The sequence below is a fragment of the Rhinopithecus roxellana genome, chromosome 16, assembly GCF_007565055.1.
Source record: "Rhinopithecus roxellana isolate Shanxi Qingling chromosome 16, ASM756505v1, whole genome shotgun sequence".
NCBI classification, from domain to species: Eukaryota; Metazoa; Chordata; class Mammalia; order Primates; family Cercopithecidae; genus Rhinopithecus; species Rhinopithecus roxellana.
The window spans coordinates 110,692,012-111,700,536 of NC_044564.1; the positions used below are offsets into that span (position 1 = coordinate 110,692,012).

The 1,008,525-nt window shown below is 42.5% G+C and overlaps 5 protein-coding genes, 1 non-coding gene and 1 pseudogene across 22 annotated transcripts; 2 read left to right on the forward strand and 5 right to left on the reverse strand.

Moving 5' to 3' along the window:
• Nucleotides 1–2,261: 2,261 nt before the first annotated feature.
• PTPN3 (protein tyrosine phosphatase non-receptor type 3) lies at nucleotides 2,262–123,487 on the reverse strand. Of its 5 annotated transcripts, none has more exons than XM_030919134.1 (26): nucleotides 123,393–123,484; nucleotides 88,714–88,868; nucleotides 82,402–82,509; nucleotides 82,283–82,325; nucleotides 79,613–79,691; nucleotides 73,733–73,777; nucleotides 69,823–69,875; nucleotides 62,909–63,029; nucleotides 61,672–61,759; nucleotides 58,051–58,139; nucleotides 53,263–53,326; nucleotides 51,614–51,786; nucleotides 47,424–47,558; nucleotides 45,134–45,310; nucleotides 34,592–34,778; nucleotides 34,363–34,440; nucleotides 32,801–32,857; nucleotides 30,947–31,103; nucleotides 28,928–29,088; nucleotides 15,300–15,390; nucleotides 14,967–15,028; nucleotides 13,204–13,350; nucleotides 7,419–7,547; nucleotides 6,334–6,479; nucleotides 5,682–5,817; nucleotides 2,262–3,662 (listed from the first exon to the last, which is right to left on the reverse strand). In XM_030919134.1, the coding sequence occupies exons 2-26, from the start codon at nucleotides 88,849–88,851 to the stop codon at nucleotides 3,585–3,587; spliced, it is 2,742 nt and encodes a 913-aa protein (XP_030774994.1). In that variant the 5' UTR covers nucleotides 88,852–88,868; nucleotides 123,393–123,484; the 3' UTR covers nucleotides 2,262–3,584. The 5 variants fall into 5 exon arrangements, with proteins under 5 accessions (XP_030774994.1, XP_030774997.1, XP_030774996.1 ...); XM_030919137.1 differs by having other exon boundaries at nucleotides 73,733–73,813; nucleotides 123,393–123,458; XM_030919136.1 differs by lacking the exon at nucleotides 79,613–79,691 and having other exon boundaries at nucleotides 123,393–123,487.
• Nucleotides 123,488–157,794: 34,307 nt separating this feature from the next.
• On the reverse strand, nucleotides 157,795–159,747 carry LOC104664154 (annotated as a pseudogene).
• A 103,803-nt stretch (nucleotides 159,748–263,550) lies between these two features.
• PALM2AKAP2 (PALM2 and AKAP2 fusion) lies at nucleotides 263,551–818,479 on the forward strand. 8 transcript variants are annotated; one of them, XM_010365577.2, is made up of 11 exons: nucleotides 422,495–422,770; nucleotides 517,413–517,493; nucleotides 530,580–530,710; nucleotides 575,379–575,493; nucleotides 576,388–576,409; nucleotides 583,787–583,888; nucleotides 594,571–595,266; nucleotides 662,726–662,811; nucleotides 781,896–784,305; nucleotides 801,759–801,937; nucleotides 814,384–818,479. In XM_010365577.2, the coding sequence occupies exons 1-11, from the start codon at nucleotides 422,726–422,728 to the stop codon at nucleotides 814,480–814,482; spliced, it is 3,966 nt and encodes a 1,321-aa protein (XP_010363879.2). In that variant the 5' UTR covers nucleotides 422,495–422,725; the 3' UTR covers nucleotides 814,483–818,479. The 8 variants fall into 8 exon arrangements, with proteins under 8 accessions (XP_010363885.1, XP_010363881.2, XP_010363880.2 ...); XM_010365579.2 differs by lacking the exon at nucleotides 594,571–595,266 and having other exon boundaries at nucleotides 422,435–422,770; nucleotides 814,384–818,453; XM_010365578.2 differs by lacking the exon at nucleotides 801,759–801,937 and having other exon boundaries at nucleotides 422,488–422,770.
• A 23,510-nt stretch (nucleotides 818,480–841,989) lies between these two features.
• Nucleotides 841,990–842,063, forward strand: TRNAQ-UUG. Its single transcript has one exon. It is a non-coding gene; the product is annotated as a tRNA-Gln (tRNA).
• A 613-nt stretch (nucleotides 842,064–842,676) lies between these two features.
• On the reverse strand, nucleotides 842,677–851,239 carry C16H9orf152 (chromosome 16 C9orf152 homolog). The gene is made up of 2 exons (XM_010365576.2): nucleotides 850,519–851,239; nucleotides 842,677–844,585 (listed from the first exon to the last, which is right to left on the reverse strand). Exons 1-2 carry the CDS (start codon nucleotides 850,709–850,711, stop codon nucleotides 844,059–844,061), a joined length of 720 nt encoding a protein of 239 aa, XP_010363878.1. The 5' UTR covers nucleotides 850,712–851,239; the 3' UTR covers nucleotides 842,677–844,058.
• A 31,578-nt stretch (nucleotides 851,240–882,817) lies between these two features.
• TXN (thioredoxin) lies at nucleotides 882,818–895,740 on the reverse strand. The gene is made up of 5 exons (XM_010365575.2): nucleotides 895,520–895,740; nucleotides 890,541–890,645; nucleotides 890,004–890,063; nucleotides 883,575–883,640; nucleotides 882,818–883,067 (listed from the first exon to the last, which is right to left on the reverse strand). Exons 1-5 carry the CDS (start codon nucleotides 895,541–895,543, stop codon nucleotides 883,005–883,007), a joined length of 318 nt encoding a protein of 105 aa, XP_010363877.1. The 5' UTR covers nucleotides 895,544–895,740; the 3' UTR covers nucleotides 882,818–883,004.
• A 56,913-nt stretch (nucleotides 895,741–952,653) lies between these two features.
• TXNDC8 (thioredoxin domain containing 8) lies at nucleotides 952,654–987,234 on the reverse strand. Of its 6 annotated transcripts, none has more exons than XM_010365571.2 (6): nucleotides 987,124–987,208; nucleotides 983,550–983,654; nucleotides 977,940–977,999; nucleotides 974,902–974,967; nucleotides 953,662–953,727; nucleotides 952,654–952,885 (listed from the first exon to the last, which is right to left on the reverse strand). In XM_010365571.2, the coding sequence occupies exons 1-6, from the start codon at nucleotides 987,145–987,147 to the stop codon at nucleotides 952,859–952,861; spliced, it is 348 nt and encodes a 115-aa protein (XP_010363873.1). In that variant the 5' UTR covers nucleotides 987,148–987,208; the 3' UTR covers nucleotides 952,654–952,858. The 6 variants fall into 6 exon arrangements, with proteins under 6 accessions (XP_010363873.1, XP_030775964.1, XP_010363872.1 ...); XM_010365570.2 differs by having other exon boundaries at nucleotides 952,656–952,761; nucleotides 987,124–987,147; XM_030920104.1 differs by lacking the exon at nucleotides 977,940–977,999.
• Nucleotides 987,235–1,008,525: the final 21,291 nt, after the last annotated feature.

A 1,008,525-nucleotide genomic window follows, 5' to 3' on the forward strand; every position in this document is an offset into this window, starting at 1 on the left:
ATCTTTGCCATCTTTCCCGAGACTGCTCTCAGCTGAGGACAACAAGCAAGAACCAGGGGGCGGCCATCCTTGTCTTTGCATTCAACAGCGCCAAAGTCTGAGGGACAACCTCTTGGTGACAAGTCACAGAAATGTGACATGTCTCTGTAGCAGCCATAAAGCTTTGGTTTAGTATTAATTTTGATTCTCTGGAATATCAGGCTCCCAGAATGGCAAATCTTGACCTCACTAGCCCAGCCTAACCTTCCCTTTTTACATCTAAGAAAACTCAGAGTTGAGGGCAACATATCTTGACTAAGTCCAGATCTAGACCCAAGCCCTGCCTCTCAACAGTCTTCCCCCATTTCTGCTGCCTCTCTATTGCCTCTGAAGGATGAAGAGGTCTTTTTCACTTGCCCTCAAATGCTCATTTCTGAGAGACCAAGGGGGGGGGAGGGAAAGTCAAGTAGCAACACAGCAGCAAGTGTCCAAACTAATCTAAAAGCGTATTTAAATATGAATTACTGTGGTCGAAAACGAAAGACTAGTACTAGTGTGTGATCCAACCACTGCCCCCTAACCAAACTGAGTTGCAATTTTTCTTCTGGAAAGTCAGAACACCAAGTGTGGGTTCTAGAGGGTGACACCGGCAGGGATCTCTCATCTTGATTAAATTGGCACATCAACGTGGAGTTTAATTAGATCTTTCAGAAAGTGCCAGAACGTAGGATGTAAATGTCTTCTCCATTCATATCCAGCCAAATTTCCCAGGCAAAATATTTATCCTGATTCTGATGAAGTTCTTCACTTAGGACTAAAAAAAGGCTTAAGTATAATTGCTTAAGTGTATAAGGTAGTGAAACAGGAATCTTGAGCTATGGATTTTAATTGTAAGTAATAGCTACAGGATTTACTTACATTGTTTGCTCTTTTAGAAAATTCTCGTCTTGTTCTTCCCAATATTTCCTGGATTTTGTTCCTGGCAACCTCTGCTGGGTCTGAACTGCTGGCCTGCCCAGTGGCAGAAAAGACTGCTTGCAACCTTTGGTAGGCTTTTTAGAAATTTTTGTGACCATAATGGCCACATTTCTGAAACCATAATAAACAATTTGGTTTTGAAAAAAACAGTGAAACATCCATCTCCAAAGACATTTAGACTACTTTGCAAGTATTTTGCACACAGGGTGAAGATGCATTTTTACCAAACAGCAATGATTTGCTAAATATCCTAATGGCATTTAAATTTATGCCAGTGTTCCCTCCACCCTCCCCTTTCTTGGAGCTTTGCTAAGAGAATTTTTGGGAGTCCAGATTATTTTGTGCTCTTGTTTTCTCTCTTCTAGAAGAGCATTTTCCATTTTCCTCTCATAAAAACCCAGTTACGCTGGGCGCAGTGGCTCACGCCTATAATCCCAACAGTTTTGGAGGCTGAGGTGGGAAGATCACTTGAGGCCAGGAGTTTGAGACCAGCCTAGGCAACACATCAAGTTCCCGTCTCTACAAAAAAACAAAAAGAACTGGGTGAGGTGGCAAGTGCCTATAGTCCCAGCTACTCAGGAGGTTGAGGTGCGAGGGTTGCTTGAGCCCAGGAATTTGAGGCTACAGTGAACAATGATCATGCCACTGTACTCCAGCTTGGGCGACAGTGAGACCCTGTCTCTAAGAAGAGAAACAAAAACCCAGTGGATTCTCCTTTTGACTGATGTGTTTTTGGGCTAATCACGGTAAGTAAATTTTTCTAAGTAACTCACCCACAGCAGTGTCTGTTGCTGTTCCAGCTGATAAAAAGTCACATGACTAGTGTGATCTTATTCAATCCTCACGTTCAAACTAAAGTCCTAAGTATTGTTTTTATTTTACAGATAATGAAAGAGAGGTAGAGCTTCTAAGTGACCAGGTCTGCAAGTAGTGCTGAGTGGGCACAGGAACGAATCCCCTGCCCCTTAGCTGCAAACTTTCTGGTGGTTTCTTGTTTTCAGTATGGGGTTGTGGTACTGTGTGACATCTCCCTTCCACCTCTGCCACTTAGCAGTAAAATATCCATGTGGAAAAGACAGAAAGTATGCAAGTAAATATGCTAGCTCTGGAGATAAAGAACCCCCCTATATAGGTCTTTATCTGTCTTGCCACCAGCAAACTATTCAACTGGCACCGAATTTGCTGAATATCAAAATGGCTTCATTTATGTGCATTATAATATGAAAACATCTTTTCTATAAATACCATTAAGAACCTGGCTTAACTTCCTCTTCTGAGTACATAAAAACCGCTGTTTAAAAATACCACATTAAATGTTTATGCAATTTATTTTCCTTAAATAATAATTTGCTACAATCCTGTCACAAATTTTAAGAAATTTAACACAGTATTCACAAAGGCAGAATTCTTTAGGACAATCAAAATGATGGTGTTCTTAGAATAAATTAACATCAGATTGTGTTTATATTCAGATAGTCTGATCCTCTCCTTTGAAATGCAATGGAGACCATTGTGACTGGGGGTGAATGCACACATTTGTTCTTCTATACAGAGACTCATTCTTTATATATACTCAACGGTAATTGAATCGTTAGGAATCCTGAGAAACACTCACCCCTGGGCACACACACGTACACACCCGCGTGGCCAACCCTCCAGAAGCTGCGTTTCCCATGGTTCAATACTAGAAGCTCTTTTCTCAGAAGGCCAAACATTTGGAATATTTAGATGACACTGTCCCATCTCCCCTTGGGAAAATCATAAGGTTTCAAGTGGAGGAGCTTGAAGTAGCAGCAATACATGTAGGAGATTCAGTAGTCGGTGATTCCAGTCGTGGGTGCTGAGTGTGCAGTAGGAGGCAAGCAGAGGCAAGAGACACACCTGCTTCTACAACTAAGCCACAAGATGACCAGAACACACTGAGAGTCCCAGTTCTCAGAGCCTCAGCTGAAAATTCACCTGAATGCACATTACTAATCCAGGTCAGACACCAAGAGGGAACCTGAAGAGGGACACGATTCTCAGAAACATGAATATTGGAAGTCGCTGGGAGATGGGACAAAGGGAGGGAGGGCAGAGAGGTGTTGCTCAGCCTTCAGCCTGACCCCCAGCACCCTGCCATCTAATACATTCGTCAGGGTTTCCTTAGCATCGGGGCAGGTGAATCTGAACTGTTCCAGCTCCACCTAGAAGCACAGAAAGCTCAGCCCTTACAGTCTGACACATAGAAACAAACAAAACATCCAAACAACCCGAGATAACCACACCATCTTGTTGCTGGGAGGTCAACAGCTCTGTGGGTGTCCCATCTCAATTGCTCCAGGATGCCGACAGGGGTGTGTGTGGTGACGTTAGGGAAGAAGGCATTAGGACAGGCCCCAAACTGAGATCCCTTTTGTATCTTTCCATAGAAATACAGGTCTACATGATGCCATAATTGCATGCTTATCTACACCAGTTCCTATGTACACGATAGCTTTTCTATAGAAGTTTAAAGTGCCTGGGTTCAGAGGTGCCCATTCCCTTCCCACAGCTACTGGTTCCTCTTGCTGCTTCCGGAGAGGTCTGTCCTCCTCTCTCAAGGAGGATGCCCTTGGGAAAGAGGAATGAACGTTTTCACAGTTGTCTTAACTAGGATCCAGCATTTGGACTAAACCTTCTTCATACACACGAAGAATCGCTTCACACACAAACTTGTACTGGCTCTGGAAAAGAAAAAGAAGCTGTCAAGTCCTGTAGCTCCAGGAAATGCTGCCTCCCACCCTGTACCGGTGGGTCTTCTGCAGCATTTGTAAATATTCCCTGAGCGCCAACTCTGGGCCACAGGCCAGGTACACCTGTGAAGCCCTAGTTCCATTATGATGCGGGGAGGGGGCACTCCCAGAAAGAGATGGACAAAGTGTCATGGAAACATGACAGAGGGAGGAATTGGTGGTCTGGGGGAGTCGGGAAGGAGCAAAGGTCCCTGCAGGGCGGCCATTCTTGTAAGTGGAAGTATGGAAGCCCCAGTAAGAGCCCATTTTGAGAAATGGGGTCAGGGAGCCTGCTCTTGGACTCAACACCTGGGGATGTGGAGGAGGAGGGGTTGCCCAGGTGGGCTGGGACCTAGTTGTGGGCACCTTGTGCTGGGGTAAGGAATCTGGATTGTTTTACAAAGCAGAGCCCCTGAAAGAGGCTCTGCAGGATACAGTTATTTATATTAGCAAATACCTACGAAACACATTGTAGCAAAGTATACAGGGGGTAAAAAAGCATTTAGACTGAGCTTCTCCAGCTAGGAAAATCAATCATTATCTATCTATCTATCTATCTATCTATCTATCTATCTATCTATCTATCTATCTATCTATCTATCTAGTTTTTGAGACCGAGTCTTGTTCTGTCACTCAGGCTGGAGTGCAGTGGTGTAATCTTGGCTCGCTGCAACCTCCACCTCCCAGGTTCAAGCAATTCTCCTGCCTCAGCCTCCCAAGTGGCTGGGACTATAGGCACATGCCACCATGCCTGGCTTATTTTTTTATTTTCAGTAGAGATGGGGTTAGCCAGGTTGGTCTCGAACTCCTGATCTCAAGTGATCCATCTCCCTCAGCCTGCCAAAGTGCTGGGATTACAGGCATGAGTCACCATGCCTGGCTTCCAGCTGGGAAAATCTTCCAGGATGATGAACTTTTTTCTTTTTAACCAGTCACGAGGTCTTCCATAGCAAAAAACAAGGCAGAGAATGGCCCTAATAACATAAGCCGATTTTTTTTCTCTTAAGATTTTCTGGGTACAAACTAATATAACACTACCAAAGCTTAAAATCTATTAGGGAAATCTTATAAACTTTGTCCACAGCCTGTGAAGAGACACAGCTGGTTGGAACATATAGTTCCTGCTCCTTTCTTTGCTAACTCCTCATGTATCCTGGGGGTTTTGCCAGAGAGGCCACTTCTCTAGGAAGCCTATTCTTAGACTTTCCAAATCCTGCTTTAGGTAACTCTTCCACCATGTTCTCAGACAGCCCTGAACTTCCCTCATTGCTGCTGACACTTAGCATAGACTAATCCAGTTCTCCTACTAGATACAAGCTTCAGTCTCTGCATCATTCTTTGTCAAATGAATGAATGAATGAATGAATGAATGAATGAATGGATGTGGGATGGTCCCCATTTTGCACAGGGAAGCTGAAGCTTGGAGAAAGGTTCAGGACTTATGCAAAGGTTGCTCCATTTGTGGTGCGGCCTTAATCATGCTCTTTCCACACCGCTTCACTGCCCCGCTTGCAATTCCAGGGGAAATCCCCAAGAGTTCCTCTTGAGGACAAGAGGATGTTGCACATGACCCTACTTTGAGCTCTGTCCTGCTCGTGGAGGACACTGCAGGTACTCAGGCACCACAGTGGGACAGAGCTCAAAGTAGGGTCATATGCAACATCCACTGAGCCAAAAGGGGTACCCAGGTCTAGGTGGGGGGGGTGATGGACAAATGATTGTTCAATGATACAGAATGCAACCAGGGCTGTTCCCTGGCAGACGGGCTGGCAGGAAATAAACCACAGAGGCAGCAGAGCTCAGAGGTGAGATGGGTGTGGGCTGTAGCCGCTGATAAGATCTGTGACCTTGGGCAAGTGATTCAGTCCCCCTGGGCTGCAGTCTGTTGACTCACAAAGCCCTTCTCTCAGGCCTGCCTGGTGTAAGTGCTCAGAAAGTGCCAGCCACTGTTATTACTGGATTTCTACTCACTGATGTCTGCACCATCATGGCGCGCTGGTCTCGCATTTTTCGGACAATATCCAGTGGGTAAACGGGCAGGTTCCTCTCAGTTAGGCACATGGCTGTTTCCATAGTGACCAACACACCGGTTCGACCTATTCCAGCACTGGAGAGGGGAGAGAAGAGAGACTTGGGATTTGACTGAGAAGCCTTTTCTTTGCATGGCCCAGCGAGCAGTTCCCCACTGACTCCAAAGGGGCTTTCCTCCCCTAGCCTTTGAGAAGACAAAATGCACACTCAGGGTGTGCTCTCAAACAGGCTGGGACAGCCTATCCTCACACATCCGAGGCTGGGGCCTAGCAGGCAGTGGAAAGAGGGCCACTGTGAAGTGCCAAACCCACTCCCTTTCTCACACACGCCTATGATGAAGGTCAGCTGACAGAAGGACAGGAGAAAGGTGTGTGAGGGGACTTTCTCCTTCAGTTCTGTGCTACATTCACAAAGTTAGGATTTCATAAAATTCCAAATCACTTTTGAAATGGTGAAGAACCGTAGTCAACAGACGTTTGTAAGGGCACACTACTTTGTGGGATGTAGGGTGGGTCTGGCGCCTGTCAATTCTCTTCAGGCCTTTTCCAACGGGGAAAGGATTCCAAACCTAACAAAACAGCAAGCGCCATACCTGCAGTGAACTAGGACGGGCTCGCTGTCCACTCTCAGAGACCTCACATAGTTTACAAATTCCAGAAAGTCGGAGGAGTCATCAGGCACACCGTGGTCAGGCCACGCGACGTACTGGAGATGTGTCACTGTGTGTTCTTCCCCGGTCTGTGGGAGATGCAATGGCCTTGGTGAGCCCATCCTGGTGGTCAGCATGAGGACCCAGCCCCAACTCAGACACAAGGGTGGCCCTGTCTCCTGATGCTTTCTCCCTCTGTGCACAGCCCTGCTGTGGCCACTAGCAATTCCTTCCCTTCTTCCCCAAAGATCCCCATCCCCTCTCAGGCTCCGCTGTGGGCCTGTCCTGCAGGGCTGCCTTCCTTGATCACTTCTGCCCAGTGATCTCCTCCATTTGCTCCTATGGTACTTGCCATTAGGGGCCACACATGCTGTTTTTTGTTTTCCAACTGTGGCAAAAAATACTAACATGAGGCTTACCACTGTAACCACATTTAAATGTACAGTTCAGCGGCACTGAGAATACTTGCAATGCTGTACAGCCATCACCATTACCTATTTCCAGAACTTTAAAATTTCCCACAAACATAAACCCCGCACTCATTATGCCATACGGCATAATGTCCATAGATCTCCTTTCTCCTCCCCCCAAGCCCTTGGCAACTGCCGTTCTACTTTCTGTCTCTATGGACTACTCTAGGCACTTCACAGAAGTCGAATCCTACAGTATGTGTCTTTTTCTATGTCTGGCTTATTTCACTTAGCATAATACACTCAAAGCTCCCCCATGTTGTAGCAGGGGTCAGAATCTCCTTCCGTTTAAAGGCTGAATCATATTCCATTGTATGGACAGACCACGTGCGGTTTATCCATTCCTCCATCGATGGACGCTGGGCTGTTTGCACCTCCTGCCTGTTGTGACTAGGGCCACTATGAACTCTGGGCCCCGGCTGTTTGATGGGCAGTCTTGCACACTTACTGACACCAGGTGGAAACAGAGGACACACCTAGAAGCGTGACCACCTGAGATGACAGCGGCCGCTGATTCAGCACCTGCCCCTCCACTGTGCCCCTCAGGCTGCGACTCACCTGGGTGTTTGTGACCAGCATTTCTCGGGACACATAGGCAATGGTGCAGTCCTCTGACTGACACTGGATGTGAAAGTTGCCGTGGTCCATGACGTCGGGGGGATCCGGCCAGTACTGGTGACATTTGGTCTGTAAGAAACCACCGAGAGTCCATGTGAGCTACCTCTGTGGGGTGTCCATGGAAGCAGTTACCCCTGGACAGGCGGACAGGTTAGGCATCCTCTCATGCACACCCGAGAGAGCTGATGGGAGAAAACAAACTCAGCCAAGTCCATCAGCTGTTTCTCAGGGCGGGGTGGGGGCAGCCTGCCAGGGACCAGGCCATAGGTCTCCACTCAGCCCCAGGCTGCAGCCTGGAGGAGGATGACAGACGCAGCATCTTCAGCACCAGTGGCCTCAGATGCAGGACCTTGGCCTGTGAGCAGCCTCTCTACCCTCCCCGACCCCAGCCCCTCATGCCCCTCCCCGCCTCCAGCGGCCCCTCATCCTGCACCCTTCCTCCACCATCCTCCCCACCCTTTTGAGGGGGAGGCCTCCAGGCACAGCAGTTAAGGGCACACATCTGGTGCCACACACAACTCCGCCGGGACCCTTTCCTCCTCCATTTGTCAGCCAGATGATGTCGAAACAGTTGCTTAACCTCTCTGATTTTCCTGTTTTCCACCAGAAAGATGGAGATGGCTCCTGCCTCAACGCTGGTGAGGCGGCCGGCGTGGGTGTGCAGAGCTTAGCTGCTGTTGGGGGGCAGGCCAGGGGTGGCCATTACTTCTACTGCTGTCATGGGTTATATACCAGCTTGAGTAAGAGTGATGAGGTTCCACAAAAAACCAGATTAAGGGACTCCCAAATCGAGATGAATACCTTTCTCACGGGAGAAGTGTCTCCGAAGCCCTTGAAGGCTTTCTTAGGTGATGCCCTAAAGAGGTGATATCCCACACAGCAGACAAGGAACCCAAGGCTACTCGGAATTGAGTGACTTGCCCAAGGCCATGGGGCTGTAGTGATGCAGTCCAGCACTCTTCCTATGGCACCCCAGTGTCTTTCAATATGGCTGTGCTGTCCCCACAGATGGGCTGATCCCACCACCCTCCCCAATTTCTATCCCCGCTTCTAAAACCTGCAGCTTGTCCTATAAGCCATCTTAGCACCTGCCTCTGGCTTCTAAGCAAACTTCAGGGCTAGGCTGTCCATTCCATCATAGATCCTTCTGTCAGTTAGATCCTACCTTATTAAACAAGCATTTTCCCCCAAGCCTGTATGTGGTTATAGCAACTTAAGAATTACATTTGTTCATGGTGGAAAAGTGGTATAACCAAAAGACATGTATGATTTGTTGGGAAACAGCCTCTCTATTCTTACTTTCAAATGTCACAGTGAATACTTGAAATTAAAGTATGCCGTCGGAAAGCTGGAGTTAAGAATTTTCTTGGAAACCTTAAACATGGGTAATTTCGGTTAGTAGCCATTTTGTGACTTTGCTTAGACATGAGGGGTTAAGGGCTATGGGGCCCAAGGCAGAGTTGACAGACACAAGCCCTCTCTCTCATCCTCATCTGCACAGGAAGGATAAATTCCTGCCCTGTAGGCGCTCAATGGTCCTGCCCACAGGATAACTGCAGGGAAGATATTCTCTGATGAGATCAACCTATGCAAGGCAGAACTACGAATATCTGTACTGCCAGAGAGGTTCCCCTTATTCCACAGTGAATCTGACCAGTACTAGACTCTCTTTACCTCTGACCAAATACAGAAATGCAGTTCAATTTGGATCTGAAAAAATTGGGGGTGCAGTGGAAAGAACAAGTCTATGGAGATCCTGAGTTCCAACCTTGGTTAATAAACTCTACTGAACATATTTGGTTAGTGATCTCGGGCAAATTACTTAACTTCTTTGGGCCTCAGCCTCCACATTAATGCTGCTGCAATGAGGGGTGATGATGCTGAAGCCTCATATCTTCAGAACTGTAGATGCTAAGCACTGAATGGTGCCTTTCATGAACATGGCTTTACCTTGGCTTCAAAACAACCCTATGAGGTAGGTACTATGATTGTCTCTGTTTTGCAGATGAGTAGACTGAGGCTCAGAGAATGAATCAATGTGTGCCAGATCACACAGAGAGAACTGGGGCAGAGCTGGAATGACACAACAGGCCTGTGAGCCCTTAGCCAGGCTGATAATACTCTGGAATGACAGAAAATGCACCTTCCTAGGGCTGTGGTTAAATTAAACAGTAACATATGCAAAGCTGAGTGTATGTAGGGAGGGAAGAAGCACTTCTGGAGAAGCGTCAATGGACAACGAAGGTCACTGAAGCTGGGAGGCTGGCAACATGCTGCTGGGGACGAGACCCTGGGCAGATGCTGCCAGAAGAACTCAGAATGCTCCGTCCTCAGGGATTCGCAGGCCTGAGTGGGGCCTGTTTCTCATTTTCCAGGCCCCAAGTGTGGTTTCCAGAAGAGGCTTCCAGAAGGGAAAGCTGACCAGGGAGATGGCTTCTGAAAGGATGTGTCTTTCTAGACCAGAGGGAACAAGCTGCAAGCTGGGTGGAAGACAAGCCATACGCCTGCTGTGTGAGTCCTGCTCTACTAAACGCGTGATATGGGTGAGCACAAATGGGACATCCTGAAAATTTCAGCTCTCAGAGAAAGGGACAAACCTGCTCACTTGGAGTGACCGACTCCTAATCCAGAAGAACTGCTGGGTGGTGATGAGGATGAGATAGGAACTTAGGGATAAAGGGCTCGGGTCATCTGGTCATCCAAGGGAATGTAACAGGAGAGGAAGGAAATATGCATTCTGGATTTCAGAAGAACAGGTTTCTAACAATGGATAACATGCCAAAGGAGAAGAAAGAGCACTATCTCAGGAAGATGGACCAGACAGGGTTTAGAGGGAGTCATGGGTCAAATTTAGAAGGCCTCATGGTGAAAAGCTTGCTTTCTTGCTCACTTAGTCAATAAACATCCCTGGAGATGCAGAGATGAATTAGACACGATGTGGCACCGTCCTCAAGGTGCTCTCGAATCAGTGTGGGGGAATGTGGTGAAAAGGAAAGAAAGAGGGAAGTCAGAGACACAGGTGGCTCACAGAGGAGGAGGCAATGTCCCGGAGAGAGGGGATGGAGATCTCAGTATTTAAGCACGAGGGTCTTCATCAGGTTGGCAAGGCAAGGATGTATCATTTAGGCAGAGGGAATGGGACACGTATGGTCAAAAGGTAAAGAGGCACGTGGTGCACCCCAGGGAACGACAGACAGTACAATACACCTGCACAGAAGGTACAAGTCAGTCTCAAGGTGAGACTTTACTTGGTGCACCTGAGGAGCCACCAGAGGGTTTGAGCAGGGAAATGGAAGGACCAGGCAACCCTCTGGAAAGGTATCGCTGAAAGCCGTGCCAATGGATGGACCAGACAGGGGCTGGGGGAGCCTCTAGGCCAGGAAGCCACTAAGGAGGCTGCTGCTGCTGCTGCTGCTCCTGGAAGAAAAATGCAAAAGCTCTGAGAGAAGGTGGAGGTTTGGGGGACAGAGGGGAGACTGGCAGTGGCAGACCATGGTGAGTGGATGTGGGAAGTGAAGAGAAGGGAGGGGTAAGACCGATTCCAGTTCCTGGCTCGGGTGACTGGGTAGATGGGTGCCTCTGGCCAGAATGGTGAGCTCAGGGCGTGGACCACCTGGGTGCAGGTGCATGGCTGACAGCTTCAGCTTCAGGCACCTTGTATGTGAGGACACTTAGGTAGATGTGTCCTATCTATGAATGAGCAGATGGGTCTGGGTTCAGGAGGTGGAAGGAATCAGTGCCTAGATCCATTTGCTGAACGAACCATGGGGTCTGATGAAACCTGACTCAGAGATCAGTCCTCTGCCGAAGAGCCTCGTTGCCTAAGTGCGCATTTTATCAAACAGTGTGTTTAACAGATAACAAGAGCAAGGAGGTTTATAGAGCTTTGTGCTGCCTCAAACCTCTTCCTATCACCTCACATGATCCTCATGACAACCCAGGGTTCCCTAATATTGCCCAGAGCAGCAAACCTACCTGCCTCTGGCCCTGTGAGACAAGGGGGCCAGGATCTAGACTCACTATGCCATGTGGAGCACCCACTATGGGAGGGGCAGCCATCCCAGGGTAGCTCATTCTTAATGCTCAAAACAATCCCAGGAGACAGGCATTACCACCTCCTTTCTAGTGATGAGGAAACTGAGGCTTAGAGCCCTGTGCAAGGTTAAACAGTGGAAAGCGGTGGTGCCAGAACTCAAACGCCTCCTCTGACCTCAATGCCCCTGCCCCTGACGGCCAGTGGGCCAGGAAGAGTACCTGTATTATTCACATATAGTTGTACAATATGATATTTCTCTCCAAAAGAAACATCTCTGATGGAAAGTGAGGGAGAATAACTTATTCAAATGCAATGTTTCTAAGAAGAAACCCATAAGCCTTAAGGGAGAGCACAAAGAAAAACATTTTGGGTAGGAATTTTAAAAGGGAGAAATCAAGTATCTCGTGAGGGAGTGCCCCACTGACCGCTGGGGATATGAGGCTTCAAAGGACCCTCTCTCTGCACTTGCAGACCTGAGAGCAGCACAGCGAGGCTGGTGAGTGGGGGTGGACTCCAGCCAGCTGCACACCTGCTGGGAGTCCCACTCTACTAAATGCACGGTATGGGAGAAAACAAATGGGAGATGCTGAAAGTTTCATCTCTCAGAGAAAGGTGCAAAGCTGCTGCCTGGAGTGATGGATTCCTAATCTGGAAGAACTGGTGGGTGGAGATGCGGGCGGGTTAGGGTCTTCAGGATAAAGGGCTGAGGTCATCCTGTCATCCAAGAGTTTGCAACAGGAGAGAGAGGAAACATGCACCCTGGATTTCAGAAGAACAGGTTTCTACCAATGGATAAACAGGGGAGGTTAAGTTCCAGGGCCAGAGATAGTGAAGGGAATGCTAGACCTCAGAGGAGATGGGAATCTCTAATGCAGGAAACTGACAAAAGCAGCTGGAATGGCTTCAGTGAGAAAGAAAGGGCTGGGAAACAAACCCTCCAGGTCACAAGCGAGACCTCAGATGAGCTCAGGTGTAGCGTGGACATCAACAAAAGAGAAGGGCTGCCAGCAGCACAGAGCTGGCAGGCAGGAGCCATAGGAGTGGCTGGAGGAAGCTGAGGCCTGCTGGATCACAGAAAGGGCCTTTTCTCCCAAGCTGGAAGAAGCAGAACGAGGGAAAGAAGGGGGCTGCTATCCAGTGCAACCAACCTTTAGTGTTGTCATCAGCCCTAAGACAACAGACCATTCCTGGGGGCACTCCCTTTTCTCTGAGGAGAAGAATGACTTCCCGCTGAAAAGGCAGAGTCAACTTTACAGGGAAAAGAAGCGCAGACAGACAATACAGGGACAGTGCCAAGCTGCCCGAACGGATTCTATGGAAAATGGCACAGTGATGCAATTTCCCCTTTTTACAAAGGCCACTGTTAACCTGGCACACACATTGCTCTTTCAGGACCAGCACTTGTCCTGACTGGGCAAGGCCTGTCACGGCAGGGGATCTGGGGCACATGAAGTAAGGCTAGGAGAAGTCCTTCTGGCCTGTTGTAATGGATCCAAGCTGGGACTGGGGAAGAGGAGGGCTGAGCTTCCCGTCACTAGGGGTGTCTATTGGTTGCTCTGTAGAGGAGACTTAGGGTCACATACGGGCTGGACCAGGAGACAGTGAAGACCCTTCCCAGTGCTGAGATTCATGTTCCACAGAGCAGGGTGTGACACTGCACACATCTGAATTGGAAATCAAGCTACTTACCCGCCCTCGCTCTGTGAGAGTCGTCAACATGACGATGAGTGACAACTTCTGATCCCAGACGACCTGCCAAAACTGTGCACAGGTATGCGGCAGGGGACCCTGAGCGGCGATGTACTTGTTCACAAGGTTAGCAGCAGGAATTTCCATCTGGCAAGAAATTGGTAAAGTATTAGAATCTGTTGCTGCCCCAGGGTGCACAGGGAACTGGATTTTAAACTCTTCTACTTGCTGACATCGCACCAGAAAAATATCTCTTTATCAATTCACAGCAAATAAGGAAAATCAAACAAGTTATTTCTCATGCTTCTTGAAAAATATCTGACAAACACCAGCATCAGATCTTTAAGATAAAAGTGTGTGGTATTCAGTAGGCAAAAATCAGAAATCTATCTGTGACATGGCAGAAGAGTTTAAGTGACTTTCATTGCTCTATCCTAAATATAATCAATACTGGCTATCTGCATTTTCAGTTGTATGTACCAATCCTACCCCTAAGTCTTTCCCTATGCAGGGTTTTCTATCAAAATCTATTTACATTTATTTAAAGCATACACCATACAGGTTTATACCACCAATTCTTGTTGCACTTTGCTTTCTGTATGCCTTCAAATGCTTGGAAGTTGGTCAATCTTGACATTCAATGTTGAAATGTTTTGAAATGAATGTTTCAGGTGGAAATATTCCTGCTCCATTTTCCTTTCTGCCCTCTGGACTGAGTCCTTCTGACGAAAGAACACTCAGAACCTGCTGAGCTCTGGGCTGGCACTGGGATTCACTCACTCTCAGGTGAGCAAGGTAAAGGCAGGCTTCTAATTCACAGTTTGGCTGGTGCTTGGGTAAATGGCTTCCTCAGTCCTGGGATTACATGAAAAGACTGGGCTTTGTGGTGTTGCTGCCCCTAACGTTTCTCATGCTCTGCTTTTAAGAATGAATCCCATAGATGAATCCCACAGATGCTTTGGAACAGGAGGAATCACTGATGAGACCAATTTTTATTAGGGCATTTCTTGACACTTTGCTATAACTTGAGAACTTAATCTGAGAAATCATCTGTCTATTTAGGAGTTGGCAGACCACGTATTGCCTGAAGGCCAAATCTGTCTGCCACCTTGCAAGCTAAGAGCGGCTTTTAATCTTTTTAAGTGGTTACATTTCAAATGCAAAGATCACATATTACTATCTGGTTGGCTACAGAAAGTCTGACCCCAGGTTCAGATAGAAGAAATGGAAGTCTAGAGAGGCCAAGTAAGTTGCCCAAGATGCATTTTTAGAGAGAAAATAAGTGCTTTTCCCATAACACGTGAAACGTTCCACTTTTTCTTTTTGGCTTATATGTACAGAGGAGGTTTTCTTTTTCTTTTTCTTTTTTAAGGCAGGATGACACTCATTACATGAAGAGAAACAGACAGTCACAAACATACCACAGACAGTCACAAACACACCACTAGCAAAAACAAACAAACACCTGAATGGAAGCAGCTCAGTACAGGGGCATGTGGACGACTGAATTAGAAACACACAACAAGTCTGGTCCCATCTTCTGTTAGCTTTGTGACTTTTCAAATTATTTTAACTCTCCAAACCTTAGTTTTCTCCTCTGTAAAATGAGACTATTCTGCCTTCCCTCCCGTGGCTGTTGTGGTACTGAAATGCAGTGGTGAACGGGAAAGCACTGTGTCAACTGCAAAGCCCCACACAGGCCCTCATCATCGTTGTGACAGTGGTGAGTGTGCTCTTTAGCATCATTCAGATTCCTAACTTACGTTCACGTAACTTGCATTAATATAATCTTCATTTCCCTGCAATAATACCCGGGTGGTGTCATCTGCGGGGAAGAGAAAAATTGACCGATTATTCCGAGCATTATTTTTATCATACCAAGTAAACCAGAGTTCAGTTCCCAGCCCCATCTGCAGCTCTGCCTCATTAGCATAAACACTATTCCCCAACTGTTCAGAGTCTGAAATGGCTGCAATAAAGACGGTGGTGTTTACAGACACACTGAAAATCGTTCCAGAATACCAGACAATCTGTTTTAAAAAGGGAAACATTATCTCAGTGTAGGGGGGAAGGAGGCATTCATGCCGGATACTCACAAGGCAGCACATCTTTATATCGGTTTTTGTCCAAATTTTGAGGCAGCTTTGCAAACGTGATGGCCAAACCTGGCTTTTTTCTATAGAGTTGCTATGTGAGAAATAGAGAAAAAAGAAAGCATTGCAAAAATCAGACGAAGAAAGTGTGAAAACATACTTTATCATTCACAGTACCAAAATCTTAACGTTTTAAAGTGATTATGTGTTATATACTAAAACAAAATCTTCCCAATAAGAAATTCTACAGTTTCATGAGAAACTGACTAAACTCTTTAATAATTTTTGTTTTTAATTTGAAAAAAATGCCATAGGAAGGGTCTGGGTCTCAGGTAATGGAGAATGGTAAGTGAAACTTTGTATTTATGACAACTATTTGACCAGAGCTAAAAGCAACTAGATGGGGGGAAAAGAATTCTGACTCAAAATTAAATGGAAATCATCTAAGTTAGTCTAGAATCATTTCCCTCCAGTTCAGTGTAGTGAACCACACCCTTCCTTTAAGAACGAAAGCATTTCATTCATCATTTCAGAAGTCTATTTCCACAGGAAAAACATTTATCCCAATATATAGTAAACTTCCTTTACAGAGGTACTTCTCTACACATGTAATCACAACCAAAAATCTCAAACAACACAATCTTTGCATATCTAAACTCACGTATTAGACATGTTCGTATGGTACCTGATGTGATTTTCACAACAGCCCTGTAAGAAGTATTAACTATATTCTTATTTTGCAAGTTCAATGCTTTGTTCGAGATCACAGGAGAACAGGAAGAACTCAGATGTGACTCCAAGGCTTATCTTTTCTTTTCTATATGACTGTTTTTCCTTTTAATCCCTTTTCACCAGTGGTTTTTATTAACTCTATGGGAATTTAAAAACACAGGTTTTTCAGTGTTGGAAGTGATTTTTTTTTTTTTTTTGCGGAAAATTTGGGAAATTCACACTAATATAAAGAAAAAATTATCAGCAAGTTCACAACTCTGAGATGAGCTTTTCCTATATTTTCTCCGGCTTATTTTCTCTGTGCCTACATGCACACAAATGAACAGAAGCATATATATGTAAACACATAATACATTTATATACTATGTTTTTAAAAGCAAAAAATGAGGCTGAACAACACATTGGCACGTTTTTTTTTTTCTCTTCCTGAGGCAGAGTCTCTCTGTTGCCCAGGCTGGAGTGCAGTGACGTGATCTCGACTCACTGTAACGTCCACCTCCCAGGTTCAAGCGATTCTCGTGCCTCAGCCTTCCAAGTAGCCGGGACTACAGGTGTGCATCACCACGCCTGGCTAATTTTTGTATTTTTAGTAGAGACAGGGTTTCCTCATGTTGGCCAGGCTGGTCTCAAACTCCTGACCTCAAGTGATCCACCCACCTGGGCCTCCCAAAGTGCTCGGATTACAGGCGTGAGTCACCGCGCCTGGCTATATTGGCACTTCTTATGCTGTGTTCTAGTCAACCTAAGTGTCCTAAAAGAAGATAGTAAGTATTCCTCAGAAAAAGTTTCAAAGTCAAGACATTTGGAAAATATTTTATTTTCTATGAATCTCTAACAAGACAAGTTCTGCAATGCATAATGCATACATTTGTTAAATTCTGATCAGCTAAACATATCTCAAGCTAATTTGGCCACGGAAAATCTCAGCATCTAATGGAGTATTCTGGGAAATAACTATCCTATTTTTCAAGCTGCTTTCTCATACTTATTATATAGTATCTATTTCCCCATGTCATTAAATATTTTTTACACATATGATCTTTAATGGCTCGATAATTTAGTTTATCTATCTATCTATCTATCTATCTATCTATCTATCTATCTATCTTATTTTTTTGAGACAGAGTCTCGCTCTGTCGCCCAGGCTGCAGTGCAGTGGTGTGATCTTGGCTCACTGCAAGCTCCACTTCCCAGGTTCACGCCATTCTCCTGCCTCAGCCTCCCGAGAAGCTGGGACTACAGGTGCCCGCCACCACGCCCGGCTAATTTTTTGTATTTTTTAGTAGAGACGGGGTTTCACCGTGTTAGCCAGGATGGTCTTGCTCTCCTGACCTCGTAATCTGCCCGCCTCGGCCTCCCAAAGTGCTGGGATTATAGGCATGAGCCACCGTGCCTGGCCATTCACTATAATTTATTTTAATTTTTATCCTACTTTTTCACTAGGCTGTTTTGAAATTTTTTTTACTCAAACTTCTAAGAAGAGAATTACTATACCAAATAATATTTTTAAGGGTTGTTTTGGTTTTTGTTGTTTTGAGATGGAGCTTCACTCTTCCACCCAGGCTGCAGTGAAGTGGCGGGATCTTGGCTCACTGCAACTTCCACCCCCTGGGGTTCAAGTGATTCTCCTGCCTCAGCCTCCCGAGTAGCTGGGATTATAGGCATCCACCACCACACTCGGTTAATTTTTGTATTTTTAGTAGAGACAGGGTTTCGTCATGTTGGCCAGGCTGGTCTCGAACTCCTGATCTCAGATGATCCACCCACCTCAGCCTCTGAAAGTGCTAGGACTTTTGAGTTTTGATACATATAACCAAGTTGCCCTACAGGGATGTATGACAAATTCACCAAATTGTGGCCAACATCCTTAATAAAGATGTGTTTGCAGTCTGAATAGGGAGGGTAAAAAGAATTTCTCCCTCTACATTTTTGCAAATTGTATTGTTTTGTAAACTGGCTTCTGTTAGTGTTTTTTCTCTTACTAAATAAACAAATGAAACAGAACTCCCCAGAAGATAATTAACATGAAGAGTCTGGGTCATAATAACGGTGCCATATCTTATACATTTGCCAAATGTCTAGAATTTCCAAACACTCCAAGAGCTCAGTTACTCACCATCTTTACAGTTTTAGTTCATAACCATCAGGCAGCTGAACAACTTCTTAAATAACTGCAGTCTCTAATAAACTTTGTGAGTTCATTTTAGGAATAAACTAATGATTTATTAGAGATTTTGGGTTGACTGGCAGAAGGCGGGCAGCTAAGTTAAATTTACCTACACAGCATTTTAGTTCTAACTGATTAAGTGAATATAATCAACAATTAAGTGAATATACAATTAAGTGAACATAGTAAAGCTAACCTGGTGGGAAAAAGAGATTTTTTTTTTCAAACAACAAAAGTGTAAATAAAATCAACTTGAGGTGGTCTAGCAGAAAAGCACAGCTACAGAAAAAGGCTTTAATTACTATAAGGACTTTAAATGTATCTCAGCGGTAATGATCTGCTGATAAATTTGTAAAGTATTAAGATAAATCGTACTAAGATAAATCATATATTAAAAAGTGTTAGGGCAGTGTTTACATTTTTTCTTTTTTTCTTTTTTTTTGAGACATGTTGCCCAGGCTGGGCTGCGGTGGTGCGATCTCAGCTCACTGCAACCTTTCCCTCCAAGGCTCAAGTGGTTTTCATGCCTCAGTCTCCTGAGTAGTTGGGACTACAGGCACATGATACCACCTCCGGCTAATTTTTGTATTTTTAGTAGAGACAGGTCTCGCCATGTTGGGCAGGCTGGTCTCAAACTCCTGACCTCAAGTGATCCGAGTGCCTCGGCTTCCCTAAGCAATGGGATTACAGGCGTGAGCCACCACGCCCGACCAGACAGTGCTTAAAAATTTTTAAATGTGCACACTCTGGGCTTTATCCAACAGAAATACATAAAGATACATGTCACAGAAGTTTATCTGCAGCAAAATATTTATTCTCAGAAAACCAGACGCAGCCTGGATATTCCCCAAAGGTAAAGAAATGTTGACTTAAATGATAGTACATTCTTACCAGAAAATTCTGTGCAAGTAAAAAGAATACGACAGACCAAAAGTACAGATTTAGAAGGATATCTACTCATACACTTTAAAGTGAAAAATACAAGGTATTGAATAATTTATACAATGAATGATGATCATATAATAGCAACACACAGAGTGTATATTAATGTGTAAAGACACAATCTTGTGTGTGTATGTATGTGTATACGATTTATCTGCATGAGCCCTGGAACAAGTATGGAAGGATACAAACAAAATTGTCGTTTGTAAATTACAACAAAGAGGAAGAAACTGAAGGGGATAGAAGTCAGGAGACTATTTTACTTTGGTTATTTCTGAATTATCGCAGTAAGAATTGTTATTTTTAAATGCAAATGACTAAAGTGAGAAAAAGAAATACAACAAAAGAAATCTATTTAAAAAATTAAAAAGCACAAAACTTTTACAAAATTTTGGACAAATCAAAATTAAGGTTGTTTTGGCCTTTGGAAAGTTTGATGGCACACTCATATTTATGTTTGCAAAGGGCAACACTGAATAGGACTGAAGCAACTTAGTAGAAACAGGATTTAAACACTCGGTTTCTTAAGAGCTGGTTTTCGGCTGGGCACAGTGGCTCATGCCTGTAATCCCAGTACTTTGGGAGGCTGAGGTGGGCAGATAGTTTAAGCTCAGGAGTTCGAGACTAGCCTGTGTAACATGGTGAAACCCCATCTCTACTAAAAATATAAAAATTATCCAGGTGTGGTGGCACGTACCTGTAGTCACAGCTACTTGGGAGGCTGAGGTGGGAGGATTGCTTGAGCCCAGGAGGTGAGCCAAGATTCTGCCACTGCACTCCATCCTGGGCGACAGAGGAAGACCCTGTCTGTGTGTCTGTCTCTGTCTCTCTCAACATATATACATATATATACACACACATATATACACATACACACACACATATATTTATATATTTTTAATTTTTATTTTTTTCACGTTCCTACTTTTTAATTTTTTAATTTTTATTTTTTGAGACAGAATCTCACTCTGTTACCCAGGCTAGAGTGCAGTCAGTGGTGCGATCTCGGCTCGCTGCAACCTCCACCTCCTGGGTTCAAGCAATTCTCCTGCCTCAGCCTCCCGAGTAGCTGGGATCTGTATACAGGTGTGCGCCACCATGCCCAGGTAATTTTAGTATTTTTAGTAGAGACAGGTTTTTACCATGTTGCCCAGGCTGGTCTTGAACTTCTGCGCTCAAGCAAGCCACCGGTCTCGGCCTCCCAAAGTGCTGGGATTACAGCTGTGAGCCACCACGCCTGGCCTCAAGTTCCTAAAATTTATCGATTCTTCTCCAGGCCCTGTGGGCTGCTTGGCAGCCTGGTTATGAAATACCGCTCTGAGAAGGCAGAGGGACAGAGTGGAAAGTGATAGTAAACACATATGTCTTTCTGGAAGGGTCAGGGATGAAACGGAATGAGTTAAGGCTTTGTGATATTGGCCAGAGTATGAGACGTGGCTTTTAAGAGAATCTTCATTCTTCTTTCATTTTCCAATTCATTGGAAAAACAACAATTTGCTTTGGTTATTCCTGGGCTGAAGGAGTGTGAGGCAGATAACAGCTCCTGGCTGCAGATTCCTTAGATTCTGTCCTAGGATGGGAGCCACCAGGAGGCTGAGAGGCAGAGTCACAGGGATATAGAATGACAAAACCATGGAATTTTATGAAAAATTATTAATTTTTATGTCCTAAAATGCTTTGTTCTCATTCTATCAGAGTCTAGTTATAAGAAGCTCTGAAATTAAAGGTAAATTATAAAAAGATCGGCTAAGAGGGGTTGCTAAGGAACAACCGTATTGAAATTACAGTATCAATATCACCAGCTCTGGCCTCCAAAAGACAAAAAATTTGAATGGTGGGAGCAGATGCTCTCCAGTGTGGTAGGGGTGCGATGGATGGTTTTTTTTGGCTTAAATATTTCTTCTTAGAACAAGTCATCTACTATAACATTAGAGAAGGCATCAAGTGACTCTAATCTCGCTCAACCAAAGGCGTGCAGCCTAGTCACATCCCTCAGATGAGAGCTTCACACACCCAACTGGCTCTAACCAGAGGATGTCGGCAAGGCCCTGCACAGTGGAAGCAAGCACTCCGTCAACTCTATGAACAGAAAAAGGGGAATTCCTGAAGGCTGAGAACCCAAGAAGGGGGAAGAAAAATGGAAAAGGACAGGAAAAAAAAGGGCGCTGGAAATCAAGGAAACCATGGGCAAGGAGACAGCAAAGGGCAGAAGCAGATTGCCTTTCATGCCCTTCACAAAAACCCAGAGCCGACTCCTAGGAACCAAGTTTCAAAACGGCTGTTTGTTGTATCAGCCACTATGGCATTATCTTTACGGAGGCAGGAATCTCATTTGTTCACTGCCATAAACCCCAAGCCAGCATTGTGCCTGGCACATAGTAGGTGCTCAATCAAAATTTGTAGCGTGAAGGAATAATGGGATCTGCTGCTTTCAAAAATGAGTGCCAACCATGTGAATAAAGCATGCCAAGAAAATTTCAAAGCAATTTCAGCTTTCTTAGACACAGTGCCCTATAACTAAGCTGAGGGTAACTCGTTTTTTACTAAAGGCCCACCCCAAGGGGTTGTTTTCCTAGTACCACTTGGTTGACAAATTAACAGTTCACTACTCACGGGTAGCTCATCCACACTGGGACATCCCTTTTCCTTTGTATCTGACCCAGCCAGAGGGCAAAAGAAACCATCCAGCGGGGTCTTGAGGCCTCTACCTACCTTCCCAGAAAGGTTTGCTGAATTGAAATTGTTGCTAGTAATTTTGGGACCTTCCATAGTCCCCCTTTCCACGCACAGTCCCAGCTGCAGATTCTACTGCTGGCAAAACTAGCAAGTATTCTTGCAGGGCCCCTTTCAGATAGATACACAACAGTAAGTTATGGCAGCACTTCCTTTAGGTGGGTCACTGGCACTTGAAATGTAAAAGCTGCCCACATGGTCATTCCAAAGCCCCCAGTTTGCTCTATGTATCCCAGACACATTATACTGATGATGTTTTCTTTCCTTAAAAAAAACAAAAAAAAAAACAAAAAAACAGAAACTATTTGGAAAACTGTTTTTAAAAATGCAAATGCAATCTTTTGGGTCGGGCATGGTGGATCATGCCTGTAATCCGAACACTTTGGGGGGCCAAGATGGGCAGATCCCTTGAGACCAGGGATCTAGACTAACTTGGCCAACATGGTGAAACCCCATCTCTACTTAAAATACAAAAATTAGCTGGGCATGGTGGCACAGGCCTGAATTCCTAGCTACTCAGGAAGCTGAGGCACGAGAATCACTTGAATGTGGGAGGCAGAGGCTGCAGTGAGCCAAGATCACACACCGCTGCCCTCCTGCCTGGGCCACAGAATGAGACTCGGTCTGAAGGGTTCTAATCTTGAAGATCTAATTGCTCTCATTAATTTCTACAGGTGTCAATTTAAACCTCTCATAAAGTTTTCAACTACCTCTGCCCTTCCAAATGGACCTTTTATAATTATCACAGGAGCCAGTGAGTCACTTGTTTTGACATTAATGGCTATCTTCTATAATGGGCAATGTAGGAGTGAGTAAAGTAAAAATAGGGGTCAGAAGAAAAAAGATGGTTTCTGGTTTTGGTGAAGATGGTAGATGCTGAAGTGGAGGGGCCGGGTATCTGAGTTTGAATATGACCTTTGGTGGTCTCTTGTAGCCACTGCTGTAATCCATCAACTGGGGAATGCAGGCATTCTCTTGTGGTGTTCCTCATTTTCGAGGTCTTAACTAACCGTGGGCCAGGAGGCAGGGAAGCTGTGAGTCACCTGGTCACCAGATAAAAATGGACGATGGGATCCTTTGTTGCTGGGAAGCTGGTTCTCAAATAAAGGACAGGTTAGCATCATCACTTAGCTTTTATCCAGGAAAGTCTGTACCAAATGCAGATCCTGTCCTTTGCTTAAATGAGCACTTCAACTCAGGGAACATGCAGATTAAGCTGCAAGTTTTTCTTGGGAACAAACAAAAACAAGAGCTTCCTGGAAGTGGTAATTCTGGGGTCAGTGGGTACCTCAATTCTGCTCCTTTACATAAGAGAAAGAGGAACACCCTACCTTGGCTACACAAAGAGTATTTACACAGTTTGGGGCCAAACAAAAATTCCACCAAACTGCTCCCATTGATGAAGCTCATACAGTGTGGCTACCAAAGGGAATGGCTAAAGTTGGAGGACACGGTGAGGGCTGGGTACACTCAGCAATGGTGAGTTGCTACCAGTAAGTTCAATTTTTATTTTCTGAGACAGGGTCTTGCTCCGTTGCAGCCCAGGCTGGAGTGCGGTGGGATGACCATGGCTCACTGTAGCCTCAACCTCCCAGGCTCCAGCAATCCTCCCGCCTCAGCCTCCCAAAGTGTTGGTATTACAGGCATGAGCAACTATGCCTAGCCTAGATATTTAACACGTATTCTAATCGTGGCTCTGACTAGTTGTGTGCCACTGGGTAAATCCCTCAGCCTCTCTGATTCTCACTTTCTCCATCTATAAAAGGGTGATCCTAATCATGCTGGCCATGTTGACTTCACAGAACTGTTGTGAGAGTCAACAGAGACAACATATGTGCACCACACTTGGTAGGCTCCAAAGTGCTATAGAAATGCTAATTATTAAGTGTGATTTTATGACAGCTGGGACCAAATGCTTTCTGGAACACACTTGTGATTGTTTACTGAAAACCACAGGAAGGACTGGGGAATTCCCTTCATGAAAAAAAAAAAAAGAAAATGCTCCAAAGTAAGCGCTGATAGAAACCAGCTCTCGCAGGAGGGATTTAAGGCTACCCCAGGGCAGGTCTTCGGTGTCGTGGAGTGTGTGGTGTGGACACCTGCGGTGGGCCCTGTTGGGGAACAGCCCCTTCCTCTTCCTACTCCTGCCCAGTGTACGCCCCCATTGGCCAGGATGCCCACCTGCCAACCACGCTGGAGGAGGCAGAGAATCAGAACACCAGGACTAGATGACCCAGACCTCCAAACCCAGCGCAACACAGTTAATTTTTTTTTTTTTGAGCTCTGTTACCCCGGCCGGAGTGCATTGGTGCCAACACATCTCACTGCACCCTCAACTTCCCAGGCTCAAGTGATCCTCTCACCTCAGCCACCCGAGTAGCTGGGACCACAGGTGTGTTCCACCACGGCTGGCTAATTTTTTTATATTTAGTAGAGATGAGGTCTTGTTATGTTGCCCAGGTTGGTCTCAAACTCCTGGCCTCAAGTGATCCCCCTGTTTTGGCCTCCCAAAGTGCTGGGACTAGAGGCATGAGCCCCCATGGCCGGCCAGTGACCACCTCTTATGCAGACTTTGGGCATGTTCTACAGACTCTTGGAGCCTCCCTTTATTTATAAATAATAATAGTTGTTACTTTTTATGGCACTTTGACCACATACCAGATAACACATTAAGTATTTATCTCATCTAATTATTAAATGAACTCACAAGATACCCAATTTATAGATGGAGAAACAGAGGCCACAGAGGTTAGGGGACATGCCTAAGGCCACATAGGAAGTGAGGGTAGAGTCAGGATTTAAAATCTGTCTGGTTCCATGTAGGGAGACAGTCTCTTAGAGATATATACATATATATATATGTGTATATATGTGTATATATATACTTTTTCGAGACAGAGTCTTGCTCTGTCGCCCAGGCTGGAGCGCAGTGACACAATCTCGGCTCACTGTAAGCTCCGCCTCCTGGGATCACGCCATTCTCCTGCCTCAACCTCCTGAGTAGCTGGGACTACAGGCGCCCGCCACCATGCCTGGCTAATTTTTTTTGTATTTTTAGTAGAGACGGGGTTTCACCGTGTTAGCCAGGATGGTCTCGATCTCCTGACCTCGTGATCTGCCCGCCTCGGCCGCCTAGAGTGCTGGGATTACAGGCGTGAGCCACCGCGCCTGGCCAGCAGCCTCTCAGATATTTTCTAGGTCAGATGTTCTATTATTCTAAAAAACAACTCACATATCAATAGTATGTAGTCGTTTTCAAAGGTTATTGTAGAGTGGCTAAGAACCAGCTCTTGAGTTGGCCTGCCTGGGTTCCAATCAGCCTTTGACATTTACTGTGAGACTTTGAAGAGGTCGCTTAACCTGTCCAAGACTGTGTTCCCTCATGCCCACAACTGGGATAATGACAGTATCTATACAGGGCTCTTGTGAGAACTACATAAGGTGATATCCTTTAAAGTCCGTGGCACATGGTAAGTGCTCATGAAAGCTTTCCTTTCCTATTAGTTTCCCATTTTATCTAGTTTCCTTTTCTATGCCTCTCCTTGGCTGCTCTGTAAGAAACCTGTCTCGCACCTGTAACAGTGGTTTTCACATGACGGTCTGTCTAGTCTAGGGTGCTCTGGGGGCCAGTGAGGGAAGACTGAAGAGGCTGGGCTTTGAGGACCCTACTGGCTCCATCGCAGGTCACAGAGCAGACCTGCTTTCATCTGTTCTGTATTTTGGAATTCTGCAAATGATTTGATTAAAAAGAAGGGTTTCCTACTTGAATTTCCTACTTGAGGAAGTGTATAGACAAAAATGAAGGAAACGTGTACACACTAAAACGCAACCCTAAAATGCGTACATTCTCTGTTTCTTATGCTGCCATCCAACCCTACCCTCCAAAGACAAGGCCTTGGATGCACAGCGGGGGGCCAGTGGTTCCGGTTGGGTCTCTCCTCTGGAACAGCGTGTGCATCAAAACAGGTGCTGATCTTGTCAAAAGTACCAGTATCTGGGTCCCATCCTGGTGCGGCCGATCCACTAGCTTTGGGTGGGGACTTGATTTAATAAACTCCCCAGGTGATCTCCCTACGAGTGGTCGGACGGTCACCCTTTCAGAAACACAGGTAGGGGACAGAGTGGGTATTTATCTCTAATGCCTTTGAAAACTTCAAAAAGTTGAACACTTTTCAAGGGAAATCACTGCGGGATTCCCATACGTAAAACACACCTCGAACTGGAGCCACCTGCGTGAAGGAGGCTTCGCGAACACCGGAAACACCAGCCTTTGGGTTTTCCTCAGTGAGAGCCCACAACGCCTCCTTGTGGACTATCTGATAAACTGGAACCAGTTCTCCTGGGGCTGAAAGACGGTCATCACCTGGATGCATCGCCCAGGACCTGCACTTGTCAACCCGGGTGGGCTTGTCTCTTTATGCTACCTGATACCCCCATGAGCTTTGTCTGCGTTTGGGCTGAGATTTTCCTGCAATACGCTCCCTCCCCGCAACACTTAATCCTATCCACCCCTTTATTAATCCCACATCTCACTCCAGGGATCTCCTATAGTCCTCTGACCTCCAGTTGCTGCAGAACATACATTATGTATAATAACATCTTACCCTGTCTTGGTCTTCAGCTGTTTCTGGGACACATATCTCCTCAAATACACTAAAATTAGACTGTCAACTCCTTGGGGCCAGAAATCCCCCTCTCCTTCCCTCATCAGGTTCCTGATCCAGGGGAAATACCCAAGACACATTCGCTAAATCAATAAACAAATGACTTCGCACCACCTTTCTTGTACTCTCTAATACCAAAAAATCGATATGCACTGTGTGACTGGCTTTTAAGTTCTTACTTGTTTCAATTTTGGAGTGTGTAAAAATATGAATGAGCTTTACTGCTCAAAATGTGAACTACTTTGAAAGGGAAAGCAGAGAAGATAACCTCTATACTTCCTCCTCCTTCTTCTTTTTTTTTTTTTGAGATGGAGTCTTGCTCTGTCGCCCAGGCTGATCTTGGCTCACTGCAACCTCCATCTCCCAGGTTCAAGCGATTCCCCTGCCTCAGCCTCCTAAGTAGCTAGGATTACAGGTGCCCACCACCAAGCCTAGCTAATTTTTGTATTTTTAGTAGAGACCGGGTTTCACCATGCTGGCCAGGCTAGTCTTGAACTCCTGACCTTCTTTTTATACCAAAAGCGTGAACAGCCTCCTGTAGGCCACTGAAAAAAAGGGCTATTTCCCTTTGTAGAATACTCAGTAATATATCTATTAGTTTTACCCAAGTAATTATATTGTTACTACCCTTTTATCCAGACTTCATTTCCATAAGGTACATAATTTTTGTTTTATATTGTGTCAAGATGATTAATGAAAAATTTTAAATGGCTGGTTGTGGTGGCTCATGCCTGTAATCCTAGCACTCTGGGGGGCCAAGGCAGGTGGCTTGCTTCAGCCCAGGAGTTTGAGACCAGTCTGGGCAACATGGCAAAACTGCATCTCTACAAAAGAATAATACAAAACAAATTAGCGAGGAGTGGTGGTGCATGCCTGTAGTCCCAGCTGCTCAGGAGGCTGAGGTAGGAGGATCACTTGAGCCTGGGAGGTGGAGGCAACAGTGAGCCAAGATGGCAGAACTGCACTCCAACCTGGGTGACAGAGACCCTGTCTCTAAATAAAGAAATACATTAATTAATTAATTCCCTGCTGATTGTTTTTTGGGGGGGAAGTCAGTCACTTTTACCTTCTGGCTTGTGGATTTTTGCTTTCTACACTGTTCAATACACATTGCTTTAATGTATTTTCACATGCATCATAAAATCAACCTTTCACTCACAGCTCTCTGCTTTGTATTCCTTCGTTTTCAACATTCCTATCACTCAAGCCTTCCCCAATTACTCTGCAGTCACACACATTTCACAAATGTCCGGGTTTTGCTTCTTTTTCCTTTATGTGGTTTTCTAATAAATAATGCATTGTTGATTTCTGTTCTTGAGTCCCATGTGAGACTCTCTTCCTGAATTTATGAACCCAGACTGTTATTTCTAATGATGATCTATTTTCTTTTGTTGACCTATTTTATGCTTTTTGGTGTTCTTTTATTACAGGAATTACTCTGTTTTCTTCTACTTTTAAATAAATTTGGGAGATGGGCTGGGTGTGGTGGCTCACGCCTGTAACTTCAGCATTTTGGAAGGCCGAGGCAGGAGGACTGCTTGGGTCCAGGAGTTCACGACCGGCCTGGGCAACATAGTGAGACCCTGTCCCTATTTTAAACAACAACAACAACAACATATTTAAAAAATAAAAATAAGAAAATAAATTTGGAAGATGAACACATTCTATTTTAATTCTGTTTTTATCAGTAAAACTGGCTTAAAAGCTGAGTCTCCTTTGGTTTTCTTTGGTTTTATAAAAAATGTCTGTGTGTACCTTTGTCAACAGCCTGAATCCTATGGATCACAGGTTCCCCTGGGGAAGACGGGCGTTTGAGTTTGGTTTCTTGTGTTTACAGGGTTCTGGGCAAATTGGGAGGGCAAGACACTATGCCCTCATGGGATGACACTAATTGCTCCAAATTCCAGTGCACGGCTGGGGGTGGTCAGAGAGCTGGCTCCTTCACCCACCCTGGGCTGCTCACCCACAACTGCCTCTCCACTGCCTTCTACTGCTGGGAGTTTTGAGCTTTTGTGTTGGCAGCTAAATACGCTCAGAGTCCCTCCTCCTCAGTTTCTGGCATGTTTCTCCATGACTACCAAATGTTACTAGAATAAGAGGGTGAGACAGAGTTCAGCGAGGGTGGCCATCCTGATCCCTGCTTGCTGCTCTGAGCCTGAGGTGGGGCTGCCTGCTGTGCTCTGTTATCCATGACAAGCACAGGCCTCACCCTGTCCGTCCTCACAGAGACTCAGTTGACTGTTTTTGGTTTGCAAAACACACAATCATGTTGGCCGAGGAAAGGAGGGCTTATGTCTCTGCCTCATTTCCTCTGCTGCTCAGAGGCAGGGGCGGCCTCACAGGCGACACGGCAGTGGCCCAGGCCTTGGGATTCAGCCTCCAGAGGGTCTTACCTCAAACTGGATCAGCACCGTCCCGCTTTCGAGGCCCTTCTTTAGTTGTGCCATGGACCCCTCCAAAGTGTCCCCACCCTCTGGACACATGGGGAAAACGGCCTCGGGGAAAAGCTGGTTCAGTTCATCTTCAGACTTGAAGTCAGCAAATGAGCGGACAGCTGTAACGTATAAGACAGTGCATCTGACTTGTGCAGCAACACCCGGGTTTACCAGTTTTCCTCAAACAAATCACACCTATGACACCTGAATGCAGATGGTTTAAAACATCTTATTAAATGATTAAGCTACACGGTAATCATTTTCACCAAAGATACTACTTCTAGGCGAACGATTCAATACGTATTAATTACACAAAATGACATACTAATCTTCCTGGTTAGTTTTAAATAATGATGTTTAGTACCCAGAGGTTTTTGTCAAAGGTAAAGGAAAGGGAAAAAATGTTTTTTAAAAAGCATATTGTCTCTGCTTGCTCTTTCTGACCTGGTTATTCTTCTACCCATCCCAACTCCCCTTTCTTTCTCAGGTTTTTTCATTTACTTCCCAAAACTGGGCATTTCCCCAGGCATGGGGGTGAGGTCAAAGGCTTTCCCTGTGACACCATCATTCCTCAGAGCTCAATCCCTAACTCAGGGCCATTTCTATGTGGGAGGCTCCCACATAAATACTGTAGTCCTAGCATCTCTTCTGTGCTTCAGCCCTACCTCTTTAGTGTACATTCTCCCTTCATGTTAAATTCAATACAGGTGAAAGCAAAGCTAGGACCCCCCCACCAACCTCCCACCTTGCACAGGATCTGGAGAGATCCAATAAGGCCTCACGGAGGAGGTAGGGTCAGAGCTGGTCCTGGTGGCTCTGAACTGAGAGTTGTAGTGGGAGCAGAGCCGAGGCAGGAGCGCAGCAGTGTGGGGTGTGAGCCACATGTGCGAGGAAGGCAGAGACACAGGGCCAGGGCTTTGCAGACACAACCTTCATTTACTTTCAGTATTTTACAGTTGCGCAGGGTGTTCAAGGAACTTGACGTATTATTTTATAGCAACAACTATAAAGACAATAGTGTGATGCTCAGTAGAGGCTGTCCTTCAAACCTCTGCTCCCATCAGGCAGCAATGCAGGTACTTTCCAGTCTAAGTGCCATTGAATGATTGCTTGATTGCTTGATTGAGATGGAGTCTTGCTCTGTCACCCAGGCTGGAGTGCATTGGCACGCTCTTAGCCCACTGTAACCTCCACTTCCTGGATTCAAGTGATTCTCCTGCCTCAGCCTCCTGAGTAGCTGGGACTATACTCACATGGCACCACACCCGGCTATTGTATTTTTGGTAGAGATGGGGGTTTCACCATGTTGGTCAAGCTGGTCTCGAACTCCTGACCTTGGGTGATACAACTGCTTCGGCCTTCCAAAGTGCTGGGATTACAGGTGCGAGCCACTGTGCCCGGCCCCAAGTGCCATTTAATCTTCACAACAACCCTGTGAAGTCAGGACCACTGCTGTCCTCCTCCACACCTAAGCCAGCTGAACCACAGACTGGTTATGTAACTCCTGCAAGGTCCCCAGCCAGCAGAGGCAGAGTGAGGAATCACCTGAGACAGTCAGGCCCTGCTCTCCTCACTGCCTCCCGGACAAAATCAAACATGCATGAATAAAATATCACCCGATCATTTGGGAAGGGGCTGAAAATGCAAATGTCTGCAGGGTCATGCCGCTTAGAGAGTGCATGACGTGGGCTGCGCTGGGCCTGGGAGGAATTGGGAGCCAGGAGCTCATGTCCTGTATAAAGAGGGTGGGTGGGCGCTGCCTCCCTCCAGAAGACTGGCCACATGGGGACAGGCTCATGTGGGCAGATCTTCACACTTTTCAAGTGAGAAGCCAAACATTGGGTTATTACCTGAAGATTCTTGATTTTCAAATGTTGGCTACAAACTCAACATTTTCAAGAGCAGATAAAGGGCTGGAGTAGGCGTGGCTTTGCTAGGGCAGTGTCCCTATGGCTCCGCCCCCCAGGTGGCCATTACCTCTTCTCCTGATCACCAGGGCCAGCTCCCGTGAGTGGGACTCCCGGCTGGCTTTGATGAACATCACCACTTGGTCATGCGTGTGTTCTGAGATGTCCCGGCCATTGATTAACACGATTTGATCCCCTTCGTTCAGCTTAGGAATGCAGGTGTCCGCCTGGGTGGAAGGGAAAAGCGAATTTCTCCCGTTACCATAACACAGTCCTCGGGGGAAGAACGCTGACTCGCTCTGCTCCCAGACACCTGAGACCACGATCAAGTTTGCCTTCTCTCCCTCCGGTAGTACTGTCATTATTTTTATAATACATCTACTGCTATATGGACATGGTAGTTGGTTGCATGATATAAAGAAGTACTGCTCAGAATATAAGTTATAAAACATTTCAGAATAAGGCTATAAAAACTGCTGATGCCATTTCTCTGTGGTAGTCAACCTTCACTTATTATAATATAACTATACCATTTCCAGCCTTTTGTTTCCTAGATGTACTGTTAGGAAATGATTTGCCAGCTAGAGGTGAGTATTTATCTGTCTTGCAAAGGTGAAAGCTTTTGTAAGCTTCACAGCAGAGGCAAAAACCATTATGGAGAGAAGCAAGGTACTGAACAGCACAGGAAAGAAAGCCTTCTGAATTTACAGAAACCATAAACAGTAACAAAAGTTAAATGACAAGAGCTTAAGGACTACCTCAGAGTAATCCCAACATGGTTCACTGTAAGGAGGCACAGTGACTCCTACTGCTTTAAAAAAGCAGATGATTAAAGGTAACTGTGGGGCCAGGTGAGGTGGCACACACCTGTGGTCCCAGCTACTTGGGAGGCTGAGGCAGGAGGATCGCCTGAGCCTAGTTTGAGGCTGCAGTGATCGCACCATTGCATTCCAGCCTGGGCAACAGAGTGAGACCCTGTCTCTTAAAAAAGAAAAGAAGGGTTAACTATGGAAAGTGATGAACATGTTAATTTGTTTGACTGCAGTACTATAACAAGACATCATGTTGTACACCTTGAGTATGCACAACAAAAAAACTGAAGGAAAAAATTACTTATTATTATTTTTAAAACAATCAAATTTATTTTATTTTATTTTATTTTTGAGACAGAGTCTCACTCTGTTGCCCAGACTGGACTGCAGCAGCGTGATCTCAGCTCACTGCAACCTCTGCCTCCTGGGTTCAAGGAATTCTCCTGCCTCAGCCTCCCGAGTAGCTGGGATCACACCTGTGCGCCACCACGCCCAGATACTTTTCGTATTTTTTGTAGAGACGGGGTTTCACCCTGTTGGCCAGGCAGGCTGGTCTCAAACCCCTGGCCTCAAGTGATTCACCCGCCTCGGCCTCCCAAAGTGCTGGGATTACAGGTGTGAGCCACTATGTCTGGCCTAAAAACAATAAAATAAATTTGAAAGAAAAACAAAGCAAATGCTCTTCTTAGGAGGCCTAAACAGAGGATGAGAGGGGCACTGGTGGAAAGACAGTGAGAAGAGCCACAGGGTCCACATGCCCACTTAGAGTGAGCAGAACAGCAGACTGCCTACGTTTCCTTCTCTTGAAAAAGACTTCCGAAAATGTAATGTGCACACCAACCACTCAAGGCTCTTGTTAAAAATGCAGATTACGGTTCAGCAGGCCTAAGCTGGGGCCAGAGAGTCTGCATTTCTAATGAGGTCCCAGGTAACATGGGTGCTATGGCTTCAAAGAGCACAGTGAGCAGCAAGGTTCTAGAAAACATGGTGATGTGTATCTAAGCACGTTCTTTACTCTGGCAAAAAAAGAAATGGGACACAGAAACAGAAACCTGTTAGAATTAGGGGAGAACAAACAAACACGGGGAATAACATGGAATGTATTTACTTACAGGTGACTCTGGGTTTATCCTTGATACTACAAGAGGCATCTTTTGATCCACTCCTCCCTGTAAACATTTTAAAGTAAAAAAAAAAAAAAAAAAAACAAAGTTTTTTAAGTTAAAAAAAAAACAAACACTGGAGTGGCTCACAGCATCAACAACATGGAGGTACCAATAAATGTGAGTCTTTGGTACAGCAAGGCTTCAAACTTCACTATGACTGATTAGAATCACACGTCATTTCAGAAATATGGAACAAATTCCTGACCCCTCTGGATCCAGTGGGCTGACCAGGACTGTTCAGAAGCCTTCCTCTGCCATCCCCACAGTTCATGAACGAAAAGATGCACTCAGAGAGAGCAAGCTCCTCCTTAAAAACACAGACGCCCCCAGGAGAGGGACTCCACAGCATATCTTCCGAGTGCTGCTAGAAAAGGGGGCTTTCAGCAGAGGTGAGCAAGGCCTGGGAAAGGGGTGCACCTGTGAGCGCATCTGGCTGTGAGCGCTGGTCCTCAACACAGCTGCTGGGGCAGATGAGGGTGTGCACGATGGCAGCTGGGGGGTAGGGGACCACCTGCCTTCCCTTCGTCCTAGAGCAGGGGTGAGTACACGTTTTCTATAAAGAGCCAGAGAGGCTTTGTGGGAGTGAGGGCTCTGATGCAACTGCTCAACTCTGCAGTCATTAACCCACCAGTAAACAAACAGGTGTGGCTGTTACCAAAAAAACTAGTTCCAGAAACAGATGGGATTTGGCCTATGGGATTAGTTTGCAGATCCTGCTTAAATGTACCTGGAGGAGAGTGGTGACCCTGCAGGTTGAACTTGAATTGTTTTCTCTTATCAGCTTCAGCAATGCTGAGGGGTTCTCTTAATAGCATTCCTGAAGTGGGTAGATCTGTTTGCCAAGTGTGTGCCCTCATCTCTTGGAACCTCAGTATTCATTTGCAAAATGGGTTTAAAAATACTGACCTTACCACTTATTATCAGAACTTAAGAAGGTGCTATGAATCTAGTGCATAGCCAATGCCAGGCACAGAGCCGCACTTGGCCTTTGACAGCTGTTAAGGCCACATTAAAAAAAACCTCTCAATTCTAGGCTGGGCACGGTGGTTCACGCCTGTAATCCCAGCACTTTGGAAGGCCAAACTGAGTAGACTGCTTGAGGCCAGGAGTTTGAGATCAGCTTGGACAACATGGTGAAACCCCATCTCTACAAAAAATATGAAAAATATTAGCTGGGTATGGTGGTGCATTCCTATAGCCCTAGCTGAGGTGGGAGGATCACCCGAGCCTGGGGAGGTCGGCGCTGCAGTGAGCTGAGATCGTGCCACTGCACTCTAGGTTTGGGCGATAGAGTGAGTTTTTTCTCAAAAAAAAAAAAAAAAAAAAAAAAGAAAAGGCAAAAAAACTCAAACCAAACAAAAACAAAAAAACTCCCCAACTCTCAATTCTGAGGGTTGAACCAATTTCCTTACGCAGCTCAGGAATGCAGCATATTTCTAATGCAAATTAAAAACTCACCGAAAGACTGCTTCACAGCACAAAACTTCCTTTATAAATACACAACGTACCTTAAGATTAAATCCAAATTTTCCATCTTCATCTGGTGTGATACGGATCAAGACTAAGTAGCCGTCACCATTATCATTCTGGAAAATGTTTGAAAGTGGTCATTTACATCACATTTCTCTCCAGCAGTTGGTGATAAGATATTTTCATTTAGTCAGAGCTACTCAGCTGCCCACAAAGGGTCTGGAAGCCCTGGCCGGGTGGGTCACCCGGCTGCCTGTGCTCGCTCACCTTGTCACAGTAGTACTGGCTGGTATCCTCGGTGGAGCCCCCTTTGGTCACCCTGTGGAAGTCATCTAAGAACTGCTGATCAACGCCGTCAGGTGAGCAGGAGCCTGGAGCATTTGAAGATGGAGACACAGAACTGGATGACTTCTGGGTCCGGTAGCTTTGTGCTGGATTGTTCTCAGATAGACTCCTTCATCATGGGGAATGAGGAGACATTAATAACTGGGTTACTATTTTATTAGAGCAAACACTACTGACTGTAGGGGCCTGGCACCTGGGGGCTATATGTTTCCCTGGAGCCTCAGCTGCATGGGTTGTCAGCAGGATTTGAGTACACTCAGGGCGCACTGACCACCCCTACCCACATCTGGCCTAGACATTGTCACGTGGTTTTGGAGAAAAGGGATAGGAGGCAGGGTGGATCTGGAAACTGCTGAAAACTCTGCTCCCTTCCCTGCTGCTTTAGAAGGGTGAAGGGAAATGTGTCCAGCTACTCTGGTGGTTTCATTACTGAACCAGGCTCTGCCAGGGAAGCTCATGCAGATGCACGGCTCATCCCTTCTGAAAGCTTTTTTCCTTCTGTCTAATTTCTGCGGATGGTTCTGCTTCATAGGACTCTTGCCTCCTCAAAGGAAACGGGACTGTTGTTGATGTGCATTCAGGAGAATTTATATTATTCCTAGTTGGCATGATTTGCCTGTGACATCCATGAACTGCCACGCTGAGATGTTTCATTTTCCTCTATCTAATATAGTTTCTTCTGTATTGTGGAGCTGCAATGTTCAGTATGGTAGCCAATAGTCACATGTGGCTACTCAAATTTAAATAAATTTAAGACAAGAAACCAGCCACACCTCACAGGCTCACTAGCCACATGCGGCCAGTGGCTCCTGTATGAGACAGTGCAGTTAGAGAACATTCCACCACGGCAGGAAGTCCTGCTGGACAGCGCTGTCTTAGAGAGTTACAGATGATGAGAACTGAACAGACCTTTGTGGTCATTTGTTCTAACTCCCAGTTCACAGATGAAGAAACTGAGGTCAGGAGGGGCTGAGTAACTCGCCCAGGGTCATGGGGCTTTCTCCTCACTTAGCAGACAGAAGCCTGACCGATGTGCGTCCTGAGCCTTTCTTCCCTCTCCAGGCCATGCAGAGCCCACTCCCAAGACCCCCATTTCTAACCCCTCAGGGTCACAGGGATTAACCAACCCTGCTGTCACTGTACAGGACAGGACCCTTGAGTCTCTGCATCACCCACACCAGCCCCTTCCGGAGTCACAGGCCCAGCACAGACACCTTACAGGGCTGATGAATGTGGGGCTCTCCTACATTCTTAAGACTCTGCCCCACCCTAACCTCATCCAAAGTGAAGTGAGGGGAGAAGTGCAGAGACCAAGTCATTCAGTGAAACCCCGACAAAAGACAGCTGCTACCACCTCTTTCTTGACCTTTATTTCAATCCCTTATCCATGGATTTTTCATAGAATTGGTGATTCTCTTTCTCCTAGTGAGTTTATATGAGCTTAATTTAAATATAAAATCTGTATCATATTCACACAGAATGATTCATAATCACAATCTATTTGAATAAAATATTCAGTGACAGACCAATGGAGAAACACAGCTATACGCAGGACAAGAGTCTGGCCTTATGGTGTCCAAGTGGCTGGTTGGGGGTAGGGTGTTATGGACGGGAAGACATTTCAGAGAGAGAATATTTTGGAATTGAAGTTGTACACAAGTTTTCAGATTGAAAAAGAATGACTTTCACTGATGTAAAAGCAAGTTTTAAAAAATTCCCCCCAAATACGGCATTTTTGCTAGGTTTCACTGTTTACAAGAGCATCACCTAGTGGCAGAAAGGGCAACTGCTTGGCAGTTACAAAACAAGTTAAAAAGAGTATTTCCAGTTCTCATTCTGTCTGTCTCTGTCTCTGCCTCTGTCTCTCTCTCTCTCTCTCTCCCTCCCCACACCCCAGATCCATTTTTTTTTTTTTTTTTTTTTTTTTTTTTTTTGGAGACGGAGTCTCGCTCTTTCGCCCGGGCTGGAGTGCAGTGGCTGGATCTCAGCTCACTGCAAGCTCCGCCTCCCGGGTTTTACGCCATTCTCCTGCCTCAGCCTCCGGAGTAGCTGGGACTACAGGCGCCCGCCACCTCGCCCGGCTAGTTTTTTGTATTTTTAGTAGAGACGGGATTTCACCGTGTTAGCCAGGATGGTCTCGATCTCCTGACCTCATGATCCGCCCGTCTCGGCCTCCCAAAGTGCTGGGATTACAGGCTTGAGCCACCGCGCCCGGCCATTTTTTTTTCTTTTGAGACAGGGTAATGCTCTGTTGCCCAGGCTGGAGTGCCGTTTCGTGACCACAGCTCACTGCAGCCTTGATCTCCTGACTCAAGAGATCTTCCTATCTTGGTCTCTTGAGTAGCTGGGACCACAGGCATTCGCCATGTCCAAATAATTTTGATTTCTTTTTTTTTTGAGATGGAGTCTCACTCTGTCACCAGGCTGGAGTGCAGTGGTGCAATCTCGGCTCACTGCAACCTCCGCCTCCTGGGTTCAGGTGATTCTCCAGCCTCAGCCTCCTGAGTAACTGGGACTACAGGTGCCTGCCACTACGCTTGGCTAATTTTTTATATTTTTAGTAGAGATGGGGTTTTACCATGTTGGCCAGGATGGTCTTGATCTCTTGACCTCATGATCCACCCGCCTTGGCCCCAAAGTGCTGGGACTGCAGGCGTGAGCCACGGAGCCTGGCCTTTTAAAAATTGTTTGTAGACATAGGGTCTCACTATGTTGCCTAGGCTGGTCTAGAACTCCTGGTCTCAAGCAATCCTCCTGCACTGGCCTCCCTAAGTGCTGGGATTACAGGTGTGAGCCACCATCCCCAGCCCTATTTTTCTTTCTTGATTTAAAACTCAATGGTCTGTCTAAAGCAGCCCATGGTATTAAATGACAACAGTACTACTACTATTACTACTGCTGCTAGTACTAATACTATATTCCAAGTCATTTTATGCCCCAACCTATTTTTCTTTTTCTTTTTTGAGACAAGAGTCTCGCTCTGTCACTCAAGCTGGAGTGCAGTGGCGCGGTCTCGGCTCACTGCAAACTCCACTCCTGGGTTCACGCCATTCTCCTGCCTCAGCCTCCTGTGTACCTGGGACTACAGGCGCCCACTACCATGCCTGGTTTTTTTTTTTTTTTTTGTACTTTTTGTATTTTTAGTAGACACAGGGTTTCACCATGTTAGTCAGAATGGTCTCGGTCTCCTGACCTCGTGATCTGCCTGCCTCGGCCTCCCAAAGTGCTGGGATTACAGGCATGAGTCACCGCGCCTGGCCTGCCCTAACCTATTTTCTAAGCAGGGTTGGAGGGGTTACTCTAAGTCATTTATTTCAACAAATGGCTGATTTTTGGCCTGCTTAACTGTGTACACAGGTGCTCTGTAGAGCGTGGTGATGTTTTGTTCAGTGTGCAAGATGGACAGACAGACGAGGAAGAGGACATCAAATCAGGAGATGCAATGAGTATGTGGCAGCTGGCCACAGCACAGGGTGGCCAGGGGTGAAGGCACCAAAACCCTAGCGTCTCCTCCGTCGCTGGGCAGAATGCAGTGTGGCTGAGGAGCGCAGGGGAGCCGCCCCATGAATTCCACAAGTGGAGGGAAGAAAGGGACAGGATGAGGGATGCAAGAAGACGGTGAGGGTGGGATGGAGCCAATGACTAGCGGGAGGAAGGAGCAGGAGAGGTTTGCCCCTGAGGCAGGATGGGGAGACACCGTGGAGGAGCCAGTGTGGTACTGACCACACCCTGGTTCTTGGGGAGAAAGGGGCAGAGACAGAGAAATGTGAGACACAGACTCACCATCAGGCAGACAAACAAGTATTCCCCCTCCAGAAAACACATGCTTCCGAACTGTAAAGGCAGCAGGCATCAGAAAGAAACACACCCATGAAAGAAACACTCCCCAAGAAGCTCTCCCGAAACCCTGGAGAATTACAAAGACCTCCCCACCCCCCCGCCTGTGAAAGGGGGCAAAGTCCTGCTCTCAGATTGTAGTGTGAAGGAACAGGGGCCCTGTTTTGGGAGCTTCTCAAGGTCAGGAGACCCTCGTGCTCTTTCTGTTCCTCTCCTAGTGCTCGGAACACAGGACCAGGCACACAGGGAGTGCTCAACTGAAATGCTGAGTGAATGAAGAATAAAACTTCTTGGCAAGGTACCAAGAGGATCGCCTGAGGTGACTGGGTGAGTTACGCTAAAAGAGCAAGGAATTTACTCAGAAATCTGGAAGCTCAGGTGCAAAGAGAAGGCGGGTTAAATGGTTCTCAGCATCTGCAAGATCAGAGCTTCTGAGAATGTGCTGTGCACACAAATCAGCTGGGGTCCTGCTGAATGCAGAGTATGATTCGGCCGGCCTGTGTGGGTCTGAGATTCTGCATTCCGACCAGCTCTCAGGTGCTGCAGCTGCTGGCCTGTGGCCACAGCTGGAATAGCATGGCGCTAGAGGAACGCATACCAGTTCCCCCAGAGGGCAGTTTTTTCTGAATAAAATTCCTGGAGAAATGTCCCACATGGCTCCTTACATAAGAGTCCTTGAGTGACAGAAAGAAGACTGTCTTCCCATACACATTGTTATGACATGGAGACAGTCTCCACAGGAAACAGCTCATCTGGGGCTGTAATAAATGCCAAGGGCACAAGATCAAAGTGGCAGAAGGGATATGGTTCAGGTACGGTGCTTTCTGAGCTCACAGTCTCTTTCCTGCTGGAACAACAGATCATGAATCTGACTAGGCTTCCCCTACAGATATCAGACACCTCATCGGCAAGAAAGCACTTGCTAAACCTCAGTCAATTCATCCCTGAATCCTCTGAGGGGAATTTCTCATTGACAGATGTCCTGCAGGGGCACCTACCACATAGTCCTGTTCACAGGTGACAGTTACGAAACTTGTCAAAGTAAATATGTTTGAGTTCTTGGGGTACAGATAAATATGGTGTGATGTTGCTCATGTGATACGGACACATGGTGTGGAAGTGGCAGAGGGGGCATCCCATTGTGAAAACTTAGGAGTTTGTATCCCGGGTTCCCATCCAGTTTCATCTAACCATTTGTCCGCCCATCCGTCCATCCGTCCATCCATCCATCCATCCATCCATCCATCCATCCACCCACCCACCCACCCACCCATCCATCCACCCACCCATCCACCATCCATCCATCCATCCATCCATCCATCCATCCATCCATCCATCCAGTCATTGAATGTCTATTAAATGCCAAATACCCATGTCAGGTTTTAAGGAAGGAGAGGTGAATAGGGCACTATCCCTGCCCTCAAAGAATTCATTGTCCACAGGAGAAGAAATACAATTAACCAAGTAATAATATTATCATGCTACAGTGGAGATGCTCAGATGTCTAGGGTACCATGTGAGGCCAGGAGAGGCTTCCTGGAGCAGGTGCACTTGAGCTTGAGTTTGAAAGATGAATTAATAGGAGATTGAACAGGTAGTTAAGTGGGAAAAAGAGGGCATTCTGGCAAAACATTGATTATAACAAACAAACAAAAGCAGCAGCACAGGTAAAGGCAGGAAATGTTGAAAAAGCAGATAAAAGGTATTTAAGCAGGGAGTGACATTCTTGGATGTGTATTTCAGAATGATAAATTTGCTATTCTTGTGAAGCATGGTGTGGAAGGAGGTGATACCAAAGATAGGGGGACGGTTTGGACACGACTGAGCTAGACTGTGCAAAGAGACGATGGTGGCTGCATGGGGGCAGTGCAGTGGGGATGGCGGAGGAATCAAACACAAGAGATGTCTGGGAGGTAGAATCAACAAGATGAGAAATGGCGTAAGGACAGTGAAAGAAAAGAAGGAGTGAGGGATGACTGATGTTTCCAATGGGTGCAAACCAGGTAGTATTGAAACAATGGCCTCCCCTTACCAAAACACAGGAACAGCCATGAGCTGGACACCAACATGAGTAGCTGAGACTGGATCATGCTGGGTTTCAGGTATTTTAGACGTCCACATGCAAGTGGGCCCAAACAAGAAGGCAAGGTTCACGGAAAAGGGACATAAACACTCTGAACAAAACCCTGTCTCTGCCTGGTGTCCTCTGAGAGGGACATGTAGAATGGTATGCAGATCCTTCCTCCACATTCAGATCTGGTGCCACCCTCTAGAAGGGCTCACCTGCACTTGGAGAATGGTGGTTACGAGGGTGATGGGTGGAAAGTGACTACATTGGAATTGTCTAGCTGAAGGAACAGTAACCAAGGCTGGCAGGTGGAACTGGGAACAGACACCATCTGTGTTATCCTGAGAGTTCAAGACAGGAAGCTTGATGCTGGGTCAGTGTCAAGAAGGCTTCCAGCACAGCTTGGGAAGAACGGTGGGCACCTGGGTTACCTAATGACAGAGCACACTGCTGCACTATAAGGGACTCTTCATTGCTGGCAGGGAGCTCAGGCCTGGGGGGACCCACAGTAGGGTTGGGGGAATTCCTACACTGCCGCCAAAGCTGAAGAAGGGGAATCCCCTAGGTTCCTTCCAATGAACAGAAGTTTTTATTTTTATTTTTGAGACAAGGTCTCACTCCAATGCCAAGCTTGGAGTGCAGTGGTGTGACCACAGCTCACTGCAGCCTCGACCTCCTGGGCTCAAGTGTTTCTCTCACCTTTGCCTCCTGAGTAGCTAGGACAACAGGCAGACAACATTGTGCCCAGCTAATTTTTGTATGTTTTGTAGAAATGGGGTTTTGCCATGTTGCCCAGGCCGGTTTTGAACTCTTGGGATCAAGCAATCTGCCCAGCATGACCTCCTGAAGTATTAGGATTACTGGCGTAAGCCACTACGCCTGGCTGGCACAGAATTTTTGAAATAAAAAGCCATGGCTGCCCCACATCCCATGGAAGAAGGCAGGCTCTAAGGAAAGAGGCAAATAGCAAAAAGTTATGCAGGCATGAAGCCCCATCCACTCGGAGGGTGTCATGTTGGTGACCCATCGAGACAACTGTGATAAAATAGCAACCGGAAAGTTTCTCTAGTACAGCTCTGAACTGCTCTACAACGTGTTTCCCCCAGTTTCTGTTCTGCATGTCTCTTTCTTTAGGGAACATCCTCTCCCTTTTATTTCGGTGGAGAGTGGTAGGTTTTTCATTTCTGCCATGAAGGAAACTTACTTCTCTGCAGAATTTGGTCTTCACTCGGAAGCAGGGAAAGGAACACACAATGGTTGATAGAACCTTGGGAGCAACAAAAGAGTGCAGCCTACTTGGGCACAAAGCAAACTGCCAAGGATTCGTAACTATAATCATCAACTTTGCTGTGCTGCTATAAATATGGAACAAACCAGCTAGTGACTCATCCGCTAAGATGGCACTCAGGCAGCCTGAGCTGCGCCATTCTGGGTTTACAGCCAAATCTAACCGCTCTTTTTCGTTCTTTCTCTTTCTTCTCTTTTAAAGGAGTACGGAACATCACACTTAATTCTTCTTCTTAAAAGGAACCCTCCTCACTGTCTGTGATATTATTCATCTGATTTCTCTAACAGAATGCTTCTTTTTGCCTCTTAACACAAATCTGCTGTATAAAACATGTCAAACATTTCTTAAACATTTTGCAAATACTCACAGAAACGAACGAACAGGTTTTTTCCTCTCACCAAGTACAGACCAGTCTGTACTTCTTACTTGGGGCAATGGCGGTCCCCAGACCCTCAGGAGGGCCAGCCTCCTCTGAAGACCCAGCACGAAGTGGCTTCCCAGCAGCAGGAAGAGGTCTCCTACCTAATAGCGGTGGTAGGGGCTGCTTTTCTAGCTGCTCACCCCACTTGCAGAGGACAGTCACTAACTTGACCGCCTGACACATCTATTGTCAGTACACCTGGCAAAACCCTGCAAGGAAGCCTGCCTTTGAACCACCGTTATTTGCTGTTCTTAACATTTAGGTGCAAGGTAAGAAGTGCCCCAAGATGACACATTTTACGAGGTCTCAAAAAGGGGTTTCAAGAAGAATCACTGTGCAATGTGTAGGAACGAGCAGGGCCAGAAATCACTTACATCAAACAGTGCTTAAGGGAGCGAATTTTAAATCTTATTTAATTTTAATGAACTGAACTGTAAATAGTCCTATGGAGCTGGTGGCTCCTGTACTGGACTACAAAGGTCTAGATGCTCCGTGATGGGACTGCAGACCACAGGAGGAAAATCTGATGTAGGACACATACTGTTCCCTAAGCCCCCCTTCTCCTTTCACCAAAGCGACAGAGCCCTGGAGTGTGGCAGCGCAGGCTGATAATGTGCTATTTGCCCAGCTGGCCTGGAGGCTCCTGAAATAACTTCTCTAATTTGCTCTGGTGTTCCCCTCAACGACCAGCCAAGGATGTAGAAAGGGTACCCCTGGACTCGGGAATGAATGCAAGCCCTCTAAAGCGTCCACATGTCATTGGACAGAATGCATCCCTCCCCACCTGGCACTGATTGCATAAAGACACAGAGGGTGCTGGGCTATGAGGGCGCTCAGAGGCTACCCACCCGCCTCATGCCACAGATGAGCAGCTGGGTGAGTGGTGTGGAGCGCCCAGACTGCAAGCAAGGTGATGATTCCAAACCTATTCCCACATGAATTCTGTTTGAAAAACGCACTTTTCACTTGTAGATATTCTAGGGGTTCACTCCCCTTTAAATGAATGATGTAATAAACCTGTTAGTCTAGATGCGTGCTGCTGGCAACACTTTCTGCAATGATGGGAATGGGCTGTATCTGTGCTGTCCAAGATGGAGGCCACCACTCCTGTGTGGCTGTCAAGCACTTCAAAGGAGGCTTGTGTGACTGAGGAACTGAATGCTTACATTTCTATTATTTTAATTAATTTAAATCTGAATAGACACCTGCGGCTGGTGCCTGCTGTACTGGACAGCAAAGGTCTAGATGCTGTAAAATTCTGTGATGGGACTGCAAACCACCGCAGGAAGCTCTGACGCAGCAGGCTTGAGTGGGCTTCCCAGAACCCTCGAACAGTTCCCTAAACCGTTTTCTCCTTTTGCCAAGGCACAGAGCCCCACTGCAAACTCAATACGGCTCTAGTCACACATGCCTGCACTCCTGCCTTGTATTTATAGATGTGCTTGTGATTTGAAAAGCTACAAAGTCACACAAAGGAACTCACAATCATCCACTGTAGCCCTGACAAAGGGGCAGCAGGCTGCAAGTTGGAACAAGAGATAGTAACCATTTAGCAAAAGCATCATCCAGGCTCAGGTCACAAGGAAAGAATGAACACAGGGATTATTTAACCAGAGGTGTTAAGAACACAGATAAACTGGAAACCATGTTTGCTCTGGGCAAGGATAGAGGAGAGGTAGCAGCCTCACACATAAATGGGAAGGAGATTTGCAATTCACCTGCGAATGCCTGGAGTACAATCAGAATGCATTTGATGCTTTCAGCCTACTAGCTACAGTGGTAAAAAATGTATAGATTGACTAAAGTGCCTGCTTGCTAATCCTCGGCTGTTAGGGGGGCATTATCTTTCTGTATTTTAGACTTAGTATGAGGCTTAACAGAATAGATGCCCGATGACTATGGTTGACTTCCTAACAGTTGATACTTTACTATCATGCTTTAACCTAGTCTATAATCTATGCCTTCCCTACTTAAAAAAATGATTTGCGAGTTTACCCCAAAATGTACAGATATGTAACTATGAATCCATTAAAATAAGAAAAAAAAAAAAAAAGACCTATATAACCAAGGCAAAGGAGGAAGAGAAAGTACTACATAAGAAATCTGGGCTGAGGAAAGTGAATACAATGAGCCTAATGTGCAGCTCTGAACTCCCTGGTAACCAAGGCAAAAAGGGAAACAAATGGGTTAAATGTATCCTATTGAAAAACAAAAGCACTCAACCAGTCTTTCAGGACAGACATTTTTTCTGGCCTTGAGCTATGAGGGAACTCTGTCACATGGCGGGGGGAGGCGAGAGGGGAAGTAGGACATAAAAATCCAACAAAAATTTGTCAAAGAAAATTAGAGATATTCTAACATGTTTGTTTCTTTATACTACCTATTAATTGAAAACAAAACCCCTCAGAACCCTGTTGTTCAGAGAAGGCTTTTAGAAGCAAGCATATTTCCAATGATTTGAAATCATGTGATGGTAAAGCTTTATTAATCTAGAAAAATCAGAGTTAACACGTCCCTAGAGTCTGTACCTGTAGAATACGGAATGATTTAAAAGAGCTTTGCTCGTGAGCTGGAGAGGAGACTAATTCAAGAAACTAACATGTACTTAGCGAGTAGAAAGTCTTTGTTGTGGACAAAAAGAAGTACAAGCTGTAGACCCCAGGCACACAGACTGTCTTCCGGGTGAAAAGGTAGAGTCTGATTTATGTTCTTATCCTGGCAGAGGGCACCCTTGGGAGCTGGCTGCAGGCACCAGCTCTTGGTTCCTCTCAAATGGCAATCTGGACCTGAGCAAATTCTGCAACAGCCAAAAAGCAGATACCCAGCAATAAAACAACACAAGTTCCTTACTCTTGGTGCGGGCTTCGGTTCTGAGAAACTTCAGAATCGCTGTCTTGGGGGGCCAGAGAGCCCTTGTACGTGTAAAACACATCTTCCGTTTCCGTGATGTAGGTCATTTCATTTGCAAGGTTATCTGCAGAAGAGTGGCGTGGCTTTCGAACTTCGTGCCGGAGCCGAGGACTTCGCCTGGGTGGGAAAAACGTTGAGTGCAAAGTGTTCAAAGCAAATTCCACTTAAAAATTTAATTAGACACCAGTGGACCTCTGCCCTGACCTTTCTAAGGATGCCTTCCTTGGCGGAGGCTGACATTCAGAGCCGGTTAACCCATTACTACCCCAGCAGAAGGCACCAAGGGTGACACCGATCCCTAACGCTCTCAGTCAAGTGGTGGCTCCCAGAACAGTAGCCTCAGCTGTATAAACAGGCAGAATTAGATGGGTTTATGCCCTTTGGGAAGTGACAGGTATTGACTTAAGGGTAAGTTATTCTTCCAGGAGGACTCAAGCTCTCAAGACATAAATAGGCCGTAAGGACTGCTATTCAGAGATTTTTTCTGATTAATTTGAACAATGCAAACTAAAGGTTTAGAAGCCAAACTACATTTCTCAGCAAAACTCCAACCATATTGCAGCGACATCCCTTCACGTGAATTTCACTTGATCCAAGAGAAAATGTTTGCTTTTTAAGATATATCCCTTATTAAACCCGTTTATGTGCATTAGATGGGCACATAAACACTGGCCTGTCCTCCAACAGCAGCAGTAGGCATGTGACCTCGGGCAAGGCACATCACCTCTCTGGGCCTTGGCTGTACTTACCTGCTCCTGAGAATGAATCCAATGAGGCCGTGTTCTCAGGGCATCCAGTGTGGCACCTGGGCGTCAGCTCCTGCAGCCGGGGATCCCAGGCTGCCGAGCTTTCTAAGTTCTATTTTCCCTCACAGTTTTTCCATCTTCCCTTTCTTTGTTAGCCATTTCTCCTTAGGACTGTCAGGGTCTCCATGATTTGCAATCCCCCTGGGCCTGGATAATCAATAATGCTGTGTCCAAAGCAGAAGTAAAAAGGCTCTTGTGACTCCTCAGGAGAGGACCTATAAATAACTACAAGAGCTCCAGGCCACGAGTGTGGCAACATCTAACCCCGCTGTTCCCCTGGATCCCGTCCTGGGCTCTCTGGGCCCCTGGCATTGCTGCCAATGAGATTTTCAGATAAATTAAGCTGCTGTATGATAGCATAGATTTACCTCTTTAGAATGAGGTATCTAAATGCTGGAAACCAAGAAGCAAATCTATTCAGTCATGTCCTGATTTCTAACACTAAGTACTGTCATTGTCCCTTCCTTCCCAGAGCATTAGGCTCCCAGTGAAGAGTCCTTCCCTAGCAGGCCCAGCACAGCATCTCCTCTGTCTGCCTGTCTCCCAGTTTCTCTTAGGCTTAGCAGATCCTGGCTCAGGTATTTACAGCCACGCACTCTTACTCCAGTGTGGAGCTGGGGGCAATGTTTCCTTGCTAGGTTTCCCCTTCTGGCCCCTAGCCTTTTTGGAGGCATTCACAAAAATGGTGTGATGTCTTTGGGGACCATTATACTAAGATAATGATAATTCCACCTGACTCTTCTAAAAGCTTACTACGTATTTGTACATTGTTATTTCATTTGCGGTAGTTTTTATAATCTTTTTAAGAGATGGGGAAACTGAGGCTACAGAGGTAAAGAGATTTGTTAATTAACAGAAGGGCCAAAACCTGAGTTTAGGTCTTTCGGCTACAAACCCAGTGCCCTGACCACCTATTTCCTTTTAAGCTGAGCTCATTCTTTTTAAGTTGGCTGGCTACTTCCTGATGTGCATTTGCTTCTGCTGCTGAAGGTCATACATCCTTACATCACTGACATCACGTACCTGCATTAGTTTTCCCCAATGTTTATTTTGTGGGATATTAATGGACAACATGAATTAAGTAAAGTCAACCATACTTCTTTATCACAGGATGTCCCAGAGTGTTTAATATGCTAATATGTGCTGTGATTCCAAAGGAGGCCTTTCAGCAGGCTAGAGTTTCCCAAATTATTTAGATCTAATACGTTTTTTTAAAAAGAGCATCTCAGCATTATACACGATGGAAAACATTTAGCTACATTTGTGTACTTCATGAAAACAGTTACTTCTGCCAAGAGCCTAAAATGCAAATGTAAACTCTGATTGTAGGTCATCTATCTTTAGGACTTTATAAGTTGAGTTTTTATTTTTAAAAGAGATAAAGTGTCTACTGTTGGGTAGTACAAAAAAAAAGGAGGACATACCAGTTGGGAGTAATGGGAGGGGAACGAGAAGGCAGACTCTTGGTTTCTAAGTGCTCCACTGATAAGGATCTCCGCATGGCTGGGTTCCACACCATCCCGCCAATCACCTTTTTGCAATATTGGTTATTTACCGACCTGAAAAACCAGATGCAGGTTCACTTTCTACACTGACATGTTCAACAGGAAAGAAATTACTGCATGTGTGAAACAGTCTACACATGCTTCTTGTCTGACGGATGGCAGGTTAACGCCAAGGTTATGGGGAGTAGAGGGAGACAGCTCAAAAGTGATTCCTGTCTGTCCTGGAATTTCCTTATGTGATTTCTTTTCTTCTGGTGAAAATCCTTTCTTGTCCTCACTACTCAAGCAACAAAGCTGTTTCCAGAATATAACCAAACCTAACCAGATTAGAAGGAATTCCAGGATCACACAGAAATACAGCTCAAGTGATTTCAAGGAATTCTTATTTTATTCACACTGGCCTAAGTAAAAATATTAACCACCTTTTCAGGTGCTCTTCATCATCCTAGCTGGCAGGAGCTGTCACCATAAATTACTGGTAACTCTTCAAGAGAGAAACTGAAAATGTGCTTAGAAAGTAGCTTCAAGCTGGGCACAGTGGTTCATGCCTATAATCCCAGCATTTTGGGAGGCTGAGGTGGGTGGATCACTTGAGGTCAGGAGTTCAAGACCAGCCTGGCCAACATGGCAAAACCCTATCTCTACTAAAAATATAAAAATTAGTCAGGTGTAGAGGTGCATGCCTGTAATTCCAGCTACTTCGGAGGCTGAGGCACGAGAACCCCTTGAATCCCTGAGACAGAGGTTGCAGTGAGCAAAGATCGCACTACTGCACTCCAGTCTGGGAAACAGAGTAAGACTCTGTCTCAAAAAAAAAAAAAAACAAAAAAGGAAATACAGTTTCAAGCTATGTTCTTTGAAATGTGCTACCCTGAAGGTTACTTTTGAATTTTATTTATACCTAGAGAATTTAAATCTTAGCTATCTAGACCCCTCAGAGAATGAATTATTTGAGAGAATAAAGCATTCTGGCATCTCTAAATTTTAAACTAGGTTTTAATGTCTTATAAAAACATTCTACGTATTTCCTTGTGGCGTGACATCAACCAACCAACAAAACAAAACAGAACAAAGAACAAACAAAAGAACATAAACAATATGAAACGCCCTGTAGCACATCATGTACTAATTCACATTAAGAAATGCTGTTGTCACCCTGACCAAATGCTCACAACAGCACCACTGGGAGACTCTTTCCTCTGAGGCAGGCCTACATCAGAAACCACACTGCCCGTGATGAAGAGCACAGGATCCAAACACGGGGAGCAAGCTGCCCGACTCCAAGGTTTAATGTGTCATGGGTTATTAATAGGGACTCTGAAAAAAAAGTGTTCCATTGTCCTATAAGCTTGGAAAATAACCCAACAAATTTCTTTTTATGTGGAACCTTTCAGAAGGCCCAATAAGCAGATGTGTAGCTGTATCTCTAGGGGCTGGGCAAGTCATGTGACCCTTCTAAGCCTCAGTTTCCTCATCTGTAAAATGGAGGTAATGAGACTTGAAATTCACCAGTATGCTGAAGCTGGTACAGGTAATTAAAGAACTGCTGACTTGTCCTCCCAAGCCATCCTCCCAACCCAAATGATCCCCTGTGGCAGATTAAAGATGACTGAAGTTCTTTGAGTCTTGCATCTGGGTTGGCTTGTGACTGCTTTCAGCAACAGAGTCGCTGTGCCAGTGCCAGGTCTCACCCTTAAGAAGGCTGAATGGTTCTGCCTTTGGCTCCTGGAACCCTGAGTGTCCATGTAAGAAATTCAACTACCCTCCTGGAGCATCCAGATGGGGATGCTAAGGAGTCCAGGTGAGTCTAGCCTTCCAACCATTCCATCCAGACACCAGGTATGCAAGAAAAGTTGTCTTGGATCCTCTGGCCACATTCACTGAGAAATCCCGATCTATACCACACAGAGCAGAAGAGGCATCTGGCCAACCCCTTCTGGGATTCCTGACTCACAAAATCATGAGATATAATAGAATGGGTGTTGCCTTCAGTCACCAAAATAGGGGTATTTTCTTGTGCCACAATACAAGACCAGAACCCAGCCCTGCTGGCATTGGATGCATGCAGATGACAAAGCTTTACAGATGAAGAAATAGAAGCAACAAATTAAAGCTCAAGTGACAGAGGCAGGATTTGAACCCAGGCAGCTCACAACAGAGGGCATGCTTTCAATTGCCTCCCCATTCCTTCTCTCATCTGGCCTGAGGATCAGGTCCAATCTAAGTCAATGATATAATCCAATAAGTTATTTTCATGGCTTGTTCAACAGTAGAGCTTCTGAATGTATAAAAATACTAAACAGTATTATAAGAGCTAAAAACTTAATACATTCGCTCTTGGTTCATCAGAAGCTGAGAGAGAGCATTTAGCACCATAAATAGTATCACTGATAGTAACAAAAATTAGCTATTTATTCAGTCTACAAGTTCCCTAATGATTATCAATGTATCAGGAAAGTAACTGGAACAGTCTGATGCAGTTCCACATATCAGATAGATAATGGCTCAGACATGGGTCTCATTTTTAGTAATAGCCACATCAACAACAAATCACGAAAACAATTTTGAAAAACCAACAAATGATTTAGAAATTATGGCTGGGCACGGTGGCTCACGCTTGTTATCCCAGCACTTTGGGAGGCCGAGGCAGGCGAACCACCTGAGGTCAGGAGTTCGAGACCAGCCTGCCCAGTGTGGTGAAACCCCATCTCTACTAAACATGCAAAAATCAGCTGGGCTTGGTGGTGGGCACCTGTAATTCCAGCTACTTGGGAGGCTGAGGTAGGAGAATTCCTTGAACCCAAGAGACAGAGGTTGCAGTGAGCTGAGATCATGCCACTGCACTGCAGCCTGGGCGACAGAGTGAGACAGTCTCAAAAAAAAAAAAAAAAAAAAAGTAAGAATAGGCTGGGCACAGTGGCTCATGCCTGTAATCCCAGAACTTTGGGAGGCCAAGGTGGGTGGATCACCTGAGGTCAGGAGTTCGAGACCAGGCTGGCCAACATGGTGAAACCCTGTCTCTACTAAAAGTACAAAAATCAGCCAGGCGTGGTGGTGTGCTCCTGTAATCCTAGCTACTTGGGAGGCTGAGGCAAAAGAATCGCTTGAACCCGGGAGGTGGAGGTTGCAGGGAGCCAAGATGGCACCACTGCACTCCAGCCTGGGTGACAGAGTAAGACTCCATTTCAAAAAAAAAAGAAAAAAGAAATTATAAGAACAAATTGATAATTTATGCTACCTCTTATACTTAGAGGGTAGTCTTAGAGCAAAGCAAACAAAAATACAAACTGCATGGTTATTTCATTTAGAGAATAAATTTATCGTAATCAAAATTTTTAAATGTATATATGAATTATATATATAAATTTATATCCATTTCTTTTACTGTACTAGTCATTTTATTTAGAGACTAGATTTTAATCTAAATTAGAATTTAAAAATGTATGTATTATATATATTTATACATAAATATCTATAAATTTACATCCATTTCTTTTTCTGTACTAGTCATTCCATATTCTGAATATCATTCCTGTGGATAATAGTACCTATCTCATAGGAGAGTTGTAAGAGTCAAATATAATTATGTGCTCAGCACAAACTAAATGCCCACTAATTATCAACTGTGATTACTACTGTTATTTTGTAATTATTATAGGCAATATATCCCAAAGTCACCTGACTCTGGAAATGTTTTTCTATTCCTTCATTCATTTTTATAGAGCATCTTATAGAATTAATGTTCTGTGGGAGAGGCTGGTGTGGTGGCATCAGGTTGGGATAGCCCAATACGCTGGCACCAGGAGACACACAGAGCCACTGCTCCATTTCCTTTATTATGTCATATTGCAGGGTACAGCTGCCATCAGACTGCTTGGAAGCGCTGAGTTCAGCAGAGTTGAGGGGAGAGAAACAAACGCTGGGAACACGAGATGTCCCTCAGACACTGCTGACCCCAGGAGACTTTTAGTCATGGTTCAGAGATCCAATGCCTGGGGCCCCTGGGCTATAGGTTTCCTCCTCTGCCCAATAATGTCCTCTATTCACTGGTGAACAGGATGCATTTACATCTCAGCCTAGTGTGGATACAGTCTTTATAGCACACTCACTTTTTGGTGTTCCGAGAGCCCATAGTCCAGTACTGAGACAGAACATTCTTTTCCTGAGGTAGTAGCTTCTTTGCCTGAAAGAACGTATGGTGCTCAACACAGGATTTCCACAAGTTTTTGCAAGATCGGTAATTCAGCATGTTGAAGGCCACAATATGTTCCCTGGATTCAGCCTGGGAGGAAAAACAGTCAAGATTTCACCCACATAGACACAGGAGCAGGGACTTGCAAGCATTTAACCCACATTGGTGAAATGAGGTAAGATGCAACAGACAGCAGAAAACTGGTTTCAAAATGCCTTGGCCACAAACCAGTGTTATTGGAATATTCAAGAGCATGATTTGTTAACCGTCTTTATGAACATGGTAATAGAGATGACCAGGATCTATTCTTTATCATCATCTGTGCTCCTCCACGAATGCTTTTATTTCAAATCTGTTTACATTTCTAGGCTGGATGTATTTGGAGCAACCAGATAAAAATCATCTGATACACTCCTTTTAAATTATAGCTCTGGGAACATCTCTCTCCTGAAGGAATACTCTTTCATCTATCAGACAACAGCAAGTTTATAACATTTTGGGTTCTTCTCTATTTGCTTTCCACAAAGCACAGAGTTGAATCCAGTGCTCATATATAATAATCATTTTAATCATTTGCTTTGCCTGCATTCTGCATGAGTTTAGGTTTTCTGTTTTCATGTTCAATTGCCATCTTATGCATTTTTGTGCCACCCTGAATCTTGCACTGGGGGGGCCAGGAGACCCAGATTCCAGTCCTAGTTGCTCTGAGCTTTTGTGTCCTCGTTCCTAAGAGTTCACTGCTCTGTGAGGCCATTTTAAGCACATATTACCTTTGAAAAATTGGGAAATGGACACAGTGACAGTAAGTGAAAATCATGCAGCATAAAAAGATGGAGTGTAGTGTTGTGGAAAGAGCAGATGTCTCGGATTCGTAATGATCTGGTTCAAATTCCAGCTCCCCCGACTCACTAGCTGTGGGAGCCTCAGTTTCCTCACCTCTAAGTTCTACATCTCTGTATGGATGAGCAAATGGACAGTGCCATGGACTTTGCTTATGAGATATGCACACCTACCAAGCCATTGTGCAGTTTTAACACATCATGGGAGGCAACTGACCTTGCTGACCTTCACTGCTACTTTGCGGTGGACTCTCTGCCAGGTGCTTTGACCTATGCTCTTTTATTAAATCTTCACAATTCCCTAAGAAGTGGGCATTATAGCATTTCTGGAAACAAGGTAACTTGGACTAGGGAACGTTAAGTAACCTGTCTGGCTGGTAAGTGGAAGAGCCAGAATCTGAAACCACTGTCCCTGACTCCAAAACAAGCTAAGCAGAATTATACAGACAATCACTGGGTCCTGTAGACTCTGGCCCCACAATGGCATGCTCTTTCTTCCCTGTTATATACATGGCAAACTGCCTTCAACCCTTAAAGAACTAAAAGCAGAAGTAATTTAAAAACACAAGAAATGGGGCAAAGTGGTTTATGTTTCTAGTCCCAGCTACTTGGGAGGCCGAGGCAGAAGGGTCCTCTGAGCCCAGTTTGGGCAACATAGCGAGACCCTGCCTCTAACCACACACATACATACGCACGAAACCAAGCAAGCATGGACATAACTACTCACCTGTTTCTGTCGCTGATGTATAAAGAACTTTTTCCTTTTGAAAGAAATTTTGAGAATGTTCACCCTTCAAAAAATAAAACAAAACACAAACAAAGCACATCAGGGATCGGCCAGGTTGAAGCTGATGCCTCTCAATGCATGTCCTTTATTTCATGATCCCAATGAGTGGGGGCTCTTGGCTGCCTAGAGTTTACTTCTCTGTAGAAATGATGGCAGCCCCATTGCCGCAGGCTAACACCAAGTAGCTGACTGAAGCTGAGCACTGCATAAGGGCCACTGGATTATGATGTAGCTTTTAAATAACAAGAAACATGGACCATGCGCTCTCTTTGCTATAAGCTGCTTTTGTGGCATTGCAGCTCTGCGTGAGCTGGTATATACATGGGGAAGACAGCTGAGAGCAGCATGGAGCAGCTGAAAGAGGACAGACCTGGTCCGAACCCCAGCTCTATTACTTAACAGCCACGTGTCAAGTAGCCTACTTAACATTTGCAAGATAACAGAATTTAGTCACCATTAACTGAACATTTTTTATATCCTAGGCTGCTACTAAGAGCTTTATAAACATCCCCTCACTGAAGCCCTGCAACAATCCTGAAAAGTACATATTGTTATACCCAGTTTTCAGATGAGGAAACTGAGGCTCAGAGACATCACCAAAGCGCTCAAGATCACTCAACCAGAAATTCCTGGAGCCAGGACCTGCACCCAGGTCTCAGCTGACTCTGAAGCCTGTGCTCCTAAGCTCTCCACTGTGAAGTCTTCCTAGCAGTGGTGAAAACTCTGCCCTTCTCAGAGAGTGGCCTTGTGAGGATTCAAGCAGAGTAGGAATGTCAAGTCCCTACCTTGACACACAGTAGGCCTGCAATGCTTGTTCCTTTAATTAAAAACATAACTTTTAAAATAAATTTACAGTTGACCCTTGATCAACAAAGGTTTGAACTACGTGGGGTCCACTATCTGGGGGACTCTTTTTAACCAAACATGGACAGAAAATGCAGTATTTGCAGGATGCGAAACCCACATATACAAAGGGCTGCCTTTTCATATACACGAGTTCTGCGGAGCCAAGTGTGTGACAAGTCTGTGCAGATTTTGGTAACTACAAGTGGTCTTGGAACCCCAAGTACACCAAGGGTTGACTATCATTCATTTATGCAAAACGTCTGCAATCCATACAAAGGGTGCATATTTCCCTGCTGGAATCTTCACTTCTGAAATACTTTTAGGGAAATGAAGGAATTTTACTATTTTCTAGGATCATATAAAGACCTTGGTAGAGCATTCTAGAATGGAGAGGCTGTGTAGGTAAAAAGAAAGTTGAACTATTCATGGGACATTCCCCCAGAAGGATCAGCAATATACCTCTATTACATATGAAATATTACCTAATACACATATATTTTCAATAATCTGTTGGTAGATGTAACTGTGAAGTAAATTTTTTTGGGTGACTGCAGGTTAATAGTCTAAGGATGAGAAGGGTATTTGGGCTCACCCCTTTTAGAGATACTCTTTCTAGTGTGTTACTGCTCTGCCATCTCCCTGAAGTCTGGGGAGTCTCCTCACGATTCTTCTGTGCCAATTGGCAGATGCAAAAATTCCTGTTCTGCAGAACGAGTCGGAAGAACCAACTCCCTTTTGAGTTCTCACATTGCTTTTTTGGCCCATGGGAATCTGTGGACCTCTTACTCCCCCCAACCCTGGCTTCATATACAGGGGTAGGAGGGCCTGGCAGGCCTCCTATGGTTCCTAGGGCTCCAGTTCAGCATCCCTTTCCCATGCTGACCCCAATTTCCCAACCTGACAGCTCTCTCCCTGAGCTGTCAAATCTGATTATGTACAGACATGAACTCTGTCGTTTCCAGGCTTGGGGCCTCAGGGGGGCTCCCTACTGCCCTTCACTCATTCATAAGAAAACACACATACACACACACACACTGAGAGCCTAGGATGTACAAAGTCCTATGGCAGGCCCTGGGGACAGAGGGAAGAAGACATGGAGCCACTGCCATCCAGAGGCTTATAATCCAGTGAGGGAGACAGGTACCACATAAAGAATGATGCATAGAAGTAAATCACTGTAACTATGAACACTGCAAGCACTGCATGCAGGAATGCCTAGTCTCATAAGAGCACTAAGAACTGAGCCTATAGACTCCTATGGCCTGTGAAGCCCTCCATGACCTGGCCCCTCTCCTGCCATGGCCAGCTCCATGGCCAGCTCCAGCCTGGCCTGCCCCAGCTACTCCTGACTCACTAGCTGGGTTCTCTCTCGTCTCTGGACGTATATACCCTGCCCCTTCTTCTCTAGAATTTTCCTTGGGCCAAAGCTCAGCTGGTATTCAGATCCTGGTGAGTGCCCTTCCCTGCATGCTCAGGGCCCTTCTTATGTCCTGCCCCTCTTGGGCATTTGCCCATGCACCTCCCTAGTCACCCTGGGGTCACCATCTGGTGCTGGCCTCCCCGCTGGTCTCTGAGGTTTGCACTGGAGGCAGGGGCCAGGCCTTGACAGGAGATGGCTTGATGTTGAAGGGTTAGGGAGGCTTCAGCAGATCTGTGGGTGAGCCCAGGGGTTGGAGAGTCCCTGCAGGCTCTGCCGAAAAGGTTTCTGTTCACAAACCTGCTTCTCCTGACCAAGTCTCCCACTTCTCTCTCCTGCAGTGACCCTGTGGGACCCACATCTTCTCCACAATGTGAGGGTCCAGCCCTTGTCTGTGGGCCCTTAGGAGGTTTGGCCACAGTTAAGCTGGATCCAGGGGTCTTTAGGCCCGTGGCACCTGGAGGAAGCCCCCAGCATTGGAGGGGCTGGGTGCAGAAAAATGAGCCCTGTGCCCACTGTGCCCTCTACTTAGCCTGATCTTAGTCCTGAGCGGGCCAGAGAGCTGCCTGGGCACACCCCAGCCCACCAAGCAGGCTGGAGTTTCTTGCTTCCTCTGAGGGGCTTCTAACAGACAGGAGGTGAATGACAGATGGAGAGAAGACCCTGCTATCTGTTACACTGATTTTTGTGTCAAATTGAACAGGGCTGTCCTATTTTTTGGTTTTGGAAAATAGATATATTGAAACTTAACTGAACACTGTCTACAAGTATGTATCCTACTTAAGCATTTTCCTACAAATACCATTTTTAGCGTTGAAACAAAAGTCCAGGCTCTGGAGCTGGACTCTGATGTGAGTTTCAATTACTCTGATTATTAGCTGTGTGACTCTGGACAGGTTCTTACTTAATTTCTTTGTATCTCTGTTTCCTCCTCTGTGAAAATGGGGATAATAACCTATATAGGCCTATTTCCAGTTTAAAGGAGATAAATCAAAGAAAATACACAGTAACAGGATTTGGACACAGTAACCATGCAATAAGAATTACTGCTATTGGCCGGGCGCGGTGGCTCAAGCCTGTAATCCCAGCACTTTGGGAGGCCGAGACGGGTGGATCACGAGTTCAGGAGATCGAGACCATCCTGGCTAACACGGTGAAACCCCGTCTCTACTAAAAATACAAAAACTAGCCGGGCGAGGTGGCGGGCGCCTGTAGTCCCAGCTACTCGGGAGGCTGAGGCAGGAGAATGGCGTAAACCCGGGAGGCGGAGCTTGCAGTGAGCTGAGATCTGGCCACTGCACTCCAGTCCGGGCAACAGAGCGAGACTCCGCCTCAAAAAAAAAAAAAAAAAAAAAAAAAAATTACTGCTATTAATAATTTTATTATATATTATATAATTATATATTTATGTGTAATATATATTATTCTGTTATATATAATAGATTATATAACAACAGAGTATTATATTATTAACTCATTAATATTATATATATTATTATATAATACTCCATAATTTTACTTAAGTTACTTACAGGTTTTTTTTCCTGTTATAAATAGTGCTGTGATGAATACCTTTGTGTTTCAGGTAATGAAATTCTATGTTCCCAAGCTGGGGAGCAGATTTAGACGTCAAAGGTCAAACTCTGTGTGGCACATACCTGGCACCAAATCTTCTCTTATCCCCATTTCCTAACTTCCTTCCTTGCTGCCACTGTTTTGCCAAAACTCCATGTTTCTTCCTCGTTTGTCCTTTTCCATCTGCATCTCCTGCCATCTGCGATACTCACTCTCCTCTACCTTCCTGGCGATGCGTGCTATGCCCATTCCTTGCACCATCATGCTATCATTATGTAGATGGTATTATTTTGGTGGTGTTTCCCCTAAGAAAGCTCCCTGTTGCCTGGCACATTAAACTCAAACTTCTCTCCAAAATTCAGTTCCACTCACGAGTAATGTGGGACAGGCTGGCCTACAGGTCTCTTCCTACCAGGCCTGTGAGCTCAGAGGACAAGCACTCAGTTGTACATGTCTTTGGGTTCCTTTAGAGTTTAGAACAGAGCTGGACACTTGGTAAAGGTCCAATTAATAACCGAGAAACAGAACTGAAACTATGGTTCCTGCCCAGAGAAAGCTCTTCTCTGAATTCTGACCAATGCACTACCCGGGAAAAATTCCTTAATGCCAAGGCCGTCCTGTGCCATTTTATCCACCAGGTTTCCAGAGTATCCCAAACCACAGGGTGAGTTGGGGGAGGGGAATGCTAATGAAAACCAAACTCAAATTTTCCTAAGTACTAAATCTGGATCAAATTTAGAGGTGAGAGGTTAAAACTCGGGGTGGGGGGGGGGCGGGGAATCGCTATCCTTTCTTTAGAAATAAACGTTTAGAATGGGAGGTAACATTACTTTTGTTCGGCATATTTTTAAAGCATGATTCAGAAAATAATGAGAACTGTTTGCACTTACCAAGGATAGAAACTTGTGCAAATGTATTTTCGGTACACAGCAATGCCCGCAGAAGCAATTCCAATCATTAGGTCTAAATTGTGCAGATCCTGTAAAAAGGAAGATCTCAGATCCACAGAGTGTTACAGTCATGCTTCTGCCCTCTGGTGACTTTAAAGCACCCACGCTGTTATAAATAGTAATATGTTTAGGCTCCAAACGGGAAAATGCTCTGAAAACAGGCAAAAAGCCCCACTTAACAGATACTTAAGATCCAAGTACTAAGTACCAAATTCTTCTAAAATGAACACAGCCTGTCAAGCAACATGTGGGTGCCACTGGTCTAGAAAGTTACCAAATAAGCCCACTCATTCCATGGAATCATTTAAATGAACACTCAAGCTTTAAATTTTCAACAATCAGCACTAAATCAGAAAGGCCTCACCCCTTTGCAAAGCTTTTTACAAATCTCAATTTCCATTACTGTAAAGGCTTTAGCTGTTACGAAATGATGATGAAAATGTATAAGTTTAGAACTGCTGATTCTAAATCTACTTAAGAAATAAATGCTGGCTCCGTGAGGTGGCTCACGCCTATAATCCCAGTACTTTATGAGGCCAAGGAGGGTGGATCCCTTGAGCCCAGGAGTTTGAGGCCAACCTGGGCAACACAGCAAAACCCTGTCTCTACAAAACAACACAAAAAATTAGCTGGGTGTGGTAGCACATGCCTGTAGTCCCAGCTACTCAGGAGGCTGAGGTGGGAGGACTGCTTGAGCCTGCAAAGCTGAGGCTGCAGTGAGCCATGATTGTGCCACCATGCTCCAGCCTAGGCAGCAGAGGGAGACCCTGTTTAAGAAAAAAAAAAAAAAAGTTGCTTCTAAATCCAATGTATCCAACATTTATACAAGCCTAAGTGCTGGGCATTGCTGTGGACAGTGAGGATACAGAAGACACAGCCACTACAAGCTGTTTTAAATCTGTTTGAGGACAAGGTGATCACAAATAAAATTTAAAAACAAAATAGTTCCTCTTCTTGAGTCATTTACTTTCTTGTTTTCCCAATCAGATATTTGGTTTTTGTTTGTTTGGCTTTTCTCTGAGAGACAGTGTCTCGCTTTGACGCCCAGGCTGGAGTGCAGTGGTGCAAACATGGCTCACTGCAGCCTCAACCTCCTGGGCTCAAGTGATCCTCCAGCCTCAGCTTCCCAAGTAGCTGGGACTACAGGCATGTGCCACCACGGCCAGCTAATTTTTAATTTTTTGTGGAGATGGGGTCACACTATGCTGCCTAGGCTGGTCTTGAACTCCTGGGCTTAAGGATCCTCCTGCCTCAGCCTCCCAAAATGCTGGGATTAAAGGCATGAGCCACTGTGCCTGGCCCAGATACTAGTAATTATAAAGAAAGGGCACAGTTTGAGTCAGTTACAACTGAGCGTGAACCTTCAGTCTGGCACCTACTAGCTGTATTATTTTGGGCTCCTGAGACTCAGTTTTTCTTCTTGTACAACAAAGATGATAGAATCCACCTCGAAGGGTTTTTATCTGGCCGAAATGAGAGAAGATAAAAACCTAGAAGGGGGCTTGGCATGTGGAGCTTCTAGAAGAAAGTTCGGCATGTGGAAGGCATAAGAAACGTCCATTCCCCTTTGCCGTGGGACAGATCATTTGCGAACCGCAGTGTGAACATGGAGTTAGAGAAACTGGACAAACGAAACAGTGCTGATATGGTGGAAAGTCCAGAGAGTACTCACTTTCAGTACCCAACCGAAATCACACGCTTACAACAAAACCAAATTTGACTGATGAAGGATAGAATTGCATTTAAATGTGATACTTGAGATCACAACAGAGAGAGTATGAAGCAGGTGTGACAGAACAAATTAGCAAAGGAAATCAAAACTGAGTGAACAAGAAAATAAATGAATGGTTTGGGTGGGCCAAAGACCAGGTCTCAAATCTCCTAATCCTGTGGTCTTTCAGCATGCATTTCAACCCCTGCAGCACAGTTACTGTCCACTCAAGTCCCAGGCCCAACCCCACATTTCCCAGCTCCCCTTGCAGAGGGCAGAGCCCGGTGACTAGTTCTGGCCACTGTGCTCTGAGCAGGAGGAATGTATGTCTCTTTCGGGCTGAAGCATTTAAGAGCTGGTATGTAACCCTGCAGCTTCCTGTTCCCTTGTGACAAACATGGAGGCCACATGGGAAGACAGCCATGACATGGAAGCAGCCTCGACTGCTGAGTTATTGCAATGGATGGGGTCGGGGGCTGCCCTGGAAGACTCCTGGACTCAATGCAAGCTTTGAATTACTGAAAGATAAACCTTGTGATACGAAGCTATGGAGATTTAGGGGTTTTTAGTTCATGTAGAATAGCCTAGCATGACCAAACCCCCTCTGATACCTTGGGGGTCTTAGCCACACAGGTATCATCTGGCTTCACAGCCCTTGAGGGTCATTTCACTGACAGTTCTTGGGGTGGGAGAGCACAGCTCAACTCAGGCAGATATAAAGTCCTACTTCACCAACGACTGAAGTTCTCTGAAACAGTCTATCTAAGATAAAATATTATTTGCAAATGGAATAAAAATGAATGGTCAAGTCCCAAAGCTGATATTTTGTAAGATCATTTTCCTTCCTTATTTCCTATATCACAACTTGACTTGCCTACCTCACAGGACTATAAAGGGACCGAAGTGAAACAAAAATAAAGTGTTTCTATAAATTATGAAAATACATAGATTTAAAATTTGATCATTTACTCAATCTCTATGAGCCTGTTTTCTCATCTATAAAATGGGGATAACTAGAATGTCAATTTCACAAGGCTTCTATGATCCCGTATGAGAGACCTTATGGTCTCATATGAAAGCATCTAGATAAAGGTTAGTATTTAGTAGGTGCTCAATTAATATTTGCTTCCTTTTGGATATGATATGGGCCAATCAGGTAGAAAACGTATGTCACTGCTGAAAGGTCAGATGCTAATTAGACAGTGAGGGGTCATGTGCTGAAGCTACAACTTGTGTGCTGTGTGACCTTGGTTAAGTCCCTGAGTATCAGTTTCTCCATCTGTAAAATGGGGTTAATGATAATACACGGAACTCATGGTATTACTGCAGGAAATAATCCACTGGTGCATAGAAATTGCTTGGCAGATGACAAATGTTAGTAAATCCTGTTAAAATGGCCACAACTAATTTCAAATATTTATTGATTTTCACAATCAAACCACCATAGTCTTTTTAAAAAAAACTATCATATTTGAGTACCTAGCTCCAATTTGGGCAGCACTTGAGATTAAGTAGAAATCTTGGCCCCTTAAACTGTCACTTGAAAAATGAATTCATACCTATTTTTTGCCTTTTAAAACCGTAATATAAAATGGTCTTACAAAATTACCAGTTTCTAAGCCCCTAACCTCTCAAAAGGAAAGTCTTCAAGTACAAAAGCAAACATTAAAAAAAAGCAATTGGACAAATGACCAACAAAAAATTCAGTATTACTTAATAAACCTTCCAAATATCTTTTTAAAAGTCCTGTTACAATGAAAAAGAAATGGTTTCATCAAAGAAGTTTTCAAACTCTCAGAGATTAAAATAAAAACATAATGTTTGATCCAAGACATAACAAGAATACATACCCTACCACTGTGCAGTTCTACTCCATAGAAGTCGAGGGTCCGTGCTATGTTGATATAGCAGGATTCTGCTTCTGATTGTTTTAGCCCACTACAGAAGAAAAGACAAAAAGCAGAGTTCATCCAATAAATAGAGGGCATTATCTCCAATTTAAAAAAAATCTAGAACATTTGATCATTTGATACCATTTCTGTAAGGTTATTTAAATGCCTTACGTTATCAATCTTAAGCAATCTAATACTAAATTCTACTAAAGCAAGTTTTTCTTCTTATCCATTGAATTTGACTCCCTCTAACCCTCTCGTTTTTAAATTAAATAATACTTCCTTTAGTGGGCTCTCAATATTCAGACGTAGAAGACTGTTACCTTTCAGAATCCCTGCCCTAATTATTCCAAGTTGCTAATTCGTAGGGAATCTTTAGGTCTCTCTGCCTTTATCTCTTCTTTTGGCAGTCGCCTCAAACTTTCAAACGCCACTGGCCCCGTACTATTTTAGGACATTGACTTCTGCCCTGGGAGTAATTCTGGGAGAGAGGTTTGGCAGTGCTTTCTTAAAAGGACGCTTGGTTGCCTGGCCTTTGTTTTTATGGCTTTCCCAAGAAGAAAGCAGCCCCTTGAGAGCTGGCCTTCTTGGTCAGGGTGGCCTTTATTTGACCCGGACTGAACAGCTGCTGCTGTAGCTTTAAGTGAAATGAGGAAGGGGAAGAGCAGCCAGAATTGGGCATATGTGTTGGAGCTAAGGCTCGCAACAAATATGCAGGGGCAACTGCAGAAGACTCATGCTCCTCACTTGGACATAGAGCACTTTTCACGAACTGAACACAGGAGACTGGTCAGCGCTGCACGTCTATCTGTCTGTCTGTTTAACAAGACCTGAAGGAACAGCTTGTTTTATCAAATGTGGTAAACTGCTAAGAGATTTACCTTGGTACAGTCCATTGGTGGGGCAATCAGATTTCAAAATGGGCATTTCCTTCAGGAATTTACTGATTTCAATGACATCCTGAAAAGGATGCAGCAGCCATCACCCTAAACTCTTACTGGAATTTACACTTTACAGAAATGCTAGTTATGCCAAATATATCTGCCACCATACCAGCTCAAAGGTTCAAAAACCCCCGACATCTTGAAAGAGGATTCATGCACAAAAGAAAGAGGTTGCATCAAACACAAAGGGATATGATGTCTGAAAATACCCGACCCAAGTTCCCAAAGTAGGCCACCCCAGCCCCCCTCACCTGTGCTGCTCATGCAGAGATTCGACTTTTGTTAAAAAGTCATCATTTTGATCGGGTATAAACTGACTATCGGAAAGATAGCCTGGATGATGTACGGAAGAATTATAGTCTCCAAAATGAGCTATCAAGACAGAATAAGGGGAAAATCATAATTAGTTTTGCCTTTTTAATATGGTCTGTATTTATAAGCATCTATAGCATCACCAGAATAACATTAATTGGAAATACTCTTCCGGTAAGTTCTGCACCACACGAACTGAAGCTTCTCACTAGCTCCAGACTCCACACTTATCTGAGCCTTCACTATGGGCTAAGATACTATTACACATGATCCAACCAAATTCTCATTCTTCCCAAGGACACAGAGGGAGAAAATCAGGAGATGGTGTTTGAACCTAGGCCCTGTTCTAATCCCATACCTCTTCCATATACTGTGGTCAGCACAGCAGTTTGCACTCATGCCACTGGATAGAGAACACATAAAGAAAATGCCACAATTTGTATGCCACGCCCGGTGCAGGCTTTCTCTGCCATACTCCAAGGTTACCATGACACTGGACCAATCTGCTCTAAAAACTGGTTGTAGGCAGAAGGGAGGCCATGCAGACCTGACCACTCTCTGCATCCCGACCCATCACCTGGGATTCAGGGAGATGTGGAAGAAAGGGGACCAGGGTATGTTCAGAGGCCACAGGGACAAGGGGTGGGAGTGAGTGGGGACGAATGGTCAGGGCTCAGGCAACAGCAAAGTTCCTAGGGAGAAAGACACATTCTAAGGGGAGTCAGAAGATATGAAGAGAGATTCTGGGGCTATCAGGGGAATCACATTAGGGACCTGCAGGTGCAGGGGGAAAAGGAAGAGTGACTTCAAGACTAGCCCCTTGGCCAAATGGTACTGCTCGCTTGAGACCCTTGACTGTTGTCTGCCAACGTGAAATGAATTGTTGATGCCTATGATGTGATGGGCATTCTTGAGAGTTGTGCAGTGTTCAACCTGTACAAGTGTCCATGGCTACCCCAAGGACTCAAACCATTTGGGTGTCTAGAACATTGAGGAAACTGGAAAAAAGGCTGGCACCAGGTGAAGAGCCAAGGACCAGGCTTATGGGACCTGAGGACATCCATTTCCTTTCTCCACAAAGTTTTCCCATTTGTCTAAAAACAGAAGAAGATAATCTCTAGCTCTAATGGGGCAACTGATCTCGTATTCCATTTTCTTGACAAACAAACAAAAAAAAGCTTCTACTTCATCTTAAAAAAAAAAAAAAAAAAACTAGCCCTGATCGTTCCAAATATTTTAATGAATTCCTTCCTGCAGCTGGCCGCAATGCCAGGAGGCTCCTGAGGATTCTCAATTCAACACCAAAGATTTCCAAATCAAATAACTCCTCTACCTGCAGTCAGGGGTTTGAGACCAGCCTAGCAAACATGGTGAAACCCCGTCTCTAATATGAATACAAAAATTAGCCAGGCATGGTGGCGCATGCCTGTAATCCCAGCTACTTGGGAGGCTGAGGCATGAGAATCGCTTGAACCCGGAAGGCGGAGGTTGCAGTGAACCGAGACTGCGCCACTGTATTCCAGCCTGGGTGACAGAGCCAGACTCTGTTTCAAAAAAGAAAAAAAAAAAAAGGGCAGATGCAAAGGTTATGTCTCACTCAGCATTGCTCACCTAACTGCCCTCATCCCACAGGGCTGCTCTTTGAGATTCACACCATAATGAAGGGATCTGTTTCCTTCCTACACTGTGCCTCAAATGCTGGGAGTGGGTCAGACTCACCTTTAGGGCCCAGCACCAGGCATGGCACACAGTAGGTGCTCAGAAATTTGGGTGCTCAGAACTGATCTGTACAGAGGCTGATGCAAAGTTCAATTCTGGAAGGGGAAAAGGGCAGAGAGCCAAGTGACCAATGCATGCAGACTTGGTCAAGGTTAGACCAGAGGCTGTTAAGGTCAGTCAAATGTGGCCAAGTTGTGGAAAGAAACATCAAGGCTATGTGGCTGGTAAGTTTGTGCTGGGTTAAGCGTACATAATGTGTTCACATGAAATCATTTAAATGCCGTGACACAGCATGCCCAGTGAGGAAAAGTGCTAGAAAGCATTAGAATCACTTCCTTCAAAGTCCTCATGTTAAGAGTGAAGAAATTGAGGTCTGGAAAGGAAAAGAGACCTTTAGGACAGGGTCAAGATCAGAACCCAGGTGATCTGAACCCCAGTTAGAGATCCTACCACCCCACCAGCCTGCCTGCCAGGCCTGTGAGCCGCTGCTGGTCATTTGATGACAGCAGTCATGTCCCCAAAGGCCAACCAAATGCTGTAAATGACTTTCCTGAGTCTCAAGGTGGAGTCCTATGAACCTTTACTCCGTTGGTTTCATTGGCTGATGGAGAGCCTCCTGGATCCCAATAAGGTTATCCATCATACCAGTTAACAGTCCCATCCCTGGTATCATTCTGCAAACATGAACAGCAAGGTTCTCTCTTTAGGCAAGTTGCTGACAAATGTTCTAAACTTCGAACACAACCAATGAGCCTCCCTGTGGGGTGGTTTTCCCTTTAAATCCTAAAAGGCTACTCTGTGCAAAGCTCTATGCTAACCACTAGGGGGAAACAAAGTTAAACAGTGATAAACAAACATTTGCAAAACACAGGGCGGTTTCACATCGATTTCAATGACATCATCCCACTTGATACTCATGATAACCCTGTCATATAGGCAATGCTTTTTATCCTCACTGAACAGATAAGGAAACAGACCCAAAGGGGCCTGCCACAGTTGCTCAGCTGCTAATTTGGAGGCTAGACTCTGACCACCGTCCCTACTCTTACCTACTTACTATACTATATGCTCCAAACTCCTAAGTAATCCATTTTCCTATCTGTAAGAAAGCAACACATACAAAAGTTAATTATAGCAAACAAAAAAGGAAGTGCTTATGTGGGAAATACCTTGTCTTTTTAAGTTCCATGCTTTCTTCTGGTTGACAGTATTTTATGTTTTGCAGCACAGAGAGGGTATATCCCAGGTTCCAACGTACAGCATTTCAAGCTGCCTGGCTGTTGTACTGGGAAAGTCTTTTACCTGCTATTCATCCAACTCCAACCTGATCTTAGAGATGGTTCTCAGGGGTCATTCCTAGGATGTTCCCCCCCATCCCCAAGCAGGATGAAGTGCATCCCTGGTGGCCATCTCCACCACTAGTACCATCCACATCTGCCTCCCTACAGGCTGTAGACTCCTTGGGGAGAGCAGTGTGTTTTATCCATCGGTGCACCCGGAGGCTGGTGCAGACCTCTATGTGGCAGAGGTGCAGGGAACATTCTGGAATAAACATATATTTCCAAAAAATGTACTTTATTCTTTGAGCCTCATAAAGCCTTGACAGGCCATTAACAATTTTTCACCATTGTGTATTTTTGGGTACTTTACCTGCAGATCACTGTTTTTTTTGTTGTTGTTGTTTTTTTTTTAAGAGATGGGGTTGCTCTGTTGCTCAGGCTGACGTGCAGTGGCACGATCGTGGCTCACTGCAGCCTCAAATTCCTGGGCTCAAGACATCCTCCCACCTCAGTATCTTGAGTAGCTGGGATTACAGGTGCAAACCACTGTGCTGGACTTTATATTAGATGCCTCTCTTGGAAGAATTTAGCAGAAGATATCATAAAATATAGGCATACCTTTTGATCCAGTAATTTCATATACAATAATTAATTTTTTTTGAGACAGAGTCTCGCTCTGTTGCCCAGGCTGGAGTGTAGTGGTGCAATTATGGCTCACTGCAGCCTCGACCTCCAGGGCTCAAATAATCCTCTCACCTCTGCCTCCCTAGTAGCTTGAACTACAGGGGTGTACCACCACACCTGGCTAATTTTTGTATATTTTGTAGAGACAGGGTATCACCATGTTGTCCAAGCTGGTCTCAAATTCCTGGGCTCAAGCAATCCACCTGCCTCAGCCTCCCAAAGTGCTGAGATTACAGGCGTGAACCACCATGCCTGGTGCAAGTATTAATCTTAAAGAAATGTATGCTCTGCAATATATATATATATTTATTGAGGGTGGAGGGATAAAAGCTTATACTTAAAACTGCTTGCCTGATAAGCCATGATTCTATTAGCTTGATAGTACTGTTAATATTTCTACTGAAGCCAGTTTGTACTTTTTAGGTGCCTACAACTTTGTTAGCCCCCATTCTATCAGTTCTTTGCAGAAGGGAATCTGACTACTAAAGTCTGGCACAGAATTATTTGGTTCTTAAATTTTACTCTAAATAGAATTTATTGTTTACAATAAGCAATTCCCTGACAGCTTTCTTCTGGGCAGATAATGAAAATACAGTAAGAGCTAACACTTGCCACGTGCCATGCACTATTCTAATAGTTTTACATACAGTAACTCATTTCCTCTTCCCTACAACCATTGAAGGAGACACTTATTATCCTCATGTGTCAGGTCATGAAACTGAGGTCTGGAGAAGCTCAAAGTCAGGCAGGTACAAGTGGAAAAGGCAAGACCTACGTATATGGCTCCAGTCCAGTTCTCAGTGAATCAGCCAGGGATGGTCCAACAATAAAGAATTTTTAGTTACAGATCACCTTCACATTTCTGCTTAATTTGAACCAAGTAGCCATATTGAGAGCTGTCTTAAACCACTTGTTACCTCAGTTTCACAGGTGAGAAAACCAAGATTTGGAGAGGCAATCCCACATAACTGGTTATCAGAGACATCAGAATTTTTTTTTTTTTTTTTGAGACAGGGTCTCACTCTGTCACAAAGGCTGGAGTGCAGTGGCATGATTATGGCTCACTGCAGCCTCAACCTCTGGGGCTCAATAGATACTCCCCCCTCAGTCTCCCTAGTAGCTGGGACTACAGGCACTGCACCACCACACCCAGCTAATTTTTCTATTTTTTGTAGAGATGGGGTTTCACAGTGTTGCCCATGCTGGTCTCGACATCCTGGGATCAAGTGATCCTCCTGCCTCAGCCTTAGAAAGTATGAGGACTACAAGTGCACGCTACCATGCCCAGCTAATTCTTTAGTTTTCACAGAGACAGGGTCCTACTATAATACCCAGGCTGGTCTCAAACTCCGGGGTTTAAGGGATCCTCCTGTCTCAGCCTCCCAAAGTACTGGGATTACATGCGTGAGCCACGACACCTGGCCAGGGATGCCAGGATTTAAACTGAATGTGCCTATATTCTAGTTAGTGCTCCTGCCTCATAAACCTAAAGCTCAGTCTGTGAACACCAAACTCGCTCTGAGATATGGGGAAGCTCAGTCTCCTCAGCTGATTGGCCTGGCAGAGACAGAGTTCACAAGGTCTAGAGATCATAAGAATACAAGCTGACTGGTGACCATGCCACTTCCCATATGGATGTGACATGGCCAGGCCTGTCCCAGGCATATTGTGGGGAGAAGGGAAGGTTCAAATTCACCCAGGCCCATTCACCTGTCTTGAGTTTCCCACTAGGGGAAGAGGAGATGCAGGATCAATGGAGAGACTAACTCTGGGTCTCGTCTTACTCGTGAATAGGATCACAGGTGGTCATCTTTGATGTCCCCTGCCCTCCACTTCCTGGTTCCATGCAGATGGGTGGGTAAGCTGCAGGTCCAGCCACCTTGCTCTTCACTTCCCTCATTTCTGTTCTTTGCTGGTAGGGAAGTAGGCAGACCTAGGGCCACCTCAGCAGTCCCGGTCAGCCTTCTCTTGCTATTTTGCCTGTTCTGAGACCAGAGCAGAGTGTGTAGTTCAGCCAGTGCCTGCTCTCAGACCTGACCATCTTGCTGCCTTAACTGTCTACCACACAGTAGGTCAACAGGGTAATAGGCCAAGATGATTTGGGCTTATGGGAAGGTACAGATTTCTTAGGTCTTGAGCTGCAAATGGCTCTACCTAAGTACTATGCTGATGAACTGTATTGCTACCACAAAGCTAGCCACTATCAAGTGACATTTTGCTCTCATCTGGGTATCTCATCTGGTTCTTTTCATTATGCCTACCCAGCATCTACCCACAGGACATGGAAGGGAATATGCCCTCGATGAAGTTTTGCTGACTGAACAAGCGGATTCCCACTCCAGTTTAAACCAGCCTTGAAGAAAATTCCATTCGGACTTTCTATCCAGTATGGTAGCCACTAGCCACATGCAGTTAGTCCAAATTGAGATGTATTGTCAGTGTAAAATCCAGACTGATTTTCAAAGACTTAGTATAAAAAAAAGAATGCAAAATACCTTGCTAATAACTTTTTACATTAAGGCAAAATGCTAATATTTTGAATATATTGCATTAAATAAAACATAAAAACCTCCTGTTTCGTTTTACCCTTTTTAATGAGGGTACTAGAAAACTTAAGAGTTACATATATGACTCACATATTTCTATTGAATAGCCCTGGTATAGATCAATATACAATCCATTAGCTATATTGAAACTCTAAAAAGAAATTCATAAGATCCCAGCAGTGTTTTAGAGTAGCACCAAACAAGCAGCACGGGTGACTTCTAGCAAATTCCTTAACCTAGCTGGGTCTAGGTTTCCATGTGTATAAGAGATGACTGATACAAGTATTTGTCCCACTGGGATTTGTTCATACAAATGCCTGAGCGAAGGTTCTGGAAAATGTAATGTGCAACAGCTGTCTACTGTCTGATGGGCTCCCTTGGAGAAAACTTCACACCACAGCTCATTCACTCCTTTCCCCTTAAACACCTTCCTTAATCCAACATCCCCATGATACCGGAGAGTACCAGTCTGGGTAAAAGCAGGACTATCTGGACAGCCAGAGATATGCTGTCCAGCAGGATTCCTGAGGAAGAGGGACTTGGTCAAGCAGGAGGAACCAGTGACTTTTTCCATACACTGATCAGAACCATCTCCATCTGTGAAATGCTCCCTTTGTGACTTACATTGTACGGCATAGGACGCTAGAACCACTGCTGAGTTAAGAGGGCAGGTTAACCTGTCAGAAGAAAAACGTATTAGCGAAGTCACAAGAACCAATAACAGCCTGAAACATTCATAGATCATGGGTAGTAAGCAGCATATGTCTTTCTTTGCTTTGATCAACCATTACAGAAGAACATGAATTGTAACAAATGCAACTTTATGAGACAAATCAATCTCGGACAGTAAAGGTAAATGTAACACACTAAAAAATTTTTAAAATAAAACCTTTGCATGTTTAAAATAATAGCCATCGCAAATACCATGAAGCTAAAGGTCTAATGATGGCCAGCGCTTTGGCTGGTCAAGAAGGGTCAGGCTCATATCTCTAAGAGGAAAAAAAAAGTGAAAAAATTATACTCTGAGATCAATGGGCAGCCTTCAAATCTTTCTAGTAAAGACCGGAGACTCATCATAGGGCTCTCTAACTAAATTCCTGAGTTCTAATGACTCTTTGGTTCTTGATTATCCTCTTTCTAAAATAGTAACATCCTCTTAGGAGGGACAAGCAGAAAAGTATTTTGAATTTTAAAACCTGCAATTCCTTAATTAAATTAACTAATTATGATGACTTTGGATTCCTTTACCTATTTACCCTCCTGAAGATCTACAGAGTTCAGTGATCTGGCTGTCTCTCAGTCTTCGTGCCATTCACTAGTAATCATGGACTTGGGTTGGCCTTGTTCTCCTTTCCTCTTAAACTCACTGCTTTTCCAGGTGCTCTGTTTCTGCCATGACTCCACCTCTGTCTTAGGCATATTTTGAATCCTCTGATTGCTCCCTTTTCTTTTCTGCATTCAACTGCAGACTCCACAGCCTGCCCAGGAGCTCACCAGCAGACCTGGAGCAGGGGTCACTGCTGGGCAGAACAGGTTAGGAGAGGGCAGAAAGGAGGGCTTGCAGGGTGGGGAGATCTCCGTTAAACAGAGGAATCTTGAACAGCAACACTGGGAGCCCGCAGGACTTTAAAAACATTCTTCCCAGCAACCCAGTGGGAAGTGGAGAACACAGTTTCTATGGCAGCCCGTGAAGTACCCAAGATGGGAATCACTCCACCTTTCTGATAATGTGGCCCTCCAGGGGTTCCACTTCCTGTCCACTGTGCTATGTGCTGGTTCTGCAGCTGCATACAAAGACGACTTTCCCTATCTGAGGGGCCCCCATCGTTCCTCAAGTGACGCTGTGTTCCTGCTGGGACTTGCAAATAATCTCCCCAAGGTTACAGATGCGGTCCAGGGATCTCACCATCTGTTTGTTCATCTGGAGATCTAGAGAGCCCGTGGGAAAGACAGGCAGAAACAGGATGAGTATCGGCTCTTTGCTCTCCTAACAAGATGGGGTTCGATTAAATCTAAGCCAGTGTCCTTGCTGGAGAAAGAGCAGGTAAATAGGATTTGGGGAACAACTTAGAAAAGAGGCAGAGGAGGTTCCCTCTAGACGGAAGAAGCAATCCTATGAAGAAGTCAGAAAGAAAAACATTTCCAAAGAATGGTGTTCCAAATTCATACTAGGGAACACCAGAAGCTTCTGTTCTGCTCTCAACTCGGCTGCGTGTTCCTAAACACATCCCTTTCCTTCACTCTGGGCTTCGGGGTCTCCACCTGCTGAGTGAAGGGCTTGGACGAGATCAACCATCTTGGAAAGAAGGAGATGACACCTTGAGTGCCAGCTACCATGGACAGCTCAAACAAGTCGGGACAACTTGACACTTAGGAAAAGTGCTCAGTATGTTCCACTGGGCCTGTCAAGAGACCCACAGTTACAAATAGCCTGATCCACATCGGACAAGTGTTCGGTAGCAGAGACCCTCTCCTCAGAGAGGTGGTAAGGACCTGACAAGGGCCAGAGATCTAAGCCAGGATGTGAGGCTCAACAGATTTGCCCTGACTCACATGGAGATAACAAGGGGCATTTTGTTTGGAGAAGAAAAACTGAAGACAACCCATTTCCAGTATTTGGAGAGTTAGACTAAAAGCTCCTGAGGGGGCAAAGCCCTGGCCTTATTTGGCCAGCACAGTTCAGTGCCTGTCTCATAAAAGGGGACTGCAAACTTTCTGTGGAAAAGACTGTGTGTGCAGAAGAGAAGGATAGAATGGGTTTCCACAGCTGCTAAGGACAGCCTGGACCCAGGAGAGGGGTTGGTAATTTCAACCTTGAGTTACCCTAAAATGTAAAAATGCTGCCTCATGAAAGGGTGAGCTCCCACTCACTGCGGGTGATCAAGCAGAAGGCCGAAGACCTGCAGATTGTGCTGGGGAAGTGAATCATTCCTACCTTGAACGGGAGGATGAGCTAAGTGATGAGAATTCTATAATTCTATGAGTGCTCAACAGTCAACAGGCTCTGGAAATCCTTTCCTCAAGGTGTCTCTTGTTTCTATTTTTTTTTTTTTTTTTTTTTTTTTTTGAGACGGAGTCTCGCTCTGTCACCCAAGCTGGAGTGCACTGGCCAGATCTCAGCTCACTGCAAGCTCCGCCTCCCGGGTTCACGCCATTCTCCTGCCTCAGCCTCCCGAGTAGCTGGGACTACAGGCGCCCGCCACCTCGCCCGGCTAGTTTTTTGTATTTTTTAGTAGAGACGGGGTTTCACCGTGTTAGCCAGGATGGTCTCGATCTCCTGACCTTGTGATCCGCCCGCCTCGGCCTCCCAAAGTGCTGGGATTACAGGCTTGAGCCACCGCGCCCGGCTCAAGGTGTCTCTTGTTTCTATCTTTCCACTTCCTCTCCCCACAAACTTCACTGCCATGCCCCCAGGTCTCTGGCCTGGATGCTAAAGCAGCTTCCTTGAAGGCTGTCCATTCCCTTCCATCCAGACTGAACCACCCCTGGCCTCTTCCAGTCTTCCCTTGTGCACGCTGATACTATCTTTGTGGATATGGCCACATCCTTCCTGCTTAAAAACCTTCAACAGTTCTCTTCTGCCTGCTAGATGTAAGATGCCCGCCTACATAGGACACGAACAGCCCTCTCTATTCTCCTGTAAGCTCTCAGCATGTGGTTTCCAAGTGGGACTGTCGGGGGTGGGGTGTCTTCTCACTGCCCAGGGAAATCCACCTCCTCACTTCTCTACCCAACCCAATTCTGGCTCATCCCAGCAATCTACAAAGACTTTTCTAGCTCACACCAGCAGGGGCTCCTGAAATCTTATGACAACTGTGGTCTCCACTGCCCATATTGGTTCTAATTGCTTCATGGGATATGGTGTCATTTCCCCAATGAGACTCCAACTCCCTCACAGTACAGCACACTGGTAGCCTCTGAAGACCCTCCTCCCCAGGGCTAAACTCACAGGGGTTGGGGGCGTGGTAAAGAGATTGGGAATAAGCTGTGCTCTTCCCACCAGTTTACCTGCTGCAGTTTCTTCCCTAAGTCAAGAAAAGGAGGTAGCTCAGGGACCACTGGCTTGGAATTTCCTCTCCCTTCTAGTCACTGAGATGGTCTTGGTAACACAAGAAGCACTGAATGATAGGCAGATGAGCAAAAAGCCTCCCAGAGAGAAAATGAGTCATCCGTGGGTACTAAGGGGCTCAGAAGTAGACCTAAATTAGGCCCGATCTGCCTTCCTGAATGAAACCCATTGTACATTCTGGATCTCCTCCTCCCTTTAAAATTTCTCAGGTCTTTACCAGAAAGATAGCTGCATCCTTTGTAATAAAACCGAAATAACATGAAACAAAGTTATCAATCCTTAGCCTCTCTCAGCCAAGTCTGAGGTATAATAAAAACAGATGTCCAAAGCCTAATGCTGTACAGGATGCTTTCCACATCCACTCTGTTTAGATTTGGTATTGTTACCAGAAATAAACACTCATTAGATTAAAACCAGGAATTTTGCTAGCCTAACAGGAAAAGAAAAATGTAAAATTCTCATTACCTTCCTTCACAAATATCCATCTTCAGTTGTAAGAAATACAAGTGCCTATGAAACAATTGTTTTCATTAATTCATACTCAAACTGAAATAAGCAAAAAAAAAAAAAAAAAAAAAAAGAAAGTTTGATGAGTCAAAGACAAGAGCTGTACATGTGAAAGATACATAAAAATATGGTTTTGGTCCAAGGTATCAGGTGCTACCTTAGGCTCTGTAAAGCTGCCCTGTCATTACTGATGGCTCATGTTGATACCCTATGTCTTGATTGGTGGGGGCAATTTTCTGCCAGCACAGGCTGTCCTATGAAGAGCTGAGCAGGGATGAATGGGGTGGAAAGAGCCCACCAAAGATGGGCTGGTACTGTGGGTTCCGCTGTCAGTAAGCATCCCTGCCCTCGATGACCAGAAACCACAGGTGCTGTGCACAGGCAGCGCCCACACACCGGTAGGGCCACTGTTCTGAACACCGTGCCGGGATCCATCCACCCAAGCTCCATCTGCATGAAGTTGCTAAAAGGAGGGGAGTCTGGGAAGATACTTCCTTGGCTGGGGTACAGACCCCCAGCTGAGCATTCTCCTGTGTCCCAGGAACTGTGGGTGCATCAGCAAAAGCATAAACATCAGTCAACTAGAAGTTTCCAGGACCTCCAAGCTGAATTCTGCACTCATCTCTGGGCAACCAGCAAATGTAACTTCCAAACTCCAGACCTGTTTTGTGCGTAAGTCGTGGCAGGCCCCTTGGCCTGTGACTTTGCTCCTCTGCCTGGGGAGTGGGGAAAGGAGGCCGTCGGCAGCATTGCGCAGGTCAGGAAGCACCCTGGGGAGACTTCTACTTAGGGATGCGGCATACATGTGACACTTGGCCACTAGCTCCCATGCTTTTTTAAACCCTGATTCAAACGGGATAGACATTCCAGTGTCTGGCCAAGATGACAAAAGGGAAATCTCTTGAAATCTAATATAGACAGGGCAGAAGTGCACAGGGGCAGGAGAGAAATAATTTTGACAATTTAAACAAATCAATTTCATTATTCCTTCAAATTTATAAAGGTCAGGGAACTGGCTTGAGATGGGAATGCTTCAAACAGTATTACAGCCTTCTCTGTGCACAGTTCTGGGCTGTGTACATGGTACTACTTTGTAACTTTCCCTCTTATCTCAGCCTCATAACTCTGTAAGGTAGGTACCACTATCTCCATTTTTACAGATGACAAAATCGAAGCTCAGATAGGATATGTGAGGTCAGTGTGTCTTATTTTAACCTGGATGATCATGTTATTTAAAAAACTCACTATGCTACAAATTTCTTATATGTTTAATGGCTAAAAAGCTTAGGATCCATGTTATAACTCTGATATTATTACTCTGATTATAATTAACTACCCACAATGTATTGACCACCTGGCCTTGAGAGACAGTATAACATACATTTGCTGATTCACACCTATTTGATATTGGAATCTCCATCTTTTCCACCTAGGAGAACATCATCAGTTCTTTCTCGTTTGTTTCTATGTCTATCCAAGCTGACATTCAACCAGAATTAAGTGTTCTCCTACAATGCTACTGAGAGAAAAAAGAGAGAGTTATAGATAAACTAATGGTGAATCTGGGCTTTCACTGACAAGCTCAGCTAATCAGTATGTCTTCCTAGGGATATAAATGAGAAGATAAACGTGGAGATCACCACTCACCAAATGCTGCCTCGTCATATATTGAGCAAAGTTTCTGAGTCAACCCCGTGGCATCATACACAAAGAAACCAGAATAGCGGAACCCGACCCAAGTTTGGGAGACTTCCTAGGAATCTTGAAGGGGCCTAGTTTTGAGATTGCCAGAATATAAAATTTTGCAAAGAATGATCTAAATTTATCAGAAATAGCAGCTGTGGAGGCTCACAATGAAGAAGATATTTATTTAACAATTAGAATACAGGATAGTTCTTTAGAAGAGATGCTTGAAGCCGGGCGACGAGGCGGGCGCCTGTAGTCCCAGCTACTCGGGAGGCTGAGGCAGGAGAATGGCATAAACCCGGGAGGCGGAGCTTGCAGTGAGCTGAGATCCGGCCACTGCACTCCAGCCTGGGTGGCAGAGCAAGACTCCATCTCAAAAAAAAAAAAAAAAAAAGAAGAGATGCTTGGGATGTCTAACTTCAGAAATGTGATGACTTCTCTTGTGGGTACCCTACCTGTGACCTCAACTTCAGAAAAATGACCTCTCTGCCTAGATCCTTAACAAAGATCCTTAACAAAAAAAAAAAAAAAAAAAAAAAAAACGAACAGATACCACCTCTATACACCTTCTTTGACTCTTGAGAGCTAAAATTTCCTTCAGAGGGAATTTTCTTCAACAGGAACTACAAAGCTGGGGTAAGATACTATGTGCCAGGAATATAGGTAAAATCTTTTAAGTTTTTTTTTTTTTTTTAAGCATATGAATTAATGGTAGAAGCCTGGTCGAAGATAAGACAATCTGGCAGCTGGGCGTGGTGGTGTATGCCTATAATCCTAGCTACTCAGGAGGCTGAGGGAGGATCCTTTGAGCCCAGGAGTTTGAGGCCAGTCTGGGCAACATAGTAAGACCCTATTTCAAAAAAATATATATATATATATCTGGCAGTCCTGGTGGCCCACCAGCTCTGTAAGAGTTATGGGGGTGGCTCCCACCATGGCTCCTGTTGCATTAAGAGAAATCTGGTGCCGAAATCCCAGGTCATAGTTACATTCTACTCCACAATGGGATACCACCCTTCTTAAGATGGAAGGTGGGGATGGGGGGTGCCAGTTATGAACCAGTGAATTTTAGAAGAGACACACACACACTGTTTATTCCTCACTCTGCGCTAAAATCTGCCTCCCTGTAGCCTCCACCCACTGGCCACAATTCTATGACCCTGCACATCTAGTTCCCCTTCTCCCATAACTACTCTTTGGAGACCTGAAGGCAGCCTTCATTTGTGCCCAAGGCTTCTCTCCATCATGAATGCCCTACATTTCCACAGATGTCCCTCAAAAGACAGGAAGGCTCAGCAGGAAGATTTTGTCAGCTTCCAGAGAAGTGGGCTTCTGTTCCACAGGGTATGGAAGTGGATGGCCAATGGCCGGGATGGGCCCTGTAGACAAACTCCTGGGCTGCGCTGGCCATAGGAATCCTCTCCCTCAAGTTCGGCCACTGGAGGGCTCTAATGTGCCCAGTGGATGCCACAAACCTGGGGTTCTAGTGTTATGAGGAGGCAGGAGACAGGTGGCAATCACTAGTTTAGGCAGTGCCGTCCAGACTTGGGGTTGGAACCTCCCAGTTGGTCGTACAATCAATTTAATGGGTCACAGTTGGCATTTTTTTAAAAAAAGGAAATAAGGCCAGGCATGGTGGCTCACGCTTGTAATCCCAGCACTTTGGGAAGCCGAGGTGGGCAGATCACAAGGTCAAGAGATTGAGACCCTCCTGGCCATCACCGTGAAACACCATCTCTACTAAAAATACAAAAAATAGCTGGGCTTGGTGGCGCACGCCTGTAGTCCTAGCTACTGGGGAGGCTGAGGCAGGAGAATCGCTTGAACCTGGGAGGCAGAGGTTACAGTGAGCTGACGGCACACCACTGCACTCTAGCCTGGTGACAGAGAGAGACTCAGTCTCAAAAAAAAAAAAAAAAAGGAAATAAAACAGAATAGAAAACTTCAGAGTACTTGGTACTTACTATAGTTTTATAAAACGTTTGCTTCAGTAATTTATGTATGTATACTGTATTCTGAAACAAAATGTATTTTTACTATGGAGTTGTGATTTTTAAAAAACCCACCGGTTAGAACCACACACACGTATGCATGTACATATATAATCACATACATTAAATATATATAAAAGATACATATACATGTAAACACACATGTATTATTCATGTTGTTTTTAACACATCCCTTCAATACAGGCTTTTTTTTTTTTTTTTTTTTTTTGCAACAGGGTCTCAGTCGATCACTTAGGCTGGAGTACATGGCTCGATCATGACTCACTGCAGCCTTGAACTTCTGGGCTCAAGCGATCCTCCTAGTTAGCCTCCTGAGACACTGAGACATGCACCACCACACCTGACTACTTTTTCAAATTTTATTTTTTGTAGAGGCAGGGTCTTGCTATGTGGCCCAGGCTGGTTTCAAACTCCTGGCCTCAAGTGATCCTCCCGCCTTGGGTTCCTGAAGTGCTGGGAAGCTCACAGGTGTGAGCCACCATGCCTGACCCAGAGCGTGTTATTTAGCACTGGCCTGAGGAAACCTTGGTAGGGTCATTTCAAACACATTCTTACAGATTCCATCACCAGCTCTGTGTCTGTCAGCTTATGAAGTAACCTGCTGGGCTGAGTGTTTCTATCTCATCCCCAGTTTATCAGCATAAAGAGCTGGTATGGGGAAAACTCAGAGGACAGGACATGCTTCTGTGTGGTCACCTGATGTGTCATACCAGACACCTTGGACACTGGCTTAAAATGTAACATAATAAAAAATACAGTCAAATCCCCAATGTCTGCTATAGTAGAGGGAGGAGGTGCACAAAGAAGGCAAAATACAGTAACAGATTAATATTTGGTCTTTCAACGTATTATAAGTTAAAATGTGATGTAATTACTACTAAACAAAATAAAGAAGACAGCACTCTGTGCCTGAGTTAATGCTGCCTCCTTGATTATGTCTTTTGGCCACGATGAATGTAGAACAGGATTCAGTAAAGCATCTATTGCTTTTTTTTCTGGTGAAATAGCTTTCCTCCCTAAGAAAAATAAATGGATCAATAATAAAAGGGCTTAACATTGCCACAGGGGAGGGAAAGTTTGTTTGTGCAGTCTGTGTTAAAACAGCAACAATTTTCTTGTGCGACACTCTCCTCCTCCATTCCAAATACTCTGTCCCCCACACCCAGAAAAACTCACGTACCAGCCCAGGGTCGGGAGAGACTCCAAGCCCTGAGGGGTAAACAACTCCTATCACAGCCCTCTTTCCCTTATCTGGTTCACATATTTCCTGCACTTGCTGATTCACTGAGAAGACAAGCTGAATCCAGCCTGCTCTCCTTTCTACCTCTTGCAAACTGGGGATCTGATAGAAAATTCTTATAACAAAGCTGGCCTGGTGGCTCATGCCTATAATCCGAGCACTTTGGGAGGCTGAGGCAGGCAGATCACTTGAGGTCAGGAGTTTGAGACCAGCCTGGCCAACATGGTGAAACTCCATCTCCACTAAAAATTAAAAAAAAAAAAAAAATTAGCCAGGCATGGTAGTACCTGCCTATAATCCTGGCTTCTTGGGAGGCTGAGGTGGAAGGATCGCTTGAACCTGGGAGGCAGAGGTTGCAGTGAGCCAAGATCGCACCACTGCACTCCAGCCAGGGCAACAGAGAGAGAGACTTCGTCTCAAAACAAAAAAAAAGAAAGAAAATTCTTGTAACAAGAGATGTCTTGTTATCTTCAAGAGCCTCGATTTTAGCTCTTCAGAGACATCACGCTGTTTGACCTGTGGATGACTATTTTACAAATTTGTCTTCTACATCCTGCCTACATTGGTAGAAAATGACTTTTCGTCCTTTGAGCACAGCGTGTTCAGCAGGCAGGAGAGGCCAGGGAGGTGGAAGGAGGTGAGAGAGGTAGGAGGTGGCAGATGGGAGTATGCTGGGAATGGCACCAAATCAGGAGATAAGAGAAGCAGGCCCAAGACTGAAAACTCATTAGCTGATTAAAATGTCAGTATGTGCACCCCAGATTTTTACTTGGATCATCATTGTTGGTGCAGTTACACCCAAATGAAGTTATCTGGCCATAGTAATAAAATGAAGAGTACATTTTTAGTGGTTACTCATTTTTATACACTAAATAGAAAACTTTAAAAAAATGTTGTTACCTGGTTTGTTCTTGCTGCAGTGTGTTGGGATCAGGTATAAAAAATCTTACTCGAAAATGCAGGGTACAGGGGAAACCTCCTACAACATTTTTCAAAAACAAATTAAATTTTCCCTTTGACAAAGTCAATGTATGTAAGTTGCTTCTCTTCCATAAGTGACGCATTTTTTCACTCAACCATAGCTTTTTCCGTTATAAAAGGGCTAATTTCAAATATGGAGTACATAAGTTAGTTGATTGTTTCAGAAATCTCCACATCTTCAAAAAGCAAAATATTTATGCAACATCAGCACAGACTGAGTTATCATCTACTTCCTATCACACGTTTATCTTAGGGCTGTGTTTAAACACTGCACTCCGTTATCTGTATTTGGAATTTTAAAAATCCTTAAATCAGTATTATTATGCAAAATTTACAAAGAAATAATAGCCTGCACTTGTGTAGCCATTTATACGTTTCAAGCATTTTCATGTACATTTCCTGCATTTTGACACCACCATGACTATGAGTGGGCTAGGTTGCTACTGGTAGCCCCATTTTACAGATAAGCCAAAGACTTAAGAGAGGTGACTTGCCTTAGGTCACACAGCTGGTGACAAAACCAGAATTAGAGTACTGAGATCTTTGATTCTGCTATACCACATTTCAAACTCATTTTTAAACTACAAAATATCTCATGCTTTTAATGCAAAGTATATTAAGTTAGTATACTAGTAAATCAGACAATGAACATATTCAAATACAGCTTTATACATCAACATCCAGATTCAATTCACTTGTGTGGATAAAATTAGTCCATTTCTTCTCATAGATACAGCAACAGGAGATCAGATCGTGCTGCTAAGATCCCGAGATCTTCTTCATGTCAATTTCACCATCATCGCTCAGTAAATATCCGCCAGCCCTATCTAGGCACTGAGCACTTTCTTGTTCTCTGCGACTCAAGTCCTTCTCACTAACCTGCTAGATCTCCTCCTCTACCTTAGTTCATCCTGAACTCTACCCTCCCTGATCTTTAGTGCTTTCTTTCTGCATCTGTAGCATGTGTTCAAAGAATTCTTCATGGGGGTGTGCCCAAGTACACCTGTCCACATGTCTTAAGTACCAGTGGATGGCGCTATAACAATATGCACATCAGGGGAGAACAATGTCCTCCTGCTGCCTTGGGATGCTTGTTCACCTCCCTTTCCCCTCTTCTAAAACTTGTCATCTCTGCGCTGCAGGCCTAGTCTCTTTGCCTTTCTGGCTGTCCTCTATCGTGTGCTTACTACTATCATAGAATGTCAAACTCTCTGGGCTGTCTGCACACTTGGCTGTGGACCTTGAGGGGAGAGTCCATATTTGATCTGGACTGGATTCCCAGGGCTTAGCCCCGCACCTTGCCACAGTCTGAGCTCAGGATATGTTCACTGAAAGCATGAATGAGAGAATGAATGACAGTACCTATTCATGCCTTGTGCGGACTCATTCCTGGGGACTTGAATGGGGCAGGTATTTGTCTGTAAGTTGCCCTGAGGCTCCCTGTACTTCTGAATGAGGAGGACACAGTTCATGGGAGGGAAGAACTTTGAGAATCTGGCTCCCTGTGGGGGCAGCAGTGACATGGGAGTGAAGGCCACTGTGTCTACTCCTTACTTCCTGGGTGCTGAAGCAGGTGTGTGTGTGTGTGTGTTGGGGGGCATCCTGTGATGCATATCTGCGTGCACAAATCCACCTGCCCTTCTCCACTCCGCCATGCACTGGCCACTTTTTTTGAGTTGGGCACCTTGGGGATGCAGAGAGAAATACAACAAGGGTCCTAACCTCAAGGAACTTGCCAGTTCTGAGACAGAAGTAAAGGCAATTAACAGAGATGAGGACAAGAGCGTTCAGAGCCCCAACATGGGAGATGGTAAATCTAGTAGAATGTCGAGGGAGCCACCCACAGTTTCTAGGAGAGGAAATGAGATCTGAGCAGCCTTGAAGAAAGGCAGGATTTCGCGAGGGAAGTGGGAGGGAAAAGCATTCCCAGCAGATGGAACAGACTGAGGGGAGGCACTGGGAGCCTTGCAGATCAGCCAGGTTTGTCGGGGGCATGAATGGCATAAAGAGGAACAATGCTGGCAATGCTGGAACATCAGGCTCAGAGCAGATTAGGGCAGAGAGTGGGCTATGGTGTGGCCTGACTGGCCACCCAACTAGGAGTGAACTGCAGCATTGGGATCCACTCCTAAGAGATAAGTGGTAGTTTGGAAGACTTTTATATTGGTGACATTACCTACCCATGCCTCGGTTTTCCTTGAATGCAACTATGCTGTTGGAAAATATGAGGTGTTTGTGTTTGTCTACCTCTCTGTCTCTCTCTTCCACCCTGACTCTCACAGCGGACTAAGAAAGGTCATCCTCCTTCCTTCTCCTTCCTTGTATACAGAAATGTGGGTTCCCTTGCTCTGAGTTGCCTACTCTCACCTTTCCCCTTCTTTCCCATAGCTGGGGCAGATCCTAGAAGGCTGATCTGGAAGCATCTCTGCTGACTCACAAGTCAGACAGGGAGAAGTCAGCTCACTCATGACTCCTGGACGCCCAGAACTCCAGATACCAGATGTCACAGGAACTGATGATTGGAGGGGAGAAACAGACTGTGATACACTAACACCTAATGTTCAACTGAAATGAAAAGATCACACCAACCTTTTAACTGCTTCCTGATGGGTTTGCTTGCTTCCAGCCATCTCTGTTGGACAAGAAAACATAAAATATAAAAGCAAACCATGCAGGAGTTCAGCACATTTTTAAAAAATGGCACTTACAGGAGAGTCCACGGAGTCGTCATCATGCTGTAAACCAAAATATTCCTTTTCAGTCACACCCAGGTGGTTGTACGCCATATCCAGAAGAACCTGGCCAGTGTCTTGTTTCTAGAACAGAAGAAATTATCAAGTGGGAAAAGTCTTAAATTAATTGGTGGTAAAAACATCTTTACTGTAGGCAAAAAAGAGTTAAAATATTCAGAAATGCTATGCACACACACTTCCCACCACAAGAAAAGCTTTAATAAATTTTAAGAAGCCACACAGCACATATGGGAAGTAGGGCTAAGAAAAACGACATCAACACAATTTAAGACAATACGAGTTTAATTTAATTGTCTAAGATTTCTTCCTTCCCCCTTAGCTGCAATTCCCAAGTGATAATGTCTAAATCGGAAAACTCAGCTCTCATAATCACAGTTAACTCCCTGTGGCCTCCCATGGATTATCCACAATGAAATGCTAACCCCAGGGCAGTTTCTCTTGGCTCCTCAGGACACACCTGTGGCTCCTACTCCTGGAGAAGCCACTGAAGTATATGTCCAGGAAAGGAAAGCTCTCACCTAACAGCCTAAAGGAAGACAGCTAAAAATACTCAAATGCCATTCAAAATGCCCTCAGAGTGATTTGGCCTGTGCCACCCTGTGGGTGGGATTATCTGCCTCTCTGCTTCCCCTTCCCGTTATCTAAAGTGAGAAGCCACACGTCTCCCCAGAGCAGGACTCCACTGCCTTCCCTGCTCCATGTTTACGGGGCAGGCATGATGTGGGAATGGGTACAGGGCTATAAGAAGCTCCCTTTTCCTGCCCCAGCCGTGGAGACAGTGGCTGTAACAGAGTGTCAAAGGCCGTCGAGGACTGTGAAACAGTCGAGGCACGGTGGACACCCAAGGGGACCACACGAATGGTCATCTCGATCGGGGTCCTAGAGGAAGCAACTGCCAATCTGGGTTCGGGAGGAGGACAGGGTCAAGCACCACCCCTGCCCTCCAGCTGCACGAGCTAAAAACAGGCCTTTGGATCAGATAGCCTGGCACAAAGGCCCAGGAATGGCAAACAGCATGGAGTGCTTGGAAAATGGCAAATTCTACTTTAACAGGCAGACTTTGCAGGAATCCTTTGAACCAAACCATTTAACTAAAGGACAATATGAGTCAGAAATAGACCATGTATAGAACAGGCAAAGGTAGCTCCTTTTTTTGAGTGCCTGAGAGCAAATAATGTACTTGAAAATAGGTCACAGTGACCAGCACTGGGAGAATTAAGTAACTATCAAGCCCCTCCTGCAGAGACTTCTTTGGAGCAGGTTCAGATTATTTGGTCTGAAATGTGGGAACATGAGACACGCCCATTTCCTGGACATGCCCCCTTTCCTGCCCAAGAGCGCTTATACCTCCTGCTCCTTCTGTCCAGGGCACCGTCTATCACAAGAGAATCACAACAGGTGGGGAAAGAAGGACCCAGTCCACACATTGCACATTACCAGATACTCCTTCCACATGTCAAAGAGCTAGCTGCTCCCCTTGTTGGAATTATTCATATATGATTTTATATTACATTTAATATATATTATTAACTACAATTTACTGAACATATACAAGGAGCCAGACATTATGCCAACGGGCTTTTTATATATGGTCTCTAATCTTTGCAGCAACTTTGCAAAGTGTACTAGTCATTACCATCTCCCTTGCCAACGAGCAGAGGCACTGAGAGGCTCCATGCCTTGCCCCATCAGCTGAGGGACAGTCTGACTGCCTGACTCAGGTCTGTATGTTCCCACTACACCTCCTCCTCTGGAGTGCATAATTCACATATACAGGTATCTATTCTGCATAATTCACCTGGTTCTCAAGATAAATTGAAATACAATAAAAAACACATTTATAATAAGAAAAGGCCTCCTGGCCTGGCCCCCGCCCGCAAGAGGTCATCTTTGCTGCACTAGGTCACCACCAGGGCTCGCACCCTGGACTGAGATAAGAACGACTAATATTCAAGTCAGCTTCCCTGACACCTGCTCCTGGTCACAAGGTGGGCTGGGCTAAAGAGTCTGAATGAGACTGTGCAAGCAATTCCTACACACAGAAAGGTACAAAGTGAGGGATATTCCAAGTTGCAACCAGGGCCTCCAACTTCTCAAATTCCATGGGATTCAGCTTTGAACCAGGCTGCTGGAAGCTTGGGGTGGCAGCCACGTGATAAGAACAATGATGTTCATAACTAAGAACTTTTGGGTGCTCATTGTTTGCCAGGCTCTAAGACTTTTATTTTTATTTTTTTAGAGACAGGGTCTCGCTCCATTGCCCAGGCTGGAGTGCAGTGGTACAATCATAGCTCACTGTAACCTCAAACTCCTGGACTCAAGGGATCCTCCTGCTTTGGCCTCCCAAAGTGCTGAGATTACAGGCATTAATCACTGCACCCAGCCTGTTCTAAGGCTTGTTATGATGCTCACTCGGGGTAGGTGCTTGCCTTCTCCCCTTTTCACAGAGCTGATCACTCCTCCTTCTGCTGGGATTCTCAGACATTCGCTCTTGGCCTCCTCCCACCTCCCTCGCTGGTCCTTCTCAGTCTCCTTTAGTGCCTGCTCCTCACCTCTCCTAAGCTTAAGCACCATTTGCAGCTTCCATCGACTTGCTTCTCAGGGGATCTCCTCCAGTTTCACGCTTGAAATCCCATCTCTATCCTGGTGACATCCACATCTGTATCCCCAGCCAGGATCCTTCCCCTAACCTCCTGACTCTTCTATCCTGTACCATTCCTACACTGCTACATAGATGAATAACAGGCCTCTCCACTGCAACATGCCCACAGGAGAACTGATTACTTCTACCCTCAGACCTGCTCTTCCCACAGTCTTCCCCATCTCAATAAACTGCAACTCTTATTTTGCTGCATTGCTTAGGCCAAAAACCTGGGAGTCACCTTGAGGCCTCCTGTTCTTTTGCATTTCAAATCCCATCTATCAGCAAACCCTACTGGCTCCACCTTCAAAGTACTTCTGGGCTCGGTTTCCTCTTAGCCAGCTCCACACAGCCACTATGTCCAATGGTCATCATCTCTGCCCTGGACTGCCACACCAGTCTTTCAGCCCCTTCCCTCCTATCATCAACTGTGGACAGAGCCCCAGTGCTGTCCACCTCATGTAGGAAAAAAAGCCAGTGCCCTCAGAATGACCTACAAGGCTACATGCGATCCCCCACCCCTTACCCCTGCTCTCTCTCTGCCCTTATCTTCTGCTATCCCCCCGTCTTGCTCATTCCACTCCAGACTCTACTGTGTTCTGCAACCAAAGGAAGTGGGCTGCAGCCTCAGGGCCTTTGCACCACTGTTCCTTCTCCCTGGGATGTGCTCCCTCCAGATGACCACATGGTTCTTTCACCTCAACAGTGGGGACTTCCCTGGTTACGTCTATACAACGCTAACCTCACCCTGCCCTGGCACTCTCTCCCTCTTGTTCTACTTTATTTTTCTGCAAAGCACTTAATACAGCCTGACTCGGCGCACATTTTTTTATGGCCCATCTCCCCCACTGGGATGTTGGCTTCAAAAAGGCAGGGATTTTGCTCTGTTTTGTGCACTGTTGCCATTTTTTGCACCAGAACAAAGCTTGGCCTATAGTAAGTGTTCAATAAACATGTGCTGAATGAATACATGAGTTACATTACTAACAAACACTCATGTTCTTGTCAGGAATAGGATATATGGTTAAAGAACAGCTCCAAGACAGACAAACACACATTTTAACGAAGAAGCCAGACACATACTAAACTATTAGTGTACAGCATCTGGAAGAGACATTTGTGACCTTCATGAATTTGTGTAATCACAAAATTCTACGAAAGATTATGTTAAAAGGAAATCAGATATAAGACAAGGTTCTGCAGAACCAAAGTAGTTGCTTTTTAAGGGAAATATTTACAACCTTGCCAACAGACTCCTCAATCAGTGGTTCTCCAACTGCATGGCACATCGAGACAACTTGGGGAGAAATTACAATGCAGATTCTCAGGCCCCACCCCACAGAGAGCAAGTTTCAAAATACCCAGGCAGGACAAGGGATTGACATCTTTAACACACGTCATAGGAGCTTCTGACACACTTTAAGAAATGTTCACCAAAGCTGAGCAATCCAAAGTGGGGACTATGAACTACTAAAGACTGCTTCCATTTTAATTAAGATAAAATAAAAAATTGAAGCCAGGCCCGCTAGCTCATGCTTTACAATCCCAGCACTTCAGGAGGCTGAAGTGCGGGGGTCGCCTGAGCTCAGGAACTGGAGACCAGTCTGGACAAGTTAGTGAGACCTACAAAAAACTAAAAAATTAGATGGGTATAGTGGCGTGTGTGTGTAGTCCCAGCTGCTTTGGAGGCTGAAGTGGGAGGATCGCTTGAGCCCAGGAGGTTGACACTGCAGTGAGCCAGGATCACACCACTGCTCTCCAGCCTGGGTGACAGAGAAAGATCTTGTTTCAGGAAAAAAAAAAAAAAATTAGTTCTTCAGGTATATTTCAAATGTTCAATTGCCACATGTGGCTGGGGGGCTTCTCTGTGGGTTAGTGCAGGCACAGAATATTTCCAGAATCGCAGAATATTCTTTTGAACAGTCCTCCTGAGAGGATATTTTCCTCCAAACTGGCTTCTGAAGAAACAGGTCACAGGTATATGTTGTAGCCCCCATAATTAGACTTTGGAGACGCCTAACTAGACAACTCCTTGCTGGAGTCTTCACTTGTTACAACAACATTTCCCACCTACAAAAAAAAATGATGCCCTGACACTGGGGAATAGCTGGAGGCCTGGGTGTTTGCAGAAGTGGGTGGAAGAGTAGGGCAGAAGGCTGGGAAACATCCATCTCTACTGCCCATTTCCACTCTCTGCCAGGCGAAGGGTCCAAACTTCCATGACCTTGGTCATCCACCTGAGTCTTCTGCACTGACAGGGAGACGTCTGCAGCCAAGGCACTGGGCCACCGCCCCATCCCTGCTGAAAACGAGATACAGCACCCACTAAACTCCACACAAACTGCCTTCTCCTCCTGCTTGCATCAAGGTCCATGATCACCTGGGATTGGCTGTGGGCAAACTTATATGGGGTGTGCAGAAGACCCAGGGATCTGTTTTTGTTACTCTTTGCATTCTTGTGGCCTTTTATTGTTCCCTCAATTGTTCTCTCATCCTGTCTTCTCTTCTGATGCCTTTCCTTGCACACTGAACTTTACAGGTGGGGGCAGATCCTAGCAGCCAGTTCAGGGTTGGGACTAACTCCTTTAGGACTGGCCAGAGGATGGAAGAGATGGGCAAAGGTCACGGGCTGGGTGGTGACTGGAGTGGGAGGGCACCATAGGCAGCCACAGTCCCAGGATCTTCCTGTGGCTGGCCTGGGAGACTGGAGACCTCGTTTCTAGTGCTGGCTCTGCCACAGGCTTTAAGTGGGATGAGCCAGGACCTCCCCAAGCCCTGCCATCTGTGAGGCTGATTGTTTCACAGCCCACTCACTCACACATTTAACGAGCACCCGCTGTGTGCCCAGCCTTGTGCCAGGCACAGGGGAAACAACACCCTTTCTATTCTTTCCTGTTTTCAAGGAGCGCAGTTTCATGGGCAACATAAACCCTAATCACTATGTGAAAAAACGCAACCTGACATGGGCTCTAATGAAGCATATATAGGGCGCCATGATGCTTCCAGATGTTGGTGCTTCCGTGGAGTCCTCATCCACTTCCCAAACCAGTCTCCTTCAGAAAGTGGATGAGGACTTCCCAGAAGCACCAACGTACGAGCATCAAATAGTTCACGTCACACAGAAGCGAGGGGAAGACCCTCGGGGCAGAGGTGAAATGGGGGCAACATGTTTTTTTCTGAGACGGAGTCTTACTCTGTTGCCCAGGCTGGAGTGCAGTGGTGTGATCTCGGCTCACTGCAAGCTCCGCCTCGGGGGTTTACGCCATTCTCCTGCCTCAGCCTCCCGAGTAGCTGGGACTACAGGCGTCTGCCACCACGCCCGGCTAATTTTTTAATATTTTTAGTAGAGACAGGGTTTTACCATGTTAGCCAGGATGGTATCGATTTCCTGACCTCGTGATCCGCCCGCCTCGGCCTCCCAAAATGCTGGGATTACAGGTGTGAGCCACCGTGCCCGGCTGGGGGGCAACATTTTTAAGTATTTCCAGTGCAATCTCAACATACAAGATCTGAGATCTCAAGCTTTCATTTTAAAATATTTTTTTCTTCATTTTGTAAGCCAAGAGATGAAAACTATTTGTTAGGAGCATTAATTCAGGAAAAGTAAAAAAAAGTAGAGAACTTACAGTAACTTTAAAGGTCTGTACCACGCCATCTAAAAAGTAGATGCTGCAGATGACTTCTGATCGAGTTTTCTCTTTGGGTAATTCCGAGGTGCGTATATTATTAATTCTTCCACCCAACGCACGTAACCGGGAGGTCATAACTATCGCTGAATAATCTGTAACATAAGATACACCTGTTAGTGCTTTGATATGTGAATCGCCAGTTACTTGTGAGTGCAGATACCTGTCAGATCCCATCCTATCAATACCGTCTGAGGGACTCACAGATAATGAGAACTACATAGCAGATCATGTTTCCAATTGAGTTTTGACTTCTAAGGTGCTCTAAGCAAAATGTATTGCTAAATTATACATTCATAGAATTATGTGGCTTATTTGCATGTCTTATTACCTCCCTGGTCTGAGTCTTCTAATTTATATTTCCCAGGCTTTTAAGTTTTTATTTATGTTTCACAATTTTATATATTTGTGTTCTACCTCTAAGGTTTTACAGAACTAAACACGGTATAAATATGATTTCAAACATGAAAAGACTTATTGATAAACTGATATGCAAACTAAGGATCTCTATTCATTGAAAGACACCATTTAGGGGCAGCAAAAAGGCAACCGATAGAGTGGGAGGAGATACTCGCAATATATATGTCTGCAAAGAATACATGACGTGCTCCCGCTGACCTAGTCAGAAGAAGTAACAGAAAACCCTGTAGAAAATAGGAAGAAAACAAAAACAGGTACTCAACCACATAGCTGTCAAAGAAATGCAAATTAAACCCACAAAGCAATAGTACCACACACCCACCGGAGAACCCCTACAATTCAAGACTGGCAAAACCACAGAGGGTGTGCAGCAACCAGAACTCTCACGTGCTGCTGGTGAAAGCATAACTCAGTGCAACCACTGTACGATGGAAAACTGCTGAATAGTATCTACTAAAGCTTAACATACGCATTTATTGTGATAGAACAATTTCAGTCATGGGCACGTTCCCAGCAGAAAAATGTATATTCACTCACTAAAAGACATGAAAGCATCTTGTGGGAGCTAAACTTTGAGAACATATGGACACAAAGAAGGGAGCAATAGCTACCAGGGCCTATGTGAGGGTGAAATGTGGGAGGAGGGTGAGGATTGCAAAACTACCTATTGGGTACTATGCTTATCATGCAGTTGACAAAATAATCTGTACACCAAATCCCCAAGACACTCAATTTACCTATATAACAAACCTGCACATGTACTCAGAATCTATAAGTTAAAGAAATTTTTTTTTGTAAGTCATGACAATTCAAAGATTTGGACCAAAATATGCATCTAATAAAATAATAATTTATAACAACAACAAAAAAGAATCTTCATAATAGTCCTAAACTGGAAAAGACCCCATCTATCAAATGTAGAATGGATAAACTGTGGTACAGTCATACCATATACTACTATAAAGCAAAATAAATAAACGAACTACCATTACATGCAAAATGTGAATCAATTGCTTTAACGTTGAGCAAAAGACATGAGACACAACAGATTATCTGCTGCATGATTCCATTTATATAAAGTTTATAACAAGGCAAAACTAATCAATGCTGATAGAAGAAAGGATAACGGTTACCTTTGTGTGTAGTGAGGGGAAGGCAGAGATGGGTTTTCTGGGATGCTTTTAATATTCTATTTTGTGATATGGGTGCTAATGACACTGGTATACTCACTTTGTGAAAATTTACCAAGCTCTACATTTATGATTTGTGTACTTTTCCATACGTATGTTTTAATAACAAGTTTACTTTTTTGAAAAAGAGAGTATAATATTTATGAAGAGGGAATTAGAGGGCATTCAAAATCTGACCATGGTATCAGGAAACAGTAAGGAAACTCGTTTAACTGGTGATTTCAATGGTGGAGAGGTAGGTGAAAAGACCGGAAAGGTGTGCAACTGAGGACATGACTATATCACAGAGATCACGTAGGTGGGAGGATCTAGGCCTCTACAAAGAATACATGAAGAAGCTGAGCACAGTGGCTCATGCCTATAATCCCAGCACTTTGGGAGGCCGGAGAGGGTGGATCACCTGAGGTCAGGAGTTCGAGATCAGCCTGGCCAACATGATGAAACCCTGCCTGTACTAAAAATACAAAATTAGCCAGGCGTGGTGGCATGCACCTGTAATCCCAGCACTTTGGGAGGCCGAAGCAGACGGATCACCTGAGGTCAGGAGTTTGAGACCAGCCTGGCCAACATGGTGAAATCTCATCTCTACTAAACATACAAAATTAGCCAGGCATGGCGGCATGCACCAGTAATCCCAGCTACTCTGGAGGCTGAGGCAGGAGAATCACTTGAACCCAGGAGGCGGAGGCTGCAGTGGGCTGAGATCTCGCCATTGCACTCCCTGGGCAAAAAGAGCAAAACTCTGTCTCAAAAAAAAAAAAAAAAAAAAAAAGAATACGTGAAGCAATTCTACAAATCAAATTGGCTCAGGGAATGGTGAAGATATAAATCTGACAGTGTTGGGTGGAAGAGCAAATAAAGATGAAAGAGCAAATAAAGCCTGAGAGTAAGTTAACGCTCTTTTTATTAATTCTCCACAAATTTTCTCTGATGAACTGGGCCTCTGCATATGCTATTCCTTCTGCTTGCAAAGCTCTTCCTGCTCCTCTTCATTTGATTAACTCCAGTTCATTGTCAGTGCTCAGCACAAGCATCACTTCCTCCAGGAAGCCTTCCCTGGTCTCCCTAACCAGTCACAGATTTGTGTGACAGAGTGCACTCACTAATGCTTATCTTCATTTCACACTTATAACTGATGATGTGTATTTAATATCTGCTTCTCCTACTAGATGTCAAGCCCCACAAGGCTAGGTCTGTTTTTGCTCATTGTACCTCCAAACCTAGGTCTGATAGGCAGTTAGTAAACATTCGAACGAATAGAAGGAAGAATGAAATAGAAAATGAAGCCAAAATTTGTAGTCTATTTAACAGACTGTATAGCAGTACTGCAGTACAACAAGGATGTATAGCAGTAGAAGAGGATAGACAAACTTGACAGAGAAGGATGGGGTAGGGTCTAAGTAGAATGTAGAGGGGGAGCCTCGTACGGTAGCACGCACCTGTAGTCCCAGCTACTCTGGAGGCCAAGGTGGGAGGGCTGTTAGAGCCCCGCCTGGGCAACACAGCAAGACTATCTCTTAAAAAAAAAAAAAAAAAAAAAAAAAAAAAGCAAGCAAACAAGAAAAGAAAAGAAAGAAGAAATGCAGAGGAGTGGGGAAACTGATGTCCCATAGACCAGTGCTTCTCACACTGCAGTGTGCGTACAGAGTGCTTGGGGATCTTGTTAAAATGCAGACTCTGATTCAAGTAGGTCTTGATAGGACCCAAGAGTCTGCATCTTGTCTCCCAGGTGATGACCAAGCTGCTGTTGCCAGGGTCCATTCTGGCAGACGCAAGTCACGGGTAATTGGAAAAGTAGCACCCAATGTCAGGGTGGGGCCAGAGAAAAGATTTGGGAGTCGGTAGCAAGGAGTAGTGACTCAGGTCTCAGAAGGATGTGACCAAAGCAGATTGGAGGACCAAGAAACAAGCTTCAGAGAATGACAGGGGGCACCGGTTAGGTGCAGAAAGAGAAACTACAACGATGAAAGCTGTGCAGAAAGCACATCCAGGAAGAGAAGCACTTGGTCTCTTATCATTATATTTAAGGAGCTCCAAGCAAACCTCCCTTCCTTAGATAAGGATAGGGAGTCTCAAATACTAATAAAAAAAAACTTCCTGGGACCAGCAGTGCAAAGGAACTTATTCAGTCACTTATAAAATTCCACCCACCCCACCACCTCCGCCTTGCCCTTTCCAAGGAAAATGTCATCAGAAGCAGGGATGCATTTTCTGAGTAATACAAAAAGTTATCAAAAGACAACAAATGTGTTCCATAATGCTTTAACCACATCGACTTTTAAATGTCAATTTTATTTTTTAGTTCTTGTCTAAGAATCTCAGGTGGGTTACATTTTTTTTTTTTTTCAAAAGACACAATAGAACCATTACAAGTTGGTTTTAGTGGGAGGTGCACATCAGAATCACCTGGGGAGCTTTTAAAAACTGCCTGTCCCCGCACCCCCAGGGGTGATTCAGCATCCTCAGGTGTGGCACAGGATCACATTCCCTTTGGGAAGCCCTCAAAGTAACAGCCAGGGAGACGAGGACTAGAGGAGTGGGTTTCCAGGGAACCTCAAGCTGTGTTTTGAATAGATGGCCTTAGAATACAGGTTCTGCAGAATCTAAGCCATGTACTGTGTGGTTGAATTCACTGTGTATGAAAAGAGGTGGGCAGTTGTTCTGTGGAACAGCTAAAACAGAGATAGCCACACAATGACCCCAGGCAGAAAAAACTAAGACTTGAAACAGGTGCCTCCAAATGAAAGTCACATGGGCTGATGCTCCAATGGTGGACACTGATTTCCAAACTTCACCTGAGCAGCTGCTCATAGCTCGTGCTGGCGTGGGTGCCGCTGGGCTTATTCATTTCACCATGGTTAGCAATGAAGCTGTCCAGCACAGTCACACAGCCGGCTGACAAAATAAAGCCCACCAGCAACCCAGGGGAGACAGACTTCCCTTTCTCACATCCATCTCTGATTGTTACATAAAGGGCTTGAAACCTAATGACAATGTCATAAATAGGTATTTTGTGAAAGCTGCAGAAATCTTCCTACAATGGTTCCTAAAGCAAACCTTGGTAAGAATGAGCCTGATGTTGAATAACCAAATAATTGAGCCATGTGGTATTTTCAGATTGTCTTGAAATTACATCTTAAACAATCTGGTCAGGACAATGGATGCTGACTAACTGCCCTGTTTCCTGTACTACAGCAATTGGGGAACTCAGGGTTTCTATGGCTTCCTTTATAAGCCTCTTAATTCTAAACAAAGCCACAACCCAACCAGGAACAAGCTGGCCTCTCTGACCACAAATGATTACAGCTGCTGCTGATGCATTTTATAATAAGGAAGCCAAGCCTGTTTTTTGCATGAGTTTAAAAATCCATTATAGCTTTAGAATGTTTTAAACAACAGCAATTGAAGCTCTACTGTGAATACAGTTTTTAATCAAAGATTATACTTGGAAAATACAGAAAGAGGCAACACCTCACTTTGCAAACAGTAGGGGCACAATAAAGACCATGAGAGTTAGAGTGGCACATGGAAAGTGCCTAGCACATGTGGGACACACACCAGGCACTCAATGAAAGGCATTTGATTAACGTTAAGCTTCTAATGCCATTGGGTGTTGTCTACAGATTCCAGATTTTATAGGGCAATCCTGATTTCAAACGACTTACAGATATATGAATGTTCTATTTCTTAAAGTTTTATGTATTCACTTTAATAAAGACAGCTTGCTAGATTTAAAAGGTAGTGGTGATAGATACGTAATATACCTTTAAGCTGCTCTACAAACTCAAGGGAACCAGAAGCAAGAGCATGCTGGCACAAATTGCTATGCCCTGGGCACGTGAGACACCAGAGCCCTGTGAGTCAGGGTTGGGTAACAGGCCTGCTACTAGGGCCCCTCCCTGGCTGCCCTGAAGCCCGAGACAACGAAAAGGTAATGCCACCGCTTTATTTCCTAAAAGTCTGTCTACATTCGGATCTGGGAAATTGTTCCTTCATAAGCCAGTGAACCACAGACACAAAGAAGGGAGAGGAACACATGCAAATGACAGAGCAAACCCAACTCCACTATTAGAATTTTAAATAAAGAGGCCGGTGCAGTGGCTTACGCCTGTAATCCCAATACTTTGGGAGGCCCAGGTGGGCAGATCACGTGAGGTCAGGAGTTCGAGATCAGCCTGGCCAAGGTGAAATCCTGTCTCTACTAAAAATACAAAAATTAGCTGGGTGTGGTGGTGCACGCCTGTAATCTCAGCTACTTGGGAGTCTGAGTCAGGAGAATCGCTCGAACCCGGGAAGCAGAGACTGCCGTGAGCCAAGATCGCACCACTGCACTCCAGCCTGAGTGACAGAGTGAGACTCTTGAATAAATAAATGACAAAGTATTCCATATTCTTACTTTTTAAAGTAAGGGACTTAGGTCTCTAATTGAAGAATATGAGTTCAGTTGAAAAAAAGGAGGAGAAGAATAAGAAAACAGTCTTGATTTATAAATACCAATTTGTAAGTAACCTGCATAAATGAATCATGGGTCTATAGGAATCAACCTACATCATCAACCTGGCCTAGCCCAATGCCACCACCTAGTGGCGATCAGAGGAAGACATGCCACCTCCTACGCTGGCATTCTTCAAGGGAAACAGGGACAGCTCTGCTCTTTCTCGCTTACAGTTCGGCTTATTTCAAAAATCCTTTCTGCAGTATAGAAGCCCTTTTCCATAGCTCAATCCCCTTTCCCAAATTCTTCTTCCCTATGAACTCAGGAAAGCGCCTTCTTCCCTCTACCTTTTTTACCCCTTTTTATCTATTTCTGAACCCCAACAGATGACTGATCTGGAGAAGGGCATTTCTAGCACAAAAAAGTACATGTGCTATCAGCCACCCTAGACAATGACTCATCAAATTAAGTGTGCTTCTCGTCAAATGCCAATATTTAACGTATTGCAGACACATGCTTCATTCATTTAGCAGCAAATATAGTGCCAGGGTTGTTCTCTCTTCCTTGTCACTGTAGACACACAGATGCTGGGTTGCATTATGTGGTAACAAGTTCTTTGTGGGGCCAACCACGGCCCCAGCAAGCAACAATCACTCGCATTGCTCATGCCTTTAGGAAAAGAGAAACCACGCTTTCCTATTGCTGTTGGTACCTCAAAGAGGACAGCTTCTCATTCCAGTCTGTTTTAAAGTCAGGCCTAACTGTTCCTTAAACTCCTGTGAAGTAAGTAGGGTATTCCCTTCTAAAGATAAAATTTACTAGTGAGACCATCATATCTACCAAAAAAAAAAAAAAAAAAAAAAACTAGTTGCGTGTGGTGGCACCTGCCTGTAGTCCTAGCTATTTGGGAGGCTGACGTGGGAGAATCGCTTAAGCCCAGGAGGTCAAGGCTTCAGGGAGCTGTGATTGCACCACTGCTCTGCAGCCTGGGCAAGAGAGTGAGACCTCGTCAAAAAAAAAAAAAAAAAAAAAAAAAAGACAAACACTTGGGTGGGGATTTATTTATCACTTATTAAGCACTAAGATGAGCTCAAACTAAGAATGTCTGCTCACTGATCAAGCTACTAAAAAAATAGTGACTGAAATGATGCTTTCTTTTTAACTAGTGACTTAAAACTAGTGTACACAAGAATAATCTGGGGACTTGTTAAAAAATGCAGATTCTTGGTTACCATCCACAGAGATTTTGGTTCAGTAAGGGCCCAGGAAACTGCATTTTAAAACACAAAATAATTTTCTGAACTTACAGAAAAGTTGCAAGAAAAACGTAACTCCTTTATAACCCTTTTGCCCTGGATTCAATTGTTAACATTTTGCTACATATGCTTTTTTTTTTTTTTTTTTTTTTGAGATGGAGTCTCACTCTTGCCCAGGCTGGATGGCGCAGTCTTAGCTCACTACAACCTCCGCCTCCTGGGTTCAAGCAATTCTTGTGCCTCAGCCTCCCAAGTAGCTGGGGCTACAGGCATGTGCCACCACACCCGGCTAATTTTTGTATTTTTAATAGAGACAGGGTTTCTCCAGGTTGGCCTAGGCTGGCCTTGAACTCCTGACCTCAGGTGATTTGCCTGCGTTGGCCTCCCAAAATGCTGGGATTACAGGCATGAGCCATGGTGCCCGGCCCACATACATTTATTTCCCATCTCTCTCATTTGTATACACACACAGACCACCATGCTTTTCTCTGAACGACTTGCTGTAGAGACCATGCCCCTTTATCTCGAAATATTTTAGCATGTATCTCCCCAAAACAAGGGCATGTCATAACCACAGTACAATTATCACACTGAAGAAATTTAACATGATAAGCACTTATCTAATATCCAATCCATACTAAAACCCAAATCAGGATCATGCTTTGTTTTACTTGTCATATGGAAATCACTCTGTTTTTTTTTTTTTTTTTAACAAAAAGAGACAGGGTCTCATTATGTTGCCCAGGCTGGCCTCAAACTCCTGGGCTCAAGCAATCCTCCTTAGGCCTCCTAAGGAGCTGAGACTACAGATGTATACCAACACACCCAGCTTGAAGTTGCATTTTAAATAAATACCCCCTGACCCTCATGACAACAATGCAGCTGGTCTGAGAGCCACACAGTGGAAAATCTTCCACCAGACATCTTCAGAGTTTCTTTTGGTTCTGCCTGTCTATGCTTACAGCCAGGATCTTGGTTAGGTGGGCATCCTTATGTCAGTTTTACTGTCTGTATTACAAGTCACCTCCCAGAGCTAAATAGAGTTTCCATTGCTTGGCAGCTGTCCCATCACTCAGTCTGGGAGAGTGCTTCCTAAATCACTGTTGATGAAGTAACAGATTTTCCAGTCTATATGTCAGTGCTGGGATTAGTACTGTTGTCTAAATAGACAAGAAAGCAACAAGAAAACTGCCATCATTCAAAAAGGACTGTATCACTTGATATTACATAACCAGATGTCTTGGCTTGTTCACTCAGATGAGTTCACATCATTCACCAACACCAATCGTTAACAATTTGTCCAAATTACAAAAGGGCACACAATGCATACACCCTTCCTCAGAAACCCGTGAGAGTCAACCAGCATTTTCTTAAAGTGGCAGCAACGAAAGAAAACAAGATTCATGCATTTTGTGCTGTTTATTAGGCTTTGAAAATGTTCTTTTAAAAAATGTTATTTAATATTTTCTGTTTTCACCATTTTTATTTTTTGCAAGTGTTCTTAATGAAATTTAGCCCAACTAACTAAAAACTAGTGATTTCAGTTTTCATTTGTGAAATGCCCAAATATCTTAGAAAACACTTTCCTATACATTTCCCTTTGTTTTAAAATAAGTACAGTTGATAACAAAATTACTGTACAACTGGTACCTGGAATTTAATCTTTTTCCTCATAACTATAATTTCATAAATTGATCAACACTACCTTCTGCCATTTTTAGACTTTATTGGCTTTTACATTTTCCAAAGTACAATACTACATAATAATACAAAGATAAATACACTAACTTATTTTTTAAATTAGGTTTTAATGTAAACATAATCATGACTGAATACTTGCTAAACTAGAAAAACAAACGTCCTTATTCAGGGAGGTATATTTCATATGGCTAATTCAATGTTAAAGCCAATAAACAAACTTATCCTGAACCTATATACCAAACAATTAATTTTTAAATAACATTTTTAAAGCATAAAGCCTGCTAATGAATAACACAGTTGACAATGCCAGTGCTGGTGAACAAAACTTTTAAAAAATATGGGTATTTATTAAAGTGTTAATACCTATTAAAAATTATTTATGAACATATTTAATACTCAAGTCTTCATATTTTTCTCTAGCACAAGGGAGACACACTCACACAGGTCACTTTAATAATACAGCACAATACTCCGTCAAATCATCTTGCAGTTGTCAATCCTGATACTCCAAAAGTACAATTTGGGGATCAAATCATTTGTTCCACAGATCCTGTAATTTGTTCGGGGAGTGGCTCTCTGACTGAAGCCTCTGGGAAGCCCGGGTGGAGTCATTTGTAGGACCCGTTGTATCCAAACTGAGATCTGTAATTACTGGCCTTCTTTTCATACAACTTCAAAATGTCAAATAGTTTTCTTATTATGGAGTTGGGGTTTATTTATAGGTTTTATTTATAGGTTTGACACCATGACACTTGCAAAACTAACAAAATAAAAAAGTTATACTTGATCCTGGCAGGGTAAGAAGTAGTAGTTTTAAGCTCCCTGAAGGGCAAGATAAAGAATGCAGCGGGAGCCGCAGGCAGTTTCGGGAAAGAGGTAATGTTGCTATAAAGAGAAACCAATCTCTTAAGTGCCATGAGCTGCGTTTGCAGTGTTGTGATGACAAGCTAGTAACTAAAACACAAAGTTTGCCTCAAAGCCGGCAGAAAATTCATGCTGAGTATATTAAATGAAGCCATTCAATTTAAAGAAAAACCTTTTTCTTAAAGTATCACAGAGAGAAAAAGTACAAGTGCTAAATATAGTGCTCCCCAGGAACCCAGCAGGAGTCCCTCACGTCCTCTTCCAAACACTCCCCTCCACAGGTGACCACTCTCTCCTCAATTACAACACCGTCTTCCTGAGTTTTTTTTTTTTTTTTAAGTTAGATTGTGTTAGAAGTTCTTTTTTCCTTTTTTTTAAAGGAGTTTTAAGAAATCTGATTATGGTGCAGTGTCAAACAGCACACCCCCAAATTCCACAGGATTCAACTCTCTCTGGGTTGCTTCTCGGTACCCATATGGATGTCTTGGGTGGGTTGCAAAGAAATGAGATTTGGTTTTGCCCAGGTAGTCACTGAACGGTGACTGGTAACCTTTCCCCACTGCATGCCACCTTGGTGAACCCAGACACCTAAAAGCCAGCAAACCTGCCTCCTGGGAGAAAAACAGGGCAAACACCAGCCAGTGGGGGGTTTTAACCAAGTCATGTCATGCTGAGGAAAATGACATCAGGACTTACCCAGACAAGTTGTCCCCCTGACAGCCTCCAAGCAACCTGCATCTGACTACAATTTCAAGGGCTTGTCAATCTTGTTTACAATTACTTTTAGCCTATTTGGTTGCTACTTTGGCAAAAAGGAGTTCCGCATCACTTACTCTCTCAATATTCATTTACCCTGCGCCGTCTCTGCGCCAGGCCAGGGAGTGGACAATATCAAGTTCTAGGGGAGATGAAGCCCCAGGGTGCTGGAGGAACACGAGGAGGGCTCCGGACTTACCGGGGTGGGATGGGTGTCGGGATCGGTTCACAAAAATTTCATGGGGAGTCTTGCAGGATAAGGGGTAACCGGCCAGGGAGAAGCTGCAGCATTCCAGACGTTGCAAACCCCATGTGCAAAGGTTGGGAGGGGAAAATGCACGCGCAGTATGGGAACTCCACAGAAACTGATTTAGCAGGCGTTCCTGAGGAATAACTGAAACCTTAGAGAAATCTCAGGGAGGATAAGATTAGGTACTTCAAAAATCCAAGGGGCTGTCACACAGAAGTGGAATTAGGGTATAATGTAAGGCTGTGGGAAAGTTACCAGCATCAGAATCAGGCAGCTATGGGGGGACCTCAGCTTAATCACTCACTGAGAGATTAACTTTAGAGAGACTGCTTACCCTGAGACTCAGTTTCCCTATCTATAAAAGAGGAAGGATTTCCCTAAGGTTGTTTTAATCACTCACTGGAGATAATATGTATGCAAATTAACTGGCACCTAGCTACTATCATTAGACTGACTTTTTCAGGTCCCAAAGGTTCATTGGGTAGAAGATGAAAGAAACACATTTCTCTTCAACAGAAGAAGCTTTTCAACAGTTAAACCTGCACAAATATGGAAGGAAGTGCCCTGTAAGAGAGGGAGCTCCTCATCACTAGAGGTAATCAAGCAGAGAAGCTGGATGAGACCCTTGGTGAGAAGGCCTCAGAGGGCAGACTGACAGTGGACAGAATGGGACAGATGAACTCTGGGCTTTCAGGACTTCTGTTTCAACACTTCCAAGGTTAAATTTCTGTACATGTAAGCCTCAGTGTGGTATTGTTCAAAACTGAATTTCCCGACATGTATTTTTTCTCATCAGAAATAATTCTAAATGAATACCTCATTCTTGGAAAAAACAGAAATGGCCCATCAAACCACGATAGAATATGAGGGACTATAACAAGCAAAAATATGAAAAGGTAAAAAAACAGACAATGGAGTATGTTTTACATTTAGTTGTTTCTATCTAAAATTAAGCTACTGATCTCATTTCATTTTCCCTCCGAGTAGTTCCACTAGGCCCCAGACAGACTGGAAATCAGGATGAAATACATTTACTCCACAGGGACATGAATCAAGTTGCATAAACCTTACAAAAATACTGTGCTAATATTTGCCCTCAGGCACAGACACGCCCATTTGGGTGTCAGTCCACTATATTTCTATCTTAGGCTCTGGCCCCCACCCCTTTACAGCCAAAAGCAGCAGAAGCCCTCAGAAAAGAAAACAGCTAAAGTCACTTTGAAAGGTTTGAGATGTGCTAATCACAGTGCATCCCAGCCAAGAAGCTGGAATCTCACAACCGGACCATCCTGCCAGCCTCTGTTCCCGCCAAGGAGTCTGAAGCCAGTGGTAGTCCAGCCAGAGAAACCCAATCCTCACCACCAGTGTCTCTCGCCATAATTTTATCTCAAGGAAACAGAGAAAAATACTTTCCACTCACCCCCATGAAGCATCATATTTGTCTCTGATCAGCCAGGTGACTCGTGAAGTCACTAACTCACTTTTCTCTGGCTCCGTTTCCCAGGTTAGAGCCCTCTAAAGCTTTTTCCAGCTTTAAAATCCTCTGCCTGTTAGGTTTTAATCCAGGGGGCCATCTCAGGTTATATTAGGTTCGGTAACCTTGCTGGTTGCCACTATGCCTCTAAAAACCATAAAATATTTTTATGCAGCCTATTCAGATTTCCAGGGCTTTGTACCCTGATAAAATGGGTCAGCAAATTAATGAAAGGAAACTCTTAAAAAAGACTTCTAAAAGGCATGCCAAAATGCCAGAATAACAGTATTTAGGAACAAATGAATTAAACATATATATTTATCAAAATAAGTTGTATATCTTAAAAATAAACAGTAAAAAGTAAAGGAATAGATAATTGCTACTAAAAAATAAAAGGTAAAGAAAAAAGGAAATAATACATGTCATTGCTGCTGTTGTTGCATTTATCTGTACTGAGGCCTTTCTTTTCATGTGCTGTGAGCTGGGAATAGAGATAAAGACCACTCACTCACTGATTTCAAGAGTGGTCCGTGACTGAACCAGGAACATTTTTCCTTGGGAGTGCTCTGGGACAGGAGGGGTCTCGCCAGGCCAGAGTCCACTGGAGGTTTGAAGGAATAGCCAGACCTGGGTTCTAGTCTCTGCTCTGCCACTCCCAAGTGGACATGAACCTAAACAAATTAATGTTTTGTCGCGGTTTCCTCCTCTGTAAATAACTGTAGGGAGCAGGGATTTCATTCTTAATGCATCACAGGGCCTGGCCCGCCACAGCCACTCAACACCAGCTCTGTGAATGCTGCCTATGCATTCTTGCCCTTTCCACCCGTCTTGTTTCTCAGTCCCTGGGCCATTCCCTTTCCTGTTTCTGGGCTTCCTGTGCTACGGGGCTTCAGTGATTTCCAAGTATTTTTACACCCCTCACTCCTGACTGAGGGGTGTCAGGTTTTGACTGGGCCTGGAAGGTAGCATTGCTGTTAGCCTTTTACAGATTGGGAGACTCGACTCAGAGAACCACGCACAGGTCACACAGGCAGACTCCAAACAGGGTGATGAGCCCAAGCTCAGGTGGGGGCATCACACACCATCCACTCGGAATCCATGGAACCACATGACTGGGAGGGAGGCAAATTACAGGTGATTCACTGGACCTGGTAAAGGGAGCCCCACACTTAATCACCATTGTCTCTATAACTTACTAAATAAGGTATATTCTCTTACCCTTTTGAGATAATCTTGACAAACACTCCCTGAGGCTTGCACGTTGGTAAATTTCCTCTTACAAGGGAAATGGCCCAGAAAACCTTCTTTCCCCCTAATTAACTCTAGAACATTAGAAACTTGAGTAATGATCAGGGTATTTATCACCATATTTCCTCTGCTCTAAGATGACACACCTGATGTAACAGGTGTTTCAGCAAAGTTATTTTTAAAGAAACTACATCTAAAGTACCCTGTGACTGTGAAGGTCATGGTGATTTCAGAAGCATTAAAGTGTGGCCAACGCAGCTTTCAGAATTGAGGAAATGTAGTAAATGACTTCCTCCCACTTTTGCAAAAGGCCTGGACTGGAGTGTGTCACATGATGTCTAAAGGCCCTTCCAGCCTCACAGGCAGCCGTCCCTGGGTTAATTATTAGCAGCAGCAGGAGGGCAGAAACAGGCCACTTCATTTCCTGAGGCCAGGCTCTGGGTTTGGCCTGGGGCCGTTCCTACCTGATGACCAGCTCTCCTTCCGGACCTCAGTGAGGTGGCCAGCCTGGCCCCAGTCAGTCTCTCCTCCCACTGCACCTGCCTCCAGGGATCTGGCAGGACTACTTCCAGCCCGTGGGAAGCTGAGCTTCTCAGCAAACTAGAGTTCCATCAGACTCTGGCTCACTCACCTTTGGGGGCACATGCACTGGCTCTGAGCCAAAGATCTGATGAGGACAGTCATGGGGTGGGAGTAACTGATAAACTAGGGAGCGGCAACCTGGGTGTGGCAGGGGCCTGGGTCTCTGGAGGATCCAGGACAGCCTCACAGTGTCCGAACCCTGAGCTTCTTTCAACCTGCCAGGAGAGAGGCTCAGGCATCAAGAAATCTCCCTGGGTGGCTGTGAAAAAGGTGGATCTGACCACAGGTGGTAGTGAACCCTGGAGGGGAAGGAGAGGGCGGCTCAGACCAGCGGCTAAAAAGGGCGTGGACTCAGATGTGCTCAGGTTGAACAAAACAAGCCAACCAACAATTCTGTTTGTGTTTTTTAAAAAGTTGAACTTGTAATGTCTATGCAATCATATATTCCACTCTCTCATGATCACTATCCAACATTCGTCCAGGTATTTCAAACACTTCCCTGACCCTTTCTGCTATGACTTTACGATATTCCACCACGTGGGTGTATATAACCATGGCTGGGTGTTCAGATGACTTCTCATTAGCAGAGCTCAGATTTCAGAAAGAACCCACAGTAAACCCAGACAAAGAAGAGGAAGCATGTGACCAAGGACAGGCACCAATGCCAAGGAAGTGGGGGTCCCGATAAGCCCTGAGTTAGGGCAAAAACACCAAAGTGGGGGGGAACGAGATGACAGACAGGGGCTGGGCCACCACCTAGAGGAGGATGGCAAAACATGAGCAAGGTAACTGATGATGATTTGGGCAAAATCGCCAAGTTAACTGTGTTCTGTCTTTTCTACCAGCTAGAACAATCTTTTACACTGGAAAAGATGAAATTAAAGGGGATGGGAAGGCATTCCCTGAGCAACCCCCATGACCCAGGAGAGAGCCCACACTCATCATCTTATTGGACTCTCACATCAAAAGAGGGGACCAGGCTTCGCCTATGAGGGTACCCCACATGTTTGAGGTGACCCAGCGGCAGGGCAGAATCCAAACCCAGTGGCTCCTGCCAAAGACGTGCTCCTCCCACTACCTCTTCTGGTCTTTTTTTTTTTTTTTTCTGTTCTTTTAAATCTCTGGTAAACAAGGGGCCTTTTTTTTAATTGTAAAATATATAGGACCTAAAATTTGCAATTTTAACCATTTTTAAGTGTACAATTCAGTGGCATTAATTACATTCACAATGTTGTGCAACCATCACCACTATTTCCAGAAATTTTTCATCATGCCAAACAGAAACTCTGTACCCATTAGGCAATAACTCCCCATTCACCCCTCCTCCAACTCCTGGCCACCTCTAATCTACTTTCTGCCTCTATGAATTTGCCTAGTCTAGATACATCAGCGGAACCACATAGTATTTGTTTATTTGAGTCTGGCTTATTTCACTGAGCATAATGTTTTTAAGGTTCCTCCATATTTTAGCACCTATCAGAACTTTATTTCTTTTTATGACTGAATGATATTCTATTTTATCAATTCATCTGTCATTGGACATTTGGGTTGTTTCTGCCTTCTGGCTATTGTGAATGGTGTTGCAATGTTTAAATTTTATCTTTTCAGTGTACAAGTACCTGTCCGAGTCCATTTTCAATTCTTTCAGGTATATACGTAGGAGTAGGATTGCTGGGTCATATGGTAGTTCTATCTGTAGCTTTATTTTTATTTTTTTGAGACAGAGTCTTGCTCTCTTGCCCAGGCTGGAGTGCAAAGGCATGGTCTCGGCTTACTGCAGCCTCATCCGCCTCCCGGGCTCAATGGATCTTCCCATCTCAGCTTCCCTAGTAGCTGGGACCACAAGTGTGTGCCACCACGCCCAGCTAAGCTTTTGTATTTTTGGTAGACTGGGTTTTGCCCTGTTGCCCAGGCTGGTCTCAAACTCCTGAGCTCAAGCTATCCACCTACTTTAGCCTCCCAAAGTGCTGGGATTATAGGCCTGAGCCTCTGTGCCTGGCCCTATTGTGTATAGCTTTTTGGGGAACAATCAGATTGTCTTCTACAGAGACTGCACCATTTTACATTCCCACCACAATATAAGAAGGTTACTATTCCTCCACATCCTTGCTAATACTTGTTAGTTTCCCGTTTTTGATCATAACCATTCTAGTAGGTGTGCAGTGGTGGTGCCTCATTGCGGCTTTAATTTACATTTTCCATAATGACTAACGATGCTGAGCATCTTTTCATGTGTTTACTGGCCATTTGTGCATCTTTAGAGAAATGACTATTCAAGTCATTTCTAAAATTTCTAAACCATTTTTAAAATTTGGTTTGTGTTAATGTGGGTTGTCAACTTTCAGGGTCTCACTCTGTCACTCAGGCTGGAGGGCAGTGGCACCATCTTGGCTCAGTGTAACCTCCACCTCCCAAGTGATCCTCTAGCCTCAATCTCCCTAGTAGCTGGGACTACAGGCGCACACCACCATACCTGGCTACTTTTTGTACTTTTTGTAGAGACGAGGTTTTGCCATGTTGCCCAGGCTCATCTTGAACTCCTAGACTCAATGATCTGCCTGCCTCAGTCTCCCAAGGTGCTGGGATCATAAGTGGGAGCCACTGCGCCTGGCCTATTCTCTCATTCTATAGGTTGTCTTTTCACTTTCTTGATAATGTCTTTGGATGCAAAAAAGCTTTAATTTTCATGAAGTCCCAATTTAGTTTTTTTTTGTTACTTTCATTTTTAGTGTCATATCCAAGAATTCATTGCCAAATTCATGTTTTCTTCTAGGAGTTTTATGGCTTTAGGTCTTTTATGAAGGTCATTGATCCATTTTGAGTTAATTTCTGTATATGGTATGAGGTAGTAGCTGCTCTGGTCTTGCTGAGTGGAGTCCTTCCCCAGCATGATCTTCTGGCAGAGCTAACATCCCTACACAAAAAGGCTGGATCTGAGTCTTTAAAATCTCACCACTGCCACACAGGCAGCCTGCCCAGTGGCTGGTACCCAGCAGGGTTTATCCATCAACTCATCATCCCTCCACTCACTTATATGACTGCTGCAAGGCTGCTACCCACAGCTGGCTGGGAGACTCTTTCATAACAAAAGAAATCTAATAGGCTAAACATATTAAGAATTAAATGTCAACAATGGCATTTACACACTCCTACTATTAATCTAAAAATGACCCAAGACCAAACTCACGCACCTAACTGGACAAGACAGAGGAAAGCCCAATGTACCCTTGCCAGTCTCCTGGTTCAAGTCCCTCATTGCACAGATGAGGAAACCCAAGGGCAGGGCAGGGCATGGCAGGGACTTCCAAAGCCAGACCCCACGAAACACAGGTCTCAGTGATGGCCCACTCTAGATAAGCATGAGAAATACATGAGGTTAGTTTGAACTGCTTCAGAGGAGGGGTGGCCCTCTGGTTTCTAAAACCTCCAAAGGGGATGAGGGAAATGAACCCTGAGTCCTAGATCTCATTCTGCTCCACCAGGGTCTCATGGTTCTCTGGCTGTTCCCAGATGGTGCCAAGCTTGTTCCAACCTTGGGTGTTTGCACGTGCTGTTCCCTCTCCTTGAACTCCCTTCCCTCAGATATGCACCTGGCTCTCTCCCTCAGTTTCTTCACGTGCCTGCTTAAATTTTACCTCATCAGTGAGGCCTTCCCTGATCACTCCTTCTCCCTCTTGCCCTACTTTACATTTCTCCTTAAATGTAAGTTCCTTAAAGGCAGGGATTTTAGTACTGAACTGCCATCTCCATGGGATCTAGAACAGTGTCCGGTGCATATGAGGCACTAAGTATCTACGGAATGCATGAATACATTGATAAAATTGGGAACCCCATACTCAGTATGTAGCATGTCACTAAGTGTCACAAGAGGGGAAGGCAGATGGGTGGGCACTGCCTGGACCCTGCAGCCACAGAGGCACCCAAGTTTACTTCTGGACCCACAGGCTGTCCAGGGCTCCTGGGCCTGTGACAAGGACAGGGAGGGCTGGACATCACGTACAGTCAGAAACTCCCCCACCTTTCGGTCAGGTCCAAGATGCTGGCAGCTGCTCCCCTGCTGATCAGGCCATAGATGGAGCCTCTACCCATAGGTGCTTAAGAAATGCATGTGAAATGCACAAACAAATGAACGAATGAACAACTAATGCATGTAGGGCTTACACCTGCACTTTTAGAAGGCTTGTGTCAGCACTAACACAGCATACCATTCCAATACGGGGCTGGGAGGCAGTGTGACTGAGTAATTCCATTTCTAGGAACCTGCTGTCAGGATATATTCAGACACGAAAAAAAGTTTTAGTCGCAGAGATTTTCCTCCCAGCAACATTTATAACACTGAAAATTACAAACAAAAAAGCTACTTGCCAACTTCAGAGGGCCAGTTAAGTAAGCCACAAAACAGCCACAGGATGTCTGGGTGATCAGAATATTAAGAGGCTTATTATAAAGTTGTATCTACAAGATAACCGCAACTAATTAAAACAAAGGAATCTGGAAGACAAAACCCCACACGTGTTAGTTTTTCTATTCTTTCGACTTTTCTGTTATTTTTTATATTTTCTATGATAAGCAATGATGAGTTAGAAGAAAGTCAAACTGATCGAATTTTTTTTTGTTTTAAATACTGTCACCTAATGCTTTATTGGTGCCAGGGTGTTAAACTGTTTAAATCTCCGTCCCCAGACTCTCTGCTGCCTCCTGTCCCATTTCTGCATCCCCAACTCTGCTTCCTCTTCCTGGATCCCCTCCCACTACCCACTGTCCGCCCTGCCCTACCACCTCTGCCATGCTCCGGCCTTGTAATCCATACCTGGACCCACTCCTCCCCCAGAAACCAGCTCCAGCGCTGGGCTGCCTCCTGCACTTCCCAGATCTATGGCTTTGGACCAGTTTCTGAACCTCTCTGAGATTCCATTTCCTCCTCAGGAAAATGAAACTGACATTAACCCTCAGGGTCCTCCTCAGCACTCACAGGTGCTAAGGCTGTGGGCTGCTCTAGACACTGCCCTGCATTGGAGCCCTATCTGCTGCTTCTACTCAGCCTTGGGAAGAGCTGCTATCGGTGCCCTAATGCACAGGGAGAAAAGTCTTGATCCCCAGTCTGCATATATCTGGGCACCTGTCCTCTCCTGAAGGCAGCAGAGGAAAAGTAGGTTTTCTCTTGGCTCCCAGATCAACATGATAGTTTCTTGGTTGAAACTGCCATTCCCCCGTGGAGCCCTCCACTCTTTCAGAGAACTCACGGCCCAGCCCTCACTCCTCAGAGCTGATGCCCAATATGCGAGTCCCCTTTAGACTACGTTCCTGGCAATTTCACCAAAGGCCTGGCTAATGCCGTAGTTCGGCCTCCTGTCCACAGCGACAGGCTCCAGTGCCCCGGTTCGGTGCTGGGCTCTCCTGCTCCCTTTTGATCACAGGCTTTACTCATTCTTCCTTCAAAACCTGCATCCACCCCTCTCTCTAACACAGGCTGTGAGGCAGGTGCTGGGGGACGAGGTTAAGAGGCTGTCTCAGGTCCTAGCTCTCTGGGAACTCACAAACCAATCAGAGAGAGGGAGATGCACAAATCACAGCTTTCCATGTGGGGAGTGCTAAGACAGAGGACCTTCTAGGGTGTGACCATGGCTCAGCCTCTGGCAGAAAGCGATGCCTCCTATCCTAAGGAGGATATAACTGTGAAGCCAGACTGTGAGGGATGTGATATCAAGCAACAAAATCAAATCACTCCATATGTCTCCCAAAGCTCTTACTGGACTTTTACAATCAGTCTTCATCATCACCCACAATCTGATTCCAGTGGAACCCAACGGACCCCCGACGCCTGGATACACCTGCCCATTTGAGGTGTCTCCAAGCAGCCAGGCAGAAAGCTGGGTATACTTTAAGCTGTGTATGTTTTTTCTCTACCTTCTCCTCCACGAGGCTCCCCAACATTAATCATGTTCTGGATGAATGCTGCTCAAAGTGCAATCTCTGGACCAGTGGCTTCAGCATCACTGAGTGCCTGTTAGAAACGCAGAGTCTCAGGCCCCACACCTGACCTACAGAATCTGAATCATTTTGCATAAAGTGTGACAGGCTGTGCTCTCCATCCCAATTCCAACTTCCTCCTTTTCACTCTGTCGCCAGCTGCCATCTTTTGATGCCTTCAACATCTACGCAGTGAACTAACGCCAACCTCTGGAGTGTCCACCTCAGGCAAAATTACCTGAGCTCCACCCTGCCCTGGGTGGTACACACCAACCACAGCTCTCTCCACCTCAAGCTGTGGACACAGGTTCAACGGCAGTCCCTCTGTCCAGATAGCTGAGCCAGTACTGCCCGAGTACTTAGCATGCTGCTCTGTCACCACGGGATCATCACACGACCTTGTGAGGTGGAGACACCACTGGCATTCCAGTGTGGAGAGGCGGAGGCCGAGACTCAGGAGGCTCGAGCAGGGCCCTGGAGTGAGCGACTGGGGGCCCGGTGACGGTCCCAGGCTCACCACCTGTGCTGAGAGCTAACACTGAGCAAGGCAGCCTGGCAGAGCCACCTCTGTGGAAGCTTGGAGGTGAGGACGGACATCTGAATCTGAATTGAGGAACAACCCCTTGGGTGGGAGCTAGAACTGAGGGGCAAAAGTCACGGAGGACACATGGGAGAAGAGGCAGAGACCAGATCCTGAAAAACTCTTCAGTGGTGGACTGAGGTGCCTGCACTTCAGAGGCGACAGGAGGGTAGTGAGGTTTCTGGAGCAGGCTGGTCAAAGTCATCAGCACCCTTGTTTGATATCCATCCCATTCCCTCACCCCACATTTACCTGGGACTTGCTTCTCTGACCCTCCTGTTGTGGCAAGATCCTGATTCTCCCAGGTGCACATGGCTCTACCTCCTGCCCACTCATCCTCACGCAATGCTCAGCCCTCTGTGACCCCCCATCCTGCACTAGGACAAAGCCTGGCTCCCAGGCATGCCTACCAGTGGTTTCCCCAGCTGGTTCCTCAATAGCAAAGCCTTATCAAGCATCATATAAGGCCAGGTGCGGCAGCTCACACCTGTAATCCCAGCACTTTGGGAGGCCAAAGTGGATGGATTACTTGAGTCCAGGAGTGCAAGACTAGCCTGGGTAACATGGTGAGACACCATCTCTACTAAAAATACAGAAAGTAGCCAGGCGTGGTGATGTGCATCTGTAATCCCAGCTACTTGGGAGGCTGAGGTGGGCAGATTGCTTGAACCTGGGAGATGGAGGTTGCAGTGAGCCATGATGGCACCACTGCATTCTAGCTTGGGTGATAGAGTGAGACTCTGTCTTTAAAAAACTAAAAAATAAAAATAAAAAGAGTCATATAAGATCCAGCCCCCAGATGCTCACCCTCTTCTATGACTGGCAGCACCTTTCCCAGGAGAGCTCCCCTTCCCCGCCCAGTCTTCCCTGCTGGAATCATCAGTTTCCACACTCATTTCCTCCTATGGAAACCAGACTCTTTTCCTTCCCCTTCCACCACCCATCCTGAGAAGACTGAGTAAGGGAGAGTCTCTGTCCTGGAGCAGCTCACGAGAGGGAACCCCTTTGCAGTGTGTTCCCCTTTAAAGGAAAAACATTCTCAAGACTTATCCCTGACCCCCATACACCCATGTACCTGGACCTATTTAGTAACACTGAAGAAAACTGAAGCCTTTCCCGGTCTTCGAAAATTCTTTCAATAGCAACTAACCACTGCAACAGCAAATCTAAGTTTACGATTGAAAACATTTAAGGTTAATTTTACATACAACAGAAAACATTACAATTACAACACAAAACTCAGAAATTCTTGCACTATGAACAGAGTGAAGACAGGTCTGCAGGACTCTGTGAAACACAGATCTCCCCTAGAGTCCAGTCACTCAACATGTGGTGGCTTACAGACCCCATCCTGGCACCACTTGCGAGAGTGCTGGAAAGGCAGAGTATAGGGCCCAGCCCAGACCTGCTGAGTATGTATTTGCATTTTAACACGAAAGCTTGTGAAGCCCTGGCTTACAGCGTACATTTTGCGGGGTTGGAGAAAAGACGGGGAAAAGCAAGGCCAGATGGAGCCCGCACAGAATGAGGTGATCTTCTGTGCTTTTTAAGGGAACGTTTTTCTGGTAGCTGTGTGAAGGAGGTACAGGCGCAAGAGGCCTATTTGTGACAGTAAGCAAAAGAGGCAAATGGGAGAAGCGAGCGAACTCAGTTCGGGTGGAGTGGAAAAGAGGAGTGGGCTGAAGAAGGGATTTCTGAGGTGTGGGGGACAAGTGAAGAGTGACCTTGGGTTTCTAAGCAGGAAGACTATGTGGAGAGGGCATTTTTAAGAAAGAAGGTGATGAGCTTTGTTCCAGAAACACAGAGGAGGGGCCTTGGGGGCACTCACGAGGAGTTGTGCAGATGTGATATACACAGGATTGGAAATGCCCAGTGATATGGTTTGGCTGTGTCCCCACACAAATCTCACTAAGCTGTAGTTCCCATGATCCTCACGTGTCATGGGAGGGACCAGGTGGGAGGTAATTGAATGACCCGGGCAGTTACCCCCATGCTGTTGTTCTTGTGATAGTTCTCACCAGATCTGATGGTTTTATAAGGGGCTTTTCCCCCTTTTCCTCTGCACTTCTCCTTGCTGCCGCCGTGTGAAGGTCGTCGTGTTTGCTTCCCCTTCCGCCATGATTGTAAGTTTCCCAAGGCCTCCCCAGCCCTGCGGAACTGTGAGTCAATTAAACTCCTTTTCTTTACAAATTACGCAGTCTCGGGTATGTCTTTATTAGCAGCGTGAGAATGGACTAATATACCCAGAGATGATCAGGCTGGAGACACAGACCTCTGAGCCCCTGCTGATAGAACCAGCTGAGTTCACCTGAAAAGGCCTGCAGGACAGTAAGAGCAGAGGATAAAGGGAACAGGCAGCAGAGGAAGAGCCAAGGTGGGCTGGAAGGTAGGAGGGAAGAGGAGCATCACAGAAGCCCTGGAACAGAGAGGAATTTCTCTCTGACCAAATGGGCTGAGATATGAGAACCTGCCTCTGGTCTTAACAAGTGAGCAGTCCCTGGCCATTGTGGCAAGAGCAGGGAGGGCCCATTTGGCCACAAAGCGCAGAGCATATTATCTAAAAGTGTCATGAAACCCTGGGCAGCGGACCTCAAAGGGCAGTCCCTGGCTTCCAAACGAGTGGCATCACCAGAGAGCTTTTTAGAAATGCAAAACTTCCGGCCTCACCAGAGGCTCTGATTCAGACCAAGAGAATCACACGCTCTGGGGGTGGGGCCTAACAGCCTCTTTTAACCAGCCTTCCAGCCTTCCAGGTAATTCTGATGTGCTATAGTTTGAGAAACACCACTACATGATATGGAAATTCAATGGAAGGTATATATCATCTTTTCTATATGAAAACAAAAAGAAAGATAGCCTAGCAACTTCTACATAGAGAAACTCAGTAAGAAATGCCTAACCGCTTCAATGCCAATACAACTTATTTCTATCGCCAGAGAAATGCCAAAAGGTATTAACAAAATAATTAAAAATACATGGCCCATCTGATAAACTTCCTTGGATGAGATGTAGAAAACACACCCAAGATCTGGGGGCTGGAAATTCTGAGACATGGGTACCATTCCTGCTCTGCTATTGACTATGTGCCCTTGAGTATGTTACATCCCGTGCAGAGCCTCGGTTTCTCCATCCACAAAAGAGGGAGCGGAAAAGGCTTTTCTAAGGTCCCTTCCAGTTCTGACACTGTGTGACATGCTCTTCCTGTAAAAAGCGACCCCAAACTAAATGCTTTTAAGCAGCTGTGTGGGGTCGGAGGGAGGAGGGAAGTACTTATTTTTTTTCTTTTTCAGAGATGGAGTCTCGCTCTTTCACCCAGGCTGGAGTGAAGTGGCATGATCTGGCTCACTGCAACCTCCGCCCCCACACCCCGGGTTCAAGTGATTCTCCTGTCAGCCTCCCAAGTAGCTGGGACTACAGGCGCCCACCAGCACTAATTTTTTGTATTTTTAGTAGAGGCGGGGTTTTGCCATGTTGGCCAGTCTGGTCTCGAACTCCTGACCTCAGCTGATCCACCTGCCTCGGCCTCCCAAAGTGCTAGGATTACAGGCATGAGCCACCGCACCCGGCTGAAAGTACATTTTTAAGCAGTAAAATCTAATAACACAGTTAACCAGAAAATCTTTCCAACATTCAGCAGTACTAGTATCTTGCATTCTAAGAACTGGAACATTCCTTTACTAACTGGCTTTTCCATTAAAGCTGCTGATGCCTAGAGTAATAAAAACATGACTGCACTGGGCAGTGTTCTTAAAGTTCACATGACTGGGATGCTTCCCAGAAAACAGCCCCATTATCTTCACATTTTCATCCTATAATAATTTGTAATCCACGAAGGTAAGGTTTGTATTTTCTTCTAGGCAGAAAATAAGTTAAAGAACCAGATTCTATGGATCCCACAGCCTGACTCCTTGACCGAGAGTCTGGGCACTTGGTATTACAAATCTAGGCTTCCTGATAAATGGCCCTGTAGTGACCTTGTTACTGTGATCCCTAGATGCTGGTTTCCTGCCTGGTTTCTCTGCATCCAAGTCCCTGTCTGCACCTACTGTTCATCCAGTGCCCATCCTCTTGTGCCTGGGTCCCCAATGCCACCTGCTTCCTTGCCTTTGCCAAAGGTCAGTGACTTAGTCATGATCTCAGAACTAGGGCTGGAACAGGGATGTGGGCGTTGGTGCAGGAAGAAGAAGTGGAAGTGTGAGCACTAGAGGAAAGAAGATAAAGTCTAGGGTGACTCCTGCCTCCTGCCCTTCTTTGCTTTGCTTACACACCCTGGTTCTTAAATTCTATTAGAAATTGGTCAGTAGGAAGCACAGCTGGCTTCTTCATCTCCCTGTCCATCTATCATAAACTCTGTCCCTGCTCCTCCCTCCAGCCTGGGTATGCGAGTGAGGTCCCAGACTCTGCCAGTCCTAGTGGCAGGAAGGTATCATAGGGAGGTGAGGGCTGACAAAAGGCCGGTGTGGCAGGCACAAAGCTAGGGAGTGGCATCCCACTGGAGGTGGGACCACAGAGGTGTGGAGAGCAAAGCCACAAACATCAGGCCTGCAGGCCACGCAGAGATTAGTTTTGTCTTTATCCAGTTGGAAGATTCCTAGTGCTAGAGGGTTTTCTATGCTGGCCCACCCTGCACTGATCTCAACCTCGAAGTCACTCTTAAATAGGGTGACCACACGTCCGGATTTACCTAGGGCAGTCCCGGCTGAGGCCCATCAGTCAGGTGCAATTATTAACAGCACCCCTTTTCATTCTCAGATTGTTCTGGTTGGGATGATAAATTCTAGCTGCACTATTCTTGGGGTCCTAGGCCTGTGAAGTCAGAGCTGAAGTTAGAGAAGGCTACCCAAGATTAGCAGGGACCCCCAACCTGATGAGTCTCACGCCTCATCAGACGTTCCATTTGCCTCTCCAGTATCCCTGCCAAACCACCATCTGGCTTCTGCTTATATACCTGCAAGGGCAGCAAGCTTACTATCTTCTCAGGAAGCCTCTCTTTTTGGGGGAAAGCTTTGTTATAAAAACAGCAGGATTCAAACCTGTATACAGTATGACTGCAGCTAAATAACAACATCCAGGCCGGGCGCGGTGGCTCAAGCCTGTAATCCCAGCACTTCGGGAGGCCGAGACAGGCGGATCATGAGGTCAGGAGATCGAGATCATCCTGGCTAACATGGTGAAACCCCATCTCTACTAAAAAATATAAAAAACGAGCCGGGTGTGGTGGCGGGCGCCTTTAGTCCCAGCTACTCGGGAGGCTGAGGCAGGAGAACAGCGTAAACCCGGGAGGCGGAGCTTGCAGTGAGCTGAGATCCAGCCACTGCACTCCAGCCTGGGCAACAGAGCGAGACTCCGTCTCAAAAAAAAAAAAAAAAAAAAAAACAAAAAATTAGCCAGGTGTGGTGGTGGACACCTGTAATCTCAGTTACTCGGGAGGCTGAGGCAGGAGAATCACTTGAACCCAGGAGGCAGAGGTTGCAGTGAGCTGAGATCGTGCCACTGCACTGTAGCCTGGGTGACAGAGCGAGACTCCATCTCAAAAAAAAAAAAAAAAAAATCACTTAGCAGTAAAATGTTTGGGGGTGGAAGAAAGCAGAAAACCTGCTGACTTTTCCCCTTGCACCTCCTTCCATCTTTCCTTCTCCTCGTTCAACAAATACTTACTGAGTGCATTTGACGGTCCAGACACTGTGTTTGGCATTGGCACTGGGGACAAAATGGTGAGTTAAAACAGACTCAATGTGAGGGGCATTCTACAAAATAATTGGCTTGTACTTTCCAAAAATGTCAAGGTCCAGCTGGGCACAGTGGCTCACGCCTGCACTCCTAGCACTTTGGGAGGCCGAGGTGGGAGGATTACCTGAGGTCAGGAGTTTGAGACCAGCCTGAACAACATGGAGAAACCCTGTCTTTACTAAAAATACAAAAAAGTAGCCAGGCGTAGTGGTGCATGCCTGTAATCCCAGCTACTCAGGAGGCTGAGGCAGGAGAATCGCTTGAACCTAGGAGTCAGATGCTGCAGTGAGCTGTGATCGCGCCACTGCACTCCAGCCTGGAGACAGCGAGACTCCATCTTGGAAAAATGACGACAAAAAAAGTCAAGGTCCTGAAGGACAAAGAACAGTTGGGGAACTGTCTTAGTTTAAAGGAAACTAACGAGACATGACAACCGTATGCAACCCATTTATAAGAGCTGTTTGTTTGTTTGTTTTTGGCTATAAAAAAAGGACATCACTAAGACAACTGGCAAAACTTAACATCTAGGCCAGGCGTGGTGGCTCAGGCCTGTAATCCCAGCACTTTGGGAGGCTGAGACAGGCGGATCACTTGAGGTCAGGAGTTCGAGACCAGCATCCAACATGGTGAAACCCCCGTCACTACAAAAAATACAAACATTAGCCAGGCATGGTGGCACACACCTGTAATTCCAGCTACTTGGGAGGCTGAGACAGGAGAATTGCTTGAACCCAGGAAGTAGAGGTTGCAGTGAACCGAGATCACACCACCACACTCTAGCCTGGGTGGCAGAGTGAGGATGACTCTCAAAAAAAAAAAAAAAAAAAAAAAAAAAAAAAAAAAAAAAAAAAAAAACACAGTATATAAAGCTTAAGGTTCGTCGGCCGGGCGCGGTGGCTCAAGCCTGTAATCCCAGCACTTTGGGAGGCCGAGGCGGGCGGATCACGAGGTCAGGAGATCGAGACCATCCTGGCTAACACGGTGAAACCCCGTCTCTACTAAAAACTACAAAAAACTAGCCGGGCGAGGTAGCGGCACCTGTAGTCCCAGCTACCCGGGAGGCTGAGGCAGGAGAATGGCGTGAACCCGGGAGGCGGAGCCTGCAGTGAGCTGAGATCCAGCCACAGCACTCCAGCCCGGGTGACAGAGCGAGACTCCGTCTCAAAAAAAAAAAAAAAACTTAAGGTTCATAGATTAGGTAAACGATGTTGTATCAATATTAATTTATTGATTCTAAAATTTGTAGTTATGGAATATCATTGCTTTTAGGAAATAAATGTAGGGGGAAAGGAGGCATCAATAAATAATCCTCAAATGGTTCAGGAAAGATATATATACAAAGGGATAGAATAAAATGGTAATGTTTGGGGAATCTGGGTGAAGAGTTTATGGGACTTCTTTGATTTATTCTTGCAATTTTCCTACGGGTCTGAATTGGATCAAAATAAATCATTAAAAGAAAAAAAAATAAAACTTAGAAAAATTTTTTTAAAAAAAGAGACCTTGCCTTCACACAGCTTATAGTGTAGCTGGGAGACAGGTACTAATACAAATAATTACACTAATTAACTGTAAAATTGCCACTAGGAAAAGTGCTATAATAGAGAGAGATCTGGTGGCATGAACATTTATAGCAACAATTTAACTCAAGTCAGGAAGGTGAGCAAAGGTTCTGCAATCATGGAGCTGAGACACACAGGATGAAGTAATCAGTGGGGAGGGGGAGAAGGTCCCAAGCTCTCGCAGTCCCTGCAGCAGGAAGGAGCACAGTGAGGTGAGGGCTGGAAAGAGCGTGAAGATAGGGCCTGCAGGAGATGCCGAGAGATCAGCTTTGTCTTCATTTTGAGAGAAATAGGTGTGTATGGAAGACTCCTTTGTCCGTGGAGTAGAGAATCCACTGGAAGTGGGAGAGGGCATGTGCAGATCGCAGCAGTGCTGAGAGTGGACCAGCTGCTTTCATGAGAAGCATCGTGCATAATTTTTCTTGTGTTCCCTGACACTTTTATTTTCCACAAGAACTATGTATGCATTTGATTACCAGAACAGGGGAGGGGACTGGGGGGAACCAGTGGGAAAGACTGAGCTCAGGAGGCTAACCTCCCCTCCCCAGGCCCAATAGTGGCTGGTAGTCAAAAGACAGCTGATGGAGCTGGTTGCTGCCTCCCTCACTGAGAACCTCTGGGCTAGCCCTTGAGCTGATGTGGCTGAGGGAGGTGGCACGCATGGGCCAGGTCTCCAACCCTACTCCTACGCCAGGGGCCCCTCATCAGCACAGTGTTCAGACAGCCATGGCCCCTGCACAGTCCTGCATGATTCCTCTTGGAACATCCCTTCAGTCCTGAGAACCAGGACCTGTGGTCCTGGCTGGGGAGGGACCCTCACTCACCCACAATGACTCAGCACTGAATACAGATCAAAGTGCTTGTCTGGAGGGTCAGGGGTCTGACCACAAAGCGAGGAAGCCCTTTTCTATGCCAAGTTTTGCCTTAGTTGGTTTTCCACATTAGCTCATTCACGACAGTCAACTTAAAGGGAATAGGTGCCATTATGATTCTCATTTTACAGGGTGGAAGTTGATTACACAGTTGGGTCATTATTGTCATGTCTAACTAAATCAGAGTTGAGAGGCCAGGGGAAAAATACTCAGGGCACATAACATTGCTCCAAAAATATAATTCTCTGCAAGCCTGGCTGCTAAAACTGCCTGTTATAACCTAAAATCAGTTTTATTTAATAACTACTGAAACAAATTGCTGTGATTCTAAGTCTAGTTTTATCTACAACCGTCATGCAACAATCAGAGCTTGCCAGCTCCCGAAGAGCTTCTCTAGTGCCAATGGACATTTTTTCAAAACAATATGTAACATTTCTCATTCTAATAAAACTCCCAACCTTCTCTTTGTTTTCCAAACCAAAGACCAGGTCTGTATCGATTTCCCAAATTATTATTCTTACTTCACAAGCAAAATGTTTTAAATTTAGAGAAATATCTGTTTTTATATTTTATTTGACTTTGACAACAGATAATTTGTCTAGGCACAGACTTGGGTTCAAATGTTGGCTGCAGCCAGGCACAGTGGTTCATGCCTGTGATTCTAGCACTGTGAGAGGCCGAGGCAGGAAGATCAGCTGAGCCCGGGAATTCAAGACCAGCCTGGCAACATGGCGAGACTCTGTCTCTATATTTAAAAAACAAACAAAAACCACAAAAAGACAAATCTCGGCTGCACTGCTTACAAACACTGTGCCCTCTGTTGGTTACTTCATCTTTCTGAGCCTCACTTTTCTCACCCCATCTGTAAAATGGGGCTGGAAGGAATCAGTAAGATTTTGAGGCTAAAAAGCACTGTTTGTTCCCTATTAGGGCTCAGAACAAAAAATTCACTTCACTCTACACTGCTTAAACATTTACTAAAAGCTTGTGTATCCTAACAGTAAATCATGGGACCTGAATTTTCCAGGACTATCCCAATTTCAAATCCTCTGTCCTAACTTTCCACATAAACCATCAAAATGTTTCAAAAATTCCACTCTCTCAGTATCCAAACACTTCTCAGGCCTCCTCTTGCACAAAGCAGTGGCACACACATTCTTTTTTCACACTACAGATCCCACTCTTTGGTTCAGAAAATGCAGTCAGCAGAGTCCTGCCGGCCCCCTAAAGGAAAAGGGGTCAGTGCTCCATTGCAACTCAGACTGGGCTATTTCCCGGCACATCTATATAAAGGCAGCCAAGACAGCCCATGCCACAATCAGAGCATCACCCACAGAGGAACATACACTGGGCAGAGGAGTTCAGCCCCCACCTACTTGTACCTGAGAGGCAGCCTGGCCACAGGGCTGCTGTGAAGATTAAATGAATTGAGTTAATATTTGGAGAGCACTCACAACAGTGTGTAGCAACCAATAAGTACAGATTAGTGCTGATAACTAAAACCAGAGGCATCCCTACAGAGGTTATTCCTGCCTCAAAGACAACACAGTGACATTGCTCCCATCCAGGTGAAAACAAGGAGAATCAAGGAGAATAGGCACTTAGCCTTGGCTGGGTGAGGCCTGGCCCACCCAGAGATAAGGCAGACCCTAACCACAGCAGGTGGGTTCTGCACTAGTGAACACCAAGAGGCTGGACTTGCCTGGGTGCGGCGGCTCACGCCTGTAATCGCCACACTTTGGGAGGCCAAGGCAGGAGGACTGTTTGAGCTCAGGAGTTCGAGACCAGCTTGGGCAACATAGTAAGACTTTGTCTCCACAAAAAATAAAAAATTAGCTGGATGTGGTGGCACATGCCTGTGGTCCCAGGGGCGAGGTACAAGGAGGACTGCTTGAGCCATGATCAGGCCACTGCACTCCAGCCCGATGACAGAGACCTTGTCTCAAAAAACAAAAAAGACCAGGCTGTACTTGGAGAAGAGTCACCATGCCTACGATCCACAAAGTCTCTTCATGCCTTTGCCCCTGCTGTTTTGCCTGCCCCAAATGCCATCTTGTTCCTAACTTTGAGGCTTAATTCAAATTATGCCTTGAAGTTAGAACTTTTCCCCATGATTAGAACTACTCCCCACAGTGTCTCCTGATGCCCATGGGAATGAATGGCTGCATCCTCTGGTGTCTCCTGCATCTAGTTTATCCTTTTAAAGCACTTACAGGACCATGGACAAATGGATGGAGACACACATACACACACACACAAACGTCACTGTCTTCCCAAACACACCATGAAGGCAGGGGTTCAGTGTTCACCTCTGTAGCCCTATAGCCTAATACATGGTAGAGACTCTATAAATGTCTCAATTTGCTGTTAAATCTGTGCTCACACCTGGTCTTGGAATAATAAGTTAACCTGGGGGCAGTGGGAAGTTTCAGGTGCACACACAAGCAGAAGCTCTGGAGATAGAAGATTTCTGGGTCTTAGAACCCATTACCAAATCAGTTTTCAGCCAGGGGCTTACCAAGTATTTCTCAGGTCCTCGGCCAGAGGAAAGAAGACACCTATAAGATCAGGCTCTGAGGTCACCCGGATCCAGCCAAGAGCAGTGTGGACACTGACCTGGTCACCTCCTGTCTCTATTAGAGTTGGTACAAAGAGGTGATGCTTGGGTAGGCTATCCCTCCCCCACCAGCTCTTCCAGGCCAGGGTATGTGCTGGGTGTCTTCAGCTTTCCAGCTTCTACAACAGATCTTGGGAAAAGATAAAGAGGCATTGTCCCTGCTTTCCAGGACTGCAGTGCTGGAAGGTGAGCTCTCCTGGGGAAAGATGTAGGGACCACAAATTGCTGGTCTCTTCTCAACCACCACAAACCCTGAGGGTTGGGGAAAGGCAGGGTGCCATGCCTTCTCACTCCCTCCCATCTGAGCCCTTCTGGTAGGTTATGCCTATCCTAGAAAATGTTGTCTCTTGCATGCCTGGACCTGTAGTTCAGAAGGTCAAAATTGGTCCCTCTTGCTCCTGGCCCCACTCTATCACCTTTGCCAGCTCAGTTTCCTTATCTGCAAGGTGGGGACCGGGGTGGGGTTTGGCAGCAACAAACTCCACTGTGTATGAAACCTTCTAGTTCACAGCCAACAAAGCGTTGGTCTCCATTCTCTAAAGCCAGTTACCACCTTGGAACCCCAATTTCTTCCAGGGATAAGATTTGTCTCTGACCTTGCCTCCCTAACCAGGTTTCTGAGACTTGAATGAGAATGCTTAAAACTACCAGAGTATCTTCTGTATGATAAAAGATGAATCGAGGGCTCAGAGACATGACTGATGATATGGTATGGGATCCTGAATCTGCTTCCATGGTACCTTGGGCTTTTTCTACTGCCCCAAGCTGTCTGAGGGCCCACCACCTGTCTGGCCTGACCAGGGCCTGCCCTTTCCTGCAGGGAAGTGGATGCAGGCACCCTGGATTCTCTGGGGTCCAACCCACATTCCCACCCAGCACTACATCTGCCATATAGAAGTTCAATAAATGCCTCAGCTACTCTGAAATGCCTTCAGTAACTTGTCCTTTTACATTCCCCAGCTAATGTCTAATTTGCATATGAGTCCTTTTCAGGAGATAGCAAATCACCAGAGACAACGCAGGATCAATACAGAGTATTAGGCACGTTCTATTCTACTCTAATTCTCTGCAAATTGGTATTCCATTAACTGCATGTGGGATTTATGGGAGCTCGCTATAAACTAGAATATTTAACTAGAATGGCCTACTCTGTCAGATAATAGCTTACTGTTGTTAATTTTCAACTAGTCAATCTCAAAAAAGTTTCCAACTTCCAATATACTTCACATCTTGATTTAAACATCCGGAAAGTCATCCATATCAAAGCCTCCATACAACAAAGTGGCAGGCAGCTTGATGCAGAAGAAAAAGACCTGTCCTTGGAACCAGGAGACTTGGGTTACACATCCCAGCTCCCCAGCTCTACCACATACTGTGTAACTGGCTGCTCAGAGCCTCAATGTCCTCATCTGTAAAATGAGAGTGACACCAGCCTCACAAGAGTTGTAAAGATTAAATGAGATAATACAGGTGAATGTACTCTGTAAGTTCTACAAGGCTATGCAAAGGTTAGTTATTACAAAAGCACAAGATGAATTTATCAAACAACTCGGGCTAATGACAGAAAACAAGAATTAAACTGGTGTTTCTAAAGGGGTGAGGGGGTGGCATTTTGCTCCCTAGGGGACATCTGACAATACTGGAGGCATTTTTGGTTGGAACAACTGGGAGACAGAAATTGCTACTGCAATCTACAGACCAGGGATGCTTCTAAATCCTACAATGCCCACGACACAAAGAATTATCAAACCCCAAATGTCAATAGTGCAAGGCTGAGAAACCCTGATCTAAATAATCACTTAAAGTTGGATTTGGGAGCTTTTTAGAACAGAAATCTTCCTAAGCAGGCTTTACTTTCTTCCATCATCTGCTTAAACATTTGCAAGATGGATCATCTTACAAAACAGCTCTTTTGTAAGTGAAGCCAAACTGCCAACTTCTGGAGTTTCTGAATGTATAAAACTGCTTTTAAAGGAGATGCTCTCTGATTACAATTTGGCTAAATTGCTTTTCCGAAGGCCTTGACTTCGGCAGAAGTTCTCCTGGGCACAGAGACAGGGTCTGTCACTCCACCAGTAGGCCCTGAAGATGGTTTCCTAATTCTAATTTCCTGCTGAAATGAGAGCCACGAGGGTCTCTAAACGAATTAAATTCACATCACGCCAACTGCTTGCTAGCTTTGTGCCGGGCACGGTGCCAAACACCTCCACATAATTTATCCCACTTAAGCCACTCAACAACCCAGCGAGGTGGGCATTATTACCAGCTGTTTGCAAGAGAGGAAACTGAGGACCAGCGAGGTTAAACAACTTGCCCAAGGTCACTCGCTGGCCAAAGGGGAATCCAACTTGAACGGAGGTCTCCAGTTTCCAAGTCACAAGCTCTTTCCACCAGCTCGGAAAACCCAGGTGTCAAGTTGTCTCAACTTCCCATGAATTTTTAAGGCAACGGCAACTTCTCAGTAAGTTTAGGTAGCTGAAAATGGGAATTTCCGGGGGGTTGGGCACTCTCACATACACTCCCCCCTCTGCAGCTGTCTCACCGCAGGTACCTGATAAATCATTCCATATCGCCCGCGGAACGGGGAGGATTTATTGGCGCTGGAGTTTCGTGCCAGGCCCAGGAAATGCCATCTTTGAAAGCCGAGAGGCGGATTCACCCTGGGAGCCAAGCGCTGGCCGCCGCGCTTGGCTGGCTCCCCGCGCGCTGTGCGCCCCCTCGGAGCCCCAAGCCGGGGTCGCGGCGGCTTGGGGTCCTCCGGGGGTGCCGGTGGCACGGGCTCTGCGGGTTGCGCCCGCCCCTGCCCAGCCGGAGCGCACGCCCACGCTCCGGCGCCGCGTCCCGGCCGCCAGCCCGCCCGCCAGCCCGGCGGAGCCCCACCCGGCGCCCCGCCCGCGCCCTCCTGCCCTGGCCCCGCCAGGTGAGCGCGGCGGGGCGCCCCCTCCCCGCCCCGACGTGGTGCGGGGACCCGGTGCCGCCGCACCCACCAGCCCGCCCGCGCGTCCGCCGCGCGCCCCAGGACGGGTGGGGGCGGGGTAGCGCCGAGCGCGACCCCGGCCCCCGGCCGCCCCGCGCCCTGCCCCCGGCCCGCTGGGGTCGCACTGGCCAGTACCTGCAGCATCCGGGGGCGCGGAGCGCCCAGGTAGGTCGCGCGTGCGGGCGGCGCGGAAGCTCGCTCGCGGCGCGACCTGGCCGCCGTCTGAGCATGCCCAGTGCCGCCCGCGGGCGGTTCCCGCCGGCCTGGCTGGCCGCGACGGGCCCGCGCGCCGAGCGGGGGGCGGGCGTCCGGGCTGGCCTGCGGTGTTCTCCCGCCCCCGCCCCGGGCTGGCGCGCCCCGACGCATCTCCTAGGGCCACCGGGGCTCTCCGCCGAGCTCCGGGCAGGCCCTGAGTTCCCTCACGCATGCATGCAGCCATTCGTTCCACAACCATGACTGGGCACCTACTGTGTGCCAGGCCCTCAGTGATTTCATGCCTAGGGAAGGCAAGCAGTCGGCGCCCAAAGAAACTTTGAAACGAGGAGTCTTGCAGGACGGGTGCGCGGTTGAGCTGAGGTCCCGCTGACTTCCAGTCCAGTGCTCGTCCCGCAGCACTAGTAAGCTTCCCTGGTTAAACCTCCCCAAGGCTCGTGGGACCCCTACCTGATCCGTGCTCCTGCTTCCCACTTCCACCTCATCTCACACCTGCCTTCCTGCGGATCCTAGAGCACCTTTCTGTCCATCAAACTCTGGAACTTCACCAGCCTCAGGACATTGGCGCGCGCCTTTCCCTCTGTGGGACGTTCTTGCCCAGCTTTTCACGTGGCCGGCGCCTTCTCATTGTACATAGGTCCCCTCCTCAGAGAGGCCTTTCCTGACCACCTTCCTCGATTAGCCCTCTGCTCCTGGCCACTCCATGTACTTTATTTTCTTCATAGTATTTAACACGATTTATCCATTATCAGCAAATATTTATTGAGCACCTATTCTGGTTCTTCTCGCGTGGTGAACAAATAGACAAAAATTCTGTCCCCCAGTGGAGTTTGGGGAAAGAGGGACTGGTAACAGATAAACAGCAAATTAGCCAACTGTGCATTATATTAGAAAGTGATAAGTTCTAAGAGGAAAATGAGCAGGGTCAGGAGGTTTGGGGGTGGAGGTAAGTAGTGAATTTTCAGTGAAGCGGTCGGATAGGGCCCTTGAGCTGATGGGCAGTCTGATCGGGTGACACTGAGAAGGTGATAGTAGTATTTCAGCCACGCAGATACGCGGGGAAGAGCATTCCTGGCAGAGGGAACAGCCAGTGCAAAGACCCAAAAGGGCACCGGACCGCTTAGGGAACAGCAGGGAGGCAGAGGAGCAGATGAGGTCTGTCACTTTGGCTTTTCCTCCGATTCGTTTAATTCTCATGTTGTATTTCACTCCTGAATGTCAGCTTTGGGGCTGTAGCTCTGCTTGTCTTTACTGCAGTGACCCCCCTGCGACACCGTCTGGCACACAGTAGGCGCTCAAACACTACTTGTTGAATATGTGAACGAAGGGATGCAGAGATGGCTGGAACTCTCCAGTGGGGCCTGGGTGCCAGGTCCTGGGGGCGGTCGTTCCAGGGATAGACTGAGGCCCCGGCAAACCCTAGAAGCTCATTTCGGTCCTTGTCTCCGAGCCGCATGTCCCGGGATAACGCCGCTGCAGCGGGTGCCGCCCGGGCGTCGCGTCGGGGGGATTTCCGACGGAGCCCAAGACCAGGGTCAGGACAGCCCGCGCCCCGCCCGGCCTCGAGTCGCCAGCAAAACCTGGAGCCGCTCAGCACCATTCGGACCGGCGGGGAGCGCACTGGGCATGCTCGGAGCCGGGCGGGGCTGGAGCCCCCCCGGAAGGAGGAGCCCCCTGGAGGGGCAGGCGACGCCCCCCGCAGAGCTCCACCCAGCGCCCCGGGGCTCAGCGGGTGGCATTCTCTGTGCTTTCCCCGCTGCCTCATCCTTTCTGTGCTTCAACCATTGTGAATACCTACGCTTCAATCTGGGCCCCAAGTGGAAGTTGAATGAAATAAGGAACGTAAACGTGTTTAGACCACCTTAAAGATCCATTTCTTGAGTGCCTACCTAAATCAACCGTCATCCTCATGCCAGTTTGCCAACTGCTGAGATGAAGAAAACGAGGTCAACGGAGGATGTGTGAATTTTCAAAGTTGTCTTAATTTGCTGACCCCTAGACTGAACGCCCTTTTCTTTTCTCACAGCTGACCAGCCGTTAGCTTAAACGATGCCCTCAAATTTGAGCTAGAAACATGCTTACACCTAAAGGAAAGACGTAAATATTTTTAATATCATGCATTTTAAATCACCATAACAGAAGCAGGAACAAAATGAAAGAATACTCCCCAAATTGGAAACAAAGTACTCAACAATAGAGGGATGATTAATTAGGTTATGGTATATTAGTTGAAATAATAACTATCTTATACTAAGTTAAAAAGACCATGTTGCAACAGGGAAAACTTAGGGTACAATGTTAATTGAGAAAAAAAATGCAGAAAACAGGTCGGGTAAGGTGGTTCATGCCTGTAATCCTAGCACTTTGGGAGATCCAGGTGAGACGGTAGCTTGAGCCCAAGAGTTCAGGACCAGCCTGGGCAACAATAGAAAGACCCTATCTTTACAAAACAAACAAACAAAAAAACTTATCCAGGTGTGGTGGCATGCACCTGTGGCCTCAGCTACATGGGAGGCTGAGGTGGGAGGATCTCTTGAGCCCAGAAGGTCAAGGCTGCAGTGAGTTGTGATGGCACCGTTTGTACTTCAGCCTGTGTGACAGAGCGAGACTCTGTCTCAACAACAACAACAAAGCTAGAAACACAAATAGATTGTGTAAACATGGCGTTGACACATTCACCAACACTAGAAGGAAATATGGGAAAATATAACTAGTCATTTTTTTGAAGTAGTAAGGTTGGTTTTTTTAAAGTTTATTAATGTTGCAATGACTTGTTTGCAATAATAAGCATTTAAAAGATCAAATTAGGCTGGGCGCAGTGGCACACGCCTGTAATCCCAGCACTTTGGGAGGCCGAGGCGGGCGGAGCACGATGTCAGGAGATCGAGACCACGGTGAAACCCCGTCTCCACTAAAAATACAAAAAATTAGCCGGGCGCGGCCGTGGGCCCCTGTAGTCCCAGCTACTTGGGAGGCTAAGGCAGGAGAATGGCGTGAACCCGGGAGGCGGAGCTTGCAGTGAGCCGAGATCGCGCCACTGCACTCCAGCCTGGGCCTGGGCGACAGAGCAAGACTCCCTCTCAAAAAAAAAAAAAAAAAAAAAAAAAAAAAAAAATCAAATTAAAAATTCTTGTTTTGTATATATCTAGTTATAATAACTGCTATTATCAAGCTCAAGTATGATGAATATTTTATATATATTCTCTCTTTAATCCTTACCATCACTCTACAGAGTGAGTGTTTTAGCTCAGTTTTACAGAACAGAAAACAATCTAGGGGCTGTTCACAACTGGTAAGAGGGTGAGGATTTGAACACAAGTCAGTCTGATCTCAAAGCCAGGGTGTTAGGTTTTAGGACACACTACCTCTGTGTAGTAGATTACCATGTATTGACGATAAGAGAAGCCATGTCATTTCATTTTGTGGCTTTTTTGCCTTATTTTCTCTACCCTTTGATGTGTTTGTAGGCTACAGATTACCTTTAGATGTTCTAGTCTCCTGTTACTGTTTTATTCTTGGGGCCAAAATGTTAAAGTCCATCCTTTTAAGCTGTTGCACCTGGAGTGACATAAGGTTATTATTACCAATGACAGTTGATCTTATGTCATAAGCTCCCAAACCTTACGTAAATGGGGCTTTTGAATGGACACATAATCTTCTTCGTCTATCGTTGAACCCAGCCAAGTGTAGAGCGAATTAAGGCCCAGTTGGGAATAGAGCTGTACTCAATCCCAGATCAGCTGGTCCAGAGAGGACCCACATAGATTACCGTCTCTGGGCAATCACGTTGGAGGCAGGATCACAACATGATGGAACTACCTGGTCCATGGACTCCTCAGGGACTTTTCTGTGATGAAATGACAGAGAGTTGACAGTCCTGATGATGTTTGCTGAGAGAAAGCCAGGACCCTAACAGCAGCCCTCCTCCTGCAAAGCTCAATAATATAGTCAGCTCTCTCTATTAGTGCCGGTAGACTGTACCTGGCTCAAAAATCCAGAAACCATGAAAAACAATAACAACAACAAAGAAAACAAAAAACATCATTTTAATGGAGAGTAAGATACACTACAAACTGAATATACATCACAGGTAATGGACTATATTCGTACAAGAGGAACAAGAGATGAACATCTAAACATAGTTATTAGTAGCGTTCCCAGAAGCTGCCACCAGGGCAGAAAATCTGGTGCCAGGCACCATATGCAGGCAATTGGCTAAGGGAATTTATAGGAAGAGTTTCCTGGAAGAATCACTGAGGACTGTCATTTTTATCAAGACTTAGGAAGTCTGCCCTACTTGTACTGCTCCAGTGATTACAAAGCACGGCTCTGAGCTGAGATGCTAATAGTCATCAATTATTTGTGCTGTTAATGCAAGCTTATGAAGAGCCCAATAATCCATAAATACATGGGCAAATGGTGCTGTTAGAATGACATGAAAAGAATATGATGTAAAATACACATGGTGTGGTATGTGGGAATTAAGTAGTTGAACTATAAATTGCCAGGCAGGGTGCAGTGGCTCACACCGGTAATCCCCACACTTTGTGAGGCTGAGGTGGGAGGATTGCTTGAGACAGGAGTTCAAGACCAGTCTGGGCAATGTAGCGAGACCCTGTCTCCACAAATAAGAAAGAAATTAGCTGGGTGTGGTGGCACCCATGTGTGGTCCCAGCTACTTGGGAGGCTTAGGTGGGAGGATCACTTGAGTCAGGGCAGTTGAGGCTGCAGTGAGTCACAATTGTGCCACTGCACTCCAACCTAGACAACAGAGCAAGACTCTGTCTCAAATAAATAAATACAAAATTGCCATTTTATGGGTCAAAATGTTTGAACATTGACAACTTCCTGTATTTCAACTTAATGCATACACATAGAACAAAAACTAGAAAAACTGCACCAAAATATTATTGATAGTGTGTCTGAGTATTGCATTTATGTGCAGAGAGGCAAGCTACAGAAGTTATCTTTTACAAAGTAGGTGAATTTCAAGTCTTTGGGCATCTATTTTTTTGTACGTCTTTATAGTTCTCTAAATCTTATGTATGTTTCTTTCATAATCTGGAAAAATGAAACAAATTCAAAAGTTGGCTAGCTAAAGAAAATGATGTAAAGAGAGGGAAAATGGCTACTTCAGAATTGCACAAAAAAAGTGAGAGGCTCCTTTCATGGAGGGTGAAGCCCACCCTGCCTACCGACAAGGAAGAGTCACCAGGTGTGGCGAATGACAGCAAGATGTTTATTTCTGGCCCAGGAGCGAGAGGGTGGTCAGCCAGGAGCATGCTAGGGAAGTGTTAGTCAAATTCAGGACACCTCATCCCCTGAGCCTGTGATCTGAGCCTCCTGGACTCGATGGAACTCACTTTGAGAAACACAAACATTTCAGTCTAATGTTTTATCCATTGAAAAATGTCTTTCTCCGCTGGGAGAGGTGGCTCATGCTTGTAATCCCAGCACTTTGGGATTCTGAGGCAGGCAGATCACCTGAGGTCAGGAGTTTGAGAACGCCTGGCCAACATGGTGAAACCCGGTCTCTACTGAAAAAAAATACAAAAATTAGCCAGGTGTGGTGGCACATGCCTGTAATCCCAGCTACTCGGGAGGCTGAGGCAGGAGAATCGCTTGAACCTGGGAGGCGGAGGTTACGGTGAGCCAAGATCGCACCACTGACTGCACTCTAGCCTGGGTAACAGAGTGAGACTCCATCTCAAAAAAAAAAAAAGTCTTTCCTCTGCAAATTATCACTGTAAAAGAGGAGTTTTGTCTGTAAAACTGATAAATTTAGTATGAGTACAGGAGCAGTAATGAAGGGATTGTTGTCAATTAGACATTGGAAAATTCATTCATTAAATATTTATTATGTACCTGCGATGTATCAGGCACTACTCTAAGTGCTTGGGAGACATCTGTGAACACAACAAAAATATCCCTGCTCTCATGGAGCATACGGTCTAATAGAGCAAGCTACAAGGAACAATAAACATCATAAATAAATGAATTGTAAAAAGAGCAGGGTAAGTGTAGTAGGGAGAGGGATGGTGGGCAGAGAGTTATAATTTTAAATAGGATTGAGAAACAATCTCTTAAGCAAACACTTAAGCAAAGACCTGAAGGAGATGTGGGTGTTATTCTTGCCAGTATCTGGGGGAAGAATCTTCTGGTCAGAGAGAATAGGCTGGGTGGTAACCAGGCCCTTGAGGGAGCCTCTCTAGATTAAAGAAGCTGGTAGGCAAAGGAGAAAGCTGCAGGAGATGGAGTCAGAGAGGTATCAGGCACCAGAATCCGTAGGGCCCTCCCTTCATCCTCCAGTCCCAAGAAGGACTCAGCCTTTCAGTCTCAGTGGGACAGGAAGCCAAGCCAACCTCATGGCTGCCAAGTGTGCTTGTCAACTCATCAAAAATAAATCCTTTCCCTTGGGGTGGTCAGTTGATGCCAATTTGGTGGTAAACACAGATTCAAATAAGGGAACCAAAATTATCTAGCAGCACTCCGCTATAAGGGAGTCAGCCAGACAGTCCAGATTATGCATATATTTTTAATATTATCATAGAGAGGGAAAGATAACATTAAACAATAAACTCAGATGATTCCCAGACTTTCAAGGACACTTGTGGGAACCCTCAAGGATGGGGGCAGTTTGAAAAACACTCTTTGGGTGTCCACACTGTAAAACTGATAGAGACTCTAATGGACCCGTGGACCACCATGTGGATTTGCTGTCACATGGGAAACAGAAACATAAGTGTAGGGACTTTAAGATCCTGTCTGGAAACTCAGAGCATTGAGGATGCTTCCATTGACAGAAGCTGAGATGATGAGACATGCAGAGTGGAAGCTGGCGTCCTGAACTGCAGCTGACCGAATTTAAACAATGGCCTTCCCTGAAAAGGGTGGTGTCATCTTACAAAACCCAGGGAAAATGGGTTTGTCAGGAGTCTCTCAACCACAGCTTCAAAGTTCATATACTGAAAACAGAGAAAAACACCCAGGTAATGTAGAATAGTCATACAGTGGTCATGGCTTTGAAAAACAGCAATGATGAAGGAAATACTCAGTAAACCCTACCAGAGGATTCTAGGGATAAGAGTCAGTAATAATAGTGAAGGCAGTGTTTCTGGAAGTGTGATCCAGGAGCCATGTAGATCACGGTCACCAGGTCACCGTGGGGAAAGAAGTCCATGTGGAAAACCAGACTCCTGGCCTGACCCATGAACCTTCTGAATCTCTGGGTGTGGCACCCAAGAACCTGCATTTTATAATTTACTATAATAATTTTTTTGATACAAAGTCTTGCTCTGTCACCCAGCCTGGAGTGTAGTGATGTGATCATGGGTCACTGCAGGTTCCACTTCCTGGGCTCAAGTGATCGTCCTGCCTCAGCCTCTGGAGTAGCTGGGACTAGAGACACACACCACCACACCTGGCTAATTTTTTTGTTTGTTTGTTTCTTTGTTTAGATGAGGTCTTGCTATTTTGTCCAGGCTGGTCTCGAACTCCTGGGCTCAAACAATCCTACCACCTTGGCCTCCCAAAGTGTTGGGATTACAGGCGTGAGCCACTGCACCCAGCCTATAAGAATCTTAATATACGCCGAAGTTTTATTAACTTCTGTCCTATGACCTCCAATATACTTACACCAAGAACATAGTCTGAGTAATAAACTAAAGGATGGGAAATTTTGCTAATGGTCTTCCAGGTATCACTGATGCTTGGATGGATTGAACTGAGGATCAGAACATCAACCTTTTTTTTTTTTTTTGAGATGGAGTCTCCTTCTGTCGCCCAGACTGGAGTGCAGTGGCGCAATCTCGGCTCACTGCAAGCTCCACCTCCTGGGTTCACGCCATTCTCCTGCCCCCGCCTCCTGAGTAGCTGGGACTACAGGCACCCGCCACCACGCCTGGCTAATTTTTTGTATTTTTTAGTAGAGGCGGGGTTTCACGGTGTTAACCAGGATGGTCTCGATCTGCTGACCTCGTGATCCACCTGCCTCGGCCTCCCAAAGTGCTGAGATTACAGGCATGAGCCACTGCACCCGGCCCAGAACATCAACTTCTTAAAGAAGGTGCACATAGAAAGAGTTAGAAGGAGAGGGGAAGAGGAGATGGAGAAAGGGCATGCCCCACCCACAAATAGGGACCCTCAGCTCTCAGGCTCTCTGCCCTTAACCTTAGGTCTCTGATGTCATCCACCATGCTCTCCTGGGACCAGAAGCAAGCTGACCATGTGACTGGAAAGGCAGCAGTAATAGGGATAGTAGTGGTGATGTTTGCTAAGAGCATTGGACCTTAAAATAAACACATCGAAGTATGCAGGATATACACAAAACTGAAACTGGAAAGGTCATCACCTCTCGAAGAGGAACTGTATGAGTGGGGCAGGGAGGGATGGAAGTTTACTGTCTGCCATAAACCTTTTCGTACCTTCTGAATTTTCTTCCTTTATTTTTCTCTCCCTCGCTCCCTCCCTCCCTCCCTCCCTCCCTCCCTCCCTCCCTCCCTCCCTTCCTTCCTTGCTTCCGTCTTTCTTTCTTTTCGACAGAGTCTATCTCTGTCACCCAGGCAGGAGTGCAGAGGTGCAATCTCAGCTCACTGCAGCCTCAACCTCCCAGGCTTAAGCAATCCTCCCACCCCAGCCTCCCAAGTAGCTGGGACTACAGGCGCATGCCACCACACTTGGCCGATTTTTGTATTTTTTGTAGAGATGGGGTTTTGCTTTTTTGCCCAGGCTAGTCTTGAACTCCTGAGCTCAGGCATTCCTCCCGTCTTGGCTTCCCAAAGTGCTGGGATTATAGGCATGAGCCACAGTGCCCAGTCTGAATTTTCTACCATGTGATGTATAACCTATTTTAAATAAAAACATTCTCATTTGGAAAAAAGTAATGAAACATGCCTAATATTTTTTCAAAATTATTTTGTTTTCCATCTTGGCTCCCTCCAAATTTTGCTGACCAAGTGCAAAGCCCAGGTTTCTTAACAAGCCAAGGCTCTAACTATGACCAGGGCACAAGAATGCATACCTTGCTTGAAAGAAACAGCTGGAAGTCAAGAACTCTCACTACTACTGGAAATTTGTACGGCTGAGGGATGGAACAGAAGAGACCTTTTGGATGAGGATAAAAGAAAAGGAAAAATGGTTTCAGTGACCCAGGGATCAGGAATGATGCCTCCCTGATACAGGTGGTAACTGAATGGCCAGATAAGTGAGATGGAGAATTCCAACTGCTCAGCCCTTTACTGGAAGTCACATCCTTGAAAAGACGGTCATCTGAAAACCGATTCTTGCTTGGCTTACCATTTCATTGCTGAGAAACTGGAAACCTGTCCTGGGCCCAGGAGAACACTGTGCTCCGAATTCCTGGTGACATTTTAAGAAAGGGGGATGCTATTCAGCCTGCCCAGTGATCTGGTGCTTCTAGTGTTGCACAGATGACACACCACAGGATTTCCTCAACTGCGCCCTGGCGTCCTGCTAGGATGTCTTTCTCATTTTTTCCATGGTACACACAGTCATTGCATCACAGTTCAAACGGACTGTCCAGCGATGCCTTTGTAAACATGAGTCACATGTAAAGTTAAAGGGATCCTTGTTCAGCCAGGGACAGCAAAATTCCTAAGGCACATCATCTTCACATAAGAGGTACAGATCGATAAGGGTCATAGGACTTCCTGCTGAGATGCCCAAGCAGTGCCCAGGGACTCACTTTGTGCAGCAGTCACTAAGGCCTCCATCCATAACACTCTTCTTCATCCCTATGAAGTTCTCCAGCTATCATATCAGAAAACATGACTCTTCCCCATTTTTCACCTTCTTAGGTGTCTCTCAGTTTGGTCCTGAATGTTGCTCCCTGTCCAGCTTTGGTCATCCCAGCCCAAGCACAGGCACAAGCCTCTTTCTTGCTTCCCCTTGAAAAATGAAGATCACCTATATCAGCCTCCCCAAACAACACATTTGACCGTCTCTGCCTGTTGAAATCCTGGTTAAGGTCCATCTCAGAAACTGCCTCTTCCCAGATTATCTCCACTGGCTATGAGCTCTCTAATCCCTGCACCAGAGAGTATTTGGTCTGTTTTTCTTTTATACTTCTCATCACATTTTGACTTGCATTGAGTTATCAATGTGTGTGCCCCTTTTAGAAAGATCTTCCTGAAGCCACATAGTCTGTGACTATTATGTCTAAGCAAGATATGTAAAGAGCTATGTACCCCTTACAAAAAATTGCTTGCTTTTCTGCAGTGAGCAAGAAGGGTGATGTTGTATCTAAAGGTTCTTTGTCAAAAGTCCTTCCAGAATTTTTCTTGCTAGCTTAATAATCAATCAGTAGATAGACAGAAAAGAGATACAGATAGATGTAGAAAAGTGTGTCCAGCAGTGTCCCAAATAAGGTATAACTAATCTGTGATTGGATGTCACTATGCACTCTAAATTTCTTCCCTATGTGAAACAATTAAGTGAGTTAGGATGTCCTCCCCACCCACCAACCTCCACACCCAAGAGTCATCTAGTTGTATTAGAAAGTCTACAGGTGGGCAGTGGCTCATGCCTATAATCCCAGTGCTTTGGGAGGCTGAGGTGGGAGGATCACTTGAGGCCAGGAGTTTGAGACCAGTCTGGGTAACACAGTGAGACCCCATCTCTATTTTTTTAAAGGAAGATTTACAGGTGAAGGGCACATTCCTTTGTTGTCCATCTGCATTGCTGAGTGAGCCAATTCCAAACCAGCTCTGGGGCTTATGACCTCCATATTTGAGCCGAAGAATTAAAAAGTCAGTAAAATCCCTCATCAAAATTATCAGGAAGTAAGGGAAAGCTAAAACCCGCTTGGTGTCTCACGGTTTTGATTTCATTGCCATCTAGAATTGTATGTAGTGCAATATCAATCATGGGAAGCTGCCCTAATGTTGTCAGCCTCTGTGACAATATTTTATTCTCACACTGTAGGGTAAATGCATTGTGACAACCTTCCTATTTCTCTCAGTCTTGCACAATTTGCAGTAACCAGCTTTCTTTGATTACGTACGTAGGCTCAGGGGCCTCTCCCTCTGCATTATCTACTAGATTCTCACTTTAACACATTATATACAGTTGTTTAAGTCTGCTACTCCAACTGTTAACTGTCTAACATCTTTTCTTATGCTGGGCTCCTAGATAGAATCTAGCACTTACTGAGAGTGTGATGAGTGAGTGAATTAGTTGACATTGGACTGCCTTATTGATATGCCCGAGTCGGGCCAAGTTCCTTGACTTACTAAGGCCAGTGTATTATTTTCCATTACATTTAGTTCAGTGATATGTTAAAAATGTGCATAATACTAGCACATATTCAAATGCCAATTCACATGAGGGAATAATTTCCCGATAGTGTTATCTAGCTTCTCAAGTTCCCTGGGTGGAGGTCAGTCTTTGTAGTTCATGTTGGGTTCCTGACCCAAACGCAGCTTGTGCCAGTTATGGAAAGAAAAAAAAAAGGGCAGTTTTCCATGGTTTGGATAAAGAGGTGACCATGGGAACACATACAGCTCTGTCTGTAGTTCTGGTAAAGTCACTGAAAACCCACCCCAGCCTGGCTCTCTTGTGTACCTGCATGGAAATGGGGATAGACAAGGCCTGTCAAACAAGAGGAAATGGAGCAAAAGGAAATAGATCCATTCTGCAAAGCCATATGGCATATACAGCAGAGGAAAGTGTTGGTCCCATTCAGGAGGGAAAATATCTTTTTAGCTATTTATTAGGAAACATTGAAGTAATCTTAAAAACTGTGTTATATAAAGAAAAGATATGAACCCCATCTATTCAATGGAAAAATCCAAATGCAGATAAAGGCTTATGAACAGAAATGAGTCATTATAGCACTGCTGATAATTGCTAAAAATTACAAAACAACCAGGCGTGGTGGCTCACACCTGTAATCCTAGCACTTTGGGAGGCCAAGGTGGGCAGATCACCTGAGGTCAGGAATTTGAGACCAACCTGACCAACATGGAGAAACCCTGTCTCTACTAAAAATACAAAATTAGCCAGATGTGGTGGTGTACGCCTGTAGTCCCAGCTACTTGGAAGGCTGAGGCAGGAGGATCACTTGAACCTTGAACCTGGGAGGCAGAGGTTGCATTGAGCCGAGATCATGCCATTGCACTCCAGCCTGGGCAACAAGAGTGAAACTTTGTCTCAAAAAAAAAAAAAAAAAAAAATAGGAATATATGAAACAAGCAACTGGATGATTATGCAATAGTATGTCTCACTGATTGTTATATAACTCAAAATTATTTTACAAGGAGATTGTAATGACGTGGGAAAATGCTAGCACTAGTGATAATGCTAGTGATTCAACTCCTGTTGAATCACTGCAGTATTTTAAGATAGTGGTTCTCAAACTCCAGCATTCAAAGAGTATAAGACAGAAAGTTGTATTCCTGGCCTAACTCTGTAAAGAAAAACGCACTTATGAACAAAAATTTGAAAGCAAATGTGCTAAAAAATTTTTCTAGATAATGCTATGACTAGTGATTTTAATTTTCGTTTTTGTATTTTTAAAACTTCTACAACATATATGTGTTATTCCAAAAATCAAAAAGAAACATAAAAAAATCCATGTAATCAATATCAAACACAAAACTTTAACTTTGCTCCCAGCAACAAATACATAAAATATTTAGGGGCATATTTTTATGTCAAGGTGATTAAAGCAATGACCATGGGAATTTTATGACTGTCCTATGGGAGGTTTAGCCATGGTGCTTAAGATACACATAGTGTCCTTCTCATCACCTTTACACCAGCTCTGCTTGCAATCCTGCTGAGTCCTAAAATCCCCATGAGTAAGGGTGACTGTGAGCCATGGACATGCTTAGCAAGACCAATTGGATTCCTTCACCTAGGAGTTTAAACTAGAGAACAGTGGGGAAGTGAGAAGATACACAAAGAGATGCCAGGTTCAAGGGGCAGCCACAGTAACTGTGACAGAATGCAGTGACCCCCAAAGAAGTGACTCTCTAGTGTCCACACTGCTGTGAATTCCCCTTTCACGCTGAGGCTGAGCATGGCCATAGGACTTGGTTTTGCCAGTGTGCCAATGCCTATCAAATATCTACCTGTCGTGTTTGTCATAGGACAGGTAGATATTTGATAGGCATTGGCACGTTGGGGTCGGCCCTCTTGGAAACCTGAAACCACCATGCCCTAAGAAGCCTGAAATGAACAACTTCATGGAGAGGGGCCCAGCCATGCCAGGTTTATCTCAGTCGAACCCAGAGCAGACCTGTAGGAGAATCACCCAGCCAACACATTGCATTATGAGGTGGGGGGGGGAAATCATTGTCATTTTCAGCCACTAAGTTTTAGCAGTGGTTTGTTACCAGCAATGGATAACAGAGGCAGTCCCAGTAGGAACTCCAGTTGAATCCCTGTATTATTTTAAGATAGTGGTTCTCAAACTCCAGTATTCAAAGAACTGAGTCAAAAAGGAAATGTCTTTAGGGGAGAGACGTTGTTGGCCTCATTTGCCTTTACATCCTAGTGCCTGGAATGGTGTTTATCACATAGCTAGACCTGAAGAAATATTTGTAAATAAATGAACAAACGGATCTTGGGAGTTTGTTTAAAATATGCCCACCTCTGGAGATTTCTAATTTGGTAGATCTGGGTGAGGTCCAGGAAACTGCATCTGAATGATGCTGAGACAGGTGGCTTACGTCATCAGGGCCTCAAATCATCCTTGCAACCAAAAGAGGCAATTGACCAATCTTCCACGTGGCCGTGCAACAGAATTACCTGAGGAGTTTCTTAGCGATATTCCTTCCAGATTCTCACCCCTGACCTACCAAATCTGAAAACCCCTGGAGGGGGAGACTCACACTCTACATTATTAAGAAGCTCCTGGGTGCAGCTGGTACAGCTGGTCCACAGATTGGAGGGCATTTTTGCTGGCCTAACCAACACAAGTGTCCAAAAGCCATCTGGCAGCCAAACACACTTTTCTCACTCCTGAGAACAAAGAACACACACCTACTCAGTTAAACATTATCACACTAATCTTTAAGGCTTTTTTTGAAAAACAATTTTCATTTTTACGTCGAGAAATGTTTGTTAGGGTCTCCTTCTAAATCTCAGTGTCTCATCTGTCAAACAAAACTTGGTAATGCCTGCTTCCTGAATGCCATGAAGACTACATGAGTTAAGGTGTCTGACCACACATTGAAACCGGAAACACCAAGCACAGGATTTTTAAGACTTAAATCATAAGTGTGTCATACAGGAGATTAAAATAGTTTATCTATTTTTAGGTAATCATTCAGGGTTCTTTAGGAGTTACCTTGTTCCTCCTAAATCAGGGAGAGCCAGGCCTTTGGGACCTCCTACACAAAGTGTTTCAGGGAGGGGAAACTGGACACATTTCTTGTTCCTAAACATGGTGTTTAAAGCACTGTGTGCTCTGAATCCTGCATTACCTTGTTCTTTCCTTCCCCTTGTCCTTTTTCCTCCCTCCTCCTGCCCCTAATGGTCAGCCCTTCCAAAACACTAATGCAGTATGCTGGTTCACATCTTTCACTAGTCCTGGCTCAAGCTGTGTACTATATCTGAAATGTTCTTAATTTATTAATTATTATTGAAACAGGGTCTCACTCTGTTTACTATACTGTGTACTATATCTGAAATGTTCTTAATTTATTAATTATTATTGAAACAGGGTCTCACTCTGTTGCCCAGGCTGGGGTGCAGTGGCACAAACACGGCTCACTGCAGCCTCAACCTCCTGGGTCTAAGTGACTCTCCCACCTCAGACTCCTGAATAGCTGGGACTACACATATGTGTACCACATCTGGCTAATTTATCTTAATTTTTTTTTCTTTTTTTTTTTAGTAGAGACAAAGTCCTGCTGTGTTTCCCAGGCTGGTCTCAAACTCCTGGCCTCAAATGATCCTCCTGCCTTGGCCTCCCAAAGTGCTGGGATCACTGGCATGAGCCACCACATCCGGCCTGGAATGTTCTTTATTGTCCATCCCATCCACTTAGGCCTCTCCAGAGTCTTTAATGTCTGTTGCTATCTCCCACCCTCTGGTCAGATGAAATTGACTAGCCCCTGTTTTGAGCTCCCCTGGACATTTGTCCTGGCCCCCCGGAACACCTGGTTGCACTTACCTGAGTACATAACCTTTCCTTCCTCACTGAGTCCAAGCTCTTTGAGGGCAGGGGCTTTTCCTTACTCATCCCCAGGTCTCTAATCCTTAGCATGCCTAATCCAGAGAATGGACTAGTAAATACTTATTAATTGAGTGTATGAAAGTTAGGGGTTGTCTTTGGTGAGTTTAAACTTCTGAAAAAAGAAAGGTGTTTACTCCTGGACATAGTCATGTGTTTGTCTCTGATCCTGATTTCCTGAAGTTGGCCTTTGTCTTTTTCTGCTTTCTGTGCAGAGACTTATGAAAATCAAACAACATGCAACAAGCTGCTTCCTTGATCTTTAGCTGGTGGGGGTATCTAGCAGATTTGGAAGAGTTTGCATATGATATGCAAATATAATATTTGATATAAATGGCTAATTAAGATATTAATGAGAAATCTCTTTTGAGGGCCAGTTCTGAATTTTTGTTGTTCCAGATGGGTGTCCCACATGTACTTCAGACTCAACAAGCCCCAAGCTAACAGATCAACTCCATCCTACAAGCCTGCTCCTTATCCGTAAGTATCCACCTAGTTGTCTGGACTCCAAGCCACATGTCCCAAGATCTCCCTCTCTCTTGCCAAACAAAGAAATGACAGGTTCTCTCCATTTGCCACCCCCCCCACCTAAGTATTTCTCCCATCCTTCCCAAGCCCCACTTTCTATTTCAGGACCTTCTTATCTCTCACTAGGGCTCTTGCAAATAGCCTCCCAATTGATCTGCAGACTCCTCTCATTTTTCCCCCCAAATACTGGTAACATTTGAATGTTATTAAAGCCTGGATTTGAATAAGCTATTCCTCTGCTTGAAAACTTGCAGTGGCTCTCCGCATGGCCCATGTACTGGTTAAAGTCCAAACTCCTTAGTCTGTGCCATATTTGAGGGTAACAAACCTATCTAATCAGAGGCCTTCTCTTGGGAAGTGAGAATGTGAAGAAGAAGTGGTGAGGGGGTTTTCATTTATTCAAGAAATATTGATTAACACTAACTCTATGCCATGTACTATTCTAGGTAAATACAGTAAAGACCTTGACTTTGTGGAGCTTATCATATGGAGGAAAAGCAAAATAGTGTCATTGATATCTGCTTCTAAGATAACCAGGTAACTAGAGCTCCTTCCTGAAAAATGAGGAGTGTGGTAGATGCATAGACTGTGTTAATGGCTCAAGTTCTCTGCTCCTCTCTGTAACCATGTTCTTTGCCACGTGACTTTGCAGTTTCTTCCACTGGAGGTAGATGGATTTCCCCCTGCTTGACTTTGGGCTTGGCCATGTGACTTGCTTTGGCCAATGGGATGTTAGATGTGAAGTAATTAGAGGCTTGAAATATACTTATGGGGTTAAGCTTAGATTTCTGCTTCTGCCATAAAAGACTGTCCAGTAAGCCACTGGTCCCAGAAGAATGAGAAAAAATGTGAAATAGAACCAAACTCTAAATAATGTTGCTGTTTTAAGACACTGAATTTTTCGGGTGACTTGTAATGCAGCATTATTGGGGCAATAGCTGGCGATAGAAGAGGGTTTTCTTTTTTCTTGTTTTTTGAGACAGAGTCTCACTCTATTGTCCGGGCTGAAGAGCAGTGGTGCCATCACTTCTCACTGCAGCCTCAACCTTCCAGGGCCAAGCCATCTTCCCACCTCAGCCTACCGAGTAGCTGGGACTACAGGCGCATGCCACTACGCCTAGCTAATTTTTGAAATTTTTTTGTAGAGATGGGGTTTCACCATGTTGCCCAGGCTGGTCTTGAACTCCTGGGCTCAAGCAATCTGCCCACCTTGGCCTCACAAAGTGCTGGGATTGTAGGCATGAACCACCATGCCTAGCACAAGAAGCTTTAATTGTATCCTCCATGAGATCTACCTGCCGTCCCTGCATTGGAGTTGCTGCTCCAGACGTACTGGGCTACTGCTGAAGGCGGGGGGGTCTTATAATTCTCCATACAAGAAACATGATCTTAATCTAGCCATTTACATCATCACCTGAGAAACCTGAGTATGTCTTTTCCTTGCAGCCCGAAAGAGCCTAACTGCGTTAATCCATTTTGTGTTGCTATAAAGGAGTACCTGAGAGTGGGTAATTTATAAAGAAAAAAGGTTTATTTGGCTCATGGTTCTGCAGGTTGTACAAGAAACATGAAGCCAGCATCTGCTCAGCTTCTGGTAAGGGCCTCAGGAAGCCTTCACTTACGGCAGAAGGGAAGGGGAGACGATGTGTCACATGGCAAGAGAGGGAGCAAGCAAGAGAAGAGGGGTGCCATGCCCTTTTTAACAACCAGCTCTTAGGTGAACCAATAGAGTGAAAACCAATTCGTTACCTTGGAGAAGGCACCAAGTCATTCATGAGGTATTCACCCACATGACCCAGACATCTCCCACTGGGCCCAACCTCCAACATTGAGGATCAAATTTCAACATGAGATTTCAGGGAACACATATCCAAACTGTATCACTAATGAAGACAATGTCTCCCCTGTCTACCACGAATTCCTTAAGGGATGGGTTTGCTCTTGATTACTATACTGGCACAGAACCTGGTATGGTGTCCAGAGCACTCCACTAGCTGTGAAATCAAATATCGCGCCTGTCAAAATTAGCAAATTTAATGAAGCCATCTGCCCTAGGTTCACTCTTGGAAGACACCTTTCCATGCAAGAGGCTCTTACTCTTTCAATTGATAAACCACATCTTCCCATGATGGGAAGATGCTTTGCCAGACACTAGGATACAAAGGCCAATTGGACATGGCTGATCCATTCCTTATAGAGATCATAGACTAATAGAAGAGACATATCAACTATTACAAGGTGGTGAGATAAAAATTAAAGAAGTGCAAGTGAGATACTGAGGGAGTGGAGACTAATCCCATCTGGTGGGTTAGAGAAGCTTTCAAGGATAAGATGATAGTAGAAATGGGTTTGACAGGCAAGGAGGTGTTGACCAGGTATAGAAAGGGGAGAACATTCTTGGAAGAAGGTGAACAAGCATATACATTTAAGATCCATGGTAAGGGTGTAAGGGTGTGTGCAGGGGGACAGTGGGAAGTGGTAGAAAATGAGGTGGAAACTCAGGCATAGCCAGGTGTACAGAGCTTGTATACTGCAAGCAGGAGTCTGGACTTGGTTCCAAGGGCACTGGGGAGCATTGAAGATTTTAAGAAGGGGAGTAACACATTTGTATTTTGCATATTTAAAAGACCCTCTGGCAATAATGATTGTGGAGAAGGTAAGGACTCTTACTAGGTCATTGCACTAATAAAGGGGAACAATGAAGACCAGCTGGCAGGCTGGTGGAAAACAAGAGAAGTGAAGGGATGGGAGAGGTAGACCTGGCTACTGAAGAATGGGAGAGCTCCCAGGTTTCTACTTAAACTACTGGGCAGATGGTAACATCATTCATTGAGGTTAGGGTACTTGGAGGGGTGAGAAGGGATGGAACAGAGGTCCTCTTAGGCACATGTGGATCGGAGGGAACTGTGGGGCCTCCAAGCATATATTCTGTAGGCAGCTGAATACCCAGAACTCAGGAGACGTAGGTATTCGGGTGTCATAGTCTGTAGACAGTGGTTGAAGCCATGGGTTTGATTTGGCTGTCCATCGCTGGTGCTTGCAGAGGCACTGAAAAGTCATCCTCACATGTTGAGGATGATCTTTGGAGCCCCAGAAGAATCTCTAGATGGCATCTAAGAGTCATCCTAGGAAATCCCAAGCAGGGACCATTTTTATTCAACTTTGTGTGGCCAGAACTCTCCACAGGGCTTGGAAGTCAATACATGCTCAGTAATACTGGATGAATGAATTGAGGTTCCCTGATCCTTTGAGGTCACCCAGGCCTGGGGAACCAACATCATCAGGTTCCAAAACTTGGAGGTGATGCTATAGGTTCATATTATGAATTAACCAAGTTAAGAATTATTGTAATTCTGCACTTGCAGAGATCCTCTATTGGTACCCACTGCTATACCATCCAAAGCACCTATTCAAGATAGTGGTTATCAAAAATGCATGTAAATTAGAATCAGCTGGGGAAATGTCCTACAAATATGGATTCTCAAGCCTCATAGATATTTTGATTTAGTAGGTCTGGGTTGGAGCCCAGGAAGTCTGCTTTTGAAACAAGCTCCTGAAGTAGTTCTGATGCCCATGTGATGGAGGCCATAATTTGGGGAAAGCCTCTGGGGCTGGCTATTCTCCCTTGCCCATCCAGATGTGCTCTCTACTTCTAATCACTCTGCCCTGTGCCTGCACAGCTGCATTCTGTGGCCTGGGACATCTGGGCTTCTTTGGCCTCTGGCTTCCATTGGGTTCCACCGGTGGGAGACCCTAGCAGAAGCTGGGTAGGAGGAGAGACAGGGTGGATATGGAGTCTCCTGGCCCCTCTCTGCAGGCTGTGGTTTGGCAATGGCTGCATCCATGATGCCTGTCAAGCAGGTCCTCTCTCCTGGCTGCAGCTCTTGCCAAATCCTTCACCAGCTCCCCTTCTTCTCCCCTGCAGACCTAGGGGTGGTTATGGCTTCCTGCAATGGCTGGTCTCTGGGTGTTTCGCTATGGTTTTCTTTAACCCTGCTCAGGTCTCTCTAAATAATCCCTTCATTACACACTCTCCAGTTACCTCTTTGTTCCCTCTGCGCCTGCCAAGACAGGAAAACAAAAACATTGACTGGAAAGAGTCAAGAATTCTGGGCTCAGTTCAATTCAATTCAGCAAACATTTACTGAGTGAGGTCCTCTCAGCCAGGCTCTGTGCCAGGAGCTGAGGTTACAGCAAAGAACTCAGACATGGCACCCACCTCCTGCAGAGTTCACAGCTTCATGGGAGGCTAGAGGCCCCCTGGTATGGCTACACTCAAGGCGGTAGAGGCTGGGATTGACATGCCCAGTCCAGTGGGAGGCAGAGAGATGCAGAGAACTTTTAGCCATAGGATGCTCCCCTGGGACAGGTGCCAGGCAGGGTGACCCAGCCTCTAGGTGATCTGTGTGGTCTGGGTGCCTCCTGCCATCTCCCAAACACCATAATTAAGGCTTCCTTCCTTCTAAAGCAGGTTTAATTCACCAGCCTGCCAAGGCTCCCCTGCCTCCATCCAGAGGGGTGTTTGGGAGAAAAGAGGAAGACTTGTTGGATTAATGGGCTTCAGGGCCCCAAGGTTACAACTGAAGAAAAGCTCTAGCTGGTATGTGCCACAGACCTCCCATTCAGGGCTCATAATTCCACAAACCATCTGCATTGACTTTAAAGAAGGACATGATCTTGAGTAAGTTCCTTCTCTGCCCTGGGCCACAGTTTCCTCATTCCTCAAACAGGGATGAAAAGGTCAGTGCAGGGAGGCTGACCAGTGCTGTTCAGCCAGGAGATTGAGAATAAGAGAAAGTACACTTTAAAGGAGTCTGGCAAACTCCTGTTCATCCTTCAAAAGCCAGCTGAGTGTTTTACTTCCTCCAGGAAGACTTCCTGGAGCCCCATAACTTCTCCTTCTCTTGTATTCGTCATAGTCTCTGGTAACATGACCACCAGCATGCCTAGTCTACCTGACCTCTGGATTCCTCAAACATCTGTCTCTTTCTCTCTAGGACCCAGCACTGGGCCTAAGGCATATTAGGGCATCAGAAAATGTGTGTTGAACTGAGTTGAAAGGAATTCGTTCTGCAACGGAAGAAGTAGTGCAGAGGGTTCACGTTACAACTTTCAACTTTACAGTGGTGTGAAAGCAATACACATTCAGCTGAACATCAGTAAGATATACCAATACTTCATTATAAAACAAGCTTTGTGTTAGATGATTTTGCCCAACAGTAGGCTAATGTAAGTGTTTCAAGCACGTTTAAGGGAGACGGGGCTAAGGTATGATGTTCAGTAGGTTAGGTGTATTAAAGGTAGTTTTGACTTAGTATATTTTCAACTTACAATGAGTTCGCTAGGATGTAACTGCCTCATAGGTTGAGGAGCATCAGTAGTAATACTAGTGACCTTATCACCTTTGTTTGAAGAATGAGGAAACTGTGGCCCAGGGCAGAGTAGGAACTTGCTCAAGATCACACAGCCTGTAAGTGACATGGTAGCATTGGGACTTGAAACCAGACAAACTTGCTGACTGCAAGGGCTGGACTCCTCATAGTGCAGGGAGGCTGACCAGTGCAGGTAGGCTGACCAGTGCTGTTCAGCCAGGAGATTGAGAATAAGACAACACTTTGATGAAGCAAGTGCTCCTTGCCAGGAACTGTTAAGAGCAAATTTGCATCAACGCACTTAATTGCATCAATGCACTTAACCCTGATGGCCTTGTGAGGTATATGTGTGAACAATTCCCAGTTTTACAGATTAAGATCCAGAGACTTGAGACGATTAAGAAATGCATCCAAGGGCGCAGTGGCTCACACCTGTAATCCCAGCGCTTTGGGAGGCCGAGGCGGGTGGATCACGAGGTCAGGAGATTGAGACCATCCTGGCTAACACAATGAAACCCCGTCTCTACTAAAAATACAAAAAATTAGCTGGGCGTGATGGCAGGTGCCTGTAGTCCCAGCTACTCGGGAGGCTGAGGCAGGAGAATGGCGTGAACCCAGGAGGCAGAGTTTGCAGTGAGCCAAGATCGCACCACTGCACTCCAGTCTGGGTGACAGAGCAAGACTCTGTCTCAAAAAAAAAAAAAAAAAAAAAAAAAAAGAAAAAAGAAAAAAAGAAGAAATGCATCCTACATCATACCAAGAAGAGGCAAAACTTATGTAGATTTATCCAGAGCCCATGCTCTGCACCATTGTATTTTCCCCAGGGAACTTGACTCCAATTAAGGATTTAGGAAGAAAGACAGCACACAGCTCAGTGTTATACTGTACTGTACTTGCAAGAGATTTATAAACAGAAATATGCCTCTACATCATGGCTCCCCTACCTCCCCAAATAAAAATAAAGAAAGAAATGGAAAGAAGAACTAAAAGGAAAAAGAATAGTGCTTCTAGGATCATTCTGGAGTACATGAATTTAGATTTTTGGAAAATTGACGTGACAGAGTAAACTGCAGGCGCCTGGTGGAACATGCTTGCTGTACTGGGGATCAGCTCTGTGATCCTTCCCCTCTCTGGGCTTCAACTGTTTCCTCATCTTTCTTTCAGAGTCTTCTTGACAGTGTTTCCTTTTGGATTGGCAAGTATGGCACAGTTTGTGTCAAGCACACAGTCTCTTTGTGCCCTCTACTGTTCAGTTATAGCACTGTCCGTGGCCTGGTTTGTTAAATTCACGTACATTAAGGTAAGGGGCTGGTGAGCCACAAAGTGCGTCCACAGAAGGCCACAATGTCACTAAGCAAAAGTCAGTCCTTTTCCATCCTAGCAAAGAGTCTAAAGTCCTGTTGATCCTGCCCACACAATTTCAGTTATTTTCCTAGGTGCTTTTTCCTGAGTGCACTTGCACACACGCCCTCTACACTCACACCCAGTACCACCTGTGTTATTAGAGTTATGACATGGTATGGGAATTGCCAGCTGACATGTCTTTTTAAGCATGAGGTCTGGTGTTACTCACCTTGATAGTCTCTCCCTGCTCCGTAGGAGAGTGTGTGACATGTAGACCCTCTACTTAAGTTCATGGAATGGAGAGAACAATGAATCAACAAAAGAAGAGATGACAATCTGGAGAAAAGTTGGGGTAAAGAGTTGTAGTCAGAGGGGAAAGTTCTGAATTCAAAACTTTTTTTTTTTTTTTTTTAAGGCAGGGTCTCACTCTGTCACCCAAGCTGGAGTGCAGTGGTAGAATCAGGTGGTAGAATCAGGGCTCACTGCAACCTCCACCTCCCAGGCTCAAGCAATCCTCCCACCTCAGCCTCCCAAGTAGCTGGGACCACAGGTGGGCGCCCCTACACCCAGCTAAGTTTTTATATTTTTTGTGGAGATGAGGTATCACCATGTTGCCCAGGCTGGTTTCGAACTCCCTACCTCAGGTGATCCGCCCGCCTCAGACTCCCAAAGTGCTAGGATTACAGGCGTGAGCCACCACGCCTGGTCTTGAGTTTGGAACTATTGCATCCCAGTTTTGGTAAGGTTCTCTCTGCCTGCAACATGTCCCACTTCCTTTGCCCAACTTCGCCTTCATCACACCTCTCCTCCTTGGGGTGTCAGCTTAGGAACGATCCCTTTGGGAAGCCTTCTCTGATTCCTACTGGTCTGAGTGAGATCTGTTTTCATTTGCTTCCTCGCATCCTGAGGTTTTTCTACCAAAATACTTACCAAACTATATTCCAACTCTGATTTAGCTGTCTTTCCCACTAGACTTGAATTTCCACAAAAGCAAGGACTAGGTCCAGCTTGCTCATCCTGGTACTCCCAGTGCTTACAAGGGTGCTTGTGTTCATCCTTTTATTTGTGGAATGAATATTATGTAGAACTAATATGAATGGGCTAACGAATTCCAAGATGGAAATGAAAATCACAGAAGGGACTCAGGGAGCATCTAGCCTTATCTCTTCATTTTACAGATGAGGAAACCGAGACTTAAAGAGGGTATGACTGGACGAAGTTCCTAAAGCCTGTCAGTGGCAGAGCTGGAATTAGTGAGTTATAACGGGGACTTTCTGGACTTTATTCGCTGTCTGATTTTTCTAAGGAATAAAGGTGTCTTAGGTTCTTGTTACTCAAAGTGTGAACGGCAGACCATCAGCGTTAACCACACCTGGGAATATGCTAAACTCTCAGGACCTACCCTAGACCAGGAGGGCAGCTATCTAGGCTTCTAAATCATTATAGTTTCCTGCAGGAAAGCCATCTGGTCAGGTGGAAAAGAAATCCTAGCCAATGTCTTGTGGCATTAAGTGTAGGCTATACACCAAAGGCCAAAAGTGTAGGCCCCTCACCTCTCAAAAGTTTCAGACAGTTTGGAAGTCCAGGGCCTGGCCTGATGGAGGATGATGGCCGAGATTCAGGTGAGGTGATGTGCTGAATAAAGAGGCCTCAAATAAAGAGGACCTCCTGGAAGCACAGCAAAAGCTGACTAGCACTCCTGATGCTGCACATTTCCAACCTTGTAGCTGTTTCACTAAACAAATATTTTTATAAATGTATATTTATTTATACAAATAATTCCACCCACACTGCTCAAGGTGGTGGTGAAAGTAATATACGTTTACCTGCTAGTGGCAGTGTAAACTGCAGCCTATTTGGAAAACACTACAACCACATGTAACAACAACTATTAACTGATTTATCCCCTCAGACAAGGAATGCCACTCACAGGAAACCATCCTAAGGAGATAATTCGACACAAGTGAAAAGCCACATGTGTGAGATGTTTATTAAAGTTAAAAGTGGAAAATACTAAATCAAAAGGGAATGGTTGAGCAAATTATGACATGGTATCTTCATGAAGACCATTCAACATTAATTATAATATAATTAATATGTCCCACTTCATCTGCTTGGGGTGCAATAGTGATTAAGAACATGATCTGTGGGTTTTCAGTTCTGATTCTACCATTTATTGTATCACCTTGGACAAGTTTACTTAGCCTCAGTTTCCTTACGTGTAAAATGGGGATAATAGCAGTACATATTTTATAGGATTGTTATGAGGATTAAATTATTTAATTGTTTTCATTAAAGTGCCTGGAATAGTGCTTCTCTATAAATTTATATATATATATATGTGTGTGTGTGTGTATATATATATATATATATATATTTTTGAGACGGAGTCTCTCTTTGTTGCCCAGGCTGGAGTGCAGTGGTGCGATCTTGGCTCACTGCAACTTCCGCCTCGCAGGTTGAAGTGATTCTCCTGCCTCAGCCTCCCGAGTAGCTGGGACTACAGGCGTGTGCCACCACACCCGGCTTATTTTTTGTATTTTTAGCAAAGACAGGGTTTCACTGTGTTAGCCAGGATGGTCTCCATCTCCTGACCTTGTGATCCGCCTGCCTTGGCCTCCCAAAGTGCTGGGATTACAGGCAGAAGCCACTGCACCCAGCCTATATCATTTTTTTAAACAGTCAGATTAAATGGTCTGATAGTCGCATACCACCTGATACAAGAATGCTTTTCTTTCGTCTTCAGAGTCTGACCTCCTGATAAGTCTTGGCCCTCCAGGCATATTTCCCAAGGACTCCTTTGAAGACTCAAGGAGAGAAAATAAGAGAATATCTTTAACTGGGCTCTGCATTTCATTCTTTATGGCTCTTGTTGCTATATTGTGTGGCCATTGAAACAGGTGATGTGGGGACCCTCTGGAATTCTCCTTTTCCAGAATTATGCTCAAATGTGGTAACTTCACCCCATACATGCCTAGACTCCCAGATCTTTAGAGCTTACACAAATGTGTACACACATGCACAAACACACACATTGTGTATGCGGCCTTCTGCAAGTCTCTTCCTGAGCGTCCCTGAGTCCCAGTTGCTGAGCATGAATGAGATTCTTTCCTTCCTCTTTCAGCCCCTTGGTCTGTTTGCAGTGACCTCCCTGGCTTGATGGTCGCATACCACCTGGTACAAGAACGCTTTTTTCAGTGAACTACTTGGTCCAATGACAATAACAACTGCTGCTGGGCACGGTGGCTCACACCTGTAATCTCAGCACTTTGGGAGGCTGAAGTGGGAGGATTGCTTGAGCCTAGGAGTTCAAGACCAGCTTGGGTAACATAAAGAAAGTCTTGTTTCTACAAAAAATGAAAATGTTAGCTGCGCCTATGGTGTGCACCTGTGGTCCCAGCTACTCAGGAGACAAAGATGGAAGGATCACTGGAGCCCAGGAGGTCAAGGCTACAGTGAGCTATGATCGCACCACTGCACTCCAGCCTGGGAAACAGAGTGGGATCCCGTCTCAAAAAAACCAACAAACAAACCAACCCAGTTGCCATTCATTGAAAGCCCGAAGAGTGCCAGTTGTTTTGCTGCTGTGCCTTTACAAACATCCATCTTCAGAATGAACCTATGAAGGAGGTACTATTATTCCTATCTCACAGCTGGAGTCTCTGAAGTTCAGATACATGAAGGAGCTGGCTCAAGACTCACTAGTCATATGTGAAATATCTGAGATTTTAACCTAGGTTTATCTAACTCCAAAGCCTACACTCAGAATCATGACCCTAAACTGCCTCCCTGTATAGGGATATAAACAAGAAGTTTATAATAAATGGTAACTGAAAAAGTAAAAGCTAAGTTGCATTGCCACATGAATACAATTGTGTAAAAATATGTCTGCATGTGGACAAAGCCTTGAGAATATTTGCTGTGCAAGACTGATAGGATCATTACTGATTCTTTTCCTTTTGAGTAATTTCCTTTTGTGACAGTTATATAGTGTTTTGGTTTTGGTTTGTTTTTGAGATGGAGTCTCGCTCTGTTGCCCAGGCTGGAGTGCAGTGGCACGATCTTGGCTCCCTGCAACCTTTGCCTCCCTGATTCAAGTGATCCTCCTACCTCTGCCTCCCGAGTAGCTGGGACTATAGGCATGCACCACTACAGCTGGCTAATTTTTGTATTTTTAGTAGAGATGGGGTTTTGCTGTGTTGTCCAGGCTGGTCTCGAAATCCTGGCATCCTGGCCTCAAGTGATCCGCCCATCTCGGCCTCCCAACGTGCTGGGATTACAGGTATAAGCCACCTTGCCTGGCCAGTTTATTTTTATTATTTTTTACTGAGTCTTACTTTGTCACCCGGGCTGGGGTGCAGTGGCATGATCATGGCTCACTGCAACCTTGACCCTTCTGGCTCAAGTGATCCTTCTGCTTCAGCTTCCAGTGTAGCTGGGACTACAGACATGTGTACCACCACACCCAGATAATTAAGCAAAAATGTGTTTTTTTTTTTTTTTTTTTTTTTTAGAAATGGGGTTTCACAGTGTTGCCCAGGCTGGTCTTGAATCCCTGAGCTCAAGCGATCCTCCTACCTTAGTCTCCCAAAGTGCTGGGATTACAGGCGTGAGCGACTGCAACTCGCTGTTACAGACTTTTTGCCATTTAAAAAAGCTACCATCCACCTGCAAAAATTAACTTCCTCTAAAGTCGAATAGTTCTCAGCCTTGGTTGCACATGAGGATCATCTTGAGGGGCTTTTAAAAGGTACCCAATGCCTGGGCTCCATCACAGATCAAGTAAATCAGACTCTCTAAGGGCTGGGCCCGGGGAGTGGTATTTTAAGAGAGTCCTCCTATTGGTTTTAGTGTGCAACCAGGATTGGGAAACAACTTCATGGAGAATCTTGGCCTGCCACCCTCCCTCTTCAGGAGAACCTAGCTGACCTATATTCTGCAACCTCGTGCTAATTAACTCAAGCTTTTCCCTCTGCGTTCAGGAAGGGGCTAGCAAGATGACTTTTTCTCTAGTCGTTTTTGCAGAAAGGTACTAGGAGAACTTTTTGGGAGATAGAAATTTTCTATAGCTTGATTGTGGTGGTTACATGACTGTACACCTTTGACAAAACTCCTGTAGCTGTATACTTAAAATTGGTGAAGTTTGTTACTTATACATTATACTTAATTGGGTTTTAAAAAGTTATGACTCTTGAAAAGGAAGAAATAAAGCTTATTTGCAGATTATATGTTTTAATATGAAGAAAATGTGAAATTTATAAAGTATTTGGTAAGTAAATTTAGCAAAGGAAGTGAATGCAAGGTCAATATACAAAATTCATTTGTACACGTATTATACACATTAGCAATAAAAAACTAGAAAATAAAATATTTTAAATACCATTTACAATAACAACAGAAGCCACAAAATATTTAGGAATAAATCTAATGAAAGATTTCAATGACCAGTACACTGACAACCATCAAACATTGCTGAGAGAAAGTAAAGAAGACTAAAATAAACTGAGAGATAAATCATGTTCATGGATTGGAAGACACAATATTGATAAGATATTAATTTACTTTAAATTGATCTGCAGTTTTAATGCAAACTCAATAAAAATTTCAGCAAATTTTTTTTTAAGTGGAATTGACAAGTTTATTTTAAGATATATGTGAAGCTGTGTGCAGTGGCTGATTCCTGTAATCCCAACATTTTGGGAGGCTGAGGTGGGAGGATTCTTGAGCCCAGGAGTTTGAGATCAGCCTGGGCAACAAAGTAGTACCTCATTTCTACAAAAAAAAAGTCAAAAAATTAGCCAACCTTAGTGGCACATACCTGTGGTCCCAGCTACATGGGAGGCTGAGGCAGGAGGATCCCTTGAGCCCAGTAGATTGAGGCTGCAGTGGGCTGTGTTCATGCCACTGCACTTCAGCATAGGTGACAGAGTGAGACCTTGTCTCAATAAATAAATAAATAAATAAATAAATAAATAAATAAATAAATAAAATTTATGTGAAAGCAAAGGACCTAGAAGAGCCAAGGCAATAGAAGAAGATGAACAGAGGACTTCTAACATCTGATAACAACTTATAAAGCTATAGCAATTAAGATAGTTTGGTACATGGATAAATGAGTAGACAAAGGAAATAGAATAGAGAGTCCAGCAATGATACCAGCCATAAATGGTCATTGGATTTATGACAAATATTCTACAGCAAGTCAGTGGAGAAAGTGTCAACTTTTCACTAAATGGTGCTGGGTCAACTGGATATCCATAAAAAAAGAAAGAAGAAAGCTAGATCTTTCATACCATACACAAAAAGTCGTAATGAATCATAGACATAAAAGGGATAAAATAATGAAGATTCTAAAGGGCAACATAACAGGATATCCTCATGATCTTGAGGTAAGCAAAGATTTAAAAATAGGATACAAAAAAGTATAAGTCATGAAAGAAAAGCTTGATAAGTTGGACTTCATTAAAATGAATAACTTCTGGCTGGGTGTGGTGGCACATGCCTGTAATTCCAGCACTTTGGGAGGCCAAGGTGAGTGGATAACTTAAGGCCAGGAGTTCAAGACCAGCCTGGCCAACATTGCAAAACCCTGTCTCTACTAAAAATAGAAAAATGAGCCAGGCATAGTGGTGCAGGCCTGTAATCCCCGCTACTTGGGAGGCTGAAGAATGAGAATTGCTTGAGCCGGGGTCAGAGGTTGCAGTGAGCAGAGATTGTGCCACTGCACTCCAGCTTGGGTAACAGAGCAAGACCCTGTCTCAATAAATAAATAAATAAAAATTATAAAATAAAGTAAAATGAATAACCTCTTATGGTTAAAGAGAAGAAATAGGTTCTAGTATTTGATAGTAAGTAGGGAAATTACAGTTAACAGTAGTTTCTTGTATATTTTTCACAATAGCTAGAAGAATTGTAATGTTCCCAACAGGAAGGAAAGATAAATATTTGACGTGATGGGTATCCTAATTACACTGGTTTGATCATAACACATTGTGTGCAGGTATGAAAATATCATATGTACCCTCAGAACATGTACAACTACTACATATCAATAAAAATAGATAAGTAAAATGAATAACTTCCATTCATCAAAAGGCACAATTAACAGAGTGAAAAGGCAAGCCACAGACTGATAAGGGCTATTAGCAATACACATATATCTGACAGAGGACTCATAATCAGAATATATAAAGAACTCTTACAAATCATTAGGAATACCATCTAATTCAAAAATAGGCCAAAAACTGTAAAGATTACTTCACAGAGGAGAACATCCAAATAGTTAAGAAGCAAATGAAAAGGTGTTCAACATCATTATACATTAGGCTAAGCAATTTAAAAGCACATGATATCTCCCCCATTACTTGTCATTAAAAGCATTATAATATCTAGTGTTGGCAATGATATAGAACAAACGGGGATCCTTATGCCTTAATGGTGGATACAGCCATTTTGGTCAATTATTGGACAGCATTTACTAAAGTTTAGCAAAAATAAATCTTATGTCCAAACAATGTCACATGACAAATACCCAAGACAAATGAGTTCTAACGTTTGGCAAAAGACATGTATTTGAACATTCTTAGCTGCATCATTTATAAGAGCCAAACTGGAAACAATGCAAATATCCATTAACAGTAGAGACAAAAGATAAACTGTGATATGCTCATCAATGAAATACTACATATTAATGAAAAAGGACAAACTCCTGCTATGCACAATAAAGAGGACCGATCTCACAGATGAGCAAAAGAAGCTAGACATGAAAGTGTACGTGATCTCTGATTTCACTTATATGAGGTTCAAAAACAGGCAAAACAGATAAATGGTGAGGAAAGGCAAAATAGTGTTTATCTTTGGCAGTTTTTATTTGGGAAAGAAGCCTTTGGGAGGGCTGGATATATTCTTTTTCTTGATTGGGATGGTCATGTCAAGGGTATATAGAGTGTAAACAAACATTCACTGAGCTGTCTTGTTAACGTTAGTGCATATATATATATATATATATGTTATGTCTAAAAAAATTCAAATCCCTGTGTGTGTATAATAGCCTCTTTTCCTTTTCCTTCTCCTCCTCCTCCTTCTTCTTCCTTGTGTGTGTGTATATGTGTGCCTCTAGAGTCTGAAAGTATTAGTTGTACATATTTAATCATCTTAATTCTACTTCCTTGTGTGTTAATTTTCTGTCTTGATATTGGTGCTTTTCTCTGATGTTGACTTTCCTTAAATATTTGGCTACTCCTGGCTGCCTACTCTTCTTTGACTTTAGAAATCTCTGTTAAGCTTATGATTATTGTAGATATGGTCCAAGTAAATGCCTCCCATCATCGTGGAGGAGGACAGGCTGCGTGCTGGTAGTTTTTCTCTGGTATGAGGATTCCTTGTCTTCTACCCCTTGAATTTTCTAGGAACCTGGGAGCTCTGTATCTATACTCAGCACTTCCACCTGGGAGAGATGCTGCTCTCTGTCTTTCATGGCACATGAAGGAGAAAGAAGGGTTGCAGGTCCAGCAGCTTCTCAAAGTGGTTCTCAAATCTTGGTCTCCGAATCAGCTGCATCAGCACCACCAGGGAACTTATTAGAAATGCAAATTCTCAGGCTCCACCACAGACCAGCTGGATCAGAAACTCTGGGCTGGGGCACAGCAATCTGTTCTTTAACCATCCCTTCAGGTGATACTGATGCCCATTCAAGTCTGAGAACCACTGTCAGAGACTGTGCCCCAGTTAATTTCCCGGAAAATCACTCCTCCTCCTCTTTGATCCTTTTTTGCAGCAGGAATTCTTGTATTTCCAGCAAAGGCTCCTTTATTCCTGTTTCTCCTTCAGTCCATTCCTATTCTCTATCATTCAGAAACTCCTCATCATTTCCGGTGGGTTGGTAGCAATCGTTCTTGCTTTCTAGACTTCTAATGAATTAAAACATTTTTTAATTGGTAAAATACATGTAGTATAAAGTTTACCACCTTAAGCACTTAAGTGTATGGTTTAATAGTGTCAAGTACATTCACATTGTTGTGCAACCATCACCAATAACCATCCGCAGAACTTTCATCTTGCAAAACTGAAACTGTATACCTATTAAACAACAATGTGTCATCTAATAGATTTTTTAAAAGCATATGAAATGAAATGTGTTGGGGGTGGGGATTTACAGTTACTGGATGCATATGCTCTGCATACCATCTTTTCTTATTTATTTATTTTTTGTAGAGATGGTCATCTCACTATGTTGCTCAAGCTGGTCTTGAACTCTGGCCTCAAGCATTTATCTTGCCTCAGCCTCCCAAAGCACTGGGATTATAGGTGCGAGCCACCATGTCTGGCCCGTCTTTCTTTATTTTATTGTGGTAAAATATTCATAACATAACATTTACTAGTGTAACCATTTGTAAGTTATAGTCCAATGGCATTGAGTTCATTCACTTTGTGGTGCCACCATCACCACTAACCACTACCCATCTCCAGAACTTTATCATCCCAAACTAAAATTCTGTACCCATTAAACAACATTTCCTCATTCCCCAACTTCCATCAGCCCTAGGCAACCACCATTCTACTTTCTGTCTCCATGAACTTGACTACTCACACAAGTGGAATCATATAATATTTGCCTTTTGCGACTGCCTTATTTCACTTAGCATGTTTTCAAGGTTCATCCATGTTGAAGCACGTGTCAGAATTTCCTTCTCTTTTAAGGCTGAATACTATTCCATTTATGAATATAGCATGTTTTCTTTATTTATTCATCTGTTGATAGGCACTCCGGTTGCTTCTATTTTTTGGGTATTGTGAATGGTGCTGCTATGAACATGTTGTATCAATATATCTTTCTTCTTTCAATTATTTTGGGAATATAGCCAAAAGTGGAATTGTTGGATCATATGGCAATTCTGTTTTTAATTTCTTGAGGGAGTGCTGTACTATGTTCCATTGCACCTGCATCATTTTGCATTCCCACCAGCAATGCACAGGGATTCTCATTTCTCCACATCCTTTTCCTAACGTGTCATTTTCTGGGTTTAAAACAATATCCATTCTAACGGGTGTGAAATGATATCTCATTGTGATTTTGGTTTGTATTTTCCTAATAATTAGTAATGTTTAGCAGCATTTCATGTCCTTATTGGCTATTGATATATCTTCTTTGGAGAAATGTCTGTTCTAGCACTTTGCCTATTTTTGAATTGGGTTGTTTTGTTATTGTTGTTGAGTTTTATGAGTTCTCTATAAATTCTGGATACTAATGCCTTATCAGATATGTGATTTGCGGATATTTTATCCCATTGTCTGAGTTGCCTTCTTACTCTGTTGAGAGTGTCTTTTAATGCACAAAAGTTTTTTGTTTTGACAAAGCCCAATTTGTCTATTTTGGCTTTTGTTGCCTGTGCCTTTTATGTCTTATCCAAGAAACCATTGCCAAATCCAATGTCATGAAGCTTTTCGCCAATGTTTTCTTCTGTAGATGTCATCTCAATCCAACCCCTAACAGCAGTTTTCAAGTGTCCAATAGTTAAACCTCAATAATATCTAGCTTTTCCCACCCCCTTCCTGCCCCTACCATTGCATGAATGTTGAAAACCTGGCAATTTTGCTGTCAGCTCAGGGTATAGGTAGGGTGCTTTCTGATGAAGGGCTAAGACAAGCTGAGCTAAGGTCAGAAATCTGGATGGCCTTGATCTTATTAACCCTGGTCATGTCAAAAGGGTCATGGGAATAGCAGAAAAGGCAGAGCTGTTAGAATCAGTTGGTTCTTGCTCAAAATCTTGGTTTACACCCACTTGCTGCCACTATTAGCTGGGGGGTCTTGGGCAAGTTCTATAACCTCTTTGGGCTTCAGTTTTGGTTTTATTTTTAATCTTTAAAATGAGGATAATAACACCTACCTTCAGGTGTAGTTTTGAGAATGAGAGATAATGCATGGTCAGGCTCCTAGAAGCTGGGAGCTCTACTTATACTAATTACATCATGTGAGATATGGTTGTTACCCAGTACATCCACTCTGCTTGGCCTCTAGCCTGCGATCATCTCCCCAGGCCAGGCTGGTACATTTTCATCTCTGGATCCCAACACTTGATCCTCAGTCTGGCACATGGTAGGACCTCACTAGACATTTGCCAAGTGATTGATTTGGAGGTTGAAGGGATTTGAAGAAAATACCTTGCATTCTGCCTGAAAGCCACATCACTGTAATAGGACACAGGTTTGGAGTTGTGAGTATGAGAACTCAATTGAAATGTATTCTACCTCTTGGAATGTATTTCGTTCCACATTATGGATACCAAAGAATGCCTGAGTTTCTCTCTTTCCTCTTCATTTCTGCTGTTAATTTTTACTTTCCAAATGAAATGAGTCTTATGTCTAAGAATTTTAGAAGGGATTTTGGTGGGGGTGAAACTGGGTACCCAAATGTTCCGATCTTAGCACTGAAAGTCCAGGAAACCCCTCAGTCCTGGGCTTTCTGTCAGTCTAGTTGGCCATTCTCAAAAGACTAATGGAAGCGAGCTGGCAGGTATGTTAACTACAAGATGGAGATTTTTTGGAATCCCCTATAAAGTTTGATTTGATAGATTCTGTATGGTTCTGGTCAGTTCCATTGAATTTGCTACTTCAGGAAGTATGGAACAGATTAGATTTTCATTCTGGTTTCATTCAGATTTTTATTCTCTGTACAAAGTAATCCCATTGGCTCTTTATTATTATTAGTTAAGACCTTTATTAACAGGTGCTTGTGGTTTGTTGACGTTTTTGAAAACATCAAGTTGTAAACTTTTATTACAAATTAAAAATGAAGTTATTAAAAATCTCAACCTGACCAGAGAGGAAACAATTTAAAAACCTTTAAAGGCGTATTGAGAAAAAAACAGGCTTAAAAAAAAAAAAAAAAACACATTTGTTATGACCAAAAAGAGACGTCTTTAGGTAAAAATAATAAAAACCCCATGCTGCTTAGATAATACAGATAGTTCTATTTATCTGGTCAACGGGCAAAAAGCAAGCACTTAAGGTCTTCAGCTCCAATCTTTTGTTCATTTCTTATTGCTGGAATTTGATATTTCTTCTTGTTGGATGACTAAACTGGGTGATGGTAGAGATGGTAAGTCAGCATTTACTCAGCCCCGCCCTACTCAGCCTCGGGAGCTGACGAATTCTCAGCTGGTGGATCGGTTGCTTTTGTCTCTTTGCCATCTTGTGGTTTAGGGTTTTCTTTTCTTTTCTTTTCTGTTTTTCTTTTTCTTTTTTTTTTTGAGACGGATCCTCACTCTTGTCCCCCAGGCTGGCGTGCGATGGCGCGACCTCTGCTCACTGCAACCTGTGCCTCCGGAGTTCAGGCGATCCTCCTACCTCAGCCTTGCGAGTAGCTGGAACTACATACAGGGGCCTATCACCCTGCCTGGCTAATTTTTGTATTTTTAGTAGAGACAGGGTTTCACCATATTGGCCAGGCTGGTCTCGAATTCCTGACCCCAGGTCATCCACCCACCTCGGCCTCCCAAAGTGCTGGGATTACAGGCATGAGCCACCATGCCCGGTCGGTTTAGGGTTTTCTGGGCATCTGCGTCGGTAATTGAAGTTGCGGCGGTACCGACGTTGAGGTGGCTGCTGACCTTGGGTCTCACCTCTTTGATTTTCTTTATCCTCTTCATTGCCGTCCTCTCTAGGCTGTCTTTGGCAAGGAGGGCCCCTGCGGAATCGTGGTCTATATCCCTGATACATACTCTGCCGCACGGATCTACCTTGTTCTCCCGCACCCTGGTTGTCAGCATTCTCCATCACTTCTCCCTGTACAGGAGGGTTGGAATACCGTGGCCCACGCCCATAGGGTCTCCGCATGTAGGAAGGTGGGAACCATTGCCTGCGGTAGGGCCAGCGTGGTTGAGCCTGGCCTTCAGGAGTGCGCTCCTGTCCCTCGTTCTTTCCCCTACTCTCACTATTCCTGTAATTTTGCTGGTAATTGGGTGGAGGACCCCTATGACATGGATAGCATCTATAAGGGTTACGGTCTGCTGCATATTCACTGCCTTGAACTGGAAGACCACCAGGACCTATAACATGTGCTGCCTGCACCCTTTTCTCCTTCAACAACATCAGACTCCACAGTCTCTTCATTTCCTACACTGCGAAGGTATCTCCTGGGGTTTATTCTTCTTTTTGGCAGTCTGGGGTACAAATATATCTTCCTTGATGTCTTTCCTGTGTGAAACCATATCCGTTCTTATGTTGAACCATTTTTTTTTGTTTTTTTTTTTTTTTGAGACGGAGTCTCGCTCTGTCCCCCAGGCTGGAGTGCAGTGGCCGGTTCTCAGCTCACTGCAAGCTCCGCCTCCCGGGTTTACGCCATTCTCCTGCCTCAGCCTCCCGAGTCCCGGGTAGCTGGGACTACAGGCGCCCGCCACCTCGCCCGGCTAGTTTTTTTTTGTATTTTTTTAGTAGAGACGGGGTTTCACCGTGTTAGCCAGGATGGTCTCGATCTCCTGACCTCGTGATCCGCCCGTTTCGGCCTCCCAAAGTGCTGGGATTACAGGCTTGAGCCACCGCGCGCGGCCTATTGTTGAACCATTTTACTGTTCCCAAAACCTTAGTTGCGATGACCTGCTTGTCCCCGCCGGCAGGTGCCGCTAATGTGAAGCCGCCTGGGCCACCACTTCCTGCGCCGCTGCCCGTAGTGCCTGGCGTTGTGTCACCGGCGCTGAGGGCGGGGGCGGCGGGAGGCTGCTGGGTCTCGGCCTTGCTGTTGAAGGTTGCAGTGATGGTAACTGGGGCCGGCTGCGGCAGCTGCGGCTCCTCCCGGGGTGTGATGGTAACTAGCGCCGGCGGCGGCGGTGGGGGCTGCTCAGGGATCTCTGGGGTCCGCTCTCCGCTCCCGCTACCGATCGAACTCTTGGCTCTCTTAAAAAGTTAGTGTGGCCGGGCGCGGTGGCTCACCCCTGTAATCCCAGCACTTTAGGAGGCCGAGGCGGGTGGATCGCCTGAAGTCAGGAGTTTGAGACCAGCCTGACCAACATGGTGAAACCACGTCTCTCCAAAAAAAAAAAAAAAAAAAAAAAAAAAAAAAAAAATTAGCTGGGCGTAGTAGCTTGCGCCTGTAATCCCAGCTACTCGGGAGGCTGAGGCACTCGGGAGGCTGAGGCAGGAGAATCGCTTGAACCCGGGAGGCCGAGGTTACAGTGAGCCAAGATGGCGCCACTGCACTCCAGCCTGGACGACAAGAACGAGACTCCGTCTCCAAAAGAAAAAAAAGGTTAGTGGGCAGTAGTTTTGGACATGCTGAAGTGACTAAAATTGAGACTGAGAAAAATAAGTGTATTAATCGTGGATCATAGCTCTTTTTCTAAACCTATTTTTGGACTGCATTTTGCTCTAATAAAAAACAGGCTTACTTGGAGAAGTATTTGTTCAAAGACAGGTCTTTATGAGTAATCTTTGGAGGAAGATGAAGTGGGTTAATTTTACTTTAAAAGCTCTGTGGGATGCCAAAGCTGGTAGGATGTGCGAAAAGATGGGCTTATGGTGTTTTAAAAATCAATTTGAAAAGAGTTGTGATTCGTATTTCTCATCCCAGTTAATATTCCTGAGTTTGAATTTTGTGAAAGATCGTTACAACGACTTAACTGAAACATGATCAGGCAGGTATTTCATATTCTGGTACATTCTTTATGATCATTCACTGGCTGGCAGACTCCACATGTCGTTTCGCTGGGTCCAGGAACCTCCCTGCTGTTGTCAGCCTCCACTAAAAAAATTCAGTGTAAAATATAGACCTGATCCAGTCATGTTCCTGCTTAAAAATCCTTACTAGCTCTCCCACTTCTCCCAGAATACATAAAGTCCAAAGACATTCCAGGCTTGCAAGAGCTGATCGTCAGTTGATCTGGTAAGCTTATTTTCTGGTTTTTTACACATCCTTTTTTTTTTCTTTTTTTGAGACAGAATTTCCCTCTGTCGCTCAGGCTGGAGTGTAATCGCGTGATCTCAGCTCATTGCAGCCTCCGCCTCCAGGTTCAAGTGATTCTGGCGCCTTAACCTCCTGATTAGCTGGGACTATAGGCGCATGCCACCAAACCCAGCTAATTTTTGGATTTTTAGTAGAGACGGGGTTTCACCATGTTGGCCAGGCTGTTCTTGAACTCCTGGCCTCAAGTGATCTGCTTGCCTCGGCCTCTCAGACTACTGAGATTACAGGTATGAGCCACCACACCTGGACACATATCCTCTACTTCCTCTTTTTCTTTCTTTCTCTTTTTAAAATTAAGGTGAAATTCAATAAAATAGAATTAACCACTTAAACAAGCAATTTGTGACGTTTAGTACATTTACAATGTTGTGCAACTGATACTACTATCTAGTTGCAGAGCACTTTCACCACCCCAGAAGGAAACCCTGTACCATGAAGCAGTCACTCCACATTCTCTACTCCCTTAGCCCCTGGCAACCACCAATCTGCTTTCTGTCTCTATGGATTTGCCTATTCTGGATATTTCATATACATGGAATAATAATAATATTTGACCTTTTGTCTGGCTTCTTTCACTTGACATAATGTTTTCAAGGTTCATCCACATGGTCACATTTATGAGAACTTCATTCCTTTTTATGGCTGAGTAATATTCTGTTGTATGGATATATCATACAGCTTGTTTATCCATTCATCCATTCATGGACATTGGGTTGTTTCTACCTTTTGGCCATTGTGAATGGTGTATGCATATCCATGTATACCGATCTTCAATCCTTTTGGGTATAAACCTGCAAATGGAGTTACGGGGTTGCACAGTAATTCTGTTTCACATTTTGAAGAACCATCAAACTATTTCCCCTCCTTTCTCTTGTGTTCCAATAATACAGTACATTCAAGACAATTTTTGTCAAAGCACAATGATACGATGTCTTTAATTATAACAGGCTGTATATGTACCTAAGGGCAAGGACTGTGTCATTTGTGAATCTCCAGTACCTGGCACACGGCTGCACAAAGGTGCTCAATAAATGTTTGTGGGATTGGATGGGTTACAGACAGCTTTATCCTTAGGGAAGATATGGTGTATGTAAGGCTTTGAATATGAGAAGAGCTAAGTGTGGGTAGGGGTAGGTAAGGCAGAAAAGACCTTGCCAACTCCTTTGAACAAAGGGAAAGGAAAAAGGTATGATAGAACTAGTTCCCCTTAGACCTGGCTTCTCTTGCTGGCTTGCCTTTGATGAACTTATTGTAAATCTCTGGGAAGTTAAATTCCCCTCTGTCAATGAGAAGATTGAATATTTTAGTGATATTCAATTTTTTTGTTTGCTTTAAGTTGTGGAAATATTCCCTGCTGCTCCCTTCCGCCCAACCTCAATATGAAGTCACAAATGAAAGCCCAGTGTGGTTGGAGTGTGCGTTTGAGGGAAGGGAAGAGTGCAGGGCAGGGCATGGACCTGGCTCAACACCCTTCCTCTTTGTAGCCCCAAGGACCTTGGCAGAACTCCAAGACTCCAAGGTCCTGGCATTTTCTGAGCCCCCATCAATAGCCTACAAAGCTTCTGTTCTAAAAAGATTAAGAAAGCATTAACAAACACAAGTACATATTATTGTGCAAAAAAGTATTTTTCCAAGTAGTAGAGGGGTCCTTGAGGATTTACATAGCAACTTAAACAAGAAAAGAACCGAAAGGTCTCTCTAAAATATTATAGTGAGTAGTACCCTTGGTTAAAAAGGGAGTTTCCAACCCCCTCCTCAACTCATTACACTTAAAAAGAAAAGATGTAGGGCAGATTACTTGAACAGAATTGTCAAACATTTTTATTTTCCTAGCTGAACGGATTCCTGCACCATGAGAGCATTTCCTCTGAAAATGTCCTGCTCTAAACCAAAGTTGAACATGTGAGTGGGCAGGTCGAGTCTTGTCTATATATTCCAGGTTTCCTTTTCTTTCTTTCTGTCTGCCTGGCTCTCTCTCTCCTGGTGAAATGACTTGGAATTATGACATCTACACTCTACTCTCACGTTGTCTTTTCTTTCTAGTTCTTTGCTTCTGAATTAATCTGAAAGATTAGGGCTTAGCCGAGTCCTCCAGATAACTTCCTGACATGCCAATTGTGTTGGCAAGCCTTACTGGTCCCTCAACAATGATCATTGCTGACACTTGACTTCCTTTGGTCCTGTTCAATTCTTTATTTCCACTGAAGCTCATTTGTAGGCAGCACTTCTGCCCGAACTTCAAAATCTTCTATTTGTTCAGGTTGAGAGAGGTTATTCAGGCAATGAGAGAGAGAGATGGTTTACACAGATGTCTGAATGAGCCAAAACCACGTTGTTCTTATCATTAGCATTCCCACTTGCTGTCATAGAAGTGTAGTTTAAGCCATGATAACCACAAACATTATTCATATTCTACCATTAGCCCTCTCATTCACTTTTTATGAGACTTCCTGAAATTCCAGAATTTCTCCTAAAAGGGAGTTCCTATGCAATGGCTGCCTCTTTTTGTATTAGAGCCATGTTATAAACATAGAAAGGAATTTCAATTTTAATATAATATTCCTCCGATTTTCCTTCCTTAATGTTGGCTTTCACTTCAAAATGGGCATAAATGTAAGCACTGTAATATTTTCATCATTTCTTTAAATGCAGTTTTTGAAAGGAACTTACAGTTTTCCGGAGGATGCCCACAGGATAATCCCTCTTGCTCCACCATGATGCTGTTGGACTACTGGAGAATTGAATACTGTAATCCTTTACATAGCACTTTAAAAATGATTTAGAAAAGCTAAAGTCTGCCTTGGAAACCTCAGAACTTGTCTCAGAAATCTTGCCTCAATCGGCTTCCAAAGTGTAATGTAACATGATTATTTTCCTTTGGGGAAACCTGTGAAACAGGTCTTGGAGCTCCATTTAATGTGTCAGAGTTTTAATTGATTCTTTGCCGTGTCTGTTCACCCCATAATAGCAACGCTAAGCACAGGACGTGTTTTACAGGAATAGTCACCCCGAGCTTAGCTTGTTGTCACATAGCAGGCAGACAATTTCACAATGAAAATAAATCTGTTTCATGTCCCGAGAATTTCTTCCTGATGAAGTGTTCTTTGCTGATGTTGAGAGTGTGATCATTGATATCCGCCAGTTAACACTGATGTGATGTGGTTCCAGGGAAAACGTTGCTGTTCCTTGCCAGTTCTAGAAAAACAGTTTGGTTGACAAGAGGGGTACCATGGAACTCTGACCCTTGAGTTCATTCACTTTTCTCTTGCTTCTTGGACCACAAGATAGGAGTGATTCCCATGCCCTTATTATAATCTCATATAAAGTACCTTCATATATGTTATCTTACTTGAACCTCATGATAACATTGTAAGGAGGGCAGATCAGGTATCATTATCCCCACTTTACAAACCAGAAAACTGAAGTTCCAAGAAATTTGTAACCTACTCAAGGAACCACAGATAATAAGTGGCCAAGAAAGGACTAAAAAGTAGATGCTCTTTTTCGTAATTACCATTTTCCTTGGAGAGCAGCCGAGACTGCTCCACCAAGAGCTTGCTGCAACAGAACCTCCCTACCCACATTCATTCATTCATTCATTCATTCATTCATTCATTCATTCATTCAAACAAACACTTGTAGTGAGTATGAATTTTGGGGTTCAGAATTCAGATCTGTAAAACCAAGTTAGTTTTCTCTCTCGCTCTCTCTCTTTCTCTCTCTCTCTGTCTCTTTCTTTCTAGATGGAGTCTCGTTCTATCACCTAGGCTGGAGTGCAGCGGCGCTATCTCAGCTCACTGCAATCTCCGCCTCCTGGGTTCAAGTGATTCTCCTGCCTCAGCCTCCTGAGTAGCTGGGACTACAGGTGCACACCACCACACCTGGCTAATTTTTGTGTTTTTTAGTAGGGACGGGGTTTCACCGTATTGGCCAGGCTGGTCTCGAACTCCCAACCTTGTGATCCACCTGCCTCGGCCTCCCAAAGTGCTGGGATTACAGGCATGAGCCACTGCACCTGGTCATATTTTTCTGTAACTTTAATTAAACCCTTTCTTGGGCATTCATTCCTCCTGATGGCAGAAACTTAGTCAACTCCAGGTTTTCTCATGCAGCTTAGGGATCTACCCCTCTTCCCTTTCCCCCCAGGTTTGTGTATAAGTTCAAGCCATTGAGTATGTGTGTGTTTGTGTGAGAGAGAGAGTAAGAGTGAGACAGAGACAGACACAGAGAACATCTGTTAATGACTCGTAATATCCCAAATTTATTTGCCTAGCATGTTTCAGATTCCTGTTGGGTGGGGGTACACAGAGATGAGCAGCAGCATCCCTTCCTTAAAATGTTCAGTCTAGTGAGAGAAGAAGAGAAAGGAGAGTTTGGCTTTACAGTGGGATGCAGGCTAAGAGAGATCCCATGATCAAAACCAATGCAGTAGGGCTTGGCTGATTAAAAGATGTGTAAGGTGACACTTGTACCTTCCTCAAAGATCTAAGCAAAGACTGTATGATTCTACAATTTCCCTGTTACCCAAGCTATTTGGTGTTTACAACATTGGGTAACTGATCAGAGAGCTCAGATTCAACTGGAAAGCCAAAAGAAACTTAATAATAAAACAATTATAATTTTGTATCTATGATCTCATTGGACCTTCTCTACCTCTGTGAGAGCTAAAAGGGTTATTCCTCTGTGGCCTATACAAAATTAGCATTACTCGGTGGCCTCTTCTAGGCACTATTGCATGCTGAGAAATGGCAATCTGGCATTGCAAAATAATTTGAACTTTTACTTGTGTCTCTTAAAAAAGGACTGAAGAGAGTATATCATTACATAAACTCTCTCCTTTCTTCTTTTATCTTCTCTTTCCTTTCTCCTCCCCTTCCCTTCCTATTTGTTCTGTCTCATCTATCAACCATCCATTCATCCAGTCACCTGTCTCACACCCAGCTTCTCTTTCCCCAGTCCAAACTCACAGTCCAAATCTTTCAAGCTAACTTGGTTTTAAACAAATAAACATTCCTGTTTCAGTTTCCTCTAACATTCTTTTTTTTCTTTTTCTTTTCTTTTTCTTTCTTTTCTTCTTTTTTTCTTTTTTCTTTTCTCTCTTTTTTTTTTTTTTTCTTTTGAGACAGAATCTCACTCTGTCATCCAGCCTGGAGTGCAGTGGCACTATCTCGGCTCACTGCAACCTCCGCATCTCAGGTTCAAGTCATTCTCCTGCCTCAGCCTCCTGAGTAGCTGAGATTACAGGTGCCCACCATCACACCCAGCTAATTTTTGTATTTTTAGTAGAGATGGGATTTCACCATGTTGGCCAGGTTGGTCTCGAACTCCTGACCTCAGGTGATCTGCCTGCTTCAGCCTCCCAAAGTGCTGGGATTATAGGCGTAAGCCACTGCTCCCAGCTCTTCTTTTTCTTCTCCTCTCCTTCCCCTTTCCCTTTCTTTTCCCCAAGGAAAGACAGAACTTTCCTTGGTGGATGGAGAAGGAGAAGATGTATGACTACAGTGTTTGCAAGTGTATCATTTTAGTCTCTCTCCAATCATTTTACAGATGGGAAAACTGAGGCCCAGAGAATGAAATAAACTGCCCAAAGTCACACAGCTGGTAAGTGACAGGACTGTGATTTAAATCTAGATCTCTGACACAAAGTTCTGTTCTTTCTACTCACAAGTGGAGTACATTCCTGGTTTCCACATAATTCAAACAAGAGGAAAATTCACATAACTGATTTTTCCCCAAGCCAAAGCAGTAAAGGAGAAGTCAGTTAATGAAAAAAATACATAAAGCCTAACATGAGAACCATGATTTTGGTTCTTGGTTTGGAGAAGGTGATGGCCACCTGCTGCCAGAAACGAGGCATGAACCAAGAGAGGCAGTGAGATGAAGGGAGCTGAGGGCATTGGATTTCTTGTTTTGATTCGTTTGTGTTTTTTTCTTTTTCTTTTTCTTTTTCTTTTGAGACAGGGTCTGGCTCTGTTGCCCAGGCTGGAGTGCGGTGGTGCGATCTCGGCTCACTGAAACTTCTGCCTCCCAGTTTCAAGCAATTCTCGTGCCTTGGCTGCCCAAGTAGCTGGGATTACAGGCATGCACTACCACACATGGCTAATTTTTGTATTTTTAGTACCCTGTGTTGGCCAGCCTGGCCTTGAACTCCTGACCTCAGGTGATCCACCCGCTTTGGGCTCCCAAAGTGCTGGGATTACAGGTGTGAACTACTGCACCCGGCCTGTTTTTTCCTTTTAGATTCAGGGGGTACATGTGTAGGTTTGTTACCTGGATATATTGTATGATGGTGAGGTTTGGACTTCTAATGATTCAGTTGTGAACATAGTACCCAATAGGTAGGTTTTCAACCCTTCCTCCCCTCCCCTTCCCTTTTTTGGAATCCCCATGTTTATTGTTTCCATCTTTGTGCTTGAGTGTACCCAAAGGGCATTGAGTTTTAACAGTACTGGAATCATGGGTCCCAATAGTCTAGCGAGTTAAGTGTTCCAAGCCAGGGGGAAACTTGAGAGATCTGGGTTACTGATGAAGAAAAACATGTCTATACCTGTCAAGCAGTGAGAATAGAAAGCCCCCAGGACTATTTTCTGATTTCAAAATAATACATAGACCTTATTAACTATTGAAATACAAAAGTGTATGGCAGAAAGTAAACAGCTCCTCTAATACCCCAACCCACGTACCAATGAAGGTCATAAGAAATCTTCCATATTTTTTTTCCTGTACAAATACAGATACTTCTGGACTTACAATGGGGGTATGTCCCAGTAAACCCATCATAAGTTGAAAATGCAGTAAGTTGAAAATGTGTTTAATACACCTAACCTACTGAGCATCATAGCTTAGCCTAGCCTAACTTAAACATGCTCAGGACACTTACATAGCCTATAGTTGGGCAAAATCATTTATGACATGGTTTGGATCTGCTTCCCTGCCCAAATTGCATGTTAAATTGTAATCCCCAATGTTGGAGTTGGGGCCTGATAGGAAGTGATTGGATCACGGAGCTAAGTTCTCATGAACGGTTTAGCACCATCCCACCTTGGTGTTGTATATTGAGAGAGTTCTTGTGAGATCTGGTTGTTTAAAAGTGAGTGGCACTTCCCCCTCTCTCTCTTCCTGCTGCTCCGGCCATGTGACATGCAGGCTCCACTTTTGCCTTCCGCCATGATTGTAAGTTTCCTGATGCTTCCCCTGAAGCTGAGCAGATGCCAGCATCGTGCTTCCTCTACAGCCTGTGGAACCAAGAGCCAATTAAAACTCTTTTCTTTATATATTACTCAATCTCAGGTATTTCTTCATAGCAATGCAAGAATGGCCCAATGCAGTCTGGTAACACAGTTCATGGTTGAGAATCTGTTGTTTACCCTGGTGATTGCATGGCTGATTGGGAGCTGTGGCTTGCTGCTGCTGCCTTGCCTTGTGAGAAAATATTATGCTGCATATTGCTAGCCTGAAAAAAGATCAAAATTGCAAATTTAAAGGATGGGTTCTCCTAAATTGCTTTCACGCTATTGTGAAGTTGAAAATCTTAAGTCAATCATTGGAAGTCAGTAACCATCTGTACTAATATGGTAGTGGAATAGTAGAATATTATTCACAATTTGTCTGAATTCAACTCTTTTAAATTTGTTAACTTTTATTCCATGGCCTAGAATATCAACTATCTTGTTGAATGTTCCATGTGAACTGAAAAACAATGTATATTCTTCTGTTGTTGGGTGGCATGTTCTAAAAATGTCAATCAGATTAAGTTGATTGAGGCCGGGCTTGGTGGCTCACGCTTGTAATCCCAACATTGGGAGGCCAAGGTGGGTGGATCACTTGAGGCCAGGAGTTTGAGACCAGCCTGGCCAACGTGGTGAAACCCCATCTCTACAAAAAATACAAAAATTAGCTGGGCATGGTGGTAGGCACCTGTAATTCTAGCTACTCAGGAGGCTGAGGCAGGAGAATTGCTTGAACCTGGGAGACAGAGGTTACAGTGGGCCGAAGTCTCACCACTGCACTCCAGCCTGGGTGACAGAGTGAGACTTTGTCTCAAAAAAAAAAAAAAAAAAATTAACTGGTTTGAGAGTGTTCAGTCTTACCACATCCTTACCAATTTTCTGTGCTTATTCTATCAATTTCTGAGAGGGAAATGTGGAACCCTCCAAGTAGGATTGTAGATTCATCTATTTCTCCTTTCCATTCTATTATCATTTTTTTGCTTCATGTATTTTCAGGATCTGTTTTAAGTGCATGTGCTTTTAGGATTGTGGTGTCTTCCTTTTCCTGGTTAAAGTGACCAGTTGACACTTTTATTATTATGTAATGTCCCTCCTTTATACCTGGTAATATTCTTTGTTCTGTTGTCTACTCTATCTGATGTTAGCATAGCCATATTAGCTGTTTTTTTTGTTTGTTTGTTTTTGTTTTTTGTTTTTTGAGACAGGGTCTTGCTGCCTTGCTCAGGCTGGAGTGCAGTGGCGTGATCACAGCTCACTATAGCCTTGGCCTCCTGGGCTCAAGTGATTTGCATAACAGACCTCGGGAAAAATCTAGTGAAGACAGAACCATTCTTTGCATGCTGGGCATGCGGGGTAGGGTGATGGGGAGGAAGAGGGGAGGAAGAGGTGTGCCACTATGCCTGGCTCATTTTTAAATCTTTTGTAAAGACAGGGTTTCACTACATTTTCCAGGCTGGTCTCAAACTGCTGGCCTCAAGAGATTCTCCCACCTCAGCCTCCCAAAGTGCTGGGATTATAGGTGTGAACCACTGTGCCCAGCCAGCTTTGTTTTGATTACTGTTCTGGTATATGTTTTCCTATTCTTTTACTTTTGACCTATCTATATCTCTATGTTTAATTTTTTTTTTCTTTTCTGGGTGCTGTGGTGTGTGCCTGTAATCCCACCTACTTGGAAGGCAGAGGCAGGAGGATCCTTTGAGCCCTGGAGCTCAAGGCTAGCCTGAGCAAAAGAGCAAAATTTGGTCTCTAAAAAATAAATAATTTAAGTCGGTTTCTTGTAGACAGTACATAGTAGGGTCTTTTTAAAAAATGCAGTCGGACGACCTCTATTTTTCTTTTTGTTTTTTGGGAGGGAGTCTTGCTCTTGTCTCCCAGGCTGGAGTGCAGTGGTGCAATCTCCTCTCACTGCAAGCTCTGCCTCCTGAGTTCAAGTGATTCTCCTGCTTCAGCCTCCCTAGTAGCTGGGATTACAGGCTCACGCCACCATGCCTGGCTAATTTTTGTATTTTTGGTAGAGACAGGGTTTCACCATGTTGGCCAGGCTGGTCTTGAACTTCTGACCTCAGGTGATCTGCCTGCCTCAGCCTCCCAAAGTGCTGGGATTACAGGTGTGAGCCACCATGCCCCATGACCTCTATTTTTTTTTTGAGACGGCATCTTGCTCTGTCACCCAAACTGGAGTGTAGTGGCCGGATCTCAGCTCACTGCAAGCTCCGCCTCCCGGATTTATGCCATTCTCCTGCCTCAGCCTCCCGAGTAGCTGGGACTACAGGCACCCGCCACCTTGCCCAGCTAGTTTTTTGTATTTTTTAGTAGAGACGGGGTTTCACCATATTAGCCAGGATGGTCTCGATCTCCTGACCTCGTGATCTGCCCCTCTCGGCCTCCCAAAGTGCTGGGATTGCTGTGTTTAGACCATTTACATTTAGTATAATTATTGGTATATTTGGATTTAGGTCTGCTGTTTTATTACTTATTTTCTGTTTGCTCTTCTAGTTTTTTTCACTGGGGTTCCCCTTTTCCTGCCCCCCCTTTTTTGGATTATTTAAGTTGACTTAGTATTTTATTTCAATTTATCAATTGACTTTCTGGCTATATATATTTTTTGTATCTTATTTGTTTCTTTACTTACTTATTTTTTAGCATTTGCTCTAGGGAGTATAGCGTACATACCTAAACTTTTACAGTATATTTAGAATTAGTATTTTACTACTTTAGGTAAAATGTAGAAACCTTACAATCACATAGTTCTCTTTACCCTTCTCCTTTTATTTTATAGGTATCATATTTATTACATCTGCATATGTCAAAAACCCCACCAGACAATCCTATAATTTTTGCTTTCAATGGTCATGCATACTTTAAAAGATTAAGAGGAAAAAATAGTATTTTATATATCTTTATTTTTACCTTGTTTGTTGCTTTTCATTAATTCCTGAAGTTCCAAGTTTCCCACTAGTATTATTTCCCTTTAACCTGAAGAATTTCCTATAGCAAATGTTTTAAAGTCTATATGCTGATGATAACTTATTTTAGATTTCTTTCATCTGAGAATGTCTTTATTTCACTTTAATTCCTTTAAGATATTTTCACTGGAGGCCAGGTACATTGGCTCATACCTGTCATCCCAGCACTTTGGGAGGCCAAGGTGGGAGGATCTCTTAAGCCCAGGAATTAAAGACCAGCCTGGACAACATAGTGAGACCCCAATTCCACAAAAGAGTAAAAAATTAGCCAGGTGTGGTGGTACACACATGTAGTTCAAGCTACTTGGGAGGCTGAGGCAGGAGGATAGGTTGAGCCCAGGAGTTTGAGGCTACCATGAGCTGTGATTGCCGCTGTACTCCAGCCTGGGTGACCGAGTGAGACTCTGTCTCAAAAAAAGAAAAAAAGAGATTTTTCACTGGATATGCAATTTTTGGTTGAAAGTTATTTTCTTTTAGCACTTTAAAGATGTTAATGTAGCCACTGTAGTTTATAATGAGAAATCAATAGTCATTTGAATCATTGTTCTTCTAGAAGTAATTTATTTTTTTCTCTAGACTCTTAAGATTTTACAATATATATATTTTCGTTGGTACAGTAAGTCTTCACAATGTTTTCTTGGAAGTAGTTACTTATAGTGACTTTAAGCAAAATGACATATGACAACATTAATTTTACCATAGGATAATTGAAATAAGTGAGTTAAATTCCTTTGGTATATTTCTGATCACAAAAACATCATCAAACTTCCAAATAAAGGTCAAAACATTTCTAACATTAAACCCTGAAGTAAGTGTGAGCTATACATACATTTAAGAAAGATTAAGTAAAGGGGCTGGGCATGATGACTCGTGCCTGTAACCCCAGCACTTTGGGAGGCCAAAGTGAGAGGATTACTTGAGTTGAGAAGTTTGAGACTGGCCTGGGCAATATAGTGAGACATCTCTATTAAAAACTAAAAAAAATTTTGCTGGGTGTGGTGGCACACGCCTGTAGTCCCAGGTACTCAGGAGGCTGAGGTGAGAAGATTGCTTGAACCCAAGAGGTCGAGGCTACAGTGAGCTGTGGTTGTGCCACTGCATTCCAGCCTGGGTGACAGAACAAGACCCTGTCTCAAAACAAAAAACAAACAAATGAACAAACACACAAGTAAGATACTTATTTACCCAATTATTCCAGCTCAGGGTTGCTTGTGGTTGGAAATTAACCTGGCAGCTCAGGGTGCAAGGTGGGAGCTGACCCCAGATGGGATGCCATTCCACTGGAGGGTATATTCATACACACCCACATTCACTCATACTGAGACTATTTAGATATGCCAGTTAACCTAATATGGACAGCTTTGGGATGTGGGAGGAAACTGGAGTACTGGATCAAAAAACCCTGCAGATATGGGGAAAATGTATAGATTCCACACAGACAGTGGTCCCACCTGGAAATTCATTTTTTTTCTTTTCAACTTCATGACAAAATGACACTAAATGAAACATTATTTGAGGATGAACTGTATTTAGAAGTTTTATTATGATGTGTCTGGGCATAGTTTTCTTTGAATTTCTCTTGTTTGGAATTTACTGAGTTTCTTAAATCCGTAAATTTATGTTTTTCAAGAAATTTGGGAAATTCTGGACATTATTTCTTTAAATGTTTTTTCTTTTCCAATCTCTTTTCTTCTTTTGGGAGTTCAATGACATGAACATTCAATCTTCTGGTATTGGCTTTTTTTGTTTTTTTGAGAGAGGGTCTTGCTCTGTTGCCCAGGCTGGTGTGCAGTGATGTCATCATGGTTCACTGCAGCCTTGAACTCCTAGGCTCAGGTGATCCTCCCACCTCAGTCTCCTGGGTAGCTGGGACTATAGGTGCATGCTACTAAGCCCAGCTAATTTTTTTGTAATTTTTTTGCAGAGATTGGGATCTGCCATGTTGCCCAAGCTGGTCTTGAACTCATGGGCTCAAGAGATCCACTTGTCTTGGCTTCCTAAAGTGCTGGGATTACGAGGCATGAGGCACTATGTCTGTCCACCTTTCGATATTGTTTCACAAGTCTCTATGGCTCTGTCCATTATTTTTCAGTCTTTATTTCCTCTATTATTCAGATTAGATAATTTCTATGCATCTGTCTTCACGTTCACTGACTTATTTTTGTCATCTCCATTCTGCTGTGGAATCTGTCTAGTGAATCATCTGTTTCAGATTACATATTTTTAAATTTCAGCATTTCCATTTGGTTCTTTTTATAGGATTTATTTCTCTGCTGATAATTTTTACCTTGCTATTAATTTCAAGAGTGTTCACCTTTATCTCATGGACTATGGTTATGATAGCTGCTTTAATATCTTTGTTTGATAATACAACATCTGGGTCATCTGAGGATTGGTATCTTTTGTCTTTCCATTGAGAATTAGACATGTTTTTCTTCTTTTTTCTATGCTGAGTAATTTTGGATTGTATTCTGGGACATTTAAAAATATTATTTTATAAGACTCTGGGTCTCATTAAAATCTATAGAAAATGTTGATTTTTATGTTCCAGCAGATCCCATTAGGTTCAAATTGCAAGTTCTTCATCCCCTTCAATGGGTGGTTGTTCTAATGTAAATTTTTTTTCAAACCTTTGCTGCAGTGTTTTGGGTCTGTCTAATTAATCACTCAAGCCTCATATTAACCCCTAATTATTTGTGCCACTTAGGGGTTAATATTAAACTTGGGATATTAAATAATAATTCAGTTCCCTTAGCCTTTTCTGTGTTGCTCTGGGTCTTTCCTGTGTATGCACAGCTCAAGATTAAGCCTGGGACTTGTGCAGTCTCATACACAGAATTAGGGAATTCCTTTCCCCTTTGACCCAGCTCACAGAGGACTTTTTTTTTTTTTTTTTTTTTCCTGATGCTCTGGCCAGTAAAATAGGGTTTTACTTAGGGTTTTAAATCCACTATACCATTGCTGCTATAACACGGCTCCATGACTGGACCCACAGTGTCAAGGCAAAGAAGCAAAAGGAGAAAGAGAGAAAAACAACAACAGGGATTCTTCTCACATGTTTCGACTACAGGGGCCTCTCCCCAGTTACGCTGGCCAGAGAAACATTTTGGGCTGCCTGCACTGCCACCACAACAGTTCTATGACTGGGCATAAGAGAAAAGAGAAAAGGGAGGAAAACTTGGGAAACGTATTTTTGTTTGGTTTCCTGCTCCAAATTTGACTCCCATTCCCTATCTGTATGCTTTTGTTTAGTTTTCAGGTAACTGCTTTTTATATTTAGTTCGTAGTTTTTAGTTGTAACTAGAGATTAGGGAGAGATAGGATATAGTGGGCTTTCTTCATTTTGTCTGGTACCTGAAGTCCTCCTAATACTTTTCATGTTTCATCTTTTTACCTTTAAAACTTTGATCCTTCTGGAATTTATTTTGGTGCAAGTAGTAATGTAGTGTTATTATTATTAATGTGGTTCTTATTATTGTTATAGGAAATATTTGGCAGAATAGTAAATTAGGAGCCTTAGTGGAAGGGCAGTTAGAGCAGTCTGGGTTCAAGTGGCTTTACCACTTGTAAGTTTATGACCTTGACCATAACCTCTCCTAATCTGTTTTTTCACTGAGATAGTGGGGATAATGGTAATATCTGCCTCATGGAATTGCTGTATTAAGTGAGTATTAAGTGAGACAATGCTAGTAAAATATTTTTTACTGAATCTGGCACCCAGTAGGGGCTTAACAAGTGGCAGTTGTTATGGTCATGACATGGTGATAATTATTGTTATGATGTGTAATAAGACCAAGTCACCACACTGTGAGTCATGCCACCACACTGAAGCCTTGGGAAGATGTTTCTTAGCCACAGTACATATTTGAAACAAGCCAGAAGCTGCTCTGTATCTCAAAATGTATGTGAAGTCTGAATCAATGAGATAAGTTTGAGTTTGTAGGATCAGGAAATATCACTGGGAAATGGAGGATGCTGTAGATAACACCATTCACACCTCACTCAGTTGATGTTAGTAGATAAGGAAAATGAAGAGTCCTAAATTTTCTAAGATAGTGTTTTGCAAAGTGGGATCAGAATCAACTGGTATACTTGTTAAGATGCAGATTCTTGGGCCCTACTCCTAACCTAAGAAATCGTAACTGTGGGTACAGCTGGGAGATCTGCATTTAATAGGCTTCCCAGGTAATTCTTTCATGCATCAAAATGCGAGAAATACTTTTCTAGAAAGAAAAGGGAAAAAAGTGGGTGTAGGGTGGGAAGAGGAAAAAGAAAGGAAAGAAAGAGACAAAGCAGGAGGAGAAAAAGAGGGGAGGAGGGCTACTACTGAACTGGAGTAGATGAGCATCCTACCTTTCTAAATCTTCATGGGCCCACTGTTAACTACCATAATAAAATATAACCTGAATCCCAGTTCTCCTGATTCACAGATCACTCAAAGTTCCATTTAGTTAAACAAAAGTTTTTTAGTCTGGCTGTGTATCAGAACACTGGTGAGAGACAGAGGAAAAAGACACATCATCTACTGTTGGAGAAGGACTCACACTCACACTCCACAGCCAACCAGAATTCAATATGGTGGTGCTGTGATAGAGATATGCATTGGGCACAAATAGAAGACTGAACTAGTGGCACCAAACTCGGACTGGGGGAAATCAAGAAATGGCTTCTAGGAGGAGAGGTGCCTGGGCTGAGTCTTGTGGAGATATTAGCAGCAAAAGAGGAGAGTGGGAGGTACTCACAGGGAGAAACAGCAGGATATGTCCAGGGAGATGTTGGCTCAGCGTGAGCGGGGAGGTTATATGGTGAGAATAGTGGTCAGTAGCCAACATGCCCATATTAGGAGCCACATAACAAATACCCTGTGGTACAATAACATGTGGTATTCCATGAGAAACCATGGAAGAGCAGGAGCAAAGGGTGACTTGGTAAGCTTTTCATTGGGATTTAATTTTTTTTTCAAAATGGAAAAATAGCTGTATTGATTGTTTTTTCTGATTATAAGGGTAACGGACGCCAATTGTAGAAATAAAAAGATAATATAGAAATATATAAAGAAGAAATTAAAAGTCACTTGGAATTCCAACAGCCAGAGAAAACCTGCAAACCTAAACAAGTTTGTTTATCCTTCCAGACATTTCTCTAGGTATGTGTATATCCAACCACATGCACATACACATAACACATTAATTTTTTTTTTCTTTGAGACAGTATCACTGTGTTACCCAGGCTGGAGTGCAGTGGCTCAATCTTGGCTCACTGCAACCTCTGCCTCCTGGGTTCAAGTGATTCTCTGCCTCAGCATCCCAAGTAACTGGGACTACAGGTACATGCTACCATACCTGGCTAATTTTTGTATTTTTTGTAGAGAAGGGGTTTCACTATGTTGGCCAGGCTGGTCTTGAACTCCTAGCCTCAAGTGATTGGCCTCTCAATGCGCTGGAATTACAGGCATGATCCACTATGCCTGGCCTTATAACATTTTTAAATGAAGTCGTTTCACATGTGTTGTGAAATACTGCCTTTCAATCCTTTTTCACTTGACAATATTTAGTGGACATCTTTCACTGTCAATAAATGTAGATTTAAACCTTAATCATAATTTCTACTGTCTCTTTTGCTCACTTTTGACTTGCTCCTCATTCCTTCTCCAGGTGTGGGCTTTCCATTTGACCTCACTCCAAGTGTTAGCTTCCTGCTTTGTTCCTTTGTGTCTTCTTGTTCACCACCTCTTCAGTTCCCAAGTCCCTTGCTTTGTCTCCAAAGTCATAGCAATTTCGTTCTGAGTAATGCTCTTCCTGTCCTATTTCTCATCTGCTTAATACTTCCTTTCTGTCCTATGTGTTCAGGATGAAGTCCCAGCTTTCCTAGGCTGGCCCTGGTAGCTCTGTTGTCAACCCCTCCAGCCTTCTCTCCCATCACCTGCAACCACCTCTCCCTGACTGTTGTCCCTGATTTATGGCACAGCAATATCGAACTGCTTCTTTTTCCTATTTCTTGCTTCCCTGCTATTCCTCATGCTATTCCCGCTGCCTGTGATTCCTTCATTCCCCAAAGTATCTGGTTGACCTGACTAACTCTGATTCATCCTCTAAGACTCTGCCAGAGGTATCCCTGACACAGTGTAGCCTGGATGATCTGTACCTCCTGTGTCCTCCAAGGATACTGTTGCTCTTTGTTGTTAGCAGGTTGTATTAGAATTATCTCATGTGTGTCTGTCTTCCTTATTGGCTTGTAAGCTCCTTGACTCATTCAATTTTGTCTTCCTAGAGCCTCAAATGTAATTGGTATGTGTTTGTTGAATGAAGAAAATTGAGCCTTTGCAGAAGGGATTCTTTGGTACCAGCTGTCAAACTCATCCCATGCTACTGGCCCTGGTAGTTCAGATCTCTGTCCTGTGGTTTCTACTTAGACTTCTGCCGATTGCCTCTGTCTCCTGCCTACATGGGCACCTGGATCTTGTACTTAGTTTGGACCTTGGCTTGTAATACTCAGTTCCTGCCTCTTCCTTCGTTCTTGTGCTAATCTAGTAATTTAGTCTCATATGTCTAACCCCTCCCTGTAAACTGATTATCCCCTGTCATCTGGATCTGCCTGAATTTCAAAGCCCAGGACTCTCCATCCAGTCTACTTTGTCACCTCAAAAAAACCCTGTCACCTCCAAATTCCCTGGTTATAATCTGTAGACATTAAACATTGTTGTAAATTTTATATGAGTATAATAACACCTTGACAAAAACGTCCTTCAACACAAAACAACAAATCTGTGCATTTGTGTGGTTATGTGACGTTTACAAGATGCTTTTGTAAAATTTATTTCATTCAATTCTCATAAAAACTTTGATAATAACTTTGTGAATTATTATCCCCATTTTACAGATGAGGAAACTGAGGCTTACTGCAGTTAAATGACTTGCTTGAGGCCTCCTGGTCAGGGAATGACAGAGCATGGACCTTAGTGGAGATCTTTGACTCTAGGGCTTTGAACTCTTTGGAGTTCACTGTGACAGTAAAGCATTTGACATATTTGATGAAAAACAGATATATCTGATTGTGAAGCTTCAAACATGCCCTCTTTAACTTGATTCTCTGTATTACTGTGACACTGTGAGCACAGCTTTTTAAAATTTTTTATTATTTGTTTATTTGTTTGTTTATTTTTGAGACGGAGTCTTGCATTGTTGTCTGGGCTGGAGTGCAATGGCATGATCTCGGCTCACTGCAACCTCTGCCTCCTGGACTCAAGTGATTCTCCTGCCTCAGCCTCCCGAGTAGCTGCAATTACAAGTGTGCACCACCACACCCAGCTAATTTTTTTTTTTTTTAAATTTTTACTAGAGATGGGGTTTCCCTACATTGGCCAGGCTGATCTTGAACTCCTGGCTTCAAGTGATCCACCCACCTCAGCCTCCCAAAGTGCTGGGATTATAGACATGAGCCACCATGGCCTGCCTTGCAAACATATATTTTAATTCACAATCCAAAAGGAAATAGACAAAAATATTAGGGAAGGGCTTTGATTGGTCTCGTTCAGGTCATGTGTCTGTGCCTATAGCTGGAGGTCAGAGTACTGCAGTTGAGAGCCCCACGAGAATCCCAAGGAATGGGAAGGTGCATGTCCTCTACAAAGCAGGAGGGTCAGTTACCAAAATAAGGACACAAAGGACTCTGGTTAGACCCAAATAGGACATCTTCTGTAGCCAGAATTTCCCTTATCTTCATGCTTTAAATTTATTAAAACATGGGATTAGAGTGGGGCACAGACATTTACTATCCTAGTTTCTCCTTGGATGTGCTCAAATTTGTCAATATCCCTCTGATAATGTGACCCTCTACTGTGAATGTAATCTGCTGTTCCTCAAGTGGTCTGATATGCACAGAGCGTAACAGACCCATTGCTGTCCTTGTTCTCAACATGGCTATCATAGTGTTAGGCCCAGAGTAGGTGCCCAATAAATCGTGAACAAAAAAAAGGATAAACGTGATTCTCAGGCCAATCCTGCCTAAACACTTCTCCCAAAGACAGATAAGGAGGCCCTTGTGAGATCAGTAATATGCAGCAGAGGAGATGCGACCAGCTGGACTGAAAATGTGGGAGTGCTGTGGGAGGCTTCAGCTGGCATACCTCACCAGGTGTGCCTGGCATGACTGCTTCCGGGAGTACTCTGCCCTCCTTTAAACTTCTGGTTCATCGGAATAAACTGTTCCTCCCTAAAGACAGCAACATTGGAAGATGAAGATATTTGTGAAACAAAACTAAAAAAATACATATCCTTTTCTTGTCTAGGACTTTGACTGCAAGTGACAAAAAACCTCAAATGACAGTAAACTAAATATGATAGATTATTTATCATTTGAACAAAGTTCAGAGGTAAGAAATCAAGGCTGGAATGGAAGCTCCACAATCACTGGGGAGCCAGGCTTGCTCTTTCTTGTTTCTCCCATCTTGTTGGTCTGTCCAAGGTGATGGCGTAAGTTCTGACCATCATGCTAACATCCTTTTTAGTAGAAAACTCAGTTCACACCAGATAAATAAAAGGGATGAAAGAAGAAAGGGGGTGAAGACATGTTCCAGTGGTCTTTTAATATTTCCAGACAGCTTCACAATGCTCTCATTTACATTTCACAGCTGAAACTTAGCTTTAGGTAAGAGGGAGGCTGAGGAGTGTGGTCTTTATTCCAAGCAGCTTAGTGCTCTGCTAAAGTTGGAATCTCTATTACTATGCAAGAGACAGGAAATGGATATTGACCTAGGCAACTAGGATCTCTGTCAATGATGCCAGAAAGAAAAAGGCAATTTAAAAGTGTAAAGGCAAAGGTGGGAAAACAGACGTGTCCTTCTGTGGTCTGTGTTACATTCCTGGTAGGGGTTTTGTGAAAGAAGGCTTCATTTCATCAGTCATGCTCCTGCCCAAGGCATCTTCTACAAAGTTAACCTGATCAGATCCAGGATATGATCCTGGTTTCCTATAAGCGAGACTCCCCAGCATGGTATGCAAGGCATTCTGTGCGTGTCCCAGTTCTACCTCCCTAGCTTTAGCAATCGCCACTCTCCTGCATGACAGCCACACCCAGCTCCTTGTCATTTCAAAACATGTTCAGGCCAGTTGTTTCTCTCTGTATATACGGGCAGTTCCTGGTGCCTGGAATGTACTTTCCTCCCCTCTTTGAACCAAAATTCCCCAGCATCGAGTTTACAAATTGAAATTTTTCTTACCAACTTGTAGGGGTTCTTTTTATAGTTAATAGAATAGTTGTGAATATAGGCTATCAATGTGTGGCTCTTTGGCAAACGTTTACAAATACCTTTTCTTTCAGTCTGCCTTTCTTCCAAAATATTTTCTTCATCCAGCTGCTCTTCCTAGAGGCTCTTGGTCTGCTTTTCAGGCAGGAAAACGGACCCTAGTGCCTACTCCTTGTGGTTCCAATGGCTTAAAGCATGTACCAACTTCCTAGTTGGTGAGAAAAGGACTAGAGTCACATGGAAAGAATTTCTTCCTTCAGACGATGTGTCCACTGGAAACCTCCTATCTGAGTCTGATATGGAAGAGGCAAACCTAGAGGAAAGGAAAAGAGAAGGTAACCATCAGGATCCCTCAACTGGCTGGTCACTGCAGCCTGCAGCCTGGAATTACCTGCTCAATGCTAGGTTAGGAAGAACTTTGGCATCTGGACTTCTACTTTATCATGGGCCATCTGGCTAGAAAGCAACTGAAAGCAGAGACAGCATCCTTTCTCCATACCTGGGCAGCGTTGGGGATTGTGGCTGTGAAGGTAGAGGCAACCCAGATTAAATGCCTTCTACATGGAAGACCAGCAGGCCATGTGCTGGGCAATTCCTTTCAGCAGTTTATTTGTAGAAAGAAACCACATGATAGCTGATCAGAGAATGAGGGTGCTTTTCCAGACATAAGATATAAATGTAGAGAGGCCTTAGGAAAACTTGACCTTTGTCAGCCTCTGCAACCCCAGAAGCTAGTAGAGGTCTTTTGTCCAGGGACAATTAGCCACAGCACAGCGTGGGGCCCAGGAGGACACTGATTCCTGAGAAACATCAGCCATGTCCAGGCTGAGACTGAGACGACCTGCCTCTTGGCTGGGGACTTCGCTCATGGCAGTTCTCCTGCTAGATAGCCAGTGTGCGCGGGGAGGCCCAAGCCCACACAATCATATTCTTAGCATGCAAATCTCATTTTTTACTTGTGTCATTGGCGAGGGGTCCAGTCACACTCTTGGAGACTGGAGAAAGCTGGAAGCAAGGAAAGAAAGACAAGTCAGGGTAAGCGGCCCCGAAAAGCACGCGGTGCTACTTTAGTGAATGGATTGCGTAGGGGGAGGGCAGTGAGGCGAGGCGGCGGCCCAGTTCCTTGCCCAAGTGTATGAACAACAAGCTTCAGACTACAAGGCTGTTGCAGAAAATTTGCCCTAAGGGTGGAAATGCTTTAAGTCTACGTGCTCTGACATGGGGGCCACTAGCTACTTATGGCTCTTGAGCTCCTGGAACGTGACTATGACAACCAGGAAGTGTATTTTAAATTTAATGTTAATTAATTTAGACTTCAATATAAATAGCTACTGTAGTGGCTAGGGGCTGCCATACTGGACTGCAAAGTACCAGAGAACAGGGGGTAGGAATTTGGGCTTTAGAGGAAGACAGAGAGTCTTAGGCCGGGCGCGGTGGCTCAAGCCTGTAATCCCAGCACTTTGGGAGGCCGAGACGGGTGGATCACGAGGTCAGGAGATCGAGACCATCCTGGCTAACACCGTGAAACCCCGTCTCTACTAAAAAATACAAAAAACTAGCCGGGCAAGGTGGCGGGCGCCTATAGTCCCAGCTACTCGGGAGGCTGAGGCAGGAGAATGGCGTAAACCCGGGAGGCAGAGCTTGCAGTGAGCTGAGATCCGGCCACTGGACTCCAGCCTGGGCGATAGAGCGAGACTCCGTCTCAAAAAAAAAAAAAAAAAAAAAAAGACAGAGAGTCTTGCCTCCCTCCCTAGCTACGCCTGTGAGCTCAGATAAGCCATTAGACCTCTTTGTGCTTTAGTTTTCTCTTATTTAAAACAGAGCTGATGGTACCAGTCTCTTTGCCGTAGTGCCTGCAGGTAGAGGCGCCCAATAGTAGATTGACCCCTATTTACAGATACCTGTTCAAATTCCTATGCACTCAACAACCATTGTTTAGATAACTCTGTTCCAGTACTGAGAATCCCCAACTGTAGGTCAAGGTATAGCTGTTGGGAACTTTCCAGGTTCTATAGGAAGCCCTTGGGGCTGGAGGCAGGAATGAGGAAATGGTTTCTGAGAAATCAGTCTCCTGTTTGGAAGGATCCAGGTTCATGGACTCCTGTATCTCTGATAATGGAAAAAAGAGTCCCAAGGAGCTTTCCCAGGAAGCAACCATCCTAGGATGCTCAGTTCTGGGCAGACTCCTTTCATGAGATTTGTCTCCAAGACCAAGTTGAGCACTATGCAAGAGACTTTGAGAAACTCTAATGAGACCTCAGGGGGCAATTGGACCGGGGGAGGTTGGAGAGGGAGGTGTTGGGATCCATGTCCAGTGACTCTTACTTGAAGGAAAGGGGCCATGATACCATAGGTTGGAGACAGGTTCCTGCTTCCCAGGCCTGTGGCATTGTCCATGAAGCAGGAAGGAAAGATTGATCACAGGCACCCAAGGCATCAGTGACAGTACTAGTCCCTGGCTTACAAAGTGAGCTTCCAGGGCAGAAGGCCTGTGCCCACTGGCTGCCAGGGAGGAGGTGGGTACAGAGGAGCCAAAAGCCTGAGAAGATTTCAAGGTTGAGTCCAATTTCGTGTCTCTCACTGTGAACTGGAAAGCAAATGCCTAGCCTGGCTTATTCAGGAAAGATACAGAGAGAGGACAAGATTTCACAACTCAGTGTTTTCTCAAATTTCTGAACTCTAGCCTCATTGCCTGTAGGTGACCTTCAGTGTGTCCCCAGGGGCTGGGAGCTGGGTCCCATGTTAGGCCCCCATGACTGTGGGAGGCAGTGATGTCACTGGTCTCCTGTTTCCGTGTCTTCTGTATTCAGCATGCCCTGTGAATTTGGTGTTCCCGGGAAGCCACTCCTCTCATGGCACTGCCTGGCAGCCTGCCGTCTCCTCTTGCTCTCATTCCAGGGCACTCTGATGCTTACATTCCCATGGGGTCCCCAGCCACATATCATACCTCTCATCTCTCCCCTTAGGTCCTCATTCAGGATAATCTTTCATCTGCTATGTTCTCTGCTAAGAATGTCCGTCTTACTCAAATGCTGTCCCTTTGCTTAAATACATCTCTCTGCATTTCTGAAAACTTTTCCTACACTCTGGCCTGAATTCCTCTCTCCTTCCTTGGACTTCTTCAACACTTGTATTTTGACCCTATATCACTCAGTAGGACATTTGGTTCTACATAAGGAAGCACCTCATTAGTCCTGCTGTCATAAAATCCTTCCCGTCCCCACTGCCCGTCCACGTCCCCCACCAAATCCAGCCTCACTGAGGGGTGCTGAGAGCCTGCAGATTAGGTGCAGTCTCTTCTCAGGGAAGGGCTTAAAATGTTTCTCCTACATGCTCATGCAGGCTGCCCAGTGAAGCCTCCAGGGTTGATACCAGGGAGCAAGAAAATCAGAGCACCCTCAGGGGATTGAGGCAGGAGACTGAGGACCCCCTATGTCTTACTAGATCCTCAATGTGGCCCTCCAGGGCATTTAATCCAGCCAATGCCATCAGGATAAAAGCCCAGACAGTGACAATACCTGGCGAAACTGGAGTCATTGCCTGCATTAGTATACCAAAGACATGGGTCAAAAATGGCAATTTCAGCTGCAACCAAATGACTAGTTTCTTCTTTTCTCTGGCAGCAGTGTACTACCAGGTTCAGCTGTTTCTTGATCCCAATCCTGGGCCTGAAGGGTAAAGCTACATTGTCAACACAGAGAAGGGGGTCTGTCTGTTTTCATTAATAGGAGAGCATGTGTCTCATTCGTTAAAAAGTTATTCACATGTAAGACATAGTATAGCCTAGATCAGGGAAAAGGTTCCCCTCTGCTTTATAATTGATTATGATGGGGTGAGGGTGGGAATAATAATTAGAATAACATTCAGGCTTGGGTTCAAATTTCTCCCCTATTATTTCCTAGTTGGGTGAGTGATTCCATGTCTCTGAGTCTCAGTGTCCTCATCTGTAAAATGGGAATAATAATGGTAACTACCTCACAGAATGTTGCGAGGATTAAGTGAAATCATGCATTTCAGACACTACTGAGTACAGCTCTTGGGACAGGGTTAAATGCTCAGTAAGTATGAGCTATTATTGATATTATTGGGAGAGCAGTATCAATCATCAGATAAATCTATGGTATTAGAATGTAGACACTTACTAGGTTTCAGCAGTAGGTACATGAAATGTACTTGGTTAGAAGACTGTGCAGTTTTGGCTTTCTTGTGACTACAGAAGTGAAATGAACCAAGGACACCAGTGGAATCTGACCCAAGGGTCTTGGATAAGGACAGATGGCCTGAGTGCCCCTTCTGCTTGCCTGTTTTTGAGTTTCTTCCTCGTGCTAATGACATCATGCAGAATGAAGCCATGCACAGAGAAGTAAACAGCGGTCAGAGGCTGAGCACCAGGCGGCTCACAGGCCCCACCTGGAGGAAGGGGTTGGGTAGAGTTGGAAGTGGATGGAAGGGGCCAGTGACTGAAATCACCTGGGGAAGAAAGTGAGTTCCGGATAAAGGGAAGCCCTGGGCCTGGAGTTTGAAAGCCTCTTAAACAGGTACCTGCCTGTACTTTCTCCTCCAGGCATGGCTGAGACCTGTGAAAATCAGCCTCAGTCCCCGGTCCCTCCTGCTTGCCTGTGCTCTGGCAGAAAGAACACTCTTGAGTTGTGAGACGGTAGCAGTTACTGCTCTAGTGGCTCCTGTGAGAAGGCTTAGGTTGCCAGTGACCAGGGCAGTCTGCTGCCTTGTCATGTTCCCTGCCCTTTGCCAGTTCTAAAGAGGGAGGGATAGGAAGCCAACAGGATTATTAGTGCGGCCATTGTTGTTACTGGCACCGCCACCACTCTCAGTTGTAACCAGGACAAGGGCATTGGCTAGATCATAAAACTACCTTCAAGTATTCATATTCCTCTAATTAGATCAAAGAAGAAAAGAGAAGAAAAAAAAAAAACACTAATGAGCAATGAGAGACCAGAATGAAACACTGAAGTCCATTTATTCAGAAGCAAAGGTCAGAGAAGGCAATGAGATGTGGTCAAGACAGGAAACTGCCCGGTAGGATACAATACTCCTTGTCTTCCTTGTTTCCTGCCTCCTGGCCTAAGACTATTGTCAATGGGCTACTGCATGGTAGAACTGTCTTATGTAATCCTAGGGACAACCCTATGACCTAGGGGTCATTGTACCTATTTTACAGATAAGGCAAAGGAGGTTCAAAAACTGTAGGGGATTTGTCTGTGTTGATTTAGCTAGTAAGTGAGAGAGTGGAAGTTGAACTCAGGTCTGTTTGCATCTGAAGTTCTCTAACTAGTAATTTGGATTTCACCTCCCATGGCTCCACTTTCCTTCTTAGTAAAATGGGAGAGTGAAACTGATTTTAAGGCCATGCTTCTAACCCCCAGTGACTATAAGTGGCCATCAAGTATTGGAAAATGGGAAAGTATGGGAAAGAACCATTGTCATGAAACAGCAGCTCTGTGACTGGGTAGAATAATCCATATGAGAGGTCTGTGCCAGAGGCTTGTACTTAGCACCAGCAGTGTTAGGAGGGAAGAGGGAAGTTCTTAGGATGTAGGGATTGGGACACGTAAGACCATTTGGGTCCTGAAGGAAGGACAAGTCTCCTCTGTGCCTCTCTACCTGTTTCTCCAGCCATGAATCTTGGGTTCTCACTCCTGTTTCCTCCCTAGGAGAGACTCAGTCCTGTCTAGCTAGCTTTGTGCTACCATACCAGACCCTTAGTTTTTAAAGCTATGTCCTCCTTACCCAGGTATTTCTCTTTCCATCCCTCTTTATCACAGCATCAGCATCAGCACCAGGAGGTTCCTAGAAAAGTGGCTGGAGACATGGTCCCCTTGTCCATGTAGCCAGGCAGGTCTGGCTTCTCTAAGAATTGTTAGAAATGACCCAAGTACAAAAGTATAAATCAAAGCTCTTCACATGCCTTGAGATCTTCACATTTTCACTGAACTGGCAATATCAGCAGCACTGCTCCATGACCACTATACTGGCATGACTGTTAGGATTTTAAACTATCATCAAAGTCCCAGCAGGAAGGCTTTTCTGACTTCACTGGTGATGCCAAAATATTCTGTGGTCCAGCTCACACTCATATCCAGCTACTATAAGACCCTCCAAAGACAATTCTTCTCCTTCTCCTCCTCCTCCTCCTCCTCCTCCTCCTCCTCCTCCTTCTTCTTCTTTTTTTTTATAAAAACCCCCATGGTTCACTTTTGGAAAAAAAATTTTATTGAGGTATAATTTGCATATTAAAATGCACCCATTTTATGTGCACATTTGATGACTTTTGACATATTTATATGCCTTAATTTTTCACACAATATAATTGTGAAATAATCAATATTTATGGAATGTTTCTATCATCCTAAAAAGTTCCTTGCACCCTTATTTAATTTTCCATGCACTTCTGGTCCTAAGCATCCACTGATGTGCTCTCTGTCATAATAGATTTTTCTTTTTTATACTTTCATGTCAATGAAGTCGTACATTATGTACTTTTTTGTGTCTGGTTCCTTTCAGAGCAGCATAAGAACACTGAGATTCATTCATGTCATTGCATGTAACATAGGTTGTTTTTATTATTGTTGAGTAGTTTCCAATCTTATGGATAAGCTACAATTTGTTTAGTCATTCCCTATTAATGGTCATTTGGATTATTTCCAGTATCGGGTTAGTATGAATAAAGCCACAATACTATGAATATTTGCATACAAATGTGGACATGTTAGCATTTTCTTGGTAAATACTTAGGAGTGGAAACTGCTGTCTTGCTGGACATGTATGTTTAACTTTATAAGACATTTGGGTCGTGTCAAATAATTCTTCTGCATCTATTGAAAAAATCATATGAATTATCTTGTTAAGTCTGTTAATATGGTGAATACAGTAGTTGAATGTCAAATGTTAAATATTCAACCACTTGGTCTGTGATATATTATCCTTTTTATACATTGCTGGATTTGATTTGTTGAGATTTTACAGATTTTTGCATTTATATCATGAAGGATATTGATGTCTGTTTTTTATTTCTTGTAATGTATTTGGGTTGGGTATCAGGGTAATGTTGGTCTCATAAAATGATTCGAAAGTGTTTCCTTCTCCTCTATATTCTGTGAGAATTTGTGTAGAATAGGTATTATTTCTTCTTTAAATGTTTTATAGAATTTGTCAGTAAAGGTAACTGGGCATGGAGATTTCTTTGTCAGAAGGTTTTAAATTATAAACTTACATTTTTAAAAAGATATTGGGATAGTAAGATTTGCTACTTCTTCCTGAGTCATTTTTGGTCATTTGTTTCTTTTAAGGTATTTGTCTATTTCATCTAAGTTATTACATTTATAGGCAAAAATTTGTTAATAATATTCTCTTATTATCTTTTTAATCACTGTAAGCTTGATAGTAGCATCTCTCTTTCATTTCTAATATTGGAAATTTGTGCTTCCTTTTTTGTTTCTGATATTGGTAATTGTATTTTCTCTTTTTAACTTAATCAGTCTAGTGGTGCATCAATTTTATTGATTTTTTTCTGGGAAGTTAGTTTTTGGTTTAATAGATTTTTTGTTTGACTGTATTCTATTTTATTGATTTCTGCTTTTGTTTTTATTTTCTTCCTTCTACTTACATTGCATTTAATTTGTTTTTTTTTTCCCCTAGGTTAAGGTGAAAGTGTAGACAATTAATTTAGACATTTCTTATTTTATAATATAAGGAGATAATGCTTTAAATTTCCCTGTAATCATGGCCTTATTTGTATGTACAAATTTTTATATGTTGTGTTTTAATTTTCATTCAGTTCAAAATATTTTACAATTTTCCTGGTAATTTATCTTTTGAGCCATGTTTCCATTAGAAATGTGTTATTTAATTTCCAACTATTTGAATTTTTTTCAGATTTTTTTGTTATTGATTTCTAATTTACTTCCGTTGCAATCAGAGAAGGGGCTCTGTAGTATTTAAATCTTCTGATGTCTATTGAGACTTGCCTTATGGTTGAACATGTGATATATTTTGGTGAATGTACCATGTGCACTTGAAAAGAATGTATGTTCTGCTGTTGTTGGGTTGAGTATTCTATAAATATCAACTAAGTCAAATTGATTGATAGTATTATTTAGTCTCCTATGTTCTACCTAATTTTGTGGCTACTTGTTTTAACAATTACTGAGGGAGGAATTTTGACATCTTCAGTTATAACTGCCAATTTATCTTTTCTTTTTTGTCAGTTTTTGCTTCATGCAACTTAAAGTGCTGTTATTGGGTGTATGCACAGTTAGTATTGTTATGTCTTCATTATAATAAGATGTTCCTCTGTATCTCTTTATCCTGAATGTCATCCTTTCTTATGCTCAATATTAACATGATATTGTCTTTCTTATGCTCAATGTTAACATGGCATTTTCTCCATCATTTAAATTTTAACCTACCTGTATCTTTATATTTAAAGTTGCTATTGTCTAGACAATATATAGTTAGGTCTAACATTTTTATCTCATCTGATAATCTGTTTTTTTAGAACAAGAATCTTGTAACAGGATTTTTTTCTTTCTTCCTTCCATCCTTTTTACTACTGGCATTATACATTTTACTTCTACATATGCAATAAATCCCACAGTATATTATATTTGCTTTAGTCAATCATTTTAATTAAAAATGAAGAAAAATCTAATTTTACTCATGTCATTACTATTTTGAGTGTGCTTCATTTTATTGTGTAGATCTAAGTTTTCAGCTGATGTTATTTTCCTTCCCCTGGAAGATGTTCCTTTAAAAATATGTCTTGGGCCGGGCATAGTGGCTCATGCCTGTAATCCTAGCACTTTGGGAGGCTGAGGTGGGCAGATCACCTGAGGTCAGGGGTTCAAGATCAGCCTGGCTCATGTGGCGAAACCCCATCTCTACTAAAAATACAAAAATTAGTCGGGGTGGTGGTGTGTGCCTGTAGTCCTAGCTACTGGGGAGGCTGAGGCAGGAGAATCGCTTGAACCCAGGAGGCAGAGGTTGCAGTGAACTGAGATGGCACCACTGCACTCCAGCCTGGACAACAGAGTGAGACTCTGTCTCAAACAAACAAACAAACAAACAAACAAACAAACAAAAACATGTCTTGTGGAACAATTTAGCTGGTGATGAATTTCCTTATGTTCTGTTTTTTTTCTAAGGAGGTTTTAATTTGGCCACACTTTTGAAAGGTATTTTTACTGGACATAGAATTCTAGGATTATAGCTGATTTTTCTTTCAGCATTTTAAAGATGGATTCCATTGTTTTCTGGCTGCTTTTATATCTTTGTTCCTGTCTGTGAAATGTGCTTTTTCCTCCTCTGGCTGGTTTAAAGAGGGTTTTGTTGTTGTTGTCATTTCTTCTTTATTGCTAGTTTTCAACAATTTGCTTATCTATGCCTTGATGTGATTTTCTTTAAGTTTTCTCTGTTTGGTGTTTGTTGAGCTTCTTGGATCTGTGTGTTTATAGTTTTCATCAAATTTAGAAGCTATTTGACCATTATTTTCTCAAATATTTTTTCTGCTTATCTCTTGCCCTCCTGCCCCCACCCCATGTGTGCTGTTTTTCACCTTTGTAGTTATAACTGGGTGATGTTACGCTTAGTACTCTTAATTTGTTTTTCTTTTTATTGACAAGGGAAGCTGGTCAATTACGAAAGGACCCAAAGCTGGTCCTTTTATTGACAAAAGAACCTTCCTAGGTTTTGGACCTAGGAAGGGTAATACTAAAAATATTTAACAATCATTGCAGTATGGGCAAGGAGGAAAAAGAATGGTCACTAGCCTAAAATAATAGGCAAGACTGCATGGGGGATCACTGTGAAAAACAGTCATGGACCAGGTTCTAGGAGGAGAGAGGGGTGGGATATACCACCTGTGATCATCCCTCCTCCAACAGCCAGCCAAGAGTTGTCTTCATTTCCATCCTCAGGAGTGGAAGTGGTGGGTGATAGGGCAACAAGTTCTTTTGGTAAAGAGGAGCTGGCTGTCATTCTTGATTGGCTGGTGAGCTGGGATTTTTTTTCTTTGGTATGAGATATTTGAGTATGACTTCTATGGTTGCACAGTTATACTTTTAAAAATCATTATCAGTTAATAAATTCCAATGCGTGCATGCTGCATGGACATCCAGAGTTGCTCAGGGGTGTCACAGCTCAGTCACCCATTAATTACTCCCTACCACCTGCCTATAGTTACTTTTCCTTCTCCTCCCTTCCTCCCCTTCACCTCCATGTCATCCCCACTCCCAAATTTGATGAAAATGTATCCAGTGATTTTTGTGGGATGTGATAGCATACAGAGAAAAATCTTATTTTTATTTATATAAATTAACTTTTAAAATAACTTAAAAAATTATAAGTAACTCTTGTTGTTTGCAGCTATGTATAATTTGTGAATATCCTTCCTTCCAGTAACAACTTCATTAAAAATTTGTCTTCTATTTTCTTTAGTTTGAAAAAAAAGTTATCTAAATAACTCCAGATTGTTGTAAGAGAAAACATTAAACTTTACAAGAATATATAACTCAAAACTGCAAATTCCTATAATCATCAGAGATAATTATTCTTATAGTTAGCTTATAATCTTTAATTTTTTAATGCTAATCTTTTTTCTATTGGTTTTTATGAATGGTTAGTATAACAAAATTTATTTATAGTTTTCAGGGTGAAAGTCTTCCAAACTTTCCAGAGCTTTCAATGCCTTCTTTAGAAAAGCCTTTTAATTAACATTTTGCTTTTTTTTTTTTTCAGAAATAAAATGTCATTGTTAACCTTTCAAACTGATAGAAATATATACCTTAGGAAGTGAGAATTTCTCACAATCCAATTCCCCAAAGATAACTGCCTTTTAACCTACACCTTACCCACCAAAGACACACTAAAGAGCTTGACATTCTTCTAACACATCACATGCCTTTGAACCTGGCATTATGCTCATGGCATTCCTCCAGTCTGGAATACTCTGCCCAGTGTTACTCACGTGGTAATTTCCTGCTCATTAAGTTCCATGTCAAATGCTACCTCCCCCTTAAACCCTCCTTCAGTTCTTCTAATCACAATTAGCTGTTTTATTCTTGTGTACATAACTCTCCTCTGTGTACATAACTCTCCTCTGGCGTTCATTGACTTGAAAGGATAGAATTTGAATATGATCCTTCTGTCCCAAAGTCTACACTTTTTAAGTGTGTGTACTCTGCTGCTTCCATGGAGCTTTTCTATTAGGATTTAGAATGGTTATCTGTGATTCTTGATTTGCCATACTCTTCTTTTTAAAAATTGAGAGATAATTTACTTACCATAAAGTTCTCCTTTCAAAAAGTACATAGTTAATTCTAATTATTATAGGTTTTAAATCCCAATTATCTTTATGGAAAGAATTAAACTTATCTTCATATTTCCAGTTCCTAGGACAGAACTTAATATTCACTAGTAAAGCACTCAATAAATGTTTCCTGAATAAAAGTCTACGTGTTTTACTATACACTCTTAGCTAGTACTTTGCAAACTTATAGTACATGCAAATCACCTGGGGAGTGTGATAAAAATGCAGATTCTGACTAGAAGATGGGACCTGAGATCTAAATTTCTAATGGAGAGGAACTAAAGTGGCTGACTAGATAGATCCAGGAAAAGGATCTCTCACCAAGAGACCAAACCATTAATAAGACTGGCACACTCCAAGCAGATCTTCAGAAGGAAGGCAGTAAGAGTGGAGAGAGGGAGGAGGCAGATCTTGGGCTGGATGGGCAGGAAGCTTGGAATCCTGCATAGGGCTGCCGAGCAGCAGGACTCATGCATGACCCTTAGCAGCTCCTGGGAAGGGGTGAGTTAAATAGGTGAGGAGTGGCTCACTCTTGCCATAAAATCCTAGAATCCAGAATCCTAGAATCTTAGCTGCAGAAGACCCCACGGCCCTCATGGACATTTGGGCTGACAGGGAGAGCTACTTGGAGAGGTGGCAGGGACAAGACTCTAGCCTGTGCAGTGCCCAGTGGAGTGGTGTGGGAATAACTGCAGCAAAGCATAGCCAGGGAGGCCTATCCCCCAAGACTTACCATGCTCCATTAGGTGGTGTTGGCCTTTGTTGACTATCTGCTGGAAGTGCAGCCTTGGATGCCCAACCATGGCACTTCCTGCAGGCTGCTGCCATAGCTCCTTCACCAGCAGACCCTGCCTAACCATTGGAGAGCTTCGACAGACAGACCCACTGATGTGCATCCACCTGCAGCCTCCCCACACTGCTTTACTTGCCTGCAGCCCTCGCCTAGTGCATTGCCCATGTACATGTGTGCACTCATAGACCTTACTGCCCTTTTGCCACTGGTGCATGTGCATGAACCCTGCTGCTGCCACCCTGCCCCCCGCTGGTGTGCACACATGCTGTCTGGCAATACACACATTGCCAGGCAGCATGTGTGTATTTGCCACCAGCCCAATGAAGTGCTTTTGCCAGCACCTCCTGCATTGGCATACTGTTGCCAGTGGACTGGGAACACCTCTGCGTGAGGAGCCAGAGGACAAAGTCATAGGCCTGGTACCAGACCTCCAGGTTTAGAACATGCAATCCAGGAGTGCTGAGCTGAGACTTGCCCCGCTGATATTATCCAGAAACAAAGCCAGCAACTGAACCCAAAATATAGCACAGTCAAGCTTTCAAGGGCATCAAGGAATATAAAAGCAAAAAACCCTATCCAAAGGACAGCAACTACAAAGGTTAAAGAAACATTAGCCTACACAGATGAGAAAGAACAACTGCAAAAACTCTGGCAACTCAAGAAGCCAAGTGTCTCTGCTCCAAACAATCACACTAGCTCCCCAGCAATGGTTCTTAACCAGGCTGGGCTGACAGCTGAAATAACAGATATATCAATAGAATTCAGGGCCTGGATAGCAATGAAGATCATCAAGATTCAGAAGAAAGTCAAAACCCAATCCAAGGACTCTAATGAATCCAATAAAACAATACAAGAGGTGAAAGGTAAAATAGACATTTTAAGAAAGACCCAATCTGATCTGACAGAGCTGAAAAACTCACTACAAGAATTTCATAATACAATCAGAAGTATTAATAGCAGAATAGACCAAGTCGAGAAAAGAATCTCAGAGCTTGAATACCAGTTCTTTGAATCAACTCAGATAAAAATAAAGAAAAAAGAATAAAAAAGAATGAGCAAAACCTCTGAGAAATGTGAGATTATATAAAGAGACCAAATCTATGACTCAATGGCATACCTGGAAGAGAGGGAGAGAGAGAGCAAGCAACTTGGAAAACATATTTTAGGATATTGTCCACAAAAATATCCACAACTTCACTAGACAGGTCAACATTAAAATTCAGAAAATTCAGAGGACCCTGTGAGATACTATATAAGACGTCCATCACCAAGACATATAGTCATCAGATTCTCCAAAGTCAACGTGAAAGAAAAAATATAGAAGCAGCTAGAAATGAGGGAAGGTCACCTACAAAGAGAACTCCATCAGGCAACCACCAGACCTTGCAACAGAAACCCTACAAGCCAGAAGAGACTGGGGGCCTATATTTATCATTCTTAAAGAAAAGAAATTCCAACTGAGAATTTCATATTCAGCCAAACTCAGTTTCATAAGTGAAGGAGAAATAAAATCCTTTTCAGACAAGCAAATACTAAGGGCATTTGTTACCACCAGGCCTACCTTACAAGAGGTCCTTAAGGGAGTGCTAAACCTGCAAACAAAAGATTTACTAACCACCACAAAAACCCATATAAGTACATAGACCATTGACACTCTAAAGCAACTACATAATCAAGTCTGCAGAACAACTGGCTAACAACATGATGACAAGATCAAATCTACAGATATCAATATTAACCTTGAACATAAGTGGGCTAAACACCCCACTTAAAAGGCACACACACAGAATGGAAAGTTGGATAAAGAAGGAGGACCCAACTGTATGCTGTCTTCAAGAGACCCATCTCACATGCCATGACACCCACACACTCAACGTAAGGGGATGGAGAAAAATCTACCAAGCAAATGGAAAACAAAAAAGAGCAGAGGTTGCTATTCTAATTTCAGACAAAACAGACTTTAAACCAGTAATGATCAAGAAAGACAATGAAGGGCATTACATAATAATAAAGAGTCCAATTCAACAAGAAGACATAACTATCCTAAATATGTATGCATTCAACACTGGAGCACCCAGATACATAAAACAAGTTGTAGAGACCTATGAAGAGATGTGGATAACCACATAATAATAATAATAATAATAATAATAATAATAATAATGGAGGAAAACTTCAACTCCCCAGTGGCAGTATTAGACAGATCATCAGGGCAGAAAACTAACAAAGATATTTAGGACCCTAACTCAACATTTGACTAAATGGACCTAACAGACATCTACAGAACACTCCACCCAATGACAATAAAATATACATTCTTCTCATCTGCATATGGCTTATACTCTAAAATCGACCACATGTTAGTTTGGCCATAAAACAAATCTCAACAAATTACAAAACACCAAAATCATACCAACTACACTCTCAGACCCTAGCACAATAAAAACAGAAAATACTAAGCAGATCTCTCAAAACCATAGAATTACATGGAAATTAAACAACATACTCCTGAATGACTTTTGGGTAAACAATGAAGTTAAGGCAGAAATCAAGAAGTTATTTCAAATGAATTAAAACAAAGATACAACATATCAGAATCCCTGGGACACAGCTAAAGTGGTGTTAAGAGAAAAGTTTATAGTGCTAAATACCCACATCAAAAAGTTAGAAAGATTCAAATTAATAACTTAACATCACACCTAGAGGAACTAGAAAAACAAAAGCAAACCAACCCCAAAGCTAACAGAACAAAAGAAATAATCACAATTAGAGCTGAAGTAAAAAAAATTGAGACACAAAAAACCGTAAGACATGGAATCAACCGAAATGCCCATCAATGGTGAACTGAACAAAGAAAATGTTGTACATATACACCATGGAATATGGTGCAGCCATAAAAAAGAGTGAGATCATGTCCTTTGCAGCAACATGGATGGAGCTAGAGGCCATTATCCTAAGTGAAGTAACACACATGTTCCCATTATAAATGGGAGCTAAGCACTGAGTACACGTAGAAACAAGGAAGGGAACAATAGACACTGGGGCCTACTTGAGAATGGAAGGTGGGAGGAGGGTGAGGAATGAAAAACTACCTATTAGATACTGTGATTATTAGCTGGGTGATGCAATAATCTCTACACCAAATCCCTGCAACACACAATTTGCCAGTGTAACAAACCTGCACATGAACCCCCTGAACCTAAAATTAAAGAGAGAAAACTAAGTAAATAACTTTCTAACAATCATTTATGTGATGCCCATACTGCTGAACTAAGGACCAAACTTTGAATGGCAAGGCTCAAAACCACCTACTCTCTTGAATAAAGGTAGTTACCTTGAGCTCTCACAAGGGGGTGCAATGGGCAAACAATTCTATTGCTATTCATAATGCATTGAATAAATTCATGGGACATGCTTTTTTCCCCCGCAGCTGCTTTTTTAATTATTATTTGTTCCATGGAGAAAGCACAGTAGATGGCTCAGTGTGCTAAAAATAGATTTTCCTTTAAGCCATATTTTCTAAGAATTCGCCAAGATTATGCTCACAGAAAAGAAACATTTGATATCTCTGTGATTAGAAGTGTCAAATAAAAATATCACTAAAATTATTAGATATGAAAGATCTGAAATATGTGAAAATAATAATAGTAATAATAAAAGCATAATGATAAGAGCAGTCATTTATTCATGCCTATTAAATGTGTGGTAGAGGACTAGCTGTTTTACTTAGGTGGTTTCATTTAATCTTCACAACAACTTTGTAAGATGGGTAATCTTGCCTTCATTTTACAGGTAAGAAAACTGATGCTTAGAGAAGTTAAATAAAATGCTCAAGTTCTGGAGGTAATAGTGTAAGGGAAGAATTTAAATATGCTCCATCTTTTCCCAAGTCTATACTCTTTTGTGTTGCTTCCAGGGAATTTTCTGTTGGGATATAGAGAAGTGATACAGAATTATTGATTTGCCATACCATTTAAAAAAATTGAGATATGATTCACAAACAATAGTGTGCAATTTTGATGTTTTCAGAATAACTATGAGGCTGTGCAACCACCACCACTATCTAATTGCAGAATATTTCATCATCCCTCTTTTTGAGCTGGGACATCCATCTTCTGCTCTTAGATGTTTGAGTTCCTGGTTCTCAGGCCTTCAGAATTAGGACAATTACACAACTGGCTTTCTCAGTTCTCCAGCTTGCAGACAGCATATTATGGGATTTCTCAGACTCCATAATTACATGAGCCAGTTCACATAATAAATTGCTCTATCTATCTATCTGTTTATCTATCTATATCAATCAATCATCTGTCTCCTATTAGCTCTGTTTCTCTAGATAATCCTAATACAATCCCCAAAAGAAATCCCATACTCATTAGCAGCAACTCTCCATTCTCCCTCCTGTAGCCTTTAACAATTACTGATCTACTTTCTATTTCTAAAGATTTTCCCATTCCAGGCATTTCATATAAATGCAGTAATACAATACGTGGCCTTTTTGTGTTTGACTTCTTTCACTGAGTTCAGTGTTTTCAAAGTTTATCCATGTTGTAGTATATATCAGCGCTGCACCCCTTTTTGTGTCTGAATAATATTCCGTTGTATAGATATACCACATTTTGTTTGTTTCTCTATCAATTGATGGACATTTGGGTTGTTTCCATTTTTTAGCTATTATAATGCTGCTATGAATGTTCACATACAAGTTATTGTAAGCATATGTTTTTAGTTCAGAATATATTTAATAGTGGAATTGCTGGGTCCTATGTTTAGCTTTTTGAGGAACTGCTAGACTGTTTTCCACAGAGGCTGCACCATTCTACATTCCCACCAATGTCTGAGGGTTCCAATTACTCTGTATCTTTGCCAACATTTGTTATTGATTAATCATACTCTTTTTGTTTGTTTGAGACAGAGTCTTGCTCCATCACTCAGGCTGGCATTCAGTGGCATGATCATAGCTCACTGCAGCCTCAAACTCCTGGGCTCAAGTGATCCTCCTGCCTCAGTTTTCCGAGTACCTGGGACTACAGGCATGTGCCACTATGCCCAGTTAATTTTTTTATTTGTGTAGAGATTGGGTCTTGCTGTGTTGTCCAGGGTAGCCTCAAACTCTTGGGCTCAAGCAATCCTCCTGCCTTAGCCTTCCAAAGGGCTGGGATTACAGATGTGAGCCACTGTGCCCAGCCTGTCATACCCCGTTGATAATAAATTAATTAAAGAGAAAATCACCAAATTCTTAAAAACATTTCAAAATAAGATGCCCTTTAATTTTTTTTTTTTTGTTTGTTTGAGATAGAGTTTTACTCTGCAGCCCAGGCTGGAGTGCAGTGGTGCGATCTTGGCTCACTGCAACCTCCATCTTCCGGGTTCAAGCGAGTCTCTGGCCTCAGCCTCCCTAGTAGCTGGGATTATAGGCATGCACCACCATGCCCAGCTAATTTTTTGTATTTTTAGTAGAGATGGGGTTTCACCATGTTGGCCAGGCTGGTCTTAAACTCCTGACCTCAGGTGATCCGCCCTCCTTGGCCTTCCAAAGTGCTGCAATTACAGGCATGAGCCACCATGCCCGGCCTAATTTTTTAAAAACAGTGAAGGGACTTCTACATGCTTCTCTGTCTTTGACTGTGTGTGGCTCTTTAGATTCTCAACTGTGTATTTGGGATAATAAAATATGATTTGCCTCCCTGGTGGTCCTGCCATGAAGCGAACACAAAACAGCTAAGGCATGGGAAAGCACTTTCACAAATGAAAGAACTGTGAGTGCTATCATTGCATGGGCCCTTTCCAAGACCCTGGCCTGGATCTGCTCTGTAACCTTTCTCCCTTTGCAGAGTGGCATGGGCGTGGCCAAGGGCATGTTGAATCAGAGCTAAGTTGAGTTGGCTTCTAAATGACTTGTTTCTAATAAGATGAGTCCTAGATATCAAGTACATCAGGGCAGTATTTCCATTTATTCAATAACAAACTGTAATGCACCTAGTACCTGTACTAAGTGCTGGGAATACAATATTGAATAAGATAAGTAGAAATTTTAACAGTTTTCTTGTATACCAATGGACACAGCAGACATAACGTAAGCAAAGAAAGACACAGAAGAATTAAATAACATTACTAATAAGCCTGAGATAATAGACATATATAATACTTTATATTCAACAAATTGAATATATACATTTTGGGCACACATTATATGTTTATTAAAATTGGCCATGTTCTAGGCCACAGAAAAGGCTCCAATTTATTCCAAAGATTCAGTATCATCATGCAGATTATATTCTGTGGTCATAATGCAATAAAATTAAAAATCAATAACAATAAAAGATGGTGTCAGGGAATATTCCAAAAGAGCTAAAATGTTTTCCATTTTCTGGAAACCAACCAACTAACCAACAAGAACCAAATGAAAACTAAAATTTGTAAAAAGTCCCTTAACTCCTTGGGTTAAAGAAATTATCACATGTCACAATGCATGAGGCCCAACCAAAGCAGTATTTACAGGGGAAATTAGAGTTTTCAATACACTGATCAGAAGACAGGAAACTTTGAAGGAAAATAAGCAACACATTCAACGACAACAGCTGGAAGAAGGCAGCAAAAGAAACCTTACCAGAAGAGGATATAGATAATACAGCATAATTAATGCTCTGAATTATACACACACAGGATGCTGAAGGAGCCCACTGCAGGGGCAGTTAACCTGGGAGAGGTGACCTATGAACTGAGTTTGATGAGTTTGATAAATTAGATGAGGATATGGTGGGAAATTTCTGGGAGAAACACAAACCAAATACATGGAGGAGAGGAGCAGCTGGTTGTGCCCAGCTTCAGGGAAGGGTCCCTGTGGATGAGTGGTTGCGGAGAAGGCTGTGGCCATGTCAGAAAGCTTTGTTGTGAAATGGATGGTGAGGAATCAACACATTTTTTAAAAAGAATTAAGAAGATCAGCATAAGAAGTAGTTAAGGTGATGAACTCTAGAATTAGATCATGCTGGGTTCAAATACCATTCTTCCACATATTAGCTGTATGCCCATGGGCAAGCCATTTAACCTCTGTAAACTTCAGTTTCCTCATCTGCAATTAGATAATAATAATAGCTACCAGATAAGTTTATTGGGTATGTAAAGCACTTAGCACAGTCCCTGGTATAAAGTGAGAGTTTGTTTGTTGTTCCAGTGTAATTACTCATAGCACACACCATTTCACTATCAGAGGTGTCTCAGTTTGGCCGATAAATGATATGGCCACATCTGGTTGGCACTGTATGTGATTTTTTTTTGTTTTTTTTAGAAAGGTCATTCTGAATGCATGTTGGAGAATGGAGTTAATAAAGAGACGCTAGACTGGAGACCGAGAGGTCAGTAGGAAGGGCCTGAACCTGGCTAGTGGAAACTAACTGGAGAGTTTCTGAACAGAATTTTTTTTTAAAAGGCCGGGCACAGTGGCTCACACCTGTAATCCCAGCACTTTGGGAGGCCGAAGTGGGTGGATGACCTGAAGTCATGAGTTCGAGACCAGCCTGGCCAACATGGCAAAACCCTGTCTCTACTAAAAATACAAAAATTAGCCAGGAATGGCGGTGTGTGCCTGTAATCCCAGCTATTTGGGAGGCTGAAGCAGGAGAATTGCCTGAACCTGGGAGACGGAGGTTGCAGTGAGCTGAGACTGTGCCTTTGCACTCTAGTCTGGGCAATAAGAGGCAATAAGAGGTTTTTTTTGTTTTTGTTTTTTGTTTTTTTAAAGAAGCAGCATTGATACAATTGGTATCAGCACAATGCTTCTAAATGTATCCCAGTGCTTCTGATTTAGGTGACTGAGGGGATGGTGACAGGGAATTTGCCAAAGTGAAGCCCACAGCACAGATTTGGGATGAAGTCATGTGGGATGGTGAATTTTGGACATGTTGACTTTGATGTCTGAGGGATTGCAATGTGAGGAGTTCACTAGAGAATTGGAAAACAGAATCTGACGTTCAGGGAGAGGCTGGGTCTGGAGATGGAGACATGGCTCTACCTGTGTGTGCAAGTGAATGAGATCACTCAGGGAGAGAATTGAAAAGTGAGAAGAGATAAGGACTCAAGACCAACCCCTGAGGAAACTTGGGGCCAGGTAAGAGTCCATGAAGGATATTGGTACCTGGGAGCTTGCGTAAACCAGGAGAAATGAGGGTCACAGAAACCAAGGAGGGAAATGTCTTAAGAGGCAGCACATTGTCAATGGTGTCAACGCTACCAAGAGGGCATGCTGTTGGACTCAGCCATCTGCATGCCATGGCCTCTTTGAAAAGAAAGCTTGTGTGACTTGGCAGGGCTGGAAGCAGATTGCAGAGTTTAGTTTGAAGGGAAGCCAAGGAGAAATGAAGAGTTGCATAAAGTTTCTCAGAATAGTGTAGGTTCAAGTCAAATCCATAAGTCTGATAATTAAGATAATCCATTAAAACATTTTGATATGATTCACCTGGCTGACATATAAGCATCCCTAAACTGTTATTTATTGTGCCCTGATATTGTACCTGGCACTTTGCACATATTGTCTTACATGATGCTCACAGCGACCGCCTGAGGAATGTGCTCCCTTGTCAAACACAGAAACTGACAAAGACTCTAAGTGATCTGCTTAATATCATACCACTGCTGAGGGATAGAGCAGCAAGTTGCATTTATCGCTGACTCACTTTTAAGTCCATGTCCATTCCTCTGAACCTCAACTCCAACTTGCAAACACCCCTCCTTTTTTAAGTATCTAAAAAAAAGTTCGAAAGCACAAGCTACATGGTGATGATTTAAAAAATAAAAAATGCTGAAACTTCACTTAAGTATCAAAGAAGGCAATCACTTGTTTGTCACAGGACAACTTGGGGACCTCAGAAATACGAAAGACATTTTAAAAAAAGTCATTGTGCTTTCTTGTGCTGAGAGTGGACAGTGGAAAAAGACCTGCCATTTCCACCTGAGCCCCACTTTAGGGAAACAAGGAAACTTTGTGTATCTTTCAGTTCCAGAAAAGGGGAGCCTTGTTCCTGAGTTAAAGAGCAAGTTTCATCTAGCCTTCAAGAATGATGCCTTTTCATGTCTTCATGGGGTGCTGGAAGCCCTGCCAAAACTCATGAGTGGAACACCAGACCCAAATTACCCTGAGCAGTCTGTACTACTAGTCCCTGCCAAATATGAGGCTCCCTCAGGGGTGTTAGTACACCGTTGTCCTTGGGCCTTCATACCTGTGTTATTCTTCATGTTGCTTGCATGTTATATAGAGCCTTTTAGATGTACAGAACATTTCATAATACGTTTCCAAATGCATACTTAAAAATGTAAACAAGAAGGTAGGACCAATATTTTCAAAAGAAAAAGAGATAAATTTCCGTAGTAGAAGAATCGATAAAAAAATGGAGTTTATACATTTCATGCAATGATATAGAGTTAAAAGAATGGACAAGATCTGTTTGAACCTAATTGAGTAGATTTCTTTTTTTTTTTTTGAGATGCAGTCTCTCTCTGTCGCCCAGGCTGGAGTGCAGTAGTGCAATCTTGGCTCACTGCAAGCTCTGCCTCCTGGGTTCACGCCATTCTCCTGCCTCAGCCTCCCGAGTAGCTGGGACTACAGGCACCCGCCACCTCACCCGGCTAATTTTTTGTATATTTAGTACAGATGGTGTTTCACCGTGTTAGTCAGGATGGTCTTGATCTCCTGACCTCGTGATCCGCCCGCCTCCGCCTCCCAAAGTGTTGGGATTACAGGCGTGAGCCACCATGCCCAGCCCTAAAAAATACATTGTTATGTGAAAATGGCACATTGCAAAATAACATGTACACTATGATATTTACCTAAACGCAGAAAAAAAACTGTATTTTCTATAGATATAGTCATATGTAAAAGTATGTATTAAGAATCTATGCCAATCTTGCATTTGTGGTTACCTGATGGCTGGGAGGCAGTAGTGGTGCTGGAGGAACTGGGGTTACTGGAGAATTAAGATAAATTCAGCTCGATCTATGACAGCTTTTTTTTTTTTTTTTTTTTTGAGGTGGAGTTTTGCCCTTGTCACCCAGGCTGGAGTGCAATGGTGTGATCTCGGCTCGTTGCAACCTCCACCTCATGGGTTCAAGCAATTCTGTCTCAGCCTCTCGAGTAGCTGGGATTACAGGTGACTGCCACCATGCCTGGCTAATTTTTTGTATTTTTAGTAGAGACGGGGTTTCTCCGTGTTGGGCAGGCTGGCCTCGAACTCCTGACCTCAGGTGATCTGCCCACCTCAGCCTCCCAAAGTGCTGGGATTACAGGTGTGAGCCACCATGCCTGGCCAACAGCTATTTTAAAAAAGTGTGGTCCCTGGACCTTTAGGAGTTCCTGTGACTCTTTCAGGGGATCTTCAAAGTAGAAACCATCTTAGTCCAGTTGGGCTGCTATAATAAAAGACCATTGATTGAGTAGCTTTGAAACAACAGAAATTTACGTCTCATAGTTCTGGAGGTTGGGAAGTCCAAGATCAAGATGCTGGCGCATTCAGTATGTGATGAGGATTTTCTGGCCCATAGATGGCACCTTCTCACTGTGTCTTCCCATGGTGGAAGTAGGAAGGCAACTCTTTGGGACTTCTTTATTAAGGGCACTCATCTCATTCAGGAGGGCTGCACCCTCATAATATAATCACCCCTCAAAGCCCCACCTCCTAATATCATTACATGGCCTATTAGATTTTTGATATTTGAATTTGGGGGGAACACAACATTCAGTCTATAGCAAACACTAAGATGTCATTTGCCTTGTTCACTGGGTTGACATTTGCACTGAGTATGTGAAACCAGTGGTGTGTAGTACTGCTGGGGGCCTTAGCAGAAATCAGGCAATGGGGTCCAACTGTGCTGGTCATCACTGCCACGGCGCCGCCACGCAGTTGAAGTGAAAAAACAAGCCTGCCAATTTCACTTAAAAAATGTTAAAAAGAATTGCTGGGCATGGTGGCTCATACCTGGTAATCTCAGCACTTTGGGAGGCTAAGGTAGGCAGATCACCTGATGTCAGGAGTTCAAGACCAGCCTGGCTAACATGGCGAAAACCCATCTCTATTAAAAATATCAAAATTAGTTGGGCTTGGTGGTGGGCGCCTGTAGTCCCAGCTACTTGGGAGGCTGAGTTAGGAGAAACGCTTGAACCTGGGAGGCGAAGGTTGCAATGAGCCGAGATTGTGCCATTGCACTCCAGCCTGGGCAACAGAGTGAGACTCTGTCTCAAACAAACAAAAAAAATGGTAAGAAAATTATTACTTTTATTAAATTTGGCCCTTGTGTACACATTTTAAAAGGATATTCTGGGTGATGAAGTATGCACAAAGTACTTTTGCTGCATTCCAAAGTACAATAATTGCCTTAAGAAAAAAGCACTTGTGTGTTGGAGTTGAGATTGTTTTTCCATGAAACACCATTTTTATTTGAAAGAATAACTGTCAGGCAAACTGTGGTTACTCAGACTATGGTATTTGGCAGATATTTTCCTGAAAATGAGCAAAAGGAGCCTGTCACTTCAAGAAAAACAACTGACAGTATTTGTTACCGAGGATAAAATACAAGTTTTCAAGCAAAAACTAGAATCTTGGAAAATTTGTTTCTGCCATCATGATCTTGACAACTCAAATACTTAAAGACTTTTCTGGTAAGATCAGTAGTAATATTGACAAATGGGATTCTTTTAATATTGTCTAATCAAATGAGCCAACATTTGGAAGATTTGAATAGCTGGTGAACCAATATTTTCCAAATGATCTATATGTTTTGTTACAAAACCATTTTTTTCTTTGTTTTACTGCATTTTCAACTTAAAGAAATTATTTGCTGCAAGCTTGCTGTTATGGACTGAATTATATCCTCCCCTCTCCCGGCAAATCATATGTCGAAGCCCTAATCCCTGGAACCTCAAAGTATGACTGCAGTATTTGGAGACAGGGCCTTTAAAGAAGTGATTCAGTTAAAATGAAGCCATTACAGTGGGCCCTAACCAGATATTGCTGGTATCCCTGTAATAAGAGGAAGAGACACCATGGACATTGCACACAGAGAAAAGGCCATGTGGGGACGCAGTGAGAAGGCGGCCATCTGTAAGCCAAGGAGAGAGGCCTCAAAGGAAACCAACCCTGCTGGCACCTTGGTCTTTGACTTCCAGCTTCTGGCACTGTGAGAAATTAAACTTCTGTTGTTTGAGTCATCCAGTGTGTGGTATTTTGTTAGGGCAGCCCTAGCGAACTAACACAGTAGCTTATCTTGTAAGGAACCTAGATTAATAGAAATAAGGTTGTTGAGGAGTGGGGCAACAATTTGCAGCATATAAAGCTCCAAAGAAGTTTCTCTAACATTTCCCCCCAATTATTTTATACTTCATCTGCCTTTTCTGTCATTTCCCTCTTTTCCTATTTCCTTCCTTTATTTTTTTATGCCCCAAAGCCAAAATGACAAATCTAGCCAGGGTTGCTGCTGTTGCTGGTGTGTATATGTGTTGTGTGCACATGCATATGTGTGCAGGGAATGTAGAATTGGAGGCTGTCAAATAATTACTGTTTTTGTTTTCTTTTTCATGTCTTGGCATTAATACAAACCTTTTACTCTGACCTACTATTAAGAGAGCAACTTGGAGATGAGAGAGAAGAAATTTGATTGAAAGCTTTTGCCCCGAATGTCTCAGGCAGAGGTATTTGGGATTAACGTGGAGACCCTTAAGAAAACAAAGTAAAGAGAAAAATATGCCTCTAGAAAAATAAGGCCAGGGCTATTATTTCTCAAGGAGTGAGGGCAACATCAAATTAATGGGAAGAACATATATCCTTCTTGTAGCCTGATTGGGTGTCTTTGGAAGGATAATTAATTTTTTCTGTTTGCAAGTGTTGTTAGCCTTCTGGTATTTTCAGAAGAATAATTGCCACAGCATGGTAAGTGGAGATAATTTTTTTTTTTTTTTTTTTTTGAGACAGAGTCTTACTCTGTCACTCTGTCACCCAGGCTGGAGTACGGTGGCATGATCTTGGCTCATTGCAACCTCTACCTCCTGGCTTCAAGCAATTCTCCAGCCTCAGCTTCCCGAATAGTGGGGACTATAGGCATGTGCCACCATGCCCAACTCATTTTTGGATTTTTAGTACAGATGAGGTTTCACTCTGTTGGCCAGGCTGATCTGGAACTCCAGGCCTCGAATGATCCATCCACCTCGGCCTCCCCAAATGCTGGGATTACATACATGGGCCACCATGCCTGGCTGGTGGAAAGAATTTGAACTGCAATCAAAGCACTTACTATTTCCCTGCCTCTTCCTAACTTGGAACTAAACCCACTCCCTCCCTTGCCCAAGGGAAGTCAGCAGAATTGTGAGCTTGAGTTGGCCACCCAGAATCTTTTATGAGTGTTGTGTGGGTCCAAGCAAGACAGAGCTGCCCTCCCAAGCTTGGGACCCATGTCTGTCCTGGGACCCATATTCGCTCATGGCATCCCCAGCCAGTTCCCAGGGTCCTGTTGAACTGCCCTTGTTGTAATAATATCAGCAGCAATTAGTATCTATTAAATACTCACTGTATACCTGAACTACTACTACTAACTAACTACCTTTGTTAAGTCAACAACAATCCTATAAGGTTATCATCCCTTGAAAGGGACTGGGTAGCTTCTCCCAAACCTGTTTCCCACTGTGGGCACACAGCTAAACTCTATTTCCCAAACTCTTTTACCACTAAGCATGGCAACATGATTAAGTTTTAGCTACAGGCATGTGCGTGAAAGTATTGTGTGTTACTTCCAGGCCTGGGCTAAACAGTGCTCCCATATCTGACTCTACGTTCTTTTCTCCTCCTCCGTCTTGTGCAGACAGGCACCAGAATATTGGAAGCTGCAAGCTGCTTTTATAACCACATCTTGGAAGACAGCTGCCACCCATTTTGGACTCTATGAGAGCAACAAATAAACTCCTATTGTGTTAAGCCACTGAGATTTTTAGGGTTTATTCTAATAGGTTATTAGAGTAGCTCATAGTAATACTTAGTAAAATACATAGTAGTACTTAGCAATACATAGTACAACTTACACTGTAATACATCCCATTTTACAGGTTACAAAGCTGAGCCAGGCTGGGCGTGACTCATGCCTATAATTCCAGCACTTTGGGAGGCCGAGGCAGGAGGATTATTTGAGGACCCCCGTCTCAAAAAAAGATTAAAAAGTTAGCTGATGTGATGGTGTGTGCCTGTAGTCCCAGCTGCTTGGGAGGCTTAGGCGGGAGGATTTTGTTTGAGCCTAGGAGTTCGAGGTTGCAGTAAGCTATGATCATACCATTGCACTCTTGCTTGGGGCACAGGGCGGGACCCTGTCTCAAAAAGAAAAAAAAAAAAAAAAGAAAGAATAAGCTGAGCCTTGGAACATTTGTGTTGTCCAGATTCTTACAACTAATCAACAGCTGTATGTAACCTTGAATTGTTTGTATTTCCTTGAGTGTGTAAGAGTGTGTGTGTGTAGCACTGATCTATTAGTGTTTATGGGCACTACAAGGTCCCTCTCAATCTTTTTTTTTTTTTTTGAGACGGAGTCTCGCTCTGTCACCCAGGCTGGAGTGCAGTGGCCGGATCTCAGCTCACTGCAAGCTCCGCCTCCTGGGTTTACGCCATTCTCCTGCCTCAGCCTCCCGAGTAGCTGGGACTACAGGCACCCGCCACCTCGCCCGGCTAGTTTTTTGTATTTTTTAGTAGAGACGGGGTTTCACCGTGTTAGCCAGGATGGTCTCGATCTCCTGACCTCGTGATCCGCCCGTCTTGGCCTCCCAAAGTGCTGGGATTACAGGCTTGAGCCACCGCGCCCGGCCTAGGTCCCTCTCAATCTTAAACAGGGAATGAGAAATGTCAGTTTTAGGTACCATTCTGTACGCTTGTTAAGCGATGGAGAGCTACACCATGTGCTTCTGCTTCTGGGCACTGCTGAGCAAGAAGCAGTGACCCCAAAGCAACTAAAACTCCCTCCCCAGTGTGTCTGCAGCCATGGTGCTGACAGACAAGATCTCAATTCTTATCTGCAATGTGGAGGGCCTGGCCAAGGATGACGCTGGCTTATGGGAGAATGTAACTCTCTAAGATGCCAGTCTTTCCCAGGGATATCAGTTTCAGGAGCCTGGCAGCATGTGGAAGGAAAACAATCTCAGGTTGTCTTACTGTGCTCAGGGAAGGTCCCCCTCCCGCCTTGCCATGTGGAATCTCTACTGGAGCAGAGCAGAAAACAAACCACCCCCCTACCCCACCATTCCACTTTTTTCTGAGAAATGTATCAGCATAAAATCATGTATTGCAGAAGCCTGGGCAGTGATGTGGCTGGTGTCTGTCTTCCAAGCCTATGCCCAGCTCTCTACTGTTTGTAGATTTAGAAACTGTTAGAATGTTGGTGCTCAAAAGAATATTAGTGACTATTTTGGACTGATAACCTCACTATCAGTCCACTATCAGTTCAGAAAACTGAGACCAGAGAGAAGTGACTCAATGAAGGTCACAGAACTTGTCAGTGGCATATTTGAGCCCTTATTACATGCTTAGCATTATCTCATTGTTTCAGGATCGTGTTTCCAAGAAAAGAGACTCAGAGACTCTAAGACTTGTGTGTAAGAAAAGCATTTATTGGATAGCGCCCTTGGAAACACACCTGAGAAGGAGTGAAAGAGGCAGGACTGGACAGAAGGAGAAGTTGAACTGTAGTAGCAACAGACACCTCAGCTGATGCCATGGGGAGCTCTGAAGCTGGAGTGGCCCTTCAGAGATATCCCAAGTTGAGGCAAGAAGGCTGGAGTTTCTGCCCCACGTGGACCAGTCACTGCATGTGTGCTGCTCCCAGAGAGGGGTGGTAACCTTGGGTGAGGTAGCCTCCTTTGGGAGAGGACAGTTTCCAGGGCTAGTGGAGTGAGTGCCCAGTCCTAGGTCCTGGAGAGGATCTGGATGGAAGACCGCAGCATTGGCTGTGTTCACATTTACACTCAGAGCTTAGGATGATAGAAACTGAAGTTTCGGTCACACAGCCACTAAGAGAAAAATTCAGGTCTCTGGGTCTCAGCTTTCAGCTTGAAGGCTCAAAGTCATCAGGAGGCACAACAGAAAGGACAAAAAAAAAAAAAAAAAAAAAAAAAAAAGAAAAAAGAAAAGAAAGGTTGCTCTTGAGGCTGATGGACTTCCAGTTTAGGGAAGCGGCCTCAGGGGGATGCCTGTTCAGGACTGGACTGATCGCTGAAGTGTATACTGGAGGAGAGAAGTCGTGGGGCTGGGGAGGGGGTGTGTAAGAAAAGGAGCTTGTCAGCTGGGGCAAAGGGTGGGAGAGAAAAGATTGGTGCTGAATTCCAGAAATCCTGGTTTCCCAGGAGGAACCGAGGAATCCCTGTAACTGCACAGGAATTTCTGTTTCCCTGATGTTAGGGTCTTGGGAGCAACATAGGTTGGGTGAGGTAGAGGTATCATCCTAATAGTTCTTGAAACTTGAAAGAGGTTGACCCCTCCCCAACCAACAGACCACTACATTCCCTAGGGACATAAAGGCCTTAAGTAATTGATGTTATCTGCGGTAGTCTTAGCACCTGGGAGGCATATATTCTGCTGGGAAAAATTGTGAAAGACTTTGAAATGGGCAAAAAAAGACGACTGGGTGTCTTATCTAGGGCACCCTTCCTGGTTATCTGCATTACCCTGGAGTTTTATTTTGTAGCTCTGCAATTTGTAGAACACTGAGAGTAATACACATGATTCTTACCCATAGAAATGCAAATGAATTTTGTCCAGTGGAGATGCAGTTGGTTGTTGCACTGTGGGTATTGACTAGTTTTACACTTATTTGTAGACTCATTTCAGCATTCCAGATTACTTAGATATGTGTGTTCTTGGAATGATCCTTTGACCTGGTTATAACATCTTACTGGCTCTCTTAATGAGTTAAATAAATCTTTGACCCATGCTTATTTTAAAAAAAGAAGGATAAATAAATCCAGGTTCTCTCTCTCTCTGTTTAGTTGCTCTAAAACCAAGGAAAGTTGAACCACACTATGCAGAGACCTCAGAGACTGCAGGAGGAAGGTGGTACCTAGAGGATGGACAGGGAGAGGTTTGAGAACATCCACTCTACACCCTCATGTCAACCAGAGAAGCTCTACCCTTGTCTTCACTGTTCTCTTTTTTCCAGCAGGGAGCATCTATGTAAGATTTCATTAGAACCAAGTTATCACGGGTTAAATTATGTCCCCACAAAAGTTGAAGCCCTACTTCTCAGTACCTGTGAATGCGGACTATGTTTGGAAATAAGGTCTTTGCAGATGGTCAAGCTAAAATGAAGTCATTAGGGTGAGCTTTAATCCAACACAACTGTGTCCTTATAAAAAGGGGATATTTGGACATAGAGATAGGCATGCCCACAGGGAGAGCCATGTGAAGATAAAGGCAGAGTTTGTGATAATACATCTGCAAACCAAGGAATGCCACATTGCCAGAAAGCAACCAGGAGCTAGGAGATCGGCACAGAACAGATTCTCCCTCACAGCCTTCAGAAGGAATCAACCATGCTGACACCTTGATCTCAGACTTCTAGCCTCCATAACTTTAAGACAATAAGTTTCTGTGTTCTATTCACCATGTTTGTGCTAGTTTGTTACAGTAGCCCTAGGAAGCTAATACACAAGGTTTCTGCATACACATACAGTGTAAACCACCAGATTTTGGCTTCTACCCTCTCTTTACCATGAGAAGTGGAGTTAGGCCTGTAGAGTGCTAGAGTGCTTCAAGTACCTTAAACATAGCCTCCATTCAAGTGGGGAGGCACTTTATCTTTTTGGTTGTAAAACTCTCCAGGAAAATATGAGATCCAAAATAGCACACCCAGCTGCAGTTTGACATGACATAATTACAGCTCTCATGTTTGTTGTAGGCAAAAGAAGAGACCCTTGCTGTGTTTTAGCAAAAGGAACAGATCATTGCCTAAAAGGCACCCAGTTACTGTGTCCCCAATTTCCCAATCAGAACTGTCAGAGATTACACTTAATTAAGCCATCTTCTCCCAGCCTTGTGGGATCCGGTGGGTTCCAGTGGTAATTACTAAGGCTTCACAGTAGGACTGACTTTCCTGTGCCTCTATGCACACTCTCATGGCAGGCAGGGGTAGTTTGGGCTGAGATGAGATCTTGGCTTTTTTCTCAGCATATTCTGGACCAAGCACTGACTGTTTTTAAACACTATTTTAGTTGAATCTAGGTTGATCTGTCTTTTCAACAAGCACGTAAATGCTGAAGAGAACACACCAGGGCTTGAAGGGGGAGTGACCTGTGGGTAGGGCAGGGCCACTTTCTTTTTGCCTTACAAGGAGTTCTCTCGCTGTTCTTTAAGGTGCTTTGGGCAATGAACCTGGAGAATCAGCTTCATGCTTATCTTGGACTGAAGTGTTTTCAGCTGTTCAGTTATTCTCTCTGTTTACTGATCCATTTGATGCCTGTCAGGTGCCTGTGCATTGCTTGCATTCCCTGGGTTGATTATGCATTTGACTCTGATGGGAGATCCCATTATTTGTTTTTCTGCAGGAGATTAAGTAATGTCTAGAGCTGGAATAATGGAGAGGGCAACAAAGGTGAGGCAGGAATAGAGAGTTGAGATTCTGTTTTGCATCTTCCTTGCTTGCTACAGTACATTTGGCATAAGGGGATTTATTTCTGTCTTCTGTATTCTGTCCCATTGGTTTATGTGTCTTTTTTATGCCAGTACCATTCTGTTTTGATTATTATAGCTTTGTAGTATATTTTGAAGTCAGATAGCATGATACCTCCAGCTTTATTTTTCTTCAGGATTGCTTTGGCTATTTGCGGTCTTTTGTAGTTTCATACAAATTTTAGGACAGTCTTTTTCTATATCTGTGAAGAATGTCATTGGTATTTTGATAGGGATCACATTGAATCTGTAGATTGCTTTGGGTAGTGTGGTCATTTTGACAACATTAATTCTTCTAATCCAGCAATATGGAATGTCTTTCTGTTTTTTGTGTGTGTCTTCTTCAATTTTTTCATCAGTGTTTTGCAGTTTTCATTGTAGAGATCTTTCACCTGCTTGGTTAAGTTTATTCTTAGATATTTGTTTTGTAGCTATTGTAAATGGAATTGCTTTCTTGATTTCTTTTTTAGCTATTTTGTTACTGGTATACAGAATTGCTACTGATTTATGCATGCTGATTTTGTATCCTGCAACTTTGCTGAATTCATTTATGAGTTCTTTTTTTTTTTTTTGAAACAAAGTCTCGCTCTATCACCCAGGCTGGAGTTGGAGTTCAGTGACTCAATCTTGGCTCACTGCAACCTCCACTTTCCAGGTTCAAGCGATTCTTGTGCCTCAGCCTCCCGAGGAGCTGGGACTACAGGCTCACGCCACCATGCCTGGCTATTTTTTTGTATTTTTAGTAGAGACAGGGTTTTGCCATGTTGGCCAGGCTGGTCTGCAACTCCTGACCTCAAGTGATCTGCCCACTTCAGCCTCCCAAAGTGTTGGATTACAGGTGTGAACCACCACTCCTGACCTCATTTATCAGTTGTAAGAGGTATTTAGGTGGAGTCTTTAGGTTTTTCTATATAAATGTGTCTGCACACTGGGACAATTAGACTTTCTCTTTTCCAGTTTGGATGCTCTTTATTCTTTCTCTTGTTTAATTGCTCTGGTTAGGACTTCTAGTACTATATTGATTAAGAGTGGCAAACTGTAGTCTTCTCTTTAAGCTCAGAGTTCCCACTCCATCTTTGAGACTTAGCACATGTTCACCAAATTAAAAAAAACCCGGCCGGGTGCGGTGGCTCACGCCTGTAATCCCAGCACTTTGGGAGGCCGAGAGGGGCGGATCACGAGGTCAGGAGATCGAGACCATCCTGGCTCACACGGTGAAACCCCGTCTCTACTAAAATACAAAAAAAAAATTAGCCGGGCCTGGTGGCGGGCGCCTGTAGTCCCAGCTACTCCGGTGGCTGAGGCAGGAGAATGGCGTGAAACCGGGAGGCGGCGCTTGCAGTGAGCCGAGATCTCGCCACTCCACTCCAGTCTGGGCGACAGAGTGAGACTCCGTCTCAAACAAACAAACAAACAAACACCCAGTCGCATCTTGTGTCCTGTAAGATCTGACACCTTGGCCTTCAGCTAGTGTTTAATTGAACCTCTCCCAAGTCAACTAACCTCCAGGGCACATTTCATGTGAGTTCCTCCATTGAACTGTCAGCACTTTTGGCCACCTCTAATCCTCTGCCGTGAGTTTCTCTCCTGCCTTCAGAGGAGTCTCTGAAGAGACTTTGCCTATGAGGCTTCATAAAGTAGTGCCTCAACTCTGCCACTGCTGTGAGCACTCATGGTGGGAAGCTGATGTTCATAGCAAGGGGTCTGTCTCCTAGGGCTCCTGAAGCTTCCAACTCTTGAAGTGCTCCTGTGTTGTCCCTGCACTGCCTGGCAGTGTTTTGGGCAGGAGTGGGGAAGAGGTTTCCTTCCCACTATGGGCCATACTTTGCCTCTGGTCTGATTTTTAGTTCAGGTTTAATCTACAAAGGAAATATGTGCTGGGCTGGCTCAGGCCCAAGCCAACACCAAAGTCTCGGGCCAATGCCAGCACACAGTCACCAGGCCAGTGGCATGTTCATGTAGGGGCCTGGATCCCTGGCGGTGGAGTCCTATGACCACAGGGATAAAATGGACTGAGATGACAGTGAGTGATGGCTCCACTAAGAGCTGTCTCCATCAGGATGTCTGCTCTTCTCATCACAAAAGAGATAATACACAAGGTATTTGCTTTTCCTGATGCAAAGCAGAAACTATTACTTGAAACTTTCAGACATGCAGACTTAATGGTGCTAGTCACTTCATGGCTGCTTAGTAAATATTTATCCAAAAAATTGCAAGGCCAAAAAATATGTCTGTCTAGTTGCCTGTGTTCTCATAGCAGAAACTTCAATTGCATTTCTGCTTTTGACTGGGAAGAAGGTTCCAGAACAGACAGGCCCATCTCTAAGTAAATCTAGCAGGAGAAGGAGTAACTTAGACAGGGAAAGCTGAAATCACAATAAAAGAATCCATCCAACAGCAACTCATGAATTTTTGGGAGGAGCTAGAGGAGCTACTCTGAGGGAGATTTTCTCTTGTGTTTCAAACAACTTCTGACCCCTGACTGAGCTAATCATTATGTTTCAGATACAAAAAAAGGTTATCCAAGACTGTGGAGGTTATCTAGATCTGTGACTTCTCAGTCTAAGAGGAAATCCATCCTGCATGAAACATGGGACTTAGCGTTCATTCACCTTACCTGGCCCTTTGAACTGCCAATAGAATTTCATCCAAAAAGGAAGTTTGCAGCTCCTTATTATGATAAGTGCCAACATATATCAATCAGGGTCCAGCTGGAGACAGAAACCACACCTGGTATTTAAACAGAAGGAATTATTATACTAACAATTCATATTTGCATAGAGCTTACAGTTTAGAGAGCACTTTTCTTATATTTTGCCCCATTTAAAATCATCACAAAATTGGAGTGACATAGACAGAACATTTTTTTCTTTATGAAACTAAGTAGATATCTAATTATTCGAAAACTTTTTGCATGTGTGTGAAAAGCTATACATATGCATGAAAAATATCAAATAGCACAAAAGGGTAAACAATAAAAAGAAACTCTCCCTGTTACCTGTGATCCCTAGTTCTTTTCTCCAAAATTTTGTTTTCTTCCAGCAATTTTCTTTGCATATATGAGTTTATACACACACACATATCCACACATAAACATATATAATATATACATAGTTATATATAGTCTCCACTAAATAGTTAAAATTAATGTAATTCCTTATAATATACACACATATACTTTTGTATAAATACATCAAAGATTATGTCACATTAGTCTTTTTACCTTTTTATTTATTTTTTTGTATGGCCTCCTCCGTTTCTCATTCATTCATTTATTTGGAAACTATTTACTGAGAAGCTGCTATGTTCCAGGCATTGTATTAGGATGTCGGGATACACCAGAGAGCAAAACAGCTCAACACTATGGTGCTGATGTCTCCCTTCCTTTTTCCTGGTCAGCATGTGGCATTTTCATGCCCCGATGGGGTATCTCAGGCAACCCTTCACAGTTCATGGCATGGCGTGTGTACTCCATTCTATCTTCCTTTTTTGCAAGAATGTGAGGCTTTGCCATGTGTCCCTGAGCCTCCCAGCCACTAGGGTCCAGGTCTAGTTACTATACTTCTATGAGCCATTTGGCTTTCATTTTTGCCCCTCCAGTTGAACTGGGCATCCTTCTTTCATTGTTGGTATCTGTGAATTTCTTTTCTTGCTTTCTAATTCATCTGTGTATTTTAAAACTTTATTTTGAGGAGTCTGTGCATTTTTATTTAGGATTTCTACATGCTGATGGCTGAGGTGGGAGTGAGGAGGTCCTTCAGTGACAGGTCACTTTGTCATGGTGACCCAAAGTGCCCAGGAGTGTTTTGACAGATATTGGGAGAGACCGATAGTGAGAGAAGTATGCGAAGGGAATGGAAAGGTGTTTTGCTGGGCACTAAAAATGTGATCCTCTACCTTCCACAGAGAATGATTTAAATTGTCTTTAAATTTATTTTATTTTTGTCAAGCTATATTTTAATACAGTTCCATGCACAAAATGGAGTCACACAGGGCTCCAGTTATATTTGAAATATGCCTTTAGATTTCCGGTGATGGAGACGGTGAGTTTATTCATCTCGGTGTTTGCCATAGAGTAGATCCTCAATGCATATTGTGAAACAAATGTATGAATTCATGGATGAATGAATGAGTGTTGATTTGTTAGGATAAAAGTCCTGCTATTGAGGTCTTTCATCCTTAATAATTTGACAACTCTAATGATTGGAGGAGGTGCTCTAACATTGACCATCAGCCCCAAATTCAGTTAGTGACAAACAATGGCATTCCTGATAGAGGGAGCACAGGAGAAATATGAACGACAAAACTAGAAAGAGGGAGCTTGAAGAGAAAACATTTACCCAAGTGTCTTAGTCCTTTTGTGTTCCTACAAAAGGATACCTGGGGCTGGATAATTTATAAAGAAAAGAGGTTTATTTGGCCCGTGCTTCTACAGGTTCTACAAGAAGCATGGTACCGGCATCTAAATCTGGTGAGGGCCTCAAACTGCTTCCACTCATGGAGGAAGGCAAAGGGGAGTCTGCCACGTGGTGAGACCAGGAAGCCAAAGGAAAGGAGAGAGGTGTCAGGCCCTTTTTAACAGTCAGTTCCTCCAGGAACAAATAGAGCAGGAGTTCACTCATTACCACAAGGATAGCAATAAGCCATTTATCAGGGATCTGCCCCCATGACCCAAACACTTCCTACCAGGCCCCACCTCCAACACTGGGGATCACATTTCAGTGTGAGACTGGGCGAGTCAAACAAACTATGGAAGTGATAAGCCATAACATCAAGGAAGTGACAAATGGAAGTCAAGTTAAAAAAAGAGAAAGAAATGGCATCGATCACCTTATGGTAGAAATGCTTCATTGTCTTTGCAGAGAAAAATCAAGTAGAATTTTAAGAGTGTGAAGAAAGGAACCGTGGGTTTCTCATTCCACATTGCCTACCAGGTGTAGTGACAGATTTGCCTCAGGAATGTTTTCATGAGGACAAGAAAAGGCACCATTACCAGGGAAGTCACATGTCAGCTGGGCAGCAGTTCTAATAGACTGAATAGCAGGTTCTTCAGAACATGAAACCAACTCAGAAGAAATTTAAACTTAAGTGTTGTGGGGAAATTAAAAAAGAGGCCTTTGATTCCAAAGAGGAGAGAGAGCTTGATAATCACATGAAGTTGGTGAGGATGAATGTCAATGAAGCAGGTGTGAGATTAGAAGCTAAATCAATGACAGTTTTCAGTGCACTGCAATCAGAGAGCAAACCCTGGACAATGGGCGGAGGAGATTAGTGGACCACACTTAGGAGGGGATGGGTGATATGGTTTGGCTGTATCCCCACCCAAATCTCATCTTGAATTGTAGCTCCCATTATTCCCACGTGTCATGGGAGGGACCCGGTGGGAGGTAATTGAATCATGGGGGTGGGTCTTTCCCGTGCTGTTCTCGTGAGAGTGAATAAGTCTCACGCGATCTGATGGTTTCATAAATGGGAGTTCCCCTGCACACATCCTCTTGTCTGCTGCCATGTAAGATGTGTCCTGCTTCCCCTTCACCTTCTGCCATGATTGTGAGGCCTCCCCAGCCATGTGGAACTGTGAGTCAATTAAACCTCTTTTGTTTATAAATTACCCATTCTCGAGTATGACTTTATTATCAGTATGAGAACAGACTAAAACAGTGGGAAGAGGAAACTTGGGAAGAAGGTACCCCAAAGTGTATAAAAGAAGAAGAGAATGACAAGTCCACAGCTGGACCCAGAGGCTACTAACAAAGGAGGCAGAATGATTCCAATCTGTTCTTCTATCCTTTCTCTCAAGGATATGGTCTTCAAACTGAAAAGGGCAGAACAAAGAGTATGTGAAAAGGAAACTGCAGCCAAATAAAGTTCAGAAAATAGTGAGAACCAGGCCCAGATGAATTATCTTCCAGAGATTACAGGAGCTAGAACTATATGAAGCTGTTGTCAATAATCTATGAGAAATTGTAGAAAACTGGTTCTGGCCAGCAGATTGGAGCTGAGTCAACATGATTTTCAGCAGAGTGAAGTCTTTATGTGATTTAGAAAAAGGCGCCCCTTCATCAAGATGCTTTTCTTCCATCTGTTGGGAAATTATCATAATATACAGATTTTAAAGAATAAGATATTTCATGGCCACCTGCCGGAAGAGTCTTATAATAGTCAATGCTCAAATCTATGATATCTGCTATGCATATGGTCCCTCCTAATATGTGGGCACTCTTAAGTATATAGCACCTGCACACCCTGCATGTGCCTCTGAGTTTCAGGACAGGAAAAGGGTGGGTTACAGAAATTATAGAATAAGGCTGGGTGTGTTGGAGGCCGAGGCGAGTGGATCTCCTGAGATCAGGGGTTTGAAACCAGCCTGGCCAACATGGTGAAACACTGTCTGTACTAAAAATACAAAAGTTAGCCAGGCATGGTGGTGCATTCCTGTAATCCCAGCTACTCAGCAGGCTGAGGCAGGAGAATCACTTGAACCTGGGAGGCAGGGGTTGCAGTGAGCCGAGATTGCATCATTGAACTTCAGCCTGGGCAACAGAGCAAGACTCCATCTCAAAAAAAAAAAAAAAAAGAAAGAAAAGAAAAAAAAAAAGAAATTATGGAATAAGAACATGATGTTGATCCTTAGTAATACTGAACACTCCACAATCCTACTTGGGAACATTTAGAAAATAATGTGCCAATATGAGAATTCATCAAGAATGTTGATTAATGGAGAAGAGTTAACTTGGAGAGAGATTTCTAGGGCAGATTATAGTGCTCTTTGCTTAGTTCTGCCATATTTAGCAATTTCTAGACAGCATGGGTCTTCAATTTTCAGATGTGATGCTGGGAGTGGGTAGAGGCTGGGTAATAGAACTGGGTGCATAGAACATTGACAGACTGAAATGATGGACTAATCTGTTAAAATTACATTTAATAGAGAAAACTTGTAGACCTCAGCCATTGTACAATGTCATAAGTATAGAACAGAGGAAGATATAGTTTAGTAGAAACATGAATAAGAGAATTCTGTTGCCAGGAACCTCAATATAAATAACTGGTGAAAAGTGATCCCTATAAAAGTTTTTGGGGTCCTAGACCACAACAATGAAAATAAAATTATTAGAATGATAGAGGTGAGGGCCCTATTCTACTTTTTTCAGCTCAGACCATGATTTTACATTTGATTCTGGGCCCCACACCTGAAGATAAATATAACTACCGGGAGTAAATTGAAATGTTTGTCTAAGAAAGTGAGAGAAACGGAAATTATGTTTATATAGCAGTCTAAGGAATTGGAGATACTAGCTTTTGTGACAGAGAAAATTATAAAAGAAAAAGTTACTCATAATTGATAACTTTCCCATTGAGTCATCATGGTTGAACACTTGTTTGTGGAAAGCAAAGTCATTCTTGGAATAATGGTCTCTGGCTTTCTGGGATTTGGGGAGAAAGCTAGACAACAAATGGAGAGCAGCCAAAGGGAAAGATGTGGAGGAGAAGGGATGGACTGGGTGGGGATTAGTGGGCTGTGAATCTTCCTTCCACCACATCAGTAAAATCTTTGGTCAAGTTTACATCCTTTCTTTTGCTTGGTGGAAGGTATTTGTTGCTGCAGGCTGGGATGAAGTGTTGAGTTCTGCTTCAAGATGGATGAGCTTGGTCAGGTATGGTGGTTCATGCCTATAATCCCAGCACTCTGGGAGGTGAGGGTGGGAGAATTGCTTGAGCACAGGAACTTGGGACCAGCCTAAGCACCATGGCAAGAACTATCTCTACAAGAATTTTAAAAAATTAGCTAGGAGTGGTGGCGTGCACCTGTAGTCCCAGCCACATGGGAGGCTGAGGAAGGAGGATTGTTTGAGTCTAGGAGGTTGAGGCTGCAGTGGAGCATGACGGTGCCACTGCCCTCCAGCCCGTGTGACAGAACAAGACCCTCTCTCAATGAAAAAAAAAAAAAAAAAAAAAAAAAAAAAAAAAAAGATGTTCCCTTCAGAAAGGAGAATTTTCATATGGCAATAACTTCAAAAGACTTTAAGTTCAAAGAGTAAACAATCAATGTAAGCCAGTAGAGCCAAATTAAGATCAGTGAGCAAAAGTTCTAGAATGGCAGGGTTGTTCTGTGGCGAAAAGGATGCTGTCTGAGAGGTAATGAGCTTCCCATCCCTGAGGGGTACAAACAGGCTAGATGATTTTTTTTAGGAGATCATTTTGGGGAAGTATTAAGCTTGAGAAAGGAATTAAATTCTCATTTAAACCCTTAATATCTCTTCCCAACTTAAAATCACTGGAGTTGGTTGTTCTATTTGCAGCAGAGATAGCCTGTGGTTCTAATTTGTTAGACTCCATAGCCATTGTTTTTTCCTTCTTCCATTTAGGCAGGTCAAACAAGCTCCACCCATTATGTTTGACTGATCTATCTTCTCCTCTATATTGAGATGAAATTCATATAACATAAAACCAATCATTTGAAAGTGAACGATTCAGTGGCATTTGATATATTCACAATGTTGTGCACCTCCCATCTCTATCAAGTTCCAAAACACTTGCATCACCCCAAAAGGAAACCCCATACCTGCTAAGCAGTTCCCCTTCTAAGTCTGTGAATCTACAAGTTTTCCTTTCATCTCCTTTGTCATGCCATTTATTTGTGAAAGAAATCTGATCATTTCTACTGCAGAATTTTCTACATTCTGAATTTGGCTAGTTGCTTCCTATGGTGTTAACTTGTTTTACTATTCCTCTCTGTCCTATATTTTCTATAGACTGGTGGTTATGTCTGGAGACCTGGTTGGATCCAGAGTCAACAGTTACTTTGGCAAGGATAATTCACAGATTTTGCTGCATAGCTCCTAGGCCTCACATTGACACACACACAGTGTCCTGATTTTCCAATTCTTTTTTTTTGTTTTTTTGAGACGGAGTCTTGCTCTGTCACCCAGGCTGGAGTGCAGTGGCGCAGTCTTGGCTTAGTGCAACCTCTGCCTCCCGGGTTCAAGCAATTCTCCTGCCTCAGTCTCCTGAGTAGCTGGGATTACAGGTACGTGCCACCCTGCCCGGCTAATTTTTGTATTTTTAGTAGAGACAGGTTGGTATTTTTAGTAGAGACCATGTTGGTCAGGTTGGTCTCAAACTCCTGACCTCGTGATCCACCCGCCTTGGCCTCCCAAAGTGCTAGGATTACAGGCGTGAGCCACCGTGCCTGGCGCCAATTTTTACCTTATACTGAGATGAGCAGTGGGTTCAATAGCTGTCAGCCTGATTCATTTACATAAATTTTCCCACCCGCCACCTGTTTATTCAATGATTTTAGTGTCCACTAATGATTGCTTCAAGTTCTAGAGGGGAAGAAGGGACCCCAAAGTGTGTAAAAGAAGAAGAGAATTAGTCTTAATGGTTATTCCATTAGGGATTGCTAAGTGTCATTTCTATCATTTCTTCTGCCCATATTATCTGGAATTCTATTTTAAAAAATGTACCTTTGGCCGTGCGCGGTGGCTCATGCCTGTAGTTCCAGCACTTTGGGAGGCTGAGGTGGGCAGATCACGAGGTCAGGAGATCGAGACCATCCTGGCTAACAGGGTGAAGCCCCATGTCTACTAAAAATACAAAAAATTAGGCGGGCATGGTGGCGGGTGCCTATAGTCCCAGCTACTGAGCAGGCTGAGGCAGGAGAATCACTTGAACCCGGGAGGCAGAGCTTGTAGTGAGCCGAGATCACGCCACTGCACTCCAGCCTGGGCAACGGAGTGAGACTCCATCCCCAAAACCAAAACCAAAACCAAAACAACAACAACAACAACAAAAATATACCTTTATTGGCCCAGTACGGGGGCTCACGCCTGTAATCCTAACACTTTGGTAGGCTGAGGCAGGTGGGTTGCCTGAGCTCAGGAGTTTGAGACCAGCCTGGGCAACATGGCGAAACCCCATCTCTACTAAAAATACAAAAAATTAGCTGGGCTTGGTGGTGGGCGTCTGTAATCCCAGCTACTGGGGAGGCTGAGGTACGAGAATTGCTTGAACCCGGAAGACGGAGGTTGCAGTGAGCTGAGATCACTCCACTGCACTCTAGCCTGGATGACAGAGCAAGACTTTGTCTCAAAACAAAGAAACAAAGAAACAAACCAAAAAGCATACCTTTATCAACCCTTTGGTTCATACACTTCATACAGGAAAAACAGGCTAAATGCTTAATCCTAGCATGTCATCAGTTTTCTGAATAGTGAGTCAATGGCCTAGAAAGTTCCAAGAAATGAAGTGCATGCTACTATTGTTATTACTAATTTAAAAAATACCGTAGTGTAACCTGGGTAGCACTCTCAGGGGGTTTTACTATTTCTTTAATTATTGACCACATACCCTGTGGTGGTTTAATCTTAATTCACCAGGCTTCCACTGTTCATTCCTTCATAATGCAGTTTGGATTGGGACAGCTGATGGTGGAAGCATCTATTGGGGGTGGTTAAGTGGCCTGGCTTTGAGTTCTGGTCTATCTACATCCAAATTCTGGCTCCAGCACTTAGCAGGTGTGTGGTCTTGACTACACTGCCAAACTTTTCCAAGCTTTAGTTTCTCCTCTGTGAAAAACAGGATAATAGTATTCATGTTGAGTGTTTTGGTGTTAAATGAGATAATGTGTGTATGGTGCTTAACAAAGAGCCTGGCAGGTAGTAAGATTAGAAAAATGGGAACTATTATCATGAGAAGCCTCTTGAAACAGCCTTTCACCCAATAGATCCATCAAGAAACACAAGAATCCCCGCCAAATGTTAACACTTCCTCACCACCAGTCACACGGGGACTTGGCTTGCTCAGTCTTGGATCTGAATTCAGCTGTAGCTTTATTCACCAGATCAGGCAGCTGAGCCCTCTAAACATGTCCCAAAAAGAACTCACTTTCCACCACCCACTGTGCTCACCAATATTATTGAAGTTATTTACTATCTACTTATCTTTCTTTAAACATAAGTTTTGATGAACTCTGCATAAAGATGAAAAATATATCTGATGGTTGTGGCATATTTTCCCCTTCTGCCTCGCTCTCCATCTTTTACCTGCTCTGTGCTGGAAGGCTGACCATATGGGCTTCTGTGTCCTCAGGCTTCTGGCTGGGTTTGGCCGATGGGAGGCACAGGCAGGGGGCCTGGAGTAAGGCTGTGGTTTGATTCCTGCAGCTCCCTCCCTGCCAGGTCATTGTGGCTTGGCTGCATTCCCCTACTGCAGGCTGCAGCTTCTGTCTGGCAGCCCTCTCTCTTGCTCTCTGTAGTTTCCAGACATTTTGGCCTGCAGGAGGTAACAGCTCCCCAGCATTTCCAGCCACAGGATGGTGCATCATCTGAGGCTGCTTTTCCTAACTCCTCCCCTTGACTTTGTAAATAGTACTTTCACTAAACTCTGCTTAAAAGTCCCAATGTAAGTGTGCCACTGTGTCCTCCTGAGTGTTACATACAAAGTGTTTGTGATAGTAGAAGATCAAAACAACCTAAAATAATCAAAAATTATAGGGAACTAGTTTACCAAATTATAAGGAACTAGTTTACCAAGTTATCATATAGTTATTAGATACAGTAATATATAGATATCTGAATTCAAGTTTTATTTGTTTTTTGTTTTTGTTTGGTGACAAGATCTTGCTTTGTTGCCCAGGCTGGAGTGCAGTGGCGAGATCATAGCTTGCCGTAGCCTTGTAAATTCAAGTTTTTGAAAAAATATTTAATGACAAATGTGTATAGCATAATATTCAGGTTCTCCAATTTTGTAAAATGTAGTGTGTGTCTATGTGTGTTAGCCCATAGAAAAAGGTTAGAAGTTGACATTAGTTCTATATAGGATGTAGTTGAATTTAACTTAATTCATGCTTTTTTGTTTCTCGAACTAAAAAATGAAAAGGTAGTTGAGCTTTGTAAGAATAAAATCAATACATTTCATGATTTTTACAGTACTTAAATCAGTTTTTTGGTTAATGTTGTGAATGTCAATTATAGCAACACAGAATAGTTACTTTGGGCAGATGTTTGTTCCTATCTGTATATTGTTATGATATTATTATGATGTCTGTAATTTACTTTAAATTACTTTAGTGTAGATACGTGTATGTATGTGAATGTGAAGGTATGTAGGTGTGTGTGTGAATGTGGATGTGTGCGTGTGTGTGTGAGCGTGTATGTGTTAGTCTGAGCTACTCTCTAGAGGCTGTCACTTTGCCTTAATCAATAGTTCACACTCCAGTGGTGATCTGTGCGTCCATACTCCAGAGGCAGCTGCTACCTCATTTCAGTTGTCTACATCTCAGTCACCATCAGGGACTTCATTACTTAACATATCAGCTGTCAGAAAAGCATTTTCATGGATAAAATTTATGTCTTGTTAATCTGTATAACAGATGTTAGATATAGGCTCATCTTATTGAACTTAAAGATTTTTCAGAGGTGCGGATTGGCCATAATATTTTAGAGACAGTCACCACCCCAGCAAGTCCTATAGCCTGTCCTTTTAGGGATAGTACTCGAGACTTAGTCCTCAAGTGGTTTTGAGTTGAGCCACAGTGTGGGATGATTCTGGTGCTTTCTTTGGACAATAAGGGTGACAGAATTCTGCCTCTGAATATTGCGGTGTCTGCTTCAGGCATGAAAGGTGGGGTCAGAGTACCTAAAAAACAAAAGATGTTGTATGATCGGTTTCATGCCTACTCACTAATAAAAATTTGTTTTATTGATATCTGTGGCAGATAGATACATGTGGTATGAGACTTATTTTATTTTTTTCTAATTAAAAAAATTTTTTTTGAGATAGGGTCTCACTCTGTTGCCCAGGCTGGAGTGCAGTGAAGCGATCACAGCTCACTGAAGCCTCTACCTCCTGAGCTCAATTTATCCTCCCACCCCAGCCTCCTGAGTAGCTTGGACTACAGGCACATGCCACCACACCTGGATAATTTTTTTTTTTTTTTTTTGTAGCAGTGAGGTTTTGCCATGTTGCCCAGGCTGGTCTTGAACTCCTGGGCTTAAGTGACTCTCCTGTCTCGGCCTCTCAAAGTGCTGGGATTACAGGCATGAGCCACTGAGCCCTGGCTGAGACTTGCTTGCATAACAACCAGATAGCAAGGTTATGGGGGTTGCTTACCATCTCCTTGACACCTAAACTTTTTGGCCAAGACAATGATCCTGAAAGTCTTAGATGAACAAAAAAGCTTAAGTCCATTTGCAACATGGAATATTTGGACTCCAAAGCACAGACACTTTCTAGAAGCTATTTGGAAGACTCTAAATTGTAAAAGAGCTATTTGAGGAACAAAACAGGATGGAAAGTCAGTCAAAAATGAAATAATTAAAGAGTATGGAGCAGAAATGAGATGTTCATCATAAGTCAAAAAGTTAATTTATTGTCCTTTGTGTCCTGTGACTTTGTAGAGTTCCTGGCACTTACCTGCTCCTAAGACCGGTATGTTGCGGGTAGAGAATAAAACAGAACAAAGCTTCAGTTGGGTAGGATCTGAAGCTTGAACGTGACCAGAAGAAGACGGCAGACCCTTCCAGGTCAGAGGAGGAGCAGAATACTTAGGAAAATAATTTCAGGGTGGGAAGGAAAAATATGGTCCCTTCTGAGGATCCTTGAGTATCTTCAGGAAACAGTAGATAGAAGTTAAATCCTCTAAGACATCAGTGCCTCCTGAAATTAAGAAATAAAACATCAGTAATGGTGGGCTTTTCAAGTCTGTTTGCAGGCTGAACTTGCTTAGAATTTCTCCGCACTGTCTAAAGTCTCTCAATCCTTGTAATAAGCATGGCATATGAAGTCACATATAAGCAACATTTTTATTTGCTCAAACTCTGCCTTTGTTCTGAGACATTGAGGCAGCTGAATAATATTGCCTATATTTGAGGATACATTTTGTGGGCTATCCTGATACACCTTTCAGATGCATTTCTATTCCAAAGGGTGTCATATGATCAGCTTATTAAACAAGCTCAAATTTTTTCTCACTATTGTCCCTTTGAACTTCTCTGTTGACTCATCTTTTCCTGACCCTGGATGAAACTTTGGAAAGCTCCCTGAGCTTTTTCTGTCATGCTCAGGTTAGTACATTGTCTAATTTTCCAGGCATTAAGTCCAGACTGGTTGAATAGCAAACTTCAGTCTTTCATCCCCTCCTGCAGCTTGGACCCATATCAGGCAGGAGACCAGCAGTGGGGAAGGGGGTTGGGGTTGGGTCGCTCTCTATTTTCTCAGTCTTCCACTCTTTCTCTTCTGCTCTGTTTCTCTGGCTTCTCCAGTATTAGGGCTTGAAAGGCAAAGAGGGTGAGGGGCAGCAAATACCTCCTTTGACTGCTGCGGTTGTTATCTACATTGGTGCATCTGGGGATAGGGCCGTGAACAAATGCCAGTCCCTCCTCTCCAGGGCTCTTTCTTGAGTTCCTCAGGGGTCTCTTTCCTGGGGTCCTCCTACTGCAGTTCCCTAATGTAGCATGTTCCTAGGACAGCCTCTGGCCCTCAGTGGCTCCCCGTCATCCCCTCTGGTGGCTTCACTTTATCCCTCCAGGTAACCTGAGACTTCCTCCCTTCTGATGGATCCATTCTAACACCTGGGAAGAAGATACGCATTTTTGCCCCTCCACACTCTTCAGGTGCAAGCCTTTCAAGGCAGCCTTCTTCCATCTGCCACCAATCGCCCCTCTGGCCAGCCAGCCAGCATCTCACATTTTGACAATATCACATTTGGGGCAGTTCTAGATTCTGTTTTTCAAACTCTGAAGTATACCTATGAAGCTCTCTGAGACCTGAAACCCATGCTCATGTGGCTTAATATGAGAGTGACTTCCTACATCGGCAGCTGAAATAGCTTGGTTGGCGGAGCATTACACTGGAAAATGATTTCCTACTTCTCTCCCACTTCCCAGTGGGAAGGGAGGGAGAAATGCCACAGCACATCAAGTCTTTTTCTAAAAAGATTCCACTTCCCAATCTCTGTAACAAATCCTCAGGCTTGTCCCACTGTGATGAGTAAAGGACTGCAGCACCTGTCTCACAATGCTTAGCCCATCCTACATAGGTGGTCTCATCCTATTGTTCTCAGCTGAAACTCTGTGATGAAAGGAAAGATCACATTTAATATCCTGTAACTCTAACCACACACACCCATTTGGAGGCAGTTCTGTTCCAACTGAAACATTGCAGAGGAGTCATGATGATTAAGAGTCTACTACAATGGAAGTGGTGGGTAATGCCTGTCAAAATCTACCTGGCCAACGTCATCGCACTCACTGTAACTCACTGTGAAGAATTTGGAGACATAAATCAAACACATTAAAGACTCAGGGTTACTTGTCTTTGGGAGCTCCCTAGTGACTTCCATTTTGCATCGACTGCCAAGTAGTTTCTGTCAATGTCCCTAACAAAGTTAGAGCTATGCCAACTGTCTCTCTGTTTGAGACTCGAAGCAGGCCAGAACAGGCAACTCACTGCATGGTCTTTATAGAATACGACCTAACTCCATGGCTTTGCTGGAGGGCCAGTATGATGAACAACCATAAACAATTTCCTTTTAGCTATATGTAAAATGTCAGAAAAAAAAAAAAGCAGGGCTAATGGAGAAATAGCCAGCTACCTTTAGTCTTCCTATAGACATCAAAGTTGTGAGACAAAACTGGCAATCCCAGAGACCAAAAGCAAAATCCGTTACCTTACAACTGTGACGAGAACACATAACAAGGAGACCCAAAACTGAAAATTGGCGCATTGCCAGTGATTGTTCTGCCTCATTTTAAGACAAATCCTATTACAAGTAGATAGCCAGACATTTTTTTTCTGGAATTTGTGAAAATTGTATCTGAGCCAGAATGGAAGAAGAAACAATCAGAAATCTTTATTTTAAATGCCAAGAACAAGAATAGCAATTTAACAGCAGTAGAAAGTAGCCTTTGACTAAATTAGTCTTCCAGTCCCGCAGTCTTCCTCAAATTCTTCACAGCCTAGAGCAGTATTTCTCAACCTTTTATCTACTATAGCTGAATAAAGAGCTTGTTTAGACATTTTTTTCTAATCTCTTCCTGCCTATGAAATCTTAATAACATAGATATAGCTATATCTATGTTATATAGATGTATGAGATTGATGTTTATATACTGTAGGTATATCTGTTCTTTATACATAAAAAGAGTAAGATTTTTTTCACCCCCTAGTAAAATTTCCTAGTTAATTTCCTAGGGCTGCCATAAGAATGTACAGGCACACCTTGTTTTATTGCACTTTATTACACTTTGTAGATATTGTGTTTTTTACAAATTAAAGGTTTCTGTCAACCCTCCATTGAGCAAGACTATCAGTGCATTTTCCCAGCAGTGTGTGCACACTTTGTGTCTCTGTCTCACATTTTGGCAATTCTTGCTATATTTCAAACTTTATTATTATTATAATCTGTGATCAGTGATCTTTGATGTTACTATTACAATTGTTTTTGGGTGCCACAAGCCACATGCATATAAGACAGTGAACTTAATAGACAAATGTTGGTGTGTTCTGACTGCTCCACCAATCGGCCATTCTTCTTTCTCCCTTTTGTTAGTCCTCCCTATTCCCTGAGACACAATATTGAAATCAAGCCAATTAATAACCCTACAATGTTCAAGTGTAAAAAAGGTTTCACATCTCTCACTTTCAATCAAAAGCTAGAAATGATTAAGCTCAGTAAGCAAGACATGTCAAAAGCTGAGATAGGCCAAGAGCTAGGACTCTTGCACCAAAAAGTTAGCCAAGTGGTGAATGCAAAGGAAAAGTTCTCAAAGGAAATTAAAAGTGCTACTCCAGTAAACACACAGATGATAAGAAGGCAAAACAGCCTTATTGCAGATATGGAGAAAGCTTTAGCGGACTGGATAGAAGATCAAAGCAGCCACAACATTCCCTTAAGCCAAAGCCTAATCTATAGCAAGGCATTAACTCTCCTCAATTCTATGAAGGCTGAGAGAGGTGAAGAAGCTGCAGAAGAAAAGTTTGAAACTAACAGAGGTTGATTAATGAGGTTTAAGGAAAGTAGCGGTCTCTATAACAGGAAAGTGTAAGGTGAACCAGCAAGTGCTGATGTAGAAACTGCAGCATCGTCCAGAAGATCTAGCTAAGATCACTGATGGAAGTGGCTACACTAAACTACAGGTTTTCAGTGGAGACAAAACAGCCTTCTATTGGAAGAAGATACCATGTAAGACTTTCATAGCTAGAGAAGAGAAGTCAACCATGTAAGACTTTCATAGCTAGAGAAGAGAAGTCAATATCTGGCTTCAAATCTTCAAAGGGCAGGCTGACTCTTGTTAGGGGCTAATGCAGCTGGCATCTTTAAGTAGAAGCCAATGATCATTTACCATTCTGAAAATCTCAGGGCCCTTAAGAATTATGCTAAATCTGCTCTGCCTGGGCTCTATAAATGGAACAATAAAACCTGATAATAGCACATCAGTTTACAGCATGGTTTACTGAATATTTTAAGCCCACCGTTGAGACTTACTGTTCAAAAAAAGATTCATTTCAAAATATTACAGCCCATTGACAATGTACCTAGTCACCTAAGAGCTCTGATGGAGATGTATGAGATTGATGTTTTTCTGATGCCTGATAACACAACATACATTCTGCAGCCCATAGATCCAAGAGTAATTTTTACTTTCAAGTCTTCTTATTTAAGAAATACACTTTATAAGGCTAGAGCTGCCACAGACAGTGATTCCTCTGATGGATCTGGGCAAAGTAAATTGAGAACCTTCTGGAAAGAACTCACCATCCTAGATGCCATTAAGAACATTTGTAATCCGACCAGGCACGGTGGCTCATGCCTGCAATCCTAGCACTTTGGGAGGCCAAGGCGGGCAGATCACAAGGTCAAGAGATAGAGACCATCCTGGTTAACATGGTGAAACCCCATCTCTACTAAAAATAAAAAATTAGCTGGGCGTGGTGGCACGCACCTGTAATCCCAGCTACTTGGAAGACTGAGGCAGCAGAATCACTTGAACCTGGGAGGTGGAGGTTGCAGTGAGCTGAGATCGCACCACTGCACTTCAGCCTGGCCACAGAGTGAGGCTCCATCTAAAAACAACAACAAAACCCCAAAAAACAAAAAAACAAACAAAAGAACATTTGTAACCCATGGGAGATCAAAATATCAACATCAGCAGGAGTTTGGAAGAAGTTGATTATTCAACTCTCATGGATGACTTTGAGCAGTTCAAGACTTCAGTGGAGGAAGTCACTGTAGATGTGGTGGAAATGGCGAGAACTAAGAATTAGAAGTGGAGCCTAAAGGTGTGACTGAACTGCTGCAATCTCGTGATTAAAACCTGAATGGACAAGAAGTTGCTGCCTATGGATGAGCAAAGAAAGTGGTTTCTTGAGATAAAATATACTCCTGGTGAAGATGCTGTGAACGTTGTTGCAATGACAGCAAAGGATTTAGAATATTACATAAACTTAGTTGATAAAGCAGCATTAGGATTTGAGAGGATTGACTCCAATTTTGAAAAAATTTCTACTGTGTGTAAAATGCTATCAAGGAGCATTGCATGCTACATCTTTCATGAAGGAAGAATCAATCAGTGTGGCAAACTTTATTGTCTCATTTTAAGAAATTAAAAAAGAAATTCCTTCCTTCCTTTCTTCCTTCCTTCCTTCCTTCCTTCCTTCCTTCCTTCCTTCCTTCCTTCCTTCCTTCCTTCCTTCCTTCCTTCCTTCCTTCCTTCCTTTTTTCCTATTATTCAACAAATATTTGTCATATGTCAACTATGTGGCAGAGACTGAATTCGGAGAATTAGGGAGATATAGGAGGCAGGTTTTAGCTGTTTAAGAAAGGACTTTATAATGCTCAGATCTTCCTAGAGACAACAATTACCATCTGTGCTTGCTTGTGTGCACATATGACCTTATTTTGCCTTCACAGCAATGTTCAGTGGTAGGCATTATTATTATCTTCATTAATCAAGAACCTGAGCTTGAACAAGAATTTTAGCCAGGATAACTTAGTCAATTTTGTGCTGCTATAACAGAATACCTGAGACTGGGTAATTTATAAACAACAGAAATTTATTCTCTCACAATTCTAGAGGCTGAGAAATCCAAGATTAAGGCATCAGAAAGTTAGAGCCTGGTTTCTCTGTTTCCAAGATGGTACCTTGAATGCTGTGTCCTTCAGAGAGGAGGAATGCCATGGCCTTAAATGGCAGAAAAGCAAAGAGAAAGAGAGAATGTCTACTCCCATTTGTTTTTATAGCAGCATTAAACCATTAATGAGAGCTCTGCCTAAACACTGCCCAGTAGGCCATACCTCCCAATACTGTTGTTCTGGGGATTAAGTTTTCAACACATAAATTTTGGGGGACGTATTTAAATCATAGCAATAATTCAGCTGCTAAATGAGGATACACGTTGTCTCATGTTTTTCTGGTTTTAAACCTTTTGTATGACCTTTCCATTACCTAATATGCCCCACCACCTATCCCTTCCCCATTCCCTGTGTGATGGGCATACTCTGTCTGTCTGAATATGCTCCATTTCACTCAGACAAACTTTTTATTCAGAATGTGAATAACATTTCACATGGTGTCATTTCTATTTTTATTCTCTGTGACTTAAAAGCCAACAGCAATATGCCAAATATATTCCTGCTTTCATGCTTCAAAGGTTTGTTTCAGGAGACAGCATCTTGCATACAGGGACCATATGAATACTGGTTGGAAAACAGGTGGCTCAGTGTGGCAGTCCCTCAACACTGCATTAGATGCAACACAAAGTTTTTCAGTCACCACACACCACCAGACCTCTACCTGGGAGGTGAGCTCTAGTTTGCTTTTCATGTATGAGCATATTGTGTGTTGTCTTAGAGAAGGTAAAGCCATGTGTCCTGGAACAAAGCTAGTGCTTGTTACAGTGTGCCCCAGTAGCAACTATTCAGGCACTTCTTTCTCCAAAGCCAATATAAACTGGGAGAACTTGATTGATTGATTGATTGATTGGTTGATATGAAGTTCCACCCTTGTTGCCCAGGCTGGAGTGCAATGGTGTGGTCTTGGCTCACCACATCCTCCACCTCCCGGGTTCAAATGATTCTCCTACCTCAGCCTCCCAAATAGCTGGGATTACAGGCAGGCGCCATGACGCCCGGCTAATTTTGTATTTTTAGTTGAAACAGGGTTTCTCCATGTTGGTCAGGCTGGTCTCAAACTCCTGATCTCAGGTGATCCACCTGCCTCAGTCTCCCAAAGTGCTGGGATTACAGACGTGAGTCACCGCGCCTGGCCATTATTATTTTTTGATGGTGGGGTTGGGGAGCTTCCTCACTATGTTCCTATTTAGCATGGAGAAATAAAAATGTCTAGGCATTAATTTATTTGAAGGTAACTTAAATCATCTCTTTTTTCCTTTTCTTAATCTCATCTTATCTTACTGAAATTCCTCAAAACTATGACTTGTGGATGACATTCTTCCTTAGCTTTCAGAGAGATGCAATTTCCTCCTATTTTAATGGTCCTTTTGTCATTACCAAATGTAAGCCCCTGCATATGGTGTATCAGTCATGGAAAATTAGGTTGTACTTGTGGTAATCTACCTCAATAAACAAAAGTTTATTTCTTGCCTGTGGGTCAACTCGTTGATTTGGTCCTCATTGTCTTTACTCTGAAACCCAAGTGGATAGAGCAACTACCATCTAATAGGTGGAGGTTGCCGTGGCAGAGCGAAAAGAAGTGTCACAAACTATGCACTGACCTTAAAACTTCAATTCACTGAAGCAAATCACAGGACCACATCTAACTTCAGAGAGCAGGAAAGTGTAAGTCCACTGTATGCCCATGTGGAAAACTTGTACTGTCTGCTGAAGTGAATTAGATACCTGCGCTATACTCAAAACTTATCTGGAAATTTCAGCATGTATAATTTTGGCAAAAACCATGGAAAGTTCTAGTAGGATTTTGTAATCTGGAGACTTACAACACAGGGAGACTCCATCTCTACGAAAAAAAAAAAAAAAAAATTAGCCAGGCATAGTGGCATGCACCTGTGGTCTCAGCTACTTAGACTGAAGTGGGAAGATCATTTGGGTCCATATCCCCAAGTGGGTAGCATATTTGCCTCTCAAAAACTATCATCTTTCATTCACTAAACACTAATTAAAAGCATCCAGCACTGTGCTAGTGACCAAGCTAGTATGGATGCAAGATTAATAAGACCAGCTTGCCCCTGAGCAGTTCACATCAAATGGAGGAGACCGTGATGCAGGTAACAATGCCATGCACATGTTAGAGATGTCTGAGAAGTGTGTCTGAGTGTCCTGGCACTGTAGACAAGGGGAGCCTACTAGTCTTTGGAGGTCAGGAAGAGTTTCTAGTATGAGATAAAATGCATGTTGAATCTTGAGAATGACCAAATGGCTGTCAATACAGAGAAAGAGAATTAGGGGCAGAGAAATAGAACATATAAAGATCTAGAGCCTGGGAAGACTTTATGTTATGAAATTTGTGTAACTGGGGTCAGGATGCCCTGCAGAGCTAGAAGGGCAGGCAGGATTAGCTGTGTGCCAGGGAGGCCCGAGTCTCACTCAGAACCAATTACCACCATCCTGAGGGGGAGGGTTAAACAAAAGTGTAATATATATACATGACAGCTTAGGTTGCAGCACAGAGAATGCTTCCAAAATTTCCCTCCCTTTTTGCTCTTCTGCTCCTCTGCCTCCTGCCCAGCCTCTAATTCCACTCCCTGGGCTCTGGTTCCATTGAGCTGCTACTCCTTACAGTGAAGCCCAGGATCTCTCTATTCCTTTGGTCTGAGGTTGCAGAATCTTGGGAAGATTAACAGTGGCTCCTTGCATCCTTCAGAACAGGGCACCAACCAGAAAAATTCATCTCTCTCTTGCTAATGCTCATTACCTTGAAAACTTAATTTTGATTCATTATTATGCTAAAGGAATTTCTTCCCATAAGGGAAGAAGACAGGAAGAGACAAAGCACGCAAACAATGCAGAGAGCCACATCTGTTTACTTTCTGAGGAGGAGATGACAATCTCAGACATCTTTGCAGCTACATCTTTGCATTTGCTCTGCTCATGGCCATCTCTGCCGACTTCCTCTTATCATGGTAAGACAGATGAGCCCTGCTCTTGGGACAGGGAGATACAAGTTCAAGAGCTTATTTAGCCAGCTCATTCCCAAGGACAAGATTTCTGTTAGACTCTTCCATGTAGTATAAACCAATGGTGTGGAACTCTGACTTGGGGTAGGCAGAATAAACCAAATAAAAAGTCAGTTATAATGACTTGGCGAGGCATTTGGTCTTAGAACATTGGCAATTGTTCTTTGGAATATTGAGAAAGGCTGCAGGACTAGTTATCCCCTGGGCAAGGGTTCTGTTCTTTTGCTTAGCTCCAGTCCTAACTAACAAGTGTTAAAGGCTGAAATGATCCTAAATGATTCTCTATATTTTTAGCCAGGTCCCAGCTGGTCATTTTCTGTCAGTTGTGCCTGCTGAAAATGAAAAAAAAAAAAAAATTGCAGCTGACCCATATTACAAAGGCTGCTGTATTCTTAGAGATTTGTTGATCTAATTTTAAAGTCCCGGAAGCTAGCACTGCATTTTGAAATGGCACATTGCTTGACATGAGATTTAACTTCATTTTGGAGTGAACTCTTCACCTTCTGCCCAGGTTCTCACTGACATGTCCTTGAAGCAGGTATCAGAGTGAGTGCTGCTCACGTCTTTCCCCCATGATATGGTTTGGCTTTGTGTCCCCACCCAAATCTCATCTTGAAAATTGTAATCCCATAATCCACACATGTTGTGGGAGGTACCTGGTGGGAGGTAATTGAATTATGGGGACGGTTTCCCCCCATACTGTTCTTGTGATAGTGAGTGAATTCTCATAAGAACTGATGGTTTTATAAGGGGCTTCCCCCTTCACTTGGCATTCACTTATTCTCTCTTCTGCTGCCCTGTGGAGAGGTGCCTGCTCCCATGATTGTAAGTTTCCTGAGGCCTCCCAAGCCATGTGGAACTGTGAGTCAATTAAACCTCTTTCCTTTATAAATTACCCAGTCTTGGGTATTTCTTCATAGCGGTGTAAGAATGGACTAATACCCCCCACATACCATTACATTGTCTTTCAGCTTGCCACTTTGCACTGTGATCAAATTATGCAGTGATTATAACCGAATAATATCTGTTTTCAAATTTCTCCCCTCTATGCCATCATTTAGGGCAGCAACTATGACTCCTTTGCTTACCAGTAGGTTTCTAATTCCACCACCATGCCTGGTACATAGTAGATGCTCAATAAACATTTGTTGAATGAATTTTATATAACATCTCTGCTTAAAAATTTTCAATGGTTTCCCGTAGACTTCCTGCTGACTTAGGCATAATTAAGAATCATTTTGTGTGGGGTGGGGCAGAGGGATTCAAAGGATTTCCTTTGACCCCCTTGGGTCATAGACCCAAGCCTTCCTTTATTACTCCTAAATACTTATAGAATCTAATAAAACTAGGAAGGCTACCCCACCTCAGGTCCTCTCTAGCTCTCACTTGAACAATTATTAAGCCTCCTTGCCTCCTGACTCTCCCTCATTTTACTCACTCAGCTTCCATTTCCTGAGTTAAGGAGCAGTCACATAATTTGCAAGGCCCAGTGCAAAATGAAGGGCCCCTTTTTCAAAAGTATTGAAGCTTTCAACACAACAGCAGTGTATTAACCAAGCGCAAGGCCCTTCTGTATGTAGGCTCTCTGTGTCTATGTGACTGCACTGGTTGCATATCCATGAAGCCAGTCCTTTCAGAATTCAATTCTTTTAAAGCACAGTTTTAGTCACAATAAGCCCTTGCTCAAACACTTTCAATAGCTCCACATTGTCTAGGGTTCTAATTTTAGGGTCCTATGAATTCTGATCCCAGTCAACCTTCCCTGCTTCCTCTCCTAGAAGTCCCTTTATATGCCTTATATGCCTTCCAAACAGAACTACTCAACCTTCCCCAGAGGTATCCTTTCCTGTATCTGTGCCTTTATTTGTACTATTCCATTACTTAGAATGTGGAACCTCCCACTTCCCATCAACACAAATCCTTTACGAAGTCTTCCCCGATGCTTTCATTTTTCAGAAATCTTTTCTCCATTTGAATTTCTAATAGAATTTTAGCAGAGTTCTTTTTGTATTCATTCCTTCCCTAGTGAGCTCTCAAGATTGTGCTAGACACCGTGGGAGGTACTGAGACGAGTGCTGTCTATTCTGTTCTGTGACTTTGCTGCTAGACTCCTTTAAGCTCCCACGGGCAGGTTTTGCCTCGGTTTGCCTATGTTTGGCCTTCCAGTCAGTGGGTACGTACTCACTAAATATTTGTCAATTCAATAAAAGAATGAATAAATCAATGGTTGCCAGATGACTTTCAAGAAAAAGGCATACCAAATCAAACCCACAATGAGATATCACCTCACATCTGTTAGAATGGGTATTATCAAAAAGTCAAAAGATAATAAGTATTGATGAGGATGTGGAAAAAAGGGAGCCCAGTCCACTGTTGGTGGGAATGTAAATTAGTACAGCCATTACGGAAAACAGTATGGAGGTTCCTTAAAAAATTAAAAATAGAACTACCACATGAACCAGCAATCCCTTCACTTAGTATATACCTAAAAGAAATGAAATTAGTGTCTCAAAGAGACATCTGCACCCTCATGAACATTGCAGCATTATTCACAATAACTAAGATATGGAAACAACCAAAACATCTATTGATGGATAATGAGAGAAGAAAATGTGATACATGTATATATCACAATACATATACAATGGAATACTGTTCAGCCTTAAAAAAGGAAAATGCTGCAATTTGCAACAACGTTGATGAACCTAAAGAACATTATGCTAAGTGTAATAAGCCAGACACAGAAAGACAAATACTACATGACCTCACTTACATGTGGAATCTCAAAAAAAAGGACACATAGAAACAGAGTAGAACAGTGGTTTCCAGGGATGGGGAGGGGAAGGAAATGGGAAGCTAAAGGTCAAAGGGTACAAACTTGCAATTATGTAGGGTAAGTCTAGAGATCTAATGTACAACACGAGGACTACAGTTAATAATATTGTATTATATATTGAAAGCTTGCTAAGAGAGTAGATTTTATGTGCTTTTACCACACAAACACACACGTACAACCATACACACACACACACACAAAGTTTATTATGGAAGATGATGGATATGTTAAATTGCTTAGTTGTGGTAGTCATTTGAGTATGGACACATATCAAGACACCATATTGTACATCTTAAATTTATACAATAAAAATAAATTTAAAAAGAAAAGGGCATAATTCATTTGTTAAGTATTTATTGAGCACCTACTATGTGTTAGACTCTAAGTGTTGGGAATATAGAAATGAAAAAGGCAGATTGGTCCCTGTTTGCATGAAGCTTATGTTTTTATGGGGGAGGCATAGAATAAACAGACAAACAATCAAAGAAACAAACCAGAAAAATACTAACTGCAAAAATAATCCAAGTGTGTTGGATGTCATTATGAATGGATAGTGTGTTTGAGGGTGTCTGAGAGACTCTTTTGGATTGAATTATCAGGGAGGTTGATACCACCAGGCCACATTTAAGCTGAGCTCTGAGTATCAAGAAGGAGAAGCTTTGGGAAAGTAAAAAGCAGAGGGTTTAATGCAGAGAATCCGGGCATTGAAAAGTCCTCAAAGGCCGGGCGCGGTGGCTCAAGCCTGTAATCCCAGCACTTTGGGAGGCCGAGACGGGCGGATCACGAGGTCAGGAGATCGAGACCCTCCTGGCTAACACGGTGAAACCTCGTCTCTACTAAAAAATAGAAAAAACTAGCCGGGCGAGGTGGCGGGCGCCTGTAGTCCCAGCTACTCCGGACTCGGGAGGCTGAGGCAGGAGAATGGCGTAAACCCAGGAGGCGGGGCTTACAGTGAGCTGAGATCCGTCCACTGCACTCCAGTCTGGGTGACAGATCGAGACTCCGTTTCAAAAAAAAAAAAAGAAAAGAAAAAAGAAAAGTCCTCAAGGTGAAGATTAGCTTAGGGTATCAAGGAGGAGAAAGGCCAGAGTGGTCAGAGCAAAGTGGACACAGCAAGAGAACTGAGATGAGCTGAGAGGCAGTCAGAGTGGGCACTTAGGGCTCTACAAGCCAGAAAAGGAGTTTTGATTTTTATACTAAGTGTGAGGGAATGCCTTTGTGGACTGGGAAGGTTGGGCTTAAGCACAAGATGAATGATTGGAATTCCATACTATGGCTTGTGAAGTGGCAAAAATGGAAACAAGGAGATTTCAGGCTGAAACAGTCCAGGTGAGAATCACTAGTGGCTTGGACTAGGGTAGTAGTGACTTGATTACCCAGGTGTCTGTGCTGTTCTGGGAGATAGAGGAGATTAAGAGGGATGCTACAGAGAAGTTCCACCAAGCAGATGAGGAAAGTCTACATGGGTGTGGCATGCAATAAAGGATTAACCTTGCCCCCAAAGCAGGTCTGGCATGTGTCCTTGGCCGCTGGGAGGTAACCCCTAATGCCTTGGAATGTCCTGCCTGATTTGTTTGCCTGGGAGCCTTGGGCCGTGCTAGATAGTCCATGCTAACCATATGATTTATAGTGAGGGACCTTGGGCCATGCAGTATCAGCTCATCCTCTGGAAGGGCTGGAGACTAAGGTCAGTTAAGGGGGCAGCCAACCATGTCCATGTTACTGAGCCCCAGTAAAAACTTTTGGACACCAAGATTCAGATGAGATTGCCTGGTTGGCAATACTCTGTGTGCATTGTTATACATCACAGCTGTGAAAGTAAGCACTAGCTGCACAACTCCTCTGGGAGAGGACAACTGGAATCTCCATGCTTGGAACTCTTCTGAACCCTGCCCTATGCCCCTCTCCCCATGGCTGCTTTTAATCTGTATCCCTCTGCTGTGATAAATTGTTCTTGAGTGTAATGGCTTTCAGTGGGTTTTACGGGTCTTTCTAGCAGATTATCAAACCTGAGGATGGTCTTGGAGCCCCCTGAACTTGCAGTTGGTATCATAAGTGAGGGTGGTCATGGGGATCCCCAAACTTTGCAATGGGGGTATGAAAACCTGAGAAAGGGAAGCCTTGAGTGACCAATGTCAGCTCATATGTCATTGGTCAGCTGAGTCTTAGGAGGATTGAGGAGTGAGAAGAGAGTAAAGAACCCTGCTGTCCCTTGGCAACTGTCTCAGGGAATTTTTTTCTCCTCTACACCCATGTTACATTGAGAATAATCTGAACTCTTCTGGCCAGAGAGCTGTCTATAGTGTGACCTGGAGAGATAGCAATGAAGGACAATGTCTTTAGTCATTGCCTATGTGGATATCTGTGGGCAGAAATAGCATTTTTGATAAGCCAACCACCAACATGGTCTTCATCTGATTGAATTCATTCACTGCTACATTAAAAAAGAAGCTGACACAACTGAAGAATGAGTTCAATAAATCTATCCTGCCACAGAGACAGTTGTGTGTGTGTGTGTGTGTGTGTGTGTGTTGACATGGATCTCATCCTAAAGAAAAAATAAATCTTGGCTTCAATCAAATGAAGACTCATTTCACATGGCAGCCTCCTCGCATACAGCTGATGGTTGAAGTATGGGGAATTGTTTAAAATTGAAGCCTTTGAAAATGAGGATATGGCACTCAATTTATCATCCTCTTCTCTGAGGTTTAAAGGGTTCTTCAGAACATAAGCCAGGCCAGTTGCTATTTTAATAAAGCTGTAAGTATAATTTCATGGGCTTAATGAGGGTTTCTCCATTTGGCATCTCTCAGCATCCCCACAAACTTGACTGTAGAGGTTGCCATAGATGTGTTGGATAGAGGCTGATTGGGAAAGTGTGTCTTGTTTCACAGGCTGTACCATGGACAAAGGCAGCAATAACAATTGTTCAGAACTTCAAAAACCAGATATTCCCTCCTGGATACTTCAGCTTGGATCAGGATTGTATTAGTTTTCTACTGCTCCTTAGTAAATCACCACAAAATTAGTGGCTTAAGGCTTCTCTGGGTCAATAGTCTGGGCCCGGTGAGCTGAGTCCTCTGCTTTAGGGTTTCTCACAGGCTGCAATCAAGTTGTCAACCAGGGCTGTTGTCTTATCTGAAAGTTCAACTACAGAAGAATCCATGATCCGCTTCTCAGCCCATTCAGGTTGGCAGAATTCAGTTCCTGGAGGACTGTTTGATTGAGAGCCTTAGATCCTTGCTGGCTATTTGCTATAAGCCACCTTCAGATCTTTTCCATGTGGGCCTCTCCGACATGGCCATCTCCTTTATCAAAACACACAAGTGAGGAAGCAAGAAAGAAAGTCTGCTAGCCAATATGGAAATTATAACCTCATCATATCCCTTCACCTCTGCTGTATTCTATTGGCCAGCCCACACTCAAGGGGAGAGGATTGCACAAGGGAGTGATACCAGGACATGGAGATCACTGGGGACTATTTTAGCATCAGCCTGCTATGAGGAGGCTGTCCCTGATTGGTGAAGTCACAGCAATATCCTCTTACAAAAAATATGCTGCATATTCCTGAGTTTCAAAAATATTCGTGCAGCAGGCAAATTGCACCTTTGTAGAAACTGTGATGTCCTGGTGGCAAACTTATGTCTCTATATTTTCATTTATCTTCTCATCTTTCTCATGAAATGCTATTTTCTATTCTATCCAGAATCTATTTCATTTTATTCCTCTGCTTATCACTAACCTAGCTGGGGAAATAGCTGGTCAAATTAGAATCTGGGAAGAGCTCGATTCCTCGAGGTTGAACAGAGTAGACTAGAACTTAACTGGTGGGTGGTATTGTGTCTGGGAAGCTTCCTGACCTTGGATTTCACAGTTTCGCCATTTCTCTTTTATGCTTATGAGGCTCTGAATCAGACACCCACACAGTTTCAGAGCTGTTTCCTAGAGCTGTCTTCATGACAAAGCATTTGCAGGGAATTCCATGCTCTATCTTCTGTAGTTTTAAAACATATTGAATCTGTTCCTGCCAGTTTTCCTGGTAGATGTGACTTAAAGTTACAGATGACATTCAAATAGAAAGACCTACATGTCTTTTTCAAATGGTCAATTATATCAGGGATTAGAAAATTGTTGTTTTTTTTTGTTTGCCGTAACAATCAAGCACTAGACTAATTCATTCAACCTCTCATTCACGCAGTCACCTTCTACTCATTCAAGAACAGCCATTGGCTGCCCACTGCAGCTGCTGAGAGTGACAAAATGTCAAAGTCAAAGTTACTGCCCTTACTGGTCCCTGCTCTCCCCATCCTCATGGTATTTCTTCTTAGTGCCCACAAAGGTGTCTGCACACTGCTCTGCCCTTTCCTAGAGGTAGTGTTTTATCTCTAATGTCTGATATGGAATTAATATTTCCTTTGTCTGAACAGAGGGAGTCAAGGGCAATTCTTCGGCCCAATCAAATCAGCAGCCCCTTCTGCAGGTTCTTCTGGGGACCCAGGTGCTACAGGAGCCTGCCTGCACTGGGTCTGGGTCTGACCCGAGAGTTTGCAAGGTTCCTCCTTTCATAACTGGTTGTGGGTAGAGGATGGAGAGGAGAGGGAAATGGGAGGGATGTTAGGATCTTGTAGGCTAGAGAGGGTATTAGAGCTTTTAGAAGACAAGACAAGATGGTGGATCCCTGAGCCTGTAGGGAGGCCTAGAGGTAGTTCTCAAACACGTTAGTGCATGTTAGAATCCTTTGAGGGAAGGTTTTTTGAAATGAAAATTATCTGTCTCCATTCACAGATATTTTGACTCAGGGGCCCAAATATGGCCTAGGAGTCTGCATTTGCATTTTGCATTTCTCATAATTCAGATGCTGGAGGTCCATGTTTAGAAACAGTGGGACTTTGGCAAAATAGATAGATTACATGTAAACCACAAGAAGAAAGAATCCAAGGAATACATTTACTGCTTGTTTTTCCCTTCATTGATTTCAGATATATAATCCCAAACTCAATACAATCTACTCGTTTTTTGATCAGAGGTAGAGTGTCTGCAGTGCTTATTAGATGAGGGAAATCTGAAAGCTGAAATTAAACCAACTGGCTACTTAATTCAGTTATTCATCTACTCCAGGCAAGGAGCAGTCATTCACTTCCTTTCTTTTCTTTCATTCAAGAACTAGTCACCTATACTTTATGAATGAAAGCCAGCAGCCTTTCACAGCTAGAAAAATAATGCTGGCTTTGGACAACCAGACAATGTCTCCTCTGTATTGATGTCTCTAAATCATTCCCTGAGTACCCACTGCTGTTATTCTCTCTGAAAGAAAGCAAACCAAAGTTTTGGAATTGCAAAGACTGAGAGTGGGAATTCTATGGGCTACTAAAGAGAAAAAGAACAGATTTAAGATGATAAATATAATACAATGTAATATAACACAATATAATCAAATATCCATCCATATATGTGTATTCATGTTTGTAATATTTTACAACGTAAACTTGTGAGTTTTATGAAATATTATGATATAATATTTTTATGAAAAAAAAGGTGGAAGAAAAACTCCATGTTGTTAATATTGTGTGTTTTCTTTTTAACCCTAATTGGGGGATTGGGGATGAAACTGGTTGTAGGAAATTATTGCTACTTTTTATATCTTTGTAGCACTTTTCCTAAGGTAGAATCTATATTTTGTATTAAAATTTTTAACAATAGAATATTATATAATAATAATGAGGAATAGGTCCCAGGAATGTCAAAGTTAAAAGAAGAGCCCAAGTTCAAAGTAGATACACTTCCTAGAGAAGATGTGTTTTTGTTTTGTTTGCAATTTCACTTGAAATCTGGGTTGTCTTGGCTTCCTTTAATTTAAGATTTTATTACCAGTGATTGTGTAGGACCCGGATTTTGTTTAAAAAAAAAGATTTTAATATGAATGAATAATGCGAATAAGGAAATGGTGCAGACCAGGCTTAAGTACATAATGCAGAGGTGCTTGTTTTGATTGTGTCGGAGCTAACCCCTCAAGTCTTCTGGAGAATACACAGACAACTGAAATTTCTTCCCATTTGACTGCCCAAGGGCAGAAGCCCCAGACTGGCCTTTTTGCTAGCTTCCAGCTAAACAATGTTTGACCCAGAGCATGAAAATCTAAGTTTATGTTCCGAAGTGATTTGATTTTCCTTCTTCCTTTTCCTATATGTAAATGCTGTGGTTTTTTTTTTTTTTTTTTGGCCTTGATTAGAGGAAATCAACCTATTATTATTTTCCATTGTATACAAATAAATAGTATGCTAATAATGTTACTGTATGTTCTTGAGTTATTCTTTGACTGTTATTCTGGAGGTTCTGCTGTGATATAGCCCTTCAGAGAAACGGGCAGATTAGAGGGCACCTGGTCTGAATCTGGTCTGTACCTGATCCTCTTGGATCATTGCCTCATCTTCTCTTGGCTCCTGTGATAAGTCTTGGGTGGTGACTGAGCTCCTTGGCTCTCACATGCTAAATCTGATTCTTGGTTACATCTGTTTCTGCTTCTGATTCTTGGTCTGCTTGAATAGAGCTGATTTAATCCATCATGGTGGCAACTATGGTGGAACCTGGGTTTTCATCGTATGACCAGACCATTGAATGACTTCTGTCAAGTGACAGCTGACAGGAAATATGAAATCTGGTGTCTGTTAACTTTTTGTTATTTGGCTGAGAATTCTGATGATTCCTGGTCCTTGATAACATACAGTTGTAAAGTTTTTGGAGTTTTTCTTACTAATGATAGAATTCTCTGTGTTTATATGTTTTGTTTTGTATCAATTTGGCTTCCTCTATCTGATTCTAAACCTCAGAGCCTTTTTCCTTATTCCAAACTTAAGTTTTCATGTGCATTTATTCTAAACCCAATAGTGCCAATATCTGTAAAGCTAAAATTCTTGCACCAAAATTAAAAGGAAGTAGAACCCCTAGTATTCAATGATTCGCTTTTATTTCTCTACACTGCTGAATCATTCCAAAATTCCTCTCTTTAGGACTTATAAAATAAGGCTAATGAAAGGACATTATCACTATTGTACAAATATGGACACTAGAAAAATAGAAAAAATACCATTTTGGTAAATTTAGAAGAAAATTGCGAAAGCATATAGATTTATCAACAATGATGCTTCCCCAAAGGAATAGTGTTGATTAATTGCATATCTTATAGTATTTGAAATTGAGAATATTGTTTACTTGATCAATATCCTTAATACTGGTGCTGTATATTTCTGCCTTAAATTCTGCTGCTTCTAATTTATAGATTCAATGCTGTTTCTAAATTAAATTAAACTACCATTGGGATACTTCAGAGAACTAGAAAAAAACTATCTTAAAATTCATATGGAACCACAAAAGAGCTTGAATAGCCAAGGCAGTCCTAAGTAAAAGAAACAAGATAAAACTGGACCCCTTTCTTACACCATATATAAAAATCAGCTCAAGATGGATTAAAGACTTAATGTAAAACCCAAAAGTATAAAAACCCTGGAAGACAATCTAGGCAATACCATTCTGGACATAGGTATGGGGAAAGATTTCATGATGAAGGTGCCAAAAGCAATTGCAACAAAAGCAAAAATTGACAAATGAGATCTGATTAAACCTAAAGAGCTTCTGCATGGCAAAGGAAACTATCAACAGAATTGAGCAGACAACCTACAGAACAGAGAAAATTTTTGCAAACTATGCATCTACCAAAGATCTAATATGCAGCATCTATAAGGAACTTAAACAAATATACCAGAAAACAAAACAAAACAAAACAAAAACAACCCCATTAAGAAGTGGTCAAAGGACATGAACAGACACTTTTCAAAAGAAGACATACATGCAGCCAACAATCATAAGAAAAAAAGCTCAACATCACCAATTATTCAAGAAATGCAAATCAAAATCACAATACGGTACCATCTCACATCAGTCAGAATGGCTATTATTAAAAGTCAAAAAATAACATGCTGGCGAGCTTGTGGAGAAAAAAGAATGCTTATACATTGTTGATGGGAGTGTAAATTCGTTCAACCATTGTGGAAGACAGTGTAGCGATTCCTCAAAGACCTGAAAACAGAAATACCATTGGACCCAGCAATCCCATTACTGGGTATATACCCAAAGAAATATGAACTGTTCTAAAGATACATGTACACATGTGTTCATTGCAGCACTATTCATAATAGCAAGGACATGGAATCAACCTATATGCCCATCAATGATAGACTGGGTAAAGAAAATGTGGTATATATATACCATGGAATACTATGCAGCCATAAAAAAGAATGAGATCATGTCCTTAGCAGGAACATGGATGGAGCTGGAGGCCATTATCCTTAGTGAACTAATGCAGGAACAGAAAACCAAATACCACATGTTCTCACTTATGAGTGGGAGCTAAATGATGAGAACGCATGGACACATAGAGGAACAACACACAGTGGGGCCTATCAGAAAGTGGAGGATGGAAGGAGACAGATGATCAGGAAAAATAACTAATGGGTGCTGGGCTTAATACCTGGGTGATGAAATAATCCATACAACAAACCCCTGTGATATGAGTATGTAACAAACCTGCACATGTACCCCGAACTTAATATAAAAGTTTTAAAAATTCTGCTGCTTCTCATAATTAGCTTCTCTAACTTATATAAGAGTTGATAAAAATTCCCTGTTTGTAAATATAAAATAGTGTCTGAGCAAATAAATAGATATACTTTGTCTGCCTCTAGAGAGAGTTATTAGTAACAGATTATAAGAGCTTCTAATATCTAATGGAGCAAGTACCTTTTCCAGTTAGTTTTTATTAAAAATATCAAAGTATTAAGTGGTTATATAAATGTAAGGTAAGATAAATTTAAAATTCTAAATAGATTTACATATGTTGACTATAAAAACTTTTTCTTGCTAAAACTGTAACTCTGGGGGGAAGCAAGTTACACTATAAGTTTCATTAATGACCTGGTTACTAGGTTAGAATATAAAATACAAATATTTGTTTTTAAACATGTTAGATGATTTAATATATGATAATTCAAAGGTATAGAAAACAGCTTTAAAAATATTCATAATCAAGATGACTGTGATAATTAGACTGATTTAATTAATTTATTTAAGGACAACTTTACCTCTTCCCTCCATGACAGCTTTGAATATATTTTTTCATGAAAAACTTAATCAATTTGATTTTCCTGAATTCTTTCTATTCATAGATAAACTAGCATCACTCTGTTAGATGCCAGATAAACTAACATCACTTTGTTTCAGATTGTAAAATTACAAAATTATGTGTTCAACTAAATTCAATTATAAAAGGTAATTGCTTTATAAAAAGAAATAATGTTACTGTGAACAAAAATAGCTATATAGTCCTTGGTTTTCTGCTTTCAGACTTTCTGTGGAGAAAATGTTGGTTTCTTTGGTTAAAAATAGCAATTAATAAAAATGCTGACATTATACAGTGTAACACTTTTTTTTTTTTTTTTTTTTTTTTTTTTGAGACGGAGTCTCGCTCTGTCGCCGGGGCTGGAGTGCAGTGGCCGGATCTCAGCTCACTGCAAGCTCCGCCTTCCGGGTTCACGACATTCTCCTGCCTCAGCCTCCCGAGTAGCTGGGACTACAGGCGCCCGCCACCTCGCCCGGCTAGTTTTTTGTATTTTTTAGTGGAGACGGGGTTTCACAGTGTTAGCCAGGATGGTCTTGATCTCCTGACCTCGTGATCCGCCCGTCTCGGCCTCCCAAAGTGCTGGGATTACAGGCTTGAGCCACCGCGCCCGGCCTATACAGTGTAACACTTTAAAAAATAAATATATATATACAAAGATAATATGTTTTTCTTTATCAAGGAAATTGTTACAGTTTATTATGGCAAATATATACAGTCTGATATATTACACAGATTAAACAATTACAAACTTACAGAAAAGTTGGAAATACTACAAAGACCCTTACCTTTTATTTGCTGAGCCATTTGAGAATAATTTATCAACCCAATACCCTATCACTCTGATTACTGTGTACACTATTTTCTACAAACAAAGCTGTTCTTGCATAAAACCACAATACAACCATTAAAATTGGTAAATTAACCTTGATATATTATTACCATACAATCTTTGAATGGCATTCAAATTTCCTAATAATATCCTTGATAGCAAAAGGATCCAGTTCAGAATTACAAGTCACATTTAGCTGTCATTTCTCTCTTACCTCTTTCAGTGTGGAACAGTTCTTCACTCTGCTTGATTTTCATGACTTTGACAATTATAGGTTAGTTATTTTATAGAATGTCCTTCAATTTGACTTTGTCCAATGTTCCCTCTTGACTAACACCGGTTCTGAGCCTTTGGCAGGAATATCATAGAAGTGATGATGTGTTCTTCTCACTGCACTCCTCAGATGGTACATAATGTCAATTTGTCCTGTCGCTGGTGATGTTCACTTTGGTCACGAGGTTAAGGTAGCATCTGCCTGCCTTCTCCACTGGAAAGATCCCTGTATTAGTCTGTTCTTAGGCTGCTAATAAAGACATACCTGAGACTGGGTAATTTATAAAGAAAAAGAGGTTAATGGACTCACAGTTCCACGTGGCTAGGGAGGCCTCACCAGTCATGGTGGAAAGCAAAGGAGGAGCAAAGGCACATCTTACATGATGACAGGCAAGAGGGCATGTGCAGGGGAACTGCCCTTTATAAAACCATCAGATCTCATGAGACTTATTCACTATCATGAGAACAGCATGGGGAAAACCCACCCCCATGATTCAATTACTTCCCACTGGGTCCCTCCCATGACATGAAAGGATTATTACAATTCAAGGTGAGATTTGGGTGGGGATACAGAGCCAAACCATATCAGTACCCTTCTCCATAACCCATTTGTCATAACAACTAAGCCTTATTCCCTCCCTTCCTCCCTCCCTTCCTTCCTTCCTTCCTTCCTTCCTTCCTTCCTTCCTTCCTTCCTTCCTTCCTTCCTTCCTTCCTTCCTTCCTTCCTTCCTTCCTTCCTCCCCCCTCCCTCCCTCCTTCCCTTCTTTCCTTGTATTGACTCATGGATTTGTATTTTATTCAATGGTTCATAATCTGCTTCTGTCATTTTTTTCTATTGCCCCTAATTTGACCCTTCAGAGCAGATCAGTTCAAGTGGGTCCCTATGTTCTTTGGAAATGTTCCACCATCCTTTGAGTACTTCTTTGCTTTCTGGCACAAGCTGTTTCAGGCTCATCTTGCACTTTTCCAGTCCTAGTTCTGGAATGAGTCATTTCTCCAAGGAGCTTTGGTTCCTTTTTGTGGAGAATGATATCTGGAAACCCAGATTTGTGGGCCAAGTATCCTCATTTTTATTGGGATATTATTGCTCCTAGACCCTCTCTTAGTGGACAGAACTAGGGAATGTATGTTTGTATGTATATACTACATGTACATACAGATATGCATACATTTGTTTCTATCTATCTATCTATCTATCTATCTATCTATCTATCTATCTATCATCTATCTATCACCATGTGTTGACAGCAATACCACTAATTCCAATCCAACCCCACAGGTTTCATTCTAGTTTTTCCCTTTCTGTCTATATAACTCCCTTCTCTGACACTGAGAAACACAGCTCCCATATCCATAATGTATTCACTTATTTGCCCAATCTTCCTGTCAGTAACAAATCTCCCATCTGTGCCACCATCTTCATTTTGACTAGACTGATGTTCAACCTTGATGATAATCCTAATGTGATATTGTTGGATAATGCTTCACATATGAAAAATAAGCAAGGTGTACTTTGTTCTGATATACTATAATTTTAAAATACTTTATTATACATACATATATACATAAACATATTTTACTTATAGCTTATTCCATTCAGATAACCACATTACTAGAGGTTCAACAGTTAACATTTATACCAATAGTGAATATGTCTTCAGGATTGGTTATGACTTTGACATGGTGTAAAATTTTTTTATAAAAAGGTAATAACCTATTGAAGATACTTCAACGTCTGAAGAAAATCTCAGTTATTAAGATTAAAGCTTCAATGAAAGAAAATGGTCCAAATGAGTGACATATGAACATCTAACCATTGTTCTTATGGACTCCAGGATTCTGTCAAGGTGGAATGAGCTACAGGTATGTAAAATAAAACTATCTGGATTTCCAGAAAAGCTTATTCATTACATTTAGCTGTAATAATAACAATACAATTGACCCATGAAAACTCCTGTGTTCTCACCCTATAAATGCTTACAGGAGGACCTGTTGGACTTCCTTGACTCTTCCATTAACAAACTCTACCTTATTGGACTTCAATTATGCAACTAATGAGATTCAACATATTTCTTAGGTTTCTTGGGATTCTCACCTTGTACCTCCTCAAGTTTGCTGGTTGTGACTGCAGGCTCTTGCTAATTCTTGTGTCCTCCCTCAGCCCTGCTTAGATGTGGCTGACTGCTTTTGTTTCAGTCTCTGACTTGGCTCTGGAAGTGCTGACTGGGGCAGGGGTCACTCTCTTCTTCACAAGGGAATGGAAGGCACATGGCACAGAGCAAAACATATTCTAGAACGTTTTTGCCTTGTAGCACAGAGAGTCAAAGCCCAGAACTATTCTAAAAAGCATTTAATTTAGATGGGAGAGTCCTGTGATTTATACAGTGTTAAATTTGATCTGGTCAACCTTGCTTCTTTATACTGTAATTTAATATTCATTTTAAAAAGTGGTATTATTTGAGAGCCTTTCCTGGACCAAATTATTTCTCTTGAGACCAGTCACAGTGTTTGACATCTGAACATCAGAGATTCATCTGATGAGAAAAGAGAGCTTTAAAATATTCTTGGTCCTTAATTTCCCTCCATGGAAATATTAATTTCTAAGGGAGTATTGTGAGACTGAGAAAGGTTCTAGAGTTCTTGAGATAAATTTCATGTTCCAGAGCCAGACTGCCTCCTGCCAACTATTTTTGTTTTAACTTCTCAAATACTTTCTAATATTTTGGTTTAGGAGGGCAGTGGAAATGATGCTTACAAATATGAAAAATTAAAAGGGAAGCAGGACAAACACATTTAGTTCAAGTTCATCTGTTAAAGTCATTGGCAGAGAAGCGTTTTATCTTAAGTTAAGGAATGCCCAGGAAAAAAAAAATATCTGTAATATTAAATAGAACCACATGTCAAGGCAGGGTGCCCAGAGAATAGGGGAGCAGTTTGGGGAGGCCTCAAGGATGACTCAGAAAGCAGAATTGCCACACTGAGCAGAGGGTCTAACCATTGGGACAAAGGGGCTTCTGAGCACCACCTCGCACATCACACCTACAATCGACAGAGCAGCCTTCAGGGTGGTCATCTCATGGCAGAGGAGCTTCAAGGACTGCTGCCATCCTGAGTCCTGTGAGAAGCACCTCATTCCCCTCCTCTCCACTGATCGGCTCAGAGCCCAGCAAGTGGCATGTCCTGAAACCCTTGACTCCAACAAGCAAACTTGTGTGTGCCCTGAATGCTTTTACTTCCTAAAAACTGACACCTTTTAAAGAAGCCCAGCACCTACCTCTTCTAATCCATCATTAAGTAGCCATGGAGTGTATGTAAACTGTGTGACTCTGCAGGAAAGCTGTGGAAATTGATGTGGTCTGTGAAATTCAAACCCATCGCAGCTGATCCCTTAAACCAGAGCTGACCCCTTAAACCAAAATGGCCACAGGATCCACCGGATTACTTTAAAATTTTTACTTTCTTGTCATTTTCTAGGGGGAGATTTTATATAAAGATAAAGATTTTTCTTATTTTCCTAGAGAAAATTCAGGGGATCTGGACACACCAGATCTGTCTGTACTCCTGCATGGTGATGGTTGACTGGCCTGAGTAGAGGTACACTGTAGATGGTTTATAGTCTCCTTGTCACCACTGCCATCATTTCCTATGGTCCCTCTACCTGGCCCACTTTACTCTTTTAAAATGCCTGACTTCTGTATGAACTCTCAAAACTCACCCCAAATTATCCTGGCCAGGTTGGGGTAAGCTAAGAGAAAATAATTCAGAGGATGAAAAAGGTGTGGGGAAGACTCCAGAACAAAATTACCCTATTTCAAAATGTTTAAGCAGGATATTCCCCTGCCTGCAGGCCACAGAACCTTAGCCTGATCCTGACTTGGACCTTCTCACCAACTCAGGTTCACTATCCAGATCTGTGTCAGTGTCACTGGGCAAATATTGGAGGTGGGGGTGGCAGCATCCTCTCTCATTCATTGGAAAGAGGCCAGGGTGTAGTTCCTTTTCACAAAACAGCTTAGAGTTCAGGGACCAAGAATATGGGGTCAGGGAAGCAAGGAGAGAAGCTGCCCTTGTTCCATACCTTCCATGTGCTTCTACTCCACAAACCTGTGTCCCCAGGGACAGCTGACACATCAGGGGTGGCTGTGAGGGAGATAGCAAGTAGAGTGTGGGAGTGGTACTGCACTGTCCCTTTCCCAGGATTTGATCCTCAACCCAGGAGTACCCTCGCTATTTTCATGTTGCAGTAAGTTTGTAGGTCATGTTCACGTTTGGCATGCGAACATGAAATCTGATGGGAGTAGTTGGCAGGAGTACAGTTTTTGAGGTTGAAGAGGTCGAGGAACTTTGAAGGAAGGTTTGCATAAGGCATTCACACAGGCGTTTAAGTCAGTGATATGAGGATGATATAGGCAGAAAGAAGAGTTCTTGGAGTGCTGATGAAGGTGGGCAACTGGAAAAGGAGGTGGGAGGGAAAAGTTGATATAATTCACTTGGTTAAAAGGAAGACATTTAAAAGCTTTATCTTAGAATGGAGGTATAACAAAGAAGTTGCAACCGGTAGGTAAAAAATGCCTACCCCAATTGGCTGATCTTTCTAATGATAGAAAGTTTACTACCTGAAAGCCAAGTTATTTCTTATTGGGAGTGACTTACTTAGTTCTCTAGATTAACATATAACAGAAAATACAACTTGGGAATAACCAGTTGCATTACTTATCTTCCCCTGAGTCCTCCGATACTATAAATTCACAGCTCCCCAGGAGAGTGTATTGCAGAAAATCAAGTTCAATCAATTCCTCAAACATTCCAGACTTCTTTGCACAGCTCTAATGCAAAAAGCTTGAGATATGTTGTAGGTCACACGTAGAACACAAGGTGGTCCTAGTCCAGAGGAAAGTGATGATAAGCTGCTGTTCATTTGCTGAGGTCAGGATCCTCTAGTGGCACCTGTGGGCCTCTCTTGATGCTCTGCAGAGCTCAGTTGGTGCTATTGCCTTTCAAACTGAGTCATTCGAGCCGTGAGAATCAGGCTCGATGCCTTTCTCTTATCCACACATTCTGAGTCCTGGCATATTTCTTGATTCTCTTTCCTTTCCATGCCAACTTTCACTGCCCTAATTTAGGATCTCATCGTTGTTTGTCTAAACTATTGCAGCAGGCTTCTCACTAGCTTTCCTGCCTCCAGTCTTGTGTACACTAAAATCTACTACCTACACTGTACGCCAATACCTTGTGGACATGACACAGAAGCCATAGCATAAGACTGAGTGGGAGATATGAGGTCCAACCTCCAGATGATACTTTCCTCTACATCACAATATACCGTTCCAGTTTCCCAGGAGGGAGAAAATCTAAACTACTTGAAATGAGGTAGAACATAAATTATGATTATAGATAAAACCAGCTATGTCAATCATGAAACATGGTTCTATTTGTTCTGTATGTGTCTCAAAAATTTCAAGGAAGTAAAAATTATAAACTAAGAAAGACTGTGAGTGTCTCCAGTTATGATGGTCTGCTTGTGATTTAGAGGTGAGCTTAGTTAAGCTTCTACATTCAAAGCCACTTAGTCTCATTTCCAGCCTTAGCTCCAGCCTCATCTTTAACCATTTCCTTTAGGACCACTGCATTGCACAACCCCAGGGGGCACTGTCACACTATATTTTATGTTTATGGTGCCACTGGAATTGAGCAATGCTGTGGTGCTTCTCTGTGCCTCACATCCAAGCAATTGCCAGAAACATGTAGACTTCATCCTACTGATTCTTGTTCCTTGGTCTTTGATTTTGCTGGTCTCTCTTCCATGAGAAAACATTCTCATGACTTTTTTCTAAATTCTTGGACACACAGGCACACAGAGACACACACGCACACAGAGACACACACACAGACACACACACACACTCTCTCTCTCTCTTTCTCTCTGTCTTTCCTGATCAAGTATTAAAGTACAGTCTAAGTATCAGCCACTCCAGTAAGTTTTACCTATTTCTCTACTCACCCTCATCTCTGTCATCACTAACAACCTTGAATTGCAATTTTAATCATATATGTAATCAGATGATTTTGATTATATAGATTTATTTAAAATATACATTTACATTTATAGATATATAAAAATATATTTATATTTATAGATATATGAATATATGTATTTCCCCCACTCAACCCTGAGTTTCTTAGGGGCATGTCTTATGCATCATTGCAGTCCCGTGTTCTACTATAGGACCTGACACCATTTTTCTTTTAACCCGGTGCTAACATCCCTCTTGGCAGGTTTCCCAACCTGAAACTGACCCTTTCCCAGAATGAGAGCGACACCATCAACTCCCTTCACTGGAAACCCTGTCCTATCTATAGGGATATGATTTGGTCCTCTGGGTTATACATTATACATAATACTTGTTCCCAAACATATTCCCAAAGTCTAGGTTAATTGAGTATTAATACCATAGGTGGAACATTAACAATCTAGACCACGTCATATTGCCTCAAATGTAGTTAAGTTCTTTTTCATAGTTTTCTCCAGCATCAAATGAAGAGAAGACAGATTTGCATGTTTTCCTGCATATTGTGCGTGCGTGCGTGTGTGTGTGTGTGTGTGTATTCACATGGGTCATGTTCTTGATCCCTTAGCTAGCAACATATACACACAAAACAGATAATACTATACAAGCATAAGACAGTCAGTGCATGCTTAGAGAAAAAAACATTACTATGGAAACCATCAACTGTAATGACTTTGATTTGATTAAAGAAGCATCTAAGAAAGTACAACTTCTTAGGGTCTTGCTCGGGGAATTTTTCCATTATTTTATTCAACAAATATTTATTGAGATCCTACTATGTGATAGGTACTATTGTAGGGAACGTGTGAATAAATAAAATTGAAAAATAAATCCTCGCCCCCTCAGGGCTTACATTCGAATGGATCCTTGATTGTATTTGTAGAAGATGTTCCACTCACATTTTTCCAACAGCTAAATAACATTCTGCCTTGGGAAAAAACCCCAATTTTCCACTTTCTGAAGGGAGAAATGAGTTTTAACTTTCATATTATCCTCCTCAAAAGAGTTTCCAAAAAAATGTGAGGTCCATCTCTGCCACAGCTGCTTTTAATATTGACACTTATCCCATGCGTGGTGGCTCATGCCAATAATCACAGCACTTTGGGAGGCCGAGGTGGACGGATCACAAGGTTAGGAGTTCGAGACCAGCCTGACCAACATGGCAAAACCCTGTCTCTACTAAAAATACAAAAATTAGCCAGGCTTGGTGGCAGCGCCTGTAATCCCAGCTACTCAGGAGGCTGAGGCAGGAGAATTGCTAGTACCTGGGAGGCGGAGGTTGAAGTGAGCCGAGATCATGCCACTGCAATCCAGCTGGGGCAACAGAGTGAGACTCCATCTCAAAAAAAAAAATTGACATTTAATATTGTATTAGATGAAAGTATCTAATGATGATATACATAAGCCTCCCTTCAAAGATACCACCAAGTAACCAAATAGCTCCTCCATCTTCATGCGGGATAGCGGAGCTGATAGGATTATCCTGAGTTAAGTATTAATGGCCTTATATCAATTAAACATGACCGATGTCTTCTGGCTCTCAGCTTAACCAATGTGCAGCATATCCGGGTGACACTGCACTTGCCTCTCTCTAATGTGTGGTTAAGGGGCAGCTATTTTCCTCGGCAAAGTCCCCTTGGTGAGTCCATGGTGTCATTGGGTTATCTCTGAGAGGTCATTGTTCATCTTCCATCATAGGTCAGACTTGGCAGTGGTGAAAGAAATGTTCTTGCTACATCTGTACACACATAATCATGAGCTGTTCTGAACACATACGTCATTTTGTGGATGTGTGAGTGGATTCTCAAAACAAAAAACAAATAGGTCTTTTCAGCTTTCTGAGCTAGAAGAAAACAATAAGTATGCTGCAACAAAGAGGATGATCCCAGGTCAAGTGTAGAAATTTGTGTTGGCTGTGGGACTAAGTCACCCCCAAGATCCCTCCATCCTCAATAGACTATGATTCCAAGAATTACCCAGAGTCAGAAGCCAATGCTTTCAGTGTCTGGTCTGAGCATGCCCATAATTATATAGAGAAATCAATAGAAAGACCGTGAAGGGGAGAGATCAATTTTGCCCATGTTTAACCAAAGAAAAGACCAATTTACATTTTCCCAACATCCTGTCACATTCTATAGGCCACTTTTTTTTTTTTTTTTTTTTTTTTTTTTTTTTTTTTTTTTTTTTTTTTTTTATTATACTTTAAGTTCTAGGGTACATGTGCATAACGTGCAGGTTTGTTACATATGTATACTTATGCCATGTTGGTGTGCTGCACCCATCAACTCGTCAGCACCCATCAATTCATCATTTATATCATGTATAACTCCCCAATGCAATCCCTCCCTCCTCCCCCCTCCCCCCTCCCCATGATAGACCCCAGTGTGTGATGTTCCCCTTCCCGAGTCCAAGTGATCTCATTGTTCAGTTCCCACCTATGAGTGAGAACATGCGGTGTTTGGTTTTCTCTTCTTGTGATAGTTTGCTAAGAATGATGGTTTCCAGCTGCATCCATGTCCCTACAAAGGACGCAAACTCATCCTTTTTTATGGCTGCATAGTATTCCATGGTGTATATGTGCCACATTTTCTTAATCCAGTCTGTCACAGATGGACATTTGGGTTGATTCCAAGTCTTTGCTATTGTGAATAGTGCCGCAATAAACATACGTGTACATGTGTCTTTGTAGTAGACTAATTTATAATCCTTTGGGTATATACCCAGTAGTGGGATGGCTGGGTCATATGGTACATCTAGTTCTAGATCCTTGAGGAATTGCCATACTCTTTTCCATAATGGTTGAACTAGTTTACAATCCCACCAACAGTGTAAAAGTGTTCCTATTTCTCCACATCCTCTCCAACACCTGTTGTTTCCTGACTTCTTAATGATTGCCATTCTAACTGGTGTGAGATGGTATCTCATTGTGGTTTTGATTTGCATTTCTCTGATGGCCAGTGATGATGAGCATTTTTTCATGTGTCTGTTGGCTGTATGAATATCTTCTTTTGAGAAATGTCTGTTCATATCCTTTCCCCACTTTTTGATGGGGTTGTTTGTTTTTTTCTCGTATATTTGTTTGAGTTCTTTGTAGATTCTGGATATTAGCCCTTTGTCAGATGAGTAGGTTGCAAAAATTTTCTCCCATTCTGTAGGTTGCCTGTTCACTCTGATGGTAGTTTCTTTTGCTGTGCAAAAGCTCTTTAGTTTAATTAGATCCCATTTGTCAATTATGGCTTTTGCTGCCGTTGCTTTTGGTGTTTTAGACATGAAGTCCTTGCCCATGCCTATGTCCTGAATGGTACTACCTAGATTTTCTTCTAGGGTTTTTATGGTATTAGGTCTAACATTTAAGTCTCTAATCCATCTTGAATTAATCTTCGTATAAGGGGTAAGGAAAGGATCCAGTTTCAGCTTTCTACTTATGGCTAGCCAATTTTCCCAGCACCATTTATTAAATAGGGAATCCTTTCCCCATTTCTTGTTTCTCTCAGGTTTGTCAAAGATCAGATGGCTGTAGATGTGCGGTATTATTTCTGAGGACTCTGTTCTGTTCCATTGGTCTATATCTCTGTTTTGGTACCAGTACCATGCTGTTTTGGTTACTGTAGCCTTGTAGTATAGTTTGAAGTCAGGTAGCGTGACGCCTCCAGCTTTGTCCTTTTGACTTAGGATTGTCTTGGCAATGCGGGCTCTTTTTTGGTTCCATATGAACTTTAAAGCAGTTTTTTCCAATTCTGTGAAGAAACTCATTGGTAGCTCTATAGGCCACTTTTACCTAACATCTGCAGAATTGCAAGAGACCATTTGAGTGACGTATTTCAGAGAGAACTTATTAGTGGTAGAAGAATGAGACATGAAGGCTAACAATGACTCTGTGATATTAACTCCAGCCCTATAACCAAGTGGGAAGTCAACAGATTAACAAAACTCCATCCACTATTTATTTACTTGTTGAGACAGGGTCTTGCTCTGTCTTCCAGGCTGGACCACAGTCACATCAAGTACTCTAGTAATGTCAGGTAGATGAGAAGACTGCTTGTTTTTATATTTTAATTATCAATCTGATGGTTTGCTTTTGGTTTGTTAACATATTTATATTATAAAGTATTATAAATTTATGTATTTATTGTAACAGGGTCTTGCTCTGTCATTCAAGCTGCAGCGTAATGGCTCTATCATAGCTCACTTCAGTCTCAAACTCCTGGACTCAAACAATCCTCCTGCTTCAGCCTCCCGAAGTGCTGGGATTGTAGGCATGAGCCACTGTGCCTGGAACCATACATTATTGAATTACACCTTCTGTTTCCCTCCACCTTACAGAGCTAGATGAACAAATACCTAATTTCAGTTAGAGATGTTTCTTTTCTACACGTCTCTAACAGTAACATTATGTACATGATAATATAAAAAGGCAAAACAGTGCATGGTATAAAATGTAAAAAAGTACAGGAAGTTCCATAGGACATAATACTTCCTACTGTAGGAATACACCTGAAATCCACTAATACCAAGTAGATGAGAAGACTGATTGTTTTTATATTTTGATTATCAATCTAGTGGTTTACTTTTGGTTTGTTAATACATTGGAAGGCTGCTTTGAGCTTGACAGTGGTTGTGCTGGTTTTTATTCCCGTCATCCTCAGATAGACATTTTAAATTATAGTAATATGTCCATTCATCCAACACTGACAAGGAACAAGAATGCCACTTGAACATGGAAATGAATACATTTTCCAAACAACTAAATTTTAGCCTAGTCAAATTGGAAACATTAAGAGCCCAATCTGAATGGAAAATTGCGACAGCCTGTTTGGTTAAACACGGGTGCTGAACATTGTTACTACTTAATGTTCTCCGGAACTACTGAGATATGCAAGGCTGTATATTCCCCTTTTAAACAACCTTCACACATGTTGAAGAATGGTCCCAAACTGACGTTTTGGTGGCTGTTGTTGCCTTGTGTGCATTTTCACAGTTTTCTTCCTTGTAGTGGTTACTGCCTGAAGTATCACTTTTCCTGTTTTTCTCCAACCCCTTCTCATGTGTGTTTCTATTTTTAGTAAACCAGAAAATCATTTAACCAAACGTACTAAGTGTTATATCTAGTCATATATAGAGTTTTGTTTGTTTTGAATCAGGGAACACTGAGATTGTGGTGAGAGGTGTGGACCCTCTTCTCTATCCCCTACCTCCTCCCAAGCCATAATTCTGTCTATAATCCCAGCCAGATCCCTGATGCCCATCCATAGCCCCCAGTTTAAGAATTTCTGTTCTAGTATGAATATTCTTTAAAGAACTAAAAATAGAACTTCCATTCCATCCAGCAATGCCACTACTCGGTAACTATTTGAAGGAAAATAAGTCATTATATGAAAAAGACACATGCACACACATGTTTATAGCAGCACAATTCACAATTGCAAAGATATAGAACTAACCTAGGTGCCCATCAACCAAAGAAAATATGGTGTATATATACACCGTGAAATACTACTCAACCACAAAAAGGGACAAAATAATGTCTTTTGCAGCAACTTGGATGGAGCTGGAGGCCATTATTCTAAGTGATGTAACTCAGGAATGGAAAACCAAATATTGTATGTTCTCGCTTATAAGTGGAAGCTCAGCTATCAGGAGGCAAAGGCATAAGAATGATATAATGTACTTTGGGAACTTGAGGGGGAAGGTTGGGAGGGAGGTGAGGGATAAAAGACTACATATTGGGTGTAGTGTACACTGGGTGATAGGTGCACTAAAATCTCTGAAATCACCACTAAAGAATTTATCCATGTAATCAAAAACCACCTGTACCCCCAAAACTATTAAAACATTTTTAAGAAAGTGTTTCTATTGTAAAGCTCATGCATTTTACTTATGTGAAATCCCATTAGTTTTTGCTGTACAAGGTAACTCGTTCTTTGATAGATCAAGAGGTTGAACACTTCAGTTCTGTTGATGAATTTGACTCTTACTACTATGACTTGAACAAGTTTTTAACTACTCTAAACTTAAGTTTTTTCATCTATAAAATGATGACAATAAATAACTGTCCTGTAGGATCATTGCAGGATGAATATAAAACAACATATAGGCAAGGAAGTTGCAAATTTCAGACAAGTAGAACTTAGCCCAAGGTCGGTGGACAAGGGATGGGCTTCAGAGCATCAGCAAATGCCCTGATATTCCCAGCAAAATGCAGGTTTGTGCCACCTGTGTGTTTTTCATCAGAAGTTTATGACCTCAAGAGAGTAAGAATAAGTGCTTCTAGCATGGACTTTGTGATATCATTGTTGTGCTTATTTACCAATTCTAAACTACATTTCAGATAGGAAGAGCTGTTAATTTACTGACCTCCAGGTAGGAGAGGCATTAATATGTACTTGGTGTGCAAAGGGTCCTCAGTGAACTCAGCTTAATGAATTAACTATGATTTCATTAACCAGTTAATGAATTAACTATTAGAGGATGTGTACCAATGTATCTGCATAGTCATGTACTCTGCTACTTTGTAGCTGATATGGTCTGGATGTGTGTCCCCTCCAAATCTCATGTTAATATGTGATCCCTAGTGTTGGAGGTGGGGCCTAGTGGGAGATATTGGATCATGGAGGTGGATCCCTCATGAACAGCTTAGAGACATTTCCTTGGTGATGAGTGAGTTCTTGCTCCGTTAGTTCACGTAGTATCTGGTTGTTTAAAAGAGTCTGGGACCGCTACTCTCTTGTTCCCTCTCTCTTGCTCCCACTCTCACCATGTGATATACCGGCTCTCCGTTTTCTTTCTACCACAAGTGTCAGCTTCTTGAGACCTCACTAGGAGCAGATGCCAGCATCATGCTTCCTGTACAGTCTGTAGAACTGTGACCCAAAATAAGCCTCTTTCCTTGATAAATTACCCAATCTCAGGTATTCCTTTATAGCAATGCAAATAGACTAACACAGTTAGTGATAACATATAGTTCACAAATGGACTAATGGATATAGATAGCTATGCTATATTTACCAACATAATCTATATTATTTTAAGTAAGTAAATAGATTACCTGGGCTAACATTCTTACTTCATTAATGCAAATAAACAAACTGGTCTTCTCAGTGTCTTTTACCTGTACTGGTTTCCTTTCTTCAAAGGGATATCATGAAGATATATAAAGATATAGCTATTAAAATGCTTGAAACTTCAGGGAAAATTGCAGTGTAATGAGGATGATGATGAGGATTAGCTAATTAGAGTTATTGTTTATTAAGTATCTACTAAGTACCAGACTCTGTTCTAGGCATTTAATACACTTTGTGTTTAATTTTCAAAACAAGCTTTAAAGATAGGTATTATTGCCCTCATTTTATACATAAAGAAACCTGAGACTTAGGTTAAGTAATAGGTCCAAGTTCACAAAACTAGTAAATGTAAAGCTGGAATTTTAATCAAAGTCTGTTTGACTCTACAGTCTGTTATTTTTTTTCCTACAGTTAATATAGCAGAAAATATATTTGTGACTCTTAATAAGGAATAACCCAGCCTTATGAAATGAATTTTTCTTATTTTCCTATTGCATTTGAAGATTGTAATAGTCAGTCTATTAACGTTAAAAAACTTAGGATGTACCTAAAACTCAATTTAACCTTTATATTAAAGTTAAGAAATGCCCTTGAAAAGTTTCAGGCAAGGGGATGATATGATCAGATTAGTGTTTTTGGAAGTTTGCTCTGGCTGTAGGGTTGAGTGGGTTGGCACGGGATGTGACTGGGGGCAAGGAGGCCAAGATGGAGGCTGTTTTAACAATAGCAATGGGGTTGGAGGAAGTGAATGGGCATGATGACTATTTAGAGGATAGCCTGGATAAATCTTGTTCATTGGCTGGATATGGGAGGTTAGGATGGTTAGAAATTAAGACAGACACCCAGATTTTTGAGTGAGGCCTTATATCCTTTCTGGTATTAGGATAGGGGGCAGGCTATTAGGGAGAGATTTACAGGTGAAAATGACAAGTGCTTCTGGGACATACTGGGTTTGAGGTATTTGTGAAGATGTTACAATGACCTTTGGGTATTGGTTTTGAAATTTAAGAGCATGATCTGGGCTACAAACTTAGTTTTGGAAGTCAGCATCATATTGGTGGTTAAGCCATAGAAGTAGATGAAATTGCTCAGGAAGGGTATGTGTAGTGAGAAGTGAAGAGAGTTTAGGTAAGAATCTTACAGAACACCAAGATTTAAGAGACAAGTAGACGGCATAGCTAGAGGTGTGGTACTGTATTGTCACAGAAGACTCTTTCAAGATGGAAGGGATGACCCTAAATACTTACCCAAAGAGAACACATTTATTCACATAAAGACCTGTACATGAATGTTTATAGCAGTTTTATTTCATAATTGCCATAAACTGAAAACAACAAATATCCCTCAAGTGGTGAATGGATAGACAAATTGTGGTGCATCTGTACAACTGAAAGCTATACTTATCAATGAAAAGGACCTACCCACCTATACACACAACATGGATGGATCTCAAAAGCACTTGCAATGTGAAAGAAATTAAACATGAAAGGCTATATACTGTCTGATACCATTTATATGATATTCTAGAAAAAGCAAAATCATGAGAACAGAGATGAGACCAGTGGTTGCCAGAGGCTGGAGGTAGGAGGAGTGGATCGACTATGAAGGGACTTAAAAGAACTGTTTGGGGGTGATGGTCATGTAATATATCGACTATGGTGGCAGTTACATGATTGCATAATGTATCTAAACTCACAGGCCTCTACACCTACAAAGGGTGAATTCCACTGCATATAAATTATACCTGAATAAACCTGACTTCAAGTAAAAAACCAAAAACAAAAGGGAGCTGTTAAAATATTCAACACAGCTTAAAAATGACATAAGAAGAGGACTGAGACATGTCCATTTGGCACTGGGGACTTTACAGGGAGCAGTGGCAATGGCATGGGGGAGGCAGAAGCCAGAATGCTAAGCATTGAGGAGAATGGCAAAGATCACTGGTTGTCTGTCCCCCATACCCATTTTCCCCTTCTTACATGGGAATGGAGGCCTCAACTTTTGGATAGGCTTATGACCATGCAGAGTAAAGACTGCTTTGTCTCGTTTCCCTGGAAACTGCATGTAGCCATATGACTAAATTCTGGCCAAAGAGATGTAAGTGTCCTGAGGCAGCTTCTGGGAGCCTTTCTTAAGGGGCAGTTGGCGTGCTTCCTTTACTTATTTTTCTTTCCTCTTTCCACATTTATGTTGGCTGGAATGCAGACATAAGGGCTAGAGCCAGAGCAGCCAACTTGGACTGTGAAACAATTTTAGGAAAGGAGACCACATATGTTAGAGCAACGTTTCGTAGGAGCCTACATCTCTTTGCTCTTTCAGGAGTCGAGCTCATAAACTGGCCCAGGACAGCCTATCTCTGATCTTTTAAAAGACAGAAAAGCACATCTTTTTCCTGTTTAAGCCTCTTAATTATTCACACATGAACTTAATCCTATATGCAACTGGAAAGGGACATGGATTGGGGGAGGGTTTTATGCTCTCCAAATTCACATCCAATTTCTCTGTGAAGGGATACCTGGAGTTAATCCAGAATCTCCTTCCACAAAACGGCTTTTTGAATCTTCACTGGGTTTGACTTTGCAGCTCACTCTCCAGAGGAAAAGGAGGAGCAGTGAATCCACTGAGAACATTTTGCACGGTTCTCTTTCCAGCCCGTGGAACTGTCTCCCATCTAGAGTCACCATACAGGCTGTTGACTGGCCAGAAAGTCCTAGCCCTGTGGCTTGCGTATCTGGGTCCTCTCACCTTTCAATCCCAGTCCCTCAGGAAAGCTTTCCCTGAACATCTACCTACGCACATCCACTCCTCTTTTATTCTCCATCAAAGCATTTTTTAAAAGCACATCTTCAGTAAGACATAATTCATAGACCACAAAATTCACCCAGAGTGTATAATTCAATAGCTTTCAGTATGTTCAGTTGCACAATCATCACCAGAAATTAATTCTAGAACATTCATCACAGCATCTTATTACTTAATTTTTATAGCAATATTTTCAGCTTGTGACGATATGTTTATTTTTGTCTTTATCTGTGCTTTGCCTTTCTGCTTTAACCCGTGAGCTCCTGCAGGGCAGGGATTGTGATGGCTATGCCTATGCTTGGCGCTGCGTTTTCAGCACCTGGCAAACACCAACTCACAAAGGGACCCAGCTGCAAGATACAAGAAAAGCCTGAAGCTGTCCCATCGACGCTTCATTGTAGCAGGTGCAGGACACCTGGATGAGAACTAGGTTTTTGCTCTGGAAACCGTTAGGAGTAGAGGATTCTCAGAGCGGGTGGAGGCGGGGAATACGTACTCCAGGTGGCTTATTACTGCGGGGCCGGGGCCGTGGTAATTTTGGAAAACATAGTCAATATAGCTATTGTTTTCAAATAACAGACTAGGGAAACTGACCCTGGACAATATCTCCCTGGCAGGCGGGAACACGCAGAATTTGGAGTGAAACGGAAAGGGGCATGGGGTCACCACGGTGGTGAAACGCCGCATTAAGGCGCTGCAAGACAGCTGGAGTTTTGCTTGGGAAACTCACAGGGATCTCGCCGGGCCGGCACAATGGCGTTTCCGAACCCATGCCCAGCCCACGGGGGGCAGTCCTTGCTGCTTGCAGAGGCCAGACGCTTCTTGCAACTTCTAAGCGGCGAGAGCTGCCACCTTGCCAATGACTCACTCGTTTCCCTATGCCCTTTGGGCTGTGCCACCCGCCGCAGCCTCTCTGCTCCCTCACCCACTCTTCTCCCCAGGCTCTGCGCCGCGCCGCCAGTCCCAGGGGAGCCGCTAGCGCACCTGGCGCCTAGGGCGCGCAGCACTGCTCGCTGGTGGCCACCTCACCCGACGCGCAGCTGCTAGCGCGCTCCCTCCCTGAAACCCTGAAGTGGGGTGGCTTGTCTAGCGCCCAGTGAACAACATTATCCAATTGCTTCCCGTTTTATTCGTAGGCTGGGAGCTGAGAGAGCCTGAGCATTCACTTTCAACCCTCCAGGGGAGGAGGGGGTGCGGGCGGGGAGGGGAGACGACTCCCAGCTCCACCTCGCGCTCAGCGCGGCCAGAGCACTCGGCTCCGGGAGAGGCGAGCAGCGCCGGTGAGCCCCGCAGCAGCGCGCCCGGCCGCCGATCCCCGCGATGGAGTGAGTATCCCCGCGCCGCGCCGGCCGCTGCCCTCCTCTCGGCATGTTGCCATGGTGACCGCGGCAGCAGGCAGATCCCGCTCGGGTCCACGTCCAGGATGGGTGTTTAATTTCAGCCCCATGTGTACGCCTGGTGTTTCTATAGCAGCCGCCGCGGCAGCAGGAGGCAAGGGGTAGGAACCCCGGGTGGCGTGGTTTTTGCGGCTGCCCCTTGGCCAGCAGGGCCTGGGGGGCGAGTGAGGGGAGTAGATGATGTTGCTAAGGACGGAGGCACGTTCTAGGCTTTCCCATCCCTGCCCCAAGCTTCCGCTTATCGGGGAGTTGGCCGCAATAGCCATGACTTCCGATTCCTAACCATGTCAGCATTATTGGACTGCAGTTAAAAAAAGAGGGAGGGGGTCACTGCGGATCGGAAGCAAACTCGGTTCGGTGTGAAGCGTGCAATGGAAGGATGATGAGTTAGTGGGTAATATGAGCCAGGGCTGCAGTGTCCTGGCTACTAGAAACCATCAGAAGACCCAAAAGAATTGATTTGTTCCTGGGGTATTGGAGAAATAAGACAGAAACATATTGGCGGCAGCCCAGAGTGGAATTACAACGTTTGGCACCGTGAACACGGCATGGATGGGTGGGGAAGAGAGGGCATGAAGACAAGAGGCGTTAACCAGAAGAGGCATAATAAAGGGCTCCGGCTGTGGGTCTGGTCTCGGATGCCTCTTTTCTCTGTGTTTGCATCCTTGCACTGCTTTTTGGACACACTCTCGAGCTGCTGCCGCAGCAGGGCCGCTCTGACAGGCGAGACAGCCAGCCGCTCCAAGGAAGGGTCATTTTTGGAGCCAGCTATTAGATCCCGCTCACTTGGTCAGCTTCTCCTCTTCCGTTCTCTTCCCACACTACTCCTTGACATTGAGGCCGTCTGAAATCGTATTTCAAGTTAGAGATAAAGTCATGTTTTCAGACATCAGGACCTTCGTGCCAAACCCAAGAAACCCTAGATGCAGCCTTTATCCCTCTGCATATCTGATTGTGTAGATGCAATTTAATCTTCAGGAAGGCTGCTAAAGCAGTAGTGAGAGATGGTGTGGCATTGTAGGAGTCAGGAGTCATGGATTTCAGGCCCCACCTAGCCTGATACTGGTGTTATTGATTTCCTACTCCAGTAATTGAATGTCTCTGAGCCTCAGTTTCCCTGTCTCTGCAATGGAAACAAAGATGTTCCTTACTCACTTTGAAGCATTATTGAGAGGATCATATAATATTTGTATCTCTTCCAAAGGGCTTTGTAAATTGTAAGATATGTACAAATTTAAGGAACTAGTGTCACGATTAAGAGCTGGGCTCTGGAGTCAGATTGGCTGGTCTGAGCCTTCCTACACTTTGCTGAATGACATTAATCTCCCTGGACCTCATTTTTCCCATCTGGAAAATGGGAATAATAATGTACTTTTTGTGAACATTAAAGAAGTTAATGCATGTAAGTTGATACATATACATATAAAGTTCTTAGAGCCTGGCATAAAGTAAGCTCAATAAATGTCATCTATTATCTATGAATATTATCTATTATTATTAGATTGATGCAACAGTAATTGCAATTTTTGCCATTACTTTCGATGGCAAAACCCAAAAATTACTGTTGCACCAGCCTAATACTACAGTCTACAGCATTTCATGGGATTTCGGATTGGCACCAAGCTATTTTTTGTTTTAGACAGGGTCTCACTCTGTCACCCAGCCTGGAGTGCAATGGTGCTGTCATGGCTCACTGCAGTGTTGACTTCCTGGGCTCAAACAATCCTTCCACCTCAGCCTCCTGATGGGACTACAGGCATGTACAACCATGCTCAGCTAATTTTTAATTTTTCATAGAGACAGGATTGCCCTATGTTGCTCAGGCTAGTCTTGAACTCTTGGGCTCAAGCAATCCCCCTGCCCCGGCCTTGCTGGGATTATAGGTGTAAGCCACCACACTCAGTCTTTTTTTTTTTTTTTTAATTTATAAAGAAATACATGGTGTGGTGGTTCATGGCTGCAAGCTCAGTGCTTTCAGAACAGAGGTGGTAGGAGCTCTTGATGAGCCCAGGAGTTCGAGGATGCACTGAGCTATAATTGCATCACTGCACTGGGTGATGCTTCATCTCAAAACTTCATCTCAAAAAAAGAAAGAAAGAGAAGGAAGGAAGGAAGGGAGGGAGGGAGGAAGGAAGGAAGGAAGGAAGGAAGGAAGGAGGGAAAGGAGGGAAGGAAGGGAGGAAGGGAGGGAAGGAAGCAAGGAAGGGAAAGACAATGCCTGAAGGGCAATTGAAAATAACATAATTCCAAAGATACCACTGTAGATATGAGAACCAGCAAGAAGCCACAGCAGGCTTGGGTATACAGAGCAGATTCACCCTGATGCACACGTCATTCTTGTTCTTCACTGTCATTTTCTTAGACATGGAGACTGTCCTTTACAAGAGACTGAACATAGATCTAGTCATCTCACAGGGTAGGGCTAAATGAGAGCCTGGTTGTTTGCCAGGGCAGCAACTTTCATCTTTGTGTTCTCACATGAATAATCTAATGTTTGATGTATTTCTCCCAGACTTAGCACTTGGGTGCTCAATAACTGGAACAGCACACAGGATTGATAAGTTTACAAAGGTCCTCAGCTCTTTCCCACATTCCCTCTGAGTCCTCTGGCTAAGGTTTCCTTCCAGGTGTGCTAAGTTCACACCTGGAACTCCTTGTGAACAAAGACCTTCCTCATCACATTCTTCTGGCTTCACAGGATCCAAATTGCTGCCTCAATTAGCCTCCTTCTCCCTAATCAACTTGGCCTCGGCTTTCCCATTCCCAAGTGACATTCCAAAGTTCTCACTTCTTGGTTAACCTTTCCAATTTCCAACTCTGTTTTCTGCCCTACTTCCTTGGCTTCCTTAATGTATTAGGCCGTTCCTGCATTGTTATAAAGAAATACTTGAGACTGGGTAATTTATAAAGAAAAGAGTTTTAATTGGCTGATGATTCTGCAGGCTGTTTAGAAAGTGTGGTACAGGAGTCAGCTCAGCTTCCAGTGAGTCCTCAGGAAGCTTTCAGTCATGGAGAAAGGTGAAGCAGAAGCCTGGCAAGTTGTATGGTGGGAGCAGGAGCAAGAGCGGGGTGGGGGTTGGGGGGCAGTGTCACAGACTTTAAACAACCAGATCTCAGGAGAACTTATTCACTATTGCAAGTGAGCACCAAGGCCCCATCCCCAGGATTCTCCCCCAGGACTGAAACACCTCCCACCAGGCCCCATGTACAACACTGGGGATTAAATCTCAGTGTGATACCTGGAGGGGGACATCCAATCTACATCACTTGATATAATGAGCTTTTTCATCTCTCTTTTTTCCCTTTTAGAATATCACCGTTTCCTGTCCCTCCTTGGGTCTCACAACATTTCCCTTGTGCCAAATACTGCCCCTTCCCTTCAATCTAAACACTACTCAAATTTCATCCCAGGTAGGAAAGCCTACTTTGAATATGACTGAAACAGGGACTCCATTCCCCTTACTTTCTGTAACCAACTTATAGTTATAAACATTTATTAAAAGAGGGAATAAAATTCACTTCTTTTATGTTTTATTTTAACCAACAAATATTTATTGAGATATTTGTTGGCTCACTGGTCAAAAAAACAGTCATGATTCTCATTGTCTGATGAGAGATAGATGTTAAATCAGTAAATACATGTGTGTGTATACTGATTAAATTTCTTCTCAGAGAGGGGTTTTTCTTTTCTATCACATTGTCAGGCTGCAAATTTTCTGAACTTTTATGCTTTGCTTGCCTTATAAAACTGAATGCCTTTAGCAGCACCCAAGTTACCTCTTGAATGCGTTGCTGCTTAGAAATTTCTTCCACCACATGGCCTAAAATCATCTCTCTCAAGTTCAAAGTTCCATAAATTTTTAGGGCAAGGGAAAATTTCTGCCAGTTTCTTTGCTAAAACATAAAAAGAGTCACCTTTGCTCTAGTTCCCAACAAATTTTTCGTTTCCATCTGAGACCTCCTCAGCCTGGATTTCATTGTCCATATCATTATCAGCATTTTGGTCAAGGACATTCAGCAAGTCTCTAGGGAGTTCCAAACTTTCCCACATTTTCCTATCTTCTTCTGAGCGCTCCGCACTGTTTCAACCTCTGCCTGTTACCCAATTTCAAAGTTGCTTCCACATTTTCAACTATTTTTTTAAGCAGCACCCCACTCTAGTGGCACCAATGTACTGTATTAGTCCATTTTCATGCTGCTGATTAAGACATACCTGAGACTGGGCAGTTTACAAATGAAAGAGGTTTAATGGCAAACTCACAGTTCCAAGTGACTGGAGAAGCCTCACAATCATGGCAGAAGGCATGGAGCAAGTCACATCTTATGTGAATGTCAGCAGGCAGAAAGAGAGTTTGTGCAGAGAAACTTCCATTTTAAAAACCACCAGGTCTCATGAGACCCATTCACTATCATGAGACCAGCACATGAAAGGCCTGCCCCCATGATTCAACATCTCCCACTAGGTGCCTTCCACAACGCATGGGAATTGTGGGAGCTACAAGACAAGATTTGGTTGGGGACACATTTAGCAAGAAAAATGGTTCAACCTCACAAAGTATCCATAATCACACATAGACTAAACCGTAAGCTCCTTGAAGACAGGGTAAGGGATATTTTCACCACCATTTATCCCAAGTACCTATCACAGTGCTTCGTACATAGAAAGTATTCAATAAATATTTGCTAACTAAATGAGTTACTGGATGAATGAATGAAGGCATATGTTAAGAACCTGCATTTCTCACTCATAGGTGGGAACTGAACAATGAGATCACTTGGACTCGGGAAGGGGAACATCACACACTGGGGACTATCATGGGAAGGGGGGAGGGATTGCATTGGGGAGTTATACGTGATATAAATGATGAATTGATGGGTGCTGACGAGTTGATGGGTGCAGCACACCAACATGGCACAAATATACATATGTAACAAACCTGCACATTATGCACATGTACCTTAGAACTTAAAGTATAATAATAAAAAAAAAGAACCTGCATTTATCTGTAACTTTATGTCCCTAATGCACTTATCCTTTCAAACCATATCACCAAAGTTCCCAATTTAAAATGAAACTTAGTGAAAATCAGGTGCATAGTCATTTTTTCACAAGCATTATTGGTTTTAGTAAAATGAGAGCTTCCTAGTTTAAATAAGAAAAAAAAAAAAAAAAAAAAAAAACAGCCGTAAAAGAGAATGAAATAATGTTCTTTGCAGCAGTGTGGATGGAGCTGGATGCCATTATCTTAAGTGAGCTAATTCAGAAACAGAAAGCCAAATATTGCATGTTCTCATTTATAAGTGAGAGCTAAATGGTGTGTACACATGGACCTAACGATGAAAATAATAGACACTGGGGACCTCAAAACGGGGAGGGTGGGAAGGGACAAGGGTTGAAAAATTACCTATTGGGGACAGTGTTCACTGTTTGGGTAATGGGTACATTAGAAGTCCAGTCCCCACCAGTATGCAATATACCCATGTAACAAACTTGCACATGTACTTCCCTGAATCTAAAATAAAATAAAATTTACAAAGGGTCTATCTTGGAAAAGAAGAAAGGTCTAATTTCCACCTTAAGAGACTAGAAGAGCAAACTAAATCCAAAGCAAGCAGAAAAAGAAATGAAAGAAAGAAAAATCTAGGTAATAAACAAGAAAAGAGGGTATTAACGGATTGAAGTTAAAATTTTTCTAGTGAAATGCTCTGTACTGGATGGGTAGAGCAGAGAAGACCTACTGGAAAACCAGAAGGTGGGGTTGGTGTCATGTTCCATACCATGTCAGCGTTCTTGTGTGGTACACAAACACCAGGCAAGGGCAGGTACATGCTGCCCTCCTGGGTGGGTTGGGTATGAGATCCATGTGTTTGCAGGAATGCACTTTAACACCTGCAGTTGTTAATTTGATGCCACACCTATAGATTTTGCCCCACACTTCTCTGGAATGGTCTTCAAAACAGTATGGGATCAAAAAGGCACAAATAGCATAACGCAAGAATCTAAGTTGTTGCCATCCCTGTAAGCCCTGGGGCACTGACAATGGGGGTGACAGCCTCGGATCAGAAGTGGCATTCCCCATCACCAGTCAGATGCCTGTTCTCACATGGAGTTAGGCTTATAACATCCAGGGTTGATCATAAAACATCTAAGTTTGATTTTGCAAATGAACAAATCTGGCTTCATGGAAGAATAAGTGCGGTAGGGACACTGAGTTACAGATAACTTCAGGTTCTTAACATATGCCTTCATTCATTCATCCAGTAACTCATTTAGTTAGCAAATATTTATTGAATACTTTCTATGTACAAAGCACTGTGATAGGTACTTGGGATAAATGGTGATGAAAATACCCCTTACCCTCTGTTCAAGGAGCTTATGGTTTAGTCTATGTGTGATTATGGATACTCTGTGAGGTTGAACTATGTTTCTTGCTAAATCCATCTTCTAATGACACAAAATGTGGCATTTTGTGGGTTCAGCTTATGGAGGGCATCAAATAAATGTGTTTAGAAATGTGTAAGACTTTTAGAAGATAATTTCTATGATGAAAGTAATGTATGCTTTTTTTTTTTTTTTTTTTTTTTTGAGACGGAGTCTCACTCTGTCGCCCAAGCTGGAGTGCAGTGGCCAGATCTCAGCTCACTGCAAGCTCCGCCTCCCAGGTTCACACCATTCTCCTGCCTCAGCCTCCCAAGTAGCTGGGACTACAGGCGCCCGCCACCTCGCCCGGCTAGTTTTTTGTATTTTTTAAGTAGAGACAGGGTTTCACCGTGTTAGCCAGGATGGTCTCGATCTCCTGACCTTGTGATCCACCCGCCTCGGCCTCCCAAAGTGCTGGGATTACAGGCTTGAGCCACCACACCTGGCCGTAATGTATGCTTTTTAAAAATTCAAATATTACAGAAGTTTATGAAGTAAATATCTCCATTTTCCATTCTCTCCCTCATATCTCAATTTCTAGGAGTGATTACCATGAACACTTGGGAAGCCTCTTTCCAGATATTTTCCATGCAAACATCATAGAGTTGGAATCACTTATATATATAGGTTTAAATATTTATTTTACATAAATGAAATCATACCACATATGTTGTTCTGCAGCTTGCTTTTTCCACTTCATATTATATTCTGTGTACTTTTACATATCAATATATGTTAGCATGTATAGCTCAGTGGTAGAGCACATCCTTTGAATATCAATATATATACATCTACTTCATTCAATTTATAAAACTACTTAGTATTTACTTTTGGAATATCATTAACCAGTTCTTTATGATGAAGAGTTAGACTTGTTTCCACTTTTTGCTAATATTTTCAATACTACAATGAACATCCTTGTCCACACTGCAAATGAATCTGCATAATTTTCTTAGAAATGAAATTACTTGGTGAGTGAATATGCACATTGTAAATTTTGCTAGATATTGCCCAGGTGCCCCCAAAAGTGTTGTATCTCTTTACATTGCCATCCATCATGTTTGAGAGCCCCTGTTTCCCCAAATCCTTGACAACCCTAGCCACATTATATATTCATATTTGAATATTTATGTTTGACTAGTCTAACTTGAAGTACATCATCACTGTCATTGGCCGTGATCTGTGCTCTTGCTCTCTCTACTTGTCACTTTCTCAGAGAGCCCTAGTAAGCCACAAGGTGCAAATGTTCAGAAGATAGTGAAAATCACTTACAATGACAAAGCTTAAAATATCTCATTACTTTTAAAAGTGATCAAGTGATTGTTTTACAGTTTGTCAAATGTAGACTTTATTGATAGATTTCTTACTCTTAAAGTTGAGGAAATGAGCACACATCACTTAGCCCGCTTTTACCATTTGTTGCAGTTATAGTGTGATATAGTTTGGCTCTGTGTCCCCACCCAAATCTCATCTTGAACTGTAGTCCCCATGTGTTCAGGAAGGGACCTGGTGGGAGGTGACTGGATTATGGGGATGGTTTCCCCCATGCTGTTCTCATGATAATGAGTGAGTTCTCACAAGATCTGATAGTTTAAAAGTGGCAGTTTCCCCTGCTCTTTCTCTCTCTCCTGCTGCCATGTAAGACATACCTGCTTCCCCTTCCACCATGATTGTAAGTTTCCTAAGGCCTCTCCAGCCATGCAGAACTGTGAGTCAATAAAACCTCTTTGTTTACAAATTACCTCTCAGGTAGTATCTTTATAGTAGTATGAAAATGGACTAATACACAGTGTTAGTTTTATGTTTTCAAAGTTTTTAGCATTTGCAAATTTGAACATAATTCCCTTAGTTCATTCAATCAACAGATAAATCTTTTTGAGTGCCCTTTTCATCCCAGGTACTGCTCCAAGCACTGAGAATACAGCAGTAAATTGTCAAAGAGTAGATGAGCTTATATTGTGTTAGAGGAGACAGACAATACATATATTACATATATACTTTGTCAGGCAGCAATACATGTTAAAAAAATAAAGCACATTAGGAGACTGGAGAGCGATGGGAGGGTTATTTTTGATAGTGTCATCAGGGAACAGGTTTCTGAAGTCACGAGTTTGGACAGAGACTTGAACAAGGTGAGGGGTGAGACATGCAGAAGAAGGAACAGCACTTGCAAAGGTCCTGAGGCAGGGCCATGCTTTGTGGGCTGAGTGTTAGTCTTGGATCTAAATGCAGTCAGAACACCACCAACCCTTTCATCAATGACCTCCTCTTTTTTGAGCATCTTACAGGTTGATTTAGTGTTTAGTTAAAAGGGTTTGTTTTCAAACAGGGCCAAAGTGTTTTAAATTCTAAATGCTTGTTGGTTGTTTCTATGAACAAATGAATGTGTATAAAATTATAGAATCATGGTTTTTTGCCCCTCATAATTCTCTAAGATGTCATTCCATTGTGTTCTGGCATTGACCCTTGCTCTGGAAAAGTCTGAGCTAGACTGACTATTTCTTCTTCGTAGATGGCTTGCCCGCTCCCATCCCTCCCACTCCTGCAATTTTTTTTGTTTTTTGTTTTTGACTTTGATGCTGATCAAGTTATTTTTAAACACTGAAAGTTTGGTAACTTCTCTTTGATATTTCTCACTGTAAGTCATTGTGTTTTTTTTTTTTTTTTCTAGAAAATGGTAGTTCCTTTGATCTGAAGAGTTATATTTTCCTTTTTTTTTTGTAAAGATATTTTCATTGTGGCTTTCAAATGCAGAATGTATTTGTTCTGTTGTCTACTACAGGGACATCTATTACCTATTGCCCTCCATAACCATTAATTCTGAACATTTTTCATTTTTTCCTGATGTTCCTATGAGTTTCCTTACATTTAAAAGTCTGTCATATAGATAGTTGACTCTCTTGTTAAGCAACAGTTTCTAAGTAGGTTTCACTTCTGAAATGGTTTTATGGTTATCTTCAATTTATTTTCTGGCTTGGCTAGCTCATTTTGCACTTATTTTTTAAAAAGAGTTTATGTATTCAATTTTTTGAATGTATGGAGAATAATTTATCAGAAAATTATCTGTATTTCTTGGGCTATTTTTCTGAACTGTATTTATCTGCCATTTGCTGATAAGTCTTTCCTTTATATAAAAATAATAACTGTGCATATAGAATCTATGCATGTTAATGGCTTTGCATTTATTATCCATTTCCAAATAGAGGTAGTTCTATCTAAACCTACTATTTGCTCAAGAATAGGTAGAGGGGATGGAGACAGTGATTTGGGGGAGACATTAGCTTTAGATTGGATTTTTTTTCTCATAAAAAATTCTTACAACTCTGCAGTGTCTTCTGTTCAAAAAAGTTGTGTAGGAAGTGAGCAGATCATTCAGACAGATCACATATCTCAACTTACTAAGTGTGTGTGAGTTGCGGGAGGGTAGACAGATATTTGGTGGTTTACCACTACTTGTTGACTTGGTTTAGCATTTATGAAAAGTGGCAGGGCAAGTCAACTACAAAGGCAATTGCTCTTTTCCTTCTATTTTCCTACATCTCTTGCCTCGAGATTATTTCTCCATGTTAAGGTTTTCAGTTTTGCAGATAATAAACATGAAGGATTCACACAGTACTCCCATTGACTCCCATCAGTGTCACTTTCTCCATCAGTTCACTCTGGTAGGGAAACAGCCCCTTCTCACTACCCAGTGTTGGGCCTTTCTGTACTCTCTCCTTACGTAGAGAGAAATTTGAGAACCAGTTAAGATCTGTGGAGAACTATATCACCTTTTAGGGTTGTCCACTAATTTAATAAAAGTTATACTCTGTTTGACAGATAATTCTTATAGCCTGTGATCTGAGAATTGTAGGTAGCTCTTTGCTAGTTTCATAGATCAATTTTTTCATTTCTTTATTTATTTTTTTAGAGTTGAAGTCTTGCTCTGTCACCTAGGCTGGAGTATAGTGGTACAATCGTAGCTCACTGCAGCCTTGAATTCCTGGGCTCAAGAGATCTTGCTGCAGGGCCCCAAATAGCTGGGACTGTAGGCACACACCATCATGCCTGGCTAATTTTTAAATTATTTTCATTTTTAATAGAGACAGGCTCTCACTATGTTGTCCAAGTTGTTCTCAAATTCCTGGGTCTTAAGCAATCCTCCCACTTCAGCATTCCAAACTGCTGGGATTATAGATGTGAGCCACCATACCTAGCCTCACAGTAGATAAAATTTTCTTTCCAATTTTTCCTTCTTTTAATTCATTTCAGCAGCTTTGAGGGAGATACAGAGAAGACTTTACCATGTCTTTAAGTTAATTAATCAATGAATCTTGTGTTTCTATGAAAATAATATTGTAACTACCAAATGTCATTGTTATTAAAAATCTGTTGTTATTATATATCTTTGTTCTCTCTTAATTCTTAGGAATGTGTATGGCAAAAAAAAAAAAAAAAAAAGTTCATGAATGAGATTTTAAATACTTTGCAGTATTTTGGAAAGGGTGTACCTGGCTATGTTCTCCATCTCATCCTTCAAATCCATTTTCTACCCTTCCCCGCCTGTGTACCTCATGAGGCTGTGCTTTGTGCCCTATGAGGCTGACCTCTATGGACTCCCTCAGCTTGCCTCTCTTACTCTTTGACTTCCTGTTGAGTTGGATCAATGGAAGGAACCAGCAGGAGAACCATGGATGGGAGAAGAGTGAGGTCAGTGAATGGTTTAATCTATGGTTTCTCTTCCTACAGGGCAGTGGGTTGGCCAGGGCATCTTTCCTCTTCCGAAGGCTGCAGCAGTCCCTCCTACAGCTACAGCTATAGCTCTCTCCCACTGCTGGTAGCCACTTCCTTCCTTTGCTCCTCTGAGACTTGATGTGGCGATGGCTCCCTCATCACTTTGTTAGCCCCTGGGTGCTTCACCATTGCTGTGGGTAACTGTCAGCTCTGCCTTTGCCTTTGTGAAGCAGTCTCTTTATTAAGCTTATTTCAGTTATCCAGTTGGAGTATGCCATCTGCTTCCAGCTGGGATCCTAGCTCACACAGCATATGAAGGATAGAAGCACTGAAAGTCTTACGAGAACACGTCTTATTACTGGGATGGAATCTGGTGATTTCTGTTTGTTCATACATTCTGATCATTGGACCTCAAGGCTCCAATATAGGGAACATATATTGAGTGTTGTTATGTGCATACTCAAACATTTAAGAAGGAGACAATCCTATTCCACAGATATCAAAGTGCTCATTTACTTCCCATTGAAAAATGTCATTTTCTTATGCATGACTTACGATAAAAATTCCCCAAATTTGATGCCTCAGAGGGAAGACCAATCTCAGTTATGAGTAGGCTTAATCAAAATTTTATTTCATTTAAAGAAATGAAATCTTATTTCTCTTCATTATAGGAGGGAACTTTCCTGGTCAAAATTCTGTTTTTGTAAATAGGTCTTTATAGTATTTGATGTACTATTTAAAAATGTGATAATTTAACCTATTAATAGTATATAAATGGATGGTACCTAAATTGCTGCCAAGTCAATTAAGTCTATACCATCATGTGTAATCTTCTTCACAGATAGTACAAAAGCATAAAATGATGTAGTGTAATGAAAATGCATGTTTTACAAGTTCTGAATAAATGGGCTATAAATTAAATATATTATAATCCACTGACTTTTATATAGTAATTTGATATACTCTGGATATTTGTCCCCCACCCAAGATCTCATGTTGAAATGTGATTCCCAGTGTTGGTGGTGAGGCCTAGTGAGAAGTGTTTGAGTCATGAGGGTGGATCCCTCATGAATGGCTTGCTGCCTTCCCTAAAGTAATAAATTAGTTCATGCCAGAGCTGACTGTTTAATGGAGCCTGGCACCTCCTCCCCTCTCTCTTGCCATGTGACATTCCTGCTCCCCTTTACCTTCTGCCATGAGTGGAAGCTTCCTGAGGCCTCACCAGAAGCAGATGCTGGTGTTATGCTTCTTGTGCAGTCTGTAGAACTGTGAGTCAAATAAACCTGTTTTCCTTATAAATTACCTAGTCTCCAGTATTTCTTTATAGCAATGCAAAAACAGACTAATACATATTTCATACTTGAAAAGTAAGTTGTTGTTTAGACTGCTTGCCCTACTTTTAATACCTCAATTTCTATCAATTATGTTTATTTATCAATTCGTTCAACTCGTAATTATTAAGTACCTAGTATGTGCCAGACACTTTTATGGGTATCTGTGATACAAATAGAAGTAAGACATTGTCTTTGCCTTCATAGGGGTCACAGTCTAATGAGAGACAAACATAGTTGGTCAGGTAATTATAATAAAACATGGTAAGTGTTATGCAAAGGAAAGGTTTGATGGAATACTATCTGTCAGAGGCACATAGTATTGGGGCAGGAGCCTAAATGAAGTTTAGGAGTCCAGGGATTCTAAGATGAGGTCAAAATCCAAGCCTGTTTCATAGCCCTTGAAATTAATTTAGCATAAAAAATCTTTAATGTTTGGACTAGTCATCTTACAACTAGTTAAGTCATTTTCTCAAAAAATCAGCAACTGAAATCCTATATTAAAGCTAGTTTGAATAACTGACTTAACTTTCAAATCTTTTTGTTTGCACTTACAAGTCTATGACTAATGCTGCCTCCATGATCATGGGTGAGGCAGCATTGTGGAGAATGCCTGCCCCCTTGAGGAATCAGAAACTCAGCTTTCAGATGATGGTGCAAAGTGGGATCACAAAACAAAACAAAAAACAAAGAACAAAAAGGAAACAACACAAAAACCAAAACAGAACAAACAAAACGATATGAAGATTTGGTGGGCCCTACTACACCCTTTGTAGGTACTTGGTTTTAGTTACGTTTGCTGAGATCACATCAAAAGCCTCTGAACCTCTGAAAGGCATTATAAGTTGCCCAACTGCACCTATGAGCCATCCAGAGAAGCATGAAATAAGTTGATCCAGAAACTCTTTTGAAGTCCTCCATCCTTTCAATACTTTTCTTATCTTCTTTGCTTCTGAGCCGGAGGTGGAGCATTTAAAATCAAGAACATCAATAATAAGGTCTCATTTCCTAAGACAGCATCTTTATCACTGTAATGTGCATGCAATCATTTGGGATCACGTTGAAAAGCAGATCCTGAATCTGTAGATAGGGGGTGTATTTGGGGGTTTCCTGTGTTCCCAACAAGCTTCCCAGGAGGTGATGTTGATGCTGCTGGTCTGCAAACCACACTTTGAGTAGCAACATTCTCAGTGCAAAGATAGAGCCCAGGGCTTTATATAACACAAGAAGTGGGTGTGGAGGTTCCTCATTTTTTTGCACTTCCCATCCCAAGACAATCTCATAGTAGGTGAGTCTGATGATGAATTGGAGTTCAACAATCTGTGTGTGGAACAGGGAAATACACAGAACAAAACCTGGCTCTTCATTTTCATTGGCACAACTTAGCAGTTAAATGTGGATAGGCAAAGTCTCTATTTTTTGGGAAATCAGAATGGGCTAGGGGTTAGCCAAAAAGTGTATATGAGATATATAAATGCAATCTTACCTTTTAAAATATGAATTTGAAAATTTTTGTGATCATAAATAATTTAAATTCTAAAAATATTTTTCTTTGGTCAGTTCTTTAATATTTTAAAAATAGTGAATCTAATTGTTTATGGCCTAATGTGGCTGTAAGCCATAATATCTTGGTATAAATCTCCAGTTATGATTATATGAATATGATATGAATATGATGTGTTAGGCCCAAGAAGCTCATGGTATTCCATTTTCTGAACAAGATCAATAAACTCTGGGACCCTTACTATTAAAAGCAAGGAAAGAGTAACTTATTTTGTAAAAGATAATTCAAACATGTTAGTAAGTTGTGTTTTCATTTATGTGAGATGAGAATTATCCCCAAAACTCTTTCATTGTAAGAGGAGCTAAGCGTTATAAAGACAATGCATATTTGTTAATTAGACTGCACAGAACAAGGTTCAGTTATGGATTCTTGATTGCTTGGTAAAATGATGGCTCTTCAAACCTAATTACATTTCTGTGAGTTAAAGCGCGGTTCCGAAGGACTCAATATGTTCACTCCCAGCCTTCGTCAGCTGTACAATTTGCTTTCCTGTTAGTTTTACTCCAGATCTTGAAATTAAAAGCATTTTATTATATCAGGATGGTGTGTCTATGACTTCAATGTGAATAGAGGAGGAGTGTTCTACCATGGAATAACACAAATTAGAGGTGCATGTATGTATGTGTATGGGGTGTGTGTGTGTGTATTAAACTTTATACTTTTTAAAGCCTCCTTCTAAAATGCCGTCTTTCAGATATGCCTATGTCTCGTTTTGGTAGTTTTTCTTTTCTTTCGTAATTTAACCATCTCTTGGGAATTAGAAAAGGATTCCTAAGATCAAAATCCCCAATTTTCTGGAAAAGCTTTGGCATTTATCACTCTCTCCCCACATTTGCCTGCTTCCTAAGATTGGTCAAGGGCAGCCATAGGCCCTCTGGGTGACAAGGAACAGAGATTTATACAGTCCACCTTACAACATATGGATAAAGGATCTCTTTCTTTCTATATATGTATTTTGTGTGTGTGGTAAAAAATACATAGCATAAAATTTACCATTGTAACCATTTATAAGTGTATAATTCAGTGGCATTAACTACATTCATCATATTGTGCAATCATCACCATTTCCAGAACTTTTTCATCATCCCAGACTGAAACTCTCTACCCATAAAACATCAACTCCCTATTCTCCCCACCCCCTATCCCCCATTCTACTTTTGGTTTCTGTGAAACTGCCTACTCAAGGTGCCCCATATACATAGAATCAAACACCATTTGTTCTTTTGTGTCTGGATAATTTCACTTTGTGTAATGCTTTGAAGGTTCATCCATGTTGTAGCCTGTATCAAAATTCCATTACTTTTTAAGGCTGAATATTATCCAATTATATGGCTATACCACATTTTATTATTCATTCATCTATTGATCGACATTTGGGTTGTTTCCACCTTTTGGGTATCATGAATAGTGCTGCCATGAACACTGGGGTACAAATATGTGTTTGAGCTTTATATTCTTTTGGGCATAAGTGTTAATAGATATTTATTGAAAGCCTATTATGAGCCGGTACAGTATTTTCTAGAGGTTGAGGCTATTGAGGAAATGAACAGCATCCCAGCCCTTGTATAAACACAAGAATGATAAATATGCTATTCTAGACACCAATAAAATCCTACCAGAAAAAGAACATTTAAAAATGCATTAGAGTATCTGAAGTTGGGGCAAAAAGTGGGTAGGGGCAACCTCTCATAACATAAAAGGAAGGCGAGATCCAGGCAAAAGGAACGGCCAGTGCGAAGCCTAAGCTAGAAAGGGCACGATGGTGGTGGAAGGGGCTCAAGGGTGGCGACTGGGGTTGATGCTGGGGGAGAAGAGGTCAGCATCTAGGTCAGCCAGACCTTCTAGGCCACTTAGGTCCAGGTGTCACAAGGATCAAGTTTGAAGGCCCTTGCAGAGAAAGAATAAAAACGTATCTTCCTTTTGCAAACTTTACAAAAACATGCCTATCCCATGAAAACACATTACTAGGTCCCTTCCAGAGTTTTCAGGGGCTGTCCAAGTGAGGGCCATGGTTCTTAACCTTCAGAGGGTCTGCAGTGATCTGTCTCTGAGTCCTGTAGTAAGAGTCTGGCTTTTGTTTAGATGATGAAAGAAAACGATTGGGGGATTTTGAGCAGAGAAGTTACACGATCTGATATGTGGATTAGAAATGGTTAGGGTTGCTGTGTGAAGGACAGGCTATAGAGGACAAAGAGGAATCAGGGAATGAGAGAAGGCTGGAGACCTGTTGCAGGTGAGAACTGATGGATGTGGTTGAGGGCTGTGCCAGTCCAGATGGTGAGAAGTGGTCAGATTTGACAACAGTCTCTGAGGAGAGAATTCAAAATTGGTACTGCTAATGATGGCCTGATAGACAAACACACTGTGATATTGATGAGAAAGATCCTTCCTTTTCTTTTGTCTTAGCCTCCTCAAGCCCCTGGTCTCACCATTATATAGAAGCAATATTGTCAGTCATTTGAGTTTAGGAGCTAAGAGGTCCCTCCCAACTCTATTGAAGCTGTATGATGTTCACCTTGGCTACAGTCAACACCTATTTCTCAACTGAAGTTACACTGCCTTGTGGCTAAAAGCTTTGACATTGAAAAATGTCTTCTCTGTAAAAGAGATGTCAGTGTATCACATTAAAGGCCAGAGATGCCCCAGGGTCAGAATCTTTGTGGTCCTAGCCACATTTTGTAAGAAAAAAGTTCTCCACCACTAGGAGATTGTTTCAGATTCAGGAGCAAAACAACCGTTTGTCATTTGCAATTTATGATTGCTTCTTCAGGCACCAGCCTGATGGCCTTTCATCTGGACCGTGAAATATCATGACTGATTGGTTTATTGAGGAGGGAGAATGTTCATACTTTCCAAACCAGCACATCTGGGGGCTAAGAAAGAAGCTTTGCTTGGGAGGAATCAGCCTGTTGTTTAGTGTGGTGGCTTTATGTTTTCTGAGAACAAAAGCATTATGGGGTGTGTGTGTGTGTGTGTGTGTGTGTGTGTGTGTAAAATCAATGGAGGGTCTTGGGAGCAGGGGAGACAGAGGGAGAGAAATACAGAGGAAGAGAGGATGACAGAGAGAGAGAGAGAGAGACAGAGAGAGAGAGAGACAGAGAGACAGAGACAGAGAGAACATACCCATAGTATGTTAACCCCTTTCTAGGAAACAGAAACAAAAAGACAAGTTGGTTGCCCTGGGGGAGAGAGTTGGTATAGTTAAATGATAGGGTTTGGGGGTTTGAATCCTCAGAGAAGCTCAGGTAGAGGCAGTGATAGTTGGGTGTTTGCTGATGAGCAGAAGGCTAGGTAACTGAGTGCTAGAACCTAAGCTCTCCCCGCTCATAGCAGTTTTTCTTTGGGTCTCAGGAAGTCAGGCAAGAAGTGAGGATGGCTGGGAGCCAGGGAGTGGCATGTCATCCCTGGGGAGATGAGAAAGGGTCAGACTTGGCATACGTTTTAGAGATTGAGCTCACAGATGTGTGTGTGTGTGTGTGTGTGTGTGTGTGTGTGTGGCAGGTTGTATGTATACTGTGGCAAAAAGAGAGGACTCACAGATGAGGCCAAGGTATTTTGGGTTAAGCAGTAGGTAAATGATGTGCAATTTGCTGAAATAGGGAACCCTTGTTTGGGAGTGGGAAAGTAAGATTTGGTTTGGGAGCGTGTTAAGTTTGAGATGCTTTTTAGACAATCACATGGAAATGCTGAGAGGGTAGTTGGCTGTATGAGTCTTGTGTTCAGGGAGGTTCAGGAGTTCAACTGGGGAGTCATTAGTCCATGGATGGTGTTTAAGGCCATGGGATGAACGAGATCACTTTGGTATTGAGTGTAGACAGTATAGACAGAGACAAGATTCAAGTTGATAGGCAGAACTTTCTAGTATTCTGTAATCAGGTTTTCATTACCTGTATCAATATAGCCAATTTTATAAGTATCTCTTCTGACTTCTCCAAAAATCTTATAAAGATGCATAAGGCATATGTATAAATAATATGTGCATATCTCAAGGGAATTTAGGAATAATGGGTTTAGTATATGAATGTCCATACGTAATAAAAAACTCTTAGCAAACTAGAAATAGAAGAAAGTTATTTTATTAGTTCACTTTCATACTGCTGATAAAGACATACCTGAGACTGGGTAATTTATAAAGTAAAAGAGGTTTAATGGACTCACAATTCCACATGGCTAGGGAGGCCTCACAGTCATGGTGGAAGGCAAAAGGCACATCTTACATGGCAGCAAGCAAGATGGACAATGAGAACCAAGTGAAAGGAGTTTCCCCTTATAAAACCATCAGATCGCATGAGACTTTAACATGGTTGCTAGATACATGATAAATATTTTAAAAAATTTCATTTCTGCAGTCCCATAATAAGTAGAAAATCTAATTTTTAAGAAAAAATGCAATTTCAACAATAACAAAACCTGAAAAGTATTTGTAAATAAATATAGCACAAACATGCAGGAACTTTATGTGAAAAAATAAAGTTTAGTACATTTACAGATTGTTTAAGTCCGTGTATCTCTACAGAAAGTTGTCCTTTGTAAGTAAGTAAAGCAAAGATCTTCCATGCAAACATGGAATATGAATAAAAAAGATATTAATGCTCAATCTGTCTTCATTATGTCAACCTCCAAATACATATTTCATATCCTAAACATGGTAAAAATACTATGTAATGGGATTTTTTTTGTGTGAGAAGGAGGGATTGCTTCAGAGAATAGGTTAAACTAAAGTAAGCAGAATTTTTAACAGATTTTTTTGAGAGACAATTTAAATACCACACAATTAATCCATTTATAAAGTGTACAATTCAATGGCTTTTAGTAGTGTATCCACAAAGTTGCCCAGAAAGTCCATCCACAAAGCCATGTTGCCCAGGCATCCTTCATCAAAATCAATTTTAGAACACTTTTTAAAGCCCAAGAATCCCCCTACTCCCTTACCTATCACCTCCCAATACCCTATCTTTCCAGTCTTAGGCAGTGACTAATCTACTTTCTATCTATATAGATTTTTAAATTCTGGACATTTCATATAAATGGAATAATACAATACGTGGTCCTTTGTGACTGGCTTCTTTCACTTAGCATAATGTTTTCAAGGTCCTTCTACACCATAGTATATTATCAGTACACCAGGTCTTTTACTGCTGAGTAATATTTCAATGTATAGTAGAATTTTTATAAACATTTAACACTTTGCAAAGATGTGAGTCAGCTCTAAGTAAAATGATGTATCCATAATTATAAATTAGACAGATTGTATTCTAACTAAAATTCATATGGCTCCACTAAAAAACTTTTTATAGAAAATTCAGATAAAATGCTTACACAAAGCATACAACTGTGCATTAATACAATACAATAAGTGCACTTAGAAAAAAACTTTTTAATTTAATTTATTTTTTTGAGACAGAGTCTTGCTCTGTTGCCCAGACTAGAGTGCAGTGGAGGGATCGTGGCTTACTGCATTCTTTACCTCTCAGGTTCAAGTGATCCTCCTGCCTCAGTCTCTCAAGTAGCTGGTACTACAGGCACACAATACTGCACCCAGCTAATTTTTTGTAGAGATGGGGTCTCACCATGTTGCCTAGGCTGGTCTCAAACTCATGGGCTCAAGCAGTCCTCCCACGTTGGCCTCCCAGAGTGCTGGAATTATAGGCATAAGCTACTGCGCCTTACCCAAAAACAACTCTTTTAGAAAAATGTGTGGCTTCTTGAGATACAAACCCCAGCAAATTATCTTTTATTATTATTATTATTATTATTATTATTATACTTTAAGTTCTAGGATGATCTTTAAGTTCAACGTGCAGATTTTATACATAGGTATACATGTGCCATGTTGGTTTGCTGCACCTATCAACTCATCATTTACATTAGGTTTTTCTCCTAATGCTATCCCTCCCCTAGTGCCCCAACAGACCCTGGTGTGTGATGTTCCCCACCCAGTGTCCAAGTGATCTCATTGTTCAGTTCCCACCTATGAGTGAGAACGTGCAGTGTTTGGTTTTCTGTCCTTGTGATAGTTTGCTGAGAGTGATGGTTTCCAGCTGCATCCATGTTTCTGCAAAGGACATGAACTCATCTTTTTATGACTACATAGTATTCCATGGTGTATATGTGCCACATTTTCTTAATTCAGTCTATCATTGATGGACATTTGGGTTACTTCCAAGTCTTTGCTATTGTGAATAGTGCTGCAATAAACATATGTGTGCATGTGTCTTTATAGTAGCAAGATTTATAATCCTTGTCAAATGGTAATTCTAGTTCTAGATCCTTGAGGAAACCCCACACTGTCTTCCACAATGGTTGAACTAATTTACACTCCGAACAGTGTAAAAGCCTTCCTATTTCTCCACATCCTCTCAGCATCAGTTGTTTCCTGACTTTTTAATGATTGCCATTCTAGCTGGCCTGAGATTGTATCTCATTGTGGTTTTGATTTGCATTTCTCTGACGACCAGTGATGATGAGCATTTTTTCATGTGTCTGTTGGCTGTATGCATGTCTTCTTTTGAGAAGTGTTTGTTCATATCCTTTGCCCACTTTTTGATGGGGTTGTTTGCTTTTCTCTTGTAAATTTGTTTGAGTTCTTTGTAGATTCTGGATATTAGCCCTTTGTTAGATGGGTAGATTGCAAAAACTTTCTCCCGTTCTGTAGGTTGCCTGTTCACTCTGATGGTAGTTTCTTTTGCTGTGCAGAAGTTCTTTAATTAGATCCCATTTGTCTATTGTGGCTCTTGTTGCCATTGTTTTTGGTGTTTTAGTCATGAAGTCCTTGCCCATGCCTATGTCCTGAATGGTATTGCCTAGGTTTTCTTCTGGGGTTTTTATGGTTTTAGGTCTAATATTTAAGTCTTTAATCCATCTTGAATTAATTTTTGTATAGGGTGTAAGGAAGGGATCCAGTTTCAGCTTTCTACATATGACTAGCCGGTTTTCGCAGCACCATTTATTTAATTGGGAATCCTTTCCCCATTTCTTGTTTTTGTCAGATTTGTCAAAGATCAGATGGTTGTAGATGTGTGGTGTTATTTCTGAGGACTCTGTTCTGTTCCATTGGTCTATATCTCTGTTTTGGTACCAGTACCACGCTGTTTTGGTTACTGTAGCCTTGTAGTATAGTTTGAAGTCAGGTAGCGTGATGCCTCCAGTTTTGTTCTTTTTGCTTAGGATTATCTTAGCACTGTGGGCTCTTTTGTGGTTCCATATGAACTTTAAAGCAGTTTTTTTTGAATTCTGTGAAGAAAGTCATTGGTAGCTTGAGGGGGATGGCATTGAATCTATAAATTGCCTTGGACAGTATGGACATTTTCATGACATTGACTTTTTCTATCCATGAGCATGGAATAGTCTTCCATTTGGTTGTGTCCTCTCCTATTTTCTTGAGCAGTGGTTTGTAGTGCTTGAAGAGGTCCTTCACATCCCTTGTAAGTTGGATTCCTAGGTATTTTATTCTTTGTAGCAATTGTGAATGGGAGTTCAGTCATGATTTGGCTCTCTGTTTGTCTGTTAATGGTATATAGGAATGCTTGTGATTTTTGCACATTGATTTTGTATCCTGAGACTTTGCTGAAGTTGCTTATCAGCTTAAGGAGATTTTGGGCTGAGATGATGGGGTTTTCTAAATATACAATCATGTAATCCTCCAAAAGGGACAATTTGACTTCCTCATTTCCTAATTGAATATGCTTTATTTCTTTCTCTTGCCTGATTGCCCTGGCCAGAACTTCCAATACTATGTTGGAGTGGTGAGAGAGGGCATCCCTGTCTTGTGCCAGTTTTCAAAGGGAATGTTCCCAGTTTTTGCCCATTCAGTATGATATTGGCTATGGGCTTGTCATAAATAGTTCTTATTACTTTGAAATACATTCCATCAACACCTAGTTTATTGAGAGTTTTTAGCATGAAAGGTATTAGTTGAATTTTGTCGAAGGTCTTTTCTGCATCTATTGAGATAATCGTGTGGTTTTTGTTGTTGGTTCTGTTTATGTGATGGATTACATTTATTTTATTTAATTTATTTATTTATTTTATTTTATTTATTATTATACTTTAAGTTCTAGGGTACATGTGCACAATGTGCAGGTTTGTTACGTATGTATATTTGTGCCATGTTGGTGTGCTGCACCCATCAACTCGTCAGCACCCATCAACTCGTCATTTACATCAGTATAACTCCCAATGCCATCCCTCCCCCCTCCCCCCTCCCCATAATAGGCCCCGGTGTGTGATGTTCCCCTTCCCAAGTCCAAGTGATCTCATTGTTCAATTCCCACCTATGAGTGAGAACATGCAATGTTTGGTTTTCTGTTCTTGTGATAGTTTGCTGAGAATGATGGTTTCCAGCTGCATCCATGTCCCTACAAGGGACACAAACTCATCCCTTTTTATGGCTGCATAGTATTCCATGGTATATATGTGCCACATTTTCTTTCTTTCTTTTTTTTTTTTAAAGAGGAAAATAATTTATATTCATTTAATGCAAAACAAAATACCCTACACTATGGTGTTGTGTACTATGGTCACTTTCTTTTTTTTATTTTTATTTTTATTTTTATTTATTTCTTATTTATTTATTTATTTAACTTTTTTTTATTATTATACTTTAAGTTCTAGGGTACATGTGCATAACGTGCAGGTTTGTTACATATGTATATTTGTGCCATGTTGGTGTGCTGCACCCATCAACTCATCAGCACCCATCAATTCATCATTTATATCATGTATAACTCCCCAATGCAATCCCTCCCCCCTCCCCCCTCCCCATGATAGGCCCCAGTGTGTGATGTTTCCCTTCCCGAGTCCAAGTGATCTCATTGTTCAGTTCCCACCTATGAGTGAGAACATGCGGTGTTTGGTTTTCTGTTCTTGTGATAGTTTGCTAAGAATGATGGTTTCCAGCTGCATCCATGTCCCTACAAGGGACGCAAACTCATCCTTTTTTATGGCTGCATAGTATTCCATGGTGTATATGTGCCACATTTTCTTAATCCAGTCTGTCACAGATGGACATTTGGGTTGATTCCAAGTCTTTGCTATTGTGAATAGTGCTGCAATAAACATACGTGTGCATGTGTCTTTGTAGTAGAATAATTTATAATCCTTTGGGTATATACCCAGTATTGGGATGCCTGGGTCATATGGTACATCTAGTTCTAGATCCTTGAGGAATTGCCATACTGTTTTCCATAATGGTTGAACTAGTTTACAATCCCACCAACAGTGTAAAAGTGTTCCTATTTCTCCACATCCTCTCCAACAACTGTTGTTTCCTGATTTTTTAATGATTGCCATTCTAACTGGTGTGAGATGGTATCTCATTGTGGTTTTGATTTGCATTTCTCTGATGGTGAGTGATGATGAGCATTTTTTCATGTGTCTGTTGGCTGTATGAATGTCTTCTTTTGAGAAATGGCTGTTCATATCCTTTGCCCACTTTTTGATGGGGTTGTTTGTTTTTTTCTTCTATATTTGTTTGAGTTCTTTGTAGATTCTGGATATTAGCCCTTTGTCAGATGAGTAGATTGCAAAAATTTTCTCCCATTCTGTAGGTTGCCTGTTCACTCTGATGGTAGTTTCTTTTGCTGTGCAAAAGCTCTTTAGTTTAATTAGATCCCATTTGTCAATTTTTGCTTTTGCTACCATTGCTTTTGGTGTTTTAGACATGAAGTCTTTGCCCATGCCTATGTCCTGAATGGTACTACCTAGATTTTCTTCTAGGGTTTTTATGGTATTAGGTCTAACATTTAAGTCTCTAATCCATCTTGAATTAATCTTCGTATAAGGAGTAAGGAAAGGATCCAGTTTCAGCTTTCTACTTATGGCTAGCCAATTTTCCCAGCACCATTTATTAAATAGGGAATCCTTTCCCCATTTCTTGTTCCTCTCAGCTTTGTCAAAGATCAGATGGCTGTAGATGTGTGGTATTATTTCTGAGGACTCTGTTCCATTGGTCTATATCTCTGTTTTGGTACCAGTACCATGCTGTTTTGGTTACTGTAGCCTTGTAGTATAGTTTGAAGTCAGGTAGCGTGACGCCTCCAGCTTTGACTTAGGATTGTCTTGGCAATGCGGGCTCTTTTTTGGTTCCATATGAACTTTAAAGCCATTTTTTCCAATTCTGTGAAGAAACTCATTGGTAGCTTGATGGGGATGGCATTGAATCTATAAATAACCTTGGGCAGTATGGGCATTTTCACGATATTGATTCTTCCTATCCATGAGCATGGTATGTTCTTCCATTTGTTTGTGTCCTCTTTTATTTCACTGAGCAGTGGTTTGTAGTTCTTCTTGAAGAGGTCCTTTACATCCCTTGTAAGTTGGATTCCTAGGTATTTTATTCTCTTTGAAGCAATTGTGAATGGAAGTTCATTCATGATTTGGCTCTCTGTTTGTCTGTTACTGGTGTATAAGAATGCTTGTGATTTTTGCACATTAATTTTGTATCCTGAGACTTTGCTGAAGTTGCTTATCAGCTTAAGGAGATTTTGGGCTGAGACAATGGGGTTTTCTAAATATACAATCATGTCATCCGCAAACATGGACAATTTGACTTCTTCTTTTCCTAACTGAATACCCTTTATCCTAGCCAGAACTTCCAACACTATGTTGAATAGGAGTGGTGAGAGAGGGCATCCCTGTCTTGTGCCAGTTTTCAAAGGGAATTTTTCCAGTTTTTGCCCATTCAGTATGATATTGGCTGTGGGTTTGTCATAAGTAGCTCTTATTATTTTGAGGTACGTTCCATCAATACCGAATTTATTGAGCGTTTTTAGCATGAAGGGCTGTTGAATTTTGTCAAAAGCCTTTTCTGCATCTATTGAGATAATCATGTGGTTCTTATCTTTGGTTCTGCTTATATGCTGGATTACGTTTATTGATTTGCGAATGTTGAACCAGCCTTGCATCCCAGGGATGAAGCCCACTTGATCATGGTGGATAAGCTTTTTGATGTGCTGCTGAATCCGGTTTGCCAGTATTTTATTGAGGATTTTTGCATCGATGTTCATCAGGGATATTGGTCTAAAATTCTCTTTTTTTGTTGTGTCTCTGCCAGGCTTTGGTATCAGGATGATGTTGGCCTCATAAAATGAGTTAGGGAGGATTCCCTCTTTTTCTATTGATTGGAATAGTTTCAGAAGGAATGGTACCAGCTCCTCCTTGTACCTCTGGTAGAATTCAGCTGTGAATCCATCTGGTCCTGGAGTTTTTTTGGTGGGTAGGCTATTAATTGTTGCCTCAATTTCAGAGCCTGCTATTGGTCTATTCAGGGATTCAACTTCTTCCTGGTTTAGTCTTGGAAGAGTGTAAGTGTCCAGGAAATTATCCATTTCTTCTAGTTTTTCTAGTTGATTTGCGTAGAGGTGTTTATAGTATTCTCTGATGGTAGTTTGTATTTCTGTGGGGTCAGTGGTGATATCCCCTTTATCATTTTTTATTGCATCTATTTGATTTCTCTCTCTTTTCTTCTTTATTAGCCTTGCTAGTGGTCTGTCAATTTTGTTGATCTTTTCAAAAAACCAACTCCTGGATTCATTGATTTTTTGGAGGGTTTTTTGTGTCTCTATCTCCTTCAGTTCTTCTCTGATCTTAGTTATTTCTTGCCTTCTGCTAGCTTTTGAATGTGTTTGCTCTTGCCTCTCTAGTTCTTTTAACTGTGATGTTAGAGTGTCAATTTTAGATCTTTCCAGCTTTATCTTGTGGTCATTTAGTGCTATAAATTTCCCTCTACACACTGCTTTAAATGTGTCCCAGAGATTCTGGTATGTTGTATCTTTGTTCTCATTGGTTTCAAAGAACATCTTTATTTCTGCTTTCATTTCGTTATGTACCCAGTAGTCATTCAGGAGCAGGTTGTTCAGTTTCCATGTAGTTGAGCAGTTTTCATTGAGTTTCTTAGTCCTGAGTTCTAGTTTGATTGCACTGTGGTCTGAGAGACAGTTTGTTATAATTTCTGTTCTTTTACATTTGCTGAGGAGTGCTTTACTTCCTATTATGTGGTCAATTTTGGAATAAGTGCGACGTGGTCTGAGAAGAATGTATATTCTGTTGATTTGGGGTGGAGAGTTCTATAGATGTCTATTAGGTCCGCTTGGTGCAGAGATGAGTTCAATTCCTGGATATCCTTGTTAACTTTCTGTCTCATTGATCTGTCTAATGTTGACAGTGGAGTGTTGAAGTCTCCCATTATTATTGTATGGGAGTCTAAGTCTCTTTGTAAGTCTCTAAGGACTTGCTTTATGAATCTGCGTGCTCCTGTATTGGGTGCATATATATTTAGGATAGTTAGCTCTTCCTGTTTTATTGATCCCTTTACCATTATGTAATAGCCTTCTTTGTCTCTTTTGATCTTTGATGGTTTAAAGTCTATTTTATCAGAGACTAGGATTGCAACCCCTGCTTTTTTTTGTTCTCCATTTGCTTGGTAGATCTTCCTCCATCCCTTTATTTTGAGCCTATGTATGTCTCTGCATGTGAGATGGGTCTCCTGAATACAGCAGACTGATGGGTCTTGACTCTTTATCCAGTTTGCCAGTCTGTGTCTTTTAATTGGAGCATTTAGTCCATTTACATTTAAGGTTAATATTGTTATGTGTGAACTTGATCCTGCCATTATGATATTAACTGGTTATTTTGCTCGTTAGTTGATGCAGTTTCTTCCTAGCCTCGATGGTCTTTACATTTTGGCATGTTTTTGCAATGGCTGGTACCAGTTGTTCCTTTCCATGTTTAGGGCTTCCTTCAGGGTCTCTTGTAAGGCAGGCCTGGTGGTGACAAAATCTCTAAGCATTTGCTTCTCTGTAAAGGATTTTCTTTCTCCTTCACTTATGAAACTTAGTTTGGCTGGATATGAAATTCTGGGTTTAAAATTCTTTTCTTTAAGAACGTTGAATATTGGCCCCCACTCTCTTCTGGATTGTAGAGTTTCTGCCGAGAGATCTGCTGTTAGTCTGATGGGCTTCCCTTTGTGGGTAACCCGACCTTTCTCTCTGGCTGCCCTTGAGATTTTTTCCTTCATTTCAACTTTGGTGAATCTGGCAATTATGTGTCTTGGAGTTGCTCTTCTGGAGGAGTATCTTTGTGGCGTTCTCTGTATTTCCTGAATTTGGATGTTGGCCTGCCCTACTAGGGTGGGGAAATTCTCCTGGATGATATCCTGAAGAGTGTTTTCCAACTTGGTTCCATTTTCCCCCTCACTTTCAGGCACCCCAATCAGACGTAGATTTGGTCTTTTTACATAATCCTGTGCTTCTTGCAGGCTTTGTTCATTTCTTTTTCTTCTTTTTTCTTTTGGTTTCTCTTCTCACTTCATTTCATTCATTTGATCCTCAATCGCTGATACTCTTTCTTCCAGTTGATCGAGTCGGTTACTGAAGCTTGTGCATTTGTCACGTATTTCTCGTGTCATGGTTTTCATCTCTGTCATTTCTTTTATGACCTTCTCTGCATTAATTAGTCTAGCTGTCAATTCTTCCACTCTTTTTTCAAGATTTTTAGTTTCTTTGCGCTGGGTACATAATTCCTCCTTTAGCTCTGAGAAGTTTGATGGACTGAAGCCTTCTTCTCTCATCTCGTCAAAGTCATTCTCTGACCAGCTTCGATCCATTGCTGGCGATGTGCTGCGCTCCTTTGCAGGGGGAGATGCGCTGTTATTTTTTGAATTTCCAGCTTTTCTGCCCTGCTTTTTCCCCATCTTTGTGGTTTTATCTGTCTCTGGTCTTTGATGATGGTGAGGTACTGATGGGGTTTTGGTATAGGTGTCCTTCCTGTTTGATAGTTTTCCTTCTGACAGTCAGGACCCTCAGCTGTAGGTCTGTTGGAGATTGCTTGAGGTCCACTCCAGACCCTGTTTGCCTGGGTATCAGCAGCAGAGGTTGCAGAAGATAGAATATTGCTGAACAGCGAGTGTACCTGTCTGATTCTTACTTTGGAAGCTTCCTCTCAGGGGTGTACTCCACCCTGTGAGGTGTGGGGTGTCAGACTGCCCCTAGTGGGGGATGTCTCCCAGTTAGGCTACTCAGGGGTCAGGGACCCACTTGAGCAGGCAGTCTGTTCCTTCTCAGATCTCAACCTCCATGTTGGGAGATCCACTGCTCTCTTCAAAGCTGTCAGACAGAGTCGTTTGCGTCTGCAGAGGTTCTGCTGCTTTTTTGTTGTTGTTATTTATCTGTGCCCTGTCCCCAGAGGTGGAGTCTACAGAGACAGGTAGGTTTCCTTGAGCTGCTGTGAGCTCCACCCAGTTCGAGCTTCCCAGCAGCTTTGTTTAACTACTTAAGCCTCAGCAATGGCGGGCGCCCCTCCCCCAGCCTGGCTGCTGCCTTGCAGTTAGATCAGAGACTGCTGTAATAGTAATGAGGGAGGCTCCGTGGGGGGTGGAACCCTCCCTGCCAGGTGTGGGGTATAATCTCCTAATGTGCCGTTTGCTAAGACCCTTGGTAAAGCGCAGTATTAGGGTGGGAGTTACCCGATTTTCCAGGTGTTGTGTGTCTCAGTTCCCCTGGCTAGGAAAAGGGATTCCTTTTCCCCTTGCGCTTCCCAGGTGAGGCGATGCCTCGCCCTGCTTCAGCTCTCACTGGTCGGGCTGTACCAGCTGACCAGCACTGATTGCCTGGCACTCCCTAGTGAGATGACCCCAGTACCTCAGTTGAAAATGCAGAAATCACCTGTCTTCTGTGTCGGTCGCACTGGGAGCTAGAGACTGGAGCTCTTCCTATTCGGCCATCTTGCTGCGGGACCTACATTTATTGATTTGCATATTTTGAACCAGCATTGCATCCCAGGGATGAAGCCAACTTGATTTAGGTGGATAAGCTTTTTGATGTGTTACTGGATTCGGTTTGCCAGTATTTTACTGAGGATTTTTGCATTGATGTACATCAGGGATATTGTTCTAAAATTCTCTTTTTTTGTTGTGTCTCTGCCAGGCTTTGTTATCAGGATGATGTTGGCCTCCTAAAATGAGTTAGGGAGGATTCCCTCTTTTTCTATTGATTGGAATAGTTTCAGAAGGAATGGTACCAGCTCATCTTTGTACCTCTGTTAGAATTCGGCTGTGAATCCATCTCGTCCTGGACTTTTTTTGGTTGGTAGGCTATTAATTATTGCCTCAATTTCAGATCCTATTGCTGGTCTATTCAGAAATTCAACTTATTCCTGGTTTAGTCTTGGGAGGGTGTGTGTGTCCAGGAGTTTATCCATTTCTTCTAGATTTTCTAGTTTATTTGTGTAGAGGTGTTTGTAGTATTCTCTGATGATAGCTGGTATTTCTGTGGGATTGGTGCTGATATCCCCTTTATCATTTTTTATTGCATCTATTTGATTCTTCTCTCTTTTGTTAGTCTTGCTAGTGGTCTATCAATTTTGTTGATCTTTTCTGTAAGCAAGCTTCTAGATTCATTGATATTTGAAGGATTTTTTGTGTCTCTATCTCTTTCAGTTCTTCTCTGATCTTAGTTATTTCTTGCCTTCTGCTAGCTTTTGAATTTGTTTGCTCTTGCTTCTCTAGTTCTTTTAATTGTGATGTTAGGGTGTCAATTTTAGATCTTTCCAGCTTTCTCTTGTGGGCATTTAGTGCTATAAATTTCCCTCTACACACTGCTTTAAATGTGTCCCAGAGATTCTGGTACGATGTGTCTTTGTTCTCATTGGTTTCAAAGAACATCTTCATTTCTGCCTTCACTTTGTTATTTACCCGGTATTCATTCTTGAGCAAGTTGTTCAGTTTCCTTGTAGTTGTGCAGTTTTGAGTGAGTTTCATAATCCTGAGTTCTAATTTGATTGCACTGTGGTCTGAGAGACAGCTTGTTGTGATTTCTGTACTTTTATATTTGCTGAGGAATTCTTTACTTCCAATTATGTGGTCAGTTTTAGAATAAGTGTGATGTGGTGCTGAGAAGAATGTATATTCTGTTGATTTTGGGTGGAGAGTTCTGTAGATGTCTTTTAGGTCTGCTTGGTGTGGAGGTGAGTGCAGGTCCTGGACATCCTTGTTAACCTCTGTCTCATTGATCTGTCTGATATTGACAATGGGGTATTAAACTCTCCCATTATTATTGTGTGGGAGTCCAAGTATCTCTGTAGGTCTCTAACGACTTGCTTTATGAATCTGTGGGCTCCTGTATTAGGTGCATATACATTTAAGATAGTTAGCTCTTCTTGTTGAATTGATCCCTTTACCATTATGTAATGGCCTTCTTTGTCTCTTTTGATCTTTGATGGTTTAAAGTCTGTTTTATCAGAGACTAGGATTGCAACCCCTGCTTTTTTTTTTTTTCTTCTTTTCATTTGCTTGGTAGATCTTCCTCCATCCCTTTATTTTGAGCCTATGGGCGTCTTTGCACATGAGATGGTTCTCCTGAATACAGCAAACTGATGGGTCTTGACTCTTCATCCAATTTGCCAGTCTGTGTCTTTTAATTGGGGCATTTAGCCCATTTACATTTAAGGTTAATATTGTTACGTGTGAATTTGATCCTGTCATTATGATATTTGCTGGTTATTTTTCCCATTAATTGATGCAATTTCTTCATAGCATGTATGGTCTTTACAATTTGGTCTGTTTTTGCAGTTGCTGGTACTGGTTGTTTCTTTCCATGTTTAGTGCTTCCTCCAGGAGCTCTTGTAAGGCAGGCTTGGTGGTGACAAAATCTCTCAGCATTTGCTTATCTGTAAAGGATTTTATTTCTCCTTCACTTATGAAGCTCAGTTTTGGCTGGATATGAAATTCTGGGTTTAAAATTCTTTTCTTTAAGAATGTTGAATGTTGACCCCCACTCTCTTCTGGCATGTAGAGTTTCTGCTAAGAGATCTGCTGTTAGTGTGATGGGCTTCCCTTTGTGGGTAACTTGACCTTTCTCTCTGGATGCCCTTAACACTTTTTCCTTCATTTCAACCTTGGTGAATCTGACGACTATGTGTCTTGGGTTTGTTCTTCTCGAGGAGTATCTTTGTGGTATTCTCTGTATTTCCTGAATTTGAATGTTGGCCTGCTTTGCTATGTTGGGGAAGTTCTCCTGGATAATATCCTGAAGAGTGTTTTCCAACTTGTTTCCATTCTCCCCATCACTTTCTGGTATGCCAATCAAATGTAGTTTGGTCTTTTCACATAGTCCCATATTTCTTGGAGGCTTTGTTTGTTTCTTTTTACTTTTTTCTCTAACCTTGTTTTCTTTCTTTATTTCATTAGTTTGATCTTCAATCACTGATACCCTTTCTTCTATTTGATCAAATCAGCTATTGAAGCTTGTGCATGTGTCACGAAGTTCTTGTGCCATGGTTTTCAGCTCCATCAGGTCATTTAAGTTCTTCTCTACACTGTTTATTTTAGTTAGCCATTCATCTAATCTTTTTTCAAAGTTTTTAGCTTCCTTGTGATGGGTTCGAACATCCTCCTTTAGCTTGGCAACGTTTGTCATTACCAACCTTCTGAAGTCTCCTTCTGTCAACTTGTCAAAGTCATTCTCTGTCCAGCTTTGTTCCATTGCTGGTGAGGAGCTGCAATCCTTTGGAGGATAAGAGGCATTCTGAGTTTTAGAATTTTCAGCTTTTCTGCTCTGGTTTCTCCCCATCTTTGTGGTTTTATCTACCTTTGGTCTTTGATGTTGGTGACCTACAGATGGGGTTTTGGTGTAGGTGGTCTTTTCTTGATGTTGATGCTATTCCTTTCTGTTTGTTAGTTTTCCTTCTAACAGTCAGGTCCCTTAGCTGCAGGTCTGTTGGATTTTGCTGGAGTTCCACTGCAGACACGGTTTCCCTGGGTATCACCAGCAGAGGCTTCAGAACAGCAAATATTGCAGAACAGCAAATATTGCTGTCTGATCCTTCCTCTGGAAGCTTCGTCCCAGAGGGGCAGCCGCCTATATGAGGTGTCTGTTGGCCCCTACTGGGAGATGTCTCCCAGTTAGGCTACATGGTGGTCAGGGACCCCCTTGAGGAGGCAGTCTGTCCGTTCTTGGAGTTGAAATGCTGTGCTGGGAGAACCACTGCTCTCTTCAGAGCTGTCAGACAGGGATGTTTAAGTCTGCAGAAGTTGACCGCTGCCTTTTGTTAGCTATGCCCTACCCACAGAGGCCGTAGGTCTTGTTGAGCTGTGGTGGGCTCCACCCAGTTCAAGCTTCCTGGCTGCTTTGTTTACCTACTCAAGCCTCAGCAATGGCAGACACCCCTCCCCCAGCCAGGCTGCCATCTTGCAGATCAATCTCATGCTGCTGCACTAGCAGTGAGCAAGGCTCCATGGGCATGGGATGTGCTGAGCCAGGAGAGAATCACCTTGTCTGCCAGTTGCTGAGACCTTGGGAACCGCACAGTATTTGGTGGGAGTGTCCCGTTTTTCCAGGTAGTCTGTCACAGCTTCCCTTGTCTAGGAAAGGGAAATCCCCTGACCTCTTGCACTTCCTGGGTGAGGTGATGCCCCGCCCTGCTTCGGCTTGCCCTCTGTGGGCTGCACCCACTCTCCAACCAGTCCCAATCAGATGAAACAGGTACCTCAGTTGGAAATGCAGAAATCACCTGTCTTCTGCATTGATCGTGCTGGGAGCTGCAGACTGGAGCTGTTCCTATTTGGCCATCTTGGAACACCCTCACAAAGTATCTTTTTAAGTGCAGTTGGAGGTCCTTTGTGCCTCTTTTTGATGAATCTCAATTTGGAAAAACAACTCTTAAATGCTCTCTGTATTTTTCATTAAATGGAAGGATAGGCCCAGGTGAATGAATGAAAATGCTCTTATACTATTATTTTACACAGAAACCAGAGATGATATCATAAACAGTTACGTGTATTTCACATTTGTTGGTTGTAGTAAATTTCACTTCTCTCCCACTCTTAGTTCTGGTGGGCTGACTCCATCCTTTATGCCGTTGCTCTTATTTCTAAATGTCCAGGCTCCCACTTGCTATTTGGATTTGTCATTATGGGTGTCTGCTTCTTTTGGGTCTGGCGCCCTTGCTAGCAGAAGCCTTGGGAGTCAGCAGAAGTCTCCCAATCAATAACCAGGCTGGATTACCAGAGGAAAAAACATAGCAAAGCTGGACAAAGGTGGTGACCCAGAGAAGAATCAGGCATAAGAGCCAGCCCACCAAAGAAGCACAACAGGAACAGAGGAGTGAGATGTGTTCTGTGTGTACAGGCGACAGAAGCAAGCAACAGAAACCAGCTCTGCATAACTTGTGCAGAAAAGAAATGTTTAGAAAGGATGTTGGGGACCTAACAGCCGCCTTCCTAACAGACGGAAGAGGCAAAGCATCAATCTTTGGGAAGGACAGAAGCCAAGGCAACTCCAGGTATCTAAGTACCAGGATTAAGTGGACAGTTCTTCAACGGCTGGAATGAACAACCTCCAACAATGTTCAGATTCTGAGCCACTCAATTCGATTCATAGACCCTCATCTGGAATCAGAGGGAGAGTGGAGGAGAGAGAGAAATAGGAGAACAAGGAAAATGTGAGCTATGTTGCTAGAAGAAAAGAGAATGATGATAGATAGATAAAAAGAACAACTATCTCCTAAAGGAAGACACAGACACCACCCTACTGACACCCAGAGATGACCTGAAGGAGTACCTAGCTGTAGGCTAGGCCAAGATGTCCTTCAAAAATTACTTTTGGATTTTTTTGTCTAATACATAAAGACAGGACAGACCTAGGCCCAAAGGTCTACACCAGAGATCATGGTTCAATAATTTTATTCTAAAAGCAAAACGAAGCAAACAAATAACCAAGACCTTTTAAACAAATATAACCCAGCTGGGGGTGGTGGCTCACGCCTGTAATCCCAGCACTTTGGGAGGTCAAGGCAGGTGTATCACTTGAGGTCAGGAGTTTGAGAACAGCCTGGCCAACATGGTGAAACCCCACCTCTACTAAAAAAAAAAAAAAAAAAAAAAAATAAGCTGGGCGTGGTAGTACACACCTGTAATCTCAGCTACTCAGGAGGCTAAGATGGGAGAATCACTTGAACCCCAGGAGGCGGAGGTTGCAGTGAGCCAAGATGGTGCCACTGCACTCCAGGCCTGGGCATTGGAATGAGACCCTGTCTCATACAAACAACAACAACAACAAAATAAATATAACCAGAAGCCTATAGCCCAGGATAGGTTAGCTGTAAAATATAAACCAATGGGGTAATATGCATGGAATTATTGTGAACACCTTTAAAAATGATGGCTTTGGTTTTAAAGTAATTGAGCTACATATCCTTCTGCCAACAACTAGAGAGAAAAGCTGGAAACTCACTACTAATCTGTTTATGAAACTGTCATTTTCATATAGAGGAAAACTTAATTTGCTGTTTGTTTCTAGCAGGAGAGCTTACAATTAGCTCATCCCAAAGAGAAAGGAACAAAACACATTCTTGTTTCATCCCATTGGAAAATAACATGCTCTCTATTAAGAAGCCTGTCAAAGCATAACTCAGAGCACAGCTGAAGCTTAATCATATGTATTGGGAGATTAATTATGTATAGATTGTGTCTCTGGGCAAAGGCAAAGTAGAGTGCAGGATACATAAAAGGAAAATCCATTGTTTGGGGAACATAGAGTCTGTCTGTCTCTGTCTTTTTTATTTGGTCTGTGGGCAAACTGATTAGCCAACCAACACTATCAAGAAGGTGTATGATGAGGGAAGCCAGTTTTTGTCATATGAGGGCTTCCAGAGAGTGTTGTGATTTCAGATGTGGAGGGTATACGATGTTCAATGTCTGCTCTCCTTCCATTGGTGCCTCCACCTTGGTTAGACCGGGTCTGCACCATTTTCTGATTGTATCTTAAGCCCTGTCCCTAGACCTTGACTTTCTGGGTATTACTAAGGTGCAGATTCCATGTGAGCGTCAACAGCTGGGACTATCTTGATACTCTCAAAGCTTAGGTCATCACTGATTTTCATTCCTAAAGTTCTATGGGGTGGAAAAGTATAAACCAGAGATCATGGGTAATATCATTTCCTCAAGTCTGCTTAGCACTGGAATGGAAGACTTGGCTTGCAATTGATGAATAAAAGTCATCTATACTTCAGGGACATAGAGGTGAGCTTAAAAATCGGTCTACATTTGTGGAGGGTAAAAGACCTGCCCTTTTCACTATTAAGTAGGATTTTAGTTGTAGGTTTTTCATAGGTCCTCTGTATCATCTTCAGAATGTTCCCATTTATTCCTAGTATCCTGAAAGTGTTTTTTTGCTTTGCTTTTTTTTTCAATGAATACATGTTACATTTGTCATATGCTTTTTTCTAGAGCTAATGAGACAATCATATGGATTCCCTTTGCTAATATTCTGTTCTTCTGTATCTATGTTCATGAAAAAATATTGTTGTAATTTTTGTTTCTTATAATGCCTCTATCAAATTTTGGTTCAGAGTTATGTTGGCATCATAAAACTAGCTCGAATAGGGCGTCTTCCTGTTTTATTTTCTGAAAGAGTTTGGGTTGAAGTGCTATTGTTTCTTCCTTAAATGTCTAATAGGAATCACTAGTGAAATGATCTGGATTGAATTTTTCTTGGTTGAAAGGTTTCTAATTACAAATTCAATTTGTTTAATAGATACAGAACTACTCAGATACTTATATTTCTTTTTGTATTGTTTCAATAAGTTGCGTTTTTCAGGGAGTTTTTGTTAATATCATCTACTTTGTTAAATTTATTGACATAAATTTTTCATAATATCCTCTTTTTATGTGCATAGGAATCTATATTGATGCCCCCTTTCATTCCTGATATTTGTTTTGTTTCTTTTCTATTCATTTTAAGATATTTATTAATTTTCTTAACTATTCCAGGGTACCAACTTTTGTTTTTATTGACTTTTTTATTGTTTATCTTCCATTTTAATTTTTCCTTTTTCTTCTATGTATTTTGGGTTTAATTTTTTCTTTATCTAGCATCTTAAAAACTTAGGCCATTCAAACATCTTTCTCCTTTTCTAATGTTAATATTTCAAGGTATACATTTCCTTTTAAGTGTATTAGATGCATGTCACAAATTTTGATTTGTTTTATTTTAGTTATCATTTAGCTTGAAATATTTTATTTTTTAAAAAAAACTTTCAATTTCAGGGGTACATGTGCTGGTTTGTTACATAGGTAAACTTGCGACATGAGAGTTTATTGTACAGATTATTTCCTCACCCAGGTATTATGTCTAGTACCCATTAGTTGTTTTTCCTGATCCTCTCCCTCTTCCCTCCCTCCACTATCCAATATGCCCCAATGTGTGTTGTTCCCCTCTGTGTATCCATGTGTTCTTATCATTTGGCTCCCACTTATAAATGAGAACATGAGGTATTAGGTTGTCTGTTCCTGTGTTAGTTTGCTATGGATAATGGCCTTCAGCTCCATCCATGTCCTTGCAAATGACATGATCTTGTTCTTTTTTATGGCTGCATAATAGCCCATCATGTATCTGTACCACATTTTCTTTATCCAGTCTACCACTGATGGATATTTAGGTTGATTCTGTTTCTTTGCTATTGTGAATAGTGCTGAAATGAACATATGCGTGCTTATGTTTTTATAATAGAATGATTTCTATTCCTTTGGGCATATATTCAGTAATGGGACTGCTGGGTCAAATGGTGTTTCTGTCTTTAGGTCTTTGAGGAATCGCCACACTGTCTTCCACAATGGTTGAACTAATTTACACTCCCACCAACAGTGTGTAAGGATTCCTTTTTCTCCACAACCTCACCAGCATCTTTTATTTTTTGACTTTTTAGTAATAGCCATTCTGACTGGTGTGAGATGGTATCTCATTATGTTTTTGATTTGCACTTCTCTCGTAATCAGTGATGTTGAGACTTTTTCCATATGATTGTTGGCCATGTGTATGTCTTCTTTTGAAACATGTCTGTCCGTGTCCTTTGCCCACTTTTTAATGGGGTTGTTTGGTTTCTTTTCTTGCAAATTTGTTTAATTTACTTAATTATGCTGGATATTAGACCTTTGTCAGATGCATAGTATGCGGAAATTTATCTGATTCTGTAGGTTGTCTGTTTACTCTGTTGATAGTTTCCTTTGCTATGCAGAAGCTCTTTAGGTTTAATTAGATCCCACATGTCATTTTTTGTTTTTGTTGTCTTCATCATAAAATCTTTGCCTGTGCTTATGTCCTGAATGCATTGCCCAGGTTGTCTTCTAGAGTTTTTATAGCTTTGGGTTTTACATTTGTCTTTAATCCATCTTGCATTAATTTCTATATATATTATAAGGAAGGGATCAAGTTTTAATCTTCTGCATATGGCTGGCCAGTTATCCTAGCACCATTTATTGAATAGAGATTTCTTTCCTCATTTCTTGTTTTGTCAGGTTTGTTGAAGAACAGATAGTTGTAGGTATACAGTCTTATTATTGGGTTCTGTATTCTGTTCCATTGGTCTATGTGTCTGTTTTTGTACCAGTACCATGCGGTTTTGGTTACTGTAGCCCTGTAGCATAGTTTGAAGTCAGGTAGTGTGATGCCTACAGCTTCGTTCTTTTTGCTTATGATTGCCTTGGCATTTTTGGTTCCATATGAATTTTAACATGGTTTTTTTCTAGTTCTGTGGAGAATCTCAATGGTAGTTTAATAGGAATAATATTGAATCTGTAAATTGCTTTGGGCAGTATGGCTATTTAATGATATTGATTCTCCCTATCCATGAGCAGCGAAGGTTTTTCCACATGTTTGCATCATCTCTGATTTCTTTGAGCAGTGTTTTGTAGTTCTCCTTGTAGAGATTTTTTTACCTTAACACAGCTATATTCTTAGGAATTTTATTCTTTTTGTGGCAATTGTGAATGGGAGTGCATTTCTGATTTGGCTCTGAGCTTGACTATTGTTGGTGTATAAAACTGCTAGTGATTTTTGCACATTGATTTTGTATCTTGAGATTTTGCTGAAGTTGTTTATCCGCATCAGCTTCAGAAGCTTTTGGGTTGAGGCTATGTGGTTTTCTAGCTATAGGATCATGTTGTTTGTAAACAGAGATAGTTCAGCTTCCTCTCTTCCTATGTGGATGCTCTTTATTTCTTTCTCTTGCCTGATTATCCTGACAAGGACTTCCACTACTATGTTAAACAGGAATGGTGAAAGAGAGCATCCTTGTCTTGTGCCGGTTTTCAAGGGGAATGCTTCCAGCTTTCACCCATTCAATATGATATTGACTGTGAGTTTGTCATAGATGGCTCTTAAGATTTGAGTTATGTTCCTTTAATACCTATTTTACTGAGAGTTTTTAACATGAATCAATGTTGAATTTTATCAAAAGCCTTTTCTGCATCTATTGAGATAATAATGCAGTTTTTGTCTTTAATTCTGTTTATGGAAGGAATAATATTTATTAATTTGCATATGTTGAACCAACCTTGCACCCCAGGGGTAAATCCTACTTGACCGTGATGGATAAGCTTTTTGATATGCTGCTGGATTTGGCTTGCCAGTATCGTGCTGAGGATTTCTGCATTGATTTTCATCAAGAACATTGGCTTGAAGTTTTCTTTTTTTTGTTGTATCTCTGCCAAATTCTGGTATCAGGATGATGCTGGCCTTATAGAAAGAGTTAGGGAGGAGTCTCTCCTGCTCATTTTTTGGGAATAGTTTTAGTGGGAGTGGTACCAGCTATTCTTTGTACATCTGGTAGAATTCGGGCTATGAATCCTTCTGGTCCTGGGTTTTTTTGGTTGGTAGGCTGTTTATTACTGCCTCAGTTTCAGAGCTCATTATTAGTCTGTTCAGGGATTCCATTTCTTCCTGGATCAGTCTTGGGAGGGTATATGTGTCCAGGAATTTATCCATTTCTTCTAGATTTTCTAGTATAGGTGCATAGAGGTGTTCATAATATTCTCTGATGGTGGTTTGTATTTCTCTGAGGTCAGCGAAAATATCCCCCTTGGTGTTTCTGATTGTGTTTATTTAAATCTTCTCTCTTCTTTATTAGTCTAGCTAGCAGTCTATTAAGTTTTTCAAAAAAATTAACTCCTGGATTTGTTGATCTTTTGAATGCTGTGTGTGTGTGTGTGTGTGTGTGTGTGTGTGTGTGTGTCTCAATCTCTTTCAGTTCAGTTCTGATTTTGGTTATTTCTTGTCTTCCGCTAGATTTGGGATTTGTTTACTCTTAGTTCTCTAATTCTTTTAGTTGTGATATTAGGTTATTAACTTGGGATCTCTCTAACTTTTTAATGTGGGCATTCAGTGCTATAAATTTCCTCCTAACACTGACTTAGCTGTGTCCCAGAGATTCTGGCATGTTGTATCTTTGTTCTCATTAGTTTCAGAGATCTTGACTTCTGCCTTAATTTCATTATTTACCCAAAAGTCGTTCAGGAGGAGGTGATTCAATTTCCATGTAATTGTATGGTTTCGAGTACATTTCTTGGTTTTGATTTCAAATTTGATTGCTCTGTAGTCTGAGAGACTGTTATGATTTCAGTTCTATTGCATTTGCTGAGGAGTGTTTTACTTCTAATTATGTGATTGATTTTGGAGTATGTGCCACTGGCAATGAGAAGAATATATATTCTGTTGTTTTTGATTAAAGAGCTCTGTAGATGTCTATCAGTTCCATTTGATCGAATGCTGAGTTTGGATCCTGAACATCTTTGTTAATTTTCTGTCTTGATGATCTCTCTAATATTATCAGTGGGGTGTTAATAGTCTCCCACTATTACTGTATGGGGACCTAAGTCTCTTTGTAGGTCTCTAAGAACTTGCTTTGTAAATCTGAGTGCTCCTGTGTTGGGTGAATATATATTTAAAATAGTTACATTATCTTGTTGAATTGAACCTTTTACCATTATCTAATGCCCTTCTTTGTCTTTTTTGACCTTTGTTGGTTTAAAGTCTGTTTTGTCAGAAACTAGGATTGCAACCCCTGCTTTTTTCTGTTTTTCATTTGCTTGGTAGATTTTTCTCCATACCTTTATTTTGAGTCTGTGTCATTTCATGTGAGATGAGTCTCTTGAAGACAGAATACTAATGGTTTTCCATTTTGATAATTTCTTTTGACCTGTCTTTGAGTTCAGTAGTGTAATTTCATTCAATGAATTTTTGGTTCCAGATACTTTATTTTTCAGTTCTAAGATTTTTTTTATTTTTGTTTTTTGTTAGATTTCATATCTTTCCTAAGTTTTCTTATCTTTTCATTCACATATCCATATATGCCTATAGATTCCTTGACATACTTATTATGGTTATTCTAAAGTCCTTATTTGCTAATTTCAATATCTGGGTCATCTGTAAGTCTGTTTCAGTTTACTATTTTTTTCTTTGTGGCTACAGGTCACATTTTCCTTCTTTATATGTTTAGTGATTTTTAATTATATTCTGTACATTAAAAATAATATATTGAAGAGACTCAGGATTTATCTTCCTCTGTACGCTGTTGAACTATCAGGCAGTTTAGTTACTGGTGGCCTCCCTTAACTTTGTGGAGGGTTGATTTTGGGCTTCATTAGACTGTCCTAGACTGATGTAGCTCTTAGGCTTAGGGTATGCTTTCTTCTAATGTGTGGCCCTTTTGGGGGTTTAATGGGAAGTCCAAGGTGTTCAACAAGTCCCTTTATAGAGGTAATTGGCAAGAACATATGTAATTATATTATGCGGGAGTCTTGCCACATAGGCTACTCTCTGTTCCATTTAGGCTCTAGGCTTGGCTTGTTTATTTGTTTTAATCACAGATGTTTTTAAGAAATATTTATGAGACTATGAATAAAATAAATATTACCTGAATAGAGGAGATCCCACATCTTAAAAATCAAATATAGATAGTCCCTGACTGATGATGGTTTGACTTATAATTTTTTTTTACTTTGCTATGGTTCAAAAGCAATACTTATTCAGTAGATATCATACTACAAGTACACATATAACCACTCTGTTTTTCACTTTCAGTATGATATTCAATAAATTACATGAGATACTCAACATTTTGTTATAAAATATTCTTTGTATTAGATGATTTTGCCCAAATGTAGGCTAATGTAAGTATTCTGAGCATATTTGAAGTAAGCTAGCCTAAGCTATGATGCTTGAGAGGTTGGGTGTATTAAGTGCATTTTTGACTTACAGTATTTTCACTTATGATGGGTTTATTGGGATGAAACTCTGATGTAAGTCAAGGAGTGTCTGTATTTTCTAACCCAAATAGAAAACTTATCATGTTCAAATTTGGTGGGTGAATGCAAGCCCACTGCTCTTTCAATTGCTTTATGTTTTATTTGTAATATTTTCAAGCATCTTAAGCCTATTATCTATTAAAAGACAGTAAGATACTTAAATTTTCTTCTGAAAATATGCATATATCTTTCTAGCTGTTAATTATGAATTTTGATAACTATTGATAGGCTATATATTGATAGGCTAAATGCCAATCTAATATAATAATTGGAAAAGTTCTAAGTAGGCAAAAGTTGCCTCCATACTTGTTTGGCCATGGTTGGCATATGTATTTAGTTTTTTAATCATCTCTTTTTCTTTTTACTACATATTAACAAAATGTCTCTTCATTATGTTAGCAGAATCCTGCCTTTTATTTAGGCACAGAATTATTCAGCTGTAACATTGCATTCAACCAGGTGTATTTCTGCTTTAGCATCCCAATGATCATTGTTTTAATTATGACATAGAAGAACAAAGATGTTCATATCTCTTTGACAGGAACATTTTCCTATCAGACTTTGCCTAGCCCATACTGTCTCCAATTATGCCTGGACGCAAGTGGGCATTTTGCATACCTCTTCTCCAGTTGTGCTAGTCAACACTTACCTATGCCTTGTCCCCTTTTGATGACTCTTTACCTTTACCATGTTTATAGAAGTTTTTCGAATAATAATGGAAAACTGCTGCATTAAATGGTATCCTAAGAGTTCTTGAAGCATGCTAAATGTCTTAATAAAATATTGAAAGATACCAAAAACAAAATTTTTCAACACCCCAAATTGAGACAAATGACCTTCTAGGAGGAATTTTCACTAATTGTAGTCAGTGGAGTTGGGTAGAGAAAAGCAGTCAGGGTCCTAACCATGCTCTGCTTCAGGAAAAGAGAATAGCTTCACATTCCTTAAAGAGGTGGAACAAGAGTTCCTCACTTCTTCACGCTCTGCTCCTTCATCTGTATTATTCAAAAAAATGGGCAACTTTATCTCTATTTTTTTCAAGGCATGTATTCTATGATCTTATATTATACTAGGAGAAAATAGGGAGGAATTATTGTTTGTCCGCTGTAATCTTGGAGTGTAGGTAATGAGAAAAGTAGTCCCGGATGAGGAAAAGAGAGTCGAGTAGATGGAGGCACCTTAATGAAGATAGGGAACATGGGATGGAAGAGCAAATTTGGATGAAACACGATTACTTCAGTTTTGTATATACTATGTTTTATTGTGATCATTGAGACTTGAGGCACTTCACATTTTATCATCGTTGAGACCTTTCACATAGAATCAGGTGAAATTATCGGTAGGAACTTGACCAGGTGAATAGACTTTAAGGTGGGAGTGATATGGATTTGGAAAACATGTCATAGTTGAAACCATGGATACGGATGAGTAAAGAGAAAAGGACTTGCGTAAATCTCCAAGATGCACCAACTTTAAATTTAGGCAAAGGAAAAGGAGCAGGCTAAGTTAAGGACGGACAGAAAGAGAGATGGAAACAAGTCAAAGAGAGACTGATCTCGATCTCTCCGAATCCAGGGGAGAAAAGTGTTTCAAGAAAGAAGGAATAGATCACAGTGTGAAATGCTTCAGATTTGGGTATGTGAGCTGTGTGTATGCATTAAGCACTTATTAAATAAGAGTAAGTAAGATGATGGGAAGTGATTGCTGTAATTGAGTATTATTTAGTCATTGATTATCTTTGGCAAAAACATTTTAGAGGAATGGTGGAGGTAGAAGAGATTCCCATGAGTTGAGTGCATTAAAGGGCCGAAATAAGTGTCACAAAAGTCTTTCTAGAAATTTCATTTTTAAAGTAAAATAATGGGCAGTAGCTAGAAGCTTATGCAGGATCAAGGGAGGTTTTTATTGTTTGTGAGAAAGACTTGAATACATTTATATTTTTAAGGGAAGGAAGCAATGAGATTGATATGGGAGAGAGAATAAAGAGCATGTTCATTCTCTGAATCTAGAGAGGAACAGGTATATTTATTGGCAAAGAGACAACTTATTCTGTGATTCACAGGACCCAATTTAGAGATCTTTGGATCCTTGTGTTCTCAAGTGAAATTAGGTTGGTGCTAGGACTCATAGAGGGCTTTAATGTAAAATTTGACTTGGCTATATAATTTTTGCCACACCAGGCTGGGCGCAGTGGCTCATGCCTGTAATTTCAGCACTTTGGGAGGCCGAGGTTTGTGGGTCACCTGAGCTCAGGAATTCAAGACCAGCCTAGCCAAGATGGTGAAACCCTGTCTCTACTAAAAGTACAAAAATTAGCCGGGCGCTCTGGCGGGCGCCTGTAAACCAAGCTACTCTGGAGGCTGAGGCAGGAGAATCACTTGAACCCAGGAGGCAGAGGTTGCAGTGAGCAGAGATCATGCCACTGCACTCCAGCCTGGGCAACAGAGCGGGACTCTGTCTCAAAAAAAAAAAAATTTTTTGCCATGCCAAGAGTGGGGTTGACTTTGTCCTGCATATTAAAACAGAGGTTTCTTCTGCCTCATGCCCCTAACTTCAGCCTGAAATCATCAACATTCATCATGGTAGCAGAACAACCGAGTAGGAATTGTTTCCTTCTGAAAAGGCTTCGAGATTGTTAAAAGAAGCAATACAAATGGGTAAAAAGAAATAGGTGATAAAATCAAGACAAAAGGGAAATTATGTTTAGGAATATTGATTAAAGCTGGGCAAAATTAGAACCCAGTAAACTCATAGCACACTGTTCTGTTCAGCTGTTATAGGGAGTCCGCAAATTGCCTCTAAGCTTATTAGTGGCCTGAGCAAGGAGTGGGGAAAACAATTGGTTACAAGATTCAGAATGTCTAAATGACAAAAACAAACTAGTCATTAAGGAGGCCACACAGCTTTTCTTAGTAGGGAGGCTTGAGAGAAGGGTTCTTTCGTGGATGTTCTACATTTCCACAATAAATACACAGCAAGTTTTATGGGGATTTTCTTACAATGCCTCTCACTAAAAGTGGACAACAACATGACTGTCCACATCACTTTTTGTAGAATGAAGTGCTAGCAAGGGCCGTGTAATAGGTACTAAATACTTAAAAGATTCTGATCATTTTAATGGGTCTTATTACTTACACTGAATTGTTCCTCAAACAACATCTGTCCAGTGTTCCACTCTTAATTTTCATTTTCTTTAAAACTCCTGAGATAAAGATGATTCCCACTTCACTTTAGAATGGATTTCAAAATTGTCTCAATTTCAGTTGCCTTTCTCATTGTTTACCATGCTTTACGTTCAAGGTGAGCAAAGCAAGGCACTTGTTACTAGGAGATAACAGCGCTGGACTTCATTTATAATCATTAAGATTTTCAGATAGATGCTGTCTTGGGGGGCACATCCTTATCTAGGAGAGGTGATCAATGGGCCTTTGCTAGTGCCCAGCAGAGGCAAGGTAGAGACAGAGGAAATTAAAATTCTGGGAAGAGGAAATCATTGTTAGCCCCAATGTTATAGTGTTGTTTTCTTTTCTTTTTTTTTTTTTTTTCCTGGCTGGAGGTAAGCCAAAATTTAATTACACTCCTGAAGGTTTGGGCTTGATAAGTGTAATGGATGATAAGTCATAGGTGGCTGAAAATCAATATGTTTTTTCAGCAAATAATAACATGTTTGCTTTGGAATATTTTATCTAAATGTGAGATACAATGTGCAAAGCCTTTCATATTCCTTTGAGGTGAGAGCCCTAAGAAATGCAATAGGGCAAAGGCAAACTCATGTTTAGGGCTTAGATATGCCCTGGTAGACCCTTGTCTTTGGATAATTATTTTAGAAATCTTCATGCACCAAGAGCTGTGTCTCTGGTTACTGGGGACAAGGTCTTTATGTGTCTGAAACTACATTAGCTTTCTGCTTGTGCTGCTTCTCATGAGTTTTCCAGGCTGTGGCTGTGCTTCCTGTCAAGAGCACCAACTTAAATGAAAGTGTTTCTATTTTGGAGCTGTACCAGATTAGAGGGAAGGTATTCTCAAAACCAGCAGTTTGCAGAAGTAAGAAGAGCAAAGATTTACAAAGAGACAAGTGGTATGAGAACAAGAGCTGTCAATGTGTAGAGCAAGAAGCCATCAGAAGAACTTGGATCTGGTTCCTTTCCTAGCCAGATGACTTTGTTCTCTTCTGTTCCATGGATATAGACCTTGTCCTTCACCAGGTAGGAGTAAATTGCCACTTCCCTTTTAAGAAGAGAACCCATGTAAGCCTTAGATCCCAATCACTGAGTTTTGCCACTGAAAACTCTTATAATATGATGTTTGGAAAGTAATTGAACTTCTGGGCTTCAGATGCCTCTTAAGTATGATCTAGACTAATAATATTGGGGTTTTCTTACCCCAATGGGAGATGCAGAGCTACTCAAAGCATAGAATTCTAAAGCTCAAAAGTCATCTGGCTTAGTCTAGCCTCAGGTATGTGAGCTCAGGGTTATGAGCGCTCCATCACAATTGGACCCACACTAAACCAAAAACAAACATAAAAAAACAAAACTCTCCTTTTCTCTCCTAGGGTAAAGAAACTTCTATGGTTGATAATTAGACTATTTTATTAGTCTTATGCAAGTATGTGCTCTTTGTTATAAGAAATATGGTTACTGGAGCTAGAAGTAAGATAATATAGACAGTATCCTTTAGTTTGACAAGATGCTTCATTTATTAGCTGTGTGACTTGGTAAATTACCTTGATCATTCTGAATTGTTCATCTGTATAATGGAATAATAATCCTGCCTCTCTAGATTCATGCAAAAGGAGAGATTTTTTTCATCTCTTATGTGCTAATATTAGTTTACATTTTGTTCACATTTATTTTGGGAACTAACCACTTTTCATCAATGACTCACATTTGCTTTGTGGTGCACCAAGATTCCCAGGTGTTTCTGGCTACATCTGGGGCCGTCCAGTTAATTTCTTCCCACCTGGGATATATATGATTTGGTTTTGATTCAAATGGTGCAGATTATGTTTAAACTCCTTTCTCAGAACGAAGCCCAGGCACACACGCAGACAGGCTCAGAGATATGTGCAGATGGGTCCATTTTATCTCACGGATGGTCAGAGTAGGACAGTCACACGAGGTGCATAGATGCGCGATTTCTCACCTGCTGCCAACACATGGCTGTTCCACAGCAGGTAACCCAAAGCTCAGCTCTATCTTTGGACATTAGCTCAAAGAAAGATCTTAAATGTGTGTTAATAATTGAGAATACTACTCTTAGGGCATAAGAGTTCATAAACTTTTTCTGTGCCATGGATCTCTTTGGCAGTTTGGTGAAGCCTATGGACTCCTTGAATCCTATAAAATACCTAGGATTACAATTTTTTTAAAGAAGCAATTATATTGAAAGTTAGTCATTAAAACATTTTAAAAACAAATCTGTGCTATTGTAAGGCATGTATTTTTTATTCATTAACTAAATATTAAGCCAAACAGCAAATAGAATAACTAATTTAAAAGTTGTGGTGTATATAATAGTTATTTTAACATATCTACAAAAAGTATAATATAATATGAAAGTATCTGTGATTTCTGTTAGTGACAAGGTCACAGGTACTGCTAATCCTTCTGAGATTTGTTACCTACAATTGCAATTGAGAGAAATGCTAAATTTCTGTTTGAGATTAATGAAAGTAAATATGTAATTTTTTCCTATCCAAGTTCATAGATTACCCTGGATTCCATCCCAGGTAAAGATCCTAGAGTTAGACAATAATGAAAATAGAAGAAAAGGTAAGTATAAGGAAAATGGAAAGGTTTGTTTTTCAATGTACAGTTAGTTATCTGACAGTTAATTATATTCCAAACCAATAACATTAAATGAGTTCCAGTTTAGTGATTAGCATGGCTTTTTGCACAGTCTTCTCTCAATAAATATCTATTGAAGAAATTAACAAAAACATTACTTTGCACTGTAATTATCCATCTACTTGTCTTTTTCTTCCGCTGGTCTATGAGCTCATTGATTGCCCACACATTGACTGCCCACACATCATTCGTTCAGCTTTTTAATATCCTGTTAGATAGGAAAGAGAGCTCTCACAAATTTCTGACAAAATTCTGTTCAATAGCTGCCATTGGTCATTTATTATAAGTCAGAGATATGATATCATTTAATACTTACAATAAGCTTACAGGTATACATTATTCCAATTCAACGGTACAATTCAAATGTTGTTGAGGGTTTCTGTGTAGTAAGCCATGGCAGGCATTGCACTAAGCACAATGTCACAACGAGGATGTAGAGATGAAAATGATATAGTTCCTGCCTGCAGATAACATACAATCCAGTAGGGTGGAAAGACATGCATATGCCTAATTATGAGACAAGGTAAACGAGGGCAGGCTAGGGGATCAGCATGACAAAAGACACTAGGGCAGGATCGAGTGTTCATTTTTACAATGGGTTTTTCAGAGAAAGCTGAATAGATAGGCTGAAATTTGAACTGAAGAGCTAAATATTTTAGACTTATTATATGGATAGTTCAAAAATATCACTGCTTCCTTCAAACCACGTACCAATTCTATATCTCATTCCAAATCACTGTACACCAGATGATAATAATTTTGTAGGAGGCTCTGAGAAGACCATAATGAATTTTGATGTTTTCAGATTAAGTTTAATCAGCACCCCACTCCCCATCCCTAATGTAAGTGTTGCTCAAAGCATTCAGGTGACTGGATTTCTCATAGGAACAGAAGCATTTAAATGCCATCTGTTACCAACTCAATAATGCTTATCTGCTTTGCTGTTGGACTCAGTGGTTAAGCATCATAGCAGTGGTTCCTGGTAATTTTCCCAAATCAAAAGTTTAAGAGGATTAGTAACATGTAGTAATTTGATCCTACTGTATTCTCTCAGACCAGTCAAGACAATTAAGGAGCCACCATCAATGCTGTGCCTCTGTTTATCCTAATGAGAAGTGCCTGGATTGATAATGAAGGCTGGCAGCTTAATGTAGCTCAAAACATAATTTGTAAACTCTAATAACCAGAGTGTTAGCCATAAGAATGGTATAAATGGAACTGCTTCTCAGAATATATGCTGTTTTGATGTTTCTGGATCACTTTGCTTCATTCACTCAAGGAAAAATATTGCTGTGTACGTAATGCACTAGGTAATCATACAGTTACATCTTCTACTGAAAATATGTTTCTCCTAGAATCATCTGTTTATGTATATATTTGGCTTTTGAATATGTAAAGTCATGCAATATTTGAGTAGAAAGGGCTTAAAAGCTCTCTCATCAAATTGCCTTATTTTGCAATTAAGATTCCGAGGCCCAGAGAGAAAGGACTTAACCAAGGCCATTTGACGCCTTACTACTAGACCTGGGATAGGACTCAGGCCCACACATTTGCTCCACACTGAGTAGTTTTTTGGGCACTTGATCTTTTATTATTATTATGGTTTTTTTTTTGAGTACCTTATGTTGCACGATAACATTTTTCCCTGTCAGGTTTCCAGAACTTTCTGGCCAAGTGCCATTTTGTGTTTTGCACCAAGTGGAGAGATAACGTCATTGATGAAGCATCCTTTCCTCTCCTTTACTTCTCGCCTTTATTTCTGAATGTCCTTCTTGCAGTGGGTTGAATAGTGGCCCTCCACAAAACATACTTATGTCCTAATCCCTGAAACCTGTGAACATGACATTATTTGGAAAAAGAGTCTTTGCAGAGGTAATTATTGTAATCCCCAATATTGGAGGTAGGACATGGTAGGAGGTGATTGGATCACGAGGGTGGATTTCTCATGAATGGTTTAGCACCATGTCCTTGGTGCTGTTCTCATGTTAGTCAGTGAGTTCTTTTGAGATCTGGTTGTTTAAAAGTGTGGCACCTCCCCTCCCCTCTTGCCCCTGCTTTCACCATGTGAAGTGCCTGCTCTTTCTTCACCTTCCACCATGATTGTAAGTTTCCTGAGGCCTCCCCAGAAGCTGAGCAGATGCCACTATACTTTCTGTACAGCCTGCAGAATAGTGAGCCAATTAAACCTCTTTTCTTTATAAATTACCCAATTTCAGGTATTTCTTTATAGCATTGCAAGAATGGATTAATACAGATCTTGAGATGAGATCATTCTTGATTTAATCCAATGTCAGATATCCTTATAAGAGAAGCACAGAGGGAGATTTGAGACACATAAGAGAAGGTCATGTGGAAATGGATGCAGAGATTGGAGTTCTCCTGCTACAAGCCAAGGGAGAGAAAGGATTGCTAACTTCCACCAGAAGCAAGGAGAGAAGGCAGGAATAGATTCTTCCTCATAACCTCCAAAAGGACCAAACCTGCTGACACCCATATTTCAGACTTCGGCTTTCAGCACTGTAGGAAATACATCTTTGCTGTTTTAAGTCACCTGGTGTGTGGTGATTAGTTACAGCAGCCCTAGGAATCAAATATGCTTCATAAGCCATTTTCCTTGGGCCCCACTGAGGACTGGGCGCTGTAGAGGCCATGTGTGTGATCACTGAGGGGAGCTGACTCATGTTCATGTTCTTGCTCCCACAATGACTGGAGCTATGATGCTGGTAGGTTAGATTACTGCTCTGTGACTCAGGTTTTTCAACTATAAAATGGGGGTCATTATTGGTTATGATAATGTATATTAATTATACATTATAATGTATAATATACATTATATTATATATTGGTTATATTATAACTGATAATGATCCACATTTGACAGTTGAAAAAAATGAGATAATGAGATAATGTATATCTCATAATGAGACAGTGTGTATTAGTGCTTAGCATGGGTCCTGGAACACACCAAATGTTTAATAATGTGAGCTGATATTATTATAATGTCACCAGCCTCTTTTGCTTGCTTCTTTGCTTGTAGAAAGGGGATTCATAAGCATTTCCTAGCCTGATGAATGGAGTATATGCTGCTACTTGTGGTGTGGCAAACTCTGTGCAGGAAGGTAGTCCTTTCTGATACATGGGCTCTGCCCTTTTTTCTACCAGTGGGTACTCATGGCCCCAACGTGCCCTCGGCCCTGGTGAACCTTCCTTGAGAGACTGTCTTCCTGCAGCATCTAGGGCAGTGGTGCTCATCTCTGGCTATGCATTGGAACCACCTGTGGAGTTTCTAATGCGCTAATGCCTGGGTCCCACTCTAGACCCCTCTGAATCAGAGTGTTTTCAATAGAACAGACTCAGTGACCACAGGGAGAAGGGCTCAGTTATAGTTCAGGTAACATACCTCATTGGAGTTTCTAATCTGAGAAACTGCAGGGGGCAGGCAAGGAAATAGGAGCTGTCACCTAGAGCAGAGTTTTTCTATCCCAGGTGAATTACCAACTTTAAGAAAACTTCTAATCCATCACAGTCAATGTTAGTAAAATACAATAAAAAGTGAATTACATTTCTCTGATGGCGAGTGATGATGAGCATTTTTTCATGTGTCTGTTGGCTGTATGAATATCTCCTTTTGAGAAATGTCTGTTCATATCCTTTGCCCACTTTTTGATGGGGTTGTTTGTTTTTTTCTTGTAAATTTGTTTGAGTTCTTTGTAGGTTCTGGATATCAGAGAAATGCAAATCAAAACCACAATGAGATACCATCTCACACCAGTTAGAATGGCAATCATTAAAAAGTCAGGAAACAATAGGTGCTGGAGAGGATGTGGAGAAATAGGAACACTTTTGCACTGTTGGTGGGATTGTAAACTAGTTCAACCATTATGGAAAACAGTATAGCGATTCCTCAAGGATCTAGAACTAGATGTACCATATGACCCAGCCATCCCATTACTGGGTATATACCCAAAGGATCATAAATCATGCTGCTATAAAGACACATGCACACGTATGTTTATTGCGGCACTATTCACAATAGCAAAGACTTGGAATTAACCCAAATGTCCATCAGTGACAGACTGGATTAAGAAAATGTGGCACATATACACCATGGAATACTATGCAGCCATAAAAAAGGATGAGTTTGCGTCCTTTGTAGGGACATGGATGCAGCTGGAAACCATCATTCTTAGCAAACTATCACAAGAACAGAAAACCAAACACCACATGTTCTCACTCATAGGTGGAAACTGAGCAATGACATCACTTGGACTTGGGAAGGGGAACATCACACACTGGGGCCTATCATGGGGCGGGGGGAGGGATTGCATTGGGAGTTATACCTGATGTAAATGAGTTGATGGGTGCTGATGAGTTGATGGGTGTAGCACACCAACATGGCACAAGTATACATATGTAACAAACCCGCATGTGATGCACATGTACCCTAGAACTTAAAGTATAATAATAATTTTTTTTAAAAAAGTGAATTACACAAATTCTACCAAATACCCGACCAGTACTCCTCATAAATGAATTACTTAAAAAATAAAATTTAAAACACACACAAAACAAAACCTCTAACTTTTTGATTATTACATTAAACAGACATAAATCACTTTGTCAAATTGCTGAAAAGAGGTTAAGCATATACTTCCTATATGAACTAGCAATTCCATTATAGGTATTTACCTAAGAGAAATGAAAACATATAAGCATGCAAAGAATTGTTCAGCTTCATTCTTAAGAATCCTAAACTGGAAATGATTGAAATGTCCATCAGCAGGTGAGTAGATAAGCAAATTATGGTACATCCATACAATAAAATGTGACTGAGCCATAAAAACGAATAAATTACTGATACACACAAAACATAAATGAATCTCAAAGGATTATACTAAGTAGAGAAACCAGATTTCAAAGATTACAGTCTATATGATCCATTTATGTGCAATTCTAGACAATGCAAAATTATAGTGATAAAAAAGCTGATTAGTGATTACCTGGGTCTAAGGGGTGGTCATAGGAACGGAGTGCAAAGGGACAGAAGGGAGTATTTTGTGGTGGTAGAAATGTTCTGTATCTTGACTGTAGTGGAAATCCCATGACTGTGTATGTTTATACACATACTGTGTATGTCATTGAACTGGACACTTAAAATATATGAATTTCATTTTATGTAAATAATACCTTGGAAAAGCTGATTTTATACTTGCTTTAAAATTTTTTAAATATATACAGTTATATGTCAGAGATATTGTAGGTTAAGTTCCAGACCACCGCAATAAAGTGACTATTGCAATAAAGCAAGTCACACAAATTTTTTTGGTTTCCCAGTGCATGTAAAATTTATGTTTACACTATACTATAACTATACTATACTAAAGTAGTTATAGTATACTATACTGTAACTACACTATACTCTAACTAAAGACTATAGCCTTTTAGGTGTGCAATAAAATTCTGTCATATATATTTACATAGATATGTAGATATATATACATACACACACACATTAATTTAAAAAATACTTTATTGCTAAAAATTGTGGACAATTACTTGAATCCTCAGTGAATTATTATTTTTTTTTTGGTGGTAGGGTCTTGCCTTGATACTGATGGCTACTGACTGATCAGGGTGGTAGTTGCTAAACATTGGGGTGGCTGTGGCAATTTCTTAAAATAAGACAGGAGTGATGTTTGCTTCACGGATGACTCTTCCTTTCATGAAAGATTTCTCTGTAGCATGCAATGCTGTTTGATAGCATTTTACACATAGTAAATTTTTTTTTCAAAATTGGAGTCGATCTTCTCAAACCGACTCCAATGCGACTGCCTTGTAAACTAAGTTTGTATAATATTCTAAATCCTTTCTGTGATTTCAGCAATGCTCACAGCATCTTCGCCAGGAGTAGATTCCAAGGAACCAATTTCTTTGCTTATTTGTAAGAAGCAACTCCTTGTCCATTGCTTGATAATGAGTTTGCAGCAATTTAGTTATATCTTCAGCCTTCACTTACAATTTGAGTTCTCTTGCTATTTCCACCACATCTGCAGTTACTTCCTCCACTAAAGTCTTGAACTTCTCAAAGTCATTTATGAGGCTTGGAATCAACCTCTTCCAAACTCCCATTAACGTTGATATTTTGACCTCTTCCCATGAATCATGAACGTTTTAATGGCATCCAGAATGGGTAATCCTTTCCAGAAGGTTTTCAATTTACTTTGACCAGATCCATCAAAGGAATCATTATCTATGACAGTTGTAGCCTTACAAAATGTATTTCTTAAACAATAAGACTTGAAAGTTGAAATTACTCCTTGATCCATGGACTGCAGAATGGACGTTGTGTTAGGAGGCATGAAAACAACATCAATCTCCTTGTACATCTCCATCAAAGTCTTGGGTGACCAGGTGCATTGTCAAGGAACAGTAATATTTTGACAGGAATCTTTTCAACAGTGTATCTTAACAGTGGACTTAAAATATTCAGTAAACCATGCCGTAAACAGCAGATGTGCTGTCATCCAGGCTTTGTTGTTCCATTTATAGAACACAGGCAGAGTAGATTTAGCATAATTCTTTTTTTTATATACTTTATGTTCTAGGGTACATGTATACAACGTGCAGGTTTGTTACACTGGTTAACCATAAGTAGAAAGCTGAAACTGAATCCCTTCCTTACACCTTATACAAAATTTAATTCAAGATGGATTAGAGACTTTAAATGTCAGACCTAAAACCATTCTTAAAGGCTCTAGGATTTGGAGGATAGTCAATGAGCATTAGCCTCAGTTTAAAGTCACCAGCTACATTAGCCCCCAAAAAGAGAGTCAGCCTGTCCTTTGAAATGTTGAAGTCATGCATTGACTTCTCCTCTCTAGCTGTGAAAGTGCTAGATGACCTTTTATTCCATTAGAAGCCTGTTTTGTCCTTATAGTGAAAATCTGTTGTTTAGTGTAGCCACCTTCATTCATTATCTTAGCTAGATTGTCTGGATAACTTGCTGAAGCTTCTACAAGAGCACTTGCTGCTTTGTCTTGCACTTTTATATTATGGAGACGGCTTCTTTCCTCAAACCTCATGAATGAACCTCTGCTAGCTTCCAACCTTTTTCCTGTGACTTTCTCACCTTTCTCGACCTTCATAGAATTGAAGAGAGTTACCTTGATCTTGATTAGGCTTTGGCTAAAGGAAATGTTGTGGCTGGTTTGACCACTAAATCTTTCTTGATATCAGCAATAAGACTGCTTCACTTTCTTATTATTCATGCATTCACTGGAGTAGCACTTTTAATTTCCTTCAAGAGTGTTTTCCATTCACAACTTGGCTAACTGGCACAAGAGGCCTAGTGTTCAGCCTATCTCGGCTTTCAACATGCCTTTGTCACTAAACTTAGTCATTTCTAGCTTTTGATTCAAAATGAGGGATGTTGTGACTCTTCCTTTCACTTGAACACCTAGAGACTATTGTAGGGTTATTAATTGGCCTGATTTCAAAATTGCTGTATCTCAGGAAATAGAGAGGCTTAAGGAGAGGGATAGAGACAAAGGAATGATTGGTCAGTGGAGCAATCAGACAACACACAGCATTCATTAAGTTCGCCATCTTATACGTGAGTGGTTTGTAGCACACCAAAACAATTACAATGGTAACATCAAAGATCATGGATCACAGATCACCATAACAGATATAATAATGACGAAAAAGTTGAAATATTGCAAGAATGACCAAAATGCGACATAGAGACATGAAGTGTGCACAAGCTCTTGGAAGAATGGTGCTGATAGACTTACTCATCACAGTGTTGCTGCAAACCTTCAATTTGTGAAAAATGTAATATTTGGGAAGCACAATACAATAAGGTATGCCTGCGTTCTTGATTTCTGTATGTATCCTGTTGCAGATGAACAATAAGTCATTTGTAAGCCCGTAATGGTCCGTGAACCAACTTTGAGAAGCATTGAACTAGATGATGGAGTGCCCATAGGGTGGCATTCAGAGCCTTGCTCTATCTTGAGGTCCAGTGTCTTAGGAAGTTATTGTCAAGGACTTGAGTACAAGGACCAAGACAGCAGCCTGATCCTTCAGAATAGTCCTGCAAAGGGTTTGAAAGAGCTGCTCAGGCCCATATTTGGAAACACCAGGTTGGATGTCTGCTTGGCTGCAAATAAAACCTAAGAATAGACATTTAAGCTCCACTTGAATTATGATGGGGCCATCAGACCTCCAGTTTTAAGAAGATATTTAATTTTGACCTCCCTGAAAAGGGGCAGCAAGATTAAGCTTGTAATATGAGCGGATATATACTTTATGGAAAGTAGATGCTAATAAATAATTATAGGTTGAATGAAAGGCAAATAAATACTTGCTTCTAAAAAGTACACAATGGTCCAATTCATCAGCCTGCCAAGAAATTAGGCCCTGCAGAGAAGATAATAAAAGGTTGAGACTCTCAAAGGAGAGGCAACTTCCGTTGTAACCTTTTTGATGCCAAATGTATTTTTCTGCAATAATCGGTTATGTGAGTTTGAGGCTCCAGTTGTTATCATCATCTGGGAAAGATCCCGCAGTTCTTCCATACTTCCCCACCATCAGTCAGTAGGAGGATTACTGTGTTTTTTTTCAGGGTGGAGGTAGGCTCTGAAGGATCACATTCCCATAAGAGGGCTAGTGGTAGTAAGAACTAAGTGAGTTCAGTGGTTGACTCTGGGTCTTTTAATAACTTCTGATCTTCAATTTTTCATCTGTAAAATGGAACAATACCTTTTTTTTTTTTTTTTTAGACGGAGTCTTGCTCTGTCGCCCAGGCTGGAGTGCAATGGTGCGATCTTGGGTTACTGCAACCTCCACCTACCAGGTTCAAGTGATTCTCCTGCCTTAGTCTCCTGAGTGGTTGGGATTACAGGTGCCCACCATGCCCAACTAATGTTTGTGTTTTCAGTAGAGACTGGATTTCACCAGGCTGGTCAAGCTGGTCTCAAACTCCTGACCTCAGGTGATCCACCTGCCTCGGCTTCCCAAAGTGCTGGGATTACAGGTGTGAGCCACCGCTCCCGGCCAAAAACATACCTTCTTTAAAGCCTTGCTGAGATCCCAATGTGAGACGGATATGATATATATTTTTAAGAGAACACAATAAATAGCACTCCATTACTTGCCCGAGTTCTGAACACATTGAGAAATAGAACAAAAGAATCAATAGGTGGAAAATGAAAGTATAATCTTCATGGTTCATAAAGGCTAAGATGAGCCCAGTGTGAGACTCACATGAGGCTGTAAATCCCAGCTTGGGGAGGACCTGTCTTTCTAGTCTCAGGCTACACTGGACCCTGCTGTGGGTAAGAGCATGTCTCTGGAGGAGCTGGGTAAACTTCATGTTCTCTATGGTCTGGCCCACTTCCGAGAGGAAGAGGCAGGATTATGCATGTTAAATTTATGCCACCAAGTTCACCACCCAACTGAATGACTCCTAGGGGAGGAGTAAACTGAAAGTAGAACAAGACTAGGAATGTCATAGAGATAGAGATTCTTCCATACAGAAAGAGACATCGAGAATGGGGAAGAGTTGTTGTTGTTGTTGTTTTTCCTCTTAAAAAATTAGGACTAACCCCTAAGGCTGTGCTTATCCATGGAGTGGTTTTCCCCCTGCCAGAGGGGATCAGTGGGTCAGCAGGGCTGTCCCATTCCCATCCTCAGGAGGCTGTTCCCCATACCAGCCACTGTTTACCAGCACAGCATCTTGCCTTGGTTTGTATACAAGATAATACTTGTAGTTTAGTTCACAATCTAGAAATATGCACTTTGCAAAGTTCTAATAGTTGGTATAGATCTCGAAAGAAATCAGCTGTAGGTAAATATATCTTGATAATTATGAAGTTAGAGGAATAAATCTTTTTCTTTTCAGGATGTTGGCTAAAAAGGGAGGTTGAGAATTCTCTATTTCTCTGTCTCTCTCTGTCTCTTTCTTGCCTTCCTCCAAAGGCCCATCTGTTTTCTGCTCCAAATTTATGTCTCTCAATCCCAAAAAATTTAGTTGGCTTTAAAACTCTTTATAATTTTGAAATGGTCTTCTATTTTGCTGTAGTTGTTGTAGCTTAATACTATGCAATCAGGAAGATTGCCTAATGCTCATAATTTGTAATAGATAAACAATTGTAATTGGTCTTGTATCCACATTTATGATTTTTCCCTCTTCAAACTGAATTCAAAGATAAAATTAACCTAGGGTACATGGAGACCTGGGATTAAATGTTTTGAAGAACTAAGTAAAGCTGAATTGGCATAGCTTACAAGTATATAAATTATAAAGACTCTCTCCCTTTATGTGCACCTGATACCCATGGGAACTGGTTATTAAGTTAGGATCACATCCTGTATCTTTAAAGATGAAACAAGATATCAGTTTTGCATGTTTTATGTTCTGTGACAGCAATTCTGCTTGTCTGTGATATGTCTCCTAACTTCAGCATATGCACACTAGTCACTTCTCAGCATGAGGAATGGATGTATATGTTTCAGAACAAAAGCTGTAAACATGGATTTTTAGTGCCCTGTGAAAAAGCCTGGAAAATCTTGAAAGAAACGGAAGGGGGGAAGTTGAAGGGGCAGTGGAAGAATTTGCTATTGGCACTAAATCAGAGGAGGCTAAAACATAACCATAATATAAGATTTGCAAATGTTCTCTTTCAAAAGTGCTTCGATCTCTGAGAAGTACCAATGTTGCATTACTTTGAATTTTACAGACACACACACACACATACACACACACGTGTACACACACAACTTCATATATCCTGCAGCGAACTGTAATCTGTCAGCACAATAGCTGGTATGGAGTGAGAATCAGTATCTGATTTAATAGTAAAGTAGAAAACTTCCTGTCTTTTTCTTTCCTCTTTGAATATTCTACCTATGTTTGTTTACAGCATAGCCTCTTGGATCTTTGAGAGATAGAAGGGACCTTACTTAGAAAGACAGTCTAATTTCCCACCAAATTTAGGAATGCTGTCTCTAGCATTTCAAATTTTGGTCTTCCTATGTGTATTTGAACAGGTCTAGGAATGGGATGCTCCCAAATGCTAAGGACAGTGGTGTTCTTTGTAGATGCTGCTAAAAATTAGAAAACTCTTATATCAAATTTGACTTTTCTCTCCCCATAATTTCTAGTCTATGATCTTCATTCAGTCTTTTGGAAGTTAGGAACCAAAAAGACTAAATTTAGTTTCCCCCAACCCCTCCTCACAAGACTCTTAGATGTTGGAAGTAACCTGTCATATTACAGTAAGCCTGCCCCCACCCCACCCATACTTATATTCAAATACTGCCCATAGCAAAAAGTGGCATTTCTAGGGGAGAATTAACATCTTAATATCAATTTTCCAATCCAGAAAGATTATATATATATATACACATACACACATATATATACACACACACATATATATATATATCCTTCTCAGTGTTCATTAATTTGCTTCAGTAATGCTTTTTAATCATTTTAATGTGCAGGTTTGGCATAATTTAGTTAAATTTATCTCTAAGTATTTAACAAAATTTTAAAATTGAGATATATTTCACATATCATAAAATTTATCCCTGTAAAGTATATAAGTCAATTGTTTTTACTATATTCATAAAGTTGTGCAAAATCACTATTTCATAGTTTTAAAATTTTATTGTAAATTTCAATTTCCAATTATTTTCATATAGTATAGTTGGTGCTATATAGATATACAATTGAGTTTTGCATTTTGACTTTGTATCTTGAGACCTTGCTAAACTCATTTATTAGTTCTAATAAGTTTTTTTTACATACCATAGGATTTTCTATGCAATCATGTCATCATTGAAAAATACAGTTTTAATTATTCTTTTCTTATATCTATCTTTTACTTCTTTACTTTGTATTATTATTAAACTTCCATTAAAATGGTAAATGGCAGTGGTGACAGCAAGCATATTTGCCTTGTTCCTGATTTTAGGAGAAAGCATTTAGTTTTTCACCGTTAGGTATCATGTAGCTATAGGTTGTTTATACATGCCCTTTATGAAATTGTAGTTTCCTTCAACTCTTAGTTTGCTGAGGGTTATTTTAATAAATGGATATTTAATTTTGTCAAATGGTTTTTCTGCACCTGTTTGTATTACCATATGGTTTTCCTTTTAAAATATGTTAATATGGTGAATTACATTAATAAATTAATTTGAAAATGTTAAATGAACCTTGCCTTTGGGGATGAACCTCACTTGGTCATGATGTATTATGCTTTTTGTATCTTGGTTTATTTGATTTTTAAAAAAATTTAAAAGTTTTGGATCTATGTGCAGAAGGAATATTGATCTGTGATTTCTTTCCCTTCCTCCTCTCCTCCCTCCCTCCCTCCCTCCATCTCTCTTTTCCCTCCTTCCTTTCCTACCTTTCTTTTTCTTCTTTCTTTCACGAACAAGGTAATGGTGGCCTTATAAAATGAACTTGAAAGTGTTCCCTTCTTTCTGTTTTCTGGAAGATTTGTGTAGAATTGGCATTGCACTCCCATAAATGCTTAGTAAAAATTACCTAGAGAAACCTTTTGGGCTTGGTTTTCTTTGTGAGAATGTTTTCAATGCTGAACTCAATTTATTTAATAGATATAGGCCTATACAGGTTGTTTATTTATTTATTTCTTGAGTGAGTTTTGGTGGTTTATATCTTTTAAAAAATAGCCAATTTAATCTTTGTCAAATTTGTTGTCACAAAGTTTTCTTACAATTCTCTCATTATTCTGTCTGTAGGATCTCTGAGCAGTTTTCCTTCTTTCACTGCTAATATTGGTAATTTGTCTGCTCTTTTCTGATCAGTCTACCTAGTGTTTTATCAATTTTGTTGCCTTTTTCAAAGAACTGTAATTGATTTGCTTTATTCTTTTTCTTGTTTTTTTTATTTTACCAATTTCTGATCTTATCTTTATTACTTCCTTTCTTCAACTTACATTAGATTTAATTTACTTTTTAATTCTGGTCCCACAAGGTGGAAGATTAGATAATTTATTTTAAACTTATCTTCTCTAATATTGATATTCTATGCTATAAATTCTCTCTAGTCATTAGTTTAGTTGCCTCTCATAATTGTAACACACTGTGTTATCATTTTCATTCAGTTTTAAAGATTTTCCAGATTTCTTTGTGATTTTTTTTTTGTTCATGCATTATTTAGAAATATGTTGTTTAATTTTTAAATATTTGGGTCTTTTTCAGATATTCTTCTAACCTCGATTTCTAGTTAAATTCCATTGTGGTAAAATTTCAGTCCTTAAACTTATTGATACATGTTTTATGGACTAGACGGTAGTATCTTTGTACATATTTCATATATACTTGAAATGAATATGCATTCTGCCAGTACTGAGTAGTGTGTTCTTTACCACAACAGATTTCCTTTATTCGTTCCACATCACTTACCACCATACGATATGATATTATAGACTTATTTCTTTACTTGGCTTGTTTTCTATTTCCCCAATCTCCCCATTCCCCACCGTACAACTGGAATGTATACTCCGTGAGGGCAGGAGCTTGACTGTTTTGTTTACTCTAGTATTCCCAGTTCCTGAATGACTAAATAGATGAGTGAATGAATTCATGAACTTTTCTCAAAACATTAAGAAAATGTATATACTAGAAGTTATGTACAGGCTAGACCATAGGGCTCAGATGAATACTTCAAAACTTTTCCTCTTTGGTTAGAACAGAAAATGTGAAAATGTACACCATGTGCATATTTACCTAAAAAAATCAGTCACTAAGAAAAATAATTTTTGTGTGTCATACACAATTACTTCTTAAATCCAGAATTCAAGAAAATACTAACCCACTTCATTTATCAAAATTTATTCATAGAATAAGATGGGAAATACAAACAATAACCACTATAAAATATGAGGGAAATTATCCCATTTACATTAGCAACATTAAAGAAAATCTAGTGATACACTTAACAAAAATGTTTAAGATCTACATGAAGAAATCTTCAAAACACTATGAAGAGATATAAAAGTTTAAACAAATGTGTATTTCTTGGAAAGGAATACTCAATATTATCAGCTGTCTATTCATATTAAATTAATCTACAAAGTTAAAATAATGCCAAAAGAAATACTAAAGGTTTCTCAGGTGTATCAGGAAAAGTAAATCTGCCAGAGTAGAAAGGAAGATTCTGAAAAAGAAGACCAATAGTCAGTGGTGACTAGCCCTCCATGTGTTCAAGTTTATAACTGCTGCAATTCAAACTGTGTAGTACAGAATCAGACTTAGACAATGAATAGATCAATGAAAAAGAGAGTCTAGAAATACACCTAAATACTTACAGGAACTTACTCTATCCCAAAGACACCATTTCATTTTAGTGAAGAAATGATGACTTAATTAATGCATGGCAGTAGGACAAGTGAGATGTCACCTGGAAAAAAAAGTATTATAAAAAGTTGGATTCCTACTTTACTCCTTATGCTGCAATAAATTCCAGCCAGATCAAATATTTAAATGTAAAAAATAAAGCCATAAATTTCAAGACAAAAATAACCGAATTTTTTTTGTAATCTTGGAGGCTTTGGAAGCATGACACAAAATTGAAATGCCATTAAAAAGAATAACACTTGACTATTAAAATGTTTTAAATTGTCTTATAAAATGCCATAAGCAAAGTCAAAAGTCACTTTGGCTATGGTGAATAGTAGCTGCAAAATCATGGGGATGAAGGTGTCTCATCTATAACTGATTTCCTTTCTTTTGGATGTATTCCCAGCAGTGGGATTGCTGGGTCATGTGGCGGTTCTATTTTTAGTTTTTTGAGAAACCTCCATACTGTTTTCTATAGTGGCTGTACTACTTTACATTCCCACCAACAAATACATGCTCCTTTCTCTGCATCCTCACCAGCATTGTCATTTTTTTGTCTTTTTGATAATAGTCATTTTAACTGGGGTGAGAGGGTATCTTACTGTGATTTTGATTTGAGTTTCCCTGATGATTAGTGTCGTTTAACATTTTTCATATACCTGTTGGTCATTTGTATGTCTTCTTTTGAGTAATGTCTATTCAGGTCTTCCTACATGTCCATCAATGAATGAAGGAGTAAAGAAAATGTGTTATATGTACACAATGGAATATTATTCCATATAAAAAAGAATGAAATACTGTAATTTTCAACAACATGCATAGAACTGGAGGTCATTATTTAAAGTGAAATAAGCCAGGCACAGAAAGACAAATATTGCAAGTTCTCACTCATATGTGGGAGCTAAAAATATAGATCTCGTGGAGGTAGAGAGTAGAACAGTGGTTACCAGAGGTTGATAAAGGTGGGAGTGATGAAGAGAGGTTGGTTAAGGGGTACAAACATACAGTTAGAATGAATAAATTCTAGTGTTTGATAAAACAGTAGGGAGAATATAGTTCACAATAATTTATTGTATATTTCCAAATAACTGTAAGAGAAGAATTGCAATGTTTCCAACACAAAGAACAGATAAATATTTCAAGTAATAGAATCCCAGTTATCCTGATTTGATCATTACACATTGTATAAATGTATCAAAATATCAAATGTACCCCCAAAATACATACAACTATCGCATATACATAGAAAATTACTTTGAAAAAAAAAAAACTGTGAATATTTGTGACAAAGAAGGGCTAATGTCATTGATGTCAAGAGCACTCATGTTTCAGCAAGGAAAAAAAAACCCAGTAGCCAAATTTTAAAAATGGGCAAAGGACACAATCAGTTAATCAAAACGGAAATAAAAATAGCTTTGAAACATATTGAAAAATATTCAGAACTTCTCATAGTAAGAGAAATGTGAATTAAAGTTGCAACAAGATGCCATTTTCTGTCTATCAGATTGACAAAGATTAAAAAATTTAGTAGCATATGTTTTCAGCAAGGGTGTGAGGAGACAGAAACTCACATGTTTTGGGTCAGAGTGTAAATTGGAGAGCAATTTGGCAATATCTATCAGAATTTTAAAGTTTATAGCTTTTGACCTGGTTATTTTGCTTCCAGTTATTGATCACTCAATGTGCTGGCATACATATACAAAGGCATGTATCTACAAGGATATCAGCATTGCTTGTCCTTAAAAAATTGGAAAGGACCTAATACCCAATGTGGTGTTCCACCTGCATCCCCTTCCCTGGGCCAGTGCATCTGTGTCCCGCCCCTGTGAGTGTTGGCTGCTGATGGCTCAGAGCTCACCCTTCTCCAGAGAATTACCCTCAACCGACCAGGACCTTCCTGACATGGAAGTAGCTGGGAGGTTACCTAGATGTCCATTTCTTTGTATACTGGCAATATACAAAGCCAATGTCTGTTGTGTATTGTGGTACAAAAACTGACCTTTTCCTGGTGCCATGCATGCTCCAGTGCTCCCCATGGGATCAGACTTGACTAAAACCACATCTTTGCTTAGCTTCTTCCCCAGCCTATCTTTTCTCTCTGGTTTCTTTATAAAATTTTCTTGAAAGCACTTCTTGATAAATCGCTTGCATGAGAGTCTCCCCCTTAGGCTGTGCTTTTAGAGAATCTCACCTACAGGGTCCTGGTTAAATAAATTACAGTACTCCATATAATAGAGTACCACCTAGACATTAAAAAGAGAGAAGCAACTATTCTCTGTATACTGACATGGAAGTCTCAAAATAGAGTGAAAAAAGCAAGTTACAGATTAATATGAATAATATACTACCATTTATGTTAAAATAAAGGGCAATTTACAAATATAGTTGAATATTCATAGAATATCTCTTTGTATAGAATATCTCTGCATAACAGTGTTTGCTTGTTGCAGAGGGGAAGCCAATTTGGGTCTATGAAATTAGAAGGAAGAAGATAGAGTGTATTTTGCACTATATACTTTTTCTACCTTTTAAATATTCTACGATGTAAATAAATTATGTATTATATTATTTCGACAGTGGTAAAAAAGCATTAGTATTTTCAAATAACTTCAGTTTTTTGAAACTGAAAGCATTAGTAGTATCAAATAACTTCAGTTTAGGATAATATCATTTATCAGAAATCTTTTCCCCTGCCCTCAGGGATAAGTTACATTTAAAAATTAGCATGTCAATACTCTAAATGAAAAAATATGTTTTTGAACATATTTCAAAAAAACTATCTCATTATCTGTATCTTAAGAATTCTCTCTGGAATTCTGTTAATTTTCTTAGTAAACACTTCCCTTGTAGATAATGGCATTGCAACTTCCAGCTGGCCCTTTTACATGGTCACAAATTGCCATGTATCTTCATTTAAATGAATGTGCTTTTTCTTAATCTGAATTTAATTACCATTCATTTTACTGCTTTAATTATGATAGATTTCCTGCCTCCTTCATACCTGTGGCCACACAGACATTGCACCATTATTAGCGCTGTTGGCCTTTGGTTACAAATTATACACACACATCTGCTGTGAATTGTAGATTACATTAAGAATCAAACATACTGGATTTAGGGCTTCAACACAGAAAGTGGTGTCAATGCACAGTCCTGAAACATGAGACTACACGTTGTCTCTGCCTCATAGAACAGAGATCACGACTATATAAAAAACCATTTTGCAGCTGAGACATGGTTGAAGACATTTCATACATCTCTCACTGTCCATTTGATGAGACCAGGATGTATAACAGCCCCCAGGGGCCTTATCCTTCACTTGCATGTGTGCTACTTTTTTACTTTTTTACTTTTTTTCTTTTTTTGAAATGGAGTTTCGCTCTTGTCGCCCAGCCTGGAGTGCAATGGCGCAATCTCGGCTTGCTGCAACCTCCGCCTCTTGGGTTCAAGCAATTCTTGTGCCTCAGCCTCTTTAGTAGCTGGGATTACAGGCATAAGCCACCATGCCTGGCTAATATTTTGTATTTTTAGTAGAGATGGAGTTTTGGCATATTGGCCAGGCTGGTCTTGAACCCCTGACCTCAAGTGATCCACCAGCTTCAGTCTCACAAAGTGTTGGGATTACAGGCATGAGCCACCGCACCCAGCCGGGTGCTAATTTTTGAGGCAGGCAACATACATCCAAAATGCTTTACCCTGCCATCTCCCCTCCCTGCCTCTCACTCCTGCCACATTGGTATATCCATTCAGAGACGGCACAGGAAATGCAGAGTGGGAAGACTGGTACAAATGCTTTTGTGGCAGTGGTGGTCATTTGTTTGTTCACGTGTTCTTTCATTCAATAAACATTTAATGATCCCTGTGTTATGCCAGGCACTGTGCTAAAGGAAAGGAGAAGCCATGGTGAATATAGTATCTAGCCTTGAGGGGTAGAGATTTACTTTTGAGAGTCAGAGAGTAAGTAAATGTCTTTTCAATGTACAAAAAGAGAGGGAAACACTGTGAAATTTAATGCTATATGCATGTATAATTATATATGTAATTTGACTACTTAACATTTAAAAATTCTGTGCACAAGAAATAGAAGAAATAAAGTTGAAAGGCTAAAGATGACAACTTGATTGCAGCACATAGGACATTTTTACGGGAAGTCGTGCTTAAAAATAACAGAAAGAAAAACGGGCCAAAAGAAAAAGTGGCAAAAGACACAAACAGATGATTCACAAAGAATGATCACATTAAATCAAACACAAGATACCACTTTCACCCACTGAACTGGCAAAATGTTGTAACTGTATTACCTTATGGAGCAAGAATGTAGTTGAAAAGATTCAACACAGCTGTTAGTAGAATTGGTGCCTCCTTTCTGATGCCTGTCTGGTGGACAATCAGACAGTATAAATCAAAAGCTCGAAACTAGTTCTTGCCATTGCAATCAATTCCACTTTTCAGAATTTTATACTGAGGGAATAATCAGAGATGTAAATAAAGATTTTTGTACAAGGATGTTTATTGTAGCATTATTTATAATTATGAAAAATTGCAAGCAATCTATTCCAAAATTAGATGATTAAATTTACTGACAAAATTATAGGCCAGAACATTATTCCACCATTAAAATCCATATTTTCAGAGTAAAAATATGAGAAAGCACTTAAAGCATATTATTAAGTGAAGAAAGCATGACAACACAGTAAGAACCCAAATGGACATAGAGAAGAGGAAGCCAAAATATTAAGAATGATTATTCAGAGGTGATTGAATAAGGAGTGATTTTTATTTCCATTTTGTTTTTTTCCCTATATTTTCCAATATCAACGGTCAGCAACCATTACCTTATTATTATTATTATTATTTTTGTCGCCCAGGGGGGAGTGCAGTGGGCGTGATCTTGGCTCACTACAACTGCCGCCTCCCTGGTTCAAGCAATTCTCCTGCCTCAGCCTACTGAGTAGCTGGGACTACAGGCATGTGCCGCCACACCCGGCTAATTTTTGTATTTTTAGTAGAGACAGAGTTTCACCATGTTGGCCAGGATAGTCTTGATCTCCTGACCTCGTAATCCGCTCACCTCAGCCTCCCAAATTGCTGAGATTACAGACGTGAGCCACTGCGCCTGGCCTACTTTTATAATACATTAAAATATTGTACCAAATGGGAAGGAAGAGATAGAAATACCACCAAATTCATTCTGCACTTGGTATGGTTTGGCTGTGTCCCCACCCAAAACTCATCTTGAATTGTAGCTCCCATAATCCCCGCGTGTCATGGGAGGGACCTGGTGGAAGGTAATTGAATCATGGGAATGGTTTTTTCTCATGCTGTTCTCATGATACTGAGTAAGTTTCACGAGATCTGATGGTTTTATAAAGGGCAGTTCCCCTCCGCATATTCTCTTGCCTGCCATCATGTAAGATGTGACTTTGCTCCTCCTTTGCCTTCCACCATGATCATGAGGCCTCCCCAGTCATGTGGAACTGTGAGTCCGTTAAACATCTTTCCTTTATAAATTACCCAGTCTCGAGTATATCTTTTTTAGCTTCATGAGAACAGACTAATACAGCACTCAATCCAATATTTTAAATGATTTTTTGCTCAAACTCTTTAATGATTTCTTATGTCCTTCTGAATACAACTGCTCCATGACATCTCAAAATTCCTCTAGGATAGATTTCTTGTTCACAATTACACTTTGTTGTCTCACTGGAAAGCTTGGGCTCTTTCTAAAAACTTACTCTAAAAAGTTCTTGGCATCCTCCCCAAATATTTATTTGAAAATTTTTGCTGGGCTATCTCTGTCTTACCTGGGGCTCTTTGGAGGCTTCACATCCTTTTAATCCAGGAAAGCAGATGTATTATTTCTGTTTCCTTTTTCACCACTCTCTCATCTTATGTTTTCAAAGTGTGCATTTTAACACCAAATAAAATTAGCCTTTCGTTGGAAGGTCAAACATAAGTGTAGCTGGCAAAATGTACATGTCAATAATATGACTGGAATTGTAACAAGAGCAAAGTGTGGGATATTGCATAAGATAGGCATGGAAATAAAAGCTGAAATGCAATGTTTTATAGTTGGAGAAGAGGGAATATTTTAAATAATATTTTGCTTTATTACATTTTAAGAGATAATGTAAGGTTGGGGCATATAAATTATGGATAGAGACAACAAAACGATCTACAAGATACTATGGTTAGAAAATAAATCCTTGGGCATGATGATGTAAGTTTTTTTTTTTTTTTTACCCTTTTCTTTCTTTCTTTTCTTTTCTTTTCTTTTTTTTTTTTACTTTTTTTTGAGACAGAGTCTCACTTGGTCGCCTAGGCTGGAGTGTAGTGGTGTGATCTTGGCTCACTGCAACCTCCGCTTCCCGGGTTCAAGCAATTTTCCTGCCTCAGCCTCCCAAGTAGCTGGGAGTACCGGTGCATGCCACCACGCCCAGATAATTTTTGTATTTTTAGTAGAGATGGGGTTTCACCATGTTGGCCAGGTTGATCTTGAACTCCTGACTTCAAGTGATCCACCTGCCTCGGCTCTCAAAGTGCTGGGATTATAGGCATGAGCCACTATGCCTGGCCAATTTTTTACCGTTTCTAAAAGACATTTCCCATTTGGTTGAATTCAGAAATTCAAATGTACATATATATAACTTGGAGTTGTCTTTTGCAATGTTGCTGGTATTCAGGTCAGTATTCCCAGCAAAATGTATTCAGCATAATATAACTTAACATAAAAATATTCTCCACGCTTTATCTGGCATGTGCAGTTTCAGTTTGGTATGTATTTCTGTTGTGACTAAAGAGAAGGATTTTTCTTACTATTTAAGTTTTCTATACATAAGATCCTAGAGTGGTTCTCATTCATTCAAAATATATTTATTGCATACTCAGTATGTTTCGGGAAATATGTTTTTATGATAATTATATTATGTCCTGAAAATGTCTTACAGTGGTATTTTATAATGGCAAAATTTTTGGCAAGGTTCACAAGTATGTACTTTTTTTCAAAATAGCTTCTTTATTCAATGCCAAAAAAATAGAAATTGGACAAATCCTCTGGTAAACTTTAATGACTAATTCGGAATCACCGAGAATACCTGTGCTTATTTATGAAAATCAGAAATAAACACACTCTCTAAAAGGCAGGGGGATGGTGTTAGTGTGAAAGATCCTGCAGTGTGGTTGTGTTTCATGAACATAAATAAACTTTAGATATATCAGTTTAATATTTATAAATGATGGGCAGGTACTGAGATAAAAAAAATTAACCTACGTGAGAATATGTTAACTAATCTACAGAGGACATTAGTTAATGCAATCCTTGGATATAAGAAAATTTGTATTATTTTATTTCCTGAAATTATATTAGTCTCTCTGAGCCTCTACATCTGTCTGAAGGAAATCCAATTTTTGTTTTTTCAACAGTCTCCACTTCCCCAACTGAAGGTCATACAAAAATTAAGGGGTCTTTCATAGTCCAGACCCCTGGAGAAGGATCCACTTGCCTTCAGTCCACACTGGTCACTTCTGAACGGCTCCTTGGCCGGGCTCTTGTATCTCGGACTTCACTCTGTGAACCTTGCAGTTGTAGGACAGTGGCGAGGGGACATCTCTAAGAGGACAGATAGATGAGTTCCTGCACTGGGAGCTTGTGATGGAGTATAGAGCAGAAAAAGTAAGTACTCAAGGGCTGAAAGGAAGAACAGAAGATGCCGTTCTTGGAAAGAAACTTCAGGCCAGATATTTACCAGCTGGGCAGGTGGGCTGGTGCTCAGAGAAGCTCTCAACTATGACCATGAAGTCAGCAGATTCATGCTTCTTCCAAATTTCCCCACTTTTTAGCCTGTAAAGCCACAGCTAAGCCAGTTCTGGCTCTGAATTACTTCCCTATGCATGATGTGTAAATGATTGAAATCAGATGAGCCATAGACTGTGAATTCACTTGTATAAATGTGTGAATTATTGACGTGGATCCAATTAAATGGGGAATGGTAGCAAGAAGTAGTCTTTGGTCCTTCATTGTAGGGAGAGAAAGTTTTAGAGGGAGGATACTGCAGAATGGAGTTTCTGATGGAAAATGTTTCCGCCCTCACAGATTTTAAATAACTCTTCTTTAGAGAGGTCAGTGAAGCTACAGGGAGCCAGAGGGTGGCCCCTGCTGACTGTTTCAAGGCTGTCCTTCTCCTCATCTCAGGCCTTTCACCCATTGGTGTCATTTCACACGCGTGATAATCTTCAAACTCAGCTCTGCCACCATCTACCTTCCCCATTGCTTCCCTTCTGCCCCAAAGGATTTGAGAACAACATAAAACAATAAACACTCAGCTCCACATGAGCTGCCATTCACTTCAACTTGGCTCTCACCAGTGCTTGACACATCTTCTCTCCATTTCTCCCTGGCAGGTCTCCAAAAGGGCTGCTATAAACCATTCCTCTCTCCTTAGCCCCCAGTCCCACATGCTGTGAGTCAAGAGAACATGTGTGAGAATGTAGGTGTAGGCATCAGATCGAACTTGACACTCACCAGCTGCAGGACCTTGGTTGCATTTCGTAACTACATCTGGAAAACCAAGATGATCATAAATAGAACTTAACCTTTGAAGGTTTTATGAGCCTGAAAAGATGTCTGGAAAGAACTTAGCCCACCAGGACAGGGCTCTGTGAATGTCATCTGTGACTGTGGGTACCCTTCCTTCAAATGAGTGAACAATTCCCTTCTCATTGACTTGGAAAATGAAGTGCCCCTAGCATGCTCCTTTAACTACTTGATATTAATTTCCACATATCACTCACTATTTCCACTTAATCACCTTTTCCAAAATGTACCTGCACCCCTGTGTTGTTGGATGCCATTGTTTGTGCCTCAGGCTCCTTGTTGTTATCATTATTCCACCTTCTCTGGGACCTTCCTTGGCCATTAGGAAAACTTTATACTTTGAAACAAGTGGCCTGAAATGCTGTCTTCTCTTGGATGACCTGACACCATCACTACTATGTGTCACTTGTGTCCCCCACTTCTTCCTGTGTCATCTCCTGTGGTTCAATTCTTAGTGTTTCAGTCTTTACTTTTGACCCATTCACTCCAAGGGCTTCCAGAGGATGTTGAATTGGACAAAATATTACTATGTGACCCACATTCTAAGAAGAGCCAATGACAGTTGGAGCCAGACACCTCCCTATGACTTACAATTGGGAGACAGAACTACCCGTTTAAGGAAAGTGATATTTTTCCAAAGATAGTATAGTGGTTAAGCACACAGATATCTGGAGTCAGACTGCGTGGGTTTGAATCCAGCCTCGCCACTTATTAACTGTATGCTTTTAGTTGAGTCACTTAACCTAGTTGAATTATTTAACTTCTCTGTGTCTCTGGTTTCTCATTTGTTAAATAGAGATAATAAAAGTTTCTTACTTCATAGGTCAATTGAATTAAATGAATCCACTATTAAGAACAGTAATGATATCACTCTAATTCCCCAATCCTTCTGCCCTGCTCCAAGTCCCACTAAGGGAGGAGAGAAGAAAAGAAGGAGTGAACTGTGCTTCCCTCTAACTTCAGGTCTCCCCAGCAAGGGGTCAAAATTGTGTAGAAGGGAAGGGGAGGGGAAGAGGTGAGATTTCAATCACATTTAAGATAGAAACGTTTAACTGGTTTGAAATTTTAATGCCTTTTCAAAAAAAAAATGCCTGGAAAGCTATGAGATATGTTCAAGATGTAATTAAGAACTAAAAAGGCTTTATTGCAGTTTTTGAGAAAAATAAAAATGATTTCACATTTTTAAATTCATCAACTTGATTCCTCAGTAATACTCATAATAATGATGATGATGGTAGCTAGCTGAATTCAGGATATGTTTTCTTGATATTCATTACCGTGGCAAACTATCAAACTTAAAAATTCATTTGTAACTCATATCCACTAGGATGGATATTATGAAAAATACAAATAATAAGTATTGGTAAGGATGTAGAGAAACCCAAATACTCTTACATTACTGGGGATATAAAGTGGTGCGGCCACTTTGGAAAAAAGTTTGACTATTTCACAAAATGCTAAACAGAGAGTTGCAATATGACCTGGGAATTCTACTACCTAGATATATTTCCAGGAGAAATGCAAACATATGTTCACACAAAAACTTGTCCACGAATGTTCATAGCAGCATTATCCATAATTGCCAAAAAAGTAGAAACAACACAAGTGTCTGTCAATGGAAAAATTGATAAAGAAAATTTGGTATGTCCATAAATAAAATATTGTTTTGCCATGAAAAGAATGACATATTTATACATACTACAACATGGATGCAACTTAACAAACATGCTAAATGAAAGAAGTCAGTCACAAAATCTGTATATTGTGTGATCCTATTTATTTGAAAAGTCCAGAATATGTAAATCTAGAGAGGCAGAAGTTAGATTAGTGGTTTCCTAGAGCTGAGTGTGGGCTGGGGTGGGAAGTGACGACTAAGGGTACAAGGTTTCGATTTTGGGTGATAAAAATATTCTAAATTTAGATTATGGTGATGGTTGCACAACTATTTTAATATGTTAAAAACCATTGACTAGTACACTAAGTGAGTGAGCTTTATAGAGTATATAAATTTATATCTCAGTAAGTTATTAAGAATCAGCTTATTATTCTCCAGTTTTTGAAAATAGAGTCACAGTTTCCCTGACCTTGGGCTTTAATCTTTAGAATAAATAACCTTTTCCTTCTCTCTCTGCATGGCCTCACTTTCCAGTCGGTGATGGCAATGGACGTGTGTCATTTTTCTGGCTGCCAACATTTGAAACCATTTATAAGTTTAGGGAACTGCCCCCCCTACCACCACCATTTATGAGTCTTGATGGAGTGTATCAGCCGCCTCCCGTTATAAAATGGAAAATGCTGGTACCTGCTTGCTAAAGTTTAGAGGCCCCACCCTGCCCCAGATTTGAAGTCAGACACTAGGGACAGATACAAAGAAGCGAGGACAGTGGGAAATCCATTCTGATGGCAGGTGAGCAGTGACAACAGCCAACTTGGTTTCCAGGGACAGTGTCCATATCCAGTGCCAGGCAGTGCAAGACAGGGCCCCACCATGCTCAGCAGCAGTGATCTCACCGCATTGACTTTTGGCTTGATTTTGTCTGTGATAAATGCTACTTAGTCTTCTGGTCCTGCCTGTTTCCACGCCTGTTTCTTTAACTTTCCCACTAATTGTGTGAGCTGATTAATAGCCTTCCAATCAGTTCCTTTCCTTCCATGCTCAGTTTCTCTGCTTGCTCCTAAGAATCCTGTTTGATACAGTCAGCAAGGCAGGATGATTTTCACCCCAGTCTCCAGGATCTTTCTCTTTAGATTCTGTAAGCATTTACTTATTCAGTGACTACTTTGTGCCATCCAATAAATGATCCCATAATTGCATAGTGGCACCATTACCAATAGCTCCCATTTCACAGATGAGGAAACAGGCTCATTGAAATGAATAGCTTGTAGATTCAAACCCAGGCCAAGTCCAGTGCCTTTCCCATTAGATATTTGCGGCCCCTTCTCCATTTTCACTGACACCACATCTCGCTCATTATTCACGGAACGAAAGGTCCCACTCCTCTGCCTCCCTCTACTATCTTTCTTCTTTAAATCGCTGTGGGCATCATTGTCATATTTCATCATAAGAGTATTGTTGATTCCTTTGTACAATAGCTGATGAAGACTCCCTATTGTTTAGGTGATCAGACCTCAGGAAGGTGTTTCCTGCTCACATCCAATGCCTCCTTTGTCTGTGGCCATATCTTTTACTAATTCTAAACAAGCCCATCGCATGCCACAAGAGTAAGTTCTGTTTTCTCTTAGTCTGGCTCAACTTACTATAGACAGCAGGACCTCAATCAATATCCTTAATCTGGAGGCAGACTAAAGACAAAATATTGAATTCAGTCTTCATGTTTCCATCATAAACCCCAAATTCTATGACAATGATGATTTTGGAAACAATAAATTAGGCATCAAGCATCATATGGCAAAATCTATTGGAATGTGATATTTTTGGCAGGAAATCATTTCAGAGTGGAAAATGTTTGCTAAATATAAACACTGCAAAGCCATGTGTACTGCCAAGGCTTTATTATTAGATTCTCAGGAATTTTTATTTAGAAGCTGAGGAACTTGTGAGGCTGTACAATTCCTGGAATGGAATTTAGGTTTGCTTTCTGAAATCAGTCTGGGCAAGACTTTTTGCACATGAGCATTCTTAGAAAGTATTTAAATGTCTATTCTTACTCACTTCTACGGGTGGCACAAAACCCAAAAATAAAACTACCATGAGGTTCTGCTTGCTTCCTGCTTTAGTGACACTGGAAATCCTCCAAGGATAGCTCATGTACTTTGAAAGTTCCCCTTTGCCTCTCTCATTGCCAGCATTGGGTAGTCGAAGCCTAGACTCAGGGCAAGGTCTGGGATGGTGTGAACGTCAGGAAGGCTGCGCAGGAGAATTCAGAGGACTGGGCCTCACAACTGCTAAGGGTAGACTTGGAATGCAAGGGCAATTCACAGAGGGTTGGTCAGCAGGGATGGGGCCAGCTATAGTGGTACTTGAGCCTGTCAAGGCTGAGCAGAGAGGCCTGACCTGACTCCTACCTTGCACTACTCTTCTCTCAAGTGGGGATACTGGGGGATTGAAACAGATCCTGGCCATTAGCAGGAGAGATTGAAGAGACCACAGCCCACATTCTGGGGCACTGCAGCATGTTCCTTTTATTGCTGGATCTGGCTCTAACTTTGGGCCCTGAATGTGACACCGTGTGTAGTTATCTTGTCAAATCCCCTTGTAAGGCCCAGCCTAGTGCTTGGATGCCTGACACTTGTATCTTCTTTCTGTATACTTCTTCCTGCCTCCCATGTGGCTTTCTCAAGATGGCTATCACTCCATCTTTGTTACTATGAGCTTTGAGCCCATTGGACAACTCTCCTGGATGCTGCTTGCTTACCTGGGCCACTGCCTGTTGTTCAGGCCATGGCTTTCCATCAACACTATCTTTTACCATCTCTTGCCAAGTCAAGCCTGTACTCTCAGGGCCAGTCTTCCTCCATACAACCCTGTGAACAGACCTAATTTCAGACCCTGACCATGTATTGACTTCACCAGGCTCTACTCCTTAGAGCGGTAGCAGGAGCTGAGGAGGCTGTCAGGGACCCAGACATGGGTTAAAGTCTTTGGTAGCATGAATAGAAAGTATGGATCAGAAGCCCAGACTGATGGACACAGGCATCAGGGATGCACCGAGGAGATCAGGGATTCATCAACTCACAGGTCCCTGTGCTGAAGAGTAAAGCACACCCGCTTTGGGTAGAACAGTGAAAAAAAGCTGCTCTTCCTCCAGATGTATACATCCTGTAGTGATTTGAATGCTGGCCCCAAAAAGATGTGTGCAAGTCCTAACCCTTACTACCTGTGAATATGGTCTTATTTGGAAAAAGGATCTTTGCAGATGTAATTAAGGATCTTGAGATTGAGATCATCGTGGATTACCCAGATGGGCCCTAAATCCAACAACAGGTGTCTTTATAAGAAGAAAAGAAATAGAAGGGGCAGAGCAAGATGGCCGAATAGGAACAGCTCCAGTCTCCAACTCCCAGTGCGAGCGACACAGAAGACTGGTGATTTCTGCATTTTCAACTGAGGTACTGGGGTCATCTCACTAGGGAGTGCCAGACAATCGGTGCTGGTCAGCTGCTGCAGCCTGACCAGCGAGAGCTGAAGCAGGGCGAGGCATTGCCTCACCTGGGAAGCGCAAGGGGGAAGGGAATCCCTTTTCCTAGCCAGGGGAACTGAGACACACAACACCTGGAAAATCGGGTAACTCCCACTCCAATACTGCACTTTAAGCAAATGGGCACACCAGGAGATTATACCCACACCTGGCCGGGAGGGTCCCATGGCCACGGAGCCTCCCTCATTGCTAGCACAGCAGTCTGCGATCTAACTGCAAGGCAGCAGTGACGCTGGGGGAGGGGCGCCCGCCATTGCTGAGGCTTAAGTAGGTAAACAAAGCTGCTGGGAAGCTCGAACTGGGTGGAGCTCACAGCAGCTCAAGGAAACCTACCTGTCTCTGTAGAATCCACCTCTGGGGACAGGGCACAGCTAAACAACAGCAACAAAAAAAGCAGCAGAACCCTGTGCAGATGCAAACGACTCTGTCTGACAGCTTTGAAGAGAGCAGTGGATCTCCCAACACAGAGGTTGAGATCTGAGAATGGACAGACTGCCTGCTCAAGTGGGTCCCTGACCCCTGAGTAGCCCAACTGGGAGACATCCCCCACTAGGGGCAGTCTGACACCCCATACCTCACAGGGTGGAGTACACCCCTGAGAGGAAGCTTCCAAAGTAAGAATCAGACAGGTACACTCGCTGTTCAGCAATATTCTATCTTCTGCAACCTCTGCTGCTGATACCCAGGCAAACAGGGTCTGGAGTGGACCTCAAGCAATCTCCAACAGACCTACAGCTGAGGGTCCTGACTACTAGAAGGAAAACTATCAAACAGGAAGGACACCTATACCAAAACCCCATCAGTACGTCACCATCATCAAAGACCAGAGGCAGATAAAACCACAAAGATGGGGAAAAAGCAGGGCAGAAAAGCTGGAAATTCAAAAAATAAGAGCGTATCTCCCCCTGCAAAGGAGCACAGCACATCGCCAGCAACGGATCAAAGCTGGTCAGAGAATGACTTTGACGAGATGAGAGAAGAAGGCTTCAGTCCATCAAACTTTTCAGAGCTAAAGGAGGAATTATGTACCCAGCGCAAAGAAACTAAAAATCTTGAAAAAAGAGAGGAAGAATTGATAGCTAGAATAATTAATGCAGAGAAGGTCATAAATGAAATGACAGAGATGAAAACCATGACACGAGAAATACGTGACAAATGCACAAGCTTCAGTAACTGACTCGATCAACTGGAAGAAAGAGTATCAGCGATTGAGGATCAAATGAATGAAATGAAGTGAGAAGAGAAACCAAAAGAAAAAAGAAGAAAAAGAAATGAACAAAGCCTGCAAGAAGTACGGGATTATGTAAAAAGACCAAATCTACGTCTGATTGGGGTGCCTGAAAGTGAGGGGGAAAATGGAACCAAGTTGGAAAACACTCTTCAGGATATCATCCAGGAGAACTTCCCCAACCTAGTAGGGCAGGCCAACATTCAAATTCAGGAAATACAGAGAACACCACAAAGATACTCCTTGAGAAGAGCAACTCCAAGACACATAATTGCCAGATTCACCAAAGTTGAAATGAAGGAAAAAATCTTAAGGGCAGCCAGAGAGAAAGGTTGGGTTACCCACAAAGGGAAGCCCATCAGACTAACAGCAGATCTCTCGGCAGAAGGTCTACAAGCCAGAAGAGAGTGGGCGCCAATATTCAACGTTCTTAAAGAAAAGAATTTTAAACCCAGAATTTCATATCCAGCCAAACTAAGTTTCATAAGTGAAGGAGAAATAAAATCCTTTACAGATAAGCAAATGCTTAGAGATTTTGTCACCACCAGGCCTGCCTTACAAGAGACCCTGAAGGAAGCCCTAAACATGGAAAGGAACAACCGGTACCAGCCATTGCAAAAACATGCCAAAATGTAAAGACCATCGAGGCTAGGAAGAAACTGCATCAACTAACGAGCAAAATAACCAGTTAATATCATAATGGCAGGATCAAGTTCACACATAACAATATTAACCTTAAATGTAAATGGACTAAATGCTCCAATTAAAAGACACAGACTGGCAAACTGGATAAAGAGTCAAGACCCATCAGTCTGCTGTATTCAGGAGACCCATCTCACATGCAGAGACATACATAGGCTCAAAATAAAGGGATGGAGGAAGATCTACCAAGCAAATGGAGAACAAAAAAAAGCAGGGGTTGCAATCCTAGTCTCTGATAAAATAGACTTTAAACCATCAAAGATCAAAAGAGACAAAGAAGGCCATTACATAATCGTAAAGGGATCAATTCAACAGGAAGAGCTGACTATCCTAAATATATATGCACCCAATACAGGAGCACCCAGATTCATAAAGCAAGTCCTTAGAGACTTCCAAAGAGACTTAGACTCCCATACAATAATAATGGGAGACTTCAACACTCCGCTGTCAACATTAGACAGATCAACGAGACAGAAAGTTAACAAGGATATCCAGGAATTGAACTCATCTCTGCACCAAGCGGACCTAATAGACATCTATAGAACTCTCCACCCCAAATCAACAGAATATACATTCTTCTCAGCACCACATCGCACTTATTCCAAAATTGACCACATAATTGGAAGTAAAGCACTCCTTAGCAAATGTACAAGAACAAAATTATAACAAACTGTCTCTCAGACCACAGTGCAATCAAACTAGAACTCAGGACTAAAAAACTCAATCAAAACTGCTCAACTACATGGAAACTGAACAACCTGCTCCTGAATGACTACTGGGTACATAACAAAATGAAGGCAGAAATAAAGATGTTCTTTGAAACCAATGAGAACAAAGATACAACATACCAGAATCTCTGGGACACATTTAAAGCAGTGTGTAGAGGGAAATTTATAGCACTAAATGCCCAGAAGAGAAAGCTGGAAAGATCTAAAATTGACACTCTAACTTCACAATTAAAAGAACTGGAGAAGCAAGAGCAAACACATTCAAAAGCTAGCAGAAGGCAAGAAATAACTAAGATCAGAGCAGAACTGAAGGAGATAGAGACACAAAAAACCCTCCAAAAAATCAATGAATCCAGGAGTTGGTTTTTTGAAAAAATCAACAAAATTGACAGACTGCTAGCAAGACTAATAAAGAAGAAAAGAGAGAATAATAAAATAGATGCAATAAAAAAGGATAAAGGGGATATCACCACCGACCCCACAGAAATACAAACTACCATCAGAGAATACTATAAACACCTCTACGCAAATCAACTAGAAAATCTAGAAGAAATGGATAATTTCCTGACACTTACATTCTTCCAAGACTAAACCAGGAAGAAGTTGAATCCCTGAATAGACCAATAGCAGGCTCTGAAATTGAGGCAATAATTAATAGCCTACCAACCAAAAAAACTCCAGGACCAGATGGATTCACAGCTGAATTCTACCAGAGGTACAAGGAGGAGCTGGTACCATTCCTTCTGAAACTATTCCAATCAATAGAAAAAGAGGGAATCCTCCCTAACTCATTTTATGAGGCCAACATCATCCTGATACCAAAGCCTAGCAGAGACACAACAAAAAAAGAGAATTTTAGACCAATATCCCTGATGAACATCGATGCAAAAATCCTCAATAAAATACTGGCAAATTGGATTCAGCAGCACATCAAAAAGCTTATCCACCATGATCAAGTGGGCTTCATCCCTGGGATGCAAGGCTGGTTCAACATTCGCAAATCAATAAACGTAATCCAGCATATAAACAGAACCAAAGACAAGAATCACATGATTATCTCAATAGATGCAGAAAAGGCTTTTGACAAAATTCAACAGCCCTTCATGCTAAAAACGCTCAATAAATTCGGTATTGATGGAACGTACCTCAAAATAATAAGAGCTATTTATGACAAATCCACAGCCAATATCATACTGAATGGGCAAAAACTGGAAAAATTCCCTTTGAAAACTGGCACAAGACAGGGATGCCCTCTCTCACCACTCCTATTCAACATAGTGTTGGAAGTTCTGGCTAGGGCAATCAGGCAAGAGAAAGAAATAACGGGTATCCAGTTAGGAAAAGAAGAAGTCAAATTGTCCCTGTTTGCAGATGACATGATTGTATATTTAGAAAACCCCATTGTCTCAGCCCAAAATCTCCTTAAGCTGATAAGCAACTTCAGCAAAGTCTCAGGATACAAAATTAATGTGCAAAAATCACAAGCATTCTTATACACCAGTAACAGACAAACAGAGAGCCAAATCATGAATGAACTTCCATTCACAATTGCTTCAAAGAGAATAAAATACCTAGGAATCCAACTTACAAGGGATGTAAAGGACCTCTTCAAGGAGAACTACAAACCACTGCTCAGTGAAATCAAAGAGGACACAAACAAATGGAAGATCATACCATGATCATGGATAGGAAGAATCAATATCGTGAAAATGCCCATACTGCCCAAGGTTATTTATAGATTCAATGCCATCCCCATCAAACTACCAATGAGTTTCTTCACAGAATTGGAAAAAACTACTTTAAAGTTCATATGGAACCAAAAAAGAGCCCACATTGCCAAGACAATCCTAAGTCAAAAGAACAAAGCTGGAGGCATCACGCTACCTGACTTCAAACTATACTACAAGGCTACAGTAACCAAAACAGCATGGTACTGGTACCAAAACAGAGATATAGACCAATGGAACAGAACAGAGTTCTCAGAAATAATACCACACATCTACAGCCATCTGATCTTTGACAAAGCTGAGAGGAACAAGAAATGGGGAAAGGATTCCCTATTTAATAAATGGTGCTGGGAAAATTGGCTAGCCATAAGTAGAAAGCTGAAACTGGATCCTTTCCTTACTCCTTATACGAAAATTAATTCAAGATGGATTAGAGACTTAAATGTTAGACCTAATACCATAAAAACCCTAGAAGAAAACCTAGGTAGTACCATTCAGGACATAGGCATGGGCAAGGACCTCATGTCTAAAACACCAAAAGCAACAGCAGCAAAAGCCAAAATTGACAAATGGGATCTAATTAAACTAAAGAGCTTCTGCACAGCAAAAGAAACTACCATCAGAGTGAACAGGCAACCTACAGAATGGGAGAAAATTTTTGCAATCTACTCATCTGACAAAGGGCTAATATCCAGAATCTACAAAGAACTCAAACAAATTTACAAGAAAAAAACAAACAACCCCATCAAAAAGTGGGCAAAGGATATGAACAGACATTTCTCAAAAGAAGACATTCATACAGCCAACAGACACATGAAAAGATGCTCATCATCACTCGCCATCAGAGAAATGCAAATCAAAACCACAATGAGATACCATCTCACACCAGTTAGAATGGCAATCATTAAAAAATCAGGAAACAACAGTTGTTGGAGAGGATGTGGAGAATAGGAACACTTTTACACTGTTGGTGGGATTGTAAACTAGTTCAACCATCATGGAAAACAGTATGGCAATTCCTCAAGGGTCTAGAGCTAGATGTACCATATGACCCAGCCATCCCACTACTGGGTATATACCCAAAGGATTATAAATCATGCTGCTATAAAGACACATGCACACGTATGTTTATTGCAGCACTATTCACAATAGCAAAGACTTGGAATCAACCCAAATGTCCATCTGTGACAGACTGGATTAAGAAAATGTGGCACATATACACCATGGAATATTATGCAGCCATAAAAAAGGATGAGTTTGCGTCCTTTGTAGGGACATGGATGCAGCTGGAAACCATCATTCTTAGCAAACTATCACAAGAAGAGAAAACCAAACACCACATGTTCTCACTTATAGGTGGGAACTGAACAATGAGATCACTTGGACTTGGGAAGGGGGACATCACACATTGGGGCCTATCATGGGGAGGGGGGAGGGGGGAGGGATTGCACTGGGAGTTACACCTGATGTAAATGACGAATTGATGGGTGCTGATGAGTTGATGGGTGCAGCACACCAACATGGCACAAGTATACATATGTGACAAACCTGCACGTTATGCACATGTACCCTAGAACTTAAAGTATAAAAAAGAAAAAAATAAATAAATAAAAAAAGAAGAAGAAAAGAAACAGTGAGAAGAAGGCCATGTGATGATGGAAGCAGAGATTGGAGTGGCGTAACTACAAGCCAAGGAATGCCAAGTATTGCTGGCAACTGGCAGAAGCTAGGAGAAAGGCACGGAACAAACGCTTCCTCAGAGCCTATAGAAGGACCCAATCTTGCCAACACCTTAGGACTTCTGGCCTCCAGAACCGTGAGAGGATAAATTTCTGTTGTTTTAAGTCAGTGTGTGGTAATTTGTTAAAGCAGACTGTGGAAAGTAATGCACAGCCCCATAAGGAGAAATGGCTTTTTGGGTAGAGCACAGGCTAACTTTCAGCCCTTCCTGCCCTGCAGTCTGATTTTTTTGTGCAAGGCACAGACTAAACCACCATTTATCAAGGCTGTGATGGAGACTGAGGAACCAGAGCCCAAATCCACAGAAAGAATTAAAAGGAGTCAGCATTTGGTAACAGGAAAAGAATGAATTCTGTAGGCAGATAGAAGCCTGGGATTCTGACACTGTTGCAAGTTAGTATGACGTTGAGCGTCAGTTTTTCTTTTCATCTGCAAGATAGGGGTAGGAAGGGAAGTAGCACTTATTGATCACCTTTTGGGAATGATGATTCCCTTGAATTCACTGGATGGCTTTCAGGATTGGATGACACAGTACAGTGCTTGGTTTCCCATCTGTCCTCAATAGATATTTTTTTCCTGCCCTCCTCTCCTTACCTTGGGTAACTGGTATTAGCATTGCAGGAGCAATAAGGACACTTGAACTCTGCTACAACTTTGCTTAAGCTCAGAAATATTTGGAGACCTTGAAATTGCAGCCAATGGTGTCTGCCATTGGCTCCATGGGCCTTGCAGGGAGAATGAAATTGATATACCTTCTGGAAAAGAAAGAGCAGGGAAAAAGGAGGAGCTACAGTTTATAAATACTGTTTCTCCAATGTGGCCACAATTTGAAATCTACACTGCATATTTATTATGTTTGTAGCGCTAAATACATGCAAAACTGCTTGAAAACAGTTTCCATGATGAACACAAGCATTGTAATTGCCGTGTTGATCTCCATAGGAATTCAAGTGGAAAAAGGGCTCTTTATTCCAGGATGCCCATATTTGGACATTGTTGCCTTTGCCAGACAAGAGAGAATGACTTGTTTTTAATTATTAAAAAAAAGGAAAGGTGGTGCTGGTAGCTTGGTAGTAGTCTTGGTTACAGGATTATGGGTTCACACTTTTCCACCAAGTGGAGTCTGTCAGGCTATTCTGAAGCATAGAGACATTCTATGTCTTCTGAACATAAACAGGAGAGTTTGTTGAAATACAAAATATGCACTACTGAGAAGATTTTGATGGTTCATAAAACTCTCATGAATCACGGATTAGAGAGTTACTGGAGTCTCACAGATCAATTAACAAGATGTACAAAGCATATACATTTTTCATTTGATTATATTTTGGTGTTGTGTTATAGATATTTGGTGGATAAAGTGAATCCATGTATTTATTTATTTATTTATTTATTTATTTATTTATTTATTTACTTACTTATTTAAAAAACTGCAAGATGACATTGGAGGGTGATTAGTGTGTCTGAGTTGAAGGATTATGAGGGCCTCAAGGCTGGTCTTGAGTGTGCTGGTTAAAGGGGTGCTCAGGCACCTGACGTAACAGAGCTGGGAATCCAGCAACTAATAGGAGAGAGAAAAGGCAGCGTCCTTCTCCCTATGAAAGTTGCCTTAAGAAAGCTTAGGCTGCACTTACAGCAGAGAGAGGTAAACATGCGTCGGCTTTTCCCTCCAGGGAAAGCCTTCAGGGTACTCTGAACACATTTCTGTTGGATTCAACAGGGCCCTTAGTGAGATGGTGTTAGGCTGTGCAGTGACTGGGATCTTCCATTTCTTTCAGAGCAGGAGACAGCAAAATCATGGCTTTTGTTATCTATCTATATATACTTATTAATGAAGACATTCCAAATGAATGGTGACTTCCCGAGCTATCCTTGTGGCATGTGCCTGTCCCTGTGTGCATGCTTGTGTGTATGTGTGTATGTGTGTGTGTGTGTGTGTGTGTGTATGAGCAAGTCACCTAAAAGCAGGCTCTGAAGTAGGCTCTAAAGGACTTGGCTATGCCTATTGAACCGACAGATACATGTACTTTATAGAACTGTGAAGTTTCCCACCCAATAAAACAGGGGTAATACAAGAGTCTTCTATATCTTTATGTTTCATGTCAGTATTACCAGGAATTCTGAGGCCGAAGTTCATTGCTTACAGGGGACTTAAATAAAGATGCTGAAGGATTAGCTAAAACATTATCCATGTATTATCCCAGAGTCAGTGGTAATATCTACTGACAAAAGAGAAGATTAACTGCAGAGCTTTTTGCTAAACAGCAAGCTGATGCTCAAGTCACGTTTCAACATATTTCTTTGCAAGGAGGCTGTTTTATCTCTATCCAAGGTGATACTGATAGACTTATGGAATACGTTTTCCTGGTCTCCAGAAGTGTGTCAGCTTTCCACTGACGTGTATTTTCCAGTAATTCAACTATTAGATCCATCTGGAATCAGTTATTTTGATGCCTTCTGTCTTTCATGTGGTGCCCTAATAAAGGCTGCAGAAGGAATATGGTTTGCAGAAAGATTAAGATATCCCAAAGATGTATTTAATGCCCTGCTGGCATTCAAACAAGCCAATGGCTTTTTCTTTGGAAGTTTAGGTGTTAGTAGAAGGACGCACAGAGGCTTGGAGTTACAGAATGTTTGGCCCAGAGGAGCTTAGAGATCCCATACCCACCTCTCATTTGGGAGCCCTCTGTGGCTCCCCATTTAGGTGGTCTCCAGCCATAGTTTCTGCACATTCAAGGCAAAGAAAACTCACCACTTCCCCAAGGCAGTCTATTTCCACTGTTAGACCATGATAGCATAAGAAAATTACTTCTGAGCTGAGCTGAACTGAAATATGCTTATGTAACATTTGGTCCTAGCTCTGCTTTCTAAAGCAACAAAGAATAAATCTCTTTCACCTTGATGGGCCACACAGTCCAGACGAATGGATAGAGATATTGGGTTTGACCCCACTCCATCACTTAAGTAGCAGAGCATGTTAGAATCTCTCAGAACCTTGGCTTTCTGATCTCTTAGATGAAGATCAGGATCCCCATCACCCGTGCTATTGTAGAGTTTGGGCCAAATAATGTATTTTAACCATCTATCATGGTACTTGGCACATGGCAGGCATTTGTTGAATCCTCCCTTCCTCCTTCTACTTGGCAGCTCTTCAAACACTTGGAGGCAGCAAGTCTATTTTCCTCTGGTTTTCTCTTTTCCCAGCCTTTATGTTGCAGATCAAAGGAATAGAGCTGAAAATGGGGGCTGGGAAATATCTAAGTCAGTGTTTCCTAAAGTGTGGGCATCAACAGGTGGTGAGAAAGGTTATTTTTAGATAGCACATGCACGATCATTTTACAATTTAAATATAAATCTATCTATCTATCTAAATGATGTATTTCATAGCTGTCCTATATGATGTCAGGGAATACTATTTTTCTATATATGCTGGTGATATAAAGTCTCCTTTAAAATAAGATTATTTAGTAATAAAGGCAAATCAAGTACAACAAAAGCTGTTATTATTACCTTGTTGAAAATCAAATGAGTTTCCACACAAATCAAAGTCTATTTCAAAATCTCATTAGCAAGCAGATCTGAAGAAATGACATGGTGTGTGACTCCAACTATGTGATATTCTGGAAAAGGCAAAACTAGAAAGACAGTAAAAAGATCAATGGTTGCCAGGAACCTGGAAGGAGGAAGGGATGAATAGGCAGAGCACAGAAGATTTTTAGGGCAGCAAAACTACTCTGTATGATACTGTAATGGTGGATATTTTTACATATTACATTTTTCAAAGCCCCTAGAACGTACAACACAAAGAGTAGGTCTAGTTAACTATAAGATATTAATATTAGCTCATCAATTGTAGCACATGTATCATACTAATGCAAGATATTAATAATAGCAGAAACTTGAGGGTATATGGACACTCTCTGTACTTTCTGTTCAGTTTTTTTGTAAGCCTAATACTGCAGAAAGAGTCTATTAATTTAAAAAATTAATTAGCGAGACAACTTACCAGCCTGATTGTTTATTCACTGCCATTTCTCCATCTGTCTCGGGGACATTTCATGTCAAAAACCAAATTAGTCACCTTTCTCTACGGGAGAGTACTGCTATCTAGTTACTTCCAATTGCTAACCTCTGAGATCCTCCCAACCTTAGAGAATATTGTGCTCCTATTCCTCCTTAATTTACCACCTTAGGTTCATTACTAAATCTCTCTGTCCCTCTACACCCTCCCTTTACTGCCTCTGGAATCCTAAACCTTCACAATTTCCACAACTATTGCCATGGACTGGGATCTCTCATCACTCCAAGCCTGGGCTACTCTGATTGCCTCTTGGATGGTCTTCTTATCTTTAATTTCTCTTCCATTCCAAGATTATCCATGAACAGCTGTTAAAATCAGGTTTGAATACCAATTTCACCCCATTCCTTCTTTGCTTGAGAATTTGCAAACCTTTGTTTCCAACCATCCAAGTGGGTGGAATGGTCAAAGACCTGGATATTACCTGTGCCCACCAAGTCAGGACAAGGACTTGGATAATCAGCTACTAGCTAATCCAACAAAGATAATTAATACAGATAATTATGACCATGTACTGAACACCAGTAGAGGATGCTGTGGTGCATGCCCAGGATGAGGTTCTCGTTCCCCCACCCAGTGGCTGGCACTCTCAGGTGAACCCCTCTCTAGGAATTGCCCTCACCTGAAGGCAGCCACCTCCCAGGGCCAGCCCACATTTGATGACTGGTGGATGAGGAGGAATAAGGGCCCCACCTCCTAGTTGTGAAGCAAGACACCTCAGAAGGGTCAACTGAACACAAGAGCTCCCATGGGATGGGCTGCCTTTGTTGTGATGCATCGAAGTTTAACTTCTCCCCAACTTCCTCACAGCTCTTGCATCCTAGTGTGCCACCCAATAATCTTCCTGTGCACAAATCCCATCTGGGCATCTGCTTTGTGGAGAATGAGCCTGCAACAGCATCCAAAGTCAATTGGACTCTGAGTTTGTGCTATGTCCACTGATCTACACTATCTTCCGAAAATAGGCATAATAATGGCTGTCTGCTGTCAAATACTTTCTTGGTTCCAGGTACTCTTCTAGGATATTTTTTATACAAATTCTAATCTTCACATCAACCCTGTGACATAGGCCTGCTTTCCAGATGAGAATGCCTAAGAATCAGAGAATTTGGAAATGTGCAAAAGTGGTCCAGCCAAAAAGGTTTTGGGGACTTAGGAAAGGCCAGTCCACGGCACCAGGGAGGCATGAAATACAAGTGACTTGACATTGAATTATTCACTTCAGACTCATTTACTTCTCCCTACCCAGGGACAGATCCTGAGAGAGGTTAGGAGGGCTGGGCAGTCATTCAACGTTCCCTACTCATCTCCGTTCTTCTTCCCAGGGATGCATCCTCATTAGCTCTTCTGACTACATGTGAGCGTTCCATTCCAATCCAGCCACTCAGCCTGCCATCTACTCCCTTCAGCGTAACCCAGCCCAGCCCCTGCCTTATGTGTGTGCCTTGTTTTGTCTTCTGAAATGCTCATTCCTCAGCCCATGTCCATCATGTTCCTTTCAGTTTGGTTAAAGAAGGATCTCCTTCTGAAAGGACTTTGTGATACTATTTCCAGAGAAAGAATTCACCTCCCAAGTACTTAAACACTCATTGTGGCCCCAGTTGTTCTACCCTCGTTCATATCCATTAGAGGTCATACTTAGAATTCAGACAACTTCTTCTTTTCTTCCTCCTCCTCCTCCCCTTCTTCTCCTCCTCCTCCTCCTCCTCCTCCTCCTCCTCCTCCTCCTTCTTCTTCCTCTTCTTCTTCTTCTTCTTTTTTTTTTTTTTGATTCAGGGTCTTGCTCTGTCACCCAGGCTAGGCTCCTCACTGTAACTTCAACTTCCCTGGCTTAAGCGATTCTCTAGCCTCAGCCTCCTGGGTATCTGGGACTACAGGCATGCACTACCATGCCTGGCTCATTTCTTGTATTTTTTGTAGTTGTGGGACTTTGATCTTAGCATGTTGGCCAGGCTGGTCTCGAACTCCTGGCCTTAAGTGATCAAGTGAACCTCCTGCCTTGGCCTCCCAAAGTGCTGGGATTACAGGTGTGAGCCACTGCACCTGGCCTTGGAAACCTTTTGGTGAGGTTGAAGATTTAGTTGAGGAGAGGGCTCTCATCTGTATTCTGAATCAATTGAGAAAAGATACAAGAAGCTGACTGGAATACTAAATTTATGTTAAAATCCAGAGTTTCTGGATATTAATGTAGAGGAGTTGGCCCTGGTCTCCTTTGCATTCCCTCAAATCTGGGACCTGATGCTGGCGTGGTTATCAAGAGGGTAGGAGCAGAGCTAGAACCCAGACCCTGTTTGAGTTCTAGCGGGTCCAAAGAGAATAAGAGCTAGATCAGTTTAATCTCACAGGCAGGCAGAGGAGCAAGTGCAGTGAGGAGGGGTGTAAGTCTGAAATGTTCCTTCAATATTATGTCCTCATGAGGACTGTAGGGGATGGTCTCTGTCTTCTACGCGAATATAAAGAATGGGGTAAAATGTCCTCCCATTGCCCTCCTGAGCAGACGTGTGTTCTGACGAGCCAGCTAGAATGTAAGCTTCTGCTGGGCAACTGATCTCCTCCTCCACTTCTCCTGAGCTCTCATTTGCTGCCCAGCCCAGAAGATTGGAAGTGTCTCAAGGACATCACTATGTGTCATATTTCTGCAATGCTCCTTGGAATAACAGACCCTAGAATGCCAATTTTAACCAACTTTGTTAAGCAAATGTACTCTTCTCTATTTATTACCACTTCTATGGTGCCCGTGTGATTTTGAAGTGTTTTGCATATGCCATTAGACCTGGTCTTTTCTGCCAGATTGACTGGAACTGGTAGAACATTTTAGCATCTGCAGCTGGGAAATCATAGAAGAAATGCCTGAATGTTTTCCTATGTGAGTGATTCTTATCTCAGCCAAAGCAGAAGTAAGATTTTAAATAAGCCAAAACTGTTCCATGATGCAATTCTAGGAGTGAGCCTTGTGTAAAAATCTGGAAAAATAAAAAGTCTAATTGTGATAACTGGAGTTTTATGTGGTAACTCTCTCCTCTTTATGTCGTGTTATACCCAAGAAAATCTTAATATATCTTCCTATGTTTATAATATTATTGAGGGTCAAAATTACATGATGAAGGCATAACTGTGCATGGTTCCTGTAGCCACTCAATCCAGATAAATAGACAGATAAACTCTATGTCCAGAACCAAGGAGTCTATTTTGGTTGTCTATTATCTGGATCCACTCATTAGGCTAGAGAAGGGTTGCCAGATAAAATACAGGATTCCCAGTTACAAGTGAGTTTCAGATAAACAGCAGTATAAGTGTTAAGTATCACATGGGCTATACTTATACTGCTGTTTATCTGAATTTCAAACATAAATGGACATTCTGTATTTCACTTGCTAAATCTGGCATCTGTAAGCTGGCAAGTACTTGGAAAGACGCCTCCTTCCAAGGAGGAAACCGGGTCATGGGTGAAGGCTTTAGTCAGGGATAGGGGGAAGGAATAATTTTTTGTGGTAGTCAAGTAGGTCAAAGTAATGCACTTTGTCCCATCAAATGACTTTCTCCTTTTGAAAAACAGAAACAATTACAGGAAGGTGGGCCTAACCAATGATCTGTGAAAGTTGGAGGATGAGACAGAGGGCCTACATGTGTACAGGGCAAATTTGGCCTTGATTTGGGCAAGCTATACAATTCAGTGAGGTCCAATGTGGCAGGCTGGTTGTGGGAGAAAGACTTGGCTCCCATAGAGAGCGCTGGCAAGAGTTAAGGTAAGTGTCACAACTTGGCCTGGAGAACATAGAAGGTCATGATGAAAGAAGCTGAAGGCTGGAGAAGGGAGTTAATGAGGACGCCAGCTTAAAGCTCTTGGACTCCTAGGCTTCCCCCATCACTCTAAGGATCCTTCTAGGGAAGTCTGTTTGATTCTAGGTCTAGCCTAGGGGTGGAGTTGAGGTGGTTCATGGCCTATCTGCTTTGGTCAGGCTGGCTGAGAGTTCAGGAGGTGGGAGGCCCATGAGATAGACCAAACAGTCAAGATCTGAGTAGCTCACAGGAAGCTAGAGGAACAGCTCCCAAATTGTCTTCATTTGCACCAGGTAGGTGTGTGGGGTAGACAGTAGGCAATGTACCAGACACCACATGAAGGAGCAGCAGAAACAGTTGAAGAGGCAAGACTGATTGAAACAGGAAAGTACAGGCCAAAGAGGCAGATGAGTCATCACATAAAGATAGCACTAGACACCATACAAGGTCTTTTTCTTTTGAAAAGCAGAAACAATTATGAAAAGTTGGGGATAGTCTTTTGAATGTTGTGTGTGATCTCTGGCTAGGCTCACAAACCCAGCAGGAGCCTGTCCTACAAAGCCTTTCCCTGAGAAGAGCTTGCAGGTTGGGCAGCCTAAGCCCTTGACAGAAAAGCACATGTTTCCATGAAGTCTGAAGTCTCAAATGATTGCATTTCATGCAGTTTGCCTTGTGCAAAGTCATAGAAATAAATCCAGGTGCACTGTAGGCACCAGAGCTAATAAAGAAGAGAATCTTGTAGAGGTGAAAGCAGGAAAGTAAGAGGGATAAAAGGAGATATGTGGATAGAGAGAGAGAGAGAGAGGGAGGCCGTAAACTTTGATGGGTTTTGCCTTTAGTTTCACTGATGTAGGCCTTTTGACTAAAAATTCTGAAGATTAGTGTTTGCTAGACCTTCAGTTACCTTATTTTTCTTTTCTTTTTTTCTTTCTTTTTTTAAATTTTGTTGAGATAGGGTCTCATTCTCTCACCCAGGCTGGAGGGCAGTGGTGCGATCTTGGCTCACTGCAGCCTCAACTTCCCAGGCTCAAGTGATCCTCCTACCTCTGCTTCCCGAGTAGCTGAGACTGCAGGTGCAATACCACCATACCTGCCTAATTTTTTTTTGTATTTGTAGAGATGGGGTTTTGCCATGTTTCTCAGACTGGTCTCCAACTCCTGAGCTCAAGAGATCCGCCTGCCTCGGTCTCCCAAAGTGCTGGGATTAGAGGTGTGCACCACCATGCCTGGCCCCAGTTACCTTCTTTTTCAATATTTAAGTCAGATATTACACAAAAATGTTTGCAATGTAATTATCAACTTCTACAAGGCATTCCTTACTTGTTTACTTTGCACTAAGTTGATTTATATTACAGTGTTGAGAAGCTCACTGTCTGGATGTGAACTGTGCTGGCCCTGAACACTTGCTTGTCTAACTTCTTTTTTTTTTTTTTTAACATTTAAAAAAATAAGCTTTATTTTGGAGTAATACTAGATTTGCAGAAGAGTTGCAAAGGTAGTACAGAGAAGTCTCATATGCCCCTTACCTAGTTTCCCCATTGTTAACATCTTAACATTACCAAGTACATTTGTCACAACTGAGAAACTGGCTTGTCTAACTTCTAAATGTGCTTCTAAATGCCCAGGCTTTCAGGAGTAGAGAAATGCTCTACTCAGGTTGATGTTTTTTCTTGCTCTGGGAGCCTGAACTTTCCCACCCTTGGCTTTGGTATCCATGTGTGGTCCCTTTTCCAATGGTGTTTTCCTTTCTTAATTGATTTTTGTATATATCGTATCTCCATTTACATTCCCAAATGTAAAATAAACTATTTCAAAATGATTTTTTCATACTTCTAGAGTTGAAACAGAGGCAAAAAATGCATTGTTCTGGCAAGGAAAAATATGCTAACAGGAGTAAAATAAAAACAGTCACTTCATATTCAAGGCCAAACTCTGGAATTTAATCATCTCTCATAAAAAAAAAAACAATTTTTGAAAATTACTTAATCACTGATTGAGTCTGGAAATTAGATATCAAGGAGAAAAACAATAAAACTGTTAGTTAGCATGAAAAGGCCAAAGCATGTTTAGTCTAAGTGTTTAGGCTAATAGACAAACACTGTGTGTTCACTCTAAAATAAGAGATCAGTTGTGAAAGAGGGCTCTACTGAGTGGGTTAGGAAGGTACAATGCATGGGAGCACTGGGCAGAGAGTCTACTTCCATTTTCTCAGGCTAATTCTACCAAAAATGCTTTGTATCCTCCAAGGTAAGTAACTTTATCTTAAGCCCTCATGTCTTCACTTGTAAATAAGAGATAGTTAGAGATAAAGAAGTGGCTCAAGATTTCCCCAAATTCTAGATTCTGATTCCATAACAAAATCCAATTCCCTAAACACTCAGGAGTTTAATTGAGTATTATTGGATGATTCACTTGGCAGTTAGGATCTTGTTGTGGAAGAGGGTCACCAGTATGAATGTTTATTATAGTGTTGATGAAATCTATAGGTGAGAATTCATGGATAGCCGGAGGATCAAACACAAGATCAATGCTTCCAAATCTGCTTTGTGATGTGGCACACATAGAAAACAGGGGTGAACAGATGAGGATGCCTAGGCCTGGGGCATACTTAGATTCTCTAAACTATTCTCAGTTCCTCCATGGGCTCATACTTAGATTCCCTAAGCTCTTCCTAGATCCTCCAAGGACTTAGAGGATTGATTTCTTATATCCAGTAATGGCATAGCCTAGCCCCAACAGTCAGGAAGCTCTTGACTATGGACCAGAATTTGCTCTAGAATGGAGAGTGACATCTTTTTTTTTTTTTAATTATACTTTAAGTTCTAGGGTACATGTGCATAACGTGCAGGTTTGTTACATATGTATACTTATGCCATGTTGGTGTGCTGCACCCATCAACTCGTCAGCACCCATCAATTCGTCATTTATATCAGGTATAACTCCCAATGCAATCCCTCCCCCCTCCCCATGATAGGCCCAGATGTGTGATGTTCCCCTTCCCGAGTCCAAGTGATGTCATTGTTCAGTTCCCACCTATGAGTGAGAACATGCGGTGTTTGGTTTTCTCTTCTTGTGATAGTTTGCTAAGAATGATGGTTTCCAGCTGCATCCATGTCCCTACAAAGGACGCAAACTCATCCTTTTTTATGGCTGCATAATATTCCATGGTGTATATGTGCCACATTTTCTTAATCCAGTCTGTCACAGATGGACATTTGGGTTGATTCCAAGTCTTTGCTATTGTGAATAGTGCCGCAATAAACATACGTGTACATGTGTCTTTGTAGTAGAATAATTTATAATCCTTTGGGTATATACCCAGTAGTGGGATGGCTGGGTCATATGGTACATCTAGTTCTAGATCCTTGAGGAATTGCCATACTGTTTTCCATAATGGTTGAACTAGTTTACAATCCCACCAACAGTGTAAAAGTGTTCCTATTTCTCCACATCCTCTCCAACACCTGTTGTTTCCTGACTTCTTAATGATTGCCATTCTAACTGGTGTGAGATGGTATCTCATTGTGGTTTTGATTTGCATTTCTCTGATGGCGAGTGATGATGAGCATGTTTTCATGTGTCTGTTGGTTGTATGAATGTCTTCTTTTGAGAAATGTCTGTTCATATCCTTTCCCCACTTTTTGATGGGGTTGTTTGTTTTTTTCTCGTATATTTGTTTGAGTTCTTTGTAGATTCTGGATATTAGCCCTTTGTCAGATGAGTAGGTTGCAAAAATTTTCTCCCATTCTGTAGGTTGCCTGTTCACTCTGATGGTAGTTTCTTTTGCTGTGCAAAAGCTCTTTAGTTTAATTAGATCCCATTTGTCAATTTTGGCTTTTGCTGCCTTTGCTTTTGGTGTTTTAGACATGAAGTCCTTGCCCATGCCTATGTCCTGAATGGTACTACCTAGATTTTCTTCTAGGGTTTTTATGGTATTAGGTCTAACATTTAAGTCTCTAATCCATCTTGAACTAATCTTCGTATAAGGGGTAAGGAAAGGATCCAGTTTCAGCTTTCTACTTATGGCTAGCCAATTTTCCCAGCACCATTTATTAAATAGGGAATCCTTTCCCCATTTCTTGTTTCTCTCAGGTTTGTCAAAGATCAGATGGCTGTAGATGTGCGGTATTATTTCTGAGGACTCTGTTCTGTTCCATTGGTCTATATCTCTGTTTTGGTACCAGTACCATGCTGTTTTGGTTACTGTAGCCTTGTAGTATAGTTTGAAGTCAGGTAGCGTGATGCCTCCAGCTTTGTCCTTTTGACTTAGGATTGTCTTGGCAATGCGGGCTCTTTTTTGGTTCCATCTGAACTTTAAAGCAGTTTTTTCCAATTCTATGAAGAAACTCATTGGTAGCTTGATGGGGATGGCATTGAATCTATAAATAACCTTGGGCAGTATGGCCATTTTCACGATATTGATTCTTCCTATCCATGAGCATGGTATGTTCTTCCATTTGTTTGTGTCCTCTTTGATTTCACTGAGCAGTGGTTTGTAGTTCTCCTTGAAGAGGTCCTTTACATCCCTTGTAAGCTGGATTCCTAGGTATTTTATTCTCTTTGAAGCAATTGTGAATGGAAGTTCATTCCTGATTTGGCTCTCTGCTTGTCTGTTACTGGTGTATAAGAATGCTTGTGATTTTTGCACATTAATTTTGTATCCTGAGACTTTGCTGAAGTTGCTTATCAGCTGAAGGAGATTTTGGACTGAGACGATGGGGTTTTCTAAATATACAATCATGTCATCTGCAAACAGGGACAATTTGACTTCTTCTTTTCCTAACTGGATACCCTTGATTTCTTTCTCTTGCCTGATTGCCCTAGCCAGAACTTCCAACACTATGTTGAATAGGAGTGGTGAGAGAGGGCATCCCTGTCTTGTGCCAGTTTTCAAAGGGAATTTTTCCAGTTTTTGCCCATTCAGTATGATATTAGCTGTGGGTTTGTCATAAATAGCTCTTATTATTTTGAGGTACGTTCCATCAATACCGAATTTATTGAGCGTTTTTAGCATGAAGGGCTGTTGAATTTTGTCAAAAGCCTTTTCTGCATCTATTGAGATAATCATGTGGTTCTTGTCTTTGGTTCTGTTTATATGCTGGATTACGTTTATTGATTTGCGGATGTTGAACCAGCCTTGCATCCCAGGGATGAAGCCCACTTGATCATGGTGGATAAGCTTTTTGATGTGCTGCTGAATCCGGTTTGCCAGTATTTTATTGAGAATTTTTGCATCGATGTTCATCAGGGATATTGGTCTAAAATTCTCTTTTTTGTTGTGTCTCTGCCAGGCTTTGGTATCAGGATGATGTTGGCCTCATAAAATGAGTTAGGGAGGATTCCCTCTTTTTCTATTGATTGGAATAGTTTCAGAAGGAATGGTACCAGCTCCTCCTTGTACCTCTGGTAGAATTCAGCTGTGAATCCATCTGGTCCTGGACTTTTTTGATGGGTAGGCTATTAATTGTTGCCTCAATTTCAGAGCCTTCTATTGGTCTATTCAGGGATTCAACTTCTTCCTGGTTTAGCCTTGGGAGAGTGTAAGTGTCCAGGAAATTATCCATTTCTTCTAGATTTTCTAGTTGATTTGCGTAGAGGCGTTTATAGTATTCTCTGATGGTAGTTTGTATTTCTGTGGGGTCAGTGGTGATATCCCCTTTATCATTTTTTATTGCATCTATTTGATTCCTCTCTCTTTTCTTCTTTATTAGCCTTGCTAGTGGTCTGTCAATTTTGTTGATCTTTTCAAAAAACCAACTCCTGGATTCATTGATTTTTTGGAGGGTTTTTTGTGTCTCTATCTCCTTCAGTTCGGCTCTGATCTTAGTTATTTCTTGCCTTCTGCTAGCTTTTGAATGTGTTTGCTCTTGCCTCTCTAGTTCTTTTAATTGTGATGTTAGAGTGTCAATTTTAGATCTTTCCTGCTTTCTCTTGTGGGCATTTAGTGCTATAAATTTCCCTCTACACACTGCTTTAAATGTGTCCCAGAGATTCTGGTATGTTGTATCTTTGTTCTCATTGGTTTCAAAGAACATCTTTATTTCCACTTTCATTTCATTATGTACCCAGTAGTCATTCAGGAGCAGGTTGTTCAGTTTCCATGTAGTTGAGCGGTTTTGATTGAGTTTCTTAGTCCTGAGTTCTAGTTTGATTGCACTGTGGTCTGAGAGACAGTTTGTTATAATTTCTGTTCTTTTACATTTGCTGAGGAGTGCTTTACTTCCAATTATGTGGTCAATTTTGGAATAAGTGCGATGTGGTGCTGAGAAGAATGTATATTCTGTTGATTTGGGGTGGAGAGTTCTATAGATGTCTATTAGGTCCGCTTGGTGCAGAGATGAGTTCAATTCCTGGATATCCTTGTTAACTTTCTGTCTCGTTGATCTGTCTAATGTTGACAGCGGAGTGTTGAAGTCTCCCATTATTATTGTATGGGAGTCTAAGTCTCTTTGTAAGTCTCTAAGGACTTGCTTTATGAATCTGGGTGCTCCTGTATTGGGTGCATATATATTTAGGAGAGTTAGCTCTTCCTGATGAATTGATCCCTTTACGATTATGTAATGGCCTTCTTTGTCTCTTTTGATCTTTGATGGTTTAAAGTCTGTTTTATCAGAGACAAGGATTGCAACCCCTGCTTTTTTTTGTTCTCCATTTGCTTGGTAGATCTTCCTCCATCCCTTTATTTTGAGCCTATGTATGTCTCTGCATGTGAGATGGGTCTCCTGAATACAGCAGACTGATGGGTCTTGACTCTTTATCCAGTTTGCCAGTCTGTGTCTTTTAATTGGAGCATTTAGTCCATTTACATTTAAGGTTAATATTGTTATGTGTGAACTTGATCCTGCCATTATGATATTAACTGGTTATTTTGCTCGTTAGTTGATGCAGTTTCTTCCTAGCCTCGATGGTCTTTACATTTTGGCATGTTTTTGCAATGGCTGGAACCGGTTGTTCCTTTCCATGTTTAGGGCTTCCTTCAGGGTCTCTTGTAAGGCAGGCCTGGTGGTGACAAAATCTCTAAGCATTTGCTTATCTGTAAAGGATTTTATTTCTCCTTCACTTATGAAACTTAGTTTGGCTGGATATGAAATTCTGGGTTTAAAATTTTTTTCTTTAAGAACGTTGAATATTGGCGCCCACTCTCTTCTGGCTTGTAGAGTTTCTGCTGAGAGATCTGCTGTTAGTCTGATGGGCTTCCCTTTGTGGGTAACCCGACCTTTCTCTCTGGCTGCCCTTAAGATTTTTTCCTTCATTTCAACTTTGGTGAATCTGGCAATTATGTGTCTTGGAGTTGCTCTTCTGGAGGAGTATCTTTGTGGCGTTCTCTGTATTTCCTGAATTTGAATGTTGGCCTGCCCTACTAGGTTGGGGAAGTTCTCCTGGATGATATCCTGAAGAGTGTTTTCCAACTTGGTTCCATTTTCCCCCTCACTTTCAGGCACCCCAATCAGACGTAGATTTGGTCTTTTTACGTAATCCCATACTTCTTGCAGGCTTTGTTCATTTCTTTTTCTTCTTTTTTCTTTTGGCTTCTCTTCTCACTTCATTTCATTCATTTGATCTTCAATCGCTGATACTCTTTCTTCCAGTTGATCGAGTTGGTTACTGAAGCTTGTGCATTTGTCACGTATTTCTCGTGTCATGGTTTTCATCTCTGTCATTTCGTTTATGATCTTCTCTGCATTAATTAGTCTAGCTGTCAATTCTTCCACTCTTTTTTCAAGATTTTTAGTTTCTTTGCGCTGGGTACGTAATTCCTCCTTTAGCTCTGATAAGTTTGATGGACTGAAGCCTTCTTCTCTCCTCTCGTCAAAGTCATTCTCTGACCAGCTTTGATCCGTTGCTGGCGATGGGCTGTGCTCCTTTGCAGGGGGAGATGCGCTCTTATTTTTTGAATTTCCAGCTTTTCTGCCCTGCTTTTTCCCCATCTTTGTGGTTTTATCTGTCTCTGGTCTTTGATGATGGTGACGTACTGATGGGGTTTTGGTATAGGTGTCCTTCCTGTTTGATAGTTTTCCTTCTGACAGTCAGGACCCTCAGCTGTAGGTCTGTTGGAGATTGCTTGAGGTCCACTCCAGACCCTGTTTGCCTGGGTATCAGCAGCAGAGGTTGCCGAAGATAGAATATTGCTGAACAGCGAGTGTACCTGTCTGATTCTTCCTTTGGAAGTTTCCTCTCAGACGTGTACTCCACCCTGTGAGGTGTGGGGTGTCAGACTGCTCCTAGTGGGGGATTTCTCCCAGCTAGGCTACTCAGGGGTCAGGGACCCACCTGAGCAGGCAGTCTGTCTGTTCTCAGATCTCAACCTCCGAGTTGGGAGATCCACAGCTCTCCCCAAAGCTGTCAGACAGAGTCGTTCGCGTCTGCACCGGCCCCCGCTGTTTCCCCTGTTGGTCTTCAGCTGTGCGCTGTCCCCAGAGGTGGAGTCTACAGAGACAGGCAGGCTTCCTTGAGCTGCTGTGAGCTCCACCCAATTCGAGCTTCCCAGCGGCTTTGTTTACCTACTTAAGCCTCAGCAATGGCGGGCGCCCCTCCCCCAGCCTCGCTGCTGCCTTGCCGATAGATCGCCGCAGACCGCTGTGTTAGCAGTGAGGGAGGCTCCGTGAGCGTGGGACCCTCCCGGCCAGGTGTGGGATATATTCTCCTGGTGTGCCTCTTTGCTTAAAGCGCTGTATTGGGGTGGGAGTTACCCGATTTTCCAGGTGTTGTGTGTCTCAGTTCCCCTGGCTAGGAAAACGGATTCCCTTCCCCCTTGGCTTCCAGGTGAGGCGATGCCTCGCCCTGCTTCAGCTCTCGCTGGTCAGGCTGCAGCAGCTGACCAGCACCGATTGTCCGGCACTCCCTAGTGAGATGACCCCAGTACCTCAGTTGAAAATGCAGAAATCACCGGTCTTCTGTGTCGCTCGCGCTGGGAGTTGGAGACTGGAGCTGTTCCTATTCGGCCATCTTGCTCCGCCACATTGACACTTTTTTCGAGAGTGACATTTAACACAATAAACACGATAACTACTAACGATAACATTTCTTTTATATTTTTATTCTTTTTTTTTTTTTTTTTTTTTTGAGATGGAGTCTCACTCTGTCACCCAGGCTAGAGTGCAGTGGTGCTATCTCCGCATCTCCGCTCACTGCAACTTCTGCCTCCTGGGTTCAAGTGATTCTCCTGCCTCAGTCTCCTGAGCAGTTGAGATTATGGGAACATTCCACTGCACCCGGCTAATTTTTGTATTTTTAGTCGAAATGGGGTTTCACCCTGTTGGCCAGGCTGGTCTCGAACTCCTGACCTCAGGTGATCCACCTGCCTTGGCCTCCCAAAGTGCTGGGATTACAGGTGTGAGCTGTGCCTGGCCTATATTTTCATTCTTTAGTTCTTGTAAAAAAAAAAAATTAGAATGAATGAGAGGGAACAGATGATGTGAAGGGGGTGGACAGTAAATTCAGTTGGTGACACACTGGTTCTGAGATATCTCTGAAGCATCTGAATGTAGATATTGAGACGATTGGTAGATCCTCAGAGCTGGAAGTCATGAGGGAATTGTGGGCTGCAGAGAGTTTCGGAAGCCATTAGCCTACATGGATGAGAGTTGAAGCCATGGATGAGGTTTCTCTGAAAGAGAGAAAATGAGAAGAAACTAAGGATAAAGCTCAGGGGAGCACAAATATTTAAGGAGCTGGCAAAGAGAAGGAGCTAGCAAAATCTATAGGGCTCATTTGGAGCTACTTACAGAGTGATTTAAAGTCATTTCATATGTGAAAAACGTAAGACCAATGGATATCCACATATAGATATGATTTGTGTTGTGTAAGGATATACACAAAAGCAGGCAAAGCAACCCACATGATGTGGATTTGTTCACTCATTCACTCATTCACAGTGGATGCATTTATTCTTTCAGCCAGTGTTTACTGAGCGCTTACGGTGTTCCTGGCATTATTCTAAACACTAGAGATAGAGCAGTAAGCAAAACAGGATAAGTTCCTGCCCTAGCAGAGTTTTGCTATGGCACATACCACCACACACACCACTAAATACTTTAGAGCTTGCTCTCCAAGAGGGAGAGCAGAATGTAGACAGGCCCTGTATTTTTACCTCTCAAGGATCCTGTGTCTTCCTAAAGGATTGCTTGTCATCACACCAACTCATAGCTTTGGTCCTGGTGCTATATTTGACTTTTATTCACTTAAAAGGTTAACTGAATGGCTGAATTACAGTATTCTAGCCAAAGTATGCTCCCTAGAGGAGTTCCCAGCTAATCAGTCAGCTGAGCTGAGCTGACATCTGTCTTCCATTCCTAAGGAGCTGGGTATCTCCAGACTGAGCTCACACTGCGAAGGCTCAGCAAGAACTTGGTCTCCCTTCACAAGTCATGGCTGAGTGACAGGGAGCAGTAGAGGTCATGGTTCAAATCTGAGATGGCAGATTCTGAGGACAAAGCCTAGAGAGACCACTTTCTATTGGAAACTCTCTCATTTTAATACATTGTCAGAATATTCCAACTCCAGGCCTTCCAAATCCAAGGAAACTGAGGCAAAAATCTACTCTCTATCTTTTTATTTTCCCCAGATTAATATTTTTCTTAAAATTTTCTCAGATAATTAGTAGATGAGAGATTTTATTTATTTGGGGGCTGGTATGTTTTGGGTTTTCATTGGCTAATTAGCCAACTTCATCTCTAGAATTTTCTATCAATATCTATTCAAGGATGTCTCTAATTTCCCTGGTTCTTTAAAGTAATTCCCATGAAGGCCTCACACCCACTCCTTTCTCCACTGTCTGGTTGAAATCTAGTGGAAGGCCTACATGGCAGTGGAGATGGGAAAGTAGACAGTCTTTGGGTGAAAATAAACTCCATTATGGCTAAAGTGTTGGCTGTGCCCGTCCTTTAATTAATGAACTTAAAATAACCTTAGACTCCTTCCTGTTCCATCATCTGTCATATCTAATTAATTATATATGAATTAGATTTCTTAAAATGCTCTATGCATATGCATGCTTTGGCAAGTAACTTTTAATGCGTCCCTATTACAGATTGGAACCCAAATTAATTGGCCTATTCTTTGACCTAGTGATGAGTGCTTTCAGAATTTATCTTACAAATAGAGCCATACATACAAAATGACCTATTTGAAAAATTTATTGTAGCATTATATGTAATAGCAAAATACAGGAAGTGATTTAACTGTCCATTTATTGGTGACTGTTAATAAATTATGATTCATCTCTATAGTGGATTACTATGCAGCTGTTTAAAAGGAAATTCTTTATATACTGAAGATAATGACCTCTAAACTATACTGTAAAATGAAAAAAACTAAAATTTGTGAAAAACGAATACACACACATACACACATGCATATCCAATTTCTTGTAATATGCACTTAATATCCTTGGAAGCATGCATAAGAAACATCAGTTTCATCAGGAGTGGAGAGTTGGGTAACTGGGGAATAGGAGTGGGAGGGGAACTTTTCACTATAATATGCTATGGGAACTTTTGATTTTTGAGCCATGTAAATTATTACAGATAAATATACAAATAGGAGCTAGAAGAGGTGCCTCACACCTGTAATCCCAACACTTTGGTAGGCTTAGACAGGTGGATTGCCTGAGTCTGGGAGTTCGAGACAGGCTTGGGCAACATGGCAAAACCCAGTCTCTACAAAAAATACAAAAATTAGCCAGGCATGCACCTGTAGACCCAGTTTCTCGGGAGGCTGAGGCGGAGGATCACTTGAACCCAGGAGGTTGAAGCTGTAGTGGGCCTTGGTTGCACCACTGCATTCCAGCCTGGTAGACAGAGTGAGACCCTGTCTCATAAATAAATAAACAAACAAAAACACTTTAAATTTTAAAATTCTTCACCTGGCATTTGGAAGCCCCTCACAATCTGCCCACCATTTATTGGTGACTGTTAATAAATTATGATTCATCTCTATAGTGGATTACTATGCAGCTGTTTAAAAGGAAATTCTTTATATACTGAAGATAATGACCTCTAAACTATACTGTAAAATGAAAAAAACTAAAATTTGTGAAAAACGAATACACACACATACACACACATATAAATCAAGATAATATAATCTTGATTATATTATCAGGCATACTTCTAGAATATCACATTTTCCCTTGCACAAGCCCTCTGCTCTGCCCACCAAGCACCTCCTGTCTCGTGTATGATTCCATTTAGGTCCTTTCAAGGCCAAGTTGCCAGGTTCTAGTTCCAATTCTACCCAACTCACATCTTCTTGTACCTCTGTGAAAAGCACTGTGCCTGCAGCTGCAGACTATATTCTCAACTTAGCCTTTCCTCACTTTGTATTCCCTGGGCATGTAAAATTTGTTAGGGCACCATCTTTGATCTTAGACCCTTTTGTGGAGGGGAGGAAAATAAATGAGGTAGAAAGAGCTGACAAAAGCCTCAAACCATCTCCCTTAGGAAACCAGGCCTACCCATTCAGCTATGGAGATCTCCTCCCTGGCTCCTATAAGTCTAATTATCATGACCCATACCACTGCCCAGCACCGACCTTATGTAGCCATACATTGACACGTGTGATCATGCTGTGTCCACCCACCAACTCCATACATCTATGTCTTTACCAAATACTTAGTGAACACCACCATGCTACCATGTTACCAGGTAGCAAAAGATGACCAAGACCCCATTCCTGGTGATAATGGAACTCATAGGCCAATCAAATAACAATTGTACTTGAAGAAATTGTCTCTAAGATAATGCAACATGGAAGTGAGACCTCTGCGCTCTGCATGGAAGACCCGAGAGGGCTGCTAAGAGGATACTGTCCTTGACATGAGTCATTATAACTTTTCAAGTGGAAAAACTGGAAAAAGAAAAAGGCCTTGAACAAGAAGGTGTTTCAGGATAATTCCAACTAATACAGTATGGCTGAAGTACACAGCACCTGCAAAGAAGCAAAGGAGATGAGGGTGGATCCATAGGCATGAGCTAAAACTAATTCCTCCTGTGTGTAGGCTCCTTAGTAGCAGAGACTTTTGTGTGTTTATTGATGGATCCTGGGTACTCCATAGTGCCTGGCACAGTACTAAATATATATTTGTTGTATAGGAAAACAAATCAATGTTGGAAATGGATTAATAAATGTATGTCAGGACCAGAAGTTTGGACTTTCACCTAGAAGGTTATTGAGGTTTTAGGTAGCTCAATGTGAGGTCATACATTCATTTCGGATAAGCACGTAATCAACTGAAAAACAAATGAAAGTACATAAAGGGGCTCAATGTGAAGGCTTACAGAAAACATACAGACATCATCTCTTTATACATATATGTAATGTCCAATGGTGAAATAAATATCAATAAAAATTTAAAACACCAAGTAAAGTTAAAATGTGCAAGATGTACATCTTTAAAAACTATAAAACTTAATAAAAGAGTAAAAAGAAGAAGATTTGACTAAATAAAGGGAAACATCATGTTCTTGGGCAGGAAGACACATATTGTAAAAATGTCATGTTTCCCTAAAATAATATGTAAACGTAATACAGTTTCAATTAAAATCCCGGTGGGGTTTTGTGGTACTTGATGAACAGCTTTTAAAATTCATTTATATGTACAAATGAATGAAGACATCCAAGAAAAACTTGAAAAACCAATAAAAGTGAGAAAGGGGCTTGCTTAACCAGATCAAAAGACACCAAATAAATTAATGGTAACTAAAAAAGTAAGGTACTCGAGCAGGAACACAGAGAAATTGGACAGAATCAAGTATCTAAAAACAAATCTTGTGTGTAGCTAGCAGTGGTAATAGCTCACATTTATTGAGTGCTTACTATGTGCCTGGCATTTTTCTAAGCATTTTGTGTTACTCGTTTTATTATCATAAAACCTTCTGAAGGGGGTCTTGTTATTATCCCCATTTTATATATGACAAAGCACACATAGGTTATGCTACGTGCCTGTGGTTTCAGAGCTGGTTAGTGGCATCCAGGCTGTCTGACTCAAAAGCCTTCATTTTCAATCACATAAAATGGTCTTTCTGCAGGTAAAAAGCAGAGGCATTCAAAACATGAGAGACAAATTTGGCTATATAAATATTTAAAGCATCGATCCTGAAAAAACAGTGTTAAATGAAAAACGAAAAGCTAGGAAAATATTTGCAAAGTACATGATAGCAAAGGATTACTATTCTCAATATAAAATGAATTCTTACACATCAATAAAATATGAACACCTAAATAGAAAAAGTAAATCATTATGAACAAGACAATTTATACAAGAAAAATGCAAACGGCCAATAAACATATAAGATGCTCAATCTCAATAGCAATCAAAAAAAGAAAATTAAAATGAGATGTCATTTTTCTCCCATCAGAATGATAAGAAAGAAAGGTAGGAGCCTAGGGTTGGCAAGAACATGGTGGGAACAGTGTCAAGTCAACAAATATTGGAGCTTGAGGTACAAGGAAAAATCAATAATATTGATTCTACCTTTATTTAAAATGTTGATATTTTGTTCATCATGGACTTTTCTTCCATGAATTTTGATTTAAAAATATTATATCAAAATATTTGTTTTGATTACTGAGGTTTGTTTATGCCACATTAAATTTTGTGTCCAAGGAAAAGTGCCTCAGTCATGTCATCTTAGTCCCAACTCTGCATGGGCAGTCTGCAAATATAAATCAAAATGTTTAGGTATGCTTAGCCACTACTAGTACAGCAATTCTTTTTCTAGAAATTTAACCTAAAGGAGTAACTCATCAAGTGCACACAGATAAAAGTACAGAGATGCTCATTATTGGTACGACTCGTAAGAAAAAGTTGTAAACAATCATTAAGGGATTGGTTAAAGTATGATATATTTGTACACCAGAATACTATACAGGCTTTAAAAATAATGTCATAGAGGTGTGCATATTTAAAGGAAAAGATATCTATGTTGCATTAAAGAGCACATTAAAAAGCAAGAATATGTACATTATGTACAGTAATTCCAATTATGCAACATACACATAACTCCAAAAAAGTCTTAAAAAATAATAAGTTTTTATTGGAGTGACTTGAAAAAGTAGCAAAAGGGAATATCATACTTCACAGTCTTTTTCATCATGGCAGCTATTTTATTTTCTCTCACAAAACTCCCTTTTGCTAACATACCCTCATAATTTTTTGACATATTTTAATTTCCCCATGGTAGCATGTAGTGCCTCATATGCCAGCATTTAATCTGCCCCCATGTTTTCAATTCTGTAGCTCTGCCCATCAGCCAGGAGGATAGTACCTTTAACACATTAGCCTTCTTTCCTACAAGACAAGTGTAACAGACATTTATTTTTGTTAGAAGAACTCCTTGGCTTATGAGTCTGCCTTCCTCTATAGAAGCCAGGCTCTTGTTATTCCAGCCTCCCTTTCCACTTGAGCACAGACATATGACCTGGGCCCAGTCAATCAGCTGCCCCTGCCCAAGACTTGCAATCAGAAGCTAGTGACTAAAAGCAGCAGGTGCCACGTAGAATCCAGTCTGGTTTTGGTGGTGGCAGCCAATCCCTCCAGTTTTCAGAAGCAGCAATTGCAGGGTTCCCTGTGAAGGCAACCAGTGCCCAACATCTGCGGGTCAGCAGAGCATGCGCCTTTACTGTGTTTCTGTGTTGGGGCTGTTGTGTTTCCTTCAGACCAGCTCTGCAGTATGACTGGGACTTCTGTGGCCATGTAGCCTCCACGCTTGGGCAGCTGACCATTCCAGATTCTGTGTGTGACTTCACATTCTTTAACAAATCTCTTTCCTGCTTAAATTAAATGTTTGCTTTCCATTGTTTTCAACTAAGAATCCTCACTAATACAAAGTTATTTTTGGTACTGCCATATATATGTGTGTATGTGTGTAGAAATCTGATTTCAACACCCGTTATAACATACTCTCCCAAAGGAAAACAAGTGTATAGGTTAAATCAAGTTGATATGCTTGGGGAAGCTTCATTCATCTAGAACTGTGTAGTCAAATACAGTAGCTACTAGGCATGCATGGCTATTCAAATTTAAATTAATTAAAAGTAAATAAAATTTAAATTCAGCTTCTCAGCAACACTAGCCACATTTCAAGTGTTGAAAGCCACATGTGGCTATTGGACAGTGAGATTTAGAACATTTTCATTATTGCAGAAAGTTCCACTAGACAGGACAATCTGGAGGGATCTTGAGATTTCACCAACACCTCACTGAACCATCACAGAAAGTGGGAAACCACTTTGGGATACATGCATTGCACTATCTGACCATATCATAGAAATTTTGTGTTAACAGACAAGTAGCCTTGCTAAATAGATTAGAGTGTGTTTTACTTCTCTATTTAAATTATTCTTGCTTTCTTGCTGTCTGCCTCCCAACCTCCTATTTTCTTGCTTTCTTTGCCAGGACTTTGTTGGTGAATTTTTTCAGGTTACTTGACCATATGCTTTAAGTCTTCTATGATAGCATCTGCCCCACCAACTTTACAGGATTGTAGTGAGCCTAACAATATAATTTGGGAGGGAATTTCATATTCATGATTGGTCTGAAATGAGTCCTGACATTAGATGATTCTATGATTCTGACATTAGATGATTCTATGATTCTAGCCATCTGCCTTTGACCAAATCACTCAACTTCCCTTGACTCCTGTTTCCTCACTAGTTGATTGAAGAGTTGAGTAAGACAATTTCTAAGTTCTATTGACAACATTAAAAAATTATCTTATTTTATATAGAGCCCCAGATACTTTATTTATGATGTCTTCAGCGGAGCTGAGAATAGGAGTTCTGATGCTGGTGGCCAGTGATGAGGGATGTAGAGATGACAGTAATCAAGAATGAGTCTTTATTTAGGATTTGCTGGGCACTAGCCCATTTTACTAGAGGACAAACAGAATATAAAAGGCAGAATAGCAAAGTGAAAGCTTATACTACAACATCTTTCTCTCAAATCACTCAGTGGTCTTATTTTTCATGCATTGTAGTTAATGTTTAAATGCTCAGAAGAGCTTGAAATAAGTGAAGTTTTTAATCTCTTTCTTTTTGAGGTGCCCGGCTTCATGGTTGGCAACACATTCCTTGCTATGGGAACACAGTCTACCTGAAAATGATTAAATTGTTGTTCTAACTAACTATATGTTCTTCTAAAAAATGTAAACACATATTTCAGAGTTACCCCTTTAGATCAGCACCAGGTCCATCCCAGAGAAAACCTCTTGAGCCTCTGCAAAGGACTTTCTATTCAGGAATTCAAATACACATGACAGTGTCAAACCATCTGAGTCTCCTCCACTACAGTTTCTATTACCAGATTGAAATGTTAGATCAAAGCTTCTTGAGAAGCAAGGGTATTCTAGGTGAGAGTGTGTTAAGGTCTTGCAGGTTAGATAGCTTAGAATATCTTTTTAGAACTTTCTATCAGGAAAATGGATAGTCCTTATTGTTATTAGGGAATTGTGTTATGATAACAACATTCATTAAACATTTTCTCTGTGTTAAGCACTTTATATGCATTATAGCATTCCCATTTTACCGATGTAGAAACAGGGATGTAGAGTGGTTTGGCAACTTGCCTTGCCTTACATCTCATAGTTAATTGATGGTGTGAAGTTGAGAGGATTTGAAGCTTGGAGCTGCTGCAACCATCTTGCTCCTACTTCCAGGTAGAAAGTGAGCACAACAAACAGAAGGAAGAAATAAAAGAAGCAAGCTGAGAAAAATCTCATCCTGATGCAACAAGGGAGCCCTAAAATTGGTTGTGCCTGCAGCCAGCTCTATCCCTGTACCCTGAACCTTTGAAGAATCAGTCCCAACCCTTTTCACTTAAGCTTTGGGTGTTAGTTCTTTAATATGTACTCTCGAGAATTTTACTTGATCTGAACTTGTTTTAGTTAATGTTACCAGTGAAAATATACATAACCTTATCCAAGGGATAAGTTTTAATTCAGGAATGTGCAGAAAAATAATTCAATTTTTTTTTTATTGTGGTTGAATTTAAAACCACACCACCCCCATTGTGGCTCCCATAAGCTGGCTGGACATGGAGGTTTGTATGTCAGACTCACCCCCTACTTCCTCATTCAGGAACCTAAGCCCTGAATTGCACTGGAGAAATAATTTAATGTGGCATTTTACTGAAACATCCTGTGGATATTTTAGGTATTTGCACAGAGAATTTTTTGACCTTTGAATAATGTATGTGCTGAGAAAGGTCTTGGGATATTTTAACAACATGTTAAACTGCGATAGTCCTGATGAGATTTATTTTGGTCTCTGTTGGCTGCTACGTTTTTTCAAATCCCGTTGGAATTTTTAGTTTCTATGAGGACACTTTCAAGATTTTTTTACTGCAGCATATTTCATGCCATTTAATGGCCCCTTTATCAAAAATGACAAGCAGGCGGTTGATAAGCTCTCCAGAGAGTGACTCCTCATAAGGCCTTTCCTCTATTAATGTGCTATAGGTACATTGCTACTGACCTCCCATGGCCACCTGAGCCTCCAGTAGGCCCCTCCAACCTGATATGTCTTAAAGTGGGTGCTGGGTACTTAAAATGAATACAGAATTTTCTAACATTCAAAACCACTGATTAATTCTCTGAAAACAGAAGTGCAGGTGATCACAGGCATAAGCTAGCCAGTATAGCCAAAGGCATCATGAGGATTGGATCTCTTCCACAGGACATTAGATGATTCTATGATTCTAGCCATCTGACTTTGAGCAAATCACTCAAATTCCCTCGATTCCTGTTTCCTCACCAGTTGATTGAAGAAGTAAATATTAATTAAATTAATTAATTGAAGAAATAAATATGATCAGACTTCCCCCATCAGCCCCTTGGTAGAGGAGGCCAGAAGTAATTCTGTCAGTGCAGTGTGACAGACTACAGCTTAGAGGATTATTTGAAGGTGCATGCATTTAGACCAATCTGCCAGAACCACAAGATGCATATTCTTCCAAAATGCAGGATGGTTCCTAGGCTAGGGTTTGGTATCTTTGAAGGACCTTTTTACATTTCTGTGCAATTAGGCTGTCAGGAAATACATTCCTGCCCCAGAGGACCCTTTGTCTCCTAAAGAAAGGAAACTGCATTGTGGAAATTTGTGGGTGAGAATGAAATAGGTTGGTCCTAAATTATGTCAACTGGATTTTCTTCCAGATTAATAAAAGAGCATGGACTGGAACTGTTTGCTCATTGCTGAATTCCTGGAAATGATCACATTGTTTGCATACAAGCATGTACTAATTATTTCTTGAGTGAACAAATGTGCCAGAGTGGTGAGCAAATGTCTTGAGGAGATAGAAGTTACCTTGCAAAGGAGACTTTTGGAACTCAGTGTTAAAGAATGAGTAGGGGCTCTCTTGATGAAAGGAAAGAAGAGTAATTGGAGAAAAAGAATTGTAGACAAGGAAACAGAAAGCACAAAGGAATGGAGACATGGATTTCAAGCTTCTAGTAATTCATAGCAGAAATCTATAAGAAAAATCTCGCACAAAGTTATGAATGACAAACCTTCACAATAAAAGTGCAAACAAAATCCCAATTCATAAATGTCCTGCTGTGAACATTGGTCAGAAACTGGACTTTAGCCAAAACATAAGCATTATACTAGGTCAATTACCTTTGTGAGGTGCTGAACCGTTTCTAGAAGTTGGCAGGGTCCTCTATGCTAGTTTTATAGGCTATTGAATAATGTCAACCTATTCTAGAATGTCGCCTGAGGCTGCATCACTAGGATTCAAGGATTGGTCAGGAACATACGTTAATCGTCTGTGTTTGATAAAGTGGGAAATTCTTCTACAATTGATCTTTGGCTGATTGCTGTGTTATTACCAGTATTGTGCTTCTGACAGTTTGGATTTGGCTTAAGAAATCTAAGACAATTTTTAGAAATCACTGTGTCTTAGAAACCATTAAACACATTTATCTCCTTTTATAAGTTTAGGATATGAATAAGAAGAGTCCTTAAGGAACGATAATCACCCTTTCTCAGGCCAATGGGATGTGTCTCAAAAGAGAATGGGGATAATCTCCAAAGATGTTAGGCTGCTGGGCACACCAGAGCATATTCCTTACTCATGCAAGGGTGGAGATGTCTGCAATCTTTCTAACCAACAACATATCTTGAATAGCACTCATTTGCCAATGGAAAAAAAAAGGATAATGTAACATTCCTTATACTAATTAACAAACCATCTGGTGCATATTCAGATGACTCTTCCTGAAGTGCTTGCCTTTGCTTTCCAACTAGAGACTGTCAAATGCTAACCAACCATTCTGAAGCATGAATTGTGTGAATTTCTTATTAGGAAATGCAGATGTTAAACTAATTACACCTGGAGTGTATCTTGAAGTTAACTTATATACACGTATACATACAGACACACACTGTCTATGCTGAACTATTCTGAAGTAATTACAGAGGAGATTGTGTCTTAATTCCTGATTTTTTCCTAATGGTTCCATCTCTACCTCTACTGCCAGCAAATAATGGAATCAACAAGGCTGCATGAATGAACCAACTTACATTGGACATGATTTTGCTCTTTTCTGTGTCAAATGATGCAGTTGTCAAACATCTTATTATTGTAGTTTAGTTCTCAACAAATTTATTCATTGTCCTATTGATCTGATCTTCCTACTCTTCTGAAAATGAAGAAAAGTAAACTGAAGAAAAAAACTAGTCATGGCTCCAATACCCTAACATAATCACCTTTTGAATTCAGTAAAAAGAATGGTGAACTACAATGTTTAAATTGAAGTGAAATTGTAAACTAAAATATGCTTTTCTTTGCATAGTCTGATTACCTGATTATATTTTACCTCAGTGGACATTAGGGGTGAGTTATGTTACATCTAATTTATTACCAATGCTATTATTATTAATAGTAGTATTTCCTGAGTATAAACAATAATTTATAATTTATAAGTAAATAGTATTGTTTATGAAATGCTGAACATTGTGAAAAATTTTGTAAAATAAACTGGAATAGAATAAGCATGTTATACTCCTAAACCTGTTCTCAGGTGAGGAAATGTTAAAGTTAGCCATGGTGCCGGTTAATATTCATATGTGTGGCATGTGTGTCAGGGGAGAAGAGAGGGTAAGATCTGTGTCTTGTTTTGGCCTGAGATGCTTATGTATGAGATGACCTTGGCTTTGATTCTGCTCCAGCCACAGAGCTGGATGGGGATGGTGGATGGTGCCACAAATAACGTCCTGGCCAGATTTCAGCCAGGTCTGTGATTTGAGAAGCTGGGTACTTTCATGCCTTCAGCAGAAGCCACTTTGGCAGGAAGAACAATGAGACAGGAAGACCCCAATGAGACCTGTCTTCCTCAAAGCAAATTCAAATTACCTGCTTCATTATGTGCAAAGACCAATGTACAGATCAATGGAAGTGAAAGACATTGCATATAAGAATAGCATTCCTTCCATGTGTACCTAGCTCTGTGGTTTCCCCAAAGCTCTCAGGTATATTGCCTCAGAAGCCTGGGAAGGTAGTGTGCTGTGATGGGAATAGCACTAGCTTTGGAGTCAAACAGTCTGAAAGCTCAATTGTGTCTTCACTGTGTCCCTGCATGTTCATTATTTGTAATAACATATCCATGACAAGGTTTCTGTGATGATTAATGAGGTATCTTTGGGGGAAAATAGCTTTTATTTATAATTGATTGCTGTCACCTAAGAAAGGGTGGATGACAGTAGTTGGAAGACTTTTGTTTGTTTATTAGATTGATGGGTGGTGGGCATGCAAGTTTAGACTAGTTAGGAAAGAGCTAAATTGTTTCCACTATTCATTCAACACATGGCTATTTGGGATATAGATGAACAAGGCAGACAAAGACCCTGATGATACAGCGATTACCTTCTAGTTGGGGAAAGACAGATAATAAAGAAATAGTCAAATAGAAAAACCATATAATGCGGGTAATGATGAGTGCTATGGAGAAAAAGAAAGTCAGGGGAGGGGTTAGAGAATGACTATAATGGAAAGGGTAGCAGGGAGAAGGTGTCCATTTCAAGATGCTCAGAGAAGGCCTCTTTCTGAGATGGTGGAGAAAGTTGTGCAAAACTCAGGGTTGAAGAGTGTTCCTGGCAGAGGTTGCTGAGGTGTGAAGACCCTGCAGTGGGCATGGGGTGGGTATGTGTGACAAATTCCTCAGGGAGATCAAGGGATCAGGAATAGAATGAGGGATACATGGTAAGAGGTGAGTTCTGAGAGGTAGACAGGGCCCAGATAGTGTTGAGAGGTTCAGGTTAGGGATTCAGATTATATCCTGTAGGGGCTGGGAAACCACTGAAATGATTTGAAAAGAATGATTCCGTTGATGTATATAAGAAAAGGGGAGGGATTCTGAGGCCTAGAAGGAAGAATGAGGGAACTAGAATGGGAAATAGAGTAATTTAGATGCATCCTGGAAAGGGTTGAGGGAAAAATATTGTCTTATCTTCCCACTGGCTTGGCCAAAGAGAGTCGTTGGGGAGAAGAGAAGTGACCAAGGAACATTTGTTAGATTATTCAAAGTATGGTATATGATGAGAGCTCTTGCCTCTATCTCTTCTACAGAATCTTCAAGAAATGTCACACTGGTTAACAATACTTTAGGGTTAGTAGTTCCTGAATGGTGAGTGAGAGGAAGTGTTGTGTCTGGCTTAACGGCTCGGCAGAGTGAGAACAGAGGCTGGAACACACGTGGAAATACCCTGGCATGGTACAAAGCAGAACTCATGAAGTGTCCCTTTCCCCTTCCATAGTCCTTGCTTTGTTTTCAATTTGTATATAGGGCCACCTCCTTGTTTGTGGAATGACATTCAACCAGCCTGAGTTCCTTTCAAGGCTGACAGTTTATAACCCTATGGCCTATGGCTTTTATTTCCCAAACAAGGGAACTCTCTAAGTGTAACCTTTCCCTCAATTTTAATCACAGCATTTAATGTAATCATTTGGGGGGATCAATCTGAAAATCATCAGGGATTCTTTTTTCTTTTTAGCGCTACCATGGATAGTGATTGTGAAACAGAGTTGGGGAAAGACTTTTGTTTTTGATGTTGCAATAGCAGGAAATAGAAAGTTGCTGCCGTCAGCCACTTGGTCAGAATTACATTTCTTTTGCACCATGAAAGACTTGTAGGAGACTGGAATATGGTTCCAGGTAACCCAACTATACATCCAATGATGTATGCACCACTGCACAGGAGAGGTGTGGTCATTGTTGAGTTGAAAGAACAACTAAAACAGATTCTAGATGATTTAACCTTGACTTAAAGTAAGCCCAAGGGGGAGACCATAATTATAACTAACTTCCATTTTTCTTGGCAGAGTCTACAGTCCATTTTGTTTTCATTTCATTTAAAGTATTCCCACTACTGGATTGTCTCCATTTTAGATCAATAATCCCCTTCCTCTCCCTGCAGTGGCTTTAAATGTTTTAAGAATTTGTAGTCATTTTTTTCTTTCAGCTATGTCCTGAGGAATCAATCTAGACTACCACTTAGGAACAAGAAATGCATCATAACTGGCATCTTGCAGCTAGTATAAAGAGAATAAATTATGAATTAAATATTGAAACTAACATAGAACTATGCTAATAGGTAACCAATAGGCACATTTGTCAATTTAAATTTAAATTAATTACAATTAAATAATATTAAAATGCAGTCCTTTATTTGTCACATTTCAGGTGCTCAAAATAGCCACATGTGTCTAGTGTCTACCACATTGATGTAATAGATATGGAATATTTCCCTCTTTGCAGACAATTCAACTGGACAGCCTGATTTAGGAATATTAATAGTTGGAGTCAAGAGAACAGTTCTTTAGAGTGTATAAAGAGGCAGGAGAGTCTCATCAAAGAGATTCCATGACATTTTAATTTCATTAAATATGACATCTTCAGCAGTGGATCCATGTGTTAGAACCAATTAGCTATCCCAAAGGAAGAAAAGTGAAGATAACTTTCCCACAATTTCCAGTGTGTTAGTATTGCCCAGATTGTAGGTTACTTTGCAAAATGGTGAAAAGCATTTGCAGCACGTGGAAAGAGGGTCCCTCTGACAAATAATCACAAGGACCTTCCCCTCCCTGGATAAATAGATTGAAACCTCTTCCCCTCCCTGGAGAAATAGATCGAAGCCTCTCCACTGCCATCTTGTCAGACATATTTACATTGCTCAACTGACATGGGAAGAAAACAAATTTCCAGTATGAGACTCTGTGGTGGGCCAAGCTGTTTCTCAAGGAGCATTGAGAAATAAGAGCAACTCCACATATTACCTTGGACAAGACAAGGCAAATGATATCCTTAACCTTGTTATCCAAGCATAGTTGAAAGAGTATCTTCTTCCAGTTCTCTGTGTCTCTGACTCTGGCTAGACCCTCAGGGCCTGGCTACTGCCTTGAATACTAAATTCATGGGTATTTTCCTGAAGTTCCTTTGTAACCCAAGCTGGGCCTGCTCTCCAGCAACTCAAACTCAAGTAGAGCTTTGGGCCCACCATCCTTTATGATCTCCTGGCACTGTGGGGGAAGGACACACTGCATATATATGCACATTTGCCCACTTGGGAAACATGCTCTCTGAGGAGCTCTGGGAGGTCATGTTCCAAAGGCTTCCTGCATATGAGGAGTCTGGGTTAAAGGCAGTTTCATGGGACAAACTCTCAGCTCAAATCATGTCCTGTAGGGAGCTATGAGCCCTGAGTCCAGTAACTTTAATCTTTAATGCTATGGAATTGGATAGAAAAAGGCTAAATGAAATGCCTGTAATCACACAGCAAGTTAATTATGGGATCAAAAACTGATTTTTTGGCTGAAATGTCTGTTGCATGATTAAGAAGGTTCCTCTTTTCATTTTGCAGTGCTCTTTATAAAGGAGCTTTGTGTGCCCAGAGGGAAAAGGAAGATGGTGTAGATACTGATTTTCACTTAATAGAGTTTCCTTGGGATGTTTGTTAGTTTTGTTCCAAGCATTAATTGTGGTCTGCCTTCATGTGTCTTTTCATTATGCTGATAGGAGGAAGAGAAACAGAAAAAAGGATCTTACTTTCCCTGCTGTTTAAGACTGTAACTTGGGTTTGCCTTCTGTTTGTGTGCAACACGTTTGGGAAGACAGGCCATCTCTCTGGTTCTCAGGACCAAATGAGAAGAAGAAAGCCAAGCAGGCATTTCTCCCATGGTAGTTATCATTAGTCTATGCTGAGGTCATGTCCCAGCATAAGAAAGTTGCCTGCTTATGGGCTTGGGGCCAAATTCACACTAATTCTTGAAGTCTGGAAAATCACCAACCATTCCAACATCTAGGATCAGACTTCTTCACAGGCACAAACAGGGTTAAAATTCCCTGTGTTTTTGTCTTGCCTTTGTATATTTATATGTGGAAAATAGGTCCCAGGGGGGGCTAGTCTTGTACAAAAAAGTGAATTATTATAAATACTCATAATTTGCAAATATATACATGTATGTATAAACACACACTATAGAAGTTTTCTGTAGCGACAATCAAAGTGAGAAAAATTGATTATTTAAATTTAAATGGAATGAATTGATGATTTATTGGAAGACATGTTCCAAGAATGGTCTAGGTGTTATGAAAGGGCTTAATCTTCCAAACCGAAAGTGAATTCAGATTACCATTTGGTCACTATTGGCCAAACAATAGTCTAAGCAAGATTAGTTATTCTTTCTTTAATTTTAGTAGAAGACTTTGACATAGAGCCAATTTTGCTTCATGACTGAAAACATTTGACTGCCATTTTCTTTTCTAACTTTTATTTTTATATATTTTAAAATTTAATTTATTTTTAAGTTTTTATGTATTTAGGGGGTACAAGTGCAGATTTCTTAAATGTATCTATTGCGTAGTGGTGACATCTGGGCTTTTAGTGTACCCATCACGTGAATCGTAAACATTGTACCAATTAACAGGTGATTTTCAACCCTCACCCCAACCTTCCACTCTGGCACTGTCCCACCTTTTGTAGTCTCCAATGTTTATTATTCCAGTCTGTATTTGACTGCCATTTTCTGAAGGCTGGAGAAAGCATCTCTTCCCATGATCACAGCTAACATATGGTGTGAATGTGCAACCCAAGAGCGATTGACAGAAAATAGATAGACTTAAGGAACTGAATCACTGCCAGTGTAGCCATCTCTTTTGTATATTAGGCTTAGCCATTCTAATCTTTAACATCATTGGGAACTAGAAAGCATTTGAAAATTGATTATAAGGACAGCATAGTATAAGATGATTTTATCTCTTCGGAGGCATCATCTAGGAAGGTCTTTGCCAAGAAGCGTTCTTTCTCATCCTAAATCCTAGAAGGCACAGGTAGAAAGCTAAGGATGAGTGTTCTGGATCAGAAGGCACCAAAGGGATCCTGGAAACACTGTGATTACAGTGGCTTTCAGAGATGTGGTAGGAAAAATGTGAGCACCAGTGGTCAGCATGACCAACTTACAGGTCCAGCAAACTGGGTGACCTGAATGGTCATCATGATGGGAAAGAAGTGACCCATGGATCTGTTTGTTCTGTGACAGCACAGTTAGGACTGTGACCTTTACAGTCACGGGAGGTGACTAATAAACTCACTGATTCCATGGCCATGTGGCCAAGGGTGAGGTTCAGCTTGACTGTACAAAGCATCACTCACTCTGCTGAGTGTGTATTTGGAAGGAGAAAGAGGCAAGTGAAACGTTAGAGGCAGCAGCAGCCACTGTAAATGGAAATGAAGCATGCCAGGAGACCTGCCACAGATGAAAAGAAGCAAGCCAGGCACACAAGAACAAAAGGTTGAAGGAAAGCAGGACCAGGACTAGAACTAGGGCTTTGCTAATTTTAGCTAGGTGCATCTACTGACCTCATAGTAAGAGTAACTGATAGTCCAATGAGAACAACAACTGACTAGCACACAGTCAATTAATTATTTTTGATCCTACATTGTTTAGCAAATCTGTAAGTAGTTCACTCATAGGGTTCCAAAGCTTGTGCTTTCAAAGAACCAAATTAAAGAACTGTTCAAACATCATTACTAATCTGAAAATGGGCAGTTGCCATCCGGCTTGAAGGTTTTATTTTAACTGTATTTTCTTGAAACCATCATAACATTTGGGTGTTGGAAACAAAAGACATTAGGTGGATAGACACCAAAACTGACTAGTATGGCTTTGATGCCTTGGCATGGAAAATCTTCATTGAGTCTTCCAGATGGCAAGAGGCACAGACAATCATTATATATTTGGCCTCTAAACTGAAAGTGTTCCTGATACCAATATTGAAAACCAAAAAGAAGTGATACTCATTTACTGAACACCAACTATATATAATCTATTGCCCTTGCTATGAATTTCTTTATATACTCTTATGTTTCCCTCACAGTATATCTGGGAGGTAGAATTACTATTCCCCTATTAAAGATAAGTGAACAGTGGTGTAAAGTTTCAAGTGAGATCTTCAACCCATTTTTTCATAGTTGCCCCCAGAGCCTGCCGCTGAGAACTTAGAGTTTGGAGAAATGACAGCTGCCACCAGGGACTTACTGATTGGTGTGCTCTTTTTGAAGAATGAACAGAAGTAAAAGTCACACAGTTAGGAAGAGAGAATAAAACTGTCTTTAGTCACAGAATAATGATTGTTTATGTAGAAAATTAAGAAATCTACAAAAAATACTAGAACTAATAAGTGAATTTAGCAAGGTCTCAGGATAAAAAATCAATATAAAAATATCTATTCTATTTCTATACACTAGCAATGGATGATTGAAAAATGACATTTAAAAACATTTCACTTACAGAATTCCTGGAAAGCATTAGGATCTGACTCATTTATCATTAAGGGAGTCTTCTATCCAGAAGAAAAAGGGAGTCAACAGAGAATAGTTGCCAGGAAAATCAAATGTCCACATTTTACATTCAAAGAGTTGAGAATCCTCAGACTCTTTACACCATGCCCAGAGATACTAAATATTTTGCCCAAGTCCACACAATTGATAGGCCCCAAAACTGGGATTTGAATTTTGGCCTCTTTGACTAAAAAAATCTCTAGTTTTTTTCCACAACGCACCTGCCATTAACTAAATTCTCTCCCTGTGTACTCCAAATGGTGGGATACATTATCGACTCTTCATTCCAGGTGCCCAAAGGTTCAAAAATTGTTTCTGAACTCTCAGAATTTCCATTTGGCTCTTGGTTGGCATTCGAAGTCCAATTGTATAATAATACTGTCTGACATTTGAACAATATAGTTTATTAAACTTTCCCATGTATTACCTTGTTTGATTCTCACAATAACTTGTGGATAAGGAATGGGTAAAATTATTATCTCAGTTTTATAGCTGATGCATAGCTAGACCCAGATGAAAATCTACTTTGTAAACATCAATTCAGAAAGAGCACCAGACTTTGCTGACATAGACAGGGTTTTGTTAATTCAAGTAGTTCATTGACTTGGACAACATTTGAGCATTGGAGTTTATTTAAGAAAGTGCAGGTTGTTATATCCATTTACTTGAATCAGTACTCTAAGAAAGATGGGGAAAAGGAAGTGAGGCCTCATGTTTTAGAGAATGCCATCAATTGTAAAAAGAAATAGGAAACTCATTTGTAATACGCCTATTTAAAAAAAAATAGATGTCATGACTGAAGGCTTTACTCATCAAAAGCTGAACTATTCCTTGGTATATAGGTGTATTGATCACTGATTCAAAACATTCAAGAGTTAGAAAGGGATCTTAGAGGTCTCCTAGTTGAACCTGATCTTTCCTAGTTGAGGGAACAGAAGCTCCAGGATTTTCAATGATTATTTCTGGTCACACCACTAATTAGTAGCAGAATCCAGTTAGAGCCAGACTCCAGGCCGGTTCTATGGTACACCCCAAGCTCAGGAATTTCTTCCCATTCGTTTTAATTTCTATTAGACAGTTTTAATAATAACTTTGAGGTCTCTAGTTCTGAGTGGCCATAATTTTGTAATGCAAATGATGCCAGCTCAGAAACTCCATGCCTGGCCCTCTGTAGACACCTAAAGGAAGGGCTGCAGAACATGGGCAACTCCCAGGGCTTTCCAGGCCCTGGAGCTTCCCACCCAAACACAAAATACACTATCATGTGTCATCTTGCTTTGTGACTTCTCATCTTAAGGGCTTGTCAAAGCTGGCCACGTAGGCCTTTGAAAATATCATAGAGTTCTTTGAAGTAGGTTGTTTACTCTTCCTGAAACACATCTGCGATTCATCTTATTTGTATTTTAAAATGCAAGTGTTTTGGCCAGCAATTTGAAAGAGAAGTCCAATAGAAAATCAGTATACCAGTCCAATTTGACAGCTTTCATCTAGTCTATCATCACTTTCTATTCATTTGGTTCACTCATTCATTCAACAACTACCTAATGGGTATTTACTACATGCCAGGTACTGTTCTAGCTGCTTGGGAAACAGCAGTGAGCAAAGCAAGGTCAAGAAGGTTTCATTCCAGGAAAAAGGAACAGATAATAAACAAAGGTATAAATTTTTTATGTGTCAGATGTTGATGAGTACTATAGCAAATAAGCAGGGTGAGTGAGGATAGGGAGTGTGGTGTGGATGGTGCTGACTGGGACGGGTAAAAAGGCTTCTTTGCTAAGGTGGCATTTTGTGCAGAGACCTGATGGAAGTGGAGAAACAAGCCATGTAGCCATTTGGGGTAAGAACTTGCAGACAGAGGCAACAGCAAGGACTGGCTCCTGAGGCTAGGAGACTGCTCGGCATGTCCAAGAAACAGCCAAGAAATACCAAGTGGAGTGAGTGAGGTCTGGAATGGTAGGAGATGAGGTCTGGGAGGTAGCAGGGACCAGGTTACATAGGGCTTTATAGAATAATATAAGGACTTTTGCCCTTTTTTTTTTTGAGACAGAGTCTCACTCTGTCGTCAGGCTGGAGTGCAATGGCTCGATCTCGGCTCACTGCAGCCTCCGCCTGCCAGGTTCAAGTGATTCTCCTGCCTCAGCCTCCTGAGTAGCTGGGACTACAGGCGCCCGCCACCATGCCCAGCTAATTTTTGCATTTTTGGTAGAGATGGGGTTTCACCATGTTGGCCAGGATGGTCTCAATCTCTTGACCTCATGATCTGCCCGCCTCAGCCTCCCAACTTGCTGGGATTACAGGTGTGAGCCACCGCACCCAGTCAGACTTTTGCTTTTTTAAAAAACTAAGTTTTTAAAATTGAGGTGTGATTTACATCCAATGAAATGCACAGATCTCAAGTTATTTGTTTTGAAGATATCTGGCAATTATATACTCTGTAACTACCATGCAAACCCAGACATAGAGGATTTTCATCACCTCAGAAAGTTTATTTGTGGTGCTTTCTAGTCAATTCTCTCCACATTCCCAGCCCAGAGATAACCAGTGTTCTGATTTCTATCACTATTCTGGAACTTTGTAAAAATGAAATTATGCATGGTTTTGAATCTGGGTTTCTTTCACTCAATGGAATGTTTTAGAGATTCACCATGTTGTTGCAAATATCCATCGTTCATTGCTGGGTAGTACTCCATTGTGTAATTATATCACCACAAGTTTATTCATTTTCCTGTTGATGGGTAATTAGATTGTTTCTTGGTTTTGGCTATTTTCAATAAAGCTGCCATGAATATCCTTGAACGGGTCTTATTGTGCATGTATGTTTTCATTTCTCTTGGGTACATACCTAAGATTGAAACTGCTGGGTCATAGGGTGACAGATAGTTTAACTTTACATGAAACTGCTGCACAGTTTTCCCAAGTGATGGAACCATTTTATGCTCCCACCGGCAAAGTGTAAGAGCTTCCATTGTTCCACATGCTCACTGACATTTGGGTATGTCTGGTGGGTTTGTTTGTTTTTGTTCTAATCATTCTGGACAGTGTTCTGTGTAAGAAATATCTGTCTACTCCAAGATCATGAAAGGATTTTATCGTAGAAACATTACAGGTCTTAGCATTTAGGTTTTAGCTCTAAGATCCATCTTAAATTAATTTTTGTGACTGCTGTAAGGTGGAGGAAAGATGCGGATATCCAAGTCCACATTATTTGTTAAAAACACTATATTTTCCCATCGAATTGTCTCAGCAGAAGGAGTTTGCTTTTATTCCAAGTGAGGAGAAAGTTGCTGTGGTGTTTTAAATTTTCCTCAAGGCAATAATAGTTGTCTTGCATAATAGTGGTCTACTTTGCATATTAGTTGTCTATTGCACTTTTAATACACATATGCATGTACATTGCACACACTTTGAGAACAGGAACTACATCTTGCTTTTATTTTTATCCTCAACTTCAGTACCTAGAGCAGTGCTTGGCAAACCATAGATAATCAATGAAAGAACGAATGAATGAATTCCAGTAAATGACATAGCTTTTTATTTTCCTGTGTAGCCTGTGGATATTCTCATTTGTCTGTGACATACTCACATGGATGTACTCACATGTACAAATGAGTATATGTGATGTATTCCTACACACACACACACACACACTCACAGCCACTAGAATCAACTTAAGAGATCAGAGAAGAAAAGAAGTGAGGCAGCATTCACTCCAACCTAGAAGCCAAGCCTCAGAAGAAGTGAGAGCCTGGAACTATGAGCCTTATGTATGAGCAGCTCTTGTACAAAAGAGAAGTGAGATAAAATGGGTCAGGAGTCTAAAAGATGGCAATCCCAGTTTACCTTTGCTTTTATTCTACTTTGATCAAATAATGAGTACATGTGATGTACTCTTTGTCAAATGTACTCATTTGTCTGTGTTTTATATGGCTCCCACACAGACTATGACCATTTCCACTTGAGGTTGTTAGTCTCAGATTTATGGGTCATTGATAATGTACATGCGGGATTATATATTTCTTATATATACCATATAAACATATGCTGGCCCCTTACATGGTTAACTTAGCTGCTATTTTTGTTTTCATTTCCAAATGCCATATTTGGAGTAGAGAAGATTAAAAAGCATATGTGGACAACACAGAAATGGCATCTGGAAAGCAGCCCTGTTGCAGCTCTCTCAACTTCCCTTGAAAATTTCCAGAAAGACAGAAACAAGAAAAAAAATCTCACCACAGCCGCAAAAAGCATGCTTGTCAGACAGCCTATTGCCAAGACCCAGGAGCCGCCTCCCTGAGGGGGGCAGAGGTAGAGGGAGTGGAGAAAGGCTTTTATGCCTCCCCTGGAGTTTTCCATTTACAGAGCCCCTTGGTCTATTCCAGCCAGAAAGCTGAGTCTCCCTCCCATTTTCCAAGGAGTTGCTTCCTTTTAAGGCAGGCAAAAAGCTGCTTCCCATTCACTCTTCCTTCTTTCTCTATTCACCCAACCTCCACAAATCCCCAAATCCAGTAGGATAAGAAAGGGGAGGGATCTTTTTCCCTCCCTTGAAGCATGTGTAAAGCTTAACTGCATCCTGGGAAGTGTAGTTCCATACGTTCAGCACTTAGGTGGATCCAAGAAGTAAAATTTATGGCAGAAGTATTCTATATACTGGGATTGTAGCCTTACATGCACAGCGTTTTGAGTCAGCGTCTCAAAGAATCAGACAATGACGGGTAGGAGCAATGCCCCCTCAGGGGTGCAGAGCTGCATTAGAATTTAGAGTTAGGTTAGAAGCTACACAAACACCTGTTCTCCAGCTGCAGGTGTGAGATCATCATACAAATGGAGGACCGGCATTGATAAGACCAACCCCATACCATGTATGACTGCTGCCTCGAAGTCTCAAGAAAGCTCACCTTATTTAAATATTTATATTGAAAAAGTAAGTTATATGAAAGACTACTTGGAATTGGTGAAAAAATTGTTGCAGACCCCAGGATGTCTATTTCGGGAAGCAGGAGAACATTTCAAAAATGTTCAAAATATCTTTTGAAATGTAAGTCTTCCTTAGGCAGGCAACACTTTCTACCTTGCATTATGGTTGTTTGTGTGCAACGTCTTAATACACATAGGCATAAACATCTACCCGCACACTTTGATAACAGGAGACACATGTTTCTTTTATTTTATATTCCTAACATCAGAGCCCAGCACACTGCTTGGAATGTCATAGGAACTCAATGAATGAATAATGAATGAATTCCAGCAAGTGATGAAATTTGCTCTTATTTTTCTCATTGAGTATGTGGATATTCTCATTTGTCTATGTTCTATATGGCCTTTAAGAAAACAGAAATGGAAAACCACAAGGTCATAGGGATGGGGGTGGGAGTGAAGTGAAAATGAAAATGTGAAATGGATAAAATCTGACTGAAAGCTAACAACTCAAGAGCAGAATTAAAATTCGTGTTAGAGTCAACAAATAACTGAACTAAACCAGTGGAGAACTGAATAATGATTAGAGAGGAAAAACTGGAAATCTCTCTCAGAATGCAGAGAAAAAGGAAAAAGCTATGCATGTGATAGGAGAGATATTGTTAGATGTGGAGGGCAGAGAATGGAGTTCCAACCTCAAAATTATAGGTATTTTGAGTTAGTGAGAATAACTGAAACAGAAATCATTATAAAGACTTTGAAGAAACAATTCTCTGTACTAAAACAAAGAATATGGTTGTCATACTCCAGGCAAAATGAATAACAATTTTTTATGACAAAGATAAAGAAAAATATCTTGCAGATCTCAGCTGATATCATTTAGCTGCATGGCGTGGGCAATTTTTGGAGCCAAATTTTCTTCATCTTTAAAGGGGAAAGTTTCCAGAGAGTCACTAGATCCCTGCTAGACATGACTGTTTTATGATTTAATAAATGTTTGGAGGACCAGAGGGTCTAAGACAGTGATTGACTATTTTAATATCTCATTTGAGATAAACCAAGCAAAGAACGATTGCAAGTCCTCCCAAACAAGGCTTTATTGCCCCTTAATATAATTTGCTCCAGTGCATTAACTGGGATACCAGGAATGTTCTAAGCACCCCCAGGTGTTCTCAGAGTAACATCAGGACCTCACAGCCTCTGACAACACTACTTGTTTTTGACTTCATGTGGAGCAGAAACCTCCTGATCATGATGATATCTGTCAAATCCAGCATTAAGATTTTGATCACTAGGACCCTCCAACCTCCCAGCAGATTTTGGTGCACTTCTTGCTCTCTCCTCTCTTCCAGAAGACTCTAGGACTAAGGCATCTTCTCCATGAGCTCCCTCTAAGTCCATGCATGCCCTCAGCCCCAATAATTTTTGGCTTCCAGAGCTCCTTCCTCTCAGCCCAGACACCAAGCAACTTTTCAGCATTTATTCAATGTTTAAATCAGCCTCAACAGTGAACGCAGGCTTCCTTTTTGCTCATTTTCAGAGACCAGCAGTTTCATAGAGTGGCAGGATGGCAGGTCCAGATCATTTAGACCACTGCCATGACCAGCGATAGATATGGGCTCCACTTAAAAATAAGGCTCATAGCCGGGCATGGTGGCACAAGTTTGTCATCCTAGCTACTCAGGAGCCTGAGGCAGGAGAATCGCTTGAACCTAGGAGGCAGAGGTTGCAGTTAGCTGAGATCGTGCCACTGCACTCCAGCTTAGGTGACAAAGTGAGACTCTGTCTCAAAAATAAAAATAAAAATAAGGCTCATAGTTCCAGGCTCTCACTTCTTCTGAGGCTTGGCTTCTAGGTTGGAGTGAATGCTGCCTCACTTCTTTTCTTCTCTGATCTCTTAAGTCGACTGTAGTGGCTGTGAGTGTGTGTGTGTGTGTGTGTGTGTGAGTGTAGGAATAGACATGAATTGCACTAGCCAGAACGTACACACATACCCTTTCCTGTCTTGCCATGTCCTGTTTTAGGTTATTCAGAATGTTATTCAGTGGCCACATTTGCAGCAATAATAAAAATAGGCAGAAGTCATCAACACTATGAATAGTAAACACATTTAGAAAAAGGTGGCAGACAATAACGACGGCTGGGAAGTGTTTCAATAAAGTCTTTCCTCACATGAGCACACAGTGGTGTGGCTGCCAGAACTCCTTGGCTTCTGCACTTGATTTATACAATGGTCTGGGTTGCCCTAGTTGTAACCATGCAGCTTGGCTCTGGGCTTCATAAATTCAGACCCCAGAATACAGTTTATTTATGTTACGGCTCCATCCAAAACGTTGCAAAGAAGCCAACTCCCCTCATCCCATTAAAAAGGTATAATACGTATTTTTACTAGCCTGCAGAGCTTGGCGTTCAGAGGTAACAATATGTGCTTTGTTACTCCACAAGTTTGCCGTGAAGTGTGCTGTAATCTTTGCCAGGGGTGTGCTGCTCTCTCCCAAGAGGGTTCACAGCCCGGGAGGAACACTTCAGACTGCTTAACGACTTGCTCGGGCCTTGCCTTATATGGAATTTTTCCTTCTGCACAAGAGAATGACAACCACTTAGAGTGTCAGCCAGCAGGGAACAGATGACAGCCAAAAATCCACTCTGCTCTTGGTCCCAGGATGTCCTATCTGACTTGAACTTTTGCTCTTTAGGCTTGCTCTCTGATAGTGAATTTGGAAATGCCAACAGGTTTGGAGGAATCGGAGTCACTTAGAAAAGCTGACCAGATAACTCCATTTTAGATAGCCCAGGGGAATGTCTTTCCCATTAATCCTGGTAAGTTAGTTAACAAGCACAGGGCATAATACGTCCCCAAATAAATGGAAGAAATGGTGCAAAATGCAAGCTACAAAGTAGGTGTTTGATCATACACATTAATATTTCATCATTTAATTTAATTCAATCTTGAGGTCACAGCTAACAGAAATAAATATATTTATTATTGATCAATAATTATTAGAACCATAAAGAAGTATCCTCACACTCAGAGTCTAGTGTGCTAGCCCAGTAGAGAGAGACACCAATGATATCCGCAGGAGGTTGAAGGGAGGATGGTGTGGATCTGGTTCAGGCACTGCTATAAGTGCTTTAGATCTCCTGTCTCAGTGAATCATTGCCACAGCCCTATGAGGTAGTCCTATTTTATCTTCATTTTGCTGATGAGGAAACCAAGGCACAGAGAAACTAAGAAACTTGCCCAAAGTCACACAGCTAGTTGTGGCTTCTAGTTGGCAGCAGCCTAGAGTTCAAACACAGGCAGTCTGCTCTATGAGGATTTTAACAGGCACAGATGGAAGAGGGCAGTAGGTGTGGCAGAGATGTCAGAAAGAACCTGAGAAACACATGGAGTAGGGAACGGGGACATGTCCAGTTCAACTGGAGTATAGGCAAGAGGGTGGGGGGAAAATTACACCAGAAACACAAGCAACTGCCATATTGTGGAGGGCCATGAATGCTAATATGAATATACTCTAATAAATATTATTGCTAATAATAATAAAAGCCAATATTTTTATAGTTTTTTTTATTGTATGTAATATCTGTAATAGTCTAGCTCTGTTTTTACAGGTGCCCAAAAAGGCCACCACCAGATGGATTCACCAGTCTCATTTCTCTTTGCCCTTGTCTTACAACTGGTTGATGTCAGGCCAGCCCCCAGGCCACCATGCTGATTTTCAGTTAAAAAGTCACTGGTATTGAGTTTTTCTTTTTTAATTATAAATACCTTCTTAAACAGATGCTTTACTCTAGAAATGTTTTAAAAATATATTCTATTCAACTTCTAGTAATGGTTAGCAAATTTACCTTGACGTTCTTGGGGTTCCTGTCTTGGCATTCATGCAGAATTTGGCATAAAATTATATACACTCATAAGAAGAACCAAAGAATCAAATAGTTCTTCTTGCCAGTCACTTGGAAATCACAGAACAGCATTTATGAGTAGAAGGCATAATCAAATATGATTTCATGAACTGATGCCTATATGAGTTAGAGGCCAAGAAATATTGAATCATGAAGTAAGGTTCTTCTCATTTCTAAAATACTGTAATTCCAATTTTTTTTTCCTTTTTTTGAGACAGAGGCTCACTCTGTCACCCAGGTTGGAGTGCAGTGGCATGATCTTGGCTCACTGCAACCTCCACATTCCAGACTCAACGGATCCTCCCACCTCAGCCTCCCAAGTAGCTGGGATTACAGGTGCTCACCACCAGGCCTGGCTAATCTTTTGTATTTTTGGTAGAGACAGGGTTTTGCCATGTTGCTCAGGCTGGTCTCGAACTCCTGAGCTCAACCGATCTGCCTGCCTCAGCCTCCCAAAGTGCCAGGATTACAGGCATGAGCCACAGAGCCCAGCTGGCTATATCTCCATAATTTTAAAGATTACAAATGACTCTATCAAAAGTTACTCTGTTGACAGTTTCAACATAATATTTACCAGTTGAAACTGATTTTTATGCTGTTGGAAGCTGGTGGCCACATTCTTATATATATGTTTAGTTTATTCTAGGACACTTAGTTGATTAAGTGGAATGAAGTAGAATTGTGTGTGTGTGTGTGTGTGTGTGTGTGTGTGTGTGTGTGGTTTTTTTTTTTTTTTTTTTTTTTTTTTACTGTAGCAGAGTGACCAAGCATGCAAAGGAGGAAGAGAGAATATGATCCATGGCAAACACAAATACCCCCTATACTCTTTCCATCTGGACTTGGTGAATGGGCTGCCCTTCTGCAGTTGAAGACACATGAGCAGCCCAGTTTCTCATTCCTGAAAGGACACTAGGGTTTGCAGGGAATGAGGCACTACAGGGGGTCCCAAGACAACTAGGGCATCAGCCTTAAACATGAGGCGATAGGAGCAGCTTTTGTACAGAAGAGGAGTGAGATAAAATGGTCAGGAGTCTAAAAGATGGCAATCCCAGTTTACCTTTGCTTTTATTCTACTTTGATCAAATAATGTGTGACACTGACATCATTGTATTAGAAATAGAATCATGATGCTTCCTAAGTTAAATGGCAGATTGCATGTACTGTCATGTGTCCTATCTGTCATGATGCTGATAGTTACACATTTTTGCTCTGGAAATTGGGACTTACAGTTTGATGTTGGGGTAGGGTGTTGTATTGGCTTGCTAGGCTGCCATAACTAAGTACCAGAGACTGGGTGGCTTAAACAACAGAACCTTCTTTGCTCACAATTCTGGAGGCTGGAAGGCTGAGATCAAAGTGTTGGCAGGATTAGTTTCTTCTGAGACCTCTATCCTTGGCTTGCGGATAGCCATCTTCTCCCTATGTCTTTACCTGGTCCTCTCTCTGTGCAAGGCTATGTCTTAATTTCCTATTCTTATAAGGACACCAGCCATATTGGATTAAGGCCCACTCTGATGACCTCATTGTGACTTGATTGCCTCTTTAAAGACCTTATCTCCAAATACAGTCACATTCTGAGATACTGGGGATAAGGACATCAACAGATGAATTTGGGGAGGACATAATTCAGCCCATACCAGATGTGCTCTCCCAGAAGTGCCCAGGTCTCTTGCAGTATCTAGCAGGGCATCCCCAGGCTACTCCAACAGACTATGGAAATTAGTCATGTGCCCCACCATATTAGAACCACTTTCCTGGGCATAGGCAAGTCCCTAGTGCTGGGGAATAATCACTGGACCAATGATCAAGAGATCTCGTTCTTGTCTAGATTGCTGCTGGCTTGCTTTTGGGCAAGTCTTTTTCTCATCTGGGGCTGATTTCCTCACCTAAGAAATGTCGAACCTTATGATTTCTGAGGTTGGCTATATGTGAATTGCCCTAGTAAGTCCAAATGTGTTTTTATAGGTTAGAAAAAAAAAAGCCTAAAAAGTATTTTCTAAGAATTGAGAGTTTTAAGCACCTACAATTCTAGAATATACTGTATTATAAAAGTTAAAATATGCAATCCTATAGAAAAATTCAGGACCATTTTGCTGTTGTCTAAAATTAGATGTGTGGTCTCCGTCTTCTTAATTTGACAGACATTTGGTATGAGTCAATTCCACACAAGGCACAGTGCTCAGCTCTGTGAGAAGGATGTGGGAATTCAGAGGCTAATAAGTTCTGGTCCCCTGCTCCCAAAGAGTTCAATGTTAACCTGTTTTCATCATTGGATGTTTAGAAGCCTTGGATAATATCAAAGGTGTCTATGTTGGAGACCATGGGCTTCAATTTCTGGCTGTCTTTTGGCGTTTAGAACCTAAACCTCTCTGGGCTGGTAGACATCACTGACATGACTTTATTGCTCCCATGAGTGAAAATTATGCGTAAGATCAAGAGTAGTGATTTCAGTGTCATCAATATTGAAAAATACAGAAATTGAGATTGTAGGTAAACCCCTAGATGGTTATAGTTAAGGACAGAAAGACAAGGAGTGAAAGAAACTCCATGAAACAGGAAATGCCAAGAAAAGGCCTATAGCTTCCCTAACTTGAGATAAAGACTGTTGACTAGAATCTCTTGATTCTTAATCCAGTGATTATTATCTAGCAACAGGGACTTGCTCAAGCACAGGAAAGTAGTTCCGATATGGTTGGGGCACAGGGCTAATTTGAATAGCCTGGAGATGCCCTGTTATATACTGGTATATTTGATTCCTTATTAAAGAAATATAATATATATAAAATTGCAAAATTCATATAACTCTGCAAAAGTAATATAATATAAAGAAAAAAGAGGAAAAATAGTTCTGCTACTATGTTAAAAAAATCATGCAAAACTAAGTATGATACCTGAATTAGAATGGTCAAGGGTGGCCAACCAATGGAGACAAAACTCATTTCCTTCTCATCTTCAGAGCTCTGCCCTAGGACATGTGTGTGTGTGTGTGTGTGTGTGTGTGTGAGAGAGAGAGAGTCTGTGAGTGTGTCTGTGTGTGTCTGTGTGTATACCAGGATGCTAGCCTGTATGAAATTTCTGTGCTAGATGAAAGGGAGGGGTTCGGATTGAGGCAAGTTCTGGAAAATAATTTGGTTTTTTCTAAAGGTCATGATAGCTACTTGGATCTAGCCAACTGTTACCATGAAGAAATTTTTAAAATGTTGGCAATCAACTTGAGACATTCTTTTGTAAGATACAGTATGGAAACAAAACCATGCCTTGGTCACTAATTTACAAGTTCTGTTCTACAGCATCTTCCAGATCTTTATGGTTACATGAATGATCTGAGGCAAAAAGTACAACTCAGGACAAGTTTCTTTCCCAGTGAAGAAATGCCAGATAGGACCCAATGCAGGCAGAGACCCTTGCATCCCACCCTCACCCCTGCTTCTGGCTTCCTAAGCAAACTGTACAATCTACTTAAGTGCGATGTCCATGTGAGTCTTTCACAATATACCTGAATCCACCCAGGCAACCCTAGATTTTCATAGTCAGTTCTGTTTTGTTTGCTTTCAAATGGTTTTCTTTCAGTATTCCACTCAGAAAATGTCTAAACTGAGTGGGAAACTGCACTTGAGTTGGGCATATACAAGGATATCCTCAGTTTGAATCTTCCCTAAATATCCATAAGGGAAAAAACCCCACATTAATAATAAATTATTCAAATGTGCATTCGTTCTTGAAACATTTTAAGGATGTTTACATTGAAACCAGATGCCCGCTCCACAGACAGCCCCCATTTCTGTTGATTTTACAGCTCTCCTGCTCACTTCAATTTTCTCAGTAGGGTCTTTGTTTTACTCACTAGTAAAAAGAATGTTTCTTTTGTTTGCTTTTCTTTGCCATCCATGCTAGCCAGACTCTAGAGGGAACTCCGGCCATGCTGTGATTTGGCTAGCATCCCCTTCATTTCACTACTAAAAGTCATATGTGTACATAATAGTAAATCGTTTCTGAGACCTCATGTGCTTGGGCTTTTCCTAGCTCATTCTTCTTCCATGTGGTTGGAGTTTTGCAGCAGTTTGAGTAACAGTTCGATCATGCTCTCAATTAAAGAAGTTGAGTCAGTTCAGGAGACCCATCTCATAGAGCAAGATGAAGCTAGGATTTCTAGGGAATTTCTGGCCCTTCAAAAATGTCATCTGAACCCAAAGCTTTTATTTCTAAGCTGAGCTGAATCCATCACCAAGTAAAGAGCAGGAGGGAAAACTCATTTGTTCAAATGCCTGCAGGTATTGGCCTGAGGGAATATGGGGAGAATAGCTATTTCCAAGAATACCCTTGTTCTTTCTTAGTGATTGGCCATTCAAAGTGTAGCAAGAACCAGAAATGTGAGCTAAGTCTAAGAAAAAGTAAAAGTCATAAAGATAACTAAGCAAATCTTTTCTACTCACACTCTATTTGGCCTGATTGGTCCTTTCACGTATTCATTTGTTTACTCAAAAAACATTTATTGAGCACCTACTATGTATTGCTAGGTCTGTGCTAGGTAGTGTAGTGCATATCTCTTGGTGGAGGTGGCAGAAGAGTCCAGAAAATTTTAATGTGGTAACTAATATGGAGAGAAACACATAGGATAATGGGACACTGGAGAAAGGCATTCAATGAAGACCAGTTAGAGTGAAGGTAGAATGCAAGAAGACTTCTGGGAGGAGGTGGAGCCCAAAGTGACTATGAGTAAGACTTAGCAAGCCACAGCTTTTCAAACTTTCACATGCACAGAAATCTTCTGGGAATCTTGCTATACTGCTGATTTTGACTCAGGTCTGGGGTGGGTCCAGAGAGTCTGCATTTCTAAGGAGCTCCCATGTGAGGCCAATGCTACTTTGGGTAGGAAGGAACTAAATGATGACTTGACATGGGAAGAGTGAAAGAGGGATTGAAGAAAACATTTCAGGTAGAGGGAATGGGTGTGTCAAAAAACCTAGAGGTGTAGGAGCAGGTGGAATGTTTGGTAAGTTGCAAATAATTCAGAATGGGAGAAGCCCAAGAGGATGAGGGGGAATGATGACATTGAAGCTGGAAGCAGCCATCAGATTATGAAGGACCTTGAAGGTGGTGCTAAGGATTTGGGGCTTTTCCTTAAGAACAAGAGGAAAGCACTGAAGAGTTTTATATAAAGGAATGATTAGAAACACTTCATTTTGAAGAGGATTACTCCAATTGCAATGCAACAGATGAACTTTGGAAAATGCCACCTAGAGGCAAGAGATCAGTTGCCGGGCAATCTTATTAATCCACTTGAGAAAAGATGAGGTCCTGAACATAAAGAGTAGCAGTGAGTAGAGAGAAAAAGCAACCGGCTTTGGTGTATTACAGAGGTTGAATGATGAGGAGTACTAGCTGGTCAAGAAGAGGAGAGGCAAGTTCAAGAACTGCCTGTTTTCTGGCTTTAGATGAAGTTCACTCCATTTCAATCCTTGTCATAGTGTCCTGTTTCCTCAAGATAATGACTGGTGAACCAAGATACCACTTGAAGTTTCCAAGAGAAAATACCAGAGCCAGGATTTGTACTCATGACTTCTTGATTCAAAGCCCATGTTCATTTGACCATACTCCATTGTTTCTCAGTGGCTTTCTCAAAGCCAGAGAGGAGAAATTAGGAAGTTCCCATCCAAGTTGAGTCTTAGAGATTTTACTACTGAGCACTGAGGCACAGGGGAGGAATCAAGGCTTTAGGGAATCAGAGTGGCTGGGGTACTTAGTGGTTGTTTCCAAAACCATTCCAGTTCTGCTCTAATAATGGGAGAGGAGGGGAAAAGAGGGTGCCTCATTCCTCAGTTTGTCATCTTCCTTTTCCAGCTTCCAAAAGCATACTTGAGGAAAGCCATTGGAAACCTGTCAAGCAGTTCCCTATTATTGCAAGACAGTTTGTGACAAAACAGGCATTTCTGCCCTCTTAGGCTTTCTGTGAGTTTCTGAAGATGTTTGCAGTTGATGATCTGCCTACAGCAAGCCACGCTGACAGTTTCTGACCTGTTTCCAGCACCTTTGCAAATGTGTGTGGAAGCACTGTTCAGATTCATTTTGGATGCTTTTCCGTATATCATGGGGAATTTGATCTATATATCTCAAAGTCATTTAAAGTTAACTCATCAAGGCAGTTAGAGATTGTGCCCATCGTTTACTAAATTATAAAAAGGATTAACTAAAACTAAAAGCCATCCAGGCATTGGAGTTCTTAACCTATTAAAAGTAATTGAATTCAGCTCTTAACGTTTTAAAAATCAAGGATACTACATTTTTCTGATTTCAAAAATGATACAAGTTTATTGCAGAAAGTTTGAAAAAAATACAGAAAAGACTAAAGAAGAGAAAAGAGTAATTATACTTTCACTGCCCTGGTATAACTACTGTCAACACCTTGGCACATGACCTTTTCATCTTTTTTTTTTTTTTTTTTTGGACAGAGTCTCAAAAAAAAAAAAAAAAAAAAGGCTGGAGTGCAGTGGTGCAATCTCGGCTCACTGCAAGCTCCACCTCCCGGGTTCATGCCCTTCTCCTACCTCAGCCTCCCGTGTAGCTGGCACTGCAGGTGCCCGCCAACACGCCCGGCTAATTTTTTTTTTTGTATTTTTAGTAGAGACAGGGTTTCACCATGTTAGCCAGGATGGTCTCGATCTCCTGAACTCGTGATCCGCCCGTCTCGGCCTCCCAAAGTGCTGGATTACAGGCGTGAGCCACGGCGCCCGGCCCCATCTTTTAAATAGACCTGCATATATACAACTTTTCAATGATTGATACTGTACTCTGTACATTGCTTCCTCATTTACTGTACATTAAAAGTTTTCCCTTGATTTTTCCTTTATTAGATTTTATTGGAGTGTCAAATACAAAACATGCGGCATGAAAGATAAAACAGAAAAAGTACCTTCTAAGGTATCCAAAGTAGCTTGGACTCTTATTTGTAAAATCAAAACCAGTTAAGCTACTTCCCTAAGACCACATTAGTTAGGAACTGAGCAGAACTACAAAGTAGAACTTATATTAAGTCCATTGTTTTGGTTACTATGAATCCTATAACAGAATCCAAAAGCTGAGATCTAGAAGTAATTTTAGAAATGATCAAATTCAACTTCTTCATTCTGTCTTTTTTGTCTTACTATGGTAAGAACACTTTATGGGAGATCTGCCATTTTCACAGATTAAGTGTAGTATACAGTGTTGTTAATTATAGTCACAGTGTTCTATGGCAGATCTCTAGAACTTATTTATCTTGCATTTTGTCATTGACTTCCTCCTTCCTATCTGTCTTAGTCAGTTTGGGCTGCTACAACAAATTGCCATAGACTGAGTGGCTTAAACAAACAACAGAAATTTATTTCTCACAGTTGTGGAGGCTGAGAAGTCCTAGATCATGGTGCCAGCTTGGTGAGGGTTCTCTTCCTAGTTGCCTGATGGCCTTCTGGCCACGTTCTTACATACCTGAGAGGAGGAGCAAGCTCTCTTGTGTCTCTTCTTATAAGGGCACTAATCTCACCATGAAGGCTCTACACTCATGACCCAATTACTCCCCGCAGGCCTCAACTCCAAATACCATTACATTAGGGATTAGTGTTTCCACATATGAATTTTGGGGAACACAACTATCAGGCCATAGCACCATCCTAATAAATGGCACCACCATCCAACCAGTTGCAGAGACTCCAAACCTAGCCATCATTGCTGCCTCTAGTTCCTCTTGCCTTATAGCCTGTGTATAAGCAAGTCTGCTGGCTCTCCTGCCAACACCAAGGGCTCCTTAGTACCTCCACCTCTGCCACCTGAGTCTAAGCCACCATCACCTCTTAGCTGCACATACTCATTGGCCTTCTACCTGGTTTCCCTGCTTCCTCTCTCACTCACCCATCCCCACTCCCACACACATAGCAGCCACGAGTATTTTTAAAATGTAAACCAGACGCTGCCACTTCCCTGCTCACACTCCTCCAACAGCTTCTCATTCAACTAAAATCCAAATTCCTTACCCTGGCCAACAAGGCTCTTTATAATTGGTCCTACCAGTTTCTCTTTCCTCACCTCCCACCACTCCCCCTCCATTCATGTTGTTCCAGCCACAGTGGCCTTCAGACTCTTTCTGTAATGTGTCCAGCTGGTTCCCATCCCAGACTATTGGTCTCATTGTTCTCTCTGCCTGAAACCTCTTCCCCCTCATCTTTGCATGCCTCACACCTTGTCATTTGAGGATAGGAACATATTTCCTGACAACTCTGTTGAAAACAGCCCACAACCAGGTGCGGTGACTTGCACCTGTAAGGTGGGAAGATCACTTGAACCCAGAAATTCCAGGCTGCAGTGAGCTATGATCATGCCACTGCACTCCAGCCTGAGCAACAGAGTGAAAACCTGTCTTTCAAAACAAAAAATAGAAAAGCAAAATAAAATAACCCCCAGCCCCCACTTCCACCCCCTCAGTATCCCTTTACCCTGCTTAACTTTTCCATAATGCCCTCGTGACTATGTAACATTAAATATTCATTTATTATTGATTTATTATATGTGAGGAGAGCCTCACTAAAATGTAAACCTGATGAAGACCTCAAAACCCCTGGAACGGTGCTTTTGCACAGAGTAATCATTATCAATACATACTTGGTGAAACACTGAAAAAATGGCAGCACAATCTTTCATCACAGGGATGTACCATGAAAAGCATGCAGATTGGTTTTGATTTTTCGTCACTGCACATGATGGTTTGATGAGCTCTGTTATACATAAACCCTTGTTCCCATCTCTAATTATTTTCATTACTGATATTCCAAGGGGCAGAATCACCTAAATCAATGGGTGTATATAGTTACAACACTTTTGATTCACATCACCAAATGGTTCACCAGAAGACTGGAACCATTTATAAACATATGGATACCAACAGTATGTAAGTCTGTTCCTCAAACCTTCACTAATGCTGAATGTGATTGCTTTTGAAATCTTGCCCATTTTGATAGTCAAAATAACATCATCACATTTTGTGTTTCTTTAGATATCTCTGAAATGAACATTTCTCTCATGTCTGTTTCCCATATGTATTTATTTGTATGTGAATTTGTGATTGGACCCACGTTCTACTATTCATCTTCATCTTTTTTCTTATTGATTCATAAGGGCTGAACTGTTGATCTGCTACAGACAGATGTTGTGGATATGTTTTCCTATTTCGTAGTTTGTCTTTTGATTTTGATTGTGGTGCTATCTTTTATAGAAATTTTCATTGGCTTTTGGCCAATTTTATCAGTTTGCTCTTTTAGGATATGTCCTGTTCCTTTTATACCCAAAAGTCACTTTTCACCCCGAAATTAGGTGTTTGCTTTTTATGCTTAACTCTGTAATCCATATGGAGTTTATCTGAGTGTCAGTTGTGGGATATGAATTCTAACTGTAGTTGATTTTTCCCCAGAAGTTAACCAGATACTCTATGCACTTTACTGGATATCCCATTATTTCACCACCAGTTGGAATTTCAAGATTTATCATATACTGATTGCTTTCAATCATTTGAGATTGTTTCATGCCTGGTTAGCTTTCAGTAATTCTGACCATCTTTAACTTTTTATTGATGGGTACATATTTATAGGGTACATATGATATTTTGAGTACATGCATAGAAAACTTAATGATCAAATCTGGGTATTTAAGATATGTATCACCTCAAGCATTTATCATTTCTATGTTTTGACAATATTTCAAGTCCTCTTTCTAGCTATTTTGAAATATACAATACATCGCTGTTAACCATAAGTGACCTATTCTTCTATTGAACATAATGTGTTCTTTCTATCTACCTGTATGTTTGTACCTATTCACCAACCACACTCTTTGTTCTCACCTACACCCTTCCCAGCTTCTGGTAACTATCATTCTAATCTCTACCTCCATGAGATTAACTTTTTTAGCTCCCAACATATGAGTGAGAAAATGCAAGATGTATCTTCCTGTGCCTGGCTAATTTTCCTTAACATAATAATCTCCAGGTCCATCCATGTTGCTTCAAAAGAACATTTAGTGGCAAAGAATACTTTATAAGGATCCCATACTATATATCCTTCCTTGATACCAATGCATGGTTTAATATATAATAACCTTGTTTGAAATAAGAGGCTCTGATGCCTGGTACCCTTACCACATATGAAGTAACCATTGGTTTCCATCACTAAAATCTCCTATGGTCACAAAGTCCTTTGTGAAAAAATCCAAAGGCAAAGGGAGAGGCAGGTCTGCCCCATACAGAAGTTCAAGCTGTGCACTGCACAACTCCAAGGAGTGTCTATCACATAGCAAGTTATATAAATGGTGCCCCTGAGTTTGATAGTCCACAATATGTACAGTTGTGTGCATTGATCATGAAGAGAGAAATTGTGTTCACATCCCAACTCAGCCCTCAAGAAAACCAACATGAGGTCTTCGAGAACTTACTAGATCTTAGAGATCAACTTCATTTACAGCAAAGCATGCCATGGTTCACCAAAAAGATATAGACTTGTCTATGGTCATAAGACTTAGTGATAGAATAGGGATATATCCCAGATTTCTCTTTTTTTTCATTGATTTATCTATGTAATTTTTTAGGTATTTCATTACTTTATCTATTTCATTTTTTATTTATTTTCAAATAGATAATATATTCATTCGCCTGGCCCAAAATTCAAAAGGCACAAAAGATTATATACCCACAAAAAGTGTTTTACCCATCCTAACCCCGCCCCCAACCTCTCTGAGAGTTCCCATAAACAAACCCTAATACCAGTTGGTGACATATCTTTCCAGGGATAGTCCAGGTATATACAAGCAAACACAGCCATGCATTCTCCAATCACTCCCCTTTTTAACCTAAATACTAACATACTGCGCACTATTCTGCATTTTGACTTTTTGATTTATAATATATCTTTATGCTTGTTCCTCACCAGTGCATGAAGAGTTTTTCCATCCTGTCTCACAGAGAAGTTGTGTATTATTTTATGATATATAACAATTCGTTTAACATTATGGATGGACATTCATTTGCTATTAGAAATAGTATGACAGTGAATAATGTTGTTCTCATATCATTTTGAGCATAAATGATCTGTAGGATAAAACAGTGATCTTTAGGACAAAATTTGTGGAAGTGGGATTGCTGGGTCAAAGTACATTTGTAATTTTGATAGACATCGTCAAATGGTTCTCTATAAAGGTTGTCCCATCATTAGTTGATTTTCCTATATCATCATTATCACTGCTAGCAAACTTCGTACATTTTGCCAGCCCAATGCACACAAGAGAGTGTAGTCTGTGTGTGTGTGTCAATGTAAAGACAAATATTTATTTCAAATAATGTATTTGTATTTTTTGCAGTAGAATTGGAAATTTTCTCATAGTCCTATTCAGATGTGCAAAGAAGTAGTAGTTTATTTCTATAAGTGACCCGATCATCCACTGTGTACATTTGTCATTTAATGAAATCTCAGCTTCTCCCAGCTTTAATATATATTCTCATTTAAAGATATAGAAAGATAAAGTAAAAGGATGGGGATCAGATTCTGCCCTTCCTCTATTCTTTCCTACAATTTTAGTCTCATGTTGGCTCTTTTGTTCGTTTTCTTTTAATTGACTCATGATAGTTGTACCTATTTATGGGGTACAATGTGAGATAGTGCAGCTTGCATTTGACTTTCTCTTATTATGAGTATGTTTAAGCATCTTTTCATGTGTTTCAAGCTATTTGTATTTTCTATTCTGTGAGCTGTCTATTTCGTTCCTTTGCTCATTTTTTAAAATACTGAGCTGTTGGTCTTTTTGCTTACTAATTAGTAGAAAGAGAAGTAACTCTTTCACTAATGATATTGAAATAGAACATCTTTTCATAGTTTGAGAGCCAGTGTATTTTCTCTCCTGAACTGGCTGTTGGTATACTTTTCCCCTCTCTTCTTTTGCGGTATTAATCTTTTTCTTCTTGATGTATGAAGTTGTTTATGAATTATAGAACCCAGATTTTTGGAACCGCATTTCCAGCCTCTTACACTTAGATGTCGTGTATCCTCATTTCTTCATTGCACATTTCTTCATTTCATAGAATGGCAGAATGTATTGTAAGTGTACATTTAAAAGTTAATCAATTCCAGAACCACCACAAACTCAGAAAACATAGCATCAGAACTGTGATTCTTTAAGGTGAAGATAGTGTGAATCATTGAGTCTCTGGCAAATGCATCCATCATAATATAAGACCTTTTAGAATTAGAAAAATAATCAAACCTGTAACAAATTTTGCAAGCAATTTATAAACAGGTGCTAGAATCGAAGATATTGGTGATAGTAGAGAAGCAAACAAACAACCACCACCACCACCACCAACCGGTGATTAACTGCAATCTTTCAGGCCCATTTTAAATGCATCCTCCTCCGCGAAATATTTCTTGGTTTCTCTGGACGGATGTTGTTTCTCTTGCCTCTGAATTCCCAGAGAACTTTGTACCTCTCTTAGGGAAATTATCAATGTCTGTTTTTTATTATAGTTAGTTATGTACATGAGTATTTCCAGGAGTACTGCCAATTTCCTATACCGATCATAGATTTTTCCTAATGAAAGGCTCAAAGGTCCCAAGGTGAAGTATTCTTTTTTGAAGTAAAGTTGATTGTGGTGTAATTTATATATGGTAAAATTCAATCTTTTCAAGTATACAGTTCAACGTGTTTTGACAAATGTATACATGCTTATAATTACCTCCAAAATGAAGATCTAGAACATTTCCGTCACCACAGTCTTCTCTTGGTGCTTTTGTCATCAAGCCACCCTCTTCACCCTCAGCCCCTATTGATCACTGATTTGATTTCTGCCCCTATAGTTTTGCCTTTTCCAGAATGTTATATGAAAAGGATCATGCATTCTGTAGCTTTCTGTGTCTGTTTTTACTCTAAACTGCAGTACTTCGAAATTAAACACAGGGGAAATAATTTACTCATTGCTTTGTGGAATTTAGGCTAAGTAGACTTGCTCACCAAAATCATGTCAGTGGTTAGGCAGTGGTCAAAAGGAAGGAACAAAGAGGAAAGGGGAAGGAGAACAGAAATTGAGAAAAACACAGAAGGAAAGTTTAATATTTATTATAGTATTCTTCACTGTTTAGAATTATTTTCTATAGAGCACATCCAATGTCTCCAGCATTTTGTGTCATCTTCACGATAACTTTACAAACTGTTATTATTCCCATTCTGTAGATGAGGACGCTGAGGTTCAAATTATTTGACTGACTTGTCCCCAGGCACAACCATAGAAAAATGAAAAATCAGCATTGAATAAACTCTGATTTGAAGGACATTGTTTTGTGGACTCCTTCAGGCTTCCTCTTCCCCAAATTCTAGTAAGAGAGAGTTAACCAGAAGACTTGTCAGCTCTGGAAGGAAGAGATTCTTGCTTTCACTCACCATTGTAAACCCGGAAACTAGCACTGTGTTAGCCCACTGTATAAGAGGTGTTCATTATATTGTTAAATGAACTCACGAAGCAAGTATCTATCCTTCAGATCCTTAGAGTAAAAATGCACTCAATTTTCATTCCCAAGAGCTCAATGGGAGTTTTTCTTAACTGTTGCATTTTTCTTCATTTTTTAAAGTTTCCTTTTTTACTCAAAGTAGAACACAAATGATTGCTCAATTCCTGTAACTGTGTGTCAGGGCACATTATCCCAACACAGGCATTGAAGGCATGTGAGTGAGTACCAACTTTTGGGTTGTCAGTCGTTTGAATAAAGAATATGGTTTATGTTCATTAAGGACCACTCCAGAGGAAATCTTCAGCTAATCATTTCTTATGTTCTTCATCTAGACCAGTGGAGTAATGATCAAACATAAAGTGATCTATTTGAATGCAAAACAGGCTATACATAAAATGGTTTTAAAATGAAAAGAAAACCTAATCTTATGGCATTTTAAGATGCTGACAAACCAACAGGGTATGTGGAAAATTCCTTCCAAAATAATATGATTGCTTTCTTAAAACCACTCTGAATGTTTGGAGGCAGATAAATATGTCAGGAGTGGTGCCAGTACCTATAACTTTGTGGATGGTTGTGACGTCTGAAAACAAAGATAGAATTTTTTTTAAAAGTTTTACTTTAAGTTCTGGGATACATGGGCAGAACGTGCAGGTTTGTTACATAGGTATACATGTGCCATGGTAGTTTGCTGCACCCATCAACCCGTCATCTAGGTTTTAAGCCCTGCTTACATTAGGTATTTGTCCTAATGCTCTCCCTCCCCTTGCCCCCCATCCCCGACAGGCCCTGGTGTGTGATGTTCATCTCCCTGTGTCCATGTGATCTCATTGTTCAACTCCCACTTATGAGTGAGAATATGCTGTGTTTGGTTTTCTGTTCCTGTGTTAGTTTGCTGAGAAGGATGCTTTCCAGCTTAATCCATGTCCCTGTAAAGGACATGAACTCATTCTTTTTTATGGCTGCATAGTATTCCATGGTGTATATTTGCCACATTTTCTTTATCCAGTCTATCATTGATGGGCATTTGTATTGGTTCCAAGTACTTTCTATTGTAAATAGTACTGCAATAAACATACATGTGCATGTGTCTTTATTGGAGAATGATTTATAATCCTTTGGGCATATACCCAGTAATGAGATAGAAGATATTTATGCTGTCAACAAACATATGAAAAAAATCTCATCATCACTGGTCATTAGAGAAATGCAAATCAAAACCACAATGAGATACCATCTCATGCCAGTTAGAATGGTGATCATTAAAAAGTCAGGAAACAACAAATGCTGGAGAGGCTGTGGAAAAATAGGAATGCTTTTACACTGTTGGTAGGAGTGGAAATTAGTTCAACCATTGTGGAAGACAATGTGGCGATTCCTCAAGGATCTAGAAGGATAGAATTTTTTTTAATGGTATTGTATCATATAAACCTATGTAGTTCCCAAAGAGGTTTTCAAGGTGTTTTAGGTCCCTAGGAAGTTTTTGATCTTTTGAATTTCTCCTTTTCTTTTTACATAATTATGTCTCCAAAATGGCTCCTCTTTTGGCAATAAACTTTGATCAATGGAAGAATAGTGGCACCTGGATTCTAGGTTGAAGTTTCCACTTTTAATTTAAATATTTGTCTATTTAACACCCTGGAACTTTCCAATGAAATTTCATCCTAGAGTATAAGAAAAGTCTTTATTAATCTAGATATAGATAATATTCACCTTTAAATTAATTGTATTAATTGCAGTATAGATATTCACCTTTAAATTAATTGATTGATTATGCTCGCTGGCAAATTTGCCACCCCAGACCCAGAGAAGGGATTACCGGGGCTGGCAATCTCTTGAAATAGCAATGTCCACATGGAAGTGGAGGTAGTACAGCAGCCTCTGTGCTCTGTCATTGCAACCCAGGCCAATGTAAGTCACTCACTGTGAGGCAGGAAAGAAACCCTAAGTTATTATAAAGGGGCAAAAGCTACTTTTATGTACTTATAAGAATTCTCTTGCCTTGGAGCTGAGAGAATGGGACATTTTAAAAAGAAAAATAGGAGAGTGACATAGAGGAAGTGACTTTTTGCCTTGGAAGACATGGCTTTCCTACCCTCCTTTTATCTCAATGCCCCTCCTTCCCATTCCCCAGCGGGGTGGAGGGGAGGAAAGAGATGGGAATGCTGAGAACAGAAACCAGAGTAAACATTAGGATTTTAGGGTCAGGAAAGAGCTCAAAGATGTTAAGAGGATGTGGCCAGAGCTGGCCACATGATCAGAGCCAGGCACGTGCCTATGTGGACAGAGAAGGAAAGAGAGACCAGAGGGTAGCACTTTCAGGGAGTCAACAAGGGTAGAGTCCTTTCAAGGACATATGTGGAGAGAGCAAAGGAACCCTTGAGAAGCAGGTCCCAAAAGCAGGGCTAGAGAGTTGGACAGGTTAACATATCCTAGGGGTCACTGTCGCATGAAAAACAGAAGCTGATGGAAACTCAGAGGGCGGAGGGACCACAAAAGCCTGAAACCCAGAAGGCTGGCCTTCTCCTGCCCACCCTCCGTTGCCAGGCCCTATTCATCCTCTCCACCTCTTCAAATCTGCCCTTTTCTCTCCATCCTCATAGAGCTGAGAACCACGGGCTATACTCCCAGACTGTCGGTAGGTAAGACCCTGCCCTGCCTCCTACTTGTTTTGCAACCCTAGGTCAAATACCTAACTTCTCTGTGCCTCAGTTTCTTCATCTGAAAGATGGGAATAATACTACCAGTATCCACCTTAGGAATTGTTTGGGGTGCCAAATGAACTGACACTTGTGAAGCATTCACAGGGTACTTAACATTAGTTTGTTATCTATGTTAGTTTCCTAGGAATGCTGTAAGACCTGACCACTCACTAGGTGGCTTAAAACAAGAGAAATTCACTCCCTCATAGTTCTGGGAGTGGGAAGTCTGAAATCAAGGTGTCAGCAGGGTTGGTTCCTTCTGGAGGCTCTAAGGGAGAATCTGCTCCTTGCTTCTCTCCTAGCTTCTGGCAGCTGCTGGAATTTCAGGGATGCATAGGCCCTCAATGTAGGGTGGGAGGGAAGTAGTTGGAGTTCCTTGGCTCATGGACACACTGCTCCAATCTCTGCCTCGGTCTCCATGTGGCCTTCCCCTCTGGGTGTGTGTGTGTCTTAAATCTCTTTCTCCTTTCTCTTATGAAGACATCAGTTATTGGGTTTAGATCCCACCTTAAATTCAGGATGATTTATCTCAATATCCTTAACTAAATTATTTCTGCAAAGACTCTATTTCTAAGTAAGGTCACATTCACAAGTACAAGGGGTAGGACTTGAACAGATCTGTTGGACAGCCACTATTCACCCAGGTAGAGTCATCATAATTATTACTTTCAATTCAGGTTCCTATTGTCTCTTGACTATACTCTCACAATAGTCTCTCTGCCTGCAGTCTTCACACAGGAATCCATTCTCAGTAAAGTAGCCCCAGTGAGCTTTCCAAAACATCTTCCTTGTTTATACCCTAAAGTGGCTCCCTGTCACCTGCAGGGGAACATCTGACATGCTAAACCAGACTGTGACCTGGAGCTTACCATCTCCCCAGGGCCATCTCTCACCCTCCTCCATCTTGCACATCCTTCTCCAAAACAGGGTGACTCCCAGAACTCTAAACACACTGTACTCTTTTACATCTCCTGGCCTTTGCACAGCTTGTTCCCTCTGCCTATATGCTCCCTCCCTCCTAACTCCCATCGAAAGCCTATGCATCCTTGAAATTCAGTTCTTATTTCATCTCCTCTGAGATGCCTTCCTGGACCCTTCTCTGGCAGTTCCCCTAGATCCCAAGAACTGCCTCCTTATCCTTACTGATTCTTGAGCTCATCCCTGTCATCAAACTGTATCAACTGATTCCCAAAGGTCTGTTAATGTTTCTGTTGCCCCTTGAGAGTTGCACCTTATTCAACTCTACCTCACCGATGCCAGTGCAGTAGTGGAAGGTGTTGAATGATGAATGACTGGTGGATGGATGGATGGATGAATGGATGGATGGATGGGATGGGATGGATGGGATGGATGGATGGATAGATGGATGCATGGGTAGGTGAATCAATTGATAAAGTGATGAATATTTTTTAAAAAAGAAGAAAACTCTGAGTCAGGAATCATTTGGAACTACAAAGTGAAATCTGGACTAAAGCTAGGACCATCTGTGATGAGAAGACCTGAGCAGTTATTAGTGAGGAAGGAATGTGGACACTCAGGATTCATATCTTTGTCATATAAATAATGAACAGCCATGTATCTGAACTGCCCCATAGATGATGCCAAGAGTAACTGCTGAGCAAACTCATTATAGCTCTGATTTTTTTTTTAATGTCTAAAGCCTTAAATTAAAGAAGCCTCTTTGGGAGTGGATAAAACATGGTTCTCACATCTTACACTTCAGTATGAATTAGATTTACCTGGTGCATAAGTTTAAAATGTGGACACCTAAGCCCCACCCCCAGAAATTCTGGATGAAGTCAGTCTGAGGCAGGCTCAGTGATTTGTGGAGAGGTTAAAAGTGCAAATTCTGACTCTGCCACATCTGTGCTCTATGACCTGAGGCAGTTTCTTAATTTTTCATCTCTTAAGTGGAGACAATGCTAGTACTTCTTCACAGAATTGTGATGAGTTAAATAGTAGTAAGAAGAGTTCAGCACATGTAAGTGGGGTGGGAGGAAGTAATGTTACCTGCAATCATTGCCGTCTTCATCACCATCACCATCATCATCATCATCATCATCACCATCAGTGACATCTGTGGTTTTTAATCCTGGCTGCATAGTAAAATCACCTAGGAAATTTACAAATGGATCCTGATATAGTTATTCTGGAATGGGCCTTGGGTAAGGGTATAATTTTAAATCATCCCACCTTTAAAAATCTGATGTGCAGTCACAGTTGAGACCCAGTAGGCTCTCCATCTGTGCTTCTCAAACTTGAATTGTGCACAGATCACTAGGGCAGTTTGTAAAAATGCAGATTCTACTTCAGAAGGTCTCAGGGTGCTGATAATCTGCATTTCAAACAAACTCCAGGTAATGCTGCTGCTGCTGTCACAGACCACAGTATGAGTCATCGGGCTTTAGGGGATGAGTAAAACCCCCCGAGCCCAAGAGATGCAACCCACAACATGGTCGGGGAGTTGGTATCAACACAGTGACCAACTGTGATGGAGGCCACATGGTTCCTGGTTACACCCAGGCCTGTCACATGCAGAGTGTCACATGCCTTCTTTCTGGAATTCCCCTGGCTCCTTCACTAACATCCCAGGGAGGAGAGGCAGGCAGGCTGTCTTGGGCTTCTCTGATAAGATATGTCAAGTGTACATGCATTACCCTTCCTACTGTCTGGGGAGTCCTTTCAGAAAGCGCTTAAGGACATGCTATGCACCGAGCACTTAGCTCTTTAGATTGTGGAGCTCAGGGTCATCGTTTTGCCCATAAAAGAGCCACTTGTGTAGGTCAAACTGCCGAGTCAATGACCCCGCCCAGTGGGAATAGTATTGTCACCCCTGTTTTTGGCATAAATGATTTGAGTGTTTTCCAAACACCATTAAATGCCAAGGTCCCTGACCCTCAATGTGGTTCAGGTGTAGGGACTCAGAGGCCCACAGCTAGACTGGCAAGGGAGGGGTGGAAGATTAAAATGGGAACGACTGACAGGCATAGGCTATTAATTCTCCAAGGTTGGCTCTGCATCTTCTTGCAGACTCATTGCGATTTCCTCAAAGCAAAGGCCTTCACTGCCTGGTTGTGCATCATAGAGTTCACAGCATTGTGAAATCGCCCTTAAGGCAAAGCTGACAGCATCTTTATTTATTGTGCATGGATTTTATGTTAGCCTCATCCTCCTTTTGCTGCATGTTGATAAGGCAGAAATAGCGAGTCATTTAAATAGTTGATTACAAAGACTCTGATGTAGTAAATCGACCCTCGAGGTTTTCATTTCAAAATCTGTGCATTATTTATCATCCTCATCAGCAGAATAATAAAAGCCAATGCAGACCTTCTCATGAATCCCATAAGGTAGATGTTATTATCCTCAGTTTACCCAGGATAAAATTGAGGCACAGAGAGGTTAAGTACCTTGCCCAGGGCTCCCCCCTGCTAATAAATATGGAGCTGGCATTGGAACCCGGAGCCTTGCAGTGCCAATGCTCTTAGCCACTGTCCCCGACCCCTTTTGTGAGAATGCTGCTGACCGGCATTTATGAGAGTGCTTAGTACCTGCCAGGCATTGTGCCAGGGGATTTACATGGATTATCTACTTTTACCCTCAAAACACTGATATGAGTTAGGCACTATTAATTTCATTTTCTGATTGAGAAAGCTGATGTGAGAGAAATACAGTGCTTTTCTCAAGTTTAAACTCACCCTGTAAGCTTCAAAGCTGTGATTGGAACCCAAGGGGTCCATGTTCCCCTTGCTCATGTGTTCTGGCCCCTCCTCAGCTGACTTTGGATTTTTGTCCCCTCCTACTGCCCCCTCCAACCCCAGAGTGAAGGTCTCCTGGCTCTGTCCAAACATTAGTTCCATCAGGGCCGCCCCACCGGCCTGTGCCCACCCTAATACCACTTCCTCGGAGTCCCTTTTGCTATTGAAGATGATGTATTCACAGGTTCCAGGGATTAGGGTGTGGGCATCTTTGGGGGCTGTTGCCCCATCTACCCCTACGACACCATTCTGCAGGTGTCTCAGGAATCCTGCAGGATCCTCCTGGTTTCCCTTCTCACATCTTCTTCCCTGCCTCATCCCTGGCAGCTGGAGTGACCTTTTAAAATGTAAATACATCACTTTGCAGTTTGCTTAACCCCTCCCAAGGCCGAGATCTGGTGGGGCCACTCTCTGGCCTCCTCTCCCCAAACCCCTCCCCTTGCTCCCTTTGCCCTAGCACAACTCCATTCAGGGTTCTCTGATTGCCACTTCCTCCTCCCATACCTAAACCATCACCCCCATGCCACTTTCTCCGCTTAGTGTTGGCTTGCTTCAGAGCATTCCTAAGTTACAGTGTGCACTTCTCTACTCTTAATGTCTCTCTCCCTTCCCTGGATTCTAGGTGGAAAAAAGGCAGCTGATCTCTAGCACATGGGACAATGCCTGGTTCAAAATGTGGGCCAATACATGTGGCAGGATGGAAGGAGGGAAGGTGGGATGGAAGGAGGGAAGGTGGGATGGAAGGAGGGAAGGTGGGATGGAAGGAGGGAAGGTGGGATGGAAGGAGGGAAGGTGGGATGGAAGGAAAAGAGGGAGAGAGGGAGAAAAGAAGGAAGGAGAAAGGAAGGAAGGAAGGAGGGAGCAAAGGCAGGTAGGCAGGAAGGAAGGAAGAAAAGAAAAAGAGTGAAGGAAGGAGGAAGGGAGGAAAAGAGGGAAGGCAGGCAGGAAGAAAGGTAAGAAAAAGGAAGGAAAGAAAGAGAAATAAATGGAAGGAAAGAAGGAAGGAAGAAGGAAGGGAGGGAGACAGAAAGGAAGGAGAAAGGAAAGTAGGAGGGCAGGAGGGAATAAAGCAGGCAGGCAGGAAGCAAGGAGGGAGAAGAAGGAAGGAAGGAAGGAAGGAAGGAAAGAAGGAAGGAAGGAAGTCGGCTTAGTTGATTGTCCTTTTAATGTTTGTTATCTGAGGCCTTATTCCTTAGAGAGGATGACAGTCCAAGTACTTTAAAAAAAGTATCCCTTTTGTCTCTTTCAAATGCGTATTTTTTATTCTTAAATTTTTTATTGATATATAATATTTGTACATATGTATGCAGTATATGTGGTATATTGTTACATGCATAAAATATGTAATGATTAAGTTAGGATATGTGAGGTATCCAGCACCTCAAGCTTTTATGATTTTTATGTGTTGGGAATGTTTCAAGTTCTCTCTTTTAGCTATTTTGAAATATACAATTTTTTTTATAATACTGCTAAATGTTCCTGATACTTAAATACTTCCACACAGTCACATATGGTAAACAGTAAGCTCATCACCTGATATTATTATATCTGCCACTTAGAAGCTGTCTGACTGGAAGCACTCTGTGCCTCAGTTACTTCATCTGTGAAATTTGGATAATAATAGTGCTACCCTCCTAGGCTGATATGAGGATTACATTAGTTAATATATGTAAAGCACTTTGAATGAATTCAATAATACAGTCAGCACCATGTAAATGTTTATTAAATTTAAAAATAGGCCAGGCAAGGTGGCTCATGCCTATAATCTCAGCACTTCAAGAGGCCGAGGTGGGAGGATTGCTTGCACCTAAGAGTTCGAGACCAGCCTGGGCAACATAGTGAGGCCCTATCTCTATTTATAAAAAATAAATAAATAAATTTAAAAACAACTTAGGTTCAAGACTATCCTCTCCAATCCTCAATTCATACCTTTATTTAATTTAAAAAGACTGTTGGAAACTTTCAAGTTTTTACTTGTGTTAGTTTGTTTCTGCCTTATCAGATCTCAAAAATACTAGTTTTTACTCCGATGAAAGTAAAATGGCAAAAGTGTACCTTTGCCCATTTTTTTTTCCACCAGTGGTCATATTCTTAGCAAATAAATGTTTTCTCTGTGGGCTGGGGCTGTTACAATGTTTTTTAAATAGTGGGATTATCAAGTTAAGGGTTTTATTGGCTCAGAGGGCAAGTGTGAAATCTTGAGTCTGTCTGGTGCTGGGGTTTGAAACCTGATGCCCATGTGTCGCTTGCTTTATTAGGTCACCACCTTGGAAGGGCTGCTTCCTCCTTATTAATGAAAAGCCTGCTCCATTTGTCTTGGCTTGCACCAACCTAACGGTGTCTTTAAATCAGCGACAGACTGTTTTCCTTGGAAGCCAGAGTCCAATAGTTTTGGACTAAGCTCAGATTCTGGCTGGAACTTCCAAACTGGAAGTAAAATGACTTCACCCAACCGTGGTTGGGGGGAAAAGCCAGGCAGGCTTTTGGAAAGTGGATTTTGAATATTGGGGAATATTTGTGAAGGTGCCTGATGAGGTGGACTTAACACTGTTTGAGGGTGATGTGGACAAACCGTTTTCTTATTCTATTTCAACACAGTGCTATGTTTTATTTAAATGAGTTTGCCACTTGGGGTCCTGAAATCTATTTTTGTTTTTGTTTCCACCTAGAATAGAAAGCACTTTCAAGCTTATCCTGGGAGGCAATAATAGATTGAAAGGGTAACTACTGTATGTAGATGCAAGGAAGGTACCTTCTTGGGGAGATTGGGTAAAGGCTGTTCTCCCTAGAAGAACTAAAGGCTGGGTAGACATGGAGTCAGAGGAAGCTTTGGTTGGAAGAAAGGCAGTGGCGGTAACCCAAGCCCAGAGAGGAGATTCATTGGCATGTGTGTCTTTTCTGTGCCATCAACTGTGAGCAGAACTAGGGAAGGGCAGCTCTCAGAGCTCAGACAGCCAATGGTTGGCTAGGTCAGAGGGGCTCTCAGGCTGGGTAGGAGTTGGCCAGACTTCTTGTGCTCTTCCATTCATACCCAAAGGGAGCTTCCTGGGTCTTGAAGATAAACCCACTTTCTCTTGTTCCTCTCAGTTGCGCTGATATTCTAAGACCCAGAGCAGATATTTTTTTCAACCAGGAGTCCATGAGTCTTCTAAGAATGTCCTTAGAAGAATTCAAGGAATTCCTGAGACCCCAGAAACTATACATAAAATGCTATATGCATGTGCACTGCTCTGAGAAGGAGTCTATAGTTCTTACCAGATTCTTGAAAGGATTCTGTGAACACTTCTCCCCTAAAGCTTAGAATCACTGTTCTGAATGGTAGCAAAAACCACACAGTAGAACACTTTGGACTTTTGTCTTCCACCTCTCATAATAAATGCAGAATTTGGCATAGTCAAAATGTTACAGAAAGGTTTGTACAGCATCAAAAGACCTTGGAATGCAAATTTTACAGGTAAGAGGCAATGACCAGGTTAGCAACCAGTCAGGAACATTCATCAGCAAATGCTGGTCTAGTCTGAAGGGCCATCTTGGGTACAATTGGGCACAACTCGTGCTGGGCTGAACATGCCACTCAGGAGTTTTTACTGGAACACAGGCACGTAGAAACACATCCAGAAGGATATAGGTGTCAACATCCAGAAGGATATAGGTGTCAACAGATAAATAAGATTATGCTCATAATTAGAAAATAGAATTCATTGAGCATCTGCAATATGCCAGGAGCTTTGTATACATTATCTCGTTTGATTGTCACAATAATATTGTGAAATGAATACTATTATCTTTCCCATTTTACAGACAGAATAGCTTAAGCTCAGAGAAGTCAAGTAAATTTCTCAAGGTCATTAAGTGGTAAGAACTGGAAGATAAGTTCAGGTTTGTCCAATCTATGCTTCCTCCCAACTTAAGTAGCTTCATCACATGCAAACAATGATCATGGTGGGTTATGGGACATCAATTAATCTGACAAGAGCTCCTTCGAGGCTGTGACTTTATAATTTTTAGAATTAACTGAGGAGTGACAAGTTGAGCATTCAATTTGCAAGTCACGCTATGTTTGGAATTAGGAGGGATAACCACTTATCCTTCCCAAAGGGACTGACAAGCATACCCAGAGGGGGTGGGATTTCTGGAACTCTGTGAAGTTAACAAGAAGGGACTTGGAAAGTTAGAAGAAGGAGGGGGAGCTGCATTCCAAGCATAGCTCATGGTATGAGAAAGCACCAAATTTGGAATGGGATGAACAGATGAAGAAGGTGTCAAGTTCTCTAGGGAGGAGTGGAGGGTACTAGATGCCAAATACAGGGTAAAGCTCTGGCAAGATGCTGTGGTGACTTATCTGAGCCTAAAACAAAGGAGAACCATCCCAGAATCCTAGAAATCTCCCTTCCCCCAAATCAATGAAGGGAAGTTTCATAATGATGGACAGAGTCCCAGATGGAAATTGACTACTTGTTCTACAGAAAGGTCTTCAATTCTAACAGAGAAATCTCTGATCACAGGAAAAGCTATCTCAATTTCAATGACTTGTCCACTGACAGAAGATAGTGTAAGAAGGGCTCATTAAGGGGGAGTGAGAAGTAAGGAATTAGAGGAGGAAAGATGGTAACTGAGTGAGAAGAAAGAAAATCATGAAGGACCAGCAGGAGGTACCTGGGTCGCAGCCCAGAGAGCATTAATGATCCTACCTCCAGTTATAGGGGCAGAATACTTAATCCAACCTAGAAGGTGGAATGCAACAACCTCCCTCTCCTCCCCTCGCATCCCAGAGACATTACCCCAGCAGATAAACAACTGGCATGACCCTCCAATAGAAAGCAAGATCACCTTTGCAGCAGAAGTGGTCCTGCCGGCTGCCCTTCTTCTTTCCATGGGGACAGACACTGTTTTCCTTGGGGAGGCCCAGAGAACTGCTGAGTCTTCATTTCCTGAAGGGTTGGGCCAGATTTGGGAGCTCATGGGAGTTATGGAACTGCTTTTTCTAATTTATAAGTTCTAAAGTCTTGTTCCTGGTCACTCTCTTCTCAAAAGTGAAGGGCGCAGAGGCTCCTGTGGAAACACCTTCCCTTGTCAAGTCTGCACAGGGTCCTCACAGAGCCTCTGGAGTGGCTACTTTCCATGTACTGGCTCCCACTGTCTTCTTCCAGGGAACTCCACAAGGCTCCTGGCTCCCAGTCAAGCAGCCGCCTTTGTGTCTGCTCTTTTTCCACCCCCACCTCCCCAAGTATGCCTTCCTCTAGTGGGATAAATTTAGCTCTGAATGAATGCAGAAAGAAGAACACATTAAAGTAAACACAGACCAAACAGCATTCAAATATAGGTTTGGCACACACACACAACTGACAAAAGATCCAAGTTTTTCTGTTTCCTTCTCTTCTGCTTATCTCTGTTTCTCTCATCTCATCCTCCAACTGCTACACTCTTTTCTGCATGTATTTAAGCTAATTAGATATGTAGATCAGAATGTGGGGCTGTTGGTCTTCAGACCCCATGAAGGAGAAATCACTGGAGTGACTGAGAAACATCAAGGAGTGAATGAGAGCCCCAGGTGGTGCTGGCACTTTCATTTACTGGCTTGATTATCTTAGAAATCCATCCAAAAACTTGAAAGCATATTTTATCTTATGTGTTAGCACAGCCTTTTCTCCCGGTGCACTGAGTCTACAGTGGCTATAGAATGTTGCAAAGTCGGGCCGGGCGCAGTGGCTCATGCCTGTAATCCCAGCACTTTGGGAGGCTGAGGCGGGCAGATCACGAGATCAGGAGATCGAGACCATCCTAGCTAACATGGTGAAACCCGTCTCTACTGAAAAGACAAAAAATTAGCCAGGCGTGGTGGCGGGTGCCTGTAGTCCCAGCTACTTGGGAGGCCGAGGCAGGAGAATAAAATGAACTTGGGAGGTGGAGCTTGCAGTGAGCCAAGATCATGCCACTGCACTCCAGCCTGGGCGACAGAGCGAGACTCCATCTCAAAAAAAAAAAAAAAGGTTGCAAAATCATTTTTTTGATGTGGAGCTCTCATTCTGCCATCCAGGTTGGAGTGCAGTGGCATGATCGTGATTTACTGTAGCCTCGATCTCCTGGACTTAAGTGATCCTCCTGCCTCAGCCTCCTGAGTCGGTGGGACTACAACCATATGCTGTCATGCCTGGCTAATTAATTTTTTTTTTTTTTTTGTAGAGGTGGGGGGTCTCACTATGTTGCCCAGGCTGATCTTGAACTCCTGGCCTCAAGCTATCCTCCCACTTTAGCCTCCCAAAGTGCTGGGATTGTGGGCGTGAGTCACTGCACCCAGCCTGCAAAGTCTTCTAAACATCTTCCCACCAACCAGTCAGCATGTCCCTAAGCCCTAATTTTGAAGTATTTTATTTCACTGTAGTTCTTCACTCTCAGAGCATTTGTAGTTCTCAAAGAACTGTCTCATTCATGAACTTCAATCTAATGGGGCTAGTTAGCTATCCCTGTTCCCAGTTTACAGATGGAAAACCTATTCCCATTTTACAAATAGAGAACCTGAGTTCAGAGCAGGCAAGTGACTTGTATGAAGTCACACAGTAAGTGGCAGAGTTATGATTAGGACCTAGGTTTGATACTTTGTCTTATGTTCATTCCACTGTACCACGAGCTGCTTTGGGGGAAAGGCAGTTTGTCCCAGAGGCCCTGGCTGGGAGGATCACACATTAGTAATGAGCAATTTTTGAGACTGGCTGGCTACTTCTCAGTGGGACAGGCTCAGAGGGGTCCAGGATCCGTTTACTCAATATATGGAGGGTGTGCAAGGGGTGGGCAGGCAGTTGAGACCTCTGTCATTCCCAAAGGTATCAGGCAGGCACAGCATCCATAGGTGGTAGGAGCTGAAGCTAGGCTTTCCCAATTTCATTATTCATTCCCCAGCCAGCAGGGTGGACAGGATTTAGTGGGCAGGCCACCATCCCTCCACTGCCAACCCCGCAGGAAATTTCTCTCTCGTCAGCAGTGCTGACTTGCAGAATGTACACAACATTATTGAAACATGGTTAACAATGAAAGTGTTGATGGCCACACTACAAAAAGGGATTCCAAGCTGACAGGGCACATCGTGGTCATTGTGCTAAGGTAAACTAGACTGGCCCCTAAGCTCTCTGAGAAGCCAATGACCCAACTGTGTCTCCTGGCATCAAATAACCAGGCTGGGGTAGAACCTGGCCTTCCCAAAGACTTTCTAGTTTGTAGCTAATTCATAGCCAAACTTAGAATTGTTTCTACCACAGAGCACCTTCAATATGTAGGCGTATAACTCTCTTCCTAATACTCAAAAATTAAGCTGTTCTTCCCATATTTTCCTAGGATTTAATCTATCTCCTCTTAAATTTTTAAATTCCTTCTTATTTATGATTGTTAGATTGACCCAGTATAAAAAAATAAGACTGTAGATGTCTAAGAATCATTAAAAGCAGAGTCTAGTAAAGACATTTCTAGATAATAAATGACATAGGGCAGAATCCTCTTGTTTAAAAGATGGAAAATGAGAAGTATTGACTAATGGGAGGAATGTTAAGAATACCGATAGCTCAGCCCTTAAAAAAAGTCTACATAAAAGCGTGGAGAAAATCAAGTCATTCACTTAACTTGGTCTATGGCATTTTTAATGAAGCAATGATTGGGTTGAGTGATCGAGACCTACCATTTCCAGAGCACCTACCATGGCCAATCACAAGCCTTTTACATCTGTTATCTTTATTTATTACAACATCCCTGTGAGAGGGCTGAGATTCCAACTTGTCTTCAGAGTTCCTGTCTTTTCTGTGTCATATCTACCTCCTATTTCCTAATCCCACTTTTCAAAACTTTTGTCATTAACAGGACTACTACTCTGGACCAACATCTGAATAACACAGTATTTAAACTCATCAGATATGACAACCCAGTGAGACTGGACATCACATATTTTCATTTCCATCTTAATGTAAGGAAACTGTCATTCCAATCTATTATGTGATTTGTCCATAGTACCACAACAAAGTAAATGTAGAATGATCTCTAACCATTCGGCTCTAATTGATTCCCGCACACTCTCCTTATCTACCCAGTTTCCTCTAGGGACTCATGTGGATCAAATGACATTGCCAAACCTAACCAAGAGAAAAGGAAACCATTGCAGTGAAGTACTAATATTCATTTCTAGCCAGATTTCCAATTGCTCATTTTCAATCTGCTCTGTAAAGACCTTAGTCAATATATACCTTAAGCGGCATTCAGTCTAGTTTATTTTTCACATTGGTGCTGTTTTCTGACTTCTTTCTCTGTCTTCTTGCTCCATGGGGACTCCCTATATGAATCTATCATTCAGATCCCATGGAGAAAAATAGCATATACTAGAAATCCCATCAACTTTCCCAAAGAGCTAGCAACCACAGGAGCCAAGAGGACCACAGGCAATGTTCTCCTTTTGATTCTGTGCAGCTATCACATATGTTTTAAATGACCATTTATTTTCAAAAGATCCCAGGCAAAAGAGAACTAACACAAATATAAACATTTGAGGGGATCCTGGCATTCCTTTCAAAATTACTTTTGCCCAAGGGAAGCTTCAGGTTGCTGGGAAATGTCACACTCGTAACTCTCGCTCAACAAGACTGACTTTTACACAACAGGCCTTGGCAAGTCATTTCCCTTTTGGTATACAGAGCTCTTATTTTCCCCACAAGGGAATCAGCTGTGATCATTTGTGATTCTCAAAGGACTCAGATTCGAAAATAGATTCTGAAATTTTTATTAACAAAACATCTATTTTGCATATCTAGCATTCTGTATCCTTTACGTATAATGCTTTGCAATGAAGCGTCTGTCATAAAAAACATTAAACTGTACAGATGGTGCTTATACAACACAATTTAATGTCCCAGCAAGAACTAGTGATTTGTTATATACATTATGCACTATTGTGATGTATGCTTCCAGATTTTAAATCTTTGGAGGGCAAATTGTCACCAATATTGTTGTGGCACTAGACTATGATTTTTGTTTTCTTGATACCAGGCCATGTCCTAATGTCTAATATAAAATAATTATACAATATGTTTATTAAATAAATAGCATAGTTTGGGTTTTAAATGCCTGTGTTTGTAATGGGTTCAAAGATTTTAAAATACTAAAATTTAGAGAGTTGAAAGGAGAAGTGCTGGAAGAGGAGAAAAGATTTTCCCTCTGCTCCTTGGCCAACCATCAGGCAGTCATTTCATGTGCCTTCCTGTCTCACCTAGGGTTCTTGGTCCCAAGAAACAGAAATAGATTCTACTTGATAGGAGCAGAAAAAGAATGAAATGAAATTGTATTAGGTAGCTCACAGAAGAGATGGAACATCCAAAGAAGGAAGCTTGGGCAATGGGTACAAACAAAGGTGAGCTCCTAGCCTGAAGAAATTCTCTAAAATGCTGTGTCTCCAAAATTCTTGGCAGGTGTACATGCCTGACTGAGCCCAGATTGCGTGCCATACCATGGCTTCAGGGGGATCTGGGGAATAAGTGTCTGAGACCTCCCAGCTTCTACCACAGGATATGGCTCTGCCTCTTACTATGGCTGTAATATGGGAATTCCCCAAAGATGGGAAGGAGTTCACAAATTGGCCAGCCCCCCCCGAAAAAGAAAAATGTATATATGAACAAGTCTGTTACACTTCCTACCTGGCCAGAAGCATTTTGAATTTCTTCTGTTTGGCTTTTTGTGATACCTGCTTTGATAATCCTCAACACTGAATAAACACAAGCTTTTTTTTTATTGTGGGTCTCAGGGCAGTTAAAAACCACTTAGGAAGTACACACAATTGGTCATGAGTCTGTAGTCTATTCCTAGTAAATTCAATTAATACAAAGGCTCTAAACTCATCCCTAACCCCCGCCTCACCCCGTAGAAATGTAATTCTGTGCAGGTCTTCAGGAGATTCTGATGCATGTTTCTGGTTAGGAACCATGTTTTAGTCTTTCTCATTTCCTACAGCTTCTTTACAAACTATTTCTATTTTTCTGAAGCCCCAACCCCACGCCATCAGTCTTAATCAATGACTCTTTATTCAATTGAGAAAACCAATTCATCTGATGCAAACTCACTTAACCTCTCTCCCCAGACTTCAACTCAAACTTTCTTCTTGTCTTTATCCATTTCATCCTCCTTTCCTGCTTTGTTCTTCCTTCTTCCCAAGGCTAACTGGCTAATGTGATGCTCATCTGAATGTCCTCTTGACTAATTAGAAACTTTGTCTAATATTCACCTGCCTTTTGGCTATGTCTTTGGCCCCATTTCCCTGTTGTCTAATTTGCTTTGATCACCCAAATGTCCAAGTCTTACCTGACCTAAAAACCCTTTCCACTAGACCCTGCTTCCCATAGGCTATGTTCCTGTTCTCCACCCATCTTTCACATCCGAAGGGCTGAAAGAAGCAGTTTGTACTCATGGATGCTTCTTTCTGACCTCTCACTCATCCTCCTTTTTGTTTGTTTGTTTTATTTTCAACATTCACTTGGTAGCAGTCGTTCCTCAACTCTTGTAAGTGCTTCCAAGCTCACCTTCCAGACACAAGTCACTCATGGCTTCCTGACAGCCATCCAATGGCCTCTTCTTCATCTGCATCCCCCATGACCTTTCAGAAGCATACGGCCCTATTGAAGACCTCTTTCCTTCTTTGTGGCTTTTGTTGTAAATCCCTCTGGATTTTTCCTTCTACTTCTCAGACAATGCTTAATCAGTCTTCTTTGCTGGGCTCTCTCCTCTTCTTGCTCTGTTTTCTCATGCTGGCTGTTCTCATTTCTTTAACTGTAACTGCAAAGTAGATGACACTTGGATGTGTGTCCCCAACCCTGATTCTTCTATTCAGAGTTCAGATCTTTCCAACTGTTCACTTCCCAAGGATGCCCAGGCCTTTTTCCTTCTCCACCTCCCCATTCCATTACTCCTTTTAAAAATTTATTGCAGTTAAATATAAAACACCTAAAATTTCAACCACGTTTAAGCATATGGTTTGATGACAATAAGTACATTCACACTGTTGTGCTCAATTATACTTTTTAAATATCTGTATAGCTGGGAGTAGAAGGACCATTTCTGGTTCAATTGTTTATTCCCGGGGCCTGCTTCTATCTCCATATCATTGGCCAAGCCTGGTGCTTAGTGGTTAAGAGCATGGACTCTGGTGAGTGTGATCTGAGTTTAAATCTCAGCTCTGTAACTGTAGCTGAGTCGTTCAACCTCTCTGGTCTCATTTTCCTCATCTTGGTATTCTCTACAATCACTCTGCTGAAGCAATAACAACTTTATTTATTTGTGAGCAAACCCCCTTTAAATAACTTGTCCTGTTGGGGCTTGTGCTGGAAATGAAGAAAAAAGGATACATTTGAAGAAAAAGATGGTTCTTAGCCAGAAAGTAGGTTTCTGATATACTGGAGTGGGATGTAGAATCTGGCACTGGCTGGATTTATGAAACAAACAGCTCCACCTACACTTGTTATGAAAAAGATGGGAAAACAATCCATCAGTAAATGATTTTGGTGAATGCTTCCATCCTTGGTCAGAGGAGTAATTGTTCATCAGTGACAGGTGAACCTCTGTGAAAATTGAAAGGGCAATTTAGTTGAAATGGCAGCATTTATTCAGGAAGCAGGTGATTTGGGAAAATTTGATGTACATATATATATATATTTTTGAGACAGAGTTTCACTCTTATTGCCCAGGCTGGAGTACAGTGATGTGATCTCGGCTCACTGCAATCTCTGCCTCCCAGGTTCAAGTGATTCTCTTGCCTCAGCCTCCCGAGTAGCTGGGATTACAGGTGCCCGCCACCACGCCCAGCTAATTTTTTGTATTTTTAGTAGAGACGGGGTTTCACCATGTTGGCCAGGCTGGTCTCCTCACCTAAGGTGATCCACCCGCCTCAGCCTCCCCAAGTGCTGGGATTACAGGCGTAAGCCATCACATCAGGCCTGACGTGTTTATCTTTTAACATGCCTTTAAATCCTGTGGATCTAAAGAGGCCACTTTAGTTATTTCAGTATTTATTTCATCTTATGAAGAAAAGTTTGCATATGAATGTTGGGAATTCTAGCAGGTCCTGCCTTAATGTGAAGAGGCATTTTGTTTGTCTTTGGCATTGATCTCCTTTTGGACCAGGCCTGATCCACTTCTCACATCCAGTCCAGGACCTGTCACAAAAGACTCACATTAGTACCACATGGTATCCTGTTTTAGTAAAGAATAGGTGAAGTATTTTAGTGAGTAGATCCTACTTTTCCTGTCAGATGCAGTGAACAGAAGACCCTGGAAGGATTTCCATCCAGAATGTCACAGGATAATGATAATAAGAGCAGATGTCTGTGATTGCCCTTTACAAAGCACCTTTATATACTGTCTCTCATTCGTCTCTAATGACACCTCCGTGATCCTTCATTTATTTCAGATGAGGAAACTGAGGTTCAGAGTGGTTAAGCGAATTGCCCGAGCTTTCACAGCTAATACATTGTGAAGCCTAGCCTAGCACCCAGGACTAAAAACTCGCGGCTTCTTTTAAGGCCATATATCGCCTCACCAGAAGGGTGGCCTCTCTGGAGATATACCCTACCCTCGGCCAACTTGATGTTGAGAACTTGGTCATCTTTGGGCAAGGCAGCCCTTCCCAAATTGTGAATGTCCCCAGGTGGAGCCCAAGCGTCTGGCCGGAGCTAGAAGGTGCCCTGAACACTCAGTGGCCTCAGCCTCCCCGTAACGGCACGTGCTCGGGTCCCACATTCGGTCAGACGCCCCTCTCCACTGGCATCTGCCAGGTGGAGGCGCCACTGCGCTCTGCCTCCGCCCCAGCGAGCGCGTGTCCCCCGGGGCGCGCCACGCCAGCCGTGCGCCCGCGCCCCAGGTGCCCACTAGCTCGCGCGCCGTCCGTCTGAGCGTTGGAGACCCGCGGCAGCGATCGCTCGGAGCCGCCCTGGACCGCGGCCTTGGGTCCACCACACTCCAGGGGCGGAGCGAGGCACCGAGACGTCAGGGCGGAGAACTAGCGCCGGGCGAGCGCGCCCTCTCGGCGGCTGCCCGCGTCCCACGTCCTCGGCTGGCGCGGCCGGCGGCGGCGGCGACCAGGAGATGCAGTGAGCGGCGGCGCTGGGGCGCAGCCAGGCGACCAGGAGGGCGGGGGCCAGAGGCTGAGTCCGGGCGAGCCCGCCGTGCGCATAGCTCTGCCCGCCGCCCCCGGAGAGGATCCCCAGCCGTCCCTCGGCGTTCTCCCGGGTTCTAGCAAAGCCCCCCGGGGTGCCCATCAGTTTCCTTGGGTGACTACAGCGTGTGTTTTTTCTTTCCTCTTTCCCCTGCCTGTGTGCCCTTCTCCAGGATGGCAGAGGCGGAATTGCACAAGGAAAGGCTGCAAGCCATAGCAGTAAGTCCACTTTCATTTTATTTTCTTGCTCTATTGTCTGGGGTGGAACGGGGCCCCCCGAGGGTTTCGGGGCGAGCGGCATGCCAGCACAGTAGCCGCAGGTCATATGTTCCGGGGGCTAAAACTCTGTCAGGGCTCAGCTAGGCTGCCTTTTCTTTTCTATGTCTGTAGATGGAAACCCCCAAGGGCGCACTTTGGACTGGGGATTTGAATGTGGAAGATTGGCTTAAAAATAAGATGCTTGCTGCTGGACTTTGGGGAAGTACTAAACAGAGGCTTGGGGTAGGGGGAGAACTCCAGGAATATTATCACCGAATGCTCAGAAATACGTTGACTTCGTAGCCTGGAGAACCAAGAGAAGGGTGACCCAAAGGGTGGCTGCCATCCTCTCTGCGGAAGCCGTCCTTCTGTTAAGTGGAAAACCAGGAGTCAGCGACTCAGCCAGCCACGCGGTAGAACCTCCTCCCAGAAACCGGGAATGTTAGTTTTCCCTTCTCTGTTTGATATGACAAGGGCACTGGCGCAAGCCACCTTCCTGGAGGTCTGGGGACTTCTTACAACTGGGTCCTGGTTATAATATTCCATGAGAGCCTCCTCCTTATGGTGTGGAGTATCTGAAAACCTATTTTCAGCATACAAAGGAGCACTCAGTTTTGGCAAAGTTCGCAGGCACTTTCAGAAAAGTGTACCCGTGTGCATCTTGGGTTTAGAAAAGAACTCTCTGAAACTGCCTAGATTTGAGCAATCTTAACACAGTGTTGCCAATGATCCACAGATGTGGTATTTTTAGTGGAGCCACCACAGCTGGATTATATATTTCCTTCGAGGATGAGGGAATGATTACTGCTACCATATGAAATAGTAACAATTAAAAAAGAAGGTCCGTTAACATATTGGAATAAAAGAATCTCCAGACATTCTTCCACTTAAATACATTTTTTTTTTTTCAGTTCGGAAGTTCTCTGGAAACACATATAAATTTGTTGGAGAAATAGTGTGTAGTGTTTTAGAAGCAAAGTATATTAAAGTGTTTTCCAAAGCCTTTTTGAACAGATTCTTCATTGGAAAAATGCACACAGACCCTTCTTTTTTTAGAAGCATTTGACGTGGTCTCCATGGCTCTGAGACTCTCTTTCTCAAACGCCTCAAATCTGAAGTGTCTTGGAGACTTCACCACGGAAGTGAGAGAGATGTTTGCTGGCAATATTGAAATGCCATGGTTTGCCTATTAGGTAATCTTTGAACGTGGTGCTCCGAACTCAGGAAGGTTGTTTTTTCTTCTTTCTCTTTCCCCCTGTGCATGTGTATTTTGATGATTTGTGAAGTTATTTGTGGTTTCTAAAGTTGGTGGCAAGGCAGCATGGCCAGTGTGTCATGAACTTGATAAGAATGGTGATATTGAGTTACTGGTGCCATGTAGCTGGTGGGTGTTTTGTGTGAACTGGATAATAGGCTGCTTTAACTGTTGATGCAGGGGCTGTTCCCACTGGCCGCTGCTGAAGGCTTCCAACAGTTGTCACATTTTCTGCCTTTGCACAACCAGCTTTGCTGGATGCCTGAGGAACAGCTGAACTCCATGAAAGGACTTGCTTTCCAAACATGGAGCCAGTAGCTGCTAACACTGGGGCTACCCTTTTCCAAGTGCGGTTGAGTAATCCCAGCAGAAGCCAAGTCGATTTTCAAGAAAGATCTAGGCAAATCTTTGGGAATTCTCTTGAGTGTATAAGAATACACACAAATACTCACTCGTGCCTCTTCAGTTATTGAAGAATTGAGTTTATCCTGTGCATCGGGGAAGCTGTTGATTATTCTTATGAATGTGCACCTATACAGTCTGCCCTCCCTATCCATGGGTTCCATATCCACGCCTTCAGTCAACCTTGGATTGAAACTATTAGAAAAAATAATGGATAGTTTGAGTCTGTACCAAACATGTACAGACTTTTTCTTGTCATCATTCCCTGAACAAATAAAATCAACTGTTTACATCGCATTTACAGTGCATTAGGTATTATAAATAATCTGAAAATGATTAATGTATGTGGGAGGATGTGAGTAGGTTATATGCAAATACCATGCTATTTTATAGGGACTTGAGCATCTTTTGATTTTGATATCCAAGGGGGGGTCCTGAAACCAATTCCCTGAGGATACTGAGGATGTTGTCAGGACAGATTTGCTAAGTGTGTGTGTGTATGTGTGTGTGTGTGTCTGAGAGAGAGAGAGAGAGACAGAGACAATTAAGAGACAGAGGGAGTTGGGTGGGGGGACTTATGGCCATATCGATAAATGGTTTTATGCTATGCTTTGGCCTAGTTCTCACTCTCTGAATTCTGCAAACCTGACTCTCTCACCACCTTCCTGGAGTTCTCAGGGGGCCCTGAGGAGCTCACAAGCCTGCCCCTAGAACCTAGCACTCCTGAAGTCTCTCTGGCAATGTGAGGGAAAAAGAGAATAGGTCCTCACATCTTCACCTACTTGGGCTTCTCCCTCAGAGGCAGAGCATCGACTGGGATTCCAGTCTGCGGGGCCTTGGGCAGTCTTTAGTCTGGGTCTCAGCTCCTTCATCTGTAGAATGGGCTCATGAGTTCTACCTCCTGGGCTGGTTGTAAGGTTTAGTTAGGATGGAGGTGAAGCACCTGGCAGGCAGCTGCCATTGGATGGTGTTGAGCAGAGCCCTTAGCTTTTGTCTGTATTGCTGTCTTGTCCTGTGGGGGGTCAGAAGCAACGTCTCTGAAGTGGAATGTGTATCAACAGCTTTTTTTTTTTTTTTCTTTAGACAGTCTCACTCTGTCACCCAGGCTGGAGTGCTGCCATGACGGCTCACTGCATCCTGAAACCATCCTTCCACCTCAGCCTTCCCAGTAGCTGGGATTACAAGTGTGTGCCACCATGCCCAGCTAATTTTTAAATTTTTTGTAGAGATGGAATTTTGCCATGTTGCCCAGGCTGGTCTGGAACTCCTGGCCTCAAGTGATCCTCCCACCTCAGCCTCCCAAAGCACTGAGATTAAAGGCATTAGCTACTATACTCAGTCTGAACAGCTTTTTTTTTTTTTTTATTCCCTTCCTTCAACTGACTGAAAGTCAGGGCCCTGCCCAGTATCACTTTCTCTAAATGCTTTAGACAGAGGCAGAGATATGACTTGAGGATTCATTCATCCATTTGTTCAGTAGGCATTTACAGATTGCCTCCTCTGGGAAGGTATTGGCAACACTGAAAAGTTGGTGTCCCCAAGTTTCAGCCACCAGAGGCTGAAACCTTTATTTCACCTTTTGCACATAATTTCTTGAAGGACAGATGTCCTGAGACCTAAGATGCTTGTCACATGAACATCTGTGGAATATCCCCCCCCCCCCACAAAACTGAATTAAATACTTAGAAACTACAGTGCTTTAATGAAGTCTTCCATTTATGTCCAGGAACTAATCAATGAGAAAAGATGACTCTTATCCTATTTTCCGCCAGAAGAAGAGCAAGTCCATCTTTGACAATGATCTCTACGCTCACATGCTCCTTTCATCTGTAGGGATACTCCCCAAACTTTACATTTAGAACATGGTAAAAAAGCCTCTGAAACAGCGTGAATGAGAATGGTAATCCCAGGGACTAATAACAGCAATTGCCATTTATTTAATATTGTTCATTCAGCAAGGCATGGTGTGAAATACTTTTTGTTTTTCACCTAATGTTACTTATATTCAATGGAAGAAACAGAAAAGCACATAAGCAACTACTATCCAGGAGTACTATGAAAATGAGTACCCAGGAAGAACATGTAAACCAGTCTCAGAGTTGTGACACCATTCCCCAAAAAGAAGACATTTGAGTAAGTCCTGAAAATTGGGTAAAATAAAATATAAAATAACATCATAACCTTCCCAATTACCAGGAGGCATTTGTTTATTTGTTATTTGATCATTATTTATTCAGGACATTTAGTGTGAGAAAGGGAAAGGCAAAAGCATGAAGAAGTTAAGTCAGTAGCTAAAGACACAAACTCAGAATGAACACTGAAATGCTTTTCAGCATGTATTATCTCACTGAATTCTAAAAAGAGGCTTATGAGGTAGGCACTACGGTATTACTCATATTTTATAGGCGAGGAGGTTCTAGAACTGGCCTAACATTAAATTGATAGTATCAAAGCCAGGATTTGAACGCTGCCCACAGCAGGCCTTTGCTTTGACTGCTGCCCTGAGCTACCACCCAAGATGGCGGCAGCGGCTCACACTTTTCTCATGAGCACACTGTGCAGGTGGTCTCAGCAGCCTGAGTGTGAGCCCAGGAGGGAGCAGCAGACTGACTCCATTGCAATGAGAAAGCTTGAGACAAGCCAGGAGGCCCACCTGCTTTTGAGAGTCTTTCAAGCCTGGATTCAGTGCACAGAAACACCCAACATAAAATTTAATGGAATGAGTAACATTCCCATGGGGAAGAAGCTGTTGTGTCTCAATGGAAACCAACCTTGGGGGAGGGTGCTGTTATGTCTGCACATTGGAGAGGAAGATAGTTTTCTTTGGGCATGAGTGAAAATAACTAAATGTTATAGAAATTGTCTTGGGTGAAACTCCTAAGAGCCACATGGACAAGGCTCAGTTTACACCAGGGACCAGCATAAGTATGTATATATATGTGCAGAAATAGGAAATGCTAATCTAACCTATGCTGTTCTTTAGGGAATTTTGTCATTTAATTAGAACCCACTCTGTGAAGTAATAAAAATGATCTTTGCATTTGTACAGTACTTTATGAAAACCTTTTTTTGCTACCTTCTTCCTGAGGTGTGTTGGGCGAATCTTTTATGCTTTACAGATGAGTATTCAGAGCTATCTAAGCTTACACAGATAGAGGTGGAAGAGTTGCAGTAAATCCCAGCCTCTCCTGACTCCCAATTCTTATATTAGTCCGTTTTCACACTGCTGATAAAGACATACCCGAGACTGGCTAATTTATAAGGGAAAAAAGGTTTAATGGACTTATAGTTCCACGTGGCTGGGGAGGTCCCTCACAATCATGGCGGAAGGTAAAAGGCACATCTCACATGGCGACAGACAAGAGAAGAGAGCTTGTGCAGGGAAATTCCCCTTTATAAAACAATCAGATCTCGTGAGACTGATTCACTGTCACAAGAACAGCATGGGAAAGACCCATCCCCGTGATTCAATTACCTCCTACCATGACCCTCCCACAACACATGGGAATTCAAGATGAGATTTGGGTGTGGACACAGCAAACCATATCACTTGTGTTAGTGGTACATCCAGCCTTGGAAGGATGCTTTGATGTGGGCTGAAATTGCCACTAAGATCCTGCTGGACTAAAATCTTCTGACTGGGAGGAGAGGAGTGAGCTTGGATGTGTCTCTTTGGAATATGCCCTTGTTAGGATTTCACTTTCGGCCTCTTTCATTCTTGAAACTCTCACCAAGGGGGCAGCTAGTGAGTTTATGGCTTTCATCTGATTCTGTTCTCAGTCCTGCATAGACCTGGGTATACATTGTTGGCCTACGCTGGCTGTGCCGTGGGCTTACAGAGAAGTGCTCATTGGCTTTTCGTTGGATTTGCCTCTCTTCTTGCCTGGGAGCGTTACAGCCTTGAGTACCAGGCTTGGAATGTGGTGCCAGTGGCTAAGGAGGCCACCAGCCTGCTTTTGATCCAGTCCTTTTAGGCTGGCCTGCCCAGTGTGGGCAAAAGTCCTTGCTATGATTTATATACTATCCAGTCCAGTTTCCCAAGGATCCCTCAGAGGAGTTAGAGACCCAAACCCGCCGGGCGTGGTGGCTCAAGCCTGTAATCCCAGCACTCTGGGAGGCCGAGACAGGCGGATCACGAGGTCAGGAGATCGAGACTATCCTGGCTAACACGGTGAAACCCCGTCTCTACTAAAAATACAAAAAACTAGCTGGGTGAGGTGGCGGGCACCTGTAGTCCCAGCTACTCGGGAGGCTGAGGCAGGAGAATGGCGTAAACCCGGGAGGCGGAGCTTGCAGTGAGCTGAGATCGCGCCACTGCACTCCAGCCTGGGCGACAGAGTGAGACTCCGTCTCAACAACAACAACAACAAAAAAAAAAAAAAAAAAAGAGACCCAAGCCCTGTAGAAACAGACACTGATTCATGTGGGGACCATCCCCATCCATGTCCCTTATGGACTTGTGTCATTGATATGCAGCTGTCAGAGAACTGGAGAATTTAAGATCCTGGTCGTTCATCTGTTATCTTCTGTCTCAGAGATGCAGATGACACCCAGCTTCTAAAATTCCATGTTAAGGCCTAAAAAATCATTTGCATGGGATATTGGTGCTGAGGAAGGGTTCAACTTGGCTGAGTCTGCGGAGCTGCCCACTGGATAGGTGACACTTTGGGCCCATCCAGGGTCATTGCTGTGTCTGGGAGTGCCAAGGCAGGCCTTACACAGCATGCATAAGGGTCACACACCTCCCTGCTATTTATTTGTATCTCTGAGTATTTCAGTCTTCAGCTTATTGGGACAAAGAGCAGCTGCTCTGACAAACTTTAAAATGCTCTGAGACATAGAGCAGTTATCATGAAAAAACAAAAAAAGTCATCATAGAAAAAGCTAAGCCAGGGCGGTTGTGGGTTATAGTTTGTCAATATTTAAAGGAAAACCAGGGCCCAGTAGAGTTGTTTCTGTATTTCTTTGGGGGCTACTCAATGCTTTGGGGTCACTGCTGTTGGTCCTTTGAACTCTCCACATTTCATCACTGATCTCATTTGGGAATGTTGATGAACTTGCTTGGCAGTAAGAGTTAGTTATTCTGTGGTATGAAATTGACTGAGACAGCAGATGGATATTGATGCACAGAGATGGTGGTCCCAAGGGCTGTCAGTCTGGTGGGGTAGTTACCAGCATGGATTTGGTGTCAGGAAGGCCTGGCGCAAGTCCTGGTCTTTCCATTAGTATCTGTATGATGTCATTACCTTGGTTTCCTCACCTGTAAGATGGGGATAATAATCATACCCACTTCATCGTCTTGTGATGGTTCTTTTGAGGTTTCTTGGGAAATGCTCAGAGAAAGCATGCATTAAGCACTTACAAACTTTCCTATTTATAATAAGCAAATCAACAAATCATAACTCACACATCTTTAAACAGAAAGTGGACACAAAGAGTGAAAGGAGATTTCTATTAGCCACAACATTTTTGCCAAACTAGGAAATTAGATAAATACTAGGAAATCAGATAAATGATGTAACTCCTGAGTTTTCAATGCATGAAGATAGTATTAATAATAATAAAATGGATTATTTGTCATTGGCAGGAATTGTTAACTCAACAGGCCAGGGGGCCAGCATGCAATGTAAATGAGGGACACAGATTGAGTCAAAAGTATTGGTCCCTAGAGAGCAGATGCCACCTCTCAGTTAAGATGCAGTTAATTTATGCCTTGTGAGAACGTGGGTCTTATGTTGTTATATCAACTCATTTTCAAGAGAAGCCAGAAATCTGATTTTCAAAATGTGAGATCTCCCACTTAAAAAAGAACAGTATTAACTAGTTTAAAAACTTTAAAAAGATTGGCGGTCACAACACAATTCCTTTGGATCAAGAGGCCGACATTTTGTGACCTTTAGATACAGATAGAGCTTTGAACTTTACAGTATGCTTTCCTTATGCATTGATTTATTTGGATTTCATAAGGATACTGTGAAGTAAACCTATCAGCACCCCTGAGATCCTTCGTAATGTTGTAATTAGCAGGTTGCATTTTCACCAGAGCTTTGTGAGTTTGGTGTCCAGATGTTTGGATCATTGGATAAATAGTGCTTATTTGCGATATCTTTTGACATTAAATGAGCCCTTGCAATCACTGACATTATTGAAACTCAGAATACTCACATCCAGATAGTCCAGATAGGTAATTGCTCTCTAACTCAACCAAAAAAATCTAAACGACATCAAGTCTTCACCTTAATTTGGGAAACTTCTGTTATTAGAAAAGAATCTTTAAGAACCTATACTCAAGGTAGGCAAATCTGAAATGCAAACCTGATATGAAGCCCAAGACTATCTCTTGTCAGCCAGGATGTTTGAGTTGATCCTGATTTATTATTAGCCTCAAGTAATGCGCATTGGAGGGAGATTCTGCTGGGCTCAGGTAGGACTCATAGTAGCAGCAACTGCCATTTGACCGATGTTTTTGTCATGTATGGTATAGAACAGTGATTCTCAAACGTTAGTGCATTAGGATCACCTGGAGGATTCCCTAAAACACATTGCAAGGGCACACTCCCAGAGTGTCTAATTCTGTAGGTCTAGGGTGATGTGGCCTGAGAATTTGTATTTCTAACAAGTTCCCAGCTACACTGCTATTCTGGGGAACACACTTTGAAAGCCACTGGTGAAGTGTAGGAGATCAATAGTAAAGGAAGATTATGACCTGGGTCCCGATATGCGTCACATGCCCATTGTGATACGCCCAGGAATTTGTGTGGTGTGTGTATTCTGAAGAGGTGAAATAGAATAAAAGGCCAAATTTAGTCTTGATTAATGAGAGCCTTAAACATAGCCCAGTTTGGAAGTCATGCAAGCCGAGTGCAGTGGCGCACTCCCATAGTCCCAGCTACTTGGGAGGCTGAGGTGGGAAGATCACTTAAGCCCAGGAGTTCAAGGCTACAGTGAGCTGTGATCACTGCCATTGCGCTCCAGACTGGGCAAGAGTGACACCCTGTGTAGCTCTGTCATTCTCACATTATTAGATTGGCTAATCAAGAAGAGGTCTTTGCGTATCTCAGGAACTTGCTTTAATCTATTTAAGTAAAGTGAGATCTGTTGGTTACTTGACAACGCCAGTTTGGAAGGCTTGCCCGGGATTGGAAGGGCAGGTTGAGAGAGTTTGCCTGGGATTGACTGACTGAAACTATGGGCTACAGAATTCCCGTGGGGAGGCCTTAGAGGACACCTCAGTGAGATAAGAAGTCATGCGGTAGAGGAGATATCCAGCAACACCATGACAGCCTCATTGAAAGAGGCGTGCCATACGTATGATGGTACTGTAGATGAAGACATCCCATAGCAGATCAGCCCATCAAGCCTAGTGGCCCCTTCTCCAGCCTGCAGGTGCTAATTCATGATGTGACTGCTTCTCACATGGGCAACTCCAATAGGATGCCAGGAGAAGCAGCAACTGATGTTCATTTATTTAATGATGGTTAATATTCTACGAAGCCAGTCTGTGTATATACAAGTATGACTTGTTATTGGGACATCAAGGACAAATTCATTCTTCCAAGGATGTCATGCAGGCTTCCCTTACCTGTCTTTGTAACATGCGTTGTTTGAGCCAACCCTTCATTTTTGGAAGGATTCTGCCTCACCGGGTCTCTTATATATCTTAAAACACAAAGCACAGAGGCTGCACTGTACAGGATGAGGCCTAAAAGAACGTGGAGACTGTAGGGGATGGGCCACACAGCACAGCGGAGTTTGTAGAGGAAAGGTTGCTCGTAAGTGCTTTGGGTTGAGGAGAAGACCACACAGCTGAGATCTATTTCTGACAGGAAATGCTGACAGGAGCAGAGGGTGGTGTGGGGCAGTGCATGTTGGAGCTACAGTGCCCTTGGTTAATTATTATCTTTGTATTTTTCATTAGTCTCTTGTTGAATTAAAATGCTCAAAAGGAGATTATTAGATACACACAGAAAGGGAGACAGACTGACAGACACAGAGACAAGACTATAGCCTATTTACATAATGCTTGAATATATATTAAAAATACTTTGGATTAATCTTTGACCCTAGTATCACTGTTTCTATAGGATCATATACGTTTAGCTAGAAGAAAAGAACAAGGAGTCTGTACCTTTCTTTTGCATAAGATCGAAGGGGAAAGAAAAGACGTGTGAGCCCCAAGATAAAAGCCCCAGCTGTAGATGAAAAGACTATGGGCCAGACGTCAGAACACATCTTCCTGTCCATCATTTCCCTGTGGAAGCCTATGTTATTACCCTACAGGCTTTTAGGCTCTAGACAGCCTGTGCAATACCAAATATCTTGAAGGCATTTGTAAAACCTACTCTTACGTTTTTCCTGGAAAAAAAAATTATACTGGTTTACTTACTATTCTAGGTGGGTGGGATTTTTCCCCCCTCTGCTAAATTATAACCAGTCATCTAAGTATTAACTTTATTTTTAAATTCAGGGCTGAAACTTAAAACCTTGAGGGTTACCAAAAAATGTTATTCTTAAGAGAAAAACATGCTTGAAAACTTAACCCCTTTGGTGGCGGGCAGGGGATTTTCTTTGTCTGTGTTTGAGTGCTAATGTTGACAACTTTGAGGCCAATAAATACCAGACGGGGCTCTAGGATTTGGGTAACTGTGATAGTGTGTGTGTCCTGCATGTGACATGAGAGAGAGAGAGGCCAGGATTTAAGAAAGGTGCCTCTTGGCTGGGTAGCATGAACTCAGTCTGGTGGCTCTCCCCAGGCACCTGATTGGTCTTAAACACTGAGTTTTTGTGGTGAGACTTGACATACATCTTGGGCTGATATCACGTGCTGTTTCTACTGGGGTGGCAAGTGCTTTGAAAATTTCCTTGCTCCAGTGGAACTGTGAGACGTATCTAAGAAGCTCAAGGCTAATATGAGTGATGCTAAAAGGAAGCCCTACTTATTCAGGTAATCAAAAGTGTACTCTAGGATAGCAGTGCTCCTGTAACCTGCATGGCCCATTTTTCTTTTCCAGGTGGTATGCAGGCAGTCTTGTTCATAAACATTGATGTCTGAGCATATGTGTTCAAAATTCAGTGTTGTTAATCAAATAAAAGTCACCACAAAACCCAAAGGATATTTAACAATAGGTGGGATAGGTTTGGCAGGGATGGGTCAGAAGACAGAGGAGGTCCTGGAGGCAGCGGTAGAATGTACTTTCCAATCTTACCGATGACTAGAGATAAGACACTAGTAGCCTATTCACTCTCCATCCTTATTCATACTGGAGTGAGAATGATATATGTCAGATCAGTATTGGATGCGATGAGGGAGAATGAAGAGAAAATATTGACTCTGAAAATACAGACAAGAGGAGGCGAAGGTGAAAGTAATGTAAACTGCTTAATTACCTGCCTTTCTTTCCACTGTCATCTCTCTCTACTTGACATATTCCTACTTTTGCCTCTGGATGGTTCCATATCTCATCCCCTCTCAGCCTGGGTCCGCAGAGAAAAGCAGGAAGCAGCCTGGCATGGCAGTGGAGGGAGTCTTTTCCAGACTTCCTCCAGCAGAAGTGGGCCCTCTCCCCTATAGGGAGACAGGGCACCTCAGGCTTCAGAAAGCAAGGGAAAGATGGTATTTCATCATGTAGCTTTTCTTAAGGGGACAGAGGGAGGGCTCCCAGTTCTGGAGATGGTCCATGTGCCAGCCACCCTGCTGAATACCTTACATTAGGGAGGTGAAATCTCAGATGTGCACAGGTACCAGGTTACTTGGCTGAGTTTTTGGAACTGTGGTAGCCAAGAGAGGGCAGACTTCTGAGGACACAGACAGCACTCAACTCCAGCTGATGGGTACTGTGTGGGAATTTGAGCCCAGGGTCTGGTGCTTTTCCAAGAGAACCTGGGAATCCAATTTTGAAGGAAGTCTGTTGATGTTTAAATGCTCACAACAATTTAAATACTGTATGGGCCAAACCAAACATAACACAGATTTTAACATGGTGTGGGCTGGATTTGTTCCCTGTCTCAATGACCGCCCCCCCACCCACAGCCTGGGCCACCAGTTTTCCATGTCTGCCTTTCACAACCTATTTTATTTAATTACAAAGCCAATAGTATGTGGGAATAGGAGTTGGGGGGGTGGTACAGCATAAAGCTATGTGAGATACAGATACGGTTAAGTATGTTGGGCACCTTGGTGGGATGGGCCTGCCAGAAGGCCATTTGTAATAGCAGGGAGGGCCCTCTGGGATCCATACCCTGTAAGAAAACCATAGTCTTAGGTCAGTGTCAGTGCTGCTACTTACATCAGTTCCTTATTCAGCATGCTGGATGAACTCATGAGTTCTCTGTAAGAAGTAAAAACTACAAGTACTCTTTAAAAAATGAAAATGAATGAAGAGAAAAATAGACTTACTAAATTTCTTTAATTTGGAGGACTGGGTCTCACTATGTTGCTTAGGCTGGTCCTGAACTCTTGGGCTCAAGCGATCCTTCCACCTCAGCTTCCTAAGTAGCTGGGAATATAGTTGTGTGCCATTGCTCCAAGCACTAAAATCAACTTTCTTGATGTGCACCTCTCTTCATTTGAACACATGCGTAGATTTGTGCAATCACCAGTGCACTCAGGCAACGGAACAGTTCCATCGCCCCCAGAATTCTCCCAGGAAGCCTGATTTTAAAACTGTAACTGGAATCTAAGTAGTTCTGCTTGGTGCTACCCTGTCCCCTGACTTTGAAGACCCTAAGAATCAGTTGAGGGTGGGAGGGTTGACCAGAACATGAAACTTTGGTTCCCAGCCATTGGTGGGGAGCTGTTTCATAGTGAGCACCCTACCATACCTATATAACAAGTTTTTGCTTCTTCCCAGTAGATACCTTCTGCTCCAGCCTGGGTCATCTTTTCACTATCCCCTACTAGGGTTGTTCCATTTAGCAACTAAATGTATAGGATGCTCAGTGATTCCATGGGGACATATTTATACTAAAACATTATTTGTTGTTGATCTGAAATTCACATTTAACAGGACATTCCATATTTTATCTGGCAAGCCCATCCTCTTCACATTCATGCCACATTCTAATGTAAGTTCAAAAGCTACATTATCTGTGCTTCACCAAAGGGCGAAAATACTCTTTGAAAATACTCTTTGATTTTATTACACTTAATCTTAGCCAAAAGGAAAGAAGCGATTGTATGCTTTGATTTTAAATAGTAGCATGTTTATAGGGAGATAGGGCATGTGTTGGAAGGATAAGAGTGCTTTCTCTACACGTAAATGGGTTTTCAAGAAATGTTTTGTGAGCAACTGGTTATATCCTTTCCGGAGAAGAAGAAATGATCTAATATGTACTCAAGGAAGGAGGACAACTGGATTTCAGAAATCGGTTCATTTTCCAGCCCCTCCTCTACCCTTTTTCTCTGGCCCAACCTTTGAATAATATAAGTCTGAAAAGACTAAACAAAGAGATTGCTCAAACTGGATGAGTTTAAAAATAACATTGGAATGCTAGCCTTCAGCAAGCCATATATCTTATACTGCACTGAGCAGGACAGTGCCTTGTGGTGGGTAGAAGATGAGTCACACAGTGATCACAACCAGATCTTTTCCAGCCTGGATACTTTGGTGGAGAGTGGGGTGATGGCTGATGTATTTGTCTTGTTTGTTTGTTTTTTCATTTTCCCATTTTACTAGTGTGATTTCAGAATCACAAGGAGGCAAGAAGGAAAATTGATTTTAGATAGCAGTTTCAGAATGAAAAATGAGTGGAAATTCCAATTTTCGGTCTAGACCAGGGACCAGCAAACAATAGCCCTGTGGGCCAAATTCGGCCTGCAGCCTCTTTTCATAAGACCTATGAGCAGTGCCTGGTTTTTACATTTTTACATGTTTGAAAAAATTCAAAAAAGGGTCTTTTATGACACAGGAGATTTGTATGAAATTCAAATGTCAGCATCCATAAACTTCTACCAGAGCGTAACCAGGCCCATTCATGTAAGTGTTGTCTATGGCTGAGTTTGTGCTATAATGGCAGAGGTGAATAATTAAAACAGAGACTCTATGGCCTGTAAAGCCAAAAATATTTACTGTCTGACCATTTGGAGACAAACTTTGCCAACCCCTGCTTTCTACATGGCATATTTCAATGGCTGTATTTGCCATGAAGGTTCCAGGAGTCTTTTATCTAAAGAAATCACTGTTGTCTCATTGCTTACAGTCCAGACCAATAAAGTATCTCAGATATCCTTTTCACTGTTTTCTGGGCTTACCATGATGAGAGATTTTGTTTACTGAAGCTGGCATGTGAGTTTTGCCACTGTGGAATTTTCTCATTATATCCTTTGCTATCTAAGCCAAGTGCATGTTTTTGTTTTGTTTTTTTGAAAACCAGAAAATCAGATCTCTTAGAGGTAACAGTTTGGCCCATCTAAAATAAGTCCATACAATTAAAAAAATTTCTTTCTATTGACCGGGACTGAGGGTTGAGGGAAAGCACTGCAAATTTTCCAAGTGAATTTTTCTTTTTTACTCCCTGGATTTTGCCGGAACCCTCACTTTTCTCTCTCAGGGAACTTTAAGCACACTTAGTGAAAGACTAAAGGTCAAAGAGCACACCAGCCACATTCCCTGAGTCCAAGCAGGGAGCCAGTGAGGAATGGTTTCTGGCCTTCCCTGTTCAGTTACCTCATGGAACCCTTGGGACCAGTGCCTTGATTTACAAATAAAGTGGCCACCAGGTAAAAGCTGCCCATGGCCAGTGGTGGCAGGGTCGACCCTGGTGTCTCTGAATCATTAAGTGCTTCCTTTCTGCCCCCTTCCATTTCTTATTCAAAAACACCAGCTACAATTTTGAGTCTGGTCTGCCTGGAAATTTCCAAAGGGACTTTGGTGCCTTAATAAATATTTTCAAATTGCTCAAGGTTTTGGAAGATAGCAGAGCCATAATTGTGAAATCGGGTTACAAAATGATTGCTGCAGTACTTGCACTGGCCCTGTGGACATGGTGAAGTGGACAGGGTTGTGGACACTCACAATTGCTCACTGCAGATGGACAACCTTTGCTTTTCTGGTCATACCTATGCTTGATCCTGAAGTTCTCTAGATGGGCTACTTCTGGGCAGCTGCTTGGAGAATGGGAAGCCAACCGTACAGTGTAAGGTTTCTTTTTTCTTTTTCTTTTGTTTTTTAATTTAACTTCTAGGGTACACGTGCACAACGTGCAGGTTTGTTACGTATGTATACATGTGACATGTTGGTGTGCTGCACCCATTAACTCATCATTTACATTAGGTATATCTCCTAATGGTATCCCTCCTCCCTCCCCTAACCCTACGACAGGCCCCGGTGTGTGATGTTCCCCTTCCTGTGTCCAAGTGTTCTCATTGTTCAGTTCCCACCTATGAGTGAGAACATGCAGTGTTTGGGTTTTGTCCTTGCAATAGTTTGCTGAGAATGATGGTTTCCAGCTTCATCCATGTCCCTACGAAGGACACGAACTCATCCTTCTTTATGGCTGCATAGTAATCCATGGTGTATATGTGCCACATTTTCTTAATCCAGTCTATCATTGATGGACATTTGGGTTGATTCCAAGTCTTTGCTATTGTGAATAGTGCCGCAATAAACATACGTGTGCATGTGTCTTTATAGCAGCATGATTTATAATCCTTTGGGTATATACCCAGTAATGGGATGACTGGGTCAAATGGTATTTCTAGTTCTAGATCCTTGAGGAAGTGCCACACTGTCTTACTTAACTGAAGTACTATTAACACTTTGGGATAGCTAATTTTCTGCTGTCTGTGGAGCCGATCTTGTGCATTATAGGATGATAGTAGCATCTTTGGTCTCTATCCTTTAAATGCTAGTAGCACCCCCAACTCTTCATCGTGACAAGAAGGTCTCCAGACATTGTCACATATCCTTTGGGGAACAAAATAACCTCTTTGAAAATCAGTGATGTAGTATAACATAAAGGTTACCTGACCAAATGTACTTCCCATTCTTTTACCATTAGGGATTTATTCCTTTAAGTCTTCACTGTCATCCTTAGGGACTCATTTCTTTAAATGTCAAAGGCTTTTTTATTTTCTAGAATCCCTCAAGACAATATCGATTTCTCAAAAATGGTAAAGCCTTAAGCCTGGGATGGCAAAAGGTTTTCAGCTCTTATGTGAACTCTAACTGATAGGAAGCGTCCATCTATAGTGCCGCCATGGGAAGATCTTTGAAGCTGCATTTTAGGTATTGGAGAAAGGACGTCAAGATAGATTAGAGCTATCTTCTATGGGCAAGACATGAGGGAGTTGGCATACATGTGTAAGGAACCTTCTTACCTAACATTTCTGTGGAGATTCACTATAGTCAGGCCTCAGGCTGCTTCTGTAGTTCAGCCTTATTGCTGAGCCCTGTGCCAGGGCACTGTTCACGCAAGGCCCCTGTAGCCTTGTGTATTTGTTAGGGCAATTTTCCATCAGGGTTTGAGGAAGGGGCACTTTTTCTAGATCACACAGTGCCATATGGGCAAGCAGAGGTGCCGTACTCTGTTGATGGGAATAGAAGTCAGGGAATAAAAAGAGAGGGGCAAAGAATATAACTTCCTGTCTCTCTCTCCTGCCTGACTGTAATGAGTCAGGCAGGAGAGACCAATGACTATGTCATATTAACCATTATCTACTCTCCACCTGTCACAACACATTTTGCATAGTGTCAAAGCAAGTTTAGTGACTTTTAGCAGAGTTATTGTTCTGTATCTTGGACTCCTTAGCAGTCTTGTAGAACCTATGGGTCTCTTTTCAGAATAATGCTGAAATGCACAAAATAAAATATTTAGGATTAAAAATATAACCAATGAAATTTATATATAGTCAGCAAAATATTAGAAAAATGTGATAGACAATGTGCTTTGATTGATTGATGTACAGTCAGCAAAATATTAGAAAACTGTAATAGATAACATGGGTTTTGATTGATATACAGTCAACAAAATATTAGAAAAGTTATAGATAGCATGCTTTTTTAATAAGTAAAATCTAGTGGAAGTTCTAATACTTACTCTAATTGCAAATTATTGATGAATGTAAGTGATGTTTTGAGCTGTCTCCAACAACTGTAATGTTATATAAAAAGTCTGCAATTCCTACTCCTAATAAAGTCATGGCATATTAGTCCGATCTCACACTGCTATAAAGAACATCCCCTGAGACTGGGCAATTTATAAAGGAAAGAGGTTTAATTGACTCACAGTTCTGCATGTCTGGGGAGGCCTCAGGAAACTTACAATCATGGTGGAAGGGGAAGCAGGCACATCTTACATGGCAGCAGGTGAGAGAGATCATGTGTGTAGGAGGAACTGTCAAACACTTATAAAACCATCAGATTTCATGGGAACTCACTCACTATCATGAGAACAGCATGGGGGAAGCTGCTCCCGTGATCCAATCATCTCCCACCAGGTCCTGCCCCGACAGATGGGGATTATGGGGATTACAATTCAAGATGAGATCTGGGTGGGGACACAGAGCCAAACCATATCATGTGGGTACTAATGATCTACCTGGGGCTTGTGCTTACATTCATAACTGAAGGCGGTGCTAAATGTTAGCTAGGGGGGTGGTGAAAATAACCTTTGGCTGGGTGCCCTAAATTCTGACTTATCCCCAAATGCCCTGAATTCTCTCTTCTTTCTTTTGTAAGTGGGCCCCTGCTCTGATGGCTTCCTCCTTTCCCTTGCCTGATGCTACCTCTGTCACCTTCTTGGGGTTCTTCCCCAGCAAGTTTATCTAGGTTCTTTTTTCTGCATTTACTTTCCATCTCTCCCAGCTTGGTTGTGTCTTTTGGCCCCTTTCTAAGTTCTCACTCAGCTTAGCACAGTAAGGGAAGCTTTCAGGCCCGGCTTGGGGTTATCCTGAGCTTCAGAGGAGTGAGGGAAGTTGACACATTACAGATACTCACTGAATGCTTTTTGAATTGAAACAGTTGCTTTGCCAACTTCACCTCTTTTATCAGGGGCTCTTCTTGGATGCTGGGACTGTGTTTGAGATCAGTTCACTCTGGATGTCACCCCTCTGCATGGAAAGCATCCACAATTTCCAGCTAGAGTGTGAACTTGCCGTTTGGTTTACCCAGATCCTGCAAGTCTACAGAGTAAGAACCTTTCCTGGTTCTGAACTCAGAAGCAGCAGTGAGCAATGGGACTGCTAGGACCTTTACCAGCAATCACCCACCACATGCACCAGCTCCAAGCAGCTCTGCAAAAGCCATCACCCTCCCCGTTGCACAACTTGACTGTGAACCGCCTGGGCAGCGGCATGTGTGGGAAGCAGGTGGCCTGCAGATTCATTATTGCTACAAGTGAATTTTGTAATAAACAAAAACTGGTCATCTCTAGTTTAGTTCCCTTTGGGCATATAGACCATCAGGTCCCAGAATGTCCAGAGTTGGGTTAGTATCTGTGGCTTTCACCAGATAAACACATCAGTGTTCTTCCTAATTTGGACTGTTGTGGCTTCCCTAGTTCTTTTTTCCCCTGGATTGTTATAAAGACTCTGTATTAGTTTTCCAGGCTGTTATAATAAAGTGCCACAAATTGGGTGGTTTAAACAAAAATTTTATCATCTCATAGTTCTGGAGGCTAGAAGTCTGAAATCAAGATATTCAGCTAGATTGGTTTCTTCTCAGGGCTGTGAGGGAAGGATCTGTTCCAGGCCTCTCTCCTGGACTTGGGGATGGCCAGCTTCCCCCTGTGTCTCTTCACATCATCTTCCTTCTACATATGTCTGCCTGTGTGTCCAAATTTCCCCTTTTCATAAGGACACCAATCATATTGGAATAGGTCCTACCCTAATGACATAAGCTGATGATTTCTGAAAGGACCCTGTCTCAGAAATATCCTGAGGTACTGGGGGTTAGGACTTCAGTATATCTTTTTGGGGACAGGGTCCCTGCATGCTGTCAGATGATACCTGCATCTCACAGTGATGGTCAAGTGCACCCTACTCTGCTTCTGGCTATGGAAGTAGAAATTGTGTCCCAGGGGAATGGCTAAGGGGCCTGTAAACAATGTGTGCCATTTGCCATTAATGGCTCAAACCTCTGTCACCTCCACACACTCATGTATCCCATAACCCTCTGTCTCCCATCAAAGCCTTTTATCAGGAAAGGCATGGAACCACATTTCACACTAAGACGTAATAAGTATTAAACATTCCCTCACCTGGCCAGTTAAAAAACATTGAGCAAAGCTGTAAACTATATCACAGGAGTTCAAAATGTCAACTGAGCCACCCCCAGTCCTGTCTGTGTTTTTGCTCAGGACCCAGTGTTGTGTCACTACTCCCCATTGGTAATAAACAAAACATTCCTCATATGTTCACAGCTATTTAAAGTTTACAGAATTCTGTCCTTCTCTCAACTTGTTTGTGCCTAAAGGAGCAGGAAAGGTATTATTTTCTGCATTTTATTTCAGAGAAAACAGAAGCTCAGCTGAGTAATTTGTTCAAGTTCATCCAGGCCGTGGCTGGAGCCCACATCATCCATGTCTCTATGCCAGCTGTCTTTCCACTGCTCCAAGCCACCTGCCCTGCTGCCCTCCGTTTCCTCTCCAGGTCATTGTTGTGCAGACCATGCAACCTGAGTCTCCAAGACTCACAGTTCCCCTTGCTGTGCTCCAGGACCCAGTCCCAGCACCTCCTAACCTCCCCAAGAGGACGAAAAGCAGGCTAGGTCCAGTAAGGGCGGCCAAGGCCAAAGGATTATGTTAGTATGCAGGTCAAAGGAGGGGCATGGGCAAAGTGACAAGGTTTGTGATGGAGCAGAGCAGTGTCAGGAAGTGACATGAAGCTCAGTGTGGTTCGCGGATGTTGAGAAGTGAGGTTGATGGGCAGGGGTGCTGGGTCACAGAAGACCAGTTCCAAGGGGGACAAAGATGTGGTCTGTGAGAGATTGAGAGCCACTGAAGGCCTGTGGTTTATCAGAGACTGCTGTGGTGGTAGAGTGGAGGCAGGATGAGGCAGGGAACCACTCCGGGTTCCTGACTGCCCATCCCTGCCAGTGTGGTACATTACTGAAGGCTTCTCAGTGGCTCTCCATTATTTCCATAGAGGGGCCACCTTTAGTTTTGGGGAGTTTATTTTTGAGATGGGGTCTTACTCTGTCACCCAGGCTGGAGTGCAATGGCACGGCCATGGCTCACTGTAGTCTTGACCTCCTGCATCAAGTGAACCTCTTACTTCAGCCTCTCAGGTAGCTGAGACAGTAGGCATGAAACACAATACCTGTTTTTGTTTGTTTGTTTGTTTGTTTTTGTATTTTTTGTAGAGATGGGGTTTCACCATGTTCCCAGGCTGGTCTCGAACTCCTGGGCTCAAGCAATACACCTGCCTCAGACTCCCAAAGTGTTGGGATTACAGGCATGAACCACCATGTCAGCCACCATTAGTTTTTTAACTGTTTAAGGCATTCTCTTTATACTGAAACCCAGAAGAAGCATCCTCCCCAGCTTCAGCGGAAAGCCTTAGAGCTGATGGAGAACCAATTTCGAGTTGGAATGTGGAGGCTATTTCTGGCCTTTGTGACATCCTGTTCAACTTTCAGAGGAGCCTGGGAAGAAAGGGGTGACTCAGACTATAAGCTTATTTTTAGGGAAAGCTAAGAGTTCAGTCAGAGCCATTCAGAGTGGCCTGCCATACAGAGTGTGCTGTTGGTGAAGAGATTGCTGGGCAGAAATCCTGTGTTTATCACCTGATTATTACCCAGCACCTCCCATGTGCCAGTACAAGGTTTACTGATTTGAGAAGAGGATGGAGATCAACACAAACACACTTTTAAATCAGAGGAGCATATTTCAAGGCATTTATATTTAAGAACTAATTTTAGGGCCAAAGAACTAATATTGTAAGAGCTTCTGTGATTAGGTACTTAATATACACTACATGTTATGGTAAGTGCTTTGCAAATACTACCGCATTTAATGGAAACAATAATACTCTGTTAGAGGCATTCTTATCACTGTTTTAACAGAAGAGGAACTGTTAACTTGAGGAGGTTTAACATTAGCCCAAGACCAGGTAGCTGAGTTCAGATTCTAACTCAGATCTGTCTGGTTCCAAACCCACGCAAATGACCCCTCCAGGTTTGGCAATTAAATGACTCACATGTTGCCACTCTTTGTTCCTGTGTAACACTAATTGATCATGGAATTATTTCTTACTCAGCTCAGATTTGACTTCAGGATCCCTTTTTAACACAATGCTGCAGGTAGCCACTCCTCCCAACGGAGCAATGGTAGTACTTGAAGTAGCATCTACCTGCCATCTTAGCTTTATCTTTCTCTATACTTACTCAAAATAGAATCTTTAAATCTGCAGAGATTTGTTGTTTTGTTTCTACAGATGTATTTGTAATCTTTTATTGATTAAACACTTGTAAGAAATTGAGTATTCAATACAATTTCCTTTTATGGTCACTGAAAACTCTGCGTGCTTTAATAGAGGATCCTAACTGCCTTGGAGGGAAGAATGACATCTTGGGACTCAAAGCCTTGATACAGGCAACTGGCTTATGTGTCAGTGTGGTGGTGATGAGTGGGAGATGGGGAATCAGCCTGAAGAACTCAAGTTGTATAGCAGTAAAGCTTTCAATTAGCCCAGTCTGGTTAATTACAACTGGATGGTGAGGTGGGGTTGGGGGGTGTGGTCGGAAGGCTAGAGAAATAAGATGACGGGGTAAATTCGGGGGTTGCATGCATACATACCTTCAGTTGCTGTGAAACATTTCAGCTCAGCAGACAGACCTGTTGTCCTAAAAGTATAGCACCATGTGGGGCTGTGGGTCCCTCCAGGGACAAAGGAGTTCCTTAAAAGCAAAGTCAGACAAGCGAATGGGGAAGATACCCCCAGGATGGTGGTGAAGGGAGAACCTACAACCCAGCCATAAAGGAGGATGAGGTAGAAATTGGTCCAGGAGGAAGTCCATGGACAATATCTAAAACTGGAACGTCAAGAAATAGTAATAGAAATATGTTGCTTAGAAAGGTGGAGGTGATCATGATTTCATGATTCCAGATGATTGAGCTGAAATGGAGTCGAACAATTGCAATGTATGGAAGGTAGTGCAGGTGTATCACCAACACAGATTCATTTGATAAAATTGAAACGTTTTTGTTTTACTTTCAAAAAAAATAAATAGCAAAAAGTAAGCTCAGGCCAGTAGTAGTCTGTCAGCACGGAGCATGGACCCTAGCCACAGGCCAGGACTTTAGAGCCAGGACTCCAGGACCTGGGAATGGGATGGATTATTCTGAAAGCTGATGATCAGAATGCTGAGGCCAGAGGCCAGGCCAGAGCTGGGCCAGCTGCCCAGGTGTTGATGTGGAATGTGTATGTATGTGTGTGTGTGTGTTTGAAGGGCTGAGAACTGCATCTACTAACATACCCTTTATGTGATGTTAGGGTTAGTGAATTGACCTATAGTAGTACTTGACCTGCAGGAAGGGGATAAAAGTGGGCATCATGGTAAGAAGTTGGGCCAGCAAGCAGCTCCAGTCTCACAAAGCCTTTTCCTGGACTGATGAGAGGGACCATGGGGAGGGATGATCCCACCAAAATCAACCAGATCAAGTTCCTGATGAATGGGCCATTTATGACTGACCAGCTGAACACAAAATGCCAATAAACAACCCAAATGAACACTTGTCAGTCAAAATGCTGCTTTGGAGAGTCTGTATATGCAAATATACCCCATATATTCTTCTCACTGTGGGAGGGAGCAAGAAGGTTCTGAGCGTGTTTCTCTAAAAATGCATAGTAATAATCCTAGTCTTAATTTTAGCCTCTTCTGGACATCTGAAATAGGGTTGCTACAGTTAAAATAATGCTATATAACTAACATGATATTGGGTGTTCAGGTCAGAGCAGGGCTAGCTTCATTAGTACGTGACCTCTGTAGTCACATAGGTTCCCCACTTTGTTAAATGCTCCATAGCCATATTGAAATTCTTAATAATTTTTGGACCAGGGACCCTGCATCTTCATTTTGCCCTGGGTCTGCAAATTATGTAACCAGCAGTGGGTTGTCACACCCCAGAGTCCCAGACACCAGACCTTTGCTGTGTTGAAATTATATAGGGGAAAAATGTAATTTAGAGTGTAAATAAGCCCCCATACTTTCAGCAATTTAACAGTCTAATGCAGGTATTCCTTGCCAGTGGACAGCTTTCGTCCATGTGGTTTCTACTATTTATAACTCTGCTATCTCCCAGGGTCTCAGAATCCTTTGCCTCCAGCCTGTCAAATGAGAGGGGATGAAGAGGTACGCTCACTTCTTAACTGCCTTGGTCTGGAATGACTCACATCATTCCTCTTATAGTCTGGACAACTAGTCATATGACCACACCTAGGTGCAAAGAAAGCTAGAAAACATGGTACCTGGCTGGGTGGTTACTTTCCAGGGGTGCCTCTATCCTACGGGAGGAAGAGCATAAATTTAGGTGGATCATTAGCCTTCTCTGCTGCATGGATTGTTCATGAAGGAACGCTGATATACAAAAGCAGGCATCTCAGTGCAGACTACTGTGCATGGACCAGGAAAGGTAGGAATCCAGGTCTTTTTAACACAGAGGCCAGTATCTTAGCCTCATCAGTTCATTATTATTAAGGATGCTTGCTAGTTCCAGAATAGGAAGAAACTAGAATCAGAATAGTCTGTGCTTGTTTTTGCTTATTTATTTATTTCTGAGAACAGGTTTTCAGGAAAAAAAAGAAAGGCTAACACATTAAAATGTACACATTAACTGTAAGATGCATTTCTATTTCAGTAACATTATAATGCGAGGGGAAACACAATAGCATATCTTAGAATTAAGGAAATCTAGTAATTGTCACTGTGAATTATTAGTTTAGTAATTGTTCACAAATCCTTTTGCTAGCTTCGTGAAGTCCTTTAATAGTGGTCATAGGGGATAGCCATGTGTTGACACTAGGATCTGGTAGGTTCAGCCTGACTGTTTTAATCAAAATGCTGTTAGCCAGGGTAGGCACCCCCTGTTCAATAGCACACCTTCTTGGTGAATTTGTCTCATGCAGCTTCATTTCTGGGTGTGTCTTATGCAAGCTAGGAGCCCTCAAGATCATCTAGACCCAAGATGGAAAGAGGTCTGCCTTGGAGATGCATTTACATTCCCCCCTGAGATGCTGGTGATTTTGCAAGTAGTGATCAGAGACCTGGAAAGCTTCAAGAGCTCTGTAGGAAATATGTCCTGGTCACTTCTCATCAGCCCAACAAACTGGTGTCGCCCCTGAGGGAACCAGCTGCAGGAGGCAGGAAAGCAAGTTAGCATCAACACAAGGGGCCGGCACCATAGTCCCAATTCTTCTCTTTCACCTGCTTCTCCACCACCCTAGTAGACACCTTGAGAAGACAAGGTAGAGACAGTTGCTTGAAATTCCTAGTGTCTGCCTTTGACGGGTATGTGCTCCTGCAGAGTTAAGGGAGTAGATGAGGTTAACTGTCATCTAAACAAAGGCAGTAGCTGTAAATATATTCCTTGGAGTTTGGGAGCCCCATGGCTATGTTCCAGGCCAGAGAGTCCAAAGACTGCCACTTAACAGCTCTTTTGGCCATCCTGGAAGTCCCCACCTTCTCCCAGGCAGCTCCAGAGAAAGACAACTCCCAGCCAGGCTCTGACAGCTGAATCGAATGGCCCAGTGGTGGCACATTCCCCAAGGGGCTTCAGGTTCAGGATGCAGCCAAGTTTCCTGCTTTATCTTGAGTTAAGCAGAGATCATCACCTGCCTGGATGTTGTTTTGTCTGTGTCACCTCATCACTGGAGAAAACACATTACCAATTCCTGCAGTTTTTTTCACAAAACAGAGCATGGCATCGAGGAAATCAGATAGTCAGCATGGCATCTCGGTGGGTCAGAAATCATATCATCTGTCTACTTTGATTACATTTTAAAATTCAGTTTGCACACAATTGGGGTTCATTTAATTAACTCTAAGCCATAATCTCTGTCTGGGTTTGAATGGATCTGCATTTTAATAGCTTCTTCCTCCAAAATATTATTTCTATGGCAAATAAGCAGCCCTTCCTTGTAATGCTGAAATCATAGAAGCTAGTTGTTTTCCCCTCATTTTTGGACAATCATTCTTTTTGCAGTAGTAACAAGATCAAGCAGTTGTCATTTGGCTTTTTGGTAGTTGAAATTAATTTGTCAATTTCCTGCCAGTCTTCTATTACGTGCACATTTTTCTGGTTAGCTGACAAATCAGAATGCTAATGATGGCAGGGCAAAGAAGACTGGCAAATTTTACTTCTGTGGGTTTAACCAAAATCATAATTGGTTGATTTTTCCTTTAGATTTTCCAGGATAAAGGATTTTTTTTTATTTTTAATAATATTTTCTTCATTCTAAAAAAAAAAAAAAGTGAAATGTACGAAACGATGGAAAGAATAAAATAATTTAAATGTGCCTGGCATGGGGCCTTACACTCAATCAGTATGTTAACATTTTTAAAGAAAAAAAATGCCCATAACCTCATCACCAAACACTTATGGGGGATTTTTTTGGCATAGATTTTATATATTTGTAGTTATACTCTATATAAATTTTGCATCGAGCTTTTTTCATTTCACATTTTCATAAATAATTTCTCATGCTGTTATAAACTCTTCACAAACATAATTTTAATTGGCTATGTAATTGTTTTTTAGGAGTACATTTGGCTGCAAGTACCTGCAAACCGGGGAAGCATCAGCTTAAGGGTTTTTGTTTGTTTTTTTCATGGAAAAACACATTGAGACAAGGCGATAAGGGGTCATTGAGGCCATCAGAGAACCTGCTCTTGCAGCTCTGTCTTTCTTAGTGATGGTGGCTGCAAGCCAAGCACAGGGCTCTCCCAGAGAAAACAGGGAATCACTCCTGTCTGCAGACAAAGCCATGTGATCACCCTAGCTCAAAAAATATCTGGGAAGGTGAGTTGATAACTTTCCAGCCTTTGTAGTGGAGGAATATGGGTTTCTTAAAATAAAATGACCTGAATTTGAATTACTGTGTCAAAGAGCAGTTGATTATTTTTTTCCTCGAAATTCCAGTCTGATTGCTTATTTGGTATTTGGTGAAGAGCAGGATTTAAAAACCTGTGCTCCATTTACTACCATCTCATTTGTCGCTGGAAACACAAATGTACAACTAGTCATAAAAATAGGATCAAGCCCAAAACCTGTGGCTATCAATTTCAGAGAGGCAGCTGTCAATGCAGGATAAGGAAAAATTCCTCAATATTTAGAGCTGCCCCAATTTGGAATTAACTACTCCATGGGATGGTGAGCAACCTTTCCCAAGATGCAGAGACTGAATAGATACTTGGTATATAGGCAGAAGAGGTAATTTACACATTTGGTAAAGTAGACTGGGTGACCTGTACCACCTAGGCATCTCCATGATTTTAAAATTAGGGTACATTTGCTAAAATATTTCCCCAAGCACCCAGGATATCCTTTGTATGGTGGAATCTTGTTCCAGTGTTGCTTCAGATCAAACGTAGTTTTAGCCTGAAGTGGGCTGGGCAGAGTAGTTGCATGAGATGGGAAGAATTCACCTCCCAGGCTCCTGACTGCAGGGCCAGGGTAAAGCTCTGTATTGGGTTTGGGACCAGCCATTACCTAGGTCAGGCCCATATACTAGCCCCATCCAAGGTTACATATCTGATTTCCTCACTGCCTGTTAACGTGACTTTATTATTTTTCCTGATGCCATGGATTTCTTCTTTTGTATCAATAAAATGTGCATGTTCCTTATGTAAAAGGTGGTATAAGTTCTATCTTTGACATTACCCAATTATAAAATGAAGTAAAACATAAAAACAATTTTCTTTTTGATTTATTTGCAAAAGTGGTCTTTCCAAAACAGTTTTACTAGTTTAACTCATTTTATCTGAACTCCAGCTTAAAGCTATGAAGTCATGTGTGATCAATAAACATGCATCTGAGTTTATGTAATTCAGTCAAGAAATATTTTTTGAACATTTTCTATGTTATAGATATATTTGTGAGTGCTGAGAATGTCATGGTAAATACAAGACAGTCTCTGCCCTCACAGAGCTTGCATTCTGGTGGGAGACTAGGGAGGAATAATTTACGAATAAACTATTGAACATATACTGTGTTTGTATAGTTTGTAGTACAGAGACTAGGTTGTTCTGGGGAGGGGGATACCTTCATAGAATGTTCAAGAAAAACCTTACTAATAAGCTAGTGTTGGAGCTGTGATAAAAAACAAAGATGTGAGCCATGTGGATATCTGGGGAAACACACTTCTGGTGGAAGGAACAGCAAGTGCTGTCCTGAGCTGAGCTCAAACTTGGTGTGTTCAAGAAGCAAAAGGAAAGCCTAGTGTGGCAGGTGGGGAGTGGGTGAAGGAGAGTGGTAGGAGATGTGAACAAAGAGGTAGTGGCTGGGGCTGGATTATGAAGGCATCTATATACCGTGGTAAGGATGTTGGCCTTTACTTAACATGAGATCAGAATCCAGTGGAAGATTTGGAGCACAAGAATTGCACAATCTGACCTATTTTTAAAAAAGATTACTCTGGCTGATGTGGTGAGATGAGTTAGTAAGGAAGTGAGCAAGCATGGAAGCAGGAAGACCAGTTGGGAAGATATTGTGGTAATTCAGGGGGAAAAGAGATCTATGCGGGCCAAGCTAGCAGCAGAGTGAATGTGCTAGATGGTGAATCCTGGATTGATGTTGACAGTACAGTTCAGGGGATTTTTTTCATCAAGTAGATCTAAGTGGAATGTGAGAGAGAGAAAAAAGTCCAGAATGTGCCAAAGGTTTTGAGGTAAGGAGCTGGAAGGATGGAGTTTCACTGGAATGAGATGGGGATCACCATGGAAGACCTGCTGTGAAGGGAAAATAGGAGTTCAGTTCTGGAGATGTTAAATTAAATTTTTGGAGATGCTGATCTGATACCTAGGTGGAAGTGTTGAGTGGGCAGTGTCTTAGTCTGTTAGTGCTGCTCTAACAAAATACCGTAGACTGGGTGGCTTACAAACAATGGAAACTTACTTCTCATAGTTCTGGAGGCTTGGAAGTCCAAGACCAAGGCATTAGTAGATCTGGTGTCTGGCGAGGGCCTGTTTCCTGGTTCATAGATGGAACCTTCCCAATGTATCCTCATATGGTGGAAGGGGCAAGGCAGCTCTCCGGGACCTTTTTGTTTGTTTTGAAAGAATTCCAATATTGTGAGAAGGTAATATAGACAAAGGTAGTACTTTAATCTATTGGGAAAAGGATGAATGATGTAATCACTAGCAATGACATGGAGGAAGAAAATCAATATGAACCAATGGGGCCTCTTTTATAAAGGCACTAATTCCATTTATGAGGACTCTGCCATCATAATCTAATCACCCCCTGATGTGGTTTGGCTATGTCCTGACCCAAATCTCATCTTGAATTGTAGTTCCTGTAATTCCCACGTATCGTGGGAGGGACTATGTGGGAGATGATTGAATCATGGGGGTGGTTACCCCTGTGCTATTGTTCTCATTATAGATCTCACAAGATCTGATGATTTTATAACGTGTTTTTCCCCCTTTTGCTGGGCACTTCTCCTTCCTACCACCATATGAAGAAGGTCATGTTTGCTTTCCCTTCTGCCGTGATTGTGAGGCCTCCCCAGCCATGTGGAACTGTGAGTCAATTAAACCTGTTTCCTTTATAAATTACCCAGTCTCAGGTATGTCTTTGTTAGCAGTGTGAGAACAAACTCATACAGTAAATTGGTACTGGTAGAGTGGGGTGCTGCTGTAAAGATACCTGAAAATGTGGAAGCAACTTTGGAAAGGGGAAACAGGCAGAGGCTGGAAGTTTGGAGGGCTCAGAAGAAGACAGGAAGATATGGAAAGGTTTGGAACTTCTCAGAGACTTGTTGAATGGCTTTGACCAAAATGCTGATAGTGATATGGACAATAAAGTCCAGGCTGACATGGTCTCAGATGGAGATGAGGAACTTGTTGGGAACTGGAGCAAAGGTGACTCTTGTTACATTTTAGCAAAGAGACTGGTGGCATTTTGCCCCTGCCCTAGAGATTTGTGGAACTTTGAACTTGAGAGAGACGATTTTTGGGCATCTGGCAGAAGAACTTTCTAAACAACAAAGTGTTCAAGAGGTGACTTGGGTGCTGTTAAATGCATTCAGTTTTATATATTCACCAATATATGGTTTGGAATTAGAACTTATGTTTCAAAGGGAAGCAGAATAAAATTTCGGAAAATTTACAGCCTGATGATGCAATAGAAAAGAAAATCTCATTTTCTGAAGAGAAATTCAAGCCAGCTGCAGAAATTTGCATAAGTAAGAAGGAGCCAAATATTAATCACCAAAACAATGGGGAAAATATCTCCACGGCATGTCAGAGGTCTTCATGGCAGCCCCTCCAATCACAGATCCAGAGGGCCTATGAGGGAAAAGTGTTTTTTTTGGGCTGGGCCCAGGGCCTTGCTACTTTGTGCAGTCTTGAGACTTGGTGCCCTATGTCCCAGCCATGGATAAAAGAGGCCAATGTAGAGTTCAGGCCATTGCTTCAGAGGGTGCAAGCCCTAAGCCTTGGAGGCTTCCACGTGGTGTTGGGCCTGCAGGTGCACAGAAGTCAAGAATTGAGGTTTGGGAACCTCCTCCTGGATTTCAGAGGATGTATGGAAATGCCTGGATGTGCTGGCAGAGGTGTGCTGCAGGGGTGGGGCCCTCATGGAGAACCTCTGCTAGGGCAGTGTGGAAGGGAAATGTGGGATTGTAGCCCCCACACAGTGTCCCCACTAGGGCACTGCCTAGTGGAGCTGTGAGAAGAGGGCCATTGCCCTCCAGACTCCAGAATGGTAGATCTACTGACAGCTTTCATTGTGCAACTGGAAATGCCACAGACTTTCAATGCCAGCCCGTAAAAACAGCTGGGAGGGGAGCTTTACCCTGCAAAGCCACAGGAGCAGAGCTGCCCAAGGCTATGGGAACCCACCTCTTGCATCAGCGTGACCTGGATATGAGACATGGAGATACAGGAGATAATTTTGGAACTTCAAGGTTTAATGACTGTCCGCTAGGTTTTGGACTTGCATGGAGCCTGTAGCCCCTTGGTTTTGGCCAATTTCTCCCATTTGGAATGGGTATATTTACCTAATGACTGTACCCCCATTGTATCTAGGAAGTAACTAACTTGCTTTTGATTTTACATGTTCATAGGTGGAAGGGACTTGCCTTGTCTCAGATGAGACTTTGGACTGTGGACTTTCGAGTTAATGCTAAAATGAGTTAAGACTTTGGGGGACTGTTGGGAAGGCATGATTATGCTTTGAAATGTGAGGACATGAGATTTGGGAGAGGCCAGGAGTGGGATGATATGGTTTGGCTGTGTCCCCACCTAAATCTCATCTTGAATTGTAGTTCCCATAATCCTTGTGTGGGATCGTGTGGGAGATGATTGAATCACAGGGGTGGTTGCCCCCATGCTACTGTTCTCGTTATAGTGAGTTCTCACAAGATCTGACGGTTTTATAAGGGGCTTGTCCTCTTTTTGCTGGGCACTTCTTCCTGCCACCATATGAAGAAGGACATGTTTGCTTCCCCTTTTGCCATGATTGTGAGGCCTCCCCAGCCATGTGAAACTATGAGTCAATTAATCCTCTTTCCTTTTTAAATTACGCAGATATGTCTTTATTAGCAGTGGGAGAACGAACTAATACACCCCCAAAGCCCCTGCCTAATATAATCACATTGATAATTAGGTTTTCAACATATAAATTTGGCTGGTGATTGTGGGGAGGTCATAAACATTCAGACCATAGCATGCAGATAAATTTCGGAGTCTAGAATTCAAAAGAGATGTCTGGGCTGGCTGTATAAAGATGGGAATCGTCAATGTTTGGATGGTATTTCAAGCTAGGAGGTTGGATGAAATCATCATGGGAGTTACGGTAGGTAGAGAAGAGGTCTGAGAATAGAGCTCTGGACTGTTACAGGAGATGGTGAGGCACTAGGAAATGAAAATAAAAAGCACTGGCCAGTGAATTAGGAGAGGACTAAGAGAAGTAGGGACCTGGAATTTAAGAAAGTATGTCTAGAAAGGGGGAGTGACCATCCTTATGAAATGCTGCTGACATGCCAAGAAATCTGAGGTCAGAGAATTGTCCACTGGATTTAGTAGCAAGGAGGTTACTGGTGCCCTGGACTGGAGCTGTTTAGATGGAGAGGTAGATGGGAGGTCTGGATTTAAGTGAGAGTGAGATGAGAGGAGGCAGCAGGAGTGTTGACTCCTTCAAGGAGTTTTGCTGTAAAGAGGAAGAAAAAAACAGAATTGTAGATGAGGGAGAGTGTGGGCTTGGAAGGAGATACTTTTATAGATACGACAGTATGTTTGGCGGCAGAGAATGATCTAGAACCTGGGAAACATTGATGAGGGAGGAGAGAGATGAGACAACTGCTGGAAGGAAGTGCTTGAGTTGGGAAATAAGGAAGGCATCGAATGCACAAATAGAGAGGCTGTTCCTGTGCAGGAGCTATAGCAGAGCCCACAGAATGAGTGCAGGTGTGCGGGAGCCCGTGGTGGCTGGGTCTGTGGATGAACCTTCTGATTGCTTCCATTTTCTCAGTGAAATAGGAAGCAAGGTCATCAGTTGGCAGGGAGGGAGGGGGAAGAGGTGTTGGAAATTTGAGGAGAGAAGAGAAGGTGTGAAATAATCCTCTGGGACAGTTCAGGAGTAATTGATCTAAGGCAATGCAGTCAGATTTCTGGACACCTCCAACGACTCCCCCATGGTTAGGGATCTTGAATTTAAATAAGAGCAGACAGCAGAAATCAGGTCTTGGGTGTGTTTCCAGTGTTTTCAACTCAATAGGTGCAGGTACAGGTAGGCAAAGTGTTGGATTTAATCTGAGCTGGGCTTTTGCCAGCTGAGTATGACAGAGAGAGGGGTGCAAGGGAATTGAGGGTGTGGACCGTGGTATGATGATGGTTATTGATCATAGAATCTGAAAGCTGGTCAGAGAGGGACATGAGGTGGGTGTGGGGCTGTGAAGAGGTGGTAGAAAGAGTGCTATGCTTTATTTGATTTAACAAACTGGATTCCTTATTATAAATTCAATCACATTTCTAATGCATGGTGGAAAGTTAGTATGTTAAAAAAATCTATAGTACATTTTTATATGTTAAATATCCTATATAATAGTAATAATTATCTGCTGTGTTGCTGTTTATATTATATTCTTTTTCTTTATGTTTTTAGAGATGGAGTCTTGCTCTGTTGTCCAGGCTGGAATGCAGTGCCATGATCATAGCTCACTGCAGCCTTGAAGTCCTGGGCTCAAGCAATCCTCCTGCCTCAGCCAACTAAGTAGCTATGACTATAGGTGTGTGCCACCATGCCTGGCTAATTAAAAATATGTATATTTTAGGGACAGTGGCTAGCTATGTTGCTGAAGCTGGTCTCAAATTCCTGGCCTTAAGCCATCCTTCTGCCTCACCCTCCCAAATAGCTGAGATTACAGGCATGAGCCACTGCACCCAGGTATATTGTATTTTCTTAAAGCAAGTCATGGTATACCTGAAAGAAACCAAATATAAGGCACTATAGATGAATCCCAGTGCAGTTGGAAGAAGGGACATGGAGGCCACATGTGAACCAGGGGTCACTGGCCCAGCCCCAAAGGCTGGACTTGAACATGCATTTGGTGCCACTGGCCAACAGAGCCACAGTCTCGGTCACAATAATAGAACTGTTGACCTATGGGGCTTCTGGTCATAGGGGCAGAAACTGCCAACAGGGAGACAGGGAAGGGCAGCTGGCCATCTGAAGCCAGGATCTGTCCAATCCAGGAAAGGAGAATTGGCAGGAGTTGGGGCATCTTGCCATAGGTGAGCACTTATCTGAGAAGGGAGCAGGGAGGAGGCTGCATACAGACAGAACCACGAAGGAGGGACAGCATGGAACCCAAAGCCCTCCTCCTGAGTTGCTGGGTCTGGATCTCGGGGTCAGGGTTGTTTGTGAGATTGGAGAGGCAGCAGAAGTAGCCCAGGTGAAAGAGAAGAACCTGGGTTGTTCTCTTTGCTAGGCAAACTCTTTGCACCACAGTCTGGGCTGCCTCAGGCATTGGATAGGAGTGAGCCTGAGGGTGGGGGTACTCACCCATCCAGCGGTGCAATTTGAGAAGGAAGGGGCAGAAGAAGCAAGGCGCGGCTGATGAGGAACATCTGCTCTTTCCACAGTGCAGATGGAAGGCCTAAATGCCAGCACACCATTTATTTCACTGTGGCAAAATCCATGTTTATTTCATCCCTCACTTCATTGTCTAGACTTAACATAAATCAGGACAGTGCGAATGGAAACCCCAGGTCCTTCTCTTGGCCTTGTCAGCTTTATTCTTCCCTAGGGCAGGTGCACATGGTGCATTAGTGTCGTAAGGTGGCATGAGACTGTACCAGGCCATTAGTCCTGATTCTAATCCAGCAGCATCACTGCCTTGCTCCGTGATCTCCCCATGTTTGAGTCACCTCATCCTTGATATGGAAGTGGCAGTACCTGTTCTCTCGGTAGCATAAGACAAGAGATAGGGAAGTGCTTGGGAAAATGCTATAAAAGACGCCGCTGGAAGCCTTCAGCAGTAGGTTGGGATACAGAGGCCCTGGCCTTGCAAAATGAAGTAAGGTCAGCACAGATTAAGCAGACCAAATCAAATCTTTGATGGTTGAGTGATTTTTAAAAATGATTGCAGGTCTGCACAATTTAACAAGACTGCCCATAGCAGCTGAAAACATTTTTCCAGAGCAGATCAGATAAGGCCGAGTTAGAAATTGGTCAATGCTGTAAATCAAGTGGCAGACTATCAATGACCTAGATTACCCCAGTTTTCCCACAGGAAGTGAAAGGAAAACCTCTGTATGGCTGTCGAGGCTTGATTTGCCAAGAGCTAAGAGAGCTACACAACGTTAAAAGATTGCCCATTTCTCAGCTTGCCCTAATGAATTGGGACTCATTTAATTCAGAAGCCAATGAGATGTGTAAATCACATCTATAGAATAAGTGGTCAGATTTAAGCTCCAGTTGCCAACAATCTGTAACAGCCTCTGGTTGCATTGTTCATCTCTTAGTTAATAAATGCTTGGCTTTTTGCTGAAGCTGCTGCTGCTTTTTAATGTCTAACACCATGAGGTCAGCATTTTCCCCATTTTCTGCCCTTCCTTTAAGGAGGTAGGGATGAGAAATGGTAAGAACATAGGGCTTGTCATGGGCCTTGACTTGGAAGACCCAGAGTATGGGTACTGAAGTAGAGCCTCAATGGCTCTTTTCTGTCTGTGCTGCAGGTTTAGGGGCCTGCATTTAGACTGGCCCATAACTATGGGAGCTGCTCCCAGCAATCCTAGCCTTCTCAAGAAGCCCATAACTCTTGGGAAGACTAAGAGCCTAACTCGTCTTGTCCTGGACTTTTCAGGAAGCCAATAACTCCTAGGTAGAACCAGGAACCCAACTCTACTCATCTTTCCTATGTAGGGTCTACAAGGCAGTGTAACACACCGTGCCCTGCACCCTAACTGATCATGGTCAGCCGTGGTGACCACAGGATGGTTCATCCTTCTTGCTGGTTCCCAGGGTACTCTTTTGGCACTTACCACTCCCACATTCTGAACTCCTGGCCCTGTAGTTGACTTTGACCCTACCTTCAGCCCTTTGAATTTGTGCAAATACCATTGCTGAACTGACTTGACTCATTCTCCAGCTCCCACTACCCTTTGCGGTGGAGGTTTGTAATGCCCTTGCTGAAAGTGAAGCTCCCAGTTTCACATTGGGACACAGTGGGTAAGCAAATGCCATACAAAAGAAGGTACATAATGCACACTTAACCATTATCTAACGTCTACATGGTTCTATTGCAGGGCTATACTTTCTTATCGGTAGATACACGGAAATGGAAAAGCATGTGCTTTTAAATATATACTTAATGACAATGATATAGTTTTCACCTGAAGAACATCTAGAGCCATCCAAATACAGGGCCAGGCACACTATATGAGCCTGAACGATTGTGGCAGGATTCTAAGAATCTGGATGATGAATCTGAAGAACTCTGTAACAACCAGATGCAAAGATGCCATATTTAGACCTCAGAGGAAGTGAGCCTCCTGTCACTGGAAGAATCCATTCATTCTCCTGATTCACTCAAGTAGAATAAGTGTTGATGGCCTGCTGTGTGCTAGGGATTCAAGGACGGTGCAGTGGAAAAGATGGGCTAGTGCGGAGGATTCAGAAGGTGGTGTGGGACAATAAGTACTCCGAGAGAGAAGCATGTGGTGCTATCAGAAGTAACTTATCCACAATCACAAACCAGTAAGTGACAATTTAATTTTGAACGCGTGTATATCTGACACCAAGACTCACCTATCAACCATTAAGCTGTATCACTGCATAAGCAGTTCCCTGTAACTGGATTGGAAGGTTTGAGATAATGGTGAGAATGGTGAGAAAGGATGACGGAGAGATGGACTGTCTTGTATGCCATTTTAGGTAGAGTTTGGATTTTATCCTGTGGGTCATGGGAATCTCTCAGGGAGTGATCTAGTTGGATATGCATTTTTGAGAGAGTACTCCACTGTAGTATATGAAGTCATTTGAATTCGGAGGGATGGGGAGTGGGCAGTAAGACCACTCAGAGGTGGCTATCCTAATACTGATCCAAGAATGAAATAGGGATAGCCGGACATGAGAGAGTGGTTGTGGAAATGGTGAAGAAGGCATGGATGTGATAATTATGTGGTTGAATTGTTGGAACTTGGTACTAATTGAGTAAAGGGGGAGGGGTATGGAGAAATAAAACTGACAGCCATGTTTCCAGCATAGACGAGGAGATGGTTGATGTTGAACATGGAAAGAGGGACATATTTTGGGGAAAGGTGATGAGATTATTTTGGACATGTTGAGATCATAATACCTTTGGAATTATACATGTGAGATGCCTGATAGGAAATAACATGTAGGTATGGAATTCAGGGAGGAGATCTGGGGTTTTGGGACTTCAGAAAAGCCACATCAAATAGTAACTTTAGACATGGATGTGAATGAGGCTATCCAGGGAGAGAATGCAAAATGAAAGATCAACCTGGTGACTCACCGTGCTGAGGGCAGCCAGGGAAGCAGAAGGGGAGTCAGGGTAGGCAGAAACAGGCGGGTGGGTGAAGATGAAAGAACTTTCCAGGAAGGAAGGAGTGATGCATGTTGCCAAATGCCACTGACAGGCAATGGCACACGTTCTAAAAAGTGGCCATTGAACATACTAACTAGAAGGTAACTGGTGGCCCTCACAAGAATGGAAAAGCAGGTTCAGTAAGGTGGAGGAGTGTGGAGTTGAGCTGAGAGGAAGTCGGGGGATTGAATTAAGGCTTTGGCTCCCTAAGTGGTGTGGCTGTGAAGGAAAGAAGAGAAGTAAGTCTTAGCTAGAGAGGGTACAGGATTTGCATGGATTGTTTTAAGAAGAGGAAGTCTAAATTCTTAGGTGAAAGAGGAGAAAATAGAGAAAGAGGCAAAATGCAGGTGAGTGGAGGATAAATGATGGTGTGGGGTCCCTGAGAGGTCAGAGTATGACGGAATTCAAGGTACTGATTATTAGCCTTTTTATGTACAAACAAAGAAGATATTGATTTTCTATTTATGCTAAGTGTGGGCTTGTCCTGGGAGGAAGTGTCTTTTACTGAAGCTAGAGAGTTGGCAAGGAACATGTACAAAGATCCCTGGACAGTGTTGAGAGCTCAGCTAAGGTTGGAGACCACATATTTGTAGTGTTGTTCTCCTACACTCCAGGGCACCCTATGTAGGTGTTTGATCTTGGGAAATGAGATTGTGCTTAGCTCTCATTTGGGATTTTTGCCAGATACCTGGATGTAGCCAAAGGACAAGGAGGCAAGATTATTGAGGATATAGGAAGACAGTGCAGTGATTGGAATGGATCATTTACATCATCTTAGGTAAGAAGACATAAAAATGAAGACAGGAGGGCTATGATGGACTGGTATAAGATAGAGAAAGCTGGAGATTAGAAGATTTGAAAAGACCCAAGAGCAGAAGTGTGAGGACAAGCCAGTGAGAGACAGGGGAAGAGGTGAGGCTGTGGTTGGAGTCTGGGCCGTTGCACCTGAACAGTTCCACATTTAGTGATGAGGCCAGATTTCAGCACTAAGTACAAATGGTTGAGGAGAGTGAAGATCAAGGTCATCAGAGTTGTGGTTTTCAGGAAACTGTGGGAATAGGGTTGAATGAGTCATGAACACAAACACTGAAGTCACCCCGGATGATGGTGGGGTTTCATGTAGCTCCTGTGAGCCAAGAAATGAAGTCATCAGTGGATGTACGGAAGTGACCAGAAGATCAGCTGGGGACAGAGTTAAGGACAGAGGGAACAAGGGAACAGATGAGACTTTTTCCATGAGGGCAGAGGAGTCATGGTCTGGAAATGACACGAAGGAGTAAGAAAAGTGCCAAACCCACTTCCTGATCCTAATGCCATCTGGCTTAAGAGCCCATATTCATTGAGTCTGAAATGCAACGGACAACTACCAGTTTGCCTGGAGGTGGTACCAATACTTTTCTAATTTTTTTTTAAAACTGGAGGACGTAGTCTATTTTCAACTTTATTCAGCCAGATTTATTCACCCCTATTGAGTTTTCTAAGTCAGTGAATCAGTATTTTAAGGAATAAATCTTAGGCACATAAAATGATAGCAATCAAATATGTATTATAAAGCTTCTTTAATCAATACAAGCTATTCTTATAAGTCTATTGGTTAACGTCTAGATTGCCATGTCCACTTAAAATGGGAAAACATTCCAGTTAGCACTTTGTGGATGTTGGGTTGCTACTTGGACATGGTTGCTGGCCTTTTGGTCTGATCTGAGGCGAATTTTGAGCTAGGAGTTTCCCACGCATATGCATGATGTCCTACTATCTGTGATATATGCTGGACATCTGAGCCTGCCTGGTATGCTAATTATCAGACCAGAGAAATACACATCACTGTGAATCACAAGGGTAGCACATCTAATCTAAAACAATTCAAACCCCTATAATTAAAGAGTTCAGATGTCTTCATAGCTCTATTACTCAGATTTCTTTTTTTTATTTGAAAAACGAAAGCAAACAACAAACAATCATGTAAAAGGAGACAGTCTAGGCTTGTGTAAATTTGCAGTGGAAATCTGCCTCTCTGATGAGCTGTACAGTGTCTATGGGTTGAAAAACGAAATTCAGAAAGCAAATAGTTGGTCACCTTGGAGCCCAGAGCGATGCTCAGAATTTCCTAACATCACAATGGTGACTACTGAAAGTTTCATTCTGTTTTGTGACTTGACTTGCAGTGAGGAAGGTAGTACAGCTGTAAACCAGCTGTATTTTATTTATGCTTGGAAACAGGGGCCCTTTGTCTGTTCCAAATGTTCCTGGCCCCCTCCCTCAATTTCATGGACTTAGGTTGTTAGTGGAAAAGTAGTTGTTGAATTATCAGTTCACTCTTGGAACCTGCCACTCACCAGGACTTCTGGCAACCAGTGAGCCTTTTTGTGATATGCAGCAAGGTAAAGAAGTCGTTAAGTGGATTTCCCACATGTTCCTCTGTGACTTCATTCATAGAAATGCGTTGATAACTGAGTTACATTAAACGCTGTCTTCCCAGCTGTCTGAGGACATAAGGGATGTAGCGCCTCCTAGTGGAAGGAATTTCTTAGCATGCGTTCAACCCTGCACATGTTTTTGGAATGAGGCAAGGTATTTAAAAATACTGTACGCTAATGAATGTATTTATTATATGTGGGTAGCAGTAAACAAAAAAGGCATAAATAAGCCTTTCGAAAAATTTACTTATTACACAATCTCTTTTTTTGACAAATCAGCCCTTGAATACAAATAATCTTTTAATGGTGAAAAAAATGACTGAATCATAGCATCTTATAACCACAGGAGCTATGGGTATTAATAACATGGAAACTGAAGCTGTGGTTATTTTTGAGTGGAAGAAGAGGGATTAAAATTGGCACAGGGCACATGGAGAGGCTTCTGGAAGTGGCTGGCAAGTTCTATTTATTTTTAACTAGGTGGTGATTACAAAGGTGTTTGCCTTACAAAAATTCACTTAGCTAAACATTGATTTTATGATGTTTTCTGTATCTGTATTGATAGGAAGGTAGAAAAAAACTTTTCATTAACCATGCTATCTGCTAAATTTGCTCTTTAAGGAAAAACCTAAAAAATGCTAAGCCATGTATAGTTGACTTTTTATTTTTAGAGATGGAGTCTCACTGTGTTGCCCAGGCCGAACTCAAACTCCTGGGATTAAGGGTTTCTCCTGAATAGAGGGGACTACAGGCATGTCTGGCATGGTTTTGACATATTAGTTCACCGTCCTTTCAAAATAATACTTAGGTACCAGTGAACACCTACACTGACAGGCCTTGTAATATCATTAAAACTTGAGCTTTTATGTTGTCTGTGGCACAGGCTCTCTTCTTTCTAGTTCTTCAGAGAACTCCAAATTCAGTATTTCACTTGGAACATCCAGTTGCCGTAGAAATGACCATGTAGGTTACAGGTTCATTTTTGTAACCATTCAAAAGGAAAAACTAAGAATGACAGGAAGGCATCCTTCCTTTGGAAAAAATCCTTTGCAGAGTCCCAATTTGAGAAAAATTACATTTTGCTTTAAAGGTGAGAGGTGAACAGATGCATTGGTAATGCTGAAATATTTGACTCCTTCCCCCACAGGGGAAAACTCCTGCAGAGCATCTTATAGGAAAAATTATTTTAAGAGTAATATAGGTGATGGCAAATCAACACTGGGTTGGTTGTAATGTTCTAACCAACATAGTTTAATTCTGAGTTATTCAATCATAACTAAATGCATTCAAGACATAGAATACATTTAAAATTCATCTTAAAGGAAATTTCACAATGGCTTTTACATTCATGTAATCCAGATGAGAAATGAAGAGGTGGGGGAAGCAATAAAGTTGAAAGACCCAAATTGATTCCAGAAGGACTTGCCAAGTTTCTATAATGCCTCATTAGCTGCTTAGGTGGGAAGGAGACTTGGAAAGAGCAAGAACTCTTTTCTAGGTTCTCAGGTTAGGAAGCGAGATTTTGACATGGCCAATTTGATCTTGTATGTCCATTCATGTCTTTTACCTTATCATGGACAGAGTGACCCCTCAGAAGCACAGGATGCAAGGACAACACACAATTCAGTGGCCGCTCCTTCTGCATACATCATTGAGCTCTGCCAACCACCCAGGGTCTGAACACACACACACATAAATAATTATATGTGTGTGTGTTATATGTATTAAGCTCTGTTTTCTTTCTCCATAGCACTGCATATGTAAAGATCAGCAACCCTGAGTTGAAATAAACTGTCATGATCTGTTTGACATTGTGAGATCACCACTCACCAAAAAGTAAGCTTTTTGAAATGTTAAAATTGAAGCGACAGCACGAGCACAAAGAAACAAGGACCAGAAGGTGTTTAGAATAATGAAAAAATGGGAACAATTCAATAGGAAAACAGGAAAATGGTTAAATATGATATGTCTGGAGTATGGAATACGATGCAGCAGTTAGAAACAGTAAAATAGATCAGTATGTACCGACATGAAGAAAATAGGCTTACACATACCTTATGTAAAGGAGGTGAGGAAAAGGAACTTTGGTCTTTTCTGTATTATTCGAATTTGAATATCAAAATTGGATTCATATATTACTTATATAATTAAAAAATTTAAGTTAGTCAGACTTAGAACTCTTTGAAATCTACTTTTTGAAAGTTAATTGATGCCACCTGGGAGCAAACATGCCAATGTGATTGAAGTTTCAGTGGTAACCTGAATCCTCAGTCTCGTTGCACATTTACTCTGAAGACATTCTCAGAAGAGAATTTGAGAGGAAATCCACCCAGCGAGTCCCCTCCTGTGTGTCTGTCTGGGATGCTCTAGAGCTGAGATGCCATTCCCTCAGTCCATTGTGTTAGTTATTGCAATGTTTTAGGGTTCAGTCTCAGCCCTATTCCTGCCAACTGTTAGCTTAAGGCCCTTGGGCAAAGGAGATGAAATTGTTCAGGGCCAACAGATCTCAGAGTTTCTTGCAACCTTAAAAGGAGATGATCCCAACATTTCTTTTTTTTTTTTTTTTTTTTGAGACGGAGTCTCGCTCTGTCACCCAGGCTGGAGTGCTGTGGCCGGATCTCAGCTCACTGCAAGCTCCGCCTCCCGGGTTCACGCCATTCTCCTGTCTCAGCCTCCCGGGTAGCTGGGACTACAGGCGCCGCCACGTCGCCCGGCTAGTTTTCTGTAGTTTTTAGTAGAGACGGGGTTTCACCATGTTAGCCAGGATGGTCTCGATCTCCTGACCTCGTGATCCGCCCGTCTCGGCCTCCCAAAGTGCTGGGATTACAGGCTTGAGCCACCGCGCCCGGCCTGATCCCAACATTTCTTATTCAAGATGCCACCAGCCCTACACAGTCACTCAAAGTGACTTGCCACAGAGGCTGGTGATGTTAGCTGCTTCCTTGGCATCTGAATTCTGGCTCGTGAGCAGATCTTATGCCCAATACATCAGAAACCCTAAGTCTCCTTCAGTTGTAGTTGTTGGGAGAATCCATGGGTCGACTGGAGCCTAAGGAAAGCATCAAAAGGTCACTAGAGGCCAGTGGATCTGACCTTCTCCTTTGAACAGCAGTTTGCACAACATATACCAGTGGCTTTGTAGATCTGCTTTTCATTACTGAACTGTTCTATCCTGGGGCAGCCATGGAAGCCACCTGGATATTTCAATTAGTGCAGCAAGCTGGAACTCATTTACTTTATAGTCTACTGCCTGAAGCTTTTCCCAGCTGGGCACCCAACTATGCCCAGGAACTTCTAGATATAACACAGCATCCTGATTTCAGTCTAATAAGTGGGTCTATTTTAGTCTTCTCAATTTCTAGTCATTTTGAAAATGCTCCCCTGTCCCCATACCAGGCATGGGCTCCACTCCCAACTTCTATCACTGTCAGTGGAGGTGACAGCCTTGTGAGCTGCCAGGTGGGACCAGGTACAACCCACAGCAAGGCCACTCTATGTCTCAGTCTGTAGAGTAGGTGCTTCATAATTGTCTTTGAGTGGCTGACTGAATGCGCATTCATATTATCTGGTCAAAGGAATGCCCCCCCACCACCATAGAGCCTTTGTAACTGAGCTACTGGGGTCCACCTCATTTCAGAATCCCTCAGAATCCATGGTATATCCATTCATGCATTCATTGAGCAATTATTATGTACCTGTTCTATGTTAGAGAATATTTGAAGTGGTGGGAATATAGTGGTGAGAAAGGCATGGTTCTGCCTTCAAGGCATCACCATACAAAAGATATTCTGGGATTGATGGAGGGTGTTGCAGAACCCCAGCAAATTGACAAGGCTGCTTCCCCTGTGTCCTCTGACTAGTCAGGGACTGGTGGCTCCATGAAACAGGAAGCTGCCCTGTGCTGCCCAAAGCTCCAGCCCTGCTTCCTCCTCAACTCCTCACTGGACGTGACTCTGCCTCATGGGGAGCCCATTCTCTTAGGGACCTTTGTAAAATGATCTTCTCATGTTCAAAAACATAAAATGCCTCAGATTCCATTGTTTATAATAAGCACTTTGGGGCCAAAGGAATTTGTTTAATGAAAAAACCAGTTTTTCATAAGTTAATGTTTTTCCTTTGAGACCCGGATGCCCTTCTCTTATTCATCCACTGCCCATGCTGCTAATCAGATGTGAAGGGCAAAATAATACCAGACTCATCATTGCATATTACATGAGAAATGTATTAGTTAGGAGTCTGGGGTTCTAAGGCATAGAGACAGCATAAGCTAGCTCAAGGAAAAGGGGAGGGATTGTTATAAGGGCACAGGGGTGCCCCACAGAATCAAAAACAGAAATGTGACTGGGCCTAAGGAAAGCATTAAAAAATCACTAGGTTTTTTTTCTCTCATCTCTCTTCCCATCTTCCCCATCCATCTATCCATCCATCCATCCATCCATCCATCCATCCATCCATCCATCCATCCATCCATCCATCTCTCCATCTCTCTTTCCTTCTTTCCTTCCCAGCTCCTGCCTCTGTATTTCTTCCTCTTTTTTTTCTTCCAACTTTTATCTCAGTTTCAAGGGGTATATGTGTGTGTTTCTTATATGGGTAAATTGCATGTCATGGGGGTTTGGTGTACAGATTATTTTGTCACCCAGGTAATAAGCATAGTCCCCGAAGGTACTTCTTTGGACCTCACCCTTTTCCCACCCTCTACCCTCAAGTAGGTCCTGGTGTCTGTTGTTCCCTTCTTTTTGTCCATGGTATACTCAATGTTTAGGTCCCATTTATAAATGAGAACATGTTGGTGTTGGTTTTCAGTTCCTGTGTTGGATTACTTAGGACAATGGCCTCCAGCTCCATCCATGTTGCTGCAAAGGACATGAGCTCATTATTTTTTATGGCTGCATAATATTCCATGGTGTGTATGTACCACATTGATGTCCACCACTGATGGGCATTTAGGTTGATTCCATGTCTTTGCTGTTGTGAACAGTGCTGTGATGAACATATGTGTGCATGGGTCTTTATGGTAGAATGATGTATATTCCTTTGGGTAGATACCCAGTAATGGAATTGCTGGGTCGAATGGCAGCTCTGTTTTAAGTTCTTTGAGAAATCTCCAAACTGCTTGCCATAGTCCACCTCTGTATTTCTTCCTCTACCTAGCTTCCTCTGCTTTCTGGTCCAGGAGGTCAATCAAATGGGGCTGCCCCACAGTGTCTAAGTTTTCATGTCACCAGCCCAGCCACATCAGAGAGACTCCCTTCACATCAGCTATGACCAGCGGCCATATTGTTCCACAGTGGCTCCTGGATGCAGATTAACTTCTAGCAAAAAGGGACACATTTTGAGCAGGGCAGACATGGCCAAAGCTATCTAATATGCCCAAGTCTACACACACAGACAAATGCCCAAACCCCTCTCATGGCTACACATCTAACTAGAGATGGTCAAATGGACCCTGCCCTGAACCCACTTGGGAGGATGTGGTTCTGACTTGAGCTGCAGGATCCCAGGGCTTGTGTTGAGGTGGGAACAGCCCTGGAACTGAGCCAGAATACTTGGGCTCTAGTCATGGCTTCACCATTAAACAACTCTAGAGTTTTAAACAAGTTCTTAGCCTGTCTGAGTCTTTATTTTCTGCATAAATTGGGAGTCACAGAGGCAGCTTTCAATTATTTAAAGGACCACATTATGGGAGGGGGATAGGTGTGTTACCTGTCTAGTGTTGGAAGGTGAAACCACAGTGGAGACCACAGAGTGGCAATTTGTGGCTGGAGATACAGAAGAACCTTCTCCCAATCAGGCTGCCCCACCATGTTCAACCTGTCTGCCTTGCAGAGAGTTGACTCTCCCTGTCACTGTGGGAAATCCAAGGGGTCTCAGAAAACATCTACAGAACAGAGATACTGGCCCATTTCCTAACAGGATTGTTTGTTTGTATGGGGGTGGGGGGAGTAAAAACAAGTTTGAGTGCTACATACAAATGAATATTTTTTTGCACTGTGATCTTAACAAAGAGAAAGAAGTATTTTGCTCCAGTTTGTATATTCTTTCAAAGCCTTTGAACACACTTTATTTTTTTAGACAGGATCTCACTCTGGCACCCAGGCTGGGGTGCAGTGGTGTGATCACAGCTCACTGCAGCCTCAGCGCCCCGCCCCCCCCAGGTCAGGTGATCCTCCTGCCTCAGACTCCCGAGTATCTGGGACTACAGGCACACAAAACCATGCCTGGCTGATTTTTGTATTTTTGTAGAGACAGCGTCTCACTGTGTTACCCAGGCTGGTCTCAAGCTCCTAGGCTCAAGTGATCCTCCCGCCTCCACCTTGCAAAGCCTTAGGATTACAGGTGTGAGCTACCGCACCTAGCTGAAGCACACTTTTTAGTGTGTCTGCCACAAGAGTTTCCAGGGCCACTAGCTGGCAGAAGGATAAGGTAGGAATGTAAATGACATGCCCCTCTCTTCATGAAAACAATGTCAGTTTTTCCTCCCAGTTCCCACCTTAATAGTTTCTGAAATTCTTTCTCCCTTCCTTCATTTATTTACCCTTTCTGCTCCCTATTAGACTGCTGGGGTGGGGACAGGAGTGATGTCTGGTCACCACTGCCTCTGTGACCATAACCTCTGATACTGTCATTTCTTCTTTCCAAAGTCTTGGCTGTCGTTTGAGGAGCTGAGAGAATAGGATAGCTCTGCTCTCACAGAGCGTACTAGCAAATACCCTGTGTGAGGCCCTAATGACATATTTGGTCCTTTCCATCTTTGGGGCTGTAATATTCCCTACAGATGGACCCTTTGGTTAAGTCTCCTTACATTGCTTTTAGTTTTCATCAATCTCTGGTTGGTTTTCGGAACTACTAAATGGAGACATTAGGTCATTCAAAAACAGGCAGATGTATGTATGTATGTTTGTGAGCCATAATAGGGATCCAGAAATATTTACAGAATTTTCATCTATTAAGAGATTTAACAGCTGTGTCTGCCATGTAGTTACTTTAAAATAGAAAATACAAGGTCAGATCTCTTGGGGATACTGTTTTGTTTTTCTTTTCTTATGATTGCTGTTAACGATGTCATGTTTAAGTAAGGAAAGAAGGTTTTGATATTCCTCTAAGAGTTGCCAGCCTATGGAAGAGTTGTGCTCCAAGATGATCGATGGCTTAGAATTCAAATGTAAAAGTGTTTACCTTCTTAGGCCAGTCATCTGATCAACATGTAATGTAGCTGAATTAGTACACATTTCCAAAGAATTTACAAAACAAGACACCTTGCAAAACTAGCAGTCAAATAAAACAGAACTCTAAAATTGAATTTAAAATACAGTTTTGTTTTGTATCATGAATATTGTTGGTACTTGGGGAAAAACATATTTAGTCAGGCACTAAAGGGGCAGCTGAAGTGCTTGATGGTGATTCTCAAAGGGATTCTTGGACCCCTCAAGAGTTTTAGAAGATAATGATGCTAGTACTTTACTATGTATAATTATACTGGAAAATACATTTTTGATACATTATACTTACTTCTGTTTATGATTTAGGTAGTTTTTGCCTTGCAAAAGGGCAGTAGGGAAGCAAAGTTTACTTAAATAATCGGAAGAAAAGGGGGAATGAGGAGAAGCTAATGAAGATGTGAATATTTGTGAGGAAAATTGCCTGTAAGTGTGAATAGGGTGGGAACGGAGAGTGGGCGTGTCTGGCAGCACCTCTTCTTAAGCTTATCGTCTTACTGGGGTGATTGAAGTTGAGAACACATAGTCCTTCACTTCTTTTGTAAATGGACATAATTGATTCAACATAGCATGATTGCATTCTAGTGTAGCAATTCTCAAAATACTGCCTTCCCAAAGATATGGTTCTCCTGATTTATTATGAAATGAGATAAAAATATAAGTCCTTGGTTTAATAAGTGATGAACAAGCCCATAAAATAGTAGGTTTTTACTTTTGCCAGAGTAATCTCCTAAGTGAGTTATTAAGAGCCTTTCTGAACTCAAGTTACTGTGTCACCATAGACTCTAATTAGTCTGAGGACTCTAATTAGTTCTACTAAAAAGTCTCACTGCTATTCACTGACAAAGCTCCTAAAATGTGGCATGCATGTAGACAGTTGTAGTTTCCAAAAAAGAAAGAAGTAGGTGGAGCATAGGATGCCCAAAGTGGGCAATGATCAAAGACTCTTGAGAGTCATCGGTCTAGGAAAGTTATTCTCAACCCTGGCTGCGCATCAGAATTGTCTGTAATGCTTTTAAGAATTATGAGTTGTGGCCAGGCATGGTGGCTCATGCCTGTAATCCTAGCGCTTTGGGAGGCCAAGGCGGGTGAATTACAAGAAGTTCGAGACCAGCCTACCCAATATGGTGAAACCCCATCTCTACTCAAAATACAAAAATTAGCCAGGCATGGTGGGGTGCGCCTGTAGTCCCAGCTACTTAGGAGGCTGAGGCAGAAGAATTGCTTGAACCCGGGAGGCAGAGATTGCAGTGAGCCGAGATTGCACCAATGCACTCCAGCCTGGGCGACAGAGTAAGACTGTGTCTCAAAAAAAAAAAAAAAAAAAAAAAAAAAAAAAAAAAAAAAAATTTATGAGTTGCTAGACTGCATGATGATCTACTGAATGATAATCCGTTCTCTCCCCAGTAGACTTTTCCATTATCTCATTGACTAGCACTCATTCACAGATCCACTCAAGACAGTCACGGACAAAAGGAAACAGGATTGTGAGGATTTAGCCCTATGGGGCTAGAGCGCTGCTACTGAAAAAAACTACCATAACTATATTTCAGCTTTACAGTGTGTAAAACTTCAGTTTAAAAACAAAAGGGAAAAAAGGTCTCTGCCTTCAAATATATGCTATTCATTCAAAAAACCAAACATTGTAAGTAATAACTGGATAATTAATCCATAAACGGCAAGAGAAGTAGAGCCAGTCTTTACTGAGTACCTGCCTACCTGTGTGCTGTGTGCTGAGTACTTTATATATGTCACTTCCTTTAATCCTCATTTTAATCTTCAGAGGTCAGTAGTGTCACTGGCCTTCTACAGATTAAAATACCGTAGTTGAGGGAATTTAGGGGATTTGAATTGCATTACCTCTCTAGAATGGGGTGAGACAGAAGTGGTGTCCTTCTTTCAGGCATCTAGGTTTGTTTCTTTGTGGGGGTGTATGTGTATGTTTTCATGTGTGTGGCAGCTTACCAGGCTATCTCCCAATTAATAAGGAGATATATCATCCTCATTCCAGTTTTTCAAATGTGACTTGACCAAAATGCATTCTATTCCCATGCTTTGAGTTTATATGCCAGAAATAGAGTGGGCATGTGTGTCTTCTCAGGACTAATCTATGCATGAAGCTCTTTGAGTCAGCACAATATTGTACAACCTAGTTGTGTTCTGTTCATCAAGTGTCAGCCAATGATTTATTGACAATGCAAACAAGTGGTCTGTTCATGTGAGTTCATGATGATTTCTGAGTAACAGCATGCTTCCTGCCCATCTGCTCTCTCATTTTAAGTGTGCTCTGTAATATAAAAATGATAGTTGTACAATAATTCTATTGGGGTAGATCTGTACCACTATCCAGAGATATTTGTTTGACTTTTACTATCATTTTACAAAATGGAAATTTATTTCACAAAGAAGATGAGTTCATTGCACTTTGGCTTTTTGTAAGAGAAAGTGAGTGTTGTGACACTGAGATGAATAAATGAGTTCGTGTTTTCTGATCCCACGGAAAGGAAAGAATAGAATAATATCAGCACATGGATCTCATAATGAAAAGGGAGTAAAGTGAGTCTTCAGAAACGGACTTAAAATAAGCTCATTTCTTTGTAATTAGAAAATGGATCTTGAAAGGGCCTTGCCAAAAGGCAATGATGTGATGTTGGGGTATAGAGCTTTTTTGTTAGTGGACTCTTTTATCACAGAATGTGAGGTGAGGCAGAAGAAATATGATTCATGTTATAGGGCTTTAGTTATTGATAACATAGGAGTTTGCTTTCTCCAGCTCTTGTTCATAGCTGCTAACTGGCATTTAGAGGAAATATTGTTTACTTATTTAAATAATTTTTTAAGATAGTGAAAATTCTATATATTTGGTTAAATTAAACTTGGTTGTTTGCATAGGCTGTCTTTTCCTGAGCTGCCCACCTCACTTCTCTATGGGTCAGGGAAGCACACACCCTGTGGAATCACCCTGCTCTAAAACCCCATGGCAACCTCTTCTAAGAATTCATCCTTTGCATTCCATCCAAGTATGTCTTATTATATCCATAGCATTTAGTACATTTATTGTTTCCTCTCCTGCTTTCCTCTACTCGATTGGGAGAGCCTTAAGGACTAGAGAGTGACTTATTTATCCTTGTTTCCCCAGCACCTTGCAGCAAAGAACCCAGCACATAGTAGGTGCTTGTGGTGAATGTAATTCAGGGTATCTTAGGACTATCCTGCTCGTTGTGAATAGAGAATAAAAACAGTTTTCTAAGTTCTCCATCTGCCACAAAATTCTGGGAAGAAAAAGTATGAATTATTCCTTTCTGCACACACAGAAGTCTTCCATTTTGCAATTTTCCATCTAGTCTGCTGTGTTTTCTTTCTCTTCCTTATCAGGGCTACACATCCTCTGTCCTGGCCAGAGCGTCATTTGAGGCATGCTTATGCAATTCTTGTTGTCTTCAATTAAGGTTCGGGACTGATATTACCAGCTTGGCTTGGTAACCCTGTTCACTTATTTAAAAATCAGTCAATCCTTCATTTTTATGAAAAGATGCAATACAAAATAACCTTGATTTAGAATTTAATGAGACTGACATTTGACCTGAGTTCAGTTAGGCAGACAAATGAAAAATGCAGACAAAATTGAGAGAAGGAAAATAATTACCTACTTAAATAGCGTGGGTGATTCTACATCCATATGCCCCAGGAGAATATGAAGTGGGAGATGCATGGATTACCTGAAATCTCTTTTAGCCTCTGTTTATGATATTAGCCTTTCAAGATGCAGGTATGTTTTTTATGCCTTGTGGTCCCTAACCACAAGCGAGCTTTCTTTATCTGATGGTCAAAAGAAGTGGTGACCCAATCCATAGTAGGAGAAGAATGTGCCTGCGTGGACTCTGTGTGAGACAGTGTTGTTGGATACTTTATGAACACTTTAAGGGATTCTTATGAGTAATTTTGATTATAGATGATTTTTACTTTATGCGTTGACTAGGAACCAAATGCGACTTTCTTAGAGAGACACAAAATTCATCGTCCAAATAGACCATAGGGTCAGCAGACTTTGTAAACATGTTTTGTATGTGCCTGGGGGTTGAGAGCAGGGGCGGGAGAGGGTCTGATCAGTTCACCAAACCAGGGGCTGGTGCTGATGTTTGATCAACAAAACACATCTAGGCCTAGGGCTGTGATCTAGGTCCAACTGCCAACATAGGTTGAGTAAAGCGTTTTCATACCTGCCTTTCCTACTTCAGATAGAGAGAGGAGGAAAAAAAAAAAACCCTTTGAGGAAAAAAAGAAAGAATAATATTAGCCCAAGCAGTGGTTCTATTCACTTAAGGAGAATGGAGTATGTTTATTTAATTTTAACTGAAAAGTCTTGGCCAATATTTCTAAGCCTGGTTTGGGATAACAGAATGAATGGCCTTGGGGGAGAGGGAGAAGAAAGAGGATGCCTGGTTTTAGTGTCCGCTTTATGGTATGTGCTGTGTTTAATTCTCATAACAATCCTAAGTGGAAGGAAGAACTCCCCACATTACCAGTGACGCAGTGGAAGCCCAGGTGCTACTGAAGTTCATGCAGTCAGCATTGACGAAGTCTACACTAGAATCCAGGCCTGACCCAACCCAAAGTCTGTATTTTTTCCCTCTACAGTCTCTTAAAATTGGCAAAATGTAAACTTTCATGTGACCCTCTATTTGATTGAAGCAGCAGATTTAGGGGTCATGCAACAGGAGAATGAGTGGATTGTAAGTCTTTGAGTCTGCAGATCTTTGGGGAGAAAACCCAATTCTGTTGAAGTAGGAGCTGTTCAATTGGAGGTGAGATTTTTAGTAGGGGTTTCTAATGTATTCTTTTTTTTTCCCCATTGATGGTTGTTAATACTTCCCCTACACACACACACACACACACACACACACACACACACACATAAATAGGGCACGTTATTCTCCCATGTAAGGGCTGCTCTCCCTTATCCCTCCCACTTACAGCAATGTGTGCCTCTCTGTAGCTGAAGGTTGCCTTGTATTAGGACAACGGACTGATGAGTACTCCCCACCAGGGTCCAGAGAATGTGATTCATTCACCTTTCAGCCTCTCACAGTTCTAGCACAGGGGAGATAAAGATGTTGATGGTTTGGGGTGCTTTTTGACAAATAACATAGGCAAACACTTGACACCCCTAGGCTATCACCTGTCCTGTTGTGTGGATACATATTCAGTGAAGCCGGATAAGTTTTACAAATCACAATGAATACAGCCTTAGCAGAGCCAGTTGCCTGCGGGAGGTGATTGAATCTTCTGGTTGTCGTTTTCAGGTCTTTAGACACTGGGCTCCTTTCTGGACCACCCCCAAACTAGTGACAGATGCAGTCAGAGTAACAGAATAAGGAAGTCTAAAATCACGCAGGCCTCTTAGTTCTTGATAATTGACATGTCCAGCATTTCTTGATCATCAGTGGAAAATACTAAACTACAGTGCGTGAAATAATCAATTCATTCCTCTGATGGGCCAAATATTTAAGTCAGTATGGAAGTCTATCTTTCTGATTGCTGCATTAGTCCCTTTTCTTTGTGTTTATTTTGCTTCTTAGTAGAAAAAACAATCTAAAAGATTCTCATTTTAAGTGACTTGAGCCATCAGTTAAATTTTAAAAGCCAATTATTTTGAAGCAGTAGAGCCTTACGAATTCTAAAGTCACACACTGGAAGCCAAACTATCCAGAGTATAAATATTTCCTTTTGAGGGGGATACTGACAGGTTCTTCTATTTCATTCCAATTCCAGTTCCTGCCCTCCACTCACAGACAGGGAGGGAAGGGGAAGGCTCACTAATTGGCAAGGCTGAGCAAGCATAAAGGATTCAGTGTATAAAGAATCAAGCTTCTGATCCTCTCAAGAGGTCACATGCAGAGTGTCTGTGTGCTGGACAGCTTTGGCTGTACACATCAGAAGTGTTCCAGGCTTGAGGTTTTTGGCAAGTCTTGCTGCCTACGTTCAAGTCCTGGCTCAGTCACTTACTAGTGTGTGAACATAGCTGAGCTATATAATGTTTCTGAGCCTCAGTTTCACTGTCTGTAAAATGGGGATGACAATAACTGTACCCACCTCACAAGGATGTGGTGTCGTGAGGTGTCAACGAGCCATTTGTGTCAGAACATAGCACAGTGCTGGGCTCACACTAAACATTGCATTCATGTCAGCTACTAGCTCTTTAGAACTTTTCGACTTTGGTCCCTAGGGCTACATTAGCCCCTCTTTCTTGCCAGACAATAATCTGAGGTTGATTGCTGCTCTCAGAAGAAACAGTGTTTGAAAGTTAAGAAAAATATACCTAGAAATCTAATTTCTAATTCCATTGTCATGCCTTAACAGGCGTTTTAACCCAGATGCCTTAAAAGACTTTTACAAAATGCAAATTTCTGATCCAGAAAACTTCTCAGCCATAGTGCCAAACGACATTACCAGTCCCAATTCCCTTTATCCCAACAAAACCACTCCCCAGTCACAAATTATCTGACACAATTTCATTGGGGTTCTCCAATTGGCAAGAGTTTGTTTAAAGTGCAAATCTCTGAGCCCCACCCTCAGGCCAGCGGGGCCAAGGAATATGCATTGAGCACCTTGGGCGCTAACTCGGGTGCCAGTGGTTGCACTTGGACATATACTACTCAAGGCCTTTGGGCTCCTTTCGTCCCAGCAGCACCTGCTGTCCTCAAGACAGGGACTCCCTTGTTTTCCTCATGCGAGAGCCGTTGCCCAGCTAGTCCATCCCATTGAAGACAAACTCCGACTCACCTTTTAAGATGTGGTTCTCTGGCCGGGCACAGTGGCTCACACCTGTAATCCCAGCACTTTGGGAGGCCGAGGAGGGTGGATCATGAGGTCAGGAATTTGAGACCAGCCTGACCAACATAGTGAAACCCTATCTCTACTAAAAATACAAAAATTAGCTGGGTGTGGTGATATGCACCTGTAATCTCAGCTACTCAGGAAGCTGAAGCAGGAGAATTGCTTGAACCTGGGAGGCGGAAGTTGCAGCGAGCCGAGCTCACGCCACTGCACTCCAGCCTGGGTGACAGAGTGAGACTCCATGTCAAAAAAAAAAAAAAAAAAAAAAAAAAAAAAAAAAAAAAAAAAAAGAAAGAAAGAAAGAAAAAAGAAAAAAAAAAAAACATGAAGTTCCCAACCATGTGCTGTAGAGAGCACCATGATGGCCCTGCAGTGTACAAAGGTGAATTGGCCATGGTGTGTGTTGTCATGAGGCTCCCAGTCCAGCTAAGAATACCTTTCAGGGCCAAGCTGGTTCCAATATCCTATTTCCTAAGGCCCAGTCGGTGGTCCCAGCTTCTGGTCTGTGGGCTCACCTAGTTTAAAGACCCCCTTGAGCCTCAAAGGATGTTCCAAGCATGCTTCAGTTGGGGAATTATTGGTCAACATGGTGGGACAGTTCTTCACTGGGTGGGACTGCCCTACACAGTACAGCATACTTAGCATGTCTGCCCTCCCAACGCTGAGTACCAAAGGTGCTCCAGAGTCATTGTGACAATCAAGAAAAGTAATGATTGCCACATGTTTCTGAATACCCCCGACCTCTGTGGGATAATACTGCCCCAAGTTGAGAGCCTCTGTCCAGTTTAGGTCTTTCTCCTCAGTCCATGCCTCTGCTACCTCCTTAAGGGACCAGTTCCCTCCAAGGGGGATGCTTTCTTAGAAATGTCATTTGTTGGCCGGGCACAGTGGCTCACACCTATAATCCCAGCACTTCGGGAGGCCAAGGTGGGCAGATCACTTGAGGTCAGAAGTTCGAGACCAGCCTGACCAACATGGCGAAATCTCATCTCTACTAAAAGTATAAAAATTAGCAGGGTGTGGTGGCATGCACCTGCAATCCCAGCTACTTGGCAGGCTGAGGCACGAGAATCACTTGCACCCGGGCGGTGGAGGTTCCAGCGAGCCAAGATCGCGCCACTGCATTCCAGCCTGGGCAACAGAGCGAGACTCCATTTCAAACAAAACAAAACAAAAGAATGTCATTTGACAGTGTACAAAGTTTATGTATTTTAATGTACAAATGAAGTTGACACGATATCAACCAAAGGGAAAGAAGGGCCATTTTGTAACAGGCAGAAACCAGTTGGGATTTAAGAAGCACTTTAATTACCCTTATTTTTTTTCTATAAAGGAAAATACTTTTATTTCTTTCACTGATGTGCCAGTGACAGTCTTAGCAGGCTTGCCTTTGTAAGTAAATATGATGGCACTTCCCAGTCAGCATGTATTGGGATGTGAAGCTGTGTGGAGTCTGAGGCTGACCTCTGGTAGTGTGAGGACCTTGGGGGGTTGCCTTGGAGAATAGAGGGTCCAGCCCAAGGCCCCGGCTTTCAGGGTTGGGGGTTGAGATGAATTTGTCACAGCCCTGCCTGAGCTCACCACACTAAGAAGTCAAGCAGAGGCAACAGCTTCTGTTTGCTAAGTGTTACCACATGCTAGGCACTGTGTTGAGTATTGTGAAGGACCTCTTAAATCCTCAGAACAACCATTTCAGCATTTTACAGCTGCAAAAACTGAGTCTTAGCAAACATGGTCTTAGAGCCATGAGAATAGACCTGGTACTTAAATCCCAAGTCTAGAGCCTGGACTCGTCCACAACACCATCCAGCTTCTCACCCATCTTTCGCTTAATTCATCCCTTTTATCATTTATTTTAGGATTCAGTTTGATTCCCCTAAATCTCAAAACTTTCAAGGATGGCAATACTTCTCACACAAACACACTTTCTACTGAATGCCAGGAGGGGTCTGCACTTAGATTCCTCAGCTGTCACAGTGCCATTGAGTCTGAGGGTGCCTGACTGCTTGGTTGTGGTCTTTTGACACCTTGCATTTGTGTTTAACGGCCCCAGTGGTTGAGAAGTGGAGGGGAGCCACACTGACAGAGGTGTAGGGAAAGAGGAGAGGGTGTAGGGAAAGAGGAGAGGGTGGAGAGATAGAGGGGAGGGTGGAGAGATAGAGGGGAGGGTGAGGGGAAAGAAGAGAGGGTGGGGAGTTGGAGGGGAGGGTAGGGAGATGGAGGGGAGGGTGGAGGAATAAAGGAGAGGGTGGAGAGAAAGAAGAGAGGGTGGAGAGATAGAGGGGAGGGTGGGGGATGCAGAGGAGGGTGGAGGGATAGAGGGGAGGGTGGAAAGAAAGAGGGGTAGGTGGGGGAGGGTGGAGAGAAAGGAGAGGGTGGGGAATGGAGGGGAGGGAAAGAGGGGAGGGTGGAAGTATAGAGGGGAGGTGGGATAAAAAGAGGCCTGGAGCTAGTGTTAGGAGGCCAGGGTCTACACCCCACTTGAAAACCTGCCTGCTGGATGACATGCACAGACTCTCTGGGCCTGAGTTTCCCATTCACATGTAAGATGGGGAGGCCTTCATCCACTCCCCTAAGAGGGTTGTTGTGACAATTCAGAGCAGTGTTAGAGTCCCAAGTGGGGTGAATGCCCCTGGGGAGTGTACAGGGCCATCCTTTGGAGTGTGAGTAGAAAGTCTTAGCCTTTTTATTTTTTACTCAACAAGAAATTAGGTTTTACAAATATTTGATGTAAGGATGGACCATGACATCCACAGTCAGCTGCATGTTCTGGGCATGTCCTCAAAGAAAGAAGGGACTTTGGAAATGGGAAGGGGTTGGGAGCTCTATCCTCATTCATTCCCTTTCAGCCTTTGTGGTGCTTGATTGCAATTTGCCACTTCCGGTGAGGCGGATACACAGAATACGTTATCCAGCTTAAACTCAACAAACCCTGTTTCAACAAACTGAAGAAGTGGCTTAAAAAGTTTTCATGAATTAAAAGCTAATTAAAATCTATAATGAACAATATCCACATAAACCAAAAAATGACAGAGTTAACACTTCACTGGGAAGAAATTCTTGTTGTCATGGTTGTTGAATCAGTCCTAGTAAGATGTGGAAAAAAAAAAAAAACAGACTAATGATATCTGACAAGAAGTTGGCCCCAGAAGTTCAAAATTATCAAGGTCAGGTGCAGTGGCTCATGCTTATAATCCTAGCTCTTTGGGAGGCTAAGGTAGGAGGATCACTTGAGGCCAGGAATTTGCGACCAGCCTGGGCAATATAGTGAGATTCCATCTCTACTAAAAATCAAACAATTAGCTGGATGCTTGTAGTCTCAGCTACTCCAGAGACTAAAGAGGATCACCTGAGCCCAGGACTTTGAGGCTGCAGTGAGCTGTGATGGCACTACTGCACTCCAACCTGGGCCACAGAGTGACACCCTGTCTCAAAAAAAAAAAAAAAAAAAAAAAAAGAAGACTTTTTGAATGAAAGAAAGATTTACATCTCCTCTCATTAATAGCACTACTGATTTTTATTTGATTTAACACATTATTTCATTATGTTATTACAAATTATGTGATTTAAATGCCTATTTTGATGCATATTCTATAATGTACACTTAGTTCAGTAGTACATGTGTATTGCTTGTATTTATCATGTGTGAATATATATACACATACATGGTATGTGCTCAAGATATTTTACAGATTAGAGTATGTGAAAAAAATTTGAAGACCACTCTGCATAATAAATGTGCAGAGGCTGGCCCATGAGACATGTTTCTCCCTGGAATAAAGTCGGTAGTGTGTGTGTGGACCTTGCTGATTAAAGGAGAGTGGCTGATTTGATTTCTGGAACAAGGTGCATCTCAAGCTAGCTGGCAGCACTACCTAGGCCTGGCCCCATCCCAGCTGTTCACACCGAGTTCCAGACATTTGTAGGAGCCTGGACGAGGCCAGCTGGCTGCCTATCAGTGGCCTTCTTCTGTCAGCACTACACAGTTGTCACGGCTCACATCTAACCGCCAGACAGCCAAAAAGGAGATGCCAAGATTTACATCTGCAGTTCCTGACCTCCGCAACCACACCCGATTCTTTGGTTGGTCCTAGACAAAAAAAAACAGTTTTGCAGATTTGGGGTCTCTTCCTCAAACTGGCTTTTGATTATTTATTTATTGGCAAACCTAAATGTGGGATATGATTGCTCCTCCTGCAAATCAGAGCTGGTTGCTGTAGCTAATATTTACTGAGAGAGTAGCATACCCAGAGTTCAGCTAAGTGCTTTCTGGAATTATTTTATTTTCACAGCAACCACGTAGAGTAAGATCTGCCACTAGCACCACTTTACAGATAAGCAAATGGAGACTTAGAAAGGTTAAGTAATTTTACTAGAGGAACATAAACTAAGGGTGAAAGTGATAAATCTCAGAGTCTCATTGGTCTGACAGCTATATAAGGAACTGAAAGGATGTACCATTGCAAATCTTCAAAATAGAAATACCTCAAGTGCAATGCAGGACTCTGGATTCGATTCTGGCACAAAGAAAGAACATTTGTGGGAAAAAAAATAGTGCAACCCAGAGTCTTTAGATTAGTTAACAGTATTGCATCAATGTTAATTTATTCATTTTGACAAATGCACCCTGGTTATGTAAGATGTTAGCATTATGGGAAGCTGGGTAACGGATAGATGGAGACTTTCTGCACTATGTCTGTAATGTTTTTGTAAATGTAAAATGATTCCAAAATAAAAGGTATATTTAAGAAACAGCAATGCCAAGCGTATGTGTGTGAGTACACATGTGCTCGCACATGTGCGTGTGTACAGTTGTGCATATGTAAGCCTTCGAAACCCATCCTGCCCCTTGCTGCACACCCCCTGCTGTTCTCTGTGTGCTACTCCACTCAAGCACCTGGGACTTACATGGATGTCAGCGAGAGGGAAGCCCACACAACTCACATGTGACATGCCCGCCATGCTCTCATCATACCTCCCTGTGCTGTAGAACCCCTGGGTCACAGGTGGCAGTCTTGTCCCCCCATAACAAATGCTAGAAAATGATATGTGTGTGTGTGTGTGTGTGTGTGTGTGTGTTTGTGTGTGTGTGTGCTGGTAGGGGGGTTTCAGGAAGTCATTCTTGAAGACACAGTGTAGCATCCAGAATAAAATAACCAATTTACACCTTAAACACTCTTCTCCAGTAAGACCACTACAGCCGCCTCTGCTTACCAAGTGCGTTTGAGGAGTCCTCTGCTTTATCCATTCTTTATCCTCCTGAAAAGAGGCACTGACCTGAAAGGAAAGCCCAGGAGCTTCTGGGCCCAGACTTTTGCTTTGTTTCTCAACATGTGCTGTGTCAAAACTGAGAGAATATTTTGATCACCTTTTAGCTGAGAGCTATCTCCTGGGCAGCGGCTTAAGGCTGGAGTAAGGACATTTCACAGTTTGGGAGAGAGCAGTCACTCCCCCAAATGACTCTGAGGTGGCCACAAAGTGCTCGACTTGCAAAAAATTACTCCATTAACTAGATTCAGGGATTTTCAGGATTTACGGGCTAGGCTGTGCGAATATTACTGTGGTGCTTCTCAGTATAATTGCTAGAGGCCTCCAGTGAGCAGAGGAATTGTGTGTTCAGTCTGTCCTGGGTGACACTTACTGTGTAGTCCCAGGGAGAGAAAGAAAACCCACTCAATCAAATCCAGGAGGCTATAGAAATAATGTTTGTGGAGATCTCAGTGGGTATCTAATCTGTAACCTCAGGGGGAAAACTCTAGCTGGGCTCAGTCTTTGCTGGAAACAGAACTTACTGGGTGTGTGTGTGTTTACTCACTCATTCATTTATTTGTTTATTTACTGTGACAGGGTCTTGCTATGTTATCCAGGCTGTTTTTGAACTCCTGAGCTCAGGTGATCCTCCCACCTCATCCTCCCAAGTAGCTGAGATTACAGGCGCATGCTACCACACCCAGCCATCATTCATTTACTTATTAAGTATCCACCATGCACCAGATGCCCAGGTTAAGCATAAAAGATATAGAGCAGGACAATCAAAAAGTCTCAGATTCAGAAAGAAGAGATGGGTGAAAACCAGCAAACATCTAAAGTAGATAATGTCAGATTGTGATAAGCACAAATAAGCAGGGAATACATTGATGTGATAGAGAGGGCCGTGTGGGGGGCAGTATGAATCCTTTAGATTGGGTGAATCAGGGTGATGGCTTTTCAGTTGAGATTGGAAGAATGAGAAGGAGGAAGGAGGAAGAATTGGCGGCCGGGTAGGACAGCAGTTCTTCTCTGTCTCCTCAATTCTTCTGATGTCCTGCACAGAAACCTGAGGGGTAGAGTAGCAAAGGAGAAATCCAAGCTCAGGTTGGGAAAGAAGCTCATGGCACCAAGGTTAGGGCTGTGATAACAGGGACCTGCTTCAAGAGAAAGAGAGGTGGGGGCAGATTGGTCTCATGGCTGCCGCCTATATAATTCTAAAAGGCTCCCAATGGAAGAACAGCCACCCTGGTAAGTGTCCAGCATCATAAAAGGAGCCTCTGCCCATTGTGGCTCTTGCTCGAGCCCCCACACTTAACCCTCATCAAGCTTTGTGATTTAGGATTCAGGTGTTAGAACGGAGAAGGCACCAAGCCTACTGCCCCATATCACTGAAGCCTTTGCTTTGGGGGAAACAGAGCCAGGTACAAATACCAGTGCCACTCATTCTTCCCTCCATGCTCTGGACATTCAACCCATCTGAGCTTTAGTCTCTTCATCTGCAAAGTAAGGACCATGCAGTCTTCCTGGTGGTGTTGTAAGACTGAAATAGAATAACCAGACAGTTCCAGGTGCATATGGCACTCAGTGAGAATTCGCTCGCTTCATCCTCCCTCACCCCCTTCCTTCCTCTGGGAATAAAGAGTACACTAGTTGAAGAATATTATTTTGCCTTCCTTCTTTAGCAGCTCCAATACCAGCCGAACAGCACAATGAGCAACAGATGTGCTTTTTTTGATGTTCGAAATTTATAGTCTCTGTTGAATGTTGGCCAGGACAGCACTTCATCATTTGAATAATTTCCATTTTCCACAAGCTCTCTGTGATTGATGATCTAACCAGGCACATGGCATTCCATTCTACCAGCAATGTGGCCAGTGGGGAGATGACTATGTCAGTAACACCTGTTTGTGGTAGACCAACAATGGCGCCCTAAAAGATGTATCCACATCAAATCCCTGGAACCTGTGTGTGTGATCTTATTTGGAAGAAGGGTTTTTTTGTTTTGTTTTGTTTTGTTTTGTTTTGCAGATGCAGTTAGGAATCTTGAGATGCAGAAAACATCCTGTGCTATCCAGGTGTGCCTTAAATGCAATGACTACTGTCTTCATAAGAGATGTATGGTGAGATCTGACAGATAGAAGGGGAGAAGGCAATGTGACCACCACTAGGTAGAGATTAGAGGGATGCACCCCTAAGTCAAGGAATGCCAACAGCTGCCAGAAGCTTAAAGAGGCAAAGAATAAATTGTCCCCTAGAGCCTCCAAAGGGAATGTGGTCCTGCTTTTGCCTTGGTTTTGGACTTCTGGCCTCCAGAACTGTGAGAGAATAAATATCTGTTGTGTTAAGCCAACCAGTTCGTGGTCATGTGTATAGCAGACCTAGAAATGAATACAGCCTACAAGCACCTTGCCCTACCTGGCTGTAGGTGACTTTTGGTGCCACCATTTTTGTCTCTTGTGGATAAACAGCAGACTATATTCTTTTTATAAGTAAGTCCAGCTTTTACAAAAAAATTGATGGCCAGGATCATGGTTTTAGAACTCATAGAATCCACTCCTCTCATCCTCTAGTTCTTTCCCCCACCCATGGGCTTATACACTTGTTCCCATGAAATAAGTCAGATTAGTTGAGCTTGTAAATGTATCTTGAATAAATGTGTCAGGTGGGGTCACAAACTTGCAGACACCTGCCTGTGAGTGTCACTGACCTGCACCCTGAAAGGCTCCCATATTGATGATACTTAATCCTCTGTGGCTCCTCTTCAGCCCTGGGAGCAGGGCAGTGCAGATTTTTGTTCAACCCCTTTTACAGATGTGCACACTGAGGTCCCAGTGTGTCCAGTGACTTGCCCAAGGTCATCAGCCCTGTCTGGTGGAGCTGGGACTCGAACCCAGTCCTCCTGCCCTCAGCTGTGGGAAATGGAGACAGCAGTTGCCCTGGAAGATGTTTCCTGTGCTGCGTGTTTGTGGTTGTCTAAGGATTTGTGAGACGTACTGTTTTCTTTTGTCCCCTGTCCCTGTGACTTATCTTTGTGCCCACTCAGCCACCACCACTTCCAACACACACCCACACCTGTGGAGAGACTGCAGCCTCCTAGAACTCATGTCGTGGCAGAGCTGAGGGTGGTAGTCAGTTCTTGGTGCTCTCTAGTAGGGCTCCGAACTGCAGCCTGGGCCCTGCCCATTCATTTATGTATTGTCTTTAGTTGCTTCTCTGTTACAAGAATTGACAGAGACTGGGTGTAGTGGCTCACACCTGTAATCCCTGCACTTTGGGAGACTGAGGCAGAAGCATCACTTGAGCCCAGGAATCTGAGATGTACCTGGGCAACATGATGATACCCCATCTCTACAAAAATAAAAATAAATAAATAAATAAATAAATAGTTGGGTGTTATGATGGAGGCTGAGGTGGGAGGATTGCCTAAGCCCAGGGGGTCGTGGTTGCAGTGAGCTGTGATTGTGCCACTGTCTCCAAAAAAAAAAAAAAGTTGACAGAACAAGTTGATTCAATTATAGGCTTGAGTAGTTGTAACGGAGATTATAAAGCCTAAAATATTTATAGTGTGAACTTTGATAGGACAAGTCTGCCAGCTCCCGCACTAGAGGATAAAGATTACGAGGATTGACTCCATACAGAGGAGAGGATAGGAGAGGAAGGAGCAAGGATGGAAGAAAGGAGGGAGAAAGGGCAGAGAGAAAGAAAGAGGGAGGGGGTCACTCAGAAACTTCACAAAGTATGTTATTTCTTAAAAAGTGTAATGCCCAGTATCTAGTGATTACCTGTGGCACTGTCAGTCTTCTGCCTGGGAACAGGAATCTTTCAAAGATCAAATGCAGGGCCCGGACCCCCAGGACTCTGCATTGGCATTCATCAATAAGTTTTGAAGAAGGCAGACATCTCAAAACCAGCCTAAGCATAAAGCACCCAGCTGGTGATTTGAAGATAGGTATTTCCCCATTACTAGTTGGCCTCGCTTTAAAAAATTTAGTTTCTTGGATAGCATTTTTCTTTCACAAGTTGGTTGGCTTTCACATGTCAAAAAACAAAATCAGGGCTGGGTGCAGTGGCTCACACCTATAATCCCAGCACTTTGGGAGGTCAAGGTGGGCGGATCATCTGGGGTCAGGAGTTTGAGACCAGCCTGGCCAACGTGGTGAAACTCCGTCTCTACTAAAAAAAAAATACAAAAATTAGCTGGGCATGGTGGCGTGCACCTGTAATCCCAGCTATTCAGGAGACCGAGGCAGGAGAATCGCTTAAACCTGGGAGATGAAGGTTGCAGTGAACCGAGATTGTGCCACTGCACTCCAGCCTGGGTGACAAGAGTGAAACTCTGTCTCAAAAAACAAACAAACAAACAAACAAACAAACAAACAAACAAACAAAAAAACCCAAAAAACGGAAAGAGAGAGAGAAAGAGAGAAACACATACCATTTGCCGTATTTGTGATTTCTCATTCTTGCACTGTTTTTTAAACTTTTCATTATATTAGACCTTGATCAGATATTAGCATTGGTTCTTCAGTTTTCCCCCTGATCAGGAACTTCCCTGAAATAAATGCTGGTAAGATCGTAGAAAGTTCTCAGGAGAAGGATAGAATAGGCATACCCCAGGGAGGCTGAGCCAGTACAGAGAGACCTATGGGTCTCACAGGCCCTCATTAGAACTGATTCCCTCTTCTTGTCTCAGGTTGTTATCAGCCACTGAGCGAGACCAAATAGGGGATCTCATGAGGCTTTGGAGGTGGACGCAGGATCTGTTGCCTGTGATTCAAAGCTGGTGGAGGACTTAGTTAGGTCATGTTAATTGGTTTTCCTCAGCTCTCACCAGGTGTCATTCATGAAGGTTGCATAAAAGAAACTCATTCTCAGGGATGAGCTTTTTCTTAAATATTACCTTTCTGAATTTTGAAATTTAGTGTAGCATTGAGGCATTTAAACACATTTTTGAAGCAAAAATTTATTTATCCTAGTTCAAAGCCAGATTTGGTTTGACCTGTCTTGCTGACGTTTTCTGTGGTTCTGAGATCCAACCCCAACTGTGTCCCTTTTGACCTGGTTTATCACCCATGTCCTTGGGTTGAAAATAGTAGTCTAATCCTAAGAGAAGGGGCCTGAAAGGAAGGAAAGAGAAATCAGAGGTCAGCTGGCAAGGATGAGAAATACTGCAACAAGGGAGCAGCATTGACCCTTGAGAGCTACGTGCTAGGTAGGGTCAAGCTCTACCTGCCCTAGGTCAAAAATTTCATTGACCTGTGGCTAAAGCCCAGACTTTGAAGAGCAAAGAAGGCAAGGATTTAACTGCAAAAAATAGAAAAGTGGCTGACCCAGTGCTGAGGCTTTTAACAAAATTTACCAAATAGTTTATTTCAGACTGAGGAAGAAAGAGCTCAAACAAGCTTAAGCAGCAGCAAATACTATCAGCCTGGACCATGAGATTGCATGTGCTCTGCAGTGATTTTCCACCTTGACTGACATTAAAACTGCCTGGTGATGGCTGGGCACAGTGGCTCACGCCTGTAATCCCAGCACTTTGGGAGGCCGAGGCAGGCAGATCACAAGGTCAGGAGATCGAGATCATCCTGGCAAACATGGTGAAACCCCATCTCTACTGAAAATACAAAAAATTAGCCAGGCATGGTGGCAGATGCCTGTAGTCCCAGCTACTTGGGAGGCTGAGGCAGGAGAATGGCGTGAACCCAGGAGGTGGAGCTTGCAGTGAGCTGAGATCGCGCCACTGCACTCCAGCCTGGGCGACAGAGTAAGGCTCCGTCTCAAAAACAGCAAAAAACAAATATCAAAACAAAAAAAACCTACCTGGTGGTGTTTACAGCCTTGAATGCCCAGAACAATAAGATCAAAATCTCTGAAGGTGGGGCCTGGGTTTAGTGCTTTTTAATGATCCTCTGGTGATCTTAATGGTCTTCCAGGGTTGAGCACTGTGGGGAGAATTGAGGTCAAGATGTGGAGGGATCCAAGTGGCTCATGCATGTTAAGAACTGGATGAGATGGGAAGCCAGACATTAGAAATAATGGGGTCAGGGCACTACTTACCTGGTATTAATAGCCAGAGGTCTTGAATCTTCCTCCAGTCTACAGCCAAGATAGGTATACATGTGGGATCCAAAGGGAAGCAAAGTTCCACATTATTCTGAGCCAGTCTTGGTATGGACCCCCACCGCCTGCCTGCCGTCCTTTCCTCTCCACGGCCAATCTCCAGTTATCTGGGCTTGGGTGAGACTGTCCTCTTTCCTGAACCACTGCCAACTCAAACCTGAGTCTGACTACTGCAGCTACATGGGAGGACAGACAATTCAAATGGGAGAAGTACCTGGGTAGCTTGCTGTGCTGTGGCACAGGTGGAAGAGGAAGACCCAGAGAACCACGCTCATGGGGCTGCCCATTTGAAGGAGGGACCAATCCACCTTTGTGTGCAGGGAATACCCCAGGGATGAGCAACTCCTCTCAGGAGCCCTGAGGGTTCAAGGAGGAGGTTGGGGAAAGATAGAAACACAGAGTTCCCCTCTCTTAGATCCCTATAATAAAGCTAAATTTTACAAGGAATTTCTACCAACTATCAACATACCTGAAGTCTGTGTGGGAGACCCTTGTCAGAAAATTCCTGTTCACCCAAACGGATCTGGAACATGGTAAAAGACTGGCAGAAAATTGGAGAGCATCTGGTCCATGGGCAGGAGCTCCTAATGAGAGGGAGGAGAATAGGAATGCATCTCACAGCAAGGAGAGTGCTTCCCTCTTGGAGCTGGGCTTGTTTCTGCCATCTAAGAAGGTTCACAGAATGAGAGAGGGCATAGTAGCTCCTCACTGCTTGCTCTGAGCAGGGCAGTACTGATGGGCAGACCTGGAAGAGAAAACTGTCAAGGAGACTAGACGGAGGAGGGGAAGAGCCCAAAGTCCAGTAGGAACTTCCTGGGAACTCTAGAGGTGGCTGGAGCGGGCCATATGCTGCAGAGACATGAGTGCCCAGACCAATAAGAGCAAAATCTCTGAAGGTGAGACCTGGGCTTGGTGCTTTTTAATAATCCTCCAGTGATCTTAATGGTCTTCCAGGGTTGAACACTGTGGGGAGAATTGAGGTCAAGATGTGGAGGGATCCAACTGGCTCATGCATGTTAAGAACTGGATGAAACTGGAAGTCAGATTTTAGAAATAATGGGGTCAGGGCATCACTTACATGGTATTAATAGCCAGAAGTATTGAATCTTCCTCCAGACTACAGCCAAGAGAGATACACATATGGGGCCCAAAAGGAAGCAAAGTACCACATTGAAGCAAAGTACCATGGAATAACTGATCCCCACCTTTGATGCATGCTAAAGACCAACCTGCCTGCATGGAGATGAAGGCACACTTCTCCTGAACTTCGCCATTATGACCACAGTCAAAGCCAGAGTGACAATGGTGATAATCACACCAGTAAATGAAGTTTCCCTACTGTCTTCTGACTCACTTCTAAGTAGCTTGGACCCTGGTGGTTAAGAAAAGTAAACCCCCAAAGCAGTCAGTCATTGTCGGTTTGCTAACTTGAGCATCCTGAAATTAAAGGACTAAGTACTTTAACTGGGTCACCTCTATTAGTGGGTAAAAATTTGTGTGGTCTTCATTCACTTCCTCAAAATGCTCCTATACATAGTGGCAAGCAACAGAACTAGCCACAAGGAGGCAACATGGAAACCACTGAAGTCAAGATGTAATCCTACCTGGTTCCCCATCAATAGGTAAAACAAAGTGGTTATGAGTACAAACTTTGAAGCTGGATGATCAGGTTTTTTTTTTTTTTTTTAATAATTAAAGAGAGAGGGTGGGTTCCAAGGTGGCTGAATAGGAACAGCTCTACTCTACAGCTCCCAGCTGGAGTATCACAGAAGACGGGTGATTTCTGCATTTCCAACTGAGATACCAGGTTCATCTCATTGGGGCTTGTTGGACAGTGGGTGCAGTCCAAGGAGTGAGAACGGAAGCAGGGCAGGACATCGCCTCCCCCAGGAAATACAAGGAGTTGGGAAATACCCTTTCCTAGCCAAGGGAAGCCATGACAGACAGTACCTGGAAAATCGGGACACTCTCACCCTAATACTGCACTTTTCCAAAGGTCTTAGCAAATGGCACACCAGAAGATTATACCCCATGCGTGGTTCGGCGGGTCCCATGCCCCTGGAGCCTCACTCACGGCTAGCACAGCAGTCTGAGATCGAACTGCAAGGTGGCAGCAAGGCTGGGGGAGGGCGTCCACCATTGCTGAGGCTTGAGTAGGTAAACAAAGCAGCTGGGAAACTCGAACTGGGTAGAGCCCACCGCAGCTCAACGAGGCCTGCCTGCCTCTGTAGACTCCACCTCTGAGGGCAGGGCATAGCTGAACAAAAGGCAGCAGAAACATCTGCAGACTTAAGTGTCCCTGTCTGACAGCTTTGAAGAGAGTAGTGGTTCTTCCACCACAGAGTTTGAGATCTGAGAACGGACAGACTGCCTCCTCAAGTATGTCCCTGACCCCCAAGTAGCCTAACTGGGAGACACTTCCCAGTAGGGGCCAACTGACACCTCATACAGCCGGGTGCCCCTCTGAGATGAAACTTCCAGAGGAAGGATCAGGCAGCAAAATTTGCTGTTCTTCAATAGTTGCTATTCTGCAGCCTCTGCTGGTGATACCCAGGCAAACAGCGTCTGGAGTGGACCTCCAGCAAACTCCAACAGACCTGCAGCTGAGGGTCCTGACTGTTAGAAGGAAAACTAACAAACAGAAAGGACATCCACACCAAAACCCCATCTGTATGACACCATCATCAAAGACCAATGGTAGATAAAACCACAAAGATGGGGAGAAACCACAGAGGAAAAGCTGAAAATTCCAAAAATCAGATTGCCTCTTCTCCTCCAAAGGAATGCAGCTCCTTGCCAGCAATGGAACAAAGCTGGATGGAGAATGACTTTGATGAGTTGAGAGAAGAAGTCTTCAGACGATTGGTAATAACAAACATCTCTGAGTTAAAGGAGGATGTTTGAACCCATCAGAAAGAAGCTAAACACCTTGAAAAAAAGGTTAGATGAATGGCTAACTAGAACAAACAGCATGGAGAAAACCTTAAATGACCCGATGGAGCTGAAAACCATGGCACGAGAACTACGTGACGCATGCACAAGCTTCAGTAGTTGGTTCGATCAACTGGAAGAAAGGGTATCAGTGATTGAAGATCAAATTAATGAAATGAAGCAAGAAGAGAAGTTTAGAGAAAAAAAGAGTGAAAAGAAATGGATAAAGCCTCCAAGAAATATGGGACTATTTGAAAAAACCAAATCTACATCTGATTGGTGTACCTGAAAGTGACGGGGAGAATGGAACCAAGTTGGAAAACACTCTTCAGGATATTATCCAGGACAACGTCCCCAACTAGCAAGGCAGGCCAACATTCAAATTCAGGAAATACAGAGAATGCCTCTAAGATACACGTTGAGAAGAGCAACTCCAAGACGCATAATTGTCAGATTCACCAAAGTTGAAATGAAGGAAAAAATATTAAGGGCAGCCAGAGAGAAAGGTAGGGTTATCCACAAAGGGAAGCCCATCAGACTAACAGCAGATTTCTCGGCAGAAACTCTACAAGCCAGAAGAGAGTGGGGGCCAATATTCAACATTCTTAAAGAAAAGAATTTTCAACCCAGAATTTCATATCCAGCCAAAGCTAAGCTTCATAAGTGAAGGAGAAATAAAATCCTTTACAGACAAGCAAATGCTGAGAGATTTTGTCACCACCAGGCTTGCCTTACAAGAGACCCTGAAGGAAGCACTAAACATGGAAAGAAACAGCTGGTACCAGCCACTGCAAAAACATGCCAAATTGTAAAGACTACCGATGCTAGGAAGAAACTGCATCAACTAACAAGCAAAATAACCACCTAACATCATAATGAAGGGATCAGATTCACACATAACAATATTAACCTTAAATGTAAATGGGTTAAATGCTCCAATTAAAAGACACAGACTGGCAAATTGGATAAAGAGTCAAGACCCATCAGTGTGATGTATTCAGGAGACCCATCTCACGTACAGAGACACACATAGACTCAAAATAAAGGGATGGAGGAAGATCTACCAAGCAAGTGGAAAACAAAAAAAAGCAGGGGTTACAACCCTAGTCTCTGATAAAACAGACTTTAAACCAACAAAGATCAAAAGAGACAAGGTCATTACATAATGGTAAAGGGATCAATTCAACAAGAAGAGCTAACTATCCTAAATATATATGCACCTGATACAGGAGCACCCAGATTCATAAAGCAAGTCCTTAGAGACCTACAAAGAGACTTAGACTCCCACATAATAATAATAATAATAATAATAATAATAATAATAATAATAATGGGAGACTTTAACATCCCACTGTCAGTATCAGACAGATCAACGAGACAGAAAGTTAACAAGGATATCCAGGAATTGAACTCAGCTCTGCACCAAGCAGACCTAATAGACATCTATAGAACTCTGCACCCCAAATCAACAGAATATACATTCTTCTCAGCACCACATCACACTTATTCCAAAATTGACCACATAGTTGGAAGTAAAGCACTCCTCAGCAAATGTAAAAGAACAGAAATTATAACAAACTGTCTCTCAGACCACAGTGCAATCAAACTAGAATTCAGGATTAAGAAACTCACTCAAAACTGCTCAACTACATGGAAACTGAACAACCTGCTCCTGAATGACTACTGGGTACACAACAAAATGAAAGCAGAAATAAAGATGTTCTTTGAAACCAATGAGAAGAAAGACACAACGTACCAGAATCTCTGGGACACATTTAAAGCAGTATGTAGGGGAAAATTTATAGCACTAAATGCCCACAAGAGAAAGCAGGAAAGATGTAAAATTGACGCCCTAACTTCACAATTTAAAGAACTACAAAAGCAAAAGCAAACACATTCAAAAACTAGCAGAATGCAAGAAATAACTAAGATCAGAGCAGAACTGAAGGAGATAGAGACACAAAAAACCTTCAAAAAAATCAATGAATCCAGGAGCTGATTTCTTGAAAAGATCAACAAAATAGATAGATTGCTAGCAAGACTAATAAAGAAGAAGAGAAGAATCAAATAGATGCAATAAAAAATGATAAAGGGGATATTACCACCAATCCCACAGAAATACAAACTACCGTTAGAGAATACTATAAATACCTCTATGCAAAGAAACTAGAAAATCTAGAAGAAATGGATAAATTCCTGGACATGTACACTCTCCCAAGACTAAACCAGGAGGAAGTTGAATCCCTGAATAGACCAATAACAAGCTCCCAAATTGAGGCAATAATTAATAGCCTACCAACCAAAAAAATCCAGGACCAGATGGATTCACAAGCAAATTCTACCAGAGATACAAAGAGGAGCTGGCACCATTCCTTCTGAAACGATTCCAGTCAATAGAAAAAGAGGGAATCCTCCCTAACTCATTTTATGAGGCCAGCATCATCCTGATACCAAAGCTTGGCAGAGACACAACAAAAAAGATTTTTAGGCCAATATCCCTGATGAACATCGATGCAAAAATCCTCATAATATAAAATACTGGCAAACCAAATCCAGCAGCACATCAAAAAGCTATCCACCATGATCATGATGTCTTCATCCCCGAGATGCAAGGCTCGTTCAACATACACAAATCAATAAATGTAATCCATCACATAGACAGAACCAAAGACAAAAACCACATGATTATCTCAGTAGATGCAGAAAAGGCCTTTGACAAAACAGCCCTTCATGCTAAAAACTCTCAATAAATTAGGTATTGATGGAACATATCTCAAAATAATAAGAGCTATTTATGACAAACCCACAGCCAATATCATACTGAATGGACAAAAACTGGAAGCATTCCCTTTGAAAACTGGCACAAGACAGGGATGCCCTCTCTTATCACTCCTATTCAACATAGTGTTGGAAGTTCTGGCAAACTGAATCCAGCAGCACATCAAAAAGCTTATCCACCATGATCAAGTGGGCTTCATCCCTGGGATGCAAGGCTGGTTCAACATACACAAATCAATAAATGTAATCCAGCATATAGACATAACCAAAGACAAAAACCACATGATTATCTCAATAGATGCAGAAAAGGCCTTTGACAAAATTCAACAGTCCTTCATGCTAAAAACTCTCAATAAATTCGGTATTGATGGAACATATCTCAAAATAATAAGAGCTATTTATGACAGACCCGCAGCCAATATCATACTGAATGGGCAAAAACTGGAAGCATTCCCTTTGAAAACTGGCACAAGACAGGGATGCCCTCTCTCACCACTCCTATTCAACATAGTGTTGGAAGTTCTGGCAAACTGAATCCAGCAGCACATCAAAAAGCTTATCCACCATGATCAAGTGGGCTTCATCCCTGGGATGCAAGGCTGGTTCAACATACACAAATCAATAAATGTAATCCAGCATATAGACATAACCAAAGACAAAAACCACATGATTATCTCAATAGATGCAGAAAAGGCCTTTGACAAAATTCAACAGTCCTTCATGCTAAAAACTCTCAATAAATTCGGTATTGATGGAACATATCTCAAAATAATAAGAGCTATTTATGACAAACCCGCAGCCAATATCATACTGAATGGGCAAAAACTGGAAGCATTCCCTTTGAAAACTGGCACAAGACAGGGATGCCCTCTCTCACCACTCCTATTCAACATAGTGTTGGAAGTTCTGGCAAACTGAATCCAGCAGCACATCAAAAAGCTTATCCACCATGATCAAGTGGGCTTCATCCCTGGGATGCAAGGCTGGTTCAACATACACAAATCAATAAATGTAATCCAGCATATAAACATAACCAAAGACAAAAACCACATGATTATCTCAATAGATGCAGAAAAGGCCTTTGACAAAATTCAACAGTCCTTCATGCTAAAAACTCTCAATAAATTCGGTATTGATAGAACATATCTCAAAATAATAAGAGCTATTTATGACAAACCCGCAGCCAATATCATACTGAATGGGCAAAAACTGGAAGCATTCCCTTTGAAAACTGGCACAAGACAGGGATGCCCTCTCTCACCACTTCTATTCAACATAGTGTTGAAAGTTCTGGCTAGAGCAATCAGGCAAGAGAAAGAAATAAAGGGTATTCAATTAGGAAAAGAGGAAGTCAAATTGTCCCTGTTTGCAGATGATATGATTGTATTTTTAGAAAACCCTGTCATCTCAGTCCAAAATCTCCTTAAGCTGATAAGCAACTTCAGCAAAGTCTCAGGATACAAAATCAATGCACAAAAATCACAAGCATTCCTATACACCAATAACAGACAAACAGAGAGCCAAATCGTGAGTGAATTCCCACTCACAGTTGCTTCAAAGAGAATAAAATACCTAGGAATCCAACTTGCAAGGGATGTGAAGGACCTCTTCAAGGAGAACTACAAACCACTGCTCAATGAAATAGAAGAGGACACAAACACATGGAAGAACATTCCATGCTAATGGATAGGAAGAATCAATATTGTGAAAATGGCCATACTGCCCAAGGTAATTTATAGATTCAATGCCATCCCCATCAAGCTACCAATGACTTTCTTCACAGAATTGGAAAAAACTACTTTAAAGTTCATATGGAACCAAAAAAAAAAGGGCCCGCATTGCTAAGACAATCCTAAGCCAAAAGAACAAAGCTGGAGGCATCATGCTACCTGACTTCAAACTATACTACAAGGCTATGGTAACCAAAACAGCATGGTACTGGTACCAAAACAGAGATATAGAGCAATGGAACAGAACAGAGCCCTCAGAAATAATACCACACATCTACAGCCATCTGATCTTTGATAAACCTGACAAAAACAAGAAATGGGGAAAGGATTCCCTATTTAATAAATGGTGCTGGGAAAACTGGGAGCCATATGTAGGAAGCTGAAACTGGATCCCTTCCTTACATCTTATACAAAAATTAATTCAAGATGGATTAAAGACTTAAATGTTAGACCTAAAACCATAAAAACCCTGGAAGAAAACCTAGGCGATACCATTCAGGACATAGGCATGGGCAAGGACTTCATGACTAAAACACCAAAAGCAATGGCAACAAAAGCCAAAATTGACAAATGGGATCTAATTAAACTAAAGAGCTTCTGCACAGCAAAAGAAACTACCATCAGAGTGAACAGGCAACCTACAGAATGGGAGAAAATTTTTGAAATCTACTCATCTGACAAAGGGCTAATATCCAGAATCTACAAAGAACTCAAACAAATATACAAGAAAAAAACAATCCCATCAAAAAGTCGGCAAAGGATATGAACAGACATTTCTCAAAAGAAGACATTCATACAGCCAACAGACACATGAAAAAATGCTCATCATCACTGGCCATCAGAGAAATGCAAATCAAAACCACAATGAGATACCATCTCACACCAGTTGGAATGGCTATCATTAAAAAGTCAGGAAACAACAGGTGCTGGAGAGGATGTGGAGAAATAGGAACGCTTTTATACTGTTGGTGGTACTGTAAACTAGTTCAACCATTGTGGAAGACAGTGTGGCAACTCCTCAAGGATCTAGAACTGGAAATACCACTTGATCCAACCATCCCATTACTGGGTATATACCCAAAGGATTATAAATCATGCTGCTCTAAAGACACATGCACTCATATGTTCATTGAGGCACTATTCACAATAGCAAAGACTTGGAACCAACCCAAATGTCCATCAATGATAGACTGGATTAAGAAAATGTGGCACATATACACCATGGAATACTGTGCAACCATAAAAAAGGATGAGTCCATGTCCTTTGTAGGAACATGGATGATGCTGGAAACCATCATTCTGAGCCAACTATCACAAGGACAGAAAACCAAACACTGCATGTTCTCATTCATAGGTGAGTGAACAATGAGAACACTTGGACGCAGGGTGGGAAACATCACACACCAGGATCTGTCATGGGGTGGGGGAAGTGGGGAGGGATAGCATTAGGAGATATACCTAATGTAAATGACAAGTTAATGGGTGCAGCACATCAGCATGGCACATGTATACATATGTAACGAACCTGCATGTTGTGCACATGTACCCTAGAACTTAAATAAAAATAAATAATAATAAAGAATATTTATTTATTTATATTTTATTTTAGATTCAGGTGGCACATGTGCAGATTTGTTACATGGGTATATTGTGTGATGCTGAGGTTTAGGCTTCTAATGATCCTGTCACCCAAGCAGTGAACATAGTATCTCATAGGTAGGTTTTCAACCCTTGATCCCATCCCTCCCTCCCTCCCTCCCTCCTTTTGGAATGCCCAGTGTCTGTTGTTCCCACCTTTGTGTCTGTGTGTACCCAGTGTTTAGCTCCCACTTACAAGTCCATGTTGCTGCAAAGAACATGATTTCATTCATTTTATGGCTGTGTAGTATTCCACGGTATATATGTACCACATTTTCTTTATCCAATACACTGTTGATGGGCACCTGGTTGATTTCATGTCTTTGCTCTGGTGAATAGTGCTGTGATGAACATACGAGTACATGCCCTTTTTGTAGTATGATTTATTTTCCTTTGGGTATATACCAGTAATAGGATTGCTGAGTCCAATAGCAATTCTGTTTTCAGTTCTTTGAGAAATCTCCAAGCTGCTTTCCACAGGGCCTGAACTAATTTGCCCTCCCAGAAACAGTGTATAAATGTTCCCTTTTCTCTGCAACCTCACCAACATCTGTTGTTTTTTGATGTTTTAATAGTAGCCATTCTGACTGGTGTTAGTTGGTATCTCATTGTGGTTTTGGTTTGCATCTCTCTGATGAATAGTGGTGTAGAGCATTTTTAAATTGTTTGTTGGCTGCTTGTATGTCTTTTGAAAAGTGTCTGTTCATGTCCTTTGCTCACTTTTTAGTGGGGTTGTTTTTTACTTGTCAATTTAAATTCCTATAGTTCTGGATATTAGTCTTTTGTCAGATGTGTAGTTTGCAAATATTTTCTCCCACTCTGTAGGTTGTCTGTTTACTCTGTTGTAGTTTCTTTTTGCTGTGCAAAAGCCCTTTGATTTAATTAGGTCCCAGTTGCCAGACTGACAGCTTTGAATTCGGGTCTCAACACTTCATAACTGGAGGATTTAGGGGCAATTTGCCTAACCTCTGTCAGCCTCAATGTCCTCATCTGTAATGGAGGGATAATAGAAGCTTTCCCCCAGGGTTACAGTGAGGGTTGATGAGGTAGTTCGTGTAAAGCACTCAGAACTGTTCCTCGCACCTGTAAACACTCCCAGCCCCAGTACCTTTTCACAATTACTGTTAGGATGATGCTGTTTAGCAGCGATTATCAGCACCTCTCCACTCAAGTTACATTGCTAGTGACAAAACCTTTGGCATTTCAGTGTATAACTTTCCAATCTTTTCCTTACTGTATTTTTTCTTATAAAAGTGAGATTATACTGAGCATACTCTTTGCATTTTAAACTGGCTATATTGAGAATATCTTTCTATTTCATGTAATCTTCTACAGCTTCATTTGTAATGACTGCATAATGGTACAGATACATCATAGATTATTTAACCAAACACCTGTGGTTTAATGCTTAGGTCTCTCTTTCTCTTTCTTAAAAACAATGCCGCAGTAAATATCATTAAGCGAAAGCACTGCTCATTGGCATAATTTCCCACTTTAGAATAAATTCCTAGAAGTGAAATGTCTTGTTCAAATGGCATACAAACTTGAAAGTGTTTGTTATTCTATGTGACTGCCAAATTATCCTCCGGAAAGATTCTACCACCAGCAGCAGGGAATAAAAAGCCAGTTTCCCCTCGCTATACTTGACACTGGGTATTCTAGTTTTTAAACTATAATCTTTTGTATTTGTTCTTGACCTAAAGCTGAACTCTGCTGTTTGGGACTTGGCTTCTCTGAACTTGGTTTAACTGGAGCTTCCTATTGGAGCATCTTAGGTGGGCCCTCACTAGCTCAAACAACCTTATGAAGCTCTTCTGAGTCTTCTAGGACTAGAGTAGGGCTCAGCCAAGCACATGGTGGTGGCGGGACCCTTGGAGCTGTCCCTATACCAGCAACAATCTTTTGTCTTGCTTGTCTAATCACCCTGTCCTAAAGTACGTCTTTGCTAGAAATTTGCTGTCCTCAGTGAGAAGCAGTACCTTTTCCTTGTTCCCTGCTGAACCACCAAGGTCACCGTCAGCAGATTAGAGCCACTTCTCTGTCCCTGGGGGCATTATCTGAGACTTTGGTCACCACCAAAGAGGAGACACAAGGAGAAAGGCAGGGAGAAGTAGCATTGAGAAAGAGCTCTGGATATGCCATCATCAGCTGAGGATTCTGAATTAGGACACATATCTATTTAGGTTTAAACTACAAAATATGCAAGGGTTCCTATTCCCAGCCTCTCAGGAACATCCCTCTGGCCACAGGCAACTGTCACTGGTGATGGTTCCTCTTGGCTTCTACTTATTCTCTCAGAACATGCTGAGGATCAGGGTGTCTAAGGAGTGGTTCACATGGCTTTAGTTTAATCTGAGCTTGACATATTACATTTTCCATGTCAGCCTACCTAATAGGGTGGGTTCACATAGAAATACTAGAAAACACAGAAGGTTATAAAGAGCAAAGATGAAAACATTCCAAATTCTACCATCTAGATACAACCTATGTTGATATTTAGCATCTTTTCAGAGGTAGAGCTGTAGCATGATCATTTATATGCAGGTACATACACATACATTTACTTTTCATAAACACGAGATAATACTGAACATCCTATTCTGTAGTCAGTTTTTTAAAGAATGTATCTTTTTTTTTTTTTTTTTGAGAGGGAGTCTTGCTCCATCACCAGGCTGGAGTGCAGTGGCACAATCTCGGCTCACTGCAACCTCTGCCTCCTGGATTCAAGCGATTCCCCTACCTCAGTCTCCCGAGTAGCTGGGACCACAGGCACGTGCCACCACATCCGGCTAGGTTTTTGCATTTTAGTAGAGATGGGGTTTCACCATGTTGGCCAGGATGGTCTCGTTCTCCTGACCTTGTGACCTGCCTGCCTTGGCCTCCCAAAGTGTTGAGATTATGGACGTGAGCCACCATGCCGGGCACCCCCCCTTTTTGGTAGGGGGGTGAGAAACAGGATCTCACTGTGTCCCCAGGCTGGAGTGCAGTGGCCCAATCTCAGCTCACTTCTACCTCCACTTCCCAGGCTTAAGCAATCCTCCCATCTCAGCCTCCTGAGTAGTTGGGATTGCAGGCATATGCTACCATGACTGGCTAATTTTTGCATTTTTTGTAGAGATGAGATTTCACCATGTTGACCAGGCTACTCTCGAACTCCTGAGCTCAAGCTGTCTGCCTGCCTTGGCCTCCCAAATTGCTGGGATTACAGGCATGAGCTACTGCTCCCAGACTTAAAAGAATTTATCTTGAATGGCTGTGTTTTATTTATACATTTTCAGTCATTCATTCATCAATAAATACTGATTCAGGCCCACTATGTGTTAGGCTTGATTCTAGGCAAGAGAGATAAACCATGAATAAGAGACATGGTCTCTGCCCTTGGGGAGGGTGTAATGAAGTTGGTCAGTTTTGTGCTTTGTGGTTTCTTTGTATGCTTTATGTTTTTAAAGTCCTCTTCCATCCTAAAGTCAGTCACCATATTTTCTCACATTTTCACTTTTTACATTGCCTGAGTCCATCTAGAAATTGTTTTGGTGGATAAAAAATTTTCTACTTTTAAACCATTGGAGGACAGCAATGACCACAAAAGGACTAAATCCTCTTTCCTTATAGACAGGTGGGCACAACTTGGCTATGCGATAATTCTAACATTAGCAGTGCAAAGAAGGGAAGTACAGCGTTGATTCTTCATGGGAGACTGATGGAGTTATAATAGACTTCTATTCTTAAGGTAGCAAATTAGCATTTTTTTAACCTGAAAAGATAAAGTAATAGTCTGTGATAAGGACAAATTACCCCAATATGTTTTTAAAATATTGCAATTATTAACCAAGTGGTAGATACTTTCATTCATTTAAAACCCCCTTGGGCCCTAAAGATATAGCTAACAAGAGGAAAAACTGTCAAAACTCTTAGTTGGTTGAGTTTATTTTCTGCTCACAATTGTATCATTTAAAACCCTGAGAAACTGTGTTTTGGAGAGCAATTTGTCCCTATTAGAGTTTTATGTGTTCAAATCCTTGACTTAGCAGTTCTGCTGGTAGAAATTCACCCTATGGATGGAATCACAGAAGTACTTCTAAGAGGAACATAGAGGAAGATTCATTGCAGTCCTGTCTATAATTGCAAACAAAGCACTGGGAACACCTAAATTATCTATTAGCAGCAGACAGGTAAAGTAAATTAAGCTACATCTGTGAATCGCCATGCCATAGTTGCAAAGAATGTGGTGGGATTCCATGTGCTGAATGAAATAGTAAAATCTCTAAGATACATCACAAAGTGAAGAAAGTAAGCTGAAAGGCAGGTCTTTTGTGTTAAGAATAAAAGACTCCAACTTATACCATGTTGGTGTATCCATTTTTTCCGATAGGATACGTAAAGGACTAACAGGAATTGTTGCCTGAAGGAACACAGCTGGTAAGGATGAGGTGAAGAGAGAGTCACATATTCATTTTATTCCCATGTGGATGGTGCGAATTTTTCCACCCTGCACATTTATTACTTTTATTTATATTTTGTAATACTCCATTTATCTAAGCAGGGAGATTATAGACAATTAGTGTTTCCTTCTTTATACCTTTCTATTTTAAAAAATGAATATAGATCAGAAATGTTCACCAGATACTGGCATCTAAGAAACAAACAAAAACATGATTTGTCAAAGTCAGAAAAGGAGTGTATGTCTTTGTTTGGAATTATGCTAATTTCTTGGAGTTTGTGTTTCTTTGTTGTCATCAGAATGCTGCACATTGTGTTCTCTTTCTATTTTTGTGCACACTATTTTGTTTTGCATTTCCAACCACGACAGCTATGTTCAGCTGTGCCCCATCCCTCCCCTGTTCTGCGGCCTGCAGCTCTGAGAACAATGAGCAGCCAATGGGATTGCTGCTTACTGTGAGGTCCATGCAGTGTCCACCCCTACTTCCTGCCCTGAGACATTGCCTCCAGGCCTGGCACGTCTTCCTAAGACAGGCCTATCAACCCAGTGGATCCCTCTGCCTCTTCCTCCTCCTATCCTCCAACTTTAGGGAACCATATTCTGATATCCAGAGATCCTGGATTTAGAGTATCTCCTCTGTTCTTGGTAAATTGAGAACCTTCCCAGCTGCTGCCTCATCTGCAGTAGTTCCTTTCAGATGAAAAGTTCAAATGGGAGAGAAATATTTTGCATTTGCTCTTTTCATTAGACTATTCAATCCCCATGGAAATGTCTTCTACAGGGATTGAAAGAAATGAATATATTGGTTCACCAGACATTGCTGAAGGTTCCAACACAGCCTTGACCTATTTTTGTTTGAAATTGAGAAACGCTCACAAATGTAAGAGGCCTCCTTTTTTGGAGATTGGAGGGCTCTGACATCAAGATGTTTTGCGTTTTCAACAGCTCATTTGCTCTGGATGGTTTTTGGCAGATAAATGTGGAGGTGGCGGGGTAATAGGTTTCATGTGTCCTGAGTGAAATTCACTCAGAGCCAAACAAAAGCTAGTAGCACTGAACATGTCTCTTTTCATGGTAAAGTACTCTGGAGTGAGACTGTTTAAGTTTCAACCCCTGTTTGGTCACTTCTCAGCTCAAGGGCACTTCCCTTACAGTAGCTAAGTTTTGGTTATTTTATCCATGAAATGGAAGATATTAAAGTACCTACCTCAAAGTGTGATGAGGATTAAGTGAAAAACTGCAGGGCAGTTCTTACTGTAATGCCTGACATAGCACAGCATCAATAAACTCAGTTACCATTATTATTCTTACCATTATGGTTTATACCACTACCATCATGGGGATTATTAGGTTCAACCACTACACAACTGAATTGTTGTTGCATGAGTAAATTGCGGCTGTTTAGACTAAATCCTAAGCCAAAAACTTGGTGCCAGGTAGAAAGGAAGCACCTTCATTTATTAAGTCCCAGCACTCTACCAGGTGATGTGCTTGGTTCCATCTTTGCTGGATCTCATTTCAATCCTGCAGTAGCATCTTGCAGGTAGTTCTATTTCAGTATTTCAGACTGAGTTCCAATTGTTTGATGCTTACTAGCCATGTGACCCTGTCTCTTTATCTTCCTGTGCCTCAGTTTTCTCCTCGGTAAAATGGGGATAATGATAGTACCTAGCTTATTAGGTTGTTGTGAAGATTAAACATGTTAATCACACAGAACAGTGCCTGGCACACAGTGACCACTATGTAAATGTTTGCTAGCATTACTTTATAACTCCGGAAGGGCACATGCAACAGTCTGGAACGTGTGAAGTCATTGTTCTCCTTAGCACTGTGGAATGTTAGTGATGCTGGAGGAACCTTAGAGCTAAGCCGGCCCAACCTACTCATTTCACAGGTGGGGAATCCAAGGCTCAGAAACAACAAGAGACTTGTCTAAGTCACTCGGAGTTAGTGGCAGTGCCCCTACCTGATATGAGATCTCCTGACTGCTAGTGCTCACGGGGCTTCATGGTGGGAATAAGGCAACACATGGAGAGGCATGAGATGGAGATCACATTCTTCGGGAGAGTTTGATTCTCTTATTCCTGGCATTTGGGACTTTTTCAGGGTCCTCTACCATTCTGTGTACTTTGTGCTGGATTTTTCCACCACTAGGGGCTTATCAATGTGGTGTCATAAGGCAGATCTTACTTTCTCATCAGAGCCCATATCAGACCGCTTCCCTTCTTGGTCTTCAGAGGAAACTAAAGGGAAGCACTCCTAGCAAAGAATTTGATGTTATGACCATCAAAGCAAAAGTATAGCTATGTGGTTAAATAATTATTTAAAGGATCACACCAAGGGCAGACCTTAAAAATAGACTTAAGAGAGGGGCGGAGCAAGATGGCCGAATAGGAACAGCTCCAGTCTCCAACTCCCAGCGCGAGCGACACAGAAGACAGGTGATTTCTGCATTTTCAACTGAGGTACTGGGGTCATCTCACTAGGGAGTGCCAGACAATTGGTGCCGGTCAGCTGCTGCAGCCTGACCAGTGAGAGCTGAAGCAGGGCGAGGCATTGCATCACCCAGGAAGTGCAAGGGGGAAGGGAATCCCTTTTCCTAGCCAGGGGAAGTGAGATACACAACACCTGGAAAATCGGGTAACTCCCACCCCAATACTGCACTTTAAGCAAACGGGCACACCAGGGGAATATATCCCACACCTGGCCGGGAGGGTCCCACGCCCACGGAGCCTCCCTCATTGCTAACACAGCAGTCTGTGGCGATCTAACCGCAAGGCAGCAGCGAGGCTGGGGGAGGGGCGCCCACCATTGCTGAGGCTTAAGTAGGTAAACAAAGCCGCTGGGAAGCTCGAACTGGGTGGAGCTCACAGCAGCTCAAGGAAACCTGCCTGTCTCTGTAGACTCCACCTCTGGGGACAGGGCACAGCTAAAAAACAACAGGGGAAGCAGCAGAGGCCTGTGCAGACGCGAACGACTCTGTCTGACAGCTTTGAAGAGAGCAGTGGATCTCCCAACACGGAGGCTGAGATCTGAGAATGGACAGACTGCCTGCTCAAGTGGGTCCCTCACCCCTGAGTAGCCTAACTGGGAGACATCCCCCACTAGGGGCAGTCTGACACCCCACACCTCACAGAGTGGAGTACACCCCTGAGAGGAAGCTTCCAAAGCAAGAATCAGATAGGTACACTTGCTGTTCAGCAATATTCTATCTTCTGCAACCTCTGCTGCTGATACCCAGGCAAACAGGGTCTGGAGTGGACCTCAAGCAATCTCCAACAGACCTATAGCTGAGGGTCCTGACTGTCAGAAGGAAAACTATCAAACAGGAAGGACACCTATACCAAAACCCCATCAGTATGTCACCATCATCAAAGACCAGAGACAGACAGATAAAACCACAAAGATGGGGAAAAAGCAGGGCAGAAAAGCTGGAAATTCAAAAAATAAGAGCGCATCTCCCCCTGCAAAGGAGCGCAGCCCATCGCCAGCAACGGATCAAAGCTGGTCAGAGAATGACTTTGACGAGATGAGAGAAGAAGGCTTCAGTCCATCAAACTTCTCAGAGCTAAAGGAGGAATTATGTACCCAGAGCAAAGAAACTAAAAATCTTGAAAAAAGAGTGGAAGAATTGACAGCTAGACTAATTAATGCAGAGAAGGTCATAAACGAAATGACAGAGATGAAAACCATGACATGAGAAATACATGACAAATGCACAAGCTTCAGTAACCGACTCGATCAACTGGAAGAAAGAGTATCAGTGATTGAGGATCAAATGAATGAAATGAAGTGAGAAGAGAAACCAAAAGAAAAAAGAAGAAAAAGAAATGAACAAAGCCTGCAAGAAGTATGGGATTATGTAAAAAGACCAAATCTACGACTGATTGGGGTGCCTGAAAGTGAGGGGGAAAATGGAACCAAGTTGGAAAACACTCTTCAGGATATCATCCAGGAGAACTTTCCCAACCTAGTAGGGTAGGCCAACATTCAAATTCAGGAAATACAGAGAACACCACAAAGATACTCCTCCAGAAGAGCAACTCCAAGACACATAATTGCCAGATTCACCAAAGTTGAAATGAAGGAAAAAATCTTAAGGGCAGCCAGAGAGAAAGGTCGGGTTACCCACAAAGGGAAGCCCATCAGACTAACAGCAGATCTCTCAGCAGAAACTCTACAAGCCAGAAGAGAGTGGGGGCCAATATTCAACGTTCTTAAAGAAAAGAATTTTCAACCCAGAATTTCATATCCAGCCAAACTAAGTTTCATAAGTGAAGGAGAAATAAAATCCTTTAGAGATAAGCAAATGCTTAGAGATTTTGTCACTACCAGGCCTGCCTTACAAGAGACCCTGAAGGAAGCCCTAAACATGGAAAGGAACAACCGGTACCAGCCATTGCAAAAACATGCCAGAATGTAAAGACCATTGAGGCTAGGAAGAAACTGCATCAACTAACGAGCAAAATAACCAGTTAATATCATAATGGCAGGATCAAGTTCACACATAACAATATTAACCTTAAATGTAAATGGACTAAATGCTCCAATTAAAAGACACAGACTGGCAAACTGGATAAAAAGTCAAGACCCATCGGTCTGCTGTATTCAGGAGACCCATCTCACATGCAGAGACACACATAGGCTCAAAATAAAGGGATGGAGGAAGATCTACCAAGCAAATGGAGAACAAAAAAAAGCAGGGGTTGCAATCCTAGTCTCTGATAAAACAGACTTTAAACCATCAAAGATCAAAAGAGACAAAGAAGGCCATTACATAATGGTAAAGGGATCAATTCAACAGGAAGAGCTAACTATCCTAAATATATATGCACCCAATACAGGAGCACCCAGATTCATAAAGCAAGTCCTTAGAGACTTACAAAGAGACTTAGACTCCCATACAATAATAATGGGAGACTTCAGCACTCCACTGTCAACATTAGACAGATCAACGAGACAGAAAGTTAACAAGGATATCCAGGAATTGAACTCATCTCTGCACCAAGCGGACCTAATAGACATCTATAGAACTCTCCACCCCAAATCAACAGAATATACATTCTTCTCAGCACCACATCGCACTTATTCCAAAATTGACCACATAATTGGAAGTAAAGCACTCCTCAGCAAATGTAAAAGAACAGAAATTATAACAAACTGTCTCTCAGACCACAGTGCAATCAAACTAGAACTCAGGACTAAGAAACTCAATCAAAACCACTCAACTACATGGAAACTGAACAACCTGCTCCTGAATGACTACTGGGTACATAACGAAATGAAAGCAGAAATAAAGATGTTCTTTGAAACCAATGAGAACAAAGATACAACATACCAGAATCTGGCCGGGCACGGTGGCTCAAGCCTGTAATCCAAGCACTTTGGGAGGCCAAGGCGGGCGGATCACGAGGTCAGGAGATCGAGACCATCCTGACTAACACGGTGAAACCCCGTCTCTACTAAAAAAATACAAAAAACTAGCCGGGCGAGGTGGCGGGTGCCTGTAGTCCCAGCTACTCGGGAGGTTGAGGCAGGAGAATGGCGTAAACCCGGGAGGCGGAGTTTGCAGTGAGCTGAGATCTGGCCACTGCACTCCAGCCTGGGTGACAGAGCGAGACTCCTTCTCAAAAAAAAAAAAAAAAAAAATACCAGAATCTCTGGGACACATTTAAAGCAGTGTGTAGAGGGAAATTTATAGCACTAAATGCCCACAAGAGAAAGCAGGAAAGATCTAAAATTGACACTCTAACATCACAATTAAAAGAACTAGAGAGGCAAGAGCAAACACATTCAAAAGCTAGCAGAAGGCAAGAAATAACTAAGATCAGAGCAGAACTGAAGGAGATAGAGACACAAAAAACCCTCCAAAAAATCAATGAATCCAGGAGTTGGTTTTTTGAAAAGATCAACGAAATTGACAGACCGCTAGCAAGACTAATAAGAAAAGAGAGAGGAATCAAATAGACGCAATAAAAAAGGATAAAGGGGATATCACCACCGACCCCACAGAAATACAGACTACCATCAGAGAATACTATAAACACCTCTACGCAAATCAACTAGAAAATCTAGAAGAAATGGATAATTTCCTGGACACTTACACTCTCCCAAGACTAAAACAGGAAGAAGTTGAATCCCTGAATAGACCAATAGCAGGCTCTGAAATTGAGGCAACAATTAATAGCCTACCCACCAAAAAAACTCCAGGACCAGATGGATTCACAGCTGAATTCTACCAGAGGTACAAGGAGGAGCTGGTACCATTCCTTCTGAAACTATTCCAATCAATAGAAAAAGAGGGAATCCTCCCTAACTCATTTTATGAGGCCAACATCATCCTGATACCAAAGCCTGGCAGAGACACAACAAAAAAAGAGAATTTTAGACCAATATCCCTGATGAACATCGATGCAAAAATCCTCAATAAAATACTGGCAAACCAGATTCAGCAGCACATCAAAAAGCTTATCCACCATGATCAAGTGGGCTTCATCCCTGGGATGCAAGGCTGGTTCAACATTCGCAAATCAATAAACGTAATCCAGCATATAAACAGAACCAAAGACAAGAACCACATGATTATCTCAATAGATGCAGAAAAGGCTTTTGACAAAATTCAACAGCCCTTCATGCTAAAAGCGCTCAATAAATTCGGTATTGATGGAACGTACCTCAAAATAATAAGAGCTATTTATGACAAACCCACAGCCAATATCATACTGAATGGGCAAAAACTGGAAAAATTCCCTTTGAAAACTGGCACAAGACAGGGATGCCCTCTCTCACCACTCCTATTCAACATAGTGTTGGAAGTTCTGGCTAGGGCAATCAGGCAAGAGAAAGAAATCAAGGGTATTCAGTTAGGAAAAGAAGAAGTCAAATTGTCCCTGTTTGCAGATGACATGATTGTATATTTAGAAAACCCCATTGTCTCAGCCCAAAATCTCCTTAAGCTGATAAAAGCAACTTCAGCAAAGTCTCAGGATACAAAATTAATGTGCAAAAATCACAAGCATTCTTATACACCAGTAACAGACAAACAGAGAGCCAAATCAGGAATGAACTTCCATTCACAATTGCTTCAAAGAGAATAAAATACCTAGGAATCCAACTTACAAGGGATGTAAAGGACCTCTTCAAGGAGAACTACAAACCACTGCTCAGTGAAATAAAAGAGGACACAAACAAATGGAAGAACATACCATGCTCATGAATAGGAAGAATCAATATCGTGAAAATGGCCATACTGCCGAAGGTTATTTATAGATTCAATGCCATCCCCATCAAGCTACCAATGACTTTCTTCACAGAATTGGAAAAAACTGCTTTAAAGTTCATATGGAACCAAAAAAGAGCCTGCATTGCCAAGACAATCCTAAGTCAAAAGGACAAAGCTGGAGGCGTCACGCTACCTGACTTCAAACTATACTACAAGGCTATGGTAACCAAAACAGCATGGTACTGGTACCAAAACAGAGCTATAGACCAATGGAACAGAACAGAGTCCTGAGAAATAATACCACACATCTACAGCCATCTGATCTTTGACAAACCTGAGAGAAACAAGAAGTGGGGAAAGGATTCCCTATTTAATAAATGGTGCTGGGAAAATTGGCTAGCCATAAGTAGAAAGCTGAAACTGGATCCTTTCCTTACTCCTTATACGAAGATTAATTCAAGATGGATTAGAGACTTAAATGTTAGACCTAATACCATAAAAACCCTAGAAGAAAATCTAGGTAGTACCATTCAGGACATAGGCATGGGCAAGGACTTCATGACTAAAACACCAAAAGCAACGGCAGCAAAAGCCAAAATTGACAAATGGGATGTAATTAAGCTAAAGAGCTTCTGCACAGCAAAAGAAACTACCATCAGAGTGAACAGGCAACCTACAGAATGGGAGAAAATTTTTGCAATCTACTCATCTGACAAAGGGCTAATATCCAGAACCTACAAAGAACTCAAACAAATATACAAGAAAAAAACAAACAACCCCATCCAAAAGTGGGCAAAGGATATGAACAGACATTTCTCAAAAGAAGACATTCATACAGCCAACAGACACATGAAAAAATGCTCATCATCACTTGCCATCAGAGAAATGCAAATCAAAACCACAATGAGATACCATCTCACACCAGTTAGAATGGCAATCATTAAAAAATCAGGAAACAACAGTTGTTGGAGAGGATGTGGAGAAATAGGAACACTTTTACACTGTTGGTGGGATTGTAAACTAGTTCAACCATTATGGAAAACAGTATGGCAATTCCTCAAGGATCTAGAACTAGATGTACCATATGACCCAGCCATCCCACTACTGGGTATATACCCAAAGGATTATAAATTATTCTACTACAAAGACACATGCACACGTATGTTTATTGCAGCACTATTCACAATAGCAAAGACTTGGAATCAACCCAAATGTCCATCTGTGACAGACTGGATTAAGAAAATGTGGCACATATACACCATGGAATACTATGCAGCCATAAAAAAGGATGAGTTTGCATCCTTTGTAGGGACATGGATGCAGCTGGAAACCATCATTCTTAGCAAACTATCACAAGAACAGAAAACCAAACACCGCATGTTCTCACTCATAGCGGGGGACTGAACAATGAGATCACTTGGACTCGGGAAGGGGAACATCACACACTGGGGCATATCATGGGGAGGGGGGAGGGGGGAGGGGGGAGGGATTGCATTGGGAGTTATACATGATATAAATGATGAATTGATGGGTGCTGACAAGTTGATGGGTGCAGCACACCAACATGGCACAAATATACATATGTAACAAACCTGCACGTTATGCACATGTACCCTAGAACTTAAAGTATAATAAAAATAAATAAATAAATAAATAATAATAATAGACTTAAGATGTAACCCATATGGGCTATAAAGTATCTGCAAAAGACCCTAAATGGAAACTCTGCTGTGTTGTGCATTTGACTTGGCACTAATAGGCCAGATATATTAACTGTTGGGTGAAATTAATGATAATATTGCATCTAAATTCTATGGGATGTTTCTTAAGGTTTTGGGTGTTAAATTACCCCTTCTAAAAGCCAGTATTGAGGCTCGAACTAATCAGTGTCTTCTTTTTCTTTTAAAAATTCTCTTGACCGTTTTGTTTCTATTACAAATGAAACATGAAGGTAGAAAGTAGAATGATAAGTTATAAGAAGTGGAGAAGGGAGTGTGTGTGGGGAGGATGAGAGAGGTTGGTTAATGGGTACAAATATATGGTTAGGTAGAAGGAATAAGATCTAAGGTTGGATAGCATGGTAAGGTGACTTTAGTTAACAACAATGTATTTTATATTTTAACATAGCTAGAAGAAAGGACTAAAAATGTTCCCAACACAAAGAAATGATAAATACATGAGATGGTGGATGTCCTAAACACCCTGGTTGTTAGACATCCTATGCATGTAACATAATATTACATGTACCCAACAAATGTGTACAAATATCATATATCAATAAAAAATTAAAAAGTAAATAACTACAGAAAACAATACAAAACTGGCAGTTCCCTCTTTTACAGATAGATGGCAAGCTCAAGGCCAAATAATCAGTTGAATAAAGGAGAAGTTATGTAAATGGAAATGCTGGTCCAAACTAAGGCATGAGGAATAGATAGAGCTGTGGAATTATCCACTTCACATGATGATGTTGCAGGTTAAATGGGTACACGCTTAGGCAGAACAATGTAGAAAACCTACCTTACTTCTCCTTCTGACCAAGCCTTTTAAGGCTATCATTTAAACTGGCTCTGAGTTCTGTATCTTAGTTTTGTAGGATCAGAAAATCACATGCCAACTTAGCTTTCAGTCTATTTATCTACAAACCCAAGTGCCTGTTTATTCATTTTTCAGTGGATGGACACTGCAGGAGTCTTAGCAAGTACCATCTCTCCACTTAGCTAACTACGTAGGAAACCTGAATAGAAATCAGGGTTATGATTGGTGATCTTGAAGACAGAGCCAGGAGAGTGAGTTTTAATATCTGATGGTGTTGAGATGAGATAACTGATCTCGAAGAGGGATGTGTCTGCTGAGCAAACTCAGCATTACTTGTTAGCTGAACAGACAATTGGACAAAGCTGAGTGAGCACCTCTTCGATTTTTTTTTAATGCTTGATTATTCAGGTTTTCAGTTTTTAGGCAGACCATTTTTCTTTTTTTCCCCTCAGACATACAAATAGCATTGACTCTGCAGTAGCATTAAATAGGCAATTATAACCCAACCATGCCTGAGATAACACTGTGATTTCTTAATAGAAAAAGCTTGTTAGGTCCCCACTTGCAAGTTGATTTTTCATAATTTAATTCTCAAAATGTCACCCTATTTCTTGGTGTAACCCAGATAAAACCTAGGCACCCTGGCAATCCAGTTTCAGCATGAAGTTATATTCAAAGAAACACAGGCTAGTTGGCCAAAGTAATTTCAGTATCCTTACTGGACTCTTCTGGAGAACATCAGAGGGGATTCATTTTATAAGCCACAGTAAAATATCTCAAGATTCTCTTTTCCTGATTCCCTGGCCTTAATATCTTAGCCTTTTCATTTTAAACTCTTGAACTTTAAACTGTCTCTGACCCCTTTCAGTGCTTTACTTCTTCATCTCTTCTTTCCTTTTCTCAATCATTTTTTCTTCTAAATAGCATCCCTCACCCATTCCCTTTCCAAGTGCAACTATATAAAACAGCTTGTTTCTCACAGTTTTTCAGTACTTTACCTCTTTCTCTGATTCTTCATTGCAAAAGCCTAGGAACCTGCTGGCAAAAAGTCACTTAAAAGGTTTGGGGCAGGGGCACAAGACTCCCTTTAGCTCACATGCAAGGAAGTCAAAGCTGAATTATCTTCATCTAGCAATAGAAAGAATAAAGATTGCAATGTTTGCAATTTAATGTATTTTCTTTACCCTCCTCTTGTCTAAATTCTGTGATATCATGATGGCAACAGGGCCTTGAGTAGGTCTTCTGCTCCTTTCCCATTGCCGTGCCCTGGGGCGCTAGCTATCAGCGCAAGTCAGAATGGGGGTTCAGTGGAGGAAAGGAAATTCCCTGCTTAGCCTCTTTCCCTGTCTCCCTGTTTCTCACACACTCAGTTGGGACACCCACCTTGTCCGCCGTCACAGCCTGGCACCCCCTAGTGCTCCAGTTGCAGCACAGTCAGCAGGAGAAAGAAAGGAGTCTCAAGGAGCAAAAGGTGGAAATAGGCTTTCCTAATGACAGGTACTGATCATATCTGTCTTCTCATCATATTTATTGAAGAGAGTGTGCTTCATTCTCTATGGGTGCTCTTTAACAATAGTTTATGTGTTCATCATGTTATAATTCTTCCAGAAAATAGTTGCCAGGAAAATATATAATTTATAGAAAGCAAATGAAAGTGGCTTGTTAGTCTTCCCAGATAGTGGAGGAATCTGAAAATCTTTCTAATGGATTGAGATCACGTCATTCCAGATGTCTCTTGAGGCACACTGCCCCAAATGGTTGCTACTGTCAGCTCATAATGCTTTTCCCTGGAATTTCCACTTCCCCCAGCCTTTCTCCCCGGAATAAGCTTTCCATGATTCTTTCCCAGAATTAGCCTTTTCAACTCTTTCCTCATATGCATAGCAACAGTAATTTATTTTGTGTGGATTAATGTCTTTAGCATTAGGACACTTCTGGTCTTATGGACTGATGGCCAATGTGTTTTTAATAACGTATTTTGCTTCTATTGAAGTCATGAGTACAAATTCGTAATTCATTTGAATGAGGGACATGGACAAACAGGAACACAAGTAGAGGAGAGAAAAAAGAGGATAGTATATTCAGAGATACTCAGTAAGCATATATTACATGTATTCATCATGCAGTGTTCTAGGCTTTAGAAATGTGTCAGCCAAGATCCTTGTCCTCAAGGAGCCCATAGTTTATGTTAGACAGAGATGTGTAAGCAGTTAAGTATATAAAGTGCTACAGTGCTTGAGGTCTAATGTAGAAAAATCCACAGCCTGTGGGGGAGGGGAGAGAAAGGAGGGAGTGATGCAATCTGTTTGGAGGGAACTGAAAAATATTCTGTATTTGTCGGTACTCTTTGAGTTGTAAGTGGTAGAAACATCACTCAAACTAGCTTAAGAAAAAGGGAGATTTTTTAGTGTATATAATTTAGGAAGCCTAGGGATGGTTCTGGCTTCATGCATGACTAGATCCGGGACTCAAACAATGTAGTAGGACCCGTTTTTTCTCTTTCAACTCTGCCTCCCTCTGCATGTTGACCATTTTCTTCAATGTGGATGCATTTCTTTTATGTGACTTGGAAAAATTGCTACTCAGAAGTGCATCATCTCAGCTTAATCCTAGTGGTATTTTTTTTTTTACTTCTCTCCTGGTATCCATGTGTCTGTCCCTAGAAATGTCTCTAACTGGTGTTTCTCAGTTCACTTAGCCATCCCTTGGATCAATAGCTATTGCAAAGAAACAAGGTTAGCATGATTGGCCTAACCTGGCTCACATGCAAGTCCTGGTGGCAGGAATGAGCTAACTATGACTGTCATTTCCACCAGAGCCATTTACAGTGACGGTAGATGTGTTTCCCCAAAGGAAAGAAGACTAGGCAGATCAAAACTGACAGATGTTCACTAAAGCTTCATGGATATTTAAACTGTGCCATCATAGATGAATTGTTTCTTGTCAAATGAAGCAACAACGGACATCTATTATTGTTAGAGGAAGCAAAAATAAGAGGACATGAACCAGCCTGGAAGATCAGGAGACTGCAAGTAGTCTTTGAGGTTGGATCATGGTAGGGGGCCATGGCTTGAGATGAAGCTGTGAGATAGACAGAAGCCTCATTGGCCATTCTAGGGAACCTGCTCTTTGCACTGTAGGCAATAGGGAGAGATTCTTGGTTTTAGGCAAGGGTCGGAGGTGGTCAGATTTCCATTTTAGAATATCATTCTGGCAGCAGTGTGGAGATTGAGTTGGAGAAGCCAAGAATGGATGTAGGGAGACTAATAAGGAAACCACTACAGTAAGCCAGCTGGATGTAAGTTCTGTAGTGTGCTAAAGATGCTAATATGGAATAGTCTCCATGTCCGGGTAGGAGATAAAGGAAGGAGTGTTAAGGCAATACTCAAGGTTATAGTGGGGAAGCAAAAGATGTGGAAACTGGCCAGCAGAATCAACATGACTTAGTCTTTCAAGAAAGTAAGTGTCTAGGATGACAGATTTCTGACTTGAGTAGTGTCATTTGCTGAGATGAAACATATAGAAGAAGGAACAGGCATGAAGGTAGAGGGTGGGGGATTGCTTGAGATGGTGACTGTATGTGTTTGAGTTTGGGGGAGTGACCATGAATTGTTGGCAGTTCAGTATAGGGATCTGCAGCTCAAAGGAGAGGTAGAGTTGTAGAGTTGATGAGAATGAAGGACCCAAGAGTTACTGGTTTTGTCCTGGTTAAGGGAAGGAGAAATCTGGAAACCAGTGGGCTAGCCAGGAGAGGAGCACAGTTCAGACCTCCCATCAAACAAGCATCAGAAACTGCACGTGAGTTCCTTAATGGTGTCCTACGCAAATTTGTTGTCATTTGACTCATCTCTAATTCTGAGCATAGTCTGGTTGCATCTTATCCTTATCCACCTAGAAGTGACTTTAAGACCATCACTGTGGGCTGGGTTCGGTGGCTCTCACCTATAATTCCAGCACTTTGGGAGACTGAGTCTCCCGGATCACCTGAAGTCAGGAATTTGAGACCAGCCTGGCCAACATGGCAAAACTCCATCTCTACTAAAAATACAAATATTAGCTGAGCGTGGTGGCACGCACCTGTAGTCCCAGCTACTTGGGAGGCTGAGACAGGAGAATTGCTTGAACTCAAGAAGCAGAGATTGCAGTGAGCCGCGGCCATGCCACTGCACTCCAGCCTGGGCAAATCACTGTGAAAGGGAGCTCAACTAGTCAAAGAATCCTGCAATAGCTATAGATGCACAGTGGGTCCTTGTCATGGGCCCAGGTCCAGGGTCATCAGTCAGAACACAGATGTAAACATGCTAATGCCACTGTCTGGTTATATGTGCTAACAACTGTTCAGTTCCAAATTCTAACCCAATAAGGAGTTTCCTCAGGGGAAATGTATGACTATAGCATAAACGGGCTCAGCCTTACTGCTTTCCCACTGTTACCCCTTCCTGCACCAGCACTCTTCTGGTCCGTGTGACTCAAAGCCAAAACACTGCTTTGCCTCCCGCACCCCCCCCCCAGATCCTATTAGTCTTGAGTCTCATCAATTCTGTTTCTTGCATTTGTCCTTCTCTTTCCATTCTGATTGGTACAAGTCTAAGCTGGGAGGCTTGTTAGTTCATCCATCCTCACTGCACAACCAGGAGAATGAAACATCCTCTTAACGCACTTAAATGAATTTGAATCCAGAGGTCAGCAAACTAGGACCCATGGGCCAAATCTGGCCCACTAACTATGTTTGCAAATAAAGTTTTATTAGAACACAGCCACATGCATTCATTTAAATATTATCCAGGACTGCTTTTGAACTACAATGGTAGCATTCAGTAGTTGCAACAGAGACTGTATGTCCCACAAAATCTAAAATATTTACTTTTTTTTACAGGAAAAGTGTATCAGCTCCTATTAATCCACCTTATACATGAATGCCAGATTAATGTTCCTAAAATGCCATTTCACCATATCATTCTGTAGCTTAGCACCCTGTAATGACATTGCCTTGTCCATGCAATAAAATCTAAACTTCTTGGCCTGGTATTCATGGCCCTCCATGGTATAGTCCTAGTCAATTTTTGAATCATTGATCTCTGTTCCTAAAGGCAAGCCCTGCACCCAGTTAGATTTTCCTCCTCATTGTCCCTGGAATATGCAGTGCATATCTACCCTTGTTCACCTACTTCCTTTTGCCTGGAATATATTGCCCTTTTGTAGCTACCTAAATCCTACTCATTCTTTTTTTTTTTTTTTTGAGGCAGTCTCTCACTCTGTTACCCAGGCTGGAGCGCAGTGGCATGATCTTGGCTCATGGCAACCTCCACCTCCTGGGTTCAAGTGATTCTCCTGCCTTAGCTCCCAAGTATCTGGGATTACAGGCATGCACCACCACGCCCAGCTAATTTTTATATTTTTGGTAGAGACGGGGTTTCGCCATGTTGACCAGGCTAGTCTCAAACTCGTGACCTCAGGTGATCCACCCGCCTCAGCCTCCCAAAGTGCTGGGATTACAGGTATGAGCCACTGTGTGCCCGGCCCTAAATCCTACCCATTCTTAAAGAACTAACTTGAACTCTACATCCTTCATGACCATGTCAGTTACAGTGATCACCAATGAGCCTGCTGCTTGAGCACGTAAAAGTCCACTTCCCGTACTGCCTGGTAAGGTTTCTTCTGCTCAGAGAATGGTTCACCAACATGATGATGGGCAACTCTGGAGTGAGGACTTTCTGATGGAACAAAGTCATGGCTGTGGGAAAGCCTGGGAATGATTTGGAAATGACAAGATATGTAATGAGAACACATGACACTCAATTAATATTTGTGGAAGTCTTAAGTCATCAGCCTCTCATATCTATGACATACATCTTGGTTCTGTATTTAAATGTAGGACAACTACATATCTTGATAGCCAGTGGGAATGACTGACATACGGGACAAAGTCCCGTAAATCTACTCTTGAGAGATTCTAGAATGTAGAGATAGCAGCTGGTCCTGGAAGCCCTAGCTTTATCATGTGCTATCTCTGAGATGCTGGATAGGTGGGCTCTTCCCACTGTGCCTCACTTTTCCCATCTACTGTCATATGTTATATGGTCTTGCACACACTCTGGGATTAAGTAACATCAATTATGCACCATTGATTGGATTCTTTGGTAAATGGTACTACGTTCCTAAAATATTCATGTGTCTTACTTTGTCAGGGGGATTATATCCCTGATTTAGATATTATATTCTAGTGGCTTAAGATTATGAGCTAATATTTTGTAAGGTCTGGGCATTGCACAGAAAACCTTGGTTGTAACACACATTATTATTACATTGATTTGAATAGCAATGGTACAATCATAGCCCCGGAAACATAGCAACTACATAAAATAAAAGCTTCCATTAACACTGAGCACAGCAGCCAGGCTTCCGCATTGTTGTTGTCCCCAGGATTTGGCTGTTGTATTGTCAAATGCCATTATGTCTTGTCTAACAAGTTTCTCCCTGCATATGTGAGTAAACGAAAATGCTCCAGTATAATAAATGTCTCAGCAAACCACTCCTGTACACTTTGGAAACAGAACATTAACAAGGAAACTATCATGAGAGCAGACCTGTCTGTTATGAATCACATTCATATGATGTTTATTGTCTGCATTGGAGAAGTATAGAGAAGAAAAATATGAAGGGTACGCTGTAATGGAAAGGTTATAGTGGAAATGCAAGGAAAATATATCCCTTTACAACCAGCTTCTAGGCATTACCTAGAAGTAAACTTAACGACAATAAGACTAAGAGCAAATAACATTGATTGAGCACTTATTCTGTGCCAGGTATTGTTCTAGGCCTTTTACGTTACATCATCTCATTTAATCCACTCCACAACCAAGTGGTTTGTGTGCAGTTATTATCTCCACTTTACGTACAAGAAGACCAAGACCCAGGGAGGTAGAAGAACTTGTCAGAAGTCAGACAGGTAGTGAGTGGTAGAGCTGGGAGTTGGACCCAGACAGACAGATTCCAGACTTCATATTTACCATAACCTCAGCTGCCCCACCCACATGAAATGCTACCCTAAGGCTAGTGGCAGCAAAGATCACCCATTTCATTTGCATTGTTTGGTATGTCCAACTGGGTGATTAGTCCTACAAAATTTGAAACAATGTCTGCTTATTTATGTCTATGATTTTGATCAAATAAATCTCACCCAGAATTTCCCACTGTTTCATTCTATGGTATTTGCAGTTTGTAAGAACCTCTGTCTTTTGGATTGAGACATTTTTATTCTTTGTGTCCAAATTAACACTGCACAGAACATGGTTCTGTGTGTGTGTGTGTGTGTGTGTGTGTGTGTCTGTGTGTGTGTGTGTAGAAACCGCCTTTTCTTTTGGATTAAATTCTTGCAGCCTGGCTGAGTGAGGAGAATTTCTCCCACTCTTCAAGCCTACAGCAGACATGTTAGGAGAATGCTGCTGCTTGCAACACACCCAGAGACGGTGGGGCAGGTGACACTGCGTGTGTGCCCAGTGTCTCTGGAAGTATCTATACAGATGTGTGCTGCTGCTGCTGCTGCTTTCTGCCTTAAAATTTCTGGAGCCAACACCCACCCACTCTTACAGCCTCTCTCTCTTTATTTTCAAGGAAAAAAGAAAGAGGCAGACTGAAATAGAAGGCAAGCGACAACAGCTTGACGAGCAGATACTTCTGCTGCAGCATTCCAAGGTAAGCGGCTGATCCCAGGAACCTATTCCATTATTAGACATGCAGATCACACTCCGGAGAGCTGGGCAGTGCCTGCCCTGCCGTGAAGGCACTGCCGCCAACCAAACCAGCCTTTTTCATTCAATCAGGAAACCATCTCTTGGCTTTTCTTGTGAATTTCTCAAATTCAGGGCTTTATTACAGCATTCCAATTTCTGCAAGCATAAGATTACAGTGTGCATGTGGACGGGGTGGAGGGTTTGTGCATGTGAAGTGTGGTGGCTATATATAGAAATTGGATGAGAATACTCCACAGGGTGGGTGAGGCAGCGTTTCAGGATTGTTTCTCCCATGCATAGGTGCTGGGTGTGTTTGCTCAGAGACCCCAAAAGATATATTTCACAGAATGTCCTTTTTCTCACTTAAAAATGTTAGTGTTTCCTTTCTTGATATGGAGAAAAAGGAAATTAAACAATGTAATCTGATAAAACAACAACACTGCGTATTTCAGATTATTCATTTATTTTACTTCTACTTTTAACAATTTTGAAAGTGTTCTGTGAGAGCAAGCAGTTGGTCAAAGATGGCTTTGAAATGATTTGACTCAGATGGGTCTCCATGGTACCATCTAAGAAGAGAGAGAGAGAAAGGGAGACAGCACACAAGAGCTGTTTATTTTTTCTTCAAAACATAATGCACTTAAGCATCGTAATTGAATACAGCTCAGGAGAAAGCTCTGTCACTGTCACAAGGACCCCACTGGTTGCAGAATGTTGCTTTTCACATGTTCAGAGAATAATGTGACCACATTCCGATGGCCAGCCGGGAGTTGCTGCTTGCCTTTGACTGCTCCTGGGCTTTTTGGTAGGAAAACCTTCTCCTGCTTACCTCATGTTGCTGTGCCGTTGCCTGCACAGAGCTGCATTGCTCAGAGGGCTGGGTGGGAAGGTGGTGCTGACTTTCGGGGTGATGCTCAGTATGAATTATTTGGATTTTTTTCAACAAGATAAACCTTTATGGCTACTTTTCCTATCCTTTTCTAGAAAACAGGATTGTGCTAAATGAATTCCCAAAATGAGAGCCATCAGCAAGCGAGTTACTGATTGAAAATAGCAGCATGACCTATATCTGCTTAGCATGTTTATCAGTTTTTGCCATTAACCTTAACCAGAGAAATGTGCTTAAAAGGAAGAAAAGCAGCATGATACTGAGGATATTGCCTGTTTCTCTCTGTTTCATCATATAAATTCATTGACAGATCTTTCTTTGTAGGAGCTCACACTGTATCCCCTGTGCTGTTGCTGTTTCCCCACAACGCTCCTGAGGGAGGATGGAGGGCTAAAATTAGTATCCTCTTCTCACAGAGAGGGGTCCTTAAAAACACCTAATAGAACTGAGTGAATTGTTCAAGGTCAATCTGGACAGAGCTAGGTCTCTGGCTCAGGGTACAGTCCATTCAGTACGGTACTTGTAAGAGACCAACGTGTACTAAAACCTCAGTGAATTCCTGGTTAAAGATGAACTTTTAAATAAGAGAACCGAATGAAAAAAAGAGAGGCTGCTTTTGGCTAGACAACCTCACTTTAAGCTCAATGTAGTCCTTTGCTTTTGTATTCCCTGAATCCAGTCAGGGCATAAACATATGTCAAAACATCAGGAGTTTTTTTTTTTTTTTTGGTCTCCCTTCTCATGATCCTGGATGCCAAATAAGATACCAAGGGCTCATTTATTGCCGATGTTCAGTGCAGTATTAGTATATTCTGTTCATTTTACATCTATTTATTTTTGTTTGTTTGTTTGCTTGTTTGAGACAGAGTCTCGCTCTGTCACTCGGGCTGGAGTGCAGTGGCGTGATCTCAGCTCACTGTGAGCTCCGCCTCCTGGGTTCACGCCATTCTCCCACCTCAGCCTCCCGAGTAGCTGGGACTACAGGCGCCTGCCACCACGCCCGCCTAATTTTTTTTTTTTTTTTTTTTTTAGTAGAGATGGGGTTTCACCGTGTTAGCCAGGATGGTCTCAATCTCCTGACCTCGTGATCCTCCCACCTCGGCCTCCCAAAGTGCTGGGATTACATACTCATTTTTCATCTATGCATCTGTTCATCCATCTTTCCATCCGCCCATCCATCCATCCATCCATCCATCCATCCATCCATCCATCCAATCAACAGAAACAACAGTAAAAATTAAGTTGGTCTTGTATGGGGAAGCAGTGAGGTTTTTCGCAAGTACTTGGAAACAAGGGAATCAGCTAGTTCTTTATGGTTATCTTGGTAAAATTCTTGCACAGTTGATGAGATTGGTTATCTGAGGGAACACTCAACACTTGCACCTTGGCAACCTTGCTATTGCAGGGCAGGAGGTGGGTGAGGTGGGGAGGACTGGAGGTGATGGTAACTTACTAAGTGGAGGTCAGGGCATTGTATGCCTCTCTCTGGGAAAGGCTTGTGTGGACGGAATGAGGGTGAGTTATTTGCCTTGAATACTGAAAAAGAAAAGCTCAGAGGTTCCAAAGGTGGCAGTGGTTGTCTGGTACTACATGCAGAAAGACCCCCAGCTTTGGGAGGTCCTGAATTTCTGTATGCTGGTGAGGTGGGGTCAGTGGTAAGGTGAGGAGGGTCCTCAGGCCACAGTGAGGCCCTGGCGAAACTTCCCTCAGGACCTTGCCTCTCTTTGTTCTGAATTCATCCTCCCTATAATTATTCAGTTATTTTGATATGAGGAAGGGGTTGCCTGATTGAAAGATATGATCACTTTAGGCACTAGGAAGGCATATGTTTCACTTTAAATCAATAAGCTGGTGACTGAACTTGAATAGCATGAGACTTTTTCCCTGTAATCATCCAGTTTGCAGTCTCGTGGCCTCGCCCCTGAATGAAAATACATTTGCGGAGGTTATATTTTCTCCTCTGTGAACCTCTCCAAGGAGTCAGCCAGCTTTCTGCTAGTAGCCTGTTAGCCACTGTCAGTAACAGTCACCATTTTTTTGAGTGCCTAACATGTGCCTGGTACTTTAAACACATGCTCTCAGTAATGACCACAAGACAGTTATTACTCTCTTTGTCTTATAGGTATGGGAACAAACTCATGAGGTCAAGTGATTTGCCCAAGACCGTAGAGACTATAAGGGAGGGAGCCTGAGAGAAACTCCTGGGCTGTCTGCTTTCAAAGACTGAGCTCTTTCCAGGCCACTGTTCTCTTTGAAAGAAATGTTTCCTTTGGAGTAATTCATCTAGTGAGATACCAGTTACTATCATTGCTGTCTCTCTTACTCTAAATATATTGTTATGGCTTCCAGAAAATTCAGATCGTGTGGAGACATGTCACTGTGATTACTGAAGTTCCTTGAAGTAGAGAATATTAGGAAATATGTCAGTAATCAATATTTATTTCACTAATTTGCAAAATCTCTAGAAAAAATATTCTTACTGCATTAGAGTTAGTTGTCATGTTTATAAGATATAACTTTCATATTCTTTATATAATTCTCATATTCTATGTCTTAAGATATAATTCTCACATGTGGGAATTATCAAATAGCCTGTGGACCCTTATTCTCATGCAATGAAATGAATTATTTAGACAGATTCACTGGTCCCTGGTCAAAGCAAATAAATAGTATGCAAGATAGTAGTTTTGGCATTCATAAATATTTTTAGAAGACTTACTCACTGCAATATTTAGGAGCATATAGTGAGCAACTCTACAAAATGGAATATCATCACTTTGTATATGGACTTTGAGCAAATTCTATAATACAATAAAAGACGAAAGTATAAAATGGTAAAATACTAGCTGCTACATCCCAGTGATTAGGAAACCTCAAGACACTTTGAACTCCAGGCCAAATTTACCTCAGATTTATTTTTTAAAGCATCCTTAGCTATATGTAGTGTGGCGTAATAATTTCTAAGCATTACAAGTAGAACTAGTAAGCAATCTTTACTTGTAATTTAAGCATTACAAGTAGAACTAGTAAGCAAAAATAATCTAGCTATATTATTTTTGATGATTATAAAAGGAAAGAATGTATAATCATTGCAAAAACTAAATTAAAAAGTACAGATAAAGAAAAAACGTATGTACTGTATACTTACCATTCAGATAGAACCCATACAGAGGCATATCCTTCTATACTTTTTTCCCCAATGTATTTCTGTAGATTAAGATATGTAACCATTGTTCACAGGGCTCACCAACCTGTGGGTAAAATGAAATTATATAACATTAGTATTGAAATAACATTAACCTTTACCTCTTTTTTATGTAGGTTCTTTTTAATTCCCATACAAAAATTTATAATTTTTATAAAATCCCATAGAGCATTCTTTAGGATAACTGACTTTGATGTCATCCTTGAAAAGAATGTCTCCATCTCAAACTCTTAGTTGTGCTGTTTCTTATACTTCAATAGCATTAATTCATTTAGAATTTATTTACAGATGAGTTATGCAGTAGGAATATAACTTTACTTTTTACTGATGCTGAGCTGCTTGTCTCAATGTGATTTATTGATTAATTCATCCTTTCCCTCACTGATTTAAATGTCTTCTTTATCACCTACATATTTCAGACTTACATTTGAGTCCACCATTTATGGATTCTTTTTATTCCATTAATCTGCCCATTCCTGTGCCAGTATTGTTCTCATTTAATCCCTGTAGCTTTTTAATATATTGTAATATTTCATAAGACAAGAACTATCATTATTCTTTTGAAAAATTGTCCTGGGTTTTTATTTCATAGAAACAATTATTTATTTTTATTGTTTTTATAATGAGACTTGTGATGATATGGACTTTTAAAAAATAAATCAGCTACTATATCATACCAGAGCAGGATGAATTTAATATTTCCTTCTGTCCCTCGGTTGAATTGTCAGAGATTTGTCTATTTTATTGGTCTGTTCAAAGCCCCAGCACAGAGTAGGTACTCACTACCTACTGCAACATGAATTCCTTGGAGACTGTCATATATACAAAGGTTTGCCTGACAGAGTTGGCCCTGTCAGAATCAAATTGCTAATACCACATCTTCAATACATAAACGGCCTTTGAATTACTTATTCATGAGCAGGGAACCCTCTCTAGAGTTGTCTTCTAATCCAAGCTATAAAAATGGTCATTATATTTTGAAGACCACAACCTTTTCTTCCAAGAAAGCTGAATGAAAAAAGATGAAAGGCTGAATTGTGACCCTGTGAAATATTTATTGTCAACCCACTAAGGTCATTTGCTGAAGAGCCTGAAGGTATCAGAAGACTTGCTACAAAGATATTACAGTGTCTTTCCCGGTTTTGAACACTTAGCACTAATTTTAGACTTTTCCTTGTTACTGGGATGTGTGAAAGGCTTATTTCAAATTTTAAAATATTGAACAGATAGGCACAGTACACAGTGTAAAGTAACTTTAGATCTCCTCCCTTATTTCCATACACAGAGCTTGAATGGAAGTTAAAACCTGATTTCTTCTATCAGAAGTCTTGGGTTGGCTTCTCCCTGTGTGGACTGAAGCATATAGCAAAATCTCAAAACCTAACCAAGATCTTATTTACTGGGAGTCAAGAAAGAGCAAGAAAAGAGTGGGAAGGATAGGGGAAGGGGAAGAGGGACAGGACACAGATGAATTGTCTGAAAACACAAACAGCTGTTGCCTCATGCTGAGTTTAACCCATCTTCTGTTAGAAAACTGAATTTAGGCCAGGCGCAGTGGCTCATATCTGTAATCCCAACACTTTTGGAGGCCAAGATGAGGCAGACGATCTGAGGTCAGGAGTTCGAGACCAGCCTGGCCAACGTGGTGAAACCCCGTCTCTACTAAAAATACAAAAATTAGCTGGGCTACTTGGGAGGCTGAGGCAGGAGAATCGCTTGAACCTGGGAGGTGGAGGTTGCAGTGAGTCGAGATCATGGCACTACACTCCAGCCTGGGTGACACAATGAGACTCCATCTCAAAAAATAAAAAGAAAAAGAAAAGAAAAGAAAATTGAATTTAGCCATATTCCAACCATCATCCACTAGAATAGCCAATATCAGCTTTAGCCAGATTACAAATGAATGAAAGATACAGGTAAAAAGTAAAATCATGAAAGTACACAAAGGAATCACAGGCGAATATTTTTATAGTGAGGGTAAGGAAGTCTTATCTAAGTATGACATCAAAGCCAGAATGTGCAAGTAAAAAAGATTGCCAGATATGACTTTATAAAAATAACAAACATCTGACCAGGAAACAATTGGAGACTTATTACAAGTTCTGATTCACCTCCTACTTCCCCACTCTGCCTCACCCACCCTCTCCAGACACGCCTCACTATCTACTGGGGTCACCTCAAAAAGTGGTATCTAGGCTGGTCACAGTATTTCATGCTTGTAATTCCAGTACTTGGGAGGCTGAGGTGGGAGGATCATTTGAACCTAGGAATTTGAGACCAGCCTGGGCAACATAGATTCCATCTCTACAAAAATAAAATAAAAAGTAAAAGAAAGTAAGAAAAGTGACTTCATTATAGTTACCTTAGCTGTAGATGAAAAAGATTGAGTTAGATTATCTCTGTGATCTTTTTTATAGCTTTAATGATCCAAGGTTTTATATTTGCTAAAGTACAGTGTATGTGCATGATTTTCCAAGAATTCCTCACATGTCAGCCTCCGTGGATGAATAAAAGATATAGCCCTGACTGTGAGGACTCAGAGGCAAGTGGGGGAGAGAGAGCATCAATATGGAACCCACCATTAGAGGAGCTGAAAAATAGTTTTCCATGTTAGGAAGTGGATCAGCGGCACCTGATGATTTTGTAAATCCTATTTGAGCAAAAAAAGGATTCTTCAGTGATCTCACACAGAGGCAAGATAGCAGAGTGTACCTCTTGGCTTCGAATCCCAGATCCACAGCTCACTCGGTGTGATACCATGGATAAGTCAGTTAATGTTAGCACCTACCTCGTGGGATGCTTGTGAAAATTAAGTGGATTTACATGTAAAGCACATAAAGCAGTAAGAATTCTATAAAAATGATCATATTGTCACCATCATCACCCTGTACTATGGCTGCAAATACCATTTATGTATCTATGACTCCCAAATTGACATCTCCAGCCAATGGCCCTTGAATCCCAGTCGTCCATGTTCAACTGCTTTTCTGACATGTCCACTTAGATGGATATCACTTTCATTTAGAAGCCTCTCAAACTTAACATGCCCAAAATGAAAGGTTTTATTTTCTGCTTTTCTATCATTTGTTCTACTCTTCCCTGTCTCCAATTGATGATACCACTAGTCACCCTTTCACTCAAACCAAATATCTATATGTCGCCCTAATCCTTCCCTTTTTCTCAGCCCACATCTAATCTATTACGGGTCACACTGATTCTACCTGCAGAATGTACCACCATGCCTTTTGATTCTTCTGTCTCTCTCCTGTTTCAAGCTAATATGCTCTGTCACTTAAACCATACAATAAACTCCCATCACTTGTACTTTGTAATCCTGCCCCTTGCAATGTGTTCTTCCTATTGCGCTTAGAACACACAGCAAACTCCTTAATAAGGCTACAGAATCCTACCTAATCTGGTCCCAGCCTTCTTCTCCATCTTCAATTTGTTCTGCCCTCCCACCCCAACCTCACTTACTGTGGTCCAACCACTCGGGCATTTGTTCCGGTCCCCAAACACACCAAACTCTGTCCTACCACCAGGCTGGTACATTTGCCAGTCCCTTTTGCCAGTCCCTCCACCTGGAACACCCCTCCGGATCTCAGATCTCAACTCGAATATTCAAGTCATCAGAGAGACCTTTCCCACTTTAAGTGTCCTCCCTTGGTCCCTGTTTGTCACATTGTCCTATCTACCTCTTCCTAGGCAGCATCATAGTCTGAAATTATCTTGCATCCTTGTTGATTGGGATGAAGGCTTGGGTGAGAGTAGGGACTTGCCTGTCTTCCTGAGCTGTGACTTCTGGGACTGGCAGAGTTCTTGGCACCTAGGAAAGGGATAAGAGAGCCACTGCTCCTGAGTTGGAGACACAGAAGGAGAGGATGAGGAGTTCTTTTAGATTATGGTATTTGGCCAGCCATTGAGAAAACTTGTGTATTCTTCAAGCATTTGGATAGTCATAGATCCTCATGCTGTGTTACTCAAATTGTGGTCCTCAGTCTGGCATTGCCAATGACAGCATCACCTGGGAGCTTATTAAAATTCAAATTCCCAGGCCTTATGCCAGACTTAGAGGATCTGCGTCTCCATGGGTGGGTCCTGGAATCTGTCTTAGGAAGTTCTCCTGCTGGTTCTTATGCATACTAAAGTTTGGAAAACTCAGTTCTTGTTTTTGTTTTCCAAAGCTGGCCAGGCCAGTAGAGCAAGAAACAGAGTTACTTTGGGAGTTCCCTCTGTCCTCCTTTCAGAAGCCCCTGTCAAGATCCGCTTTGTCCGGCTCCCAGCTCCCCATCTGCTCGTTCCTTGTACTGACTTATCATGATGACATTCATTTGACAACTGTGAAGTTTGACAGTCCTTAGCACCTTGGGAGGCCAACTCTGGCCTGAAGTCAGGAGTTCGAGACCAGCCTGGCCAACATGGTGAAACCCCCATCTCTACTAAAGCTATGATACTATGTTAGCTATGATACTTTTTTTTTTTTTTGATGTATTTAGATAATAAAGGCCACAAACAGAAAAGTTTTTTTAATTTTAGTTTTTTTATTTCTATTGAGCTCTGCTTCCACTAAATTCTGAAACACTCGGGCAGCCAATACAAGCCAGCATAGTTTAGGGAACCTGTGCTTCGGATGGCGCACTCAGTATACCCCATTCCATTTGGAGACATTTTGGAGACAACATGAAGGGGATCTGGAGTCAGTTAAGGGAGCCTTTTGAGTTGGTGATTTCCTGACAGCATGACTTTGGAGCCAAGTGGAAAATCAACTATACTTTTTTGGCTTCTTAAAAATGTCTAAACAACTTTGTGAAACAGGATTCTCTGAGACCAGGCCTACTGCCTTTTCCAGGTTTTTTGTTTTGTTTTGTTCTGTTTTGTTTTGAGACAGAGTCATGCTCTGTCACCCAGATTGAAGTGCAGTGGCGTGATCTCGGCTCACTGCAACATCTGCTTCCTGGGTTCAAGCAATTCTCCTGCCTCAGCCTCCTGAGTAGCTGGGATTACAGGTGCTCGCCATCATACCCACCTAATTTTTGTATTTTTAGTAGAAATGGTGTTTCACCATGTTGGCCAGGCTGGTCTCGAACTCCTGACCTCAGGTGATCCACCTGCCTTGGCCTCCCAAAGTGCTGGGATTACAGGCATGAGCCACCGCACCCAGCCCCACTACTGCCTTTTTCTGTTGGAGCCTCTCTTCCTGGCTCCTCCTGTGGGGATGTTCTTAATGATATCATGCCTGTATCAAGAAAAGAGATGGAAGTAGAGGGACATACACCTCTGGGTGACCAGAGTCACCAGGCTGCTGGCCAGAGCTACCTGCTGATGGTGGCAGCTAAATTGGTGAGCAGTAAGGGGCTAGAGCCTTCATGTGGTGGCAGGAGGCACTGTGTGAAGAAGAGGAGAGAGAACATTCCAAGAGAGCCACTTACGTTGCACGAAGATGTGGCTGCAGAGCATCCCTGCTGGGGTGGAGACAGCCAGGACTGTCCACAGCTGCCTTTCTAGAAGGGTCCACACCAACGCCAAGGCTTCCAGGATATCTGTTTCCCAGAATTCTAAGGTTTTTACTCTCTGTGGTTTGGACATCTTTAGCACAGGAAGCACCCTGAAAGTGTGGTCCCTATCCCTCCCAAATAATTAAGAGTGAAGGAAAGTTGAGAATTTCCCAGTTCATCCATTTACTCATTCATTCAAGGGAATTGGGCTACAGTTCCATTGACTGAATGAATAAATGGATGAATTGGGAAATTCTGGGTGACACAGTGAATGCAAAGGTGGATAAAGGACAGTCCCAGCCTTCAAGGAACCGGCAGGCTACAGGGGGAAACAGATGTAAAACAGAATTTGAGGATACTATGAAAGGGCCATAGAGTCTGTCTCAGAGCCAGTAGAGGTGGAAGGCTTCTCTGGTGGTATTTCACTTGTTCTTTCTTAGGTAAATAAAGCAGAGGCCAAGGGAACAGGACGAACAACAACAATAGTAAACATTTCTGTAGTACTAAGTATGCGTGTGGCCCTTTTAGCCCATTAACTCCTTTAATCCTCATAACAACCCTCTGAGATGGGCACTGCTATTGTCTCCATTTTACAGATGAGAAAACTGAGGCTCAGTGAGGCGAAGGAGCCTGTTCAAGCTCACTCAGCTGGTAAAGGGCAGACTGGTTCCAGAGCTCAGGCTGTTAGCCACTGTTCAGCATGGCCTCTTGCAGTCTCTACCCGATTCCTGAGAGTAAATTTTAGAGCCAAGTTATAGTTCAAGAAAAGCAAAGCAATAATCATTCTTCTACTTCAGAACTGCTACCAATTAACAATTTATTTTGTGCCTACACCAGATTAAATATCTGAATAAAAATATAAAAACATTAATTGATTAAAAAAATGGCCTCTCATAATGTGCAAACAGGGTCTGTCTGGGAAATTCTGAGAGGTTTATGTGGAGAACAATGGTTCTGAATTCTTTGTAGAAAGAGCAACCGATTTGCCCCACCCTTTCCCATTTTCCAATGGAAAAGAATCTCTGATAAAGCTTTGATAAGCAACCAATGTAAACAAATTGTACTGCACTCTTTTACACATGATTTTATATTATCAAACAATGCCCTATAATGTAAAAACTGTACATTTTAATACTTACCCTGGTGGTAGATGCACACTATTTATACAGAGCACATTCAACAGACAGCATGTTACCAATGATGCGTGACTGTTTACGCATATTGGGGTGTGGGGGTGACTCCTGTCTATAATCACTGTAAGAGTATAGTTAGGAATAATTCTATGTGAACAAACTCAAGTCTTTAAGCCTAATTATTAAAAAATTACAGGTCAAGTACCATAAACTTGCCTATGTGCTGCAAGAGTAATCAAACAGATCTCTACAAACAATGATTTGTAATGAAAAGGCAAGAATAACATCAATAAAAACCATGGTCACCTGAACCCACACTGATGCTATATTGTCAACACAGAGTCTTTCCTGGAAGAGCAGGAATTCCAGGCTGATTGAACTTGTTCCTGGGCATGGAGCAGGGTGTCTACAGCACCAAATGACTCCTGGACTTCTCAATAGAATGGTGAATCAGGACCATTAGTGAAGTCTAACTTACTAATACTAAGTGTTGGTAATTTTTTTTTTTTTTTTTTTTTTTGAGGCGAAGTTTCACTCTCGTTGCCCAGACTGGAGTGCAGTGGCATGATCTCAGCCCACTGCAACCTCTGCCTCCTGGGCTCAAGCGATTCTCCTGCCTCAGCTTCCCGAGTAGCTGGGGTTATAGGCATATGCCACCACACCGGGCTAATTTTGTATTTTTAGTAGAGACAGGGTTTCTCTATGTCGGTCAGGCTGGTCTCGAACTCCCGACCTCAGGTGATACGCCCGCCTCGGCCTCCCAAAGTGCTGAGATTACAGGTGTGAGCCACTGTGCCCAGCCCAGTGTTGGTAATTTTTAAAGACTCATCTTGTAGGTTCATAATAAAATGCCCTTAATGCTGCATACAAATGAGAGTCTATGGATTTGTGCATCCTTTGCTCATAAGAGCTTCAGGGAGTCTGCTCCAAGCCTGCATTCCCTGGCTCTCAGTCATTAGAAGAGTTCTTTCCTTTCGCCTCGCTCACCCTGCCTGATGATATCAAATGAAATTCTGGACAGAGGTGATGCCAGTGAGCCAGGGAGCCAAAGAGCCAGGGCTTTACTCTGTGTTAGCTGGCTTCATAGCCGTTGCTCCTGCTCTTCCTTTGGTTGCTTACTGTTTCTGGGAAGAATTGGTCATGTGCCCTGCATCCTCACTGTGGTCTCCTCTGGTGACCACTGACCTGCCCACGGTCATGCTCACTGGTCCTCAGCCATGAGGCACAGGGTCGGTAACTGCTGCCGTCAGCCATCTAGGGACCATGTAAGTGGAACCTGAATCAAAATTATGCTCTCACATCTACCTCTCCTTGCTCTTCCTTTTAGGGAATTTCAACATGCTTTTTTCCTGAACTGTTTTCATTTCCCCTCTCAAAGCAGTAATTGCTGCCTCCAAACCATTGACCTGAAACAAAAGCTTTTTATTCCACTGTACCGTACTGTAGTACACTTGCAAATGTGGGATGTATGGTTTTTTTGTTTGTTTTGTTTTGTTTTGTTTTGTTTGTGAGACAGGGTCTCATTCTGTCACCCAGGCTGGAGTACAGTGGTGCGATCACAACTCGCTGCAGCCTTGACCTACATGGCTTAGGCGATCCTCCCACCTCAGCCTTCCCAAGTAGCTGGGACTACAGGCATGCACCACCACACCCAGCCAATTGTTTAATTTTTTGTAGAGACAAGGTCTCACTATGTTGCCCAAGCTGGTCTCCAACTCCTGGACTCAAGCAATCCTCCTGCCTCCCAAAGTTTTGGGATTACAGACATCAGCCACCGTGCCAACCTAGGGGCATATGATTTTTATAGCATTTGGAGATTATTGCTGAAGATGATTGGGAGTCATTAAAGAAGGGAGTAACTGAAGAAGAGGCATGACAATCTTTTTAAAACACTTTAATATGGACCAGATGTTAGGTGGCCTTAGAAAGTTTTTTAATTAAATTGCAGTTGCATAGAAAAATGTTCTTAATTTTTAGAGACTCCTACTGACATATTATTGGGTAAAATATGGTTGTTATTTACTTTAAAATCATTTGATGAAAAGTATATGGTAAAATATGGCAAAATGTTCATAATTGTTAAATCTAGATGAGATTACATGGTCATTCATTTTTAAATTTTTTTAATAATAGAAAATGATGTAGATATAAATCTCTTTGGGTGTTGGTCTAGAGGGAAGTAGGGAGCCAAGTTAGTGAGGAGGCGAAGGCAGTGATTCAGGCAGCGCTGGTGAAGGGTGAAGCTAAAACAGCACCACTGCAGAGGGAGAGGAGAGTGTGGACTGAAAAGTATCATCTTGTCTGTTGTCTTTCCGCACTCCCACAGTCCAAAGTGCTTCGGGAGAAATGGCTGCTGCAGGGCATACCCGCTGGAACTGCCGAAGAGGAGGAAGCCAGGAGGCGGCAGTCTGAAGAGGATGAGTTCAGAGTCAAGCAACTTGAAGATAACATTCAGAGGTAGGTGGATTCCAGCCAGGGAACCCCTGAGACAGTTTTTTGGTGCAGTAACCACTGCTCTCCTCTAGGTGGCCTTTCTCAATACTATTACCTTCTCCTGTACTTTACAATTTTCTTGCTAAACAAAACACATTGATGTTGTTTAAACTTTTCCACATGACCCAGAGTTATGACACAGAGTACTAATTAGTTTTTATTTTTATTTTTAACTTTTAAGTTTAGGTATACAAATACAGGTTTGTTACGTAGGTAAACTTGTGTCATGGGGATTTGTTGAACAAATTATTTCACCACCCAGGTATTAAGCCTAGTACCCGTTAGTCATTTTTCCTGATTCTCTCCCTCCTCCCTCCCTTCACCCTCTGAAAGGCCCCAGTGCGTATTGTTCCCTTCTATGTGTCCGTGCATTCTCATCATTAGTTCCCACTTGTAAGTGAGAATATGCAATATTTGGTTTTCTGTTCCTGTGTTAGTTTGCTAAGGATAATGGCCTCCACCTCTATCCATGTCCCTACAAAGGACATGATCGCATCCTTTTTTGTGGCTGCAGAGAATACTAATTATTGCATTGGGCTGTAATACAGCACAGTGATGGCTTCATGGGCCCATGAGGTGTTGTGAGCAGCTTGCCCCTTCAGGTGCTCCCTTTGAGTTCTTATATTAGCTTTGGGTCAGGTTGTTAGTTGTAATTGCTGCTGTAGTGAGTCTGTTTTCAAATTTGCTATATTTGGTCAATTCGAAATGGGAAAACTGTAGTCAACAGTCTTGGGATTAAAATGAAGAGTGTGGAGGTACTGAGTGAGAGCTCGTGGTTATGTGCCCGTGCTCTACAAATTCACTTTGCATTGTCTGCTTTCACTGCTCAGAAAGTGGTTTCTTTATGGTTCTCAACCAGGATCTGATCATTTCCATCTGGGAGATAAGCGACCTGTCTGTGGCCAATGACTGGTCAGGCTCACACAAGAGCAATAATGTAGGTTTTTACTTGGGAGCTATAGCCACACCAGGTCCCAGGACACCTAGCTAGAGAGATATGAGATAGGGATGGAAAGTGGTACACATAGATGCTTTAGAACCAAATCTATCCCTCCAACCCATCCCACCAAATTCTGCCTGAAATCTCACCATCTGGACCTTCATCTCTGTCTTCTGAGCTTATGAGCTCTCTCTCTCTCTCTGTCTTTTTTTTTTTTTTTAGGAGGAATCTCACTCTGTCGCCAGGCTGGAGTGCAGTGGCATGACCTCGGGTCACTGCAACCTCTGCCTCCTGAGTTCAAGCGATTCTCCTGCCTCAGCCTCCCTAGTAGCTGGGACTACAGGCACCCGCCACCACGCCCAGCTAATTTTTGTATTTTTAGTAGAGACAGGGTTTCACCATGTTGGCCAGGATGGTCTTGATCTCTTGACCTTGTGATCTGCCTGCCTCGGCCTCCCAAAGTGCTGGAATTATAGGCATGAACCACCGTACCCAGTATGAGCTCTTTTAAAATACAAAGGGTAATAGCTAAACTGCTACCAGCCACTTACAACCAACAGCAAATGAAGACTCTGAGAGCGCCTGTAATAGTGTCACTGAAGGGAAAAGCAAGCCGAGTAAATCCCAAAGGCATACTTCAGACTATGTCCCTACTTTGCTTAGGTCCTCATGCATTTTAAAGAGCTTTCAGAGCAGCTTGGCTAAACATTGTTTGTGAAGGAAACCAGCCAAGCAAAAGTTTGGAGGGTTTGTATATACATATACATATATATACTCACACACACCCGTGTACATGCACATGCTTTTTCTTAGAATACAAAGGATAAAGGCTAAACTGTTACCAACCATTTATATCATACATATGTATATCATATGCATATATATAGAGAGAGTAGGTGTTATTATAGACAGAAGGCAGAAAGGATTTGGAAAATAGGATAAAGTTAGTTACATGACCTTTCCTATTTTTCTTTTTGTTTCTTTTTTTAAAGACATAAGGTCTCACTCTGCTGTCCTGGCTGGACTGCAGTGGTGCAATCATAGCTCACTGCAGCCTCAAACTCCTGAACTTAAGCTCTCCTCCCACCTCAGCCTCTCAAATAGCTGGGAATAAAAGCTCATGCCACTGTGCCTGGCTTTTTTTTTTTTTGGTAGAGAAAGAGTCTCACTATGTTGCTTAGGCTGGTCTTGAACTCCTGGCTTCACGTGATTCTTCCCTCTCAGCCTCCCAAAGTGTTGGGATTACACATGGTCTTCCAATCAAATTGGCAGTTTAACCTTGGCTTGAATGCAAATATGTTGTTATTATGGTCCAATAGGTGGTAATTTGCACTTGTAGTATGAGCCATTGCATGGCTAGAGTTTTAAACTGAGACTCAGTTTTTGTCTAAATCGACCATTGGAATGAGGTGTTGCGAGTTAGGGGCTGGTTTATTGTTCAGGTGGTCATAATCATACTCAGAAAAAAATTGTTAAAGGTCTTTTTATTCTTTAAGTCAATGGAATAAAGAGCTCACTCGGCTGGGCTCGGTGGCTCAAGCCTGTAATCCCAGCACTTTGGGAGGCCAAGACGGGTGGATCGTGAGGTCAGGAGATCGAGACCATCCTGGCTAACACGGTGAAACCCCGTCTCTACTAAAAAAATACAAAAAAACTAGCCGAGCGAGGTGGCAGGTGCCTGTAGTCCCAGCTACTCGGGAGGCTGAGGCAGGAGAATGGCATGAACCCGGGAGGCAGAGCTTGCAGTGAGCTGAGATCCGGCCACTGCACTCCAGCCTGGGCAACAGAGCAAGACTGCGTCTAAAAAAAAAAAGAGCTCACTCAATGTATGCAGGCAGTCTTGCCCATTAAGAGCTGGAATCCCAAGCCAGAGGAAGTAAATCACAATAGCCCGCAGGGTTGGATGGTGAGGTCTGGATTCAGGGGCCATTTCTTCTGTCCTCATCATGACTTTGGGCCAAATGGGCACTGGATATGTGCTGGGATGAACTGTGCTCCCTGGAGCTGCTTTCTGTAGGAGCAGGACTGAGGTGAGCATCATTTCCTCTGCAGGGCCTCCTGAGGGAGGAGTTTCTTCCTACCCTGGAAGGCAGCTTCTGCTTCTCTTCATCTTGCTGGCATCTTCTCTACCACAATGTTTATTAGTGTCTTTAATCTTCAATCCCATAGGAAGAAAGAGCTGTTATCTCTCTTCCCATAAAGGACATTCAGTCACCTAAGACATTTCCCTGTAGTTGAACATAGCCTAGTTCTCGCTCATAGAATGACATTTGAATAGTTCTAAAGGCTCATTGCAAACATGAGCACCCCACAGTGTTACAAAGTCCCTGTGGATTGGCTGGCATGGCTCTGCTGATAGGGCTGAGCTCACCTAAGTGACTCCAAGCTGCATGTTGCCTGAGTCCACTCTTGTTTACCCTGCACTAACAGGCTAACCATGATGCCGTCTCTTTCTGGCAATGGGAGAGGTACAAGAGGACTGAACAGAAACAAGGCCGAGGCTCAGAACTGCCCACAAGCCATCTGCCAAACCAAGTCAACGAGCAAGCCCAAAACCAAGGGAGGAGACAGCCAGCCAACTTTTAGTGGAAGGAACACAGATCAGGGAAGGGTGAAGGATAGGGACAAATAATTCAGTCTTCCAGAAGCATGATTGTTGAAAACTTCAGGCATTCGGGAAAATGGACCGGCATTAGGGAAACTACAGAAAAACCATTTAAAAAGAAAGACGACTGGTTGGGCACGGTGGCCTATGCCTGTAATCCCAGCATTTTGGGAGGCCGAGGCAGGTGGATCACCTGAGATCAGGAGTTCAAGACCAGCCTGATTAACATGGCAAAACCCCATCTCTACTAAAAATACAAAAATTAGATCAGTGTGGTGATGGGCGCCTGTAATCCCAGCTACTCAGGAGGTTGAGGCACAAGAATCGCTTGAACCTGGGAAGCAGAGGTTGCAGTGAGCTGAGATCACGCCCCTGCACTCCAGCCTGGGCAACACAGTGATACTACATCTCAAAAAATAAAAATAAAAATAAAGAGGACTAACTAAAACAATGCAAGAATGCAGAGAGAAAGGAAGAAGAGAGTAAGAGAATATAAGTGACTTCAAGATCAAAGTTACGATCTGATCTTTATATAATAGGAATCTTGAAAAGTATAAGATCAGATACAGAACCATTAAATAAAGGAATTTTAAGGGAAACCTTTACTCAAAGCAAAACATTAATCTGTAGATCTTTAGATTTGGGCCCACTAGTCTAAGTCACCCCCAGCAATCAATTAGATTTTCCTAAAGAGATACATCAACTATTTGCAATCTATAAACTGTATTAGTACAGTTGTGCCCTGAAAGTATTTTCATCCTTGTTGTTGAACTAAGAATAGCTTGAAGACACTGAAGGAGAAATAGAGAATGGTAACCAAAGAACAAGGAACATTTCTACAAAAAAAGACTAAGGGAAATTGGGTCATTTAGTTTAGCTAACCAAAAGATAATGGTATCATAACTCAGAACTTCAGGTGTAGGTAGGATCTAGGTCATTCTTTAATTCTTTATGTGTAGGCCATTTTGAATACGGCAAAGACTTCCAATAAAGCATGCAAATTTCTACTTAGACAGATGTCTATTTCCCTAGGTACCTCCTAGAAGAAAGAACATAATCACCTTTTAATTCTAATTCTGTGATTCTTTACAGTGCCAGTAACTGTACAAGAAGTTCCAGGTTTACAGACATGTTTTTTTTCCAAAATGTTATTTATAAATTGGTGGTGGTTTGGAAGGGTGAATGTTGTTTTTCTGCCAGAATTATTATATGTGGTGCTTAGCTTTTGAGGGCAGCCCACAAAGAAGGAAGGAATAGAGGAAGGAAGGATGGAAAAATGTAACTAGAATATTAAACCCTGGGCATTAGAATCACTTGGGAAGGTTTTAAAAAATAGGAATTACCAGGCCTCATTCTAGGAAATTTGGATTTAGTGACCCAAGTAAGGAGTCCTGTAATCTGTTTTTTAAAAGGGCATTCCAGATAATTCTGTTGTATGGTCAGGTTCAAGAATGATTGCTGTAAATGGAAAAATTGATAGATCATAAATGAAATCCCATTTTTAATACCTAGAAACCCCCCAGGAGAGGGGGAAGTAAATCATGTTTATGAGAAAACTGGCTTCACACACAAGGATAAAGGACATCCCAACCCTTGATTCAGACTGTTTCTGAGCCTTCCTACTTTGACCCAAAGAAATGTGAAATCTGCTTTGGGGATTCCTGTAGGTGAGAGTAGCTTTGGCTTAGAACTGAAATCTCTCCTCCATAGGCCCCACAGTAGAGCCAAGCTTTCATTTGAAGTGGATTAGAAACAGCCTTGGTTTACCAGGCTAAGGATGATCCAGGTCGGGAAAACTGTCCACTTTACCAAAGGCCAGAAAATTCTACCATTCTTCTAAGATTTCTTGCTAAAATTCAAAGTAATGTGGTCTTGAAGAGGTGACACCAAAGCAGCTGCAAAGGAAGAGGAAAACCTGGCTGCCACCATGGAGAAATAGGTAGTCATTCTTTTGCACAGCTTTTCCCTGGGTAATGTCAGGAATATATTTTTGGCTCCCTGGAAACCAGAATTAAAATAGGCTAAATAACATTGGGATTGTTGAAAGCAAAATCTGTAGACGTTTCCTTTTTTGACTTTTTTGAATGTCCACATCTTCTGAATGCTTTGCTTCTTGTTGGAGTGACATATTGAGAAAGCCCAAGAGATTGTTTCTGGCTTGGGCCCATTGCCAGCCATTGTCCACGCCAGTACTGTGTGTGGTGGGTCCCTGGCGGCCACATGTGGACCTCAGATTGATACTCTTGGAGATTTTAGGTAGTTAGATCCACATAGCCCTGTTTACTTCATGTCTGTCCCAAGTATCAAGTCTTGTTCCTGGCCTTGTTACTTTCCCACTTAAGATTCTCTTTCATTTCACTGGGTTTTACTAAAGTGTTTAAAATATAGGGTTTTAAACTTCCTTTTATTAGTGAGAAATATCGGGAAAATTTGTCTCCCAACCTTATCAATTGGGGGCAGACCAACCTCAGTGAAGATGAGAAACTTCATGAGTATTAAATGAAAATGGGATGAGCTGTCACAAAGCCAGGGTATTAATTCTAGCTCTGTTGATCATTTGCTGTGTGACCTTGGGCAAGTCTTTCACTCTCTCCGGTCTCAGTTTCCTCATATCTTCAGTGAGAGATCTCTTAGGATCTTCCAGCTCTGGTATTCTGAGTTTCTCTAATTTGAGGAGTTGGTTAGAGATCTCTTTTCTCAACAATGTACCTGTGCCAAGAAATGTTACTGTTACAGAAGGAAGTGGTTTTGCAAACGGGTCAGAGTGGAGGAAAGAGGTTGAGTTCTCAAAAAGCAAAAGGCTAGGTATAAGTAACTGATTCATCACAGAGATGACTAATTCATCAGAACAGCTGTCTGTTCTAAAATATGTCATATCAAATATTCATTGAATAAAATATTGAAGTCTCAGTTGCTAACCTAGAGAGAGCCAAGCAGCTTTTAAAAAAAATCAGGATACAAGTGTACTCTTCTTTTCTGCATTGGACCTATACTTCTCTGAGTACCTGTGTGGGTCTCTGGCAAATACCAAAATTCACTTAATTTTCCACATTGTTAGGAGGCTTAAAGCCAAAGACGTAGAGACATCAGGCATAAGCATGTGTATCTTATCAAGCATCTGTATGTTATGTGGTGGGGTTTGGCAACCAAGAAGATGACAGTTACTTACAACTGTTCTAGAGAAGGCAACCACTGAAACGTTCATTGAAATCACGAAGGACGCTTGCTTGGGATTCATTGTGTTCTTCACATTTGCTATTTTTAACTTGTGATTCACTGTTCTTTTGAGCAGGGAGGGGAGCACTCCACAGTGGCATTCCACATCTGTGCACTTCCAGCCTGGGTCCCCATCCCATGTTCAGCCACATTTGGCAATGCAGCCCAATTATTGTTTCCATTCTTTTGCTTCCTTCCAAAATAAAACTATATATGCTATGTATACAGTAAACTACATAGTAGTGTCACTATATTGTGTAATATTTCCTGGTTTGTCACTCCCTTCTGGATAGTGGCCTAGCTTTTCTGCCTCCATTTAATTCATTAATTTTCTAATTTAAGCCTCATAATACTCCCATGAGGTAGTGATGATGATGGTGATGATGATGATGAGAGAAGAGACTCAAAGGAGGTGAAGTAACTTGTTGCCGCCCCTAAAAACATTCAATGGAAGAACATACAAGATGAATGAAAAATAATTAAAAAAATAAATAAGTGAAAGAGCAAGTATTTGAACTCAACTCTGCCTAATTCTAAAGCATGTTCTCAAAAATCTCAACAGAAGTTATTTTAAGCTAAAATTTTTTGAGACCTCTGATATTGAGTGAAATTACACTAACGTTCACCTCGTGATGTAGGAGGGACAGGTAATGTGATTCTCCCTCCTCAACCTCCACACACACTTCTTAAGAAGACGGTGCGTCGAATGCACCACGACCCTGGGAGGTGCCCGGTCTTCAGCCTATTGTGGTTGGTCATCGTGATGGTGAGACTGCCCCCTTCAGGTTCTTTCATGAAGTGCAGGTTTCATTTTAGGCTTGGCTCCCTTCTGTCTCTTTTGGAAGCCCTTTGTTCCTGATTGTACTTTCTAGCCTGTGTACAGTCTAAACCTCTGCTAGAAACAGTGTGTGCTTCTGAAAAGGGCTCCAGCATAGCAAACTCACTAGAAAGCCAGACCTCAGAGCTTGACCAAACTTGGTTGGAGTCCTAGTTCTGTATTTACAAGTTGTTTGATCTTGGACAAGCCATGTAAACTCTCTGAACTTAAGTGTCCTCACCTGTACATTGGGGAAAACTATACCCACCTTCCAGTGCTGTTGTAATGTGTAGAGGTCAGATGTGTTTGTGAAGTGCCAAGAACAGCAGGCTGTCAGTAAGAACAGTGCTGTTGGCTGGGCACGGTGGCTCATGCCGGTAATCCCAGCACTTTGGGAGGCCGAGGCAGATGGATCACCTGAGGTCAGAAGTTCGAGACCACCCTGGCCAACATGGTGAAACCTCGTCTCTACTAAAAATACAAAAAAATTAGCCAGGCATGGTTGCAAGCGCTTGTAATCCCAGTTACTCAGGAGGCTGAGGCAGGAGAATCACTTGAACCCGGGAGGCAGAGGTTGCAGTGAGCTGAGATCGTGCCATTGCACTACAGCCTGGGCATCAAGAGCAAAACTTTGCCTCTAAAAAAAAGAATAGTGCTGTTGTTATTGTTGTTTCTTCCATCCCCCTAGAACAGGGTTTCTTAACAGCTGTGCTATTGACATTTAGGGCTGGACAGTTATTTGTCGTGAGTGGCTGTCTTGAGTATTGCAAGATATTTAGTAGCATCCCTGGCCTCTGCCCAATGGTTTCCAGGGGCACCATCACCCTTTCACAGTCATTATAATAAAACATGTCTCCAGACATTGCTGAATGTTGCCTTGGGGGACAAAATCTCTCTGAATTGAGAACTACTGCTCAAAAGCCTGGCCTTATGTGTATTGATACTAAGATGAAAATCTCACCACCAAGTAGTTTCATAATACAGAACCCTAAAAAGATTTGTGAAGATAACATTAGTGATTCTCAGTGCAAAATGACAAAGTGTTTCAGTTGCTTGAAAATATAGGGTTTCTCTTAAGCACTGAGCCATGAAAGTCTGTTCAGAGTTAAAAAGAAATAGTTGCTTTTTTGGTTTTTACATTCAATATTATGCTGCTTTTGCAAAGGCAATAACTTTATGACAGTTCATAAAACCATAGAATCTTAGAGTATGCATAACTGACATGTTATGTGGATCAACTCCTATCTAATTCTTGAATTTGCAATGAACATAATGAGTGGGAGTCAAAAAACAGTGTCTCCCCAAAGCCTGAAAGTGACAGGAAACTCATTTACTTGCAAAATAAAACCCAAGTCTATACTGGAACAACTGTCATTATTACAGAGGATCCTTCTTTGGGGTGAAAGTTTTGTTCCCTGCAGCTCCTATCCGCTCTCTGATCCCTGCCCTATCCTCCAAGGACCACACAGAAAAAGCCCTCTTTGCTGACTGAAAAAAATCTAGATGCTTGGGGTTTGTGGTCAGCTTTGGAAGCTGGCACAGGTAAGGGAGGAAACACTCTTAAATTGCAGTCCAGCAGTTCAACATTTCATGTGTGTTACTTAGCAACAGTAGCAGAACGCCTGCCAGATGTACCAGAGTCATCGTGCCTCACTCAGGTTTTGTAGGATCCATTATAATCACCTCATTATTGGTCTGGTAAATTGGATTTAAAGTGCCCAAAACTATGAAAACAGTAGGAGAATTTCTTCCATACACCAAGGCCATGTAAGAGCCATATTTGGGAAATGCATGCATTTTCCAGGCCTCAGAATAATTGCTGCAATGGAAGGAATGCTGCAAAGTCAACTTTTTTGGTAGCCAGTTCTAGGCTTTTTGGCCTATGATTGCCACACCCCAAGTTTTCTCTCTACAAAAAGCTTTGATAATAGTCTTTTTCCAATTTTAGGTCACCTTGCATAGCCCCTTTAGCTTGTAACGTGGTCATTTCCAACCCTTCTACATTCTTGATGGAATGAAAACATCAAGCCTCCTGCTGACATACTCTTCCACAGCTTTCATGAAATATGCATTTGGAAGGCAGCAGACTAGACAGTGTCTCAGTCCTTTCCAGCGATCTTCCAGCATGGAGGTCTTATTTGGTACCTCCATCACAAAGGCCTGGAGCCAAGATGATCTCTTGAGCACAATCCCCACTTCGTGTTTCCCCTTTTCACTGTGTAGACCACAGGGAAGAGTACTGTGGGACCTGAGGCTGCTTGATGCTCATCAAGGCCTGCTTCCTCCAGCCTTCCCAGCTTCTCTTTCCCTCAGGTCTAGGCGTGGAGCCCTCCAGGACAGCGAATGGGTGACAAAATACACAAGCCATCTCTGAGTATGGGATTTTGGCCCCTTAGCAAATGCATGCAAGGATGCTAGAAAAAATACTCATCTTCCTTCTGCTATCCTAAAACCAACTTCCGACATCAAGAATTTTTTTGGATCTCTCACCCAAAGGTATAAACCTTAACAGTGGGAAATGCAGGCCAGGTGAGAGGAAAGGGTTACATACTAAGAGATGACTTAGATTTAGGTAGGTGGATCAGGAGAAGTCTGCCTGCATCCTAGTTCCCGTCCTTGTTTTGGGAAACTCTTTCTAGCATAGTTGGAGTACATGTTCAGTTAAACTTGCAAAGTGAAAAATGAGGGAATGGAGGCCTAAATGTGACTCACCTGAGGCCACACACAGAGTGAGGAGATGGCAGTGTGCTTCCTGCTGAAGCATCTCCCACATCTCTGCCAAGCCTTTTTATCTCCTTTGAAACAGAATCTCTAATGGAATAAACCACTCCAGGGATCCTAGAGTCTTGTATTTGTTCCTCTTATGCAGAAAGGCAAAGGAAAAAAATTAAATAATATCCGAATACCGCCTAGTACACAGAGAGTACCTATGAAATTACAGGGACACTGAGCCAGCAAAGAATGTCCCCCTGGCCAGGGTGCCTGGAGGAAGACTTTTAAGCATTACCATGCTGTGCAGCATGGGGCTGCCAGCTTGACCAGATTCTAACTGGAAGGATCAGACATCTTTAAAGACCATTAGCATTCAGGGCCATTGCTGGGCCACATGGCTCCTTTGTGCAATTAGAAAATGCAGTTCCGGCCGGGCGCGGTGGCTCAAGCCTGTAATCCCAGCACTTTGGGAGGCCGAGACGAGTGGATCACGAGGTCAGGAGATCGAGACCATCCTGGCTAACACGGTGAAACCCCGTCTCTACTAAAAAAATACAAAAAACTAGCTGGGTGAGGTGGCGGGCGCCTGTAGTCCCAGCTACTCGGGAGGCTGAGGCAGGAGAATGGCCTACACCTGGGAGGCGGAGCTTGCAGTGAGCTGAGATCCGGCCACTGCACTCCAGCCTGGGTGACAAAGCGAGACTCCGTCTCAAAAAAAAAAAAAAAAAAAAAAGAAAAGAAAATGCAGTTCCACAGGGTAGGCACCACTTAGACAGCCACTGGCTGGACTTCAGCCTCCTTTGTTCCCTTGGCTGGCATCTTGGGTAATAACAATCTGTACAAGCATGCACCATGGCCCCCCTGGCTTCTTGGTCTCCATGTACCTCCTTCTTGTTGGTCATTAAGGTTATGCCATTTTCCCCCCATTATTAAGTAATGTCAGGTAAGGCCTGAGGAGATGGAGATGAAGATTTTTACAGGTTGCAGGGGAACACTGACGTGCCACTCATCGTTTTGTGTGTGTGTGTGTGTGTGAGACAGAGTCTCACTCACTCTGTTGCCAGGCTGGAGTGCACTGGCGCAATCTCAGCTCACTGCAACCTCCATCTCCTGGGTTCAAGCGATTCTCTCCTGTTTCAGCCTCCTGAATAATTGGGATTACAGGCACCCACCACCATGCCAGGCTAATTTTTGTATTTTTAGTAGAGATGGGGTTCCACCATGTCGGCCAGGCTGGACTTGAACTCTTGACCTCAAGTGATCTGCCCACCTTGGCCTCCCAAAATGCTGGGATTACAGGTGTGAGTCCCCGCACCTGGCCATCACCCATCAATTTTTAAATGGTGGAATGGCTCCCATGGTGGATGTTATGAAAGGGTCTATGGGTGCATATGAAAGGAAGTGATCATTACTACTCAGTCCAGGTAAAACTCCCTGGATGGAGGGTGAAGACAGTGTGGTTTGAGTTGTTAGGTAAATGTTTCCTTATCATTTTTCATTATATGTTACATTTACATTCTGTTCATCCCTAAGATATAACTCCCTAAGATTACATCTCTCAGATGTAAACTCCACCAGAGTAAGGACTGTCTTGGTTACCTACTGTAGTCATTTCCTGAGACTGGTATAACACATTTCCACACAGTGGGTGGCTTAAAACAGTTCCAGAGGCCAGAAGTCCAAAATCAAGATACTGGCAGGGCTCTGCTTTCCCCAGAACGTCTAGAGGCAAATCCTTCCTTGCCTCTCTCAGCTCAGTGGGTCCAGACATTCCTTGGCTTGTGGCTGTGTCACTTTAATCTCTGCCTTCGTCTTCACATGGGCTTCTCCTCTTCTCTCTGTGTCTTCTCCTTTGTCTCTTATAAAGACCCCTATCACTGCATTTAGGGCCCTCCTAAATAATTCAGGATGATCTCATCTCAAGATCCTTAGATTAATTACATCTACACAGACCCTTTTATCCACATTAGGTCATATTCATAGGTTCTGGGGGTTAGGATGTGGACATATCTTTTTGGGGGTCATCATTCAGTGTACTATATCTGAGTGCCTAGATTATTGTTTGGCACCTACGAGGTTGCTCAAAAAATAGTTTTCAATTTGATGTATCTGTATCAGCCTTAGTTCATTGATAGGATTGCCATGAGGTTCAGAAACCACCATTTATATCCAGAGATGGTGTAAGGCAATGGTTAAGGGCATGAACATCCACATAATACTTACTGAGTTCAAGTTCAGAATCTCTGCTTGCTGCCTGTATAATTTGAGGCAAGCCTCTCTCTACTTCAGTTTCTTCTTCTATAAAAAGAAATAATAATAATAATAAAGATCAACTTTATGGGGGGGGTGAGTATTAAGTCAATATATGCAAAGAGTACCTGGAACTGTCTTGGACTTGGTGCCCAATAGGTTTTGACTTTTATTATAAAAATAAAAGAATGATACGACAATGTACAATATATAAACAATCTCAAATTGTTTGATTTTATCAGACTCCCTCTCCACTTTCAGAAACAACTGAGAGGGGTGTCACTGCCCTGAGATTAGCATGGCATTCCAGACCTCAACCTTGGCTGAGCATCCAGGTCCAAGGGTGCGTTGGAGGGGTACACCTCACCTTTGCAGTCCAGAGCAGAGGAAGGCAGGGAGGCTAGGAGTGCAGCACTGAGAGAGGAGTGGCCACTGCCTAACAAGGCCAAGAAGCATCCCATCTTCATGGCAGCTGTCAAGTTCCTTCCTGCCCTGGGAACAGCTCTAATCTGTCTGTTTACCACCTACCTGCTGGCCTTCAGCAGGAATTTCAGGACTGCTGGGCCTATGAGCTAAAGTAGAGGATGAAAAAGAACAAATCCAAAGGCAGAAGAAGTAGGAGAATATGATAGATGGATTTGAGAAGAATCCAGACCAATTGTGGGCAGACCAAGTTGAATAGGGTGAGAGGCTAGGCTTATCTCAGCAGGAGTTTTGTTTTGTTTTTGAGACAGTCTCACTCCGTCGCCCAGGCTGGAGTGCAGTGGTGAGATCTCAGCTCACTGCAACCTCTGCCTCCTGGGTTCAAGTGATTCTCTCATGCCTTAGCCTCCAGAGTGGCTGGGATTACAGTTGTGTGCCACTACACCCAGCTAATTTTTGTATTAACACCATAGAGATGAGGTTTCACTATGTTGGCCAGGGTAGTCTTGAACTCCTGACCTCAAAGTGATCCACCAACCTCAGCCTCCCAAAGTGCTGGGATTACAGGCATGAGGACTGTACCCAACCATCTCAGCAGGTTATTTAAAAAAAAAAAAATATTTAGCCTTTGATGAGAACACATGGACACACAGTGGGGACAAACACTGGAGCCTGTCGAGGGAGCTGCAGGGAGGGAGATCATCAGGAAGAATAGCTAATACTTAGGTGGTGAGTTGATCTGTGCAGCAAACCACCATGGCACATGTTCACCTATGTAACAAACCTGCACGGAATTTAAAATAAAAGTTAATAAGTTCACTTTTCTGCTTTCCAGTTGCTTATTTAAAAAAAAAAAAAAAAAAAGGCATCCGGCCAGGTGCAGTGGCTCATGCCATGCCTGTAATCCCAGTATTTTGGGAGGCTGAGGCGAGTGGATCACCTAGGTCAGGAGTTTGAGACCAGCCTGGCCAACATGGTGAAACTCCTCTCTACTAAAAATACAAACACTTAGCTGGGCATGGTGGCGGGCATCTGTAATCCCAGCTACTCAGGAGTCTGAGGCAGGAAGAATTTCTTGTACCCAGGAGGCAGAGGTTACAGTCAGCCGAGATTGCACCATTGCACTCCAGCCTGGGCAACAGAGTGAGACTCTGTCTAAACAAACAAAGAAAAGCATCTCAGTTGTCTAAGTGATGCCCTGCTCAAGTCCATAGGGGACTTGCTTTATTACAGAAAAATGGCCAAACCCAGTAATACTCAAAGTATGGTCCAGGGACTGCTTCTGGTCAGACAACTGTTTATTACCAGTCTGTGACAAAGACAGAAATTGCCAGTAAGGTGTTTAGAAACTTTAACAGCAATATGATATCCCAGTGGGTGATCAGTGGACCCATCATACTGAGTAGGGTGGGGACAAGTTTGAGTGTCACTGCACTCACGTGGTGAGCTGCATGTGTCACGGGCTGAGTGCTAGTATTGGTCTGTGATGGATTGGGGTCAGACCCTTGTCCATGACCATAAAATCTTGAGCAATATTGCAGCAAGCCAAATGGCAAAGATGTCTATGTGCCCCAAGACCACACTTTTTTTGCCTACATTTTTTTTTTTTTTTTTTTAAGAGAAACACGGCCTCACTATGTTGCCCAGGCTGGTCTTGAACTCCTAGGCTCAAGCAATCCTCCCATCTTGGCTTCCCAAAGTGCTGGGATTATAAGCATGAGCCACTGCACCAAGCCTCCCTAAATGTTTAAATCTTGTCATTGCCACCATTTTGCAACACTTACCTTTGGATCTAGAAAAGAATTTAGAGTCCTTCTACTAGGCCTATCCCCACACCACTTCCCATTTTAGAAGTGAAGAACCTGAGGTCAGGACAGGCCACAGGACTCTCAGAATGATGCAGCCAGTCAGTAATCTTCCTGGCACAAAACCCAGTGTTCTTTCAAAGCTACCATTTGTTTCCTGTATCTTATGCAAAAGAACATCTCAGCCCATGACAGGGAATCACAGATTCCAAATGAGTGCCCTCAGAATGATTGGTTTCCTTGAAAGCAGCTGTTTCATAAACGTGACTTCAGGGGGATCTCAGGCCTTTCCATCCAGTGGAGTCTGCTGGTCTTGGGGCTGCTCTGTTAAGCAAAGGATGGGAACCTAAGGTACTGACATTTTAATATTAGCCATAGAGATGTCTTGGTTTGTAATCTAGAGAAAATCAGTCAGTGTCCCAGCTGAATCTGTAAATAGGAATGAGAATAAGATTTGCTCTCCCTCGGGACATCCTAAGAATTTTTGTCAGGCTAGAAGAGGCGGCCTGGAGAGATTTATTTGATCTGGGAAAGCAGAAGTCAAACTTGGCTTTTCATTCTGTAAGATCTGCTATGGTTAAAATATGGTCAGAGGGCTCATTCAGCCTCCTACTTCAGGTTGAACTATACTTACTTTCTCTTACTTTTAAAGAAGGAAGGGAGATTCTGTAAATGAGTGGCTTTTCTTTTAGTCAGTGCTGTCATACGCCATGACAATATTGTATTAGTTTGTTCTCACAGTGCTAATAAAGACATACCTGAGACTGGGTAATTTATAATGGAAAGAAGTTTAATTGACTCACAGTTTAGCATGCCTGGGGAGGTTTCAGGAAACTTACAATCATGGCAGAAGGGGAAGCAAACACGGCCTTCTTCACATGGCAGCAGCAAGGAGAAGTGCCAAGCATAAGGGGGAAAATCTCCTTATGGCTCATGCCTGTAATCCCAGCACTTTAGGAGGTTGAGGTGGTTGGATCACTTGAGGTCAGGAGTTCAAGACCAGCCTGGCCAACATGATGAAACCCTGTCTCTACTGAAAATACAAAAAAGTAGCTGGGCATGGTGGCAGGCGCCTGTAATCCCAGCTACTTGACAGGCTGAAGCAGGAGAATCTCTTGAACCTGGGAGGTGGAGGTTGCAGTGAGCTGAAATCACACCATTGCACTCCAGCTTTGGCAACAAGAGTGAAACTCCATCTCAAAAAAAAATTTAGAAAAAAAGAAAAAGAAACCATCAGATCTCATGAGAACTCACTCACTATCACAAGAATAGCATGAGTGTAACCGCTCCCATGATTCAATTACCTCCCCACCAGGTCCCTCCTATGACACATGGGGATTGTGAGAACTATAATTCAAGATGAGATTTGGGTGGGGACACAACAAAACCATATCAAATATTAATGGATTCTGGCAGGGAGGAAGCATGGCTTCATACTGGTGGTGAGTCAGAAGGGGCATCTTCATATTTCAAGGAAGGTGGCACTTAGATTCCAAGTGTGTCCTGTGTGCAGTGGAGTCAGATGCAGCTCTAATAAAGAACATTATTCAGGCCAGCCACGGTGGCTCATGCCTGTAGTCCTAATGTGTTGACAGCCTGAGGTGTGAAGATTGCTTGAGCCCAGGAGTTCAAGACCAGCCTGGGCAACACAGTGAGACCTCATCTCTACAAAAAATACTAAAATTAGCCAAGCACAGTGATGTGTGCCTGTTGTCCCAGCTACTCGGGAGGCTGAAGTGCGAGGATCACTTAAGCCCAGGAGTTGGAGTCTGCAGTGAGCTATGATCACGCCAATGCACTCCAGCCTGGACAACAGAGCAAGACCCTGTCTCCAAAAAATAATTAATTATTTAATTAAAATGTTCAAAAGAACATTACTCAGATGCTCCTCAGGCTTCTCTTCAGATGGCAAAATCTCACTGGTTTTCAAATATCCTAACTGAAATGTTCAGTTCCAGCTATCTTTTGCTTCATCCAGTAATTAGTTCCAAATTTTTTTGTTTGTTTTTTTTTGTTTTTGTTTTTGTTTTTGTTTTTTGCCTCTCTTTAGATGTGAATCCTATGCTAGGTAACAAATTATAGTAACAGGAAAATGGGATTTTTCCATAAAGTTTAAATATTCACCACTCAGCCTTTCAGCAGAAAGCTCTGGGAACAACCTAGCGTAAGTATAGGGTTAAGGGTTAAGAGCAAGCATTCTTCCCTTCGTCACTTATGTGGCCTTGAACTAATTAGTTATGATTTTATGCCTCATTTTCCTCAACTGCAAAATGGAAATAATCATAATGTATACTTTGGGGGTTGCTATCAGGGGCAAATGAATTAACATGCACAAATTGCTTAAAATAGTATTTGGCGGCTGGGCGTGGTGGTTCACGCCTGTAATCCTAGCACTTTGGGAGGCTGAGGCAGGTGAATCATGAGTTCTGGAGTTCAAGACCAGCCTGGCTAAGATGGTGAAACCCCATCTCCACTAAAAATACAAAAATTAGCAGGGCGTGGTGGCGGGCGCCTGTAATCCCAGCTACTCGGGAGACTGAGGCAGAGAATTGCTTGAACCCTGGAGGTGAAGGTTGCAGTGAGCCAAGATTGTGCTACTGCACTCCAGCCTGGGTGACAGAGCGAGACTCTGTCTCAAAAAGAAAAAAAAAATAGTATTTGACAATGATGATAGCTGCTGTTGTTATCATGACCCAAATCCTATATTTGCTTCAAGCAAATGGAATGATTCTCAGACCAAATGTTTTCACTAGCCATTTATTAGAAGGAGGTTTAATGTAATTCTGAATTATGCTCCAAATCATATTCACTTCTTTCAATATAAAAGACAAGTATAGATTTACAGTTTAATTGTTTTGAGACAGGGCAGGATTCCTAATCACACTTTTAGAAATGACTTTTGTGTCTCATATTGTTCATCACCTCTCACCAAGATTCCACTGTGTTTCATACCAGCTTGTTCAGTTGGACGAGGTGGAGAAGCCCACTTACTGTTTGGATTAAATTTTTTTATCACCAGCATATGAGGATTTGCATTAAATAAATGATAGGTAATTACATTAACAAACCAAGAAGACTTACAGTTAAAGAGGGCAAAAATATAATTTACTTAAGTGCTCTATGAAATCTATTTGTGGGTTTCTCTTTTCTCAAAGGAGAATTAATCAGAGAACAACATTTTTGTTGTTGTTGTTGTTTACAAAAAAAAAAAAAAAGAATTTGAATGAAAGATCATGTAATAGCAGTGGTACCCTATTTGCCTTGCAACATTTGTACTCTTCACACCTGCCCCGGGTTATAGCAACATCAAAGTCAAGCTTCCAATATATCAAGTACAAATAAGACTTCACCTGTGCACAAACATGTGCTTATACACTTCCATCCTCCCAAATTTTCTCTCCAGACTGTTTTATAGATAAGGAAACAGCTCTCAAAAGACCTCTCTCAGCCATTTGAAAACACATTTTTTTCAGAGTGCTAAATTCATGCTTCTTATTTTATGTATGTTAGAAATAAACATATAAATAATAAACAGTCTTGCCTGGACTGGTTCATGTTCACATTCATAGGCGCTGAATGTTGTTTATTAGGACATACTCACCATTGTTTGTTGAATTATTGCACTTTTAAGAAATCAATCTGAAGGTTAAACATTAGGAGTCTTGATAAAAAACAAGTCTCTATACTTTATGAAGATCTTAGGAATTTCTTTTTTTTTTTTTTTTTTTGAGATGGAGTGCCCCCCAGGCTGGAGTGCAGTGGCGCGATCTCAGCTCACTGCAAGCTCCGCCTCCCGGGTTTACGCCATTCTCCTGCCTCAGCCTCCCGAGTATCTGGGGCTACAGGCGCCCGCCACCTCGCCCGGCCAGTTTTTTGTATTTTTTAGTAGAGACGGGGTTTCACCGTGTTAGCCAGGATGGTCTCGATCTCCTGACCTCGTGATCCGCCTGTCTCGGCCTCCCAAAGTGCTGGGATTACAGGCTTGAGCCACCGCGCCCGGCCTGATCTTAGGAATTTCTAACTGACTTTGGAACAGCCATTTGTTAAAAACCACTTTCCCATCCCAAACTCGACTGACTCCATTTTTCTGCTGCACTAACTCTCCCTTCCTCCTCCCCTATATTTGGATCAGCATCTCTACCTCCCATTCAATCTCCTATACCTACCAAATCACCAGTGACTATTTAGGGGCTAAGTGCAAAGGAGACTTTGAAATTCTTCTTGAAATACACGCTCTCCTTATTTACTTGAGATGACACTATCCTTTCTCTATCCATCTGGGAAATGTTGGTGCTTTGAGGTTCTTGACTAGGGGCTCTTTTCTTCACTTCTCCCATTCTCTGAGTGACATTTTCTGTTCCCATGGCTTCTGAAATATAGGCATTCTTTGATCTAATTTTTTCTGCAGACCTACCCATACAGCCAACTGCCCTGCAGCCATATCCATTTGGATCCCCCAAGGTACCTAAAACTCAGCATGCTAAAAATTCATTAGTCATTACTTTCTCTGACTGCTTCCTTTTCATTGATTCTTTTTTTTTTTTTTTTTTTTTTTTTTTGAGACGGAGTCTTGCTCTGTCGCCCAGGCTGGAGTGCAGTGGCCAGATCTCAGCTCACTGCAAGCTCCGCCTCCTGGGTTCACGCCATTCTCCTGCCTCAGCCTCCCGAGTAGCTGGGACCACAGGCACCCGCCACCTCGCCCGGCTAATTTTTTGTATTTTTAGTAGAGACGGGGTTTCACCGTGTTAGCCAGGATGTTCTCGATCTCCTGACCTCGTGAACCGCCCGTCTCGGCCTCCCAAAGTGCTGGGATTACAGGCTTGAGCCACCGCGCCCGGCCTTCATTGATTCTTAATCTCATTGAAAAGCATCACTGTGCACCCAGTTGCCCAAGTCTGAAATCAGGACATTGTCCTTGATGCTTTTTACCCTTTCAACTCCTCTATCTAATCAGTAATTTTATATAATAAAAGGATTCTTGATTCCTTCTACACTTTTTCCTTTCCACTTCCATGACACTGGTCTAGGTAACCATTATCTTTCATGGAGATTGACGCAAGAGCTTCTCACCTAGTCTCCCTTCCCCTAGTGTTGTGTCCTGACCTAACCTCTGCCACCCAGCAGAAGTATCTTTCAAAGTTCATATTTGATTATGCTACTCTCCAGCTTCAAACCCTTTACCTGTTTTCTTTGGACTATAAGATAAAGTTCAACTTCCTTAATATAGCTTAGAGAACCTTTTATGATATGACCTCCTCTTACTTCTCTGGCCTTGTCTCTCATAATTGTGTCATCCCATTGCTGGCCACTCCGGCAACTACCTGCAGTTCCTTGGATGTACCAAGCTCTTTCTGTATCCCGTTCTTTGAATCTATTGTCCCTTCTCCAAGGAACATTCTTCAGCTGCTCTTTATGTGATTAACTCCTACTGAACCATCAAGTCTCAGCTGAGATTCCACTTTCCCTGAGCCCTGAACCCTGGTTTAATGTTTCCTGAGGGCATTTTTACCTTAGAGCTTACTGTGTCATAGTACATAGGAAGCTGATTTCTTCCTCTATCCTCCTCTAGCCTCAGCTCCCTAGGGTTAAAGACACTACAGTGTTCACCCTTATATTCCCAGATCTTAGTACAGTGCCAGGCCTAATGGGTTTTCATACATATTTACATAAAGAAAGGAGAAAACAATGACAAAAGTACAGATGATATGCCCATGGATACTCTAGACATAAATGCTTATAATATTTCTCTCTGTAAGCATTTCCAGTGGGAAGTTCAGCTTTTGCCTCAATTACTCTGATGGGCATGCAATCATGACAAGAAACTAAAGGAAGGAGATTGTTTTCTTGACATTTACCTAGAAGTATAGACAAGTACTGCCATGAGCAAACATTCTTGCTAACAATTCTTGCTCTAATGTGGTTGATATAACGTCCACTTGAATCAAGATGATTAAGTAGGTACCCATTGAGTGTCATGCATAGCAATGGCAAACTGTTGGAGTTACAGAAAATAAGTAAAGTCTTCTCCCTTGCTCTTACAGATCTGACAGTCTAGGCACCCAACAGATGTGTACAACAAGTACTGAGAGATGTCATACTTGTCCTCAAGATAGTAGAAATTCAAGAAAGGAGTGACCATGGAGGACCTTGGGATTTGGGCTTTTACCCCAGTGGTGTTTGGCTGACTTAATCTTTCTAAAATGTTTTCATCATTCAATCAAATGCTTCTTCTGGAGGCCAAGCATAATTAGAGATACAGAGATGAAAATAATAGTCATTACCCTCATGAGACCAATAATCTACCCAATAATAATGGGAGACAAGCCTTTAGAGTTTTTTAATTTGGAGTTTTCAGAGATTTCCTGAAGCTTCTGGACTGATGTTTCTATTGTACTTGAGTCCCATCATTTGACATTAGAAGGTCTCCTTCCAAGAAATATTTCTTACCACCAAAAGACAGTTAACTTTGACTTCAAACAGAACATTCTGGTCTGCACCCAGAACCTTTAATACCTGAATCTTTTAAATCAGTGATGGTCCCACTTCTAAAAAGTAAAAGATAAATCAAATTCAGTATATCTCCATTAATTGGAAGGGAGTTTCAAGCTAATAGGAAATGAACTACGAAGGCCATGTTGGGATATGAACTGAATGGTTGCCATTGAGATGGAGCAAATGTACCTGGATATCATTAGGTGGAACCAGACTGGAAAATGAGGGTCCTTCCTTGACCTCATTGAGGTTTTGGCCCTTTCAGCCTCAAGCAGTATCCCAGCTCCAGAACTGGACCTGAGTTACTGGATAATACATTAGGAAACTGTGACCACCTAGGAGTTGGACTGCTGAATGGGCAATGTCAGCAGGTTGTCACAGATACTCCATGCAGATCAAGCTCATTTGGCTCTTCCCAGCTCAGCCACCTGTTGTAAACAGCAGAGGGGGGCTTAGCTCCACATGGAGGTTGTCACTATCTCTGGTATGTTGTCTCTCCCTGGGAACGGACATGGGTGTGCACACAGGGAGGACACAGTTGATTCCTGCTTTCACTGAGTCACTCTGTCCATTAGGAGAAACAGTCCAGGCATGGCCAGCCAACGGGTGGTTCTTTTTCGCAGGATCTTCTGTCACTTTGAAGACGGGATAATCTCAGGCCTAACCACAGAAGCAGTTCTGGAGAAAAGTCAGAATAGCAGGTTGGAAGCAGCTCGCGGAGGCCTTTGAATGCTAAGTGGAGGGACTTAGAATTTATCCCAGAGGCCATAGAACACTATTAGAAGTTTCAGAGGTGTAATAATTTGGAGTTTTGAAGTTGTGAAGATAAGATGCTGGTTCAATGTCACAATTAGAGCAAGGTAGGAAGTAGAGAAGTTAAGGGTAGACTGGGAACCAACTGGGCAGGCTGCTAGTTTTTGGGTGAATTTGGCAGGACTGAGGAAGACAATCTACCAATAGAGGATGGATCAGGACACCAGAAAGCAAATAAAACAAGTCATTCGAAAATCCCAAGATCATCATGGCTGGGTCAGAGAAAGAATCAGACAGAAGCAGTGCAGGGCTCTGGAGAGCTCCAGGGAGAGGCGTTACTGCATCTGCTGTCTCCTTTTCTTTTTCTTTTTCTTTTTTTTAAATATAAGCAATATCTTGGATCTGAATAGAGTTCTACCATGAATTAGGGTTTCTCTTTCCCCAAGGTTCCCAAAGACTGAGCAGGATCTTATTACAGATGCAGCGAAAAAAGTATGTTTTTCGGTATCAGACGGACCTCATCTGAATCTCAGCCTCACATCTCATTAACTACATGGGACCTTGGGCAGGCTACTTCACCCATCTGCAAAGTGGGAATCAGTGATATGTATCTCATTTGGCTGTTGTAAAGCTTAATCAAGTTAATATATGTAAAGTGTCAAATCAGTGCCTAGCACATAGCGAGTTCCCAGCTTCTATAGCACCCTTTCATCTTTCTCTCCTTACAGCATCAGAGAGCTTGTCCTCCATGGCTCCTGTTTCTCTCTGGCCAGAGGCAGAGCCTCCATGGGAGCATGGGAGGGATGTAATCAGAACAGCAGCATTCTTTCGTTATGAAGTCAATTCAGCCATCCCTCAATTTACTGGGCCCCTGAAAGGCTGTACAGTGAGCCATCATTGTAATGAAGTAAAAGTAGCTGGATACTCCAGGAAGCCCTTGTAGTGGCACTTTGTTAGGTGAGATATGTCAGCATTGACTTCTTTTGTAAGTGCTACTTCTGTTGAGTTCAATGCATTGAAAGGTGGAATGCATTGATGAATGTATTCAGTGCCTTGGCCACTCCTCAGTTAGCTTTTAGAGTAGAGGACCTCACAGCCACATGCCAGAGTCTAACTGTCAGTTTCCAGACATTTACTGTGCCCTTGGCCCTGCTTGGACTTTGGAAATCCAAAGGTACATATGACCGATGCCTGCTCTGGGAGAAATTCCCCGTCCATATGGAACACAGCTATGCCCTTCTGGTCCAAGTGAGAAGAGAACATGAGGGAGAAAGTGTGCACACCCATAAATGCCAGTCCCTACTCAGTTCCCACTCACTTCCACAGATACCCAGGTCTGCTTTATGCAGGTCCTTGTGTTGGTTTCTGGCATTTCTGAGATGACAGAGGCCCTGGTCTCTGGAGCCTCAGAGATTTCATGGACCTCTTTTTCTGCTTGAGCTCATGAGCCAGATATCACTCCTGGCCCAGATCACTGGGTTACCAGAGGCATGGGTGAAAAAGCTGCTCTTGAGCAAAGGGCCTGGGACACACGTGCTGGAGAAGCATGATGAGCCAGCCTCAGGGAGGAAGAGCACTTTGCAGGAGCATGCTGTACAGGGTCTTGCTGCTGCTTTTCAGAAGCAGGAGAGCCATGAGCCTTGGAGTTCACATCAGCACTGAGACTGACCTTTGGTGGCAGGGAGGATATGTATACTGGGAGGGGTTGGCCATACTGGACCACAGGGCACTTGATTGGGTTGTTCATAATTGGTCTTTGGGGACACCTACTGCAACCCATTTATTAGGTGCCCCCTCTAAAGTGATTATCTCAATGAAGATGGTTCACATAGGCCCACTACTTCTAGAAGGCTGGACCTCTGGACCTTCCCAACCACTTTTTCTCCCTGTTCCTGGGTTACGTGGCTCAGCAGGATACTTTTGCACACAGCATTAAGGGCAAGTGCACCGTTCCTTTGAAAACAACAAGGAAACAAGGAGTTCAGTGTTGTGGACATTTAATGAAGTTTCTCCTCGTAAGTACACAATACCAAATCTGCAGAATCACAGCCAGACGTCTCCTCCCAGCTTTACCTAAATTCCCACACGTGCTACCTCAGTTAGGGAACTATGACTTTACCTGCCACTAGATGGCCCTCCATGTGCACATAAGCCATTCCCACATAGCGAACTTGCATCAGATTTTCTGGAATTTTTTTTTTTTTTTTTTTTTTTTTTTTTTTTTACATGTAGACACACATGTGCATACACAATCTTAACTTTTACCAATAATCAATAGCCAATAATCAACACTTTAATTTTCCTTTTAGCATTCAAATGATAGAATGTATTCTCATTCTCTGGAAAATCAGTTTAACATCAGAATCTACAGATATTCCTGAATATTGTGGGCCACAAAGCACATATTAAGATGAATTTGAATTTATTCTATTAAATAGTATGTTTTGGTTTATCTTATAAATGCTGTATTTAACAGACTGGTTTCTAAATTAAAATTTTTTTAAAGCACTGGAAGAGAAAGGAAGCACAAACATTTGAATAGGACTTGCTCCATGGAGCCAGGCAGTGTTCTGAGATATTTTAAACATTAGCTAATTTAAGCTTCATAACTTTGATGTAGGTATTCCATATGCATCATTATAACCATTTTATAGATGAGGAGAAAATCAGATTGCAGCATGAAAGGTGTTTAGATTCCCTTTTTTCTTCCTGTCAATTTTCTTACCTATAACTTAGGAATAAAATAATCCCTAATTGTTATGAAAGGATGTTGTAAACTCTAAAGTGTTACACAAATGTTATTATTATACCTTGGGTTTCATAGGAATATAATTTTCATATGTGCTCAGGAGGCTTGTGATCATTCATTCACATGAAAACATTTATGCGGGTCCCAGGTCATCGCCTCTGCATGAGACATCTCATACTGAGATGCCTGTACTATTTCTAAAACAAATCTAGTCTGTCTTGAACTCTCTTATAGCTGAGGATTCCAGGGAAGTTGCTTTGTGCTTTCAGCAGCTAATTCTCCCTTAGTCTCAGGATTTAGAAATGATGGATGTGGTAGGACAACTTCAAGGGTGGGACTTCTGCCGAACACAGAGGTGGCCAGTGCTGATTTCACATAAGCCAAACCAGTGGGAAGAGGCAGGCTGTTTTTAAAATTATTATTCTGGAACACGATGTACTATCTCTGTATCCAAGAGTTCACATTTCAAGTGGCCTATCAGATCATCTCTTTGACAGAGGGCTTTAATTAAAAGCATGAGTCTCTGGATGGATTTTTTTTTTTTTTTTTTTTTTTTTTTTTGAGGCGGAGTCTCGCTCTGTCGCCCGGACTGGAGTGCAGTGGCCAGATCTCAGCTCACTGCAAGCTCCGCCTCCCGGGTTTACGCCATTCTCCTGCCTCAGCCTCCCGAGTAGCTGGGACTACAGGCGCCCGCCACCTCGCCCGGCTAGTTTTTGTATTTTTAGTAGAGACGGGGTTTCACCGTGTTAGCCAGGATGGTCTTGATCTCCTGACCTCGTGATCCGCCCGTCTCGGCCTCCCAAAGTGCTGGGATTACAGGCTTGAGCCACCGCGCCCGGCTCTGGATGGATTTTAAGTGGCATTGTTTTTCTTTGGAAGTTATGCAAGCCACTTTCATGCTATAAAAGGGCTTTTAAAATTTGGCTTAAGGAATGCTTTACCCCTCAGGCTTTGATCCCTACGTGTGAATCATTTTGTATCTGGAGGTTCCAATTTGCAATCTCCTGGTTTAAGGAAAATTCTACCCTCACAGAACATTTTGGATTTGAAAACCGAGAAATCTGCATCATTCTCAACTTAACAGCTGTCGTAAAATAGAATTAGGGCTGAGAAGTCTATAGGGATAAAGTTGACCAAAGACTATTTTAAACTTTATTTTTAGTTTCTAAAGTTTTTGTCTCCACCTCCCATAATAAATGTATTGGGACAGTGACCTACCCACTCAACTCCTGAAGGTCAGTGTTCTCTGCACTCAGGCCAGGTGGACTCAGCCATCGAGGCCATTGTCCCTGTCCAGCCTCCCAGGGGGTATGCATGAGCCAGGGCCAGGATACGGATGCTTCTGCCTCAACACCATATGTACCACTGGAAAAGGGCTCCAAAGGCCCTTCTCACTGCCATTTGTAAGGCAAAATGTCTCTATTTTATCTAAGATAGGAAAATGGCAGGGAGATGCCAGAGAGAATGCAATGACTGTGCCCATGAGAAACCAACAGTGCAGGGTGGTGATCCACCTGCAGCATATGCAGGATGCAGCGTTAGATGTTGACTCAGTTTCTCAGCCGTACAGGAGAAAAGTTTCAGCACTTCTCAAACTCCATGACCATCCTTCAGTTGGCTACTCCGGGCCCTGTTTTGCTGCAGCCGGGTGAGGGCAGTAATGCAGCTCAATAGGTTAAGGGGCTAGGTTGTCCTTGGGCTTGAGATGATTTCAGTCCCTGGAACATCTTAAATTAGGGCCTCGAGCTTCAGATTCATGCCCTGGCCAACAATTTACCATAAATGATCACAGGGAGAAGAAACAGGCCAGGGATGGTGGCTGGTTCCTGTAATCCCAGCATTTTGGGAGGCTGAGGCTGAGGATCACTTCAGGCCAGGAGTTCAAGACCAGCCTGGGAAACATAGCGAAACCCTGTCTGTACTAAAAATAAATAAATCAATAAACTTTTTTACAAAAGAGAGAAGAGGCCGGGCGCGGTGGCTCAAGCCTGTAATCCCAGCACTTTGGGAGGCCGAGACGGGCGGATCACGAGGTCAGGAGATCGAGACCATCCTGGCTAACGCTGAAACCCCGTCTCTACTAAAAAATACAAAAAACTAGCCGGGCGAGGTGGCGGGCGCCTGTAGTCCCGGCTACTCGGGAGGCTGAGGCAGGAGAATGGCGTAAACCCGGGAGGCGGAGCTTGCAGTGAGCTGAGATCCGGCCACTGCACTCCAGCCTGGGCGACAGAGCGAGACTCCGTCTCAAAAAAAAAAAAAAAAAAAAAAAAAAAAAAGAGAGAAGAATGGTCAGTTTACGTTGCATTTCCTCCTTTTCCTCAAGAAGAGGTGCCCTGTGGTGCCTGGGACAGCTGGGTCATCACATGGAAGTGGCTGAGAGGTGTACTAGAAAGAAAAGGAGGAAAATCCAGGGGTCCCACCAACCCCAGGCAATCTCTAGCCACTGGGTAACCTCAATCTACTTCTGGTCATAGTTTTACAATTTTGGGGGGGTAGGAGGATGGAATCTTGCTCTGTCATCCAGGCTGGAGTGCAGTGGTGCAATCTCAGCTCACTGCAACCTCCAACTCCTGGGTTCAAGCAATTCTCCTGCCTCAGTCTCCTCAGTAGCTGGGATTATAGGCCTGTGCCATGCTGCCTGGCTAATTTTTGTATTTTCAGTAGAGAAGGCGTTTTGTCATGTTGGCCAGGCTGGTCTTGAACTCCTGACTTCAAGTGATCCACCTGCCTCAGCCTCCCAAAGTGCTGAGATTACAGGCACGAGTCACTGTGCCCAGCAATCATTTTACAATGTAATGTTGCCACTTTTTTTCAGCCCAGCCTATGCAGCCACACGAACACAAAAAGGTTAGCTTAGGAAGTTGTCAACGTCATTATGCTATAAAAATCGATAAATTGAACCTTCTTGCTTCCCACAATAGTCCATGCTCAATTTGGCGTCACCATCCCTTGCTTGGACAACTCCTAATTGTTCTTTGTGATTTCACTCTGCACCCCTTCCACACATCCAAATCTGTTCTTTTCACAGCTGTCCACATGGTCTTTTTAGAACATAGCCAATCCTATCACTGCCTTAAACCATACACATAAAAAGGCAGGCAGACAAACAAGAAACTCAAATGGCTTTCTGTGGCTTTCCGGATCAGACTCATTAGTGTGGCATTCAAGAACCGTCACATCCTGGACCTGATCCTCCCCGTCACTTTCTTTCCATCATAAGTGCACTCAGATAGGCCAGTCCTACAGAGGTCCTCATTCACTCACTTGAGCCTGCCTTTCACATTTCTTCATCAAAGCCCCTTTGTCCATGTCATCACCCTAGCTTGAAATGCTGTCTGAACACCTCTATGCCTTGATCATTTTTCTCATCATTCAAGATCCTACTGACATGTTCCAAGCCCCTGAAATCCTGCCCTGCCTCCCCACAAGCAGACTTACTCAAACTCTCTTCTTTGAATTCTGCAGCATTTTGGTCTTGCAATTTGAGCTCCACTGTGCACTGCATTGTAAGTGTTCATATAGCTTCCTCCCCCATGAGATGATGAATTTCTCAAAGTAGAGACTGGGCAGCTGTGACTGCATATAGTGTAACACCTGCTTGATAATGCTTGATAAACATGAATGAGTGACCCAGAACATTTCAAACTTCTCTTCCAAGACCAGAAAAACTCACATTTCTGGGTGTTTTAACTCTGTGATTTCCGCTGCGGTCACCTGGGCCAGGAACTGCTTGCCTCTATTTTCATTTCAGACCCGTCTCTCTCTGCCAGATGCCTTGATCTCTGAGCCGAGTATACCTTGACCCAAAGCCATGATGCAGCCCTCAGCTTCTGAGAGGAAGGGGTAGGGTTCAGTAGTTGTGCCTCTGAGAACATGACAGAGAACAATAGCAGGAAGAGGCCAAGCGGGAAACAATCAGCCCGGCACAACCCATGTGGAGGAGCTTCCTGATTGGCTTGATCTGGTGGGAGCAGGAACTCTTACAATAACTCTGGAATTATCCCAGTGGGATGATGAATTTCTCCACTGAGGAGAAGCTGTCACCTGGTAATGTCAAGCACAGAAAACACAGTTAGCAAAAAAACAAAACAAAACCCAAGACAAAGTTATCTTAAGGAAGAGCAGTTTGGATCAGTTGGAAGCCTCCCAGCCACTGCCATAGCACCCGATGCCGACCTCCTTCCTAGTCTCTGTTTCAGGTACAAGTAAGTCGTCATCTCTACCTTCTGGATAGATATCACTCTCCCCTCCATGGCTTAAAGGTCAGAGGTGCTGTTTATTCTTTGGTGTCCTGTTGGGTAGTTTAGGGAAATCCATGCTGTAGGTGACCACAAGAGAGAATCTTCCGTTTTAGAACTATATTGATTGAGCACAGGCTGTGTGCAAATACTGTAGGCACTGTAGATGCCATAGCAATACATGCTGTTTCTGCTTTCATAGAGCAGTGATTTCCAAATCCTGTGTATCCTATGGAAAGACCAAGCAAGGCAAGGGGTGGAGTGACAGGAGCTCCTAGTCAGCTCTCTCCTTAAACCACAGCAGCTCCCTTTGATCAAGATGTTGGAAAAGAAAAATCTACACCAAAAAGAGGAAATGCTGAAAACATTTGGACTGGGAGTGGTTTCATTTGCTCTTAGGTAGGAGACAGCACAGGGTAGCAGTTAATATTCTAGGCTGTAGCTACAAGCAGACCTGGGTTTGAATCCCAGCTCTGCCACTTACTGGTGGAAGGTCGTAAGTTACTTGAACTCTCTCAACCTCCAGTTCTTCATCTGTCAAGTGCGAATAACAGTAGTAGATATTTTACCAAGTGCTAATAATTGAATAATGCTTACAAACCATTTAGTATATCATCTGGCATTGTTTGTCACGGTAAATGTTCAATAAATGTGACCTATTTTACCACTATTGTTTGACGTTAATTTTTTTCAATGAATGACTCATTGAGATACTAACTCATGCGTCTTGAAAGCACTACCAGTCTCTCCAGAGTAACCTCCAATATGGACAACAGGCAAAAATGTGATTATTCCCAGTTTGGGCATTTGTGAAAGCTGTGGCTGAGGCTGTATGGATGCACACACACACACACACACACACACACACACACACGCCGATGGGAAAATCTAACTCAGCAGGAAAGCTATCACAAAGCACTGGATTTAGGCACAGTGAGTAAACAGGGATTTGGAAGAGAGGAATGCACCACATAAACAATTTTCACAATCTGGTATGAAAGCCCAGATGCTTCCTGCATGAAGGGGTGAGCTCAGAGAGAGTCACAGGGCACAATGAAGTAAATGCTGAGACTGTCCATCATTCTGGCCCAATTCCTACATATCTGTACATCTTCTACTTATGGTTTTATTTAGGTGAAAGTAAATAAGAGTACCCCATAGTAGACAAGAATAGTACATTACACACACACACACACACACACACACACACCTGGGGTCAGATGAAACTGTATATTTGGGGAACTTGGGGTAAAGAGTACAGAGCCACACAGAAGTTACCTTCTGCATCCTCCTGCTTCAGAGAAAGCATATAAGACCAGTTTCTTTTTAATCTGTTGTTTTTACTAAGTCCAGAATTGATGTTAATTTGAATTTATTCTTTTAAGATTCATTTTTGACTGAAAAAAATTGAGCCGGAGGGTCTTCTTGAGGCTACTTCCAGTTGAGAAACAATTTATGTATTCACTGAGACAGTCATTTACTCAACCAACACTACTGAGAACTTTCAATGAGAAAGGTTCCTTGCTAGATACAGAAGCAAGCTAGGTTCCTTCCTAGCTAGATGCTAGAAGCCATCATCAAAGAAAGATGAAAAAGAGATGGTAATTATCCTCTAGAGTTTTGTAAACTAGAGTTAGGGAAGGGAGCCCAAAATCCACGAATGAGTGATTAAAATACAGTGGGATAAAGTTGGTGGTAGAAATATGTCCATGAGATATGGCAGCAAAGAGGAAGAGCACCTTCATGGGAAGGGTGCCAAAGAAGACTTCCATAAAGAGATGATACCTGAGAAGGTGCTTTAAAAATGAGTAGTAATTACCCATGGGAAGGGGAAGAGAGAGCACAAGGGCAATCCAGGCAGAGGGGTGGTATGAGCAAAGGCGTTGAGCCAAACAAGGAAATCTTCATTTCTGCAGGTAAATGTGAGGCTGGGAGTGTGTCATATCCATGAGCTTTAGCAGAGAGCCCATGAGGGGTTTTCAGCAGGGGAGTGCTATTGTGGTGTGTCCAGACACATTCTGGATTTTAGGGTGATGGGGCTGGGTAGAAGCAGAGAGATTGATTAGAAAGTTGTTGCAGGCATTTAGGGGAGAGCCTATACTAGGGCTGAATAGAAGGAGCTACGAAAAGAGATTTGTGGGGCAAATTGGCTTAGTGGCTAATAAGACACTTAGTTGACTTCGTGACTAATAAGATACGTGTGTGGTGATGGTAAGCGAGGGGCAAGCCAGAGGTGAAGACAACATCCAGGTTTCCCTCCTAAGTAGAATGGATTAGTGGTGGTACCAGCATCTGAGCTACAGAATAGGGAGGAGCTGCTCTATGGAGAAAGATGAGTTTGGTCTTGTATATGTTGTGTATGTGGACCATCCAGGTGGAGACATTCAAAATACAATTATATGTAGAGGCTGGAGTTCAGGAGAGATGCTGAAGATATAGGTTGGATAGGTTTAAGCATGTTTGGTAGGAATTAAAGCATGAGGCTGGACATGAGTAGCCAAGAATTAAATGTTAATCAACAAGAACAATAAACCGGCCGGGCGCGGTGGCTCAAGCCTGTAATCCCAGCACTTTGGGAGGCTGAGACAGGCGGATCACAAGGTCAGGAGATCGAGACCATCCTGGCTAACATGGTGAAACCCCGTCTCTACTAAAAGATACAAAAAACTAGCCGGGCGAGGTGGCGGGCGCCTGTAGTCCCAGCAACTCGGGAGGCTGAGGCAGGAGAATGGCGTAAACCCGGGAGGCGGAGCTTGCAGTGAGCTGAGATCCGGCCACTGCACTCCAGCCTGGGCAACACAGCGAGACTCCATCTCAAAAAAAAAAAAAAAACAAAAACAAAAAAACAATAAACCAAATAAACCTTTAGTGGTGGAGTAGAAGAAGAGGTGCCCATATGGAGAACATGGCGTCATGGTCTCTTCATCATGGAGGAACAGTGATCAACAGTGCCTTTAAAAATGAAGAAGTCAAACAGATCCACACCAAAGAGGGTTCGCTGGACGTGGCAGTCATGGACTTGACTAGCAGCAGACGCTGCAGGGTGGTGAGGGCAGAGGGACTGAGGCTGAGGGGGGTGCCAGGATATGAGGATGTTGAGGCAGTAAGAGACAACTGGCTTTAGGGAAGTCTGGAAGAGAGATTTAGCAGCAACTGGAACAGGATGCAGGGTCAAGAGAAGTTCACTTATTTTTAGTATGGAAAGAAATGATTCTTGTTTATTGACTAGCAGGAAGGGGGCATCTTGGAGAGAGGTGAAGACACAGGGGAGAGGGGGTAGTTAATGGGATACCCTCCCAGATCAGTCTGCACAAGCTTAGGTACATGGGTGGAGGTGCTGGCCTTCAACAGACAGTCTGAGTCAGAGGCTGGAGGTCAGAAGGTGTGGCTGGATGGGACTTTTTCTCTTCCTAGGAAAAAGGGACATTTCTGGGGGAAAAAAAGGGGGGTTTAAGCTATTGAGAAAAGTATTGCTTTGAAATGAAATAATCTCACTTTCCTGTAATCAAAACTCTTTATTTCTGATGAAACAGATTCAAATAAGAATCACAACAAAGAAATCAGTGCTCAGCTCGAGCCTGGAAATGATTTCCTACACGGAAATCCACTTGCACAGATTCTGATAGTGAGAGTCATGTGATTCCAGATGGAGTAAATACACACGAAAAGGAGAGAAAAGCAGGTGTCTCCATGGGCTGAAGCACACTTAGAGAGAGAGAAATTTTCGTTTATTCGTATTTGGGCTTCAATGTGATTACATCACCATCAATAATGAAGAATGCTGCCATGTCCCAGCTGTGTACTTAGATCAAGATATAAACCAGTCCAATATCGATGTTCTTTTTTCTGACTATCTAAATTTGTATATTTGAGGGGAAAGTAGAAAAACCAAGCCAACATTTTTAAAATTATGTACTATCACCATCTCCAAGTTACATTCACTATGTAATTTTTAGAAGCATGTTCTTGGGTAGCTTTGCTTTTTATGCACTCAACAAATATTTATTGAGCATCTGTATGTACAGGGAAGAATGTGAGGTACAGTAACATAAAATATATAGTCGTATCTCTTAATAAGTCTGCACTTGGGAGAGAGGAGGTATAGGTAGGGTTGGGAAGTACAAATATATTTTTAACACTTTATTACAAGGCAGAGTGTACCAAAAGTTAGAAATGCTGTGGATAATCAGAATGAATGAACATACCAGGCTGGGGGTGGGGGATGGGGGTGTGGCTGGAGGAATTAAGGAAAACATTCCTAAAGAGATGTAATTTGATTTGGGCTTTTATTATGATATCTGTTTTCAGACAATGGAGTTGAGAGTGGGGAGTCCTTCCTGGCTTTGTCAGGAGCAGTTTGAAGTCTTGGCTGAAGATAGGAAGGCGTAAGGCTGGAAAGGGGTGGGAGCAGAACATGGAGGGTGTGAACTTCCAGCCTAAGAAGTTTGATGGGGTTTGGGAAGGAGGTGAGAGGGAGCCACCAGAAAAGGATGTGAGCTGGATATTTGGAATTCTTAAAGGGATCCTAGTCTTCTCTGCCATGTTTCTGTCTCAGGGATGACGTGAGGAAAAAAAAAAAAAAGAGGAGGAAATGGGCTTGAGTTTCCACTGACACCTTATAGTCAAGGAAGGTCCTGTTCTTTCATAAGGAAAAGTGGAAATCCTCTGTTTACTTAAGGGCCATTAACATGTTTTCATATGAAAATACCAAATGATCTGCCGTGACTCCAGATAGACTCATCTAAATAAAAGGAAGCTGTTTCCTTACAAATTGAGTCACAAAGGAAAAATATTTGGGGAGTGCCATAGAAACAAATGCACTGTCTTCCTGAATGTGGAACATGAATTTTGTAGCATTGATTTGTGGGAAAATAATATTCTTCCCAGTGCTCTACCTAGAATATTGAAATGGGGGTATTAAGGTAGATGATAGATAGGACAGACAGATTGCTAGAGAGCCAGATTAGATAGATAGATAGATAGATAGATAGATAGATAGATAGATAGAGATAGATAGATTGACCGATGAGGCTAAATATTCTGAGGATGGAAGAAGGGGTCAGATAATCACGTCTCAGACAGATCTGGAATTCCAGGAAGCAGGAACTAATGAAGTGGTCTCTTCAGAGTTTTGCTATGGGAAGAATTCACCCCCGATTAGTTTTTATTCTTTAAGTCACTCCTCTCAAGACAAAGGTCTTTGGGCAAGAGTTCAGTTGGCCTAGCTTAGACACATTTCTACTCCTTGGCCAGGGATGTGAGCCCTCTGACCAATAGTTTCACCAAATCTACAAGGAACCCCAGAGAGACATTTTTCCCAGTGGAGGAGCTGGATGTTGTTTCTAAAAGAAAAGGGCAGAGGGACCCTGGGCAGGCAAAATTTTCAGCTGCCTGCCACCTTAGCCTCTGTCCCCACACTTACTTCTGAACCACATGTGATCAGTCTTCTGTTCCCACCACATAACTGAAACTTCAAGGTCATGGGTGAGCTCTATGTTGTTAAGTCTTATTTATAGGAGCGATCTGCTCACTGCACTGCAAGGCTGGAAAGGTGTTTAAAATGTATACCTAGCCATGTCTTGGCTCTTTCTGATATAATTCAGCCGGCAAAGGCTCTGGCCAGAAACCAGACGGACACAAATAGCACACCAAAGAGATGCTAAGACGTGGGTGATTATAATTGTGCAAGGAGTAGAAACTTCTCTGCTGAGACTTTGGATGTGGCAGGGATTTGGGGAGTAGAAGGGGGGCAAAGCACAGTTCTAGCCAACCCCGTTTACAAGCGTTGGTTAGCAGTAATGAATTCACAACCTTGCAATTGCTCATTTTTTTTCTTCTTCTGCTGAGTCATGGATAAGACTCTAAGCTCTGATTAGCTGTGGTCCCCAATTCTCAGCACAATTCTAAGAGCATTCATTCAAATTCAACAATATGTGGTAAGTGTCTTGGATGAATTAGGATTCCATGTGGATGCAAGGAACAGAGACCCACAATAACAGTGACTTAAACAAGACGTTTATTTCTCCCTCCAATAAAAATCCACAGGTATGCAGTTATGTAAACATCCACAGGCATGCAGTTAAGAGCTGTTTGGTGGCTGTGCCCTGTGAATTCCTTAGGGACCCAGACCTGTTCCACTTTAACCCTAAAGATTGATCCTTGTTGACAGTGACCAAGATGGCAGTTAGTGCCGCCTCACCTGCATACATGTGCATTTCAGGCAAAGGATGAAGAGAGAACTGGAGAAGAAAGGGCTAAAGAAGATTCTAGGAGCTGACATATAGCACTTTCACTTACATCCCTTTGGCCAGAGCATGTGGCTACAAAGGATGCTGAGAGATGTGGCCTTTATCCTGTGTGGCCATATGCCCAGCTCAGCCACAGGAATGACATTGCTTTGAAAGAAGGGGAGGATGGAAACTGAGCAACTTAGCAGTCCCCTTTCCACTTTTACTTGTGCTGAATTCGTAAACATGTGGGCAGCTTTCCTCTCCTCTGAGAGGAAGCAAACACTTCTCCTGAGGTTCTTGTTTTGGCAGGTTGGCTGGACAGGCACCCCACTTGACTGCTCAACTATGAAACTGCAGTTCCAGAGAAGAGAACAGGTCTGAATTAAGCACCCTCAGCCAGTTGGTCAGCATCTCCTTTTCTTCTGAGAGTAGCTGCTGAGATTCAGACCCATGCCAACTGAGTAGCAATGTGTTTGGCTATTGGGTAGGGCGTAACCCTATCTACGTCCCTTGATAGTGAGGAATTTCATAAAGGCTCAGCCCATCATCAGGAACATGCTGGTCTTGCTTAGAGCTGTTTCAGAAGTGTTCACAGGGTCCTGAGAATTTTGTGAGCACTTCTTTACCGCTTCTCTTGCCTCCTCTTTTAGTTGGTGTTGAGTTCACTGCACGAAGGGTCCCAGGAGTCCTCTTTCCCCTTGGTTTTTCTACTCCTTTCCTTTTCTGCTCTTTCTACCACCTCCTACTACTGGGCCTCTTTGTATCTGTGCTCCACCATGGGAAATAAGTTTTGTTTGCCCCAGATCTTCCCATTTCCCAGAGTGGAGCCCTTATAATTCACGATGTTTACTGAACTTGATCTCTGCCCTTTCAAGGGATGGAACTCAGATAATGAAAGATATAGGGAGGGAAACATTGCTTAAATCTGTGAGTGGGCATTAGGATGGGCCTAAGTGTCCTAAGACAGATTAGCTTGCCATGGCAGGTTGTGAGCTCCCCATGTGTGGAGAAGTTTAAGCAGGTGTGAAATAATCGTTGGGTGGAGGAGAGTTCAGGGACTTCATGTTTCTGGAGAGCAATTAAGTTCAATGGCTTCTACTCCCAGTCTGACCTGTGCTTCTGTGAGCATGAAAAATATATATTGTGTTGCAATGTGCATTCTTGAGGGAAAGAAGATAAAAGGGCAAATGGTCATGGGCGGTTGTCAAGGGTAGTGGCAAAGAGTACTGGTTCCCCAGCCAGACCACCAGCGTCCAAATTCTGGCTGCACATCATTTCTGCAACCCTGGACAAGTCAGTGCTCTTTCTGTGTATCTATCCATCTGTGTTATGGGAGTTGCAGATTTTTTACTTCATAGGATATTGTGAAGATTAAGTATTACAATGTATGTAAAACACTCATAACAGTTCCAAGCACACAGTAAGCACTCAATAATCCTAATTCTTATGATTATTATTGTTACATATATTAATGTATCTAGCAAAAACAATATTAGAATTGTTAGTATTATAATAATTATTGTCATCATTGATGGGGAAGGAAAAATGAAGCCCACCTGGGTTGACAGGCAAGACTCTCCAGACAGTAAAACGATTAAAAACCAAGTTGTATCTGTCTGTGCTCCTTTGGATTCAACTGACTAACACCCAGGCGAAGGGAAAATATATTGGCTTTTTTTTTTTTTTTTTTTTTTTGAGATGGAATCTCACACTGTTGCCCAGGCTGGAGTGCAATGGCACAATCTCGGCTCACTGCAACCTCTGCCTCCCAGCGATTCTCCTACCTCAGCCTCCCATGTAGCTGGGATTACAGGCGCCTGCCACCATGCCCAGCTAATTTTTGTATTTTTAGTAGAGACGGGGTTTCACCACATTGGCTGAGCTGGTCTCAAATTCCCGACCTCAAGTGATCCACCAGCTTTGGCCTCCCAATGTATTAGCTTTTGTAAGTAAGAAGGGCAAAGGAGTAGCCGAGGATCTGGGAAGCAGGAACTGGAGATTGAATGGCACGGTGTCCCCAGCAGCCAGCATGCTCTGTCTTCCCCTCTGTTTGTTTGGGCCTTGCAGGAGGGTAGGTTCTCAGCAGAGCCTTGAAGGCCAGGTATTTGAGAGCCAGGCATATAGAGCAGAGGGAGAGCATGAGTGAGCCACTGGGAGTGGGGACAGGAATGGCAGGAACCTATCCGAGGCACCATGCTGAGCTGTGAAGCTGGAGGGCAGAGCAGGTTGTGACCTGAAAAAGCCACCCAAGGCCACATGTTCCTGAGTGACAGGAAGGACATGTGATATGCTGGGCCTTGGCCCATGCTGTCTCCTCTGCCTGTCTCATTTTCTCCTCTTTTCCACCTGGTGAATGCATCCTTCAAGGCCCAGTTAATGCATCACCTACTTTGTCAAGCTTTTCTCACCACCCATATCAGTTGAAAATTGCATTAGGCTATGATCATAACAGAGGCTTAAGCCCATAACAAGCAATCTGGAGCCGGATATTCCAGAAGTGATGTAGTCTTTCCGTTGTGCCCCCTGGGACCCAGGCAATGTCTCTCTTTCTGCACACTCAGACATACTATTGTCCCTGTGGACACAGGATTACTGCTCTGCCTATAGCATCATATACCTTGTGGTAGGTAGAATAATGGACCCCCAGAGATGTCCACACGCTAAGCCTCAGAACCTGTGAATATGGTAGGTTCCATGGCAAAGAGGAATTAAAATTACAGATGGAATTAAGGTTTCCAAACAGCTGACCTTAAAATAGGGAGATTGGCATCCTGGATTATCTGGGTGCATTTGTATAACCACAGGATCTTTAAAAGTGGAAGAGGGAGGCAGAAATCAGAAGGAGGGGTGGGGGTGGCTACAGGGAAGGTCAGAGAGATGCAACAGTGCTGGCTTTGAAGATGGAGGAAGGGAGCCACAAGGCGCGGAGCGTTGGTGACATCAGGGAGCTGAAAAAGGCAAGGAAATGCATTCTCCCTTAGAGCCTGCATAAGGGAACACAACGCTGCCAGCACCTTGATTCTAGCCTGGCAACCCCCGTGTCAGACTGACATACAGAAATGTAAGATAATAAATTGAGACTGTTGTCAGCCACTAAGTTTGTTGTAGTTGTTACAGCAGGAATTGGAAATGAATGCATCTCTTTAGCACCAGGTCCCTGTACCTGGCAGGAAGGAGGGAAAGGCAAATGTTACTTAAGCCAATGTTCCTTTCCTTTTTTTTTCTTTTTTGAGACAAGGTCTCACTCTGTCACGCAGACTGCAGTACAGTGCTGTGATCGTTGCTCACTGCAGTCTTGAACTCCCAGGCTCAGATGATCTTCCCACCTTAGCCTCCAGAGTAGCTAGAACTAAGGATATGTGTCACCATGCCCAGCTAATTTTGTATTATTTGTAGAGATGGGGGTCTTGTCTTGCCATGTTGCTCAGGCTGGTCTCGTTCCGCTGGGCTCAAGCAATCCTCCAGCCTCAGTCTCCCAAAGTGCTAAGATTACAGGCATGAGCCACCGCACCCAGCCCTCCTTTCCCTTTTAGGGAGTTGTCTGGAAGTCCCTTCTGATCATTTTTACTTACATCTCATTGACCAGTGCTGTCCTGTGACCAGCTTTATCTTCAGTGGAAATTGGGATACATATTTTTTTCAGGCGGGCACATTGCCATCCCCAACCAAATAAGGATTCTGTTAGTTTGGAAGAGTGGGAGAATTGATATTGAGAAGACCACTCAACGTCCCCACCACACACTCACAGGCAGAACCGACTATTCTACAGCACGTTGTTCTTTCCTCTATTACTGCTATTTTTGGTTTGTATTGTAATTTATGTGTTCACATGACTGTTTGCATTACTTGACCAAAAAGTCTCATGAGCAGACACTGTGTCTGATTTATTTCTCCATCCCCAGTTGTCAGCACAGTGCCTGATACAGAGAAGGTGTTTGCATGAAGTTGGATGGATGAATGTCTAAATAAACTTTGAAATAAGAACATGATCGATGCACTTCCCAGAGCGAGAGGTCCTTTATATTTTCTTGTGAGGATGATCTATTGGGATTAGATAGATTTTATAAGACCATTTGGCCATGATTGCAACCTCATCTCCAGTAAATTAAACCTACACAGCTGCAGTGTGTCACCTTTCCTTACGGCTTATTACGGTTTGTTTTTTGCTCAGAAGGAACTGAGCAAGCAGGTTAGGGACTGTTATGTGCACCTGCCACAGCCTACGGATCCTCGATTAACCTTGCGTATAAATTACACTTCCTGCCCAGTCTTTATTTTTAGCACAGCAATATCTATTTGGCTCTTCCAGAGAAGACTGCATTAGATTTCAGTCATGAAACTACAAAACAGTGGCATCTGCAGCCTGGTTGGGATGACTGTTGTTAACCCCATGACACTCTGTTCCTTGGGAAGCTCCTTTGCCCCAGGACTCAGGTTTTCCTGAGAAAGAGAGCAGCCTGGACTGACCACACCCTCAGAGCCTGGCCCAAGACCACATGTGAACTTATAGAAAAATCTGCATTGGATCTGACATAAACTCTCCATTTCCTTCATTCATTCCATTTGGGTTGAAACTCAGTTGTTGTTATCACAAAGGTTTCATTTCGTTTCTTTCTTTCTTTTTTTTTCTCTCCCTCTCTCTTTGTTCCTTCTCAGTTACGCAGTATCATGACCCAAATCTTTAGCACCTGAACTAGATAGCTGAGAGCCTTGAAACCCATAGGGCCAGGGCACGTTGTGGAGACAGGCCAGCCAGTGGGCATCAGTTCGCAGAGAATTCTTCACCACTTGGGGTTGATTCACTGGAAGAAGTGAGTTACTGAGAGACAGCCATCTTTGGCTTTCGTCAGCCATTTTTAACACGATCTGGTTTGTTTTAGAATCCCCTGTAGCGCGTAGCTCAGAGTCCAACCACACAAGCTCCATAAATGTTGGTTTTGAATTTAAATAGATGTTGGGGTGCTCCCATTTCCCCTTCACTAGACATGTAGGAAGATGAGGCCCTGGCCCCTCTTTCATGCCACAGCCTGGGAGATGCTGCCTTCTCAGCAGAAAGCCTCAGGAGGTATTTTGAAAAGGGAATTTATTGTTTTCGTTCTGGTTAGATAAGTAATAAATGAATTTTTTAAATTGGGAAAATATTGAAAATTATTTTTTAAAAATGAAATCACCTTTAATTCCATTACTCAGAGACAACTATCACTGATATTTTTCTGTTTTTTCAGTCTTAATCCTTATGAAGGAGTGCCCTGTTTCCCTCCAGATTTCTCAGAGGATTGAAGATTAGGGAAGGGAGGAGATGGTGCCTTATGTTCTTTCTAATCATTTAGCTTCAGGCATTATTGGGATATATAAAAATACATATAACACACATATAGATATATGTGTATATGTATTATATAATGGGGTATACATTATTAGGATATATATTAGTAGGATATAAATATATATATATTACATAATGTACACACACTTATATTTGACCTGTACCAGTTCATTATTACCACAATAATGCTAGATAACACACCCTCAAATTCAGTGGCTTAAACCCAAAGTTATTTATTCTTGCCCACACTTCTGTGAGTAGGCTGGGCATTTGCTGATTTGACTGGGCTTAGCTGAGTGGCTCTAATTTCAGGTGCATCTGAACTATATAGCTGAGAGCCCTGAAACCCACTGTGCCTGTCTGTGGGTTGTCCTCAGGTCTATTCGGTATGTGTTCTTTCTGCAGTCCATGCTGACGGGGCAGCAGCTGCCCAGATAAGTTATTGTCTTGGCAATGGAAGGGGTGCAAGAGGACAAGCTCAACTGGGCAAGCACTTTTCAAGCCTCTGCTTCTGTCTTATCTGCTCACATCCTATTGGCTAAAGCAGGTCACATGGCTGTGGCCAGTGTCAAGGGACTGGGAAGTGTATCCCATCCACCATGAGCCTAGAGCAAATCACATGGTCAAGATTGACATCAGTGGCTTAGGGAAGCATGTACTTTTCCCATGGAAGTAAGGGAGGAAGGAAGGGAATATTTTTGAGAATAATGTAATCTTTTTTTTTTTTTTTTTTTTTTGAGATGGAGTCTCACTCTGTTGCCCAGGCTGAAGTGCAATGGCACAATCTGGGCTCACTGCAGCCTCTGTCTCCTGGGTTAAAGCGATTCTCCTGCCTCAGCCTCCAGAGTAGTTGGGATTACTGGTGTGCACCACCATGCCCAACTAATTTTTGTATTTTTAGTAGAGACGGGCTTTCACCGTGTTGGTGAGGCTGATCCCAAACTCCTAACCTCAGGTATCCACCCGTCTCGGCCTTCCAAAGTGCTGGAATTACAGGCATGAGCCGTTGCAACTGGCCCAAGAATAATATAATCTACTGCACACCCTAAATATCTGCTAAAGTACTCTGTTCTTTGAGATTAAAATCGAATTTACTCAGGCCAGGTGCAGTGGCTCACACCTGTAATCACACCTCAAATAAACAAATAAATAAATAAATAAATAAATAAATAAATAAATAAATAAATAAAATAAAATAAAATCTGCTCAGAGCCCACCTGGTTGGTGGTAGCATCCAGTCTACACAGGGAACCTGTAGTCCAGAGCTCCTCTACTCATTGAATTAATTCAGTTTATGGATAATTTGACTGTCTCATGTGTTGTTCCTATTTCACACTCATATCGCTTTACTCACTCCCCCCAAAATAATTTACATGGATGTGTGTAGAAGATTTTCTGAACATCTGGAATGGCAAAGAAGTTTTATATCTCTATGTTCGTACCTCTAGATTGGTCAGCCCCCCTCTGTAAATTCTCTTTGCATCTCGCCCACACACAGCCTCTCAAGTCAAAGCTTGCTGAAAAATTCACTCTTGTCTCCAAAATTCTGAAAGTCTGATCTTGGCTGGGCCACACCATTTTGCAACTTAGCTCAGCTTTTAAAATTCATTCAATGTAGGTGTATTGAGCATTTGTGCCCTCCGTCTGAGGAATTTATAATCTAGTAGGGGAAATTAGTAGTTTACATTACTATTTGGAGCCAGAAAATTCTTTGTTGTAGGGTGCCATCTGATGCATTGTGGGATGTTTACCAGCATCCCTGACCTCTACCCAGTAACACCAGTCCCATCCCCTTGAGCTTTGGACAACCAAAATATCTCTAGACATTGCCAAATATCCCCTGAGGGACAAGATTACCTCAGTTGAGAGTCACTGCTCTAGTATATAGTAGACTTGATAAGACTTCTAATAAAACAAAATAATGTGCTAAGAAATGTTCAGAGGGGAGTGATGTTATTTCCTGGCAATGAAATCTGTGAACGCCTCATGACAGGTGGCGTCTGAGCTGAGACGTCAATAATGGTTAGGAGTTGGAGTTGAGTTTCCTAGAGGAGGAAAAGACACAGGTACATGTGGGCAAATAAGAGTGGCTCTGTTTGACTAATGCATAAAGTGAAATAGGCACATTGGTAGAGTGGAGTTGATAGGTACTGGGAGGCTAGATACCATGAGGTCTTATAAGCTGTAGGACTTCTACTTTTACCCTGAGTGAAATGACAAATATATCAGAGCTGTGTTCATTGGGAGGGGGTTCATTTGGATATAGGGCTTGCCTTCATAATCCAAAGTAATTGCTGCAAAGACTTATCCCTCAGAAGTCATTTTTCTGACACCCAGGAAGGAAACAGAAAGGGCCTCTGAGGGGCACAGTATGTCACTAAATAAATTCATGCCTGGATCTTGGTGTTCCTTACCTTTCAGAAAACCCCACTCTGAACTCCTTATTTTATGTCTAAGTCTAATGGCCAGTTCCCAAGAGCAGATTAAAAGATGGAAAAAGAGGGCCAGGCATGGTGGCTTACACCTGTAGTCTCAGCACTTTGGGAGCCTGAGGCAGGAGGATCGCTTGAGCCCAGGAGTTTGAGACTCACCTGGGCAACATAGTGAGACCTCGCCTCTACAAAAAAAAATTTTAAATTAGCTGGGCATGGTGGTGTGTGCCTTTAGTCCCAGCTCCTTGGGAAGCTGAGGTGGGAGGTTTGCTTGAGCCCAGGAGGTAGAAGCTGCAGTGAGCTATGATCGTTCCACTACACTCCAGCCTGGGTAACAGAGTGAGACCCTATCTCAAAAAAAAAAAAAAAAAAAGATGGAAAAGGAGGAAGGCAAGGGAGGGGACTCATAGGCAGACACAGACTCAGCAGCAAAGCTTCTAGCATGACACGGTGGAAAGACAACAAAAGAAAATGTGAATGAATTAGTGATTGAATGAATGAACCAATGAATAAATTCAGATCAAATAATTCAAGAGGCACAGCAGTCTAGAGTTTTAGCAAGAGAACATTTATCCCTTCATTATTTCTGAAGACATTGCTGCATATCAGTGCCATCCTATGCCAATATATGCGATCTTTAACAAGGTGGGGGATGTGGGGAACACGTCAGAACCCATGTGGTGAGAGTTGCTCAATGGTTAGGAGCAGGTCTAGAGTCGGAGCACCTGGCTTGAATCCTTGCTTCAGGGCTCTGCGGCAGTAAAGCCTGCTTTGCTAGGTTACTTCACCTTGCCAAGCCCTACTGATCTCATCAGTAAAATGGGGATTCCCTACTCACAGGGTCATTGGGAAGTTTGAATGAAATAATCCACATGAATTCTTAGCTAAGTTCCTGGCACAGAATAAGTGCTCAGTAAACACTGGTGGTAATTATTATCATTTCACTGAAAGAATATGGCTGTTGAGACTTTCCCCAAATCATAGCTGCAGCTGCTGTCCTGGAATATTTCCAGAGTCTCCAGGCAGTGCTGAAATTTCCCTTTTATAAAATACATAGGATGGCTGTGAAAACTGAGGAAAGTTCCAGAAGGCAGGGGCAATTGCATCTGTCTTCTTCATTTCCCCTCTTTTTGGCAGTAGAATCCAGGCCACAGACAGAGAGGACAGCAGGCTCCCAAGGGTACTGGCCACCAGCTATTTCTTGGCAACACACTTCCTTTGAGCAAGAATGGCCCTTTACCTTTTGGCCAACCTGAGAGAGCAGTTATTCTGAGCTGGCCAGGAGAATATGAAGCTATTTTCCTTTTGATATTATGTCCTATGCTATGTAAATATAATATCCCTCCAAATAAGAAAGGTGCTCATGCATAGGGCTGGCAGGGAGACATCGAAGCATGTTGCACAGTGGTGGCTGTGAACCAGGGGAGGCAGTGCTGTGTTGCTTTCCCTTGACCAATATCTACCCAGTGGCAGAGCTGGAAACACAGGATGCTCTGTAATGGAAAACCTTGGCCTGGCTCCTCAGCATAATGTAAAACGAAGGCTGCCAGGAAGGTACAAATCGCCCAACAGGAAGAAACTGCTCTCTTGCCCGTGGATGGCAGGACAATAAAGTAACTTGTCCTTTGTTTGTGTGTTTTCCAGGCTGGAGCAAGAAATACAAACGCTAGAAAGTGAAGAGTCCCAGATATCTGCCAAAGAGCAAATCATCCTAGAGAAACTGAAGGAGACAGAAAAATCCTTCAAGGACTTTCAGAAGGTGAAAAAAACAAACATGATTTCTCGAGGTTATGTCCATGGGGAAGTAAGGTCTAGCAAAATGGTGCCAACTGGGAAACAGGCCAGTTGGCATTGATGAGAAATCTGAGCCACGAACTCTATGAAATGAGAGGCAGATGTGTGAGGACTAGGGGCCATCCTGAAGCTGAGCATGGCATATCTTTGGGTGTGGGACCATCTGGCCTGCTGCAAGGCATAGGGAAGAGTCATGAGATTACCCCATCTGCCTGCTGTCCAGATCCCTGATATACCCTGTGCCTGAAAAGCCTTCTCTTATTGGACTCTAGAATTCTAAAACCAATTCTGATGAAGCAGAATAAACATGCTCTTTGTGGCTATAATTATAGTTTGCTTTTTGAGTCTTTCGTTATAAAAAGGCCAGAAGCAACACCCTATGAAGTGGACATGAATTCCAAATACAAAGAGTGTAAATCCATGAAATTTTACTATATATAAAAACAGATGGTGCTGTATATCAAAGAGTAGAGTTTGTAAAACCAGTAGCTCTGAACAAACATCTCAGGACCTCCCTCCATTTTATAACTGTTTCTGCAGTACCTGAGTGACAGAAAAGCAATCTAATGAAATCAATTTAGGATGTGATTTTCTGATATCATTCTCCAACATGACCAAGGATATTTGCTAGATCATTGAAATAAATCTCTATTGGGAGAAATTTAGTATAAGTTGGGAATGGTAATTTTGGAACTCTACACAAATTGTCCAGAAGAAAAGAGATCATCGCATTTTCCCAGCACAGTCAAATTCTGGGTCTGGGATGGGAGAAAGATGGGTTAAGTCTTTAAAGATGGGAAAAGATGGGCTTGTACCCCCACATGTAGAGTAACGCTCTGCCTTGTTTTTGTTCCTACAGGGTTTCTCCAGTACGGATGGAGGTAAGTGCTCTCTACCCCGACTGTAGATGAATGTTTTGATCCTGTTCAGCTTAGGGGGTTTCATTAACAGGGGCGTAAGGAAGAGGTACTGTGTTGATTTGTAAAGGCATCAGAAGAAGTAGCAGCACTGGTTGCAGGCCACTGAGGAGGCCCACATTCCAAGCCTTCCCTGCCTCTCTTCTTCAGGAACTGTCTCTTGGCTCACTGTTTATCCTCTTACCAAATTGGCCTGGCTCTTCTCCTTCCCATTAGGTCCCAACGCTCACTGCTTAGGCCTCTCTTGAAAGGTACCCGGCAAAGAAGAGTACTAACATCAGGACCAGGTCCCTCGTAGGGATGAGCCCATTTGTCCTAGTGGTTAGGTCCTCAGGTTGAAACACACGTGAGAAGTTTAGGAAATTTTGGAGAAACATTTGGTGTTTGGAAAACCTTTCTACAGTCTCTGGATTTTCTTTGCTTTCTCTCTCTCTCTCTGATCAGACAACTGTAGTTTCTTCCATAGAAACAGGGCTGGGCAAAACTTCCCTCCCTGTGTGGGATCGTTGGTTCAGAGCATAGGAAGGTAGGAGCAGGGTCCTGGCTTCCTGGTGGCAAGAGCAGGTCTTTTGCCTTCTCTCCTTTCCCTACCTTTCCTCTGTCCTCTCCTCTCCTTACCTGGACTGTGGGGATGAACTTGAGATTGTGTATTTCTCACCCTTCACCTTGCTCCCTATCTTCAACTGCAAACCCATGATTCCTACTTGCATTTGGCCCTCAGCTAGATCTGCTTTACAATGCAGGGACTTGTTGGAAAGACCAGATATTATGTGCTCACCTGGCTGTGAGAAAGTCACACTCTAGGGCTGGGTGTGGTGGCTCAGGTCTGTAATCCCAGCACTTTGGGAGGCTGATGTGGGAGGATCCCTTGAGCCCAGAAGTTCAAGGCTGCAGTGAGCTATGGTCACACCAGTGCACTCCAGCCTGGGTGATAGCAAGGTCTTGTATTAAAAACAAACAAGAAAGATCAGCCTCTAGACTAGGAAGATGATCAGGAGCCAGGATAAGAATTGGCGTCAGTGTTTTCCCAGTGTCATTTGGAAATATTTGGGGAAAAGTTAAAAAATGTGTTTTTCAGGCCGGGCACAGTGACTCATGCCTGTAATCCCAGCACTTTGGGAGGCCGAGGCGGGCGGATCACGAGGTCAGGAGATCGAGACCATCCTGGCTGACACGGTGAAACCCCGTCTCTACTAAAAATACAAAAAATTAGCCGGGCGTGGTGGCGGGCGCCTGTAGTCCCAGCTACTTGGGAGGCTGAGGCAGGAGAATGGCGTGAACCCAGGAGGCAGAGCTTGCAGTGAGTGGAGATCATGCCACTGCACTCCAGCCTGGGCAACAGAGTGATACTCCATCTCAAAAAAAAAAAAAAAAAAAGTGTTTTTCTGGATCAGTCAAAAGTATTTGCATGAAGGATAGTTCTGACTTTGGCAAAAAAAAAAAAAAAAAAAAAAAAAAAAAAACCTGTGATTTTACATTTTTTTTCCCCTAGCAGGAGACCTGAATTTTGTCTCCCCAGGGGATCTTTAGGAAGGTACTAAATTAAACTTCATGCACTGAGTGCAAGTAGGCAGGGCCAAGTCATGTCCAAGCCAGCAAGGACTCCAGGAAAAGTGAATCTACCATAGTTCTAGGAAGTCTCTATGGTGTGACCAAGTCAGGGCACTTGTTCTGGGCTTTGGGGGTGGGGCACAGATTGAGGAAGTGGCCGTGGGGAATTGTGGGTACAGTGTGTGGAGGATGGCAGGCTTCCCTGAGTCTGGGAAGACCTGAGACATGCCGCACAATTAGCAATAACACAGTGCATGTCGGGCTGGGATGCGGTATAGGACACTAACCCATGAACACCTACCCAAAGAGTGCACGTTGGCCTTTTACGCTTTCACTTCTTTTTTCCCTTCCCTTCTCAAATCAGGAATTTCTCTAGACGTCTCTCTGATAACTAGGAAAGGGAAAGAGCCTGTATGTCATGTTCCTGAGAAGTCTGTGTGGGGCGTGGAGACCTGTCATACTCTATGACTTGTTAAGAAGCAAAAATGCAGCCGCATCATAAACTCTCACCACCTTTCTCATTTTTATCTCAAACTTCTTTCATTTTCTTCTGCATTGCTTCCCATTATTTTCACTCATCCACCTAAGCCGTTCGTAGAAGTGGTAAGAAGCCTAGTCATAACTGAAAAGAGCCTGCAGAGAAAGTTACCCGCAGACTCCATCCTCCAGGATGGGTAAGCTCAGGCTTAAGAGGATGCAAAAGTCTTAGGGATCTCATTTCTTAGGAAATGGCCCAGGGAAGAGTTTCTGTGGTTTTACCTGTCACCCTGGATTATAATTCCTGCCATCTGTGGTTATCACCAAGCCTGAGTGACCTCTTTATCATACTACATCTATTAGCAAAGAAAGAAGTTTGAAGGTGGGAACACATACATCCCAGACTGTGATTGATGTATATAGAGCCACACTGTGGTGAAGCACATTCCAGTTGAGGAACTTTGGGATGTCTCTTTATCTTCTCATTCTTCAATTCCAAGGCCCCGAGTTGCCAAGACCCTCTTAGAATCAACCAACTTGCTACAAAAAAACAGCAAGATATTATTATAGAACAATGATGACTTAAGAAACACTGTTAATTTCTGATGCATGCAGATTACAGAATCCAGATCTAGTTAGGATTATATAACTATACAGACACTGCAGATAAGCAGCAAAAGCATCCCAACTTACGAGGTGCTGTGAGATACTTGCTGGTGTTTGTGTGTGTAATGACCCCATCTCAGGTACCCTAAGTGTGTCCCTCTATGCATGGCAGAGGAAATAGAGATACCGTACTGCTGGATCACCAGTGGCTTTTGATTACATGATAGCCTGGGCAATCAAGAGCAATTTATTCTTTTTTTTTTTTTTGAGACAGAGTCTCTCTGTCGCACAGGCTGGAGTGCAGTGGCCGGATCTCGGCTCACTGCAAGCTCCGCCTCCCGGGTTTACGCCATTCTCCTGCCTTAGCCTCCCGAGTAGCTGGGACTACAGGTGCGCCACCTCGCCCGGCTAGTTTTTTGTATTTTTTAGTAGAGATGGGGTTTCACCAGGTTAGCCAGGATGGTCTCGATCTCCTGACCTCGTGATCCGCCCGTCTCGGCCTCCCAAAGTGCTGGGATTACAGGCTTGAGCCACCGCACCCGGCAAGAGCAATTTATTCTACTCATGAGTAGAATCTCCTGGTCATATACATTCTGACACTCCCTCTCTTCCCCTGCTAATACACATTGTTGTTATATAGCAGAACCCTCATCTATTGGGTGGGTTGTTTTCACTGTCTTAGGCATAATGTCTTGTACAACTATAAATTGAATATAGCATATCTTTGGTGCTAATTCTTCTCTTTACCCACTGAGGTGATGCAAAACTCTTGGCAAGAACAGGCAAAGGAAAATGTCTGTCCTGGGCCTATCTCAGTCCTTGGTGTATGATATTGATCTTCTTAGCTTCTGATCCCATACCAGTCTGTGGTAGCTTAGAGCCTTTCCCACATCAAAACCTTCATACCGGTTATTCGCAAACCTCAATCTTCAGTTGCCTATAAATTACGTGTTTGTTTGTTTGTTTGTTTTGAGATGGAGTTTCACTCTTGTCACCCAGGCTGGAGTGCAGTGGCGCAATCTCAGCTCACTGCAAGTTCCACCTCCCAGGTTCAAGCCATTCTCCTGCCTCAGCCCTGCAAGTAGCTGGGATTACAGGCGTGAGCCACAGTGTCCAGCCTAAGTTATGTTTTAAGAAGAGTTTTCATCAATTTTGTTTCTCTGGCTTTAGCTCTTTCGATTCTTCATAGCTACTGTAAATATTTCAGCAGGATTAGAGCTAAGAAGCAGCACTCATCTTTAATTTCTACTCTATAGTGACTGCTTTCCACCTTCTCTGGCAGCAGAGAGAAGAGTGGTAGACTATTCTGACTGAGGCAGGAAGGGGGCAGCTTATTGATTGAGGCCACCTGAAGAACTTTTTCCCATTGAAGTTTTGGTAGGCCTGTTTGTTACTCTTTGTGCTGGTCTATCAGACACTTCCTGTCTATATAACCTTAGGGTTTAGTACTTAATGATATGTTGAGGGAGCTGCTCTGTCCTCTTTCTGATGCCCCATTCTCCACTCCCTTGTCTCTCTCTCTCTTTTTTTTTGAGTTAGGATCTTACTCTGTCACCCAGGCTGGAGTGCAGTGGCATGATCTCAGCTCACTGCAACCTCCACCTCCAGGGTTCAAGTGATTCTGTCTCAGCCTCCCAAGTGGCTGGGACCACAGGCACGCACCACCAGGCCCGACTAATTTTTGCATTTCAGAAAAGACAGGGTTTCGCCATGTTGGCTGTGCTGGTCTCAAACTCCTGACCTCAAGTGGTCTGCCTGCCTCGGCCTCCCAAAGTGCTGATATTACAGGTGTGAGCTACTGTGCCCAGCCCATTCCCTTATCTCTTAACAGAAGCCATGTAGCCCAATTCTCCAAGTGCCGTAGCCTTCAAGACTGTAGCCAGTAAACATCTGGCAAAAGTAACTCCATCATCCACTCCCATCTGGCAGGGAGCTGTCTCCTGGAGGAGGCTGAGACATAAGTCCTGGGAATCACATGTTCTTTCAGATGGAAAATTCCTTGTCTGTAAGTAGTTTTTTTTTTTTTTCCCCCCTGCTAAAACATTGAGTATGCAGACACACATGTGACTAGTCCATGAGATCTCACTTGGGCTCCAGCCTCCATCTTATTTGAATGCAGAAAGTCAAATTCACCAAGATCCCATTCCACAGACTGCTGGAAATTATCAGTGAATCTTGGAAGTTCTACAGATCTGCTCTGGTCATCCCTTCTTTCCTAAACTGTCCCTGTAGTCCTAGATTACTGCTTTGGTCTTCCCACGGACAGTTGGCACCCACCTGCCCCAACCCTCTCAGGACCACTGACCTCAAGCTGCTGCTCTTTCTAGTTCTGCCTTGTGCTGGTTTGGGGCACAGACCCTTCCCACAGCCTCCCACAGTGGGAGTTAAAGGAAAGAGAAGACTGTGACCTAAGTTTAAGAATCATGGAGGTGGCTCACGCCTGTAATCCCAGGATTTTAGGAGGCTGAGGCAGGCAGATCACAAGGTCAGGAGATCGAGACTATCCTGGCTAACACAGTGAAACCCTGTCTCTACTAAAAATACAAAAAATTAGCTGGGCGTTGTGGCAGGTGCCTGTAGTCCCAGCTACTCGGGAGGCTGAGGCAGGAGAATGGCATGAACCAGGGAGGCGGAGCTTGTAGTGAGCCGAGATAGCGCCACTGCACTCCAGCCTGGGTGACAGTGAGACTCCGTCTCAAAAAAAAAAAAAAAAAAAAAAAAAGAGAATCATGGAGGTGCAGTTCAACATGGAGAATAATGCGCAACTTCAGACATGTGACTACACTCACAGCCCCTGACTCAAATCCAAAACCATCTTCAGGGGGTCCCTGCAGGCTGCTTTCCAGCCATCTCCCAGCCTTGCAGTGAGGGGTGGCCTTCAACCATGTCTGCCTTATCCAGGATCCAAGCTCCAACACATACAAGGCATCTGAGATGGAAAGCAACTTAAGCCTCATTCCACCCTAAGTCCTGCCGTCCTAATCTTCCTTTCTCATTCCTTCTCCCCAAATGGCTAATATGGAAAAATCTTTTTTTTTTTTTTTTTTTTTTTTTTTTTTTGAGACGGAGTCTTACTCTGTTGCCCAGGCTGGAGTGCAGTGGCACAATCTTGGCTCACTGCAACCTCTGCCTCCTGGGTTCAAGTGATCCTCCTGCCTCAGCCCCTCTAGTAGCTGGGACTACAGGCATGTGCCACTATGCCCAGCTAATTTTTGTATTTTTAGTAGAGACAGGGTTTTGCTGTGTTGGCCAAGATGGTCTTGAACTCCTGACTTCAGGTGATCCACCCACCTTGGCCTTCCAAAGTGATGGGATTACAGGCATGAGCCACCGTGCCCAGCGAAAAATCTATTTTCTTAGATATACTCTACCTTTGCCTATGAACATAATGGTCTGATGTCAATACATTCTGGACTGTTCAGACTCACTTGCAAGTCAGCAAAAGGTCTGGTTGGTCTAGAACTGAACTAAGCCTAGTCCAGTGTCTGTTTGCAATCCTCTTCAGCAAGAAATGAAAAAGAAAGCTGCTAGAACGGAAACAGTACGAGTGGGAATGCAGAGGAGGGAAGAGGCTATGGAACAGATTGGATACCAGAAGAGGGAAGAGTGAAGGGTGCTGCTGAGGATCCCAGGTGAACTGTGGTGCTCATGAGCCAAGACAGAGGACAGGAGAAGCAGCAGTTGAGCAGAGATACAAGGTCCATTTTGCGCATGTTGAGTTTGAGGTGATTGTGGGATATTCAGTAGAGACATACAGTGAGCGGTTAGATGTAACCATCGATGACTGATGGACGTTCCAGGATTTTGTGATATGGTCGTGATGCAAGGAAGGAATGACACCTCATAGAGCCCAGCTTTCTGGAATCTTCCTGCTTTCACTTTCCCACTTCTCTCTGGGGTGTACCCAGATTCATCTTGTCTCACCTCAGGGGTTTCCTCCTTTCCTCTGATACCTTGGCATGCTTGCTAATGTCCATGCTCCTCAGGTCTCACCTCCCCAAAGAGGCTTGTCGAGGTATTTGCCCAAGCAAAGCTGATGGGCTCCTTCTTTTGCACAGCAACATTCCCTGCAACTGGGCTAATGGTGGGCTCAAGGGGTGTTGTCATTTAGAATCTCAGGACTTTATATCTGAAACATCAGCCTGCAGTATTGAAAACATGAGATCAATTCTGAAGTCTGTTTATTTGTTGTAATGCATATAAAGTTGGTCTTTTGAGTGAATCAGGCTCATAAAGCTATATTGCCAGTTCAGGGAATGAGCCCCATAATAATCAGACACAGAAAGCTTTATTTCCAGTTCAGAGAGTGGATCTGTTTTTCAGTACTGTTTAATGTACATTTCTAGTTTGATGTTTTCTATTTGGTCAATCCCACCAAGTTGATAATGGCTCCCACAAGCCCATCTCTGAATCTTCCCCCTGTCCCTGAACTCATTGTCCTCCTAGAATCTAGAGATTTCTGATGACTCTTCTGAAACATAGAGCCATCCTGGGGCTTGAGCTCTCTGGCCAGGATCCCTCCTGCCTCAGCTACTCTGCTGAATACCAGTCACTGGGCAAATGCTAGTCTTTGTTTACCCTGATCCTCCTGTTCAGTGGCCGCCTCAGCGGTCCATTATGTAGGGCAGACAAGCTGCTGTCTCGGCAGTGAACCCATTGGGCCTCCCAACACTGTGACTAATTGTATTCCCTGTTCTCTGCTACCAGATGCAGTAAATTACATTTCCTCCCAGCTTCCCGACCTGCCAATCCTCTGTTCACGAACTGCAGAACCATTACCTGGGCAGGACGGGACCAGCAGAGCAGCTGGTAAGTCCTGGGGACCTTTGGACGCTAGGATGGTCCAAGGGGCTTGCATTTCACTGAGCTTTATTAATGAGATTAGTGCCCTGCTATCCTTACATAGGGGGACAGCCTCAGCCCAGCCTCAGACGCAGCCTTCACAGTGGCCACACAAGGCAGGCACTGGCCCCAGATGGGTAATTGAGTACCAAATGGGAAGGAGTTCTGAGGAAATCATATGGCATTTCATCTCCGACTTCGGGGGAGCCTTTCTTTGGTGTTTGTGGTCCTTATATCTGTGTTTATTCTCAAAGTTAATCTGTATTCTGCCTCCAGGGATTTTCATTTTCCTCATTGGAATTATACAAATTGAGAGAGCCATCCATGATGGAAGCTGGGTGGGAAATATTTTCAAAGCCTATGGTATCTTTACAGAATCCTTTGGCAGTTTAGCTATTTGTATATTATGAATACATATATTCCTAAGTCTTCCCATTTCTGGAGTTATTTCTTAGCCACTGTGGTGTATTTGGGAGGAAAAGAAGCAATTTAAAGAACACATGTTTCTTGCTAATGTTTCTCACAATTGGAAATTTTGCAAATAATACATTTATGAGTAAATTACATTTCCTCCCAGCTTCTGAGTGTTGAGTATAGGGAGAACCATGCTTTGCTCTGCTTAATGCAGACGTGCCTCAGAAATCAGAACTGGAAGGATGCAAACAATAAATCTCTACACCAGCCCTTATGATCTACACAGAAATGTGCTGAGGGCTGGGGGTTAAATGGAAAAATGAATTGCCCAAGGTTGCATGGTTAGTTACAACATACGTGAATTCAAATATGAGTATCAGATTCTGCTTTGCATATTCTAGGTAAGTGTACGTTTAAAATAAATCACATAATGACAGATTTTATAAGCTAAAACATTCATGGATGTTTAAGCCAGAGGAAATATTTTATATAGGCCAACCTGAATATTTTATGAAGCAAAGAGTCCCTCCTTATTTTAATACAAAAATAAAATAAAAGTCAAGTAAGAATTAATGTAGTTGTCATGTCCACTGGCCAATTGAAATATCTGTTGGGCATCTTGGTAAACAATTTAGCAGATTACTAAGTCCCTCCCCTCTGAATTGTACAGACTCACAGAGTCCTAGAGATGGATGGGACTGTCAGTGGTATCTGGTCAATCCAGAGCCAGTTCCACGTCTTCCTGGACAGTGACAGGATGGATAAACAGGAAACTGCAGCCTGCAGTTATGCTTCAAAGAACTCACTGGCAGTCACTTTAACATTGAACTCTTGAAGTACTCCAGGGTGCACTTCTGAGGTCAACTTAGGTAAAATGTGTTTAAGAGTCACACACATTCCCTCTGGTTATTAGAGACTTGGGTGTTGATGATTCCTGATAGCTGTGGGTAAACAACTTCTCGGGTCCTCTGCACAAATTCCTGCACTTCAAAGGACACGGGATATGATCCAACATATGGATCAGCTCATGGGAGGGTAGGGACAGTGTATGAGAAATAATTTTAAGAGAGAGAAAAAGGATTTGAGCAGTGTGGGTAGTCAAAGAGTTTAAAGTTCAAGAGTAACACAAGAATGTGATTGTAGTGCTGTGTAAGTAGGAATGTACATTATTTCTACAACCCAGCTCCCTTTATCTTTGAAGATCCTGCAAAACGTAATGATTTTAAAAGCCAGTGCATTTGTAAAAGTATAATGTGATCAGAATCTTTTTAAAAGTAAGTTTACATATGTTTCTGTTGATGAGTTAAGAGTTAATTTGCGTAAATGCATCTGCTGTGGGATTACATATAAGTGGAGCTATGGAAGGAATTGTATTTGTTATGATGAACTCCTTTGTCCAGGCTGTTTAGGGAATGGGATGTTCAGATTCATGAGAGCTATGGAAGGAATTGTATTTGTTATGATGAACTCCTTTGTCCAGGCTGTTTAGGGAATGGGATGTTCAGATTCATGATCAATTGTGGTTAACAGTGACTACGCAGAGCATGTGTGGCTTACCAACCAAGGGTACTCACTAGAATTCTCCTAGATACAGTCCATCTTGCTTTAGGAATGTCCTTTTGGAAATTTATATAAGTTCAGGGACATTTTGACAAATGTCACTTGTCGTTACTAAGTAGCATAACAAATATCCTGGTTGTTTGGAGTTTGGAAGGTTTGGGACTCTGTATAAATGGGAATTTATTTAGAATCATTACTTTTCAGAATTAGGAGACATCTATTCCAATCCTTTATCCAAACATTGAATCCTTGACATAGCAGCCCTGTGAAGAGGTCCTCAAACCCCGGTCACACACCTCTGTGATCCAAGCTTAATCTTCCTCCAAGTTACCCATTCCATCTCTAGTTGGTTCTGACTATTGGGAAATTCTTCCTCTGATGGAGCTATCATTTGTCTGCCTTCATCTTCCACCCACTTTTCCTTATCCTGCCCCCTGGAGCCTTTCAGAACACATCTAAGTTCTAATTTCCCTTCAAGTGTTAGAAAATCACTGTTATTTCCTGTTTTTCCCAGATCCTCACTCTAAATCCCCTTCATGCTCACAGCCCCAGTCTCTCCAGCTGGTATGGAGATGATGAGATTGCCTTTAGACACTCTCCAGCATCTCCGTCCCTCCCATCTGAACGCTCTTCACTTGGTTGCTAGTCTACTTGATGTATCATGCTCAGAACTACCCAATGCCTCCTGAGCTAGGCTCCTCACCCCCAAAATAGAGCATGACGCTGCAGACCGTGTGGCTGACTTTGCTGGCAACACGGCCTTTCAGCTTCAGTTCTGAAAGGCCTCAAAGTCATTTCATGTGTGCCACGTCAGCCTTGCTCCCTTTATCCATAGCATTGTTGTTTCTGAATCCTTTCAGCTGAAATGTTCAGTCTGTTTCCCCTAGTTATACATATACTACTACACCTGCTCATACATAGAAGGACCTACAGAATTCTTTTGTTTTTTAATCTCAAAAGACAAAACTAAGCATGAGCTATGCACTTTTCTGTCCTTTGTAGATTTGCTATGACTATTAAATATCTTCTTGTTAGTTGTCTCTCAGGAATGTTCGGGGTTTCATGGAGGCACTGAGGAACCAGAGCAGGAAGTCGGGGAGGGGAGCGATGTCATGGGATTTGACAGGGCTCTGACATTCCCTCCTATTTCAAACACGCGCAGTTCCTCCATCCTCGTGTTTACATATCGTGTTTCTGCATCAGATTTCACTTGAATCTAGGGCTTAACAAGTTTTGAAAGTAGAAAACCCTCTTCTCTATTGTTAGGGTCTTTGTAGCTCATGATTATGGTATCCTCATAGCTTTACTTTGCTTCTCAGTTTACTACCCCCTCAAATCTGAAAAAACAATCTTTTAATATTTTTTATCATCTCACTGCTAAAAATGTTGCATGTTGGAACCAAAGTCAGAGCCCTGTGGCACACCATTAGAGATCTCTTGGGCCTTTATAACCCTAAATCGACATCTTTGGAGTATGATCATGCAACCACTAACAAGTTAATTGTCTTAACACCCAAGGCACAAGTTTCTGTGTAGTCCACAGGAATATAAGGGATTTTGTGATGATCCAAATACGCTGGATCTTTTCAAATGCAATTTGCCTATTCTTTCCAGAGACCTTGAACAAAAAAGAAAATGAGATTAATCTGCATAGTTTCTGCTTGATGAGCCCATGCTGGCTCTTGGTCATCTCTGTTCTTTGAAGATTAACTTTAGAATGTAGCTAGCCATGATGTCAAGCTCCTTCTATGTAGTTTAGAATCCCCTCATTCTCATTTTTGAAAATCAGACCTTTAAGTGTCAGCTTCCAGCAGCTTTCCTGGTGTTCAAGATTCTTGAGACAAATTCAACAAGAGAATCGGGACCCTGATCCCAAAGCACTGACAGCCTTTATATCCCTGCAGTGCTTTATTATTTTCTAAGATTTTCCGCTCGTCTGGGCTTCACTTTCCTTTCTGCCACTTGCTTTCCGGCACTTTACAGGCTGAAAGCTTTCCTTCTTGACCAAAAATAGAAGAAAAATCAGACATAAGAAATTGGCTTTCCTTTATTATCTATCAACATCACAACCTTGCTGACTTAGTTTTGTTACTACTAAGGTGTCTTGGAAAAACAATTGATTCACAGACATTTTTGATCACTGTTTTTTTGGGGGGAGTTACAATTTTTTATTGATACATAATAATTGTACATATTTATGGGGTACATGTGGTATTTTGATACATTCATACAATGTGTAATGATCAAAAAAGGGTAGTGAGGATATCCATCACCTCAAACATTTATCATTTGTTTGTGTTGAGAACATTCACAAATCTTCTAGCTATTTTGAAGTAGACGATAAATTATTGTTGGCTTTAGTCACCCTACTCTGCTATTGAACATTATAACTTATTTCTTCTATCTAACTATATTTTTGAAGTTAGAGATTGCACTTTGGGATGAGAGGAAGAACCCAATCTAAATTAATTTCCTCGTTTTTATTGTCATTGACATCACAATAGCCATTTTTACATTTCCAGCCCAAAGAGAATATGTGAACACATATGTATATGTATAACCATTTGCTCGAATTTCAGCTCGAAGGGATAAGACTACCCATATGTATGTTCATTTAACAAGTCAAGCTTGTGCATTGCTTGTCTATCACATGCCAGGTGCAATGCCAGCTCCTGGATGTTTCTTTTACTGAGATGACCTTGACCCCCCATGGATGACACTTACGATCTGCTTCCTTCCTACTGTACTTTACACATCACTGACTCGTGAACCACGCAGGGTGTTCACAGCACCATAAAATATCAAAGTTGGATACTTTTCATTGTACAAATGAGAAAATGAAGCCCCAAAATGGGGTGTGATCTGGATAGGAATTCCGATGCTATCTTTCTCCCTCCTCCCATCTCCCTGACTAATGACAGCGGAGCATGTGGTGCTTATATTTTGTATGTGGGCTCTCACCCTGTTCCTCCTCCCGTAATCACAGCGAGTGAAAGGAACTGAGCTGGAAAAAGCCTGAATCAATGATTGAACTTTCCATCCTCCTGGAATAGTCTTGTTTTGTATGCTCTTGGACTGATGCTCAAATGTATTCATGTCCATTGCTCTTCCTGCCTTGCTTGTGTCCGTTACTCTTGTTCCCTCTTCTCTAGGCTCCCTACAGCCCTTACCGTTGCTTTCTCTCTGCCAAAGGTGAAGGCAGCAGGCAACATGGTCATGTGTAGGGCCAGGGGGATAAATTTGAATCAGAACCAAACATTTTGTGCTCCTCAGACCCATCTCTCTGGGCCCTGCAGAGCAATCGCTTCTCTGCTGAAAACTCCCACCTTGGTTTTTAGGTGGGTACCTTCCCCAGAGTCCTCACACTCCACTCCGCACCTGGGTATTTTCAGAACCTAGAGACTGGAATTCTCAACCTCCACTTAATGTCTGTACTCCTTCAGGGCATTTCCCTACTGATGAAAGAATTATTAGGGAGCAAGAACCAAGAAAACCAAATGCGGAGGCCCAAAATCAAAGTATCCATGCAGTCATTCATCTGTATCCCTTTGAAGAAGCTAGCAACATTGGTTCTTATTCTTTTTAATAAAAAGAGCATATTAAAATAAAATAAAATAAACTAATTTTTAAAAAGAGCATATTACTCAGCTGTCTCACTGGCTTCTTGGAAGGAGTAGCAAAAGTGTTTTATATACTCCAATCTCATTGTCATCAGTATATAAGGTTTGGAAATCAATAAATAAATACATAATTTAATAAAAGCATACTTCCAGATTTCAGCCAGTCTGTCAGTGAAACTTCCATTGAATTGTCTTCTATTTCTTGTCCTCCTTCTCCAGGTCCTTCATCCTGGAAAATTTCAAGAGCTTTCCTTCAAATACTTTTCTGTATGTCCATATATGTTTCAAGATTTCTTTCAGGGCTCCCTCAACCCTCCACAGCACTCCCTCCTCATTTTTTTAATAAGATGAACAAAGGCACCCAGCCCTTTGACCCTCATCATTATACAAATTGTAGTGTACCTCTGACATGGAGAAGCTGGAGGGAAGACAGGGCAGGTTAGAGAGTATGCTTTGTGCTTTGTGGTTAGAGATGAAGGGATGATAAGCATGAGAGGCTGTTGGTATAAACTTTTGGCAGCAATAGGAAGTAGAAGAGTTTTTAAAATTGTGTGCATCAAAAATAAGACATTTCACTGAAAATGTAAGTCTTATTTTCCTACTGGTTCATATGTACTCTAGTTCATGCTTTTGAATATTATTGGCTGCGAACTGAAGCAAAATGTAAGTGCTTACTCATAAAGACGACATTTAAACATTCACACCTCTTGCATGGCTTTCTAAAAGGCCTAGATAACATTCTTATATATGTATCCATGAAGACTAAATATTGCCTTTGGGTTAAGTCAGAGCTTCTCAAAGTGTTCACCTTTGTTACCCTTACTGGAGGAAAGAGTGAATGAAGAAAGGAATGTAGAATCATACTCTTAAGTGTGATTTGTGGTTCCTCTGAAGCCTTATGTTTTACCTAGGAAAAAAATACATATGCATTTTGTGACATAACATGTCTAAGTTTATTTTATTATAAAATTACATTAAAATGCTTAAAATATTCTATGCTCATATTCTAGGAATATTGGAAGAATAGTGTACAACATGTAAATATAAATATGTAACCCTAATAAAACCATGTCACATGTGGTTCAGTCCCAGAGCCATGTCACATTTAAAGAAATACAGCTTAAAATCACACACCAAAAAACCATTAAGAAGGTGTTTTGTTCTTTAACTATTTCTCCGGAAGGATATTAAAAGGGACCTTGGCCGGGTGCGGTAGCTCATGCCTGTAATCTCAGCACTTTGGGAGGCTGAGGAGGGTGGATCACTTGAGGTCAGGCGTCTGAGACTAGCCTGGTCAACATGATGAAACCCCATCTCTACTAAAAATACAAAAATTAGCCAGGCATGGTGGCATATGCCTGTAATCCCAGCTACGTGGGAGGCTGAGACAGGAGAATTGCTTGAACCCGGGAGGCAGAGGTTGCAGTGAGCCAAGGTCGCGCCACTGCACTTCAGCCTGGGTGACAGAGTAAGACTCTGTCTCAAAAAATAATAAATAAATAAATAAATAAATAAATAGGACCTAATTTATATCTCCACTAAGCAATACTTCTCATATTCGCTTTTCTTTCCTCCACATATCACCTGCTCTGAAACATCATTTACCACCACAAAATACTCCTTCTCTATCCGTATTTCACAGTTTTTACTCTCTCTCCCACTAAACTCCTTTCTCATCAGTGTATATGTGGATGTACTTAACCTTTCTAGAAAATAACTTTTCATCATCCTCTCTCCTTTCTTCCAGTCTCTGATTCTAGAACAGACAAAGATTAAAATGAGAGAAAAGTGGACCAACAATGATCCCAGCATTCTCATTGGGTGGGCAGAGGGATAGGGACATCTGTAAACATCCCCATGGTAATAATTTGTATTTTTATCCTATCACATATAGATATAAAAATAGAAATATTTTGTTCCATATTCTGTATTGATTGCAGGCCAATGTGTGGATTTGTTCACAGATTACTGAATGTTTGCAGAATAATTATTGTACCTACAAACTAACAATTATTACTTTCCTTATTTATAACTATGTCCCATGAGTGTGTTCATAGTGATAAGATATAATAATATTCTAATCCCAGACTGTGCTTTTTAAAATAAGTATAATATTTCAAGAGCAGGCTTTTGGAGTCCATGCAAATTTTAAATACCTATTCTATTCCTCTGATGGCACATTTTGTGAGAAATCAGGAACTAACTGAGATAAATGTTTATTTGGATACACTGTCATTGTGTGTGCCCTTGCACCTCTATGACAAATATTGGTTGGCCTCCCATTGTGTCACTTGAAGAAACTTGAGATCTTTACGCTGAACAAGTGAAACTTTCAAAAATGGATCTGATGAAAACCAAACATGGGATTTTGTTTCATAATCTTTTTAGTTAAGTGTTAACCAGGAACAGATTGTATCTTATTATGCAAGCAGATGGAACAATATCATCGCTGTTATTATTTTAAACAAGTTCAAACATCAATTACTGTGTGTACCGTTTCATTGGTGTCATATTATACCAAGTATTTGTTACTAGATTACAACAATCATATTAGACTCTTGAATTATTAGCCTTTGTTTCACAGATGTGTATATTACGTACCTACTATACAAATGGCTCTAAGGTAGGTGCTGACAGGGAGGGGTGTCATGGATAGGTGTTAGACAAGAAACTAACCCTCAAAAGATCCTAAAAATCTATGAAGCTGATGAAACATTCCCACAAATAATTATACAGCTGAGTGGTAATTGTTAAGAGCCTTCAGAGAAGTTTAGAAAAAGTATTGAGAAAATTTTAAGAAGAGAGGGATAACTTAGAGATGGAAAGATCAAAGAAAGTGTATGGAAGAGGAGGCAGTTGACTTTGGCATTAATCAATGAGTTATATTTGGATATGCAGAAACTCAAAACAAAGACATTTCAGGAGAAGAAAATCTTAACAAAAGCAGGAGATATTTAGGTCTGGGGTGGTGTTATTTGGTTGTGCTAAAGGGAAAACGAGCACTAGAACATATGGTTGAAAAGAGAGTTTGGATCTTCTTAATACAGGGAACTTATTCAGAAAGAGGTAGGGACTCAAGACAATGATAAGCAGACATGGGCTAGATCTCTAGGAGTCTAGAGGAGCAAAAGGAGGCTATCTAGGCAGAGGGACAGCAGGCACACGGATGAGCAGCCGTGGGAGGAAGTTGAGTGTCCTGGGAATAGTGAGAAGTTGTTATGGCCACAATGTGTAAAGAATGAGAGAGCCCGCAAGACAAGGCTAGAAAGGAAGGTTGCAGACACATCCTGAAGGGAACTATATGCCATGCTGGGGAGTTTGGTGTTTATTTTCTAAAGGCACAAGAAACCAACAAAGGGTTTATGACTCAAGTAACTGTGAGCAGGATGGAGCACAGGCTGTCAGGGGTCAGCAAAATTTTTGTATAAATGGCCAGATTTTAACTATTTTAGACTTTGTGGACCATATAGTCTTTGTCGCACATTCGTTGTTTTCTTTCTCTTTTCTCTTTCCTTCCTCCATCTTTTCCTCCTTTTCTCCTCCTCCTCCTCCTCCTTCTTCTTTTTTTTTTTTTTTTTTAAATAAATACAACCCTTTACAAATGTAAAACCACTCTTAGCTCCTCTGGCCATACAGAAACAGGGTCAGGCTGTCTTTGGCCCTCTGGCCACAGTTTGCAGTCTCCTGGACTAGAGCAAAAAGAAGTGTTAGGTAAAATAAAAAAACAAGGCTGTTGTGCAGAGAGCAGAGGAGGGCCTGAACTAAGGCCTTGGTGATAGAAATGGTGGTGAGGAGATGGATGAGATATATCTGAAGTAGAATTATTTACTGTCAGTGAGTGTTTGGCTGTAAGAAAGCAGGAAGAAAAGAACAAGTCAGACGTGATTCTCACGCCTCTGGCTTGAGAGACTAGGTAGCAGTGCTGCTGTTATTTGGCACGGAGACTGTGGAATAGTTTTGACAGAAGAAGCTGGAGTCAGTTTGGAAGCTGCTGAGTTTGATGGGTTCATGGCACATCCAGATAAAGGGCATCTGAAGCCTGGTGGCTCTGTGGGCCTGGTGCACAGTTTCTTCCCATCCGGGAAGCCTATGAGGAACCAATTTGGAAGTATGAGGTGTCATAAGAGTCTATAGGACAGGAAAGAGCTGTCCTTAGCAACCCCAGACTGGCAGCAAGATTTGGGATGAATTAAAAAGGATACAAGAGTGAGAGGCAGGGGCAAGGGGAGGGGGAGACCAGGTAGGAAGCTCTTCCAACAATCTAGGGAAGAGGAATTGAATGTCTTACATTGAGTAGTAGCAATGGAACAAAAAGAAGACAACAGATGGGAAAGCTATTATAGGCAGCAGGACTTGGCACTCTGTGCATGGAAGATGAAAGAGGCATTCTGCGATCATTGTCTTCAAATTCCAGTGTCCTATTGTGATGTTACTTCTGTCTTGTGCTTTTCTTAGTTCTTATGTTAGGTACCTAGCTTAGTGACTGAAGTACTCACCGGGCACATAATATGAATGCTCTCATGCCTTTTCAATTGTTGAAAATATTCTATTGTATAGTACAGTGGAGGATAGCCATTTCCCACCTTCAAAAACCTTTGTGGAAATGTAGAGAAAAAGAAAACACTTGATGAAAGAGGTTTTTTTATTTATTTAAAATTTTGGAACTGGAACACATTTAAACCAAGGGTTTGTAAATTGTCTATCAGCTGGGGAAGCCCTCAATCAAGGTAATTTGCATGTTGCCAGCCTCCCTGAAATTCTTCACACCAAGATCTAAAGTCTCTTGTGCCCTTATTTTAGCAGATCTTCCTTAAATGTGTGAGTGCCATTGAGATATAGCAACTGTGCATCTGTCCTCCCAGTGCATTAAACTGCTGTGTTAAAATACAGATATAACCACCTTTGTTTACAGTGCGCACCTCACTCTAACACTCAAGATGCTTGGCAGTTAGAATAGAAAGGGCACAAAATCTTTTTTTTGTCTGTTTGGCAATTAACCATTCACTGGCTTTTTTTGTTGTAACATGCACTTCCTTTCTCTTGTTTTCATTCAAGCTGTGTACGCCATGGAAATTAATGTGGAGAAAGACAAACAAACAGGAGAGACCAAGATTCTCTCTACATCTACCATTGGCCCAGAGGGGGTTCATCAGAAAGGAGTCAAAGTCTATGATGATGGTACCAAAGTAGTGTATGAGGTGCACTCAGGAGGCACCGTAGTAGAAAATGGAGTGCACAAATTAAGCGCAAAAGATGTAGAAGAGCTTATTCAGAAGGCTGGACAATCAAGCTTAGGAGGAGGGCACGTGTCCGAAAGGACTGTGATTGCAGATGGGAGTCTCAGCCATCCCAAGGAACACATGCTCTGCAAAGAAGCCAAGTTAGAAATGGTACATAAGTCTAGGAAAGACCATTCTTCTGGGAACCCAGGGCAGCAGGCCCAAGCCCCCAGCGCTACAGGGCCGGATGCAAACTTGGATCAGCCAGTCACCATGATTTTTATGGGCTACCAAAATATCGAGGATGAAGAGGAGACGAAAAAGGTGCTAGGCTATGATGAAACCATCAAGGCAGAATTGGTCCTCATTGATGAAGATGATGAGAAGTCATTGAGGGAGAAGACAGTGACGGACGTGTCCACTATTGACGGGAACGCGGCTGAGCTTGTGTCCGGGAGGCCGGTCTCAGACACCACAGAGCCCTCATCCCCAGAAGGGAAGGAAGAGAGCCTAGCCACAGAGCCAGCCCCAGGTACCCAAAAGAAAAAGCGCTGTCAATGCTGTGTTGTCATGTGACCACTTCTTTCTTCTCCTTTCTTCTGGGCAGCCTGTACTCTCCATCACTCACGTAGACCTCACTGTACCACTAACTGCAATACTGTGAACTGGAAGCAAACACCTGCCTTGCCTTGCAGTTGGATTGCTTTGATCTCTCTCATTTTTTTCCTTTTCCTCACCTGAGAGACAACGTGCATGTGTGTGCTTCATTCTCTCCAAGAACTTGCTTTTCCTCTAAACCTTTCCTTGTGTCTTCAAGAGTGAATCACTTCCTTCCTGCTCGATTGGAATGGACTCTTCGTATCAGCCAGTGATATGGTAGCCTTAACTCACTTGACTGGAATTGAACCCATTGGCACTGGGGGTTTCATTTTGTAGTGTGTTCCTGTAACGTAGTCACACACTGCCATGTCCCTGGTTTCTCACTTGCCTCCTTTGCTGTGGATCTTTGTTTTTATATCTTGTGTGGCAAAATGCTGTTGGCTCTAGCCGGTTGCTAGTGTAGCCAAAAGTGGACCTTACTTAGTCTGTCTGATCTAGGGTGATGCTTTTTGCTGCCTTACATAAGCTTCCAGATTACAGTATTGTGCATTTGTGACTTTCTTTCTGTTAAAACTGAAATGAAGTCGATGTAGAAGAACCCAGAGCTTGTCACAGCTGAAATATAGGGACTGATTCCATAACCTGCCCATCAGCAGTTGTCTCTCTTTCTATGGTTTAACCAATGAACCCTTTATATAAGAAGCACCATTTAAAAATTTCTAAGGACATGAAACAAACGTTGTTTGAAGCATCAGTAGCAATTGATCTCCAAACTTAGGCAAATTCACAAGCCTTGTTTCTATTCTCTTAAAAAAATGTAAATTTTTATATTGTTTCTTTTTTCATGGACATTTTCTTGTCATGTTAATCTATTTTCAATGAGGGGATCATCTTGAGAAGTATCTTTGCAGTGACCATATTTTTAAAACAGTCTTTCCGACATACAGTGGTTGCCATGATGCTCCCACTTCATCATGGATGGTGCTGTAATGCATTAACTGTTCATCTTATGCCCGGTTGATTACAAAGCCTTGCATCTGTACTCTTTTCTTTCTGGCCCCATGAGAAAGAAAATGTTTTAGGTAACTTCAACTTGTAGGTTTATCTGCCCTTCCAAAAAAAAAAAAAAAAAAAACTTTAAAAAACTTTTAAAAATTAAGAAAGACCTGTCTTCTCAATGTTAAACACTTAATTTCGTAACAAATATTGAGTGGCACATAGCTGAGCTTATTAGGGCATTGTTTTTGCTTTTAGTTTCTGGAAATTCCAGAAGAGCAAAGAATATTTTTTATCTAGAGCACAATGAACAGTTTTTGAAATACCTTCTCAGCACTCCCCCAAAGCAAAAAGCCACAAATGTAGTAAAACCAAAGGGAAACAATTTAATAAAGTAACAATAATATAGTAATGAAATAAAGATATAACATAACTGGTTTTAATAAGAGTTATCTTAACTTTATTTGCCCAAACATTTATAGCATTGTTATGAATTATTCATAAAATTATGTTCCATAGTATATAGTTTTGAAAAAACATATAATATACTACATCAAGTCTAACTTCTGTGGAAAGTAGATCAGAAAAAAATAAGATAGTCTTGAGAGAATTTTATTATAGAAGCTGTCTAATTTGACCTATTTTGCTTGCTCAGTGCTAAATCTATTTTTTTTTAAATTTCCTGGCTTGAAATTATATTTACTTCAATAGGAAAGGTAAAAATATCAGTTTTTACTTTTCAAAATTAATTTTCTGAAATAATTGCATTTTAATGAGCACAAAATGGGTCGCTTTATTATACTCATTTTGTTTACACCTATATGTAAACAGAAAAAGTTAAAGAAGAGAAAAATAAAGGAGCTAAGTTCTGCTATTGAAGATTATTTCATCCAAGGCTTGGTTTTGAATAACTGAGGGAAATATCTCTAAATCTCAAGTTCATCAAAACAGCTGCAATGGAATAAAACTGCTCTTTTATCGAGAAACCTGGTTTGGATGCCTATAAATTGCGCTACTCTCAGCTTCATTTTCCTGAGTACATGGTCGTTGAAGCATCATTTAGACATCACATAAAATGGCCTGCAGATAAACCTATTTACGTAGAGGGAGAAAACAGTTTCAATGTCTTGGACAATCTGTTATTTTAATGATTTACTTAAGAAAGAAACAATCTAAAAGTTTACCATAGCTTATCTTTTTTACTCACTTGGGGATTCAAGCTATTCAATGTGAGTTTTAAAAATGTAAGCACAGTTAGTGAGTGAAATGGTAGAATGTAGAACCCTTGAGCTTGCTGGTTGATAAACAGAATCAATCTTCCGGAACAGATGATTCCCTGAAGGGACCTACCCTTGCCTAAGTGAACTAGTTTTTCATAAAGAAAATGATCTGCACATCTTACTACAACACTACACACAAGAACTAAAAGATTAATGATTATCTGTATTCTCTTCACTAATTACTATTATGGGGGGATAATGATTAGCAAATTATATGAATTCGAGTTCTCTCTATACTTTTATTAGTAAAGCTTATGATTTAATGGACTTTGAAGTAAGATGTGTTACCTTTATTCAAGCTATTTGTAGCCACAGTAAATGAAGGTGTGTTTGAATATGGCATATATATTTGCATATATTCCATCATTTTCCTGTCATAATGGGGGATTCAGGCTTAGCCAGTACTTCTACGGGATGAGACCTAAAATCTCACCTATAGCAGCAAGTAACTACCCTTCGTGATGATAGTGTACATGGAGCTGTGATTGTGAACATGCTGCCTTTCCTGCTGTCGTTGGCATTCTCTCTGTAAATTTTATTATGTGTGGTATCACACTCTCCAAAAATTCAGGGTATTTGGTTACATAACCAGACTAATGAAAGAATCAGTAATGAAACTGCAAAACCACGATCTTTTTTGAGCTAATGTTTAGTTGGGCTTTCCTTTAAAATCATATAATCAGGCCGGGTGCAGTGGCTCACACCTGTAATCTCAGCACTTTGGGAGGCCGAGGCGGATGGATCACCTGAGGTCGGGAGTTTGAGACCAGCCTGACCAACATGGAAAAACCCCGTCTCTACTGAAAAAAAAAAAAAAATACAAAATTAGCCAGGCGTGATGGTGCATGCCTGTAATCCCAGCTACTCGGGAGGCTGAGGCAGGAGAAACACTTGAACCTGGGAGGCGGAGGTTGCGATGAGCCGAGATGTGCCATTGCACTCCAGCCTGGGCAACAAGAGCGAAACTCCTTCTCAAAAAATAAACAAATAAATAAATAAATAATCAGTTCCCTTTAAATAGAAAGAGGAGAAAAAATAAAAGGAGGGGTATCTCATTTGTATATAAATAGATTTTCAATGGCATTTAATGAAAGATTCTTTAATGGTTAAAATGATAAAGATTAATTCTACATATCTTGAAAAATCTTAATGACTTCTGTATTCTTGACTTCTTAAAAATATTTTCTTTCTTTTAGTGTGCAATAAGACAAACTAAGGGGAATTTTTTCAGCTTGTATCTCTTTTACCCATATTATTTTCCTTACATAAGCAAAAAAATAATAATTGCCTCTAAAACTGATTTGACAATGTCTAGTGACATCATTTAATATTGGTGATAGGGAGGAAGAGAAGGTAGGGAGTGCCCTTATGGCCAAACCTAAAACACAGTTTCCTTGAGCCTTCTGAGCAATCTTAGAATTATTCAAAACTTTCAGGAAACTCAAATTCTATTAATTTGATTTGGTTCCTTTCTGAAATGTTAATAGACATGTATTTGCTTAAAATGTCTACCTATTCCATTTAATTTCCTGCTGATAAATGTATTTTATCTACAAGCAAGTAGAATATTTTGTTTTGGTTAGAGTCAAGTTTTTATAAAAGGAGGGGAAGTATATAAAGAGAGTTTCCTAGAGATACAATATCATCTCTGGAGCAAAATGTTGAGGCCAAGTGTAAAAACAGACTATTTCTCTTTACTTCCTGCAGAATTTCATTTCAAGGGACTACAGCACACCCTTGAAAATTACCATTTATTTAATGCCAGTTGAACCAATGGTAGCAAAAGAGGAGGGAGGGAACATGGTCATAGAGACAAAATCTAACTACTATACCAGGTCTTCCTTTGTAAGAAATATTAGCCCTGTCAATATAAAATGCAGATGAACATAGACAGAATAAGCATCGAGGACTTTTTATTATTGACTTGAAATCTAGAAGCTCAGTCATCTCTATTCATCCCTGGACCCACTGGAGAGTTTTACTCACTAACAGATCCTTTTCTGGAAGAAATAATCTCATCTCCTACAATATTAGTTCACAACAAAAATCATTCCAAAGTGAGCCATTTCACGTTGTATTTTTGCCATATGCACATTTGCTATTGAAACCACAGATTCTCAGCATATGTAAGACATAGGTGTTTCAGAAACTTCATAAATACACAATCTTTTGGGTGCTCCTCAATTTCTTAATCAAGGTATATTGAACTCCAGTGATTAGGATAGAACCTGAAAACATCCTTTGTTCTATTGGCTAGTACACCACAGCAAGAGCACAGAGTTATTTGTATAATAAAACAACTTAAGTAATGAGGAAGATGGGATGTTTGATTCCTGCTACCACCAGTTCACTTCACAAAGGCCTTCTTCTGGTATTACCAGGAAAACTTTCCTGCATTTTCTAGGGAAAAAGAAAAGTCATTTATTAGGAGCACAATGCAGATATGTATCTGTGTTTTCATAGCTTCAGCAAACTTCTTAACAAAATTCCCATTTCAACAAAAACCAAAATACTGATTGTTTGAATGTAGAAAGGTATAGAATAAAGACTACATCCTGAAAGTCGCAAAGGGGAATTTTACCAGGGCTCCTTCGACCAGCGCTCCCCACGTAATTTTTATATAACTTAAGTAAGCCTCTGCTTCCCCTCTCCCTTCTAGTCTACCATAAGAAGGTTGGAACTGCCGCACAAAAGAACTTGCTTTCAATATGAAAATATAATATGTAATTTTGGGGACTGCAGACTTTCTGCATCAAAGATCTGGATAGCCTTAACTTTTATAAAAATAACTTTTCAATGTTCTCTTTTACTAACCAGGAAAACAAGATGTTTTCTGAAATTAATGACTTTTTCTATTTTGTGTCTGTTTTCTAAGTTTTTACAGGTTGAGGTAAAAAGGGTTGTCTTCTCCTCATATTGCCTCTTCATAATCACCTGGGGCTATTTTTTGCAAGTCACTGCATTTTTACAAAGAAATAAAATAAAAAGTGTATCTCACAAATCATAAAATTCTCCCTAGACTTCAGACAGTCCTTCTGGAGTGAAAGACTAGAAATACAGAAAGAAAAGAATTACAGGGTGGCTTTCTTTTTATTTTCCTATGGTTAATGTACTGTATGGTATATATGTTTACAGAATGTATCTGCCTTGTGATGTTAACAAAATGAATGACAAAAAAATAGTACTGATGTGCCATTTGACAGTTTGCCTTAGCATCACTGTTTATGTTCTTCTTTTCTGTCCTTTTAAAAAAGAAACGCAGGTTGTATTCCAAAGCTGTATTAACACAACATTCTCTTCCCCACTCCTACCCAGCCTTCTCCAGAGCTGTGAATTTCATTACAGGAGCATTGAGGCAGAACCTTGCAGGTGTGGTCCAAAGGGGCTAAAGTGGGCATAGGTTGGGATTTACTTCTGCCCGTCTACCAACCAAACGCGTATCTGTGTTCTCATACAAGCCTGCAAAATCACACCCTGCCTTTCAGGGAGACAGGCCACATGGGTGCATGACCTCTTGCAGTCATCTCCTCACAGTCCTTCCCACTGTGAGAGAAGGAAACTTGCAGACACCCAACTGGGTCTGGGAGCATATTTTTAAGCACAGCTGGCATTGCTTGAAAAAGCAAGAGAGATGGACTCAAATTCTATAATTGAGCCATGACTGAGGAATGTGCCCATTCGTTATAGTCTAAGATGAATAGGATGATATGGGTGGGAATAGGAGTGGCTGTAGAAATGGAATATTTTACATTTATGTATTTTTTTAAGGAATAGTATTTTTATAATGAAATCTATATGCATTATGGAGCTTGAGTTTGAAAACACCCTTGATTGGCTGAGCTATTTCTTCATTCCATTAAAGGTAACGTTCTGGGGAGTCCTATAGCACTAGGCCAAGCCTTGGGGGCAGGAACAAAGGGCCTGTCACTTGGCCTTGCACTGCCATTACATGAGATCCAGTGTTTCCAAATAGGCGTTGGTTGGAAGATCGAGCTTTCTACACCTGCCATTAGGTAGATTAGATAGACGACTTGACAGCTCTGTGGGCTATACCTTTAATAATATATAATAATCTTTGGGAAGGAGATAGCTATTTTAAATGCAAGCAAAGCCCAGAAACTATCAACGTCCAAATCTTTCACATATTTAAGGAGTAATTGCCACATTTGAGGTTAAGGGACCACTCACTCTGGTGCATTTGAGAAATATATATGAAACGGTGAGTCAGAGCCCTCTGACCATTTTCAGTCTATACATAAGCAGATAAACCACCAACATAAATCTTACAGGAGCCAGACGTGGTGGCTCATGCCTGTAATCCCAGCACTCTGGGAGGCCAAGGCACGAGTGTGAGCCCAGACGTTCAAGACCAGCCTAGGCAACACGGTGAGACCATGTTGTTTAGTCTCTACTAAAAAATACAAAAATCAGCCAGCATGGTGGCGCACACCTGTAGTCCCAGCTACTTGTGAGACTGAGGCAGGAGGATCGCTTGAGCCCAGGAGATGGAGGCTGCAGGGGGCCGAGATCTCGCCACTCCATTCCAGCCTGGGCAACAGAGCAAGACTCTGTCTCAAAAAAAAAAAAAAAACAAAAACAAAAAACAAAAAAACAATTATCAGATATTATTGGCCTTCTACATAACACAGGGCTGCACCATATTTTTAGAGTTAAGTAGATACAGGAAAAGATTGTCTTTATCCACAAAGGAGATTCTGAATTTTTAGAGTTCCTGAATATCTTCCCCCAAGTTTCTGTCAAATTCCTGAAGTCCCATCCCTATCACACTCAGTTTCCTGAAGCTCTTCCCCAACACCTGCTCCTCTGTCTGGCAGGCAGAGTTGTCATGTCTCAGAAACTACTCACCACTCTTGTGAGACTCTCTTCCCAAGCATCATCCTTCCTCAGGATGAGGCCTTTTTCTACTACCCACGAGATCAAGACCCTTTTTCTAACAAGACAAGGTTATATCTACTCCATTTTCAAGAGAAATAACCCCTCTGGTTCCCATGCAAATCGTTTAAATTCCTTCATCACCAGAATCTCTCCAATAGGCCCAACTCCAGCCCAGCTGTGAACATTGCTGTCATGGAGACAACTCCAAAAATGAAAGAACTATGCAATTGCCTGAAGGTGCTAATGGAGAGCCAGTTTACTCTAATCTCTTATTACTAAGGAACCTCTCAGTTTCGAGATTAAGTGGGCAGGGAGACATCCAGTCACTTAGTTTTGCAATGACAGGTCTTGATATACACACAGGCCACCAGGCAATGCCTGATCCGAACTATTCTGTATGTAGCTCCAACTCCAATTCTGTGATATCCTATTCTGGCAGGTGGGAAGAGTTCTATTCTTTGCAGGTTCTGGAACATTCTTTCCTCCTCTCAAGCTCCTGACTTAGGAGAGTCAAAATCATACAGGGGTTCCAGAAAATGTTGTGTCTGATGCAGCTTTTCAGTGAATGTAGGTTGTTGGTGAAATTTTCAGCTTTAGCACCTCACTCGGGGTGAGTGACGTCTCTGTAAATACTTTCATTTGTGGTTGGTTGGTGGGGGTGGGGGTGGGAGCCTGTCGTGCTTACTCTGAATTAGCTTACTGGGCTAGCTGCTGTACTTTGTAACCTGAAGTGTACTTTGACTGTTCTGTTTCCTTCAGATGAAAAACAAAATAAAAACTGACTTCAGAAAAGACACTGCCAGCGACAGCTGATGCTGTACTTGTAGCTTCTCTCTGTTCCTCTGTACAGTATTAATAGACAATAAACTGCCTTTTCACTGCATCTACCTCTGTGTGTCTGTGCCCTGATTCTTTCCCCTTCTCACCTGCCACTAGCGGACTTCAGGCCAGACTGTGTTGGGAGCACCTTCTGCTATTCACTAAAACTAAACACTAACCCAGTGCCTCTCAAACTCCAGCATGCTTCAGAATCACCCGGGGGTACCTGTTAACAATGTGGAAGCTTAGTAGCACCTTTGGAACTCAGATTCTGATTCCCAGGTGGGGCCCAGTAGCGTGCATTTGTAATAATGTCTCCAGGTGATTCTGATGCATTGGTACCTGGACCACCGGTTTGGGTGCCCCTTGGTGGGAATCCTCATGGCCCACCTGTTGTAGTTGGTTTCTACACTAATCCAATCTCCCAACATGTCCTCCCTCTAACCCCCTTTACACGTCTCTCTCCACACCTGTCATCCTTTTCTTGTTCCTTGCAAGCCCCCAGCAGCTGCCCAGACCGTGATCAAACCTGGGCTGCCCCTTAGGCTAAGTGACAGGGTTCATCTGGTGCAGTCTGCTGTTTAAGAGCATCTTAAGACACATGGGGACTTTGTTTCTCTTTGTCACCTCTCTTCACTTGGAACAGGGTCAGCAAAGTTTTTCAATAAATGGCCAGATAGTTTTGGCTTTGTGGGCCAAATGATCTGTTACAACCACTCAGCTCTGCTGCAAAGCAGCCATACATGACATTTAAATGAATGAGTGTGGCCATGTTCCAATAAACTTTATTTACAAAAACAAAGGCTGGGTCCGATTTGGCTTATGGGCTTATAATTTGCCAACCCCTGGCCTCAAACAGGGCCTGGTCCATTGTAAGTGCTCAAAAAAAAGTTTCAAAAAAATTATCGCATGAAAGAATGAATGAAGAGTAGATGTGATGCCTACCACCTGCAGAGCTGTCACAGAAAATGGTTTTCTTTGAGGATATTAAGTAAATGAATCAGTTGGGAGTTCTCATCTGGTTGGGTTCCATGGTAGATTTTTTTAATGTCTTTATGCATGGAGGGTAACTTTAAAGATGAAAATATGAATGGTGTTTTATAGATTGCTCAAACTGCCAGGTTAAGATTGACAGGAGTTTCAACCAATAGAAAGTGGAGGAAATGCAAGAACATCTTGTCCTTGTCAAAAGTGCTGGGGATACCAGAACTGGGTGCTCCCTATGTACCTAAGTGTTTAGTGCAGTTGTTTGTGGAGCTGTGTTTTGTCAGATTCATCTTACACAGTGAATGGCAGAGCATTCCCACAGTTCTAGAGCATACCAACAGGTTCAAACGTAGGAGCATATGGAAAGTCATGTGCTTACATTCATCCCTAGTGTTGTTGTGAAGTTAAAGGAAATCGTATTTTTAAAAGCACTGTGTAAGCTGGAAGCAGATGACAAATGTTAGTTTAGTTATAATGAGAAAGTGTCTGTTCCCCAACCAGAGGCCTCATCCTGCCCAAATATAGAGATTATAAGCTGTTCAGGTGTGTTTCAGAACTAGTATAGAAAGGGAAGCTTCTTTGCCCTCCTTTGGATTTGTGACTGCTGTTGTAGTACATTCAACCTTATGAAATTGTCATTTTGTAGATCCATAATACTGACTATTGACAGTTCCATATAGTTCAACCTCATAATTCTATTCTGGGGAATTATTTCTCATCATGAAGGGCAAATGATTACCAGATGAACTCTAAATGTAGCAGGAGGAATTAGATGAGAAAATTAGAACTTTGGAAGGGAACGTAGTTCAGTACTACCAAGTAGACCTAGGCATTTCACCTGATAGGGTAGGATTTCCTTTAATCTCACATCAACCTTGTAAGGTAGCCATTGAGATTATTGCCCTTTTATACATGAGGAAACTGAGTTATAGGGATAGTAAGGACTTTGGCTAATGTAGCAGAGCTAAAAATCTGTGTGGGGTGGAGGAGGGCCAAGTTCCGACCGAGCTCAGCTATCTTTACTTCCTCCCACACAGAGGGCTATGTTATGAAAGTGGTGTGGAGGCCAGACGCGGTGGCTAATGCCTGTAATCCCAGCACTTTGGGAGGCCGAGGCAGGTGGATCACGAGGTCAGAAGATTGAGACCATCCTGGTCAATATGGTGAAACCCCGTCTTTATTAAAAATACAAAAATTAATCAGGTGTGGTGGTGCATGCCTGTAATCGCCGCTACTCAGGAGGCTGAGGCAGGAGAATTGCTTGAATCCAGGAGGTGGAGGCTGCAGTGAGCTGAGGCTGCGCCACTGCACTCTAGCCTGGGTGATAGAGCAAGACTCTGTCTCAAAAAAAAGAAAAAAGAAAGTGGTGTGGAGATGACCCTGAGACTGGAGACAGAAAGGTTTAAATAATGAGGTTATTTATGCAAGAAAGACCCAATGGCACCAGTTCTTATTTTGCACCTTTACCTACTCAAGCAAATGCTCTGTTAATTATACCACCCCCTGGAGGCTGGGAGGTGTCTCTACAGCACTTCCTTACCAAAGGTGAAGCAGTGGGTAAAATCACCTTGTTTTCTTATCTGTTCATCAGGAGTCCTGTTGTTCTATTTGACAGTTTTTCCTTCGCCATTCATAAAAAGGATTAACAAAATTGACTGAAACAACTCTATAAAGTCTAGGAGTGGCACGTCAGTCTCTGAACAAGCAAAGGTAGTTTTGTTATTGTGGCTGATGATGGTATTATTATTTCACCACTGTCGTAACAGCTAAGAGGAACAGCTGCCCTATGGCGTTATGCAAATACCTTTTGATCTAGGCTATATCACCCTTCTGCAGCTATTAATAGACTACTCCGTCTCCCCAGCAGCCCCCAAGCCCTAGCTCCTGTCCTGCTTTTCTCAAACAGTATCAAATCTTCCATTTTATCAACAGCACAAAAGAGCAAAGATTTGCTAATTAGAAGTTAAGGTTGCAAGGTCTTAAGTGATCACGTAGGGCAGAAGTCAGAAAATGGTTATGCAGATTCTGGGCTGAATCTGGCCTACACTTAGGTTAGTTTACCTGCACAGTATTTAAAAATCATTTTGAATTCATTGCCAATAATAATAAATTAAGAGAGTTCTTATTTTAAAAGTATATTTCCGACTTCTCTTGAGAATTCAGTCTCTGGCAATAATAGCCTGTTCTCCCCACTGGCAATTTTCTGGAGCTGATGGTGGTTGCTAACCTTAGAGGAGCCATACTCTGTTGTTCATCACCGCCACCAGCACCAACACCACCACCTCCTATTATTCTTACCACCTTCTATTATTCTTACTCCTGGCCCACTTCCTTTGTATCACCTGCCTGGCCCCTATTGGCATTTGAGCGTGTGACCCCTAATCTATCATCATTCACTCATTTTATGGCTGGGTCAAATAAATACTAGGTGGAAATGGGACTTACCCTTAGCAAGATAACAGCAGAGTCAGAACTATAGTCCCCTAAACTCTTCGGAAGAATGAGCCTTTGTACTATGTTGGGATTTGAATCTTCTGAGGGCATTTTTAGTTTTGAACAGGCTACAAGCAGAAAGCTAATGCCAGAATCTAGTGCTTTTGCTACAGAAGAACCAATGTGACTTATATAATGATGAATTAACCTTAGGTTAAATGAACAATGTAAATTTTTAAGGAACTTTAGGGCATCCTGTGTTTCCTGGTAAAAAGTTTCATTCCCAGGAAATAAACAGAAACTTTGTGGTCAACACCTCAGTAGTTCTGGAGGCTTCATGTTCCTTCTTAGCAAAAATAACAAGAGGCAAAGCCCACACGTATTTAAATTGAAATGTGATCTTCCCTCCCTTCCTAATCCTTAGTCTTTGATTGTGTTCCTGAGGTCATGTAGTTACAGAATGCTATTATTCTTTAATGTTCACTTTTTTATCTTCCTAAGAACAATAATCCGCACAGAAGTTTGATAATTCAAAGGACTAGTGAAACAGAGATCTTACTCCCAGGGCTTGTCATAAATCCTGGCCAACATGGTGAAACCCCGTCTTTATGAAAAATACAACAAAATTAGCTGGGTGTGGTGGCATGTACCTGTAGTCCCAGCAAGTTGGGAGGCTGAGGCAGGAGAATCACTTGAATCTGGGAGGCGGAGGTTGCAGTGAGCCGAGATCGTGCCATTGCACTCCAGCCTAGACGACAGTGCGAGACCCCATCTCAAAAAAAAAAAAACAAAAAACCAAAAAACTGATATGATATGACTTAGTGTTTGTTTTTAGTAAAGACTAATTTTTTTTTTTTTTCCTGAGACAGAGTCTCACTCTGTCACCCAGGCTAGAGTGCAGTGGCATGATCTCAGCCCACTGCAACCTCCGCCTCCCAGGTTCAAGTGATTCCCCTGCCTCGGCCTCTCGAGTAGCTTGGATTGCAGGCGCATGCCACCACGCCAGGCTAATTTTTAGAATTTTAGTAGAGACGGGGTTTTGCTATGTTGGCCAGGCTGGTCTCAAACTCCTGACCTCAGGTGATCTGCCTGCCTCAGCCTCCCAAAGCATTGGGATTACAAGCGTAAGCCACTGCATCTGGCCAAGGCTAATTACATTTAAGATGATAACTGTATTTCCCAACTTTAAAAAGAAATTCGCAAGTCACTGAATACTAAAAACACCAGCTGTGGGTCTATTCTCTTCAGGCCAGGTTTCTCAGGTCAACCTCAGACAACCTGAAAGTGAGATAAATTCTGCAGTCAGTGTGAATTATTCATACTTTCAGAATCTGCCAAATCAAATTCCATTTCTTCAAGAACTTATTTCCAATCAGAGTACAAAGATAGAGTCAGCATTTCTACTTTTCCTGGAAGACTGCCTAAATTCTAACTATAGCTCAGAGACTCAGTATGAGGTGCTGTCACATACCTTAATTCAGTTTTTCCTCAAACTTCAGACTTTTGGGTATCACATTAGTTATTTTTGTCCTGTGTGTACCATCTTGCTCCTGTTAAAAGAAGGAAATAGCCACGTTACAGAGGTGTCAAAAACATAGCTCCATCTCTCTAATATAATCAGATGGAAGTGAAAGAGAATCGAGATGGCAGTAACTTTCTTGCTATGTGAGTCAGTGTTATGTAACGCCATACCCACTTACCCCCAACATTTGGGAAATACTGTCTTGCCTCCATGCATTCTCTTAAAAAAAAAAAAAAATCCCAATTCCTCCTTTCAAAGAGACTAGGGTTAGAAATAGAAAGTGACTTGCTCAAAGCCACAAGAAAAACAGAGACACAGAGCTGGGATTCAGACCCAGGCAGGGTGACTTTAAATTCTTTCCGTTGCACCAGGTGCCTGTCATGCTGTTCCTTTTATAAGGATTGAATTGAGTACATCAGCAGCAAACTTAAACTCTCCAGTAAGATCACGATCGTTTAAACAAACAAAAGTAACATCTGTTCCAGCTAAAGAGCTGTCTCTGGCATAAGCAATTTTTCACTGATGGAGGCCAGATCTGATTGGGCTCCTGCTGAGTTATTTGAGCAAAGTTACGTGGCCAGATGTGAGTTTTCAGATAGAAGGGGGAGGGAATGCAATATACAAACACGTGGGGAGACTGATGGACCCAATGGCTGGCTCCACTAGAAAGCACTCCAGCCTTTAGCCTTTATTCTGCCTCCTGAGCGTTAGCAAGCTGACTCCTGCACAGAAGACTTCTTGGCTGATTCTTGAAGTTGGGGATTTAGTCAATGCAAGCTGTAAACTGGCTCAGCACTAGAGAAACAGCAGACATAAGTGGAAAAAGTTCTCCCAAAGACAGCTCAGCTTCACTTTTCTCTCTTCGCTCCTTTCTTCTCTCCTCTTTTCTATTGAATGAAGTTAAATGTTTTTCAGCTGAGATGCATTCCCACTTGCAGGGTGAACTGAACTTTTAGAAACCTGTTAATTCTCCCAGGAAGCACCAGGCTGCAGCTCTCTGATTCTCATTTCTTGCTTGCTGTGTATTAGAACCTGGGACATTTTCTCCAAAATATAATGCCATGAGGGCCCCACTCCAGAGATCATGATTTAATTGGTAGGGTGAAACCTGGCGCATTTATTAAATGGTTCCAGGTGATTCTAATGGAGATTCAGCCAGTGTTGGAAACAGCAGCACACAGGTGCCCAGGGCAGGCCGCAGTGAGTCCAGGCTATGATTCTTGCCTCAACTCTGCAAGCCAAGAAAAATGGGCTTTGGATTCAGGAACGAGATAAAAGCCCAAGTCTGTCATTGGCCAGCTGAGTAATCTTAGGCAACTAATTTCAATTCACCAAGCCCCAGTTTCCTCTTCTGTAGAATGGGAATAACACCTACCTTGCAAGGCTTCTGTTAGGGATGTTTTAAAGACTTTTCTTTCCGCTTTCCCCTTCTCCTTTCTTTCCCATTACAAAAGAAATATATTTGAGGCAGTTGATTAAAACACAGCAGAAAAAGAAAGATGGAAAAATTAGGTCAAGAGAAAAATAAGATGAAACTAGAGAACTCGGTCTAGCTTATATTACTGAATGTTTACTTCTCTCACTTGTTTGAGCAATTTGGTTTGTAAAATGTACCACGTAATACTACTTTATCAACAAACCACTTAATTCTAAGATCTTGGGTCTATTTTGAAAACAACAAAAACATGATGTGATAGAAGCAGCATTTTCGAGTGCAAAGGGACCCATGGGCTGAGCTTTGTCTCAGTTATGCCTTCATCATATGACTTAGAGGAAGTCGTTTTTCCTCTTTTGGTCTCAACTTTCTCATCTATAAAATGAGACAACATGATTGTGGGTGACATTCTGGGTGGACACCAACCTCGAGAGTATCTTTCTATAATTTAAAAAGGAAGAAGAGAAGAAAAAGAGAAAGAAGAAGGAAGGGGAGAGAGAGAAAGAAAAGGAAGGAGGGACAGAAAGAAACAAAAGGAAGAAAGGAAGGATGAAAGAAGGGAAGGAGAGGAAGGAAGGAAGGGAGGGACGGAAAGAGAAAGACATTAAGAGGAAAGGAGTTGTTCCTTGAAGGTGCTGAAGTCCCTGGCCTTTAGAAGCCATCACATCAGGCGTCTGCTGTGCCTGGCCCTGTGGAGTCCCTAGTAAGCCGCCCACCACTGCCTTGTTCCAGGGTCTTGAAACCCTGTGGCTATTTTCCTGTGTATGAAATTCAGCGGGGGGAATACCTGCCTGACCAAAATTTGTAGTTCTCCATGGTTGAAAATAAGAGTCTGAATCTTCCTTTTAAAAAAAATATAAACAGGATGGTCTTTGCCTGCCATCTTTGTGCCCCCACTTTCTCCTTGGAGACTTGGCAAACCCCCCGACCTCGAGGGAGAATACTGCAGACACGTGCCACTGCTCACCTATTCTAGACGGTTTCTCCAAAGGAACGTTGAGTTTGTGAGCAACAGGCTGACAGTGCTTCTCTCCACAGACAGTGTTTAACTCTGGACAAAATACAGGCTCCTTCTCTTGTTCTCACTTGTGACTCCCTGCTCCATGAATGCCCAGTGTAACTGGATCTGAAAGCAGTAAGCCAGTTCTGCTCTTTAATAACTCTGTGTCTTTGGGCCACTTAGCCTTTTTGCTCTGTAGTATACCATAGACAGTTGTCTAAGTATAAAGATCCAAATATTTCCATTGATCCAAAAAGTTTTAGAAGTGGTAGAAAGTTAGGCATAGAAGCTCCCAGTTGAATGGGGTTAGTTAGCTGCAGTTTGGCTGAAGAGAGTTTGTTTTCATGTCTTTTCACCTACCAGGAGAAAATTTCCCTCATTGAATGTTGGAAGGAGACATGGGAATTTTTAGATCATTTCTTGAGGCAGTGACTGGGTAATGGAATCTCTCATTGTGAGTGTACAAGCATCCATCCTCATCACTAAGGCACTCTCCTACTCAGTAAGAACAGAGAATCACTGCTTTGTTCTCTGGAATTCAACATTTGCTAAAACGTGACAACTTCTTCTCCATCATCCCTCTCCAGCAAGCCTTAGTTCCCACTGATTCCCAACATAAATTTTTCTCTTTAATTAAGGATCCCACCCTGACCCTCACTGGCCATATTCACCCCTCCCCCACACTTGGCTCATACTGTTCTGTGCACACTTGGAATCATGCCCCTCTTCACCTGGAGAAGACTTCATCTCACTCAGCCCAGCTGCAAAGCTTTCATCTCATATTGCCCCCTGCACCCACCCACTTTCGCTATCAGCCCTCCTCTGCACGCTGCACTCCTGCTGTCTTTACATATGGCCGACCCTTCAGTGGGGCCCCTCTGTATTCATTTGATATATTTTATCAAATATCTCTGAAGTAGTTGACTTTCACCCTGAGACACAGACTTATAGACCATAGATGAAAAATGACAATCGAGATGTAATGCACAAGTTGAGCACAGTGGTGTGTGCCTGTAAGTCCCAGCTACTCAGGAGGCTGAGGCAGGAGGATAGCTTGAGTACAGGAGTTTAAGTCTAGTTTGCACAACATAGCAGGACCCTATTTCTTTAAAAAAAAAAAAAAAAAGATGTAATGCTATCTTTTGGTTCCCAAGAGTCAGTAGGAAGGAGGGGTCAGGAGCCCTTGCCAGCCAAGGAAATTGTAGTTTTATTTTCTCCCGTGTGTCAAAAGAGAACAGATTGGTGTGGTGTGCAAGCAGCCATGGGTCTTCTCTTACCAGGCCAGAGGAGAGGCTGAACTCCCCTCAGCAATTCCCAAGCAAGTTTAGCAGCAGAAGCATAGACAAATTGTCTTCCTGTGCCTTCCAGTGTGGGTGCTTGTTTACTATTTGAGGGAAAAGTGTTTAGGCAAACAGACATCCTGAGGGTGACCAGCTGCACAAGGATTAGGCTACTGAAGTACACCAGTTCTGGCTGGTGGGAATGGGACTGGAGCTCCCCCGCAGGGCTGCCAAATATGATTGTTCAGGTTGCATACTGCACAATCCTAGAAGGCTCCATTCACATCAAGTACAATGTGAATGGTGCCCTTAGAGTTGTTCAATACATAACATGCATACTATACCTGCTCAGGCAAAAGCAACCTATCAGTTCTTTGCAACATATAGCTAAAATTCAACCAGAAATTTACTTTATAATCATAGCATTGCACATATATTAAACTTGCTGTAGCATGTCAAGTTGCAGGAATCAGTTTAAACCCTGAGGACTATGGACTCGACTTCTAGGAACCGCTAATGAAGACATACGTCCAGGGACCAGGCGTATTCTTCCTTGATTTTCTCCTGTGAAGTTTAGCATGGTATAAACACATGGTATCGGGTAGATATTTCATGATGTTGTAGCTGGGATCATGGAGCAGAACGAAAGGGCAGAACCAGTTGCTCTTTTCTCAGGGGCCTCATTGCCCAGGCATGAACTGTTATTCAGTGGCCACTTAGAAAGATTTTCTGACTGGGGTGACCATATGTCCCAGTTTGCACATGTTTTCCCAACCTAATTTTTAGTAATGATCAGTTGGGATGATGAACCATATGGTCATGTGACCTCTGGCATGGAGATGGGCATCTCTGCTTTGTCAACTACTCCACATCTGCAACCGGCCTTTCCTTTTATTGATGGCTTGGCAATTCTCCACAATACAGACACAATGCTGAGGGCACGGCAAGACTCCTATACTCAAATAAACTTCTGAAGGATCAGAGCGTAGGGTGACAGTCAGCCTCATCCACATCAAATCATTTCCTTTTTTTCTTCACCATTTTGGTCAGTTTCATGTTCCTATGGGTACTAATGAAAAGGAACAGCAGAACCACTGTCAAGTCCAGTACTTACTAGGCAGATAGAGACCCACTGGCTTCTGGCCTGTGCCACTTACTGCTGCCCACACTAATCAGTGGAAGAGAATTCCCTACTAAGTTTTCAGTAATTACAATTGCCACCAACATTGCATGGGAGACTGGAGCATGACTTGAAGTCCTTTGCAAATGTACGTTCATCCAACAATAGCCAAGAAGCATACCCAAGACTGTGCAGGTGCTGTCCAAGGCCCGAACACATTACTGCACAGTTGCTCAGAGTTTTAGTTCAACTGCTACCTCTTTGTACCCCAGTTTCTTCATGTGTAGAGTGGCAATGAGGGTTAAATCTCTTACAAAGTGTTTTGGACGCCGCCTGTTAAATACTGGCAGAACTAAAATATAGCTATTAGTAAGAATAGTAACAACAGCTTTGAGAGCCGGGTAACAACCCCTAAGAATGGTATGAAGCAGGGGTTAGCAACTATGGCCTTTGGAGCAAATGTGGTCCTCTGCCTGTTTTGTAAATAAAGTTTTATTGGAACATAATTATGTCCATTTATTTAAGTATTATTTATGTTTGCCTTATTGAGTAGTTGGAAAAAAAACCATAGGGCCCATAAAGCTAAAATATTTATTGTCTGGTATTTTACCAAAAAAGTTTACTGGCCCCCCAATTAAAGCATAAGTAAGATACTCAAAATCTCATTCCTATTCCACTAGCAGTTACTGAGCACTGATTAAATGCCCTGAACTGTACCAATTTTTTTTTTTTTTTTGAGACAGTGTCTTACTCTGTCACCCAGACTGGAGTGTAGTGGCACGATCTCGGCTCACTGTAACCTCCGCCTCCCGGGTTCAAGCGATTCCCCTGCCTTAGCCTCCTGAGTAGCTGGGATTACAGGTGCGTGCGACCAAGCCTGGACAACTTTTGTATTTTTAGTAGAGATGGGATTTTGCCATGTTGGCCAGGCTGGTCTCAAACTCCTGACCTCAGGTGATGCGCCCACCTCGGCCTCCCAACAAATGTTTTAACATAGATTTTCTTATTTAATTTTCATAAGAAGTAGCTCTTCAAGGTTAATGGAAATATCATCCCATTTTACATGTGTGGTTCAGAGCACTTGTGCTTGTGTACAATTGCAGAGCTAGGATTCATACTCTGGTCTCCCTACTCTAAGTCTGGAATTTTAGGAGTTATGAGGACAGACATCCTGGAGGAGTTGGGTTTGCACTTGTTCTTGAAAAATGAGTATGCTTTTCAGTAAGCAAGGAGAAGACCCAGGGGAGGGTATTGCAGACAGAAGGAATTGACTGAGCGAAGGGCCTGAGGTAGGAAGCTTGGGCTAGTTCTGGTTGTCTGATTTGTTCAAACTGAAGGGACTGAAGGAGATGAGGTGAAAGAAGTGGCTCTATGCCAGGGTGTAGAGAGACAGGTACTTCCTTGAGGAAGCAGCTATAAACTGAAAGTTCAAGGTCAAGCCCATAGACATATTGTGTTTGGCCTTTACTGTATTGATTCACACAAGGGTGTTTGCTTTGATTTTCACTTGAATTTATAATAACACATCCTACATTTCATCTTCTCTTAAAAGACTAGAAGATCTAGCCAGACTCAGCCACATTTCCAGGAGGTGGGAACTAGCTAGAGTTGAGTTTAGCTGCCCTCTTTAGATGCAGCATCTGCTTTCGTATGGGCCTGATCAGTATCATCTTAGACCCAAGCAAGCACATCCTCCTTCCTGGGCCCTGGGCTTTATAGGGCCTTACTCTAGTCACACCCTCTTCTAAGGGGTGAGGAGTCTTTGGGTCAAGGCAACTTGCCTGCTCCCTACCTCAGTCCCCTGACTGTGCTTCAGCTCCCAAGACTGAATTATCTCCTGAACAGCCCCAGGTCACATCCAGAACTCACATGGGCCTCTTCTCTGCATCTGTCTTCCCAAGGGTGGGCCACACTGAAGAGTGTACCAAAGGGAAGCAGTTTGCCTTGAGGGTAGCGTATGTGTGGATAGAGATTTGAGGTGCAGGCTAAGGTGTCCACCATGGGTACGCAAGGCCTCTAGAGGTGCAAGACAGAGCAGAGGGTATGAAGAGAAGGGAAGAAGGTAACAGGTCACAGAATCTCGCTCTGCACCACCAAATCTCAATATGGGACCCGCAGGAATCCAAGAACTCACAATTTGAACTTGGCCTTCTCAGTCAGTATGAAGTATGTTTGCCAACTTAGTAAGAGAGAGAACATAAAGTATTTAATAATTTTGAATTTGATTTCAGATATTAAGATATACTGTATGTCAGCATCTATTTGTGCACTTGCTCCAAGCCCCAAAAATGTTTGGCATAGGCCTGGCTGCAGCCCTACCAGCTCCTATTGTCTTACCCCAGAGCTGTGTCTCTCATGGACATGACCTGTCTGGTGCTTACAGGAATGAGAGGTTTTGGCCCTTGCTAAGCTGGTTTAGCGGGGAAGAAAATTGAAGGTTTTGATCAGGGCAAATTGTGCCAAATGGGCTACTGCAGGCAGAGGCAGAGGCAGGAAGGCCAGCGAGGGAGCTACTGCAGGAGACCAGCTGGGAGGTCAGAGGTTTGAACCAGTGGGACCAAGAGAAGAAGGGACAGATGTAAGATTAATTATTTATTTTCCTTCCACAATGGTCTTTAGGTTAAGGTAGCCAACTTGTCCCAATTTGCCTGTGATTTTCTTGGTTTTTGCTCTGCAAGCTTCTGTCCCAGGAAACCCCTCAGTACCGGTCACACTGGGAAGGCTGGCCCCCCTACCTACCACCTAAATATCAGCCACCATCATACTGAGCTCTTACTATACCTCAGCTGGGAACTTGAGCTCAAGGCTTTGGACCTGAGTATAACTTTGCTTCTGGAAGCAAACTGTCTGGCTATTTCTAGTCCTTGACCCTAAATCAAAAAATGGCAAATAACTCTCAGGCCATGGAGGTTACCTTGGGTGTTACAGTTACAGTTTTTCAAGCCAAGTGTATGTTCAGCACCTAATTAGCTCATCCAGACACTTAGAATCTAGATTCATGCTGGAAGGGAAGAAGATGTCTCTCTGCCCACCTTTGCTGGACACAAGGATGTGTCATCTTTTCATCTGTTTCTTGACAATGTTGATTGTCATTACCATCAACATTGACAGAGATAACACAGAACCTTGAATTATGGAATCCTTATTTAGATACTCATCTCTTCTAGAAAATAAAATGTTTATTAGTAAAAGCAGAATCCTCAGGAAAACAATATTTAAGCCCTAGACACACGGCTTTGGACAAGTCACTTAACTTCTCTGAACCTCATTTTCCTATGAAGTGGAACCAACAATCCCTACCATAGATTTGTTTGGAGAATAAAGTTTAAAATGCCTCATGCACAAAAGAATTGAGAGCAAGGACTCGAACAGATATTTGTATACCAATGCCCACAGCAGCATTATTCCCAATAGCCAAAAGATGGAAAAAACCCAAGTGTCCATCCACAGATGGATGGATAAACAAAATGCGATATATCCATACAATAGAATATTATTCAGCCATAAAAAGGAATACAAGTTTGATATATGTCACAACATGGATGGATCTTGAAACATAGTGCTGAGTTAAACAAGTCAGAGAGAAAAGAACAAACATTGTATTATCCCACTTACATGAGATATCTAGACTAGTCAAATTCATAGTGACAGGTTACCAGGGGGTCTGCGGGAGAGAAGAAGGGAGAGTTATTGTTTAGTGGGTACAGAATTTCAGTTTGGGATGACGAAAAAGTTCTGGAAATGGCTGGTGGTGATGGTTGCACAACAACGTGAATGTACTTAATGCTACCGAACTGTAAACTTAAAATGGTAAATTTTATTATGTATGTTTTACCACAATAAAACAATAAATGCCTCATGCAGTACCTGGCCATTGAAGATACGCAGGGAAAAAATAAAGAGCTAAAAAGAGATATTAAGATGTTGCTAAGTGTTACTGAGTTCAGAAGTGGGAGTTCATACTTTAAACTAAAAGTAGTCAAGGAAGGATTTGCCAAGGAGGTAGGATTGGAGATGGAGCTTATAGGACCAGGCAAGGGAAAAGGCAACCCAGCCAGGAGGAAATGTGTAAGGAAACCATGAAGCTGCTGTGTGTGGTGATGGAGACCCAGTGATGATGTTGTGATCTGTTCTGTTTTCTGTTGGAGACTAGAGTTGGGATGGGGTTTCAAGGGACTTGGAGTCCAAGTTGACCTGTTTAGGTACCAGGCAGAGCAGAGGCACTAAAACTATCTGGGCAGGGAGGATGATAAGATCAGTGTTGGCAGAAAGATTAATCTGGGGCATTGTAGAAAATGGATTGAATGGTGCCATACCAGAGGTTCAAGGCAGCCAGGGCAGTGTTGCATGAGTCCTAGACTAAACTAGGATGGTGGCTGTGCAAAAGAAAGGAAGAGATGGAGACTAATTTCAAAGGAGCCTTGATAGGCTTAAGATATCAAGGAAAAGGTGGCAAAGTGTTAAATGTTTAGCAGAATAGCTCAACCCTGGAGCCAGGTACCCTGCATTTAGTGCGGCTAATGTACTAATACCAGTACTGCTGCTTATGACCTTGTGTGACCTTGAGTAAATGACTTAATCTTTCTGTCCTGTTTCTTCCTCTATTACAAAACAATGAATGACAAAGTATTGCATCTCTCACAAAGCTGTCATGAAGATTAAAGGAGTCAATATTTGTAAAGATCTTACAATAGTATTCAGCACAGAATATATGCTTGCTATTTTTTATCTTTTAAATCTGGATGGTTGGTACGTTGGTGTCTGTTATGTTATTTTCTGGTGTTTGAATATTTTAAAGCATGACCTTAAAATAATGTACTTTCAAAACCGTCTTGCTAAGCAGTGCTTCTTAAACTTTAACATGCATGTGAAATGTTTGGCAGTCTTGTGAAAATGCAGGTTCTGGTTCAGTAGGTCTCAGGCAGTACTCAATGGTGTGTGTTTGTAAAAGCTCCCGGGTGGTCTGGTGCCACTGGTCTGCCAGCCACTCCTTCAGTAGCAAAGTTGCTAAGGAACGGAGGTCCATCACGGTGTTTCTAGGATTGTTCTGGTTGTCTTTTGCCACATAACAAATCATCCAAACCTAGAAGCTAAAACGAAAACAATTTATGTTCAATGCTGTTGTTGTTATTATTACTATCATCTCTTGCAGCTCAGCTATGCAGTTCTTAGGATCTGTCATAAGCTGGTGGTTAGATGTAACTGGGGCAAGAGTCAAGAGTCATCCCGAAGGCTTCCTTCCCCTCGTGTCTGGTGGTTGATGCTGGCTGGCTGTTGGGACCTCAGCTGGGGCTGTCAGCGAGAACATCTCCCCCGGGCATCTCCATGTGGCAAGGGCCTCTTCACAGCTCAGCAGCTGTGTCTCAGGAGAGAGAGCCAGGCAGAAGCTGTTAATACCTTTTCTAGCCCAGCCTCCAAGTGTCACAGCACTGCTTCTCTCACCTTCTGTGTATTAGAAGCAAGGCACTAAAGCCAGCCCATATGCAAGGGGAGGGCAGTGAGACTCCATGTCTTTTTTATTTTTTGAGACAGAGTCTCATTCTGTTGCCCAGGCTAGGGTGCAGTGGCATGATCTTGGCTCACTGCAACCTCCAGCTGCTGGATTCAAGTGATTCTTGTGCCTTAGACTCCTGAGTAACTGAGACTACAGGCAGGCGCCACCATGCCCGGCTAATTTTTGTATTTTTAGTGGAGGCGGGGTTTCACCATATTGGCCAGGCTGGTCTCAAACTCCTGAATTCAGGTGATCTGCCCGCCTTGGCCTCCCAAAGTGTTGGGATTACAGGCGTGAGCCACCTCACTTGGCCGAGACTCCATGTCTTGAAGGGAGAAGTGTCAAAGAATTTTTAGACATGTCTCAAAACCACCACAAAGGCCTGCTTAAGGAAGCTCTGGGTGGAACAGAAAGTGGTGGATGAGTCAGCCAGGGAAAGTTGACCTTGTTGTGTTTAAATTTATGGGTTTGGGGTATCATGGAAGACAATGTGAAGTTATTCTCCAACAGGCAGGATGGTGTGTGAGTATCTATCTCTCACACTAGATTATAAGCTTCTTGAAAGCAAGGACTTGGTCTTTTTCTCTGCAATAGTTCTAGTATCTACCACAGTGCTTGGCACACAAAAGTGACCCAAACAATGTTTGTTTGATGAGGGAATGAATGAATGAAGGGGAAGGGATTTAGGACTGAGGCTCTGTGGTCTCAAGAAGAAAGGATACTGGAATTCTGGGAATCTCTCCCAGAACGGGCCTCTCTGGCACTTCTCTCAGGGAGAGGGACTCCTGCATTTGCTCAGAGGCCACCACGGCCCTGGGGGTCTGGCCTGCCTGCTTTACAGCTTGGGGCCCTCGCATACCCCATAGCCTGTGGGAGGCCTGGATCTGCTGGGAAACCTCCTTCTTAACTTCCACTAAATGGAAACTGGAAATCCAGGAGAAAGCGAAAATCAACAAGAGCTATTTTGATTATAATGATATCTCATTTCTAAGCAGCTCTGTCTATTTCCTGTTTATAGCCCAAACTGAGAGCAGAAGTGACTAGATCTCTCAGGGAAGGGTTTTCTCCAGAGACTTCTAGCTATATCATCAACAGGAAACAGTGAAGACTCTCCCAAGACAAAAGTCCCTGTCTCTGGCCATTCTGGTGGGTTTCATTGCACCCTACAAAGGGATGTGGAAAACCTGGGTTTCTGAAAGAGGCCCTGATTTTGTGTTCAGCCTTCAGCATCTACCACTTGTACCCAGCTCCCAGTCCCCCAAGTTTCTGGGGACTCCATGTGAAATCAGTGCACAGGAGTTGTGGGGGGAAGCTCCAAAGAGTCCAGCCATGATTTTCAGCACTGACTGGACAGCTACATTTCACTTCAAAACTCCCAGTAAGTCTGCCACTACGACCCTTGGAAAGGCTGGCTGTGTCAGCTCTCTGTCTTCATTAGAAAAATCTCAGGATTTCTTCCAGTGACAGAACATGATCCTCAGATTCCAGGGAGTGACCCCAAACTCAGTTCCTCTCTGGGCTACAAAACTGTGGAGTGTGACACAGAGAGAGAGGCTGTGGGAATTTAGACACTAAGAAAAAACTGTGACTAGAAAGCAACTGAACAGCTGCAGGAATGTAAAATGCAAGGCCCTCTGATCTGACAGTCTTTTCCTGCACCTCTACAAATGTGCATACACACACACACACACACACACACGACTCCCAGAAAGGACCCTCTGAAGACCGGACATATCAGCTGACATCTGAAAGATGAGGAAGGCAGCCACGCCAAGAGTATTCCAGAAAGAAGGAACAGGGGTTGCAAAGTCTCAGCAGCTCCACAGCTGCTGGTCTGGGCCGAAGAGGGACAGCCTGTGGCTCTCCCCACATCCTGTGCTTCCTCACTCAGCCACTGTGAGTCTCCTCTCGCCTGAAATAGCCTCCCGCTCTGTCCTAAACTTCCAGCATCTTGCTCATTCACTCTGTCTCCTGTCACCCACTAAGAGTAGCAGTATCAATCTTGGTGCACACACTTATGTAAGAAATGCCACTTTGTTTTCTTTAAATCAAATGATATCAGACTTTGTACCCCAAGGCTGCTGGTCTGGCAGGCAGTTCAAACTCAGTCTTTCATGGAACTCTCTCCCACCCAAGGTCATGCAAAGGTGCCATGCTCATCTTGGGGAAGGGCCACCATCACTGGTCCTCACTGGATTTATCCTTGGGTACGCATTGTCCTGACCTTCAGAGTCTCTTCAGGGCTGAAGTCTGTGGCTTCTGAGCCAAGCTTGGGGACAGGAGCCTTGGCAGAGGCTGGGAGCCTGGAATCAGCATCCAGCTTCCCTGCCTACACCACAGTATAGCACTCCCACATCCCCACCCTACCCCACCCCAAGTGCAGCCTACAGCCCCTCCCCTCTGCTGCTTCTGGGAGAAAGTGCACCCCTCCCCAAACTCCATCAGGATGCCTAGCTTAATTTCTTTAGTGAACTTTTGGCTTTTGCAAAAGACCTGAAGGCCCATTGACCAAAAGCAACCTCTGCCCAGGCAAGGGAGCACAAAACCCACTCATCTGCTAGAAATGGACAGGAGAGTGCAACACAGGAAATGCCCACACAGATGTTTCCTAGACCTTGCCTTTCGGGTCCCTCTGTTCTCAGGGATGAAGTCCATGCAGCCCAGGGAACTTGGACTCCCTGAGAACAATGTCCCTCTCTATCTGTGGTAAAGGATTGGGTTTTGCTTTTTTTTCTTTTGAAGCTTCCAGTTCATCTCAGAACTGTATTTTTATAAAGTACAATGAAAATGAATGATGAGAAAAGTATACAGAATACAGGAACTAATTTTTTATTATTAGATTCAATAAATTGCTATTAAAGGTTCTAAACATATTCTTTCCATTTCTGTACTCACCTGATCACAGATTAGTAACCAACTGTGGGCCACTCACTTTGAGGAGCGCTGCCTTAGAGCACTCAGGAGGGAGCAGGGAGTCCCTCTTCACCTCTAGAAATGTGGAGCTTAGTGAAGTGTAGAATCTTCAAGGGGTTAGGGTAGAAACTGGAAACAGGGACAGCCTTTAACTAGTGAGCCAAGAAACTAAAATCCAGCCTCCTCTTACAACTACTTACAATGCAAAAAGAAGTACAGTGTACGGCTATGGAGCCTGCCTCTGGGGCAGGCTGCCTGGTGATACCTTCAGCCCTGCCACTTACTGCCTTGACCGAGGATGAGTTAACAGCTCACAGCCTCAGTTTACCCATCTGTCCAATTAGGATAGTAGTACTATCTCATAGGGTTTTTGTAAAGACTGAAGTTAATAAGTGCATAATCACATAGAGTTGCTCTTGGAAAATAGTAAGTGCTGTGAATATTAAAAATTTCCTGGCCGAGTGCCGTGGCTCATGCCTGTAATCCTAACACTTTGGGAAGCCAAGGCAGAATTGCTTGAGTCCAGGAGTTTGAGACCATCCTGGGCAACATAGGGAGACCCTGTCTCTACAAAAAAAATTATTTTAAATTATCTGGGCATGGTGGCATATACCTGTAGTCCCAGCTACTCAGGAGGACGAGGTGGGAGGATTGCTTGAGCCCAGGAGATCGATCACACCACTACACTGCAGCCTGGGCAACAGAACAAGACCCTGTCTCAAATAAAATAAAATAAAATAAAATAAAATAAAATAAAATAAAATAAAATAAAATAAAGTTTCCTTACAATGAAAGCTTCAGGAGGATAGGGATCTTTATTTCCTGATGTTTCCCAAATGCCTAGAACCATGCCTGGCACATAGAGGTGCTCAATAAATATCAGTGAATGAATCCATCTCCTTATCCATGCTGAATTTCAGGCTTCCATGTTTATCCCACTCTTCGTCATTTTTTTTTTTTTTTAAACAAAGAAAAGGGGTCTGTTTGCTCTTTGTGTTCATAGTGTTTCCAAGCCCCAGGCCATTCAGAGCTTTTGTCTCCAGTGCCCTACACATTCAAGAAAGACTTGAATTGCCTCTCAGGTGCCTCTCAGGTGCACAAAACACCTGTTTTGTGCAGGGTGTTTAAGACTAGATTCAAGATACATTCTTTTTTTTTTTTTTTTTTTTTTTTTTGAGATAGAGTTTTGCTCTTGTTGCCCAGGCTGGAGTGCAATGACCTGGTCTTGGCTCACTGCAGCCTCCGCCTCCCAGGTTCAAGTGATTCTCCTATCTCAGCCTCCCAAGTAGCTGGGATTACAGGCGCCTGCCACCAAACCTGGCTAATTTTTGTATTTTCAGTAGAGACAGGGTTTCACTCTGTTGGTCAGGCTGATCTTGAACTCATGACCTCAGGCAATCCAATTGCCTCAGCTTCCCAAAGTGCTGGGATTACAGGCATGAGCCACCGTGCCCAGCCAAGATACTTTCTTGCAGAGTGTAAAACCAGATCTTGTTGACCTGGCATTTAGACCTTCCAAAATCTGGTTTCCACCTGTGTTTCTAGGCATGTGACCCACCGCACACTACACAGTCCCCACAGGGACCATTTCTCCCACCCTGAGTAAGCTGTTCCTCCAAGACACACTTCTTTGCAACTCCTGCCCATTGAAAGATGACTCACTCTATCAAGGCAGGCTTAAGTGCTGCCTACTCTCTGAAGCTGTCTCTGATATTCCGCCACAGTTTGTCTCTCATCTGTACATCTACTCATTCTCTGTTCTCGACTCCTGTTCAGAAGACCTTGTAATCAAGTTGACTGTTTGTACATTTGTCCCTTTACTAAGGTGGAACTCCTTAAGGCAAGGGACCATATCTTCAGCAGCTCTGAAGAGCATTGGTGCTTCATGCAGGGCCTCGCCGATAAGTACATCTTCACTGGGTAGGAGTTGTTGGGGGGTTCCCACCTGCAAGCATATGTTAGCAGGCTTCACAGTGAGTGACCTAACGTAGGTGTGGATCAGAAGGAAATGAAAGCTTCATTCTAGCTTCCCCAATACTACTTGTCTCTTACCATTCCTTTGTCTTGAGTATTCTCTGGAGAACCTGCTGATATAGGAGGAACAGTGGCTTCAATCTGAAGGACTGTGCCAGCTTAGAGTGAGCATTACTCAGTCTGGAAGCAGAAGCAGAAGGGAATATGGTTTTGTGGATGAACGTGGGAGACAGCATGGCATGAGGTTAGTGCTCTAAGGTCTGGTGTGTCTGGCTTCCTGTCTAGTCTCTGCTGCTGACTGGCTGGATGACCTTTAGCATGTTCTTCATGCTTTGATGTCTGTTTCCCCATCTGTATGCTATGGACAATGTTGGGACGTCCCCTAACCCCTGCCACCAGGGGCATAATTAAAAGGAAGCCACTGGGGGTGCATATGACCCCACCACCAGTCTGCAGGGAGTGCCACAAAGATGCTAGCCTTTGCAAATTCTGGTGCAGTGTTGTGAGGAGAGAAAGTTCACAAGCATTACCTTGCCCCTGGGTACCACAGGACTTGTGTCTCCCTATACCTCCTGCACAATTGCAAGGATTAAACAAGCTAATATTTATAAGGGACTTAGCACCCTGCTCTCCAATAATGGCTTAATAATACTCTGGTTTCTCTTCAGATCATATAAATCTTTCACCTTTTACCAATAATGGCTTAATATACCTTTTACCAATAATGGGTTAATACACATAAGCAAAAAGACTCAGTTAATGTAGGCTATAAGTTGGAATCAATAATCCATAAAAGAAACCCTGGATAGGGTTTTTAGGCCACAGGCACTGCTTTACCCTAATAGAATGGATTAGCTTTCATTCAGTTAAAAAAAAATCTACTTCTCTTTTATGCCACAAAGTGCCACCTTAAATTTATCTTAGTGATTGAATGTCATACCGAAAAGAATCAAAAGCACTGGAGCAGTTGATCTGGTAGAAACCTCAGGATGTATTTGTTCATTCCACAAAGGTTTACTAAACCCTTGCTTTGTGACAGGCACTGTGTACCAGTTGGGCTCCTCTCTACATTATGCTGCTGCAACAAGCAACCCCAATAACGGTTTCTTTATTGCTCATGTTTGGCACTGCATGCAGGGTGACTGGAGCTCTATTCTATGTGTCTTCATTCTAGGACCCAGGCTGCAGGATCAGCCCCTATATTGAACATGCCATTCTTATGACAGAGAGAAAAGGGTACTAGGAGAACTATAAAGTGGCTCTTAAAGTCATGCTTGGATGTGGCATGTGTAGCTTATATTCCATTGACCAAGGCAAGTCATGTGGCCAAGCCTGGCACCAAGGGGTAGGGAAGTATCCTCCTCCCATAGAGCAGCACTGCAGGTCTCTTGACAATGAGGGAGGACATATAATCCTCCCATAGGGAAGGCAGAAAAGAATTGGGAGTAATAACACTGTCTGCCACATGCTGTCATGAATGCTATCTAGTTTTAGTCTCTTAATAACTCTGTGAGGTAGGTATTATTATCCTCATTTTACAGAGTGGAAAACTGAGGTTTGGTGTGGCTAACTAACTTGCCCAAGATGTTGCCAGTAATAAGTACGGCTGCCTGAATGGAAGCCAGTACCAATGGTATATAACCAGCCTTGGGCTTCTTGAGGACTCCTTTTCAGATACATGTTGTCATTCAGTAGACATTGATAAAGCATCTACTATGTGCCTGGCGCTGTGCTGGGCATTGGAAACATAGTGATGTGCAAGAGAGACACTCTTCAACTCTCATGGTGTTTAGAGTCCAAAGAAAGAGAAAGGCAGACAGGACACATGTAAAGTATGATTGGCATGTGCTTCTATGAGGGAGACGCAGAGTACAGCAAGAGTTCAGGGAGAGAGCATGCAACCAGACTCAGGGCACAAGAAATGGACACGTCTCTGATGACTGCACAGAAGCTGAGAGCTGGAGGACTGAGTCCCATGGCTCTTATCAAGACCCTGTGTGGCAGGGTGAGTGCCAAGGGCAGTTTCTGATTCAGAATTCTAAAGGGCACTCACAAGAGTTCAATGCAGATGGGCATATGCCCAGCCTGCTGCTAACAGGACTGGACAAACCAGTGGCGGTGTGTCAGGAACCTACCATGTGCTTCCTACTAATGAGTCTGATCCAAAGCCCTTTTCTGGCTTCTTCTGGGAGCATTGCCTCTGCCTTATCTATACTCAGAGCCATCCATGCTGAAAAAAACCAAAGACCCAAAGATGTCAACAACAACCTGAGAGAGAAAGAGAGACCCAGATTTGATCTGATTTTGAATCGGCAGAGTGACACACATTGCTTAAACTGCCAACGCACGCCGCTCTCATTTCCCTGAATGGTTTCCATTTTAGTGGCATGGTAATAAAAAGAAGAAGGAAAAAAATCCCCTGCCATGGTTTACAAAGTGCACCACAATAGTAAGACATACAATTTTGTCGTCACTGCTGCTGCAGTCCCAGATTATGGGGCCCAGCATTAGACCTGTCTTTGCAAGCATGACCAATTACATAGTAAGTGATTGCCCCTCAAACAGAGATGGCATGAGTGCTGGGAAATAGGTCACCTCTTAATGAGGTGAAGCCCCAGCAAGAAGCAAGCACAGATGCAGACTCTTCCTCTTGGGATGCGAAAGGCATCTGAAAGGTGAGCCCCTATGTCCAATAGGGGAGCCTCTGGACAAATGTCACATCTCCAAGGAAATGTCTTTGAAACAGATGACTCTACTTCCAGCTTGGTTATGGACACACACAACCTTGAAGATTTCAGAAAATATCAGAAAGCCAAATATATATGTATATGCAAGCACACACACACACATACATGTTTATGTATATTAGGATTCTTAAGAAAAGCAGAACCAATAAGATATATGTAGACATAGAAAAATATTATGAGGGATTGGCTTGCTCAATTATGGAGGTTGAGAAGTCCCACGATCTACTATCTACAAGCTGGAGGCCTAGGAAAGCCAATGATGTAATTCCATTTCAACCCAGAAGGCCAGAAACCGGGGGAGTCAGTGGCATAAGTCCCAGTCCAGGTCCAACGGTCCAAGAACAAGGGGCACTAGAAGATGGACATCCCAGGTTAAGCAGAGAGAAAATTCACCCTTCCTCCACTTTTATGTTCTATTCTGGCCTTCAACAAATTGGATGATTGCCCACCCACACTGATGAAAGCCATCTTTTTACTCAGTCTACCAATTCAGTGCTAATCTTTTTTGGAAAAACCCTCATAGACATACCAAGAAATAATGTTTTACCATCTATCTAGCCATTCCTTGGCTCAGTCAAGTTGATACATACAATTAACCATCACAGTACATATACATATATATGTCTCTTCTTACCCTTGACTGTATCTGAAAACTACACATGGGCACTAATGGGCTTTGAGTGTCGACTCGCTTTAAAAATAGTCTTGGAGCTTGGAAAGGAGCCCTTCTTGGAGACATAAGCAAACTGACTCAGTCCCAGGTTTATGGACAGAGAACCTGCAGAAATTGTGCTTCACAGCCACCATCATACATTCCTTGCTAACTCTGACACAGTTGGTAAAGCAATGAAGGGCTACACGTTGCTGGGGAAACACAGGGCCTGTGTATTCAGGGTCAGCCGGTGGGGAGGAGGAAGAGCAGGTTAAGCAATTATGTCCCATGCCCCATGCCTCAGTAATCAAGATAAATCATACTTTAATAATGCAGTATTTTAAAAAATCAAATTAGCCAACTATGGCCATGGGCCATCTGCCTGTGTTTATAAATAAAGATTTATTGGAACCATTTTTACTGAAACTATTCCAAGTTTTACTGGAACAGAGTGTAGTGTGCCTGCTTAAATTTTATACCCAAGCCAAGTCCTTACCCCCTCATCTTAGTCCTGGCCCTGCCCCATATCCATTCACTCATCATTCCCCTCTCATCCAGCACTACGGAGTGCCAGGAACCAGGAGACAAAGCTAACAGTTACTGAGCTCTTGATATATGCCAAGTACTATCATTAGCAGTTTACACATATGACCTCACTTAATCCCCACAACAATTTCATAGGTAAGTACAGTTATTCATGCCACTTTACAAAGGAGGAACCTGAGGCATAGAAAGATGAAGCTTTTCCAAGATCAAACAAGTAGGAAGAGGTAGAGTCAGGGTTCATATGAAGAAGCTTGAGGGCTTTGATGGAGATGGATGCCTGGAGGAAGGAAGGATTACTCAGCTCTGAGAGGTCATCACAGAGGAGGTGACTTTGAGCAGGGTGTCGTAGGGTGAGTAGAAGTTTGCTGGGCAGAAATAATAAATCTAGGTTGCTGTAGTGTTTCAGAAGAGCAAATATATCTGGAGAGGTTTTCTTTGACTTCCCTAGGCCCAGGTGTTGCCCTAAAATCAGAACAGCAGCAAAATAATGCAAATAACCAACATTTATTGAGTGCTTACCCTATGTGCTAGGTACTGAACTAAGTACTTTATATGTGTTATCTCATTAAATCCTCAAATAAACCTGCGAAATGGGTACTACTCTTTGTCTGACATATGAAGAGTCTGAGGCTCAAAGGAGTTAAGTAACTTGCCAAAGCTATACAGATAGTATGTGGCTGAGCCAGGATGCAAACCCAGGGGATGCCACAATGTGAACCCCAGTGGGCACTGCTCATCTTGTAGTCTGTGCAAAACCCAAAAACTTGGTGCCAGAGCTTGAGGCTTAGCAAAAGCAATATGCCAGTGGTGCTCAAACTTCACAATGCATCCAATTCACCTCAAGGGCTTGTTATAAAAAGAAAGAAAGAAAGAAAGAGAGAGAGAGAGAGGGAGGGAGGGAGGGAGGGAGGGAGGGAGGGAGGGAGGGAGGAAGGAAAGAAAGAAAGAAAGAAAGAAAGAAAGAAAGAAAGAAAGAAAGAAAGAAAGAAAGAAAGAAAGAAAGAAAGAAAGAAAGAAAGAAAGAAAGAAAGAAAGAAAGATTTCTAGGTCACCTAGAATCAGAGATTCTGATTCAGCAGGTCTGAGGTGAGGCCAAGAATTTTTATTTCTAATGCTACTGGTCCTGGCACCAGACATTGAGAACCACTGTATCACACTGACTCTCAGCAACAACAATAGTACTGTCCTAAGCTGTACCAGGGAATACAACTACAGGAGGTAGTTGAAAGAACATGCTTCTTCCTTCTTGGTATATAGACGAGGATCAACCTACTGAGAAACATTCGGCCTCCCTTCTTTTTATTCCAGTTGTCCTTTTCTCTGATACTTGCATCAATTTTCTTGATTGCCTAGGCTCTTAATATCGCTTTCTGTTCATGTGGGCTTTAATGATTTGCTCCACATGCTAGTGCTTTTGCAGAATTAGGCAGCCCATGTCCCACCACTCCTGCTCTGAGCCTCATGTGCCTCTTAAATTGACACAAACTCCAGCTGTCAACGTGAGAAGGAACATGTGTTTCCTGGTGGTTCTCTAGGCTCCACAGGGGCCAAATTATACCAAATAGTAATTGGTTTCATGTATTAGTCCAGAGTCTTTGGGTTGCAAGTGACAAAACCCAATTTGAACTGATCTGGAAAAATTGACATTTACTGACTTACATATTCTGATCACAGGAAGAGCAAGGGTGCCACTGGTCCGCAAGCGTGACTCATCAGGGCTTTAAATGCCACTGGGACTCTGCCCTTCACCCCCTGCCTCTCTCTGGGTATCAGCAGCATCCTTTCAGGCAGGCTCCAAACAGCTGCCTTCGACTCCCAAGCTCTGTTTTCAGTCCCACCTTGAAGTAGGGACAAAGAGACCCAGTTTCTGGATTCTGGGGAAGGGCTCTCAATGGCCTAGCTTAGATACTTGTCCATCCCTGGACCAGGACCTTGGCCATTTCGGATGTCTACCCATACCCAGTCTGAGATGGGGTGGGACAGGGCTTATAAAACATGGTAGCTTTCCCTCCAACCATAATGTCAGAATGAGTGAAGAAGCATTTCCAGAAAAGAGAGGAAGAGATGTTGGGTAGGAAAATAAAGCCCCAGAGGTGAGTGGGTGAGTGGAAGGAGGGATCCATGCCTTCTCAGGACCAGGTGCTGAGTTACCAGAGGGGAGATGGAGAAAGGGGAGAAGGAAAGTCTCAGTCTTTCTGGAGCTCACAGTCTAGAAGGGCCAAGTCATGCCAGAGATGTCAGTGGAGCTTGACAGAAATTTCTGTGGACCGCAGCAGGAGGCATAGCAAATATTTCATCTCAAATATTTTGAGAAAACCTGAGTTCTTCTGGATGGGCTCATCTTTTCACCCCCACCCCCAACCAATTTTTGAGTCTCTAGTGTGTGTTAAACAACATGTCTGCACTCAAGAAGCTGAGCATTAATGGAATGACATCAAACCTTGTCTCTAGTGGAGACCATCCACTCTAAGGTGGCATCAAACCTTGTCTCTAGTGGATCAGTCACTCCCAAAGATGCATCTAAAGCTCCCTGTAAAGGAGCACCTGCATCTTCACTGGGTATTGTCCCCACCCTACTTATGTTGCCTGTAAGGACTCTTTTTCTACATCCACTCAGGCTTTCACAGGCCAAGGCTCTACCTCGCTTTTGCAGGGTAATCTCACTGAGAATGAAGAGTCCCCTCACTGTGACCTTCTATTTTCTCACTCTGGGTCTGTAAGTGAAGATAGTCTTTCTATCCCTTTATGTCATTGCCTTTGATTTTCCTTAGGATTCTCCCTGAGATCCCTTGGCCATCTTAAGCTGTGGCTTCCAGAGCTTTTTATTCAAAAATGAAGCAATCATTGCAAACCGCCCTCAGCCATTCAGTAGTGTCACTGGAGACACGCTTGACTCCATTTCTCTGACTGAGCTGGCAGATGTTGACCCTGAGAGAGGACAGGAGGCAGATGCCACTGGGCCCCTGTTTCCCTTTCTGTCTTCTCCACATGCCTCTCTGCACCAGGTCTCCTTTCTTTCTTTCTTTCTTTCTTTCTTTCTTTCTTTCTTTCTTTCTTTCTTTCTTTCTTTCTTTCTTTCTTTCTTTCTTTCTTTCTTTCTTTCTTTCTTTCTTTCTTTCTTTCTTTCTTTCTTTCTTTCTTTCTTTCTTCTTTCTTTCTTTCTTTCTTTCTTTCTTTCTTTCTTTCTTTCTTTCTTTCTTTCTTTCTTTCTTTCTTTCTTTCTTTCTTTCTTTCTTTCTTTCTTTTTTGAGGCAGAGTGTTGCTCTATCACTTGGGCTAGAGTACAGTGGTGCAATCTTGGCTCACTGCAACCTCCGCCTCCTGGGTTCAAGCCATCTTTCCACCTCAGCCTCCAAAGTAGCTAGGACTATAAAGGCTCATGCCACGATGCCCAGCTAATTTTTGTATTTTTGGTAGAGATTTGATTTCACCATGTTGGCCAGGCTGGTCTCGAACTCCTGACTTCAAGTGATCCACCCACTTCCACCTCCCAAAGTGGTGGGATTACAGGCGTGAGCCATTGCGCCCAGCTTCAGGTTTCCTCTTTCTAAGAGTCTAACCATGAGGGTGGAGAAAGAACACAGCCTTGCTCTGAAGCCCCCCCGTCTAAGAGTCTGAGGGGCAGTGTGGCCTGAGGAATTTATGTGTGGCAACATGGGAATACCAGTTCACTTACTCCACTGGGAATGCCAGTAGCCCCTGTCTCTACCTCTGCAGAAATATAGTAAGCCAAGTTTAAAGGTGTCTTGTATATCTTTGTACTTTCCATATTGGGAATACCTTTCTTTCTGCCTGTCTGCCTGGGAGCCTCTTTTTGGCCTCTGTCTTTACTATCTTTGTTTCCTCAATGCCTAGCATAGTGCTTAGAACACAACAGGTGTCTAACAAATTACTGATCCCATTAATGGAACTAATCGGGGAACCAGTTCAACCATTCCCTTAAAAGTAAGGGATGAGGAGGAATAATATTGTGGGGGCTTCTGATGTTATTGTTGGATTTGGTGAATGATAATTAAGAGGACCCCTTAAGTTCCCTTAAAATTCAAAATAGATTAAAAAACAAGACAACATGAGCCTTTTTTGTACAGCTGATTAGCGAATATGATTTATATCTGTGTGCTGAATACATCCTCAGCTTAATTAAACTCTCTCCCCTAGTCACAGACAGGCCTGGATGACACAGGCATCCTCTGGGAATAGGCTGATTTTCAAAGGACACAGGAAAGAAGTGTGTCCTCAGGATATTCCCAAAAAGGAAGAAAGGCCACCCCACACATGCCCATCCCTGTCATAGCTGGGCCTGCTCTGAGCTCCCTAATTCCTCCCTGTGCCCTGTGCCCATAATATGCCACTCCACCACCACTCTTCTTGGTTCTGAAGTTCCAGGAGCTTTGCAAACAACAGATGCTTCCCTGGTATAAAGGAAGGAACAAGTCTTTGGGCCATGGGTCCTCCTCTTCTCAGTGTCCCTGGACAGAGTCACTTACTTACCCTGAGCCTTGCTTTCCTCAGCGAAAGAACGGGGCTGATCTCAACCTTGCCTGCCATTGAGGCTCAGATGACCTTCAAAGGCGTCCTAAACTGCTCACATTCTTTTGCAAGGAGGGTTTTTCTTTCTCAAAGTAAATGGGAGGACCAAGTAAGAGAATTTATACAAGGGCTTTGAAAAGAGCTCTGCATGCTTCTTTTGGAAACTGAGGCAAGAGAGCGCTAAGTAACTTTCTGGAGGCCTCCTGGTACACCAGCTGGGATTCAACCTCAAGTTGTGCATGTCGGCCTCCAAAAGCCCTGACTTCTCACTAGAAGGAGCCTTCTCAAAATGAATCCTATGATGACCTAATGCAGGCTCATAGGTCTCAAACTCCAGAATACTGAATCACAGCATCTGAGATCAGGGCCTGGAAACCTACAGGTTAACAGGTTCCTCAGGTGCTGCTTACTGCAGAAGCTCAAGCTGTCCCATGGTGATGGGCTGGAGCTGCCACATATAGGCCAATTGTTCTACTCAGTTAATCTCATCTCTGCCATTTCCATAACGACTTAGCATCTGTACCCATCTCTAAAATGTTAAGGCACTTTGCCAAACATTGTTTTGTTTAATTGACAGAACCATAGAGTGGTTAAGAAACTAGTTTATGGAGCTAATCTGTTTGGTACCCAGTTGCAGCTAGGGCACCTGCTGGCTTCATGGTTTGTGCCTCCGTGTCCTTCTCTGTACCATGGGAATGCACTTTGCATCCTACCTCATAAGAGTTGTTAGCAGTGAAGACTTCAGTACACTAAAGTACGTAGAATAGTGCCTGCTGTGGCGTAGGTGCTTAATAAATCTTCATTTATTATTCCTAATGAGGAAATGGAGGATACATTTGTGTAGGACACAGTAAAAAGTAGACTGACCACAGCCCACACTCAGGTTTTCTGGTTCTACTTCTACACTTCCATGAACTTAATCTTTGTTTGCCTTTCAAAGTCACTTAGAATTTAAAGCAGTAGTAAAAGTACCTCAAATGCAGTCAACCAACAAGTATTTATTGAGTTTTACTGGTATGTGCAGGATGCTGTAGGAAGATATGAATGGATGTTATTAGCACACCTAAGCTGCTTAGATGGGCTTGAAGGGTTGAGAGAGCAGAGAAGTAGCAGAATGAAAGCAGCTTTGAATGGCAGGAGCTTGTCTGCAGAGCAGAGGCCTAGGTCTAGCTGAGCTGCTCACCTTGTCCCCATCACCCACAAAGCTTTAATCAAGATAAATGATCAGGCCAATGCCTCTGAACAGGCTAATACGTCATTAACACATAAATGTCACTTAACAAACTTCTCCCTAGCATGGAACTGAAACAGGGACAGTGCTGAGAAGGAGGTTTTGTTTTGTTTTGTTGCTTTTGTTTTGTTTTTGTTTTTGAGATAGGGTCTCCATTGGCAAACAGGTATTTGAAAAGGTGCTCAACATCATTGATGATCCAAAAAATGCAAATCAAACTACAATGAGAATCATCTCACCCCAGTTAAAATGACTGTTATCTAAAAAACAGGCAATAACAAATGCCAGCAAGGATGTAGAGAAAAGGGAACACTGTTGGTGGGAATGTAAATTAGTACAACCGCTATGGAGAACAGTTTAGAGGTTTCTCAAAAAACTAAAAATAGAGCTACAATACGATCCGGCAATCCCACTGATGGGTGTATACCCAAAAGAAAGGAAATTGGGATATTGAAGAGATGCCTGCACTCCCATGTTTATTGCAGCATTATTCACAACAGCCAAGATTTGGAGCAACCTAAATGTCCATCAGCAGATGAATGGATAAAGAAAATGTGGTATGTGTACACAATGGAGTACTATTCAGCCATAAAAAAGAATGAGATTCTGTCATTTGCAACAATATGGATGGAACTGGAAGTCATTGTGTTAAGTGAAATAAGCTAGTCATAGAAAGACAAACTTTGTTTGTTTTCACTTGTTGTTGAGCACTGAAAACTAAAACAATTGAACTCATGGACATTGAGAGTAGAAGGATGGTTACCAGAGGCTGGGAAGGGTAGTGGGGAGGGGGAAGTGGGGATGCTTAATGAGTACAAAAATATGATTAGATATATAACTAGAATGAATAAGATCTAGTATTTGATAGCACGACAGGATAACTACAGTCAACAATAATTTATTATACATTTTAAAATAACTAAGAGTATATAATTGGATTATTTATAACACAAAGAAAGGATAAATGGATAAATGCTTGAGGTGATAGATACCCCATCTAACCTGATGTGATTATTTTGCATCATATGCCGGTATCAAAACATCTAATGTACTTCATATATTATACCTACTGTGTACCCACAAAAATTAAAATTTTTTAGAAAGAGAGAGAGATTGAGAGAGAGGCAGGGTCTCATTCTGTCACCCAGGCAGGAATGCAGTGCATGATCATAGTACACGGCAGCCTAGAGCTTCAGGGCTCAAGAGATTCACCAGCCTCAGCCTCCCAAGTAGCTAGGGCTATTAGTGTGTGCCTCCACGTCCAGCTATTTTAAATTTTTTGTAGAGATGGGGTCTCACTCTGGTTGCATAGGTTGGTCTTGAACTCCTGATCTCAAGTGATCCTCTTGCTTTGGCCTCCCAAAGTGTTAAAAATGTAGGTGTGAGCCACCACACTTGGTCTTTAGTCTGGTTTTTGACAAGAAAGAGCCAGCCAGCTGTCTGCCCATTGAAAGTCTTTGAGCTACATGAAGATTAGATCTCATTAGTCTTGGAGAAGGGGCAACAAGAAATAGAAGAGGGCACAGAACTGCACGTAGCCTCACCTACTTCAAAAGTTTCCCCTAAAACTCCTTAAGCATTCAGAAATGGGTGAGAAAAGGGTTTTCTTTCTATGAGAGTGGGGACTCCTCTATAAAATTTCTGGCTTTCAGGCTACGTAACTCACATTAAAGTGTTAGGGGCTAGACTGGAAACCTAAATTGTTTTCCTTGACAAAATGTGCCATAGATGTGAATACCTGATTCTGGTTAAAGAGTTGGTTTTTGCTGATGATATAGTATAGAAAGGAATCTGTTTTCCTCTTTCCTTCTCTTCTACCATCCCTTTGCTTTTTCTATGCTCTCTCCTCTCTCACCATTTGTTCTATTCATGCTCTCTCTTCTTTTTCTTCTCCTTGTTTTCTTGTTTTTCCTTCTCACCCCACTCCTCCTTCCTCCTTTTTTTTTTTTTTTTTTTTTTTTTTTTTGAGACGGAGTCTTGCTCTGTCGCCTGGGCTGGAGTGCAGTGGCCGGATCTCAGCTCACTGCAAGCTCCGCCCCCCGGGTTCACGCCATTCCCCTGCCTCAGCCTCCCGAGTAGCTGGGACTACAGGAGCCTGCCACCTCGCCTGGCTAGTTTTTTGTATTTTTAGTAGAGACGGGGTTTCACCGTGTTAGCCAGGATGGTCTCGATCTCCTGACCTTGTGATCCACCCGTCTCAGCCTCCCAAAGTGCTGGGATTACAGGCTTGAGCCACCGCGCCCGGCACTCCCCCTTTTTTTCCCCCCTCTCTCTCCCTCTTCTTTTTCTCTCTATCTGTTCTTGTTTTCTTAACCCATATTCCACAAAGCGTCTAGGGTGGCTTGCAGAAATGGAAACTAATAGAGTAAAATGTAAGTAAAACATATAAGATCTGGCTAGGTGCGGTCTCATGCCTGTAATCCCAGCACTTTGGGAGGTTGAAGCAGGTGGATCACTTGAGGCTAGGAGTTCAAGACCAGCCTGACCAACATGGTAAAACCCCATCTGTACTAAAAATACCAAAATTAGCAGGCATGATGGCACATGCCTGTAATCCCAGCTACTTGGGAGGCTGAGGCATGAGAATCTCTTGAACCTGGGAGGCAGAGGTTGCAGTGAGCCGAGATCGTGCCACTGCACTCCAGCCTGGGCAATAGAGCCAGACCCTGACTTTAAAAAAAAAAAAAGAAAAGAAAAGAAAAGAAAAGAAAGAAAAAAAAAGTTGTGGCCGGGCGCGGTGGCTCAAGCCTGTAATCCCAGCACTTTGGGAGGCCGAGACGGGCGGATCACGAGGTCAGGAGTTCGAGACTATCCTGGCTAACACGGTGAAACCCCGTCTCTACTAAAAAATACAGAAAGCTAGCCGGGCGAGGTGGCTGGCGCCTGTAGTCCCAGCTACTTGGGAGGCTGAGGCAGGAGAATGGCGTAAACCCGGGAGGCGGAGCTTGCAGTGAGCTGAGATCCGGCCACTGCAGTCCAGCCGGGCCACAGAGCGAGACTCCGTCTCAAAAAAAAAAAAAAAAAGTTGTGAGTCAGATGCTCAATGGCATCAAGGAGATAATTTAAACAGAAAAAAAAATTCAGGAATGAATTTATTGAATAAATCATCATAATTAATGTATTTTTTCAGGATCAAGAGGTGTAAAATAATTTAGGAACAAATAGTTCTGATGAGATGCTAAAAACTCACCTAATGTGTATATGACTTCATCTTTTTTCTTCAGTCTTGATCATTTTTTGGAGCTAACTTCTCCATTGACTTTGAGACCCCTAACCCTATATATTTTTAATAATACTATTGGGGTAGCTAAAATATATTAGTGCAGTGAAGTATATCTCTAGTCTCTTAAATACATCTCTAAATAGCAAATATATTCCTGAAGGTCTCTTTGTATTTGTAATTATTGAAGATCAAATATTTTATTTCCATAGAATAGTGACCTTCTAAAGATGATACAAGGTGTCTCTCTTTAGTGTTAAAGAATTTATGCTTTAAAACTTTGGAGACTGGGTGTGGTGGCTCTTGCCTATAATCACAGTATTGTGGGAAGCTGAGGTGAAAGGATCACTTGAGGCCAGGAGTTTGAGACCAGCTTGAGCAACAAAGCAAGACCGGCTTGAGCAACAAAGTGAGGCCCTACAAAAGAATTTTTTAAAAAGAAGTAAAATAAATAAATAAATAAAATTTTAGAAACTTTGTACCAGGTATAGTAGCTCATGTCTGTAATCCCAGCACTTTGGGAGGCCAAGGCAGGAAGATTACATGAGGCCAGGAGTTTGAGACCAGCCTGGGCAACATAGGAAGTCCCTATCTCTATAATTTTTTTTTTTTTTTTTAAAGAAAAATTAGCTGGGTGTGGTGGAGTGCCTTTAATCCCAGCTACTCAGGAGACTGAGGTGGGAGGATCACTTGACCCCAGGAGTTTGAGGTTTACAGAGCACTATGATTGTGCCACTGCCACTCCAGCCAGGGCAACAGAGCCACACCCTGTCTCTTAGGAAAAAAGAAAAAAAAAAAAAACCGGGAGCGGTGGCTCAGGCCTGTAATCCCAGAACTTTGGGAGGCCAAGGCGGCTGGGTCACCTGAGGTCAGGAGTTCAAGACCAGCCTGGCCAACATGGTGAAACCCCATCTCTACTAAAAAATACAAAAATAGCCAGGCATGGTGGCACACGCCTGTAGTCCCAGCTACTCGGGAAGCTGAGGCAGGAAAATTGCTTGAACCCAGGTGGCAGAGGTTGCAGTGAGCCAAGATCGCGCCATTGCACACTAGCCTGGGTGACAGAGCGAGACTCCATCTCAAAAAAGCAAACAACAACAAAAAAACCAAACCAGAAATGTTGCATATTACCTTTTGTAAAAGCCTGAAATATCTGTATGATAATCCCTGCACTAAACATTTGCTGTCTATAATGAGGTAAGATGTGCTTGGGCTTTTTCCCCGATGTGAAATATGCTTAATTGTCTTGTAAAACTGTCTCGAGTTTTCTTGCTTTTTTTTTTTTTCAAACAGAGTCTTGCTTTGTTGCCCAGGATGGAGTGCAATGGTGTGATCTCTGCTCACTGCAACCTTCGCCTCCTGGGTTTAAGCAATTCTTCTGCCTCAGCCACCCAAGTAGCTGGGATTACAGGCACGTACCACCATGCCCAGCTAATTTTTGTATTTTTAATAGAGATGGGGTTTCACCATGTTGGCCAGGCTGGTCTTGAACTCCTGCCCTCAAGTGATCCACCCAACTTGGCCTCCCAAAGTGTTGGGATTACAAACATGAACGACTGAGCCCGGCCTTCAGTTTTCTTTTATTCCAGCTGCATACCTCCCAGTTAGTCTGACATCTCTCTCACCTCGTTAAACTGGCTCCAACTGGTAAATGCGACCCCCTACCAAAATCCAGATCTGAAAACATTTAACCTTAGGCTGTGGTTCAAGGTACAAAGAAAGCTAATATCTAATACAGCCTTCGTATAGTGTGTTCCTTGAGTAAACGTTTGAGAAATTGAATGACATAGAGCTCCGTGAAAGCTTAGGGGGAAAAGTGTATTTGAGTGAATGTTATTAATGTGTTTTTCTACATGTTTTTCTTACAGTTCATAGTGAACCTTCCAATTTTACAGTAATTTTCTTGGCCTTGATTTTCTGATGTCTTAATTTAGCTGTCAATACTATGAGTAACAGAATTCAGTTTCATTGATGATCCTTGAAAGAGAAATTCCAAAAATAAAGGGCTATAAGCACTTCCTACAAAATGATTCCTGCAGCTATTTCATCTAATATGGATCTGATAGGTTTCCTTTATGTCCAGTTCTTACTTTCTCAACATTTTCTCTGGTTTGCAGGCAGATGCAAATAGCCTTTTCAGTGCTACGGATTCTCTGACTTAGATTTTCGATTTCCCTTGTGTTTGTGCCAATTAAAACAAGACTCAGTCTGTGCCTGTGACATATTTTTGGAAATTCATTGTGTAAGAAATATTGATGTTCTCTTGTAGTATTTTCCCTGAGTCTTTACCCACTTCATCACAATTCTTGCCTTTCTTTCTTTTCTTTGAAGTCTGTGTGTTTCGTATGTTTTGAAAACTTCTTTCACATATTTTAGTTATCATAATGGATAATTGCATCGAGGAGAAAGCTCTAAATCATGGGCTTGGAATGACTGGTTCTAGAAGCATTTCCGAAAGCACATGCCCCTCCTCAATAGACATTTCTCTGCCATTTATTTTGCACAGCAGTTCATATTTGTGGCCTGATGCTATCTCTTTTCTCAGACATTTCAATAAATATTTCAACCTGAGTAATCATTTATAGAAACATAATGTAGTGAACGTTCAATAATAAACTATTGCCATGACATTGAATTGTTTTATAATCTTTGGTGGAAGCCGTGTGAATATTTACGTTGTCAGGATCATGCACCTGACCTTTATGTTCTGTCTTCCTTTCTCTTTTCTTTTCTTTTCTTTTTTTCTTTCTTTCATTTTTTTTTTTTTTTTCTGAGACAAAGTCTCACTCTATTGCCCAAGCTGGAGTGCATTGGCACGGTCTCAGCTCACTACAACCTCCGCCTCCCAGGTTCAAGTGATTCTTCTGCCTCAGCCTCCCAAGTAGCTGGGACTACAGGCATGCACCACCACACCTGGCTAATTTTTGTGTTTTTAGTAGGGATGGGGTTTCACCATATTGGCCAGGCTGCTCTCGAACTCCTGACTCTGTGATTCGCCCACCTTGGCCTCCCAAAGTGCTGGTATTACAGGCATGAGCCACCACACCCGGCCTGCTTTCCTTTTTCATAACGTGATTTTCATGTACACATGTCTCTGCATTTTTCAGCATGAGATAAAAACTTGCCATCTTTTGGTCATTTCTTTGATATATCATCTCCAAAGTGACTTATTAAGCCAAAAATATAAACTATTTTATCATTTCCTGGAATGCTTTTGCTACAAGTAACAGAAAATTATATCTCAATTAGCTTGAACAACAAGAAAACAGTATAATTGCCCATAACAAGAATTCCTGTGGTAGGGCTGCTATGGAGATGTTTAATTTTACAACACAGTGACATCCTCAAGGGATGTCCATTTTTTTTGCTTCCATGTTTTTGTTCTGCCATCTTTGGGGGAACATCGCTGTCATGAACAGATGTCTTCATGGTCACAAAATGGCTGCCACAGCATAAGCATCACCATACCTCACAGATATGACAACGTTCAGTGGAAGATAAGGAAGTTTCTTCACCTGTGTCTCTTTTAGTGATCAAGGAAATATTAGAGATTCCTTATCAGTCTCTGTTTCATTGTTCATTCAACATTTCTTTGGCCAGTCCCTTTCCTAAACCAGTCCCTGGCAAGGGGCATAGGATTTCTACCATGAATTTAGTACGGGTACTATTCTGCAGAGCAAGGGTGCTTTCTGCTACATGTCCTTTGACATGTGGCCTAGGTTATTATTATCTCAAGAGGCAAAACCACTTTACAGTACCAACCTGCAGTCTAATCAGTGTGTTTGTTCCCTGACAAAGCTAAGTTTCTACATGTTTTTGCTTATTATTATAAATTTGAAGGGTCCTTGTATAATGAAAATATTTTGTAATTTATGTTTCTTCAGTGATAACAAAGTCATATGCAGTCTTTTAAGAATGAGTTAGTTCGTTTTCATTTCCTCTAGTGTTTTACCTCTACTGAATTTGAAAACTCCATTCTAACCAATTTTATATAGTCATTGTGCCAGGATATTTGCCACCACTCGTTATTCTGTAACATTTTTGATTCAGAGACCGTATCTACTAAATAAGCCCAAATGCCAAAAGTCTTCCTTATAAGATGTTAATATTTAATAGTAGGGGGAATAAAAGAAAGAAAAGGAAGGAAGGGAGGGAAGAAGGAAGGCAAGAAGGAGGAAAGGGAGGGAGGAAGGAGGAAGAAAGGAAGAAGGAAGGAACAAAGGAAGGAAGGAAGGAAGAGAGGGAGGGAGGAGGAAGGGAGAAAGGAAGGAAGAAAGGAAAAGAAAAAACAAGCAAAGAGGTAAAGGGATAGTAATATGGTTTGGTTGTATCCCCACCCAAATCATATCTTTGAATTGTAGCTCCCATAATTCCCACGTGTTGTGGGAGGGACCTGGTGGGAGATAATTGAATCATGGGGGTGGTTTCCCCCACTGTTCTTGTGGTAGTGAATAAGTCTCACAAGATCTGGTGGTTTTATAAGGGGAAACCCCTTTTGCTTGGCTCTCAATCTCTCTTGTCAGCCGCCGTGTAAGATGTGCCTTTTGCCTTCTGCCATGATTGTGAGGCCTCCCCAGCCAAGTGGAATTTTGAGTCCATTAAACCTCTTTTCCTTTATAAATTACCCAGTCTCAGATATGTCTTTATCAGCAGTGTGAAAACAGACTAATACAGATGTGTCAAGAGGTCAAAAATTCTAGATATTTTGGGATTGAAAGACATATTGAATCTGGAGCAAAAAGGACACCCCTTTAACAAACTGCCAAGTGCCCCTCACCCAAGGGCCCCTCCCTTCCCACCTTTATCTGAACATCAATTTGTGCCATCCTGTTGTCTTGCCCAACAATGATTGGAAAGGCAAGCAGCTGGGACTGTCTACTAGTAGCTTGTCACAAATGTGCTCCAACTCTACAGGATGGTGTGGTAATTTCCTTCCTTTTTCTTTCGAGTTGTGCTTTCTGCTACTCAAAAGTTCTGCTCTCCTTTGATCAAGATGGTAAGTCCTGTTTCATGCTGTTGCACCTTTGGAATTGTGCCTCCAAATTCCATTTGCCTGGAACAGTCACATTTTTCAGAGTGATGGGCGTCAACCAAAAAAAACAGCAACAGCAAAAAACATTTTTCTCTAATATTTGTTACGCCAAATAGGTTATCTTCAATACGTTATTGTGGTAAGAGATTCTTAGGAGTGTTTATTGCTGTCAGGGGTAACATGGTGAAGGATAGAGAGAGCTCTGCCATGCTACAGTCTCAGCTGGCTGTGTGGATTCCACCCAGGAAAACCCTGCCAGCTTCTCCTAGTGTGGGTCCAACACAGTCTGTCCATTCTTGTACTGTCTAAGTTGCCATAGATGGCTGCCCCCTCCACCATTCGCCACATGGGTATATAGTCACAGCTCTGTATGTCTCTAAAGATCCCCCTCCTAATCTAAATGCTGAACTTTCACTTCAGTTAAGGATTGTTTCTCTAAACACACACCCAAAGGAGAAATCATAGTTACTTCCTAAATTCTTATACTCAGAATGGAAATAATTTCAGGAATAACAAACTCCTTATGTTTACCATTGTTCCACTGTTTAAGTCACTGTCTTCCTCCTTCTTTCCTTCCTTCCTTCCTTCCTTCCTTCCTTCCTTCCTTCCTTCCTTCCTTCCTTCCTTCCTTCCTTCCTTCCTTCCTTCCTCCTTCCCTCCCTCCCTCCCTCTCTCTCTCTCTCTCTTTCTCTCTTTCTCTCTTTCTTGCTTTCTTTCTTTCCAGGGTCTCACTCTGTCACCCAGGCTGGAGTGCAGTGGTATGATTTTGGCTCACCGCAACCTCTGCCTCCTGGGTTCAAGTGATTCTCGTGCCTCAGCCTCCTGAGTAAGTGGGATTACAGAGCCCAGCTGATTTTTCTATTATTGGTAGAGACAGGGTTCCAGCCATGTTGGCAAGGCTGGTCTCGAACTCCTGATCTCCAGTGATCTGCCTGTCTTGGCCTCCCAAAGCACTGGGACTACAGGTGTGAGCCACCATGCTTGCCTGAACGCATTGTTTTCTTAGGGGTTGGCTAGATGTCTTCATGAAGATGCAACAGGCTGCACTTCAGTGTGTCAGAACAGGTGTGGCACAGTGAGCCCACATATTTCTGTATAGTGTTGTCAAAGCTCTTTCCATTACTGACCCTATGTAAGGGTACCCCAAGTTGATCCTAATCTAAAAAGCAGGGTCCCAGGGTGGAGTTCAGAGGCAGGTGTTCAGATTCTTAGTCCTTGCTACAAGAGCTACCTTTAAAATGGCTCAAAAATTCAACTCTCTGTCAAAGTAAAAGTGAAGCCATCTGGCTAGGTGGAACAAAGGCAGCTTCGCTTTACTGCAATAGGCATCAGACTAAAGCCACAGATCATTTGGGTATGGGAATGTAAAGCTGCGTCAGTGGCATTGCCAGAAAATGGCACATTTGCCAGAATATGTTGCCTTTTGTTCCTTGTGAGATGAGCATGAGCCCAGAATCCTGTAAATCTGTGGTAATATTTTTACTCTTGGAGAAAATTTAGAAGACAATGTTGAGAGGCTTTTTCTGCATTTTCCAAATTTCCTTTTGGTGCTGTTTTTTTTTTTTTTTTTTTTTTTTTTTTGTTTTCAACTAGTGTAAGAGGGCTATCTTGGGCTAGTAGGGAATTCCTCTAAGTTAGGGCCCAGGGATACGGGCTCCCTAGGGCAATTACCCCTTACCTCTGTTTCTGACTGTTGGGGGATCTTGAAGCAGCTCGCCTGGGGTGGGACTGGTGCAGAGAGCAACATTTCTGCATCCCTGGTTGGGAAGGGAGCCAGGTTTTTTTTAAGTGCTACCTGTGACAACAGTTTCTCTATGTCTCACAGTTTTTCTTCTTCCTTTAAGAGCTTTTTATCAAAGCCTTAACCATCATCACTTTTTTTTTTTTTTTTTTTTTTTTTTTTTTTGAGACAGGATCTCCCTCTGCCACTCAGACTGGAATGTGGTGGCATGATCATGGCTCACTGCAGCCTCAACTTTCAGGGCCCAAGGCATCCTCTTACCTCAGCCTCCCGAGTAGCTGGGACTACAGGCAAGCACCACCACACCCAGCTAATTAAAAAAAATTTTTTTTAAAATTTTTTTAGGGACAAGGCCTCCCTATGTTGCCTAGGCTGGTCTAAGAACTCCTGGACTCAAGCAATCCTCCTATCTTGGCCTCCCAAGGTATAAGGATTACAGATGTGAGCCAGCACACTTGGCCACCACATGTCTTTAAGAGTATGAATAAAAAGGTGTCACTTTTGAAGATTCTCAGAGGGAGTAAATCCTCCCCCTAATACTGAGCTGCGGTCCATCTTAAGCCTTGCTGACGTACATCTCAAAGAAGAAGATATCGAGGGTAGCTTGTGCAACGTAGCTCTGGTGGCTGCTAAGGAAAGAGCAAACAGCTCTATGGCTGCAGACACCAGGCTTTAAATGACACAAGGATGGTGAATGACCTAGGAACATAAACAAAGGGATGTCTCAGCTGGGACATAATCGCATCCTGGAATGCTTGAAGGCTGTTTTGTAGAGGAAGAATAGACATGTGTTTGACTCCAGAAGGCCACGCTAGGACCAGTAGTTACATAAAGTTAAATTCTAGCTCAGTATCAAGAAGAACATTCTGACCTGAAAGTTGCTAAAAATGCAATGGGCTGTGTATTGGTTTCCTAGGACTGCCATAGCAAAGTACCACATATTGGGTGGCTTGAAACAACCCTGTTTTTTTCTGGGTTGAGATTAATTTCTTTTCTCACAGTTCTGGAGCCTAAAAGTCCAAAATCAAGGGGTTGGCAGGGCTATACCCTCTCTGAAGGTCTAGGGGTGCTTCCTGGCCTCTCTCAGCTTCTACTCCCCGAAGCATTGCTTGGCTTGTGGTAGCATAACTGTCACCTCTGCCTCTGTCTTCATGTAGCCATCTTCTTGGCTGTCTGTCTCTCTTCTTAGTAAGGACTCCCAGTTATATTGGATTAGGGCCCACCTTGATGACCTCATCTTAACTCGGCTACATCTGCAAAGATCCTGTTTCCACATAAGGTCATATTTTGAGGTACTAGGGGTTAAGATTTCAAAATATCTTTTTAATTTTATTTACTTTGTTTATTTATTTTGAAACAGGGTCTACTTCTGTTGCCCAGGCTGGAGTGCAGTGGTGTGATCACAACTCACTGCAGCCTTCCTAGGCTCAAGTGATCCTCCTATCTCAGCCTCCTGAGTAGTTGGGACTGCAGGCATGCACCACCACAACCAGCTAATTTTTGTATTCAAAGTGTCTTTTTGAGGAACACAATTCAATCCATAACAGGCTGCCTCTATGAAAGTGAGTTCCTTATCCCTGGAAGGATGCAAATGTAATCAGAGTTTTTCAAAATACTTGAAGAGGTGTAAGCACTAAAGAGAGAATGCAACTAGATGACTTTAGCATCTCTTCTGACTGTAGCATTTCCTAATGCTGTGAGTCCTGTAGTAAATCACTCTGCTAAATCCTGGGACCACACTTGGGAAGACCACACAGTCTTGGTGAAATGTCGCATGCACGGAAGCATAGTGTAGCTTCCAAAAACCATTCAAAGGAGTTTCAATCTTTTATTTTAAATTCATATATATATATATTATATATGTATATATAATATATATATATATATATATATATATATATATATATATATATAGAGAGAGAGAGAGAGAGAGAGAGAGAGAGAGAGAGAGAGAGAGAGTTTATTTGGGCCAAGCCTGGGGACTGCAACCCAGGAGCATAGATTCAAGTTGCCCTAAATATACACTCCCTCCTTTTAATTATTGAAGAACATCAATGAAGATCCTTTTTCTGTCCCCCGCAGTTGCTCCTCTTGTTCAGTACTCTTTTGGTCACACATGACGGAATCCTAATTCAAAGTGCCTTTAAAAAAAAAAAAGAGAGAGAGAATATCTTCTTGCAAATTTGAAAAGTCCAGGAGTCGTTGTTTTGGCTTGGACTCCATTTCCCAGCTTTTCCTTCCTCTCTGTGGACTTTCTGTTCTGAAAAGTGTTTCCCATAAGAGGTGGCCACCAGGACTCCCAGGCATTATTTAGCAATTGAGCAATTTAGCAAACTCATTGAGAAAAGTTTCCTTTCCCCAGCATTCTAAGGGAAGTCCCAGGACTGACTCTCATTGGGCCAACTCTGTCACCTGCATTTATCACATGCCCATCCCTAAACTTGTCAGTGGGACTCTGACCACCTCCTGAGGAAGGAAACTTAGGAATGGAGGCACCTCTGTGTGAGTTGCATAAACTAGGAATAGAAGAGGGTAGCAGCCCAAAGGGAAATTGGAGTGCTATTAACATAATAAGCGGGAGTCAGAGTTGGGAGGGCCAAAGGCCAAACTATCACTGTCTACTCTGATTCCTCCCCTCAAACCACTGTTCTCTCTCTTCCTTCCTCTCCTCATTCTCCCTCCCCTTCCTCTCTCCCTTTCTTCTCTCCCTCTGTTTTTCTCTCTCTCCTTCCCTCTCTCTCCCTCTTCTTTTTCACTTTCTCTCTTCTCCCTTTCTTCTCCTCCTCTCTCTTTTACTCTCTCCCTCTCTCTCTCCCCTCACATCTCTCTTCTTCTCTCCCTCTCTCTCACCCTCTTCCTCCTCTCCCTCAAGTCTACGCAGCTCAACCTCTGTCTTTTTTCTCCTTTCCTTTTCCTCCTGCCTCTCCAGCTTATCTCTTCCTACTTATTTTCCCAATTCAGTATATAAATACTTAGCTACTGGGCTGGCAAATACTGAACTCTCCCTTAAAGGTAAAGAAGGGAAAGAAATGGAGCCTGCCAGAGCCAGGTTCCTTTAGCAGCTGAGGGGAGAGAGGAGAGGAGGAACTCCCATTAGTAACTTTTATTCCCATCATGTATCAAATCATCAGAGTGATCCTGTGTTTATTTGGAGTTGTAAGTGCTTTAAAATTTTGTATTTGTGTCCAGGACAGAGATAGATGAATTTGCACATGACGGCGGAGGAAGACTTGAGGATGTAACCACTCTGATGCTAAGTTATGGATACATCCCAAAAGACTAGACAAACAGTATCTGTGTTTTACTTCCAGACTTCTGGAGTGGGTCCAGCCAAACTCCCAAATGGGTTTTTAAACTCGAGAAACCTCAGGCTTTTTTGTTTCTCATCACACAAGCACTCTTGAATTGAAAGCAACACTGGGTCATAAAGCAATATGAAAACTACATAACTAATATCTTTATCCTTCTGCTTTCAGCACATTTAGCCCCACAGCAGTTTAGACTCAAACCCTCTAAACAAACCAACCCCCTCACCCCACTCACAAACAGCCTGCCAAGAGCATTGAGCGTCCTGGCCCTGGACTCCATCCTGACCACCTCCTACTCCCCCGTCCTGCATCACTGGTCTTGCTCTGGTCATCTCTGTGTTCTCCATTGCGCTGTCTCCCCTCTGCCACCCCACACCCACAGGCTTGGTGAGTTGTCCCCCAACACTCATCTTTAGACTCTCCCTTCCTCAAGCCCCCTTGCTCTCTGACTTTGCTGGGAGGCTCTGATCCCGAGCCCTGCCATGGACCTGGTTCTGGGAGTTGACCTTTGCTCCACACCCATCAGCTGCGAGTCAGGGCTCTCTTGTTCTATGCCTTGACCTGGTGGTACCCAAGTATATTCATTTGCTAGAGCTGCCATAACAAAATACCGCAGCATGTCTACAAGCTACCAGGGCTTACATTTATAACTCTGGGTGGATGATTACCCTAAGACCCTTCTGGAACTTTCCAGATAATTATTTTTAAAATATTCTCTTTTATAGACTTCTACTTGATTCAAGTGAGTTTCCTGAATGGCTGGGTGAGCTCCCATAGGTGACCTGACACTACCACAGCCCTCTCCCACCCAGGGACTGGAGAGGAAGCTCTGGCAGAACACCCAGAACTCAGGGTGGAAATGGAACATCCTGGCCACCTACCCAGGAGAGGCCTCATGTAGTAAAAAAAAGGGAGAGGAAGGAACAGTGCTGGAAATCAGATTACCCAGACAGAAAACCACCTCCAAGACTGCCTGATGGCAGGGACTGGGTCTTTCCATCTTAGTCTTTCCAGCCCAAGGACTATGCCTGCCACACAACAGAAATGCAAGGAATGCAGTTGAGGTGGTACATTAGTCTATTCTCACGCTGCAAAAAAAGACATACCCAAGACTGGGTGATTTATAAAGGAAAAAGATTTAATTGGCTCACAGTTCCACATGGCGAGGGAGGCCTCACAATCATGACAGAAGGCGAAGGAGGAGCAAAGTCACATCTTACATGGCGGCAGGCAAAGAGAGTATGTGCAGGGGAACTCCCCTTTATAAAACCATCAGATCTCATGAGACTTATTCACTATCATGCGAACAGCATGAGGAAGACCTGTCTTCATGACTCAGTTACCTCCCACCAGGTCCCTCCCATGACATGGGCATTATGGGAGCTACAATTTGAGATTTGGGTGGGGACACAGTCAAACCATATCAGGTGGGGAGTGATGTGAGCACAGCTACATTTCTGAAAAATAATGATGGTCACGGAATGGAAGGCAGACCTGAGCTGAGGACCTTGGAGGCCTGAACTGGTGCACTTGCCATGAGGATAGAGAGGACGGATGAGGCAGGAAAGATACTGCAGGTCCCAGCTTCTCCATGAATCCAAGGGCTTTGCTCTCCACTCTGCCTTCAGCCTACTGACACAATTTATACAGCAAGAGAAGGAATGTCACAGAACACCAAATGGGTAGCTGACCCTTCCAAGAGCTCAAAGACTCTAAATATGTCCCTGTCACCACCTGCTGTTTTAATGATGTTCAATACATCTCCTCTGGATGGAAACTAGATCCAAGACAGTGACTTTGGGTTTTGTTTAATTTTATGTCACATTTTTAGGGAGCAAATGTTAAATATGTTTCCAGTCTAGTAAAATAAGGGTGGCAAACTTAATCATTAGTGTGTGTGGAGGATATAACAGGATCCTTTATTGGACCTGAAAAGGGGCCCTACTGAATGGTAATATCTGTGAAATAACTGGAGAGTAAACCAAGTTTTAAGTTCTTAGTTCTCTAACCTTTCAGTAGGGAAAAGTAACAGTCCCTTGAACTTGCTGCAAGTCTCATAGTTGCCTAAAAAGGCTTTAATTTCTGAGGACTGGCACAGGCCAGCCAAAACAAACCATTTCCAAAATTAGTTTGGGCCTCAAGGGTCTTGTAAAACTCATTTTAAACAAGGTACCATGATCCTTTTTTGCTCTCGTTTTGTGCAATTGGAGTCTGCTTCCTTCTTCATATACAGAAGGATGTTTAAAATGCACCTTTGAGAGTAGGGTGTTGAAACACCCAGTTTTCTGACCCACTCTCAGATGTTATGACAGAGAAAGGCTCTTTTCCTCCTTCAAGAGAGGCTCAAGCTCCTGAGTGTACTGTGGTAGCTGGAAAGCTATTGCAGCTTCATGCCCAGATATGCAGATGTTTGTGCACATGCACATGGGTGTGTGCATGGGTTGTGCACATGTATGTTGTGTGGATTGGCATGTGTACACACAAGCATGCACATAAATGACTGAGAGTGCATGTGTGTGTGCATGTGTGTACATAAGAACATACGGGCCAGGTGTGGTAGCTCACGCCTGTAATCCCAGCACTTGGGGAGGCTGAGGCGAGTGGACCGCTGAAATCCAGGAGTTCAAGACCAGCCTGGCCAACATGGTGAAACTCCGTCTCTACTAGAAATACAAAATGTAACTGGGTGTGGGGGCATGTACCTATAGTCTCAGCTACCCAGCAGGCTGAGGTGAAATGATCGCTCGAGCCCAGGAGGTTGAGGCTGCAAATGAGTCATGATCATGCCACTGCATGCCAGCCTGGGTGACAGAGCAAGAGCCTCTCTTGAAAAAATAAATAAATATATAATAAAGTAATAATAAATAAATAAATATTGATTCCATCACTTGTTAGCTCAGTCATTTTAACTTTTGCAAGCCTGTTTTCTCATCTGCAGAGTGGTGATAATATTGTATCTACCTCATCGTGTTGTATGAGGATTAATACACATAAAGGCTGTAGTACGTCCTCTGGACGGTCTCGCTGTCATTACTGCTGCTATTGCAGCCCTGCAGGCAAACAGAGCAAGGGGGTTGAGAAGACATGGGGGTACACTGGCAAGACCTCGAGGGTTTTATATATATATATATATATATATATATATATATATATATATACACACACAAATATATGAGATCCTTTAACATCCACTCAGAGAGGACTTCCCTACTCAAGGAGATATAGTTGGGGTTTCAGGAGGTTTCCAATGACCTATGGGTGAGTTTGAGAAAAATAAGTTATCCAAAAGATGGACCTTCCTGTTTCCCAGTGAGCTCTCCTCAGAGAGTGGAGCAGAGGGAGAGGGATTTACCCTCTGGCACTTTGGAGGCCCCAGAGCCTGGTCCTCACAGCTATCCCAAGGAAGAGAAAGCTCAGGACCAAGGAAGAGCCACTACCTGGAGTGGGGAGGGTGGGACGGGGTTGCATCCTGCCCTCCTCCTTCATACCCGGGGCAGAGCTTCCCATCCAGAGGAAGCAGGTCCCATCAGCTTATCCTGGGGTGGGGCTTCCTAAAGCCAAGTGTTTAAAGGCAAATCATTGTTCTGAAGTTCCGCTAAGTTTTAATGCCCACCCTGCTGAGAAATCCTCCAAGAATAAAGTGAGATTTAAAAAATCCACAGGGTTACTTGGAGCCAAGGCAATTAAGAGGAAGAGAAATAACTGGCCAAATCTCAATGTGATGGCTCTCTGTGCAGACACTCCAGTGAGGAAGAGAGCTAACCCCATTCTTTCTGTCATGATCAAGCAAGATGATTTCCCAGTGGGTCAATCTTTTGCCTATAAAATGGGGTTGATATGATTTTGTCCAAGAAGAAGTCTAATTTAGGAAAAGCAGAGGCATTCTTGTCTCCTTCAGTCCCAGCTTAGTGGCTACTGACTGTGAGATCTTGACAACTTATTTTCCAACTCAGAGCCTCATGTCTCTCATTGAAACCTAAAAGGCCAGGCTCCAGACTTCCTCAAAGTTCCTTGGCTGTGTCTATGATAGTAGGCTGATGAGGGTAGAGGTAAGGGTGTGATGAGGAAGAGGATAACCAGGATGGATTGGAAGGCTGAGAAGGGTCCACCAAAGTTCCAGCAAACAAAAACGAACACTCAGTAGCCATGGAGGGCTCCTCACTGTGTCCTCTCCATAAGCCAGGCTACATAGGTCATCATCTGGGATCTTTTTTTTTTTTTCTGAATTGTTTGTTTGTGGCTCAGCTCTTCCTAATACAGTCCTTTCTGACCGGAGAAGGAGAGTGGAGGGTGGGTGGCATGTGCCTGTAGTCTCAGCTACTCAGGAGACTAAGGTGGGAGGATTGCTCGAGCCCAGGCATTCAAGACTGCAGTGAGCTGTGATTGCACCACTGCCCTCCATCCTGCGTGACAGTGAGACCCTGTCTCAAAAAAAAAAAAAGAAAAAGAAAAAGATAGTCCATTCTAGCTGCCCAATATGCATGACCTTGTGAGGTAGTAAGAACCATGACCAGGAAAAGGCCATGTCATCCATCAGGTGACTTTGTAGAGGAGGCTTCTGCCCTGATGGGAGAGTAGCTTAGGCAGCCTCGAGGCCCCTTCCACTTCAATTTGGGAAATATTTAATGAGGTCCCACTGTGTGCCAGCCCAGGCTGTGCTGACTGAGGCCTGGGGTGGGACAGCAGGGAGAACATTCCTATCTTCAAAGTGCTCAGGGTCTGACTGGGCGTGGTGGCTCACGCCTATAATCTTACTTTGGGAGGCTGAGGTGGGTCCATCACCTGAGATCAGGAGTTGGAGACCAGCCTGGCCAACATGGCAAAATCCCATCTCTACTAAAAATACAAAAATCGGCTGGGCTTGGTGGCATGCGCCTGTAATCCCAACTACATGAGAGGCTGGGGTAGGAGGATCACTTGAACCTGGGAGGTGGAGATTACAGTGAGCCAAGATCGCACCAAGATCACACCACTACACCACTCGAGCCTGCGTGACAAAGCAAGATTCTGTCTCGAAAACAAAAAAACAAAAACAAAGCAAAACAAAACAAGAAAAACGTGCTCGGGGTCTCACCACCCAGACATGGTCTAGTCTAGTGACCACATCCCCACGTGGTTCCTGCCTCTCCAGTTTAGGGGGATGGACTGAAGCCTGGGACTATCTGTTCCCAGTGCCCTCCGCCTTCTCTCTTGTAGCGGTCTTCTTTTCTCCTTTGGCACTCTCTGAAGTTCCTGTCGCCCAAACCTGCCTGCCCAGATCTAACACTTCTCATTTAACAGACACTTGGATGAGACTAACTGTGTATAGGCTCAGTCCTGCCCACAGGTGCTTTGCCTGGAGAAGGGCCCGCTGAAGCAGCATTGATCAGGAAACACCGTGAGACACATGTCACGGCTCTCCCTGCCCAGGCCCTAATTTGTGTTCCGCTAAATGGGGCCATGATGAGAATTGTGAGTTCCCAGCAGAGGGTGGAGATGGACATGCCACACTGGAGCTGAGCTAAGACAGCACCATGGATGAGCTGGCAGCAGAAGGCTGAGTCCCAGGATCCCCTGTGTACTTAGCTTACACAAATTTGAGTGTAGATTCTTTCTTTTCTTTTCTTTTTTCTCTCTTTCTCTCTCTTTCTTTCCTCTCTTTTTCTCTCTCCTTCCTTCCTTCCTATTTTCTCTCCTTCTCTCCCTTCCTTCCTTCCTTTCTTTCTTTCTTTCTTTCTTTCTTTCTTTCTTTCTTTCTTTCTTTCTTTCTTTCTTTCTTTCTTTCTTTCTTTCTTTCTTTTTCTTTCTTTTCTTTCTTTCTTTCTTTTCTTTCTTTCTTTCTTTCTTTCTTTCTTTCTTTCTTTCTTTCTTTCTTTCTTTCTTTCTTTCTCTTTCTTTCTTTCTTTCTTTCTTTCTTTCTTTCTTTCTTTCTTTCTTTCTTTCTTTCTTTCTTTCTCTTTCTTCTTTCTCTCTTTCTTCTGTTTCTTTCTTTACAAGATCTTACTCTGTCATGCAATGTTGCAAACACAGCTCACTGCAGCTTCTACCTCTTGGGCTCAAGTGATGATCCACCTGCCTCAGCCTCCCAAGTGGCTGGGAATACAGGCTTAGACCTGTGCCACCATGCTCAGCTAATTTTTTCTTTTTTTTTTCTTTTTTTAGAGACAGGGTCTCACCATGTTGCCCAGGCTGGTCTCGAATTCCTGGGCTCAAGTCAGCCTCCCAAACTGCTGGGTTTACAGGCATGAGCCACCATGCCTGGCCCTGAGTGTATGTTTCTAACTAAATTAATGAGAACAAGAGAGAAAAAAATAGAAATTTATAAAATATAAGTGATTCTGCCTGCCATTTCAATCTACATGTGCATCCTCTTGTGACAGACCAACTCTACTAGGTGCTTAACTGAGGGCCACCTACCTATCCCTGGCTTTCGTGCTGGTCAAGATCCTGTTTCGTTCCTTTGTTCATCCTCCAGGTGGCTATGTACTCAGGGAAGGCTGAGACCTTCCTCAATCCGGGGGATTAATCTCGGTTCATTAACTCCAAGCCAGTTTTGATGATTCTATTCCCTTTCCCTTATTGGTTTAGGAATGGGTTTATGCTGTATTTTTTATCAGTGAGACTTTTGGGGTCAGCTTTGGTGAGGGGTGTTTTGGGGAAGGCTTCTTTATTCTTTTTTTTTTTTTTTTTTGAGACGGAATCTCAGCTGGAGTGCAGTGGCTCTATCTTGGCTCACTGCAAGCTCCCTTCCCAGGTTCACACCATTCTCCTGCCTCAGCCTCCTGAGTAGCTGGGACTACAGGCGCCCGCCACCAAGCCCAGCTAATTTTTTTTTTTTTTTTTTTTTTTTTTTTTTTTTTGAGACGGAGTCTCGCTCTATCGCCCAGGCTGGAGTGCAGTGGCGCGATCTCAGCTCACTGCAAGCTCCGCCTCCCGGGTTTACGCCATTCTCCTGCCTCAGCCTCCCCAGTAGCTGGGACTACAGGCGCCCGCCACCTCGCCCGGCTAATTTTTTGTATTTTTTAGTAGAGACAGGGTTTCACCGGCTTAGCCAGGATGATCTCAATCTCCTGACCTCATGATCCGCCCGTCTCGGCCTCCCAAAGTGCTGGGATTACAGACGTGAGCCACCGCGCCCCGGCAGCTTCTTTATTCTTAAAAAGGGAGGAGAGGAGAATCCTCCCTTTTCCTGTCTCTGAACATTTTCATGACACATGGAACTGCTGTGTCCATCTTGGGACATCAGAGGAAAGCCAAGAGAATTGCAGAGAGGTCAAACTGAAGCCATCAGGCCACTGAGCCACTGAATTAGCCACCTCTGGTGCCATGCTACCTTGGGACTTATTACATGAGCCAATGAATCCTCTGTTGTTTAATGCTCCATTAAATAATCTTTCTACTACCTGTAGGTGAAAGCATTCTAAATGATACAGCATGTATCTGTTGTTCCAGTACCAACTGTTCCCACAGTTGGTCTCAGCCTCTTGTATCTCTCAAAATCTGAGCATCAACAAATCCCAAGAAATTCTAGAATTTCAAGATATATATTTTTGTACAACATGATTCTTAGTACAAGCCAACAACATCATCTGGTATTTAACATAACAAACGGAGGTCTGTTCCTAGGCTGGAACTTTGGGGTTTTAGTGAGGTATGACACTATATTGTACTTATTGGGAGATTTAAGGAGTTTTCAAGGGGAGTTTTGACTATGGGAACTTCTGCCTTTTCTCTTTAGAAGCTAATCCTTTACTAAGATGCTACTGTAGGGAACTGAAAGGAACTTTCCCTTTCACCCTGTGAAGTTTCACTGAAAGACCAACTCACAAAAGGCAGATTAATTGGTGGAAAGACATATAAATTTATTTAACATGTGCATGGGAGCCTTCAGAAGGAATCCCCAAAGATATAGGGGAAATTGTCCTTTTTATACATAGGTTCAACAAAGTTTGGACAGCCATGTGGATCTAAAAAGGGTATGATCTAATGTTAATAGAGTGAGGAAACCCAGCAAGGCCTGTCTGTCTAGATTCTTCTTAAGCATGCATCCTCTAAGCATGCATTCCTTCCTTCTGAGTGTGAGGCAGGACCCCCTCTGGAATGGGGGTCTTATGACCTACAGTCAAATTAGGTAGGTCAGATAATTTCTTCATAGCCAGTTGTTACACAGAAAAGTGGTGGGAAATTTCAAGTTATACCTGTAGGTTTCATAGCTGGCTCTGGGGAGAAAGGGTTCTGGTTTCTATGACTCGGCCTTGGGGAACAGGGATTCTAGTTTCTATGGCTAGCCCTGGGGGAGAATGAGACTGAGAGACAGGAGGACAGAAGAATGTCAGAGAAAAACTGTTGTTTCTGAGGTTTTCATTTTAGGATTTGTTTTCTGAGTCGCAACACAACTAAACCATGCAACTGGGCACAGGGGAAACAGAGAGAGGCCCAAAAGAAGTAGAAAGTATGAGCCTTTCAAGACCAGCCTGGGCAACATGGTGAAACCTCATCTCTACAAAATTAATAATAATACTAATAATTACATTTATTTAATAAAAAAAGAAAAAGAAAGTATGGGCCATTATAACCTGGTTGAGGAGACAAAACTTCAATGGCAGGATTGATTTTGAGGCTAGAACACAGCAAATTTATGCAAAGGAGTCTCTATCATGAGACTTGGAGGTTGATGGGGAAGGCGAGTCTGGAAGGACTCCTTCTCATGAGGCTGGGCTAGGCTATGCTGGTGTGATAAACAAACCCCAATCCTGTGGCTTCAAACAATAGCAGTTCAGTTCTCGTTCATACTACATGGCCAAGGTGGGTTGCTTGTGTCTCTGGGCTGCATTGCCCCTACCCTGGGTCTCAGGCTGACAGAAATGCCACTATCTGGGATTGCTAGTTGCTGTGGTAGAGGGGCAGGATCATGTGACCAGTTCTGGCCAATGGGTGTGGACAGCAGAGACATCTATTACTTCTGGGCTGGAGCATTTAACTGCTGATGTAGGACACCTTACTGCCCACACCCATTGGCCAGAACTGGTCACATGACTTCACCAACTCTAAGGAGGCCAGGAAGTGAAATCCTGTTACATGTCTGCAAGGAGAAAGAACTGGGAATATTTGCGTGAGCAGTATTAATGGCCACCAGTCACCCTCTTTGTCCAATGATCCATCTAAAATCTGTGTGGACAATGAGCAAGAACAAATTTCCACTCTCTTGCACATTCGGGTCCATTCATGTGTCTTTTTTGCTTACTATGTTTTCACCTGGTGGCACCTGGTGATTCCGGGGAGTGTGGGTACAGTCGGTGTCCTTCCATGCAGTGCTACTCTCTCCCTCTGAGGCTCTGACCCTTTACTTTTACTTTTATTTAATTTTTAGTGCTAACTAAGGTCAGAGCTAAGGAAGTCACCCAGTGATTTTTGCTGGAATGCCGTCCATTGCTGCTTCACCAGGTCTCTTTAGCCGCCTGACACCTTCATTGCTTACTGTCACATTGTCTCCCTTTGTTCAAAGATGCAAAGTTATTTCGTCTACCCATTACTCAAACCCTCGTGGCTTCCTGCTACCAGCCCAAATCCCTCTCCCTGCAGTTCCTCATGTGTGTCCCTGGCCGCTCCAGCCGGGGCCTGAACTCAGCTCCTTTATTTTGGTGGCACACCCCTGTCTACCCTCACATGTACTCTTCCCAACAGAAGTTAGTACAGAGAGGGTAGCCATGTAAGTCAACAGCGCACGTCCTGTGAATGGAGACACAGATGTTGGTGCTAGGCAATTGGAAGCCTGGGCTAATGGACTTATTCCTCTGACTATGCAGCTCGGTGAGAAGGTGTATAAAAAGCAATACAAAAAATTTATGGTGGTTGATTTCATTTATTCCTGAGAGGTCTTTATAAAACTGTCCCTGATGGACTATTTAAAAACATAACATCAGCCACAAGTAGACAGGTCTCAATTTCTCCTATCGCAGGGAAATGCAAACTTATTCTCTTCTGGGTGAAAGATGCTATTTTTTCCCTCAAGGTTTGGTCTTGTATTTTAAAAATGGAATAAAAGTTGTAGTATGTTGCTAGGGATTATAGGAATAGTATAAATAAAATTTCTCTTCTCAAAGACATTATAAATAATTTCAGCAAAGGGAGAAGAGGAATGTAAGAGGAAAATGGTTGTTTGAAAGTACAGTATGTAGAAGTATAAAATATATATTTCCTTCTATATATAGATGGAATATACAATTAATATACATATTATACATACAATATGTATTATAATACATATTATGTATATAGCATATATAGTTAGTATAACTATATATGGAATACTTAATATATAACAATATATATAAAACAACAATATATGGAATACTTAAATTTATAAAATACTTAAATATATTTTAAAATACTAAAGTATATTTATAGAATATATAAATTCTCTCTAATTTCTCTATATATTCCATGTATCTCTCTATATAGAATATATAAATGTATATATGTATAGAATATGTATAATTTTTTAGCTATATAGAATGTATATGTGAATTTATATATGGAGAGAATATATATAGGATTTATTTTTTTATGATATGTATATATATTTTTCCCCAAGTTCTTACGTCAGGTTCTTTATATAGTTTCTTCCCCTACAACCAGAGGAAACTATGTTTATATAACTAATAATAGAAATACATCAGCCTAGAATATCTGTCTTTTACAATTGAACATCTAAGCTGTGCAAATGTTGGTACTATAGTTATAAACCATGGATCTTAGTCAAGGAGAAACTCTTCTCAGGAACTCAAACATGAAAGCAGATGTTAAAAGCCATTGCTAAAATTCTAGAGCTGAGAGGATTACAAATCAGCATTCTAAGCTATCCTCCTACCCACTGGTCCAATGCATTACATGTTGGTGGAATGGAAATCACCATTTTGGAAAAGGGAAGTGGCATTTTCAGATGCATAAACATCTTCCTATAAAGAAGTGTCTGCCATTTTCTATCTCCAAGTTCTCAAGATGACAGGGTCTCCTGCCCCTTGTATCCAAATAAAATTGGCCTGTAGTCTACTGTGTGCAGTATGTGGGTTAAGTGCTTTCTCCAAGATTCTTAGTGTTGTGTCCTTCTTCGACTCCACATTCTCAGGGAGCTCCCATGGGCACACAGCTGCTCTCTTCTTTCCGTCCCCAAGTCCAAGTGTGGGACGACATTCAGCTTCCAACAGACAACTCTAGCACAAGATACTGGTGTAGAACAGATCTCCACCATAGGTACAAGAGTGAGAGAAGAATGACATCATGACACAGCATAATAAATACTTTAAAATGAATTTGTAAACATTGCTGTTCTGAAAAGTCCTTTTTAGGCTGGGCATGGTGGCTCACACCTGTAATCCCAACACTTTGGGAGACTGAGGTGGTTGGATCACTTGAGTTCCGGAGTTCGAGACTGACCTGACCAACATGGCAAAACCCCATCACTACTGAAAATACAAAAATTAGCCGGGGGTGGTGGCAGGTGCCTGTAATCCCAGCTACTTGGGAGAATGAGACATGAGAATTGCTTGTGCCTGAGAGGCAGAGGTTACACTGAGCCGAGATAGTGCCACTGCACTCCAGCCTGGGTGACAGAGCGAGCCTCTGTCTCAAAAAAAAAAAAAAAAAGAAAGAAAGAAAAGAAAAAGTCTTTTTTATTACCCCCTGGGAACTTCATACTGCCCATTTTTCCCTAACTTCTTTCAATTTCTTTCCCTCTTCTAACTGCACCTCTTCCTTCTTATCTTCCTCCTGTGATGTAGGACCCACATTTTCACACCCAAATGGTCCATAGAGTTGCTTTGTTCTCCAAAATACAGTTTTCTCCTTGGAAGGAATTTTACCCCTAGCTTTTAAAATAACATTTCTGTTCTCACAAACTTATCATCAGGATTAATCACGTTTTTAACTTAAGATGTTATTACTAAAACATTTTAAATTAAAATGTTATTACTAAAAACTGCTAAACTAAAACATTTAGCAGAATTTGTAAGACAATAATATAAATTGCAACGACATGTTGGTGTTTTATTGGCTATTATTGCAATGATTGACAAAATAGCATTTTTAAACTAAAATGCTACATCTGTTTTCTCTCACTCTTGTTATGAAATGTTTTCTAGTATGAAGTGTTTTCTTGATGGAAGACTAAAATATTGAGACAACATATGTATATATGTCTCACATCTCCTTCTTGTGGCCATATAGCCTTTAATAAAGGTAGTGTTGCTTACAAAAGGAATGATTGTATAACGTAGAGAAAAAATACTTTCCAAACTGAAATAATATGTAGAGATGACAACCAACACTTGTAAATGAAACTTTTATATGCAGAATTATATTTGCATAGTTAAATGAAGGGGTGGCCTGCCCCTCCACACCTGTGGGCGTTTCTCGTTAGGTGGAACAAGAGACTTGAGAAAAGAAATGAGACGCAGAGACAAAGTATAGAGACAGAAAAAGTGGGCCCAGGGGACCTGCGCTCAGCATGCAGAGGACCTATGCCAGTACCGGTCTCTGAGTTCCCTCAGTATTTATTGATCATTATCTTTACCATGTTAGAAAAACGAAAGTGGCAGGATAATAGGATCATCTTAGGGAGAAGGTCAGCAGTAAGACATATGAATAAAGATCTCTGTGACATAAGTTTAAGGAAAAGTGCTGTGCCTTGATACGCATATGTAAACATCTGCATAAACCTTTTTAGTGCATAAAGAGCAGCATTGCGCTAGCAAGTCCCACCTTTCGCCCTAAGGTGGTTTTCTCCCATCTTAGTAAATAGAACATACAATCGGGTTTTACACCGAGATGTTCCATTGCCCAGGGACGGGCAGGAGACAGAGCTCAACTGCCAAGAGGCCTTCTTTCCTCTTATATTAATCCTCCTCAGCACAGACCCTTCATGGGTGTCAGGCTGGGGGACGATCAGGTCTTTCCCTTCCCACGAGGCTATATTTCAGACTATCACATGGGGAGAAACCTTGGACAATACCTAGCTTTCCTAGGTAGAGGTCCCTGTGACCTCTGTGTAAGTGTCCCTGGGTACTTGAGATTAAGAGAATGGTGATGACTTTTCACAAGCTTACTGCCTTCAGGCACTTGTTTAACAAAGCACACCCTGCACAGCCCAAAATCCTTTAAACCTTGAGTCACCACAGCACATGTCTCTTGCAAGGACAAGGTTGGGGGTAGGGTCACAGATTAACAGCATCTCAAATACAGAACAAAATGGAGTCTCTTATGTCTACTTCTTTCTATATAGACACAGTAACAGTCTGATCTCTCTTTCTTTTCCCCACAGTTAAAGGTAAAAATACTTGACTCATAATGATTTTCATTTATAATTTTGGTTAGAGATTGTATCTATTAGCTATTGTTACAATAATACTGCTTGACAAACCATCCCAAAACTCATTGGCTTTCGTTGTCATGCATATGCAGTTGGCTGGGGGTTGGCTGATCTAGACCTGGCTTGGTTTCCAGCTGCAGATTGGATCCAGATCTGCTCCCCAGGACTCTCATTCCCCTGCAGGCTGACTGGGGCTTGTCCTTCTCATGCTGTAGCAGAAGTGCAAGCCTCACCTCTCAAGCCCATTTCAAACCTTTGCTTGCATTATGCCCTCTAACATCCCTTTAGCCAAAGCAAACATCAGTGAGAGAGGGAAGACCATTTCTTCCACAGCAGGAGATGAGGAGAATGAATATTTGATGAACAGTAATTCAGACTATTACATAAGTGAAATATCATCTGATTGTCCATCATGCCCAACATCTGTGTCTCTCTGCCAGCCAAATCCAACAGGTATCAAAAGTGGCTTAAACCAGGAGGGGTTATTAGTCGGTTAAAAGCAAAGCATGTCAAGGAAATAACCTACTCACGTAGGAGAAAAGATTTTTCTTCTATAAACATGCATTTAAGATAAAGTTGAAAATCTCCTTGCAGCAGTTTCTTGAGAAGAAAGTGTAGGTCAAGGCACAACATTCCTCTGACCCAATTCCTGCAACCTAGTCAGAGAGAACAGCTATTTGCACCATGAAATGACTTATAACCCACAGGTCTTGAGTAATTCATTGTGCGTATATCCTATGAAATGAGGCTCTCAAGGACCCGGAATGTAAAATTAAAAAAGTAACCAGTGCTAATACATTAACATTTAATTAATTTCATTTTAGTTTATTTAAAGCATCATGTAATTTCAAGCAATTGTTATTCATTCATCACCTGTTGTTCAGTTGATTCTTACTAGAAATGCTGGAGTATAGCAATGTTACACATCTCTGGGTTCTTGATTTAGCACAGAGGCTGGTAGAGTACATGGGACAAACTAGCTCACTATCTGTTTTTGTAAATAAAGTTTTATTGGAACACACCCATGCCCATTTGTTTCTATGTTGTCTGTAGCTGCTTTCACTCTACAAGGGCAGATTGAGAAGTTGCAACGGAAATGCTATGAACTCAAAGCCTAAAATATTTACTATGTGGCAAACAGAAGAAAAATGGCCAATCCTGATTGAACACAATGCTAGACAGTCGAAATTTTGGAATGTAGGTTATTCACACAGTTCTGGGATGAATATTTTCCTTGAGTTACCCTTAGATAACTATCCAAATACTTAGAGAAAAGTATTTTTTAGGAAAATCCATAACGTAAACAAATATTACGCAGATAATTTTAACCTCCTTAAGAAAATAATCTTTTTAATACATTAGGTTATGAGCACTTATTTCCATACAGTTATTATACTAATCATAAAATTTGCATTTGCTTGTTGAAGGAGATCCTGAAAAACTCTATTAAATATTGCTTTGTTAACCTTTAAGATTATTTTCCTTGCAATAAACCTATGTTTTTTAAAAACATATACTTGCCAGTTGGGCACAGTGTCTCACTCCTGTAATCCTAGCACTTTGGGAGGCTGAGGTGGGCACATCACCTGAGGTCAGGAGTTCGAGACCACCTGGACAACATGGTAAAACCATCTCTACTAAAAATACAAAAACTAGTTGGGTGTGGTGGCATACACCTGTAATCCAAGCTACTTGGGAGGCTGAGGCTGGAGAATCACTGGAACCTGGAAGGTGGAGGTTGCAGTGAGCCAAGATTGCACCACTGTACTCCAGCCTGGGCAACAGAGCAAGACTCTGTCTCAAAAACAAACAAACAAACAAACAAAAATATGTATATATATATATATATATATATAGCCATTTCTTCAAACTTTTCACCAATGTAGATCATTTTAACTCTGTTCCACATACATAATTGCATCTGAATTAGTACAATTTTACTATATTGTGTTTAAAAATATTTGAAAACACCACACTGGCCCCTGATCTTTTCTTTGATATTAGAAAAAACAAAATCTTGTGTCTTGCCAGGTGTCCAACTCTTGGAGACAATTTGGTAGCTTTAGAAGAAAGAAACATTAGCATTTCTAAAGACTTGGAGAGAGAGAGCATGGGCAGATTTTAAAAGTGACAACACATTCTTAGTTATTTCCAGTAGATATGTGGAATTGAGAACACAGATAAATCTGAAGTCATATCTGTTGGGTATTGAATTAGATGTGTGTATTTCTGTGTTCTGGGATTCATTTTAAGGACCCAAATGAGACCTCAATATGAGGCCTGAACTGGAGAAAAAGAAGAGTTCATTCATGGCTGGGTGTGGTGGCTCATGCCTGTAATTCCAACACTGGGAGGCCAAGGCAGGCAGATCACCTGAAGTCAGGAGTTCAAGACCAGTCTGGGCAACATGGCGAAACCCCATCTCTACTAAAAATACAAAAATTAGCCAGGTGTGGTGGCGGTCACCTGTAATCCCATAATCCCAGCTACTTGGGAGGCTGAGGCAGGAGAATTGCTTGAACTCAGGAGGCGGAGGTTGCAGTGAGCCAAGATCATGCCACTGCACCCCAGCCTAGGCAACAAGAGTGTAACTTGGTCTCAAAAAAAAAAAAAGAAGAAGAAGAAGAAGACGAAGAGTTCATCCCAGCTTTTCTCTACCCTGGGCTAGGAATAGCTCTCTATAAGATATAGGACTTAGACTATGGATCCTAAATTGGAGATTAGGTAAAAACAAAAGAAGTGCTACAGGACTACACTTCTGAAAGGAAGTTTTCCTGGTCCAGTAACTGCAAGATAGTTCAAATGAATATTGCCTTTGAGTTATCCTTAGATAACTATCCAAATACTTAGAGAAAAGTATTCACTTTTTTTTTTTTTTTTTTTTTTTCAGGAGTCGTTTGGGAGAATGTGCTGCTAAAGGGAGGTGAGTCAGCCTTGAATGCCACAGAAACATCCGGCCCAGACATGACTATCAAGGTAAGGGATTCTCTTCAGGTTGATTCTCAAAGTGTATCTCTAGAGTAAAGGCAGCCTAGGGCAGGTTTTTCTGGGGGCAAAATGAACACTACCAATCCACCTTCCTGGAGTTCTCTTTCTACTCACTGAGATCTTAGGGAGGCAACATAAGATTTTCTGAAATTTGGGATCTGGTCTACAGCCATACCACCCTGAACACGTCGATTTCATCTGAAACTTGAGATCTGGATTAGGAAACTGCTTGAAAACCAGAATCTAAGATGTGATTTCCAATGCGCCTGTCGTAGGGTCTTCAGTGAATATCTACATGTAAGCTATTTGTAAATGGTAACCCCCATGGGCACAGTGGAGCAAATCTGAAAATTCTGAGCTGAGAATTCAGGCCCCACTGTGCATTGTGAGGAAAGGTCAGAGAGGCATAAAGTAGCTTTGATCTTGGCTCAAGATTTCCACTGATGTCAGTGGGAAGGCAGCACATGGCCCACTCCAGCTGAAACGCTAATGGCCAAAGGTTTACAAAATGAGTCATCTGGAAATCCCCTTAACTATCACTGTTCAAATTAAATGCATCAATTTGTAATCATTGACCAGATTAAGGAATCTGTAGCAAAAGTTATCAGAGGCTCAACTACTTCCCCTCTGTTACGGGATTAGACACAAAGGAATGGTCTTCCTCTCTTAGAACTCTGTTTACATATTAGCAGAGGATGAGGGTGGGAGGGCTTTCTAACATTCTTGCTTGAATGATTATAATTTGAATATATGCAAATTATGAATTTTTCTTTGAAAGTAAGAAGTAATGTCTTATTTTATATAGAGCTGTAACTGGAGATATTTCTCTCCTGGATCTATTAGTAGAAGTTGTACAAAAGAATATACAGCATGGATTTAACTGTTTTCTTTTATAATGTGAAGGTTTAACTTGTGTTGTCTATGTTACAAATGGCAGAGAAAGCAAGCAAATGTTACCATAGTAAAGCTAAATGAAAGGTAGGATAGTGGCCTGATTAGTCAAAAAGTCAACTAATCTAAGTGGTAACTATCCAGTGCTGAAAGAACTATAACTACGTTTAGCAGAATTTGTAAGACAATAATATAAATTGCAATGACATGTTGGTGTTATTTTGGCTATTATTGCAATGATTGACAAGTTTGAGTCTATGACCACATCAGACAAAGGAGAATGGGTGCCAATAGTAAAACCTGATGGATTTAGATTTGTTATCTCAAAATCTGTTATCATCTTGGGAATTAGTTTTTGAGATGAATTGCTAGTAGGAGAGGAGACAGTAAGTTGCCAGTGTAGCTGCAGATGTGGTATAGACAGACATTCAAGTAGTCAGAAAGACTGGAGTTTGTTTTTATAAAGCAAATGGCATATTCTTTTTTTTTTTTTTTTTTCAGACGGAGTCTTACTCTGTCTCCAGGCTGGAGTGCAGTGGCGCAATCTCAGCTCACTGCAACCTCCACCTCCTGGGTTCAAACAATTCTGCTGTCTCAAACTCCTGAGTAGCTGGGACTACAGGCACCTGCCACCATGCCTGGTTAGTTTTTGTGTTTTTAGTGTAGACAGGGTTTCACCATGTTGGCCAGGATGGTCTCTGTATCTTGACCTCATGATCCGCCCACCTCGGCCTCCCAAAGAGTTGGGATTACAGGCGTGAGCCACCATGCCCAACCACAAATGGCATATTCTAGTAGAAGCAAGTCTTGTGCAAATCTCATTTGATAAGATTGCTACTTAACCAGGCTACTCATCCGTGGTACCAGGATCTTGAATGAAGTTGTATTTGGGTTCCTCTAATTTAGACATCATTCTCAATCTCCCTTTCTTTTTCTTTTAATGAATACCTGAAAATTTCTTATAAGAAAAGATTTCTTTTACCTCTGCCCTACCCCAGGAAGATTTTTTCATCCATAAGAACTGAACTCATTCTGAGGAATAAATACTATACACTTTAAATAGCTGAGCAAAATAGAAATTTATTTATTTATTCATTTTGAGGCAGATTCTTGCTCTGTCAGCCAGGCTGGAGTGCAGTGGCATGATCGTGGCTCACTATAACCTCTACCTCCCAGGTTCAAGGGGTTCTCCCACTTCAGCCTCCCAAGTAGCTGGAATTACAGGCATGTGCCACCATGCCTGGCAAATTTTCATATTTTTAGTAGAGATGAGGTTTCACCATTTGACTAGTCTGGTCTCAAACTCCTGGCCTCAGGTTATCTGCCCGCCTCGGCCTCCCAAAGTGCTGAGATTATAGGTGTGAGCCTCCGCACCCAGCCAGCAAAATAGAAATATATTTAAATACATCAATAAACCCCTACAAATATTCTATTATTCCTTTCTTAATGCCAGTTCCTTCTCACTAAGGAATTTGTGAATTTTCTAGGTGGATATAACTACAGAAAATGCTTCTGTTTCTATCTTCTCCTTTAGGATTCCCAATTATGGAGCAGTCATTGACTTTTTTGCTTTGGGTATCATGTTGTTTCCCACCCTACATTGCCTTACATAACCATCATGTCTTTGTTTTTTTGTTTGGTTTTTGGTTTTTTTGAGATGGAGTCTCACTCTGTCACCCAGGCTGGAGTGCAGTGGCGTGATCTTGGCTCACTGCAAGCTTCACTTCCCGGGTTCACGCCATTCTCTTGCCTCAGCCTCCTGAGTAGCTGGGACTACAGGCGCCCACCACCACGCCCAGCTAATTTTTTTGTATTTTTAGTAGAGATGGGGTTTCACCATGTTAGCCAGGATGGTCTCAATCTCCTGACCTCGTGATCCGCCTGCCTCGGCCTCCCAAAGTGCTGTGATTACAGGCTGAGCCACCGCGCCCGGCCACCATCATGTCTTTGTATCCAAATGAAAGTATTTTTTCTGCTCCACTCCACTAATCAGAGAAATGCAAATTAAAACCATGATGAGATACCATCTCGCGGCTCAGCGTGGTGGCTCACACCTGTAATCCTAGCACTTTGGGAGGCCAAGGCAGGAGGATCACAAGGTCAGGAGATCAAGACCATCCTGGCCAACATGTGAAATGCCGTCTCTTCTAAAAATACAAAAATTAGCCGGGTGTGGTGGCATGTGCCTGTCATCCCACCTACTCAGGAGGCTGAGGCAGGAGAATCGCTTGAACCCAGGAGGCAGACATTGCAGTGAAACGAGATTGTGCCATTGCACTCCAGCCTGGCAAAACAGCAAGATTCCGTCTCAAAAAATAAAAATAAAATAAGATACCATCTCATACCAGTCAGAATGGCCATTATTAAAAAGACAAAAAGTCATCCTGGCTAACCCGGTAAAACCCCATCCCTACTAAAAAAAATTAGAAAAACTAGCCGAGCGAGGTGGCGGGCGCCTATAGTCCCAGCTATTCACGAGGCTGAGGCAGGAGAATGGCGTAAATCCGGGAGGTGGAGCTTGCAGTGAGCTGAGATCCGGCCACTGCACTCCAGCCTGGGCGACAGAGCGAGACTCCGTCTCAAAACAAACAAACAAACAAACAAATGCAAAAAGTAACAGATGTTGGTGAGGAAGCAGAGAAAAAGGAACAGTTATACACTGTTGTTGGCAATGTAAATTAGTTCAACCCCTATGGACAACAGTATGGAGATTTCTCAAAGAACAAAACTACTGTTTGACCCAGCAATGGATATCTACCCAAAGGAAAATAAGTCATCTTATCAAAAAGACACCCGCACTCATGTTTTCCGTAGCACTATTCACAATAGGAAAATCATGAAATTAAGCTAAGTGTTCATCAGCGGTAGATTGGATAAAGTAAATGTGGCATATATACACCATGGAATACTACATAGCCATATAAATAATGAAATCATGTCCTTTGTAGCAACATGGATGCAGAAGAAGGCCATTATCCTACATGAATTAATGCAGAAACAGAAAATCAAATACTGCATGTTCTCCCTATAAGTGGGAACTGCTACACATGGGCATAAAGATGGAAACAGTAGAGACTGGGGACTCTAAAAGAAGGGGCAGGAGAGAAAGGAGAAAGGGTTGAAAAACTACCTATTGGATACTACATTCACTATTTGGGTGATGGGTTCAGTAGAAGTCCAAATCCCAGCACTGTGTAATATACCTTGTATCAAGCCTGTATATGAACCCCCTGAATCTATAATAAAAAAATTTAAATTAACTAAAAAGAATTTTTTTCTCTCTGTATGTAACTACTTGCAGCTCATTAAGCACAGACTCCGCCTCTTATATTTAGCTACAGCTATTCCTACTTCTAATAGGTACTTTATATATCCTCGCAACATCACCTATTCCTGCCTTTTGCCGAGAAAACAACATATTCTGTTAAAACAATAAAACCTGATACATTGACACTTTTCAAGGGAAATCGCAACAGAAATTACAAAGATAGTTGGGTTTTTCCCATATTGCTTTTATTGTGATAGAGGTATCTATCTTAGTATTTAGAAATTTTCTTTCTGAGAAAGGAATACAATGTTTTGAAAGTGCTTGCTTTCCCTTTGCCTTCCATTTCCCTTGCCATGATTGTAAGTTTCCCGAGGCCTCCCAGTCATGCTTCCTGTTAAGCCTGTGGAACTGTGAGTCAGTTAAACCTCTCTTCTGGCCTAGCATGGTGGCTCATGCCTGTAATCCTAGCACTGTGGGAGGCTGAGGCGGGTGGATCACCTGAGGTCAGGAGTTCAAGACCAGCCTGGCCAACATGGCGACACCCCGTGTCGACTAAAAATACAAAAATTACCTGGGCATGGTGATGCATGCCTGTAATCCCAGCTACTCGATAGGCTGAGGAAGGAGAATTGCTTGAACCCACGAGCTGGAGGCTGCAGTGAGCTGAGATCATGCCACTGCACTCCAGCCTGCATGACCAGAGCGAGATTCCATCTCAAAACAAAAAACAAAAACAAAAAAACCTCTCTTCTTCATGAATCACCCAGTTTCAGGTAACTCTTTACAGCTGTATGAAAATGGACTAATACACCTGTGAATGTGACTTATTTGGAAAAAAGTCTTTGCAGATACAATTAACAATCTTGGCTGGGCATGGTGGCTCACGCCTGTAATCTGAGCACTGGGAGGCTGAGGTGGGCAGATCACTTGAGGCCTGGAGTTCAAGACCAGCCTGGCCAACATGGTAAAACCCTGTCTCTACTAAAAATACAAAAATATTAGCCAGGCATGGTGGCACACGCCTGTAATCCCAGCTACTCAGGAGGCTGAGGCGTGAGAATCATTTGAATCCAGGAGGCGGATATTGCAGTGAGCTGAGATCATGCCACTGCACTCCAGCCTGGATGACAAAGTGAGACTCTGTCTCAGAAAAAAATACTAATAATCTTGAGATGAGATCATCCTGGATTTACCAGATGGGCCCTAAATCCAATGACAGATGTCCTTGTAAGAGACAAAAGAGGGTACTCATATACACAGAGAAGGCCATGTAAGGAGACAGAGGCAGAGGTTGAAGTTATGCAGCCCAAGTCAAGAAACACGTGGATCCACCAGTAGCTAGAAGAGGCAAGGAAGGAGTCTTCTCTAGAGCCTTTGGAGGGAGAGGAGAGCAACCCTCCTGACACCTTGAATTGGAACTTTTGGCCTCCAGAATTGTGAGAAAATAAATTTCTGTTGTTTTAAGCCACCAAATGTGTAGTAGTTTGTTATGGCAACCCTGGGAAATGAATGCACTCAGATTCTGCCAAGAATCACACCTACGCTTCTTGCGTGCTAATGCCATAGAGGCTGATAAACCAATATTACACAGATCCATCATAATTTTCTTATTTTACTCTACTTACCCTTTACAAACTGTTTTTTACCTATTCTTGTTTTAGGAAAACCACTAACATTTTTCAGCTTGTGTTTATCATCCTTCACTAGAAGAAAAGGGTAGCTGTATCTCAGAATAGCTTCTATTTGATAACCTATTCTGTTTTGTTGCTTGTCCAGACATTGAATTAAAAAAAAAAAGAAAGAAAGAAAACAGATATGGATCAGTATTTCGTAAAATGCCTGACCCTAAGAATCACCTGCAGCAATGTAGAAAACAACAATAACACAGCTTGCCAGATTTCTTTCAGAATTCAGATTCAGAAGACCTGGGCTTGAGAATTAGCATTTTTAATAAGTGCTCCAAGCGACTTTCATGATTAGTTTCAGAAAATGTTGTCTTAGCACATCACTCATGCAGTATGGGGGTGGCCATGTGAGCCCTACCATTGCTCTTGGCTCTCCAGTTGTCCAACCAATCTGAGGCAGGATTTGGATACTTTCCTATTCAATGCCCTTTGATTACTTCCCATTTCAACACTGAATAAGGCTCAGGCTTCCTCTGGATTCCAGACTTCCTTACTCTTAACTTCAATTTCATTTCTAGCGTTGTCTTTCACTGTGTCTCTCTCTGTACCCGTTCTTACCCTCTTTATCCAGTCTACCTGTAGCCTGGATACTGTAGCTTTCTTTTTAAAAGGCCAAGCTGAGCTGGGCGTGGTGGTGGGAAGATTGCTTGAGCCCAGGATTTCAAGCCTAGCCTGGGCAACATACTGAGACTCCATCTCTAAAAAAATAAATGAAAAGATCAAGCTGAGAATGTCCCTCTGCTAAGGCCCTGCTGGCCTTCCCATGGCTCCTGGAACAAAGACCAACTCTTGCAGGCACTGTGTTTTTTAAAAGCCCCTGGCTTTCATTCACTTCTCCTTTGATCTTCCTGCTCTCCATCTCTCTTTATATTCACATCTTTGGCTCAAATATTCCTTCCTCCAGTGGCACTTTCTTTTTTTTTTTTTTTTTGTTTATTTTCTTTTTCTTTTTCTTTCTCTTTTTTTTTGAGACAGAGCTTCGCTCTTGTCACCCAGACTGGATTGCAATGGCACCATCTTGGCTTACCACAACCTCCGCCTCCTGGGTTCAACCAATTCTCTTGCCTCAGCCTCCTGAGTGGATGGCATTCATAGGCATGTGCCACCACAACTGGCAAATTTTTTTTTTTTTTTTTTTTGAGAGGGAGTTGCACTCTGTCGGCGCGATCTCAGCTCACTGCAAGCTCCGCCTCCCAGGTTCACGCCATTCTCCTGCCTCAGCCTCCCGAGTAGCTGGGACTACAGGCGCCCGCCACCACGACCAGCTAATTTTTTGTATTTTTTAGTAGATACGGGGTTTCACTGTGTTAGCCAGGATGGTCTCGATCTCCTGACTTCGTGATCCGCCCACCTTGGCCTCCCAGAGTGCTGGGGTGATAAGCGTGAGCCACCACGCTCGGCCAATTTTTTGTATTTTTAGTAGAGACGGGGTTTCACCCTGTAAGCCAGGATGGTCTCGATCTCCTGACCTCGTGATCCCCCCACCTCGGCCTCCCAAAGTGCTGGGATTACAGGCGTGAGCCACCGTGCTCTGGCCTAATTTTGTATTTTTAGTAGAGACGGGGTTTCTCCATGTTGGTCAGGCTTATCTTGAACTCCCGACCTCAAATGATCCGCCCGCCTCGGCCTCCCAAAGTGCTGGGATTACTGGCATGAGCCACGGCACACTGCTCCAATGGTACTTTCTAACAAGCATTACTTGTATCACATTCTCATGGGACCTAATAGCTCTCCTTCATAGCCAGTCACATCAGTAACCAGAGGGCAGGTGTGGTGGCTCACACCTGTAATTCCAGCACTTTGGGAGGCCAAGGTGGGTGAATTGCTTGAGACCAGGAGTTTGAGACCAGCCTGAGCAACGTGACAAAACCCAGTCTCTACGAAATACAAAAAAAATTAGCTGAGTGTGGTGGCATATGCCTGTAGTCCTGGCTACTTGGGAGGCAAGAGATGGGAAGATCGCTTGAGCCCAGGGAGACTAAGGCTGTGGTGAGCTGTGATAAAATAAAAATAAAAATAACCATAATTTTCATTGCATAATATCCAGTCGCCCTTGCTACAATATCATTCCATCAGAGCCATTTTTCTGTTTCATTTTTCACTTATTAGAGGCTCTAAATTGTAGTTCTTTTCTTAAAAAAACACAACTTTATTAAGGATAAAATTTGCATGCCATATGGTTCCCCCAGGTAAGTGTAGAGTTCAATAATGTTTCATATATTTACTAACCATCACACAATCCAGTTTTAGAACACACACAGTTTTAAATAATTTCCATCACTCCAATAAGATCCCTCATGCCCTCTGATAGTTAATCTCCATTCTATCCCACTCCCAACCAACCACTCATTCCTTTCTGTTTCTATAAATTTGCCTGTTCTGGACATTTCATATAAATGGAGTCATACAATATGCAGTATTTTGTGTCTGATTTAGGATGATTCCTTTTTTTTTTTTTTTTTTTTTTTTGAGGTTTATCCATGTTGTAGCCTCAATCACTATCCTTTTCATTCTTTTTAATGCTGAATAATATTTCATTTAATCGATATGCCAGGCTGGGCATGGTGGTTTACGCCTGTGATCCCAGCACTTTGGGAGGCCAAAATGGGTAGATCGCTTGAGCCCAGGAGTTGGAGACCAGCGTGCACAACATGGTGAAACTATGTATCTACAAAAAATACAAAACTTAGCTGGGCGTGGTGGCATGCATCTGCAGTCCCAGCTACATGGGAGGCTGAGGCAGGAGGCTCACCTGAGTCTAGGAGGTGGAGGCTGCAGTGAGCTGTGATTGTGTCACTGCACTCTATCCTGGGTGATAACAGAGGAAGACTGTCTTAAAACAAACAAACAAACAAACAAAAAACAAAAAACATATGCCAGTGTTTTGTTTTTTTTTTGTTTTTGGGGTTTTTTGTTTGTTTGTTTGTTTTTGTTGTTCGTTCACAAGTTGATGGATTTTGAGGTTGTTTCTACTTTGTGGCAGTAAGTATTCTTGCTATGAATAGTCACTGATATGAAAACTCACATGTAAGCCTTTGTGTGGATGTAGGTCTTCCTTTGTCTTGGGATTGTACCTAGGAGTGGAATTGCTGGGTCATACAGTAAATCTGTGTTTAACTTTTTAAAAAGCTGTCAGACTCTTTTCCAAAGCATCTATACCACTTTACACCTCATCTGCAATGAATGAGGCTTCCAAGTTTTCTATATCCTAGCCAACACTTGCTACTGTCCATCTTTTGATTATAACCATCCTAGGGGGTATGGAATAGTATGTCATTGTAGTTTTGGTTTGCATTTTCCTGATGGCTAATGACACTGAGTTCTTTTCATGTGCTTATTGGCTATTTGTATGCAGTTAATTTTTAACGACTTGATTACCTTTTTTGCTATAGTTTGTTCAATTATTAAATTGAAGCACTCTCTCACTGCAGATGCCCAGTCAGTGTTTTCTGAGTGAGGGACCCGCTTCTTGACTGTGGCAGGAGGGTGCACTCAACACTCAACTTCCCCTTTAAGATCACTGCCCTCTCCATCACTACCTCCCTCTGCAGGGGTCGCATTAGTCTCTCTTCTTTCTCCTTCCTTCCCTCCCTCCCTCCCTCCCTCCCTCCCTCCCTCCCTCCCTCCCTCCCTCCCTCCCTCCCTCCCTCCTTCCTTCCTTCCTTCCTTCCTTCCTTCCTTCCTTCCTTCCTTCCTTCCTCCCTCCCTCCCTCCCTCCCTCCCTCCCTCCCTCCCTCCCTCTCTCTCTCTGTGTCTTTCTTTCCTTCTGACAGGGTCTCACTATGTCACCCAGGCTGGAGCACAGTGTGATCATGGCTCACTGCAGCCTCAACCTGCTGGGCCCAAGCAATCCTCCTACCTCAGCCTCCTGTGTAGCTGGGACTATAGGCGTGCAGCACCACACTTGGCTACATTTTTATTTTTTGTAGAGAAGGGGGACTCCCTATGTTGCCCAGGCCAATCTTGAACTCCTGGGCTCAAGCGATACTCCTTCCTCAGCCTCCCAAACTGTTGAGATTACAGGTGTGAGCCAGCACACCCAGCCATTCTCTTTCTCTTTTCTGTTTTCCCTTCACATCTTAGCCTTTTTTCTTTTAGCCTAATCAATGCTATTTTTTTTTATTGTGGTAAAACATATTTAACATAACATTTACCATTTTAAGCACTTTTAAAGGGTACCTGTCTGTGGCGTTAGGTACATTCAAAGTGTTCTGCAACCATCATCATCATCCATCCTTCTCTAGAACTTTTTCAACATCTTCTTCAACTGAAATTCTCTACCCATTAAACACCAGCCCCCCATTCTCACCTACTTCAGCTCCTGTCAACCACCTAAATGTTACATTTTACACCTAAAATGTATTACTATTTAATTGCCTTCTCAAAGGGATTTTTAATATGTTATGTTAATAGTAAAAAGCCAGTAAGGCTAGTCATGGTGGCTCACTACTGTAATCCCAGCACTTTGAGAGGCCAAGGCAGGTGGATCACTTGAGGTCAGGAATTCAAGACCAGGCTTGGTAACATGGTGAAACCCTGTCTCTACCAAAAATACAAAAATTAGCTGGGTGTGGTGGCACCCACCTGTAATCTCAGCCACTCTGGAGGCTGAGGCACGAGAGTCGCTTGACCCCAGGAGGTAGAGGTTGCAGTGAGCCGAGATCGCGCCACTGCACTCCAGCTTGGGCAACAGAGTGAGACGCAGTCTCAAAAACAAAAACCAAAACAGAAAAGCCAGTAAGATGGCTACTCCTCAGAAATAAAGTAGGAAGCTGCTATAAGCTAGATTTTTAAAGAAATTGCTGGTTACAGAAGTTCCTTTCTTCCGTGGAGTGAACTCCCCAGGGCCCTCATACTGGAAATGTCTTGGCCTTATCCAGTTGATGCCTTGCTGCAAGTCCCAAGTCACACCTGCTTGGCTCTGCATCGTTTTCTTGAATTTTGTTTATCCAATGACTAGATAAAATGACATCAAATAATCCATGTTAAAGAAATATCTCTAGGATAAAAATTTTGTGATTTGGGCCAGGGGCTGCTCACCCCTGTAATCCCAGCACTTTGGGAGGCCGAGGCGGGTTTATCACCTGAGGTCAGGAGTTCAAGACCAGCCTGACCAACACGGAGAAACCCTGTCTCTACTAAAAATACAAAATTAGCCGGGTGTGGTGGAACATATCTGTAATTCCAGCTAATAGGGAGGCTGAGGCAGGAGAATCGCTTGAACCTGGGAGGCAGAGGTTGCTGTAAGCTGAGATGGCGCCATTACACTCCAGCCTGGGCAACAAGAGCAAAACTCCGTCTCAAAAAAAAAAAAAAAATTGTGATTTGGCTGTCATTTTCATCAAATACATTAACTAAATCCTAAATGCTCTCATTACCTTGCCCTCTTGTCCACATATAGTAAGACTAAAAACTAAGTGTTTGCAAAAAGGATTACAAAAAATTTTAGCACAGCAGAATTTTCTTCAGAATGAAGTCCGATATTCTTATTTACATATGCAATGTTTCTCATTTATGCTTGAATAAAAAACAAGGCTGGTACCTCTTAGGCAACCTAGAGATTCTGGCTGTAAAACTATTTGAAAAGGGTACAATTTCTATTCAAGGACATGGGAAAGCCACATTTTAAAAAGGATGTTGCTTCTCTACACGTAAAACTTGTTGGAAGACAGATTATCCTCCTAGAAGGGCAGATGTTCTCTATTACAAAAGAGGAAAAGCATTTAGACTCTTCCGGTGGTGAATAGAGGCCACAGGTTACAGCTTTCTTTGGCCTTTGCTTTAAAAAAAAACATTCTGCTGAAGGCCTTTTGTTGCCAGTGGTGTCCAGCCAGTTGCCCTTTGTATTTGGTGATGACGACATTGAAAGGATTGTTTTGTGCAGGGACTCTGGACAAAAAAGAGACATTTGGGACAGAAAACCTTTCTACATTGTGTACATACACAAAGATTGCTCTAAATTTGGTTCCTTGCCAAAGGAAATATTTTTGAAGATTTTTTTTTTAAATCCTTGAAAATTTTCAGGGTAGTGGACCTCAGAGGGGGTTTGGCAGTGGTGGGCAGGAGGCATATCAGTACTACATGGGTCAGTTTTTATAATACCTGCCTTTGAGAATCCTTGTCTTGAATTTTCTTGAAAATGAATATGAAGAGCTCTGTTGTAAACTGTAATAAACTATATCATTAATGGTTTTTATTGTTCCTGTGTGCTACTCCCTATTTGTCAAATAAAATAAATGTGAAAGAAATGAAGTCCCTGTAATCCCAGCACTTTGGGAGGCCAAGACGGGCGGATCACAAGGTCAGGAGATCGAGACCATCCTAGCTAACATGGTGAAACCCCGTCTCTACTAAAAAATACAAAAAATTAGCCGGGCGAGGTGGCGGTCGCCTGTAGTCCCAGCTACTCGGGAGGCTGAGGCAGGAGAATGGCATGAACCCGGGAGGCGGAGTTTGCAGTGAGCTGAGATCCGGCCACAGCACTCCAGGCTGGGCGGCAGAGCTAGACTCCATCTCAAAAAAAAAAAAAAAAAAAAAAAAGAGATGAAGTCACAACCATTGACAGCTTTCTATAATCTATGTATAGATCAGGAATATTTGTGGCAAGTGAATAATCTCAGGTACCTTCTTCTTTGTCATTTTATTTCTTCACCATGTTCTCTTGCCAACAATAATAGCTAACATGGGTTGAACATTTGCTTTGAGCTGAGTACTGTGCTACCCATATACCATCTCACATAATCCTCCAGCTGACCCTGCTAAGGAGAAACTGTTATTAATCCTATTCTACAGATGTGATGACTGTGGCACAGTAAAGTAACTTACCCAAGATCTCAAAGTGAGTGTGTGGTGGAGCCAGGCTTTGAACCCAGATGGAAGGACACTTTGTAGCCTCTCTGTTTGGGTTTTAATAAATGCAAAAAAAAATTTTTTTATTAGCTAAAGCAGGGGAGCTCCAAGGACAGGGCAAGGGTAGCTTAGCCAGATAAAATGCTAGATGCCCAGTTCCATTTGAATTAAATTACATGAGACATACTTATATTAAAAAATTATTTGTTGTTTACCTGAAATTCAGATTTTACTGGTGTTCTGTATTTTTATTTGCCAAGTCCAGTGGCCCTAGGCAAGAGGAGTGTTGCAAAGGAGATGAAGGGAACTGCTTAATGTGTTTTGATTATTGTCCTTTGGGATTATTTGTGGTTTGGGGTTCTTTTTTTGTTTGTTTGTTTGTTTTTTTATTTTACTTTTTTTCATTTTAAACATGATGATATATTTTATTAAGCTTTAAACCAGAAAGATGTATACTTTGAGGACCTGTAACATGCTGATAACCTATCAAGGGACATCCGTTGATACGCTTCTTTGCTAGGAATCCAAATCTGATTCATGCCAAGATTTGTACCTCATTGGTTTCTCTAAGAAGTGAAACTATGAGAAACACTACCCTCTGTTTGTTTGATTGTTTTTTCTTTTGAACAACAACAACAAAAAACCCTTTACCTCAATCTGGGTATATCATGACTTTTTGGAAGCCTTATTCTAGGATCTTCTTTTTAGTTGGGATATCAATGTTAGCCTAATTTCATTTTCTGCAGATAGCTTCATCATCCCAATTTTTTAAATGTTGATGAAATACTCTTGTGCTTTTACCAACTCCTACTTGGTAAAATTCCCTGTCTCTGAGTGGAGTGGTCACCTTAAAATAGATGACAGGGGCATGGATATTCCAAGCAAAAGTTCTGACACATTCACAAATGCTTCCTGAGGACATCTGTCTGTTTCCTTCTATGCACATTTTGAACATTCCAGCAGTGGGAATGACTAATGATGCTAAAGCTCTAGAAATTGTCACTTGTTGCAGTTCAGTATGTCAGAGCCTGATTGCAGATAAGCCTCTTTTCTTGAGAATGATCTGTCCCAATCCAACTAGTTTTGCAGCAAGGTTCATTTGCAAGTACTAAAGTCTACGACTTGTGAAAGAATCAAGCCACACAAACCAAACACAGAACGCAGTGACAGAAACTATTGGTCTTAACCAAGCCACACAAACCAAACACAGAACCCAGTGGCAGAAACTATTGGTCTTCAGTGCTACTGGAAGGTAGCCAACCTGGTTCCCATTTAGGCAGGGAACCAGTTTGTCTCTCCAGTTAATGTCTGAATAAATTACCATTCATGTCCCTGAGGGTTTGGAATGATTGCAAAATATTTCTGAAATCCTGGGTAGAACTCATGTGGCCACTTACAATAAGCCTTGTCCTTCTGCAACTGGTCAGGTATCAGAGAGGTCTCATAAATCAAGATCGTAATTATCAGGAAAGGTTGTTAGATTCCTAGAGTAGGAGCCAAGGGAAAACTTTCCCTTTGCCCTCTGAAATTTCGTTGAAAAATCAATTGACACTAGACAGATTAATAGGAGAAATGGCATAGAAGTTTACTAGTATGCAAAGAGAGAAAATTACACACAATGGGGTACAGATGGTTATATACTTCCTTCTTCTTAAAGGAAATTGAGATAGGAAGTGTGGAGATAGGAAGCAGGGAGGGCAGTAAATGATTTTTAGGGAAATTCAATGGGCTTGAAGAACAAACAGTGACCTGGGACAAAGTCTGTTGGGCCCACAGAACAGACAACAATTTGTGACAAAATCTGTTCAGATATGTTGACAGACTTCAGTCTTTCTTCCTGCTCTATGAGTTTCAGTTAATGAAAACTCGAGGAAGAGACCAGAGGTAATTGTTTTCTTCTCTGGAGGGTAAGATTTTAGGCAAATAAGGGAACTTCACAGAACCACTTCATCCTGTGCTTAGGGGAGAGACAGAGGATTGACAGATAGGATGAGGGGAGGTCAGAAAGACCTTGAGGCTTCTTCAGGTTCAGCATATCAAAGCATCACATTTGGGGATATAGGTTTCTGAGCCCTAACAATGGGAAAAATGATCTGTCTGTATCATATGAATATTGAAGATTGTTGAAGTGAGCATCTAGTTCTCCCGTCTTGATAAATTATCCAATGCCTTTCCCATCTCTTTCTCCTACCCATTCACTAATGGCCTGCCCCCTTGCCCTTTTTGTTGTAGTGAAAACTTAGTAGTAAAAAACACACTTGGTAAAAATCATGACATACATGTAAATTGTATGTAAAAGGATGACATGCTCATTGCAAGATGCTTGATTCACTGGCTAGCAGAGCAGGCCACTGATAGGTCTGCATACCACAAGCCAGTCTCTTTTGAGGTCACTTATGCTTTACTATCATTGCAACAACTACTTCTTCCTCAGAAATGAGTCAGTGGAGATGTGACATTTATTTTATCTCAGCATTTTTATGTCTGTTTCTGAAAAGGAAAAGGTACCAGCAGCTGCAGGTCCCACTCCGTCTCCCAAAGGGATCTGGGCTAGAGGGTAGGGTATTGGATCTGTCATCATACTTTCCATCTGCTCACAGACTGTGAGGTTTATTTTTGTTTTTTGAGACAGGGTCTCACCTTGTTGCCCAGGCTGGAGTGCAGTGGCGCCATCTCGGCTCACTGCAACCTCCACCTCCCAAGTTCAAGTGTTTCTTGTGTCTCAGCCTCCTGGGTAGCTGGGATTACAGGTGTGTGCCACCATGCCTGGCTAATTTTTGTATTTTTAGTAGAGACGGGGTTTCACCATGTTGGCCAGGCTGGTCTCGAACTCCTGACCTCAACTGATCCGCCCACCCCAGCTTCCCAATGTGCTGGGTTACAGGTGTGAGCCACTGCGCCCCACCAGATTATGAGTTTTGATCTCCAACAGCATGCATTTTCTAGTGAAATTCAGTTTAATAAAATGAATAATGAGATAGTAGCTCACATGTATTGAGAACTTCCCATGTGTCGGGTACTGCTCTGGGTGCTTAGGGTATTCTGTTATTTAATTCTTACCACAACCCTATGAGTTGGGTACTAGGATATCTCCATTTACAGAGAAAACAAGGTGCAGAGAGATTAAGTAACTTGTCTAAGTTCACACAGACAAGGCGTGCTGGAGCCTAGGTCTCACCCAGACAGCACTAGGTCTTCATGACTATGTCACAGTGCTTCACCTTGGAGAATAAAGAGATGATGCTGGTATGGAGACATGCTAAGAAGGTCTTCCTTGCTTCACAGTCCTGATCAATATGGGGGCTTTTGTGTAGTTCTGTTTGCATTCATTCTTCCAATGCAGAGCTGGAGTTTACCTAGTGGGATAAGATTTGATTTTCATCTTTGAGAATGAGTTGTTCTTCAGGCTTGTCCATGAGTCTTCATCCTGTTAGCATTCTGATTACGTTTCTCATTATTATTCTCCTGCAGTGATTCATGAATATGATAAAACTGAACAGCCTTTTCAGCAAATAAGGAAAGCTTAGCTTACAGTAAAAAAAAAAAAAAAAAAAAAAGGTAGAGCTTTCTTTGAATCTGGAGAAATTAAGGATACAAGTGTTCTGCAGTATTACTTAAGAGACTACTGCACCCATCATACTGGAGCTTAAGACAGTTTCTTCTTTTAGTTTTTTCTAAGATGTCTGCATGTCTGTGTTATGCCACTAATAATACAGCCTTTGTTAACTTTTGGATAAAAAAAAAATCAGCTTATTGGCCAGGCGTGGTAGCTTACACCTGTGATCGCAGCACTTTGGGAGCTGAGGCAGGAGGATTGCTTGAACTCAGGAGTTAGAGACCAGCCTGGGCAACTTGGCAAAACATCATCTCTACTTAAAGAAAAAAACAAACTAGCCAGGTGTGGTGGTGTGCGCCTGTAGTCTCAGCTACTCAGGAGACAGATGGGAGAATCACTTGACCCTGGAAGGATGAGGCTGCAGTAAGCCACAATCCTACCACTGCACTCTAGCCTGGGTGACAGAAGGAGACCCTATTTCTATTAAAAATAAATAAATAAATTTGTAAATTTATTTATTTATGTATTGAATGTTGTGTCATATGCAGCATACCATATTTAAGCAGGGTCAAATTTTTGGTCTCACTTTTCAAATTAATGTGAATAAGTCATTTTGAAATTTTGGAGACAAAACCTTATTTAAGTTGAGAAATAGACATTCATCCACTAAGAATTATTCTTTTTATTATTCTTAGTGTGTTTGAGTTGGTTCTTGCAAAGAAAATATAAACAAATCCCAAATATGAAAAAACTTCTAAGTTTATATTAAGTGTATCCCATGAGTGACATAGGAAATCCCTTTTAAGAGGAATGGTATTGCAAAAGACACAACAAATCTTTTTCTCTTTTAAATAAAAATATGCATTCTGTTTCTAAGCATTTTCCAAAGTATTTGACAGTTTACTAAAATGAACCTTTCTCCTTCGTGTGTCTTTTACTAAACTTTCTATCCTATAACAGTCATTGACTTCTTCCTATTTTCTGTTCCTCTCTTTCCTTCTCTCCCTTCACTCCCTTTCTTTTTCCCAGTGTTTACTGTGGGGTAGGCACTGTGTTAAATACTTTACCTGCATTACTCTCTTTAACACTCAAAATGACAACATGAGATAGGTACCATTTTTTGTCCCATTGTGCAGATGAAGAAATCGACACTTTGAGAAGGTAAAGACTACATAAGGTCACAAATTCTGGAAGAGCAGAGTCAGAGTTCAATTCCAGGTTTGTAATATTTCAGAGTCCACAGTTTTATTGCTTCTCTGTGTAATGAGTAAATGTTTCTTTTAGAATCAAAAATTATTTTAAATAAAATGTAATGACAGTAAAATAGTTATGATCCTGGGAGCAAGAATTAATCAAGAATGGACCTGATCTAGGACCACTATGGTTTTTTGGACAGGCTGTGAACCAGTAGACTGGCACAGATTAATACAATAGCACATAGCTGTTGAGAATCTAAAAGGTATATTCTGTGGCCTTTATAAGCATGAACTTATCCAATGCGTTCCACGAACACATGAGATGGATACTATACATTTGTTCTTATTTTAAAGACTAGGAATTTGAGGCACAGGAAGGTAAAGTAACCTGTGGAAGGTCCTGCTCAGAATCAGTGGAAGAACGAGCGTTCTGCCTTCATTCCTAGCATTCTTCATGTGGTTAGCATAGTCCACTAACCACAGTGCCAGGATACCTCTTGTCTGTGATCCCGAAGTGCTCTTCTGCATGTTTCTTTCTTTCTTTTTTTTTCTTTTCTTTTCTTTTGTTTTTGAGATGGAGTTTCGCTCCTGTTGCCCAGGCTGGAGTGCAATGGTGTGATCTTGGCTTACCACAACCTCCGCCTCCCGGGCTCAAGCTATTCTCCTGCCTCAGCCTCCCAAGTAGCTGGGATTATAGGCATGCGCCACCACACCTGGCTAATTTTGCAGTTTTAGTAGAGATGGGGTTTCTCCGTGTTGTTCAGGCTGGTCTCAAACTCCCGACCTCAGGTGATCCACCCACCTCGGCCTCCCAAAGTGCTGGGATTACAGGCATGAGCCACCACGTCCAGCCTCTTTTGCATGTTTCTTGGGGAATGCAGAGTCAGGTAACTTTACAACTAGCCATTTACTTGGAATTCAGATCCACAGCATAGAAAAGACCATAGCGGATGCTTTCCCTATGGAGAGAATCCAATAACTATCAAGCCATGTGTTCTTTGTTTTTTTTCTTTTTTTTTTTTTTTGAGGTAGAGTTTTGTTGCCCAGGCTGGAGTGCAGTGGTGCGATTTCAGCTCACTGCAACCTTTGCTTCCCAGGCTCAAGAGATTCTCCTGCCTCAGCCTCCTGAGTAGCTGGGATTACAGGTGCCCACACCATGCCCGGCTAATTTTTGTATTTTTAGTAGGGATGGGATTTCACCATGTTGGCCAAGCTGGTCTCAAACTCCTGACCTCGTGATCCGCCCGCCTCGGCCTCCCAAAGTGCTGGGATTACAGGCGTGAACCACCGCGCCCGGCCACCATATATTCTTTGTATAAGTGACATGTCTGAAAATAGCTGTGTTTATGATTTCGGAATTAAAGGGAAAAGAATGCCATAGATAATAGGAGAGAAAAATGAAAGGCCAATTGAATTCGCTGATGGTTAATGTTAGAAATTTAAGGGTCAATGTGATCCTTTCAAATGAAACACTAAATCGACTTATGGGAAAATCTAGTTTGTTTAGTGTTTTACAAGTGCATTTTTTTTCTGCCTACATTGTAAGACCTACTTTACCCAAAGGTGCTTTGGTGAGTTGGTACTTTGTTTTTTAAAAGAAACTTCCTAGAAGCCCTGATCAAGTGGGAGTTTTTTGGAACTAGTTAATAAGAACACTTTGTTGTAATGAAAATAAGAAGTATTTGGGCATGCACCTGCTAATTATGTGTTGAATGCCTTCTGAGGCCAATGCTTTGTGCCATGTGTCATGTCCCTGGTGCAGCTTCCGCTTCCAGTTATGTCTGGAATCTGATTTCACCATTGATGTCACCACACACCATTACCATTCTGCTTTCAGCCATTGTCATCTCTTGCCCAGGTTATTACAATAGCTTCTAAGTGGTCTCCTGGCCACTCCTTTCCCTTTCTGTAACAGACTCCACCCAGCAGCAGCCACAGTGATCTTTTAAACATCTAAACCAAATCAAGTCATTTATCTGCTTGAAATAATGCAGTGGTTTCTCATCTTATTCAGGAAAATAAAGAATCCAAAGTACTTATCAAGGTTTGCAAGGACCTTATGGTCTGGCTCACTGCCAGTCTTCTCTCACCCCTCCTTTCTCGGCTCTGAAGTCCTCCTGGCTGCTCCAAAGATGATTGCTCAGGGTCCCCACACCTGCTGTTCCCTGTGCTAGAATGCTTTTCCCCTTGATATCTCCCTGGCTCACTTCCTTCCTTTCTCCAGATCTCTGCTCAAATGTCGCCGCAGTAAAGAGTCTGTTCTTGACCACATTATATAAAATAGTACTCACCTCCTACTGCCATCAATATCTATCCCTTTACTCTGTTTTAGTTTTCTTTATAACAATTACCACCTCCTGACACATAATGCATTTCATGTATCTGCATGAGTGAATTCAATTGGCCTTTGATTTTCTTTCCCGCTATCTATGACATTCTTCTCTTGCTTATTGTTTATCTTACCTCATTATCCATGCTGTATTAGGATGTAAGCTACATGAACACTGGGATCTTCCATTTTTTTTTCAACAAATATTTTTTGTTTGTTTTTTTGAAACAGAGTTTCACTCTACTTGCCCAGGCTGGAGTGCAATGGCATGATCTCAGCTCACCACAACCTCTGCCTCCCAGGTTCAAGCAATTCTCCTGCCTCAGTCTCCCGAGTAGCTGGGATTACAGGCATGTGCCACCACACCCAGCTAATTTTGTATTTTTAGTAGGGACGGCGTTACTCCACGTTGGTCAGGCTGGTCTCAAACTCCTGACTTCAGGTGATCCACCCACCTTGGCCTCCCAAAGTGCTGGGATTACAGGCGTGAGCCACCGCCCCAAGCTTCAACAACAAATATTTAATGAGCACCTACTCTATGCCAAGCTCTAGGCATCTAGAAATTAACAAAAGAGACCAGGACTTGTACTCATGTAGATTACACGTTAGTAGGGTAACACAGACAAGAAACAAGCAAGTAAATACTATCATATGAAAGATGGTGATTAGTGCTCTGGAGAAAAATCAGAATATTGTAAAATATGGGGTGATGTGGTTATGGCTAAAAGGATGACCTGTCTTTAACAAGGTGGGCAAGACTATAGGAGGAGGAGATTTTGAGAGGAAATCAGGAATTTGCAATATACTTGTAATTTAAAAATGCCTTCTAGGCATCCAGTGGAGAGGTTAAGTATGAGTCTGGAGTTCCATGGAGAAAATAGGCTGACATATAAATTTGGGATTCACCTGTGCACAGCCATTGACTGGATGAGATCACAGAGAGAATGGCCTGAGGGATAGAAGGGATCAAGCCCAAGTTATTGCTCATCCCAAATTAAAGATTTGGAAACTGAGGAAGAACCCTAAAAGAGGACTAAGAAAGATGGTCAGTGAGACTGGGCACAGTTGCTCATGTCTATAATCCCAGCACTTTGGGAGGTCCTCAAGGTGGCAGGATCGCTTGAGCCCAGGAGTTTGAGACTAGCCTGGGCAGCATAGCAAGACCTCCCTCTCTACAAAGAATTAAAAAATTAGCCAGGTGAGGCAGCACACACCTGTCATCCAAGGCTGAGGTGGGAGGATTGCTTGAGCCCGGCAGGTCAAGGCTGCAGTAAGCTGTGATTGTACCATTGCACTCCAGCCGGGGTGACAGAGTGACCCTGTCTAAAAAAAAAAAGAAAGAAAAAAAGGTCAGAGAGCTCTGAGGAGAATCAAGAAAGTGTTGTGGAAGCCAAATGAAGAAAGTAGTTCAAATGTTCAAATATGACTGACTCACTGATGGCCTGTGTTAAATCCTGCTGAAAGATCAGGTCAGGTGAATTGGGAGAAATGACCACTGGGTTTGGCAACCTCAAGGTCACTGATGACTTTGACAAGTGGTGTCTTGGTGAAAACCATCTCTTTTAAGAACTTTTGCTTTAAGGGGAAACAGAGAATTGAGGTGGTAGGATCAAGAGAATTTCTCTTAAAAAAAATTATTGTAGGCCGGATGCGGTGGCTCACACCTGTAATCCCAACACTTTGGGAGGCCGAGGCGGGTGGATTACAACATCAGGAGATGGAGACCATCCTGGCTAACACAGTGAAACCCCGTCTCTACTAAAGAATACAAAAAATTAGCCGGGCGTAGTGGCTAGTGCCTATAGTCCCAGCTACTCGGGAGGCTGAGGCAGGAGAATGGCATGAACCCAGGAGGCGGAGGTTGCAGTGAGCCGAGATTGCACCACTGCATTCCAGCCTGGGCGACAGAGCGCGACTCTGTCTCAAAAAAAAAAAAAAAAAAAAAATTATAGACTGGGCGCAGTGGCTCATGCCTGTAATACTAGCACTTTGGGAGGCCGAGGTGGGCAGATAACCTTAGGTCAGGAGGTCGAGACCGGCCTGCCCAACATGGTGAAACCCCGTCTCTACTAAAAATACAAAAAAATTATCCAGGCATGGTGGTGGGCACCTGTAATCCCAGCTACTTGGGAGGCTGAGGCAGGAGAATTGCCTGAACCTGGGAGGCAGAGGGTGCAGTGAGCCGAGATCATGCCACTGTACTCCGGCCTGGGCAACAAGAGTGAAACTCCGTCTCAAAAAAAAAAAAAAAAAAAGAAAAATTATTGTCATAGAAAACACTAATAACATTGACCGAGTGTGGTGGCGGCTCACTTCTGTAACCCAGCAATTTGAGAAGCCAACACAGGGAATTGCTTGAGCCCAGGAGTTCAAGACTAGCCTGTGCAATGTGGGGAAATCTTGTCTCTCCAAACATATAAAAATTAGCCAGGCATGCTGGCACATGCCTGTAGACCCAGCTACTCAGGAGACTTAGGTGGGAGGATCACTTGAGCCCAGGAAGTTGAGGCTGCAGTGAGCCATGATCGTGCTACTGCACTCTAGCCCTGGCGGCAGAGTGAGACCCTATCTCAATAAATAAATAATTTTAAGAAGAAAATGCATAATATACAATCTACCCTCTTAAAGTGTTCATTTAGTACAGTGTTGTTAACTGTGTGCACATGAAAAAATTTTTTGATAGAACAAATCACAGCATATTTGATAAGGTGAAAGAAAATTCATGTTTTGGGAAGCATAAAATTGCTGGAACAATGTCCTAGAGGAGATGAGAAGGGAGGGATGGCGAGGCTGAGCAATTTTCCTAAGGTCACACAGCCAGTAAGTGACAGGTCAGGATTCCAATCCAGGTCTTCTGGCTCTCTGTTTTTTACTGACATGTTGCTATACCGTAAAATGAGAAAAAAATGACTTGACCGACATGTAACTTTCCTCCTAGTTCTAACTTTCATGTCTCTAACATTTTGATATGCCTTCACCCATCCCAAGGATGTAAAGAAAATTCCCAAGTCAAACATAGTAGCAGCAGCAACAGCAGCAGCACCTATCTGAACCCACAGTTCTCATCTAAGTGCTCACCTATCTCATCTCAACAACTCTATGCCTTACTTAGCAGTCAGCACTTGGACTCCTCAATGCCTGAGCCCTTTATAGGAGTCACAAACTGTTTCTGATACCTGGCAGTTTTACTCATTTATGTTATCTGTCTGGCTTCCTAAGGTATTTGAGTTTGCAATGCTTGCTCCTAAAATTAACTAGACAGTAGTCTAAAAAGAAAAGGAAGGAAGGGAAGGAGGGAAGGAAGAAATGAAGGAAGGAGAGAAGGAAGACAGGAGAATACAAAGAAAGGAAGTACAAAGGAAGGAAGGAGAGGAGAAGACAGGAGAGGGAGAGGGAGCTATAAAGAAGGTGTTAACGAGTTGAAAACTCTTCAAAAACAATATGGGTATGGGTACTTTAGTTGATTGTATCATAAGCTGTTGTGGTTTCTAAAGTGATTTTATGTTGGCCATGGTCCCAATCTAACAGAGGCTTTTAATATACTATAGAAGCTATTATTATTCTCCGTATTTAAATGATCTTAACACCTTATAATTGTAATGGTTACTTAGAGAAGTAATTAACTTATTCTTAACGCTAGGAAAGTCATTTAATCTGTTCAGTATACTAGAAGGAAAAAGCCCATTTTCTCATTGGATAGTTCTCAATACTAAAACATTTGACAAGCAAATCAGAGACTAGCACAAAGACTATCTATGAGAGAATCAGAATTCTTAAAATTTAAAATCTCAAGATGTGGTCCTTTTCCCCCTGATATGACTGAAAAATCCTTATGGTTCTTCCCTTAAATTAACAGCCTGTGCTTAAAAGTTCTGAGGGAAACACTTGCAAATTACTAGGAAAATGTTACAGTCCTATTTTTAAAAAATATTTTTAAAAAATAATTTCCTGTTTTATCTAAAATTGAAGAGAAATTAAGCACCACTGGAAAAGAAAAATAGATTTGCATTTAAAACACAGGTCCCTAATGAGAAGAAATTCACTTGGTTGACTCAGTGAAAGCAGTCTTCTGGGACTCCACACTGTTGGCACTGTTTTCCAGCATTCTATCTGTGAACAAGCTGTGTACATTCCAAGTATATTAGGCATATTTTATGTTTTCAGTGCCATGCTTAAAGAGTACCTTGTTGTATGCTGTCTCTCCATTACAGCGTGAACTCTGGAGTGTTTACTAGATTTTTTAAATGCTTCAGTTGCTAAATGAGATAAAAGTCTCAGCCAAGAACCAAAGAACTTGGATCTCATAGGACTTTGCTCCTGTTTATTATCAAAGTAATACATGGCTACATTCTTGTCATTATTCCACAAGATTTGAGGCCTCTGGAATCAAGGTACCATCTTGCTTTCCTCGCCAAGAGACTCTGTCCTCTGTGGTCTTTCTCATTTCCCAACTCTGTCTTTCTCCTACATAGATACCCACTTTTCACTCTTTCCAACACAGGTCTTCCCATGCTGCTTTTTGTTGTTGAAGATTTTAGTTTCGAATAGTTTTTTTTTTTTATTAGTATATTCGTGCCATTTACATGTATATTACAATGGGCAATTTGGGTGGTACAATGTTATGTCAATGTCGAGAAGGCACAGCCCAGCTACAGTCTGGAACACAGTGTATACAATTCCATGGGGAAATGTTGCTTGGGTTTTGGAAAGTTTCTTATGGGTGTTTTTAAATGTCTTTTAAAAAGAGCCTCAAGCAGCTGCAGCGAATATAATCAGGTCACTATTTCCTTATGTTAAAGGGTTTGGCAGAGGAGAGGCCAAGTGTGAGGATGCAGGGAAAGGAAATAAATGTGGAACAGGCAGGAAAGAAACTTACTTGGCCACAGGAAGCCAGAGACCCTGGAGAGGAAATAAAGGAAAAGCAGGAACCACAAACTAGGCTAAGAACCACAGTAAACACAGTCCGAGAGCCAAGTGTTCTCCTATGACACCATCCGTGTTGCTATGTTTGCTTCTTTGTCCTTTCTTCAAGTAAGGGTGACTGTGTCCGCCTCCGGTGGTTCCCAAACCAGGCTGTCATGGAATCAGATGGAAAGCTTACGCAAACACAGATTCCTGCTCTCCGGATCACTTAGAGAAAGGAACCTGGAAATTTTCTTTTCTTGCTTTCGAGCTACTCCCAATGTAAGCCAACCTGGAAACCACTAATTTACATCTTAAAAGCTGACCACCTTATCTTAGGGAGAGGCCAACCCCTTGGAGAAGAGATGGTTTAGAAGGGTGTTTTTAATTATGTAAAACACAACTGTAAGTCAATGCAAACAATCCATAGACTAACATATGCCAGTCTTAGATCATGTGCATTCTGAAAGTTGACGGTTAAAATAGTCTATGGGGGCCGGATGCGGTGGCTCAAGCCTGTAATCCCAGCATTTTGGGAGGCCAAGGCGGGCAGATCACCTGAGGTTGGGAGTTCGAGACCAGCCTGACCAACATGGAGAAACCCGGTCTCTACTAAAAATACAAAATTAGCCGGGCGTGGTGAAACATATCTGTAATTCCCGTGGTGAAACATATCTGTAATTCCAGCTACTCAGGAGACTGAGGGAGGAGAATTGCTTGAATCCAGGAGGTGGAGGTTTCGGTGAGCTGAGATTGTGCCATTGCACTCTAGCCGAGGCAATAAGAGCAAAACTCCATCTCAAAAAAAAAGAAAAAAAAAGTCTATGGATGGATCATGCCTGCTACAGAAAAGCCAATGATGATTGGCTTAATAGAAAAAAACAACCTGGGCTGGGTGTGGTGGCTCACACCTGTAATCCCAACACTTTGGGAAGCCAAGGCGGGAGGATGACTTGCGCCCAGAAATTTGAGACCAGCCTGGGCAACATGGTGAGACCCCGTCTCTACAAAAAATAAAAAAATTAGTGGGGTGATGATCCAGAGATGACCTTTTTGCCATTAAGTAAGAACCAGAGATCATTGAGAAATGTCTTACTTTGGAAATCCGTAAACATACAAATCATCCATATGGATGGTGTAAAACCACTAGTTGAGCAAATGATCTTTGTAGATTCTAGGAATTAGTAGACTAAATATCCCATATCCTGCTTACACTCCTACCAACATAGTATTGGAGGTTGTCTGATGCTCACCCCACTGTTTTTATGGATTTTTATCTTGAGGCACAATGGGTTGGGATTAGTTCTCCTAGACACTTGTTGTTCTGATTTCCTGTTTCTTCTGAATTCTTTTTTTTTTTTTTTTTTTTGAGACGGAGTCTCGCTCTGTCACTCAGGCTGGAGTGCTGTGGCCGGATCTCAGCTCACTGCAAGCTCCGCCTCCCGGGTTCATGCCATTCTCCTGCCTCAGCCTCCCGGGTAGCTGGGACTACAGGCGCCGCCACCTCGCCTGGCTAGTTTTTCGTAGTTTTTTTTTTTAGTAGAGACGGGGTTTCACCGTGTTAGCCAGGATGGTCTCAATCTCCTGACCTCGTGATCCGCCCGTCTCGGCCTCCCAAAGTGCTGGGATTACAGGCTTGAGCCACCGCGCCCGGCCTGAATTCTTTTTTAAAAATTATTTTTTAACTTTTGTGGGTACATAGTAGGTGGCATGTAATGTACAAATAATCACATCAGAGTAAATAGGGTATCCATCACCTCCCCAGTATTTTTCCTTTGTATTACAAACAATCCAGTTATAGTTTTAGTTATTTTTAAATGTACAATTAAAGTATTTTTGACAATTAATTTAATTTAAATGTAAATTAAATTATCACCCTGTTGTGCTAGGAAATACTAGGTCTTATTCATTCTTGCTATTTTTTTGTATCCATTAATCATCTCTACACCCTGCCTCCCCACTACCTTTCCCAGCCTCTGATAACCATCCTTCTACCCTCTGTCCTCGTGAGTTCATCCTCTGAATTCTTACCATTACATTCATTTTGCCTCCTATGCCTGGTCTTCACCCCACACCAACTCACACACAAACCCCTTCCTTGCCTTTGCTGCCCCAGACAAATGCTGTTATCAGAAGTGTAGGGGATTACGAGAAGTGTTTACATCACAACATAACACTCAAACAACTTTAAAAGTGTATGTTAAATATTTTCTTTTGGCCCTCTCCGTGATCTGGAATTTCTTGTTTACTGACTCCTCTCCACCACTCTGGTCTTTCATCCAACTTGAGAGATTTTGTAAACTTCTGAATTCCAAAAATGAATTGCAGGTTCAAGTGTATAAACATTTTCTCTCTCTAAATTATCTTTCAGGTTTACCAATTTGTTATCAACCTGTATGCTCATCAATAAAGTATAATCACTTGATTTTCATCATTCCCTTGCCAAAAATATGTATTTGTATTTTATATATTTACTCATATTGTAGGCAAAAAAAAAAAAAAAAAAAAAAAATTAGCCCAATATTTCACTTGCACTTCTTTAATATGAAGAGTTTGAGTATCTCTTCACAAGTTCAAGGGTGAGTTGTACTTATTTATCTGTAAACTACGTGTTTTTTTTTTTTTTTTTTTTTTTGGAGACAGTGTCTCACTCTGTCACCCTGCTGGAGTGCAGTGGCACCATCATGGCTAATTGTAGCCTTGACCTCCTGGGTCCAAGCAATCCTCCCATCTCAGCCTCCCAAGCAGCTGGGACCACAAGCATGTCACCACACCCACTAACTTTTTTATTTTTTGTAGAGACGGGGTCTCACCATGTTGCCCAGGCTGGTCTCAAATTTCTGGGCTCAAGTCATCCTCTCACCTTGGCTTCCCAAAGTGTTGGGATTACAGGTGTAAGTCACCACACCCAGCCCAGGTTGTTTTTTTCCTATTGAGTTTGTAGTTTTCTTCAGTTTTCTTATTGATTTGCAAAAACTCTTCACATATGAGGAATAGTAACTCACTGTCATATATGTTGCAAATATTTCCCCCAGTTTGTTTCTTCTCTGAAATTTTCAGTGGTGCATCTGATCCCATGAGGATGCCCCTGGGCTTGGGATTACTGCTAACTTTTCAGTGAGCTCACTCGCTGTTTGGTGGGAAAGCCCTAGGGACATAGAGCTATTCATTTGGTGTGAGTGAGTCTTTTTGTTTCTGTTGTTGTTTGCTTTTCCTGCTTTTTCTTTTTCTTTTTCTTTTCTTTTCTTTCTTTGAGAGATGAAGTCTCACTCTGTCGCCCAGGCTGAAGTGTAGTGGCCTCATCTCAGCTCACTGCAACTTCTGCCTCCAGGGTTCAAGTGATTCTCCTGCCTGAGCCTCCCAAGTAGCTGGGATTACAGGCACCTGTCACCACACCCAGGTAAATTTTGTATTTTCAGTAGAGATGGGGTTTCACCACGTTGGCCAGGCTGGTCTCAAACTACTGACCTCAGGTGATCCACCCACCTCAGCCTCCCAAAGTGTTGGGATTATAAGAGTGAGCCATTGCATCCGGCCTTCCCTCTTTTTCTTACTTTTTTTTTTTTTTTAATTTTCTAGCCAATCTTTACTTTCTGTGGGACACATTTAGCACTTGTGAATTACTCCCAGCTGATACTTTTTGGTCTTTCGCCTTGCTAGGAGGAGGAAATAGTAAATTCCCTTTTATGATGCACTGTCTTGCCCCCACCTTCTGGTTTTCAGATCAGTTCTCTGAGACACTTATAAGTCTATTTTTCAGCTTCTACTGTTCTCTAAGTTTGGGGCATGTGTCTACTGCTAGATCATTATTATTTGCTGGATTTAGTTCATTTTGCTCAGTTTGGGGAGAGAGGGAGAAGAGCTTCTCTGAACCTGTATCTAGGCTAACTTCTTCCTCAGAAAGCTATTCTTTACTTTGTGTGTTTTTCTAGAAAGAACATTCTACTTCTTGGGTCCCCTGGAGGCCACTCTTTCTCAGGGGTGTAGTTTAAAGTGGGCCAGCAGCATGGGAGAGGCAATGTGAGTAAAAATGTAGACTTAGGCCACAATGAAAGAAATCTTGATCTTCTCTCCCCACAAAAAAAATTTCCATGGAAGATTTGGTGCCCTTGATGGTATAGGGCCTGCGGGAACACGTAACATTTACACGTTCGAGTTATATTTCTCTCACATAATTAATAGCCATTTATTTTATTCAAATAGGCTCCTAAAGTACATCTAGGAGAGTAAATATGCTTCTTTTATTATAAAATGTTTTCAGCTCTAATAATCGTTATTACGTTAACACACATATGATGTGATGAACTACGAGCTGGCAGCGGGTGATAAAGCTAACCTGCCCATTGCCAGTGTTTCCCAAACTTTTGTGTTTTTAAGAATCATCTGGGAGCTGTTAACGCAGTTTCATTGGCCCCGCCCCACACATCCTGGTTCAGTAAAGGTGGAGCCCAGGAATGTGCCTTTTTTTTTTTTCTTTTCTTTTCTTTTTTTTTTTTTTTTGAGACAGAGCCTCTCTCTGTCACCCAGTCTGGAGTGCAGTGGCACAATCTCAGCTCACTGCAACCTCTGCAACCCGGGTTCAAGCGATTCTCCTGCCTCAGCCTCCCTAGTAGCTGGGATTACAGGCGCCTGCCACCGCGCCTGGCTAATTTTTATAGATTTTTAGTAGAGATGGGGTTTCACCATCTTGGCCAGGCTGGTCTTGAACTCCTGACCTTGTGATCCACCTGCCTTGGCCTCCCAAAGTGCTGGGATTACAGGCGTGAGCCACCGCACCCTGCCGGAATCTGCCTTTTTAACAAGCACCAAGGTGGCCCTACTATCTGTGGTCTTTAAGTACTGGCTTTGAAAAATTCTGGGGCAAGATATCTCAACCTCAGCATTACTGACATTTAGGGCTCCATCATTCTTTGTTGGTGGGGCGCTGTCCTGTAGATGCCGGTAGCAACCCCTCTAATCGTGACAATAAGAAATGTCTCTAGACATTGCCAAAATGTCCCCTGGGGAGTTCAATCACCCTCAATTGGGAACCACTGGCCTAGGAGAAAATAAATGAGAAAATGTTAATTAAAAACAGTGTTTACTTTTGCATGCAGCCATTCATACTCTTGCATGGATTTCATTGAACAAATTAAACAACTATTTCTGAGCATCTGGTATGTACCAAGCCTTTTATATTAAAAATATTTAATCATGGCTACCTCTTTAATAATTTGGAAGATGGAAGAAAACAAATGTTCTTATAAATTAGTATCTATTGAGCATATATTTTCCTACATTAGTATTCCTAATAGGTTTTGAATAATATTCTAGAACTTTAAAATTAATATTAACAAAGCATTGAGATTGCTTTAGTAAAGAAGCAATTCAGAATAAAGTTGGTATCTTTTTTTTTTTTTTTTTTTTTTTGAGATGCAGTTTGCTCTTGTTGCCCAGGCTGGAGTGCAATGGCACGATCTTGGCTCACTGCAACCTCCGCCTCCCAGGTTCAAACGATTCTCCTGCCTCAGCCTCCCGAGTAGCTGGGATTGAAGGCATGTGCCACCACGCCCGGCTAATTTTGTATTTTTAGTAGCGACGGGGTTACTCCACGTTGGTCAGGCTGGTCTCGAACTCCCGACCTCAGGTGATCCGCCTGCCTCGGCCTCCCAAAGTGCTGGGATTACAGGCGTGAGCCACCGCCCCAAGCTTCAACAACAAATATTTAATGAGCACCTACTCTATGCCAAGCTCTAGGCATCTAGAAATTAACAAAAGAGACCAGGACTTGTACTCATGTAGATTACACATTAGTAGGGTAAGACAGACAAGAAACAAGCAAGTAAATACTATCATATGAAAGATGGTGATTAGTGCTCTGGAGAAAAATCAGAATATTGTAAAATATGGGGTGATGTGGTTATGACTAAAAGGATGACCTGCTTTACTCTTTCTAATAATGAAACTAATTTTGTTTGTAAATTTTACACTTATTCACATTTAGGAAAATATGAGAGGAGAGTGATGAAGTACCTGCCATGATACTGTTTATAACATCTCACATCTGATGTAATTCTAAAATTCTTCCTTAGAGAGTCTATGGTCCATATAAATAAATAACTGATACCCAAGCACACTCATTTTAATGTGAGTTTTTCACATGATATTAAAATGTTAAAAATAGATCAGTATGTAGGGCACCCAAGCATTTAATTCCTTAAATCGGAGACATGAGGAGAAAAAAATGAAAAGGAAGGAAGAAAAGAAGGAAAAGGAAGGAAGGAAGAAAAAGTTGAGTCAAGGCTGAAGCTCTGTCATGTCTGAGCACTGGTCAGTAAATTCTATTGAAATTCAACAGTATAAGAGACAAACAGGTGAAAAGGATGGTGAAACCATTTCCAAATACCGAGAAAAAGGAGCCTCTTGACATTCAGGAACCCTGAGAACAGCTGATGTCCCATTGTAGACTTCATCCTCTTCCTTGGGTGAAAGTGTGAATAGAGCTCAAGGCAGGGAAAAGGGCTTTTCTCTGGAGGTGCTATTTATGGTGCCCTTAGCCTGGATGGGCTTTCAGGGTAGTTCCCAAGGGTATCATTTCTTTGTATTGGAAATCAGGGACCTCAGTGGGTTAGGAAAGTAGAATCAGTCCATAGCTATTGTCTTTCCCTGCTGTGTTTGACATGTAAAATTGACTCCCAGAAGAGCAACCCAGGGCCTTGTCAAGGGGTGGGGAAAACAGCAGACTGCCCTAGGGTGGAAATCTAACTGAGAGTGCAAGGGCGACTTGCAAAGCTGGGGAGAGAGAATTACTGGAAAAATCATGCCTATGGCAAAGCTGAATTCAAGAAATCTGACTTTTGTGATCTTCCTCTGCTGAGAATGAATGTCGCCACCTACAGCAGAGTAAGTCCACAGCTTGCTTTTGATAAGTGTTGCTCTCTAGGTGGGCTGTTTGTGTGTGCGTGTCCTCTCTCAGGATTTCCAGACGGTTCATTTTCAAAGGGTCATTAACATTATTTAAATATTCATGTGGGGGAGGGGATGAGAGACTGAAATTTCAGACGTCTCAAGAGTGAGGGATGGCTGGCCACCCGCCTAATACAGCCCCAGTCTGCAGATCCGCTGCCTCCTTCCCCCTCGGCTGGCTTTGTTAGCACACGCGCTCTGACCCCGGGCCACCGGCTGCCACTACACGGAGGGCAGCAGGAAGGCTCTGGCGAGCCAGTGAGTTGGAAGCATCTCTATCCACACCTCAGCCTCGGAACCCCATCGGGGGAGTCCCCAAACACGCGGCGACACCATTACTGCCACAAAGACGCACTTCGCAACCAGTTCCGGGGGTCGCTCTGACCCTAAGGACAGTCGTGGTGCTAGGTAAGGGACAAGGGGCTCTCTCCCCGCCTGAGTGGGAACTCAGTAGCTCCTGGCATTTAAGCGCACACAGGCACTCACACACTTCCACATATGCTCATGCACACAAATGTGTACACCAACACACGTCCACGTGTATACACAGTGACACGCCACCCCGCCCCAAAGCCCCGTGCGCTAACAAGTATCCACATACCCAGGCACAGCATTCCCCTGAGTTAGGAAATACTCAGCTTTGCGCGCCTCATCCATCCCTCCGTCTTTCCCTCCCTCCAGTCTCTCCATTCATTCATTTCTTGGTTTGTGCATAGATTCCGCCGAAGTCGCTGAGAGGAGAAGATGTGGGTGGATGGGGAGGAGAGGGGAGGGGAGGAGAGGGGAGGAGAGGGGAGGACGGCCCCTGGGCGCTGGGCTACTGGAGGGGAAGCGAGGGGGAGGGGAAGCGAGGGGGCGGGGAAGGGGCGGGCCCCGGGAGTGGGCGGGCGGAGCTCCTCGCCCTCCAGCGCGCCCCGAGGCCGCCACTCCCTGCAGATGCGCTGGCCCCAGCCCGGGGCTGCCGCTCGCCTTCCCCCGGAGTCTCCTGGACCCCTGGAGCGGGAGGCAGCGGCCGCGCGGCGCTGGAGCAGAGCCCCAGGACTGCGCCTCCGGGAGCCGAAGCCCAGAGGTGGGTGTCCAAGCTGGGGCGGGGCTGGAGTGTCCTCGGGTGTGAGGAAGGGGTGGTCGAGGAAGGGCTGGAGATCTGGGAGTCCTCGGAAGCACCGCGGGCTTTTAAAGGGCTTTTTGTGGCCCTTGTCGAGCGGAGCGTGTGCTGGGAGAGGGCCCGGGTGGAGGGGCTGTGGCCATGTGGATTTGAATTCCTAGGTTTGTGGGAGGGCCAAGCCTTTGGCTACTTTGTTCGATGCTTATCACTTATATATGCTTTAAAAAATAAACGCAGGACTCAGCTTACCCCTGCATACACACAGAGCTGGGCTGTGTGTGTTCTTTTCAGGAAAAGCAGTGAAATCAAATGTGGTCGTGGCCGCGTCTCCTGCCCCGGGAGCACTGGGAGGTGCAGCCGTTCCTTCTAGCTCGCAAGGAAGGCGTGGGTCCTGCCTTTTGGGTGGTAGAGCCGGGGGCATTTTCGCAAGTCCTGAACTTTTCAGAGAGACTGAAGTCAGGAAGGACCCGGCCCCGGCCCCAGCCGGAGTCTTTCGGAATAGGGTCCAGGGAGCTGAACTCGGGAGATGATGCAGGAGGAGCCATCAGCCTCTTCTGCCCTGGGAGGAAGAACGCGGTCCGGGTCCGAGCTGAGCCAGTTCGACCTGAGGCTGGGACCTCAGCAGTTAGAATGTGGTATCTTATCCGGGATAAAGCCGGAGTTTGCGTCTCTGTGGGCCCTTCTTGGGGACACTCTGGGGTATGGGAGGAGCAGACCGTGGGGGAGAGCACTGGGCAAGCCGTGCCTGTAATGTCCGTAGAGGCGCGCCCGCAAGGGCCACAGCAAGGAGACACTGCTGGCCCCGAGAAATCCCAGAGAAACGGAGTGGACGGGAGGGGAGTAAAACGGAGCCCGAGAGAGCCGGAATCCCGCAGCAGGGAGCTGTGGCGCTGGGTAGCCGGGTGAGGACTGAAGGCAAAGGGCGAGACGGCGTGCAGCCGGGCTGCCGAGCTCTCCAACCCGGATGCCAGGCGCTCACCAGCCCGCGGGACCCGACCCACAAAGAAGGCGTCTGGGAGGTGACTTGTTTAGAGAGATGGTGGATTCCCCCTCTAGACCCAGGAAAGCCAGTTTCCCGTGTAGGGTAGCAGGGTTTTGGCTCTGATAGGCTGCGTGGTCAGATCAGACTTTGACATATCACTACCCTTCCCTGTAGCAGTTTTAAATGCAGCGCAGGTGATTTGGGAAGACTTCATAAATGTATAATATTTCTCTTTGAAAAGAAACTTCACCTACTCATAAGTCTATACGCCTCTCTCTGTACTGCATCTTGGAATCTGTGAACAAGCCCATGTCTCCCAGGAAGTGCTCTTCTATCTCAATTCACGTTTCACAGGCTCCTGGAGACTGCATGAGTACAAACTCCTCTCACCATTGGGATCTCAGGGAATTTGCTTCCTTGTCTTTTGTTCTGATTAGAGTTCATTTAAGCATCACACTTGTCTTTCTGGAAATGTTCTTAATTTAAATTTAACTAAACTTCTCTTTCTTCCAGTCTGGCAGCTTCCCCAACATTCATGAATACAATTTCATAATAACATGTCTAGAAATGAGGTGTATCCAGTAAGGAGTTTACTCTGTTTCTTTAAACATAAAGACTTGGCCTAAAGAGTGTTTCAAGCAATGCTCCACTGCCAGCTGTCTCCTCCCCAGTTTTGATCCTTGGATCTTTCTTTTTCTTTCTTTCTTTTTTTTTTTTTTTGAGATGAAGTTTCACTCTTGTTGCCCAGGCTGGATGCAATGATGTGATCTCAGCTCACTGCAACCTCCCCTTCCTGGGTTCCAGCGATTCTCCTGCATCAGCCTCCCGGGTTCCTGGGATTACAGGCTCCCACCACCACACCCAGCTAATTTTTGTATTTTTAGTAGAAACAGGGTTTCGCCATGTTGGCCAGGCTGGTCTCCAACTCCTGACCTTAAGTGATTCACCTGCCTTGGCCTCCCAAAGTGCTGGGATTACAGGCATGAGCCACCACACCCAGCCTGGCCCTTTCCTTAAAGGACATCTTCTCCTTTGAGTGGAGGCACACCAAGTTTCCTGCAATTATCTTGGACAGCACCAAGAAAATAGTCCTGGGCCAGGGACAACAAAAGTAATGCTGCCTGTCTCCCAGTCCTTTACTTAACAGACTCTGCTGGAGAGTTCATTTCACTTTCTTTTTGGGATGCTGAGATGCTAGGATGAGAGGAATAACTGGGCTTTGAGATGGGACAAACATTTTGAAATACTCATTGTCTCATAGTTTTGGCATGACAGTTGGCACCACTTCCTGCCTGCGGAGTTTGAAGTTATTTCACTTTCTTTTTTTTTTTTTTTTTTTTTTTTTTTTTTTTTTTTTTTTTTTTTTTGAGACGGAGTCTTGCTCTGCTGCCCAGGCTGGAGTGCAGTGGCCGGCTCTCAGCTCACTGCAAGCTCCGCCTCCCGGGTTCACGCCATTCTCCTGTCTCAGCCTCCCGAGTAGCTGGGACTACAGGCGCCCGCCTCGTCGCCCGGCTAGTTTTTTGTATTTTTTAGTAGAGACGGGGTTTCACCGTATTAGCCAGGATGGTCTCGATCTCCTGACCTCATGATCCGCCCGTCTCGGCCTCCCAAAGTGCTGGGATTACAGGCTTGAGCCACCGCGCCCGGCCTATTTCACTTTCATAAGTGCCTTATTCTAACTCAGTAGCCTCAGGACCTCAGGCTAATAAAGTGAAGTAGGTTGTCTTAACTTCGTTATCAAATGAGGGGAGAATGAATCTACTGGATTTATTTCTATAAGTTTAAATATTTTCTTATAGAACTAACATCAAATATTACTTCCAAAAATGTAAACACTTTGGACTTTCTAGTCATTGTAATTAGATAATTACAATAATCTAAACAATAACCATTACAGATTTGGTGAGCTCTTAAAATACCCATGTCCCAGATTTGTATCATGGTTATTACCAGCCTCTGCTTATTAAGGTAATGAGAAATGTTTCAGATGAAGATGAAATTGAATTTGGATGGAGGTTGTGTTGAGGGATTTTAACAGTTGAAACAAGAGCATGCAAAAACTTACTTCTGAAGACCACGGATAGACTGTTTAGTTCCAGTCTTTAGTTTTATACACGACTCAGCACCAGTAGAATTGGTGCTCTATCTTGAATTAGCTTTTGGAATGATTGTTTTTGATCTTGAGAAACAGTACTCACTGCTTAGATTGTTAATCAGGGATTCTGTGTCAGCTATTGGAAGTTTGGAGTAATTGATTAGTATCCTGATGAGCTTCAACAGTTTCAGTAAGTTTGGGTAGCAAATTGTGCCTTTGTAAAATTTTTTTTTGAAACAGAGTCTCGCTCTGTCACTCGGGCTGGAATGCAGTGGCGTGATCTCGGCTCACTGCAAGCTCCGCTTCCCGGGTTCACTCCATTCTCCTGCCTCAGCCTCCCAAGTAGCTGGGACTACAGGTGCCCACTACCACGCCCGGCTAATTTTTTTGTATTTTTAGTAGAGACGGGGTTTCACTGTGTTAGCCAGGATGGTCTCGATCTCCTGACCTTGTGATCCATCTGCCTTGGCCTCCCAAAGTGCTGGGATTACAGACATGAGCCATCGCGCCTGGCCCACCATTTTCTTTGTACTGTGCATACTCAACACCCAAAAGCAGAATTTCTGTAAAGCTAAAAATAAAGGAACAACTTCAACTTCAGATTGTCTCACTGGCATGAGCCTTACCCAGCAGCACTTTGGGTGGCTTAGGCCTCAGGGAAGAATGTTACCATGGATCATGATGGGAGTTCAGGTAATCCATATACATGTGTATCTTACTTTGTAAAATAATCCCCTCTATGAACATGTAACACTACTGTTCACATTTTGGACATTTTCCCTTCAAACACATTTTTCATGGGTATATTATAGGAAAGTTAAAACCATCTCTCTTCTATTTATTTATTTATTTATTTATTTATTTATTTATTTTGAGATGGAGTCTCCCTCTCTCCCAGGCTGGAGTACAGTGGCACTGTCTCGGCTCACTGCAAGCTCCGCCTCCCGGATTCACGCCGTTCTCCTCCCTCAGCCTCCCGAATAGCTGGGACTACAGGCGCTCGCCACCGCACCCAGCTAATTTTTTTGTATTTTTGGTAGAAGTGGGGTTTCACCATGTTAGCCAGGATGGTCTCGATCTCCTGACCTCGTGATCCACCCGCCTCGGCCTCCCAAAGTGCTGGGATTACAGGCGTGAGTCACCGCGCCTGGGAAAACCATCTCTATTCTAAAAGGAAAATCTACCATTTTGCTCAGAGAGAAAGTTACTGAGTTTGTCTATGTGATTTTAAGTAGTATTTGATTAGAGTATTAAAGAAATGGGATACTTCAAGTAACATAACACCTGATATTTAAATTTAAGTTTTAAAAATGTATTTCACCCATTGTTAATGTTGTTAATGAAAGTGTTTCTAAGTCGTAACCCCTGGTTAGCTATTCTGCCTTCTTGCCTTGATAAGTTGACTGGTGGTGAATGTGCTGTTGTCCTTCCAATGACAGCTCAGGATTTTGTGGTCGTCTCAGCATAATATTAGCGTAGATATGAGTTGTGATTTTATAGGATTATGGAACTGTAATTGTGGAACTCCTGCAGGGCAGACTCTGGAGGCTAGTTTTTTAGAAAACTAAAATCCCCAATATAAACTTAATTTCTGTCATTTGCCCCATTTTCTTGAAAGTTGAGTGCCAGAAGAGAAAAGGATCAAGTCTCTCTTCTTTCTACAATAAAACAGAATGTACTTTCTCCAGGGCTTGGTTCTTTTTCCTGTTGAGGTGGATTCTGAGATTGAGGAGGGGCTGGAGAAAACAGTGCATGAGGGAAAGAGACTGAGAACATACTCAGGCTGCCCTCGCCTCTTTTTCCCTTTTGTGCTCCTGTCTCCCATCTACAGCACCAGGGCTACCAGTCCTTGTAGGGACAAGTTTGAGTAGGATCAAGAGACATGTGACTGGACCAGGCGCGGTGGCTCACACCTGTAATCCTGGTACTTTAGGAGGCTGAGGCAGGTGGATCACTCAGGGTCAGGATTTTGAGACCAGCTTGGCTAACATGGTGAAAACCCGCCTCTACTAAAAGAATACAAAAATTAGCCAGGTGTGGTGGCAGGTGCCTGTAATCCCAGCTACTTGAGAGGTTGAAGCAGGAGAATTGCTTGAACCTGGGAGGCAGAGGTTGCAGTGAGCCGAGATGGAGCCACTGCACTCCAGCCTGGTGACAGAGCGAGAACTCTGTCTCAAAAAAAAAAAAAAAAAAAAAAAAAAAAAAGGAAAGAAATGAAAGAAAGAGAGAGAAAAAAGAGTCATGTAACTGGAATTTGTTCCCATCTTGGTGATAGTCTCAGAGTGCCTCGCATAGGCCATGCAACTGGAGAAGGTACCCTGTGGAGGCAGAATGCTGCTGCTGGGGTCCTTAACCAGGTAGAGAGGGTGGGTATGAGGATGTGATGATGTAGCTTTTTTTGAGTAGGTTTGAGGGGTTGGGTTTTTTTGTTGGTTTTTTCTTCTAATCCTTGGAAGCATGCATGAACTGGTTGAGGGGGGTGTGACATGAATGCTAGGGAAGGGGAGAGACCTGTAGAACTTACTGGGGAAGGCCACTATGCTTTGAACCCCCTTTTTTCTCTTAGATATGGTCAGGGGCTTTGTGGTTGTTTTTGATGCCTGATTGGAGCAGATGGGGTGGCAAGGCCAAATACACAGATATTGTAGTGTCCCCTTTATCCAGAACCATGACGTGACCAAAGCACCCTAGCACCTCAGCCAAGTTCTCTGTAAGATCTTGGTCTGTCACATAAACAAAATCTTAGTTCATTCATCTATACAAATGGAGATACCAAAACCTACCTGTTTCAAAACTTGTGTAAAATCAGGTGGATATGGAAGCACCTTGTACATGTCGTATTCCCCCCAAAGTTTGTTGTTCTTAAATTAACCAAAGCCTTCTTTCATCTTCATTACAGATGCAAATGATAAGTAAACAGTTTTTAAATTGTTTACTTATTTATTTATTTATTTTTTGAGACAGGGTCTCACTCTGTCACCCAGGCTGGAGTGCAGTTGTGCAATCATCGCTCACTGCAGTCTGGAACTTCTGGGCTCAAGCGATCCTCTGGTCTCAGCCTCTTGAGTAGCTGGGACTACAGGTGCATGCCACCATGCCTGGCTGTTTTTCTATTGTTTGTAGAGACAGGGTCTCACTACTTTGACCAAGCTGGTCTTGAACTTCGGAACTCAAGCAATCCTCCCACCTCGGCCTCCCAAGCAGTTCCACAATTACACTCCCAAAGTGCTGGGATAACAGGCATGAACCACCATGTGCTGGCCTAAAGTTAATACTTAAAATGCTAGCAGTTGTGCAGCAGATCAATTGTTCATCCTTCACACGGATTAAGTAGCTTTGAACATGGAAATTCTCTAAGCCTGACTGCCCCCTCCCCTGCTTTGGGGGTCTCTAGCTGATATTCTGTTACCCCCAAAGCACTTGCACTATTGGTAATTCTTCCATTTTTCATTACTTGATCCTTCTGTAAACTTTGACTAAGTCAGGAATTGGTCCTCATTGGGACGATGAACTGCGATTTTCAGAACGATAATCCTGGTTTTTAAATTTTTATTTATTTGAGACAGAGTTTTGCTCTTGTTGCCCAGGCTGGAGTGCAATGGCGTAATCTCGGCTCACAGCAACCTCCACCTCCCGGGTTCAAGTCATTCTCCTGCCTGAGCCTCCTGAGTAGCTGGGATTACAGGCGTGTGCCACCATGCCCAGCTAATGTTTGTATTTTTAGTAGAGATAGGGTTTCACATGTTGTCCAGGCTGGTCTCAAATTCCTGACCTCAGGTGATCTGCCCACCTTGGCCTCCCAAAGTGTTGGGATTACAAGTGTGAGCCGCCATGCCTGGGGAAGGGGCCTCTTTTAATGAAAAGGCAAGGGCACTACTCCTATTCATTAGTGCTCTACCCTTACGACCTAATCACCTCCCAGAGGCCCCACCTCCTCATTCCATTTTATTGGGGATTAGGCGTCAACGTATGAATTTTAGGGAGACACAAACATTCAGACCCTAGCAGGGACCCTGGAAAGATTCTCATTGTGCAGAGTATGGATAAACAGTGATGCTAGAGCAGTTTTTCCAGGGTTGTCAGAGAGGGCTGAACTAGAAGTTTCCCCACTGTGCCTGGAGTGCCCTGGGTTGGTTGAGTGTAGGGTTTAGAAGATAATTTTGTCAGGACTCTTAAGTTTTTAGTCTTTTATGAGTTAGAAGAGTGTGGTTATGTAACTGCCACCACACCACAGCAAGTTCCGGCAAGAGAGAGGATTCCTCAGGTGGCCATCCCATCCAGACTCCATGGCTCTTTCCAGGGCATTTGTGGGAAACCTGTGGGGCTAGGACTGAGCTAGACTTTTTCTGTAGCTGAGACTGGTCCTGCAGACCCATTAAAGGTACCTTGCCATCCCCCAGTAGGGGACAGAGAGGGACCCTCATTTGCCCCTCTTCCCGCCCAACAGTTCCCTGACTTCAGCCTTAATGCATAGCTCATCCAGGGTCCTCCTGAGCTCCCACCTGGTGAGGCGTGTGTAGAAGGTGTGAGGAAGGCCAAACCACATTTTCCTGGCAGTGGTTAACTGACCGTTTTCAGCCCGCCTCCCAGTACAGCTGACTGCATCAGCTTACATTATCAAGATGACATTCCCATGGTGGGATAATACAGCATCTTACTTTGTCTGAAGTGATGCCTCCCGTAAGTTTTTTGATGCCTCCTACAAATGGAGAAAGACACCATTGTTTAGCCATTTTTATTTGGGTGGGTTGGAGGAATGACTTTCCCAAAGGAATAAATCTTAGTTAATATTCCAGAAAATTCAAGTACTTCTCAACCCTAATTGAAAGGCACTTTCAATTAAATTAAAATCAAGGTGGAGTTCATGTGCCATGTGCTGTGTGATTCTAAAGCCATATTTTAGCTTGGCAAATTAGTATTTTGCATCAGAACATTTTATACTTGCAAAGGTTAGCGAGAATTTTCCTCAGACACAATTACAGATGAGCCGAATTTATTCATTTTTGGGGAAAAAGTGAACAGACTGTATTTGGAAACTTAGATCCTATCCAAAGCACTTGATGATTCCTGTTTGGGATCATTTTTCCTTTAGAGAATAGTTCAGATCAGTATTAAATGCAGGGCAGAGATGGACTCAAGAGTGGGACGCATTGCTTTTGAATGGAATCACAATGTGTATATCATTTTAAATATTCTTTCTGTGGTATGTTTCATTATCAAAACAATCTATAGCCTCCAAAGGATGACAGGTGTTATAGTGTGAGTGGCATAGAGGGTGTTGAGATAGAGGAATGAAAAGAGAAGAAATCTTTCCCTCTCCACTCACCATTCATAGAGGAACTAAGTTTTACCTTCTAAGGAATTCCCTGTAATTCCCAGGGATGCCTTGTTCTTGAGGTTCCCACGCAGGGTGGTAGGAGGAGCTAAGTGGGAAGGAATTTATATTTCTTGAGTGTCAGCTGGTAAGTTGGTTGCTTTACCTCCACTTTTTTAGAGACAGGGTCTCACCGTGTCACCCAGGCTGGAGTACAGTGGTGTGATCATAGCTCACTGCAACCTTGAACTCCTACCTCCACTATTTTACTTAATCTTTAGAGTCATCATCATTTTTCAAATGGAGATACTGAGGCATTTGGAAGTCACATAACCAGCCAGGTGTCCCACAGCTACATAATGTCAGGTCAGTTTTCCTACCCAGCTCTTTTTTTTTTTTAAGAGAGTCTCGTTCTGCCAGCCTGGAGTGCAGTGGCGCCATCTCAGCTTACTGCAATCTCTGCCTCCCGGGTTCAAGCGATTTTCCTGCCTCAGCCTCCCGAGTAGCTGGGACTACAGGTGTGTGCCACCACGCCCAGCTAATTTTTTTTTTTTTTTTTTTTTTTTTTTTGAGATAGAGTCTTGCTCTGTCGCCCAGGCTGGAGTCCAGTGGCACATCTCGGCTCATTGCAAGCTCCACCTCCCGGGTTCACGCCATTCTCCTGCCTCAGCCTCCTGAGTAGCTGGGACTACAGGCCCCTGCCACCACGCCCAGCTAATTTTTTGTATTTTTAGTAGAGACGGGGTTTCACCACGTTAGCCAGGGTGGTCTCGATCTCCTGACCTCGTGATCCACCTGCCTCGGCCTCCCAAAGTGCTGGGATTACAGGCGTGAGCCACGACGCCTGGCCCTCTCCTTCTCTTACTAAGCCAGTGCTGTAGGGGCTTGCTACTCCAAGTGTGGTCTGGGTACCTGCAGCATTCCTGTCATCCAGGAGCATGTTAAAACTAGAGTATCCTGAACCCCATCCCAGACTTGCTTAATCAGAATCTGCATTTTAGCAAATCCCTAATGATTCCTGAACTTGTTACTGTGTGAGGAAGCTCTGCTTAGAGGAGGAAGGTCTGGCAATTACCACTATGCATCCTGACCAGGACTCAGGACTTGAATCCATGGACTGGACCCGAAAGATTGGCCTATCTCAGTGAGGGAGGAAGGGTGCTACTAGAATCTAATGGATAGAGACCAGGGATGCAGCTAAATACCCTACAACACACAGGACACCCCCTTCCACCAACAAAGAATTATCCTGCACAAGATATCAATGGTGCTGATGTTGAAAAACCCTGGTCTAATTGTCTAGATCTAGAATTCACGTCTTGTAGATATGTTTTGGTAGCCTCAGATGTATGCAAATCTCTAGGAAGTAGATCTTAAAGGAGTTGATACAAATTGCAGTGTGCTATGCAAATGGGAATCTTTTTATTGGGACTTGAAAAGAGAAAAAGAGCTTAAATTGAAGCATGAAAGATTTCCATTAGAGTTTCGAGAGTGTCAGACTCTCAAACGATAATATCAAGGATGCAGTGGAAAAGTTTGTAAGCATGTACTGAGTACCCACCACTGAGGGTGCTACAAGGTAACATTCCCTCCCATTCCCAATCCTGCCTGGTAACAGTGCCTTCTGTTTCTTTGTTTTATTCCTAAGACTTGCCCTGGTCTTTGTCCTACCTTTCAGTTCTCAAGCAAGATATGCTGGGTCAGTTGTGCCACCTGGAGGCTGGGGGAGGAACGCAAATAAATGAATAATTGGTAAAGGGAGCCAAAGCCCTGTTCCTGCCATCTTTTCCTCCCTGCCTGTGTGAATCCACGCCTCACTGTTTCTTACTCAACTCCTTCAATTCCACGACACTGTAGCCACTTCCACTGGTGGACACCTATCCTCTCTCCCTCCTCCTTTCCCATGCTCTTTAGATCCTGGCCCAGAACATCTGAAAAGATCTGTCCTCCATCCCCCGTCTCTCTCCCTTTTTTTCTTCTCTTTCTTCCTTTTTTTTTTTTTTTTTTTTGAGATGGAGTCTCACTCTGTTGCCCGGCTGGAGTGCATTGGCGTGATCTCACTGCAACCTCTACCCCCTGGGTTCAAGTGATTCTGCTGCCTCAGCTTCCCCAGTAGCTGGGATTACAGGCATGCGCCACCACGCCCAGCTAATTTTTGTATTTTGGGTAGAGACAGGGTTTTACCATGTTGGCCAGGCTGGTCTTGAACTCCTGACCTCAAGTAATCCGTCTGCCTCGACTTCCCAAAGTGCTGGGATTACAGGTGTGAGCCACCGCACCCAGCTGATGGAAAATGTTTTGAAGTGAAATTATATCCAGTAAAGAGTTCCTGTCATTCATCCAGTTGTGAGAGTCCCTTTGAGAGTTGCCAAAAATGTCTGCTATCTTGTTTTTACTCTTAAATTAACTTGCTCTTTCTCGACGTACAGAATTCTAAAACAGAGTTGGTGTTTTTGTTGTTGTTCTATGATGTCTTCCTGCTTTTTTTAGTTGTTTGTACTAGAATAATCATTTTCTACTACTTTTTTGTGGACATTATCCTTGAAATAGGTTATTCTAGACAAATTTTGGAACCCAAACTGGATTTAAGACCAAGGCATTCCAAGAAAAATAAAATCTTTTTGCAATTTCTATGCATAATCTTTTCATAACTTTCATTCTCCCTTGCAAAGGAAATGCGGGGCTGTGGATGTGAAAGGAGGTGTGGGCAGTGACTGGTCAGCTGCAGAACATTCAAGCCTGGCCTTTGGACTCAGAGGCTAGGGCAGAAGAAGTCAAGAGTGCTAGGCTTCTCGCCAGAGTGGAATGTGTCTTCCCAGGACTGGGAAGCCTGTGTTTTTTCACTCACCATCTGATCTGCTCCAGAGGGCTATACATTAGAAAAATAGGGAGCTATGGGGAAGGACTGGGGGGTGGGGATCATGAGAGCAGTGTCTATGAAGGATTATCATTTATGCTCAGAAAGGGAAGATTTGGCACCTGGTCATTGATTTTTAGTACAGTAATTGTCTTGAGAAGAGTGTTTGAAAATCAATGTTAGAAACAATTTTTAAAATACATCAGTCTTAAAGGTACATAAACGAGAGGAAGAAAATCAGAGATTGGGGCCGGGCGCGGTGGCTCAAGGCTGTAATCCCAGCACTTTAGGAGGCCGAGACGGGTGGATCACGAGGCCAGGAGATCGAGACCACCCTGGCTAACACGGTGAAACCCTGTCTCTACTAAAAAATACAAGAAACTAGCTGGGCGAGGTGGCGGGCGCCTGTAGTCCCAGCTACTCGGGAGGCTGAGGCAGGAGAATGGCGTGAACCCGGGAGGCGGAGCTTGCAGTGAGCTGAGATCGGGTCACTGCACTCCAGCCTGGGCGACAGAGCGAGACTCCGTCTCATAAAAAAAGAAAATCAGAGATCAGGGTGTCTTCAAGATGGTCTACTAGGCTTTTTATTATTGTAATTTGTGATTGAATGCCCTCTGTGGACCAGGTAATTTTTTTTTTTTTTTTTGAGATGAGTCTTGCTCTGTTGCCCAGGCTGGAATGCAGTGGTGCGATTTCAGCTCACTGCAACCTCCGCCCCCTGTGTTCAAGCCATTCTGCTGGCTTGGCCTCCCAAGTAGCTGACACTACAGGTGCGCACCACGATGTCCGGCAAATTTTGTATTTTTAATATTTACCATGTTAGCCAGGCTGGTCTCGAACTCCTGATTTCAAGTAATCTGCCCACCTTGGCCTCCCAAAGTGCTGGGATGGGCCAGGTAATTTTGTTTTAGCCTCACAACTACTCTTTGGGGTCCTTGGATAGTTTTTAATTCCATTTTGAAGATGAAAAAGTGAGATGAATTGGTCAAGGTTAGGCCCACAGGCCCTATTTTTTCCCCCTTGCATTGTTTCTGTGCTGGGTGAGAACTGGTGCTGAGACAGCTGCTGTCTCCATAACCTCTCATGAGGAAAGAGGGTCGATGGGTCCAGGAGTTTTTGTTTGTTTATTTGTTTGTTTTAGATGGAGTCTCGCTCTGTCGCCCAGGCTGGAGTGCAGTGGAGCAATCTCACCGCAACCTTCGCCTCCCGGGTTTGAGTGATTCTCCTGCCTCAGCCTCCTGAGTAGCTGGGAATACAAGTGCCCGCCACCACGCCCAGCTAATTTTTGTATTTTTAGTAGAGACGGGATTTCGCCATGTTGGCCAGGATGGTCTCCATCTACTGACCTCGTGATTCACTTGCCTCAGCCTCCCAAAGTGCTAGGATTACAGCAGGAGTTTTTATTCTAAATATTAAGTTAAGCTTACAAGTTAAGCTACTTGTAAGCTGTCTGAAGATCTGTTTCCCTGAATGTGCAGTTCCTTTAAAGGCAATCTCTGCTTGTATGTCTTCTTAGAGACCTTTGTCCCATTAAGGTAACCTCCTCTCCCAGCCCACACCCTCTAAAGTACCTTGTCACATCTCATGAACTCCACAAGGGTCCTCTTGGGCATGATAATGTGTGTCACCTCTTGCAAGATCCACTAAACCCACTTTGCCACATGTTATGCTTTCCAAAGCCTGCCTGGAAATACACTAACAAGAATCATTGTACAACTAACTTGCAAATGCTTGAACAAATACAGATTAACAATTACTGCAGCTTTATGAAGAATGCATCCAAACCAAGGACAGAGTGAACAGAGGAAGACATAATACAATGTATGGGTACAATTTAATAAAACCTTGAACCTTTAACATGAGCCCATTTTCATCCATGCATTGTGATCAAGTTTTGTTCAGAAGGGTGTAACTTAACTTTGAAAAAAACTACACATTTTTATGTGTTTTCAGTGAGTTTAATCTTCCATAAGCACAGATACTCTGTTATAAAAGTGAGTTTAAGCTGCTTATTGATAATGAATGTTGACTGAAAGTCAGGCCCTATTTCCAGCGTCATATGTGGATTGTCATATTTAACCCCCATAACAACATTTGATAGAGATACCACTATTTTATATATATATCTTTCTTTCTTTCTTGAGACGGGGTCTCACTCTGTTGCCCAGGGTGGAGAGTAGTGGCGTGATCTCGACTCACTGCAACCTTTGTCTCCTGGGTTCAAGTGATTCCCCTGCCTCAGCCTCCCGAGTATCTGGTACAACAGGTACGCACCATCACGCCTGGCTAATTTTTGTATTTTAGTACAGATGGGGTTTCACCATGTTGGCCAGGCTGGTCTCAAACTCCTGACCTCAAGTGATCTGCCTGCCTCGGCCTCCAAAAGTGCTGGGATTACAGACGTGAGCCACCATACCTGACAAATATTTTTATAATTTTTTGTTACAGATGAAGAAACAGACACAAGGGTTTAGGGCAAGGGTACACAGCTAGTGGCAAAGTCAGGCTTGGAATCCCTATAGGCTAGTGGTTAGAGACAGTCTCTTAATCATTCCTGTTTTTATTATGCTACCTTCTTAGTGCTTAATACAAACTAAGCTAGCTCTCTCCTTTTACTATGGTTGGGGGTATAAATCTCAGTCCATAAACAAAGCCTTACAAAAAAATAGCATTTAAATAAAATTTTATTTTAAGTTCCAGGATACATGTGCAGGACCTACAGGTTTGTTACATAGGTAAATGTGTGCCATGGTGCTTTGCTGCACCTATCAATCCATCACCTAGGTATTAAGCCCCAGATGCATCAGCTATTTATCTTGATGCTGTCCCTCCCCACCCCTACCAAGAGGCCCCAGTGTGTATTGTTCCCTTCATGTGTCCATGTGTTCTCATTGTTCAGCTCCCACTTGTAAGTGAGAACATGCGGTATTTGGTTTTCTGTTCCTGCATTAGTTTGCTGAGGATAATGGCTTTGAGCTCTATTCATGTCTCTGCAAAGGACATGATCTTGTTCCTTTTAATGGCTGCATAGTATTCCATGGTATATATGTACCACATAAAAAATGGCATTTTAAAACTTACGTAAATTAATTTTATCTCCAAGCCTTCAATCTGTCCCACTACAAGAAAATGTAACCTATTATTTTTAGACACACCCACCCTAGGATTACATGCAGGGCCTAAGGTTTTAGAATGTGCTTGGTTGTGGGAAGTGGTCCATCCAACACCTGTCTACAATGGTTTCAACAGTGATTTGTAGCACATGTGTTATCTTAGTTTGCTAGGGCTGCCATAGCAAAGTACCACAGCCTGGGTAGTTTAAACAACAGAAATCTATTTTCTCATATAGTTTTGAAAGGGAATTAAATGTTGGGACTCCAAACTCATTTAGCCGAAGGGAAAAGTCAAGCTGAGAACTGGGTCACGCAAACCTGCCTCCCCTCTTTGGTTCCTAAATAAGATGGCTACAAGATGCAAAGATAACCTGCCTTCCCCATATTTTGCCCAAAGGGAAATTCCTGGTGAGCTGTTAAGACTTCACCATGGCAATGCAAATTGATAGCTTATCTTATACAGGGGGTCACCCAGGCCCTGCCAGACTCAAATGCATATCTGATTGCTCCCCTACCCCACTGTGTCTGTGCTATCTTATGTAAAATGCAAATTCTCCACATTTTTTCCTCTGCCCCTTTTGTTTATGTGAAAACTGTGCTTCTCAATATCCCGCCTTTTCTCCTTTAAATTTGGAGTCCTCAAAATTATCTTTGGAGAAAGGCGTAGATCTGTCTCCCAGGCATGTTCTTAACTTTGGCAAATAAATCTCCTAAAATTATTGAGATTTGTCTTGTCATTTTCTTCCATTGACAGAGGCTAGAAGACCAGGATCAAGGTGTTTGCAGGGTTGGTTGCTTCTGAGGGCTGTGAGGAAAGGTTCTGTTCTAGGTCTTGGCTTGTAGATGGGTGTCTTCTCCCAGTGTCTTCACACTGTCTCTCCTCTGTGTCCAAATTTCCTCTTCTTCTTTTTTTTTTTGAGACAGTTTCGCTCTTGTCGCCCAGCCTGGAGTGCAATGGCATGATCTCAGCTCACTGCAAACTCTGCCTCCTGGGTTCAAGTGATTCTCCTGCCTCAGCCTCCTGAGTAGTTGGGATTACAGGTGCCCACCACCACGCCCAGCTAATTTTTTGTTTTGTACTTTTAGTAGAGACAGGGTTTCACCATGTTGGCCAGGCTGGTCTTAAACTCCTGACCTCAAGTGATCCGCCCACGTCAGCCTCCCAAAGTGCTGGGATTACAGGTGTAAGCCACTGCGCCCGGCTCAAATTTCCTCTTCTTATAAGAACACCAGTCATATTAGAGTCATCTACTCTAAAGACTTCATTTTAATTTAATTACCGTTTTAAAGACCCTGTCTCCAAATACCATCACATTCAGAAGTATTGGGGGTTAGGACTTCAACATAGGAAGTGGAGCGGGGGTTGGGGCAGGGGTGCACACAATTCATCCCATAACATGTCTCCACAGCTTTTGTCTGTTTCTGTCCACGTGGTCAAGTTTGAGGCTGTCTACCAGTTCATGCAGGCATGGGACAGGTCAGGGAAATCCTTGGTAAGTCTGGGAACCTGGAGCCTGGGGCCTCTCTTCTCTGAAGCCTTGCCAGTTCCCTTAGGAGCTTCCAGGGACCAAAGTGAAACACCCATGGGTGGAGGGGGTAAGGAGCCTTTCTAGAACACCTTGCAAATCTTGTTGATGGCTTAGATGTTTACAAAACCCTAGAATAATCTTATCTCCTTGATATGAGATCCCGGAAGCAAGGAGTTAAAAGCCTGGCTGCCTACCTAAGGAGGAGGAGGAGGGAGTGGAAGTAAAAGAAGACATTGATTATGATAGAAAAAATGTTAATAGAAGGAGATTTTTGAAAGCCAAAGAGAAAATTCAACTTGAGTCCGCTAGTAGTGTGTGTGCTCATCTTCCCAAGATGGAAGTGCCTCTCCTGTCTGACCTCCTAGCCCAGCTTCGGTCTGGAACACATTGGGTCCTAGGCAGCTAGTAGTGAATTGGCTCAGAAAGTGTTTGAGGGCTCAAGTGAGTCCAGGAATGATGGCTCACACTTGTAATCCCAGAATATTGGAAGGCTGAGATGCGAGGATTGATTGAAGCCAGGAGGAGTTCAAGCCTGTATAGTTAGTGATATGTCCTCAGCAGAGACCACAGGACTGTGATTTGAAGAGAAGGATATGGGTTGAACTGCTTCCTACTGCCACGGCAGCTCTCTGGCCCCGGAACTGGGGCAGTTCCTTCATCATCCCATCTCTGTCATCGCAGGAATCCCAAGGTGTCACACTTCTCAGTATTGTTTCCTTTGCAATTTGATGTGAACTTGGCACATTTCCAAGGTGGAAACGACCCCTCATTCGTTATTTTTGGGACCTCGGTGGCCCCATGATAAGGGAAATGATGGATGCCTGGACTTGTCTTCTGGCATTGAGCACCAGATATCGGGGCCCTCTACAGGACCAGCCTATGAGGCAGAAAGAGGCTGAGGTCTTAAAGACATACTTCCTTGGAGTTTGATGTTTCCTCTTGCTTTCACAGCTGTCAGAAAGGGCTTGTTCTGGGGTGACCTGCAGGTTGCAAGGCTGTGGAAACGCAACGGTGACAGTGTTGAATGGCTTGTCCCCGTCAGTGAGCTTTGGTGTCATACCAGTGGGATGACTTTCTGGTGGAGGGCCAGCTTCCTGCATTTCTGTGACAGCAGGCTGACGGCCCCACAGAGGCATGGCTGTAGACATTAAGACATTTCTGTAGACATTTGTTCTGGTTGTTGTCCTTTTTTGTCTGTTATTTATTATTTATTTATCATTATTTATTTAGAGACAAGGTCTCACTCTGTCACCAGGCTACAGTGCAGTGGTGCAATCATGGCTTATTACAACCTTGATCTCCTGAGCCTAAGCGATACTCCCACCTCAGCCTCCCGAGAGGCTGGGACCACAGGTGTGCACCACAATGCCTGGCTAATTTTTAAATTTTCTCTAGACAGGGTCTCACCATGTTGTTCAGGCTGGTCTCAAACTCTTGAGCTCAAGCGATTCTCCCACCTTGGTGTTCCAGAGTATGGGGTCATAGGTGTGAGCCATCGTGCCTGCCCTGTTTTTTATTTTAATTGTGGTAAATACATAAAATGTAAAATGTACCTTCTAAACCATTTTTTAGTGTCCAGTTTTGTGGTATTAAGTACATTCACGTTATTGTGCAACCATCACCACCATCCATTCACAGAATTCTTTCAACTTGCAAAACTGAAACTACGCATTTAACAATAACTATCCCTTCCTTCTTCCCCCTTCCCCAGCTCTTGGCAACCACCGTTCTACTTTCTGTCTCTATGAAGTTGTCTACTCTAGTAACCTCATATAAGTGAAATCACGTATTTGTCTTTCTGTGACTGGCTTATTTCACTTAGCATAATGTCCTCAATGTTTATCCATGTTATAGCATGTGTCACAATGTCCTTCCTTTAAAAAAATTGAGTAATGTCCCATTGTGTTTATATGCCACATTTTGTATATCCATTCATTCATTCCATACTTGGGTTGCTTCCACCTTTTGTCTTGCCCTTGTTTTTGAGAGGTTAATCCATCTATGAGGTCCTCCAGGCATCAAAAGAGTTCCCCAGTTCCCTACTTTCAAGAAGTTTGCTATCCCTAGCAAAGATGCAAAGAACAGATACATGAAAAAGTAAATCATGGCACAAAAGGTGTATGAGACACCAGTTCAAGATGTATCCTATGAACGTAGGTGTAGATTTGCAAAATGGCTGGCGTGGAGTTTTTGGAAGAGGATGGCTTAGAGAGAGTATGGACTTAAAGCAGAGTTAGGAAGCCCAAGCTCAAATCCCGGCTTTGTGACTTCCTATCCTTGTCGCTTTGAGTGAATTATTGAACCTTTGTAACCTTTAGTGTCCTCATCTGTAAAATGCAGATAATAGTACTTACCTCATAGAGTTGTTGAGAGGATTAAGTGAGTAAATGTAGGTAAAAGATAGGCATGGTGACTCATGCCTGTAATCCCAGCACTTTGGGAGGCTAAGGCAGGAGGATTACTTGAACCCAGAAGTTCTAGACCAGCCTGGGCAGCATAGTGAGACCTTGCCTCTAAAAACAATTTAAAAACTTAACTGGTCATGGTGGTGCACACCTGTAGTCCTAGCTGCTTGGGAGGCTGAGGTGAGAAGATCCCTTGAGCCCAGTAGTTCTAAGGCGGCAGTGAGGTATGATCACACTACTGTACTCTAGCCTGGGGAAGAGACCAAGACATTGTCTCTTAAAAAAAAAAAAAAAAAGTAGGTAAAGATTGAAACAGCTTGGCACACAGTTAGAACTCAGTACTAAAATATAAAGGAGATAACATATTGCCCACTAACATTTTGGCTGTTTTTAATATATTGTTCTTGTCTTTTTAATATGACCACAGATACTCTTTAGTATCTGTTTGCTGCAGTTTTTGCAGGTATTCATGGTCCCTTTTATGCCTTTCCTATTTACCTCCTTTTCAGATTATGATAGTTTTAGCAAAGATAGTATTCAGTTCTAGAGAGTCATTATCAAGGAAAGAGAGAGCTCTTCATTTGGTTTTATCAGATAATAGATTATAATAAATATGACCTGACTTTCTTTGCACTGGGAAGATAGAGAATGGGGAAGGAGAATGACTATTAGTCATTCTAACGTTAGTCTGTTTTATCGAACTAACAAAGGAGTTAACTTTCTCCAACTCTGGGCAGATTACCCAGAGTGGGATGCCAGGTTCCAGTCTGTTTTGGGAGAACAGTGCTATCGTGGCTGATCTCTCAATTAAGGACTTCATATTTAGATTATTTGAATCTCAAACATTGAAATACTCTCATTTTTCCAGCAATGATTATTAAGAAAACTTTGTAAAGTTACAAATAAAGTGAAATTGAAAAGGTTTGCTGAATGAAGTATTTCATATTGAAAGGCCTTCTAGAATGTAGGTTTCAGACACATCGGCTGGCTGGTGCATTACTTACTCTATTCCTGTCTGGCTGCTGCTTGGTATTTCCCACTGAGGAGTTTATTGACTTCAAGGCAATTGAATCCATTATTAGCCAGGAGAAGAAAACATCTGAGTTTCCTTCACCCAACAATAGATTTTTTTTTTAAATGCATTGTGCACAGTCCTCTTAAAAAAGGCATCAATGGGGGGTGGGTGTGAACAGAGGAATTTCCTCCTCCGCCCTGGCTGTTGCTCAGCTGTAAGCTAATATTGTGAGAGACAAAAAGTATCAAGGTCTCAGCTTTCTTTCAGATACTGCTTTGTGTTTCTGTTTACTAGTATTAATGAAAATTTCTCTGAAAATGCTGGTTAAAACTGAATGGTTTGTACTTTAATTTGCATACTTCTGAGCTTTCCTTAGATTACTGCAAGGCGCCTAGGCTTCCTAGACACCTCCTAGAGGTTCCTTTGTTTTTGGTGTTGTCTTTCTAATGGAATTTCTGACCAACAGTTTCCTTTATGTGGACAATTCCTTAATCTGCTGAAGTAGGTAAGGTAGTTGTGCTGCCTTAAAATTTATTTTTATATTTGTCATTAAAAACAAACATGAAACTTGGAGGTTTATTTTGTCTATTTAAATTTTGACACTTTCATTTTGACAAAATCTTTTAAGAATAATGATGAGGCAGCAGTGATTGAAATACAATTTGTGTGGCTTTTAGGCAAGTGAGCATTTGGCCAGTAAGAATTTCCCATATTGGGTTTAGAGTTGTATTTGTTTATATTCCAAACTCTCTTTTTTTTTTTTTTTGGTAAGACGATAATTTTGAGTATCAGTAGAACTTGGGGCAGATAGAATTACAGAACATGGAATGTATAATCCTTTTGGGATTTGTATCTTAGTTAAGTAAACTTTCATGATAGATTGGTTAAGGAGGACAAAGTCTTCAACAGATTTCACTTGGCTGATTTTGTTTTTCTGTTCTTTTTCTGTTTTCCTGATGAGGCTTCTGTACTTCTCCCTTTAAGGAGGCCACTGAATAGCATGAAAATAAGGGGTATGGGTGGTGGTAGTTGCTGAGGGGAATGACAATGGGTTTGGTAACACAGCATGCTAATATCATGCAAATAATGAGATGATATAGGAATCTCTGCTGTAGTGGTGGGTCTGAGGTTTTCTCTAGTGAGGACAAAATTGGAGCTTTAAAAAAAAAATTAAATAATTTTTTTGAGACAGGGCCTCTTTCTGTTGCCCAGGCTGGAGTGCAGTGGCGCCAACAGCTCACTGCAGCTTCCACCTCCCCCGGGCTCAAGTGATCCTCCCACCTCATCCTCCCGAGTAGCTGGACCACAGGTGTGTGCCACCATACCTGGCTAATTTTTAATTTTTTTTGTAGAGAGAGAGTCTTGCCATGTTGCCCAGACTGGTCTCGAACTCCTGGCCTCAAGTGATCCTCCTGCCTCGGCCTCCCAAAGTGTTGGGATTATAGACATGAGCCGCCACACCCGGCCTGGAGCTTTCTTAAAAGAGAACTTTCTTGGTTTGCCACACCTCTGGGTTAACAAGGTGCCAGAGATAATTAGCCCTTGGTTGGGAGACTGTGGGACTGTTCGCTATGGAAGCATCTTACAGTATAGAAATGAGACCCTAATGTAGGAAGGGAGCTAACATTTTTCGGTGTCACCTTGACTTAATTTGCAAAATGTTTTATTTTCTGAAGCTGCAGTGTAATTTACATATGCACCAAGAACAAAGGTCTCTAAAGAGAAGAGGTTGTAGGGAAAGAGCCCAACAGAGGTAGGGAGGCCAGAATGAACCACTGAGTTATTCCACCTGTCAAAACCTTGGTTTTGTAAACTGCAAAATAGGGCCAGTAATACCTAGGATTAGCCGCTGCTGTTAAGAATTAAGTTCAGTAACAAGTCCGACATGGCTGGCACATGCTGTTTTCAATAAATAGAAATTCTGCTTCCAACCATTCAACATCAAATGAGCTGATCTGCAAAACGTGTTTTGAAAACTACAGATATTAATTTTCATTTGTGTATGCCTGTTAGTTGACTTCAAAACATTTGTTTGTCCCAGAAACAGAAGAGAAATATCCTTTGATCATGAGACAGGTTCATTTTTAGTGTGTTGAGGCCACTCCATGTCATTCTTGTGGCTTGTTAATGTGGTTAATTTAAACCCTTCCGTATTCTTAATGGGGCAGGACCTTCAGCTGTTTTCATGTTCCTGTTCTGGGGTGTAAATTTCTAGGCGATCTTGTGGGCCTCTGTCAGCTCTGAGATTAAATGACATGTGCATTTGCTTATTGGATTCTTAACTCTAAAACCCTGCGATGAGGACTAGGAAGGAGAACCAGGAGGCACTGAGGAAACAACAGCTTCCACATGGCCCATCTGCTTTGCAGAACCTGTGTCTTTGGGGCACAAGTGAGCTGGAGGTGGAGCTGCAACAGAGTGAGTCCTCGTGGCCACTCCCATGCACTGGCTTCCGCCTGGTCTGATTATCAGGAATGATGCAAACATGATTCAGAGATAGTTTTATAAGAATTTTTACTTTGGTTAAATCATAATCAGGCGGCTATTTCCGTTTTGCTAATGTCACTTGATTAGCTCAAGATGCCCAACCCTTATTGTCCTGACTCATGGAGGGAGGCTGCTTGCTAAGTAATCGTGAGACCCAGGAGAGGAAGAGGATTGGCGGCCATCCCCACCCGAGGGGCATCCTGAAAAACTCCAGAGAGGGAAGCCTGTGACCATGACTCCTAGCAGAGCGGTACTGACAACTTAGCCCAAAACCCATAGTGGAAACACTTTCGCCTACTCTCATACATTCATCTTCCCCTGAGAGGAAGCAGAGCCAACATCGTCCAGTCCCATTCTGCACTCAAACGCAGTCTCAGGGAAGCTACGGGAATGGTTCAAGGTCACATGCTTATATATGGCAAAATTCCAAATGCAGACAGACCGCTAAAATTAGGGGAGGGGGAGACCTTCTCTTCTCTTTCTACTTTAAACTATTTTATATTGTTTGGGTAGTTTCCAAAGAACAATGACTATCTTAAAAAGAATTTTAAAAAGTAAATTTAAAAACTAAAAAGTTTTAGGAACTAAATTTTAAAATCTCTGTTTATTTGTGATGACTCATATTTTAGAAGATGAAAAAAGAACCTCATCAATTCTTCAGTCAAATCCTCTCATTTTTGTAGACCAGAGGACTGAGAAAAGTATAAGTTGGTCAATTGTGATGAGCTGGGTAGTGGCAGAAAATCTGTTTTAAAACTTAGTAGGCTCACTGGGATGATTGAAGCTCTGTGTTCTGCTTAATACATGTTTAACTGCCTGAACTAACTCAGATGACTCCATGCTGTACCATAGAGAGAGGCGCCTGACCTTTGGCTTTGGGGTCTATGAGACCCCAGTCAGAACATGGCACTTTTAATGTCTTCATGACCTTGAGTATGCTACTCTTCCTCTTTGCATTTCTGTTTTTTTTGTCTGTAACTGGGTGTAATAATATCCATCTTGCAAGGTTCGAATTAGAAATCAGAGGCCAGGTGCAGTAGCTCATGCCTGTAATTCCAGCACTTTGGGAGGCCGAGGCAGGTGGATCACTTGAAGTCAGGAGTTCAAGAGCAGCCTGGCCAACGTGGTGAAACCCTGACTCTACTAAAAAAATACAAAAATTAGTCAGGCGTGGTGGTACGTGCCTGTAGTGTCAGCTATGTGGGAGGCTGAAGCAGGAGAATCGCTTGAACTCAGGAGGCATAGGCTGCAGGGAACCCAGATCATGTCACTGCGCTCCAGCCTGGATGACAGAGCGAGACTCAGTTTAAAAAAATAATAAAGAATTGGTAGAACCCATCTGAAATTGCCATTTTTATAGGTCAAATGGTCAAATATTAGGAATTTCATATAGTTCAACTCAATGTTTGGAGAATCTGGTAGGTACTCAGTAATAGTTACTATTAGAGATGTAAAAGGGGATAAACATAAAATTCTTATGGCTGCTTTAGCGAGGTCTCAAATGTTATTTTATCCTCTCTAGGAAATGACTAACAGGAATATAGCTTTTCACTTTTTTAAATTGGTCAGGATCTTCTGTGACTTTGGAAAGCCTGCCACTTACTGAGGGGCCACCTCTACTCGTGGCTCCCAGGATGCAGTCTATCTTATTGACATCTTTGACCGTTCACAGCTCAGTTCACTTTCTCCCTCTCTATGCTTGGTCACTTGGATGGATACATGTCTTCTGTAACTCCTCCTTCTTTCAGTTATCTTTCAATGAAGATCAATTATTTTTCATTTAAGAATCTTTCTGTGCAATGATTGTTCTATGCCCTGATACATAGAAAATGGGCATATTTTCTAATTACTTAGCACTGCCATTGTTTCTTGTGGGTAAATTTCAGCTAAAATTATGTCTATGGAATTCCCTCAGACTTAAGTAGTATTATTGAGTGATAGGAACCTGGGGGTGGTTTGGGAGATGCCTGTGCTCTGCCCATCACTGTGTTATTAACTAACCTTATATAGTCTTCATAGGACTTTTTTATATATGTACAAGATCAGTAAGATCATTCTAAGTCAAACATTTGGTTATCTGTGATTTTCTCACCATTTCGTGTTTATAGATAGTGCAGATAGTGTTAGGGCAACAGTGAAAGCTGAGTTATTAGTAGTTCATACTATTAACTCATTTTATTGGAATTTCCAGTTTTTCCTTCTCAAAGTTTTTCTCTGAACCAGTATAACCCTAAACCTAGGAAAGTACCTGCTTAAGCCTGTTGGTAAAATATAGAATCTTAACTACATTCCAATTTAAAGAAAACTGTTGATGTGGGCAAAATGAGGGGGAGGAGAGGGAGAAAGAAGTGGCAGAGAAAATAAGAAATTCCAAATCTTCATCACTTTCCTTAGGACTCGGCCACGAGGACAAAAAGAGCCTCTCATAACCCAAAGTCAAACTGCCCACTGTTGCTAGGGATGGCGGGTTCTCTCTGGACCACCTCTGTGGCTGAGGCTGGCAAGGGGCCCATCAGAATGGAGCGGTCCCTGATCTATCAAAAGTCTCAAAAAACTGCCTGCTGCTAAGCTTGGGTCTTTCCAGAATCATGTGGATGATAGAATTTGCTTATAGTATCATGCATGGGAAAGGAAGAGAAACTAAAGGCAGACTTTAAAGGAATTACTTATCTCTGCCCTCTAGCATCTCTGAGAATTGTGCTAAGGATTTGTTGCAAGAATGGGAGTAGATGAAGAAGCCATTGGTTTGAGTGAGATTTGGAGTTAGGTGTAGTAATCTTTGGATGCTGGCGTAGTGTCTTGTTTGAGGGAGCAGTGTTCACAGGGCATAAATGCTATAGAGGTGTCTGAACCACTTGGAGCCACAATCTGTCCACATGATCTTGCCCTTCAAATGCAGCCTGCATGCCCAGATAACCCACCTTGGGGAGTAGCCAAAACTCAGGCTACTCTGTCAGCTGGCATTCTTTGTCCCCTGACTTCTGCCCCAGCTCTACCTTGGTTGATACCCCAAATGCTCCTTCTCCTCTGGCCTACCTAGTCTGCTTTCTCCCCTTCTTACTTGGTTAACTTTGCATGTGACCATTTTGATTCTCTAAAGAGAATCATTCAATTAGAAAATGGAAACTTGAGGCAATGAGAGAGAGGAGACATGCATCACTGTTTATATTTTATATTTTATATTTTAATTTTATATGTCACACAGCACCAAGCCCAAACTGTTAAGCATTGCCTTAGGAAAGGTTTCTACCATTGTGCTTGCCAGGTATAAGAAAGGAAAATTACAATTGATTCTGCAATTTCTTTTGTAATAATCATCATAAATTCCAAAACACAGAATGAGTCTTTAGTGCGAAGCCCTGAAGCCTCTATCTGCAAGTCCATCTTAATGACAGTTTTTGTTCTGAGTAAGAATGCGTCATTGCTGGTCTTGTGTTTTCAGACAAACACAAAGCTTTTAGGAAATAAGAAGCTTAAGTAAAAAGACTACAGGTTGTTCTCTCCGGGGAGTTCCTGGACGCCCTCTCAACTGGGACACTTGAAGTGAGCCGCATGACCTGAGCTGAGAATTGCCATGGCTGATACAGCTTTTATAGGGTGTTTTACATGGACACTTGACACTCTTTGGATCACTTTGTGTGTGATCTAGACTCAAGCCAGGGTTAGCCTGGCTTGTTGTTTTATCTCAGTTAAAAGCCTTTTGTTAAGAGAACAAACAAGAAAGTTCAGATAGGTCAAGAAAGCCAGCTCCAGGGATATATCTAGAGGACAAATCATATTTATTTTTCAAAGTTTCCCCAGGGATTAAAGGTTGCACATCTAAATGTCACCACTTCTGTGACTTTGCAGATAAGCATTAGATTTACCTTTGGCAAACTGGAGTGACTACATTATGGGATTTCCCTCCCTGGCGTCTTTTCTCTGGGAAAGTCCTGAAAAAGTGTTTCCGGGATAGTATAGTTCTTAAATGTAACCAACTAACTTATTAGGAAATTCTGTTAGTTTTTTTCTGGAGGCTGAACATGGATTGCTACTTAGTATACCTTTTTTAATGATTATATCGTCCCATCAGGATACTTATACAGCTTCATGTGTCTTCCCACAAAATACATATTGATGGCAAAGGGAATATAGTAACCTGGCAGTAGAGAAACTTGGCAGATACCACCTTAATCAAATAATCAAATCTAACACCATCATTAATTGGACAAATTGGCATTGTGCACCATTTGATGAGAGACACAGAGAAAAACACAGCATCGCTTCTGTGATATTCCTGCACAAATGCTTAAGTTGGATCTAATCATGAGGAAATATCAGATAACCCCAAATTGCGGGATGTTCAACAAAATAACTTATCTATAATCTTTAGAAGTCCCAAATTCGCTGGGCATGATAGCTCGCGCCTATAATCCTAGCTACTTGGGAAACTGAAGTAGGAGGATCCCTTGAGGCCAGGAGTTTAAGGCTAGCCTAGACAATATGGTGAGACCCCATCTCAAATAAATAAATAAGTAAAAGTCATGAAAGACAAGGAAAGACCAAGAAAGTACCCCAAATTGAAGGAGACTAGAGACATGAGACATGGAAGCCTGGATTGGATCATTTTATTGGTAAGAAAATCATTGGGACCAAGATTGAAATTTGCATGAGGTCTGTGGTTTAGATGGTGGAATTCTATCAATGTTAATTGCAAGATTTTGAGGCTAGACTGTGGTTAGGTGGAAAAAGTCTTTGTTTTTAGGAAATGTACCCTGAAGTATTAGGAATAATGGTGCATTATGTCTGCAACTGACTCCAATGGTTCACAAAAAAAATTATAAACACACACATGCACATATACACACCATGTAGTATTCTAATTTTCAGAACTAGAAATGGGTTTTTTAAATGTCTCCATACGCCCGGTGTCATGGCTGTAATCCTAGCACATTGGGAGGCCGGGACAAGTGGATCACCTAAGGTCAAGAGTTCGAGATCACCCTGGCCAACATGGCGAAACCCTGTCTCTACTAGAAATACAAAAACTAGCTGAGTGTGGTGGCACATGCCTGTAATCCCAGCTACTTGGGAGGCTGAGGCAGGAGAATCCCTTGAACACAGGAGGCGGATATTGCAGTAAGCCGAGATCACGCCACTGCACTATAGCCTGGGCAACAGAGTGAGACTCCATCTCAAAAAAAAAAAAAAAAAAAAAGAAGTCACTATAAGAGATGAATTAGAAGAATGGGTTCTTGAATGCAGGCACAATTCTTTTTGTTGTCAATTGACAATCTTGAAAAAATTCTGGCTGAATATTGGTGTGCCAGCTGTTTCTTGCACCAGACCTGTAGTTCACCCCCCTACTCTTCTGAGGCTTGAATGGAAAATAATTTCTAATGTGTTGTAAAATTTACCAATTTGGTATTGCTGCTGTAAACAGGATTTTATCTAGGGCTTAGATGCCTTATCTTCAAATTCCACTATCAAGCTAGTACATAAAATTGTTTGAAAACTGAATCAGATTTTTATGAATATTTAATTCATAAAAATGTATAATTTCCCTCTAATACTTCATTTTTCCTGATTATGAAAATAATGCATGGCTTATTATAGAAATGTAGACATAAAAAAGTATAGAAAGAAGAAAAGAAAACCCAATCCGAATTTTACCACTCAGAAATGATGTGCCACTGGTAACATTTTAGACTTATTTCCTCCGAATATGTATATTTTAAACTATACTCATTCTCTTTTTTTAACCTCTATAGTCACTCCTGTAAAAGCTACCCCTATTCTTGTGATATCATTCTACAATGGACTTTTGTATCCTAATGTTTTTACTCACTTTAGCATAAGCATTTCCTATGTAGCAAAGTTTCAGATATTTTACCTTTTTATTTTAAAATAATTTTAAACTTACAAAAGAGTTGCAAGAGTAGTACACAGAGTTTTTGTTTTCTCTTCACTAATTGTTAACATTTCTCATATTTGCTTGACGTATGTTATATAATTTATGTCTATATTATATACAGATGTATAATTTTTAATATTTTTTTCTGAACCTTCTAAAAATAAGTTGCAGGTATCATGCCCCTTTTTATTACTTTAGTCTCAAAAGTGTTTTAAAAAATCAGGAAATTTGACATTGATACAATACTATTACCTAATATAAACTTTATTTTCAAAATTTGCCAGTTTTTGCAAAGTGACCTCTAGCATTTTTTTTTTTTTTTTTTTTTTACCCCCACACCAGGATCCAATCCTGGATCACACTTTGTATTTTGATATCGTCTCTTCATCACCCTCTAATCTGATAAAGCTCATCAGTCCTTTTTCTTTTTTTTCTTTTTTGAGACGGAGTCTCGCTCTGTCGCCCAGGCTGGAGTGCAGTGGCGCGATCTCAGCTCACTGCAAGCTCTGCCTCTCTGGTTCCCGCCATTCTCCTGCCTCAGCCTCCCAAGTAGCTGGGATTACAGGCACCTGCCACCACGCCCGGCTAATTTTTTGTATTTTTTAGTAGAGACGGGGTTTCACCATGTTAGGCAGGATGGTCTTGAACTCCTGACCTCGTGATCCGCCTGCCTCGGCCTCCCAAAGTGCTGGGATTACAGGCGTGAACCACCACACCCGGCGGTTGAGCCATTTTTTAATGGGTTACTTATTAATTTGAAATTGATCCTGGCATCTGTCAAGGTAACATTACAGTATCATTGCTTGGGGCTCCCTTTCACTTGCCTGTATGGATAAAGCTTTAATGTTTATTTTATGGGCAATTCATAACCTGTAGCACAGGACGGAGGCTGTCACACAGTTTGTACCACCTCTGTGGTAGGCCCAGACCGGCGTTTGTCTCAAACAATTCCAGTAGGCCTTTTATTCAATGAAGTGGATAGATTTGGTGGATACCACTCAGTGAGTCAGAGTTTTGGAATCAATGCTCTCCATAGTGCATAGCATAAGCTCTGGAGCCTGACAATCCTGGGTGTGATTCTGAGGTTAACCACTTGCTGTGTGACAACAAGCAAATCCCTTAACCTGTCTGAGCCGTGGTTCCTTTATCCGTAAAAGGAAGACTGTAGTCGTACTCCTCTAACAGGGCAATACCCTATTAGATGTGGATGAAATACAATAACACAAAGGAAGCCCTTGCATGGTACTTGGCACATGTGCAAGTACACATTCAGTGATAGCTTTCTAGTACATTCACTTCGAGGTTGTGCATTTACAGTGACCAAAACACTTTAACATCTTGTAATGTGGGCAAGTTCTCCCATGGTTATCTGAACTAACAAAGCCATGTGTCAGGTAAATGGTGAGGCTGGGCATGAATCTGATGTCTCTGACTCATGGGTTAGGGGGTCAGGGCTCTCTTCAGGATATCCACTTACTATTCCATTACTGAGTACATGGAAGTCCAACACTGTTTGGACAAAGTTTGAATAAACCCAATGGTTCTCCTTTAGATACACCTTGATTTAGAATAGGCATTAGCAAATGTTTTCTGCAAAGGGCCAGATAGAAAATATTGTAGGTCTTGGCCAGGTGCAGTGGCTCATGCCTGTAATCCCAGCACTTTGGGAGGCCGAGGCGGGTGGATCACGAGGTTAGGAGTTTGAGACCAGCCTAACCAACATGGTGAAATGCCGTGTCTACTAAAAATACAAAAATTAGCTGGGTGTGGAAGTGTGCACTTGTGATCCCAGCTACTCAGGAGGCTGAGACAGGAGAATCGCTTGAACCCAGGAGGCAGAGGTTGCAGTGAGCCCAGATGGCGCTACCGCACTGCAGCATGGGCGACAGAGCGAGACTCAGTCTAAAAAAAGAAAGAAAGAAAAGAAAAGAAAAGAAGAAAAGAAAAGAAAGGAAAAGAAAGGAAAAGAAAAGAAAAGAAAGATTGTAGGCCTTGCAGACCATACGGTCTCTGTTATAACTACACTACAACCTTCTTTTGAGTTCTTAGACATAGTGAAGAACACTCCAGTACCTTGAGTCTGGCATATAATAGGTATTTGGTCACTGTTTGCTGAATACAGGAAAGCTTCTCTGTCTATATTTTCCTATGGTGAATTTTTCTGAATTTATGTATTCTTATCTATTTTTAAATAACTGTTTTATTTTAGCACTTATGAATTTTTAAGTTTTGTTTTTGTTGCATACTGTTCTGAAAGGACATTAAAAGCAGATTGGGAAAAGAGCATTTAGCCCCAAATGTAGGTTTAAACATATTTTCAGATGTTCTTAGTGTTTGTTGTATATCAGTTTATTTTATTTTCATTCTCTTGCACTGAGGGTAGTTTCCAATAAAAACTCTGGAGAATTTAGACAGCTTTTGTTTTGATTAGGAAGAAATTTCACTTGCACTCTTGTACTACTGTTGACTCAAATAATTAACAATCATGGCTGAGCAATTTGTTCTTTCAAAAGTAAACAACCTCCCTTTGTAATCTGGAAAAGAATCAGCTGGTGGATACACATGGAGTGTTTGCTCCAAGAACATTTCTCTTGGTGTGGAAAATGGCAGTGGTGGCCTCCTGACTTTCAGGTTGAAATACATTTAGCTGATCTTCATCAGCAAAAGTGTCAAACAATAGCAGTTGGTTATGACAATTAATTTTAGGAAATGTGTGTAGTTAATTTGAAATATCGCCCTGGGCAGCTCAACCTTGGCTGAATAAGGATGTTTTCTTTTAAAATCAGTACTTTGCTGCCCTCAGTGATTATTCCCTATTAACATGCCAAGAAATATTATTTCCCTTTTGTATGATTTGATGAAGTGCCTCAAAAATCTCCTGGTTATGGTCAGCATTTCATCTGATAGGAAGCGAATGTATCTTTCTGGTATGCAGTGAGGAGTGAGAACACACAGCTTATTTTAATCTTCAAGCTCGCCTGTAATCCTAGCACTTTGAGAGGCCGAGGTGGGCAGATCACCTGAGGTCAGGGGTTCGAGACCAGCCTGGCCAACATGGCAAAACTTCCAGTCTACTAAAACTACAAAAATTAGCCAGGCATGGCGGTAATCCCAGCTACTCGGGAGGCTAAGTCAGGAGAATTACTTGAACCCAGGAGGCGGAGGTTGCAGTGAGCCGAGATCGTGCCACTGGACTCTGGCCTGGGTGACAGAGTGAGACTCCGTCTCCAAAAAGAAAAAAAAAAAAAATTACCTGCAAGCTGAGATGTTAGGTTAATCTTCAGTCTCCCTAGGTTTTCTCACAAGAAATAATGTAGAAGAGACTCGGGGAAAAAAATCATCATGATTCAGCCAATGACCCAGGGCAGGACCACCATGTCTAGAAGGTACATACGGAGCATGATTCTATGTATCTGTCTTTCTGCACTTGTTGCCTACTGAGAGAATACAGAGTTTTATTAGAAGGTTGCTGGGCATGATGGCTTACACCTGTAATCTCAGCACTTTGGGAGGCCAAGGCAGGCAGAAAACCTGAGGTCAGGAGTTCAAGACCAGCCTGGCCAACCTGGTAAAACCTCATCTTTACTAAAAATACAAAAATTTGCTGGACGTGGTGGCAGGAGCCTGTAATCCCAGCTACTCAGGAGGCTGAGGCAGGAGACTCATTTGAACCCGGGAGGTGGAGGTTGCAGTGAGCTGAGACTCTGCCACTGCACTCTAGTCTGGGTGACAGAGTAAGACTCTTGTCTTAAAAAAAAAAAAAAAAAAGGAGAAGAAGATTGAGGATCCCTATCTGAAAAATCAACTTTGTTCTTTCTCTTCGTCAGTTTTATCAGCGTACATTCAGCAGCTAATACACGCTAGGCATAGTGCCAGGCAGCCCTGACCGCTGTTAACCTACTGGTGATTTGAAGACTGCATCCCAGGAGACCAATGATAGTGATGGAAATTGGCAGGCAAGTTTGCTTTAAGGTCTTTAGTATCTTCTATTTTCCTAAGAGAAAGAGAACTTTTGGGAGAAGCCATACATTTTATCTCTTTTCATCTTTATGCCTTATGTTATCAGAAAAAGATTTAATAGGAGTTGCCAATAAGGTTGATAATTCTAGACCATCAAAACCATAGAGGTGTGATGTCAGGTGTAGTAAGAGATGGGAAACACAATGTAAAATGTCTACATGATTCACATGTGCTTAGAGTGCTGTGGCAGAAGTAGAAGTTGCTGTCAGCTAACTGATTTTCTGTTTCTTCTGTCTATAAAAGCTGTGCCCATTGTTAATTTAGTTGATAAGTTGAATTTTTAAAGTTTTTATTTTATTTTATTTTATTTATTTATTTTTTGAGACGGAGTCTTACTCTGTTGCCCAGGCTGGAGTGCAGTGATGTGATCGCGGCTCACCACAACCTCCGCCTCTTGGGTTCACGCCATTGTCCTGTCTCAGCCTCCCAAGTAGCTGGGATTACAGGCACCCACCACCATGACCAGCTAATTTTTTGTATTTTTAGTAGAGATTAGGTTTCGTCATGTTGGCCAGGATGGTCTCGAACCCCTGACCTCAGGTGATCAACCCGCCTTGGCCTCCCAAAGTGCTGGGATTACAGGCGTGAGCCACCGTGCCCAGCCAAATGTTAAAAGTTTTTTTGAGCTTCTCAGAGGAAACCAATGAACTGAAGTTTGATAATCCGTGGTTTGTGTTATAGTGTTTTGAATCCTTCTGGAGACTGAATGAAAGATACATATTTAACCTGAATGCAGTGAGTAGGAAGAGGCACTGCTTCAGCCTGGTAACATGCAGTTATTCCTTTGAGGGTCTTGCAGAAAGAATATGCACATTTGAGTAAATAGGAGAAGGTGCTTCTTCTGATACTTTATTGCTTACTTTTTTTTACCACTTTCTAAAAAGTGTGTATTTTGGAAAAATCAATCAATGTAGTTCAACTTGAAGGTTTTCCTCTCTGAAAAGTGATGTATCCAAAGATATTTTTTCTTAGGAGGAAAAACTTCACAACTCGCACCAGAGCATTTCATTGAGAATTACTGTTGTTTATGTTTTGGAATTGACATTGTTAAAAAGAGAAATTTTGGAAAGGCAGGGGTAGGACTAGAATTGTGGCTTGCATGTTGCCTATAAACATAGATTCCTTTTTTTAGATGCCTGTGTTTCTTAGTGGATTATGTTCTTAAAATAGAACATATCACATTATTCTCTGGCTTGGCAGGGTGTAGTGTTTTGTTTACTGCTTGGGTCAATGTTCTATGAACACGAATCTTTTCACAGAGAATCCCAGGGCTAAAATAATTCCTAGAGGTTAGCCAGTCGAGGCCCCAGCACCTGCTTCCCAAAGGGTCTTCCTGCCAGCCACCAGGCCTCATGCTCCATTGGCAGTCCAGCCCAAGTGACAGGAAACTCTCCCTTCTTTTAAACTGGAATCTCACACCCAGTGGCTTCTCTGCCCGTGCCGGGTCCCTGCTGGGGCTTCCCAGAATTCTGTGCAACTCCACTTTCCTGTGAGAGCCCTCAAGGTATTAGAGATTTGGGGTGGGGTTCTCATGCTCACTCCAAAGCCCTCAACTCACCAAACCTTCTTCACCATGCTAAATAGCCCCGGTTCCCCCATATGTGTTTTTATTTGATAGTTAAAGCTATTTGCCACTGACTTCAGCCTTTTAATGTGTGAAGTAAAGAGAGGAACCTGTGTTCTGGTCTAGAACATCACCTCTCTGGTTCTTTGCTTCATAGTTTTCTCAGTATATCCCAAGGTAGTACAAGCAGTGGCTTTTTGTTTTGTTTTGTTTCTTGAGACGGAGTCTTGCTCTTGTTGCCCAGGCTGGAGTGCAGTGGTGCAATCTTAGCTCACTGCAACCTCTGCCTCCTGGATTCAAGTGGATTACAGGAGTGTGCCACCACACCTGGCTAATTTTGTATTTTTAGTAGACATGGGGTTTCACCATGTTGGCCAGGGTGGTCTCAAACTCCTGACCTCAGGTGATCCACCCACCTCAGCCTCCCAAAGTGCTGGAATTTACAGGCTTGAACCACTGCACCCAGCCAAGCAGTGGCATCTTAACATAAGAGGGCCAGGCTCTAAAACACCATAGGAAGTGAAACCGGATATGGTATAAAAATCACCCTTGAGATCACCTATAAAATAAAGTATACAAAAACAACCAGTAGTTTTGTGTCAGAACTCTTTGTAATAATTCTTATGTACCCTAAAGTTTAGAACTGCTGACCTGGCCTAAAGAGTAGAAATACGGGGAAAAATCTCACTTACAAAAGACTTCTGCATAAAGATAGTGGATTGAACACAGGCATCTACTTGCACCCCCCACTAAACAAAACCTCATTTAAATGATACAAAGAGAATTTTTGGTTTTGGTTTTGTGGTAAAATGTATTTAACATAAAACCTACCATTTTAATCATGTTTAGGTGTACAGTTCAGTAGTGTTAAGTACTGAACATATTGTGCAACCATTCCCAACATTTTTGTCCAGAACTTTTTCATCTTCCCAAACTGAAACTCTGTACCCATTAAACAATGACTCTGTAGGGCCGGGTATGGTGGCTCATGCCTGTAATCCCAGCACTTTGGGAGGTCAAGGTGGGCGGATCACCTAAGGTCGGGAGTTCGAGATCACCCTGACCAACATGGAGAAACCCCGTCTCTACTAAAAATACAAAATTACCAGGCGTGGTGGTGCATGCCTGTAATCCCAGCTACTTGGGAGGCTGAGGCAGGAGAATCGCTTGAACCTGGGAGGTAGAGGTTGCGGTGAGTCGAGATCATGCCGTACACTCCAGCCTGGGCAACAAGAGCGAAACTCCATCTCAAAAACAACACCACCAACAACAACAACAACAACAACAACAACAATGACTCTGCTCTGTATTCCTCACTTCCCCCAGCCCCTAGCAACCACCCTTCTACTGTCTGTCTCTACAGTTTGGCTACTCTAGGTACCTTGTATCAGTGGAATCATACGTTATTTGTCCTTCTATACTAACTTATTTCACTTAGGGGAGTTGTTTTAAAAAGGCGTAAGTCTGCAAGCACAAGGATAACAGAAAACAAGGCAACAGCAGCATGGTTTTTGGCATTAGGCTAGGGGTGTGTGTGGCTAAAATAAGGAGGCCTGGTCTGTTTTAATAATGTTGAAACATTTCTGAGCCTTTGCACTTCTTTAGATGAATCAGTTGGTTCTCAGCCTTCCCCATTGACAGCCTAGGATACTGTTTTGTTTTTGGTTTTAAGTCTGCAAAGTTTTTTGTTTTTTGGTTTGGTTTTTTTTTTTTCCTACTTATCTGTCTGCTTTCTATCTTGCAAAGTTTTGTTGAAAAAAATCCATTGGTTCAAAGAGAAGATTCTGTAAGCTTCCAGCGGGAGAAAATAGATCACATACAAAGAGTCAAGAATAGAAATGGGCTTGACTTCTTAATACCAACACTGGCTGCTAGAAGACAATGGGGACAAGACCTTTGATAGCATGGAAGAGCATGATTTTAAAACTAAAACTGTATATTCCTTCAAACTCTTGTGAAGGTAGAATAATGCGCCGGGCGCGGTGGCTCAAGCCTGTAATCCCAGCACTTTGGGAGGCCGAGACGGGCGGATCACGAGGTCAGGAGATCGAGACCATCCTGGCTAATACAGTGAAACCCCGTCTCTACTAAAAAATACAAAAAAACTAGCCGGGCGAGGTGGTGGGCGCCTGTAGTCCCAGCTACTCGGGAGGCTGAGGCAGGAGAATGGCGTAAACCCGGGAGGCGGAGCTTGCAGTGAGCTGAGAACCGGCCACTGCACTCCAGCCCGGGCGACAGAGCGAGACTCCGTCTCAGAAAAAAAAAAAAAGGTAGAATAATGCATTTCACACACAACAAGTTTTCGGAAAGCAACTGGAGAAGATGGTCCATTGAAATGAGAGAGTAAACCAGGAAAGAAAACTACCAGCGATAGAGCAAATGGGAGATCCAACTTGAGAGAGGCAGAGGAAATTTCTAGATGCTGAGGGCGGGAACTCCCAGTGTGACCACTGTGCTCTCGAAGCATGCCAGAGGCCCAGGAAGTGATTTCCTTTGTAAGGTGGAATTGATAGAATATGTGAGGCATCTTGGTGTTGTGAGAAGAGATTTAGAAACATGATGGAAAAGTTTGGGCTTGAATTAGCAAGAGCTATATAAAACACTAAGCAAAGGTGGAGAAATACTGTTACTAACGCTGAAGAAAACAGTAAGATATTCAGGAAAGGAAAATTGACCATCGTTCACCATGTGGCTTAGCTGAAAGTAATGTTACATTATTATAGTATACTGATCTTTAAAAGTTTCCATATAATTATGTTGGGAAGAGTACCCTCATATGGTGAGAGCATAGGTAGGAAGAACCATTAAATTATCATTCTCCATATTGAGAAGTTAATAAATAATGCCAACAATGGAAAAATCACAAAGAAGCAATGTAAACTGTTACCAAAAATCACCTAAAAGAGGTTAAAGTACCAAGGATACCCTTGGTAACTATGGGGGGTGGTTCCAGGAGCTTCCTCAGATACCAAAATCTACAGATGGTCCTTAATATAGAATGGTATAGTATTTGCATATAGCCTATGAAGATCTATAGATTACTTATGATAGCTAATGCCATGTAAATGCTATGTAAATGGTTTTTATACTGTATTATTTAGGGAATTGTGATGAAAAAAAGTCTGTGGATGTTCACTACAGGTGCAACCATACTTTTTTGTTGTTTGTTTATTTTTCTTTTTTTTTTTTTTTTTTTTGAGACAGAGTCTCGCTGTGTCGCCCAGGCTGGAGTACAGTGGCGTGATCTCGGCTCACTGCAAACTCCGCCTCCCAGGTTCAAGTGATTCTCCTGTCTCAGCCTCCCAAGTAGCTGGAACTACAGGCTTGTGCCACCACGCCTGGCTAATTTTTTTTGTATTTTTAGTAGAGATGGGATTTCACCGTGTTAGTCAGGATGGTCTCAATCTCCTGACCTTGTAATCTGCCCGCCTCTGCCTCCCAAAGTACTGGTATTACAGGTGTGAGCCACCATGCCCAGCCTAGATGCAATCATACTTTAAAAAATATATTTTCCATCTGTGGTTGGTTGAGTCTAAATGTGTAACCAGAGGCAGAGGGCCAATTGTACTTACTCTTGGGAGGAAAAATTGAAGGGAAGCAGACTGAGATGGTGTGACTTGTAGGAATTGTTGTTTTCTGTAAAGTTCATAGAACTATTAGGCACTTTAAACTATGTACCTGTATATCTTTAATAAAAAATAGTAATTAAAATTAAAGAGAATGTAGATAAAGGAAAGGGAAAGGTACTGAAGGATATGCTCCAGCAAGGTGAAAGGGGTAAGTTGAAAAAGTATAAGAGATGGAATATGGGATACAGGAAACCAATGATATAGAAACTCAAGTATAAAGTCTAGCAGTCAACTAAGCAAGACTGGAGCAGGAAGACCCATGGCTGTGGGACAAAATGGAACAGGTGGATTTTTTGATGTACTGATGTAGAAAATGCTACTGTGATGTTTTACAGATCTGGAACTTTGGGTTGAGTTAGCAATATATAAATAGAAAACTAAGCAATTGGGGAGTATAGTTAACTTCAGAGGAAAAAAACCCAAAAAATTAGACGAGAAAACATAATATACTCTGTAAGTCTTCAGTGCACAAAATTTATATGAACCTAATAATAAACACTGAAGAATTTGTGAAGTAAATAAAAATATTGGGAGGACAAGCTGAGGGGGATGCCAATGGATAATGCCTAAAACTGACAAATAGAAAGCAAGATAGCCTAAACTTCATATTTAGACAAGTGTGCAAGTACCATAAAGAAATAACTACAGGCCATGGGAAGCGGCTTACACCTGTAATCCCAGCACTTTGGGAGTCCGAGGCGGGCGGATCACCTGAGATCAGGAGTTCAAGACCAGACTGGCCAAAATGGTGAAACCCCCGTCTCTACTAAAAATACAAAAATTAGCTGGGCATGGTGGTGCGCACTTGTAATCCCGGCTACTTGTGAGGTTGAGGCAGGAGAGTTGCTTGAACCCGGGAGGCAGTGGTTGCAGTGAGCCGAGATTTCACCACTGTACTCTACCTGGGCAATAACAGTGAGACTCCATCTCAAAAAGAAAGAAAAAAGAAATAACTACAAAGAGTTGCAAGTGGTATAAGACTGAGAAGTGGGAGGGGGTGGGGCACTTGTTTGACAATTTAACCCTTAAACTCTATTTGATTTTTAAAAACTATGTGCTTGCTATTTGCATTTTAATATAATGAAGGTAAAAATTGATTAAAATATAAAAAAGAAAAGCCATCTACATGCAGATGTCTGGGCAGTATAAAGGGTCTAAGAGATGTGCTTAATACTATGATTATTGAAGAAGTTAATGTCTATGAGAGCACCCAGCACATAGTAGGCACTAAATAAATGTTTGCTGGATTTGAATCTAAAGCATGCTTGATCAGACCTACATAGAGGCAGTTCCTTGAAAAGCTGCAGAGAATGACTTGTACCATTTGCTGACTTTCCAAGATGGGATTTCTTGCTGGGGCTCCACTGATTATTACTGTTGTACCTGTGGGCATAGGGCTCATGACCGCATAGGTGCTTGTGTGTATATGCGCATGCATTAAGTTGCAAAGTCAGTCTAAATGACATGACTATCAACCTGTCTTTGGCAGCCATATCACTTTTGGCCCAGTTGACACCATCAGGTTTCTGGACACAGAGGCAGTATTTTCCATCCGTGACCTACAGAGTGTATTTGTCTCAAGTATTATGTACTTTTCCAGTTTCTTTTCCCCCAGTAAATCTCTAGGGTCATGAAGATCATTACAAGACAGATAGTCATTTCATCTCTCTTCTTAAAGCCTCTCCCCCATTGCCATAGGAAGAAGACACCAAATCCTTGGGATTCAAAGCCTATGCGGTCTATGATTTGACCCCCTACCCATTGCTCTGGCTTTATTTCTTGCCACTCCAGACCTCACTCTTTACACTGGAGTAAAACCAACGTCATTGCAATTCTCTGTAAACACTGCGCCATTCTATGCCTCAGGTGACTTTGCTTTTGCTGTCCTTCCTGCCTGGACTAACCATCTCCCATCTCCCTGTCACACCCAACCCCCAATTCTCTCCACCATGCTAGTCCTTCTTGCTAACATGGCTAACTCTACCCCACTTCAAGACTCAGCTTTATCAGCCCTTGCTCTGAGAAGCCTTCATTGATCACCTCAAGAGGGGAAAGGTGTCCCCTTTTGTGCTGTCCATCAACAGCGTCACAGAACTAACGCATCATCTTAATACTATTAATGTGTCTGATGTGTCGGAGAGGCCCCAAAGGTTTGAGGACCGTGTTTGTCTTGATCACTGCACAGTACTTGACACAGCGCGTTCCCAGTAGGACTGGGACCAGTCTCGCAGGTCTTCACAGTTGCAGTCATTTGTTCAGAGGTGGCTCTTCCCTGCTCTGTTAGAGAAGCCTTATGTCTATTCTTGGAGAGTCCCAAGACTATGGCCTCTAAGGTTCCAGCCTTATCATGGTTTGGAGACTCCTTCACTTCCTTGTCATTTGAATGCAGAACTGGATGCTGTGAATGAATTGTAGAACATGGTTCCATGAGTTCTGATTTTAAAAAAGCCATTTACTAAACAAGGTGCATGATTTCTCTTTTCCCATTTCATGAAGGAGGCACCCTGGCTAGGTGAGCTGGTTCATTTCATTCATCGACTCAACAAATATTTACTAAGTGTCTGCCATACGCCAGTTACTGTTCTAGGCATGTAGGAGATAGTAGTGAGGCAGACGTATGAGGTTTCTGTCCTCAGGGATCTTACATCCTAGAGGAGGGAAGCAAACACAGAGCCATTTGGAGTAGTAATAAGTGCTGAGAAGGGAAGAAAGGGAATGTGGGATGAGGAGGCTGCTTAGATACGCTGATCAAGGGAGGATGTCTCTGAGACAACAGCATTTGTATGTACGTTTCTGAATTGCAAAAATGAGCTGTTCAAATTGTTACCGGTGGAGGGTGTCCAGGTTCTTGGCATCTTGAACAAAAAATTGGACAAAATGAACAAAGCAAGGAAAGAATGAAGCAACAGAAGCAGAGATTTATTGAAAATGAAAGCACACGCCACAAGGTGTGCTCTCACAAGCAGCTCAAGGAAGCGGTTACAGAATTGTCTGGGGTTTAAATACCCTTTAGAGATTTACCATTGGTTACTTGGTGTATGCCCTATGTGAATGAAGTAGTGGCTCATGATTAGTCTGATTGGTTGCAGGAGGGGACCAATCAGAGGCTGAAGTTACAAAGCTACACCCTATGCAAACATCTGATTGGTTGTGTAAAGCGACCAATCAGAGGCTGCAGTGAAGTTACAAACTTACACTCCTATGCAAATAAAGATTTGGCCCACGGCCAGCCTGATTGGTTGTGGGACGGGAGCAATCAGAGGTACTTTCAGTTTTTCATCTGCCACGCAAAAAAAGGGTGGGAGGTTTGCAAAGGGAGTAGCTCTGGTCCTTTTGTTACTTCGATGTGGAAAGTTGAGGTTTTCCTTTTGATTCAGTTCTAGGTAGTCAGCGTGAATCGGCTTTAGACCCTGCCTCTAGACCCTATTCTCCTGCCTCAAAATAAAGAGCTATATAGCTGCACTCTGCAGCCACTGGCCACAAGTAGCTATTAAAGTTTGCATTTACTTTTTTTTTTTTTTTGAAATGGAGTCTCGCTGTGTCACCTAGGCTGTAGTGCAGTGATGCGATTTCGGTTTACTAAAACCTCTGCCTCCCGGGTTCAAGCAATTCTCCTGTCTCAGTCTCCAGAGTAGCTGGGAGTACAGCTGCATGCCACCATGCCCAGCTAATTTTTGTATTTTTGGTAGAGATGGGGTTTCACCATATTGATCAGGCTGGTCTGGGACTCCTGACCTCAGGTAATCCACCTGCCTTGGCCTCCCAAAAGTGCTTGCATTTCGGACATGAGCCACTGCGCCGGCCTACAGTTTGCATTTAAATTAACTATATACAATTTTAAAAATCAGTTCCTCAGTCACACTGGTCACATTTCAAGTAGTCAGTAGCCAGCCTATGACTAGGAGCACCATAATGGGCAGTGCGGAGCAGTGGGGAGAAAGGACACTGGGGAGACGGATGGGAGAAGAAGAAACAGAAACTAGATCACTTGTTGGAGAGCACATGTATGCATTTCAAAGAACTGCCTCCTTTAATTTCACTTGTTGAAATTGGGGCTGAAGCCAAGACTAGCTATGTCTGATAGAATGTTTTAAAATGGAATGAAAATGATCTCTAGAGATAATATAAAGCAGGTAAAAACCAGCCATGAAAAGATCTTTATTAAGGAATACAGCATGGCTACAGCAAGTCCTGAGATGGAGATAAGTACTAGTTGATTCCAGGGGCCAGTGGATGAGGTCACAGTTACCCTTTGGCCTTAGAAGGAAGGAGCCAGACATCCTTACTGACACCAGGAGCATAATTTACCTAAAATCTTAAAAACAGGACAATGTTAAAAACAACAACAACAACAACAACAACAACAACAAAAAACCCTTCTTAACACAATTCTTAACAAAAATAGGATTTTGACTTTTGTGTCTTAGGAGGCTAGAATTGTATTCTCATGCCATTGCCAGGAGTGCCTGTGCCTTGACTTCGCTTTGTATCACGTTTCACAAGATGCTCCTCTCTTTTTGCACCTGCCTCTTTGCTAAACAGGTTTTCTTCCTCTCTGTAAAGGTGCCTTTGTTTGAACCAATAGTGTTACTTCTCTTTACTGTAAACAGTGTTCAGTGACTCTTCCTTATCGTGGAGAGCCAGCAGCCTTTTACAGGAGGAGAAAAGTCTTGAAGGTCACTTTCTGATGTTTTATTATAAGTCATCATGACATTAAAAAATGAAAACAAAAAAAACAAAAACAAAAAACCACAACTGCTTACTGCTTACCCAGGGCATGTTATCCTATTACATTTGAATTCAAGTAACAGTTAGTGTTTGTTAAATCATAATTGATCTGATAAAATGTAATCTGATCATTAGTAGCTGTGTAAAAATAAATACACTTGACTCCTGTTTCATTTGCCCTTGAAGGCTGTAACATGGTTCCAAGTGCACCTTTGAATCGGAGAAGTCAGGCCGGTTCACGTTGCAGTCCGTGTGCTTCCTGGGGCAGTGTCCACCAGGTGCGTGCGGGCAGGTACAGGATGCGAGCTCAGTCCTGCTTCACCTGAAACTCTGAGACCTGGCAGAGGGCTGTGTTCCTGTGTCCTTACATCAGATGTCCTAGTGAAGAAAGGGAAACCGGGGCGAAGCTGTAGGCACAGTGGGTTCTGAAGATCAGGTATAACTGCGGGAAAGTTAGATCATGATTGCCACCTGGATGCTCTTCTCTCTCTTCACGGTAGGTCTTCGTTACTTTTATTGTGGACTTCTGCTTGCTGCAGAGGGAACTTACACCTTTCATGCCTCTTGTGGACTTTTGCTTGCTGCAGAGGGAACTTACACCCCTCATGCCTCAAGCTCATTAAGGCACATTTCTCTTTTATTCTTCAGCGACATTGCATTTATGAACTCAAGGCATTGAGTCACCCAGAGAGATCCCAAACATTTCAGGTTCTGGGAGTTCTAAACAGCTAATAGTGTCTTCCCATGGCCAACATTTCTTTAAGAGAGCTAAACCAGAATTACTCAGGTCTGTAAAAATGCTATTCTGCTTCAAGTTCTAAATTTATTGTGAATTATTTCTTTTTCCCTAGTAATTACTGTAATACCTCAGTACCTTCAACTTATATAGCATTTTTCAAGGAGGCAAAGCATCAGTAGAAATGTTCTCTGGGATCTTTTTTACCTGATGTTTTAATGCTATAATGATTTCTCAGCCCCTTAGTAATAATGTTAGATACATTGTGGAGAAACTAGAGACATAGCTGTTAAGCTGGAAATACATGAACGGTATACATGCTATGCTTTAAAATCTAGCTCAATTTATTTGCATTGACCTTGAACATGCTGACAAGGTAGGTCGGCATGGGTAAAGCTAAAGAATAGGCTTAGGGTTTGAAAACAACTACACGAGCTCAGTTTCAGACCTGCTTCTAGTCGAGCAGTTGGCAGTTTGCAGGTGTTTGGGGCAGATTTTGTATTTGTGTGCTTCTCTTAGAAGTCAAAGAGTTGGGGAGATAACTGCAATCCTGCCTGTATCAATCAGTGTAGTGATAATGCAGTAGTGGAATGAAGAATGGAGCTGCACATGTGAGCTTTTTCAAGTCCACAAAGATCAGGTATTGTCCACGGTCAATAAAGATTGTTTTAAAAAACCCTCTTATCTAAAGAGAGGTAACTTCCTTTTCAAAACTCTGAAATTTACATGTGCTGACTTATAATGTGAGTGATCGCTGTTGCTTTTCTGATCCTTGGTGGTTGGGGTGTGTGTGTGTCTGTGTGTGATGGACTTTTTAATCTTTAAGATTTCATCTTTTTTTTTCTTTGAGACAGAGTCTCACTCTGTCGCCCAGGCTGGGGTGCAGTGGCATGATCTTGACTCACTGCAAGCTCTGCCTCCCGGGTTCATATCATTCTCCTGCCTCAGCCTCCCGAGTAGCTGGGACTACAGGCACCCGCCTCCATGCCCAGCTAATTTTTTGTATTTTTAGTAGAGACGGAGGTTTCACCGTATTAGCCAGGATGGTCTCGATCTCCTGACCTCGTGATCCGCCCGCCTCGGCCTCCCAAAGTGCTGGGATTACAGGTGTGAGCCACTGCGCCCGGCCAAGATTTATTTATTTTTTACTTACACATAGTGAAGTCCATTCTTTATAGTGTACATCTCTATGAGTTTAGATAAAGGCTTACAGTTGAGGAAACATCACCACAATCAAGATAGAGAACAGTTCCATGATCCCCCAAATATATTTTGCTTCAAATTTCTATTGGCATGTTTGAGCAGCAAGTTTACTACCACTTCTGAAGATGGAGCCAAGTCCTTTTGTAAAAAATAGCACAGTTGTGTCTGACACTTTTCATGTGAAAGGTTGCCTGGAATGTCAGAAGTAAGATCTGGCCAGTTGCGGTGGCTCACACCTGTAATCCCAGCACTTTGGGAGGCCGAGGCAGGTGGATCACCTGAGGTCAGGAGTTCAAGACCAGCCTGGCCAACATAGTGAAACTCTGTATCTACTAAAAATAAAAAAATTAGCCAGGTGTGGTGGCGCATGCCTGTAGTCCCAGCTACTTGGGAGGCTGAGTCAGGAGAATTACTTGAACCCTGGAGGTGGAGGCTGTAGTGAGCTGAGATTGCGCCACTGCATTCCAGCCTGAGCGACAGAGCGAGACTGCATCTCAAAAGAAAAAAAATGTAAGATCTGATTGACTTACACTTTTCTCAAAGTTATAAATGGGAAAATTAAACAATCTGAATAGTTGTTTCTTTGTATTTTAATTAACGAATGTAGAATTGTGTAATGTATTATATGCTTTTTAAAACTCAAAGATACTGAAAGTGAAAAAGTCAATTTTTTGCACTTTAGATTTTTTTTTTTTAAGTAAGCTTAGTTCTGTGTGGTTTTAAGGGCAGTGAAATGCTGTAGAAGGACTGTAAACTGCATAACTCAAACTGGCTTAATAAGGGAAATTTATTGGCTAATATCGCTGAAAGGTACAGGGATAGCCTTGAGTCATTGTGGGATCCAGAAATTCAAAGATGTTATCAGCCTCTCTCTTTCCCCACTCAGCTGTGTTTCCCTCTGTGTTGGTTCTATTCTCTGGTAGACTCTTTTGCTTGCTGTATCAAGGTGACTGACAGCAGCTTCTGGCTTTTATTCCAATTTCTCAATTCCGTACAGTTCCAGCAAGTCTCAGAATGGGGTCTCATGGGCCCTGATTGCTTCTCCTGCTCCTTATGGCCCCCAGGGATGGGGTGGGGGTGAGCGGCAGTGCTCTAATTGGCCAGACTTAAGTCACCTGCTTACCCCTAGAGCTGAAGGGGTGAGAGCTCCCCGTAGACCACAGAGCAGAATGAAGGTAGAGAGTGGCAAAAGAGGTGGTTCTTTAAGGGAAATCGAGGGACATGTATGTCAGATCAAGAAAACACATGTCCTCTGCAGGGACGTTCAGGCCATGTAGCCAGTTGTTGTCTTTGTTTTTAAATAATTTTTATAAACACCTACTCTAGGCTAACTTTCCAAATAAGCAAAAGTTTCAGAATTGATGGTTGATTGATTGCTTTATGGCTTATGAGATGACAACTGTTTACTGGATGTGAGATGTAATATTTTGGGAGGAAAATAGTGGAAATTGAGTGACTGCGGGACTTGGCTAAGATGGGTTGATGAGGCACGAGGAGAACTGGTCCTGTGCCTGTCAGGGGATGAATGAGCAAGGGAGCATGGCCTTCAAGGACAAAAAGCCAGGACAAAAGAAAAAGAAGATACCAGTGATTGGCAATTGACCAAAAATTTAGCAACATTATCACTGCTGAAAGAGCTGAAATATTGTCTTGAATAGAAATGCTATCAGGGACATTTAATGAGAATTCATGAAGATTCAAGACTGGCATAGCTGCTCTAATCATGTGAAGAGTGATTGCATCTAGAATAAAGTCCAGACTCCCAAACCTGACATTTGTGATCTGGGGCCCGTCTCCCTCTCCAGGCTCATCTCCCACACTCCTGCCTTGCACTTTACACCAAGCTGTTTGTAGTCTGGAGGGCATCACACTACCCTGTTTTCTTCACTATTCATGCTCTCTCCTCTGCCTGGAATCCCTCTCCCATTGACCAGACTCATCTTTTAAGACTCAGTTCAGATGACAGGTTCTCTGAGAAGCATTCTTTGATTATGCCTCTCTGGCTTAAGAATTCCTCTTCTGTACTCTCATGATACCTTGTATGTCTTTCCCAGTGGTCTCAACGGAGGGTTATTTTGTCTCCAAGGGCACATTTGGCAATGTTGGGATACATTTTTGATTCTCATGACAGGTGAGTGCTACTGGTTGGTGGAAGCCAGGGATGCTGCTAAATATCCTTCATACGACACACAGGACGGCCCCAACAAAGAGTCACCTGGCCCCAAATGTCAGTAGTACCACTGTTGAGAACCCTGGTTACCACCGCACTGGCAACATTGTTGGATGCATCTGTTTTTAGTCTTATCTTCACCACTAGACTGAGGACTATGTATGTGATCCGCATCTTTGTATGTCTAATACCACAATGCCCACTGTAGGGTAGTTCCTCAGGAGAGAATAGTTTGAAGATGATTGTATACATTTTCTTAGGATAGTGACCAATGAACAAGGCAACTGGAGGCCCTACTTACCTTTGCACTAGGTAGCCTTAAACTTGAGGCTCTCTGTATTAGTTAGTTCTCACATTGCTATGAAGAAATACCTGAAACTGGGTAATTTATAAATACCAGAGGTTTAACTGGCCATGATTCCACAGGCTGTATAGGAAGCATGATTCTGGTATCTGCTCAGCTTCTGGGGAGGTCTCAGGAAACTTACAAACATGATGGAAGGCAAAGGGGGAGTGAGCACCTCACATAGCCAGGGCAGGAAGAAGAGGGGCGGGAGGTGCTACATACTTTTAAACAAGATCTTGTGAGAACTCTGTCACCAGAACAGCACTACAGGGGGACATCTGCCCTCATGAAGAATCACTTCTCACCAGGCCCCACCTCCAACACTGGGGAGTACAATCCCACATGAGATTTGGGTGGAGACACAGATCCAAACCATATCACTCTTTATCTTGCCATGCCTTTGTCTTCTCACTCTTGTGCAAAAAGAGCTTTGGGGTTTACTGTAGCAAATAATGGAAAACATTAAAGAAGTATTGTTAGCATAGTTCTTTTGCTTTCAATTTTTACCTGAATTATTGTCCAATTTTACATTCTGAATGGTGAACTGGGTGGCCTGGCCACATTATTTGACTGCCTCTGGCAAAAATTTCTGCCCTCACTTCTGACCATTACATTTTCCCCCTACCATATGTGTAGTACTCTGGATTGGTAACATTTAATGAGAAAGAAAATGAAATCAGAAAGCAATGATTCTGAGAGCAGGAATAAGGAATGTTAAGTCCCCTTTTTGGCTGTTGGGCTTTTTTTCTTATGCCAAGTATCAGTGCAAAGCAGCAGTTCCCTTGTGCCCTGGGACTTTTGCCTAGGAGCAAGGGACTGCCAGAAAATCTCAGAAAATTCCCATGGAGATCACTCTGAAAACCATGTAAATAGGGACATTGTCTAAGTGGGTCATCCTGAATATGTGATGCAGGATGGAAACCTATTTAGTTATTGAATATTTCCGATTAAGAGGACACTGCAGCCTTGCTTTGCACAATCTTGCTAGCTTTGTGAGTTTCATTGGGGATTGGAGGGGAAGCCCGCCTCTAACTTGAGCTTCTTGTGTTTTGGTTGGTGGTAATGCCTTAGAAACAGAAAGGAGCCAGCTCCCCTTCAGCCACCCAGGCTTCTGCCTGGGTTTCCTTTTAACCCTGGAATTTCATGTGGACCCTCAGCTATGAAAGCAGATCACATATGTGGCCTGCTGTCAAGCATAAGAATTGCCTTTTTGTTCTTGGGGAATTGCACAAAGCAAATAGGAGAGAGGGAAGAAGACCTTTTTAAGCAGGAAAATATATTACATTAATTCTTCCCTTCCATTTCCTTCTCCCCATCTTGTGCTATTTTCTGGGCACCAAGACTTTTGCTTTCTTCTAGGCTGAATCACATTTGGCCATAGCAGAGGAAAAGTGATAGCTGTTAGGGGTCTTAGAAGGAAGGAATATTGAGTTCCTAGAGTGGGACCATCTTGGCCAGGCCACTTCTTGTCCTCTTTTGGGGCTGGGACTGCCATGATATTGAAGTAGCCAATCTCTAAGTCTTTCCCTCCTCCCTGCCAGCTTAATTGTACAACATTATTCAATCAAGTCACTGAATCATCAGCCCTGTGATATCTACAAGTGCTTGCATGTGTCTGATTTCTAATTAGAGTGAAGTGAGCTGGGCAGTTCCATGATACCCTTTTCTGTGTATGGAGGGTGAAGTGCTTCTCCTTGGTTTATCGTGACCAATTTATTATTACTGCTCCAAAAAGGAAACTGCATGATTAATGTCAGATTCAGGTCCAAAGACCTCTGGCTCTGATGATGGCTGATGTGATTTGGATCTAGATTCTGTTTAATAACCTGCCAAAGGTATTGGGCTCTTTCTTTTTTTTTCTTTTTTTTTTTTTTTTTTTTTTTTTGAGACGGAGTCTCGCTCTGTCCCCCGGGCTGGAGTGCAGTGGCCGGATCTCAGCTCACTGCAAGCTCCGCCTCCCGGGTTCACGCCATTCTCCTGCCTCAGCCTCCGGAGTAGCTGGGACCACAGGCGCCCGCCACCTCGCCCGGCTAGTTTTTTTGTATTTTTTAGTAGAGACGGGGTTTCACCGTGTTGGCCAGGATGGTCTCGATCTCCTGACCTCGTGATCCACCCGTCTCGGCCTCCCAAAGTGCTGGGATTACAGGCTTGAGCCACCGCGCCCGGCCTGGGCTCTTTCTTGTTTGTTATTGTTTTTTCTTTGTTTTGATTTTTGTCTTTATGAGACAGGGTCTTGCTCTGTTACCCAGGTTGGAGTACTGTGGCGGGTTCATGTGTCACTGTAGCTTCAACCTCTTGGGCTCAAGCGATCCTCCCATCTCAGCTTCCCAAGTAGCTGGGACTACAGGCATGCACCATTATGCCTGAATTTATTTATTTGTTTATTTATTTTTTAAGATGGGGTCTTACCATGTTGCCCAGGCTGGTCTTAAACTCCTGGGCTCAAGTGATCTTCCCACCTCAGCCTCCCAAAATGTGATTACAGGCATGAGCCATCACGCCTGACCTTGGCTCTTTCTTCGTCCACTTGGTGGGGATGTTGGGGTGGCCCATATATGGTGCATGGCAGGTAATGTTCTTTTCTTACTAGCCAGTCATCTGTGGTGATTCCACTATGTGTTAAGATGTGTCCAAAATGAGGAGATGCATCCTCGCACGTAGGGGTATACAATCTAGTGGTCTTTCTGCTTTTCCTGCTTTTTTCTGGGAAAGAGACTTTTTTTGGGGGGGGAGTCCAGGACAGCAAGTTCATAAATGCAAATGGGAAGGCTATTGATACTTTTATTCATAGCATGAATGATGTAATAAATGAGGAACTTCATGATGTCAGCCTCTTTTAACAGAATCACAGAATTTTCAAACTGGTTTAGAATGCTGGCTGTGCAGCCAGACTGCCTGAGCTCAAATCTCAGTTGACTTTTCTGTAAAATGGGATAATAATAGTACCAATTTCATAGATTTGTAGGAGATGTGAGATTACATGAATTCACTTATAAAAAGTGCCTGATACTTAAAGCCACGTTACCTTTAAACTTCCAATCTATTCATTCATTTATTCATCAAAAACTGCATACTGTGATGGTTGCACAAGCCTGTGAAAATACTGAAAACCAATGTATTGTATACTTTAAAAGGGTGAATTCAATGGTATATAAATTAAGTATATCTCAATGAAGCTGTTATAAAAAAATTAATTGATTACCTATTATGTGCTGGACACAGCTCATTTAAACTGAGGCCTAGAGCAGGTGACTTGCTCAAGGTGAGTGAATGGCAGAGATAGTTGTAGAACTCAAGTCTTCTGACACATCAGCCAAGTTCTTTGCAAATTGTCAGGGATCCAAATGAAGATTGCAATCCAGATGGTAAACTAAAGTCACTTTCTGTCCTGGTATAGAACCAAAGATTAGCTTAAGAAAGAATAGTGATGTGACCTAAGGACCTTGGCATTCTACTTCACCACCTCTTTCCCGCAGGTATGCTCATTTCCACACACCTCCACCTTTTCCAACACTTCAGATAAATATATCACAAATAACCTAAATAAATTCACTATATGAAAAATAGGCCAACATTTCCACCCATCCCTCCTCTTTCCCCCAGCGCTGGATATAAAACACATATTTTTCAGTTAAGTGATTACTTTCAATTCCCCTGTTTTTGGCATTTAAGAATGTTCACTTCCTATTGCAAGACAGGGACAGTCTTTAAAGATTTTTCTGCTCACCACCACTACCAAAAACGAATGACAAATTTTGTCCTCACGGGGAAGAAAATCTTACTCGTTCTTGAGATTTCACAGCCATGTCTAAAGATCTAGGCTACATAAGAAGAGAGGAATGCCTTAGAAATGTAATGTTTTTCCTACAGAATCCATTTCTATAGTAATAGAAACCATGGTGCATCCAGAGTTGCCCTGCAGCCTTCTGTTCCTAGCAGCCTGCTGTGTGTTCTCTGCCACATGCTTGCTTCTGGGATTTCTTCCTTCTACTGACATCTGGTACTTAGGATAAGGGAAAAGGCTTTCCCTGAACCAGTGAAATTACTATCAGGAAAAAATGACTCAAGTTTCCAGGCAGCTACAAATGAGGTGTTTTTCTGGGCGGTCTGAGCAACTATCTTTCGGAAGGATACATAAGAAGGTGCAAGCTGTCAGCCCATCCATTCCCCTAAGATGAACTTGAAGCACGTTTTCTTTCAGCAGCCCAGACAGCACAGGCTTTTCCTAGCAGATGGGTGGCATTACCTCACTGACATTTAATGAATAGGTTGCCCCCAGGGGGTGGAATTGTAGCAAAGTCTATTATGAAATCTCATTTGCTTTGCATCAATCAGTTTAGGAGTCCCGAGAAAACAAAATCTGAAAATTGAAAAGTGGCCACATAGTTTGCCCTATAACTGCTTGGACATGGCAGGTAATAATCATAGTCAGTTTGCGCTTTTATGATGGAGAGGGCTTTCACTTGATTTGTATTTCTTGTGAGTAGGAACAAAGCCAATTGTAAATACCTTTTAGCTTTGTTCCCTCCTTTCTCATTTTCTAGGACTGTAGCATCTGGGGCATATAATTGAGCTCTGAAAGCCGAGAGCTGGAGGGGGAGGGGATGGTCAGAGGAAAATTATTCAATTCACACATATAACATGCACATATATATGTGTGTGTATCTGAAACATATATGCATATACATTGCATATACATATATATATATAAACATAAATATTTTATCAAGTTGAGAATGGGAGAATAGATTTCTTTCAGCAAACAACCTCAAGCCTTTTATACATCTGAGTTGCAAGGGTGAGAAATTCAACCTTAACCCAAGCAAAGGTTTAAAAAGGCAGCATGGGTATTATTGGGCTTAGAAAAAGGTGAAGGCTGCCTTGCTGCTGTCCTGGAAGGTTGAGACAGTGGTAAGGACATGTACAGCAACCCCCTGCACTTCTAGAAGGAAGCTGATACCTGTCTCCATGTTTCAGCGTTTGTCTCTGAACCTAGTCTTTTCTTGGTCACATAGGGGAAGCAACGAAGGTGGCTTAGTCATAACAATGCAAAAGCCTTTTGAAAAATGGGCTCAGGTTTTGGTTCCCATAAGATGGTGATCCATCCCTTCCCCCACAAAGGCCTTTTGTGTACATGGGGTGAGGTAGGGGTCTGAGAAAGGCCATTGGAAATGGGAAATGGAAGGCTTAACTGCCACTCCTCTGCTGTGTCCCAAATAGAAAGCTCCTTGTATCTAAGAAAGGCAGGAAACCATGTCACCTGGCCTCTGATATGTAACAACACCAAATTATTCCCCGACCCCTTGAAGGCCGGCTGGGCTCTTTTGCATCCGGGGGATTGTGTTTAGAATTTGTGTCAGGTGTCTTTGTAGAGATCCTTCTGGATAACTGCTACAATTCCTGGGATGTTCTTATAGTGGGTACAAGACAACGACATGTGAGGCTGGCCCAAAACCGCCTCAGCTTGGAAAAGGAGTGGATTCCCCCAGCTGACTTGAAGATTCTGGTCTGTGGATTCAGCAAGAGACTGATGCCTCTGCTGAGTGAGCCAAGGGTGGTTTCCGGGGAGTGCCTGGAGGAGAATGTTCCCAGAGCCAAGATGGGATGCCTCCTGGTGTCAAAGTGATGTTCAGATTTTTTCCAGAAATCTAGAATAGGATAAATGTGAATAGAGATTAGAGTGAACATCTAGGATTTGAAGCTGTTGAGAGCTACCAAACCTCTGCAATGTGTCTGGGGTCTGTTGTGAAACTGTGTGTCTTTTTACCAGGTCTTATCCCTGCTTCAGCCTTTTCTCTCCTGAGGGATCAAAACTTGCTAAAACAGAAATTTTAAAAAGTAAGACACGCAGGATGTGGGGCTGCTCCTGGGAGGTTTGCTGTGTGTGTTTGGGGTCCTCCACCCTCCATTCCACTCCTGAGTGTCCAAGGGTGGATGTCTGGAAATTTAGCCACCTATTCCCATCAGTGTAGCCAGAACCTTTGCTGAGAGTTAATCTCTCTCTCCTCATCACTTTCTGATCTGCTTGAAAGACAAATAGAGGTTAGGGAAATATATTAATATCAGTATGTCTCCATGGATGGCCCAGGTCAAAGCAGACAAAGGTAGTCACACGCTTTCAGGGGCTGAAAGACAAGTAGAAGTTAGGGAAATATATCAGCATCTCTCCGTGGATGACCCAGGCCGAGGCATACAAAGACAGCCACGTGCTTTCAGGTGCAAACAGCCGCCGCCTTTTTTCACTGGAAATCAGTGGGCAGCTGCTGCTATCATTTCCCATGGCCTCTCTGGAGGGGGAACACAGCTGGCTTCTGTAGGCCGGCCTGAAACCATCTGCAGCTGCTTGCATGCTTTCAAATGTAATTAAAGGAATTTCAGCAGAGGTTAATCTGGGAAATCCTGTGTATGAAATATTTTCCTTTTCACTGTTCCCTTTCCTTTTGGATATAACATATGACCCACTTATGACTCACTGGTCCCCAAGGAGCTGTGGATGTCTTTCCAGGTTACTCCTGGGAAGTAATGTGTCTACCACCACGGGAGCTGCTGCTGGTGGCCACTTCTCTGTGCATGTTGCATATAGGATCTCATTTAGCACTGTGACACTCCAAGGACCGCACTCTCGTCTCATTTTTGGATAAGGAAGCTGAAGCTCCAAGAGGTCCAGCAGCTTGTCTTACAGTGAACAGGTGCAAAACCAAGATTTGAAACCAGTTTTTGATCTTGGTTTGATCTTGATGCCACATCCCAGCCTCTTTCTACCTCTGCAGGGCAGTTTGTGTCTCCTCCGCATTTTCAGCCTCCATTGCAAATCTGACACCATCTGAAAAGCAGGAATATCCTTATTAATGGAATAGTGCTTAATGGGATCAGGCTTACTTCTGTATTCTAGACAATATTTACTGAGCTGTTAGATGTAATGTGTTCAGAAATAATACAGGGATTTATTAATATGTATTCAGCGTTATAAACTTTATCAAGCAGAGAATATATTTGTCATCCAGTGTTATTGGCGTTGTATGTTTTTTGTTCGTGTTACCCCCAGGGCTGGATTTTGAAAGATTAAGCCAAGGAAAAAAGATCAGACATTCAAAAGTAAATAAATTAGTTTAGGCCTGCCTTTTCTGGGGCCATGGAGTTGTTATCCCAAAGTCCTTGCTTGGACCTCTCCTCCTTCCCTCTCCTCTCCTCCCCTCCCCTCCCTTCCCCATTGGGTACTGCCAGGGCCCAATGCAAGTGAAACAGGTGCTCAGCTCCTAGACTTGTGGAGGCTTAGGCAGACCAGCACATCACTATTAGGACAGAAAATAAGACCATGTCATTCCCCAGCCCCATCCCTTATGCTTCCTTTCAGTGACACTTAAAATTTAAGACCTGAACCTACATGATCAGGCCCCGTCTGCCTTTTCAGACACTTCTTCCCCCTTGAACCCCTTACCCCATCCTAGCCACCGAAGCCAGTGATGCCACATCCCAGTCTCTTTCTACCTCTGCAGGACAGTTTTGTGTCTCCTCTATATTGTCAGCCTCAATTGCTAATTGCCCTCTCTTGTCCTCACTTCTTTCACTCCCATCTCAGGGTCTCTGCATGCTGGTTCTCCTGCCTGGAACAGCCTTCTACCCACTCTTTGTGACTTAGTTCACTTCCCAGATTTCAGAGGGCCGCTCAGCTTTTACTGCCTCATGGAAACCTCCCCTGACCTCCCTGAGTAGCCCAAACTCTCCTATTGTAGGCGCTGTCTTTCAAAGCACTTATCATAGATGCGATTTTACATTTGTTTGTAATTCTGTTTTGTTTTTTCACAACAATAAATTTTGAGGGCAGCTCTATGCCTAGTCCCCACCCTTGTGTCCCCGGTGCCCAGCACAGTGCCTGAAGCACAGTAGGTGTTCAGTTGCCTGAGTGAATGGATGAATAAAGCCAAGCCAAGCACAGTACTCAGATCTCAAGCTCATAGTCACTGCATAACTTGTGCTAACCTTGCAGCAAGTAAGACACTAAGCAAGTGAACAGCTTACATTTCTCAGTGGTGGTGTTAAATTTACAAGGAGAGCATGTCACCTCTGACTTCAAGTTTCCACACTTTTAAGCCATTCTTAGTGTTAATAGCCTATGGAGGACTCTTTGAGGAGAGAAGAGGGGAATTCCAAAGATTCAGCTTGATAAATCCTTCCTCTTTGACCTCATATATATTCTGCTTAGGAATTAAAACGTAGAGTATGGCTGCTGCTACAAATCTTCTTTGCAGTTTTTTCTCTGGCTGATTTTTCTACTTTACCTGGAATTTTTATCCTGAATTTTTGTCCTTTTTAAAATCCATGTGGCACACATACATTGCCCTACCAGGTTTATTTGTGTTTGAGATCTGAGATGCTATCTGAAGCCAAGACCTCCAGAATTAGATGGGCCTCTGTTCCCAGAGCCCCTTTGAACAAAGAGAAATTCTTTGCTATGTTGGCAAAAGATCCTTCATATCTCCCTGTCTTTCTTGTTCAGACTTCTCTTTTGGCCACGTGAACGTGGATCCACCTGTCCCCTCTCCTTTCTGGCTTATGCTGTGATCCCGGGAACATTTCAGGTTTGAGTGTCAGCCACATCTTTTTTAGGACCATTCAAGGGTCTGCCTCCAGGAACAGTGGAATCTATTGAGCGTCCCCCAGGGAGCTCCCCATATGCCGGTTTGTTTGTCACTTGGCCACACAGTTCTGCTTTTTCCTCTTTGTCTGCAACTGAACAGTCTAGGAAACTTACAAGAGTCCTGCTTTTTTTTTTGATAAGGTGTCACATTTTGAGTTCAATCTGGTTTCAAACTGGATTCTGTCTAGATTTTTGTTGGGATTTCAGATGTTTAGCCCCAAACAAAGTGAAAGTTAAGTTGAAACTGGTCCAGATGAGGTCATGCTTAAGATTTCTCCCACAGCACAAATCGTACCTTACCGGAAGCTACTGTAAGTGCAGTTCTTGAATCTCTGCATTCCCAGTACATACTCATGGTGAAAACAGTTAACAATTAATTCGCTTGTGTTCCAGTGACTTGAAAAATAAGCATTAGCACCCTGGAGACTTCATCTTATCAAGTTCTGAAGGATGGTTTTTATAGCTAGCATAAGCCCTTAGTTTATCAGCTTCACTGGCCTAGAAACCCCTCAGACCTGAATATTTGGGATCAGCAGAATGGGCCCAGCTTAGGAATTCCAAGAAGGCAGACTCAAGATAGAGGTCTGCCAAAGCTCACAGATGTGGAATGAAACCAGTTTCAAAACCTGATTCTTCCGCTCAGTTGGAATGTACTTTAAAACCTGGACTCACTTGAGATGTTTGCACCTGGTAAGAATGTTGCAAATCTTGAATTCTACTTTGCGTAATTATCTGTGAAACGTAATGATGATAGCTCCAAGCTATCTCATAAAGCTGCTGAAGTCTTCAAAGCATTCATTCTATCTTCCTAGAGTTACAGAAACACAAACAGGTGTGTCATATGCATCCAGAGACTACCTGGAACTTTTCTCTCTAGAACTCAAGCTCCAGACTTGAGATATTAGTTAATAGATTGATAAATGGACTCAGGTTAAGTGGTATTATTTCTTAGATTATATAGTGTCACCCTGCAGAGTAACCCCATTTTACATGAGAAACAAAGTTGGGTGGAGGACGAGGCTAGAACCCCCTTCTAGACTGTCAATTCAGGCAGAGCTCTGTATACCTTTTAATGGTTAGTTTTCTAAAAAGTTTTACCTAGAGTCCTAACAAATCAGAAGCTCTAACACATATATTCTCGGCCTTCTTTTTAGATTGGCTTGCAAGAAAGCCGTTGGGTTAATTTGTGCCAGAAAGGAGCATGCAGAGTGAACTTGTGACATAATGCATTACTTGAAGTTCCTACATTATAGTTTCCTGATAACATAGAGTTGTTTATATTATTGCTACTTAAAACTTGGTGCTTTGTAGATCCTACTTGGGAATTGAATTAACTTCAGTGAACTTGATAGAAGCTGCAACTTTCTCTAAAGTTTTCGGCAGGTTTTGTCATTGACATTAGGAGGCGATGATTTTAAAGGACTCCCATTACTTATCCAACATGTGCACGCATACAATATATATGGCATCAGAAATAATTAGGAGTTAATTTTCAATAAGGTCCATTTGGTGTCTACAAATTAATCCGTTTAAAACCTCTGATATTTGACCCTATTAATTATATCCTGCTGTTCATTGGTGCTTAACCTGCAGAGCTAATGAGATGCCTAAGTACCACTATTTTTCATTGCTCTTTACTGTAGGGAAGTAGGTCTCTCTTTTTCCTTTTAATGTGAGTGGACATAAAATTTATCAGCAGGCATATCCACAGAGAACTAACTTTATTACAAGTATCCTTTTAGACTTGCAAGCTCCCTCAGCTAGTTAATTTTGCGTAAGTCTATGTGATTTTCATTCTAATGTCTTTTGGAATTAAATGTAATGCTGTAAGAAAAGAAGCATCTGCTCTATAAAGCAAGACAGTCTAGGCTGTTTTTTATATAAATGCACTATATCTTGTCTAGTCTAGTGCTCCTGTTTTCTTTTTCATATTCTTTCTGTTAGAGCCAAAGTCACTACTCTGACTTTGCATAATATAAATACAGAAATCCTTGCTCATTAAGAGCCTGTGTTGTTTTAGAAATTAGTAAGTGGCTACATCTGCATATTTGTGCATTGGTGAGAGTTGGCTTCTTTGGCAAACATGACTTTGTATTTTTGGAGAGGAAAACCTTGGGCCCATCAGATTAGCCTTTTCTGAGATGGAGACTCAAGTGGGACCACCCCGGATGGTCACAGCCACTCCCACACAATGAGAGCTTGTGACTATAGCCTGGGAGAGCTGACTATGCAGGAGGCAAGAAATCCAGAGAGTTGGGTCCAGAGGTAGCTGGCAGAAGGAAGATTCTATTACTATTGTAACCTCAGAAGAGCAGCTTCTAAATATGTGAAATGAGTGCTGGCCTAGAGGGGAGGGGCCGCACTCCTAACCACCTCAAGCTGGTCTTATCATTATTGCTGGGCAGATGTGTAAGGCTGCAACCTTCCCTTTTAGGGAGAGGGAAGAGAGGACTCCCTTGTGGGTGTGCACAAAGGAGTATGATGAGAAGAGGGTGGTGATGGGTGCTTGGTGCTTACCTTGTCCCAGCGCAGCTCCATGATTGTAGGTACCTTGAGAGGACCGATGTGCAGCAAGGTAGGAGGTTAGGAAAAGCAAAGAATGCCAGCCATGAGTGGATTTGAGGGTCTGAAGGACAAAGGCAATGTTGCTGTGTACAGGTGCACAAGTGGATGTGTGCATTTAATCCATCAACAGTCCAGAAATTGAATTGCCATTTCAGTTCCCAAACAAATGGCTTGTTTATTAAACTAAAAGCCCTTATCTCCATTAGGAAATATTCAATTCCAGCAATTAGCCCCAGGGTGAAAGAGGTCTCCCTCTCTCCGGTCTGTTTTTGCTGTGTTCCCAAACAAAGCTTTGATGTGCAAGGCACTCCTAATGGAAGATAAGTCATCAATTAGCCCAATGGAAGGTTAAGCTGAAAACAGACTTTTCAGGGAAGGGATTATCACTGAGCTGTTAATCACTGATTGATGTTATCTATTGGGGATATATTCTTATGGGAGACTTAATTTCCACCCAGGCAGAAAGTAACAAAGATGCAGAAATATTCTAGTTGTTTGTTTTTTTTTTTTTTAAAATGAGTTTTAGTGTTCTATAGCACTATAAAATAACTATAGTTAACAATAATATACAGTTTCAAATAGCTGGAAGATGGGCATTGAATGTTCTCCACACAAAGAAATGGCAAATGTTCAAGATGATGAATATGTTAATTGCCCTCATCTGATCACTGTACATTGTATGTATGGAAACATCACTATGTACCCCATAAATATGTACAATTAATACATAATAAATAAATTTTAGAAATAAGAAAAAATGTGAGTTTAGAAATAGGATCTTAGATCAGTTGAGTCAGGGGTGGAGATGATAATAGTTTTCTTCTTTTTTTTTTTTTTTTTTTTGAGATGGAGTCTCTCTCTGTCGCCCAGGCTGGAGTGCAGTGGCGCAATCTTGGCGCACTGCAAGCTCCGCCTCCCGGGTTCACGCCATTCTCCTGCCTCACCCTCCCGAGTAGCTGGGACTACAGGCGCCCACCACCACGCCCGGCTAACTTTTTGTATTTTTAGTAGAGACGGGGTTTCACTATGTTAGCCAGGATGGTTTCGATCTCCTGACCTCGTGATCCGCCCGTCTCGGCCTCCCAAAGTGCTGGGATTACAGGCCTGAGCCACTGTGCCCAGCCAATAGTTTTCTTTCTAAACAAGTATCTTTTAATTTCTTTAAGAACTACTGGCCATAATATGATTACATTGCTAATTTATGAAATAAAAAGTAAGGAGAACCTCTAATTTTTTATTTTTATTTTTTTATTTTAGGGTGGGGAGACAGTGTCTCACTCTGTTGCCCAGGCTGGAGTGCAGTTGTACCATCTCAGCTCACTGCAACTTCCACCTCCCAGGTTCAAGCGATTCTTATGCCTCAGCCTCCCAAGTAGCTGGGACTGCAGGTGCCTGCCACCATGCCCAGCTGATTTTTGTATTTTTAGTAGAGAAGAGGTTTCACCATGTTAGCCAGGCTGGTCTCGAACTCCTGGCCTCAGGCAATTTGCCTGCCTTGGCCTTCCAAAGTGCTAAGGATTACAGGCGTGATCCACCATGCCCTACCAGAACCTCTGTTTTTATAAAAGTAAGTTGATATGAACAATATTGTGAATGTAAGCACAGTGCACATGAGGCAAATTTGTAATTCTGTGCTTGAGATTTACAAGTGAAATAAGTTGTTTTTTTTTTTTTAAACTCTAAGTAGTGGCAGATGAGTGTTAATTTACACACAACTTTTCAGGAAAATATCAGTTGCATACATTAAGCTATTTTGCTGTTCTTTTTTTTTTTTTTTTTTCCTGTGTGCCTTTTTTTTTCTTTTCTTTTTTTTTTTAGATTGAGTTTCTCTCTTGTCTCCCAGGCTAGAGTGTAATGGCACAATCCCGGCTCACTGCAACCTCTGCCTCCCGGGTTCAAGCAATTCTGTCTCATCCTCCTGAGTAGCTGGGATTACAGGTGCCTGCCACTATGCCCAGCTAATTTTTGCATTTTTAGTAGAGATGGGGTTTCAACATGTTGGTCAGGCTGGTCCTGAACTCCTGACCTCAGGTGATCCACCCGCCTCGGTCTCCCAAAGTGCTGGGATTACAGGTGTGAGCCACCCCGCCTGGCCACCTTTTATTTTTCTAGTATGCTGATGAGACCAAAAAGAAGATATAATAAAATTAATTGCCAAAATTTTATAAGTGGAATAGGGTAGTTATTCTACTACCCTAATATAATCAATAACTATTGTACTCCCTTCCACTCTTTTTTCCTCCTGTTTGCTACAAAGGTGCAATCCATTTACCTAGATTCTGTTTCCTAATTAGCCTCATAGAATGTTTCAAAAATCGTGACCCATATTGCTTAATGAGTACAGAGTTTCTGTCTAGGGGGTGATGAAAAATTTTGAAAATAGTGGTAATAGTTACACAACATTGTGAATATAATTAACACTGCACTGTACACTTAAAATGGTTAAAATGGTAAAATTTAAGTTATATATTGCATGACAATAAAAGAAAGTGTATAAAAATTATGCCCCTGCATTAAAAAAAAATTTTTTTTTTGATGGGGGAAGTAAAGCATTGACAGATTTCAGAGTTTGTTGTGCTAGGAGAAAATTTTAGGGCAGAGTTATTCTCCATGGGGCTCAAAACCCAAAACTTTTCAATACTATTGAATATTAGCAATAATAAGCCTGTAATTCAAAGTAGCAGGGTGGCACCTTGTTAAAACTTCAGAAACTAGTCTGGCGCGGTGACTCATGCCTGTAATCCCAGCACTTTGGGAGACCGAGGCAGGTGGATCACCTGAGGTCAGGAGTTCGAGATCAACCTTACTTACCGACATGGAGAAACCTGTCTCTACTAAAAATAGAAAATTAGCTGGGCATGGTGGCACATACCTGTAATCCCAGCTAGTCAGAAGGCTGAGGCAGGAGAATCGCTTGAACCCGGGAAGCGGAGGTTTCAGTGAGCCGAGATCACGCCATTGCACTCCAGCCTGGGCAACAAGAGCGAAACTTCGTCTCAAAAAAAAAAAAAAAAAAAAAAAAGAAAAAAAAAAAAGAGAAAGAAATATTAAAAAAAAAAAAAAAAAAAAAGCTTCAGAAGCCTTCTGAGGTTCAGAGGTCATGTTTCAGGGTGCGGTATTTGGAGCCCTCCTGGAGACATAAAAGCCTCCCTGGTGACATTCGTAGCCCCTAGGAAGGGCAGTAATGATAGCCCACGACTGACAGGTACTGATGAATAGTTCTTGAAGGCAAACCCTGCCCTCAGGGAGCTCTAACCATAGCCCGGGCATGTCTTCTAGAACTATGTGCAACGTGTCACAGAGCAGCTAATTCTGCTGCGGTGTGGGCAGTCACCAGGAAACTTCAAGGGGGAGCAGGTTTAACCTGAACCCTTGCTGAAAATAGATGAATTTGCCTGGGAATGAGAGAGGGAAGGGCAGGCTATGTGGAGATACCAGCAAGGGGACAGATACCAGAAAAGGGTGGCAGACCCCTTAATTCCAGGTTTAGGAGTTTCTTAAAAAAAAAAAAAAAAAAAGTTCAGGCTCAAAAAACTAAAAATAGAACTACCATATGACCCAGCAATCCCACTTCTGGGTGTGGATCCAAAGGAAATGAGATCAGTATGTTGGAGAGAGGGACTGGCTGGAGGGGAGGGGGATTGGGGAGATATCGGTCAGTGGATACAAAATTTCAGTTACACAGCAGGACTAAATTCAAGAGCACTATTGTACAATATGGTGACTATAGTTAATAATGATGTATTATATATTGTACTTGAAAGTTGCTAAGAGGGTATATTTTAAGTGTTCTCAAAAATATGTGAGGTAACATGTAGTAATTAGCTTGATTTAGTCATTCCACAAAGCATACATATTTCAAAATATCATGTTGCATACCATAAATGTATACACTTATTTTTTTCTCAATCAGAATAAATAAATAGTCCAAGGGACTTTATCAAGGGCCTAGTTGTTGGGCAGCATCCTAGTCTTTTTTGGTCTCTGAATGGTGCCCTGGTCAGGGCTTGGTGAGTTTCAGACCCCCAGAAAAAGTCTGTTCTTAGCTTTGATGGGGAAAGGAAGACCCAGAGCAAACCACAGTGGCACCACTGATCTAGAGCACCCTTTAGGGTGGCTGGGGTTCAGATTACAGACTGGATCACACTCCTAACTTTCTTTACCCCTGAGACCTCTGGAGTCCTAGACGTGGACGTGGTGTTTATGGTGCATTCATGCTTCTGAATTCTTTTTTTTTTTTTTTTTTTGAGATGGAGACTCGCTGTCATCTAGCCTGGGATGCAGTGGTATGATCTTGGCTCACTGCAACCTCTGCCTCCCAGGTTCAAGTGATTCTCCTGCCTCGGCCTCCTGAGTAGCTGGTATTGCAGGCACCTGCCACCATCCCCGGCTAATTTTTGTATTTTCAGTAGAGTCAGGGTTTCACAATGTTGGTGAGGCTGGTCTCGAACTCCTGCCCTCAAATGATCCACCTGCCCCAGCCTCCCAAAGTGCTGGGCTTACAGGCATGAGCTACCATGCCTGGCCTATGCTCCTTAATTCTTAAATACTCCAAATGATGCGATCCAAGCTTACAAGAGAGGAAGGAGAATTAGATCTATGAATCTAATTAGGCTAAATGTTTTAAACAGCTCTTCTCTCAGGTTATTGTTTTTGTTCATACCCCAATTCTGAAATTCATTAGCCTTATAGAAATTTGTTAAACCTGAATTACAGAGTAAAATCAAGAAGCATTTTTTTTCCTCTTTTCTTTTCTTTCTTTTTTTTTTTTTTTGAGACAGAGTCTTGTTCTGTCACCCAGGCTGGAGTCCAGTGATCTCTGACCTCAGCCTCCTGAATAGCTGGGGTCACAGGCATGCACCACCAAGCCCGGGTGTTTCTTTTAATTATTTGTAGAGATGAGGTCTCATTATGTTGCCTAGGCTGGTCTTGAGCTCCTGGCCTCAAGCAATCCTCCTGCTTTGGCCTCCCAAAGTGCTGAAAATATAGGCATAACCCACTACACCTGGCTTCAAGAAGTAATTTTAAATGTTTTTCATAAGAAGTTGAGCCACTTTACTGAAATGATGACATGCTGAATGGTGCATTTCAGCATTGCATAGTGAAACTGAAGGGACTTGACTAAGTTGGGAGCTGGCAAACCCCTTGCCACCACCACAGCCTTTGCAGATAAAGTCTTGCCTTGCTTCCCCATCCTCTAATGGCAGAATGAATTGCTGAGGTGAGAAAAAGGAATTTTGCACCATCTGCACCAATTCTGAGGTTTTGCAAGTATTACTTGGTCACCAATGTAGAGAGCATGGTTCAGGACTACATGTTTATTTTTATTTTCTTTATTTTTATTTTGCATCCAGCATGCTCAGAAAAACTAAAGAGAAAAAAAATGGAAGGATGAACATTTTAGAATACAACAAAGCTGCACCATCCTCCAGTCAACATTTTGGTTCCAGCTTCCTTCTAGCATTGCACAGCTTGAGATGTTTGTTGCTTGTGTTCCTGCAGCATTGAAGTCCCCACTCCCACACCCAGACCCTGTCATTTCCTGTTTTTAGATCCCCACCTTCTGTCCTGCATGTTGGAGAGGGGTCCATGGCCAGAACCGACTGGCAGCTCTCTGCTATTGTAGGATCCCTCCTATTGTGCTTGAACCTGATTATAAGACAGTCATTCTTAGAAGTGACCAGACATTATCTAGAGAATTCCAACCACTCAACTGAAGAGAAAGTCACTCACCTGGAGTATTTAGAGGAGAACTCCAGGCATCTTTAAGCAGATGCAGGTGGGAGACACAGCCCTTGAAGATTACCATCCGAGATGCAGCTAAGAGCTCAAAGTGAATTCTTAGATTCAGTAAGCCATGGCGCATCATGTGTTTTGGAAGAGCAAAAAGCGTGTCAAGATGTGCTTCTTTATAGTGGGCTTTGGAGAGCTGGACAGGCCAGGGCTTGGCTCTCAACTCTGCCCCTCCTTGTTTTGTGTCTTTGGGCAAATTACTTAAGCTCTGAGCTTCAATATGTTCATCCACAAAATAGGGATTAACCCTATTTCACAGAGTTGCCCTGAGGATTTATTGAGATAATGTATGTAAATGCCTACATATTGTAGGTATGCAATGAATAATTGTTATCATCATCCATATCATCTATATCTCCTGTCAAAGAAACTGGCATATCAGCTAAGCCAGCAAGCACGTGCAAATAGTTCTAGGACCCGTTTAGAGTACATGATAAAGTAGAAAAAGAATCTTGAAGCCAGTCTTCCTCGATAAGCTTCCAGCTGAGATTGTCCCAGTTTCTACCTTTGTACTACAAGAGGCAAGATAGTGGTTAAAGGACCTGGGACAGACTGCCTCCAGTTGAGCTCCTGGCCTCAAGCAGTCCTCCTGCTTTGGCCTCCCAAAGTGCTGAAAATATAGGCATAACCCACTACACCTGGCTTCAAGAAGTAATTTTAAATAATGTTTTTCATAAGAAGTTGAGCCACTTTACTGAAATGATGACATGCTGAATGGTGCATTTCAGCATTGCACAGTGAAACTGAGGGGACCAGTTCAATCCCTGCTTTAGCACTTATGGCTGGAGCCCTTGGGCAAGTCACTTAAAACTCTCTGAACCTTGGTTTCCTGACATGTAAACTAGAGCTTCCAAGAGTACTGACCTCCTACGCTTGTTTTGAGGAATAAATGTAATTATGCATAAAAATCACATGGTCTAATGCCTGGCATATCATAAATGCTCAACAACGGTTATGAGCACCTCATCATCAGCTAAAGTTGCTAATACCTTTGAGGACTCTCGGGCCCTGGGTTTCGTCTCCAGTTTGACAAGGTACATTCCCATTGCCAGCTCTATGACAGGCTGTCTTTGTAACCTGGCTTCTGCGTACAACAACCTACACGTATGCTTCTGCTCCGGGTGGGCAGTCGATAAGCCTGCAACCTTTGTTGCGCTGTTATGCCCTTATTCCACAGGTATTCCTTTGCTATTTCTGTTTTATCTACAGGTTTTTATTTATTTATTTTTGAGACGGAATCTCACTCTGTCGCCAGGCTGGAGTGCAGTGGCGCGATCTCGGCTCACTGCAACCTCCGCCTCCCAGTTTCAAGAGATTCTCCTGCCTCAGCCTCCCAAGTAGCTGGAACGACAGGCATGCGCCACCACGCCCAGCTAATTTTTGTAATTTTAGTAGAGATGGGGTTTCACCATGTTGGCTGTGATGGTCTTGATCTCTTGACCTTGTGATCCGCCTGCCTTGGCCTCCCAGTGCTGGGATTACAAGTGTGAGCCACTGCACCTGGCCTTTTCTTTTTTGAGACAGAGTTTTGCTCTTGTTGCTCAGGCTGGAGTATAGTGGCATGATGTTGGCTCACTGCAACCTCTGCCTCCTGGGTTCAAGCAGTTATCCTGCCTCAGCCTCCCAAGTAGCTGGGATTATGGAATTACAAGTGCCCACCACCACAACAGGCTAATTTTTTGTATTTTTAGTAGAGATGGGAGTTCATCATGTTGGCCAGGCTGGTCTCGAACTCCTGACCTCAGGTGATCCACCTGCCTCGGCCTCCCAAAGTGCTGGGATTACAGACGTGAACCACCATACCCGGCCCTGTCTACAAGTTTTAAAAAGCATGAATATCTTGGGGCAACCTGCCTCTGAGAAGGCTCGAAATATGCTATTATTAGCCTGTGGCCAGAGTAGAGAGCAACAGTGAACTACCTGGCATTGAAGTGCCACCATGTTCCCATTGTGGGGCTGGCTGCCCTCACATGCTGTTTTTTTGGAAATCTTCATAACAGCCCCAGAAGGTAGGTGTATCCATTTCCTAGGGCAGCTGTAACAAATTCTCACAAATTATGTGGCTGAAAGCAGTAGTAATTTCTTCTCTCACCATTCAGGAGGCCTGAAGTCTGAAATTACAGATGGCAGGGTTGGTTCCTTTTGGAGGCTTTGAGGGAGAATCCATTCCATGCCTTTCTCCTAGCTTGTCGTGGTTGCTAGCAATGTTTAACATTCCTCGACTTGTAAATTAATCATTCCAATTTCTGCCTCCAGATTCACATGGAGTTTCCTCTGTGTATATATCTGTATGCCCTCTCTTCCCCTTATAAAGACACCAGTCATTGGATTTGGAGCCTACTCTCACCCAGTATGATCTCATCCTAACAAATTATATCCGCAAAGACTCTATTATTTCCAAATGTTACATTCTGAGATTCTGGGTGGACATGAATTTTGGGGTGAGACCCTATTTGACTTACTTCAGTACTTACTATATCCATTTAACAGATGAGGACCCTGAGTCTCAGGGAGGAGAAAATCCCTTGCATAAGCATCACATAATCAGTTTGTGATACCCAAGTATTCGCAAACCCTGACCTTCTTTTCTCTAGATTTGTGTGCTTCCCACCGATCACTTTACCACATATAAACAAATGGAGAACAAAGAGTCTAAAAACTATGGCAGCAAAATGGTCAACAGCAGGCAGCCCTGGGATCAAAGAGGGTCTCTGGAGGGTAAACAGGATGAAGCAGAGGCTTTGCTTTGCAAGCAAATGGCGACCCCTTCCTTGTTGCTGGTTCTCAGATTTCATCCTGTTTCCATAATCAGTATTACTTATTGGCTCCCAACCACCCTGCTCTGTTCCTGGGATTCCACAGTCGGGCAGAGAGAGTCTTCATAAATGAAAGAAGATAGTAGTTGGTTTCATTTGCATTAAGGGAAGGAGCACATTTCTTTGCACAAAGCAAAATACCCTCCCACGACTCCCCACTGCTCCCCGTATCCCTGCTGGCTTATGCTTATCATGCATCCCAGTGGTACGTGGAGAAATTCCACGCTTTCCTTCTCCTGCAGAGGTTCCTTCCTGGCATTCAGAGCTATAGACGCAGTGGACGGAAACAGGTGGCCAGCCCTCAGCTGCCCCCAGAGTCTGGCTGCCTAAACTTTTCCCAGAGCATGGCCCACCAGTGCTGGCCCAGGGTGGGCTTGAGAGAGCAGAGCTGTGGGCAAGATAGGTGTGAGTCCATGTGGTCCCCCTGGTTCTGGCCAAAGGGCAGGGCTGAGGCAGAATCGCAGTCAGAACCAGGGTTAGGTCACTGAGGACCTGACAAGGCAAATTTGTCAAGGGCAAATATCTTGCTTTAAACCACAAGTGCACCTCTGGTATCATGCTCAGAATCCCTTGTAGACAGTGGCATCCGTTTGCTGCATGAGATGGGAGAAAAATTAGCAGCCCTGGCTTGAGTCTTCATTGCCCCTTGGCTGCCTGCTGTGTCCTGTTTCTCATCAGGCCAGTGTCCCCAGTGCCTGTCCTGATCCAGAATTACCACTTAACCCTAGTGGAGCAGGACTCTCAGACTGACCATCTGGACTTTCCTGGAGTTCTCGTTTCCTGCCAGAGTGTGTCAGAGTGAATTGGATTAGAGGTCTGTTTGCTGCACAGCCTGGCTTCACATGTGGCTTTGTGCTTTTGAAGAAACTTGAGACAAGACTGTTCATGAGTTCCTTGAGTGGGTGGCAATTCACAGTGATGCTGATATCCATGGCGGTGGGGTGGTTCTGTGCAGGGATTTCTGAACCTTTTAGAACTTTCCACCAGTTTCCCTGGAATCAATAGGTAGCTGATTCCATCAGCTCAAACCATTTTCCTGTCAGAAAGTGGTAGCTCCTTTTGTTAAGTGTTCTTAGAACTCACCAATGATTTCATCGAAAAAGCATCTCTGATGGTTTTTCTTTCTCCTCTGGAATTGTGAACATTGTCTTGGAGAAGTGAAGGCTTGCCATATAACACCTGCTTTGAGCAGGGAAGATCATGGTGGGTAAATGTACAAGAGAGACCTGTTCTGTTCCCTGGACTCAGCTCCCAGAGTCCACCACTGACCTTAGACCCTCAGGCTCCACCGGATGGATAGGAATTAAGTAACAGAAGGGTAGGAATCCCATACATAATCAGTATGGAATTTGGGATTGCCTAAGTGCAGAGTTACATTCTGTTCCAAACCCCAGCATTCACTTTAAACATTAATAAGAGATATGGTGCTTTTTGCCTATAGAAGACTAGATTGAAGAAACCCAAAATATTATTTTTAAAACTTTACTCAAAATTTTAAAATACTAAAAGAAAAAATGGGACTCAAATTTAATGAACCTGTGTGTGTGTGTGTGTCTGTGTATGTGTGTGTGTGGGTGTGCGCGCGCGCGTGCACGCATCTTGTAGGTAGGTGAGGAGATTACTAGATTGACTCACCTGTACATTTAAGTTAAATGGAATTAAAAAAATGACTATTGTTTAGAATAATGGATAAGCCGGCCTCCTATTTTTTGTTCTCCACTTGACTGATTAGTCCTTGGGAAATTCTTCAATGGGATTTTCCTATGACATATTCTGTCTGTGACATAGTTCATGAAATTCGATGACATTTGATTCCCAAGGGGGAATCTGGTTACTCACAGTGTGTTTCAAAACTTTTCTGGGAATAGGCAGCTCTAGGAAGGAAAATGTCTATGTATAGCAGTAAGCCAATAACTTATCTTCAGTGAAAACGGAAGGCGATATTGTCATGCAGCTGTGTAGAGTGACAGTACTCCTAAACAGATGATAAATTACAGCCAGAAAGCAAAACCTCCCCAAGAGACGGCCAAGTTTTGGTACACATTTGTTCATTGTGGCTGATTAAAGCCTCACTTTTTAATATGTAGATGGAAAATGGAGATCAGAGGTGTTGTAAAACCTAACAAGTAGATAAGCCCTGGCCGTTTAAAAGTCTAAATGTATTTAAAGCTTGAATTTGTAACTTTTTACTTTATGTATGATACTCTCAATCCTTGCTTTTCCAATTACAATACTAATACATGCACCGTAATATGCATCTTTTTTTTTTTTTGTTTTTTTTTTTGTTTTGTTTTGTTTCTTGTTTGTTTTTTGAGACAGGGTCTCACTCTGTTGCCCAGACTGGAATGCAGTGATGTGATCACAGCTCACTGCAGCCTCCACCTCCCAGGCTCATGTGATCCCCCCGCCTCAACCTCCCACGTAGCTGGGACTATAGGTTCACGCCACCATGCCCGTTTCATTTTTTAAAATTATTTTTTGTAGAAATGGGGTCCCACTATGTTGCCCAGGCTGGTCTTGAACTCCTGGGCTCAAGCCATCCTCCCACCTCTGCCTCCTGAAGTGCTGGGATTACAGACATGAGCTACTGTACCCTGCCAATAATTCACATCTCTATGAAATAAAAACTATGGACTCCACTTCAGCTTTTCATCACCCCTTTAGCACTGAGTTTCCCCCATTCCTATTCTCCAGGGTTAACCACTGTCTTTGTCTAATTTCTGCTGCTAAAAGAGGATACCTGAGTCTGAGTAATTTATCAAGAACAGAGATTTAGTTCTTACATTTCTGGAGGCTGTCTCATCCCATAGAAGAAGGTGAGAGGGCAAAAGAGCATACAACCTCTGAGAGAAAAGAGAGGGCCAGCCTCACTTTGATAATGAATGCATTCCTGGGTTGACCATTCGTGAGGTCAGAGCCCTCATGACCTTATCCTCTCTTTAAGGTCCCACCTCTCAACACTTGTATTAGGGATTGAGTTTCCAACACAGGAATTTTGGGAGACACATTGAAACCACAGCAGCCACAGATAAATTCTCTCTCTCCCTCCATATATATATACACACACACACACATATATATATACACATACATATACACACACACACATATATATACATATATATACATACACATATATATACACACACACCCGCACACACACATATATATCAACTAGAGAGGGCAAACTATATATATAGAATAAAGTGCATATATATATGTGTGTGTATACATATATATGTGGTTTTGTGTGTGTGTGTGTGTGTGTGTGTGTGTAGTTCTACTTCCAAGAATTTATACTACAGCCATAGAGGCACACGTAGAAAATTATCTATATCCAAGGATCTCCAATGCCACAATGTTTGCAACAATAGAAGACTAGAAATAACCTAAATTAATAGGGAACTGATCTTTTCATAAAATGGAATATATATTATATATATATATTCCACGTATATATACACATACACACACACAAATGATATCCTTTATTATTTAATTCAATTTAAGTTTTGTTTTTGAGATGGAGTCCCGCTCTGTCACCCAGGCTGGAGTGCAGCAGCACAATCTCGGCTCACTGCAACCTCTACCTCCCAGGTTCAAGTGATTCTCCTGCCTCAGGCCCCCGAGTAGCTGGGACTACAGGAGCCCACCACCATGCCCAGCTAATTTTTTGTATTTTTAGTAGAGACAGGATTTTGCGACATTGGCCAGGCTGGTCTCGAACTCCTGGCCTTAAGTGATCTGCCCACCTTGGCCTCCCAATGTGCTGGGATTACAGGCATGAGCCACTGCGCCCAGCCTTCTTGACTTTTAGAGAGTGAATTTATCTCCTCCAGGTGCCTAATCACCCATCGGGGCACCATATTTCCTTTTAGTGCTTTCCCACCTGTCTGTCTCTATTTTTAAGTGCTTAATTCCTTTTTCCAGAAGTTAATATATGCACATATTCTAACATTGAAAAGGTGTAGAAAAGAACACAGTGAATAGAAGCTTACCTACACCTGATGTCCAGTGACACCCTTCCCCATTCCAGAGAAAATATTTGTGATCAGTTTCTTATGTGTCCTTCCAGGGATGGCTTATGAATATGTAAATATATATACACACGTACCTACATATATACAATATAAGATTATTCATATTCATGTTTGTTAACATCAAAGGTAACATGTTCTTTATAAAATGTTCCATAGCACTTGTTACTCAGTAGATTTTGAAGATTGCTATATATAAATTATTGTAGAGCTGGGAGTTCTTCTATTCTTTTAAAGTTGTATAATATTCCATTTAATGAAAACATCAGGCCAGGCACAGTGGCTCACGCCTGTAATCCCAGCACTTTGGAAGGCCGAAGTGGGCAAATCATGAGGTCAAGAAATCGAGACCATCCTGACCAACATGGTGAAAATCCATCTCTACTAAAAATACAAAAATTAGCTGGGCATGGTGGTGTACGCCTGTAGTCGCAGCTACTTGGGAGACTGAAGCAGGAGATTTGCTTGAACCTGGGAGGCGGAGGTTGCAGTGAGTCAAGATCATGCCACTGCACTCTAGCCTGGAGACAGAGTGAGACTCCATCTCAAAAAGAAAAAAAAAAGGAAAAAGAAAATGTTAGTCCCTTATTCATTTAGGTAATTTCTGATCTTTTATTATTGCAAACATTGTGGCATTGGAGATCCTTGTGTATAGATCATTTTCTACATATGCCTCTATGTCTGTAGTATAAATTGTACTATAAATGTAGTATAAATGTACTATAATGTATAATAGTACTATACTTATACTATATTTTAATAATTTAATATAGTATACTATATTATACTATACTTATACTATATTATAGTAGTATAAATGTACTATAAATGTAGTATAAATTGTAGTATAAAAAGTAGTAGTTATACTACTGGGTGAAAAGCATTGTGCGTTTTTTGCCAAATTGCCATCCAACTTTATGGAGTTGGATGAGGGTACCTCTTTCATTACATGCTGATAACTAATTGTGTAGGTGGATAATTGATAACTAATTGTATATTCCTCCAATCAGGGATTCCTTCAGGGATTCCAATCAGGGATTCCTTTGGGTAAACAAAATCCTGTCTTGAATTGTAAGCATTCCCATCCGATTCACATGTAAGTGCAAATTGTTTTAAAGACCTGACTGCATGCTGAGTTGTAGGGTCTTTTGGTGAGGGACTTGGAGGAGGAACCTATCTGAAGGGTAAGGAGGGAGAGGACAAGACTGGGCATGTGAGGAGGAAGGGCAGTTGTGAGGCCCAGGCTTCCTTCTCTGTGTGCCTTGAATTGGGTCTTGGAGCAGCTTGAAAAGCTGCCCCAGCTTCCCTAAGCACCAGGAAACAGGGAGGGGAACCTTCCCAGTGCCACCCTTTCCCCTGCACCTGCTACTTTGCAATTCCAGGCAATGGGCTGGCTCTTAACTGTGTTTGAAGCCAGCCTCTCTACCCTGCGGGGCTCACTCTTTCCTGACCCCTTCAAACCTATTTTTGGAACTTTATGTCACACTAAGGTACTAGTGACTAGTGACTGTCACAAGTGGGATAGTTACATTTAGCAGAATAAAATCCTTCCGTTAAAGAGACAAAGTTCTGACAAGGGGATTGTCTGCAAGCCGCGCCTCCTTCCGGGAACTCTTAAAATCCCTCTTGGCAAAAGTATCACCTGGTTTCCAAGGCAGCTGCTGCTTCTATCCTCTCGCAGGCTTTCTTGAGACTCTGCCCACTCAGAACGAGTTCACCTTTGCCCAAAGTTTATGCTAAAACCACAGAACTTACAGAGATTAGGAGAAGTGAATTGTGAGGGTTTACGTAGCTGGGATCTCATTTTACAGACCAGAAAACTAAGACCTAGAAGGGAAATGAGGCCTTCCCAAAACTCCTAGCAGCTGGCCTACAGTTTCAAAGTAGTCTCTTGCTGCCTTACATTACAGACACATCTTACGGTTTTTTGTTTTTTGATCATGGCTCACTGCAGCCTTGACCTCCCAGGCTCAAGTTCCTCCTGCTTCAGCCTCCAGAGTAGTAGGACTACAGGTGCATACCACTGAGCCTGGCTAATTTTCAAATTTTGTAGAGACAAGGTCTCACTACGTTGTCCGGGCTGGTCTCAAACTCCTAGACTCAAGTGATTGATTCTCCCGCTTCAGCCTCCCAAGGTGCTGGGATTACAGGTGTGAGTCACTGGTCCTGGCCTTAAGATTTTTTTCTTTTATTTGCATTGGCCCAAATGCTTCTTGGGTCTGCTCCTTCCTGAGCTGCCTGGTGTGGCTTCCATGAGCCCTCCTGCATTTTGGGGATTCATGGCTTCTAGCCAGAGCTCTGTTCCTAACCAGCGGAGTGACCCTAGGGAATAGGTGGCTGCCATTGGCTGGGGTCTGCCCCTCTGCAGAGTGCATGGTAATCCCCACTTTGCCATTAATGGGAGGATTAAATAGAAGCTATGGAAGGGTATGTGGCACAGACAAGGCACACAGTAGGCGCACCACAGATGTTCACTGAATGATGATCATAATGGTATCAATTGTCTTTAAACCCCAGTGGCTAGACCCTCATAAATTGAAGTTTACTTCCCAATCAACCAGGACCAAGTTTCAAAATGGCTTCTTTTCCCCTAGGGCAAGGCACCCTCAGAGACTAATGAGATTAGGTTACGGCACCAGGAGAATTAAACCGGCAGTGCAAATTTATTTTCAGAAAACCCACCCCAAGCTCAGGGTCTGCGCTTAGAGGGTGTAGAGGTGTGAGCTGCAGCTTCCTGTTACCTGCTGGATTCCACACTGGTCATTTCTCTCCAGAGACTACACTGTCATCAGGTGTAGGATGGCTCCGTTTATGCTTTTGCAGCCTGAGGCTAGCTTGCTGGTTGTTCATGTCTCCCTCCGCCTCTGAGTATAATCCACTTTTCTGGAGTACCTAACTGTGACTTTGCCACAGAGTATTTTTCTAACCTCAACCTTATTTTTGCAGCTTGGGGTTGAGGGAAGACTCAGGGAAGTGTGTGAATGTGTGTGTTTTTGTGTGCATGCACACATACAAATGCATGGGTGTGTATGTGTGAGTATATAGATTAGTTTGCTAGGGTTACCGTGACAAGGTGCCACAAGTTGGTCGGGGGAGGCTTAAATGACAGAAATATATAGTCTCACAGTTGGCAGGCTAGAAATGCAAAATCCTCAGCAGAGTTGGTTCCTTCGGAGGGCTGTGAGGGAAGGATCTGTTCCAGGCCCCTCTCCTTGGCTGATAAATAGTTGTGTTCCCTCTATGCACATCTCTGTGTCTACATTTCCTCTTGTTCTAAAGATCCTAGTCATACTGGATTAGGGTCCACCCTGGTGACTTCACTTAAACGTGATTTACCTCTGTAAAGTCTGATCTCCAAATAAGGTCACATTCTGAGGTCCTTGGTGTTAGGACTTCAACATAAGAATTTGTGGAGATGACTCAAGTCAACACACAACAGTGTGCCTGTGTGTGGGTGGAGCATATGTGTGTTTGTGTGTGTAGTGGACTCTGGTGTCTCTGAGATGCCAGGTCATATGCAAACCTACTCCTTGGAAAATAGTACTTTAAGAGCACATACAGTTGTCTTTTGTGGATAGGGCAGATTTAAAACCTTCTTTTTTAAACAAATCTTCCCACGGATGTGGAGGGGCAGGTGCAGTAATGGAGTAGGTCCCGGGTACCCCTCTTGCATCGCTGGTTGAGGGCACCTCATGATGGAAAGTCCTGCCCTGGTTCTTCCTTCTCAAGTGGAGCAATGCCACTGGCATGTGATTTCCCTGCCGTATTTTACTTTAGATGACTAAGTAGCATATTGAGGTGCCTTTGGCTACCCAACAGAACATTCCAATTTTTCCACAGGGCAGCATCAATTCATAGTTCCCTTGGAGCTCCCTGGTGACTTGATACCACCAAGTCAGTCACTGAGGAACTCCCCAATATTTCTAAATAAATTTGGAAAATATTTTTAGCATATGGAAAATGTTGTTTAGATGCTGTAAATATTTGTAAAGTCTACTTTTAGCTTCCTTTTCAAAAGAGCCTGCCTGGGCGCCATCTACTCTGATTATCCCTTCCTTGACTTGTGTGCTTGGGAGGGTCCCAAGAGGTCAGCTGTACTGGCTGGTGTGCAGACCACAGGTGAACCCTGTTCCATCTTTCGGCTGCTCACCAGGACAAACTGTTCCAAAACTGACCGCAAATGAGCTAGCCCCACAGAACCATGCGTGGCCTTTGTCATCTTTCCCCCAGTTTACTGTAAATCTCAGTTGTCTTTGTCCTCTAAAATCTAACTGAAAAAGTGAGTACTTCATGGTACTGAACTGACCTGGAATTCTGACTGACTTTCTAGTTCTGCCTGTAAGTTATGCCCCAAATTTTCCAGGTCAACGTAGAGTTCCAGGGAACGAGGTGGACAGAATCTGGAGGCAGAGTTGAGCCAGCGGTGTTATCAGGCAGGGAGCACTGATAAACACGCCAACTCTCCGTTAGACTCAATGTAGTGCTGGGGACCCTATATCTGAGGTGACGCTGATGTCTCTATCCAAGGCAAATGAGCATCTGTTTTCTTGATGGCAGAGGACTGTTGTTAGCCAGGGGATGGTGCAGCTACTTACTCCAGACATTCCTTCAAATGAGAGCACTCATTTCAGACTTCAGATGCATCTGTCCACTTTGGCATGGACTATAATGTAGCCACTTAAAATACATCTTACAAGGGCCGTTAAATAACGTAAAAAGTGCTTGTGAAATGATATGAGTAAAAAAAAACTTGGCACGGAATTGCATTTACTGTCTGGTCTCAATGATATTAAATATGTATTTCTGAGAAGACAATGGAATGAAATGAAATATTAACTTTTTTCTCTGAGCGGAGGGGTAATGAATATTTTTTTATTTTCCAAATGTTCTGTGGTGAGCATTTGTTATCACACACACACACACGCACACACGCACATACCACATGCATGTACACACGCACACACGTACATACCGCATGCATGTACACACGCGCACACGCACATACCACATGCATGTACACACGCACACACGCACATACCACATGCATGTACACACGCACAAGCACACACCACAAGCTGTCCTGAAAAGTCTAACTGGAGATTTCTCCAGGGTCTTTCAGATTTTTTGCTGCCTCAATACGCCTGGGATATCAATTCCCTGCTTGTCCCAGGGCCCACCTCTGAATTGCCGAGAAGACAGAGGTATCTGATTCACATCAATGCCGCCAGCTTCTGCCTCTCTGTTCAGCCCTGAGTGTGACAGGAGCAGGCTGGGCCTGCTCTCACTGGGAATGCCGCTGCCCTCCAGCTCCGGCCAGCCAGGGAGGGGCCAGGCTTCTCCGAAGGAGGTTAAAGTCCTTCTTTGTGTGAATGGCCTTTTAGGGAGCAGAGGGAGGGCCCGCGGTGACATCACAGTCTTCCGTCAGGAGGCTCAGGAGGAATTTGTCCAGCTTGAGCCAGGGCGCACGCAGGAATCTGTCTGGAAAAAGGCAATTCTCACTGAGGAGGTTTGAGGCGCGCGCTCTGGGCAGGGTAAGCCAAGTCTGCTGATTTATCTTCTTGTCCTTTTCTTTCTAATTTGAAAGGACAGGGTCTTTTTTGAGGCCAGTGTCTTTATGGAGGAGGTTTTCTGAGTCTCTCATGTGTTGTGGAGAGTCCTTTCTTGCTGTAAAGTGGGCAGCTGAGCTCAGACTGGCGTCTTGCTTCTCCTCTCTCTCTCTCTCTCTCTTTTTTTTTTTTTTTTTTTTTGCAAATCTTATAAAACTCTCAGCTTTTGTGCTAAGAGGCAAAGAGGACACTCAGTCCTGCACATACAGTGCAAAGCTGTATGAGTCGTCTGTGGCAGATCATGCTTTGAAGATGATGCGAGTGTGTCTGAGAATCTGTGTGCCCTTTTCCAGAACAGAACCAAGTGACTGGGTGATTCTGGTGCCTCGTTTCCTAGCCATCCTCTAGCATTTGTTCAAGAGACCCAATCCTGTGGTTTACAGCTAGCCTTCTGTTTCCATGCTGTGGAACTCACCACATTCACAGGGTGGCTTGGGGGGAATATGGTTTTTGGGGGAATGTGTGGTACCTGTCTCTTGGAGGTCCCATGGGGATGGAAGGAGACCCTCACCAGCTTCGTTCATAGGCACAGAATCGTCTGTAGACAGAGGGTTAACCACAAGTGCGTCTGGCACCGTTTTTTTCTGGGGCTCGGCCTCAATATAGTGGATTCTGCTGGGTCCACAGTGGTGCTTGGCTTTTGATCCCTGCCGTGACCTGCTCACCAGGCATGAACCCAAGATCCGGAACTATTTTTAAACCAAGAGGGACACAGCAAATTTATAAAGAATTGAAAAACTAGGCTTGCTTTTGTCTTTAGCAGAATCAGTTACCCTAGAAATCTCAGCTTGCAGGAGCCAGAGTTCCCTCTGTGGCCTTGAGCTTGGTTTATTCTGGGGTGGGGACTACCTTGCAAAATAATCTCACAGTGAAAAGGGCCTTTGGTGAGAAGAGCATCCGAGGGCTCCTTGATAGAGCCCTCAGCATTCCCCATTGAGGAAAACATGAAACTCACATCTCTCCTCATTCACGGGAAACCCGGAAGCCTCCCAGTCACTCCTGTAAGAAGTGGGTCTCCAAGTAACGGAAAGAAACAACCCTTTCATCAGCTGCTGCAGAAAAAGGCAACAGCAGCTTCCTTCCTTTCCTCCCCTCCCCACTGCTGACCCCCACCACACACACCATCTTCAGTTTCTTTCACAGAAAGCCCAAGCTGTAAATGTATTCATCAAATAACACCTTAACATTTTCCAGATGTGATTTGAGCCACTGACTTTTCAGCGGGGCTAAGAGGATGTTATTAATAGGCTAAGCTGTGGTGCTGGGGGAGACTCCGTTCTGTCAGAAATTGACTAGTCTCCTTCACCAGGAATGTGGGTCAAGACACAAGCAAGCCTTGTTTCCAGTGACGAGGTGGGGAGTTCCAGAAGTATTTTCATCCCGTCTTCATACCTGTACCTGAGGCATAAGACAGAATAGCAGAACAGTGAACTACTCTTTTGACCAATACTGTAGAAACTCTTAGAAAAAAAGGCTGGGCCTGCAGGAGCAGGAACAGGACTCCTGGCCTCCAAAGCGTTGAGTTTTCTTTTTAGAACTGCCCTAGTCACATTGAGCTGTAATGGCTTCATGGCAGGAGATCCATGGAGGCAAACCCAAGAAGTGGTTTTAGTATCTGCCCCTTTTAAGGGTCACAGCATTGACCCGAGCCTGCAGGGTCCAAATTTAGCCTGCATTTGCTCCAGCAGTGCTTGAGGTCTGGAGTCTGGCCGGCTGTCTTCCATCAGCTAGGAGGGGAGGCTCTAGCCTCCTTAGGGAGTGGCTTGGTTCCCAGTTTCCCACAATCAACACAGGCCCCTAGTTCTACAGGCCGGAAGAAGCTCTGCCGGGGGCATGGAAGAGGACAGCCTGCTCAAAACTGGAATGTGGCCCAGGTTATCACCCGGGGCCTCTCCTCTCCTCCACTTCCCGCTTGTAAGCTCAGCTTAGAAGCCCAAAGCCTAATTCATGCAGCAAGCAGTTCCCAGACTTTCCTGCTCTCTGTGCCTTCAGGGGAGGGTAGAATGGGTGGGCCCCCTCAGAGTTCCAGCTTCTTCTCCTTCCTGCCATCTTCAGCAGAGAGGGCCAGACGAGGTGCAGCCAGCCTGCTTAGGAACTTTGGTGCACCGCGCTTTCTTCAATTATTTTTGCCTGGCACGATTTGCGCCGTTGAAGAGGGTTGGAAGTTTATTTCCAGCTATTGCTGCAGCCCTTCCTTCCCCTGGTGCTATTTGTTCTTCTTATGGGAACTGGTACTCCCTCCAAGTCTGTTAGCTTCTTGCTGGGGATGGGGGATCACCTTGGAGCTCTGAGGACCTCACATGGCCCAGGCTGACAGCATATAGCTCTGCACGGTCCCAGGGTATGCTTATGGATCCAAGGTAGTGTTGACCTCTTCAATTTCTGTTCCCCTTCCTTATGCCTCAGGTTCCCTCGGTTTGGGGAGTTAGCCTCCCCCAGACCTCCTGACTGTAGCTTTGCCTGGTTTGTCCAAAGCTGATGAGGTTCAGCTGATGTGGTCATCTTTTAGGTCTCCGGGCATCATCCACCAGCCAGGTGCACTTCCTTCTCCCCCCGCCTCCGCCCCCACCCCCGCCTGCCGTCCCCACCCCACCCTACCCCTTCTGCATTTGCCTTAGTGCTGGAGACATCCTGACTTAGCCAGAAAGTTAAAAGTTTAGGAAGAACCTCTCTAAAGACAGCCACGCATAGCTCGTGGAACCAGTTCTTCATCATGATTGTCGTTGCGTCCTGTGTACTGAAAACATGACTTACAAAAGAGAGGCAGGATGAGAAGCGAAAACGGAGATACTCTCTGATTTCACAGCTATGAAGAATTTTTGTTTTATAGCCATGCCTCTGTTCCTAGGCCAAGAGTGAGGTTGTATTTTTGGTGGAACTTATAAATAACTGGATTAAAGGATCGGGTCACCTATTATCTGGAGAAAAGCATTTCTAATTTAAATGTCATGGCTTTAGTAGGAAGTAATCTGGGTTATTCAGAGCAGAGAAACCTGGTTGTACAGCCTGATGTTTGAGTAATTTGGGTCACACTGTGCATTTAGGCTAGGAGCCTGGGAGGTCGAGATGGGTTAGGGACACTGTCGAGCTTTAACAGCCTGAGGATGGTGGGGCAGAGCGGAGGCTGTGAACACAGTGAACATTGTCCTTGTGGTGAAGGACACCTTTCTGCTCTCCGCCTGGGCTCAGGCAGGCCTGCTAAGGAAAATGCACTTCCTTAAAGTTATTTCTGTTCATGACATGCCTAGCTGCAGGCCTAGGTACCCTGGGCAGAAAGAACACATGGGTGTCTATGCCCAGTGGGTCAGGGATCAGGGCCCTGCTGTTGTGTTTTCTGTGCAAATGTAAACAGGCTTCTAGAATCTCACTTGTGGTGTTGGTGAGGAGTTGCAGCCTTTTCTCACAGTGTCCATCACAATGACATGGACATGGGATCTTAATATTTTACCTCTGACAAGTGGCCAGAGGAAACAGAACCCCTTCAGAGACCAGCCCAGAGGGTGAAACCCCCAGACTGTGCAAGAAGTCACATTTCTTTTTTTTTTTTTTTTTTTCGGGACGGAGTCTCGCTCTGTTGCCCAGGCTGGAGTGCAGTGGTGTGATCTCGGCTCACTGCAAGCTCCGCCTCCCGGGTTCACGCCATTCTCCTGGCTCAGCCTCCCGAGTAGCTGGGACTACAGGCGCCCACCACCACGCCTGGCTAAGTTTTTCATATTTTTAGTAGAGACCGGGTTTCACCATGTTAGCCAGGATGGTCTTGATCTCCTGACCTCATGATCCACCCTCCTCAGCCTCCCAAAGTGCTGGGATTACAGGCCTGAGCTACCGCACCCGGCCCAAGAAGTCACATTTCTAGCTGACACGTAGAGCAGCAGATATGTCTCCAGAGAGTTAAGTCTTGAGGGAGTTCATCTGTCTCTGACCAAGACTGAATAAAGAAGGCAAAGGGATCATTGACTTTTAAAGCTAAATTGTGAGTCTCACATCATCTGTAGAGATTCAAGCAAGTAAAAGATCAACCAAAAAGCCAAGCTAACTCTCTTTTGATCCATCCACTCTTCTTACCATTTCCCATGTCATTTCAAAAGCCTCCTATTATTGAGAATGCATTTTGATATATCAGGATAGAATGAGAAGAACCCACCTTCAAATCCTGGCTAGGGGACTTCCTAGCCAGATGATCTTGGGAAATGTCTCTTTATTTCTCTATACCTCTTATTCTGAAGTTTTAAGACTGAAATAAAATTCGTGCCTTTCCCACTTAACAGAGGGCCATGTTTCAAGCATCAGCTGACATATGTATGTGCATGTACTATGAAATGATAAGCTATTAGACATGTGTCAACTAGAAAATGGGGATGCTACGCTTACAGATGCCCACAGGACAGGCTTGTCAGGGCTGTCTCATTCACTCGTATGTTTACTTGGCTAGCTGAGTAATGGAGATGGACCGGGTTCTGTTTTATCCAGTGTGTGACCCCTCCTCTGCTTCCCATGTGACTGGAGCCCCAGGTCTGGTGGTTCTTGACTACTTATTCTACTTACTGCATTTCAGGGCTTAACTTTTAAGGACATTTTGTGAAATTACTCTCTCTGTTGCAGCACAACTGTATCTTCCTAGTTGTGTTCAGCTTCTACTAAAATTCACATGTGAGGATCTGGGGTTAGGGAAAGATGAGGGAGATTAGAGCTGCCATAGGTTCTGACTTTGAGTCTCTCCTGGGCCTTTTTTCTTTAATCCTTTCTTGTTGATTTCTTTTCTTCTAAAAATCTCCTGCTCTTTTCCCAAAAGAAATTCAGTCTGCTGCCAGAAAGAATATAATATCAGTCATTTAAACCTCAGTGTAAAATGGCTTAATAATAGTGAACATTTGCATTAACCGTTTTACAGTTTACATAGTGCTTTTAAGTACATTTTCTAACTTAATTCTCAAAACAGATTTGGGAGATATTATTAGTCCTGCTTACGAAGGAGTTCTATTCTCAGCAGAATTCCATAATTATAGTACAAAAAGTCTGGTAGGACTTTTATAGGTAGAGCCAAGAAATGACCCCAGACTCTGGTCTTTGGACGCCAAACTCTGAATTACCACATTTTCTACATTATTTAGGTGGAGAGATAGGCACCTGTATTGTAAATTAAGCCATGTTAATTTGCTTTGCAAAACTATTAGACACTTTTTGGTAGATAAAGGTGACTTTAGTAGCAGCCTGGCTACCAGGTTATATTAAACACAGGTCTCTTGGACCAAATTCTGGCACTCATACAGACTTGTGTTAAATAAACATTTGTAAAAAGTGGTATGAAGAAATCTCAGGTCCCTAAGTTTCTAGATGCTACCCCCCAACCTTGCCTGAAGACAGATGTGGGAACTTTATGAAGACAGGATTATGTTACCGTTTTAGTGGGTGTTAAGCAACCAAAGTCCCCTGAACCAAAAGCTAGAAACAAGAATCGTTAGTTCTCAAACCTCAAACACCATCCGTAAGGGTGTATAAACCAAAGGGTTCACTCTATTGGCATATCCCCTTCATGAAAGGGTGAGGAAGATCTCCAATCCACAAATGTGAACACTACCAATTTCACGGATTTCTAACATTCATTATGCTAATTGACAGGCCACTAATTTCACTAATGAAAACCTATTTCTCACCTTAATTATGCCAATTAGCAAAGCTTCAGGGGTTCTCCGGAGTTCAAGAGAGCTAAGTACTGGAGGAAGCCACCTGTGGGGTGTGGGATCTCTCATTAGATCCTAGATGACCATTTCTTGAGTTTATGTTCCCAGTTAGGGTGGTTGTCAGACCCTGGAATGTAATTTAAACTGATTTCAGAAGCACACAGCTGTATTAAATTGCCCCTGACCAAGTATTTGAAAGTAAATGGTAGACATCCTAACCAGCTGTTAACTAGTCTAGGAATTTAGTGGGAAAGGCAGGTTTCTGTGTCGTGGTGTTAGAGCTCTACCTGTAGGGTGAGCTGGGCCGATCTAAAAAGCTCTCACAGCCCCTTTGCACCCTAGGTTTTCTCTGACCTTAGAAAACCCAGTTTGATGATTCTTTCATATCCTTCTGTTTTTTTGCATTGGGAAATAGTTCATTTCAAAAAGGACTTTCCTGTTGATTGAATGAATGTGCATCTTATCTAAATCTGTAATCACGTTCGCCTAATCTGAAGCATGGAGAAAATTCTGGACCTTCTTATCTTCAAAGAGAGCAATAAGCATTTGTTAGTTTAGACAAGACATCATCTGACGATACCAAGCCCAGATTCCTGCCCAATCCGGATAGGTTAGATTTCCAGCCCATTTTTATTTACCTGGTGTAGTTGCCAGTGGCTTTGATTCCATCAGGCCATCATGCATGAAGGCAAATTCTTACTGCTTACAGTGGAACTCAGGAATTCGCTCTTTTGTTATCATTGTTGTCTAACTTTACAAAACCTCAAGACCTCTGGTGCATGATTGTGAATCAGTAATTCAGAGTTGTTTATCTCTTTAAATACTTCCATACCAATTAGAGGTTAAACCTGCTGCTCCCTGAGTAGATGGAATTTAGTGTCAGGAAGAATTTTCTGAATTTATGGGAAAGGGGGACTGGATGCCATGTAGCTCACAAGAAGGAGGGCCTCTTTCCTGTTTACACCCTCCAGTGTCTAGAGGTTTAAAAAAATGTATTGGAAAGGATTCATCTCAAATTACACTGGAACCCCCCCTAACTTTGACTTTTAACAAGTAACTAGCCTTTTGTGTGTGTATGTGTGTGTGTGTGTGTGTGAGAGAGAGAGAGAGATGGAGTTTCACTCTTATTAACCAGGCTGGAGTAGCAGTGGCGTGATCTCGGCTCACTGTAACCTCCTCCTCCTAAATTCCTGCCTCGGCCTCTCAAGTAGCTGGGATTACAGGGGCACTTGCCACCAAGCCTGGCTAATTTTTTGTATTTTTAGTAGAGACGGGGTTTCACTGTGTTGGCCAGCCTGGTCTCAAACTCCTGACCTCAGGTGATCTGCCTGCCTTACAGGGGTGAGCCACCGCGTGGGCTGCTTCTTTTTTTTTTCCCTTTTTGAGACCGAGCCTCACTTCCTCACCCAGGCTGGAATGCTCCAACCTCTGCTCTCCGGGTTCAAGTGATTCTCTTGCCAAATAGCTGGGATTACAGGTGTACACCACCATGCCTGGTCAACTTTTGTATTTTTAGGGGAGACGAGGTTTCACCACGTTGGTCAGGCTGGTCTCAAACTCCTGACCTCAAGTGATCCGCTCACAATGGCCTCCCAAAATGTTGGGATTACAGGCGTGAGCCACTGCACCCAACCTTTTTTGGGTTCAGACTGGAATGCAGTGGCACTATCTTGGCTCACTGCAACGTCCGCTTTCCAGGTTCAAGCGATTCTCAAGCCAAGTACCTGGGATTACAGCTGTACACCACCATGCCCGGCTAACTTTTGTATTTTTAGTGGAGAGGGGGTTTCACCATGTTGATCAGGCTGGTCTCAAACTCCTGACCTCAAGTGATCCACCCATCTTAGCCTCCCAAAGTGCTGGGATTTCAGACATGAGCTACTGCACCCTGCCAACTAACTAGCATATTTTAAAATCTCAGTTTGACCGATCACAGAAGACATAACTACTTGTAAATTAATTTCTGATTCAAAGATAATGGCAGTTTTATATTTTTTTTTTTCAGACAACTGCAAAAGTATATTGTCAAATTCTCGTCTTAGATTTTAAAAATTTGGTACCAAAACAACTATTTGTAGCTCAAAAAGAGTGCCTTAGAAAGAGCTGTTTAATTGTTGAGTCCTAAAAAGAAAACATGGAAAGGCATCTGCTCATTCATCATTGAGCGCTTGATGTGTGAAACATTCAAGAGAAAGGGACAATGCTGATGTGAGGAGCGGAAAAGCTTCTTGGGAAATAGCTTTGGAGATAAGCCCCATCACTCCTTCCTCTGATTAGCAACAAGAGTCAAAGAGAGGCAAGTTCTTCATTTGCCTGATTCAGACTAAGAAAACTCTAAAATAGACTTAGGGCTTTCTTGGAAGTACAGGGAACTCGGTTTTTTTTTTTTTTTTTTTTTTTTTTTTTTAAGAAAGGGTATAGTCTTCTGGAGCTTATCGTTGCTGCTAATTTCATTGTGACCCTGCAGAATAAGTTCCCCTCATGTTTAATGAATGGATTAATTAATGAAACTATAGAACTAATTATTTGCCTTTTAGTTTCCTTTACTATTACGTTGCCCGTCTTCCTCTCCTCAAGTATTCTAAAGCATCTTGTGTTTCAGGAGAGCAGTGTTTTCTAAACATATTTCAGTCCTACCGGCTTTGTTTTCCCACTCCCCTCCGCCCACCTCGACCCCGAAGCCAAAAAGGATAGAAGGAGAGCTCTGTTGTTCCCATGCAGAATATCAGCAGTGAGTCATTAGCCAAAAGAAGCCAGGGGTAAGGGTGCCATAGGTAATCTGACTCATCTTAGCAGTACCATGAATCTCTCTTTGTCTTCTTATTCTAATAATAATTTTCCATGGAGTGGGCTAATTTTGGCCTAGGTTTACTTGAAATTGAATGGCAGCCAGTAAGTTTCAGCATTCAGATTTTGTGTAATTCTTAATGATATATGAGTAGAAGTTACCGACAATGCCTTGTCCAACAGAAAGTTTAGTTAACAGTTTTAAAAGGGCTGGCCCTGCAGGATGGCTTACACTTGTAATCCTAGTACTTTGGGGAGGCCAAGGCTGGACTGCTTGAGTCCAGGAGTTTGAGACCAGCCTGGGCAACATAGCGAGACTCTATCTCTACAAAAAATTTAAAAAATTAGCCAGGCATGGTGACATCCACCTGTAGTCCTAAGGGAAACTGAGGCAGGAGGATCCCATGAGCTCAGGACTTGAAGGTTGCAGTGAGCTATGATCACATCACTGTGCTTCAGCCTGGGCAACAGAACAAGAGCCTGTCTCTTTAAAAAAAAAAAGAAAAAGGAAGGTAGCAGCAAAGACTACTGTTTAATGATGGTCAAAAATAAAAAATAAAGATGTTAGCAATTATAAATATTGTGTTAAATATCAATCTTTAACAAAGACCAGACCTAGACTGGAAGAAAATCAGAGAACAGAAGATGTTGACAAAAGAGGAATACTCATCTCATTATTCGTGCCTGTTAATGGAGAAGACATACACATTACTTGAATAATTTAAGTCTGAAAGGAAACGTGGGAAATGAAGATTGAAGGAAACCCCCCAGTTCATGGATAACCCGGAGAGTTTTTCACATTTTGACAGCAATGTAGAGCACTTATGGTGAACTCTTGTGTTTTCTTAGGTCTTAAGAACAAATCCATAATTATCTACTTTTTTGGGAAGGATTTTGAAATTAATTTCCTGAGAATCATCCCAAGATGGTGCTTTAATATTCTAAGCATTTAAAATTGTTGAAACCTTAGATAAATGAAGATGACACTCTCTTGCAATTTTGCATTGTCCTATGTCAATAATACAAAGCACATTATAAACTTGAGATAGGGAGACAAAGCCGACCTAGGTGTTAGTAAAGTCCTTGAGGATAACTCTAATTAAGTTTATACTTTACTGGAATTCTTTGAGATAAGCCAGAGTCCTTTGATATGAAAAAGAAAATCATCTTATAATTTGAAAATTAATGTTTCTAATGCCAAATAACAACATTACATAGGCTAGATAACTGGTAGAAAAATAGGATGGATAAGTTGGGCATGGTGGCTCATGTCTGTAATCCCAGCACTTCAGGAGGCTGAGGCAGGCAGATTGCTTGAATACAGGAGTTCAAGACCAGCCTGGGTGACATGGAGAAACTCTGTCTCTACAAAAAAAAAAAAAGAAAAAAATCAGCCAGGGGTGATGGTACACACCTGTAGTCCTGGGAGGTGGAGGTTGCAGTGAGCCAAGATGACACCACTGCACTTCAGCCTGGGCCACAGAGCAAGAACCTATCTTAAAAAAAATATATATATATATATATATATAAAATATATGTGTGTGTGTATATATATATATGTGTGTGTGTGTATATATGTATATATATATATGATGGATTTTAAAACATTAAGGAGATAGAGTTTTCCTATTGAATCACAAACTCAAGATATCACATATAAAGCAGTTAAGAAACTGGAGGAGAGGTACCACTGGCCATTAGTTTTTCAAAACAATGCTGACTTCTTAACTAAAGAGTATTATTTTGATGCAATCCCGGAAAACAGAGCTGTGCAGTCAGTGGCTTTGGTGATGGTGTTTATAAGGCACATGGTCAGTTACAGCCATGGCAGTGAGGCACTGTAGCCTATGTGCTGCCATTAAAGGGATCTACTGTTTTCCAGTATTTTATTCTGGAAAGATTTTCCAAAAAGTTTCTTGTCTCCAGAATAACTGCATTACATCTGGCAGAAAGTCATATGTTTTAAAGATCTGTTCATACAAAAGGACCTTCTTTTTGCAATCCTATTAATAGTCCTATTGCATAGCCTGCAATCATTTGCTACAAAATACTTGGGAAGACTCTGGTACAATAATGATGTAATCTCTTCCACCTTAGTAGATAAAATTAAAAAATGGCACTAGCATGTAAACAAAATGGAATCTGTAAAATAGAGAGGGTTGGGCACCCGTTACTACAAGAAAATGAACATTTAAGGGATTATTAGGAAATTTCTATTCAAAAGAATTTGTCACTGTGGTTTCCATTTTCCTTCTTAGTTATGAGTCAGTTTGTCAGCATTCACATCCATAAGAGATGCAGTATTTAACCCCGACTTTTGTTTTCTCTTTATTCCAGAAGCCTCCCCAGCTTTCTGAGGATGATATCCGGTTAAAAAGCGAGGGAGAAGACTATAGTGCCACCCTCCTGGAGCCTGCTACCAGCTCTCTTTCCCCAGATCACAAAAACATGGAAATTGAGGTGTCTGTTGCAGAATGTAAAAGTGTTCCTGGAATCACCTCTACCCCACATCCCATGGACCACCCTTCCCCTTTCTATTCACCCCCACATAATGGCCTCCTCACTGATCACCACGAATCCCTGGATAACGATGTTGCCAGAGAGATCCGCTATCTAGATGAGGTGCTGGAGGCCAACTGCTGTGATTCTGCTGTGGACGGAACGTTCAATGGAACATCCTCCCCAGAGCCTGGTGCAGTGGTCCTGGTGGGCGGCCTAAGCCCCCCTGTCCACGAGACGACCCAGCCAGAACCCACTGAGAGAACAGCTAGCCAGCAGGCACCGCCTCACATCGAGCTCAGTAATAGCAGCCCTGACCCCATGGCAGAGGCAGAAAGAACAAATGGCCATTCCCCCAGCCAGCCTAGAGATGCGCTGGGGGACAGCCTGCAGGCCCCTGTCAGCCCCAGCTCCTCAACCAGCTCATGGTGTTCTTCCCGAGATGGAGAGTTCACTCTCACCACACTGAAGAAGGAGGCCAAGTTTGAGCTGCGTGCCTTCCATGAGGACAAGAAGCCCTCCAAGCTCTTTGAGGATGACGAGCGTGAGAAAGAACAATACTGCGTTAGAAAAGTGAGGCCTTCAGAAGAAATGCTGGAGCTGGAAAAGGAGAGGAGAGAGCTCATCCGCAGCCAGGCCGTCAAGAAGAATCCTGGCATTGCAGCAAAATGGTGGAATCCCCCACAGGAAAAAACCATCGAGGAGCAGCTGGACGAGGAACATCTGGAGTCGCACAAAAAGTACAAGGAGCGCAAGGAGAAAAGGGCGCAGCAGGAACAATTGCTGCTGCAGCAACAGTTACAGCAGCAGCAGCAGCCCCCATCGCAGCTCTGCACAGCCCCTGCCTCCTCTCATGAACGCGCAAGCATGATTGACAAAGCAAAGGAGGACATTGTCACAGAGCAGATAGATTTCTCTGCTGCTCGCAAACAATTTCAGCTGATGGAGAATTCCAGGCAAGCAGTGGCCAAGGGCCAGAGTACACCCAGGCTGTTCTCCATCAAGCCTTTCTACAGGCCTCTGGGGTCAGTCAACTCAGACAAGCCACTGACTAATCCGAGACCACCTTCTGTCGGGGGACCTCCAGAAGACAGTGGTGCCTCAGCCACCAAGGGACAGAAATCCCCCGGTGCCCTGGAGACCCCACTGGCAGCAGGAAGCCAGGGCAACACAGCCCCTCAGGGGAAGGAAGGGCCCTACAGCGAGCCTTCTAAACGTGGGCCCTTATCTAAACTGTGGGCAGAGGATGGAGAATTTACGAGCGCCCGGGCCGTCCTCACCGTGGTCAAGGATGATGACCATGGGATTTTGGATCAGTTCTCAAAATCTGTCAATGTCTCCTTGACCCAAGAGGAGCTTGACTCTGGTCTTGATGAATTGTCGGTGAGGTCTCAGGATACCACAGTCCTGGAGACCCTATCCAATGATTTCAGCATGGACAACATCAGTGACAGCGGGGCCTCCAATGAGACAACCAATGCCCTCCAGGAAAATTCACTGGCTGATTTTTCTCTGCCGCAGACGCCACAAACTGACAACCCCTCAGAGGGCCGAGGAGAAGGCGTCTCCAAGTCATTTAGCGATCATGGTTTCTATTCCCCTTCCTCCATGCTGGGGGACTCTCCGTCGGTTGATGATCCCTTGGAGTATCAGGCTGGTCTCCTGGTGCAGAATGCCATTCAACAAGCCATAGCCGAGCAGGTGGATAAAGCTGTGTCCAAAACCAGCAGGGATGGAGCAGAGCAACAGGGACCTGAAACAACTCTAGAGGAAGCTGAAGCTGGGGCTTTCGGCTCAGAAAAGCCTCAGAGCATGTTTGAACCACCTCAGGTGTCTTCTCCTGTTCAAGAGAAAAGGGATGTATTACCAAAGATTCTGCCTGCTGAAGACAGGGCACTCAGGGAAAGGGCCCCCCCCCAGCCACTGCCAGCTGTGCAACCCAGTGGCCCGATTAACATGGAGGAGACCAGGCCCGAAGGAAGCTATTTCAGCAAGTACTCGGAGGCAGCTGAGCTGAGAAGCACAGCCTCCCTCCTGGCCACTCAAGAATCCGACGTGATGGTTGGACCCTTCAAGCTGAGGTCCAGGAAACAGCGGACTTTGTCCATGATCGAGGAAGAGATCCGAGCAGCTCAGGAAAGGGAAGAGGAGCTGAAGAGGCAGAGACAAGTCTTGCAGAGTACACAGAGCCCCAGGACAAAGAACGCCCCATCGCTGCCCTCCAGAACTTGCTACAAAACTGCCCCAGGTAAGTGAGGTGCCTCACATGAGAGACATGCCACAGCAGTCTGTTGTTGTTGATTCCATCTCATGGGTTTCTATGTGGAGCTTCCTCTGTGTGTGTCTGGAGTAAGTGTTGGGGGGACACTAGCATGAGAATTCCAGCATACAGGGACATGCAACAAAAGTGTCAGAGTGTCCTCTAGAAGAACCCTGAGCTTGGATGGAGTTTGCCACTTTCCAGAGGATGCAATCGCTCCTTTTTTGTTGTTCTGCTTTGGACTTGGTTTGTTATAAAGAAATGTTCTCTTTTACTTGAAAGCCTGCCGTTGTATGAAGGAGAGGCTGTTTGCAGCATAGAACCAGAGTGGGCCTGTGTGTGGACTATGTTGGAATCAGTAGCTTGACCCTCAGTATCTGTAGTTAAATCAAACCCATCTGATTTGGGAGCTGTCCTCTACTAACTAACCCCTTCTGAATGCTGGTTCCCTTCCCAGCAATGATAGTCATGGCTTGGCATTGCAGACTGGTCCATGCAAAATGTTCTTGTTCATCTTCTGTGTAACTGGATTTTTCTTCTGAAGTCACCACAAAGCAGCTACTTTGTAATCAGGGGTGGGTGCATCTTTTCTTGTCATGTGACCCCTTTGGAGAAGTTGAATGACTCTTCACAAAGGCAGGTCTTTAATCCCTTCATATTGCCTGGGCGGTCCCTTTTTTGAATACTTTGTGTAGATGGTTGATGTTAATTAGGGTGCTAATTATTATTACTACCATTTGGATAACAGTGTGACCAGTTATTTTGATTTTCCATGTGGATTTGATGGCAATCAGGGATCCACGCATCTTCAACTGTAGAAAACACTGCTCAAAGCGTGGTCCAAGCTAGTCCAGAAATCATTTGCTACTGGTTCATTCTAAGTTCAGACATTGAGAGTAAGCATTTGAAAACTCTTATTGCAATACGATATTGTCCTGAAATCCAAGCGTGGGATTTTTGCATTTTACAAAACTATTGCTTCATAATGGACTGGTGGGGAAAAACTGATGCTTCACCAGAGAAAATTTCAGAATCATTACCCTAAAGTATAATTGTTGACACTTGTCTTGGTCCATCCAGATCTTAATCTTACCTTGACACTTGGCTTCCATCAAATCTACAATAACACAAGGTCACTCTTCTCATTAACTTTTTAAATTTTGAAAGAATCTCCAACCTAAAGAAAAGTTCCCAAGTACAGTACAAATGTCATTCTATTTTGAATCATTTGAGAGTAAATTGCCAATATGATACCCCAACACCCCCAATTTTGTAGACTGCTCCCTAATGTGGGTCTCTGATGCTTTCATATGATTATTTTCAGGTTGTGCCTCTTTGGTAGGAATCCCACCAAGTTGATGCTGTGTTCTCACTGTATCAAACAGGTAGCATGTGGTATTAGTTTGTCCCATTATGGGGACAGGTGTCAACTCTGATCACTTAATATTGATTATGATCACTCAATTGAGGGAGTGTCTGCCAGGCTTCTGCACAGTAGTTACTTTTTTCTTTTGTAATTTGTATATATTTTGCAGGGCAATACTTTGGTATTGTGCAATTTTTATCCCACTTCTTATCAAACTTCATTTATTTGTGTTGGTATGATCTCATGGATTCCTGTGATATTCAATGGATTATGATCCATTTCTTTTATTATTTTTATACTTAACTTGTTCAGTTACTGCTCATGGGAGCCCTTTCTGGCTAACTTATATGTCCTTTGGAGATGTCCCCGTTATCCTTTGAATGCTTCCTCAATTTCTAGCATCGCAAGATATTCCAGTTTCATCTTATACTTTCCCAACCCTGAAATCAGTCGTCTCTCCGAAGAGCATTAGTTTCTGATGATGGAGAATGGTATTTACAAACAAAGATCTGGGTGCTAGCTGTGTTCATTGTTATTGCATTGTCGCTGGCCCCGGGCACTCTCAGTGGACAGAATTAGAAATTATACACATCTCTCTTGAAAACCATGAGTTTGCCCCATTGCTTTTAAATTCTTATTTAATAAAAGGCTCATTCATACTTTCTCCTTTTCCATATTTGTAACCACCTTCTTGACAACAAGATTTTGTTTTTAATAAAAACTTAGTTTTTATTATCTGTAATATGTTTATTATTTAACTAGCCCTCCTTCTCCCTCACTCCAGTATAACCAGTCTCCTGTTTTCCTCACCAAACTTGGGCTCCAACATCATTTCTGGGTGGCCACTGCCACTCCCCTTCACCAACACCCTCCTTACCCTCCCTGGGCTCCAACACTATAGCAGGTACCATCTTATTCAGCCTGGCCTAGTGACTTTTGGATTGAATTGTTTGGGAAGGAAAGGAAAGGGAGGAAGAAGAGGAAGAGTGCAGTGACTTTCTTAATATATGCCATCAAATTGGTGATAAAGTTTCAACAAATGAATAAGGTGGGGGGCGGGCACAGACATTCAGACCATAGCATGAGTATTTTCAGGTTTCTCTGGCTCTGTCTGCTAATCGAACCCCTCACCATATTTCCTCCAAATTTATTTCCAGCACATAAACAATTGTCTAATATAAAGACATTTTAATGCTTTCTCCTGATTCCCCCACTGGCTGTTGTCCATCAGCCTTCCCCACCAGGACCAAGGTTGCCTTAAACAAGTCAGCATCCTAAGGCTTGCCAGTGGCATCTCAGCAACCCAGTATCAATCTCCCCAGTACTTCCCTCCATGCTGATACTGATCTGTTCTCCCATATCCCACCCCCATAGGATTGATTTCTGCTCCCTACAGGGGGATAGTAATTCATCCGTGCAAGTCTGCTCTAGTCTTGATGTCATATTGAATACAATCATGATAATGATATGCATGCATGTCATTTCTTCATGTTTATCTGTAGAACATTTAAAGCAGGCACCCGGGCTTCCCAGAATTACAACATGAGTTGAAAGAAATGGAATGTAAAATACAATTTTCTTCCTGTTCATGCCTGGAAATCTTTGGAGTATTGCTTGGCTGGCCAACCTCCAAGTTCATGATCAGGGAGAAGGCTGACACATGACTCTGAGCAGCCAAACTAGACAATTCATGACTAGGGTCAGAACTCCTGGCTCCAATGGTTTTGTGAATGGAGATATTACCAAGTTCCTATGGCACATTTCATATTTCATGCCAGAAGAAGTGACTCCACTAGTTTGTTGTGTGACTCAGATTGATGATTGAATACCAGGTGATGACAAACACAATTTTTAACTTCTCTGGTAGAAATTATGCTGGTGGCATGCTGGAATCCTAAAACCTTAAAGCAAATAAAATCCAAGCCAAGATGTGGTAAGGAAGGAGAAATCTTCGAATTCTTTCCATACAAAAGTTATCTAGACGGAAACCCCATCCCCCAGGTGTGGAAGTGTTGTTTGTTTTTGCTTTTAGTGTCTTTGTCTTTGCTTTTAAAAGATGGACAATGAATGATAGAAGTTCTGTTTTGAAAAGCATATAGTCATTGTTGGTTCTTATTTGACATTTTTTTTTTTTTTTGAGACAGAGTCTTGCTCTGTCGCCCAGGTTGGAGTACAGTGGGGCAAACTCGGCTCACCGCAACCTCCACCTCCCAGGTTCGAGTGATTCTCCTGCCTCAGCCTCCCGAGTAGCTGGGATTACAGGCACTCAACACCAGGCCCAGCTAATTTTTTTGTTTGTTTGTTTTTTGTATTTTTAGTAGAGACAGGGTTTCATCATGTTGGCCAGGCTGGTCTCTAACTCCCGACCTCAGGTGATCCACCCGCCTTGGCCTTCCAAAGTGCTAAGATTACAGGCATGAGCCACCATGCCTAGCCCTTATTTGACTTTTAAAGGAAGAAGCTCCACTTTAATAGTATTTGAATGACATTTGTTTATACAGAGGTGAACAAAAATGTGTAGTCCCTGCTCTCAGGGAACTTAATGGTTCAGTAAGAGAAACAACATTAAACAAATGAGGCAGTTTTATGACAGAGAAGCACAGAGACCTGTAGGAGCACAAAACAAGGAAGACCATGTCATTTGGAGGATAAAGAAAGCCTTCCTTCCTTAGGAAATTACTGTCTAAGCTGAGAAATGAAGGGGTAAAGTTGGGCTCGGGGTGTAGGGGAGAAGGAAGGGCACCTGAGAGACTCAAAAGGAATAGAGAACTTGGCACATTTGAGATATTTAAGAGTAAGTTAAAGGAAGAGATTTAAAACAAAACAGAAATTGATTTGGAGTCAGACAACCAAGAGCTCTGTCAATCATATGAAGGGTTGTAGACTTTAGAGTTTACCCTATGGTCAATGAGAAGCCTGTGAGAGTTTTTAAAGGAGTAATTATCTGAACACAACCCCGAGCTGTCCTGCCTTCACTGTGAGTTGATGGACTCAATGTCTTCCTGTTGTAATGAATCCATTTCACAGGCTTGGATTGAGCTCTTCCTGCTTATGAGCACTTCGGAAGGCTGGCGCCATCTTGGTGAACACCCTGTATGTTATGTGAGGAGCCATGCTCCCAATAGTGTGTGCATGTGTGCCCTCTGCTGATGGCACTTAGAGACTAAAAGGAGGAAGGCCAGGGGTGGTGGTGCATGCCTATAATCCCAGCACTTTGGGAGGTGGAGGCAAGAGGATTGCTTGAGCCCAGGAGTTTGAGACCAGCCTGGGCAACATAACAAGGCCCCATCTCTTAAAAAAAAAAAAAAAAATTAGCTGAGTGTAGTGACACATGCCTGTAGTCCCAGCTACTTGGGAAGCTGAGGCAAGAAGGTTGCTTGAGCCCAGGTGTTCAAGGCTGCAGTGAGCTATGATTGAACCATTGTACTCCAGCCTGGGCAGCAAAGTGAGATCATGTCTCAAAAAAAAAAAAAAAAAAAAAAAAAAAAAAAAAAAGAGAGAGAGAGAAAGAGAATAAAGGAAGCACCTTTGCAGGTACATGAGCCTGATTTGTAGGGGTAACTCACACACTGATGTAAAACACCCTTGAGAAAAGAATTAGGGGGTGGGATATCCAAACAGTGTATTGAAGTTGCAGTTTAAGACCTTTTCAAATGTCTTTTCATATTGGTGTTGCCAACAGTTCTCACTTTAGTATCTATGTCTATTATTAGATATCCTGGTTTCACTTCTAAGTTCTAAGCATGCCAGACAAACACGGTTAGGTGATGATTTGTTTGGTTTTTTGAAAGTTTCTGTTTTCATGCCAGATGTTGAATTTATCTACCAAGTCAGATCATTCACCCCATGAGACCTACATTATGGAGAGTGGCAAAAGAGAAGGTGGTATAGGTTGCTTTTAAGTTCCACAGCTTGGGGTGTCTGTTCATGTCTTCTAATATGTGGAAAGACATGATAGTTATAAATCTTACTTTTGTAAGATGTACAGGAAGTATTGACTTCTGCTGCTGTCTGTTTAGATTAAGACTCCACATGAGGTGATCATTATATTATTATAAAGATTCTTAACTAGGTCTTTGTTCTTTCCCCTTCATTATCTGCGAATATCACAAGGGAAAGTCTTAGGAAAAATATGTTTGTGAGTGTCCACACAGTCTTCATGAAGCAGAGCTTGGTGGAGTGTGCCATGCTAAATTAGAGCCAGATGAGGCATGGTTTCATTTGAGGTGCCCTCATTGCTCCATGGGGGAAGCCCCTGTGTCAGCATCTGACAGAAGGATTGATGATGAGAGAGCTCTCCATCCGTAGTACACAGTGCCTCTCTTTCCTGCAAGGCAGGCACCAACTGTGCAGCTTGTGGGAGCCCTGCTGGCTGTGTGAAGCTAGCTAAAGCTTACTGTGGAGTGTCCACAGATGGTTATTGTCCACCACCATGTTTCTAGGACATTCTCTGGTGACACAAGTCTAATCATGGTAGTTACAATTTATCAAGGCCTTAAAGCTGCATATAATACTAGTTATTTCACACTTGACATTTCTCATTTTCTCACTGAATCCTCCCAACAGCCCTCTCAGATACAAATTAACCCTTGAGGCCAGATATATTTCTGGATTCAGACTTTTTCTGATTTTAGAGAATTTATAAAGTACATACTATTATTTAGAAAAGTAATGCAATGAATATGCTATTGTTTAACACAACTGGCAGGTTCTGGGGCAACACCCTGTGAGCAAATTAAATTTCTACTCTAAAACTTGAGAAGAAGAATTAGTTACATTAAGTGGAGAAAGACTAGGAGACACTCATGTCAGCTCATGTCAGGTTTTGCTGCCAAATAAGTTATGAAAAATCTTTCTTTTCAGACTTTTTTGGATTTGGGAATTATGCATGAAGAGTTGTAGATCTGTAATATTATTCTTTTTCAAAGTATTACTACTAGAGCCCAGAGAGATTAAGTTGCCCAAGGTCGCTCAGCGTGAAAATGGGAGTCTGGTTTCAAACTCAGGCTCTCATTTGTCTCCAAAATCCATCTTCTTTCCCCTACCTTCTCCTCCCATCTGTTGAGCCTGCTCTGCGAGGTATGCAGTAATAGCTTCTCTCTCCAACCTGTAGCTCAGGTTCCCTCTGCCCTTTCCCAGTCTCATGCCCAACCCCTGCATTTTCCTGGGTCCTTCCTGATCCTCCTTTTAGGAGCCACTGTAGCTCTTCAATCCTTATCTTGCAGTGGCCTGGATGTATAAATTTGACTCTCAGAGGCCATGAAACAGCCCTTCCCTAGTGACCCAGGATGATTCCTTTCTGCTTTCAGAACTCAATTCCAATGCCCCAAATTACAGTAGGCAAAATCAGGCTGTCCAAAGATCTGAGCAGATAGCCAAGGGACTAACTTAGTCCACTTCAACCATCTAGCCTAGCTGCTCTTGTGAGTTCTTTTTGAAAGTTTATTTCCCAGGAAGAAACTCTGCCATTTACTCCAGAAACAGGCTCATTCCTTGAAAACTTTGAAAGAACTGGGTACTCAAGCAACGAAACAATTTTTAAATTTGAGGACGAGCAGGGATAAGTGTTCATTATTCTGTTAATTAAATATGAACACTTTTGGTTCAGTGGGGTCAAAGTCAACTAAGTTAGTTGACTGGTGATCATTGAGCACCATGACTACGCACTATTCTCCTTGCCTTTTAAAAATTGAGCTTTCTTCCTTGGACCAGAACTTCCCTGTGTTCTCTTTACCTAAAACCAGCAAGTATGTTTTCTTGAAAGATGTATGCCATTTGGAAAGGAATTGGTAAGAAAAGACTATGTTTTTTTTTTTTTTTTTTTTTTTTTTGAGACGGAGTCTTGCTCTGTCGCCCAGGCTGGAGTGCAGTGGCCGGATCTCAGCTCACCGCAACCTCCGCCTCCCGGGTTCACGCCATTCTCCCGCCTCAGCCTCCTGAGTAGCTGGGACCACAGGCGCCCGCCACCTCGCCCGGCTAATTTTTTGTATTTTTAGTAGAGACGGGGTTTCACCGTGTTAGCCAGGATGGTCTCGATCTCCTGACCTCGTGATCCGCCCGTCTCGGCCTCCCAAAGTGCTGGGATTACAGGCTTGAGCCACCGCGCCCGGCCAGAAAAGACTATGTTGAAGCTGTGTTTGGCAAGGGGTGAAGGTGTGCAATGAAATCAGGACTTTTCAAAGTATAGAATTCCACATTCTCTTTAGACATTACCCTTACAGTTTTGGAAAGGGCAACTGCCATGATTAAACCTGCCTGTCAGCCTCACTCTTGAGATGCTGTGGGCCCAGAAGTCTTTCTTCTGTAACAAGCCTGCGATCACAGCTTCTGGGCAGCAGAACTTTGGAAAAAGCAGAACGTTCCCCACCAGCTGAATTCCCTGGTGTAAGCAGGTTGCGCTGTTCCTGCTGATTGTGCTGGGTCTTTGGATATATCCACATGTCTGGGTTGACTCCTGCTGGTGCTGGGCCACCACGTGATATCCTCATTGCCTACGTTTGCATGGCCTCTCCATGCTGCAAGTTAGTTAGGGGAGCATCTTCTGAGGAATCAAACTCAGCCATGTACAAAAACAGATGCATAGTTTTCAGGTGACAAAGAGGAGGTGATTCACAAGGAGATTGGCGTTTCAGGTCTATTTGATCTTTGTGTGCTACATACGTATGGGGTGGAAAACTAGGGGGTGAGGTGGGTCAGGGAGAGAGTGTGTGGACAGACCATTAGAGTACCGAAGAATACATGTGTAGTTCTTTTAACGAGATTTTCTTTCTCATGGCCTTTAAAGTAAAGTAAAAAGCTTCTCAAAACCTGTGTGTATCTAACTCACAAGTATTACCAGTCTCTCTTTTATTTCCCATTACTCAAGTATACATTTATATGCGAAGGCCAAGCGAGGTGGCTCATGCCTGTAATCCCAGCACTTTGGGAGCCTGAGGTGGGTGGATCACTTGAGGTCAGGCGTTTGAGACCAGCCTGGTCAACACAGTGAAACCCCATGTCTGCCAAAAATACAAAAATGAGCCAGGTGTGTTGGCGCATGCCTGTAATCCCATCTACTTGGGAGGCTGAGGCAGGAGAATCGCCTGAACCCGGGAGGTTGTAGCGAGCTACAATCACTACTGCACTCCAACCTGGGCAACAAAGCAAGACTCTGTCTAAAAAAAAAAAAAGTGTGATGTAAAAAAGCTGGTCAAGGAGAATACATGCTAAAATGTGACAGTCACTTCTCTGGATTCGTATCTCAAGCTTAATTCCTGACTCCACCACTTGCTAGCTTTGTGACCAAGTTACTTCACCTCTGTAAACCTCAGTAAAATAGGAATAAAGTTATACCAGCCTCATAAAAAAGTTGAGACAGGGCCTGGTACATAAAAAGCTCCTAGTAAGAGTTATTATTGTTGTTATTACAACATTACAACATTACAGTTGCTCTTTTGTTTTAAGAAAAAGCCTAGAGGCTGATCGCTTGAGACCAGAAGTTCAAGACCAACCTGGGCAACATAGTGAGACCCTGTTTCTATGGAAAAAAAAAGAAAAAGCCGAATTTAGTGTTGTGTACCTGTAGTTCTAGCTACTCAGGAGGCGAGGTTGGAGGATTACTTAAGCTTGAGTTCAACGCTGCCATGAGCTGTGGTCATGCCACTGGACTCCGGTCTGAGTAACAAAGCGAGACCCTGTCTCAAGAAAGAAAAGTCCAGAAAGCCTTAGTAGAATTATTTATGAGTTGCTCTTTCGCGCAGTTGTGAGCCTGAGATAAATAACAGAACATATACGATAAAATTGCTTTCTATTCCTAGCTGGGATTTTTTTTTCCGTTACTTCCTTAGAATTAACATTTCTCTTGGAAACTTGAGGTCAGGAATAATGAGTTTTCAATAGTCCACTATGATTTCAAAAACTAAAGAGTAAAAAATCCATCATTAAATGTATTGAGTGACAATAAAATTACATGTATTACCATAAAAATGTTTTCCTTTTGGGGGAAGGTAATCTTCACACAGCCAAGCCTGCCATGCTAGTAGAAATGTACTTAACAAAAGGATCTTGGTGGAGAATTACTATTCACCATAATTTTCATTCTTACTGTTTTAACTTTTTTCCTTTTTGGTCTTAAACTCTGCCTGCCCTGTAAGAGCAGAGCTCTTTCTTTCCTTCTAGAGTTTTCATCCTCTTCCAGTTGTGTTCATAGGGATAAACCCAATATCAGCAACTCGTCCAACAACCCGACTTACCTTTAAGCAATAGTATTTGACAGTTTCTCAGACTTGTTTGCCAAGCAGGGGTATTTCTCATTTCCGAGCTAGGTTTATAATCTGAAGATTCATATCATCACATTCTCCCACCCCTGGGGCCTTCAGAGGAGGAGATGAAAGAAGAAGGGACCAGCTCTTGGTGTGTGGGTCACAGCTGGAACCGCACAAGTCCGTGCACTCTGGGACTGACAAGCAGGATGTTCCCTTGTACTGAGAGGAAACGAAATTGAAATTGCAAGTCTGAGCTCATTTCTTTCTGGTGACTTGTGGGTCGCTTTAGATGTTTGCAACCTTATCCCAATGCTGTGTGAAGAAAGGAGGTCATTGAAGGAGGCCCCGGCCGAGGCGTGTCCTCTGGTGGGTGCTTTTGTTCGGTTCAGTTTGGTTTTTAAATACGAGTGGGTGATGGCTTTTTCTTTTCTTTTGAGAAATGTGGAAACAAAGGCTGTTTGATTTAAGACCTCAGACTTCATGCATAGAGAGTGTAATAATCACCCAAATCATAATATCTGACCAAAATTTTCAGAACTTTTGGAATCCTCATTCTTGGCTTTTTAAAAGTTAGACCTGAAATCCAGAAGGAAGATTTGGGCTGTCAGGGATGACAACAGCTGTATTCTGAGTGCATGCAGCCATCTCTTGGGTTCTTTGGGTGGGAGGAATTGCAGATTCTTTTCTCTGCCCCCTGTCAGCACAGCCCGCCACAGATGCCCAAGGGAAATCCGTCTTGCCTGGAAAATCCAGAAGCACAGCCAAGGCATGGCTTGCTTTCTCTGGACCACAGTGGTATAACTATTCATGATGAATAAGCAGGAAACACCAATTTATGCTTTCCCACTCATGATGGGAGACACCACTAGCTAATTTGGAGTGAAACTCATTGGCTTTCTTTGCTCCTTAGTCTATCTTGCAATGCTACAGTCTCGTGAGCACCACCATTGCAGAGATGAACAGTTTTTTTCCTTCTGAGCTCCTCTGGGTATGCACTGCCTGGGATGATAGAAGGACTTGTGGATCTGCCTAGTCCATAAAGGTTAAAGCAAGCAGGTTTATCTGCTTTTCTCAGCATGGGCTAATAATATTTACAAGAAAAGTTTTCTGGTTTGTTTTATATTTTAAAATTAATGTGTGCTTATTGTAAAAAAAATGTAAAAAGAATCAAGTGATTCATAATCCTACTCCTGCAGGAATAGCCACCTTTCTAGATTTTCTCCATGCCCATAGGTGCTTGGAAGGCAATATTGGGTTGATACTTGCATTTGTTTCTATTGTTGCTGTGACAAATTACCACAAATATAGTAGCGTAAAAAAATGCACATTTAGCCTGGCACAGTGGCTCATGCCTGTAATCCCAGCACTTTGGGGAGCTGAGGCTGGAGGATCTCTTGAGCCCAGGAGTTCAAGACTAGCCTGGGCAACATAGTGAAACCTTGTCTCTAGTAATAATAATAATTTTTTAAAATGCATTATCTTACACATGCATTATCTTACAGCTTTAGAAGGCAGAAGTCTGAAATTCATCTGCTATGGATGAATATCTAACCAAAATAATTTTCAGAACTTTTGGAATCCCCATTCTTGGTTTTTTAAAAGTTAGACCTTAAATCCAGAAGGAGGATTGAGACCAGCCTGGTCTCGATTGAGACCCCCTCCCCCAAATTCATATACTGAAGTCTTAATCCTCAGTGTGGTGGTATTTGGAGGTGGGCCCTTTGGGATATAATTAGGTTTACATGAAATCACAGAGTGGAGCCCTCATGATAGAATTAATGCCCTTGTAAGAAGAGACATCAGACTGCTTCTCTCCCCACTGTGTGAGGACACAGCAAGAGGGCAGCTGTCTGCAATCCAGGGAGAGAGCCTTCAGCAGAAACCGACCATTCTGGCACCTTGATCTTGGACTTCCAGACTCTAGAACTGTGAGAAAATAAGTGTGTGTTGTTCAAACCATCCAGTCTATGGTATTTTATGGCAGCTCAAACAAACTAAGACTGGGCTAAAATCAATGTGTCAGCAGGCAGTGTTCCTTCCAGAGGCTCTGGGGAAGAGTTCACTTTCTTCCCTCTTTCATTCTGTATGCTGCCTACATTCTTTGGCTCATGGCCCCTTCCTCCATCTTCAAGGCCAGCAGTGCAGCATCTTCAGATCTCTCTCTCTCTCTCTCTCTCTCTCTCTCTCTCTCTCTCTCTCTCTCTCTCTCTGACCCTCCTACTTTCCCTTCTGCAATTACATCAGACCCAACTGGGTATTTCAGGATAGCTTTCCCATCTCAAGTACCTAAACTTAATCACAACTGCAAAGTTCTTTTTACCTGTAAAGCAACGTATTACAGGTTTGGGGATTAGGACTTGGACATTGTTGGTGAGGCCATTGTTCTGCCCACCATAGGAGGCAACATATAGTGTTCATCTTATGCTGATTGAGTGTCTGCCATGTGCCATGTACTTTTGCTTTCTTTCACACAGTTAATAAGTGGTGAACTAGGATTTGAACCCAGGCAGTCTGGCTCTCCCACCTGCACTCTTGAACTCCTGCAATATCTCTACTTTTGCAATCTGCTTTTTCTCTTAATATATTTTGAATATTTTCTCATGACCTTAACCATTCCTCTAAGTTTGAGAGTCTGAAACATGATTTATAATGGCTAAATAATACTTCATTGCCTAAATGAGCCATAGCTAACTTAACTATTCTTCAATAGGAAGATATCTTGGTGTAGTTAAAAAAAGACAGTGCTGAACGTTCTTGTACATGAGCTTTGTGCCCATACTTGATTATTAAATGAACTTGGGCCAAAAAAGTTCCTTGGAAGCTGGTTAACTACTGCACACTAGACAACAGTATTTCCTAAACCGTTTTTCTTTTTTTCCCCCCCTTCTGTATTCATTTACTTACTTTAAAATTTTTTAGAGATGAGGTCTCACTGTGTTAACCAGGCTGGTCTCAAACTCCTGAGCTCAAGTGATTCTCTGACCTAAGCCTCCCGAAGTGCTGGGATTACAGGCATGAGCCTCAGCACCTGGCTTTTTTTATTGAGGTATTTAATATATTCTATGAAGTGAGGTTTTCTGGTTAAATATACTTGAGAAATGCTGTACTCCCATTCCTGAATTAGAGCTTTACAATCATATTAGCACTAAAACCAGAAGTCCTCTGGTAAACAAATCCCTCTCTCCCTCCTTGTTTTCTTGAACCCAGTGTGTCCCAAGCTTAATTTGACCAAAGATTTTTTTATTTGTGGCATCAAGTACTATCTTACAAAGCTAAGGTCACAGGACATAATGTTAGAAACACGTCTTTAGAGTCAACCAAGTGAAGCCACTTACCCTCAAACATCTTCAAAAGCTTAAGTCTAAAATTACTCCAGATGGAATAGTTTGAATATAATCACGTTTACGATATAAACTCAAATGTTTCCTATCCTCCACTCAGAATTTCAGTCTAACATTGTTCTAGCGGTTCCTTATGTTCATTTTAGAGGTCACATTATACCTGTTCCTGGCTCTGTAAATGTTAGGACTGGCCGTCAGCCAAGACCAATACAAGTCTGCCCTGATGTCTACATGGCACTGTGTGTTCATGTTGTTCAGGGATAGTGACTGAGGTCCTTCAAGAGAGCTGTTCTGACCAGGCACGGTGGCTCATGCCTGTAATCCCAGCACTTTGGGTGGGCAAGGCAGACTGATCACTTGAGGTCAGGAGTTCGAGACCAGCCTGGCCAACAATGGTGAAACCCTGTCTCTAGTAAAAATACAAAAATTAGCCAGGCATAGTGGAGGGTGCCTATAATCCCAGCTACTCAGGAGACTGAGGTGGGAAAATCACTTGAACCCAGGAGGCAGAGGTTGCAATGAGCCAAGATCACCGCACTCCAGCCTGGGCAACAGAGCAAGACTCCGTTTCAAAAAAAATGAAAGAAAAAAAAAGTGTTCTACAGAGTGTTCAGTGCAGGTGAGGAACTGGATGGCAGGATGTGCTCACTGAAAATGGGGCAAATGTCAGGCGTCACAAGCTATTGAATCATTCATGAGGTGAATAAACCGATAGCAGAGCAAAGTTTGCGGGAGTAAGCAAAGCTGGACCTGGGGTTACTGGGGAAGTGCTGAGTGAGATGCACCCTGGAGCAGTGAAAAAGAAGTACCAAAGGTAACCATCATGGTTTGGGGAGTCTGCTGGGGCATGTTCTCTGGGCCAAGGGACTTCAGGGGGCCTTATGGGGTCATGAAAAAGGATGTGATTGAACTCCCAGGCCTGTGGCACAGACTATTTGCATCACACTCATGTGATGATCGAGACCCAAACTGGTGCTGTCTGCAGTATCTACTATTGGGGGAAGAGCATCCGGAGTGCTGTCAGCATCCTAATGGAGAGGACCTCTGGCTGCAAACTCTGGACCTCTGAGGAAGTTGTCAGGTGTGGAACAGGTTTCTCTCCAGCCTTTTAGCAGCCTGTGTGATTCCTAAGATGGCACCCAGAATTCTGGTGCCTGGTTTGAACCATACTTGGAGAGGAGCATCAGAGATCACAGGGCCCAGCAGAGAAGCCTGGCTGAGCTAGCTTCCCTTGATACTGACCAGAATGATGGCCGGAAGTCTGGGAATGAGGCATAGTGTCTTCTCTCTCTGGGGACCTGTGATAGCCCCTCCTGAGTGGGTAGATAGAGCCAGAACATGGGCTCAGTTATCCAAAGCGACCATTCTCAGCCCCCTTGTCCCTGGCAGCCCCTGCTCCAGAACTGCTAAGCCAGCCTTTCTTTCCTGTTGCTCCTCTGACCTCTAGTGGCTAGAACTAGAAAAACTTGCTCTAGGGATGAAATCATCAATAAGCAGGAAATGTCTTTAATGTTTAATGGCTGAGCGCTTCTCTATACTCATCCTTCACCCTCTTTACAGCATTCTTTCTGCATACATCCCATAATTTAATTCAGCCATCATCAACACTGGGTTTGGGCTCCAGACTGTGACTGTTACTCTCTCATGTAACTTGGGATGGAGTTGGGGTCTGGGCCTCTGTGGTCATGACATCCACCCTAACTACATCCCAGGGTTGTTGCAAGGCTCAGATGACATGAAGCCTACAAAAGTAATGATATATAAATCCTCTTGTTACTCCAAAGCCATTGAGTTTGTGATTCTGTAGACCTAAAATGTTTTAATTCATATATTTTGGTGAAGGCATTTAAGCCCTTTCCTCTAATTCTCTGTGGGAGATTCTGTCCCAATCCATAAGCATTTACTTGTGGTTGTTATGTATATTTCATAATGGACTTACTGATTACTCAACAAACATGAATTTCCTACCTCATGCCGTATACCACCGCTACTGCCAGACAGGCAAAGCTCTACGCTAATGGAGTTTACATTCAGATGAATTAAGGGGATTCATAGACAGGTGAAACATACCCCCTGTCCTCAGGATGACATTATAGCTTAATTGAGAAGACAAAACTTCAATAACCAGATAAGATTCAAGTCAGTATGTGAAAATGGCCTTCACAGAAATATAAACAGGAGTTCCACTGTGCTGTGTGTGAAAGGGAGAAGTTAGAAGCAATGAATATAGGCTGTGCTTTCTAGGTGTTTAATGCTGGAAGAATGGCTGGTGGGAAGTGATCCGGACACTTGAGAGGTCAAATGGAAAATGATGAAAATTAACCTGGTAACTGGTGTCTATTTCTGGTCCCAGAAGAGATGCAAAAATTGTATGCAGAATATGCATGAAATTGTTAATCTCACCCTATAGTCATATTATTCTTTGAGATTCCAATTAAATAGTAGCTAGATTCATTAGATGCTTTCTGTTCTGAATATTAACCTTATAAATATTAACTTTGTCCTCATAATAACTATCTGAGGTAGGTACCCCTATCATCATACTCATTTTACCGATGAGGAAACTAAGATATCAAAAGAGTAAATAGCTTGCGCAAAGTGATTTGGCTGCCAAGTTATGGGTTCAAGCCCAAACCGGCTGGCTCCAGAGCTTGCATGCTCACCACTGTGCTATATTGTTTCTTAAGCCTTCAATTAAAAAGTCAATCAGAATTTTCAGAGATACATACTAAGTGTGCAGGAGTGAGGTGACCTGAAGTCTATGATTGGTTTAAAATAATTCAGCAAGTCTAAGGAAGGAAGGAAGAGCCAATTATACTAAAATCTTGATAAATGTTTACTCGGGGTGATGTTTATAATGTTTATAGGGGTCATTATAGTGTTCCCTAATTTCCATAATAAAAAATAGAAACCTTTTGCAGTGAATTTGGAGATCTTGAAATACTTATTATTGTACTGTTAATATCAAAAGACTTTTCAGTTATCCTGGTAATTTAGATCAAAGCAATGAATCTCACTTTTATTAAAATAATGTGGTTATGAAATGGAGTACCCTTTTCTGTATATTAAAACCTATTTTCCACCTAATTCCCAAATGTGACAGCTGAAAGCTAGGAGAATTTAAGTGATCAGCCCATGATTGAAGTGGGAATATGAAATGATATCTATAGTCAGCACATAGCCAACTACTGGAAGAGCAGAAGTTAAAAACCTGGGTTTCCTGGACTCCAGGCCTTTGTAGCTCTCATCAGAAGGAGGTTCTACCAGTAAAGGGCTAAGCAGCCCACATAGAAACATGGACACGAGGCTTCACTTGTGATTCCTGCTACACCAGGCAGTTGCCAAGTTAGAAGCCTGGGATGTAAGATGAAGAAAGGTGAGTCATCTTCGGCTTGGAACTGGAAGAGGTCAAATGGTCCTTTTCGCTCCCAAACGGGGCCATGCAGGCCCCATTTATCTTGTGTGTTTTCTCCACATTCCTTGTTCACAGATTCTAGCCGTGTCAACCACAAAGGGCATAATTGGAAAAATCCTAATTGTACTTGAAGATACTTCTCAGTAGTGCATTTGGGGCTCTGTGGCAATAAACCCACCCCTTGAAGGGCCAGAAGCCAGGGCCAGGCATTTCTTGGGAGGGAGGGATGGAAATGGTCTTGGTAAGCGTGCGCAGAGTCATCACACCACTGTTGAATTAATCACTGACCTCGTCTCTCCATCCTGAGGATTCTTGGAGGACATTGCAAGAGCTGAAATCTCCCCATTCCCAAGGCTGGTGTGCACCTTTTCCACTGCCTTTGTTGGTGTACACTTCTTAAAGTCTGGGATGCCTCAAACCCTCATGTTTCAGGACCCCAGCAGGTGAGGTCAATGAATGAAGCTGGCCAGTATAAGACTGGGGTGAACTGAGAAGAACAAGCCTCATCCTTATTCAAAGGTTTTATAACACTGAGCTGTCTGCACAAAATGCCCGGGCAGGTCAGCAGACAACTGGCTTCCTCTGCTATAGAGGATAGACCCTGGTGAGGAAAGCAGGAGGCCTGGGTACCATCACTGGCTCCCTGTGACTTCAGCACAGCCTTCCCTTGGCAGAGCCTCAAGCTCTTTCATCTGTTAAGAAGTGGGTCTCTGAGTCTCCAAGGCACCACCACCTCTGACAGTCTAATTCTATGATCTGTGATAGGACACATGTCTCAAAACAACTGGAGCCACTGTCTGTCTGTCCAACATATATTTGTAGACTGTGTGCCAGGCCTGTTTGATCTAACTGACTTTTTGGAACTTGGTGTCCTTGAGATCTTTAGATGGGTTTGTGCATTAACCTTAAGTGCTTTGATCCTGTAATATAATAAAATGGCCTACACTTAACCATCATTCTGGTACCATTCTCTGTGTCAGAGGTTGTTGCTCTTTTATTTGCCAGTTTTCTCTTCTTTCTAAAAGCAGTCATGAGCAGACAAGCTTAGAAAGGGTGTTCTCTTCGTGTTGTTTCAGGGAAAATAGAGAAAGTCAAACCTCCTCCATCCCCCACCACTGAAGGCCCCAGCTTGCAGCCTGACTTAGCCCCTGAAGAGGCTGCCGGAACCCAGCGGCCCAAGAATCTGATGCAGACCCTCATGGAAGACTATGAGACACACAAATCTAAAAGGCGCGAGAGAATGGATGATAGTAGTGTAAGTTTTTCCTCCTTTCCTCTTTCACTTCTCTGAGCGCGGCCGTCGGTGTGGTGTGTGGCATTCTAGTCCAGGCACAAATGTGTATGTGGTTGTCTGGTCAGCATTAGGGTTCCGATATCGGTTTTCAAATATGTGGTTTCACATGCCTGGAACTGGGTTTGGGTTTTTGCCTGTTTCAAAAAAAAAAAAAATGTTGATCATGCAGGGAGCTGGTTGTTTGCAGCCAAGTATAGCTGGAGTTGACCAGCAAGACTAGTGTGTAAGATGTTTGGTGCATAGAAAGACAGCATGCAAGGGCCACACAGGGAGAGGGATGCAAGGGCCCTGAAATCATCCCTAAACACCTGGGAGCTGATCTCTACCATTGCCCAGTAGAGATTTTATTTCTCTAGAGAAGGCTGAAGATGCTGTTCCTTCAAAACTGACCCTCTAGGCAATCCCTAACAATGTCACACAGTGCTTAAAAGACCAAGTGTGTTTGGGACTGTTAACAAGCCCACGTGCATAGCTTGATAGCAAAGAGCCAGTTAAAATGACAGTTGAAAACCACATGGCTACTTTGCTACCCCCAAACCCTAGGAACTTTGCACATAATGTTCAAATTAACTGTGAAGGAAGTCATCTGCTCTGTGGTTTCTTTCTTCAGTTAGAGACATAGCAACTGTTGCTCTACACAGTCCCAGGAGCCTGGAGATCAGCCTCAGGGTTCATGCCAGCCTCCTATGGGTCTTCTGGCACCAGTCTCTTAGCACATATTGAAGTCACCACCTCCTCCCCTGACTGCACTCAAGTCACAAATAGCTTGGGTTGGTTGAGGATCCTACCCAGTTTACCTGAGACAGTCCTGGCTTATGCCCGTTGTGATGCTGGGATTATAATCCCCTTTCACTCTTTTGTTGTTGTTGAGACAGGGTTTGTCTCTGTTACCCAGGCTGGAATGCAGTGATGTAATCATGTCTCATTGCAGCCTCGACCTCCTGGGTTCGGGCAATCCTCCTGCCTCAGCCTCCTGAATAGCTGGGACCACAGGCATATGTCACCACACCTGGCTTATTTTTTAACTTTTTTGTAGAAAGGAGGTCTCATTATGTTGCTCAGGCTGTTCTTCAACTCCTGAGCTCAAGGGTATATTCCCACCACAGCCTCCTAAAGTGCTGGGATTACAGGCATGAGCCACTGCACCCAGCCTGCCTTTCCCCCTTGAAAGTGTCCCAGTTTGGGTGATAAACCATCTGGTCACCTTAAACTTGAATACTATGGAGTTCACAGTAAGAATTCCCTGCTGCTGGCCGGGCGCGGTGGCTCACGCCTGTAATCCCAGCACTTTGGGAGGCCAAGGCGGGCGGATCACGAGGTCAGGAGATCGAGACCATCCTGGCTAACACAGTGAAACCCTGTCTGTACTAAAAATACAAAAAATTAGCCGGGCGTGACAGCGGGCGCCTATAGTCCCAGCTACTTGGGAGGCTGAGGCAGGAGAATGGCATGAGCCTAGGACGCGGAGCTTGCAGTGAGCCAAGATCGCCCCGACGCACTCCAGCCTGGGCGACTGAGCAAGACTCCGTCTCAAAAAAAAAAAAAAAAAAGAATTCCCTGCTGCTGTATTGCCTTTATATCCTAGCTGGCTAAGTTAAAGGATTTCTGGAGTTGAAGCCCAGATACTGAAAGTTGCTTTCAAAATATATGGTGGTAAAGACAGGAAGAAAGCAGATAGATATCTGGCAGCCTGGCTACTCACTTGGCATCTCCCAGGCTTTCCCTTATGTTTACACCTGAACTGCATGGAGCGCTGTCTCAGTTGCTGTATTAGGCTGCAGCTATTCTACTGGGCTGTTCGCTGTATTAGACAGTGGGATGACGCCTGGCCCTGGGTAGCTGCTGCAGACATTTCCACTGCTGAACTTCACTGCAGGGGAGCCAGCAGCTCCTTTCGTGAGCCTGTAGGACTTTTCCCTGGCTCCTCAGTCACTTTCACCAGCCCTTCTTTGAAGCCCCACTTCAAAGGATAAAGTTTACCTTAAGAATTTTCTGGAGGCTAGATCATTCTGAAGCGTGGTGTCTGGTTTCTTTTCTCCCAGCGACTCTGCTCTATACATCAGCAGCTTTGGTAGAATTTAGCCAAGTGGATGCCCCACACTCTGATATGGATGGGGAAGAACAAGTAGAACCACTTAGCATGTGACCCACGTGAGTGTTTGCTGAGCACACTCTACTTGTCACTTGTGTATGTCTTTTGTGTTGGAGTGCAGATGATAGGGAAAAATACCCCATACAGACAGGTAGAGGCAGTTCTCACTCATTTCATAAAGGCAGAGGGCTGGAAACTCTTTCGTGCACATGCTGACACTCTGGCAGCCACCTAACAAATGCCAACCAGGTTGGATTTTTCCTTTGCATAAATGAAGCTGCTTGGAATCAATGTTTTAATATGCTGATTGCCCTTCACTTGCGAAGTGAAGAGGCAGCCTCCTCTCTCTGTATTTCCCAGTAAATAAACATTTTGAAAAAGGCAGAGACCTAACTAATTAAGCTGTTAATATCCCTGGATCTTGGATTCAAAGCCAAATGTTTTGCACTGTTATTGCTGTTACAACAGAACCAAGTTTGCTGTTGTTGAAAATTCTTAGGATCAGGACAAAATCTACCAATCCACTATATGCTCATTTAAGAGTTCAAATCTAAAACAACAAATTCAGATTGCTTCTAAAGCAAAGATATGATCATCAGTGAGGCTTCAAATGAGAGCCCTCTCCTAGCCCTTCCAATTCAGGGGATCTTTTCTCCTTTATCTATGTCGATCACTGGTGAATGTGTTGAAGTTTACCTGTAGGGATGAATAAAGATTCATTTTTTTCCTAACTGATCTATGGCCCCTTTTCCATTTTTTTTCTTTAATACCAGAAGGATAGTAATAGAGAGCAGATGGATTGCTGGGGGATTGAGTTATGTAACTGGCTTACCTATCCGTAGAAGCATAAAGTTAATTCTCTTAAAGGTAAAGTAATTCTGGTCTCTAGCCTCCATTTACATACACTATTCTCATGGAGAAACATGGCTTCTTAGACTCTCTACCCTCTAAGCACCTCAGTGGCTCACACCTACATACCCAGCATCTCCCCATGTTATGCAGCATCACCCCTGGTACCTCCATTTGCCAATATTCTTTCCAGTAAGCCACTTGGCAGCTTTTTGGCATGCCCTTTTGGAGATGATAAATCGTACCTGAGAATCAGTACCTGTCACATGATTAGAATACAACCATGTGTTTGGCCATTGAAATTAGCAGTTCTTTGTGAATTAAGCAAAAATAATAATTATTTTTTATTCTTTCTAAGGAGAAGGCAGAGTTAAAAACAAGACAGGCGCTGATCATTGGAATGTGTATAAAGTGTGATATGTTAGACACAATGATATTGAGGAGAGTGAAAGACAGAAGGAGAAGGATAGAATGTAGCTATGGTGGAAGTTTTGCTGAGTGAGAAACACTGATCTTTGCCATCAAAACAAGTTCAGTGTCCCCTGAGGCCCCGAGCCCCGAGCACCATCAGAGTTTTGGTGGCCTCTGGGGTCCTGTCCACAGGGACTCAGCTCAGGGCCCTGCTCTCTCCAACTTTCCACTTTATAAAAAGTCTTATGCAGAGAGGTCCCTAGCTTATGGGAGTCAGGGAGTGGTGTTATCCAAAGGTTATCCCCAACTGGCCATATTTGTTACTAACTCAGAACTTGAGCAAAGTACTCCCTTTAGTGGCCACAGTCTTCACCCACCTGGGCTGATTTCTTTGTCCTGCATATTGAAGTCACCAATGAGTGTCTCCAGCCTCACTTATTTTTTTTTTTTTTTTTTTTTTTTTTTTTTTTTTGAAACGGAGTCTCGCTCTGTCGCCCAGGCTGGAGTGCAGTGGCCGGATCTCAGCTCACTACAAGCTCCGCCTCCCGGGTTCACGCCATTCTCCTGCCTCAGCCTCCCGAGTAGCTGGGACTACAGGCGCCCGCCATCTCGCCCGGCTAATTTTTTGTATTTTTTAGTAGAGACGGGGTTTCACCGTGTTAGCCAGGATGGTCTCGATCTCCTGACCTCGTGATCCGCCCGTCTCGGCCTCCCAAAGTGCTGGGATTACAGGCTTGAGCCACCGCGCCCGGCCCAGCCTCACTTATTAATGGACCTCTTGGCTAATTCTGGGGACAGGAGGATTACTATCCCCACCCCCACCCACTTACCCAGGGCTGTTTACCAACTTATGCAAGGCCTTTGTGTGAATTAGGAAAAAAGTCACCCTTGTTCCTCTATGAAGATGCAGCCCTGCACCAGCCACACATTTTGGGGGTAGAGCAGGGGACTGGGCTTTAGTACCATTCATCCCTTTAGTCTGACGCTTTTGTGCAGTGCACGCACCACACATGCAGATGCAGCAGTCCTATTTATATTGTGGGTTTCTCTTATCTGGAAATGTTCTCTTATGTAGAAATGTCCCCTTATCTGGGTCTCATACCATTTCTGCTCAGTCATGCAATTCCTAATGGACGAGTGAATCCTAGTTTCCTAAAGGGCTTCTTGATGCCTTGCAAAGGGACTGCCTCCAAGGTGGGGTTGCCCACTCATGGATCTGGAAGACATTTGGATCAGTGGGCACAAATGATGGACTATTTGGATGTTTTTCCTTCAGGCATGAAGAATCCCTTTAGGAAACTATGACTCATCAGTCTGTCCTAAGTCACATGACTGTATTTAGGCAAACAGTATTTTTCCAGCCAATTATTTCCCTAAGCTGACCTGAGCCTCAGAAAGTGAAGATGATGGGTCATTGAGTCAGTGATGCTCATAAACATTTCAAGGGTTTGCTTTGCCTTTCTCAGTTGAAGGGATGCTGACCAGAGTCCAAATCACAACCTTCTGGATGTTCAGCCCCATCTTGACTTCTAGCACAGAATCTGCTCTCAGTGGGGTTTTCCTGTGTGCTCTCTCTCTCTCTCTTTCTCATCTCATGACTTAATTACTGAGAGGTCATCCAACCACTCTGTCTTGTCTTCGAACAAGAGAAGACCTTGTCAGTTCTCCTGGGCTACGTCAAAACTGAGAGTTCCTGGCACACATTACCCTTCCAGACCAGGACGTGCATTGAGAGTTGTGGCCATCCTCTCGCTCAGTGGATGAAGGAAGCCCATCTGCCTCCTGTTCCCCTAGACTCTACAGGAAGCTCAGTGATGCCTTGTGCTTCCCTAACTCTCTCTTGGGTTCTCACTCATACCCTAGTGAAGGTGCAAAGGAGAGAGAAGAGCTCCTGACTTGTCAGCCCCCAGCCATTAGCCCAATCATGACAGAACTATAATTCCTAAGTGTTACATATAAGAAGCAGTCAGCAATCACAGATGTGGGATCCCACCTAACTAGTCTATGGCTATCAATGCCCCAAACCAATAAATGCTTTAAATGCCCCAGGCAGTGTAAATTTGTGCTCATTACCGTAATTCTGGAGAGGAATGTCCCAAATTGGTCCTGCTATCTCATTTTCCATTGTCAGGCCATTTTTTTCTGTACTTTGCGGAAGACTTTTAGTCCCCTATAGGAACAAAAGGATCATTTCAGTTCCAAAGTGCTCATACTAATAATCCTAAATAATCACCCGAAATTGCTATCAAAGGATGATCCCCCTCTCGGGAACTTACCCAGGTCCCCAGGATTCTGACGAGGGAGGCTGTGTGGTCTCCCTAGGCAGGACTACCCTTAGGCCACAAACCAACTCCTGTGATTAAGATCTTCTTTTAATGGAACAACAGGTTACACGACGGCTTTGGGGTTCAGAGAAACATACGGGAAGAGAAAGACTATTTGGCTACAGATTCTAGCAAATCCAAAATGGCCCCCAACAACCTTGCTGGTGGGCAGCTGGTTGTGTACAGAGGGGAGGGAATCTTGTTAATTCAAAGGGCAGAAAATGAAAGCAACGTTTTGAATTAGCAAAGTACGGCTTATCTGACATTTTTATTAGTGAACAATAGGGTATCTAGTTGCTGCAAAGGAAAGACTTATAAACTAATATCAGTTGGAGAAAGTTTTGGCATGGGTGTAGAATGGCCTCCTGGTATTACTTCCCCTCCCATCCTCTTCTGGTGTGGTACCTGTTCCCGGCTAGGGGGTGTTCTGTAAGTGTGTCACTGCCATGTACTAACCCTGGTCTTTTCCCTCTCTGCCAGTACACTTCTAAGTTACTGTCTTGCAAGGTGACTTCCGAGGTACTTTTCAATTTGTTTGTCTTGGTCTTACTGAATGCATGATCCAGATGCATGCTGTTGTGGTTTGCCATTTCCTGATGAGTTAAATGAAAATGGCAAGAAAAATGACTTGTCTCCATATGTTTTTTTTTTGTGCCTTTTCTGAACTATGGGACTGCCTCAAAATGTTGGAGTCCCTGCAACAGTGATACACAATGGTGTGCTTTGCTGTGCTGTGCTGTGGGGGCGAGTGGGAGGGTACTGGGGAAGACCTTGCCTGCTCACGGATCTTGAAGACATTTGGACTAGAGGACATAAGTGATGGGCTATTTTGGTTTTTAAAGTTTCTTTAGGCATTAATAGCAAGTATACTTGGTCTGGTTGGAAAACAGTGCAGCTCATGCAGATTGAGCTATTGATTTTCACCCATTCTTTGTTTACCTTAACATAAAGCTAGAAAGCTCCATTTTATAGATTTAATATGAACCATCCTAATCTATAAATTTATCAAATGTGAACCATCCCAGGCCTCCTTCCCTCCAATCTTTAAACGTGTATTTTTTAGAAACTCTAAGCCTTGATTTCTCCAAAAGCCTCCTTGTTTAAGAGACAAGGTCTTACTCTGTCGCCCAGGGTGGAGTACAGTGGTGCAGTCATGGCTTACTGTAGCCTTGACCTCCTGGGCTCAAGCGATCCTCCAATCTCAGCCTCCCAAAGGGCTGGAACTACAGATGTGTGCCACCATGCCCAGCTAATTTTATTTTATTTTATTTTATTTTTTTGTAGGGACAGGGTCTCTCTATGTTGCCCAGGCTGGTCTCAAACTCCTGGCCTCGAGTGATCCTCCTGCCTCAGCCTCCCAAAGCATTGAGGTTACAGGTGTGAGCCACTGTTCCCAGTTCCCAAAAGTCTTCTTCTTTCCTTTTACACAGATTTCACAAATATATGTGCTATGAGAAGACATATTTTTCTCTTTTAATTTTTTTCTATTTTGTCCAGTTTTTCTTTTTGCTGAGAAAGCACAATATTTTTCATATTTTTATTTCTGGATTTTATTTTGATTTTAAAAGAATTATTTCAAGTCCACAGAATTGTAGAGAGAATCATTCGTTCTTTCATTGAACAATTTTCGAGGCTCTACTATGTGTCAGGCATTGTTCTGGCTTCCATGAATACAGCAGTCAACAAAATAAGTTCCTGATATCATGGAACTAGCATTCAAAATAATATAAGATAATAAAATAATAAAACCCACCTACCCAGCTTTGTCCATTCTTATCATTTCATGATATTTAATATTTTTAAAAGAATACAATTTAAGCCCTCTCGTTACTTCTCCCAGTTCCCTCCTTCCCTACAATCTTGCAGAGGTAACTGTTTTTGAGCTTGTTGTTCATTATTTCCGTGCATGGTTTTATACTTATACTACACATGTGTACATACATAAACAACACCTTATTTTTGCATGTTTAAAGACATTCTATAAATGGTAAATCGTGTTGCAGTATCTTCTGCTCCTGACTTTGTTCTGTCTACATTGTTTTTAGATGTGTCCTTGTTGATCACTGTGGCTCTGGTTCATTCTTTATAACTGCTGTATGGTATTCCATTGAATGAATATATCACTATTTATTCAATCTTCTATTATGGAAATGTAGACGATTTCCAGTTTTTCTTACCGTTAGAAATAATGCTTTTATGAATGTTATTATACATATCTCTTTATGTACCTATGGAAGAACCTCTCTCGATATCTAGGAGTAGAAGCACTGGCTACTAGCCCGATACATCCTAACATTTACTAGATATTGTAAATTATTTTTCAAGTTGGTTGCATTAACCTGTGGCATAATAAGTTTTTGGTCTCTCATTTAGCCAAAGAATTATATTTAAATATAGAGCTGACCTGCTGATTATCAGTAATTTTCTTTCATAAGATATCAGATGAATACTGAGAATATCATTCTGTACCTTCTTTAATGTCTAATTGTGATTCTCATCTGGAGGATGGCAGTTTGAAAATTAGGACTTAGCCCGTCTTCCCTTTGAGTCCATTTAAAACAATGAAAATCTGGTTAAATATATCCAAGGAAGATAGAGTTGGGCCCACTCTGTCTTCAATTTAAAAGCAGATTGGAAGATGAAATATAAATATTAATATGAATAGGGTGATACTATTTAACATATCTGTCTTTTGTTTCATATGTCCAAATTAAAATTGTCTATATTGATTGCTATTCAAAGTTAAGCAGTTCACTTGAATTCCCTAAGCATTAGAGAGAAAAATTAATATTAAAGGGTTGTGGAGAGAGAATTGTTTTTTATTCCCCACTAGACCTGAATGTGCATTTGTGAAAACAATAAAACTTTATTTATTGATTTATGTAGTTTACTTTTTTTTTTTTTTTTTTTTTTTGAGACGCAGTCTCACTCTGTTACCCAGGCTGAAGTACAGTGGTGTGATCTCAGCTCACTGCAGCCTCCGCCTCCCATGCTCAAGCGAGTCTCGTGCCTCAACCTCCTAAGTAGCTAGGACTGCAGGTGCCAGCCACCATGCCCAGCTAATTTTTGTATTTTTAGTAGAGACAGGTTTTCACCATGTTGGCTGGGCTGGTCTCGAACTCCTAATCTCAAGCAATCTGCCCACCTTGGCCTCCCAAAGTGCCTGAGCCACTGCACCCGGCCACAATAAAACTTTAAATCAGATCCTTTTTTGTTTTCCCCTTTCCATTTCTATGGGGAGTGTTGATTGCTCCTCTCTGATGTGTCTCCTTCTGGACTCCTTACAGTCATTGGGCAGCAATGTAGTCTGGTGGCCTCAAGCATCAACTCTGCACCCAGAGGGCGGAGTTCAAATCTTGGTTTTGCCTTCTGCTAACTGGGTAATTCTAGGCAAGTTACTTAACCTCCCTGTGCTTCAGGTTCTTCATATAAAAAATGGGAGTAATAAATTTCGTAGACTAGTGGTGAGGATTCAAACGGTAACTAACAGAACTTAGGATGCGAGTATGTCTATTATTAGAGCCCCAGAGACATGTGCCTTTTTGCCCAGAAAAGAAAGGAATGAACTTTAAAAAGTAAAGTTAACATGCACTAATAAACTAGTAATAAAAGCTCTAAATTTGCTAGAGATGCACACACACACACACACACACGTCTGAATTAATTACAGAACAGATGCTCATGCAAATACCTTGGTTTTTGAAACTTCTGAAGACCAGTTGTGGGGCAGCTCTATTCCCAGACAGCCCTGGGTCATAAGCCTTATGAACCCAAAGACAGCTTTATATCAAGGTTGCCAGGTATATTTCAGTAATGATGTTTATTTTCTTGTCTGTGCCATTACTAGCAGCTTTAGATTTCACTAGAAATGTATTGTATGGCCATGGTAAGTGATCGTGTGACCATGGTAAGTGGGCATACAAACTAGGGGAATGAATTAAGAAAAGAGAGCTCGTTGTGGGTGTAAGTGAATTATTTGAGCTCTTGACAAGTAGACGTCCAAACCCAAGCTATGTTAAACGTTTCCATAGTTATGAATATTATTTTTCTGCCCATTACACTTTTCATCGCTAAGCTCCACGAGGGAAGGGACTATTCTATCCTCAACAAGAAGCACCGTGCCTTATACTTGGTAGGAAACTAATAAATATGGGTAAATTGGATCGATAGATGGCTTGTAACAAGAATTGCTAAAGAGTAGAGCAAACTCAATTTGCCCAAGTTGTTTGAGAATCAAAATAGGGTTTAAATAACAAGACAAAAAACATTCCAAGAGGATGGGGATCATAATTTTTAGAACTTTAGATTTATTTTTAGCTTTGATGTAAACCTTTCTGTTTGTATCTGCAATCTGAAAGGCAAAGAGATGATCCTTTTATACAATGTAGAGTTCTTTATAAAATGCCCTATATTTGTATGCCACTTCATAATGTATAAATCCCTTTCACATGATGATAGAAAGAATTATTCCATCATATTAGGCTCTATTTGAGAGCTTACTATGCACTGGGAACTGTACTTTACATACATTGCCTCATTGATTTCTCTGTCCAACTTTATGCTGTAGTTTTTATGATCCCCATTTTACATGGGGATACTGAGGCACAGGGTAAGTGACTTTTCCAAGGTCACAAGGATTTGAAGTAGACCTGCTGGACTTCAGAGACCACAGTGCCTTCTGAGTAAGCCTGTGAAGTGGAGTAGCTGTGTTCTCCATGTTACAGATAAGAAATGTGAGATAAAAGATGAACAACAAAGGACGAAACTGGAAATAGAGCCCAGGACTTCCACGTGCAGTCCAGTGCTGTTTTTCAGTTCTGTGCTACCACACATTAGACTATTAGAAAATTTCTCTATTTAACTATAGCAGATTTGGAAGCATGCTTTCCTCCTACTAATTTCTTATTCTTAGATATCTGTGGATATTGAGTGAGTGACCATGATATGCTTATATGCAAAACACATTATGCAAAACACACATGGCTTATGTGCTTAACAGTACATCATTCATTCAGCAAACATGATTGAGGAGGAAAGGGGGAGGCTTCCCAGAGGAAAACACGTTGAAGCTCTTGGTGGTGCATTTATTTGGCAAAGGTGCAGAGAAACAGGTTGAGATGGACCCCGTAATCTCCCATCTACCCAGAATCTGCTTATGTCTGGGCTCCCACCTCAGCCTGTAACTGCACCTCCTTGCTTCTCTGGAGTTGCCAACTGTATTAGTCAATTTTCATACTGCTATGAAGAAATAACCAAGACTGGACAATTTATAAAGAAAAGGAGGTTTAATGGACTCACAGTTCCACATGGCTAGGGAGGCCTCACAGCAGAAGGCGAAGGAAGATCAAAGGCATGTCTTAAATGGCAGCAGGCAAGACAGTGTGTGCAGGGGAACTGCCCTTTATAAAACTATCAGGTCTGGTGAGACTTACTCACTATCATGAGAACAGCATGGGAAAACTCACCCCCATATTCAGTTACCTCCCACGAGTCCCTCCTGCTACACGAGGGGATTATGGGAGCTACAATTCAAGATGAGATTTGGGTGCGGACACAGCCAATCCATGTCACCAACATCACTGTCCCTTGCCTAACTGATTATATTTAGAATAAGCAATGCCTTCATTGCAGTTTGGATAATCAACCAATGTTGACTCTATCGGACTTTTCTTTAAAATCAGAAACTACACGTCCTAAGCAAATGCCAGAGCAATTGGTAAGAATGCCTGGGCTTGTTTTTGCTGCAGTGTCATGATATAGAACCATTTTTCATATGTTGGCAACCTAAATGCCATTAATCTGGAATCTTTTCTTGATCAAACTGAAACTGGAGCAGATAGGCTGAAGTCTCTTCTCAGGAGTCCATGGACTGCTCTAGTGAACGGAAGGAAGGGAGGCTCTCCCTCAGTGGTAGTGAGCCTACTTGTCCTTAATGTTGTCACCTTTCATTTCATTGATTAGCCTATGGGGTCTGAGGTTGCATCAGAATGCTGAGACTGCTTTTATTGATCCAATAATTTTTTTTTTTTTCACGTAATGGCTTTTTTAGTTTAATTTTGCCCAAGTAGGTTTTTGTACTATAAATATCATCATGGCTTATATAGATTTGCAAAGCTTGATGGACTGAATCCACACTGGTCTCATTGTTTGGAATTATTTTCTGGTTTGCTTGTTTATGAAGATACTGGGATCATCTGTAGTGTGCTGTCCAATATGGTAATCACTAGTCACATGGAGCTATTCAAATTAAAATTAACTAAAATGAAGTAAACGTAAATATTTAGCTTTTCAGCCACACTAGCCCTATTTCAAGTGCTCAATAGCCACGTATGGCTAGTGGCTACCATATTGGATAGCAGAGATACATTTTCATCATTGCACAAAGGTCAATTGGACAGCACTGATCTGTTGCGTGTAGAGATCTGCTTTATCTGAAAACTTGATGCAGAATCATAGCTAGTTCAAAAACTTGCAGAACATTTCATGAAAATTAAATCTCTCTATAGTGAAAACTAGGAGTCAAGTAGCAGATGAATTTTGGCTGTGAGATGAATGCATAACCAGAACCACTCATTCCCATTTTTCCAGTATCTCTCCTGTCTCCCAGCAGTACTTTATCACTTTCTCTTCTCAAGTTGATAAACAGAAAGGAAGAAAGAAACAAAGAAGTTGGTTTGTGTTCATAATTAACATCCATGAACTCTGCATAATTTTTTTCCCTCTCTTTACAGGTCCTTGAGGCCACACGGGTTAATCGAAGAAAGAGCGCACTGGCTTTGCGCTGGGAAGCAGGGATCTATGCCAACCAGGAGGAAGAAGACAACGAATAAACTTCCTTCAACCCAGGAAGCGTCTGTGGTGCTTGGGAGACCAAGAAACCAAGAAATTTAACAAGTGAAAGCATTTTAATGGACTATTTATTAAAGTGCAAACAAATTCAGCAATCCTTATGTAGACCAGAAGCTGCAATACACAATGATGAAACAAAAGGAAGTCCACCCATCAGACTCTGGACACCCAGGAGTCAAAAGAGAAAGGACTTCTTTTGGTGACTCAATCCCCGTGTCTGGTTTTGGGCCAATCCACAATGGATCCAAAAGGACAAAAGATGTTACAAGCAAATCAACATAGTTGCTACAGGCAGAACTGAGACCAGCCTCTCCGGATGATGAAGGACAATGGTGATAGGGCCACTTAGAGAGCAGTAGGGCCCAGGCTGGTGCAGCCTACATGGCACAGGATATTTCCCTGCACCAGTTTCCCACCTGTCGCTCGCAGCATTGGAGGGTGTTGCATTAACTCCATTTTCTCCAGCAGCCATAAAATGAATGGCGTTTCTCTACACATTTGCCCAGAAGAGGCAGTTATGATTCCACTTCTCTTGTATTTAATTATTTTTAATTGAGAACAACTCATGATCACAATTCATAAAATCCATATTTTAAGACAATATTTCTTCATGTTGCAAACACAATCTATTCTACATGAGGAGGCTGAGAAAGGGGAAGAGAAAACCAAACCAAATGGATGATGTTAGCTTTAGGATCATGTCTGCTTATAGTATTCACTGATCTGCAGTTTATGAGAACACATTTTCACAGTTACGTTTCTTCATAGGAAAACTATATTTAGTGGGCAACAACTATTTTTATGATGGGATGGGTGAATATATACATGTATAGAATCTGTACACACTGAACAACTTGGTTCAAGATGGTGGGGGCATTTTTGGAGTGGCAATAATTGAAAAAAAAGGTGAACTCTGCCTTGGAGAGGTAGATGACAAGAAATAAAAAGGTGTTTACAACTATTTTGTTTTATAAAGTGGGCCTTAGAGATAGGAAGAAGAATGATGGATTCTTTTTGGATCAGTCAGAAAGGAAACACGAAAGAAAAGTCATGAAGGTAGAGAGAGAAAAAGGGAGGGAGGGAGGAAGAATGGGAACAAAATAGGAGGTAAGAGATACTATTTTTTGCTGAGCAACCAGTGTTTTTCAGGATGATACAAAGAAAAATATAGAATAGAAATTTAAGTTCAGGCTTGGAATCAGCTACAAATCCTAAAGATGGGGTGTGTGTGTGTGTGTGTGTGTGTGTGTACACCATTGTGTGTTTGTGTAAAATGCGTATGTTCAGGAGTAAGGGTGTATGTGTGTATGTATGTGGATTAAAATTCCAGAGTGACCATGGCACTTGGGTGTACAGGTAATTCCTCCAAAGCTGTTTGCTGGCTTCAGGAGTGGAGTGAGAATTTCTTTTTTATGAAAAGGGATATAAAGGCACCGAGCTGATGCAGTATTTGTAATATTAAATTGACCTAACAAGGTATTTGCATGAGTCACAATTGCAAAGTTTTGAGCAGTTTTGTAATTTGACATTTAGGAAAGTCTCCTATTTATTCTCATGCTTTATATTCATGCTTAGTATACTATAGAGGATGCCAGCTTTAATCTTTCTGTTGTTTAAAGCAATATGATAAGGGTATTCAATAATTGGTGCCCTAAATTTCTGGATGAGAAAATTTTCAGTTCTGGCCTTGAGAAAAAAAAACAACCAGCCTTTTTTTTTTTTTTTCTTTGTTTTAAAACTGTGGTTTTTTAAAAAAAGCAATAATTAAGTCAGACCTCACTAGAAATCATTTTTGTTTTTATATTATGTCATAAGCTCTAGTGTGTTATTCTAACAAGTAGCAATTTCACAAAATTTGTATGTAGATGTTAATGCACATTTCCTTCTTTTATTAGACTAGTGTTGACTCGGGGGGGGACATGTATTCACAGATGAGAAGTAGGCACAAAGCAAAAAATGGAACCATCTACTAACAAGGATCCTTTAAAACTGCCAAGGGAACCAGTAACTTGAAGCCACATTCTACAGATGGCAGCCAAAAGAGCACATGGGCAATTGGCACCATCTTTATATGGTTCGTTCTCCTGAATATTTTGAATGAATTCTCAACAAAATGTGCTAGCCGCTGGGGTCACAAAACAAGTAAGATCCCTGTTGCAAGAAATTCATTTTATAGTGAGGGAGGCTGGCATGGAGACTAACATTCTCAGGAAAATGAGATCCGTGTTAGAGTAGAAGTCCTGACATGAAATGGAAGGACCCAGGAAGGAGGATCGTCTTTACCTGAGGATTTCCAGCCAGAGGTCCCAGATGCCTGGGCTGAGAACCCAGCAATGGGGGGGCATTCCCAAAGCAGGCACAGGGATAAGAACAGAGGAGGCAGTAGCATTGCACAGTCCCGGGCACAGTGGCAGTTAGGATGGCTGGAGAGTAGGATAGTTCTATGGATTGCACAAAAAATGTGATGTGCTTCATGTTTTCTCTGACTCATGGATCTGGTAGAGACCATAGACATGATATAGACTAACTTCCCCGTTTTTCACAAGAGGAAACCATCCTTATGACTTACCTTAAAGTTTTTTGTTCTGTTTTGGAGGAAACCATGTGCTACATGAAACCTACATTTGACAAGAGAATGTACAGCTAAGAGAAAAGCTTAAGAGGCCACACTATTCATGGAATCGCTTTAGAGGCAGATGATGTGGTCTTTGACCACAGTTGACTGAACCAGAGCATTTATTGCTTAAAGATACAGAGCTGGGGGTTCTTGGGCCATGCTCCGTGTGTGAATAAGGAAAGAAATGCTGTTTCTGGGACTCTCCCACAGTCACAAAGCTGTTTTCACTGTGGCCCCTACATCTCTTAACTTTTGCTAGTACTCCTGTGCTGCCTTCCGGATTACTGCTGTCTATTTTCCTTCTCCACTCACTGAAGATCCTAATATAATCCCATTAAAATGTAAATTACAGTTTACTTGGGAGAGCCAGATTTTCTCTGTGCTCTTGAGTTTTTTATTCATTCAAGAAACCTTGGGCCACCACTTTGTACATAGCACCGTGCTAGGCTCTGGGATCCCAAATGGACCCTTTTAACTTTCTGAAGATGGGACCGTCCCCTGGAGGAAAGTCATTCCTGCCTAATCCATCGAGAGAAAGAGGCTTACAAAAAACTTTGCCTCTGATGCTCGGCCCCACCCCCAAATAGCACGCAAGCTTGTTAACCTCACCTCTTACAAAATGTTTAGATTCTGTAGATGTTAAAAGCCTTTCTGGAAGTATTGCATTCTGCCATGTTTATAGGTGTTCACTTTCCTCCGGAACTGATTAACTACTGACATGCCTTGGCTTTCTCATCCAGAAATTATGGAAACAGGGTCTGTCAGTGGCAGGAGGCCGGGCTGTGTTTTACTTGGATGACACAATGCAATTTACTTGCCTCTTCATACCCATGCATGCTGCTCACCCTAGACAATGACATATAAGCCGTATATAGATCAATGTCCACATATATATACACACACACATATATATATAAAGCGTAACAAGGAACACTAAAACAGTGTTGATTCTTGTCTCTGAAGATGAATAATTAAACCTTTTTTTTCCCAACTAAAGAATGGATTTAATTAAACTAGGTATTGAAAAAAAAGTAGCCTAAGTGTTAGAGATGGTGAATATATTCCATTTTAGTTTAAAGAACCAATTTCCTGAATTTTAAGCATTCAGTGAGCTGCCAATTTTGATTTTGTATTGCTCTTTACCCAAATTATGTTTTCTTTGTTTTTCTTTTTTTGGGGGAGGAGGGGGAAAAAGCAGCAATACTGTGTTTGGAAATTATACTCTGTATCTGGCTTTCCTGTGTATGTTAACCACTTAAATGTTATTATCCTGCTTTGGTTTTATAGTGATTGTGAGGCATTCAATGCAAGTATACAGTTATTTTCTCATTAAAATCCAATGTGTGTTGAGTTTTTATAAATAATGGCTGCTTGTTTGACCGTGAGGGAGGGTGGAAGACTGGGCCAAACAGTGGCACGCCAGCGTCCTTGGCCGCTACTGTGTGACAGCTTCTGCTTCCTCGTGTTTGGAACAAAGGAACCAATCTGAGCTGAGGGGACACTGCTGCACCAGGCTGTTCCCACAGTCCCCTTTTCAATGCTGTCCCCAGCCACCCTGGCTAGATGCCAGAAGCTGCAGGTGCCTCTTGAGGACATAGACTTGAAGCCACAGCAAGAGCTGGACAAACAGCAGGATGAACTGTAAATTCCAGCCTTGCCTGTAGCTCTTGGCTCTAACCTTTAGAATACACTCTGAGCACCTGTATTTGGCTGTCCTCTGCAAGGAATAGCTGATGGCCACATGTTGACATGAAGGACTCCTTTTGTTGTATTCAACATAAAGCCCCTTTCCCCAAACTCTTACTCTGGTTTCTTTATTTTCCTACTCTTCTACCCCCAACTCTTTTTCTTTTCTTTCTTTCTTTTTCTTTTTTTTTTTCTAGAGCTTTATTATGGTATAATTTACTTAACAAAATTTACTCATTTCAAGAGCATGCGAAGACCACAGGTTTATCAGGAAGCATCCTCCCCACATTTCCACCTGTCCTCCCTTTTACTTCCTCCCTCCCCCATCAGTCTCTAGCTCCTCCATCCCATCACCCAGCCCTGGGCCCCTGGCCCCTGACCATCAGTTTCCTGGTCTTTCCCTCGGCCCTTCCTCTTCCTGGTACTTCCTTTCCAGCTGCTCTCTCCCCATTTGTAACTCTTCCAGCCTTTTTCTCCCCAGGATTTCCAACCATATATTCCTCTTCTGAGCATCTGGGGGTGTTCTGTGGCACCTGTCGGGGCTGACATCTTTCGACCTCTAAGTGGTGAGAGTTCTGAATTTGGCAGTGGGGGCACCCCTTTAAAAATTTGATCAAAGTCTAGCAACAGTGGATAACAGTCGTCACTGAGAATGTGACAGGCGCTCCAGGCTCTCCATGACTATGATATATTTATATTTATATTGATTTCCATTTTACACAGTAGGAAACTGCAGCCCCGGGAGGTTAGTTTTTCAATGCATGGCTTGTAAATGGTAGTGCTTGCATTTGAACCCGGGCTCTTAAGCGCTCTTCCCACAGAAGCACACATTGACAGCTTCACATACAAGGTTGAATAAGCCTGCTGATGTGTGTGAAGTCGAAATGGGCTTGCACCATCTCCCTGCACTGTACTGTACAGGAAAGGGGCTCTCAGGGATCAAAGCCAAGGCTGTGATAGCAGCCCAAGTCTAGGGGAAGAGTGGGGTTTTGGTGGGAGCAGCAAATAACTTTCTTCCTTTAGACGAACTTTCTCTGGGTTCTTCTCTTTGAGATCATCTCTCCCAGGAGATGGTGACAGCAGACGGCCCAGGCATCCCAGTTGCCAAAAAAAAAAAAAAAAAAGGATCCAAAATTGACTGCAAATAGGGTGATAAAAATGTGATAAAATTAAATTGGGGTGATGGTTACACAATTTTCAATGTACTGAGAATCATACACTTGAGTAAATTTTGTCAAGTAAATTATACCACAATAAAGCTGTAGCAAAAAATAAAAGAATAAGAAAGAAAGAAAGAAAAAGAGTTAGGGGTAGTAGAGGGAGTGGGAAAAAAAGAAACCAGAGTAAGAGTTTGGGGAAAGGGGCTTTATGTTGAATACAACAAAAGGAGTCCTTCATGTCAACATGTGGCCATCAGCTCACTTGCTGATGAAGAAGAAAACTTGCTCTCCAGGCTGCCTCCATGAACCAGGGGCAGTGGTGCTGTGACCACCTATGGATTCAGTCCTGATCCTGTTTCCATCCATCACTACTAACATCTGGAGGCTTCAGGCAGAGGTAGGGATGAGATTTGGCAGGCAGGCGTGCTGGGAAGGAAGGAACTCAGGCCATGTGTGAAAAAGCAAGTCTGCTGCAATGGTAGAGGAGGGTGCAACATTCACAATAGAAGTTATTTTGGGGGAGGCTCTAACTACAAAACTACCAATGTTAAAAGGCATTGGCCAGGTACAGTGTGTCATGCCTGTAATCCCAGCACTTTGAGAAGCTGAGGCAGGCGGATCGGTGTTCAAGTCTAGCCTGACCAACATGGAGAAAGCCTGTCTCTACTAAAAATACAAAATTAGCCGGGCATGCTGTTGCATGCCTGTAATCCCAGCTACTCGGGAGACTGAGGCAGGAGAACTGCTTGACCCCAGGAGGCAGAGGTTTCAGTGAACCCAGATTGTGCCATTGCACTCCCACCTGGGTAAGAAGAGTGAAACTCCGTCTCAAAAAAAAAAAAAAAAAAGACATTAACCCTCTACCCAGTGGAGGGCAGTTATGCAGGCTCTTTGCTCTGTGATGTGTGTCTGTGGGAAGGGATGCGGGCCTGTGTCCATTTTTCTGGCTCATCTCCCCTGTTCTGTATTTGTGGCAGAGACTGTAATTGTGAGACACACAAGGCCATGAGGTTACTTTGGAGCACACTCATTTTAATTATGGGGTTCCTGGGCCATGAGAGGGTGGCGACTATATCCCTCTGTACACAGAACCCACATCAAATTCAGAATTGAGCTGCTAGGGACATAGAGAACAAATGGGAAATTGAAAAGGAGAATGAAAAAGGTTTTAAATGTACAATATGACACCAGATGAAAAAATGGGGTCTCAGGAAATAACTGGAGATGCCACACCAGTAATTCTAAGTGTTGCCCAAGCATTCACATGCTTTCTGTGGGAGAAAGAAGAGTATTTGCATGGTGCACATTGTTTCATGTTGCGAAGACATGGTGATCTCAATGTCAGTTAACCTTGATGGGAGAGTTATCCAAACTCTGGATGGAGAGTTATCTTTGTTCTAAATTCAAAGTGGGTGGACTCTGAACAACTGGAATGAGACTACTGCTACCTGAGATGAGTAAAATCACAAATCAGTTTGGTTTTTCTCTGCCTCCTCATGTATGGAACATTCAGTGATCCACCTGCCTTGGTCTCCCATGCCACTGCACTCTAGCCTGGGTGAGAGAGTGAGACTCCCATCTCAAAAGAAAAAAAAAAAAAAAAAAATATATATATATATATATATATATAGTGAAATAATTGATCAGCACATATCAAATACATATAAAATACATTAAATGAATGTTACTAGGTGGTGCCATAAAACAAAATATTTACATAGATAATACAGGTAAATACAACCAAACAAATGTATGGTGGGTTGTTTGAGACAGAGTCTTCCTCTGTCGCCAGGCTGGAGTGCAATGGCACGGTCTTGGCTCACTGCAATCTCTGCCTCCCATGTTCAAGTGATTCTCCTGCCCCAGCCTCCCAAGTAGCTGGGACTACAGGCGTGTGTCACCACACCCAGCTAATTTTTTAATATTTTTAGTAGAGATGGGGTTTCACCATGTTGGCCAGGCTGGTCTTGAATTCCTGACCTCGTGATCCACCCACCTCATCCTCCCAAAGTGCTGGGATTATAGGCATGAGCTACCTCACCTGGCCATTTCTGTCTTTCTGACTTCTTTTCTTTTCTTTCTTTCTTCTTTCTTCTTCTTTCTTCTCTCTCTCTCTTTCTTTCCGTCTTCCTTTCCTTCTTCCTTTCTTTTCCTTTCCTTTCTTTCCTTCCTTTCTCTCTCTCTCTTTCCTTCCTTCCTTTCTCTCCTTTCTTTCTTTTTCTTTCTCTTTCTTTCTTTCCCCTTTCTTTCTTTCTTTCTTTCACCTGGAAGCAGACAACTAGCTCCTGCACAAAGGTCTCTGGACAGGACCTTCAAATAGACTTTACTTTTGCAAATGTCTGCCCATCCTCACCCGACCCTCCAAATTCAAAGGAAGGATATTAGCTTTCCCTGAGGTTCCGCAGGCCCAGGATGCATCCTTTGTTGCCCTATGATTGACTCATCTGTCACCTCCACACCTAAGAATGCTGGGCATTGGGAGGAGTACAGCCAAGGTCGGGTTTTTTCTGTGCCCGGCAGCCTCTGGTGTTTGCCAGTGGCTGACACACCACAGGTGGACCCAGCTTATTCAGCGACAACTCTTGGGATGGATGCTGGTTGTCATGGAAACACTGAAGATTTCTTTTTGGAATCCTGGGCACCACCGTCATATTGCTCGTTGCTACACCCTTTCTGATAGTTTGAGTTAAAGTAGAATCATAAAAGGGACAATGCTAGGAGAAGCAATAAAAGAAGAGCATCACATGCCACCATTTCTAAGGGTCTCACTTCTGAACATTTTATTATCTCTGCAATCAGAATGTGTCTTACAATCCCTGCTGCATGGGCACAGATGTCATGTACCTGGCCTGGCCTAAGCAAGGGGAAACTTGGCTGTAGCTGTTGCTATTGGGGTCACCATAATTGAGTTTTTAGCCTTGCTGGCCATGCATGTGTTGTTTATGTACTGACCCATGCAATGGAAGGCAAGAGGAATGGACAAGCCTTAGAATAGATTTTAAACATTTCAAAGAATGAGAAGCTATTGTAAATAATTTGTTCATCATTTGGATCATTTTTAGGATGACAAGCATGAGTTTGATGGAAGCTGCCTGCTTATTTAACTATGAGCTTAGTCCAATAGGAAAGTGCCAGTCACCAAATTTACAGAATGGGTATGGCTGACTTGGAAGGAAACTCCAGATTCAATAGTGGAGTACCCCCTTAAGAAATACTGTGCCGGCAAAGCACAGTGGCTCATGCCTGTAATCCTAACAACTTTGGCAAGCTGAGGCGGGAGGATTGCTTGAGGCTAGGAGTTTGAAACTACCCTGGGCAATAGAGTGAGACCCCATCTCTACAAAAGCAAACAATTAGCCAGGCATGGTGGCACATACCTGTAATCCCACTTGAAGGCTGAGGCAGGAGGATCACTTGAACCCAGGAGATTAAGGGTGCAGTGAGCTATGATCATGCCACCGCACTCCACCCCGGACAACAGAGTGAGATCCTGTCTCAAAAAAGAAAAGAAATACTGCACCAACACACATGGCCACAGGGGATGATCACGTGTATAAAAGTGTGGAAAAAGAACTCAGGAGAGCTAGACTTTAAACATAAAGATGTCTTAGGAATACCTTAGCCAGGTTATTTTGTTTGTACTTTCCTTTTTAATGCATGCACAAGAGTGATGTAACATAAAAATCTATATTTAATAAGCCCAAAGGAGCTATTCAATGGGTACAAAATAAACATTCTCAGTGATTAGAGGGTATTGGGTTGTCATCTAAATGGCAGTAATTTTTCTTAATGGTTACATTTAGAAATTCAAATTCTGATTGATGGCATCTGAGATGTGATGAAATGTGGTAATAAGGCAGCTACAATTCATTACAACTATAGGTAAGTTGTGTTATTCCTCCTTTTTCACTGTTGAGAAACTGAAGTACAAATAGTTGAAGTGATGACTCATGTAAAGTCATCCCTATCTAGGCAATCTTACCAAAGTCAGAGTTCTTAACCACAGAACTAAAGAGAATTATCAGTGAGGTAAAGACATTTTAACTTTGTGATAAAGCTATACATTTGAGCAAGAGACTATATTCACCTCTCTTCTGTATTGTGTTGAGAACAACACAATTTCTCTTTATACTGAGAATGTGGTTTGGGGAAGAGCTTGAGCTTATTGCACCTGGAGCCTATTATCTCTCCAAAGGTAGTAAGGGGCCAGGTGCCGTGGGTCACACCTATAATCCAAACACTTGGGGAGAACGAGGTGGGTGGATAACTTGAGGTCACGAGTTTAAGACCAGCCTAGCTGGGTGTGGTGGAGGGGGCCTGTAATCCCAGCTACTCGGGAGGCTGAGGCAGGAGAATCACTTGAACCCAGGAGGTGGAGGTTGCAGTGAGCTGAGATCGTGCCACTGCACTCCAGCCTGGGTGACAGAATGAGACTGTCTCAAAAAAAAGAAAATAAAAGAAAAGAAAAAGGGTAGTAAGGGAGCTAGGATGCATAGGAAAACCCCTATGTCTTTGTAGAATCTGTAATTGCCTAACACATTCTTCCTGCCCAACGCAGAGAAAAAATTATTTCACTGAGACCATGGTATTGCAGTAAAGGAAGAGTTTAATTAATGCAAGGCTGGCCATGCAGCAGACAGAGTTATTACTCACATCAGTCTCCCCAAAGGCTTGGGTTTTTCAAGGATAGTTCGGTGGACAGGGGGCTAGGAAATGGGGAATGTTGATTGGTTGAGGATGAAATCATAGGGATGTGGAAAATGGTCCTTGTGCACTGAGTTCACCACTGGGTGGGGGCCACAGGACCTGTTGAGTCACAAGACACATGGATCCAGGTAGAATTAGTTGGTTGCCAGAAATGCAAAAGTCTGAAAAACATCTCAAAGGCCAATCTTAGGTTCCACAAAAGTTATGTTACTTCTGGGAGTGATTGGAGAAGTTACAGATCTTGTGGCTTCCAGAACAATGGCTGGTATAAGTTAATGAATGTGCTTTGGTCAAGGATAGGCCAAGGTAGGATGTTTACATTCTGCGTGACTCAGCAAGTTTGTAGTGCAGGTGCATAACTCTGCTTGTTATAATGTAAATACAGCTATGTAGCCATAATATGGGAAGGCCATCACTTGGCTCTATGCCACTATTGACTGTAAAAAGTATAACTGCCCTGCTGACACTGTACAGATGCTCTCACCCCAAGAAAGAGAGAGTCAAAGCTGTCTTTGCAGATGGACAGAGGAGAGCCACAACACAGCTCAACTTGCTTGTTCTCAGAGAGAGAAAGAGTTAAGCTGCTGACCCTGAAGGGAGAGCTGGCCATGCAGCTGTGCATGGGACCTGCCAGAGCAAGCAGCCAAGACAGAGCAGACATTGTGAGAGAGCTGCTGATGAGAGAGCTGCTGAATAAAGCTGTATTTCACCTACCTATGGCCCCCCAAATATTCTTTCAGCTATCTGCCATTGATCCATGAACTCCCTTTGGACCTCAGCATGGCCTGGAATCTGACCCTGGACCTAACAGCTGGTTATCATTTAACCACAGCTTTATCTTAGCAGAATTCAACCCCCTCTCATAATCCTAATCTTGTGGACTTTCATTAGTTTTACAAAGGTGATTTAGTTTAGGGAAGGGCTATTATCATCCTTGCTTTAAACTATAAACTAAATTCTTCCCATGGTTAGGTTGGCCTACACCCAGGAATGAGTGATGACAGCTAGCCTGTGAGGCTAGGGGCAAGCTGGAGCCAGCCATGCTAGATTTCTCTCACTGTCATAATCTTTGCAAAAGTGTTTTCAAATCTCTGTATCGTTTGACCCAAAACTGGTTAGGAACAACACAGAGCAGGTGTTCATGTGATCAGCTGAGTTCATTCTATTTTTTATTTTTTTTGCAAAGCTTTTTAGTAAAGAGTCAGATAGTGAATATTTTAGCCTTTGTGGGTCATACAGCCACCCAATTCTGCCACTGTCACCTGAAAGTGGCCACAGACAACATAGAAATGAACGAGTGTGGCTGCGTTCCAGTAAAACTGTATTTATGAACATTAAAATTTTTATTTTATATAATTTTCACATGTCACAAAATTTATTTCTTTGATCTCTGTCAACCATTAAAAAATGTAAAATCAGACTGGGTACAGCACTTTGGGAGGCTGAGGCACCGGATCACCTGAGGTCAGGAGTTCGAGACCAGCCTGACCACAAGGTGAAACCCCATTTCTACTAAAAATACAAAAATTAGCCAGGCATGTTGGAGGGCACCTGTAGTAGTAGTCCCAGCTACTTAGGAGGCTGAGGCAGGAGAATTGCTTGAACCTGGGAGGCAGAGACTGCAGTGAGCCAAGATCACACCACTGCACTCCAGCCTGGGTGACAGAATGAGACTCTGTCTCAAAAAAAACCCAAAACAACAACAACAGCAACAAAAAGTAAAATCTCTTTGGGATGTACAAAAGCAAGTGGCAGGCCAGATTTGGATCCCAGACTTTAATTCTTCTGCCCCTGTTAGAGGGTCGATGTCTTTTCTCACAAGGGTTCAACATTTGTGATCAGGCAAGGAACTCAAATTAGGGCCTGACACGTTTTCTGTGGAATTGTTGACAGTTTGCTTATTTTAGATCAGATTTCTGACTTACAAAGTTGCCATGAGAATTGAACCATACATCATATGCAAAGTGTTTGGTGAGAGGTTGATACAGATGTACTTAGAGTTCATTCTTTCTAAATTCCTACATTTAGGGATACTTATTTGAGTGCCTACGATGTGTCACGTTCTATGAATATAAAGAAGAAATTTAAAAGGGGGGTTCTTAGGATGGTTTCAACTGGAATTGGGGAAGTTATGTTAAGTTCTCTCTTAGCACTGGGAGTTTGGGAACATAGCAGGTTTGAGGTCAGGCAATGTTTTCACACCTGCATTTCCTTAACTATTAAATAGGTCATCCAGTGAGAACCTGCACTGTCTTAGCATACTTTTAATTTTTCCACTCACCTTGGGATTCATATAATTATGTATTCTTCTGGACATGAGAGAGACTGCTAGGTGATAAGATGTTTGGTAAAAACGAGAAGGGTTTCAGAACTCATTAGTAGAGGATCACAAGGTTCCAGGAGCTCTAAAGGAGAAATTTAGGCACTTCCCAAGATAAGCATGAAGGTGGCAGAAGCTCCTTCACTGATCATGGAAAGGGTTAAAGATCAAATCAAAATTATTGAAAGGCTCAGGGAAAAATGCTGGCTTCAAACCCAGGTGGTTACAATCCCTCTTTAATGAATTAAAATCTACAGGTACTTAAAGATAATGGAAAGGGTTCCTCACACTACTTTCAATGTTTTCAATTGACTCAAGATGCTCACCTTTACCTGCAAGTATAGAATGTGACCAGGAGGTGGCAGTGGTCCCTAAAGTAAAAGCAGCTTCTAGCGCTAGGAACTTTCCTAGGAGGCCAGGAGGACTTTTCTTACCCTTCATACTAACCAGGAATCCATGAAGATGTACGTATAGCCATTCCCAAAACACTGCAATGAACACCCCCGTGTGTGCAGTCCTATCTGTAGATCAAATGTGGCACTCACACACATTTAAATAGAAAACTGACCTTGTAGTCAGATGGCAGAGGATACCTGCATCTTCCGTCAATCATGGCTCATCCTTCTTAAGGGCTAGCTCTGAACTAGGCACTGTGCTGAGCATCTGCTATGGATTATCCCATTAAATTCTTACAACACTCCTTTGAGATACATACAACTAGTATCACCTCCATTTTACAAAGGAAGAAACTCACTCAGAGAGTTTGATTAACTTGCGTGAAAGGAGAGATCCAAACCCAGGCAGTCAGAGCCAAAGCCTGTGCTCTTAAACTTTCCCTCCATCAGCTTCATTCAATAGCAAACAAACTCCTATTCTTGGTCCTGGGCCAGGTCTGCTTTTTCTCAGACCAGTGGCGCCTACCTTCAGCACAGACCAGCGTCAAGAAGGGAGATGGTACAACTGAGTTGGAAATTAGGCCGTGTACAATGAAGTGGCTCACGCATGGGGATAAGGGTGGGGTGCTGACAGTGTCTGATGAAAGCACCCACTGGGCTGGGGGCGGTAGCTCATGCCTGTAATCCTAGCACTTTGGGAGGCTGAGGCAGGCGGATTGCCTGAGCTCAGGAGTTTGAGACCAGCCTGGGCAACACAGTGACACCCCCTCTTTACTAAAATACAAAAAAAAAAAAAAAAAAGTTGAGCATGGCTGTGGGAGCCTGTAGTCCCAGCTACTTGGGAGGCTGAGGCAGGAGAATGGCGTGAACCTAGGAGGCAGAGCTTGCAGCGAGCCGAGATTGCACCACTGCACTCCAACCTGGACGACAGAGCAAGACTCCGTCTCCAAAAAGAAAAAAAAAAAAAAAGCACCCACTGTCCCTAAGAGCGAACACGTGCTAAAATTCTGGCTCTTCCCAACTGCTGCCTGGAGAGCACATAGGCATGTGGCCTGCCTTCTAAGTTACCACAAATGTCTACTGAGTTATGCAAATATTCTGGCCTGTCATAAGAACAATCTCCAGCTCCCCGTCTTGCAGTTGCAGTGTCTGTTTGCTGACCTCCTGCTGTTCACAAGTACACACACACAAACACACACACACATTTTACGGAATCACCCCAGTACTAAGGTGCCCATTTCTATATTGGGTAAAGCTAAACAGCCAACAAAGAGACCTAGTAAATAATTCAGTGGCTGAAAGAAGATAGAAGTCTCTCTCTCACATTATAGCCCCAGAGGAGCATTTGAGGTCTGAAGGCAGATTTGTTCTAAGCAGTCATTTAGAGGCTCAAGTTCTTTCCACCCTGTTGCTCTGTTACCCCTAGGACCTTGTTGTCATGGGCATGGTCCTGCCTTACGAAAACTGTAAGGTACAGTAAAGCATTTACTGAAAATACAGGTGGTTCCATTCCCTGAATCCCCAGTAGCTGTAACTTCCTTGCCTTGATTGAGACAGACAGCTGACCAACTTCTGAAGATTAGGGAACAGCCATGCCAGGGTTCCTGCTGCTACCATAGATGCTGGCAAAAGAACAACTCAAACTAAGCCCAAGGTATAAGCTGTTAGAAGTTGATTAAGGGTGCACATCCTCCCTCATTATTCAGTCCGCACCTAGTTTATTCCTTCACATAGTTATAACAGCAAAAGCTATGAGGAGAATAGCTCCAAGGACAGATGGGAGAAACACAGATGAACTGCCCATTAATCCTGGAAAGGCCTCTGGGTTGATCAGGAGATCCTCTGTATGGTAACACAAAGGGTAATGCACACCAGATACCATTATCATCTGAATGCTCACAACCCACAAATCCTGCATCTCATGGGAGCAGTGTTCTTGTGCTTAAGAAGGCTCCATCACAGACACATAAAAGTATGTGTAAAAATAAAGTGACAATGTTCAGATGTCCCTTGGCCACATTACCTATGTCTCACTCCAGGGCAGCTAAGGAGGGCTTTTCAGAGCCTCTCAGGGTCATGCGAGTATATGAACTTGTGGCAGTTTCTCTAATTCCGAGTTTGTAAGCCTTGCAGACTGATCTGAAGAAAATGGCTGTGGCTGTCGAATACGTTTGCCATGTGGTTTAGTCTGGGTTCATTTCAGCTGGTCTGGATTGACTGCATGCTTATCTCCAGAGCTGTCTGGTGCATGGTAGTGACCTTAGCTAAAACTATGAAATGCATTCACTAAAGATAAATAACGTGTTTTAACCATGGGTTCATGTGTAGTTTCCCAAAAGGATGTACCAGTCTACCTGCGATGTTTAGGATTCATAATAATTATTATATGTATCTGATGTTGGTGAAGCCTGGGTGGTTTTGACCTTTAAGGCTGGCCATGTAGCTGGAATGGGCTAGGGGACCAGCTCACTAGAAGGGACCCTCACTACAGGTAGACCTGGGTTTCCAGTTCTTGGATTCTTTGTGTGAATGCTGATGGTGTCTGAGACCTAGAAACCAAGCATGTCTTGTGTGACTCACAATGGGAAGACAAAGAAGCTGTGCCTGAGATCTCCAGATCCCTTTTGGTACTCTTCTCTCTCTTGCAGTTGCAGTATTGTACCCTTTACCTGTAATAAAGCTGTCTGAGTATAAACCCAGCACCTTAAGTATAACACTTAAGGTAATTAATGTGTAATTAATGCACATATTCTTCTTGATACACCTGAATACTCATATGTCACCCAGACCATTGAGTGATATACTTGGTCCTTGGCCATCAGTCTGGTACACTGGAAAGGTACAGGCTCATTATGAGGGTATGATGAGGGTTTTCTGCTATAACTCTCTGGACTCCATAAATGTCACCAAATATAATTCAGGTTATCTTTTCTACCTGTATGTGAGGTGTCACAGCACAAAGCTCACTCCAGGCAGACAGAGGAAAGTGAGCGCTGGGCAGGTTGAGGCAAGTATGAATAATCTTCTGACATCAGACCCTTTCTTGGAAGCTTTATTATTGGTAGGCTTAATCCAGTTCCATCTGAGCCTACATCAAAAGTGGAGAAGAATCAGTTTGGGGAGCAAAAAAGTAGGAGTGAATTTGGTGCAAGGGGTTCAGGTTAAAGCATAGCATTCCAGGAACCCATTTAAAATGGGTCCTGGGCTTCAAGAGAGTGAGCAGGGTAGGATATTCCCCAGGGAATCACCTGCATAGGCATGAGAGGTAACACCATGGACCACCTCTCCAAGGAGGAATGCAGACGAAAAATGGGATGAGCACCTGGGACAGAGCCATGTGGATGGGACAGAAAGATTCAGGCAGAGAGGTCAGAGGGGCCAGAGGGCTTGCTGGGCAAGCATACATAACTTTAAAAAAAGTAATAACTTGGCCGGGGGAGGTGGCTCACACTTGTAATCCCAGCACTTTGGGAGGCCAAGGTAGGTGGATCACCTGAGGTCAGGAGATCGAGACCAGCCTGCCCAACATGGTGATACCCGTCTCTGTATTTCTGTAAAAATACAAAAATTAGCTGGGTGCGTTGACAGGCACCTGTAATCCCAGCTACTTGGGAGGCTGAGGCAGGAGAATTGCTTGAACTGAGGAGGTGGAGGTTGCAGCCCACAGAGATCATGCCATTGCACTCTAGCCTGGGCAACAGAGCAAGACTGTCTCAAAAAAACAAACAAACAAACAAAAGTAATAAATTATTAAGAGGAAATTCACATAACATTGACCATTGTAAAGCAGGCAATTTAGTACATTCACAATGTTATACAACCACCAGCTCTAGTTCCAAAACCTTTCCATTATCCCAGACAGAAATCCTGTGTCCTTTAAATGATCACTCCTCATTCCCCTCACTTCCTGCTTTCTGTCTATGAATTTGCCTATTGTGGACATTGCATATAAATAGAATCCTACAATATGTGCCCTTTTGTGGATGAGCTTCTTTCTCCTAGCATAATGCTTTCAAGGTTCATGCATGTTCTAACATGAATCAGTACTTCATTCCTGTTGATGGCCGAATCATATTCTGTCATACGGATAGACCACATTTTGTTTCTCTGCGCATCTGTGGGTGGGCACTTGGGTTGTTTCCACCGTTTGGCTATTGTGAACAGTGCTGAAAACATGGGTGTACTTGTGCTTATTTGAGTTCCTTTGTTCCATTCTTTTGGGTGTATACCTAGGAGTGGAATTGTGAGGTCATACGGTAATTTTCTGTTTAACTTCATACATAATTTTCAAGCTCACCCGCATCAGCGGTTGGCAATTAGAAGGTTGTTGGCGCGAACTGTCAGTCAGCTGAGAGTCCTATACCCATAAAGAGGGGGTAGTAGGGGATGCCTGCCTCATTTCAAGCTGTGGGAAAGAGGCTTCAAAGGGGCCCCTCAAGCGGCTTTTATTTGTTCCTTGTAAATTGGAGAACATGATACACCTGAGAACTCCAAAGGGCTCCAGGTCGTAGCTGATGGTGTCCCTAATGGCTGCTCGAAGTTGGCCTCCTCTCCTGAGATTGCGAGCACAAAGCATGCGTGGGACCCATGAAGCAGAGAGGGACTTCACATTTAAGAGGGATGGTGTAAGGTTTTATTATATCCTGGTTACAACCACTGCCTTGGAGGGGTGAGGTGCAGAACAAGAGCAAAACCAAGCTGGAGGTTGACTCCTGCATGCAGAGGAGTTGCAGATGGATTCTAAGCAACCAGGAAAAGCAGAGGTGCCTCCTCCCATGCCCGGAGAGGATCCCATCCGCTAGAGGGTGAATTTCCAAAACCATGTATCTCATGACAGTATTACTCAGGTAAGGTCCTACCCCACCTCCCTCCCAGTTATTGTACACTCCCAACCCTGGAGAGGACAGAAACTTCTCTAAGTAACTTGGAATGACAGCTAGAAGCTCAAGTTGGGAGAGCAGTTAACCAAGCTTCCCATTTCTTCCTCACTGCAGACGTGCAGCCCAGAGCTCCTCAGAAAGACGCTGTAAGGCTTTTTTGTTTTTAAACTTGTGCTGGACAGGACTTATTAAGTTCTGAACTGGAAAGCGTTGTTTTCATTCCTGTGAGTGACACACCCAGCCTTGAATTTCATCCAAGGCCTTGGAAGGTAAAAATAAAGTTGTTGATAATTAATTATCTCCTGTTATGGAGTAAATGTTTGCATACCCCAAAATTCATATGTTGAAATCCTGAACCCCAATCTGGTGATATTAGGAGATGGGGTATTTGGGAGGTGACTGGGTCACAAGGATGGAGCCCTCATGAATGGCATTAGTGTTCTTATAGAAGAGACCTCAGAAAATAAATAAATAAATAAAATTTAAAAGGGACCCTAGAGAGATCTCTTGCTCCTTCCATCATATGAGGACACAGCCAGAAGATGGCCGTCTATGAACAGGAAGCAGGCCCCCATTAGACACCGAATTTACCAGTGCATTGATCTTAACACTCCCCAGCCTCTAGAACTTTCAGAGACAGATTTATGCTGTTTATAAGCTTCCCAGTCTATGGTATTCAATTATGGCAGCCTGAACTGACTCAGACGTATCCCAGAAGTTGTACCTGTTCCAAGTGGTTAAACTTTTGTTACTTACCCTCCTTAAGAACAAAGCTCGTGACTTTCTCTGTATCTGTTGCTTTTGTATCAGAGTCTGGCATGCAGAGACACTGAGTACATGTTCTCTCTTTGTGCGTAAACTCTACTTCCGCATCATGCACTCCAGCCGGAACTGAGCAAGTAAACACAAGGTTGCTTCACAGCCCTAGGCCTGGAGGCTACTGCAGCAAAGGGTGAGACATTCTGTGCCCTTCCTATGGGGACAGGTAGGGAGTGAATCTTTTACTCTGCCACCTCCTTTCCCCTGTCAGCAGAGACTAACAGAATGGACATTCTGTAGACTGGATAGGAAAATGGAGCTGAAAGTTACTTATCTTGCAAAAATGTCATAATCTCCCCGAAACTAGTAAGCAATTCTCTGTGTCTCTGTCCAAACGCTTGGGACACTAAGGTGGAATATTTTTTTACTCAAAAAAAAAAAAAAAAAAAAAAAAAGGTTAAAATGGGAAATCTACCAAATGTGACTTCTCCATACTGATCACCCATTAAGGCAGGGGGTAGACTCTATCACAAATAGTGGTTCTCAAAGTTGAGTGTGCATCAGAATCCTATGGAGGGCTTGCTAAAACAGACTGCTTGCCCTTCCCTCTTGAGTTTCTGAGTCAACAGGGCTGGGTGTGGCCAAATAATTTTCATTTCGGACATATTTCCAGGTGACCCCCCATGCTGCTGGCTTGCAGAACACACTTTAGAACCACTGAGTGAGACATAGGAGATTTGTTGGGATTCAAAATCACTCTGAAATTAACCACCCTAACATTTTCAAGGTGTCTGAAAAATACCCTGAAAATAACTCTTTGCCCACCCTCCTCACTTCTGGCTAAATACTTGAGAGAGGTTTTTCAGGAGTTTCTTGCCCAAATAATTCCAGGCCCTTGCCCTGAAGCCTGCCTCGTTATAATCACTGAGTCCTCTCTGATCTTCATATGACTTCCAGTTCATCTCAAGAATAATGCTGAAATTAGAGAAACTCCAAGACATGAAGTCTGGTTCCATGTAATGATGAAAGGCAGACAGGTCTGCCCTAGTGAGGAAGCTCAGGGTTTTCCAAAGCTTTGGGATGAGGGAGCTGCATCCCAAAAGAGGGTCCTCTGAGATGGTTCTCAAGGATACAGCAGAGCCTCTTATCAGGACCTACCTGTTGGTAGGAGGGACAAAAAGGGTCTTCTGGCCTACAGTCTTTTTCAGAGCCTCATCTGGGTGACTTCCTTGCCTTCTACTCACAGAGCTGGTGTGATAAAATACGCATGGGGCTGCCTCCCCCACAGGACCCTCCCCAACCCCTTCTCCCGATCATGGGAACTCAAGTGGAATATAAGAGTGGCACCCAAAGGAGGGACATGAAGATTCCCACAACTTCTGTGCTCAGCCTCACAGAGAAGCCTCTATCCATTGAGCAAATTTGTGCCTCTGTTTATAATCAGTGTGGTCCTAAGGCAGTGGGTCTCAATGCTGAATCTTAGAATTCCTGAATCACCAGGGGGAGCTTTCAAAAAATACCCATGCTTGAAACCAGCTCACCCAGACAGGTATCTGTAAAAAAAAAGAGGGGTAGGGAGATTTAAAGAGAAATGGAAGCAAATGTCCACGAAAGGATGTGTAAAATGAAAAATGCTTGCTGTATGCATACGGCAAAAAGTAGAAACAGGAGAATGGAAAAATAAATTGTGGTTAATTACCAGGAAGAGATTGAAGGTGACTTTCTAGAATGCTCAAAATGTATATCTTGATCTGTGTCCCACATGTCTGTAGGTATCTGTATCTGTGAAAATAAGCAGATATAGATGTAGATATAGGCATAGATATGGTTTGACTGTGTCCTCACCCAAATGTCAACTTTTTTTTTTTTTTAGGTGGAGTCTTACTGTATCACTCTGTCGCCCAGGCTGGAGTGCAATGGCATGGTCTCGGTTCACTGCAACCTCCGCCTCCAGGGTTCAAGCGATTCTCCTGCCCCAGCCTCCTGAGTAGCTGGGACTACAGGTATAGGCCACCACGCCTGGCTAATTTTTGTATTTTTAGTAGAGACAGTGTTTCACCATGTTGGCCAGGCTGGTCTTGAACTCCTGATCTCAAGCGATCTGCCTGCCTTGGCCTCCCAAAGTGCTGGGATTACAGCTGTGAGCCACCATGCCCAGCCCCAAATCTCATCTTGAATTGTAGCTCCCATAATCCCCATGTGTCATGGAAGGGAACCAGTGGGAGGTAATTGAATCATGGGGGCGGGTTTTTCTTGTGCTGCTCTCGTGATAGCAAGTAAGTCTCACAATATCTGATGGTTTTATAAAGGGCAGTTCCCCTCCACTTGCTGTCTTGCCTGCTGCCATGTAAGATGTGCCTTTGTTCTTCCTTTACCTTTTGCCATGATTGTGAGGCCTCCCCAGCCATATGGTACTGTGAGTCTATTAAACCTCTTTTTCTTTATAAATTACCCATCTTGGGTATTTCTTCATAGCAGTATGAAAATGGACTAATACATACATAATACATAATAGCTAATACGTAAGCTATGCTCAAGATTAGCACACTTCCCACACTTCACATAGTTTATGCCTTGATCAACAGAAACAAAGAATGCCAATGCTCAAGCCCTACTTCAGAGATTGTCATTTAATTGAATATTTTCCAAGCTTCCTGCTGATTCTCTTGTGCAATCACTGTTGAGAAACACCGTCTCAGAGCATAAGGTCACCTTGGTCTGGGCCCAAGGTTAGTGAAACAAAAAGAGGCCTTGTAGGCTATCTAAATCTGCCTCGACTCATCAGGGGTTTGCCACAAATGTCCTCTGTACACACATCCTTTGGGGACTGGCAGTGTGCCTGACTGGTCAGGGGTCTTCTCATCGATCTTGTTAATTTGTGGCAATGCTCAGCAGAGAGGATCCTGGGATTTGGGCAGGGGCATCCCCACAGTCCTCAGGTTGTGAGTGCAGTCACTGGTCACAGTGCTTTCAAATGAGAGTAAGGCTCCAGGCTTGGGGGAGAATCCAGCAAGTGGATTCTGAAACTGGCAGAGAAAGGGACCCATGGCAAGAGAGAGACAGGTCTTGCTCTCAGAACCCTCCCACCACGAGAGCACCTGCATTTCCTTTTTTTTTTTTTTTTTTTTGAGACGGAGTCCCACTCTGTTGCCCAGGCTGGAGTGCAGTGGCAAGATCTTGGCCCACTGTAACCTCCACCTCTCAGGTTCAAGCTATTTTCTTGCATTAGCTTCCCTAGCTGGGATTACAGGTACACACCACCATACCCAACTAATTTTGTATTTTTAGTAGAGACTGTGTTTCACCATGTTTGCTAGGCTGGTCTCGAACTCCTGACTTCAAGTGATCCGCCTGCCTCTGCCTCCCAAAATACTGGGATTACAGGTGTGAACCACCATGCCCGGCACACCTGCATTTCTTGTAAAGAGAAGCAGTTCCTGCATTGGGAGAAAATGTGCTAATCTGGATCTGGGGCTGATACTGATTTTGAGAGCCAGTTTGGCCCCCCTTAAAAACACCTGGGGTTTGGGTTGGCAGAAGACAGAGCATTTGCCACGACCAGCTTTTTCCTCCTTCTCCTATTTCTCAGCCAGGGCTCAGGGGCTGCTACGCTACCAACTCTTAATTATGATCCTGGATTTGAGGAATTCAGGGGGTGGATTCACCCAGGGTAGGGGAGTTATCAGCAAGCAGGCAGAGGGGAAATACAAGGATTAATAACACAGAATAAATCATAGTTAATTACTGGAAAGAGACGAAAGGCAACTTCAGTGGTTGTATCATCTTATTGGATGGAATTGGAGGGGGAAATTTAATGTAATTGTCACAAACACAAGGCCAAGAAAAAATATTACAAGTTCAGTTCCTTGAACTTTCTGTTTCTAGGAAGTGTGTTGTTCGTTAGCTGTGGGAGAAACACAGTCACAGCTGGCGAAAGCTTTCAGAATTTGTGTGCAGACAGAAAATGCTGGAAGTCATGACTGAGTCTTTCTCAATAAGGAAGTGACCTGAAAGAATGTTTGTGAAGAATGTGGAGGGTCAACTAGCACCTGAAAGGCTGGGGAAAGGTGAGGTTTTATGAAGAATTTAGGAAAAGTCTTAGGATTCTCTCTAGGCTCCAGTTAGAAGCAGCAATTTCACCATTGGCAGTTTCAATTCAAAAATATTTGGAGGGTAGATTTCCCAGCTATGATGTTATAAAAATAAGTGAAGGGAAGGAATCAGGAGGAGATAGTTTAACATTGTTAAGAGTTTAGACTCTGAAAAAAAAAAAAAAAAAAAAAAAAAGAAAGGCTGGGTGCAGTGGTTTATACCTATAATCCCAGCACTTTGGGAAGCTGAGGCGGGCGGATCACCTGAGGTCAGGAGTTTGAGACCAGCTAGCCAATATGGTGAAACCCCGTCTCTACTAAAAACACAAAAATTAGCCGAGCGTGGTAGCTCATACATGTAATCTCAGTTGCTCAGGAGGCTGAGACAGGAGAATCGCTTGAACCTAGGAGGCGGAAGTTGCAGTGAGCCAAGATCTTGCCACTGCACTCCAGCCTGGGCCACAAACCAGAGCAAGACTCCGTCTCAACAATAATAATAATAGTAAAAAAGAGTTTAGGCTCTGGTATATGGCTTGTGGCTGCCTGAGTTTGCTGTTTCCTTGTGCAATTTGCTAGCTGTGCCACCTTAAGCAAGTGATATCACCTTGCTAGAATTTTTACCTTCAATATGGGGCACCCTACTCACAAGCTGGGGTGCAGGGATTTTTAAACAAATAAGATGAACAGAAGAAGCATCCTCTCAGGAAGAACCTGAGGTGGGAGGTGCCACTGGAGAAGATTAATAATTTTTCCAGACTAAAAGAATTTCAGATGCTTCTCTCAAAACCCAAGAAAACCAAGTAAAAATTAATGTTTTTTAAATATGAAAGATCAAAACAGGGACCAGACATAAAGTATTGCTCTGAGACAGGTCTGAAACAATTTATGAGTTAATTTTTCCAAGGTTAAGGATATGCGCAGAAGGAAAAACAGGGAATCACAGACAGTCTGTGTGGTCTGTGCCTTTCTCCAAAGATGACTCCCAGGACTTCACTATTTAAAGGGGAAAAGCGGCTGGAGGGGAAAGAGGGAGGGTCTGGAAATCCACAAGTTGCAAGGGAAAAGGAGTAGGTAGGGGAATAGTCAATTATGGATTTGTCTCACAATGAGTAAATCAGTGTTTACATAAGATAAGGTGAAAGCAGAGTAGCTGCCTGTGGAGATATTTAACATTTTATCTGTAGCTGTCTGTTTAGGAACAAAAGGAAAGGCAATTTCATGTATGACTCAGCTTTTGGGATTTTTTTTTTTTTTTTCCTTCTGGCAGAGTGAATTGAGGTGCTGAGTTTTAATTTTCCTTTCACAGTATTAAGTAGGGCCGTGACCCAACCCCTCTCTGAGGCAGTTTCTCCCACCACTATGGGGACATGTCCTAGGTGGGTGTGACATTCTGAGGGAGTTTGACTCTAGCTCTCCCAAGGAGGGAAGGAGCTGGACTTTTTTTGTTTTTTGAGACGGAGTCTCGGTCTGTTCCTCAGGCTGGAGTGCAGTGGCGCGATCTCGGCTCACTGCAAGCTGCGCCTCCAGGGTTCCCGCCGTTCTCCTGCCTCCACCTCCCGAGTAACTGGGACTACAGGCGCCCGCCACCACGTCCAGCTAATTTTTTTGTATTTTTTTAGTAGAGACGGGGTTTCACCGTGTTAGCCAGGATAGTCTCGATCTCCTGACCTCGTGATCCGCCCGCCTGGGCCTCCCAAAGTGCTAGGAGTACAGGCGTGAGCCACTGTGCCCAGCCGGAGCTGGACTTCTTAGTTCCCTTCTCTCTACTCTTCCCCACCAACCTCCCCCTTGGCCACTGTGGAGAATCTTCCTCCCCACACACACATGCACACAGAGGTACTAAGGAAGTCCTAGTTTGTGAGTGAGCAGGGACCTTGGAATAAGTCCTTTCCTAAGGTAGGGTCTTAAGTTGGTATCTCCCCAGGAGACTGAATGCCTAGAGGGAGGGCAAGGAGACAGCTACAGGCAAGTTGCAATATTTTCTCTACATATCCTGCCTGGAATCAAGATGTCCAGGAAATAGCCGGGCGTGGTGGCTCATACCTGTAATCATGGCACTTTGGGAGGCCAAGATGGACTGATCACGAGGCCAGGAATTCAAGACCAGCCTGGCCAACATGGTGAAACCCCGTCTCTACTAATACAAAAATTAGCCAGGCGTGGTGGCGCATGCCTGTAGTCCCAGCTATGCAGGAGGCTGAGGCAGGAGAATCGCTTGAACCTGGGAGGAGGCGGAGATTGCCCTGAGCCAAGATTGCGCCACTGAGGGGGAAAAAAAAAAAAAAAAAAAAAAAAAAAAATCAAAGGCCCAGGAAAGAAGTTCTGGACTTAGAAAGTGGCTGGAGTTTTGTATTTTTTGTATTTTTAGTTGGGATGGGGTTATCACCATGTTGGCCAGGCTGCTCAAACTCCTGACCTCAGGTGATCCACCCACCTCGGCCTCCCAAAGTGCTGGGATTACAGGTGTGAGCCACTGTACCAGGCCAGGGTTCTGCTTTCTATGACCCACCTTAGGGAAGAGGCATTCTAGTTTCTATGGCTAGCCCTGGGGGAGAATGGCACTGAGAGATAGGAGGGCAGGAGAAGGTCAGAGAAAAGCTTTTGCTTCTGAGGCCTTCTCTTGGGGGCACGGTTTTCTGAGCCACAATAGGGACATTTAGTGTTTGTATGAAGCTAATTCCCTCCTCTCCATGGAATTAAACACCTGACTAAGGCCGGATGCTATGGCTCACGCTGTAATCCCAGCTCTTTAAGAGGCTGAGACAGGTGGATCACTTGAGCTAAGGAGTTCGAGACCAGTCTGGGCAACATAATGAGACCCTGTCTCTACAAAAAATACAAACATTAGCTGGGCGTGGTGGCGTGCACAGATAGTTCCAGCTACTCAGGAGGCTGAGGCGGGTGGATTGCTTGAGCCTGGGAGGTTGAGGCTGCAGTGAGTTGTGATCGCACCACTGCACTCCAGCCTGGGTAACAGAGTGAAACCCTGTCTCAAAAAAAAAAAAAAAAAAAAAAACCTATACACACACACCCCACCTGACTATTCTTCTCAAAGCCAAAGGGGAAAGAGGGAGGGCAAAGAACATTTCTTTTTTTTGTTGAGACAGAGTCTCGCTCTGTCACCCAGGCTAGAGTGCAGTGGCAGGATCTTGACTCACCACAACCTCCACCTCCCAGGTTCAAGTGATTCTCCTCACCTCAGCCTCCTGAGTAGCTGGGATTACAGGCACGAGCAACCAAGCCCGGCTAATTTTTGTGTTTTTGGTAGAGACAGGGTTTCACCATATTGGTCAGGCTGGTCTTGAACTCCTAACCTCAGGTGATCCACCTGCCTTGGCCTCCCAAAGTGCTGGGATTGCCAGTGCACCCAGCAGAACCTTTCTTTTAAAGATGGTACTGTTGGCCTGGAGAGGTGGCTCATACCTGTAATCCCAGGATTTTGGGAGGCCAAGGCAGGTGGATCACCTGAGGTCAGGAGTTCGAGACCAGCCTGACCAATATGGCAAAACTCCGTCTCTACTGAAAATATGAAAAGTAGCCAGGCATGATGGCGCGCACCTGTAATCCCAGTCACTCGGGTGGCTGAGGCAGGAGAATCGCTTGAACCCAGGAGTCGGAGGTTGCAGTGAGCCATGATAGTGCCATTGCACTCTGGCCTCAGGAACAAGAGCAAAACTCTACCTCTGAGCTGGGCTAGCAGAGGTAGATGAACTTGGGGCAAAGGGTAAAAAGAAGGGACTCCTGATGCAATGGGGTGGAGGCAGCTTGACCAGGCATCACCATCTTCCCAAAGGACCCCTCCCACCACCCACGCTAGCGGGCTGCTTGGGATGAGTCCCTCCTCAGCAGGAGCCCATTGGGGCCACCACGTGTCCATACCAAACCTATAGATGACAAGCCAGGCCAGCATAAATAGCCAAGGGAAGAGACCAAAACTACGCCGTGGCCAGTCACGTAAAGGGCTATCTGTGCTTCTTCTCCATCCTTCCTACCCCCTTGTCAAAACGAGTTGATGGGTGCTGACGAGTTGATGGGTGCAGCACACCAACATGGCACAAGTATACATGAGTAACAAACCTGCACGTTATGCACATGTACCCTAGAACTTAAAGTATAATAAAAAAAAAAAAAAAAAAGAAAAAGAAATCTGTGTAAACAGAGAAAGAAGAATGTGGGAATGAGCTGCTCCCTCTAGCCTTCAAGGCATCAGTCAAGGCTGTGCTGGGAGGAGGTGGAGCTTGGTAGACTCTGACTTGACTATGAGATGAACTTTGACATTTGAACAGTTCCAAGCTTTACCAACTGAAATGAATGGCTTCAATGTCAGGGAGTGACTGAAAAGTTAGGGAATCCGACTGAGATAGTGTGAGGGCAGCCTATCCGCTAGTGGGGAAGAAGCTGTTAGACCCAGCTGAATTGGTAGCTGTTCTTGGAAAAAACCTTTTCTGTTTCTAGCTTAGGGAAAACGTCTCTCCTCCACTTTCCTCACCACCCCAGGGAAGATTATCTCCTTCACTGAAACTGGTAAATCTGTGGCTCTGAGATTTGGCTCTGAAATCTCTGACTTTAATTCATCTAATAAAGGTCACATCTCTGCCAATAGCAGTGCCCAGACTGGAGCCTGATCAGTCCTCCTCCTACCAGGGGAGACTGAAGCATGGTGCATACCAGGCAGCCACATGGGGAGTCCTCACTGGGAAATGGAAGCCTGGGGGAACCCTAGGTAAAGGTGGCCTGCCTGATGCAGGATTTACAATGTGAGCTGGTTTTTCTCTACCTTAGGAAGAGAAGAGGAAAACCTTCTTTTGCTAATGTTATCGGTGGAGACCATCCCAGGCTCTTGGCATTTTGAACAAAGACTTGACCAGCCAGTGGCTGTGTGGCCTAATGGATAAGGCATCTGACTTTGGATCAGAAGATTGCAGGTTTGAGTCACTGCCGTGGTCATGGAGGGGTTATTTCTACCTTTTGCTGGGCGCGGTGTCTCATCCTGTAATCCCAGCGCTTTGGGAGGCCGAGGAGGGCGGATCGAGGCCAGGAGTTCGAGGTCGGGATTTCGAGGCCAGCCTGGCCAACGTGGAGAAATTCCATCTCTACTAAAAATACAAATTAGTCGAGTATGGTGGCGCATGCCTGTAATCGCAGCTACATGGGAGGCTGAGGCAGGAGAAAAAAAAAAGATGTAATTATTGGCCAGGTGTGGTGGCTCACACCTGTAATCCCAGCACTTTGGGAGGCCAAGGCAGGCAGATCACCCGAGGGAGGTCAGGAGTCCGAGACCAGCCTGGCCAACAAGGTGAAATCCCGTTTCTACTAAAAATACAAAAAATTAGCTGGGGTAGTGGTGCATGCCTGTAATCCCAGCTACTCGGGAGGCTGAGGCAAGAGAATGGCTTGAACCCGAGAGGCTGAGTTTGCAGTGAGCTGAGATTGCACCACTGCACTCTATCCTGGGCAACAGAGCGAGACTCCATCTCCAAAAACAGGAAACAAAAACAAACCTACAGAAAGATACATTACTTGTGGGATAATTCTTTAAAAACAAAAACAAAGGACAAAGTTTTTTGAGAAAATGTCCTTTTTTATTAGAATATTTTAAAAACAACTGAATTGTATTAATTATTCACAAAAGAAATGACAATCTCCAAATTGGAGTGGATTTCTGGGTGGTTCAAGGAGGCACCTACATGTTTTTGACAGGTAATGACACTGCTAGTTAACAACTCTGGATATAGATGGGCAAGACTGGATGGCCATGGGGAGAAAAGAAAGGTGGGGGTGAAACTTTACAGAGAAAGCACCTGAGATGGGGGAAAGGCACCTTAGGTGTGTTTAAATAGCATTACTAAAGCTAAACATTAACCAGGAAAGACAAGCTTTTTTTCCTATCACCCAAGTAACACCTGGTTCACTTTGTCTTATGTTTAAAAATATGTATTTGATCCCAGGAAGGATCTGAGTGATCTAAGTTGGACTAAACAGGAGGCAGTCTCTAGGAAATGCATATTTTTCAAGCAGGAGAATTTCTTTGACTCTTTTTGTTCAGGATCCCATCATTATATATCTTCAATGAGTGGCAGTTTTTAATAAGAAATTAACTTACACACAGAGAGAAAAATAGACAGGAAGGAAGAGAGGGAGGGAGGAAGGAAGGAAGGAAGGAAGGAAGGAAGGAAGGAAGGAAGGAAGGAAGGAAGGAACGAATGGAGGGAGGGAGAGACAGAAGGAGGGAGGGAGAGAAGGAAGGAAGGAGATAAATCTGTGATGATATTGGAATGTACATGTCTCAGCAGTGACAGATGATCAGCGCTTTCTAAAGACTCCTTAAAGACACGAAATGGTAGGTAGCATTGATCTGACCTTCATACAGGGTAACCATACTTTGGGAAGCCCAAACTGAAATGATGTGCTCACTGCCAATGAGTGTTGTGACTTCTAAGTGAGATGGCCCCCCAGACACAGCCACCAGAAGAAGTGTCTGAATTCTCAGAGCTTGTCATCTCCAGAATATGTGAGAAATCATCAGAAGACATTGAAAACAAGAATGCCCATGCCCATTGACCCCTGGGCATTGCTAAGGCATTCTATTGGCTAGAGTCCCTGGTTTGTGTTTCAAAATTCTCCAGTTCCAGGGATGGAGCAGATGTCTTACTGGTCCTCTCCAAGGAATGGATAGCCAGGACCTTATATCAATGTCAGAATGGGGCTGCACTGACCAGACAGTCCTCTTCATCCTAAACTGTGGGCAATTTGGCCTGGGAAGTTTCTTACTGAAGGGTAAAACCATGTTACCACTGTGAAGTTCATCTCCCACAATTCCTATAATTGGGTTAGTACAGTTCTTGCTCATAGCTGGAGACCTAGTTGTGGCTCTGCCTCATTGGTTCTTCCATGAGGCCACGGGTGGCCTCAAGGTCAAGACATCTGGCAGAATAGAAAGCTTCAGGGTGAGCCATATAAGCCCAGGTTCCGGGCAGCTTGGGAGATCCTGGGAGATTTCCTCCGGGGAAATGGATAGTAAGCTGGTTTGCCAGACCTGTGTGGGTTCTTTATGGAAAGAGGACATTGAGTGCTGAATTTTAAGCCAGATTCCACTGCCTGTGTTTGGGTATTGCCCACCTGGCATGGAAGCTGGGCAGCCTCTGGGATTCCGGTTGCTTGCTGAATCATCTGATTGGCTTCAAACAAGTGTGTGTCTCCTTCAGGAGGAAGCCTTTGGTCAGATCCCACAAGCTTGCCCCTATGATGTACTTGATGACTGGTGTCCTGGGGAAAGGTTTGAACCAAATGATGCATCTCCAGGTGCGTGTGCCATGGAGACTCGGGGGCCTGAAGACAGCCCTGGGCAGCCTCCTCCAGCCTCCCGTCCACCTTGGAATCTGCCTTTTCCAGGGACAGTGAGCTCCTTCTCTCCTTGTTAATCCAAACAGCATTGACTATCGATTCCGGAGGAGCAGGCATGTTTCCTCCTGAAAAGACAAAGCACCAGCAGGGTCATCACTGGAAGGGACAGGGGCAGCTCTCACTTAGGGGATCTCATTGCTTTCAAGCTGAAGGAAGGCCATCCCCAGAAGGTTCCTTGTACATTGCATGTGTGTACATGTGTACATATACAGGGTCTCACTTGCATGCTCACACACATGCCCTTTCACACCTCACCCATATGTATTCACACACACAATTATTCATTCATTCAGCACATATTTATTGAGCACTTAATATGGGCCAGGCATTATTTATTCCAGGTCCTAGGAATACGGCAATGAAGACTGAGACAAAACCCATACCTTCCTGGGTGTGTCCTAGTTGAGTAGAGAGACAAAAATGCATATTTATAATAACTTTTCAGGTGGCAATCAATGCAATGGAAAATCTCAGGCATAACAGAGGTGCAAACACTGAAGTGAAGGAGGGAACTCTGGGAGGAGATAGGGAACTAGCATCTGGGGCTAAAAGAAAGGCAAGGAACAAGAGCACACATAGACTCACACACATGTGGGTTCACATATGCTCACCAGTGGAAAACATTATTCGTAACTTACGGGGTTTTGTATTCTGGGATTCTTTTTTTGTTTTGTTTTTCTTCGTTTTTTTTGAGATGGAGTCTCACTCCATTGCCCAGGCTGGAGTGCAGTGGTGCAACCTCCGCCTCCCGGGTTCAAGCGATTCTCCTGCCTCAGCCTCCCAAGGAGCTGGGATTACAGGCAACCGCCACCCTGCCTGATAAATTTTTGTATTTTTAGTACAGACATGATTTTCACCATGTTGGCCAGGCTGGTTTTGAACCCCTGGCCTCAAGTGATCTGCCCACTTCAGCCTCCCAAAGTGTTGGGATTACAGGCGTGAGCCACTGCACCGGGCTGTGTCCTGGGATTCTAATAGTGGGTTTACAACCCAAGGCAGAAGAGGGAGGAGTTGTGTTTTGAAGCAGCACCTTTTAGAGAACCAATCATTATCCTTCTAGTCCACAGGCACTGCTCTGGGAAGACATCTGCAGCATTTACTGCTCCTCAGAACTGGCTTTAGGTGGAAGAGGCAGACCAATGTCTCTTTTTTTTCTTGGGGACTTTTTTTTAAACCACCTAGTGGAATATGATAGTTCATTGTTAACTCTTGGTGGCAGTGACAGGGGTTGGAATGACTGAAAGGCATTTGCCTTATAGAAAGCAGGTGTGTGACCAGTCTGGAGCTCCTCAGAGGTGTCATTTAGGTTCACTTGTCTGTCCCATCACCTGTTATCACAGAAGACCCTGGAGGTGACAATCTGCAGAGCAAGAGTGGGGAGACGATGTTGGAAGAATAAAGTCAGAAGGAAGCCCCTGAGCTCCAATTCCAGGGATCCAAAAGAAACAGAAGACCAGCTGCAGCCATCTCAGCCAACAACTACTGTCCTGTCAACATTAACTCTAGTGTGAGGCTCTCAAGATTTGTTTCGGCTTTGTAACTGCATTAGTTCCTTAGTATTATTTTCCAGCATGAAATGAAGGAAACACTTTTGTTTTATTTTATTTTTGAGACAGAGTCTTGCTCTGTTGCCCAGGCTGAAGTGCAGTGGCGCGATCTCGGCTCACTACAACCTCCGCCCTCCGCCTCCCGGCTTCAAACGATTCTCCTGCCTCAGCCTCCCGAGTAGCTGGGTCTACAGGTGCCTGCCACCACACCTGGCTAATTTTTTTTTTTTTTTTTTTTTTTTTTGTATTTTTAGTAGAGACGGGGTTTCACCGTGTTAGCCAGGATGGTCTCGATCTCCTGATCTTGTGATCCACCTGCCTCGGCCTCCCAAAGTGCTTCGATTGCAGGCGTGAGTCGCTGTGCCCAGCCGAAGGAAACTTTTATAAATATCCAACATGTTATGTACTTATTTGAGAACAAGGAAGGAGGGAGACACAATGAGAGAACCTAGAAACTGGTATCCTCTCCCATCATGAGTTTAGAAGGAAAGGACTGAAGGTGGACAGGCTTGTTTAACTGTCAGTCCCAGCCTGAGGTTCAGAGGAAAGGAAAGAGAGTTCAGCTGGGAGGTACATAGGGACCCCACCCCAGAGCAGCCTCTGCTGAGAATCACCATGAGCCTTCTGTGGCAGTACCCTCCACATTGGGATGGTGCCTGCTCTTCACTGTACAAGAGAAAGATAATTAGGGTAATTGCCTGAAGAGTACAGGGACATTTTGTATCATGTTTTTTATCTGTTTTGTTTTGGTTTTGGTCAGTTAGGGACTGGCGATGAAGGAAATGTACTTGTTATCTATGATACTTTCTTCATTCTTCATCCTTGATTCACTTTGCTGGGAGATAACAAATTGGAAAAGGGATATTTTGAGCCCCTCCTTGATTTCTCTCTTCAGTGGGGATGGAGGAAGTGGGTGGAGAGAATAGCGAAGAGAGTGGTAGGGAGACTCAGGGAGGAAAGAAGAATCGAAATTCATCCTAACTGCCTGAGACCTTTGGTGGAGCTGCTCTCATCAATCCAGAGGCAGGCAGACATGAGGTCTGGTCCTGAGTTCACCACTGACTCACTAGGAGACCCTAGGCCTCCATTTCCTCATCTATAAAATGGAGATCTTAAAAAGGGAGCTACCTTACAGGGCTGCTAGGAATGTTCAATGGAATGTAATATAAAACATCCAGCCCAGATATAAGTCCCAACCCTAATCCCTTTTTCTACATAAGGCGAGTCACACAGTGTCTGACTGTGACAAAAGCATATTCCTTTTGGACATCAATCACGGGGGGTAATTGGGGCTCCACAGACTCCTGAAAGTAGCTCAAGGTCCCCTGGGAACTTACGTTGCATCAGGGAGGGCACACTGCTACTTGTAACTGAATTTCCAGAACCTGGATCCATCGCATAATGCTAAGACAGGGTGAAGAAAGCTAATTTTGGAGCCCTTCCTTTCATTAATCAGCTCCTAGAATTTCTGAGCTTCTAAATGCAACTCAATGTCTTGAGACATTGACTTCTAGCTTTAGCAGGAGCCCAGTCTCAATGCTCACTCTGTCTTCCTGGGTCTCTCTACTGCAATAGGCACTGAGGATCATGGTCCTCTAAAATCCCTCTACCAGCTTGGCTTCATGACATTAATTGCTCTTGATTTTCTTCTACCACTTAAAATATGTTTAATTGTGGTAAAATACATAGAGCATAAAATGTACCATCTTAACCATTTTTAAGTGTACAGTTTAGTAGTGTTCAGTACATTCACATTATTGTGGACCCAATCTCCAGAACTCTTCAGCTTCCCTAACTGACACTCTATAAGCATTAAACAATAACACCCCACTTCCCTGTGCCCCAGCCTCTGGCAACCACCATTCTGCTTTCTTTCTGTCTCTCTCTATATGACTACTTCCATTTACTCATGTAAATAAGATTATACAGTATTTGTCTTTTTGGGACTGACTTACTTCACTCACCATAATGTCCTCAAGTTTTATCCATGTTGTAGTATATGGCAGAATTTCTTTCCTTTTTATGGCTGAATGACATCCCTCTCCTCAAATTTTGACTGCTCTCTCCATCTTCCCTGGCTTCATTTCTTCCTCTTGTTCCTTAAATATTTGAGTATTCCAGAACTCTAACTTTCATCCCAGTTTCTTATTAATTTACACATGGATTTGCCACAATTTTATCCATGTCCATGGTTTCAGCTACCATCTATAGATGAATGACCCCAAATCTAGATCTCCAGCCCGAATGAGATCCAGGCTGGATGGAAGGTCTACAGGCAACTATCTCCAATGCAGTATATTCAAAAACAAGATCATCTCTCTCTATTAAAAACCTTTTTCTCCTGTATTCTCAAGGAAAGATATCACCATCTATCTGTTGCTAAAGTATAGGGAACAATTAGTTGCTCTTTTGCCTCTTTAGTGTCATTTTCACCTTATTTTTGTCACCTTACCCTGATTTTTCCCTGGAGAATTACCTGCTCCTTCACATTCAGTGCCAGTGTTTCCAATGGCCTTCCTACTCAGATGCATATGACATATGTGATCTTGTCCTCAGTCAATCAGTGCATAAAGCCTTGATGAGCTTTGTACATATTAATTCATTTGATTCCTGCAATAACCCTATGATTTAGGTACTACAGTTATTCCCAATTGACAGGTGAGGAAACTGAGCCCCAGAAAATTTACATAACTTGTTTAAAGCTGCATATTAAGTAAATGGCAGAACTGGAACTCAAACTCAGGCTGTGCTCTGAGACCCAGTACGTGACCACTCCATTACACAGTATGCTGCCTCTCACAGTTAGATAAAGAATGTGAAACTCAGCCGAGCATGGTGGCTCACGCCCAGCACTTTTGAGGGCTGAGGCGGGGGGATCACCTGAGGTCAGGAGTTCAAGACCAGCCTGGCCAACATGGCCATCAACCCCATCTCTACTAAAAAAAAATACAAAAATTAATTGGGCATGGTGGCAGGTGCCTGTAATCCAGCTACTCAGGAGGCTGAGCCAGGGAGAATTGCTTGAACCTGGGAGGCAGAGGTTTCAGTGAGCCGAGATTGCACCCCACTGCACTCCAGCCTGGGTGACAGAGCGAGAATCTGTCTCAAAAAAAAAAAAAAAAAAAAAAAAAGTGGAACTGCAAACTGCTGAGAGTGCCCTGAATGATCCTGACCTAGCTGGGAGGTCGGAAGTCTTCTTGGAGAAAACCACACCTGGGCACTCCTTGCATGAACCATAATTTAGCACCTGGTAACGATGGGAAAGGGGGCACTGAGTTACCAAGAGCAGGAGAAAGGATGAGCACAGGGGATAGTGAATTCTCTGGGGACGTGTTGAATTTGAGATGTCTTTGGATCATCCCCACTAAGCAATTAGATTTGTGAGTCTGAATTGCAGGTGTATTAAGCATGGTGTTTCCTTTTGAAGGGATTTAAATTAATAAATGTTAGTTGAGTAACTGAATGAATAAATACCCTCCAGGGTGGGATAGAGCTTTAGGAACATTTCAGTTTATGCCCTGCAGAGATGGTGACTGGCTGTGCCAGTTCACTCCTGCCAGGAACGGGCAGGATCCCACTGGTTGGCAACAGCCCAGGTAATGGGAGATGGGCTCCTTCAGCTCAGAGGTGCCACTTTTGTTCCCAAAAGGCAGCATACTTCCTGCCCTAGACAGAGAGGTCCCTCTGGCCCCTGATTTTTGCCCAGTCTGTACTGGCAAAGGGCAGCCCAAAGAGTCTGCTAAACTCTACAAATAACCACAGAATCCCACAGAGCCCAGCTTTGACCTTTCAGGGCATCTTCCCTTCTCCCTCAACCTGTTCCTCTGTTAGAGGAGGAAGGGCTGGGATTTGACAAGCCCTTGGTTTCTGAGCCCTGTGCCTCTAACTTCCTCCTGGAATGAAATCTGAGTTCCCAAAGGGAGAAGGTTTCTCTCCATGAGTGGGGTAGGGGATTTCTGTGTCCAATCACACCTCCCTGCCTGATGTTTGAGGCTGGATGAGCCTGGGATGCCTCATGGGTCTCTGAGCCCTAGGCGTCCTCTGGCCCAGACAGTTCCCAGGCTGTTGGGAACGCCATGTCTTCTACCTCCAGAGTGAATTTCTCTGGTCTGTAGGAGTCGCCTTAGTTAGACCCAGCCAGGAAGCAGAGCTCCTATCACCGTACCCGAGCTAGCAGGGGGGCCAAGCCTGGCTCACCAGGCTGACCAGTCTAGCAAGATTAGAACATCAGAGCAGAGGCCAGGAACAGTGCTGGCAGCCATGTGCTTGGCTGAGGTCCCTGGCTCCCTTAGCAGGTAGGACAGCTGAGCAGAGCTGCCCTGAGCCCGCCTCCCTTGCTCTTCCCCACTGGGAGGGAGGGCTGGCAAAGCCCTGGCTCTGCCTCCCTGCGGCTCTGCCACTCAGTCCTCCCATGGTCAGTCTCTCCTTCCCCAGCACCTGTCCATTCCTACCTTTCGGAAGCACCAGGAGGTGGGCCTGGGTCCTCTGCTGCCTCTTCAAGCCTTCATACTGGGCTCGCAGGAAGTGGATGCTGAGTGGGGGCCCTTTCCCAGGGGCCTGAGTCCTGGAACCCTCAGCCATGAAGTGAGACCCAAGCTGCCAGAAGTGGGGCAGGGCTGGGCATGGGCAGGGCAACCCCTCCATCCGGATCCGGGAGAAAAGCAAACAGAGCTGGGTGGGGCAGGACCCAGGGAGGAGGAGAGAGGGAGAAGGAGAAGTGATGGGCAAAAGGAGGGTGGAAAGGGGAGTGGGACTGAGGAAGGAAATAGAAAAACAAGGGGGAAAGAGAAAGATGAACAGGAGGAGGAGGTAGGGAGAGGGAGAAATGGGGGGAGGAGAAAGGTGGGAGACAGGGGCAGTAAGAGAAGGAAAGGTCGGAGGAAAGAAGGGGCAGCGAAAGGGGAAAGACTGGAGGAAGGAGGTGATAGTGACAAGGGGGGATTAATGGGATGAAAGAAGAAAGGGAGGAAGAAGGAGACAGGCAGGAGGAGGCAGGGAAAGGAGCGATAGGGAGTAGGAGACTGAGAAGTAAAGGGAGGACTGGGGGAGCAAAGAGAAAGGCAAGCTCAGCTGCTCAGATCCCTTCAGGGAGGTCAAGAAGGTATCTTATTCCAGGTCCTTTCATTGCTTGATCCTAAAGTTTAGAATCCAATTCCCAGTGCTACGGTGAAGGCTCCCATTTCCTGACAGAGCTGGGACTGGGCCTGGGGAATGCTAAGCACCCTCTTGGCTCACACATTTTGGACTGGAACGTGGCCACTTTTCAGCAAACCTGCCGGTTGGGTTTGCAGTAGTTCAAAGAACACCCTCGGGAGCTTCACAAGGCCAGTGTTTCTGGATGTGTGCCCCGCGGCCACACCCTAAAGAAACCCAGTAGCAAAGATCTCCCCAAGATCTCCACTCAGACCCCAACACACACCCCAGGTGAAAATCCAGCCCCAAAGCCAGCCATGGGACAAAACCCAGGGAAATCTTGGCCTCGGGCCAGCCCCGCCCCTTGGACATTTGGTGTAGCCTCTGCCATTTTCCAACCAAGTGGTAAGTTAGGCATTCCCTCAACCTGTGCTTGCCAGTCCCAACATTTCCACATCACTTTTGAATCCCAGACCCTCTCCCTCTTACACCAGCTTTGACCTAGCCTTGCTGCATTTGGTTAACTAAGTGCCTTTCTATCTTCTCCTATCATGGTGCTTACTGATTACCCAATTACCCAATATGTCTACAGAGGCAATGGAAACAGAGTACAGCCTGAACCTACGAGACATTTTGGACATTAACGAGATAAGATCTAGTTATTTGATGTAGGGGAGCAGTGGAAGATGGAGAGCAAATCTTCACTGGGTAGTATATGTTAGTTTTGCTAGGTCGCCATAACGAAAACCCATAAACTGGATGTCTTAATCCACAAACATTATTGTCTCTTAGTTCTGGAGGTTAGAAGAGAAAGGTCAAGGTATGAGCAGGGTTGGTTTCTTCTTGGAGCTGTGTGAAAGTATCTGTTCCATGCCTCTCATCTTGTTTCTGATGGTTTCCTAGCAATCTCTGGTATTCCTTGGCTTGCAAAAACATCACCTAATCTCTGCCTTTGTCTTCACATGATGTTCTTCCTATGTGGGTGTCTCTGTGTCCAAATTTCCCCCTTTTGTAAGTACAGCAATCACATTGGATTAGAGCTCAATCTGTCTCAAAAAATACAGAGAGAGATAGCCAAAGCTTCTTCATACCTTTTTATCGGTAGGTCGCTCTATCATGAAGGCAAGAGCAACCCATCCGTGCTGGACCAGCTGCACCTGCCATGAAATCATGGCAGTAGACATCACGGCAGCAGGCTGGCCACAATGGCTCACAACTGTGATCCCAGCACTTTGGGAGGCTGAGGTGGGTGTGTTGATTGTGCCCTGGAGTTCAGGACCAGCCTGGGCAACATGGTGAAACTGTATCTACAAAAATTAGCCAGGCATGGTGGCACATGCCTGTAGTCCAAGCTACTTGGGTGGCTGAGGTGGGACGATTGCTTGAGCCCAGAAGCTCAAGGCTGCAATGAGCCATGATTGCACCAGTGCACGTCAGTCTGGGTAACAGAGTGAGCTCCTGTCTTAAAAGAAAAGAAAAGAAAAGAAAAGAAAGAGAAATAATGGCAGTAGAAATTGATTTCTACTATATTTTGGTATTTACTTGTCAGCCTTTTTCTTTTAGCATTAACAGTTTTTGTCTTTTTCTATATGTGCATGTTTGTGGATATTTTGATGAGAAGTATACTGAGGCGATCTACTTCGGATTGAATACCTTTTAGGAGTTTAAATTCCTTCTTTTAGTTAATATAGTTCCTCTTTCTTTTAAAACTCATCTCTTTAATCCCTTTGAAATTTATTTTAGTGTTGTGTTAGGTATAAGGCAAGGATCTAGGGTTTTTTTTCCTCCAAATAATTGCCCAGTTGTTTCAATAGCACTTACTGAATAAACTTTCCTTTCTCTTGGACTGTGATAACAATAACAATATTATAAGAAAACATTGGCAACTTAATCTCATCCCAGGAAGTCTTCAGAAATAAACAAGAAAAGATGATCAAGCCTGGAGTTTATTCTGGGTGGCGGCCACTGAACGGGTGACTCTTATTATCCAGGTAGATCCTCCAGAGGAACTGGAAATAAGCTTCAAAGTTGTTCAGGGCTTGAGACGCTGGAGTAGGAATAAGATGTCTTGTTATTCTAGGGAATATTTTGTTTTTCTGTATGTATGCAAACTGTATGGAACATGAAATGTCCCATTCTGGTTGAGAAGTAAGACTGTGCTTAATGTAGCAGGTTGGTTCATTACAGGAACAGGAACCAGCATCCCTACAGCCCTCCCTGGAGCTTCAAGTAAAATGACTTAAACCAGAGGTTCCAGGTCCACTCCTGTCCAAGGAATCCAGCTATTCTGTGAGACTTGAGTGGCAGCAGGTATCACTTACAACTGGGGCACTACTCCAGAGAGAATGACTCAGGCTGTAACCCTGTCCATGAAAAGGCCAGTCATTGGTGGGTAGAGATTCAGAGACTTGAAGAAGGCATCCCTTAGGGAGCTGGCTTGAGAGCAGTAGGCTGGGACAGCCCAGTATACAGTGGGGGCGAGACAGGAGTGGTGGATCCTGTTCTTGTGAAGAACTTCAGTCTAGGGTTCTTTCCACTGGAGACTCCAGGAAAACTTGAGTTACCCTGTTCTTTCACTTTTCCTCTCCCCGATAATAAGTTCACTCTGAGATTATCCCACCGCTGAAGCCTAGTGATCTAGCCTTAGAGAATCCAAGAGGGCAAGATTGCAAGGGATGGGAGGGCTCCCTGTGCTCTCTTCTCTCTGGTTCCAATGAGGAGGGGACCTCATCCTATGGAGTGGACTGTGATTTGCAGGTGTATGAATGACTGTGTCCACAGGAGAGCCAAGTATGACAAGGAAGGACTCAGGTTGTTAAGAAGTGCTTCAGGGCAGACAGACTCAAAAATTCAAAACTCTCAGCCTTAAGAATAAGGGAGATTCTTCTCTGAAAAAAGAGAGGCTAGGCTAGACATATGAAAACAATAGTTATAACCATTGAGCCAAAACTGCAATGGGTCAGATATGTGCTAATCACTCTATGTAAATGATCAATTTTTTCATTATGGTAATATTTGTGTAAATGGAATTGACCATTTTAACAATTTTTCAGTGTACAGTTCAGTGGCATTGCATTCATTCACAGTGCCCTGCAACAATCACCATTATTTCCATTGTTTCCATCATCGCAAACAGAAAGTCTGTACCCATTAAATAATAACTGCCTACTCCCTACTTCCCTGCATCCCTGGCAACCTCTACTATACTTCCTGTCCCTATGACTTCGGTACCCAACGTAAGTGGAATCATACAATATTTGCAATATATGTGACTGACTTATTTCACTTAGCATGTTGTCAAGGCCCATTCATGTTGTAAACATTCATCAGAAGTTCGTTCCTTTTTATGGCTGAATAATATTCCATTGTATGAATAGGCCACAGTTTGTTTACCCATTCATCTGTTAATGGACATTTTGGTGGTTTCCACCTTTTGGCTATTGGGAATAGTGCTGCTATGAACATTGGTATATAAATGTGTGTTTGCATTCCTGCTGTGAATTCTTTTGGAATAGCTGCATTATATAATAATTCTATGTTTAGCTTTTTTGAGGAACCTGGACAAAATTAAATTTAATTTCTCATGAGAACACTGTGAGAGAAGCAACATTACTATCCTTTCTCCTTCACCTTGTACACCCAAACCATCTCTAGGCCTGGGAGATACAAGCTCTGAAAGATACCTGAAATCTGGCCGGGTGCAGTGGCTCACACCTGTTATCCCAGCACTTTGGGAGGCCAAGGTGGGCGGATTGCCTGAGGTCAGGAGTTCAAGACCAGCCTAACCAACATGGTGAAACCCAGTCTCTACTAAAAATACAAAAAGTTAGCCAGACATGGTGGCAGGCACCTGTAATCCCAGCTACTGGGAGGCTGAGGCTGGAGAATCACTTGAACTGGGAGGCAGAAGTTGCAAAAAAAACAAAAAAGATACCTGAAATCCATGTATTTCTCTCCATCTCCACTGTCATCCACCTAGCCTATGCTGTCCTCATTTCTTTTTCCAAGACCACTGCAACAGCCTCTTACCTGTACCCTCCCTCCCACTTCCACACCTGTCCTCTCATCCATTGATCCATTGACCTCACAGCAGTTAGTGTTCTCCAAAAGACACAAAGCAAATCAGATCCTGTGGCTTCTCTCCCAGTTAAATCCTTCAGTGGCTTCCCAATATACTCAAACTCGCATTTGAATCCTTCTTATGGCCCAGGGGGTTGTGCCTGTCTTGGGTCTGTCTCACCTATCCAGTCTCTGTGTCAACGTTCCCCTTGCTCTCTACTTTCTAGAAAAGATTTCCTATAAGTGGGTTCCAGATATGCCTATGACTGAAACCCACAACTCCTGGGTCAGGTGTCTCCAGCCACAAACACCTTCTGCATTTATTACAGTGATCCATACAAATAGTGTCATTTTCTAGGTGTGCCATGATGTGAAAGAGGGGAGAAAAGTATTCTCACTGCTTTAGCCTTCTCTGAAGGAATTTCTTGAATTTCCCCAATGTCTTTCTCTCCTTGCGCTTTGGTATGTGCTGTTCTTTGTCTTCTAGAATACTCCTTTACTTACTTTCACCTCAACCGTATCTTCATTATACTTCCATCCTTGGAAGCACCCACATGTCCGCTAGCTAACTTGTAAACACCTTCAGTTCTCAGCTTTAAAAAGTGGTACAGTGTAAGGATTGAGAGCATGAACTATGAAGCTAGACTACGCGGGTTTGCGTCTTATCTTCTCTATTCTTAGCTACCCTACCCTTGCTCTCTAGAGTCAAGTGTGCCTTTGGGCTAGTTAAGTACTGGAGTCTTGCTCTGTCACCCAACCTGGAGTGAAGTGGCGTGATCTCAGCTCACTGCAAGCTCAGCCTCCTGGGTTCAAACGATTCTCCTGCCTCAGCCTCCTGAATAGCTGGGACTACAGGTGTGTGCTGCCACACTCGGCTAATTTTTGTATTTTTAGTAGAGATGGGGTTTCACTATATTGGCCAGGCTGGTCTTGAACTCCTGACCTCAGGTGATCCACCTGCTTTGGCCTCCCAAAGTGCTGGGATTACAGGCGTGAGCCACCACAGCCGGCCTAAGATGTCCTCTCTTAGCAGTATGCCTTTGGGCCAGTTACTTAACTTCACTGTGCCTGCAGATACAGCAATTACCAAAGAGAGGGAGGCAGCTTGAGCTGAGCAAACAAGCAAAACAGACTTCATCAAGCATTGCCTTCCAGGTGCCAGGCACATGGCAATATTGCGCATGTGTTGACTCATTTAATCTGTTTAATTCTATAAGGTAGATGCCAAATTATTATTATTATCATCCCCATTTTCCAGATGGGAAACTTGAAACTCAGCAAGGGACTTTCCAACTCCAAATGCTTTTTCTCTCCTGAGCATCACTGCTCTATGCCAGTTACATACAAAGTAATATATTGGAATGCTATTTGCCTGGGAACAGTAAAGACCTGGCCTCCAGCCTTGATCAGGATCCAGGTGTAGTCAGCAGATCCCAGTCTCGCTAATTTAAGCAGAAAGAGATTTCATATGGGGAATTGGTGCAGGTAAGATTATTAGGAAAGCAGAAAGAGCAACAGTAGGCCTCCAGACCACTCTTCCTCTACCCTTGTAGTTTTTCCAAAGATGGCATAAACACTATCTTTCATCTCATGCAGCGTTTGGCAACTGAGCTTGCCATTCCCTCATCAAGAGGTAGAGCCTATATTACTTTCTTAAGTGTGAATTGGTTGAGTGGTATCATTTGGCCAACAGAATGTGGTAGAAATGACTCTGTGCCTGTTCCTGGTGTAGCCCTAACTGTAGCTTCTGATTCCTGCTTTTTGGAATGTTGACTGTTGGGATGTGCCTCCTCTGAGCCTGGATACCAAGGTGTGGGCAGCCTGAACAACACGGTGAGGCATGTCACGGTAGGTGCGTCAGCCACCAAATTCTGGTGAATTCCCAGCCAATAGCTGGCTTCAACTGCCAGAGAGTGAGCCCCCAGGACATCCAGCCCAGTGTAGCCATAAAATAACTGTAGCCCAGTGCACATCTGAATGTAACTTCGTAAGAGAGCCCGAGGGAAACTTACCTATTTGAGCCCAGTTTATGCTTAGACCATGAGAAGTAATAATAAATTTTGTTTTAAGTCACAAAGTTTGGGGATTGTTCATTACACAGCAACAGATAACTGGAATATTTCTGATTATGAATGAATATAGTACCACTGCTGCTGAATCTACTGAACAGGAAAACCACCTGCCAAATTGGGAAACTTCCAGGACAGCTCTTTGCCCCCAAATCACCCCACCTGGGCCATGAACCACACCTATAAAATGGGCACCTGCATCCATCCTGCCTCTTTGCCCATAAAATCTTAGGAAAGCACAGCTGATTGCTCAATCCAAAGCATGTCCAGAATCCTAGCTGCAAGGAAATCTGGGGAATGTAGCTTTTAAAAGCTCCCTAGCCTGTGTAAGATAAAAGATTTAAATGGATATTGAAATAAGCAATCCACAGTACAGCCAACATCCTAATTCCTAAATAACCAAGCAATAGCAAGACTCAAAAAAATAGAGGGAATGTTTTAAAAAGTTATGCTGCATAATTCAGAGTCTTTTCACCCAAAATATGTTTTGCATTTATTACTCTATAGGCCTTTGGGACACAGCTCAGCACACTCAGTTATTGTCTTAGCTGTATCTAGCTGAATTTCTATCTCTTCTGAAAGTTCTTTGATCTTTGCTATCCACTTAGCAAATACACAAGGCAAAAGAAACAGATAACAGCACTTGGTGATTGGTTACATTTTAACCAAAAGGATGTAGAAATCTTTGTAGGTTGTCATTGTACACAAAAATGGAATATTTTATAGTCTTAAAATATAGATAAATTTTATTTTAAAATTGGTTGTAGTTTGAGTTTTTTATTTATGTGGGGTAAAACTCACCATTTTAACCACTTAACATCAACAGTTCAGCAGCATTTAGTACACTCACAATATTGTACAATCACCACCTCTATCTACTTCTAAAACATTTTCATCACCCCAGAGAGAAACCTCATATCCATTAGGAAGTCATTCTCAGCCGGGCACAGTGGCTCACGCCTGTAATCCCAGCATTTTGGGCGGCCGAGGCGGGTGGATCACCTGAGGTCAGTAGTTCGAGACCAGCCTGGGTAACATGGAGAAACCCCGTCTCTACTGAAAATACAAAAGTTGGTGGGGTGTGGTGATGCATACCTGTAATCCCAGCTACTGGGATTACTGAGGCACAAGAATCTCTTGAACCTGGGAGGCAGAGGTTGCAGTGAGCTGAGATGGAGACACTGCACTCCACACTGGGTGAAAGAGTGCGACTCAAAAAAAAAAAAAAAAAAGTCATTCTCCCTTCCCTCTGTTCCTAGTCACTGGCAATCACTCTGCTTTCTGCTTTCCTCCTTTAAACATTTGACTACTCTGGATATTTCAAATAAATGGAATCATACAGTATGTGACTTTTGGTGTCTGTTTTCTTTCACTCATCATCATGTTTTCAAGGTTCATTCTATGTTGTAGCATATATCAGCACTTCACTCTTTCTTATGGTTGAACAATACTCTATTGTGTGGATGTATCTTTTTTTGTTTATCTATTCATTCAGCGATAGACATTTGAGTTGTTTCCACCTTTTAGCTATTGTGAATTGTGCTGATACAAATACTCATGCTAAGTTTTTGTTTAAATACCTATTTTCTATTCTTTGGGGTATATACTCAGGAATGGGATTACTGGGTCATATGATTGTTGTGTGTTATTTTTATTGCAAAACTTACTTGGCTGAAATTGTGTTGCATTTTGATGATATTGAAAGATTTTTGCATTGTATGTTTTGGCTTTTCTGTTGATATTCCAAGAGCTCTGCCCTACAGCAGGCTGGCTTTTGTGTGTTAGTTGGTGTGTTTGGTCTTTTTTTTTTTTTTTTTTTGAGACGGAGTCTCGCTCTGTCGCCCGGGCTGGAGTGCAGTGGCCGGATCTCAGCTCACTGCAAGCTCCGCCTCCCGGGTTTACGCCATTCTCCTGCCTCAGCCTCCCGAGTAGCTGGGACTACAGGCGCCCGCCACCTCGCCCGACTAGTTTTTTGTATTTTTTAGTAGAGACGGGGTTTCACCATGTTAGCCAGGATGGTCTCGATCTTCTGACCTCGTGATCCGCCCGTCTCGGCCTCCCAAAGCGCTGGGATTACAGGCTTGAGCCACCGCGCCCGGCCGTGTTTGGTCTTTTAGAAAGGGGATTCTAGTTTATAATTTTTCATCACGTTCTGGCAAAATAACTCCCTGGCTAGATAGAAGATTTGGACAGGAAACAACAACTTCTGACCTATTTGTAATTCTTTTCCCATCCCTATTATTTCAAATGGATTGAAAGTCAATTAGAAAAAATGCACAGAAGTTCTCCCAGATTTGTTTTTCTGTGTCCTGTCAGAATCATTACCAGTGAAGCTACTGTTTTATGTGATAATTGTATAAAATCATTAAGTGAAATTTAGAGGCAGCGTAGCAATTATGTATTTGGAGTTTGCAGCCACAATACCTGAGTTTGAATTCCAGCTGTTCAATTTACTACTTGTGATATATTGGGCAAGCTTCTTACTATCTCTGTGCCTCAGTGTCCTCGTCCGTAAAATGGAACTAATAATAGAAACTTTGTAAGGATGCAATCTTTAGAACAGTGTCTGGCATGAGGTAAGCATTTGCTGAATATAAATCCACAAAGTCCTCCAGGTGATTACAATACCTATTACCAAGATAATAAATTAGCTCTTAATCTATAAGGAGGTCCTTATTTATTTTAGTTTGACAATGCCTATCAATTTTCTACAAAAGAACAGAGCTTTCCCCAATAATCATATAAAAAGATATTGAAGGAACACTATGGGACAACCAAACTTAATAATTCATCTAAAATACCTAAGAACAGATATTACAAAATTTAAAAACAGTTTTACCAACAAAACACAATGTACTATAGCAGCCGCCTGGGCGTGATGGCTCATGCCTATAATCCCAGCACTTTGAGAGACTGAAGTAGGTGGATCACTTGAGCCCAGGAGTTTAAGAGCAACCTATGCAACATGGTAAAACCCCTCTCTGCAAAAAATACAAAAATTAGTCAGACATGGTGGTGTGCACCTATATCTCAGCTGCTTGGGAGGATCACTTGAGCTCAGGAGGTTGAGGCTGCAGTGAGCCAGGATCATGCCACTGCCCTTCAGCCTGGGGGACAGAGTGAGACCCTGTCCCAAAAACTAAAAAAATAAGCAAATAAATAAAAATAACAGCTCCTATCTTTTGAAGTTAGGATTCTTTTATTCATTCAACAAGTACTTATTCAGTCACTATAATATTCCAGACACAGTACTAAGTATAGAATAGCGAATACAACAGACACTATCCTCATAGAACTTCCAGTCCAGTGGTGGGGACAGAAGCGAAGAACAAGTTAACTAATAATTGTATGGCTACAATTTATGGTAAGAACTTGATAAACAGAATACAGTAAGTAACTTAAATACTATAATGCATATAAAGTGCTTAGAGGAGTGCCTGGATCTTAGAAAGTGTGTGACAATTGTTACCTATAACTATGATTCCAATAATCATTATAATTTATCCACTTTATTAACCTTTAGAACATAAAATCCATCTTAAATGTAAGTTTCCTGCCCTCTAGTGGGGACTTTGAGTCATAGCCAGACAAAAAAATGGGTTTTTGACGTTTCAGCTGCCTTTTTGTTGTCCTCGTTTGAGATGGACGAGTCTCGTTCTATCTTGTTCTGTTACCCAGGCTGGAGCTCAGTGGTGCGATCTCAGCTCACTGCAGCCTCCCCAGTTCAAGCGATTATTGTGTCTCAGCCTCCCAAGTAGCTGAGATTACAGGTGTGTGTCACCACGCTGGGCTAATTTTTGTATTTCTAGTGGAGACTGTATTTCACCATGTTGGCCAGGCTGGTCTCGAATTCCTAGCCTCAAATGATCCACCTGCCTTGGCTTTCCAAAGTGTTGGGATTACAGGCGTGAGCCACCACACCTGGTCTTTTTTTTTCTTTTTAATTTTAATTTCATTTTTTTTTTTTTTTTTTTTTTTGAGATGGAGTCTTGCTTTGTCTCCCAGGCTAGAGTGTCGTGGTGAAATCTCGGCTCACTGCAACTTCCACTTCCTGGGTTAAAGTGATTCTTCTGCCTCAGCCTCCCGAATAGCTGGGACTACAGGTGCCCACCACTGCACCATGCTAATTTTTGTATTTTTAGTAGAGATGGGGGGGTTTCACCATGTTGGCCAGGCTGGTCTTGAACTCCTGACCTCGTGATCCACCCACCTCAGCCTCCCAAAGTGCTAGGATTACAGGTGTGAGTCACCATGCCTGGCTTAATTTTATTTTTTAATAGAGCCGAGGTTTCTCTATTCCCCAACAGATATCATATAAAAGATATTGAAGGAACACTATGGAACAACCAAACTTAATAATTCATCTAAAATACCTAAGAACAGATATTACAAAATTTAAAAACAGTTTTACCAATGATAAAATACAATGTACTATAACAGCCGCCTGGGCGTGGTGGCTCATGCCTATAATCCCAGCACTTTGAGAGACCGAGGTAGGTGGATCACTTGAGCTGTTTCCCATGCTGGTCTCAAATTCCTGGCCCTAAGCAATCCTCTGGCCTCGGCCTCTAAAAGTGCTGGGACTACAGATGTGAGCCACTGCGCCTGGCCCAGCTGCTATTTAGTGAGCTCCTAAAGGCTGGAATATGCAGAACAGAACCAGACAGGCCAGACCAGATACTTGCCTGCTATGGACTCCCCTTTTGGGAAGCACAAAGGCTCCCCACGCAAGCTCGGTGCCATGTGACTTCACCACTCTCCCTGAGCAGCCATCTAGGGTCAGCCAGCAGCCTGTGAAGTGGCCTGGGGTGGAAGCTCTAGTAAGCAGGGCTCCTATACAGGAGGGTAAGCAGGTCCAGCTAATTGGACTTCAGAATAAAACAGGAAAGAGGCCCTTCATCCACAGTCAAAGAAAAGACATGGAAAGCATATGAACCATGATTATGACAGAATGCCAGAATGAATGATGCCTGATGCGGAGGTGGCCAGGACTGCCTCTCATCCCAAAGATAGTATAGTCCCCCAGGGAATTCCAGCTAGGCTCATGACTGTTACCTTCCCTGAGCATCTCATCATAACCCCAAATTAACCCAGGTGGCTCCAACATCAAAGAGTCTAACCAACAAACGTGTTTTAAATACGCCATCCCATTTCATCCTTACAAGCTTCCTAAAAAACAGGTATTATCATCCCCATCTTATAGATGAGGTACTCCGGGCTCAAAAAGCTTCAGTGAGCCACCTCAGGTCCTGCAGCTAAAAACTGGCAGCACAGGTTTTACACCTACTTTGTTCTCTTCTCAAAGCTCGTGTTTCTTTCACTCCCCCATACCTCATATCCCATGGTATTGAAGTCTGAGTTTATTGGAGTCATGAGATGTTCTCCCCACGTTTTATTATAACAACTCCTTCTTTAAAAAATTACTAGGTTAAACAACTTTAGTCAAGTTGTCAGATAATGTTTTGTACAAGCTTTGAAGTGAACACCTAGAAACAACTTGATCTTTTGCTGCATAATCTTCAAGTATTCCTTTAATTAACTCACCCTGAATCTAATCATTGAAAAGTCTTTCCCAGCAGTTTGGGCCCACACTCTTGGGGACTGTTCGCTCTTTAAGCTGTGGTCAGATGACTGCTGTCCTAAGGTGCTTAAATTAATTCAGGAGCTCTCAACCCAGACCACACATTAAGAATTACTTGGGTAACTTAAAAAAATTACTTACACTGGGGCTTCATCCCACAGTAATTGAATCCAAATCACAGGAGCAGGTAGAGCCCAGGCATCAATCAGTACTTTTGAAACTTGCTAGGGGTGCTGGGTACAGTGGCTCATGCCTGTAATGCTGGGACTTTGAGAGGCTGAGGCAGGAGGATCACCTGAACTCAGGAGTTTGAGACCAGCCTGGGCAACATGGTGAAACCCTGCTTCTATAAAAACTATAGAATTTAGCTTTTAGCTGGGTGTGGTGGCGCACATCTGAGATCCCAGACACTTGAGAGGCTGAGGTGGGAGGATCGCTTGAGCCTGGGAGGCAGAGGTTGCAGTGAGCCGAGATCGCATCACTGCACTTCAGCCTGGGCAACAGAGGGAGACCCTATTTTGAAACTGGCCAGGGTGCAGCCAAGGTCAAGAACCACTGAGCTATTTAAACGGTTGCTTGTCAAGCTTCCTGCTTTCAGAAAAACTATTTTTTCCTTTCCCTTTTCTTTTCTTTTTTTTTGGGGGGGGGGCAGAGTCTTGCTCTGTCACCCAGGCTGGAGTGCAGTGGCACAATCTTGGCCACTGCAACCTCTGCCTCCCAATTCAAGTGATTCTCCTGCCTCAGCCTCCTGAGTACCTGGGATTACAGGCACGCACCACTATGCCTGGCTAATTTTTGTATTTTTAGTAGAGGCGGAGTTTCAGCATGCTGGCCAGGCTGGTCTTGAACTCCTGACCTTGTGATCCACCCACGTCGGCCTCCCCAAAATGCTGGGATCGTGAGCCACTGCTCCTGGCCCAGAAAAACTTTTTTTTCTGTTCATGGTCCTGGCTCGTCTGTTTGGAGAAATGCATTTATACTGGAGTAGCAGTGGGAGGGGAAGGGCTCTGCTTCCAGTCTCCATCTTCCTAGATTCCCAGCTCTGAGTTCTCTGCCCTGTTGTCCCATAGGTAGATGTGGACCCTCTGCACTGCTCCTTGAACTTTGAACCTGTCACATAGATTCAGAAAAGAATAGTGAATCCAGTTTCACGGATTTTCAGCCTGGACTTTACCTATAGCTATCTGAACTGTAAATTTTGCCCTGCCTTGTTACTCAGGCTGTGAGCTTCTGCCTAGGCTATTATCCCAGTTGTGGGCCTCTGCTGTTACTCAGTTACACTGGAGGCATCTGAAGAGCATGTTAATTTGTGAACAAATCTACATGTGTGCACTGCATTCCAGAGAAATTAAAAAGTCCTACTAGTTTCTGTTTTGGTTTTTACCAAAGATTTCAGCTGCATCTCTGTCTTTTGGAGAATAACTTTTGGGTCCCAAGAGGTTTTGTTAATGACTCCTGGACTTATAGAAATTACCCAACCTGGCGGGCACGGTGGCTTACACCTGTAATCCCAGCACTTTGGGAGGCCAAGAGGGGCAGATCACGAGGTCAGGAGATCTAGACCATCCTGGCTAACACGGTGAAACCCCATTTCTACTAAAACTACAAAAAAAAAAAAAAAAAAAAGTAGCTGGGCGTGGTGGTGGGCACCTGTAGTCCCAGCTACACGGGAGGCTGAGGCAGGAGAATGGCGTGAACCTGGGGGGGCGGAGCTTGCAGTGAGCCGAGATCGCGCCACTGCACTCCAGCCTGGGTGACAGAGCAAGACTCTGTCTCAAAAAAAAAAAAAAAAAGAAAAAAAAAGAAATTACCCAATCTGAACTAGTCAGGTAAAAGTTGTTCCTTTTGGTATACTTTCCCTCTTGAGTTTTGGCATTTAATTTGGCCCTTTTTGATATTCTAATTGGCTATGTGTGTGTTTTGGTGGATTTGGGGATGTGGTAAGCCCAAGAACAAAAAGAACTTTGAGAATTGGAATTAAGTTAGATGTTTGCTGGACTTTGAGCCTCATGGAAGTTTTCATTTGTCCTCAACTGCTGGGTTCTTCCCAGAAACTCTGGGTGGAGACAGACCTCGATGGCCTCCCCAGTTCCTCACTGGAAAATCACTAAGGAATAAGTCTTTATTAAAAAAAAAAAAAAAGAAAAAAGAAAAAAGAAGAAAAAAAGGGGGGCTCTGGCTCCATTGCCCAGGCTAGACGGCTTTGGCACTATCACAGTTTATTTTATTTTGTTTTATTTTTTTCAAAGATTAAACAAACAAAATTTATTCACATTTTGTGGCCCTAAATAATTAATGCTATATGATATATAAACATGAGAGGATTAGATTTAATTAGAAATGTACTTCTAATAAACATGCAACATAATTATATTACATAATTAACATTTTGAATTTAAATATCTCACTACTCATACACAATAGAGTGTATAAAGTTTCTGTTCTGTGCATTATTATTTCTGAATGCATTATTTCCAGAGACTTCTCTATTACTATCAAACATTGCCTTATTGCCAGGATTAATTTTAATGACATCAATGGCAAAGACAAATTATTTAGCCACCGTATTCTAAGCAAATCTTTTTTATTTCATTTTGTTACAGAGAATGCTTCTCACCTTCTGGGTGTTTTCCTTCCAATTAAAGACGTCTAAGTCCAATAAATTTTAAAGATAATCTTACAGTTTTTCAAGATCTAGTAAAAGCAGATGAGAAAATATTTTCTAGATAGGATCTTTAAACAATTTAAATAAAAGGAACCCTTTCAACCAGCTAGTCATTTTAGACTAGTAAATAATTTTAGTAAAATTTTAGTAAAATCCAAAAAATACATTATTTCACTGGATCATTTGACAAGAACATAGCTTCAAGCCACATGTCATCATGAGTTGACAAAATATAATCCTATGCTCGTGGACTTGACTAAATTTTGTTGGAGCCACAAACTACATAACAATCTTGTTAAGGAAAACTAGCAGAAGAATTAATGAAAGACCTCCAGATAAATATAAAATAAATACATGCTGCCAAATGCATTGTAAGAAAAGATTTTAAATCCTTCTTTGAAATTATAGCAATCAATCTTATTTCTCCTTCAGGGATACTAAGGACTATGTTAATAATAACAGCCTTCATCAGGACACAAGAAACACAGTAATCCTGGAATTTATGTGTCGAAGATGTGGCACTATGAGATGAAAGAGGCTGAGCTTCTAAAGCACTGTTTTAAATACAGCCACCCTCCTACCAGAAACATCTCTTTTGTACTTGACAGGCATTAAAAATTAACACTCACATTTGACCCGCTATCCAATCTGAGTTTTGCTTGCTGTGGCAACTACGATGACCTTAATCCATCTGGCTAAAGAAAAAGCTATCTCTTCCAACTCTAGACATGACAGAAACATCGATTACTTTACATTTGAAGTTTGAAATAATTTTAGCATTAATGTGACTGGAGAGATTTGTAAAGCTTTTTAGTGTTCACACCTATGGGTTGCTTTGACCTTCTAGTCATATGCTTTCAATGAATCACCTTAAAACCAGGGGCAAGGAGACTGTGGCTATTTTTAACTTGTACTAATTTATCCCTTTCATGGGTTTCAAAGATTTTCCGTTTTTCTCACCCTGGAATATCAAATTTCTTTTGTAAACTACTTCAACCATTATGGAAAACAGTATGGCGATTCCTCAAGGATCTAGAACTAGAAGTACCATATGACCCAGCCATCCCATTACTGGGTATATACCCAAAGGATTATAAATCATGCTGCTATAAAGACACATGCACACGTATGTTTATTGCAGCACTATTCACAATAGCAAAGACTTGGAATCAACCCAAATGTCCATCAGTGACAGACTGGATTAATAAAATGTGGCACATATACACCTTGGAATACTATGCAGCCATAAAAAAGGATGAGTTTGTGTCCTTTGTAGGGACGTGGATGCAGCTGGAAACCATCATTCTCAGCAAACTATCGCAAGAACAGAAAACCAAACACCGCATGTTCTCACTTATAGGTGGGAACTGAACAATGATATCACAGTTTATTATAACTTTGTACTCCTGGGCTCAAGTGATCCTCCCACCTTAGCCTACAGAGTTGTTGGGACTATAGGGATGCACCACCATGTCTGGCTATTTTGTTTTAAACTTTTTTTCTTTTTTGTAGAGATAGGGGTGTCACCATTTAATCCAGGCTGGTCTTGAACTCCTGGCCTCAAGCAATCCTTTCATCTGGGACTCCCAAAGTGCTGAGATTATTACAGCATGAGCCACCATGCCTAGCCTAAGGAATAAGTCTTTTATGTGTCTCCATTTAGCTCCTGTGTCCCCAGCTTTAGCTCAATCCTCCTGAGAGAGTGGGTATTCTTTTGAATGGTCAAAGGAAAAAGAAGGTATCAATACAACTGTGATGAAAAGATAAGCAATTTGGGCCTTTAGGAAGTTTGTGAACATGGAAGACAAATAACCAACTAGAATGGTCCTGACATCTTCATAACTGCAGTCTGCAGAAGTAAAAAGGAATGAGGTAAGAGTTGAAAGAAAGTTCTGATCCATCCAGAAGTTAGAATTTATACTTTACCTTGAAAGCTAATTGATATACTACGTGAAGATGCTTTCTGATGGTCTAGTGACAATAATTAAACCCCCAAACAGCTCCTGTATTGAATTCACATGGGGGCCTAAGGAGAGGGGGAATCTAAATCAATTTCAAGCCATGTACAAATTTATATCAAAACAGAAAAATCCCTTGAAATAAAACAGCGTAATATGTTTATGACAAAGGTGGCACTTCAGAGCAATGAGGAAGGAAAAAATGACCTTTTCTTTTTTCTTTTTCCTTTGAGATCGGATCTCACTATGTTGCCCAGGGTCATCTTGAACTCCTGGACTCAAGCAATTCAACTGTCTTGGCCTCCAAAAGTGCTGGGATTACAGGCATGAGTCCCCATGCCTAGCCAAGATGACTTTTTCAACAAACAGTATTTAGCCTAATGGATATCCACATCTTGACCCCTACCTCACATTATACACAAAACTCAATTCTAAATAAATTGTAGTTCCACATCTAAAAAGACAATACATCCTCTAGAAGAAATCATAGAATATTTTCATTTATTCAGGGAAGGAAAAGATGGTTTAAATGGGACAGAAAAACTGCTAACGAAAAAGGATATGATTGATTAAAATGAACTACATTAAAATTTTAAAATTCTGAATTTCTTATCAAAGATACTAAGACTAAAAATACAAGGCACTCAGTAGATATAAAAAGTCGGTCAATGGACTTGTACTAGAATATATAAAGAACTAATCAATAAAAAATAGACATCTAGGCTGGGCATGGTGGCTTACACCTGTAATCTCAGCACTTTGGGAGACAGAGCAGGAGGATTGCTTGAGCCCAGGTGTTTGGGACCAGCCTGGGAAACGCAGTGAGACCCCATCTCTAAAAAAAAAAGAAAGAAAAGAAAAAGAAAGAAATAGACATCGAATACAGAAATTGTCAGAAAAGAAGCAAGTACTTCAAAAAAAAAAAAAAAAAAAGATCGATAAGCATGCATATGGAAAGGTGCTGAAACCCCCACATCACTAGAGACAATAGCTATGCTTTTTGCAAAAGGTATAAAATGAATAAAATATTCACGTCAACTTTCTTGTTTTCTTTTTCTGGTAGTTCAACAATACATATAATAACTTAGTTGAAATGACATTTGTCTCTGATGATCAAATTGAACCAAATATAAATTTCTTTTTTGAAAATATTACAATCATTTCTTTTTACCTACTTTGAATTCATAGGTAAAAAAAGATAGTAATATTTTTAATATTACAATCATTATTCTCAATATTATCCATCCTAGATAATAATCATTTGCCTCCTTATTTTTATCTATTTGGCCATTCTAGCACCAAATTTCAAAAGTATTTATAGTACTTTCCATTGTTTTCTTTAGACATTGTGCAGTCAGTTAAGCAAAGATTGCTTAAAGAGGACACCAAAATGCTTGGCGTAATACTGTTGTTTTTCAAGAAACTTAAGCCAATATTCCTAGCCAGTATTGACTTGTTATTTTTCAATATCATCAACTTACTGTTTCCTAACCTACTCACCTTTCCCTCCCCAGTTTTAGTAATTGCATATGTGTTTCCTTTTTATGTACATGTGATGTTTCATATTCCTTTAATGAAGAATCTAGATTACTAAATTCTAGTGCAGAATCTAGTATAGGTAGTCATCAATACACACCTTGGCCAAAGATAATCCTGAAAACTAGGTTTTTCGAACACATCATGGGAATACAAAAATGCTTTTCCTTGGACTTAAAATATAAAAGCCAGTTTCTACAGGGTCTTTCTCTGTGCTTTAAAATGTGGGTTTTATTATTCGGGTATGCTAAGGCCAACAGATCAGGAGATGACTGCCATTGAAAAGATAGCTTGTTATTCACAGTTCCAAGAAGAGAGGTGATATGGTTTGGCTGTGTCCCTGCCCAAATCTCATCTTGAATTGTAGCTCCCATAATTCCCATGTGTTGTGGGATGGGCCCAGTGGGAAGTAATTGAATCATGGGGGTGAGTCTTTCCCATGCTGTTCTCATAGTGGTGAATAAGTCTCACGAGATCTGATGGTTTTATAAATGGGAGTTCCCCTGCACAAGCCCTCTTTGCCTGCTACCATATAAGACTTCCCTTTGCTCTTCCTTTATCTTCTGCCATGATTGTGAGGCTTCCCCACACATGTGGAACTGTGAGTCCATTAAACTTCTTTCCTTTGTAAATGACCCAGTCTCGGGTATGTCTTTATTAGCAGTATGACAACAGACTAATACAAGAGGACATGTCTCACAGGTAAGCACCAGGGTTGGTCAAGAAGCAAAAGGAGTGAGGAGAAAACATATGCAAGAGCCTGTACTGTGGTTTCTACAGGAAGGAACAGATGAGGTAGGGTAAGCAGGTTTAGGATTGGCTAGTTTGAATAATTTCAGTGATCTCTAGGGGTATAGGGGCCGTCCCTAGTTGCCTGATACCTGGCTCTGGGGTGACCAGGGTTGGTGGATAGTGGCCTTGAGTGTAAGAGCAGGATGTGGATATGGGCTAGGGATCAGTAGGTTTGCATATGAAAGACAGCTCACAGATGAGTCCTTTACTCTCTCTAGGAATCGGCTGGCTAGCCTGTGGAGGGCCAGTCTCCCAACAGTCAGTCAGTAAGACCCTAGATGTCAAAACAACAGAATAAATAGTAATGCTTAATACCCTCTTTTTAGAAGAACTAGTGTTAGATGATATGGTTTGGCTCTGTGTCACCACCCAAATCTCATCTCATATTGTCATCCCCATGTGTCAAGGGAGGGACTTATAATCCCCACTTGTATAGGGAGGGAGGGAAGTGATTGGATCATGAAGTTGGACTTCCTCATGCTGTTTTCGTGATAGTGAGTGAATTTTTATGAGATCTGATGGTTTTATAAGCATCTGCCATCTCCCCTGCTTGCTCTCACTCCCTCCTGTCGCCTTGTGAGGAAGGTGCCTGCTTCTTCTGCACCTTCCACCATGATTGTGAGTTTCCTGAGGCCTTCTCAGCTATGCAAAACTGTGAGTCAATTCAACCTCTTTCCTTTACAAATTACCCAGTCTCAGGTATTTCTTTATAGCAGCGTGAAAACAGACTAATACAGATGAAATACCAAATTTTCTGTTATGCTTATCTGAGGAAAAATCATAATCATTAATTTGAAGCACATTATGTTTTGCTACAAAGAATCTCATGCTGTCTAAAGGAGTAGGATCAATTTCCAGAATCATTATCCAACAAACCTAGTGACAGTCCAGAGGTTCTAACTTTTCGACCATTTGCTGATTTCATGGATATAATTTTCTCTATCTTGCAAGGTGCAGCTGAGAGTTACATTTGTTCCTCCTGAATTATGTATTTGATATGAATAATTCTCTTTTTTATCTCACTTTTATAATTAGTAGCTGATATAGTTTGGCTCTGTGTCCCCACCTAAATCTCCTGTTGAATTATAATTCCCAATGTTGAGGGAGGGACCTGGTAAGAGGTGATTGGATCTTGGGGGTGGATTTCCCCCATGCTATTCTCATGATAGTGAGTGAGTTTTCACAAGATCTTATGGCTTAGAAGTGTGTGGCACCTCCCCTCTCACTCTCCTTCTCTCTCTTTCCTGCCACCATGTGAACAAGGTGCTTGCTTCCCCTTCACCTTCCACCAGGATTGTAAGTTTCCTGAGGCCTCCCAGTCTTGCTTCCTGTTAAACCTGCGGAACTGTGAGTCAATTAAACTTCTTTTCTTCATAAATTACCCAGTCTCAGGTAGTTCTTTATAGCAATATGAGAATGGACTAATACAGTAGCTAAAGAATCATTTACCAAATAATGTGAAGTTGCTAAGATTGAATCTGACTTGAAGTTCAAGTTGTGAATTTGATAAGAATAAATACCTGTTTCATTTTCATGAGTAATCTTCATTCATAATTTACAATGCCCTATTTCTGAACTTTACATGAGTTACGCTCAATAAAGTCTGCTAGTTTTTAATTGTTGCCATTGTTAAAATTTTAAATAGCCTCATTTGAAAATTTTCTATTTTTCCCTTTCAGTTTGTTTCTCTTCTGATTCTATTTTATTTACTTATCTATTTATTTTCAAGATAGGGTCTCACTCTGTCACTCAGGCTATAGTGCAAGGGCACAATTACAGCTCACCGCAGCCTCAATCTCCAAGCAATCCAAGCAATCCTCCCGCCTCAGCCTCCTGAGTAGCTGGGACTACGTGCCACCACACCTGGCTAATTTTTAACATTTTTTTAAAGAGATAAGGTCTCCTTGTGTTGCCCAAGCTGGTCTTGAACTCCTGGGCTCAAGGGATCCTCCCTTGTCAGTCTCTCAAAGTGCTGGGATTATAAGCATGAGCCACTATGCCTGGCCATGAACTTTACTTTTATGTTACCTATTTCTGTTATGGTCTTGACTTGCACTCATTTCGATGATCTAAAGGCTTAAATAATGATGTGTAGTTGTTTTCAAATATTCAAACTTTGAATATATTTTTATCTAAAAATGTAAATTAAATGTTAGAAAATAAAAAAATTATAGTGGTCTCATATTTTCAAAAGTTACTTTTATCTTTAAATATCCAAAATTGTTTTAAAATTAAAAAGTGAAAATGTGAAGAAATTATTCAATAAAGTCAAAGATTGTAATTTTTAAAAAACTAATCTTATGAAATATTTTAATAGAAAATAAAACTACTAAATTCTAGTATTCAATGTATATCTACTTTCCAATGGAGAGAATTATGATTAGTATCACCATTCACATTACCTCTAAGTCTATATATTTATATACAAATTCAAGGGCAATATGAATTTTGTGATTTTTGCAAAATGTTCCTCAGCTGCCACGTGCAACTGTTGCAACGCTACACTAATTTGTGAGTATCTCAGAAGTGAGGACTGAAACACAAAGAAAAGCAAGTAAGTGGATTCTCTGGCATTATAGGGAAATGATACTTTGTAATATGAGTATAAACTGCTGGTAGGCTAAGAAGAGTCAACAAGTTAATTATTTTTTGCTCTTACCTATTTGATATGGTTTGGCTATGTACCCACCCAAGTCTCATCTTGAATTATAGCTTCCACAACTCCCACATGTCATGTGAGGGACCCAGTGGGAGGTAATTGAATCATGGGGGCAGTCTTTCCTGTGCTGTTCTCGTGATAGTGATTAAGTCTCACAAGATCTGATGGTTTTATAAGGAGGAGTTCCCCTGCACAAGTTCTCTCTTTGCCTGCTGCCATCCATGTAAGACGTGACTTGCTCTTCCTTGTCTTCCACCATGATTGTGAGGCCTCCCCAGCCATGTGAAACTGTGAGTCCATTAAACCTCTTTTCTGTTTAAATTACCCAGTCTTGGGTATGTCTTTATTAGCAGGGTGAAACCAGACGAATACGATATTGCTTCTTCCACTCAGTTTCCTTCTGTACTCTGAAGTAATGCTCATCTCCCACATGGGCAGCAAATTGAATACCATTCGAAGCTATGTTAGTTATATATTGCTATGTAACAAGTTCAAAACCATGGCTTATGAGAGCAATGATGTATTAATTTTCTGAAGGTTGGCTGGATATGTTCTTTTGCTAGTTTCACTGAGGCTTTTTCTAAGACATGCCTTTTGGTGAATTATTCACGTATTTCATGTGGGTATAGGACACTCCAGTGAATTCTTGAAGTCAGTTTAAAAAATCTTTTTATTATTACGTGTAGGTAATGATAGAATGGTGTAGGTTCTATCTGCAAAATATCTACCACGTTTCAAACATCAGTGTTCTAAGAATCACCTGGGGAGCTTATTTAAAATGCAGATCACTGGGTCCCACCCAAGACATTCTAATTATATAGATGAAGCCCGGGAACCTATATGTGTTAGAAGTTCAGATGACTACACTCTAAAAAATACTGGTCTACACCAGCACTCCTGCTTCAACTTCGCAGACACAGTCCAGGTCCTCCAGTTTCTTACTTACTGCGTATGCTCCCCACTGATATCCCTGCCCTGGAGCACACTAATCTAGCAATTTTCATGACCAATTGCTTATTTAAATCATCTGGAGAACTCTTAAAAAATTACTGATGCCTCACCAGGCAGGGTGGCACACACTTGTAATCCTAGCTACACAGGATGCTGAGGTTGGAGCACCACTTAAGCCCAGGAATTTGAGACTAGCCTGGACAACGTAGCTAGACCCCATCTCAAAAACATTTACTGATGTCTTTGCCTTACCCATAGCAATTAAATCAGACTCCCTGGAAGTGAGGCCCCAGCTACCAGGATAATTTTAAAGCAACTTGGTAGATTTGACTGTGCAGCCACAATTGAGAACAGCTGTTCTCATTCATCCACTGCCTCCAGTGGTCTTTCTTACTATGTCCTAAAGTATTCTAAGGTTTCTTCTTTACTAGAGCATAGCTTCCCAGCCTGTATCCCAGGGAAGGGAAACAGGCTACAGGTGTGGTATAAAACATCAATTGACCAGTGATCCAGGCTGCTCCTGGGCCTATGAGCTTCAGGTAAAAGCAGCTTCTCCTGAGGCTTCTTGGATGGTAGCCTGAGTTGGGCCGGGTTTGCCCATGTTCTCCACTGCCCACTGCAGACGTGACCCATAGAGATGCAGAAGGAGACTGTTGCCCAGGTGTCCAGGAAGCTCAACCCAAGGTATGGCTGGTTGGGGAAGGGGGAATGCTGCAAACTGGCGTACTGGTCCAAATCTCTGTCTTCACATGTATTTGATTCTTTTGCTCAATAATCACTGATGTGCCCTCCGTGTGGCTACAGGGTGATTGCTCCAACAGTGCGTGTGCATTTTTAGAATTAGTTGCATTAGCATTTTGAACAATTTGATGCCGGGAGTGGCAGCTCATGCCTGTAATCCCAGCACTTTGGGAGGGCTGAGGTGCATACCTGTAGCTCCAGCTACTGCAGGTTGGAGGGCCTGGCAGGGGAGTTTGAGGCAGGAGGATGGCTTGAGCCTGGAAGTTTCAGCCTGCAGTGAACCATGATCATGCCCCTGAATTCCAGCCAGGATGACAGAGCAAAACTGTGTCTCAAAATACAATTTAAAAAAAGAAATAAATAAAAATTTGATTGGAAGACATAAAATTGGATTTTAAATCTACCAGCATTATAACAGTAAATTTTAATACTACATTGGACAAAGAAAGAACTCACGTTTCTTTTAAATAAAATTTTAGATGTTGGTTTAACAATCAGATGCTGGCTGTCAAAGTGTTTTAAATTTTTGTCACCTATTTATGTGATTAAACTTTTCTTTTTAAAAAAATTATTATTGGGCCAGGTGCAGTGGCTCATGCCTGTAATCCCAGCACTTTGGGAGGCTGATCAAGTTCAGGAGTTTGAGACCAGCCTGGCCAACATAGTGAAATCCCGTCTCTACTAAAAATACAAAAAAAAAAAAAAACCCAAAAAACAACAACAAAAAAAAAACTAGCAAGACATGGTGGCACATGCCTGTAGTCCCAGCTACTTGGGTGGCTGAGGCAGGAGAATTGCTTGAACCTGGGAGGTGGAGGTTGCAGTGAGCTGAGCTCGCGCCATTGCACTTCAGCTTGGGCAACAGAGTGAGACTTTGTCTCAAAAACAAACAAACAAAAATTAAATTATTATTTACTTATTTTAACTTTTTTTGAGATAGGGTCTCACTTTGTTGCCTAGGCTGAAGTGCAGTGGTATTATCTCAGCTCACTACAACCTCTGCCTCCCAGGTTCAAGTGATTCTCCTGCCTCAGCCTGGTGAGTAGCTGGATTAAAGTTTTCTTTTATTGGTTATTAGCGAAAATACGAAGATAAAATTTTGAAGTTTGATTAGGAATTGTATCTGGCATAAGTTATCATAAAAAATGTGTATCATAAAAAGTGTTTTCAATGTTAAAAGCAATTATCTACCTGACCTCAAAATGTCAACAATATCAAAATTCAGAACTTCTGTTTACTTAACTCCACGAAGCGGGTGAAAAGACAAGCCCCACACTGAGAATATATTTGCAACCAAAAAGCCCATGAAGAAGTGGTATCTACAATGGATAAAGAATGCCTACAAATCACCTAGTGAAGAATGGACAATTCAATAGGAAAGTAGGACAAAGACTTAAACAGGCCACAAAAGAGAAAACCTACATAATCAATAGCGTACTGAAAATGTTCAGCATCACTAGTAGCTACAGAAATGCAAAATGGGGCTGGACACAGTGGCTCATGCCTGTAATCCCAGCAGTTTGGGAGGCCAAGGCAGGAGGATCACTTGAACCTGGGAGGCGGAGATTGCAGTGAACCGAGATTGCACCACTGCACTCCAGCATAGACGACACAGTGAGAGTGTCTCAAAAAAATACAAATAAAAAAAGAAAGAAATGCAAGATAAAACCAGGAAATATAATTACACATCTGCCAAATTTGATTTTATTTCATTTAAAGTCTAATGACACTATGGAGTATGTAGAATGGCAGGGACTCATTCCTGTAAGTACTTGGGGAAAGTGGCATTATCTAATAAGATTGATCAAATTTGTGCTCTGCCTACCGTATGTGGTTTCCGGACCAGCAGCATTGGCATCTCCTGAGTGCTTGTTAAAAATGCGGAATCGTGCACCTGTAATCCCAGCTACTCAGCAGGCTGAGGCAGGAGAATCGCTTGAACCCGGGAGGTGGAGGTTGCAGTGAGCTGAGATCGCGTCACTGCACTCCAGCCTGGGCGACAGAGACTCCGTCTCAAAAAAAAAAAAAAAAAAAAAAAAAAAAGCGGAATTGCAGATGCTGCCTCAGACCTGCTGAATCAGAATGTCATGCACATGTTAATGTTTGAGAAGCACTGCTCCGTGACCCAGAGATTTTACTCCAAACATATACCTTAAAGAACCTCTTTCACATGTGTTCCAGTGATGTGTTCGAGTATGTTTGTGGCAGCATTTTTTTGTAAATAAAAACTGAGGCTAGCTCCAGTCCATTAGCAGCAGAATGGACAAACAAATTATGGTGTAGCTATATAATGGAATACTATGGATCGGGAAAACAAATGAACTACAATTATGCACATTAGTGACACTCACAAGCATAATGTTGAGTGCAAGAAGCAGATCACGGGATGATACCACTTACATAGCATTCAAAACCAGGTGAATTATCTTGTTTAGGATATACAAATATGAAAAAAGCAAGGGTGCCGGGCGCGGTGGCTTACACCCGTAATCCCAGCACTTTGGGAGGCTGAGGCAGGTGGATCATCTGAAGTCAAGAGTTCGAGACCAGCCTGACCAACATGGTGAAACCCCGTCTCTACTAAAAATACAAAATTAGCTGGGTGTGGTGGCGCATGGCTGTAATCCCAGCTACTCAGGAGGCTGAGGCAGAAGAAGTGCTTGAACTCGGGAGGCAGAAGTTGCAGTGAGCTGAGATCGTGCCATTGCACTTCAGCCTGGGCAGCAAGAGTGCAACTTCGTCTCAAAAAAATAAAAGAAAAAAGCAAGGGTATAATTATCACAAGAGCCAATGGGGTTATCCCTGGGCGGGTGGAGGAAGAAGGTATGATCAGTATACTACACTGGGGACTTTCAAGACATTGGCAATGTTCTATTTCATAACCTGGGTGATCACTACACAGCTAGCCATTTTGCTGATATTTCTAAAATAGTGCATGTGTTTTATATATTCTTCTGTATTTCACAATTAAACATTTTTAAAGAAGTTACATCCATGAAAATGAGCTTGAAGTTTCACACTAAAAAATTAGGTAAGACATTTTTGTGGAAGTTTTATACAAATTCAGTAGTTAACAGTCTCTGCAATAGTTTCAATTTGGTTTTTGTGTTAAAATGATTTTAAGTAGAAATGTCATTTTTTCACTAAGCCACATATAGATGTTCCCAAATCCTTTCCACTGCAACCCAGTGGGGGGTTCAAATATTGTTTTCTTTGTATGCCATGACATAAAACACATTGTGATGCAGGGAACTACAGACCAAATTATTTCCAGTGTTCAAGGCTCCAACCTTCCCTTGCAGCTTCATCTGTTGCTCTGCTTCAAATTCTAGCTGTTGGATTCCTTGCCTTCCTCCAAAGTAACTGCCATGCCATTAAGCTCATGCTTCTTCTGGATGACCACGAACAACTCTAGGGTAGTGTGCTATACTATACATTTTGGAGTATTCATGTAACAGAATACTGTATTTGCCTCTCCCCTTCCCTCCCCTCCTCTTCTTTTTGAGATGGAGTCTCCCTCTGTCATCTAGGCTGAAGTGCAGTGGTACAATCTCAGCTCACTGCAACCTCCGCCTCCCAGGTCTAAGCAATTCTTTTGCCTCAGCCTCCCGAGTAGCTGGGATTACAGGTACCCACCACCAAGCCCAGCTAATTTTTATATTTTTAGTGGAGACAGGGTTTTGCCATGTTGGTCAGGCTGGTCTCAAACCCCTGACCTCAGGTGATTTGCCCGCCTTGGCCTCCTAAAATGCTGGGATTATAGGTGTGAGCCACCACACCCAGCCAATATTTGCCTTATTTTAATGACTAGCTATTCTATATTCTATGGAACTATAAATCCTATATTTACCTTCATTACTATATTGACAATAAGTAAAAATGTGCTCACTAATAATATTTCTAGATTTATTAATATTAGTAATCAATTTTGGGGACAATAGAATTTATGTGACATTGAATTGTGCTGTGCAATTACTGAGATTTTTATGAAGTATGGTCTTTAGTTAACTCTAATATCTTTAATATTTTAAATAGGTGATAATATATTCAAGTTTGAGGCATCTACTCTAAACACTTGTTCCGTAACAAAGCAACCAAGTTTAGCATCTGAATTTTTTGGAGGTTGGTAGTAAAGAGCTATGAAATGATATGAATGAGAATAAACACTATGATATTTATGTTCATCTCTTAAACTGCTTTTGAATCACGAAATAAAAAGCATCTGTTAACTACCTTCTGCAACAATTAGGATGTTTGCCCATCTCATGCTAAGAGACTATCAATGAATTTCATTGTGTTGACCACAATCACTGTCAGAGATGGGTGATCAACTGCTCACCCATCATCTCCTGGCCATATTGTATATCCCTTAAACTGCTGGTTCTCAACTTTGAATGCACATCAGATCATCAAGTGTCCAGGCAACACCCAAGACCATTTACAGCAAAATCTCTGGGAGTGGAATCCCAACATCCCTTTTGTCTTTGGAAAGCTCCCTAGTTGATTCTCAGTGCTGCCAAAATTTAGAGCCACGTCCTGAACCTGAACAAACCCTCCCTCCCAGTCCCTTTCACAGTACCTGCTGGAATCTTGCTTTGGATCACGAACTGTCTCTGTATCTTTTATGTGTTCTTGGAACATCAACTCCTTCCTTAACAGAAATCTCCTAAGGGCTCCCCCTCCCCAACACTTTACATTCCACATACCCAAGTCAGGAGGTGACTGGATTTCTTTGCTTGTTTCCCCACCTAAGGCCCCTTCCAAACCACTTCTTGCAGAATCTCCTACTCCTTTGAAACTCATTCAGTTGTACCCACTTCCTACCTTCCTTACTGCTGCCATCTGCTATCAGCCTCACTCACTAAAGATGGTTCACCTCACAGACTTCTCTTTCCATCCCTATGCCCATTTTCTTTCCCTGAAACCCATGTATGCTCCTGGCCTCAAATCCTTGACCTGCTGAGTTCCAATCTTCCTTTATCCCATTTTACCATCTTCTCATGGTCACCCTAGTCTTTGTCTTCCCTGGAAATTTGTTTCCCAAACCTGTTTTTAAATCTCGCTCTGCTCATCACCTCCTATCCTCTTAAAGTTTGCTTGCTCAGTCACTCCCACTGCCACCTTTCTTTGACCTTGTCAAGACCTCTACTCCTCACCCCTTTCTCTCTGGCTCACCAGCCTCTTCTTGGCTTTTCCTCTCTACTTCTCCAGCCTTGATTCTATGCTGCATCAGTATAATCAATCCCTCAAAAGTACTGTCAGCTTCTCTGCATCCCCACTCACTACTGGACTCAACTACCAAGACCAATCCTGCTCCAGCTTCAATTCTCCACAGGTCTCTGAGGTCCTAACAAACCTCATGTGGGCACTCAACTATGCCCAGAATCCATGCTCTGCTTTGCCACTGTGAAGATAACAATTTCATACCTTCTCCTCAAAACTGCCTGCTTGGAAAACACAACTGTCAGATGGAAATACCATCTTCCCATCCCCAAATCGACAAGTTCTCTCCAACCTTGCGCTCACTTTCATCTCACTGGTTATGGTGGAGGAAAGACATAATCAACACCAATCTCTCCTATTGTGCTCTGAATCTATTCTTTTGTTTTTTTTTTTTTTTTTTAACACCAGCTTTATTGAGGTATAATTGACAATTGCTTATATTTAGGGTGTACAATGTAATTATTTGATATATGAATGCACTATGTAGTAATCACATTAATTAACATATCACCAGTTACCATTTGTGTCTGTGTGTGTGGGGGGGTGAGCATACTTAAGACCTACTCTTGGCAAATTTCAAGTAAACAATACAGTATTATTAACTATATAGTAACTATGCTGTACAGTAGCTTCCCAGAACTTATTCATTTTATAACTACAAATTTGGGCCGAGCACAGTGGTTCATGCCTGAAATCCCAGCACTTTGGGAGGCCGAGGTGGCCGGATTGCTTGACAGATATGAGAAGTGTGATTTTTGTTCCCACCAAACTGGCTTCCTTCCCCATCCCTACATAGGAATTTTGTGTTGCAATCACCAACCTCCATTTTGTTTTCTCAATCTTACCTTTCTTAGCCCCAAGGGAATTTGATAAATGACACTCCTTCCTTTTTGAAATGCCCTCCTCTGTTCTTCCAGGATGAAACCCTCTTCTGGTATTTCTCTTTCCCCTCTGGCCATCCTTCAGTGTCCTTTGTTGGTTCCTATTCTACTTGACCTCCAAATATTGAGTCCTTCAGTCTAACTTGAGCCCTCTTCACTCTGGACTCCTCCTGGGTGATGTCATGTTTGTTTATAAGTGCCATTCTACATGACAATGTCTTCCAAATTTCTATCCCAGTCCAGACCTGTCCTTGGAGCTCTCAACTAGGTGCCCAGCAGCCTGCACAGCACCTTCAGTGGGATGCGCACCACAGAAGCACCAAACTCAGAAGGGCCAGAGACTGATTCCCTCACCACTACCCCTTTCTCCCTCCCATCCTCACCTCACTTATGACATCACATCATACCCCAACCACCCAGGGCTTCCGCCAGAAACCTGAGATTCACTCCTGGGTCCTCCTCTCGCAAGCCCGTAAGACTGTTCCATCTCTATCACCTCCCCACTGTCCTCCTAGTCACAGCCATCATTATCTCTGATCTAGATAATTGCAAAAGCCTAACTAGGGCTGGGCACGGTGGCTCATGCCTGTAATCCCAGCACTTTGGGAGGCTGAGGTGGGTAGATCACCTGAGGTCAGGAGTTCAAGACCAGCTTGGTCAACATGGTGAAACCTCATCTCTACTAAAAATACAAAAATTAACTGGGCATGGTGGTGGGTGCCTGTAATCCTAGCTACTCAGGAGGCTGAGGCAGGAGAATGGCTTGACCCTGGGAGGCGGAGGTTGCAGTGAGCTGAGATTGCGCCATTGCATTCCAACCTGGGTGACAAGAGCGAAACTCCATCTCAAAAAACAACCTAAAAGCCTAACTGGTTTTCCACTTTTTAGTTTCCATTTTTTTTTTTTTGAGACAGAGTCTCGCTCTGTCGCCCAGGCTGGAGTGCAGTGGCGCGATCTCGGCTCACTGCAAACTCCGCCTCCCGGGTTCACGCCATTCTCCTGCCTCAGCCACCCGAGTAGCTGGGACTACAGGCGCCCGCCACCTTGCCCGGCTAATTTTTTGTATTTTTTTTAGTAGAGACGGGGTTTCACCGTGTTCACCAGGATGGTCTCGATCTCCTGACCTCGCGATCCGCCCGTCTCGGCCTCCCAAAGTGCTGGGATTACAGGCTTGAGCCACCGCGCCCGGCCTAGTTTCCATTTTCTATACAGGTGCCAAAATAACTCCTGTTATCAAAGCTTGTTACCCTGACTTACCCTACGATGGTTTCTCATCCCTTCTAGAACAAATAACACCTGGGCTGACCTGGCCCTGCCACTCTATCGAGCTTTATTTCATGCTCCTCTGATTATTCTATAAGGTACCAAGCTTTTTCTTGACTCTGTCCTTGACTCCTTTGTGTCTGTCATTCTCTCTGCTGGAAAGCTGATTCCCTGGCTCTCAGCAGGTTGGAGTCCTTTTTATCCATCAGCTCTCAGCTTACAGTTACCTCACAGAACCCAGGTCCAACCACCTGATGCAAAGCAGGTTCTCCTATTATTCTCAATTACTGCACCCAGTTTTTGGTTTTGCCTTGTAGAATACACCAGTCTATTATTCACTAGTTTGTCTTAGCTTCTAGAATGTTCGCTGTATGAGGATGAGGGTGTCTTAGTCACATCTTTATTCCAAGCCTAGCATGATGCCTGGCACATAATAGGCATTCCATTAATATTTTGAGAGATCATCTGAGTTTGGCATCCTAATTTCACAGAAAGAAACTCAACTAAGGGCCCATCATTTTCCTACTTATTCAGATTGTTGCACTGAGGGCAATGTAGTAGTTAAAAGCACATATTCTGGTACCAGACTTCTTTGGTTCAAATCCCAGCTCCTCCACTGACTAGTTGTGATGCAGGGGAAATTACCACTCTGTCTGTTTCCTCATTGGTAAACGGGGATTACAGTATCTATATCTAATAGGATTGTTGCAAAGATTACATGAATTAATAGAAAGATGATGCCTGGCTTATGATAATTCTTCTCTTCATTATTACGTAAACTCAAAAATAGTTTCTTCAACCCCCCAACCCCTTACTGTGCTTAGAACACAAGAAACAATGTTCTTTGAATGATATAACTAATAATTTCCCACAATTTTTACCAGTCAGGACAGAACCTATATCTGGCCTATACAACTAGACTTTCTCAGATACTTCGAGGAGAATCAAGATCCTTGTGGCAAAACAAACAAACAAACAAAACAATTCCTTCATGGGTGGACATCCATTTTGGTCATGCTGATCTTTTGGAGAGCAGAGGATTTACCTGCTAGAACAGAGAACACTATTTTCTCTGTTAAAAGTTAACAAATAACAACATACTACTTTATTACCTGCATTACCCCTAACAAGAGATTTTTGTAGCAATACATTAAGGTAGCAATAATAATTTTTTAAATCTTAAAATAATCAGTGGCCTACAAGGTTACTAAAAAGTGATTAAGAATATAGGAAAATACATTAAATGATCATTTCGCATTTATTTTGAAAGCTATTCAGACACCAGTTTTAAAAAGTGTTAGAATTAATGTTTTATTGTCACGCAGATGGCAACTGGGTTTATGTCTTCATATTTTATATTTTTGTAAATTAAAAAAATTACAAGTTTTAAATAGCCAATGGCTGGTTATGTTTTCAGAAAACATGATTAGACTAATTCATTAATGGTGGCTTCAAGCTTTTCCTTATTGGCTCCAGAAAATTCACCCACCTGTTAAAAGAATATTGAACTGACATTAGATGTAGCATTGTAGCACTGTTTTATACATAAAATATCAGCATAGAATGAAGGAAGAATGGGGTGGAGGGAAGAAGAGGTATAATCTTATTTAAAATAAACTTCCCTGAATAACATACAGTTCATTTAAGTTATAAACGAAGAAAAAGTATCAAAGTCAAAAGGCTTAAGTACAAATTTTCTTTTACACAATACCTAACAACAACAAATGAACTGCCCAAGTCTAAGAAATGTGCTTTATGATATAAATAGGAAACACCAATTAGAGGGATTTAGTGACTAGTTCTAGGAAAGATCGATTTTCAATTAGATGTCACATTATGTACTTAAGCCAATGAAGAATGACATATTTAAAAATTCTTAAAAGCAGAACTTGGCGATATGCCTCAATCTTTGAAGGGAACATCACTCCAGTGGTTTATTCACTTATACTGGGTTTCCTATTGCCCAGTTAGAGTTTTAAAGGTCAGATGTACGTACCTTTTGTCCCTTCTTAAAAAACTGGAATGTTGGCATGCATTTGACTTCACACTCTGAAGCAACATCCTGGTAGGGAAAGTAGCAGGGGAGAGGATTAAATACAAGACTGTCAGTACTGAGCTTTGACAGAAGTAATCCAAAACCAGAATCTTCTCCCTGTCATGTACCCCACATTTCAGCATGAGGACATTTTTCAGCATATGAAAATTAATATGATGAATATAATTGCAGTCCAAAAGCCAAACCGGTTATATTCTCAATGAAAAAGTTTTATTAATATTTACTTCCTTTGATGGGCACATCAACAGGCAGAATGTTCAGAATGTTACTAGCATCAGATACTCCAGCAATCCAATATGCTGTTTAATCCAATCAAATTCTCAACTATTTTCAGTATCATACAAAGAAGCAACAAAAAATTCTGCTACAATTGGACTCAGTATTATAATCTTAACTATTCCTTAGAACTAGTACTTCTTGTTTCTTGCTCATAATTTTTCCAGTTTTATTATGAAGGCAGAGTACACAGAATGATTATATAAGGTCTAAAGTCTAAAAAAATAAAAGGCAATTGTTCAAGAACAAAATCATAGTAATCTAAAGGAATAACCCCACACTGGGTTTACTGATTATTATTATTTTTGAGACAGGGTCTGGCTCTGTCACCCAGGCTGGATGGAATGCAGGGGCACAATCTCAACTCACTGCAACCTTCACTTCCCAGACTCAAGCCATCCTCCCTCCTCAGCTTCCCCAGTAGTCCGGACTACAGGCACATGCCACCAACCTGGCTAATTTTGTGTGTGTGTGTGTGTGTATATATATATATATATATATATATATATATATTTTTTTTTTTTTTTTTTTGTAGAGACAAAGTCTCTCCATGTTGCCCACAGGCTGGTCTCAAACTCATGAACTCAAGTGATCTGCCTTCCTCAGGCTCCCAAAGTGCTGGGATTACAGGTGTGAGCCACCACGCCCAGCCTCCTGCCTATTTTTAATTAAAAATTGATATGTGAGGCCAAGGCCAGTGGACTACCTGAGGTCAGGAGTTCGAGACTAGCCTGGCTAACATGGAGAAACCCCATCTCTACTAAAAATACAAAAATTAGCCAAGCATGGTGGTGCACGTCTGTCATCCCAGCTACTTAGGAGGCTGAGACAGGACAATTGCTTGAACCTGGGAGGTGGAGGATGCAGTGAGCTGAGATCACGCCACTGTACTCCAGCCTAGGTGACAGAATGAGACTCTATCTCGGGAGGAAAAATAAAAAGACTTTGTGGATTCTCAAACCTTGCTGCAGTATCAGAATCACCTGAGGGATACTACAAGTTTCCCCATCAACCCCTATCTTAAACCATTACAGTCAAAGTCGAGCTTCAGGTGACTCTGACGCTCTAACCTTTGAAAGCCATCCTACTTAGAAAATCCACAAATTCCTAACATTGCAAATTGGGCTAGTTGATTCATATTTCCTCCTCTCCTAGAAGTGGCTCTTGCTACAGCTAAAGATTTTTCTGCAGCTCAAAGGTAATTGAAGTAACAGACATTCCTCAACTGTGGAATGCTAAATGAGAATTCTTGTAATACCCCATGCTCAACACATTGTTCATGCTGTAAGAGGGCAAGGTTTGGAGGACAATACCATGAAACTGGTTTGGTTTGGAACCCAATAGGGATTGAAAATGTCAGCCAGACACTCAAAAGAGGACTGGGAAAGAAATACAGAACTACTCAGCACCTAAGCAGCAAAAGCTATACAGGACAGCAAGCGAGCAGGCAGGACTGTTGAGAACCAAATCATGGAAACCAGCAGATAACTCTCAAGGGGAAGAAAGGCCAGCTACAAACACTATGATGACCTCTAGGATGGTTGGTTGGCACTACTGTTGAGGAGTTCTTTCTAGGTAATCTTTACTTTTTCTTTTAACGCTGGACACCTGCTGAGAATGAAAGTACAGGTTCCAGTAAGAGGCACAAGGACAGTAAAGGCTGGAATAAAAATGGCGAGTGTTTATTGAATGCATACTATTGAAAACTCACTCAAAGTAAGGGTCAGAGGGAGGTCACCATTTATAAAATAAGTATCATAACCCTGTTGGCTGTCAGAGAAATAAGGTTGGTCTCTCATTTTCAAAAGGGCTACTGCTGATACTTTTCTATGAGTCTATGGAGGCAAAGTTAAAGTTCCCCAGTTTGTCAGAGGGTCACTTTAAGGTTTTAAAAGACACTTTCAGGCCAGGCATGGTGGCTCACGCCTGTAATCCCAGCTCTTTGGGAGGCCAAAACGGGTGGATCACTTGAGGTAAGGAGTTCGAGAACAGCCTGGCCAGCAAAGTGAAACCCCGTCTCTACTAAAAACATGAAATTTAGCCTGGTGTGGTGGCAGACGCCTGTAGTCCCAGCTACTTGGGAGGCTGAGGCAGGAGAATTGCTTGAACCTGGGAGGTGGAGGTTGCAGTAAGCAGAGATGGCACCACTGCACTCCAGCCTGGGCGACAGAGTGAGACTCTGTCTCAAAAAAAAAAAGATACTTTCAGGGTGATGAGAGTGCCCCAAGCAGACATGAAGGAGGAGCTGTGTTATACGGAAGTCCTTGAGAGCTTTGCACACCTATAGTAATGCACCATTTAACATTTGGTCGATGACCAAATGTAATGCACCAATTAACATTAGGTCGATGACAGATTGCATATATGTGGTGGTCCCATAAGATTATAATGAAGTTGAAAAATTCCTCTCACCTAGTGATGGGTTAATGTCATAGCCCATCGCATTAGCTGGTGCAAACAAATCTGTGCTGCAATTACATAAAAAGTATACCACTACAGACTGCTTTATCTATGGAGGAGACATTCTTTTGTTCCTTTACTTTCTTTTTTTTTCTTTTTTGAGATGGAGTTTCGCTCTTGTTGCCCAGACTGGAGTGCAATGGCGTGATCTCGGCTCTCCACAACCTCCGTCCCCTGGGTTCAAGTGATTCTCCTGCCTCAGCCTCTCAAGTAGCTGGGATTACAGTCATGCACCACCACGCCTGGCTAATTTTGTATTTTTTTTTAGTAGAGACAGGGTTCCTCCAATGTCAGTCAGGCTAGTCCCGAACTCCCGACCTCAGGGGATCCGCCCACCTCGGCCTCCCAAAGTGCTGGGATTACAGGCGTGAGCCACCGCGCCCGGCCATTGTTCCTTTACTTTCTTAATAACCTTGCCTTCACTTAAAAAAGCCTATCACTACAATTATGTACAGTATATATTACTTGATACTAAGTACAATTATGTACAGTATATACTACTTGATACTAAACAGCTAGATTACTGGTTTTTGTATTTACTATACTTTCATCATTAATTTAGAGTGTGTTCCTACTTATTTTTTTAAGAAGAAAGTTACTATGAAACAGCCTCAGGCAGGTCCTTCAGGAAGCATTCCAGGAGAAGGCACTGTTATCATAGGAGATGAAAGGGCCATGCATATTACTGTCCCTGAAGACCTTTCCGTGAGACAAGATGTGGGGATGGGAGACAGTGATACTGATGTTCCTGACCGTGTCGGTCTAGGCTAATGTATGTGTTTGAATCTTAGTTTTTAACAAAAAGTTTAAAGTCTTTTTTAAAAAAGCTTATAGACTAAGGATATAAAGAAAATATTTTTGTAGAGCTGTACAATGCATTCGTGTTTTAAGCTAAGTGTTACTAGAAGAGTTAGAGTTAAAAAATAAAAAACTTATAAAGTAAAAAAGTTATAATAAATGTACTGCTGCAAAAAGAAATTTTAAAAATAAAATCTGTAAGCATACAGTGTTTATATGTCTACGGGTTCTAGGCCTTCACATTCACTCACTACCCACTCACTGACTCACCCAGAGTACCTCTCAGTCCCGCAAGTCCCGTTTATAGCAAGTACCTTATACAGGCATACCATTTTTTAATCTTCTATATATTTTCACCATACCTTTTCTAGGTTTAGATACACAAATACTTACTGTTGTGTTATAACTGCCTACAGTATTCAGTACAGTAACATGCCTTACATGTTTATGGCCTAGGAGCAATAGGCTTTACCACATAGCCTAGGTGTACAGGACGCTATGCCATCTAGGTTGTGTAAGTACACTCTATGTGTACACAACCAAATTGCCTAACATTTCTCAGAAGGTATCCTCATCATCAAGTGATGCATGACTGTACTTCCCAAAGGCAGTAAGAACACCTGTCCTCAGTACAGTATGGTGCACTGCTCTGCCTTAAGAGACTGACTTCACCTTCTGTGCTGCAGTCCCATTACCTGTTCAATGAGGGTGCTAATAAAAAATATTCTTATAGTTATTGTGAAGATTAAATGACATAGTGCATGCAAAGGGCTTATCATGGCATCTAGCACCTATTTACTTTCACATAAAAATCAAGGCTGGGCGTGGTGGCTCATGCCTGTAATCCCAGCACTTTGGGAGGCCAAGGTGGGTGGATCACCTGAAGTCAGGAGTTTGAGACCAGCCTGACCAACATGGTGAAACCGTCTCTACTAAAAATACAAAATTAGCCAGGCATGGTGGTGCATGCCTGTAATCCCAGCTACCCAGGAGGCTGAGGCAGAGAATTGCTTGAACCCAAGAGGCGGCAGTTGCAGTGAGCCGAGATCACGCCACTGCACTCCAGTCCAGGTGACAAAGCGAGAGTTATTATAACTGTTATTCTCAAATGTTAGTCTCAAAAAAAAAAGAAAAAAATCAAGTTGTTATCTGATAGGATCAGTGGCAGTTAGAATTTCTCTACTCCAGGTGCAATTTTCCCCTAGCTAAATTGACCTTAATAGAAGAAGTAAGACTAAGTTTGATTAAAACAAGGAACAAGGATTTTTTTTTTTCCCACAAAAGTGCAATTACACTTTTTTTTTTTTTTTTTTTTTTTTTAAAGAAACTCTGGGACACATCTAGAACAGTAACTTAACAACCATACCACATTCATCATTCATTCTACACCTATACTACATGCAAGGCAGGTGTGCTAGGTGAAGGGGAAACCAAGGTGAATTAAGACAGGGTCCCACCCTGATCCTAGGAATCTACCGAGACTAATGGTAAAGGACAGACATAAAGATCATTATAATAATTGCCAAGATTTACTGAGTACTTAGGGCACACAAGGGGGTAAGTGGAGAAGGGGTGAAGCTCATGACAAAGAGTTAAAAGAGTTAGTCAGGTAGGAAAGGAAAGGACAGACCAGAGGGAGGAGACAGCACAAGCCAAGGCAGGGGTTGCCCAAGGCACAGAGTCAAAATATGGCTGAGAATATGCAATCTGGGGTTGCTGCGCCCTCCCATGTTTAGAGAGCACTGCCATATGCCTGTTTTAAGTGACCCTTCAGCCTTTATTGGACATTCCATGTTTGCTCAATGAATAAGCAACCTTGGGAGATTGATGTGACAGGTCTTAAGGCTCAAGGAAGAGGAGTGACTGGCCTAAAAGCAGAAGCCAGTGAGCCAGGACTGGAAGCCAGGTCCAGCGCCTCTGTTGCCACACTGCACCCCTCCCCCATCGCCTTTCCTTCTCCACTGGGGCTAAGTGAAAATGCTCACTTATCTGCAAAGGGCCCCGAAGTGATACCTCTTCAACAGGATCTCCTAGGTCAGCGGTCATGTGCTAAGCACCGTATCTATACCCACCATAAGGCAGAGCATCCTCTAATGGGTAGTGCTTAAGGTCAAGAGCTGAGAAGCCAGACCACTTCATTTTAAATCCTAGCTCAGCCACATACTCACTGAAACTTCATGAACAAGCTGTGTTTCAGTTTTCTCATCTATAAAATGGGGATGATAACAGCACTCAGGATTAAATGAACTGATACTTAAAAACTACCCAGAATAGTGCCTGGCATATACCTAGTGCAAAACAAGTATTCATTAAATAAAACCAAACCTGGAATTTCTTCCAAATTATTCTCTCAGGTACCTTGGTGTTTATCTGTTAAAACACTTGTGGTTTCTAATTGACTAAAATCAACCAAGACTAGAATAGGCTTGCAAATGCAGGTTCTCACGCTACTGCAAGTTCACAAAGAGCCCTACAAGCGGTCTCATAATTTGGTGACCCCATCAAGCCTATGGATGTAATGATCATAGCTAAATTCAATCTCTATTTATTGAGCATCTCAGACTGTAAAGTAGAACGTAGGGTTTTAGAAAGGTGGGTGGCCCATAAGATTCAGAAGTCTTACTGATTTATTTTTGTTTACTTTAGGATGTGATATACAGCTCCTGACAGCTAGGATTAAGCTCCTAACTTACCTGCTCTTCTGAGATAGAACTTTTTAGATAGGATTACAGTTCTAGAATTATTTGACACATTTATGGAAAAAAGCACTGTGCAATTCAGAGGAAAAGGCCAATGTGAAAAGCTCAGTAGTATCTCATATTTCCAGCTACGTACCTGACAGTCATCCACGTCTACTTCAAGGAATACCACGTTGGAATACTTTTCAGAGAGGGACTGGAAAATTTTAAATGAAAAATCCAAAAAGATTTAGAACTAGGTAATGGCAATCAATGTACTCAAGCTTCTTAAATGAAAACTTAATAAAAGTAGAGACTAATTAAAGATCCAAATATTTAGATCTTTGGAGACATAGATCTAAGAGACATAAATTTTCTCTAAATCAAATTTTTCCTAGTATAAAACAGTTTGTCATATCAAACTCTGAGGCTGGGATTTCAAATAAGGCCCATGTTTCAATGTGGGAAAAAAAGAACTATTTAAGACAAAATCAACTTCTAAAATTTATTTTCAATGGGCTACATGTATCAAACCTAAATTATTTGTTATACTACTGCTTCTAGACCAATGATCCAGCCAAAGAAACCCCCCCCACCAAAACCAAAATCCTTTAACTGTCTTTCTTTCCTACCTTTGTGACCACCAACCCACAAACACAAATCTCTTACAAAGTAGACATTGTTTAATACTCACATGAAAGAAAGGCTTGATCATTTTGCAAGGCCCACACCACGTGGCTGAGAAGTCAACTACTACAAGTTTATCACCTGCGGTGTTCAAGGCTTCCTGAAAAGCAGCCTAACAGCAAAACAAGCTTATGTTAAATAAATAGTTAAATATTAAACCTTCAAAAGAAAGACTCGACACAATCACACAAAGTACATTTTGGAGGACCTCCTTTCAGGACCTACCTTTTAGCCAAAAACAAAACAAAACAAAACAAAAAAAAAACCCAAACAAGCCAAATAAAACTCTGTTTGAAGAAATTCTATATATTGTTGATAGTGTTACTTGATAAGATGAAACAAGATATAATGTGTAGAGCATACTGATATTCATGTCTTCATGACTATTTTATAAAATATTGTGAACTGGCTAATTTCTCTTTCCACCAAACAAAAGGAAAATAAAAATAGATATTTGTACTAAAAATGTTTCCATGTCAAGGCTAGGTATATGGTAGACATTCACTAAACACTTATGGATTATGAAGGGGTCACCTGAAGTCACAAAGGCATAGGATTTTGCAATTGAAACATCACAAGTTACGTAAAAAAAAAAAGTTGGCTGGGCATAGTGGCTCATGCCTGTAATCTCAGCACTTTGGGAGGCCAAGGTGGGTGGATCACTAGGTCAGGAGTTCGAGACCAGCCTGGCCAATACGGCGAAACCCTGTCTCTACTAAAAATACAAAAAAAAACTAGCTGGGTGTGGTGGCTCACGCCTGTAGTCCCAGCCACTGAGGAGGCTGAGGCAGGAGAATAGCTTGAACCCAGAAGGTGGAGGTTGCAGTGAGTCAAGATTGTGGTACTGCACTCCATCCTGGGCAATAGAGGGAGACTCCATCTCAAAAAAAAAAAAAAGCTATGACTTTTGATTAAACTCATTTGTCTATGGTAGACCATATGAAAATGTAAAATTTTTTGAAAAGTCAAGGAAACTAACCTTCCCCAAACCTCAACACTCAGACATCACTGTTGACATAAGCATAATGGGGTTTCCAGAGTTGAGATCACATGTTTACCAACTTTTGATTTTTGCCCTTTATTTTAAAACTACACCCTCATCATTCATTAAATGAAAATTTTAGTTCCTCATGAAAGAAATTTTTCTTAGATATTGTTTTTCATAAGGAATGCTTGTTAAATAAAATTCTTAGTAGAAATGATGAAGAAATCTCTTACCAGTAACTTCCCTGAATTATTTACTATCTAGATACTGTAACCCTGGGAACCGAATATTCTAGTTACCAAGGACTCATTTTTGTTTTGTTTTGTTTTTGAGACGGAGTTTCACTTGTTGCCCAGGCTGGAGTGCAAAGGCCTGATCTCAGCTCACTGCAACCTCTGCCCCCCGGGGTTCAAGTGATTCTCCTGCCTCAGCCTCCCGAGTAGCTGGGATTACAAGCCTCCACCACCAGGCCCAGCTAATTTTTGTATTTTTAGTAGAGATGGGGTTTTGCCATGTTGACCAGGCTGGTCTTGAACTCCTGACTTGAAGTGATCCACCCACCTTGGCCTCCCCAAAACAAAGGAGTCATTTTAACCACAATTAGTCTGTTAGTGCTGACCAAACCCAAAAACCAAACCAGAGCAATTAAGATAAATCAAAACATAAACATCTATATCTGAAGTCTAGGTTTTCTTCAAGGAAACAACACTGGTCAAATAGGTTTAATAAAAAATGAACATTCCCCGGCCCCCGCCGCCACAAGAGGTCCCATAAAGAAAGAAATCAAATAAGTAAAACACCATAAGATAAAAAACCAAATAAACAAGAAAACACGAATGTGACCTCAGGTAGTAATAGTTACTTCTCTAGATTTCTAATTTCTACCTCATGTTTTTGGGAAAATAATTCACAATTGGTGTTCCTGAGAAAGGTAGGACAACACTTCCATAAATTTTTCAGTTATGCAAATCCCTCAACCCCACCCCTAGAGGTGGAGACATGGGGAGGGCTGCAGCAGGGTACATTAGAAGTATAGCAATTGTTTTTCCAAATCATCACTGAGTGTTCCAGATCAATTTCATTCAAAGCCTTCCCTAATGTGATTTTCAAGAAAGTTAAACCAGGGATCCTTTACTGCAAGATCCAGGTGAGACAGGAAAAAAGGTCAAGAAATGCCAACGTCTGGAATAGACATTTTTGTTTTTTTAACATGATTGACCCTCATTAAAAACTTGAGATTACTTTCAAGAGGGAAGGTATTTCAAACATACTCAAGGCTTTTCCAAAACAGCTCTGCATCAAATTTAAACACAAGTACCTAAAATTCTGAAAAGAGGCATGCAACAATAACTTTTAGCCTAAATGAACATGAGTTACACCCCAGGTATGTGCAGGCTTCACGTACAAACTCTCTTCTGATACTTCCAAACGGGTATCAGCTTGAAAATTATTCAAGAGTACATTACTAAGAAGAAATCACAATTTCCAGCTCCCAGAAACTAACAGTTACTATTAATAAATGTCTCCATCACTGACACCAATAATCTGGGGGAAGCAAAACAATGTAGGTGGGGTAAATAGGAGCAGAGTCTAAGATCTCTTTGCTTAAACATACCTACTCTGAAGGTAGTAAGTGCCTTGTGGATGGGAGTTGAATAAATGGTAGGTGTCATTCTTCTTTTTTTTTTTTTTAAAGTGTTTATTTCTTCCTCATCACATTTACAATGAATTATTCCATTCCTCTCTGAAACAGATCCCAGTTGGCCCTAACGTACTAACAGACTGCCTCAGAAACAGAATTGTTCTCAATGACGAATGATGCCAATTTAGTCCATTAGGATGAAAACGTAAGATGTATTCAACATTTACAAATAACAGGCTGGGCGCGGTGGGTAACACCTGTAATCCCAGCACTTTGGGAGGCCGAAGTTGGTGGATCACCTTAAGTCAGGAGTTCGAGACAAACCTGACCAATATTGTGAAACCCCGTCTCTACTAAAAATACAAAATTACCGGGCGTGGCGGCGCATGCCTGTAATCCCAGCTACTCAAGAGGCTGAGGCAAGAGAATCGCTTGAACTCGGGAGATGGAGGTTGCAGTGGGCCAAGATCAAGCCACTGCACTCCAGCCAGGGCAACAAGAGCAAAACTCCATCTCAAAAAACAAACTAACAAATAACAATCAAATTAGTGTAACTTTCGATCAATGACTTTGGATTGTTACTTTGAGGATTGATTATCAGGGCCTGTGGGCCCCAGGCTGTAGTGCTTTTTTTAAAGTTCCTGTCACCCTTGTACACCTTTGTCACTGGTAGAAGAGGAAGGTGCCACCATGCTCTAACAACTGGGAGGACTAAACTGTGCTCCAGAAATCCTAATCAACTTTCTGTTGGATATTGTGACAACCAACATAGACCACTCAAAGGTCTTCTGGCTCCGTGGAGGGGGTTCTCAGCAGTTCAGTTATACTGAGGTTGCCAGACCCTGGAGAACAGAATCCCAGCCCCACTCCCTTCCCCAGGAATGGACTAAAATTTGTCACACAATAGGTGCTTGGAAAAAAGTATATGAAAGACAATTCACTACTAAGGATCTTTTCAACACATGAGGGCTGCTAAAATGAGAATCCCACTAAGAAAATACTGATTAAGAGGAAGATAAAAGACGACAGTGGCAATCAACATATGAGGAAAAAAATACTGAGAGTCAGTAACAGTCAAAGGAACAAAAGGATCGGGGACACACTGCAGACACACTTCTGTTTCCGAAGCCCACCCGGCACCAAACAGGTCAGGGCACCCAAGGCGGGCGAGGACCCGCCCTCCCCTGCTTCCCGCGGGTGGGGAGGAGTAATCGCAGGGTAGGCGCTGGCCAGGGGTCTTTTACCGTTCGGGCAGTATCAATTTCCTCCACTCACTCCACTTTTCTGACGCTGCATTTAACAAATATTTCTGCAATGGCTACATTAGACGCTGCGTGTTAGGCTCTGGGTTTCCTAATCTAGAAGGTTTTAGGCTTGCAATAACTTTCAAACATGGGAAGTCTGTTTTGCCTTGGGCATTTTTAAGAGGACAAAACATCGATCGGGATACCGATAGGTCGGCGAGCAGGGGCAGGGCGCGGCTGCACCCAGGAGGAACCATGGCTCCAGCAAAACCCACCGACTGAGGGTGAATCACGGACGGGCAGGGCAGCCGAGGCCCCCGGGCCCAACCTTGGGGACTGAGTCATTCCAAAGCCACTGCTGCCGGAAACACGCCCTGCGCCACAGGAGTCCCGTGGGCGCGGCCCGGACCTCACTTCCTCGCGTCACCTGGGGCCCTCTGGCCTCCCGGCAGGACCTGCACGTGCCAGGGGGTCTCCAGCCGCAATCCGCCTCCTTAGTGCGGATACAGCACGCGTCACCTTTGGGGCCGGGAATGGATGGAAGCAGCCGGGGATCTCCGGCCTAGACCAGCTCCCAAGGGAGATCACTACCCCCGCTGCGGGTGGATCACTTCGCATACGGAAAGGCAGCGGCGGCCAGCGACCCGTGCCTTCCGCAAGGGGCCCTGTCTATCCTTGCCTAAGGCCTGAATCTGGATACAGAAGGGGGCCAAGGGCGGACCCCTTCTATTCCCTCACCTTCCTCCAGTCGGGGCTGCCCGGACGGGAGGGTGCAGGAAGGGCAGCGTGGGGACTCCTCACGCTGCCCGCGCTCTCACATCTCCCGGGCGCTCCCCGCGTGCGTGCAACCCCCCGGGGCACAGGGTGGGGGCAACGCTGGATACCGCCACTCAGCCCTCCAGGGGACCCTCGTCCCTCTCTTCCCTTCCGCCAGGGCAGGCTCCACCGCCTTGGGCGCGCCCAGGCCGCTGCTTCCCTCAATCCCAGGCCGAGACGCCGCGTCCCTTTTCCCCGGCGATGCAGAGGGGCGGCCTCTGCATCTCCCGCCACCGCCTTCCCCAGCTACAGAGGCCGTCCGCGGCGCCGGCGCCCTGGCCTTCCCCGGGAGCGCGTACCTTGCTCTCGATCTGCTTCACCATCTTTGCTGCTGGGATCTGAGGAACGGCTGTAAGAACCGATGGGAACGGATCCAAAGCACCAGACCGAGCTTGAAGACTCGCCGCTTGCTCTGCCTTTATAAACGGGCACGCCCGGCGTGCGTGTGGCGGGGGCGCGCGCGCCCGCCCGGACCTCCGCGCCCGCCGCTGCGCCCCGGCCACGCCCCGCCCCTGGAGCCTGCGACCCGGGATCGGGGCGGGGCTGGCGCAAGCGTGGGGCGGAGCTCCAGGGCCTAGGCTCCTGCGCCTCCAAGCCCAGCTCGCACCCCAGCTGAAAGTGGAGATCAGCACTTTTCGTGACGGTTGGAGGCAGGGAGACGGACAGTCACCCCCAGAGACACAAGGTCCTTCCCAGGTCACCTGGGGTTGCGTCCGCCGCGCCTGAATCGAACGCGCCCACGCTCGAGATGGGGACAGTCCTGGGACCGCCCAGGCAGGGCTGGATTCCTCGAAAAGTCCCGCCACGCCCCGGCCACCACCAGCCCCGTGAACCTCACAAAGTGCTGAGTAACGGTGACCAGGAAGTTTCTCGGTGTGTACGTCCTTGCCTCCTCTCCAGAATTTATTGTTACCGTTCTCTTCTCTAACCTCCTTCTGTTCTTTCATTTTCACTGCTGAACCCGCTGCTCCAGCTTGACACAGCGGTTTAGTGAGATAGAAACGACCGGGGGACTGGTTGGGCTCTTGACCATCAGACAGCTGCGTGTGAGATGGAAGTGCCGCCGGATTGAGCTCTGCAACTTAGTTACGCAGTTGTGACCCTAGAAAGGTCCTGACCTCCTAGAGTCTCAGTGTTCCCTTCTGTAGAACGCGAATCATGATGGTCTCAATCTCACGGTGGTGTTATTTTGAGGGTTAATAGTGCTTGCAAAGTGATCAGGACCGTGCTTGCCACGTAGTAAACACTCCATAGATAGTTCTTATTCGGTGTCTTGCGGGGACTGATTGGGCCTGGCCACCTTATACAGCATTTACAGTGGGACAGCACGCAAATTTGTGTGAGTTTTTTCTAACGGAGGCAGACTCCTGGAACAGAAGTCGGAGTTTACGTTGATCCAGTAATGCCTGTTGCAGGTTATGTCTGGCAGGGCTGGGGATTGTGGAAGGTGGGTGTGTTAGCTGACTTTGTGGAGCCAGGAAGGCCTGTCAGCGGCTGAAAGTGGAGGTTGAAAAGCTGTTCACAGGAGAGCCGGAAGGCTGGGAGGGAGAATCCCAAGTCTGTATTTTCAGAGCTGAGCTGTTCCCAATGAAGCTGCAACTAGGTGTAATTGCCTAGGGGTGGTGAAACTGCTGCCTGGCTGCCCCCTAGAACCCCTGGCTTCCTTCTTTTGCTCTTTCAGACAGAGGAAGGGAGGAAACCAGAGGTTTTGAACCTATTGTGCAAAGTTTCTAGGGGGCTGAGGAGCACGGGGCGTGAATATGGATATAGGCAAGGGACACATTCTAAAGACAGCCCCAGAGGGAGGGAAGACAGATTGCCCTGAATGCAGCAACGTTCCCAAAGAGAGGGAGGTTACTGGGGTAGAGAGGAAGGAGCTGTATGGAGCACCCATAGCAGAATCTATAACCTGCTTTTCTGCTGCTGGGTTTTCAGTTCAGCTGCATCCTAGCTTCCTGGCCTTTATCTGTTTGTTGGTGAGTTTGCATAGGTGATGACAACAAATCATTGAGTTACAGGAAGGGGCAATGCAGGCCATCGTCAATGTTCAGTGACTCAGTGAAGGAGGTACTCCCTCTCCCCAACCTCCACAGAACCAACGCAGAGTAGATGTGGAGGATGGTACAGTTATAAGGAACTGGGAGGCCAGAGTATGTGTTAAGAGTCTGGACTCTGCAATTTGACTCCCTTGTCCTCATCCCTTCATGACTGGGTAACTCTAGGCAAGTCTAAATAGCCTTTTTGTGCCTCAGTTTCCTTATCTGAGAAGTGGGCATAATAATAGCTTGTGCTATTATAAGAGTTGAGTGAACTAAAATATATGTAAAATGCTTAGAACTGTGCCTAGTGTGTAGTGAATGCTACAAGAACTATGATTATAGGCTATTAAATGAATGATGAGATCCATCTGGAATGATGACAGAGCTAGGGTGGAAAGAGACAATAACAGGTGTCAGTCTTAAACGAATTAAGTAGTGAAGACAGTAGTAATGAACAATGAGCTCTAACATAAGCCTCAAAGGAAAAGGGCTTTTTTTGCCTGCAAGGAAGAGAGAGAAGTGGGCTGGATCTGGTCCCAAGGAGCAGGTTCCCTGCAGTTGTGGCAAGGAGGTGACATCCTTTGAGAAGAGTGAGGTACAGGGGAATTATTTGGGACTGCCCAGAGAGGAAGGGTTCATTTGTTCAGAGAAATGTAGAGGCTCTGTGTATTAGTCAGAATTTTCAGTTGCAAGGAGAAATTCTAGCTCAAACTGACGTAAAGCAAAAAGAGAATTAGTAACTCATTACCAAGAACCCCAGGGGCCTAACAGTGTCACAGGGCACCATCTCTCTAGTTGCATTCTCAAATAGGCACTCTATGTAGGAGTGAAGTAGGCAGCTCCAGACTTAGGTTCCTAGTAGTTTAGTATCTCTGCAGGAAGAGTGTTCCTCTTCCTTGTTCTTGTAAATGTCTGAGAGGCTGACCTTCACTTTCATGGTGGGGAAAGGGATTAGCCTTGATTGAAACTTTGGACTAAGAGTAGGGAAAATCCAGGTGGTTACCAGAAAAAGAAGAGATTGCTGCCGGACCAGCAAAAATGATGTTTTCATGTCACCCAAAAGGGCAGAAACATGTAACAAGGGTGATAGAATGACTTCAGGCCTGGGTCAGCTGAGTCCAGCCTCCACATGGGACTGGAGAACTAGGTCAGCTGTCTTTGTTTGGGTCTCAACTCAAATTTGAAGAAAACGCAGTTGTAGGATTTCTGAAACACGTTTTTCTCACATCCCAGGTGTCTCTGAGTGGTCTTAACCACCTAATTCATCATAGCCAGAGGTACTCAATGATACTGCACATTCCTGGACCACACCCAGACAGACATACAGAATCAGGTTTTTAAGGTAGGGCCTTGTAATCTGCATTTTTATTTATTTATTTATTTTCTTTTTCTTTTTTTAATGTTCTAGGGTACATGTGCACAACGTGCAGGTTTGTTGCATGTGTATACATGTGCCATGTTGGTGTGCTGCACCCATTAATACTCGTCATTTACATTAGGTATATCTCCTAATGCTATCCCTCCCGCCTCCCCCCACCCCACAACGGGCCCTGGTGTGTGATGTTCCCCTTCCTGTGTCCAAGTGATCTCATTGTACAATTCCCACCTATGAGTGAGAACATGCGGTGTTTGGTTTTCTGTTCTTGCGATAGTTTGCTGAAAATGATGGTTTCCAACTGCATCCATGTCCCTGCAAAGGACACGAACTCGTCCTTTTTTATGGCTGCATAGTATTCCATGGTGTATATGTGCCACATTTTCTTAATCCAGTCTGTCACTGATGGACATTTGGGTTGATTCCAAGTCTTTGCTATTGTGAATAGTGCCGCAATAAACATACGTGTGCATGTGTCTTTATAGCAGCATGGTAATCTGCATTTTTAAAAGCATCTCAGGTGATTGGGTACACTAAGATTTGATGAGCTTTGCCATGGAATCTTCAGAGGGAGGCCAGCATTAGTTAAGCTTCAAGACTGTGTCTAGCGAGAGAGTTGAGATGGGGACTCAAAAGAGAATGTGTTAAGTGACATAAAATCAGGAGCTGTAAGTACTACAATAAAAAAAAAAAAAAAGTGGTGGAAGGAAAAGGAACAAATTAACCTGGGTGGGACAGTCATTAAATGCCAAGCCTAGAGCTGGGTGTGTCGTATCATTCCTCTCAATATCTCTTAGGAGATAGACATTATTTTTCCTATTTTACAGAGAAGGAAATTGTGATTCAAAGAGGTCACCTAGTCATATCCAATGTTCACTAATTCTTATACTCTGTCCATGAAGGGCGGAAGTATCAGCACAGTTTTCAAGCCCATCTGCATGTATTAAGTACCCCTCATTTCACTGGTGAAAAATATCTAACATCCCTTATGGTAATGTGCTGTATATTACATCAAATGTTAACTATTTTGATTGTAAAAATTAATTTACACACAAATATATATCACACTTTCATTGCCAAGTATTTTAATGTAAATTTCAGATAATATAATAACCCCTGTGAATAACCTACCCTGCTCCTTATAGCCCTTAATCTGCTCCAGTGGTCACCCTCACTGCCCCCTTGAGCCCTTTCCCCATATAGCATGGAACCATCTGGATTCAGCAAGCATGACTGTATTCCCAGATATTTCTTTTAACTGCAAGTTTTGCCCCCTCAGTGTATATCATTGTATGACATACAATGCTCCATGTTTGTCACAGCCAGGCAGTGGTTCCCATTGCTGCGTCCAGATTCTTTCTCCTTCCAAAATCCCATGGATTTTTAGAAAGAAAAAAAAAAAGTTTGTTTTCGAAAGAAAAAGGAACTTGACCTTTACACCATACCATAAAATTACTTAAAATTTACCAAGGAACTACTGGAAGAAGACATTAGAGATAATCTTTGCAACCTTGCAGTAGGCAAATATTTCTTAGGCAGAACACAGAAATCACTAGCTATAAATGAAAAAGTTAATAAATTTGCCTTCTCACAACACACACACAAATATGCGAGGTGATGCATATGTTAATTAGCTTGATTTAGTGATTCCACATTGTATACATGTATCAAAATATGTTGTACACCATCACTATGTACACGTTTCACTTGTCAATTAAAAAATAATTTTTAAAAATGGGGGAAGCTAGCAGTCTTGCATCCCCTGTGAAGGGATATATGCTCTAGTAGGTGGGTTTTACTTTATATTAAGTATTGTTACAAGTACTTAGATAGGCATGAGTGAGGCAGGAGAGGGCTCTCCACCCACCCACTGGGAATGTCAGGTGATAGTTGGACAATTATCTCACCGCCTCTCTAAAAATGATAATGTGGTAGCCTACCCAGAGCACCAGGGAGGTGATCCACAGCTGTTAACATTAAAGTGTTAAATGAATCCAGATGCCAGGGAGAAGAAACTGCCTGGGCATGTACACTAAGAGACAAAATGGCAAAATATGACATTCCAGGCAGACTCCTCTGGAAAAAGGGAAGTCTCAGATGGGCATGCATATGACTTCCTAAAAACACAGTGCGTGCTCAATTCCCAAGGGTAAGGGGGCAGGCACTATGCAGGCAGGCAGCCTACCCTGAGGGAAGAATCACGGGAAAGAGGCAAGCCTATAAAGTCCTGAGATTAAGTCGGATTCTTCTGAGGTGGCAAGGACGAAGTTGCTGCAGATGTGTACAGATTCGCTGCTGATAACTCAGGGTAACTTGGATCTCTTCCACTGGTAACAGAATCATCTAAAGAAAATAAAAATAAAAAGAACAAATTATAAAAACTAAAAATCTCTGCTCTTTGAAAACCATTGCTTAAAAATAAATGAAAATGAATAAATAAATGTCTCTCAGTCTGTGACTGGGAGAAAGTATGCTCAATACGTACATCTAACAAAGGACCTACATTGAGAATGTATAGGGATCTGTTACAACTCGATAATGGGAAGACAACCAGTAAAAACATGACAATGGATTTGAACACATACTTCTTAAAAAAATATATATTGAGAGGCCGAGGCAGGAGAATTGCTTGAATGCGGAAGGTGGAGGTTACAGTGAGCTGAGATGGTGCCACTGCACTCCAGCCTGGGACTCTGTCTCAAAAGAAAGAGAAGATATCTAAATGACCAGTAAGCACATAAACAGATGGATTGCTCAACGTCGGTGGTCATCAGCAAAATTCAAATTAAAACCATAATAAGATACCACTATGCAACCTCCAGGCTGGTAAAATTAAAAGAAAAGAAAAGAAAAGAAAACACACACAGACACTACAAAATGCTGGCAAGATTGTGGACTACTTGGAAATAATTCATACTTTACTGGTAGGATTATAAAATTGTACACCCACTTTGAAAAACAGTTTGGCAAGTTTTGTTTTTTGTTTTTGTTTTTAGTGAAGTTAAACACACATTTACCATATGACCTAGTAATTCCACTTCTAGGCATTTCCCCTCCAAATATTAAAACACATGTACACAAGGACTTGCATATGAATGTTGGTAGCAGCTTTATTCATAATACTTCTAAACTAAAAACAACCCAAATGTTCACCAACAGGTGAAATAATAATAGATGTGATATGTCCATACAATAGAATACTTCTTAGCAACAAAAAGGAACAAAATGCTTATATACACAATAACATGAGTAAATATAAAAAGCACTGCTGAGGGGAAGAAGCCAGACACTAAAGATTGTATGAACTCATTCCTATGAAGTTCTAGAACAGGTAAGTCTATAGTGACAGAAAGTAAATCAATGGTTTCTTGGTGTTGGGGTGGGAGATTGCAGAAAGACACGGGAAACTTTTTAGGTCTGTACATTTTCTACGCCTATGGAAAAATGCACTAAAAAGAGGTATCTTTTATTATGGATACAAATAATACCCTCAATAAAGTTTACTTAAACTGAAAAAATGTGGTCTTTGAATAATCCTGTCTAGGTACAAAAACCATCCATAAAGACAAAGACATAGAAATATATAAGGCAACAAGGATAAGTTGAAACATTTCAGCAGAGCTCTAACTTGGGCCACAAAAATTCTAAGCATGGCTAACTGAAAGTGCATGCAAAAGTTGATAAGCCTTTCCTAGCACTGGTAACCTTCAAATAAGATACAGATGTTAAACACAGACAAGCTAATTGGGTGATCTGCCAAACTTACCTTAAATGCTGAGATGTGGAGAACCACTGAGGGAAGCATAAAAATAAAAAGAACTTGGTGTCCTCTTTACAAATGAGATGTAGCCATTCGCATAATGCTTCAAGAGCTACACATAACTAAGAAAGGTAGGGTCAGAATCCTCCTTATATGCTAGGATCAGGTAAAATACAGGGATGTCTGCTCTCATTACTTATACTCAATGTTGTACTACAACTTCTCAAAAGAGCAACTGGGCAAGAAAAATAAAGGAATCCTGGCGGGGTGCATTGGCTCACGCCTGTAATCCTAGCACTTTGGGAGGCTGAGGTGGTTGGATCACCTGAAGCCAGGAGTTTGAGACTAGCCTGGCCAACATGGTGAAACCCTGTCTCTACCTAGCCACGCTTGGTGGCTCGTGCCTGTAGTCCCAGCTACTCGGGAGGCTGAGGCACGAGAATTGCTTCAACTGGGGAGGTGGGAGGTAGAGGTTGTAGTCAGCCAAGATTGCTTCACTGCACTCCAGACTGGGCGTGTCTAAAAACAACAACAAAAAAAATCCGATTAAAAAAAGAAATAAAAAGAATCCAGATTGGAAAAGTAGAAGCAAAACTGTCTGAAGTTGCAGATGACATGAGTGAAAGAAGCCAGACACTAAGGATTAAATGAATTCATTTATATGAAGTTCTAGAACAGGTAAGCCTATAGTGACAGAAAGTAAATCAATGGTTTCTTGGTGTATATAGAAGATCTTAAGAAACTTGAAAACTATTAGAACTAATACGTTCAGCAAGGATGCAGGATATAAACTCAGTATGAAAGAATGAATCGTTTTGGTAGAAATTTAATAAAAGAAGTACAAGACTTGTACAGCAAAAGCTATAAAATGTTGTTGAAAGAAATAAAGAGTTCCTGGGCACAGTGGCTCATGCCTGCAATCCTAGCTTTTTGGGAGGCCGAGGAGAGTAGATTGCTTGAGCTCAGGAGTTTGAGACCAGCCTGAGCAACATGGTGAAACCCTGTCTCTACAAAAGCCTACAAAAATTAGCCAAGGGCAGGCATATGGCTCATTCCTGTAATTCTAGCACTTTGAGAGGCCAAGGCGGGTGGATTGCCTGAGCTCAGGAGTTCGAGACCAGCCTAGGCAAAATGGTGAAACCCCATCTCTATTAAAATAAAAAAAATTAGCTGGGCGTGGTGGTGTGCACCTGTAGTCCCAGCTACTCAGGACGCTGAGGTAGGAGTATTGCTTGAACCAGGGAGGTGGAGGTTGCAGTGAGCCAAGATTGTGCCACTGCACTCCAGCCTGGGCGACAGAGCAAGACTCTCAGACTCTGTCTCAAAAAAAAGAAAGAAAGAAAGAAAAACATTAGCCGAGCATGGTGGTAGGTGCCTGAAGTCCCAGTAACTAGGGAGGCGGAGGTTGCAGTGAGCCAAGATTGCACCACCGCACTCCAGCCTGAGACCCTGTGAGAGTGAGACCTTGTCTAAAAAAAAAAAAAAGAAAGAAAAGGAAAAGAAATTAAAGAGTTAAATAAATGGAAATATATCTCACGTTTATGGACTGGAAGACAATATTGTTAAGATGGCATTACTCTCCAAATTGACCTACAGATTCAACATAATTCTTATCAAAATCCCAGGTGCTTTTTTTTTTTTGCTGAAGTTAGCAAGCTGATTCTAAAATTTATATGGAAATGTAAGGGACACAGAATAGCCAAAAACAATCTTGAAGAAGAACGAAGTTGAAGAATTTATACTTCTTGTTGATTTCAACACTTATTACAAAGCTACAGTAATCAAAACGGTATGGTATTAATGCACAACTATTATGTATCCATAAAAACCAAACAACAAAAAATAAACCACAGTATGGTACTAGCATAAGACAGACATAATAGAATTGAGAGTCCAGAAATAAACCCATAAATCTGTAGTCAATTGACCTTAACAAAGGTACAACATCATTCAATGGGGAAAGCAGAGTCTTTTCAACAGATGGTGCTGGGACAACTGTACATACACATGCAAGAGAATGAAATTGAGTCCTGCCTCACACCAGTAACAGAAATTAACTCAAAATGGATTAAAGACCTAAAACTAAAACTTTTAAAAAGGAAATACAGGTGTAAATTTTTATGACCTTGGGTTAGGCAGTTATTTCTTAGATATGACACCAAAAGAACAACCATATAAAAAAATAGATAGAATTAGACTTCTTCAAAAAAAAAAAAAAAAAAAAAACTGTGTTTCAAAAGACACCATCAAGAAAATAAAAAGATTGTTTCTGCTGTAGAAAAGTAAAAAAGGGAGTGGGCGCCATGGCTTATGCCTGTAATCCCAGCACTCTGGGAGGCTGAGGCAGGGGGATCACGAGGTCATGAGTTCAAGAACAGCCTGGCTAACATAGTGAAACCCTGTCTCTACTAAAAATACAAAAATTAGCTGGGTATGGTGATGTGCGCCTGTAGTCCTAGCTACTTGGGAGACTGAGACAGGAGAATTGCTTGAACCTGGTAGGTGGAGGTTGTGGTGAGCTGAGACTGCACCACTGCACTCCTGTCTGGGCAACAGAGTGAGACTCCACCTCAAAAACAAAAAAAACAAAAAAAAAAAAAAAAAAAAGAAAATGAAAAAATACCCATGGTGTGAGAGAACATATTTATAAGTCATATCTGATAAGGGACTTGCATCTAGAATACATAGAGAACTCTTACGATTTAACAATAAAAAGATAACCCATCTTAAAAATAGACAAAGGATTTGAATAGACATTTATCCAAAGAAGATATACAAATGGACAATAAGCACATGAAAATAAGGTCAACATTAATCATTAGGAAAATGCAAATAAAAACTACAGTGAGATCCTGTACATGTACCCTGGAACTTAAAAGTTGAAGGAAAGAAAAAAAAAATACAATGAGATATTTTGCACTCACTAAGATGGCTATAATAAAAAATACAGACAATAGCAAGTATCGGTAAGGATCTGGAGAAATTAGAGCTCTCATGCATTGCTAGTGGGAATGAAGAATGGTGCAGCTCTGTGGAAAAGAGTTTGATGGTTCCTCAATAAGTTAAACACAGTTACCATGTGATCTAACAATTCTGTTCATAGGTATATATCCAACAATGTTGAATACACGTACACACAAACACTTGCATGTGAATGTTCATAGGAGCATCATTCTTAACAGCCTTGATAGAAACAACCCAAATGTTTATTAACTAATGAATGGATAACAAAAGGTCATATATTTATATGATGGAATATTATTCAGCCATAAAGTGGAATAAAGTTCCGACATGTGCCACAACATGATGAACCACACAGAAAAGGCCACATTTGTATGAAATGTCCAGAACAGACAAATCCAGAGAATCAGTAAATACATTAGTGGTCCAGAAACCTGGGGACGTGAGAATGGGTAGTGACTAGTAATGGTATGGTAGCAGATTCTTTTTGAAGCCTTGAAAATATTCTAGAATTGGGCTGGGTGCTCCCATAATCCCAGCACTTTGGGAGTGCTCACGCCTGAAATCCAAGCACTCTGGGAGGCCAAGGCAGGCAGATCACAAGGTCAGGAGTTCGAGACCAGCCTGACCAACATGGTGAAACCCCGTCTCTACTAAAAATACAAAAATCAGCCCAGCTAAAAATACAAAAATTACTAAAATACAAAAATACTAAAAATACAAAAATTAGTCAGGCATGGTGGCACAGGCCTGTAATCCTAGCTACTCGGGAGGCTGGGGCAGGAGAATTGCTTGAACCAGGGAGGCAGAGGTTGCATGGAGCTGAGATCGTGCCACTACACTCCAGCCTGGGCAACAAGGTGAGACTCTATCTCAAAAAAAAAAAAAAAAAAAAAAAAAAAAAAATCCTAGAATTGGATAGTGGTGAGAGTTGCATAACTTTGGGAATATGCTAAAACCTACTGAACTGTTAAACATAAGGATAAGGATATCTATTCTGCCTTTACCAAATAATCTAATGTAAATAAATATGCTTTGCAAATAGTGATGAAAAAGGGAGAGAAAGAGAGAAGAGAAAAGAAAAAGGAAAAAGAAAGAGAAACCTTGCCCATAGAAGCCAGGTGAGACCAGTTCCTTGTAATCATACTGTGGAAACCTTATCACTCCTAAAGGAATGAATACCAGAAGAATATCTTTGCCCAATACCATTAACAACTGGTCTAAAGCCAAGAGACAGCCTGGCTCTGGTGGGAGGACAACTTGCTTATCTATGTCTACTAACCAGTCAGTGTATATTTCTAATCTGCTCCTTACCCATATGGGTGTTGGTGTTCTGAATCATTGTGTGGCACTCTATGAACAATGCAACCATGCACAATTATTCTTATGAACAGACAAACTTTAAGGAAAAAAGACTGATCCCATAAAAGACTTTTTACATGATTGAATCTTTTAGATACAAAAATGTAAAAGTTCCATTGAAATACATGGTTGTCAAGGATGTCTAACCTTAGAACCATTCAAAAATCACTTGACTGCAAAAAAGTCATTAAATGCTCCAAGTTCATTCAAAATTTTTCTTGTTAAAAATTTATTATTATTATTTTTTGAGACAGGGTTTTGCTGTGCCGCTCAGGCTGGAGTGCGGTGGTGCAATCTCGGCTCACTGCAACCTCTGCCTCCCAGGCTCAAGCAATCCTCCTACCTTAACCTCTAGGGTAGCTGGGACCACAGGGGCACATCACCGTGTCCGGATAATTTTTGTATTTTTTGTAGAGATTGGATTTCACTATTTGTCCAGGCTGATCTCAAACTCTTGGGCTTAAGCAATCCTCCTGCCTTGGCCTCTTGAAGTGCTGGGAATACAGGTGTGTGCCACCAAAACTGTGCCTGGCTATCTCAAAATTGTTCTTGATGTTGGCAACTTTGAGGGTACAGTCAAGGTGGCATATGCCAAGATGTAACATGTTATCACTGGATTTTTATGTTGTATTGGCCTTGAGCTTTTATCATTGTAAACTGGCATCTGATAAAGCATATGTTCTATCATAACCCTCCTCCTAAGGAAACAGGGCCAGTGCTTGAATAAGAATCTCTATCAGCAAAGGGAAATAGAAGAGACAGCATGATTAAAAAATATAAGTAACTTTTGCCAGATATGAGGTCCTCTTTGCTTTGCTAATAAATGATGCCTTTACTCCAATAAAGCGCTTGGAAAGCCTGATTCATAAAAAGATGCTATCAATTTATTGAGCTAACAAAAGTGTTTCTGAGAGTTCACAATTGTTGGTTTGCAAAAACACTCTCCAGACAAAAAAAATTAATAAATATTTAATAGGAAATATAAAGCTTTAATGGCACAAAGGAAGAACTTTTGATCATTTGAAAGGATTCTAGCTAAAATGACTCTACAAAATCTGATATTATTTGAATTTTGTTCTCCATCATGGCTTAACTTCTATAGTGATCAAACTTGACTGTAGTCAAATAGATAAGAAGCATCAATGCCCTAAAGATAAGGTATTTAAAGTAAGGAGAGGCCCGATTCAGTGGTTCACATCTATAAGTAATCCCAGCTCTTTGGGAGGCTGAGGTGGAAGGATCATTTGAGCCTGGGAGGGGGAGGTTGCAGTGAGCTGCAATTGGGCCACTACACTCCAACCTGGGCAACAGAGCAAGATGCTGAAACTAACAAGCAAATAAATAAATAAAGTAAGGGGAAAGGGGAAAAAATCAGTTTGGCAATTTTCAATCTTGATTTAGCTCTGGGTTGCTCTTCTTTTGATTTTTGGAAAAAAAACGTTCAAATGTAAGAGCTTTTATATTGATTGATTCATTGTAAACTTCCAAGTCTGGTAACTTTTAAATAATAAAACCAGAAAATTGGCAGGGCATGGTGGCTCACGCCTGTAATCCCAGCACTTTGGGAGGCTGAGGTGGGTGGATCGCTTGAGGTCAGTAGTTCGAGACCAGCCTGGCCGACATGGTGAAACCCCATCTCTACTGAAAATACAAAAATTAGCCAGGTGTGGTGGCAGGCACCTGTAATCCCAACTACTCAGAAGGTTGAGACAGGAGAATTGCTTGAACCCGGGAGGTGGAGGTTGCAGTGAGCCAAGATCATGCCATTGTACTCCAGCCTGGGCAACAAGAGCAAAACTCCTTCTCAAAAATAAATAAATAAATAAAACCAGAAAATTAAATTTAAATTTTTAAAGGATCTAATTTTGTATTTGGTGTAGTTCATGGTGGCTCCTGGCTGGGCACTTGGGTCTCTTCCACATGGCCTTTCACCCCCCAGTGGGTTAGACTGGGCTTATTTTCAGGGCAGTGTCTGAAGAGGGTGAGAATGGAAGCTACAAGGCTTCTTAGGGTCTAAGTTTGTAAGTCCTACAATATTACTTCTGCTGTACCTACAGCAGAAAAAGTCACAAGGCCTGTCCGGTTTCAAGGGATGGGGAAATAGACTACATCTCTTTATTCAAGAAGTATCACAGTTATATTGCAAAGGCACATACCTATAAATATTAGATGAATCACTGGGACCATCTTTGTAAGCAATCTACTCTAGTCCTTATTTTCATGGCTCAGGAGACAGCTCTAGCCATAAAGCCCATGTTCTAAGCATCAGGATGGGGGAAGAGAAAAGAAGGGTATTCCCTCTCTCTTTAGGGATATGTCCCAGAAGTTGCACATATTATATCCCTATCATTGATTAAAACTTAAGGGCCAGGCACAGTGGCTCACTCCTGTAACACTTTGGGAGGCCTAGGCAGGTGGATCATGAGGTCAGAAGTTCGAGACCAGCCTGGCCAACATAGTGAAACCACATCTCTACTAAAAATGCAAAAATTACCCAGCTGTGGTGGCAAGCACCTGTAGTCCCAGCTACTCAGGAGGCTGAGTTTGAAGAGTCTCTTGAACCCGGGAGACAGAGGTTGCAGTGAGCTGAGACCACGCCATTGCACTCCAGCCTGTGCAACAGAGTGAGACTCCATCTCAAACAAACAAACAAACAAACACACACTTAATTACATGGCCACATCAAGCTACAAGAGGCTGGGAAATATAATCTTTGTTCTAGGTAGCCAAGTGCCCAGGTAAAAAGCATGAGTTCTGTGTACTGTAGAAAAAGAAGACTGGAATTTGGTGGGGCAAAAACCAATAGTATCTGCCAGACATAATACATGAATATATTACACTAATTCAACTCCAAAAAGTATTTTCACCTAATCCACATTTCTTAATTTCAAATTCCACTACTACCGCCCTGAGTCAGACTGGAACTGCCTTTGCAAAAATTATACCAGTGAGAGAAATCTAACATAACTGAATTAATCTTGCTTCTAACCTGACAAGATAACTGCTCTTGCTCATTCCTGGGCATAGGCCAAGCTAACTGTGGGAGGAATTTAGTTTATAGTTTAACCTTAAAGCAAGGATGATAATAGCTGCTTCCCAAAACTATTCCCCTCCTTGTTTGGGGACCAGAACCACCTTTGTAAAACTAATGGAGTACACAAAATTAGAATTTTGGGAGGGGCCTGAATTCTGTAACACCTGTGCATAGTTAAATGATAACCAGTCATGGTTCCTAATGTGCTTGCTGCTCAGGAGTTATGTGGCTGGTGTTCAAAAGATTTCTAACTTTCCTACTTGCCCCTATAGATAACATCACTCTTGTAAAACCCAAAACTGGTGTTGGAGATATTTTTCAGACTTTGCATTCTGATGGAACAAATGATGCCACCTGACTGGTTACCCTCACCCAGGAATGAACTCAGTACCGATGATTTCATTCCTGACCCAGCCAACCAGCATTTCCCATTTCCTAACCCTCTACCCATCAATCTATCCTTAAAAACCCTAGCCTCTGAGCTCTCAGGGAGGTGGATTTGGGAAACATCTCCTGTCCTCCTGCTCAGCTGCCTTGTAATAATTAAACTCCTTCTCTGCTATCTCAGTATACTGGCTTTATCTATGCGGTGGGCAAGAAGAACCCACTGGACTTTAACAAGATTATCTCATCTCTTACCTGGACCACAGCCATACTCTGGTAACTCATCTCTCTTCTACTATGTTTGATCCCCTATAAGCCTTTCTTTACACAACTATATGAAAATTTTCATATGTCACTCCTCTACTTGAAACCTTTCAATGTTTTTTTCATTGGCTCTGATTAAAACAAATACGTACCATGGCCACAAGACCATGTATGATCTGGTCTGCATCTATCCCATGAACTCATCTCATTCTGCTTTCCACCTGCACTCACTATATCTCCAGGCATACCAGGCTTCCCTTGGGTCATCTCTCCAAGCACTTTCCCCCTTTGAGGGTGTTAGAAGAGGTAAGTGATCACACCCCAGTCTCCTTTCATGAGTTTGGAATCAACTAGGAAGAAAACACAATAGTCAGAGATTAAAATATCAGCTTTATTCTTAAAATCACTGGGTTGGAGAACAAGTTCAGATGTACAGCTATAATCAGACCTTCTTGGGAGCCAACATTTTCTTGTAGAAATACAAGGACTGAGGAATAGAGTTTCATCTCTATTTACTTCAGGCCTTTTTCTGTTTGTTTGTTTGTTTGTTTGCTTTTTGATTTCACAAACTACTAAATACTTCGTGTAATAATAGAAAGGGTTGTTTTATGGTACCAGGCACGTTGTTAACACAATTCTTTTTTTTATTCTTTTTGAGACAGAGTCTTGCTCTGTCGCCCAAGCTGGAATGATCAGAATCCTGTCATACTGAGTACTTTTCCCTACCTGCCGCTTGCACATTGCTATCCCCACTATGACCATGGAGTCTCTAGGGCAAGCTCACTGCAACTTCCACCTTCCAGGTTCAAGTGATTCTCCCACCTCAGCCTCCCAAGTAGCTGGGATTACAGGCATGCGCTACCATGCCTGGCTAATTTTTGTATTTTTGGTAGAGATGGGGTTTCACCATGTTGGCCAGGCTAGTCTTGAACTCCTGACCTCAAGTGATTCACCTGCCTCAGCCTCCCAAAGTACTGGGATTACAGGCATGAGCCACTGCATCTGGCCTTGTTAACAAAATTGTTAAACAATCATGAAGACACCGAGATTTTTCTCTCCTTCAATATCACCTTTGCAATTTATAGGATATTTATCACTTTTGTAATTTACAAATAATGTATTGTAGGATTATTCACGTTTAGTCATTTTTTCAAGAAACACATTTTGAAATTGTCAGCTTCTCTGGAGAAATATGATTAACCAGGCCGGGCGCGGTGGCTCAAGCCTGTAATCCCAGCACTTCGGGAGGCTGAGACGGGCGGATCACGAGGTCAGGAGATCGAGACCATCGTGGCTAACATGGTGAAACCCCCTCTCTACTAAAAATACAAAAAACTAGCCGGGTGAGGTGGCGGGCGCCTGTAGTCCCAGCTACTCCGGAGGCTGAGGCAGGAGAATGGCGTAAACCCGGGAGGCGGAGCTTGCAGTGAGCTGAGATCCAGCCACTGCACTCCAGCCTGGGCGACAGAGCAAGACTCTGTCTCAAAAAAAAAAAAAAGAAAAAAGAAATATGATTAACCAAAAAATAATCTAGCACTGCCCCTCCCTCCCAAGAAAAATGAACAACCAGCAGGTCAATTTAATCCTAAATTGAGGGTGGGGTTTTGTGAAATAACACTTGTTGAACATTAGTATCTAAATTATTCATAGAACCCAAACAGATATATTTAGCTTTTAACCATTCCTCCTTTCAAAACAAACCATGAGCTCTTAGTGGAAAACATGGTTTGACCACCAAAAACTTAAATATGAAGCAAAAAATGAACTTCAAGGTGAATCAATTCAAAGGTAATTTGTCTGGTAAACGCCCTGATTTTGGAACAAATCATGCCCTTCAGGAGAAATAAAAACAATGAAGGGTGGTTCCAGAGCTACTCCTTTTGGCAAAACTTCCCAGGCTGCTTGGGAAGCAAATACAAGAATACTACCTTAGAACAGAATCCTGTTGTACCGAGTGCTTTTCCCTACCTGCTCCTTGCACATTGCTATCCCTACTATGACCATGCGAGTCTCTAGGGCAAGTAGGAGTATTTCCTTTCACAGGGAAGGAGACAGAGACACTCATGTGAAGTGATTGCCTGAAATTATATGCTATCTTAGCAGGGGATCCTAAATAAGACGGCCTAATTGTCATCCAGAAGTCTAAGGCCTTGACCCTGTGGCTGGCTGTGACTATTCATTCTGGATAGCCTCATCCTTACACGTGGGGAAAAGTCAACGGTATCAGTTAGAACTCTCTTTTCCAAGACCAGAAACCAAACTCACCTAAACACGGGGATTTCAGAAAGGGGATTACTGTCTGGCTTCAGTGATGGCTTGACGAAGTAGGTCATGTTACCAAGACCTAGTCTTTCTTTTGTCTTTTTGTTCTACATTCTCTGATTTGTCCTGTTTTCAGCCACGCTTCTTCATTGTGGTAGCAGTTTGGTTGCTGTAGTTCCAAACCTAACTTTCTATCACTTCAAATCCAGTGAAAAAAAAGAGCAAAAATTTTTTTTCCCAGAAGTCCCAGCCCAAGTTTTATTTGTGTCCCATTGACTCTAATTGAGTGGACCAGTCACTATGTTACTGGTGACATATGTCACTATGGCCACATGTTGTACCAGACCTTGGTCACTTGCTCCTCCACTTTGACTAGGCTGGAGGCAATTCTGCAGAATCAAAGATTTTGTAGCAACCTGCATAAAGAGGCTTCAGAGAAACCTGCAAAGGCAGGCTTTGGTTTTACTGTTCCTTTAAACTTTCCCATAGTTTGGGAGCAATACTTTTGTGTAAGGAAATCAAGCTGTGTAAGGAAAGAAGGATGGATGCTGGGTGGAAAAACAACTCTCCACCCATATATACTTTAGCAGCCTGTTCATATTTGAAGTTCTCAGTTGGGAGAATCTTTGCTTCAGATTTGGCTTCTAGAGCCATGTCAGCAGCTCCAGCTGTGAGGAGATGAAGCTGGAAGAGTCTAGAGAGGCTGTGTCCACTCTAGAAGTACCACTCAATCTCAGCAAACAACCTTTATTCTCACTTAATAAGCCACTAGCTCAAGAGACCTACCACTCCCCGGCGTGTATGCTAGGTGGCTAATTTCATGATCGAGAACCAACATGTTTCCTTCATGATCTAGAGAAGACAGAAGGACGGTATTTCCAGTCTGCCAGCCATTAGTTAATTAAATTGCTTAATCACACCATTCCATGACAACTGGTAAATTAACATCATCCCTAGATCCAAAGGGAATTAAAACCACAAAGATATATTATTCTGGGGAAGTATGATTTAGGAGCCAAAAATATAAACAATGCTTTTCACACTACAGGTTTTCAATGTATTCATAGTCTTAAACTTACGCCTGTAATTTCAAAACTTTGGGAGGCCGAGGTGGGCAGATGGCTTGAGCCCAGGATGTAAGAGACCAGCCTGGGTGACATGGTGAGACCCCTATCTCTATTTATAATATTAATAGGAAAAGAAATGATCTTATCTTCCTCCAGATATTGTGTGTACTGGTGAGGTCTAGAAATTCCATAGCCATCCTGCTTCCAACCAGAGATGAAGAATACAGAGAGAAAACAAGGACAGAAAACATCCTGGTAGTTGCTCAGGTGTGGAGCTGGGACCACTGGATTAAGTTCCCTGAAGCCTGTTCTCCATCTGGATATCCAGTTATGTGCATGGGTTCATTTTCATTTGGCTTAAGCAACTTCAGGTTGGGTGTTCTGGTACTTCCAACCAAAACCAACCCAACTAGAAAGAAGATTCATGAATATGTGAAGTGCTTTTGTAACCTTATCATTTGCTGAATTCTGAAAGTTTAGCATAATGTTGTTTTGGTTGAACTAGAAATTATTGATATTATGAAACTGTAAGGCAAAGATTAGTATTTAAAGTAATGCAACATAAACAACCGGAGATCTGCTTCATTAGGCCAGAGAAAGCAATTTATGATGACTGCCAGATTCTTGCTCTTTTTGCATGAATGCCTGGAGGATGAGGAGGATGAGACAGCCTCTCAGGGAGTACCCTCCGAGGAGAGAGACATATTTAAATTTTTGGAAAGGCCTACAGTGCAAACATAAACAGGATTTTAGAGAACACTGCCCTCCCTCTGTTCTGCTTCATATGTTGGACAGCTGCTACTTTGGCCTGCCTAGCAACTTTCCCCACTTCTCTGAGAATAGCATTCTGCTTTTCCTTTGTGTAACTCTCTCCTTTATGCCCTGCAATCCTGTTGGGACCAGTCACCCAAGTCCCACATCTGCTCTCATCCATTAGCCCCGGAGGTGGGCGTGTGATTTCTCACAGATTTTACATCTCCAAGGGAGTGATGCAAGAGGGAAAATCTTCTTGGGATTATTCCCAAAGGAACTCTCCATGGATCCCTGTTCTTGAAATCCCCAGAAATGGAAATACCGGATTTCTCTTCTTTCTGTGTGGCTTCATTCCAGCCAGCCCCTCTAATGGCTTTGCTTAAGGTAGCCAGTGTGAGTTTCTGTCATACGCCACCAAAGACCTTAGCCCGTACTCCATCAGAACAATCCATGAAAAAAACAAGCCTTCATGTAGGAGGTACATTTATGTTTTTACTAGCTATGCAAATACAAGTCCGATATAAACCTGTTTATAGTAACTTCTATCACATGCCTAAACTATCATATAATCAATTGTCAACAAAACTTTTTGGGAACCAAAGTGTATTTTGTTTATTTATTTATTTACCAGTTAAGTGACACTTAGTGTGTTGAAGGCATTGTTTATTTGTTTAATCCTCATTACAATCTAGTAATGTAAGTACTATACTTTTTCCTATTTTACAGATTCTGAAAGTGAAGCACAGAAAGGTCAAGTAATGTGCTCAGTGTCACACAGCTAGTAAATTATGGAGCTGTGATTCAAGCTGTGAGAGCCTGACTTCAGTCTGTGTTTTTTATCCATTGTGTAAAACTGCATCATTAGAAGACTGAAACTTAAAATATAAAATCAACTTCTAATAAATAGGATTAGATATATGGAAAAGCAGCTTAACAATAGATTATCTTCCAGGCCAGAAGCCAGAAAGAGAGAGGTGTCTGAAGCCCTTGGATTGCAGGTTTCAATTTCTGAGCCAAATAAAACTGCTTAGGATTTCCAGGGGTGAAAAAGAATCCTCATCTAGTGAATGAGCAAACATGAACCAAGTCCAAACACCTGCTACTTTTTTTTTTTTTCTTTCACTGTTGCCAGGTGATCCATCATGAGCCTTGGATCAATAAGTAATTATAACTGACATGCTATATAATTAATTATATAATTTCAACTTAGTTTATTTCCAGTAAAATCGTCCCATAAAACTAGGATATTTTAAAGGCTTCCATGGAAAAGGAGAGACTAAAGATCAAAGCCTTTTTTACATTTGACTCAGCTGTGAGTCATATCCTCTACAGTGTAAATTATCTCAGCCCACAATTATTAACTCTAGCAAATGTTATGAAATTATTCCATCATTCCTTCAACTTCATGCAGTTAGTACCAAGTGCCAGCCACACTTCTGGGCACTGAGGATATGGCAGTGAATAAGCAGGTGAAAATTCCTTCCTTGATGGTACCGATATTCTAGTGGGCAGTTGTAATCCCACCACTGCACAACTCAACAAGCCTGAATGTCTCCAGGCTCCAAATTGTTTCCATTACTATATAGAATGAAATAATAGATTCATCTGGTCAGACATGATGGCTCATGTCATGCCTGTAATCCCAGCACTTTGGGAGGCTGAGGTGGGTGGATCACTTGAGGTCAGGAGTTCGAGACCAGCCTGGCGAACATGGTGAAACCTCTTCTCCACTAAAAACATGAGAATTAGTTGGTTGTGGTGGCACATACCTGTAATCCCAGCTACTTGGGAGGCCGAGGCAGGAGAATCACTTGAACCCTGGAGGCAGAGGTTGCAGTGAGTTGAGAGGACACCACTGCATTCCAGCCTGGGCAACAGAGAGAGACTTTGTCTAAAAAAAAAAAAAAAGAAAGAAGAGAACAGATTCCTCTGACAGCTGTGCTGAGTGTTTGGGGAGACATCAGTTAGTCTGGTCCTTCCAGAGGTGCCAAGGGAGAGGACACTTGGTGGAAGACGCCTGGCAGAGGCAATAATATCTGCTTGGAGATAATGATGATTTATTTATTTATTTATTTATTATTTATTTATTTATTTATTTTGAGACTGAGTTTCACTCTTGTTGCCCAGGCTGGAGTGCAATGGCACGATCTCAGCTCACCACAACCTCCGCCTCCCAGGTTCAAGCGATTCTCCTGCCTCAGCCTCCCGAGTAGCTGGGATTACAGGCATATGCCACAACGCCTGGCTAATTTTTGTATTTTTAGTAGAGATGGGGTTTCTCCATGTTGGTCAGGCTGGTCTTGCACTCCGGACCTCAGGTGATCCACCCGCCTCGGCCTCCCAAAGTTCTGGGATTACAGGCATGAGCCACTGCGCCCTGCCTGATGATGATTTATTATTGCATGTTTAAGATTTCACAGGAACAGACTGTGCCCAAAAGAACTCTCCATGGATCCCAAATTTTGAATATATAAAATTTATATACGTTAATGTACTTAATTCTCACAACAACCTAAGATCTGCCACAGTTCATAAATTTACCGACTAATCTGTTTTCTTTTTTTTTTTCTTTTTTTTTTTTTGAGACGGAGTCTTGCTCTGTCACCCAGGCTGGAGTGCAGTGGCCGGATCTCAGCTCACTGCAAGCTCCTCCTCTCGGGTTCATGCCATTCTCCTGCCTCAGCCTCCCCAGTAGCTGGGACTACAGGCGCCCGCCACCTCGCCCGGCTAGTTTTTTGTATTTTTTAGTAGAGACGGGGTTTCACCATGTTAGCCAGGATGGTCTCGATCTCCTGACCTCGTGATCCGCCTGTCTCGGCCTCCCAAAGTGCTGGGATTACAGGCTTGAGCCACCGCGCCCGGCCCGACTAATCTATTTTCATATCTTAACTTTTCTGAAACTGAGATGCATCTTATAAGCCATGGTCTCTTATTATTACTGTCAGTAGAGTGGAGGTGCTAATGGAGATACTGGGGGTATTGCTGTTGGCCAGAGCTGTTCATATTTTCAACAGTTCAGGTGAATTATGAACATTGCTGATTCGGCATGTGTGGGGTTACTTGTTGTTTATATGTTCCTGGTTCTTGTCTGAAACCTTCTGTTGATACCTGCCGTTCAGATCATCTTGCAGAATGGGTGCCAACGGTGTGGAAGAAAGTCTCCAAGATGGAGCTGGGAGTTAGATGAGACATGCACAGTGCAGCATTTCTCTAGGAAATGCGGCTTCACCGGTCCTGTTACTGGAACAGATGGTGGTTTTGTATGGAAAAAGTCTGAGTAAGCATTGGATTCTAATGTAATAGGATTGTTTTTCTTTATAGTACATGGTGTGTATGGTAATCAAAGGCATCCTAGGTTCAGTGAAATACAGAACTATTACCTCACTTTACAGAGGAGGAAGCTGAGCCACTATAATATGAATTAACTTGCCGCAAACCTCACAGCTTGGGATGGCAGAGCCAGGACATAATCTTGAATTGCATGGTTTCAGAGTTCACATACTCAGTTAACCATTGTACTATGCTGCCTGTCAGTGTAAATGCAGCTGGTTGAGGGAGGTTACCACAGCCTGGTTTACTTATTTAGTGAATCAGTATTCATTGCGCACCCACCACGTGCCCAATATTGGCATATTATTGGGGACAGGTACAGTGATGAGCAAGAAATTAAAGTCTTGTGGAGTACATAGCTTAATAAAAGGGATTAGGTCTTAATCAAATAACAACAGGAGAGCCAGGCATGGTAGCTCATACCTGTAATCCTAGCAGTTTGGAATGCTGAGGTGGGCGGATTGCCTGAGCTCAGGCGTTCTAGACCACCCTGGGAAACATGGTGAAACCCCATCTGTACTAAAATACAAAAAAATTAGCCGGGCGTGGTGGTGCGCACCTGTAATCCCAGCTACTTGGGAGACTGAGGCACAAGAATAGCTTGAACCCGGGAGGTGGAGGTTGCAGTGAGCCAAGATTGCACCATTGCACTCAAGCCTGGGCAACAGAATGAGACTCTGTCTAAAACAAACAAACAAACAAAACCACAGGAATAAATGTGAAGTTGCAAATGTGCAGTAAGTGGCAGGAAAGCTACATCGTTCCATTAAAATGTAAAAGCGAGGGGCCCTTTCATAACCTGAGGAATCATGGAAGGCTTCCTGGAGGAAGAGTCCTTTGGGCTAAAGGTAGATAGGCAAACGGGGTACATACCAGAAGGGGGAAACAGCATGTAAAAAAGGCCCTGTGGTAGGAAAGAACTTACTGCCTTTCTTTTATTTATTCAAATAAAAAATAGAGACAGGGTCTCACTATGTTGGCCAGGTTAGTCTTGAATTCCTGGCCTCAAGCAATCCTCCCACCTCTGCCTCCCAAAGTGCTAGGATTACAGGCATGAGCCACCATGCCCAACCAAACTTACCACCTTTCCATATTGGAAGGAAGCCAGTGTGGCATGTCTCTGTGTGTGCATGTGCGTGTGTGCATGTGTGTAGGTGGGTGTCAGAGAGTTATGAGATGAAGGTAGATAAGTAGATGGAGATAAGATCACATATGGCCCTGTAGCCATGTTAAGGATTGTAGTCTCCATCCTGAAAGGAATGGGGGCCTTTTGTACCCCAAAATGAGTCATTGACTATGGATGCTTTTGGAAGCATCATAACATTTAGACAAAGCACTCCCATCAGGCAAGGGTCATTCTTGGGAGAAGTGGGGCAGCTGAGAGCCAGTAGCAGCCAACAGCCACAGTAAGCTGTGGTTGAGAACTTCTACTTGGTACTGGGGATTTAGGGAACATTACAGCATCCACTGTGAGAATCATGCTCAGCTTCATGGTTCATAGTGTCCACGAAGTAAAAACCAGCTACTCTGAAGAAGAAGAAGAATTCCTGTTGCTGAAACCAGGATAAATCTCTTCTGTTGTGGTGGGACTTGCAATGTTCTTAGTAATATCCCTAGAGTAGACTCAGGGCTCTTTCTTCCAGTTCTTCTGAGAACAGGACAATCAGATGCTGTGAGAAGTCACAACTGCCACAGGTACAGAGCTTTTTTGATCCGTATGTGGCAGATTTGGCTCCTAATGGAATCTACTGACTCCTCACTTCCAGGGGTAGCCGAGAGGTGAAACTATAAAGTCAGTGGAGGGTATCTTCTCTGTCCCTGCCTCACCTTTCTGGAATCTTAATCACCCTCTCAGCATCCTTTTCTGTCCCCACTTCACTACTACCTTTCTTCCATTTGATCTCCAACTTTAAATTGTTTTCCAGAGATTTCTTTCTTTCTTTTTTTCTAAAGGAACTTAGCTTTAAAAAAGTGTTAGAGATTTATGGTACACGTAGGATGTTTGCATTTTAAAGACCACTGGGAACCGACAGTGTTTATCAGAGGGAAATCAATAACTATTCATATAATTTAAGGCATCTGGACCCCTTTAAATTATGTAAGATGACTAAGCTCCTCATACAAGCTACATACACAGGGTGATCGAATAAGTAAACAGCAGAGAAAAGTTGGGAAGCTCTAATTCTGCACTCTCACTTTGCATATAGAACAATCCAGGCCATTACTCTTAGCTAATCCTTTTTCCCCTCCCTTCCTGTGTCTTGGTTTTCTCTTCACCCAATAGAGAGAGTGTCAGGGTAGATGGCATTGCTGGGTCCAATCAAAGACAGAGACAAGGATGGAATAATTCTGATATATTCATTTTCCCCAAAGCAGTGATAACCAGTGCAACAGCAATGGCACAACCAACAATGACTGAATGTCTTCTAGCTGTCAAGTTCCTTTCAGTTTCCAAGTCTTGTAAAAAGGAATATGTCAGTGGATTTTCTGGCTAATGAGAGCCAGACCTCAATCTGTCGTTCCTTCTTAGTTTTATCAGCTTGAGTACACATAGAGGCTGACCTAGAATGAGTGTTAAAATGGCTAGAAAAAAATAGACCACTGTATTCTTTCCTAGACTTACACTTGGCACTGGGGAGAAGCTGGCTCGGTTAAAAATTTACCTTGCAGGCACAGTAAACCATCCAAAGCCACAGAGTTCCAAGAAGAGGCTTTGGGGCAGGGGTAACATTACCAGTTGCCAATGAGGACTTTGCTAGGTTTAAGTTACTTTATTATGGAAAACCAAATGTGATGATAGCTGCAATTAAATTAAGCGAGGAAGGAATAAGGACTAAAACTGGAGAGTAGCTTCTCCATGGTGAATGTTCGTTTGCCTGGAGTAGACCATCAGTCACTTTGAACTCTATTCTTGAATGACTGGGCAACCACCATCTATTTTGAGATGTGTTCACAATAGTTGGTGCCTGTGGTTAGGGCATGTATCCAATAGAATGTCTTGGTGGGTAATGTGGGAAGAGGAGTTTTTTGCCAAAATCATCCTTCTCTATTTTAAGAAGTGCCTACTTCTTTCTTTCTTTCTTTTCTCTTATCTACCCAAACAGTCTATCAATGACTTAGGAAAGACAATTTGCAGTCCACTTGTCACCTACAAAGATTAATTTTTGTTCATACCTTACTCTACGGTGGTTAAATATTGTCAGCACTAAAACACTGAGAATTTTTTTTTTCTTTTTTCGAAACGGAGTTTCGCTTTGTTGTCTAGGCTGGAGTGCAGTGGCACCATCTCGGCTCATTGCAACCTCCGCCTCCTGGGTTTGAGCGATTCTCCTTCCTCAGCATTCCAGGCAGCTGGGATTACATGCATGTGCCACCATGCCTGGCTAATTTTTGTATCTTTAGTAGAGATAAGGTTTCACCATGTTGGTCAGGCTGATCTCAAACTCCTGACCTCAAGTGGTCCATTGGCTCACACCTGTAATCCCAGCACTTTGGGAGGCCGAGGCAGGTGGAACACTGAGAATTTTCTAAACTTTGGTCTCTTTGGATGTATATAAGATAACTACTCTTCATTGCATTTTACACTAGAGATTTCTGGGAAGTATAAAAGAAGTAAAGGGCTGGGTGCAGTGGCTCATACTTGTAATCCCAGCACTTTGGGAGGCCAAGGCAGGAGGAGCTGCTAGGCCCAGGAATTCAAGACCAGCCTGGTCAATATGGTCAGACCTCATCTTTAGAAAAGATAAAAAAAAGTTAGCCAGGCGTGGTGGCATGTCCTAGCCACCCAGGAGGCTGAGGTGAGAGGATTGCTTGAACCCAGGAAGTGGAGGCTGCAGTGAGCTATGATCACACCATGGCACTCCAACCTGGGAGAGAGAGGGAGACCCTTTCTCAAAAAACAAAAGTAAAAAAACAAATAAAGCAGTTAATATGTTAAGGGAGATTGTAAATCTAACTGAAAAAGTAGAAATGAAAATACAATCATCCTTATCACTATCCTCATTACCACTCTTGAACACCTGCTGTGGGCAGGGACCATACAAGACACTTCATGTACATTACCTCATTTAATACTCAAAGTGACCTCTTGGAGGTAGCCATTATAACCTGGCTTATAGGTAAGAAAGCTGAGCCCCAGAGAGGTCTTTAGCTTGGCAGTAGCTGAGTCATAACTGCAAACCTAGGTCTGTCCAACTTCAGAGCCTGTGATTGACTCTTCCGTTACTGCACTCTGCCCTCACAGGAAAGCTTTAAACTCAAACACAGTGGTTAATTATCAGCCTGATTAACAGAGACAGAACCAATCTCAATATGGAGTAGATTCGCTCCTGGCTGCTGTTGCTATTTATTCTGCCTGGCTTTGGACTGAGTGTAAGTCCTCACCTTCATAATGCAATCTGTGTGGGAGCAGATTGTAGACTTGTAAAGTATAGGGAAACCATGCAGTGTGTGAGTTGTTATTCTATGTGTTAAAGATAAGATAGAGAATAATGTAGATACCTTTGCTCCTTCCTACAGGACCAGTCTATAGATTATGAGTGTGTTATATTTGAACACAAGATCTTTCCCCCTTCCAAACCTGATTTCTAAATAGAAATAGAACTGTACTCACGATCTTAGTTGAAATCCTATGTTATCTCATAGGTCAGTTGGGTGCAGTCATTCATGCAATGATTCATAACCAAACCTTCACTAAGTCCCTGGTAATGTCCTAGGTACCTCACACATAAAGCTGGAACGCCACAGTCTTTGTCTTTAGGAAGCTGAATCTCATTGGAGAAAGGCATAGCATTGCCAGATTTAACAAGTAAAAAAATACAGGACACTCAGGTAATTATTACATGAGACATAGTAAAAAATTATCTCAAGTTTAACTGAAATTCAAATATAACAAGCACCATGTATTTTATCTGGCAACTCTTGGCAGTCATAAAAATCCACCACACTCGACAAAAAGATGGCTGCTGTCATGGGTGTGTACATGTCTCTGTAGCTACCCAAAGGAAGGAGCAGTTTTTCCTGCCTGGAAGTGCCAGCTTAGGCTTCATAGCACTGCGTGGGCTGACTGGTAGGAATTACGAGCTTGCTGGGTCATCTTGAAGGATGATTAAGATTTGACAGGCAGAGATAGGGGAAGAAAGTTCCAGACCCAGGGAAGACCACAGAGTTTGGAAATAATGCCCAGAGTGTGTGGGCAATGGGAGGAGGGAAAAAATGAATGTGAGGGCCAGGTCATGAAGGGATTTGGCAAGAAGGTGAATCATTCAAAATTTCTTTCTGCCATCAATAGGAAACCATCCAAACAATGCCTTTTCTTTTCTCTTCTCCTCTTCTCTCCTCTCTCCTCTCTCCTCTCTCCTCTCTCCTCTCTCCTCTCTCCTCTCTCCTCTCTCCTCTCTCCTCTCTCCTCTCTCTTCTCTTCTCTTCTCTTCTCTTCTCTTCTCTTCTCTTCTCTTCTCTTCTCTTCTCTTCTCTTCTCTTCTCTTCTCTTCTCTTCTCTTTTCTTTTAGTTTTTTTCTTGTTGCCCAGGTGCAATGGCACAATCTCAGCTCGCTGCAACCTCCACCTCCCAAGTTCAAGCAATTCTCCTGCCTCAGCCTCCCAAGTAGCTGGGATTACAGGCGTGTGCCACCAAGCCCAGCTAATTTTTGTATTTTTAGCAGAGACAGCGTTTCACTATATTGACCAGGCTGGTCTTGAACTCCTGACCTTAGGTGATCCGCTTGCCTCGGCCTCCCAAAGTGCTGAGATTACAGGCATGAGCCACTGCACTTGGTCTCTTATTTTTATTTTTATTGTATTTCTTCAAACTTCAGCTAAGCAGATTTCACAAAATGTGGGCCATGGACTGTTGTTACTGTTGGAGGTAATTTCAGGTAAATTTTGGTGATTTAGGGTAGTCTGGGGAATGTAGAGTTAAATCACCTTGATTTACCCAGGGAGAAGATTAATTTATTTAAAAAAAAATTGAAAGTCTTAATTTTATTTCTATGTGTACACTTTTTAAAAATTAAGACTTTAATTTTTAGAAAAGTCTTAGTAAGTTTGCAGAAAAATTGAGGAGAAAGTAAAGAGAGTTCTCACATAGACCCCTCTTGAATCCTTTTAATTCTCTTCCAAGGTCAGGCTTGGTAGCGCGTGCCTGTAATCACAGCTACACAGGTAGCTGACGCACTAGAATCGCTGGAACCTTGGAAGCAGAAAGTTTAGTGAGTTGAGATCGTGCCACCACACTCCAGCTTACGTAACAGAGAAAGACTGTCTCAAAAAAAAAAAAAAAAAAAAAAAAAAAAGCTGGACGTGGTGGTTCGCGCTTGTAATTCTAGCACTTCGGGAGGCTGAGGTGGGAGGATCACCCGAGGTCAGGAGTTCAAGACCACCTTGGCCAACACGGTGAACCTGTCTCTACTAAAAATACAAAAAATTAGCCAGGTGTGGTGGTGCATACATGTACTCAGCTACTCAGGAGGCTGAGGCAGGGGAATCACTTGAGCCAGGGAGGCGGAGTTTGCAGTGAGCAGAGATCATGCCACTGTACTCCAGCCTGGGTGACAGACTGAGACTCTGTCTCAAAAAAAAAAAAAAATATATTATAAACGCCTCTACGCAAATCAACTAGAAAATCTAGAAGAAATGGATAATTTCCTGGACACTTACACTCTCCCAAGACTAAAACAGGAAGAAGTTGAATCCCTGAATAGACCAATAGCAGGCTCTGAAATTGAGGCAACAATTAATAGCCTACCCACCAAAAAAAGTCCAGGACCAGATGGATTCACAGCTGAATTCTACCAGAGGTACAAGGAGGAGCTGGTACCATTCCTTCTGAAACTATTCCAATCAATAGAAAAAGAGGGAATCCTCCCTAACTCATTTTATGAGGCCAACATCATCCTGATACCAAAGCCTGGCAGAGACACAACAAAAAAAGAGAATTTTAGACCAATATCCCTGATGAACATCGATGCAAAAATCCTCAATAAAATACTGGCAAACCGGATTCAGCAGCACATCAAAAAGCTTATCCACCATGATCAAGTGGGCTTCATCCCTGGGATGCAAGGCTGGTTCAACATTCGCAAATCAATAAACGTAATCCAGCATATAAACAGAACCAAAGACAAGAACCACATGATTATCTCAATAGATGCAGAAAAGGCTTTTGACAAAATTCAACAGCCCTTCATGCTAAAAACGCTCAATAAATTCGGTATTGATGGAACGTACCTCAAAATAATAAGAGCTATTTATGACAAACCCACAGCTAATATCATTCTGAATGGGCAAAAACTGGAAAAATTCCCTTTGAAAACTGGTACAAGACAGGGATGCCCTCTCTCACCACTCCTATTCAACATAGTCTTGGAAGTTCTGGCTAGGGCAATCAGGCAAGAGAAAGAAATCAAGGGTATCCAGTTAGGAAAAGAAGAAGTCAAATTGTCCCTGTTTGCAGATGACATGATTGTATATTTAGAAAACCCCATTGTCTCAGCCCAAAATCTCCTTAAGCTGATAAGCAACTTCAGCAAAGTCTCAGGATACAAAATTAATGTGCAAAAATCACAAGCATTCTTATACACCAGTAACAGACAAGCAGAGAGCCAAATCAGGAATGAACTTCCATTCACAATTGCTTCAAAGAGAATAAAATACCTAGGAATCCAGCTTACAAGGGATGTAAAGGACCTCTTCAAGGAGAACTACAAACCACTGCTCAGTGAAATCAAAGAGGACACAAACAAATGGAAGAACATACCATGCTCATGGATAGGAAGAATCAATATCGTGAAAATGGCCATACTGCCCAAGGTTATTTATAGATTCAATGCCATCCCCATCAAGCTACCAATGAGTTTCTTCACAGAATTGGAAAAAACTGCTTTAAAGTTCATATGGAACCAAAAAAGAGCCCGCATTGCCAAGACAATCCTAAGTCAAAAGGACAAAGCTGGAGGCGTCACGCTACCTGACTTCAAACTATACTACAAGGCTACAGTAACCAAAACAGCATGGTACTGGTACCAAAACAGAGCTATAGACCAATGGAACAGAACAGAGTCCTCAGAAATAATACCACACATCTACAGCCATCTGATCTTTGACAAACCTGAGAGAAACAAGAAATGGGGAAAGGAATCCCTATTTAATAAATGGTGCTGGGAAAATTGGCTAGCCATAAGTAGAAAGCTGAAACTGGATCCTTTCCTTACCCCTTATACAAAGATTAATTCAAGATGGATTAGAGACTTAAATGTTAGACCTAATACCATAAAAACCCTAGAAGAAAATCTAGGTAGTACCATTCAGGACATAGGCATGGGAAAGGACTTCATGTCTAAAACACCAAAAGCAACGGCAGCAAAAGCCAAAATTGACAAATGGGATCTAATTAAACTAAAGAGCTTCTGCACAGCAAAAGAAACTACCATCAGAGTGAACAGGCCACCTACAGAATGGGAGAAAATTTTTGCAACCTACTCATCTGACAAAGGGCTAATATCCAGAATCTACAAAGAACTCAAACAAATATACAAGAAAAAAACAACCCCATCAAAAAGTGGGGAAAGGATATGAACAGACATTTCTCAAAAGAAGACATTCATACAGCCAACAGACACATGAAAAAATGCTCATCATCACTCGCCATCAGAGAAATGCAAATCAAAACCACAATGAGATACCATCTCACACCAGTTAGAATGGCAATCATTAAGAAGTCAGGAAACAACAGGTGTTGGAGAGGATGTGGAGAAATAGGAACACTTTTACACTGTTGGTGGGATTGTAAACTAGTTCAACCATTATGGAAAACAGTATGGCAATTCCTCAAGGATCTAGAACTAGATGTACCATATGACCCAGCCATCCCACTACTGGGTATATACCCAAAGGATTATAAATTATTCTACTACAAAGACACATGCACACGTATGTTTATTGCAGCACTATTCACAATAGCAAAGACTTGGAATCAACCCAAATGTCCATCAGTGACAGTCTGGATTAAGAAAATGTGGCACATATACACCATGGAATACTATGCAGCCATAAAAAAGGATGAGTTTGCGTCCTTTGTAGGGACATGGATGCAGCTGGAAACCATCATTCTTAGTAAACTATCACAAGAACAGAAAACCAAACACCGCATGTTCTCACTCATAGGTGGGAACTGAACAATGAGATCACTTGGACTCGGGAAGGGGAACATCACACACTGGGGCCTATCATGGGGAGGGGGGAGGAGGGAGGGATTGCACTGGGGAGTTATACCTGATATGAATGATGAATTGATGGGTGCTGACGAGTTGATGGGTGCAGCACACCAACATGGCATAAGTATACATATGTAACAAACCTGCATGTTATGCACATGTACCCTAGAACTTAAAGTATAATAAAAAAAAAAAAAATCAATCATCTTTAAATACTGATTGGATTACTCAAGAAGAAAGTCTTAGTTGGTGCTGTTTTATCTTTAACATCTCTCTGATAATTGCTTATTCTACTGAAGCGGGCCAGGGAGGGAAAGAAAGAGAGAGGGAAGTAGAGAGGGAAGAAAAGAGAGAGAATGAACACTTATGTTTTGAGTCTTTGACAAGCCACATATCAAGTTAGAATTGAAAAAAAAGTCATTTTGTTTTCAATGCACTCATGTTTGAAGTTTTCTTTGACTTCTGAGAGCAACACTCATTTTCTCCTGAAGGCGTGGTGATAAAAACTTTCATTGTAAAATCTATTCATATACAAAAAGTGAATAGGTGAAGTAAATGATGATAGAGGTGACTTGCTGATGACTAAAGCTTGAAAAGTTAAGAGCTAAGGAATTCTGGCTGAGGTTGCATTCTTACCTCATGGTAAATTGCCATCTGATCTTTCCAGGGTTGACGGAATTTTCTGGAGAAAAGCCCCACCTTCTTTAGTAAGAAGGAATAAAGATCGCCCCAGGGGAGCAGTGGCTTTATAAAAATACTGTACCGTATATTGCTTAAACCTTTCCTTGGCTGCTCTTCTCTGTCCTCTCATCCGCATCCAGTCTTTTCCCTTTAAAATTTTTTAAAATTATTATTATTATTATTATTATTATTATTTTGAGAAAGGATTTCACAACCGTCGCCCAGGCTGGAGTGCAATGGCACAATCACGGCTCACCGCAACCTCTACCTCCTGGCTCAAGCGATCCTTCTGCCTCAGCCTCCCAAGTAGTTGGGATTACAGGCACATGCCACGACACCCAGCTAATTTTTGTATTTTTTGTAGAGATGAGGTCTCACTATGTTGCCCAGGCTGGTCCTGAACTCCTGGGCTCAAGTGATCCACCCACCTTGGCCTCCCACAGTACTGGGATGACAGGTATGAGCCACCATGCCTGGCCAGTCTTTTCTGTAAAGCCCTGATGAGGAATATTAAAATGAATGCTTCCTTTTAAGAGGACACCTAATGTGAACAACAACAATGGCAAGAAGACAGGCTCAGGATTTTTTTCAAGAGTGAGCACGCATAATACATTAAAAATCTATCAGTGGCACACACAGATTTTCAGGAACACTCCTGGGAGTGGGGAATGTGCTAGCTAAGGCAATTTCTCTGAAATCCATTTCCTGTATCCTAGGGCACATGGAGCCAAGGGTGACACCAATAAAAGGATCGACTGAGGCAGTACATTTTCTTTCTTTGAGAGAATCTTTGTCATATTAATGTATCATGCTTTTAATTTTCTCTAGCATACCTGGGTTCACATCTACACTCAACCGTTTACTGGCTGTGTGACCTTGGACAAGCTACCTCAACCTCTCAACTTCCGTGCCTGTATAATGAGAAAAGTATTACTGATCTCTGGAGTTCAAGACCAGCCTGGGCAACATGGCAAAACCCCATCTCTACTTAAAAGACAAAAATATTACCCAGAAGTGGTGTTGCATGCCTGTAGTCCCAGCTACTCGGGAGGCTGAGGTGGGAAGATTGCTTCAGCATGGGAGGCAAAGGTTGTACCACTGTACTCCAGCCTGGGCAACGGAGTGAGACTCTGTCTCAAAAAAACCCAAAAAACCAAAAAAGTATTACTGATCTCATAGGGTTGTGTAAGGAATAAATTAAGTTGTGTTTGTGTGTGTGCATCCCTTTTGGGGAAGGAAAAGTTACTGAGTAAATGGTGGATAACTGGAATTGCATCTGTTACAAAGGTAACTTGTGGTGACTTCAACTATATGAAGAGAGAGAAAATAATATAAACACCTCCTACTCCCAGCCACACACACATACAGGGAAATTAGTTTGTTTGCCCAGCTGGGTACCATCTCACTGCACAGAACTGATTCTAGTATTTTCTTTTTTTTTTTTTTTTTTTAATTGTACTTTAGGTTCTAGGGTACATGTGCATAACGTGCAGGTTTGTTACATATGTATATTTGTGCCATGTTGGTGTGCTGCACCCATCAATTCGTCAGCACCCATCAATTCATCATTTATATCATGTATAACCCCCCAATGCAATCCCTCCCCCCTCCCCCCTCCCCATGATAGGCCCCAGTGTGTGATGTTCCCCTTCCCGAGTCCAAGTGATCTCATTGTTCAGTTCCCACCTATGAGTGAGAACATGCGGTGTTTGGTTTTCTCTTCTTGTGATAGTTTGCTAAGAATGATGGTTTCCAGCTACATCCATGTCCCTACAAAGGACGCAAACTCATCCTTTTTTATGGCTGCATAGTATTCCATGGTGTATATGTGCCACATTTTCTTAATCCAGTCTGTCACAGATGGACATTTGGGTTGATTCCAAGTCTTTGCTATTGTGAATAGTGCTGCAATAAACATACGTGTGCATGTGTCTTTGTAGTAGAATAATTTATAATCCTTTGGGTATATACCCAGTAGTGGGATGGCTGGGTCATATGGTACATCTAGTTCTAGATCCTTGAGGAATTGCCATACTGTTTTCCATAATGGTTGAACTAGTTTACAATCCCACCAACAGTGTAAAAGTGTTCCTATTTCTCCACATCCTCTCCAACAACTGTTGTTTCCTTTTTTTTTAATGATTGCCATTCTAGCTGGTGTGAGATGGTATCTCATTGTGGTTTTGATTTGCATTTCTCTGATGGCGAGTGATGATGAGCATTTTTTCATGTGTCTGTTGGCTGTATGAATGTCTTCTTTTGAGAAATGTGTGTTCATATCCTTTCCCCACTTTTTGATGGGGTTGTTTGTTTTTTTCTTGTATATTTGTTTGAGTTCTTTGTAGATTCTGGATATTAGCCCTTTGTCAGATGAGTAGGTTGCAAAAATTTTCTCCCATTCTGTAGGTGGCCTGTTCACTCTGATGGTAGTTTCTTTTGCTGTGCAGAAGCTCTTTAGTTTAATTAGATCCCATTTGTCAATTTTGGCTTTTGCTGCCGTTGCTTTTGGTGTTTTAGACATGAAGTCCTTGCCCATACCTATGTCCTGAATGGTACTACCTAGATTTTCTTCTAGGGTTTTTATGGTATTAGGTCTAACATTTAAGTCTCTAATCCATCTTGAATTAATCTTCGTATAAGGAGTAAGGAAAGGATCCAGTTTCAGCTTTCTACTTATGGCTAGCCAATTTTCCCAGCACCATTTATTAAATAGGGAATCCTTTCCCCATTTCTTGTTTCTCTCAGGTTTGTCAAAGATCAGATGGCTGTAGATGTGTGGTATTATTTCTGAGGACTCTGTTCTGTTCCATTGGTCTATAGCTCTGTTTTGGTACCAGTACCATGCTGTTTTGGTTACTGTAGCCTTGTAGTATAGTTTGAAGTCAGGTAGCGTGACGCCTCCAGCTTTGTCCTTTTGACTTAGGATTGTCTTGGCAATGCGGGCTCTTTTTTGGTTCCATATGAACTTTAAAGCAGTTTTTTCCAATTCTGTGAAGAAACTCATTGGTAGCTTGATGGGGATGGCACTGAATCTATAAATAACCTTGGGCAGTATGGCCATTTTCACGATATTGATTCTTCCTATCCATGAGCATGGTATGTTCTTCCATTTGTTTGTGTCCTCTTTGATTTCACTGAGCAGTGGTTTGTAGTTCTCCTTGAAGAGGTCCTTTACATCCCTTGTAAGTTGGATTCCTAGGTATTTTATTCTCTTTGAAGCAATTGTGAATGGAAGTTCATTCCTGACTTGGCTCTCTGCTTGTCTGTTACTGGTGTATAAGAATGCTTGTGATTTTTGCACATTAATTTTGTATCCTGAGACTTTGCTGAAGTTGCTTATCAGCTGAAGGAGATTTTGGGCTGAGACGATGGGGTTTTCTAAATATACAATCATGTCATCTGCAAACAGGGACAATTTGACTTCTTCTTTTCCTAACTGAATACCCTTGATTTCTTTCTCTTGCCTGATTGCCCTAGCCAGAACTTCCAAGACTATGTTGAATAGGAGTGGTGAGAGAGGGCATCCCTGTCTTGTACCAGTTTTCAAAGGGAATTTTTCCAGTTTTTGCCCATTCAGTATGATATTAGCTGTGGGTTTGTCATAAATAGCTCTTATTATTTTGAGGTACGTTCCATCAATACCGAATTTATTGAGCGTTTTTTAGCATGAAGGGCTGTTGAATTTTGTCAAAAGCCTTTTCTGCATCTATTGAGATAATCATGTGGTTCTTGACTTTGGTTCTGTTTATATGCTGGATTACGTTTATTGATTTGCGAATGTTGAACCAGCCTTGCATCCCAGGGATGAAGCCCACTTGATCATGGTGGATAAGCTTTTTGATGTGCTGCTGAATCCGGTTTGCCAGTATTTTATTGAGGATTTTTGCATCGATGTTCATCAGGGATATTGGTCTAAAATTCTCTTTTTTTGTTGTGTCTCTGCCAGGCTTTGGTATCAGGATGATGTTGGCCTCATAAAATGAGTTAGGGAGGATTCCCTCTTTTTCTATTGATTGGAATAGTTTCAGAAGGAATGGTACCAGCTCCTCCTTGTACCTCTGGTAGAATTCAGCTGTGAATCCATCTGGTCCTGGACTTTTTTTGGTGGGTAGGCTATTAATTGTTGCCTCAATTTCAGAGCCTGCTATTGGTCTATTCAGGGATTCAACTTCTTCCTGTTTTAGTCTTGGGAGAGTGTAAGTGTCCAGGAAATTATCCATTTCTTCTAGATTTTCTAGTTGATTTGCGTAGAGGTGTTTATAGTATTCTCTGATGGTAGTTTGTATTTCTGTGGGGTTGGTGGTGATATCCCCTTTATCCTTTTTTATTGCGTGTATTTGATTCCTCTCTCTTTTCTTCTTTATTAGTCTTGCTAACGGTCTGTCAATTTTGTTGATCTTTTCCAAAAACCAACTCCTGGATTCATTGATTTTTTGGAGGGTTTTTTGTGTCTCTCTCTCCTTCAGTTCTTCTCTGATCTTAGTTATTTCTTGCCTTCTGCTAGCTTTTGAATGTGTTTGCTCTTGCCTCTCTAGTTCTTTTAATTGTGATGTTAGAGTGTCAATTTTAGATCTTTCCTGCTTTCTCTTGTGGGCATTTAGTGCTATAAATTTCCCTCTACACCCTGCTTTAAATGTGTCCCAGAGATTCTGGTATGTTGTATCTTTGTTCTCATTGGTTTCAAAGAACATCTTTATTTCTGCTTTCATTTCATTATGTACCCAGTAGTCATTCAGGAGCAGGTTGTTCAGTTTCCATGTAGTTGAGCGGTTTTGATTGAGTTTCTTAGTCCTGAGTTCTAGTTTGATTGCACTGTGGTCTGAGAGACAGTTTGTTATAATTTCTGTTCTTTTACATTTGCTGAGGAGTGCTTTACTTCCAATTATGTGGTCAATTTTGGAATAAGTGCGATGTGGTGCTGAGAAGAATGTATATTCTGTTGATTTGGGGTGGAGAGTTCTATAGATGTCTATTAGGTCCGCTTGGTGCAGAGATGAGTTCAATTCCTGGATATCCTTGTTAACTTTCTGTCTCGTTGATCTGTCTAATGTTGACAGTGGAGTGTTGAAGTCTCCCATTATTATTGTATGGGAGTCTAAGTCTCTTTGTAAGTCTCTAAGGACTTGCTTTATGAATCTGGGTGCTCCTGTATTGGGTGCATATAGATTTAGGATAGTTAGCTCTTCCTGTTGAATTGATCCCTTTACCATTATGTAATGGCCTTCTTTGTCTCTTTTGATCTTTGATGGTTTAAAGTCTGTTTTATCAGAGACTAGGATTGCAACCCCTGCTTTTTTTTGTTCTCCATTTGCTTGGTAGATCTTCCTCCATCCCTTTATTTTGAGCGTATGTATGTCTCTGCATGTGAGATGGGTCTCCTGAATACAGCAGACTGATGGGTCTTGACTCTTTATCCAGTTTGCCAGTCTGTGTCTTTTAATTGGAGCATTTAATCCATTTACATTTAAGGTTAATATTGTTATGTGTGAACTTGATCCTGCCATTATGATATTAACTGGTTATTTTGCTCATTAGTTGATGCAGTTTCTTCCTAGCCTCGATGGTCTTTACATTTTGGCATGTTTTTGCAATGGCTGGTACCGGTTGTTCCTTTCCATGTTTAGGGCTTCCTTCAGGGTCTCTTGTAAGGCAGGCCTGGTGGTGACAAAATCTCTCAGCATTTGTTTATCTGTAAAGGATTTTCTTTCTCCTTCACTTATGAAACTTAGTTTGGCTGGATATGAAATTCTGGGTTTAAAATTCTTTTCTTTAAGAACGTTGAATATTGGCCCCCACTCTCTTCTGGCTTGTAGAGTTTCTACCGAGAGATCTGCTGTTAGTCTGATGGGCTTCCCTTTGTGGGTAACCCGACCTTTCTCTCTGGCTGCCCTTAAGATTTTTTCCTTCATTTCAACTTTGGTGAATCTGGCAATTATGTGTCTTGGAGTTGCTCTTCTCAAGGAGTATCTTTGTGGTGTTCTCTGTATTTCCTGAATTTGAATGTTGGCCTGCCCTACTAGGTTGGGAAAGTTCTCCTGGATGATGTCCTGAAGAGTGTTTTCCAACTTGGTTCCATTTTCCCCCTCACTTTCAGGCACCCCAATCAGACGTAGATTTGGTCTTTTTACATAATCCCATACTTCTTGTAGGCTTTGTTCATTTCTTTTTCTTCTTTTTTCTTTTGGTTTCTCTTCTCGCTTCATTTCATTCATTTGATCCTCAATCGCTGATACTCTTTCTTCCAGTTGATCGAGTCGGTTACTGAAGCTTGTGCATTTGTCACGTATTTCTCGTGTCATGGTTTTCATCTCTGTCATTTCGTTTATGACCTTCTCTGCATTAATTAGTCTAGCTGTCAATTCTTCCACTCTTTTTTCAAGATTTTTAGTTTCTTTGCGCTGGGTACGTAATTCCTCCTTTAGCTCTGAGGAGTTTGATGGACTGAAGCCTTCTTCTCTCACCTTGTCAAAGTCATTCTCTGACCAGCTTCGATCCGTTGCTGGCGATGGGCTGTGCTTCTTTGCAGGGGGAGATGCGCTCTTATTTTTTGAATTTCCAGCTTTTCTGCCCTGCTTTTTCCCCATCTTTGTGGTTTTATGTGTCTCTGGTCTTTGATGATGGTGACGTACTGATGGGGTTTTGGTATAGGTGTCCTTCCTGTTTGATAGTTTTCCTTCTGACAGTCAGGACCCTCAGCTATAGGTCTGTTGGAGATTGCTTGAGGTCCACTCCAGACCCTGTTTGCCTGGGTATCAGCAGCAGAGGTTGCAGAAGATAGAATATTGCTGAACAGCGAGTGTACCTGTCTGATTCTTACTTTGGAAGCTTCCTCTCAGGGGTGTACTCCACCCTGTGAGGTGTGGGGTGTCAGATTGCCCCTAGTGGGGGATGTCTCCCAGTGAGGCTACTCAGGGGTCAGTGACTTACTTGAGCAGGCAGTCTGTCCATTCTCAGATCTCAACCTCCGTGTTGGGAGATCCACTGCTCTCTTCAAAGCTGTCAGACAGAGTAGTTCGCGTCTGCTCAGGCCTCTGTTGCTTCCCCTGTTGTTTTTTTAGCTGAGCCCTGCCCCCAGAGGTGGAGTCTATAGAGACAGGCAGGTTTCCTTGAGCTGCTGTGAGCTCCACCCAGTTCGAGCTTCTCAGCGGCTTTGTTTAACTACTTAAGCCTCAGCAATGGCGGGTGCCCCTCCCCCAGCCTCGCTGCTGCCTCGCGGTTAGATTGCCGCAGACTGCTGTGTTAACAATGAGGGAGGCTCCGTGGGCGTGGGACCCTCCCAGCCATGTGAGGGATATATTCTTCTGGTGTGCCCGTTTGCTTAGAGCGTGGTATTGGGGTGGGAGTTACCCGATTTTCCAGGTGTTGTGTGTCTCAGTTCCCCTGGCTAGGAAAAGGGATACCCTTGCCCCTTGCACTTACCAGGTGAGGCGATGCCTCGCCCTGCTTCAGCTCTCGCTGGTCAGGCTGCAGCAACTGACCAGCACCGATTGTCCGGCACTCCCTAGTGAGATGACCCCAGTACCTCAGTTGAAGATGCAGAAATCACCGGTCTTCTGTGTCGCTCGCGCTGGGAGTTGGAGACTGGAGCTGTTCCTATTCGGCCATCTTGCTCCGCCCCCAATTCTAGTATTTTCAATTAATATTTGTGGAACAATACGGCCCTAGACACAAGCCAACTACTCCATCTGGCCCTCCATCAAGGAAATGATGATGGGTTTCAGTGCAGAAGAGCAAAAATGACCACGTGGACCTTACTGGGACACAGGACTGACTGTACTTTATGGAGGATCTTGACTGATGTTACTTTTTTCTCACCCTCTATCTTTAGATCCTAGCCTTGTGTAAGATGCAACTCTATTAAAGAAATCTTACTAACACCTGTAAGAGTTTTTGTAGTTGTTTTTCTGGCTGTTTATTTGGGATTCTTGAGCCTCATTGTTTATCAAAGGGTTGCAAATTGTTTTTGTCTTTATTCTTTTGTTTTAATGCTTCATTGATATTTTTAATCAGTCCTTTGGTGTACTTCACCAGGGTTGCTCAAAAGCGAGTGTACATCAGAATCATCTCCATTTTCCTTGCATGTGTCCTCTGCCTCCACTTCCAACAGCTTCTGATTAGGGGCATCTGGAGTGGGGTCTGAAATGTGCATTTCTAACATATTCCCAGGTGATGCTAACACTCCTGGTCCCAGACCTTCACTTTGAGAATCCCTAAACTAGGTCATGGATGAAGATGGCCTAATGAAGATGAGGCCCCTACCACAATGACTTTCAAACTTGACTACCAGAACCCACATTATTATAGTAGGTGCACTCTGATTTTTTTTTTTTTTTTTTTTTTTTTGAGACAAGGTCTCACTCTGTCACCCAGGCTGGAGTACAGTGGCACAATCTCTGCTCGCTTCAACCTCTGCCTCCTAGGCTGAAGCAATTCTTTTACCTCAGCTTCCTGAGTATCTGGAACTACAGGCTTGCTCCACCATGACTGGCTAAATTTTTTTTGTATTTTTAGTAGAGACAGGGTTTTGACATGTTGTCCAGGCTGATCTTGAACTCCTAGGCTCAAGTGATCCATCTGCCTCAGCCTCCCAAAGCGCTGGTATTATAGGCGTGAGCCGCTACACATAGCCTCAGATTTTTTTTTGTTTGTTGGATTTTAAGAAAATGCTGACCCACTGATTGCATTTGATGAGCCATTATTGGGTCATGTTCCAGCATGAAAATACTGTTAGTGTTTGATAAATAAAAACTGCACTGGTAAAAATGCATCACTCTTCATTAGACAACAGGCAAAAATTAAGTTACCTCTCTCTTTTCCTATTATAATAGAAGGACCATTATAAAAGCACGGATCCTCTACTTGTAAGCAAGTGAAGTCACATCGAGACTTTGGCTGCTGAAAGTGAGATGGAGAAGCCTTTGCTTTCCAGAGAATTCTCTTGGATTCTGACATATGGCTTGTTTTATTGTTCCAATGTAAGGCAGAACTGAAATAATAGTGAAGAAAACTGAACATCCACCTGCTCCAACATGTAGAGAGACGCTACAGAACGTAAAATGCCTGTGCTGCCAGAGGGATTCCCTGTGACATCTGCCACATGTGCGCATGAAATTCATTCTCCATCCTGTTCTTCTCTAAAGACATTTTCACAGCTGCTTTTTCCAGAGGGCCTGTGACTTGTGAGTGTTGGCTTGGGTTTACAGGTGGTCTTTGATTTTCATTTGTCTAACTTGCACATATTACACGTTGACATTAAACCTTCATGCACATAATTTGGCCTTTCTATTGTCACTGGTTATGTAATGATTTTCCAGCTATCCTCACTACAGTGGCCTGTGCTCTGATGTGGTGGGGCCTGAGCCAAGGTGCCAGGCATATTCAGTCACTTTTACTAATACTAGTGCTGCTCTAGGTCCAGGGGCCTTGTTTTAGTCCACACCTCCTTGGTCACATTCTTTGCCCTTCAGCAGCCTGACTCTCTAGAGCAAGCCAGCTCCAGGCTTCCATCCTTGGCGTGGAAATCTTGTCTGGCCCCACTTCTGTCTGGTTCTCACTCCCGTATCACCTGGGCTTGGAAGAATGGCAAGCATGGGGAATGGGTAAGGAGTGATAGGCTGCTTTGGTGGAGTGAAGAACACACTTCATTTGTCCTACTGAATGGACCCATCACATCGGGGCCCAAATATTTAAAAATTACAGGCTGTAGAGTTTTCCACTCCTGTCTCTGGCAACATCAGGTTTGTGGGAAACAGAAATGGCCTCAAAAGCAGTGCACAGTCTCCTCAGCCCTGAAGATTTCCATCTGTCTCACCGGGCAGAGGTCTGGGCTGAAAATGCACAATGCATAAGCAACAATACTTATGATCTTTACTTGAAAGACTTTCTCGGAAGCAAAATGCTTGTTTTGTGTGTGTGTATGTGTGTGTGTGTGTGTGTGTGTGTGTGTGTGTGTGTGTGTGTGTGTGTGTTTGAAGAGATGGGTCTTTCTATGTCACCCAGACTGGAGTGTAGTGGTTCTTCACAGACACGATTGAACTCCTGACCTCAAGCAATCCTCCCTCCTCAGCCTCCTGAGTAGCTGGGACTACAGATGCACGCCACTGTGTATGGCCAAAATACTCTTGCAATGTCTAAGTATGAGTTTGTTTGACTTTGAGAACTGCGGTTTTCAAAAATGCCCCCTCATTCTTTTTTTTTTTTTTTTTTTGAGACAGAGTCTTACTCTGTCACCCAAGCTGGAGTGCAGTGGCCAGATCTCAGCTCACTGCAAGCTCCGCCTTCCGGGTTTACGCCATTCTCTTGCCTCAGCCTCCCGAGTAGCTGGGACTACAGGCGCCCGCCACCTCGCCCGGCTAGTTTTTTGTATTTTTTAGTAGAGACAGGGTTTCACCGTGTTAGCCAGGATGGTCTCGATCTCCTGACCTTGTGATCCGCCCGCCTCGGCCTCCCAAAGTGCTGGGATTACAGGCTTGAGCCACCGCGCCCAGCCCCTACCCCCTCATTCTTAAGATCTCAGGTCTACAGTTATTTCATCAGGAAGCCATCTCTGACTTCTGGCAAGTTCAAATTTCCTTTCCTTAGGACGTGCTCACAAAGCACGAGAGCTTCTCCTTCATAGCACATCTCCTTACAAATGCATTTTTTAAAAAAGTGAACTTTATTTGGATTTTTAAAATATTTATTTATTTATTTTTGAGACAGAGTCTTGCTCTATTACCCATGCTGTAGTGCAGTGGTGTGACCTCAGCTCACTGCAGCCTCTGCCTCCCGGGTTCAAGCAATTCTCCTACTTCAGCCTCCTGAGTAGCTGGGACTAAAGGCACATGCCACCACACCCAAATTTTGTTTTGCATTTTTTTTTTTTTTTTTTTTTTAGTAGAGATGGGGTTTTGCCATGTTGGCCAGGCTGCTCTCAAACTCCTGACCTCAGGTGATACACCCACCTCAGCGTCCCAAAGTGTTGGGATTACAGGTGTGAGCCACTGCACCCAGCCTGGATTTATTTTTAAAAAGTTGCAGAGATGGTAGAGAGTATCTGTATATTCTTCACTCAGTCTCTTGATATTAACATTTTTTTTCTTGAGGCAGGGTCTTGCTCTGTTGTCCAGGCTGGAGTGCAGTGGCATGATCTCGGCTCATTGCAGCCTCGACCTCCTAGTCTCAAGCAATCCTCCCACCTCAGCCTCCTGAGTAGCTGGGACTACATGTGCATGCCACTACACCTCCCTAGTTTTTGTATATTTTTGTAGAGATGGGGTTTTGCCATGTTTCCCAGGCTGGTCTTGAACTCCTGACCTCAGGTGATACACCCACCTCAGCGTCCCAAAGTGTTGGGATTACAGGTGTGAGCCACTGCACCCAGCCTGGATTTATTTTTAAAAAGTTGCAGAGATGGTAGAGAGTATCTGTATATTCTTCACTCAGTCTCTTGATATTAACATTTTTTTTCTTGAGGCAGGGTCTTGCTCTGTTGTCCAGGCTGGAGTGCAGTGGCATGATCTCGGCTCATTGCAGCCTCGACCTCCTAGTCTCAAGCAATCCTCCCACCTCAGCCTCCTGAGTAGCTGGGACTACATGTGCATGCCACTACACCTCCCTAGTTTTTGTATATTTTTGTAGAGATGGGGTTTTGCCATGTTTCCCAGGCTGGTCTTGAACTCCTTAGCTCAGGCGATCCACCTGCCTTGGCCTCCCAAAGTGATGGAATTATAGGCGAGTCACTGTGCCTGGCCCTGATGTTAGCATCTTAAGTTACCATGTTGTATTTGTCAAAACTAAGAAACCAACATTGTTACATTACATTAGACTAAACTCCAGACTTTATTTGCATTTTAAGTGTCCTTTCTTGTTTTAGGCTCCAATCCGGGTACCAAGTCTTGGTCTTCTCCTCTGGTGTGTGTGCTGGTCTAGATACTGGGGAATTAGAGAGCAGTAAGAAGACATGCTCCTGCCCTGTGGGAGAGTCTCAGTCTAAATGCCCCAAAGGAAAGGATAGCCAACTCAAGATTAAACACAGATTAAGAGACATGTTACCTGTGCTCCCTGCTGGAGTTTTCATTTTGTTTTTCCTTTCTGTAGTGGAAGTAAACACTGATTAAGTGATTCTTGGATTTCAAGGAACTAAGAGCTATTTGTTTATCATTTAGAATACGCCAAACTGCCTTTCAGTGACAGCTTGCTTAAGGATTTGAGTTCCCTAAATTTAATCTTCTGCTATTTGGCTAACATTGAATGGGAAGATCAAGGAACCTGAATATAGTTGTCCATATTGTGATTAGTTTCACGACTCCTAGGACACTAAAATCTATGGGTGTTCAAGTCTCTAACCTAAAATGGCATAGTATTTGCCGAAAACCTATGCATATCCTGCTATATAGTTTACATAATCTCTAGATTACTTATGGCACCTAATACAATGTAAATGGTATGTAAATAGTTGTCATACTGTATTGTTTTTTTATTTGTGTATTTTTTATTGTCATTTTAAAATTGTTTTTATGAATGTTTTTGATTCATGGTTGGTTCAATCCACAGATGCGGAACCTGCAGATGCAGACGGCCAACTGTACTCGGTTTTCCATGAATACTGGGACAAGTTGGAAGGGAAATGTGTCCTAAATCAAAAGTTCTTCAGCCTTAAATGGAATTGATTCTAGAAAAGAAAGGAAACCTTCATTTGTCCCGTTAAGATCATTCATCTTCTCAACCTGGTCCACTTCCAAGAGGATGGAGAAGAAGCAAGAACCCGGCGAACAGCTTCAAACGTCGGGGACAAATTTCTTTTTCTTTTTTTTTCCTTTTTTTTTTTTTTTGCAACCCATTCAGATTTTTACTGGACATTCATGGCAGAAAGAGGCGATGTGCGTCCAACTGCGTCACACAGCCCATCCGCTGCCCAGTGCCGCTGACGCCCGCAGAAGCATTCTCTGCAGTGGCCCTTGTCGGCGCCGGGCCCTCACCTGCGCCGGGGCCCTCATCCACAGCACTGCACCTTCTTTGTAGAAGCAGAACCCGAGACTCAGAGCGCAGCTCGCCCTGATAACTGGGCTCCCAGCGGGCAGACCCTCTAGAAGATGGGGGAAATGACACATTCCTGTCACTCAGGCCCAGACACAAGCCACAGTCACCCTTCCCAAGGGCATCCACGGCCTGTGGGACCCGGCTCCATTCAGCAGAGCCTCAGTGCTTGGGTCATCTCCACAACCCAGGGTCACAGCCCACGTGGCCCTGCCCATAGCCCCCCACTGTCCACGCACTGCCCGGGGCACCAGCAGCAAATAGGTGGAAGAACCATCCAGTGCCTGCTGCCCAGGGCTGCAGCAAGCAAGGAGGAGCCAGGGACCACCACCAGGCAAGTGAGACCCAGTCCAGCTTCCACGTGGGCAAAGCTTCCGCCACCCTGGCCTGTCCAGGACGGCCGCAGAGGCCCCACTTCGTCCTGCAAAGGAGGGAGCCTGTGGCGCTCCCAGCTTTGCCAGATGCTCCTGCCCGAGGGCCTGCATCCTGCAGTTCCCCAGTGAGGGCGCCCGGTCTCCCACCAGGTGCCCGGTCGGTGGTAGGGGACAAATTTCTAACCAGCAGGTACCTACAGGAAATATAGGAAACCTCGGAATGTAATTCTTTTAGGAAATACATCTCTCCTAATTGGCCACCAGCACCTTTTCATTTGTCCTCTTGAATAGTAAAAGTCAAATTCCAGAGGCAACTAATCAATTTCCCACCCCATTCCTTAAAAAGGCTCTTGGCCCGGCGCGGTGGCTCACGCCTGTAATCCCAGCACTTTGGGAGGCGGAGGCGGGCGGATCACGAAGGCAGAAGATCGAGACCATCCTGGCTAACACGGTGAAACCTCATCTCTACTAAAAATACGAAAAATTAGCCGGGCATGGTGGCGGGTGCCTATAGTCCCAGCTACTCAGGAGGCTGAGGCAGGAGAATGGCGTGAACCGGGAGGCGGAGCTTGCAGTGAGCCGAGATCGCGACAGAGCAAGACTCCGTCTCCAAAAAAAAAAAAAAAAAAAAAGGCTCTTGTTAAGGTTGCCAGTGACCTCCATGTTGCTCAAGCTAATGGCCAATTCTTACTCTGCATTGCACTTGATCCATTGTTTGGTATAGCTGGTCACTCCCTCTTCCTCTGTACCCTTTCTATACTCGGCTTCTAGGACACTACACTATATTTTCTTCCTACCTCGCTTGTCATGAATTCTCAGTCTTCTTTGTAGGTTATTCTCTTCTTCCCACCCTCATAATGTGGAAGTGTCCAGGATCCTTCATCCTCATCTCAATCTATGTGCACTCCCTTGAAGATCATATTCAGTCTTAGTGATTTTAAAAGATTTATGTGCTGACTACTTCTAAATTTATATTCCCGGCCTGGCGCGATGGCTCAGGCCTGTAATCCCAATTCTTTGGGAGGCCTAGGCGGGTGGATCACTTGAGGTCAGGGTTTCCAGACTAGCTTGGCTAACGTGGTGAAACTCCATCTCTACTAAAAATACAAAAAGTAGCCGAGTGTGGTGGCGTGCGTCTGGAATCCCAGCTACTTGGGAGACTGAGGCAGGAGAATCGCTAGAACCTGGGAGGTGGAGGTTTCAGTGAGCTGAGATTGTGCCATTGTGCTCCAGCCTGGGTGACAGAGCGAGACTCCATCTCAAAATAAATAAATAAAAATTTATATCCCTAACCCAGGCTTCTCTCCTGCACTGCAGATGTATATATTCTACAGCTTACTCACTGACAGCACTTGAATGCCTAGTAGATGCCTCAAACTTAACATGTCCAAACCTGAACCCTGATCTTCCCCTAGAAACCTGCTCCACCCTCAGCCATCTCTGTCAGAGTGGTTGGCAACTCCACCTTTCAGAGTGCTCAGGAAAATCTTTGGTACTGTTCCTCTTTCTGTCTCTCAGGCCCCATATACAAACCATCAGGGAATCGAATTCCAGTTTATTTATATGTATAAAAAATCCATTTCTCACCACCTCTGCTATTACCATCTTGGTCTCAGTTCCATTTTTTTTTTTTTTTTTGAGACAGAGTCTTGCTCTGTTGCCCAGGCTGGAGTGCAGTGGCACTGTTTTGGCTCACTGAAACCTGTCACCCAAGTTCAAGCAATTCTAGTGTCTCAGCCTCCCAAGTAGCTGGGAGTACAGGTGTGTGTCACCACACCTGGTTAATTTTGCATTTTTAGTAGAGACGGGGGGGGTTTCACCATGTTGGCCAGGCTGGTCTCGAACTCCTGACCTCAAGTGATCCATCTGCCTTGGCCTCCCAAGTGCTGGGATTACAGGTGTGAGCCACTGTGCCTGGCCAGCTCCATTGATTTTTACCTGAGTTGCTGAAACAGGCTCCTCCTGGTTTTCCCTTTGTCCTCCTGGACCAATGTTCCTCCTCTGCTCAAAATTTCACCAGCCCCCATTCTGACACAGAATAAAAGCAAAGTTCTGATGATGTCCTGCAAAACCCTATATGATCTAGTCTTTTGAGATACTTCTGTGACCACCTCTCCCAGCCCTGTTTTCCTCACTCCTGCTTCAGCCAGCCCTCCTTGCTGTTTGTCACCTGCCGACTTGTCACGTTTTATTATAATCTATTTTTTACCTATTTATTACTTTCTTTTTTCACTAGACTGTAAGCTCCTTAAGGTAGAGGATCTTCATTTTTTTCTCACTGTTATATCCTTTCTCACACACACCAGGTACGCTCTGTCTTGGGGTCTTTGTTCCAGCTGCTCCTTTTGCTTCAATTTCTATTCTTTCCATAGAATTTGGCTAATTTCCTTACCTCCTCAAAACCTTTGCTTAAGTCTTACCTTCCCACTTGTAACCACCCAACAGGTTCTCCTTGCCCGCTGCCTAGACAGAGCTGATTTATCAAGACAGGACAATTGCAATAAAGAGTGTAATTCACACAGAGCCAGCTGTACAGGGGACCGGAGTTTTATTATTACTCAAATCGGTCTCATCAACAATTGGGGGATGGGGTTTTTAAGGACAGTTTGGTGGGTAGGGGTCAGTGAGTTGAGAGTGCTGATTAGTTGGGTCGGAAATGAAATCAGAGAGAATTGAAGCTGTCCTCTTGCACTGAGGCAGTTCCTGGGTGGGGGCCACGAGACTAGATGAGCTAGTTTATCAATCCGGGTGGTGCCAACTGATCCATCAAGTGCAGGGACTGCAAAACATCTCAAGCACTGACCTTAGGCTTTACAATAGTGATGTTATCCCCAGGAGCAATTTGAGGAGGATCAGAATCTTGTGACCTCTAGTTGCATGACTCCTAAATCTAATTTCTAATCTTGTGGCTAACTTGTTAGTCCCGCAAAGGCAGACTAGTCCCCAGGCAGGAAAAGCGTTTGTTTTGGGAAAGGGATATTATGTCTTTGTTTCAAAGTTAAACTATAAGTTATGTTTCTTTCAAAGTTAGTTTGGCCTACTCCCAGGAATGAACAAGGACAATTGGAGGTTAGAAGCAAGATGGAGTCAGTTAGGTCAGATCTCTTTCACTGTATCACTGTGACAATCTTCACAGTTATAGTTTTGCAACAGTGGTTTCATACTGAGGCCAACTGACATCTTATTTACCTGCCTCTTTCACCCCCATTCCTGATCCTCTTTATCCCATCTTATGTTTTCATTTGTTTTGCAGGACTTGTCATCTTTTATCATAATCTGCTCTTATTTATTATTTTCCATCTTTTTTCACTAGACTGTAAGCTCCTTAAGGTAGAGGATCTTTGTTTATTTTTTTCACTGTTATATCCTAAGAACTTTGATCCATGCCTGGTACAGAATAGATGTTAAATATATGTTTACTGACTAAGTGAATTAATCAAAACTGACCTGTTACATATACTGTGTCTTCAAAAATTTGCTCTATGTTCTTTAAGCAAAACTACTACACTGTTAAAACTCATTTCTCCTCTACAAGAGACAGGAATCAGGAGAGGCTAGAGAGACTGAAGAGGTCTTTTGGAGAAAAGAGACATTTTTGAGTCTTCTTGAATCACCCAGTGTAGATGGCTACATATAGGAGTAACATTACAGTGCTATCGTAGCAGTATCTCAAGCGACTACTCCATCATTTACTAGCTGCAGAGAACTTGGACAAATTCTAAATCTTAGTTTCCTCAATCATGATAATATCAATTTCAGTCATTGTGAGACTTAGATGAGTAATCTAGATTGAGTCCGAGGTATATGGCTTGGTGCAGTGCTTGACATATAGCATGCTTAGAAGAAGAATGAACACTATTCTGCACAGAACCTTAATGGACATTGAATCTACAGCCCAGAGATGGGAAATGAAGGTCCAGAGACATGGGAAATGCATGTCTTTTTGTTTCAGTTTCCCAGGGTTGCTTGGGAGCCTTGAGAACACTACTGCCTAAGCAGAGTGCTCAAGTGGCGATGTCTTCAGGAGCACCTTCTGCCCTTGCTGTATACACCAAGAATCAAGACTTCCCAGGTGGCAACAGTTCTGAGCTGGGCTAGCCTCAGGAAGACCTCCATCTCTGGACCAAAGTGCTATTCAGAATATTAACGCATGGAGAAGGCCAACTGCCTTAGTCCACTGTTTTTTCTGGAGATGAGTAGTTCTATCCAGGTATGTTGTCTGGAACTGTTCTTCACCTTTTTCATTGGAAAGGATGTATGACTGGGGCTCAGTCACACAAATGTAGTGTGGGAAGTGATTCTGTTCCTCAAATGGGCTTTTACAAACTTGTTTGTTGGAATAGTTCCTTCCTTCCTTCCTTCCTTCCTTCCTTCCTTCCTTCCTTCCTTCCTTCCTTCCTTCCTTCCTTCATTTTCCTGGAAGATCTCTTACTTCCTTACGGATTCCTTTCTTAATGGGAAGTTTCCTTCCTTAGTGATGTATCCTTTTTCTTTCCTCTTCCTTCCTTCTTTCCTTCTCCTTTCCTTTCCTTCTTTCCTTCCTTCCTTCCTTCCTTCTCCTTTCCTTTCCTTCTTTCCTTCCTTCCTTCCTTCCTTCCTCCTTCTTCCTTCCTTCCTTCCTTCCTTCCTTCTCCTGTCCTTTCCTTCTTTCCTTCCTTCCTTCCTTCCTTCCTTCTTTCCTCCTTCCTCCTTCCTTCCTTTCCTTCTTTCCTTCTTCTTTCTTTCTTCTTCTTTCTTTCTTTCTTCTTTCTTTCTTTCTTTCTTTCTTCTTTTCTTTCTCTTTCTTTCTTTCTTTTTCTTTCCTTTCTTTCTTTCCTTCCTTCCTTTCTTTCCTTCCTTCCTTCCTTCCTTCTTCCTTCCTTCCTTCCTTCTTCCTTCCTTCCTTCCTTCTTCATTCTTCTCTTTCTTCTTTCTTTCTTTCTTCTTTCTTTCTTTCTGCTTTCTGTCTTTCTTTCTTTCTTCTTTCTTTCTTTCTTTCTTCTTTTTTTTTCCTTCTTTCTTTCTTTCCCTCTTTTCTTTTCTTCTTTCTTCCCTCCCTCCCTTCCTTCCTTTTATTTTCCCCTCCCCTCCCCTCCCTTCCCCTCCCTTCCCTTCCCTTTCTTTTCTTCCTCTCTCTCTCTCTTTCTCTTCTTTTTTCTTTCTTTGTGTCTTTCTTTCTCAGAGCTTCACTTGCTCTATTGCCCACACTGGAATTCAGTGACGTGATCTCAGTTCACTGCAAACTTCACCTCTCGGGCTCAAATGATTTTCCTGCCTCAGCCTCCTGAGTAGCTGGGATTACACCACCACGCCTGGCTGATTTTTGTATTTTTAGTAGAGACGGGGTTTTGTCATGTTGGCCAGGCTGGTCTCGAACTCCTGACCTCAGGTGATCCTCCTGCCTCAGCCTCCGTAAGTGTTGGGATTACAGGCATGAACCACTGTGCCCAAAGTGGTTTCTTTTGTTGAGCTCTATGTTTTCTTTTCTTTTTCTTTTTGAGTGTCTTACTCTGTCACCCAGGCTGGAGTGCAGTGGCATGGTGATGGCTCTCTGCAGCCTTGACCTCCCAGGCTCAGGTGATCCTCCCGCCTCAGCCTCCTGAGTAGCTGGGAGTACAGATGTGCATCACCACACCTGGCTAATTATTGTAATTTTTGTAGAGACAGGGTCTCACTATTTTGTCTAGGCTGGTCTCATTCTCCTGACCTCAAGCAGCCTTCCCACCTCAGCCTCCTGAAGTGCTGGGATTACAGGCATGAGTCGCCACACCTGGGTGACAACTTTTAAAAAGAACTTTTAAAAGAACAGCCTACCCACTGTATGTTTGCTAGTGCCCTATACAATTTTTTTTTTCCTTTGACAATGTAAGGCAGGTCCTACTTCAGATTTAGGCAGGCTAACTATGATTTTGGACAACAGCTAGATAACTGGATCACACAGTAGTGCTTACTTGGGAGTGGGGTCTGAATCCCATGCTGAGCTTTCTCACAATCCACATGTGAGGTCTCATAATAGACCCTGGAGGGTGCTGAGCTCCTGTGAAGTGTGGGGTTGAATAGGCACATCACAAGCTGTGGAAAGCAGCACAGAGAACATTCTTTCTGAGCTCCAGCATCACTCCTCTGAAATAGTACCAAAAGTTCGTGCACACTGAAGATGTATTTATTTATTTATTTATTTTTATTTAGAGACAGAGTTTCATTCTTGGTGTCCGTGCTAGAGTGCAGTGGCATAATCTTGGCTCACTGTAACCTCCATCTCCCAGGTTCAAGCAATTCTCCTGCCTCAGCCTCCTGAGTAGCTGAGATTACAGGCACGTGCCACCACACCTGGCTAATTTTGTGTGTGTGTGTGTGTTTTTAGTAGAGACAGGATTTCACCATGCTGACCAGGCTGATCTCAAACTCCTGACCTCAAGTGATCCACCAGCCTTGGCCTCCCAAAGTGCTGGGATTACAGGCATGAACCACTGTGCCTGACCTGTAGATATATTTATGAGTGGGCCTTTTAGAGTCCTTACTCCAGCTTCTCCTCCTAAGTGTTTAAAAATCAAGCTTAGAGAGATTTACATACCTCAAACAACACAGCTGCTGATAGACTATGATGAGAACTCATCTTTTGATGCCCAATCAAGCATGCTTTCTAACACTGAATGTTACTGTCCTAAACTTTGCTCCTATGCAAACAAATGCCTCTGAGAAGGAGACACTTTAAGCCTTTTAGGGGGCCTAATGAAATGAGCTGCTTTTTTCCATTTTCCCCAAATTCCAATACTGCAGACTCTGCCACTGTCCCTCTGCCCTCCATTTTCAAATCACTGTTTTGTCTGTGTTGTGTTATCAGCCTTTTCTTCCCTTGGGTATCTAACAGACTCCTCCTAGCCTTCAAGCCAGCCTGTCAGCTCTTCCCAGAAGCCACTGAAATGCAATCCCATTCCCTGCCCTACCTCCAGGCAAATCAATCACACTTACCTGTTTTTCTACATCACTGTGCCTTTGCATAAATATTGATTAGAGCATCTCTTACTGTAATTCCTTTAGCTTTGTTTGCGCATGCCTGTCTCTCTTGCTGAAGTGTGAGCATCTCAAGGAGAATATTCATACTCTGTGCATCCCTAGGATGGGCCTACTGCTAGCATCAAACCACCCCATTAATGACTATTGGATGAATGAGTGAATGAATGATGGGATAACTGGGTCTTGATAAAAGCAAGAAAGGCTTTGGGGAAATAAGACATAAAATGTGTGCTGGGTGGTGATAACAGATTAGGATGAAGAGAAAAACCTGGGTGAGAAGGTAGTGAAAGTGAGGAAGGCTCCAACTTGGTTTTTGACCCACCTCACACTTTTCCAGGACTAATGGTGAGTATGCCCAATAGAAATGTTGGGGGAGGAAGATTTTAAATTTAGACTGAAATCTGTTAATCCTACGTGAATAAATGTTAATGATAAGTCAGAACTTTCTTAGCATGTTAAAAGTGTGTTCATTGGAGACACAAGAGCTTGGTAATTTTTTTTTTTTTCTTTGGAGGAGGTTCTCACTCTGTTGCCCAGGCTGGAGTGCAGTGGCATAATCATGGCTCATTGCAGCCTCAATCTCCTTGATTCAAGCCATCCACCCACCCCAGCCTCCTGAGTAGCTGGGACTACAGGCGTGTGCTACCATGCCTGGCTAATTTTTAGGTTTTGTAGAGATGGGGTCTTGCTGCATTGCCCAGGCTGGTCTAAAACTCCTGGCCTCAAGTAGTCTTCCTGCCTCAGTCTCCCAAAGTGCTGGGATTATAGGCATGAGCCCCGATCCCTGGTCCTAGATAAAAGACTTTGTTGTGGTTAAGCAATGTTCTTAACTTTACTGGGAGGAAACAATGCAGTAAATCTGGATATGTATTTTTCTTTGCATTTTGTCATTAATGCAAACTTTGAGAGGTGAGAGAACTGTGCTTGGGAGCCAGGAGGTTGGGGCAGATATTGCTGAGTCGTTCGGTTTACATAGAAGAAATCAGGAGGCTGTCAGGAAAGATGGTGGGCTTGCTTCGGCGAATACTGCAGTGTACTACACTGGAGTAAAGCAGACTCCTGGCTTAAAGGGCCCATGGGCTCTGATGGAAGAACTGCTATATATATATATATATATATATATATATTTTTTTTTTTTTTTTTTTTTTTTCCTCCGAGACAGAGTCTTGCTCTGTCACCCAGGCTGGAGTGCAATGGCTCGATCTTGGCTCACTGCAACCTTCGCCTCCCAGGTTCAAGCAATTCTCCTGCTTCAGCCTCCCGAGTAGCTGGGATTAGAGGCACCTGCCACCACACCTGTCTAATTTGTGTATTTTTAGTAGAGACTGGGTTTCACGATGTTGGCCAGGCTGATCTTGAACTCCTGACCTCGTGATCCACCCGCCTCAGCCTCCCAAAGTGCTGGGATTACAGACATGAGCCACCACACCCGGCAGAACTGCAGTATTCTTTGTGGAGGTTAAAAAGAGGCCCCAGGCCAGGCACAGTAGCTCATGCCTGTAATGCCAGCACGTTGGGAGGTGAAGGAGGGCAGATCACTTGAGCCCGGGAGATCTAGACCAGCCTGGGCAACATGATGAAACCCCATTTCTACAAAAATTACCTGGGCATGGTGTCCCATGCCTGTGGTTTCAGGTACTTGGGAGGCTGAGGTGGGAGGATCATTTGAGCCTGGTAGATGGAGATGGCGGTGAGCTATGATCGCATCACTGCATTGGAGCAGTGCCCTGGCTGAAGCCAGGACAACAGAGTGAGAACCTGTCTCAAAAAAAAAAAAAAAAAAAAAAAAAAAAAGAAAGAAAAAGGAGAGAGAGATGATCTAGATATAGTATGTTGCAAATAATTGGGGAGATCGCAGTTATGGTTTAGAAACTTGGGCATTAGCCCTGCAAGTTCAAATTGAAACATGTTACTCTGAACCTCTATAAATGAGGTCTTATTAAAATTAGGTCACCAGACAAGATGATCTGAAGTTTTTTGACACTTACTTTTGTTAAGCAGTGAGTGTGACTGGTAGAATTTAAGATAAACATGGCACCATTATATGCCATGCTTATATTATAAGCTTGACTATACAACTTTTCTTAAAACGTTAGTCTTAACTTTGGCATCACAGAGCTGGGGTCCAGTGCGGATTTTTCTGGGGAAATTTGGGCAAGTCTTTTAACTTCTTTGTGTCTGTTTGCTTCTGTGTAAGAAAATAGGGATAAAAGTAGTACCTCCACTGTAGGTACTGGACCAGCTCATGAGGGCCTGTTGTGTACATCTCTTCCCAACTGCATGCTCAGTGATGCCATTGTGTAGCTTGAAATCTGCCAAGTATTTACACCACAGAAATTGGCAACCACTTCAGACCAGGGAGTTTTTTTCTCCCAGAGAACCAGTTGTTAAACATTTTTCAATACAATTCCACTTACAGGATTGCTGCAAAAGTTAAATGAGGTGATGAATGTAAAGGGTTTAGGATATTGTCTAGCAAATACACTAAATAGATATGTGAGCATGGCATATACAGATTTTTTATCAGACAACTTTTGCTTTAAATTGTTATTTTAAAAGTTTATTTTTTTGCAGGGAACACAACATTTTAAGTCTTTTCAGCCTCTTGCTTTTCTGGGGTTCCCACCATCTCTACCCCCATCTTTATAATAGGAGCAAAATTGCCTTTATGATTGTGATCCTGGCCCCTGGCTAGAGTTGTTCAGGAAAGAATAGTCTGGCTGGTCTCTTGGATGGAGGAGATAATAAATGCTTGGGAGTTATTGGCAGGGACTACTTTCCGGCACTAAGACTGGAAAATAAGGAACATCTATCTGTAGCAACATAAAGGATGATTCAGATGAAAAGCAGAGGACAGAAATACTTGGAAATATACTGAGTCCCCCATAGCTTTCCTCTCCCTGTTTCTAATCTTATGTGAAGGCTGACAGTATCTCTGCATTTGGATTCCATAAATCAAGTGTTATTTTAAGTGCCTATTCCAATGTTTGGCAGTGCTCGATGCTTATTCTCCTTTTTGCTTAAACTAATATGTGCTGGTTTCCTCTATAGCCCAAATAATTTTCATTTATTTATTTTATTTTTTTATTTTCGAGACTGAGTCTCGCTCTGTTATCCAGGCTGGAGTGCAGTGGAACGATCTCAGCTCACTGCAACCTTCACCTCCCAGACTCAAGTGATCTTCCCTCCTCAGCCTCCCAAGCAGCTGGGACTACAGGCACGAGCTACCATGCCTGGCTAATTTTTGTATTTTTTTTTTTCTTTTTTATAGAGACAGAGTCTCGCTGTGTTGCCCAGGCTGGTCTCAAACTCCTGGGCTCAAGCGATCCTCCCACCTCAGCCTCCCAAGCAGCTGGGACTACAGATGCAAGCCACCATGCCTGGCTACTTTTTCTCTTTTTTGTAGAGACAGGGTTTCACCATGTTGCCCAGGCTGGTCTCAAACTCCTGGGCTCAAGTAATCCACCTGCCTCGACCTCCCAAAGTATTAAGATTACAGGCATGAGCCACTGTGCTCTGCCTACTCCAAAGAATTCTAAAAAAGCATATGGAGCCTATGCTTTGTCAAAATCTCAGTTATTAATGCCTAGGAAAGCCAGCTCCACTCTGTCTATGACTTAAGACTCCAGTGTTCGTCTGGTGGCAGCCTCAGCATAGGCACGATTAGTATAGAAGAAGCCATCTCTTCTGGGCTCATTTGTCTGAGTTATCTCAGGTTTTTTTTGTTTTTGTTTTTTTTTACTGGCAGTAAAAGGACTTTCTGGTTTGTATGTGTGTGGGTCTGTGTGTGTGTCTGTGTTTATAGGAGGACTTTAGAAAGGGAGTGAGAGAGAGAGAAAAATGACACAGTTCAAACAAAATGATGGCTGGGCGTGGTGGTTCATGCCTGCAATCCTAGCATTTTGGGAGGCCGAGGCAGGAGGATCACTTGAGGTCAGGGGTTCGAGACTAGCCTGGACAACATAGTGAAACCCTGTTTCTACTAAAAACACAAAAATCAGCCAGGTGTGGTGGTGTCGGCCTGTAATCCTAACTACGCAGGAGGCTGAGGCGGGAGAATCACTTGAACCTGGTAGGGAGAGGTTGCAGTGAGCTGAGATCATGCCACTGTACTCCAGGCGGGGCAACAGAGCAAGACTGTCTCAAAAAAAAAAAAAAATTGATACATTGGTGAAGGATTTTGTACCATAAAAAATGGCTGAATGGGGGGAGGCTTTCATATACTCAAACTGCACGAAGGCATTAAGGCATTTATTTGTTCCTTGACCACTGGGAAGAATTGGATCTTTGCTAATCTCTGGAAAATCTTGACAACCTGGTATTACTTAGCTGTGCAGAACCTCTCTTGTGAAGGTCATAAAAACATTACCCAAAGAGTGTGCTCAGAGCAAGTGGGAAGGTCAAGTTGGAGAATGGAAATGACACAATCTCTGATATTGCAACAGTTTTTAGCAATTGTACAGTGAAATTGCATTATGGTATTCAACCAGTAATCCATTAGGAGAGAGACCAATAGAACATGACAATATTTGCTGCAAATAAAAACACAAACACATTTGCTCTTGCCTTTTAAAGTATCAGAAGTATATTTCGTCTTGGAGATCAGCTTACATTAATTCTTGAATCTTGGCTTCCAGCTGTTTAGCATCAGCTCCACTAAATTCAAAAATCTGTTCACAAATGCACAAAGGTGAAACATTTATTGATTCAAGTACTGTGAAAATGTTGAGGCTTTAAGGAATTTTATTCCTGATTGAAAAGTTAATCTTACTCATTTCCATCATTTGCAGGACACTTTAAATATAAATACACATTGAACACATTAAATTCATAATATTTTCATATTTGGCATCCTTTCAAAATTACTTATGCTAAAACTTTGCCAGATTTCTATAATTCTCCATAATATTCCTTTAATCTAAGATCTAAAACATATAATGATGCTGGAAATAAACAAACTCCATCACTGGAACTTCTCAGAGCTCTTATATATTGGTATTGAGGATTTGTTAATTAATATACACAATCTCCTGAAATCAAGTGGCTTGGGATTTGTCATTCCCTGACTTCTCCCCATGTAAGAGTATTAGAATTCGTTGATTCTAAGAAGCACATGTTTTTTTCAAACGTTTACATCTCTGAATCAGAGTGCATTTCATAGTGGATGGTATGTTATATTTCACTTGGAACACTTTTTAGTGGTATATAAAATAATAATACATCTTTCGCAAGTGTGTTATGTTTGAAGAAAGACGGAATTAAAAGACTTTAGTACTAAATATATTACATGGTTGAAGAGAAGGAAGAGTGTGAGGTTGGGATTAGGTGAAAACTTGAGTTCCCAGTAAGGGGGCGGTTGAGCCACCAGGAATGGTGTTAGGACTTTGGGGCAGGGGCTAGAAAAGTCTAGAACTAACTTTAGTGCCTAGTGTGCTGCAGGGCAAAACCATCCCCACATAGAAGGCTTCTGCTTCTCCAGGCAGCAGCATTCTGCCTGAGTGTGTCATTATATTTATTCCTTCAAAGTAAACCCCAGATTTGTAACTCTACCTTGATCCCATTTCACTTACCGGGTTGCTCATGAATCCACTTCTATAACAGCAAATCATTCTTTTGATTCTTGAGAATAGGGTTACCTAAGTGTGGAGGTAGAATTTCATAATTTATCTGAGTTGCCTGGTTTGTAATTATCTCCCCTATAACTAGTTCTTTTGGCCTTGGCCATGGGAGGCAGGTGTCAGAAAGGATCTGCAAAAGTTTCTCTTTGCTAAGAGTTAGGTGGCAGCTGGATGGTGGCTCTGGGGCATGAAGGACAGTTCATAATCCTCTGTGAAATCTGAGGTCAGAGCTCGTGCAGAGGTAAGAACTCCTGGTGGGAACATAGGCAGGGCTTGGCTACCTGAATGACCAGACTTGGCAGGAAGCATGATAAATTCATTTTGCCTGTTTTTGGACTTTTAAAGATGGACGGCTGGGTGTAGTGGCTCACGCCTATAATCCAAGCACCTTGGGAGGCTGAGGCTGGTGGGTCACTTGAGGTCAGGAGTTTGAAACCAACCTGGTCAACATGGCAAAACCCCGTCTCTACTAAAAATACAAAAATTAGCCAGGTGTGGTGGTGCGCACCTGTAATCCCAGCTACGTGGGAGGCTGAGGCATGAGAATCATTTGAACCCAGGAGGTGGAGGTTGCAGTGAGCCACAATCACGCCACTGCATCCCATCCTGGGTGACAGAGAGAGACTCTTGTCTCAAAAAAAAAAAAAAAAAAAAAAAAAAAAAAAAAGAGTATGGTGCACTGATTCAAATGTAATTGTTTTTAAAAAATAGAAAAAGGAAAGATGGAATTCTACAATGTGTATTCTTCTGTGTCTGGCATCTTCCACTCAACAGGATGTTTATGAAACTTACCTGGATAGTGTCACTACAGTCATTTTTCAGTGTTTCTTTGGTATTCCATTGCATGAATGTAACACAGTTTATCCATTTTAGCTATGACAAATAGTGCTACTGTGGATGTTCTTGTCCATATCTTTGCAGGGATATCTTTGTGGGCACATAAGCACTGATTTCTGTTGTATAGCTAAAAGTGGGATTGTGGATTCTGCTTCAGTAGAAGCTACCCCACAGTTTTCGAAATTATACTGCACGTATTTCCTTTTCTTTCCCTCCCTCCCTCCCTCCCTCCCTCCCTCCCTCCCTCCCTCCCTCCCTCCCTCCCTTCCTTCCTTCCTTCCTTCCTTCCTTCCTTCCTTCCTTCCTTCCTTCCTTCCTTCCTTCCTTCTTTCTTTTTCTTCCTTTCTTCTTCTTCTTTCTTTTTTGACAGTCTCTGTCACCCAGTTTGGAGTGCCACAATCTCAGCTCACTGCAACCTCAGCTCACTGCAACTTCAGCTCACTGAAACCTCCGCCTCCTGGGTTCAAGCGATTCTCCCACCTCAGCCTCCCGCCACCACTCCTGGTTAATTTTTATGTTTTAGTAGAGATGGGGTTTCACCATGTTGGCCAGGCTGGTCTCAAACTCCTGACCTCAAGTGATCTGCTCATCTCAGCCTCCCAAGGTGCTGGGATTACAGGCATGAGCCACCATGCCCGGCCTGCATATATTTTCAATTTATACTCTACCAGCAGAGGATGAGTGTTCGAGCTCTAGCTCTGCATCCTTGATGACACTTGATATTGCCAGTCTTTTCCATGTTAACAATTCTGGTGGCTTTAGGTGACAAGTTTGCTATCAAATTCCATATGTTTTACCTTGGTCAGCTTTCACCTGACTTTAACAATGGCTATATAACTTGTGTCTTTTGGTCTCCAGTCTTGTGCCACTTAGGTCCTTTCTCATCCCTGAAGCTCAAAACCACAAATCCAGGCATTCCATCCTTCTTTATAAACATCTTCAGTTTTTCCCCATCACCATACAATCCAAGCTTCTTCCAAGATCTCCCTAATTTTGTCCTGTCTCCCTCCCCATTGCTCCTTGCCATAAACCCTGAGCTCAGATCCATTTGTTCATTTAACAAATACTTAATAAGTGCCTACTATGAGCCACACTTACTGTGAACAAAACTGACAAAATCCTCTCGTGAGCTCCTCTGCTAGTGAAAACTTTTTCCTGTTGTTGTGTTATTATTCAAAGAATTCCTGACATATACCCATGTTATTTTATAACACTGCTTCCTATCATCTTTTCTCACTTCCTAATCTTAACCATCCCTCAAGATGGTTTAAGTAACTCATGGAGCCTTCCTTGAACCTTTTCTGTGTGATCCCATAGTACTCCGGGCATCCCAGTATTAACGACTTTTTGTCATCTTTCTTTCCCACTACACCAAGGATGAAGACTGTACCTGAAATTTTCCTCCATATATTATTTCTTTATGTATTTTAGAGATGAGGTCTCGCTCTGTCACCCAGGCTGGAGTGCAGTGATGCGATCATAGTTCACTGCAGTCTTGAGCCCCAGGGCTCAAGTGATCCTCCCACCTCAGCCTCCTAAATAGCTAGGACTACAAGCATGCACCAATACACTGGCTTTTTTTTTTTTTTTTTAATTTGTTGTAAAATTTAAAGGTCTTGGCTTGGTGTGGTAGCTCATGCCTATAATCCCAGCACTTTGCGAGGCCGAGATGGGCAGATCACAAGGTCAGGAGATTGAGACCATCCTGGTGAACACGGTGAAACCCCATCTCTACTAAAAATATAAAAAATTAGCCAGGCATGGTGGCAGGCACCTGTAGTCCCAGCTACTCAGGAGGCTGAGGCAGGAAAATGGCGTGAACCCGGGAGGCAGAGCTTGCAGTGAGCCGAGATTGCACCACTGCACTCCAGCCTGGGCAACAGAGCGAGACTCAGTCTCAGAAAAAAAAAAAAAAAAAAAAAAAAAAAAAAAAATTTAAAGGTCTTGCTGTGTTACCTATGCTGGTCTCAAACTCTTGGCCTCAAAAGATCCTCCTGCTTCCCCTCCCACAGTGCTGCGTTTAAAGGCATAAATCACTGTGCCTGGCTTTATTGTTTTAGTATCTAATCTAGTAGATACTTTACACAGAGTGTACACCTTACACAGAGTAGGTGTACCATTGATGACTGTAAGCCTGTGTTGAGCTAAGTTTCAGCAACTAGGTATTACCTGACTTATTCTATCTTTATCTTGTTGCCAAAGAGAAACGTTACATTCATGTCTCCCTATCCAGCACTGGGCTTTGCATATAGGAACTTAATAGATGGAATTAATGGATAAGGAGCAACTTACTGATAAGAGCTTATTTCACCGATAGCTTTCTTTTGAAGAGAGATGTATGCAAGGCAAATAATTTAATTTCTGCCCGAAGTGTTGTGAGAGGAAAATAAATAAATCTTGGGGTTCCCAAATCACTAAGCTAAAGGGAAGAGTCAAGCTGGTGACTGCTTAGGGAAAACCTGCCTCCCATTCTCTTCAAAGTCATCTCTCCACTCACTGAGATAAATGCATATCTGATTGCTTCTTTTGGAAAGGCTAATCAGAAGCTCAAAATAATGCAACCATTTGTCTTTTATCTACCTATGACCTCAAAGCCCCCTCCCCGCTTCAAGTTGTCCTGCCTTTCCAGACCAAACCAATGTTCATCTTATATATGTTGATTGATGTCTCATATCTCCCTAAAATGTATAAAACCAAGCTGTGCTGTAACCACCTTGGGCACATATCATCAGGACCTCCTGAGGCTGTGTCATGGGCACATGTTCTAAACCTTGGCAAAATAAACTTTCTAAATTAACTGAGACCTATCTCAGATGTTTGGGGTTCACATTTGGCAACCACAAAGGGATTCTGAGTGGAGGTACCCCTGACCTTTGGCAAATCTCCTATTGGTGCTTGATACCAGCATGAGCTAACTTTATGGCTCAAACCAATAGCACAATTTGCTGAGGCCTGGGAGCACCCCACGCCAGAGAATGCCCAATCTCCCAACATCTGGTCAAGATCTAAAGTTTATTTTGCTGTACAACTCCCTCTTTTGGAGTTTTACTTGTTTCCAACAAGGAGGGCAAGATTTCCTGCTTTCATGATGATGGAAGGCAGTGATCCTGAGTCTGAGGTTGCTCCCAATAAGGTAGGAGACCACCCCTCATATCATCTTATGTCCAATTTCTGCCTCCAAAGAAAGAAGAGTAAAAACTAAAAGGCAGAAATGAAATCTACGGGCAGACAGCCTGGCACCACACTCTGGGCCTGGTGGTTAAAGACGGACTCCTGACCTCATTGGTTCTGTTATCTATAGATTACAGACATTGCATAGAAATGCACTGTGAAAATCCCTATCTTGTTTTGTTCCGATCTAATTACTGGTGCCTGCAGCCCCAGTCACGTACCCTGTGCTTGCTCAATCGATCATGACCCTCTCACACGCATCCCCTTAGAGTTGTGAGCCCTTAAAAGGGACAGGAATTGCTTACTCGGGGAGCTTGGCTCTTGAGACAGGAGTCTTGCCGATGCCCTTGGCCAAATAAACCCCTTTCTTCTTTAACTCAGTGTCTGAGGAGTTTTGTCTGCCACTCATCCTGCTATACCAACAGGAAAGACAAGTTTGATTTTTTTCCTGCTTCTTTAGCCCAAGACCCAACCCTAGGTGAGTAGCTGAATTTGGGTTTTGTCTTGGCTAAAGTTAACAACCAACTGATCTTAATTTCTCCTTACCATTAGTGTGCTCAGAGATCACATTGTTGTTTTGTTGCTGTTGTTTGTTCTTTTCTTTCTCCCATCAGATTTGACCTACTCTACCTGACTTGGTCAAATCTGAGTGAGAATTCCAAATTATGGGTAACAAGGCCTCTCTAATTTGGCTAAAATTCCTCACAGCTGCAAAAGCGGGAAAATAAAACAGAAAACCATGCACTTGGTTTCTGTGTTTGCTTCCTGTCTTTTAAAAAAAAAAAGGTTCTTTCATTTACTTTTCTTCTACCACATACCTCCTTCCTCTTTGCCACCTGCAGTACTAAAAAAATCTAGAGAAGGCTTCTAATGATTTGAACCTCTTTAAAGAATTCAGAACGAAGGTGCCACTCACCCGTTTTGAGGTGTTCTGTTTTCTTCATGGAGTTTCAAGAGTCATGGGCATTCTTCTTAGGTCTAAAGCTCTATTTTCCTGTATTGCATGACCCCACCTCTTTGACTTTGTGGGTACCGGAGATGACCTTGTGCTGTGAGAGGTTTTGACCTTGGCGTGTGTAATGGCAAACGAGAACTACAAAGTTAGGGATGGCTGAGCACAGTTTATAGGAAGTGGTCTTGGCTGTTATTTTATTTTTTCTCCTAGGCAGTTGTTGTTTAAGGATCCTAATTCTAGTTCAGATATGCATTGTAAAGGATCTTCTCCATTGCTTTTTCTCTGAAAATTAATCTTGATTTGGCTTGTCTGTGTGTATTTGGATAAGAGACTGAATATTCTTAGCTCTGAAGAGAAACAATATTTGCTCCTTCCAGCTGAAAGGTGCCCCCGGGTGACCGAGGCCTTGACCGAGGTGTCTGGGGGCTTGACCTCCCCACAATGTGCAGCAACCTTACAGGAAAATCCCTAACAAAAATTAATTTTATTCATTTATTTGAGATGGAGTCTTGCTCTGTCAGCCAGGTTGGAGTGCAGTGGCATGATCTCAGCTCACTGCAACCTCTGCCTCCCATGTTCAGGCAATTCTCCTGCCTCCGCCTCCTAAATAGCTGGAATTACAGGCATGCACCACCATGCCTGGCTAATTTTTGTATTTTTAGTAGAGACAGAGTTTTACCATGTTGACCAGGCTGGGCTTGAACGCCTGACCTCAGGTGATCTGCGCATCTCGACCTCCCAAGGTGCTGGGAGTACAGGCATGAGCCACTGCTCCTGGCCCAAAAATTAATTTTAAAAAAGGCTCATCCAGGAAACACATGTAAGGGCTGATTACCCAGTGTTTGAGCCCTCTCAGAGATAATAGACCTCTGGAGAGAGAAACTGAGGCATGTATGAGGGTAGAAACAACTCAGTGGTGACACACTGTGGAGTCCTGCTTACAAGCAACACACACAAAAACTCATCACACAAAAACTCTAGGCCACAGCTCAGTTCCTTTTATTAAGAAAAAGAAGTGGAAAACCAATAATCTAAGAATGAGAAGAAAATAAGAGAATGACTCGCCTTTCAAGTACTACGTAGGTTTTATGGCACCTCTACTTGCCAGAATTTATGTGAAATGGAAGTAATATGGTCTTTGTGTACATTCACATTAAGGGAAAAAGAGTCCTAGGGTCCATCTGCAAACTATAGAGTTCCTAAGTTATAGGATCTTTGTGTGTGTGTGTGTGTGTGTGGGTGGGTGGGTGTATTGGAAAGCCCTGTATAATTTCTATAATTTTTTGCTTAATTGGTAATTAAATCCATTTTAATTTCCCTCTAGCACATCAGACATTTTCTCTCCATACTTTATGACGTAAATTTTGCTGATTTTCACCTGAGTTGTTTCCTTTACTATGCAAATTTAAGGCGATTTAGCTGACAATTGTCTAGGGTAGTGAAACAGGTTATCAAGAATTTGAAAGTCTAAGATAGGGAAAAAAAGGGTCTTTATGAATCTACAAGATGTACTTCTATTGGCATGCCTAATACATCTATGTATTTATGTGTTATGTTCCACAATGTTTCATTCATGAAAAAATATAAAAGAGCTCTAATTAATTGGCTTAAGAAAATAAAAGTGCTTGAATCAAATACTTTATCAGGAAAAAATAAAAGACTAGTCAAATGCTTTTTCAAGTTTATGTAACTTCAGTAAAATCTTTAATAAATAAGCCAGCTTTAAAATTATTGGAAAATATTAGAAATGTCTTAAGAATTGCCAGCATACATTTTTGTTTGCATTTATTAATCAAGCAATTTCATACTTATCCCTGCTAAACACTGTAAGGTGTCAAAAGTTGGCATAGGGGTTACAAAACTATAAACCCAGACCAAAACAGAATGATCTTTGCTTGTATAATTTTTAATAAATAAGACATTGATCTTGGTTTAATGAAAATAGTTACATCTTCAATTTAGTAACTTCTAATATTTTGGCTTCAGGCAGTCTAGTCCACAGGCAGTAAGGTTTGTTTTAGGAAAGGACTGTTATCTTTGTTTCAAAGCTAAACTATAAACTAAGTTCCTCCCAAAGTTAGTTCGGCCTCTGCCCAGGAATGAACAAAGACAACTTGGAGGTTAGAAGCACGATAGATTCAGTTAGGTCAGATCTTTTTCCCTGTCTCAGTTATAATTTTGCAATGGTTGTTCCATAACTTTAAATGATGACTATTGCAGTTTACATAAATAATCTAGGTAAATGATTAAAATAATTAGGTAAATACAATGGGAAAAATACTTGTAGACAAACTCATCATAATTTAGAATCTAAAGTTATATTAAATTAAATAATAGATATTTCATTATTTGGGTATTTTTCAATAAAAATATGTTGTAGGAAAACATTCTTTCTTAAAGAAAAGAAGTGTGTCCTTTTTAAAAAGGTGAACAAATTTTGTCTAATTCAAAGCTTATTTAAAGATTATGTATAAAACAAGGTAAAAGAAACCAGGAAGTAAGAGCGATATAAAGAAAGTTACAAAAATAAAGACATATATATATATATATATATATATATACACATACACACACACATCTGTATATATATGTGTGTGTGTATATATGTGTGTGTGTGTGTGTATGTATATATATATGGATATAGTAACCTAATTTAACATTTTTTCTTAGATGAAATTTCACTCTTGTTGCTCAGGCTGGAGTGCAATGGTGCTATCTCGGCTCACCGCAACCTCTGCCGCCCAGGTTCAAGCAATTCTCAGGGAGAGGTGAAATATTCATGAATATCAAGCAGAACAGGAGTTATCTGCATGGACTGAACTAAAAAAAAAAACAAAAAAACTGAAGTAATATTTTTGACTTTTTCTTAAAATGTTGCTCATCCTTTGTGTTGTTTTAAGGTGTCAAGGAAACTTTTGCTCTATTGACAGCTTTTAACAATTTAGTATACTCCTATGAACAACATTTGGAGCATATTTGTTTTTCTCTACCTGATTTCTCCAGAATTTGAAAACTATTTGTGAATATTCTTAACTTATTGGCAATACAGTTATGGCATAAGTGCAATAAGAACCTGTTTTCATTTGTAACAGGACACAATTGGAGAAAGTGGTTATTTTACAAAGGCTTTGGAATGGTGTGCTTCCCCTTAAGGAATCAAATTTGACTTATGGAAACAATAAAAGTCCCTTGGGAAAACTGGCCTCATACCTTGCCTACACAGTTCCTGTACAGGATTACTGACCTGTGTAAGTAAAGAATGTCACTTTCTGACAGACCCAGGAGCCCCAAATTTATCTTGGAACCTCAAGAGGAGAGGAATTCCCCTAACCCATAGGCATTTGATGGTACAAATCCATCCATGGCTGGGCTCAGCTTTTAAAAAGTCTTATCTGAGATTCTTTCTATGGAACAAAGTTCCATCAAAGTCAATTTAAAAGCCTATGTAAAAAAAATTATTCTTGCTGCACTGTATACAAATACTCAGTCCAAGTATAATAAAGCAAATCAGTTCTATCATGATTTGTCTTTAGTAAAAATGGGAACCTGGAGAGAGAAAATTATGTTTCAAAAAATATAGTACGATTGTTGTTAGATTCTAGTCTTCCCTAATGTTTTTCCATTTATACTATTTTCTGCAGTTTGGACTGAATTCTAACTTCTGTTGGCTACAATTCTTTTTATTTTGTTTTGTTTTGTTTTTCAGACAGAGTCTCGCTGTTGCCCAAGCTGGAGTTCAGTGGCATGATCTTGCAGTCTCAGCTCACTGCAACCTCTGCCTCCCAGATTCAAGCGATTCTACTACCTCAACCTCCCAAGTAGCTGGGATTAGAGGTGCCTGCCCCCTCATCCAGCTAATTTTTGTATTTTGGGTAGAGACAGGGTTTCACCATATTGGCCAAGCTGGTCTCAAACTCCTGACCTCAGGTGATCTGCTCACTTTGGCCTCCCAAAGTGCTGGGATTACAGGTGTGAGCCACCATGCCTGGCCCTACAAGTCTTCAAAATAATGTTTCAATTTTTTTCTTATCTTTTCCCCCCATTTTTCCTAATTTGGAGTCACTGAAAACTAAGCTGTGCTTTTTTAAAGCCCTGCAAACTGAAGCTAGACAATTTAAACTTTAGAAGAAAATAACAGCAATCTATTTACATACATAAGCCACTTTCTGAAGTCCATGTGTGGACTTCAGAGTCATGTGACTTAGGCTGGACACAGTGGCTCACACCTGTAATCCCAGCACTTTGCGAGGCTGAGGTGGGCAGATCACCTGAGGTTAGGAATTCGAGACCAGCCTGGCCAACATGGCGAAACCCTGTCTCTACTAAAAATACAAAAATTAGCTGGGTGTGGTGGCACATGCCTGTAATCCCAGCTACTTGGGAGGCTGAGGCAGGAGTATCACTTGTACCCGGGAGGTGGAGGTTGCAGTGAGCTGAAACCGTGCCACTGCACTCCAGCCTGGGTGACAACAAAACTCTGTCTCAAAACAAACAACCAACCAACCAAAATGGAGTAATATGGCCTATACACATTTTCCAGGATTGTTCTTCTCTTTGTTGTTGTTCTTCTCCCTTCTTCCCCCTATTTTCTTTTCATAGGATGTGAGACTTCACAAGCTGCTAAAAATAAACTTTCCTAATAACTTGGTACCTACCTGTCCAGCAGTAAACCATCCCAGCCATGAGAGATCAGACGAAACCTGAGACCAGAGACTCATTTTCTTCTAAAATGATTTCTCCAAAAGATTTTTAAATAAGAAAGGGGGTAAATGTGAAAGGAAAATACATCTTGGAACCCCCAAATCACTAAGCTAAAGGGAAAAGTCAAGCTGGGAACTGCTTAGGGGCAAACTGCCTCCCATTCTATTCAAAGTCACCCCTCTGCTCACTGAGATAAATGCATATCTGATTGTCTCCTTTGGAGAGGCTAATCAGAAATTCAAATAATGCAACCATTTGTCTTTTATCTGCCTATGACCTGGAAGCCACCTCCCCACTTTGAGTTGTCCTGCCTTTCTGGACCGAACCAATATTCATCTTACATATGTTGATTGATGTCTCATGTCTCCCTAAAATGTATAAAACCAAGCTGTGCTCTGACCACCTGGGCACATGTCATCAGGAACTCCTGAGACTGTGTCACAGGTGGGCGTCCTCAAACTTGGCAAAATAAACTTCCTAAATTAACTGAGACGTGTCTCAGATATTCAGGGCTCACATTGTTTTCTCATTTTATTCTGATGCCGGGTTATGCCTCTCAAAGGCATGCTCCACTCTGAAGTATTAAGGCAGCGAGTTTACTTCTCTCTCCTCACTTCTCACGCACAAGCCTAGTAGTAACTGCTAATGAAAATTATAAGCTCTGGTTTGCTGAGACCAAGAGAATGGGGTGTGGTTGTCCATACATAATAGAACCAGCTAAGCTCAGTGATCAGTTTTTAAGTCTTTTATTATGAACATTTTCAAACATCCACAAAAATAAAATAATAAAGTAAACCCTCCTATCCCCTGCATTTGCCCAGAGGCAGGTTTCTTTTTTTTTGTTTTTTTTTTTTTTTTTTGTGAGATGGAATTTTGCTCTTGTTGCTCAGGCTGGACTGCAATGGCATGATCTTGCCTCCCTGCAACCTCCGCCTGCTGGGTTCAAGTGATTCTCCTGCCTCAGTCTCCCAAGTAGCTGGGATTACAAGCACCCGCCACCATGCCCAGCTAATTTTTGTATTTTTAGTAGAGACGGGGTTTTGCCATGTTGGCCAGGCTGGTCTCGAACTCCTGACCTCAGGTGATCCACCCGCCTCAGCCTCCCAAAGTGCTGGGATTACAGGCGTGAGCCACTGCACCCGGCCCAGGGGCAATTTTTTTAATGCCAAAGACATTGATCACCTACAAAAATTCTAGTATTGCTGCTGCAAAATGTGAAGGGGCTGGAGACAGTGGTCCCCTCCTCACAAATGGACTTCTGAGAGTACCAATTAGACTTTAGAGTCTGACTAATGACACACTCAAAGGATAATTGTAACAAAATACCTTGGCCAGTTGATACGCAATTTTGGTTTTGATCCTCCTGCCTCAGCCTGCCAAGTAGCTGGGACTACAGAATCCTGCCACTATGCAGGGTTTTTTTTGGCGGTGGGGAGGGGGTTGGGAGGGCAGGCTGTAGAAGTGTATGTACAATATAATTTTTTTTTTTTTTTTTGAGACAGAGTCTTGCTCTGTCACTCAGGCTGGAGTGCAGTGGTACGATCTTGGCTCACTGCAACCTCCGCCTCCTGGGTCCAAGTGATTCTCCTGCCTCAGACTCCTGAGTAGCTGGGATTATAGATATATGCCACAACACTTGTCTATTTTTTTTTTGTATTTTTAGAAGAGATGAGGTTTCACCATGTTGGCTAGGCTGGTCTCGAACACCTGACCTCAAGTGATCTGCCTGCCTTAGCCTCCCAAAGTGCTGAGATTATAGGTGTAAGCCATTGTGCCTGGCCTGTACAATGTAATTTTATAATTTGTAATGATATTCTCTGTTTTTTGAAAGAGGAGTTTATTAAAGCATTAAATGGTATGAATAAGATGCAAAGGATATGTCTAATAAAATTTTTTAAAATTCCTCTACCTTCTGTGGAGAGATGGGTGACGTTAATTACTGTTTGATCCTATCTGGGTCCCTTTCTCTGACTCCTCCCCACCCATCTGTTCCCCAGAGCCAGCTGCATCACGTTGCAGGTATTTGGACACTTCCCCTTTGACTTTCACAAGACTCAAGGCAGGCTTTGCAACTGCAAGGGGCTTGATTAAAGTTTTTGGAGGAACCAAATAAAAATCAAGCAAGCAGCTTGAATTTATATGCACTTGGATTCAAGAACAAGAGCCTATAAAAACAATGTTAATTTTTTTCCTTATCTATACTGGCCTCCTCCTCAACTTGTTCTAATAGTGCGACATCAGAAAAATACAAATTTACTTTCATTTTCTTGTAGCTGATTTAGAAACTCTGCTTACAGATCTGATTCTTTGAGCATTGGTGGCATAAATAATGCAAGAGTGCTTTCTTCTGTGTTAGGGGTTGACAAGCTTTTTTTGTGAAGGGTCAGATAATACCAGTTTTAGGCTTTGCAGGCCATTTGGTCTGTGTTGCAACTACTCAAACTTGCTGTTGTGACGCTAAAGCAGCTAGTGACAATTCATAAACAAATGGGCATGGCTGTGTTCCAGTGAAAGCTTATTTACAAAAACAAGTGGAGGGTCAGATTTGTCCCTCAGAATGTTCACTGACTCTTTTTTTTTTTTTTTTTTTTGCACTTTTTTTTTCTTTTTATCATACTTTAAGTTCTCGGGTACATGTGCACAATGTGCAGGTTTGTTACATAGGTATACATGTGCCATGCTGGTTTGCTGCACCCATCAACTTGTCATTTACATTAGGTATTTCTCCTAATGCTAACCCTCCCCCACTCCCCCAACCCCCTGACAAGCCCCGGTGTGTGATATTCCTCGCCCTGTGTCCATGTGTTCTCACTGTTCAACTCCCCAACTCCTATTCTGTGCCATCAACTGAAGTTGTTGAGGCTTCATGCAACTGCCTAAGAGCCAGGTACTCAGTACAATGTGGCTTTCTGTGGAAGGGCAAAAGCGTGTGCATCTAATGTCGTGGGAATTCACCTCAAGCTACACCTTGAACAGGGAAACTGATTTTGGACTCTAGCCAGAGTCGATGTCATTTTTCCCATTACTGGAAGTGTGAGGCGAAACTTTATTATCAGGGATAAACGTGGTTTGGGGGCCATTCCCTTCAATGGCTCATATACTTGTTCTCATGTTTCCACGGGAAAATCTGCTCAAATGCTCAGTATTGAGAAAATATGCCTGTTTCCTATATCCCTTCACTTACTTCTCCCCACATTTAGAGGTGAGCTTATCTGTTAAGCTGACACAAAGGAATGAACTTGTGCCTATCCTCTCTCCTTTTGGGGATGCTCTGCTCAAGGGACAGGTATGCTCTCTTCCCACTGTCTTTCTGCACAACACATGGGAAGTGGGCCCTAAACCTGCCCAGATAGATCTGGAAAGCCATCATACTCTATCCTCACGTTTGGGGCTTGACAGTTGTGCAAAGCAACAATACCTCTTTTACCTGCACAGGTAAGTTTCTTCTTTGTAGCCCCAGATTCTCCCACAGGTGGGCCGACTTAACATCTAGGCTTTAAGGGAATAGTAGGGAGTCTGTTGACATAGATCCCAGTCACATTCTTCAGTGAGCTCAGTGTAGAGGCATCGTGACTACTTATAATAAAGGTGATATTGTGATTAGCCACATGACTCCTTGGGAGAAAAAAGTTAATGCAGCAGGTCTGGTTGTTTTCTTCTTGTGTGTCTCCAAGAGGACTATGTTTGACCCTTCACCACCACCCCCAGAAATTTGGCACTGCAAGTGTTCTTTGTGTTAGTGATTGATGACTTTGTTGTATATTCCTGGAGGGATGGACCATGCCATGCTGGCATGTCAACTTACTTTGCATACACATCAATATTGATGCTATGCCCCTGGTTTTATTGTTGGGGTTCTGAGTTTCTATTGCCATGTCCTGTTGTGTAGCAGTGGTTGCACAAGATATGTGTGTGTGACAACTACTCCCCTATTTCCACAAAGAGCTCAAAGTGGTGTCCCTAAGTAGGGCCATACCACATAGGTACCTGAAGTTCATTGCTAGAGAGAGGGCATTCCTACATGTCTGACAAGGAAAGACATCAGAAGCCTCTGCTGGACCTATCTGGACTCCATCAATGCATATCTTTTTTTTTTCTTTTTTTCTGCTGCTTTTACTCTGTATTCTTTGCTGTACTAAATCTTAGCTATGAATGTAACTTGTGGTTGGGTCTTATAAGTCCTTCTGGTGAATCACCAAACAAATCACTCCTATATTTCAGCAACTTAAAATTCAGAGGAGAAGAACAGGGTAGGGTCTGGGGTAAAAAATTTAAGGGGTAGCTGCCAAAAACTCAGTAATCAAGATAAATATTATTTTAATAAGTATTATATGAAAGTATTAAAACCCAATGCAAAACATCCATGATGAACAAAATATCAAAATCTTAAATATCAAAAATTTAAATAATGGTAAGATTTAATCATACACTTGTCATATCCTGACTTGCTTGCTGCACCCTAATCCCTATCCAGGGGAAGAGACACACATGAGACTTTCAAATTATCAAATTGTCAAAGCAGAGAGCAGCATGTTTAGCAATGGTACCAAAGGTTGCTAGATGTTTCTAAGTAGCTACTACACTTTGCCCACTTTTGTTCCATCTCACTTAGTTCTTGCCTCCCTCCAGTCAGTCTCTACCAGTGCATCAGCTGTTTATGGAGCTGATAGGAACCCCTTTTAGGGATCTGCACCCTTCAGAGTCCTGTACGTGAGACGTTTCTTTTTTTTCTCATGCAGAACATCTCTGTGTGTAACATAGTCCTTGACAGGTTAAATATCATTGGGTAGGCAACTCCTGAATGCTAAGATGACTTAGCTTAAATGGATGTCGTAGTTATTCAAAGAGCCTTAGAGGTCTCTCATGAACTTTATTTCTAAATTTCTATTTATTTATACATTTTCAAAGAGATGGGTGTGCACAGCTGGATCCTGGGACTCTAATGATAGCTACATCTTCTAGTATTTACCAAATCCAGTGCTAGGCACTTTAGATACAATATCACAAATTTTCCCAACAGTCGTTTAAAGATAGGTGGTGTCCCCATTTCACAGAAAAGGAAACTAAGCCTGAAGGTGGTTATGATACATTGTCACTAATAAGAGGCAGACCTGGGGCTCAATCTGCAGTTGTCTGACTCTATAGATGCCAAAATCTTGCTAAAGATGCTCTTTTGGGACATGGATCAAACACTGTGTTTTATGAAGTTGAACAAAGAGAATTTGGGAACGTGATTCTCCAGGCACCAACATCTTCCTCAAAAGTATCATTTCACCTTAATGTCCCTACTTGGCCCTTGAAGACACGGAGGGTGTGACCCTTGCTTCCAGTTCTTTGCTGTACTAAATCTTAGCCATAAATATAACTTGTGGTTGGGTCTTGTAAGTCCTTCTGGTGAATCACCAAACAAATCACTCCTATATTTCAACAACTTAAAATTCAGAGGAGAAGAACAGGGTAGGTACTGGGGAAAAAATTTACTAGCATACCATGGTATCACCTACTTGAGACTCTTTTAATTCCTGTACCTACTTTAAGGAGTGTGCTGTTGAAATGACTTTCATAATCTCAGCAAGAACCCTGCAGTTCATAAACATAAGGGCACAAGCTTCCTCCCACTTTATGTGATAGCTCAGTCTAGCAGATGGGTTTTTCTGAATTATTCATTTGTGACTAACTTGTTTAGTAGCATCTATGTATCATATCCCATCTCTCTTATGAGTGAACCTAAGTGCTTTGGGAAACTATTTTATTCTATAATCAAAGAATGAAAGATGGAGTCAACTTTTGATGGCTGGCTTATATTTAAGCAGTTGCCTCAAACTTGCTATTTCTTGATTTCTCTTTCCCTACTCCGTAGACATACACCAGCCATGAGTGATGTAGTTTGACTGTGTCCCCATCCAAATCTCATCTTGAATTGTAGCTCCCGTAATTCCCATGTGTCATGCGAGAGACCCGGTGGGAGGTAATTGAATCATGCAGGTGGGTCTTTCCTATGCTATTCTCGTGATAGTGAATAAGTCTTATGAGAGTCCGATGGTTTTATAAAAGGGAGTTCCCCTGCACACACCCTCTTGCCTGCCATCATATAAGGCATCCCTTTGCTTCCCCTTTGCCTTCCACCATGATTGTGAGGCCTCCCTGGCCATGTGGAGCTGTGAATCAATTAAACCTCTTTCCTTTATAAATTACCTAGTCTCAGGTATGTCTTTATTAGCAGCATGAGAACAGATTAATACAATGGGTCTACAACCAAAGTTATTCACTTTGAGGACCCATTGATAGGCTTCAGAGGGTCACTGAATATCCTAGTATTAGCTGCACATTTTAGTTTATGTGCCTATGTTCTTTTGTCTGGATGGAGACAGTTCATAGCCTTTATTAGATTTTAAGAGGGTCTATAAATCCAATTTATGAACAACTTACAAGATTATACAATTTAATATTCTGGTTACAAAAACCAGACAAAGTTTTGGGTCCCTCATCTGGAAGAAACCACAGGAATGATCTTATTCACCACAATTAATCTTCCTGAAACATGGTGTGATGTCCTAGATAAAAACACTAAGGAGTACAGCAGGAAGGAACAAGCTCCCACGTTATTTATTACGTGAAATTTGCTTAGGCTCTTCTTTGCCCTAGAACTATGACATAACTTCAGCCACTGCTTATATTGCATCCCTGCCAGATGTTCAATCTCTGCATGAAAACTTCAGCAACCAGGGAATGCCCATCATCTGCCATGGTCCTAGGTCATTGTATATAGCTTCATTTGTTTTAGTTTTTTCAAGTTCTATTTTATTGATGTTTTATATACTTTGAAAATAATTGAAATGAGCTAGAATCAAGGGCAAGAAAAAATAATGAAACCATTCAAGGATGTTGCAGTGTGGGGTGGCTGATAGGGAGTGCCAGGAAACTGATGGTAAGGGAGATTACTGTGTTTGAGCAGAGGAGGCAAGCCTGAGATTCTTGGCAGCAATGGCAAAAAGAGAAGCGCAAGGGATTGCCTAATTTTTCTGATCCAACGAAGAGAAGAGAGCCATGTTTTCAAGGGAGGTGAGTATTCTCCTAACTGTTGTGTTCTGGGAGAAATTATCGTAAAGCTTTTTATACAATGTACATTTAAAAGGGTATAATGGACAAGTGGCTTTTTGCCAGATGTTTTACCAGAAATGTAAGACATTTCTTGTAAGAAGCCTTAATAGGAACTGGACTCTAGGTTTTATTTTTTAAAATAATAAAATACACACAGTACTTAACTGCTTCAATAAGTCAGTTTTCAGTTGTGCTGTCCCAGATAAAAGAGAGGAGCACATTTATGGAGGTGCTCCTCAAAAAAATGCGTTTGATTTTTCTTGACCCATCAGGAAAACAGTGGATGTTCAGGGACACCTTCCTAGTCAGTTCTATGAAAAATAAAATAAAATAAAAATGTATAGGAATATGTCTTTTTGGCTGGCTATCCAAACCTGGCTTCTCTGGTTCTAGTGACTTTCCTTGCAGGTCACTGTGAGGTAGGACCAGGGGAGAGTTTCAGAGGTGTCATGACATAACTGCAGCTCTGGAGGCAATGCGGAAGTGGGGACCTCACTGACCCTGACAGTGCTGCTCAGATACCAAATCCTGCAGGCTGAGTCACAAGAGGTAAACGATTTGTAATACTCTCTCTTTAGGATCTCCTCCTCATTTTTGTGTCTTTTGCATAGAAAATTGATATTCTTTGTCAAATGGAGTCAGTATTACAAATTTTTCTGGAGGTTTTCTAATGATATCTAAATTGATCCAGGTATGAGTCTGTCAAAGATATGATTACAATGTACACAACGTTTAGAAGTAGACTCATTTATATAATGTGACATAAATGGTCCAAGTTTCTTTTTTTTTTTCAAACTTCATAACCAGGATGATAAGTTACTAATATTCAATGAGAAATTGAATCCTCAATAAAACTTCTTTAGATATGAGTATCCACATTATAATCAGAGGCTTGTTGGGTGACCCTGGAATTAGAATATGGAAGTGTAAATCATCTTAATGACAGTGCCAGCCATTCAGTTCAATTTGTTTTCTAATAGCTGCCTGGCAGAAAATTCAGATTTCAGATCTTTAGTGATCTCTGCAATGCAGGATCTATCAATTCAAAAGAGATATGTATCCATTAGAGACCAGTTAAGATATAATTGTTTATAAGTATCTTCTCTCCCCAGCTTATTGAGGGCACTTCCATCTCCATACAGAATTGAGACCAAGCAGGGCCATGCCCTTCCTCAAAAGCATAGCTTGGATTGGTTCAAGAGCTTAGACACATAATCAGTTGAGAACTCAGTCTTGTGTCATCATAGAATGGAGTAAAAACTGTTGAGTGGCAGCAGCCACCAAACAATATCAGTAGCAGAAGGAATAAAACCAGAAAATTATACTGAACTGGAGAGAAACTTGCCCTGAATCAGACTGGTACCAGGACAGAATCAGGAGGTGAGGCTGAGCTGGCAGTGGGATGCAGGGAAAAAACAGAAGCATTAATTCATTAATTCATTAATTCATTCACTCATTCATCACACACATGGTGAGTATTTTCTATCCACTTGGGATTCTTCTAGACACTGAGCTTTCAAATCAGACATGACCTCCTTCAGGTGCTTGGACTAGTATGAGAAAAATACATCAAGATCTGAGTTAAACAGAGAACGGCTTGGAGCAGTAGATTGGGTCAAAATTATGGAGAAACTTGAATGCCAGCCTTAAATACAATGGTTTAGCCTTGATTATATAGGCAATGGAGGGGGAGGGCATCATAAGGGATGCTGCACAGGGAGCTGTGCACAAATCTGGAGACAAGAACAGAGCTATGGTGCTAAGTTGAGGGTAAGGAGAGGGCATTGCAATTGTCTCAGTAAAAAAGTATTTATAGCTGGAACTTGAAGTAGGAATGACATTGCTAAAGGATAGAGGTAGAATGGGAAATGGATTGAACCAAAAAGATAGGTATCCAAAATGGATATATTTGACTATTAACAGGAGGCAAGCCAGAGGAGAGCATAGGGAGGGATGAGAGATAAAGTCAAAAGAGAAGAAAGTTTCTGGAATATAGAAGCTCATTAGTTAATGGTACTTCTGTGTAACAAAGGAATCAAGAATTGAGAAATGGCTATTTAAATTAGGTGCGGGGAGATCCTTGGTGACTTTAGGAGGACAAATAGATAGATGAGGGAATGAGTGGAAAATGAGAATTAGAAACTGTAAATATATTCTACTCTTTTTAACAATTACACCATGAAATGAAGGAGAGTAGCCTGGGAGAACACCAGATACATTCATCAGAATTTTTTTGGTTGCAAGTGACAGAGAAACCAACCCAGAGTTTATATAGCTGAAGAATCTACGGGGATAGTGTAGGCTTCAGGCACGGATAGATTCAGGGTGCAGTCAATGCTATTAGTACCTCTTGGCTTGACTCTGTTTTCTTCTATGTAGTAGATTCATTTTCAGGTTTTATATGGTGACAAGCTGTTTGCTTCGGACTCATATCTTCCCAAATTCAAATCCAGTGATACCAAAAGAGAAGGTTATTTACCTAGCTGCTTAAGCAAAGTCCTGAAATTAGCTCTGATTTGACTTGGATTGGCTTGACTGGAGTCAAGGGTCCATTTCTGATGGGGATGGAGTTCACTGGTTGGTGAAGGCCTGGAGATGGAGCCCTAAGGAAGCACACGGGATAAGAATAGGAAAGGGAGTGGTTCCTGGGAGGAAAATCAGAGTACTATTAATAGAGAATGGATGCTGGGTGCCAAAAAGAGGTGTCTAAACTCCAAGTTTTAAAGAGAGTAGCTGATGGATAGAGGCCTGAAGCGGAAGGTAGGGAACGCAATCAAGCTGCATGGATGAAACTGATTTTGAAAGGAGGAAGCATTCTCATTTCTGAGATGGGAGTGAAGGAGAATATAATAAAAGATGGTATGTAGACAATTGGACATCTAAGTCAGGTAAGTTGAGGGAGCATATGTTAAATAACTTTAGTTGTCAAGTAAAAATCCAATTGAGGGAATGTGTAGTGTTATTTAAAAAATTAATTTAAATATATTGCACTAGCTATATTACAGAAAATACTTAGACATTGAAGATAAAATTCTGCAGCTAGCATATCCAATGTTTTCATTCTTTACACTGCAGACATAATCTTTACAAAGCTTAAGCATGAATTTTGCTTTAAATTATTCTTTATAACTTTTTTTTACTTGCATCCTATTTCATGGAGTAGATGTATCAGAATTCACTTAATCTTTTTACTTAAAGACATTGAGATTGCTTTCCTTTTTTAAAATTAGATATAGTGCTACAAATATTATTATATACTTAGCTGTTTTTTTTTTCCTTGAGGTATTTCTGTAGCAAAAGTTCCCAGGAATGGGGTAATTGTGTAAAATGGAATAAACGTTTTGTGTCTCCTACATATGTTTGCAAAATCACCTTTTGAAAAGTATGGAAAATTGCCAGTGGCCCTGGCCATATAAGAAAATACTACTTTCCACCAGGCGCGGTGGCACGTGCCTGTAATCCCAGCACTTTGGGAGGCCAAGGTGGATCACTTGAGGCCAGGAGTTTGAGACCAGCCTGGCCAACATGGTACAAAACTTAGCTGGACGTGGTGGTTCTTGCCTGTAATCCCAACTACTCAGGAGGCTGAAGTAGGAAAATAGCCTGAACCCAGGAGGTGGAGGTTGCAGTGAGCTGAGATCGCGAGATCATGCCACTGTTCTCCAGCCTGGGTGACCTTGCAAGACTCTGTCCCCCACCAACCCTGCCAAAAAAAGAACAAAGTGCTAGTTTCATAACTTGCTGAGTGTTTTAGACATTTTATTCCATTAATATTTTTAAGATAACTAACATAACACAGTAAGCATTTAATGCCAGGGTGGGTCTAAACACCTGTCATGTTAATTCATTTAATTATCACACCAACCCTATGAGGGGAAAATTTATTATGATCCATATATAAATAGGGAATCTAAGATATAAACAGATTAAATACACTACTCACGGCCCTACAGTGGGAAGTGCTAGAAGCAGTATGTGAACCATGGGAAACTGAATCCCGAGCCTGTGTGCTCAACCACTGGGCAATATTGCTTTGTGATAGCTTTTGGTTAGCATTTTCTCAAATGTTGTTTACAACTTGTATACATTTGTGTGAGAATTTCAGAATGTCTTTCTCTGAAAGATTCTTTCTTGATGGTTTTGCCCCAGTGTAGAGATAGCAGTGGGAAAATACTTATGGACTTGGATACCTCAGATGGTCCGAATGGGGAGATTTATTAATAAGTCATACATGTTTTAACCCTTTGTAAAGTTGTATGTAAAGTTGTTGTATGTAAAGTACAACATACTTATATGCAAATAATTATATTGCTAAGCATTAAAAATAAATGTAGTTATTTCATCCACCTAGGATAGCCAGGCTTTGTTGAGGGGTTCTGATGGTTCTATAATCTAACTCAACCCTGCTGGTTACCATGGAAGCATACCTTCTGGCTTTTCTTGAACATCTGAAATGTGGGTATTGTTTTGATGTGACAAGTTTCAGCGAGCTCCTGGGAAAGCAAAGAAATGGCATGAAGTTATGGTATTTCTGTCCTCTCCCTGTACTAAGCATGTTATTTGGTAACTTCTCAGGAGGCATGTCTAAAATTCCAAGGACACCTGACACTTTACAGACTCTACTGCTGTGAACTTTCTAACATTCCTCCAGGAATGTCACAATGATTGACATGAAATGATTGATAGAAAATGGTTGTTACAGCATTCCTGGGCTTTTTCATCTCATAGAACCAGGAGGTGGGTAAGAGATGGAGGCCACAACAGAATAGATGCTCAATAACAAAATGAGGTGCATTTGAAGGACCTTGTGAAAGAGTACAGAGGGGCCCCAGTGGAACTCAATATCAGAAGAGCTTACTGCAAAAATAGAAAAGAGTAAACAAATCTTTATAACTCTACTTGAAATGTGGAATGCATCCTGATCTACCATTTTAAGTAAGGCTTATACATGTCTTTCTTTTAAGTCCTTCACTGCCCATCTTTGTGAAAGATTTGGAGCCAAAATATGATAAAATATGCCAGAATCCCAATTGTTTTAATCTATTCCAAACTACTTTCAAATGTTTTTGTTTTTCTTGTTTAGGAGTCAAAAGAAAATTAGTCACTCACAGGATCAACAGAACTGGACATCTCTCTCTAATATACCAATCATTTTATTGGCATTAAATCTCTTGCCCTGGTACTCACAGCATGTGCGTGCGCAGACACACACACACCTGAACACACACTGTATTATAATTTTTCATGACCACACAATGATAACAACTGATATATAAATTACCATTAGACACTTATGCATTTTGTTTTACCTTAAAAGACAATGAGCTCTAATAAAAAAGCCAGACAATAACACAGCTTGGCAAGGATGTGGATAAATCAGAGCTCCCATACATTGCAGGTGAGAATGTAAAATGATGCAACTGCTTTAGAAAACAGTTTGTCAGTTCCTCAGAAAGTTAAACACAGAGTTAACATATTACCCCAAAATTCCAATCCTGGATATAAACCCAAGGGAAATGGAAATTTTATTTACACAAAAATTTGCACACTAATGTTTATACCTTTTTTTTTTTTTTTTTTTTTGAGATGGAGTTTTGCTCTTGTTGCCCTGGCTGGAGTGCAGTGGCATGATCTGGGCTCACTGCAACCTCTGCCTCCCGGGTTCAAGCGATTCTCCTGCCTCAGCCTCCCAAGTAGCTGGGATTACAGGTGTGCATCGTCACACCCAGCCAATTTTTGTATTTTTAGTAGAGATGGGGGTTTGCCACGTTGGCCAGACTGGTCTTGAACTCCTGGCCTCAAGTGATCCACCAATCTGGGCCTCCCAAAGTGCTGAAATTACAGATGTGAGCCACTGTGCCTGGCCAAAGTACTGATATGTTCTATAACATGAATGCACCTTGAAAATGTATGCAGTGATATCAGCCAGTGATTAAAGACCACATATTCTATGATTCCCTTCATAGGAAATGTTCAGAATAGCAAATCTGTTTTGCTTGCTGTGGATTTATGGTTGCCTAGGATTTGGGAGTGGAGGATGGAGGGAATTTGGTGTAACTACTAAAGGGTATAGTGTTTCTTCTTGGAGTGATGAAAGTGTTCTAAAATTGATTGTAATGATGATTGCACAACTCTGTGAATATAGAAAAGGTAAAGAGATAGTCATCCTAGCTGTGTACTCTGAATTTATAGGTTATGATTCATCCTAAAGGGCAATTAAACACTCACACTTTAATGAAGCTTGAAGGAAATGGAGAAAGGGAACTTCTATTATGCTCTGGGCACCATGTCATTTATTTAATGTATTTTATATCGTTTTATCTTTGGTTAAATATTATTATCCTGTTTTACAAATGAAGAACTGAAGTTTATGCAGGTTGAACTACAGTGGGTCACAAAATCATTAAAGGGCAGAATGGTAGATATCACTTTTTTCATTCTAAAGCTCAAATGCATTCTAACATGTGGATAGGCCATCTGTTGGTATCTTTCATCATTATAAATTAACATGTTAAAAATAATAATTTTGTAGAGACGTTGTGTGTATTAATATGACACACTTTGAGGTCATGGGGTTGATTATTTTTGGGGGGGATGGGATGAGGAAGGATGTCTCCAGATACAAGAAGAAGGGATTTCTGGGAATTTCTTTTGATGCATCAAAAAAAAAAACACCCAAAAAGCATAAGATATAGCAAGAGAAAAACAAAATATATTAAGATGTCTGTAAGGCACTGAGTTAGGTTTTAGAAATTGATTAACAAGGCCAGGTGTGGTGGTTCACACCTGTAATCCCAGCACTTTGGGAGGCTGAGATGGGTGGATCACCTGAAGTTGGGAGTTCAAGACCAGCCTGACCAACATGGGGAAACCTCATCTCTACTAAAAATACAAAATTAGCTGGGTGTGGTGGCACATGCCTGTAATCCCAGCTACTCGGGAGGCTGAGGCAGGAGAATTGCTTGAACCCAGTAGGCGGAGGTTATGGTGAGCCAAGATCGAGCCATTGCACTCCAGCCTGGGCAACAAGAGTGAAACTCCGTCCCCTACCCCCCTAAAAAAGAAATTGATGAACAATCCATCACAGGGATGAAAACCATCTTTCACCTCAAGCTCAACTTTAACAGATTTCTATTGTCTCCCTAGAGCAACTCTGCTGAGGAGGATTCTGGGGCAGAGCCCAGAGCAAGTGGTGAAGAAAGCTGGGATTGATTAGTGAGGCCTGCTACAGCTTAAGAGGGGAGGGGGTATCAGGAGAGCTCACCGTTTTTTGCTAATTTTTTTTTTCTTTTAAGTAATACAAAACATACAAGTGTAATGAGGAAGTTTACTGTAGCTTATCAGAAAAAATGTGAAATTCTACTTGATTTTAAATTGATCATGTATTAATAATTACTGAGACAGTGCTATTCATTACAACGTGTTTGGATTTTGAGTATGCGCATGGAAGATTTAAGATTCTTACCGGAGAATTGTTCACATCCACATTAGCAAAAAATACATTTTGGTATTTCACAGACATTGCCTTCAAAATAAAAAATAAATATTTCCCATTAGTTTGATGTTAATATTAAAATATACACTGGAAGTGTCTTTTCAGTAGAAATGAAGAAATGAACAGAAAGGCTGTTAAAGAGGACTAAGCATCATTCTGACATTTCACTACAGCCTGGAGCCTGAAGCATCAAGTCAAATACCAGATGATGCCAAGGTCAGATGATGTAAGGACCAGTGGCAGAAGCAGAGTCAGAGAACCAAACTGAAGATTAGAGTTTCAAGGTTGGCAAAGAAATAACGGAATGTGTGTGGTCGGTCCAGACTTACCTTGTGGGGTGCAGGAAGGGATAGTAGAGTGGCTTTCTCCTGGGAGAGCTGTCGGAGGAGTCTGTCTTCAGTGATCTTTCAGATACAGCTTTCTGAGCCAAACTCTACTTTCTCTTGCCTGGCATTTTGGGAGCTGCCGGTGCTGCTGGTGGTAGAAGGCTGTTCTGCTTGAAGTGATGTCAACATTTTAATGCTGACCATTGGCCTAATTTCCTTCCACCCCTGTTGCCATCTCTCTGTGCTCTACTATGTATGGAAACTAGGTTTTCCAGGTTCTATTGCTGGCTGACTTCCAATTAAGTTCTTCCAATGGGAAGTATTTGCAGGAAATGGAAGGGGAGGAGGGAAGAAGTAACTCCCTTCTACTTCTGTTTTGTTCTGGAATCGTCTGTGGCAGTGGTGGCAACCATGATGCTGGTAGTGGGTCTAGGGGAAGAGGAAGTGGCAGCAGCCACAGCAGCCGCAGTGACAACAGTGGCCTGTAAATGTCAGCTCCTGGGTGTCTTTTCAGACAGCTGTGTTCATACCTTAAGGACACTTGATGGCATCTTGAATTGTTTGCTTAAAATCACAGCTCATGCATTTCTAGTCGCTTATTTCTGTTGATCTAACTCTAAAATGTGTTTCCTGAATTTGATCTTTCCTTTTTCTCTAAAAGTCAAGGCTCTAGTTTTGGAAAAACCTGTCATTACTGACATTCACCCTGGGTTTCCTGCTTTTAGACTTTCCAACCTATTCTTGTGCAACCTCCAAAAATATTTTCTAAATGCCACATTTGATTGTGGCAAAATCCTCCTTAAAATTGTCCTGTTTGACTCTCCACAGCAGTTTGTTGAGTTATAACACAAGATCCGACTTGATCTGGCCTCAGCTTCCTTTTTCATGCTCATTTTTTGCCACTTCCATTGCACACTATATGTAAGCCTCACAGACTACATATTGCCTTCCCCCGATCACACCATACAATTTCTCAACAAAATTATAGCCTCTCCTTTTCCAGAAATGTTTTTTTCAGGGATTTATGCCTAGTGGTCCTCTTAGCCCAGGATCAGCAAACTATGCCCTGTGGACCAAATCTAGCCCTCCACCTGTTCTTTTAAATAAAGTTTTATTGGAACTAGTTGACCATCTGTTTTTGTGTTGTCATTGGATTTTGCACTACAGCAGCAAAGTTGAATAGTTGTGACAGAGATCATATGGCCTGAAAAGCTGAAAATATTTTCCGTCTTGTCCTTTACAGGAAAAGTTTGTTGACCCCTGCTCTTGCATGATTTAAATCACTTCTTAAAACCCACATTTTCTTATGAGTCATTGGTTTTTTTCTTCTTGTAATACATCCATTAGCGATTTCTTCAGAGAGATTCTGTGGCTAGTAAACTTTTAGTTTTTGTGTGTCTGAAAATGTCTTGAACTCTTTCCCTCTCTTGAATAATGGTTTTGCTAACTAATTTCCATTTCACCATCCTGGAGAGCCTGGAAAGGAAAAGTGGTGAAGATTTCTTTGCCTCCCTTGTAGCTAGAGTTCTGGATGCAAATTTCATCTTACCAGTTAGATGCATGCCAGTGAAATTTGAAAGGCAGAATGAGACAGAAACTATTTTCTTCTTATTTTTTGGTGGAAAGCAAGGTTGTGGGTACTGGTTGTGCTAGAGGCAAGCAGTGGCGGCAGCCAGACTCAGGGTTCAGAAATCAACTTCTTAGATGTCCAGAGGCCATAGTGGCTGTAGTAGCTGCCTAATCCTGCTTCTGACTCTCTGACCGCTGCTCTGTTGGTGGATTTTTACCTCCCAATCATGGCCTCCCATTTCCTGTGACTTCTGATGATGGCAAAGTTAGAATCTCCACAGGTAGGTCTGTGGTGTTCTGAAGAGTGGTTTGTGGAGTTTCTGTCCCAAACCCATTCACTCAGTCTCTGATGATTTTATGAGCATTTAATTCCTTGTATTAAAATCTTTTTCTAATTTGGTTCTAATGTGGTTTATGTTTCTTGCTTTGATCTCTAACTGATACAGTCATCTAACCTTTTTGATACTAGGGACTAGTTTCATGGAAGACTTTTTTTCCCCCACAGACTGGGGGTGGAGGGATGGTTTCAGGATGAAACTGTTCTACCTCAGATCATCAGGTATTCAATTCTCATAAGGAGTGTGCAATCTAGATCCCTTGCATGTGAAGTTCACAGTAGGGTTTGTACTCCTATGAAAACGTAATGCTGCTGCTAATACAATAGGAGGTGGAGCTCAGGAGGTAATGCTTACTCGCTGGCTGCTCACCTCCTGCTGTGTGGCCAGTTCTGAATAGGCCACAGACCTGTGGAGCGGTACTGGTCCATGGCTTGGGGGCTGGGGATCCCTGATCTAGGGTAAGTAAAGCCTTCCTCCAACCCCCTCATATACTATGAGTTAAAAGGAAAGTACACATATGATACAAGATGTCTTCTCTTGCAAAAGTTCAAACATTACAAGAAAAATAAAGCAAAATATGAAACTCCCCCATTCACAATCTTCCCACAATTTCCACTCCTTTTCACAGAAAAAAAACTTGTTTGATGTGCATCTTTCTGCTTCTCCTTTGTTTGCATGTATAAATTATATATGATATGTGTATATACGTATGGTTATATACTTACGAATATACTTATATGTACATATATGTGTCTGTTTTACATAAATGGGGCCATACTCTATACACTTTTTATACTGTGCTCTTTTTACTTAATAATATGTTGTCCTGGAGATGATTACATATTTACATGGATCTACTTAATCCTTTTAAACACCTGAAATATTTCACAGAGTGGCGCACCAAAATTTAAAAACTGTATTTGCATTAGCCTGGATTCCTGCAGAAAACAGATGGCACAATCAAATTAGGATAATTTGAGTTTTTTTTTTTTAAACAAAGGGACTAACTATATCTATTAAGTTAGAATGGGCATAGGAGGGGCTGCAGAGCCTGGATGTAGCAAAAGCCAAGCTGTTACTGCCCTTAGGGCCTGAAGATATGAGGGAGGCAGAGGTTACCAAGACATAGATTTCGTTTTATTTTGTGACAATGCCTCTTATTAGTTATTGGAATTGCATCAGCTTTGACTCTGTGGCCTGTGAGTGTATATAGTACATTTATATTCCTGAAACTGAACACTAGCTATTCTGTGGCAAAGTCAAGGAGATCCTCTTTCCTAAGTCTTCAGTGTCAGCATGGTAGGGCCAGTCAGAAACTAAAACGTTCCCTCAGGATATTCTTTATTTTTTATTTTTAAATACAGACAGGGTTTCACTATGTTGGCCAGGGTGGTCTGAAACTCCCGGCCCCAAGCAATCCTCTCTCTTTGTCCTCCCAAAGTGCTGGGATTACAGGCATCAACCACCATGGCTTGCCTCCCTTCTGGATATTCTAAGAATTTTAGGCAGAGAAGGGATGTTGTGATGTTATGTAACCAGTTTCTCTATCGGAATATAAGTTCATTTTAAATTAAATATCAAAGATTGTGACTGTGGTTAAAATTAACTCAGGCTGTGACTGAGGCTCAGGTGGATTAAAAAAAGTTGAAATGTTAGAAACCTTGCTGAAAATAAACCAGAGTATTGTCAGCTGTGTAGAATATTCTTTATATTTGAAGGAATAAACTTCACAAAATTGACCATAAAAACATGTAAAGTTGTATACAATAAGGAAAAATGAAAAAAGTACCCTGAGATTCTTTCTGCAGTAGATTATGCCAAAAATAAATAAATAAAATGTTACAAACTGTTAAGTAGGATATTACAGAAATTAACCAGATAAAATATGGTATAGATAGAAAAAGGTTCATTTGGAGACTATAAAGACATGAACCAATGTGTATGTGGACAAAAGATTTGAATATAAATATGTAAGTACAACTCAGTAGAATATTTTACAAAGTAAATCAAGGACAAGAAAGGAACATGCAAGGCGTATTATTTGCCTCATTGCAACAACACGTGTGGACCTGGAGGACATCATGCTAAGTGAAACGAGTGAGTCACCATAGAATAAATACTGTATGATTCAATGTTTATGAAGTATGTAAAATATAGTCAACTTACAGAAGCAGAAAATATAATGGTGGATGCCAGGGAACAGGGAAGGAGTGAAAGAGTTGTTTAATGGGTATAAAGATACAATTGCACAGGATGATAAGTTCTAGAGATCTGATATAACCAGGGATCCTCAGTCCCAGGGCTGGTCTACGGCCTGTTAGGAACCAGGTTGCACAGCAGGAGGTGAGTGGTGGGTGAGTGATCATTACTGCCTGAGCTCTGCCTCCTGTCAGATCAGCGTGGAATTAGATCCTCATAGGAGCAAGAACCGTATTGTGAACTGCACATGTGAGGGAGTGAGGTTGCACTACTTATGAGAATCTAATACCTGATGATCTGAGGTGAAACAGTTTCTTCCTGAAACCATCCCCGCACCCTCTACCTTAACCCATAGTCCATGCAAAAATTGTCTTCCACAAAACTGGTCCCTGATGTCAAAAAGTTGGGGACCACTGTAATATACAACACAGTGCTTATAGTTAACATGAGGGTGTTGCACACTTAAAAATTTAGTGTAGATTTCATGTTAAGTGTTCTTATCACACATACATGCACACACACAAAAGCAAATGTACACAAGATTTCATTTGGAGGTGATGGATTTTGATTGTGGTAATAATATCATGGGTGTATACATATGTCCTGACATCAATTGTATACATTAAATAAACAGATTTTGTTTATTTAATAATTATACCTCAATAAAGATATTTAACAATTATACATCAATAAAGCTGTAGGATAAATAACATAAAGACACATGGTTTGTTTTGATAATAAGGTTGAAGAACTGGGAGAAATTTATTCTTTTATGTTATATTTAAAAACAAATATTGTATTTATCTGTATTCTAATCCAGTGTTTGAAAGTTCTGAACTCTTGAAATTGTGGTAAAATGTCATTGCTATAATATGAAGACTCCATTAATTTGTACAATTGAACTCCTTTTCACATCTTGGGATGTTCCTTGCAGAATTACCTGTGGACAAGTAGTATTAATTTTCTGGTGTGTACACTCATTATCTAATTAGATCTCAGTAGATTATCTTCAAGTTAATCAGGGTGCTTCAAAAAACTATGGCTCCATAGTGGCTCATAAGTGCCAAACTTTTAAGAATTACTGGGAAAAATATTCTGGAACTTTAAATTTCTTCTAAAACTATGAGATAGGTACTGGTTGTACTTACATGGAAAACAGGTACCATCCTTTTGCAGGGACCACACCATTTTGAAGAAAATTCAACCACTGCGAGTTTGTGTCCAGCAGCTGTCAGAAATGCTTTAAATTCATTCTGAAACCAGAAAATAAATGAGGAAATGTCTCATGACATTTTGTAGAGAATAAGATGACAGGTTAGTTTTGCTTTTGTTTTTGTGTTTTTTAGAGCCAGGGTATCACTCTGTTGCACAGGCTGGTCTCAAACTCCTGGGCCCAAGTGATCCTCCTGCCTCAGCTTCCCAAAGTGCTGGGATTACAGGTGTGAGCCACCATATCTGGCCATGTTAGTTCTTAAAAACCTTAACCAGGTATCCCATGCCATTGTTCTCTAGCTGACCCCACCTTCTCTAAATGTCCCTCATGTCAAATATATTTCTCTTTGTAAGTACATATAAATCATGGAAGTATATGCACCAAAAAGGTTGGTAATGGAAGTTGATAGCGGTAGTTACCTCTGAGGGGAAACAGGTTGGCCAGGGAGGGATGGGGGCTGGAGGGTGGGGGTGAACTGCTGTTCAGGGTGGATATCTATAGTGCTGGATTTTTATTAAACAAGGGCCTAAACATAAATGACTAGTGAACTTTCAAAGGAGAAGTACTAATCTCATACCTTGATTCAGTTCTTGTTTTTTGGGGGGAAGTGATCAGTATTACAGCTATGGTTAAAACTATACATTTAAGGATTTGACATGCTTCTTGCTGAATGTCAAGTGAATTTCCCATCAACTGTTTGTATCATCTAAGTAAATCAAGGTTTCCCTTCCTGGGGCTCAGATGACTGCATCTATATTTGCTTGCTTTATGAGAAGTGACTAGTCCTACACTAGTTATTTCATGCATGATTGATCTCCCCAAGTCCTTACAGGACTTAATCTTGATTCATTCCTGTACCTCCCATGATCCCTAACTGACACATAAGTGCTTATAGAGTACTCATCAAGTAAATGCTCATGCAGTGTTTTCTTTAATTTAATTTAATTTAATTTTTTGGAGACAGGGTCTGGCTCTTCGTCCAGGCTGGGGTGTTGTGGTGCGATCTCAGCTCACCGCAGCCTCTGCCTCCTGGACTCAAGCCATCCTCCCACCTCAGTCTCCCAAAGTGCTGGGATTACAGATGTGAGCCACCTTGCCCAGCCTGAGTGTCTTCTTGATGAATGAATGATTTGCCAATATATAGTACTCTGTTCAAGATTTTCCCTTTTCTCACTGGAATTGCAACAATTGTAACTAATTTACTCTGTGCCCTATATTCTCTACCATAATCTTTACAACAACACTATGATGTGTATACTATTATTATCTCTATTTTACAAATGAAAAAACTGAAGTTCACTAACTTTATCTGATCAATTATCTGGTGAGTGGTGTAGTTGGCATTGGTATCCTAGGCAGCCTGACTCCGGTTCCTATTTCCTTAACCACTCCTGAGTTCATCATAGAATTAGAACTTATTCTCCCTTTCATTGGCCCTAATTGCACTGTGTGCTTATTCCCGGACCAAACATTGAGAGGAGGGGGATGGGATTGTTAATTGGATTAAGCCAAGCCAGGTCTATTCCCACTATGGATGGGTTTAATCCATACAAATGACATGTGATACGGTTTGGCTGTATCCCCATCCAAATCTCATCTTAAACTGTAGCTCCTATAATCCCCACATGGCATGGGAGGGACCTGGTGGGAGGTAATTGAATCATGAGGGCAGGTTTTTCCCATGCTGTTCTTGTGACAGTGAGTAAGTCTCAAAAGATCTGACAGTTTTATAAAGGGCAGTTTCCCCTGCACACACTGTCTTACCTGCCACCATGTAAGACATGCCTTTGCTCCTCCTTTGCCTTTGCCATGATTGTGAGGCCTTCCCAGCCATGTGGAACTGTGAGTTCATTAGATCTCTTTTTCTTTATAAATTACCAAGTCTTGGGCATTTCTTCATAGCAGTATGCAAACAGACTAATACAACATACCTGCTCTATGATAGCCTGGACAATTACGTGGCTACTTTGTTTAGTTTCAATCAGGTGGAAATGATGACTCAAAGAAGATGCACTCTCTTTCTTTATCAATATTCCTCTAGGATGGAGTAACTAACACTTCAGAGAGCCATGCCAAGCCTTTATTTCTCACTTGCTTCTGAAGTTATAAGGTAGATGCCATCCTTACAAGCTCCCAGCACTCTTCACTTTCCAGTATTTGTTGTTTGGGTGTGAGCTGGCCTAGTTAGACCCATGAACTTGACTTGACTAAATTATCTGAAGGAAATACTCTCACAGTTTAGGTATTTATTTAACACATACCTATTGAGGCCTATACTATGCCAGGTACTGCACAAACTGCTAGGATACCACTGTGGCAAACAAAACAAAACAAACAAAACTATGCATTCTGTCTCCATGGAGTTTACATTTTAGAATGGGAAGCTTACCGTAAGGTCAATAGGTAATATTTGTAGTATATTAGTGATAACTGCTAATAAAGAAAATTAAAAAAAAATGACGTAGGAATGAAGAATGGGGGTTGGATTACAACTGTAGTCCGGATGGCCAAGGTCAACCTCAAAGAGAAAGTGGCATCTGAATAAAGATAGGATGGAGAGCAGGGCCTCCGAAAAGGTCCCTGGAGAGGAAAGGAAAGGTCTTCTGAGGGAATAAGGCTCTGGGCTATTCTGTGACATCCCCAGAACATTAAAAAAATAAGTGTCAAAAGCATTAGCAAATGTGTGATGTTTCAAAATATGTTCTTATATCAAGGTTATAGGGCAGTGCTCTCTTTTAATCTGGTCAGTGTCATTTTTGTGATCCGTATAGCCACCTTTGGGGAAAATGTCAGAAGTCTAAATCTGCGGGTGCTGGTGGACATGAGGCTCAGGCCCTAAACCCTCTCCCCTCCTCCAGCTCTTGACTTCCTGTAATGAGGGCAGGCATCAGAAGGTCTGGATTCTAATGCCCACACCACCTCTTAAACGAAGTAGCCCTGAACTTCTCTTTTAGAGGCAATTTTCTCCTTTATAAATCAAGAATTATCTCTGTCCTGTACACGAATTTAGATTTGTTGTGACAGCAACATTGGGCAACGAGTAGAAGGTGGCACTACAAAGTACCTACCTAAGGGATTCTTGACACTACTGGTCACAATTTTCCTACTCCATTCCACATCTGGGGTTTCTATTCTCTTTCCTAGGATAAGAGAAAAGGTGTGGGATCCCTTACTTCCATGGAATTTTCCAGGCACAACTGAGGTAGGATCCATGGGATCAGATACAGGATGGGATATACTAAGAGCTGGTCTAGAATTCATCTGAAGTCAAGCAGGAAATAAGAGTCCAGGAGGAAGAAAGCCCTTCTTTATCAATTTGCCCCTTGGCTGCTTTTCTAGATAGTGCCATCCCTCAAGGAACAAGATACAGAGCAAGAATTTAAAACTCTCCCCTTGCTACAATGCAATGATGGAATACTGGATAAAGAGAATACATTCTTAACGTTTTTCAAATCTGTTCCCAAGATGGCCACATTTGAAATATTCAGTGAAGCCAAATAAATACTTACCATGTCATTAATAATCTGCACCATGATTACACCAGGGAAGTGCTGATGAAAATCCCCTGTTGGTTTAGTTGGATCACTGCAGCTGTCTCCTATTTATTACAGTATCCTGCCCGGAATACATGGGTAACTTCTCTATGACATCATTAAACATGTCATCTCAGAACCCGGAACTTTGACAGACTTTGGATCTTATTTCACTTTTATGCCATGACTAGTTCACTTGTGGACAGCCAAGAATCAGAAAACTGAGGGCCTTATACGCAGAATCAGTAATGTGTTTGCCTTATTTTCATCTTTTATAACCTATTTCTACATATCCTTCTCCCATCTCCAATCCTTCCATCCCATCACCAAATGAGAAGTAAGCAGAGTAATATTAAATAGATGAGATTTTCACTTAAGAATTTGAAGACACAATTTTGCTGTTGAGAAAAATACTAAAGTCTTAACCCTATAATAATGAGTTTCCTGTAAGTTTGATTTAATGAGTCATAAATTCCCATTCACTTGTTATTTTGCTCTAATTATTTAGAGAGTAAAGAAATGACACTTTTATGCACTAGATCAAGGGTTGGCAAATGTTTTCTCTAAAGGAACAGATACTATTTTAGCTTTATGGGCCACCCACAGTCTTTGTTGCATGTTCCTCATTTTTTTTTTGCCACCTTTGAAAAAATGCAAAAACCATTCTCAGCTAGTAGGATGTGCAAAAAACAGCAGCAGTTTGCTGACCCCTGCACCTGATTATTTGTCACTTTCAGAAACTGATGTCAGAAAAAATCCTGAACATGGCCATGGCCAATGTTCCTCAAATCTACAGAGCAACAAGAACAACCAAAATGAGAAATTGTAGATTCTATAATAAAACAAAAATAGCAAAATCTCTCTTTCTGTTTTTTTAATATATCCAGCTCTGGGCCTTTAGTCATGTGTTGCATGAAAACTGTCAGATGGAGACAATGGCTGCCTCTGTAGAGGTATTTGAAGTAGGCATGTAACAAAATGTCACATGTACCCCATCAATATGTAGAAGTATTATGTATTGATATGGTTTGGCTGTGTCCCCACTCAAATCTCATCTTGAATTGTAGCTCCCATAATTCCCAAGGGTTGTGGGAGGGACCGGTGGGAGATAATTGAATAATGGGGGCAGTTCCTCCATACTGTTCTCATGGTAGTGAATGCATCTCATGAGAGCTGATGGTTTTATAAGGAGTTTCCCCATTTGCTTGACTCTCATTCTCTCTTGCTTGCTGCCATGTAAGACATGACTTTTGCCTTCTGCCAGAATTGTGAGGCCTCCCCAGTCACATGGAACTATGAATCTATTAAACCTCTTTTTCTTTATAAATTACCCAGTCTTGGATATGTCTTTATCAGCAACGTGAAAACAGACTAATATATGTATTAACAAATTTTTTTTAAAAATTAGAAAAGGTATTTGAAATATTTTCAATGACTTTGTTCATTGCTTATTCTCTCTCTCTCTCTTTTTCATTGGGATGCATCCTCCATCACAGCCAGAAATTTTATTCATGCTTATATATTTTAGATCTTATCCTCATCTATTTCTCCTCCATCTTTTGTCTCATTTTCATTCAAGAAGGAAAAATGGATGTTGACACAAACTGAACATCTTCCAAGCAAGCTTTCTTAACCACAGCATTCCTGACGCTTTGGGCCAATAAGGCTTTGTTATAGGGGGCTGTCCTGTGCATTATAGGCTGTTTAGCAGCATCCCTGACTTCTACCCACTAGACGTCAGTAGCACCTCCAAGTGGTAATAACCACAAGTGGCTCCCGAAGGGGCAAAATTGTCCCCACTGGAAAACCACTGCTTCAAAGCGTGAGCTCCATTGTAAGCATTATTTTCATACATATTATCTTGTAAGTGCCCAGTTAGCTAAGGTAATGGTGTCTGTCTCCAGGTAAGATAGCCCAGGTACAACAAGTTTAGATAACTTATGATAGCTGGAATTAATTTAGAATCCAGCCTGGGTTGCTTCTCATGTAGGAAGGAACACAGGGTCAGCTGAAATATGTAGGTCTCTCAGAAAGCCGTTTAGCACTGGATGGTCTGAATTCAGAGTGAATTCCTTTTTTCTCTGCACCAGGAAGACGTCTACCATTTCCATTCTCCTTTTCCTTATGGAATTAACTTTTCTTGAACTTCTCTCCACAGCATTTGAAAAGAAGATGGTTCATAATGAATGCTCAGACACAGCTACTACACCAACAAACTCCGGCCAAGTCCCTGGGGTTTTTGGAAGTCAAGCAAGGCTGGCCCAGTACCTCTGTCTTTCAGTGCTAGGGCTTGTAGACTTTTTCGTGGAATTTGCTGCTAAGAAGCTTGCCTAGCCCAAGGACAGGGAGAGTACAAGCTGATGGCTCACAGAGGTTTATTTATTCTCTACTAGAATAAGCACTACTACAATCCAGAAAATGGCCAAATTCACTCATTGATTTTTTTTTTTATGTTTTGCAGAGACAGAGCTAGTCAGTAAGCATGGCAAGTTTCTAGTCCTGGAAGAAAGCTCCTGGCCTAGAAAAGAAGCCATCTGGGCTTTCCCTTTGCACTTGACTGCCTTCTTTGTTTCCCTAGACTAATTTCTTACCTCATTGTTGGACTCATGAAGCTCCACGACAGTCTGGGTGAAGTCTCTTTTTAAGAAGTCAGGGTTTCATTTTTTTTTTATTTTGAGATGGAGTCTCGCTCTGTTGCCCAGGTTGGAGTGCAGCGGCACGATCTTGGCTCACTGCAAGCTCCACCTCCCGGGTTCACACCATTCTCCTGCCTCAGCCTCCCGAGTAGCTGGGACTACAGGCGCCCACCACCATGCCCGGCTAATTTTTTTGTATTTTTAGTAGAGACGGGGTTTCACCGTGTTAGCCAGGATGGTCTTGATCTCCTGACCTCGTGATCCGCCCACCTCGGCCTCCCAAAGTGCTGGGATTACAGGCGTGAGCCACCGTGCCTGGCCTGTTTTTGTTTTTATTTTGTTTTTTCAAAAATATTAACCAGGAAGAGAATCCTGAGAATGGGTTGGGAATTTTAAATCTTGAAAAATCTACAAGAAAAACAGACTGGAAAGAAAAGGAGTAAAAAGAGAAAGGAAAGGAAGAGAAGAAAACTGGTAAGAGGAAAAGGGGGAAAGGAAGAGCAAAAGAAGGCAAAGCAAAAAAAAAAAAACGTTTAAAAAGTAAATGAAAGAAGGGTGAACAAGTAATTATAGACAGAGAGGATAAAGAACTTATAATTAGGGGTTGGGTGTGGTGGCTCACACCTGTAATACCAACGCTTTGGGAGGCCAAGGTGGGTGGATAACTTGAGGTCAGGAGTTCGAGACCAGACCAGCCAGCATGGTGAAACCCCATCTCATTATACCAAAAATACAAAAATTAGCCAGGCATGGTGGTGTGCACCTGTAATCCCAGCCACTCAGGAGGCTGAGGCAGGAGAATCACTTGAACCCAGGAGGCGGAGGCTGCAGTGAGTTGAGATCGCACCACTGCACTCCAGCCTGGGTGAAAGAGTGACACTCTGTTTCAAAAACAAAAATGAAACAAAACAAAATCAAAAAACATATAAGTAGGACTTTCATTATGTGGTCATACATAGACATTAGCATCACCTGGGAGCTTGGTAGAACTATAGCACTTCCAGTTCCACCCCAGATGCATTGAATTATAATCTGTGTGATTCTTGTTAACATTGATGTTTGAGAAGCACTGTTCTGGAGACAGAGAATTTCTAACAGAGAACTGTTCTGAGGACCTGTGAACCAGCAGCATCAGCACCACTTGAGAACTGTGAGAAATGCCAATTCCCAGGCCCCACCCTGGACCTGCTGACTCAGAATCTCTGAGGGTAGGGCTGACAGTGAAGTTTTAACAAGCTCCCCAGATGACGCTGCTACATGCTTAAGTTTGAGAACCGCTGGGCGAGATTTTTTTTTTTTTTAAACCACTGGATGGGTTTATGTTGCTCATGTGTATCATGTCTTTGACACCGTGATGGCTCAGGATTATTATTCAAAATATTTAACAATTTGAGTGGCTTGGATGCTGATCAGTCAGAATGAGCAACAGCTATGCATCTGCTCAGCTAATTGCTTTGCCAGCATAAACTCTTTTAGTTTCTGGATTTGGGGGAGAGCCAGGGTGTCCTAGGAAACAGATTAAGTCAGTCTCAGTGAGGTAGGACGTGGGAATAGGGTGGGGGGGCAGAACCTATTTATCAACCATTATGTATTTCAATAATTTAACAACTGCTATGATCATTCCTGTGTGTGCCAGCTAAACATTAGCCTTGTGATATTGATGATAAATTCACTAACTGCTTTTCCTAAATGCCAAGTAGTCAACTACAACAAAGTGATTTATTTATCAGGAAAAAAATGTTTATTCAAAATTAGTGGCTGGGTACAGTGGCTCACGACTGTAATCCCAGGATTTTGGGAAGCTGAGGGGGGCAGATTGCTTGAGCCCAGGAGTTTGAGACCAGCCTGGGCAATGAGACGAGATACCATCTCCACAAAAAATAAAAAAAGTTAGCTTGGTGTGGTGGTGCATGCCTGTAGTCCCAGCTACTCAGGAGGCTGAGGTGGGAGGATCGTTCAAGCTTGGGAGGTCGAGGCTACAGAGAGCCATGGTCATGCTACTGCACTCTAGCTTGGGTGAAAGAACAAGATCCTGTCTCAAAACAACAACAACAAAATCCCAAAAAACAAAATTAGTAAGTTTGCTTGGAATCTCAACATGAACGTGGGGCTCTTTGATACGTTTATAAACTTCAGTGACCCCCCCTTATTGTTAGGAAGCAAAACTCTGCTAGGTCCCTGGGCCAATAGCTGATCTCAGAGACAGGACTGGATAAAGCTCTGTTAATTGAAGGGCACTCAGTGCTGGCTCCAGGTTATTGTGCAGGAGTTGAGGGGATAGATACCATGGATAGTGCACATCTTGAAAAGTGTCGAGAAAAAGAAACCCACGAGGCCAAGAACTGAACAAAATTCCAACACAGAAAAGACCATTCTCACTCTTCATTCAACCCCTGCAATGTGCATTAAGGGCCATGAATGAATTTACAAGTGCAAAAACTGTGCCAAGGACAGAATGTTCCACAAAAGTGAGTTATGTAGTATTACGGCAATTAACGCCAGCATGGGGCAAACTCATGCCTCTGGCTTTTGTAGGCTGTGTCTTTGTGTGCTGCTGTGAGATATGCAGAAATTGATCATAGTGAGGACAAGTATGTACATCATTATCTAAAACTTTGTAGATTCTGATCTTAAAAGTCCTTGGATTTTCCTTCAGGCATGAAAAGAGCTGGAGCACAGAGACTGAGGTCAGGAAATGCTTGCCTCTCTATAGTAAACAAGAACTTAGAGTAAGGGAGCTGTTAACGTGTTGGATCAGTTTAGAAAAATGATTCAGCAGGCTGGGTGCGGTGGTGCACTTTGGGAGGCCGAGGTGGGTGGATCACGAGGTCAGGAGTTCAAGACCAGCCTGACTAACATGGTGAAACCCTATCTCTACTAAAAATACAAAAATTAGCTGGGTGTGGTGGCGTGCCCCTGTAATCCCAGCTACTCTGGAGGCTGAGGCAGGAGAATCGCTTGATCCCAGGTGGTGGAGGTTGCAGTGAGCTGAGATTGTGCCATTGCACTCCAGCCTGGGCAACAGAGTGAGACTCCATCTAAAAAAAAAAAAAAAAAAAAAAAAAAAAAAAGTGATTCAGTGAACATATTCCATGAAAACAGAAATGAACCTCAGTGTGTCCTTGCATAAACCAAGGAATAGGGATATGAACATTAAGAAAGAATATTAAGTTGTAATGTTTTAGCAAGAAAAAAAGTCACTGTGATAAATTCAGGAAAACTGCCTCATTGGAGTAGCCTACTATTGGGAAAGGATAGAAAAAGGTGAGATGGTATTATTTTATTTTTTATTTTATTTGACAGGGTCTTGCTCTGTCACTCAGGCTGGTGTGCAGTGGTGCCATCATTGTGCAGTGGTGCTGATATGCAGGTTGCCCCATCACTGCAGCGTCAATCTCCCAGGCTCAAGTCATCCTCCCACCTCACCCTCTTGAGTAGCTGGAACTACAGGCATGCACCACCACGCCAGGCTAAGAGATGGCATTATTAAAGAGGGTTCCCAAATGCATATTGCTTGTAGACAGAACTTATAATGTGTTATCAGTGTAAGAGTCTATTCTTGTGAAATTCTGTATCTTGTATCTGTCTTGTGCCACAGTAATGTGGCTTGGTGTTATTATACCATCTTATAGAAAAAAGCTTAGCAGTAGCAGAAAAGGCTCTGGAGGGAAGTAATTTTAAAGTGTTTAGTTTTTCTTCAAGAATTTCACAAAATAGTTTTAAAAATAACATGTATTTGATTAAAAGATGAATATATATTTTTGAAGAAAATTTGGTTCATCAGGGACAAACTGAATATATGATAATGGTCTCATAGGATTAGAATTCCTGTCATCTATTAATACTTTACTTGCGTGTTTGTGGCAATGCTGTTGTGAACACGTTGTGCTGCCAGATCTGTAAAATATAGCTTATACAATTATGTGTAGCACAGAATACTCAATAATGGTGACAAACAACTATGCTACTGACGAATGTATTTACTATACAGTTGACCCTTGAACAAAATGGGTTTGAAATTTATGGGTCTACTTATATGTGGATTTTTTTTTTTTTGATAAACATTTTAGAAAAATTTTTGGACATTTGCGACATTTTGAAAAAACTTGAAGCCAAACTGTGCAGCCTGGGAATATAAAAAGAATTAAGAAAAAGGTATGTCATGAATGCAAGAAACACACATAAATACCAATTTTATAATTTACTACCATAAAATAGACACAAGTTTTTTTTTTTTTTTTTTTTTATTATACTTTAAGTTCTAGGGTACATGTGCATAACGTGCATGTTTGTTACATATGTATACTTATGCCATGTTGGTGTGCTGCACCCATCAACTCGTCAGCACCCATCAATTCATCATTTATATCATGTATAACTCCCCAGTGCAATCCCTCCCTCCTCCCCCCTCCCCATGATAGGCCCCAGTGTGTGATGTTCCCCTTCCCGAGTCCATGTGATCTCATTGTTCAGTTCCCACCTATGAGTGAGAACATGCGGTGTTTGGTTTTCTGTTCTTGTGATAGTTTGCTAAGAATGATGGTTTCCAGCTGCATCCATGTCCCTACAAAGGACGCAAACTCATCCTTTTTTATGGCTGCATAATATTCCATGGTGTATATGTGCCACATTTTCATAATCCAGTCTGTCACTGATGGACATTTGGGTTGATTCCAAGTCTTTGCTATTGTGAATAGTGCCGCAATAAACATACATGTGCATGTGTCTTTGTAGTAGACTAATTTATAATCCTTTGGGTATATACCCAGTAGTGGGATGGCTGGGTCATATGGTACATCTAGTTCTAGATCCTTGAGGAATTGCCATACTGTTTTCCATAATGGTTGAACTAGTTTACAATCCCACCAACAGTGTAAAAGTGTTCCTATTTCTCCACATCCTCTCCAACAACTGTTGTTTCCTGCTTTTTTAATGATTGCCATTCTAACTGGTGTGAGATGGTATCTCATTGTGGTTTTGATTTGCATTTCTCTGATGGCGAGTGATGATGAGCATTTTTTCATGTGTCTGTTGGCTGTATGAATGTCTTCTTTTGAGAAATGTCTGTTCATATCCTTTGCCCACTTTTTGATGGGGTTGTTTGTTTTTTTCTTGTATATTTGTTTGAGTTCTTTGTAGATTCTGGATATTAGCCCTTTGTCAGATGAGTAGGTTGCAAAAATTTTCTCCCATTCTGTAGGTTGCCTGTTCACTCTGATGGTAGTTTCTTTTGCTGTGCAGAAGCTCTTTAGTTTAATTAGATCCCATTTGTCAATTTTGGCTTTTGCTGCCGTTGCTTTTGGTGTTTTAGACATGAAGTCCTTGCCCATGCCTATGTCCTGAATGGTACTACCTAGATTTTCTTCTAGGGTTTTTATGGTATTAGGTCTAACATTTAAGTCTCTAATCCATCTTGTATTAATCTTCGTATAAGGGGTAAGGAAAGGATCCAGTTTCAGCTTTCTACTTATGGCTAGCCAATTTTCCCAGCACCATTTATTAAATAGGGAATCCTTTCCCCATTTCTTGTTTCTCTCAGGTTTGTCAAAGATCAGATGGTTGTAGATGTGTGGTATTATTTCTGAGGACTCTGTTCTGTTCCATTGGTCTATAGCTCTGTTTTGGTACCAGTACCATGCTGTTTTGGTTACTGTAGCCTTGTAGTATAGTTTGAAGTCAGGTAGTGTGACGCCTCCAGCTTTGTCCTTTTGACTTAGGATTGTCTTGGCAATGCGGGCTCTTTTTTGGTTCCATATTAACTTTAAAGCCGTTTTTTCCAATTCTGTGAAGAAACTCATTGGTAGCTTGATGGGGATGGCATTGAATCTATAAATAACCTTGGGCAGTATGGCCATTTTCACGATATTGATTCTTCCTATCCATGAGCATGGTATGTTCTTCCATTTGTTAGTGTCCTCTTTTATTTCACTGAGCAGTGGTTTGTAGTTCTCCTTGAAGAGGTCCTTTACATGCCTTGTAAGCTGGATTCCTAGGTATTTTATTCTCTTTGAAGCAATTGTGAATGGAAGTTCATTCCTGATTTGGCTCTCTGCTTGTCTGTTACTGGTGTATAAGAATGCTTGTGATTTTTGCACATTAATTTTGTATCCTGAGACTTTGCTGAAGTTGCTTATCAGCTTAAGGAGATTTTGGGCTGAGACAATGGGGTTTTCTAAATATTCAATCATGTCATCTGCAAACAGGGACAATTTGACTTCTTCTTTTCCTAACTGGATACCCTTGATTTCTTTCTCTTGCCTGATTGCCCTAGCCAGAACTTCCAAGACTATGTTGAATAGGAGTGGTGAGAGAGGGCATCCCTGTCTTGTGCCAGTTTTCAAAGGGAATTTTTCCAGTTTTTGCCCATTCAGAATGATATTAGCTGTGGGTTTGTCATAAATAGCTATTATTGTGAGGTACGTTCCATCAATACCGAATTTATTGAGCGTTTTTAGCATGAAGGGCTGTTGAATTTTGTCAAAAGCCTTTTCTGCATCTATTGAGATAATCATGTGGTTCTTGTCTTTGGTTCTGTTTATATGCTGGATTACGTTTATTGATTTGCGAATGTTGAACCAGCCTTGCATCCCAGGGATGAAGCCCACTTGATCATGGTGGATAAGCTTTTTCATGTGCTGCTGAATCCGGTTTGCCAGTATTTTATTGAGAATTTTTGCATCGATGTTCATCAGGGATATTGGTCTAAAATTCTCTTTTTTTGTTGTGTCTCTGCCAGGCTTTGGTATCAGGATGATGTTGGCCTCATAAAATGAGTTAGGGAGGATTCCCTCTTTTTCTATTGATTGGAATAGTTTCAGAAGGAATGGTACCAGCTCCTCCTTGTACCTCTGGTAGAATTCAGCTGTGAATCCATCTGGTCCTGGACTTTTTTTGGTGGGTAGGCTATTAATTGTTGCCTCAATTTCATAGCCTGGTATTGGTCTATTCAGGGATTCCACTTCTTCCTGGTTTAGTCTTGGGAGACTGTAAGTGTCCAGGAAATTATCCATTTCTTCTAGATTTTCTAGTTGATTTGCGTAAAGGCGTTTATAGTATTCTCTGATGGTTGTTTGTATTTCTGTGGGGTCGGTGGTGATATACCCTTTATCATTTTTTATTGCATCTATTTGATTCCTCTCTCTTTTCTTCTTTATTAGTCTTGCTAGCGGTCTGTCAATTTTGTTGATCTTTTCAAAAAACCAACTCCTGGATTCATTGATTTTTTGGAGGGTTTTTTGTGTCTCTATCTCCTTCAGTTCTGCTCTGATCTTAGTTGTTTTTTGCCTTCTGCTAGCTTTTGAATGTGTTTGCTCTTGCCTCTCTAGTTCTTTTAATTGTGATGTTAGAGTGTCAATTTTAGATCTTTCCTGCTTTCTCTTGTGGGCATTTAGTGCTATAAATTTCCCTCTACACACTGCTTTAAATGTGTCCCAGAGATTCTGGTATGTTGTATCTTTGTTCTCATTGGTTTCAAAGAACATCTTTATTTCTGCTTTCATTTCGTTATGTACCCAGTAGTCATTCAGAAGCAGGTTGTTCAGTTTCCATGTAGTTGAGCGGTTTTGATTGAGTTTCTTAGTCCTGAGTTCTAGTTTGATTGCACTGTGGTCTGAGAGACAGTTTGTTATAATTTCTGTTCTTTTACATTTGCTGAGGAGTGCTTTACTTCCAATTATGTGGTCAATTTTGGAATAAGTGCGATGTGGTGCTGAGAAGAATGTATATTCTGTTGATTTGGGGTGGAGAGTTCTATAGATGTCTATTAGGTCCGCTTGGTGCAGAGATGAGTTCAATTCCTGGATATCCTTGTTAACTTTCTGTCTCGTTGATCTGTCTAATGTTGACAGTGGAGTGTTGAAGTCTCCCATTATTATTGTATGGGAGTCTAAGTCTCTTTGTAAGTCTCTAAGGACTTGCTTTATGAATCTGGGTGCTCCTGTATTGGGTGCATATATATTTAGGAGGGTTAGCTCTTCCTGTTGAATTGATCCCTTTACCTTTATGTAATGGCCTTCTTTGTCTCTTTTGATCTTTGATGGTTTAAAGTCTGTTTTATCAGAGACTAGGATTGCAACCCCTGGTTTTTTTTGTTCTCCATTTGCTTGGTAGATCTTCCTCCATCCCTTTCTTTTGAGCCTATGTATGTCTCTGCATGTGAGATGGGTCTCCTGAATACAGCAGACTGATGGGTCTTGACTCTTTATCCAGTTTGCCAGTCTGTGTCTTTTAATTGGAGCATTTAGTCCATTTACATTTAAGGTTAATATTGTTATGTGTGAACTTGATCCTGTCATTATGATATTAACTGGTTATTTTGCTCATTAGTTGATGCAGTTTCTTCCTAGCCTCGATGGTCTTTACATTTTGGCATGTTTTTGCAATGGCTGGTACCGGTTGTTCCTTTCCATGTTTAGGGCTTCCTTCAGGGTCTCTTGTAAGGCAGGCCTGGTGGTGACAAAATCTCTAAGCATTTGCTTATCTGTAAAGGATTTTATTTCTCCTTCACTGATGAAACTTAGTTTGCCTGGATATGAAATTCTGGGTTTAAAATTCTTTTCTTTAAGAACGTTGAATATTGGCCCCCACTCTCTTCTGGCTTGTAGAGTTTCTGCCGAGAGGTCTGCTGTTAGTCTGATGGGCTTCCCTTTGTGGGTAACCCGACCTTTCTCTCTGGCTGCCCTTAAGATTTTTTCCTTCATTTCAACTTTGGTGAATCTGGCAATTATGTGTCTTGGAGTTGCTCTTCTGGAGGAGTATCTTTGTGGCGTTCTCTGTATTTCCTGAATTTGAATGTTGGCCTGCCCTACTAGGTTGGGGAAGTTCTCCTGGATGATATCCTGAAGAGTGTTTTCCAACTTGGTTCCATTTTCCCCCTCACTTTCAGGCACCCCAATCAGACGTAGATTTGGTCTTTTTACATAATCCCATACTTCTTGCAGGCTTTGTTCATTTCTTTTTCTTCTTTTTTCTTTTGGTTTCTCTTCTCGCTTCATTTCATTCATTTGATCCTCAATCGCTGATACTCTTTCTTCCAGTTGATCGAGTCGGTTACTGAAGCTTATGCATTTGTCACGTATTTCTCGTGTCATGGTTTTCATCTCTGTCATTTCGTTTATGATCTTCTCTGCATTAATGAGTCTAGCTGTCAATTCTTCCACTCTTTTTTCAAGATTTTTAGTTTCTTTGCGCTGGGTACGTAATTCCTCCTTTAGCTCTGAGAAGTTTGATGGACTGAAGCCTTCTTCTCTCATCTCGTCAACGTCATTCTCCATCCAGCTTTGATCCGTTGCTGGCGATGGGCTGCGCTCCTTTGCAGGGGAAGATGCGCTCTTATTTTTTGAATTTCCAGCTTTTCTGCCCTGCTTCTTCCCCATCTTTGTGGTTTTATCTGTCTCTGGTCTTTGATGATGGTGACATACTGATGGGGTTTTGGTATAGGTGTCCTTCCTGTTTGATAGTTTTCCTTCTGACTGTCAGAAGGACTGTCTGTTGGTCTGTTGGAGATTGCTTGAGGTCCACTCCAGACCCTGTTTGCCTGGGTATCAGCAGCAGACGTTGCCGAAGATAGAATATTGCTGAACAGTGAGTGTACCTGATTCTTCCTTTGGAAGTTTCCTCTAAGGGGTGTACTCCACCCTGTGAGGTGTGGGGTGTCAGACTGCCCCTAGTGGGGGATGTCTCCCAGCTAGGCTACTCAGGGGTCAGGGACCCACCTGAGCAGGCAGTCTGTCCGTTCTCAGATCTCAACCTCCGCGTTGGGAGATTCACGGCTCTCCCCAAAGCTGTCAGACAGAGTCGTTCGCGTCTGTACCGGCCCCCGCTGCTTCCCCTGTTGGTCTTCAGCTGTGCGCTGTCCCCAGAGGTGGAGACTACAGAGACAGGCAGGCTTCCTTGAGCTGCTGTGAGCTCCACCCAGTTCGAGCTTCCCAGCGGCTTTGTTTACCTACTTAAGCCTCAGCAATGGCGGGCGCCCCTCCCCCAGCCTCGCTGCTGCCTTGCGGATAGATCGCCGCAGACTGCTGTGTTAGCAGTGAGGGAGGCTCCGTGGGCGTGGGACCCTCCCGGCCAGGTGTGGGAGTCTGCCCCTGGTGTGCCTGTCTGCTTAAAGCGCAGTATTGGGGTGGAAGTTACCCGATTTTCCAGGTGTTGTGTGTCTCAGGTCCCCTGGCTAGGAAAAGAGATTCCCTTCCCCCTTGGCTTCCAGGTGAGGCGATGCCTCGCCCTGCTTCAGCTCTCGCTGGTCAGGCTGCAGCAGCTGACCAGCACCGATTGTCCGGCACTCCCTAGTGAGATGACCCCAGTACCTCAGTTGAAAATGCAGAAATCACCGGTCTTCTGTGTCACTCGCGCTGGGAGTTGGAGACTGGAGCTGTTCCTATTCGGCCATCTTGCTCCACCCACCTTTTTTTTTTTTTTTTTTTTTAAGACAGATTCTCGCTCTCGTCACCCAGGCTAGAGTGCAGTGGCGTGATCTTGGCTAACTGCACCTTCACCTCCCGGATTCAAGTGATTCTCCTGCCTTAGCCTCCTGTGTAGCTGGGATTACATGTGTCTGTCAACACACCCAGCTAATTTTTGTATTTTCAGTAGAGACAGGGTTTTGCCATGTTGGCTAGGCTGGTCTCGAACTCCTGACCTCAAGTGATCCACCCACCTTGGCCTCCCAAAGTGCTGGGATTACAGGCATGAGCCACTGCACTAGGCTGACACAAATCTGTTATAAAAACTTAAAATTTATGAAAACTTACATACACAAACAGAATGCACATGGTACGTTTCATAGTCGAGAGAAATATGAACAAATGCAGAGATGCAGTATTAGATCATAACTACATAAAATCAATTTAGTACAACTGTACAACTGTAATAATTTTGTAACCATCTCCTGTTGCCATTGTGGTGAGCTTAAGTATTGCAAGTGTTCTCTTAAAACACTGTGAGATGCTCATGATCTCTGAGTGAGCCGTTGTCACTCCAGTAAAGTGTGTCTCACCATAAGATGCGATCTCTGGCAGTTCTTGCATATTTTTCATGGTGTTTAGTGCAGTACTATAAAGCTCGAATAACACCATGGGACCCATATGAAGTGTCGTTAGAGATGCTGGAAGTACTCCCAAGAAGCAGAGAAAAGTCATGACATTACAAGAAAAAACTGAATTGCTTGATATGTACCATAGATTGAGGTCTGCAGCTACAGTTGCCTGCCATTTCAGGATAAATAAATCCAGCATAAGGACCATCATAAAAAAAGAAAACAAAATTTCTTTTTTTGGGGGGGGGGTGGATTATAGCTCTCTTTTATTAGTTATTTTGACCAATCCCTGTAGAGGATATCATTTTTTTCCTCTTTTTTAATTTTCTTCTTTTTTTTTTACGCTTCAAGTTCTAGGGTACATGTGCACAACGTGCAGGTTTGTTACATATGTATACATGTGCTATGTTGGTGTGCTGCACCCATTAACTTGTCATTTACATCAGGTGTATCTCCTAATGCTATCCCTCCCTGCTCCCCTCACCCCAAGACAGGCCCGGGTGTTTGATGTTCCCCTTTCTGTGTCCAGGTGTTCTCATTGTTCAATTCCCACCTATGAGTGAGAACATGCGGTGTTTGGTTTTCTGTCCTTGCGATAGTTTGCTGAGAATGTTGGTTTCTAGCTTCATCCGTGTCCCTACAAAGGACGTGAACTCATCCTTTTTTATGGCTGCATAGTATTCCATGGTGTATAGGTGCCACATTTTCTTAATCCAATCTGTCATTGATGGACATTTGGGTTGGTTCCAAGTCTTTGCTATTGTGAATAGTGCCACAGTAAACATATGTGTGCATGTGTCTTTACAGCAGCATGATTTATAATCCTTTGGGTACCCAGTACTGGGATGGCTGGGTCAAATGGTATTTCTAGTTCTAGATCCTTGAGGAATTGCCACAATGTCTTCCACAATGGTTGAACTAGTTTACAGTCCCACCAACAGTGAAAAAGTGTTCCTATTTCTCCACATCCTCTCCAACACCTGTTGTTTCCTGACTTTTTAATGATTGCCATTCTAACTGGTATGAGATGGTATCTCATTGTGGTTTAGATTTGCGTTTCTCTTATGGCCAGTGATGATGAACATTTTTTCATGTGTCTGTTGGCTGCATAAATGTCTTCTTTTGAGAAGTGTCTGTTAATATCCTTTGCCCACTTTTTGATGGGGTTTGTTTTTTTCTTGTAAGTTTGTTTGAGTTCTTTGTAGATTCTGGATATTAACCCTTTTTCAGATGAGTAGATTGCAAAAATTTTCTCCCATTCTGTAGGTTGCCTGTTCACTCTGATGGTAGTTTCTTTTGCTGTGCAGAAACTCTTTAGTTTAATTAGATCCCATTTGTCAATTTTGGCTTTTGTTGCCGTGTTTTTTGTTGTTTTAGACATGAAGTCCTTGCCCATGCCTATGTCCCGAATGGTATTGCCTAAGTTTTCTTCTAGGGTTTTTATGGTTTTAGTCTAACATTTAAGTCTTTAATCCATCTTGAATTAATTTTTGTATAAGGTGTAAGGAAAGGATCCAGTTTCAGCTTTCTACATATGGCTAGCCAGTTTTCCCAGTACCATTTATTAAATCAGGAATTCTTTCCCCATTTCTTTTTTTTTTTTTTGTCAGGTTTGTCAAAGATCAGATGGTTGTAGATGTGTGGTATTATTTCTGAGAGCTCTGTTCTGTTCCATTGGTCTATATCTCTGTTTTGGTACCAGTACCATGCTGTTTTGGTTACTGTAGTCTTGTAGTATAGTTTGAAGTCAGGTAGTGTGATGCCTCCAGCTTTGTTCTTTTGGCTTAGGATTGTCTTGGCAATGTGGGCTCTTTTTTGGTTCCATATGAACTTTAAAGTAGTTTTTTCCAATTCTGTGAAGAAAGTCATTGGTAGCTTGTTGGGGATGGCATTGAATCTACAAATTACCATGGGCAGTATGGCCATATAAAACAAAATTTCTGAAGTCATCACTGCAGCTATGCCAGCAAGCATTAAAACTTTACACTTTTTGCAAACTCCCTTTTTATGTCATATTAAAAATGCAACTTTTATATGTATGTAGGATTGCTGTAAGAAAGGCATACCTGTAGACTCTAATACGATTACAGAAAAAGTAAAGTAATTGTATAACAACTCTGGTCAGCAAACTTTTTCTGTGAAGGACCAGATAGTCACACAAAAGTGGCCATAGATAATAGATAAATAACAGGCATGGCTGTGTTCCAATAAAATTTTATTTACAAAATAGGCACTGGGCTGAATTTAGCCCACAGACCTTTGTTTCATGGTCCAAGTCCTAGATTAAAATGTAGTCTAATCATGCTGGGCATGGTGGCTCATGCCTATAAACCCAGCACTTTGGGAGGCTGAGGCTGGAGGATCCCTTGAGGCCAGGAGTTTGAGACCAGCCTGGATAACATAGCTAGACCCTGTCTCTATTTAATATATATATATATGTAGTTAATCAAAGAGAACAAAAATACTGAGAGACTTAAATAAGTGTGTGAATCACTAAATATCAAGTTAGACACAGTGGTTCATCATAAGGTGACACGATCATATCTGAGCACCTTCCAATCATTCCAGATTGGGAAGAATTGTGTGTGATTCTGTAGGTAAGAGGGGGATGGGTTAGATGGCTTCTGCTGTGAAAGTTCTAGAGCCATTAGAACTTCTATCACTTTTCTTTTATATCTCCTAGATTATTAATCGGTCTTTAAGATTTTCATGCTAGCCAGGTGCAGGGGCTCATGCCTGTAATCCCAGCACTTTGGGAGGCTGAGGCAAGCTGATCACTTGAGGTCAGGAGTTCGAGATCAGCCTGGCCAACATGGTGAAACCCCATCTCTCCTAAAATACTAAATTAGCCAGACATGGTGGCAGGTGCCTGTACTCCCAGCTACTCAGGAGTCTGAGGCATGAGAATTGCTTGAACCCAGGAGATGGAGGTTGCAGTAAGCTGAGATCGCACCACTGAACTGCAGCCTGGGTGAGAGTGAGACTCTGTCTCAAAAAAAAAAAAAAAAAAAAAAGTGATTTTCATGCTAACTAAATTTCAAAAGGCTACTTGGTCTCATGGAAAAAGGATTGAACTCTGACTATGTTACTGATTACTTGTGTGACACTGAGAGAGTCACTTAATCCCTTATGAATAAGTATTTTCACTTATAGGTGTTGGTCTCAAACCATGCTTCTCCAGAGCACAGGTGTTTCTTTAATTGAATTGCGCTGTTCTGCTGCTAAAATGCCCAGATTAAATATCGTTTCTAGGCGTGTCTGTGAAGGTGTTTCTGGATGAGACAGACATTTCACTCTGCGGACTCAATCAAGTAGATTACCTTTCCCAATTGATTGGGCACCATCTATTCCATTGAGTGCCCAAATAGAAAAAAAGGCAGAAGGAGGAGTTCACCCTTTTTTTCCTGTCTCATTGCTGCAACTGAATATCTCATCTAATCTTCTCCTCTTCTGGGACCAGGATTTATACCATCAGCTCCTCTGGTTTTTAGCCTTTGGACTTGGACTGAATTATATCACTGACTTTTCTGAGCCTAAAGCTTGAGATGGTAGATCGTGGAACTTAACTTCCATCATCCTATGAGCAAATTCCTTATAATAAACACACACACACACACACACACACACACACACACACACACACACACCCCACTCAGTTCTGTTTGTCCAGAGAACTTTGACTCATGTACCCACCAATAGTCCGCATGGTTTCTGCCTGACCTGTCGTCAGACATTGCCTGCCCCAGAATCTACAATTTAAGTTGATATCTAATTTAAAGTGCCAGTAGATCATGCTGTTCCTCAAAGGATACCATGACCTCTTATTACTTTAAACCTAAACACTGTGATTTATAAAAATAGGGATAGGGTCGCACTGTGGCTCATGCCTGTATTTCCTAGCACTTTGGTAGGCCGAGGAGGGTGGATTACAAGGTCAGGAGATCGACACCATCCTGGCCAACATGGTGAAACCCCATCTCTACTAAAATACAAAAAAATTAGCCAGGTGTGGTGGCGGGTGCCTGTAGTTGCAGTTACTCAGGAGGCTGAGGCAGGGAAATTGCTTGAACCCGGGAGGTGAATGTTGCAGGGAGCTGAGATTGCACCACTGCACTTCAGCCTGGCAACAGAGCAAGACTGCATCTCAAAAAAAAAAAAAAAAAAAAAAAAAAAAAAAGTGGGGATTAGATGACTTGGCCTACCTACCTTACTGAGTTGTTGCGAGGTAAAAATAAAAGGAGATTATAAAAGGAAACTGGCTTTGAAAGCAATGAAGTGCTCCACAAATGCAGGAGATTGTGATTCTCATTCATTTAATACTAAGCCTGGCTTTGAAAGCAATGAAGTGCTCCACAAATGCATGAGATTGTGATTCTCATTCATTTAATACTAAGCCAACTGTCACTGTGCACCTATACTAGGACCTAAAGGTAAATGACAGAGTTAAGACATTTAGAAGTTAGGTAGAACCTAGGTCTTAAGTTTATTGAAACAGAGTTTCCCTTTGGCCTATCTAGGAAAAATCCTCTTCTGGATTTTGATAATGCCATTTCATGATAAAAACAAAACAACTCAAATAGAAGATTTAGAGCACACAGCTCCTTAGCTAGGCTACCTTCTCTCTTTTTTTGGTGGGAGGGTCTCAATCCACACTTTTTCACATGTGATGTGACAAGTAAAATAAGTGTTTGGATCATAGAAGAGGTAGATTTTAGTGTATGCAAGTCCATTTTTCTAGAAGCTCTTTGATGATCAGGTATGTAGCTCAATCGCTTGTGACTTTCTAGACTTTTACCACTGTTACTTTCTGAATGATGCTCCTTAGGACATTTGCTGTAATCGAGAATTCTACCAGAGTGTACTGCATGTGCTGCAGGATGTGGGAAAGGCACAGGGCCTCTGATTCCTGGCTTGCCTGATATTAATTCTGGAACACAAACACCTTGTGGGAGCTGCTGTTGGCCCTGTAGTTGGTGCTTAATCACCCAGCCCTGTCATTTGGAAAGTTTGGTGCTTGATCAAAATCTTTTGCACTCTTTTCCCTCTATCACTTCCCTAGTTGCTTGCCTTTCTTTCTCCCCTCCATTCTCCTCCACCAAGAGAAAAAGACAAAACAAGGAGCAAAGCCAATGCAGATATGCGGAGGAGATTATATTACCACTTTTTACTTTTTTGAGTTGGAGTCTCACTCTGTTGCCCACTCTAGAGTGCAGTGGCATGACCATGGTTTACTGCAGCCTCGACTGCCTGGGCTTGAGCAATCTCCCCATCTCAGCCTTCTGAGTCGCTGTGACAACAGGTGCATGCCACCATGCCCGGCTAGTTTTTTAAAAAATGTATTACTTGCAGAGATGGGGGTCTCATTATGTTGCCTAGGCTGGTCTTGAACTCCTGGGCTCAAATGATCCTCTGGTCTTAGCCTCCCAAAGTGCTGGAATTCCAGGTGTAAGCCACTGCACCCTCCCCACACGCACTCTTCATAAGATGTTGGGAATGTGAGCAGTGCTCCTTGGTGATCATTGTGCTACACTGCCGCAACAATGAGTGGATGGGAAAAGGGCTTCTGTTTCCTTAGTAGCATGTCATAAGCCAGTGTGTTGAGCACAGGATAACTGCAGGGACATGGATTCCTGGCAGGGAAGGGCAGTGACAACAAGTGTTGAAAGTCACTTCACAACATAGATTGCAGAGATGTCTCATGTTAAGGATCCAGAGCTGAAGAGGGGTGGAGACTTCTGGAGGAAAAGAAATGTTGAAAGGAAAGTGGGAAGAGGAGAGAAGGAGGGATTTGGACTGGGCCTCCCTCCTTAATATTAGGGAACATCTACGAGGGAACATCAAGAACGTCTGGGCAGGGAGGCCTCCTACTTTTCTGGAGAGCAAGAGGACTAAGTTGGAATAAGAGGGGGAAATGCTGGATTCTTTTTACTCCCAACTATTACTAAGTCTGTTAAGTTTTGGTTTCTTGCCTTTATTTGAGACAAAATTATTGAAACTTCTTCGGATTGTGTGTGTGTGTGTGTGTGTGTGTGTGTGTGTGTTCCCATGTGTTTTTGTTCAAAAAGGAATGCAGCCAAGATGTTTGCTAGCATGGGAAAGGAGAGTTCATCCCCAAGTCAATGTCATATAATTTTACCATAAAGAATGGATGATAAAGGGACCTAGTCAGGGAAGATCCCCAAATGGGGAAGGTATCCAAAGGGTCAAAGATGAGGAACCTGTTGCCTGGTTGAGTGAGGATGCCAAGGACATAGTTTGGGTCTTGCTGTTACCCTTTCCACATACCCTCCGTGCTTCAATACGGACAACCGATTCTTTCTTAATCTTAAATAAAGTCATATGCACATGTACCTTCAAGTTCCACTTCCAAGCACACTGCTACACTTATAAAGCCACCACCTTTTGTATTAGAACAGTGACGTCCAGTGCATTCTCATACCCTTTTATTATAATCCAGAAAGATTACAAATAGCATGATAGCTGCAGGATTGCAATTTATCTGCTATTTTTGAGACTGTGATTGGGGAGAATCTAAACTGAGGGAAGACACACATCTTCCTGAAGGAAGGGCTGGAGGCGATGGCCAAGGTTCTGTTCTTCACTTTCTTATAAGTGATGGTGTCACTCTGGGTAAGTCCCTCACTCTCTGAGCCTCATTTGTAAAACATGAAAATCAAGAGAGACCCTGGTCCTTAAGGATCTTAAGGACTTTGCTAATGCCTTTCTCCCTCTGGTTACAACATAGCAGAGACTTGTGCTGTCGAGGATTCTGACTAGTTAAGATTCGTGCTGCTGAAGCTGCTTTGGGGAAGGACACATTTCCTGGGAGAGCTTGTGAAGCTGAAGGTCACCATACCAGGAAAAAAGGGAGAAATGATCAAATCAGCAATAGGAAGGCAAAGTAAGGGTGTAGGGTGTAGCCTAGATATTGCTGCCAAAAAAGACAGGCCTCCAGTGCCTGTTGATGTGAATCATCAGGGAGCTTGATGACAAGGCCGATACTGGGCGGAGAAGGAAGTTTAAATGTATGAAAGGGAAAGACTCTATTATAAGAAGAGTCTTAGCGGGGAAGAAGCTAGATCTAGCCAACTCCTCCTTTTCATATTCTCCGCTCAGCTATTAGGGAAACCATTGGGGTGGGGGTTGGAGAGGACTTGTTAAGATCTAGAGTGGCATTCTACAATGACTCATACAAACAAAAACAATGACACTTAGGAAAGAGCCTTTCTCAAATCAAGGCTCAGGTTTTCAAAGAGCTTCTATGTTGTTTTTTTATTTTATCTTGATGTTCATTTTTTGATGGAAACGGACATAGCCCTAGAGAAGAACACCATAAGGCTTTTCAGAGACCTGGAAAATACCTCTATTTCTGGGTAGAGACAATACCTCTGAGTCTTTGGCCAGTAATTTGCCTAAGCCTATAGGTTTCCATATGCCAAATATTATATTGATGCAATGCCAGGTTCTGAAGATTTAATCTTTTTTTTTTTTTTTTTTTTTTTTTTGTTTCTTTTTCCTTTGAGGCAGAGTTTCACTCTTGCTGCTGAGGCTAGAGTGCAATGGTGAGATCTCAGCTCACTGCAGCCTCCGCCTCCTGAGTTCAAGCGATTCTCCTGCCTCAGCCTCCTGAGTAGCTGGGATTACAGGCACCTGCCACCACGCCCAGCTAACTTTTTGTATTCTTAGTAGAGACAGGGTTTCACTATGTTG

What these genes read in the sequence shown, in the direction of transcription:
- PTPN3 (XM_030919134.1), bottom strand. Translation starts at nt 88,851, where the DNA reads ATGACCTCCCGGTTACGTGCGTTGGGTGGAAGAATTAATAATATACGC. An exon ending in CTGCAGCAAGAACAAACCAG is followed by an intron (nt 73,778 to 79,612) that starts GTAACAACATTT and finishes ATTGTTTCATAG; the next exon opens with GCACTTGTATTTCTTACAAC. An exon ending in TGCACAAGTTTCTATCCTTG is followed by an intron (nt 53,327 to 58,050) that starts GTAAGTGCAAAC and finishes TATTTTTTGAAG; the next exon opens with GGTGAACATTCTCAAAATTT.
- PALM2AKAP2 (XM_010365577.2), top strand. Translation starts at nt 422,726, where the DNA reads ATGGCAGAGGCGGAATTGCACAAGGAAAGGCTGCAAGCCATAGCA. An exon ending in AAAGGCTGCAAGCCATAGCA is followed by an intron (nt 422,771 to 517,412) that starts GTAAGTCCACTT and finishes TTTATTTTCAAG; the next exon opens with GAAAAAAGAAAGAGGCAGAC. An exon ending in AGAGAATGGATGATAGTAGT is followed by an intron (nt 801,938 to 814,383) that starts GTAAGTTTTTCC and finishes CTCTCTTTACAG; the next exon opens with GTCCTTGAGGCCACACGGGT.
- C16H9orf152 (XM_010365576.2), bottom strand. Translation starts at nt 850,711, where the DNA reads ATGGAGGGGTTGCCCTGCCCATGCCCAGCCCTGCCCCACTTCTGGCAG. An exon ending in CCTCCTGGTGCTTCCGAAAG is followed by an intron (nt 844,586 to 850,518) that starts GTAGGAATGGAC and finishes TTGTCTTTTCAG; the next exon opens with GAGGAAACATGCCTGCTCCT.
- TXN (XM_010365575.2), bottom strand. Translation starts at nt 895,543, where the DNA reads ATGGTGAAGCAGATCGAGAGCAAG. An exon ending in TGAAGCAGATCGAGAGCAAG is followed by an intron (nt 890,646 to 895,519) that starts GTACGCGCTCCC and finishes TTTTGCTGTTAG; the next exon opens with GCTGCTTTTCAGGAAGCCTT. An exon ending in TTTTTAAGAAGGGACAAAAG is followed by an intron (nt 883,068 to 883,574) that starts GTACGTACATCT and finishes TTCTTTTAACAG; the next exon opens with GTGGGTGAATTTTCTGGAGC.
- TXNDC8 (XM_010365570.2), bottom strand. Translation starts at nt 987,147, where the DNA reads ATGGTGCAGATTATTAATGACATG. An exon ending in TGCAGATTATTAATGACATG is followed by an intron (nt 983,655 to 987,123) that starts GTAAGTATTTAT and finishes TTCTGGTTTCAG; the next exon opens with AATGAATTTAAAGCATTTCT. An exon ending in GTGGATTCATGAGCAACCCG is followed by an intron (nt 952,762 to 953,661) that starts GTAAGTGAAATG and finishes ATTTGTGAACAG; the next exon opens with ATTTTTGAATTTAGTGGAGC.